The sequence below is a fragment of the Rhineura floridana genome, chromosome 8 (assembly GCF_030035675.1).
Source record: "Rhineura floridana isolate rRhiFlo1 chromosome 8, rRhiFlo1.hap2, whole genome shotgun sequence".
Classification (NCBI taxonomy): Eukaryota; Metazoa; Chordata; class Lepidosauria; order Squamata; family Rhineuridae; genus Rhineura; species Rhineura floridana.
In genome coordinates, this window is record NC_084487.1 from 115,357,372 (window position 1) to 116,438,082 (window position 1,080,711).

A 1,080,711-nucleotide genomic window follows, 5' to 3' on the forward strand; every position below is an offset into this window, starting at 1 on the left:
GCCTTCAAGATGAGTTGGCAATGAGAACCTCAACTAAGTTAAAGCAGGTATTGGGGTTTGAGCCCAGGATCAGAGATAAAGGCATGTGTGTCCCCTTCATGCTCTATGCGAATTCCAAGCCTGCAATTATTTGACAGAATGCCAGACAGACTTCGGAAATCTTAGATTTCGAGTTACAAGGTTCATGAGCAATGTTTGATTAAATGACATCAATATAAGATGTGCTTCTGAAATACAGCTTGCGTGTGCAAGCTAGATATGTTGTGGAGCCTTTTGGTGGGGGAAGACAGATGACACTTTCAATTCATTGAACATGATGATGCAGGCAAAGACCTTTTTTTTTTGTATCTCCAGATGAGCTTTGCTTCCACAGCCACTAATATAAGAACATAAGAACATAAGAAGAGCCTGCTGGATCAGGCCAGTGGCCCATCTAGTCCAGCATCCTGTTCTCACAGTGGCCAACCAGGTGCCTGGGGGAAGCCCGCAAGCAGGACCCAAGTGCAAGAACACTCTCCCCTCCTGAGGCTTCCGGCAACTGGTTTTCAGAAGCATGCTGCCTCTGACTAGGGTGGCAGAGCACAGCCATCACGGCTAGTAGCCATTGATAGCTCTGTCCTCCATGAATTTGTCTAATCTTCCTTTAAAGCCATTCAAGCTGGTGGCCATTACTGCATCTTGTGGGAGCAAATTCCATAGTTGAACTATGCGCTGAGTAAAGAAGTACTTCCTTTTGTCTGTCCTGAATCTTCCAACATCCAGCTTCTTTGAATGTCCACGAGTTCTAGTGTTATGAGAGAGGGAGAAGAACTTTTCTCTATCCACTTTCTCAATGCCATGCATAATTTTATACACTTCTATCATGTCTCCTCTGACCCACCTTTTCTCTAAACTTAAAAGCCCCAAATGCTGCAACCTTTCCTCGTAAGGGAGTCGCTCCATCCCCTTGATCATTCTGGTTGCCCTCTTCTGAACCTTTTCCAACTCTATAATATCCTTTTTGAGATGAGGCGACCAGAACTGTACACAGTATTCCAAATGCAGCCGCACCATAGATTTATACAACGACATTATGATATCAGCTGTTTTATTTTCAATACCTTTCCTAATTATCCCTAGCATGGAATTTGCCTTTTTCACAGCTGCCGCACACTGGGTCGACATTTTCATCGTGCTGTCCGCTACAACCCCGAGGTCTCTCTCCTGGTCAGTCACCGCCAGTTCAGACCCCATGAGCGTATATGTGAAATTCAGATTGTTTGCTCCAATATGCATAATTTTACACTTGTTTATATTGAATTGCATTTGCCATTTTTCCGCCCATTCACTCAGTTTGGAGAGGTCTTTTTGGAGCTCTTCGCAATCCCTTTTTGTTTTAACAACCCTGAACAATTTAGTGTCGTCAGCAAACTTAGCCACTTCACTGCTCACTCCTAATTCTAGGTCATTAATGAACAAGTTGAAAAGTACAGGTCCCAATACCGATCCTTGAGGGACTCCACTTTCTACAGCCCTCCATTGGGAGAACTGTCCATTTATTCCTACTCTCTGCTTTCTGCTTCTTAACCAATTCCTTATCCACAAGAGGACCTCTCCTCTTATTCCATGACTGCTAAGCTTCCTCAGAAGTCTTTGGTGAGGTACCTTGTCAAAAGCTTTTTGAAAGTCTAAGTACACTATGTCCACTGGATCACCTCTATCTATATGCTTGTTGACATTCTCAAAGAATTCTAATAGGTTACTGAGACAGGACTTTCCTTTGCAGAAGCCATGCTGGCTCTGCTTCAGCAAGGCTTGTTCTTCTATGTGCTTAGTTAATCTAGCTTTAATAATACTTTCTACTAGTTTTCCAGGGACAGAAGTTAAGCTAACTGGTCTGTAATTTCCGGGATCCCCTCTGGATCCCTTTTTGAAGATTGGCGTTACATTTGCCACTTTCCAGTCCTCAGGCACGGAGGAGGACCCGAGGGACAAGTTACATATTTTGGTTAGCAGATCAGCAATTTCACATTTCAGTTCTTTGAGAACTCTCGGGTATGCCATCCGGGCCTGGTGATTTGTCAGTTTTTATATTGTCCATTAAGACTAGAACTTCCTCTCTCGTTACCACTATTTGTCTCAGTTCCTCAGAATCCCTTCCTGCAAATGTTAGTTCAGGTTCAAGGATCTGCCCTATATCTTCCACTGTGAAGACAGATGCAAAGAATTCATTTAGCTTCTCTGCAATCTCCTTATCGTTCTTTAGTACACCTTTGACTCCCTTATCATCCAAGGGTCCAATCGCCTCCCTAGATGGTCTCCTGCTTTGAATGTATTTATAGAATTTTTTGTTGTTGGTTTTTATGTTCTTAGCAATGTGCTCCTCAAATTCTTTTTTAGCATCCCTTATTGTCTTCTTGCATTTCTTTTGCCAGAGTTTGTGTTCCTTTTTATTTTCTTCATTCGGACAAGACTTCCATTTTCTGAAGAAAGACTTTTTGCCTCTAAGTGCTTCCTTGACTTTGCTCGTTAACCATGCTGGCATCTTCTTGGCCCTGGCGGTACCTTTTCTGATCTGCGGTATGCACTCCAGTTGAGCTTCTAATATAGTGTTTTTAAACAACTTCCAAGCATTTTCGAGTGATGTGACCATCTGGACTTTGTTTTTCAGCTTTCTTTTTACCAATCCCCTCATTTTTGTGAAGTTTCCTCTTTTGAAGTCAAATGTGACCGTGTTGGATTTTCTTGGCAATTAACTATTTACATGTATGTTTAATTTAATAGCACTGTGGTCACTGCTCCCAATCGGTTCAACAACACTTACATCTCGCACCAGGTCCCGGTCCCCACTGAGGATTAAGTCCAGGGTTGCCGTCCCTCTGTTCGGTTCCATGACCAACTGGTCTAGGGAATAGTCATTTAGAATATCTAGAAACTTTGCTTCTTTGTCATGACTGGAACACATATGCGGCCAGTCTATGTCCGGGTAGTTGAAGTCACCCATTACTACCACATTTCCTAGTTTGGATGCTTCCTCAATTTCATATCTCATCTCCAGGTCTCCCTGAGCATTTTGATCAGGGGGATGATAGATCGTTCCCAGTATTAAGTCCCTCCTGGGGCATGGTATCACCACCCACAACGATTCTGTGGAGGAGTCCGCCTCTTTTGGGGTTTCGAGCTTGCTGGATTCAATGCCTTCTTTCAATGCCTTATTATATTATAGTAATAGGTTATCCGCAACATACATTTTCAAACAAATTAAAAGTAGAAAATTTAAAACAAAATTTTACAATCAAATAAACACTTTTTTTGTAATGTACTAGGAACCAGCCGTATTTAGGGAAGCCCTATAGCAAAGACAGTCATAATAGTGCCTACTTTGAATGGAGAGCTGCTCAATGTAAGGCTTCTGTTTACACGGGGATGGATGAGATTGCCCAGCTTCCCCCAGGATTCATCTGGAAATGAACTCATTCTGTGGTCTGCCAAGAGAGCTCAGATCTAAGGAATGGTGTACATGGTGTCTGCCATACATTGTGAGCTGCTTCACCGTTGTTGCTCTCAATGGGCCACTGTATCACGTAGCACTGGTTCTCACATGGAAACTCTTGATGACATGGGGCATTTTTGCGAAGACATTTGGCAGCGGCTCAAGAATGTTCTACATGAAAAGTGGTGTGATGCCTCAAAAGTATAAAATCCAGCTATCGCCCCCCCACAGTATTAGTTACATATATGAATAAGCTAAAATATTTGCTACCCTTCAGTGGATATCAGTATATACTCAGTTGTCCTCAGGTAGGACAACAGGACCCTGACTTATGGAGCATGGAGAGGTAGCTACTGTTCTACTCTGGTGATGTTTTGCCTTTATTGATTTCACAAAGCTGATTTTCCAACTTTCAGAAAAGCAATACTGAAGGCATGTAATTGTACCTGCATTTCTCCTGCTGTCCTGCTAAGAACATAGAATATAAGTCTTGCAAGAAGAATGTATGCACAAAGTCCATAGTCTTTAAAAGTCATTGCAGGGCAGCTAAGCCCCCCCCCAAAAAAAATTAGGAGAGCAGAGAATTTCCAGATGTCTAGTGACAGCTGGAAAACAGACCTATTAGTGATTTTCAGGCATCACATTTCAAATGGCTGTTTTATCAGCAGGCATGTCTGATTAGTGCAGGTCACTAGCACGCTACCAGCAAAATTGAACAGCATTGTTCAGACAGGGGTCAATTTCTGGGATCTGGTAGGTTCACACACTAGCTGGGAGAAACTCCATTGGAAAACATCGGGCTTTTGTTAAGCAATTGCCATTATTGGAACTTACAGGATTTATGTCTGGCATGGTAGTTCGTTTGGTGGGTGGCAAATCTTCCTTCATCAGATGAATTCCACTGATGTTTTATTTGAAATTCATGTTGCGGAGGTGGGAGAGGGATTTCCCCCCCCTTAAATCTTGAGTTTCATGTATGTTTTGAAATACTCTATCACTTGCCTTGTTCCAGTGGGAAATGACAATTGAAGTGATTTAGATTGATAGCCCACCCTAATTCTCAAGATGTTAAATGGTGGGCCTCAAATGTGGTGCCTCTCATAATGCATAAGCCTTAGCTTAAGGCAAATAGCCTTTAGTGGCCCCTTTCCTTGCTCCTCTCCCTCTCCAAACATCAGGTCAAGGTTGTAATTTCAGGGGTCAATAGTGGCCAACACTCAGGGTAGAACTAGATATGATACTTGATCCGGAACCATGGCTAAAATGGCAGCTTTGTGCTGAATTCCCACAAGTCTTGTAATGGTTAGAAAGATTTACCCATGTTCCCCTAACCTTCTCAGGGGCAGCTAATCATGTCGCATGGGAGTGAAGAAGCACACCTTATAGTGACATCATAACACAGGTATGTTATGCAGCAAGGAGGAAGAATTGGATACAGAAATGCCATTTGCGGCAGCCCGGTATTGAGAAACTAGGTCTATCCTCAATCACTCAGTACATCTTGTGGCTACATTCTTGGAATTGGGGCCGGAGGAGTAAACTTTGCTTATCTCTATTCAAAACTGCCATCCAAAACTCAATAGCCAGCTCAGTTATAATCATCTATTTGCATTTCTTTACACAATTTGTGTAAAGCAGCCTTATAAATTATGCTGAAAATACCATTATGGAGATGTCTAGTTAAATCTATAGTCAATTGTGCATTCATGCTAAAGGGGTGTTGCTTTGATCCCGGACCAGAACTCTGCAATATATCATGTGGGCTACTTATTTTCATGTCATTCAGTGCTATTGCAAGTTCCTGATGCATGAGAATGTGTTAGACAGAAGCTATAAATTAATATGTTAACTTTATTTCTTATTGGTTTAGTGTATTTCTCTACGGTGCTGAGAAATATCTTTAGAATGGGAAAGTAAAATAATGGGGGGGGAAACCAATGAAATGTTTACGAGATATCCTTTTATTTTTCTTAGACATCTTTTTGTTGGTTTCTTTGGCTTCAGCACACACAAAAATAAGCTCACCTGACAGGTTTCAGAGTTATCAAGGAGTTCAGGAGAAGAGGCATTTGTACACACAGTCAATATTTGTTGATGATATTGGCTAGAGGCTGGCTTATTTTAGAATCACACAGGTGCAGCACTTAGGAAAAGAAATGGTGTCCCAATAGCAATCAGAGTTGAGATGCCTAAGGAATTTGATATTTGTGAATTGCAATAAGAATTGATCTAACCCACAACTGCTAGACTAATGTGTGGGTTGGACCTTTGTTATCCACCTGCTTTCACACTTACTGAATATTTTCAGTGCAGTTCTTCACTCAAAAAGTGTATCAAAATGCATTTTATAATTCGGAGTGAATTTTTCACGTGGATTTTATTTTTAAATAAAGGCGATTAATGCTGAAATTGGCAGAATGGTTTTGGGAATGAACAATGAAATAGACTGATTCATCCACCCCAATTCAGGGTAGCTCTCTACCAGTCTTGTTCTAAACTATTTACCTCGTTGTCATAGGCCACCAGGAATTTCATGCAGGCAAATGAGCAGACTGGCAGAAGAGGGATGGATTGATCTGTACCCCATCTGCCAGGCCATTTGGTTTTCATAAAGCTCCTTTTCACAATATTATAATTATTAATTAGATATTTTTCCCACACTTTCCTTCAAAGGAGCCCAGCATGGCTCAATCAGTCCATTAATCTCGGTAGAGTGCCAGAAGACACTTCCTTTGTGTACTCATGTTGCTTCAATTCTCCATTTTATTTTATCTTCTCAAGGTTCTTTCCCCATTATCAAAACAATTATTACTTTTGTGATGATAGCTAATGGCCAAGATGGGCACGTTACATTTAGGGCATGACTGCCATCCAAACTCCTGATTGTATGTCTTGAAGACGATAACCTAATGGTCCATGCATTGGTAACCTCGAGACTGAATTACAGCCATGTGATCTATGTGGGGCTGCCCTTGGGCGTAGTTCAGAAGCTCCAGCTGGTGCAGAATGTCATGGCCAGACTGTTGATGGGGGCACATGGCTGACAACATGTGACACCATTGTTAAAAAACCTGCACTGGCTGCCCATCTACTACCAGGCCAGCTTCATGGTCCTTGTATTAATTTACAAAGCCCTGAACAACTTAGGTCCAGGGTACCTTGGGGACTTCCTGTATCCTTATATACCAGCTCGATCACTAAGATAAACTTCAGGAGCATCTTTGGCCATCCCTTGTGTTGGCAAGGGTCATTTGACAACCAGAAGAAATCAACCCTTTAGTGTCATCAGTCCAGCCCTGTGGAATGCTCTACCAATAGAGATTCAACAGACTCCTGTTTTGATTTTTAAATGCCTTCTGAAAATGTTTCTATGTCACCATGCTTATGCAGACAATTGAGAAAATATTTTTCTGCAAAAATTAGTTAATAATTTTAAATTATATTGTGTATTTATATATATGGTAAACCGCTTTGTTTTTTTATTAATAGCGGTATATAAATATTTTATAAACAAATAAATGGGTTATTGAGGACAGGGAAGGGGGAGAACTTGAGTTCATTTTGCATTTTAATAGAAACCTCCCTAATATGTGCATTCTGAAACAATTCATGAACTCAAACACAGCTATCCTTTGAAACTCACACTTCTCTGAATTTTGCAATGCATTTCTCCAGCCAAATAATGTGTTTAAAAATGTGCTTATAATGGAGAAGTGAACATAAAAACTAGTATATTGGTGAAAATAACACAAAGATGTATCACATCATGGTAAAGTGCTTGCAAAAATGTGTATTAGGCAAGATTGCACATAACGTATGTATATTAAGAGAAATATTTGTTAAACTGCTGGTGAATTTTCATGAGGACTTTCCCCCCCACACACACAAACTGAAGTGGAAATGTGAAGAACTGCATTTAAGATTGGAAAAATGAGAAACTGAGATTGACAGATTCATCCATCCTTCTTGAGGCTTAGTCATATGCTCGAATCACTACAGTGGGGGATAAATACCTATTTCCATGAGAGCAATGTCAGCATTGCATGCGTTTGCAGAAACACACAGTAAAGTCATTTGAATGCTGATCTCTAATGTATAGTTTGCCAGAAAAGAAAGGGTTTTTTTGGGGGGGCGGGTAGCAGCATCATTGGGCAGCAAGTAATCCACAAACTACTATGCCTTGTCTAATAGGTCCCAATGAAAGGGTACCACTCAACTTTCTTTGGAGCCACTGCATAAGGTGGGATAGGAAACTTATTGCCCTCCAAATATTGTTGGACTCCAACTCTCATCAATCCCAGCCAGAATGGCCAATAGTCAGAGATTATGGGAACTGTAGTCCAATGAGATATGAAAGACCACAGGTTCTACATCCCTGGTGCCTGACTCGCCTGTAGTTAGCAATTTGGTTTATGTCCTCCTTGTTCCCTTTATCTCTTTCCTTTATGGTTTCAGACACTGCAGATGCCAGTGCTCAATCTTATCAGTGTGTGTATACATAATTTTTGTACATTTATTGTTTGAGAGATGAGTCATGCACATGGATTAATACTCGTATTCAGGAGTCTACAAATTTTGGCTAGGATTATTAGCCAAAGATTATTTTGAGTCACCTCCAACCCAGACCTACTCCATCCATTTCTTCTGGCATGCACAACGGTTCTCAGGAAGGGCAAGATCTCATATTTTACAGTGCTGAAACTTAGAGAAAGTCAGAAGTAGTATAAGTCTCTTATTGCTTCCAACTTTTCCAGCAACTTGTAACTGCCAAGTAACAGAAAGCTAAGTCATGAGAGGTATTGGGGAAGGTCCAAGTAGCAAGAAAGACTCATCCATCCTGCTTCTAACTTTCTGCAACACCAGGCAGAAAGTGAGGCTAACATCACCTCTTTCCTAAGTTTTCTTTGAGCATTGCTGGTTACATGGAAGATTATGTTGGATGGTTGCTCATGCTGGATACAAATTATGACACACACTACCACTCAGTAGTGGTCGCTGGGGAGAGGCAGCAGTGCTCCTGTGCATTGGTAAAACACCACACAAAAAGAATCTCAGTAGACTGATGTACAACATAGTTGCATCAAGTGTGCTTTTTATCAGTGCAAACATGCACATTGATAATGTAGAGCAGGAGACAGACAAAATGGCTGAAAGAACAGAAAGCAAATTGCACATGCACCGTGCTCTATACACATTCAGAAATTAGAACAAAGAAAAAAACAATTGAGAATTTTATTCTATTTTATTTTTATTATTTTAGAATTTATTTACATTAGTACCACTTTGGAAACAATTCCAGAGTATTCAGAAGCCCAAAATCAGAGAATGATTGTTACCAAATTCTTCCAAGCTACACAGGAAGTGGATTGGACTGTGAAAGACCAACCCAAATGGTGTTTGCATTTTGACCAATTTGTAGGGCAGTCCAATATCTCAGAGAGAAGTTCAGGTCTCCTGCTCCTCTAGTGCATTCATTATAGCTGCCCAATTTCCCTGCTTTTTAAAGTTTGATAGAAATAGCTGTGGGCTATAGGTATGTTCTTAAACCACAAGGGTTTTTTTTGCCTATTAGTGAATATAAACTATAAGTGGGTGCCACACATAATGAAATGTGTCTGTTTTTGCTATGCCACAAACTTTTCTATCATGATGCAGTAACTTTTCAGAGAGCAGTATTTCCCACACTCTACCCATCCATCGTTTGACAGAAAGGTTATCTGCTATTTTCCATTGAGATGAGATTTCCATGTGGGCTGCCACTAGTGATAAGATAACCAGTTCATTGTGTGCAATGGACACATTTAAATGTCCTGTATAGGATAACATGGCCAAGGCTGCATTTGGAATCAGCAATTGCCCTGTAATATCTGAATTTTTTCCAAAACCAATATTCCAGAATTTTGTTACTGGTTTACAGTTCCACCACATATGGCAGAATGAGCCCATAACTTCACAACCTCTCCAGCTCAGTGGAGATAGAGATTTATTAATGTGGTATAATTCTAAAGGCATCCAATGCCATTGGAAAAGTATTTTAAGAACTGCTTCTTGGATTTTGACTGAGGCAGTTCTTACAGGAGGTTTAGACCATAGTTGATTCCACTGCTGTACGTCCATGCCAGCACCCAGCTCTTACTTCCATTTCATTTTGAGACCTGTGGTGTTGCTCATTGTGGGCGTAAAGGTAAAGGTAAAGGTGTCCCCGCACTTACAGTGCGAGTCGTTTCCGACTCTTAGGGTGACATCTTGCAACATTTACTAGGCAGACCATATATGGTGGGATTGCAAGTTCCTTCCCCGGCCTTTCTTTACCCCCCAGCATATGTCGGGTACTCATTTTACCGACCACGGACGGATGGAAGGCTGAGTGGACCTCGACCCCTTTTACCAGAGATTCGACTTCCTCCTTCTGTTGGAATCGAACTCCGGCCGTGAGCAGAGCTTCGGCTGCATTACCACCGCTTACCACTCTGCACCACGGCATATCTTGATAGAAAATAACGTGAATTTTGAGAGAGAGAATGTTTAGAAATGCATATTTGAAGAGGCAATATGGTCAAAGTATGTGTTTGAATAAATATTTAAATTTGAATTTTTGTGCAAATAATGCAGAATCAGGATGGAATGGACTTAAAATGAACATGTTTATAAGTGATCTGGATGGGATATAGACTGACACTACTTGTGCAATGGAGCAACAATTCTTCCATGCAATTCTGTTTACTTTTTGTTTTGTACTGGAAACTACAATACTAGGTCATTTTATTTAGTATTATTGAGCTAAATAAAATCTCCAGACTGGAAAGCCTTAAAAAAAAATCTACTTCATTCTTTCATTTCAAGTCTGTTCCTCAAGCCAGATTGATTCAAAACGTTCTCTCTGTTGGGCTCTATTTCAAGAAAAATCTGGCTGGATTTAAGTGGAAATGAGCTCAGGCACCAGTCACAAATTCTCCATCAGACTGGATCCAATTTATGACTTTGGACAGAATCTTGTGTTTGTACACAACATTTTCAACTGGGAACCCTTTGTTGAATATTTGCATTTGTATTTGCCACCATGGAGAACTTGAAAAATCTGTAAACAGCATTTTCTTCTCAATGTAGTTATATAGTGTCATGTACTTTCCTTACTATGCTAATAATAATAATAATAATAATAATAATAATAATAAATTTAATTTATGTGTCGCCTATCTGGCCAATGGCCACTCTAGGCGACGTACATACAATAAATATGACAGAATACAATATAAAAATACAGTGAAATATATAAATTATAAGAGCAAACAATACATAATAGGAGACATTTAAAACAGAAGAATATTAAGCCTCCCCAGAAGTCCCGAAAGCCTGCTGAAAAAGCCAGGTCTTTAAGGCCTTGCGGAACATATTCAGGGAAGAGATGTGCCGAAGATCTTGTGGGAGGGAGTTCCAGAGGGTGGGGGCCGCCACTGAAAAGGCCTTCTCTCTAGTGCCCGCCAACCTAGCTGCTTTGGTTGGCGGGACTGAGAGAAGGCCTTGTGTGGCCGATCTTGTCAGGTGGCATGATTGGTGGCGTTGTAGGCGCTCCTTTAGATAAACTGGGCCGAGACCGTGTAGGGATTTAAAGGTTAAAACCAACACCTTGAATTGGGCCCGGAAAACAACTGGAAGCCAGTGTAGATCGAACAACACTGGCGTGATGTGGTCCCGGCGACGACTGTTTGTGAGTAATCGAGCCGCCGCATTTTGAATAAGTTGTAGTTTCCGGACCGTTTTCAAGGGTAACCCCACGTAGAGCACATTACAGTAATCTAATCGAGAGGTGACCAGGGCATGTACTACCAGTGGGAGCTGATGAACAGGAAGGTAGGGTTGCAGCCTACGTATAAGGTGTAGTTGGTACCAAGCTGCCCGGCTCACAGCCGAAATCTGAGCCTCCATGGACAGCTTGGAATCAAGTACAACCCCGAGGCTGCGGACCTGGTCCTTTAGGGGTAAACTCACCCCATTGAACTTCAGGTCAACGGTTCCCAACCTTCTCTTGTCCCCCACGAGCAGTACCTCGGTCTTGTTGGGGTTCAGTTTCAGCCTATTCCTTCCCATCCATCCACTCACGGACTCCAGGCACTTGGACACGGTCTCCACAGCCAACTCTGGTGAAGATTTAAATGAGAGATAGAGCTGAGTGTCATCCGCATATTGGTGACACTGCAGCCCAAATCTCCTGATGATTGCCCCCAGCGGCTTCATATAGATGTTAAATAGCATGGGAGAGAGGATAGAACCCTGTGGCACACCACAATTGAGAGGCCAAGGGTCTGAAACCTCCTCCCCCAATGCCACCTGTTGGTACCTATCAGAGAGAAAGGAGCGGAACCACCGTAATACAGTGCCTCCTATTCCCAATCCCTCTAGGCGATATAAAAGGATACTGTGGTCGACAGTATCAAAAGCTGCTGAGAGATCAAGGAGGACAAGGAAGGTAAATTCTCCCCTATCTAATGCCCTCCTCATATCATCTACCAGAGCGACCAAGGCTGTTTCAGTTCCGTGACCAGTCCTGAAGCCCGATTGGTATGGATCTAAGTAATCCGTTTCATCCAAGTGTGTCGATAACTGATTGGCCACCACTCACTCAATGACCTTGCCCAAGAATGGTAAATTCGAAATTGGGCGAAAGTTATTAAAAACTTGGGGATCCAAGGAGGGCTTCTTTAAGATGGGCTTTACAATTGCCTCCTTGAGGGCTGATGGCATCACACCCTCTTTCAAGGATGCGTTTACCACCGCCTTGATCCCCTCACCCAACTTCTCTCTGCATCTCATGATGAGCCACGATGGGCAAGGGTCAGTTAGACAGGTGGTAGGCCTTACAGTCGAGAGCACCTTGTCCACATCCTCAGAAGAGAGAGGCTGAAAATGATCCCAGCATACCAGCATGCAACTGATCAACTCTGATTCATTCACTGTATCCACGGCGCACGGGATCGAGCTCCGTATGTGTTCGATTTTATCAGCAAAGTGCTTAGCCAAAGTGTCACAGGAGGCTTTTGACTGTTCCAAGGGTTCCTGAGCAACTGGACCGACCAGGCTTCAGACCACTTGGAACAACCTCCTGGGACAGCACTCTGCAGACGCAATAGAGGCAGTAAAGAAAGCCTTCTTTTCTGTCCTTATTGCCACTTGGTAGGCAGTTACTGCTGCTCTAACTTGTGTCCGGACACCTTCGGAGCGGGATTTCCGCCACTGGCGTTCTAGTCGTCTCACCTCCTGTCTCAGAATACACAGCCGTGGTGTATACCACGGTGCTAACTGAGTTCTATTCAGGGGGAGAGGACGTTTTGGAGCCACCCGGTCTAACGCCCCGGTGATCTTTCCATTCCACTCCATCACCAGGGTTTCAACCGGGCAACCTTCAGCAGGTTCCAGTTCCCCTAGCGCAGTCAGGAATCGATCAGGATCCATCAGGCTCCTGGGGCGGACCATTCTAATAGGTCCATCACCCCTGCGGAGAGGGTGTGGCAGCGTGAAGTCCATGTTTACCAGATGGTGATCTGACCATGACACAGGAGTGGAAAGAACCACTCTCAACTTCAGAGCACTTTTCTCCTCTCCCAGGACAAATACAAGGTCGAGAGCATGACCGGCTACATGGGTGGGCCCAGTATTACTGAGGTGCAGTTCCCAGGAAGCCATGGTTTCCAGGAAATCCCGAGGGGCTCCAGTGAGAGTGGTCCCGGCATGCACGTTGAAGTCACCCAGCACTAACAATTCTGGGGACAACGCCCGTACAGCCAAGACCACCTCCAGCACCTCGGCCAGGGAGTCTGCTGTGCAGCGGGGTGGGCGGTACACCAGCAGGATCCCTAAACTGCCCTTCGGGCCCAACCTCCAGTACATGCAGTCAACAAACTTGGTCCTATGGAGAGGAGATCTGGCAAAAACCAAGGACTCCCGGTAAATGACTGCCACACCCCCTCCCCGCCTGCCCACCCTCGGCTGCTGTGCGCAGCGGAAACCTGGCGGACACATGGCCTCGAGAATGGGTGCAGAGGCCTCATCCAGCCAAGTCTCCGTAATACATGCCAGGTCTGCACACTCATCCAAGATCATGTCGTGGATGAGTGAAGTTTTTTGTACCACAGACCTGGCATTGCTACATATGCTACATATCACATCATCATCATCATTATCCCATTTGCTTTAATGGATACCATTTGCTGAGATATAAAAAAAGATATGATATGCTCAGATATGAAAAAATGAATGCTTTTAAAAACTGGCAGATACAAGGGTTCTGAAAATGCATCATTGATTCAGTCTGTTTTTCTGCCATTTACTCTGTGTCATGGCATCAGCCAATTGCAAGCTGTGCAGCACTGACCAAACAAATGAAGGTTGTTCTGTCACATCGCCATTCATTTTAGGCAGTTCCAGTTACTCTTGCAGAGTGTTATGGGTAATTAGCCACATACATTTCACCAATGAAATTACCATGTCTTTATCCATTCATCACTTTATACAACTGATCACATCACTAATATACAACATCAGCAAAAGGTAAAGGTGTCCCCGCACTTATAGTGCGAGTCGTTTCTGACTCTTAGGGTGACATCTTGCAACGTTTACTAGGCAGACCGTACATATGGGGTGGGATTGCAAGTTCCTTCCCCGGCCTTTCTTTACCCCCCCCCCAGCGTATGCCGGGTACTCATTTTACTGACCATGTATGGATGGAAGGCTGAGTGGACCTTGACCCCTTTTACCGGAGATTCGACTTCCTCCTTCCGTTGGAATTGAACTCTGGCCGTGAGCTGAGCAGTAAAAAGATAAAGTTAATCAAACAGCTGGGAGAAATGAAAAATATTTGCCTATTACCAAAAAGATGGGTTTATGCTGTTTTAAATGTTAACTGTCATAAGTTTTAAGGAGTGTCAATTTTGTCTCTCTATATTTGTATTCACCCTCCGTGGTGCAGAGTGGTAAGCGGTGGTAACGCAGCCGAAGGAAACAACTCGCACTATAAGTGCGGGGACACCTTTACCTTTTTAAAATATTTATATTGATCTGTTGTCATGCTCCCTGATGTTCTGAAAGGGGTTGGGGATTGAAGGATGGCAGCTGGAAATTATGTTGTGTGCACAACGTAAACAGTATGGCAAGATCCTGGTAGACTGTTTAGTTCTGTGGCCAAGTGAGATAGGGGTGGTGGCTACAGTAGCAACAGTCAGAGTCATTTGCCTGCCCACCTATGTCTTGTATGGAGTTGAACCAAACCAACTTACCTCATTTTCCGTAATGAGATGGTGGTTTTCACTGAAATTTTTGACTGTTGGCACTCTGTGTGAACACATTTATATTTCATTGCTGCTGTACCCCCTTTAATGTCATCCCCCCCTATGTCATTCTTCTTGAACATCTTGGTCCTTGCAGTGCTGCCATACTATTGCAGTGACTCCCACACCTTTGTTGATGATGCCACTGCACTACATTTGATACAATAACATCACAGATCACCCTAGGCAACTGAATATAGAGCTGTGAGTTAACCTTTGAAAATTCTGTCTGAACTTTGGTGGTTTTGGGGTCTGAAAGCGGGGGTCCCTCTTTTACATTTTAAATGGAGCAGCCTAGGAACCTGTGGATGGTGGTGACCAAGCTTATCAGAGCACCCTCACAACTTCATTGGGCTGCAATGCCCCTACCAAATACCCTATTCAGGGGGTTGCCATAATGGACTGGGGGGGGATGTCAGCCAGTAGCCCAACAAAGCTATGAGGGAAGTCTTGCAATTTTTGTCAACCCCCCCTCCAAATAAAGTATTGCCAGTGTCCACCCCAAAAGTCCAAACTTCCCTCTGTCTTTGCGTCCTGTCAATGGGGCCACAAGAGGTGGGCATTTTCATCCCCTGATTGAATAGTAGTATGGGAAATGGGAAAAATGATGCTGAGAAAAAAGAGCAGCCAAAGGAGCAAAAGACTGCCAAACTGATTTTAAACAATGTGGATACTGGGTGACATGAGTATTGTTGTTGGCAACTTTTTCAGCACCTTGGGAAATGCAAGCAAATATAGGATGATATCCAGTGTTAATCAGACTCAGAACACACCTACTGAAATCAATGTATTTAAGTCCGCTGATTTGAGTGGGTCTTCTCTGATTATAACTATCATTAGATGTCACCCAGAGAAGTGTACCGTTCAGAGTTTAAATTCTCCATTTAAGGCCAGACTTCAGCACCTGTAAACAGGAAGCCTTTCCTCTCAAAGGTTTAGGAGCTGGGTGTGGTTTCTTTTTGGCTACAAAAAATCGGGATGCAACATATATTCATGATTTTCATATTGGGGGGCGGCGGCGGTTAAAATAGCATATCAGCAACTATGGATATATGTCTGGAATAGAGCAACAGATTTCCAAACAGCTTTGAGTATGTTTTAGCTTTAGTCTTTTTGTTTCATCTGCTTTTTAATATACTTTATTTCTGTTGCTTTCCTTTATCATGTGGCATGTTTGCTGATGTTTTGTTTCATTTTTATGGTAATCCACATTCAAAGGATGCTTCTGCCTCAAACGTAATATATAAATGTTTGCAATAATAATAATAGCTATTTTTTTTAAAAAAAACTAATGTAAGAGAGAAGATGGTATTCAATGCTAGTCCTCTTCAGAGTAGACCCATGAAGTCAAGAAACATGACTGAGGTTTATTAATTTCAGTGAGTCTACTCTGAGCAGGACTTAGTTGAATGCAACCCAGAGCATTTATACATATTCAGACGTCCCATACAGTAGCCTGATGTAATGAATGGTGTTTTTCTACATACATCAAGTGAACGTACATTTTCATAATCTCATGATATTTTGCCAAGAACAACAGAAGAAGGATTAGACAAGGTAACATTCTTCCAAAAGCACAGATGTAGCCATCATATGGAAATAATAGATTTGCAGAGACCACAATAAGATTTTGATAATGATGAGCATAATAGAGTTGATGGTTTATCAACTATGGTGTTGTGAACATAGCAAGGGCCTTAAGCATAGTCTTAAATGTACCACTGTGGGAGTCAAACGGCTTTGTCAAGTCACTTTTTCCTTATATAACTTCTTAGTGCACATAACTGGCTTTTAGAACTGTCTTGGGCCTCATTAAATTGTATTCCAGACACCACAGAGCATCTTACCCAAATTTATATTGTGGCGTCCACTTGCTACCAACAGCTGCTTTTGATTTAAGATTTTCATGTGGAGAAGGGGGAGGAGGAGAGAAAAAAGTTCTAATAGTACAAAGACAATTTGCTCTCAAGGTTTATCCCAACATACTAAAGGCTAGATTAAGAGATGCCAGTTTGTCTGCTTCAAAAGAGAGAAGATTATATGTAACAAACTCTCCTATCTAACTTTAAAAGGCCTAGTTTTATGAGGCCAATGAAGTGCATCTACTGAAGCAAGGCTTGAACTAGTGAAGACTTGGCTTGCAAAACTTGCTGTTATTAGAAATGCATGGCCAACCTTAATGGGATAAAGGACACAAGAGCATGTGCTTAATCAGAAGATAATTTAAAACCAATGAATGAGATTAACAAATAATGGTCTAACTCTACACGAAATGAGCACATGTCAATGTCCCAGGTGGTCCAGAAGCAAATAGGACATCTGTTTGGACACGTTGCAAACTGGTGCAGATTGTGCTCTTAAATCTTAAACCTTGGTCATAAGATTGGGAACAAACTGACTAATCCAGTTGGACTGAAACCCTAGTTAGCCTTAGCTGAGATCAACACCACTGCCAATAAAAGGGGACTGCATTGTCATCTTTTAGGCCCTGACTTAAGATGCTTTTATTTTCTCAGGCATTTTATTCTGCAGATTTGTTTTAAAACTGTTGCTTTTATCTATAGTTTGATCAATGTTAATTATACCTAAAAACAAGAGGACATAATAAAAACATCAAAATATAGATAAAATCAGCAGCTTTATTGCTTTTATTGGTATTTTCTTAGGAATATTTTTGTATTGTTTTATGTAAACCACTCAGAGGTTTTTCTAATTGTGCACTATATAAATCTTGCTAAGTAAATAAATTAAATTAACTGAAAAATACTAAGGTAGGAAGCACCCTGCCGATCTGGCTATGGTATGATAGACTTGTGAGTGGAATAATGGATGTATATTTTAGTTTTTGTACAGTAGGCTAGTTTCTACACACACTCACACACCCCTCCTTATCTGCCATTCAGAGAAGCAAGAGGCATTATTGGAGTTCAAGGACACGTTCCAGCCAGTCAAAAAGACTCAGGGAGGGTGTGAAGCAAGCCAGTGAAGGGTGTGGCTTAGAGTTACCAGATCTCCGGTTTTCAGCCAGAGTCTCCGGCTTCGGGGGTGTTTTCTGGCTCCCTGGCCAGACCACACCCCCTGTCTCTGGATCTCCGGTTTTTGGCATGGTGTGACATGGCCACCCAGCAGGGCTGGCCACAGGGCAGGAGATCCCAAGCCCCCCAGCATTCCCCCGCTCTACTTACCTTTCTCTTTGCTGTTTTTTGCAGCACGCACAGGTTTGCCATCAATCAAGATGGTGGCTGAGGTTTCCCTAAGGGGCTGAAGCCTCTGCTGCCATCTTGGTTGATGGCATGCATGTGTGCTACACGCTGTTATTGCTGCCATCAACCAAGATGGCAGCAGAGGCTTCAGCCCCTTAGGGAAACCTCGGCCGCCATCTTAATTGATGGCAAACCTGCATGCACTGCAAAAAACAGCAGAGAGAAAGGTAGGTGAAGCAGGAGAATGGTGGGCGGCTCTGAAGCTTCTGCCCTGCTATCCTGCTGCGGATTGTGGAAGGGGAGCACAGGGGCCCCACAGCTGGTCAGCCACTGTGAGAAGAGGATGTGCTGGACTGGATGAGCCCACGTTGGCCTGATCCAGCACTGCAGGGCTCTTCTTAGGTTCTTAACCCACCATCCTCCTTGAGGACTAGAGAGCCACCCTTGATCCCTGGTGCTGGTCCCTCCCCAGGACTGATAGGCACCTGCCTGGATTAACCACCCTTTAATAGTCTCCCACCCCCCGTCCCAAAAAACAAAACTGAACCAAACCCTCGTCGCACACTTGGGTCAATGCAGGTGGGCACCCCCTCATGCCACACCTTCTTGCAGGTTGACTCCAGTTTGGGCTCCTGCCAAAAGAGCCCCCTTCCCACAGTTTCCCTTCTCCCTCAGACATGCCTTGAGCCACCCCTGGCATCTTCTCCCCCCTCCGGAACTCCCCACACTCCCTGGGGAAGGACTGTGTCTGAGTGGGCAGAGCACCTGCTTCACATGTAGAAGGTCCCAGGTTCATCTCCAGGTGGGGCTTGGGAAGACTCCCTGCCTGAAACGCAGGAGAGCTGCTGCCAGTCAGTGTAGGCAGTACAGAGACAGATGTACCCAATGGTTTGACTTGGTGGCAGGCAGCTCCCTATGCCCCTCCTTCATTGACTGCACCTCATACACTGAGGCTCAGGTACATGGCCCCTCCTTTTGCCTTAAGATGCCGCTGATGATGTGCACACACCATGCACTAATTAATGCATGGCATATCTATAATTATAATAGGTTTGTAGACTCTGTAGAACAACTGCCCTGGTGTGCTTTCCGGTGCTAGACTAGAAGAGATGTGTTCTATACTTGGGTTTAGGCCTCTAGTGCTTGGAGCACTCCAGGACAACACATTTTAAAATAGGAAGCATGTGTGGGAGAGTGAATAAACCTAGTAAATGTAAAAAGTGGAGGGGTTTTTAAATGAGACTAACTAGTGCTTCCAGCATAAGGAAAATATATTTCAGAAATTCTGTAATTAATCTATAATATATCATTTATAAAATGTAAAATTTTATAGGAGAGCTTTAGATTTTAACATCACAGGATTTAGAAAAATGTTATTGGCTTAAGCATAGGGTAATGGGAATGTACAACGTGGTGTGTATAGTGGAAGAACTATTTCTCCTAAGGATTATCACAGTTACCTAAAATAATTCCTTCAGTACTTTGATCTTCATCAAATCTGAACTTCTAGGTATTTGTGCAAGAGATTGGATTTAATATCTGGATAGACCATATTTCGTGCTCCTGTATTCCTCTAAGATGCAATGAGTGATTTAAATACTTCATTAATTTATATTATTTGATGGAGCTAGTGTTAATGTTCATTTATTATTATTATTATTATTATTATTATTATTATTATTATTATTATTATTATTATTATTATTATTATTATTATTATTATATCCCACCCTTCCTCCCAGCACGAGCCCAGGGCGGCAAGTAAACAGGACAGATCTGTCCTTGAGAGAACCTCTCTCTCTCTCTCTCTCTCTCTCTCTCCACACACCCCTCCCAATATCCCTAGGTGTCCATCTCTTGAAGTTTGCAAATACTTTACTGGGTTCTTGTACAGAAGTCGAGAGAAGGTGTTTTGGACAGGAAAGGCATTTTTTTTTTGTTTGAATGGTATGCTCCAAGCAACTGTGGCTGATACTTAATGTATCATGCTTTATGATGTCACTAGGGCCCACCCCGTGATGTCACTAGGGCCCACCCTGTGACATCACTAGGGCCCGCCCTGTGACATCACTAGGGCCTGCCCCGTGACATCACTAGGGCCCACCCCATTACATCTCAGGTTTTGGGATGCTTCCAACCTGGCAACCCTAGTGTGGCTGTAGAGGGGGTATGGCCTGGAGAGAGCCCCAAGGGTCAAAGAGAGGCCTGGTGGGCTGTATTTGAGTTCTGGGCCTGAGACTTTCCACCCCTGAGCTGTAGTGAAATGTGTCTTTAAGATGCACAGCAAAGAGTTAACTTTCTCTAGAGGGTATTACATACCTTAGGGGGAGCTAGACCGATTTAGTTACTGGAGTGAGTTAGTCAGTGTTGTGTGTGCTGGTGAGGCCTAGCACAGAACAAGCTCAGATATTTTACTGTTAAAAAATTATTAAATAAAGAAGCTCTATTATATCCTTGATCTCATCCTGATCAATATAAAATGGTGTCAGAAGTTAAGAAATTCTCATAGTGTCTCCAGAGTAGCAGAGCTCCTGGGACAACTGAAAAAACAAAACAAAGGAAAGCAATGGCAAAGTTTTCCCCACCAGAGGCCTTTGATTTCACCAGGCCTGCAGCATGGCCAGATAGGAAGCAGAGGTTTTCCAGATACCACATTGCTACAAAACTGAATGAAAAGAAGGAAGAAATTCAGGTATGCTCCTTGATTTATGACATGGACCAGCAAGCAGAACAGATATTTAAATCATCTGAGTTTGCTGCTGCAGAAGACCAGGATGACTATCTCCTAGTCCTGGGGAAATTTGATGAATATTTTGTGCCAAAGAAAAATCTCATTCATGAGAGGGCATGCTTTCACCAGAGATATCAGAAACCAGGGGAATCTGCAGAGGCCTAGATAAGATGGCTGCATGAGAAAGTTGATGAATGTGCTTTTGGGGACACCAAAAGTGAAATGCTCAGAGACTGATTGGTAGTGGGACTTTTGGATAAAGACCTGTCCCAGAAGCTGCAGATTGAATCCAATCTCACTTTGGAGAGGGCTGTGGAGATGATAGGAAACTCAGAGCTTATAAAAGGCTGTGCCCCCCATTTTTGTATCATCTGCAAATTTGATAAGCATGCTCTGTACCTCCTCATCTAAGTCGTTAATAAAAATGTTGAAAAGCACTGGGCCCAGGACCAAGCCCTGTGGTACCCCACTTGTTACTTCTGCCCAGTTTGAGAAGGTACTATTGATAAGCACTCTTTGAGTATGATTCTGGAGTCAACTGTGGATCCGCCTGATAGTTGTTCTATTCAGCCCACATTTAGCTAGCTTGCTAATCAGAAAATCATGGGACACTTTGTCAAAAGCTTGGCTGAAGTCGAGAAATATTATGTCCACAGCATTCCCACAGTCTACAAGGGAGGTTACCTGATCAAAAAACAAGATAAGATTAGTTTGGCAGGATTTGTTCTTCATAAATCCATGTTGGCTCCTAATAATCACTACATTGTTTTCAAGGTGCTTACAGATTGACTGCTTTATAATCTGCTATAATCTGCCAATTTGAACTTGTTCAAAGTGATTAGGTATTCCTTGACCATTTGTCTATCAATCTCAAGCTCCAATCCTGACTGTTCTACTTCATGTTTCCCAGGAGGGTCATAGACCCTTTTTTGGGAGAAAACTGAGCTAAAGCAGGAATTGAGCACTTCTGCCTTTGCCATCTGTTGTCATTTTGCCATCCTCATTGAGTAGTTGTGCCACCATTTCCTTTCTCTGTCTTTTACTATGGACATACCTGAAAAAAGCTTTTTTGTTGCTTTTAGCATCTCTCACTAACCTCAGCTCATTCTTAGCTTTAGCCTTCCTGATACCATCCCAGCAATTCTGTGATACCTGCCTGTACTCTTCCATTGTGTCCTGGCCTTCTTTCCACTTCCTGTATCTGTCCTTTTTTGTTTTCAGGTCAGCTCTAAGCATTTTGTGAAGCCACATTGGCTTCTTCTGCTGTTTCTCCCCTTTTTCCTTGTTGGAATTGCTTGCCACTGCACTTTTAGAATTTCCTTTTTTAGAAACTCCCACCCTTCTTGGACTCCTTTTCTCATTAGGGTTGCTTGCCATGGAACCGTACTTGCAGTATGGTTCAGGGTGCGTGTATGGCTACTCTCAGCTTTCGCTTCTGTTAAAATCAAGAATACAAGTATGGTGTGGTCACTTTCCCCCAGAGTTCCCGTAACTGCCACTTCATCCACCAAATTATCTCTATTGGTTAGAATCAAGTCCAGGATAGCTGATCCTCTGGTTGCTTCCTCCACTTTCTGTAGGAGAAAGTTATCTCCAACACAAGTCAGAAATTTCTTGGAGGGGCAGTGTTTGGCAGAATTTGTCTCCCAACAGATATCTGGATAATTGATGTCCCCCATTACTACTACATCATGCCTCCTTGAATCATTGGCAATTTGCTTTTCAAAAGTTACATTCTCATCTTCTCCTTGATTGCATGGTCGGCAGTAGACTCCAAGCACCACATTCCTTTTATTCCTTGCCCCATTAATTTTAATCCAGATACTCTCGGTGGAGCTACCAGGTTCATCTTCCTGTATTTCTGTGCAAGGATATATATTTTTAACCTATAGTGCGACTTCACCTTCCTTTTTATTCCTTCTGTTCTTTTTGAACAAGTTACATCCTTCAACTGCTGTATTCCAGACATGGGAGTCATCCCACCAAGTTTCAGTTATACCTATCAAGTCGTAATTATTCTCCTGTATTAAGAGTTCGAGTTTGTCCTGCTTGTTTCCCATGCTCTGTGCATAAGTATACAGACATTGAAGACCCAGTGATTTATGGCTTGGCTTCCTTGCTACATTTTTCTGAGGACTGTTACTGGGCCCTATTAGAGCCGATCTCCCTGGTCCCATTATTGTGCACAAGTCTTCATCAGTCATTATCACCAAGTTTACATCTCCCTCCCCCTTAGGATTCAGTTTAAAATCCTCCTGATGAACTTCTCTATGCTGTGGCCAAACACATTCTTCCCAGTCCTTGTGGGATGCAACCCATCACTTGCCAGCAGTCCATCTTCCAGGAAGCATAGCCTGTGGTCCCAGAATCCAAATCTCTCATGTCAGCACCACCTTCATAGCCATACATTCACATGGAGCATTTTTCTTTCCCATTTTACTCCTAAGTACTGGAAGGATGGATGAAAAAACTATCTGGGCCTCAAAGTCCTTGAGTTTCCTTCCTACAGCTTTGAAGTCTGATGTGATTTCTGCATAGCTCCGTTTGGCAGTATCATTTGTTCCCACATGGATCAGGAGAAAGGGATACCTCTCGGTGGGCTTGATGAGTGATGGCAACCCTTCCGTCACATCTCTAATCCATCATCCTGGTAGACAGCATACCTGGCAAGTCCATGGATCTTCTCAGCATACTTCGCTTTCAATCCCAGACAGTAAGGAGTCTCCCACAACTAGTCTCTTATTGTTGTGGGGCATGGTTTCATTGCTCCTGCTTGACTGAGCTTCAGCCTCTTGCTCATTGTCACAAGGGGGTTGAGGAAATAAAAGTCTATGTAAATCTTCTACAAGCTTCTAAACCAATACCTACCACACTCCTTCAATGCATTCAAGCAGCTACTAGGACCGACCCAGCACTGACTGTGCTGAAATTTGTCAGAACTGGTTGGCCATTGTACATGTCTGAAGTGACAACTAACCTTAAACCTTTCTTTGCAGAAAAGGGAAGCCTTCCAGAGTTGGGAGGAACATTCCTATTTGGTGATAGAATTATTATTCCTGCTACAATGCTACAGGAAATGTTGGGGAAACTCCATGAAGGTCATCAAGAAATCACTAAGTGCAGAGAAAGTGCAAGAATGGCTGTTTGGTGGCCACGAATAGGGCAAGACCTCAAGGCGATAATAGCAAACTGTGAATTTTGCCAGATAAATAAATCTTCACAATGGAAGGAACCACTCATTAGTACTCCATTGCCAGATAGACCATGGAAGAGAGTGGAGCAGACATCTGTGAGTTACAAGGACAAAAGTACTTCATCACAATAGACTATTTCTCCATATATAGAGACATTGCATACATGCCTGATTCAACAAGCTCTACTGTTGTCAGTTGTCTGAAGAATATCTTTGCCAGATGGGGATGCCCAAATGAACTCGTAACAGATAATGGACCACAATTTGCAGGGAAAGAGTTTACTTTTGTCACATTACAGCCAGTCCCCATTACCCACAATCCAATGGAGAAGCAGAGAGAGCAGTACAAACAATAAAGCAAATCTTATGTCAGGAAGATCCCTTCCTAGCACTGCTAAGCTATAGAGCAACACCTATCAATGCAACGAAGTGCAGTCCTGCAAAACTGATAATGGGAAGACAATTAAGAACACCAATTTTAACCTTAGAAGCAAATTTGCATCCAAAGTAGCCTGATTTAGGAAAAGTCTGTGTCACAGACAACATGGCTAAAAGAAATTACAAATATTACTACGGCAGATGTTATGGAGTGAAGACACTGCCAAAATTATAACCTGGTTCACAAGTAAGACTGAAACTGGACGACCAGAAAGGATGGTCTGAACCAGCAACAGTCCAGAGCCAAAGTCAAACTCCAAGATCTTATGTTGACACTACCAACAATGGAACATTCCGAAGGAACAGGAGACATCTACAGTTGGTTCCCAAACCACAACTAATTTCACAACAAAGTGAGAATTCAGTGGCAGAAATACCAGAAGAGCAGAATTTATTGCCAGAACAATCTCAAAAGACTGAGAACAAAGAACTGACAAATTCTTGTGAGCAAGCATCACCTGCCAAAGACAGCCTATCTCTTGAGAGTAACATCCAGAGGAAGAGTAATTTGAAAATCAGAACATTATAGAGACTAAATATTATTCTACACAATGTTTGCTGATAGGAAAAAAACCACACAAAATAAGTTAGAACTCAAAGAAAGGGAAATGTAGTGAAATGTGTCTTTATGTTAGATGCACAGCAAAGAAAGAGTTAACACACCCTAGGGCGAGCTAGACTGATTTAGTTACTGGAGGTAGTCAGTGTTGTGTGTGCTGGTGAGGCCTAGCACAGAACAAGTGCAGATGTTTGAGTGTTTAAGAATTATTAAATCAAGAAGCTCTATTATATCCTCAGTCTCATCCTGATCAATATAACATGAGCTAGACCTGGGAGACCACAGTTCGAATCCCCACACACAGCCATGAAGCTCATTGGGTGACCTTGGGCCAGTCACTGCCTCTCAGCCTCATGAAAAGGCAGTACATTTATATTTTTTAGAGGCAACAAACACAGCCGCACACAATGTGGGGGTAGGGGAAGGGGACAGCATATGTAGTGTGGCACACAGCCAAGTAGTAAGAATTCCTACTTTAGATTTGACTTGAGGCATTCTTGCTGGCCGCAGAAAAGTCATCTATTATCCAGACTAATGCTTTGTGATTACATCTCAATAGTAAAGCCTTCCTTAACTAGGGATTCTGCATATTCCACAATCACTTTGAGCCAGCACAGACATTTGTATTTAGCACTAAATTAGCATCAGGAGACTTTCGGAGCATTTTGACAAAAGATGCATTTGAGCCCTTGGTGTCTTTGAACTGAAACTGCAGATCAAGTTCTTTTTAGGACCTGGAATTCTCATCACTACCCTATACAAGCATATGCTTACATTCCCCCCTCCTCCCACTGCCACATATATAGTTTCCCTAATGTCTGACAGGCACCTCAGTCTCCAAGCTTTACTTCTTTGCATAAATGCCAATAAAATGCACCAGTTAAGGTCTTTAGAGACAAAGTAAGAAGTCGTACATGTTGCTCTGTGGGCTGGCTTGATGGATTCTATCCAAATTAAGACAGGGATTAGTATAATCCTCCAAAGACAATCATAACTGCCCTATAGTGGATCTGTTTCTTCCAGAAACACTCATTTTCTTATCTGAAAAATCCTGTGTTCTTTTGCTTTTGTAGTGTTTGTTCCCACTGGGTATTCCATTAGCATATCACTTACCTGAAACCAGTCATTACAATATTTAGATGACCTAATATTAAATTTCATATAGTAAGCAAAATTATTGTGCTGTTCTACCTTTATTCTCCTCATGCCTGCAAAAAAGACATTGGGATCAAATGGAGCCCAATTTAAGTCAAGTACATTAAAAGATGCACTTGACAATAACTCCAAACTAAGGCTGCAATTCCATGCACACGTATTTGAACTGAATGGGACTCCCAAGTAAACATGCATAGGATTTGCAATATTAAATTATTAAATATTAAAATTAGAAAATATGAAATTTTATTAAGAGTTAATATTTATAGTGCATGAATATAATTATACAGATATGGTATCTGGGGCCTGTGATAACCTCCTTTAAGTCCTGTGAGTTATTATGGACTCCAGGCACCTTACCTTCCTCATGCACTTTTTTCTGCAACTCAAAATCTCCCGAAGGTATGGATTTTAAAAAGAACTCTGAATTAATAACTTAATTGCTGCATCAATATAAAGCAGTGAATATGTTGCTGAATTTAAAAAAATCATATGTTTAAGTCATTTGCTTAGGTCTCCAATAGTTTGGATTTATAGTGTTTATATTCACTGTTTATTTTTAATTGAGATCTAACCAATTAGTGAAATCCTCAGTAGAGGGATGATGGCTTAGTTGTTCTGGGTTGTTTTTCAACTTCCACTTACTGTAAGAGAATAGATGCTGTATGACATAGCAAAGAGTAGGGGATAATGTTCGACGGTTATTACTCTTTTATGGTTTTATATTTATATACTTTTGAGCTCAATTATGGTCTGATTAACAATATTTGCTATGTTTAACAAAGGTATATGTGTTTGCAAGGCTGAAACCCTACCAATTTTTATCAGAGCTTGGAAAAGTTACTTTTTAAAACTACAACTCCCATCAACCCCAGCCAGCATGGCCACTGGATTGGGCTGATGGGAGTTGTAGTTCAAAAAAGTAACTTTCCAAGCTCTGATTTCTATATGGGCCAAGAATTGTGTGCTACAAGAACTGTGAAAAAGAGTGAATCAAGTTATTCCAATTCACAAACTGGTGATGGGACTTCATATCTGTTAATTTCTCTCATAAGAATGTAACAGCCCTGATGGATTAGACCAAACACCTATCTAATCCAGCACTGTGTTCTCTGAGTGGTTTCAGAGGAAGGGGCCATAGGTCAGTGACAGAACACTTGCTTTGTATGCAGAAGGTTCTGGGTTCAATCCCCAGTATTTCCAGGAAGGGCTGTGAGAGAACCATGTCTGAAATCCCTGAGAGCTGCTGCTAGTCAGTGAAGACAATACAAAGCTAGATAGAACAATGGTCTGACTCAGTACAAAGCAGCTTCATATGTTCCTAAATAGATGCCTATACAAAGCCCACAAGGGCCAAATTGCTAGAACATCTAAAGTTATATGGTTCAACCGTCTTGCAATAAGCTAAGGGAAATTATTTTTCCTCTATAAATTTGTGATTGACTGAGAAGGCCCTCTCCCTTGTTGCCAGCCTCCCAGCTTCCCTCCGAGTAGGCACCCGGAGGAGGGCCTTGGATGTTGAGTGTAGTGTATGGGTGGGTTCGTGTTGAGAGAGGCGTTCCATCAGGTATTGTGGTCCTAAGCCGTGGAAGGCTTTATAGGTTAAAACCAGCACCTTGAATCAAGCTTGGAAACATACAGGCAGCCAATGCAAGCGGGCCAGAATAGGTTTTATATGTTCGAACCGTCGGGTCCCTGTTACCAATCTAGCCGCTGCATTTTGCACAAGCTGCAGTTTCTGAACCATCTTCAAAGGCAGCCTCACGTACAGTGCATTGCAGTAATCTAACTTGGAGGTTACCAGAGCATGGACAACTGAAGTCAGGTTATCCCTGTCCAGATAGGGGTATAGCTGGGCCACCAACTGAAGTTGGTAGAAGGCACTCTGTGCCACTGAGGCTACCTGAGCCTCAAGTGGCAAAAATGGTTCTACGAGAACCCCCAAGCTATGAACCTGCTCCTTCAGGGGAGTGCAACCCCATCCAGGACAGGTTGGACATCCACCATTTGGTCAGAAGAACCACCCACTAGCAGCATCTCAGTCTTGTCTGGATTGAGCCTCAGTTTATTCGCCCTGATCCAGTCCATTGTCGCAGCCAGGCACCAGTTCAGCACATTGACAGCCTCACTTGAAGAAGATGAAAAGAGAAATGGAGCTGCGGGGGTATAAATAAAATAATAAATAAATAAATAAATAAAATAATTTTTCAAGGAGGCGTGAGGTAGTAGTAATGGGGGACTTCAATTATCCAGATATCTGTTGAGAAACAAATTTTGCCAAACATGGCCCCTCCAAGAAATTCCTAACTTGTGTTGGAGATAACTTTCTTCTACAGAAAGTAGGGGAAGGAACTAGAGGATCAGCTATCCTTGACTTAATTCTAACCAACAGAGATGACTTGGTGGATGAAGTGGCAATTACAGGAACTCTGGGAGAAAGTGACCATGCTATACTAGAGTTCTTGTTTTTAAAGGAAGCAAAAGCTGAGAGTTGCCATACACATACCCTGGACTTCAGGAAAGCCGGTTTTAATAAACTCAGAACAATAGTAAGGTTCCATGGCAAGCAACCCAAATGAGAAAAGGAGTCCAAGACAGGCGGGAGTTTCCAAAACAGGAAATTCTAAAGGCACAATGGCAAATAATTCCATCAAGGAAAAAAGGTGGGAAGACAAAAAGCTTAGAGATGACCTGAAAACAAAAAAGGGTACATACAGGAAATGGAAGGAAGGCCAGGGCACAAAGGAAGAATACAGACAGGTAGCATAGAACTGCAGGGATGATGTCAGGAAGGCTCAAGTGAGAATAAGCTGAGGTTAGTGAGGGATGCTAAATGCAAAAACAAAATTCTGCAGGTGCATCCATAGTAAAAGACTGGTACAGGTGAAATGATAACAGATGACAAAGCAAAGGCAGAAGTGGTCAGTTCCTACTTTAGCTCAGTCTGCTCCCAATGGATCTATGACCCTCCTGAGAAATGTGAAGTTGAAGGGGCAGGATTGCAGCTTGAGATTCAGACACAAATGGTCAGGGAATACCAAATAACTTTGAAAGAGTTCAGATCTCCAGGGCCCTAGGAACTGCATGGAACTGCTTAGAAGCCAACATGGATTTATCAAGAACAAATCCTGCCAGACTAATCTTATCTCATTTTTTGATCGAGTGACCTCCCTGATAGACTGTGGGACTACTGTGGACATAATATATCTCGACTTTAGCAAAGCTTCTGACAGAGTCTGACAGAGTGCCCCATGATATTCTGATTAGCAAGATAGTTAAATGTGGGCTGGATGGAACAACTATCAGGTGGATCCACAGTTGGCTACAGAATCATATTCAAAGAGTGCTTATCAATGGTTCCTTTTCAAACTGGGGGGAGGTAATGAGTGGGGTACTGCTGCAGGGCTGAGTCTTGGGTCCAGTGCTCTTCAACATTTTTATTAATCACTTGGATGAGGAGGTGCAAGGAATGCTTATCAGATTTGCAGACGATACAAAATTGGGAGGGATAGCTAATACCTTGGAAGACAGAAATAAAATTCAATAAAATTCAGTAAAATTCAAAGGGATCTTGATTAGGCTGAAAACAGCAGAATGAAATTTAACAGGGATAAGTGCAAATTTCTACACCTGGGAAAAAGAAACCAAATGCATAGTTATAAGATGGGAGATACTTGGCTCAGCAATACTACATGTGAGAAGGATTTTGGGATTGTTGTTGCTCACAAGCTGAATATCAGCCAACAGTATGATGTGGCTACAAAAAAGGCAAATGCTATTTTAGGCTGCATTAACAGAAGTATAGTTTCCAAATCGTGTGAAGTATTGGTTCCCCTCTCTTCGGTGCAGGTTAGGCCTCATCTTGAGTACTGCATCCAGTTCTGGACACCACACTTTAAGAAGGATGTAGACAAACTGGAACAAATTCAGAGGAGGGCAAAGAGGATGATCAGGAGACTAGAAACAAAGCCCCATGAGGAGAGACTGAAAGAACTGGGCATGTTTAGCCTTGAGAAGAGAAGACTGAGGGGAGGTATGATAGCACTATTCAAGAACTTGAAAGGTTGTCACACAGAGGAGGGCCAGCATCTCTTCTTGAACATCCCAGAGTGCAGGACATGGAACAATGGGCTCAAGTTACAGGAAGCTATATCTGTGAGGGGGAAACTACATCCCAGGATTCTTTGGGGGAAGTCATCCGCTTTAAGTGCAAGTTGGGTGTGCTTTCAATGTATTGTGTGGATCTACTTCATAAACCTTGCCTGCATATAAATCATTTTAATTAATTTTTAAAAATGGAAATCAGCTACAAAGTTTATTGGGTGACCATGGGCTACTCATCATCTCTCAGCCTAATCTGCCCCTCAGGATGAAAAGAACAGAGGGGAACCATGATCATCCCAAGCAAGAAGGGCACACTTAAAATATAGAGGAAATAATAATGTACAACCATAGTGTGAAATCAGATACTTATTGAGACATAGTATGAAGAAATATTTTTATAAGCATGAATATTAAAAAATGGAAATGGACTGCCTTCAAGTCGATCCCGAGTTATGGTGACCCTATGAATAAGGTTTTCATGGTAAGTGGTAGTCAGAGGGGGTTTATCGTTGCCTCCCTCTGAAGCTAGTCCTTTCCAGCTGGCTAGGGCCCGCTCAGCTTGCCACAACTGCACAAGCCAGCCCCTTCCTTGTCTGCAACTGCCAGTTGGGGGGCAACTGGGCTCCTTGGGACTATGCAGCTTGCCCACAGCTGCACAGGTGGCAGGGCACATAACCCCTGAGCCACTCACTGTGGGGGTGATCTTTAGCTGGCCCTTGACACCCAGAAGACATGAGCGGGGATTTGAACTCACAGACTGTGGACTCCCAGCCAGGTTCTCCTCCCCATTGTGCTATACCTATACTTTTACGAATGTAAAAGATGTTTATTATTTACACAACCTGTAAAAATAGTTATACTGCAATCCTATGCATGTTTATTCAGAATCAAGTCACAGTGTATTCAGTGGGGCTTACTCAAACAGGGAAGCATGCTCAGAACTGTAACCTCAAATGATAAGGAACTTCAATCACTCAACCCAAAATTCAGAATCATGCCACTTTCAGCTGTTTTACAACTGCTTTATACTTGTTTTATGGTTATTGGATTTTAAAGGGATTTATTTCTTGCTGTGAGCTGCCTTGGTTTCCAATCGGCAACTCCACTTAACAGGGTTGTTGGAAAGACTCCATATACACACACCAGAGATTTAAAATACATGTACCCCATATAATAGTTTATTGTGAAAACCAGTTGGTCATTGCAGTATTTTTTTTTTAAAAAAACAGTATTAGCTTCCTACGTAATAAATAATAAAATACCTAAGTAAGCCCTCCCTAATTACTTTTAAAATAGGATTGGAGAGGGAGAGAAAGATTTACAACACGATCCTTTGCTATGTTCTCTCAAAAGTCCCATTAATTTACAGCAGAATCCTAACCATGCTTACTCAAAAGTAAGTCCTATTGAATTCAATAGGGTTTACTCTGGGTATGTGGGATTAGCATTGCAGCTTTACTCCCAGAACAGCGGCGTTTCAAAACAGGCTACGAATTAGGCAAATTAACTGTCATCTTCAATAGCCCAGGAGAATTTAAACTTATTTGAATCCTCATAATTAGAAAAGCATAACACATTGTAATGGCATTTAGAGACTTTTGCTCTTGCTGAAAGCTATACACTTACTCAGTTTATGAGATTTTCAGACAAGCAGGAAAAAAACAAGTTTTCTGGCCTTGCAGTCAGTTCTAGCTATTGCCTGGAGGTCAACAAATCCCTTGTCAATCACAACCCTAACTTCCCTTATTGGCTACAAACCTGAAAGGGTGGGGTTACAGCAGCCAGCTACAAGCTCATTTAACATAAGTTGCCGGGGGCGGTGGCTGACATTTTGGTGTATATCTCTTGAACCAGACCACCTTATTTTTTTAAAAAATGAAAGCTAAGTGTCCAGTGATTGGGGCGACTCACCTGGAGACCCAAAGAGGACCCAAAAATCCAGAGTCTCCAGGCAAAAACCAGTGACCTGGCAACCCTATACCATCTAGCCATCTATCTATATTTGGTGGCAGAGCATATACAAATTGCTGACATTAGCAGATTAACATGCTGGTGGTGCCATGTTGGCCATATCCAGAGCAACCACACCAGGAAATGGAGGCTGGCACAGTTCTGTTCAAACAATCGGAACCAGAGGAGCATTTGGAACAGCCTGTATTAGGCCCAAAGCTGCAGAGTCCAAGGGGCCAAGCTCACAACCCACCACCACTGACCATTGTTCATTGTATGGTGATAACTTGATTGATTATAAAAGGTTAATAATGTGTTCTTTTGTTATTTACACCTCCATCAGTTAAGGTCACTTACTGTAAGTAATGGACAAAAAGTATACCTTATGAATGCCATTCCTACTTTTAATCCACAGCTGTGATTTTTTTTTTAAATCAAGTTGCTTACTAATGTCTAACAGATTGGCCTACTTGTAGATGTACAACTTGGATTATAATTTGTTCTTGGAGAAAAATCAGAGAACTTTTCTCTTAAACAAACTTGGAAGAAATCTTTCATTTTACCTTAGACTTTGTTCCAAGGCTAAAACAGAATCTGGTTTCTGAAGGAAAATTTAAATAGTCAATATTCTGCACTTTTTAGCTCCATTGTTGTTTCTTTTTTAAACAGAATCAGGAAATGAATCAGGAAGTGTTTAGCCTTTTTGCACATATCAAATGCTAAGAATGCTGAGTTCAGGTACTATATATCTGTATATCCAGGGCTATTTGTGAAAACTGATTTTGTATGACATCAATATTTGTCTTTAAAATTGCAATAATTTGATTTATTGAATGCTAGAAGAATCAGAAAAGGCATTTAGAATAGCAAAATAATTTATAAAATGCAATGCTCTACAACAGAAGTGCAAATTTGATAGAAATCTCTCTGTGCCCTGTAGTGCGCGCTCTCTCTCTCCACACACACCCCACCACCACCACCAGCCTCTCTGAGTGCCAAAGTAGGTGTTACATTAATTGGATGTAAAGATTTTTTAAAATAGTTTTTAAAATTTAAATGGCTATTAAGGAGGGAGACAAGTCAGTAAGATCAGGACAAGTTGACTGCAAGCTCTGAGAGGAAACACCAAATGGGAGGTTCCCTTCCCAGGCTAAGAGCAGCTTTTTGGGGAGTGGAGGGTATTGTCTGAACTGTGGCAGAGAAACATGTCCACTCCCCTTTCTGACCATGCTGCTGATTGGAGGGCTGGTCACAGCAGATATTTAAATTTCTGAAAATGTGTACATTGATTGCTTATTCCCAATGTTGTCACATCTAGTTTAGCCCCAAACAACTCTAAATCCTTCTCCTTATAGGAACATAGGAAGCTGCCTTATCCTGAGTCAGACCATTGGGTCCATCTTGCTCAGCATCATCTACACTGACTGTCAGCAGCTGTCCAGATTTTCAGAGAGGGTTCTGTCCCAGCCCTACCTGGAGATGCCAGGGATTGAACCTGGGACCTTCTGCATTCAAGGCAGAGACTCTACCACTGAGGAAAGTCCCTTCAACCTGATCTCTCTCTTCAGTCCATAGTGGCATCTCTCTTCTCCTCCCTGCCTTCTATAGCACATGGACTGTTTTCTCTCCCTCTGTATCTGTGCAACACCACCCCCACATCTCTACAACCCCATCATTCAGTTATCCCCATCTGTTCATATTTTATCCCTGCAGTCCTATCTCTTGGCAATCACCCACTTTTTCTCTATGCATCCCATAGAACTGCCCAGTCCTTGCCCCACCTCGTTCCACTATCTCACATCCTTCACCCCCAGCTCTTCTGCACCATTTCCTCATCCTTCTCTCTCTGCCTCTCTGTCTCTGTTAGCCCTTTTGTTTCTCTTTCTAAACTCAACAGATATCTCTACAGCCGCGTCTGACAGTTCGCTCCTTTCCCTTCCTTGTTATATTATGATTGCTTTGGTTCTATTCCATCACGTCAACTCCTCTTCCAAGATTGGTGCCAACAGCATACGAGGCATTCACTACTGACAATTTACATTCTGTATGAGGCTGTGTAATATGGCTGACAGACTGTGTCAATCTGAAAAAGTTGGCACCTGCTATTTCTCTCCTTCAGATCTCTCTCTCCCCAGCAGCCCTTTCTGCTTTAAAAAAACACAGAGAGAAAATCTGCTAGAGGGGTGTGTGATTTGGCAGATGCAAAAAGTTAAATGTCCCCTCCTTCCCATCACTCCTAATCATCTCCTCCCAATAGTAGCTTGGCAAGGAAAAGAATTACAGGGTTCCATTAGGCCACCATCTGCATGTAACTTGTAGTTTGACTCTGAACTATCCAGTGCACCGTGTTAGTTCATGGAAAATAAAAGGTGAAAAATAGTGACTAAGCTGCTTACAGCCTAATGTGATACATGGTTACTCTAATACATGTTTTCTCAGAAGCTTATCCCAAGTAACTGCACTGGTTTCAGCTGTGCAGCATGATCCCACATTAGAGATGTACAAAGTTAGGAATTTATTTGCCATACTCTTAGCAGAAACCAGTAATGATTTGAAATAAATGCTGATGAAAGTTAAAGAGGAAAGCACAAAAGCGGGACTACAGCTGAATTTCAAGAAGACTAAAGTAATGACAACAGAAGATTGATGTAACTTTAAAGTTGACAATGAGGTCATTGAACTTGTCAAGGATTATCAATACCTTGGCACAGTCATTAATCAAAATGGAGACAATAGTCAAGAAATCTAAACTAAATCTAACTAAAATATGTAACTTGTCCCTTGGGTCCTCCTCCGTGCCTGAGGACTGGAAAGTGGCAAATGTAACGCCAATATTCAAAAAGGGATCCAGAGGGGATTCCAGAAATTACAGACCAGTTAGCTTAACTTCTGTCCCTGGAAAACTGGTAGAAAGTATTATTAAAGCTAGATTAACTAAGCACATAGAAGAACAAGCCTTGCTGAAGCAGAGCCAGCATGGCTTCTGCAAGGGAAAGTCCTGTGTCAGTAACCTATTAGAATTCTTTGAGAGTGTCAACAAGCATATAGATAGAGGTGATCCAGTGGACATAGTGTACTTAGACTTTCAAAAAGCGTTTGACAAGGTACATCACCAAAGGCTTCTGAGGAAGCTTAGCAGTCATGGAATAAGAGGAGAGGTCCTCTTGTGGATAAGAAATTGGTTAAGAAGCAGAAAGCAGAGAGTAGGAATCAACGGACAGTTCTCCCAATGGAGGGCTGTAGAAAGTGGAGTCCCTCAAGGATCGGTATTGGGACCTGTACTTTTCAACTTGTTCATTAATGACCTAGAATTAGGAGTGAGCAGTGAAGTGGCCAAGTTTGCTGACGACACTAAATTGTTCAGGGTTGTTAAAACAAAAAGGGATTGCGAAGAGCTCCAAAAAGACCTCTCCAAACTGAGTGAATGGGCAGAAAAATGGCAAATGCAATTCAATATAAACAAGTGTAAAATTATGCATATTGGAGCAAAAAATCTTAATTTCACATATACGCTCATGGGGTCTGAACTGGCGGTGACCGACCGGGAGAGAGACCTCGGGGTTGTAGTGGACAGCACAATGAAAATGTCGACCCAGTGTGCGGCAGCTGTGAAAAAGGCAAATTCCATGCTAGCGATCATTAGGAAAGGTATTGAAAATAAAACAGCCGATATCATAATGCCGTTGTATAAATCTATGGTGCGGCCGCATTTGGAATACTGTGTACAGTTCTGGTCGCCTCATCTCAAAAAGGATATTATAGAGTTGGAAAAGGTTCAGAAGAGGGCAACCAGAATGATCAAGGGGATGGAGCGACTCCCTTATGAGGAAAGGTTGCAGCATTTGGGGCTTTTTAGTTTAGAGAAAAGGCGGGTCAGAGGAGACATGATAGAAGTGTATAAAATTATGCATGGCATTGAGAAAGTGGATAGAGAAAAGTTCTTCTCCCTCTCTCATAATACTAGAACTCGTGGACATTCAAAGAAGCTGAATGTTGGAAGATTCAGGACAGACAAAAGGAAGTACTTCTTTACTCAGCGCATAGTTAAACTATGGAATTTGCTCCCACAAGATGCAGTAATGGCCACCAGCTTGGACGGCTTTAAAAGAAGATTAGACAAATTCATGGAGGACAGGGCTATGAATGGCTACTAGCCATGATGGCTGTGCTCTGCCACCCTAGTCAGAGGCAGCGTGCTTCTGAGGACCAGTTGCCGGGGGCCTCAGGAGGGGAGAGTGTTCTTGCACTCGGGTCCTGCTTGTGGGCTTCCCCCAGGCACCTGGTTGGCCACTGTGAGAACAGGATGCTGGACTAGATGGGCCGCTGGCCTGATCCAGCAGGCTCTTCTTATGTTCTTAAATCAGAAGAAGGCTAGGACTCACTGCCTCCAACCCCCCCTCCTTGTCTCAGTAATTAATCCCATTTAGACTATTGCAATGCATTACAGGTTGTGCTGCCTTTTGAAAGGGTTTGTTTATGGAAGTTGATTTATCAAGGTGTGTGTCTGTGTGTGTTTAGTTTCAATTTGGGCCCTCCCACCCTCCATGTATCCACTCTGTTGATTTTTCTAACCATATTCATTTGGCAATAGTGATATTTTAATTACAGAGAGTGTTGTGTGCTGTACTCATGCAGGATGCATCAACTGCTGAAGCAGCAACTCACTACTACATAACGCCACTCTCTTCAGTACTTACTCCCCAATAAGCATGCAGCTATAGGCAATAAGCCCCAATAGATCAAACATGCCATCTGACAAAAGCCCTGGAAATGTTACAGCAGTCAATGGCTATTGGTGAATTTCCAGATTAAGTCTCCATTACAACTTTTCATGGTTACTAATTTCAGGAACAAGAAGACCATAAAGGCTCTTCGTAACAGTAGCAGAGCCATGGGGCACAATTCCAGAACCCTACATCCATAAATGAATAAGCTAGACATATATTCAGTGCAAAAGCTTATCTTTTCAAGCCAGTACTGCCCCCAGCCCAATTCAAGAACATCTGCTTTCAGCTAGCCACTTAGCACTCCCATCCTTCCCAGCAGTTGTGTTCTTCTGACACATAGCCTAGGCCTTTTTGTAACATTCAGAGTGATACATTTTTGTCAACTGAGGCTGTGTACACACACATAGCCTTTGAAACACACGGGTTGTTTTTTTCACAGTGTGCTTTTGCATATAGCGGATTGCAACTGTACGCATCTTTGCACAATAACATAATCTAAAAGGGCAGCTACTATCTGTGTTGTCTGTACACACAGGTGGGTGTGTTTTCAAACTCCACTTCCCTTAATTAGTGTTTCTGCTGACCTTTTAATTTATTTTTCACAGTCTTTCGAAAGAGAGGGTGTGTTGATATACTGATACACAGGGATATATATCTGTATACAGAGGCGGCTAAGTCACTATACAGGTTCCTATTTTGCTCCCCAGGGGGAAGGATAGAAAGGCTGCTGTGTTAAAAGCCTCACAGAGCAGGGCTACACCACAGAGGGGGAACAGGAAGTGGAGGCGCCACTCTAGCAGGCTATTGTGGGCAAAAATCTGCTTAATTCCAACCATGGGGGAGGGTCAGAATTAAACAGATATTCACCTACTGCAGCCTGCAGCCTATTCTTCCTCCTCTATGCTGGGTGTACTGGAGAGGTTTTTGCCATGGCTGCTGCTCTATCCTTCCACCTGGGGAAGGCCACTTCTCTCCTGCCTCCTCCTTCTCCATTGTCATGGGCCCCAAGGAGAACCTTTGGCAAGAGTGGGACAATGATGAGTGGGGTACAACTCTTGGGGAGGGGGTTGCCAGTACTGTGGAAAGGAATAAAGGACGCTCAGGGAAAAGGTCTTGAGAAGCACCTGGGCTTGTTAATAGAATTACTGAGAAAACTCCAGAACTGCTCCTCTTTTCTCCTGAACTGTCTAGTGATGAATCTGCCCAAGAACCCAGCCCAGATTTAGCTGTGGAACAGTAAAATCTGATAAACAGCTGAGAGAGCAAAGTGAACGTAGTCAGTCTGAGCCGGAGTTTATGCTTTTGCCAAGGTCAAGGAGATTAGAAAGAGGCCACTTCAGAAGATGCTGTCATCTCCTAGAAAGAGCCTTTGCCCAAGAGCAAGGAAGACCTAGAATTAACCTGTAGAAGTCAGTCACCGCTCTTCTCTGGTATATTTTATTTATTTATTTATTTATTTATTTATTTATTTATTTATTTATTGCACTTGTATACCGCCCCATAGCCGAAGCTCTCTGGGCAGTTTACAGCAATCAAAAACATTAAAACAAATACACAATTTAAAAACATATTTTAAAAACAATTTAAAACACAATTTTAAAATTCAAAACAATATAAAAACAATTTAAAAACACATGCTAAAATGCCTGGGAGAAGAGCAAAGTCTTGACCTGGCACCGACAAGATAACAATGTTGGCGCCAGGCGCATCTCGTCAGGCAGGTCATTCCGTAATTTGGGGGCCACCACTGAGAAGGCCCTCTCCCTTCTTGCCACCCTCCAAGCTTCCCTTGGAGTAGGCACCCGGAGGAGGGCCTTTGATCTTGAACGTAGTGTACGGGTGGGTTTGTATCAGGAGAGGCGTTCCATCAGGTATTGTAGTCCCAAGTCGTGTAAGGCTTTATAGGTCAAAACCAGCACCTTGAATCGAGCTCGGAAACATACAGGCACCCAATGCAAGTGGGCCAGAATCGGTTTTATATGTTCGGACCATCTGGTCCCTGTTACCAATCTGGGCGCTGCATTTTGCACAAGCTGCAGTTTCCGAACCATCTTCAAAGGTTTGGTAATGCCTGTTTAGTGCTGTTGTGGCAACTACTTGTTGTTGTCTCCATGCCTCATTCCTGGGATAAGCCTAGACTGGTATCCTAAAAGATGCTTCAGTATTCCGATTCATGCCTAGAGTGTGATGCTGTGTTCCTATATCAACTTCATGCAGAAAAATCCAGTCTTCTAGTCTTGAGTCTGCTGCTTTGGTTTAGAGACAGGACATCCATGATGCTGGGGATGAGCGGGTACACATGCATGCAGCAAGCGCTTGAGAAGTGCATTCTTGGCACAAAATGGATTACAACCCTTCCGGCAGAATGCACTTTAGAGTGACAGGGACAACATGGGAATGATGTAATGTGTACAGCACCCCGAAAAGGCGCTCGCATCAAGCACTGTATGCACATTATCAGGCAGTGTGTCAATGCCCTGAATAGTACTGAGTAATTTTAAAATGCTCCTCCTCTGCCAAATCAAACTGTCCCAGCCAGCATGGCCAATGGTTAGGATTGATGGAAGATGTAGTCCAACATCTGCAGAGCCACAGGTTCCCCATCTCCACCATACATAACATCACATTCTATTCATTGAGGATGACAGTGTGGCACAGATGTCATATGAAGGTGAAGTCACAACATGTCTATACTAACTGCTTTAAAGATAGGGAGAAAAGGATATAAGTTTCATCTCTTATAGTGAGTTCTGTAGAAGCTGCCTGTGGAACATTTCTAACTTTCCTTAAAAGGTGGGGGGAGGCTTAAAGTTTAAACAAAAGAAATCAAACCACTAACAAAGCACTGAGACAGAGCAGCTGACATACAAGATGCCAAAGAATACTTAACAAGCAAGTGCTGGCAGGGAAGAGAGAACAGAAATGCCTCGCCAATGAAACCTGGATGGTAAGCAGTTTCTCTTTAGAGAATGGTCATCATCTAGGCCTCAAAGAGGCCGAACAAGTCTTTGGTCAAAGGCTGCACATGGAACTTATAATGCCTACCACCTGGCTCTCATATTACTATGTGCTTATGGAATAAACATGAAAAATTGGGCTATGAGCCAGTAAGGAAGGTTTCCAATGCATAAAAAGGGGGCAGCACTCCTAAAAGAAATAATACAAGTGGTTTACTGGAGACAGATAAATTTGTGCAATGTGCTTCTGTGGCATAATATCATAGAAGCAAGTTGGACTGTTAACCTTAAGTGGCCAACATTCCCAAGTGACAATGAAAATACACTTTCAGTATTAAGTGGAAAGTACTATATATACAACGTTCCTGGATATATGTAGATACACTATTAGTTCTCAGAAACAGCATTGTAAAAACTCAAATGCTATGGGGCTATTATTCTGCAGACTATCACATTACAAAAGCATAAAATGAGATCAACAAACTGGATCAGTTTGCATGTAACACTGAGCCAAACCATGGCTTAGTGTGAACACAAGAGGATGCAGGCTCCTGAAGAGGAGATTGTGGCTATTTTGCTTCTTCACCAGTCCTGCTGCTGCACTGCTGTGACCTACGTCATGCTTTAGTTCAGCATGTTATCCAAACCTGGGCCTGTGTTGTGTTTCCTTCAGAGAAAACATGGGCTGTAAACCAAGAACAAAGTTTGGTTACTTACAGCTCATGTCCGTGTCCTGATTCCCATCCCAAAACACCACAACAAGGCTTTTCTTTCAAGAAACAGAGAGAGATTTATTCAGGAAAGCTTGATACAGGTTCTGCAGTCCTGATTTCTGGGGTCACAAATCAAACGTTAAAAGCAGGGTCTGGAATACTAGACTGGATGGTAGCAATGAAGATATCCTGACAAATCTCCACACCCTTCCTGCCTAACTCTAAAAGAGTTGTATGTGATGAGCTCACTTGCGGGACTCTCACCCTGCCTGGGGAGACTGCGGCTGGAGGCAGGCGCTTCTGTGAGAAGGCTGCAACTGTTGGCACAAGCAGCGGTGGCTTCAAGCCCTAGGCAACAGAACAGGGACCAGTTCCTCAGGCTCCTCCTCCTGCCACCACTCCCAATTAGTCAGTGGCTTCCCTGGTATCCAGTAGTATGTCCTGCTGTGGGAGTAAGATGGGCCAAAATGCCAGAGACTCATTGCCCCTTTCCTAACATCTTGAGTCAAGGGGGCTGGGTCCTTATCCTCCCTCCTGGTTTGCTGCGGCTTACTTATCTCCTCTGATTCCTCCTCATCTGTCAAACACTGCCACTGTTGGAACTGCAGGGCTCACAATAGTCTGGAATGAAAAAAACCAAAAGCCCAGGCTCAGATGACACACTAAGCCAAGCCATGGTTTAGCTGACAGCAGCATGTCAGAGGCAGTATGCTGCTGAATACCAGTTGCTGAAAACCACAGGAAGTGAGAGTTCTGTTGTGCTCAGGTCCTGTTTGTGGCCTTTCTATAGGCCACTCTGAGAACAGGATGCTGGAATGGATGAGCCACTGGCCTGATCTACCCAGCTCTTCTTACGTTCTTACAGCAAAGGACCAGAGGAGGAGCAAAGCAGTTGCAATCTCCTCGCTGGGAATCTGCATGCTCCTGTATTCGCACTAAACCATAGATAGCCTTAGCATTATGTGCAAACTGGATCACACAGTCATTTCATTTCCAGGCTACTTACTATCATAGTCACCTGACTATAATTCACCACCTATTTTCTCTCAAGGAATTAAATTGCTTTCTAATTTAATGTGATGTTTTTCATCATAATATGGCTCTTTTTGCTCTAGACTGAAGGTTCACAAAAGGCAAAGACCATCTCTGAATAAGTCAAGATTTGGACGCAGTAAATGTGAAGGTTCTAGAGTCTTCAGGTTAGTTACGGTGAGCAGGGGCATAGCTAGGTATTGTTGTTGTTGTTGTTGTTTAAAAGGACTCAGGGCACAGGCCCATGACACAAATGCACGTAACATTTGCACATGCTCTTCTGTATGAATAAACGCCTCCAGGAAAATAAGATGGTGGGTGGCTAGGGATTTCCCCAGCACTGAGCATTATAGTGTGCTGAGCTATCCTATAAGCAAAGTCAGTAAATAAATAAATAAATGTAAGTGTATAAAAAGGGAGAAGGGGTAGGAGCAGGGTTGATAAAATCCAATTTAAATTGGATTTTTAAAATTTAAATCAGATTTCATTATTTTCTTAATTAGTAAAAGAAGAGCCTAGGTCAAACATACCATTATGAATACTAATTATACAACTTCTAATTATATCCTATATATATATTAACAGCAGTTTATAGATATGGAAGATAACTTGATCAGTCCTGTTCTGCAGGTGGTGTACATGAAGTGCACACTCTTTCTCTTGGCCTTGCCTCTCTCTAAGTACAAAGATACTGAAGGTAAATGAATAGAGAATTTGTGGAGATAGAGTAGATCTGAACAAGGAGGAGACAACTGAAGTGGTAATCCAGCTCTTAACAACAGTGGCCTCTCCTGCAGATGTAGAGAGATTTTTTCTCTCCTTTGGACTAATTCATTCTAAATTCAGAAATAAGTTGGGAACTGAAAAAGCAGGAAAGCTTCTTTTCTATACAATGAACAAGAAAGACAAAGGTGAAGAAGACTGAGTTCATTGTTCATCTTTTAAGTTTCTCATGTTGATTTGGTTGAAATTGCCTAAATTTTATTTTGTATAGAACTTTATATTTATTTAAAAATGGAGTTAACCATTCAAAAATCCATGTGCATGTTTTGCTAATGTTGCAGTTTTTTGAAGAAGAAAACTAGCCAGAATAAGGTTGCCAGATCAGACACATCCCAAACCCTGAGATTTCAGAAGCAAGCCCCATTGATGTCATGGGGCGGGCCCTAGTGATATCATAGGATAGATGCTAGTGATGTCATTAAGTATGATACATTAAGCATCAACCACAGTTGCTTGGAGCATACTATTCAAACAAAAACATTTCTCTTGTTGGAAATTAAGATAGAAATCTTAGCTAAATAAGGATGTTCCCAGGTCCAGCTGACCTGATGGAATCATTCCTTCTCACCTGTTTAGGGACCCTGGGCAGGGAACATTTAATCTAGCCCACTTGCTTCTGGCAAGAAGGGTTTAAGTGCCCTCAGGCCAGGTCAGTCACCAGAAGGCCATTGCAGGAAAAATGGAGCCTAGTGTTATGGAGATGGGAGCACTTAGGATTAAAGATGGATGCCCCTGAATGCTGCAATTGTAAGCACGCTTACTAATGGAATAAGCCCCACAGAACTCAATAGGACTTACTTCAGAGTAGATATGGTTAGGATTGTGTTGTTGGTAAGGGTTGACTAGGGATCCTCTGCAAATATCCTCGTCATCTGTCGTCGTTGTCTGTCGCTGCTGCATTATTCTTGTGCCTGCTGTGTTCCCATGTTGCTGCTGCTGCTGGTTTGTCAGTCTTTGCTGCGACCAGGCAACGTCTGCCGCTTGCCGGGTCTGTGACTGGCCGTTGCTGGGTGGTCCGCTTCTGTTTCTGTCGCCGCGGCAGATCAGGCCCTTGTTGCTGCCCCTGCTAGGAGCTTCACCCTGCATTGCAGCCTGTGCCCCGTGGCGGTGGCGGCTTTGTTTCCTTGCTGCTGCTGGCGTTTTGGCAGCTGTGTGTATGTTTTTCCATCATTGCCGCTGCGGTTGCTGCTTCCTGTTGGTGGCCTATGTCTTTTGTCACCATTGCCATCTGACTGTTTAAGAGAGATCTTGGAGCCTGCTCCTACGTGCACAGAGTGTGGGACTGCGTTGGTGTGTTGATCTGGTTGTGATGAATGGGTGGCTGGCTATTGAATGTATGTATGAGTGAGTGTGTATGTTTGGGGACTGTTGCCGCCACTGCTGACTGTCATTGCTGCTGCTTTTGTGATCGTTCCAGTCGTCGTTGTTGCCTGGTGGGGGGCATTGCCGCTTCATCGCTTCTGAGCTCCTGACGTTACAGCAGCCACTGTTGCTATTTGTGGCTATTGGGACCCTGCTGTTATTGCTGTGCTATTTGGGTGTATGAATGGTTGTATGAATGAGTGTGTGATTGTGTATGGAGTATGAGTTTTTTTATTTATTTTATTTTTATTATGTGCCTGGGGGAGAGGATAGGGTGTTGGGAGGGAGGACCAGAGGGGGCCCCAATCAGTGCAGTGACGGGTAATGGGTGGTATGGCGCTGTGAGGAGGACACGCCAGTTAAGGGGAACTCAGCCCAGACAACTGGTGGCTGTGCCGTGTTCCAGTCCTCCCCACATCCACAGGATTGCTGGTAGTTCTACCAGCCAACTCTCGGATCTCCAGTTGCTGCTTTTTAATGCCAGATCGGTAAATAATAAAACCTCCCTCATCTATGATTTAATCGTGGATGAGGCGGCCGATCTGGCATGCATTACCGAAACCTGGGTGAGCGATCTGGGAGGTATTAATCTCTCCCAGCTGTGCCCACCTGGGTATTCGGTTCAGCATCTGGGTAGATCCGAGAGTCGGGGAGGGGGAATCGCTGTGGTCTATAGAAGTTCCATCTCTCTTGTCAGGCACCCCATCCAAGTGGCTAATGGCCTGGAGTGTCTGCACATTACATTGGGCCAGCGAGGCAGACTGGGAATACTGTTGGTGTACCGTCCACCCTGCTGCCCAACAGCTTCCCTAACTGAGCTGATAGAGGTGGTCTCGGACTTGGTGTTGCGATCTCCCCAACTTTTGGTATTGGGGGATCTCAACATCCATGCCGAGACCGCCTTGTCTGGAACAGCTCATGACTTCATGACCTCCATGACAGCTATGGGGCTGTCTCAATTTGTTACTGGCCCAACGCATGTGTCAGGACATACTCTAGACTTGATTTTTGCCACTGGAATGGGGGAAGGTGATCTGGGAGTGAGGAATCTTACATCTATTCCTTTGTCATGGACAGATCATCGCCTCTTGAGATTTAGACTCACATCGTCTTCTCCCCTCTGCAAGGGTGGAGGACCAATTAAGATGGTCCGTCCCCGGAGACTAATGAAAGGATTTCAGAGGGCTCTGGGGGATTTTCCGGCTGATAAAACTGACGATCCTGTCGAAACCCTGGTCACTCTTTGGAATACGGAAATGACCCGGGCAGTTGACACAATCACCCCGGTGCGCCCTCTCCATTGCAGAGCTCAGTTGGCTCCTTGGTTTACCAAGGAGCTAAGAGTGATGAAGCAAGAAAGGAGACGGCTGGAGGGTAAATGGAGACGAACTCCCGACGGCTGTAATTATGCACTTGTGAAGGCCTCCACGAAACGCTATGTGAAGGCGGTGAGGATGGCAAAGAAGCAATACTTCGCTACCTCCATTCAGTCATCTTGTAACCGCCCAGCGGAACTTTATAAGGTTGTCCGGAGACTTTTACACTCTGGTTCTCCGGACGCAATATTACCATCAATGGCCCGCTGTAATGAGTTTGCGAGGCATTTTCAAGACAAGATCATAAACATCCGTCGGGACCTTGACTCCAATATTGTAACAGTTGAATCTAATGAGGTGTCCAGAACACAGTCTTGTCCTATTTTATTGGATGAGTTTCAGTTGGTACAGCTCGAGGATGTGGACAAGGTGCTTGGACAGATACGGGCGACCACTTTCGCTCTGGACCCTTGCCTCTCGTGGCTAATAAAAGCTAGCAGAAATGGAACGGCCGGCTGGGCCAAGGAGGTGATTAATGCCTCATTACGAGAGGGAGTGGTCCCACCTTGCCTGAAACAGGCGATAGTGAGACCGCTCCTAAAAAAGCCCTCCTTGGACCCTGATAACTTTAACAACTATAGGGCGGTAGCAAATGTTCCATTTCTGGGCAAGGTTCTAGAGCGCGTGGTCGCTCGCCAACTCCAGGCTCTCTTGGATGAAACTGATTATCTGGATCCATTTCAATCCGGCTTTCGGCCGGGGTTTGGTACAGAAACAGCCTTGGTCGCCCTGTATGATGACCTCTGTCGGGAGAAAGACAGAGGGAGTGTAACTCTGTTGGTTCTCCTTGATCTCTCGGCGGCTTTTGATACCATCGACCATGGTATCCTTCTGGGGCTACTCGCGGATTTAGGAGTTGGAGGCACTGCTTGGCGGTGGCTGTGCTCCTATCTTGGGAATCGTCTCCAGAAGGTGATGCTTGGGGAACATTACTCGAGTCCCTGGGTGCTCCAGTATGGGGTCCCGCAGGGCTCAGTTCTGTCCCCCATGCTTTTTAATATCTATATGAAGCCGCTGGGTGAGGTCATCAGGAGTTATGGAGTGCGTTTCCAGCAATATGCTGATGATACGCAGCTCTATTTCTTCTTTTCATCTTCTTCAGGTGAGGCTGTTGCTGTACTGAACCGCTGCCTGGCCGCGATAATGGACTGGATGAGAGTGAACAAACTAAAACTCAATCCTGACAAGACTGAGATGCTGTTAGTTGGAGGGCCCTCTGCTCAGATGGTTGATGTCAGACCTGCCCTAGATGGGGTTACACTCCCTCTAAAGGAACAGGTCCGTAGTTTGGGGATCTTATTAGATCCGCTTCTGTCACTTGAGGCTCAGGTAGCCTCGGTGGCACGAAATGCGTTTTACCAGCTTCGGCTGGTAGCCCAACTACGACCCTATCTGGACAGGGAGAACCTAGCCTCAGTTATTCATGCTCTGGTAACCTCTAGATTGGATTACTGTAATGCTCTCTACGTAGGGTTACCTTTGAAAACGATTCGGAAACTTCAGCTAGTGCAGAATGCTGCAGCCAGAGTTCTTACATAACACCTATTCTGGCCCAACTGCACTGGCTTCCAATATGTTTCCGGGCCAGATTCAAAGTGTTGGTCCTTACCTATAAAGCCCTTAACGGCACTGGACTGCAATATCTGATGGAACGCCTCTCTCACTATGTTCCTACCCGTTCACTCCGCTCGACGTCTAAGGCCCTTCTCTGGGTTCCAACCCATACAGAGGCCCAGAGAACAGTAACAAGATCTAGGGCCTTTTCGGTGGTGGCCCCCGAATTATGGAATGCCCTCCCAGATGAGATACGCCTGGCGCCTTCCCTGTCATCTTTCCGGCGCCAGGTAAAAACCCACCTCTTCACCCAGGCATTTTAATGTATTTTATGCTTTTAATCTTGCTTATTTTATTTCTAGTTTTCTTTTACTTTGTTTATATAATGTTTTATATTGTTTGCGCAATACACACTTGCTGTATTTTAAATATTGTGGTTTTATCATGTTGTACACCGCCCTGGGAGCTGCTAGCTATAGGGTGGTTTAGAAATGCAACTAAATAAAAATAAATAAATAAATATATCCATATCAAAGCAGGGTAAGCAACCCCTTGCCTGGAATGCCCTGCCCCAGGCTTTTAAAGTGGCAGCTCCAAATTTCTTTGCAGACTTGACCCTTCACTTCAGAAAGAGGTTTGAGAAATGAGCAGAGCTTGGAAAAGTTACTTTTTTGAACTACAACTCCCATCAGCCCTAGGCAACATGGCCACTGGATTAGGCTGATGGGAGCTGTAGTTCAAAAAAATAACTTTCCCAAGTTCTGGAAATGAGTAAGAGTAAGAAGATTTTCTAGCCTTTTCTGCCTACTCTGTGGGGCTGCTATAAACTCACTTTGACAGCCAACCCAATTCCAGGGAGTAATAATTGGCAGAGAGAAAAAACACATGGTTTGGTCTACCTTCACAGGCAATAGCTTGGGAACAATAGCAATTGCAGCCACACTTCCCAGTATGTGAATTCTCTTTTACCACTATTGGGCAAGAAACAAACCAACATGCAACCAACATGATGGATTATCAGTGGGTTCAAGGGGATTCAGCTAAGCTCATGAAACTACTGTTGTTCCTTCTATGGATATAAAGGAGTGAGGTCAGAGATAGACATGCAAATAGAAAAAGAACAACAAAATACAGTGACAATTTCCTTAATGCAATACCATACCAATCACAACAAGATTCCTATGAGTATGGCAGAAAACTCAGCATCACACAACAAGACAAGATTCCTAACCAAAAACCAAAATTAAAAAAAAAACCTGGCAGCCAGTCAGCCAAGGTCACAGAAATCCCCATGCAGCACAACCTGACCCAGGGGCTGCAGTTAGTGCAGAATGCTGTGGCACGATTGCTGACATGAGAGAGACCCTATCAGCACATATCTCTGCTCTGAAATGTGCACTGATTGCTGATTTTCTACCAGGCTCTAGTAAGAAATCAGTTTTTTAGTGTGGCAGCACCTATACTTTGGAGCTCCCTGCCTATTTACAATAGGCAGGTGCCTTTATTGTACACTTTTTGGCACCTCCTAAAAACATTTTTGTTTAAGCAAGCCTACCCAGGCATGTAGAAGATAAGTTTTTTTCTCATTGTTGACTTTATTATTTTGGATGTTTTAAAATACCTGTCTTTTAACTGTTTTTGCCAATAATTTTATTGTTTTAATTTCTTCTGTAAACGACTTTGAGGTTTTTTACAATAAAGCAGTATATCAATGTCATAAATAAAATACATAAATAAATTTCAGAGTCACTGTGGCCCTTTGGTCTCTTTCCACTTTTAAGAATAAAGGAATCTGCTTTATACTGACTCAGGCCATTTAGCTCAGTAGTTTAGCAGTTTAGTGAGGCATTGAAATTAAGCAGGTCTGGTCTGGTCAATGCCTGGATGGAAGACCACCTGGGAACCACATTTATGCCTCCTTGGGTTCCATAGTGGAAGAAAGGTGGGGTATAAATGTAATAAATACTGGGATTACTGTGTTCTTTTTGCTTTTTGTATGGTCAGGACAGGGTACTGAAGACCTTTTTTTGAAAAATGTAAAAAAAAAGTATATGGGGTAATTGAAAGTGAATCTTTTGTGAAGTTACTAAGAATTAAATGTATGTTTCTGCTTCCATGGGAAATAACTGTATTTCACCCACTACTGAAATGAAACCCTGGATAGCTTTTCACTGGGCTAATGTGCAAAAAAAAAGTTCCCCACCCCTGCTGTTTTATTATGATTGATAGCTGAGTTATGTATGCATTTATATATTGTTGTATGTTTTATGTGTGTGTGTTTCTGAAAGGTTGGATATCTGTTTGTTTAATAAAATTAAATAAGCTCTGAAGACAGTGGTGATTTAATAGTGGCCATGATGGAGCTGTACCATACAATGCATTGCATGTCCACAATAGGAGAGATGGTATATCCTAGTTTGTGAGTTAAACTGTCATTTAAATCATTAAAACTGAGTCCTTCAGAGAAGAAGGGATTTAAATCAAATCAACCCAGGGTAGGAGACCTGGGGACTGCTGCAAAAGATACAGGCTACTCTCTAACAAAGCCCTAGGGGTGAGCAACTTTATTAATTGCCAGTCAGAAAATTATGTCCTTCTTCTGATGTTATTTCTAATGGCAGTTTGGCCTTTCATGTGCTTCTAGTGTAACAACTGAAATCTGAAGTGATGTGGGAGGAGTTCATTGTGCAGCTCTGTCCAATGGCAGAATTTGTTCTCCCCAGACCTAGAGCAACTAGGAAGGAAAGATGTAGGAAGGAAAGATGGCATCTTTTTTCCCCTTTGCAACGTTCAGACTTCCAGTATCACAGACTTACAGAAGAAGACATGCTACAGTGGCTCTCATGCTTCCTCAGGTGACATCAAAAGAGGTCCTAACAGATGTGTCTCACTGTAATTTATTTATATTGATTTTCAGTGTTTGGAGGCTCTTGTTGTTTGTATGGGCCTTAATGTAGTCTTATAAACAATAAAAAGGAAATATTTCAAATAGGATAAAATCCATTTCCAAACTTCATTGAGTTTTATTCTGGAATTCAGGCCACCATCCTCAAACTTTGCTGTGCTGCAATGAGGTGCTGCAATGAGGTGCTGCAAGGTCTTAATGAGAACAGGTAATACTGTTGCTGCCATCTTGGATTTTTATGCACACATGCATCAACTGTATGAGGTCTCTTTAGTAGACTCTAGTACTATTCTCATACTTTCCCCCTCTAACTTTCCCCCCCATAGACCAGTTGAAAATGCTGAGGATCTTGGTGGATCACTTAATGATTTTTCTGCTTGTTGTAGCAATTGTAATATACCATGCTAGACACTGTATGATATTTAATTGTAATTTTATTGCTTCTTTTACTTCCTATATTGTATTTTAATGTATTGGAATTGGAATTCTATGGAAAATACAATTAAAAATCAATATGAATATTTAATGTGGTCATGCCACTAACTTCTGAATGAAACTCACAGACCACTGGGGGTCCATGGACCACAAGTTTGGGAACCCCTGATCTACTATAATTGTGCCACTTAACTCTGGGCACTAAATTAGATTCTTCTGAGTGCATTCAATAGAGCTGCTGCACAATGATCAGTACAATTTTCCATCTCATCTTAGCATATCTTTTTTTAAAAAAATATTCAGATAACGGACATGTACAGCTTTTTGATAAAATATTTTATTAATAATAATACAGATACAAAAATACCAACTTTAATGGCTAGTGATGATGCCCTTAGTTACATAATTATTGTAAAGTCAGAGCCATAGTGTTAAACAGATTTCCAAGTGGTAGTAGCATCAACATCAACTGGCCGCATCTATTTATACAGGAAAATATTGAAGAAAAAATTAAACTGTGTTCCATTTACAGCACTGTAAAACTGAAGTGATACTCTCAATAATGAGTTTAAGAAAATTACATGGTTCTTTTCATCAGCAGGCCAATACTAACAAATTAATAATATACCAGTAAACATGGAAAAGAAAGAGCACTTTTAATATGGCATAATGTATCATCATAAATCAAATAAACTGAAACCTACTGATTTCTCAGGGGATGACTTGACCCATAATCTTTTTATATATATTTTAGAAAGGACAATACAATCCCACTAAGGTAAAAACAAATTAAAAAAAAACCTCTGCTTCCTAAGCATCACCTGAAGGCATGTGTATGGTAAAACCAATACAACAATAAATTAAAACATCCATTTATTTATTTTTTTTAAAAAACTCATATTAAACTATTCATCTTCTGCATCTTTCAAACCAAATTCCACACACAAAACACATCTATTCATTTCAAGCAATGAATCAAGATTTTGACCTCGAACAAAAATTTATCTGCCCTATTTTTCCACTGTCTGTTCATGTCAATATTCCCATTGCATTTTTAACGGGGTGCTAACAGGCACAGATTAAAGGACTAAAGATGTAAGTAGATGTTCCAAAAAGCATAGGGCTGCCCACTGAAACTGTGCTGAGTTCCACTTTCTTCATTAGTAACATCTTGTTCTACTCACCCATGCCCTGACATCATTTAACACACAGTGCAGTGACATCAGGACATGGAGTAAGTTGTATTCTATGTTGCTGAGGGGCAGGAGGGAATAGACATAGGCTGCCATTTTTGGGTAGATACTTCATGTTTCTTGTAATGTTGAGATCTGTCTTAAGTTGCTCTGCACATTTTGAACTCAATGAAGGTTTTAGCACAATAATCAAATAGCACAGATACAATGCAAATATAAAAATTATGCACATGTAAGGAAACAACATAGATAATCAAAACCTACTTTGGAGTTTGCTCCATGAGGAAAACTGCTTGTTCAGGTGATGAACTTCCCAACAGTTGTCCAGGTATAATAGAAGAGAAATGTTACTAAAGTCATTACATAATTCCTTGACAGTGTCCTTCGTAGCATGAGTGCTGTAACTGTAACACTTGCATGGTAAAGTACCACGGGTACCAACAAGCAATATCCATAGGAATATATGAAGCACAAATTCTTTGCCAAATATCGTTCTGTTCCCCTTTCTTTGTTTTTCAGATTCCATCACTAGCAAAAGGAGAAAGACCAAGGGCCAATTAACACACTTGTTTTTCTGTCCCTTCTAGCAGTCTTGAACATCCATCTCCAGGTATTTGCTCAACCATGTGGAAAAACATAGGACCAAACTAATTGTAACCATGGAACCCTCTTATGTGTGCGTGTTTTACTAATGAACATGGGATTGCTTTGAAGATCAGGGAAGTGTCGTTCTAGGAGAAGATGTTTAAACACTTTCCTCCCATGTCTTTTCACTCATCAAAATTGTACTGGCCCCTGAAGCTGTATCTAGCTTCTTCCACCTCCATAACCCCCTCATCATGGCAATCGATGATTATAAAAAAGATAACAGCCTTGGGATATTCTGTTCCTGCTATTTTAGCCATGGGCTTTGTAAAAACCAAAGAACAAATTCTCCAGACAGTCAAAGATGTGGATCTCCAACAGCATTTTGCTTTCATTAGAAAACAGATATTTAACACCAATCCCCAACAACCAATGTCGTATCTTTCTAATTTATCTATACCTAAATATCGGAAGGCATTTGTGTGGGCAAGGTTAAATTGTCTACCAAATGCGGTATTGATAGGCAGATATAATAAAACACCCTATAGTGAACGAACATGCCCTTGCAATGCTGGAGAGGTTGAATCACTAATCCATGTCTTCTTGTACTGTCCTTTATAGCATGACTCTAGACACCGTCTGATTAAGCCTCTAATTACTTCCTTCCCAGGAAGAAGTGAGGACTCTTATGTCAAATATCTCCTTGCTGACCATTCTGTTCATATTACGCAATCAGTAGCAAAATTCTGTACTACAAGTATTTCCATTAGGAGAAATTTAACCATGTCCATTTAAGTGGAATGAAATCTGAATGTCCTCTCTCTGTACCTAACGTTATTAAAATTAAATACCTCTGACCCTCATCTAAATGGCTAATGCATAAGGTAACTAAATTTGTGATATATTATTTTTATATTAAGTCTTTCTCTTCCATTTTATTGACACAAATGTTTTAACTTTTCTATGTATGTATGTTTTATAACTGTTTTATTGGTCTATGACCGTAATAAATATATCTGATAGCTTGAAGGGCGGGAAGATTTGGATTAGGAAAAAGGGCTAAACACCATGTACCAGGGCACTACTTTTCTGATCCTCAAAGCAATCTCACGCTAATTAGTAAAACAAAAACTGCAGGAGTGCCTAATCACAGGGATCCTAGCTATGTCTAGTGTGACCCACAGGCCAGGATCCTAAGAACTGTGAAGTAGCCTCTGTTTGAGCACAAAGGCTCTTTGGACTTGTTTTTAACTGAACAGCAGCCCTCCAATGCCTCACTAAGGGTTGTTTCAAAAGAACTATTGTTATACGGTCTGTGATTTGGGCAGGGGTCAGGCAGAAATCAGCTGGGTTTTTTTAATCCAGTTGGGTTAAAATCCAGTTTTAACCCAGTTGCAAGCCATGTGCAAGTAGCTTTTTGGATCCCAGTCTACATTTTGCAGATTTAAAGCATGATTCACCTTTCTGTCATGCAGTGTTTCTTTGTTCTCCCTCATCTCCAGCTAATTACTGACACACCTGAGAGCCAAAGACTGCATATTTTAATAGCCAATTATGCTGTTTGCAAGTGACTGCAACAACTTGCATCTGAGAGCCACAAGAGTGGGTGCAGTTTAATGTGCTCTGGTCAGTCATTAACAGCGTCAGAAGTTATTGTAACATGCAAAGCTTACGGACCATGCAGGCTCCAGACCCAGGTATATCTTGAGTTTGCTAGACCTCAGCTGCCTGAATCAGAGGGGATTACAACAATGTATGGGCTGTACTCCATGGCTGCCTAATCCACATATTACATTTATCCGCATGAATGCATACCAAGAGATGATCAGGACAGAAAAAGCACTGTGTGAATGAGCCCCCAAAGAATGCCTGATAGGCAAGCGCTTACAGAAATATTACGTTCTAAATTATAGACTTTGTACAATTAATTCTACTGAGGCTTGGCTCAGAACAAATATTTTAAAAGTCTTACATGTTGTCTACCCCCCATATATATTTTATATATATATATATAAAGTCATATTGTCTTCTGCACAGCAGAAGTGTATAATATTTTAGAATCATTTTTATTACACCAAACAAAATGTCTGCATACATAATACAAAATACCTGCACTTATATATAATACAGAGGGTCCATAAATCTTGATAAAAATGCAAAGTGAAAGACATTTTAATTACAGCCCACTATTATCTTCTTGCATCTGAGAAATATTTTGGGTTATATCCCATGAAGTCTTGCATGAGCAGAATGACTTCTATTTGTGCAAAAGAACATTCCCTTCCTTTCTTCCCTTCCATGCACTCCCCCCCCCATATCTGATCTGGAGCTTCCCTCAACCCTCCAGAGCAGATGGGGAGGTACATGTGGAGAAGAGAGGGAGGGGAAGTTCTGTTGTGTGATCAGAAGTCATTCTACTCACACAGTGACTTCGCTGGATATAACTCAAAAAGGTTTTTAGGGAAAGAGAATAACAGTTTCACAATAACTTACAACTGGAGCCATAACCCTGTTAAACTGAAGGAATTGGATTTATATAGGTCCAGCTGCATTAATTTTAGCCAGGTTAAACTGGCTTAAATCCAAGAACTTTAGTTAATGAGCTATGGGTTGGGTTAGATCCCAATTCAGGAGTACAAGCCTCAAAAATTCATGTCAACACTATAGTCTCTTTGTGTGTGCATGTGCGCCAAAGTTGGAAATGCCAGTTTCATGACTCATACATCATTTTTGGCTTGAACATGTGTGGGTCTTTTTTAAGTCATTATTTCTATTAAAAGTTCTGAAATTCTTGCCTAAAAATTAATTACTAAGCTTTTGAATAGAAAGATAGCATAAGCATACAGAAGCCTTACACAAAAGCCTTTTCTCGTTGGTCAGATATTAGGGACTGGCAAATAAGGTTTGCTTCACACATTATGTTTTAAAGGTATTTACCGAATTATTGAAATGGACGTGTGATTGCAACAAAGAGGAGTTTGAAAAGCCATGCATCAGATCCACTTGTCAGAGAAAATAGGATCAGCTCTTGTTCTCTGTCAGTGTACGCAAGTTTGCTGCAACATAACATGTGAAACAGTCCTCTGTCATTTTGACACAAGGCTGTGCATCTAATGTTTGGCAGCATAATGGGATTGTAAATGACAGGAAACATAACAGTATGGACTTACCAAGAATGTTGCTATGACTTCATCCATGCAAGCCGCATATTACAGCTAGGGATGGACTAATCTGTCAGTTTTGGTTTCTCTCCATTTCAAATTTTTCTAATCTTAAATTCAGTTCTCCACTATTCCATGACAGTTTAACATTTTATTTTTTAAAAAGTCCTCATGAAAATTCATCAGCATTTTAGTGCGCATTTCTCCCAATACACCCCTTTTTCTATACAATTTTGCCTAATAAACACATTTTTGCAAAGCAATTTTCTCTAATATAATGCATTGTACAATATTTTCATACAGATATATGCAATTTATATTCACACTTTACCCTAGTATGTGCATTTTTTTTTTACATTACTTGGCTGGAGAATTGTATTGCTATACTTGGAGAAGTATGCCTTTTCAAAGGATGGTTTAGTTTCAGTTAGCAGCTTGCTTTGGAAGTGCCTGATTAGTTAAGTTTGCCTTTAAATACAAACTTAAATTTCTCCCTAATCCTTAATCATAGCAATGCCTTACTCATGGAACAAGGATGTTTTATCAGTTTTGAAAATACAAGCAAACATCCTGGAACCCTTTGGTAAGAATCCACATGTTTAAAACCCTGATCTAGCAAAGCTGTAGATAGCTGTAAATGAAGATTTATGCACTCTGTAATTCCATTCTTTAGAGGAGATTTGCTGCTTACCAGTAAAGGCATACACCCATTTTTATAAATTTGGAGTCCAGCATTTTAAATGGATGACAGCTATTATTACGAAATACAAGAGCAATATTATAGTAAATATTGTCATCCTCCTCTGAAGGTAAAAACAAACACAGGACCAGTGGTAACTGCAACATCCATCTGGAGAATACCAGGACTTATAATAATAACATGAGCTCATTTGAAAAGACTCCAGGTATGCTAAATCCATACATTTAAAAACGCGTTACTGAATGGGGATTATTTGCTGCATTCTTCATTGAATGACTACACACCACAACTGTGAGTACACGCTATCTTCTAGTAACGAAAAGGATTTAACCTGATATATCTGAATTTGCAAACTGCTTCAATTTTACACCTCCATTAAATATAGTTTTAATGTTTCATGCAATTTCTACTACAGAAGGGAAGTTTCTGTACCTGTTGCTTAACAAAACAGTTATCAGTTTGTAAAATGCCTGCTCCCATCTGCTCTTATCCCACCCCAGGTTCTAAACCAGCATTCCATCACACATCTTAGGACCTTGGCTGGAGATTGGGAAGCAGGGGGAAATCAGCTGGTATAAGTGGAGTAGAAGGATATGGAATAGCAGGCACTCCACCTGTTGAAAACTTCCTCAGTCTCAAAGTGATTTTCCACATGGTACACTGGAACAAGGAACACATCAGAAGCCCAATTGGGCACTAATAATTAGTTGCACACATCTTTGGGTCCTGCTGATACACTTGGGAAAACAATAGTCTGCCTTAGGCTTGCTGAAACCCATTCATAGTTTCCTCTAATACTCTCTGTATTGTAATTATGTATAGAAAACCTAACTATCAAACATCTTCTAGATATCTCCATTAATTTAGAATATTTTTTCATAGTTTAAAATGGGGAACATACAACCAAATCCCATAAACAGTTTATGCCAATGATTCCCCCTACCATCAGGAATTGTAGCTTGTAGTATATTTGCTAAACTGGGCTATAAATCCAAGGGACCGTTTATAAAGGGGATTAAAATATAATTTGATTTTGCTTTTAGTAGGGGGTAGCATCATTTCTGGCTAATGCATGCATTATCACTGACCTGAAGAAGAATTAAGAGGCTTACATAGGCAAGGGAAAATATTGTACATTTCAAAATGTGTTTATGTCTCGTCAACCAGCTGATGTAAACAGCAACACATAAGAAACTGGACATTCTAATTCCATAGAACACATCTTTATCCAGCGCTCATATTTTGAAATTTTGCTTTCCCATTCAAGTATCATCAGGAAAAAGTTCACCATACTTGCTTATACTACAGTTCACGTAACACACCAAGAGACAAAACATGACAGAAATATCTATAAATATCAGCAAAACTTGATTACCAAGCAGTACTTGATTTTTGCTGTTTGTTTAAAGAATTAATGATCTTTCCATTACACTTTGATTTCATACTTTCCAAAATGTTCCCACAACTGGAATTTGTTTTCTGTACTGGAGCGTTCAGCTATGATCTGTATGTCATTAAGATTTTATGTATCCATTTGGAATAGAAGGCCACCCTGACAAAAATCCCAGGTCGTCTGCGAATTGCACATCCACGCCCAGGAATGATCACTCCCACTACTAGTTTAATTTTGTTTTGCTCACAGACCAATGGACCACCATAATCCCGCTAGAAAGTAAAAAGAGAACAAAGAACAAGATAAATAGAAGGATACATACATGTTTATAGAACAAAAATTGCAAACTACCCCATATATACCCTATAAAATCCTGATGTATGCAGTTATGCCAGGGACCACTTTAGCCCATCCACAGGGATAAGAACAATGTGTCACTGCAATTTAATCTTGATTCACTGAAATCAAAGGCAAAACTTACACTAATTTCAATGATGCTAGTACATTATCTATCTATATAAGTAATTCTAACAAAATATAGGCTAAGGGAATCTTATTAGGTTTCATCCTAAAAACAGACTCTGCTTAGCATGACAATGTCTTGGAAGCTCATATCCCCTGTTTTGGAATAAGAACTTTAGCAGTTCATAATGGTTGTCTCCAATCTAAGCTTAATGTTATAACTACAGAGAAGAAGATGGAAGAAGTTGTTCTACAGATTTCCAATATATTTCTTTATGTGCAAGGTGCCCATGTGTAAAGGCTCAAGTGTCAGACTAGGAAGACCCTCGTTCAAATCTATTCTCAGCCATGGACAGTAGTGTAGTGACAAATTCAGAAGTGCTGGGTCCCTTCAACAGAGTCACACCATGTCCGCTCACAGCCATGCCCCCTTGCTTTCTCTCCATTGTCATCCCCACACTCCTTAGTTCTTTCCATGTGCAACTTCTCCCACAACAACAGATGTCCCTAGGAGCCAATCAGCATGAAAGGAGTGTGTTAGCTACTGAGAAGAGTCTTCTCAGTGGCTGACTCACCACCTTTCACTCTGATTGGCCCCAATCAGCAGGAAAGGACAAGGACTATTCTCAGTGGTGAACACACTCCCCTTTCATGCTGATTGGCTCATAGGACACTGGAGACATAGGGACCCTGCTCCCAGAAAAGTAAAGGGTTTAAGACCCCCCCTGAGACCCTGGACCACTACACCTCTGGCCATGGAGTTCACTGGGTGACCTCCAACCAGTTATCATGTCTCAGCCTGATCTACAACACAGGATCATTTTGGGGATAAAAATGAGTGGAGAGAAGTTGTGAGATCCTTGAAGAAAGGAGGAGATATAAATATAAATAAGTTAAATAAGCAGATAAAATAGTACCTCACAAGTTCCACTGCCAATGCTCTCAGCCCTGGCACACATTTCTGATTCTTTCATGGCTACATTTGCTCCAAAATCCTGATTGCAGCGCTCATGTCCCATGATGATCATGTTTGCTTCTCGAAGTCGCCCATCAAAGGCTGCATCTGAAATTAAAAAACATAAATGAAAAAATGAGCTGTTCTTTATTCTAGCCTCAACAATGAAGGACACATTTTTTCTCACAAAAAGTCCCCAAATATGGATTCTATATTGGTTCAAATGGAAATATGTATCTATAAAACAGACTTTGCCTCGGTTAAATATCATGACAAAACAAAATTAATTGCACATTTTGAGATATATATTAATCTGATTTACACACCATTCTAAGCATATATAAAGCTGTCATTCTAAAAGCCATCTTCTCAAAAGCAATTCTACTGAAACATTTGACCAGATATCAGGTCCATTTGCTTTGTTAAAAGGTAAACAGAAAGTCAAATCAAGTTCACTGTTCTGTTTCTGAAGAATAGTGACCATACCTGATAAATACCAGGAGGAGAACAGCAAAAGAGATCTTTCCATACCATACACACAACAAAACTACATACTCTTTTCCTGATTAGTTAGTTAAAATTGTAAGATATGATTTTACGATACACATGGTGCTGTGTGCAACACATTCTCCATTAGTGAGACCCACAGCAAACATGAATGCATATTGTTGGTCAAGCAACAGAACGTTATGCTGCAAGTCCAGTGCTGGTGAAGGAACTCTCTATGCAGTAGGGAAGGTATTCAGAGTACATGAGTTATTTCTACAGGTCACCAAAATTAAACTTCTCAGGTTATTTGGAGGTTCCTTCTCAGAATGACAAATGCATGGAATTTCAAAGAAAGAAAAAAGAGAGTTTCAATAAGATTAGGAAAAGTTCTCCATGGGAAGTCCACATATTACCTACTTTATGTAGGCCAATTACAACCTTAGTTCCCAAAGCAGCTTAGTTTGTTTGAAATCTAACAGTGCCAATTGGCTTCGGAAACCCAACAATCAACAAATGTGGATGCACATGAAGCATTTATTTATGTATTTATTTATTTGCATTTGTATGCCGCCCCATAGCTGAAGCTCTCTGGGTGGTTTACAACAATTAAAAACATTAAAAACAAATATACAAAATTAAAAACACATTTTTAAAAAGCAATTTAAAAACACATGCTAAAATGTCTGGGAAAGTCTTGACCTGACGCCAAAAAGTTAACAGTGTTGGCGTCAGACGCACCTCATCAGGGAGATCATTCCATCATTTGGGGGGCACCACTGAGAAGGCCCTCTCCCTTGTTGCCAGACACCCAGCTTCCTTCAGAGTAGGCACCAGGAGGAGGGCCTTGGATGTTGAGCGTAGTGTATGGGTGGGTTCATGTTGGGAGAGGCGTTCCATCAGGTATTGTGGTCCTAAGCCGTGTAAGGCTTTATAGGTTAAAACCAGCACCTTGAATTGAACTCGGAAACATACAGGCAGCCAATGCAAGCGGTTTTATGTGTTCGAACCGTCTGGTCCCTATTACCAATCTAGCCGCTGCATTTTGCACAAGCTGCAGTTTCCAAACCATCTTCAAAGGCAGCCCTACGTAGAGCGCATTGCAGTAATCTAACTTGGGGGTTACCAGAGCATGGACAACTGAAGCCAGATTATCCCAGTCCAGATAGGGGCGTACCTGGGCCACCAACCAAAGTTGGTAGAAGGCACTCTGTGCCACTGAAGCTACCTGAGCCTCAAGTGACAGAGATGGTTCTAGGAGAACCCCCAAGCTACAAATCTACTCCTTCAGGGAGAGTGCAACCCCACCCAGGACAGGTTGGACATCCACCATCCGGTCAGACGAACTGCCCACTAGCAGCATCTCAGTCTTGTCTGGATTGAGCCTCAGTTTATTAGCCATCATCCAGTCCATTGTCGCAGCCAGGCACCAGTTCAGCACATTGACAGCCTCACCTGAAGAAGATTAAAAGGAGAAATAGAGCTGCGTGTCATCAGCATACTGATGGCAATGCACTCCAAAGCTCCGGATGAGCGCACCCAATAGTTTCATGTAGATGTTGAACAGCATGGGGGACAGAACTGACCAGGGTCCAGGTCCAGGGTGCTAAGCAATGTTCCCCAAGCACCACTGTCTGGAGCCCACCAGCCAAGTAGGAGTGGAACCATTGCCATGCAGTCCCTCCCACTCCCAACTCAGCTAGTCTTCCAAGAACGATACCATGGTCGATGGTATCAAAAGCCGCTGAGAGATCAAGGAGAATCAACAAAATCACACTCCCCCTGTCTCTCTCCCGACAGAGGTCATCATACAGGACAACCAAGGCTGTTTCCATGCCAAAACCACACCTGAGACCCAACTGAAATGGATCCAGATAATAGGTCTCATCCAAGAATGTCTGGAGCTGGCCTGCCACCACTCGTTCAAGGACCTTGCCCAGGAATGGAACATTTGCTACCGGCCTATAATTATTAAGATTTTCTGGGTCCAGGGAGGGTCTCTTCAGGAGTGGTCTCACTACCGCCTCTTTCAGGCAGCCAGGGACCACCCCCTCTTGCAAAGAGGCATTAATTACTTCCCTGGGCCAGCTGGCTGTTCCATCCCTGCTAGCTTTCATTAGCCAATAAGGGCAAGGATCTGGCACAGAAGTGGTTGCACAAACCTGTCCAAGCACCTTGTCAACATCCTCAAGCTGTACCCACTGAAACTCATCCAAGAAATTGGGACAAGGCTATGCTCTGGATACCCCGCTTGATTCACCTGCTATAACACTGGAGTCTAAGTCCTGGCAGATGCTAAATATTTTATCCTGGAAGTGCCTAGCAAATTCATTACAGTGAGCCTCAGATGGTTCTACAATGTCCTTGGGGCCAGTGTGTAATAGCCCCTTGGCAATTCTGAAGAGCTCCGCTGGGCGGTAGATTGATCATTTGATAGTGGCAGCAAAATATTGGTTTTTTGCTGCCCTCACTGCCTCTAAATACAGCTTACCATAAGCACTTACCAGTGTGTAATTGCATCCACCAGGAATTCGTCTCCATCTGCACTCAAACCATCTCCTATATTGTGTCATCGTTCTCAGCTCTGGGGTATACCATGGAGCTGTACGGGCTCTACACAGGAGAGGGCACTCAGGAGCAATCATGTCAACCGCCTGGGTCATTTCTGTATTCCACAGCTCAACCAGGGTTTCGACAGGAGCGCCAGCCCTATCAGCTGGAAAACACCCCAGAGCCCTTTGGAAACCATCCGGATCCATTAGTCTCTGGGGGCAGACCAACTTAATAGGTCCCCCACCCTTGCAGAGGGGAAAAGTCGCTGTAAGTCTAAACTTCAGCAAGCAGTGATCTGTTCATGACAGAGGGACTAATGTAAGGCCCACCACATTCAGATCACCATCTCCATGTCCAGTTGAAAAAACCAAGTCTAGAGTATGCCCTGCTACATGTGTTGGGCCAATGGCATATTGGGAAAGTCCCATGGTTATCATGGAGACCATGAAATCCTGAGCCACCCTGGATAAGGTGGCCTCGGCATGGATGTTGACATCCCCCAGAACCAACAGTCTGGGGGATCTCAACAGTACACCCAAGACCACCTCTTTCAGCTCAGCTAGGGAGTCTGTTGGGCAGCAGGGTGGGCGGTACACCAACAGAATCCCCAGTCTGTCCTGCTGACCCAACACAAGGTGCTTTGCAACAAATGCCTTCTGGATAGCCCTAGTATGAATGCCATATTGCAAACATGGCCCCAGTATGTTGTTCAAAGGGCAATAGGAATGCAAGTGTGCTGTTTATTCACACAGAAAACCCAGCATGTCTCATCTAACATATTACCACTATGGTTTTTTCGAGGGGGGTGGATCAAAATCCTGACATTGCCTCAGTCTACCCATACATAACTTATAGTCACACAAACTGAGTGGTAGCCCCCACAAGAGCATCCAAAACATTTATAATAGTTTATTAAGCTAAGTACAGCTTCTTGAAAGCAGGTGGCCTTGAATTCAACAGGAAATACAGGGAGGACATAAAAGTTATTAAGACATAAAAGGATTCAAGACACCAGTTTGGGGGAGAATTTAAAACAACTTTCAAAAGTAAAATGAAGCAGACCATGCATTCATCTATATGTTGCTGCTTTGTATTATATTAGGGATGTGTGGAATCCCCACATAAATTTTGGTAGTGTTATGAAAACTCTCTTTGTTTCCTTCGATATTCCTTGGATTGTTTTTTCCAGGTGGGAACTTCCAAATTGGCCTCTTAGCAGTGGTGACTCTATCCAAACCAATATTCAGAAAAAAGCAAGACCTTTCAACATTTTCCCACATACATTAACATACAGAGACTGGAATCTTAGGTGCCTATTGGCATGTTCTGTTTTAAAACAAGGTCTCTTACTTCCTGTATGTCCCCATCCATAAACAGTGCAAGTAGTGCCTTCTGGAATGGTACATCCAGAAATGGGCAACCTGATGATAGCCACAGCATCACTGCTTACTGCTGGCCTGAAAAGAGATGACAACAGGGACAGATACATACTTATTTTTACCAGCCCTTTTACCAGTCAATTAACTTTGTTTTCACAGAGATAACAGGTTGTATCAGAATTCCTAATTGACAATTTTTGGTATGCTCAGATGTGTACCAAACATGCTCCCATGTACAAACAGTTTAATGTATGTTAATCTGAAGGTGAAATTTATTGAATTTCTTGCATATTTTCAGATATCTGAGGAATGTACCATCCTGCTATAATTTAGAATGGTTTTGTTATTTCTCTGATATTTTATTTTATTTATATCCTGCCTTTCCTCCCAGAAGAAGCCCAGGGCAGCAAACAAAAACACAAAAATGCACTTTAAAACATCTTAAAAACAAAAGACTGTAAAACATGTTAAAACAAAACTTCTTAAAAACATCTTTAAAAAATAACTTTAAAAACATCTTAAAAAGCAATTCCAGACACAGAGGGGTATAAAGTCTCTACTTAAAAGGCTTGTTGAAAGAGTTGTGATATCCAGATCACGGTCTTGTCCTCATTTATTGGATTTCAGTCTGTGCAGCTTGAGGATGTTGACAGGATCCTTGGACTGGTGCGGGCGACCACGTCTGTACTGGATCCTTGCCCCTCTTGGCTGGTGAAAGCTGGCAGGACCGGAACCACCGGCTGGGCCAAGGAGGTAATAAATGCCTCTTTAAGAGAGGGAGTGGTCGCTGACTGCCTAAAAGAGGCGGTGGTGAGACCACTCCTGAAGAAACCCTCCTTGGTCCCAGACAACTTGAACAACTATAGACCTGTGGCGAATGTTCCGTTCCTGGGCAAGATCCTGGAGCGGGTGGATGCCGGCCAGCTCCAGGGGCTCTTGGATGACACTGATTATCTTGATCCATTTCAATCCGGTTTTAGGCCCGGTTTTGGCACTGAAACAGCCTTGGTCGCCCTGTATGATGACCTCTGTCGGGAGAGGGACAGGGGGAGTGTGACTCTGTTGATTCTCCTTGATCTCTCAGCTGCTTTTGATACCATCGACCATGGTATCCTTCTGGGAAGACTCACGGAGTTGGGAGTTGGGGGTACTGCTTGGCAGTGGCTCCACTCCTACTTGGTGGGTCGTCACCAGAAGGTAGTGCTTGGGGAACATTGCTCGACACCCTGGACTCTCCATTGTGGAGTCCCGCAGGGATCGGTACTGTCCCCCATGCTTTTTAACATCTACATGAAGCCGCTGGGTGCGGTCATCAGGAGTTTTGGGGTGCGTTGTCCTCAGTATGCTGATGACACGCAGCTCTATTTCTCCTTTTCATCCTCTTCAGGTGAGGCTGTTAACGTGCTAAACCATTGCCTGGCCGCGATAGTGGACTGGATGGGGGCTAACAAAATGAAGCTCAATCCTGACAAGACCGAGACGCTGTTGGTGAGTGCCTTCACTGCCCAGATGGAGGATGTTCATCCTGTTCTTGATGGGGTTACACTCCCCTTGAAGGAACAGGTTCGTAGCTTGGGAGTTCTTTTCGATCCTTCCTTGTCTCTCGAGACCCAGGTGGCCTCGGTGGCACGGAATGCTTTCTACCATCTTCGACTGGTAGCCCAGCTACATCCCTATCTGGACAGTGACGACCTCGCCTCAGTTGTTCACGCTCTGGTAACTTCTAGGTTGGACTACTGCAATGCGCTCTACATTGGGCTGCCCTTGAAGATAGTTCGGAAACTACAGCTAGTCCAGAATGCAGCGGCCAGATTACTGACGCGGACCAGAAGGTCTGCTCATATAACACCTGTTCTGGCTCATCTGCACTGGCTTCCTATTTGTTTCCGGGCTAAATTCAAAGTGCTGGTTTTGACCTATAAAGCCCTACACGGCATGGGATCGCAATACCTGGTGGAACGCCTCTCCCAATATGAATCTACCCGTACACTGCGCTCAACATCTAAGGCCTTCCTCCAGGTGCCATCCCATCGTGAAGCCCGGAGGGTTGTGACTAGAACTAGGGCCTTTTCGGTAGTGGCCCCCAAACTGTGGAATAGTCTCCCCGATGAGGTACGCCTGGCACCGACGCTGCTATCCTTTCGGCACCAGGTGAAAACCTTCTTATACTCCCAGGCATTTTAAAGTGTATTTTAAATTGTATTTTATAGTGTATTTTATCAGTATTTTCATTATTGTTGTATTTTGACATTGTTGGTTCTTCGTTATTGTTTGTTTTGATCTTTGATTTTGTTATACTTATTGTATTTATATATTGTGCTTGTTTTATCTCTTATGTACACCGCCCAGAGAGCCTTTTTGGCTTAGGGCGGTATATAAATTAAATTAAATAAATAAATAATTGTGATAGCTAGCGATTAAACTAAGGAATGTATCATAAATGTATATTCTACAAAGGAATATACATTCTTAATTCAGAATTAATCAACACAAGGAGTGGGCTAGTTGTGATCCCTTCTGTCGACTCCTTTACCATGTCTTCATATTCCTTCCTTCAGCACCTAATCTCTTCTGAGGAGTGCACATCTTGCCTACTACCCAGAGAACCTTGTTTTTCAGGTAATTATGGATTAAGATGAGTACCTGAATGTATCAATGCTTTAGATCTGAAATGCCTTAGCTTGTATTTTACTTTGCTTCTATGTTGTTGTCTAACCTCATTTATTTTCTCTTCTGTAATGTTTAATTAAACTTGTCTGAAACTCATTCCCAGATCCTAAATTTTCTGTGTGCTAAAACGGAAGAAGGAGGGCTAGCTTCCTGCCTTGGCATGGCATCTGGGGCAGAGAGAATTAAGGTGTCCCTTAACTGTCAAAACTAGAGTTTGCTATATACAAGGCACACTTAGACTTCTACTCTGAAAAGAGCAAATTTGCTATAAAAATATCAGCAAATAGTAATTAAACAAAATCACAGTGATCCCTTATTACACTTGCTCCTACCCATTATTCCGCCACTGTTTGTTTGTTATTCCTGCTTTGCCTGTACCCTGCTCGCTTTCCATCATTGTCAATTCCAGTCACATTTTGTACTGGATTATGGATCTGTCTTTTTTTCTTATATTACTCTATAAAGGACCACGTAGACTGTAATTACTGATGCCTTTGACTTTGAAACTATGCGAATGATGTGAACTATGATTTAAAAAGCAAGATGAAATTTTCTCTACCTGCTTAATGTCCAGAGATTTCTTTTTGGGAGAGGTCTAGTGGAATTGCCTCCTGGATTATTGTTTGAGGACATTTTCACAAATGCTTGGAGTACACAGTGTGTTATGCAATGTGGAATAATTGTACGACTCCAACCCTTGGCTCCACCAAGTTCTCTCACCACTTTACTTGGGTATTATATGATATGATATAAGTAGTAGCAAAGTATCTTGCCATGTCAAAAAGGCACAGCTGTTAACACAACTCTGCAAAGAAGGAAGTCTGATTGCAACTAACCTGGAAAGCTTCAGCAATACTAGATCTGATCCTTTAGGGCCATATACCAGCTGGGAGATATTCAGAACTTGCTTATGCTTCTCTTCATGTGCTCTTTCAACATTATGGATTCCAAGCCATGCTTGACAGTCTTTGAGATTGTTCCTACAAAAGGAAATTTCACTAGCACTTTGTATGTGGTTCGTAATCCAGAATTAATCAACACCGGAAGTGAGCTAGTCATGATCCCTTCTCTTGGCTCCTTTACCATGTCCCCATTTCCTATACAAGGATACACTGGCAGCATTTGACCATCACATACAGTGTGCTGATGCACAGAGTGAAAATCTTGGTTGCTTCACTCTTTCTGTGCTTCTGCTGCTGATGCGATGCCTGGAGCTAAGTCACGGCTTGGCTTGGCATTATGTCTGAACCCTACTCATGGTTTGTTTCTCCAAAACAAACTATGCGCAGTAAGCCAAGAACAAACTCAGCAATACTCCTGGGAAGATATAAGGGGATCCCTCATGTCAACGATTGTGTCCTTGTGGGAAAGACACTGTTGAATCACTTGCTCATGTTATTTTAAACTGCCCCATGTATGATTTCATACGTTCTAAATTTTTACTGTACACACTTCAAAGTATTCCTTTGTTGACCCCTGATAACCAAATACGTTTCCTTCTTTCAGGAAACAACAGAGGAATCACATTGAGAGTTGCTAATTTTATATACGCAGCTCAACGTATACGTTCTAAGATTCCTTAGGATAACTACTTTTACTCTTTTATACTTCATAAATGTCTGAAAGATAACTATGATGTTTTACCTTATTTTTCTGTATTACATGTTCTTACAAGACGGGTCTATGACCGCAAAATAAAGTATATATAAAGTATATATATATAACCTTGGTTACAGCTTGTGGATTGTTTAGAGAGAGACAAATCATGAGCCTGCGTTCAGACGTAATACTAAGCAAAACCATGGTTTGGCTTCCAGCAGCATGGCAGCAGCAGGAATGGTTGAGGAGTGAAACAAAAGAAAACACCAGGGAGGCACCAGAAGACAAACAAAACCTGGAGAGGAAATACTTCAAAGGTGCCAAGGTCAAACAAGAAGTAGCAAACAGTGTGGATATCAATTGTTTAGATATTTATTCAAGCCCAATGTGTTTCAGATCAGCAGGACCCTTTCTCAAAGACAATCTATAATAACATGAAATACAAAAGCACATTAATAACCCATAAAAAGATAAGGCTTTTAAAGTTTAGATATCTACACACACATTGTTGAAAACATCTTATACACCAACACACTAAAAACTACTAACCACAAAATTCAAAAAACAACGAAGGGACAGCCCATAAAAGTTCAGAAAATCAGAACGTATTCCCAGCATGGTTTACCATGAAAACCATGACAGAACTAACTTCTTACAAGACAAACCATGGGAATGCTTTTTGTTTTTCTGAACTTTTATGAGTTGTCCCTTCTTTGTTTTTATATAAGGTGTACTCAGCAGTGTATGTCGTTGGTCATGCTGTGTCAGGCTTGAATAAATGTCTAAACAGTTGATATCCAGACTGTTTGCGGCTTCTTGTTTGACCCTGGTACCTTGAGGAGTGAAGCAGCCACCATTTTTGCCCCATGTGCCAGCACACTTTAAACTTTAGTAAAGCTTAATACAAGAAGTGAAGACTTCAGGCTACTGACTTAAGATAGCCAAAGCAAAATTTAAATAAAGTCGGTAAGGGCCATGAGCATGCTGTCGAGCTTCTCCGCTAATGGTCTAATACTCCCCACATTGCTACTTACATTTGCCTTCTTGTCCTTGGTTTTTAGTCCCTTCTGCTTGCTTCTCTTTTTTTGATACCATTGGTTGATCTCCTCAGATATCACAGTGGATTTGTGCAAGTGCATCAGCTGCCATGTCAGCTGCCTAACCCTAGGTTTGCCAGATCCTCTGTAACAAGAGAGGGCAAACAGAGGCTCTAGGTACCACTCTCTTTGTGGCTGCCATTGATTTAGTTGCTCTCATGTTACACAGAACCTTGCATACCTTGGACCAGACTGATAAATGCTTAGGAGCAACAGTGAAACATTTCTCAAAGTCCGTCAGTATCTCGGGGCTAAGTTAAATAAGACCTGCATAAATGTATACTGCAGGATCTTCAATTACTCCTTACTAGTATAGGTCCACTCAGTATTTTCAGACCTTGCAGGGTTGGGTTTTGGTTTGTACAGCCTTGGCAAGGGGGATTGGTTGGTCAGGGTCAGTTACCCAGGGTGAGGAATTGGGTCCTAAACTTGTACCTGGCACCTGCGGGGTGGCTTAGGGCATGACAGTCTCAGACAGTTATTCTGAATGCTAACCTGCAGCAGAAACATGTGTTTAAAAAATCTTGAAAGGATTTATTACGTATTGCTATCATGCCATCTTATTTCCACAATTAAAAGGATTGGAAACCTTTCACACAGGGAAGGCCTGTGGTTAGCACTGAGTCCCATTATGTGCCCACACATCTTTTACATAAGAACATTAACGCAAATAGCTTCAGTGCTGCCAGTGGTAGCTAGTACCCACTAGGACTGGCAGGGCAGAAATCAGGAAGACCACCAGTGTTTAGAATCTCTTAACAATGCAACCAAAATGTCTAAAAAAATATTCTGAATGTATAACTTCCTAATGCATATTCCAATGAATCAGAACACTGAAATTGTGATAAATGCAATCTGGGAGGGAACTAATTTGGGATAATAAGAACCAGCAGAAAACTTTAAACTGAGTCTTGTTGCGGAGGATGAGGCTTGTTTATTTCTTATTTTCACATAATCTACATCTTCTGGTTTCAATTACAGCTTAACATAAGTACAGCACATTTCAAAGAGCAAATGCCAAAGTAGTGTATGGCTAGACAGTCAAACTGTTGGAAAGCTCCAAGTTGCATGTGGATTCCTGACTGAACAGAAGTTTTGGATATTCTGATTTCCCACCACCACAACCAGCAGCACCACCGAGGTAAATCAATTGGGTAATAAGACCAATGACATAAGAGGGCCATTGCTTTAGTATACAACTTTGTAAAGGCTACAGTTCTACAAAGAGTGTCAAGTCGCAAAAGGAAGATTCCTACCAAAGACTCTTAAAGAACAAAATATGTATTTTCACATTGCAACTCTATTAACAAAAAAGTTACTTTACCAGGAAGGAAAGCACTGCTTTGCTGTCAGGACCCAGTCTTCTTTTATTAATGAACCTCCGCAGAAGTGCCTGCCTCTGCTGGAGGAAAAATCTGGAATAGTTACTTCTGGTCATAACTGCTGGCATACACATCAATGTTGTTCTTATTAGAAATGCACTATGCTCTACCAAAAGAGAAGATCAAGACATCAAAAAGGCAAGTTTTTTCTGGGCAACACTGGAAAACTTGAGTCTCCTGGTTGCCCAGGTGGTTAACTGATGCTGCTTTCTAAGAACTGTGAACTTCAAAAGAAATCCCTACACGGCTGCCTAACAGTGTGATGCTGCCTTCTAAAAATTTGATTCCCCACCTCACCCAGTTCAATGCATGGATAGCAGTCACACTTTTTTTACCATTGTACTGTAGCATGAAAAAAAATATTTTATGTTCCCTCCAAAATAGTGGAGAGTAGCATATATAGTCTTACCTGTCCTTCAAACTAACCATCCATCCTTTGTCAGGTTGAGTTGGGATTCCATTAACAACTCTCAGGTGTTTTGTTGAGGCACATGAAATGACAGGAGCTGAAAGAATTGTTTGTAATTTCTTAGATTACATTATATTCCACTCTAGCCTGAAGGCTTTAAACAACTTATATAAATACATACTCACATTTGTTTTAAAGGAAATGGTAAAAAAGGGGAAAATGGATAGTTGTTCAAAACCCTCCTTCCATGTAACTAGGAGGAGGACTTCTGTCAAGATTATGCTCAGTTTCAAAGAATCTCAGCTCTGTGTCATGTACAGACCAACACACAATGCAAACAATGTTTAGTTGCTAAATGAGCCGATTTCAAGGGTTATGAAGTTGGTTTGCTTAACTAACAATTGTTTGTTTTAAACCAGGATTCCTGGTCCTCACGTAAATACTATGCCAATATTCTTTGAAAAAGGTAATGTTAGTAAAAATTATCTCTGAGAGGAGAGGGAGTACATGATCCTGCGGTTTGTCCATATAGAGTTTAGTGTAAACCATTGTTTAAGAGTGTGACCAATGTATGAACTGGGCCTAAGATACATCCAGGAAGTATGAGAAAAGATAGCTATTATAGCATAACAGAATTCATGTACTGGATTTATGTAAACATTACTTACAGTCTAAACTGCTCATCATAGGAACTGTGTCATCTTCACCTAGACAAACAACACAATAGAATCACACAGTGATTATTCTGGTTAAAGACACTTTACTTACACCTACAAAATATGTATGAAAACATGGAAAGTATGTTGACAAATATGCATTTTTCTGCTTATGTCTTTGACAATGCTGTCCACCATATTTTCACATTTCCTAAAAAGAATAAAAACCCTAAACCTGCATTTGATTTGTTCTCTAAAATAACACCCCTCTTTTAATGGATGCAATGTCTTTTCAAACAGATCTTTACTAGGAGTAGGTCAAAATGCCCTTCTCCACTTTTCCATGATATTTATAAGCAGCAAAATATCAAGATCATTTGGGTGGCTTCTCAGGGTGGAGTTGGAAAAAGCTCCTCAATCTGACTACCATGTTCCCCCTAGAATGCCCAGAGTGATGCTACATTCATGTTAGCCTACTTTCCACAACCCATTCCCACCAACATCAGAGTCTGAATCCTTTTAAAAATGGTCACGTTTATTAGGCAGAGCTCAGAATGATATATGCTCTCTTGTGATATTATGCAGCTTCCAGTAATTCTGCACTGACATCAACTATCATTTATCGAACACTTACATCTAAATACAGGGCAATAGTCCCAGGGAATGCGAGGATCACTTGTGTAGCACCAAGGACCATGAACATCATCATCTGGATTACGACAATAATTTTTCTTCAACTTGCTGATATCTGGTTCTCTGTATATTGGTAGATGCCTATAAACAAAATGTGTGCCAATAATGTCGCTGTACCTTAATAAGCATATATGAACACAAGCCATTTTTTCTGACTATTAATGGACATTTTTACAAGCATTTGGGCTGTGATGGCAATCAGATTTCAGGCTTATGATCCAGAAGGTATTAAGATTTTTTTTGGGGGGGGGAGGGTGTTATGGAAATAACATACAAACCACATGTAGAAATAAAGACACAAAAGGTTGAGTGAACTAAGCCACATTTATTCATTAAACTACTACTTGGACTGCCTTCAAGTCAATTCCGACTTATGGTGACCCTAAGAATAGGGTTTTCTAGACAAGTGGTATTCAGAAGGGGTTTACCATTGCCTTCCTCTGAGGCTGAGAGGCGTGACTGCCCCAAGGTCACCCAGTGAGCTTAATGGCTGTGTGGGGATGTGAATCCTGGTCTCCCAGATCGTACTCCAACACCTTAACCACTACACCACACTGGCTCTAAACTACTCTTTAGCAAACCCAAAACAAATCTGCATAGGGGAAAAAAGATGTAAGATCTAATAGCCAAACTGTGGGTGAGCCAACCCTGCAAAGGGCTAGGGGTAGCCCTTCCTTTACACCTTCCCTTCAGCCCCATGCTTCCAGGTAAGTAGGGAGGTCTTCCTGTTCTACCTTCTCCTGGGACCACACAACTCCAGGCAGGTGGTACATGTTGGCCCCAAAGGTGCTCCCTAACCATGCCAGCAAGTCCCACAGGCCTTGAAGGCAGATCTCAAGTCTATACCCTTCCCCTTTAAAGGTGCTTAAGGGTGCTCACGAAACCTTAACAACCTCATAACTTTCTGTACCTACCTGCCAATATGGCCAATTAACCTATTTAATGACTACCCCTGCTAAATAAAACCACCACATCAGTACAGACTAGGTGAAAAACCCAACCACCAACCCTTCAGATGACAAGAAATGAATCTTGTTCAGCCTCCCAAAAGGCAGCCAGCCACAGCCTGAACTGCTGGTAAGTCAGGAGAGTGGCTAGCCCACCAAATGAAGAGGCCAGGAGAGGAGCAGGGCAGGCTTAAATAGCCCACACATCAGCCCCAGCCTCTCCCTGGCATTAGCATGTCAGCACACTGAAGCTGCTTGCCCGGCCCCTCCACTCCCTGAGCAGCCACAAAAACCACTCACCGCTACAGCAATTGAGATTGAAAGGCTTTTTCTTTTTTTAATTATTTTTGCACCTACCTCCGTAAGTCTTGAATGTTTTTATTCCACAAAGAACATGTTAAGCCAAAGCGTGTCTGGGCCAAATTCCCCATATAATTCGTCCCATTCCCTCGATAGCAAACTATATAAAGAATGATCATTTAAAATTTGTTAAAGAAATGACAGAAATGTCATCGTTAATATTCTTTCTAAATATCCTGTTAATTAAAAATAATCAAGTTTAAAAATTTAGGGTTGTGCTTATAAGACAATACTCACAAAAGCAGGGTCAATAAACACATTAATGAGAGAAAGTTAATGTACATGAATACAAGGCCTGTTTGAAGCTTTCAAATAAATACATTTAAAGACAAATAACTAACTCAAAAGTAAATACGTAACTTGCATTTGCTATCTATTGTAGGTATAATGAGAACTTTTCAGTTTAAATGGTAATTTGTTGACTGTACTGATAACTGACTGGTAATTTGACAAGGTCACTCATTGCATTAACATATCTAAAAGCTGCCAATATATCTTTAGTTCCGCAATTTCAATCCAGATGTTTTCCGAAGTGAAACTTTAAGCTAGCTAAGGAAAAGGTTCTGGATTTTGGCAAGGACAGATCAAAGCTGGAATTACTCATCCCCATGACAAGACAAAGGATGAGCACACAGCCAGTCTCAAGTCAAAATATTCCCATCTTTAAAACCCTGGGCTCCTACTGGGAGGAAGAATGGTATATAAATCTAATAAAACAAATAAACAAATAAAATAAACTGTGGTTTATTTTATTATGGATAACTATCCAACATAAGATGATGTTTCACAACTTTGCATATACTGTGAATGAGTTACACATTTGCAACTTTTTTGACACTGTCACTCTAAATAGCCTAGCACAGCCTTTCCCAACTAGTGGGCCACCAGGTGTTGTTGGACCACAACTCCCATCAGCCTCAGCCAGCATTGCCAATGGTCAGGAAAGATGGGAATTGTGGTCCAACAACATCTGGTGGCCCACTAGTTGGGAAAGGCTGGCCTAGCACTATCCTGCTGCTACGCTATATAGATAAAGCGGAATCACAGGATATGTACATTAAAAGAAAGTATAATGTGGTGTGCTGATTTTGTAGACTGGGTCTTTCAAATTGACCCTGTGACCTGTGTGCAGGCAGGGTGATAACCTGGGCACATGGAAACTCTGGCGGCTGGATTACATTTGTTCTACAAAACCTGTCTTCCAACTTCTCTACAGTTTTCTTCGCCCACAAAAGAGTCATCTGTTTTTCTGCCTCATTTACAAGGTGCTTTAGAATTCTGTATAATTTTGGTGAGTGCAGGGCTGGGCTTATCTTATCAAGGTGTCATGGCCAAGAGTGGTGTGTGCATTTTTTTCTTTCCATTAAACATTTCTCCAGTGCTCTGCAACCTCATGGAAGGGGTTACTTCATGCTGTCTCCCTACTGGGCTTTAACTGAAGTGCAGGAAGCAAGGGAGGCTGGCCACTGCGATTGCTACACTCACTGATTTTGTTGTTACTGAAATTCTGTCACCATTTTAAACAATCCTTCCACACTGATTTCTTTAAAAGTAAAGAGAATTCACTTTGGAAAAAAACAACTAACTGTTGTCAAAAGCATGGTAGACAGCCTCTCTGGCTTCCTACACCTATAAGAAAGCCCAGCTGAGGAATCCAGGAAGCGCAGACATTCGAGAAAGCTGCAGAATACAGATCACTGGAGAGACAATTCACTAATAGGCAAAAAACCTTGCGGTTTAAGAATGTACCTATAGCCCACAGCTATTTCTATCAAACTTTAAAAAGCAGCAAAATTGGGCAGCTATAGTGAATGCACCAGGGGATCAGGAGACCTGAACTCCTCTCTGAGATATTGTACTGCCCTACAAATTGGTCAAAATGCAAACACCATTTGGGTTGGTCTTTCACAGTCCTATCCACTTCCTGTGTAGCTTGGAAGAATTTGGTAACATGTGCAGTATAATATCTCAGAGAGTTCAGGTCTTCTGATCCCCTGGTGCATTCACTATAGCTGCCCAATTTCCCTGCTTTTTAAAGTTTGATAGAAGTACCTGTGGGCTATAGGTACGTTCTTAAACCACCAGGTTTTTTGCCTATTAGTGAATTTCCCTGCTTTTTAATCCGCGAGGTAAGAAATGGGATCCTGTGCAAGTTTGCTGAGAATGTATTGATCATTTGCATGCTTATTGAGTTCAATGGGATTTTCTCCCCTGCAATCATGCTTAGGATAGGTGAAACTGACCACAGAGGATGGGGAGGGGAGGAGGAGGAGGAGGGAGGGGAGTAAACAAAGAGGGGAGGACTGGGAGGGGACCAGGCAGTAAGGGGAGGGGTGGAGGACAGGTTTGATCATTTGCATGTCTATTGAATTCAGTGCGATTTACTCCCATGAAATCATGCTTAGGACAGGTAAAATTGACCAGGGGGGGAGAGGGAGGGCTGGAGTGGGCAGGGGAGGAAGAAGAGGGGAGGGGAGGGAGAGGAGAGGGGAAGGAGGGGAAAAGCAGGTCTGATCATTTGCATGTTTATTGAGTTCACTGGGATTTACTCCTATGCAATCTTGGTTAGGATAGGAAAAACTGACCATGGGGGAGGAGGAGGGGGAGCAGAAAAGGGAAAGAGCGTATTGGAGGGGGGCAAAGGAAGGGGGAGGGGAGGGCAGGTTTGATTATTTGCATGCTTATAGAGTTCAGTGGTATTTACTTCCGTGCAATCATGCTTAAGATAGGTAAAACTGACCATGGGGAGGAGGAAGAGGAGAGGGAAGGGGAAGGGGAAGAGGGAGGGTATAGGAGGGAGAAGAAGGGAGGGAGGGTTTGATCATTTGCATCCTTTTTTAGTTCAATGGGATTTATTTCTATGCAATCATGTTTGAAAATGGAAATGGACTGCCTTCAAGTCGATCCCCACCTATGGCGACCCTTTGAATAGGGTTTTCATGATAAACAGTATTCAGAGGTGGTTTCACCATTACCTTCCTCTGAGGCTGAGAGGCAGTGACTGGCCCAAGGTCACCTAGTCAGCTTCATGGCTGTGTGGAGATTCGAACCCTGGTCTCCCAGGCCATAGTCCAACACTGACCCAGGGAAAGGGCAGGGAGCGAACGGAAGGGGAAAGACACTGGGTGGGTGAGCACTGGGCAGAAGGGAAGCCCCTTTCCTTTCCAAAAGGAAAACATTGTGAACAGTATCATTCTTTTTCAGGCTTTCTCTCACCTTTTTATTCTACAGCAGGCACATGTAGCCTCCCACCCAAATTTAAACCAAAGCTGTCCCTGGCCACATCCACACCAGGCCTTTATTTCACTTTGGACAGTCATGGCTTCTCTCAAAGAATCCTGGGAAGTGTAGTAAGTGAAGGGTGCTGAGAGTTGCTAGGAGATGCCCTGTTCCCCTCACAGACCTTCAGTCAGAGCAGCTGACTGTTAAAGCACTCTGGCCACTGGAGGTCTCTCAGTAGAACAGGAGTCTCCTCTCAGCACCCTTCACAAACTACACTTCCCAGGAATTCTCTGAGGGAAGCCATGACTGTCTCAAGTGAAATCGAAGTCTGGTGTGGGTGTGGCACCCTGACTAGGCAAGCCCAGCAGCTGTGAGTCTGGTGTTTAGAATTCTGACAGTTGGTTCTTACTGAGCATGCCCCACATTATCATAGGCTGCCAGCCAAAATTTCTTAAATTAATTAAAAATCAGCCAGGCATTTTTTAAACTTTTTAACTGCAGAAGATGAGGGTCAGAGTATGGGGCAAGGTCAGTATTAGGATTACAGGTACTCTGTGAATATGGCTGATTTTTAATGAATTTCAACAGATTATGAGAACTCTCAGAGAAAAAAGTCCAAAAGGACTCTGGGTTTTTTTTCTCTCTTTTTAGACTTGGAATTCTCTATTCTCTCTGACTGTTTTGTGTATCGCCATGAAAATTGACAGGATTGTTAAGCAAGCATTTCTGAGTTCAGAACTATAAGTTTTGTAAGATTTTGTTTTGAAATGAGCTTATGGGAAGCATCAGAATGGCACGGGGGTATTTTCAATTTAACATTGCGGAATGTGAAAAACCCATGCTGGCTATAGTATACAGCCACTCTTGTGGCTGTATAATTTGTAGAATGAACGGACACTCACACACACACACCCCAATCATTTCAAAAGTAAAGTGAGCACAACACAAACCGCAGACCCACACCCATGAGAATTTCACCAACCTTTCCCCTCCCCTTTGATAATTTTCAAATGCAATTTATTTTCTCATTAACTGATGTAGAATGGTAAACACACACACACACACACACACACACACACAGAAGAGATTTTCAGCACAGCAGTAGATTATATTAGAGACACATCAAGTTCCACTCAGGAAAACATCTGTGCAGACACTCTAAAAGCATCTGTAAAAAATAAATCAAATGTCATGGCACATAAACAAAAGCCATTGCTCTTATCTTGTAGCCTCTTTTTTTTAAAAAAAATACAGTATGCACACAGAATGTCCAGTCTTCTGCTATGACTACCGTGCTGCACATTGCCATCACACTCCCACCAGCATGGCAGCAGGGATTCCTACTGAGGATACTAATACAGCCTCTTCCACAGTACTTTAGAATATTTGTATCTTCCTACTACAAGTTACCTTGCTCGCTTGGCGCATCGCATTTTGGTATTTGAAAGCAATACCCAATACGAATGTTTGGGTTGGTAGTAAAACACCAGGGCGCCTCAGCTCCATCTGGATTACGGCAGTAGTTCTCTCTTAAGTCCCTATAAAAAAACACACACATGTTTACATATGTCAGGCACATTGCTGCTGTTTTGCATTGCTTTTTCTAATGCAACATAGCAATAATAAAAGCTGCTTGACATCTGTGTGTCTCCAAGTTTCTAGCGCACCAAGATCTGCACTAAAAAGAAGTGTGCACACACTCAAGTAAAATTTGCAGTTGCAAGCAGAAGACAACAGGTACATTTATTTTCAATTAATAATGGCTATAGTGTTTCACATGAAGTGCAGGGATCTCTGCACAATCCATTTTTGTGTAGGAAACCTTCAGCCATTATTGCTCCAAATGTATTTTGCCTGTTACAAACTGTTTCATGTGAACTGGGATCAGATACATCTGAAACCTATTACGAGTTCTGCTTTCAGGCTTATGCCAACAATACTCCTCCCCCACCTCAATTGCTCTGAATGGATCTATCTGGTTAGGGTCCCCATAGTTTTATCACTGATTTAATTAGGGAACTGAAACCTAAGAGTATGAGAAATGCGATTAGAAATCCTATACAGGTGTTACCTTTTGAACTGGGGTCTAACCATTAGGGAGTCTCTTTAAAACAAAGTCTCAGTTTGTATTAAAACTGTCAACCCCTTGAAACCTAAGTGTTACTCTCCATTCTCCTGAAAACTCCACTCAAGTTGAATGGAGTCTTCAATTTCAAAGGGCTTTTTTGGCCATCTGGAACAACGATTGATAACTGTCTGTAGAATAAGTGTGTACCCAGTCTTATTTTAACATGAGATGTCTCCATCAGACTGTCTAACTGACTTCATAAGAAAGAATGAAGACTGTTTCTGGCATTGTATTTCCCTATTTGTAGTTTTAAAAATGTGTAAGGAAGTGTCCAAAGATGCAGATTTTTGTGTTAGCAGACAGGTCAGTAATAAGAACCACAACTTTCAAATAATCTGGAATGTATGCTTTGTGTATTCAAGTCTGACTTTACCGTTGCTTACACCTTGGGTGGAAAACCTGTTGCCCTCTAGATGTTACTGGATTCCAATAAGCCCCAGCTAACTTGGCCAATGGTCAGGTATGATGGAAGGTATAGCTTAACAACAGTTAGTGGCCCACAAGTTAAGTTTCCCATTCCTAGTTTATAAAGACATGCATCTTCAATAACTCTGTCTGTTTTTTAAAAAACTGTGATTTGGAAAATGTAACATCAAAAGGGGAACAAGCTGAAATTAACAAAGTTAGCATTGTAGAGCTGTCCCAGTATTCCAGTCAAATGACAGTTTTAGAAACAGGGTGTTTTCCTAGGGAAATGGACTGAATGACAAATGTTGCCTAATATTTATGAAGTGCTTAATCAAAACTCCCAAGGGATTCAACTGAATTTTTGTCTGAGAAATGATACAGGGCTATATCCCCAATTTCCTTCCTAGATGGGTTAAAGAGGTTCTCAAGAAAAGGATCTATAGAGGATATTCCATATTAGTGCAGTTTTAAGTAAAATTTATGAAATTTGGCTGACAATTCAGCTTCATGCATGCTTTTCTTTAAAGCATGTTACACATATTTGGCCAAATTCTTTGAATCACGTACTCTAATTCTGGCCGATGGATTGAGGCAGAATGATTTTCAGAGCAAGAATCCTGAGCACTGCCATAAGATTTTATATCCCTACTCCATAGTTTTAAGGATCTAATTCTGTGATGTGAATATATATTCTTAATTGCCAACTACGACATTTAAACACCACCAACCTGAAGTCTAGTTTTTCAGAAGTCCTGTTGGTTTTACTTAGACTTACTTCCAATTAAGCATTTGTAATGACGCAGCTAAAGGCATATATCCAACTCTTCTAAAACTTAAATGTGATTTAACTCCAGAGATTTACAGAGCCAACCAGACTCCATGACGCTATAGAAACAATGTCCACAATAACTGTGATGGCTGCTCTATTAATGACCTTGTTGATCTATGCTGGTTTTGATCTGTAAAGTCTTCAATGAACTGCCCAGGAAACAGCACCAAGGCAACAATAATTAGTGGTGAAATACTTTCTTTGTATGCAAAAGGCTCCAGGTTTAATCCCCAAGTTCTCCAGGTGGGGCTGGGAGGGACCCCTGTCTGAAACCCTGGAGAGACACTGCCACCCAGTGTAGACAATCCTGACATAGATGGACCAATTGATCTAATTTTAAAAATGTTTATTGTATTGTTGATTGTATTTTAATATTATTTTGTTATTCATTGTATTTTTATACTATTTTATGTTCACCGCCCAGAGAGCTATCGCTAGTCGGGCGGTATATAAATTTAATAAATAAATAAAATAAATAAATTGTCTGATTTAGTATAAGCAACTTCCTATGCATGTTCCTATGTGTGTGTCTTTCAGAAGCATGATCATATTCCTCTTTTTCACCAGTGGAGAAATGAAATTCCTGCCCATGGTTTATTGAGACTACGATTGCAAACAGCAAAACAATGGTGTGAGGCAAAGCTGTGTCCTTGAAGTTGGCTTATGACTGCCGCTACGGCATAGCCAAGCAAGTGTGGGATTTTTTTCTTCCAGCTTTGTTCTAGTAGTACGTTAAGTAGGTAAAACAAAGGAGATCAGATGAGGGGTGAAAGCTGGTCCTCCCTTTCCCTTGGGAAAAATGTTTTCCATGTGGATGGTTTATGCTTTACTGCCAACCATGATAAAAGCAACATGTCCCACCTACAGCAGTTTTCTTGAGGGAGTCCTTTCACATTCTGCTCTACACCACACTTATTCTGGTGCAAAATCTATCCCCATTATCCTCTTCAAACCAACTGTGCATAATATACTGTTTTTATAACAAAATCCTTGACATGTCTACTCAGAAGTAAGTCCCACTGAGTGCAATAGGACTTACTCCCAGGAAAGTGTATAGAGGATTGCAGCTTTAGGTGAATTTTACAACTCTGAAAGGGCACCTGGAAGTGGGACTTTTAAACAGTGTATATAGCACCTTCATTACAGCATCACTGGAGCAAACACTTAATTTTCAAATATATTTGTGTAAAAAAATATGGAAAGGAAAAGTGAAAAATAATACATTTATTAAAATTGCTCTACAATCATTATAGAATCCATTCTTGTACCATTGCTAAGACTCTTCTGCACATATTACAATAATTTATGTAATACAAAATAAATAAAATTGAGTTCATATACAGTACATAATGCACGTTTTCTTACCAGACAGTTATGTAGCAACATAAATAAATGTATTTAACAAAGGTGAAATATGACACAAATTAAAGAGGCAGCAAGAAATTGATACCATTTCCAAAAATTGGCAGTGTTTCTTGCTATGCTTCCTTCCTGGCCCAGTTTCTATGCATTATAGTGATATCATGAGGACAATCATGTGTACCTGGGCAGTGCAAGAAAATGGCAGTATCATTCTGAGCCAGACCTGCTGTTGCAGTGGTATTGTGGGAAACCTTCCAAGAGCTCCTTGAGTAAGATTACTCAACAGTCAGAATTCTCTGAGCTATCTTATCCAGGATCTAGGGAAAGTGAGCCTATTTGCACAATCACCATGATTTCATCAGAACAAACTTTTCACACAAAAAATTATACATCCAACTTCAGAGTGTTGGTAACATGCATGTACCACTGCACTGTACTTGGTTGGCACCATATCAGCCACCACCACACTGTATTAAGCACCATGGTGGAGCCTATGCACCTTTCTAGCAAAAGCTGTAATAAAATTATGCTAAGAACATAAGAAGAGCCTGCTGGATCAGGCCAGTGGCCCATCTAGTCCATCATCCTGTTCTCACAGTAGCCAACCAGATGCCCATGGGAAGCCCACAAGCAGGACAAGAGCACAAGAGCATTCACTCCCCCCCGTGGTTTCCAGCAACTGGTATTCTGAAACATACTGCCTCTGGCTATGGAGGGAGAGCATAGCCATCATGGCTAGTAGCCACTGATAGCCTTATCCTCCATAAATTTGTCTAATTTTCTTTTAAAGCTGTCCAGGTTGGTGGCCATCACTGCCTCCTCTGGGAGTGAGTTCCATAGCTTAACTATCCTATATGTGGGTGCACTTTCACCACCATGCCACAGAAAATTCATTGTTGTTTGCAGTGCCTGCTAGATGCACATCATTCTCAAAGAAGAAGAAGTTGTGGTAACTAAGACATCCCAGCCTAGTACCATTACATGGAAATGACAGAGTCAGTGCTACACTACAGGCTGCAATGACTTGCATCCAGTCAAACAGCACCAGCAGTATCTCAGCTGATAATATAATTTGCATGCATTATCCTTGCATTATCCTTGATTAATATCCATTGCTTTTTCTTTATAAAAGTGCTCCCAAATAGATGAAGTTTCAAGTAAAAAAAGTAAAGAAAAGGTAAAAGACAATTGGTCACAGTGTGAGGACTGGCTGGGAGAAATCAGCTTCCACTGATTCCTCTCTTTGTCACCCAATTTACACCCCAAAGCTACGTTGAACAGTTTTTCTATCCCGCTCTATAGCTAGATGGTGTCACTTTCAAATTCTGATGAATATTTTAATTCAAAAGATGAAGAAACATCTCCCTTACATTAGCTCCCATTGATGGAACATTAACCAGCACTCTTAGATTATTAGAATGCCATCAGCCTAATAAGGATGGTTCACCATGTATATTTCATTGCATTAGTGTCATTAATCCAGATTAGTTCTTCCTCGGATGGAAACTGGTAGCTGAGCCTGCAAATGTAGGTTTCTGAATGGTGCATGAACATGGTGTTCTCAGGGAGAAACCATGTGGTTGTTGCAAAGCACCTGGGTCATGTCATTCACATCATAGGGTCAGCAATTGTCTCAGAAGTGTGTGAGTGACACAAAGGAGGGGTGTCTCTTTCTGTTACATCACGCATCCTGGAAAAGAAATAGCAGCAAGGATAAGCAGAATTACTTGTTGCTGAGAGCTCTTGGCTACAGTTTTCCACACATTCAGAGTCACTATTATACTGTGCAAAAAAGCCACAACAAATATTAATTTTTAAAATGAGAGCACCAAAAGTCATCTTTTCACTCTAGCAAGAACTTTTCATCAGATTCCCTTACAATGTGAAACCACAAGTATGCCAGCCTTCCCGTCCTAACAGAAAGTGGCTCTTGTGAGCAAAACCATGTACCTTTATTTGCACTTGTGTGCATTCATTCCCCAATATCCCCCCTTTGGTTGCTAATGCAAAACCAGGTCCTTCAGAACCAAAACTGAGACTAGTGAGGAAAAAACACCAGAGTGGAAACAAAGGCTAAGGGGTGTGTGTGAATGTATGTGTTAACCCACATATTTCCAGATATTAATATCTATCCTAGAATGAATATAAAACAGAACATCCCCAGATGGACAGGTCTGAATTTAGGATAGGAGTAAAGCACCGGTAACAACAAACAACAAACAGATGGGGCACTCATTCACTGTCTGCCCTGCATTGCCAAACCAAGCACACCGTCACAAAACCATAGCATGTTATCAAGTCAGGATCACTTACCCTCAAATAAGATTGTTGTCATCAAGATTCTATTGCGATGAAGGCTTCCAACATGAGCAGGTGACTGAAGCCTTTCAGCCAGCTAATTTAAGAGCTGAAGAATGAGCAGCTGCAAGGGATCTTGGTTCCACACAACCAGAGCTTCTATAGCAGCAGGAACCCTAATTAGGAGGGGAAGAATTGATGCTGGGGCTTGCACCATTTTAACTAGTTCATCTGTAGATGTATTAGATTCCACAGAATGGAGGGAGAGCCTTCAGACAAGCCTTCAGACAACTAAGGATCAGTGGAATTTTTGGGGTGTGGGGGGGAGGAAAAGTAGAAGCGTCTTCAAAAATATGAGGTTGGAGAATGTAGGAAGCTTTCATATTAAAAGTATTTATTTATTTATTTTATTACATTTATACCCACCTCTCTTTTCTTTTCATGATAGAAACCCAAGGCGGCTTACATATGGTTCCAAGGTGGTCTCCCATCCAGGCACTGACCAGACCTAACCCTGCTTAGCTTCAGGAAGGTGCTGGCCTCAAGCCATGTTGCAGAGAGGAGCCTGAGCGACAGTTTAGCAACTCTCCCAACTAGTTCCCCCAAAGGGTGACCAATTCCACTTCTACTATCTTTCTCGCTGGAAGTGTTGCCCCATACCTAATTAGCATGCACGAACAAGAGCCACCATGTTACAGCTTGCAAGGTGCACAGTAAGAAGCTGCATACTCAAGGAACCATCCACTATCAGGCACCACAAACACACCACAACTTTATGTGCCAATGTTCCAGGCCAGAAAAAGGACTCAGAAGATATACAAATTAGATCATTCATGGATCCATAAAATTAGTCCAACAAATTTGGATCAATTATGTAAATCAGATTTAGGTGAGTCTGCCCAAACACAACGCATGTCAAATACAGCTATGATTCCTAGAAAGACAGAGCTTCAAATGACAGAAAAAAATATATTGATATCATAGTCTACAAGTCATCTGATTATTTACTGTAATGAACTAATATGAAGCTTAGTAATGATTCTGCAAGTCTAATTTTGATCTATTGCTTGCTAATCTTTAACAAGATTACTTTCGAGATTGTAATAAATCACTTCCATTTAAATAGTGTCACCCCTAAGGCCCTACTCACTTGCATTTAAAGTTCGGTGGTGTGAAGTTGTGTTGATGGGGAGTCTGGGAGTCCCAACGCTGACACTCAATCCCATTCCATATGTTGCTCACAGTACCACGGTAGCCCTCTCCTTGTCCTCTGACACACTCTGTCGTTTCAGTGGCTGCTGAAGAATTGTTCATCGCATTCTGAGCTAGAAAGAGAGACATGACTGTTGCTTTCATTCCTGCCAGCCAATCTGATGTAATAATGCACTACAGATCATTCTCTTACTCCTGCAGACAACTTAAAACAGATGCTGGGTCTTAGGGAAGAAGGCAGAAAGAATATGCCCAACTGAATATAGAAAAACTATTTTCCTTATATAATGCATTTCTGTATGATATTATCACTAATATATGCATTTATATGCACTTTAGCCTAGTATGTGCATTTTTGTACACATTACTTGGCTGAAGACCTGCACTGCAAAATTTGGAGAAGTGCACATTTCAAAGGATGGTTGCGTCTTGGTTCATCTTTCATTTCACAAAGTTCAAATTAGGTAAGTGCATCTTTAAATGTGAACTGAATCAATTTTGTCCTCTATTCCTACTTCTGAGTGAATATTCATAGAATTGTGCTTTGAAAAACTTAAGAGCTACCTTGTTGGATCAGACCATGGCGAAACCAATCCAGCACATTTTCCTCCCAAAAGCAGGTATATCTGGAAGCTTGTAGGACATAAGGTGATGTCAATCCATTTGTCTTTAGGCCAGTATTGAGAAGAATTCTACTTCCAGACAGGGAAATTTCATTTAGCTATCATTTTTAATAGCAACTGATGGACAAACTCTTGATAAATTTGTCTAATCCTTTTTTAAAAGAGCTATCTTAGTTAGAAAATGGATGGATCAATCTGTTTCTGGAGCCTATTAAATTTGTATGCATTCGTTCAAAGTCTGCCCTGTCCTGTTTCCACATTTATCAATGAACAAAAAAAAAATCCATACAAAAATCATATGTAATTAACTACATATCTCAATATTTTATCACAAATTATGTTAAATACATTTTTTATCTCCATGTATACATTTCTAAACATGTTTCAGCTTAAAATATGCATTTTTAATGTATTTTAGTACTCTTTTTGAACTGAGAACTATTTCACAATATCTGGAGAACTGCAAAATCCAAAGGATAATTACATTCCAATCAACACTGTTGTCTAGAAGCTGTGGATCTGGTCAGTTCATATAAGAATTCATAAAAATTAACTTCCTCAGGAATCTGTAGTCTTAGCTAATGAATACTGCCACAAGCCCAGCACTGAATTCCAAAACACGAAATACCATCAGCTCAAATACTGAATTGATTTGCATGAGAAAGAAGAACATAGGAAACGGCCTTATACTGACTCAGACCATTGGTCCATCTAATTCAGTAGCGTCTACACTGACTGGCAGTGGCTCTCTAAGGTTTCAGGCAGGGGTCTCTCCCAGCCCCACCTGGAGATGCTGGGGACTGAACCTGGGACCGTCTTCCGGGACCACAGAGCTATGGCTCTTCCTCTTCCATCTGCTGTGATTCTGTGACTGTTTAGATTTTGTTCTGCAGCATTATGTGAAAAATGTTTAGCCACTTTGTTTTGGTTCTAATGTTGTTGTTTTCTTATTAATTCTTCTATTTGTAAACTACCTTGAGCCTAAGCGGGGATTAGGTTTCTGCCTGCTGGATTGCCATTTCCCAGACTGCAACTCACCGTGCCTTTCTTTCCCCATCCCCCATGTCTGCTCAACTGCACGCTCCGCTTTCCCAAGAGTAGAATATCATGAATCCTCTCCTGCTCTTGTAAAGGCACCTCTGTGAGTTGTATTCAACTAAGCCCTGCTCAGAGTAAACCCACTGACATTAGTGAACGTAAGTTAGTCGTGTCCGTTAATTGCAATGGTTCTTCTATGAGCAGACTAGTGTTGACTACCACCCTGTGTTTATGTACCTCAGCCTGAATTGCCCACGGCGCAACATTTATAAAGTCAATAGGATTGTATGGGCTTATTTATTATTTATTTATTGTGTTTATAAACCGCCCCATAGCCGAAGCTCTCGGGTTCACATCTGTTTGCACAATTAGGACCTACTGTCTAACCTGGAACATAGATTAGCTTTTGAATGTAATGTCTGCTGGCAAACCCAAAGGTTTCAATAGGTATCATTTGTTGTTGTAACAAATAAATCATTTGTTGTTGTAATAAAAACATGTACAAGGCAAACTCTATTATAAGACCATGTACTGCTTAAATCCCTTATCCCACTTCAGTCAAGCGTATTTGTGCATGGAAAATTAAACACACAAATCAGACAAACATCCTGGATTTGTTACATATAGATCACACAAAACTATTAATGCAAAAGCACCTAATTTAAAGATGAATGAATTCCCTTATTTCATATTCTAATAGCTTTATTAAGCTAATATTTGTGCATTTTAAAGAGTGGCTGTGCTTCTGTAAATTTGATGTCAAATTCTCTGTAGAGTAATATAGTTGGAAAGCCAACAAGTTTCTCTGTCTCAAGACCTTTTGCAGATGTCTCTGCAAGCTGCACACAGTCTGGCATCGACTGTTTTGAACAAAATTCTGGAAAATGGTAGCTTCTCAAATGAGTCATTCAGGCAGGCAGACACAAGGCTTATTTTGACTATTTATAAATTTCTGATAATGGAAATGTTTATGGGACTGATGCCACATCAGGAACACAACTTAAGATATAAGGGATTGAACTTGGTACCTTACTCATGCAAAGTAAAACACAAGAAGAGACTACAAAGCATGTGCTGTACCACTGAGCTAATGAATTCTCCCTATATTTAATATTATTTATTCCTGACTTCTCTAAACGTCTAACAGTCATCAATGAGATCACACCATTTGCAAATGCAAATCTGCCTTCAACAAAAGCGTACAATGTTCTGCAGTGTTTTACCAGCAAAGTGATTAGGTACATCACGTTTTATGCACCTCTGCAGGAAGTTTAGGAATGAGCCATAATACAGAAAACAAACAGATCAGAAAAACCAAATGTTCCTGCAGAGAAGCAATGATCACACTACTACTACGTTAGGAAACTGCAATAATGTTATTTCAAGGATATCAAGACACCTAGTAGTGCATCAGTGTTTTCTTGTGCTGCGGCTGTAGGTTTCCACTGCATTCATAGAAATGTTTTTATCATAGTGGTTCAGAGTTATTTCCTGTCAAATTTGTCCAGAGTAATTTCCTGAAGTGAGCCACTGGCAAAGAATGCTCTGTTACCTACTGCTTGTGAATTGCAAACTCATTCAGGAGCACAAAGGACAGAATCATTCCCCTTAAATTCTTAGGATTCCACAGACAAATCAATGCACTTTACAATGGCAAAGGATTTCCACTGTTTATACATGATTCATATCTTGCATATCATAGGTTATTGATAATGTTGCCATACTGAGGGTTGACACATAAAATCTCAGCAGAGCTTGGAAAAGTTACTTTTTTGAACTACAACTCCCATCAGCTGAATCCAGTGGCCATGCTGGCTGGGGCTGATGGGAGTTGTAGTTCAAAAAAGTAACTTTTCCAAGCTCTGAATCTCAGCCTTGTGCATCTTCCCTTACTGTGCAAACAACTGCTAACTCTATGTTGTGGAACTGCCTTTGAACAATGTTTGGAACTTGGTTCAGAATAAACTATAGTGTACACCAGAGCAAACTGTGTAGAACGCATATTGTCAATTTTATAATTTCGCTGGCTTCAGTTATGTTCCCAACTGAAATTTGATTTATAAAATGATGTGAACAATTTGGGTCCAGGATATCCTAACAATTCCTGGCTCCCATGTGTCTACATAGATCTTTTTTGGAGGGCTGCTTTGTGTGCCCCCACTGTCTGAGGTATGGCAGAATAGGGCCTTCTCCATAGTGCCACTGAAACTAGGATACTCCTTCTCTACAGTTAGTGGTAGAAGGAGGCTCCATGTCAGTGGGGCAGTGGAATCTGCTCTGGGCTTTAGTCTGAACTTTCAAGCTGTCCAAGGTGCTGAAGCCACCAGCCACCACTATCTAGAGATGTTTACCTTATTTATTCCTTGATGACTTTTAGGTAAGATACCTCGTGCATATCTTGGCTACTCTTTTATGAAACTGCCTGTAGCTTTTTACTGATGTTGGATTTTTATTGTGTTTACAGTACTGTTGTAAGTATATGTCTGTAAGTCACCCTTGATGGCATTATTGAAAGGCTCCTATAAAAGGTTTTTAATAATAAATGACTTATTATCATTAGAGCCAAGGCTTATTTGCATGTTGTACTTGAGCTGGCGCATGTCACATGACATTCACTGCAAAACAGTGATAGACATCACAAACACATGCCCCAATCACATATGAGTGATTGTTTTGACCTGGCTTTGGCATAGTGGTTAAGGTCTGGACTACGACTTGAGAGACCAGGGTTCAAATCCCCATACAGCCATGAAGCGCACTGGGTGACCTTGGGCCAGTCACTACCTCTCAGCCTCAGAGGAAGGCAATGGTAAACCCCTTCTGAATATCGCTTACCATGAAACCTCTATTCGTAGGGTTGCCATAACTTGGGATCGACTTGAAGGCAGTCCATTTCCATTTGACCTTTAAAGTCTTTTACAACTTGGGCTCCTATACCTAAAGGTCCACCTTTCCCTATATGAACATACCTGGACCTTGAGATTGTTATCTGGGGCCCAAGGGAGATCCGGAGAGTGGTGACAAGAGAAGGCACCTTACTGTAGTAGCTCTCCATCTATGGAATGCTCTCTTCTCCCCAGGGAATCCTAATAGGCATGAACTTTGTCGTTGTTTCAGCACCAGGAAGTCATTTTTGTTTTCCCAGACATTTGGACAGCACCACTGAGTGGATGTTTCTGTTCTGATTCTGTTGTATTTTTACTCTTGTTGCAAATCACCTTTGTTGTGGGCAGTAATGTATACAACAACCTTTGTTGTGGGACTCCTTTATTGTGGGAAGTAATGTACACAGTTAACAAACCTAAATCTGGCATTCAAATCTAACTATTTATTTATCATATTAGAACATTTGTTGTTTCATAATATTAGAACATTTGTTGTTTTAGAATGTTAGAAGATCTTGTATGAGATTCATGAGCGAATACCATTCCACGAAAAGGTTGAAGGTTCTTCAGCATTTTCATTTCAGGATCACAGCAGAGAGAGGCAGGTTCAAAACGTTTCAAGCATACCAATTACAAGCAAAATTAGGTCTTTGGTTTGATCAGTTTAGTTTGGAAGTCAAACATTCAGGTAGCATGAAGTCCAGACAGCAATAAATGCACCAGATGTTTGCATTCTCAGGAGAGATTTTTCAGCACTGTTTGGTATGCTAACTGCTAGCATAAAAGTAAAAACTGCTAGAGAAAGTACGTAACAGTCATTTCTGAGATTTTTGTTACCTTATATAGCAAGGTCTCATTGCACTGTTTTAATGGATTGCATGGAAAAATATAGAATTTGCTAGGTGTATGCAGAAACAGATCCCTTATCTTTTCCCATGCCAATAAGATAATTGACCTCAACAGAATTGCAATAGCATTGATCTAATATAGCAATTTTCAAACTGTGTTCCTACGAACTCTGGGATACCACAGGAGTTTTGAGGGTTCTTCTTCAAAACTGGTACTGATAGAAAACTGGTACTGTCTGCCACTACAGCCTTCTCCTGAAATATATTGATTCAGAGGAGGCTCAGGTACATTCTAGGCCTGTCAGGTACACCCTCTGAACATGTGCCCATGCATGTGTTCAAGCAAATTTGGTCTCATGAAATTTGAGAGGCAGCTGTTATGCTTAAATAATGGGCAGATGCAAAATCCACCTTCAAGCATAATTATGCTACTAGACCTCCAGCTCACAGGGATGCTTGCACATATGGAGAGGAGCTGGTGGAATCTGTGTGACCTGAAGGCAGGGCCAGCACATTGATGCCCATACTCCAGTAACCACGTGAGAACCCCTTCAACATAAAAAAGGAGGCTACAGGAAAACTGCATATCAGGTAAGAGAACAGGGACAGACAATGCAAGAAATCCAGGCTATAAAGAAGATGAACAAAGACTACAGTAAAAAACGGAATTGCCACGCAGTGAAGAGGCAATCTTAGATCATTGGCCTAGATTTGGGAAAAGAAAAGACCACAATAAGTGTTTGCATTAAACTCACCACACATTTTAATTGTGCAAAACTCCCAGGGGGTGTTTGGGTCAAGAGTGTAGCACCACGGCCTCGGCTTACCATCCGGATTGCGGCAGTAATTATCATCAAAGCCTTTGTCAGGATATCTGCAAAGCACACCCACAAGCATGTCAATCAAGTCAGCCTGGTAATCCTACACAGACAAACACGAGATACAATCCAAATGGCCTCCAGTCCTGACAAGATTCCTATTTGCCCTAACTGTGAGGTGCCAAATACCTACAGATGTGAGAGGAGGAAGACTGGCCATCAAAAAGCAGTCAGCAGGAGTTATGTCTAGAGAACTATTTTGATATGATGTGGGACATAAAAGAGGGTCATTCTGCTAATTGGGCAATCTCCCATTATGTCTGGTTTGACGCAATACCTTTACTTCACTATCTTCAAATGACCCAATTAAAAGTGGACAGTATAAACACTTCCTGGCATGCCAGACTCATTAAGGAAATGGGCTCTTCTATAGTTCAACAGCCCTGGGTTCAAACTGGAAGCTATTTTCAATAAACTCCATGCTAATGATAGTTCTATTTCAAGAAGCCAGCTTATTTTGAGGCCACGACCTCATTTCCAGCACTGCAAGGAAAAAAGGCCAGAACAAATGCAATTTTCCTCTGCCCTCCTTTATCTTGTCAGGATTTCCCCCCCCCTTTTAATTACTTCCATACCTTCTTCGTGGTATTACTGAAAGGAGAAGAAAAAAACTGAGATAACAGTCAGCTTCTTGAACAAGTAGCATTTTCATTTAGAAATAATTATTTATGTTGCATTTATTATATGTGGTATTGCAGGTGATTGATTATTTTCAGGGAATTTGTATAACTTCCTTTGAACCCAAAGCCTTCCAAAACTGCTAGCAGATGTAGCCCTTATGAGCATAAGAAACATGATTTACAATTGCCTGCCTCTTTTCCACAAATTTATATAGAGCTAAGACTAACCATATTTCTTTCTCTATAGCAGGGGTAAGGATCTGGCTGGTGGGTTGGATACTGAGCTCTCCCACACTACATGGGCCACCCAGTGGAGGCTCTGCCCATCAATCACCTAACCTCACCACGGAATCAGTAAAGAATCAGGACCACAATTAGAGTGAACTCTTCATTCTTCTTCCTTTTAGCCGTAGCCCAAAGTTTCAAGCCACAGCTTGAACTTTCCTGTGCCTGATATCATACATGACATCAGCCCAGGAAAGGTGGGTGTGGTTACCTCAAAATGGTCTGGCGGGCCTAATTAGGCCCACAGACTGGAGGTTCCCCACCATTGCCTTACCTTGCCCTAGAAGGCAAGGTTAAGGCTTCTCACAACAAAACCAAATGGTTTTGCCGCATAATGTTTTATCAACAGAAGGAGCTGATCTCCATGAACACTACTGTAGTTTAGTGTAGCTGATCCACTGAAAAATGGGCCATTTTCAAAGATCCATATCCTTCCAAGGTCTGTCCTTTCGCAACCATAGCAAATTATGCTGTTAGAAGTCTCACTCCAAAGGGAACTACTACCATATAAGTGTAAAGGATTGCAGTCTAAGTCTCAAGAGGGACCCAGATGTTATGAAATACCAATGGGTAGGAGCTCCTCTAGAACAAGAATAGCCAATATGATACCCTTCAGATGTTGTTGGACTACAACTTCCATTATCCCTGACCATTAGTCATGCTGGCTGGGGCTGATAGGAGTTGGAGTTCGACAACATGTGGGCTTTTCCTGTTGTATGATCTTGTGAAAAGCAGGTAATGCCCAGAACTAAACATCAATACAACTCATATACTCAGGAACGCTCGTGCATGAATACTTAAAGGGCCAGGACACAGCAGTACATATTGCTCTTATCAGGACAGAATTTGACTACCACCCTATGTTTCCATATAGCACCCTCTCTCATTCTTTTGGTCAAAAGGGGGCCATTACTCTGCACTTAATCATATAGATGCCATGTATTCTAGTCTTCACTCATAATATAAACAAATATTTGTTAATGTTCACTTTTAGGACTTAAGCACATGCTTCAGATCTTTAATAAATTAGCACCAGCATGCCCAGAAATCATTTAGCAACAAACATGTTATCTGGCTAGCAAAATAAATATATCACTCAGCTATCCCTTCTATTTCCACCAGATATTTCTCTCCTACTATGGGAGACAATCTAAAGTAGATTTCTCAGATTTCAATCCTGTGCACACTTATTTGACAATAAGCGCCGCTGGACTCAGTCTGACTACATGAAGACAGCATCCAGCTGTAACGGACTAGAAGCTTTTTAAAAGGTAGTAACATTTCTTTTTTGTGGATCCCCCCTCTTTTTTGCAATTACATTTAATGTTCTCCATCAGTACTCATTATCCCTGGATTCCAGGCATTTGTGATTAACAGTGGATAGAAAGTCTCTTCCAGGGTATTGCTCAGCGTTAATGGGTTATTAATTTCAGGTCCCCACTCTTATTTTACTACTTAAACTGCTATTTAGTGGCCACTATAATAAGTTAATAACCCAAGTATAACTGACATTTCCATTTAGTGACTGAAATCTAAAACGTATGCTGTTAATCGAGGCCAGGCTGCATATCCCAAGCTCTGCCCTCCCCCCCATGAAAACATTTAAAGACACTTGCTCTGTAATCTACATGAATTATTTTATTAGACTACACATCATGTGCTTTTGTTTACATACCCTGGAGATACATTTTCAGAGATGAATTGCTGAGAGAAGTAAAAACGTTGGCTTTGATGAATCATACAACATATGCAACTTTCTGGTGAAGCCTCTAGCACTATGATGCTAAATATCTGTGCAAATGAATCTAGATGTTTCTGACTAAATGGTGTAGAAAACAGGGTTGTATCTAACTAAGACATACTCAGAGCAGACCCACTGAATTCAAGGGAGTTCAGTTAGTCAACTTAGATCCATTGAATTAAATTGGTCTACCTTAGACACTAAGCCTCTGTTTTCAATACCACTCTGTCATCACATTTCAGGTATTAAACTGAAATCAGCATGTCCTACTTAAAGCACTAACAATGCCCCTGCAATATTTAAGATTGGGCAGGTTCGTGGTGGTCTGGGGATCAAGTCAGAAAAAATAACCTGAGATTTTCTGATTAGCAAATACAGCTCTCTCAGTATCAAGCTGCCTTTGACTTGTTTTGTTTTGTTAATGAGAGCAATGAAAATATCTTACAGAAGGAGAACAGAATCTTATGCAACACATTAACAAGTTTTGATTTTTTAAAATGGAGTACTTAGTTTTATCATATTGGCCTTTGCTCTTTATAGCACATGCACAGGATGATGTGCTATCCATATGTGAATAGTTAAACAGCCATGGGAGTGGCTGTATACTATAGTCAGCATGGATTTTTCGCATTCTGCAATGTTAAACTGAAAATACCCCCGTGCCATTCTGATGCTTCCCATATGCTCATTTCAATGCAAAACCTTACAAAACTATAGTCCTGAACTCAGTAACGCTTGCTTAACAACCCTCCAAATTTTCATGGTGATACACAAAACAGTAAGAGAGAATCAAGAGTTCAAAGTGTAAAAAGAGAAAAAATGAGACCCCTTTGGACCTTTTTCTGACAGAGTTCTCATAATCTGCTGAAATTAATTAAAAATCAGCCATGTTCACAGAGTACCTGTAATCATATTACTGACCTTGCCCCATACTCTGACCTTCATCTTCTGCCGTTTGCAGGGCTTGTCAAATCAGGGGGCCACAGCCACACTAGACCTTTATTTAACTTTAGTCAGTCATGGCTTCCCCCAAAGAATCCTGGGAAGTATAGTTTGTGAAGAGGAGACTCCTAGTCCCCTGACAGAGCTCCAGTGGCCAGAGTGGTTTAACAGTCAGCTGCTCTGATTAACGCTCTTTGAGAGGAACAGGGCCTCTCCTAGCAACTATCAGCACCCTCACTAACTACACTTCCCAGGATTCTTTGGGAGAAGCCATGACTGTCTAAAGTGAAATAAATGTCTGGTGTGGATGTGAACAGGGACAGCTTTGGTTTACATTTGGCTGGGAGGCTACATGTACCTGCTGTAGAAAAAGAATAATACTGTTCAGAATGTTTTCCTTTTAGAAAAGAAAGGGGCTTCACCTCTGCCCAGTGCCCACCCATCCAATTCTGAGCATGTGGTGAGTGGTGGCAACACCTGCAATCAGCCCAAATAACAAACACAAGACATGCGCTGTGCTGATCTTGTTTTAGCAGGGAAGAATCGTCACTAATTCAGATAGTCACTTTGAACATGTTTGATTTACTTTGCAATTTTAGTGAAGTTTCCTATAGTAAATAATTTTCTTTTGCCTTTGTTTCTGTGAATATGTGAAGTACAGCAACACTTCGCAACACTAAAAAAACCCTCCAAAAACAATTGTGGAATAATGGCACTGACTGTTCTGCAGAATAGTTTCCAATGGACATGAGGAGTGTCTCAGTTTGCACAAGATAAAACAGTAGGAGGTGAAATATATTCTAGCAAAATTCTAGGTGTGTTCTGTTTTTAAGTTACCATGCCCACTTTTCCTTAAATGGAGCTGTTTAAGCATAGCAGGCTGAAAACATGCATCTTGGGCACGTCAAGTTTGTTTTTTCCAACAGAAAGAGTCATTGCTGAAGTAGCAACATATTGTAAACAATCTGATTTTACATCAAACTGCAGGTTCAAATTCAACTGTTAATGCACCCAAAATAGAAATAGAGCATAACCTCCAGTTTGAAACACAAAAGGCTGTCTTCATTATCGCATGACACTGACTAATAAAAAGGCTTTGAAATTAATAAAAATAAATTTGACACAGATTTCTAGGATAAATAATGAGCGAAATAAAATTTTCTAGGTTAGATGCTCTGTAGAAAAATTAATAACACAGGAAAGAAGCAAAGCAAGAAGAACACCAGCAAACATACAAAAATGTAATTCTCCATCTTTGGAGATGGCAGGTGTTGCCACCACTCACCATATGCTCAGAGGCACATGTTACCAAATTCTTCCAAGCTACACAGGAAGTGGATTGGACTGTGAAAGACCAACCCATATGGTGTTTACATTTTTACAAATGTGTAGGGCAGTACAATATCTCAGAGAGGAGGTTAGGTCTCCTGCTCCCCTGGTGCATTCACTATAGCTGCCCAATTTCCCTGCTTTTTAAATTTTGATAGAAATATCTGTTGGCTATAGGTACATTCTTAAACTGCAAGATTTTTTGCCTATTAGTGAATTTAAGTTGTAATGACCTAGAACTACAAAACAAAAACTGGTTGATACATTGCTATACCATGTCTTCCTGAAACATATGCTCAGAGGTTTGGTTGGGGGTACACCAGAACTGTTAAAAAGCAACGGCACAATTGCTTCTAAGCCTGATTTCTCGAGATTTGTTGGCAGATTGCACAGCCTTCCTAGTCAACAGGGGGCAAGGAGAACTACATTACATTCTCCAGCTGAATTTTATCACTTGCAGGATGAAGGCAGAAAATACAGGAAGCATACAGTTAATTGCTTTAGAATACTCTTACACTATCATTGCCATCACCACAGCCCTCTGTGCAGTAACTGGCTTTTTCTTTGCTCCTCTGTTATTAATTGCCCACCCAGCTTCAGCTTCCTTTTGCTAGGACAGAAATTTGTATTCATACAAGCAGCAGTGTGCTGCCTAAATGCATTCCTACTGTGCTGACACAGTGCTCCCAGAATCCTCAGATCTCACTGGGTATTACATACACTCATGTAGGTCTCCAGTCCCAGTGACTCCATCAGTGCACTTGGAGTGCGCATCTGCAATGTACAATCCAAAAGCGCTGACACATTTTTCAAAGACCACAACGCTCTCAAATACACGGTTTCAAAGTCTTTTCCTATCAAGAAAATATCTCAATATGATCTAATGACATGTCACCATGATATTCTACATTTCTTGTATGTAGTTTAGCAATGAAACTCCCATATTAGTCTTCTTATCATTCAGCAGAATTAAACTATGTGAGGCCACCGTGGCTGTATACAGACAGGTAATTAGCAGACACGGAATGTAGTATGACAAACAGCTATTATTGCTTGTGGTCCATTCTTTGTGACATGCTCTACGTGGTTTTCATATTTTCATGGCATTTCAACCAGAGCTTGGAAAAGTTACTTTTTTAAACTACACCTCCCATGAGCCCCAGCCAGCATGGCCACTAGATTGGGCTGATGGGAGTTGTAGTTCAAAAAAGTAACTTTTCCAAGCTCTGATTTCAACCCATACCCTCAAAAAGTCAAAACTAGTCTGCTGAAGCACTATTAGACATGTGCCATTTTCAGTTCAACTATTGCAGGTATTTATTAGCTTATCACTAACTGTGCCATAGGTACTATTGAAAGTGTGTTCACTATATCAAGGCAGACGGCATTCACTACTAAAACTGATCTTGTGGCTGAGGGTTTAGAAGGAATACTTTCCCCTGCAACAAAATGTTGCAATTGGAGTACTGGGAAAATGTGATATCCTAGTCCTGACTATACAAATTGCTACTTTCAGGAAAGATACTTGGATCTCAACAACAAAACTTCTGCATATAGCTCATGTTATTAACTGGTAATAATACAATGGGGTGAAAATGGACATAATCTGGAACAGAGGCCTGTCACCAAAAACTATAACAAAACACAGCCCCATGTTAAGCTACCTTCCTGTCTCCTGTAATGTGTAATATTATCAATGGACACACAGGATGTGATATTATCATGGCACACATTTCCCTCTTTCATTTCCCCACCAATGGCAGCCTGTTTCTTTGTTTAATGAATTTGTTTGCTGCTTTTCAAGAAAAACTGATCCCAAGCCACTTATCAAACGTACAGTAAGATACAATTGAAAACCATAATCTATCACAAAAACCTCAAAACAATATTTCAACACCTTAATAAAATCAAGAGGACCAACACTAATCGGCTGAAAATGTGGGAGATCTGCAATGTGGTTCAAATTAGTTGCTAACAGCAGTGGTAAAGAGGTAGGCCTTTCCACAATGATGCAGAGCAGGGGTGGGGAAACTCATCATGTAAAGACGTCACATCAAGCAGTTCCATTAATACATGTTATGGGGAAAGGATGGTTTTGTCATCACCTACTTTTCTGCCTGAGTCAGGAATCAGACAAGATATAAAAAAGTAGAACTGTTGGCAGGCCACGGTAGTCAGTGAACAAGTATACCAATTCCAATGGCAACTGGTTTCCATGTAAATTACAATGCAGAAAATATCACTTGTTATGCAAGTGAAGCGCAAAATGAGAATGATAAGTTCAAAGTCACAAAGGATGTATGTGGAAGGACACAAAACAGAATACCAATTTCTTTATTTCCAGTCCTCTGAGCACAAAACTGTCCTACCAACCGAAACAATAGAAGCAATAACAATTTTATGTATGTGCAAGTTTATTAAGAGTTATTGTTATGAGTAAAAGTTCATTCCAATGTGAGCTACGGCAACAGTTTATGAAATCCTATCTAAAGGAGTCCTATTGAAAGTCAACAGGACTATTCAGGAGTAAGTAGATTGCGCTCAATGTTCAAAGTTAAAGATTTAAGGGAACTTATGCAACACATGCAACTGGAAAGATTTATTCTATGCCACACAACAGAAATATCTATACTGCAAATAGAAGTTTGTTTTATTCCAGTTTAATTGTCAGGCTTCATCAGAAAATTGTTCACCAATTTTTTTTCCTGTCAGGGATTCTTAGTCCCCCTAACAAAACTACAATTCCATGAAAAGAAGGAATAACCATTAAATCAATGCACATCTGTGGCACGGATACCTTCAGACCATTCTGCATGACCTAAATCTACTCGACTGGCCCCTTTTAAAAAGATTCTTATACACTATGTACTTGATAGATATGATTGTATCAACAAAACAAAATTGTTTAGTCTACAGTATCCTTTGCATTGGCTCTGATTCACCAATTCACTTAAATAAATACAGAAACAACTTAAGTAACAGTCCAAAACCCAAACTCAAAGCAATAAACATTGTCATCTGCCATTTGTTAATACAGACACTGGCTTGGGGGTGGGGGAGAGATAAATATCAGATCATTTAGCTTAAAACACATTACAGCTTTCTTAGGCAGAGGATCAAAAATCTGAGATTAAAGGTTAAGTATTCTAGTAGACATAAGTTTGAAAAAGTAAATTTTATTTATTTATTTATTGCATTTATATACCGCTTCATAGCCGAAGCTCTCTGGGCGGTTTACAACAATTAAAAACATTAAAAACAAGTATACAAATTTAAACCATACCAAATTAAAACCCATAAAAACAGATAGGCAAGTTTAAAATGTGCTATTCAAATGCTGTTAAAAAAATATTAAATTCATGTTGGCAATTATTTTAGTGCCTTTGATAACAAGCTACTTTAAAGTTGTTTTTAAGATATCCCTGTACCTGTGTGTGCATGGTCTCTCTTCTTTCACTCACTCATTAAAAGCCAGTTATACTATTTAGATTACCTTCTGTTTTTAATTAGATGTTTTTATGAACAAACATAAAAGTGAATTACTTCCAGTAATCAGTTAAGATGATGTTTGAGAACTTACAACAGTAAGTATAGCTGTAGCCCAAAATTCATTAACATTAATGAGGATTGTACAAGATTCAGTACAGTACATGGTAAATTGCATAGGCTTTATATTAAGCAACATTCAAATGTATGAATCACCACTGGCTTTGGTTTGGGTTTGACACATGGATGTTCATGGGTTGAGTGAGAGCTCCACCATCTACTCAGATTACAGGTGACAATATTCCTACACCCAGCTCACTTTTCAAAAGTACCCAACAAAAAAATATGTCTGAGATAAAGGACTCCTAATAAAATGCCCAGCCATTTTTGGACCCAAATTAAAATGCTTGTTTTGACCTTTAAAGACTTCAGAGCTTGGGGTCAACATACCTGAAGGACTGCCTGTGTTTGAATGTTCCCGCCCATACAATAAAATTTCAACAACGACCCTTAGGTTACCCCATCATCTGTGGTGCCATTACTGGAGAAAGGGCCTTTTCATTGGAAGCAAAATAATGACCCCCAAGAAGCTCGCTTTGTGAATAACTTTGCTGTCATTTCAGTGCCAGGCAAAGACCTTATTTTCTCATGTTCTTTAATCTCAAATAGTTTCATCTCTGCTGATTTTTATGCCATTTCTGCTTTTTGTATAATTTATATACTGTAACTCGTTTGAAAGACAAGGTAAAATCATTATAGTAAATGAATGCATGAATGAATGAAATCCCATTATTGCAGGAAAAAAGTGGACAGATGCCCACTAAGCATTCTAATGATTCCAAGACCCCCTATAATGCACAGGCACCATCAATGTAACTGTTCTGTGATATAAAGACAGACCTATAGTAAATATAACTCAATTCACAAGCTGCACTTCCTTGAAATAAATGAAGAGCATGTTTACCTCTCTGGACGAAATGGGTGCCCGTGTGGTCTCTGAAGGTCCCAGCGTTGACATTCCTTGCCAGTTTCTGTGTGGTCCATAGGGCCTCTATAGCCTTCCCCATTGCACGTCAAGCATTCAACTGAAAACACAGAACAGTGACTATTTTTCTGGCATGATGACTTACAGCGCAGCATTTCATTCCAATATTGCAGATAAAGATATATACAATCAAATTGCAACCCAGTGATAGGTTCAATGGATCAAGACTAGAGTTTTCATCAAATTTTTCCTTATGTGAAATATAAAAATGGAGACTCCTCCAAAGCCAAAACATTCAAAAAGTTTTCAAGAGAAAGCAAGAGTTTCAAAAAGACAGCCTAGGTTGTCACAAAGTTTGACTTTGACTTTGAGTGAAGCTTTAAGCAAATATGCAACATTTGCTTATGATTATTAGAATCAGAGCTGCACACTTGCCCAAAAGACAGAAATTTGTGATATGTAATATTTGTAAAGTTTAAGTTAACTCAGAACAATTTTCTTCACATAAAACTGAAATCAGCTAATAGGTGATATCCAGGCTGTTACCTTCTGAACACAGGGGAATGTCACAGACTTCATGACGGATCGTTGGATTGCTTGTAAAACACCAGGGCCCACCTTCTTCTCCTCGGGGATTTCGGCAGTAGTTTTCCCGAAGATCTTTACCTCGATAGCTCGAAGGCAAAAAGCTAGTTTTAAAATGACAATCATTACAGTATAAGAGCATGCAAGCTTTATTATGAACCGTAGTATCTTCATAAATTGTTTATCTGACTCCTCCTCCTTTGAATATAATTATTCACTTATGTAATGTTACCTGCCTGTCTACTTTCATGCAAAAGTTAAAAGCAACATTCTAAAATTATGCAGTAAAAAGTAGTTATCACAAATGTAGACAAACAGCAGCAAAGAATATCTTAAGCCATACTGCATCAATTACTGTTGATTAAAACCTTAAACTTATTTATTTATTTATTATTTGATTTCTATCCCGCCCTTTCTTCCAGCAGGAGCCCAGGGTGGCAAACAAAAGTACTAAAAACACTTTAGGACATCATAAAAACAGACTTAAAATACATTAAAACAAACTTTAAAAACATTTTTTTAAAAGGTTTGAACAGATCTTAAAAAAAAGGTTAAAAACATATTGTTTAAAAAGAAGGCTTAAAAACATATTAAAAAGCAATTCCAACACAGAAGTAGACTGGGATAAGATCTCAACTTAAAAGGCTTGTTGAAAGAGGAAGGTCTTCAATAGGCACCGAAAAGATAACAGAGATGGCACCTGTCTAATATTTAAGGGGAGGGAGTTCCACCTTTCTATACAAATGCAAATCTTTATTTACAAATGCAAATTAGACTCACTAATTTTAGCCCTAGCTGAGGTATGGTATGAAAGGCCTTAATACATATTATACAATCACAAACATTTAACAGCAATACAGTAGTGGATAGCTTGCTGAGGTAGCAGCAGTCACCTGACCTCCTGACAGCTGAGTCATTGCTGTTTACCAGGAGCGAGAGTGGGGAGGAGATGGGATCAGTGTGGAGCAAATGCACCAGGAGGAGCACCTGATTGGTTTCACCAGTGTGTTTGCACCATGCCAACCTCCCCACAGCCACATCCCTTTGCTTCCCAGTAAGCAGCAGTGCCTCTGCTGGCAGGAGGACCGGTGAGTGCTGCTGCCCCACCGTGTCATCTGCTACTGACAATCTAATCCCTTAACTAACCCAAGAAGACTACTACATTCTGTTTATGCAATAAATTAATTGCAAGTCAGATGGTTTCACTATTAAGTAATGTGCAACCTCAATCAATGCTTTCTTCCTTGGTCATAGTTATGATATCCAAATATTCTTTTAAAATTTGTTTCTCCACTTAAGAGACAAATATATAAACAAACAAAAATAGAGCATTCATCCTTTGGAGCCAACATCCCGTTGCCAAATATGCAACTTTATTTTTTATCTAGGATGTCATTTGCAATAAGCTGAAGCTGTGCCTCTTTATTCTGTCTTTTGACACCATACACATAATACATATATGGGCCAACTCTATTCGTCTGATGGTTTTAACTTATTTTAATATTGTGTTTTTACATTGTTGTAAACTGCCCTGTGACCTTATGGTAAAAGGCAAATGGGTAATCTAAATAATACTAATGCTAATACTGAGGGCTCATAATGTGCAAATTAGGTGCTGTTTTTACATGCTGATTATGTGCAATACACTAACATTGACTCCTTTTTTCTGCTTGCTGGAATGAACAGAAAGGGTATTTTTCTTCCCTTCATTTGTAGTCTGTAGTTTTGCTTATTTACCCTTCCATTCTATCAATTGTGTAATTCTTTCATAACCTCTTCGCTAAGGACAAATTCAGGAAAGCTTTTCTGATGGAGAATTATATTGCATATATGTGTTTAACAATAGTATGCCCTTGTGTATTAGAGTATTATGGAAATTTCCTCCCCCACCAATTTCATCAGAAAGTCCTAAGCTTCAGAAAGAAAAGCATTAAATACAAGCCAGCAGCATCAATCCAGATTACTCTAAATATGTTATCATTCAGCTTTTCATATAGCACAGAAATATTCTTGTGACAGTTCTGGAAGATGAAATCCAATCAGGTCCACTAGCTTTCCAAAGTTTTGCTGGGATCCAAGAGCCAGTTCTTGCTTGTCAGTGGTACATGGGCAGCTGCCTTGGAAGCATGTGAAAATGTCACAAACCTCACAAGCAGGCAGTGCTCATACTGAAACATGACTGAGCTAGACTACTAATGCAGCTTCTTGGTTGATTCAAAAATGTGCTTCCAAACTTACATGTGGTGTGGAAAATTGTGCTGATAGTGTTTGCATATTGAACACTGCTCACCTGCAACCATGCACACTCCAAAGGCATTCTTGTAGAGGTCACAGGTAAGTGTGTATTGATCCTAGGGTCTCACATTTATCTAACCACCACAAAAAAAATGTTGGGAGGAAGCAATTCTAGGGGAAGGGCATTTTTAAAAAGTAGTTTTAAATTAATTGCTACAGTGCTTATCAACTGTATTGTACTAGCCATTGGCCTTCACAATATCCAGAGAAAATTTCTTTTAAAGAAAGTTACAATAAAAGCTACTATACAGACTCTTTCTGCTGCAGAAATTTATAATAAAATCTACTATATAAAATCATTTTGTCTTACAAATCCTATATAAAATTATTTTACCCCATATTTCAAATTCCAAATTAGGAATAAGGAACGTGGACCTCCAGACACTCTTGGAATACTTGATTTTTTATGTACTTTCTATGCTTTAAGTTGGATTCCTGCATTGAGCAGAGGTTGGACTCAACGACCTTATAGGCCCCTTCCAACTCTACTATTCTATGATTTTATGCTTCTAAGTTATATTTTCTTCACAGATAATGCCCAAGAACCTAAATCTAACCTGATGTATTATATGTTATCTATTTGCTATTTATATTTCAGTGAATGGTCTCCAAATACCATTATTTTAGATTTAGAGTAATTTGTCTTCAGTTATTCCTTCTTACAATATACTGGGATATCATAAATTCAACTAATTTGAACAAAAATTATGAATTATCCTCAATATTTGAAAAGAAAATTCAAGATTCATGCAAATAGTTTTATTTATCATTAATGAAAATTAAGCACTTCCTCTGCTTTAGGGTCCTCCATCCTGCCCTTCTTTAACATATAGCACTGCCCTCTTTATGTATTGCACTTTCCAAGGGCCACTCTAATTTTATATATAAAATTATATATATATATATATATAATTATATATAAGTATAGACCTTAAAAATAAAATGTGAATACAACAAACTAGATAGATAGGTAGATAAATAGATAACAAAACAGATAGATAAATAATAGATCATATACATCATACAGGGACCTGAATTTGTAAAATGTCCATTCATTCATATGCTCAGTGAAAGGAAAAATATTGGCAGGAGAGTTATATAAGACAGAGTTCTTGTGATTTGTGATCCCATCAATCTTACCTGTGTTCATGAGGTATTGTGGAATTCCATGCCTGACACTGGATGCCACTTTTTGTGACTGATATGGCTCCCTTATAACTTGCTCCTTTACCAATGATACAATTTCTAACATAGTCTGTTGGAGATCAATAAAAAAACCCAGATAAATGGAGAACCTTACATTTTATTAGTGAATAGAAATGCATAAATTTTAGCAACTGTACTATTACACTTTTGCAGTAGTCATGCATAATAAAGGTCAAAGCATCTTGCTTTATGCCCACTGCCCATGGCTAATACAATAAAAACAATCTAAAATGTTGTACAATTGTTAAACGTTTTGTCCAAGATCCAAAGAATTGTGCAACTAATTCTGTGCATCAAAGGGGGCTTTCAGCTTCTGTTACTCAAATAGCAGCCCCTCATCGCCAAACAGCACAGAGGCAAGAGTCAAAATCAGTTCAAAGGATGGGCCTGCTGACCAAAGGAAACAACAACAAATCACTGGCCATGTGCAAGTCCTTGGCCTTATCTATATGCACTCTTTGAAACTTTTACTGGACCAAAAGAAAATATTCTGTTTAGTTTCATTAATTTCTCCCTTGCTTTCAGCTTTCACTTCTCCTGCAGAAGTTATTTTACTACAGGAAACAAAGAGCTTTTAGATGACTTTTTTCTTTGGGGATTGCTCTTTCTAAGAGGGCAGGTCAGTCCCCCATCTGGCCATCAGACTGAAAAAGATTCCCTACCCCTGTTCTAAAGCCTTAGAACTAAAACTGAGGTGGGGAAATCACAATTACTAATGAGACATTATACTAGCTTGTTCACTCAGAAAAGCTTTCTTGTCTGTTGTGTTATGGTTGGAGACTAAACAACTCACCTTTCTTTTCATACAGGTCAAATGCGTTGTCTTGCCTGCTCTTCACTCCATTTTCTAGGGTAGTAAAGGATAACCAATGGCAGCGTTTGGTAGTTTTATCAAATGCAAAAGCCCTGTGCAGAAAATGGGATGAATAAGTAGTAAAACTCTACTAAAATAGAGGGCAACAGCTACCACCACAATGGCATTGACCAGACATCCAACCCTGTACAGGAGGAAGAAGTCTCAGTCTGACAGACTCTCAGGCCCTTGACAAGTAGAATGTATCATCTGGCCCAAGCAAATCCAAAGGTTTATCCTCAGTTTTCTGAACCTCCCTGAATCCACTATCCATCCCCCTCTTTAAATATGGGAATGACTAGCAGGTTCAGGGAAATCTTGCTTGGGTACAGCGAATGCAAATCAGGTATTATTTTCTAATCATTGTTAGAGGGCTGTAAAAGTAGGACAGAGCAGAAATCACACACATGATGGTGATGTAACATGTTCCCAGGTTTATTCGCGGAAGGGAGGGGTGCTATGGCTGTCCTCACTGACATCACATGAGGGCATCTTACCCTCCAAGAATGCCTCTGGGAACAATGCTAAGTTATTATGTAGCATCATTTCCAAGGGCATTCTGTTCCTATGAACACTGCTGGGTGCCTGAGTTCAGCCAAGCCATTGCTTGAAGCAGCAAGGCTTTTCATAAAGTGAACGAAAGAAAGAATCAATGAAAATAAACCTAAGATACCTCATTAAAAAAAGAAAAGATCAAATAAATCTCGAAGGGGGAGGTACTTTTACTTTCCCTTCACAAAATGCCAAAAAAACTGGGCCAGATACTTTTGCCTAATTTTAGTAGAAAACCACTGCCTTATCTTGTTCCTGGTTGTGTGTGTTTTGAAAGAGGGGACAGCAGACTTTCCAAGTGATATACGACCAGTGCTGGGGATGACAATTTTCAAGGGCGTGACAATATGTAGCACAATCAGTATAGAAATGCCACTGACAGGGCTGGCACCAGGCGTGACTGGACCCTTGGGAGCAAGCCTATCCCCTGCTCCCAGCCCCCACACACAGACCACTCCACCTACCTCTTCTCTCTGTCTGTGAATGCCTGCGCGCTGGGTGCTCAGGTCGCTGCCATCAACCAAGATGGTGGCAGAGGCTTCTCTAAGGGGCTGATACCCCCACCATCTTTGTTGAAGGCACACATGTGTGCTACGCTGCGTGCCCGCACATGCCTGTCAACAATCAAGATGGCAGTTGGGGCATCAGCCCCTTAGAGAAGCCTCTGCTGCCATCTTGGTTGATGGCAGCTGCGTGCAGTGCGCAGGACATTCACAGAAAGGGAGGAGAGGTAGGTGGAGCAGGCCCACATGGTCTGTAGGGGGTACTGGGAACTCTGTCTCTGCAATCAGTGACAGGGTCGCAGAAGGGGAGTGCTACCCCTACACCCCAAGGAGGGGCCCTTCAGTCAGGGCCCAATTAGGCTGCCCTTTGGCGCTGGCCCTGGTCACAGACAGAAAGTGGAAAAAACAAAAACAGAGGGGCTTCCCTCCTCCAACCCTGAGTAACTGCTGAGAAAGTTCAGTGATGATGGGCTTATTTTGAATTGAGCTGAAGGGAATCTCCTTTGCATATCAAGCAGAAAAAGTAACGTTGAAAAGCAAATCACTGAGTCAACTGATTAAGAGGTAGTATTAAGAAACAGACTTACTTCTCAAAAAATCTCCTCAACAGGCTGACTGACAGTTGTCCTTTGCCTCTGCATGATTATATGCCATGAAAGTGGCTGTATACTATAGTCAGCATGGATTTTTCACGTTCTGCAATGTTAAATTGAAAGTACCCCCACAAGCCTTATAGTCCTGAACTCAGAAACGCTTGCTTAACAACCCTGTAAATTTTCATGGTGATACACAAAACAGTCAGAGAGAATCGAGACTTCAAAGTGTAAAAAGAGAGAGAGAAAACAGACCCCTGTTGGACATTTTTCTGACAGAGTTCTCATAATTTGTTGAAATTAATTAATTAATTAATTAATTAAAAAATCAGCCATGTTCACAGAGTACCTGTAATCCTATTACTGACCTTGCCCCATACTCTTACTTTCATCTTCTGCAGTTAAAAAGTAAAAAAAAAATGCCTGGCTGATTTTTAATTAATTTAATAAATTTAGCATTGAACTGAATGACATCAGGCATGCTCAGTAAGAATCAACTGTTAAGGACTTTAGAGTTCCCCTTGTTCCAGAAGAAAAGGACCTTTTAACCTCCTTCCTAGTTCTACCACACCAGTCACAGGAAGAAATCATTGTTATATTATCATCTTTGCGAGATACTCTTATTCATTTTAGGACTCTAGGTAAAGATTCAACGTCCCCAGCAGAGTTCTCCAGGACATCAAATGGAAACGTGAGCACTGATCAGTTGAAAATTGAAGAGAATGATTGTTACATCATAATAAATTAAGGAAGAATTGCTCCTTCAGCAAAGAATATAATTTTACATCGGGGCCAGCAATGTCAAGCACAGAATGGTTGCAAGCAAGATAACTTTACGAAGAGGAACTGGGTTACTAAGAATCTTCAAGACAGGAAAACGTTACAGCTAATAAGGTGCTTTCCAAGATACACAGGAAGTGGATTGGACTGTGAAAGACCAATCCAAATTGTGTTTGCATTTTTACAAACATGTAGGGCAGTACAATATCTCAGAGAGGAGGTCAGGTCTCCTGCATTCACTATAGCTGCCCAATTTCCCTGCTTTTAAAAAATGTGATAGAAATATTTGTTCACCATAGGTACATTCTTAAACAGCAAGGTTTTTTGCCTATTAGTGAATATAACAATAGAACAAAAAACCTACAAAATGCATAGCCTCTCATCATTCCTCCAGGTAGCTACCAGCAAAGGGCATCCAAACTCAAAAAGAGGTCCAATTTTAAAGTTTGAAACCTCTATTTTCCCCAAAAAAACAAATTTCTTTTCCCCATGAGCGAACCAGTGGGCAAAATGTTTACCACAACTTCATCAAAGTTTGGTAGGAGCCAGATTTAAAAAAAAAAAGATTCACAGGCTACCTCTAGCTGACAGGCCAACTGGCCATCGTTGTTCTAAGATTACTATTAAAAATAAAGTTTATTTTTTGGGATACTGAAGCAAATAGTTACAGTGAAAGGCTTAAAGTAATTTTAGGCAGAGGTCTGATTTAGCCTTGCTCAAACTCTGGTAGCATTCAATGCGTTTCATATATTTTGCTCTGGTTGGAGGATTTTTGAAATGAATACATGAGAAAAATGTAATTGAGAAAAATATAAACAAGCATTATGCTATGGGCATCAATCCAGCTGGACACAGTGGGAAGGCTACTGGCTGCTAAGAAACTAATTTATGACAGGTGATAGTTCCCACTGATATATTTTGAGGGGAGTTCTGACTGGTTTCAGTAACAATTACATGGAATGCCAATAGGTTTTAAGCTGTGCAATGAGGGTAAAATTTGTTAGAGTAGAAATATTGCCATAAACTGGCAAAATCCTACTATTTTGTGTCTTTTTTCTCCTATGAAGTGACCTAACCTCAGTGTGACCAATAATTCTTTCTGGAGCCAGCCGTGTGCATATGTAGGGGGGCTAAAACTAAATTAGCTGCAATTGCACCACAAATAGCAAAGTCAAATTTCTAGCCCAAAATCTGTCACATCCTAGAAACTCTGAGGACCTCGTCCATCCTTTCACTGTAAAAGAAGAGTTTCTAACCTCATTCTCACGGCAGTTTTTTATTTATATGTAAAGGTCATGTCTGAAAGAGGTTCAGTAACCATCTTCTCAACTGTCTAGATCAGCCTTTCCCAACCAGTGTGCCTCCAGATGTTGTTGGACCACAACTCCCATCGGCCTCAGCCAGCATTGCCAATGGTCAGGAAAGATGGGAATTGTGGTCCAACAACATCTGGAGGCACACTGGTTGGGAAAGGATGGTCTAGATAGATCTCAGATCATGTTTCTTTTAGACAACTTCATCAGTTCCCATAGATGATTAAGTATTTGAACAATCTACGGATAGAACTACTGTAAATGTCTCCAGAGATGCCATCCTGCTGCAAATGCCAGCTCCGTATCTAGTTATTTCCTCCTCCTCAAAGCATCTAGTGAAATTCAGCCTTACCCAACCAGGTGTTCTCCAGATGTTTGGGATTATAATTCCCATCAGCTCCAGACAGCATGGTCAATTATCATGGATCATGGGAGTTGTAGTCCAAAACATCTGGCAGGACTAGGTTGGGAAAGACTGAGATACAGAATCATCATGCTGTGACCACCCAGCACCACCACCAAGTCTTGCTTCAAATCACTGATTACTGCTGGCAGGGTCGGGAAAGTAAACAATGGGATGATGCCACACACTGGAGTAAGTTTTACTAGACATTAAGGGGAAGTGGGAATGGAAAGATCTGTCCATTTCAGTTCTCTCAGTTTCTCATTTTTCCTGTATTAAATCCAGTTCTTTACATTTCAGCAGCAATTTGCAATTTAAAAAAAAATCCTCATGAAAATTCTTCAGCATTTCAGAGCGCATTTCTCCTAATAAGCACATTTTTGTAAGCAGTTTTTACTAATATGCATATTTTTGCAAGCAATTACTCATAATATAATGCATTTTTGGATGTTATTTTCACTAATATATTCATTTTTTTTTACTCTTTCCCCAATACATGCATTTTTTTGTAAACATTGGTTAGAGAACTGCATTACAAAATTTGGATAAGTGCAAATTGCAACGGCTGGCTGTGTTTGAATTCCCATATTGTTTCAGAAAGTGCGGATTTGGTAGATTTCATTTTAAATGCAAACTGACTTGACTTTCTCCTCCATCCCTAAGGGGAAGAAAAAGAGAGTAATAAATAGAGCACCTATTTTCTGTGGCAGCCCTCTATCTGCAACAACACTGAGTTCTGATCTCAGAACCTCTCCCAAGATGGTGTTTCAAACTATCAGGTGCTCTTTCTTCACCACTATCATGCACTCTTCACCGTGAACCCTAGGCAAGGCACATCACAGAAGCTTTTACCACTGTATGGAAGCTTTATGGAACTCTTACCCTGCAGCTTTCCTACAGTGCAGAACTACCTGGAACCTTTGTGATGAAGCAACGGTCTGACAGTTGCTCAAGATTTTTTTCTTTTCTTTCTTATTTTTAACGTTGAAGAGAATCTGGGAAAAGTCAACAGCATCTAACATTAGTCATATAGGATTTCTTCCCACTCTTTCATATATTAGTGAATGGTTAAGTTTGTAAAAAAATAACCTGGACATGGTAGTATAAATTCAGCACTAAATAATGACTATAAATAATGCAATCATACCATAAGCAATGGGAAGGTCCAAAACAGCTCAGTCAACTTTTATTCACAACATGAATGAAAGTACAATACCTACACAGCTAAATGTAACAAATATTGCTCATGGATCTTGAAATTCCAGCTCTCAGGTCTCTCAAATCTCCCTTAGCATATAGCTTCATGTCCCAATGCTACCCAGACTCTCTGTGACATCCAGACAGTTAAACCAATGGCAGCTGAAAACGCTACTACAGACCACTCTTCCTAAACAGGCCTACTGTAAGATCACAACCTCACTGCTGGATTACATACACAGAACCTGCAGCCATTTTAATCTTACTCTCAGTATTTGTTAGCTTTACTTTTCCAAGAGCAAGCAGCATGTTCTTTTTAACCAGAGGATTAAACAGCAGAACAGAAGAGAGAATATTAAACATGATCTTATTTCTTACTAGGAATTTCTATCCCTATCAATTAATACATGATTCTAGCATGTTGGCTGCCACTGCCAAAATATTTTTAAGTTCTTCTACCTAATCCGGAGTACCAATTTGGGACTCTCTAGCTTGGAAGCGATTCATTACATTAAACCACGAGTGCTGAATAATCAACAAGGGAACACACTGACTGAAATAAAAGGAAGATGGAAGCAATACACAGAAGAACTATACAAAAGAGATGCAAGGATGACAGATTCATTCAAGGAGGAACCATATGATGAAGAACCAGAAATGTTAGAATGTGAGGTAAAAGCTGCTCTTAAAATACTTGGAAGAAACAAATCACCAGGAACAGATGCCATACCAATAGAATTACTACAAGCTACTGAGACTGAATCTGTCCAAATTTTGACAAACATTTGTCAACAAATAGGGAAAACTAAACAATGGCCCACAGACTGGAAGCATTCAATATATATCCCAATGCCAAAGAAAGGGGATCCCAGAGAATGCAGTAATTATTGAACTATCCCATGCAAGTAAAGTAATGCTCCAGATTCTACAACAAAGGCTCTTACCATATAGGGAGTGAGAAATGACAGACGTCCAAGCTGGATTTAGAAAGGGAAGAGGTGCCAGAGATCATATCGCAAACATACGTTGGATAATGGAACAGACCAAGGAATTTCAGAAGATAATCACCCTGTGCTTTATAGACTACAGCAAAGCCTTTGACTGTGTAGATCATGAAAAACTATGGAATGCTTTAAAAGAAATGGGGGTGCCACAGCATCTGATTGTCCTGATGCACAATTTATACTCTGGACAAGAGACTACTGTAAGGACAGAATATGGACAAATTGATTGGTTCTCCATTGGAAAGGGTGTGAGACAGGGGTGTATTTGATCACCCTATTTGTTTAATATGTACGCAGAACATATCATACGGAAAGCGGGATTGGACCAAGATGAAGGAGGTGTGAAAATTGGAGGGAGAAATATCAATAATTTAAGATATGCAAATGATACCATACTACTAGCAGAAACCAGTAATGATTTGAAATGAATGCTGATGAAAGTTAAAGAGGAAAGCACAAAAGCAGGACCACAGCTGAATGTCAAAAAGTCTAAAGTAGATTTATGCAACTTTACAGTCGACAATGAGGACATTGAACTTGTCAAGGATTATCAATACCTCGGCACAGTCATTAACCAAAACGGAGACAATAGTCAAGAAATCAGAAGAAGACTAGGACTGGGGAGGGCAGCTATGACTGAACTAGAAAAGGTCCTCAAATGCAAAGATGTATCACTGAACACCAAAGTCAGGATCATTCAGACCATGGTATTCCCGATCTCTATGTATGGATGTGAAAGTTGGACAGTGACAAAAGCCGGTAAGAGAAAAATCAACTTATTTGAAATATGGTGTTGGAGGAGAGCTTTGCGCATAACATGGACTGTGTTAGAACAAATTAAACCACAGCTGTCACTAGGAGCTAAAATGATGGAACTGAAGTTATCATACTCTGGACACATCATGAGAAGACATGATTCACTAGAAAAGTCAATAAGGCTGGGAAAAACAGAAGGGAGTAGAAAAAAACGAAGGCCAAACAAGAGATGGATTGATTCCATAAAGGAAGCCACAGACCTGAACTTACAAGATCTGAACAGGGTGGTTCACAACAGATACTTTTGGAGATCACTGATTCGTAGGGTCGCCGTAAGTCGTAAGGCACATAAGAACAACAACAATCTGCCAAATTATGAAAATGTGGTCTCATTTTATATTTTATAGCCTTTTTCCAAGCACCTTCAAAGCTATAAAGTTATCAAAATATCATAAAAACAGATAAAACAACAAGATGAGTAAAACAAATCAACAAACCTGTTTAAACCCCTATCTCCCACGCTAGGATTGCCCTCAGAAAAGATTAGTACAGTAGGGCCCCGCTTCTTGGCGCCCCGCTTTTCAGCGTTCTGCTAATACGGTGCCAGTGGGGCGATCAGCTGGAGGGGGGCTGGAGCTCCCCGCTCTCCAGCTGATCTCACCAGAGGAGGGGGAAATCAGCTGTAGAGCGCTACAGCTGATCTCTTCCTCTTCTGGCATGATCAGACTCCCGCGCTCGATCTGATCGCGCCGGAGGAGGGGAAGATTAGCTGTAGTGCGCTACAGGTGATCTTCTCCAGCGCGATCAGCGGGTTAGGTTCCGGACCCTCACGCGCTATAGCTGATCTGCTTTTCAGTGGTTTTCGCTTTTCGGCAGGGGTCTGGAACCTAACCTGCCGTATGAGTGAGGCCCTACTGTAGCAGGAATTGGATCTGTGCAATTCTTCCACCACCCAAGGGGGGGCAACTTCATTCAAATGGTGCTGACATCATACAAAGAATACCTCCAATAAAACTCACATCAACTCAGTCAGCCAACTTCAAAGTTGTTTGGCTCTTCTAAAAAGCACAGTTTCCACTTGTCTGTCAAAGCTTGTCAGTTAAATCTCATGATGCTTAGACTAGACAAGTACTTTGGTAATACTAAGAAGGAGATTAAAAATTTGCTTACTTGCAAGAGAATGAAAGTCCTTTACTTCTGTTGCATCTCTTAGCACACTGTTCCGTGGAGTTTAGCAGCTTGGTCTTCACTTTCAGTGTCTTGTCTGTTCTCGCTATTATAGTATCAGCTGTCTTTCTGTAGTCATGAAGGGGGTTTCTTTTCCCTTTGGCTTCTGCAGAAGGGACCAACAGATGAACACAGGCATTAATCACCCAAGCAAGAGGAAACTGATTATGATATCATCAGAACATGGTGTAAGAGTTGCAATGAGGGATGCATAAGTGGCATTTTCTCTTGTAGCGTTTCAGTAACAGCATGCCAAGTATGTTGTACACAGCACTAAAGCTGCAGCTCTTAGCACACTTTCTTGAAAGTAAAATCTGAAAGAGCTCACAAGAGTTGTCTTTCAATAAATGTATTTAGAATGCTAACAAAGCCTGCTCTCAGCAAACCAGCTGCTTCCTGAGACATAATACCTTTAGGAATGAGTTGGTCTCAATCCTAGGGACATTTTGGGGGAACAGAGATGGCTGCTGACCACAATGGGGTAGTCATCTTTCTTTGTTCAAGAATGTCCTCAACATAGCATCTTTCCCAGGGCATTCTATCCCCAGGAACATAGCTGGACTACAAGGAGAGCCCAAATCACACCTGGAGTGGTAATAAGGCTTTTTTGGGCCACTCCAATACAACTACTTGGGATTTGCCTACACACACAAGCACCCCAAGGGAAACATGGCCAATTCCACGGCCAACAGGGATAAGGCAACACACAACACGATATCACATCATATATTGTGTGTTGATCTACAAGGAAAGAAGATCAAAGAGAAACAGAGTGGAAAGAATTCCACATCTCTCAAAAGATCTACTTAAGCACCGATTTTATTAGGACAATGAAGCCATTTAGTTTATAAGCCATCTGCCTGGTGAGGAGGAAAAAGACAATGAATGACGCAAACAAGCAAAGGCAACATCAGGGCCTGTTGCAGTCTGGCTGTTGCCTCTCGCCACAGGTCTAATGGACACCATATTCCCAGTGGGTGCAAGAGAAGGAGGTGGGCAAAGACAAAATCAGAGTCTGCTCCAGTCATACCATCCTCTCCCACACAGGGTCAATGGACACCATCTGGTGGAAAAAACATCTGGTGCCAGCTCCTGCTTCTATGAGTCTGGAAAATGAAACATCATTTTGTGAGCATGTGGTTCTGGGCATATCTGTTGTGTTTTATAAATGTTGTTAGCCACTCTCGAGGATGTCAATCCACTAAACAAACAAACCTATCTGCAAATCAGTAATACTGGCTATAGAGCTGAAATTAAATTATCCTAATTTGAATATTTCAACAAACCATGGGAAACGTTAATTAAAAATATTTAATTTAGCAAGCTGATGCCTAACTTTATTGTCCCAAAGTACACAGTGAAAAAATTCAGATGCAGGTTTTTTTTAAAAAAAATAAAATAAATAAAAAAGCCAAATTCTAGTTCTCAAATTGTTCCAATTTGTCCAAATTTTATCAGGTTCTAAAGAATCTCACATGCCTAAGCAGGACATGAGTTTGGTGTCTCCGACAAAGGTCTGTATGGTCCACTGAAAACTGTTTTTGAAATGAAGGGTAATTTCAAAAGCAGCTGATGATATAACATGGTCTGCTAAACACAAATTCCAACTGGACGTGCACAAATCCTTAGCACACCTAGGTCAGGGGTTTCTAGTCTTTTGGGATGCAGGGACATTTAAAAAATTGAAAAATTAGTATGGGCACCATCCCAAAATGGCTGCTATGGGGTTGTGGTTAGTCACAAAATATCTGCCATGGGGGCTTGCTAGTCACAAAGGACAAATCACAGTCCGAGCTCCGGTAAGAGCCCTTGGACGCAAAGCTACATCTTTAATCCCTATGGGGTTTTTGTTTGCTTGTTTTGATTTGTTTTTGTTGCAATCCATTTCAAAGAAGCCAAACTGGGGAGGCAAAACTTGCCCAGAAAACTGTATACAAGACATAGTCTGAGCCCCAGAATACAAAATCACTCTTTTGAACCCATCCACAGAACACCCAGAAACTAAGTCACATACATACACCCTCCTCCTCCCTTGCATGGCCCCATCTGCTCTCTTTTTGCTCCCCCAAAGCCCCATCAACTGCATCTTGTGCCCTCCCCCATGGCTTTGGCGGATGCCTTCTCACCCGTGTGCTCTCTTTTCACCCATCCCCAAGGACTTCTCCACTTCATTTTCTGCTCTTTCCCATCTCCATATTTCCTACCTTCGATCCACTCACACACAGGAACACTTCAGTCACCGCAGGTCCTTTTCCAGCCACTCAAAAGCCTGCTGCCTTCTGTTCAGAATGGAAGTGGATGAGTACAGCAAAGGCACAGCAAGGAACGACAAGCAGCCAGAAGAAAAGCACAGGGATACCATTCTAATCCCCACTTGTTGTAATCATAATTTTAATGGGATTTTTGTTGTTGTTGTTGTAAACCATAACTTTGGTGTGAAGTGGAGCAGATAGCTTTCTGGGCACCTTGGCAGCCCTCAGGAGAGGCACTGGTAGCTATAGGCACCATTTGGGCAATGCCAGCCCTAGGATTTCAGCTTCAAATGGAAGTTAACTACACCCCATACTGCCAAATTAGAGGCAAAGTATCTGAGACCCTAAATGCATCAGTTGCTGCAGGGTTTTTTTGTTTTTGTTTTTAAAAAAGGTTGTGAGGAAGGGCAATTTTCTTCAGAGCTATGGAGAGTGGGGAGATAACTCTTTCTTCCTCTGCCACAGTCTCTGAAAATCAACCCACCCCCTCATCACATATATTAGTAGTTCCACAAAATAAAAACTTTCATTAATGATGATGGGAGCTTCTCTACCAGGGTTCACAGCAGCAGCGGGGTGGTAGGGAGGAGACAATATTAATCAGAACTGCATTGAGAGAACTAAAATCTTACATCCTCCTTCCTATGCGCTGCAGTCACAATTAGGGTTCCAGGTCAGAAGCATCCCATACCCTGAGATTTCAGGAGTGGGTCCTAGTGATGTCATGGCAGTGGGTCCCAGTGATATCATGGGGCAGGCCCCAGTGATGTCATTAAGCATCAACCACAGATGCTTGGAGCACACCACTCAAACAAAAAAAATTCTCCAATTGGAAATTAAGATAGAAATCTTAGCTAAATAAGGGTGTTCCCAGGTCTAGCTGAAGTGATGGGATCATTCCTTCTCACTTGCTTAGGGACCCTGGGTAGGGAACATTAAATCTAGCCTACTTGCTTCTGGAAGAAGGGTTTAAGTGCCTGCAGGCCAGGCCAGTCACCAGAAGGAAGTAGGAAGAAGGTTGCCTAAGGTTGTGGAGATGTTAGATGGGAGCACTCAGGAGTAAAGATGGATGCCTCTGAAGGCTGCAATTCTAAACATACTTACTAAGGGACTAAGCCCCATAGAACTCAACAGGACAGAGTAGATATGGTTAAGATTGTGCTGTTGGTAAGGCTTGACTAGGCATCCTATGCAAAGATATTGATATCAAAGCAGGGTTGGCAACCCCTTGCCTGTAATGCCCCACCTGCCTTTTAATGTTGCTGCTCTAAACTTCTTTACTGTTTTGACTCTTCACTGCACAGAGATATATGAAAAATGAGTAAGAGTTAAGAAGATTCTCTACCCTTTTCTGCCTATTCTGTGGGCTGCTATAAACTCACTTTGACAGCCAAGCCAATCCCAGTAAGTAATAATTGACAGAGAAAAAACACACATGATTTGGTCTACCTTCACAGGCAGTAGCTTGGGAACAACAGCAATTGCAGCCACACTTCCCAGTATGTGAATTCTCTTTTACTACTATTGGGCAAGAAACAAACTGTCATGTAACCAACAATATGTATCATCAGTGGGTTTAAGAGAGTTGATCTGACCACATGGAACCACTGTTGTTCCTTCTATGGATATAAGGGGTAAGGTCTGAGGTAAATGAAATGCAAATAGAAAAACAAAAACAAAAGACAGTGATGATTTCCTAAATGCAATACCATACCAACCACAACAAGATTCCTGTGAGTAAGGCAGAAAACTCAGTATCCCACAACCAGTCAGGGTTCCTAGCCTTAGAAAACTTAAAAAATCCTGGCATCCAGTCTGCCAAGATCACACAGAAATCCCCATGCAGCACAACCTGACCCAGGGACTGCAGTTAGTGCAGAATGCTGTGGCATGGTTGTTGACAAGAGCGAGACCCTATCAGCACATAATACCTCTGCTCTGAAATCTGTACGGGTTGCCCATTTGCTACCAGGCCATGAGTACCACACAATACTTGTTCTACTCTTGTAACAAACCAATCCTTTAGTGTGGCAGCACCTACACTTTGGAGCTCCGTCCCTACTGACAATAATGTTCCTGCCCACTTGGCTGGGGCAGATTTGCCTACACCCTATTATTGGGAAGGCTCGGGAAGGTTCCAGAAAATTGTGTAATAGGTCAGGTGGTGCACCTTGACCAATTTGCCAAGGGTTTTGAGCAGCTATATATAGCCTGCTCCTCCTTAAGTGCGCACCTTTGTTGCCTTGCGGCACCCACCCACCCCTCCCTTGTCAGTATGGGCTTTGCTAGTCGCCTGAGGGGGCTGAGTAGGAATTTTTTTTTAGAGATTCTGATTTCAGAATGTCTTTGGTTTTGCCTACTCCATACTGCTTGGGTTTGATTCATTTGGCTTGTTCTGGGTGGGTTGTGGTGATTCCAGTTTGGCTGGCGTTGGATTCGGGCAGGTGAGGTAATTGGGGTTAAAATTGAGGTGGATGAGGCATTTGGGAAAAGGGCACCCCCTGGTGAAACATCAAGATGTAATGTCTGGTGTGGATCCGGGGGGTGTCCACGTGGGACCGGCTTGCGCATCATGGTGAACGCCTGTACGGTGGGGCCAGGATGCGGAGGTTGGAACCACAAACCTGACTCCGATTGCAAGGAGGGAGAAGTTTTCCCACATCCTTGTCTGGGGAGTTGCAGTACGATGTGACTGACTTGCCTCCTGGTTGGGAGGGTCTAGACCCTCATAGATAGGTTGAGCCTCACCTGCCCAAAGGATTTGAGATTCTTTAATTGGCGGATTGGAATTTGATTGATTATGTGTTATATTTTAATAAATATAACATTTCAACCATACATGTGTCACGAGTCTTCCTTGGTGTGTTGGCAATAGGCAGGCGCCTTCATTGTACTCTTTTTAGCACCTGCTAAAAACATTTTTGTTTAGGCAAGCCTACCCAGGCATGTAGAAGCTACTATGTTTTTAATCTCTTTTACCTCATTGTTCATTTTATTATTCTGAATGTTTTTAAATACCTGTTTTTAACTCTTTTCACCAATAATGTCATTGTTTTAATTCCTTCTGTAAAGAGCTTTGAGAGTTTTTACAATAAAGCAGTATATAAATGTTGTAACAAAATACATAAATAAATTTCTGAGTCACTGTGGCCCTTGGGTCTCTTTCCTCTTTTATGAACAAAGGAATTTGCCTTATATGGGCACAGGTCATTTGGCACCATCTAGCTCAGTACTGATTACATGGACTAGCATTGGCTTCCCAGGATTCCAGAGATTGAATTTTGGATCATTGCATGCAAAGCATGTGCCCTACCACTGAGCCACAACCTCTCCCTGTTCAAAAAAGTATCTTTCAAAATTGTTCCTTTCAATTCACTAATGAATCCACACCATTCATTTAAAGCACATTCAACACACATTTGAAGCACAGGAATCCCACCACAGAATCACAGGGGCTGTAGTTTGTTAAGGGTGGTGGGGCTATAAGTGTGAGGGGAAACTACACTTCCCAGGATTCTTTGGGTGAAGTCATGCACTTTAACTGTGGGTTGGATGTGCTTTAAACATATTATGTGCATCTTCATTACTTAATAAACGTTGCCTGCATATAAATCATTTTAATTATTTTTTTAAAATGAAATCAGCTACAAAGTTTACTGGGTGACCATGGGCTACTCAACATCTCTTAACCTAATCTGCCCCTTCAGAGTGAAAACAGCAGAAGGGGACCATGACCACCCCAAGAAAGAAGGGCACACTTAAAATGTAGAGGAAATAATGATGTACAACAATAGTGTGAAATCAGATCCTTATCGGGACCAGAGCCTGGAAGTAACTCATTAGAAATAATGAGTTACTTGTAATTCATTACTTTTTAAAGTAACGAGTGGGTAACTTCATTACATTTTTCTAGTAATAGAATGACTAGTAATTTCCCTACCTTTTAGCAGCAACGGTAACGTTTCCGATGTTATGTTTGGACATTACTGAGGGGGAGCAGGGGGAGTCTTTTGCTCCTCTGATTGGTAGACGAAATACATGTGCCTCAAATTGGGCTTCTGCATGTCGCTCTTCCTTCCCTCGTGCTCTGTGTTAGGAGGCACAAGGGAGGAAGTTGAGAGCTGGACCACGCCGGAGGACAAGGATAAGGGAGTAGAAGGCAGCAGTAGCAGAATGGAGGTGAGTGACAGTGTGTGTGTGTTACCCTTTCCAGCCCACTTGTCCTGCCACCCTCCGCTACTCCCGTTGCCTCCCCCACTCATCCCACTGCCCCTCACTCATCCCATTGTCTCCTCCGCTTGTCCCACTGCCCCCACTCATTCTGTTGCCTCCCCTGCTAGTCCCATTGCCTCCCCCACTCGTCCCATTGTCTCCTCTGCTTGTCCCACTTCCCCCACTCTTCCCGTTGCCTCCCCTGCTAGTCCCATTGCCTCCCCTGCTAGTCCCTAAACGGTGGCACCCATCAGCAGAGTATGGATCTCAATTGCAGGGGGCTTCATCATATCAGTTAATCTAGGTCCTGCTTAGCCCATCTGCAAATGGAACAGGGTGGCCTCGGTTTAATACAGAGCTTTGAGTTTTGTGAAAACAGATTGGCAGTGGTGTTTGAGGGATGTGAGAAAGAAGAAAATCTTGCCACCTGCTATAAAATGCCAGTGAACAAATCCTGAATAAATACTTCATCATTTCTAAGAAAGGTTTTTAAAAAACTGTTTCCCCTCAGTGAGCATCTGGAACCCCTAACGGAGTTCTGGCTGATTCCCATATGAATTCATTCCAGTAATAATAACATAGCATAATGGTAGTTTCCCATCAGCTCTTTGGAGCATAGCGATACCTTCCAGTCCAAGTGGAAACAATAATTAAATACGAAATTATCAACTTTAGGCTTTTCCACTTCTTTTATTCTTACACTAGGTCACTCCAAAGCTAAAGCATGTATTATCCAACAAATCTTAGATGTAGATTTTCAAAATCATTTAGCTGTGGCTGCACTTTATCCTGACCTTAGCTTTAACTCTAGGCCATTTGCCCCTGCCCATTACCTGGCTACTCTGACTATTCCTAAGCTTAGGAAAGCGTTTACCCGTGCTAAGTTTAATATCCTACCCTTGGCACTTTTGGAGGGTAGGTTTGAAAAAATCCCATACGCTGAGCGGCTCTGTCCCTGTGATCAAGGGGCAGTTGAGACTGTGGGTCACGTTTTGTTGCACCGTATGTTTTATCGTGACCTTCGCTGTGCTTTAATTATCCCTATTTTACAAAACATTCCGGGTAGGGATGAGGTGTTTTATGTGAAATTTCTTTTATCTGATCATACTCCCCAAACATCAGCCAAGGTAGCCAGCTTTTGTGCCGCTGCCATATGCTGTAGAAGGTACCTGACAAATGAATAATTAATCTGAGACCTAGTCCTGGTTTTAAAATTGATCCTTTTAAGTATCGCATCCTGGTTTGTAATGGAAAAGGCTTAGCTGAACCTCTGAATCCCTGTATTTACTTGTGTTTATGCTGTATCTTTTATATACTGTGTTGTTGTTTTGTTTTTTTATGCTGGTCTATGACCATAACAATAAACTATTCTGTTCTTTGGAGCATAGCATTAACTTCAGGACAGAAAGACAGAAAGAAAAAGGGCTCCATGGAGCCTTATGGGATAACCTACCATATAGGAGAGGCTGGAACATGCCAGACATTTGTTTCATTGTACATTTTAATAATCACCATTTTTAATGTTTTGATGACATGGTGTATTTTAACTATGTGTGGATATATTTTTTATAATTAGTTTTACACTTGTAAAAATTTAATTGATTTTGTTTGATGGATGTGAGCATGTTGATCATGTAAGGGTATCTTTGAGTGAACAGAATGATATGTATGTCCAGCTCTAGTTAGATAAAGTTGTTATATAGGAGGCTGGGAATTTAATTGTATTGGTTTGTTTAATGGCTTGATTGATTGATGTATGGCGGTTAGGAAGTGAGTTGATTTTCTCTTGCCTAATTGTCTATTATGCTATTTAAAAAGGTTGAATTTATACTATTTATCTGATTGTAATAAGTTGTAACACTACTTTATATGGAACTGAGGCAGTAGAGTCACTAAGGGCCTTGTGACCACAAACAAGAACATATGAATTGGCCCTTTTAACTTTAACTTACTTACCAGAAAGGGTGTGTCTTGGGGAAATGGGTAATGAGAACTGATGCTCCATCCCTGGGCAAAGGCAGACTCTGTAGGTAATGCCTGCAGGAGAAGGAAGAGCTAGCTTCCTGTATGGTAATGTTTCACAGGATCATAGAAAGCTGCTTTATACTATTGGACCATCTAGCCCAATATTTTTGACACTGACTGGCAGTGACTCTCCAGGGTTTCAGGCAGCAGTCCTCCCTAGGCTGCATACACACCATTAATTTAAAGCACGTTATTTCCCTCAAAGAATCCTGGGAACTGTAATTTGTTAAGGATGCTAGCAATTGTAGCTCTGGGAGGGGTAAACTACAGTTCCCAGGATTCTTTGGGGGAAATAAGGTGTTTTAAATGTATGGTGTGTATGCCACACTAGCATTGCCTGGAGATGCCAGGGATTGAACCTGGGACCGTCAGTATGCAAAGCAGCCGAGTCACAACCCTTCCCCTATGTTTCCTCTGCTGATGTGCTTGGAAATAAATGTGGTCCTAATTCAACCCATTTACCTGTGACTCACCTCCTTATTTCTGGTTCTGGACACAATGTCATTTCACCCTTAAAAAGATAAGTAAATTATACTTCATTTATTTTAGAGCGGGACATAAGAGAAGCAATGGTCTCCAAGATGTACAGTGACCATGCCATTTATTGTTGTTGCTATGTGCCCTCAAGTCGATTTCGACGTATGGCAACCTTATGTATCAGCGACCTCCAATAGCATCTGTTATAAACCACCCTGTTCAGATGTTGTAAGTTCAGGTCTGTGGCTTCCTTTATGGAATCAATCTATCTCTTGTTTGGTCTTCCTCTTTTTCTACTCCCTTCTGTTTTTCTCAGCATTATTGTCTTTTCTAGGAAATCATGTCTTCTCATGATGTGTCCAAAGTACGCTAACCTCAGTTTCATCATTTTAGCTTCTAATGATAGTTCTGGTTTAATTTGTTCTAACACCCAATTATTTGTCTTTTTCATAGTCCATGGTATGTGCAAAGCTCTCCTCCAACACCACATTTCAAATGAGTTGATTTTTCTCTTATCTGCTTTTTTCACTGTCCAACTTTCACATCCATACATACAGATCGGGAATACCATGGTCTGAATGATCCTGACTTTAGTGTTCAGTAATACATCTTTACATTTGAGGACCTTTTCTAGTTCTCCCATAGCTACCCTCCCCACTCCTAGCCTTCCTCTGATTTCTTTTGTCTCCATTTTGGTTAATGACTGTGCCGAGATATTGATAATCCTTGACAAGTTCAATGTCCTCATTGTCAACTTTAAAGTTACATAAATCTTCTGTTATTACTTTAGTCTTCTTGACATTCAGCTGTAGTCCTGCTTTTGTGCTTTCCTCTTTAACTTTCATTATCATCATGGTTTGTGGGTAGGTAGGAGGTGACAAGGGAGGAGGTGGAGAGTGAGACGGTGGAGTGGAGAAAACAATTGTTTAAAATAATGGAGTGGAGGGAAAAGGAGCTGGAGGGCAAGAACATGGATAAAGGAGGAGAAGGGGGCAGCAGCAGAATGGAGATAAAGAACTGTGGAGGTGAAAGATGACAACATGTGTGTGCTTGCACTTGGCACACCAAGCGGCCTCCACCACCCTCTCTGGATACTGTGCTGCATTTGCAGTATTTTAACTTTTTTGCATCTCAGGGGAAAATGTTTGCTTGGGTGAGTGTCACTTAGCTGGTGGCAGGGCAGAGTCCAGGAGGTGGTCAAATGGGAGAGATTACGTTTGCTGGCTGGCTGGAGGGGTTGCACTTGGTTTGATTTGCAAAGATCTGTCTCTGCCTCCCTCCACACCTCCCTTACCAGCGGAGAGACCACCATTGCTATTATGGATAAAAAGAATTTTTCTACTACCTCTGTATGTGTATGTTTATTTTTAATGTTGTTTTAGGCTACTTAGATGTGCAGCAGCCAAGGCCAGCACCTTGTAGGCATGTTTTTTTAAAGTAACTGAAATGTAACTGTAGTGATTACTTTTGAGGAAAAGTAATCAGTTACTTTCAGAGCAATTGTAATTGTAACGGTAATTACTACTTTTTGGGCCATGTAACTGTAACTGTAATTTATTACTTTTTAAAAGTAATCTTCCAAGCTCTGATTGGGACATAGTATGAAGAAATATTTATATAAGCATGACTATCAAATATGTTTATTATTTACACAACCTGTAAAACTATTTATAGTGCAATTCTATGCATGTTTACTCAGAAGGAAGTCCCAATGTATTCAATGGGGTTACTCAAACAGGGAAGTGTATGCAGGACTGCAACCTCAAATGATAAGGCACTTCACTCATCCAACCCAAAATTCAGAATCATGCCACTTTAAGCTATTTTGCAACTGTTTTATATTTGCTTTATGGTTATTGGATTTTAAATAGATTTATTTCTTATTGTGAGCTGCCTTGGTTTTCAACCCTACCTCACAAGGTTGTTGGAAACACTCCATATACACATACTGGAGATGTAAAAATACATACACCCCATGTAATAGTTTATTGTCAAAACCAGTTGCTCATTGCAGAATATCTTGTTAAAAAAATAAAATCAGTATTAGTTTCCTACATAAAAAAAGCAGTGACACCTAGGTAAGCCCTGCCTAACTGCTTTAAAAATAGGATTGGAGGGGAAGAGAAAAGATTTACAACACAAATATAATCCTTTACTATGTTCACTCAAAAGTCCCATTGATTTACAGCACAAGCCTAACCATGTCTACTGAAAAGTAAGTCTGACTGAATTCAATGGGTTTTCCCCCCCGGTACATGGGATTAACATTGCAGCTTGACTCCCAGAAATGCGTAGAGCTTGGAAAAGTTACTTTTTTGAACTACAACTCCCATCAGCCCAATCCAGTGGCCATCAGCCCAATCCAGTAACTTTTCCAAGCTCTGGAAAAGTGAGTATAGGATTAAATCTTCATATTGGGAAGGTTTTCAAAACAGGCTGTTAATTACACAAATAAACTGCCCTCTTCAGCAGCCCAGAAAAACAAAAACTTGTTTGACTCTTCATAATTAGAAAAGTATAACACATTGTAATCATGAGCTTATTTTATGTTTCTGTTCAAAAAAAATTTGAAAGAAAAAATGTATAATATGCTATTTTTGCAAGTAAGTTAAAAAAAGCCCTGCATGTACACTTTTATTATAATCATAAATGAAATTGTTCACATTAAACAATTGCCCACCAAGATCCTGCTGTAATTTTTTGTTCTACATCTACTGACCTTTACACCATTTATGAGATTTTCAGACAGCAGGAAAAGAAACAATTTTCTAGCCTTGCAATGAGTTCTAGCTATTGCCCAGAGGCCAACAAATCCCTTGTCAATCACAACCCTGACTTCACTTATTGGCTAAAAACATGAAAGGGCAGCATTAGACCTGCCAGCTATGAGCTCATTTAACAGAAGTTGTGGGTGGGGTGGGTAATATTTTGGTGTATATCTCTTAAACCAGACTACCTAGAAACTTCTTTTTTTTTACACTATGAAAGCTGAGAGTCTGGAGATTTGGGTGACTCATCTGGAGACCTGGTGAGGAACCCAGAAATCCAAAGTCTCCAGCAAAAACCAGAGACCTAACAACCCTAATCCCAGTGCATCTGCTGTTAAATGTATTGGCTTTTTAAAAATAAATAAATAAATAAATAAATAAAGACACAACAGTACGTGACACATTTAGCATCACACTGAATTTGGTCCTTATATGGACAGCCATTTCTGGGATGAACATTGTAAGAGCAGGAAATTAGCAGGCTTGCGTCTAGCTCACAGTGAAGCCAATATGAGTGCTGAAGAGGATGCAGGGAGAGTTCTCATGGATACTTTGTACTAATGTGGCCCTAGCAGTAGCGCTAATTTCCCCTTAGAGCAAATTCAAACGACATGTCTTGCCTATTCTTCCTAAACATATAAATGGGATTGGATTTCGAGACCTTCCTTGCGTCTCTCAAAAAACACTGACCTTGGGAATGGGCTCCCAAAGCAGTTATACTCCACAGGAAAGTAGCAACACTCCACACACACACACACAATTGAAACAGTCAGGGTGGTAGATTGGATAAATGGACAGAGCCTGCATGTGGAAAAACCAAATTCACATTCCCACTCAGTTGTGATGTGAAGCTGACTGGGTGGCCACCAACAACAACACTTTGCAGGGTTGTTGCAAAAATAAAACCCCACTCAAAAGTCCTTAAGGGTGAGGTACAAGTGTGACAAATCAACACAACAAATAACTATTCAGCAATTACAAGGGGAAAAAAATGAAACACAATCCGAAAGGTTTATTTCTTTTATTCACTGGTTCGCATTATGATCTTCTGAGAATAAAAAGCTGATTTCATTTAGAGCAAAGAAGCTACATAAAATGTTAATCTAGAAGCAATTTAAATATAGTTGAGTGCCAGAAAAATGTCACGTTACCACATATGAAATGTGTTTCTCCTTTTGCAATATTTCCTTCCTTCCTCTCTAAGACGCTGCACCAGTTATAAGGTCTGGAGGTGTCACAAGCAATCAGATTACAACAGAGGTTTCCTAGAAGGATTTTTTAAAAAGGAAATGTAGACTTGCTCCAACACATTTTTCAATCTCAGTGCTAATTTGGATGGCTTAAAAAAGGTTTAGACAAATTCATGGAAGATAAAACTATCAGTGTCTAATAACCCTGATGGCTATGTTCTACTTCCATTGTTGGAGACAGTATACTTCTGAATACCAGTTGCTGGAAACCACAGGGCAGGAGAGGACTATTGCGCTCAGGTCCTGCCTATGGGCTTTCCTCCCACAAGAGGAAAGGCACTAGTCACTAGGTTGTTACTATAGATAACAAAATATATTTTGGAAACGCTCCCCCAGTTCCACTCTTTTCCTTTCTTCCCACCTTCATGATCTGACGTCTGTTCTTCAGACCTAGCTGGACTAAAATTAGGACCCGGCCCAATCTTCAAACCATTTTGTTATTGCCTGTGCCAGGACAGGCTCCAACGCTGGTGGGCCCTGGTAGGCTTGCCTGGTGGCGACAGTGGTGGGCAGCAGGAGCAGCCGCACTACAATCAGCACTGGGTGACTTGGAGCTGCTATTTTAATATCCCTAAATGGTACTGAATTAGCATCACTCCAGGGTATTCTGAGAAATTTAAGCGGTGACTCCAAGCCACCAGACAGCCTAGGGCAGTTATCAGAGCAGCAGTGACCTGTCAAGGTCATGGGGCCCTAGCAGTTGCCCATGGACATTGCATGCAACCATTTGACTGTAATACCATCTATAGACTTTTAGCCAAGCTTTAAAAACTCTACATAGTTTCATCCTTTGGCCCATACAGAATCCAATTTCTGAAGCACTCCTCACACATGAGGGTGTTGCTTCCACATAGTGCAATCCCCCAGAACTTGGAGATGTGTATAAATGACATGATCTTATGAGCAGTGCCAGTCATCTGGGTCTTTCCTACCTACTCAGCATTCTTCCTTCCAATTGGATGCCAATCAAATGGCCACAAGTGAACCTACCTCTGTGGTTGAATCATTCACGCACAGTTCCCGGATGTGTTGGATTGCACTGCTCTGTGGGAAAGTAGCTCTCATTGAGCTGAACATAATGGGTGCTTGAATCATGGCAGAAATGTGACACAACAGTATAGTAAAGAGACTGTGCATTGGGCACCAGCTATTATCACTCCCTCTAATAGTGAACTCAGCTGGTGCTGAGTGCCAACAGGACTGTAGCCAAAATGGGGCCACTGAGAATCAAGAGGGCGGTATCAGCATGCTCCATGGAACCATAAGCTTTCCAGAAGTACAAAAAAATTTACCAAAATGAAAAAAACTGAATGGACAAGATCCCCCCCCCCCAAAAAAAAAACCTCGCTGGGGATATAGCAAGCTCAGTAACTATGGAATATTGAGTGTCAATTGGAAAAGAAAAAAATGAGGTGGGAAAGTGGAATGCCCTGTTTATAGTATCCTGAAGAAAGGCATGGCTGGCTGGCAAGAACCCTGACCAGGAGCACTGCTGCAAGGAGGTGCAGAGACAATGAAACTAGCATTCTCTTACAAGTACTGCTGCATGTTATGCAGGAAAAAGACCTGAACTAGGAAAGTGAAGAAAAATGAAATGTCCAAACTCTCCAGTGTGAAAGGAACTCTAACAGAAGAGGTAATTGTACACTGCTTCCAAGTTTTTCCTGGAATTATGTAAAATTGGTGACACGCCAAAGAAAAGATTACATCTTTCACATTAGTGGATGGAATGCCAATAGATATTTATCTACAGAGAGAGCTACTGACTAGCCCATAGCCATCAGTTAAAGAAACGTAATCCAAACTACATTTTTTAAAAAAGTAATTAAGAAAAGAATTTCACTTGGTATTGGGCATCTTTGTCAAATGAGACAACCTGATCACATTTGTGTGAAACAACCTGTTAACCATTAATATATGGATAATTCTAAATCAAATAAAAATAAAAAACCAATGTTTTGCAGTAAAAAAAAGTAACAAGGCCACAGCAAAGTTACAAAATAGATTTACAAAGTACAGTCAAATACAACTTCAGGGCTAGCCAAATTGAACTCCAGCTCAACTGATTTTTAATGGAAACAGTAATTAATAACGCAGCAACAAAAATGAGGGGTTAGGGGAAGAGAGATAATTATTAGAAGATTTTTGTATTCTAAAATACTTCATGCTTTTTTTAACCAAGGAAATGAATGTTGCTCTATTATGACATACTTTGCAGAAAGAAGGAAAATGTTTTTCGTCTGTTTATCTGCTTTACAATCCTTTTTTAAGTATATAATCAAGAGGCTTCTGTTTCTGCAACTGTATTGCTGCTTGTTAGTAATGTTTCTCTTACCAGATCCTTTCTTTCACATATATCCTAGGAACAGACCCAAGATCTGCCTTTCATCTGTAGTCTAGCTTCTAGTAAATGTTGCTTTCACAACCTTCATCAAGGAGGATTCCCAATGCACCAGGCAGTAACAAATAGGAACAGATGCTGTTATGTACTGCATTTGGAAAGTACATGAGTAAAACAAGGATAGACCCTTTCTTCCTTCTTCCAGGAAAGGGTTATCTGCACAGCAGGATGGTAGGATAGCCTAGCAGAATGATTTGTTCTGCTGCTGTCACTCTGATATGCATCTACAGTCTAGATACACATCAGAATAACAACAGCATAAAGCATCCACATAATGAATAAGCAGGCTTTTGTTTTGATGTTCTGCTTCCCTTCCCCATTGATAAATTCCCAACATTTCCACCGTTTTCCATAGCAAGAACAATTTTTATTTTTATTTTTATTTTACCAGTGAATTTGACTACTCAGTCCAAGTCAAATTCTCTGTGCAAACACTAGACTGGGTCTTGCATTTTTCTTATATTAGGGAACATCCATATTGCTTGGGAAGGAGAATCCAGAAGGATAAGAGTGTGGCAGGGTGTCACAACCAGAAAATCCTAGGCATGACAACTGGGAGAATGCATCCAAATCCCTGGACATCCCACTTTGAAGGTGGATGGGGACAAGCCAAAACATATATCTAGGGAATATTAAATAGCTCCAAGTCTATGGTTCTCCACTTGTGCTAGTTCAAATTACTACAGTAGCAGTTGTACTCTTGTAGAAACGCAAGGAACACATTTAGTACTTGAGAAACATACAGTCTCATTCTTCTCTGTTGCCCTTACACTATTTTATTAAGGCTGGACTTCCCTAATTTCTGGCATGGTAGTTTGTTTTGGGAAGGCTGGCATCAGAAGACCAGGAGGGTAGTATGTACAGAAGGTCCTACACATTGGGGGAAAAATGAATGATGATGACAAACTGAAAAAGCAACAATAGTTGCAAGCAAAAGTGAATACACAGAGACAGTGGTTAAGGTGCTGGACTACGACCTGGGAGACCAGGGTTCAAATCCCCACACAGCCATGAAGCTCACTGGGTGACCTTGGGCCAGTCACTGCCTCTCAGCCTCATGAAAACCCAATTCATAGGGTCACCATAAGTTGGAATTGACCTGAAGGCAGTATACAATACAATAAATATTATAACTACTATGAATAACCCACAAAAGGTCTTTGTAATGTTCCTCCCACTGGCACCACCTGTCAGGCTCCCACCTGTGGCTCCCACCAGGGAGAAATGTAGTTTTTATTTTTCTTTAGCTAACCCTAGCACAGATCTCACAAGATCCCACTGCTAGGCAGCACCACCAGTCACTCCCTGTAAACAGAGACTTTTTGCTAGAGACTTCGCCTTAGTCTCCCTTCTGGCTTATTGTTACTTTGTGTCTGGGTGCTAGAGACTTCGCCTTAGTCTCCCTTCTGGCTTATTGTTACTTTGTGTCTGGGTGCACTTGCAGGCCACAACCCCCCTGTATCTTTGTGCCAATAAAGCATACAGCCCTGGGTTGCCCTGGATACTTGATGATACACTATGTCTTCACCGCTGCCACCACTTGATACTGCCCACCCTTCTGGTCTGTGAAAGACCCAGCCAAGAATCAGACTTTCGGTAAACCAATAGAATATTTATTTATAAACACCAGGAAATAACAAGCAGAGCTTGGAAAAGTTACTTTTTTGAACTACAACTCCCGTCAGCCCTAGGCAACATGGCCACTGGATTAGGCTGATGGGAGCTGTAGTTCAAAAAAGTAACTTTTCCAAGCTCTGAATTAACAAGATTATGTAAGGTATGTTTAACAAGCGTATGGTTTCATATAGTGTCACTCTTTATGGTTCTGGTCATATATATATTGCCTAAATATCAGCCAAATACAATCCAAGCCTCCCTCAGAACTCTGCCAACCAACTCCTCCAAAATCCCTCTCATCAACCAACCAACCTCCTCAACAACAACTCCCCCCCTCAACTGTCATCCTCTCATTTATACCTTCAGCCATTCAAACACTCAGCCAATCATCATACAGCATTCTCCAGCATTCTAGCCCATGTACTCCCCCCTCTCACTCAGTCACTTACCATATATCACTTAATAAACCCGCACTTACCGTATTTACAGATATTAAAATACAGGAACATCACATATCACAGTCTTCATAAAAATGTTAGCTCATAATATTTTCCTGAGCTGAGTTATTCAAACAGCCCACAGAAATGCATAGCAAATTAAGTAATGGGGGCAAGAAGGGAAGAGGGTGAGTCAACACATTCCCTCCTGTATTTAGGACCACAAATGACCACACATATTCCCCAGCTTTACGTACATGCATAGTTACATATAATATACTGCCTGACCAAGCAAACACACTCTGTGGCAAGACATAATCAAACCAATTGCTCACCAAACACAACAGTCACTGACATGTCAAGCATATATGCCAGGTGCAGGGAATCTTTGGCCCTCCAGATGTTGCTGAACTACAACCTCCATCAGCCCCTGCAAGCATAGCCAATGGCCATGGATGATGGCAATTGTAGTTCAGCAACATTTGGAGGACCAAAGGTTCCCCAAACCCTATCTATGAGAATGAGCTGAGAATCAGGGAGATCCTGATTCAAGTCTCACATCGAGCATGCATGAACTCATTGGGTAGCTTATGCAAGCCTCACTGTCAGAGTCAGACCTCCATTTATGAAATAGGATAATACTGATCTCCTTATCCCACCATGCAGTGGGATATGATAGAAGACAGATACTCAATGTGGTGCCCTCCAGAGGTTGTGAACTACAATTCCCATCAGATCCATTGGATTCCTTTCCAACACTATGGATTCCTCACCATGGGTGCAATATGTCAACAGATCATATTAACTAAGGGTGGAGTGAGCATTCCAAGCAGGGATGCTCAAATATACCTGCTTGAACAACTGCAAGCAGAATAGAGGTGGGCCAAAGCAGTTTCCTCACCTGAATTCTGCTCGCTCTCAATCCAAGCCAGTTCCACTTCCCAAGTCTAGGCTGGGCTAGATTCCTATTGCAGTCTGTGATTATCAGCACCAACATTGCCCTCAGTTATCATAACCGCAGGTTGCAAAGCTTGCTGCTCCAAAAATGAGTAGTGCAGTGCAAACAACTTCCAAGGGCCTTTGAAAATAGTTTTTTGCCCTCCACCAGCTATTTTTGGAGCTGTAGGTTCTTTTAACTCTCCATATTAAAATCAAAATGGACACAAAGTTTCAACTAATTAATTTCAATAGGCAGAGTTAAGGAAGTCCAGAAATGGCTGCTGGGATTGGCTGCTGGGATACAAACAATGACCCACCACTAAAGACCTTTGGAGGAAGGGGGTCTTCAGGGAGAGTCACTATTTCCTTGTACCTGCATTTTGCATATTTTAAATATGCCTATTGGAAACAATGGAGATGCTATGTCCAAAATTAACAAGAGGTGGGTGAGGCTTTAAGCATTTTTCTTCTCTTTTGTTTTTAAGCATTCAAGAAAGCTCTTGATATTTTGTTAAAGGAAATGCTAAAAAAAATGGATCATTTTTGAGCTTGAACCCTGGTGGTATTTTGTAAAAACCTAAAATGCTGTATTGTTAATACAGGGGTGGGGGCTAATACAAAGCACTCGCATTGTATAAAGGTATCCTGCTCCCATCCTCCTCTTGTCAAAGACAATGCAGGACATTTTTGGTCTCCAAGGCAGAAAATCCAAGTGGCACGTGCACACGCACACACACATGCACAGAGACTGGCCACATAAGATGCTAGTTAATAGCAGATGTCTTCTACCAAACAGGATAGTGGAGGAGGGACAGAGCTGAGGGATTCCCTTCCTCCAGACATCATGGAAACCAAGCAGACAGGTTGAGGACTAATGTGAAGATATGTTTCTATTTGCCAGGCCCATGAATACCAGTATGGAATTCCTGATCACCTAAGGCAACCAGGCGAACTATTAAGTGCAAGACCACTATAAAGTTTTGGGTTGCTTGTCTTATACTACAATAAAACTGTAATTTCCTGCCTTTTAAAAATATGTCACCTTTCAAGTGTGACACAATGTGTGTATGTTTTGGACTCTAGTATTTGTACCCAAGTAAAAAAATATTTCATTCATCCATCTGCCCTCAGAATCAAAGATGCCTTACACTACAATAGAGAATGCACATTTCTATTCCAGCTTTGGACTGTCTAATGGAGTGAAATAAGCTTTCCCCAATAAGAAGCTTTCCTTTCTTTGATTTCAGTGGATCATTTTCCAGTTTTTATGCAACATCCTAATCTTGAGCCCTTCAGCTCCACTTTCCTCATCCTGCGCTGCTAAAAAAACCCCCATTAAATAGGAAAAGTGAAGGGAAAACTCTGTTAAGTGGATTAAATTATCTGTGCTATATGGCGGTGCGTGTTTCTGTGACCAATAAGTAGCTATTGGCACTGTGCACCAAATGGATTCCATTAGCCAGAGGGAATACAGTCTTCAGACGGGCAGAATATCATTTTCACTGCTGACAGCATACAGTATAATAATACTCTACAGCTGAAAGAATAAATCACAGCCAGCTAATGAAATATATGTAGTTATGCAAACACAGAGACAATAAGCGTTTTGAGAGAGAGAGACCTACAATGGTTTTGAATGATCCTCATCCTGAACAATGTTCAGATTTTCTTCATACATGATGTGCGACATCGTAAGTCACATGGAAAAGGAAATACCACGAAACATGACTAGATTAAGGCATGTTTGCAGGAAACTCAGGGCTCATCCAGACAACTGTAAAATGTGTGACATGATCGCTTTGTGTTTTCATTATTTTTCAGTTGTCCATATGACGCTGCACGCTTTTGCATATTTTTGCGTGGTTAAATCCACTCCTGCAATACCGCAAATCATGCGATTTGCTTTTTTAAACAGGGAATCATCCGCTGTACCTTCAGGCGTTCGGATGCAATACCGCGGACTTTACAGCTGTGGGCATTTGATGGGCGGTTCTTGGGCAGTTCCCCATATCCCTTCCCTCATTCTCAGCCAATCACGTATTTCCACTGTTGCACATGTGCGTGAATGTCCAGGGAAAGCCCGGGAAAAAGGAACCTATCAGAGCAATGGTGTGGTGTTAGGGGGGGCTCCTGCAACTTCTACTGCGCAGATGCAAAAAAGCGCATTTGCACAGAAGCAGCAACAGCGGTTAATTTTTAGCCAGCCTGCAAACTGGGCAGCCACTCAGGGTGAGATCTGCAATTGTGGTTGTTTGTAAACTTTTTCAAGGGAGAAAATATTTATCTTTGCCTAACCTCTACCTCCCACCCCTCACCCCCCACATCAAATGCCCTTCTTGAATGTATTGGTCTTTGCTTCCAGGCATCCAGAGTCGGGGAGAGGGGAGAAGAGAAATAGAGGCTTTCCTCTTGGATTACAGACACTCACACACCCTTAGTCAATTTCGCTTTCCTGCCTGCAAGGCTACTCTCTTCCAGTCTTGTCAATTTCAACCACAGCCTGCAGGTTCTCGCAGCCCAGCTGAGCTGAAAAGCATACAGTGGAAATATGCAAATACAAGCAAAAAACCCACAGGAATTATTGGCATATAAGTGGTTTGCTAGAGCGTCTCAGCCACCCGCAACCATAGAGACTGGTGGTCTACCTTCCTAGACATGACACATCATTACTTGCTGTTCTGGAGAAATAAGTGGAATTGCAATCATGTGTATCTCCAGAAACGTTACTATGCGTAAAGGTAGAAAAACATACAGTTGGTTTTGCGAAATATCGCAAATACAAACAAACAAAATTACAGGAATTACAGGCATATAAGTGGTTTGCATGTTTCTTTTATCAGAGGGAACACCGCAAAGCCTGTGCTGGTCGCTTCAGTGCAGATTGACACGGCAGCACGTGGGGCTGTTTTCCCGCATTCCCTGCCCAAGCCAAGAGCGGCCACCCATGGGGGGGGCTGTTTGCTTCCCTCAGGGGCAGCATTCCTGCTGCTGATCCGTGTAACAGTCCAGGGCTGAACTCTGCAGTAAATAAGCCCAAGAGTTAGGGGGGATTTGCCCAGCGATTGCTGATCCCTTGCACTGCCCACAATCCCCCTGGATGGTCAGGGGCACCTGGAGACACCCCCCCGGCTGGCACTGCTCCAGAGTGGTGAGTGACAAGGAACTCCATTACAGCCACTACTACCAAACCATCAGGAAATTCAAACTTTCGTGCTCGTACGTTCAAGTGCATGCGCCTTGTTGTGCTTTGTTGCAAAGGCGGAGAGGAGCATATGTCATATTTTTGCAGACCAATTGGCTGATGGGAGGAGCGTTATGGGCGGAGCTGGGAAAAAGCGAGAAGAAGTACGGGTTCTCTTGCTGCGTGTGTGGGCGCAAAAAAAGTGGGGTTTTTTATTGGGAAAGAGTGAACAAACAGGCAAAGTGAGGCCTGTCAGATGACGAACTGGATATGGAAAACGTGGATTATTGCGCTCTGTTTGGATGAGCCCTCTGTCTCTTTGTTAGGTGGCTTATTTACAGACTAGAAGTTTAAGTACACTCCAGAGCTTGTGACAAGACCACATCTGAACTATGGACAGCTCTGACTGGAGGAAAGAAGAAAGCTTTGTCCCCAATCTAGATCACTAAAGACATGTTCATGTTGGCTGCACTCACTATGATCTAAGCAGCTCAAATCTGAAATTCCCTGATTAGGTATGAACTATTTACTATAAGTAGTAAGGCAGAGGACAAGAAGTGGTTTGACATATTTGCACTACACAGAGAGGATTTCAGAGCAATTTCCTTTTCTCAGGTAACCTGAAAATTATAATTATAATTCCTTGAGAAAAATCTAGCAGGTATTTTCACCACATTCAATAAACTACACTTCATAGGATTCTTGTGGGTAGCCTTGAAAATTAAACTGGTGTAAATTGTAGTGTAGATCTAACCTTTGGCTCCTGTGCAGAGTCTAGAACTGCTGACACCTAAACAATAACAAAAAATAACAACCTAGGAACAAAAGCCTTATCTTCTTCAGAGATGCTGAAAGCTCACCTGGTACACATTAAATACAGTGCTTTTACAGAGACAATGGGATGCAGTAGATTCATATTCAAACTCAAGGGTGGTGTGGACAGGCACGGCAATTCAACTTGCCAGAGGGCAGTGGGAACCAAGCCAGTGGAGGTGGAGCTGGCAGAAGGGGCTGCCACATCCAGCTGCCATTCAGCGGCATCATGGAGGGGAGAACGCTAGTTGCACTGGCAGGCCATGGGAAAGGAAACAAAATGTTTCCTTCTGCCAACCCTTTTCCCAGCTTACCGACTACTGTGACAGAAGGCTGTGGGAGGGAGCCCTACGAGACCTGGATATTGGGCAAGTCCCCCCATCTGCCCCTCCTTTGACACGCCCCCATGAACGCCCCTTTTGCAGGCCTTCTGCTGCCTTCCACCAGCTCCCCTTCCACTGGGCTGGGCTTCTGCAGCAGATCTCCAGCTGAGCCAGCCAGGTCCAGGCTCAGCCACGGCTGAGCTCAGATGAGGGCAGGTCCAGGCTCAGCAACGGCTGAGCTCAGATGCGGGACTTATGCCAGCATAGCCCAGCTGAGCCGGTATCCAGCCAGCTTAGCCAGAAGTCCGCCATATCAAACTCCCTCGGTCTAGTGTAAATGCAAATTGGATTGCGCCCTAAATTATTCTCTCTCAGACTAATCTGATGCACAGGGTTGAGATAAGGATGTAGTGTTAATCTGCCATGACCTATTTAAAGAAAAGGGATTTGACAAAATGATATTTACCAATAAATTGTTGCTATTGTTGAAGAAATCAGAGATACATGATTAAAAGTAGAGAAGTGTTTTTATTTAGGCTATCATAAAAGAAAATTTCACATACTTGTTTCAGTGATTGTCCATAACTTCTGGTTTATATATATTGAAAGAGATTGAGATAGTCTAGCCCAATCCACAACTGAAAAAGTCAGCATGCATTTCCCTCCCCCCCCATGCCCTCAAACATAGTGATAGAACAATAAAAACCAGGTGTGGTTGCACATACATAATAGAGGTCTTGCTCTTGATTGCAACAAATAGAAATCTACTTTGCAAGTATAAACATTTCTGTCACTTAAACCTCAACCAGTCTAAACCAACAGAGTGATCTATTAGCAGAGTAACTATGATGTAATAAGGCTCATTTATTCCTAGAGTCTGACAACAATACACTAGATTAGCTTCTGGAGTTTGTTATTTTTTCCCCCAGCATGAGAAACATACACATTCTGGGAAAATATGTCTGAAATAAAATGAAGTTGTCCACCCACTGAAATGGAATAAAGACTCTCTTGATCCTAAATCACATTAATAATGGGATGGATCAAATATTAAAACTGTTTGCAGAAGAGAAAAGGGTAGGATCAGGAGGATGCTGGAAAACAGGAGAAAAGCCAATTTACCACATTCATCACAGAGATCATTTTATTGACATAGAAACTAAAGTTCACCAGGATAGCCATTTAAAAAAATAAAAACAGAAAAGGCACTTGGTATGAGAAGAACTACTGTACTATACACAGCTGCATAAATAATATCTTGGAGAAAGTTAACAAAGCCCCTCCATCGTACTGCCAAATTATCTACCAAATGTACATATGCATCTGTTCTTTACATTGGTTCCAAAATGCTAAATGGGCATAGCTGTCTCTGCACAATATATGTCAACTTGTTCATGATTTTTCTGTGCAACCTGCGACCAATAGCAGATCTTTCCTTTTGTCTGATGGCAAACAAACTTATCTAACTTCAAAGAAGAGAAAGAGGGCTAGAGAACCAAATGTGTTTCTTTTATAATAAAAAGTACCCCAAAAAGAACAAAAAGGAATAAAAACTAAAGCCCTCCAGAGTTCCAATTCCATAGAAGACACTCAGAAAACAAAAATCAACTCAGCAGTTTCCAGTTGTTGATTGCTTATTGTTTGTCCTTTCTACTTCCTACTTTCTACAGCCTCAGCCAATCAATTTGGCTCAGAGATGAAATGTTAATGAACTGGGTCCAGAAGTAGACTGTGTACAGCATTGGGGACACACAAGGGCAAGCCTGTCATTCAGGTGCTTGTTCCAAACCTTAGAGGGTGTCCCGAGGTTAGGATGTTCACTGTCACCCTCGCACTGCTTAACATGTAATCAATTATATTACAATAAGGGACAGATGTTTTCTCTTGTCCTGATCACAGCTGAGAGAGTCCAGAAACAAACACTGAAATACCTCCCCGCTCCTTTAAAAAATGCTAATCTGTGCCATCCCAAAAGATTCTCAAGAGTAACTGTACATAAAAAACACGTGTTTACACAAAACCCAACAAATTCAGCAGCAACATTCACATAATTATCTTCCTGCACATGAAATGTCTTTCAGATCCATGAACTCTTTTTAGATCTTTTATATGAATACTTTGTTGGGACTAAACACATTCCTGCTATGTTCTTTGATTTCGAACCCATTCGAGGTGCGGTTTTTATGTTACTGCCACATTCTTGTGTGAATAAGAAGTAACCATATTTGGTTTGTGCACCTGCATGATGATTTGATGTCCTCCAATTGTCCTGGGACAAGTTTACCTCTTCCCGATTCAGCGACAATGAGGGAAGTGTAGCTTTAAACCTGCCCCAGGAGGAGACTTCTTAAAACAAAACTAACCCTTTAGTCGCTGGACGTTTTCACACGTGAATTCGCTCTCCTGCCCCTGCCACCCACCTCCACCATTCCTCTCAGGAAAAACAGAAATAAATCTCGTGAGGCATTTGGATACATCACATACACACGACAGATTTTTACCGTAAATACGCGCGCGCACAGTACACACAAATACACATGTTTGTGCGTGTGTTTACATTACAAGCCTGCAGAACATGCCTATGTAATCAAATACTGTACACACAGCATGCACATTTATAAAAGGCAAGAAGACCCAAGTGAGGAACATCGGTGGGGTGAGGTGACCGGAGCCAAACTAACCTGCCAAAGGGATGGTGATGATGGACTGAAGAATGAGTCCGAGTAGCAAAATCTGGTTGGTCCACATGGGTGGTTTGTGGCTTTTTTTGCACTACCCCAAAGGTTGCCAAAGGAGATGAAGAGGAGATGCCTAGCCGGTCAATAGCGGAGACAGGGTGAGCCGAGCTGCTTTTTATTGCGATCAGCCAAGTTTTGTTGTGTGATTAACTGGAAAAACTCCGGGTCCCAACTCCCTCTTACGGTAAGAAAGTGTTGAAACAACTCCCCCCCTGCCTCTGCTCTCGCTCGCTCTCGGTCTTGCATGCAAGCCAGTCCAGAGAGCGTGGTAAACTCGAAGGGCGCAGGGACCACCGCAGACACCTACTAAAGGGCAGCAAAAAGCCGCCCATATCCCGTGTTTCTGGGGGAGGACTCAGCTGGCACGCGCCCAGGGCGCGAAGGCAGCCGGCGCCTGAGCAGGGGAAGCCCCGAGCCTCTTGGACGCAGGCGGGGCGAGGAGCATGGCAAGGGGGCGTGCGCGCCCCAGGCTTGGTGCTTCCTGCGGTAGATTTAAAGTGCGCGGTAGAGGAAAGGCAGGCGCGAGGTCCCGTTTGTGTTCTATGTATTTATTAAAATTATATCCCACCCTTCCTCCCAAAGGAGGCTAGGGAGGTTTTGCGGAACCAAGCGTTCAAGGGTGAGGAACTGCACATGGTGATGATGTTCTTCATAAACGGAACTCCCTGCATGTAGAAAACTAGCATGTGAGGAAGAAGATGTTGGCTTAGCTTTTCTGCCAATGTACAGTTATTTCTGTATTCAAAGGGACGGGTTTTTTTGTTTTGTTTTAGGGGGTGGGGAAATTCCAATTTCTACCGGACAGAATTACCTTTATTCGTACCAAGCTTTCCAGTTCTCCAGAACACTTCATCAGGATAAATGTAAGAAAAATAGAAGGGAAGTAGAAAATTGGCATAATGTTGAGAAATTTGTGGTTTCAGCAGCAAGCCCCCCCTTTAAAAAAAAAAAAAAAAGCTTAGTATCCAGCCTGATACTAAGTTCTGGAGAACTCAAAATCTTGAACACTCTTTTGTCACATTTTTATTGGCCTTAATAAAGACACTGCCCAACCATGGATTTTGGAGTTTTTCTAATGGACCAACCCTGCTCCCTCTATTTTTTATTGTCCCTTGTAGAAGCATTCAGAAATGGTCTTGGGGGCATAGGGAGAAACACTGCTCGATTCCCTGAATGTATCAATTGGGCCTGAGTCAGTATGTTTTGGGCAGCTAGGCTCCTGTGCCTTTTAAAATTGCTGTGTGGTAGGCAGAAACTCTACAGCTCCAGGGATTCTTGGATGAAACAGATTATCTGGATCCATTTCTGGAGACAGCTTTGGTCGCCTTGGTGGACGACCTACGCAGAGAACTGGACAAGGGGAGTGTATCCCTGTTGGTTTTGCTGGACCTCTCAGCGGCTTTTGATACCATTGACCATGGTATTTTTCTGGGCCGCCTTGCTGGGATGGGACTTAGGGGCACTGTTTTGCAGTGGCTCCATTCCTTCCTGGAGGGACGAACCCAGAAAGTGGTGCTGGGGGATTCCTGTTCGAACCCTTGGCCCCTGTGGGGTCCCTCAGGGCTCAGTTTTATCCCCTATGCTATTTAACATCTACATGAAACCGCTGGGAGAGGTTGTCCGGGGGTTTGGGGTTCGGTGCCATCAGTATGCTGATGACACCCAACTCTATGTCTCCTTTCCACCTAATTCCAAGGAAACTGTCTCGGTTTTAAACCAGTGTCTGGCGTCAGTGGTGGACTGGATGAGGGTGAACAAATTGAAGCTTAATCCAGACAAGACAGAGGTGCTCCTGGTCAGTCGTAAGGCAAATCAGGGAATAGGGATACAGCCTGTGCTGGATGGGGTTACACTCCCCCTGAAGACACAGGTTCGCAGTTTGGGTGTGCTCCTGGACTCCACTTTGAACATGGAGGCCCAGGTCTCTGCAGTGGCCAGGAGTGCTTTTGCACAATTAAGATTAGTGCGCCAACTGCGCCCGTTCCTTGAGCTGTCTGATCTGGCCACGGTGACACATGCCTTAGTTACATCCCATTTAGATTACTGTAACGCGCTCTACGTGGGGCTCCCTCTGAAGACTGTTCGGAAACTTCAGTTGGTACAACGCGCTGCAGCCAGAATGCTAATTGGGGCTGGTTACAGGGACCGTATGACTCCCCTGTTAAAAAAGCTCCACTGGTTGCCAGTCTGTTTCCGGACACAATTCAAAGTGCTGGTGATGACCTATAAAGCCCTATACGGCTTAGGTCCAGGCTGTTTATCAGACCGTATCTCCCTGTATGAGCCTGCCCGGGCCCTGAGATCCTCAGGAGAGGCCCTTCTCTCAATACCCACATCTTCTCAAGTACGACTACTGGGGACGCATGAGAGGGCCTTCTCGGTGGCTGCCCCTAGGCTTTGGAATTCCCTTCCTAGGGAGGTAAGAATGACCCCCTCTTTGCAGTCCTTCGGCCGACAAGCAAAGACCTTCCTATTCCAACAAGCCTTTGGAATTGAAGGCTGTTAAGAATAGGGCGTGAAGGGTGCTGCATTGCTAATGTCTATTATATCATTTTTAAACTAGTTTGAACTCTTTTAGCTATATGTGTGTATGGTTTTAATATTGGAAATAGTTTAATCTTATTTTAATGTAGACTTTGTATGTTTTTAATTATATGTATTTTTTATCTGGTAGCCGCCATGAGTTCCAGTTTTGGAAAAATGGCGGTGTATAAATAAAGATAATAATAATAATAATAATAATAATAATAATAATAATAATACAGGCACATGCTCTGCAAAGGAATGGGATGATGGAGAAAGCATCACTTGTTGCATTTGTAGTTCCAAAGCAGTTGTTGATGACATAGGACCCCCTGATTCTTTTTTGCCACTCCCAAATAGTGAGTTTAACCTTTCCCCATCCACATCTCCTTAAAACACTTCTAAATACTACTTTTCAGCATTTTTGCAGAGAAGGCAAAAAACATAGAAATGACAACCCCATATCTCTCTCGCTGCCTCTCTGACATACGCACACACAAACACACACTGGATTCATTCTATCCTTTATGTAACCCAATCTTGTGCATGTTTACTTAGAAGTAAATGTCACAGAGTTCAATGGCAGTTTCTTGTATGCATACAGTGCCTTGCAAAAATAATCAGACCCCTGACCAATGCTCTCTTATTACTGAATTACAAATGGTACATTGTAATTTCGTTCTGTATGATATTTTATTTTGAAACACTGAAATGCAAAAGCAATTACTGTAAGGTGACATTGGTTTTATGCTGGGAAATGATTGTAAAAAACATAAAAAACTGAAACATGTTGCTTGTGTAAGTATCCAACCCCTGTGCTGTGGAAGCTCCCAGTTTACACACATGAAAGAACTTGCCCTATCTAGGACACAATTACCTTACCATTGGCTTCCACGTTGCTGTCCCTCATACACATAGCTTGACACAAACGCAGTGTAAAGTACACGCCCTCACACTAACCAAAGTTAAAAGAAAGTTAAATGGGAATGAAGCTTATACTGTAGCACTAGAGTTGGCTAAACCTAATCAAAATATTTTTGTTTTTGTGGATAGCAGTTTCAGATTTCTCTGTAGTTCCTCCCGCATAGTCTAGCTAACATACAACTTTAAAGCAAGATAAAGGCACACTTTGAATCCTTTATTTTAGATTATTTATTTAGATTCAATTTTAATTTTATCAGGTTGGGGTACTCTACAGAACCAAGTTCCCTCTAACATTAAGGAAAAATCTACAACAGTATCTAATATCTTTGAACTCAAGAAACCCAGCAAAAGTACAAGTAGATTTGAAATTCACTCACAGAAGCCTTGACTGTACCCCAAAACTGCATCTCTTCTCATCCAGAGACTATCTATCGAAACCTGCAGCAGACTTGCGAGGGCACAATAAATAGCTAAACTCCTTGACCGTCATCCAGAAAAGGACCCAACCTCACCAGAATCAACGTTTCTCCTCATAAACTCCGCTTCCTCTTACTAAGCAGACCCACTTTACTCTTTAGCAATCTCTTCACCAGCAACAATTTGAACTACTAGTTTGTTGGACTGCCACCCAGAAGAAATAGGGAAAATACACTGTCACATAGAAATTACATGTAACAATGGAAATGGACTGCCTTCAGGTCGATTCTGACTTATGGTGGCCCTATGAATAGGGTTTTCATGATAAGCGGTATTCAGAGGTGGTTTACCATTGCCTTTCTCTGAGGCTGAGAGGCAGTGACTGGCCCAAGGTCACCCAGTGAGCTTCATGGCTATGTGCGGATTCGAACCCTGGTCTCCCAGATCCTAGTCCAACACCTTAGCCACTACACCACAGGGCACCATTTATTGTGCATAATATATGCAGCGTGATATGAATGCAATCACTATTACATAGAGCAGGGTGAGCAACTTTTCATCAAGGGCCATATTCCCTCAGGGCTAATCTATTAGGAGCTGGAAGTTGGTGGTGTGCATGGCTGAAGCCAATGGTGGGCAGGGACAGAGCTCATAGTGGACTCTCTTTTTGCCACCACTTCTCTGTCTCCCTTCTCCTCTGCCTATGTTGGAGGAGAAGGCAAGGGATAGATTGCTTTTGCCAGAGGTCTGAACTGTTAGCTTGCAGAAACTGAGGATTGGAAGGCAAGTGCATGATGCATCCCCCTACCACAAATGGGGAATAAAACAGCCAACAATGATTTATAGGTGAAAACAGATCACAGCTTTATTGGATTACAGCAGGTAAACAGGGCTGGCATGGCAGTAGGGCAAGGATCTGCTTTCATTCTGTCAGTCCCTGCTGAGGGAATGTTTGTCCCCCCAACTAACAGGTGCGGGAGCCACCCTTGGGTGTTGGCCTTTGTTAAACCCAAAGTGTGGCACAAGCTAATATGCTTGGGCTCCGGCTGATCGACCGGTGAGGAGGCTGCATGAGGCTGGGACCCTCTCAAGCTGGGGCATGGCACACATGTACCCGCATTAGACCTCTTATGGGTGGTCCCCCTTATGCTAGATCCTGTACAGTGCCATTACTGCCTTAAGTTGTGACAGAAGCACATGCAAGCCAAACACCTGAAAAGCAATCACTGAGGGTAGGCAAAAAAGCTACTCAACTGCGAGGCAATTTGATTTAGAAGAAAATTCCTATCCAGCCCTGTCAACCAGTGACCCTTTTAAGGAAAGTACAGTGAACAGAGCTTGGAAGATTACTTTTAACAAGTAATAAATTAGAGTTACAGTTACATGGCCCCAAAAAGTAGTAATTACCGTTACAATTACAATAGCTCTGGAAGTAACTGATTACTTTTCCTCCAAAGTAATCACTACAGTTACATTTCAGTTACTTTTTAAAAAAGCCTACAAGGAGCTGGCCTTGGCTGCCGCACATCTAAGTAGCCTAAAACAACATTAAAAATAAACAAACACATACAGAGGTAGTAGAATAATTATTCTTATTCATAAGACAGCAATGGTGGTCTCTCCACTGGTAAGGGAGGTGGGGAGGGAGGCAGAGGCCACTACTTAGATCTTTGCACATCAAATCAAGTGCAACCCCACTCCCACTCAGCCAGCCAGCATAATCTCTCTCACTTAACCACCTCCCAGACCCTGCCCTGCCACCAGCTAATGGACACTCACCCAAGCAAACATTTTCCCCTGAGATGCAAAAAAGTTAAAATACTGCAAATTGAGCAAGTAGCCAGAGAGGGTGGTGGGGGCCACTTGGTGTGCTAAGTGCAAACACAGCATTCACACACACACGTTGTCATCTTTCACCTCCACAGTTCTTTATCTCCATTCTGCTGCTGCCTCCTTCTCCTCCTTTATCCATGTTCTTGATCTCCAGATCCTTTTTCCCTCCACTCCATTCTTCACCACCACTATCCATTTTTTTAAATAATTGTTTTCTCCACTCCACCCCGCTCACTCTCCGCCTTCTCCCTCGTCGCCTCCTGCCCATCCACAGAGCATGAGGAAAGAGAGACACTGTACAGAAGTCCAGTTTGAGGCACATGATTTTCATCCACAAATCAGAGGAGCAGAAGAGTTCCCCTGCTCCCCCCCCAAGTAATGCCAAAAAGTAATTCTGGAAATATTACAATTACTCCACAAAAGTAGTAAAATTATTCCTAGTTCTATTACAATCAAAATGTAAAGGAATTACCCACTCGTTACTCAAAAAAGTTATGAATTACAAGTAATTTGTTACTTGTGACTAGTTACTTCCAAGCTCTGACAGTGAAGCACTAAAATGGGGTGGGGGGAAGCCTGAGAAGGAAGATGCTGGCTGCACCAAGGCTGAGGCCTTTTAAAGACCTTGGCCTGGCCTGCTCCTCCTAGCACTCTCTCGGGCAGTTCCTACAGACAGTCCTGCAAGAGCTAGCATGAGGTCAGGAAGTAAATTCCCCCACCTTTTGCTTCCTGGAGCCACACGCTGCCCCAAAACAGCACCCCACACTTAGGAGAGCGCAGCTAGGATTTGCATAAAGCTCTAGGCCGCAGGTTGCCCACCCCTGATGCAGAGATATACTTCTTAGTAACAAATTAGCAGAGGTAGCTGGACCTCATTTTAAAGGGGAGTACAGTTGATGAGAACAGGCATGTAGTTGCCTCCCATGCACCATATTTGAATTCCGCCTCACATAGTTGACTGACTGATTGCCATTCCAACTCTGGGAAAAGCTGCAAGTATTGAATTTTTGCTTCTTATGAAAGGTGCAAAGTCCTGCCAGAAAGAAAAAACCTACAGAAGGTATTTATATTACACCATCTATGTATTATAAGGCCCGTCTTCCAAGCATGCACATAAGGAGAATTTGTAACAGCTAGCTAGTTAGCTAAGACCCTCCGTGGCGCAGAGATGTAAGCGGCAGTAACGCAGCCGAAGCTCTGCTCACGGCCGGAGTTCGATTCCAACAGAAGGAGGAAGTCGAATCTCCGGTAAAAGGGATTGAGGTCCATTCAGCCTTCCATCCATCCGTGGTCGGTAAAATGAGTACCCGGCATATGCTGGGGGATAAAGAAAGGCCGGGGAAGGAACTGGCAATCCCACCCCATATATACGGTCTGCCTAGTAAACGTCGCAAGACGTCACCCTAAGAGTCGGAAACGACTCGCACTACAAGAGCAGGGACACCTTTACCTTTTAGCTAGTTAGCTGTCCCCTAAGGATAAGTTCATACATATGATAACTGCTCTCATCATCTGATTTCTGAATAGTCAAAGGTTTGTTAATCAAAAGTAAGTCCTCTACTCAGCAAGTGAGATTTTGACAATGAATAAAACTATTGTGATGTTAGTAAACAATCTAAGTGAAATACTTCAATAAAATAAAAATCACTAGACTTTCATGTCCCTGAGAATGAAGACTTCAAGGATCAATCTGAATATACCAAGAAGAGTGTCTAGGCTTCAGTGTCGAAGAGAAAATCTTTGCACATACAGTACAGTTACAAGATTGAGCAGACACAGCATAGGGATACAGCACGTAATGCAAGCCTTTCAGATACGAGACAGAGAGAAAAATATTCACAGAATCTGACAGATAGCCATTAGGTATTAAAACATCCTGATTCATGGCTCTGTTATATTGCAAGCTCATAATGCAGTCCAAAGACAGATTATCAGTGATGGAATTCTTCTGTTTCTCATTCAAATGCCCTGTTGAATTTCAGATATTTATTGTTGTGTATCCTCTGTTACTTTTACATATCTTCAGTTTGTTTATTCAGTTTATATCCTGCCACATGCTTCAATTGCAGTCACAAGTCATTGCAGAGAGTTTTTAAAATGGCAAAACATTACAAATAAGAGAGAACAAAAATTGGAGATTTGGATGGAAGATAATTTTAACCAGAAGTGAAATAGCATGAGACCTGACCACATGGAAGTGACAAGGATGACCATGCTATAAAAGGTAATGAAATGAGAATTATCCCATAGGTTAGATATGTTGTTTGTGTTTGACTGGTCCCTGCAAGTTCCACTTGGCCTAAACCAAGGTTATTTTAGATCAGCCTTTCCCAATCTTGGGTCCCTGATGTTACTGGGCTATGTTCCCATAATTTCTGGCCATTGGCTACACTGGCTGGGGGTGATGGGAATTGTAGTCCAGCAACATCTGGAGACCCAAAGTTGATAAAGGCTGTTCTAGATGAAAGCCCTGGGTCTGGAAGCCTAGTACAATGTGTTCGTGCAACATGCTAAGGGCTGGTTCATAAGTGCATGTACATAATTTTATTTCTCTATACTTGATAGCAATACACTTGGGGGGCTGCAGTCCTAAAGTAATTTATTATGGAGACGGTCTCTTTGAACACGTTGGAACTTAATTCTGATTAATATGCATAGTATTGCACTGCCAGCTTTGGCAACAGAGAAATGCTCATCAATTGTCAAAAGTCTGCAAAATTAAAAAGTGTAGTTCAGACTTTTTGATAGGCTTGCATATCACCAATCAAACACTCTGGACAGGATTTTAATATTTCAAATGTCATGCTATCCAGTAAAGTCAGTTCACTCATTCAGGACAAGGTCACAGAAGTTCATGACATGGCAACTGACATTATAATGACTGACATATGTAAATGGGTCATCACACATATATGTCCTTATATCATCTGAAGTCAGTTAGGTCAGTTCACACATTCAGCTGTGAATCACATAGTCATAATAATCAAGAAAATGAAATGATGTGCTGGTGAAAGAACCCTTGGTCACTGGCAGCTGAAAGTATCATTGCATGCATCCCAATCTTGCAGCGGTGCAAGACTTCCAGGGATTCATGTGCTTACCCAGGGTTTGGTTTCCTTGGAATGAAGATCAACTGAGACTGTGGTGTTTTTATGATATATGGTTTTATTTACACATATATACAACCTAAGCATAAGATGGAGGGGTTCACAGCATTAACAGTCCAATAAATCTTGTTTCCCATTAGGCTTGTAGGGGAGTCTTTCCAGCCATAGCTTGGGGTTCAAACACAGAGAACTGTTTTCAGTTTCAGCCTTTCCTCAGAATAATTCTTACAACACAGAAACAACTTTCTTGAGGGGGGGCAGATAATCACTCTCTTCCCAGATTTCCTATGTCAACAGATCTTCTCTATACCACATTCTTACATATTCAGATTGATCCATCCAGAGAACAAAGAGTCTGGTCAGGCCAGAGTGATTAACTTATAAAATGAACTTGTTTGACCAGTGGAGCAGGTTTCTTCTACTAAAATTACATGTTTCAGGAATATAAACTGGAAGAGGGCTCACAGATATAACCCATACCGCCCCACAATCCTATAACAGTATGGAGAGAGTCAATTGAAAAGCCTTGGGTCTGAGATGACTTTCTGTCTATGGTTGTAGATCTGTAGTGGCATATTCACACATGCAAATCATCTCATCACTTGATGTTACAAGTATATGAAGCTGTACAGATGGTTAATGCATCTTAACTTTAGTATACTAGATTTTATTTTATTATTTTTTAAAAGTGTGTTTATATATAAGCTATATAATTCAATCTGTTTATATGTAATTTTTCTTCCTTTCTGCATTTAAACACTTGTATTTGTATGACTGGTCATTGACCGAAAACAGTAAGTAAAGTAAGTATATGAAGCAACTTTTTCTTCATTGTGGAGCAAACAAGTACAAATTACAACAGGTGTCAAAGAAGCATAATCAAAGGCAGCAAATCCCAATACATTTTGGCCATCAATGTGTTCTTTATTAGGGAATAACCTTTTTAAAAGGATTATATAACACTAATTAAAACAATATTCTGGTAAGTTTGAACTACTTTAAGGAATATGTTCTTTTACAGAAAAAGTTTAGAGAAAGATGCAGCTAAAAATTACTACAGTCACTTTTTTAAAAAAAAATCTTTTTGAGGTATTACAATCAAGCAGTATATAAATGTTACGAAATTTTCAAATATATATTTTATCATCCAACCAAGATAATTTAAATGTGTGTATAATATATATTACTTATAGAACTAAAATGTATGTATACAATATCATCAATAACAGATATTTTCATTCACATAATCATTAATTGTTGGGAAAACTTTATTTGTTTTTCTGGTGCATGGCTAAACAATTAAAATGTGTGGTGAACATTTTATAAGATGATGCCAAAGAGGTTGACAAAATGAATGTTAAGAAAAAACAGAGTGGGATCTTGCATCTTGTAGGAAACTGGAGAAATAGATCAAGGAAAACAGGTTAAGGACCCAGAGAATGCAGCTGAAGACCCAACAGATTAGGCAATTAGGGGAACATTAAAGAAATAGAGATGCGAAGCAGAGCATTCCGATTTCCCCAAATGTAACTGTGAGAAAGTTTACAGCTTTGGAAGATGCAGTAAATTAGACCACACACACAAAAAGAATTTGGGACATTGTGCATATGCTGCCAGGTTCATGTGCCTTGAGATCAAACATGAAAATAGCAGATTAAATTATGAAAAGAGACTAAAACACATAGACTGAATAAATGTTTTGGAGAGTTTTACCTTACCATAGTTTTGAATCAGCATGTGTATCTTCCATTGCTTACTTGAGTTATGCAGGTTTTAGGTACTGATCAGGTATGGATGCCACAAAAGTTGAAATGACCCCAGTTGTTAACGAAAAGGTGTGATTTTATAAATTTTAAGATTTCATGACAACTAGGATTGACAGATCCCAGTAAAGGGTGTGCCTGTGTCTATACTGATGGCATTGCACAGAATTTCCATAGTGACTGACTTTTTACCTCCTATGCAATATGGGTCACAGCTTGTCAATTCTTAGGTTGGGTTTTCAACCTTTTAGGACACATTTGGAAATCTAAGAAACTGTCGTGGGCACCGTAAAGTACCAATTTCACAGAATAAAAACTGGTGATGCTCATACACCCCCCAACAAAAGCAGGCAAAATTCCCCCCCAAAAAAACACAAGACAAAAAAAGTAGACAACACCCCTCCAAAAACAACATCCCCAACCAAACACCCCTTCAAAACTCTCACTTTTTAAAAAATTGGGAGGAGCGGTGAACCTTGAGTGTCTTAGGTTGGGGCCTGTGGGCACCATGGCACCCACAAAGGCCTTAACTGGTGCTCCCACAAAGGGAGTCAGACACTGAGCTTTCATTAAAAAGAATAAGTCTCTAGCCCTCCTAGAAAGCTATGAAGCAAAATGTGCACGTTTTCTTCTAAGTGATTTCTGTGAAATGAGTAAAAGTCTGACTGCTCCCACCTCTCAGTGTTTTTAGCCAATGAGTGAAGTCAGAGCTGTGCTTGACAAAGGAGCAGTTTGGACATCAGACAGCAGGAATCCCTGGAATCCTAAAGAGCTTCTGTTTTTCCCTCCCCATTAGTGCACTTTTTCTTATTATTTTCTAGTACTCCTTGGACACTCCATAGTTTGCCATTTCTTTTGTTCTAGCAGCTAGGGTTCTAACCTGTGGTGAGTTCATCTGAGATCAGGTGCTCCCTAGAAGTTGTTTTCTGCAAATACTGAAGTAACAATACCATCACAATGCAAGCTACAAATAAGTGTGGATGGATGTTAAAGAATCTCCTCCCCAAATAACAAATGCAAACTTTGCAAAGAGGCTTAAGCATGTCTCTTGCTGGGCAGGAACTGATGTCCAGGCACTATTCATTGTATAGTGCCAACAATGAATAGTATCAACTGTTCATTTTCATTTTGTTGAAATTCATTAAAAAATCATCCATGTTCACAGAGTACCTGGAATCCTATTACTGACCTTGCCCCATACTCTGACCTTCATCTTCTGCTGTTTAAAAGTTTAAAAAATGCCTGGCTGATTTTTAATTAATTTAATAAATTTTGCATTGAACTGAATGATAGTGTCAGGCATGCTGAGTAAGAACCAACTGTCAGTGTTCTAAAACCAGACCCAGAGCTGCTGGGTTTGGCTAATCAGGGCCACACCCACACCAGACTTTGATTTCATGTGAGACAATCATGGCTTTGCCTAAATAATCCTGGGAAGTGTAGTTTGTGAAGAGTGCTGAGAGGAGTCTATTTCACTGACAGAGCTCCAGTGGCCAGACTGGTTTAACAGTCAGCCACTCTGAAGATCTGTGAGGGGAACAGGGCATCTCTTAGCAACTCTCAGCACCCTTCACTAACTACACATCCCAGGATTATTTGAGAGAAGCCACGACTGTCCAAAGTGAAATAAAGGCCTGGTGTGGATGTGGCCAGGGACAGCTTTGGTTTACATTTGGGTGGGAGGCTACATGTGCCTGCTGTAGAATAAAAAGGTGGGGAAAACATTGAAAAGCAATTATACTGTTCACAATGTTTTCTTTTTGGAAAGGAAAGGGGCTTCGCCTCTGCCAGCGCCCACCCATCCACCCCTCCCCCTCGTCCTACCCTCCCTGACCCTCCCATGGATCAATGTTGGAATACGACCTGGGAGACCAGGATTCGAATCCCCACACAGCCATGAAGCTCACTGGGTGGCCTTGGGCTAGTCACTGCCTCTCAGCCATCTCTGAATACCTTTACCATGAAAACCCTATTTGTAGGGTCGCCATAAGTCAGGATCAACTTGAAGGCAGTCCATTTCCATTTTCAAACATGATTGCACAGAAATAAATCACACTGAACTCAAAAAAGTATACAAATCCACCCTCTCTTCTCCCTCCTATCCCCTCCCTGTTGCCCCTTCCCTCCCCCTTCCTTTGCCCCTCCCTCCCCTTCCCCTCCTCCCCTTCCTCATCCCCATGGTCAGTTTTACCTATCTTAAGCATGATTGCACAGGAGTAAATACCATTGAACTCTATAAGCATGCAAATGATCAAACCTGCCCTCCCCTCCCCCTTCCTTTGCCCCCCTCCAATCCACTCCTTCCCCCTCCCTCTCCTCCTCCTCCATGGTCAGTTTTACCTATCCTAACCATGATTGCATAGGAATAATCCCATTGAACTCAATAAGCATGCAAATGATGAGCTGCCTTTCCCCTCCTCCCCCTCTCCTCTCCCTTCCTCCTCCCCTCCCTGCTTACTTCTTCCTACTTCCTTGCCCACTCCAGCCCTCCACCCCTGGTCAGTTTTACCTATCCTAAGCATGATTGCATGGGAGTCAATCCCACTGAACTCAATAAACATGCAAATGATCAAACCTGTCCTTCTCCTCCCCTCCCCCTCCTGCCTGCTCCCATCCCCCTTCTCCCCTCTGCCCTCCCTCCCCTCCCTCCTCCCCATCCCCTGTGGTCAGTTTCACCTATTCTAAGCATGTTTGCAGGGGAGTAAATCCCACTGAACTCAATAAGCATGCAAATGACCAATTCATTCTCAGCAAATTTGCAGGATCTGATTTCTTACCTCCCAGATTAAAAAACAGAGAAATTAACTAATAGGTAAAAAAACCTTGTGGTTTGAGAACGTTCCTATAACCAACAGATAATTCTATCAAACTTTAAAAAGTGGGGAAATTGGGCAGCTATAGTGAATGCACCAGGGGAGCAGGAGACCTGACCTCCTGTCTGAGATATTGTACTGCCCTACAAATTTGTCAAAATGCAAACACCATTTGGGTTGGTCTTTCACAGGTTTTGCCAGGCCCGGCCTCCAAGAGATCTTTTGTATCTTTAAAAGTTATGCAGGGGGGAGGGAGAATTCCACCTTGTGTTTTTTCCCATTATAGGGTTGCAAGAACACCTGCACTTGGCTGACTTTCTTTTCTCCTGAAGATACAGGATCAGTCTCAGGGATTGAACCTGGCAACCCTAAAATAAACACATTTCTGACATGAGAAGTGTTGCTATTCAAGCCTTCCCGGAATTCATACCTTTTGTTATAAAGGTCCTCTGGCAGTGGTTACTCTTAGTGAAGGAAATCTAATGTAAGAATAGCCCAGCTGAAACAGACCAAGGTTCCATCTACTCTAGCATATGGTTTCCAGCACTGGCTAGCCGGATGCCTCTGGCAAAACTGTAAACAGCACATGAAGGCAACAGCCCTCTCTTTATGTGTGTGGTGTTTTGTTTTACTTTGTCCTCTAGCATCTGGCATGCAGAGCTATGCTGATACTAGTCTTGAAGATTTCACTTATCTTCCAGGGCTAATAGCCAAAACTGACAGACGCATATCTTCCACAAATTTGTATAACCTTTTAAAAAAGCTATCTCAGCTGATAACCATCACCACATTTTACAATAACTCCTGTGCATCACTTTTCTTCATTATTTTTTCATTTGTTCCAAAGCATCAAACATAAATTCTTCTCTCTGGGACTGAGTAAAAGCTCAAATTAGGTCCTATTCATGTATGTCACCGTTAGGTACAATACATCTGGTATTTCATCCCCAGGCTTAAAATAAATTGTAGATGACCTGCAATTAAGCTGTTTCTTAAAGAGGTCTGATATGTAGTCCCACAGGAAGTAGTGGTGTAGAAAACTGGCTCCAGATCTGGAAATATGCTAAGCTTATAATAACTAACAGAAGCAGACAAATGACTAATGTTGTGAATGTTATGTATTGCCTTTCAGACAATGAACACTGATGGCTCCAGAATCGTACTCAAAGAGTGCTTATCAATGGTTCCTCCTCAAACTGGGTGGAAGTAACGAGTGGGGTACCACAGGGCTTGGTCCTGGGCCCAGTGCTCTTCAACATTTTTATTAACGACTTGGATGAGGAGGTACAGAGCATGCTTATCAAATCTGCAGATGATACAAAATTGGGGGGCATAGCTAATACAGTGGAAGACAGAAACAACATTCAAGGGGACCTTGATAGGCTGGAGCATTGGGCTGAAAACAACAGAATGAAATTCAACAGGGATAAATGCAAAGTTCTATATGTAGGAAAAAGAAACCAAATGCACAGTTATAAGATGGGGGATACTTGGCTCAGCAATATGACATGTGAGAAGTATCTTGGAATTGTCGTTGATCACAAGCTGAATATGAGCCAACAGTGTGATGTGGCTGCAAAAAAGGCAAATGCTATATTAGGCTGCATTAACAGAAGTATAGTTTCCAAATCACATGAAGTACTAGTTCCCATCTATTCAGCACTGGATAGGCCTCATCTTGAATACTGCATCCAGTTCTGGTCTCCGCACTTCAAGAAGGATGCAGACAAACTGGAACAGGTTCAGAGGAGGGCAACAAGGATGATCAGGGGACTGGAAACAAAGCCCGATGAGGAGAGACTGAAAGAACTGGACATGTTTAGCCTTGAGAAGAGAAGACTGAGGGGAGATATGATAGCACTCTTCAAGTACATGAAAGGTTGTCACACAGAGGAGGGCCGGGATCTCTTCTTGATCATCCCAGAGTGCAGGACATGGAATAATGTGCTCAAGTTGCAGGAAGTCAGATTTCGACAGGACATCAGGAAAAACTTCATAACTGTTAGAGCCATATGACAATGAAACCAATTACCTAGAGAGGTAGTGGGCTCTCCGACACTGGAAGCATCCAAGAGACAGCTGGACAGCCATCTGTCGGGAATGCTTTGATTTGGATTCCTGCATTGAGCAGGGGATTGGACTTGATGGCCTTGTAGGCCCCTTCCAACTATACTATTCTATGATGCTATGATTATTTATTTATTTTTTATTTTATTTATACACCTTCCCAGAGCTTGGAAGTAACTCGTTAGAAATAACGAGTTACTTGTAATTCACTACTTTTTTCCGTAACGAGAGGGTAACTTCGTTACATTTTGCTTGTAACAGAATGAGTGGTAATTTAATTACTTTTCAGCTGTAACTGTAACATTTCCAACGTTCCATTTACCGTTTCTTGGGGGGGGAGGGGAAGTCTGCTCCTGTGATTGGTGGACAAAAGAATGTGCCTCACACTGTGCTTCTGTGCAGTGTTGCTCTTCCCTCATGCTCTGTGTTAGGAAGCACGAGGGAGGAAGTGGAGAGCCAGTCCACAGAGGCAGAATGGAGGTGAAGAACTGAGGTGAGTGGTGATGGTGTGTGTGTGTGTGTGTGTGTGTCTGCGTGCGTGCACCTCCACCGCTTGTCCTGCCGCCCCCTTCCTGCCTGCCACCTCCGCTCCTCTCATGCCTATTGCTGGCTGCCTTTCCCCTTCCTGCTTGTCTCTGCCTCTCCCCTGCACCTGCCGTTGCCTCTTCCTTCCCTGCGTGTCATTGCCTCTTCCCTCCCTGCATGTCATTGCCTCTTCCCTCCATGGGTGTTGTTGCCTCTTCCCCCGTGCCTGTCGTTGCCTCTCCCCTTCCTGGGTGTTGTTGCCTCTCCCTTCCCTGCATGTTGTTGCCTCTCCCCTTCCTGGGTGTTGTTGCGTCTCCCCTCCCTGCGTGTCATTGCCTCTCCCCCCGTGCATGCCGTTGCCTCTCCCCTCCCTGTGTGTCGTTGCATCTTCCCTCCCTGCATGTGGTTGCATCTTCCCTCCCTGCGTGTCATTGCCTCTCCCCTCAGCACAGAGGAAAGGGTCCCCAAATTATGCAAGAACAGACAAAGTCAATAGTACAAGAGTGAGTCATTGTATTGGTAGAAATTATGATAGTACATAAGAAACAAAAAGTACACAAATACATATATGAAATAGAGCAATATTAATAAAAGATATGCAAAAAAAGACTCAGGGAACTTCGAAAAGATTTGTTTATTGAGCATTCAACCTGATTTGTTTGCAGGGAGATTTGATGACATTTCATCAAAACAAGCCTTGTCCCTTTCCAGTGCATTTTCCTGTTACTTTTCTCTTTGCAAAAAATCTGATCTTCAGTGGAAGGTTTGTGGTGCAAGACCCCCTCATCAACTACAATTGTATAACCTGAGTTTGCTGGTATGTGACTGAGTCCCGCCCAAAACTAGTGGCGGTCTGAAAGTGCCTTCATGTAGCAGCCAAAAAATAGATTGGAAATGCAAATATTCTTTTCAAGCTGAAGCTAAGAAGAATGTATTACAGAGTTGTTGGATGGGATCTCCAGATTACATTCTGTTCCTTTGCTTCATCAAAACCAATTCAGAAACGAGTGTGTAAAAGTAACTCACATATCATAAATGAGTTCTACATATCTTAGAGCACTATCACTTCTGCAAATATATCTCGATGCCTACTATGCAGGAAGTGAGGGGAAGGCAGAAGTGAAGAAGCCTAGACCAGGGAGCTTATGCCACCCACTCCTGGGGTTGGCCTGGAAAATATTCTGTATTTGTTGCTTATTCAAAATAGTTTAAATGCCTCTCCCCCCCGTCTGTATATTGATTTTTAAATAGTAGCAAAAGACAATTGGGTTGCATGATGAGGATCAAAAGTTCACAACACTCGTCACCCCTCCATAACCCCAAGAAATTGGTCCTAAATTTAAACTATAAAAAAGAACAAATATGACACATTGGCTGTACATATGCATGCATGCATGTCCTCACACACAGAGTTAATTTTCATTTAGGCTGCCTATCTAATGCAGAAACATCATACATTTTGACTGTTATGTCCTTGAATATAAGAATCAAAACTGATTACAAAAATAGCTAGCAGCCCTTGTTTGTGATCAGGGTGGTGGTGGAGAAAAGTCAGTGCAGTTATGAAGCCAAAATTTCACAGTGAAGTCCATAAAGGTGGAAACAACAGTGGGTCTAGACATCAAGCAACCTTCTTCTGATGACTACAGATAGGCAGAAACAAGAGCCGTCCAAGAATTATGATCTGCACTGGCTGAGCTACATTCCAGTATTACCATGTACAACTGAATGTTTACTCCTGTTGCAAACCATTGTTGTTATGTGCCTTCAAGTTGATTAGGACTTATGGCAACCCTATGAATCAGAGGCCTCCAATAGCATCTTTCATGAACCACCCAGTTCAGATCTTGTAAGTTCAGCTCTGTGGCTTCCTTTGGAATCAATCCATCTCTTGTTTGGCCTTCCTCTTTTTCTACTCCCTTCTGTTTTTCCAAGGATTATTGTCTTTTCAAGTGAATCATGTCTCCTCTGTTGCGCTGTGTGTTTGTGTGCTTAATTTAGTTTAAAACAACACAGCAGCAGCAGCAGCAGAGTAATAGCAGATGTTGAAATGTGAGTGTGCCAGCGTGTGTGTGCATTTAAGAAAGCAGGCTTTTACCCTGCATCAGCATCACTGAGACTTGAGACTTAGTAAAATAAGAAAAGCTAGTTTATTTGTAGAAATACATAGTAGATAGAAAGGCATACCTAGTTCTAACTAGCTAAGTTGGAGGCGTAACGCCCAGGTGCGGGAGTTAGCCCCATGCTAGGAGAGAGAGCAAAGACAAAGAAGGAAGGAAGTGGAAAGGGCAGAAGGAGGAGGGGCAGGTAAGCTTCCCTAAAGAATTAACAGTCTAGCGACCGAAGGAAGTCATTCAGAGCATCACAGGTAAAGGTAAACAAGCCTATCCATTTGGAGGACCCTAGCTCTATCTCCCTTCTGGAACACAAACAAAAGAACAAAACAGGAGTTGCTCTTGACCCACTTCCAACATTCTCACGATGTGTCCAAAGTATGATAACCTCAGTTTCATCATTTTAGCTTCTAGTGATAGTTCTGGTTTAATTTGTTCTAACACCCAATTATTTGTCTTTTTCGCAGTCCATGGTATGTGCAAAGTTCTCCTCCAACACCACATTTCAAATGAGTGGATTTTTCTCTTATCCACTTTTTTCACTGTCCAACTTTTACATCCATACATAGAGATCGGGAATACAATGGTCTGAATGATCCTGACTTTGGTGTCCGGTGATACATCTTCGCATTTGAGGACCTTTTCTAGTTTTCTCATAGCTGCACTCTCAGTCCTAGCCTTCTTCTAATTTCTTGACTATTGTCTCCCTTTTGGTTAATGGCTGTGCCGAGGTATTGATAATCCTTGACAAGTTCAAAGTCCTCATTGTCAACTTTAAAGTTACATAAATCTTTTGTTGTTATTATTTTAGTCTTCTTGATGTTCAGCTGTCATCCTGCTTTTGTGCTTTCCTCTTTAACTTTCATTATCGTCATGATCTGTGGGTGGGTAGGAGGTGACAAGAGAGGAGGTGGAGAGTGAGACGGGGTGGAGTGGAGAAAACAATTTTAAAAAATGGAGTGGAGGGGAAAAGGAGCCAGAGGGCAAGAACATGGATAAAGGAGGAGGAGGAGGCAGAAGCAGAATGGAGATAAAGAACTGTGGAGGTGAAAGGTGACAATGTGTCTCTGTGTGTGTTTGCACTTGGCACATAAAGTGGCCTCCACCACCCTCTCTGGCTATGTGTTGCATTTGCAGTATTTTAACTTTTTTGCATCTCAGGGAAAAATGTTTGCTTGGGTGACTGTCCCTTAGTTGGTGGCAGGGCAGGGTCCGGGAGGTGGTTAAGTGAGAGAGATTATGCTGGCTGGCTGAGGGGGGGGGTGTTGCACTTGGTTTGAAGTGCAAAGATCTGAGTAGTGGCCTCTGCCTCCCTCCCCACCTCCCTTACCAGCAGAGCGACCACCATTGCTATCTTATCGATAAAAAGAATTATTCTACTACCTCTGTATGTGTGTGTTTATTTTTAATGTTGTTTTAGGCTACTTAGATGTGCAGCAGCCAAGGCCAGCACCTTGTAGATGTTTTTTAAAAAAGTAACTGAAATGTAACTCTAGTGATTACTTTTGGTTAATGACTGTGCCGAGATATTGATAATCCTTGACAAGTTCAATGTCCTCATTGTCAACTTTAAAGTTACATAAATCTTCTGTTATTACTTTAGTCTTCTTGACATTCAGCTGTAGTCCTGCTTTTGTGCTTTCCTCTTTAACTTTCATTATCATCATGGTTTGTGGGTAGGTAGGAGGTGACAAGGGAGGAGGTGGAGAGTGAGACGGTGGAGTGGAGAAAACAATTGTTTAAAATAATGGAGTGGAGGGAAAAGGAGCTGGAGGGCAAGAACATGGATAAAGGAGGAGAAGGGGGCAGCAGCAGAATGGAGATAAAGAACTGTGGAGGTGAAAGATGACAACATGTGTGTGCTTGCACTTGGCACACCAAGCGGCCTCCACCACCCTCTCTGGATACTGTGCTGCATTTGCAGTATTTTAACTTTTTTGCATCTCAGGGGAAAATGTTTGCTTGGGTGAGTGTCACTTAGCTGGTGGCAGGGCAGAGTCCAGGAGGTGGTCAAATGGGAGAGATTACGTTTGCTGGCTGGCTGGAGGGGTTGCACTTGGTTTGATTTGCAAAGATCTGTCTCTGCCTCCCTCCACACCTCCCTTACCAGCGGAGAGACCACCATTGCTATTATGGATAAAAAGAATTTTTCTACTACCTCTGTATGTGTATGTTTATTTTTAATGTTGTTTTAGGCTACTTAGATGTGCAGCAGCCAAGGCCAGCACCTTGTAGGCATGTTTTTTTAAAGTAACTGAAATGTAACTGTAGTGATTACTTTTGAGGAAAAGTAATCAGTTACTTTCAGAGCCATTGTAATTGTAACTGTAATTACTACTTTTTGGGCCATGTAACTGTAACTCTAATTTATTACTTTTTAAAAGTAATCTTCCAAGCTCTGCCCCTTCCTTCCTTCTAGCAGGAGCCCAGGGTGGCAAACAGAAACAATAAAAACACTCTAAAACATCATAAAAAGACTTTAAAATACATTAAAACAAAACAACGTTAAAAACATTTAAAAAACCTTTAAAAACATCTTTTTAAAAAAGGGGTTAAAGATATTAAAAGACATATTAAAAGCAATTCTAACACAGACTATGACATTGCTAAACCACTTCTGTACATGGGTGCACAGAACTAAATGGCAAAGGAAAACAGGGTGCCTTCAAACGGTCACTATTTTGTGGGAGGGATTCAAGTTTATTTTGCAGGAGGATTCAACTGGAGAGCCGGTGTAGTGGTTAGAGTGTCAGACTGGGACCTGAGAGGCCATGATTCAAATTCCCTTGGGCCAGTCACTGTCTTTCAGCCTAGCCTACCTCACAGGCTTGTTGTGAAGATAAAATTGGGAGGGGAAAGCCATGTTTGTATGCCACTGTGAGCTTCTTGGAAGAAAGGTGGGATATAAATGTAATAATAATAATAATTGCATACCGAAACTTTAAGTTTGTGCAGTTGAGGTGGATTAAAGGGCTCTCTTGCCTTAGCACAACACAACCACCTAAAATAACCCACAAACTTTCTATGGTTTGCAAAGTGATGGGAAAATGCATTGAAAAGTGTGCAATGAATGAATGACTAACGTGGAGGCACGTAAGCAACCATCAAAAAATCAGGAAGAATGCACAATTTATGTTCATTGTTGTATAACTGCCCAGCAAATGAAACAGAACAAATGCTCTATAAAGATTGGATATAATCTAACCCCAGCATAAGCTTTGTGTAAGCAAATCAGGACAAATGCTCAATAAACAGAACATGTGGAGAATCCCTAATTTAATATTCCATATTTTAATGGATATCTTTTTAAAAGTTCAAACAAACTACATTCATAGTGAAATTACATTTCAGATTTTCTAGGTGAAATAAAAGAATACCAACTGACAGAGAGACAGACCCAAATGCAGTTGAGGCAGACATACACACACACGCCCAGCCAATAAATGATGATGATTTTATAAAGCACCTAACATTACTATTATTATTCCATTTCTATTCCGCCCTTCCTCCCAGCAGCAGCCCAGGGCAGCAATCTAGGTGGTATAAAAGGAAATCTAGCACATTCAGCTACCAAAATTTTCCAGTTGTAAAATGGCTGCTGGAGAAAGAGTTCCAGGAGAGGCCGAGACAAACAGTAGTTGGTGCCAGATAGCGATGGGTGAATCTCTCGATCTAGGTTTTCCTTAGCCTCTAATTTTTCCAATCTTAAATTCATTTCTCCACATTATCACATCCGTTTGTGATTTTGTTTATGTCCACATGAAAATTCACCAGCACTTTAGCACAAAATTCTCCTAATATGTACATGTTTGCAAAGCAATATTCACTTATATAATGCATTTTTGTATATTATTTTCACTAATAGAGGCACTTATATACACAATTCACCCTAGTATATCCATTTTTGTACACATTACTTGGCTGGAGAATTACACTGCATTGGAGTGAATTTCAAAGGAAGACAGTGTTTCAATTCACATAAGAAGAGCTCATCTAGTCCAGCATCCTGTTCTCACTGTCTCCAATCAGATGCCTATGGGAAGTTCACAAACATTGTTTCAGAAAGTGTGAATTATGTAGTTTTGGCTTTAAATGCAAATTAAATCAAGTTTATTCCCCATAAAGTCCCAGATGAGCTGATGGCGACAGCTGTGCTGTGTGTCACCCTTGCTTCTGCTGCTAGAAGAAGATGAGAATGCAGGGAGAGGAGGGACCAAATTGTAGTTGGCCCCAGTGAGCAGGCTGAATCTTGTCATGCTTCTCCCTCTGATTCAGCCAGGAGGAATTGCTGCTAATAAGAGACAGTTTGGGGAGCAGAGGGAGGGAAGTTGCAGTTGGTCCCACATGAGAGTGCTATCTTTTTTGCTGTTGCTACAGCCAGGTAACATAGCTATGGATGGAGGCAGTTCTGGAGACAAAGAGAGAATTATTTTTACCCCTTATTGATGGATCTAAAATTTACTAAATGCTATACATATGTTTAAAAAATAAGGTAGTCTTTGCACATAGACTTAGAGTGTAATAGAAAGGATACAAAAGAGAAAAAGGAAAGCAAAGCAATTAAATTCAGGTACCAGTTCTTCATGCCTCCAATTAGTAGGTTCCCAGAGAGTCTTGTCAGATTCTAGATGGCTGTAAGTGCAGGAATTGATCCTACCAAGTCCTGAACTGCTTTAGCCTATACTGATCTCTGCCAGTAGATGAGGACCAGGGCACGACTAACACAGACTATGTAGTATACACAGATGGCTTCCTGCACTTAGGGATTTCCTGGGGAGGGGGTGTGATTTTACCATACTATATTGCTATTACAAGAATACTTTAGCATACAGTAACAATGGATAAAAATGATCCTATGGCTACTTCACCACATCAGAAGTGATTGTCAGAAGTAGTTATATGAAACCTCTGTAGCTAATGGCTGTACAGGATCAGGCTTCAGCATACCAAAATTAGGGCTGTACTCCAGCTCCAGCCAAATCCCAAATCCAAACTGATTCGGGTTGACCTGGGATCTGGCTAGAGTGGGTTGAGGCAGCCCTGGCCTGGAGCGGATCCACCTGGAACAATCTGTGGCTGTCAAAAGGGGGACAGTCAGGCAGTGACAAGAGGAAGGAGACTGGTGCAGGCAGCCTGTCTGTGTCTCCTACTCCCACCCCCCCAACTGCATTTAAATCTGCCCACCCAATTGCATCATAGAATAATAAGAGCTGGAAGGGGCCTATAAGGCCATCAAGTCCAACCCCCTGTGCAATGCAAGAATCCGAATTAAAGCATACCTGAGTTAAAGCATGTTTAATCGGAGTTTTAAGTACTAATTGAAGACTGTGCAAGGGCCTCCCTTTGGTTTGGAGACCAGATCCAGGCTGGCCCCAGGTTGGATCAGGGCCATTTTGAAGCTCTGGGTTGAGACCTGAATCAGATGGAGGGGGCATGAGGCCTAATCAAATTGAGCCCTTTTTACTTCTTGACAGTCATTTATGATCATTCCAGATTGTCAGAAGTTTTTTTTAATGATTTTTTAAAAATCTGTATATGTTATGTGCGTGATGTCTTTGGTGCCAAGATATCCATATCAACATAGAGTCAATGATCCCTTAATATAACTTTACTCAACTCTTGTTTATTTTGGATCAGCTATGTTCATTAATTACCTCCATAACTCCACTTACACTGCACAGAGAGAGAGAGAGAAATGGACCCACCAAAGATATTATAGATGACCACAATAAACATGCATCCATAACTTACGCAAATCTCCATTTATAATGTATTATTTCAGAAAGCATCATCCTAATTAACTTCTAAAATAGATTCCAGTGTTCCACAACATCCCTTGTTTTTTAATGTTTTAACCTGGTATATCTAAGAACAGTTTTAAAATTCAAATGTCAGGGCAGCATTGTAGGGTTCAGGAGGGTGGCCAAAGAGGCAAGCAGAATTCATAGCAAGTTTCAAAGGCTTCACTTAGGAGATATCTGTTGAAATATGAAACAATATATAAATGAAAGAAAGAAAAATATTCAAGATTAAGCTGAAAATAATCATTATAGTTTAAACATATTGATTGATGATGGATCGGTTGACTGATTATATACATTTATTGTGGGTAAAAAAAACCGCTCTCATTAACCAGAAATCTACATGCTCCTTAGAATATTCACATGGGATCTGAAACCAGGGGGAAGGGTCGGGTATATGGGGCCGCCATACATTGCATCTTGGCAAAGATTTTCCATCAGGTTGAATTTCTGAAACTGGACAGCAGTTCACATTTGCAGGTTTGCTTTGATGAAAGGAACTGTAGAGAACACTTGGATTCTGCCAAAATCTACTACAGAGTTTTATTGTCATATTAACATACTAATAAAAACACTGTGTAACCATTACAACTTATTATAAAAGTTGGTCTCACTTTATAGTTGGTCTGAAGAGCAAATGTTGATGTACCATCTCTGAGGATGTAACTTTGGTGCCTGCTTGTCCAATTAAAATGGATTCTTTTCAACTTGTCCTGCCTGAGGATGTGGACAAGATCCTTGGAGCGGCGCATGCCACCACTTGTATACTGGACCCTTGCCCTTCCTGGCTCATTAGAAGTACCAGAGGGGGACTGGTCGATTGGGTCAGAGTAGTTAATGCCTCTCTACAACAAGGCAGAATTCCATCATGCTTAAAGGAGGCAGTTATAAGACCACTGCTGAAAAAGCCCTCCCTGGATCCCTCTTTACTAGGCAACTACCGGCCAGTCTTCAATATTCCATTTTTAAGCAAGATAATAGATTATCTCCTTGCATCAATTTTGCAGCCAAGTTTCCTATAAATATATAGCCAGGTCTTTTGCTAATGGCCATTGGTCTGGAAGACTTTCATATTCATATCTTCTGCCAGAAGGAAGACCTTTGATTTATGTCTCAAAACAACTGCCCTTTGCCATGGACATCCTGCATAATATGCTGGTTTGTAGCACCAGTTAGAATTCACCAAAGAATTTTTAATTAGCACTGTGCTCCCAAAGGTGCTACCAAATGGGCTGCACCATTTACATCAATGAGTGGGATAGCTCATGTGTGATCTTAAGTGTCAGAGCTCCCTAAAAAAATCAGAAAGACTATCAAGAATATAAACAAAGAGTTCTAAGGTTAAACAACACTCAGGAGTCTTGCAAACTCCTTGTTCTTAACACTCAGAAATATGACTGAAGTATCAGCCAGCACAGTTCTGTACATTTAAATTGGATGGAAGTGGAGAAGCCAACTCTATGTCTAATCCATATGGTAGACAGCTGTTCTTCACATGAACAAATTCTTAAGAAACTGTTTTCTGGAAATCACAAGAAATAACAACAAAAGTTCCAGGAAGTTTATCAGGGTGAAAAGCTTCACGACAAGAAGAGATGTTGGCATGGCTAGCGTGGAATAAGTTCTGAACAGTAACAGCAGGCGACATACAATCAAGAACTGCCATTTTCCAATAGAACAATAAAGGAGAATAAAGATTTGCAAAGGCAGGGACCAATTTAAAACAATGTCTGGAAATCTAGTGTGTATTTTGGAAGGGGCATTCATACTGTTTTATGGTGATGTTTTCAAAAGCATTTTCTCTTAGCCAACTCTGCTCCACAGCAAATTTCTTGTCGACTGTAACAGAAGAATATTTTATTGTTGTGTCTTCCTCAGCTTGTGTTAAAGGCTGTTTTTCTATTGACATTTAAAGTAATTTAAGCATGTATTGTCTTTTACTGAGGGAGCCCTACTCTGTCCTCATGCACTTTTCTACTTTAGTTAGTAGCATTAATGTTAACTGGTGAATGCTTATCATTCCAATTCTAGTTTCTGCTTTGATCCCACTCATAACTTTCAAGGATGGCTATGCATATTCTATACATGACATACATCTTTCCCTTTCCTCACCTTTTAGGCAAAGTTTTCAAGAGTGCATGCAGTATCTGATGAATGAAAGGCAGAGGGGCATTGGCAGCAATCCTAGGAATCAATGGGATAGGTGGGCTCCTGTACATTTCACAATACCCTCTCTCCATGTTCCTTTCTTGGTTGCCCTCCTCATTCATTCCTCCCATGTGTCTTTGCTATAACCAGGGCCAGGGCCAGGCCAGCGCCAGGCATGACTGGGCCCTTGGGCACCAGCTTGCTCCAGGCGCGCGTCTCCTGCCTGTTTCACCTACCTCTCTCGTCTCCTGTTGCTGCACATGCTGCACACACAGGGCTGCCATCAACCAAGATAGCAGCAGAGGCTTCTCTAAGGGGCTGACGTCCCCACCGCCATCTTGGTTGGTGGCACACGCACATGGTACACTATGCGCATGTGCACATGCACTCACACACACATGTCTGCTATCAACCAAGATGGCAGTAGGGGCATCAGCCCCTTTAAAAAGCCTCCGCTGCCATCTTGGTTGATGGCAACCCTGCGTGCACAGCGCACACAGCCTCAGAGGACAAGAGAGAGTGGTAGATGGACCGAGCAAACTGGTGGGCAGCCTGAAAGCTCCCTCCCTGAGATTCATGGCAGGGAGCCTGCAGTGAATCATGGAAGAGGAGCGCTACTCCCCCACCCTAATGAGGGGCCCTTCAGGGGCCCCTGTGGGCTGCTGGACCCTCAGCCAGGGCCTGAGCTGGCACCATTTGGTGCTGGCCCTGGCTATAACTCTTGTTCAAATATTCTAAATTCTTTGGAAACCTAGTTACCATAAGACAAAAAAAGTCTTGAAAAGAAATTATATGTATTTAAACGTTCATAATTTTATATGTGTTGCAGATTGGGGAGCAAGAGAGATTCAAAATGTGGATCTTTGCAAAGATTAACCAAGAATTTATGGGGAAATCTACTTAACCAATCCATTGCCTGCAAAGGAATCATTGAGTTCTTGTGGTTAAGCCAATAATGTCAAGGAAATGACTTAGCTGAACAACAACCCCATTTTGGGGATGGTCAGTGTTCACATCTGATAGTATTTAGCATCCATTTAATGAAGCATAGGAAATATCAAGAGACAGCCTTTTACAAGGTCATTTTGCTTCTTTGAATACTGGAAAATTGTGTTGGGTCTGTAATACACGTTTATTGATAAATAAACAATCTGAGAATGGAACATCAGGAAAATGCTCAGATGCAGAGAGTGTAAGTCTTAGTATTACTTCTCAGATGTTCACAATTCTTCCCAGATGTTGCCAAGGTTGCCAATGACAGCCATCCTTCTCTCTGCCTGCCATCCCTGGCCTACATACTGACCACAAAAATTTCCTCCACTCCTCCCAAGTTTTCTTGAAAAGCATATCATCATCATCATCATCATCATCATCATCATCATCATCATCTGTACCTCAAACTCATGTAAAAATTTATCTATGTGGTGTACATAAAAAAGTACATAATGGGTCATCTGACAAGAAATTGATAATCATTTTCATTAGAAGACTTACTGAAATAAGCAAGTCTTAAGATGCCCTGTCCCTCTCCTAATAAAAATCATCCATCAGGGTGACCAAAGCCATTTCAGTTTCAAAACCGGGCCTGAACCCAGACTGAAATGTGTCTAGACAGTCTGTCTCCTCCAAGAATCCCTGCAGTTGTACCACCCTCCCTTTCCAACACCTTTGCCAAAAAGGGTGTGTTTGTGATTGGCAGTAATAGTTATAAAGCTATGGGACCAGCTATGACTTTTTCAGGAGAGGCATCACTATCAGCTCCTTCAAGGTAGTAGGCACCTCCTCCTCACATAATTACACATTAACCACACTCTGGACCCACCCAGTCATGGTACCTCTACTAGCTTTTATGATCTAAGGTGGGCAAGGATCCTGTCCCAATGTTTTATTTTGGTACTTGTAACTTGAAGAATTCCAGAATCCCGAGCTCCCAGATTCCCATTCATGTTGTTAATTGAAAACACACCCAGTGCTCCACTGCTTTGTTTTAAAGATTTCTCCCCATTACTTTTAAAAATAAAAAGAAACCTGTTACAAGTTAGACATATTTGTTATGCACATTTAAATCAAAATAATAGCATGGGTCTCCATTTAAATTGCATGTTTGGGTATTTTTAGCCACTTTTGTCTACAAAATTAACAGAAGCACAAATGGGAAAGGAATGCGTGTTTTAAGAAAGAAACAGCAAAAAAATTAATGCGTATGAAGTTCAGTTTAGTTGTTTTTGCAATCTCCAGTTATTCAGAAGTGAGCTTTCCTTTGTTTTTGCATTGATATGGCATAGCAACTATGGATTTCTTAAACTAATAATCTTAATATCAAAATCTGTTGTGAGGCAAGTGCCTCCTGTGTTTCTTCTAAATCTTTTCGTAATTTCCTCACATTTGCCTGGGACAAAATTTATTAGTCCAAGCTCATTGGAAACCATAAGGTGTGCATATTAATTTTCTCTAGTCTCATCCATGAGAAGAAAAATGAGTTGCAGTGAGACTTGGGGATTTTTATTTTTGCTTTTGAGTAATATTACATTGCCACAGAGTTTCAGCTAAAGTAAAACTATGAATGGAACTTGGAAGTTCCAGGGAAAACATCAATTAAAAGAGTAGTAAAAAGAATTTTGGTGTTTGGACAAGAAACCAAGTTCATCTCAAAATTTTGCTTTAACAGAAAAGTTGCTACAATTTAGGAGCATGCTAATATGTTCGCAAGTGTCATCAAAACTCTTCTCTACTTCCCATGAATAGGAGTAGTGAACATGTTCAGGTGGATTTTGCATACCCCTTGGTTAAGCTACTACAACATCTCAGGACTAGGTGGGGAAGAGTTCCACAATTGGGCTGGTTCAGTTTTGTTATCAGACCAGCATCCAATAACTTTGGGTTCACAATCTCCATAGTAAAGAACCTTGTGCTTTGCACTCTCCACCCTCACACCCAAACTAAAAGTGGGAACGTCTACACTGTAAGTGATCTATTTCCTAGAGCAGCCTTTCCCAACCAGTGTGCCTCCAGATGTTGTTGGACCACAACTCCCATCTTTCCTGACCATTGGCAATGCTGGCTGAGGCTGATGGGAGTTGTGGTTCAACAACATCTGGAGGCACACTGGTTGAAAAAGGCTGTGCTAGAGTCTTGGTTGCTACATTTGGCAAGGTGTCGACATGCCAGAAATCTTGTCATCTGCTTCCTAGGTAGCATTCAAATGGCATGCAATAACCACATGCAGTTGGATCACTCTGGGCCCAAATGGGCTCCTTCTGCAGATGTCTGCCATTGTGTTTGTTTCCAGTTATACTCTCCCTGAAAGTCCCCTCTCCCTTTATTTAAGCTTTCCAAATGGTTTCATGCAATAGCATTTCCTCTTGCTTTTCTGTATGCATTTCTCATCTGTACATCATTTGCAAAACTGCTCAGATAAACAACAATCACATGATAATAAATAATAATAATAATAAATTTAATTTCTGTGTCGCCTATCTGGCCAATGGCCACTCTAGGCGATGTACAACAGTTAAAACATAATATGATAAAATACGATACAATGATACAATATAAAAACAATATAAGAACAATACAGCAGCAGACAATAATATTAAAACAGGGTAGGAGGCATTCCAATCTTAGTAATTAACCCTCCCCGGAAATCCCGAAGGCCTGTTGAAAGAGCCAGGTCTTTAAGGCTGTACGAAATGTATTTAGGGAAGAGGCATGCCGGAGATCTTGTGGGAGGGAGTTCCAGAGTGTGGGGGCCGCCACTGAGAATGCCCTCTCTCTAGTACCCACCAATCTAGCTGTTTTTGTCGGCGAGATTGAGAGGAGGCCCTGTGTGGCTGATCTTGTCGGGCGGCATAATTGGTGGCGTTGAAGGCGCTCCATAAGATAAACTGGGCCGAGACCGTATAGGGATTTAAAGGTTAATACCAACACCTTGAATTGGGCCCGGAAAACAACTGGAAGCCAGTGTAGATCGAACAACACTGGTGTGATGTGATCCCGGCGGCGACTGCTCATAAGTAGTCAAGCCGCCGCATTTTGTATAAGTTGTAGTTTCCAGACCGTTTTCAAGGGTAACCCCACGTAGAGCGCATTACAGTAATCCAAACGAGAGGTGACCAGGGCGTGTACTACCAGTGGGAGCTGATGAACAGGAAGGTAGGGTTGCAGCCTTCGTATGAGGCGTAGTTGATACCAGGCTGCCCAGCTCACAGCCGAAATTTGAGCCTCCATGGACAGCCTGGAATCTAGTACAACCCCAAGGCTGCGGACCTGGTCCTTCAGGGGTAAACTCACCCCATTGAACTTCAAGTCAACATCTCCCAACCTTCCTTTGTCTCCCACAAGCAGCACCTCGGTCTTATCGGGGTTCAGCTTCAGCCTTCTGTTTGTATTGTTCTTTCCTCATGACGCTTACATTAACTATTTGATTTGTCATTTACTGTATTTGTTTTCTTAATGTCCCAAACTCTTATTTTAAATCTGCTGGTCCCTTTGAGCTTAATTTGGGTTTATTGCAAATTCAGTAAAATCTACAGTAGAACTATCAGCACAGCCAGTGACATACCAAATACATTTTGCACAATTCCATAAACAATCACATCAACCGAAGGTCCAATATATGGACACATGAAGCAAAACTACCTCTCAAAATTATCTCAGGAATTGGAGTGGATCATATGAGAACAGATATACACTGATGCCCAAGCTTTTCAAAGATGTCACAACCAGAATCTTGAACTGAGCCTGGAAACTAATTGGCAATTAGTTACAATATAAATAATAATTTATAGTTTGGAAAATGTGCTCAGCTGATTCGAGGACTCAGCCCCATCAAGCCTTCTGAGATGGGACACAGAATTATTCACATGACTTATGATTTTACTGATTAGAATTTTAAGTAGAGTGAAATGAATAATTAAGGACATTTTTATTTTGGGTTTCATAACCAACAACCTTTAGCTGTCTTGTCATACTAAATGAGATGTCTGCACAAAGAGTAGGCTGAAGATATGACTAATATGGGGGAACTCAAGCATTATGTAAACTCTTTGACCTTTCGTGTGGCTTTTTGGTACTTGAGTTTATAATATGACATCTGGAATGTATCTGGTTTATGAACAAAGAGATTGCTCTGAAAAACCATAGTGTATAAATTCGGGAACTGAGCAGAGGCTGATCCAGAAACTTTGCAGATTTTTTTAGCAGCCTGGGAAGTTGGACCCAATTTTCACAGATGCTTGTGGAGGATGACTGCAAAGTTCACCTGTTGTGTGAATGATGCTTCCCTCTCTTCTAGCAGTGCTATAACATCAGGAAAGTCACCTAGTTGCCTAGGCAATGCAAAGATAGTTCTCCTCTTCCAGGTTTCTGCGGTACAGCAGTGGAATATTGACAAAGTTTTGTTTTATAATACAGCCACGAGAGTGGCCGTATATATAGCCAGCATGGATTTTTCACATTCCTCAACATTAAATTGAAAATATCCCCCATGACATTCTGCTGCTTCCCATAAGGTGATTTCAAAGCAAACGCTTACAAAACCTATAGCCCTGAACTCAGAAACACTTGCTTAACAACCCTCTAAGTTTTCCTGGCAATACACAAAACACCCAGAGAGAATCCAGAGTTCAAAGTCTAGCCACGAGTAAAATAATTCAGACCCCTGTTGGACATTTTTTGTCAGCGATTTCATAATTTGTTGAAATTAATTAAAAGTCAGCCATATTCACAGAGTACCTGTAATCCTATTACGAACCTTTCCCCATACTCTGAACCTCATCTTCTGAGTTTAAAAGTTTTTTTTAAATGCCTGGCTGATTTTTAATTAATTTAAGAAAAATAACATTGGACTCTGTGATAAGCACAGGCATGCTCAGTAAGAACCAACTGTCAGTGTTCTAAAAGCCAGACTAACAGCTGTTTGGCTTGGTTAATCTTGGGGCCACACCCACACCAGACATTTATTTCACTTTAAACAGTCATGGCTTCCTCCAAAGAATCCTGGGAAATGTCATTTGTGAAGGGTGCTGAGAGTTGCTAGGAAACTCCTGTTCCCCTGACAGAGCTCCAGTGGCCAGAGTGGTTTAGCAGTCAGCCACTCTTCCCAGAGAATTCTGTGGTGTTGTAGCTCTGTGAGGGGAATAGGGCATCCGTCTCCTAACAACTCTCAACACCCTTCACAAACTACACTTCCCAGGATTCTTTGAGAGAAGCCATTACTGTTTAAAATGGAATAAATGTCTGGTGTCAATGTGGCCAAGGACAACTTTGGTTTAAATTTGAGTGGGAAACTACATATATCTGCTGTAGAATAAAAAGGTGAGGTTAACTCCAAACAACAATACTGTTAACAATGTTTTCCTTTTGTAAAAAGGGGGCATTTCTCTCTGCCCACTGCCCTCCCACCCAATCTCCTCCTTCCCCCTCCCCTTCCTTCCCTCTCCCTCCTCCTCCCCTTCCCCTCTTTTACTTACTCCTCCCTCTGGTCAGTTTCAGTTATTCTAAGCATGATTGCACAGGAATAAATCCCATTATGAAAATTATCATGCAAACCTGCCCTCCCCCTCCCTCCCCTTCCCTACCTGTTTCCCTCCCCTCTCCTCTCTTCCTCCTCCCCTCCCCCTTTTCTCTTCTCCTCCTTCCCTCCCTCCACCCTCTCCCACTCTCTAGTACTCCCCCTTCTCCTCCAGGTCAGTTTCACCTATCCTAAGCATGATTGCAGGGGAGTAAATCCCATTGAGCTCAATATGCATACGCAAAAAAACCCAAAAACCCTTGCAATTCCAAAACGCACCTATAGCCCACAGATATTTCTATCAAACTTTAAAAAGCAGGGAAAGTGCATAAGAACATAAGAGCCTGCTGGATCAGGCCAGTGGCCCATCTAGTCCAGCATCCTGTTCTCACAGTGGCCAACCAGGTGCCAAGTGGGCAGCTATAGTGAATGCACCAGGGGAGCAGGAGACCTGACCTCCTCTCTGAGACATTGTACTGCCCTACAAATCTGTAAAAATACAAACACAATTTGGGTTGGTCTTTAACAGTGCAATCCACTTCCTGTGTAGCTTGGAAGAATTTGGTAACATGTGCCCCTGAGTTCTGGCACTTCATTTTTTAAAACAAAAATGAAGATCGCATGTCTTGATTAAGTAGTATATAAAATCTTGCTAAATAAAAAAATAAGCATTGCTGAATAGAGAAGTGCAGAAACACCAAAAGACATATTTTCTTGTCTTACTGAAACCCATTTTATTTATTTATTTATTTACTTACTTACTTACTTACTTTCTTATTTGATTTATATCCCGCCCTTCCTCCCAGCTGGCGCTCAGGGCAGCAAACAGAAGTGCTGAAAACACTTTAAAACATCTTAAAACAGACCTTAAAATACATTAAAACAAAACAATGTTAAAAACATTTTTTAAAAAAAGCTTTTTTCCCCTACCTTTGAATTCCCTTTGATGTTCTGCCTTAAAATTTCACTATAGACAACACATAGCAGCAATATAGAGAGCCATCATCACCACCGCCACCACATGAAAAGTTCCTAGCCTTACACAAATTCATTTTGCTTCCCTCAAAATTCCTCAAATGTTCCACCCAAGCAGGCCTCACTTAAACACCACTTTCACCTCATTTAAAATATTAGCAACGCTAATTTAGAAATAAATAAGTAACAATGAGATCACGAAAGTATTTTAAAAATAATTCTTCGTGGGATAAGGAAGAGGAGATAATATACAGACCAACAATGATGAATATGTTTTTTTAAAAAGCAGCACTCTTCTGTTCTTCCTGAATGTATTCTAATCTCTGTACGGATTTAGAGATTATAGGGATTAGAGATGACAACTGCTATATGTTAGTTTTCATCAAAAGATATCTTTTTGAAGTAGCTCTTCTTATAAAGAAAACCTTTAGTCTCCTTTCATTTTTTTTCTTGTGTTGTGTTTTATATGCATAACCATATACACATGTAATTTAATTCTATATATATTATCCAGTACCCAGGCAGTTTATGGCAGTCCTTAGCAACAAAACAATGCTATTCAGAAAGCTGTCTTAATTATTTTTTTGCAGCCTACTTTTTAAAAAAAACACTCACAATCTCCAGAATTTAGGGATATACAGAGACTGCAAGCTACCATCCCACTCTCCACTGGCAGTAGGTAAAAATGTCTTAGAGCAACAGCAGAGGGGCTGGTTGATGGTTCCCGTGGAAGTATTTTCTGGTGTATTTTCTGCAATGGAACACCATTTACCTGGAGTTCCTGCAAGCAAACAAGATTATTATCTCCATATCTTGGGTGAAATCCAATTCACAGAATGGCTTTTGATCCTCCAGATGCATTCTCTAATAGATTAGAAAGCTATTTTGCCGACTCTCCCTCCTATCCATAGCCGCTGCCCCCATGCCACCTTCCACCCTGTTCAAGTGAAGTTCATCGGTTGGAAGTGCTCTTGGGCCCATCTTTGTCACTAAGGTCCAGGTGACCTCAGTGGCTAGGAGTATCTTTTATCAGCTGCAGCTTTCTGGACTGGGATAGTCTGATTACTGTTGTCCATGTGCTGATAACTTCCAGATTGGACTGCTGTAATACTTTCTATATGGGGCTGCCCCTGAGGCTGCCCTAGAAGCTGCAGCTATTCTAAAATACAGCACCTCAACTGCTCACTGGATCATTGCAACCATATTACACCACTGCTGAAATAATTGCACTGGCTACCAATTAGCTACTGAGCTATGTTTAAGGTGTTGGTACTGGTATACACTGTTCTATACGGCTTGGTCGTATATATGAAATTGAGTAAATGTTTTTATTGTTGATGTCTTTATAAATCGCTTAGAGATATTTTACAGGATGCAATTCATAAGTGAAATAAAATGGATAAATAAAGCTGCTGAATTAAAAGCCCTTGCATAAACATGACACCAACTGGATTCCCCTGGCTTGTAAGATTCCTGAGACCTCTGGCACTGAATTATGCACTGTAAGTGAGGTCAACCAAATTCATAACTGCTGTTTGCCCAGCTCATAATGCTTGGCTTTATTGCACATAGGGGCCTATTTCTTCACCACCTCAGCACGTTAAACGAAATGATAAGCAAGCACAGTCCATGTTCAGCAGACTGAGGGCTGTATCAAGCAAAATTGTCCCGTTAGCACAAGGACGTCTGCAGGCACAACAGGGATTACTCTTCCTCTACTTTCTGTTTCCCAAATTACCATCTGCACCAAAGCAGCTTACATAAATAAGGAAATAAAGCTTCTGTTTAGGCCAGGTTCTGAGACATTTATGTGAATGGCTTTTATATGTCCTAGTGTTGGGGATGACCAAAGCTCAGTGGCAAAGCATATGTGTTGTATGCAGAAGGTGCCATGTTCAATCCCTGGCATCTCCTGTTAAAAGGACCAGACATGAAACGTTTCTACCTGAGATCCTGGAGCACCATTGGCTGTCTCAGTATATATTTTGCTGGTGAGAGAGCTACACTGGCTGCCAGTGCACTACTTGGGGCAGTTTAAGGTTTTGCTTGCCCTAAACAACTTGGGACCAGGGTATCTATAATCCCACATATATCTCTGGGCACTGCTGAGAGTACTGTGTGCCCCAGAAGTGCACTTAGCTTGTACTAGAAACTAGACTTTTAAGGTTGCGGCTCTAGCCGTCAGGAATCAATTACCAGCTGAAATTAGACAGGAGCCTAGCATCAATATTTTTAGATGCCTAGTGAAGACATTTTTGTTTAAGAAGGCTTGCCCTGAGGTGTGACCCAGTCATTTATGTATTTATGAAGCATTTCTCAATTGTATATTTGCAGAAATCGTATTGTTTTTAGAGAATGTTGAAATGATTTTATCATTTTTAGAACTTGTGTTTTATTCTTTTTCTTTTTAATTCTGACACCGTTTCAATGGCTTTATGCTGTGAAATGGTCTTTATATGTGCTAAATAAACAACTATTGGACTAGATGGAGAAACAGTCTAATGTGGCAGGCTTCCTATGTCCTTATGTATGGTACATTGCACAATATCCTGTTTCTGTGGTGATATTTATATCTGGATGTGGACGCACACACAATTTACAGAGGTTAATGTTTTATTTCCCCACACCCCAACCAAAGCAGCAGATACTCCTAAGCAAGTGACAGAAAACATGATTTGATGCAATTAAAACTGAATGCTTAAGAGGACAGACAATCTGCGATTGAAAGGAGGAAGAGGACCAGAAATATCCATGGGCTGTAATGAAGACCATTTAGGTGAGTCCACTTGGGGGGAGGGGGTTACATTTCCCAGGTGAACTCAGGAAAATACAGCTCATTTTCCATCTCAAACAACTGATGTGGAATGAGTCCAGAAGTGCAATGCTCACCACCGTTTTCACAATGTTGTTACAAACCGAATTATACCAGTCACCTTCAACATGCAAGCCCATCTGTTGACTTCAAGCTGCAGAAATGACTCACAGCAGTTAAAGGTCACTCTGGCCTGATGTTCAGTTATTAGTCACCATCACCAAAACAGCTCTCTACAATAAATATATATTAAATAGGAAAGCAAGACTAGGACACAGGAACAGCAAAATCACCAATTTCTTCTTTCTAGTCTTCTTGGTTTAACTCTTGCACAACAACAGATCTTGGACTGCAATCTTCTAAAGAACTGGTCGCACTCAAATCAGTGACTTATTGCTGAGTAAATGTGTGTAAAATTGCTGCCTGTGTCCATTGTAGCATAATATTTGGCACCCATTATGTAATTATTATTTTTATCTTATTATTTTTATTATTATTATTATATATCCTGTTCTTCCTCCCAGAGGAAACCCAGGGTAGCAAATCCATCAGTGATAAAACAATATAATTAAGTATAAAATAAAAATATATTTAAAACATTTAAAAAACAATTTAAAAACATCCCACAGAAACATATGAATGGAAAAGTTCTATTACGGTGAGATGTCCATATGTCTCTTCCATATGACTGCAAAACATTGGAATTAGTCTTCACTAAAGAATAATCCATTACATACCTAAAATAAAATAACCATGTCTCACAAATTACATAGGGGAAGCGCGACTGAAACTCTTACAGCATTTGAGTAGATTTTGAGTTGGAGTTACAAATTGCTCTACTTTTCTGAGCTTGGGAAGACGGATTCACAAGGGGCTGGTCATATTTAGTTGCTTCTGAAATATATTTTCAATGTTTGAATTCAAATATCAGAATAGAATTTTGGAGTTCACACTTTTCAGATTTTTGAATTGAAATAGGGGGGAAACTAAACAATATAAAAAAGTTCTTTATGTTTCCATTTTCAAACATGATTGCACAGAAATAAATCCCATTGAACTCAAAAAGTATGCAATCAATCAAACCCACCCTCCCTTCTTCCTCCTATTCCCTCTCTCTTGCCTATTCCCTTCCCCTTCCTTTGCCCCTCCCTCCCCATCCCCAACCCCTACCCCTTCCAATCCCCTCCTTCCCCTTCCCCTTCCCCTTCCCCTTGGTCAGTTTTACCTATCTTAAGCATGATTGCACATGAGTAAATACCATTGAATTCTATAAGCATGCAAATGATAACACCTGCCCTCCCCTTCCCCTTCCCCTTCCTCTTCCTTTGCCCCCTCCAATCCGCTCCTTCCCCTTTCTTGGTGTGCTCTTTGTTTTTAATTGACCATGCCCACCTTGTCTTAAATGAAGTAGTTTAAACATAGCAGGCTGAAAACATGCATCCTCTTTTTTCCAACAGCTGGAGTCATTGCTGAAGTAGCAACATATTGGAATCAGTCTGATTATACATCGAACTGCAGTTTCAGATCCAACTGTTAATGCACCCAACATAGAAATAGAACATAACCTTCAATTTGAAACATAAAAGGCTGTCCTCACCATCATATGACACTGACCAATAAAAAGGCTTTGAAATTAATAAAAATAAATTTGACACAGATTTCTAGGATGAATAATGAGGAAAATAAAAAAATTTCTAGATTAGATTCTCTGTAGAAAGATTAGTAACACAGGAAGGAAGGAAGAAAGAACACCAACAAACATACAACAATATAATTCTCCATCTTTGGAGATGGCAGTTTTACTTTACATTAGCTTTTACCGTGAAGAAGAATAGTCTGGCACACTCACACTTAATATAGATTTGTGAGTTCATCATAATTTGCTCTTGGTAATATTTTACAGCTATGGTCCCATGACTGGAAAATGATTTCTGGAACCATGATTTGCAACCCAGTCTTACATACGTCAAGAGCTAGTGTGGTGTAGTGGTTAAGGTGTTGGACTGCAACCTGGGAGACCAGGGTTTGAATCCCCACACAGTCATGAAGCTCACTGGGTGACCTTGGGCCAGTCACTGCCTCTCAGTCTCAGAGGAAGGCAATAGTAAACCTCCTCTGAATACCACTTACCATGAAAACCCTATTCATAGGGTCACCTTAAGTCGGGATCGACTTAAGGCAGTACATCATCATCATCATCTTATATACGTATGCAGCTTGGGACCAGGATACCTGAAATATCGTCTTACCCCTTATATATCCAATTGATCCCTGCTCTCTGCAGGTGATGGCCTACTGCAGATACCATCTTATCAGGAGGTCCGTTCCGCACAACAGAAATGGACCTTTAGTGCTGTGGAATTCCCTCCCCTTAAGTATTAGACAGTCACCATCTCTGTTATCTTTTTGGTGCCTACTAAAGACCTTCCCCTTGCAACAAGCTTTTATGTAGAGACCTTATCCCAATCTGTGTTTGTATTGGAATTACTTTTTTAGATGTTTTTAAAGCTTTTTCTTTAAAAAAAGATGTTTTTAAAGACGCATTGTTTTAATGTTTTAAAGTCCTTTTTAAAAGATGTTTTAAAGTGTTTAGTGTTTTTCTTTGCCACTATATGCATATAAATTAAATAAATAAATACTCCAAAGTAAGTCCCACTGTGTTCAATGGGCCTTTCATTTAGATAGGTACAGATGAGGTAGGCCCAATCTATGCAAGCTAGGACCAAACTAGACATGGGTTTGAATCCTTTGATAAGTGAATGGAAGGATGTTCATGGAATGCAAGTTTCTGGTCCCCTCTCTGAAGCATTGGGGAGGTCTCCTTAACAATGTGGGATAAGGCACAGGAGGCTGCTAGAGGAGGTTCTTACAATTTGGTCATTTCTCTTCTCTCCCCACAGTACACTTACTAGAGATTAGAGATATGAAGGCCTGGGTGGGGGGAACATAAAAATGGGAGTGGGAGTTCCAGGGTTTCACATCTCTACTACAGAGTAAGGGCTTCTTGGTGGTGGTGCCCTAGTTATGGAATGCCTTTCCCAGGGAAGCTCACCTAGCACCTAAGCTGTGGCATTTTAGGCACCCAGTGAAGACCTTCTGGTTCTCCCAGGCCTCCTAATCACAACCCATCCAGTGCTTCAGTTTCTGCAGCTACACATTCACACCATATATTTATTCCACAAAGTTCCCTGGGAAGAGGGATTGATTGTTAAACTGTTCTGGAACCTGTACCTCTATCAGGGGAATAGGAGTCTCCCAATAACTCTCAGGACCCTTCACAAACTACACTTCCCAGGATTCTTTGGGGGAAAGCCATGACTACTTAAAGTGGAATAATAGTGGAATAAATGTATGGTGTGGAAGTGGTCCAAGTTTCCCTTGCTGGGTTTTATGCTGATTTTAGTTGAGGGAGGGGGATTTTACTGGACTTGTTGTTTTTGTGGTTTATTGTATTTTGTAGAGGCCAGCTTAGCCTAGTGGTTCCTTCACATACCAATCAGTACACAAATGTTGTATTTTGTATGTTTTGTTTATGCCCAGAGAACCTGGTGAATGACTAGTATATAAATGCAAATAAACACATAAATAAATAATTATTCCAATTTAGCCCAGTGGGACTCGCTAGATAAATATGCTTAGCATCACATATTAAGTATCATTAGTTTCAATATGATTTAAACAAGTATTGTACCTGGATTGTATCCAATCATTCACATATGTAACTGAATCCCAATTTTAGCTATGAAAGAAAGTCAAAGGATCACAAGAGCAAGCCATTTGATAGCCAACCAATGCAAAATTCCAGAAATCATTACATTACTCAGGGTGCTTCCATAGTATCACTATTTTGGGTGGGATTCAATCATATACCACAAATTCAGGTTGCATATGTAAAGTTAATTTGGAGCTCTTGTGGAACACACACACACACACACAGAGGATTTGGGAAGAGAAGTGACTGGGAAGTGCACTGGAGAGTTTGGGATAACATTTGCTTGAAGGAACGTCATCTAACCTTCCCACAAACAAATAAAAATGAATGTGCAATTAATAGCCAACATTGTTTAACCTCCCCACAAACAAATCAGTACCAAAGCTCAAGAAACAGGTAATCTGGAACTGACCTCAGTTCCTAGATTATAACATTTAGACTGTTTAGGATAAAAGTATTTGGTATTTATCACTAGTGATGGAAGGTGGCAGCAGTTTCTGTTCCAACCAGAAAAATGTAGTAAGGAAACCAAGCCACAAATCACATGGCCTTCGATGTCTGCATACCAATGTTCAGAGCATAGGAAACAAGCAGGATGAACTTGTACTCTTAATACAGGAGGGTAATTACAACTTGATAGGTATAACAAACTTGGTGGGATGACTCCCATGACTGGAATACAGCAACTGAAGGATACAACTTGTTCAAAAAGAACAGAAGGAATAAAAGGGAGGTGGAGTCGTGCTATATGTTAAAAATATATATCCCTGCACAGAAATACAGGAATATGAGCTTGGTAGCTCCACCGAGAGTATCTGGATTAAAATTAATGGGGCAAGGAATAAAAGGGATGTGGTGTTTGGAGACTACTACCGACCACCCAATCAAGGAGAAGACAAGAATGTAATTTTTAAAAAGCAGATTGCCAATGTTTCAAGGAGGCATGATGTAGTAGTAATGGGGGACTTCAATTATCCCAATATCTGTTGGGAGACAAACTCTGCCAAACACGGCCCCTCCAAGAAATTTCTGACTTGTGTTGGAGATAACTTTTTCCTGCAGAAAGTGGAGGAAGCAACCAGAGGATCAGCCATCCTGGACTTGATTCTAACCAATAGAGATGATTTGGTGGATGAAGTGGCAGTTACGGGAACTCTGGGGGAAAGTGACCACACCATACTTGAATTCTTGATTTTAACAGAAGCAAAAGCAGAGAGTATCCATACGTGCACCCTGGACTTCAGGAAAGCTGATTTTAATAAACTCAGAACAATTGTAAGTATGGTTCCATGGCAAGCAACCCTACTGAGAAAAGGAGTCCAAGAAGGGTGGGAGTTTCTAAAAAAGGAAAATCTAAAAGCGCAATGGCAAGCAATTCCAACAATGGAAAAAGGGGGGAAACAGCAGAAGAAGCCAGCCAATGTGGCTTCACAAAAAGCTTAGACCTGACCTGAAAACAAAAAGACACATACAGGAAGTGGAAAGAAGGCCAGGCCACAAAGAAAGAATACGGGCAGGTATCACGGAATTGCAGGGATGGTATCGGGAAGGCTAAAGCTGAGAATGAGCTGACGTTAGCAAGGGATGCTAAAAGCAACAAAAAAGCTTTCTTCAGGTACATCCATAGTAAAAGACAGAGTAGGAAATGGTGGCACAGCTACTCATTGAAGATGGCAAAATTATAACAGATGACAAAGAAAAGCAGAAGTGCTCAATTCCTACTTTGGCTCAGTCTTCTCCCAAAACAGGGTCTATGACCCTCCCGGGAAACATGAAGTAGAAAGGACAGGATGGGAACTTGAGATTGATACACAAACAGTCAAGGAATACCTAATCACTTTGTACGAGTTCAAATCGGCAGGGCCCGATAAACTGCATCCTAGAGTATTGAAGGAACTGGCTGAAGAACTCTCAGAACTGCTGTCTATTATCTTTACGAAATCATGGGGGACTGGTGAAGTGCTGGATGACTGGAAGAGAGCTAATGTTGTCCCTATCTTCAAAAAGAGCAAAAAGGAGGTACCGGGGAACTACAGACTAGTCTGCCTAACATCAATCCCTGGGAAAACTCTGGAGCAGATTATAAAGCAGTCAATCCGTAAGCACCTTGAAAACAATGCAGTGATTATTAGGAGCCGACATGGATTTATGAAAAACAAATCCTGCCAAACTAATCTTATTTCATTTTTTGATCGGGTAACCTCCCTTGTAGACTGTGGGAATGCTGTGGACATAATATATCTCGACTTTAGCAAAGCTTTTGACAAAGTGCCCCATGATATTCTGATTAGCAAGCTAGCTAGCTAAATGTGGGATGGATGGAACAACTATCAGGTGGATCCACAGTTGGCTATCCACTGTACTATTCTATGATTCTACGATTCTATGTTCCACTGGGGTTCAGTTTCCACCAAATACTATGTTATTCATCTTCCTGTCCTCTATTTAACATAACTTATTTAACTATTTCCTCCTCTAGGATGCACACCTCAACTTGGTGAGGGGATTTGAGAGTGTTGAAGAAGCTGAAAGCAATGCGTCAGGAGTCTAGACCAAGAGGCTAGACTCCTAGCAGGGTCACCCAAGGTGGAATGGTCAAAGCTGAGACACCAAAGTAAGATACATCCAAACTCAGAGGAAGGCAATGGTAAACAACCTCTGAATACCTCTTACCACGAAAACCCTTTGAACAGAATATCCAAACTGCAACACCAGATAGTGCTGGAAGATGAGACCCCCAGGTCAGGTCACCTACTGGGGAAGAACAAAGGACAAGGGCAAGTAGCGCTGAGACTAATGATGCTATTGGGTCAAAGTCAAATGGAAGCCAGAGGCTGATGTGCACAGATGCAAAACGAGAGTCCCAAGTTGTACAACATACACAATAGGAACATGGAATGTGAGAAGCATGAACCAGGGAAAATTAGAAATTTTCAAGCAAGGAATGGAACACATCAACGTTATAGTTATTGGAGTGAGTGAATTAAAATGGATGGGAATGGGACATTTTCAAGTAGGCAACTACAAAATATTTTATGCAGGAAATAAAATGAAGAAGAAATAGAGTTGCTTTAAGAGCGAGAAGTGATGTAGCAAGGTCTGATTTAAAGATATCAATGAAATTTAACGGGAAACCTCTTAACAAAAGCTATCATCCAAGTCTATGCTCCAATGCAAACACAGAAGAAGAAGAATTGGAAAGATTTTATGCAGAAGTACAGGAAGAAATTGATCACACACCAAAACAAGATGTTCTGATAATAATGGGGGACTGGAATGTAAAAGCAGAGAACAGAGAAGAACTAGGAATTGTGGGAAAATGGGGCTTAGGAGATAGAAATGAAGCAGGAGAAAGACTTATTGAATTCTGTGAAGCCAATAATTTGTTTCTTGCAAACACAATTTTTGAGCAACCAAAAAGACGACTGTACATGTGGACATCGCCAAATGGTCAATATAGGAATCAAATTGATTATATAATTGGTAGCAGAAGATGGAGAAGTTCTATACTTTCTGTGAAAACAAGACCAGGAGCAGACTGTGGTACAGATCATGAACTGGTAATATCGAAAGTAAGAGTAAAGCTAAAGAAGAAGAACAAAGCAATCATAATGCCAAAATACAATTTAAATAATATCCCAGAAGAATATAAAGATCAAATAAGGAACAGAACTGAGGATTTAAACTTAGTTGATAGAGAACCAGAAGAACTATGGAGTGAAGTCAGAGACATTATCAGGGAAGAATGCAAAAAGACAATAGCTCTAGTTAAAAAGAGAGAAAGACCTCAATGGATGACTGAAGAAACTCTTCAAATGGTTAAAGAGAGAAGGAAAGCAAAAGCAGCAGGAGGTAGAAACACGGTTAGAACCCTAAATGCAATAATACAACAACTAGTACTTAGGGACAAAGATAACTATTACAACAGTTATTGTAAAGAAATAGAAGAGGACAACAAAAAGGGTAGAACAAGAGCCCTATTCTAAAAGATTAGAGAAATGAAAGGGAAATTTAAACCAAGAGTAGGGAAGTTCAATAATCAACAGGGGAACACACTGTCTAACTGAGATAAAATAAAAGTAAGATGGAAGCAATACACAGAAGGACTATACAAAAGAGATGCAAGGATGACAGATTCATTCAAGGAGGAGCCAGATGATGAAGAACCAGAAATTTTAGAATGTGAGGTGAAAACTGCTCTTAAAATACTTGGAAGAAACAAATCACCAGGAACAGATGGCATACCAGTAGAGTTGCTGCACGTTACTGAGACTGAATCTGTCCAACAAAAATGTCAATATGGAAAACAGTCTTCTGTATCTTTAAAAGTTGTGGAGGGGGAGGGAGAATTCCACCTTGTGGTTTTTCCCATTACAGAGTTGCAAGAACACCTGCACTTGGCTGACCTTCTCTTCTCCTAAAGATACAGGATCAGTCTCAGGCCATGGACCTGGCAACCCTAGCCCATAGACTAGCAGCATTCAATATGCATCCCAATTCCAAAGAAAGGAGATCCCAGAGAATGCAATAATTATTGAGCTATTGCCTTAATATCCCATGCAAGTAAAGTTATACTCAAGATTCTACAACAAAGGCTCTTACCATATATGGAGTGAGAAATGTCAGATGTCCAAGTTGGATTTAGAAAGGGAAGAGGTACCAGAGATCATATCACAAACATAGGTTAGATAATGGAATGGACCAAGGAATTTCAGAAGAAAATCACCCTGTGCTTTAGAGATTACAGCAAAGCCTTTGATTGTGTAGATCATGAAAAACTATGGAATGCTTTAAAAGAAGTTGGGGTGCCACCGCATCTGATTGTCCTGATGCACAATCTAGACTCTGGACAAGAGGCTACTGTAAGGACAGAATATGGACAAACTGATTGGTTCCCCATAGCTAAGGGTGGGAGACAGGGGTGTACTTTATCACCCTATTTGTTTAATCTATAATGCAGAACATATCATACATAAAGCGGGATTTGACAAAGATGAAAGGGGTGTGAAAACTGGAGGGAGAAATATCAATAATTTAAGATATGCAGATGATACCAGTAATGATTTGAAACAAATGCTGTTGAAAGTTAGAGGAAAGCACAAAATCCGGACTACAGCTGAATGTCAAGAAGACTAAAGTAATAACAGAAGATTTATATAACTTTAAAGTTGACAATGAGGACATTGAATTTGTCAAGGATTATCAATATCTCGGCACAGTCATTAACCAAAATGGAGACAATAGTCAAGAAATTAGAAAAAGGCTAGGAGTGGAGAGGGCAGCTATGAGAGAACTAGAAAAGGTCCTCAAATGGAAAGATATATCACGGAACACCAAAGTCAGGATCATTCAGACCATGGTATTCCCCATCTCTATGTATGGATGTGAAAGTTGGACAGTGAAAAAGCGGATAAGAGAAAAAACAATTCATTTGAAATGTGGTGTTGGAGGAGAGCTTTGCGGATACCATGGACTGCAAAGAAGACAAATAATTGGGGTTAGAACAAATTAAACCAGAACTATCACTTGAAGCTAAAATGATGAAACTGAGGTTATCATACTTTGCACACATCATAAGACATGATTCACTAGAAAAGGCAATAATGCTGGGAAAAACAGAAGGGAGTAGAAAAAGAGGAAGGCCAAACAAGAGATGGATTGATTCCATAAAGGAAGCCACAGACCTGAATTTACAAGATCTGAACAGAGTGATTTATAACAGATGCTATTGGAGGTCACTGATTAATAGGGTCACCATAAGTCGTAATCGATTTGAAGGCACATAACAGCAACAATTTAACTATTTACACAATTTGAGTAACTCACATTTATTCAATGTAAAAAAAAAGCCAAAACAATGTAAAAATGTCATTAATTACATATCATTTTCAGATTAAAAACAACAATGTGAACAAATACAAATTGTATTTCATTGCTTGACCACAGAAAAACATGCAAACTGCAGCAATTTCCCCCTTCCCTTTCAGTTTTCAGCTGAATTCTCTAACATCCCTATTCGTAACACACCTGCAGTTCAGTCTGCTTTGTTGATCCACTGACCTATGGAAGTCAGAGACTGCATGCTTTAAACACAGTAGGTTCTCTAGGTTTCTCTATTGCTCTGTAATATATTAATCAGGAGAGGCTGTGCAAGCCCTGCACTGGTGCCTGGATTCGGTGGTGGGCTGGATTACAGCCAATAAACAGTATGAATCCTGCCAATATGGAGGCGCTGTGGGTTGGTGGTTATCGAGTTCAGATAATTGGTCAGTTGCTTGTTTTGGATGGGGTTATACTCCCCCTGAAAGAGCAGGTTGGCAGTCTGGGGGTGCTCCCAGATCCATCTTTGTCACTACAGGCCCAAGTGACCTCAGTGGCTAGGAGTTCCTTTTACCAGCTTTGGCTGGTAAGACAGCTGCAGCCATTTCTGAACTAGGATAACCTGACCACTGTTGTCTATGCACTGGTAACTTCCAGGCTGGATTACAGTAATGCACTCTACGGGGTGCTTCCCTTGAGGTTGGTCTAGAAACTGCATATGGTGCAAAATGCTGTGGCACAACTGCTCACTGGGGCAGGGTATCGCCAACATGTCACCCTGCTGCTGAAAGAATTGCACTGGCTGCCATTAGCTACTGGGCTAAATTCAAGGTTGTGGTTTTGGTGTACAAAGTCCTATACAGTTTGGGACCAGGTTACCTGAAAGATCGTCTTACCCCTTATATACCCAGTCGATCACTACGCTCTGCAGGTGAGGGCCTCATGCAAATACCATCTTATCAGGAGGTCCATTCCACACAACATAGGAAGTGGACCTTCAGTGTAGTGGCACGTCTTCAAATTCCCTTCCCTTAATTATTAGACAGGTACCATTTCTGTTATCTTTTCAGCACCTAACGAAGACCTTCCTCTTTCAGCAAGTCTTTTAATAGAGACCTTATCCCAGTCTGCTTTTTAAGATGTTTTAAAGCTTTTTTTAAAAAGATGTCTAAATATGTTTTGTTTAAATATGTTTTTTGTTTAATATATTTTGAAGTCTGTTTTTATGATGTTTTAGAGTGTTTTTAGTGTTTTTGTTTGCCACCCTGAGCTCCAATTGGAAGGATGGGTGCGCTATTAATTGATTAAACAAACAAACAAACAAGGTTCACAGGTTGCATTATTCAGGGCATACCTTGAGAACTAGGCTGATAGATATTCAAGAAGTCTCTGAACCTTTATGCCTTGATGCATATGCCATATGCCAATGCAACACTTCCCCAAAATCCTTTTTTTACTTTTAGATATAGTTGGTTGATCCAAGTGAATGCTTTCAAGCCAAAACACAATTAACACAAACTCCTCATTGCAAATGCTGTTTGCATATAATTAACATTACCACAATACTGGTAATATCCATTGTAACATTCTTTGGGCAGAAGGTGAACTGGAAAAAAAATGATAGCAGCTACCCATATAAAATGACAGAAATGTTAAGGGAAATCTGTTAATTTTAATTGGATATTTACAAAGGAGCAGAGCTCCATTATCATAAGAAAGGGATGGATCTCCAATACAGTTTGATTGTATATTTTTAGCACATTTGGATTGACAATGCAAACAAATGTCCATGCCCCATAGTGTATAATGCCTGGTTTTCCAAATGAGAAAAATGGCATTCTTTAAAAGATATATTGCCATATTTTAGAGTAGAATTCATATGCTAGAGTGATAAATGCAGACTTAAGCTCTCCGGTGCCTGAATACTGTCCCATTTAATCTGGGAGCATTGTCACAATTTATGCAATATGCTCTCTAAAGGTTAACAAGAACGCGTCCAATCTCTTCTCCAAATGTCAGCCAAACACTTTAAAGATTTCTTCACATCCCCTTCTGCTGCCCCTTCCATTAAATTAGTGAAGCTGCCTCTGCCATCAAATTTAAGACCTTGGTTGTAGAGCACATGTACAACAAGATTTGCCAGTCACTGATAAGGTGAGTGAAATATTTGTATAAATAAGGCGTGACAGCAGGAGTAAGGAGGAAGCAGGAGAGATACAGGCTCTTATAAAGCCCACTAGAAACGAAGCAAAAACTTCTAAAAACAGAAGGTTGAGACAAAGCATACAATCATGCAAATCACAGTACTGTTGCTTGTGGTTTTTATAAACTTCCTTGGAAATATTTTACATTGATGGGCAGGGTATAAGTTCATAAAATAAATTTTTAAAAAATCAGTAGGACTAACAGTACAATCCCATACATGTTCACTCAGACACAAGCCCTATGGTGTCCAATGGGGCTTACTCCCAGCAATGTGTGTACAGGACTGCCGCTGGAGTCCAACTGAAGCAACTGAAGTGACTCGAGTAGTGCTGTGCTGAACTTTTCTCCTATGCTTTTTTAAATTATTATGAGAAATGAAGTTGCACTAAAAATGATCAAATGGAAGAGAAAGTTAATGTGAAATTGAGTGCAGTGGTTTTGTTGTGCATATATTACTTTGGAGGTGGTCAAGGGGTGTTTGTTAGTGCCCAGGTGCCTACCCTTCAAATAAAGCCCAGGGTAAGGTGTCATGCGATAACTTCTTCCAAGGGGCTTGTTCAGATTAGAAAGTGCAGGCAGCTAGGGAGGCTGCAGAGTGCTGGATAAATGTATACTGGAAATAAAAACACATACACCACCCTTAACCACCTTGCAATGATACGTTTATAAGTTGTAGCAGCTCAACTGCAGGCATTCTTAGAGAAGACTGATTATCTAGACCCATTCTAGTCTTGGTTCAGGCCCAATTTCAGAACTGAATCAGCTTTGGTCACCTTGATGGATTACCTTTGTTGAGATTTAATTAAGGCTAGTCTGATCCTCCAGCTTTGGATACCATCAATCATGGTGCCCTTATAGGCTGACTCCATTGGATGGGACTGGAGGCACTGTTTTACAGTGGTTCCAGTCCTACCTATGGAGTCATGCCCCCCTGGTATTTGCATGGGGCCTATTTAACATCTGTATGAAGCTGCTGGGAGTGATCATTAGGTGTTTCAGGAGAAAGTGTCATCAGTATGCTAATGAAACTCAGTTCTGTTCCTCCATAAAAATCTGAGTCAGGTTTGCCTGTGGTGGTTCTAAATTGGTGCCTGGATGCAATGGTGGGCTGGACGAGGACCAATAAACTGAGTATGAATCCTGGAAAGACAGAAGAGCTGTGAGTGAGTGGTTCCTGTATCCGGGAGATAGATCAGTTGCCTGTTTTGGATGGGGTTTCACTCCTACTGAAGGAACAGATTCATAGTTTAGGGGTGCTCCTGGATCCAGCTTTGTCACTTGAAGCTCAGATTGGCTAACTGAGTGCCTTTTTCCAGTTTGACTATTATGCCTACTATAACTGGATTGGATAGCTTGGCTACAGTGGTTCAAGCATTAGTAATCTCTAGGCTGTACTGTACAAGGGGTTGCCCTTGATCCGAAAGCTGAATCTGCTACAGAATGCTATTCAACACTTAATACCCATGCTAACGGATCTGCATTGGCTGTCAGTTTGCTACTGATCAAAGTTCAACATGTTACTACTAGTGTATAAAGCTGTAAACTACTCAGAACCATTGTACTTAAAGAATCACCTCATATACCCATGTCTGACTTTACTATCTGCAACTGAGGTATGATTTATGGTTCCTTGTAATGCCATGTTATCATCAACTAGAAATGGTGGGTTCAGTGTAGTGGTGCAGAGATTATGGAACCCTTTGACCACTGAGATCAGGATAAAATTAAGTAGGGATGTACAAACATACCTCAATCCATTCTAACATTCATTTGCACTTTCATATGGTATTTCCTGTTCTGCTGCAGTTGGTTTATTTGTACAAGTCTGTCTTCTGCTTTGTCACACACTGATGAGGAAATATATGTAATTTTTTGTATTATTTTATTTATGTAGCACACAATAAATACACATATCTCAGCCATTAACATATAATTATAAGTCAGTTATATTCCCTGCATGTTTCATTTCAAAGTGAATAAATTTCCAGAGGGGTAGCTGTTAGTCTTTTGCAACACAGTCTTATAGCACCTTAAAGACAAACTTAATGAAGTGGCTATTGGCCCATCACAAAGCTATATACAGATGCAAATTTAACTATGTCTACTCAGAAACCACTCCCATTAAATTCATTGGGCTTACTCTCAGGTAAGTGGGGTTAAGACTGCAACTAGAGCTCACTACCATGATTTCACAGTTCAGTATAAACTTGTCATGTTAGCCCCACTCAGAAATCAGGGAGGGACAGTTTAGCAGGTCAGTTATGAGTCAACAAAACATTGGGGGAGGGGGTGGAAAGGAATTATACTATTAAATTTACTTTTAAAGTAAAGGTTTATGGGATGGCTTGGGTGGTAAAAATGAGCAGTCAAATTGGGATGGTTCTTCCCACTTTGATAAAGATGCTCAGACTTTAATCGAGGAGCATAGATAAAATCCACAAGTAACAAAGTGAACATTTCTTTCCATATGAAAAGAACAATAATGAACATTGTATTCCATTGGTTTTTATGATTATCAGTAGAAAGCAGATTAAGACTGAAATCCTGTCCCCACTTACCTGGGAGCAAGCCTCACTGAATTTATTGGGATTACTTATAAGTAAACATGTTTAGGAGTGCAGTCTCTGAAAAAAGGAAAGAAAAGCAAAAGAGGCACCTGCAGGGACAACAGCAATTATACATCAATGGATATGTAACTAACATATATTGCAAAGTAATTTACATATCTATGTTTAACCATTGAAATTCTAAAGTGCCCTGAAAATGAGGGAGAAAAATGGAAGCCTCTTTCTAGGAATAGAGGAAGATTTTGGGTTTGCTCCACAGTTTAGAGCAAGCCTCCCTCATCTGCATCTGACAGATCATGACTGGATCAGAATGTGGATTAGAGTACATGTCTATAAACCTTTCCAAGCATGTTTGGCTCCAAGTGATTGTTTTTATGAATGGTTTGACCAATTCCCTGGCTTTTTAAAAAAAAATCATTTCTAGCTACTTAGAGGAATAGAAAGCATGGTGCTTGTCACATTCATTGAAAACTTTTGACTAAGAAGTGCCTGGAAGTGGCAGTATGTTATGACATGCAGCCCCCACCCCACTGAGTAACTGTATGGAGAAAAAGATAGCTGTCCCCATGTATCTATAGGGGCAGCCATAATGTATGTTTTTGTACAATGGCCTTAGCCTTATATAGACATTGTACAGGAAAAAGATGGCTGCTCCCATAAGTATATGGAGATAGACATCTTTCCTCAGTGCAGTTACTCAGGAGCGAGTGGCATGTCATAACATACAGACACTTCTTAGGCTTTTTAGTTGAAAGTTTTAAATGAATGCAACAAGCAGCATGCTTTCTAAGCTGCTTGGAGCCTCTCCTTTGAGGCAAGTATTACTGAGACTCTGAAGCTCATTTCTGAGCCCAGCAAACTTCTTTGGCACCTCTAACAATATCTAAAATACATGTACCATTTCCTGATTACTGGCTGCAAGTTCCCTCGCCATCGCTATCTACTGGCCAAATATTCTCAGATGATGAAATTAGGTGTACTTGTTTTAGTATATGCAATAAATAAAATAAAATAAAAGAGAAACTAGACATTTTGGTGATAACCAACCCAGGGTGCAAAATGGGAACAGATGATAGCAGGGAACTGCAGAGGAGAACCAGTGGACTTTATCAGCCACTGCTTTTCATCGGCACTCTTATATTTCCCCACTTGCCCGGGAAAGACATCCCAGAATCTCAGCTAGAAGGAAAGTGCTGGTGGTGAGAGGTTAAGAACATGAGCCCTGCTGGATCAGGCCAGAGGTCCATCCAATCCAGCATCCAGTGGCTAACCAGATGGCTTTGGGAAGCCCATAAGCAGCACCTGAGTGCTACAGCACTCTCCCTTTTTCATTCAAAAGAAAAGCAATAGGTGGGAGAAAAGTTAAGCATCCCATTTGCTACTTGTCCCCTGTGAATGTTCCCAGCCCTGTTTTGCATGTCAGCAGCAAACACAGAATTGAAAATCCACATGTTCTGCCGTAAGTTCCTCACTGTGAATGCTAAGCCTCTAGTAACAAAAATTTCTTCCATATTGTTTACTGCTTAGCAAGCCCCACTGTTTTCTTTGGGGAATTTTACTTCACTATGTACACAATCCATATCTATAATCCATGAACATTCTATAAGCTTGACTTTTTACTGGTGTGTTATATCAACCAAATTCTATACTTTCAAAATGTCAGTATAAGCCAACCTGTTAGATCTGGTATCAAAACAAGAAAGCAGGCATTAGCCTTGTCCCAGAACCACATCTGAAGTGTATCTTCCATTTTGCATTGGAGGTCACAATAAATATATTTCTTTTTAAGATGCCACAGTAATCTTCCTCATTGTTCCTGCTAGAGATAGAAAATAGCTAATCATCTGGGATATAAAGTGAGAATGTAGGTGCTGCACCATTTTCAATCCAACAATGTAGTCTGTTTTTAGCAACCAATCGTATGTGTCATTGACAACATTCCTACATGCATATACATCATCTGATTCAACTATTGACTCAACTATTAGTGGACTTCAGGAACAGCCTGCATTGAAAAGGGTGCTATGACACATCAGAAGGTTTCTAGGTTCTGTGATGGCTCTTTCACACATTCACTTGAGTGTGTAATTGAATATGCATATCTTTCCCCCCCCCCAAAAAAAACCATACAACATTTTTCCTTCCACATCATCAAAATAAGCTGTTTGCTTTAAGATAACAGCATTTGGATTTTCTTTCTTTATCATTTAAAGAACTTCTAATTGATTCAAACTTCGTATTGGCTGTCAGTATCTCATTTCCTTTTCGCATGAAGTCAGCAACTATGGATTGCATTCTATGAGCTTTGTGAAAAAAATTAGGACATTTAACTACACATGTTTTGAGTCTGGTGAAATCATGTATTATAATTAACCCAGTATGTAGACTTTAAAAAAAGGTATTTAAATTAAAACCATGGGCTTTTTTCTTATTTTAAAGAGAGCAGTGTACTGTGAAATCAGTACTATTACTTCTTGCTTATTCTTTCCAACAAGAACAAAATGGTAAATCAGCCTCCTCTTTTGGGTTAAGAGATCTTTCAAACTTCCCCATGCCCACATCTAGAGCTGAAAATTAGGACCCACAGCTCAAAGGCTTATCATAACTTCTTTGCTCTAATTTCTTTAAAATGGAATTTACATCAGACTTAGTGGTGTTGTTATTAAAGTAGGCTGTTAAAATAAATCTAGAGCAGAAGTGAAAATTGGCAAGTGAGCATGGAAATTAGTGTCTTCACAATCAACACAATAGCGTAACAAAGCTGTATATAGGGATGGGGAGAAAATTGATTTAGTTCACTTATAAAGGCAAACCTAGCTAATTCTCACTTTCTGAAACAATACACAAACCAAAACACAGCTACTTTTCAAGGAATTTGGCAATGCATTTCTCCAGTCAAGTGATGTGTATAAAAATACACAAGGGTAAAGTGTTCATAAAAATGCATATATTAGTGAAAACAGCACACAAATGCATTATATTAGGAAAAACTGCTTTGCAAAAATTACATTAAGCAAAATTGCATGCAAAACTGTGTATATTGGGAGAAACTCACACTAACATGCTGATGAATTTTCATGAGGACTTTTTAAAAAAGATTTACAAGTTGATTTGGAAATGCAGGAAACTGAATTTAAGAGCGAAAAAATAAGGAACTGAGAGAAACTGAAATTGACAGATTTGCCATTGCTAACTGTCCTGCTACAGAGAAATGTGTGTTTGAAAGCTCCTCCATGTGGGCAAAACGTGCTGCACATAGAAAAGTAACATGTCAAGAGAAATTAAGGGTTAATCATTCTAGTGTTGGAGCAGGACCTGGGAGACCAAGATTCAAAGGAGCGGGACCTGGGAGACCAAGATTCAAACCTCCACTCAAATAGAAAAAGGTTACTATCCTTACCAAAGCCAAAGGTTCAGAAAAAGAAAGTTAAGGACAAATAATACATAAATACAACAATTTAATATGTCAAACAAAAACAAATTGAAATACTTTTGCCAAAAGGCACCTCTCTCTCCAGTTTAAAAGAAACAAATATTAGGAAGGTGCTCCTTTGGCATTATGGTCGAACGCATTTGAACAACCTGTCTTCCTCAGTGGCCAGATGAATAAAATCTAATATAAAAATACTTACTTACTAGGGCCAGATTTAATTCTCTCAATTCCGCACTTTTGACAGGGAGATATAAGGGGATTCCCCTTGACCGCCGCTTATGCCCCTGCAAATCTGGCAGTATCGAAACCCTTGAACATGTTATATTACTGTGTCCTATGTATAACTATATACGTCATAAACTTTTTAAAAAACCAATGGAATTTGTCTCCTGGATGTCGCCCGATAATAAAATACGTTATCTCATCTCAGGCATCAATAGGGGAATAACAAACGGAGTTGCTAAATTCCTGCACGCTGCACAAAGTTTACGCTCTTAAGTTCTTCCTGAGTAATATATGTATCTTTTCAGTTGCTAAAGATATATCTTTTTTACTGTTCTTCGTTAACTTTCTTTACTCTTTTGTAATGTTTTATTATATGACGGGTCACTGACCGTAAAAATAAAGAATTTGAATATAAAAATACAAATAATATTGTTAGTTCCTCAGAAGGACAAGCAAGGAATGTTTTGGAACAACAATCTATTATACTATATATACTAGCACTCACCCAGGTTTTAAATAAAAACACTTTCAGACTGGAAACAGATCCTATACAAGAAAAGGAAAATATCTAAGTTATATAGGTAACATAATTAATCTATTAATATAAAGCCAATCTACTTTTCAGGTACTTACATCTTTATCATCCAGTTCCAGTGAGTAAAAACAGGAAACAAATATTACAGAGAAACCATGGGACAGGGCAGCTATGCAGATCTAAAGTTTTTTTAACTGAATTTACAGTCAAAGGTTAACACAGCTGTGTGGTCAATTTGATGTAGAGTCCTCCCACAGCTGTTAGTCACATGAATAACAATTAACCCCTTCTAGGGCACTCACACAAAGATCAAACAAATGAAAAATTAATTAAAATAACCGCAATGGTAAACTATTAAATGTACACAAAACTCATTGCCATACAAATATCCGCCAAATTTTATATTGATTACAACATAGAATACCAATTGCAGTCCTCATTCAAACCTTGTTGCATTAACATTTGCAGAGTAAAAAATCCAAAAAAGTCCTTTCTTCTTGACTTGTTTTCCAGATTCAGTGATTTGTTCCAGGGTCCAGAAAACTTTAGATTTTTATCAGTATATCCATGTTCAGTGAAATGTTTCATCATAGGAGCATCCATTCTATAGTTTTTAATACAGCTCTTCTGTTCACACACCCTCATAGTCATACCTACATACATAGGTTTACAGGGACACTGGGCCATATATATATAACCCCTTTAGTGTTAGAATTATAGAAATCTTGCAAAATGTACTTTCTCCCATCTTTCCAACTGACAAATCCTTTAAGCTGTGCACAATTACCACAAATACTGCAATGGTTACATGGGAAATTGCCTTTTAACCTTCTGATATAATCTAAGGCCTCTGGTGTCATCATTTTTTCAAAGATTACTATGCACTAATAGGTCTTTAAAATTTTCTTGCACATTTATATGCAAACTATGGTTTTGCTTCATGTGCTGGTATATATTAGCCAATAGTATTTGAGTATGACTTATTATATAGGACCATTATGGCCATTATAACTCAATGGTACAGTAGGGCCCCGCTAACTGGCGCTTCGCGTTCCGGCGTTCCGCTAATGCGGCAGCGGGAAATTCCCCTTTTTAAAGCCGATTTAGCAATTTTACGACATTTTATGACATTTTTGCATCATTTTCACGCAACGGCCCCATTATAGTCTATGGGTCCCGCTTTACGGTGATTTCCGCTTTACGGCGGGGGCCTGGTCCCTAACCCACCGTATAAGCGGGGCCTTACTGTATCACCATTCTGGATATCTGCTGTTTTTTTCTCTTTTGATGCAAATAATTTCTTTCTTTCTATCTTCCTGATAACATGGCTTGTTTCAAAAAAAAAAATTTGAATACCCACTGGTCTGAAGTTGTTCATTTAAGATTTTAGCCTGTTTATCAAAATGAGATACAGTGCTACAATTCCTTCTGAGTCTGATCATTTGAGAATATGGTCATTTTTTTTCTTAATATGACCTGGATGGAAGCTATCATAATTCAAGAAGAAATTGGCATCTGTGAGTTTCCTAAAGTATCAGTATGCAAAGATATTCCTTCTTTGATTACTATCACATCAAGGAAGTTAATTCTAGAGATGTCATAATTTACATCAGATTTGAATTTGATAGTATCATGCTTCCCATTAAAATAACCCTTAAATTCATAAGGGTTTCAGCTGTTCCTTCCCGAATTATAAAAATATCATCCAGATATTTTATATATTTTTGAAACACATTATCATCATTTAAAATGTAGGCTTGTTCAAACCTATCCATGCATAGATTTGCAAGCTCAGGAGCAAATTTGCATCCCATGGCTGTACCAGATAGTTGCCAATAATATTGGAAAGAAAATGAAGTTTTCAGTGCCACTTCCCCTAATGAGCAAATAAAGCTGGTTGGAGGGTTCCTTCAATCTACCCTCTTACTGAGAGTGAGTTCTATAAGTGCCATAACCTCCTCATGTGGTATGTTTGTACATAATGATGTTACATCCATAGCAGCCAAGAGACAGTTCACATTTTCTAATTTGATGGTCTCTAAATATTGCAGGAAGTTCCCTGTGTCTTTTAAAAAAGTAGGAATCAGATGAACAAAGGGGTTTAAGAAAATAATCCCGACTTGGGCCAGTCACAGTCTCTCAGCCTAACCTAACTCATAGGGTTGTTGTGAGGGTAAGATGTGGAGGATGAGAACCATGTATGCCACCATGGTTCCATGGAGGAAAGGTGGGATATAAATGTAATAATAAAATAAATATAAACATAAATATACAGAAAGTGTTCTGTTTGTTGTTTTCTAGGAGACTATTCAAGTAAAGGAAGGTTGTTTTTATATACAAATATATTTCTTTAGAGAACTAGAATTTTTCTAATATTTTCTGTTATAAAAATTCCCTCATTCTCTCAGCTAAAAGTCCTCTCCTTGAGGTTGTCTCCTCGGCCTGGTATCCATGGTGACTGGTATGCCTAGAATGCTTAGTACAGCTTGACCCTCGGTAGATAAGATAAATGGAACAGAACTTGTACTGAACATCCCAGCTCTCCAAGGCCTGGGACAAAATAACATTGTAATATAGATAGCTCATAGCTGAAATGTGCTGGTATTAGAATTACTGAGAAATTACCTGATTGGCTAGAAGTTAATGTAGACAGCGTAACCACTATGTAATCACTATGTAACAGCTATGTAATGCTCATGTATAACCCCTTGATTGGATATGCTAATATCTTTGTTCTAAAATGTATAAGAACCCTATGCAAGCAACGCCATGTTGCAGAGCTCCACCAAACATCATGGGAGACTGACCATGCGCACGTAACCAATAAAGGCCTACCTTTGCTGCAATGTGTTTTCAATTTCCTTAAGGATCCCCGGTCCAACAAATCCCAAAATTCACCATCACAAGCAGGCAATTCTTCATCTACAGATAGGAAAGTTGGGATAAACTAATACACAATTGCCCATTGCCACTTTTTTGTACTGTATTTCTCTAATTACCCTTTACTTTCTCTGTATATTTGGTTTTATAAAAGGGATCCTGTGCCAGTGATAGACGGCAAATTAAAAACTCTCAACATTGTATGAACCATTATTTATTTGTTATTTGATTTATATCCCACCCTTCCTCTTGGCAGGAGCCCAGGGCGGCAATGGCGATTCATTTCAATGTCTACTCTGAATATGACTGACATTTGATACAACCTTTGTTGCCTCACACAGATAAGTTGCATTAGAGAATTACTGAGAATTATGATTACAGCTATAAAGATCATATATGGCAAATACTGGAGACTGGGGAAAACAACTACAAGAGAAGAATGGGAAAACAAAGGGCTGGTTATGTTGTTATGGCTAACCAAATGCACTATGGAAGAAGTTTTAAGGAATCTGACGATAGTTCATTGCTAAATGGACTAGTAAGATGCATCATATTAAAATAACCAATATTTACTTCGCTTTAATCAACAGTCAAACGTGCTTAAAAATCCGTGATCAATACTAGAATATCTTAATACACGAATATGACACTACATCAGAACTGGTGTAGAATGTTCACTCACATGAAACATAAACAGTTCTTTAATGCTTTAGTCATATTGTAAAGATGTTCTATAACCAGATAAATGGGTTTACGCAGTGGGTGGGCAATATATAAAAAGGGAAGAAAATTCATAGCACACTTGCTGAAGTGACTGCAAACAATTCCAGATCTATTTTTTAAATTATTTCTATGGTAAATGAAATATGATCCTAACAAAAGGGTGTCTGCCTGTAAAATTATGTAAAACAATCCTTTTAAATTTATAGTGCATAGTTTCCTGTTTTATCTATAAAATACCATCCTTTGGGAGACAACCATTTCCAGCACAAACCATAAAAGCATTGTAGCTCATGATAACATTAAAATTAATTTAGGGGTACAACAAGGAACATATGTGATATGATGCTACATATGTGTATTGATGAATTTGGGGGGAAGGAGGGAATCATGATACCATAATATGTGAGATACTGTAACTGAACTTTACAACATTTAAATGACAAGAGACCTTAAAGAAGATTATTATTAATGGGATTTTTTGGAAGTTTAAACCATATGGGTGATAGCATAAATATATATGATATTATACTATGTACATTTATAAGAACAAATGCCTTATTAAGGCTGCAATCCCATGAACCCTTATCTGGGAGTAAGTCTCACTGAACTCCATAAGACTTACCTCTGAGTAGGAACAGACAATCTGATAATTCTGGTTTCTGTCACTTCATCATTTTTCCTGCCTTAAGTTCAGTTTGGCTTGTTTCCACACCAGTTTGCTTTGCTTTGCTTTTTAAGGGAAAAAATCTGCACAGAAATTTGTAAACATTTTTGTGTGTTTGTCTCCTAATATACTCATATTTCTATGCAGTTTTGCCTAATCGTTCATAACACATGGAGGATAAGGCTATCATCAGCTATTAATCTTGATGGCTATGTTCTACCTCCACTGTTATAGGCAGTATGCTTCTGAATACCAATTGTAGGGAACATTGTTGTTGCTCTCAGGTCCTGCTTTCAGGCTTCTTATAGGCATCTGGTTGGTCACTGTGAGAGCAGGATGCTGGACTAGATGGGCCACTGACCTGATCCAGCAGACTCTTCTTATGTTCTTGTGTTATTTTCACTACTGTATGCATTTTTCCATTTTTCTTAACATTGCAAAATGCATAGAAGTGCAAATTCCAATTGATAGTTGTTTCATTTCATGTATTGCTTCAGAAAATGCACATCAGGTGGGATCGAAACAAATTTTTCTCTCATGCCTACTTCTGAGTAAACATACATAGGATTGCAGTATTATTAACCATAGATGACCTGAGCTTCTGTTAGAAGCAATTCCCCTTGAAGATAGGGTTGTATCCAGCTTTGTGTGAATGGAAGGCAAGCACATTCAAAGGATCTTTCCCTTCACCTCCAACCTCCTGTATCTCTCTGTGCCCCACAGTAAAGTCTCTCCAGATGATTGGGGAGACGTACTGAACATTATGGGGCGTGCCTTATGGGGCTACAGTGGGAGAAGATAATACCAAAAATCAGATGAAGGAAATCTGCAACTTCTTGGGAACAGTTTCAGTTGATGCAGCCTGATGACATAAACAAGGTGCTTGTGATGATGCGGCCAGCAACGTGTCCTCTCAACCCTTCTCCTCTTGGCTTATTAAAGCTTGCTGAAGGGGGTTGACCAAGTGAATCCAGGGTGTGGTCAACATATCATTGCGGGAGGGAGGAGTTTCAGCCACCCTGAAAGAGGGGGTGATCCAACCGCTCCTGAAAAAGCCCACCCTGGACCCATTGGTCTCTGACAATTACCGACCAGTCGCAAATACCCCCTTCTTAGGGAAGGTGATTGAGAGAGTTGTGGCGCAGCAGTTGCAAATACTCTTGGATGAAACAGATTATCTTGATCCATTCCAGTCTGGGTTCAGACCTGGTTATGGGACTGAATCGGCCTTGGTCACCCTGATGGATGACCTTTATTGGGAGAAGGACATGGGGAGTGCGACCCTGTTACTGTTACTTGATCTCTCAGCAGCTTTTGTTACCATTGACCATGGTATCCTTCTGGGTAACTTGGTGAGATGGGTATTGGAGGCACTGTTTTACAGTGGTTCCGATCCTATCTCCGAGGTCATTTTCAGATAATAGCATTGGGTGATTATCTTTCGGCCCCCTGGCAGTTGTGCTGTGGAGTGCCGCAGGTACCACCTTGTCCCCCATGCTGTTTAACATCTATATGAAGCCCTTGGGAGCGATCATCAGGGGATTTGGGGTGGGGTGTCAGCAGTACACTGAAAATACGCAGCTCTGTTTCTCTGTAACATCTGAATTGGGAGAGGCCATGCAAGCACTGCACCAATGCCTGGACTCGGTGGTGGGCTGGATGAGGGCCAATAAACTGAGTCTGAATCCTAGCAAGATGGAGGTGCTGTGGGTTGGTGGTTCCTGAGTTCAGATACTTGTTCTGTTGCCTGCTTTGGATGGGGTTGTACTCCCTCTGAAAGAGCAGGTCTGTAGTCTGGGGGTGCTCCTGGATCCATCTTTGTCCCTAGAGGCCCAGGTAACCTCAGTGGCTAGGAATGCCTTTTACCAGCTTCAGCTGGTAAGACAGCTGTGACCGTTTCTGGACCAGGAAAGTCTGACCACTGTTGTCCACACACTGGTAACCTCCAGGTTGGATTACTGTAATGCACTCTATGTGAGGCTGCCCTTGACGTTGGTCTGGAAGCTGCAGCTGGTGCAAAATGTGGCAGCAAGACTGCTCACTGGAGCAGGGTATCGCCAACATGTTATCCTGCTTATTTGCTACTGGGCCAAGTTCAGGGTTCTAGTCTTGGTGTACCAAGCCCTATACAGCTTAAAGTCTGTTTTTATGATGGTTTTAGAGTATTTTTAGTGCTTTTGTTTGCCGCTCTGGGCTCCTGCAGGGAGGAAGGACAGGATATAAATAAATAAATAAATCTGTAGTCCTTCAGCTCTCCATAACATGAAGGGAGACTGGGGGCTTCAGAGGAAAGGGGGAATTGGCAGAAGTGATTTCCCATTCCATTCCACTGATGGATTATCATCAACATTATAGCTACTACTCAATATGTTTCTGGAAATCATTCTTTGACTTAGTTAACCAACCTGTTTCCCCTCTCCTCCCCAAGAACAAAAGTGTCACTGAAAAAAATATCAGTTGGTTTCTATAGCAGAAACAAGAAACTGAGACTCAAAGAAACTGACTGGTTTTGAGGTATTCAGTCAGACCTTTCCTTGTGCAATATGTTTTTGCAGAGTACAATGACTTCTTTAGCAAATAAAGACCCAACATGGTCCCTTAGTCTTCAGCAAAGCCCTGTTTTCATTTCCTTTATGATTCACTTTCAGAGTTGAGGAAAAGTGAAGAAAAATCTATTAATGTCATCAATGCCACTGGTTAAAATCAGCTTCCCCCTACATAATGCCCTCCAGATGTTCAACTGCAACTCCCATATGCCCCAGCCAGCATGGTCAAGGATGATGTGTGTTGTCCAGTGACACCATGCTGGGGAGGACTGGGAAGAGAAGACCAATGGAATAGGACAATGGTATCTGATGAAGATTTGTAGCTGCCTTCTCCTAAGACGATACAATGTCCATGCCATCATGAACGTCCTGCAGTATTTTTAAAGCAGCCATTGGCATTCTAAAAAGTGCAGTCCTATCTATACCTACTCGGGACTCAGTGGTGCTTAGTTCTGAGCAAAATTCATAAATTCAACTCCTCAAACACATTGAACATTTGTTTGAGAAAAGACTCTTCTTCAGCCAGCTGAAATGCAAATCTCTAGCATTTAATTCAAAATGCACACAATCTTAGAAAGACATTTTACCATTTAAACTGCTAGTCTGGGTAGGAAGCCCATCAAAGCGAAGGCAAGCAGACACTTGATTTTCTCTCTCTCTCTTGTTGCTATTTATTTTTGGTATTCAGCCTCTCAAAGCTCCAAGTTAGTGATTTGAAATGTTAAAACGAAATGATTGGGGAAAGGTGGCAGGCCAAAAGAGGGTATCGCGCCCCACTTCCATTCCCGTAGCCTTCTTTTTCAGCTGGAAGCCCAGCTTGCTCCATTTGATTAGCATAGATAACCGAACAAGCATTGCCCTACAGAATAAATGGCTCACAGGTGGGTCGCTGTTGCTTACCGGGAGGGGGTGTTGCAAGGTGGTGGGGAAGTTGGTGAGGAGCAAATGCAAACACACCAGCAGAAGTGCCATTGGTGAGATTGCACTGTGCTGGCCTCCCTACTGCCTCATCCTTCGCAGGTCAGAAAGCAACTGTGACCTGCCAGGAAACCAGTGTATTGGTTCTGCCCTATCCGGCAAGCCGCATCTGCGGGCTCAGCTTCCTCAATCTCTGAACCTTTTTAAATTGAGGTAAATGTCACAAACACTGGTAAAAGGCCTCATGATAACCTCATTCACTTGCAGAACATGACAGGTCTAATGCCATAATTACCCTGGCGAGTAGATTTCCAAGAGCCTGTCTATAATATATCCTATAATATACATAAGAGCATAAGAAGAGCCATCTAGTCCAGCATCCTGTTGTCACAGTGGCCAACGAGATGCCCCTATGGGAAGCCCACAAGCAGGACCTAATCTAAACCATCCCTCTATTCACTTTCTCCACATCGTGCATAATTTTATAAACCTTGATCATATACTCTCTTACTTGCTTTTTTCCTTGATAAAAAAGTCCCAAATATTGTAACCTTTTTTTTCATAGGGAAGTTGCTCCAGCTCCCTGATAATTTTGGCTGGCCTTTCTGTGCCTTTTCTAGCTCTGCAATAACTGTTTTTAAGATGCAGCACCAGAATGGTGCACAATATTCCAAGTGTGATCACATAACAGATGCATATAAAGGCATTATCATATAAATATGGCAGTTTTATTTATAACACCTTTCCTAATGATCCCTAGCATGGAATTTGTCTTTTTCATAGTTGCTGCACACTGGTCTGATATTAATTGAACTATCCACCATCACCCCAAAATCTCTTGCATCTACTGTATATGTGAGTTAAGAGTTTTTTGCCCCTATGTGCATCACTTTACACTTGCTTACACTGAACCACAATTACCATTTGCTTGCCCAATCACGCTGTTTAGAGAGATCCTTTTGTAATCCATTTTTGTTTTTACCATCCTGAATGATTTGGTGTCATCTGCAGACATGACCACCTCACCCCTGAGCTCAAATCATTTGTGAACAAGTTAAAAAGCACTGGTCCCAATACAGATCCTGAAGCGAATTCACTTCTTACATCCCTCCATTGTAATTACTGTCCAATTTTTTCTACTCTGCTTCCTTTTTATTATTATTATTATTATTATTATTATTATTTTATTCAGTTTCTATACCGCCCACAGCCAACGGCTCTCTAGGCGGTGAACAACATAAATATAAAAATACAATAAGATAAAATCACATAATAATTACCACACACATAATAGCAATTCTCAAAGCTAAAAACATATTACACAATTAATTTAGTATACCAGAGTGTTATAAATATACTAAAATATATTAAAATGCCTGGGAAAAGAGGTACGTTTTAACCTGGCGCCGAAAAGAAAGCAATGTTGGCGCCAGGCACACCTCGTCAGGAAGACTATTCCATAGTTTGGGGGCCACCACTGAGAAGGCCCTAGATCTTGTCATCATCCTCCGAGCCTCTCTATGAGTCGGGACCCGGAGGAGGGCCTTCGATGTTGCACGCTGTGTACGGGTAGGTTCATATCGGGAGAGGCGTTCCATCAGGTATTGCGGACCCACACCATGTAAGGCTTTATAGGTCAAAACCAACACTTTGAATCTGGCCCAGAAACATATAGGCAGCTAGTGCAAACGGGCCAGAACAGGTGTTATATGTTCGGATCTTTTGGTCCTAGTCAACAATCGGGCCGCAGCGTTTTGCACGAGCTGCAATTTCCGAACCGTCTTCAAAGGTAGCCCCACGTAAAGCGCATTGCAGTAGTCCAGTCTTGAGGTTACCAGAGCGTGGATAACTGAAGCGAGGTCATCGCTGCCCAGATAGGGACGTAGCTGAGCTACCAACCAAAGTTGGTAGAACGCACTTCGTGCCACCGAGGCTACCTGGGCCTCAAGTGACAATGAAGGATCTAAAAGAACTCCCAGACTACGAACTTGCTCCTTCAGGGGGAGTGTAACCCCATCCAGAACAGGTTAGGTATCCAGTTTTTAGCCAGTTACTGATGCATAAGTCTCATGACTTCTAAGATTACCTCAAGAGCCTGGGGTGGAACTTTGTCAAAAGCCATCTGAAAGTCCAAGATAAGTTTACAATATCTACTGAATCATTCCTATCCACCTGCTTGTTGAAATTCTCCAAGAACTCCAAAAGGTTAGTGCAACCTTTTTATTTATTTATTTAACAAAATTTATATCCCACTTGATTGTAAATAGAAACTCTACGCAGTTTACAAACAAAAAAATCCCAAACATTAAAATTGTCAATAAAAGTCAAAGTTACAAAACAGGTATTTAAAAAACTCAAAATATAATTCCTGGAGGGGTGAACCCAGAAGGTGGTGCTGGGGGATTCCTATTCGACCCCCTGGCCGTTGGCCTGTGGGGTCCCTCAGGGTTCAGTTTCCCCCCCCATGCTATTTAATATCTACATGAAACCGCTGGGAGAGGTTGTCCGGAGGTTTGGGGTTCAGTGCCATCAGTATGCAGATGACACCCAACTCTATTTCTCCTTTCCACCTAATTCCAAGGAAATTGTCACCGTTCTAAACCAGTGTCCGACAGCAGTGGTGGACTGGATGAGGGTGAACAAGCTGAAGCTTAATCCAGACAAGACAGAGGTGCTCCTAGTCAGTCAAAAGGCTGATCAGGGAATAGGGATTCAGCCTGTGCTGGATGGGGTTATACTCCCCCTGAAGATGCAGGTTTGCAGTTTGGGTGTGCTCCTGGACTCAGCCCTAAACCTGGAGGTCCAGGTTTCTGCGGTCGCCAGGAGTGCTTTTGTACAGTTAAGACTAGTGTGCCAACTGCACCTGTTCCTGGAGTCATCTGATCTGGCCACGGTGACACATGCCTTAGTTACATCCCGCTTAGACTACTGTAACGCGCTCTACGTGGGGCTGCCTCTGAAGACTGTTCAGAAACTTCAATTGGTGCAACGAGCTGCAGCCAGAATGTTAACTGGGGCTGGTTACAGGGATCATACAACTCCCCTGCTGCAACAGCTCCACTGGCTGCCAATCTGTTTCCGGACACAATTCAAAGTGCTGGTTATGACCTATAAAGCCCTATACGGATTAGGTCCAGGCTATCTGTCAGACCGTATCTCCCTATATGAACCTGCCCGGACCCTGAGATCTTCAGGAGAGACCCTTCTCGTAATCCCAACACCTTCACAAGTGCGACTGGTGGGGACATGAGACAGGGCCTTTTCGGTGGCTGACCCTAGGCTCTGGAACTCCCTCCTTAGGGAGGCAAGAATGGCCTCCTCTGTGCAGTCCTTCCGCCGACAGCTAAAGACTTTTTTCTTCCGGCAGGCTTTCGGAACTGAAGGCTTTAAGGATAGTGACTGAAGAGGGTGCTGTATGTTATTGTTTTACTTGTATGCTCTTAAACTGGGTTGCAGTACTTTAAGTGTATGGCTAATTGGTTTTAACATCTTAATAGTTTAATTCTGTTTTAATGCTGATTTTTATATGTTTATATGTTTTATATGTTTATATGTTCTTAATGATATGTACTTACTTTTATCTGGAAGCCGCCTTGAGTTCCAGTTTGGAAAAAGGGCGGGGTATAAATAAAGATGATGATGATAACAACAACAACAACAATTATTATTATTATTATTATTATTAAAGTTGGCATTTTAGATTTTGACTTGTTGAATCTTCTTTAGCAAGACTTGATATGCTTGATAACTTTGTAATGCTTTCCACCGATTTACCTACATCAGATGATAAGCTGATTGGACAGTAAATTTCATGGATCCGTTTTTTAAAAATTGGTTTCCATTGGCTGCTTTCCAGTCTCTGTTACAGAGGCTGATCTTAGGGACATATTACATATTAGACAAACAGTTCCTTCCATGCCTGTTCCTTAAGACTGGTTTGGATACCACCTGGATCCAATTAGTTGTTAACTTTCAGTTTGTCAACAAGGCCTAGAACAGGGTTGGATAACCTTTTTCAGTCCAAGGGCCACACTGGAGGCTGCAAGTCAGTGGTGGGTGGGGCCAGAGGCAAAAAAATGGATGAGCCAACAGATGGGACCCTTACCTTGGCATAGTAGACTACATTCCACCCATGCAAATTTAGAGGTTTCTACACACTCGTTCACAGGGCCAGCGCCACACATGTCAGGGCCCTTGGGCAAAAGCCTGCCCCAGGCCCCAGTGCTCCCCTTCCGCAATTCGCACACGATGAGAGCTTCGAGACTCCGCCATTCCCTTGCTTAACTTACCTTGTTCTGCGGTTGCACATGCAGCGGTGCCCTTAAGAATTATGGCAGCTGAGGTTTCCCTAAGGAGCTGAAGCCTCTCTCGCCATCTTGGTTCATGGCAGGGATGCCCTTGTGAATCGCAGAAGGGGAGCTGAGGGCCCCTCAGGGGCTCCTGTAGCCTCAGGGGCCCTCGGGCCAGTGCCCCACCTGGCCGCCCCTTGGAACTGGCCCTGCTTGTTCATTAATCCAGACATGCAAGAGGCATTATCACAGTCTAAGCTGGACAAAAGTACTTGATGAGGGTGCTGAATTGAGTCAGTGAGGAGTGTGGCCTGAAGAGGGGGTGTGGCCTGAAGAGGGGGTGTGGCTTGGGGAGAGTTCCAAGGGCCAGACAGAGAAGCCTGGAGGACTGCATTCAGCACCTGGGTCCTTGGTTCTCCATCCTGGTCCTACACATTCATCTGTTTTTACCATTATTTGCCTCAGTTCTTCAGATTCCCTTCCTGAAAAAGTCAGTTTAAGCACAGGTGTCTTCCTTACATATTTGTCAGTGAAGATACATGCAAAGAATTCATTCAGCTTTTCTGCACTCTTTGGAACACCTCCTTCTTTAGAACACCTTTAACACCCTTATTATCTAACCATCCATCTGCCTTCCTAGATGTAGAACATCTGGATTATTATACCAACCTACCATATGATGTGTTAGCAAGAAAGACCACATTAACCCATCTTTAGTTCACACAGTGAGATGGTCTGGAACTCCATATGCTGGTTTTTAAATTAAGATTTTTATTGGGCTCTTTTTCTGTATCACCCTGTTTCATTGCAAAGCCAAAGCTACTACAAGATCATATTCAAAAAGTGTGTTGGCAATGCTGAGAGAAACATATTTCAGCTTGGCATGTGGAATCTTACTTTGAAATGAGATGGAATCTCACAAGGAAAATTTACGCTTTGCCCTGTTCTTCCTTACATGTAATGTTGGCATTAACTCTGCAAAAAAATATTGAGGCCCACAGCTTGGCTTTAATGACAGTGGACTCTTCTCCACCTCATCCGGAAGGATCAAGCTTATCATTGCTTTTGAAATTTACGGCAGATCTTTCCTTCATCAACTGGCTAATAAGCAGTCATGGAAGCCCCAAGAGTCTGACAAAGGAAATACGAGCAGTAGGTAATTGCTACAGCTGGAATCACATTGCACTTCAGAAGCATCTTAACATCATTGTTAGATGTGTGAATAATCCATTAGTGACCCAAGGGATCATTCACTGGCATAGACTGCTTCCTTTCTAAGAGGATGCTATCCTCCATTTTAATCATATGTACTGTGATGGGAATCTGTGGTGAAAAGCCATCTTGTAACCCACACAACCACCCTATAATTCACACACCCCATCTTTTGATCTATAGAGGCATTTGGAAACCAGTTCTCTAACCTGCTGCTTTTGACCAGGCAAAGGCCACATGACATTAAAACACATGTGTCTTCATGTACGGTAGCGCACGCCCTTTTGTAATACCTAGACGTGGATTAGTTAATACATTCATGCACTTTAAACAAGCTTTTGTCTACAAAACATAAGTGTCATGATGGGGACAAAGTTTACACAGTATCTATTGGTTGGTTTTTCCCTGTAGCTTCCACATCATATCAACAATGTGTAAAGGTTAACAGAAAGTTTCTGTTAGTTAATCATCCTAGATTACTTGGTAAGACACTTTGAAGAGCTATGGTTAAACAGGAAAAGAAGGGGAATTATAGATTGTGTGATTTTTACAAAAATGATTCCCCGGTAACACATAGTCAACTTCAAGTTGATAGTGGAAATTTAAATGTGGGATGGCTCCTGTTATGTCGATTGCAACATTTTCCTGTGGACTCAGGCATTCAGATACAGGTCACCAGATCCCTTACCATTTGAGGCTCTTTAAGGTGAAATTAACATTATGGAGTGCAAATAAAAGTCTAAAGCACGGAAGAGAAAAGTGAGAAAAATATGTACAAACAAAAAACGGTCAGGCATTTTTATTCAGCCTGAGCTTGTTTCAAAATAATCATGTGGTGATAAAAGAGATCGTGAAAGACAGTCATTGAATGTTCAATCATTATTATTAGAAGAACATGCTAATGAGGATTCTGCTGAAGGAGAAGAACAAAGACGCACTAGCACTACTCAGGATAAGGATAGATTAGTCTCATATCTCATTATTGAACTTCATTGTGAATTAGTTTGCCTGTACATTAAAACCAAATATAAAACACTTGTTCTTCAAAAATAAAGTTAGTATTAGTGTACAGTACAGTAATACCTCAGTTAACAAAACCTCCAGGAAAGAAGCTCCTTTTCACAGTCTTTTTTGGGTGTTGTGGGCATGGGGGTGGTGCACATTCCGACATAGAACGTGGCTCTTTGGTTACTAGATTGCAGCTACTGCAGGGAGCTCTCTCATGTGTGGCTGGAATGGCGCTCCTTGCCAGGTGGCACAGGCGCCTCCCCAGTAAACAATGCTTTGGGTGCCCTGGAACCACTGTTTACTGCAGACAAGTATGCTTGAGTGTAGGGGAGGTTGGCAGAGAGAGAGACCAAGCACAGGGTGGTGGTGGTGGTAGCTGTGCCTTGCCTGCCCGCTCAAGTGGACAGAGAAGAGAACTGTGCTCGGAGCTTTAGATTGCTATAGCAAGATGCTACATGTTAAAAGAAAAAAGGCAAGGCAGGCATCCCTGGATGCATTTTGGAAGACGCCTTCAGTTTTATTTCAGACATCCGTATTGTTTGTTCTGAATAAAAAGTTTGCTGAAATATGTCAAACTGCTCTTCTTTTTTGTGGTGTAGGAACCTATCCCTATTCTTTCCAATATGTTTCCTACCTTTGATACCAACGTTTCTGTTAAAGAAGTGATGTCCGGGAACACATCTGCTTCATTAACTGAGGTATTACTGTACCAGTGTACAGTACTTGCAAAATATTTAGGACCACCATGAATTTTCTGGACCTTGTAGGTCTTGTATTTTTTTTTAAAAAAGGAACACATACACCATTGGAAACAGCATAAAAATTAGCCTGAACTGATATAAAGTACATGTCTCAAAATAATGTTGAATAAATTGTTAGGTTTTTTTTTAGCATAACAGCTTAATGGTTCAGGCCAGGATCCAATAATAAAGTACAGCAGCCACTCGTTAAGAGCTCTGTCTCCAACAGCCAGTCAGTTGCTGCAATGCCATCTGAACAGAAAGGTCTTTGTGTGCTGGGGAAGGACAGTAGGGAGGGGCCAGCCTAGCTTTCCTTGATAGGCAGTTCCACAGCCTGGAAGCAGTCCCTGAGAAGGCCCTCTCTTGCATCCTCACCAATGTGTCTGAGGGTGGTGGGACCGAGAGAAGAGCCTGCCATGCAGATTTCAAAGCTTGGGAAGGTTTGTATGGGAGAACATAGTTTTTCAGATTGCCTAGACCCTAGCCATTATTTCAGTTGTTAGATGAGATTTTAAATAAAAATGGATATACAGTATATTATTATTATTTTCTCTGCTTTGCAGGTACACCTTCAGCCTAAGTTACTTAAAAACCTGTATAAAGAAAGTAGTAACATTTGGTTTGTAGGAAGATTTTGGGAGGGGGGCCTGATCATGCATCTTGCCCTGGGCCTAGTGCCAGCTCTCAGCGGCCCTGGCTAGAGGCACATAAGTACCACCTTTGGTGGGAGTGTCTTCAAGTAAAGCCGTTCTGGGATGAAATGTTCAAAGAACCATATAGCATTATTCAGGAACTGTTACAATGCACTCCACAACTTTTTATTGTCTATATTTGAACAGGAAAACATAATAATTAAATCCAAGGGCCTTTTTACTCATTTTACTAGTAATAATTTTACTAGTTGCTGTGAGACAGACTATTATGGAAAAACTGCACAGTTTGAACACTGAAACTTGGTATAGTAATGTGTAGAATATTGCCATCTTTGAAAAAAATCACTCATAACTTGTGATCTCTGCAGGGAATTGAAACCCTGGGCATTTTTCATGTTACATGGTGAGCCTTTATTGTATATGTTAATGGTGTGAACTTTCCCCAACAGCAGTCTGTCTGCAATATCCTTAGAAATTTGGGATGCATGAATAAAATGTATTATATATTACTTCTGTACCCATGGGACAAAATTGTATGCATATAATTGGTTTTGTCCTCTCCTTCTTGTTTTGTTTTGGATTGTGTTTGGGTGTTTGCTTGGTATTTGTTATTTTTGTTCTCTTTGTATATGCATAAAACCTAATAATGTATTTTTTTTAAAAAAATGGGTAAATGTTGTGTATCACATGAGCAAGACAGATCTCACTGATATGAATCACATCAGTGGCACATATCACCTGTCATAGCAATGGAGATTTTGCTGTTCTGATATGCAGATAAGCAGTTGAGTAGCTATGTGCTGTTTCCTGATATAATCATTCCACCGTGTGCTTACCCATCCTGAGATTATACATGAAGATAGTTTTGTGATTGGAATTTCAATATGTATATGTATGAGTGGTTAGTCTGAAGTAAGGCAGGATATAAATATTACTAATAGATAATCTACAGCAGAGGTTGCTAATTTTTTGAGCTGGTGTGCACACTTCAATTTTTTTCGAATGTTACATGGTCACCAGGCAAAAAATGGCTGCTGTGGATGTGTGGCATAGCACCAAATGGCTGTCATGGGGATCTGATCAAGGCAAGAGCATATTATTCCAAATCTTGGCCAATATGACACTCAGTGGGTCCCTCAAAGTTCAAATTTGCTCAGCAGTGACCAGGTGGGATAGGGATTAAAGCTTAGCCAGTAAAACCGCAGACTCAAAATTGTAAATGGAACATATCACTTGGTTTATAAATGTATAAAGTTTAATGATATTGTAATGAAATTAGGCCTAGTTTGGGAATTCTAGTGCATGTGGTGTTAATTTGATACAGTATAGAATGTGTTAACCTGATATAACATAGAATAGAACTAGAAAAACAAAATTCCTAAGGTGCCTGTGGATGCCAAATGCTCAGTTCGTGTTTGATACTTAAAATGCTAGCTTACCCATCCTATGTAACAAGATACTATTCAAGTAGATAGTGTCTGGAATGTATCGTGTCAGGAGGGGGAGGGGGAGGCAGCACGGATGAGCGCTCAAGGCCAGGATGCTGGCTTAATGCAAGACAATGGAGAAAGCTTGGAAAGTTACTGACGAGACGGGAGGGGCTGTGTTAGGAGGGCTTGAGAGCATATATCACTTGTACCTTTGTAACCAGGCTTTAGACTGGTTTTCAGGCATGAGCTGAAAAGTCTAGTCTCTCTTTTGCAAAAGATATTGGTAATCAATAAAGGTGTTGACTTATTCTTTGGTTTCCCATCTGGTGTGTATTTGGAGCTTCCTCCAGATGTAAAGAACCATTTTTTGGTGTAACAATATTATGAAAGCTTTAATACTTAAGAAAATAAAACAACTTACATAAATTGGAATGTTGAAAATGAAGCAAGGTATTTAAGCACCTGCTTAAAACTTCCGTTTAGGCAAGCCTTTCCAGACACATAGATGTTGATCTGTTTTATTAATCTTTTATTTAGTAGCTGCTTTAATGGTTTTAAATAGGTTTTTAATTACTTGTTTAAACTGTTTTATTGATAATGTTAATGTTTTTTGTAAACCGCTTAGAGGTCTTTACTTTCAAGCGGTATATACATTTTGGTAAATAAACAAACTTAAAGCATCTTATATATGACACAAATGCAAAGCATTCTAATATAATTTGCATACACTGATTAATGGTTTTATAATTGAATGAACTAGTAAATAGCATTGACAAAGCAATCAATCTGAGTAAATTATATAATCTCCTACTTCCCTCAAGCCCGTCTAGTTCCAAAACAATTCCAAGTTCCTATCATATTAGATCAATAAAGTTCATTACCAATCCAAGGCAGCAGACTAGGCCTTGTGGCTTTCAGCTGGACAAAACATGCAAAGCAGGGCAGGTAGCAGACAGCAAGAAAGACGAAGAAAGAGAAACCATACACACACCATACACACTAAGTACCCCTCCGAATGCACCTTTTATACCAATCAGTAATGGACCAGGGGGCTGAACTGACCAATTAATTTTGCATTAATTTCACTAATCTTGGGCTGACCCATATAAGATATAGGCTATAAATTACTCTAATCCATCTGGGAATGGGAAGAGGGTAACTGGGACCCCTGCTTCATCAGCAGTTCTCCACGTAGGGTATTTTGACACACTCTAGAACTGACTTGCCAAAACATGTTATCTTTCACTTTCGTTTTCCTTTCATGGCCACCATTATGGTCCAAGCAGCTTTTGCAAAAATAGCACAGACATGACACAGTGTCATCCACCTTCATCCATTATGGCAGCTCTACTGCCTGCATGAAACTTACCATAATTACTGAGAATGCAGGCCTAGCACTGCCTAAACAAGTGGAATAACACACAATCACTCCCACATATAAAAAGCAGAAAAAAGAGGACCTGCCCCCCCCGAGCCCCATGCAACATTAGAAGTAAAGGGACCTACATCAGCAATTGCCACACTTGCTCACAAAGAGAAGCTCTTTGCACCTTTTTTCTGTTCAGAATGGGAGGATGAGTCCTGACATCCAATGAAATGTGGGAATATTTAAAGGAGCATGTTCAGTGTAGGAGTGGCCAAGCCAGGAACCAAGCAGGAAGAATAAACAGTTTATCTTCCCTTGTAGATTTCTGAGGGAATATTTACTGAGACATTTCATGGGTACCATAGAAAGTACTGGTGGGTACAGTGCTGCTCACGGGCACCATGTTGACAGTTCCTGGCCTACAATTTGCTCACCAGCAATTGAGATGTTTTCTTGCTTATTCAGATTAAAATGATCTTCATTATTCACATTAATAACATTGCATTGGATCTGCTATTTTATTTGTACTGTGACAACAGAATGTATTGCATTTCCTACTGCCAACTCCTAGATTTATGGGCATCTCTAACATATGACAGCATGTATTAATTGTTCAAGCAGAATGTCTCCTTAGAATGCTTTGATCCAAACCCTAGTTCACTAACTGTACAATTAAGAGGAGAGCACATCGTGTACAAGCTGGCACAAATGCTTCAAAACATGCTCAGCTGGATTAAGTCTGGAGTTTAAAAGGTGACAAAACCATACACAAGCACGTATTCATTTTAATATTTGCTGTTTGTCACTAAGACATGGAGCAGGTGTAGGACACTTCTTTTAGCCTGAGGGCCACATTCCCTTCTGGGCAACCTTCTAGACCCACATGGCAATGGCAGACAGGGTCAGAGGCCCAAGTTCCATACATTCTACAAAAACAAGACCAGGAGCAGACTGCAGTACAGATCATGAACTGGTCGTATCAAAAGTCAGAGTAAAGCTAAAGAAGAACACAGCAAAAATAATGCCAAAATTCAATTTAAATAACATCCCAGAAGAATATAAAGATCAAATAAGGAACAGGTTTGAGGCTTTAAACTTAATTGACAGAGAACCAGAAGAACTATGGAGTGAAGTCAGAGACATTATCAGGGAAGGATGCAAAAAGACAATACCTCTAGTTAAAAAGAAAGAAAGACCTCAATGGATGACTGAAGAAACTCTTAAAATGGTTAAAGAGAGAAGGAAAGCAAAAGCAAAAGGAGATACAAATACGGTCAGAACCCTAAATGCAACAATACAGCAACTAGTATGTAGGGACAAAGAGAACTATTACAATAGTTATTGTGTAGATATAGAAGAGGACAACAAAAAAGGTAGAACAAGAGCCCTATTCCAAAAGATTAGAGAAATGAAAGGGACATTTAAACCAAGAGTAGGGATGTTGAATAATCAACAAAGGAACACACTGACTGAGAGAGATGAATTAAAAGGAAGATGGAAGCAATACACTGAAGAACTCTATAAAAGAAATGCCAGGATGACAGATTCATTCACAGAGGAATTGTATGATGAAGAACCGGACATTTTAGAATGTGAGGTGAAAGCTTCTCTTAAAATACTTGGAAAAAACAAATCACCAGGAACAGATGACATACCAATAGAGTTGCTACATGTTACTGAGTCTGAATATGTCCAAAGTTTGACAAAAAATTGTCAACAAATATGGAAAACTAAACAATGGCCCATAGAATGGAAGTGTTCAATATACATCCCAATTCCAAAGAAATGGAATCCCAGGGAATGCAGTAATTATCAAACTATTGCCTTAATATCCCATGCAAATAAAGTAATGGTCAAGATTCTACAACAAAGGCTCTTAACGTATATGGAGTGAGAAATGTCCAAGCTGGATTTAGAAAGGGAAGAGGCACCAGAGATCATATTGCAACTATATGTTGGATAATGGAATGTATGCTTTATAGATTACAGCAAAGCCTTTGACTGTGTAGATCATGAGAAACTATGGAATGCTTTAAAAGAAATGGGGGTGCCACAGCATCTGATTGTCCTGATGTGCAACCTATACTCTGGACAAGAGGCTACTGTAAGGACAGAATCAGAGCTTGGAAAAGTTACTTTTTTGAACTACAACTCCCATCAGCCCCAGCCAGCATGGCCACTGGATTGGGCTGATGGGAGCTGTAGTTCAAAAAAGTAACTTTTCCAAGCTCTGGACAGAATATGGAGAAACCGATTGGTTCCCCATAGGAAAGGGTGTGAGACAGGGGTGTATTTTATCACCCTATTTGTTTAATCTATACGCAGAACATATCATATGGAAAGCAGGATTGGACCAAGATGAAGGAGGTGTGAAAATTGGAGGGAGAAACATCAATAATGTAAGATATGCAGATGATACCATACTACTAGCAGTAACCAGTAATGATTTGAAACAAATGCTGTTGAAAGTTAAAGAGGAAAGCACAAAAGCAGGACAACAGCTGAATGTCAAAAAGACTAAAGTAATGACAACAGAAGATTTATGTAACTTTACAGTTGACAATGAGGACATTGAACTTGTCAAAGATTATCAATACCTTGGCACAATCATTAACCAAAATGGAGACAAAAGTCAAGTAATCAGGAGAAGGCTAGGACTGGGGAGGACAGCTATGAGAGAACTAGAAAAGGTCCTCAAATACAAAGAGACATCACTGTTCATTATTTACTAGCTGTCCCTTATATAAATCTCCAAGGCGGAAACTTTTCTCGGCTATTCCACACCTCCTGTCAAATAGACCCACCTTGGAACAAATATGCAATTTACTTGTGGGCAATGACGTATTTGTAACCACACAAGTGGCAAAATTCGCCCTAGCGGCAGGGAAAATAAGAACTAGATATCAAAAACATTTATTAGAAGCCCCAATTTTATCCTGATTTTAGCATTCTTTGCTTGGTCCGATAATTTTAATTGAAATGCTTATACATATATTCTCTGTATCAACTGCCATCTCTTGAAATTCTTGTATTACTATTTCATTGTGACGGCCAATGGCTATGAACAATAAAAGGAAACATACATACAGATATATCACTGAACACCAAAGTCAGGATCATTCAGACCATGGTATTCCCAATTTCTATGTATGGATGTGAAAGTTGGACAGTGAAAAAAGTGGGTAAGAGGAAAATCAATTCATTTGAAAGGTGGTGTTGGAGGAGAGCTTTGAGCATACCATAGACTGCGAAAAAGACAAATAATTGGGTGTTAGAACAAATTAAACCAGAACTGTCACTAGAAGCTAAAATGATGAAACTGAGGTTATCATACTTTGGACACATCATGACAAGACATGATTCACTAGATAATAATGCTGGGAAAAACAGAAGGGAGTAGAAAAAGAGGAAGGCCAAACAAGAGATGGATTGATTCCATAAAGGAAGCCACAGACCTGAACTTACAAGATCTGAACAGGGTGGTTCATGACAGATGCTCTTGGAGGTTACTGACTCATAGGGTCACCATAAGTCGTAATCGACTTGAAGGCACATAACAACAACAATAGTTTCTACGCACACATCTCCTTTTCTGTCTTCCATTCATGCAAGCGAGAAACGGGATCAGAGTTCAAGAATTATTCCAGACAGGCAAAAACATTCAAGGAGGGTGCAAAGCAGGGGTGGTGACGGGCAAGGCCTGGGGGAGAGGATGTCCCAAGGGGCAGACAAAGAGGCTTGGAGGGCCACATTTGGTCCCTGTGCTGGAGGTGCCCCACCCCTGACAACGAGAGTAGGAACTGTAAAGGACAAGGCAATGGGAGACATTCCTTTCCCTCGGTGTAATTACACACACACATATGCACATGTTGCAGTACTTTAAAGATGAACAGGTTTATTATAGCATTTTGTGGTGTAATAAATCATCTGTAAGGTACCAAAACACTCCCTGTTTGTCTTCTGACTAACACAGCTGCTGCTCTGGAATCTGTCACACACATAGATAACCAGTTAGTTTCACACAACCTTTCCATCCACATATTGAAAATACCACAGTTATTGAGGAAATTATTAGATCCCTGCAGAATCCAAGCCACTAACTACCATAGCCACTAAAATGAAGAGCTATCTAATAAATAGTAAGGTTTCTGCCTTGGCAAGCCAAGCTGTGGTGAAGCAGTCTCATGTCACTGATGTCATTTCATCCAATTGGCTACCCAGATGGTCACCATGACCTAGAGTTCACTTTCACTTCCTATTCGTCTTCATAATTGGGACAGAGTATATGAGGCTGAGTTCCCAACGGCATCTTCAGAAACTAAAACTGTCTCTCGATGGTTCCTCTTCTGCAGACACATTGTGTGCCACCTTCCTCTCTGAGGCTCACATGGAATATTTTGCAACATCAGTAATAACATCAAAACAAGAAATGTAGGTCAGTGTTCAGTTGGCAGCTGAGCACAATATGCAGACTCGTAAGTGACTATTTGAGCTTTTGCTAAAGAATCAAGGATGGCATACCTTGCATCAGGGATAACCAACATGGGTGCCTCCAGATGTTGTTGGACTTGAATACCAGCAGCTCCAGTCAGCATAGGCAATGCTCAGGGATGATGGCAGTCATAGCCCAATAACTGGAGAGTACCACATTGGCTACCCCTGCCCTACAGCTTAGTAGAAGATGGCAGTGATGGCTGGATGTGACACTAGAGATAAATGAAATAACCATGCCCCTTTATTATTGTTGTTTAACATGTACTAGATATATAGGCACATGTCAGTCCTACAACCTACATCTGTCTTGATGGTAATCAACTAATGGTTTAATATAGATCTGAGCAATTCTTTTCCTCTACCCTTGAGGTTTTGTGGGGTCCCCAGCATTTAAAGAATCTCAACCTCCATTAAAAAAAAAATAGTTCCCTTAGTTGCATGGTCAAAATACTAAGAAACGAGGAAAGCCCAAATTAATTGGTTTTCATCTGTCATGATTACCAGGGCCACATTGTCAAGATCCCCCCCATGCATCTTGCATTTTCAGAATCACAACAGCAGTGGAGCACATCCTCCAGTGGTTCTTCAGTGGTCATTGAAAGGATACTCAAATTTTCACTGTAATGAAGGATATTTAGATTATGAAAAAGTGGCAAGGAGATCCTTTAGCTCATGCTATTGTAGTTGGCTATTGTATGGAGCTTTGGGCAGGTCTAACAGTTATGCCTGGCACAAAGAATATGGGGAGAGGATACGGAAAGGAACTTTGTTCTTCCATGTTTTGTTACATTCTGCCTAGCTAGATCTCTGGACTTAGTGAGGGATTCCTGCAACATGGAAGAGACAAAGACAGAGTACCTGAACAATGCCAGCTGGCTAGGAAGGCCCATTGGCTTCAACTACAGAAAGGAAGCTGCTAGCTGTGGCTGAAGGAGATACTAAGCAGCAACCATCTGCAAGGAGAAGAGATGACATGAGAGCATAGTTGTGATAAATAATGCCAAATGACCTGCCCCATCTGAAAGGTAAGCCAAAAAATAATCTGAGGCCCGTTGAGAAAATTCTAATGACAAGGATCTTAAGTTCAATTCGTCTGGATTTATTTCTTTGGTGGTTTCCTGAAAACATAAAATATACTGTGACTTTAACAAGCTCTCACACAGTCCCAGAAGTATAACTTCCTAAATTCTTGATCTCCCAAATATTAAGCTAAACAAAGGAAAGAGCATGTCTCCTGCCACTTTCAATTTACTGATGGAGAATCATATGTGCTAGCATTCTGTGTAGCCTACAAAAACCTTCATGGACACTGTGGTTTTAAGTGCAGAAACTAAGTCCAATGTTTAGACACTGAATTTGTTTTTGGTGTCAGGACTCAGCTTGTACACAGAGTGCCCTTCCTCAGCAATAAGTGACTGCAGCCAGTTTTTCTAGATAATAGAGGACAGGGCTTCTAAGCAGATTTAAGCCCTAGCACCGTCTTTATAGAAATTAACAAATTAGCAAGTACCACTAATTAGGAAAGAGTTTGAGTACGCATCCAACACAAAACCAAAACAGGTTTTAATTTCCATACTGTTTTTGGGACTGCTTAAAACTAATGACCACCATCCTTTAAGGGCTGGTTGGGAAATTTTAGTTAGTTAGGATCTAATGTGAATCCATCCAATTTGCACCTTCTGAATATGTGAACTGAAACACAGCTCTCCTTCAAAATTCGCACTTCTCTGAATTTTGTGAACTAGTTCAGTAAAATAATGTGTGCAAATATTTGTATATTAGGGATAAAAGTGTGGATAAAAATGCATACATTAATGAAAATAACCATATACAATGCATTATACTAGGGAAAATTGCTCTGCAAAAATGTGTATTTTAGGAGGAATTTGCACTAAAATGTTGGTGGATTTCATGACAAACTGATGCAAAAATGTGGATAACTGAAGACTGGAAAAATGAGTAATTGAGAGAAACTGTAATTGACAGGTTTGTCCATCCCTACCATCTTTACAAAGTGTTTACAGATCTAAGTCCACGTGGTAAATGCATGATAACTAGCCTACACATACGGCTGCAGTGGTATAGTATATGAGAGACAGTTCAATACTTAGGCTGCATTCAGACAGTACTTTATTCCATTTTGTTAATGTTTCCTTTCCTGTTTTATGTGATCTTTCACACAACGCAAAAGCCACTTCTGGACAGCTAGCAGAATCAAGTAGAAGTTTAGTGCTCATTTCTCTGTTTAAAAAAACTATTTGCAATCTCATTAACCCAGAAAATTATAGGAATTTAGTGTTTTAATTTTTTTCTCATGGTTTTCTTGGGATCAAGCTACTGCCACTCACGTGACAAAATTTGAGGTGGTATTCCAGCATACAGAAGTGTGCAAGCGCATAAACAGTTTGTGGGGGGTGACATGTCTGATGACATCCCCTGTTGGTGTCAACTATGGCCACTGGTTCGAATGAAATTTAACATGACATGGTGGTATATTGATCATGATTTGTATTTTCAGAATCCAGCAGAAATACAAATATTTGTTTGAACAATGTTATCCTTTTTTGTACAAGTTAGGGGGGAAAGGGAAAAAAAGCACAGTTTGCAGCAGGCTTGCAGAACAGGAGCCAGCAGGAAATGACATAACAAAGGGAGGAGAAGGGAGTGGGCATGGACTCACAAAAGCATTGGAGCTAAGCGTCTGCAAGCCCCTAGAGATACAAAGCACAGATGGTTTTTCCTTCCCTTTTCGGATTAAACTTGGATATATTTGCAGCAGATTATAAACTGAAAGCATCGGAACGCCTTCCCTTTGCCTCTCTACAAATTGATCTCTACAAATTTGTGATCTCTACAAATTAAACAGGCATGCAAGTAGAACCCATCTCATGTTAAATCACCATGTGAGCCACCCCAGAGCTACAGTTCCCAGAGTGGTATAACAATCAACCCCTCTTTCCAGGGAACTCCATTTTGTATGTGATTTTGCGTAATATACACATTTTTGCAAAGCAATTTTCTGTAATGTCATGCATTTTTGCATGCTATTTTCAATATGCATTTTATGCACATTTTACCCTAGTAATGCATAAACACCCATCAGCATTTCATTGCAAATTTCTAATATATGCTTTTTTGCGAAGCATTTCTCCCTCATATAATGCACTTTTGTATCTTATTTTCAGGAATATATGCATTTTTATGAACATTTTGCGCTAGTATTTTTGTATACATTCCTTGAAGAAAGAATGGCATTTCAAAATTTGGAAGAGTGCAAATGTCAAGGGATGGCTGTGTTTTGGTTCTCATGCTGTTTTGGAAAGTGCAAACCGAATACAATTTCCCCCTCATCTCTGTGCAACAGCAATGACCATTTCTGGATTGGGATAGTTTATTTTATTTATTTATTTATTTAATTACATTTCTAGACCGCCCTATAGCAGAAAGCTCTCAGGGCGGTGTACAACAAATAAAATCACAATTAAAATATGAGCAAGTGTGGAAAAAAATATATATATAGTACAATTATAAAACATTAATAAAATTGCCATTGAGATTTAAATTAAGATCATATTAAGTTTAAAATGTTAAATTAAAATATTTAAAAATTTACAAAATTTAAAAAGCCTGGGCGAAAAGGTAAGTTTTTACCTGGCGCCGAAAAGATAACAGAGAAGGCGCCAGGCGTATCTCGTCTGGGAGGGCATTCCATAGTTCGGGGGCCACCACCGAGAAGGCCCTAGATCTAGTTGTTGATCTCCGGGCCTCTTTATGGGTTGGAACCCGGAGAAGGGCCTTCGACGTCGAGCATAGTGAACGGGTAGGTACATAGCGAGAGAGGCGCTCCATCAGGTATTGCGGTCCGATGCCGTTTAGGGCTTTATAGGTAAGAACCAACACTTTGAATCTGGCCCGGAAACATATCGGTAGCCAGTGCAGCTGCGCCAGGACAGGTGTTATATGGTCAAATTTCTTTGTCCCAGTGAGAACTCTGGCCGCAGCATTTTGCACTAGCTGAAGTTTCCGAACCGTCTTCATAGGTAGCCCCACGTAGAGTGCATTACAGTAGTCCAATCTAGAGGTTACCATAGCATGGATAACTGAGGCAAGATGCTCCTTGCTCAAATAGGGTCGTAGTTGGGCTACCAGCCGGAGCTGGTAGAATGCATTCCGTGCCACCGAGGCTACCTGAGCCTCAAGTGACAGGAGCGGATCTAATAAGACCCCCAAACTACGTACCTGTTCCTTTAGGGGGAGTGTAACCCCATCTAGGACAGGTCGAACATCAACCATCTGGGCAGAGGGTCCTCCCACCAACAGCATCTCAGTCTTGTTAGGATTGAGTTTCAGTTTATTAGCTCTCATCCAGCCCATTATCGCGGCCAGGCAGCGGTCTAGTACATCAACAGCCTCACCTGAGGAAGATGAAAAGGAGTAGTAGAGCTGCGTATCATCAGCATATTGCTGGAAACGCACTCCAAAACTCCTGATGACCTCACCCAGCGGCTTCATATAGATATTAAAAAGCATGGGGGACAGAACTGAACCCTGCGGGACCCCATATTGGAGTACCCAGGGACTCGAGTAATGTTCCCCCAGCATCACCTTCTGGAGACGATTCCCGAGATAGGAGCAGAGCCACCGCCAAGCAGTGCCTCCCACTCCTAAATCCGTAAGTCGCTCCAGAAGGATACCATGGTCGATGGTATCAAACGCCGCTGAGAGATCAAGGAGAACCAACAGAGTTACACTCCCTCTGTCTTTCTCCCGACAGAGGTCATCATACAGGGCGACCAAGGCCGTTTCTGTACCAAACCCCGGCCGAAAGCCCGATTGAAATGGGTCTAGATAATCAGTTTCATCCAAGAGAGCCTGGAGTTGGCGAGCGACCACACGCTCTAGAACCTTGCCCAGGAATGGGACATTTGCTACTGGCCTATAGTTGTCCAAATTATCAGGGTCCAAGGAGGATTTTTTTAGGAGCAGTCTCACCACCGCCTGTTTCAGGCAGGGTGGGACCACTCCCTCTCGTAAAGAGGCATTAATCACCTCCTTGGCCCAGCCGGCTGTTCCATTCCTGCTAGCTTTTATTAGCCATGAGGGGCAAGGATCCAGAGCAGAAGTGGTCGCCCGCACCTGTCCAAGCACCTTGTCCACATCCTCGAGCTGTACCAACTGAAACTCATCCAGTAAAACAGGACAAGACTGTGCTCTGGACACCTCATTAGGATCAACTGCTACAATAATGGAGTCAAGGTCCCGGCGGATGTTCATGATCTTATCACGAAAGTGTCGCGCAAACTCATTACACCTGGCAATTGATGGTGTTATTGCGTCCTGGGGACCAGAGTGTAAAAGTCCCCGGACAACTTTATAAAGTTCCGCTGGGCGGTTAAGGGATGACTGAATAGAGACAGCAAAGTATTGCTTCTTTGCTGCTCTCACTGCCTTCACATAGAGTTTGGTAGAGAGCTTCACAAGTGCATGATTACAGCCGTCGGGAGTTCGCCTCCATTTGCACTCAAGCCGTCTCCTTTCTTGCTTCATCACTCTTAGCTCCGGAGTAAACCAGGGAGCCAATTGAGCTCTGCAACGGAGAGGGCGCACCGGGGCGATCGTGTCAACTGCCCGGGCCATTTCCGTATTCCACAGCATGGCCAGGGTTTCGACAGGACCGTCAATTCTATCAGCCGGAAAATTCCCTAGAGCCATCAGAAAACCCTCAGGATTCATTAGTCTCCGGGGACGGACCATCTTAATTGGTCCTCCACCCTTGCAGAGGGGAGAAAACAGTGTAAGTCTAAACCTTAATAGGCGGTGATCTGACCATGACAAAGGAATAGATGAAAAATCCCCCACTCTCAGATCACCATCCCCTAATCCAGTGGCAAAAATCAAGTCCAGAGTGTGCCCCAACACATGCGTAGGGCCAGTAACAAATTGAGACAGCCCCATGGCTGTCATGGAGGTCATGAAGTCCTGAGCTGCTCCAGATAAAGCGGCCTCAGCATGAATGTTGAGATCCCCCAATACCAAAAGTTTGGGGGAACGCAACAATAGGTCCGAGACCACCTCTGTCAGCTCAGTTAGGGAGGCTGTTGGGTAGCAGGGTGGACGGTACACCAACAGAATTCCCAGTCTGTCTCGCTGACCCAACGTTATGTGCAGACACTCTAGACCATTAGCCATCTGGATAGGGTGCCTAACAAGAGGGATGGAACTTCTATAGACCACAGCGATTCCCCCTCCCCGACCCTCGGATCTACCCAGATGCTGAACCGAATACCCAGGTGGGCACAACTGGGAGAGATTAATACCTCCCAGATCGCTCACCCAGGTCTCGGTAATACATGCCAGATCGGCCGCCTCATCCACAATTAGGTCATGGATGAGGGAGGTTTTATTATTTACCGATCTGGCATTAAAAAGCAGCAACTGGAGATCCGAGGGTTGGCTGATAGAACTACCAGCAATCCTGTGGGTGTGAGGAGGACCGGAACACGTCACAGCCACCAGTTGTCTGGGGCGAGTTCCCATTAACTGGCATGTCCTACTCACAGCGCCATACCTCCCATTACCCGTCACTACACTAATAGGGGCCCCCTTTGGTCCTCCCTCCCACAACACTGTCCTCTCGCCCAGGCACATAACAAAAATAAAATAAATAATAAAACTCATGGCATATACACACAATCACACACTCACTCATACAACCCACTCATACATTCAGTTTAGCCATGGTAGGCTAGGCATAATAACCTCCCAAATGGATTCCTGCAATGCACTCTATGTGGGGCTTTCATTAAGGTTGGTCCAGAAGCTGCACATAGTGCAGAATGTTGCAACCGCTGAAGGAAGTGACCTACTGACAGTGTATAACACCTGTGCTGAAAGAGCTGCCCTGGCTGCCAATATGTTACCAGGCCAAGTTTCAGATCTTTCTGTTGGCATATAAAGCCAGGGGCTTTAGTTTAGCAGCATCTATTCCTTTGAATATGCTTCAAATGAACATTAGCCAGGCACTTACAGTACTGGCATTTAGGCATCTGCTTAAAACTCACCTGTTCACCAAGGTTTTCCCTGAGGGATGATCCAGCTATGTTGATGTAATAATTGGATCTACCAATCTGTGATGCATTTTGTGTTTGTGATATATTTGTAATTTTATTGCTGATTTCATGCTGTTCACTGCCATTATATTTTTTCTTAATACTGACAGTATAGAATGTTTTGCAAATAAAAAAATAAATGAAATCTATTGCTCTCTCCACTTTTGTCTCTGGCTACGCTTACTACTGGTGTTTGGCCTCTGGAAGGTTTCCATGAGACAATGTGGCCCTTGAACAGGAAAAAATTCTCCATCATTGCTCTGTAAGGATCTGGCACCTGCTAAAGGAGTACCTTGTTGCCTTCTGCTTGTATATTTCTAAAAAAAACCACAACTAGTACAAAGACAATAGTGAAAGGCAATGATTACAGTAACTCACAGCTATTCAAAATGAAACCTCACAGCATTGCCCTGGAAGTTCTTACCACTCAGCAGTGAACAGCATATACTGATAAGAAAAATATTTTTGTAGGAGGGTGTGGCTTACAAGCCAACAAGATGTATATCTAGAACCAATTCTCCCCGAATAATGGGAGGGGGCTAATAGCACCAGGAACCATCTAAACATAGTGGAGATCACCTCTATTTAAAAAAACCTTAAAGGTAATGTGCTGGACCATCAATTGGGGATGAGCAAAAATCCCTATGGTCATTTTAATCAGTCAGGATTAATGTACAGTGATGTACAGTCTGAGCTGTTAGACAACAGCAGTATAGCTAATATGGCACTTTACTTCAAGAGGCACACAAACGTAAAAATCCTCACTTCAGACTTCTAAAAGGAGGCTGGCTGGGGGAGCAAATTTATGCTCCCGGCTTGTCCAAATCTAGAGGAGTAGCGATCATTGCAAAGAAATGCCTGTTTGTCCCTCAAGATTCAAGTTCTGTCTCCAATGGCAGATTTGTCTTCGTGAAAGGCTTGCTTCGTGGGGAGAAATATACTTTAGGCTCCATTTACTCCTCCAACTCAAGCCAACAATCATACTTGGAACACAATTTGGAGGTTCTACAATCATTCACTGAGTGCCATATGATCATCAGAGGAGACCTCAACAACTGTATTGATCGTCTGCTAGACAAGAGTTACAGCACCCTTCAGAACTCATCCTCACAATCAAAGCTGGCAAACGTATTAGACCTTCATGACCTGACTGACATTTGGCGAACCCACAACCCCACCGGGAGTATACATTCCATTTCCATTGATTTAAAACTCTTCCACCTGGACCACATCCTCATTTCCAGGGACCTTGGACTCAAGATGCTAAGTGCAGATGTGGGGGTTATAACAGTGTCTGACCGTTTACCTGTATCAGTATCAATTGCCCTTGGCAAATCCTCTACCAGAACTGGTCAGTGGAGTTTTAACTCTAGCCTTTTGGCCGATGAAGTGTCCTCTGACAATCTGAAGTGGGTCTTGGGAAATGCGACTCCAGAAATGGAGCTCCAAATGCTCTGGGTGCAATGAAAGATGTTGCGGGGGGCCACTGTATCACTGAAACCAGCAGAATAAAAAAAGAGTATTGAGGAGCCATTAACACTATTTTGGCAGATATACACAAGCTTGATGTAGCCTATAAAAGCTCAGCGAACCGTAATATCTTCCAACTCTTACGAGTAAAGCGAAGCAAGCTGTAGTCACTGGAAACAGATAGGATTCATATTGTGCTGGCTTGTTTAAGAAGAAAATATTATAAATTTGGAGATAAAGGATCTAAACATCTGGCTCATGCCCTAAAGAGGCAGCACAATAGGAATCTGGGATTAGAATGGAAGATGGCACGTAAGTTGCAAACCAGAATGTATTAATATGACCTTTGCACATTTTTATTCCAAGTTATATAAATTGGGCAATCGTCACAACTTTAAAAACTATACTCAGATGGCATTGGACATCAGTCAAACATCACCGTATTAATCCTACCTCCTCCCCACTATGCCGGAGAGGCTGCAGTGAAAGAGGGTCACTTATACACTTATGTTGGGAATGCATGCATATTAAAAGTTTCTGGGCTCAGGTTTTCTCTACCATCTCCAATATTACTGGCCAATCACTTCAGCCAGATCCAAGCCTCACTCTGTTATCACTGGAAAGTGATCTCAACTCAGCAGTCCACTCCAGAGAGCTGGTAGCACTCCACATGGAAGTGGTGCTACATTGACAAGACAACAATGATCTTTCTCTAACAAACTGGCTGACAAGAGTCTGGTCAATTGCACTATGAGAAAGCCTTACTCAACTTGCAAGAGTGGTTAGAGGTACCTCCAAGAAATACCATTTTGACACAGTCTGGACAGTCTGGCTCCCTTTTCAAACTATGTAAATAATGGACAGAATGTCTCTCCTACAATATCTGTGCAGGGCATTTATTTTATTTATTTATTATTTGATTTATATCCCACCCTTCCTCCCAGCAGGAGCCCAGGGTGGCTAACAAAAGCACTAAAAACACTTCAACATATCATAAAAACAGACTTTAAAATACATTAAAACAAAATATATTTAAAAACATTTTTAAAAGCTTTCAAGACATCTTTTTAAAAAAACAGTTTAAAACATATTGTTGTTGTTTTTTAAAAAAAATGTTTAAAAACATATTACAAAGCAATTCCAACACAGACGCAGACTGGGATAAGGTCTCAACTTAAAAAGCTTGTTGAAAGTGGAAGGTCTTCAATAAGCACTGAAGAGATAATAGAGATAGCACCTGTCTAATATATAAGGAGAGGGAATTCCACAGGGTAGGTGCCGCCACACTAAAGGTCCGTTACCTATGTTGTGCAGAATGGACCTCCTGATAAGATGGTATCTGCAGGAGACCCTCACCTGCAGAGTGCAGTGATCAACTGGGTATATACGAGGTAAAACCATCTTTGAGGTATCCTGGTCCCAAGCTGTATAGGACTTTTTACATCAAAACTAGAACCTTGAATTGTCCAGGTAGCAAATGGGCAGCCAGTGCAATTCTTTCAGCAGCAGGGGGACATGTTGGTGATACCCTGTCCCAGTGAGCAGTCTCACCACTGCATTTTGCACCAGCTGCAGCTTCTGGACCAACCTCAAGGGAAGCACCACATAGAGTGCATTACAGTAATCTGGCCTGGAGGTTACCAGTGGTCAGGCTATCCTGGTCCAGAAAAGGCCACAGCTATCTTACCAGCCGAAGCTGGTAAAAGGCAGTCCTAGCCACAGAGGTCACCTGGGCCTCTAGGGACAAAGATGGATCCAGGAGCACTCACAGACTATGGACCTGCTTTTTCAGAGGGAGTACGACCCCATCCAATCTGAATTCGGGAACCACCAACCCTCAGCATCTCCGGATTCAGACTCAGTTTATTGGCCCTCATCCAGCCCACCACTGAGTCCAGACAGTGGTCCAGGGCCCCTCTCGATTCAGATGTTACAGAGAAATAGAGCTGGGTATCATCAGCATACTGCTGACACCTTGCCCCAAATCTCCTGATGACTGTTCCCAAGGGCTTCATATAGATGTTAAACAGCATGGGGAACAAGTTGCAAAGCTTGGAAGTAACTCATTACAAATAATGAGTTACCTGTAATTTATTACTTTTTTGAGTAACAAGTGGGTAACTTTGTTACATTTTGCTTGTAACAGAAGGAATGGTAATTACTTTTCAGCTGCAACTGTAATGTTTCTGGCATTACTTTTGGACGTTATTTGGGGGGAAGCAGGGGAAGTCTTCTGCTCCTGTGATTGGTGGACAAAAGACATGTGCCTCACACTGGGCTTCTGCACAGCTTTGCCTTTCCTTCGTGCTCTGTGTTAGGAGGCCACGAGGGGGAGGGGGACAGCCAGATGTCATGGAGCGGAGAGAGAGAAAAAGAAATTTCTGCAAAAATGGATGGTGGTGGAGAAGAAAGGAGTGGAGGGAGAAAGCCTGATGAAGAAGGAAAAGGAGGCAGTAGCAGAATGGAGATGAAGAACTGTGGAGGTGAGTGATGACGATGTGTGTGTGTGAATTAGGGTGACCAGACTTTTCCGGCTTTCAGGGGTGATCTCCGGACTCACTCTGGATGGTGGATCTCCACTCTCTAGCCCTCTCCCCACCACCCACCCACCTGCCCGCTCGCGCACTGGCCCTACTGCTCCCACCCCACTCCCTTGCCACCACACTCGCTCATTCTCTCCCTCGTCCTAAAGCCCCTGCTTGCTCCCTCCCTCCTTCCCTCGTCCTACTGCCCCCACCCCCTGCTCTCTCACCCCAGCTCTCTCATCCCCTGCTCACTCACTCCCTCACTCGTCCTAACACCCCCACCCCCTGCTCTCTCACCCCAGCTCTCTCATCCCCTGCTCACTCACTCCCTCACTCGTCCTAACACCCCCACCCCCTGCTCTCTCACCCCAGCTCTCTCATCCCCTGCTCACTCACTCCCTCACTCGTCCTAACACCCCCACCCCCTGCTCTCTCACCCCAGCTCTCTCATCCCCTGCTCACTCACTCCCTCACTCGTCCTAACATCCCCACCCCCTGCTCTCTCACCCCAGCTCTCTCATCCCCTGCTCACTCACTCCCTCACTTGTCCTAACACCCCCACCCCCACTCTCTTCCTCCACTTGCTCACACCCTCAGTTGTCCTAAAGCCCCCACCTCCCGCTCTCTCGCCCTCGTGCTTGCTTACTCCCTCACTCGTCCTAACACCCTCTCACCCACCCCCCTCGTTCACCCCCCACTCGCTCACTGCCTCACTCATCCTATCACCCCTCCACCCCTTCTCTTCACTCACTTCCTCATTCATCCTAATGCCCCCACTCCTTCTCTCACCCTCACTCGCTCACTCGCTCACTCGTCCTAATGCCCCCCCATTCCCACTCACTCCCTCACTCATCCTAAATTGCTGCTATTGAAACAGCTGTGCAATTTCTGATTTGGTCATGGATAGTTTTAATGTCTGCATAAAGAAAAGAAGAGTGGGATTATTACACTGCCAAGCTTCACACAGAATAACCAGCAAAGCTTGGCATCTGTAGTACACCAGATAGAGAGTCCACTTCGACTGACACCTGCCAGTTAGTTATGAGTCTGGGCAGTATCTGCATGCCTTAATTCAGTAACAGGAAGCAACAAAGAGATAGCATAAAAGGAGAGAGCAGGAATCAAAAAGTATCTGCGATAGGACTTCATGGGAGAGAAATGCAGATGTGGGGGGGCTCAAAACAGAAAGGGATTCAGACCGGAATGGTCAGGCCAAATAATGTAGTAGTGGGTGAAGATTACTCTACTCTCCACCCTGGTCTCCCTCACAACTCATTGGATTCCATAACAAATTGGTGCTATCCGTGGAGAAAAAAAGCTTCACAGTTATGCTCAGGCATAGGCAGGTCGCTAAATATAAAATCCAAGAGAGTGATGTAAGATGAAGTGTAAAACAACTCCAGACATTGTTTTGCTTTCCCTTAAGAATGAAACTCTGGGCAAACCTGTTATCATGCCTTGATGGATGAAAATGAGGTAGGGTCACCATGAGCTGAATAACTTGCCTTAAGGGCCAACTCTGGTTTACAGACCACAAGTCCATAATTCCTGGGTAAGAGGTTGAAGATGAGAGGTAATGGGAATAACAGTACTGCCAAACTGTACACCCTCAGAATACCAGTAGACATTACCTGCTGAACTTTGACTATTTGAGGTAGCTGGGCAAAGTGTTTCCTACTCCTTTTGTTTATCTTTTAAACTTCCTGTTGCATTTGCATGGGAAGAGAGGAGGAGGCTTGAGTGCAGATGGAGGCGGACTCCCGATGAATGCAATTATGCCTTGGTAAGTGCCTGCTCTAAGCGATATATAGCAGCGGTGAGGGCAGCAAAAAAGAGATATTTTGCTGCCAGTATTAAGGCATCACTCTCCCGCCCAGCGGAGCTTTTTAAAACTGTACGAGGGTTTTTACATCTTGGCCCTTGGGATACTATAGATTCATCTGTAGCCTGCTGTGAAGAGTTCGCTGGACACTTCCAAGATAAGATCGCTTGCATTCGTCGGAACTTAGACTCCAATATTATAGCAGTTGGGTTCAATGAAGCATCCAGATTACGGTCTTGTCCTCATTTATTGGATGAGTTACACTTGGTGCAGCTTGAGGATGTTGACAAGATCCTTGGACTGGTGCGGGTGACCACGTCTGTGCTGGATCCTTGCTCCTCCTGGCTGGTGAAAGCTGGCAGGACCGGAACCGCCGGCTGGGCCAAGGAGGTAATCAATGCCTCTTTGCGAGAGGGAGCGGTCCCTGACTGCCTAAAAGCGGCAGTAGTGAGACCGCTCCTGAAGAAACCCTCCTTGGACCCAGATAACTTGAACAACTATAGACCTGTGGCGAATGTTCCGTTCCTGGGCAAGGTTCTGGAACGGGTGGTGGCCGGCCAGCTCCAGGGGCTCTTGGATGACACTGATTATCTCGATCCGTTTCAATCCGGTTTTAGGCCTGGGTTTGGTACCGAAACAGCTTTGGTCGCCCTGTATGATGACCTTTGCAGGGAGAGGGACAGGGGGAGTGTGACCCTGTTGATTCTCCTTGATCTCTCAGCTGCTTTCGATACCATCGACCATGGTATCCTTCTGGGAAGGCTCACGGAGTTGGGAGTTGGGGGTACTGCTTGGCACCTGCTCCGCTCCTACTTGGTGGGTCGTCAACAGAAGATAGTGCTTGGGGAACACTGCTTGACACCCTGGACTCTCCATTGTGGAGTCCCACAGGGATCGGTACTGTCCCCCATGCTTTTTAACATCTATATGAAGCCGCTGGGTGCGGTCATCAGGAGTTTTGGAGTGCGTTGTCATCAGTACGCTGATGACACGAAACTTTATTTCTCCTTTTCATCTTCCTCAGGTGAGGCTGTTAACGTGCTAAACCGTTGCCTGGCCGCGATAATGGATTGGATGGGAGCTAACAGACTGAAGCTTAATCCAGACAAGACCGAGACGCTGTTAGTGAGTGCCTTCTCTGCCCAGATGGTGGATGTTCACCCTGTTCTGGATGGGGTTACACTCCCCTTGAAAGAACAGGTTCATAGCTTGGGAGTTCTTTTTGACTCTTCCCTGTCTCTTGAGGCTCAGGTAGCCTCAGTGGCACGGAATGCTTTTTACCATCTTCGATTGGTAGCCCAGCTACGTCCCTATCTGGACAGGGATGACCTCGCCTCAGTCATTCATGCTCTGGTAACTTCTAGATTGGACTACTGCAATGCGCTCTACGTTGGGCTGCCCTTGAAGGCAGTTCAGAAACTACAGTTAGTCCAGAATGCAGCGGCCAGACTGTTGACGCGGACCAGAAGGTCCGCTCATATAACACCTGTTCTGGCCCGTCTGCACTGGCTTCCTATTTGTTTCTGGGCTAAATTCAAAGTGCTGGTTTTGACCTATAAAGCCTTACACGGCATGGGACCGCAATACCTGGTGGAGCGCCTCTCCCAATATGAAACTACCCGTACACTGCGCTCAACATCTAAGGCCCTCCTCTGAGTACCATCCCATCGAGAAGCTCGGAGGGTGGTGACTAGAAATAGGGCCTTTTCGGTTGTGGCCCCCGAACTGTGGAATGGTCTCCCCGATGAGGTGCGCCTGGTGCCGACGCTGCAATCTTTTCGGCGCCAGGTGAAAACCTTTTATATTCCCAGGCATTTTAATGTGTACTATTAATATTTATTGATGTATTTTGCTGCTATTTTGATTATTTTTGTTTGATTTCATTGTATTATTGTATTTATATATTCTCTGATTGTTTTATTATTATGTACACCGCCCAGAGAGCCCTTGGGCTTAGGGCGGTATATAAATTAAATTAAATAAATAAATAAAAATAAATAAACCAAGGTCATAGTCCTTCTATACTCTCTTTGGCACCCATGAAAGGTCTCAGTAAATACCCCCTCAAGAGACTGTTTGCTGCTACTACTCAATTCCTGTTGGCACTGGTTTATCCTCTCCCCTTAAATAGCAGGGCATCTCCTAGCAACTCTCAGCACCCTTCACTAACTACAATTCCCAGGATTCTTTCAGAGAAGCTATGACAAGTTACAAATATGTAACTTGTCCCGAAGGTCCTCCTCCATGCCTGAGGACTGGAAAGTGGCAAATGTAACACCAATATTCAAAAAGGGATCCAGGGGGGATCCTGGAAATTACAGGCCGGTTAGCTTAACTTCTGTCCCTGGAAAACTGGTAGAAAGTATTATTAAAGCTAGATTAACTAAGCACATAGAAGAACAAGCCTTGCTGAAGCAGAGCCAGCATGGCTTCTGCAAGGGAAAGTCCTGTGTCAGTAACCTATTAGAATTATTTGAGAGTGTCAACAAGAATATAGATAAAGGTGATCCAGTGGACATAGTGTACTTAGACTTTCAAAAAGCGTTTGACAAGGTACCTCACCAAAGACTTCTGAGGAAGCTTAGCAGTCATGGAATAAGAGGAGAGGTCCTCTTGTGGATAAGGAATTGGTTAAGAAGCAGAAAGCAGAGAGTAGGAATAAACGGACAGTTCTCCCAATGGAGGGCTGTAGAAAGTGGAGTCCCTCAAGGATTGGTATTGGGACCTGTACTTTTCAACTTGTTCATTAATGACCTAGAATTAGGAGTGAGCAGTGAAGTGGCCAAGTTTGCTGAGGACACTAAATTGTTCAGGGTTGTTAAAACAAAAAGGGATTGCGAAGAGCTCCAAAAAGACCTCTCCAAACTGAGTGAATGGGCGGAAAAATGGCAAATGCAATTCAATATAAACAAGTGTAAAATTATGCATATTGGAGCAAAAAATCTGAATTTCACATATACGCTCATGGGGTCTGAACTGGCGGTGACCGACCAGGAGAGAGACCTCGGGGTTGTAGTGGACAGCACGATGAAAATGTCGACCCAGTGTGCGGCAGCTGTGAAAAAGGCAAATTCCATGCTAGCGATCATTAGGAAAGGTATTGAAAATAAAACAGCCGATATCATAATGCCGTTGTATAAATCTATGGTGCGGCCGCATTTGGAATACTGTGTACAGTTCTGGTCGCCTCATCTCAAAAAGGATATTATAGAGTTGGAAAAGGTTCAGAAGAGGGCAACCAGAATGATCAAGGGGATGGAGCGACTCCCTTATGAGGAAAGGTTGCAGCATTTGGGGCTTTTTAGTTAAGAGAAAAGCACCCTCCGTGGCGCAGTGGTAAGTGGTGGTAACGCAGCTGAAGCTCTGCTCACAGCCGGAGTTCAATTCCAACAGAAGGAGGAAGTCGAATCTTCGGTAAAAGGTGTCCAGGTCCACTCAGCCTTCCATCCATCCATGGTTGGTAAAATGAGTACCTGGCATATGCTGGGGGGTAAAGAAAGGCCGGGGAAGGAACTGGCAATCCCACCCCATATATACGGTCTGCCTAGTAAATGTCGCAAGACGTCACCCTAAGAGTTGGAAATGACTCGCACTATAAGTGCGGGGACACCTTTACCTTTACCTTAGTTTAGAGAAAAGGCGGGTCAGAGGAGACATGATAGAAGTGTATAAAATCATGCATGGCATTGAGAAAGTGGATAGAGAAAAAAATTTCTCCCTCTCTCATAACACTAGAACTCGTGGACATTCAAAGAAGCTGGATGTTGGAAGATTCAGGACAGACAAAAGGAAGTACTTCTTTACTCAGCGCATAGTTCAACTATGGAATTTGCTCCCACAAGATGCAGTAATGGCCACCAGCTTGAATGGCTTTAAAGGAAGATTAGACAAATTCATGGAGGACAGAGCTATCAAGGGCTACTAGACTTGATGGATGTGCTCTGCCACCCTAGTCAGAGGCAGTATGCTTCTGAAAACCAGTGCCGGAAGCCTCAGGAGGGGAGAGTGTTCTTGCACTCAGGTCCTGCTTGTGGGCTTCCCCCAGGCACCTGGTTGGCCACTGTGAGAACAGGATGCTGGACTAGATGGGCCACAGGCCTGATCCAGCAGGCTCTTCTTATGTTCTTATGACTGTCTAAAGAAAAATAAAGACGTGGTATGGATGTGGCCAGAGACAGCTTTGGTTTATATTTGGGTGGGAGGCTACAAGAATAAAACCATGGGGGGAACGCTGAAAAGCAATGATACTGTTCACAATGTTTTCCTTTTGGAAAGGAAAGGGGTTTCCTGTCTGCCCAGTGCCACCCATCCAATCTCCTCCCCTCCCTGCCCCTCCCCCAGGGAAGTGCTGGACTACAACCTGGGAGACCAGGGTTCATATCCCCACATAGCCATGAAGCTCACTGGGTGACCTTGGGCCAGTCACTGCCTCTTAGCCTCAGAGGAAGGCAATGGTAAACCTCCTCTGAATACCGTTTACCATGAAAACCCTATTCATAGGGTCGCCATAAGTCGGGATCGACTTGAAGGCAGTCCATTGAACTCAAAAAGTATGCAGATGATCAAACCCACCCTCCTTTCTTCCTCTTGCCCCTTCCCTCCCCCTTCCTTTGCCCCTCCCTCCCCATCCCCTTCTTCCCCTTTCCCCTCCTCCTCCTTCCCGTCCTCCTCCCCATGGTCAGTTTTACCCATCTTAAGCATGATTGCACAGGAGTAAATACCATTGAACTCTATAAGCATGCAAATGATCAAACCTCCCCTCCCCTCCCCCTTCCTTTGCCCCCTCCAATACGTTCCTTGTCCTTCCCCCTCCCCCTTGGTCAGTTTTACCTATCCTAACCATGATTGCATAGGAGTAAATCCCATTGAACTCAATAAGCATGCAAATGATCAGACCTGCCTTTCCCTTCCTTCCCTTCTCCTCTCCCTTCCTCCTCCCCTCCCCTCTTCCTTCTTCCTCCTCCCCTGTCCACTCTATCCCTCCCTCCTTCCCCACCTTGTCAGTTTTACCTATCCTAAGCATGATTGCAATAGAGTAAATCCCACTGAACTCAATGAACATGCAAATGATCAACCCTGTCCTTCTTCCCTCCCCCTCCTGCCTGCTCCCATCCTCCTTCTCTCCTCTGCCCTCCCTCCCCTCCCTCCTCCTCTGTTCCCCATCTCCTGTGGTCAGTTTCACCTATCCTAAGCATGATTGCAGAGGAGTCCTGAACTCAATAAGCTTGCAAATGATCGATCCATTCTCAGTAAACTTGCACAGGATCCCATTTCTTACCTGTCAGATTAAAAAGCTGAGAAATTCACTAATAGGCAAAAAAACTTGCAGTTTAAGAACGTACCTATAGGCAACAGATATTTCTATCAAACTTTAAAAAGCAGGGAAATTGCGCAGCTATAGTGAATACACCAGAGGAGTAGGAGACCTGACCTCCTCTCTGAGTTATTGTACTGCCCTACAAATCTGTCAAAATGCAAACACCATTTGGGTTGGTGTTTCACAGTCCAATCCACTTCCTGTGTAGCTTGCAAGAATTTGGTAACATGTGCCTTGAGGCATGTAACTATAACATGTGCCTCTGCCTTGGGGCATGTAACTATAACTGTAACTTATTACTTTTTAAAAGTAATCTTCCAACCTCTGACAAGATGGTATCCTGCGGCACCCCACAGCACAACTGCCAGGGGGCGGAAAGACAATTACCCAATGCTATTCTCCGGAAATGACCTTGGAAATAGGATCAGAACCACTGTAAAACAGTGCCTCCAATACCCATCTCACTAAGTCGCCCAGAAGGATACCATGGTCAATGGTATCAAAAGCTGCTGAGAGATCAAATAAGAGTAACAGGGTCACACTCCCCTTGTCCTTCTCCTGATAAAGATCATCCATCAGGGCGACCAAGGCCGATTCAGTCCCATAACCAGGTCTGAACCCAGACTGGAATGGGTCAAGATAATCTGTTTCATCCAAGAGTACTTGCAATTGCTGCACCACAACCCTCTTAATCACCTTCCCTAAGAAGGGGGTATTTGCAACCGGTTGGCAATTGTGGGAGACGAATGGGTCCAGGGTGGGGTTTTTTCAGGAGCAGTCAGATCACCACCTCTTTCAGGGTGGCTGGAACCACTCCCTCCTGCAATAATGCATTGAGCACATCCTGGATCCACTCAGTCAAACCCCTTTGGCTTTAATAAGCCAAGAAGGGCAAGAGTCGAGAGGACACGTTGCTGGCTGCATCCTTGCAAGCACCTTGCCTACATCATCAAGCCACATCAACGGAAACCCTTCCCAAGAAGTTGCAGCAGACCTTGCACTGGACACCTCATTGGGGACTACAGTAGATGTGGATGGGCATCAAGAATGCTACGGAGGCGAGCAACTTTACCCTCAAAATGCCTTGCAAAGAATTCACAGTGGGCCTCCGAAGGGTCTAAAACTCCATTTCCTGGAGTTATTACACACTACAAAGAGATCCTCATAAGTGAGAGTATAGTTATGTGGTCAATACATATCATTCATTTTGTTTTGACTTTTTGTAAATTGTTATTGTTGTATCCCGTTTATTATTTTCACACAATCTTTCCCTTTGGTCATGATGCCAATTTTATAAAAGCAATAAAAATTATTTGGGAAAAAATATTTGTAATGGCCATCCATCTCCCAATTTCTACCAAACGACAGAAACCATTAAATTTTATTAAATACCTTCAAGATGAAACTAACTATAAATCTCCAAAGAAATAGAACAATCTAAAAAACACATTCAGTAAAATTTCAGAGGCACTTGATAGCTAGACAAGTGGGAGAGGATATTTTTAAAAACAAAGCAACTCATCCGCTCCTTTGTGTGGGTAGTAGACACAACTGAAAGTGTCATCCTTAGCATAGTTTTTTTTTTAAATGCATATTAAAATAAAGAAGAGAACTCACAGGAAATATTTCTGTGTGCGTGGCTAAATTAATGACATCAGCAGTAGACGTGTGAATGGCCCAAGAGCCGATGTCAGATTATACCTGTTTTCTATTATAAACTGGCTTCTAACTTGGAAAACAATGATAACATCTGGACTGCACATTCATGACCAAAACCCCAGTGACTGTCCAGTCATGTTTACAACTAAAGCTGAAGATTGTTCCTTACATAGAGTGAACCCTTTGTCTCTCATAAGTGATACACAAGGGGACAGAAAATGTTATTACAGCCAAACTGTCACTAGTATCATTGAGCTTTGATGTGAGAAGTGGGTCCCGGAGTACTTAATGACTCATAATTTAAAGCATTACAGGGAAGAATTTAAAGCAGGGATGGGGAACCTGTGACCTTCCAGATATTGTTGGACTCCATTTCCCATCAGTCCCAGCCAGCAGTGTGAATGAATGGTCAGGAATTATGGGAACTGAGGTCCAGCAACATCTGGAGGGCCATAGGTTCCCCATCCCTGATCTAAAGTAAACTTTATTGGACTGAATGACTTGTAGGGACGGGCAAATCTGTCAGTCTCTCCATTCCTCATTTTTCCACTCTTAAGTGCAGTTCTCCACACTGCCATTTTGAAACAGGAAGGCTTCATGAAAATTCAACAGCATTTGAGTGTGAATTTCTTCTCATATACACATTTTTGTAGGCAAATTGTTGAACCTTTTGCAGTTATTGGTGGGGGGGACATTTGCAATTTTTCTTCTCACAGAAGTAGCTTCCATGTGTTTCTCTTCCAGCATTATGCTGCTCACCACTCACATGACTGGTTATTTATGATGCTCAGCCACCTTCAGTAACATGGCTGCTGTGCCAGCAGTGAAACAGTGAGAAAAACGATTTGGAGGGTAATTGCATTATTGTAGTCTTTATACTCATCCTTTTTCTAGCAGGCTTTTTATCAGATGTCCTTTTCTCTTGCCATCACAACTATTTTCAAACATCTATAGCTGGCAACCTCCCCCTGTGTCTCATACATCATTTTGAGCTGGCATTTTATGGAACCCTAAAGATTAGGCATCATAACCTGAGATACTATGAGTTATTCCTGTAAAATGGAGACCATACACATTTGGCATTTCTGTGGTATTTGTTGGCAAATTCTCTAATGGTAAGCTAAGACCAGTGGATTGTTAACTTGTAAAATAGTGATATTTAGAAGTCTGAAGAATTTGTAGTTGGGTTGGGTGAATGCCAGAAGAAACCGCATATTCTAGGCTGTATATTTTCTTCTGATGTCTGCTAAGAAGAAATAAAAAGATAAATAAAAATGAATGCTTGACAAGTACAAATGGAGATGCAATTTCGGCCTTGAAGTTCAAATAGAAACATTACCAACCTTAAGTAGAAGCATATCATGTCATTAAAAGCTTGTAGTACTGTTAAAATATGGTCTGATAAGTGGCATAATTTACCAGTTATGTTATACAGAAGACAAGATCTTGGCAATATACTATGTCCTGTTCCTTATTATCTTGGTGCTATCCCTTGGAAACATGCGTCATAAGTCCCATTGGCAATTTGTCGAGGTTGTACTTTAACAAACAGAAAATCTCCTGGCTTTGACTTCATGACTGAGATTTATAAGAAATAGCCTTATATAGGTTAAGGTTCCACAGGAAGTGCATTGATACAAACTGCTCTTCCTGTCTGGACTGTTTTCAAGGCACAAAGTGATTTATATTGTGCAAGTGTTTCCACGGGTCTAGTGCCGAAAGATGAGGACCAAGAGGACATCTGACACTGCAAAAAGGTATAAAGGAGGCAATCTTGGACTTCTCACTCATGGCTTTTTAACATTTTAATTGATTGAATTGTAATTGTTACGAGGGTCATTATGACCCAGGTACTATAAAGCTCAAAACTGCAAAATATGCCAATATGCAAGGCAATATACTAGGTTTTATTTTGGTCTTGTCAGTATAGCACAATGGGGAGGAGAGCCTGGCTGGGAGTCCCGAGTCTGTGAGTTCAAATACCCGCTTGTGTCTCCTGGATGTCAAGGGCCAGCTAAAGATCACCCCCACAGTGAGTGGCTCAGGGGTTACGTGCCCTGCCACCTGTGCAGCTGTGGGCAAGCTGCATAGTCCCAAGGAGCCCAGTTGCCCCCCAGCTGGCAGTTGTGGGCAAGGAAGGGGCTGGCATGTGCAGCTGTGGCAAGCTGAGCAGGCCCTAGCCAGCTGGGGAGGACTAGCCTCAGAGGGAGGCAATGGTAAACCCCTCTGAATACCACTTACCATGAAAACCCTATTCATAGGGTCGCCATAAGTCAGGATCGACTTGAAGACAGTCCATTTCCATTTCCATTTTGTCTGCACTCTTGCATCCAGTGGACTCTGTAGAGCAGCCTTTCCCAACCAGTGTGCCTCCAGATTTTGTTGGACTACAACTCCCATCTTCCTGACCATTGGCAATGCTAGCTGAGGCTGATGGGAGTTGTGGTCCAACAACAACTGGAGGCACACTGGTTGGGAAAGGCTGTTGTAGAGTGTCCAAGGAAAGAACTTTCTTTTAATCTTAAAAAAAAAACACTCTAATGCTCAGTTTCCCTCCCGTGTTTCGGTCAGAGCTTGAAGAGTCTCTCTCCCCTGCCGCAACTCCCCTCCCTTTCCCCTGAATGCTGAAGCAATCCATTGTGCAGCCTTCTTGACTGCATCCCTTCTCATCTTCCCCTGCCTCCTGTCTCTGAGGCAACCTTCAATAGTTAATAATAAAATTGCCATTTTGTTAATTTCTCAATAACACTCCATTCTGGGGAAAGCTCTTGCCTCTGTTGCTCTTCACCAAGGACTTTAAGAGGGCACTCTGCTGTCTAGACTTTGACCCAAAAACTCATGCTGTGCTCATGTGCATTTCAATAATACACCAGAGTGATTTTTTTGTGACATGAGAGGTAGCAGTCGAAAATGAGGAGCAAGGGTGCCATATTGTGTGTAGTGGTCCATACCAAACTTGTACTCATGGGATTGTTCTTCTGCAGACCGATATATGTGACTTAACTTACTGGTTCTAAATAGCATGCATTTTCTATTAACCAATTAATGGAGCTTGTCCACTGGGCACATATGCCAAAAGTATATATCTCTTTGCCTCAAGAAAAAGGAGTTAAGCTGGGAATCTTTTATGTTTTATGTTCACTTTTTCCCAAAATAAATAAACAAACTGGACCACAGAACATCTGGAAATGTGTTGATAGCATTGTTATCACTATTATGACATTAAAAAAGAAAACAACCAAATTGCTCTTAAATTACATTGCTTTTTGGTACTGTAATGTTGACTCGGGGCCTTTCTGCACTTACCATTAATAGTGGTATAGTTGCTGTTTGATCCAGGTTTTTAAGAGTGAACTTGTAGCTGCTTGTCTGCACCTTGGGTCACATGTCACTGTTATTAGAGATCTGGTGTGGGCTTCTCCTTCTCACACAAATGGCAGGTTGTGCCCAAATTGAGAAACGTTCTGTTGCTGTAGTCGCATCCCTTACATACCCTTGTGTTACTCTAGCCAGTAAATGCTTGAGTTATGAGCATACGCATAGGGATAGCCATTTCATTTTTTTTGAAAATGCCAAGTGTACACTATTTATTTATTTATTTATTTATTTTATTCAGCTTATATCCCGCCCGACTAGCAAACAGCTCTCTGGGCGGCAAACATAGAAACATATACAATAATAAAATTACAAGATCAATATAACAAATATAAAAGTATACCATCTAAAATAAAAATTACAACATTTACATAAATAACTTAGATTAAAATGCCTCAGAGAAGAGAAAGGTTTTAACCTGGCGCCGAAAAGATAATAGTGTCGGCGCCAGGCGTACCTCCTCGGGGAGACTATTCCACAATTCGGGGGCCACCACTGAGAAGGCCCTAGATCTTGTTACTACCCTCCAGGCCTCCCTATGGGTCGGGACCCGGAGGAGGGCCTTCATAGTAGACTGTAGTGTACGAGCCGGTTCATAACGGGAGAGGCGTTCCTGCAGGTATTGTGATCCCGCGCCGTATAACGCTTTATAGGTTAGTACCAACACTTTGAATCTGGCCCGGTAGCATATTGGAAGCCAGTGCAAGCAAGCCAGAACAGGTGTTATATGCTCAGACCGCTTAGTTCTTGTCAGCAGTCTGGCCGCCGCATTTTGCACTAGCTGTAGCTTCCGAACCGTCTTCAGAGGTAGCCCTACGTAGAGCGCATTGCAATAGTCCAAACGTGAGGTTACCAGAGCATGAACCACTGATGTAAGGTCCTCCTTACTCAGGTAGGGACATAGCTGGGCTACCAACCGAAGTTGGTAGAACGCATTCCGTGCCACCAAGGCTACATGGGCCTCAAGTGATAGGGAAGAGTCTAAAACGACTCCCAAACTATGAACCTGATCCTTTAGGGGGAGTGTAACCCCGTCCAGGACAGGGTATGTATCCACCATCTGACCAGAGAAACCATCCACCAGCAGCATCTCAGTCTTATCAGGATTGAGTCTCAGTTTGTTAGTTCTCATCCAGTCCATTGTCGCGTCCAGACAACGGTTCAGCACATCGACCGCCTCACCTGAAGAAGATGAAAAGGAGAAGTAGAGCTGCGTGTCATCAGCATACTGATGACAACGCACTCCAAAACTCCGGATGACCGCACCCAATGGCTTCATATAGATGTTAAAAAGCATGGGAGACAAGACCGAACCCTGCGGGACCCCATATTGGAGAACCCACGGGGTCGAGCAATGTTCCCCAAGTATTATCTTCTGGAGACGGCCCGCCAAGTAGGAGCGGAACCACTGCCAAGCAGTGCCTCCAACACCCAACTCCGCAAGTCTCTCCAGAAGGATACCATGGTCGATGGTATCAAAAGCTGCTGAGAGATCAAGGAGAATCAACAGAGTTACACTCCCTCTGTCTCTCTCCTGACATAGGTCATCACACAGGGCGACCAAGGCCGTCTCAGTGCCAAAACCGGGTCTGAAACCTGACTGAAATGGATCTAGATAATCGGTTTCATCCAATAGCGCCTGGAGCTGGTCAGCAACCACTCGTTCCAAGACCTTGCCCAAGAATGGAACATTTGCCACTGGTCTATAGTTGTTAAAGTCCTCTGGGTCCAAGGAAGGTTTTTTCAGGAGTGGTCTCACCGCCGCTTCTTTCAGACAGCCAGGGACCACTCCCTCTCGTAAAGAGGCATTTATCACTTCCTTGGCCCAGCCAGCTGTTTCATCCTTGCTAGTTTTTATAAGCCAAGAGGGGCAAGGATCAAGTACCAAAGTGGTTCCACGTACCTGTCCAAGCACCTTGTCCACGTCCTCGAACTGAACCGACTGAAACTCATCCAACAAAACATGACTAGACTGTGCTCCAGACACCTCATTAGGACTAACTGTCATAAAATGGGAATCTAGGTCCCGATGAATGCATAAGATCTTATGCTGGAAGTGCTCAGCAAACTCATTACAGCAGGCTACCGATGTATCTGCCATGTCCTGTGGGCCAGGATGGAGTAGCCCTCGGACAACTCTAAAAAGCTCCACTGGGTGGGAGAGAGATGACTTAATAGTGGCGGTGAAATGTTGTTTCTTCACCGCCCTCACCGCTCCTACATACCGCTTGGTAGAAGCACAAACCAGCGCATAATTGCATTTGTCGGGAGTTCGCCTCCAACTCCGCTCAAGCTGTCTCCTATCTTGCTTCATCGCTCTTAGCTCCGGAGTATACAAAGGAGCTGTATGAGCTCTACAAAGGAGAGGGCGCGCAGGAGCAATCGTGTCCACTGCCCGGGTCATCTCTGCATTCCACAGATTAGCCAGGGCTTCGACAGGAGCGCCAGTCCTATCAACCGGAAAATCCCCCAGAGCCCTTTGAAAACCATCAGGATTCATTAGTCTCCGGGGGCAGACCATTTTAATAGGTCCCCCACCCTTGCCGAGGGAAAAGGCCACTGAAAGTCTAAACTTCAGCAAGCAGTGATCTGACCATGACAAAGGGAGAGATGTAAGACTCCCCACATCCAGATTACTATCCCTATGTCCAGTAGTAAAAACAAGGTCGAGAGTATGCCCCGATGTATGTGTTGGACAACTAACAAGTTGAGACAGCCCCATGGTTGTCATGGCGTCCATGAAGTCCTGAGCTGCCCCAGACAAAGAAGCCTCAGCATGGATGTTGACATCCCCCAGTACTAATAGTCTGGGGGATCTCAACAATACCTCCGAGACCACTTCCATCAGCTCAGTTAGGGAAGCCATTGGGCAGCAAGGTGGACGGTACACCAAAAGGATTCCCAGTCTGTCCCTCTGGCCCAACACAAGGTGCAAACACTCCAGACCCGTAACTGCATGGACATGGTGCTTGGTGAGTGAGATGGAACTCTTATAGACCACAGCAACCCCACCTCCCCGACCCTCAGATCTACCATGATGCTGAACCAAATACCCCGGTGGGCAGAGCTGGGAGAGACTAACTCCTCCCTGCTTGCCCACCCAGGTCTCGGTTATGCATGCCAGATCGGCTGCCTCATCCATAATCAAATCATGGACGAGGGAGGTTTTATTTTGTACCGATCTGGCATTAAGAAGCAGCAGCTGGAGATCTGAGGGTTGGCTGATAGGACAACCAACAACCCTGCGGATATGAGAGGGACCGGAACAAGGCACAGCCACTACATGTCTGGGCCGCGTTCCCCTTACCTGGCATGCCCCTGTCATAACACCATACCTCCCTCTGCCCGTCACTACGGCAATTGGGGCCCCCTCTAGTCTCCCCACTTGATAGAAAGATCTCTTCCCCAGGCACATTGTAAACTATAAAAACAAAACTCATATAAATAAAAAATACACACTCACTCATACCATCCACTCATACAGACACCCATACATTCAATTTACACTCTCACAGCAAACATAGTCCCGCACTCTGTGTGCACAAACGTCAGCTCTAAACCTCTCTTCTTTCCACGGTGAACGCCAATCTCAACAGTCCAAAAGGTAACGATGACAAAGAGGCATAGATGGAACACTAGAACAGCAGAAAGAAGCACAGCAACAGCAGTAGCAGCAAGGGTATAGCCACGCCCACGATGGAGGGCATACCAGCCGCAGCAGCGACAGTGGGAAGACCCGCCGCCAGCAACGACTGGCCAGAGCCCCAGCAAGTGACAAGCGACCCAAGCCATGATGCTAGAAGCGACGTCACAGCGGCCACGACAGTTAGCTGGCTGTCCACTTAGGCTGTAACTTAAGCCTAATTCTGATTTTCCCAATATGTGCAGCTCAGCACAAGGCCTTTTCAGGGTTTCTGGATACAAAAATGAACCCAGCAACTAGTAAAAAAAATAATCCAATTGCTTTCCATAATTACTTTCCAATTTCTTAGTTCACCCTTTATATAGCAGCCAGTTAAAAGGTTTTCCCTTGAATGTCCAACAGGAAGGCCAGGAACAAGACTAGAAGGAGGGACTCTCAAGGAGCAGTTAAGAAACACTTCCAATAGTATTTATTTTCTCTCTGCCCTTCCCTAAACCTGTAGTATGGACAAGTTCATTTTTCAGTGGGAATCTAAAACTGAGATACCTAATGCATCATCAAAGCCAAATTCAGGAGCTTGCTGTCTATACCAAAGCAGTTCATAAAGAATCAGAACACAGGGACAGCCCACAGGTGAAAGGGGACAGTAGCTATAGGTAAAGTCAAGCTTTTGAGTCTGGTATTCCTTGGTATCTCTCAAAAAAGGGTGAGACAATTCAACAGATTAAAGTTTATTCATTAGAGTGTTAACATATTGTCTGGATGGAAGAAGAGTGATGGGGAGGTCACTGCCTTTCCTTTCTCCTGGCTTGGCCCTCACATCCTCTCCACCAGTGAGGGGGAGATCACAGTTTTGCAATAGCTGCAGCCACTCACATGACAGGCCGCAATGCAGTATCCCAACATGCAATGGGTTCCCACCCTTTAGGCTCACGCTAATTCACCTGATGAAAATTGTGCTAGTATTTCATCATACAGGGAACTGCACTGTGTATGTGCATAATGGGTAGGTGATGGCAACAAGTTCTTTCATTGCTGTGGTGTGACTTAAATTTATTTATTTATTCATTATACTTGTATACCATCCCATAGCCAAAGCTCTCTGGGCGGTTTACAGTAACTAAAAACGAATACAATTTAAAATACATCTTTTAAAAAACAATTTAAAAAACAATTTAAAATTTTTAAAACAATTTAGCAATTTAGCATGACATGGTGCTATATCAGTCAAAAAGCCATGGTTCCTTAACGTAACGGGCACTGCAGTGCAGAAGGAATGATAGAAATTGGGATAAATTTTAATCATTTAAGCTAACACAATAAACCCCATGTCCAAATGCAGCCGGGGTGACCTTGGGCCAGTCACTGTCCCTCAGCCTAGCCTGCCTCACAGGGTTGTTGCAAGGATAAAATGGAGAGGAACCCTGTACGCCACCTTGAGCTCCTTGAAGGAAAGGTGGTCTATAAATGCAATAATAAAGAACAAATAATAATTATATATATTTCATTTTTTCAGTCTTTCAAAGGAAGTTTTTTTTGTGTGAGAAGCATACCTTCCACAGTGGCAAACATTTTCCCTAACACAGGATAAATGTCCATCCTCTGTAATATCAATGACTTCAGCATGGCTACCTTCTTTCACCATATTACACTGTAAACTAGCACATTGTACTATGCACTGCCATGCCTTGTAAAGGTTATTTAAGAGGAAATCTATAGTAATCTGGCCAAAGACATACACACTGCAGCAATAAAGCTAAACATCTGTGGGATTACGTGGGATTACATTATGCTTGCATTGAAGCTGCTGTGAAGCTTCCTGAATCACAAAGGAAGTGTGAAATGTCCCATGTCACATATTTACAAGTCCACTCCGTGTTTCCCTAGCAACTTCTAGGACACTATTATCTGAAGCAGTTCCAGCTCAGGTTTTCTGTAAGACTTTGGGCAATCTCTAACAAACTAGACCTGTTCAGGCAGGCATGACAGATACTGGAAGGCAGAGGCATTGTTAGTGGATGGTGGGGGGGAGGCAGGTAAGCCCTGGATTTTTGTGCTGGGCCCCAGATTCCTGACTCTTCCCCACTTTCCAAAAATAGGCATGCTGCAAAGCATAGTGCTGGTGAAATCCCAGCCCCCACCCTTTATTTTCTGGGAGGCTAACTCAGGAGTGGTCTCCAGATGTTGCTGACCTATAACTCCCATCATCCTTGGCCATTAGCTGTGCTTGCTGGGACTGGTAGGAGTTGTAGTTCAGGAGTATTTGGAGGGCCAAAGGTTCCCCCCATCTGGTATAAATGTATATTTACATATAAAATTAGCATATTAAAATTGTATGGAGAATTGTAAGATGGCCCCTTGCCCTAGTCTTTTAAGTCTGAGTCTTTGAAGTACCTAGCAACACCCCTGCTAGTAAACCTCACTCTAACAGCTTGCTTGATACTGAAATTGTTTTAATAAAATGACTTAGGTCACATCTGCACCATACATCTAAAGCACATATACCATTTTAAACAGCCATGGCTTCCCCCAAAGAATCCCGACAACTGTAGTTGTTAAGGGTGTAAAGGGGTTAATAGGAGTTAGAATTCTCAAAAGTAGTATAACAATCAATCCCGCTTCCCAGGAAACTGTTTAATTGTAGTTCTGTGAGGGGAATATGGGTTCTCCTAAAGCTCTCAGCATCCTTTACAAACCACAGTTCCCAGGAGTATCTTTGGGAAGCCATGATTGTTTAAGTGGTATAGTATTGCTTTAAATACTAAAGTCCGGATGTGACCTTAGACTGAGGGCTTATCCAAACGGAGCGGGATAATCCACTGTTTCCTAGTTTCCCATTGGAAAAAACGCTTTTTTTGTGGCACAGCGAGATCCCCGATTTCAAACAGCAAATCGCATTTTTGCTGGTATTGGAAGGAGCGGATTTAACCCACAAAAATGCGTAACACCGCGCGACATCATTTGGATGACTGAAAAATAATAAACACACATAGCGCGCGTGTCACACATTTTGCGGTCATCTGGATGAGCCCTGAGACCACCTCATTGCCTTTCCTGGGGTCCTGAACACCAGAGTTGTCCTTCCACAAAACTATAGGGATACTTTCGTGGGAAGGATTTCCTTCATAGACTCTGCTGCAGTGGATCTCACACTGCAAACGTCCCTTCCCAGTTATCTCAGGATTATGTTTAGAGTAAAAAATAATCCAAAATATGTTTATTGGTTTATTACCCACAGGTCAACATGCTGCAAACTCATTGATAATGCTGCTGGAGTATCTCTAAGAAGCCTGCTTTATTTCTCTGACTGAGTGCATCTGAACAGAATGAATTTACATCTGAATGAATTGTACAACTGCCAGAGGTTTGCATACCATATCCCTGTGTACTATTTTTTATTTCATGTTTTAATCTTTTTTTGTTTTTTAGTTTTCCTTGCTGATCCCAAGCCAACATCTCCAATTCCCTACAGCTTGAGATGTATTACTTGCCTGATCCTTGCTCATTATGAATTGGTGACTTGGCTTGGGCAGGAATGGGAATTGAGTCAACTGTTTTTCTTTTCTATCATATTAATGGGAAGTGAAATAAGTAAATGGGCTCCTTTATGAAATGGTTTCAGCTTTCATCCTATATTTCAATATCTATTTAATTCACATATTTTCCTCCAGGACTGATTTAACTAGAATGTACCATATCAGTCTTGCAATGTCTTAATATTTCAAGTGACAGTTTAATTTCTGGTTTTGCCATATGTTGGATAATACAAACACGAATTCATCCTAACTCCTCTTTTGTTTTTGTTTTTTAATGTGAGAAAAAACTTGCACTTGTTTTTATTACATACTAAAATATTGCTCCTTAAAATTATGTCTTCCTGCCTGCCTCTATCTTTTCCCACCCTCCACCCCGTCCAATGTTGGCAATGAAAAACATACCAAATGAACAATATGCCTGCAAAATGAGTACTAGCTTGAATGAAGTGGTAAGCATATTCTTATGGGCATGTTCTCTAAGATGGACTCTTACTGGAATCCTTTCACTGTAAACAAAGGACTAGCAAAAGGAAGCCTGCACAAAACATTTCTATACTTTGTTCTATGTTGTTTAGATGTGGAGATTACTCTGCTCATGAAAAACTACAGTCTGTCTTCAGTTACATCTTTGCCTGGGGAAAACAGATGTACATACAGACCACTTAATATCCTTTATTATTATTATTATTATTAGTAGTAGTAGTAGTAGTAGTAGTAGTAACAACAACAATCATCATCATCATCATCATCCCACCCTTCCTCCTAAAAGAAATTTGGGGTGGTAAACAGATGATAAAGCACTAAAAATCTTAGAAACAAAAGCATCTTTAAAATAAAACAACAAATCTTGAAAAAAATTCCAATACAGATGCAGATTGGGATAAGGCATTTACTTTAAAGGCTTGTTGTTACTACATTTATATCCCACTTTTCCTCCAAGGAGTTCAAGGTGGTATACATAGTTCTTCTTTCTCATTTTTATCTTCACAATGGTCCAGTGAGGCAGATTAGGCTGTGGCTTCACTCAGACTGCACTTTATTCCATCTACCAAGTGTTTTCCTTACCTGTTGATTTTCGTGTTTTATGTGATCTTTCATATGATGTTAAATCCACTTCTGGAAATCTAGCAGAATCTAGCAGAGGTTTAGCGCACATTTCCACATTAATTGTTTCCAGATAAAAACCTTTTTGCCACCCTGGAAGTCTGGAATATCACGCAAATCTTGCATTGTAAATTTCCAGCGGTTCTCATGGATCACACACTCACTGCTCACATAACAAACTTCTGAGCGGTATTTTGGCATACTGGCCAGTGAATGACGGGGAACAGAAGCACAATGCATATAACGGGTGGGGGAGTTGCGACATGTCCAATATATGTGTTTTTGTGTCACACCACACCCACTGGTGTGCATGAGATTTAGCTCAACATAGCGGTATATTGATCAAAAAGCTGCAGTTCCTAACACAATAGGTACTTCAGTGTAAAAGGAATATTAGGAATTGGGACACAAGTGCTAGCATTATAACCACTAAAATTAATGCAATAACCTACACATCTGAATGCAGCCTGTGACTGGCTCAAGATCACCTGGTGAACTTGGTGGCTGAGGGGGATTTGAACCCTGGTCTTCAGGTCCTAGTCAGACACACTAATCACTACACCACACTGGCTCTCTGAATGTATCACTTAGGGGGGGAAATGTAGCCACGATCACAGAAATGGCTTCCAGCTGTCTTTTTGCACAGTCTGGATACACAGTCAGGTTTCTCCTGTATCTGATTGCAACACCACCGCCACTCCTTCTGCACAGGGGACTCTGATTACATGAATGAATCCTGAGATTACAATCCTAAACATTTTCTGGAAACTAAGCCCCCATTAAATAAAGTGGGGATTTTGAGCAAATATGTACATGATTACATTATAATGGCTTAGTACCTTTACTTTCATCAAACGTACACAAAAGTGTTGAATAATAGAAATGAAAAACATGACATCCATTGTTATTTCACTGGAATCAAAATGCAGCTTTACATAGACGTTCTGCTACGTCTACGCTAGGCCAACAGGAGTGAGGCTGAGGCCCTGTGAGTATGGAACTTTGTGTTGTGTGTCATTTGCGTTATGTCCTGTATATGTGGTGCAAAAGGGGAGTTGCACTGATTGGGCATACGTCCCAATTACAGATTGTGTAAATGTTATTTATGTGTACATTTCTATCCTATCTTTTGGTCATCAAACATTCCCCCTCCCCCCAAGTAGCTGCATGGTTTGTGATAGGGCACACAAAGCCAGAAGTCATTCCTGTGGAATCTATGCACTAAGGCGCTTTATATGAACCACCCTTAAGTCTTACAACCATACACTTGAAATATGAAAATAAATTACAATATATAAATATATATTTGATTCAAAGAGCAAAGCGAAGACTTGGTTTCTGCTCATCCATTTGGGATTCATTTGTATGATTATCCCATCCGCTGCAGGCCTCTGTTTGGAGGCTGGGCTTTGCTCAATTGAATGCACCGCTTGGCTACTGGCCTTTAGATTCTGGCTTAAAGTGGCCTATGCCAATCCTGACATGGGCTACTTACATCTGCTATGGAAAGACTCATATATTAGCTCATGGTCAAAGAGTTTCCAGGACAAACTAAAGCTGCTTGGCCTTTCAATAGCCTTAGTGTCCTCACTAGACACCAGTTCAGCAAACCGCATTATTGAGCAACGTATTAATGATATTGATGCTCAATATTCCAGATCTAGGGCTCGCAATACTTGCTCCCCTATGTTTTTTGATCTCCAATTCTCATTTCCTGCCCGTGCATCCTATTTGATAAATCTATCTATTCCGAAATATTGTATACTCTTTTCAAGAGCGAGATTCAACTGTTTCCCCCCCGCGATTTTAGACGGCCGTTTTAAAGGCATTCCCTATGAGTTTGGGGAGCTGATCCACAGTAGCGGCATCATTTCTGGGCTCCTTGTGGGGCCTTAGGTTTGGCGGTGGCTTCCCAGTGTCTGAAGGCTACATAGCCAGTCTTGGGTTGGCAGTCTGGCAGACTTGGAGCAGCTCTTGAAGGTTCTTCAAAGAAGGTGGTGCCAGCGGTCCTGGTGGTTGAGATGGAGGAGGTGGTGTAGGCACACACTGAGGGGCCTACTGCTATGGCTGACTGGGGTCCAGGTTTTATGGTGTTTATCTGTGGGAACCCTGATCTTCCTATCTTGGACTTTTTTTGCAAGCAACTCCTGCACTGGTGCATTCTTGGATGCATGGGACTTGGGGAATTGTGTATACATCTTATATTCTATTGGGATATGTTGTATCTGTTGCCGTTTTTGAAACTTGCAAATTTTTACAAAATTGTAATTGTACTTGTATTATTCATTTATAAAGTAACCTTGTAGTTAGTTGCTGTAAACCGCCCAGAGAGCTTTGGCTATGGGGCGGTATACAAATACAATAAATAAATAAATAAATTGCATCTGCCCATGCTCAAACTCTGAAGTTGAATAATTGGTTCACACTTTTCTTTTTTGCAACCTTTATCATGCTGAATGGCTTAGATTTATTTCTCCCATAATTAATTGCTTTCCTGGAAGATCAAATAACTGGTATGTCCAACTCCACTTATCCGATGCTGATAAGCTATGGACAGAAATGGTTGCCAAATTCTTAAACTTAATCCAATTAAGACGAAAGAATTCTTCCTTTTAAACTGTGTTTTTATAGGATTATACTGTTATATTAATATACTATGTTTTTATTTTTTATGTATTCTGTTGAATTTTTTGTACGACGGGTCTGTGACCGTATAATAAAATTCATTCATTCATTCATGATTATCTGTAATGTGATAGCTCCATTGAACACTGAGACATCAGAATTAAATTTGGTACGCAGTTTCAGCAAACTATTCTAATTTGAAATGTCAATACCCAATTGATTCTGCCCCACCCCAGAGATTTTTAAAGAAGGAAAGAAAATGTAACATATATTGTAATATGATTTCTTTTAGAAGTCCAGGTTATTAGAATGAAAGTTGGTATGCATGTTCAGGACACCATTCTCCATTTCAAATCTGAAACCTACCTTGACCTACTACACTAGGGTTGCCAGGTTGGGCCTGCCAACCAAGAGGTCTTTTGTATCTTTAAAAGTTGTGCAGGGGGAAGGGAGGATTCCACCTTGTGGTTTTTCCCATTACAGGGTTGCAAGAACAACTGCACTTGGCTGACTTTCTTTTCTCCTAAAGATCAGTCTCAGGGATTGAACCTGGCAACCCTATACCACACCCATTTTCAAGTGGGACAGGAAAGATATAAATATCACCAATGAAGACTGAGAGATTATAGTGAAACATGTTATGTGCATTTACTACATAATACACTATTTGATATTCAGCCACTAGGTTGACCCTATTTAATGGGGGAAGAATTACAAAATACATTGAAATGTAACATCTGATCAGTATGCTATTTGAACACTGTGCTTCACTTGTTTAAAATGATCGGCCATCAAAAGTATGAACAAAAATAGGGACCCTTCCTCAAATGCTTCACAAATATTTGACAGCATCAGTTCTTGGAATACTCTTCCTCTCCATGTTCCAAGTGCCTTCCACCATTTTAAAAAATACTAATCTAATAATTCTATAATAAATAATATTATAATAAATATTATTCTAAAGAGCCACTCTAGTTGTGATTGTAATTTGTTTTAAACTATTTTTCGTGTTTTATCTTACATAGTTGTGACCTGCTCTGGGACCTTGTGGTGAAGGGCAGCTAATAAATATAAATAATATAAATATAAATATACATTATTAATAATAGAAACTTTTTCTGCTATTTGTTAGGCAGTGGAGAAAGCATGATCAGCATGGAATTGCTTATTTATATATCTGTGATATCCATAGTATGATTTACTTTATAGGCAATTTCATATCATATAGTCCTTTAGTATCTGCCTATTGTCAAGAATTGTCTTCTGTGGCCTAAATATATTAATAGTAAAAACAGAAAAAGAAAGGGTGGGGGAGATCATTCATCTGTGAAATCCATTTGATTGGGAGATATAGCAGGCTTCTCTACCTTAGATTTCATTGTATGTTTAAAACCTGCTTAATTTTGTTGCTTTAATTACGAGCCTTTTGTGTATATAGAGAGGCCATTCGGATGTATTATATTTCCATTTTTATATTAAAGCTATTGGAAACAGCACCCAAAACACTTTTTTCATTGTGTTACAGAGCTAGTGGTTCTAGTCGACTAGCCTTGTCTTGGATCCAAAGGTTCCATGAACAGATCTCAGGATGAAGGACACTCTCAATGGCAAAAGGGAAAGGAGGCAATTCTCACCAATTCCCCCTTCCCCATGCAGACCCCCCCTTCCAGGCTATGACATCATGCAAGGCCAAGGATGAGAAAATGTGTGGAGAAAAATGTATCTTATGTTCTATATCACAGATGCTTTTTAGGAACATAAAGTGGCACTTCAGGTTCTCCTCCGTTTTAAAGCAATATATTTTCTTTTGGTTGGTGCCAACAATAGGACAGTCCAAGATGAATGACCTCAAAAGTATTAATCTTGTATCTTAAGACCACAAGACAAAACACTACTGAAGTCACCTGAAAAACATTCAGATGACTAAGGGCTCTGTTTCCCTCCGGCAGATGTTTTTGCCTCAATTCCATACAGGCCTACACTTAGTATATATAACCTTGGGAATCTGTAAGAGTTTGGTTCACAAAGTTTAGCTGTCTTGGAAATAATCTTTTGAAGCTTAAAAAGAAGTTAGCCCACCCTGTGTTTTCAGTAGACATCTGCCTACATTGCTAAAGATTACATTACATCCCAAAGCAACAACCAGATGCTCTAAAGTCACTGATTTCCAGAATCATTGGTTGTGGCTTTGATCATGTGTTCACTTCTTGGGCTTTCCTTTGGCAAAACGCGAATAATACTGTCAACTAAAATTGGGTGGAACGTGCCTGGGCCTTGAATGGGGAGGGGATGTGCTGTGGGAAGCCAGGAAGCATTCCCACAGACAGCGGTAGAGGCTTGCAAGCCATCAAGAACTCCCTGCTAGCAACTGGCATTGGAGATAGTGTGTGCATTTGCTGTAAAGAATCTATTTCGCACTGTAAAATGAAATCATTTCAGCGCCACAGTGGAGTTATCGCAAGCGGGTGGGTTTTTATTTCCAGTTGAAAGTACAAAAATTTTGAAAGCCGCTGTAAAAGCCAGTTACTCCAGGGAAGCATAGTTTTACAGTATGGTAATGCATTAAAATGGCTTTTAAAAAAAGTTTTAACAAAAGCTATAGGAACAAGATATCAATTTGCATGAGTCAGTGTCTTCTGGAAATAATAAAGATACCTATCTTGGGCTACTCAGTGTTCCACTTTTCCCAATTCCATTGAGGGGAAAAGCCAGAAACATTTGAAACCCTTTGTGAAAGTAAAGATGAGAAAAGTGACACAACCTTATACACACACACACACACAATACTATGAAATCTTTCAAGCAGGATACTTCTGGAGACAGACAGACATTGCTAAGGAGGCCTAAAATGAACCATAAAAATATACAGGAGCTACTGAACCCTGGCGAGGGCAGTGAGACTGAATGTATGGAGCAGATCTGCACAACCTGGGACTCACTTAACCAATGGCAGCACACCAGCCAGCCAGTGTGGTCTGTTAGGTGGCTAGACACAGTCTCTCCTATTTTGGCAGTTTCAGACAGACAACATCAACAGGCTTATTGGTAGGCAGCATTCATCTTAGAGGCAACAGTTAAAGGGGTTGTGCAGGCCTGGTTGGAAAAACAGGCCCTAATAAGTTCATGGCCATAGTTCTCATTCATTCTCTCTCTCTGTTTAGGCATTAGGCCTCACATGATTACAATTATATTAGAAGGAAAGGGGTTGAGGTGGTACCATCCCTCTTATCTTCCCCACTGATGCATTGGGGGAGCAATGTCTGAAGAAAGAAGAATGTTCTGCACAAGTTGGCTCTTTGTGAAATTTAGAATCCTGATCATGTGGAGTTCTAGATTACATGAGGAGCCTAAAAAGTGTGTAGAGAAGTCTCTTCTCTTCAGACCTTCTCTTTCAACATGTGAAATAGGTGGGGATGGCAGGAGATACAAGGACAGAGCCCTGATCTCAGTAGTGGATCATGTGGTTAGGTAGCACTCCTCTCCTGGGTTCTTGACAGCTGAGTTGCTGCTGCTTACAAGAAGGGAGGGGCAGGAAGATTGGCGAGGGGCAAACAGACCAGTAAGAGCACCAGATTGGGTCCACTGGTTCATTAGCAGAGACTCAGCTGTCGGGTGGTCAGGTGAGCATTGCCCCCACAACACCATCCGATACTGCCTGCTGTCACCATCACATGATTTGCCACACTTTCCTATTTTCTCCTACCTGCAGTGTGAAAAGCAACTAAAGGCACTGCATTGGATTAGGGTCTAAGAAAGCCTTCAAAGGCTGCAGTCACTTTCAGAAATGTATAAGCAAATATTTGATTGACCAAACAAGAAAAAATCACCATAACATACAATATAATTTTAGTGGAACATTACAGCTTTTGCCCTCAGTTGACGCCGAAAAGCTTAGATTTGTAATACAGATGGTAAGTCAACATCATAGCATCTGTCTTGAAAGCAGCATTTAGATATATAAGAAAGGTTTTAAAAAATAAAGCACAAAAAACAATTGGTTAACCATGAATTTGAGGCCAGGGATGTTTTTAGCAGGCACAAAGCTCTTTCTTGCATTAAAAATGCATCTCTAAAAGTGAGACCAACTTCAGCTTTGAGCCTCTTTCACACTGTTTATATTAATATCTTATCATTGTTCACGCAGAAAAGACAGTAGAGAAGTATACAGGATAGGGTTGCCATATTGCTCTGTCAGCCATGTTTTAGCCAGAGCCTAGGCATGCTACCTGGTGCCCTCTTAGCATATTAGGTAGCCTGGATTCCCAGCTTTAATTTTTTTAAAAAGCAAGATATAAAAGCAAACCTCTCTGTAAAAAAAGCTTTGTGTGGTATTAGCATTTGCATTTTTGGCCTTACCCCCACCCTGTTAAATGGTGCTGACTCCCAAGTTGCACTGGAATGCAGCCTCACTCACTCTGTTGCCCGGCAGAGCCTCCGTTCAGCAATTCAAGAAAGGCGAAAAAGTATTTTTAATACATATCCTTCTTCAAAATGACTGGCAGTCCTCTTCCCACCAAAGATCACCCTACTTCATTTCCTCCCCAGGGATGGATGTGTATGTGTGTTTGTGTGTGTACATATATACACACATGTACATATATACATAAACATACCTTTTCCCCCCTTAAGACCAATAGGAATGGAATAGCTGCTGTCTAATACTAGCACAGCTTGCCAGGTTTCAAGAATTCACTGCATTTTTTATTTTTTTAAAAAGAGGTGCCAGCACTCAAGTCTCCATCAAGTTCTAGCCTTTATCATAGAAGGCTGCATTTCCCTCTCCTTGATCTGGTATGTGAGAAACAGTGTACTAAAGATACTTCTCACATGATCAGGCTGTCAGACTCTACTTTCAATTGACTGAAATGATAATACTGAAATCATTATTTATATTTGTTACACTTTGTAGTGATGTGTTCATTTCACATTTCCTAATTGTTGGTACTGACAACCTCTTGGTCACAATATCAGTTTTAATTGATGCTTTGCTGGCTTTTTGTTTTATGCTGGATTTTATGCTGCTGAGTTCTCTTGTTTTTTTGTTTCTATTTTGTGTTTTATTACGTTTTTATATTATTGTGTATGTTTATTGTTTTGATTATGTTTGTAAGCTGCTCTGAGCTCTGTTTATAACAGTGGAAGGGCAGGATATAAATCATCTTAATAACTAAATATTCCATAGTGTTGGAAAACCAGAGTCTTTAAGGCTGAAATTGCAATATTTTTTTAAAAAACAGACTCTTCACATCCTCTGCCAGTTTTTGGTGGTAATTACTAGGAACAAAAAATCCACAGCTGGACAATGCAACCATTAATATGCTTAATTTGCATAATTAGCTAATGATTTTTATAACATGCAAATTAGCCTGGGACTGGAAATTGGCAAACCCTAGTATAGGACTCAGTGAGGCCTGACTTTATCCAGAGGCCTTTTCTTGGCCCCCAAAGGAATCAGCTCAATTCCAGTATTTTTTTCCCTAGCAAAATGGCCAACTAATTTTAAGTTTTCCAGAATTCGGAATCTGCTTTAGTCTCCTGTGTTGTTTCTTCTGCTTTGCTGCCGAAGTCTCAGCATAAATTGCTCTGTAGGGTTCTTGTGAATGCACCGTAGATTAAGATCAATAATAATTTTCATTTTCTGTGTGCATACTGGGTCACGGAAGGCATTTCAAATTTTTGTTATCAGGTGCTATACAACTAAAAGTGAATAGGTTGCTAAAGATTAGCACCATTAATAGTGGGTTCAGAAGCAGCAGCAGGAAAGACTCTAGACATTTTGGAGATTTTTAGAAATCCCTATTTACTTAAAAAGTGGTAAAAACTACCAGTTCATTAGAGATGTCCAATAAAGGCAATTAACCGTGAAAAAGGTGGGAGGGGAGGGAGAAATCGCCCCTTCCTCCCCTCCCCCAATTTTTTTAAAGTCACAGAATTATTGGGGGGTCCCCATGAGCTCCCTCGAACACCCCTGATTTACACAGCATTTGATCACGTACACCTGGATTTCAAAGTTCAGGAGAAGTTTTACACAGGATTGTGCTGAGCATTTAGCCATTTCAGCACCAAGCAGAAAGAAGCAGGGGGGTGCACTTTTCAGTGCAACTAAAAATGGTTACAAACATCTCCGATTTAGCTCCTCTTTTGGTTCACTGTGTGGCTTCAGCTGTTTGTGTTGATGAGACCTTAATCTAGGGTTGTCATATTGCCCAGTTAGCCAGGTTTTACCCGGATTCTTTGCATGCCACCCGGTGCCCGTTTAGCCCCTTAGGTGGCCCAGATTCTCAGCTTTAATTTAAAAAAAAATTTTCTAGGTGGTCCAGTTCTCGAGATATACATAAAAACGTCAGCCTCTCCGACTCTTAAATCTTTCTTTAAACAGTACTGTATAGCACTTCGTAGCTTTAACCCCGCCCGTTCAGGACTGCAGCCAATCAGTGAAGCCAGGGTTGCATTTGGTTGACCTGAGGGAGTGTCTAGAAAACCTCATTGCAATGCCAGAAAATGGTGGTTTCCCCCCATTTATCTGAAAATCTCATAAATTGGGTAAGTATATACATTTCAGGTTTTTTTCCTCTTGTGTGCAGGAGTCAGATCCTGGGCAGTGTTTTGAAAACCTTCCCAATGCTTTTGTAAAAGCAATGCTAATCCCATATGCCCAGAGTAAATCCCATTGAATTCAATAGGACTTACTTTTGAGTAGACATGGTTATGAATGTGCTGAAAATCAATGGGAGTTTGGAGTGAATGTAAAAAAGAATTGTGTTTGTGTTCTAACTCATTCTGTCCCCCTCCTCCAGTCCTGTTTTAAAGCAAGTAGGCAGGGCTTACTTAGGTATTACAGTTTTTATTCTGTAGGAAACTAATACTGATTTTTTAAAAACGAATACTGATTTTTCTACAATGACCAACTGGTTTGACAATAAACTATTATATGGGCTGTATGTATTTATACATCTGCAGTGTGTGTGTGTGTGTATGGAGTGTTTCCAACAACCCTGTGAGGTAGGGTTGGAAACCAAGGCAGCTCACAGCAAGAAATAAAGCCATTTAAAATCCAATAACCATAAAACAAGTATAAACAGTTGCAAAACAGTGTAAAGTGGCATGATTTGGAATTTTGGGTTGTGTGAATGAAGTTGCTTATCACCTGAGGTTGCATTTCTGTCCCTGTTTGAGTAAGCCCCACTGAATACACTGGGACTTGCTTCTGAATAAATAAACCTAGGATTGCACTATAAATATCTTTACAGTTTGTGTAAATAATAAATATATTTGATAGTCATGCTTATATAAATATTTCTTCATTTATCATATTTTTGGTTTTTGGTTAGGAATCCTGACTGGTTGTGAGATGCTTAGTTTTCTGCCTTACTCATAAGAATCTTGTTGTGGTTGGTATTTAAGAAATCATGGTACGAAATGGCCTGAATCAGTATAAGGCAGATTCCTTGGTTCCTAAAAGTGGGAAGAGACTCAAGGGCCACAGTGACTCCAACATTTATTTATGTATTTTTATTTACAACATTTATATACCGCTTTATTGTAAAAAATCTCAAAGCGGTTTACAGAAAGAATTAAAACAATAAAATTATTGGCAAAAGCATTAAGGACAGATACTTAAAAACATTCAAAATAATAAAACAAACAATGAGTTAAAAACAGATTTAAAAACACAATAGCTTCCACATGCCTGGAGAGGCTTGCCTCAAGAAAACTGATTTTAGCAGGTGCTGAAAAGAGGCGTCTGCCTAATGTCAATAGGAAAGGAGTTCCAAAGCGTAGGTGCTGCCACTTTACAGGACTGATTTCTTACAAGAGCAGAACAAGTACTGTGCTATGTGGCACCATAACATGGAAAGCACAACTTGAACTTGGCCTAGTAGCAAATCAGCAACCAATGCAGATTTCAGAGCAGAGGTATTATGTGCTGATAGGATCTCACTCATGTCAGCAATTGTGCTGCAGCATTCTGCATTAACTGCAGTCCCCAGGTCAGGTTGTGCTGCATGGGGATTTCTGTGATCTTGGCTGACTGGCTGCTAGGAATTTTTTAGTTTGGGTTTTTGGTTAGGAATCCTGACTGGTTGTGGGATGCTGAGTTCTCTGCCTTGCTCATAGGAATCTTGTTGTGGCTGGTATGGTATTACATTTAGGAAAGTGTTATTGCCTTTTGTGTTTTTTTCCTGTTTGCATTTCACTTATCTTTAACCTCACTCTGTTACAGCCATAGAAGCAACAGCAGCATATCCAAGGTAATTAACTCCCATTAGTGATAAGAGCAAGAATTTATAATTATTATTTTAATTAAAACAAGAGGCTTATCAGTACTTTGAAGAGAACCAGATATTTATTTTCTTTCTGAGCCCAGGACTGGGTCTTTCATGATGTCCGGTGGGGGGGGGGGAGCAGGAGAGTAGTCGATAAGACAGACATCCTGGCATTGGTAATCTAATTAGCAAGGTATGTGTGGGGTTGTTGCACACTTCCAGGCCGTTTCATTTTGAGTATGGAGGTGGAACCTGTGTAGATGTGGTTGATTAAAGGGAGAAGAAATGTTGAGTTAAGCAAAGCTCTGCTTTTATAAAACCTAAGAAACATACAGATACTTTGAATGTCTGAGTGCCTGCACCAGTGGAATACTGGAGGAACTTGTAAAACTTGCTGCAACAGTATTTAGAACTGAGCATGTGGTGTGCAAGACTCCTTTTCCTAACATTTTGGCTTCTTGTTTTTCTCCACCCACCACATCTCTGAAATATATATGTAATGGTTAACCATACTAAAAAATGTAAATAAGTTTATTTTGGTCAGTGACCAGCAAAGGTTAACCATACTGCTGCCCTGACTTACTTTATGTTTGTTGCTATTTTGTGTTTTTATTATGTTTTTATATTGATTGTGTATTTTTATTGTTTTTATTATATTTGTAAGCTGTGCTGAGCTCTGTTTTTAACAGCAGAAGGGCAGGATATAAATCCTCTTAATCAATCAATAAATATTCCATAGTGTTGGAAACTAGAGTCTAGGCATTTAAGGCTGAAAATGTTGCTTTTTTAAAAAAGATTTCTCACATCTTTCCCCAGTTTTTGGTGGTAATTCCTAGGCACAAAAACAAAACTACTGGACAATCCAAATATTAATATGCAAATAATATGCAAATAATTTGCATAATATGCAAATTGGCCTGCCCGGATTTGTGCAACTGGAATATGGCAACCCTACCTTAATCTGAATGTAAAGACATTCTGGGTGGAATAGAAATTATAAATCACAAGGACAATAGCCATTCCTTCTCCCTGCTGATTGAATTCATTATTTTTTGAAGAAGCAGCACAAAAAAGGAATTGATTTCAAATGATAAACTTTTATTCTGAATATACTGTTTATTCCACAATAATTAAACACAACAATTTTCAGGATTATAAATGTTTTTATAACAGTATTATACAAAATGTTTTGCATTTGTTCCTTATTTCAGGCCTCTCAAATTCACAAAAGTGTCAAGAAAAGGGAGAAAAGTCCTGTCTGTCTAATGAACAGCATTTTTATTCTTTTCTTTTTTTGCTGGACTGTATACTGAACATTCCCCCCTTCCCAGCATGACTTGAGACATCCCATAAAACTTAAGACAATTGGATAGCTTTGTTAGATCTGAACTGCAAATTCAGTTAGGATTTGAACTTTATCCTCAGCAAAAAAAAATTTCCAAGATGTGATCTTTAATGCTAAGGAACAGATGTAGTGACGGATAACAAGTGATAGGTAGCAGCAAACGTCTGAAACTCTGGACACTTTTTGAACCTCTTTGTACAATAGTCTACAGCTAATATTAACAATATTAACATTGTGGTATGAAAAAAACAAAAACAAACTAGCAACCCAGAAACTTGGCCAGTGTTACAGATCTGGAAGTCACAGTAAACTTTGCATTAAGAATGTGATTAAACGGCCTCTTTTATGTATGTGTGGAGATACTCCCAAGTACAATAGAGGACTCTGGGCAATAGTTTAATCACAATTTGGATGTACTAGTTTAGTTGGATGCAGGATGAGTAGCACTAATCCACTGTTCCAAAAGAATACTTATTCAAGTCAAGAAGGCTGTTCCAACATTACCTTTCCTACAAGTTTGCCCCTCCCCCAATGCCACCATCCATGTTGCATCATTAATAATATCTGAAATTCCAGATCAGATGAGTCGCCTGGATTATTTTGGTACTTCCAAACACCAGTATTGCAACCCCAGTGGAAGAAGGCTGCTGATGTGAGAAGTACCGACACGATATGGAGGTTGACCATAGGGAAGCAACCATCACAACACAACAGATCTGAACACATTGAAGGGGTCTGGGACTGTGATGCCGATTAGCCCTACCCCAACGTCCATGTGTTGGAGTGTGGACATCTGCAGTGGGAAAGCTGATGTGTGTAGATTTTTGCACAACCAGAGTTGGAAAACACATGGAAGCCGAAATCTACACATGGCGGCTTACCTGCTGCAGATTCGTAGACACCAGGGATGGAGCTGGTCTATGCTATGAGGTGGGGCCAATGATGCAGCCCCACACCCCTTCAAAGTAAGTCATATGTAAAGGAGGCTTCGGGAAACATTTAAGCTGAGCCTAAGCTTTGTAATCTTCCATGTAGAATGGAATACACATATAAAAAAGATCTCCATGTTCTTTCAAAGGTACTGAAAACTTTAAAACAGCAAGTAACACTTGGGTTGCAAAGGTCACTTTAGAAAGGGATACTGCCTATTTGAATGCAGTAAAGCCAGTGCTTAAAGTCAGTAAAAGGAACCGTGTACGAAAACATACAAATGGCAGCAACACTGTTTTCCTTGTCAAGTCTAAGCAGTAAAGCCTGAAGCATTAGAAACATGTAAAGAGATCATACTAAAGTCCTTAAAGGTACAAGACCTAAAAAAATCTCCTCAGTCAAATTTGCAAAGTATATGTCATGTTAAAAACCCGGTACAAATACGGACCACGCTCAGTGTTTTGGCAGTAATGCTGGTTGTTTTGGGGTGGGGAGCTAAACCATTCTACAGTATCTGCTGGTTTTTTTCTTTCTTTTCTTTAAAAAAGGACAACTAGAATGCCTTGAATCATCGGTTGTTGGATAATGTATGGTTATGTTATCGTAGAAATTAAAGAAATTAAAGTTCAAAGAGCTTCTTTATCTCCCTTGGTACAGCTAGATGTTTTAAAACAAATAGAAACATTGTTCATTATATATGCTAAATGTAAGACTTTTATATATATAACTTCTGCCTCTGAAGCCAATTACTATGAAAAAGGATTAGTAAGAACAAAAGAAGAGCCTGCTGGGTCAAGTGAATGGCCCATCTAGTCCAGCATCCTGTTCTCACAGTGGCCAACCAGATGCCTATGGGAAGTCCAAAGCAGGACCTGAACACAACAGCCAAGTCTTGTAAGAGTGTGTGTGTACAATTTGCAAGATACTTCCCTTTAGCACATAAATTATTTGTAAGAGCTGTGCCTCCACTATTCATATACGATATCATGGTACATTCCCCCTAGCGTATACATACACATACGCATATACATATACACATGGTGCATTGTTTAAACATTAAACAACTAGATACTATTTGCTTACAATCAGAGAAAAAGCTTTCCGCAAACCACCTGCCAAAATTTGGGATTTAAACATTTTCACTGATGTCAAATTCCTTGTATTCTAAAAAGTGTTATAGCAGATGACAGGCCTTAGCCAGACAACTAAGTTCCCATCCCATTTACTGCTGGACTGACTGGTCCCTGGGTGTGTTGTCACGTGATAGCCACACAAGACTTCCAGGAAGAAATTTTTGATAGGCAGACGCAGCCCAGGGGCTTAATTAATAGAAGTTCATTAATGTCAGAGGGACATAATTGACATTCTTTTAAACATCATCTTGAACATCAAAAGTTAGACCTTTCCGGGACTATATACACATATGAATGTGTTTGATAGTAAGAAATGGGTTGTTCCTGCTTGTATAGCTATCAGCTATTACATTCTAATGTCCAAATTGTGTTTTTCAGGATTCTCCCATCCTCCTTCACAGAGTATGTAACAAATGACATTTATACACATTGCAAGCAAGCCATTTGCCTGTATCAGCTTACTAAGTACTACAGAGAATTTTCAATGGGTTTCTGATCAGTTAAAAATTGTTGGTTGCTTCCACACAGAGACATTTTAGTGCTGCAAGGTACTGCTTTTTGGGAATCAGCTGGAAAAGGAATTAAAATGGCTACTCCAAATAGCATTATCACTGTATGAGTTTATGTTTGCCGCCCTGGGTTCCTTTGGGAGGAAGGGTGGGATAATAATAATAATAATAATAATAATAATAATAATAATAATAATAATAAATATCCTGAAATACCTATTTCTGTAACTTTAATTTGAAGCTTTTGTCTTTAATTGCTTCCTGTTCAGTGCCATCATGGCATTACTGATGAACTGCTCTTCATTTAGCTTCTTTATAGAAAGCAGGGAGTTAATAACTAGTTTCTTTTAATTTTTTCCTGTTTTCTTTGTAATTAAAAATGAAAAGAATGAGAGGAAACTAGTAATTAAATCTGTCCCCCTTACAGGGAGCAGGAACTGATTCATTAAGCAGCAATTAATGACCAGGTTTTACTGATTAGGAAGTAGTTAAAGGCAGTGCTGGTCAGGTACCATGGCTTCTAATTAAAGTCACAGCAGCCCTGAGGAACCTCAGTAGTGTTTTGTTGGTCCACACCAGACAGCCGATGTTGCATGCATGTTTTATGTAATAAAAAAAATGTTTGCCACAACGTAAGTCAAAAAAGGTGGGAGAATAATATAGAAAATATCAGAATACAAAGGAGCTCACATCTGGATTTACCAAAAAAAAGGGGAGTGAAAACAAAATTGCAATGCCAGAGTAAACAGCTAATGCAGACACAAACTCTGTTAAAATTCTTCTCAATACTTAGCAGACTTATATATATAATTGGCTTACCTAGTGGTTATGATAATACCATAACTTAGCTCTTGATAAATGACCATCTATATTCACTAGGGCTGCATCTAATGTTCCTATGTAAACATTTTGTGTGTGAAAGTAGAGCTTATGAGGTGGTATGAAATGCCCTCAACCACTGTATTTGAGGGCTGTACTTTCTTTTGCCCTTTTTGACAAATGTTTGCTGCCCAGTTAGTGGCTAATTCTACACCATTTTAAAGGGCTTCTTCATGGTGATGTTATTCCAGCCAATAAGGCACCTCAAAGTCAGCATATCAACACAAAAATGACATAAACAATCAGACAACATCATTAAGAGCAAGTGTAAAGTTTACTGCCCTTACTTTGAGTGGACAAACAGTCTGGTTCCTGTTTGCAACCTCTCATCCAAAACATCAACAAAGTCTTCACACAGAAAGTATCCTCTCCCACTTGGCTCAGCCCCAATAGTCACCCAAAGAGATTGTATCTAAACAGCACAAAGTTTGCTGTGTGACCCCTTTGAGGGGACTTTCTGATGTTAGACAGAGTAAGGGAGATTGTTTTCACTGTTAAGATCTTGGGGATTACAAAGTGGGATTGTTGTATCCATCACGCCCGGGACAAATTCCCTTAAATACCCGTGGCCAGCCATTGTTAGGCAGAATGCTGAACCAGGTGGACTAATGGCCAGATCTAATTCTTGAGATACTGCCCTCCCCACTACTCTTGGTTTTAGCTAGAACCTTCCAAGGCACAATCAGTTCCTGACAAGATAAAGCACAGTTCACTGTAACCGTGCTGCAAACTTACTCCTGACACGTTAGATAAAAGTGAACGTCTGCTCTATTTACCGTGAGAGAAGACTGCCACCAGTATTTTTAGTGATTGGAATGAAGACACAAATGAATACTTGCCAAGCATACTTTGCTGCCTTGTTGCTGCTGTCATAAGAATACTAATTGAGAAAGGGGAAATACTGGTCCTTGGCTCTAATTGGGGTAAAGGCAACAAAGCTGCTGCTGCTGCAGCAGAATGAGATGCTTGTGAGTTATTTTCCTTCCACCATGTTTGTCTTTCCTTGGGATTAAGCAACTGTTTCCTACAAATCACTTACAGCTGTTCTCTAATTTACAACCACATGACTTTACACACAAATAGTGAAGGAACCATGCTCAAGGAGTTGCTCTTCTACCATCTCTGATTTTAACAGTAAAGCTAGAAGCAAGGGTACTTAAGAAAACAAGTTACTGCTGGATGTGACTAAAACCAGAAATGTAAACTTTAAATCCATGTACAAATATGAATCGATTCATAAAGGTTTGAACAAAGACGTTTGAACGTTAGATGTGGCAGTCATTTACCAGCACATTGATATTAGCATCTTGTGGGTTTTTTTTTTTAAAAAAAGGGGGGTTTCTTATACAAAATAAGTTAATCACATATTGCAGCTGTTAGCCGGATTGTACAATATTAGCAAAGTTGCACATTCATTGGTTTAGCTGTCTTGCAATACTGGTTAGTTCTGAAAAATATAGGATGGGAGGAAAGATTCTATCCTATTTCTACAATATTCTATACTGTAACATAATTTTACTTCACTAATCTGATTCATCACCAGATTTGTATAAAGCCTTTTTTTATTGACAATCAAGTATTGTACATACATATAGATTCAAGGCTCCCCATTTGTTCAGGTTTTGCTATTGTTTTAGCAAAATTCAGCACATCCAGTTTGGTATTTTGACTATTAAATAATAAAAAGGGTGAATGCTTTATAGGTACCAATAGTAATGGAAACAAACAAATAAAAATGCCACCAGATAAAAATCTAATCATACATGTTCTTAAAAAATAAATGCCTGTGATTTGATTTCATTTACTTAAAATACCTGGAGATAGTATTTTAGGGGCAGAGTGGTAAGTGGCGGTAACGCAGCTGAAGCTCTGCTCACGGCCGGAGTTCGATTCCAACAGAAGGAGGAAGTCGAATCTCCGGTAAAAGGGGTCAAGGTCCACTCAGCCTTCCATCCATCTGTTGTCGGTAAAATGAGTACCCGGCATATGCTGGGGGGTAAAGAAAGGCCGGGGAAGGAACTGACAAAACCACCCCATATATACGGTCTGCCTAGTAAACGTCACAAGACGTCACCCTAAGAGTCGGAAATGACTCGCACTATAAGCGCAGGGACACCTTTACCTTTTCATCTATATAGAATCCATTTTCTCCCATTTGCACAGATAGGTAAATGTTCCATACCCCCTTTCAGCTAGTACATTGCACAGTATATTCAGATATCTGTTTAATAATATATAACTTAAGATTAAATTGTATCACATTGCAATATTTGGTTTCTCACACAACTAAAGAATCACTCGGTTATCTTTTCAATAAACCATCAAGAGAAAGAGAAAAACAAACTAAAAGAAACAGCAAAAGCAGAAGCTTCATCATCATGCAAACCCTTGGAAATTAATCTTCAGTAGTCACAAAGACATTTTTATTCACAAACTTTGTGTCTGAACTTTTTGGAGGACTTGGCTAGCAATAAACAATTGTTCTGAGAACAGAAATCATGACATTAACAACTGTGCAATAGGGAATGGATACAGACTTTGGGATGAAAGCCACTTTTTCTGCTGAAGGATGAAATTCTAAAGAACCCTTCAATTTAGACATCATGTTTCATTTTTGCCTTTAAAAACTGTATTCATTTCATGAACCTTGTCAAGCTTAGATGACCATCCATTTAGACTAATATTGGCTGGAACAAAGATCATAAGGCAAATATTTTAAGTCATGGTGAATCTCTATAAGGTCTAGCCAGTATGAAACAATTCTGGATCAAACTGAAGTCTATTTTGCATTCTGGACAGAAGTGATATTGAAAGGTGACATAAAATCATCAGTACACTAAATAAGAGTGCTACGAAATCATAGGGTTTCCCTCTCCCCCTTAGAAAGCATTAGTTTTAAGAATAAAGAATGCAACAAATTGAAAACTAAGGTAAAATAACAGAAATATGTAATAACTGTTTAAAGGGGAGCCCTTTTTACAGAAAAGTCTTCAAAAGCACAAAAACTGCAATTCTCCAATTTAAGCACATATAGAATTCAGTTCCAATGGCCTAGATGATGCAGCATCCACACGTTTACAGATCTGACACTCCAACATGCAGCCACGGAGGGTGCCTTCAGAGTCTTTCCCAAAGAAAATACCAAGTAATGGGCATTGCCATCATCTGCAGTCTGCGCAGACTCACTGACCCTCCTTTTCCAAATGAAATGGTGAGCTAACATTTTGGCAGGATCATGATTTTGTTATGCAGGTTTTGGTTTTAACAGGGTCATAACTGGCAATGTCTGCTGCCAGTTAACAGCCAGAGCAGGATAAGCTGGATTCCTGCCATAGACCATAGTGATGGGCTCAATCCAGAGACCCCACCACAGTCTGATGCATCCTCCTGTAGAAAAGAAAGAACAAACGAAAAAGACAAAGAGAGACAGAGAGAGAGATGTTGGTATTAGTTGAAATCATTTGCTGATTTAAATAGTTATCTCATCATACATCTTGTGTGATTTATCCTCATAGAGGTGATCCACTTGAGAATCAACCTTCTGAACAGTATCCAAACTGAACAGAGTAAAACCACATCAGTAACATGTCTGCCAAAGTGCTCTGACACATGGGCCCAGCACATGATACTGGTGGTGACTGCCCAAACTCAGCGTTTTGTGAGAGGTGCCACAACTCAATTGTGTCACCATTCACTTTGCAGTGATGTGAACAAGGCCTTTAACTTACTTTGAAAAGTGATGTTGGTCTTTTCCCTTCATCCCCAACTTGCAATTACTACAAGTTAACACTTGCAATTTTTTATTTACATGGAAGTGTTAACAGAATATATTCATATCAAACCTTACAACGGAAATACACAGTTTCACAGGGTCAGTCTTGCAGCTCCCCAACAAGCAGGCATTTAGGTATGCACGTTCATAGAAGTAAAGAACTTATGACATAATCACTACGTTTGGTTCTTAAAAACAACTCCAGTTTGTTTGGTTCTTAAAAACAACTCCAGTTTAGTTGTTACTATCCCTACTTGGTAGCACATGTTTGGTCCTATAGCAACATGTTTGGAAGCAATTACATTATATGAATCTGGCTTATACCCTCAGACCATTGGTCCATTTATTCCAGTATACTCTACTCTGAGTGGTGATGATTCTCTGAGATTCAGGTAGCAGTTCTTCCCACCCTGTCCAACAGGAGATGCCAGGGATTAAACCTGAGACCTAATATATGCAAAGTATGTGTTCTGCCACTGATCTAAGGGCCTCTTTAACCTCACATCATACCAGTATCATACCATATTATGTTCCTGTGTAAGGTGGCATGGAATGAGAAGGACTCCATAACTGGATGTACAAGCCTCTCTTTTCAGATCTTTCTGGTTTTATTCCATGTAGTTGACAACTTGTGCAAACCCCCAAGGATTTGATTTGTGATACCTTAATGACTTAGGCATCTGGAGTAGCCATTAGGTTTACCCTGGTTTGGCCCAGTTCAAACCAGCTGGTAATAATTCCAAAGAATAACATTTCTATAAGCAGAATGAGCAAGCTAAACATAATTTACATATTGTCTCCCAGTCTTCCACCTGGACTCAAATATTTTAAGAATTTGTGTTTGTCTAAATCTGTCTAAAAGGTATAAACTGTAGAGAGTGTTATTTTATAGGTTAGCTAAATTATTAACAAGCATTTGGTTGCAGAAAGAGACTCTTCAGAATTGTGGTTGGTTATTTACAGACCAGGAGATGCTTAGGGTAATAGAACCAACTTTTTTTTTTTTACAGAATGCAGGTGAAAATACAAGATCATTGGGCACAATTGTCCAAAACTGTAACATATTATAATCAATCAATCAACCAACCAACCAATTTATTGTAAGGTCACAGACCCAATAAAACAAATATCAGATAAAAGAAAACAGTCTATAAAACATTTAAAATATACAATAAAATATAAATATAAGTATGACTTTAAAATAGAACATTACAGTTTGAAAGAGAGGACCATCTTGCATTTTCTTTGAACTGAAAAAAGGAACCTAGCTACTAGTTCTGTGTTCATCTTGTTGGTATCAGCCAAAAGATGTTTCAAATACCAGTCCAAGGACCTACCAGGAAAATTTTCCATAATAGGACCAAGGAATCTAGTACATTCTTCCCTATAAAAGTTACAAGCAAAAAAGACGTGAGCCAGGGATTCAACATCTGCATCACTACGGGAGCATAACCAATTTTCATAAGGCACACCTTGATAACATCCTTCTAATATTGCTGAAGGGAGACAATTAAATCTGGCTCTGGAAAAGGCATGTCGGTATTTGGGGATGGTCAAATTATCCAGATATGTATTGTTTAAGGAATTCAAAGCTCAGCTCTAAATACAAAGGTGAACAGGTTTTATGAGGATTTGACATAAATGTCCTTAATCCGTTTTTCTATAACCAATTTTGCCATCCCAAACTCTTGTGTGTAAAGAAACTCTATAGAGAAACCTAACAAATGCAATTTAGCAAGAAAGGTTTTAGACCATGAGCTAACAAAAACATCCTTCCAAAGAAGGTATAAGTAACCTAGAGAAGGGCCAGCATAAACCACTATAAGCCAATATCTAAAGACTAGGGACCAAGCAGTACAGTTGATGTGAGACCGGCATCAAGTCGGAGGCCTGCAGCAGAAACAGATCTTGCCATTCCAAAAATAGATCTTAAAAAGTTTGAAAGGACATTTTCCACATTTGAATGAAATCCTTGAATCCAAATTGGAACTCCATACAACAATTGAGATAGGATCTTGGACTTAAATACCTGGATAGCACCTGTCAGCTGGAGCGTGGGGAGTTCGTGCGCTACAGCTGATTGCTGTCAGCTGGAGCGTGGCAGCTGGAGTTCCCCACCCTACAGCTAATCACCCCGCTGGCGCCGCTGTATTAGCAGAACGCCAAAAAGCAGGGCCCTACTGTACTGACAATAAGCTAATAGGTCTATAGTTTGAGGGGTCATGTCTGTCCCCTTTCTTAAAGACTGGTATCACAATGGCCTCAAGCCAAGCCAAAGGAAAAATTTGCCAGAATTATTAATCTGTGTAAATAGAATTGTCAATAAGGGGGCCCACCAATCTATATGAGCCTTCAACGTTTCAGGGCGTACCACATCAATTCCTGGCACCAAACTTAAGATGACTAATCAGAGATTTTATCTCAGATTGTGTGACAGGAGGCCAAGGTGGAAGAACATTTAGATCTATAGTGGGAAAGCTGTTCAATGGATACTCTTTTATGTCCGTGAACAGTGATGTCCCCAGATATCAGCAGGGATATTACAACAAGCTGAGCTTGAGGAACCTAAAGCATGAGTGACTAGTGACCAAAAAAGTTTTAAATTGCTATTTATAGAAGAATCTATCAGAGGCTTGGTTACATCCCACTTAGACTACTGTAACGAGCTCTACGTGGGGCTGCCTTTGAAGACTGTTCGGAAACTTAAATTGGTACAAAGAGCTGCAGCCAGAGTGCTAACCGGGGCTGGTTACAGGGACCATACAACTCCCCTGTTACAACAGCTCCACTGGCTGCCAATTTGTGTCCGGTCACAATTCAAAGTGCTGGTTTTGACCTACAAAGTCCTATACAGCTCAGGTCCAGGCTATTTGACAGATCGTTTCTCCCTACATGAACCTGTCCGGGATTTGAGATCTTCAGGTGAGGCCCTTCTTGTGCTCCCCACACCTTCGCAAGCACATATGACGCAGACACGAGATAGGGCCTTTTCGGTGGCTGCCCCTAGGCTGTGGAACTCCCTTCCGAGTGAGGTATGATCCGCTCCCTCCTTGCCGTCTTTCCGGCGACAAGTAAAGACTGATTTATTTCAACGGGCATTTGGGATAGAGAACGACCAGGATTAAGTGTCATAGGTTTGGTGACTACATTATATGATTTTATTATTTTAAATTGTCCGCTGTTTTTAACCTATTTTTTATGGTTTTAATTTTTCTCATAGTTTAATTCTTTTTTAATAGTATACTTTGTATGTTTTAATTGGTGTTGTTTTTACTTGTAAGCCGCTCTGAGTCCTAAAGGGCAGGGTAGAAATAAAGTTTATTATTATTATTATTATTCCACCCAGTTTGAACTGCTTGTCTCTTTTTATTAGCAAAAAGTTGTTTATACTTTTTTTTTAATTGTATAATATTCTTGGGGTAAAACATTGGAATTTTCCTTTCTGTATTGATTATATACCATTCTCAGATGCTTCTTAACTGCAGAGCATTCCTTATCAAACCATCTAGGAGCACTTTGTTTCATTAAAGGCCTTAAACTAGGTGTTTTTGACTTTAAGACCGTGTTCAGGGCTGAAATCAATGATGAACAATCATTTAGAGCAGAGGTAACTTCAATAGCTCCTGAAATGCGAATTTTTAAATCTTTCCCCCAAGAAGAACCAAGAAAACCGACAACCTTGTTCAAAACCTCTTCTGACCAGTAAATCCTCTTATGTCTAAGGCTAAGGGATTTATCTTGATACTGAAATTTAGCATCCAAATGGGCTACAACAGATAACAGTAAAATTAAGAGGTAGATGGTCACTGACAAGCCTATCACCTACTGTAAAATTAGTAATCCAGTTAGACAAGGATTATGAAATCAGTACATAATCAACCACACTGCTTCCATGCCCAGAAACATAAGTGAATTCTGCAGTTGTCAAAAATTTTATGTCCATTCAAAATCAAAAGATCAAGATGGCCCACCATTTGTGTCAGGCATATTCCACCATAATTTACCTTAAGATCCTTTGAACTTCTATCGTATTTAAAATATAGTTCTCGGTGTCTGCTGCCCCCCATAGATCAGATGAAAAAAGTATATTGTTGTTAGGGCCAATTCTTGCATTAAAGTCTCCCATTATAATTATATAAGCTCTGGGATATATAAATTCTATTTCTATTATATATTTCTCCAAATCATCCCAGGCCTGTTTTATACAATTCCTTGAAGGGGGGGGATATAAACATTAATGAACAAAAAGGACATAGTTCTAACTCCAATAGCCAGCCACTGCGATTTTTCCATCTGGCTCAAGCCACTTAATATTTGATTGGAGAGATGTAGATATCAATATTGCCAAACCTGCCTCAGGTCTGCCTTTTCCTTTGCTGGGCTCAGCCAATGCGTTGTTTACCAAGAACCCATTCAGATATTTTTTCTTAGTAGACCAGGTTTCCTGGATAAAAATCACATCATAATCTCTTTAAAAGTCCAGAACCTCAGGACTACTTTGCTTAAAGGCCCATCCAGCTATGTTCCATGTGAGTATTTTAAGCTGGTCATTTGCTGTATCCGTAGCTTTCTGATTAGCCCATGGGCAGACATCTGATTGAAAATTAAGGGTTCTGGTTAAGGGACCATCTTGGTAAGGTGCTTTTCAGTTTAACTCAATGATCTGGTTCAGCTCTCTAGTCTTGTCCACAAAGACAGAGCCAATTCCTTCTGGGGGCTTAACAAGCACCTTTTCGGCTGTTGCACTTGATGGTATCATTGTAGATACGTATACCAGTTCATCTGGGTGAAGATACCTTCTTTGTAACCGTTCTGCACTAGTCATTGAAGCCCCCACAGGGGCATTGAGATTATATTCCTTGGGGGGAGGAATGTTCTCTCCAGATCTATTGTTCAATTTTTGTTGATAGTCCTCCTCCTTTTTTCCTATAGTCTGATCTTACTTGACTGCAGGTTGTCTCAATGCCCCATATGTGGGACTTCACATCTTTATCCGGAATCATGGAATGAGTGAGAGTATCTTTTAAAAATGAAAGTCTGGCAATTATTTCCTCCTGTGACTGAGATGGCAGAGATAAAAATGAGTTTAGAAGTTCCTTTTCTTCTGGAACAAGTCTGATTTTAAATTCATATGCTGTTTGGTGAGGTATCCATTTTACACTGTGTCTGGGACTCTTACAATGATCATTATGCTGAGAATCTTCCAAATTAATGAGTACACCGGTTCCATTATATTTTTTGGTAAGACCTGGCTCTTTGTGAAATAAGTCAACGGGATTTTTATTGTCAAATAACCAAGTTATTATCATATTATAACCAATGTAGAGGTCATGATAGATAGTTAATTGTGATTGGCAAGGCTGTTGATTCAAAAGAATGTTTACTTTCCTGAGGTTGTCTCTCTCTTTACTTTTCTGCACTTGTACTTAATCAAGTCCCAGGTTTGATACGCTTTGTCCCAGTTCACCCATGCAGCGGATGCATCAGCAACTGTGTGGTGGGTTGCAACACCAGCTGCAATTAGTTTCCAGTGTAAATCAAACCTTCTGCATGAGTACCTGATTGCACAGAGATACAGTGTGAACCAGGCTTCTGCATTATTGGGTACAAAATAAAGGACTTATACTGTAATTCATTTCTTGATGAAGCACTAAAACAGGAGTCATCAAAGTGTACCTGCTAGTACCTCCTATGGCACCAATGAAAGGTCTCAGTAAATATTCCATAAAATTTTTCAACAATAGCAATAATATTATTTCAATTTGCATGCTGCTTTTCCACATAAATGTTTAAATGTGCCCAAAGCACCTCACAACACAATAGCAGAAACGCATACAATCGTATTGTTAGAATAAGTCTAATGCTAATTCATTTCACAACATAGTATGACAATCCTGAGAAATAATTTTGACAATATATTATAACATTTAGAATTCATTATAAAACCCTAATCTATCATTAATACACATAAATTGATACCAGTTGGTCAAAATCTATGCACTGGTCCAACCTCTCCTACATTGAACATGTCCTCTTAAATTACCCACATTTCATTGGATGCCAGGACTGGACACTTACCCACCTTCACTTCTGTTCTGAAATGAGGTAAGGTGTAAAGAGCTTCTGTCTGTGAGTAACCTTGGTGGTGGCTGGTATAAGTTCCTTTCTCCCATTGATGCGGGACGACGACACATGCCTGCACTATTTTTCTGTCTCTTTCATGTCTTCCCATAGCAGCCATTTTATGACAGGCACCCATTGTACTTTCTCAGAATTCCAAATTACAATATCTACACTAAAACTAGACCATCTCAGACCAGGATATCTGGAGATTCTGTCCTGTTGTCCCTCTATTCTGTTAGCATCGCCTGAAAACATAATGCTATGATAGGAACTTTACAGCCGGGTGGAGAACCTTTTTGGCTCCACAGGCCAGTTCCTTATCAGGATCAGCCCTGCGAGCCAAATTTAGATGGGGCTGCCCATCTATCAATCACATTATTTCATTATGACAACCTATGATTTACAGGTGGGTTTCTTTATTCCAATTTAGTCCAAATACTTGGACACTGATGCTGTTGCGTTCATTCTATAATGCAGGCACTGGTTAATGAAACCATCAGGAAAATTGTTGTATTCTATTTGAAGTATGACCCTATATGAAGTAAGATCAGCTGATATACTTAACTTCCACAGTTGTTTAGTTTGGCTCCATCTACTACTCTTTGAGTCTGTGTTGTGTCGTGTTGTAGCAAAGTTTCATTCATGAAACTACACAAAGAGCCCAAATGGTTCTTCCTCAGATGATAAAAATTGTAACAACATTCTCCTTCAACTCAGAAATTTATTGACTAACATCAAATTACCAAGCTGTTAACTGAATTTGAACACTTTGAAATGAATATGAAATTTTAAAGGTAAAGGTGTCCCCGCAATTATTGTGAGTCGTTTCCGACTCTTAGGGTGACGTCTTGTGACGTTTACTAGGCAGACCATATATATGGGGTGGGATTGCCAGTTCCTTCCCTGGTCTTTCTTTACCCCCCAGCATATGCCGGGTACTCATATGAAATTTTAGAGGAGCCAATTATCTAAATGTATGGATTCTGCTGATAATAGAAGTCGGTGATATATATTCAGTTAATGGGAAAGGGATCTGGACATGTTCTAGTCAGAAGAACATTGGAATTATATTTGCAAGTTTCATCATAATTACACTTTCCATATATTATTGACAGAAAATGTCTATAAAATTATGCATAAATGTTACTATAAATCTTCCAAATTAACAAAACTTTATGCTACTTATCTGAGAATTGTGGAAGGTATCATTCAATGGAGGCCATTTATTTTCACACATATTGGAGATACAGGAGGTTGAAAACATATTGGCAAAACATCTTAAGAGTGATTAAGAATAAACATTTGTTGTTCTGTTAGTTGGCAACTTATTGTTGACAGCCAGAATTCTACTGGCAAAATTTTGGAAAAAACAGCTTATCTGAATGGCTGAGAAAAGTGTTGCAGACTACTTTAATGAATGCGTTAACATGTTCCAGATGGTTGTGGGATGGGAAGCTATGTTCAACCAGTTGTTTTTCTGAAACTCGGTCTCCTTTTATAATCTTTTGGGATGGAGTTAAACCTGAAAATAACATACGGCAAGGCACTTCAGTCATGATTTAATATTATTTTGGATACAATGTAATCTTTTTGTTCTTAGTTTAACTCTGTGTTGTTATTATGGCTTGCATCCAAATGTGTTTTTGTGGGAGCAGAACATGCTTTCTCTCATGCAAGACAGGTCCACTGCTTTTTGACAAAGCTGCCCACCCACCTAACCCCCTGTCCCCCTCCCTGTTGTTCTCCTGAGGACTGTGGAACTTTTAACGGTATAGGATGTAGTGCAGGAGGGGAGAGTGGCAGTGGGTTCCTGCCTTGCACAAACAGAAGTGCTTTCAGCTTATCTAAAAGCACCTTTGGATATATGTCTATATGAGTAATGTTATTTTTTTTTCTGTCCCACTTTTTATTTTATATGCCTTCTTTTTTAAAAAAAATTACTAAATGTTATCCTTCACAGTTCTTAGAATGTTTTGCCATTTTTTTTAAAAAAAATGTTCTAAATAGCAAATGAATTTATTAAAGAAATTTGCAAATCTCCCTTTCACTAAAAGTGGTATGTGCTTTCGATGATGGAGATAAACATTCACATGTAAAAAAAGAAAGCATTTGAAGATTTATATGACAAGTAGGAATGGCCTGGCCCAAATAAGAATGAAATAAAGAATTTGAGACATGTACAAGGAAATATCTGTCAAGATAAGAAACAAAGTATGTCAGAAGAACTAATTTCTACTGTGCCTTTTCTCCCCACTGGAGTACTTTTGGAATAATCTACAAAAATATTGCTTCAGGCTTTTGTTGTTTACATGGTTGTTGTTGTTTTGAAGAAAATACACAGGGATGACAAAATCTAAAAGACGTTTTCTCAGGTATACGAATTCATAGAAATCAGTTCAAAATATTTATCTGGAAGGAAATGTTTTTGCCAAGAGAACCTGATTCTCAGCTCCTTGAAATGTTGAGAATTTGTCTGCTAGTGTTTTCAATTCAATATTAAAGGATAAAACTTTCTAAAATTCATATATTTCACTATTTTGAGTTTTCTACCAAGTTAGGTGGTCTCGGAAAGCAGAATACCAAAAGGTTTTACAAACTGAAACATGCGGAATGCCTCCAGAGGCACAGGAAGCACAAGTCTTTATCCACTCAACTGGGTTTGCAGTTCTTTCCAATATTCCTAATATTCATAGACTGGGCGTAGGATGGGGTTTTGGAAGGGAACATCAATAGACTGGGCTACCCTCAGGGAGAACTGGGTCTCTTAAGCTATCCTAGGGGAATGTAGACTCACTCTGAAGCAGGGCTGCTTCTAGATTTCAGGGTGCATTGTGCAAAATGTTATTAGCTGGCTGCCTTCAGTGGGCCTCCTCATAGCCTTACCAGGCCAGGCTGGTAATGATGGGATGGACACCCAGACAACTGGTTCCATATGGCTATACCAGTTCTGGCCACCATTTTGGCTATACCAGTTCCTGCCACCATCTCTACCAACTAGAGATGGGGGAGAAATTTGATTCAGTTTGCATTTAAAATGCATTCAGAAATTTGCACTTTCTGAAACAGTATGAGAACCGAAACACAGCCATCCTTCAAAATTTTCACATCTGAATTTTGCAATGCAGTTCTCCAGCCATTACAAAAATGCATATACTAAGGACAATTGTGCAGAAAATGAATATATTAGTGAAAATAATATACAAAATGCATTATATTAGGAGGAACTGCTTGCAAAAATATTAATCAAAACTGCATATAAAATGTGTTTATTATGAGAAATTCACACTAAAATGAAGTATTTTCATGAGGATTTAATCACAAATTGCTGCAGAAATGCGGAGAACTGAATTTGTGATTGGAATAATGTAATGCAGTCTGCTTGTGTCAGGCAAGCAATCTGGACGGCAGCCTGGCAGCAGCAATTCTAAGAAGAGAAGTTTGGAAGAATTCAGAAATAACACTTGAATAACAACCACCACCACTTGCGCTTCCTCCCAAAGGACCCAAGGGTGGCAATACAAATATTTTCTTTTACACAAATAATTATACAAACATTCTGAGAACTTTTTAGTTTTTAACCAAACATGGATTTTCTCTAAGTGAATGTGTCCCCTGGAACGGTTTTTATGAATCATATAGAAGTCAAAGACTTTTACTGTCATTACTGATTTTTTTTTGTTTTTGTTTAGGAGGGTTTAATTTGCCCCACAACATAGTGACTTATCTCTTTTCACCAACTTCTTTAAAATCATCCGTATGTGCTGCAGTGACCCTTATAATTATTCATCACACTGAGTGAAGTCCATGGAAATTGCTGTTGTGATGTCTCTGTTGCTTTCATTACACGTGCCACCTGAAAACATTACCTGGCCATTTTTAAGTACTCCACAACAAATCTGCCTTGTTTCCCCTACGCTATCTGACCTTTCACCATAAACGTAGATGTTGCTAGTGAATGACCTGGAATCATCTGATACTGTAGCACGCTGAAGTTAATTGTGCATGGACTGAATCAGGATCTGCACAAGGGAGGTAACTGGAATGCTATGTAAGCTGCTCTGAGCTTTTCAGAGGAAGAGCAGGATTCAAATAAAATAAGCAATAACTCCCATCTGAGTTCTTAGGCTTGTTCTTAGGCCCACAGATGGAGGGATTACCAAAGTGTAAAAGAAAGCCTTATGTTCTCCCTTCACCATCTTGGAGTGGAGTATGCACTCACAGACACCATGCCAGGCCATTGTAGGTAATTTGGAGGTGGGCTTGTTAATTTGTCCTTGATTGAGCATAACAGGGAAAGTTGCCAGAGGATATCGAAGTGTTGCACATTAATGGCCTGCCATAAGATTTGAACATTTTCTGATGAGCATACACAAATGGAGATGGGGAAGGGGGGAGGATAGGACTTTGTTATGGCCTAATATTGTGAGAGTCCTGCGTACAGGTTGCTGTGCTAGTTCAGGGGAAAATGAGCACAGTATTTTTTTTTAGTTTTCATGCCCTGAGACTAAAGGATGTCTATAGATCTATTTAGAATATAATGTAAAGGTATGAAATGCTAGCTAACAAGCTGCGAACAAAACTTAGCTACGTGCATCAAGGGAAACAAATGCCAGAAATAAATTTATTTCGAGGTTTTTTCCATATGTTGAAGAAACACTGCATCTCTACAGATGGACATCAGATAGCCAAAAATATATCTGTAAATAACTGAGTTCATTTTCCGGTAACCTTTCTTAGGAAGTGTGTGTGCACATGTGTAGATGTGCGTGTATGCACATATACAAAGCACATACAGAAATACCATTTCCACTTTTATGATTTTTCTATTTTCAGTACAGTTAAGAAATGGCCATGATGATGTCTCCCTCTAGTGGTACTCTGGGAAGATAAGGTGAGATTAAGGACAGATGTGACATGTTTAGAGCAGTAAGGCTGCTCTGGAAATATCTTCATTACTTTCAGTCCAAATGTACCTTTTTTCTCCAGGATTGATCTCTGAAAACTGGAGTTCCGCAACTCTAGATTAGTTGGCAACCCTCCATTGCTTTCTTGGAGCAGTTTTGAACCTTCAAAAAGTTTCATTTTTAAACTAATAAATGTGACAAACTAAATGTCCATACAGGGTTTTAAAAATGAAAAACTCCTCCCTTAAGTATGTAGGGAGGAACCCACTATGACTAGACAAGCATTTCGTTTGCTGGTATCAGTTTGCACAGAAGCTAAAGAATTTACTATGAGATGTGTTTATCCATCTTCACCCCAGTTCAACAGTCATACTGATGATCAAATCTTCTCCATTATAGGGTCTATATAGCAGGCTATATAGATACATATGTCAACATGTAGTAGCCCTGGTTGCTCAAGGCATCATCTGACACCGAATGATGCAGCAACTATGTTGAAGCTAAACTGGACTGAGTCTGATGAATGGCTGGGATGGGAGATTGTTGAGGAACCATGCATTCCTAGACTATCCTTTCTTTAACTAACAAAAATATATACTGCTTAATAAAAAAAACATCTCTAAGCAGGTCATAAGAAAATACCAATACAATCAAAAGACAAAACAAAATCATCAAAATATAGATAAAATCAACAGTCAATCAAAAAATACATAATAAAATTACATATCTGTTTTTCTTTAAGCACACCAGGAAGAATATGCAACATTAATTTAATTAATAAAGAAATAGGTTATTAATCTGTAACAACTTGTAGCTGCGACTAGCATGTATTGAGATGGCCATAAGTGTGCTGGAACCAGAAGCAAAACTAGGCAGATATTTTGGAGCAGTTGTGGTGGTACATAAAAAGGCCAGGATATGCTGAGCTCTGGAGAATATGACCTTAGCACATGGCAACTATGGCTGGAAGTTCATGTGCTTACCAGCTGATGATCCAAATCCCATGATGGAGGATGCAATTATTTCACCATACCATATTGTATAATGTTGTACGCAGCAGCATGTACACACATAGGCCTGATTCAACCAGTGTTTGCCTCCACTTTTTGAGGAGGAAGAAATGTATGCTTCTGCACAAAGAAGACTATGTGAAGCACACAGTTCACATGATGCATTAGATTTGGGGTGGAAGGAGAGAGACACCTGTTCCTCCACTAGAGAAATGGAATCTCTACCTGATCAGTGTATGAGTTATTAATTCATTTGGGCTGTAGGCTTGAGGTGGGGTGGAAAGAACCGAAGGCAGCCACCCCCACAAAGACCATAGGATTTCAGGGTTAGCCCTAACTGAAGAATGGTTTTTGCTTAGCTTGAGACTGAGGTAGTTGAAAGTGTCTGACCTTATTTATTTATTTTTATTTAGTTGCATTTCTAAACCGCCCTATAGCTAGCAGCTCCCAGTACCTTGTCTATTAAACATACCATTGTCTATTAAACATACCATTCTCAAGGACTACTACTCTGTGCTATCCACAAATACAGGATTTTCAAGGTGGAATGGCATGTTATCCTGGCAAACATATGTCTTAGCACAATCTGTCAGTAGACATGAATGTAAGGGGGTATTTTCTAGGGAGAATCAGCAGGAGGGGTTCTTAACTCTTCCACCCTGCTGATTAACACCACAGATTCTCCCTTGGAAGGTGCACCCTTCAGCCAGGCTTTTTCTGGCCTCACAGCCCAGCTGCGGGTGGGGGGGAAGAATATAGGAAAAAACAGCTCTCACGGGAAGAGTGAAGCACTCACCACTCCTGCATTAGCCTTACAAAACAAGTACCAGGCTGAAAATCTTGCATTTGCTTTGTAATGTGTGGTCCTGCCCTGCGATTGTGAAAATGCAACAAGTTTTTTTAGTGAAAGAAAAGAAAGTGTACACACTTTTATGGAGTAACAGCTTTTCATTTTAGTTCAATGCTTTTAAATAGTATTTTTATATACTATTTTTGTTTGCTTGTTTTCTTTGTTAGGCTAACCTGTGCCCTCAGGTTGAGATTCTAAACATGATTTCAAAACAATGGGATTCATTCCTAAAGTTAACACACTGCAGAGAGTGGGGGTACCTGATATTTACTCTGGGATTCATGGTAGCTTATTTAGCTCACATCTTCAAGCTTCTGGGCATGTAGGCCAATTTAGACCTTATCTGTCCTCCCTAATTATCCTTGGGAGTGCAGTCTCTCTGCTCACTATGAAGAGAATAGAATGGCTACATTTACTAAATTAGCAACTAGAAAATTAAACTCTTTTCAAATAACTACAGTACGTCCCGTTCAGGAAAGGAAGATGTGATCTTGATGCTTGCTTCTAATCTCTTCCCAGGGGAAAACAGCATCTGAACAGGCCCAGTGTGTCATTCACCCCTTTTATGAAATAATAAGGCAATTTGCTCCAAATCCTTTCCCCCCACCACCCCAAGGTACTTGCTTAATACTTGCTTCTATGATATGCTAACAAAAATACTAAACTTTGAAAAACAAAACACAAAATTAGAGAAAGTAACTGACCATCCACACCACATGAAAACTTGCAGAAAAATGGAGATAGGAGCGGACATCATGGCACAGGCACGACTCGTTGTGCATATAGGCTGATCCTATTAATAATGGGCAAATAGCAAGTAGAGGAAAGGAAAGGAAACACAGAAAGAAACACATACAAGATGAGATTTCATGCAATTTGCTGGCAGTTAGCAGAGTTAATGTGAGAGCTTCAATCCAAGAGCAAGGAATTTTACAGTGAGAACTAACGTAAAGTTAACCAAAATATTACACTAGTACAACTACAGAAAACACAATTAACACAGATAATAGCACACCAAGCTAGTGAGCAAGACTCCTTGTACTTTCACACATGACAGATCCAGTGTTAAAGCATGGAGATGGCTAAGAGTCCTTTCTCCTGATATTTCTGCCAATTGTCTCCACCTCTCTTACTCAGATTTTCTTACAAGCACATTTTCTTACTGTTAAAATATGATGCTCCCATGTTCTCGATAAGGCAAAGATTTTTTTTAAAAAAAACTTATTCATTCATACCTAACAGAGCAATAAAAAAACCCCTTATGTTGGGCTCAGGGCCGGCACCAGACTACAGTGGGTCTTGAAGGCAGCAATCGGTAACAAAGCAGCACTGCTGCTGCTGCTGGGAGGGGGGTATATAGGCCTGGATGCATTAGTGTCTTATACTGCGTGCGCATGCATGCCATCTTCCAAGATTTACAAAGCAGTTGAGAGACTCAGTTGAGAGAAGGGGGCTGTTGAAAAAACGGGAGGCCGAGGAGCTATCTTTTTGCTAGTAATATTAAAATGAAAGGAAAGCCATGAAACCACGAGAGGAACACTGAGTTCTTCTGAGATACAGCTGTGGAGAGAGAGAACATGAACTACAGATTTTAGTGGTCTGTATATGCACACATGTTTGTGTATGGACATGCATGCTAAGCATTTGCTCATAAGTGCTTTTGTTTGAACACAGCATATGTGTTGTGGCAAAGCTCAATAGTCTGGGCCAGTTTAGGACACTGGAGCAACGAAATGATGTCCATTTGTGTCAACACACTAGTATAGCAGCTGTTACAACAAATTTACTTATGAATGTTTTTGTAAGATCAGGGATGCGGAAACTGTGGCCCTCCAGAGATGTTGTCAGAACTCCAGCTTCTATCATCCTTGACCTGGCTGGGACTGATGAGACTTGAAGCCCTACAACATCTGGAGGGCTACAGGTTCCCCACAGCCTACTTTAGGTCTTCTAGATGTGCTACAAGCTGTGAAAATTGGATCCAGGCAACTACGCTGCACCTTCAGGACAAACAAACAAAAAGCCACAGAGCTTTAAAGGCAATTTTTCAAAGATTCTGAAGTCAAGTTTGCCAAGGTTATTTTGCCACCATGATACACAGATTAGAGTGCCCTGCTTTTTTTAAAAAAAAGATAGGAATCATGTGTGAAAGAACAGTAATTATAGCAAAGGCAACTCAGAAAAAAGCAGCTGTTAATTTTATGTTAATTTGGGAACACTTAAAATAGAGTGACTATGGTTCAGACTCAAAAGTAAGGTTAACATCCATGGGCATTTCAGGATGCAAACTATTCTTTAAAAAACGTTCTAGTGCAAGGAAGGCACTACCTCTATTTCTCAGAAAATCAAACTTACATCAACATCGTCATCAAAGCAGACATCAGGTCCTTTTCTGTATCTGGGTTGTTGAACCATTTCGCAGGGGTTAGGTCCTTCATCTAAACTTTAGTTAAGGAACACGGATAATAGAATTCTCACTTTTACTTAGTTAAAAACATCACAGGCAATCTAAACTGGAAGAAACAAAGAGAGTGTGTGAAATTCCAGAGTATGAACTGGGAATGATGTGTGGGTGGTCCAGTATAAATCCACCAGAAATGCCAATGACATGCTACAGAATACGCCTGCCAAAAAAACCCATTGTATTGCCTTGTCAACAGTGCAGTACTTGCTGCCCTTCAGGTCCAGCTTCCAGCTCAGTTGAGATAGGGATCTAAGGATAACACAACCTACAGTATAAGCCTAGATTTGAGAATGGCTGTCCTCTGCAGTTGTAGGCAGGGCTGGTGCCAGGTATGGCTGGGCCTTTGGGCACCAGCCTGCCCCAGGCCCACAGTATCATAGCCCAACCCCCCCTTACAGGTGGTGCAGGGCTAATAATCCTGCCTGCGTGTCCCACCTACCTCTCCTGTCCCTATGAATTGCATGCACACTGCACGTGCATACCTGTCATCTTGGTTGATGGCAAGAATGTGCATGCAGTGCATGTCATTCACAGGGACAGGAGAAGTAGATGCAGCATTCATGCGGGCTTATTGAAACCCATACTAACGGTAATGGGGTGTGTGCTCCCTCTCCGCGATCCACCAATGCTGCCATGGATTGCAGACTGGGAGTGCTACCCTCTCACACTAAGGAGGGACCCTTGCTAAGGGCCTGGCCGCCTCTGGTGCTGGCCGTGGTGCTAGGCCATGGCAGAGAATTTGAGACTATTTTTTTTAAAAATGGCTGTTACCAGACCATGCAATTTTAGCTTTCCAGATTTTGTTTTTGGCTCAACTGATTTTTTAAAAAATGATATTCTATTGTTTCTGAAATATTATGGAAATGTTGAAATTATGTATTGAAATGCATTATATTATTGGTATTGCTATTCAAATGCTTATTGTTCATTTTTTTAAAATAAAAATTTATGTCAAATGCAGGTGGGAGGAAAAGACAGCTTGGAGAGGGATTTGAGTTGTCCCAACTTGAAGAGGGAGATTATTGGGGCTGAAATATCAAGGGAAAGGGTGGGTGTATGGAAGCTAACTTAAAAGTGAGGACAGTAAGTGAGACTTCCATGTTTTTACTGCTTACATGGCATGGGAAACGATGTCTGAAGATCGTCACTACTTGATAGTGATGAATCAATGGTATGCTACTTTGCCACACATTAATTCTTGCATGAATTATAAAACATGGACATTTTAAGTGTGTTAATCATTCTCCTAGGTATTTTTGATCTTAGCAATATTATGATTGTGTTATATATTAAGAGTATACAAGCAGGGAGTTTTGTGTGGGGCACCAGTCTCACAAGTGATATTATCTGAGTAATGGAAGAAATACATACCTCTGTTGTTCCACCACTCACAGAAAGACTGTTTTGAGCCGCAAAATATATGTACAAACTGGTGCAGATTTTAGGAGCAGCTGAGAATCAGATAAAGGGAGTTCTACAAAACCTTATTTTGTAAGCAAACACAAATTCAGTGTAAAGTTAAACTTCAAAGGATACCAGGCTTCTCTGCTTGCATCAGTGGCCTTGTATCACAGTGTCGGCACATATGTTTGGTGTCACTCATTATGAATACTAAATTTGTATTGGAAATCTTCTCTGCATGAAAAAGTCTGCAAACAAAAATGCAACACAGCACAAGATGTAATGCAGAGATTAAACAAACAAGCAATTTTCTCTAGCTATTTTGGAGCACCAGGTAATGAACTTGCTATTTACAACTCCAAAGACTCGCAGGCTATGGTCTGAAGACACATAAAGCCAGCTCCCTGGTTAGGTCTGGTCAGTGCCTGGATGGGAGACTGCCTAGGAACCATATGTACGCCGCCTTGGTTTCATAAAAAAAGAAAGGCGTGGTATAAATGTAATAAATAAATAAATGCAACTTTTGTTCCAAAACCTACAAATAATATGATTTTGTGCAGAGATCATCCTTTCTCAATGGACAGTGAAAAGAATCTGCCTTCTGCTTAACAGAATCCAACCCTCTGTTCCTGAGCACTATGCAATATAGATTATAAAACATATGATAAACATTACTACTGAATTATAGCACTGTAAACTCATCTCTGAGTGCCTTTACCAGCTGACACACATTATGTGGCAACAAGGGAAATAATCTTTTCTGTGGTGACACCACAACTGTGGAATATCCATCCCATAGACTTATGACTTGCACCAAATACTATAATATTTTCAGTGCAAGGTTTAAACCTTTTTATTTGCCCAAGCATTTTAAGTGTTGGTCCGTTAACTGCTTTATTGTTTCTGTTGTTTTAAAATGTGTTTTATTAGATTGCGTGTGTATGTGGGGTATTTGTATTACTGTATTTTATAGTGGCATGATTTGTTGGTTATGCCTTTTGTATCCTGTCCTGGTATCCTTAAGGATGAAGGGTGGATTAAAATATTTTAAATAAATAAATACAATGCACCCATATCTATATCTAAGTACTTAATTAAAGATTGTTAACCATGAATCATTCAGCTGTTTCTTTAATATCTGAAATACTATTAAGAAAGCTCTGAAGACACTTTATACAATTTTGAAATTCTAAGGAAATACCTACCTAGAACAGTTTATACAATCTAAAATGCCATAAAATGATTTTTCATCATTCCCAAAGAAATACTGTGTTTGTACTGTAATGCAGCTCTGTTTTGATGGGATTGCACTGAAGTCTTCATCTTCCATTTCCACTATGAGAAAGAGAACATTTTCAGCTCTATGAGAAGCTGCAAATGCAAAAGCAAGTAGAATTCTCTTACATCCGATTCTTCACTTACCTGCACCAAGAAAATGTGGAAATGTCAGGCCCAACAAGAGCTGCTGCAAGATAGACCTGGATACACAAACAATTGCACAGAAAAATAATAATTGCAGAAATGTTAGTTATGGCAACCACAGCAATGAAAAATTATTGTCTTCCATGTGGTTCTAATTCTGTGTATTGTTCTGCAATGCTGCTACCTAACCAACAATGGAACAAGAGAATCAGGAGTTGTGCCAAAGAATAGTACCTAGGTCAAATAGTCCTTAGATCTAGGAGTGGGGCATGCATCACACTTTTGGCAAGAGTTTTTCTTCCCATCACTTCTTCACCTAAGAAATATTTTACAGAGATACTATCTGAGTGTACAAAACTCGCCCAACCACCCCCCGGTACCAGTATGTGTAAAATTGGCTTGAAAAATAAGCAGTTATTTCTCCCCACAGTGGTTTGTCCTATGCTGGGAGGTGCGCAGGTTGCATGCAAGCCAGTTTCAAATTTTCCATAATAGGGGAGCAGTATCCTTCTGAACAAGGAAGTATGGTAGATTAAGAAAACAAAACAAATGTGTGATTATATTTATGAGCAACACAAGTAAAGGGGCTATAGGTAAATGTTATGATATAGTTTTGGACAGAAAACAAGCAGTAGCGTTTATGAGGAAATGAGAGATATAGGAAGAGAGATAAATATGGAACTCAGTTATGGGCTTACACTCCCTCAAAACTGATATAGGCTGACAAAGGAAAATTACAAAATATTGTATGAATGGTATTTAACACTGTATAAATTGAATATAATATACAAAATTGGCAAATGTAGTTGCTGGAGATGTGGGAGAAGAAAAGTTGGTTTTAAGCATATTTTGGGGAATTGCCACTCAAGAATCTTAGGCTTTCATATATCTCAAGACCCCAAAATAATTTTGCTTAGATATTAAAAAAAAATACAGTTCCATAAAGAGATTTAGAAGTAGCAATAATTTATTTATAGCAGCAAAAAATAATCATAGCTAAAAATTGGAGGGAATATCCACTGCACCTTTCTTTAGAGGAATTGAGGAAAATATGGTCAATTGTGGTAATGATTAAATTAACATATTATAAGAAACTTCAAGTTAACCAACCAAACAGATTTATTGAAAATGGGCTTTATTTTTGATGTTTTGGAACAATAAGCATCAGGTAGTATAGCTTGAGCACATGGGGCCACATGTCTGCTGTAACAGTCCCAGAAGGCAGAGATTTGCAACTTAAACAAATGGTAGGGTTCTCAAGTTTTCACTCCAGTTAAAACTCTAGAAGTGCATTCCTGTCTTGTTTGAAATATAGTATTGAAATATGCTTCTGATGGCATCTTGCCTGTTAATTGTGACGTACTTTTTGTATTTTTATTCTTTTGTAAACCACCCTAGAATCATATTCTGATATAGGGTGGGATAAAAAGGGGTTTGTTTTCTTCTGTGCTTCATTGTTTATGTATACACACACACACAAAGAATTCTCTCCTCTTCACTTTCCATTTATACAATTGGCAACAGTGGTGATATATAAATAAACCCCATTTCCCTCTTCCCACTGCCCCCCGTCACTGACATTTGTTAAGCTCTGTGTCCAAGCATATTTGAATAAGGTTTCATCTTCCCCAATCCCCAATGTTTTGCAGATACATATTAAACAGTTTACAGTAGTAGTTCACACATATGCTAATTTGCCTGTTCTGGAAGTATATAAAAAAATGAAGAAATATTAAGAAAAAGAAAAAATGAGGAGGGAGAGACAGAAAAGGGGTGAAAGAAAAAATATGTTAATAATGTAGTGAGGTGGACAGTTTATGTTACATTGCATCTTTCTAAAACTTATCAGCAATAAGCAACTCCAAGAATAAAAGAATGGGTAGAAAAATTGTGAGAATTTGCCATAATGGCTAAACTAACACATTAAAGTTACAGATCATAAACAGAGATGCAACAGTTTTGCACTAAGGTGGCATAATGTAACTGAATACTGCAAAAGCTCGAAGTTGATACTGGAAAGAAACCATTGGTTGATAATGTTTTGAAGCATAAGGCTTAGAACGTAAGTAAATAGCCTGGTATTTAATTTCAGTACATACTAGTGGTATTTATTATGGTGTCTCAAATTGGACATGTGAAGTTTTTCCTTGTATAAGAGCATATTTATATTTATCTTCCTATATTATGTGTTACTGATGAAAAAATAAAGAAACATAGGAGAAAAAAATAAAACTTATCAGCAACCTTTGGAAGAAGATTTTTTGTAGCTTTGTTTTGCTATGATGTGGGGCTGCTTTTTATCCAGCTAGTAATTCTGCATGATAATCCTGAACAAGAAGAATGAGGAGGGAAATCTCAGAGGGCAAATTCATTCTGCATAGAAGGCTTGGTCAAGACCTCCATGCAGTTCAAAAGTATAACAAAACCTACCTGAAAAGTTCAACTTACCAAGCAGCTGCAGAGGCCCACCACCCCAGATGTAAAATATCTGCTATTGTAGGCTAGAAAGAAAAGATTATGAATGTAAGGTTAGAAGAATCTCTGAACAATGGATAGCCAATGTGATCTCCTTGTACAACTCCTGCCATTCCTGAGCACTGGCCTTGCTGGTGGGAGCTGACGGGAGATGGAGTTCAACAATATTGGGTGGGTACCATGTTGGCTACCCTGGTCTAAACACATGTAGGGGTAACATGGACTGGGAAAGGGCAAGAGGATACTGACCACATAAACAGAGCAGAGTCCGGCTCCTTGCTTTGGTTCTTCTTCTGGATCACACACAGACTGATAGTCGTATGACTTGTTAAAGGCATATAAGGACATATTGATGAGATTTCTCATGAGGCCTGGGTCAATCTCACCAAAGAATTTTCCAATCTAATGCAGAAAGAGAGATTGTTTAAAAAAGAAAAAGAAAAGAAACGTTGCTTTTTCAACCATACTGGGAGTTGCTGTTTTTTGTGCTTCTCTATTAACAAATAATGCAACAGGCAACACTTTGGGTGAAATATGGCTGAGAATGCAGAGCTTTCTGCTGATATTCAATCATATTCCATCAGAACTGACTGTAGCATGGCAATGAATTATTACATATGGCAGGCATTTTGTCCAGGTAAAAAAAGACGTGAAAAAGAGATTCTGTGACTGATTGGTCAAGGACATTTTTCTTCGAAACCTGAATACAAAAGATGGTAAAATGCTGCTTTCTGACTACAGACTAAGTTAACCTCTTCTCTAGAGGCGTACAAGTCCTAGGGATGGAGCATTCTAAAAATCTCAGTGTTGGCTAATCCACACAGATGTTTTCTAATTCCTATCTCACTTCTTGAACTCACTTTGACTCAAGCCCCCCCCTTCTGTTAAAATACACAGGGTTTTTTTTACAGACAGTGTGCTGACATATCATATGCATTTAATGTGCACATAATGCAATGTACCACAGAAAAAGGCTATTGCTAGAACCAGTATCTTTGTGAAGTAAATGACACTAGCCAAATCTGTTAAGTATCTCTTTGTACAACTAATGAGTTGGCCAAATACAGGTGACTGATTGCCACAGAAGTTAATGGCTGGAAGGGGAGCCTCCTCAATGCCTTCTGGCTTTTGTTTTCCTGACCACAAGAACTGTTCAAGTCCATCCCCGTCTCTTGCCCTCCGTCCCAGGCAGTGACTTCTACTCCCCTCCCTCCAAAAACCATTCACAGCACTTAGGGCACCAAGGACTGGTTTTAGGGTTGCTAGGCCTACTCAGAGTAGACCCACTGAAATTGATTGTCATGACTAACTTAGGTCCATTAATTTCAACGGGTCTATTCTGAATAGATATTAGTTGGATACAACCCTTAGGCTCAGTCAGAAAACAGAGCAGGTGAGTTTTAATTTCAAAATTATATACTTTGATGGTGTGTGAAGCAAAAGCCCCTAACCTAGCATCAAACTTTATTTTCCCTGCCTTTGAAATTGTACATATTTTACACACATTGCCAGACAGATCATGTTGCCTGGGGCAAACAAGGTGGGGCAGTGGTGGGCTAAACACAGTGGAGGAGGACCAAGCTCAGGTGGTCCGATAATGGTTACAATATTTTGCATTATTCCCATGGAAAAAACATGTCTGTGTTACTTTTTTTTTTTTGCGCATCTTATTCTTGGACTCTAAAGAAAACCCCTGATACAAAATGAACAAAAGCAGGTGCTCAGTGCCGCAGACGATCTGACACGAGACTAACCTTAAGCACATCAAGGGCTAAAAAAAGCAGTGCATAAATGTTTTAAATAAACAAATAGATAAATAATGAGAGAGTAAATCCAGGTCAGAGGTGAGATTTGATGCTCCTTTCCAATCTTAAGTTCACTTCTCCACATTTCCACATCAGTTTGTAAAAAGAAAAACAGTCCTCATAAAAGTTCATCAGCACTTTACTGTGATTTCCTCCTAATCACATGTGAACTGAACTGAATCTCTCCCCTATCCCCAGCTACAACCCTGAACAAGATATAAGCCACATTCAGGCATTTGGAATCTCTTTCCATGGAAAAGATATAGAGCATGTGAGCTGGCTCTACCCCCTTTGCCTAAGACCTGTCCTCCTTGATCAGGAAGGTCTGGAGGAGGTTTCTGATGTGGGCAAGTCTTTAAATGTGCTTCACCCGGGGATGGGCAAATCTGTCAGTTTCTGTTTATTTTTCTAGTCCTAAATTCAGTTCTAACCTTTCCACATCAGTTTGTGATTTTTTAAAAAAAAGTCCTCATAAAAATTCATCAGCATTTTAGTGCTAATTCTTCCTAATAAACAAATTTTTGTATACAATTTTGCATAATATATATTTTCACATGGCAGTTTTCCCTAATATAATGCATTTTTATAATTTTTTAATTAATATATGCATTCTTATGCACATTTGACCTTAGTACATGCATTTTTACATTACTTGCCTAGAAAAACTGCATTACAAAATTTAGAGAAATACAAATTTTGAAGAACGTCTGTGTTTCAATTTGCATATATATATGAATTATGCAAATTAGGTAGGTTCACCTTTAAATGCAAAATGAATTGAATTTATCCTCCAACCCTAATTTCACCTAACACATGTACCTTCCCCCTTCAGATCTTTATGCTCACGAGTGGAGGGGGCAGGATTGTCTTGCATAGTCCTGCACCCTTGCCATGGACACAGATTCTGAATGACCTGTACTGAAGTGGGTAATACTGTCCATGCCAATTTGGTAATTATGAAATCTGAAGCCAATTTGGAATCTAAACTAAGCTTGTAATTGATTTGATTTGTTATGATCAACGTATAGTATGTTTTAAGAAGTTAGGCAACCTGATTTGTATCACACCTACCTCTTGCATATCCCATTCCTGATTTGTCATTAAAAGAAATCCTCCATCGTCAAGAATAACACAGTCAACATGCTACCAGAAGGAAAAGAAGGTGGTAAATAGAAAAAAAAACACCAGTTGGGATTTACTTTACAATCAGATACAAAATGGAAAATGGCAACACTTAATTCTTAATGTCAAAGTTTTAGAAAACATTAAAACATCTGATGACATATATGTTGTAGGATTATTAATTCCTAATCAGCAGGCACTATCATATTTTTTAAAAAATTGTTCCCTGTTCTCTTCTTGTGGTGCAGCCACCTCCAAGACATGGACTAAATTTTATTTTTATTTATTTTATTTATTGTACTTTTAGACCGCCCTTTAGCAACAAGCTCTCAGGGCGGTGTACAACAGAATAAAACCACATTAAAATACAGGTGAGTGAGGGTACAATACAGCAATAAAAACATTTTAAAAGCAAGGTGAAGACAAAGATTAAAATAAGATTACAATTAAAATTAAGATTAAGATTAAAATGCCTGGGCAAAGAGGTAGGTCTTTACCTGGCGCCGAACAGATAACAAAGAAGGCGCCAGGCGTATCTCGTCAGGGAGGGCATTCCATAATTCGGGGGCCACCACTGAGAAGGCCCTAGATCTAGTTATTGCTCTCCGGGCCTCCCTATGAGTTGGAACCCAGAGAAGGGCCTTTGACGTCGAGCGTAGCGAATGGGTAGGTACATAGCGGGAGAGGCGTTCCACCAGGTATTGCAGTCTGATGCCGTTAAGGGCTTTATAGGTAAGAACCAACACTTTGAATCTGGCCCAGAAACATATTGGTAGCCAGTGCAGTTGGGCCAGGACAGGTGTTATATGGTCAGATTTTTTAGTCCAAGTAAGAACTCTGGCTGCAGCATTCTGCACCAGCTGAAGTTTCCGAACCTTCTTCAAAGGTAACCCAACATAGAGTGCATTACAGTAGTCCAATCTAGAGGTTACCAGAGCATGGATAACTGTGGCAAGGTTCTCCCTGTCCAGATAGGGTCGTAGTTGGGCTACCAGCCGAAGCTGGTAGAACGCATTCCATGCCACCGAGGCTACCTGAGCCTCCAGTGACAGGAGCGGATCTAATAAGACCCCCAAACTACGGACCTGCTCCTTTAGGGGGAGTGTAACCCCATCTAGGGTAGGTCGGACATCAACCATCTGGGCAGAGAGCCCCCCACCAACAGCATCTCAGTCTTGTCGGGATTGAGTCTCAGTTTATTAGCTCTCATCCAGTCCATTATCGCGGCCAGGCAGCGGTTTAGTACATTAACAGCCTCACCTGAAGAAGATGAAAAGGAGAAGTAGAGTTGCGTATCATCAGCATATTGCTGGAAACGCACTCCAAATCTCCTAATGACCTCACCCAGCGGCTTCATATAGATATTAAAGAGCATGGGGGACAGAACTGAACCCTGCGGGACCCCATATTGGAGTACCCAGGGACTCAAGTAATGCTCCCCAAGCACCACCTTCTGGAGACGATTCTCGAGGTAGGAGCACAGCCACTGCCAAGCAGTGCCTCCAATTCCTAAATCCGCAAGTCGCCCCAGAAGGATACCATGGTCGATGGTATCAAAAGCCGCCGAGAGATCAAGGAGAACCAACAGAGTTACACTCCCTCTGTCTTTCTCCCGACAGAGGTCATCATACAGGGTGACCAAGGCCGTTTCTGTACCAAACCCCGGCCGAAAGCCCAATTGAAATGGATCCAGATAATCAGTTTCATCCAAGAGAGCCTGGAGCTGGCGAGCGACCACACGCTCTAGGACCTTGCCCAGGAATGGAACATTTGCTACCGGTCTGTAGTTGTCAAGATTATCAGGGTCCAAGGAGGGTTTTTTTAGGAGCGGTCTCACCACCGCCTGCTTCAGGCAGGGTGGTACCACTCCCTCTCGTAAAGAGGCATTAATCACCTCCTTGGCCCAGCCGGCTGTTCCATTCCTGCTAGCTTTTATTAGCCATGAGGGGCAAGGATCCAGAGCAGAAGTGGTCGCCCGCACCTGTCCAAGCACCTTGTCCACATCCTCGAGCTGTACCAAATTGACACCACTAGTTACTACAATAAGATATAAACTAAGCATGACTTAATAGAAGGAGACAACCTGCAGCTGTGACTAGTTCCGACATAGAAAGCATCAAAGAGAAGGGACTGCATTGAATTTGTGGCTCCAAAGGTCATCAGTAGCTAGATTGTTCATGAAGGGATTTTTGAAAGTCTGAGTTTAGATACGATTGCACATAAAAGTGCTGTGGGTGGTGCAAAGAAAGCAGGTTTTAATGACAGTAAGATAATAATAATAATAAAATGCTTTTCATTTACATAGTGCATCTGAGTGTTCAAAGCAAATATATTATCCTGTTGTAATCCTTACAACAACCCAGTAAGATAGGCCCAGTAAGATAAGCTGGCAAGGAGATCACCCTGTAGAGGAGTCACCCACAAACATGGATTTCTTATCTGCAAATGATTTATTACTAAACACATTCTTACCCGACTGTTCCTTTCACATCCGCACAGTTCGCTTTTGCACTGAAAAAAAATATATATAATGAAACTTGTGAAATCTGTTCTTAAGGAAAAAGTAACAACATTTAAAACTAGAGTTGTGCTCATGTTGCTTTTGTAACCAAGTCAAATGTCAAGTGTTTTTTCAAAATCCAACGTTCATCAAAGTTCCCCACTATTCCTCAACCCTCTGGGTAAACTACCACTATAACATTTACTATACCCATTTTCAAGATTACAAAATCCTTAACTGAAATCTAACAAGCCGTGCGTGTAGTAGCAGATGAAATGCTTGCAGCAGTTGTCCATTATTTATTTAATTCATTCATAATTTTGTTGCCTGCTTTTCAAGAAAAAACCCACCTGCCAAACACCACAAAAATCTCAAAACAATTATTTCAAGACACTTCTAAGAGCTAGGAAAATGAACACTAACACAACGTAATACAAAATTATCAAAAACAGGCAAAAATATTATTGCAACTCTGGTTAAGCTAAATGACATGATAAAGAGGATACAATCGTCTTTAACGTCTGTTTAAAACCTGAAAGGAATTATTACTTTCTTCACAGTAAGCACAACAAAACTGACTCAAGAGATTAAATGAAAGGCTTATGGGCCATAGCCAGAAATTTCCCTCAGCATAACCAAACTTTGGATGACAGTCACATATGCTGGGAAAAGAATTGGCAAGATGGATTTCTGGCTAGTCTGTCCCTCACTTTTACCACTCTTGCACAAGCATCCCTTTCTTCACCTTGAAAGGGATGGTCAGTGAGTTAGATATCCCCCCACCTCCGCCAGCTGCTGCTTTCCCCCCCTTCACAGTGCTTGAAAAGCAGAGCAAGGAGAAAGAGATGATGGAGCAGTGGGGGCTCAAGGTTTGGATCAAGCAAAACCCTGTTCAGTCAGAGGCATTTGATGTCACTCTGTTGGATGCCAGTAACAATGTCTATCGGACAACTTTCTGCCCATTTATTTATGTATGAATGCTTGAATCAGTATTTCTAGCTGGCTACTGAGCTGCAGAGCAAGGGCATGCAATAAAATAATCCAGGTTGTTATTTCAAACAGCAATGCTCAAAAGAAAACCTGTAAATTCCTTACCTGATTCTTTGTAGTGATTTTGATGAAATTATCCATCCAGGTGGTCACATTGATTTTTACTCCAACAACTAACAGGAAAAGAAAGAAAGAAAGAAAGAAAGAAAGAAAGAAAGAAAGAAAGAAAGAAAGAAAGAAAGAAAGAAAGAAAGAAAGAAAGAAAGAAAGAAAGAAAGAAAGAAAGAAAGAAAGGGTAACAATAAAATGCAAACTTACAACATTTCCTAATAGTCAACTGCAGAATGTATAACCTGGGCTCAATTGTTGGTCTCCAGAATGTTTTTTCTGAATTATTTTTTAAATTTTCTTTAATTTATGAATCACTTTTTATGAAGTCTCTCAAAGTGACTTAACAAAAAAAATCAAATATATTCAGATACAATTTCAGATATATAAATAATATCAAATCCCAGAGAATGGGATAAAAATCTCCACTTAAAATGTGTGTTGAAAATGGAAGGTTTCCAACAGGCCTTGAAAAGACAATAGAGAAGCACCTATCTGATATGCAATGGGAGGGACTTCCAAAGGGTAGGTGCTGCCACACTAAAGGTCCAATTCTGGCATTGTATAGATTGGACCTTTTGATGCGATGTTATGGTGGCCCTCTCCTACAGACAGCAGTGATTGGTTGGGTGAGATGATCTTTTAGTTATCTTGGCCCTAAGCTGTATAGGGCTTTGAACACCAGTACCAACATCTTGAAGTTAGCCTGGTAGATAAGTGACACCAGTACAATTCTTGCAGTAGCACAAAGCATGATGGCAATAGTACGCCCCAGTGAATAGCCAAGACGTGACATTTTGTATTAGCTGAAGTTTCTAGGCCAATCTTAGGGGCAACTTCACACACACATTGCAGTACTCCCACCTGGGAATTACCATTACATGGACAACAGTAGTTAGGTGATCTTGGTCTACAAATGGCCATAGCTGTCTTACCAGGCAAAGCTGATATAAGGCGCTCCTAGGTACTGAGGTCACCTGGGCCTCTAGTAACAATAATGGATCTAGAAGCACCCTAGACTACGAATTTGCTCCTTTAGGGGGGAATGATCCCATCCAAAGCAAGCATTTGATCAAATATCCTGACTCTAGAACTGCTCAGCCACGGCGCCTCCATCTTGCCAGGATTTAGACTCAGTTTTTTCACCCTCATCCAAACATGTACCATGCACTGGTCCAGGGCTTGCAGAGCCTCTCCGGATTCAGATGTTACAGATAAACAGAGTTGGGTATCATCAGCATACTGATGAAGCCACACCCCAAATCTCCTAATGACCACTCCCAATGGCTTAATATAGAGTAGATACTATTAAACACCTATATAGCGCTTGCGACAATTGGGACAATTTAACATCTAAATAGCATTGGGGACAAGAAAGTACTCTGTGACACCCCACAGCACAACTGCCAGGGGCGCAAGAAATAATCACTCAATACTATTCTCTGAAACAAATCCTAGATATAGGATCAGTATGACTGCAAAGCATTGTCCTCAATGCCCATCTTTCATGGAGTCAGTTCAGGAGAACACCAAGGTCAATGGTATCTAAAGCCACTGAGAGATCAAGTAAGAACAACAAGATTGCATTTTCCCTTTCCTTCTTCCAATAAAGGTCATCCATCAGTATGACCCAGGCCAATTTACTCCCATAACCACATCTGAACCCAGAATGAAATGGGTGAAGATAATCAGCTTCATCCAAGAGTGCTTGCAACTATCCCACCACAACCTTCTTAATCACCTTCCCTAAAAAAATAAAAACTAATAAATAATGTTATTAAGAAATCTGTGAGAACTTTAGAGTGGCCAAAGACAGAACCTGTTTTACAAGAAAGCTAGGTCACATAGGTTTGTATTGTACATTACAATTTCTAATTGCATTATACTATGTCCAATAACAACTGACCAGAAATATCAGTATTATTTCTTCCTACCTGCAGGTTTCAGAAGTTTTCCACCAACTGTTATTTTCACAGCCTTACTGACCATAATGCCATCTTCAGATATACTTTCTGAGATATAGAAAAAAAGATAACCCAAATTTAATAGATGACTATGAAACAATCTTGCTGTGTACCAATTTTCAAAGAAACCAAATTAATTGGGTTATAACTAGTTGCACCAGTGAAAGGCATTTGTGCAACCAATCTTTCTCTTCCCCTCTGCCCTTGCAGCCCCTGTGCCTTGCCCCAAAGAGCTTCTGAGAGTTAGGGGTCCTCTGGAACGCTGTGGAGGTATTGTGTGGGGTTGCGGTGGGAGGGGGAAATGGACTAAATTTAGTAGCAGAGGTACCAGGTGCAAGCATGAAGAACCACTAGAGTATAGTTGCTTTGCTTGATTTTAGGTGGTTCCATCCTATCTTCTATCTGCCTTCTGTTTATTTTACTATTAGGAACACAGAAAGCTACCATACTACATCAGACCATTGGTCCATCTAGTTCAGAACTGTCTACACTCACTGGCAGTGGCTCACCAGGGTTTCAGACAGGGGTCTCTCCCAGTCCTTCTTGGTGGCTCTCGGGATTGAACCTGGGACCTTCTGCATGCAAAGCAGATGCCATCCACTGAATTATGGCCTACCATACAACCCACCATAAATCAAAGACTCAATCAATAGGATTGGCATCTGATGGTTCTTCATCAAATCAGGTGCTTGTTAACTTCAGTATGATCTTTTCTTTCTTTGAAAGGATTCACTACCTAGTAAATGTAAAGCATTTGGTACTAAACAATTATTCAATTGTAATAGAGATAGGGAAGGTTTGATATATCTCTCCACACGAGCAACTAATGTTAATTTTTCCTATGCAAGTCACCTTCCTGATAAAAGATAACAAGAGCCTTTGGTGATGTGGTTATATTAAAAACTTACAGGTTCCACAGCCAAACTCTTTTAACAAAGTTGAAGGATTACTAATTTTCAGCTACAAGGTGAGCATAGTTACTTATTGACAAAGACATTTTTGTAACTTTAGGTAAACCTAGTGATTGGATCAATTATACTCCATGACATAAACATTAAGGAGACATAGGTATTCTGGACTCTGGCCTACAACTTTTGAAACTTTGAGTTGCATCCAATGAAGTAAGTAAACAAATAAATATTAAGGAGATGACTTTTTGCAATAGTTGATACTTGTTTTTATTGTATTTTTAATGTTTTCATTGTATGGTTGTTGTTTTGTTAACTTGTTGTAAACCGCTTTGATGTTTTTAACATAATAATGGTATACAAATATTTATTTATAAATAAATAAAAACATAAATAAAGTCATCCCATTAGTACAGGGACTTCCATTTGCGCAATAGAATTTCCTTTTACTCTCTTCTCCCCATGCTGTTCTGGGCTTTCCCCCAAACCACCAGAGCAGATTTGGGGAGGGCACTGTGGGCACATGGGGAGATGAGAAGGAGAGGAAGTTCTACTGCACAAACAGAAGTCCTTGCACTAATGGGACAACTTTGTTTGGTAGAGCTCCTGATAGGTATCTTCTAGAAGCAGCGGTGTAAAACTGTAAATGCTTACAAAATTCTTCCCATCCAACTTTCTCCCCAGATTTTCGGATTCCAAATTACCTGATCTTTTTGTAGAGTGGCACCATTTGCAATCCATCATTCATCCATGCTGATTTCAGAACTTTATTCAAAGCCTACTGTACTCATGCAGTTTGCCAGTTTTCAATTTGTGTTTTTTCTCCAATGTCCAGGTTACCAGTAGAGCATGAGTGCATGTGTGCATTGAAACACCATGGAAAGGGAAATCTTGATGTGATTGCACAACTTCATCAAGATTCATTTGTGCACTATGATGTAATCAATGAAAATTTGCACATTGATGAAATTATCAGCATGGAAAGGATTCGTATATAGGTCTGTTTGCAATTCAGGCAGGTGTATAAATCCTTCTTAGGACTATACTTTTCACTGAAAATCATAACACCGGAGGAAGCCCTAACCCAAGTATGAAAGTCAGGGTTATGCTCCAGTGACCCAAATGCAGCCTCTCACAAATCCTTTAGCAATGTTTCCCAAGTTCCAGCTATTTACAGTATTTACAGACTTTCAGGAAACAGACATGTAGAATTACTTTATAGGAGTCTTCCCCATAGCCATTATCTATCCTCTTCCAGATTCCTTCAAAATTCCATAGTTGCATAAGATGGACTGTACCGTAACTACTTTCTGCGAACTAATTTATTAGTCATTATGCCTAACAATTTAGAGTATTTAGGTAGTGTAGGCAAATGATAACTACAAATGATCAGAGTCTTGAAGTTTACCCTGAAATTTCTATTTATAGTCTCAAATGTTTGCCTGTTCATTCTGTACTAGAACTAGATCTGGACCATTTTTTAAAAAATCTTTCAAATTATCCAGCTTTTCACTGAAGAACCACATTATAAGTAAAGCACTTATTAATGAGCAGGATCATGGAGTTTAATAAGATAATTTTGAATGACTTACTGTTGTATGAGGGAGCTGTGAAGATATAGTTTTCATTATCTAAACTCCTTTTGTAGAAACTCTCTTCATATGTTTCAGGATTTTCTGTCCAATATTCTCCTGCACTGAACATGAGACACAAATGTCAGCTTTTTATTTTATATTACTTATTCACAGGGCTTTTTTTTAATCATATGCACACCTACTCTGTAGTAAGCCCCAATGAGTTCAGTGGGACTTATCAACAGGAAAGCATTTATAGGAACAGTGGGGAACCTGTAGCCCTCCAGATTTTGTTGAAAAACAACTCTCATCATCCCTGACTATTGGCCATGCTGGCTGGGACTGGTGGGAGTTAGAGCCCAACAACATCTGGAGGGCCACAGGCTTCTCACTATTGGGGTATAGGACTGCAATCTAAGGTGCAATCCAAATCCACTTACCTGGGAGTAAGCCCTATTTAAATCAATGAGATTTACTTGTGAGTAAATGTCTTTTATTGCAATCATATTCCCTGCACAAAAGGACTTGCTCATACAGTACTAGGCAACTGGGATTCTACCTCTATTAGATCAAGAGTCCATGCACTATATCTCACCTCCCATGCACTACATCTTCTATTTAATCTTCAATCAATATCCAACCACGTACAGGAGACAATGAGCAAACTTGGGATCTCCCTGACCCTGTTAAAAATGTACCTTATTCCTTAGATTCTGATTGTTAACTGAAATGTTGTGAAAACCTGATACCTGTTCCAGACATAAGCTGAATGCCAAAAAAACCTGCTCAACTAGTTCCACATGCCCAAAGGGACTTTGATCTTATATTTCTTGAACAGCAGCTCTTTAGGCTATTAGTATCCCACTTTTGAAATGAAGAGTATTTTTTTAAAAAACCCAGCTCATGATAAAGGATTGGAGTCTGTTTTCATTTTGGTTTATTAAGTGAACCATTCCACATGATGTGTTCTGAATTAGTCCCCTGGATCTTGGCTATGCTATACAAGGAAGATCCAGCCTTCCTCCCTGCATTTTGTATTGTACATTAACTGAATTCAAAATGTGAAAAAGACAGTTTTCCCCCCAAAATATATCTACTTGAATTTGCCAAAATTAAGAGCCAGCGTGGTGTAGCGGTTAAGGTGTTGGACTACGTCCTGGGAGACCAGGGTTTGAATCCCCACATAACCATGAAGTTCACTGGGTGACCTTGGGCCAGTCGCTTCCTCTCAGCCTCACGAAAACCCTATTCATAGGGTCGCCATAAGTCGGAATCGACTTGAAGGCAGTACATTTACATTTTTAATATGCAGATCAAGTTCCTGGTATTTATTTTCAAAATGTGGGTATGGCCCTGTGGAGTATCACATTCTTTTTCCTCCATGTTGGTCAGAATAGTATTTTTGTGGGATTCAAGATGTTCTGTATAAAGATTCTCACTTTAATATTTCATTACCAAGTGACAATGTCAGTGGAGGCTAGCAAGAACTTTGACCACAATGTAACACCAAGTTAGGTATGCTTAAGCAATTTATTTCATTATCAGTGTCTCTGTTGTATTACCTAGAAAGAAATGGACCCTTACCTTTTTGGATACACTCTTGTGATCCCTCCATCAGTAGCTACAAATCGTGCTGTAATTCCCTCACTGAAGGAGGGAGGGAGGAGGAAGAGAGAGAGAAAGGTTTGAAATAACAGTGAATTTGGAATTATTGCCAGCTCCTTATATGTAATATTCACAACAGGTTTTTCTAAGATATACTGAAACAAAATATATTTATATTTTCACATACTTAATGGTGTATTTCTTTTGTGCTCTGATTATTAGAAATGATACAATATTATTTTAACACATCATAACATTTTTAAAAACAGGAATTTCTATATTACTTGGTGATGGTAAGGAACGAAAAGAACACTCACGGGTCCTGCTTACTCCAGTAATTCTGAACAAGTTGACTTGTAAATCCGGCATCCAGCAAAGCTCTCATAACCATATCATTACCTATCAAAGGAAACAACCAAAATGTTAATTTAGACCCATAGGAAGCTGGCTTATACAAAGCCAAAACATTGGCCCATCTAGTTTACTGCCTGCGACAACTGGCATGGCTCTCTAGGACTTCAACAAAGGGCCTTTTTCAGCTCTATCTGGAGATGCCCGGGATTTGAATATGGGACCTTTTGAATGCAAAGCATGTACTCTAGTACTTGGGCTAAGATCCTTCCCAATAATGCAGTTTCTCCCCATAATTAAAACCAACTCAGATTTCAACAATTAGTTTAAATTAAATTCAACATCTGGGGACTGGAAACTATGGAACCGTTTTCAACCACTTGAGGATGAGACTGGAGGACAGCCTGTAGGGGAAAAATTACAGGACAACGAACAAGAGGCTGAAGCTCAGTCAAGCAGGGGCAATGAAACCATGCCCCACAACAAGAAGAGTACTAGTAGTGGGAGACTCCCTACTGCATGGGATCAAACCCAAGTATGCTGAGAAGATCCGTGGACTCGCCAGGTATGCTGTCTACCAGGACGGATTAGAGATGTGACGGAAGGGTTGCCATCACTCATCAAGCCCACAGACAGGTATCCCTTTCTCCTCATCCATGTGGGAACAAATGATATTGCCAAACGGAGCTATGAAGAAATCACATCAGACTTTGAAGATCTGGAAAGGGCATTCAAGGACTTTGGGGCCCAGATAGTTTTTTCATCCATCCTTCCAGTACTTAGAAGAGGTAGTAGAAAGGGAAAGAAAAATACTCTGTGTGAATGAATGGCTACGAAGGTGGTGCTGACGTGAGAGATTTGGATTCTGGGACCATGGGCTATGCTTCCTGGAAGATGGACTGCTGGCAAGTAATGGGTTGCATCTCACAAGGACTGGGAAGAACATGTTTGGCCACAGCATGGAGAAGTTCACCAGAAGGGCTTTAAATTGAATCCTAAGGGGGAGGGAGATGTAAACTTGGTGTAACAACTGATGAAGGCTTGTGCACAGTAATGGGACCAGGGAGATCGGCTCTAATAGGGCCCAGTAACAGACCTCAAAAAAATGTAGCAAGGAAGCCAAGCCATAAATCACATGGTCTTTGATGTCTGTATACCAATGCGCAGAGCATGGGAGACAAGCAGGAAAACTTGAACTCTTAATACAGGAGGATAATTATGACTTGATAGGTATAACTGAAACTTGGTGGGATGACTCCTATGACTGGAATACAGCAACTGAAGGATATGACTTGTTCAAAAAGAACAGAAGGAATAAAAAGGGAGGGGGAGTCGCGCTATATGTTAAATATATATATCCCTGCACAGAAATACAGGAATATGAGCTTGGTAGCTCCACCGAGAGTATCTGAATTAAAATTAATGGGGCAAGTACTAAAAGGAATGTGGTGTTTGGAGTCTACTACCGACCACCCAATCAAGGAGAAGACAAGAATGTAACTTTTGAAAAGCAAATAGCCAATGTTTCGAGGAGGCATGATATAGTAGTAATAGGGGACGTCAATTATCTGTTGGAAGACAAATTTTGCCCAACACCCCCCCTCTAAGAAATTTCTGACTTGTGTTGGAGATAACTTCCTCCTGCAGAAAGTGGAGGAAGCAACCAGAGGATCAGCTATCCTGGACTTGATTCTAACCAATAGAGATGATTTAGTGGATGGAGTGGCAGTTACAGGAACCCTGGGGGAAAGTGACCACACCATACTTGAATTCTTGATTTCAACAGAAAGAAAAGTTGAGAGTAGCCATATGCGCACCCTGGACTTCAGGAAAGCTGGTTTTAATAAACTCAGAACACTTGTAAGTACGATTCTAGGGCAAGTGTCCCTAACGAGAAAAGGAGTCCAAGATGGGTGGGAGTTTCTACAAAAGGAAAATCTAAAAGCGCAATGGCAAGCAATTCCAACAAGGAAAAAAGGGGGAAAACAGCAGAAGAAGCCAATGTGGCTTCACAAAACGCTTAGAGCTGACCTGAAAACAAAAAAGGACACATACAGGAAGTGGAAAGAAGGCCAGGCCACAAAGGAAGAGTACAGGCAGGGATGGTGTCAGGAACACTAAAGCTGAGAATGAGCTGTGGTTAGCAAGAGATGCTAAAAGCAACAAAAAAGCTTTCTTCAGGTACGTTCATAGTAAAAGACAGAGAAAGGAAATGGTGGCACAACTACTCAATGAGGATGGCAAAATGATAACAGATGACAAAGAAAAGGCAGAAGGTCTCAATTCCTACTTTGGCTCAGTCTTCTCCCAAAAAAGGGTCTGTGACCCTCCCAGGAAACATGAAATAGAAGGGGCAGGATTGGGGCTTGAGATTGATAGACAAACGGTCATGGAATACCTAATCACTTTGAGCGAGTTCAAATTGGCAGGGCCCGATAAACTGCATCCTAGAGTATTGAAGGAACTGGCTGAAGAACTCTCAGAACCACTGTTTATTATCTGCGAAATCGTGGAGGACTGGTGAAGTGCCAGATGACTGGAGGGGAGCTAATGTTGTCCCTATCTTCAAAAAGGGCAAGAAGGAGGAACCGGGGAACTACAGACCAGTCAGCCTAACAGCAATCCCTGGGAAAATTATGGAGCAGATTATAAAGCAGTCAATCTGTAGGCACCTTGAAAACAATGCAGTGATTACTAGGAGCCAAAATGGATTTTTGAAGAACATATCCTGCCCAATTAATCTTATCTCATTTTTTGATCAGGTAACCTCCCTTGTAGACTGTGAGAATGCTATGGACATATCTCGACTTCAGCAAAGCTTTTGATAAAGTGCCCCACAATATTCTGATTAGCAAGCTAGCTAAATGTGGGCTGGATGGAACAACTATCAGGTGGATCCACAGCTGGCTCCAGAATTGTACTCAAAGAGTGCTTATCAATGGTTCCTTCTCAAACTGGGTGGAGGTAATGAGTGGGGTACCACAGGGCTTGGTCCTGGGTCCAGTGCTCTTCAACATTTTTTATTAACGACTTGGATGAGGAGGTACAGAGCATGCTTATCAAATTTGCAGATGATACAAAATTGGGGGGCCTGGCTAATACCGTGGAAGATAGAATTACTTTGGAGAGAAAAATGCAAGATGCTGTTGTTTTCCTGATTAAACCCTCACCCACCAGCTGTATTTGTGTCACTGGGTAAAAAAAATGGCATACATGGTTTCTCATGTGGGGATTTCTGGTCCAATATAAATCCTTGGGGTATCCCACTGCACACTTCCCTCTATCATGTTTGCCTTCTCCTATCCTCCGCTTCCTGTCCTTTATTTTAACCCACAGGTAAGGACAATATGGTCCTCCAGATGTTGCTGCAGTACAACTCACATAATCCCTGACCATTGGCCATGTGGATTGGAGCTGATGGGAGTTGGAGGAGTCCAACAATATCTGAAGGGCCACCGGTTCCCCACCCCTGCGTTAACCAGTTAAGAATCTATTAAAGGATCTATCCTTTTATAGTCTGCAAAGCTTACAGGAATTTCTGACAAGGGCCTTTCTCCAAAGCTTTTTGAAAGTCAAAGTATATAACAGTTAACAGATCATTCCCAACTACATGCTTATTGACCACCTCAAAAGAACTCCAAAAGATTGGTGAGGACATTGCAGGAGCCATGCTGATTCTTCCTTAGCAAAGCTTGTTCTTTTATACATAACTTTGTCTGTAATAATTATTTCCACTTTAGACGGAAGTGAGAAGTGAGTTCGAAATCAACAGGTTACCATGTGGTGACTGTAACCATCACACAAAAGCCAAAATAGCACAAATTCACGCCACGTCTGCTAACAGCAAATATGCTCACTGAAGTGGTTTGATTGGAAGAAACTCAGCTATCTTGCATACACAAATCCAGTAAACAGATCTGGTACTATAATTTCAGAAAACAGTATCATTGCATTAACATTTACTCTTTAGAACTATTTGCAGCACGTAACACTGTCATTTTCAAGCAATTTCATTTAATGAAAAGTAATGCTTACATGAAGGATTTTGGGGGGTGTATCGATCAATATATTCACTGAAACTCAGAAGAAATGCAGTGTTGTTGTCTGTTGTTTTCACAGGACTACAGTACTCTCTAGAAAAAAAACAGTTTTTTAAAATGGCCTTTAACACATGTAGTAAAGCAAAAACAAAAACACCTGCCTATATTTCTGCAACAAGAAGGACTGGATTCTACTGCTCAGGTCTTTTCAGTGATTTGTACTAGTAAATCAGCAATGATTCTGACTCTCAGTTGTTCAACAGCAACAAGTCACAGCTCCCCACCATTAAATGTGCATGCCCCCCCCAACATCATCCTGTGTTCATTGGCATGCTTAGCCCTCATTGAGATGTTTTAAGTTTTTTCTTCCCTGGAGAAGTCTTTTTCTGAAGCTTTTTGGAGACCCAGTGCCTGCAGGAAGAAGAAACCATCGCCCAAGGGAAGGAGAGGCTGCTGCTCTTGCTGCTGCTCTTGCTGCTGCTCTTGCTGCTGCTGCTCTTGCTGCTGCTGCTCTTGCTGCTGCTCTTGCTCTTGCTGCTGCTGCTGCTGCTACTGCTGCTGCTGCTGCTGCTGCTGCTGCTGCCGTGGGACCGCCACCTCCACCACCCTTCCCAGAGGGACTTCTGCCTGGCAGGACCAGGCCCCAGGTACCCAGCCAGCCAGGACTGATTCTTACCACCTGTCCCTCTTTGGAGGGATACATAAGCTGGCTGGCTGAGGTGGCCTGGGAGACCCAGTGCCTGCAGGAAGAAGAAACCATCGCCCAAGGGAAGGAGAGGCTGCTGTTCTTGCTGCTGCTTTCTTTTCTTTTTCTTTTTTGTTGGTGTGTTGATGCAATTTGAGATGAATGGGTGCCTGATTATATGAATGTATGTCTGAGTGAGTGTGTATGTTTATATGCTGTATATATGGCTGTATATGGCTGTTTTTATACGTTTAATTGTTGTATATTTTAGTTGTATTATGTGCTTCGTAGAGAGTTTTATCCATCAGGCGGGGAGACTTGAGGGGGCCCCAATTACCGTAGTGACGGGCAAAGGAAGGTATGGCGCTGTGAGAAGGACGTGCCAGGTAAGGGGAACGCGGTCCAGACATGTTGTGGCTGTGCCTTGTTCCGGTCCTTCCCACACCCGCAAGGTCGTTGGTAGTCCTATCAGCCAACTCTCAGATCTCCAGTTGCTGTTATTAAATGCCAGATCGGTATATAATAAAACCTCCCTCGTCCACGATTTGATTGTGGAAGAAGCAGCCGATCTGGCATGTATAACCGAGACCTGGGTGGGTGAGCAGGGAGGAGTTGGTCTCTCTCAGCTCTGCCCACCGGGGTACTTGGTTCAGCATCATGGTAGATCTGAGGGTCGGGGAGGTGGGGTTGCTGTCGTCTATAAGAGTTCCATCTCACTCACCAAGCACCATGTTCATTCAGTTACTGGCCTGGAGTGTTTGCACCTTGTGTTGGGCCAAAGGGACAGGCTGGGAATCCTTTTGGTGTACCGCCCACCTTGCTGCCCAATGGCTTCCCTAACTGAGCTGGCGGAAGTGGTCTCGGATATATTGTTGAGGTCCCCCAGACTAATAGTACTGGGGGATTTCAACATTCATGCCGAGACCACTTTGTCTGGCGCGGCTCAGGACTTCATGGCTTCCATGACAGCCATGGGGCTATCTCAATATGTTAGTGGTCCAACACATGTATCGGGGCACACTCTAGACCTTGTTTTTGCTACTGAGCATGGGGAAAGTGATCTGGATGTGGGGAGTTTTACAACACTCCCGTTGTCATGGACAGACCACTGCTTGGTGAAGTTTAGACTTTCAGTAACCTCTTCCCTCTGCAAGGGTGGGGGACCTATTAAAATGGTCCACCCCCAGAGACTAATGGATCCTGAAGGTTTTCAAAGGGCTCTGGGGGTTTTTCTGGCTGATAGGACTGGCGCTCCTGCTGAAGCCCTGGTCGCTCTGTGGAATACGGAGATGACCCGGGCTGTAAACACGATCGCTCCTGCACGCCCTCTCCTGTGTAGAGCTCATACAGCTCCATGGTATACTCCGGAGCTGAGAGCGATGAAGCAAGATAGGAGGCGGCTTGAGCGGAAATGGAGACGAACTCCCGACGGATACAATTATGCGCTGGTTAGTGCTTCGACTAAGCTCTATGTAGGAGCAGTGAAGGCAGCTAAAAAACATCATTTTGCTGCCACTATTAAATCATCTCTTTGCCGCCCAGCGGAGCTCTTTCGAGTTGTCCGGGGGATTCTCCATTCAAACCCTCCGGACACGGTGGAATCACCGGAGGCCCGCTGTAATCAGTTTGCCGATCACTTCCAGAATAAGATCTCATGTATCCGCCAGGACCTAGACTCTCAAGTTATAGCAGTAGATCCTAGTGAGATGTCCGGAGCACAGTCTTGTCCTGTTTTGTTGGATGAGCTTCAGTTGGTTCAACTCGAGGACGTGGACAAGGTGCTTGGACAGGTACGTGCAACCACTTCGGTACTGGATCCTTGCCCCTCCTGGCTGATAAAAACTAGCAGGAATGGAACAGGTAGCTGGGCCAAGGAAGTGATAAATGCCTCTTTACGAGAGGGAGTGGTCCCGGGCTGTATGAAAGAGGCAGTGGTGAGACCACTCCTGAAAAAGCCTTCCTTGGACCCAGACAATTTTAACAGCTACAGGCCAGTGGCGAATGTTCCATTCCTGGGCAAGGTCTTGGAACGGGTGGTTGCTGGCCAGCTCCAGGCGCTATTGGATGAAACTGATTATCTAGATCCATTTCAATCGGGTTTTAGGCCCGGTTTTGGCACTGAGACAGCCTTGGTCGCCCTGTACGATGACCTATGTCGGGAAAGAGACAGAGGGAGTGTAACTCTGTTGATTCTCCTTGATCTCTCAGCGGCTTTTGATACCATCGACCATGGTATCCTTCTGGAGAGGCTCAGGGAGTTGGGAGTTGGAGGTACTGCTTGGCAGTGGTTCCACTCCTACTTGGCGGGTCGTCTCCAGAAGGTAGTGCTTGGGGAACATTGCTCGACACCGCGGGCTCTCCAATATGGGGTCCCGCAGGGGTCAGTTTTGTCCCCCATGCTTTTTAATATCTACATGAAGCCGTTGGGAGAGGTCATCAGGAGTTTTGGAGTGCGTTGTCATCAGTATGCTGATGACACGCAGCTCTACTTCTCCTTTTCATCTTCTTCAGGTGAGGCTGTCGATTTGCTGAACCGTTGCCTGGCCGCGACAATGGACTGGATGAGAGTTAACAAACTGAAGCTCAATCCAGACAAGACTGAGATGCTGTTGGTGGACGGGTTCTCTGATCGGATGGTGGATATATACCCTGTCCTGGACGGGGTTACACTCCCCCTAAAGGACCGGGTTCATAGTCTGGGAGTCTTTTTAGACTCTTCCCTCTCACTTGAGGCTCAAGTAGCCTCGGTGGTTAGGAATGCGTTTTACCAACTTTGGTTGGTAGCCCAGCTACGTCCCTATTTGGGTAAAGAGGACCTTACATCAGTGGTACATGCTCTGGTAACCTCACGTTTGGATTACTGTAATGCGCTGTACGTAGGGCTACCTTTGAAGACAGTTCGGAAGCTACAACTAGTGCAAAATGCGGCGGCCAGATTGCTGACAAGGACCAAGCGGTCCGAGCATATAACACCTGTTCTGGCCAGCTTGCACTGGTTGCCAATATGTTTCCAGGCTAGATTCAAAGTGTTGGTATTAACCTATAAAGCCTTATACGGTGCGGGACCACGATACCTTGCGGAACGCCTCTTCCGATATGAACCGGCCCGTGCACTATGTTCTGCTACGAAGGCCCTCCTCCGGGTTCCAACTCACAGGGAGGCCTGGAGGGTGATGACAAGATCTAGGGCCTTCTCAGTGGTGGCCCCCGAACTATGGAACAGTCTCCCCGAGGAAGTACGCCTGGCGCCGACTCTGCTCTCCTTCCGGCGCCAGGTCAAAACCTTCCTATTCTCTGAAGCATTTTAAGTTACACTGATTTACTTTTTAAAATGTTTATTGTATTGGATTGATGATTGTATTTTAGTATTATTTTGTTATTCATTGTATTTTTATGCTATTTTATGTTCACCGCCCAGAGAGCTATTGCTAGTCGGGCGGTATATAAATTTAATAAATAAATAAATAAATAAAATTCTGCTTCAAACCCTTGGGTGCTCCCAAGCATCCTGATGCATCCTCTTATGGATAGGTGGTGATGTTTTGGCTACATAAGGACCAGCAGTAGTCAAGAGAATTGAGATGCAGGGTAGAGTGCTCCAATCTGTTCTCCCTTTGCAATCCAGTTTTCTGTTTTTTTCCCCAAAGGTCAGCACACCATGTCTGTTGAATATTAGGTATCCAGGTGGGAAAAAAGGATAGGACTCCTGCACCTTTAACAGTTGTGTAGAAGATGGAATTTCAGCAGGTGGAACTTGTAATGTAGTGGGAGATTTGAATTCAAATCCTAAGCCATGAAGCTCACTGAGTGACCTTGGGCCACTCACTATAATCTTAGCCTAAGCTAACACCACAGGATTGTTGTTATGATAAAATGGGGGGGAGAGAACCAAGTACACAGTCTTGAGTTCCTTGGAGGAAAGGTAGCATATAAGTCAATATAATAATCTGGAGAAATGATATGGTTCTTTCTACCCATTTCACATCTATATGTTTTTTTTCTCCATCCTCCTTTTCCGGCTTCTTCATTCCATTACCCCTCCCACTCCCAGTCCCACTTTTCAGGTTTTTTCCTCTTCACAGTATCTGGGAATTCCGTGGGCACTGCGTACAACTTAGTCCTCACTGGGCTGTTTTTCAGAGCCCGCCCCCCCGAGTTCTTTTCTAATTTTTTTTTTTTGTATTCTTGCAAACCTTGGGGGTTACCATGAGACTGCTGATACCTCCTCTCTTGTGGGAGGATGGTATGGTTTTGGCTACATACATGTAAGCACTCAAAGATTTGAGATAGATTATTTGTATATAGGTGATACAATCTTAAACAAAGTGGGTTAGATCTCCACTAAATTAGTTGAGCATAATTGACACTTGGTATTTACCATTTGGATATATAGAGTTTATACCAGGAAAAATGACCAACCTTGGTGCTAAAAAGGTATAGCCGAATTCATCAAAGCGATCTAGCTTCAGAGTTTCAGTAACTACAAAAATGAAAGTGCAATGTCAGATAGATTTCATTAGCCATTTATGCCACTGAGCTGCTTGCTGAATCTTTTATAGGCTACCTAGGCAAACTGCACATTCAACTCGGTGGATTTCAACATTTTTTTTTAAAAAAAAAATTCATTTCTTAGGACTTGTTGAACTAAGAGCCAGTTCAGACTGAATGGTTCCAGCAAACAATTTTAAACAAATCACAGTTTATTAAGCTGGGAAGGAGCGTTGTGACCACATACTTGCCCTTTGCCTCACCCTGTGTTTCTCCTCACATGTCTGGAATGGGAAACCGTGGTTTAATCTTGTACTTGGACATAATGGAAATCTGGCTTAAGGTAAGCATGATGCAAGAACCGAAGCCAATCAATATTACCCCACCATCCACATTTTCACATAAAAAGAGAAATGGATGTACTTATCATACAATGGCAGCAACAAGACGTGAAACATTATAACAACTGGTGCAAATTAAAGCTGGCACATTATTGACTAGCTAAGCATGATCACATGGTAACTGAAGCTCAAGCTGTTAGAATGCCAAGCTGAACACAAAAAGTGCCCGTAAAATGTGCCATGGTTAAAATATCTTACTTAGCATAAATTAATTTCAGAGTTGCCGAAAGCAAGGGTTTTTATTTTTTTGGGGGGGGGGAGGTTGTTAATCCAAGTTTTTTCATGAATTGGGAGGTGACAAGGTCAAATGGATAAGGAGAAAAGAGCAGCAATATATTGAAAACCATATGAAAAAAGACATCCTTTTTCTTTCTCTATCTTTATCATAACCAGTTTGCATGGGAGAAGCCCCATGATGGAAGATATAAAGGAGAGCATCCAGGAGGAAAGGATATATAAGCTGATAATATGAGAAGCAGTAAACAGAGGAAAACTGAGCAACAATAATATACTTGCAATTTGGACTGTGATAATCCATCAGAAAGAGGGCAGGGAAATAGAAAAAAACAGGGTATAGCAAAAGTGTCACAAACCAATATTTTATTCAGTATACCCTTGAATAAAAATATTGTGCCATAGAGACCAAAGGTTAGTTCATTGGAAACCTGCAAGCTTAGGTGAGCTAATGTCTAACATATAAAGACTGTGAATAGATACGGGTAATAGGGAGAAAGTAAGAATTGTGTATCCTGTGTACTCACTAGAAAGGGATTGTGTTGCCAGTTTCACATCACTTCTTTACAAAACAGCTTGAAATCTAAGTTTTAAGTTGCCAGCAACATAGGGTCAATTTACACATTATATGGAGCAGCTATTTGGGACATTTAACTGCTCCCTGAAGAAGTTTACCTATGTGAATAGCGTAAGATGCTAAGAATGTACATAATACTGCAAGAGACTAGAAATGTGAATGACCAGAAAAAAACTGGAAAAATTAAGGGGAGAATTATTATTATTATTATTATTATTATTATTATTATTATTTACTACTACTACTACTACTACTACTACTAAGCCTTTTTGTTTTCTGAAAAATTGGGGGGTGGGAGGAAACCAGGAAAAAAGCTTTTCCCCAGTTTTTCTGGGGGTTTTCCCCAGGCCTTCATATTTCTTCAAGGGGCATACAAAATATGGCAACATAGGAAGTCAGCATTAAGACAGAGGACTGCTAAGTAAAAGTTAGACCCTATGGGTAGTATTCAGCACTACACCTACTCAGAGTAAACCCACTGAAGTTAATAGACACAACTAACTTAGGTTCATTAATTTTAATGGGCTTACTCTGAGTAGGACGTAGTTGAATAAACCCTAAATGCAAGTAGGCCTGTACAATGTGTGACCTGCCAAACCAAACAAAGTTATGAGTCATGTGTTACAACTGGCCAGGAGCTCAATAAACCCGCTTTTCCTGCCTGTGTCACAAGGTCACAAATTGTGCAGGCTTGTCCCTAATATGGACACAAATTAGACAAATGGAACTCTTCAAGGGAAATCAGGCAGTTCCCTCTTTACCTGCATTCAGGAAATATGTTGAGACTTTCTTATTTTTATTCAGGCTTCTGGCCGATAGTTTTATGAGGTTTTTTACTGGCTGGTTTTAACTGCTATCTGCAATATGTTGTAAGGTAAAGGTAAAGGTGCCCACGCACTTATACTGCAAGTCATTTCCGACTCTTAGGGTGACGTCTTGTGACGTTTACTAGGCAGACCGTATATATGGGGTGGGATTGCCAGTTCCTTCCCCGGCCTTTCTTTACCCCCCAGTGTATGCTGGGTACTCATTTTACCGACCACGGATGGATGGAAGGCTGAGTGGACCTCGACCCCTTTTACCGGAGATTCACCTGTCTCCTTCCGTTGGAATCGAACTCCGGCTGTGAGCAGAGCTTCGGCTGCGTTACCACCACTTACCACTCTGTTGCTTTAAATTGCTACTAGTTGATTTTATTATTGTGAGCTGCTCTGGACTCCCTTCGGGGAGGAAGGGCAGGTTAAAAATTTGAAGAAACCTTGGAAGCCAAAATGGGATTTCCAAACAACTGGAAAGATCTGCAGAAGAAAGTGGCAGAGATAGCCTAAACCTAAGAAGCAGTCGAGCCCTTCCCCTGGATAAGTGACAAAAGGGTATGTGCAGGGCTACCTTTGAAGACTGCCAGGGAAATGGCAGTGAGTTCAAAATGCATCTGATAGGCCACAGACAGGACATTAGGAATGTAGCATCAACCAGAGGTCAAAGAGCTTCACCGGCACCTTGAAAATAGTGGTGGATGCTGACCATTGTGACCGGCATGACCAAAGGCATGGAGGCCAATGGTAGGTGAAGTCTGAGCTAGTGACAGGCACAGCCAACCCATTCTTGTTTTGATGTCCTCTGCCTCCCTTCTGAGTTCTGTAATGCAACATTAAGACTGAGGAGGAGGCCTGCCACTAATAGGCAGTGCTACTCCCTGAACTGGGGGGGACGACTAGCTGAGGACAATCTGAGGTGAGTGGGGCACCACCCCGTGCTTCAACATCACATGCAGCTTGGGGACCTGAAGGAATGCCTGTTCCTACATTAATCATTCTATACACTTAAGTAAGTTTTGGAGGCTCTCCTTTGGCTGCACCCTCTGGGTGACATCTGGGGAAAGAGTTTTTTTGATGGCGCCCCCTTCCCCCGCTTATAGAACTTACTTCCAGGGAGACTTGCCTACTTTCTGGCCTGGGAGAAGCCCTGAGATGGAAGATACAAAGGAAAGCACCCAGGAGGAAGGGAAATGGAAGGGTAAAATATGAGCAGCAGTAAACAGAAGGAAACTGAGCAACAAGAATATACTTGCCCTTTGGGAGTAATATATCAGAAGGAGAAGGCAGGGAAACAGAAAAAACAGGGCAAAACAAAAGGAGTCACAAACCAATATTTTATTGAACTAGCCCCTTGAATAAAAATATTGTGGCATAGAGAGACCAAAGTTCTTTTTTTTTTTGTACAGCTGTATTCTGGAGAAAAGACAAACATCTCTAAAGACTTCAGTGCCTGTCTTTTCAATTATTACTACGTTCTACATGCTGCAGCTATTTCAATAGTCTGTGCAACAGAGATACTGACTCAGGGGGCTCAGTCCAGAAGCACTGTGCCTGTGCTCACATTTTACAAATTACTCCCAGTTTGGAATGTTAAGAAATAAATCATGTAGTATGCTGTGTCATTAAAAACATGTATCTATCACATATCTACAAAACAGCTTGGCATCTAATTTTGAGCTGGCAGCAACAGAGGGTCAATTTATACATTATATGTAGAATCTATTTGGGACATTTAGCTGCTCCCTGGAGCAGTTTACCTGTGTGAATAGATATTGAGAATGCAAACAATACTACAAGAGACTAGGGATGGGATCCACTGGCCAGTGCTGCTCCAAAAGCTTTCCAATGACCTAACAGGTTGGTATCAATTTGAGTTTGTTCTTTGTCACCAATCCCTTTTCTCCCTTTGGAAAAAATACTGACATTAATATAAAAGGAAATATTGATATTTGAAAGGAAATGTTGATAAATTAAAGGAAATTAAAGAAATTAAAGGAAATATCAATAAACATATTGATATTAGTATCACTATATATTAGACATGTGTTTTTTTTGGGGGGGGGAAGCTGTGGAAAATCACTACATAAAAATCTGATCTGCAACAATAGTGAATAAACAAATTAATGTAAAATTTAGTACCAAACCTAAATTGGGCAGGATTCTAGCACATCCCTACAAGGGACACACAAGAGATGGCAATGTAAGAAGTCATCATTATGACATAGGCCTGCTAAATAAAAACTAGACTATACGTCCTAAAGAAGACCTGTACAACTTGTGACTTGCCAAGCTAAACACAGTCATCAATCATGTATTACAACTAGGGATGGGGGAGAAATCTGATTCAGCATTTAACGCTGAATTTATCAAATGCACATTTTCTGAAACAATATGGGAACCAAAGCATGACTATCTTTCAAAATTCATACATCCGAATTTTGCAATGCAGTTCTCCAACAAAACATTGTTTACAGAAATACATATATGAGGGAAGTGGGCATAAAAATGGATACATCAGTGAAAATAGCATACAAATACATTATATTGGGAGAAATTGATTGCAATAATGTAGATAGTCAAAACTGCATACAAAAGTGTGTTTATTAGGAGAAATTCACATTAAAATGTGGAAGAATTTTCATGAGGATTTTTTTAAAAAATGAACAAACAAACCCAAGTTGCTGTAAAAATATGGAAAAATGATTTTAAGACTGGAAAAATGAGAAACTGAGAGAACTGAAATTGACGGATCCTTCCATTGCTAATTACAACCCTCTGGGAGTTCAACAAACTTGTTTTTCCTGGACCACAAGGTCACAAACTCTGTAGGCTTGCCCTTAATATGGGAAGAAATTAGACTTTTCTCCAGGCCAAGTTCCCTCTTAACCTGCTTTCAGGAAATATGTAAGACTTTCTTATTTTTAGTCAGGCTTTTGGCCAGTACTTTTATGAAGGTTTTACACCGTTTGTTTTAACTGCTCTCTGCAATATGTTATTGTTGTTGTTATTGCCTGCCCTTCAACATTAGGTTTCTGGGCAGGTTACAGAAGTTCAAAATACAGTATTAAAAAGCATTAAAACACATTACATTCACAGGAGTAGGGTGGGTTCTGAAAACAGACACATTAGCACCGAAGGCCACAGTAAAGAGGTGTGTCTTTAGCATTTGCCTAAAACTGTATGGCAAAGGTGCCAGACGCACCTCTGTAGGGATGGAATTGCATTAATTTAGGGGCTGCCACAGAAAAATCCCTCTCCTGGGCCACCATCCCCCAAACTTCTGAAGGTGGTGGAGCTACCAAGAAAGCTCCCTCTGCTGATCTTAACACCTGAGATAGTCTGTAGGGAAATGGTCTCTGAGATTTTTGTCATTTGGAGCTTTACACACTAATATGAGCACCTTAAATTAAGCCCGGAAATGACTAGCAACCAAAGCATCTGTTTTAGAACAGGGATTATATGTGTTTTAAAAGCAACCCCAGCCAGTAATCTGGCTGCTACATTTTTGGACCAGTTGAAGTTTCTGAATTATCTTCAAGGGCAGTCCAACATAGAGCACATTGCAATAATCCATTCTAGAAGTTACCAGAGCATTGAGTACTATGGCCAAGTCTGTCCAAAAGGGGCTGTAGCTGGCAAACTAGCTGGAGCTGAAATCGGCACTTCTAGTAAGCAAGGCCACCTGAGCCTCCAGTGACAATGTTGGATTGAGGAGGACCCCAACCTACGAACCTGCTCCTTCTAGGGGAATGTAACCCCATCCAGAACTTTTCCATCTCCTGGACTCAAGAACTTGGAACACATAGCACCTCTGTCTTTTCAGGATCCAGTTTCAGTTTCTTGGCCCATATCCAACCCATCACTGCCTCCAGACATCTGTCTAGCAAACCAACCACCTCTCCCAATTCAGATGGAACAGACAGGTAGAACTAAGTGTCATCTGCATATTGGTGACACTTCAGTCCAAAACTCCTGATGACCACTCCCAGAGGCTTCATATAGACGTTAAATAGCATGGGGGACAACACTGAACCTTGTGGGACACCACAGGAAAGCTCCCATGGTGTTGAACAGAAGCCTCCCATAACTACTTTCTGGAAACATCCCTGGAGTTAGGAGCAGAACCACTGAAGTATAGTGCCCCCAACCTCTGCCTCCCTGAGCTGCTCCAGAAAGATACCATAGTCAATGGTATCAAAAGCTGCCGAGAGTTCAAGGAGAATGAGGAGAGATGCACTCCCCCCATCTCTCCCTCGACAAATGCCATCAACCAGGGTGACTAAGGCAGTTTCATTGCCATGACTGGGACTAAAGCCAGACTGAAATGGATCCAGATATTCAGTCTCCTCCAAGCATGCCTAAAGTTGGACTGCCACAACCTTCTCAAACACCTTGCCCCAAAAAGGGATATTTGCCACTGTGAAATAGTTATTTAACTCTTCTGGTTCCAAGGAGAACTTCAGGGGATGCATCACCGCCTCCTTCTACCCTTGAAGCATTGATCATTCCCTAGACCCACCTAGTAAGCTCCCCATGGCTAGATCTAGGAAGCCAAGATAGGAAAGCGCCAAGGGGGGAGGTAGTCCTACTTTATATTGTTACTTGTGTTTTTATTTATGTGAGCCATCCTTGGGTCCCTTTGGAGATGAAGGGCAGGTTATAAATTTGAAACACACAAACAAACTTGGAAGCAAAAAACAGGATTCCCAACCTATTGGATATTTGCGGGAAAGAAGCATCAGAGGGTCGGGGAGGGAGGGTGGCTGTGGTCTATAGGAGTTCCATCTCCCTCTCCAAGCACCCTGTCCATGTGGCTACTGGTCTGGAGTGTTTGCATCTTATGTTGGGCCATCGAGACAGATTGGGGATTCTGTTGGTGTACCGCCCACCCAGCTGCCCAATGGACTTCCTGACTGAGCTGACGGAGGTGGTCTCGGATGTACTGCTGAGATCCCCCAGACTGTTGGTGCTGGGGGATGTCAACATTCATGCCGAGGCCGCCTTATCTGGGGCGGCTCAGGACATCATGGCTTCCATGACAATCATGGGGCCGTCACAATATGCTGTTGGCCCAACACATATAGCAGGACATACTCTAGATTTAAGTTTTGCCACTTAACAGGGAGATGGTGATCTGAATATAGGGGGTTTTACGTCAGTCCCTTTGTCATGGACAGATCACCGCTTGCTGAGGTTTAGACTTACAGCGACTTTTCCCCTCTGCAAGGGTGGGGGATCCATTAAGATGGTCCGCCCCCGGAGACTAATGACTTCTGATGATTTTCAAAGGGCTCTGGGGAGTTTTCTGGCTGATAGGGCTGGCGCTCCTGTCGAAGCCCTGGTGGAACTGTGGAATGCAGAAATGACCCGGGCAGTTGACACGATCGCCCCTGTGCGCCCTCTTCGGTGTAGAGCTCATGCAGCTCCATGGTATACTTTGGAGCTGAGAGCGATGAAACAGTATAAGAGACGGCTTGAGTGCAGATGGAGGCGAACTCCTGATGGATGCAATTATACACTGGTAAGTGCCTATACTAAGTTGTATTTAGGGGCAGTGAGAGCAGCAAAAAAGCAACATTTTGCTGCCACCATTAAATCATCTATCTGCCGCCCAACGGAGCTTTTTAAAATTGTCCGAGGGCTATTGCATTCTGGCCCTACGGACATGGTGGAGTCATCTGAGGCGCGCTGTAATGAATTTGCTAGGCACTTCCAGGATAAAATCTCTTGCATCCGCCAGGACTTGGACTCCAATGTTATAGCAGCTGAATCGAATGAGGTGTCCAGAGCACGGTCTTGTCCCGATTTCCTGGATGAGTTTCAGTTGGTACAGCTTGAGGACATTGACAAGGTGCTTGGACTGGTGCGTGCAACCACTTCTAGGTTGGATACTTGCCCTTCTTGGCTAATAAAAGCTAGCAGGACTGGAACGGCCAGCTGGGCCAGGGAAGTGATTAATGCCTCATTGCGAGAGGGAGTGGTCCCTGGCCACCTGAAAGAGGCAGCAGTAAGACCACTTCTGAACAAACCGTCCCTGGACCCAGAAAATTTTAACAATTATAGGCCGGTAGCTAATGTCCCATTCCTGGGCAAGGTCCTGGAACGAGTGGTTGCCAGCCAGCTCCAGACACTCTTGGATGAAACTGATTATCTGGATCCATTTCAGTCGGGCTTTAGACCCGGTTTTGGCACAGAGACAGCCTTGGTCGCCCTGTATGATGACCTTTGTCGGCAGACTGACAGGGGGAGTGTGACCCTGCTGATCCTCCTTGACCTCTCAGCGGCTTTTGATACCATCGACCATGGTATCCTTCTGGGACGACTCACTGATCTAGGAGTAGGCAGTACTGCTTGGCAGTGGTTCCGCTCCTACTTGGCGGGCCGTCTCCAGAGGGTAGTGCTTGGGGAGCATTGCTCGGCACCCTGGGACCTCCAGTATGGAGTTCCGCAGGGGTCAGTTCTGTCCCCCATGCTTTTTAATATCTATATGAAGCCGCTGGGTGCGGTCATCAGGAGCTTTGGAGTGCGTTGCCATCAGTATGCTGATGACACGCAGCTCTATTTCTCCTTTTCATCTTTTTCAGGTGAGTCTGTCGACGTGCTAAACCGATGCCTGGCTGCAACACTGGACTGGATGAGAGCTAACAAACTGAGACTTAATCCAGACAAGACTGAGATGCTGCTGGTGGGTGGTTCTCCTGACCGGATGGCGGATGTTCGATCTGTTCTGGATGGGGTTGCACTCCCCCTTAAAGAGCAGGTTCGTAGCTTGGGAGTCCTTTTAGAACCATCCCTATCACTTGAGGCTCAGGTAGCCTTGGTGGCACGGAATGCTTTTTACCAACTTCGACTGGTGGCCCAGCTACGCCCCTATCTGGACAGAGAGAACCTTGCTTCAGTAGTTCATGCCTTGGTAACCTCTAAACTAGATTACTGCAATGCGCTCTACGTGGGGCTGCCTTTGAAGACGGTTCGGAAACTGCAGCTTGTGCAGAATGCAGCGCCCAGACTGTTAACGGGGACCAGACGGTCCGAACATATAACACCGATTCTGGTCCGCTTGCATTGGCTGCCTATATGTTTCCAGGCCCAGTTCAAAGTGCTGGTTCTAACCTACAAAGCCTTACACGGCACAGGACCACAATACCTGATGGAACGCCTCCCCCAATATGAACCTACCCGTACACTATGCTCAACATCGAAGACCCTCCTCCGAGTGCCTACTCATAGGGAAGCTCGGAGGGTGGCAACAAGAAAAAGGGCTTTTTCAGTGGTGGCCCCTGACTTATGGAACAACCTCCCTGAGGAGATACGCCTGGCGCCAACACTTTTATCCTTCCGGCGCCAGGTTAAAACTTTCCTCTTCGCCCAGGCATTTTAATATGTTTTAGTATGTGTTGGAATTGTTTCATTTTTTAAAATTTTAAATCTTTTTAATGTGTTTAAATTGTTAATATGTGCTTATTGTATTTTGATGTTAGTCTTGTGCACCGCCCAGAGAGTTTCGGCTATGGGGCGGTATATAAGTTTAATAAATAAATAAAATAAATAAATAGAGGAGGCCTTTAGCCCTTTCCCTAGATAATGACAAAAGGGTTATGTGCAGAGCAACCTTTGATAATGAAGTCATGTACACATTAGTGGCTTAAAACACAGGTCATTTTTCCCTGCTGTATTTCAAGTCACCTTTGCACATTGCCGTAAACATCAGAAAGGAGGCGGTGATATCTTCATCCAGCATACTTTATCTGTTTGGTTTTCCCACCTCTGCAACCCTCTGAAACTCCTATTCATGAAGTTGTCATCTGTGCATGTGCACTCATCTGTGCATGCACAACAGTTGTCTCAAATGTACACACCTGGCTTAACTGCAAAGTTAACTGCATACATTTTCCAGTCAGACTGAAGCTGATTTGAGAAAAAAACGCCTCAAGCAGCAGTATTTCTCAAGAAACTACAGGATTGCTATGGACTGTGGCTAATGTTGTGCATATGCGGCTTCAAAAACTAGCAATGGGACGGCACTGGATGCAAAGTAAATGGTAATATGCACTCAGTCTGGGATAGGGCATTGGGAATGTAGCACACACACTAGAGTTCAATCAGCTTCAACAGCACCTTGAAAGCAGTGCTGGCTGGTGACCATTGGGACTGGTAGGACAAAAGGCATGGAGACCAACAGTAGATGAAGCTTGAGCCAGTGACAGGCTGAGGGCAGAGTGAAGTTGGTGGGACAGCACCTCATTTGCCCCACTGGACCAGACCCCACTGCTTGAACGTACAGACCTGAAGGAACAACTTGAGACAACTTGAGAGGAATCCAGAATACATACACAGTTATGCAACATTCCAAACAATTCAACTTCAATTCAAAACCTAATTTAACCTGACTGACGGGAGTGATCTACCAAATAGTGAAGAATGCACTGAATCTCTGCTTGACTTCAGACAACACATCTCATACCTTCGATATTGACTTTTCAAAATATTAGCACTAAGACCCTTAAAAACACAGCAACAGAGGATAGGCAAAGCAATGATTTTGTAGCTACATAAGCAAGGAGATGGAGGGGAGAGAGAAAAAGGTTGACTATTGCAACGCAAATAACAGAACACACTCATGTAGAATACTTTTTGTACCTTGCATGTTCAATGACTTGGGCTGTAAGTAAGATCCATTGGGTTCCCAGGTAATGGAAACCTGGTTTAGAGTAGGCATGATGCAAGCACAGAAGCCAGCTTGTGCTGAGACTTCGAGGAGGGGAGAGGCTAATCAAGGATACTGGTACAACACTTGTTCCCAACTTAATCAATCTCACCTGAGATAGTTACATCCCAAATTGGTTTTGAGTGCTTAAGAAGGGATTGCAACAAGAGCTTCATTGGCAAAATGTCTCAAAACATAGTATTGGGTTAATCCATGCAGATATCCTGGGCACAAATATTAAACAATTAGGATCCAGGTGTCAATAATGCTTTCCCTGGTTAATCAATATTATCCCACCACCCACATTTTCACATAAAAAGAGAAATTTATGTACGTATCATAAAATAGCAGCAACATGACATGAAACATTATAACAATTGGTGCAAGTTAAAGCTGCCACATTATTGACTAGCTAAGCACAACCATATGGTAACTGAAGCTCAAGCTATTAGAGTGCCAAGCTGAAAACAAAAAATGCCTGTAAAATGTGCCATGGTGAAAATATCTTATTCAGCATAAATTCATTTCAGGGCTGCTGACAACACAGGGCTATTTGTGGGGTGATGGTGGTAACAGGGTCAAACGAACAAGGAGAAACAATAAGCTGAAAAGCCTATGGGGGTGGGAGAGACACTACAATATATATGTCTGCATTTTTGCTTCTCTGTCTTTATCATATCCAACTGCCACGGGAGATGCCTGAGATGGAAGATACAAAGGGAAGCATCCAGGAGGAAGGGAAATAGAAGGGGATAATATGAACAGCAGTAAACAGAGGGAAACTGAGCAACAAGAATATACTTGCCCTTTGGGACTGTGATAATCCATCAGAAGGAGAAGGCAGGGAAACAGAAAAAACAGGGTAAAGCAAAAGGGGTCACAAACCAATATTTTATTCAACCAGCCCCTTGAATAAAAATATTGTGGAATAAACAGAGATAAAAGGTTCATTTTTGTACAGCTATACTCTGGAGAAAAGACAAACATCTTTGAAGACTTCAACTCATATCTTTTGTCAATTATTTCTTCTACTGTAGCTATTTCAAGGGTCTGTATAACAGAGATACTGTCTCAGGGAGCTCCTAAGAAATTCAGCCCAGAAGTGTTGATCTTGTACTCAGATTTTACAGATTGCTCTCAAGTTCAAAATGTTAAGAAATCAATCAATCAATCAGTATGTTGTGACGCTTAAAACATCCATCCATCACATATCTACAAAATAGCTTGAAATCCAGTTTTGAGCTGGCAGTAACACAGGATGAATTTATACATTATATGGAGCAGCTATTTGGGACATTTAAGTACTCCTTGTAGCAGTTTACCTATGTGAATAGATTATGAGAATGCACATGAGAATGCACATAATACTACAAGGGACAGACAAAAGAGGGCATTGTAGGAAGTCAGCATTAAGACAGTGGACTGCTAAGTAAAAGTTTGACCCTAAGTGTAGGCCTGAACAATATGTGACCTGCCAAGCCAAACAAAGTCATCAGTCTTGTATTAAAATTCTCCACAAGGTCAAAAATTGTGCAGGCTTGCTTCACCTACATTCAGGAAATATGTAAAGATTTTCCTATTTTATCAAGGCTTTTGGCCAATAGTTTTATGAAGTTTTTACATGACTGGACTTAACTCCTTTCTGCAGTATGTTAAGGTGCTGTTTAAATTATTTCTATGTTATTTTATTATTGGGGTCCACTCTCGTCTCCCTTTGCATTATAAATGTGAAAGAAACAAACTTGGAAGCAAAAACAGGTTTCCCAACCTAGTGGAAATTTGCAGGGAAGCAGCAGCAGAGAAGGCCTAAGCAGGAGTGACTGCTTAGCCCTCCTCCTTGATAAAATTGTTTATTTGTCAGCCAATCTTTCAAAATTGCTGTGGAAACTGACAGCCTACAGACTGAGACAAGACATTGGGAATGTAGCATGCAGACTAGAGTTCAATGAGTTTCACTGGCCGCTTGAAAGCAGTGGAGACTGTTGGACACAAGGCAAGGGGACCAAGAGTAGTAGGTGAAGCCGGAGCCAGTGATAGGCAGAGCCAACTCATTCTATTTTGTCCCCATTCTCCTCCCTCGGGAGTTCTACAATGGCAACGCTGAGGCGAAAGGGGAGGCAGCTGACAGGCAGATGCCACTCCCTGAACTGGTTGCAAGCAGGAAGGCAGGCAGGTGGGGGCTGGCTGAAGGCAGAGTGAGGTTGGTGGGACAGCGCCTCATTTGCCCCACGGGACCTGACCCCACTGCTTGAAAGTCATACAGAGTTTGGGATCTGAAGGAACAACTTGAGAGGAATCCAAATTAGACATAATCCAGATTACATCCACTCATATCGCACACAGTTATGAAACATTGTGAACAATTCAACTCCAAACCAAAACCTCGATTAACCTGGCTTGGCGGATTGATCTACTGCACAGTGTGTTGCAACTACAGCACACTATGCACAGAATCTCTGCTAGACTTCAGGCTACACAGCTCATACCTTGGAGATTGGCTCTTTAAAACATTAGATCTCAGACCCTTAAAAAGACAGTAACAGGGGATACGCAAAGCAATGATTCTGTAGGTACATAAGCAAGGATATGGGGGAGAGAGAAAGGTTGACTAGTGCAACTAAAGTAACAGAATTTATTCTACTTACGTAGAATACTTTTTGTACCTTGCACATTCACACAGTGACTTGGAGTCATTGCTACAGAGTTGGGGGTACATCATGGTAACACTAGTGAATTTCACAAGCTTTATGACTTTAAAAAAATACTGCTTAAAAAAAGAAGACAAGAGAACAATTCTACAGACTGCACAATAACACTCAGAGTCTGGAGAAAGGTCATGGTTACTTACATTTTGCCTGGGTTAGTGCTTCCTTAATGTTGGCTTTTATATAGTAAAAGCTGTAGGATGGTAATACCAAGGCCAAGCTGGGGAAGAAACAAGCCAGGATTAAACAGTGAAATTAAAGCCACATTTCAATACTGTGGAGGCTTTAGCAGCCTAACATTTCCCCCAGCTTTGATGTGTACAAACAAATATCAAAATAATGGACATGTGATTTCATGGAATACATTTATTCAGCCAACTACTTCCTTAAATCCACTTTGTGCTTTCTCCTCTGCCTCATCTAAACTCCGGCAAATTAAACACGGGATGCAGAGAAAAGAGGCCCTTGCCTACCCTATATTGACATTTATGAACAGTCACCATTTTTCATGGCTATGCCTAATCAAAAAATAATATTGCAGTAGAGATGAAAGAATGCACACAGCATGAAGAACTTGGGGTGGGGCAGACAAGGTCTGTTTATTCAAACAGTTCCCGCCATTGTCAGACCCAAGGGCTCTGGTGATGGTGGGCCTTTGCAGCCATGCCAGGGAAGACCTGGCATGGCTTCAAAAGCCCCTTCCATTGGGTGCGATGTGGCCACGTGCGCCTGTCGCGTAGGGGGCGGAGCAGGGTGGCCTCGGCCTCTTTCTGGCCTTATGTGACAGCTGGGCAGGTTGTTACTCACCTAGGTTCTTCAAGGCCTGGGGGTTTGGCCTGATCAGCTGGAGCGCAGGGATTGAGGGAGGCGGGAGCGGCAATCAGCTGGAGCGTGGGCAAGGCGAGGCTGAGTGGTGGCAGCAAACCAGTGTGAGCTCCATGAGAGGAGCTTCGTTCGTGCCTCAGCGAGGCGGAGCAGCGGTGTCGCAACAGCACAGCAGCGGCGAGTCTGAAGTGGCTGCGGTGTGCTCCCACAGTAGGAACGGCAGTGGAGTGTGTAGAGCCAGTTTGGACATTTGGCCGTTTCCCGCCACTTTAGGGAAGCCAGCTCTCATGACGACCATTTTAGGCATTTGTGGCTACATTAAATTTTCTGGTGTGCAGTGGCCATATTGAAGTAGCCATCTTGGAGCATGTTTTGCTCCTTCGTGTGAGCAGCCATTTTGAACACATTTACCACTGTGTGTTTGGTGGCTATTTTGTTCAGCCATTTTGGTCGCAGTTTGGAGCACATTTTGCTCCTTCGTGAGCAGCCATTTTGAACACATTTTGTGTGGCAGCCAATTTGGAGTGGCCATATTGGAGCACACCCTTCGTGTGGGCACCATTTTGAATAATTCTTCCTGCCTGGTGTGTGGTGGCCATTTTGGGATGCCATTTTTGGTTTAGCTGTTATGCGTCCCCAAATGGGCGGCAGGGCCTCGAAAGGGAAGGGTAAAGCCATGAAGTGGCCGGTGCAGAGGCCGCCTCTCCCACCTCAGGAACTCTCATCCTCGGAGGATAAGGGGCCTGATATGGCTTCCATGCTGACTCACATTGAATTGCTGGAAAAGTGGAATAGGTGGCCTCAGGAGGCTGGGGGGGGCAACGGTTAAAGTAGCTAAGGTGTCGCAGGATAAGAGAAGTCAGTATGGCACTGATTGGGATTCTGTTTTAGACCAATTGACAGCACTGGAGGGCTCTTCAGGTCGGTTCGCACCTCCTTGTTCGGCGTCTGAGGGGAAGGTGGTGGCTCCTGTCAGTCCTGTGGTAGAGAAGGCTGCAGCTCATCTGGGTTATAGTGAGTCCACAGCAACAGGTAATATGTGGGGAATGCCTGGTGGCCTGGGATGAGGCCTGGGGGCATACCTTGGGGAATGGCTCAGGGGTGGCCTTATTCTCCTTATGCAGGTGTGGTGTCTTCTGGGTATGCAAAGAGGATGTCTCCTCTGGTCCAACAGCAGCCTGAGAATGAGGCTTGCAGGCAGGTTTGGAATTCTGTGGGCAGTCCTACCATGGGGCAGGCTCAGATGCCTGCTGATCCTTTTGCTTATGTTCGGGCTGGCACTTTGCCATTTGGGGAGACATCCGCTCCCCTGGGGGCTCATTTGTTGTTAGCAACCAAGGAACGTATATGTAAAGGGGAGTACATCAATGTATTTTCCTTATTATACCGAAAGCCCGAACAGAAGGAGAAGGGTAAGCAGGAGGAAAGGGACAATGAGAAATTTAAAAAGAAAACGGTGGATAGGACCTGGGACAATTGGATGGCAGGGTTTTTTATTTATATGAGGGTAGTGATCCAGCACCAGCCTACGAGGGTGGCAGCCTTGACAAAGTACCATGATATAATTTTTAGAGTGCACACTGAATTCATGAGGTCAGCATGGCTGGCCTATGATGAATTTTTTAGGATGAGGGCAGCAGCGGATGTTCACCTGCAGTGGGACAGGAAAGACCCAGAGTTGTGGTTGCAGTTTATGACTGCAGCTCAACCCATGCAAGGTGACAGGGCAGATAGTGGGCATTTGCTTGGTAAGTCTGCCAGTGTGGTTTCTACCCGTGGGTCCACGGGGCAGGGGGTTCAACCCTGCCTGCTTTGTTGGAGTTCAGCGCTAAGGGGTTTTGTAACAAGAACCTGTGCAAATTTAGGCACGAGTGTTCCATTTGCACTGGCTCCCATCCCTTTACCAGTTGCTCTAGGGCTTGGGGATTTAAGGGTTTTCAGAGGGGGGGGGAACCCAGGGCTGCAGGGCAGCCCTCACACCGATTAAAATTCCTCAGCTTATGCATTTGCTTGGGTATTATCCTAGATGGGCAGATGCAGCTTATTTGGGGGAAGGTTTTGGTTTTGGTTTCAGGATTCCGGTTGTTGTTGAGTGTAGGCCTTACATGTCAGGGAATCTGAAGTCTGTAGCGGGAATGGAGTTAGTGGTGCAAGAGAAAATTAATAAGGAGGTGGCTGAGGGATGGGTCTGGGCCCGTTTGATTACCCTCCCCCTTTTGGGTATCATTCCTAAGAAAGATCCTGGACAGTTTAGGCTCATTCACCACCTGTCTTACCCTAAGGGGCAGTCGGTGAATGATGCTATTCCCAAACATTTGTGTTTGGTGTGTTACGCTTCCTTTGATAGCACAGTTGTGATGGTCTGGCATTTTGGCCAGGGCGCTGTCATGAGTAAATATGATATTAAGGCAGCATTTCGCCTCTTTCCAGTCTACCCTTTGGACTTTGATCCGTTGGGATTTTCATACTGGGGTTTGTTTTATGTGGATCGAGCTTTGCCCATGGGGTGTTCAATTTCGCGGGGTTTTTTTGCTTTTCGCATGGGAGAATTGTTTGCTTCTTTGAGGACTGACGGGTCCGGTCCGGTCAGGCGATGGAGGTAGGTGATGTGATGGTAGAGGATAGCGGCATGTGGATTTGTCTGCGCAGGTCAAAGACTGACCAGAAGGGGCAAGGAGCTATCATTATGTTGGCCTCTTCCTCAGTGGGTGGGCTGTGTCCAGTGAGGCTGGGGGCTTCCTGTTTTGTCATCAGGATGGTCAGCCTTTGACTAAGTTTCAGTTCTGGTCCATCACTTTGTCATGTTTGGGTCTGGACCCTGGGCTGTTTGGTACACACTCCTTTAGGATAGGTGCGGCTTCCACAGCAGCTACTTTGGGATTTGGAAGCACAGCGATTCAGACAGTGGGGCACTGGCGATCAGGTGCTTTCCATGCTTATGTTAGGCCAATCAAGGGCCCATGTTAACTGTTGCACCAATGAGCGTATTGTTAATTGTTGTTTCTGTTTTAACAGGTTGGGGGTGCTGGAGAGAGTCAAGATACTCATTTGTGGCCACAGCATGGTGTTTTGGGCCAAGAGGAGGGCATCACAGACCAGGCACAGAACCCAACTGGGGCACAGCCACTGCACTTTGCTCCAGTGGCTGGGTAGACGTGGGATGCTGTGGGAATGCCTCCTGCCAACGCTGTTTGATGCTTCATTGGTGCAGCACCCTCCGCAGGTTTTGATTATAAATTTGGGTGGCAATGACCTGGGAATGTTGAAGGGGAAAGCCCTTATCACTCAGGCTTGCCTGGACTTTGCAGCCATATGCAGGAGGTGGCCTGGGACCGTGATTGTTTGGTCCGATATCCTCCCGCAGCAGGGTGAGGTAATACATCATCCAGAGGTGAAGTGTGGCAGGGCTGATCTTTACTGGCCAGACGTGTTCATATGTCTGACCTGGGTAATGATTGGCCGCAGGTGGGGGAAAGAGGGACTAAGCTGAGGCTTGTTCTCTTCTGTGGAGGATATGTGCGTAATTTCACAAGGTAGGGTTTGGTGACCACCCTTAGGCATGATTTAAGGAGTTCGGTGGGTTCTGAGGCCTGCTTTTCAGGTTGTGAGTCCTGTTGGCAGGATAAGGCTCACCTTTGGGGCTAACCTGTACCACCCACCCAGAGCTGTGCAGCTCAGAGGGAGGGTGAAGCAGGAAGGCCTCCCTAACCACCCTGCAGGAATGGGTCCCAGAGAAGGGGATTGGGCTTGGACCACCCCCTTTCCCATGGCAGGGTGTCCTTGACTGATTGGGTATGAGTTAGGTTCCGCACTTGCCTCTGCAGATCATTTTATTATGCAATCAAGCATGTAATTGGCTTTATTCCAATAAACGTGGCCCTTGATTTATCCACACTTCATCTTGCCTTGCCTCTTTATTTTCCGGCTATGCACTGCAATGTTTATTCAAACAGTGGTTTTTGTTTACTGTTGAGTTTTCATTTTCTGCAGTAACTGAGCATGAAGTTGTTTTGACAGGACAGACTTGATCCATGGGGCTTCCTACAACCCCACTGATTCAAAAGTAAACCAGGAAAGTTTCATTTGTATCTTACACGTTGAAGGAAATGTTGTTCCTTAAGTGAATGTGTTTGCCTTAGCAATGTTAGCTGCAGGTTGATTGTTTGCACCAGTCCGTGAAATGTTTCAAGAGCCAAAGACAAATTAGATATATCTGTTTGCATATCTATAGCATATTTTTTTTATACAGCTGGCAGTTATCACACTTCAGTGAGTTAACATATTAGAGTTGCTCTACAACAGTATTCAGCAAACTGGTTTCCTCCAGATGTACAATTCCCATCAGTCTTGGTCAGTATGACCAATGGTCAGGGATGATGGGAATTGTGGTCTAAACCATCTGGAGGGCAACAGATTGTGGAGGACTGCTCTGCAATATCCCAATAGCTCAAGAGTTTGCATGGCCTATAGGATTTTTGACTTTGCTCTGCAGGGTTGCAAGGTCTAATTCAGACACACCACTATTCTGCATTCTGTTTAAATACACATTTTGATGTATGACTTTTATTATTATTATTATTATTATTATTATTATTAAACTGTTACTGAAGAGACCATTTCTTAGTGGAAACATCAATCTTCAGATACCCTATTGTGGACAACAAATTTTGAAATCCCCTAAGAGAGAGAGAAACTTTTTATTTCTACCACTGTGCTCTTATCTGTCATTAATATGGAACAGGAGTGCTTCTTACATATGATTTCCGGCACATGCCTGTAGAGGAACATTAAAAGGAAGCTGCAAGATACTGAGCCACACACGTGACAGTCTTTGCCAGTCCAACTGCCATCTAAGCTGCACATAGTAGAATTACTCATTATTTGGTGACAGCTTTCTTCCAGTTCCCCTCAAGGGAAATCAGAAGAGGCTTCTCTGCTATTAGCAGTTACTGCTGAATAGAAACTACTAATTAAAATCTGGAATTTTATATGTAAATGCTTCTAAAGCAATGTGGTCCCCCATGAGATTTTAATGCTGTTTTTTCAGGGGACAAAAAAATCCAGCTGGTAAATAAATCAAACAAGGCTTTGAGGATTATGTCTGTTAAACAGATAACTAGTATTCAGTGAGATACAGCAATAAGACAGGAAATTCCCCACTTGCAATTCTGGGTAAGTAAACAGGAAACTATGGTTGCTAATGATGGATTATATCAAATTTTGGCATTAATCTTTGAAAGATACAAAACCTAATAAATTTCACTACTTCAATTTGAGCTGTTGTCAGAGACTATAAATTACCAGAGGGCTGACGGGATAGAAATTATTTCAAGTACAGAAACTGCTTTGGATGGCAACAAGGATTGCCAGGCTCCCATAGGGCATATCTTGTGACTCAAGGGCCAGAGTATGAGAGTGGAAGAGCAGAACCCTGTTGGGAGGGTTGCATTCACACCAAGGGGGGGGAGGGGAGAGACAGAGAGAGAGAGAGAGAGAGAGAGAGAGAGAGAGCCTATCTGGGTTTTTGGTTTTGGGCTAATTCCCAGATTTGTGTGTGTGCAAAGGCCACAATTATGGGATGATTGCAAGCATTTTATGAATAAAGATCAGCACCATTTTCTTCACTTAATGCATATGCTTGAATTAGAGTCTATAAATATACACTAAAGAGCTAGGCATTTAAAATCAGCCCAGCTCCCCATGCTACTGCATGAGAGACAGCAGAGGGCATATGGGTGTATCCTCCACAGAAGCCTTCCTTGGCTTTGTTTATCTGAAGCATGCAAGATGGGTTATGGTAGTACAGCAGCTTGGTAACACATTCAGTTCCCCGTATAGCAAGTTAACACTTCTAGAAAACAAGTATAGGCTCAGTCCACCATTTCTTCCAGCAACAGACACAGAAAACAAAAAGCTACTACTCTTAGCTCTGCTCCCACTAGAGTCCACCAAATTCCACCCAATGGCCAGCTATTAGAATTTTTCAAATCAAAAGTCAGCAACCCTATCTGTTAGAGTGGGCAGTGGAGTGTGGTGGCTGTTTTTTGTTTTTTAAATCGAAAATGTTTTCTCTTTACTGATCTACAGTATAGAATTATTGGCCTCTTTTCCATGTATTCATAATTTAAAGCATATGATTTATTGGTGTCAGTCACTCTCTATCATGTTGCTCAATATCAAGATACTGAGAGTGGTAGAAGTCAATAGAAAAAGAGGAAAGTTTAACTTTTGGAAAGGGGGAATGGGCCCTGTAGAATTAGCTTATCCCTTGTTTCTAAGATTTAACTCAGTGGTTCCAAAGCAGAACCAATGCATTAGAAATCTAATTGTTCTGTGTGTTTTTTAAATCAGCCCCTCAGTTCATTCATACATTTTTCCACCTTCTACATTACCAATGTTTGCATGTGAACTGAAAAAACAAAGCACTGGAATAATGGAATCTTGAAGTGATAGTACACAGGACTCCAACAAGGTTCTTTTTGTGGGGTGTTTTACCAGTGAGCAGGAGCTCTTGTGCTCATCAACAAAACACCACAGCAAAAGCTTGGGAGCGGTCATCAGGAGATTTGAGGCAAGGTGTCAACAGTATGCTGATGATACCCAGCTCTCTTTCTCTGTAACATCTGAATCGGGAGAGGCCATTCAAGTCCTAGACCAGTGTCTGGACTTGGTGGTGGGCTGGATGATGGCCAATAAACCAAGTTTGAATTCTAGCAAGATGGGAGGCGCTGTGGGTTGGTGGTTCCTGCATTCGGATAATTGGTCAATTGCCTGCTTTGGATGGAGTCATACTCCCTCTGAAACAGCAGGTTCATAGTCTGGGAGTGCTCCTGGATCCATCTTTGTCACTAGGAGTGTATTTTACCAGCTTTGGCGGGTAAGACACCTATGGCTGTTTCTGGACGAGGATAGCCTGACCATTGTTGTCCATGCACTGTTGTCCAGGTTGGATTACTGTAATGCACTCTATGTAAGGCTGCCCTTGAGGTTGGTATAGAAGCTGCAGCTGGTGCAAAATGTGGCCGCACAACTACTCACTGGGGTAGTGTATCACCAAGATGCTACCTGCTGCTGAAATAATTGCACTGGCTGCCCATTCACTATCAGGCCAAGTTCAAGGCGCTGGTTTTTGTGTACAAAGTCTATGGAGCTTGGGACCAGAATACCTCAAAGATCGTCTTACCCCTTATATACCCAGTTGATCACTGCGCTTTGCAGGTGAGGGCCTCCTGCAGATACCAGCTTATCAGGAGGTTTATTCCACAGAACACAGGAAGCAGACCTTTAGTGTTGTGGCACCTGTCCTTTGGAATTCCCTCCCCTTAAATGTGGTGTAGTGGTTAAAGTGTTGAACTATGACCTGGGAGACGAGGGTTTCAATCCCCACACAGCCATAAAGCTCACTGGGTGACCTTGGGCCAGTCACTGCCTCTTAGCCTCAGAGGAAGGCAATGGTAAACCCCCTCTGAATACCGCTTACCATGAAAACCCTATTCATAGGGTCTCCATAAGTGGGAATCGACTTGAAGGCAGTCCATTTCCATTTTTCAAATATTAAGACAGGCACCATCTCTGTTATCTTTTCGGCACCTGCTGAAGACCTTCCTCTTTCAACAAGTCTTTTACGTAGAGACCTTATCCCAGTCTGTGTCTGTGTTGAAATTACCTTTTTATATGTTTTTAAAGCTTTTTTTAAAAAGCATGACTTTTAAGATGTTTTGTTTTAATATGTTTTAAAGATGCTTTGCTTTAATATGTTTTAAATATTTTTGTTTTTTAAGATGTTCTACAGTGTGTTTAGTGTTTTTGGTTGCCGTACTGGGCTCCTTCTGGGAGGAAGGGTGGGGTATAAATTTAATAAATTTAATAAATAAATAAATAATAAAAGATGCATATGAAGCTAATTGAGCATGCTCCATCTCCAGAATTAATTTTAGTAATTTTCTTAGTTAAATTAAAATTCTGAACAAGCAGAACATAGACCAGAGCAAAGCCATGGAAAAATAAAGGAATTCTGCAAATGCCAAATTGGCATCAAAAAAAGAGTAGGTATCAAGTGAATATCTCTCAGGTGGGCATTCTGCAACCTGGGCTCCTCAAGTCTCTATATGACTCTGGTGATCTTCTGCCTAGCCTCTGATGATAGGGCCTCTGATGACAAACAGGCAGGAGAAGGTGGTCCTTCAGATACCATGTCGAAGGCTATTTAGTAGAAGCTCACAATTAGCAGACACTAAAGTAAGTAAATATAATGAAATTTACCAAGCTAATGATATAAGAACATTTTTGCTATTCAAGACAAACATAAAAGCCATTACCTGTAATCTGTACCATTCACAGCTGTCCATGTATACGTTCTGTTTCCTTTATCAATGTAGCGCTGCAAAATAGAGGAATATAGTAATTTTCTCCAGGATCTCAAGAAAGCTGCAAAAATAGATTTGTTAAAAACCCACAAGATTCAAGAACAAATCTTCATTGCATTATATTACAATTTAACAAATTTTATTAAATGTTTTAATTAAAATAAGACCTACAGTTCTTTTTGAAAGATAATTGGCAAATTTATAACACATATAAAAGTCATTTATACTCTTTGGCACCCAGATTATAAACCATTAGATAGAGATAGAGACAGAGTTAAACTGGGTGCAGTGTACATTTAGCCTAATCTTTTCCAGACTCTCTCAGTTCTTTTCTAAATTCCTTTTTGGCAAATTAATATCCTCTAGCAGTAAAAAAAATGCAACAGTAACACAACTGATATCATATTGAACCTTAGGACTACTGTGCAGGTGATATACATATACTTAGGCATATGCGAAACTCTCCCATTTATTTCTGGATCGGATCTCACATTCCCATGAGTGGAACTCTGTACATGAGATCCTCCCTCTGGAGGAAAGGTGTGAGATTTTTGCTAGTCCCTCCTTCCTCTTGCAGCATCATGCAGAAGATTGTGTGGGAAGTGGTGATGGGCTGAAGGGGAATCAGCAAAGAAATCTTCTCTCCCCCTTCTACCAGCTGGAGTTTTCACTGGACCTCAGACACTCTTGATCTATATTCATACACTGCATTTCATATCCTCAAAAATAAATGTGCAATCTTTCTGAGTAAAGGATGTTCGGATTTGGGATTTTGCATTGTGCCACAATCGTGCATTGCTCACAATGTTTGAGTCAAAAGAGAGTAGGAAGTGTTCTTGTATTCTTTTGTTATTTCATAATTGAGGTGCATTTATGTATATGCATGCATCCTTTCCCATCTTAAATGGGGGAAGGAGAAAAAAGTTAATTGCACATCCTTGCCAATTCAAAATGACAAACATGGCTTAACTGCACATTCATTTTGAGCAGATATCAACTGGAAATCATTGCAAGTATAATAGCATACCTGATACAGCAACTGAGTTCCCTCCAAATGATAAGAAAGCCTGTGCTACCTTATCTACTATATAATGGTGTGGGACCAGGTTACTTAGAGGACTGCCATCTCACTTATACACCAACCAGATCACTGCAATCAATTCAAGAAGCCCTCCTGAATGTCACAGTTATCTCATATTCATTTCATTTTTACACAGCAATCCAAGGCCTTTAGCTTAGTAGCACCAGTAATTTGGAATATTGTTCCTACTGAAATCAGACAGGCACCTACAATCCTGATATGTCATTGCCTGCCGAAAACTGCTGAAAACACATTTGTTTCACCAGTCGAGCAAGAAAAAACCCTAATTTAATTTCTACCATCCAGACTCCTAAACAAAACTATTGCTTCATCCATCCATTTTTCCAACACTGTTTCCCGTTTATAGAACACCACTACCACCATGCCAGTGTCTTTATTTGTATGGCAACCGTACACAATATAAGAAAATCTATCAACTGATCCCCACCCATCCACAACAGTAGATTCAAAGTTGTGACTCCATGTGCACAAGGAAGTTCTACCTGGCTTTGGGTAATTCTGCCTCTCCCAGCAGAGCCCTGTGCCCTATCTCACAAGTCTCTGGAAAGGCTTTTGAGGCCCACAGGGCTGAAGGGAGGAGAGAATGGCAAAATCCTCTTCTGTGAACTTCTTTCCATTCCCAGGACTCAGAGTCTGGGAACCAGTCACATTTCCTACAACCTAGCTTGAATGGAGAAAGAGATGGATGCCAGGAACATGTGACCAAGAGGAAGAGTCTTTGTTTTCTCAAATCTAGTCTTTCCCTTCCATGGAAAAAATGGAGGTTGGGAAAAAGATCCAGTCTCCTTCTGTGGTTAAATTGCAGCAGGGCTCTCCCTCCAGCTCTAGCCCTTTTCTGACTAAACAGGGCATGTGAAGCAATGATCAAGCAAAGAATAAATTGAGCACATGTGAGTGAATGCTTTTTTCTCCCATCACTCAGTACCACAACTGACCCTCATACATTAAGAAAGGGAAGGATATTTTCCCAGTCAGAAGATGTGATTTGTAGTCAGGCTCCAGGTTTAGCACCTCTTTCTAATTTTAGAAGTTAAGACTTTCCTGCCTACAGAGGCCTGGTCAGAAAACTCACTTATGCTCTTATATGGAAGCATCTGTCTGGCCATTGGGGACAAGAGAATGCAAGACAAAATGGACCCTTGGTCTAATTCATTAGGCTGTGTTTTATGTTCTTATGAGACTGAAAATAGATGATGCTAGGCTGGTGAAACCTGTCCCCTGTGACGTAAAGAATGGGATAATCTGACAATGTTGGTTTATCTTAGTTGCTCATTTTCCCAAATTTAAATGCAGTTCTCTCCATTTCCCAATCTGCAATTTTTTTTAAAAAAAAGTCCTTATGGTAATTCATTGGCATTTCAGTGTGAACTTCAACAGACACGTTTTCTATGCATTTTTACCTAATATACACACTTTTGTAAAGCAATTTCCCTCATTATAATGCATTTGTGCATGTTACGTTCGCTAATATATGTGCTTGCATCATTTTACACTAGTATATGCATTTTTGTACTCATTATTGCATTTTAAAATTCAGAGAAGTATGAATTTTGAAGGATGGCTGTGTTTTGTTTCACATCTTGTTTCAAAATTAGGTAAGTTTGCCTTTAAATGAAAACTGAATGAAATTTCTCCCCTATTCCCACCCGTCAGGGTAGCTTGAGGAATTCAACCTTTGCAAATTCCTATAGGACAGGGATGGGGAACAGGGTGGTTACAATTTTGTCCACCAGGCCATTCTGGCAAACCACACCCACCTGCCCCATGCCTGACATCATATGTGACAGGTACCAATATGGTTTGAAAGGAACAATCAGTGAGCTCCTGGTTATTCTTTTACTGGAGCAAGGTGCGCCGCCTCCACCCATGATCTCATTGGCAGGCGGCGACTCCCTTAGCTCTCAAATTTGGCCCACAAGGGGTAGGGTAGATAAATATCTGGTCTGCCTGGGGAAAAAGGTTTGCCACCCATTGTTGAAAATGACCTGATCTGCCAGTCTCAGTCTGAACCACATCTTAGTCTGATTGGAATTTGACTTTCCAACAAATTTTACACTTTCTCCGAATATTGTGATTTAGACTGCAATACAATGCACATTTACCTGGGAATATGTCCCACTGAACCCAATGGAGTTAACTTCTGAGTAGACATGTATTGGATTGCAGCCTTAGTTCTCACTGTTTGAGATGTATCAAAATAAACATTGTTTTGAGAGAAAATACAACTTTAAATACACATTTTGATAGCATAAAAATACTGCAGAATAATGTAGAAATGGAAAGGAATGAAATAATGGGTAAAAGAAAATCTGTCATGGGTGGAAATAGACCACTTTGCCCATTCCTAGGCTCAGTTCTCAATCTGGATGGTTTTAGTTTTGGCCATTCAAGTGCTAGGCACCAGGACCAATTTTAAAGTTGATAGTGGCAACCAGACACTTGCATTTTTTTCATTCTTGACTATGGCAATATAATCTCACTGAACAGGACAGCTAGCATGCATCGACTGCACAAGTATAAGTGTGTTACTGGAGAGCAAGATTAATCTGAAATTTTTAATTCACTTGATTATGGAATGGATGAATGAGAGGCCACCTGATAGAAAATTTTAGTAGGTCCCCGGACACACTGTAGAGATTTAATCAGAGTTTATACATCCCAAAGGAGCACATTTATTCAGTTTTCATCATTTAAAGTGTAACTCCTTGTCAGCTGTAGCATATTACAATGTTATACTGAGAGACAAAGATTTATAGGAACATCTGTGATAAAAAACCGTACAACTGCTGCATTGCAGAGCTACTAATAATGTTCAAGCTTGCTGTAACAGGTGTCTTAGTTCTATGTGCAATTTAAACATAAACATTAACAAAATTTTGATTTTTAGATTTTCTGTAAATTTTCTTATGCTGTCTCCAGAACACTTGTCTGCATAGCAAGAGTGCTTGTAAACATTCTGAGGAATGTTTTGTGACAATGTGGCACTTAAAAATGGCTTGGTTTGATGTGATCTATCTAGGTTAGATATATGCAATCTGTCTCTAAATATATAGGCACCATTTGGGGTACTCACAAAGTTCTGACAACATGGTGTCAGTATTACTTAAAACAGGGATGGGGAATCTTTTTCAGTCTGATGGCCACATTCACTTGTGGGCAATCTTCTGCATGCCTGTGGGAGGTGGAGTAAGGGGCAACGGTCAGCAGAGTAATTGATGGGACTCTTCCCTTGGTACAGTAGGCTACATTTCAGCCACACAGAAGTCAGACATTTTTACACACACATCTGGACATCCTCCATCCAGACAAGCAAGGGGCATGACCACAGTTCAAGGACACATTCCAGTCAGACAAAAGGTGCCATGGATGAGACCCAGCATGACCAGTGAGGTGTGTGACCTGGGTAGCAGAGCGTGCCTGAGGAGAGTCCCCAATGCAGACAGAGAGGCCTAGAGGTCTGCATTTGACCCCCCAGGCCTGAGGTTGCCCATCCCAGGTCCAAACCTAGAATCCACACTCAAAAAACATCTCCCTTCCAGACACTATAGAGCAGCCTTTCCCAACCAGTGTGCCTCCAGATGTGGTTGGACCACAACTCCCATCAGCCTCAGCCAGCATTGCCAATGGTCAGGAAAGATGGGAATTGTGGTCCAACCACATCTGGAGGCACACTGGTTGGGAAAGGCTGCTATAGAGATTGTGGAATCTGTGAACACCGGCTGCTTTCACACATGGGGCTGATTGCGTTAGTTTAATGGATTAAAAAGGTAGCACTTCTGTCCTGTTTTCTAAAACCCCTTTCACACTGCGGTACCTTTTGCATTAAGGAACAGCAGCTTTTTCAGCCGATATACCGGCATTTCGCACAACTGTCTTTCACAAGGCTCGTTTTCGTCCCTCACCCATTATACACATGCACATTGTTCCCCACTGTGTAAGAGGTCTAAGTTCACATCCCATTGCGATGCAAGCCCTCTCTCTTTAGGATCTGACTTTTTAAATTATTTTAGTTGTATCGACACAGGAGCGTGTGTGGGAAATGCTGTTGCTGTCTGTGCTGACGCTGGAATACTGGTACAATTTTCATCAGGCAAAAAAGCCTGACTAAAGGGTGGGAACACACTGTATGCTGAGATGCCTGTCACATGAGCAGCTGCAGCTAGTGAAAAACTCCCACTATTTTCCAGGTTCCCAGCCTTGCTAACGGATTGTTTCTGGTATCATTTATCACAAAATTTGCCCTAAACTTGCACTAAATTCCACTAGAATTCCAGAGCTAGCTTATATGTCATGTGAAAGATCAAATATAATGCACAAATTACCAGGTAAGAAATCGTCAGAATAACAGAACAAAGTGCAAGATGAAAGCAGCCACAATCAAAGTAAGAGCTCTTCCTTAACCTGAGATGTTGTTCTATGCGCAAATGCCAAAATCCAGCTTCCACAACTCCATCATCTCAAGATCCCCAGACTCCAGCTTCTCTCTCATTACATCACCATCACAAATCAAATACAGCCATGCCCCATAATAGGAAATTGCTTTCTTTTTCTTACCTCATCTTGAGACTTGACCAGCGTTCTAAATGTCCTATCCCCACTTTCTCCATCTATCATTTTTTTCCGAATCTACAGTCAAGAGAAGTAGAAAAATAAAGAAGTAAATTCAACATATTCTATACATTTCACTAATTTTGAACAAGGTCCATTGTCATTTTGTGCACTGTGTAAGAATCAAAAGCTTTAAAAAAATTACTTAAATGCCAAGGCTCAGGGTAAAGTTGAACAGTATTGCTTACTCATCTCAGTGGAATCACTGACAGACTTCTTATTTGGCACCCACGCTGTAGCTCAATGCATGGATCAAATCCCTGTCATCTCTTGTAACAAGATAGTTGGTAACAGAGTTTAGGAAAATTTCTTCCCATAACCCACTGTAGCTTAGAGCTGTCGAAGCTAGCTCAGCTGATTACCCTCACATGTAAACAAATCAATTATTTGCTTGATAGGCTTCCAGTATCTCATTTCTGACTCTGCACTCTAGCTAGGGCATAGGAATCTTTGAGAAGGGGCTTTGCAGTTGTGGTGACTAGGTCATGGAATGCCCTCCTCAAGAAGGCCTGCCTATCACTGATGGTACTTTAAAAAAAAAAAAGACATAAGATAAAAACCTCCTTATCTGCCCAAGCTTTTAAAGGTTTGCTGAATGTTCTTTCAGTTGCTGGTTTGCTTTTATGACAGCTGCTTTCCCTTATGTAATTTATTGATTTTTGTTGTTGTTTTAAAACTTTTTGTATATCACTTTGAATTGATTTATGGGGTAAAAGCAGGACACATTTAAAAGAAATGAATAAATAGTACCAGAAGAACGGACATTTGCTCCTGTGACTATTTTAGGACCTACTCTTTATATGACAAGTGTTAGGGAATGGCCACCTCTTTCAACAATGGTGTGGAAGTGTAGTCATTCTGCTAATGCTGCTCCTTCTAAACAGGAGCACAGTTTAGTCATTTGCCTGATTCCTAACATGTTGTAGGGATTCCTACTGCATGTAGCTTGCCATATTGTTCCACTCACTGGCCAATCTGAGGCTAGAGAGCATTTACGGTAGGGATGGGATCAGTTGGCCAGCACTGCTTCAAAAGCATTCCATCGACCAAACAGGCAATATTGATTTGAGTTTGTTCTTTGATTGCCATCCACTGCTTTTACTGGTCTGATTATTTGCCTCCCAAAAATTATCCTGTGCATGTGAAGATGACCTCAAGTGGGTAGCCAGCTTCACCTAGTGGTTGAAGGCAGAAAGAGCACTGTTCAATTTTGCAGGGACTTCCTGCTTCCTGTGGCTCCTTATCTCAGTTCTTTCTGCCTTCACCAAAGACGGTTGACTTTGCTCTCTGCTGCCTTGGTCAGGCCTGTATGTTTTCATGTTTGTCTTTAGTTGTTATTCCTCTTGGGTCAGTTTGCTCCTTTCTCTCATTCCCATGGGTGTTCAAGAATACAAAGAGAGAGAGAGAATATGGGATTAGAGTGTTGGACTACGACCTAGGAGACCAGGGTTCGAATCCCCACATAGCCATGAAACTCACTGGGTGACCTTGGGCCAGTCACTGCCTCTCAGCCTGAATACCGCTTACCATGAAACAGAAGAGGCTTGCATTGGCTTTCCTTTTCTACCCCCCCCCACTTCAACTGAGGCCACAGCAAGCACAGGGGAGCCTCCCACAACTGCCAGGAGTTATCTGGCTGCCTACCCCACGTTGCCTCCTCGCCACTTGAGCTATTTGCTGTAGCCAAACTGCTACATTGCCGCATCTACCTTCCTCCCCCCCCCGTTGTCCATCCTCACAGTAGACCGCAGTAGGCCCACAGGTAGGCTGCAATAGGCTCAACGAAGGCCGCTACAGGCCCAACGGAGCAGTTTGCAGCTGCCTACCGCTGCCTCTGCCCTAGGGTTGCCAGTTCTCAAGGATCCCACTGGAGACTCAGGGATCACTGTTGCTGTTCTGACCTCCAGTCAGACTCACCTGCATGTCCCTGAATCTCCAGCTTTTGTGGATACCCACCCAGCTGCGCATGCGTGTCCTATCTTCCAGACATGCATATGCTAATTCCCCCCTTGGTTCTACCTGCTTCAACGCCTCCTTCCTTTGCCTCTCTCTCTCTCTCCTTTGCATGCACGTGAATTGCGCCACCCACCCTGGCAGCACAACAACCCACCAAGCTGGGGACGGGGAAGGACTTTCGCCTTCCCAACAAGCAACACCTCGCATTCTCATTGGCTGCCCCTGAGGCCCAATGAGAGCCCAGGCTTCCTCAGCAGCAGCACAATCAGAGAGAGAAAGTGAGGGAGGAACTTGGAGCAGGTATGGTGTGAGTTGGCTGGCTGGCATGCTGGCTGGCTAGGTTGCTGGGAAGGGCCCCAGCTCTGGGGTTTTTACTTGGATTAGACCTGCTACCCAGCGCCTGCTTAGTTACTGGGTGACCTTGGGTCAGTCACTGCCTCTCAGCCTCAGAGGGAGGCAATGGTAAACCCCCTCTGAATACCGCTTACCATGAAAACCCTATTCATAGGGTTGTCATAAGTCCAGATCGACTTGAAGGCAGTCCATTTCCATTTTGCATCCATGCTCCCTAAGCCGGTGAGAAGGAATGACCTTGTCACTTCAGCTGGACCTGGGAACACCCTCTTTTAGGTAAGATTTCTATCTGAATTTCCGATCAGATAATTTTTTTTTAATGGTATGCTCCAAGCAACTGTGGTTGATTCTTAATGTATCATGCATAATGACATCACTAGGGCCCGCCCCTGTGATGTCACTAGGACCCTCCCTGTGACATCACTAGGGCCCACCCCATGACATCACTAGGGCCCACCTCCATTTTCTCAGGTTTTCGGATGGTTCCAACCTGGCAACCCTACTCTGACCCCCCATTGCCCATCCTCAGCATAGGCCGCAGCAGGCCCGATAGAGCCTTTCGTGGCCACAAACAGCCCACTCGTCATCAATGCAGGCCGCGGCAGGCCTAACTCAGCCCGCCATTTGGCCTCCTGCCTCCATACAGGCCTGCAGCTTCAGCCACAGGTCTCCATTGTAAGACTGCCCCCATAAGCCCCAAACCATACATTGCTCCCATAGGGAAGGCAACAACAGAATCAGTGGTTCCCACCAAAAATGCCAAACCGCTCCTACCAGTCACAGACAGACAGATGCCAGAAACAGCTGCTGAGTCAGCAGTACCCAACCCCTCCACCAGCAGGCAGGAGGTTGTTGAGGCATGTATTCAGCTGGGTACGGTGGCTTCAGAGGAATCTTCTTTGGAAAATAATAGGCAAGATGGTGATGTATGTCAGGGTGATGGCAACAGATGTACAGCAGCCATGCAGGATATCCACAGCTCTGCTTGCAGACTGCAAGAGACCAGGAACATCTCGCTGAGGAGGAAGGGGGGCAACCTACGTTTTAAACTGCATTTTCTCCACCACATCTTCTCCTGAAGACTTCTCAGGATTTCAGGAGGCTCCCAGTCGACTCACATCCCTGCAGGAGTCTGAACAGGGGAGTGAGCATCCATCATGTGGCCATGCTCACCAACTGCAACTGCAGTTTTCATTCCTGATGCTACAACAATTGAAAGAACAACTGAGTGAATCCTGGCTAGTAGATTTGGCCAGGGACCAGTCAGCTTCAGCAGTCTCTTCAATATGTCCTGGAAAAGACAGGGGGGCTGCTAGATTGGGGAGGGCTCAGCGCATTTAGGCATCCAACCCACTGCACGCATCTGCATCAAGACCACCACCAACCAACTGCACATCACCAGATCCACATGCATGCTCAAGGCAGACACCATGGCTATGAGGAAGACCAGAGCACAGACCTGGACAATAACTCAATTGTTCCAGATGAGGAAGAGTGGAGTGGGGATTTGGAACCCAAAGAGGTTTCTACCAACAGGATCTTCCAAGAAGCCCACTTTCTTCTCCTCCTGTGCAAGGCAACGGGAGCATCGAGTTTGGATTCCCCAGAAGATTCTCCACCTACTGTCCTTCAAGGTGTTATTTCTTCTGGCCATTTCCTCACCTCAGACAGCATCATAGCTGAATGCACTGTCTGTTGACAAGTGTTACTGGGTGTTTTCATAAAGATAGGGCTGTTCCCTGCACTGTCCCTGCCTTTTGTCCTACAGGGTTGTTTAACTTCCTCTGTCACAAACAGCTTGTCTTTGTCTTTCACCCAGCTTCATTAGAGACTAAGAAGGTTTCCACCTCAACACTACCCAGGTGGATTAAGCATGCATTACGTTGGCATATGCTTCTCTGAGGTGAATTCACCCCACCATGGTAGTGGCCCACTCCACTAGGCTGGCAGCCACATCCACAGCATTTTCCCACAGTGCTTCCCTCCTGGAGATCTGCAGAGTGGCTACATGGGCTGATCCTAACATATTTATCAAACTCTACAAAATAAATGATTATGCCTCTGCTGAAGCTACAGCACGTTCTCCCAGACCAATAATGTGGTTACAGCCCAGCTATATTCCCACCCTACATGGGTCAGCTTTGGTATGTCCCACCTGAGGTCATCTTTACATGCACAGGATAAAAGATATTTGGTCTTACTGTGAACCGGTTTTCTCTGTGCATGTCCAAGATGACCTCAGGGCCACTCCCTATGAGGGCTGGGCTGCTATACTTGTTTAAATGAGCTTGTGTTTATCAGAGAGTGTGTGAGTGCTGTTTGTTTTTCTTCAGTTGTGTTTTCTACAGGTTAAGTCTGTACTCGTGTAATTTGCTTGTTATGAAGAACTGAGATAAGGAGCCACAGGAAGCAGGAAGTCCCTGCAAAATTGAACAGTGTTCTTTCTGACTTCAACCACTAGGTCATCTACCTGAGGTCATCTTTGACATGCACAGAGAAACCGTTTCATGGTAAGACCAAATGTCTTTTTTCAATATTAGTATCGATATTTTGAAAGGAGTTGTCAATATTTTGAAAGAAAATATCAATATTTTGAAAGGAAAGCAGCTTTGCCTCCTCCTCCACTATTATAGGCTTGGCTTGCTTTCTCCTGCTTGGAGCTTGTATTATTAGAGTAGAGGGGGGTAGCAGAGACAGCGAGAGTACGAGAGAGCTGTTTTCCTGTGCTGTAAATAAAACCAACAAAAGAGCAATATATTCAAGGGAATATTTGAAGGGGGAAAATCCGGTCTCAGGGGAAAGCTGCTAAAGTTTGGAGCAGATATGATCCACAAAGATGGAAAATATGTGGACTATTGAAAAATAAGGTGCTAAATCCAAATGCAGAGGAATTCTCACCCATCCCTAATGCACAGTATTGCTAATGCACTTTGATTTAGTAAGTATTTCAACTCAAAGACATTGGGTTAATGCAGGGTCACCAATGTGGCACCTGCAGCACCAGTATCTCCTGTGGTACCTGTAAAAGGTTTCAGTAAACATCCCCTCAAAAATCCACAATAGGTGAAATACTGTTTGCTGTCCCTGTTCAGTTCATTTTTGCACTGGCTTGGCCTCTCCTGCATTGAACATGTGCATTTAAACATGCCCACATTTCACTGGATGCCAGGAGTGGATAATCCATTCTGAACTGAGGAGAAGTGCTAACAGCTTTTCTTAGTAAGCAAGTGTAACTGTGGCTGATGTAGGTATGCTTCCCCCCATTGATATGGTGAATGATGGGGGAAGGGGGCATGCCAGTACTATTTTATGGTCCAGTTTCTTTTTCTGCTCTTTTAGATGCAGCAGCCATCATGCCATGCCCGCACAGCATCCATTTTGAGACTGGCATCCAGAGCACTTTCTCAAAATTCCAAATGTGCCCACTGGCCTTTAAAGGATAACAACCCCTGGGTTAGAGTTTTATGGGCTCCAGGAAACAAATACATACCTAACAATGAAGACGAGTATTTATCAGTATCACTTACCTCAACTTTAATATCATTTTCCAGTTCTGCATCCAGAAAATCCAGTGTCACTGGCTCCTGAGATTTAGGATTCTGCAGAAGAAGAAGCGTCAAGCCAGCAAATAATAAACATATTACTCGCTATGTTTCATTCAGGATTAAATTGCTGAAAATGGCTCAAATGCTATCTTGAAACACATGGGGCTCATAAAGTAGGAATTACTTACCGCTCCAGTTTTTAATCAGTTCAGCTATAATGAAATGTAATCTTTCCATTTAAAGTGAAATATATGTGTGTGTATCTAGAGAGTGTGAGAGAATGTAGGGGGGAGAAGGGGAGGAAGAAAGGGAAGGATAATTGGGCAAGAGGTTATTAATTTGCACTAGAATGTAGACCTTGCCTACATTCTGTGGGGATGAACTGAGGCTCTTCCCCCACTCTAAATTATTTCACAAATTCTACTGCAGGTGAAAAACCAGACACAGTATCATGAAGACTCTAAGAAGGGAGGCAGGAAGAACAGTCAATGACTTCTTATAGCTAGGGAAGAGAGTCAGAAATGTCAGACTTGTTTTTCAAAGGAGTAAGATCACTCATTTTTGAAATAAATAGAAAAGGGTGGTGGGCAAAGGAAGGCCTCCAAGGAGAAAATGCCAAATTCAGATAAAGGAAAAACAAGGAAATCATGTTCTCATAGCTGACAAGGGTATTCAACTTTAGGCTAGACAAATAATTTTGCAAATACCTGTAGAACAGACCGTCTTTCTTGCAGATTCAATCAGGCCCTCATTATCACAAGACTAGACTACCATAATGTAGTCTTCTTTTTAATGACGGGGTAGCAACCTTTGGCCCTCCAAATGTTGTTGGTCTCTAATTCCCATCAGTTCTAGCCAGCATGGCAAATTGCCATGAGATGATGGGAGTTCAAAACCACTAGTAGGGCCACAGGTTCTTCACCTCTAGCTTACAAAATTCAGTCAAGATAGATAATGGAGGCCTACCTCCTGTGGGGATGGATTGGCATGAAAAAATAATTGCAGAAGGAGACATATTCCTTTTTATCTCTGGCCTATATATGGCTCGGGCCCTCCATGCCCAGGCAATTTTCTCCTTACCACTGTTTTAACCAGAGCCTGTCAACTCACTCTTTCAGCAATGACACTCAGGGGGACATGTGTGTAGAAAAAAATGGTATAAAAATAGAGCCATGTGATGGTCACATGCAAAGAGGTAAAGAAACAGACGTCCAGAAAAAAACATTTTTTAGGAAGTACAATTAATCTCCTAACTTAGGAGACTCTCCCAAGTATAGGCATCAGTCTAAAGGGATGCAAGATCTTTCAATCTGGACCAGTTTTTAGTGACAAGAATTAAGTAGATAAGAAGTTTCCAACAAGTGATGTTGTAAGTGTATCGGTATTAAGGTTTTATAGTTTTAGATTTTGTTGCCTAAAATAAAATAAAATAAAATAAAATAAATTGATGTAGATGTGTTTTGCTGATTTGTTTTATTAGATTGATTCACTGTTCTGGCTTTAGATTTTTTAAATATAATATGTATTTTAAATTAAAATAATAATAAAAGATACACTTTAAAAGGATTCATGCAAAATCTTTTGCCGAACAGGCTGTGACGCAAATGTAGCTTCCATGTGGAGATTGTTTTAAATTGTTCCACGTGACAGCATGCAGTAAATATCTATTTGTTTATCAGATTTTGCCTTTGCCAGCATGGCTCTTATAGGGCCCTCAAGGTGGCTGACCACAGATCTGGCAAGTTCATTCATGACACTTCAAAGGACATAACAAGTCTGTGGTAGAAGGGAAAATGGCATAAAAACCATTCACTTTGTGATAATGGCTACCACATGGGACAGAACATGGCTACAACTTAACAGAAATAATGTACGCACTGGCCCTTGCTGAGTAATACACGTTTTCCTAAATAAAGGAAGACAGATTTTCTGTACTGACACTTGTAAGTTTGAAACCTCACTGATTTCAGGAAAAATTCAAAGGTATGAAAGGGCATAATTTGACCTCATAAGCATAGTATGGGAGTACTCATGTCCATGACATCTGAAGAGGGAAAGTCTATGCACATAGAGCTCTACACACATAGGCTTTCACATGCATGATTCCAGATCATGTGAAAGCCTTTGTGTATACATTTACTGTCTTCAGATGTCTACACTCAACACACAGATTTCAGGGGGCAAGATGTGTGACACTGTTTTAAAGGGGTTGAATCTCACATAGATCCAGTGATTTTAGCAGAACCATGTGCAAGGAAGGGATGAAACAGCCCAGAATCTGTCAACAGTTCCACTAATCACTGACCAAGAAACTGCCAGAGGTTGAGATAAGTTATGTTAACAAGGTTTGCTCATTATGTTCTTCTGGATCATATTCACAGATAGATAGTGTCTTTGTTGTTTTTGGTTCTTTGTAGAAACTTGCTTTAAAAAAGAGGCAGCAAAGGAAATATTGCTTTCGATATGAAAATATGCAAGCGCTGATGAAATAAATACAAGTAATTCCTTATATCATTTTATACATTTAAAATGGCTAAGCTCATTAATCTAGGCAAATAAATCAACTTCAATGAAATAAATCAAGTTGAGATAAAAAAATTATAAAATTGAAATTAATGACATAGTTAAGAAATTTAATCTGTACAAAGTCTGGCTGTCAAATATAAAGCAAATCAAATTTAAATAACAAATGTCTTACATGCAATGGAATGGTATTAGAAGGATCAAACCCAGGCAGCATGCATGATGGCATTGCCGTAGCAAAAGGAGCATTGCAGTCCATGTCCCGTTCCAGTAAACAAAGCAAGGACACAAAAGAACAGAAAATGATAAAGAAGCCATAATATGAAAACCAACCATTTTAAAAAATGGTAAAAAAAGATAGTATGGTTTAGTCACAAGTTAAGGAGTCTCAAAGTTTAGGCAATATGTGAATAATATATAAATGAAATTAATGTAGCAGAAATCTCCTTAGAATGGATTTCCAGAAAAAAGCAAATGAATCACTAATAAAATGGTTAAGGCACACTCCACTGAGAGGTTCTCTTGTGGAAGCCCCTTGCACTTCACTTCTTAGAGGTATGGTTTGGCCTTATGGTTGAAGACCAAAACAACTAAGTAAATCCAGCCCAGGGACTCTTATGACCTTAAGTCTTAGAGCAGAGTTTTATTGTTTGGTATATTTATCAAGTACTACTTGTTAGATTTAAGCACTATAGAAATAACAAAATACAGCAACTAATCAGAGGGGATATAGATGAAATAACAATGAACTACCTTCGGACACCACCATGTTGAGGCTCCATTTGTTTCAATGTGGCTTGCAAAGAAGAACTTTCTAATGGATTGTGTCCTTATACAGTAAAGAATGTCTCCTTTCCTATGGCCTCTCATTTATATCCTTCACTTGTCAATAGTTATGAAGAATGATTAGTCCCCATGCCCTACATTTTCACTTACACCTTCATTTATTTGATGTAGGTTGTACAGATTTTGTGAATTTTAATGATTATCAGGAATAAGGGTATAGGGCAAATCAGAAATCTGACAAACAAGTAAAGTGCTTATGCTCTATATCACATATAGGAAGGAATTTAAATAGCACAATCTTATGAATGTCTACTCAGAAGTAAACCTGAATGAGTTTAATGGCACTTACTTACAAGTAACTGTGTATGGAATTGCTGCCTATTAACTCCTAACCATCCCTTTTAATCCAAAGAAGTGTTGGGCTTTTTTAAGCCAAATTTTAGACTCTATTAACTGTTCCCTTCACAGTTTGCTGGGATGCCTTAGATAGCAACCCTATACAGTTTGCACATCTACGCATCCTACAGCTATAGTCATAAACATAACTGAGGGATTAAGGTGACAAAGCCATGCAAGGACACAATTGATAATGGAAGTATCCCACAAAAAAGAGAAAAGCATCCAAGCAAGTTAATGCATATTGACTTTTAACACGGCTATGACAAAGAAGGGCATATTATTTTACTTGATAAGGTAAATACGAAGGACAGAAGGAGAGACAAAACTGGTGCAACAACAACATAAAAATGTAACCATTAAACTGTTGATTTTTTGGGTGGTGACGGTAGTGATGATCTGAACGCTCTGTAGACTAAAAATACGGCTGATTCTGTGCAAATAAGAGTTTTGCTGTGCACAGTAAAGCATTCACAGGCACACAGCTCCAAACTAAACAATATGCACCACTTTTTGACTTGCACATTAGAAACGGTAAGGTCCTAACATTACACAAAAGCTGTCCATTTGTGGTGTGAACTCTACAAGAAGTTATTCAAGTATTATGTAGGCACTTTTAAGTTTACATTAAATAAATCCAGAATGAGCAATCTCCCTCTCCAGATTCAAAATATCTTTGGAAAAGAAGTTGAGAATTGTGGAAAAAGCACACATGTAATTCTGTTAATAGCAACACATAATCACTTAAAGCAACACTTAATCTTCCACAAGCATCCACACTAAGTTTGCAAGCTTCATGCTTTAAAAGCTGTTTGATAAAGTAAACAGCCTAGTTAGATTTTTCCCAGGAAGCTAAATAGAAGCTCTCTAATCTCAGCTTTAGCTCTATGCATCTTTAAACACGCTAACAGTCACCTCTATCCATAGTTACCTGGATATGGGGTCTCCTTTTTCTAATTTTGGGTATGCCCACACCAATGTGCTAAAGTAACAAAACAGCATTGATTCATATTTTCACACCATTATGACAGTCATTTGTGATCTGTGATTATAATCTAAGAGTGTATTATACTCCTATCAGCTTTCTAACACACATTCTGATCCTAAAGAAATTTACTCAGTCAGGTAGATCCAAGTGCTTTGTATACAACTGCAGCATAGATTGTTTCATAATTGCATGTTCTTTGTCACTGTGGACAAATCTAAAAAGACAAATAAATTTAAAGGAAAACTCTGCCTGCAAATCTGAACAAGCAGCATACTGTAGCCCTATCCATGCCTTAGGTGTGGCATTACTGTGTTTACTTAGTGCAAGGCCATGGTGTTAGTTCCATGCTCTGGAACTGCATCTCCTTTGTCAAACAACCATTCATTGTCAGCAATTGTCTGAAGAGAACCCCCCAGTGTATGAGCTCCTGCTTGCGAGTAGGAGCTGTACGCGATCAGGACATCTGGTTGTGCTGACATCCCAATTGCATGGAGTCCCTACCCATAAGCAGGAACTGAAACCCTGGGGTTTCTCTTCAGACAACTGTGGGCAATGCACAGTTGCTTGAGGAAGGACAGACATCGTTGGGACAGCGTTTAAAGTGCAGCCCTGATGCAAGTAAACACAGCAATGCCTTCCATATGAGTAATGCATGGATAGGGCTATCTATTTGAAGTGATATTAACTGAAAGCTTCTTGTTTTCTACTAAATCCTGCATTCCTTTCTTTTCTTCAAACAATGAATTATAGAGCACAAATCACATAGGTCTAGGCCAATATTTACTGGGTAGCTATTGGCATTGATTTATGGACAAACAGCGAAGAATTGCTTGAATCAGGCAATTAACACCTGAATTACCCACATCATACACTACTTTAGGTGTGTGATCAAGCAAAATGAAATAATGTAATTAGATCATGTAGGATAAGCATTTTTTAAAGCACAACCCAATACACCACTCTGGGTACATGGTATAGGGGAAATAAAATAATTTAACTAGAATATATAGCACAAACATTTTTAAAAACACTGTTGACCCATTCCAGATAGGAGCACTACATGCATGGAAGGAGGCTTCTATCCACATACTGCTAGCTGGATGGGGATAGCAATCAACAAAAGCTTCACTGAAAACAAGAGGTTAACTTTATAAAACAATTTTGTAAGTGTACTGAGATGTCCCTGTATATATAATATTGTAAATATGATAAGTGCGGGTTTATTAGAGTATATGTGGTAAGTAGACTGAGTGAGAGGGGGGAGTACATGGGTTGGAATGTTGATGAGTGTTGTATGATGAATGGCTGAGCATTTGAGTGTCTGAAGGTATAAATGAGAGGATGACAGTTGAGAGGGATTCGATCGGTTGGTTCAGAGGGTTCTGGAGGGTTGGTTGGTTTTTGGTTGGTTTTGGAGAGGGTTATTGGGTGGATTGGATTAGGATATTGATGACTAAGAAACATAAAGAGTAACGCATCTTATGAAACTACACGCTTGTTGACTAAACCTTTAAGTAATCTTGTTATTCCCTGTGTATATAAATAAATATTTCTTGGTTTACCAAAATGTCTGATCCTTGGCTGGGTTTACACAGACCAGAAGGGTGGGCAGGGCATATACCAAGGTTGGGAAACAGTATCAATGGTGGCAGCGGTGAAGAGATAGTGTAACATCATCATGTATCCAGAGCAACCCAGGGCTGTAATCTTTATAGGCACAAAGATACAGGGGGGTTGAGGCCTGTAAGTGCACCCAGACACCACATAGCAATAAGCCAGGAGGGGATGAAGGCAAAGTCTCAAGGCAATATTGTTTACAGGGAGTGTCTGGTGGTGCTGCCTAGTAGGGGGATCTTGAGAGATCTTTGCTAGAGCTGGTGAGAGAACTGTTTTGAGAGCAGGACCCTGAGGTGGGACCATGACAAGGCAGTGACTACACAGGAGGGGTCCTGACATGTCCCTACAAAAGAGCTGGCTTTGGACACCTCCCATATATGCACAGAATGTCATTTAACATTCCAAACTGAAGAATAACTTCAGGGGGAAATGGTGCATAGTTTACAATGCAGCCACATAATAACAGTTGTCTAAATGTGTACACCAAACCAGGTCATTGTGAATATTGGAGCCATCCCTACATTTTAATAGTCTAATCCACAAACCAATATCTGCATTTATGGACTGCTGCTACTTCATGTACATCAGTTGCACTGATTTCAATAGGGCACACCAACGCTTTTAGAGTTGGGCTTTTATTTTCATGAGACTGGCAGATGTTGTGAGTTAGTATGTTAGGTGACACTGAGTTACTGACTACAGTTAAAATGGTAGGTTAAGGAAGAACTGGAGTACGATGGACATCTTTATTTATAGTGTGCTTTTGCTTTCTTATATCACTCTCCACCCTATAACACTAAGAACCATATTTAATACTGAGTTTAAATGTTCTGCAAGAAATAAAAATAGAGATAATATAACTTAGGTACGAAGACAAACATTCTGAAAGAAAATTCCAAAACAGCCACCACTTGGTTTCAGAACACCCTTGCTTTTAGAAAATTCATAACAAATGCTCAGGAATCACTGAGGGAAACCATAACCCAACTGGAGTATATTGGAATTTTCTAAGGAAATGAGTAACTTCTGTTCTTGAAATAGACAACACAACACCTAAGCTAGTATGTAGCTCCCTCCACCACAGGATGTTCAAGAGTTCTTTTAATATTTAGATTTTTCAAGACATGTTATTTGCTACATTCCCCCTAGCCTGAAATAGACACTAGAGGAGCTGGCTCGCTATGTGGAAACACATTCAAATAGCCTCAAAAACACTGTCTTGTGTTAGCACAGCTCCGTGGTGATCTCTTTCCATATGAAAGACCTTGATCAGGGATAGCTCAGAGCTTGGAAAAGTTACTTTTTTGAACTACAACTCCCATCAGCCCCAGCCAGCATGGCCACTGGATTGGACTGATGGGAGTTGTGGTTCAAAAAAGTAACTTTTCCAAGCTCTGGGATAGCTAATGTGGTGCCCTCCTGATGCTGTTGGACTACAATTCCCATCATTCTTGACCACTGACCATCCTGGCTGGGCCTGACAGGAGTTTGTGTCCAACAACATCTGGAGGGCCACAGATTTGCTGCTCCTGCTCTTGACACAAATCAAAGCTGAAAGAGCCATACATGCAGCTTAAGTTCCTTTTCCTTCTTCTAGAAGCATGTGTGATAGCAGAGATGGCAGCAGCACAGGTATGACTGGCTCCTTAAATAATAATGACTTGCAAAGCTAGTTTGCGCTGCCGAACAGGGCCAATATACTGCCAGTTTTTAATTAATGTTATCGTACTGATTGAAACCCACTGGGTCCCACAAGCAGCAGATTAGCAGCCTGATGCATAATCTGCTAAAGCCAAACTACTTTGGTTTACATCAGGGGTAGGGAACCTCTGGGAGTCCAGATGTTACTCGACTATTATTCTTGACAATTGGCCAGGCTGACTGGAGCTGATGGGAGTTGGGAGGGGGGACTACAATGACACATTTTCTGCCACTACAAAAACAATTCAATGACAGTACAAGAACAGAATCCTCTTGCTATAAGACAGAGTAATAAACTGCAATTCAGGTGCAATTGGGAAAGATAATCAGACTGCATTACTAATTCAATAACTGTTATGAATAACCATCATTAGCACAACTTGTTTTCTTTTCTAAAAAGAATTCATAAGCATTCATCAAACAAAACTCACTAGAGAATTGCCTTACATTTAATCACAAATTTAATTATCCTGTCCATTAAGCCGAAATGTTCAACTGCATTCCCTCTAATACTGAACATGGGAGGTTTCATACCAACCAGAGTGGAAGCAAAATGGAACTACCTGAAACTAAGTGGTTTTGTTACAGACAATAAAAGAAATAAAAGAAAATTGACCTGACAAGGACCTATGCTCATTGACTTCCAGGACCTATGCAATGCTGAGGGTCTCCAATGGGAAAAATATAAAATGGAGGGATGGGTGAGATCTACTTGAGCTCTTGATAAATTTCAGATGGGGGGAAAGGAAAAAAGCTTATTTCTCTTTTCCCATTCTCTACTCCTTTCCTTTCCCAACCACCATATAACAATCAAGTGCTCAGGTTTCTGGTCTGGATGCCAGATTTGTGCTGGAGCCCTTTAGTAGAGGAAGGTTTCAGGAGAGTGGTAAAGAAGGGAAAAAGTGTCCTTTTTTCTTTTTTCCACCTGAAAACTACCCCTGTTGTGAGCCTTGAAAATCATTACTAGACTGCTGTTCTAGGCTGGATGGAGCCTTGAACAGGAGCATTCTGGGGGATACATTGCAATGTTTTATTACAGGCCCCCATTTGTTCCCTCCAATAGCATACTTGGTAGCCTTGTGCCAATCAGCACAGAAGGAAAATTAGTCCACATGACACAGACAAGATTCCTCAGAGCAGGTTACAATTTTTTTTTAAAAAGCTTATTTAAAAAATACAAAGCCCTGCCTGGACAGTATGGGGAAAGATGTTCCCTCGGGCAACCTAGTCTTAAGCTGGTCAGGGGTTAATAAAGTAGTACCAAACACCTGAATTGGGCCTGATGACAAACAAGCAGCCACTGCAAACCTTTAAGGACCAAAGTCATATGGTCCTCCCATGTAAATAGGCTCATTAAATTTTGGCCATTGCATTTTGCCCCCTCTGCAGTCTCCATACCATGGTCAAGGAAAGACTCAAGTAGAGTGCATGTGCAACAGTCCAAATGGGAGGTTAGCAGTGCATGGATCCAGGAACACCCATAGGTGGCACACCAGACATAGCTGGAAAAAGGCACTCCTTGCAACTGTGGCCACCTGAACTCAAGCGACAGTGTAGCACCCAGGAGTAGCCTCAGGTTACACACTCGATCCTTCAGTTAAGTGCAACCCCACCTAGAAAAGGCAGCCTTCTTAATTCCTGGATGCAGGAATCAGCAGTCCACGGTGCCTCTGTCATGTTAAGATTCAGCTTTAATTACTTTGTAATTAAAAGAAGAGACAACAACCTTATGCCAGTACTCCTTTGCAAGAGCAAAATGCACATGCAGGAACATAGGGTTAGAAACAGTCAAAAAAAACCTGACAGTGACAGAATTTGTAATTGGAATATAATGATATTGACAGCTGGTCTGAAAAACTGCAGATAATTATTCAGAATTATTTAAGACATTGGTTAAGGCTATAACCCTCCATTCTCTCACAAATACATTTTTGAGACGGGGCAAGGTGGGGAATATTTCAGGAAAGCGCTATAAGACAGGCAAGAAGAAAAATAATTGAAAAAGTGAGGGTAAACAAACTTATAAAAGGAATGAAGTAGCTTAAGTCTACTATGAGCATGACTATGAGCATGGAAATCATCCTATACATTTATGGAAAAAAGAAATGGAAGAAAGTAACAAGACGACAGAAAATCAGAGGTGAAGTGCCCAAGTTCAGAGAACAGCAATTATGTTAAAGTTAGAAAAAAATTATAGAAACTTATGTAAGAAGAATTAAAGATATGAATGTGAACGCAAAAATAGACATTTTGTGAAAAGGGAAAAACTATTGATAGCAGCCTATATCTAGCAATTTACAGGTCAATTCCTCAGCATGGCTTGATGGAGTGCCATAGCCATGACTGCTTCCATAATCCTGCTGCTTGTGCTGGCCAGGGTGGAAGGTGGAGAGGCAAGGAAGAATACCCACTTGCTGTGCCAGTTTTCAGGCTGGTACTGAGAAGAGGCTGATTGGGCCTGCTGCTGTTACATGATGGCAACATGGTTGGTAGAGGATCCAGCTGATCCTCTCTTGGCCCAGTCCCTCCTCACCCTTCCACTGGCTACTGCCATCTGTTATTTGGATGGCTGCATAGGGGTGCTCCTTGCTGGTGAGGGTTCACCTGCCGGTGGCAGAGCTCTCCCAATTGGGGGGATGGCAGATTTGGACACATCCAAACAGTCCTCCAGATTGCCAGACTGGGGGCTTGTATAGGTCTGTTAGAAAATTTATAGGATAAACTCAGTGAATGGAGAGAGAGAAAAACACAACTGCATGAAAAAGCTAAGTGTGGTTTACATACTGTCTCCCATCCCAGAAGGCTGCAATATATAAAGCAAATCAAGTGAGAAGGTGGAAACAGTGTTCAATTTAAGTTCAGTTACCAAACACTAATAAAAGTCCAATAATGACTGGACAAAAACATTCTTGTAAAAAATAAAGTAAAATAAAGGCACCGTGGGAATAAAATTCATGATTTCTTTTCTAAAATAAAGACACATGACAAACTGGAAAATAACCAAATAACATATATAACAATGTAGAAGTATCATCATGTACTGAAGAGAAATAGTAGAGAATAAGAGGTGAGCCAAATGTTTCAACAACTTTTCAAATGAAAATGGGCATGTGGAGATCAGGGAAAGGATGGGGCAGCTCACTTTTAAATTTCATGGGGAGAACACAGAAGAAAATTAGCCTGATGGATTCTCCTCCCCCCATTTTTAAAGAAAGTAGTCTGCTGCCATCTCTGTTATGATCATGGCATCCATCCACAATGGCTCCTGGGAATGAGGCTATGCAGGATGTAGCATCACTCTAGGGGCACTGTCTGGGGTGGGTGTTAATGATATAGCATTATTCTATGGAGCACATTGTGAGGGGAAAATGTGTTCAGCAGGCAGTAATAGTAACTCTCTTGCTACTTGTGGTGATAGCAAACTATATATTTTTAAAACAGGAAGGAAATCAAAGGCAGTTTAATTGTAGTCCTCCTTGCTACCAAGAATGGTTAGATTTCCTCCTTCCCTCCTCCTCTCTCATTCCTCTAGAGGAAAAAATCACAAAAATGGCCCCAGAAATCCACAACCATCAAATGGGACTATGAATTAGGGAGGTATTTTGTCTTAGCTGCAAAACAAACCATTGCTCCCACACCACCAAGAAAGACTCGAGACACAGGAATGGGAAGATGTTATTATACAGCCATGAGAGTGGCTGTATACTATAGCCAGCATGGATTTTTCACATTCCGCAATGTTAAATTGAAAATACCCCCCATGCCATTCTGATGCTTCCCATAAGCTCATTTCAAAACAAAACCTTACAGAACTTACAGTCCTGAACTCAGAAACGCTTGCTTAACAACTCTCTCAATTTTCATGGTGATACGCAAAACAGTCAGAGAGAATCGAGAGTTCAAAGTGTAAAAAGAGAAGAAGAAAAACCCAAAGCCCTTTTGGACTTTTTTCTGTCAGAGTTCTCATCTGCTGAAATTCATTAAAAATCAGCCATGTTCACAGTGTACCTGTAATCCTATTACTGACATTGCCCCATACTCTGACCTTCATCTTCTGCAGTTTAAAAGTTAAAAAAAACCTGACTGATGTTTAATTAATTTAATAAATTTTGCATTGAACTGAATGATAATGTCGGGCATGCTCAGTAAGAATCAACTGCCAGTGTTCTAAAAGCCAGACTCAGAGCTGCTGGGTTTGGCTAACCAGGGGGCCACACCAGACTTTGATTTCACTTGAGACAGTCATGGCTTCCCCCAAAAAATCCTGCGAAGTGTAGTTTGTGAAGGGTGCTGAGAGAAGACTCCTATTCCACTGACAGAGCTCCAGTGGACAGACTGGTTTAACAGTCAGCTACTCTGATTGAACGTCTGTGAGGGAAACAGGGCGTCTCCTAGCAACTCTCAGAACCCTTCACTAACTACACTTCCCAGGATTCTTTGAGAGACGCCATGACTGTCCAAAGTGAAATAAAGGTCCGGTGTGAATATGGCCAGGGACAGCTTTGGTTTAAATTTGGGTGGGAGACTACATGTGCCTGCTGAGGAATAAAAAGGTGGGGGAAATGCTGCAAAGCAATGATACTGTTCACATTGTTTTCCTTTTGGAAAGGAAAGGGGCTTCCCCTCTACCCAGTGCCCACTCACCCAATGTCCTCCCCTCCCCTGGGACAGTGTTGGACTATGACCTGGGAGACCAGGGTCCCAGTCCCCACACAGCCATGAAGCTCACTTGGGCCAGTCACTGCCTCTCAGCCTCAAAGGAAGGCAGTGGTAAAACTACCTCTGAATACCATTTAGCATGAAAACCCTATTCACAGGGTCGCCATAAGTCAGGATCAACTTGAAGGCAGTCAATTTACATTTTCAAACATAATTGCACAGAAATAAATCCCATTGAACTCAAAAAGTATGCAAATGATCAAACCCGCCCTTTCTTCTCCTCCCTCCTATCCCCTCCCTCTTGCCCTTTCCCTCCCCCTTCCTTTGCCCCTCCCTCCCCATCCCTATCCCCTTCCAATCCCCTCCTTCCTCCTCCTCCCCATGGTCAGTTTTACCTATCTTAAGCATGATTGCATGGGAATAAATACCATTGAACTGTATAAGCATGCAAATGATAAAACCTACCCTCTCTCCCCCTTCCTTCACTCCCCTCCAATCCGCTCCTTCCCCTTCCCCTTCCCCTCCCCCTCCCCCATGGTCAGTTTTACCTATCCTAACCATGATTGCATAGGAGTAAATTCCATTGAAGTCAATAAGCATACAAATGATCAGACCTGCCTTTCCCCTCCTTCTCCTCTGCTTTCCTCTCCCTTCCTCCTCCCCTCCCCTCTTCCTGCTTCCTCCCCCCTGCCCACTCCAGCCCTCCCTCCCCCCCAGTCAGTTTTATTTATCCTAAGCATGATTGCACGGGAGTAAATCCCACTGAACTCAATAAACATGCAAATGATCAAACCTGTCCTTACCTCCCCTCCCTCTCCTCCCCTCTGCTCTTCCTTCCGTCCCTCCTCCTCCTCCTCCTCCCCTCCCCATCCCCTGTGGCCAGTTTCACCTACCCTAAGCATAACTGCAGGGAGGTAAATCCCACTAAACTCAATAAGCATGCAAATGATCAATCCATTCTAAGCAAATTTACACAGGATCCCATTTCTTACCTCCCGGATAAAAAGCAGAGAAATTCACTAATAGGCAAAAATCCTTGCGGGTTTAAGAAGGTATCTATAGCCAACAGATATTTCTATCCAACTTTAAAAAGCAGGGGAATTGGGCAGCTATACTGAATGCACCAGGCGAGCAGGAGACCTGAACTCCTCTCTGAAATATTGTACTGCGCTACAAATTGGTCAAAATGCAAACACCATTTAGGTTGGTCTTTCACAGTCCAATCCACTTCCTGTGTAGCTTGGAAGAATTTGGTAACATGTGCCTTTTAGCATATGGTGAGCGGTGGGAAAGATGGAGAATTATATTTTTGTATGTTTGTTGGTGTTTTTCTTACTTTGCTTCTTTCCTGTGATACTAATGTTTCTACAGAGAATCTAACCTAGAAAATTTTATTTCCCTCATTATTCATCCTAGAAATCTGTGTCGATTTTATTTTTATTAACTTCAAAGCCTTTTTATTGGTCAATGTCATATGATGATGAAGACAGCCTTTTGTGTTTCAAATTGGAGGTTATGTTCTATTTCTATTTTGGGTGCATTAGCAGATGAATCTGAAACTGCAGTTTGATGTAAAATCAGACTGATTACAATATGTTGCTACTTCAGCAACAACTAGCTGTTGGGGAAAAAATGCATGTTTTCAGCCTGCTATGTTTAAACCACTTCATTTAAGGCAAGGTGAGCATGGTCAATTAAAAACATAGAGCACACCTAGAATTTTCCTAGAAATGAGCCCTGGGTGGTCAGCCACCCTGTGCATCCGGGCCCTGACATACCGGCGTTCACCAGAATGAGCAAGATAGGCCCCCAGGTGCACCCCAGGCCTAAACACTGGGAGTTTCCCAAAGGACACCCCTAATCCCATAACTGCCTCAGTATACCTCATACTAATGCTCCAACCTCCTCACCTGCCCAAACCCCATGCCAACAGGCAGCAGCTCCGCCACTCAGCAAGCCAATTGAAGTAACCTTGCAGTATGGAGTAGGCAAACAAAAGGGGAGGCTACGCATGCCTCCCCCCAAATAATTCCTACTCAGCCCCTAAATGGCAACTAGCTAAACTCATACTGAAAGGGAGGGGGAGTGGGAGCAGCAAATGAGCAAAGAGGGAGACTAGAGGGCGGTGCAAGCTTAAATGACTTGCTCATCACTCCTCCCCTAATGAATCAGAGGTCATGCGACCTCCCACAACCGTTGGAACAAACTACCTACCTCTTTCTTAACAATATGGAGGGGGATGGAGGAAAAGACGCCCCCACAGAAAGTGGGAACGGCATTAATAAGAGCTCAACAAAATCTTTAAGTAGTGCCAAAGCATAACCAAAGTTATTTTCATCACCAAAGAGAGAAGGGAGGGTGATGGCAGTACTTGCAAACAGAAATATAAAAAGTTGTGCGAAAACGTTTACTGAGGATGTAGCTGGAGAGCACACTATTCCTTTTTATACTAAAAAAAACCTGAAGAGTACTTCAAAGTGTCAATCACATAATCAGTTTGATACAGGCAATTGGACAACTATATGTCAAAATTGCTCAACAAACCATACGAGGTATGAGGAATATGTTGTCATAATGCAACAGTCACTGTTCCTTTAGTCATGCATCCAAGATTTTACAGTAACTGAAGACTTTGGTTCAGAGACTACAACCCTCCATTATCTCAACAATATTTGAGGGAGTGGAAGGGAGAATATTGCAGGAAAGTGATATAAAGCACACAGTAGTCTATCAGCAAGGAAGAAAAATCATAGACATAGTGAGGGAAAACAAATTTACAAAAGGAAGGAAGCTTGTCTCGGAAGGTCTCTTATGTATATGAACTAGGCCCAAGGTTACTAGGAATCTCCTAACTAGTGATCATACAGTGTTCCCTAAAGAATAATCAGTAGTATGAGCATGTACTTTCTTTTGTGTCTGTGTGGACCCAATTCATACAGGTACCTCATACCTCAGCTCATAGGACCTGTTTGTGTGGTGGTCTGGTGGAGAAACTACTTTCTCTCCACAAAGGATAGGAAAGACTGAGTGAATCAGCCAGAACATGCAAAGCCCCCCACATCTGTAGCTTTTATACGAGATCTTACTTCGTGTTTATGCTTGCTGGAGGCTGTACCTGACTCCTCCACATTTCTGAAGGTTTGCAGCCCAGGAAAGTGTATCAGGTTGAGATGAGTTGCCTCACTAGGGAAAACTTCACCAAAACATGCTAGATATTTTACTATTATAGTAATTTCATTCCCCCCTCCCCCAGTTCCAGTTTGAGGCCTTCCCTCTTTTTGGCTTTTTAGCCTGCATTAATGGGCCTGACAGAAGAAACACATCTCTTGAATCATCTTCAACTCATACAGTCTGAGAGGATGAAAAAACGCTACTCCTTTGGCATTAAGCTGAGGAAATATATGATGGTCCTCCCCTTAATCTTTAACTTAATACTCAAATGGATCGCAGTGATTATTTATTCAGTTTATACCCCATTCTGCCTCCTGAAGGAGCTGAGGATAGCAGGATGATTTGCCTGATCACCCTCTTATATATAATTATTTAGTGCTGCAGTTTCCTGTCCAATTTTTCTACCCTTGCAGGGAAATTGCAGAAGATTGTGGAGTGTATTGCAGGGTGCAAAAACCAGACCATAGAAAACACCTACTATACCTGTGGGGCTTCACAGTTTCCCTGTGGCTGTAAATTACAGAGGAAAACAACTGGTGGACAAACTATATTTCAAGGAAGAATTTCTGGCATTACTTATCTTCTCTGCAAAGAAATTCATATGTACTAAAATTTCTACGCCGGGGAGGAGGTACATGCCCACATCCAAGTGGAGAAAGTATTGGCTTGGCTAATGGATCATGTTGCTTTGTGATGGTTTGTTTGTTGTTATGTGCCTTCAAGTCAATTACAACTTATGGTGATGATATGAATCAGCGATCTTCAATAGCATCTGTTATAAACCACCCTCTTCAGATCTTGTAAGTTCAGGTCTGTAGTTTCCTTTATGGAATCAATCCATTTCTTGTTTGGGCTTCCTCTTTTTCTACTCCCTTCTGTTTTCCCCAGCATTATTGTCTTTTCTAGTGAATCATGTGTTCTCATGATGTGTCCAAAGTATAACACCAGTTTCATCATTTTAGCTTCTAATCATAGTTCTGGTTTAATTTCTAACACCCAATTATTTGTCTTTTTCGCGGTCCATGGTATGTGCAAAGCTCTCCTCCAACACCACATTTCAAATCAGTTGATTTTCTCTTATCCGCTTTTTTCACTGTCCAACTTTCACATCCATACATAGAGATCAGGAATACCATGGTCTGAATGATCCTGACTTTGGTGTTCAGTGATACATCTTTGCATTTGAGGACCTTTTCTAGTTCTCTCACTGCTGCCCTCGCTAGACCTAGCCTTCTTCTGATTTCTGACTATTGTCTCCATTTTGGTTAATGAATGTGTCAAAGCAGCTTTATTATTTGTATATAAAAAAGCTTCCTGTCTATTTTTTTTCCCTTCTGACAAATTGAATTTAAGATAGTTTACATACCTTTGGTTGAAGATTTGGATGAAGTAACACATAACCATTGGGGTCAATTGCGAAATAATATCCATTTGGACATAGCTGGGAAGAAAGAAATGTGACTATATTGTATTACCCACTGTCATGGAATCAAAATAAAAATGATTGTATGGAAATTGTGTTAACCCAAACACAAATGGAAGTACCTGTTAAAGAACAATGCTAACATTGAACTAATATAAAGAGGGGGAAATGTCTTAAAACTGTGTTATTTTGCTATGGATTTCAATATTCCACTATATATCGTATAAACATAAAGTCATAATGTAAGGTGAGGATTTCACTCGAGTCTTAATACAAAGCTGGTTATATATCTACTGTGCAATGAAATAACGCTTGCAATGCAGTTTGTAATTGTGGGGGCCGGAGCAGGGTGGAAAGATAGTAAGTATCCTTAGGTCTTTTAGTTTCAAGGCTGTGGAACATAGCCATTTCCTCCAAGTCAGCTACATCAGACTGGACACTTCTTGGAAAGCCCTGGATATTAGCTATGTGGGAAAGCAACAATCACTCTGAAGCATCACCAGTGCAGGCAAGAAAAAAGGGGAAATGACAGGGTGAAAGTAAGGCGACCAATCTTTTGACTTCCAGCCAGAAGGATATTAGATAGACTGGAAGAGAGGCTTGAACAGAACCCAAGTTTGAGCAAAAGTTAAAAACAGACAATATGGGAAAAGATACTTACTGTAAACCGTGGAGTCAGTTTTTTAATTTCTTCTAGTGACACATCAACTCCCATTACTCCAAGTATCAACTGGTTCTGGCAAAATATTTTTTAAAATGTTAGTTCTCAGATGTCTAGAGAGTCAGTCCAATGGCAACTGAGCATTCAAACTTGATCTGCTCTTTTATGAATAAAGTTAAACATTTAGGAACAATTATGCATAAGGCCACACAGGTTCTGGGTATCTCCACCTGGGAAACCCTGCCTTTTGCTATTGCATCAGGGGGAAGGAGCAAAGGGGGAGACACTCTCCCATGAGAGTGGCATACATGGTGCAGACCCATCCCAGTATCCAGTAAGGGGAGCCAGATGCCTTTTGGGGGCTGAGACTTTCTTCCTCTAGCCCTTTCCTGGTGCTTTGGGGAGGAACAGGTGAACTATTAGTAAACACCGTAAGTACAGATTATCAAGGCACAAAGCACAAGGCATAAATTCACAGCCCCCGTGTGGCTTTGGCCAGTGCCATCACTGATTTTCCCACCCACCTTCCCTAGTACTTGAGCGTGTACCTTGCTATGGATGAAGTTTAGCTACCTGTTGATGGGGATTAGAAGGCATTTTCCACACAATGATGATGGAGCTGTGTAACACAGCTGGGTTTTTTGTTTGCTTCTTTGCCTTCATAGCAATACCATGCTGTTGGTATTGTCATATAGATTTATTTTTAAGAAATTTAAGATTTCTTGCAAGCTTTAAAAAAAAATGTTTTCAAAGATGTTTTGTTTTAATGTATTTTAAAGTCTGTTTTTATAATATTTTAAAGTGTTTTTAGTGCTTTTGTTTTTCTGTCCTGGGCTCCTGCTGGGAGGAAGGGCGGGATATAAATCAAATAGTAAATAAAATAAATAATTTAGTTAAATGTATTGTTGAAACTTTATTCCTGGTGGAGAAAGCATTGGGTGGGATCGATATCAGGCTACGTGGGGTAGGCACTCCTTCTACAAAGAGAAAATGGAAATGGACTGCCTTCACGTCCATTCCGACTTATGGCGACCCTATGAATAGGGTTTTCATGGTAAGCAGTATTCAGAGGGCATTTACCATTGCCTTCCTCTGAGGCTGAGAGGCAGTGACTGGCCCAGGGTCACCCAGTGAGCTTCATGGCTGTGTGGGGATTTGAACCCTGGTCTCCCAGGTCATAGTCCAACACTCTAACCACTATGCCACACTGGCTAGGGGTCCCCCTTAAAGGAGCTTTGAGAGTTGCATATGGGCCCAAACTCAGCTTGGAGGCTGGCATGGTTGCAAGTTGGCCCACAATATTAGTCTGCATCATGAATAATCTAATATGCCTGGCATTCCCATTAGCACTCTCCTGGCAAGTGGGTTGGTTTGGTTTTACTAGTCTGCAGATGGGCTGCCCACTATGGCTGGATCCTTGGATCTTGCCCAGCTTGGTGAGCTGTAGCCAATAAAGCTGTGGCCTTTTGTGTCTACCTTAGCCTATCCATAGTTGCTGCACCCTACTCCACACTATTGGCACAACTACTACACCCCTAGTATGAGCAAATTGTTAAGGAGATATAAAATGCTTTATTATAGGGATCATGTATGTACATTTTATATGAATATTTAATATAATTTTGAAATATTAAATCCTTACACACACATGCACACAGTTGCCCTAAATACCATGTAATACCCACACATTAACAAAACATGCAAGTAAGGAAACGAGAACGCCTTATATTCTCTTATTCTACATTCTTCTAAGTTTTGTTCTTTTTTTACATGAACATCTCATGTTATTAACAAAGAATCTAACAGCAATGTAGCAGCTGTACAATTAGCCTAAACACACACACAACCATTCACTCACTTGGGTATCAAAATTTGTACAGTAATTACAAATGAACTCTAGTGCTTAAATTTAGTACAGATGTAGTCAAAGAAATCCTAATTTACATGACAATAGGAAAATGAGACATTTGTACACTTCCTCCTCAAAACTACAGACTCCAATGTACCCCCAAACTCAGGAAGATATAGAGAAATAACAGGAACCTTCCTTATAGCAAGTGAGGCCACTGGTCCTCTGGCTCAGACTTGTCTACTCTAACTGCCTGCCGCTCTCCAGGGTTTCAGACAGGGGATATTACCAATCCTATCTAGAGACACAGGGATTAGACTTGGGATCTTTTGCATGTAATGCATGTATTTTACCAGTGAACTACAGCCATTCTTTAATTTTCCACACTAGCAAGGAGGATAAATTTGAGGTACACAGGCCAAGACATTCAGACAATTAGACACACCCAAAAGAGAGATTCATGTTTTTCCTAAAAGGTGGGGCGGGGGGGATAGTGTGTGTAATTGGCTTATCAGGAGCAGAGAGATTGCAACCTCTCCACTCAGCCCAGTGGCATGATGAAAATAACAACCACTCTGTCCTGTTGATGCTCTGCACATTTTCCCCCCTCAATAGTGGCATTGTTGCCACAGGAAAATTAGGTCAGAAGACCACTGGTTCATGTGGAATAGCTTAATGGGCCAGATGAGGCCCACGGGCCACTGGTTAACTCCTGTCCTATAGACTTCATTTATATTTCTCCAGTACTTTATTTTATTGGCGTCCAGCTTCCAAATTTTGGTACATCATATATTTAATAAGCCTAATCACCTGGAAACACATGCATTGTTGGAAACACACTTATTTTTACTCCACAAGACTAGCTGTTTGCTCAGATTCATGAATATTTATACTTAATTGTACATTAGGATATAATTTCATTATTTAAGAGATTTTCTAAATGTTTCTGGTCTTTTTCTTTTTCTCTGCAAAGAAGCATGATCAACCAGCATTGTTTACTATGTAATTTGTCAATTATGTTTTCTTTAAGACAGCATCAGATGCAATTGCTAATGTCACTATGGAATAAAAAAGTAACTTGATCTGCATTTCCTTTTTCCAGTTGGACATTCAATAATAAAATGTGACGGTGTTGTCTTCTGTCTGGACACAACTAAAACATTACAAATGAATTTAAACAGGCAGCTTCTGAGTCAGATTTTATTAACATAACTTGCAAGCTGTTCCAAGTCAGTCAAAGTGATTTTGTTTTAAGAGAAATGAGTTGCACTGAAGTGGTTTAAAGTCAAGTTGTCCAATTTGTTTAACTTGTTTTGTTTTCAAATTTTATTGAAGGATTTTTTTGTATAGTAAGGAATAGGGATATAAGTCATATCGTTACATTCTTATATCTTCTTGTACAATACATATTTTCACATTCTTAAAATATTTATTGCAATGTATGTTAGGGTATAGGGGAAAGAACAGGGATGGGGGAATAGTTCCTTGCAAGGAGTTTAGATTGAGGTAGAGTTATGAATGTATGGTTTCTATTGGGTGTGTCTAAGTTTGCCTACTAGGTTTTGCATGCTTGCTATGGCATGTATTATGGGTTGATGAGCATTTCTGTCCGTTTAATCAGTTTCTGGTTGAGTGTTGGGATGTTGTAATTGGTTGAATGTCCAGCATAGTATGTCTCTCCATAATGAAGTGTGTGTTGATGGAGGTTTCCAATCATGCTCTTTGGTTGCGATGAATCTGATGAAATTGAACCATTTTTTGTGAAATGTGTCTTTCTTGGGGGGTCTTCCTGCTGTCTTGATTGTTCCGTGAACTTTTCCATTAGGACTTTTCCATTCCAAATTTGTGCATACCACTCCTCCATCAGGTTGCAGGGTTTTGTTTTGTTTTTCAGTTGAGAGCTATTAGTATGCAGGCTGCCAAAAAGAAGGAGATCAATAGGAAAGTTTTATTTGTTTCTAGGGTTCCATGTCAGCTTACCTGTTTTTTATTTTGATCTTTTGTCAAGTTGAAGACAGGCAGTGTTCCAGAAATGACCAAGCCAAGTTCCTAGAAAATGATCATAAGGAGATCTGTCTATATTTTATGTCGAACAGAACTATATAGACATGTATTTACACGTCAAAACACATTTGGATAAAATGTGCAATGATTTTTAAGAAATTTCATAAAGAAAATATAAGCATTTGATGATTAAAGTATATATGCAGAGGCTTTAAAAATATTCAGTCCCATGCTTTTGAGTCTTAACCCCCTGGACAACACACATTCTCTTTGATAAATATGGATCTGAAACAGAAACCATTAGTATAAACATCCACTAAAACAATAGCTGTGATTCAGTGGCTTTCGAGCATGGATGTATACAGGGCCACCATCAGGCATGACTGGGCCATTGGGCACCAACCTGCCCCATGCTCACAGTGCCATGCGACCCAACACCTCTCCTGATACTGGTGGCACAGGTCTTGAATAGGCCTACTCGCCCCACCTATCTCCAGCATATGTGTGCACATCCTGCATGATGCGCATGCACATCTGCCATCATCCAAGATGGCGGTAGAGGCCTCAACCCTTTAGGGATGCCCCCACCATCGTCTGGGGTGATGGCAGGTGTGCACACACAGCATGCAGGGCATAACACACTAATGCAAGAGGTAGATGAGGCAGGCTGGCTTATTGAAGCCTGTGTCGCCTGTATTGGGGGTGCCTGAGAGCTCCTACTCTGCAATCCACAGCAGCGTCAAGTCAGATTGCAGACTGGGTGCTCTACCCTCCCAACCTAAGGAGGGTCCTCTCCCGGCTGCAGGGGCCCTCAGTCAGGGCCCAACCTGGTCGCCCACTGGCTCCGGGCCTGGATGACCATGTGTATGTGTAGAACACTTACATTCACATGGAACATCCTCCTGCATAGAAAAAGGATGGATGCCCTTGCAGCATAGATCTTCAGGTGTGTGTTTTTGCATCCCTGTCCAACACACCTGACGTCAAACTTATCTTTCCTGATGAAAGGAAATTACACTAGCGCTATTGACCAAAAAAGTACATAACAGTTTGTAATCCATCATCTCTAAAATCAGGTAAGTCCCTTTTATACTTTCTCATTTAATTAATGTATTTATTAAAAATATTTTTTATCACCTACTACCTCAGTCTCAAGGCAGTGCGCCACATTTTAAGCAACAACATGACATTCACCGTACAGAATAAAATATGACTGATAATGTTTCTGCCTCTATAAACATAAAATGGCCAATGATGCTACACCTAAGAGACTTCAAACTTCTTTTTCCTTGGAAGTGACTTAAATAAATCTGGGAAGAGACTGTTTTCACACTAGAATGTCCTAAGAGCTTGTTCCAACAGGATAGGACATTTGTGGCCCTTCAGGTGTTAATGGACAAGAACTCCCATCATCCTTGACCACTGGCCATGCTGGCTGGGTCTTATGTAATTTGGAGTCCACCAACATCTGGAGGACCACAGGTTCCCCACGTCTGCTACAGGCCATTGTGGCTTCCAGGATTGTGTGGGTTGGATTCTTGTTTGGGTACTGATGCATAACCATATTTTCTTGCACTGACTCATTTGACTTGCACCCTTGCAAGAGATATATGGTGGGTTCTGGACAGAGTTACATATTGGATGTGGGACTGGAATAGGAGAGTTGAGAACATACTATGATTCTAAGGCCAGTCACAGTAGCCTGAGATTTTCTGAAACTACAGAATGCAGAAGGAAGAAAACTATATTTTAATGGCAAGTAGAACATAGTAATGTGCTACTATAATCTGTAGCTACATAAATCTCTATCAGCATGGGTGCAACTGCAGTAGATGCTTATGATTAGACCATGAAAAAAGGGATCTCATTTCTGAAGAACTGTTCTATTCCATAGCATATTCATATAATTTGTTGTTAATTGCTGAGGGGAAAAATAAAAACATATTCTTTTAGGAATTCATTTAAATATGAAATAGTGCAATGGTTTCATAATGGTTTTGTTTTGGTCTGATTGGCCTAGTCCACAACCTTCCTCTTCTTCTTGCACATTTTTGCTTTAATGCTGACATTTAAGAACAGGATGTGTAGGAAGATATGAACTTTCTCCATGACATTTCCAGTAAGTACCTCATCAGCAACTAAGAAAGAGAGTCAATGAACTCCTGAGCACTGGAACTATAATGATACAAAAAAACTGACCCACTTTGACACATAGAACTCATCATAGGGTGATTATATTTAAAAAAAACAAAAACAAAGATATATTGTATTTCCTCACAGGAAAGGGTGATACTTCAACTGGTCAACGAGCATGCGTAAGTGTATGGTTTGCAGAACACATCACAGTAACTAGTGAAGCCTTTGAAATGTGTACATCAGCTTTATCTCCATTAATTGGCAAAGCTTTCGATAGCAATGGTTAGCTATTTGTGGTTTCCTGCACAGATATCTGTTTTACACATTTCCAGTGATAAACAAGGCAGCCGGGAACAAGTTGGGGTTATGATCTCTTGAGCAAGATTAAACAAAACAAATAAAATAGAACTGGTCCCAGTCCTATTCAGGCATGAAAATGGGACTGCTCCTCACATGTAGAGACCATTCTATAGTAACTAAGTGCTGAAGGCTATACACTCTGCACCTGCTCAAGGGCACATTATTCTTTTCCTGCTTCATGTGATCTATGCTTAAATACTTAGTAAAAAGAAAAATGGGGCTAAATACATGATGCACATACTGTGTGTGTGTGTGTGCATACGTGCACATGCATGCACATGTGTGTCTGTATTAGTCTTCAAAACAACCTGACAATATACACACACGTCACCTCTATTCAGGCATTCTTTGCTCATATGTTGAACACAGTAGGAAGGAAAGGGGCCATGACAAATATCTCTGGATCTGATGTTTTGCACAGCTCCTGACACTTGTGCATCAAGTACAAACATTTGTAGTTGGGGGGGGTGTTCATGTATGTAGTTGTTAACCTGTTCAGTGCTGCAGATTCTAGGAAAGCCTTCAAATGTATAACTACACATGTAAAGGCCCTTGCTACAGACATTTGTGCATGATGCACAGATTTCAAAGGACAAGTTTCTATGGGTTATTATATAGCCATGACTGTATTATTATATAGCCAAGGCTGTATATTATAGCTAGCATGGATTTTTTGCATTCTGCAATGTTAAATTGAAAATGCCCCCATGCCATTTTGATGCTTCCCATAAGCTCATTTCAAAACAAATGCTTACAAAACTTATAGTCCTGCACTCAGAAACGCTTGCTTAACAACCCTGTAAATTTTCATGGCGATACACAAAACAGTAAGAGAGAATCGAAAGTTTGAAGTGTAAAAAGAGAGGAAAAAACCCAGACAAATTTAACATTAAACACAATGATAAGCCTGGGCATGCTCGGTAAGAACCAACTGTCAGTGTTCTAAAAGCCAGACTCACAGCTGCTTGGCTTGGCTTGGCTTGGCTTGGCTTGGCTTGGCTTGGCTTGGCTAATCAGGGGGTCACACCTACGCCATACCTTTATTTCACTTTAGACAGTCATGGCCTCCCCCCAAAAATCTTAGGAAGTGTAGTTTGTGAAGGATGCTGAGAGGAGACTTCTATTCCCTTGACAGAGCTCCAGTGGCCAGACTGGTTTAACAGTCAGCCACTCTGACTGAAGCTCTATGAGGGGAACAGGGCCTCTCCTAGCACCTCTCAGCACCCTTCGCTAACTACACTTCCCAGGATTCTTTGAGAGAAGTCATGACTGTCTAAAGTGAAATAAAGGTCTGATGTGGATGTGGCAAGAGACAGCTTAAATTTGAGTGGAGACTACATGTGCCTGCTATAGAATAAAAAGGTGGGAGAAATGCTGAAAAACAATCATATGTTCACAATGTTTTTCCTTTTGGAAAGGAAAGGGGCTTCCCTCTGCCCAGTGTCCACCCACCCAATCTCCTCCCCCTTCCCCTCCCCTCCTCCTCCTCTCGCCCTTCCTTCCTCCCCCTCCCTGCACCTCCCCCAGGTCAGTTTCACCTATCCTAAGTATGATTGCACAGGAGTGAATCCCACTGAACTCAAAAAACATGCAAATGATCAAACCTGCCCTCCCCTCCTCCTCTCTCCCATCACCTCCCTTTTGCCTCTTCCCTCCCCCTTCCTTCACCCCTACCCTTTCAATCCCCTTTTTCTCCATCCTCCTTTATATATATATATATATATATATATAATGTTTTATTGATTTTCCAAATAAAATTTACAATATGATGTAACAGAATTTTTTGTCGTTTCTTCTAAGAGGGTAAAACACACAATGTAGTTAATTAAGAACATACATCTTTTACACAAATGTCAACTTCAATACAACTAATTACAAGCTCCTCAAACAACCCCCTCCCCCCCAACAAGGTGGCATTACTTAAGGAATAAGGGGATATGGGGGAGGGAGAGGGGGGAAAAGGGGGGGACAGAAAGGGGGGGAAAGGGAGAAGCAATGGTGGATGAAGCAGGTGAGCAAAAAAAAATTTTTTTTTCTAAATTTGTTTAACGTTAGTCACCCCACATTTTAGCATAATAAGATGGTGGATTTTGATTGTGCTCTATTGTTAACATATTGGATAAAAGAAAACCATATTGAGGTAAATTTGTCAGTTTTAGAAATACCACAGGCAGCCCTTAGTTTGTATGTTAGTTTTTCTATAAAGGCAATGAACCAGATCTTGTGATACCAACATTGTATTGTTGCACCTTTTCGGTCTTTCCAATGTTTTGCTATTGTTAGACGGGCCACCATAAGTAGATTTCCATTAATGGTTTGTCTCTCTCATTCACATCTACATCGGTGAGGAGATTAAGGAGTGCCACCTGCGGAGTCCTGGCCACAGGCCCAGGCACAATCAATTGGATTTCTTCAAATACCAGATTCCAAAATGACTGGGCCCAAGGGCAAGACCACCACATGTGAAAATATGTGCCCCGCTCCCCACAGCCCCTCCAACAAAGTCCAGACATTGCTGGGTTTATTCGGGACAGCCACACTGGAGTGACATACCATCTATGCACCAATTTTAGCATATGTTCGTGTAGTTGGTTGGAGGCTGATTTTATTATAGGGTTTTGCCAGTAAGTACGCCACACCCCTTCATCGATGAAAATATTACAGTCATTCTCCCATTGCATCTTGAGACTGGATAAGTCAGGGCCTTCAAGTGATAGCAGCATTGAGTATATTTGAGAAACAATGCCTCTCTCACCATTATTTGCAGCTACAATAAGTTGTTCAAAAGATTTTAATTGGCAACAAGCCTGTTCTTTGATTCGTGTCCTTGATAAAAAAAATTCATATGTCTGACGCCATTGGGTTAAAGTAAAATTCATGACACCCAGCGTATCTTTAAAAGATTGCTCTGTTATTAGTTGGTTGTTAGTGAAAAAGTCTTGAATAAGGAAGAGTCCCCTCAACTTCCATTCCTGCCAGGCTATATATCTATTTTTATTATAAAAATCGGGATGGAAGAAGAGAGGAGTCAAAGGGGAATATAAACCAACCAGAGTTTTTTCACGCTGCTTCCAGCATTTAATCAAAGTAGCCGTGAACGAATTTTCCATCATGCATTGCAATGTTTTTTTAGTAATTTTTCTTAAAAAATAGTGTGTCCAAAGATAAGCCATCCACCAATACATTCTCAATATGGACCCGTCGCTTTCTAGTGCTGTCCAGGGTCAGGAAAATAAGATGGTAGAGTTGATTGGCTTTGTAATATAATTTTAGGTTGGGCATCCCCCGCCCTCCTACCTTTACCTGTCGGTATATTAATTTTTTCCTGATTCTGAGCCTCTTGGATTTAAATATGAAGAATTCCCACTCTTTTTGCCATATTTTAAACTGTTTGTCTGAAATCCATATAGGGAGTGCATGAAAGAGGAAGGTGAGTCGGGGAAGTGCATTCATTTTAAGCGCTACTATTCTTTCTGTTAAAGAGAGATTTAGTTTGCTCCATCATTTCACGTTTGCCTTAATTGACATCCATATAGGTCTGAAATTTGCTTGAAATAGTTTGTTAAAGTTCTTATGTATCTGTACTCCCAGATAAGGTACTTGTTTTGGACAGAGTTTTATACCTAAAATTTCTCCAAATATATTTTGATCTCTAGGGGGTAAACGAAAACACAATGCCTCTGATAATCCCGATACCTGAGCAAATTGATCAAGTTCTTTTTTAATGTGAGTGGCAGCTTTTACCGGATTGGTAATCAGCAATGCCATGTCATCAGCGTAAAGACTTAATAAATGAGTGTCACCTCTTATGGAGATCCCAGAGATGGCATTGTTGCTCCTGAGATGTTGTGCCAGGGGTTCTATGGCTATTAAAAACAGGAGAGGAGAGAGGGGACACCCTTGTTTTGTACCCCTACAAATAGAAATTAAATTTGAATGAATTACATTTACTCTGACAGACACAAAGGATTATATATTTTGTCTATGATTGATAACATTGTGGGGTCAAAATTTATTCTACATGCAGTTTCCTTTTAAAAAGTCCAGTTTACGCAATCAAAAGCTTTAAAAATGTCAAGAGATAAAAAAGCAAGCAGTAATTTATTATCTTTACAATGTTTAATCAAATTTAAAAAGTGTCTAATAGGATCAGCAATTTGTTTCATTGGAATGAAGCCTGATTGGTTGGGATGGATTAATTTTGTGATAATTAAATTCATTTGTTTGGTTAAAATAGCTGTAAAAATTTTATAATCAGAGTTCAATAATGAAATCGGTCTGTACGACTCCATGTATAGAGGATTTTAAAAAGGTTTTGGTAAAATCACTATCTTGGAATATCTCCAGGTTTCCAGAAAGGCATCACCAGCTAATATTCCAACCTTGGAGTGAAAAGCTCCTTATAATGTTTATAAAACTCATTAGGGTACGCATCCGGGCCTGGAGATTTATTGGTCTTTAAGTTGCTTATAATTTCATCAATTTCTTCAGACTGAATAGGGGCTATCAGTGCTGCTCTCTCCTCCCCTGTTAGAGCTGCCAATTGCACATTCAATAAATAGTCCTGGATTGCGCTCATTGAGCTACCGCTATCCTTATATAGTTCGCTATAAAAATTAGTAAATTCTCTATTAATTGCGTTAGTTCCCCATATTAGCCCCCCATGTTTTTTGTAGTTTGTGTACCACCCTTTTGTTTTGTTTTTTCTTGACCCAATTCTCCAATAATCTAGAGCCTTTATTTCCATATTTATAAAAATGTTGCTTTGCATATAGCAGACTGACCATTGTTTTGTTTACCAATCCAATTCCTGTCTTTTTATTTCCATGGAGTGTAGTATTTTTCTAGATCCCGTTCTCCCATATTCCACTGTCAGTATTTCCAACTCTCTTGTTATAGCATCTGTCTGTAACCTGCTTATTTTTTTTTAATATTCACTAATTCTTTTATACAGATGCCACGCACCACCACCTTCATGGCCTCCCACTGGGTAGTTATAGAGGTCTCCCATTGGGTAGTGATAGAGGTCTCTGGGGTTTCATTTTCTGTGAAATAATTTTTTTAAGTGTCTTTTATAGTATTTGCGCTGCCTGGGGTGGTAAGAAGGATTGGGTTAACCCTCCAAACTGGGGAGTTTTGTTGACTGCTCAGGTTTGAAAAGGATGCTATGACAGGGGCATGATCAGTGATTCTAATAGTCCCTACGGTGGCACTTTCCACCCATGTCAGTAATGTCTCTGATACTAGAATGCTATCCAGGCATGTCTGAGTTTGATGGGTCTTCGAAGAAAAAGTGAAACTATGGTCCCCTGGGTGCAGTTCCGCCCAAACTTCTTTTAGCCCAAATTTATGCAGCATTTGTAGAATTTGTAGTTTTTTCTTTAATATTTTATGTTTGCCTTTAATAATTGATTTTTGCAGTTTGGATTTAACAAGCAATTCCGGATCTAGCCCTTTTAAATTTAGATTTAGGTCTCCCCCAAGAATAAAGTCCCTTTCCCAATTTTCTTTAGTCTCCAAAATGCTGTAGTTAAGAAGTTTAATTGCCCTGAGTTTGGAGCATATAATGTGCCTATTGTTATTGGATGGGAACCCTCTAATAGGTCCACTAAAAAAATTAAGCGCCCTTCTGAGTCTAACTATTTTTTGCACTTCAAAAGGGAAATTTCTCTTGAATACAATTGCTGTACCACGGGCCTTTGCAGAGCCAACTGCTAAATACTGCTTGTCAAAATAGCTATGCTTCAAGAGTGTTTCAGAGGTACAGGGTGAGTGTATTTCTTGTAAGAAGGTAATATCAAGGGCCATACCTTTCATACAACGGGTTCTTCTGTGCCTCTTTGTCACCTAGCCCCTTCACATTGAGGGTTAGAACTTTTACATTACTCATGACATCTTTTGGGGGGTTTTCACCCTCTTCCCCCCTTCTTTCTCCCCTCCCCCCCTCTGCTCCCTTAACATCCACCATGTACAACCACCAATTTAACTTGGAATACATCAATTGAAGGTTTAATAATAGCAACCAAAATAAGCCACCTTTCCTTCCCCACGAGCCCCTTTCCACCCCAAACCTTATCCAACGGGGTCTAACTGATGAAACAAATGCTAAACTTGAACAACATAACAAGACCTTCCTTATAGGGAAAAACTTAAAGTCCCTGAGTGGTGCCATTAGAGACCTGACCTTGCAGACTCGGTAGAAAACACCGAGTCCATGTCTATGCAAAAGTACATAGATCCAGGGCTTAGGCCCTTGTGATAAACACAACTTTTTTGGGGGGAAGGCAAAAAGGTAAAAAAGAATATGGAAAGGAGAAGACCACTGCAAAGAGCTGCCATCTCCTTTGTTTTGCCACACACACACCCTCGGATGGAACATGAGATAAAAAGAAGAAGAAAAGTCTTGGGGACACATGGGAAGGAATGAGGAAAGAGGGGAGAAGAAAGAACTATCATTCCCCCCTCCTTCCCCCCATGCACCCCCTCCCTTTAATATTAGAGGCAACCAAGATTAATATACGGGTGACTTGCGTGCTGTTTCTCAAACAACATCATTTTGGAGGTTTAAACGCTGGAGAATTTGTTAGAAGTATGTGAGTATTGATGCACAGTCTCTTCATTTTGCATTAGAAGGACTTGGTGTGAGAGATCGAGCTTCTGCATGGATATTAGCTGTTGATTCTGTAGGGGTGAGTTCGCAAGGGTGAAGATTTTTCTTGCTGCTTTCTCAATGCCCGTTATATCTCTGTTGCTAGTTGTTTTCGTCAGCTTCTATGTCTTCCTTTTGGATCCCTTCAGGGTGTTCTATGTTGCATGCTGTCAGGAGGGATACAGCCTCCTTCATGGTGCTCGCTGTCAGCAGCCCTCCATTCTTAAGGACAATCAATCGAAATGGGAATCCCCAGCGGTACCTGATTCCCACTTTCTGAAAGAGGGTGGTGACCAGTTTAAAATTTCTTTGCTTTTGCAGCATATCAGGGCATAAATTTTGTAATACTATAACAGGCTTGCCAACAAACTGCAAATCTTTAATCTTTCTGAGGGCTCGCATTAAATCTTCTTTCTTTGTGAACCTTGTACAGCAAGCAATAATATCCCGTGGGGGTGCTTTATCATTGGGTTTTGCAGCTAGTGGCCGGTGAGCTCGTTCAAAATCATTTACCGATATTTCTAGGCCTGGGAGTACAGAATTTAACCATGCTGCCAAAAAGGAGAGCATTGATGCAGAGTGTTCTTCAGCCCCTTCTTTAATCCCATGAAAACGAATATGCGATCTACGTACCCGATTCTCGATGTCCTCCAGCTTATTTTTTATAATCTTATTCTCATGTCGGAGTAGCAGAAGTTCCTCTGAATTGGTTAGGCTCAGATCCAGTGCTTCTGATGATGATTGCACATCATCCAAACGTGCAGCGAGGTCCGTCAGTTTAACCTCCAAGAGCTGAAAAGAGGCATCCCAGGTACTTGCTATGTCCAGTTTAAAAGACTGAAATTGCTTAGCTAGCTCTTCCTTCTATGAAGCACCCGCAAAATTCACATCTGCAGGTGTTGTTTTAGAGCTTTTCTGAGATCCGGAAGCCATCTTGTCTAGTAGTTGTCTTTTAGCTGTGCTTGGGCCTTCTGTGTCTTGCGATTTAAAATAGTCCTCCAAAAGGCCTTCTTTTCCTTTAAATATGCTGGAGAGCATTCCCCCCTCGAAATAGCTTTTATTTATGAATAAGGCGATGTTCCGATTTAATATTAGGGAGGCTTTTCCATCCAGAAGGAACAGAGCAGTGAAGTTATGCAGCCATTTCACAGCTCTGTTGGCCACGCCCTCCTCCCTCCTCATTTTCCCACTCCCCTCTCCCCTACCTTCCTCCTTCTCTCTCCTCTCCCCTCCCCCTCCCCCATGGTCAATTTACCTATCCTAACCATGACTGCACAGGAGTAAACCCCACTGAACCCAATAAGCATGGAAATGATCAGACCTACCTTTCCCCTCCTTCCCCTCTCCTCTCCCTTCTTCCTCCTTTTTTCCTCCCGTCCCCTCTTCCTTCTTTCTCCTCCGCTGCCCACTCCAGCCCTCTTCTCCTCCTCCCCCCATGGTCACTTTTACATATGCTAAGTATGATTGCACTGAATTCAATAAGCATGCAAATGATCAAATCTGCCCTCCCCCTCCCACCTGCTTCCATCCTCCTCCTCCCCTCTACCCTTCCTCCCCTCCCTACTCCTCCCCTACCCCTGCCTTTCCTCCTCCTCCCTTCCCTATCCCCCGTGGTCAGTTTCACCCATCCTAAGCATGATTGTAGGGGATTAAATCCCATTGAACTCAATAAATTTGCAAATGATCAATCCATACTCAGCAAACTTGCACAGGATCCCATTTCTTACCTCCTGGATTAAAAAGCAGAGAAATTCACTAATAAGCCAAAAAAAAAATTGCAGTTTAAGAACATACCTATAGCCAACAGATATTTCTATCAAACTTTAAAAAGCAGGGAAATTGGGAAACTAGTGAATGCACCAGGCAAGCAGGAAACCTGACCTTCTCTCTGAGATATTATACTGCCCTACAAATTTGCAGAAATGCAAACACAATTTGGGTTGATCTTTCACAGTCCAATCCACTTCCTGTGTAGCTTGGAAAAATTTGGTAATATGTGCCTCTGAGCATATGGTGAGTGGTGGCAACACCTGCAATCAGCTCAAATAACAGAAACAAGACGTGCTGTGCTGATCTTGTTTGAGCAGGGCGGAAGCAACAATATTAAGACAGTTGATATAGTTCAGATAGTCACTTTAAATATGTTTGATTTACTTTGCAATTTTAGTGGTTTCTTATAGTAAATCATTTTCTTTTGCTTCTGTTTCTGTGAATATGTGAAATATAGCAACACTTGCAACACTAAAAAAAACTCCAAAAACAGTTGTGGAATAATGGCACTGACTATTCTGCAGAATAGGTTCCAATGGACATGGGGAGTGTCTCAGTTTGCACAAGATAAAACAGTGGGAGATGAAATATATTCTAGCAAATGTCTATGTGTGCTCTATGTGTTTAACTGACCATGCCCACCTTTCCTTAAGTGGAGTGGTTTAAGCATATCAGGCTGAAAACATGCCACTTGGCAGGCCAAGTTCATTTTTTCCAACAGCTAGAGTTATTGCTTAAGTAGCAACATATTGTAATCAGTCTGATTTTACATCAAACTGCAGTTTCAGATTCAACTGTTAATGCACCCAAAATAGAAACAGAACATAACCTCCAGTTTGAAACACAAAAGGCTGTCTTCACCTTCATATGACACTGACCAATACAAAGGCTTTGAAATTAATAAAAAATAAATTTGACACAGATTTCTAGGATGAATAATGAGAGAAATATAATTTTCTAGGTTAGATTCCCTGTAGAAACAGTTGGTAACACAGGAAAGATGCAAAGTATGAAGAACACCAACAAACATACAAAAATGTGATTCTTCATCTTTGGAGATGGCAGGTGTTGCCACCACTCACCATATACTGAGAGGCACATGTTACCAAATTCTTCCAAGCTACACAGGAAGTGGATTGGACTGTGAAAGACCAACTCAAATTGTATTTGCATTTTTACAAATTGGTAGGGCAGTCCAATATCTCAGAGAAGAGGTCAGGTCTCCTGCTCCCCTGGTGCATTCACTATAGCTGCCCAATTTCCCTGCTTTTTAAAGTTGGATAGAAATATCTGTTGGCTATAGGCATGTTCTTAAACTGCAAGGGTTTTTTTGGCTATTAGTGAATAATCACCTAAGTCTTACTCAGAGTATACCCACTAAAATTAATGAGCTGAAGTTAGCCATAGGACTAGCCCTATCTATGAGTAACTTTCATGCATGGAATGGGGGAGAGGATAACCTAGTGCAGGAGTGGAGAATCTGTGGCCCTGGGGCCATATATAACCCTTGGGCTAATTTGATGCAGCCTCTGGCCTCATTTCATGCAGCAGGCGAAGAGGGGGGAGTGGCAGAAAGAGAAGGAAGGGAAAAGGCAGAAAGAGAGGGGGGAAATGTGGTGCACCACCTACCACTGGCTCTGGCCTCACCCAGCACCCATACGGAACCTCTGATAGATTATTCCTGAGGGAAGGTGGCCCTTGATCCCCACCCTTGGTCTAGTATACCCCCAATCCCAAGACAGGATATGCCACAACTAAAAGGTGTGTCCTACTTTCAATGCAAGAGTGACACAAACTCCCCAGCTAGATTGTCTTTATAATTAAGACGTCCCTAAATCTAAATTTACCTTGTAATATTTTAACACCTTTAATTATTCTCCTAGGCATTTCTTATTTGGGCATTTTTTTGGTATTAGAAAATAATCAAGGATAAATCCCCACAGATTCTTATTTTCCCAAGGCTAAACCCCCTACTTCCTTCAAGTCCTATTTCATAGGATTTGTATTCTAGATCTTTTAGCCATATTTTTGCTCTCCTCTGAAGCGCTTCCAAGTTGTCAACCTCCTTCCCACAACTGAATACAGTACTGCTTTTACCAGAAATTAATAGAGAAGCACGAAGTGGAAACAATGCTCCTGCGGATAACAGCTTTGGCCTTTTGTGGCACAGAATCATACACACAATTCCTCAATCATTCTTGGAAATGCTGGTACAATCTAGATAATATCCCTCCTTTCCTCCCTCCCTATACTAACGCATTTGACTCTTTTCTCCTGCTTTAACATTTGTTCTTGGTGAATTTAATTATTTTAAAATCTAGCTTGGTCTTCACTGAGATTGTTTTGAATTTTGAGCCCACCTAGAATGCTTGCAGTCCTTCCCAGTTGCGTCACCCACATTAATAGGACCATTTTTTGCAGTACTACATTGACGTGCAATGAATGTTTTTAATGCAATGCTTTTATGTTCAAATTATATGTTTTTACTACATCATGCAAGTGTACATCATACCAGTGCATCCAGGTAAACATTAGTCCACTGGACTTGTTTGGCTTGTTTTCCAGCCAGAACCATTGGTCTCCCCAAAACATCCAAGTACTCCTGTTAAAGAAAACAATTAAATAAGCTAGTCAGCATTTTTTTTAAAAAAAGAATAAACTCAGGTGTGAAGCCTTCAAGCAAATGTCAACTGTGCCATAATTCTGAAGTTTGGTGAGTATAGTTCCTGATGAGATATGGGGAACAGTGCTAGTATATACCCAGAGTTGCTGTGGTCTTAGGATGTGGATAAGGTGCTTGAGGGAATTTGATCAATCAAATGTTTAATCAACCTTTGCCCATTTGGCTTTTAAGAACTAACTGGAGGGGATTGGGTGGATCCAGGAAGATTAAATGCCTCTTTGCAGGATGAGAGTGGTCCCAGCTGCTTTAAGAGGCAGTGGTGTGACCCCTCCTAAAGAGGTCCTTTCTGGACGCTATGCGACAGCTTTGCTTAATCACTAATATTTCCTTTTGGGGCAAGGTGTCTGAAAGGGTGGTGACCTTGCAACTGCAGGTGTGCATGGAGGAAGAACAAAATCTTGACCCATTTCAATCTGGCTTCTGGTCCAGTTTGGGCACTGACACAGCTTTGGTTGCACTGCTTGATAACCTGAATTGAGAGGGAGACAGGGGGAGTGTAACCCTGTTTTGTTCTGTCCCTTATGCATCCATACCAGGGTTGGGGAACCTGTGGCTCTCCAGATGTTGCTGGACTATGGGTCATACCTTCCCTAACCATTGATCATGCTGGCTAGGGCTGATGGGAGTTGGAATCCACCAACATCTAGATGGCTACAGGTTCCCTATGCCTTATCTATATGATGCCACTGGGACCAGCTCAATGGATATTCTTGAGCAGAAATTCTCACAAACTTATTTGGAATGCTTTGGCAAAAGGTCTCATCCATGCAAACTTGTCCAAAAACTGTCCTATGAGGTACATTTCTATAACTGATTAAGATGACTGATTTTCATGCAAGGTATTTGATTTATTATAAAACTTGTACTGCTTTATAAATTGTTGCAAACATACCTGTGTGTTTATTCTGATGGCACCAATGGATGGAATTTCATAATAGTAACCTGAAATATGAAACATAAAATAGGTGGGTTTTTTTAGCATAGGGGCATCAGTACTATGGAGCTCTGTTTCCATTGAAATCAGACAGGCACCTACAATTTTGATATTCATAACCTGCTGAAAATGCTCTCTCTGTTTCAGCAAGTATTCTTTTGAATTTTAATTTCATTCAATGTTGGTCATTTGTTCTGTATTTCATTATTTCATAATTTTATGATATTTTAATGATTTTATTGTACACCACCATGGTATTTTTTTAAACAAGTTGGAAGTTTAGAAATACTCTAAATAAATAAATAAATTTGGAGCTTCATTGCAGTATCATTCTCCAGTCTCACCCAAGAGCACATGATGTGGGGTAATATCAGAATTACATGAGTTGCGTCACTAGCATGGGTCTTTCCAATACTATTACCATCTAGCTAATAAGGTCATCAAAGATTCGGTAGCAGACTTCCTCCTGATTAGTTAGCTAGCATCATACTGGTATTCATAAACAATACATCCTAGTGGTCTGAGATTTTGCCAGAGGGAAGCAACCCACATGCCCCTGATGGTATGTGTGAAGGAAGACCTGACTGCCTCAGATTCTGAAGTCTGAAGATTCTCACCAACCAATGAATAAGATGTAGGGATTAAGTTCTTCTCATCCAAATTCCGCTCCAGATTTTAGAGTCCCAAATCACCTGGTGTGATTTCTGAACTGGAATTGATACTTTAAAAAGTTGTTGTTGTTATTGCCAATTTTTCTATCATATTATTATTATTTCTATTTTTTGCACTTGCAGTGTGCTTTTAATTCCTTTAGTTCATTTATATTCCATCCCCCTTCCACCATAAAAAATTATTAATGAATACATTTGCACTGATAAAACCCTTCAAAAAGCAGCCTTGATGAGAACACATATTTGACTGCATTAAGATTCTTCTTGCACGGTGCTTCAGCGTTGTGCAGGAGTACATGTATATCAGTAAAATGCCATACACAAAAAGAATCTTAAGGCATTCATATCACTTCTTTTCACAGTGTCTTATAAGTGCACTTGTACGAGCTGCCAGTTCTCCAACATCCTGACACCTCAAGAGATGGGGCTTAGTGATGTCATAGGCTTGCCAATTCTTGAAAGGCAAGAATCTGGTATGTGGGCTGGCCCAGCAGTAAAAGGGTGGAGCAAAAGAAAATGAGAGAAATTGGAAAAAACACTGCTGCTGCTTCTTCCTTATTAACAACCTCTTATGGATGATGAGTAAGAAACTTTTTAAACCACATTTCCCAGGTCTGTTCAGCAACTATGTCGCCAGGACAATCCACTACTACTTTCCATTGCTTATCTTTCATAAATGTTGGTGCAAGCAATAGGTGCAATATTTACCATAGGCGGGCACAGGTCAGAAGGCCTAGCACATCAGTACACTTAGAAGAAGTCATCAAGCGTGCAGGAATGCCAGACTAACTGATGATGGTCCTGAGATTTATTTTGCAGCCCTCAGAATGAACCCCAAAATGTGAGCTTTGGGGCCAGAGCCTGAGACCTGGCAGCCTTACAGTGTTATAGAAGAGGAAATATGCAAATGAATGGATGGAACAGAAATTTGTTACAAATTGCATTCATAATTTACCTCAGAATTCAAAAGAAGAGGAATACAGGACAGAGTGATTCACAGAAGCAATATAAAAATGGAACAGCTGAAATATTCTCACCTCTAATTAAATTATATTCTCATGCCCAACATGTCTCCTGATTTGTTTCTGAGCTCATCTAAAAAGCAAAGAATTTTAGATGACACAGAGCTGTGGTTATGTGATAAAGAGACACAAGGGCACAGTACCTTTATTTTTGCAGGCCATCCATTGTATGGGTCCCTTGTCATAATTATGTTGACCGACAGAAAATGTGAATACACGGACCTAGAAAAAATAAAAAGGAACTGAATAAATTCATCATAGAAGAAACATCCTTCTAAAAAAAGGGCATACTGAATGTCAAATGATCAACCTGCCTTTCACCAGGGGATTAACACTATCACAATCTCTTTCAAATTATATTGCTTATACTTTATAACGTTGCAGTGTGGGCACAGGCCACAGACTTCCATAACTGCTTTTTCCATCATTTTCTAAGGAATCAACTGGTGACAAACTCCATAAAGTATGTTCTTTCATAAATAATGTACAGAGGTATACATTATTGATACAGAGAAACAACCAAGTACAGACATCCAATGGCCCTGTATTAATTGGGGGTATAGAATGTTCTCCCTTTGAAAAAGCTCCCTCCAACCCCCCCCCAAAAAGACCACTTCCATATTATAGAGATAAAATAGCAGAAGGAAGGATGCTGGATCTGTGGGGACATGTTGCTAGTCCCATTGTTGCACTGTCCTCATTCTAGCAGCCTGACAATATACTCAACAAGTTTGCCAGAAGATGGGAGAATGAATGTGTTCACAGACTCTTCTGTAATGAAGTTCCACAAAATGTCTGTGGATGTATACATGTGCGAATCTGTCAACCATACTCTTCCTAAACCACTTTACTGGGGGCAGGCAGGAGAGACATGGCCAGAAAATCAGAGAAGAAGGGGAGCACAACATCAACTGTGTCTGGAGAACCTTTTACTTGGCAAACAGGCCATCAATAGCCCCATTACCTAGGAATAGTAGTAACAACAGTACTCTCAGTGGAAAGGCCATTGTGACATCACCAGCCAGTAAATGAATCCCCTTCCTCTGCATGTCCAAAAAGTAGAAGCACTAACAGATTTCAAAATGGCTACAGAACCTAAATTTCAGTCTATCAGGAATATGTAGCTAGAGGTCTGAGAAAGGTGAAAATGTAAAGTAAGTAGTGGACCCATGCAAAAGAGATTTGGGACTTAATACCATCTGAGAAAGCTGTTTGGGCCTGCAATGGTCTACCCAAAGCCCATTTGTATAGCCAGATTTAAACCTACATTCCCATATTCTGCTGGCCTCCATGATAATCCGGATGTACTGATGGGCTACAGTTGAATTAAGACTAAAGAGGCTAAGGACACAAGAGTGCAAGATAAGTAGGATGGACAGTCCATGTGTGCTTGGCATGCGTACATTTGCAGGTCTTTACTGTCCTGTTTCTGCATCAATTTGTTTTCTAGTGCTGCAGCTAGAGCCTTCTTATCACCTATGATCACTCCAAAGATAACATTTTTAATGCTGTCATTCATACATTCAGTTGTCATGTATCATGTGTGTAAATCAAATTATGTATACACATGTATGAAGCAGCTTGAAATATTAGTTCATACAAGAGTATGCATTTTTTAAAAATCATACTGGTGACTGAATGGTAAGTTTTACTACAAAACCAATTTACATACTATGCTATTTGTAATCATTCAGATATCATGGCTTTACCCTTCTAGGTATAAAAAAAGTTTGCATCTTTCAATCTTATTAACAGCTATTAACAAGATTGTAGATGGGTAGAAAAAATGTCACTATTTTTGACATGTGGAATAACATCTTGTTCCATGAATATCTACTTGCTGCCACCTAGTGGAAGAGCTGGTGATGAATCATAAAGCTTCTGTTCTCCCTAAGGAAAAAAATGCAAGGCCTCATTAGCTTTCATTGTCTAATCTGATTTTGAATTTTAACATAATTCATATTAGGAGACCATTCAGGAGATTACTTTTCATGCAAAAACAACTTAAGTCTATTTCAAGTTAAAATTTGCTCTTTGGCAATATCATGTTACTCATATAATTTTCTTCTGGTTATCAGTCTAATCAGCTTTAGGTATTGACATCTCCCAGCCAAACGTAGACTCCTGCTTCCATCCTCAGCTCCCAGCATTTACTCATTTTATCCCCCTCCTAAGGCCAGGCTACATGTTACATCCCTGTGGCTCATTCCCTCTCTATACCTGCCAAGTACTCCCCAGGTGATACATCATTGTCATGGTGCAAATATCCCCATCCTTACCAATGACAGCCAATGCATGAAGAGGAAAAGGGAAACTCATGATGTTATGACACTCTTAGATGATTGGATAGAACAAAAAATTGGCATGAGTATGTAATTTTTTTACAGGTCCATTCAGAACCTATTGGAAAAAATATAGCAAAGCAGAGGTTTCCCCCAAATGAAGGTTTTGAAGCCTATCTCATATTTCAAGAAAAGCTGTTCTATAGTGCATATTTTTTGCATTTTAAAAGGTACCTTAGGATACTCTGGTCTGCTGACAGTGTTAAGACTTGGAGAAGTGCTTGGAAAACAATAAGTGACATTATTTTGCTCCAGATAGAGGAAGGGGTGTTCTGGAGATGGGGGTGGTGGAAGTCACCTCATTGTCATGGTCAGACCACTTCCTGGTGAAGTTTAGACTTGCAGCTCTGACCCCCCTCTGCAGGGATGGTGAACAGATTAAGATGGTCCACCCCCACAGACTAATATAATCCACTGGATTCCTAAATGCCCTGGGGGAGTTCCCAGCAGATAGAGCAGGTGACCCTGTTGAAGCCCTTATCATGCTGTGGAACAATGAGGCACATTGGGCTATTAACACGGTTTCCCCTGAGCGCCTCTCTGGCATTATGGAGCTCAGTTTGCACCTTGGTACATCAGTGAACTCAGGGCAATGAAACAGGCTGGACAACAGCTAGAGTGCAAGTGGTGAAAGACATGCTGTGAGGCTGATCAGGCACAAGTAAAACATCACAGCCATGAGGGTGGCGAAGGCGGCCCACTTCTCTGCCACCACTGCATCCTCATGTAGCTGTCCAGTGGAGCTGTCCGTATTGTCAGGAGTCTGTTTATTTATTTTATTATTTTATTTATTTAAAATACTTATACCCCACCCTTCTTCCAAGGAACTCAGGGCGGCTCACAATTAAAACAATAAATAATCAGAACAACCAATATGCATGTTAAAAACAATTAAAAATAAATTAAATCAAATAGATTAAAACTGTAACATTTTCAGTTAAAAGCCCGCCTAAATAAAACAGTCTTCACCTGGGCGCGAAAGGACGATAGCGAGGAAGCCAACCGAACCTCGCTAGGGAGGGAATTCCACAATCTAGGGGCAGCCATCGAAAAGGCCCTATTCTGTGTCTCGGCAAGAAAAACTTGCGAGAAAGATGGAATAGTAAGGAGGGCCTCACCAGATGATCTTAAAATCCGGGCAGGTTCATAGAGGGAGACACGGTCTAACAGATAGCCTGGACCTAAGCCGTATAAGGCTTTATAGGTCAAAACCAGCACTTTGAATTGTGCCCGGAAACAGATTGGCAGCCAGTGGAGCTGGTAAAGCAAAGGAGTAGTATGTTCTTTGAACCCAGCTCCAGTTAACATTCTGGCTGCCGCTCTTTGTACCAATTTAAGTTTCCGAGCAGTCTTCAAAGGCAGCCCTACGTAGAGCGCGTTACAGTAGTCTAATCGGGATGTAACTAAGGCATGTGTTACCGTAGTCAAGTCTGACAGGTCAAGGAACGGGCGCAGCTGGCGCACAAATCTTAATTGAGCGAAGGCACTCCCGGCCACACCAGAGACCTGCGCCTCCAGGCTCAAAGTCGAGTCCAGGAGTACTCCCAAGGTGCAAACTTGAGATTTCAAGGGGAGTGTAACCCCGTCCAGCACAAGTTGAATCCCTATTCCCTGATCCGCCCTCCGACTGACAAGGAGCACCTCTGTCTTGTCAGGATTTAGTTTCAGCTTGTTCGTCCCCATCCAGTCCATCACTGATACCAGGCAGTGGTTTAGGACCTGGACGGCTTCCTTGGTTTCATTAGGTGGAAAGGAGGAATAGAGTTGGGTGTCATCCGCATATTACATCCCGCTGTAATCAGTTTGCCGATCACTTCCAGAATAAGATCTCATGTATCCGCCGGGACCTAGACTCTCAAGTTATAGCAGTAGATCCTAGTGAGGTGTCCGGAGCACAGTCTTGTCCTGTTTTGTTGGATGAGCTTCAGTTGGTTCAACTCGAGGACGTGGACAAGGTGCTTGGACAGGTACGTGCAACCACTTCGGTACTGCATCCTTGCCCCTCCTGGCTGATAAAAACTAGCAGGAATGGAACAGGTAGCTGGGCCAAGGAAGTGATAAATGCCTCTTTACGAGAGGGAGTGGTCCCGGGCTGTCTGAAAGAGGCAGTGGTGAGACCACTCCTGAAAAAGCCTTCCTTGGACCCAGACAATTTTAACAGCTACAGGCCAGTGGCGAATGTTCCATTCCTGGGCAAGGTCTTGGAACGGGTGGTTGCTGGCCAGCTCCAGGCGCTATTGGATGAAACTGATTATCTAGATCCATTTCAATCGGGTTTTAGGCCCGGTTTTGGCACTGAGACAGCCTTGGTCGCCCTGTACGATGACCTATGTCGGGAAAGAGACAGAGGGAGTGTAACTCTGTTGATTCTCCTTGATCTCTCAGCGGCTTTTGATACCATCGACCATGGTATCCTTCTGGAGAGGCTCGCGGAGTTGGGAGTTGGAGGTACTGCTTGGCAGTGGTTCCGCTCCTACTTGGCGGGTCGTCTCCAGAAGGTAGTGCTTGGGGAACATTGCTCAACACCGCGGGCTCTCCAATATGGGGTCCCGCAGGGGTCAGTTTTGTCCCCCCTGCTTTTTAATATCTACATGAAGCCGTTGGGAGAGGTCATCAGGAGTTTTGGAGTGCGTTGTCATCAGTATGCTGATGACACGCAGCTCTACTTCTCCTTTTCATCTTCTTCAGGTGAGGCTGTCGATTTGCTGAACCGTTGCCTGGCCTCGACAATGGACTGGATGAGAGTTAACAAACTGAAGCTCAATCCAGACAAGACTGAGATGCTGTTGGTGGACGGGTTCTCTGATCGGATGGTGGATATATACCCTGTCCTGGACGGGGTTACACTCCCCCTAAAGGACCGGGTTCGTAGTCTGGGAGTCTTTTTAGACTCTTCCCTCTCACTTGAGGCTCAAGTAGCCTCGGTGGTTAGGAATGCGTTTTACCAACTTCGGTTGGTAGCCCAGCTATGTCCCTATTTGAGTAAAGAGGACCTTACATCAGTGGTACATGCTCTGGTAACCTCACGTTTGGATTACTGTAATGCGCTTTACGTAGGGCTACCTTTGAAGACAGTTCGGAAGCTACAACTAGTGCAAAATGCGGCGGCCAGATTGCTGACAAGGACCAAGCGGTCCGAGCATATAACACCTGTTCTGGCCAGCTTGCACTGGTTGCCAATATGTTTCCGGGCTAGATTCAAAGTGTTGGTATTAACCTATAAAGCCTTATACGGTGCGGGACCACGATACCTTGCGGAACGCCTCTTCCGATATGAACCGGCCCGTGCACTACGTTCTGCTACGAAGGCCCTCCTCCGGGTTCCAACTCACAGGGAGGCCCGGAGGGTGATGACAAGATCTAGGGCCTTCTCAGTGGTGGCCCCCGAACTATGGAACAGTCTCCCTGAGGAAGTACGCCTGGCGCCGACTCTGCTTTCCTTCCGGCGCCAGGTCAAAACCTTCCTATTCTCTGAAGCATTTTAAGTTACATTGATCTAATTTTAATAATGTTTATTGTATTGTTGATTGTATTTTAATATTATTTTGTTATTCATTGTATTTTTATACTATTTTATGTTCACCGCCCAGAGAGCTATTGCTAGTCGGGCGGTATATAAATTTAATAAATAATAATAAATAATAATAAATATTGGTGACACTGAACCCCAAAACTCCGGATAACCTCTCCCAGCGGTTTCATGTAGATATTAAATAGTATGGGGGACATCAACTCCAGGAAATGGAGTTTTAGACCCTTTGGAGGCCCACTGTGAATTGTTTGCAAGGCACTTTGAGGATAAAGTTGCTCGCCTCCGTAGCAATACTGATGCACCGTCCACATCTACTGTAGTTCCCAGTGAGATGTCCAGTACAATGTCTGCTGCAACATCTTAGGATCAGTTTCAGCTGACACGGCCTGATGTGGACAAGGTGCTTGTGACGATGCGGCCACCAACGTGTCCTCTCAACTCTTGCCCTTCTTGGCTTATTAAAGCTTGCCGAGGGGGTGTGACTGAGAGGATCCAGGGTGTGGTAAATGCATCATTGTGGGAGGGAGTGCTTCCAGCTGCTCTGAAAGAGGTGGTGATCCGGTCGCTCCTGATCACCAAGGGAGGAGGACCATCACCACCCAGGGAGAGAGAGCCATCTGCCTGCTTTGCTGCTGCTGCTTGGCCAACATTTCTGCTCTCTCCTTCTTGGGCTCCTGCTCTGCACGTGGGCACCTTGCAGGACCAGGCCCCAGGTACTCAGCCAGCTGTGCCTGATACTGTTCCACCTGTCCCTTCTTTGGAGGGAATATATAAGCCGGCTGGCTGAGGGGGCTTGGGAGATCCAGTGCCTGCAAGGGAAGAGGACCATCACCGCCCAGGGAGAGAGAGCGCCATCTGCCTGCTTTGCTGCTGCTGCTTGGTCAACATCTCTGCTCTCTCCTTCTTGGGCTCCTGCTCTGCACGTGGGCACCTTGCAGGACCAGGCCCCAGGTACTCAGCCAGCTGTGCCTGATACTGTTCCACCTGTCCCTTCTTTGGAGGGGATATATAAGCCGGCTGGCTGAGGGGGCTTGGGAGATCCAGTGCCTGCAAGGGAGGAGGACCATCACCGCCCAGGGAGAGAGAGCCATCTGCCTGCTTTGCTGCTGCTGCTTGGCCAACATTTCTGCTCTCTCCTTCTTGGGCTCCTGCTCTGCATGTGGGCACCTTGCAGGACCAGGCCCCAGGTACTCAGCCAGCTGTGCCTGATACTGTTCCACCTGTCCCTTCTTTGGAGGGGATATATAAGCCGGCTGGCTGAGGGGGCTTGGGAGATCCAGTGCCTGCAAGGGAGGAGGACCATCACCGCCCAGGGAGAGAGAGCCATCTGCCTGCTTTGCTGCTGCTGCTTGGCCAACATTTCTGCTCTCTCCTTCTTGGGCTCCTGCTCTGCACGTGGGCACCTTGCAGGACCAGGCTCCAGGTGGCGCTTTTCCCGGGAAGAACGGTTTGAGAGCTGCGTTGGTGCGCATGGAGCACGGGACTGTGGTTGTTGTGTAGACCTGAATGGAATGAGTGGATGTTTGTATGACTGTATGTTGTGAGTGTGTGTGTATTTTTATTTTATTTTATTTTTATTTTATTATGTGCCTGGGCGGGAGGATAGGGTATTGGGAGGGGGGACCAGAGGGAGCCCCTGTTAGCGTAGTGACGGGTAATGGGAGGTATGGCGTTGTGAGGAGGACATGCCGACTGAGGGGAACTCGGCCCAGACAATTGGTGGCTGTACCGTGTTCCAGTCCTCCCCACATCCACAGGATTGCTGGTAGTTCTATCAGCCATCTCTCGGATCTCCAGTTGCTGCTTCTTAATGCCAGATCGGTAAATAATAAAGCTTCCCTCATCCATGATTTAATTGTGGATGAGGCGGCCGATCTGGCGTTTATTACTGAGACATGGGTGAGCGATCTGGGAGGCATTAATCTCTCCCAGCTGTGCCCACCTGGGTACTCGGTTCAGCATCTGGGTAGATCCAAGGGTCGGGGAGGGGGAATCGCTGTGGTCTATAGAAGTTCCATCCCTCTCATTAGGCACCCTATCCAGGTAGCTAATGGTCTGCAGTGTCTCCATATTACGTTGGGTCAGCGAGACAGACTGGGAATACTGTTGGTGTACCGTCCACCCTGCTGCCCAACAGCCTCCCTAACTGAGCTGATGGAGGTGGTCTCGGGTTTGGTGTTGCGATCCCCCAAATTATGGTATTGGGGGATCTCAACATTCATGCCGAGACCGCTTTGTCTGGGGCAGCTCAGGACTTCATGGCCTCCATGACAGCCATGGGGCTGTCTCAATTTGTTACTGGCCCTACGCATATTTCAGGGCACACTCTAGACTTAATTTTTGCTACTGGAGCAGGGGATGGTGATCTGGGAGTGAGGGATTTTACATCTATTCCTCTGTCATGGACAGATCATCGCCTATTGAGGTGTAGGCTCACAATGTTTTCTCCCCTCTGCAAGGGTGGAGGACCAATTAAGATGGTCCGCCCCCGGAGACTAATGAATCCTGAAGGTTTTCAGAAGGCTCTGGGGAGTTTTCCGGCTGATAAAACTGACGCTCCTGTCGAAACCCTGGTCAATCTGTGGAATACGGAAATGACCCGGGCAGTTGACACGATCGCCCCGGTGCGCCCTCTCCTCTGCAGAGCTCAATTGGCTCCGTGGTTTACCCCGGAGCTAAGAGTGATGAAGCAAGAAAGGAGACGGCTTGAGTGCAAATGGAGACGAACTCCCGACGGCTGTGGTCTTGCACTTGTGAAGATCTCTACCAAGCTCTATGTGAAGGCGGTGAGGGCAGCGAAGAAGCAGTACTTTGCTGCCTCCATTCAGTCATCTTCTAACCGCCCAGTGGAACTTTATAAGGTTGTTCGGGGACTTTTACACTCTGGTCCTCAGAACGCAATAATACCATCAATAGCCCGCTGCAATGAGTTTGCGAGACACTTCCAAGATAAGATCACAAACATCCGCCGGGACCTTGACTCCAATATTGTAGCAGTTGAGCCTAATGAGGTGTCCGGAGCACAGTCCTGTCCTGTTTTATTGGATGAATTTCAGTTGGTTCAGCTCGAGGACGTGGACAAGGTGCTTGGACACGTGCGGGCGACCACTTCTGCTCTGGATCCTTGCCCCTCATGGCTAATAAAAGCTAGCAGGAACGGAACAGCCGGATGGGCCAAGGAGGTGATCAATGCCTCTTTACGAGAGGGAGTGGTACCACCCTGCCTGAAATAGGCGGTGGTGAGACCGCTCCTAAAGAAACCCTCCTTGGACCCTGAAAATCTTGACAACTATAGACCGGTAGCAAATGTTCCGTTCCTGGGCAAGGTTTTAGAGCGTGTGGTCGCTCACCAGCTCCAGGCTCTCTTGGATGAAACTGATTATCTGGATCCATGTCAATCGGGCTTTCGGCCGGGGTTTGGTACAGAAACAGCCTTGGTCGCCCTGTATGATGACCTCTGTCGGGAGAAAGACAGAGGGAGTGTAACTCTGTTGGTTCTCCTTGATCTCTCAGCGGCTTTTGATACCATCGACCATGGTATCCTTCTGGGACGTCTTGCGGACTTAGGAGTTGGAGGTACTGCTTGGCGGTGGCTGTGCTCCTACCTCAAGAATCGTCTCCAGAAGTTGGTGTTTGGGGAGCATTACTCGAGTCCCTGGATACTCCAATATGGGGTCCCACAGGGTTCAGTTCTGTCCCCCATGCTCTTTAATATCTATATGAAGCCGCTGGGCGAGGTCATTAGGAGATTTGGAGTGCGTTTCCAGCAATATGCTGATGATACGCAACTCTACTTCTCCTTTTCATCTTCTTCAGGTGAGGCTGTTAATGTACTAAACCACTGCCTGGCCGCGATAATGGACTGGATGAGAGCTAATAAACTGAGACTCAATCCTGACAAGACTGAGATGCTGTTGGTGGGGGGGCTCTCTGCCCAGATGGTTGATGTCCGACCTGCCCTAGATGGGGTTACACTCCCCCTAAAGGAGCAGTTCCGTAGTTTGGGGGTCTTATTAGATCCGCTCCTGTCACTGGAGGCTCAGGTAGCCTCGGTGGCACGGAATGCGTTCTACCAGCTTCGGCTGGTAGCCCAACTACGACCCTATCTGGATAGGGAGAACCTTGCCACAGTTATCCATGCTCTGGTAACCTCTAGATTGGACTACTGTAATGCACTCTACGTAGGGTTACCTCTGAAGACGGTTCGGAAACTTCAGCTGGTGCAGAATGCTGCGGCCAGAGTTCTTACTGGGACAAAAAAAATTGATCATATAACACCTGTCCTGGCCCAGCTGCACTGGCTACCAATATGTTTCCAGGCCAGATTCAAAGTGTTGGTTCTTACCTATAAAGCCCTTAATGGCATCGGACCGCAATACCTGGCGGAACACCTCTCCCGCTATGTACCTACCCGGTCGCTGCGCTCGACGTCGAAGGCCCTTCTCTGTGTCCCAACGCATAGGGAGGCACGGAGAACGATAACTAGAGCTAGGGCCTTCTCAGTGGTGGCCCACGAACTATGGAACGCCCTCCCTGATGAGATACGCCTGGCGCCTTCTTTGTTATCTTTTCGGAGCCAGGTAAAGACCTACCTCTTCGCCCAGGCATTTTAAAAATTTTAAAAATTTTAAAATTTGAATTTAAAATTGAAAATTTTTAATTATGTTTTATTGTGTATCTACATCCACTTGTATTTTAACCTGTTTTATTATGCTGTACACCGCCCTGGGAGCTTATTGCTATAGGGCGGTCTAAAAATGTAATAAAATAAATAAATAAATAAATAAAAGCCCACCCTGGACCCTTTGGTTTGTGACAACTACCACCTGGTTGCAAACCCCCCTTTTTAAGGAAAGTGATTGAGAGGGTTGTGGCACAGCAATTGCAGGTACTCTTGGATGAAACAAATTATCTTGACCCATTCCAATCTGGGTTCAGGCCTGGTTATGGGGCTGAATCAGCCTTGGTCACCCTGATGCCCTCTATCAGGAGGATGGATGTCCTCTATCAGGAGAGGTTACTCTTACTTGATCTTGGTGGCTTTTGATACCATTGACCATGGTATCCTTCTGGGCCGATTTGGTGAGATGGGTACTGGAGGCACTGTTTTACAGTGGTTCCGGTCCTATCTCCAGGGGTCATTTTCAAAGAACAGCATAGGGCAATTGTCATTCAGCCCCCTGGCAGTTCTGCTATGTGGTACGGCAGGGTACCATCTTGTCCCCCATGCTGTTTAATATTTATATGAAGCCCTTGGGAGCAGTCATCAGGAGATTTGGGGTGGTACGCTGATGATACCCAGCTCTGCAACATCTGAATTGGGAGAGGCCGTGCAAGCCCTGGGCCGGTGCCTGGACTTGGTGATGGGCTGGATGAGCGCCAATAAACTGAGCCTGAATCCTAGCAAGACAGAGGCACTGTGGTTCCCAAGTTCAGATAATTGGTCAGTTGCCTGCTTTGGATGGGGTTGTATTCCCTCTGAAAGAGCAGGTTCATAGTCTGAAGTTGCTCCTGGATCCATTTTTGTAATTAGAGGCCCAGGTGACCTCCGTGGCTAGGAGTGCCTTTTATCTGCTTCGGCTGATAAGACAGCTGCGGCCATTTCTGAACCAGGATAGCCGGACCACTGTTGCCCATGCAGTGATAACCTCCAGGCTGGATTACTGTAAAGCTCTCTATGCGGGGCTGCCCTTGAGATTGGTCTGGAAGCTGCAGCTGGTGCAAAATGCAGCAGCGAGCCTGCTCACTGGGTCAGGGTATCGCCAACAAGTCACCCTGCTGCTGAATAATTGCACTGGCTGCTCATTAGCTACCGAGCTAATTTTAAGGCTCTGGCTTTTGGTATACAAAGCTCTATACAGCTTGGGACCAGGATACCTGAAAGATTGTCTTACCCCTTATATATCCAGTAGATCAATGTGCTCTGCAGGTGAGGGCCTCCTACAGATACAATCTTATCAGGAGGCACATTCTACACAACATAGGAAGCAGACCTATAGTGTTGCGGCACCTACCCTTTGGAATTCTCTCCCCTTAAATATTAGACTGCTGCCATCTCTGTTATCTTTTCAGCACCTACTGAACACCTTCCTCTTTCAACAAGCCTTTTAAATAGTGACCTTATCCCAGTCTGCATCTGTGTTGGAATTGCTTTTTAAGTTTTTTTTTAATGCTTTTTAAAAAAGATGTTTTTAAACTGCAGGGAAGTGGCAAAAGCAGATGCAACCAGTTAGTAAAAGCACTCTTTGCTTGCTTGTCATTTATGTCTGAAGGTGTTTTGATGCATATATTTGGCTGACCATTTTCAGGAAAATTTTCACGTGCATGCATGGTATTAAGCTCTGAGGTTTTACTCAGTCTTTAGGTGGTAATGAAGGTCTCATTGACTAATTGAGTTGGAGTTGTACAAAAGATCTCAAGTCTTCATAAGAAGAAAATGGAGGGCCTGCCTTTTGGAAATAGATCCAGTACTATAGAGCTGTTCGCACTGATGTCTTTAGACATCACCAATTTACTTCAGACAACATGAACTGATCAGCCTTCTCCAACCTTGTGCTCTCCATGCTGTCAGACTCCAACTCACATCAGTCCTACCCAGCATAACCAATGGTCAGGAATACAGGGAATTGCATGAGAGTTGGAGTCCAACAAAGTTCCAGAGAACACCAGATTGGAAAAGGCTGGAAATGGCAAACATGGCAAAAAGAATAGCGGCAAAAAAAGGCCCAACTATTACACCAAGCTGGTGGTGCCTTCTGGACATTCTCTTCTCCTTCCCAGTATCATCAGATGCAGTTCTGAAACAAAGGAGGCAGCAAGGTCTTACGAGAGGCTATTTGGTCAGCTATATTTATATCCTTTGTTCGGTTGCCAGCTATACACTCCCCCCCCTCATTCTGTGTCTTCATTAACTTGAGAGAAGAAACTTTGAACTAGGAGCAAATGTAATGATGGCTCCTAAAAGGAATGTAAATTATCCATGACTTGCTGGGCCATGTACTTGCTAGGCTTAGTACTTTAACCTTGGTCATTAAGTGCTACTATGCTAGATAGAATATTTTATGAGGAAAAATAGGGATGTAAATTAGGAAATATTTAGTGTAATTGCCAGTACTGGGGGAAAAAAAGTACGCTTTTAAAGGTAACTTGTAAAGGGGTGATTGCAACCATCCTCTCCCCGTCAGCCTTTGTCCCACTAATAGCACTTTTATCAATGCCTGGCTTCTCCTTTCAGCTTCCTACTCTCATTCCTTTCAGTCCCCAAAGCCACAAACTTCTGATGGCAATTAAATATTTTCTAGAGTCAAAAAGATGGAGAAAAAGACCATAAAAAACCTTAATTTACTAGCAGGGACCATTTACCAGATCTCTTCATTCTGAAAGTTCTCACCTATGCCAGAGGTTCCCAAACTGTGGTATGTAGACCAGCAGTGGTCCACAAACTTCATTCAGGTGGTCTGTGGCACATCTGTGGATTTGTGGTTGAAGATGCTAGACCATCGCATTAAATGTTCATATTTATTTTAATTTCATTTTTATTGCCTCTTTTATTTCTTACACTGTATTTTATTGTATTACAATTTCAATTCTACGGAATTTGAATCAAATTGCAAAAAAATAAAATGCAGTATTAAATAAATAAAAGAAGCAATGAAAATACAGTTTAAATCATGCAGCATCTAGCACAGCATATTACAATTGCCCCAACAGGTGGTGGTGGGAAAATCATCAAGTGGTCCACCAAGACCCTCAGCAGTTCTTAAGTGCTCATGGGGGGGGGAATTGGGGAACCACTGATCTATACAATGATTCACTAATAGGCAAAAAACCTTGCGGTTTAAGAACATACATATAGCCAACAGATATTTCTATACAACTTTAAAAAGCAGGGAAATTGGGCAGCTATAGTGAATGCACCAGAGGTGCAGGAGAACTGACCTCCTCTCTGAGATATTGCACTGCCCAACAAATTTGTCAAAATGCAAACACAATTTGGGTTGGTCTTTCACAGTCCAATCCACTTCCTGTGTAGCTTGGAAGAATTTGGTAGCATGTGGTGAGTGGTGGCAACACCTGCCATCTCCAAAGATGGAGAATTATATTTTTGTATGTTTGTTGGTGTTCTTCATACTTTGCATCTTTCCTGTGTTACCAACTGTTTCTACAGGGAATCTAACCTAGAAAATTATATTTCTCTCATTATTCATCCTAGAAATCTGTGTCAAATTTATTTTTTATTAATTTCAAAGCCTTTGTATTGGTCAGTGTCATATGAAGGTGAAGACAGCCTTTTGTGTTTCAGACTGGAGGTTATGTTTTGAGTCTGGTTTTTAGAACACTGACAGTTGGTTCTTACTGAGCATGCCCCACATTATCATTCAGTTCAATGCAAAATTCTTAAATTAATTAAAAATCAGCCAGGCATTTTTTTTACTTTTAAACTGCAGAAGATGAAGGTCAGAGTATGAGGCAAGGTCAGTATTAGGATTACAGGTACTCTGTGAACATGGCTGATTTTTAATTAATTTCAACAGATTATGAGAACTCTGACAGAAAAAAGTCCCAAAGGGCTCTGGGTTTTTTTTCTTTCTTTTTAGACTTTGAACTCTCTTTTCTCTCTGACTGTTTTGTGTATCGCCATGAAAATTGAGATGGTTGTTAAGCAAGCGTTTCTGAGTTCTGGACTATATGTTTTGTAAGGTTTTATTTTGAAATGAGCTTATGGGAACCATCAGAATGGCATGGGGGTATTTTCAATTTAACACTGTGGAATGTGGAAAATCCACACTGGCTATAGTATACAGCCATTCTCGTATAATACAGGCTGATTTCATAATGTACAAGTCCCCAAAACAATCAATAGTTATGCAAATGCAAACATAATGAAAAGACAGACAAGGTTTGAAATACATTAAGACAAAAAGGGAGTACATATCTACAATATAATTTAGTGAGATGTACGCCTTTATTTTTCTCCCCTACAACTTCCAGTTTTAACTTTAGCATGATTTATATTTGTGTTTTTAGCAGAGATAAACCAAGAAAAAGTAGCCAGGCATGTTATATTCCCAAGCTGTATTACAATGTTTAGGTCACACATTCCTTGTAGTGCATGAGATCAGCATCACTAAACTTTAAAAAAAAATTAATTTAGATAATAGCTTCCTATCAAGAGATGTCCTTCTTATGTTCCTTTCTCTGCTGCATTTCTTATGCTGCTCAGTGGATGGAATTAATCTGTAGTGTTCCCAAGATGTTCCAATTAATGGTTCTTTTTTACAGCCACCTCCTTAAAATAGAATATGACACAGTGGGTTTATTCACCTGAAACCCATTTAATATGCAAAATGTGCGCTAAGAGCATGAATCTTACAATTTTATAGTCTGAACATGAAGGACATGTCTTTTATACAAAAAGGGAAGAAAATGTTGTTTATCAGGAAATACTAGAACTACATTTTTATGGATTGGCACTGCCTACATTTATAATTAAATTTTCCTCTGCAGTAGTTGAGCCACATCAAGCGCTGACAGCAGGTGTCAATAGCAGGTAATTCGTTTAATATGGATACAGCTGAGGAAGAAATCCAGAATGTATGCACAAAGCAAGCATTCCCTCCCTTATATCCACATGCAAATTTACTAACCCCTTCTAGATGATGGACTGCTGTATAACCTATTTAGAATCAAAGTGAAGGGGAAGAGGCCCACAAGTTTGGGATTGACTTCTAGCCATTGACCCCTTTCCAACCCCAGTTCTTCTGTATACATGGGTCGGTGGGTGGGGCTGGAGGAAGAGAAAGGCTCTGTGTCCCCTTGTGCTGGCCTTGTCGAAGTCAGAATGTGCATGCGAGACTTATACTGCTTCTGCCTTTCTGCAAAGGCCCTTAAGGTACATCCACTTTCCCCAGACCTCTGCACAGGGCTGTGGAGTGGGGGGAAAGGCTTCACTTGTTTCACATTTTGTAGAAGACAGCAGTGCAAGTGTTTTATGCTACTTCTACCTTTACAAAGCCAGCACAAAAGGATACACAGATTCCTACCCTGCCCCCCTGCCCTGTTCTCTGCAATTCAGGGAGGACTTAAAGGGTCTTCATAAGAAATTGTGGAGCTTCACCATTGGTGACCTTTGTGGAGCTCATTATGATGTAATGAGCTATCTTACACCACTACAAGCTACATCATCCAGTTTAGTGGTCTTTATTATGACTAGCAGCAGCTTTTCAAGATCAAAGGCAGTGGCCCTTCCCAGACCTCCTAGATCACAGGGATTGGAGATGGGATCTTAAGCAGAGCACAAATTTCCTGTTTCTAGGTAACATATGAATTACCTACTAAGGATATCTGAAGCAATGAGAATCTGAGATATGCATTTACAAAGTTCTCTGGAACTGGTCTTCTAAACACTTATCTCATCATTCATGTGTTATGACAATATGCACACCTCACACAATTAGAAAGAAAAATTAACATGGGAAGTACACTTAAATATACGGTACTTTAAGGGTCCCCAACCTTTGGACATTTAAGAAACTGTTGTGAGCACCACAAAATACCCATTTCACAGAAGAATCACCAGTGATGCTCAGAAGCCTGCCTCCAACAATATGCAAAGCACCCACAACACTCAAAAGAGAAAATAAAATACAGACAAAAAAGTAGGAAACATCCCACAAATAACAGGCAACTCTCTCAACCAAACAACTAAACATTTTTAAAAAAGAAATTAGGAGGGGAAGGGGGCCTTGGTGGGTGCTAAAGTGGGTGTCTGAGAGTGTTATGGTGCCCAGTCCCCACAGGTACCATGTTGGGGACCCCAATGGTAGTACAAGGAAATATATATTTAGGGAGCAAGTTCCCCAGATAGCACACTTGCATCTTTTCCTGGATATTCAAATATGAAAATATTTCATAACTTGCTGCACTTACCCAGCATCTAGAAAATATAATACATGAACCAACCCCTTAAGACTGTCATCTATTCAAAGTGCAACTCCCACACTTAATTTCCTTACCTAAGCTAACAAAATATAGGGCACCTTTCAGCTGATTTGATATGGAATAGCTGAGATAGAATTTTCCAGTAAAAATAACAATCCATGGCCTACTCTGCCTAACTGTCAATGTGCTATATAATTAATAGCTTTTCATTTAAGTCCAGCTTTTGAAGTTAAGGGAGAAATTTTCTGTTTTTTTTCTGAAAGAAAAATTACAGTGTTAAATACAGCAATAATAAATAACACCCTTATTGAAAGAACTCCTCCTTTTCCCTATTTGTTTATATTCAAAATAGAGATACACCATAAAACGCTTCATTTGGTACCTAAGGAACACACAAGAAAAAAACAAGATCCTAACAGAAACTATTAAAAGCAGTTCAGAAGCTAAGAATCCTAGACTGAGTGAGATCTGAGGTGTTGTGTGTGCAAGTGTATGCGAGCATATGCATTTGCATAATTTTTTTGAAGTACTAGATCTCTCTCTGTTTTTTAAAAAATGTTTTACTCAAGCCTATTCCAAATTGAGCTATGGGAAGAGTGTGTCCATTGCTACCTAAAACACAAATTAAGTAAAACCCAAAGGAAAAAACAGATTTATACACAGGAATTGAATGCAAAAGTTTAGTTTCATACAAAGTTCTCACATTGAATGCAGTTGTAATATCAGAGCAAACTTCAATGAGTATCAAACAAAAATAAAATAGACTGTTCATATAGCTGCTCCTTCATGCTACACTTAGGCTGTAGTCCTGGGGGAGAAATTCTATTCAGTTCACATTTAAAGGCAAATATCTAATTTGCACTTTCTGAAACTATTATTATTATTATTATTATTATTATTGTTATTGTTATTGTTATTGTTGTTATTTATTCGCTTGATACCCAAATAAATAACTCCATGTCAAAAAAAACTATAAAAACATAACAATAAAACAATAGCAATACCACCCCCACACATACAGCCACAGGAAGGTTTGGCAGCATATTAAAAACAAGACATCATCGCAATCTATCAGATGCCTGCGAGAAAAGGTAAGTTTTTACCTGGCACTGAAAAGATATCAATGATGGTGCCAGGCGGACCTCACTGGGGAGCATATTCCACAGATGGGAAGCCACAACTGAAAAGGCCTTCTTCCCTTGTCACCACCCTCTGAGCTTCCCTCAAAGAGGAGGACCCAGAGAAGGACCTCAGAGAAAGATCTAAGGGTCCGGGTAGGTTCATATCGGTAGATGGATATGGATATGGACTGCCTTCAAGTTGATTCCGACTTATGGCAACCCTGTGAATAGGGTTTTCATGGTAAGCAGTATTCAGAGGGGGTTTACTATTGCCTTCCTCTGAGGCTGAGAGGCAGTGACTGGCCCAGTGAGCTTCATGGCTGTGTGGGGATTCAAACCCTGGTCTCCCAGGTCATAGTCCAGCACCTTAATCACTACACCACACTGACGGAATGAGGTGTTCCAAAAGCTATTGGGATCCTGAGCCATAAAGAGCTTTACAGGTCAAAACCAGCACTTTGAATTGGGCTCAGATATGTATAGGCAGCCAATGCAATTGGAACAGGATAGGTGTTATATGCTCTGTTCGCCCTGAACCCATCAACAATTGGGCAGCTGCATTCCACACTAATTAAAGCCATTTTCAAAGGCAGCCCCACGTAAAGCGCATTGCAATAATCCAAACTTGAGGTTACCAGAGTATAGATTACTGTAGCCAGGTTATCTCTGTCCAGATAGGGTCGCTGTTGGGCCACCAGTCTAAGATGATGGAAGGCACTCCATGCCACTGAGGCCACCTGTGCCTCAAGCATAAGAACATAAGAACATAAGAAGAGCCTGCTGGATCAGGCCAGTGGCCCATCTAGTCCAGCATCCTGTTCTCACAGTGGCCAACCAGGTGCCTGGGGGAAGTCCGCAAGCAGGACCCGAGTGCAAGAACACTCTCCCAACAGTGCAACAGCAGTGGATCCAGGACAACCTCCAAACTATGAACCCACTCCTTCAGAGGGAGTGTGACCGCACCCAGAGCAGATTGAACACCACTCAGCCAGTCACAGGAACCACCCATGAACAGTATCTCAGTCTTGTCTGGACTGAGCTTCAGTTTATTGGCCCTCATCCTTTCCATTATCGCAACCAAGCACTGATTCAGCACATCCACTGCCTCACCTGTAGAAAATAAAAGAAGAAATAGAGCTGTGTGTCATCAGCATACTGATGACAATGCACAACAAAACTCCATATGACCCCATTCAGCAGTTTCATGTAAATGTTAAACAAATGTGGGACAGAACCAACCCCTGAGGGACCCCATACTGGAGAGCCCATGAAGCCGAGCAATGCTCCCCATGAACCAACTTCTGGAGCCAGCCATCCAAGTAAGAATGGAACCACCGCAGTGCGGTGCCCCCAGTGCCCAACCTGGACAGTAAACCCAGAAGGATACCATGATTGATGGTATCGAAAGCCGCTGAAAAATCAAGGTGTATCAATAGAGTCACACTCCCCCTGTCTCTCTCCTAACACAGGTTATCGTACAGGGTGACCAAGGCAGTTTTCTGTACCAAACCCAGGCCTGAATCCTGATTGAAATGGATCTAGAAAATATGTCTCCTCCAAGAGGACCTGGATCTGATTGGCAACCACCCTCTCAAGAACCTTGACCAGAAAGAGGCCATTTGCTACTGGTCTAAAGTTATTAGGATCTTCTGGGTGCAAGGAAAGCTTCTTCATATCCTCAAAATGCTTAGCAAACTTGTCACAGCGGGCTTTAGATGGCTCTACCATCTCCCGAGGGACAATATGTAATAAGCCCTCAGCCACTCTAAACAGTTTAGCTGGATGGCAAGCTGAGGATGCAATGGTGGCAGAGAAGTAACTTTTCTTTTCTGCCTTCACTGCCACTGAGTAAGCTCAAATATGAGCACATACCAGTGTTAGGTTACATTCATTAGGAATTTTTCTCACCTGAGCTCAAGCTGTCTCCCTTCTCACTTCACTGCTCTTAGTTCCGGGGTATACCATGGAGCTTTCTGAGCTCTGCCATCTGGGAGAGGACCTCAGGTGCAATCGTGTCAATCACCTGGGTCATCCCTGTATTCCACAGATCAACCAAGGCTTCAACAGAAGAGCTGACAATGCCAACTGGAAAACTCCCCAAAGCCCTCTGAAAACCAGTAGGATCCATCAGTCTCTGGGGGCAGACCATCTTAACAGGTCCCTCACCCCTTCAGAGGAAAATAAATAAATAATAATTAAATAATTTAATTTTTGTGTCGCCTATCTGGCCAAGGCCACTCTAGGCGACGTACACAATTAAATTCCAGTAAAATACAATTTAAAATACGATTTAAAATACATAGCAATACAATACAGTCGACAATAAAGGATTAAATTACAGCATAAAACAGTATGTAAACAACGGGCATTCAGTAATAGTGATAAAAGCTTAGCCCACCCCGGAGGTCCCGAAGGCCTGTCCAAAGAGCCAGGTTTTTAATGCTCGGCGGAATGCGTCCAGGGAAGGGGCATGTCAAAGATCGAACGGGAGGGAGTTCCAGAGAGTGGGGGCTGCCACTGAAAATGCCCTCTCCCTAGTTCCCACCAACCTAGCTGTTTTCGTTGGTGGTACTGAGAGAAGGCCCTGCGTGGCTGATCTAGTCAGGCGGCTAAGTTGGTGGTACTGGAGGTGCTCCTTCAGGTAAACTGGGCCGAGACCGTATAGGGCTTTAAAGGTTAATACCAACACCTTGAATTGGGCCCGGAAAGCAACTGGAAGCCAGTGTAGATGAACTAACACCGGTGTAATGTGATCACGGCGGCGGCTATTTGTAAGTAAACGGGCCGCCGCATTTTGTACCAGCTGTAGTTTCCGGGTCGTTTTCAAGGGTAGCCCCACGTACAGCGCATTGCAGTAGTCCAGTCAAGAGGTGACCAGTGCATGCACTACCAGTGGGAGCTGATGAGCAGGGAGGTAGGGTTGCAACCTCCGTATCAGGTGTAACTGATACCAAGCTGCCCGGCTCACTGCCGAAATCTGAGCCTCCATGGACAGCTTGGAGTCAAGAATAACCCCGAGGCTGCGGACCTGATCCTTCAGGGGCAATCTTACCCCATTGAGTTCCAGGTCAACAATACCCAACTTTCCCCTGTCACCCACAAGCAGTACCTCGGTTTTATCAGGATTGAGCTTCAGCCTGTTTCTTCCCATCCATCCACTCACAGATTCCAGGCACTTGGACAAGGTCTCTACAGCCAACTCCGGTGAAGATTTAAACAAGAGATAGAGCTGCGTGTCATCAGCATATTGGTGACACCGCAGCCCAAATCTCCTGATGATACCACCCAGCGGTTTTAAATAGATGTTAAATAGCATGGGAGAGAGAATAGAACCCTGTGGCACTCCACAAGTGAGAGGCCAAGGGTCTGAAATCTCATCCCCCAATGCTACCTGTTGATGCCTGTCAGAGAGAAAGGAACGGAACCACTGTAAAACAGTGCCTCCTATTCCCAACCCTCCCAGGCGATCTAACAGGATACCGTGGTCAACGGTATCAAAAGCCGCTGAGAGATCCAGGAGGACAAGGAAGGTGAATTCTCCCCTATCCATAGCCCTCCTCATATCATCAACCAAAGCGACCAAGGCTGTTTCAGTACCATGTCCAGTCCTGAAACCCGATTGGTATGGATCCAAATAATCCGTTTCCTCCAAGTGTGCTGACAGCTGATTTGCCACCACTCGCTCAATGATCTTGCCCAAGAATGGTAAATTCGAAATAGGGCGAAAGTTGTTCAAAACTTGGGGATCCAAGGAGGACTTTTTCAAGATAGGTCTTACAATTGCCTCCTTGAGGGCCGGTGGCATTACACCCTCCTTCAAGGATGCATTTACCACCGCCCTAATCCCTTCGCCCAGTCTTTCTTTACAGTTCACAAGGAACCATGATGGGCCAGGATCAGTCAGACAGGTGGTAGGCTTTACAGTTGAAAGTACCTTGTCCACATCCTCAGAAGGAAGAGGCCGAAACAGATCCCATGAAACCGGATTGCAGCTGGCCAACTCAGGATCATCTACCACATCCACGGCGTACGGAATCGAGTTCTTTAGGTGTTCGACTTTATCCGCAAAGTGCTTTGCCAATTTGTCACAGGAAGCCTTAGAATGTTCCAGGGGTTCCTGAGCGACTGGACCGACCAGGCTTCGGACCACCTGGAACAGCTTCCTGGGACAGCACTCTGCGGATGCAATAGAGGCAGCAAAGAAATCCTTCTTTGTTGCCTTTATTGCCACCTGGTAGGCAGCTATTGCTGCTCTAACCTGTGTTCGGACATCTTCAGAACGGGATTTCCGCCACCGGCGTTCTAGTCGTCTCACCTCCTATCTCAGACTACGCAACCGGGGTGTGTACCACGGTGCTGTCTGAGTTCTATTCAGGGAGAGAGGACGTTTTGGAGCCACCTGGTCTAATGCACTGGTGATTCCCTCATTCCATTCCGTCACCAGTGTTTCGACCAGGTGACCTTCAGCAGGTTCCCATTCCCCAAGGGCAGTCAGGAATCCATCAGGATCCATCAGGCGCCTGGGGCGGACCATTTTAATAGTTCCTTTGCCCTTGTGGAGGGTGTGTGGCATTGAGAGAACAAAGTTCACCAGATAGTGGTCTGACCATGACATGGGGGTCGAAGAAATAGCCCCCAACTTCAGACCACTCCCCTCCACTCCCAGGACAAATACAAGGTCGAGAGCATGACCGGCTACATGTGTGGGCTCAGTATTACTAAGGCACAGTTCCCAAGAAGCCATGGTTTCTAGGAAATCCCGAGGGGCTCCAATGAGAGTGGTCTTGGCATGCACGTTGAAGTCTCCCAATACTAACAATTCTGGGGACAGCGTTCGTACATCCGAGACCACCTCAAGCACCTCGGTCAGGGAGTCTGCCGTGCAGCGGGGCGGGCGGTACACAAGCAGGATCCCTAAACTGCCCTTCGGGCCCAACCTCCAGTACATGCAGTCAACAAACTTGGTCCTTGGGAGCGGAGGCCTGGTGAAGACCAGAGACTCCCGGTAGATGACTGCCACACCCCCTCCCCACCTTCCGACCCTCGGTTGCTGCGCATAATGGAAACCTGGTGGACACATGGCCCCAAGAATGGGTGCTGAGGCCTCGTCCAACCAGGTTTCTGTAATACACACCAGGTCTGCACACTCATCCAGAATCATATCATGGATGATAGATGTTTTTTGCGTTACAGACCTGGCATTACACAGCAGCAGTCGAAGGTCGGTAGGAATCCTGCGTCTCCCAGTTGACTTCTGGGTTTGGGCAGACCCGGAACAGGGGATGGATATTACGCATCTATCCCTTGTTCCTCTAACCTGACGTGGTCTGCCCCTAGCATCAATCCAGTGCCTGCCGCCCAACCTTGGTATGACTTGGTCCCCATCCTTCTCTGACACCTCCCCCCTTGGTTTACACATGCCCCTATCCCTGTTGCCTGGAGGACAGGCCTACCCTACTAATAACAGAAAACAAAATCCACCCCAAACCCCCGGAGACTGCTCGCTGCTCTATTAAGAATGCAGCACTAAAAATTCAAATCCCAAAATTCTCCACATCCATACATTCCAGTATTTAAATGTGAATCAAAATTATTCACTCATACAATCAACCTAATGTATTACTACACAATCATACCTCAATCACCCAGCACACTATTTAATTTTATGGCTCTACTAATAATAGATGGTATCAGTGCCATGTAGATAGCCGTCGTGATGGTAAAACCCCAATAATGCCAGTGCGAGATGGTATATGCATCCAAAGCCAGCCAGCAAAACAGACAGCAACGGCCAGCAGGGGGCAATAACAGCAACAACGGCTGTGTCGGTGACGCAAGGTCGCGATGAAGATGATCCGGACGACGACACGACCCACAGGATGGGGCAGTGGCGACGACAGTGACGGGATGGCGACAAGGCCCCGGCGTCTCGAACAGCGGCAGAGCCAGCCCACAGACAGTACAAAGTCACAGTGATGGCACCCAGCAGCGACACAGTCCGCAACAACAGCTGCAGCGTCTGCAGCTCTCACATAAACAAGTGGGCGGCAACGACGACAGCACACCCGGCGAGGGGGCGAAGGGGCGGAGTCCTAGGTAGCGACGAAGCACACCAGCAGCCAGATGGCACAGCGGCAGCCCAAGGCCGCACAACAGTCCCCCGCAAGCAGCCTCAAGCACAGCAACACCCGCGGCGGCGACAACGACACAGCCTACAATGGCGACAGCGGCAACGAGCAGCACCCGCACGCAAGCAGCGATGCCCACAGGCAACACTCACACGCAAGCGGCAGGCGGCGGCTGCAGTGGCAGCACGAGGCCGCAGTGATGATGATCCTCCGGGTAGCGGCACAGCCCACAACGGCGGCTGCGGAGCCAGGCAACGCCCGCACGCAAGCGGCAGGCGGCAAGAAGCAGCGCCAGCAACGTAGGGCCGCAACAACACCCCAGCAGTAACGTGGCAGCAGGGTCACGACGGCACCAGGTAACAGCAATAACCGCAATTAGATGATAATAAATAATTAAATAGATGATAATAAAAGGTGGTGGCATAAAGTTGTTTAGGTCTTTTCTGCTTTCTTTCTTAGAATTGCGGAGCTCCCAACTGAGCGTCCGTCTCAGCCGCCATCACAGCAGGTCCACTGTAAGTCTAAAGCTCACCAGCATGTGATCTGACCATGTTTTATGTTCCCCATCTTCAAATCACCCTCTCTCTGTCCAATTGAGAAAATCAAATCCAGAGTGTGCCCTGCTACATGTGTTGGCCTGATGACATGTTGGAATAGCCCCATGGTTGTCATGGAGACCATGAAGTCCTGAGCTGCCCCAAACAGAGTGGACTCGACATGAATGTTGGTATCTCCTGAGACTAACAGTCTTGGGGTCCTCAGCACCACATCTGTCAGCTCAGGAAGGGAGACTGTTGGGCAGTGGAGTGGACGATACACCCAAATCCCCAATCTGTCCCGCTGGCCTAACACAGGGTACAAACACTCATCATTCAGACTGGCACTCAGATGAATAGGGAGCCTGGAGATCAAGATGGTCTTCCTGTAGACCACATCAACCCCCCCTCCCCAGTCCTCAAGCCTACCTTGGTGCTGAACCAAGTACTTGGGTGGGCACAACTGGGACAGGCTAACCTCACCTTGGTCTCAGTTATACCTGCTAGGTCAAAACACAGCTATCCTTCAAAATTTGCATTTATCTGAATTTTGCAATGCAGTTCTCCAACCAATGTTTACAAAAATGCATTTATTTAGTGAAAATGTGCATAAAAATAAATATATTAGTGAAAATAACATACGATATGTTAGGAGAAACTGCTTGCAAAAACATTTACATTTGTCAAAACTGCATACAAAAATGTGTTTATCAGGATAAGTTTGCACTAAAATTCTCAAAAATTTTCATGAGGATTTTTTAAAAAAAAATAAATTGCAAATTGCTGCAGAATTGTGGTGAACTGAATTTAAAATTGGAAAAACAAGAACCTAAGAGAACCAAAACTCACAGATCCTTCCATCTCTAGCTGGCAGTACATCACACTGAACTCAGTAGGATATGCTTCTGTTGTTAATTATGCTCATAAATTAAGCCCTGCAGAGGTTACCTCCAAGTGCTACAAGTGAGAAGAGGATGGGTCCTTAATAATGAATGAATGCAGTGGACCCATGTCTGATGACCCTGACCCAGCCAGCTCCAGCCCCAGATTGTAAAGCGTTTGGTAGAAAGTCTTGGTGAACCTACGCACATCCAGGGGGATTCCTGATAGCATGCAGGAGCTGAAGGCACGTAAGTTGCCTCTTCAGAATTTCTGCCCAATGTGCAGAGATCTGGGGGTGAAGCCAATGAGAATAGGAAGGCTGGAAGCAGGGCCAGCACAGACAGTCCTGCTTCCCTGTCGACACATTTTTGGAACACAGGGAGGGTACAGCTGGAGAGGGGCTAAAATGTTTTGAAAATCTGGAGTTCCAAAATGTTTGTTAATCAAAAGGAAGATAATATAATCCCAGGTGTAAATTCATAACAGTCTTTTAGTCAGTTCTTCTGAGGTAGCTGTATGTTTTTAAGGGGGGAAATAGCAGTATTTATACTAGCTAAATTAAAGTTCTCTCTCCATTTTTTTCATTAATCCATTTGCACCAGCTGTAGTCTTAGCCTGTCTGCAATACCTTTAAATCAATCACTGTTAATAATGCATCCATGAACAATGTCACATGAACAAAAATAAAAGTATCAAATAGCCCTTGTTAGTGCCAAATGGAAGAGAATGGAATGGCATTTTCTAGAACAAATATGCCAGGCAAAATTACTTTTCAACAAAAGTATATCCAAACTTTTATTAGTTGTTTTGCTTTCAGATTATATCTGGCATACCAACTAATGCAAATGGGATTGCCAAATATCTCTCCAGATAATATTCAGTACTAGCAGAGCTTGGAAAAGTTACTTTTTTGAACTACAACTCCCATCAGCCCCAGCCAGCATGGCCACTGGATTGGGTTGATGGGAGTTGTAGTTCAAAAAAGTAACTTTTCCAAGCTCTGTAAGTAGCTTTACAAGTTCTGTTGCAGACGAAGTACCCATTATCAGAAGGCAGTCCAAAGTTTTTGAAAGCACATTTAAAGTTCTTCAGACATCAATGTGGACCATGGGTCCTGGCTCTATCAAAATAATAGTAGATAAAGAATGCACATTAAAAAAAATCCATGGGTGATCCCTGCAAATCTATGTGTATTTTCCTTCCACGGATAATGATCTAGTTTGGATATAATGCAAGGCTATAAGTTAAAAATACATGCACTAGCCACCTCCCCTGTTCCCTCTCTGGGACCTGCAGCTGGATTTAACTATGGTTCACCCAAACAAGCCAGAATTAGAAAAATGGTGGTTTGATATTGGCTTGTTTGGAGAAAACGTAACCACTGTTTCCTGGTTCAAATGAAACAATAAAATGCAGTTCATTTAAAACAGAAATGGATACTTCTAACATCCTCATGGCCATGCTGGAGGAGGAGAGGGGAGTCATACAAGCCCAAGGCTCAGTTCATGTGGCACTGAACTATGGTTACATCCAAATATAACTCTTGTTGCCCATGGTTGTTCCTTCATACTTCTATGGATAGAAAAGTACCAGTTGTCAGAATCATTAAGGAATACAACAAGGTGAATTTAATAAATTGAAACACTTTAACTTGTTATAGTGAGTATACAAGAGAATTTAAGTATTGTTAATGTATAATGATGGAGATGCAAAATGAAGCACCAAAAAGGATGTGTCTTGTACAGAAGCCTTTCAAAACAAGCACTGGGAATTACAAAATCAATTGGGGGGAAATAGTAAATATTCATTCAAGAACATCCAAATGTACATTATTACACCTTTTAATTGTGTTTGGATTGGTTGAATGAACTGAGTAAGGGCTGTTTCTCACAATGGTTTTGGTACTTAAATGGCAAACATAGATCCTAGTTCTCCTCAACAGCCATTATCTTCATACAAAAGCCTGAGACCTCTTCTGTGAAAAAACAAAACCTGTGTCTATCACACAATCAAATACAGGTTTCTTCTTTTACCTTTTTTTTTCTTTTACAATATTAGCAATAACAATAAAGATCTACGGTATAACACATACAAATTTGGGATACATTACAAAGCATGTATCAGGTAAAGTTTATAAGGTTCAAGATATTTTTGTGTGTGTCTCAACCCAGCATGTCTCCCCATAAAAGATGGACAAAACACTGATGTGCCCTAAAAAGAAATGTTATATTTCATCTTGGCTGCTGCTATGCAGATAATAGCAAGAAATTGGAAATCAGAAGAAGGAGGTACAACTCAAGAATGGTTCCACTTAATATGGCAATATGCTTTATTGGGGGAAAATGACTGTCAAAACAAATAAAAGCTTCGAGATGGGAAAATGTGGAGGATGACTTTATGAACAATAGTATGGGTTCATGCAATGGACCAGAACTGAACCAAACAGTTCTTCAGCCCCACTCACAGCTTTCTTCTTTGATGACAACTATCTTCTTGTGGTCAAATTATCTCAGCTACACAATTAAGAACTGGAAATTTGGCTGAGAGCATTTAAACTGTTTGTAAAAATGCTGTATCATCGGTTGGATTCAGTAGTCTTTGAGACTGCCAAGTATTCCCAATCCATACTAGTGGGCCAATTTCAGTTAATGGGGCTTTATGAAGAGGAAAGCTTAATCAATCTGTGTCATTCACCAGATGCTATGACATTACATGCACAACAAGCCATTAATTAAATAAATTTATGCATGAGAAGCAGACAGGATAGGCAATTATTCTTACGAGTAAATGTGTTTCTGCAAAGTGATGGACATATTAGGTAAATTTTAAATTCAATTACAACGCACACTTTTTGAGCGGCTTGTCTGACATTCTTCAAGCTAGTTGGCCTTCTTAACAATCAGTGACCCAGGATTTTATCATAATTACTGTCTCCGACTAACCAGTTTTGACAGGCCTAGCCCCTCTTCCTATTTCCCATTCAGCTCAACCCCATTCTTAAATGAGAGGGAGGAGGAAAGTGGAAACTCAATACCCAACCAGGACTTGGAAGAAGGGCTTTGGGGAAGGAAAATGGAAAAGACTTTTCTCACAATTTCCTCACTCTGTAGCTCTTAACAGACTCCATGGCCACAACAATGCAAAGAGGACCAAATCAGACCTACTGACCCCAAACCCTCAACCTCATTCAGTGATAGCAGGTGTGAGGGGTGGTGAAGGACTCTGCCCAAGGTAACTGAAAACAGCTTTGTTCAGTCCTGATGCTGTGGTACAGTGGTTTAGAGTTCTGTACCAGGTTTGCATAAGCAAGTTCTAATCTTGCCTTAAATAAACTCCACCCCCGTCCCACTAACTCTAAAATCAAATTAACACACTGCACTTATTTTTCTTTTCTAGGACAAGCTTGTCCTTGCAGCTTTCCAGATATATAAGAACAAGTTAATAATTCAACTTTCTACAGAGTGGCTGTATTACTGGTTTGCATCCCTCCACAAAATGATTATGAGCATCTTTTTTGAGATTAATGTTGTACTCTCCAAAGTATGTCATTGAACATCCCTGCCCTGGAAATTTGCTCTAAGCTACTGACTTTGTCTTTGTTCTAATGGATTAGTAGATTCATTTATTTCTTCTCAGAAGAAGGCTGTTTTTTATCTAAGATCTATAATTTGGGGTTTCACCCAGCACAGTTACTTATGTTTGATGGCAGGCATACAGAGCATGAAGTTAAGCAAAGGTTCAGGGATACGAATATTGACATTGTATCTCTTTCTTGTTCTGCCAGCCCTCTTTTGGTTCAAGAATAACTACCCCCAATTTGAGATCATTATCTTTGCCCAATTACTGAAGAGCCTTTTTTACTCGGCTAGGTGTAATACTATGTCATCTATGGTTCAGTGAATCTCACTCATGCAAGCCTTGCAATTTGGGTGAAAATGAATCTCTTACACATATGGTTTTTATTGTAATTTTTATAAGGGTACAAGGGAATATTGGCTGTTTCCCTAAACGACGACAATTCCTGGTAGATCAGATGAATTGTATTTTTTTTTCTTGATGGTGTTATTGTCAGTAGCTAAATTCTTTAACGTTTTTATTAATACTAGACCTTTAATGCTTGATACATAGAAAAATGGAAATTCTTACCTGGGGGTTCCTGGAGGACAGTCATTGGCCTTGGGAATGGCGCCTCCCTCTGGGTCAGCAGGCAGGGTCCACTTCAGATGACTTCACCCTGGGAGAGGGGACATCTCGCTCTCTCCAGACCGGCTGAACAAGCAAGATCACCCCTTCGCCCGCCCCCCCCGAATGACTTGACTCGAGTGCTAGAGTCCATCCTTCTGACGTTTCCTGACTTGAACAGAAACTGAAGAGAGGAGTAGAAATTGCCAGGAAATCCCCGGGTGGCCCTAACTACCACCTCACATGTAGGGCGCTGGCGGAAGCCACTAATCCCCAACCTGCATAGACCGAAAACCCCGGAATGAAGCAGTGGGGACTGTCCTCCAGGAACCCCCGGGAATAGAAATTCACGGTAAGAATTTTTGTTTTTCCCTGGAGGTTCCCGGAGGCCAGTCATTGGCCTTGGGGCATACCAGAGCCCTTAAACAGGGTGGGATTCGAGTAATGCAGGTCACAAATTAACCACACTCTGCAAGACTCTCCGCCCGAAGGCTGCATCGGCAGAGGCCCACAAATCGGCTTTATAGTGTCTAGAGAAGGTGTGAACAGAAGCCCATGTTGCTGCCCTACAAATGTCTAGTATGGGAAAGCTACCCTTGTACATTGCTGATGTAGAAGCCCCCCTCAAAGAATGTGCTGTTAAGCCCCCCGGGGAAAATTTTCCCAAGGTATGGCAGGCTTGAACTATTGCCTCCTTAAGCTAGCGGGAAATTGAGGAGGGGGAAGCCTTACCTCCTTGGGAGGTCCCTCCAAAAGATACAAACAGTGCTTCTGATTTTCTAAACTCTGACGTTCTGTCCAGGTGGAAACACAGAGCCCTATGCATGTCCAGAGTGTGCCATGCCTTCTCCTTAGGGGAAGAAGGATTTAGGAAAAATGATGGCAAAACCACCTCCTGAGCCCTGTGAAAGAGCGAGTTGATTTTAGGAATGAAGGAGGGGGTATGTCCTCAAGACCACCCTATCTGTGTGAAAGATACACAAATGAGCATCAGAAGAGAGAGCCCCGAGCTCTGACACCCACCAAGCAGAGGTAATTGCCACCAGGAACACCGTCTTCAGGGTTAGTAATTTTAAACTGCATGTGGCTAGTAGTTCAAAAGCAGGACCTATGAGCACTGTAAGGGCCCAGTTGAGGTTCCATGAGGGGAAACAATGGACCACCGGGGGATTCCTCAGGCCCACCCCCCAATAAACCGTTTAAAGAGTGGATGCAAAGAAACTGAAAAATCTCCCCTGCATCCTAAAACACTGCTAATGGCTGCTGCTTGTCATTTAATTGTGTTGGTGCTAAGACCCTTGTCTAAATTTGACTGCAGAAACCCCAGAATATCTGCAACGTTCCTGGAAGATGGGTCCTCCTCCTCGACTGACACCAGATAAGGAAGGCCCGCCATGTAGAACAGTATGCCTGGTTAGTTGAAGCCTTTCTGGAGACTAGTAAAGTATCCAACACAGCCCCTGAAAAATCCAGCTCCTTCAACCAGAGCCGCTCAACCACCATGCTGTCAGTCAAAAGGGTTCTGGCCTGGGATGAACCACTGGGCCCTGTCTCAACAGGTCCTCCCTGTGAGGCAGCGTCCATGGTCTCCTTGAGGCCAGGTGCATTATTTCCGGGAACCATGGCCTTCTTGGTCAAAAGGGTGCTATCAGAATCACCTCTGCCCTCAGAATTCTGATTCTCCTGATAGTTTGTAGTAAGAGATTGAAGGGGGGAAAGGCATACAGTAGACCCTCAGGCCAATCCACCACTAAGGCATCCACTCCCTGTGTCCTTGGGTCTGATACCGAGAGAAGAACTGGACTACCTGGGCATTGTGAGTGTCTGCAATGAGGTTGATGATCGAGCAACCAAAATGCTCGGTCACCTGGTGAAAAACCTCGAGATGCAACTGTCATTCCAAGTTGGAAATTGTGGTCCGACTGAGCCAGTCCGCCTTCACATTCTGAAGTCCCACCACGTGTTCCGCCCGCAGGGACAGCAGGTGTAGCTCTGTCCAGCTGAAGACGTGCTGTGCCTCTTCCATCAGGGTCCTCGGCCTGGTCCCTCCCTGATGATTGAGATATGCTTTCAAAGAAACGTTGTCGATCCAAACAAGAACATGGCAGCCCCGGATGTGCAGAGCAAAAGTCAGCAAAGCTAGGCTCATGGCCCGAAGCTCTAGCCAGTTGATGCTTCATTTGGTCTCACTGGTCAACCACGTACTCCAAGTGTGCTTCCCAGCTCAACATGCTGGTGTCCATCGTCACCACTTTGTGACACCCCCTGTGTCAGTCTGTGGGAGTCGAGCCACCACCTCAATTGTTGGCGTAGGGTTGGAGAACCTTATATCAACATGGGTTTCAACTGGGAGATCTGGAGTTGAAATGGAATTAACCTTTGGAGTAAAGGCAGGAGTGGAACCGGGACCAGCTTACTAAGTCCTGACAGGATACCAGCATGCCTTGTAGCTTGGCCAAGGTCATCAAGTCTGCTGACTCCAATGCGACCACCTTCTGCGTAAGAGTGAATCTTGGAGACCCTCTCTTCGTTGAGCTGGATCCAGAAGTTCCTTGAGTCTATCACCACCCCCAGATGCGAAATCACCTGTGATGGTACCAACATGCTCTTGTCCAAGTTTACCACAAACCCATGCCTCTGAAGGCACTCCAGAGTGGTTTCCACATCCTTCTGGCACTGAACTCTTGATGGTGCCCTGACCAGTAGGTCATCTAGATAAGGGTGCACCCTCACCCCCAGAGTTCTCAGATGCACCACCAGAGCCACCAGCACCTTTGTAAAAACCCTGAGGGAGGAGGTGAGCCCAAAGGGAAGAGCCCTGTACTGAAAATGGCTCTGACCGTAGCAGAAGCGCAGGAATCTTCTGTGCTCCCTGTGGATAGGGATATGAAGATAGGCCTCTGACAGGTCTATGGACTCTATCCAGTCGTTCTGAGTGATGGCCTCCAAGATGGACTTCAGTGTTTCCATCCGGAAGTTTTTGTAGGCCACCTTCTTGTTGAGTCACTTGAGGTCGAGTATCGCTGTGGTACTCCCATTTTTTTTCAAAACTAGAAAGAAAATGGAATACACCCCCTTCCCCTGTTCCTGACTCAGGATAGGTTCTGTTGCTTGTATCGCCAATAGGTGACTGATGGCTGCTATTCTGATGTTTGTGTGGATTCCTGGACCTTGGTGTGGCTATGAATCTCTCCCCTGGTTGTTTGGAGAACTCCAAGGAGTATCCGTAAGAAGCAGTTTTGAGAACCCATCTGTCTGTTGTTGTTCCTGCCCACATGTGTGCAAACTGCAGAAGCCTGCCCCCAATGGCTCCCTGTGGGACTGGAGACATGGCGTCATGCTGACTGGTCCTTTGCTTCTTTCTGGAATTTGTTTCCAGAAGAGTAGGTGGAGGTGTGTCGGGGGGGGTGAGATGGATGCTCCTGAAGGTTTGTCCAACTTCCCCCACCGTGACTTGTAGCCTCCAGAGGAAAGCTGTTTGCTATAAGGTCTGAAGTTCCAAAAGGATTGTTGCTGCCTGTACTTGCAGTCGTCCTTCTTGGCTTTCTGTTTGTCTCTTGTTTCCACCAGCATCTTATCCAGAGGGTCGCCAAATAACCTGGACCAGCTAAAGGGGTAACTTGCCGAACGACTCTGGGAGCCCGGATCCACCTCCCAGCTTCGTAGCCAGATGTTGCAAAGTTCTACTGTGCTGGTGGCCATTGCTCTAGCATTGAACTGCAAGGCATCCCTGGAAGCGTCTGCTTGAAAGGCTGATGCTATAGAGATTTTCTTCAGCCCGTCTTTAATGTCTTTGGGAACATCCTCTCTGGACGCGAGCTCCTCTGCCCAGAGCACGCAAGCCCTTGCCATCACCAATGTAGCTGCAGAAGCCCGGAATGCAGCTGCGTCCGCTTCAAAGTCCCTTCTCAGTGCCACTTCCACATGCTTGTCACAAGAGTCTCTGGGGTCCCCTTCTCCCTCCGATGGGATGACCGATGATGACGATAAGGCAGCCACAGGTGGGTCCACAGCTGGAGTTCTCAACTGTTCCATCACTTTGACTGGGAAGGAGTAGTGCTTGTCGACAAGTCTGTGTGTCGGTTTAGGTTTTGTGGGATTCGCCCATTCCTGCTTGCACAAAACATGAAAGGAATCTGGAAAGGGAAGGCTGGCCATTCGTGGTCGACCCTCCGGAAAAGCAGAACTGGAACCTTTTGAAGTACAGGGTTGCCGTTTCCAGGTTCTTCTCATTTTCTTCAGGGAGTTCCAGGATCCGCCTAGCCTTAGCTACTAAGGGTGGAAAAAATTCAGCCAGGAAAAGCCTGCCCTTGGAGCAGCTCATCCTCTGAAAGCTCCCCCTCCACCCTGTCCTCCGGAGAATACTGCCCCTCTGAATCTGAAAGCAGCCCCAAAGCAGTCACCACTGCCTTACTATGTCTCCTTTTTCTAACCCTTTTCCCCTTGGTTTTGTGTTGAGACTTAGAAGAGCATTTGTGGCCCTTGCCATGGCTCTTCTTCGGCTGTGGGGATGACTGGGAAGACGAGGAGGGGAATGGTGGGAGGAGGGGGAGGAAGAGGAGGAGGAAGCTGGAGAAGGGCACCTAGCTTGCCTCCTCTTTGCCTGAGCCCTCTTCTGGGAAAGCTTCCTCTTTTTCTTTCCATGGGGGGGGGCATTGGGCCGTAAGGAACCTATTCCCTGCACTTCCTTGGCCACTATGTCCTTCACCCAATGCAGGGATTTAGGGAACTTCTGTTCCCCTGGGAAAGGCAAAAAATCAGCACTCACCGCCTCCATTTGCTGGTTGCATGTGTTTGGCGCCAAAACCTGGCCATGCCCCTCCTCGATAAGGCTGTGACTGGAGGCCTCAGGCTTCTCAGAGAGGCAGCCTAGATCCACCTCCTCCATGGCACCTCTGTGTGTTGCGACTCCACCCAATCATATGGTGAGGGTTGGGGGGGCTGATAAAGTCGCTCTTCCTTCCACAACTTTGAAATCGAGCTTTTCTGCTCAATGCCCGGTGGGGGAGAAGTCTCATCAGTGCTGCCTTCACAGCCACAGAGACGCATCCCACTGCAAAAAGCTTTCCTCCTCACGCCGATGCGCCTCAGTGAATCCCTGCCCCTGCGCAAAGCTAAGGACGGCTGGCGGGGGGGAAGGGAGGGCAGAAGAAGAAAGAAAGAAAAGGAAAGAAAAAAATGATAAAAGGGTGAAGTTTTAAAACTGAAACTGCTGAGCTCTTATGGAGCTCAGCAGGACCCAACTGAACACTGCAGCAGGCAGGGCCGGTCTGGAGAGAGCGGGATGGCCCCTCCCGCGAGGTGAAGTCATCTGAAGTAGAACCTGCCTGCTGACCCAGAGGCGCCATTCCGAAGGCCAATGACTGGCCTCCAGGAACCTCTGGGGAATTGGTTTAAAAATAAAATAAAATTATAGTATATATTTTTATTTTACCTAGCCTTCATTTGGTATGTGTTATGGTGGGTTGACTAATAAATTCTAATTTATTAGTCTAATAAATCATGATTGATGATGCCACTACACTGTAGGTTTTGCATTTCAAGAAGGATGCCAGTGAGATACAATATAGATATACAAAGTAGCTCAGATCTAGGGGTAGTTTGCATTTCTGACCCAGTTTCCTTTCTGGCCTGGTTGCTGTCATAAATTGCTTCCCTGTTTAAATTTCCCATGTTACATCAGTACCACTGATTGCATGGAGTGTCTGGATCAGATTGGTACTTCTGACAACAGAGATTAACCTCTACTAAAGCCACTGATGTTGGTTTGGGAAGTATACAGCCTATCTTGGCAACTAACACAACTGCTGCTTTGGCATGCTCTGGATGTAACATGGAAACTGATCAAGGGAAGCTACACATATATTCAATAAGGTTACTGTATTATAAAGATAAAATGTAAACTGGACTCAAAAGAGGCACAGATGCTATTTTCAGAGAATGACCACTTGGGTTTTCTTGCCTAGTATAACAGAACTGAAATACCTGTTTTTCACAAAAGCACAATTAGACTTGGGGTCCAATTGCACTGTGGCCATTGACTGATTAAACTAAGAGGGCAATCCAAACCCTGGCATTAAGGAACACTTGTTCTTACTGTAAATGATATTTCTTGGTGAATGTCCAGAGGGCTCCAAGCAGGTTGTATAGCTTGCCCTGCAGCTCAGAGACAGAAACACCTTCTAAGCTTCAACAGAATACTTTGCTCATCCCTTCCTGTTGAGGCTCATTTTGTGGAACAGAATAGAGAAATATCTCAACAGGACAAAAATGTAAACAGATAGGAAAGAAAACAGTGGAACAGCAATACAACATAGAAAGAAATTCAGCATAACAGCTGAACACTGCAGTTAGCATCATGTTAGAATAGACCTTATGAAGAGACAGACACCAACATGTGAGAAACCAGAAAAAGGACAGTGCCACCCATGGGTGAAATGTAATCCACTTGAAGCAGAGAAAAGATTACACAGGTAGCCAATCAGGGTGAGTCTTGGAACTTTATGGACCTCCACAAAGAAATACTTCTTAAGGTAAGAACAACTGTTCCTTCTCTTGTGGATGTCTGAGGTCTCCAAGCAGAACATACTAAAGCTGTGGCCTTAGGGCGGGATTACTTCAGACACAGATGGGATCAAAGTTTGTTGCAAAACTCTGTGTTCAAAGGCAGCCTCTGCTGAGATGTATAGGTCTATTTTATAATGTTTCATGAAAGTTGACCATGATTGACCATATTGCTGCCCTACAGATCTCTGATATTGGGGCATTAACGGAGAATGCTGCAGACGTTGATGTTGATCTTGTAAGAGGGTGCTGTGAGATTTAGGGTGGAAGCTAAGTGAAGAGCTTCATATGCCAAACATTTACAGGCCTTAATCCACTTTGATAGGGTGGAACAGGTGAGTCTTTTTCCTAGAGTGGTAGGGTGAAAAAACATGAACAGAGTGTCAAACTTGCAGAAGAATTTTGTATGATTAATGTATACTTGAGGGCATGTCTAACATCAAGGGAATGTCCCTATGAAGAGAAGAGTTAGGACTAGGGTTGCCAGGTTCAGGGCCTGAGACTGATCCTGTTCAGGGCCTGAGACTGATCCAGGCCTGGCAACCAAGAAGTTTTCTGTTTCTTTAAAAGTTGTGCAGGGGGAAGAGAGAATTCCACCTTGTGGTTTTTCTCATTACAGTGTTGCAAGAACACCTGCACTTGGCTGACTTTCTCTTCTCCTAAAGATACAGGATCGGTCTCAGGCCCAGAACCTGGCAACCCTAGTTAGGACAGAAAGAAGGTAGGATTATTTCTTGCTGCCTATGAAAGGCAGAATTAACTTTAGGTACAAATGGAGGACAACCAGTCCACACAAACATGCTTCTGCACAGACAGGGCTGTGATGATGGCTACCAAGAAGATAACTTTCACCAAGAGAATCAACAGAGAAACAGAATTAAACAGTTCAAAGGGAAGCTTTTGGAGCACTGTGGGAAAGTTCCAAGTTGAGAAGCAGGGCTGTATTGGCGTACTGAGGGTGGTGAGCCCTTTAGAGAAGTGTTTCAACATAGGATGCAAATCTAGGGGACTTGAAGAAGTGGACAAGAGGATAGATGAAAGGGCTGAAACTTGCATCCTTAGAATACTGGGGTGCAGACCCATTTCCAGACCTTCTTGCAGAAAGGATGTCATCAGCAATTTATGTGGATCCGGGGTCAATCTTGTGATTCTTGCACCAACAAAGAAAGGTGGACCAGGTTGCTTGGTAATTTTAGATGAGGAAGGGCCTTCTAAAAATTAAGATGGTGTCAATCACCTTGGGTGGTATTCACAACTTCAGCAACTAATGCCGCTCAATCTCTAGGTGGCTAACTGTAGCCATTCTGGGTCTGGGCGTACCAAGGGGCCTTGACAAAGAAGGTCCTGCTGGGATGGTAGATGGAATGAAGGAGAGATGGTGCATCGTAACAGCTCCAAAAACTCAACGGTGCCTCAGCCAATATGGGGACACTTCTTTCTAGCCTGATCTTACTCACCACATGGGATATCAGCAGAGGTGGGGGAAAGGCTTGAGGTAGACGGTTGGGCCACTGTGCTGAGATAGCATCCCCCTGCTCTGTTCCGATTCAGGTACCTTGCAAAGAAACACCTGATCTGGTGGTTGGGGCATGAGGTAAAAAGATTCACGAAGAAGCAGCCAAACCACTGCTACAGAATCAGAAATACTTGTCAATTCAGACAACTCTCCTGGGAAGCGATTTTGGTGACTCATCCAATCTGCCATCATGTTCAGGTTCCTCTGGATGTATTTCACCATGATGGAGCTTATGTAATGCTCTGCTCAACTCAGCAGGGAGGATGCTTCAGCCTGAAGAGCTTGAGAAATGTACCTGCCTGATGGTTTATATGGACTTTGGTATAGGTATTATCTGTGTGGACCAGTACATCCAAAAGGGCCAGGATGTTGTAGAAGTGGCAAAGTGTCAGGTGGCCACCATGAGCTCTAACCAGCTGATGCTTCTTTGGCCTCCAGAGGAGACCATTTGCCTTGAATGTACCTGCCCTGGCAGTGAGACCCCCAGTTCATATGGCTAACAACCATTGTGATGACTGACTGTGGAGAGTTTTCGAGAGGAATCCCCTGTTTTAGCTGATGCTCTGCCCTCCACCACATGAGGGAATCCTTCACTGCCTTGGGACTTCAACAGAAGCAATTGTGGAGGTCGGGCATGAGACCTATTTCCAAATTCAATATTCCCAGCAGTTGGGCTAGAATCATTATATATGATATAATATAAAGTATTGCCAATCACCAGAAGGAATCTAGATGTACAATCAAGGAGGCTTAGAAATGGCATGTGAATGTCCTCTGTCCCCTGTTTATTGCCCCAAACCCTTGAGTCATTGGGTTGCCGATTGCTTCTGCACACTGTAATTGCAATGGATTGAAGTTTAGAGAGCTCAAAGCACAGGCTTTGTGATATTATTTAGAAGAAGCTGAAAAAGAAGTTTCAACACTGTGTATTCAGAAACAGTATTTGGGAAAGTTGTTCAAGTAACCAAAACAATGCAGCTTGTCCCACGCTTCTGCTCTGTCAGGTGGGATTGTTTATGGCTTTCTCAAGCTTTGAAGGGATGGTGAGCTAATTGGCTTACACATGTTCTCACTTGGCTAATGTAAACAAGCAGCCTGATAGACAAAACAAGCCGTTGATTTGGGGGTGCAACTGTGTTCTCAGGCCAAAGCTGTACCACATGCAGAATCATGAGAGATCACCTGATGATTAAACCAGCTACCTAGATCAGCCTTTCCCAACCTTTGGGTCCCCAGATATTGCTGGACTACAACTCCCAACAGCCCCAGCCAGCATGACCAATGGTCAGGAATTATGGGAACTGTAGTCCAGCAACATCTGGGGACCCAAAGGTTGGGAAAGGCTAACCTAGATAATGGGAAGATAATGATCTACAAGGTGTAAGGTGCCCCCCCAGGAGTTTTTTTGAGTATAAGTATGGGACCCCTAGATCAGGGAGATTAAGCCTCCAGGGGCTGAAGGAGCCCCAAGATAACATCAGGAAAGACCAAGCCTCCAGGAAGATGACATAGCCTCAAAGTATCATCAAGAAGACTGAACTCCTCCCAGGCAAGAATCCCCAGAGGGCTATTGGAAAGTTTCCAGCCAGTGAAAAGTGTAAGACAGGGGAGGGAGGCAGAGACTGCTAGCTATTTAGTTTCATTTTAGCTGTTTGCAAATGCTGCTTTAATAAACCTTTAATTTCTTTACCACCAGCAGTGTTCATTGCATTTTGAAATTCCGAACTTATTTGTCTTGCGCTTGGCAAGGGCTAGGCATGTGATGTTACAGCTGAACATGCCTGCAACAGAGAAGACACCACAGCCAAGATTGTGTGTATCCTGTCTGATGAAAATAACATGGTCCCTGACTCGGTCAAGCCAAGCCAAGCCCCCAGATGCTGCAGCTGGTGAGATGGAGATGACTTTCTGGTTATTTATAAGGAAGCTATGATCTTGCAGATGCGTTAATGTCATCTGGATGACCTCCTGAGCCTGCAGAAGATTTGAAGAATGGATCAGTAAGTCATGCAGGTAAGGATATACATGTACTCCTTGAAGCCAAAGGGCTACCACAAGTTTCACTATCATGTTTGTGAATACTCAAGATGTTGAGGACAGGCCAAATGGTAATGCTTGATATTGATAGTGGCTGTTGTCACAGGCAAAACAGAGGAGGATCTGGCAGGATCGAAATATGTCTATGTAGGCCACAGAGTCCATTGGTTGGAGTGCTTCCAGAATAGATGAAAGTGTTTGCATCCAGAATTTATTATAAGTCACAAACTAACTCAAATTTTAGATTGAGTAGCGTGCGCCAGGATCCATCCCTCTTCACAACCAAGAAGAAAACTGAACAAAGCCCTGAGTAGAACTTGTCTGGAGGCACGATTTCTACATCTTTCATGTCCAGTAATAAAGTAACTTTTATGATAAGTCTGGGTTAGTCTTCACCATAATTGGGTAAACAAGGGTCCTAACACTCCATTTTCAGGTCCAGATGGAGCAGAAACAGATGGGGGGGAAGAGGGAAGAATGGAGGTTAAGAAAAATGTTTTTATATATATGTATAAAGTGCAAAATCAAGAAGAAGTTTAAGCAAACAAAACTCAGGAGAGAAGATAGGCAGATAGGTATAAGGGAAGTATAAGAAACTCCACTAGGAGAGACAGAGAGATCCTAAGAAGGATGTGCTCTGAGCTGAGACAGGAAACGGACTGAGCCTCAACTTGAAGTGAGGAGCAAAGTATTCCAGTGGAGCTTAGGCATTTCCTGTTTATGAGCTGCAGGTCAGGCTACACAACCTGCTTAGAGATCTATGACATCTATGGGAGAATAGAGAGCTACCACTGCATCTTCAGCCCTGCCATGCACGGTGGCTGGGGGGGATGAGGGGCAGGACAATCACTGTGCCAGCCTGGAGCTGATGCAGCAATAGGGATCCAATTTATCCCAGGCTAGTTGAGCTCCTCCCTGGCATCAGAACATCCTATTTTGGGGGCTTCCACTGTCTGCTGCAGCAGAGATCTCACCAATGGTACTTCTGCCCACACACCACCCATTCTGCATGTATAAGGAAAGGTTCTGCACCAGTGGAATGACACTTGTGTTACACTGCCAGCAGCAGCTGGCTTAGCTGCCTTCCCCCAGCCCACCCACCCCCATGTGTGGGAGAGTGGTTTGTTCTGATAATAAGCAAGATCATACAGTTTTACTTCATATTAACATCTGGAAAAATGAAATACAGTGTGTGAAAGTTATCAGGCAGAAGGCGTCCAAGGCCATACATACAAACCTGGTGCAATCTGGCCAATCACAGGCTGGCGTGGCTGCACTTATATAAAAGCAGCTTTGCCACTCCAATGAACCAGCTGACTATAGTTGTGGCATCCCCCCCCCCTCAACTTTGAAAGTGTAGGCTGCCTGGGGCTAAGTAGGAATGTCTGAGCTGACAGCTCCTTTCTTGGCCTACTCTACATGGTTGAGTTCACTTGATCTCATGCACGTGGCTCAAAGTTTGCAGTCATATAAATTGGTGGCAACCAGTATGTTTAACACAGGTTTGAGGAATTCCTGGGCAAGATGTTCTCTGGGGGATCCCTCACCACTATCCCCTCCCCTTGCTGGTAAGTAGTGGTGCAGTTAGGTAATTTTGGATTCTGGACTTAAAGATCTTATAGGCCCACCCTCTTTTCAATCAACATGTGTATCACTTCACTGCAAATGGCAAGCAGTCCCTCCTCCCAGTTCCATGACTTTTTGCAGGTATATTCCTGATAAGTTAGAGGAAAACAACAATAGGTGCAACCATTTTAATTCTTTTCTTAAGGAATAGCTCAACACAAGTGAATCACTCAACTCACCATGGCACACTAGCATGACTTTAGGAATAAAATAGGGTTTCCTTCTGCTGGTCTAATGAACGAATCTCAAGAGAGCAGGATTGGAGTAAACACAGTCCTACATGGCTCTGCTTGGCCTAATTCTGGGGGTCACCTCTGCTGCCTCCCCTTTTCCCAACCACTCTAAAAAAACCTACCTTAAGGCAGAATAAAGGCACATCTCTAGTGGAAAAATGATGTTGTGCAAGTCATTTCTGCCTTCATATTCTGGAATCACATGCACAATGTCATTTTTCTGCCATAGCTACAATTCTCAGTAGTCACCAGTAGGAAAAAACTCTTTTGTTGAGGCCCACTGACATCTGAATTCCCTTCTGCTGCTGTCTTCCCCCCACCTCAAGGTAAATTTCATGGAGAACTTAGGAAAGGGGGGGAGGTGGGTGCTCTGTGAATGTTCACTTGGAATGACTGCAATGCCCTCAGAAGGACCCAAGCCCTTTTAAGGTGACATGAAATATGCTTGTGTATCTCTAGTGCACAGTTCTTTGTGCATGCTCATCTGCTCTGCTCCACTGAAAAGGGTAGGCAAGTAACCTGTGCCAGACCTCTCTGCATCACAACAAAATGTTCTAGATCCAGGTGAAGATATGGCAAGCAGCTCAAACTCATGCTATTGCTAGGTTCTACTCATGTCTAAGAAAAACAAAACAAAAAATAATATTATCAGTATGACAACAGGCAATGCAAAATTGAATGAACAGGTCATCTATAGCCAATGTGATACACTCCAGATGTTGTGGGACTACAATTTTTATCAGTCCCAGCCAGGATGGTCAAAGATCAGAGATGATGGGAGTTGTAGTCTAATAATATCTGGAGGGTACTACATTGGGTACCCCTGAAACAGATGACAGATAGACAGACAGATCATCTTTATAAAGTCATGATATGATGTGCACTGGAGTCATTATCATGTTCTTTAGAATACTCAAAGTTACATAAAAATCAAGGTACTTATAGTGTTATCTGTAGAGACAGAAAACTACTTTAAATATAACCGTAGGCCAGCTCAAAAGGATGAAAACCAGTAATTTGTAAGGACACTCTTCAGAGGCTAGATGTTCAGGGGAAGCACAAAATGTTTATTATTTTGTTTTAATTTGTCAACTTGAAGGTTAAACAGAAGTCAGAGTGAACAAAACTATGTAAGCAAAACTGAATAGGCAACATCACATGATATGCAAATATTGCTAGGAGATAAAGTTTCATCAATTCCAAACAACAAAAACACAAGATATTCTGATACTGACCCAAGGTATCCAAAATATTCAGAGAAAACACCATTGCTGTTCTATAGCAACAAAAGCATTCAAGGATCATTTGTAAGCCTAGAATTTATTTCAAATCTTAAAGGCACACAAAATGTTCATGGAATAATTGCCAATCATGTGTGAAGGGCATGCACATATAAAATGCCCCCACCCCTAAAATAATCAGAAGTGGTAACTATGAAAGGATCAGGCTTATCTTTCAATAACTTTTAAAGGGACACATGCGCACGCACGCACGCACACACACTTATGGACATTCCAGCAGTGAGGATCCAAGACTGAGCAGGCCTGGTTCCTTGCCAGTAAACTGCAAACTCAGCAAGAAAGACCAAGGAGATATTTCCACAGCTGATCTCCAGATTAACATCATCCATCAAACCAGGGTAAAAGCCAGGCTGGTGCTTTGGAAAGTTATGAACAGTCTGCAATCGTTTCTCATACATGACTTGGCAAAATTAATGAATAGCAAAAAGCTATCTTGTAGAAACATGGGACTTAATTAAACACTTCTTCTGATATGATAGGGTGCAGGTCCCAGATCTGATTAGTTTATGAATTCACTGATTCCATGTGCTCTGCTTCATCTTAAAAATGCACATGATACCTAGAAGTCATAATGCAAGAAGACCTGCTCAAAGATTACCTTGAAAATTCAATAAATGCAAATAAAATCTTCTTTTGCTTTCCTACACTAGATTTAAATTTGTGTCTATTAATTTCCAATAAAACCTCTAGATTCATTTTTTTAAACTATTAATTTGTGCAATATACTGAATAAATTCATTACGAACCTGAGAAACATAGTTCTCTATGTCACCTGCTAGGTAAGTGGTAAGGGGGTGGCTATTATATTGCCCTTGGGGAGAGGGATTTTATCATTATAAGCCCCTCCTTTTTGAAATCTGGCAGCACCAGTCTTTGTAAACACACATTTTAATTAAAACATATAAAATATGTTTTTAATATAAAAACGCTAAGGCTGCAATCCTAACTCCTAATCCATGCTGCTGAAGTGGGGTTAGGATTTAGTGGGCTCCACCACCATGGAAAAGTTCGTCTCCAATGGCTTTCAGAAGAATATGGGAATGAATCTGAGAACTGTGATATGAAGCACTGCTGCTAATTTTTTATTTTTATTTGTTCAGCTTCTTAATTCTTTGTTTTCTTAACTGATTGTCATAAGCTACTTCTGGCATATGAGAGCAGAGTATAAACAACAGTGGTCGCACCACTGCACTGCTGACAGTGGTGTCACTGTCGCTTACCAGAAAAGTGCAGACATGGGGTGCAGTGCCAGTGAGCTCACAGCTGCACAGGTACACTACTGGAAGTGCCAGATGAAATCTGTTAGTGTACCTGCACAGCCCTGACCTCACTGCATCATCCACGTAAGTGGAAGCAATGCTGCTACCAGAAGAGCGGCACTGCTCCACTATACCAGCTGTTCCTGAGTATAAATATTTTAAATAAAATACAGTAAAAACAATTAGAATTAGTACAAAACCAGTAAAAGGAAAAGAATTGTTTTGCTATTGTTGCAATTATCACTTTTTCACTCTTTTTGTAACCATAACAATGACTGAAATTTTTAGAAAAAAATGTGGCCTCCCTGAAACCTTCCCCCAATTATTTACAGTAGTTCTGCATTAATTTATGTTTCTGTGCATAGTTTTGAAGCAGGATCATAATGTGCAAGTCATTCCAATATGCTTTAATATTTCTAATATAATAACAAATATGGATGCAGTACACAACAGAGATTGGAATCCACTTTGTGAAACCCACATATTCAGATTGGCAGATTGGGCAGAACATGCCATGCCAAGATACAGGGGAGGAAATAAAAATAAATATCGACAAATGTAAAGGGTCAAATTTCACACATCCTTACTGTGAGTTGTATCAAAGTAAGTTCTACTCAGGGAGGAACCATTGCAAGTAATGCAACTAAGTTAGTTATGTCTATTAATGTCAATGGGCCTACTCTAAGTAGAACTAGCACTGGATATTGTCTTTTTCTCTCTCTATTCAAAAGTAAGCCAAGAAATGTATAACTTTGCCACTATAGGTTAATTATATATTTCTAAACCAATATGTGCATATCACTTTGGTCCTTGCTCCCTACATTTTTAATTAATGATCTATGCTAACAGATAAAAAGTACAACCAAAGCATACCTAATTTTGTTAGTGAAAAATTATTATCCTGAGAAGACATAAGTTATAAAGTATAGCCTAATTTCCTAAAACATCTGAAACAGATTTGTCTTTTGCAACAAAAGTGAAAGATCATATTCAATGAACAGATGTTACACCATTAACCTAATTTGGATAGAAACAAAGTGTATTCATTTGGACATTCACAGAATAAGACGACACTCAGAGAAAACATCCAAATAGATTTCCAGGAAAAGGAAAAGAAACTACCATGTTTTGTGAAATGTATTTCAAAGGAATTTCTCTGAAAACGGCCAAATTTTACTGGATAAATGAAAATACAAAAACTGAATGAGCGCTGATGGATTTAATTCTACATAGTTGATAAGGCTTGGCAAATATTTCCCCCTAACACCGAGATTCATGCACACACACTTTACTATAGACATACATAAAATACACACATATGTATGTGTACTCACCAGAGCTTGGAAAAGTTACTTTTTTGAACTACAACTCCCATCAGCCCAATCCAGTGGCCATGCTGGCTGGGGCTGATGGGAGTTGTAGTTTTAAAAAAGTAACTTTTCCAAGCTCTGGTACTCACACACATATGAATGTGTTTGTGTGTATATGCACACACACTGTTTGTTCATGTACATGTATATACAGAGCTGCATCCTAATATTGGTAATCAAGTTCAAAGGATAGAACATATAGAATGCTACCACAGTGCTACATCACATATCACAATGTAATGTTGTATAATGTAACATTAAGCTGACATTGTAGACAGACATACTGGCACAAATTTTTAAGATTAAAATTAAATTTTAAAACATTAAAACTACTATTCAATTTGACTAGCAGCAACAGCTCTCCAAAATCTCAGGCAGACATCTTTCCCAATTTTAGTTCCTGAGATGCTATAACAGGAAATGCTAGGTTTTTAGCAAGGACCATGTGTATGCAAAGTATGTGCCCTCTCACTGAACTGTGAGCCCTTCCAGTAATTATGTAGCTTCCACATAATCACAAAGCATACAGGATCCCTAAGGAAGTATGCACCCTTTCTTCCTAATTACTACTGATGGCATTAATTGGTTAGAATTTGCATGGGTCATTCAGGAAGCGGCATGCCTTAGCCACTCAGCTACCAGGTCTATGGGAGGGCTTTAACAAGCGAATCTTACTTTTTGATCCTTGTTGTATTTGTCGAAAATCTCCTGTGCTTTTTCCTCACCGCCATCAGTAAACAACATTATAATCTTGTTGCAGTTAGCTCTGAAGACACTGTGGCTGTGCTGGAAGAGATATAGAGGAGCATATTCCAGTTATGATTCATCAGGCAAAATAATCAAATATGCAATAGTGTAACGCAGCTCTTTTCCATATATTGCACCTTGCATACTGTTAGGTACCAAAGGGTATCTCTCTATGTAAAGGAATTAAAGTACACTTCATTATTTTAAATAATGCAAATATTATTCAAAATTATTATATTTTATACTATATTATATTATATGTTATCTGTAATTGTATATTATATTATATATTATCTGCAAGTATTACACAAAAGTTCTGCTAACAATAGGAAGGAAATTGTTGTGGATCTCTCCTATTTATAGTGTTGACTTTCTTATGGTGTACATTTGGCTTCCACATGCAAGTAGCAGTTGCACACCATAGGGGGGAAATGTCTTGTTTCATTGGATGAATAGCCTGCACCAGAGGTTGACCTAGAACAACAGGTAAAAGTCCCCCCTTGCCCCAAATCCACACAAAGGAGCAATCAGGGGGGAAAATAGCTGTCACAGCTTCCATTCTAATCATGAAGATATTAGGTTGCATCCAGACTTAGACTGCAATCCAATACATGTCTACTCAGAAGTAAGCTCCATTGGGTTCAATGGGACTTACTCTCAGGTAAGTATCTATTGGATTGCAGCTTTAGTCAGAATGAACCCATTGAAATCAATGACTAACCTAAGTCCCATTGTAGTCATGAAAAAAAATGAAATGGACTGCCTTCAAGTTGATTCCGACTTATGGGTGACCCTATGAATAGAGTTTTCATGGTAAGCAGTATTCAGAGGGGGTTTACTATTGCCTTCCTCTGAGGCTGAGAGGCAGTGACTGGCCCAAGGTCACCCAGTGAGCTTCATGGCTGTGTGGGGATTTGAACCCTGGTCTCCCAGGTCGTAGTCCAACACTCTAACCACTACACCACACTGGCTATCACGGTAGTCATAAGCGACTAAATTAAGTTCTGTTGATTTAAGTGAATAAAGTATGAGTAAGTCTGGATCCAGTCCAGTTTCTATCTACATAATTTAATGGATATTAGATACAGCTAAACCAGGGAGTAGCAGCAGCTCATTTCATAGTGCAGAGGTCACTGCTGGTAACCAAGGGGGAGAGGGCTGAGGTCGGTGCAGCGCGGGCACAGCAGCAGAGCCGATCTAACACTAAGCTGACATCATGCCAACCTGCCCCCACCTGGGATATCAGCAGCAACCTCCACATTGTGAGCAACATTGGCCTAGCCTGCTGGCCACTACTGCCAGGGAGACCCAGTTGAAACCTTTGCTCAGCCATGAAGCTGACTGGGCAATTTTGGGCATTCAGCCTAACATTTCTCACAGAGTTGCAGTAAGGATAAGGCGGAGGGGGGAGGAGATTCTATGTTTGCCAGCCAACTATCATAGAGCAAGGTACAAAGATGCACATAGATAAAATTATAAACCAGCTACTGATTGATGAGCCAATGAACACTGAAGCAGCTATTGTTTTATCACTATCTACAAAAATATTGAATTCTATTTATCATTACTTTTAAATTACAATTTTGATTGGCTCATTCTAGGCTAATTGAACTAATGCTTAATACCAAGATGACTGCTTTGATTTCCAAATATTTACAATTTTCCATTTAAGACAGGTGCTGGACTACGACCTGGGAGACCAGGGTCTGAATCCCCACATAGCCATGAAGCTCACTGGGTGACCTTGGGCCAGTCACTGCCTCTCAGTCTCATGAAAACCCTATTCATAGGGTTGCCATAAGTTGGAATCGACTTGAAGGCAGTACATTTTTTTCAACAGTGGGCTGGACTGACGGGAGGGGGATTTATGCCATATCCTACATCTGTTCAGCTTGCTCATGTGGCCTCCAGTCCTGACATAAGTTAAATTGGGGGAAAGCTCTGCTGGTTCCGTCGGTGTTCTTCCCTCCCAAGGGCTCCTGAACGGGGTTAGGATCTGGCGTATTTTAAACTGGCTTAAGTTAACATAAGAGAGTCAGTGTAGTGTAGTGGTTAAGGTGTTGGACTAAGACCCGGGAGACCAGGGTTCGAATCCCCACATAGCCACGAAGCTCACTGGGTGACCTTGGGCCAGTCACTGTCTCTCAGCCTCATGAAAACCCTATTCATAGGGTTGCCATAAGTCAGAATCAACTTGAAGGCAGTATATTTACATTTTAGCTAACCTGTGGCCCTCCAGATTATTATTATTTATTGAATTTATATCCCGCCCTTCCTCCCAGTAGGAGCCCAGGGCAGCAGCATCCTTGACCATTGGACATGCTGGCTGGGGATGATAAGAGTTCAACTCCCATGACATCTAGAGGGCTACAGGTTCCCCACCCCTGATTTAAGTATCACTTTACCAAATAAATGTGAATAAAGAAACCGAAAACATTTATATCAGTAACACTAGCACTATGATTTTGAAATAAAAGATTAATGGAGGTCCCAACATGTAATATAACACTTTGGAGATTTGGTATTATAAAATAAATAAAAGGAAGGAAAAATACCACATAAATGTGGTAAAGCAGCTACCACAATGTTGCATTGATAGAAATTCTGCAGTGATATCACCCATGCTCCAGAAACACATAAACAGGAAAATTACCCTGTGCAGTGAGCATCTGTGAACAGTTACAGTGATTGAGTAAAAGGACCCCATTTTAGGCTGTGTTTAATGGGAGCAACACCTGCCTGAGACAAACCAGCATGTCCAGATTTCATTTACAACTAATTTATATAGTATCCTGAGTGTGATTTACTGGTCAAGTAACCAGCACATATAAAATGTAGACGGGGAAGTCAAGATTTACTAAGTGTGCATTGACCCTGGTGCTTTACTGCTGAATATGCTTCTACTGCTGTGTAGCTCATGCTTGACCCATAATAGTTCAATAATATTAAATTACAGTTGGAACATTCAGCAGCAGATTACAGTTTTTCCCATAAGCTGCTTCAGGAACAATGAGTGGTTACTTAACTCTTCCTCCTGGGTAGAAATTATTGAGTAGGGAAATTCATTCAAAAGTAGCATCAGTGACATACAACTTCACTCAATGCGAGAGAAAACAGAATAGCCATGACTTTTCTTTTCAGCTTGGAGACAACAAAGTTTATTCCCCATAAAGGTAGATTTATGGACAGTACAGAAGTGCGGAGTACTTTACAGCTCAAACAAATGTGGGATTGAACTAATGCAGTTTTGAAAGGGAGGTGCTTGGGCACATCCTAAGCAAATAATTTGTGTATGTATATAGGAATATAAATTTTATATTAGCTCAGTGTGGGTTGAGAGATCTAGGAAGATATATCTCATATAGGGCTTGTGCAAAGGTCTCCCCTCCGCCTTTGGCTTGACCTCCCCAACACCACCACAAAGATGGGGCAAATTTGGCAACAACCATGTTGTAGGGCAGGGAGAAAGCTCCGTGGAGGCTGTCATCTTTTTTTCCTTTGTAATCCTCTTGAAAATGATGCTGTGTCATCATATAGCATCATTCCCACAAACATTTCCAGTTCCATGTAAAAGTGCTTGGTAGAAGTCACCCTTCCTAGCTGTTTGGAACGGCTTTTACCTTTTGAAATGTTTGGTTAAAAAATAAAAAGAAAAAAGGGTTCACGCTACCTTGTAATGGTAAGCTAAGTATTCCCCCCACTCTGAAAGTCTGCCTCCTTCACTGGCTCCTGGAAACATGTCTGTCAAGGCTCTCCAATAAACTTTCAGGTCTGTGTATGCATGAAGTGCCTGGATTTCTGAAGCTCAGACTCTAAGACAAGGCAGAATGCAAGAGCTAAATGTGGTGCCTGTCAGGTCAGGGGTTGGAGCCTGCTGGCAGCAGAGTTTACCACAGGGGAAAAATCTGGTTATATCTAGAGGCTCAGGAATGGAGCCTGATGGAGATGCGCTGGGAAAAATAGCAAAAGCTCTCAAACCATTAAGAAAATAGCCTGCCCATGTGCTTCCAGCCCCTCATCTGAACATTTATTCTTTCCTCAGAGCTAGAGAAGGAGGTGAACACCCTGGAACGTCAAGTTAAATCCTGGGAAGCATTGCTTGGAACATATATCAAAATGCTTGCAGAATTTGCTACCTATCCCAAACAATAAAACTCCATTGAAGCACTTGATAACTTATGAAGAAAAAGGTAGCAAATCCACATGGCAAAATTATCCTATTTGAGATATCAAAGGTGACTCTGAGGGAACTTCCTCTTCCAGCTATCAGTGCAAAAATTAAATTGAACTGCCAAAGTAAAAGGTCATTATTCCAAATGAGGTGGTGTTTTTTTTTTGTCAATATATGGAGGAACAGTGGGTAGCTAAATGACTCACGAACAACCTTATCCCTTTTAAACTCACCAATCTCTTTTAAATTGCTTTATTACAAATACTTATTTTAACTCTACTATATATTTTGAAAGCAATTTTCTTCTAGATGTGAAGAAAATAACTCTTAACACATTAGGATGACTAAAAATAACTGCCAACTGCAGTGCTTTGCATTTATGTTTATTACAGGCATTGACAATTATTTAAAACAATTTTGTATCAGAGGGAATTAAAAGGGTTCTATTGCTCTCCTTAAATCATAAATGTACTCATGTAAACCACCATTTATATTGCTCTTGTTAAGGTTGATAACACTCATTATATCAGCTGAATGGAGTTTGTTTTCATTTTTCAGACTATACAGCACTCCCCATTAGTGAGCCTTGAAATTGACCACAATTGATTTTCTATATCTTTCTTGTTGTTGAGTGGACAGCTGTAAATTCTGATCAGTCTCATAATATCTTAATTTACCCTAATATTCCTGATTACACTGCAAAACCATTTATATTCATACATACAGAACACTTTTGTGGGACAAAACACACGCATGCACATATCTATTGATAAAAGCTCTTCTGCCTCCCATCATTCTTACTTACATAAGCTGCTATCCTTCTGCTGTTTTATTGCTTTGATGGTTGTACTTAGTCTTAACAACAAATACATCTTGGGGCTACATCCATCATCACTTTTGAAGGTAACGCTCCTGCTAACCCTCCTGCCTCTTCATCTCCATTATTTCTTAACTCTCCAAATGGCACTCAGGAAAGTTGCAAAGTGCTAAGAACAGAAAATGACTCCCCCGAGGTTCTTGACATTCGTGGACCTCTCACAATGGAGAGATCCTATCTAATGGAACTGTGGCAGCTTAACAGGCCTGCGAATGACTCCATAAATAGACCAGGATGTTTGTTCTTAGCCCAATTATTGCAGTTGCAGAAATCCCATTACAGCAAGCAACATCATGTGAGCCTACACTCTAGTAGGAAAATGGGAGAGAGCGTGGAGGATGAGAATGTAGGCAAATTGCCTTAATTTAAATGTACTAAGACTTTATACTACTAAGACTTTTTTCCTGTTAAGCCTATTTATATTGTCTCATACAGAAAGAAAAAGAAGCCCACACATAGGAGAAAGAAGCTATGTGCAGCAGAGAAAACTAAGACAGTGAGGCCCACTTCACATTTTACACAGTAAAGTTTGCTGTGGGTACACATGAGTTACCCTGGTATATCCCAAAGCAAATATGTGAAGTATGAAAGACAGTTGCGTGTTCCTAAATATCCAGATATGCACAGCACGGAACAGTGGCCCAATCAGACCTCACAAGCACATGTATATGTGGGCTTAAGGATGTGTATGTTGTTATTCATGCTTCACATTTGCTTCAGAAAAACAAACACCAGATTACCTGAGGAGTCTATAGATGCCATGTAAAAGATGACAAGTGCTGGATATATATGTGGGAGAACCAAGTTCAAATCTCGGCTGGGTCAATTAAGCTCACCAGTTGGCCTTCCATCTATTACAATAGCTCCCCTTCAGTTGTCCTCCCATCACACAATTACAACTGTGTGTGTGAGAGAGTGGGGTCACACTTGCTCTGTGTCCCCTGTTCGCCCCATCATCCGTGTGCTGGATATGAAGATCTGGAGTACTCTCTATGCAGTTGTGATCACGTGGGGCTTATCTCTCGGCCTCCTGGGGGTTGTAATAATAAATGCATGTTCCAAGATACAGAAATGCAGATGTGACTGCAGCTCTGACACAAGTCAGAGAACATCTAAAGGGGAAACCTTAAAATCATTGCAACATGGCGCAAAGATATTTCCTCAAACCACATCTGGTACAGCTTTAAACTGAGGAATTACATCCGCTTGCAAAATGACACAGAAAAGTTGGGCTGATGTTTAGTAATAGCAATGCATTCAAAGTGACCATCTGCATTTCCAAAAGGTTCCATCACCACAGAAAAACCATATGAACTTCTTAACAGGAGAAGCTTTCCCACACTTACATTTAGCAGCTGTTCAAAGGCGTAGCTAAAGCCTTTTTTGTAATCTGTGATTCCTTTTGCTGAGATTTTATAGACAGCTTCTTTCAACTTCTTTTTATTTCTCACATTAGCTTGTACAAGATGGTTGAAGCAACTGACATTCTGAGCATTTTCATTGAACTAAGAAAGGGAGAGGGAGAGAAGGAAAAGCCACTCAATAAAGCACCTTAAAAGGTCTACTGTAGGGCTGCAATTTTCAGGATGCATTCAGAGTGTGGGTGACGATGAGAAAAATTACACAAAAGGACCACACACAAAAAGCAATCTATGTCCATAAACCGTGTCATTTGAAATCTGCTTAAGTTTAAGTTCATTAGCCCAATGGGATTTTGGACTCCCCCCCCCTTGAACTGATCCCAATATACCACATCACAAACAGCTTCTGAATTCTTGAATCAAGGACAGCTACTTTCCAAACTATTTCTTGAGATAATCGTAGTGTTGTAGCACATAGCAGAACTGAACCAAACACATCACATCAGAAATTGTTTCTGAAATAGCCCAGTTTCAAAATCAGTTTGCCATGCAGCATTTTTTTAAAATGAAAGCCCCCTTTGGGTCTGGTGAACTAGATGCACAGTTCTTTGGATCAGCTACATGGGTTCAACGTCAGTAAATCAACCAGATACCTCTCTTCAGTGTGGAACAAGTTGTGCTGGGTTATGAAATGCAAGCATCACTCAGTGGTCTGGAATAGGTTATTTGACATTCCTGTGGAAAACAAGCCTAGTTTTCTAATAGTTAAAACAATCAAGTTAGCATCATCCCCCACGGACATGTTGTGTAGTAGATATATCCAAGGTTCTGAAAGTCAGCGAATGACTGTCCACCATGGCTTAAGGGAGGAAACATCATTCAGGGTTACATTTCATTAATTTGAACTGCAAGACACTAAAAAGAACTGAGCTCATTGAAGTAATTCAAGTGTATAAGTCTCTGGCCTAGCCCCCAAACTGTCCAGTCCTTCTGGGAGTAATAATATCAGAACTAAAATAATTTACTACCCAAAACTGATAGCACTGACAATATGCCATTTGCAACAACCATTTCAGAGCGTTTGGAGTTGGCTCCACTTGTTTTTTCCCTCCAAGAACAGTGTTAAGTAACTTGAATGCCTTTAAGCAAAGCAAGACTTGATCACGATGTTTAATAAATACTTACATGGCATACTGCCATTTGTTCCTCTTATGACATTTTTTAAGAGTACTTCTTCGGTTGTGTTACAGGGACGAGAGAGACAGGGGAGGAGAGAGGGGGAGGGGGAGAGGGGGAGGGGGGAGGGGGAGAGAGAGAGGGAGGGAGGGGTGGTGGTTATAAGTAGTGGAGGCTGGTTCATTAAGACGGATGGGGCATTGCTCCCCCAACCTATTTGCACTCAGCCAACCCCACATGCTTGGTTTCAAACTTGCAACCAATCCAGAGGGTGACACTGGCTGTCAGTTTCCTCTTCCTTAGTCTGAGTATTACCCTTGTAAAAGTCAGCAGAGAGGAGGATGGGTACAAAACTAGAGTGAGTTTGTTCTCGCTCAGCCTGTCATTGGCCTCTCTGTTTTCCACCCTGCCAGTCCAAACGGACACAAACAACCACTGGTCATAACAGGACCGATTCAGCCAGGTTTGGTTTCTGTAATGTTACGATCCTGAATGAAGGCACTTGATGCTTGGTAAAGGGGTGAGCCTTGGCCTGAACCTGGTGGTACATGCTGAGTAGCTGGAAGCTCCCTTGGGTGTTCTCCTCCATGGGATCACAATCATGGTGAAAGAGGGTGGAGGCTGTACTCACTGGCCTGCCTCCTCAGTCAGCACTTTTCCAGTCTTTCATACCATGTTGAAGGAAAAGGTGCTTGCCCAGTTTAGAACCCTGAGTATGTAGAGTAGACTCTCCTCTTCAGATGTCCCCCCTCTAATGTGGGGTGGTGGGGTCATGATAGTGGAGAATACCTGAAGAGGTTGGAGTCTTTGTGGGTCCAGGCAAAACATCTGAAACCTTCAACGGGACAAGAAATAATCTAACCAGACAAAGTTTCATAAACTAGCGCAGAGCACTATTCTGTCCACTGCATTCCTTATCCATTCAGGATTACATGCAAAGAGACTGGTTAAAATTTATTTACCACAACTTTCCTCCATGGAGCTTAAGATGGCATACATGGATTGATTCTATTTTATCCTGGCAGCCATCCTGTGATATAGACAAGTGGAGAGGATCTGACTTGCTCAAGGCCACTCAATAATCTCCATGCCCAAGTGAGAACACAAACACATGCCTCCTCGATTCATGTCCAGGCACTCTACTCAATATGCCCTTTGCAAATTACTGAATCACTCAGTGTCATTTAAAACAACAACAAAATCTTTATTTTTTGCCTTCAAATAATGCAGCTTGCAATTAAGGGATTTACCACACAAACAAAAAAAGGATAACACCACACAGCCTTAGAATAGCTGTGTTAAAACAACATAGTCTTCTAATAAAATGTATAATGCACTCAGATTAGAAACGGTCTACTTTTACAGATGTGATCCGCCTATTAATCTCTGCATGCTAGGTACTATCAAAATACAAATTAGATGCTGAAATTAATTTTTCCTCCTCAAATGATCAGAATTGTCCCTCTTTTAGCTAAGTGATTCACATATACTGTACAGTATCAAGGGAGAGAGAAAGCCTTAATGGTCCGTGCTACATAACTTGTATAAGGGAAAAAACAAATTTCAATTAATAAATTCAGTCCATTCGCCCTTTGATACACAAAGAAGCATTGCTTTTCAAGCTTTGGACACTAGGCGGCAATATAGTAAAATAAGTATGCTTTATCCCACAGCAGCACTGGAAGGGAAAGTTTTTATTTCCTTTTTACTTAGGACATAGTTTAATTTGGAGATCATCAGGACTCAGGCCCAGATCCTATTTTAATTTACAAGCTCATCCCAGGAATAGGTGAAGTAATAATAAAAGCAATGCTCTTGATCAAGTGTAGACTACTGAAAAAAACAGGGACATCAGTATCTGATAAGTAAAAAGTAAAAAGTTTTTACTAAGTAAAAAGTTTCCAGTGTATGAATTTGCCTCATTTATGTTATCTGGACCAGTGTTGTTGCCACTGTACATACCACTCCTGGTAGCACCTACATCTTTTGCCTAGCTTGTATTGACATGTACTAAGTACCCCTCCCTCAATTAAGGTGTCAGTTGCTAGCATAATGTATAACCAAACAGGTGATTAAATAAAAAATGTCTTTTATCTATGATATAGTAGGAATTCACACAACACAATCCTTTATTTCTGTAGATATTTCTGCCACCCTGAATGCTGGCATTGCATATTCAGATATACAGCTTTGGCACTTCAAATCCAAATCACTCTTGCACATCACATGTGTTTTATCTGTAACTTGATTAATGTAATATCTTGTTTTCCATTAAAAGTTGTGTGTTAATTTAAGAGGTAGCAGCATACATATTGCTAGGGGTGTGCATCAGATTCTGAAGAATCCCAAATCAGGAGATAAATCAGGATAAGTTGGAGGTATTTTGGACTTGGCAGAGGTGAAATGGCATCATTTGATGCAGGGATCCTTGAAGTACTTTGTAGTATCTCGGTGATGCAGGCCTCAAAATAATGCTCCAGATAAACATCTGTGCCAGCAGGGTTCCTCTGGTGCAATGGGATTTCTGTTTCCTCTCTGCCCCCATATGCTCCAACAATTTGCTCCATAGGGTTCCCCGAGTTTTCAGAGCTGATTTTGGGATGGAGGGGACAGAAGAGAAAAAGGAAGTTCCATTGCATGCAGGGAAGTCCCTTGCACCAGCAGAGCTGCAGTGTTGGCTATGGTCCAATGTCTCTAAGCCAAGGGTTGGTAACTTTTTTGGCTCCAGGGATCAGTTCATTTTCTGGCCTGACTCTGTGGACCAACTTTGACAGGTGGGCTCAGCAACCCACTTGTCAATCACATGACGTTACATAGTGCAATGGTTGTTGCCAGCCTTGTGCTTTACAGGCCTCCCTGAGCTTCTCCTTTCTGTCCTCATTGTCAGAGGTGGAAAAGAGAGGGCACTTTCAAAGAGCAGCACTGGGAGGGAGAAGTCGTTTCCACTGAATGAAACAACTGATAGGCAGTTGGGAGTGCACTTTGCTCAAGCAAAGAAAAAATTGGGAGTTTCCTTTAAGTTCCCTATTGTTCCTTGAAAGCTTTGTCTTTATTGGCACCATACCTCATATAATGTTTGAAGTCAGGTGTAAGGTGGGTGGGTGTGGCTTCCCCCAAATGGCCTCACAGGCCAAATGGGGAGACCTGGCAGGCAGGAGGTCCCTCCCTTCTCTAAGTTTTCCATAATGCCCTAACACCAGCATGAGATAATGGGTAAAGGGAGAGCAAAGACCAGAGTGGAGGGAGGTCATGGAGGAAAAAGTGCATTGTGACTGACAGGTCTAGCATGTAATCAGGGAGAATGATTTCACCACCAGCCTCCAGTCCCAGTGCTTTGGGGGAGGGAGCCACTCTTCAAGGATGAAACTCATTCTGTAAGCTTAGAAACATGATGGAGATGGGTGGTGGGGAGAGAGACACACAGAGACAGGCAGAGGCAAAGAGCTTCTTCACAATTTAAAAGACTAGCTTGAAATCAGACGGAATTGGGGGGTTTTAACCAGGAAAATGAATCTGCAGTTTTGGCAGGTTTCTTCCCTGGGGCACTTCTCTTATGTCAGCTGTTTAAAGAACAATTGCCCACAAAATACTAGAGGAGATTAAGCAATTCCTTCTTCACCCATCTTGAAACTAAACTAGATGCCAAGCTACTGCAACTATCCTTTAACAGGACTCATGTCCTCAGAAGGGGCAGACTTGCCTGCAAATTTCATCCAATTCTAGCCAAAAGTAAAACAAGTTACATACTGTTCCTTTGTGAATTACATTTTAAAGGTGGGCAGTGCAAAAGCTCCTGACTTTATTTGCCTGTAATTTGACAGGTTTTATCCACTCTAGAAGGCCTACAAATTTCAACCACTTCTATAAAAAGGAGGCGGGAACACCTTATAGCTTTTTTCTAAAACAATTATCAATAATAAATGGGGATGTCCTGCCCAAACCTGTCGAAGTTAGACATGGACACAAAGGTGTGCTTTTCTTTAATAAGCTTAATAAAAATAATTCAGTTCAGAGCACTTCATGAATCAGCTTACAGGTTACACAGGACCCAGCATCTCTATTAGGCATAGCTAGGCATTGCTAAGACATCACAGCAATTAGACATGCCCCTTTACAACACTTAAGTAAGTGGGGAGGCTCCTTCTACTTGCATGAGAAAAGTGCTACTGCTGGGAGCGCACACACACCTGAATGCTCCACCTCATGGGAACTGTGGGAACCCACTGAGCCTGCCAATGCAGTAGCCTACATGTCTGAGGCAAGAGCAGCAAAGACAGTTTGGCAAGGTCCTCCTCAGGAGGAGGGGTGCATGGCGGCGGTGGCGGCAGTGTAGTGAGCAAGGAAGAGAGGGTGTAGGGAAGATGAAGAGGCAACCTTCTGGTCATGCACCACCTCATTGGTTGTAATGGAAGCTATGGGGGTGGAGCTTCACTGTCAGCGGCATCCTCTGAATGCCAGTCACTGGGGCCCTCCCCCAAGGGGAAGGGGTGGGATGAAGCAGATTTGGATCTTTGGGCCAGTTGAGGCTGCTTTGCAAAGCACTGAATTGTGTCTGAACCAAATGTTGTGGTTGGTGCATATCCCCACTTATTGCATCAGTAGAACTTATAAAACATTTTTTCCCAGACTATTATGTGTGCTTTTCATCCTTTAGACCCAACATGGCAATAACTGTTTATATTAAAGCCTGCTGTATTCTTTTTTCAAATCTGTATTTAAATGTCAATTCATTCTTTGCATCACTTGTGAGCTATTATTTTTCATCCTATTAACTGTTACATTCTTACAATATTAGAAGACCTTGCTAGCTCTTTCTAGGGATGACCAAGGACTCTCATGATATTCCATTTTATAGATTTTAATTCACTGTTCCATTCTGCATCAAACATCATTTTGCATCAAGGCAATTTACAAATAGATCATAAAACAGCTAAAATAGTTTTTTAAATCATGCAAAAAATAACTGAAGGTTTGAAATCAATACAAATGAACATCTAAGGCAGAGACCTTTTCATCCAGCTGGAAAAAACCTGTCATTTTTAAAAAGACAAAAAAAGTACTAATATAACTTTATCACACATATTTTTCCTGCATTTTATATATTTGTTCTTACTTTAAATATATTTTTAAATGTATGTGCTTTAAATATGCACATTTTAAGGTATCTTTACACATTTTTGTGCATTTGTTGATAGATTGTTATGCTGTGGTCCGCACATTACTTTGGGATGCGTGGATCAGTTTGCTTCACTTTGAATTATGCACCAAAACAAAATCCTCGAGCATCACCTATATATGCAATATATTTGCTCATAATGTTTTCACAGCATCAGGCAGATGTCATGGTCTATGACAGGACACTGGTATAGCAGGCAGAACAACTCCATTCTACAGACTCACTGTACAGAAAACCTCAGGTATAAGAGGCCGTCTACAACTGAATAAAGAAAATTACCTGTGCTTGGGTGTGTAACGCCTTTCAACAGGTGACACTGATGGGGGGAGGGAATCCTGTCTCTTTAAGCTAATTCAAAAGGAGCATATTGCTACAACTCTAGGAAGACACAAATTTGAAAATATATAGCGAGAGTGTGGCCAGCCTAATCAGATTTTGCTGCAACTGAGTTTTTAATCTACCAAGGGTTGTTGCTGTCTTGCTCTCACTGCCCCGGCTAAAGCAGCTTGGTGACCCAGATGTATCTATACATAACAAATGAGCAATGGTGAAATAGATCTTAATTCCAAGGGGCTTTTCCTTGTAACTAAATCCAGCTTTGCAATTTTCCTTTGTCTATGAGTGCACATCTGTGCATTCAGTAATAGGATCTTAGTGTTAATTCTTATAAGTAGCTAAACCAGAATATTGCCAATATTTCTAAAACCCTGTATATATTGAAGCAGCTAGATAGCGCTACTTTTTTTTCAAAGTGCCTTTAGAGAATAGTAGGGAAAAGTACGTTCATTGCCATTCAAATTCTAACAGGCTGTTTCAAGGCAATCAAAATCTATGAACCTTTAAGAAAAAAGCATTGAGTCGGATCCACCAAAACAGAAAAATTGTGGAAAATATTTGGAGAAAATTCTGCAAAGTGATCTCAGAAAATGCCTTTGGAGAAATTTTGTCTCATTTCCAATATCTAGAAGATTGAAGGGGAAGTCCTGCCCTGGTTGTTGGGCGAGAGTGAGGCTAGAAGGCATGGAACTGACCAAAAGGCTGAACATCTCACTTTCCCCACATGAAGGGAGTGGCACAGTCCCAGGGAAAGCAGTCTAAATCCACTACATCTATTTCAGCATTAGTAGCTAAAAATGGTTTCTAAAATCCCATCAATGATATATTATAAACCCACAAAGAAGAGACTGCATAGAACACATACACATACACATTATTTCTTTTCCTTTGGCTGACGGTGCATAAAAACAGCTGAGAGTAACTTTGGGCATTACTTTGTGGTAGTGGTAGAATAGTAAGAATGGGCAAGTTGCACTTTCTACATGCTTGATGTAATGCCTGAGGAGAGGTTTGCAGAATGTGATATACAAACTGATTCTTCATCCAGAGTCTGCACATCTGCCCCATGCAAGCCCCATTTTAAAGGTTACACAAAAGTGATGCAAAATCAAGAGCTGTGCCTTTTTTGCCCCACCACCAAGTTAACATCCTAAGCCACTCATGGAAATGGACTGCCTTCAAGTCGATCCTGACTTATGGCTACCCTATAAATAGGGTTTTCATGGTAAGCGGTATTCAGAGGGGGTTTACCATTGCCTCCCTCTGAGGCTAGTCCTCCCCAGCTGGCTAGGGCCTGCTCAGCTTGCCACAGCTGCACAAGCCCTTTCCTTGTCCACAACTGCCAGCTGGGGGGGCAACTGGGCTCCTTGGGACTCTGCAGCTTGCCCACAGCTGCACAGGTGGCACGGCACGTAACCCCTGAGCCACTCACTGTGGGGGTGATCTTTAGCTGGCCCTTGACACCCAGGAGACACGAGTGGGGATTTGAACTCACAGACTCTGGACTCCCAGCCAAACTCTCCTCCCCACTGTGCTATACCAGCCACCCATAGCAATGCATTTTAAGTTTCCTTAAATCATGCAAGTCTCCACTTCTCCAAAGCGCTGCATTTTTATTTCTGGTTCCCAAATAGTAAACATAGTTAAACATAGTTAAGCATAGTTAAACTATGGAATTTGATCCCACAATATGCAGTAATGGCCACCAGCTTGGATGGCTTTAAAAGAAGATTAGACAAATTCATGGAGGACAGGGCTATCAATGGCTACTAGCCGTGATGGCTGTGCTCTGCCACCCTAGTCAGAGGCAGCATGCTTCTGAAAACCAGTTGCCGGAAGCCTCAGGAGGGGAGAGTGTTCTTGCACTCGGGTCCTGCTTGCAGGCTTCCCCCAGGCACCTGGTTGGCCACTGTGAGAACAGGATGCTGGACTAGATGGGCCACTGGCCTGATCCAGCAGGCTCTTCTTATGTCCTTATGTTCTTAACATGGAGTTGCAGTTTATGAAGTCTAAGTGATCTTAAACAGACCACGAGCTTAAGACCTTTAATTTGTCACCAGTGGGTTTTTTTAATAGTGCAGACCCTGCCTCCCCCCCCCCGGTCTGCCCTTTCAGGCTTAAGCTTGAAGTACATTTCTCTGGAAACCACAGCTTGCCCACAATCATAAACAAATTATACTCTCTCTGTCAACAGGAGAAACCAAGTCTCTAAATCATAGCACACTGGGATTGAATTGCAGCCCCTATCATCTACCACTTATAGCTATCAAAGCATATAACCGGATTAGTCGGAAAACAGCTGTATTGCACATGCATTTAAGCTCTTTTAAACAGCAGGCTTCCTTTCTGTAACAAAGCACACCACTTCAGACAGAGGAAATGCAAATTCCAAGGGAAATTAGAAGGTATTAATCCCTGACAGTATTTACATGGCTTAAATACCTCCTGCAGCCCTCTCCTCCCTTGAATAAATGTCAAGGACTCCTACGTCTCCCCACCACCACCTCAACCTCATTCCCTGGGAATTGTCATGAAACCTGGCATGGCTGACTAAATCACCATTGCTTAAGAAATGATTGATATGTGAAAATCCCAGTCAGTTGGGTTTGGCACAAATGTATGAAGTGATGCAATATATGTTATGTAAATTAAATTGTCATCACACAGAGTTTTCAAAGCTGTTTACAAAGAGACAACATTCTATTTAGAGATGTATGTATTTATGTGTGTGTGTCTCTGTGTGTGTGTGTGTGTGTTAGTGAAACCACTATAAAAGCTGCCATGTGCTGTTGGGCACCTCTCAGATTTTTCTCCCTTTGAGGAATCATTCATTGAGACAAACGCATCCCTGACTTCCACAGCAAAGCATTCTTGGAAAGTAACTGTTTCAAAAGCAATGGGGGAAAAATACTGATGTACAGCTGGTGACATTTTCACTCCAAAGAGTCATGTAAAATTTATTTATTTATTTATTTACTGTTTGATTTATATCCTGCCCTTCCGCCCAGCATGAACTGAACTGTTTTGCCCACCGTTTATCAAAGGATCCCAGGAAGGATCATAATGTAGTAAAAAACAATAACAATTCCAATAATTCCCAGTAATTTAAAGAAAATAAAAACACAGCGGAAAAACTTCAGTCATAAAACTCTCGTGGAGCCTCTCTTGTCTCCAGTTGTAGCAGCAGTTAACATCCCATAAATGCATAGGTAAACAAATAGGTCTTTGCTTGGTGCCCAAATGCCAAGACATATTTCCAGATGGACTGCATTCTACAAACAGCACCCCCCCCAAAGTATTTCCCTCAGTGGTGGGACAGCAAGAAAGGCCTCACTTCCAGATCTAAGGACTAGGCAGGCTAATGCAGAGAGATGTGTTCCTTCAGATACCTGGGCACAAGCCATTTAGACTTTATAGGTCAAAACCAGCACCTTAATAGGCAGCCAATGTATATCTTTCAGATCAGTGTCACATAGTCCCTACTAGCTGCCCCAGTCAACATTCTGGCTACTGCATTCTGCATTAATTGTAACTTCCAGACCATTTCCAAAGGCAGCCCCACATAACACTTATTACAATAATTTAAACAGTGGTCTGGACACCACCACCAGATCTGTAACAACAGTATTATATTTTATCACTATAACAACTCTGTTTTTAATATACAGATTAAACTCTCAAGAATGTTGGTGTATGAACAGCTTTGAAAATAATAATTCCATTGGGGTACTGTTTTGGCTGAAGAGAGGGAAAGAGATACTCACTGAAACAACATTCACAAAATCGTCGTCAGACAAGGTTTCCAACATCTCAGTGACGGATGTTCGGATCAACTTCAGTGTCAATCCACTGACACTGCCGCTCCTACAAAATAGTTTATTTAAAAAAGAAAAATGAAGTATAGATTCAAGTAGATTCTAATTCAACTTTAGTGAATTCCGTTTACCATTACTTGCAGCTCATATAATTCCCATTTAGAGAAGACTCCGTGTGCCAGATTTGTGTTTATTCCTCATATGTGGAAATTTATTATCAGTATATTCACACAACACATAATTAACTTACAGAATTTGCTGCCACATGATATAGTGATGGCCACTGGATTGGATGGATTCAAGATGGGATCGAACGCTTCAGAAGCGGATTAGACAAATTCATGGCGGAGAGGTATGTTAATGGATATTAGCCATACTGGAGACCTTTTTCAGTCCAAGGACCACTCTTACCCAATGTCTCAGGAGCCACATGCCAGCATGGACATGACCAAAACAACAGTTGGTGTGGCCAAAGTAGACATGGCCAAAGCTGGTAGGGGGTGGAGTAAGCCTACATTGTCTCACAACACATGCCTCAAACATACATACATGTCAGGTCCAGGATGAGACTGAGGAACCAGACCAGTGGGTGAAAGCAATTCAGTTTTTATTAGAGTGACATCCACACAAACGCTGCGCCTTCTCATAAAGCGCCACTGACTTACAGATCCTGCGACATGGAAAGATAGTTGACAGAGCGAAGTGCACTTTCCCGACCAACTCTTAAGTACGACCCAAATGGGCGCAAAGCCTTTCACTCCGCCTCAATCCACCCTCAGGGGCCACCTGTCTCCCCCTCCCCCTTTCTTGTCTCTTCACTCGTCGTCGAGTACGCGGTGAGGGGGGAAGCACCGGCCCCTCCCCTTCTGAAGATTCCGACTCTGGTATGGGCGTAAGGGGAGGTCCGGGCGGAGGGGGAGGCGTGCGAACTTTCAAGGTTGGCTCCGAGACTCTGGCGCTCCCAGGATCTCCGTTGCTGGGCAACCCTATCTCTGGACATTCCTCTCCTTCTCCTTCGCTCAAGTCTGACAGGGGGCTCCCCTCCCCCTCGTCTTCTGACTCTAAATCCACGGGACCCCAATTCCGCGTCCCGACCACACACGCGCATACACATTAAGTATATATACTCACACACTCATTCATTCTCTCTCTCTGTGTCCTTCACACAACACCCCTTCCAGTATTTCACTCTAATTAAACACACACACATGCACACACACACACACACACATGCACACACTTAGGAAATTATAGGAGGCTTTTTCAAGTTAATTGTGGCATGGGAATGTTGATATTTGGTGGGAGGTCCACAGTGCATTCCCCCTAAACTTCAATCTAATTGCTGCACTGGGGAATAGGGGTAAGGAGGGGGGGCTGCAAGCGAGGTGGGAATGCCACATGGGATGCATCTGGATGTAATGAAATCTGAGGATTCAGAGGTAGTGTATCTCTGAATAACAGTGGATGGGCAACAAACAGTGGAGGAGGTCTGTTGTGCACTTCCAAGGAAGCATCTTGATAATTACTGTCAGATACAACTTGCTTTTCCATCTGATGTTGCAGAGCTCTTAATGTTTTTATGTTGTTTCTACACACTGTTATGAACAATTAAATTGGCCTGCATGCTAGGTATGCTTGACAAAGGTACAAATCCCTTTCCACTTAAAAAAAGAAAAAAGGAAAAGGAAAAACCTTGCTATAGTAAGTTATTATGGGATATTAAAAATTAATAATAGTCTTAAATATACTACTTTTTTGCAGGGCTCCAAAGACTCCTCTTTCAAACCTTGGAGAACTGCTATCAGTCATTGAAAGCAGTACTGAGCTAGATGGACCAATGTTCTGACTCAGAATAAAGCAGCTTTCTATGTTACTGGAAGGGTATTGGATTAGAGAAGGGGTATGGAATAAGGGTAGCCTGCATGGTGCCCTCCATCATCTCCAACGCTTGCCAATGCTGGTATGGGGGGGAGCTGCAGTCCAACATCATCTGTAGGGGCAGAAGTTACCTATCCCGGAATTAGAACACTAAATATTTTATCATACCCAGAGTACATCTACTGAAATCAACAGATGTAAGTTAGACATGACTAACGTAATCCTTTGATTTCAACAGGTCTGCTCTGACTACGGCCCACTGATTTCAGAAGGTTTACTCTGAGTATGTCTTAGTCAGATACAACCCTAAGACTATTTCTTAAAGGACTACTAGGAAAAAGCAATGGTGCCGACCCAAAGCCACCAAAAATAAATAAAACAAATGAGCTTAATTTTTATCTTTAACATATGCTTCCTCCACATGAACCTGTGTAGAACCTGCTTCTCTGTTGTACAATCTCTGTGTAGGTCACTACATGTGGGAACATAGCAATGGATCTTGATTGTCACTGGATGACCACCTATCAAGGAAAGCAATGACTGGAAAGGAAAAACCCATGCGGTTTGCTTATTCACCACCACCCCTAGCAGTATGGAACTGTATCATGGGGAAGTGGCTCATCACATGCCGCTGGGGCGTCAATGCATTCTCTTCAGTTAGTAATTACAAGATTCAATTCCATTTTGTTCTTTGCTGTTTGTTTTTGGGTATTTTTTTTAAATCACATGCTACTGGGGCAGCATGCAAATAGAGCCATAGCCTACTGCTAAGAAAAAAAACCTGTTATTCTGACAGTCCTTTTAAATGGGGGAAACTTGGCTATATTTTTATGAGTATCTGGTTCCTGTTTTATATAAATACTATTTTTCTCATTTTTCCCCCAAAAGGTTTTCATACCGTGGGTATTATTTATTTATTTTAGTGGAAAGGCAGTTTACCGGGCCCAATTCAAGGTGTTGGTGTTAACCTTTAAAGCCCTATACGGTTTTGGCCCAGTTTATCTGAAGGAGCACCTCCAGCAACACCAAATATGCCGCCTGACGAGATCAGCCTCACAAGACCTTCTCTCGGTCCCACCAGTTAGAACAGCTAGGCTGGTGCGGACCAGAGAGAGGGCATTTTTGATTGTGGCTCCCACCCTCTGGAATTCCTTGTCCTATGACCTTCGCCATGCCACCTCCCTGACAAGTTTTCGTCAAGCCTTGAAGACCTGGCTATTCAGGCAGGCCTACAAGATTTCAGGGACGGATTAGTTTTACTTGTTATAAAAGTGGGTGGTTTTAGATTAATTATAGATTGGGCTTTTGAATTATATGTTGTATTTTACTCTTTTATGTACGTCGCCTAGAGTGGCCATTAACTCGGCCAGATAGGCGACTCAAAAATAAAATTTTATTTTTTTTATTATTATTATTATTATTAATAATAATAATAATAATAATAATAATAATAATAATAATAATAATAATAAAAATCAATGGCAAATTCTGATTAAGAAATACTTCCCTCCTTTTAACATGGACATATTTATCTACCTTCAAAAGCACTAACTGCAATATGTACCATAAAGACAAACTACAACTGAATAGAACTTTTCATGACCACTACAAAGCAATATGTGAGAAATAGCAAACCATTCTTTGTGCTAGCCCCTTTGCACCAGCCTTAACAAAGAAAGTCCCACAGATGGCAGAAAGTGCCTTCCATCAAACCCAACCTCCAGATTTTAGAGATATAACCTCGGATTCAAACAAAACCCCTTAGAAGCATATTTAGCTTATTCAAAGAAAGATGGCAGCTCTAAATTCATCTTGGCATCACATATTGTTTTCATTAGCAGCGCAGAATGAAAACATCTGGTGGAAAAAATGAAAAGTCAAACAACTATTTCAAATAATAATAATAATAAATATAAATAAATAAATAAAGATGATGCCATTTCACCTGAAATGTTCAGTTACCTGGCTTTTGTTTTCCTTCACATTCAAAATGTGCTTAAAACACATAAACAGAGAAATACTGTATGCATTAAATGATGCCTATGGGTGCAAAATAAATAATGTATGAGCAATACTTAAGAGGATTGGAAAGGAGATGACAATCCAGTGATGCTGAACTGGATCAAGAGATCTGGAATACAATTCCAAGCCCACAAAGAGCTTTCCTCCCTAAGGACTCCAAACTGCACTTATTAATTCTTCTTTGGCCCCTTTCATTTCTTATGCATTTCATCACATATGAAAAAGTGTGCCTGAAACACAGGGCCACAATACATGCTACACAAGCTGGTTGTATCTTGTTGAAAGAAAGAAAGAAAGAAAGAAAGAAAGATTCCAAGGCTGCAAGTATCAGCAGAGGAACTGGGGGTGGTGCATAAGCGTTTACCATCCCATTTTTCTACTCACAATGTTCCTCGCTGCTTTTTGCTCCGCTGGAGAATAGGTATGGGTACTCCTATCCTTTTGCAGGTAAAAGGCAGTTTGTGGGACAGTTTTGAGTGGAGAAGGCCCTTTCCTCTCTCCATGCCTCCATTTAGAGCGCTATTACTTTTTTAAGAGATGCCGGGGAAAATATATATATGGCTGCGTTTAAGATGTAGGCCACATTAAATTCAATTGGTTTCTTACGGAACTCAAAAAGATTCATACCAACTTGTTTTGTTTTGTGTTGGTAAAAGTAAACTGGACTCTTTGTAGTCGTCCAAATTTAAAACATTTTCTGGACTACTAGTTTTGACCCCTTTTTGTGATAAAAAGCCAAGCACTTTTCTACTCTACATCAGCACCTAAATTTTTGGTACTTACGCATCAACTAGAATGAGCATGTCTTTGGGAGATGCAGCTCCTTGGATATACCTGAAACAAAAAGATATGCATATGTGAGAAAGATTGGAAGTTTTTTAAATGCCATGCTGATGTTTGATCTACAGTAAGTTCTGATGTTGAAAACCAGATATTACTGAATCAAAGAACCTTTGTAGTGTATCCCAGCAGAAAGCACATGCAAACAGTTCTTTTCTTCTTTAGCATTCTTCCTTCTGGGTAAACCACAGGTCAGAAAGCAACAAAAAGATCTGAAGGGATGTTTTTATATCAATTTTGACAACAAAAAAGGCAGAAAGCACTTGATAAAGAGATGTTTATGTCAAGTTTGCTAGGTGGCTTATTCCAACAGCTCAACTTAAATAAGATAAACTGCCACCACAGACCCACACTTACACATATATTAAAGTACAAACTGATGCATAAGATGTGTGATTAGGCTTTTTTTATTTGTTTACTAATTAGCGGCCCCACAGGGCTTTAAATAGTGGGCAAGTGGCACTCAGGAAAAGGTTGCTTAACTCTTTCTTTCAGTTTCTCCAATCTAAATTGCTTCCCCACCATCAACCCCCTACAGAGCAGCTAACAGAAGGTTTGGGAAGAGGGATTTAAAAACACCTTCTCCCAGAGCACTATTTTCCCAGTCTTCAAAGCAGCCTCATGAGCTGATTAATAAAACCAAAAAAACAGGAGATCTGTAAGGATCTCCTACTTTGCATTTAGTTTGGCTCTAATTTTGCCAAAACGTCTATGAATTCGAAATAAAACAAAGAGATATTTATAAAGCAGGAAACCTAAAAAAATAACCCTTCGGTTTTTTATGTATGACTAACTAATTTTCTATATTAGCATCCCACCTCTCTGTAAAGCTGCCTATTCAACTCCTCCAGCCAAATCATTATGTCTGTGTGGGATGAAGAGATGCCATCTGAAACAGAGAGTGGGGAACTGAGAGGGAGGGGGAGGTAACATACTGTGTTTGAGAAAGCTGAAACATTTTGCCTGGGAGAGAGCTGTGTCCCACAGCAACAGCATATAGGGACAGCATCAATTTCTTTACTCTGGGGGGGGGGAAGTGGCACCTACATGACATCACACCAAACTATACTTGCGGTCCAGGTCTAAAAAAATAAGGCAAAGTGGTCTGAACAGAGTGTGGGATTGGGACTGACTATTCTTTGTACTTTCCAAGTCACACAAAAAGTAAAGGTAGCCATGTTGATCCATGAAAAATAGCCCTAACATGGATTCTCTTGGTACATAACTTTTTGCTGTCCTATTTGCAATAGCAACCATGGTGGGTATATTACTGCCAGGGCCACAGAACTGGGCTACAGTTTACTGGTAACTGAACATAAGATACAAGGGGAAGAAAGGAGGGAGAAAATCCTGGGAATGGATATGGCCTTCTATTATCAATTTGTTTCATACACATTCCCACCATTTGACAGTTAGTTCACCAGGATATGATAAAAGTACAAAAAATCTAGAAATAGCTAGGTGGCTCATAGAGGTACATCTTAAATCATATGTTTAACCTAAACAGAAGGAAAAGCACACAGCTCACAACTTTGTTTCACTGTAACTTGCCTGGGGCTGTCCTGAAACTCTTGGAATTATTTTCAAGGCATAAAAATTGATTTTTTTAAAATGTGGCTTTTTAAACAGAAAGATAGTTTGGAAATATTTGAACTAAATATAGCAGGGATAGGTGAGGAATTCAATTCAGTTCACATTTAAAACTGAATTTATCAAATTTGCACTTTCCAAAACATTATGAGAACTGAAACATGGCCATCCTCCTAAATTCACACTTATCCGAATTTTGCAATGCATTCTCCGATCAAACAATGCATACAAAAATGCATATATTAGGAGAAATGTGCACAAAATGAAGAATATATTAGTGAAAATTACAAAAACACATTATATTAGCGGAAATTGCTTGCAAAAATGTATACGTTAGTCAAAACTTCATACAAATATGTGTCCAGTAGAATGAATTTACACTAAAATGCTGAAGAATTTTCATGAGGATTCTTTTTTAAAAAAAAATAAAGAGCAAATTGATGAATTTAAGACTAGGAGAATGAGAAACTCAGGGAACCGAAACTGACAGATCTTTCCATCCCTAAGTGTAGGTTATGATGCCTGCTTGCACATGGGCCCTAGGGTTCAAGACAGGATGAAAGGAGTGGCATGTGTCCAGCTGCTGCCAACTGCAGCTGCGAATAGCTATGGTGGTGGTATGAAGTGGCTTGGGGGACATCTGTGCTTGGAGGGAGATACTTTCCTCTTTGGACTGTCCATGGTATTGCAGGTCTTGCACTCTTGTTCACCCACTTGGCACCTAAAGCTATGTTGCAGGTTTCTACTGGTCAAGAATTATCCTCCAGTTGATGGTGATGGGAAGACATTTCATCCTGAATCAGTACTGTGCACTGCAGCTATTTTGGCCTATGTTGAAAGGGAATGGCCATCACACACTGAAGATGGGGGGGAAAGGATTCATGTATTCAATCTGCTTTAAGAGCACATTTGGAGATTCAGATCACAGACCATATATTGGCATGCATACTTTACTAAGTTTGATATAAACCTGGCTAAAAGCTATTTGTAGTTTATACTATCTATCTGTTAAGTACTGTATAAGCTAGCCATCAACATTTTTTTAAATGAAAGTAAACTGTATCTGAAGCGATCTGGAATAATTTTTGAGAAAAGGGAAAAAAGGGAAAGGATTAGCTACATAAACATATGGGTAATATCACCAGGCTTATAACTGACCCTTACCATGGTCTTCTACGGACATCGTACAGATCTATCTTGTTCTGAGTTCGACTTTTGTCTACCCATGGGGATGCTGAAAATAAAAAAAGGAACAAAATATTTATGTTTATATTTTATACTTTAAGTGCCATGTCTACACTATTCTATGGCAAAAATAATTATCACAGCAGCTTGAGCATCACAACCATATAAATACTACAGAACAGCTTGCACTGGTGGATCTTCGCCTTTGGTAACTGACAACGGGACACAGTCATCTAAGGGTGACATTTTCTTGGAAGCAAGGAAGCCCTGGTGAACATAGCGGGACTTACTTTTGATTAGACAAATTTATGGTATGAATTTGGATCTATCAATGGGTGACTATCGTTTTCATTTATTTTGTCCACTGTAAAATTCTACTACAGCACCATAAATTATGGGCTCAGGGAGCAGTATCCAGATTGAACAAGTTGACACAAAATACAAAAGCTTCCATAAAGTATAGCCTAGATCCCAAAGAACCACACAATTAGCTTTGTATGTCAAATGAGGTTATACTTCGGGTCTATATATTTTTTTTAATTCAGCCCTCTGCTTCATGACAAATTTCTTTTGAAGCTGCTTTGAAGAACAGGTTATAAGAATGGCACAGCTGTTTCTTATTAATATTTTCTTTAAAAAAAACTCACTGGGCTTGCATAGTTCTTGGGATCCCAATGATAATTTTAATTCCATGAGCTCATAATGTGCAAAGAGAGCTACATGTTATGAAAGACATGGGGCTGCTGCTGAAAATGGTAGCTATGTACCAAGTACACCCTCAGTAACTTCTAGTATAACATACCACATGTCCTGATCTCCTTAAGATGCAAGTTTTCCTTCACCCACCAATTGCAGTCAGGGATGTGGAATTGATATTGGGAATATATTTATATCAGGATATAGAGTAAACTGAAGTAGACCAGGAGTAGTCAATGTGGTACTCTCCAGATGTTGTTGGATCACAACTCCCTATCACCCTGACCATTGGTCATGCTGGCTGAGGCTGATGGATTGCACCATAGTGACTCCTCCTGAACTAGACATTTTAGATGGAGAGAGGGGAAACATGACATGGGGCTTCCATTTTCAATAGAAGTTCCATCTTTGTAATGCATAGTTCTAATGTATAGTCCATATAACATATTACCAAAAAGCTCAGTTCAGCTGGAACTCTGCACATGCTCTGGAACTCTGCACATGCTCTGGAACTCTGTGTCTAGTTTGCCCTGAGCAATGAGCACAGTGTCATAGCAAAGTAATAGAGAAAACAACATTGGTGTAAGCAGGATATTCTACCATTGCAGCAGCTATGCTTGGGATGGACTCAGGTGCCAACAGGATTTCCTTGGCCTGGCACACTGTATGTGGATTGGGCCCCCTGTATTCCCACCCACACCATCCAGCAATCTATTGGCAAGAATTGCTACTTATGACATATATTACCAATATGGTCAGTTACTTTGAATCCACAATTGAGATGTATGTATTGTACAGATTTTTAATCTGCCTTTCAGAGATCCTGCCCTCACAAGCGTTTTACAACAGTTACAAATAGTTCAAATACCATAATCATTCAAAAATCCTGATACTGTACAGCAAAAATTTTTTAAAGTTTGCCAATGCTCATACATGACAGCAACAAGAAGCAAAAAATACTATGATACTCTATAGTGGGGAAGACAGATTTCAGGCTTGTGGGATTTATTTATTTATTTATTACATTTATACTCCACCTTTCTTTTTCATGATACCCAAGGCAGCTTACATATGGTTCCCAGGCGGTCTCCCATCCAGGCACTGACCAGACCTGATCCTGCTTAGCTTCAAGCTGGCCTTAAGTGCCTTCAGACCATAGCCTGGGATCTACTGCTTACGCAAGATCCACCAACTGGACTCAGGTACAGAAGAGTGGCAGAAGGAGAATACATTCTTAGCATTATGGAGCAAGGTGGCTCTGAGCACATGCTTAGGCCAGGAATTAGCTTTCAGTACCAGAATTCAGCTTACAGTCCTGTCCCATAAAAATCCATTCCTGGTTTTCCCCTATCCCAGCTTTCTTCATCTCAGCAGCCTGCTTTTGAAGGGAAGGGAGTTGCCACTCTGGGCATCTTCTGGGAGGAAGGTCAGGATATAAATTTAATAAATAAATAATAATTAATAATAAGGGAGTCTTGCTGATCTATTGTAAATCACCAAGGGATCTACCAGTAGATCTATCTACTTTCTGCTCTTTCCTGTTCTGTAATATAAAGTCTACTCTGTAATTATCTAACACCAAAGAAACGGTTCATCGTATCTCAGTGGAACAGCATGTGCTTTCTATGCAGGAGGTTCAAGGATCAATCTGCAGCATCACTGCTTAAAAAAATGAAAAATAATGATGGGACAGATTGCTGCCTGAGATCTTGAAGAACCACTGTCCATTAGAGTAGACTAGCTTCTCCAGCTGGATGCTCTCAAGATATTTTGGACTACAACTACCATCATCCCTACCCATAGACTATGCCGTCTGGGGCTGATGGGACTTGTAATACAAAACATCTGGAGCCCACCAGTTTAGAGAAGGCTGGACTAGGCAACACTAGGCTAGATAGACAAATAGTCTGACCCTGATATAAAGCAGCTTCCTATGTACTACTGCCTCCCAATATGTTCACACATTCAGGTTCCAGTTTCATTCCTCTTCACGAAATTCAATTAAGCCAAGAATACACTTCCAGGATTTGTGGGGGGAAAGACACTCAGATCCATCTATAGCAAAATTTTGGTTTGGAATTTAGCAATAGTTTACAAGTCATCACAGGCAATGTTTTTCAGCAAAGTCTTTTCATACAATCAGCCACCAGGCACCAAAATGGTTCACAAATGTTCCTCCTTTGAGCACTCTGCCCTTGATAACTCATGACTGAATGTGTGAATAGACTCCATTGAGCAGTATATGGCTGTATCCAATGCTAGTCCTTCTCAGAGTAGACTCACTGAAAATAACAGACATGACTAACTTAGGATCATTCATTTCAATTGGTCTACTTTGTGTTAGAGCTAATACTAATCAGGAATTCTTTCCTATAACTGGACATATCACAGATCCTTAAACTGTTCAGGTTTTTGAATATCCAGGCTCCATATTTTTCCTGCTGTACTCAATGGATAGCTGCAGGAGCAGACCTGTGAGTTATCTAGCCACAATTAATCTTCTTCGGGCTAGTCAGGACCTTTGCAGGAAGCACAAGTCAATATTATCCCAAAATGAAAGCTTTTCCTGTTCTAGAACTTTATTAGAAGGGCTCTAAGGAAACCAAGGCAGGTATCAGAATTTGGTTTGAGGGCCATCTGTTCAGCCACCCAGTCTTCACCTAAGCTTGTCAGGTACACCTTCAGAAAGCTGAGGCAGCTAGCTGTCTCTGCAAACTGTAGAGGGCCTACCACCCAATAATGACTCAATTATTGCCAGGAAAGCTAGACTTGGCTGCAACCGTTCCATTGCAGTACCATGAGGAAACTCAGGAAACCACTTCTCTTCAGCTTCCCTTCCTCTGAACATGTAATTATTAGTGTCTCTCTTCTTGCTTCTATCTCTACCTTTCTCGTTTTCCTAATCTTGCTGTCTTCTAACCCTTGCATTGTAAATGTACTGCCTTCAAGTCGATTCCAACTTATGGCGACCCTATGAATAGGGTTTTCATGAGGCTGAGAAGCAGTGACTGGCCCAAGGTCACCCAGTGCGCTACATAGCTGTGTGGGGATTCGAACCCTGGTCTCCCAGGTCATAGTCCAACACCTTAACTAAGTCGAGATCGACTTGCAGGCATACCCTTGCATTATCCAAACCTCTCATTTGCATTTGAACCTTGACCCGTGGAGCATCTAGGCTTCCACTGTTAATTTTGTTGGCTCCCTAGTGCTTGCCTGTGCTCCATATAAGACAAACTATCTGTCCTCTCTCTATATCTGTACTAGAAACTGTTTATATATAAGCCTATGGTCCAGACATTATGGGCTTGGGTAGACTGTGTGTTGACTTTGCATCTTGCTATTTTGTATTTCTGTATTGGCATTTCAGGCCATGAATTCATTTTATTTATTGTCTACGCAAATAAACATTTTAGCTTCATATATATTGGCATTTGTTAGTTCATGCTTATTCCCCAAGCAAGCAAGTCTGTACTGACATTTTGAAAAGCGTAACATAGGGCAATAACCACTGTGGCGTGCAATTGTCTCCAGATAGAGATCCCCAAAGTTGTTCTTCCGTGAACAAGCGAGTAAGATACGGGCTCACATGTATATGTGAATAAAAGACACACAAACAGATATGTTAACAGACAGAACAACATTCCTCTGGCACATTCCGTCATTATAATAAGATGTCACATCCTCCCTGGATTTTTTGTGCAGCATGATTAAGTGGCAGGCCACCTTCCAATAAACATATTGTATAGGACTTCCTGGAAATATTTGAAAAGACCAGATGTTCTTCACTAATCCCAGGGTTCTCGATACGCAACTATATGCCTTCGCTATTTTCAGATGTAAGCATGATGGAGAATTCCAGTGGAAATAGAAATTGCAGGTGTTCACTTGTTCCATCCCGTATCCGGAATGGAAATCAATCCAGCGAATACAACCAGCATTCCCTGTTGTTGTTTTCAGTTCGCAAGTAATATGTAATTGATGACTCCTCCCAATTAGCATTGTGTTTCCTTTGCACAATGAAGTAATTGGTTTGGAATAACATAATTAGTTATTCAATTAAGGTGAGAAGAGTAACACAGCTTTTGTTGAAGGGCAAACTGCAGCAGAATGGAAACAACACTGCATGTGACCCACATGGGTTGGCAAGGAAATAAATGCCTTCATACATCCTATTCAGATGAGAGTGCTTAATATGGACAAACATTTCTGGTTTTTCAGAATTTGTGGAGTTCTGTCACACATTAATAAGCCTCCAATATATTAAAAATGATGACTGATTTACAAAATACCTTATTTCTGAATATGTTCATTCAGCAGAAAGACCGAGTCATAACAATGCTAAACTCTTCTTATCAGATTGCTAACTGTGTTACACCAAAAGTTAAAGCAGAGGATCTAATTTTTAAGGATTGTTGAGGGTTAATTCCTCTGACACACTAAAGCACCTCCTTGAGGGTCATCCTTGAGAGTTATCTACTGTTTTGATTAACCACCGCCATCTTACAACGGATGTCTATATCCGCCATCTTAGTAATATAAGCTGTTCATGTACTATGGTCGGAAGCATGACTCAGGGAATACATTGGTGGAACTAGTTCAATGTAACACACTGTAATATTACCATATATGGAGTTCCTACTGTAAGCTTCCTGTAAGTTGTTTATTGAGGGGTATAAATATCAGGGGAACAAGACAGTCTGGGTCGACCGCATTCACTCTGAATTGCTGGTGTGAGTGCTGCTTATTTTTTAATAAATTATTTTTTAAGTTTTATCCTGAACTGCTGTTAGCGTCTTGTTTTGAGCCAGAGTGAGAAACGAACATTATTTCCTCATAACAGGATTAAAATACTTTTTAGAAGTACATGTAGCAGCCCTTGACTCAGATCCATGCAAAACAGATGACAGCAAGTCATTAATTATTAAATGCTTTGCAGAACGCAGTTCTATGTTTACAAAGGATTGGCTACAGCTAACTTCTACATGGACTCATGAACTCCTTGGCTTTTATAGCGCTGATTAAAAGTAACATGAGATAGGGATGTTAAGTCAAATTATTATATATATATGCAATTTGTTTAAGATATGCTAAACCCCACTTTCTCCTAGAGGATGTATACTCTACCATTCGTTATTCAGATCTTGCAAATGTTGCTAAGATAATATTCTAAAATCTGTATTCTTAAATACATATTGCAATATTTATTTGCTACCCGATAACATACATTTTCTGGGTGCCTTCCAATAGAAGCTAAAACAAACAAATAAAAAACAAGATCATAAAGACATAAAAACTAATACAGCAGAAAAACCTAGTATGGCAGAAAATCAGTGGCAGAAAATAAAATCACTACAACAAAGTTCTCAGCAGCACCAAAACGTCATAGACTCCTAGAATACCCCAAACAATTTAACATAGCTAAAAGATTTTGAGATTGAAAAGCCTGGAAAAATAAAAAGATCTTCTTCGCCTGCTACCAAAAGGATCACAATGTACACGTTAGACAAGCATCTCTGGGAAGAGCATTCCACAACCAAGGTGCCACCACTGAAAAGGCCCTTTTTTTCACAGCCACTCTGCACCTCATTTGGCAAGGGCACCCAGAGAAGAGCCTCACAAGATGATCTCAAGGTCCAGGTATATCCTACAGGAAATTCTTTACAACTGAGCTTCTACAATTCTCTAGGTCTATGTATTTTTTCTTTCCAAAAGACCTTATCTCCACGTGGAAACTTTAGACCCATTTCATCAATGCAAGAAGCCATTCAAAGCCATTCATTTAGAATTCTTCATGTGGCAAGCAATAAGAAATAAAGCAGTTCTTCATGTGGTTTGGGCAATTCTCTACCTGGGCCAATTCTCACTTTTTACATAGCTGTCAATAGGGGGAGGGGGTGCTTCACACAAATGTTTTCTTATGAAGAGCTGCTTCTATGCAGTTGCTTCCATGAATGGCACCGCCACAAAGTAAGGACAACACTACTGCTACAATAATAGCCAGTTTCTGGGATTTGCAATGAAACCTGCAGTGGAACAACTTAAAAGCTTGTTTATTACATTCTCTTATCTTTGAACAATATCAGCTCAAAAGGAGAATCCATGTTAAACACACCATTAGGATTGTTAAGCCTTTGGGTGTATGATTTTGTTTTAGATCTTGAAACATATTCAAATTTATTGGATATCATCCTCTGGAAGCTCACCTCTCAGCAACATAGTTTTCAATGAATTCCAAGCAATATGCAGTCATGGTATTTTGTCAATTGCAATGCAAATGATGTAGTTGATGCAGAAATTCTTTTCCTTTCAATAGAATCCCCTGATCATCCTCACTGTCTTCCTTTGAACCTGTTCTAGTTTGTCTGACTCCTTAAAGTGTTGTGTCTAGAACTGGGCACAGTACTCAAGATGAGGCCTAACCAGTGCCGAATAGAGGGGAACTAGCACTTCATGCAATTTGGAAACTATATTTCTAAAATAGCCTAAAATAACATCTGCCTTTTTTGCAGCCCCATTGTCCTATTGACTCATATTCAGCTTGTGATGAACAACAATTTCAAGATCCTTGTCACATGTAGTATTGCTGAGCCAGGTATCCCACATCTTATAACAGTGCACTCAGTTTATTTTTCCTAGGTGTAGAACTTGGCAATTATCCCTGTTAAATTTCATATGATTGTTTTCAGGCCAATGCTCCAGCCTATCAAGATCCCTTTGAATTTCTGTCTTCCAGAGTATTAGCTATCCCTTCCAATTTTGTATTATCTCCAGATTTGATAAGCATTCCCAGTACCTCAACTGTTTCAACTATTAAAATTTTAGAATATAAAATACTCCAACTATTAAAATTTTAGAATATAAAATTCTATTCTAGATTATATATTCTATTCTAGATTACATATGCACCTATATTCAAACCAAGGCATAATGTCACACAGGTTAAGCAGTGGCAGCATGATCCTACATATACACACAGAAGTAAATCTCACAGAGTAGGGCTTGCATGAAAGAGTGCAAAGGATTGCAGCCCTAAAGACCTATTTGTTTCTACAGGAGAGATTTAAAGCAGGCATAATAAAAATAAAATATATAGGATGCTAATATGTTTTGCTTTGTTTGGATCATGATCCTGTTTCTAGCTTTGCTCACAACTGACTGCGTTCAATTAGACTTTTAACTGTATGCTATTTAGAGCATGGTGGCCTGTAAATTACTGGTTTACTTCAGATTAGCTTGTGCTGTATAGCTGTAAATTTATGGAATAATTATGGCTCCTGGTAAATTTCAATATCATTAAAGAACATTAATTTAGAAATAGAGAAATAAATCCATTAAACTATAACTCCATAGCTTATTTTATGTCCTCACTCTGTTTTATTTATAAGATAATTATGCTAAAGCTATTTTGCCATTACCCACTTACTAATTATTTTCCCAAATGAAAAACTGAATCATAGGACACAATACACCTATGGATGAAAATCTATCATTGATTGCTCAGCTGTGGTGCAAGGACCACTAACAATATTACTGACCCAGGTTGAAGGTAAAACGTATGTCAGGAGGAGGAAAAATCCAGCGGATGGAGACTTCGGAACACAGATTAAGGTTGTTATGACAGGCTCAATGACAACTCTAAGATGGAAGGGCTGTTCTTACATTACAAAAGATTGTGGTCAGGTCACTATTTCCACATCTTCATCTCATACTGCACTGGTAGCATTAGAATGAGAGAGATCATCTGGTGAGCCCTGGCAATGTCCTTACATCAGTATGCCCCACCACTGAGGGAATAAGCATATGATCTTCCTTGCACTTATGTTACCAGAGCCGTGTGGCATTAAACCACAGGGAAGCACCTAGTACATGCCGTGTGGATAGAGAAGAAAGAAAACAAACGCAGCATAAAAGAACATCCTGGAAGGAATCCTAGCTCCATTATAAGGAATGTCAACTAAATATGGAGACTTGCATATTACGAACATCAGCTTTGTTTTGCTTTACTTTGAATGTGAATCTGGTTATGTACTTTCCTAAGTTGAATACCTTACAGTTTTGAATGCAGAACTGCAATTTATGATTTTGCTTGTCCTATTATAAAGCTGTCACTCTGTTTATATTCTCTATGTGAGATGCAGAGCCAGCTGACTGATGTCCTGGGTCTATAAGGGATTAGATCAACAAATATACAACCACATTTCCAGAAAACTGGATGTGAAGAATGTTTCCAGTAGTAGCAATGTCTCATCTCAGCAATACTTTCTAGGCTTAAACATTTTAAAGATTTTGTGTGGCACCTATAGTAGTCATGGGGCATCACCATACCAGTGAACCATCGTTGAACAAGATTTCTAAGCAAGTGAACAATTTTTCGTGTTCCGTATGAATGGAAAACCAAGCCACTTGGAAAAAACAATCCACTGATGGAAATGAAACAGAAGCTGACTTGTCTTCTAAATACCATCTTGCCAAACTATTAAACAGCCATAGAATTCATTATTTGCTAACAAGAGATTAAAAATAAAGATTTAGTATTTATACTTTTCTGGGGGGAAAGTGCTGCAGCATGCAAAAAGGAGTATTTTCCCCAAATAATAATAAAAAAGAATTATTTCTCACTGTGCACAGAGTATTTTCACACTGGAGGTGTTGTTAAAGCTCAATCCATCGGAAAGTTTAACAAGACGTTTGAATGGCATGAAAGCAGATAAAGAGGAAAAGGGGGCAGCAGGGGAAATGTGAAGGAATAATTGCAAACAGTACACTAAACAGATGATACAGTGGTTGACAGATAAATAAAATAGTGAATAAAATAACAATACCTATAATTATCTTAAAGATTTATATATTGCTTTTCCTAGTTACTCAAATAATTTCATATACATTACTTTATGAACCCTTCCAACAATCTGCTAAAGTATTGCTATTCCTATATTACAGGTCAGGAAGGATTAAGAAGGGTGTGAAACAACACACATATATATACATACACTCTACTAGAAACGAATAGGAGGAATCATAAAAGTTGTGTAGCACAAATTTGACTAAGGGTGCATTCCAGCTTACCTTTCCGCCAGGCTGGGCAGAGTTGGATGCCACAGCTCCCCAGCTGCACTGGTAGGCTCCTGGTTCTGCCAGGCTCTGCCGGCAGCAGCCCTCTGCTGTGGCACCACCAGGAGTCTGCCCAGAACAGCCAGCCCAGCAGAAGGTGGGCAAGCAAAAGCCTGCGGAAGCCCCCAAAATGGGGCATTCTGGAGGCATGGTGAGGGTGGAGTCTCAGGGAGGACTTACACAAGATCCTCCTCACATTCAGAGCCCTCCTTCAGGTTCCAATCCACTGGGAAACTCCACCAGCCAAAAGACTGGTGCAGTAAAAAATTATAATGGGCCTCTATGGGGGAGGTTACTCAGCAAGAGGCCAATTTGTGGGAGCCGGTGCTTCCCGTCTGATTCATGTGTGTGGCTCCTGACGGAGCCAGCATAGAGCCGGGCTGGTAGCTCTTGAGAGTGAGGTGGATCCCGCGGGGCTTTCCACCAGCTCCTCTGCTGCCAGCCCCCTAGCATTTGGATTGCTCTGGCCTGCTACAACCCTAACCTCACTTATCTGGGAGTAGGGCCCATATAATTGAATAGAAATTACTTCTGAGTAGACAAGGTTAAGATTGCTCTTCACTTGTGAGCTAAATTTTAACTATGTGATTTGTACCTCGTAGCTCCTGTCCGTATGCTACAAGTGCAATGTTATGTATTCCAGTAGATTATCTGTGTTCTTTTAGAGCCTTCTGAATGTCCTCCCCTCAAAAAGGCATCTTTGAATATTAGTTGTAAAATTGAAAACCTCAGCTACTCAGAAATATATAAGCAGCCAGCAAAGGCCTTCCATTTAACTTAGTTTTTGTAACAGCTCAGATTCATTTTGTCCAGAGTTTTATAACAGCCAGCCTCCTATTACTTACTACACTGTAATTACTCTCTTTGGTAAGTCCAATATCGAGGCAAAACTATTACCTGCCAGTAATAGTTAACACAAGAGCAGCTGTGCACAGCAAGGGTTTCATTTAGAGAGATCACATTTTATTTTATTATAAATTGATTTTCAACACTGATCCATTATTTATTTGCCTAAACAGGCAGGAAAACTTCAGCAAAGACCTAAGCCAGTCAGATTTAATAGAAAAAGCTCACTATCATTTAAAAGAAAGAAAATGTATGCATTTTTTTAAAAAAATACATTCTATTAATCAAAGGAGCCCCAACCATTTTACACAACATTCAACTTACAATCAGCCTCTCTCTAACTATCTACACATTCTTATAAATCTGTGGTATTCCTTAAGGAACAAGTGAAGTTATATATGTAAGATTACAGAGCCAGCAGTCTGTGAAGGCTAGTGTAGAATTTTATTCTATTGAAATTATCATTAACTATTATGCTGATGAGTGAAGATCCTCCGTGGCGCAGAGTGGTAAGCGGTGGTAACGCAGCCGAAGCTCTGCTCATGGCCGGAGTTCGATTCCAACGGAAGGAGGAAGTCGAATCTCTGGTAAAAGGAGTCAAGGTCCACTCAGCCTTCCATCCATTCGTGGTCAGTAAAATGAGTACCCGGCATATGCTGGGGGGTAAAGAAAGGCCGGGGAAGGAACTGGCAATCCCACCCCATATATACGGTCTGCCTAGTAAACGTTGCAAGACATCACCCTAAGAGTCGGAAATGACTCACACTATAAGTGCGGGGACACCTTTACCTTTTATTATGCTGATGAGTGAAATTAGATAAGCATATTTGTTTAAGAAGAACCATGGAAAAACAAAATAAGATGAACAGGTGACTCAAGGGCTCTCAAGTATATAAATATATACTAGCTCATTAGCAGTTAAACAAATCTTAGAGAACAAAGAATAAATATGCTGCCTACTGCAGTAGTATAATGAACAATTGATTTGCAATTATAATCTAAATTACGCCTGTAATTAAGAAGAAATGGATGAGAAACTGGTGAACAATGTGGAATGGTCCATCCTCTGGCATTTACCAAAATTTAATTCAAGTTAGTGTCCTTTCTGTGTAGTTATAATTTGTGCTTTGTATTTTCTGGTCTGTTGTATGTTTTCATTCAAGTTTATTTTGTTTGGTTTGCCCGTATTATTTCTTGGGGGAAAATACAATAAAAATATCATTAAAAACATTTTGATAGAGCAGCAAAGGCAAGATAAAATTGCTCTGGGCTAGATGCGGCCCAACAGTTGGACTTCTCTGATAAAGACCATGTCCATTAATTTAAAGGTGGAGAAAAGAGACGAGCCTTCCACTGTACCAGAGATCAAGCTTTAAGAAGGGGCTCCCTGATTAAAAAAAATTTGGCTTCAACATGTCTCTTTGTCTTTCTGCTTTTCATGAGAATAACCTATATTTCATATTTCTCTGTCTGGGAAGTGGCCATTACTATGCTATAATGAAACACGCCAACAGCCATCATGGTCTGAGATGGAACTGAAACCTCCTCAGATAATTTCACTGCAGCAATCCAATTTGACTAGGCTCATCTGTCAGTTGCAAACTTATTCCCAGCAGCAATATATTCTCTGGTAATGCTGGGATAAAAGCTGGCTACTCAGCTTAGCCAGGCATCATACAACGGCAGACTCTGCATCAAAGAAAACAGTTGAGTTGCATTCAGGGGTGAAGTGTGACTTCTACATTTTCAGAGAAACAAGGGGGAAGAGGTGCAGAGAACAGGGCAATCCTTCAGCACCACTTTGCTTTCTACATCTTGGAGCAAACTGCCAACCAGCAAACTGCAAAATGAGACCTACTCTTTCTGGTGATATAGACAGTGAAATTGAGCGACCTTATGCTATTCCAGCCATTCACTGTAATTGACTTTCAAGATAAAACTGCTAAACTCTGTGCTGTTGTCATCTGATCAGTGGGATGTAAAGAGACGGATAAGCATAATGTGATACATAATGTAAGAGCCACGGAGGGAAAGACCCTTTGACAATCAATTCTCTATGAGAACCAAAGTTCACTTTAAACAATTCCAAGCAATTCAAGCACATTACAACAAAATGTAGCTATTTAATTTCTCTTGTCCATTTTGAGGTTTCCTCAGCTGCTTAATAATGTTAATGCTAGCAAAGACAGTACAAGTACAGCAGATACCTGAAATGAATGTGGTGTGGTTTCTGTTTTAAATCGAATGCCAATAATAAACAGTGGCTGATAGATAAGCTCCTAAGCTTTGGTACAATATAGAAAACACTGAGAGTGAACAATACTACAGCAAAACCTTGACTTAGGACCGTAAAAAGTGCCCAAAAGTTACTTTCTTCCATTCTATTCAAACATGAAGATCATGCCGCTTTGCGTTTTAAACTGAAAGACAAAAAATGCAAAGTATAATATATACATGACTATTTTCGAAGGAGGACACAGGATACTCAACAGAAGCATTGACCTGTGACACCTCCTAAGGCAAGTCTGTGATCCACCTTGAATGCTCCCTAAATATTCCATACATTCCTTACATTGGCTGCCGGTGCTATGGAACACTAGGGGAAATTGTTAATTATTTCCAAACCCTTTATTTCTTTTCCTTTCTTTCCCATCTTCTTAGCCCTGGGGACTGGGGTAGATTCTGGGGCACAAGAGCCAATTTCAGACTTAAACATACCCAAAGCATGCATATGCACCCACCCATATACTATATGTACAATGCTATTTGTAATTGACCCCATACACAAGTACATACCTTTCCCATGATTGGTACAGTCTGTCCATACCTTGTTAGTGGCAGACAGAATGTACATATAAACCCATGCAATGTCCTACACATGCAGGGAAGGAATGATGCATTTGAATCTAAGACATGGTCACCACATGTGGCTTCTGTACCCTTAGCACTCTTCCTCAGTTTTACATCTGGCAAGGTCTGGACTGCAATTTTCTTGACTGAAGTAAGCCTGCTATAACAAAGTTTGTTCTTAGTGCAAGCTCTTCTACAACTGGAACCACCAAATTACTATGGAACAAACCGATTAAACCAGTATGCAATTTCTGTATGTGGAACAGGCTATGTTCCTTCTGCTCGCAGTTCTTTGGAGCAAACCCTCCAAACTCCTGTGCCTAGAGTTCTTAAATGTTAACTAATAACATAACATTATTAGCATGGAGATGAACAATCTGTGCCACAGTTGCCACAAGGGGATAAGGAAAGCCACATAAACCTATCACTGGTGGCATCCAGTGACACAGATTGGTTTACCTCCAGAACAGGAGACAAGAGGGCCTTGGGGCTACCTGTGGCAAAGCTAGTGCTGCCATCTACCAACCTGCCTCTTCTGAGCAGCTCTTGCCTGCCCACCTTCAGTGACAACAGGTAAGCACATGTTACAGTAGTAAAGTCTACAACAATACACCAGAGTGGCAAAAGAATGGTAATATCTCAAACTCTGGACCTGACATTTATTTTATATATTAAAAACAGAACTGGCCAACAATAAAATTAAAACATCCTACCAAAGTTCTTACATAAATAATTGAAACCATTAAATAATAAACCTTGTGGCATGCTTGCCAAAAAGGCTGGCTACTGCTACTGTACAAGAAAGTGGGGGCTATCTTTCAATCTCTTTGTCCTTCCATCCCTCCCTTTTATTGGAACAGCAGCGGTATGTAGACTGTTCAAGGTGTATTTATTACTTCCTTTTTTTTCAGCCCACCTGCGGAGTTAAGATTGCAACTTGGCAGTTTCCTTAAGTTCCTAGTAAAATTTATCTGGGTTGTTTACAGCTAGCTCAACTGACTTTCAGGCAGAAATGTCAAATGTCAAGAATATGTACATAAAGAAAACAATAGAAATACCAGAATCCATAATTGGTGTCATAACAGCAATTAAAAAGGAAGGCTTGGGTGTGGTTTAAAAATATATATACCACTATGAGTCTCCATAAAACATTTATACCGGTATTAAAAAAGGGAAATTGGCTGAGTATGAGGGATTTTCTCCCTAGCTATTGTTGGCAGGTTGGCTACTAGCTTGTGAACCGGGAGCCACTTCACCCCAATATTGCCCAATAATGGCTTCAGTTTGGTTCACTTTGCTCGAGACCCGATGGAAAAAGTAGCCTAAGGAGTTAAATTGGTCGTCTTAACTGAAATAATGTTGCATATGCACAAGATATGACCTTTTGCCAGAGCTTGGAAAAGTTACTTTTTTAAACTACAACTCCCATCAGCCCCAACCAGCATGGCTACTGGATTGGGCTGATGGGAGTTGTAGTTCAAAAAAATAACTTTTCCAAGCTCTGCCTTTTGCAATTCAATCAATGTAATCCAAAAATAATTCCAAAAATATGGCCCTCAGGAGAGAAGCCCATTACTGAAAACCAGATCTATTCAAACTAGCTGAAGAGTGAATACCATCACCTGCCTCCACAAAAGAAAACCTCATCACCCTGACCATATGATAGGTGATATGATACCATATGGGGAATGACACCTTCTTGATCCAATCAATGCTGGGATTTCCTCTGAGGCTTTTGCCACAAAGGTATAAAAACTGGACTTGAAGAGCCATTATTTGGTTCTGGGTCTTGGTTACTTAGGTCCACTCTGCTGAATATCACTCTGCCTGAAACCACTTGCTAAATATCACTTAGCCAGGCAAGACCTAGGGGTCTGAGTCCCCTGCTTTTCCTCCACTATATCTGGACCCCTGCCTGATGCAGCTGTTTCAGAAGCCCTTTTCAGGGCTCCACTACTTTTCCTGCTTCCCCCCTGGATCTTTGCTAGAAATCCAACAAGCCATTTTCAGGGCTTTCTCCTGTCTGATACCTTTGCTATCTTCCTGCCTTACCCAGGAGTTTCAATGCACCCCAGTTTTACTTCTTCAGAACTGCCCACCAGGGCTGGGAAAGTTGTATCTTCGTCTCTACCCTGTCTTCCAGAGGCCGTTTCCTTGCACATTGTAGCCTTCACATCTACTCCTTCTGCTATCTTCAACTGTGGGTGTGGAAGTGTTTCAGAGGCCATCCCCTCCTGTTCTCTCTGCATAGCTGTGTATGACTGAGGCCTGGTCTGCAAAGTAAGCCCAGGGTGAGAGAAAGGACAGGCTAGTGTGCCTTCTTCAGTTGTGCTGAACTAGGGATAGGATCTGTTGGCCTGTGCGGCTTCAAAAGCATTCCATCGACCTAACAGGCAGTATCAATTCGAGCTCATTCTTTGTCCTCTATCCCCTGTTTTTACCGGTCGGGGATTTTCCTCTCCCCAAATATATTGATGATAATAACAATGTTCTCTTTCAAAATATGATAATTTGAAAGGAAATATCAATAAATTAAAGAAAATATTAGTATTTTGGAGGAAAACAGTATTCTGAAAGAAAATATCAATATTTTGAAAGAAATAATTGATAAAGGAAAGGAAAGCTTTGCTTCTGCCAACTCCTCCTTTGCTGTGACTGAGGTTGGTCAGTTTTCACATTAGCAAGCAGAAACTGGCTGTTTTCCGTTTGGAAAGAAAAGGAAGAAAGCAGCTTTCAATGCTACCCCCACCCCCTCCTCGGCAAGCCCTAAGTTCTTAACTTGGGCAAGACTTGGCTTGCTTCCTTCTGCTTGGAGGTTGGATTATTCAAGTGGAGGTGGAGGATGGCAGAGAAAGTACTGTTGTGCTGTGAGTAAATAAAAAAAGAACAATATATTGGAGGAAATATTTGAGGGAGAAAAATCCAGTGTCAGGAGAAAGCCGCTGAAGTTTGGAGCAAACAGAATCACTCCACAAAGATAGAGAATATGTGGGCCATTGAAAAATCCAGTGCTAAATCTGAATTCAGAGGAATTCTCGCCCATCCCTATGCTGAACTCAACTCCCCATCTCCTCTTATGCCTTGTGTGGTCGCTCCTTTGTGTGTGTGTGTATGTTGTGTGTGTTAGTTTAGTTATGGTTAGGATTATTTAGCTAATTCCCTCACATTAAAGAAATGCATATTGTTACTGAGCTATTCCCCAATGAAGTGTTAAAGGTGTATATGTTGATTCTCTGTATGTGCTCAATAAATATCCTGATTTATAAGATCTGTGTGAGTGTAGGTAAATCTGCCAAGACGCACTATTGCCAATGTCTAAAGATCCTAATTCACAAGACTCCTAGAACGTGTGGATGTGAAGCACATGTCTGTACAGGAGTCTTGATAACCCTGTATTTTCTTAGGTTTCTCTTTCTTTAATACAGAAGAAAACAAACAAACGTTTTCAAGTTCCCTGAACTCAGATCATAGTTTGCCCTTTCCCCAGTCAACATTCCTCTCTTCAGAGGCTGTTAGAAACTAGTGCTCAGCTGCTTTTCTGTGGATGGACTTTCCCTTTCTTCTACAGCCTTCTTTATGTATTCAGAAGAACACGGGTGATCATAAAATGTCCAGGGGGAGTAGATGAATGGGCCTTGGCCCCAACACCAATGACTCTATGTATGACAGATGTGCCTGTTCCACTCTCGACGTTCCTGCATTCCTCCTGAACGCGCTTAGAAGCTGCCTTGGGACCAGGAACCCTGATAATTCAGGGTTTCTGATTGCAGGGAAGCTTCCAGCTGAACATGCTAAATAGCTCCCTTCAGACCTTCCCCATCAGTGAGGAAGGTTGGTGTGGAGCACATGGGAATGTGGACGGTGGGAGTGGGGCTGGCGTGTGCATGCCCATTCCCCCTAACTTTATGGCCATACACTTTCCTTTGAGTGCATGGATAGGGCTTAGTTTTTTCCAAGATAGAAGCACAATGCCACAGTGAACATTTTAAAAAAATGGTGTGTAGACATGAAAAATGGTTGGCATAGAAGGAAATACACAGTTGTAACACAAGTGAAGAGGTTCAACTCTAGGATATGGGGTTTGTGCTTAGGGTATTGTTTTGTATTGGACAAGGCTTTTCCACAAATAGAAAGTCACCATCTGTTTGCATATTTACAAATTCACCACCTTGTGATCAGGTGGAATTACCCAATGGCCATCGTACAAATTGTCTACTACTCTTGCCTATGGAGCTAGTTGGTTCACATAATTTGTATACACTTTTTATCTTCAGATTTAGATTCTGTCAAAAGGTGACCAAGAACAGATGTGGCATTCATACTATAATTCCCAGCCCACTGAAAAACCACTATATCCACACAGTTACTGCAGTATCCCTGGTGACTAAGAATTGGTGCTAAAAAATAAGTGCCCTTGTTAAAGGATTTTTTTTCTGAAACACCTTGGGGTCATAATAAATAATATTTTGTAGCACTCAGATTTTCTTCCCCTCCCCACGTTTGGGGCTTGTTAGTGGTGTTACCCCAGCTCTGTGGTTGGTTTTAAAGTTTTCCCAAACCACCCAAGTTGTATGGAGTATAATAAATTTTACTGTCATCAAGTTGTGTTTATTGATGCTATTTGTCTTTTGATAGGGGTTTTAATTTATATCATGGTGGTTTTAATATTTGTAAGTCACATGAAGTACATTTTCCTTCATTTAGAAAAGCAGATAAAAATGAATGAATAAGACAAAATAAATAAAAAGTTCTGAGATCCATGCAAGCATTTTACATTGCTTAGTTATTAGGCAAAGCAAGAATCCCATAGCCCTGTTTTTATTGTATACTGTTGCCAAGGGATACTGCATATAGCAAATTTGTGGGGTCATACCATAAAGAAAAACCCATGACTTCAAAAAGGCAAGAACATGAGCATTGCTGGGGATAAAATTTCATTAAAATGTTCTTAACCATTTGACTTCTTTGACCTAAAACATGTCTTCTTGTTAACTTCACATAGCCAGGAGTAGCTAGGAAATTGTTAGCATTTTCCCCTATGCTGATTAGTTTTAGTATATGATCACCGTGGTAATTCAATGTCCTGTTTCAGATGTAAGGGGAAACAATAGTTTCCTACTATATAAACAAGCCACAGCATGGCTCAGCCTCACATGTCCGTCTCTCCCCTTTCCTCCTCTTCCATTCACCAGAAGGGGAGATCAGAAGCATCCACTTCTGGGTTTCATCGAACCACAGTATTTTACCATGGTTCTGAACTCAGAAAAACATGGTTTGTTTTATATGCTAGTAAGTAAACAAACCTAGAACAGAAAATATGATCTCACTATCTAAACTTTCCCTGAGTTTGGATGACGGGAACAAGTGTCTAAAACAAGAAGAAAAAATGTCAAATCTCTGACTACGAAGAACAAAAGAGAGGAGGGAACAGATGATCTCAAGGCTTACCATGGGTCATTCACACAGTGAGAAGCCATGTCATCTTGCTATGCCTGAACTGGCCCATAGTGTCTGTGTTGAAAAAAGCCCAACCTTTATCAACATGGTTAAGAAAAATAACACAGAACACTCAAAAGAGACTTCCTTTTATGCAAATAGTATTATGTGGGGTTAGGGTGGCAGAGCAAATATTGGGAACTGAGCATTGTCACAGGCTGGTTCTTCTGTTACAGGAGCAGCAGATTCATGTGTGAAGAATCATACCAAGATCCAAAGCTATATATGCATGTGCACGAACACACACACCATTTGCATGGTGCCTCCCACATGAACTCAGCCCTCTCAAAAGGGTCTTTCATTCTTACTATGCTTGGGATACATTCTATACAGGACTCTCCTTAAGCCATGCTCCTACTGAGGCCATACCACTCTCTCTGAGCCCTGTTGGAGTGCTTTTGTCTGGCTGGAATGTGTCCTTGAACTTTGATAAACCCTCTTGCTCATTTATTTTATTTATTTATTTATTTATTTGTTTGTTTCATTTTTAAACCGCCCATAGCGAGTAGCTCTCTGGGCGGTGTACAAAAGATTAAAAATACAAAAATACAAAATATCACAATAAATAAACAGTAAACAAAGAGATTTAAAATTGTAACATTAAACGCATTAAAATGCCTGGGAGCATAGCCAGGTCTTAACCTGGCACCGAAAAGATAGAAGCGTCGGCGCCAGGCGTACTTCTTCGGGGCGGCTATTCCACAGTTTGGGGGCCACTACAGAAAAGGCCCTAGATCGAGTAACTGTCATCCGGGCTTCCTGATGGGTTGGTACCCGGAGGAGGGCCTTAGAGACTGAGCGAAGTGACTGGGTCGGTTCATAGCGGGAGAGGCGTTCCACAAGATACTGCGGTCCCACGCCGTGTAAGGCTTTATAGGTCAAAACCAGCACCTTGAATCTGGCTCGGAAGCAAATGGGTAGCCAGTGCAAACGGGCCAGAACAGGTGTTATATGCGCTGACCGGCTGGTCCTCGTCAGCAGTCTGGCTGCTGCGTTTTGCACTAGCTGAAGCTTCCGAACTGTCTTCAAGGGCAGCCCTACGTAGAGCGCATTACAGTAATCCAACCTAGAAGTTACCAGAGCATGAACAACTGAGGCGAGGTCATCCCTGTCCAGATAGGGGCGTAGCTGGGCTACCAACCGAAGGTGGTAGAACGCATTCCTTGCCACCGTGGCCACTTGCGCCTCAAGAGACAAGGAAGGATCGAAAAGAACCCCCAGACTACGAACCTGTTCCTTCAAGGGGAGTGTAACCCCATCTAGAACAGGGTAAACACCCACCATCTGGGCAGGGAAGGCATTCACCAACAGTGTCTCAGTCTTGTCTGGATTGAGACTCAGTTTATTAGCTCTCATCCAGTCCATTATCGCAGTCAGGCAGTGATTCAGCACATCCACAGACTCACCTGTAGAAGATGAAAAGGAGAAATAGAGCTGCGTGTCATCAGCGTACTGGTGGCAACGCACTCCAAAACTCCTGATGACGGCACCCAGAGGCTGCATGTAGATGTTAAAAAGCATGGGGGACAAAACCGACCCCTGAGGGACTCCACAATGGAGAGTCCAAGGTGTCGAGCAATGTTCCCCAAGTACTACCTTCTGGCGACGATCCGCCAAGTAGGAGCGGAACCACTGCCAAGCAGTGCCTCCAACTCCCAACTCTGCGAGTCTCCCCAGAAGGATGCCATGGTCGATGGTATCAAACACCGCTGAGAGATCAAGGAGAATCAACAGAGTCACACTCCCTCTGTCCCTCTCCCGACAAAGGTCATCATACAGGGCGACCAAGGCTGTTTCAGTGCCAAAACCAGGCCTAAAACCGGATTGAAATGGATCCAGATAATCAGTCTCATCCAAGAGCACCTGGAGTTGACCGGCGACCACCCGCTCCAGAACCTTGCCCAAAAAGGGGACATTCGCCACCGGTCTATAATTGTTCAAGTTATCTGGGTCTAAGGAAGGTTTCTTTAAAAGAGGTATCACTACTGCCTCCTTGAGACTACTAGGGACTACTCCCTCACTCAAGGAGGCATTTATCACTTCCTTGGCCCAGCCGGTGGTAGTAGTCCTGCTAGCCTTCACTAGCCAAGATGGACAAGGATCTAGAGCAGACGTGGTCGCCCGCACCAATCCAAGCACCTTGTCCACTTCCTCAAGCTGCACCAACTGAAACTCATCCAATAATGAAAGACAAGGCCGTGTTCTGGACACTTCAATGGATTCGTCTGTCATAACATCGGAGTCTAGGTCCCTACGGATGCATGCGATTTTGGAAGTGCCCTGCGATGTCGTTACAGCGAGCTTCAGATGTTTCAATAGTATCTCGAGGACCAGAATGTAAGAGTCCTCGTACAACCCTAAAAAGCTCTGCAGGGCGGCAGAGAGATGTCCTGATAGAGGCAGCGAAGTGGAACTTCTTCGCCGCCCTTACCGCTTTTATATACGACTTAGTAGAGGCACTTACCAAAGCATAACTGCATCCGTCTGGAGTTCGTCTCCATCTGCACTCCAGCCTCCTTCTCTCTTGCTTCATCACTCTCAGCTCCGGGGTATACCACGGAGCTGTATGAGCTCTGCATCGAAGAGGGTGTGCGGGAGCAATCGTGTCGATAGCCCGGGCCATCTCCATATTCCACAGTTCGACCAAGGCCTCGACAGAAGCGCCAGTACTATCAGCTGGAAAAACTCCCAGAGCCGTCTGAAAACCAATAGGATCCATAAGCCTCCGAGAGCGGACCAACTTAATAGGTCCCCAACCTTGCAGAGGGAAAGAGTCGTCGTAAGTCTAAAACTCAGCAGGCGGTGATCTGTCCATGACAATGGAGTAGATGAAAAACACCCCACCTCCAGATCACCATTTCCATGACCAGTGGCGAAGATCAAATCAAGAGTGTGACCCGACACATGCGTTGGGCCAGTAACAAATTGAGACAGCCCCATGGTTGTCATGGAGGCCATGAAGTCCTGAGCCGCCCCAGATAAAACAGTCTCGGCATGAATGTTGATGTCCCCCAACACCACAAGTTTGGGGGACCTCAGCAATACCTCCGAGACTACCTCTGTCAGCTCAGCTAGGGAAGCTGTTGGGCAGCAAGGTGGGCGGTACACCAACAGGATTCCCAGTCTGTCTCATTGACCCAGCACAAGGTGGAGGCACTCTAGACCAGTCGCCATCTGGACAGGATGCCTGGTGAGAGAGAAAGTACTCCTATAGACCACAGCGACCCCGCCTCCCCGACCCTCAGGTCTACCATAGTGCTGCACCATATACCCAGGTGGACAAAGCTGAGAGAGAGCAACTCCTCCCTGCTCACCCCCCAGGTCTCGGTTATACATGCCAGGTCGGCACCCTCATCCACAATTAAATCGTGGACATCTGGATGGAGGAGTGCTTGTGTGCCCTCTGACTTTTGCATGACTGGAATGCAGCCTACTGCACAAAGGTAAGAGTCACATTCATTACTCCACCTGTTTTTATCTCTGGCCCCGCCTACTCCTAGCATGTGCCCCCCAGAAGTTTCCCCACAAGGGAATGTGGCCCTTGGGCTGAAAAAGTTCCTTATCCCTGCATTAGGCAAACCCACAAATGGAACACTAATGTGGTTCTTTCCACAAGGCTTCTCCATTCCTCTAAGTAGTAAGCACACCACTCCATAAGAAACAGCCCTTGGAAACCATTTCACGGGAAATTTATTTATCTATTTATTGTATTTGTATACCGCCCCATAGCCAAAGCTCTCTGGGCGGTTTACAGTAACTAAAAACATTAAAAACAAATATACAAATTTAAAACACATCTTTTAAAAACAATTTAAAACACAATTTAAAAAATGTGATGTATTTGTAGTACCAGTGGATTGGATATCCACCCAAGGCTGGTCCAAGACATTTTACTGCTTGGGGCGAAGGAAAAGATGCTACCCTTCCACTCCATGCACAGAAGCTGGCTGTACTGGCACTTAAATCTTACTTCAAAACTGGTGATGGGACAGCATTTTCCACTGCATTTTTAGGCAGGTTGTGGCAAAGCTCTCTCCTCCAACAGAAGTGAAGAGTCAGGGGCTCAGGGGCAATGGCAGGTGGGATGCCACTTTCAGCAACTGCTGCCTGAGACATCTGCCTCACTCTGCCTCATGGTATTCCCCAAATTTAATCTCAAATGTAGTACGGGCACCCATGTAGTGGGGCAGAGCCACACTCCTAATAGCGGACTCACTATCACTTACCTAGACATAGCTAGGACTTATCATAGTGGTAACAAGGTTGGGGCTGTACAGACGCACCGGTGGAGCCAACACTATATTTTGTTCAAATTGGTATTTTATTCTTTTGATAGTTTGTATACATCTTAATTACAATATTCACTAATAGGCCAAAAAAAAAAAACCTTTGCAGGTAAGAATGTATCTATAGCCCACAGCTATTTCTATCAAACTTTAAAAAGCAGGGAAATTGGGCAGCTATAGTGAATGCACCAGAGGAGAAGGAGACCAGACCTCCTCTCTCAGATATTGGACTGTCCTATAAATTTGTAAAAATGCAAACACAATTTGGGTTGGTCTTTCACAGCCCAATCCAATTCCTGTGTAGCTTGGAAGAATTTGGTAACATGTGCCTCTGGAGTTTGGAGGGGGCAGGAGGGGTGAAGGAAGGGGCAAGAGGAAGGGGATAGGAGGGAGGAAGAGGGCAGGTTTGATCATTTGCATGCTTTTTGAGTTCAATGGGATTTACTCATGTGCAGTCATGCTTAGGATAGATGAAACTGACCACAAGGAGGACTGGAGTGGGGAGGAAGAAGAGGGGAAGAGGGAGGAGTAGGGGGAGGGAGGTGAGGAGATTGGGTGGGTGGGCACAGGAAGAGGGAAAGCCTTTTTCCTTTCCTTTCCTTTCCTTTCCTTTCCAGAAGTAAACGTTGTTAACAGTATCATTATCTTTTGGGGGTCCACCTTTTTATTCTACAGCAGACACCTGTTGTCTCCCACCCAAATGTGGATCTTGTGGCTGTATGATAAGCAGTGTACAAGTGACCCATTGCAAATTCAATACAAACTCAGTATTAAGGCTATGGTAAAATAAATTAAACTGTGTATTAGACCTCCATATAAGAATAGATTTATATCAGTAAATTATTTATTTGATTTATTAGTCACTTGATACCCGAAGGTCTCCAAGCGACTTACAACAATGTTAAAAACAAAACTATATCATACTATAAAAACAAAACAATAAAGTAACAACACCCTCATACAGCCGCAGGAAGCTTTGGTAGCACACTAATAATAGACAACATCATCTCAGTCTATCAAATGCCTGAGAAAAGAGATAAGTCTTTACCTGGCACTGAAAACATGTCAATGAAGGCACCAGTTGGACCTCACTGGGGAGCATATTCCATATATGGGGAGTCACAAGTGAAAAGGCCCTCTCCCTTGTCACCATCCTCCAAGCCTTTCTCAGAGGGGGGACTCGGAGAAGGCCTCAGAAGAAGAACTAAGGGTCCTGGTAGATTCATATTGGGAAAGGCATTCCAGAAGGTATTGGGGTCCAGAGCTGTAAAGAACTTTCTAGATTAAAACCAGCATTTTGAATTGGGCTCAGAAGCGTACAGGCAGCCAGTAAATCAATCAACAAAACTTTAATCTCAGATTAAAATATGCCCAAGAATTGGCTGGAGGATCTGAGATAGTGGGGGAAATGTTTTGGAGACTCTGAGTTTCATTTCTTTACCCAAAAAAAGAGTGGAGCATTATTTGGGACATGAAAAGAAGTGCACGCTGTACAAACTATTCACACATCACACAAAAACAGACTTTGGAGACATACCCATAGAGCAGAGATAGAGACGGAAACAATTTATTAGAGTCAAGCTGTTCAAGGACTTGATGGATGTAGATGGATGTAGAATTATTTTATTATACCAAAGGGACATTTGATTGAACAATAAGCTGGATTAATTATGTCCCAAGTCCCCCCAAATTTCCTCCACTGGAGTAACTCAAATTAGATATCAAGAAAGCTGAAACATTGCTTGGGAATTATGTAAATTCTGTGCATAAGCATAGATTTAACTTCCATAATTCTATAATGAAAGGTAGAGAAATGAAGTATGCAGAAGCTAGTGCAGAAACCCCACTATCTCATCTCAACCCAAGACTTTATTTTGTTTCTGAGCCTTCAAGCAACTTTTCTGCAATGAGAACTAGAAACTTAAATAAAGTATCGATAGCCTTTACAAGGCAAATTCACATCAGAAACTAAAGTACTGAGTATACGAGATATGAGGAACATCAACACTTGGACATAAAGTAAAATGTGATTTTTCAAAAAAAATTATTTACAGAATCAATAAACCAACTGCATTAGATGAGCCTCCTAGAATACATTAATTGAACTGAGTCTACAAGTGGCCTAAAGACATAAAAATATATATCCACTTAAATTAATTACTATGTTACAGTAATGATATTCTCTAAAGAGCTGAACAGATGCATGCATAAAACAAAACCTTCTCTCTGTATTAATCAGCTTGAATTCCAGTAGCAGAGTCTTAGTCTTTAGAGGTACTGAAGACAGTTCATAAGTGCAAACATTCCCAATGAATCAGTTGTGCTTCCTCCTGATTTAACTCAGCAAAATTATACACCTACCAGTTGATTCAAGCACTCCCAGGGCTAGAGGAAGCAATTGCCACACAAACTCCTATGAATGTCATACAGAGAATTGCTTCCTATATACAAAAGCCAAAGTGCCTGTTGAAAATTTCAAACAAGATTCCACCAGAGATTTCTGCTCTTTTGGTGAAGAGTCTGGACTTAATTAAATATTTGGGATCAGAGTTCTCTTCGCACAACACTTTTGAAATAATCCCAACTCCAACTTCACAAACTTTATACTAGAGAAAGGACAATCTATATTTATTTCTGCTCAATATGACTGATAATATTTATGTGAACTGACTAGCATAAGAAAATTAAGTAAGACAATTAAGAAGGAATTTATGTTGTCATGGCTGCAAATTACCTGGGTAATACCTGGCAAGGCCAGTTGCACTGCCAAAAACTTGCCAAAGCAAGGTTGGATCTTCTTCTCTATTTCTTTTGAAGACTTCATCTAAGGCTCCTGTCCAGTTCAGTTCATTCAATACTATTGTAGCTGCAAAAGAAAAAAGAAAAAAATGAGTTTGATACGATTAAGCCACGGTTGCATTTGTTACACACTATATATTGACACAATGCTATAGTAATCAAAATACAATTTCTTACCATTTCTTACTACTGAAAAAAAATGTACTATTTGCTATCTTTAGTACTACTACATAATATACTTTTATTACAAGCAGGACTGTGAATGTTCTTTTTAAAAAGTATGCTAGTCCTAAGAGATAAGGACCCTAACCTATCACTGTCAATCAAATTTGCATAGTTTTGTTTTATTTTTAAAAAAGAAGTAAGTACAGGAGCACTGCTCTCTCCTCTGGTATTTTCTTTTCATTTCCTATGGGATAAGAAATTATGCCTTGGCCTTCAACAAGTTCTCTGGGTGTCTTAAAAGAAGTTATAATTATAATCAAACAGAACAATGACATTAACACCCTACAACATAAAAGAGCAGGATAAGAGCAGTAAGAAGATAAATCAAAGCATCATGAAAGTATGATGGATTTTAAAGCTTAGTCTTCACCTGACACCCAAGTCACATCAAGATAGGCATCAGGCGAGCCACCCAGAAGAGAGCATTCTGCAGCTGGAGGCCCATCATCACCTAATAGGTTGCTTCACCTAAAGCCAATATACTTCAGATGGCAGGGGTACCCAAAGAAGGGCATTCAGTAAAGATCTTAATATATGGGCAGACACAATTAGAGACAAGTAATACTTCAGGTATCCTAGTCCCAAGCCATGAAGGCTTTAAAGGACAATTAAGATAAATTTGCACTAAAATGCTGATGAATTCTCATGTGGACTTTTTTTTTAAAAAAAATTGCAAACTCATCTGGAAATGTGGAAAACTAAATTTAAGATTAGAATAATAAGAAACTTAGAAAAACCAAAATTGACAAATTCACCCAACCCTACCAGGCTGGCAGTCAACAAACATTTACTCAGAGTAGACCCAATGGAATTAATACACCTAAATTAGTAATGGTTATTAATTTCAATGGATGCACTCTAAGTTAGTTGAATACAACCCTATCTACCCTTACACACACACACACGTATTCGTTCTCTGCTTGTCTGAGGATGAAAGTCACTACAATGCCATAAAGGCCATTGAGAGAAATGATTTGTTACCTCGTTGACAATGTTGAGCAAGGGGATTATGAGGAAAAGAGGATGGGAAGACTGTTCACCCTATTTATTATTTATTTATTTAAACTATTTCTATCCTGCCCTTCTACCCTATAATAGGGCACTCAGGGCGGCTTACAAAAATAAAATCAAGCACGTACATAATAAAATTGTAAACAATAAAATCACAAAAACATTAAAATAAATTAAAATACATAAAATACTATATATATATTAAAATAAATTAAAATACATAAAATACTATATATATATATATATATATATATATATATATATATATATATATATATATATAGGGAGTGGTACTAAAGGGAACTATTCCCTATCTCAGAACCATATGCAGAAGCTGCTTCCCCCATGGTCTTGCCAAGACAAATGAATCCATCTTTGGCTTTGGTGGAGTGGAAAGTTGGGTACAGAGGCGTCCCTTCCTATGGTCCTGGCTCCACCCATCAAGCTGGCTTCACATTCCAGCATGACCAAGATGTACTGTGTTTTTAGATATGCAATATTTCACATTTCCAAACAGAAAGTGCCAAAAGTAACAAATTCAAAATAATTGTACACTATGTGGCAAAAATATAAGAATATTGCAGTAATGCATATTGAGCGTACAAACTCAGTACATAAATTTAAGTTTTTCATTTTCCTAAACGGTTGTTCTAAGAAAACAAAGAGGATGCAAGGGTCTGCTGGAGGTTGGGAGACTGTGGGTCACAGAATAAAAGAGGCAGCAAGGCCATAAATGCAACAATGAAGCATCTGACATTCTCAAATGTAGCTGAACCATCTAACTTTTAGATCTCTAATCTTATTCATATCTCATTGTCTCTTGGGTGGAGTTCTCCAGAGTTTATATCATATTCATAGGCAGCAAAATCAGATAACATAACTACGGGTCTCTATGATCACAGGATATTCATGTTCGAAAGCACAGGAAAAAAATACCATAGACATTGTTTTGAGTCAACTGCAACAGCTAACATAGTCCCCGCCCCGCGCCCTTTTCCTGGGAGATGATAATAAAACAGCTTCCACAGGAGCCAAGGAAAGACAGAGAGGGACAATAGAGTATTAAATTGTAACATTAGAATTGTAAAGCTGAGCTGGGACCAAAATCCAAGAGAGTGCTCATTATTGCAAGTTAACAGTGTTTTCATGTTTATGGATGTGATCATTTGCAGAGAGATCAGCTGTGTGTGTATTAATATTCATGAAGTGGGCCAGCTTCAGAATTAACTTGAAATACAAGAAAATTTATATTCAAAAGCGTGATCAGATAAACACTAAGTGGCCAAAGATACAGAAACCCAAATTCATAAAGCTGACCCTGGACAATTCTTGGGCTACTCACACAAAAATTGGTATCAGGATGCAACCATATTTTTAGAGCAAAATAGATTATAGGGCTAAGCTGACTTCTGGACATTTCTATATTAATAATTGACAGAACAAACAATGAAGTTTAATTATGAAACTAATAAATAGCTATTCCTTTCATTTTGCTTTAATCAGTCATAAATGCATCCTTAATATCCAAAAATAACTCACTCATGCTAGGCAACAGCTGGCACTCAGTTAATTGGAAAAGAACAAGGTTTTATTTGTCAGATGGGGCATTATCACTTTTTCTTTGTCTTTTCTGATGGCGTTTCAAAGCTGGAGGTAAACAGGGTGCAAAGCTGGCAAAATATACATTCATTAACAAAGGATTAAAAGAAAGGGAGCCTAGAAAAGGTAAACATGCATCAGAAAAAAAAGATTTTTTTTAAATTATGATCTCACCAAACAGCCTCTTTCAAAACACAGCATCATTTATTCATAAGAGCTGTTGGTTCCTGTTTTTATGGGAGCCAAGAGAAATTCAAATTGGAGCAAATAAGCTCAACATAGCTTTCAGACAAAGGTGTAGCATCAGGACACAAAGCTTTATACCCCAAGCCGCATCCCAAGGTCTTGCTAATGTGGAAGTCAGTACAAGCAGAAAAAGAAACATTAATATCTAATGATCTCAAGCAAACTAAAAATTAATGTCTTACCCATCTCAAGTAATTCCAATATTCTATTTGTTGCTAATACATGGGTGGGGGGAGAGAAATTTCACAGTATAGTTTTTAAAGATAAAGGAGACTTGTAACATTTTGTGCTTGTAGTCTTCAGGGAAGTATTATTAGGAGCTGTCTTTTTGAAACCAATAAAATAGATTCCATCTCTCTAGCCTGTGGGCTACAAATATGTACATATTATAAACCATAGAATGGGGAGAAGTAGAAAACTATTTACAGAAGAAACAGCAACAAATTTACAGATATATTAGGCACTTAAATTACAAGTTAAAAAAAACCCCACAGTATGTTGTTCAGATACATATTTGTACACATAAGGTAAGCCCTGCTGGATCAGACCAGAGACCAGCTAGTCCAGCATTCTGTCCTCACAGTGACCAACCAGATGCCTACAGGAAGCCCACAAACAGGATGTGAGTACCATAATCCTTTCCCACTCATGATCCCCAGCAACTGTATTCAGAGGCACACTTGTACAATTATTTCAAAGATCTGGATTCTACTGAGAAGCCATTCAGATTTTTTTTTAAAGGCTTTGATTTCTAAAAAGTCACTGGTAAGTGTTGGCTGTTGTTAATTCCCTGTATCCCACAAACAGTCCAACTGTCAGGAACAAAAAAAGGATCAATACTCAAGTACATCCCCAGACCCCCAGACCAGCATGTTACAGAGCTCAAATATATTTGGGTCAGCTCTCTTAACAATCTCAGTGTCAGTATCTCTGTCAGATCCTTAACAAAAATGATTTTAAACCTTCACAATAGAGAACCAACAGAAATATGACATCAAAAGGTATTACAGACCATATAAAGTTCCTCTGTGGTTTCACACTGTCAATCAAATTACATTTTTGATTCACACTATCAATCAAGTTACATACTATAAGTGCAAGTCTCAAACAAAACAGAATTAAGGATACAGGCTACAGCAGGCATACCCAACATGGCTCTCTCCATCAGTCTCAACCAATAAGGCCAATAGACATGATGTAGTCCACAACATCTGGAAGTCATCTACACGTGCACTACAGTAACAGTGCAATCCTATACATCTCTACTCAGAAGTAAGCCCCATTAAGTTCAATGGAATTTACTCCTAGGTAGTGTATATATTTATTTTATTTATTCATTCAATTTATATCCCACCCTTCCTCCCAAAGGAGCCCAGAGTGGCAGGTATAGGATTGCCACTTACTAAGTTTTGGGCAGTTCTTGTTAATCCAAAGGACTAAAATGTTTATTATATTACACTTATTCCATGATAAGAATATATTCAAATTGTTCTGTGTGAAAAAAGCACATTTTGTTTATTCTAGATACTTAGTACTCTATTGTATTATCTAATGGTTTTGTAAAACTGCTCATTATTATTAATCATAGTCTTTGCCATTTCTTTTTCATACATCCTGCAGGAAGCTGGGAAGATGGCATCGGCTATGGATGTGTCTTCAAACACCCTCTGGTTAATACCGAGCTTTGCCTCCAGCTGGTAAGCTTTGCCTTTGTTTGAAGCAGCGAATTTAAACTATAACAATCTACAGAGGCTGGAAATCCCTCTGAAGGACAGCGGAGGAAATTTGCTGCCAGTTTATGTACAGAAAATAGTTAGACCTCGGAGAGACGCTAGAGCCCCTTCCCTTCCCCCACTGTGATAAGGAGCCAAGTACAAAGACAAGAAGAGTGCAAAGCGGATATACCTCCCCCACTTGAACAACCAGGTTTTTGCTAATCTAAACAGTAAACCGGCTGGTGCTGTAAGCCTTGAAGATTTACAAGGGAAGACAATTCCATCCCGGTCGAAGCACTAAGGCTCGAATGCAGAGAACTTTAACTCTAAATATAACACTGAGCTGCTAAACGTCTAGCAGTTTGGCTGCCTTCATTTTTGTACATTTTAAGAGTTATAACTCTCCTGTTTGCCCTCTATTCTATCGACATTGAGTTCTCACTCTTTCACTACCTGACTGGCCCGTCGAACTGATGGTGCTTACCAGGAATAGATATAGGGATATGGGGATTGCTCCCTGTACTGATGAGGCTCCTTTAAATGCGGGGGATAATCAAACTAAAATTACTCAGTTTTTTTCACTCCCCGAGGGAGTCCTTGACACGGAGACAAAAGAGGGGTTGCCAACTATACTAACTCTCCCAATAGTCAACTTAGACTGGTCCTTAGACGCTAATTACAATCTTATTGGCCTAAAGGAAGACCCTGCTCTGACGGATTTAGCCACGGAGTTGGCAGCAGTAGGTTTTTCTACTTCCCGGAAACTCGGAAATGAGCTCAATTTGAAGGATCACTTGGACAGCCGACCCAATGAACTGCCAACTTGCAGTGGCCTCCAGCAACCACTTATAGACCCTTCTGACCTCCCACCTGAACCCCCAAGCACCAAAATACCTCTTGAGGGATGGCTCCTCTCGTTATCGGAAGACCTTGACCGTGTAAAATCTTCTGACTACCTTGGTGGGATTTTTCCAAAAGCCCACTGGGGATGTGGCTGCCAGCTACAGACAGCGTAATGCAGGATCTCAAACCATGCCTAACCCACTCCCCAGAATGACGCCCACCAACATTCAATCCAGTAGTCTACCAACTAGCAAGAGAGCGAGTAGCCAATGTGGAAATATCGCTATAAATAAAAACGTTAAAACTCTAAACCTCCTTGCTACAAGAAGATGAGGTTCAACCGGTTATTTCAGCTACTGGAAGGGTCACAGGCGCAGAGTCCCATCCTAAATTCTACCAAGGGACCCAGGCAGAGGGAAATCGCCAGCGCCCCCTCGCCATCTCTTCAGTACACAAGTACTTCCCCTACACCCCTTTCTTCACCGCAATTAGCCCAAGAGCCGCTTCAAGTTGCGACAGTGCAAGCCTCAGGAGCTCCACCCCCCGGTAAGAAGTCTCTTTTCCAGGGCCATAGCACAGCCGCCAGGGGGTGGAAAGACAATACTGTTGCCCACTGGAACCTAGTCCTGAATCGGCGCAAGCTGGTATTGACGAACTATCCCAAACCTGCAGGGTTTGCATCACAATCTAAGCGCAAACTCCATCTCCTAGATATTGTGAATCCAGTCCTCCTGAGTCAGCTACGTACGTCGGATATTGTCTGTGTCAAATATCTGTACTATGATAATAGAAACGCGCGGGCAGTGGTCACTTTTGGGGACCCGAGCCTTTCTAGCATGATCTATTCCCGCAGAGACTATTTCATAACGAGCGGGATTATGGTTCATAGACTATTTGAGAACATGATGCCTCCTTGGCCTTTAAGGTTTCCATACCCTCAGGAACGTGAGCAGGGCATCGTGCCCTCTGTATTGTCTGCTTGGGCAGATGAGGCCACTGCTCCTGGGCTAGGGCCCTCTCTTCAAGCTGGAGTCGGCTTGCCGATAGTGCTAACACCTTCAAAGGCAAGGTGCCCAACGCCCGTGAAGACTCCATCCTTTGACAATGAAGAAAAGTAGTTGGTGGAATCCTTTCTAGCTTTACCTACTAAAGAACAAACTGAAATTGTTAGGAAACTGGACCTCTTGAAAAGGCATCTGGAAAAGCTACAGCTCACGCAACTTAGCTATACTCTGCCAAGAAAATCGCAAGAGGGCCAGCTGGCGGCGGCAGCCGTCCACTGGGATATCGAGAGGAGTCCGCAAGGTCTGGGACTGCCTCCATCTGTCCAACCACCTAAAGAGGAAACTAACCTAAATACTGAGAATGTTAAACCATCTGCCTGTCCCTCGTGGACAGACATGCGCTATTTAGAGAGTGGGGAATTGGGCTCCCCGGGGAAGGAACAGGCCCCCCTGGGCATATCCCACATACATCCAGGGATTATCATCTCCAATGTTAGCGGGCTTAGCCCATCATTGGAGACTATTACCCCCATAGAGGGCTTCTCAAAATGACCAGGGAAAAACCCTCCACCTAGGAACTCCACCAAGCCCTCCTGGCGGAAATCGAGCATTTATACTTTTCCTGGGGCTGACCCAAGACACAGTCCGGAGACTGCCCTTTCTCCCCCTGATGATACTCACCCCTGCTTGGCTAATCCAGTGGCTACTATTACAGGGCAGATGCGACAACTGACTAACTTTAAACCTTCTGCCGTTCTGGGTTTGCCATCCATCAAGACACCCTATGTTATGCCTTCAGCAATGTCCTCACCCCCCCCCCCAGGGAGGATTCCTTGGATGATAATCCCCGTCAGTCAAATTTTTTAAATCTATTATCGTGGAATACCACAGGATGGTACAACAAGCTGGGGGACCAAGAATATATATCTTATCTCCAGACCTTTGACATTGTATGTCTCCAGGAAACCTGGCTCCTGGAATCTGATTCCCTCTTGCTGGAGGGCTTTAGGGTCTGGGAGCAGCCAGCCGTGAAAACTACCAGTCGTGGCCATGGCAGTGGTGGTCTTGCCACCCTGATTTCCATGACCCTGGAAGTGCAGGTCTCCGAGGTTTGTGGTCCCATGCCAAGTACTTGTCAGGCACTGATTGTTCAGGGTCCCATGGTGCCCCCTCTGATCTGTGTCAATATATATATACCGCCCAATTCTCCCAAAAAGGATTTAGAATATTGGTCTGAGATAGAGGCCTTCGTGGAAAATCTTCTAGTTAGTTACACTTCCCACTTGCTCTTCTTCTGCGGCGATTTTAACTCCAGAATGGGATCCAGTTTTCCCCTGGAAAAAGATCTTTGGCTCGATCATGGTGAATTCATTAGTCTCCCCCGACTATCCTGTGACCAAGTAATTAACAAATACGGATATGCCCTTTTTTCGTTGATTTTTAAATCCCATCTGAGGGATGGGAGTCTAAGGGATCCCAGAAAGCTCATAACTCCTGGGTGTGAGAAGGGGTTGTTTATGCCCCAGGTGAAAGATGAGGTAGAACGCCTGTATTATTTTGTTTTGCTTTGCTTTCTCAGCTGGAGGGTGGGCATATTGATGGCAGTCTGATTTAAATTTGTACATGATTCTATTGTATTTGTAAGATCCTCCGTGGCGCAGAGTGGTAAGCGGCGGTAACACAGCTGAAGCTCTGCTCACAGCCGGAGTTCGATTCCAACGAAAGGAGGAAGTCGAATCTCCAGTAAAAGGGGTCGAGGTCCACTCAGCCTTCCATCCATCCGTGGTCGGTAAAATGAGTACCCGGCATACGCTGGGGGGTAAAGAAAGGCCGGGGACGGAACTGGCAATCCCACCCCATATATACAGTCTGCCTAGTAAACGTCGCAAGACGTCACCCTAAGAGTCAGAAAAGACTCGCGCTACAAGTGCGGGGACACCTTTACTTTTTTCTATTGTATTTTATATATGTGTATGACTGTTGTAAGCGGCTCTGATTTTTAAAAAGTGGATAGCAGTATATATGTATATATATATATAAAATAAATAAATACATTTCCTCTGAGAGTAACAGAATTTCATCAAGTCCTGTTGCTCCCAGGGGGACTTGCACCTCTGCTCTGTCATTGAAAGTGTGCTGCAGGAAGAAGCCCCATGTGCAAAGTACTCCGGCTGCGGTGGCTAGAAGACTTCTCTGGAGCTTTAAAAAAAGGATTTTAAAAAGAGGGGTGCAGCACCACAGTTCTTTAATCACCTCATAAAGGAATCCAAAACTGGATTCATGATACGATTTGGGTCATAATATCCCTGGATCCGATCAGGTGAGTCTGCTTTGGAATCTGAATTGAAGTGAATTCTGTGGATTTCTTCCCTGTCCCTACAACTGAAGGATGGGGTTGTAAACAAGTAAACAATTAAATGTAAACAATTACATTTAAACTGTAATTGAATTGTTAAAGACTGTGTACTTTTGAATTCCATTGCTATTTAATTCCAAGCTTTACATACATCCCTCCACATCCATGGTCATATATACTCGACAACTGAGGATCACACTCCATGCATCTGATCAAATAGTCTCTAGTCCACAAAAGCTTATGCCATCATAAAGTTTGTTAGTCTTTAAGGTGCCATAAGACTCTTCATTGTTTTTAATTCCAGATCAGACCCTTTCCTAATCTTTGTCTGGATTAATCTTTAAATGAATTAAGAAAGTTAATAAAAGAGAATGAAATGACTTAGTTCTGTGTGACAGCCAAACAGTTATGGGCCTGCTCATAAATAAACTGGTTGTTCTCTGCAATAAAGTATCACTCAGTGATCTCCACATGTAAAATATTTGATATGATACAACTGTATTAATCTGTTATAAATGGCAGCAGATGCCAGAAGGATGTAGTTTTTTTAATTGATTTTTTAAAAAATCTATATCTGACATTTATCATATCAAGTTGTTAAAGAAAAAGATTAGCAACTGCCTCAGCATTAATGTTTGCAATTTAGCATCCTCAGCCAGAGAGCAGAATACGCAATGAAATTAAATGTGTTGAATTTCTAATCCACCCCAGTTCATGGATTTGGGTGTGTAACAGCACTAGCACAACACTAAGCAGTGTAAAATCAGCTTATGATTATGCTTTCCTCCCCAACAGACCTGACGGTGGTGTGGAACCCAATAGGGTTTGGGCACTAACCCCTCCGAGTGGTGCCTTTCCTTTTTTGGCACCAAATTTACAACATGGAGAGGGGAATGGTCGCCTTGCTCTCCTCAGGCAAGGCCTCTTTTGGAAGCTGAAGTCTCCTCCCAGCTAGTCATGGCTGTAGATGTGCCAGCCCCTACCAACCCTATGGAAGGGGGGCTGCAGAAGATCAGAGCTTGCTGTTCTTAGTGGCTGAAGAGCACTGCCACTAATTGTCCCCACCACTTAAGTGGCTAGGAGGAAGGACACTATTTCCGCTGGCCTCTGTGAATCCTTGGAGGGACTGAGGCTGCCAAGAGTGAGATCTGCTTAACCAGCAGTCCTGAAGTGCTGCCACTGCTTCTCCCTCTGCTGGATGGGTGGAAGAAGTCACTGTTTTCTTAGCCGGCACTGAGGCAAAAGGGTCTCGCTAATCACAAGTAGACAAGGCCCATGGATTGGGCTTAAAGCCCATATGCCTGATTGTTCCCCACTATATGTGTTTCCTTCCAGCCCTGCTAAAGCTCCAAGGAAAGGGAGGGCAGGGAAAGGAACAGGAGAAGAATATGAATCTAAAGAAGTAAGGAGGAAAATGAAGGAGGAAAACCCCCAAACTTTACTAAGTCCTTGTGTAATGAAATGAGCGATCAAGGCCGAGGCTCCGGCTTAATGCAAAACAATGAAGAAGTTAGGAAAGTTACTGACGAGATGGGAGGGGCTATTTTAGGAGGGCTTGAAAGCATATATCACTTGTACCTGTGTAATAATGCTTTAGACTGGTTTTCAGGCACGAGCCAAAAAGTCTAGTCTCTCTTTTGCAAAAGATATTGGTAATTAATAAAGGTGTTGTCTTATATCTTGGTCTCCCATCTGGTGTGTATTTGGAGTTTCCTCCAAATGTAAAGAGCTTTTTTTGGTGTAACACTTGAAGAGCTCTAGCAGGACTTAATCATTCCCAGCATGAGGGAGGGGTGGTCTGGAGGGCAGGAGGGCCTGGTGAAACAGGAAAAATGAGGGCCCTGCCTACCTGGACAGGTGAGAGGCCCCATCCCAAAGGGAGAGTGTGACGCCCTTCCCTGGCTCTCCCTGTCAGGTTCCTACCTGCGCGTGGCTACTGCCTGTCACTAGGCACCACCAGGGACTCCACCAGTCCGGACTGTCCTTTTTTTATTGGTTTCTCTCCCCGCTCTAGCACAGATCTCAACAGATCCCCCTGCTAGGCAATCACCAGTAACATCCCAATACTAGTATTCCCAGAGACTCTGAATACTGGTATTGTTATTCTCTTCACCGCTGCCACCATTTGTTACAGTTTCCCTTCAGCCTTGGTCATTACCTTACCCTCCCTTCTGGTCTGTGAAACCCCAGCCAAGGATCAGGCCTTTGGTAAACCAAATTAAGTATTTATTAAAGATAACAAAGCTAACAAGATTAACAAGATTAACAAGATTAACAAGATTTCTTCTTAAGGCACATAAGCATATGGTTTTACTCAATACTAATCCGAACTCCACCTCCCTCCTGGCAAACAACTCTCTAAACCCCACCAAGCAACCCACTCAGTTCTCTTCTCCCCCCCAGATTCCACTCTCCCTCTTCCTTTTATACGTTCAGCCATCTTAAACACTCAGCCAATCATCTAGCATTCTACTGCCCATTCACTCCCCCTCCTCTTTCACTCCACTTACCATGTATCTTCTAAACAACAACTTACCATATATACATTAATATAGGAACATCACAGAGAGCTCTCATCCATGAGTCACTAGGAAAACATAACTTTATTTCTTTATTTGAATATTGATATTCCAACTTTCCATAATAAAATCCAATTGAAGGTGGCTTATAAATAAGAATATAAATCACATTAACATAATTATAGTATTTTAATAGAACACTACTTAGTATTTATAAAGAGTTTGTCAAGTGTTCAAATAACTGCACATACCTTATGTCAGTAACCCTTACAACAACCCTGTAAGGGAGGTCAGTATTATCATCTCCATATTACATACTATTACTATAGAGTCACTTGCCAAAACCACCTAGTTCAGTGTTTCCCAACCTGTGGGTTGCAAATCCTGGACAAGTCAGTCGTGGGCTTTATCAGTAAACCCAAAATAATTATTGCTTTTAATCCTAAACTGGTATGATCAATACCTCTTACAACTTTTTGTTTTGTTGGCATACTATAATTCTGTGTTAGAAGATGTAAATGAACATCAGAAAGGCTCAAGTCTTCCATTTTAACACATGGGAACTGTTCTCTGGCAGCAGATCTGGTGATAGTTCGCCACAAGGTGCTCGTAAAGGGAGTTGTTTTAAGTGACTATCACAGATCATTTCTGATGTGCAAGCACCAAAATTCCACATTTATAGGGGCATTAAATAATTTTTGCTGGGATGACTCAAATCATGGTTATAAAATAGGCAAACTTGCAGTTAAAATGCACTAATCCCAACAGCTGCCAAAGATCTAAGGTCCAAAATTCATGTGACAATAGACGGGTCATCATACCAAATAAAATTGAACGTTATTTATTTATTTATTAAATTTTTATACCACCCCATAGCCGAAGCTCTCTGGGCGGTTCACAACATCAAAATATCAACACACGATTTAAAACCACACATTAAGCAATTTAAAACATGACTCATTAAATTTCCAAAAAACCTATACTAAACTAAAATACTGAAATACTAAAAATACTAAAATGCTAAATGCTACAATACTGAATGCTAAAATGCTAAAATGCTAGAATGCCTGGGAGAAGAGGTAGGTCTTAACCTGGCGCCGAAAAGACAACAATGTTGGCGCCAGGCATACCTCATCAGGGAGATTGTTCCGCAATTCGGGGGCCACCACTGAGAAGGCCCTTTTTCTTGTTACCATCCTCTGGGCTTCCCTCTGAGTAGGCACCCGGAGAAGGGCCTTCGATGTTGAGCGCAGTGTACGGGTAGGTTCATATTGGGAGAGGCGTTCCATCAAGTATTGTGGTCCCAAGCCATGTAAGGCTTTATAGGTTAAAACCAGCACCTTGAATCGAGCCCGGAAACATATAGGCAGCCAATGCAAGCAGGCCACAACCGGTGTTATATGTTCGGACCGCCTGGTCCGTGTTAACAATCTGGTCGCTGCATTTTGCACAAGCTGCAGTTTCCAAACTGTCTTCAAAGGCAGCCCCATGTAGAGCGCATTGCAGTAATCTAGTCTAGAGGTTACCAGAGCATGAACAACTGAAGCAAGGTCGTCCCTGTCCAGATAGGGGCGTAGCTGGGCCAGCAACCGAAGTTGGTAGAAAGCACTCCGTGCCACCGAGGCTACTTGAGCCTCAAGTGACAGGGATGGTTCTAAAAGTACTCCCAAGCTACGAACCTGTTTCTTCAGGGGGAGTGCAACCCCATCCAGGACAGGTTGAGCATCCACCATCTGGTCAGAAGAACCACCCACTAACAGCATCTCAGTCTTGTCTGGATTGAGCCTCAGTTTGTTAGCTCTCATCCAGTCCATTATCGCAGCCAGGCATCGGTTCAGCACATTGACAGCCTCACCTGAAAAAGATGAAAAGGAGAAGTAGAGCTGCGTGTCATCAGCGTACTGATGACAACGCACTCCAAAACTCCGGATGACCGTACCCAACGGCTTCATGTAGATGTTAAAGAGCATGGGGGACAGAACTGACCCCTGCGGAACTCCATACTGGAGGGTCCAGGGTGTCGAGCAATGCTCCCCAAGCACTACCTTCTGGAGACGACCCACCAAGTAGGAGGAAAACCACTGCCACGCAGTACCTCCAACTCCCAGCTCAGCGAGCCTCCCCAGAAGGATATCATGGTCGATGGTATCAAAAGCCGCTGAGAGATCAAGGAGAATCAACAGAGTTACACTCCCCGTGTCTCTCTCCCGACAAAGGTCATCGTACAGGGCGACCAAGGCTGTCTCCGTGCCAAAACCAGGCCTGAAACCCGATTGAAATGGATCCAGATAATCAGTTTCATCCAAGAGTATCTGGAGCTGGTTCGCAACCACTCGTTCTAGGACCCAAAAACACTGGGAACCACCTAGGATAGAAATGAATTTTGATCCTGGGGTTCAGGATCTTGGGATTTGTCACTGAGTGACAAACAGCTATGTGCATATATCAGCCCTTTTGCTCCATTATTCTAACAGGAAAGTTTCTTCATGTTCTGTTCCTTGTTACAAAGGATGAATGTCATAATTTTGGTTTGAAAAACCTTGTGGGTAAAGGCAAGACTGGAGATGTTCTTAAGTATACTGTCAGGGAAACCCCATCCTAAAAAGCGTACTCACACTGAATCATCTTCAGGCAATGTAACAGAGAACACAGCACATACTCTCAGCACAGAATTAAAAAGATCATTTCTGCAAACATGGGTTTATTTTTAATTATTTTTTTAAAAATAGGATGTGAATGTTGTCATTAGTGTTTCTTTTTTTAAAAAAAGCCATTAACAACATTCACATCCTAAATTCTCAAGGCAGAGTGAAGAGAAACAAAGAACAGCAGCTATTCTCTTTTCCCCTGGGTAAGATATAATTGTGGCTCTACTCCAGGCTTGTATTAGATATGGCTATTTTTAGTTAGCTGGTGATCTTGGCTCATACCTCATACTGTCAGTGGAGGCAGGCTATTAGGTACGAAGCCATGAATTCAAATGCAAAAGCTTATAGGTTCTTTCTAAAAATGAATAGCAGAATGTACTCATCTAGCAAAGTGTGTGTGTGTGTGTGTGTGTGTGTGTGTGTGTGTGTGTGTGTGTGTGTGTGTGTGTGTGTGTGTGTGTGTGTGTGTAGAAGGTGGTATTTTTTATTTTGTTTTAGAGTTTATTATATCACACAGTACCACAAAATCAGCCACATAATATACCACTATTATACCTTGCATAGCTGCTGTACTTATTAGTTGAAAATAAAATGTGGTAAGTGAGCAGGAAATTGAAAATAAACCTGAACAAATAAACACACAGAGAGAGAGAGAGAGTCTTCATCCTAAGGCAAAAACAGGCAGCTTTGTCTTTCTCATAGAGATATAGACTTTCTATTTACAATAGCTTACTTTAAACTCATAGATAACAAGCTACTCCCTGAGATAAAACGTTCATATTAGCAACAATTTGTCAAACAATTATTTCCCCATCTAACATGTTCAAGAAACATGATTTACCTTGAACTACATCTGTAGGCTGCCAACATTCATTCGAAAAAATCCTGGCATCGTAAACTGAGTGTCTGAGAGCAGTTCCACACATTTAGCAATGATGTTTGGCATGGGTATACCAGTGCTACTGTGATATTTACCATAGCAAACATATAAAGTATGAATGATATGCACACATTATTTTACATCTCTCTGTGTGTGACTTGTAGCTAAACTCCAATTTGGGCTCTCAATATGTATTGGGGGTGGCTGGGCTAAAGATGCACATCTGTCACATACTTTTTTTCCCAAACATTGAACCCACAGCAAACATGATTGCTGTATAAAATGTGCGGCTGCTTTCAGCATGTGCAAAATGTTGTTATTATCAATGGACCTAAATATAAAGTGTCTCTCCCACCTGAAAATAAACATTTCAAAAACAGAGCCACTCCAACTTGGCTACATCATGCAAGTTAAAAAGCAAGGCAATTCTAAGAGAAAATTCTCTTGGGTAAATATTGTACAATCGTGGTGGAGAATCTCTGGCCCACAAGCCTAATTAGGCCAGCTAGGCCACATATGATGTAAGGTGTGGGACAGGTAAAAATGTGGCTTCCTGACTAATGTGGAGTTTGCAGCTCTATGCCTGTGCAATGCTAGAAGCCTAAACCAAGATAGGCAAATGCAGTACTTGGTCTTGGAGAAGAACATAGATATCATTGGGCAGAACTGAAACCTGGTGGAATAGAACGAAACTAGTAGGACAAAGTTATATCTGGATACAAACTCTAGAGGAAAATTAGGAAAGGACATACTAGTGTTGCTCTGTATGTCAATGAGTACATAAAGGCCAACAGGCTAGAAATCCCAAAAGGAAGAAACTCCTTCACAGAAGCACAGCTGCTGAAGGCAAACAGTGACAACAAGTGACAAAAGGTCTAGGCCTCACTGACAAAATAAAAATGGTCAGATCACTGGGTCAAAGCAGCACCCACTCAGGAATTCTTAAAGAACTCGAATGTAAAATTGCTAAACTTCTAAGAAAAATATGTAACTTGTCCCTAAGATCAACCTGAGGAGTGGAAACTGGTCAATGTAACACCAATTTTTTTAAAAAAGAGATCCAGGGGAGATCCAGAAAAGTACAGGCCAGTTAGCTTAATGTCTGTTTCATAAAAGAAGGTGGAAAGCATATTAAAGATAGAATTAACAAGCATACAGATGAACAAGTGCTGCTGACGTAGAACCAGCATGGCTTTTACAAGGTAACTTCTGTTTCACTAACCTTTCGAAGTTCTTTGACAGATAATCCAGTCAGCTGCCTTTCAAAAAGCTTTTGACAAAGTACCTCACCAAAGACTCCTGAGTATGCTTAGCAGTCATGAGATAAGAGGAGAGGTCCTCTTTATGAATCAGTAATAGGTTAAGAAGCAGAGGGTAGGAACAAATGGACAGATCTCCCAATGGAGGGGTGTAGAAAATGGAGAGCCCCCAAGGAACAGTATTGGGACCTCTGCTTTTTAATTTGTTCATAAATGATTAAGAGTTAGGGGCGAACAGCAAGGTAGCCAAGTTTGCTGATGATGAAATTGTTTAAGGAGACTAAAACATAAAGTTATTGTGAGGAGCTCCAAAAAGATCTCTTCAAACCCGGTAAAAGGCCAGTAAAATGGCAAATGCAATTCAATGTAAGCAAGTGTAAAGTGATGCACATCAGGCAAAAACTCTTAGCTTCATATATACATTAATGGGGTCTAAACTAGAAGTGACTGGTCAGGAATAACCTCTTGGGGTCATAGTGGATAGCTTGACAAAGATGTTGAAGGAATGTGCTGCAGCTATGGAAGGCGTGAATTCCATGTTAGGGCTCAATCGGGAAAGGGACTGAGAATAAAACTACCGGTATAATAATGCCTTTATACAAATCTACGGTGTGACCACACTGTGTACTGTTTTGGTCACCCCACCTCAAAAGAGGTAATGTAGAGTTGAAAAAGGTTCAGAAACGGGCAACCAAAATGATCAAGGGAATGGAGCAACTCCCCCATGATGAAAGGTTTAAACATGGGGGCTTTTTAGTTCATAAAAAAGGTGAGCAAGGAGTAAGATGAACAAGATTGTGCATGGAATGAACAAAGTTGAAAGAGAGGAGTTTCTCTCTCATAACAACAGAACTCGTGGACATCCAATGAAGCTGAATTTTCAAAATTCAGGACAGACAAAAGTAAGGACTTCTTCACACAACAGTACTGTTAGAGGCAGTATGCTTCTGAATCAAAGTTGCTGGGAATCCAAGTGGGGAGAGTGCTGTGGCAGGCTTCTTGCAGGCATCAAGAAGAACAGGATGATAGACTAGATGGGTGTTTGGTATGATCTAGCAGGGCTATTCTTATGTTCTTAAATTGCTACTAATTCTTTTACTGCATTTGGATATGCCAGCCATTGTTGGGATGTTCAGTTCCCCATTTCCAATTTACAGCATGATGCTAAGCATATTTACTCAGAGGTAAATCCTGCTGAATTTAATGGACCACATTTTTGTCAGTCTCTGACTTAAGTGGGAGTTTATTAGCCACATTGACTGAAATTGTTAAAAGCTTTTAAGATTGATTGATTGATTGATCAATCGATTGATTGATTAAATTTATATACTGCCCTTTCTCCCAGAAGGAGCCCGGCGTGGCAATAACTTTTACTATAAGTTCAGTTTAACAAATGGGACAGATAGCCCCATGGAGAAATAAGGATGGGGCAATCGCTTGTATCAACCTTTAGAGGAATGATGGTAATGTCTCTAGAGTTCAAACATGGAAAATACTATACAGCTATTGTCACAATCAGACATACACACAAAAAGTTGACTACACCCAGCAAGAAGAAAAGACTCTCCATGCTAAACACCAGAATATGTGCATAAAATAAGGATGAACAGAAAACATCTCCATTAGAGCATATAAAGATAGTCAAGCGGAATGACTCTCTTTACTCATTTTTTGAACCTTGATTTTAAACAAAACATCCGTAGTTAGGAAAATTTGATAAATCACAAAAACACAGAAAATATTCATCTTCAAAATTTGGCAAATTAAATAGAGTCTGAAAAGATTGAAGATTTCTAGTTTACATTAACAAGAGGTCCAGTGAGAGAGATCTGTGTGGGCAGTACAGTCACATCTCTATGCTAACTAGCTGTTGCCATTAATATTGATAGAAGCATCTACAAGAATGGATATGCACATGATATTCTGGGGCTACTAATCACATACAAACTTTACCTGGGCCCAAGGTAGGATTCTGGCAGCTCTGGGTTAACGCCTCAACGTGGTAAACCACCTCTGAATACCTCTTACCATGAAAACCCTATGGATATATCCAAAAAAGATTCATAGGGTCACCATAAGTCGTAATCGACTTGAATGCATTTAACAACAAAAAGCTAGGAGAGCTGCTCGAACAGTATCTGTTCACCAGCTCTACGCCTTGTCCTTGGACACCCAGCCTGAGCCACTGTCTCTGTGTGACCAGACCATTGACTATCTCTTAACCTTGCCTTTGCCCTTGCCTGAAGTATTGCTTCTGTGTGACTAGAATGTGGACTGTGTATTGGCCTTGCATTTGCTTAAGCCTTTGCCTGAACTGCTAGCTGTGTGCCCAGTCCCTGGACTGCTTGTTGACCTTGCCTTGGATCTTCACCTGAAGTGGGGCATATAAAAATGAGTGGTGGTAAAACAAATCAAATAAAAAATGGAGCAATATTTTTGAAATATATGAAAAATGGAAACAGACTGCCTTCAAGTCGATTCCGACTTATGGCAACCCAATGAATAGGCTTTTCATGGTAAATGGTATTCAGAGGGGGTTTACCATTGCCTTCCTCTGAGGCTGAGAGGCAGTGACTGGCCCAAGGTCACCCAGTGAGCTTCATGGCTGTGTGGGGATTCGAACCCTGGTCTCCCAGGTCCTAGTCCAACACCTTAACCACTACACCACACATAAACATTGAGGATGGGGAGCAGGCAAACATACAGATAGCCTAGCTTTTGATAGCATGTTTTCCCCAAAGGCTCTTTAATTCCTATGCCATAGTGCCAATGTTACCAGAATTGGAGGGTCTGGGGCCAACAGCAGGACCCCACCAGCCAGCCTACATAAGGCTTCAAAAGACTTCCATGCCTTGCTAAGACAAGAGCTCTCTTTGTGAAAGGTAAGAATGCTCCAAGCAGCATAGTCCACAGTGCTCTGTCCAACATCTTGATGTGACCCTTCCTTGGCTGATAGACATAACCCTGCACTTCCAGTCAGAACCTCTGCTGCAATCAGCTTCCCCTGAGAATTTCGAGCCATGGCGGGGTAAAATGTGATCAATGCCATTCTCTGAACACAATGGAAGAAAAATGGGGAGGGGAGCAAACCAGCTTAAGGGGCAAATAGAAGTAGGAAGGGGCTCCTACTGGGAGGAAGAGCGGAATATAAATTTAATTAATTAATTAATTTCCTCCCACCCACACTGCACTTTGTCCTCATCCAGCCACTATATAAATTCTTCAACATGGGTCTGCTGCGTAATGGACTTTACTGGATCAGCTGAGACCAAAAGTCAATACAGAGGAACCAGTTTTGCCTTTTACAAATTAGCTAACCTTGTATAATTTTTTTAAAAATCAGCTTATTCAAAGCAAACACTGGATTGAATCTTGTTTGCAGTTGCACTTCACAGACTTGACATGTTAGTTAGCGCCCTGAATGCTTCATCTGATCCATATGCAGTGGTGGCTGAAAGCATTAATTTTCATATAAAAACCAACACCAGGAGGCTATTTGGCTGATGATCCACCAAGCACCACCAAAAGAAAAGTGCACACAAATTTCATTTGCTTTTATTACTACTTGGCTGCTATTACCACTGCATGCTCAACGAGGGAATTGATAACTACTGCTGTGAGTAGTAGTTTGTTCCAAGCAACATTTGTTTCATGTTGCTTTTCTAAAGGGAGCTTTATTCAGGACTGAATTGTGATCTCTATCATACACACACACACCACACACATACAAGAATTTGAAAAGCCTCACAAGCACCACTACTTGTCTGGAGATAGTTAAGGAAAAAAATACACCATGCATTCAAACCAAATATATACATATACAATATTTTTGTCCTGATTTTGCATCTGGCTGTGGGTTTATTCACTGAACATTACAGAAGAATAAGCCAAGTATGAAATTCTGCTCTGCAACTCTGCTTGTTAATCTTCAGAGACAGGATGCATGTTGAAAGCACATTTAGAAATTCAAATTTTACTCACTTCTGGTAACACTTCAATTTATTCTGCTTTATTAATGCCTTACTTAAAAGAAAAATTCCAGATGTTTTCTCACAGATGTTTTATCCATGGAGCTGGTTAACACATACTTACTAATTACTTGGTGTTCCATGGACCATCACAGATATAACACCACAGAGGCAATTTTCACACTTGTCTCAAACGTAATGCTCTTCAGTGGAGTCAGTTCACACATTCATCTGGCACGTATCAAGTGTAATGAATGTTTGAACCAGGTCACACTCCATTATGGAGAGCCATTTTCGTGCTCATGACACTGAACCCTATTTCTTACAAATGAATCTTTCACTTGCAAGAATTACAATGGTTTGGTATTAAACATTATAATATTGCCAGATGGTTTGGTGCTGCAACACTGAATGATGGCATGGAAGGAGACATCACAAGAATACAGAAATGCATGTTCATGTGAGAGCAGCTTGTAAGTGAATGCTACAAAAGCATATCAGATTTACCACATATTTATTAAACACACATTAAAGAAAATTGCCATCTACTGAAATAAGTGCAGTTACAGCCCAAATTTTGGGTTATGTCCCCTGTATGCTAAGGGAACCCACATCTTCAAGATCAAAGTAATTCTATAAAGTCCATATCCCTGACCATGGAAATTGGACAACCACCTCATTGCCATGTAGTGGAAATTAGGGATGGGGTTCACCCCCTCTCCCAATCCGATCTCGGACCCTCATCCCTGGCATCATGGAGAAGGAGGAGGCAGAAGAGCTCCCTGGGTGGAAGGACAGAGTGGCTGCTGCAGCAAAAACCATCTGGAGCAGGGCCCAACAGCAGAAGAGGAAGATGAGGCACTACACATCATGGCAAGCAACAGGCTGCAGATTAGGATGAGCGATAAATCTGCTTCATTCCAACCATGGGGGGTCAGCAGATATTTGCCCATTGCAACCTGTCGCTTTCACTGTGGTGTGGCTCCTCCTCTTCCTGTCTCTCCACTGGCCCTGTTGGGGAGGCTATTGCCACGGCTGCCGCTCTGTCCTTCCACCAGGTGAGAGCCACTTCTCTCCTGCCTCCTCCTCCTCCGTGATGCCGGGGGTGAATGGGGTGGGGCAGATCGGTGGTCGTAGTGGGGAATCTGATCCCTAGTTCCCAGCACATCATTGGTGGAGATATTACTTTACTAGTCAGAGCTTATCTATCTTCAGGTGAAATCACAGTCAATCAAGGACAGTTTACTTTTTAAAAATCCAAAATAGCACTGGATGCTTCAGCAGAGCAGTGTGTAATCAATAATTATTGATTTAAGCACAATAGGAAGATTAGATGGATTGTTAAAGGGAAACAACTAGAATGAACGTATTTGTCAAGCTAAACAAAAAGAAACACTAGATTCCAATGAGACTCTTTAGCTATCTTTAGTGATCTATTTTACAAAGAATCCCAGTAACAGTTGCTCTAAATGGAAAGAGAATTATGCTTTTCTTCTCAAGGAAAAGTCCAATATATTTTTTCTATCTTTATTGAAGGAAGGAAAAAACAAATGCTTTACAACTCCAGTTTTCCCAAGTGAATCGTAACAAACCTCAAAGCAAATTTACACTCCTGCCCTCCCCCCAACTTTACGATATATAACTTTCATTTATTTTAATGTATGAGACCCTGAAGCCAAAGCTAGAACTTGATGTTTACAAAAGTGAACATCACCTGCATAATAATGAAAACTCCTGAAAGAGTTGGGAGGAAGGAACAACAACTCTAACCTGAGCAGAATCAACAAGTACAAAAAGTTGGACGCTTCAGAAGTGTGAATTTTTCAGTTGAGAGCACACTCTCAACTCCAGCTCCTAGTACGTCCTGCTAAAAACACCCCTCCCCCACAAAAAACCATCCAGCTACCCTGCTTGAGACCTAGAAGAGCAACTACCAATCAGAGCGGACAATACTAAACTGAATGGACAAATTTTATGATTCAGTATAAAGATAGCTTTGAATGCTCATAAGAATTCCAGGTAAGCTCGTCTAGACAGAGAGGTGAACAAGTGAGGTCTCCAGGAGGGAAGGGTGAATATTCAAAGCAGGCATGCTCAAATATGTAAACCCTCCTGCTCAAATGAATGTGAGCAGAATCCAGCACATCCTGAGCCACACCTCCTCAATTCCCAAATCATTTCTACTTGTATCCCACTCCTGGCCTCCCTACCAATCTCCCCTCCATCTTCACCAACATAAAACAAACAAAACCTTTCCTTGCGGATGGGAGAGAGGCTAGGAGACATCTGCTGGCACTCCCAATGATGCAAGGAATATCTTTTCTTTTGAGCGCCCACTGCCTTCAACTACCTGTCCCTTCCCCAAGATCAGTTGTTTTGCCATGGGAAAGCAGAAGGGAGAGAAGGATGTAACACCTTGCCTTAGTAGAATCCCCTGTCCTCCATGCTCCAATACAAAGCTATGTTCCAGTGCTACAAATGACTGTGAAGTGCTAGCCTGAAAACCAATCAACATGACTGCATTTGATTTAAGAACTTCAAAACTTAACAACACAAACACCAACACTAAGACTGAGTACCCTGAGTCATTTTTCAGTCAGCCCCTCTTCCCAGAGAACTCTGGGGATTGTAGCTCTGTGAGGAGAATACGATCCTTCTAACAATTCTCAACACCCTTCACAAACTACCACTTCCCAGGATTCTTTGGGGAAAGCCATGACTATTTAATGTGGAACAATAGTGAAATAAATATATGGTCAAAGACAGTTTCCATTCTCATTCAGGTCAAAGAACCTAAGTACGGTGTAGGTTTTGGCAGAAAATGAATTTACACCCAAAAAAACTTTGTATGGGTTTGAGAGATGATGGGGAAGAAAAGATGAGAAAAATGGATAAAGGCAATAGATAGGTTTAGTATGCAACATTTCCTAATACTTCCTAAGTTATTTCAAAAAGAATATGCAGAAAGTACAATATTTTGTGCATCACATAAAAGGAATATTGGTAATTGTATTAACAGTTAATTGGGACTTTAAAGAGAATTTTATACATTCATTTACTATTACTTTCCCCTCATATCTCAAAGTAATTCTTAACAACAGGCCTGTCAACTGGCCACTATTATTATTCTATGTTTTGTAAAGGAGCTGACAGACAAAACAGTAAAAATATAGGGGGAAAGGACCAGTCCTGCTAACAGGGAAGTACGTCCCTGAGTCATCACACCATAGCCCAAGTATTAAAGCAAGGACATATATTTGCTCCTTTTTTGAGGGGGGAGGGAAGGGACAGATTCTTTGATGCTTTTTTTATGGTGAATTTAACATAAAATAACATTTAAAAACAAACAAGGAAACTTGTTTGCATAAATCTTAAATCTCTGGAATTGATTCATCAAGAAACTAACTGTAAATACACAGATATGTTATCAGGAATGTATAATGGACTCTCCTGTTTTGCAGTAATAGACTGATGATAGAAAATCAGTGGTTGCATGGTAGAATCATTTCACCCTCAACATTTAAGCTGCCAAGAAAGGCTGTTGCTGTGTGACTTTTGTTTACAACAGTATTTATTTATCACTGCTGAAGGCAAAGTCCCTTCATAAGGCCAAACATTACCCACCAAACCCTTTTCCTGACATGGTTGCATTAAAAGAAATTGTTCTGCAGGTTATTGAAGAACACATACAAAGTGGTCTGAAAGAAAGTTTTCTATATTCTTCAAAATATGAATTTTATGTGAATATAAATGAAAGGAATGCTATATATCAATAACATGGTTAGGATTTCACCTTCTGAACTATGTTAATGCTGCAAGTGTTACACGTTTAGTACTACTAAGGTCTACTGGAGTGAGAAGATTAAATCTCAAAGCATGATCAGAGGAGCAATCCAATTCAGAGGAAGCCAGCAGGAGTGGAGCCAGCAGAAACAAAACTGGCAAAAGGGGCCACCACATACAACTGCCCTTCAGGAGCCACTGGGAGGAGAGGATGCTGGCTGCACCAGCAGGGCACAGCAGAAGGAAACAAAATACATGTTTTCTGCTGGAGGGTTGCAGGAATGAGCCAAAAAGGCTCAGGGTGCAGCTTGTCCCTCTCCCCTCAGTTCCCTCTGACACACCCCCAGAATGCCCCTTTTTCAGGCCTTCTGCCAGCTCCACTTACACCAATCTTGGCTGAGCTGGCTGTGCCCAGGTGGTGACAGAGTTCCCCCGAGAAGGACTTCGCCACAGCTATGCCACATCCAGCAGCCCTTCAGCCCAGCGTATCTGGAAAGTGGATTGTGCCCTAAGAATCCAATGAAAGCATGTGCCAATGTGGCCACTGAGCAATTTATATGAAAACATGGGTCCAAAATGTCCTGACCACTTTTGTGGGGACATTCATCTCCCAACAAATTGGGGGGGGGCATTTTCAGAGATTTGGGCATGAAAGAGCTGCAATAAGCAGCAACAGCAGCAGCCTCGCACCATTCTTCATTGAGAATGGTCCAACTGGAATGATGCTACGTCATGACTTGTGGGCACTTTTGCATTGCAGTTTAGTGTGGACTTGGGGCTGCTCAGGTCCTCATCAAATGCCATACCATATCCCTCCCCCCTTTAATCTAGATTTCCACAGCAGGGAGGAGTTACTTGTCAGGTTTTCCACAGGTGGCATGGCTACTGCAAGGCCCTGGCAACACTGTTGTTTTTCTGGAGCTGTGGCAGATCCCAAGGGAAATAATTCTGCCTCCTCACCTATATGCTGGCTGGCTGAAGACAGATCAACATTTATACATCAGAACTGTAGAAAGTTGTTCACCACATACAGAAAAACTGTTCGGACATCTATAAATCATTTTAAGAATGGAATAAGTGCATTCTCAGAGGAAAATCCAGGCATAAATTTAGAATGGAAGCATAATAAAGTTAGTTTTCAGAATTATATATCATTACACCATGTGAAGATTGTATTAATTCTGTATGATGTGTCCAATACTATTGAGAATTAAATATGAACTGTCAAATCATAATGATATCATTGCTGGTCCTTGCTAAAACATTTCTATGAACTGCTTTTTGATCTATTATGTACATATGTAAAGGCATTCCTAATGCTCTTCTCCTAAACTTCAAAGTCTTCTGCTCGCAACTTTGTGTGAGGGATCAGAAATTATTCACAGGGCCATTGATGTTCCTAGGACTGATTGTTGCTGTCTTTTGCTGCTAGGGAGACCTTATTAATAATGGATGATATTTGATCACTAATATTATAGTCAGTCTGCTTATACAGGACCAAGATTTATAATTATGACTTCCTAGAAGATAAAAAAGTGGTTTTCAAACTATGTGGGGGAGAATGCTGGGGTTCTTTGGAAACCTTCCTCAGATGATCAATAATGGTAGCAAACCAGGCTCTTTAAGAGAGACCTTGCCTGCACTGCAGATTTTCCCCAGCAGTGTTCTCAGAGCTTGGAAAAGTTACTTTTTTGAACTACAACTCCCATCAGCCCAATCCAGTGGCCATGCTGGCTGGGGCTGATGGGAACTGTAGTTTAAAAAGGTAACTTTTCCAAGCTCTGGTTCAGATGCAGAAGACTGTTGGTTCTGTTTTGGAGTTTATCCAAGCACTGGTCAGACTTGTTCGGCCTCTCCATTTACCTGTATGGAACTGAGTATGCCCACACAAGTGTGGCCAATAACAGTCTGCAATGCACTGCGATTTCAGATATATATTCAGAGGATTTTAAGCAAATTTTATGTGAAATGGACTCCTTTTTTGAAGATAGAACATTTATTGACCTCGGTAAACAAAAGCAGGGGCTTTGTGAAGATTTATCCACATGATCCTGTGAAGTTTACCCAAACATCATTTTGTGTGCACAATTCTCCTCTTCTACCCAAGAAGTCCCTTGTAAGCTCACAAATTGATTATTTCATTGCACTTTACACAAGGCTATATTTGAAGAGAGTTTGAATACTTCATGGTGGCACATCCCTTACCATCCTTCATATCATGCACATTATTTAGTCTCCTCAGAGCAATCTGCCTAGCCAAGTAGGCTAAAGCAGGTCCCCGTGCAAACTATCTCCATAGAATCCACTTGATCAGAGGCTTGTGGCTGATACTGCCATAAGATCATGAGAGTCTGGGCTAAATAGCCTTGAATGACAGACTGTTGATTGTTTGGTGGTACATGATGTTTCTCCTCCGCAGCCAACTCCCCTCGCACATCTGTCCTTCAGCTGGTGTGTACTGTACATCCTGCCCTCAACTTGCTGGGGAAGTTCCAATGGGTTGAGATTAGCAAGCATATAAACTAGGATAAGACTGTTACGAAGGAATATAATAATTTTGGCAAGGCTGCAATGTTTTGTCTGTGTTGCATTTCATTCCACCTCTCATGCCCCCAGTTATCTCATTTTTGCTATTAAGGAACAAGCTTTTCAGGGAAACAGTTTAGATTAATATCCTATTGTAAAACATAAATCCAAGCAACTCCATCTAAAATCACATTACCTTGAAATGACTTAATATTAGAGTACATAGCCAAGGTAGATTTGCTCTTTAATTAAAGATCCTCACATTTGTGTATGTTATGAGATTTAAAAAAAAAATGCTTGGACTAGGTTAAGCACAGCACCCACTTTAGCACTTTCACAGCAAGAGAGGCATTTATAGTGTACAATTTCTCAGGGATTTATGGGAACAACTTTAAAGTTAAATGAAATGAAGCTTGGACATAATAAACCAAGAGCTGATGATTCCAAGAGTACCTTGCTTTAAAATATTGAGCTAGTGTTCAGCAATGAAATTTCTCATTTACTTGCTGTCCAGCCTATTTTGTTCAGGCTGGAACTACTAAACTTTTCAAGACACAATTTTATCTCAGACATAAGTTGTCAACAGGAACTTATTTAATCTTCCTATTACTCTGGCACTCCTGGAAGTCTAACAAAAGTATGTTGTTTTATGTTAGCACTGTAGGATTTCTATTCTTTACCCATTAATATAATCTGCCATAGTAACCAATTATGACAATTATGTTTAGGTGAAATCAAAAAGAAACTAAAGCACTGCATCAAAACCACCTGGGCATTAAGCAGTATATACATTACTATTAATAAATAACAACAACAACATTATACTGTTTTCTGGTACCTGTCCCTGATAAATCACGACTGTATTCCTATTTTTGACTTTAGAAATGTCCTGTTAAAATTTTATAAGTGTGAGTAGCTACTGTTGTAATTCTAGTTCAATCACCATGGCTAACAGGACCACTTAGCTGGATACTGCTCTTGGTGTTTAAATCAACATAGGGTAGGCTATTGCAGATTAAACTAATATAGCATAGGCAGGGATGAGCAGAGCTTTCTGCAGTATGTAATTCTGAGGAAGGGAAGAAGATCTGCTTGGTCAGTGGCAGTAGCTATTAGTTATTACAAGCATATCTCTAGCTTCGTCAGTGGAAAGCTGAAAGTTGTGTGACATGACTATTATGCTTTATTTACAAATAAAAGGTTTTACAAAATTATGTTTTATTTTAAAAAAATGGGAGAGAAAGAGCAAAATTTTTGATCCCAAACCCATTTGCCTCTTTTCTAATATGAATGCTAACATTCTATAAAATACAGCCAAAGAAAGATTAAGTTTTAAGATGAAACATTTGCAGAGAAAAGGTTTTCTAAAAACAAAACAAAAAATGGAATAGTTTTTCTTTAAAAATGTTGTTTTAAATTGCCGTGGATAAAGAGAGCAGCAGATACTAGCTGAGATTACCTCTATCCAGGTATTGGAAGTGCAACAATCCAGAGGCCAGCAGTCACTGGCACCTCAAATATTAAGCTTGGTGACTGGTACCTGGCTCACTGCAGAGGAAAGGATGACACACCCACTTCCTTGAAAATCTTGCTGGTTCCTAAATTTGGCATATAATTTTTTGAACTGGCATTCTTGAAGAACCCTTTTAAAATGCTGTTTCGAAGCAAAAGGCATACAAGACAATAGCTACAAAATAAACTACCTTTGTACATTATCATCTTCCTGCCATCTCACCTAGGTCCCGCTAAGGTCTCTGCAACCTTTTGTCCATTTGTTTCTGTCAGCCCTGTTTTAGAGGCTATTCTAATTTGATATTTCATTATCTTCTTTCTTTCAACCTCAGGATGGTCTGTCACTTTTTATACCCGTCACAGGGAACTACCCAAGCATATCTACCACCAACTGAGAGAAACAACATCTCAATATCATACAGGCATACCCCGCTTAACGTCGCCTCACTATAACGTACATGCTCCATTCATCCCCATACCCCGCTTAACGTTCGTGCGCTTCTCAGTAACGTATACTTTATTGGCATGAAGCCTCTGCCATCTAGTGGTGATTGCATGCAGTACAAGTGAAGACAATTGCTTCACTTAAAGGTTATTTTCGCTTAAAGTATACTCTCCGGTCCCGTTGCATACGTTAAAGCGGGGTATGCCTGTACTTTCCTTTTCTTACACTTGCTTCTTTTTTGGGTCTCTCTCTCTTTCTGTGTCGGAGGGTTGCATACTGATTTGATTCCTTTATTCACTATTAATTAACAGAACATTACACCAATGTTCTATCAGGCACACAGCCACAATGTTCAGTATGCACAACCATAAGTTCTAGTAATAGTGAATTGTATACATACAGGGAAATCACATAATGCAATCCACTGGGAAGACTAATGAGTCGCTTAGATGAGAGACTTCCTGTGAGCCATACTTGTAAACTCCTCAAAGCTCCTTGGAAGACGAGTAGGGTTTACATGTAATAATAAATGAATATGTCCTGTTTTCAGCAGGTGGTTTTGGAAAGCAAATTAAGTTCTAGATAAATTAGGTTAATTACTCCAGCAGCAAAGTTACCTTTTTTTGGTCATGTATACACAAATACAACACTGAAGTAATAGAGAAACTCTAATAATTGTCCTTGGACACTTAATTCAAGGTTTCGCAGTGTGAAGGTCAGTAATGGCAGACAAGTTTTCTGTAAAGACAGCTGGTCCTTCGTTACTGGTCTTCCCCTGCAAAGTGCAACTAGAGAGGAGTTTTTCTAGGGTACTCACTCCGTTCACAGAGCTCAATAGCAAGGACCAACAGGCCTTGCCAAAGCTCTGTGAAAATCAAATGCTTACCCTACAGCATGATCCAGATCCATACTGGGCTTTTATAGCACACATTCCTCGGAAGACACATTGATGGCAGTTTGTGCCTCTACTAATTAATATAGTTTATTAAGTAGTGGGGAATTTAAAAGACTGTTTTAAAAGTTTTGCAGTTGCTCAGCATTACTGTAACTAATATTTAAGGTCCAATGTCAGTTTCTAAAACACTTATAATTTATGCTTTGCTTAACAATTATTATTATTAGTAGTAGTAGTAGTAATAGCAGCAGCAGCAGCAGCAGCAACAACAACAAAGTGTTGTGCATGGTACTACAGAGAGTAAAAGTAGACAGGTTGCAGCCCCAAGGGATTTACAATCTAAAACAGAGACAGAGTTGGAGAAAGATAAACGGGGGAAATGTACAATGATTGAAGTTACATGTACTTAGACTTGGTTGCTGTATGACATGGAGATTAGGGGCAGTGCCAAAGGCTTAAATGGAAAAGGTGGGCTTTTAGGAAGGATTTCAAGGAGTAAGAGAGGTGGCATCACTCAAGTGTTCTGGGAGGTAGTTCCACACATAAAGGGAAGCAAGGAGAAAAGGGTGGGGTCATTTACGGGAGCAGGGGATCATCAGATGGCTGATGATGGTGGAGCTTTCATTTCAGGGAGGTTTGTTTTGACGGGTCACATTCACTAATTCTTGCTAATTAAATCTAATTAAATTCTTTATTCAGCACAATTATAACTTTCACCTACTATTACCAGTTACCAGATATGTTTTAGATTTTAAGAAAATATACACATAGATTTACTTTCTCCTGAATATACACATACATGTATGTTCGCATAGACACAATAGAGAGAGAGACACAAATGCACTGGTAATTTTGGCCTAAACATTCCATGCAGGGCCAGTTCTAAAGAGTAGACAGGTGGGGCACTGGCCCGAGGGCCCCTGGAGCTACAGGAGGCCCCTCAGCGGCCCCTCCACTCCCCTTCCGCGATCCGCAGCTGGGCAGGAGCTTCTGCCTGCCCGCAATTTCCTCGCCCCACCTACCTGTCTCCTGCCTTTTAGCATTGCCCTTAATGAAGATTGCAGCTGCGGTTTCCCTAAGGTACTGAAGCCCCTGCTGCCATCTTAGTTGGTGGCAGAGATGAGCGTGCGTCAACAAAGATGGCGGCAGAAGCTTCATCCCCTTAGGGAAACCGAGGCTACCATCTTCATTAAGGGCAATGGTAAAAGACAGGAGACAGGTAGGTGGGGCGCATGGGGGGGCACGCACGCACATGCCGGGGCCCAGGGCAAGCTGATGCCCAAGGGCCCTGGCATGCCTGGAGCCAGCCCTGATTCCATGTAATACAAAGGAATTCTCTAGAACTTGAGATCACACCTCTCTAGACCTTCAGAGCATTCCAATATCTTTTTGCAGCTACAACAACCAACGTAATCCCAAGAATTACCATCCTATAAACTTGATTGCTGTTATATATTTTTTAACTTAAATCATGTGTTTAAAGTAGACTGAATGCTCTCAAGCAGAAGTGGGAAATCATCTGCCCTGGGCTAGATGTAGCCTATGGGGCCTCCTCTTTTCTCTCTCTGAGTGCTGTATTTAGACTTCAAAATATCTTCCTGTCAGAGCAAGTATGAGGGTTTTTGAAGGCTAGATGTAGTGCAGGGGATGTGTGGGGGAGAGCAGGTAACTAGATGTTTAACAGAAACCTAATTCTGGTACACTAGTTATCTGCTGAACATCTACTGAAATGGGCAGTGGAGAAACAGTCATTTTCAAAGGTGGCATTGATAGATGTGGGAACATTTTTTAACTCCCTCCCCGTCACTTATTCTCAGCTGTTGCATGTTTGCCAAGCAAAAGCAGGTAGAAGTGAATTCAGGGCATAAGCAGCACAAAAGATATCCATCCCCTCCTGGTGCTAGATGTTAAGCAAGAAGCTGGGTCTAGAATGTATAATTTTGCTCTTTATTCTACAAAATTAATTTTAAGTTAGAATGGCAATGCTGACTCTATAAAACACAACTGCACACTGCACTGTATGGAGTTGCTTACATCTAGTAACAGTGGAGGGATTTATTCTAGTTCATTTCATCCCACTCTGATAATGCAAGATTTTAATTTTCATTTACACTTGGGAAAAAGCACACCAGAGTTGCGTTTGTCAAAGGTAGTAGTAGTAGCATAGCTTATTTATATACCACGTTTTGGCCAAAAGGCCCCCAAAGTGGTGAACAAAATATTATAAAACATATTACAAAAAGAAATTACATAAGAAATAACCAGTAAAAAATATACAGTAAAAATACAATGCAACAAGAACAATGCAACAAAAACAAAGGAAAAAATTTGCAGCAGAAACAATGTTTTCAAATGATGCACACAAATACCACAGCAGATGTGGTCTTAAAAGAGACATTCCTTCTTTTCTTAGAGGCACATAATGTTGTTGGCCACGTTGTCCCTATCCACCTCCACGCACCCTTGTCATTGGTGAGCTGGTCCACCTGCTCGGGCTGCAGGGAGAATTTCAACTCCCTAGGTGGCGCGCTGATTCCTCACACCTGGAAAGGACCCATAAAGGATGGCATGAAGCTCCTGGGCAGTGAAGTGATAGCTGGGAGGGCACTGCTCTCAGTCCTGAGCTCTGTCAGGGCTTCTCTTCTTGGGTGAGGCTCCCTCGGGGATGTGCTGGCGCGGCAAGTCTCACTTCCTGGGGAAGGGTGCGATGAGGACAGGCAAGGGCTGAGGCAGTGGTAAGAGCCAGGGCAGAGAAAGACTGGGTAGAGGGGGCATGAAGACATTGGGCAGGCCTAAGTCGGAACTGCTCCCTCCAGACCTTCCCACAGACCTTTCCATGGGGCTGGCAGGCCTCCCTGAGGCAGGGGCAGGGGCAAGCAAGGCAGCCCACATTGGTGACGCCCAGCAAGCTGCAGCACATGATAAACTCCAGCAACTCCTCGGGCAGCAATGTCAGGGTCAGAGGACTGGAGACCGGCACGAGCAACAGCACCGGCTCCTCCTATGGGCTGGGCTGCCTCCTTCTCCCGCTCCCTCTCCGGTGGCGCCATCTTGCCTCTCCTCAAGTTGAGACCAGATGGTTATGGTATCCCATCTTTATTTAATGTGGAAAAGGGTACAATGAACTACAGTGTACCAGAGGAATATAAGATTTATTTAGTGATTTATTTAGTTATTTAAGATGTGTTTTAAATTTGTATATTTGTTTTAATGCTTTTAGTTACTACTGTAAACTGCCCAGAGAGCTTAGGCTATGGGGCGGTATATAAGTACAATAAATAAATAAATAAATAAATAAATACACATCTTTTAAAAACACATTTTAAAAAGCAATTTAAAAACACATGCTAAAATGCCTGGGAGAAGAGGAAATTCTTGACCTGGCACCAAAAAGATAACAGTGTTGGCGCCAGGCACACCTCATCAGGGAGATTATTCCATAATTTGGGGGGCACCACTGAGAAGGCCCTCTCCCTTCTTGCCAGACTCCCAGCTTCCCTCCGAGCAGGCACCCGGAGGAGGGCCTTGGATGTTGAGTGTAGTGGACGGGTGGGTTGGTATCGGGAGAGATGTTCCATCAGGTATTGTGGTCCTAAGCCGTGTAAGGCTTTATAGGTTAAAACCAGCACCTTGAATTGAGCTCGGAAACATAAAGGCAGCCAATCTAATTTGGAGGTTACCAGAGCATGGACAACTGAAGCCAGGTTATCCCAGTCCAGATAGGGGAGTAGCTGGGCCACCAACCAAAGTTGGTAGAAAGCACTCCGTGCCACCGAGGCTACCTGAGCCTGAAGTGACAGAGATGGTTCTAGGAGAACCCCCAAGCTACGAACCTGCTCCTTCAGGGGGAGTGCAACCCCATCCAGGACACGCTGGACATCCACCATCCAGTCAGAAGAACCACCCACTATCAACATCTCAGTCTTGTCTGGATTGAGCCTCAGTTTATTAGCCCTCATCCAGTCTATTGTTGCAGCCAGGCACCGGTTCAGCACATTGACAGCCTCACCTGAAGAAGATGAAAAGGAGAAATAGAGCTGCGTGTCATCAGCATACTGATGGCAACGCACTCCAAAGCTCCGGATGACTGCACCCAACAGTTTCATGTAGATGTTGAACAACATGTGAGACAGAAGATGGTGCAATGGCATGCATCAGTAACTGGTCTTCAACAGAGGTGGCCTGTCGTGAAATAAAATGGACTGTGTAGCATCCTCCAATTCCCTGACTTGGTGGGATTAGCCAAGGGAAAAATGATGCCAGCACAGTAGTTGCCAGAGGGAACAATCACAACAAACAGAACCAGAAAACAAGTAAATAGATTGCAGCCAATTGTGGCCCTTCAAGAGGAGACATTTACTCAAACTGAAAATCTCATAACCACCCTTTTCCGAAGTTGCAACATTGTCCATGCTCAAGATGTTTCATTTTCAATATCTCATGTGACACATGTTCAGTCATTTCCAGCATTATGCCCATTTAAATTTAATTTTTGACTTCTGAATATCCATAATTTGCCAAGTTTGAATCACTTCACTCTGAGTGATCCAAATGACTAAAATTCCCATAGAGGGCAAGATAATAAAAACACTAAATGTTTTAAGCTCATTAAAGTAAGAATGCAATTTCTTTTTGGCTGACACGAAAAATAAAGTGGCAAATGGTCAGGCCAGCATTATTGCACTAATTTTGCAATCCTATGCAGAGTAAGCCCAACTGAATTTAATGGGACCTGCTTCTAAGGACAGTACATGCACAGAACTATGCTGTAAAACATTTATAATTGATTATACCAAATCTCAGGATCTTGAATAGAAGAATCTAGAATGAAAAGGGAAAATGATAATAGACCAAGCTATGTGTTGGGTAGTATGATACAACCAGAACTGAAGACAAAGTGTGCCTTGAAACATTAACACACCACATTGGATGTATCCACCAATTTCTGTACTTTGGAGTAAAGCAGCCTTCCTCAATCTGGTGTCCTCCAGATGTTGAGGAAGGCTAGAGTAGAGTGTATATTGATTATGAAGGTGACAACAAGGAAACAGGCTTTCTCTGTGGTGGCCCCCGAATTATGGAACTCTCTCCCTGATGAGGTACGCCTGGCGCCAACATTGTTATCCTTTCGGCGCCAGGTAAAAACCTTCTTGTTCTCCCAGGCATTTTAACATTTTAATATCTACTTTTACATCTATCACTCACAATCTTAATATTTTAGAAATTTTAACATTAATATCTTAAACAGCTTAATATTTTAACTGATTTAATACGTTTTTATACTTAACACTTTAGGATTGTGTCTGTAGTTGTCTATGTGTTTAACTATGTTTAGTTATTTTGATATATTGTTTAAGTGTTTGATATATGTTTTTAATTGTATACTGGATGTTTTTATGCTGTGAACCGCCCAGAGAGCTTCGGCTATTGGGCGGTATAGAAATATAATAAATAAATAAATATACAGGTAGAGGACAAAAATCTATCCATTTTCAGGTCAGAAGACTAGGGGTGTCTATACTTTTTCAGAGGTTGGGTAGGGGGAGGGAAATGGCAGCTGAATAATATAATTTTGTGGGGGGAGGGCATTTCCTGCCTGTGCTGTCACTTGACATGGCAATGGAGCTTCAGTCAGCAGCTCAGTAGCATGGCAGCGTCCTCCTAAGAAGGGTCCAATAGGAACAATGCTATACAGGTGTGTCACAGAATATTTAGCAAATTACTAATTTCCATCTCCAACAAATGCAAGCCATCAGTATCGTGCTGAATATGTATGTGTGTACCTCAGCAGGCCCTACAATGCTGCCCTAAAACTCCATAGGAGCAAGCTACTGAATACAGTTAACATTTGCACATGGGGCTGTCCTTTTAAGTCTGTGATCATTTATTGTATATTGTCCAATTGTCAACAGGATGCCTTAAGTGATTAACTATTAGACCATATCCTTCAAATCTGAGGGAGGGCTATGTGTTATATCATAGATACAGACAGATTAATTCTGGCTTTAAAACAAGGGTGACAAATGCAGATTGCTGACAAGTTGACAGTTCCCCATAGGGCTCCCTGCTAGATTGCACAGCAGCTACTCATGGGAAATTAGGCACTAATTACTCTTAGTGCAGGCTGCCATGTTGTAATAAAAAGAGGCATTCATAATGTGTTCAATGATTTTTATCGATCCCCAGCTCAATCTAATAAAAAAACCTCTAGCACTTCTTTAATTTACCCAAATTACTGTTCAGATCAGTTAAAATCTACTGCAGATGAGATAGAAAAATACAAAGATTAAAACATTTCAAGCTTATTTCCCAATGATATTAATTAATGCTATTTAATTGAATTATAAGATTTCATTTGCCCAAGCCAGTTTCACTAATATGAGACCAGTTTAAACAATGGTTTGGCCATAATGCCAAACCAAAGTTTAGCATAGGCCACAGCAACCCTTATTATTTGCTTCTCCACGTTCCTTCTCCAGCTTGGCTGTCAGGAGTAGATTGGAACATTTCACTTCTGGCTTAGATTAACCAAAGCAAACTGTGGTTAACCTTATCTATAGTTAACTGAAGCAACTTAACCATGGTTTACTAAAACAAGGCAACTAAGATTAATTTTTGAAAGCAATGCTAACCTGTGGTTAATGAAAAAAAATGGAAGCATGCTGAATCTGGAATGACGCAAAGGGCTCATGCATTTTTTAAAAATGTCAATAAAAGTAACATACAATTCACTAAATTTCCACGTACATTAGCACATTTGGCATATACAAATTGATTATAAATGCCATAGAGTAGACCTGAAACTAAACATATGACTCAAGAGATAAGGAAGAACAATTAATGGAACCTGCCATCTCTAGAACATAATCCTCAGAAGTTGCCACCATGGCCATGCTCAAGTACACTTTACTATGGCTCAGGATTATTTATTTATTCAATTTCTATCCCATCCTTCCTCCTAAAGGAGGCCAGGGCAGCAAATACCAAAATGCTAAAGCAGTACAATTAAAATTAAAATAAAAACATATTTAAAACATTTAAAAATATTTTAAATCATTAAGAAAATAAACACTCCTAACTGTACAAGCCACTCAAGATTCCAGTGACAGGTTGAAATACAGGAGAACTCCCAGACTACAAACTTGTTCCTTCAGGGAAATGCAGGAGAGTTCTCTCCCAGAACATGTCATTCAACTAATTCCCAGATATGGGAACCCACCCACACATAGGACCTCCATCTTATCTCAATTTAGCCTCAGTTTAACCCATCACTGCTTTCAGACGCCAGCCCAACACCTGTACAGCCTCTTCTGATTCAGACAGAATGGAAAGATAAGAGAGTGCATGTCATCAGCATACTCATGCTACCACACTCCAAATCTCTGGATGACAACTCTCAATGGTTTCATCTATGTGTTGAACAGCATAGGAGACAAAATGGACCCTTGCATGACCCCACAAAAACAATGGAAAAAGTTTGAACTTTATCTTTTTTTAAAAAAGAGAGAAGCTGATCTGCTTCTGGTCACTCTACTCCAGAAGTGGTGAACTTCAGGCCCAGGACACAATAGGCCTTTCTGTCTGGCATTTGGAATTCTCCCAAGGCCACACACTCTCTTCCCAGGCCACACACCCTCACTAGCCAGTCTTCATACCCTCTTGCTTGAGTGTTTTTGCATGGCTAGAATGTGTCATTGAACTTTGATAAAGGCTCTTGCTTGCCTGGAGGGAAGATAGGTGTGTGTGAATGTGTGCCTACTGTACAAAGGTAAAATGGACTTCTTTTTTTGCCCTCTGGCTCCTTCCACACTGGTATGTGCCCCCCCCAAGAAGTTGCCAAGAAGGAATTATGGCCCTCAGGCTGAAAAAGGTTCTCTACTCCTGTTCTACACTACCCTCTTAAACACCTTGTCAGCCATGACCCCAACTTGACCCGGTTTTAACACACAATTTTTAAAATCCAGATTTTAGATCCAGTTCTACATGACAACAAACATTGCTATCTCCTTTTCACAGGCATACGAGAATGTAGAGTACTAGAGTCTCAAGTTAACCCATCCCCTCTTCCTGATACTATTATGCATAATGTCATCAACTACAAGCTTTCTTTTCCCTGTGCTGTTTCACTGATACTGTAAGTGTAGCAGAATTCATTGCAAGCATTTTAAAATCACTAAATGTTGCTAGAGAATAGGAATGGGTGAATATGTCATTTTGAAGAATGGCTATGTTTTGCATATTGTTTCGGACGGAGGAGTGGTCTTGCACACCATTCTCCGTATGGAGCAGCCCCAAACAGCCACAGCTAGCTGTTATTTTTTATCATCATGACAATCAGATATGTAATAAAAAATTGGCATAACAAATGTTTGGCGTACGACAATTAAATACAAAAGCAGCAAACGGAAACCACAACACACACACTCAGTAACTTGAACTTGCTTATACTTGACTACTGTGATCCTAAGGAATGTTGCTGTCTCCTGTTATCACGTATGTTTTTGTCATATAGGTAAGTTCTAATATCTGTCTCAGAGTTTGGGAAATGCAGCTGACATGTCCATAGCGGATCAAAATTCCTTTATGTATGTCACAAATAAATTCCAAGTTGCAGAGTAGTCCATAGTTTACACATGAAACACATGCACACATGTAGATGTATCCTCTAGTTTAGTCTTTATAGGGCTTCTCCTAAGCCATTCAGAAGAGAGTTTGGTTTTGTATCCCATTGTCAATATCATCAATCCATGATTATAATTCCAGGAACTGGAATTGCCTATTGGTATTATTGATTATATTTATTCATTCCATTTCAGAAGCAGATGTCTCAAACTGACTTACAAATCCACAAAATACAAAATGACAATTATTTAAAAACCAAATATATACAAAAATACCACAGAACAAACTTGCAACCGATCAAACAAGAACTATGAAAAGGATGAATCCTACCCCACCTCACTAAAAGATGGACACAACAAAACAGGCCAGAAGTTGCACCACAGTATAGTCCAAGTTAACAACCAAAAACTTGGGCCAACAGGAATGTCTTAGCCTGACAGCTGAAAGATTACAACAATGTTGCCAGGTGTGCATCCCACACATATATTAGAAGATAGCAAAAACAAAAAGTATTCCCATTAAACCTATCACCCATTTTGATAAGTTATCTCCCATGTCTAATACTTGATATTAATTATTATTAGTCATGATGATTGGTTATGTAAACAATGTCTCAATTTTTATAGGCGCTGTACAAAACTTAAGAAAACAACATAGACCCTGCCCACAGGATTAAAATGTAATGATACAGAAGAAAAACGAGATGGGGATGAAATTGAAAAAAGACAGAGGCTATAACCAAACATACTAGATTTGCATTGTGGCTTTGAAAACACATTTGGTATTTAAGCATGCTGAAATAGCTAGTTCATTTAGAAGGCCACTTTTTGAATCACTTGGTTATTAAATCAAAGTAATTATATGGAAACACCTCAAGATATTCCTATTTGATGTTTTATTTTATGATAATTATAGGATCCAGGTTTTATAGGCATTATAATATGCCTCTAAATCAAAACACTCTAACATGATAGATATTTCAAGGTGAAAAGACAGAGATCCTCTTTTTGGTTTTAGATGCAATAAACAAACTCTGTGCCGTGAACTTTCATACTTTATTTGGTGCATGGAGTGGACTGAGAAGGTAGTGACTGCATTCACATATGAAGGGGTTAAAAGGAAGATGACTCCTCCATCTGAGGCTAAAAGCCTTCCGAGTGGGAGTGCATTTCCAGCAGGGCTGGGATACTAACAACAGACCACTTCAGGTGCCTGCATACAAATATGCCAGCACCTGGGAGGGGCAGATGGAAGATATACAAGGCCTTCCACACAGCCCTATTTCCCCTTTCTCCATTACAGCATGGCATTCAGCCCGCCCACGCTGGTTTGCAATATGAGATTAGCTGGTGATCACCTTAACCAGACTGAGTAGGTGTTTTTTGTTCTTATCTGCAATTGTCTTGGCAGATGGCAATTGTTTCAACTACTCCATACTGTATTTCTTGGGGATGGTGCAGTTAGTGGTGGGTGCTGGTTAATTATTTTAATTGGCTTTGGTCACTTGACAAGTGTGTGTGGTGGGGTATGGATCACTACTGGGGTTAACTTGTGTCACTCACTAGGAGTTTTGAAGATTAGAAGGCATGGGAATCAGAAAGACCTCCCTCCTCACCCCAAGGGATGTGGCAGGGATAAGATGCTGGACTTAAGCCCAGCTTGACTCCCCTGCGGGGTAGCCTTGTCCAGTTAAGGACAGACTTAGGAGCCTGATTGAGAACAGTAGTTTTCCCGCACATTGTCTCTGTTCCCTGTGCAGCTTTAGTCTTTATGTGACAACATCTGAGTTGTGATCAATACCCCTAGTTAAATACCATATCTGTTTCTTATTTTGTTTCCTGTTGCAAAAAAAAATAAATAAGGTGAGATGCAAAGATAAAACAAATGATGTGCAACATGAAGAATAAAGATTTGTGCTGAACTATATGACTGGTAGTGCTTGCTTAATACAGAACTTCCATATGGGACTAAACATCAGTTTGGGGGCATAATGTTTATGGACTTAGGGAATCTTTGCAGCCACATAGTTTTGCGCTGTGCTTATCGCTATCTGGAGAAAGAATATTGTGCATGCAGTCTCAGTGGCTGCAAACCTCCATGCTCCTTACATGCATTTAGGAGCAGCCACTTGCTTCCATACTCAGAAACTGACCTCATGAACCCAGTTATGCTTGCTTAGGATGGCTGCATGAAACGTAATAAGTATGCCATGTAATACACATACACCCAACAGAGATTACACCTACATATAAAAGTCTAATGAACGACACAGAACAAAAAAAGAAGCCATTGGCATTTCTTGGGAGGACATAAAAGGAGACAAAATGGCATGGATTGCAGAATCTCAATTTTCAATTACAGGAAAGAAAAAGAAAGCAAGTTTCTAGTCCTTATGACTGTGAAAAGGTGGCTGAACAAGATTTTCAGTGGTTGGGAAATGGGATATATACTGTGCATTAATTCATTGCCCCTCACCATTACCAGAACCATCATAATTATGCAGAACAGTAACAACTGAAGGAAAAAATATGATTTAAAAAGTGAAGAAATTCAGGTTCTCTTGAAGCAGAATTCTCTTGAAGCAGAATGGGAAAGGTCCTGCTTGCGGGCTTCCCCCAGGCACCTGGTTGGCCACTGTGAGAACAGGATGCTGGACTAGATGGGCCACTGGCCTGATCCAGCAGGCTCTTCTTATGTTCTTATGTTCTTAAAGGAATTCAATTTAAGTTTTCTTTTAAAAGGTGTTGCAGGAGCCCAACTGGGCATACCCCTGCTTAGTTCAATACTGGGAGGCCCTATACACCAATACTCTCAAGACACAGAATTGATGCTTTGATTAGATAGCTTTATTTCAAGCAGCTGCTTGGGAGGTTGTCCAGAGATACAATTCTCAAAAACAAGCCCCTCCGACATGAGTTTTAGACCAACTTTTATACTTTTTCAAAGTTACATGATTACACAATTATCACATGATAATACATAACAATATGTCACTCATTGGCATGAGTTCTCAACACTTGGCATAAACAAGTAACTAAATTCTAGGAAAATATGCAATGTCAAGTTGACTTTTCACTTTCTTGCAAACAAGATCTCTCTTTACCCCTCCTCATTTCCTTTATGACTCCCTTGACAAAATATGCCAAACAAGCAAGCAAGCATTTTAATACTTTATATTATTCAGCTGTTGCTTTAGTTCCTTGCACAGCAATTTCAGCAAGTATCTAAACAAATTGAGGCCTAGCCATTTTGTTTTTTTTTTTTAATAATTTTTATTCAAATTTTTCCAAAAACAAACAAAACAAAGTCAAAAAGACATAACAATACATCAACAAAAAAATGAAAATAAAATAGTTGACTTCCGATTTGTCGCAGATCAGCTATAAGTATATAATATACATCAAACCTGTCCCTTAATGTATACATACAGAGTCCCTTTTCTCCATAGGCTGTCTTAATTAATCGTCAAATCCCAGTATCATCATTTTATTTTGATCTTTCAACAAAAAGTCTAAGAGAGGTTTCCATTCCTTAAGAAATGTATCTGTCGATTTTTCTCTAAGTAAACATGTCAATTTATCCATTTCTACTAAGTCCATTAATTTCAATAACCATTCTTCCATTGTTGGTGTTGATTCCATTTTCCACTTTTGTGCATATAATAATCTTGCTGCCGTAATCATATATAATATTATTCTTCCATATTTCTTTTCTATTTGTTTATCCATAAAACCCAATAAAAAAAATTCTGGTTTTGACCGAATATTTATCTTTAGAATTTTTTGCATCTTCCTACCTATCTGTGCCCAAAATAATTTCGCCTTTTGGAAGGCTCACTAAAGCCTGAACCAATGTAAAATTCCGTCAACAAAGGCAAACCTACCAAATTTGCACTTTCCAAACAATATGTGAACCGAAACACAGCCATTCTTTGAAATTCCCATTTCTCAAATTTTGTAATGCAAAACCAAAATGTAATGTGATCCTACCAAGTAATATTTATTTTTATCTGTTTATTTATTACATTTATATACCTCCCCATAGCCGAAGCTCTCTGGGCAGTTTACAGCAATTTAAACAATAAAAACAAATATACAAATTTTAAAACAGAAAAAAACAATTGAAAAACACAATTTTAAAAAAAATTAAAAACAATTGAAAAACACATGCATATATTATGGTAAAGTGTGCATACTACTAGCAGAAAGCAGTAATGATTTGAAACAAATGCTGATGAAAGTTAAAGAGGAAAGCACAAAAGCAGGACTGCAGCTGAACGTCAAGAAGACTAAAGTAACGACAACAGAAGATTTATGTAACTTTAAAGTTGACAATAACAACATTGAACTTGTCAAGGATTATCAATACCCTGGCACAGTCATTAACCAATAATCAAGAAATCAGAAGAAGGCTAGGACTGGGGAGGGCAGCTATGAGAGAACTAGAAACAGTCCTCAAATGCAAAGATGTATCACTGAACACTAAAGTCACGATCATTCAGACCATGGTATTCCCAATCTCTATGTATGGATATGAAAGTTGGACAGTGAAAAAAGCAGGTAAGAGAAAAATCAACTCATTTGAAATATGGTGTTGGAGGAGAGCTTTGCGGATACCATGGACTGCAAAAAAGACAAATAATTGGGTGATAGAATAAATTAAATCAGAACTATCACTAGAAGCTAAAATGATGAAATTGAGGTTATCATACTTTCGAAATATAACGAGAAGACATGGTTCCCTAGAAAAGACAATAATGCTGGGAAAAACAGAAGGGAGTAGAAAAAGTACAAGATCTGAACAGCGCGGTTTATAACAAATACTGTTAAGAGGTCATTTATTCATAGGGTCACCATAAGTTGTAATTGACTTGAAGGCACGTAACACAGACACACACGCGCGCACACACAAGAGAGTCAAAAGAATGCAAATCATTTGCTGAAAGACAAGTGTAAGGCGTATGAGGAGAACTGACCTTTCGGAGCTGCATGGGGCAAAAATTATGAACATACAAGATCTGAAGAGGGTGGTTTATAACAGATGCTATTGAAGATTGCTGATTCATACGGTTGCCATAAGTCATGATTGACTTGAAGATATAACAAAAGGAAAACTGCAAATAAAAATTGCTGCAGAAAATATAATTAATTAAATTTATATCCCATCCTTCCTCCCAAAGGAAATGTGGATTTAATGAATTTAAGGTTGTAAAAATGAGAAACTGTGAAAACAGAAATGGACAGATCCTACTGAATACAGAATATTGAGCTTCTGTAGCTTGGAGTTTCCAAACACAAGTTTGAGCATGGGACCAGTTTTAATAACTAGTACATTAGCTATTGAAGATTAAGAGAGAAAGAAGCAGCAGTAGAATTTATCAATTTTTTATACAGAAAAAAGTTGTGGAATGTAGTGGGGCACCTGTGCTACACAAATAATAATAAGCCCTTTGTATGAACAAGAAACCCAGGTCCATATGTTTTTTTATCATGAACAGAACTAAATATTTCCATAAAGAAAAAAAATGTTGTATGCTGTTTTATTACTCCTTTGAAATATTTATAAAATGTCAGGAAACTTTTATTATTCTCTTGATCCTTGATATAGCTCTAGGTTGATGTAGCATTCAACTGATTCATGAAAACCTCTCTTTAATAAAGATTTTCTTGAAGTAAATCTCTCTTATTACACTCACAGGAATAGTTCTTGAAAATATTCCAAATGTGTTTTCCCCCCAGGCTTTTGATATACTATTGTGAACAGATTTTCTTTGACTTAATTACTAGGTTCAAACCTAAAGCTCTAACTGGCTTTTTTGTTAATTTCCTTGTAGAAAATAATTTCCAATAAGCTTGAGAAAATTCCAAGACTGAAATCCTGTGCATATTTACTCAGAAGTAAATTTCAGTGTTCAGTCGGGACTTACTTGAAGATAAGTGTCTGAAGGATTATAGCCTTAAACTACAATCCTATATACAGTTATCTGGGAGTAAGTCTCACTGAAGTCAATGGGGCTTTACTTCTGAGAATATATGTATAGAATTGTGCTATTAATATGCTTGCTTCTTGTCTGCTAAATGTTTTATAATAAAGAAATTAGTATTCCCTTGTATTAAAAAAAATGAAAATACAGTTCGCAATAAATCTTTTTACTCTGTTTATTGATTATGCAAACATTGCTAAATTTTTGGTATTCAGATTTAAGCTTTTGCTATATTTTTGTCATTACTTGGTTAAAAAGTAAAAAATATCAAAACCATTACTTCATTTGGTTTTCATTATTCTTCTGTGTATGTACGTTTTTGTTTTATTTTAAAAAAAATCAAGCACAATCTTTTGTGGAGGATATATATCTGTGCTCTGGAGTGGATACACACAGCCACCAACAAATCCAATAAGCGATGACTGAACCTGGAATCTCACACATGCAAAACATGTTCTATTCCTTAGCTTTAATTCTGTCCCTGTGAAAACTGTATCTGTGAGAGTGTGAGTTAATCAGTTGTTCATTTGGTAAAATATTGATTTTCATATTATGCTTCCCTCCTAATATATTATTTCTAAAATATATGCCTATTGAAATGAAATATATACATTAACCATAAAAGGCAATACTACATAAATTCAAAATACCAAATTTTAAGATAAGATTTTGCCAATGAATCATGTTTCAAAAGGACACCAGCAAAAAATACATAAATTAGCCTTCCAGAAATGATAAAATTTCTCATAACAGTTTAGCTGAAATGGGAACCATCTAAAATAACAGAGCCATTTCTACTCTAATCCTTCAATTACAGTGCACTTTTACATTATTAAAGTCAGAATCCCAGAATAATCCTCCAAATCCATGTCATTTTGACATGCTGCATGAGAAACCGCAAGTTGCACACAACTTTTTCTCTGCTTGATCCTGTTGACATTTCCATTTCCACTTGTGCGTCACACAGCAATGCATGTGAATTTTAAATAAATTCAGGTCAGACTAGGGTCTCCAACTTGTGGAGCCGGAAGATTGCAGAATTAAAATGAGCAGTGCTAAATTCCAAAGGGGCGGAGTGGAGTGAGATTCCTCATTTTTCTATTCCTGAAGCCATTTTTGTGTCTAGCACAGTATCATGTTTATTCCTTTATTTATTTATCCGCATAATCTTTATCCTGCACTTTCAACAGCCATTTTGGGTTAGGCAGGACAGTTGGTAACTCTCTAACACTTGCCCTATTTACACAAACCTAAAAGAGTGTAGAGTAATTATATGGTGGACTAGTAGACTTTTTAAAATAAAAAACACATTAAAAACAGCTAATAAAAGCAAATATAAATACAGAAGAACAATAGAACAAAAAGAGTTTTCTATCTCTATTAACAATGGGAATAGATTTCCTACAACAGTATCTTGTTGTGCATTCCAATCCTATATATTGGAATAAACCCACTCTTCTTCACTCTGTACATCCACTTCTTCCATAGGGCCCATGTTATTCTGAACCTGGACAGCTGTATCTCATAACTTTATGTGTCATTCTCTTAATGTCACCATCTGAGAGTATTTCCAGTATTTGATATATATAATTCTGGCTGTTACTATTATGTAGAACACTTCACACCCATAAAACAATGTTTATTGATCCATGGACCATTACAGATAATCAAGCAAGCATTACAAAGCCAGTGATTTCATAAACGTCAATCATTTTAGCCCTAGTATCAACAACATTTAAAAATTTGGCAACATTTAAAATAACAAAAGAATGATTACCATTTAAACATTCTTTCAGATGAATTGCACTGGACCTACCAGGAAACTGTTTCCACATATGAAAACCAGTAATAAGACAAGCTTTTAAGAACGGGAAATATAATCATTCTTTAACTTAGAACAGTTTGATTTTGCCATCTATTTAAATTGGAGGTGACTGTTTTTGTTTGTATGTTTTAATTTGCTCTATTAGTTTGTATGTTTTATTTTTATTATTATTTTAAATTTTACTTTTTGTTTCTTACTAATTTTGTTACCTTGAGAACATAAATCTTTGTTGAAGGTGTGGGGTATAAATTATGTAAATAAATATACTGGGCTGTTTTTATTTATCTGCATCAGTAAGTAATGTATCTGGGACAATGCTTTCTTTGGGTTATTAATTAAGATATGTTCAAATTGTGTTAGTTCTCTTAATCTTCTTGGATCATTCCTAATTAAAAATGTCTAGTTTGTAAGTAGTGGTGGATTTATTTCTCCCATGTGCCGCTCAACCTGATGAACGGCTATTGTTTGTTGTTATTTTATCCCCAATCTTTATATAGCCAGTGGGGGCTGCAGCTAGTGAACAATGCGGCTGCAAGGTTGGTAAGTGGGCAGCCCAATGGGATCACTTGTCACCGGGTCTGAAACCTGTGTGCTGACTGCCAGTGAGTTATCGTGCCCAGATCAAGGTGTTAGCACTAGTGTAAAAAGCCCTTAATGGCTTGAGACCCAGTCTCAGGCCCTACAATCGGCAGGAGAGACCCTGTTGGTGGTGCCTCCTTTAGTGCTGCTCGGCTGGGACAAACTCGTAACAGGGCCTTCTTACTGGTGGTTCCCTGTTTGTAGAATTGCCTGTCGTAGTGAGATGTGCCTGTCAACCTCATTTCTGAGTTTCAGGAGAAATGTAAAAATATTGCTGCTTAGCCAGGCATTGGCATGGCAACCATGAAATTAATTACTATGGGGGTATATGATTGCTTTTTAAATGTTTTTGGATGTTGTAAATGTTCTTAGATAATTTTAATGTTTTAAATATGTTTTATTTGATTTCAAATTGTACTGTTTTAACATTTTGCTGCTTCCTGCCCTGGGCTCCTTTGGAAGAAGGATGGGATACAAGTTGAAGAAATAAATCAACATAGTGTTAGACAATGGAACACCCATTGATTAAAATATCCTAACTGCCCTTCTTTATTGAACTCCTACGGACTTACACAGCTGGTTAAAACGTCTCTTGAGTAGCCAGTCATTTTCGTAATTGTTTTGTACTGCTTTTAAATCTTTTCATGTTGCTGTATACCACCCTGATGTTTTGCGAGAGGGCAGTATATAAATACTTTTATAAATATATAAATAAACAAGCAAACTCAAACCAAAGAGAACTAAAGCTGCAAGAGATTGTCCTGGGCATAACGTTGTTTTATATTTATCCCAAGGCTTCCCTGTTCCATCAAGTATAATTAGGGATGGACATATTTGTCCCAGTCCTTTTCCACATGGGGTTGGATTAAAGCCTGTCCCACTCCCATGAGAATTTTTTACGATAATGCCAGAAAGCAGAACAAAACCCCCCAAAAACAGAAATCAAACAGCTGTTTAAAAATTATGGAAGTACAGTACAGCTGATATAGCATGGTGGGGAGGAGAGCCTGGTGGGGAGTCCCAAGTCTGTGAGTTGAAATCCATGCTTGTGTCTCCTGGGCGTAAAGGGCCAGCTAAAGATCACCCCCACAGTGAGTGGCTCAGGGGTTACATGCTCTGCCACCTGTGCAGCCGTGGGCAAGCTGCACAGTCCCAAGGAGCCCAGTTGCCCCCCAGCTGGCTGTTGTGGACAAGGAAGGGGCTGGCTTGTGCAGCTATGGGAGCCAGCCGGGGAGGACTAGCCTCAGAGGGAGGCAATGGTAAACCCCCTCTGAATACCGCTTACCATGAACATCCTATTCATAGGGTAGCCATAAGTCAGGATCGACCTAAAGGCAGTCCATTTCTATTTCAGCAATGCTACTTAAAAGGACGCCCAGGGAATGCTTTTCTTTCATTAACAGTGCAAGGCTGCTTTTAAAAATGCTGCAGGCAGAGACTGCATATTACTGCCTACAGTGGTACCTGCTTTACTGGGAAAGAGAGGAAAATGAAAGCAGCCCTTGGTCCACCTAGTTAACTGAATAACCAAACCGCTGCTCAGAAAAGTTCTTAGGTCTATGGATGAAACCACAGATCTAGGTTCCATTACGAGTACTGGCTCATGAGGTATCAACTAGGGGAGTTCTCTCCAAATTGCAGAGTGAAAAAACTCCTACTCATCCCTATGTATAAAGCCATATTTATATCTTTCACTAGCTCGTAGCTACCGCAGAGCATCTAAAGGACTCCTGTTTGAAATTAATATTTTTTTACTCCATCAGTGGCTTCTTCAAGCTATTCATCAGCTAATAGTGTTTGTGTGAGAATATAAAACTAAGTATAAAATTGCCACTCCTCCTCCTTATTTTGTCTGCTTCACTACATCAGAGCTTTCTTCCATTCCCACAATGGGGGAGGTGTAGGCTTGTGCCTTTTGCCCAGCCTCCTGGAACACCTGCCCAGAAGTTGATGCAACATCTGAACGGAGCCTATCTGCACTGAGTCGAAGCCACACAATCCTAACTCCTAAAACAAAGGACCTGTGGATCACGCCCATGTGTTTCAGAGTCACTGAAACAACAGGCTTAATGGGTAAATGTAAAGTGGGGCCAGAAGGTAGCAAAGGTAGGTGTTTAAATACAAGGTGGCACAATTCCACTCTTCAGGCAGATGCACACTCCACGTACTTTCAGGCACCCAGGCTGCAGCTGTCCCTCTCACAGATGGTCAATACATCAAGATCCCAAGAAGCCTTTTAGCACAGTACTGGGTCGTGGTGATAATTCTGTGCCTCAGCACCAATATTTTCATTCTTTTGGAGATACTCATTCAAACTCTTCAGGAATAAGCAATACATGTCAGCTCTACCCACAAGATGACACATATGCTACCTACATACTAAGCACTATTACTGCTCTTGCACAATATAGATGTTAAATGCCTGAAGAAGGCTATTGCTCATCTAATTATATGTCACATCACGCAGTCTTCCTAACGTGAGATGTGTTTAGTAGGGGCCGGGGGATGAAGGCAAGGGAAATACCCATACAACATTAACAAATAAGGTCTACAAACTTCATGAATAGATCAGATTCCGTGAGTTTAATCGCTACTTACAGCCTTCATATATATCAGTTGGTATGTGGACTGCGGCATGCTGGTAGGATGTTTGCCGACCAAAAACAGGATCCTCTTCAAATACTGGTTTGATTCGCTGACTGCCAGTTTCGTTCTCGTTACTTCCAGACTTTTCAAGGGGGGAAAAAGGGAGGAAATATTAAAGCATACAGTACACATCATTTACACATACTTGTAGAGAAGTCCAAGGCTTGATCTACACAGGTATCTGAATGGCAGTAAGAATCTTCCAGAGACAGAGAGGACTGTATTGCTTCAGACTGGAGGTGAGGGAAATGTTTTTTGATGCTTCTTCAAGTAAAAAAAAAGTTCTTGCAAGTAAACTAGCCACCTGTGGTAGACTTCTATTGGGCATGCAATTCTTAAATGTTTTTATTTACGTTTTCTCACTAAATTAAATGAATTAAATACATATGCAAAACAATTACCCAACCCCCTTCCTTCACCCCAGTTCCTGCCTCTCCCATTTAGGGCATGTAATATTTAGACACAAGACAGCATTCAAAAGGTGATTGCCCCCAACTGAAGCCCTGAAGAGGTATAATCCATTCTACTATCCCACTACAGCTCTACCACATCATTTCATTCTGCTGTATGTGTAAATCCATGTGAAAGTGTTTAGCAATTGTATAGTATACACACATACTATAGAAAAGAACCAACAAGGCTGAGGAGCAACCTACTGCTGTTTACTGCTCACAGTGGTACAACAAAGGAGAAGTGATGGGCATAGGCTGTGGGCACTTTAGTTGCATGAAAAGCAGCGAGAATGGTTTTTCTGGCTGCGTTTTTTGAAGCGACTCTTCCCACAGCTGGACACACCTCCCTTCTTCACTGCTGACTTCAGATCCTTCAGGATCACCCACAGCAAAGTGTTGGGCCAATAATCTTTGTCTGAGCCTACAGTAAAGCATTTTCATTGGCCACACCTGGAGGGTAATGGGTTAATCTACCAATCAGTTGCAAAATCTGTCTGAACTGAATACAGGCATACCCCGCTTTACATCGCTTCACTTAACATCACCTCGCTATAACGTACATGCTCCATACTCCACCATACCCCACTTTAACCTACGCGCTACGCAATAACGGACACTGAGGGAACGTTGCGAAACGTCATCAGAGCGATCTGAGCGGAGCGATTCTGAGCGGAGCAATCTAGCGATCTGAGCGGCTGCTGCCTTGGAGACTTTTACAGTACTGTACATAATCATTTAAAGACACTGTATTATTTTATTTTACATTTAAGTACTTTACTTTACAGTACTGTAAACAGCGATTGAGCTCTGCCTGCCCCGGCCTAGGTAGGTGGCGGCAGTGTGTGTGTGGGGGGGGGGCACTTCGTGCTCTTTAGATCCCCCTGACTTCATTTTAGATCCCCCTGATTTCATTTTACTGTCCCATTTTATACCTCTCCATTGTCCCATTTTCCTTTCCTGCTTTTTCTCTCTGTCTCTGCCCATCATTAGTTCTGGCTTTTGCCACTGCTGGCTTGTGACTCCCAACAGCGTGTGTGTGGCGTGTGTGTGTTTATTGGCATTGTTTTCCCTTGCCTTCAGTACTGTACAGTACAGTACTGTACAGTATTACAGTACAGTACATAATGGCAGATACAAAGAAAAGTCGTAAATCTATCAGATATGAAGCTTAAAATGATTAAACTGTCTGATGAAGGTGTTTCTCAAGCTGAGATAGGCCGAAGGCTAGGCTTCACTCGAACGACAGTTAGCACAGTCATGAGGAGCAAAGAAAAAATTCTTGCGGAAGTTAAGAGTGCTACGCCAGTGAACACAACAAAAATTAGAAAAAGGGATAGCCTTGTTGCAGACATGGAGAGACTCTTAATACTTTGGATAGAAAATCAGACTGCACGCCAGGTTCCTGTAAGCCAGGCAATGATTCAAAGTAAGGCCTTAAGCCTATTCAATGACCTGAAGGCTAAGAAAGGTGAGGCAGCGAAGGATGCCAAATTTGTTGCAAGCCGTGGATGGTTTGACAGGTTCAAGAAGAGGTCTAACCTACATAACATCAGAGTGCAAGGAGAGGCAGCTGCTGCAAATACTGAGGCTGCAGATAGCTATCCACACGACCTTGCCAAAATTATTGAAGAGGGAGGCTACTCCAAAGAACAATTTTTTAATGTGGATGAGACTGGGCTGTTCTGGAAAAAGATGCCTGCAAGAACCTTCATCGCCAGAGAGGAGAAAACAATGCCAGGCTACAAGCCAGCTAAAGAAAGAATAACCCTTCTGTTAGGTGGCAATGCCTCTGGTACCTTGAAACTAAAGCCTATGCTTCCGGTGCATTGGAGGTCTAATAGAAAAGCATGGGTGACTGCAGCCATTTTCGAAGATTGGTTTGACACCTGCTTTGTACCAGAGGTGAAAGCCTATTGCAGGGACAACAATACCCTTTTTAAAATTTTGCTCCTTGTAGACAATGCTCCTGGCAACCCTCGAACATTAGATGAACTGAACCCTAACATTCGAGTGGAATTCCTACCACCGAATACCACCTCACTCCTGCAGCCCATGGATCAATGTGTCATAGCCACCTTCAAGTTGAACTACTTGAAAAGAACCTTCAGCAAGTGAAAATGAAGAGGGGACAGGGCAAGAAGTCCTAAAGAAATTCTGGAAAAGCAACAACATCTTGGATTGCATCAAAACTATAAGAGATGCTTGGAATGATATCAAGGAAACAACAATGAAAGGGGCCTGGAAAAAATTATGCCCACAGTTATTTGATGATGTCGAAGCCTTTGAAGATCCTGTAGCTGATGTTACTGAAAATATTGTAGAGATGGCAAGGCAGTTAGAGGTGGAAGTGGAGGCAGAAGATGTTGCTGAACGTATCGCGTCCCATACTGAACCCCTCAGCAATGAAGATCTTCTTGAAGTTGAAGAGGAGAGAAAGGAAGAAAATGTGCCGGATGAGGATGAGACCATGGAACAGCCTGAAGGCCTAACTTCAAAAGTTCTTTTGGAAGCTTTCCGTCATCTTGATAGTACCATGGCTCTTTTTGAAAAGCATGATAGGGACTTTGAAAGAAGTTCCAAAGTCAATGCAAACATTTCGGGGGCTTATGCCTGTTACAAAGAAATCTATAGGGAAAAGGAAAGAGCTACAGTTCAAACCTCCATAGACACCTACTTTCTCAAAAGGCCAGTAGCAGCACCCAATCAATCTCCCAGACCATCAACATCCACTGATCCATCTCTAGCATCGACATCAGCCCCAAGCCCTACTCCTACTTCAGGTAGTCCATCCAAGTCACCAGCAAGAAAGCGTCTAGCCCTTGATGACTTAACTTATGAAGTAGAAGATGTGCCCTCTCCTTTATCCTTCCTGCAACACATGTACATTTTCATTCATCCATTTCGCATCTGCGAGCTGACATTAAAGGTAAGCTTACTTTATTTTATTTTATGTTTATTTTAGTTATAAATGTGTTATTTACATTAGTTATGCCCATATATGATGATTGCAGTGCAGCACATGCATCGATAAGTGAAAAAAAGTAGTGCTTCACTTTAAGTACATTTTCACTTTACATACACGCTCCAGTCCCATTGCGTATGTTAAAGCGGGGTATGCCTGTAGTTTTTTAAAAACACATGAGCTAATCCAACCACGTTCTAGAGTAAAAAGGGTCAGAGTTTGACTAGCATTGTGTGCCTCTGTTTTCAGAAAACCAAGGTGGAGATGCACTGGAACCAGCAAAACAGTGTGTCTCTGCCCATAGAGGGTGCCTGTGCATTGTCACAGAGGCCAAGTAGGCTGGATTTATACATGAAGCAGTCCTGAGGTGGTAAAACAGACTATGACACTGCAGGATAAAAGTGTGAATGCAACTCTCTAAAAACAAGCCAAACGTCCCTGCAATTAACGTTGTGACGGGTAATGGGAGGTATGGCGTTGGGAGGAGAACGTGCCAGGTAAGGGGAACTCGTCCCAGACAAGTTGTGTCTGTGCCTTGTTCCGGTTCTCCTCGTATCCACAGGACTGTTGGTTGTACTGTCAGCCAGCTCTCGGATCTCCAGGTGCTGCTCTTAAATGCTAGGTCGGTCGTTAATAAAAAAACCCTTATCCACGATTTGATTGTGGAGAAGGGTGCCGACCTGGCGTGTATAACCGAGACCTGGGTGGGTGAGCAGGGAGGAGTTGCTCTTTCCCAGCTTTGCCCACCTGGGTATTCGGTGCAGCACTGTGGTAGATCTGAGGGCCGGGGAGGCGGAGTTGCTGTGGTCTATCGGAGTTCTTTCTCTCTCACCAAGCACCCTGTCCAGGTGGCGACTGGTTTGGAGTGTCTTCATCTTGTGCTGGGCCAAGGAGACAGATTGGGAATACTATTGGTGTACCACCCACCTTGCTGCCCAATGGCTTCCCTAGCTGAGCTGACGGAGATAGTCTCGGAGGTATTGTTGAGATCCCCCAGACTTGTGGTACTGGGGGATGTCAACATTCATGCCGAGGCTGTCTTGTTCGGGGCAGCTCAGGACTTCATGGCCTCCATGACAACCATGGGGCTGTCTCAAGTTGCTACTGGCCCAACGCATGTATCAGGACATACTCTTGATTTGATCTTCGCCGCTGGTCATGGAGATGGTGATCTGAGGGTGGGGTATTTTTCATCTACTCCATTGTCATGGACAGATCACCGTTTGCTGAGCTTTAGACTCACGGCAGCCCTTTCCCTCTGCAGAGGTGGGGGACCTATTAAGTTGGTCCGCTCCCGGAGGCTTATGGATCCTGTTGCTTTCCAGAGCGCTCTGGGAGTTTTTCCGGCTGATAGCACTGGCGCTCCTGTCGAGGCCATGGTCGATCTGTGGAATGCGGAGATGACCCGGGCCATTGACATGATCGCTCCCGCGCGCCCCCTTCGGTGCAGAACTCAAACAGCACCGTGGTATACCCCGGAGCTGAGAGTGATGAAGCAAGAGAGAAGGAGGCTAGAGTGCAGGTGGAGGCGAACTCCTGATGGATGTAGTCATTCTTTGGTGAGTGCTTCCACTAAGTTGTATGTAAAAGCGGTTAGGGCGGCAAAAAAGTCATATTTTGCTGCCACCATTAGATCATCTCTTTGCCGCCCAGCGGAGCTTTTTAGGGTGGTACGAGGGCTTTTACATTCTGGCCCTCCTGATACTAAGGAAACATCGGAAGCCCGCTGCAACGAATTTGCGGAGCACTTCCAGGACAAGATTGCTTGCATCCGTCGGGACTTAGACTCTGATGTTATGACAGATGACTCCATTGAAGTGTCCAGAGCGCGGTCTTGTCCTTCATTGTTGGATGAGTTTCAGTTGGTGCAGCTTGAGGAAGTGGACAAGGTGCTTGGAATGGTGCGGGCGACCACGTCTGCCCTTGATCCTTGCCCATCTTGGCTGGTGAAGGCCAGCAGGGCTGTAACCACCGGCTGGGCCAAAGAGGTGATAAACGCCTCCTTGAGAGAGGGAGTAGTCCCTGGTAGTCTCAAGGAGGCAGTACTGAGACCTCTTCTAAAGAAACCTTCTTTGGACCCAGATATTTTGAACAACTATAGACCGGTGGCGAATGTCCCTTTTTGGGGCAAGGTCCTGGAGCGGGTGGTCGCCGGCCAGCTCCAGGCGCTCTTGGATGAAACCGATTATCTGGATCTGTTTCAATCCGGTTTTAGGCCCGGTTTTGGCACTGAAACAGCCTTGGTCGCCCTGTACGATGACCTTTGTCGGGAGAGGGACAGGGGGAGTGTGACTCTGTTGATTCTCCTTGATCTCTCAGCGGCATTTGATACCATCGACCATGGTATCCTTCTGGGGAGGCTCGTGGAGTTGGGAGTTGGGGGCACTGCTTGGCAGTGGCTCTGCTCCTACTTAACGGATCGTCGCCAGAAGGTAGTGCTTGGGGAACATTGCTCAACACCCTGGACTCTCCATTGTGGAGTCCCTCAGGGGTCGGTCTTGTCCCCCATGCTCTTTAACATCTACATGCAGCCTCTGGGTGCGGTCATCAGGAGTTTTGGAGTGCGTTGCCATCAGTACGCTGATGACACGCAACTCTACTTCTCGTTTTCACCTTCTTCAGGTGAGGCTGTTGATGTGCTGAACCGTTGCCTGACCGCGATAATGGACTGGATGAGAGCTAATAAACTGAAACTTAATCCAGACAAGACTGAGACACTGTTGGTGAGCTCTTTACCTGCCCAGATGGTGGATGTTCATCCTGTTCTAGATGGGGTTACACTCCCCTTGAAGGAACAGGTTCGTAGTTTGGGAGTCCTTTTTGACCCTTCCTTGTCGCTTGAGGCTCAAGTGGCCTCGGTGGCACGGAATGCGTTTTACCATCTTCGCTTAGTAGCCCAACTACGCCCCTATCTGGACAGTGACGATCTCACCTCAGTTGTTCACGCTCTGGTAACCTCTAGACTGGACTACTGTAATGCGCTCTACGTAGGGCTGCCCTTGAAGACCGTTCGGAAACTTCAGCTAGTGCAAAATACGGCAGCCAGGTTGTTGACGAGGACTCACTGGTCTGCGCATATAACACCTGTCCTGGCCCGCCTGCACTGGCTGCCTATTCGTTTCCGAGCCAGATTCAAGGTGCTGGTTTTGACCTATAAAGCCTTACACGGTGTGGGACCACAATACCTTGTGGAACGCCTCTCCCACTATGAACCTACCCGTTCACTTCGTTCAGTATCCAAGGCCTTCCTCCGGGTACCAACTCATCAGGATGCCCAGATGATTGTTATTAGATCTAGGGCCTTTTCTGTGGTGGCCCCCGAACTGTGGAACAGCCTACCTGAGGAGATACACCTGGTGCCTTCGGTACTTTCTTTTAGGCGCCAGGTTAAGACCTGGCTATACTCCCAGGCATTTTAATGTTCATTGTGTTTAATTTAATGTTTTTCGTTTAACTTGTTGCTGATTTTATTGTAATTTTATTGTAATATTGTATTTTAATCTTGTTTTGTTCACCGCCCAGAGAGCTATTCGCTATGGGCGGTTTAAAAATGAAATAAATAAATAATAAAATAAATAAATAAGTTGAAAAATTAGAACAGTATGGAAATGGATAGGGTAGAACCATTCTCCCTGATGTGCAATTTTCTAAGTGGAAGAGCACTAAAAATTGTATCCCTTCTTCCCACCTGCCTGGTGTCTGAAGTGGTACAGACTATTCTACCACTGCGGGACTCTACCACCTCAATAACTGAATTGTGTGGAAAGGGGTGCTGATCAGGATGGATAGTGCCTTAAAAGAACCTACCTGTGTGCTTCAACAAACAAATGACACATGTGATGGGGAGAGGGTTGTAATATTGAACAGGACCTGCACATTTGCTGTAAGGTCTGAAAAGAAGAGCACGAGTAGAGCCAAAAGCTCACATGAAAAAAATCTGCAGCTCTTTATGTGGGTTAGGAAATGAAGTGATGACATTTTAAAATACTCAAAGATGTTGTAATTTGACCCAATTACTGCTTCACTGTAACTCTTATTTGTGTATGTACGTTCCACATGAAATTCACTGTGTTGCCACCAGCTGTCTAAAATAATAAGCAAGATTGATCCTGTAAACGAGGCACCAACAATGGGCTGCTGAAGTGAGATGTGTCACATATACATCCCTTTGATAAGCATCCTAGCACATCCATTTGTTTCCCCAAATAAATACCAACAGCAAGACTACCTATGTTTCCACTGAACTATGAAAGAACAATACTAAAAACTATCAACTGATATTTCCCTTTCTGTATTGTCGAAAAGGAAGCAAGCCACTCACCAGCTGTAAAATGCTTTTCCTTGTCCTTTAAAAACTAGCAAGTGTTTCTTAGAATATCCCCTGCCATCTTTGGTTACCTGTTCTTAACCATGTTTTAGGGCAGGGTTGGGGAACCTGTGGCCCTTCAGATATTGTTGGACTCCAGTCCCCATCAGTCCCAACTAGCAGAGCAAGGGAGCAGGATGATGGGAGTTTTAGTCCTATAACAGCTAGAGGGCCGCAGGTTTCCCACCCCTACTTTTGGGCTATTTCACCCATTGCATGTATACCCTTATTATTATGTGAAACTGCCTACAATCAGACTATATCCAAAAGTCTATTGTATCCACCGCTGTTCCTTCTTAGGCACAAGAACCAATTCATATGACATGCCTGCCTGTGCCTGGGCTTTTTCCTCCTGCCTTTATTTGTGGTGAATGCAGCCTGAATTGTGCAGCGATGGCAGGCTGGCTACTTGCTTTTGAGCCTGGGGGATGCTTCACTCCAACAATATTATGGATTTAAAAAATGGCTTCAGTTTGGTTCACTTTGCAAAGAGGCTGCTTGAAGCCAGATGGAAAGAGTAGCCAAAGGAGCTAAGCTGGTCATATCAGCTAAGATGCTGCTACAAGCCATATGCGCAGGACATGTCCTTTTGCAAGCCAACCGACATGATCCAAGAAATAATTGTGATAAGGTGCCTCTCAGGAGAGGCACCTATTGTTCACATACAAAATTAATCAGCGTGCTATGCTAACTAAAGAAACAAAAGAATTCTATCAGGGTGGGGATCTGCCTCATCTTGCCAGGAAGTACCGAACACTATATGCAGAGAAAAGGAGGAATGACACTTCCCTGATGTAATTAGTGCTGGATTTTGCTTTGTTTATGCGGGTATATAAACTCAAGACTTCCTAGCAAAAACCGTTCTGATTGCCCATTTCCACTCTGAAATCATGTGCTGAATCACTCATGCTGTCAGTCAGAGCCCAGAGGTCTGACTCTCTTGCTTTTCCTTCACTTCGCTGGTTCCTGCTTCTCTAGACTCCTGCCTACTGAAGCAGAGGACCCCACTTGCTGCAGCTGTTTCAGAAGCCCATTTAAGGACTCCACTAATTAGAATTATTCATTATTTATTTATTTATTTATTACATTTATACCCCGCCTTTCTTTTATGAATGAATTAATGAATGAGCTAATTCCCTCACACCAAAGAAATGCATACTGTTAATGAGCTGTCCCCACTGGTGTTAATAGATAAGCACTATATACTGATGCAGCTTCATAGCAATTGCAGCAGCAGCCTCACATGTGCACACAGAGCTTTGGGACATAGGTCATGAAAAGACTCCCAAGTATTTCTCCAGTTCCTACAGTTTTCCTCCTTCCTTCACCTATAAAATTAAATACAGCTAGAACAATCAATGGTATTTATTCGTGAGACGTAATGGAGACTGTTTCACCCACTTCTCAAAAAACAAATAATGGTGCACTGGTATAAAATAAAATAAAAATAGTAATAGAAAACAATAAGCATAACTCAAATGTGTGAAGTTTACACTGGTCTGATGTTGTTTGATAAAGTTGTTCCTCGTCCATTCAATAAAATTAGCTTTTATATCTTACCAGGTAATTAATAAAAAGAACTAAGATCGCACAGTAAAAATATTACCCAAGCAGAGTAATACGTCTTTTGTCAGTTGAGGCAACTTCCCGAGGATGCTTCCAGGAATGTTCTGATCACACAATAATCGCTCTGAAATTATTTTTTATCAATAACCTAAACTGTATTTGTTACATTTTTCATAGCCCCTCAATTTTTTCATTAAAAAAACAACACAGCAAAAACAATGAAGCTCATATATTGTGAATGAAAGTAATCCAATGTAGCTCTGAATACGATTAAAACCTGTCTCCAACCAATTTCTCTCCTGAGGCAGAAGCTGAAATGCAATCAGTAACGGCACAGGAAAATCCCATGGGAGATAGGACTCGAAGATTAATTTTCCATCTATTCAAACTCGGCCTTCACTTATTGAATTACATTGTTACCTACCACTGACAGTCAGCAAAATATCTCTCGCTCTTCTCTGAAATAAATCTCTTGACCAATTTGTCCCTGCCTGGGCAGCAGATAGCATCTGTACCTTCAGTTCACATTTTCAGGCATTATTTTAAAGAATGATACCCCTCAATTCCGTTAACTAGAAGAATGACTGTGTACAGCTTAAAGGTTAACCTATGGAAGGAGCTATGTTTTGAAGGCAAATGGACACCAAACTCCTTATCATGGGTAAAACTGTGTGTGTGCAGGGGTGGTGGTGCTGAAATTGAACAAATGGGCCTGAACACAAAGAGATCTACAAATAATAATAATAATAATAATAATAAAATTTTATTTATAAGTCGCCTATCTGGCCGAACCAACGGTCACTCTAGGCGACGTACACTGATACAATAAAATACAATATAAAACCAGAAAACCACATTCAATAATTAAACTAAACAGCATTAAAAGCTAACCCATCCCAGAAATCCCATAGGCCTGCCTGAACAGCCAGGTCTGCAGGGCCCGGCGGAAACCTATCAGGGAGGGGGCATGACGAAGATCGAAAGGAAGGGAATTGCAGAGGGCGGGGGCCACAATTGAAAATGCTCTCTCTCTGGTCCACACCAGCCTAGCTGTTTTAACTGGTGGGACCAAGAGAAGGTCTTGCGTGGCTGATCTTGTCGGGCGGCATAATTGGTGATGCTGGAGGCGCTCCTTTAGATAAACTGGGCCGAAACCGTATAGGGCTTTAAAGGTCAACACCAACACCTTGAATTGGGCCCGGTAGACAACGGGTAGCCAGTGTAGATTTACTAACACCGGAGTGATATGATCACGGCGACGGCTGTTCTTAATCAAAAGTGCTGCCGCATTCTGTATCAGCTGTAATTTCCGGACCGTTTTCAAGGGTAACCCCACGTAGAGCGCATTACAGTAGTCTAAGCGGGAGGAGACCAGAGCATGTATCACCCGTGGGAGCAGATGGGCAGGAAGGTAGGGTTGCAGCCTCCGTATCAGATGTTGATACCAAGCCGCCTGGCTGACTGCCGAAACCTGAGCCTCCATGGACAGCTGGGAGTCAAGAATGACCCCAAGGCTGCGGACCTGGTCTTTCAGGGGCAATTTTACCCCATTAAACACCAGGTCTATATCTCCCAACCTTCTCTTGTCCCCCACGAGCAACACCTCAGTCTTGTCGGGGTTCAGTTTCAGCCTATTCCTTCCCATCCATTCACTTACAGAGTCCAGGCACTTGGACATGGTATCCACAGCCAACTCTGGTAAGGACTTAAACGAGAGATAGAGCTGAGTGTCATCCGCATATTGGTGACACTGCAGCCCAAACCTCCTGATGATGGCCCCCAGCGGCTTTACATAGATGTTGAATAGCATGGGGGAGAGGATAGAACCCTGTGGCACTCCACAATTGAGAGGCCAAGGGTCTGAAACCTCATCCCCCAATGCCACCCGTTGGTGCCTGTCTGAGAGATAGAAACGGAGCCACCGTAAAACAGTGCCCCCTATTCCTAATCCCTCCAGGCGATCCAGAAGGATACCGTGGTCGAAAGCCGCTGAGAGATCCAGGAGGACTAGGAAGGTATATTCTCCTCTATCCAACGCCCTCCTCATATCATCCACCAGGGCGACCAAGGCTGTTTCGGTTCCATGTCCAGTCCTGAAGCCCGATTGGAATGGATCTAGATAATCTGCTTCATCCAAGTGTGTCTGTAGCTGTTTGGCCACCACTCGCTCAATCACCTTGCCCAAGAATGGTAAATTAGAGACTGGGCGAAAGTTATTTAACTCTTGGGGATCCAAGGAGGGCTTTTTCAAGATGGGCTTTATTACTGCCTCCTTGAGGGCTGATGGCATTGCACCCTCTTCCAAGGATGCATTTACCACTGCCTTGATCCCTTCGCTCAGCCTCTCTTTGCAACTCATAATGAGCCATGAGGGGTAAGGATCCAGCAGACAGGTGGTTGGCTTCACAGTAGAGAGCACCTTGTCCACTTCCTCAGAAAGAAGAGGCTGAAAACGATCCCACCGGACCGGGATGCAACTGGCCGACTCTAGCTCGCTTTCTGTATCCACGGCGTACGGAATCATGCTCTTCAGGCGCTCAATTTTATCGGCAAAGTGTTTAGCAAATATGTCACAAAAGGGTTTAGAATGCTCCATGGGTTCCTGAGCAACTGGACCGACCAGGCTTCGGACCACTTGGAACAACCTCCTGGGACAACACTCTGCAGACGCAATAGAGGCAGCAAAGAATCCCTTCTTTGTTGCCTTTGTTGCCACCTGGTAGGCCACTATTGCTGCTCTAACCAGTGTCCGATCGTCTTCAGAGCGAGATTTCCGCCACCGGCGCTCTAGTCGTCTCACCTCCTGTCTCAAACTCCGCAACCATGGTGTATACCAGGGTGCTATCTGAGCTCTATTCAGGGGGAGAGGACGTTTCGGAGCCACCCGGTCTATTGCCCTAGTGATCTCCCTATTCCACTCCATCATGAAGCCCTGAGTTTCCGTCTTTCTTTGAAACTATCTGCAGTGAAACTACAGGACGACATTTATTTAGTCATAAAGAAATCTTTTAAAACTTTTTTTAAAAAAATGTTTGAGTATACGAACAGTAGGGAACAAGGGAAAAGAACACTCTCTTCTTTTCTTATTCTTATTCATAGAATCATAGAACAGTAGAGTTGGAAGGGGCCTATAAGGCCATCAAGTCCAACCCTCAGATCAATGCAGGAATCCAAATCAAAGCATTCCCGACAGATGGCTGTCCAGCTGCCTCTTGAATGTCTCCAGTGTCGGAGAGCCTACTACCTCTCTAGGTAATTGATTCCATTGTCATATGGCTCTAACAGTTAGGAAGTTTGAAATTGAGACAGAGGGAGGGAGGGAGGGGAGAGAGAGAGAGAGAGAGAGAGAGAGAGAGAGAGAGAGAGAGAGAGAGAGAGAGAGAGAGAGAGAACCCAACATCACAAATATTCCTTCACAATGTAAACAACATTATTTATACGTACATAAATCAATATATGGGTTTAAGCAACATTAAGCAATTACATATGATGCTAGTTCATCAGTATAGCTTAAGAATTAGCACTCGCAGCAAAATGTTGATGTGCGTTCCTATTCAGGGTTCCAGCCACCTTGCTGTGCCTTTTTTTGGGTACTCCATTACATTCCCCCTCCACCAGGTTTATTAGACATACACACACACACACACAATTGTTAGTTGGCATTCCACAGCTACTGACCATAAGCCATGGGGCTATTTGGGGGATCCCAAACTAGCTGATACTTCCTGTAGTAAGAAGATGGTGGAGTTTTAGCTACACAAGGAGTCACACTCACCCCTAAACCTTAGAAATAGAGGAAATGATAGGATGGTAAGGAGATGAAATTTTAACTGTTCTCATTATAAAAGGCACTTTGAGGGTAAAGTTGCTTGCCTCCGTAGCAATCTTGATACCTCATCCACATCTACTGCAGTCCTCAGTGAGGTGTCCAGTGCAATGTCTGCTGCGACTTCTTGGGAATAGTTTCAGTTGATGTGGCCTGATGATGTGGACAAGGTGCTTACGATGATGCGGCAAACAATGTGTCCTCTCGACCCTTGCCCTCTTTGGCTTATTAAAGCTTGCCAAGGTGGTTTGACCAAGTGGATCCAGGGTGTGGTCAATGCATCATTGTGGGAGAGAGTGGATTCAGCTGCCCTGAAAGAAGCAGTGATTTGACCACTCCTGAAGAAGCCCACCCTGGACCCATTGGTTTGCGACATCCACCACCAGGTTGTGGCACAGCAATTGCAAGTACTCTTGGATGAAACAGATTATCTTGACCATTCCAGTCTGGGTTCAGGCCTGGTTATGGGACTGAATCAGCCTTGGTCGCCCTGATGGATGACCTTTTTCAGAAGAAGGATGGGGAAGTGCGACCCTGTTATTCTTAATTGATCTCTCAGCGGCTTTTGATACCATTGACCACTGATCCTTCTGGGCCAACCTGGTGAGATGGGTATTGGAGGTACTGTTTTACAGTGGTTCCAATCCCATCTCCAAGGTTGTTTTCAGATAACAGCATTGGGCTATTGTCTTTTGGCCCCCTTGGCAGCTGTGCTGTGGGGTGCCACAGGGTACCATCTTGTCCCCCATGCTGTTTAACATCTATCTGACGCCCTTGGGAGTGGTCATCATGAGATTTGGGGCAAAGTGTCAGCAGTACGCTGATGACACCCAGCTCTAGTTCTTTGTAACATCTGAATCAGGAGAGGTCGTGCAAGCCCAGGACCGGTGCCTGGACTCTGTAGTAGGCTGGTTGAGAGTCAATAAACTGACTCTCAATCCTAGCAAGACAGAGACACTGTGGGATGGTGGTTCCTGAGTTCAGATAATTGGTCAGTTACCTGCTTTAGATGGGGTTGTACTCCCTCTGAAAGAGCACATCCGTAGTCTGGGGGTGCTCCTGGATCCATCTTTGTTGCTAGAGGCCCAGGTAACCTCCATGGCTAGGATTGCTTTTCCCCAGCTTCAGATGGTAAGACAGCTGTGGCCATTTCTGGACCAGGATACCCTGACTACTGTTGCCCATGGACTGGTAACTGGATTACTGTAATATGCTCTATGTGGGGCTGCCCTTGAGGTTGATCTGGAAGCTGTAGCTGGTGCAAAATGCAGCAGCAAGACTGCTCACTGGAGCAGGTTATTGCCGACATGTCACTCTGCTACTGAGATATTTATTTATTTATTTATTTATTTATAGACCACTTACTATCTGAATGATCTCAAAGTGGTTTACAATAGAATAATAATTGCACTGGCTACCTATTACCTACTGGGCTAATTTCAAGGTTCTAGTTTTGGTGTACAAAGCCCTACACAGCTTGGGACCAGGATACCTGAACAACCGTCTTACCCCTTATATATCCAGCAGATCATTACGTTCTGCAGGTGAGGGCCTCCTGCAGATACCATCTTATCAGGAGGTCCATTCCACACAACATAGGAAATGGACCTTTAGTGTAGTGGCACCTACCCTGTGGAATTCCTTCCCCTTAAATATTAGACAGGCATCATCTCTGTTATCTTTTCTGCGCCTACTGAAGACCTTCCTATTTCAACAAGCCTTTTAAGTAGAGACCTTATCCCAGTCTGCATCTGTGTGGGAGTTGCTTTTTAATATATTTTTAAACCTTCTTTTTAAAATGTTTTTAAAGCTTTTAAAAAATGTTTTTAAAGATGTTTGTTTTAATATGTTTTAATGGTTGTGTTTTAATATATTTTGAAGTCTGTTTTTATGATGTACTGAAGTGTTTTTAGTGGTTTTGTTTGCACCCTGAGCTCCTACTAGGAGAAAGGACGGGATCTAAATCAAATAAATAAATTAATAATAAACTAATGTTTTTGATTATTTTACAGATTTGACTCCAAACTATTTAGGTAACAGTGCATTTATGCCACATCTGAAAATGTTATAGCTGTTGCACTACAATTTATTAGAACTGTTTTCATTCTGGAATAAGGTATGAAGAGATACAATTTAAAATAGCTTTTTCCCCTTTAAATTTACACTAGAGGTAGACTTTCACAAACTGAAATATAATGAAATATTGAGGGGAAAGCCAGGCCAGTTGTACAGAATGAAGAAACTTTCAGGGGTATCTGATTTTTTATGACCTACATTGCTCTGTAGAAGGCTCCTTGTAGGAGGACTCCTTCTGGGAGGAAGGGGGGGATATAAATTTAATAATAAATAAAGTGCCTAGAGAATATTGACAAGCATCTCTGAAACTTTAAGTCAGCATTACAAGCCAATACATTTAAAAATATTCAGTGCTTTGGGCTCTGTTTGCATGGTATCATTGTTAAGCCAGTACATCATCTCATTCAAAATAAAGCTTCACTGGTTAAATTCAACAAACCTTGTAGCTTAATATTCCAATTAGTTGCACATGTTCAAAATACAGTGCAATATCCCATATTCCCATAAAATTGTCTATTGCCTCCATGCTATTCATACAGTTATCCTCTGGGGGCAATGCAGGAAGATGAAAGCTGTATCAGATGAGATTTAGGTCCTAATTAACTTCTGAATGACTTGTCAGTTTCAACCTTAATAATATTACAGACTGCAAAAACACAAAATATTGCTTCTATTCAAAACTCTGCTATAATGCGGACTTCCGGGAAGGGTGACTTAGCCTGTGCCTGCTTTTGAGACGGGCTCCTGCCTCAAAAGAAGCTTATTCAGATATATCAGTCAGTTTTTTCTTTTTTTTTTGACTGATTAAACTTCTCCCGGGTAGGGAGAAACGAAGAGATTAACCTCAAAGCCTATTTTTGTTGGGACGACCAGATCTCATTAATTTATGGGACGAGGTCCAGCCGACGGAGGTGGGACGGATTTTTAACAGCAAGCTCTATCTGATAAAGCGAACGTTCACCTTATCTTCTAAGAGAGAACGCATTAACAGGCAAGCACCCTTCTTTCTATATTTTTCTTTTACTTGACTTAAATTGTTGCTGTTTAAAAGAGATTTGCCAGATTGATCAGTTTTTGACATCTCACTGGGGAGCCATAACTTCTCTCTGCTACGCACTAATTAATAGCTTATCTCTGTTTTTGTTGCAAAAAGCTGTCCTGGATTTGCATTCTAAAGATATACACAGAAGAGGGATTTCTATTCCAGATTTTTATTTTGAAAAATATTATACTGTTTTGAGACTACTCTCTTTTTGGTCTATTTTATTTTGACGAATCTGTTTCTTGACGATTGCCATTAATTGTTTCGATCCTGGGAACTGCATTTTGTTTACTTAACTATTGGAGAGATAAGGCTGTCTGCTCTGTTTATACTGTGATGTCACCAAGTTTGGAGTATTAACCCAATTGTTGCTGAAATAAGAAGTGGTTTTCCTATATTTTTCTTTTAAAATGGCAATTAAGAAAGTGGCTGAAAATCTGGAAATAACTATGTTTCAGAAAATAATGGATGAGATTGAGATAATGAAAATTGAATTGAGTAAAATGAAGCAGGAGATTAAAGATATAAGGGTCCCTGTGAGAGAGGTGACCCTGGAAGGGGTCCCTGTGAGAGAGGAGACCCCGGAGATTGGAACAGGGGTCCCTGTGAGAGAGGCGACCCTGGAGACTGGAATAGGGGTCCCTGTGAGAGAGGAGATCCCGGAGATTGGAACCAACGTGGAACAGGAACAAGATTTGGAGTCTATGGACTTTAGAAATAAAATCTATTGTTTGGAACTCAATGTTATCTCTGAAGAAATGAATGAAGATTCTAGAGATAAAGTTATCAATGGCATGGATAATCTTCTGGACTGGAATGATGTGATGGAGCCCAATATAGAGAAAATCTATGGAATTATCTGCAGCCATGTGACAATGGAAAAACTTTTAAGAGATGACCCAGTGTATTTTGAAAAAAAGAACAGAGATATGATTTTACAGCAGTATTTCAGCAACCTATTCAGAATGGATGGCAAGAAAATATTTGGGATAGAGGTAATCCCCATCAGACTCTTACTATATGACTATGGCTTTGACAGCAAGATTATTATGGAATACTGATAATGGAAGATTGGATATTGAAATTACTGGACTTAACAAGACTACTGAAGATGGAAGATGGAAAATGGAACTAATAGAGATAATAGAACAATGGCTACTGAAATTATTGAACCTAACAGATTCTGATGTGATGGATTAATTGAAATGTTTATTTTGACTATGGTTATGACAATAAGATTATCATAATTAGTAATGAGATGGATTAATCGATATGCTTATCTGGAAAAAAAAAATTGATAGATATATTTCTTAAAGAATTGAAACCTCTCTTTGACTTTTTGTGGAAAGAATAAAGTAATGTTTATGAGATTTGATGATTAAGTAAGATAACTACTGGAGGAAAGTGATTTTATAATATGACTTAAGAGACAGGATTGTTATATATTATAGACTTATAACTGATTTGATCTTTGACAAATGGGAAGTCAATATTTTACTCTTTATTTTTTATTTTTGTTTTTTTTTTTCTTTTTTTTTTGTTTAACTATTTTTGATTTTGTTTTTTGTCTTTGAATGTTTTATGATTTTGTCTTGTATGTTTTATGAAAATCTGAATAAAAATTATTGAAAAAAAAAAAAAAACTCTGCTATAATGCAAGGTGATGTGATGGAAGTATGTCAAAAGGGAAGTTGAAGACAATCCTAGCAAGATGTTAGGGCACACATTTGGAGTGAAAGCTTGAAAAGAACGCTACATGTCTTGGGCTGAAAAAGACAGAGCCACGGAATATCTTGTAAGAGTTCTTGAAAAGTTTGAAAAGTCAAAAATAGAGACTGCTGAAAGAGGCAAACTTGAGTTTGAAACACATTTTAAAATGAAAAGCAAGAAGTAACATTAAAAAAATCCCCATAAAATGCAATGCTATTTTACATGGAAAAAGAGTATAGCAACAGAAGAAAACATAAGACTAGCAGAAATTGTAGGAGTAAACTATAAGTAAGAGAGCCAAGCCCCCTCTAGGATGCACACCTTAACGTGGTGAGGGGATTTGAGAGTATCAAAGAAGCTGAGAGCAATGCTGTCAGGAGTCTAGACTAAGAGGCTGGACTCCTAGCAGGGTCACCCATGGCAGAATGGTCAAAACTGAGACACAAGACTAAGATGCATCCAGACTCAGAGGAAGGCAATGCCTCTTACCACGAAAACCCAATGAACAGAGTATCCAAAATGCAACACGAGATAGTGCTGAAAGATGAGACCCCCCCCCAGGTCTGATGCACTCATCGAGCTACTGGGGAAGAACAATGGACAAGTACGAGCACTGTGACTAGTGGCGCCACTGGGTCAAAGCCGAATAGATGCCCAGAGACTAATGCGCACAGATGCAAAAGGAGAGTCCGGAGCTGTACAATGTACACAATAGGAACTTGGGATGTGAGAAGCATGAACCAGGGAAAGTTAGAAGTTGTTAAGCAAGAAATGGAATGCATCAACATTACAATACTTGGTGTGAGTGAATTAAAGTGGACAGGAATGGGACATTTCCAATCAGGCAACTACAAAATATTTTATGCAGAAAATGAGAAATTAAGAAGAAACAGGGTTGTTTTATTAGTGAGAAGTGATGTAGCAAAAACAATTAGGAGCTATAACACAAGGTCTGAAGAAGTTATATCAATGAGATTAAACGGGAAACCTATTAACATAACCATCATTCAAGTCTATGCTCCAACAGCAAACACAAAAGTAGACGAATTCGAAAGATTTTAAGCAGAAGTAGAGGAAGAAATTGATCACACACCAAAACAAGATGTTCTGATAATTATGGGGGACTGGAATGCAAAAGTAGGGAACAGAGAAGAAATACAAATTGTGGGGAAATGGGGCTTAGGAGATAGAAATGAAGCAGGAGAAAGACTTACTGAATTCTGTGAAGCCAATAATTTGTTTCTTACAAACACATTTTTGAGCAACCAAAAAGACAACTGTACATGTGGGTATCACCAAATGGTCACTATAGGAATCAAATTTATTATATAATTGGTAGCAGAAGATGGAGAAGTTCCATATTTCCTGCAAAAATAAGACCAGGAGCAGACTGTGGTACAGATCATGAACTGGTCATATCAAAAAATCAGAGTAAACCTAAAACAGAAAAAATCTATCATAATGCCAAAATACAATTTAAATAACATCCCAGAAGAATATAAAGATCAAATAAGGAACAGATTGGAAGCTTTAACTTAGTTGACAGAAAACCAGAAGACCTATGAATTGAAGTCAGAGACATTATCAGGAAAGAATGCAAAAAGACAATACTTCTAGTTAAAAAGAGAGAAAGACCTCAATGGATGACTGATGAAACTCTTAATTATTTATCGATTACAGCAAAGCCTTTGATTGTGTAGATCACAAAAAACTATGGAATGCTTTAAATGAAATGGGGGTGCCACACCATCTGATTGTTCTCATGCGCAACCTATACTCTGGACAAGAGGCTACTGTAAGGATTGAATATGGAGAAACGGATCAGTTCCCCATCGGAAAGGGTGTGAGACAGGGGTGTATTTTATCACCCTATTTGTTTAATCTATATGCAGAACATATAATACGGAAAGCGGGATTGGACCAAGATGAAGGTGTGAAAATTGGAGGGAGAAATATCAATAATTGATATTGGGCGCCCTAGGCTCCTACTGGGCTGAAGGGTGGGATATAAATCAAATAACAAATCAATAAATAATTTAAGATAAACAGGTGATACCATACTACTAGCAGAAACAAATGCTGATGAAAGTTAAAGAAGAAAGTACAAAAGCAGGACTACAACTGAACGTCAAAAAGACTAAAGTAATGACAACAGAAGATTTATGTAACTTTACAGTCGACAATGAGGACATTGAACTTGTCAAGGATTATCAATACCTTGGCACAGTCATTAACCAAAATGGAGTCAATAGTTCAAAAATTAGAAGAAGGCTAGGACTGGGGAGGGCAGCTTTGAGAGAACTAGAAACAGTCCTCAAATGCAAAGATGTATCAGTGAACACCAAAGTCAGGATCATTCAGACTATGGTATTCCCGATCTCTATGTATGGATGTGAAAGTTGCAGTGAAAAACGTGGATAAGAGAAAAATAAACTCATTTGAAATGTGGTGTTGGAGGAGTGGTTTACACATAGCATGGACTGAGAAAAAGGCAAATAATTGGGTGTTAGAACAAATTAAACCAGAACTATCACTAGAAGCTAGAATGATGAAACCGAGGTTAGCACACTTTGGACACATAATGAGCAGTCAGGATTCACTAGAACAGAATAATGCTGGGAAAAACAGAAGGGAGTAGAAAAAGAGGAAGGCCAAACAAGAGACAGATTGATTCCATAAAGGAAGCCACAGACCTGAACTTACAAGATCTGAACAGTGTGGTTTATAACATATACCGTTAGAGGTCATTTATTCATAGGGTTGCCATAAGTTGTAATAGACTTGAAGGCACGTAACACACATACACACACATGCACACAAGAGAGCCAAAACAATGCAAATCATTTGCTGAAAGACAAGTAGAAGGCGTATGAGGAGAACTGACCTTTCGGAGCTGCATGGGGCAAATATTATTTCTGCATTTAAACTGCAGGTTACTTAGTATTCACTATCAAGCTGGGAAGACTTGATGTGGATACAGAATTACTGCCTGAGTGGCCCTGAATAACATCAATAAAAGAAATGCGTAATCAAGGCTAGTGTATCGGCTGGAGATATAACTAATATCTTGTCTGCAGATTTATTTATGACAGTGAAGGATATAATGAGATATAGCAGTAGTGTGGGAAAAGTTTAGAGCCAAATAACTAACTCTGAGGAGGATAGAATGAATATGGTACAGATCTCAAAAGTAAATTAATGCTACAATCCCACACAAAATCACCTGGGAAAAAGCACCAGAGAATTCACTGGTACTTGTAAACTGAGATGGTTAGGACTGGATTGTAATTACAGGAGCCGAGCGGCTTTTGTGCCTCGCCCAGATTCATCCCACCCACCTATACCACTCTATCCATGACTACCAGAAGCCAGTTTGGATCCATGGGTCTTACAACAGTTTCCAGAAAACATCTAGATGAGCAAATCTCCACGGAACTGGAGTTCTGGATTTGGCAGGTAGCTAGAACACCTCTGAGTTTGCTTGCAGTTATTGCTTGCTATATGGCAGATAAATGTTACAATCAATTTGTAACGCAGATGTAAAACCTATTTTAGTTACAGTACTACAAAAGCCTTTCTTCCACCTTTTCCTCACATAAAGAGCATGAGAAAGAGTCAACACTTATGCAAGCCTCATGTGTGAAAATGCTCAAAGATGCTCACCGTGACACAGAACTTAAGATTTATATAGAGATTCCATTAATGGCAACGACATCTGTTCTTGTATGTCCTGGTGATTTTAACACCTTGCTCAGGCTTATGGAGGAAGATTCTTGCTATTCTGTGTTAACTGGATTATGCGCCACTTAACCTTGACAAAGTTGACAAAGTAAGGACTTGCCTAGAACTTAGGAGCCACTCTGCTGCAGTGGCCTGTGGCCCTTGTCAGAAATGCATTAAGGAGGAGGTAACTGTCACGTCACCACCCTGCCAACATTCCACCTTTACCAGAGGGAGACATGTTTTCCTTTTTCTTCCACCACCCTTTATAACAAAGCTGCTATTAGGGACTCTGCCTACTCCCTTCAGCCCTTGTTATAAGCAACCAGGTTTTCAGTCAAGCCTCAACCCTGTGTGTATCTTTATGACTCTCAAAGATAACAGCCCTGGGTTGGTCCTCTGTAACCTGCTAAAGTTATTTTCTCAGGTACTTCGCTGGCACCATTGATACTGTTTCCCATTTTTGTTTATGTTTTCCCACCCTTGTATTCTTGTAATAGCTGGCCAAGAACCAGGAGTGTTTAAAAAGAACAAATAAGTTTATTTGTTTAACAGATGTTTCTTAAGCAAGATTGTTCATGTTTCAAGCACTCAGGCATGTGGTTTCTATATATATTCTTTACTTATACAGTTCCAACAGTCTTTACTGTAGAGTCAATTAATATTAACCTGCTTATGGAACCCTCTACAACCCCCTCACACACCCTCCAGCCCTTTCCTTCCAAACGTCAAACACTATCCCTCTCCAGTTCCTATCCAACTTCAACTTCAGACCTTTCAAATATATGTCAGTCATTTCACATTCACTCAGCCAATCACACACAGCATTCACCAACATTCCATATGCTCATTCCATCTCTCACTACTTACCATACTCAACCTATTAAAACCTCACTTACCATAAACAATGAATTAAATCCACAACAATTATTTACACAGAAAAATGGAACATCACAGTAACAGCAACAATCTTGCGGCAGAGCTTAAAATACTGGCAGTCTACAGAGCCGGTAGACTAGAATGACCATACATTCTACACCATGGAATCAGCAGGACAAACCTGTGTGACTGCTTGGAAGCAAGTTGACTGGTTTGGGCTAGGATTTAGCAGAGAGCCCATAGGTCTTTCATTCTAGTGTGGGAAACAAAGAGAATGAAAGAGCCCATTTCTTCTGAAACCACTTTCACTGAAAGCACCACAACGAAACACAATCTCGGTTAAATTAATTTTACCCAAGAAACAATTACAGTGAACTGCTTCTTGCCACTTTAACTCAAGTTTTTTATATAAATGAGAGTGCTCTCAAAGGGAAGATGTATTCTATTAAAATGATGAATCACTAGCTTCAGGGTTGGATGTTGATTTTTAACATGACATAAACTCAGCCTTCATAGGCAATGCTTCTGGGACTAAACTAATATAGGCTTGCCTTCAAGGAAGGATTATTTGTATTATAATTTATAAACTCCTCAAATCTTTGTGGGATACAAGTGTGTTGCCCTTAAGATTAAAAGTTAAGGTTTTTATTTAGTGTTTTGCTCAGATGAAGAGGAAGCTCCTGGGCAAAGACGCATATTCATGACAGAGTGGAGAGAACAAGAAAACCTGCATATATTTGAATAATAGGACTAAAACATGATGGCCAGTTTTGTCAATGTACATTCCAATTCAAATACAGTTTAAGATGTAATCACCTGCTCCTATTAAACCTTGATACATGTATAATTTCACTGGTAACAGTCCATTTACCAACCACTGATTAAAAATCAAGCTTCTCTGTAAGTGGGATGATCGTATATGTTTGATAGGCACAGACGATGTTCATTTCTCAATGAAAGATATTATAAAGATTTGCTTTCCAAGTAACCAATGTCAATTCAGTGCAGTTCATCTGCTTCTCTTCAAGGGGGATGGCATTTAGTCATATTGGCATCCAAAATGCATTCTGGGAAAATGCAATCTGAAGTTTCAGATATGTTTCTCGGGAAGTAATGTGAAACCTCTGGCCCTCCAGATGTTGATGAACTACAGCTACCATCAATTCCAACAAGCATGGCCAATGGCCAGGGATTATGCAAGCTATAGCTCAGCAGCATAAGGAGGGCCAAAGGTTCCTGTTCTAGCAGAAGGTTCACCCACATAAGAATTTACACTCCGACTGTCCCAACTCAGGCGAGGGCAGCCATGAGATTTGGAGCACTGCCCAGGCAAAAGATCAATTGTACTCCAGGTTCCTCTGCCTAATGAGGTGAGGTGGGAGGTGACTAAAGAGAAGGTCTTTTCAGTGATGGTGCCCTGCTTATGAAATGCTCTCCATAAAAAGGCTAACCTGGAACTTACTTTATGGTCATTTTGGTGCAAGGTGAAGATCTTCCTATTTTCTGAGGCCTTTTAATTACAATCTATGAGTGCTTCCATTTTTGCACCAAAGGATATCTTTGTGTTTTAGGCTGTTTTTAGTTGTTGTTTTGCTAGACTTTCTGCTTTGTAATTTTTTGCAAAGGTACTGGTGGAGCCAATGTGGTGCTCCCACCAGTGTGTTTGCACTGGGCCATCTGCATGCGATCACTCAGTGGACCACATTACATAAGTAACTTAGCCTTCATGAGTCAATGTGGACTTCTGGAAGCATCTGAGTGGTGATTTATGTTTGTACCCTGTTCTTCAGCAGAAATGGCTCTCAGAGCAGCTTACAGACGTTCAATAAAAACAAAACAATTCCCACCGAAAAGCTCTACAATCTAAAATAAATGACACAAAATGAAAAAGGCATGAGGAGGGAAGAAGAGAAGAAGCAAGCTCAGGTACCAATTCTTAAAGTTACATATTAGTTCTTACGATGGTCAGCTGGCATGGTATCTTGTGGTGATGGTGGTTGTTAGTGTGTGGGGACTTCATTTTAGGGTTCAATGAAAGGAGAATAGCGTTCAATAGGGTGGGAAAAGATTTACTACAAATTTCAAAAGCTTACAACTTATTTAAGTTAAACTGCCAAAAAGGTGCGATTTTAAATTCCTGTTTTTCTATATTTCGTAATAATCGGGGATGTTAGTTACTGAGAATAATCACATGTGGTCTCATGTGCTCTCCCTAATAGGGAACACGAGTGGACAATTTTTTGAGCTATGTTGGTGGGATCACGTCTTGATAGTGACACTTTGGAAATGATGGCTGACAACTGATGTTTGACTATGTAGATCAGTTTGCCAGAGTTATAACAGTGCCAGAGTGCTTTCCCATACAGACAGACCGGGAAAAATATTAGAAGATATTAGAACAGATAATAAAAGAGTCCATTGGCAACTATCTAGATGACAATGCTGTGATTAGTAGGAGTCAGCATGGGTTTGTCAAGAAAAAATCCTGTCAAACTAATCTCATCTCTTTTTTTGATCGGGTCACTAGCTTAGTAGATGGTGGAAATGCTGTAGATGTCATCTATCTAGATTTCAGCAAAGCGTTTGACAAAGTTCCCCACGACTTTTTGATTAGCAAACCGGTCAAATGCAGACTAGATGGAAATACTGTCAGGTGGATTCACAACTGGTTGGAAAACCGTACTCAAAGAGTGGTCGTCGGTGGCTCTGCTTCGGACTGGAAGGAGGTTTCGAGTGGAGTGCCACAGGGTTCTGTCCTGGGGCCGATACTCTTCAACATTTTTATCAATGACTTAGATGATGGGGTGGAGGGAAGCCTTATGAAGTTTGCGGATGATATGAAACTGGGAGGGATAGCTAACACAATGGAAGACAGGAATAAGATCCAAAGGGACCTGGATAGACTAGAAAATTGGGCTGAAATTAATAAAATGAAATTCAATAAAGACAAATGCAGGATACCGCATTTAGGCCACAAAAACAAAATGCACGGGTACAGGATGGGAAATACCCGGCTTAGCAGTAGTGCATGTGAGAAGGACCTTGGAATTGTAGTGGATTGCAAGTTGAACATGACCCAGCAGTGTGATGCTGCGGCAAAAAAGGCAAATGCGGTTTTGGGATGCATAAACAGAGCTATAGTTTCCAGGTCGAGGGAAGTAATAGTCCCACTATATTCTGCATTAGTCAGGCCTCATCTGGAATACTGCGTTCAGTTCTGGGTGCCTCATTTTAAGAAAGATATAGACAAGTTAGAGCGGGTTCAGAAGAGGGTGACAAGGATGATAGCCGGTATGGAGAACAAGTCTTATGAGGAAAGGTTGAAGGAACTTGGCATGTTCAGTCTAGTGAAGAGAAGGCTGAGGGGTGACATGATTGCACTCTTTAAGAACCTGAAGGGCTGTCACATAGAGGAGGGTACAGATTTGTTCTCTGCTGCCCCAGAGGGTAGGACTAGGTCTAATGGTTTTAAGTTGCAGGAGCGTAGATTCAGATTGGACATTAGAAGGAACTTCTTGACAGTAAGGGCGGTTCGGCAATGGAACCGACTGCCTAGGGAGGTGGTGGGATCCCCTTCGCTGGATGTCTTCAAGCAGAGGCTGGACAGCTATCTGCGGGAGATGCTCTAGCTGTGGATTTCCTGCAGTGAGCAGGGGGTTGGACTCAATGGCCTACAAGGCCCCTTCCAACTCTATGATTCTATGATTCTATGATTGTGATGCAGTAAAAACAAAAATACGGCCATCACTCTTACTATTAGCAAGTTATTAACATCTTCGCAAACAGCACTGCTCTATCAGTCATGACTGCTTTTCAGCACAGGGACTTTCTGAAGTTTCTGATTTTCTGATTTTTCTGATTTTCTAATAAATCACTTGTGTCAATTAAGGGATGTAGCCCTTGCCAGAAGATGCAGTTGGCTGTTTCCAATTAAACCTTAATGAATAAGAGCAAATGGGATGTTGGAAGCACTCAGCCAACAATAGCTGTTCGGGTGGGTGGGGGTGAGGTTAAGCTGAATGTTAAACAAAAAGAAGCAACAAGGTAAAAACAAGTCTCAAACCCCTGCAAGTTAATCAGGCAAGCCACACGTATTTTTAAAATATGCCCCAACTCTTTCAGGATATTGCTCCTTTTCATGGAAAGGAATAATAAAGTAACAAACAGAAATAAGGGCACTGCATGGGATTTCCACACACAAATATAACGCAGGCACAAAAATGGCGACAAAGCCATATGAAGGATTCAGCAGTATGTTACAGAAAGCTCAGGCTATCACTGCCCTAAGCTATCATATAACAAGTGGTACAGTGGCTACAGCAATCGAAAATACCATCACATGAAGGAAGAGTCTGCATAATGCAGTCCTTATTAGACAGTTTCTCTCACACACAAAATCCTAACACAATATCCACCTCAAAATCTAGAATTCAATAAAATGATATATCCTGTGGCAGATTTTTAGGACAACAACAAAAACAGGGAGTATGAATGTGTCTCCTGTTAAAACTGATGAATGTGTGAATGAGTAATCACAGTGACAACTTTTATGTCACTTCAGATGCAATGCTGAGTCGGTTTACATATTAAGTGGAGTGCAGCAAATGCAGAAAAACCAAGTGATGTATATTTTCATTTTATTTATTATATTCGTATGTGAAATCTCTCCCAAGTTAATGTAGCTAACAACTGGGCAAATCAACCCTTAATTTCTTATTCAAATATGGCTACCCTCCATGGAATGAGACTCGGGAACACTGGCTTGTTTATTGCCAAAGGTTTAATCGAGAATTTGGTGCATGAATGGTACACAGATCAGACTACAGGTTTCACAGGTCTCTGGATTAATACAAGGCACTGCTAGGCATGGCTACTCAAGCAAAAACATTGCCATAGTAAACATCCCTCCACGGACCCCCTTATGAAGAGTCGGGGTGTGACTGCTACTGGTGCAGGAACTGTCTCTCAGATAGCAACTGAGCAAGCAAGCAGGCACTCCTACAGGTAGGCTGGTGAGTGGGCTCAGGCTGCTTGTGCCTGCGCAGATAGTGGCATATCTTTGGCGACGGAGACAGACACAACTTGGCAAATTTCACTCCTAAGCTTCACCTCTGACTTATCCTCCCACAAGAGGCACAGCAGGGGCAGGATCGGGAGGCCGAGGATCCTCTACAGGTTGAGTCAGGGACGGGCCATTGCTGATTCTGCCTCGTATGTGGTTGTTGGCACCTTGGGGGAGGGGCTATCAGTTGGCAGATCCCTGAACTCCACCTCAAATCTGCCAGCCTCCTTGCTCAAACCACTGGGCCCCTTCCCAAGATCCCAACCCTCTCCCTCATTGGAACAGGTCTGCCAAGAGTTCTCCACAGGGCTCATGGCAGAGGATCCAATGGATGTTTTTAATGAGCAAGCGATTAGCCCAATTCTTATTGCAAAGCATACCTAGTTGTATATATTCTAATCCTTAGTTTTCTTCTTGTTTTTTAATCTGATTATTGTATAACTAATTTCAGTTTACATATTTTATTTTTTTCAATACAACTATTCACCTACAAATTGTCTAGATCTACTTTCACCTCCATGCAAGGTCACATTACATTAAACATGTAGCATGTAGCTACATCTGACATTTTTTAAAAAAAATACAAAGTGCAGGAGGACGATGGCTGTGGCTTTAACGGAGAACACAGCATCCAGGAATGGAGGTTAAACCTTTCCCTCTACCTATGACGGATGAAATCCCCTGTGGGTGTGCATGCATACTGTTGGCCTTCTTTCCTTCCACCCTGCCAGTCCCAGTAGCCACCGGTTACCACAGGTCATAACTTTATTGTAGTCAATGTAATAAAAAGTAATGCTATTATCTCCACCTCCTTCCTGTTTCACACATCTCCTCCCCTCTCCTTTCCCCACAACCGAGGTAATTCAGTAATACCAATGGCTGCTGCACCAGTTCCCAATCTGGCACAATATATATAGTTCAGATGGTCACAATATATGTTAGTAAGGCTTTGAAATTAATAAAAAATAAATTTGACACAGATTTCTAGGATGAATAATGAGGGAATTACTTTTTTCTAGTTTAGATTCTCTGTAGAAACATTAGTAACACAGGAAAGAAGCAAAGTAAGAAGAACACCAACAAACATACAAAAATATAATTATCTTTGGAAATGGCTCAGAGGCACATTTTACCAAATTCTTCCAAGCTACACAGGGAGTGAATTGGACTGTGAAAGACCAACCCAAATGGTGTTTGCATTTTTACCAATTTGTAGGGCAGTACAATATCTCAGAGAGGAGTTCAAGTCTCCTGCTCCCCTGGTGCATTCACTATAGCTGCCCAATTTCCCTGCTCTTTAAAGTTTGATACAAATAGCTGTGGGCTATAGGTACATTCTTAAACCACAAGGTTTTTTGCCTATTAGTGAATAATAACAAAAATATATTACTATTATTATTATTACAAGTTTATTATTTATTTATTTATTATTTTATTTATCTCCCACCCTTTCTCCCAGTAGGAGGACAACAACGATAAAGCCAAGATGTCAGAACTCAAAATCTAACTATATTCCTGATTATGAAAGTGCAGAATCCAGTGGGTAGATAGAACCCTCTGGTTAATCCTGGAAAACTGACAGGATTGGGTAATGGGCCCATTACTAAAGAGAAATATCACAAGGTAGTTTCTTCAATATCATAAAGTTAGAAACTGCTGAACTAGAGATAAAAAGTTACATTGCGGTTCATTAAGTGGTTGTCTCTGGACACTTTTTTAAATTCACTGTGAACAAATCCTGCACCTTCATCTTACCTACATTTCCATATTCCGTTTGTGCAACTCAGATAGATTTGCCTGACAAGATCAATGTATTCTCTTTAATTATCTTATAGCAACAGTGTCAAGTGCAACAGTGATGCCATCAATCTTAAATCATATTTTATTACTAGGTGCAAATGAAGCATGTTGATTTATCTGATTAATGCATTTATAGAATCTCTGTATTAGTTTATAGATTACACCTACAATATTTATTTATTTTATTATAGCAAGCTGTGTTATTTGAAGTAGAAAACTTCCCTTTTCATCCAAATACTGTCAAGATTTCAAAATCAAATTCTAAACAGACTATAGGTTCAAATACAGAGACCACTCTGTGGACTGTAGACATGGTAATTTACAGTCACATGGTTTTGGAATATAAACTCATGCGATTACTTCCTAAATGTGATAGGGTCATGTGCATCATGCATTTCCTCCCTAACCATCTAACATGCCTATCCTCAAGTCTAATGCATGTCCACATACGGGCATAACATTTTAAGAGGATATACACAGCTCTGAAAAGTACACTACAACCAACATACCAGACAAAGAAAATCCAGGAATCTACTATCTTGACCTACACGAGTTGGGTTTTACATATGGTTACCATCTTCATGTGACTAACTTGTGGCCCTTTAGATGTTGTTGGACTCTAACTCCCATCAGCCCCAGCCAGGATAGTCAATGGACAATGATGATGGGAGATGTGGGACAGCAGCATCTGGAGGGCCAAAGGTTTAAGAACAGGATCTCTTCTGATAAGGGGAGATAATAGGTAAAGCTTTCCCCTCCATCAAATGCATGTTAACATCTGACAGAAAAGCACCATGCATAAGGAAGAACATACATGCAGCCTATTATGTGTAATTTCTTCCCCCTTCCTTGTTTCAAGAGGGAAATCACCTGAATCAGGAGTTATGTACAGATGACCATATACATTAAGCCTTCATTTCAGATGTTAACTTGTGTAGGTGGATGGGTCACTCACTCTCACATGCAGACGCACACTCTTCCATGGGCTCCTTTTGGAGGAAGGGTGATATATTAAATAAATAAATAAATAAAACAACGAATAGCCACAGCCCAAGTTAAGTGTATGAACTAAGACAATGGTAAGAATTGCAGCTCAGTGGTACAGCACATGTGTTGGATGGAAAAGGTTCCCAGGTCTAATCCTTGACATCTTCACGTAGAGATGGGGAAGACTCCTGTTTGGAACCATGAAGAGCCACTTCTAAGTCAGTATAGACCAGGAGAAGCCAACATGGTGCCCTCCAGATGTTTTTGGGCTACAATTCCCATCAGTCCCAGCCAGCATGGCTACTGGTAAAAGATGTAATCCATCAACATCAAAAGGGCACCAGGTTAGTTACTCCTGGTGTAGGTATTGAGTTAGATGAAAGAATAGGCTGACTTTATATAAAGCATGTTTTCATGTACCAAACAAAGTTATGAAAGTTGTGAAACTGGCCCAAACTTCTAATGAGTTGCCTTGTGTGCACATTAGTAATCTAAATTAATATCACACTCTGTCTCAGCCCCAGTTTTGGTTAAAATATTTAACATGTACATCTGCCTCCCCCAACCTGGTGCCCTTGAGATGTTCTGGACTCTGACTCCCATCATATCTGACCATTGTCCAAGCTTGCTGGGACTGACAGGAGCTGGAGTCCAACATATCTGAAAGGCCATAGGCTGAGAAACACTGATATACACAGATTGTTCTGTTGGGCTATTTCTGGTTTAGGGTTTCCATCCCAGGAAAACTTGGTCTGCTCCCTTGCTTACAAAATAGTGGAAGAAAAATAGCGGAACATGACACACAAACTCTGTTTCACTAATAAGTACTACTAGTACTACTGCTATATATTTATAAAAGTCTGGTTTGCAAGATTCCTCTATCCCTTTTCCTTATGCCAATGATCTAATTCAAATTGGAAATGGTAGAAGAGACTCATACCACTCCCCCTTCTTGCAGTTTCAGCATCACTCCCAGATGAATATATGAACTGGCACTATAAAATAAGCTAGATTCAAAATGTGGCGTAACTGCAACAAATATTTTATTCCTCAAAAATTCCTCTGAAAGCTCAGTTTTCCTGAAGGCCTCCTGAAATTAACAAATCACAGAATACAACACTGCACTCAAGAAATCTCCTGGGAACCACTTGTATCAGCTTGTGCTTGTGTCCTGAGAATCGTATCTTTAAAAAAATACTCTTTTCAAATAGTAGTTCAACAGGTGTACACTTTGAGCCAAATTTTTTCAAAGAGATTCTAAACACAGGTGTGTGAGAGAGTTTATAGTGAAAATCTTACTGCCTTAGGGAGCTTGGGAAACCATGCATTCATATTTTCATAGATGTTACTTACTTCATTCAGGGCATCCTTTGCATTGTAGTACACTATATCATTAGCCTGTGCAGGGAAAAAGAAAAAATGGCATTATATATATATATATATATATATTAAAAAATCTAAAATACAAAAAGGCACTATAAAACCATTACTTTTAAAGTTGGTTCTGTATTTCTTGTGAACGTACAACTGTTAATTTCCCAACAAGATTCGATCTTAAATGTCAGCCATACCATCCTGGTGTTAAGACCCACAATGCAGGGACATTGCAGTGCACAATGGAGGGCTCTGATGAGGAGAAAGTTCAGGCTACTTTCTCCGTGAGAGAACTGCAAGTACCCTATTCAGGGCCCTCACAGACACAGACCTGAATTCATTATCTGAAGTGTCTCTGTCTCCCCAGCCTTACAGAAGTCAAAGGATACAAAATAAGGAGAAGGCCCTTTAACTAGCCAGTCAGCTCCTCCAGGGTGGCAGAGCCTAACACACTCCAGGTCTGGTCAGACAATACAAGACTTCAGTTAGCTCTCTGCAGTGATAACATCTAGGTCCTGTCTGCTGTCCACTTGATTGGACTCTCCCCGCTTCCCCTACAAGGCTTCAGCTCCCACAGAACTGGAGAGCTAACACACTGGAGTAGCAGCCTTGAGGTGATTTTTACCATTGCCACAGGCTCCTTTTGAGTGAGGTGAAAAGGACTGCCTAGGGTTTCCTCCAAAGCAGTCATCAAAAAATCCCCCTCAAGCCTGCTGTTAAGGAGTAATCCCCCACCACCCCCAATAGTCCTGAAATATACACCCACCACACACAAAGAGATTACACTGGATTTTAAAGACATTCACTGACAGTTACCAGAAAGAGTTAGTTGTAATGTAAGGCTCTGTTCATTTTGGATACTCCGTTCATACTCTGTTCATAGGGTTTTCATGGTAAGAGATATTCAGAGGTGGTTTACCATTGCCTTCCTCTAGTTAAAAAGAGAAAAGACCTCAATGGATGACTCAAGAAACTCTTAAAATGGTTAAACAGAGAAGGAAAACAAAAGCAAAAGGAGATAGAAACATGGTGAGAACCCTAAATGCAACAATACAGCGACTCGACTCTTATGTAGGAACAAAGAGAACGATTACAATAGTTATTGTATAGAAATAGAAGAGGACAACAAAAAGGGTAGAACAAGAGCCCTATTCCAAAAGGTTAGAGAAATGAAAGGGGAATTTAAACCATGAGTAGGGATGTTGAATAATCAACAGGGGAACACACTCACTGACCGAGATGAAATAAAAGGAAGATGGAAGCAATACACTGAAGAACTCTATAAAAGAGATGCCAGGATGACAGATTCATTCACGGAGGAACCGTATGATGAAGAACCAGAGATTTTAGAACGCGAGGTGAAAGCTGCTCTTAAAATACTTGGAAGAAACGAATCACCAGGAACAGGTGACATACCAATAGAGTTGCTACAAGCTGCTGAGACTGAATCTGTCCAAATTTTTTACAAGAAATATGGAAAACTAAACAATGGCCCACAGACTGGAAGCGTTCCATATACATCCCAATTCCCAATTCCAAAGAAAGGGGATCCCAGGGAATGCAGTAATTATCAAACTATTGCCTTAATATCCCATGCAAATAAAGTAATGCTCCAGATTCTACAACAAAGGTTCTTACCATATATGGAGCGAGAAATGCCAGACATCCAAGCTGGATTTAGAAAGGCAAGAGGCACGCAGAGATCACATCGCAAACATACATTGGATAATGGAATGGACCAAGGAATTTCTGAAGGAAATCACCCTGTGCTTTACAGATTACAGCTGTGAGAGAACTAGAAAAGGTCCTCAAATGCAAAGATGTATCACTGAACACTAAAGTCAGGATCATTCAGACCATGATATTCCCGATCTCTATGTATGGATGTGAAAGTTGGACAGTGAAAAAAGTGGATAACTCATTTGAAATGTGGTGTTGGAGGAGAGCTTTGCGCATACCATGGACCGCGAAAAAGACAAATAATTGGGTGTTAGAACAAATTAAACCAGAACTACCATTAGAAGCTAAAATGATGAAACTGAGGTTATCATACTTTGGACACATCATAAGAAGACATGATTCACTAGAAAAGACAATAATGCTGGGAAAAACAGAAAGGAGTAGAAAAAGAGGAAGACCAAACAAGAGATGGATTGATTCCATAAAGGAAGCCACAGACCTGAACTTACAAGATCTGAACAGGGTGGTTCATGACAGATGCGGTTGAAGATCGCTGACTGTTAGGGTGACCATAAGTCGTAGTCGATTTGAAGGCACATAACAACAACAAATGTAAGGCTATCAAGAGCTATGCGCTGCCACCATAATTGGAGGCAGCATGCTTCTGAATATCAGTTGCTTGAAACTGCAGGAGGGGAGAGTGCTCTTGCACTCAGGCCACTGTGAGAACAGGATGCAGGACTAGATGGGCCACTGGCCTTATTCAGCAGGCTCTTCTAATGTTTTTGACTAGCCTAACTAATCACCATCCCACTCATAAGTGATGTAGTGGTTGAGAGCATGAGGCCTCTGCCGCCATCTTGGTTGATGGCACCAATGCGTGCGTGTGCATGCCATCAACCAAGATGGCGGCAGAGGCTTCAGCCCCTTACAGAAACCTCGCCCACCAACTTGATTGATGGCAACCCTGTGTCAGGCCCAGGATGTGACTCAGGAACCAGACCAACGGCTGTAGTTAATTCGTGTTTTATTAGGGTAATGTCCAAACAAAGACTGCGTTTTCTCATGAAGCAATACAGGGATACAGGTCCTGCGGCATTGGGAGAAAGTTGACAGAGCAAGGGACTTCTTCCCACCTGTTCTTTAAGAAGGGGCCAAACGGGCACGCAATCTTTCGCTCCTCCTTAACTGCCCCTCAGGTACTGCCCGCCTTCCCCCCTTCTCTCCTGTCTTTTCAGCTGTCTGCGTGTGCACGGTGAGGGGGGAAGCATCACCCCCTCCTCTTCTGAAGTTTCCGATTCCAGGATGGGGGATAGGGGAGGGGCTGATGGTAAACTGCCTCCCCGCTTTTCGGCTGTGAGCAGCCCTCCCTCTTTCCCCTCTTGCTCTGAGCCTGAAAGAGGGGGAGGTGTGAGAATGTCCAGGGAGGGCTCAGGCTCCCCGTCGCTAAGCGACCTTATCACTGGCAGTTCCTCTGTTTCGTCTTCGCTCCAAAGGGAGGAAGTTCCTCCACCTTCCCTCTGCCATCCATCCGAATTCTCCCAACTCTCCGGGATCCAGCTCCCCGGGATTGGGACCCCAGCTCTGCCTTCCGACACCCTGCGCACACAGTGCACACAGCCGCAAAGAACAGCAGAGAAAGGTAGGTGAAGTGGAGGAATAGCGAGGGGATGGCGGGTGACTCAGAAGCTCCTGTCCTGCCACAGATCACAGAAGGGAGTGGAGGGGCCCGGGGTAGGCTGGTGCCCAAGGGCCCCGGCATGCCTGGAGCCGGCCCTGGGCAGCATACTCCGATGGTGTGCTAAGTGGCAAGAGTATAAATAAGCAAACCAAAGAATGTGTGTGGGGATGAGAAGAGCCCTAACCTCGAAATTATTACAAGGTTTTTTTGTATGGTTTAAAGAAATATAGTGTACTTTATTGGTAGCAAATCCATATAGACCTAACTCAACACACATTTATATTGGAACTCATTTGTTCCTTTTCTCATTACTTCTAGCTTTTTTAACCAAGAATGTTAAACGCGAACTCACTGTTTGCCAATACACGTGAAGAAATTTCTATTTTCATTAGAGACCCAGGCTAATTGGCATTGCATCGATTTCCCTCTGTAACCTGGTGTCTCATACCCAAAGAAGCAATTTGCAGCTTAGCATGTGGCTTGCAGAAAAGGATGACAGCAATATTTACTTTTATTCCTGCTATGTCGTGCACTTGTACTGCACTGATACAATCCCAAAAGGTGGTTCAACTTTAAAGTATTAAGTTGAAGACTCCTCCCCTATTCTAAGACACGTGACTTTCTTCGGTCCCTAGTATAACTGTCAAATAGTACGGGAAATATTTCTCTGATCCCTTTCACTTTTCTTATTTGAAAAGTGTATCTATTATGACCCAAAACCAGTTCATGAGTATCTGTCAAGTCTCTTATAAGACTTTAAAGACTTAGGTTGACTTCTGTTATTGTTTAAAGACAAAAGGGAGAGATCAGACTTCCTTTAGTTTTTGTCTAACATGTACTCGCATAGTAAAGCTGTATTTCTTGTTATATGCCTTCAAGCCAATTAAGACTTATGGCAACCCTATGAATCCTTTTGGATATATTCATAGGGTTTTCATGGTAAGAGGTATTCAGAGGTGGCTTACCATTGCCTTCCTCTATGCCTTTGACACCCGGTATTCCCAGGCAGTCTCCCATCCAAGTACTAACCAGGCCTGACCCTGCTTAGCTTCCGAGATCAGACAAGATCAGGTGTTTTCATGTCCTAATTTTTTTTTTAAAGCCAGCATTTTCTAGGATATGGTGGCATGTGAAGGTCATCATTTCAGGTTCATTCAGAATAAGAACATAAAAAGCCTTGTTGGATCCGATCAAAGGCCCATCTAGTCCAGCACCTTGTTTCTCACAGCAGTCAACCAGATGGCTCTGGGAAACCCACAAACAAAATATGCGGGCATTTACCTTTACAGGAAGCTGCCTTATAGCTGAGGTCAGACTGGTGCTTTTTTTGGTTAAAAAAATGAAATGTCAGTACTCATATCTTGATAAAAGTGTTGTGGGTGCAAGCATAAAATGGTTATTATGGGCAGCAAAAAAAAAAAAAGTTTCAAGCACTTCATGCCAGTGGATACTGCCACACACCAAAACATACTGGGTCAGACTATTTGTCTATCTAGCCCAGTATTGCCAACCCAGATTGGCAGCAGTTCTCCAGGGCCTCAGGCAGAGATCTTCCACACCAGGGATACGAGGGGCAGAATATGAGACTTTCCACATGTCATCTACCACTCAATCAAGATTCTTCCTCATAAACTACAATCATCTTGGAATGTGAAACTTTAGCTATCTTAATTTTGTGTTTTCCCCTGTTCCTGTACTGAATGTACATTTCTTCCTACAATGTCTACAATGGCATTTTCTACTTTCTTAATGGGCAGAGGTTCTATATCTTCACCTCCATGCTGAAGGTTACACCAAGGGATCTGGATACATGAATGAGACACAGCAGTGTTCACACAGTCTTGTGGGAGGTGAGGGAGAAAAAGAATGAGAGAGAGATTTTCAGTCAACTTTGAGACAATTCACATGAAGACTGGGATGTTTTGTACAGTCAGATTTCTCATCTGTTCCTATGGCCTTATCAAATAAGCTGGCGCAGAACAACAAACAAATGTAAAATTGGTTCCTATATGCCAAGTAAACACTGCTTTTATTAAGTCTCCTAAGATACTTCTCTTTAATACCCTTGCCTCTCCTTGAGAAATTTCATGTGTAAACAAGGACTCTTTGTTCCTCTGTTCTTAAGATTGCTATAGCTCATTGTTAACCTAGGAGACTATAAGCAGGAAGAAAGACAAGCCTATCTTGCTAACTTTAGTTTTCCTGATAAAGTTGTTAGAGGCATCTGTCCCAACACCATGCTCTTTTAGGCAGGGGTTAAAACATAGGTGTTCAAAAAGTATTTGGGTGAATGTTTGTCTGGCAAGTATTTTAATACTGTTCCTCTTTGAAATGCTAATTGAAACAATGCTATTTTTAATTGTATGTTATTTATTTGTTATTGTGAGCGTCTGTTTTGTAAATCATGTTGAGTTCTCTTGAACAAAAAAAAGGCAGCATATACTTTTCAAAGAAATAAAAATATAATATAGCCTCTTCTGTCCACTAATCTGTACCAGGATCTACCTCCTAGAATTTTTGAAACCAAAACTTGGCAATGTATTGGAATCACAATTCGGCTACAAAGCTCAGTGGCCATGACATTCTCTAAACTAACCTACTTCACAGGGTCATTGTGAGAATAAAATAGGATATAATTCAGTACTTGGTGCACCAAGTTCTTTGGTGGACAGTTAAGACATAAATGTGAGAAATAAGTCTTGCATTGCTGTAAAGGTAAAGGTAAAGGTGTCCCTGCACTTGTAGTGCGAGTCATTTCCAACTCTTAGGGTGACGTCTTGCGACGTTTACTAGGCAGACCGTATATATGGGGTGGGATTGCCAGTTCCTTCCCCGGCCTTTCTTTACCCCCCAGCATAGGCCGGGTACTCATTTTACCGACCACGGATGGATGGAAGGCTGAGTGGACCTCGACCCCTTTAACCGGAGATTCAATTTCCTCCTTCCATTGGAATCGAACTCCGGCCGTGAGCAGAAGTTCGGCTGCGTTACCGCCGCTTACCACTCTGCGCCACGGAGGATCTTCTGCATTGCTGTAATTCACTTCTAAATATTTAAACCTTATTTGAAATTGTGATATTACACAGCCACGAGAGTGGATTTACAAATTTATAGGGTAGTACAATAACTCAGAGAGGAGGTCAGGTCTCATGCTCCCCAGGTGCATTCACTATAACTGCCCAATTTCCCTGCTTTTAAAAGTTTGATAGAAATATATGTTGGCTATAGGTACGTTCTTAAACCGCAAGGTTTTTTGCCTATTAGTGAACGTATTTCCTATTACCAATTGCTTCAGCTTCATATTTATTTCTGAAACACTTCACACAGCAGCTCTGTATATGCTATTAAACTCAGTAAGTGTAATTAACTTGATCTACCCAGATTTCTGGTCTGGAAATAATGGTGGAAGAGGAAACACATTAGAGCAAATCAGGAAAAACCCTCTAGTATCATGAGATGATATTGCTCAATTTTCAGACTTTGGTCATTACAGCAGCTAGAGAAATGCAGTCTTTTGACAGCTTTAACTAACAGAAATTATTGTTCATTTCATCTTCCTTCAGGTCTACCTTGAACATAGCAACTTGTAATAGTAACTACAGATAGAATGTTGTCTAAGAAAAGAGCCAGTAGAGATGGCAAGGTAAATATGTTTGCTATTGTCCAAAAATTCCCATGAATAACTAAGTTTGTAAAGATAGACTTGATTTGTGGGAAAATCACACCCACTGATCTTAGTAGTTAGGTCTACTGACACTGCATTTAGTCTGTCAGTGTGCTTTCAACTTGTATTGCATTTTTCTTTAGAGTATCATGCTTTATATTCTTCGCTTGAAAGCATCCCTCTTCCAATGATAAAGGAATATTACTCTTGCAGCAATACAATATTCTTAAGATGTCTTCTGGTATGCAATAATTTTTGAATTTTAATACTATTTGTTACTTTGTTATTTTCTATGCAACTGGAAAAACACATCATCAGTGCATTACTATAGACCAGGAGTAGTCCACATGGTGTCCTCCAGATGTTTTCATTTACATCAGCCCCAGCCAGCATGTCCAATGGTCTGGGATGGTGGTGTAATCCAACAACATCTGGAGGGCACCATTTTCACCACCCCTCCCATAGACAGGCACCCTAGTGCAGTTTTAATGTTAGTCGCTGGCTAATAATGGTGTCAAGCCTGAGCCAGGGACAGCAGTCTGAGGTACCCATAGCCACAATTCAGAATTAAAGCACAAGTCAGGACTGAAGACAAACCAGGAGGCAGGATGCAAGAATAACCAAAGATACAGCAACACAGCAGAGCTGGGAAGATTTTGTTGCCTGAGTAACGCTCAGATAAAACAAGAAGATTTTTATCCATCTTTCTGCCCAGGGAAAGCCAATGGCCAGCTTGGCCAGGCGAGTCAGTTTAGTGCCAGAGGGTACTTCACTAGGAAGGTTGCCACCTGCAGTTCACCTCACAGGAGCTGCATACAGGTCTGGCAGTTCCTGACACCTAGTTCAAATCTTAACTCAGTTATGCAGTCACTGGATAGCTCCAGGCAAGCTATAGGCTTTTTCAGCAATATTTCAAAAACTACAGAATGATCTCCCCACTGAGATGTCTCCCCTCAATATTATATTCTTTTAGGAGGAAAGTGAAGAAGTAAGCCTTTCCCCAGTTTTGTACTGTATCTATATTATTTTAGTTTATGATGTACTTACTTATTAACTGGTTTTAGAAATATACATTACCGTATATTCCGGCGTATAAGACGACTGGGTGTATAAGACGACCCCCAACTTTTCCAGTTAAAATATAGAGTTTGGGATATACTCGCCGTATAAGACTACCCCTGCTTATGACATGCAGGTACTTAGCAGGAAAACTGTCACTTATAAACATAAGGCTGTTTGTCATCAAACATGTAAACATAAAACAGTGCAAGTGGATTAAACTTTTCCTAATTCACTCTAAAGCTGAAAGGAAGGAAATTCCCTAACGGCTCTCAGGGAGACCGCGGCTGCGGCTCCTTTCGTTTTTCCCCCCAGTAAATTGCCTACGGCTTTCAGGGAGGCTGCGGCTGCGGCTCCTTTTGTTCTCTGGCGGCTGACGCAGCTCTAATCAGGAGCTTGCGATCGCGGCTTCCTGGCCCGCTCCGCGGCATTTTTTCCTGACTTCTTCGGCTTACTTACATAAGGAGCCTGTACATACGGCTTCCTTTTGCCTCCTGAAGCTCAGTGACGTTACGGGAGACCGCGGCTGCGGCTCTCCCCCCCCTACATAAGAAGCCTGTGCATACGGCTTCCTTTGCCTCCTGAAGCTCAGTGACGTTACGGGAGACCGCGGCTGCGGTTCTCCCCCCCTTCAGCAAGCCACCTAGAATTAACTGAGAGCTTGCGGCTGCTGCTCTCAGTATTGCTGCCACTTTACCTTTTTCACGGCAGCTCCAGAGCCTGCAGCTGCGGCTCTGTGTCAGAGCCCCTATCTGGGGGGGTTGCTCCGCCTCCCCCGGCTCGTCTGCGGCATCTTAAGCCTACCGCAACTGCCTTTAGAGCCCGCAGCTGCGGCTCATTCTTTCCCTCGTTTGCTGAGCCCAATCGTGCTCTCGCAGCCCAGTGGCCCCAGAGTTTTGGTTTGAGACTGTTTTGTGCTTGCTGGTGCGTTCCTATGACCGCCATTGCTTCTTTATCACCCCAAGCTTCTCTGATTGGCCAATTTTCCTGCCGTTTTTTGCGGCCGCCATTTTATTTGTCTCTTTCTGTCTAGTCAGTTACAGTGCCAAAAAGGGGGGTCTCAATTACACGGGCTGTAGTTTGCAGAGCCAAGGCTTTCTGGCAGCCCCACAGCGTGATTTACATAGCTTTCTCTCTGCTACTGCTGCTGCCTCTTGCGACTATTTGAATACTGCAACTGCTTGAAGCTGTTGATACTATACCAAAACTGTTTGACAAAGACTGTCCATACTATACAAAAGGCTCTGAAGTTTCAGCACCCGCCCTATAAGACGACACCCGGCATATAAGACGACCCCCGACTTTTGAGAAGATTTTCCTGGGTTAAAAAGTCATCTTATACACCGGAATATACGGTAGTATGTATTTGTAGGCTGTAAACCACCCTGTGACCATATGGGTAAAGGAAGTATAGAAACATCTGAATGAAAAATAAAACCAAAATTCAGTTGCAAATAATATAAGAAGTGGTCTTTCTGGATCTGACCAAGGTCCTTGTAATTCAACATTCTTTGCAAGAATCCCAGCAAGAAGCAGGCACTAGGTGGTCCTAGCATTTGCTAGTGGTTTCCTCTTCACCTATATTTAATATTCTAAGATTTTTCAGTTAATTACATATTGCCAACAAAATTAAATTAAATTTTAAAAAGAAGTGCAAACATTTGTCAATCATTCTTTTGTGTTTGCACTTATTGGCAAACCATTGGAAAGCAGAAGACTACTGTGAAAGGAGAGTCCGGAGTTGTACAACGCACACAATAGGAACATGGAATGTGAGAAGCATGAACCAGGGAAAGTTAGAAATTGTCAAGCAAGAAATGGAGCGTATCAACATTACAATACTTGGCGTGAGTGAATTAAAATGGACTGGAATGGGACATTTTCTTTTTTTATATAATAATTTTTTTATTATTCAATTTTTTATAAAACAAATACAAATACAACAAAAACAATACAACAACAAAAAAAGAAAAGAAAAACTTGACTTCCGATTTGTTACAGATCAGCTATAAGTATATAATATATATCAAACCTGTCTCCTAAAACATACGAAATTCACTTTTTTCCAAAGTCTATCTTAATTAATCGTCAAATCCCATTATCATCATTTCATTTTTTTCTTTCAACAAAAAGTCCAAAAGAGGCTTCCATTCCTTAAGAAATGTATCTGTCGTTTTTTCTCTAATAAGACATGTCAATTTGTCCATCTCAACTAAGTCCATTAATTTCAATAGCCATTCTTCCATTGTTGGTATCGATTCCATTTTCCACTTTTGTGCATATAGTAATCTTGCTGCCGTGATCATATATAATATTATTCTTCCATATTTCTTTTCCTTTTGTTTATCCATAAAACCCAATAAAAAAAATTCTGGTTTTGACTGAATATTTATCTTTAAAAAATTTTGCATCATCCTACCTATCTGTGCCCAAAATAATTTTGCCTGTTTACACAACCACCACATATGATAAAAAGATCCTTCTTGTTGTTTACATTTCCAACATACATTAGAAACATTACTATACATTTTTGACAACTTTTCTGGAGTCATATACCAACGATACATCATTTTATAAAAAATTTCTTTAAGATTATAACATAATGTAAATTTCAAACCTTTTTTTCCACATATTTTCTCATTGATCCATTTGTATATTATAACCAAAAAAATTTGCCCACTTAACCATACACTCTTTTACTTGTTCTTCTTCCATGTCCATTTTTAATAAAAAATTATACATTTTTGCAATTATACATTCATTATTTGTACACAAACCTATTTCAAAATCAGATTTATTTATTTCAAACCCATACATTTTCTTGTCCATTTTAAATCTTTCTAACAATTGTAAATAGGCAAACCATTGTGAACTATATCCTTCCTTTATTAGTTGTTCTCTCTCTTTCATTATATATTCACCATGCACATTTTCTAATAGTTCTTGGTAAGTTAACCATTTCTCTTTTCCAGCCATTTCTCTTCTATAAAATGTTTCTTGACTTGAAACACAGAGTGGTATTTTCGAAAAAAAAACTTGTTTTGTATTTATTCCATATATTCAACAAAGGACGTCTTATAAAATGATTATTAAAATCCACATTAACTTTTACTTTATCATACCATAGATATCCATGCTATCCCCACTTCAGGTTGTGACCCTCCAAATCCAATAATCTTTTATTCCTCAATAGAATCCATTCCTTTATCCAGACTAAGCAACAAGCAGCAAAATAAAGTCTCAAATTTGGTAATCCCAGCCCTCCTCTTTCTTTGGCATCTTGTAATAATTTAGATTTAACTCTTGGTTTTTTCCCCTGCCAAACAAATTTAGAAATATCTTTTTGCCATTGTTTGAAAGGTAGATCGGAGGATATGACAGGTATTGTTTGAAATAGAAACATCATTCTCGGCAATACATTCATTTTTATTACAGATATTCTACCCATTAATGACAACTGTAATTTATCCCATTTTAACAAATCTTTCTTAATCTCTGTCCATAGTTTTTCATAATTATTATGAAACAACTATGAATTTTTATTTGTCATAATGATACCTAAATATTTCACCTTTTCTTCTATTTTAAAATCTATCTTCTCCATTAACTCTTTTTGATCTCTTAAAGATATATTTTTCACCAACATCTTCGTTTTTTGATTATTGATCTTAAATCCTGCTAATGGTCCAAATTCTTCTAGTTTATCCATCAATACTTTGATTCCTTCCAAGGGATTTTCTAATACAATTATCAAGTCATCAGCAAATGCTCTCAATTTATATTCCTCTTTTTTTATCTTTATTCCCAAAATCCTTTTGTCTTGCTTTATGTCTCTAAGCAGCACTTCTAAAACCAGAATAAATAGAAGGGGGGACAATGGACATCCCTGTCTTGTACCCTTTTGTATTTCACATGAGTCCGTTAAATCCCCATTGACAATTATCTGTGCCTTCTGTGATGTATAAATCGATCTGATCCATTTTATAAAATTAACTCCAAAGTCCATTTGCTCTAGAACCTTAAACATAAATTTCCAATTCAAATTATCAAATGCTTTCTCAGCATCCAAGAAAATCAAAGCAGCTTGTATGTCATTTCGTTGTTCTAGATATTCCAACACATTCAAAACATTCCTGACGTTATCACGTAATTGTCTTTTAGGTAAAAACCCCGCTTGATCTTCCTGAATAAATTGTTGCAATATTATTTTCATTCTTTCAGCCAAAATCATTGTAAAAATTTTATAGTCATTATTCAATAAAGATATTGGCCGTTAATTTTTTGTTTTGGTTAAATCCTGCTCCTCTTTAGGTATTAATGTTATATTGGCATTTTTCCAACTATCCGGTATCTTCCCCTCTTGTAAAATAGAATTCATTGTATACTGTAAAGGTAGTAAAAGTTGTAACACTTGTACAAAGTTGAATAATATTGATGGAAAACCCTTTGGATTTTTAAATTGTCTGTCAACATCTCATCTCCTTCTAGTATCTTTAAAATAAGATTTTTTTGTCGTTCTTTTCTTAATTTATATGCTAGCAATTTCCCCGGTTTATTTGCAAATTCAAAAGTCCTTTGTTTAGCAAAATTTAATTTCATTTCAATTTCTCTAACTGTCAACATTGACACTTGTTTCTGTAACATTTTAATTTGATTTACAGTAGAAGCTTTAGTTGGATTCTCTTTCAATTCTTCCTCTTTTTGTTTTATTTCTTCCAAGATCAATTGCTTTCTGTTGTTTCTTCTTTTTTAATTCAGAATTACATTTAATAAAATATCCCCTCATAAATGCTTTACTTGTATCCCAAACAATATTTTCATCTGTTCCTTTATGTAAATTGTGTTCAAAAAACTCTTTTAATTTCTTCTTACATTCCTGCACTATTTTATCATTCTGTAATAAAGATTCATTTAGTCTCCATCTAAATCCAAGTGTTTTTTTTTTTAAGTCAATATCACTGGATTATGATCCGAAAAGGTTTTTGGTAACACATCCATCTTGGAAATATCTTTCACTAAATTTTTAGACATCCAAATCATCTCAGTCCTCGAAAATGTTTTATGTCTTTCTGAAAAGTAAGTAAATTCCTTTGCATTGTCATTTATATATCTCCAAGCATCCACCAATTCTAAATTTTCCATCAATTCGAAACAGATCTTCGGCAATTTGCCCTGTGTCTCTTTAATATTTTTCTCAGAAAGTCTATCCATTTTTGGTGAAATTACCCCATGGAATGGGACATTTTCAATCAGGCAACTACAAAATATTTTATGCAGGAAATGAGAAATCAAGAAGAAACAGGGTTGCTTTAATAGTGAGAAATGATGTAGCAAAAGCAATTAGGAGCTACAACGCAAGGTCTGAGCGAGTGATATCAATGAGATTAAACAGGAAACCTATTAACATAACCATCATCCAAGTCTACGCTCCAACGTCAAACACAGAAGAAGAAGAATTGGAGAGATTTTACGCAGAAGTACAGGAAGAAATTGATCACACACCAAAACAAGATATGATGATAATCATGGGGGACTGGAATGCAAAAGTAGGGAACACAGAAGAACTAGGAATTGTGGGGAAATGGGGCTTAGGTGACAGAAATGAAGCAGGAGAAAGACTTATTGAATTCTGTGAAACCAATGATTTGTTTCTTGCCAACACATTTTTTGAGCAATCAAAAAGACGACTGTACACGTGGACATCACCAGATGGTCAATATAGGAATCAAATTGATTATACAATTGGAAACAGAACATGGAGAAGTTCCATACTTTCTGCAAATACAAGACCAGGAGCAGACTGCAGTACAGATCATGAACTGATCGTATCGAAAAGCTAAAGAACAAAGCACTCATAATGCCAAAATACAATTTAAATAACATCCCAGAAGAAAGGGGATCCCAGAGAATGCAGTAATTACCGAAGTATTGCCTTAATATCCCATGCAAGTAAATTAATGCTCCAGATTCTACAACAAAGGCTCTTACCATATATGGAGAGAGAAATGCCAGACGTCCAAGCTGGATTTAGAAAGGGAAGAGGCACCAGAGATCATATCGCAAACATATGTCGGATAATGGAACGGACCAAGGAATTTCAGAAGAAAATCACCCTGTGCATTATAGACTACAGCAAAGCCTTTGACTGTGTAGATCATGAAAAACTATGGAATGTTTTAAAAGAAATGGGGTGGCCACACCATCTGATTGTCCTGATGCGCAACATATACTCTGGACAAGAGGCTACTGTAAGGACATAATATGGAGAAACCGATTGGTTCCCCATCGGAAAGGGTGTGAGAGGGGTGTATTTTATCACCCTATTTGTTTAATCTGTACGCAGAACATATCATACGGAAAGTGGGATTGGATCAAGAAGGAGGAGGTGTGAAAATTGGAGGGAGAAACATCAATAATTTAAGATATGCAGACGATACCATACTCTTAGCAGAAACCAGTAATGATTTGAAGTGAATGCTGATGAAAGTTAAAGAGGAAAGCACAAAAGCAGGACCACAGCTGAATGTCAAGAAGACTAAAGTAATGACAACAGAAGATTTATGTAACTTTAAAGTTGACAATGAGGACATTGAACTTGTCAAGGATTATCAATACCTCGGCACAGTCATTAACCAAAATGGAGACAATAGTCAAGAAATCAGAAGAAGGCTAGGACTGGGGAGGGCAGCTGTGAGAGAACTAGGAAAGGTCCTCAAATGCAAAGATGCATCACTGAACACCAAAGTCAGGATCATTCAGACCATGGTATTCCCGATCTCTATGTATGGATGTGAAAGTTGGACAGTGTAAAACGGCGGATAAGAGAAAAATCAACTCATTTGAAATGTGGTGCTGGAGGAGAGCTTTGCGCATACCATGGACCGCGAAAAAGACAAATAATTGGGTGTTAGAACAAATTAAACCAGAACTGTCACTAGAACCTAAAATGATGAAACTGAGGTTATCATACTTTGGACACATCATGAGAAGACCCGATTCACTAGAAAAGACAATAATGCTGGGAAAAACAGCAGGGAGTAGAAAAAGAAGAAGGCCAAACAAGAGATGGATTGATTCCATAAAGGAAGCGACAGACCTGAACTTACAAGATCTGAGCAGGGTGGTTCATGACAGATGGTCTTGGAGGTCTCTGATTCATAGGGTTGCCATAAGTCGTGATCGACTTGAAGGCACATAACAACAACAACAAACTGCTACACTGCCTTTACCTGTTAACTTTATGCCCGCAGCTTTAGCGTTGAATACCTCATTTTTTAAAAAAAAAAACATTAGAACATGTATCATAATAATAAAAAAATATTACAAACCCATTTGAAGTCAGTATCCTTGGCCATAGGAGAAATCTAAGTGGAACAGCCAGCAATCTGGGTAAATTTCCCCCGTTTCTTTTAAAGCATTCCATAGTTTCCTATGATCTACATAGTCAAAGGCTTTACTGTAATCTATAAAGCACACGGTGATTTCCTTCTGAAATTCCTTGGTCCATTCCTTATCCAACATATGTTTGCAATATGATCTCTGCATGCCTCTTCCCTTTCTAAATCCAGCTTGGACGTCTGGCATTTCTCGCTCTATATATGGTAAGAGCCTTTATTGTAGAATCTGGAGCATTACTCAGTGTGTTCCCCTGTAGATTATTCAACATCGCTACTCTTGGTTTAAATTTCCCTTTCATTTCTCTAATCTTTTGGAATAGGGCTCTTGTTCTACCCTTTTTGTTTTCCTCTTCTATTTCTAGACAATAACTATTGTAATAGTTCTCTTTGTCCCTACGTACTAGTTGCTGTATTATTGCATTTAGGGCTCTGACCATGTTTCTATCTCCTTTTGCTTTTCTTCTCTCTTTAACCATTTTAAGAGTTTCTTCAGTCATCCATTGAGGTCTTTCTCTCTTTTTAACTACAGGTATTGTCTTTTTGCATTCTTCCCTGATAATGTCTCTGACTTCACTCCATAGTTCTTCTGGTTCTCTGTCAACTAAGTTTAAAGCCTTAAACCTGTTCCTTATTTGATCTTTATATTCTTCTGGGATGTTATTTAAATTGTATTTTGGCATTATGACTGCTTTGTTGTTCTTTGTTGTCCCATTCCCGTCCATTTTAATTCACTCATGCCAAGCATTGTAATGTTGATACGTTCCATTTCTTGCTTGAATAATTAGAATAGACATCCACAAACAGGGAGGTATGAGGTAGTGGGGGGGAGGGAGCACAAAATCTACAGTATGGATCTGATCACTTAACTATGGCTGGTGAGTCACAATGATACATCTACACCGGTTTTTGCATGAAGTGTATACAGTTATGTATGGTGTGGAGAAAGTGGATAGAATTTTTTCTCTCTCTCTCTCCTAATACCAGAATTTGCAGGCATCCAATGAAGCTGAACATTATAAGATTCAGGACAGACAAAAGGAGTTCTTCATACAGCACATAATTAAACTATGGAATTTCCTACCACAGGAGACAGTGATGGCCAGCAACCTGGATGGCTTTAAAAGTGGATTAGACAAACTCAGGGAGGACAAGATTACCAGTGGTTACTAGCCATGATGGCTGTGTTTTACCTGCACTGTTGGAGGCAGCATACCTCTGAATATCAGTTTCTGGGAATTGCAAGTGTGGACAGTGCTGTTGCACTGACATTCTGCATTTGGGCTTCCCAGGGGAATATAAGATATTTATAAAAAATCAACAATTGCTGACTATTAAAAGAAAAAGTGGGTTTGCAGATGGCCATGCAAATTACACACATTGGTCAGCAGGCAAGGTGGGTCATGGATGGTTGGTCTCTAGTAGGGCAGTGATGACCTAGTGAGGGTTACAATGACTGCAGAAATATGAACTGCCATCACCCACACTCCTAGTTACCAAGGCCCTTACCTATTAACCCTTCACTATGCCATCCTGTGCTATATCTTTCATTTCCTCTCTACAGATAAAACAGCTGCTCCTTCAAGCCGTTATTGGTCTTTGCAATATAGTGATTTAATTTTAATTGGACAGTCAACTGATTAATTGGTTAAATTGCAGAAAACCAATCAGCATGTTTTAAAAAACTTTAATCTTTTAACTTTAATCTTTTACAGCCCTACTTTCCAGACTACAGCTCCTCTCCAGGAATCAGCTCTCACCAACTTGAAATAGCTATTAAATCTGCAGCTCCATCTGGAATCGAAAATGGCAGATAAAATAATTAGAATCTTACAGCAGTGTTAAGAGGTCTTTGGGGGTGCTTAGCAAGTAGGGAAAGAAAGAAGACATCAGCTTCCAGTAAGCTTCTGTTAACAATGCAGTCTGTTCGTTACACAAGGCTAAAGTACCTGCAAGGTGCTAATTAATTCAATACCATCATGCATTTTGTTTTCAATATGATGTTGTTTGTTCAGGAAAAAAAGGATCATTAGATTGAAAAGGATAATGCATCTGTGATTTCTTTCCAGTGGAGTTCAAATGCAACAAAAATTGAAGTGGCACAGAACTCAGTTTCTACCTTTCAGAAGCTGCACCACTTCTAATTAGTTTCATGATCAATATGAGGTGATCCATGAACCCAGTTCATACATCACATTTTCTAGCTAAGATTGAAAGGCTAAAAAATATGATAAGCAATAAGTATATTTATCTCCTTGCCCAAAAGCTTTACTGCCATTTTGCCCTACCATCAGTAGTGGACAGAAGGGTGGGGCAGCAGTACTCACCTGACTTCCAGTCACCTGTGTCCCTGCTGCATACTGGTATGGAGAGGGTGAGTGGGGAACAAAGTCAGTGCAATACAAATGCACCAGTGGGAGTGCCAGCTCAGTTCCACTGGTGCATTTGCACCATGTCGCCCTCACAACTGCCTCACAACTCTCCCTCCTGGAATCAGCAGCAACATAGGCACCCAGAGGTCAGGTGAGTGTCATCACCCCACCCCACCATCTGCTACTGCCTACCACTGAATTTTCCTTTTGAATGGATTGAATTTTTCCTTGTGAGATCATTTGCTTTAAGAAAGTCATATTTCTGGATAAAATTTAAGAAATTTAAATTACACTCTATGATGTCTTTGTGGCTGTGGAAACTTCCTCCCATTGCAACTGCACCAAATCTCTATGCCTCAGACTTTTTAGAAGGCCTTGAATACAGCCATGTGTCTAGGAACCTTCAGAAACTTCAGAATCAACCTTCCAATTGTGCCACAGTGATTTTTGATACCTATGAGTCATCCTCACTAGGGATCTCAACCGACTTAGGAGTCATTAACTATCAGAAGGTGTCTAAATAAATTCTATCATTATTAGACGAATGGAGATGGTTAAATCTGTTGTGGTTGGGGAAAATTGCTGCTATAAAAATGGCCATCCTCCCTAAGTTGCTCTTCCTATTTCAGGTATTACCTATCATAATCCCTAGGCAATGGTTTAAAAATGGCAGTTCACTTTGGACAAATTTATATCCAAAGGGAAACACTATGGAGTTGGAAAAATGGTGTTATACCGTCTCAAAGACAGTACGGGGTTCCAAATGAAACTGTTCATCCATATTATTCGCATTACTAAAGATCAACATGGGTGGTGATGGAATCTAGCCCTTCCATTCACTCAGTGAAGGCATTACCCTTTCTTTCTATTTCTTGGCCTAAATTGAAAAGATTGGATAATCCTTTTCTTTGAACCACCTTGCTGGTGTGGAAGGGGTGGGAGAGTAAACTGGCACCCTCCTTTTTCTCTCTCACACCATTTGTGGATTTCCAGGACTTTTTAGATGCTGGCAAATATTTTCAACTCCAGGGTTGGGAGGGTTCTGGTTTCTACAGAATCAAAGATTTATTGATTGGCGACCAACCCATATCTGTAGATGCACTTGTGAAAAAGGTAAGGGGCATTTGATATAATTGGCTGCACATAATGCAGGTACAATCTCTTACTCTCAAGCTCTGGAGGAAAAAGATGGGCATGTGTCTACTGACTCCCTTCAAATCTATATGAGCACACTCCAGTGCATCTATGAAAGGGTTGGTAGCTATGTTATATAAGATTTTGATTGCTGCTAAAATGGGTGATGCAGGACTGAAAAAGATATGGGAAGAACTGGGGGTTCAGTTTGAAGATCAAACTTGGATGTAAATGTGGTCCAAGCCTCTCCTAAAGCCAACTTCTGCTAAAATACAAGAGGCCTCCCTAAAGGTTCTTCTGCATTGGCATTGGACCCCATTGAAGCTGTATCATATAAGCAATCTAATTTTGTTGCTGTGATGGAGAAGGTGCAGATTGGTAGGGTCTTCTCTGCACATGTGGTGGGAATGCCCATTAGTTCAGGTATTTAACCAAAATACCTTTGAGGAAATATCAAACATTACTGAACAATTCTTATTCACTAATCTAGCTCTAGCTTTATTATCTACCACACAGCATTTAGAGATTTCAGTTGCTTACAAGGATCTAGTGTTTATATTATTAGCAGTTGCTAGATTAGAAATAGCAGTTCAATGGAAAACAGCAGAAGACCTCACAACCAAAAGGTGACAAGACAGAGTATGCGACATTGCCCTGTCTAAAAGACTGATGCAGCACAGCAGGGTGATACGCAGTTTGTCTCAAAAGGACAGATTTGACCATGTTTGGTCCACATTTTTGTCTTATGTAAATAGATCTGTTTCAATTAGGTCCTCACCAATTTCCCAAATTTTGCTTTGGAGGAGCTATTTATCCCCATCTTCTGAAATGGTTTAATCTGTTTCTGTGCTTAGCTATAGTCATCCAAATAAGGGTATACAGAAAAAAATTGAACATACATAGTAATGTATCTTATTTTTTCTTTATGTACATATTACTGGATGTTTTCCAAGTTAGTTTTGTTTAATGTTTGTGTTTTATTAGCAATTAAATTGAAACTTCAATATATATATATATATACAGTGCTATTAATCAGTATTTATAGGCAAACTTTAATATATCTCAAACAAACATAACACAGTGATATATATTAAAACAGATTATTTCTTTTAGGACAGATACCGGTTGTATCTCATAACCAGTTCTTAGAAGACTCTGTTGCAATTGTATGCATACAGATAAAGAGAAGGCAGGAAGCAGGAAGAACCAGCTTGTTAAAATTCAAATCAGATACTGTGATTCAGTTCGCATCTAAAGCCGAATCTATCAAATTCACACGTTCCAAACCACAGCCATCCTTCAACACTTGCACTTACCCAAATTTTGCAATGCAGTTCTCCAACCAAATATGTATGTATTAAGGGGAAATGTGCATTAAAAAAATATTAGTGAAAATAACATACAAAATGTATTTTATTAGGAGAAATTGCTTGCAAAAATGTGTACATTAGTTAAAACTGCATACAAAAATGTGTTTATTAGGAGAAACTTACACTAAAATGCTGAAGAATTTTCATGGAGATTAAAAAAAAATCCCAAAAATTTGCAGGAAAGTGGAGAATTGAATTTAAGTTTGGGAAATTGACAAACAGAGAAGTGCAATTGGCAGATCCTTCCATCTTTACTCTGCAGGAGGCTGCTGATGTCTTGGGAACTTGAAGCTCTCCTGCAGACTGTAGTGACCTATTGGGGATACGGTCTTATGAAGCTAGGCAGGCATAGATCTAGACAGTAACCCTGGATGGAGACTACTGAGAACCTCACGGAAGAACAGGATATAACAGAATGAAAATAAACTAAAAATGAAAAGAGACATGTAGTTTTCAGACAGGTGACCTGATAGTAAAGATAATTCAAACAAGAAAAAAAATTGCAATTAAATAAGGTTTTTCCACTTCCTAAAGTACCAACAACAATTCAGTATTGTGTATTTTTCCTTTAAAATAATTTATGAAGATTCTCCAGGGTCTGTGGCACTTCTGTAATATGCACCTAATATATGCATATAAAGTCCATTTTAATTAGCATTGTGTTCAAATTTTGTAAGGAGAATTATGAGCCAATACTTAATAAAAACCGCTGCCTTTTAATTTGAGTGTACATTTAACAAGGTCTCTGCCATTCCTTTGTAATCTTAAGTCACCCTTTTTAGCAATTATCCCATTCACTTCAGCCTTAAATTATAGATGCAAGCATTAAAAAGCTATTAAAACTTTATTTTAGTAGGTGCCATTAAAAATGAATGTAAAATTGAGTTTGAAAGATGCATTCTGTAAAATAGATTTTTTTTCTTTTTTTTGCCACTTTTCCAAGGTAAGACTTCAAATGTATTGCCAGCATCCAAAGAGGGATGTTTGGAAAAAGCATGGGAGGTTGAGGCACCATGTTGTGTATTTCAATATGAAACATGTTCAGGTTTGTAAAATTCGGAATAATCATGTGTTCAGGAGTTCTTTGCCTGAAAGAATTCTCATGTGCAGCTCTAAGTTATGCTCATTAAAGGCAGCCTATAAATATTTTTGAAATAAATAAAATAAGTGGTATGGTACAACCATCTTCATAACCTGCACCACATTTTAGCTTATTTCCTATTCGCTGCTTCTAGGGAGTTCCTTCTGATCCCATCTCTGTGCTGTTTCAGTTGCTGCTTCCTGTGCTGTCCCCCTCTCTAGTTATCACATAGAACAGCGGTTCCCAACCTTTATGAGCACGGGACCCCCTTTATAAGCTGAAAAAAATTGTGACCCCCTCCCCCCAGGGAGGCAGGCTGGCTGCCAGGAAGGAAGGGGGAAAGCAGCCTTCCGTGCAGGCTTGCTTCTTTTTGCTTCACAAAAGCCCTCTCCTCTCATTCTAAGTAAGGGTGTTGCCAGTAGCGGCAGTGCAAGGAGATGGGAATCAGTGATAGTAATCCCCTCTTCTTCCTGGTAGCTCCACCCTCAGCCTCCTTTGGCATCTGCCATGTATTTTATAGGCAGATGCCTGCCCTTAGTGCACCTGAAAGACGCTCTGGCGCTTCAACAAAAGGCCTCCCCTCTTGTTTGGAGCAAGGGGGAGGTGTCATCTGCAGCGGCAGTGGAAAGCAGACAGTGTCGAGGGAGTGAAGACTTTTTTAAAAAAATTATTAAATAATTCATTTCTTTACTGTTCACAGCCCCCTCTGGATTACTTTGCGGCCCCTCTGGGGGTCCTGGCCACCAGGATGGGAACCACTGACATAGAAGACAGAATCAGCTATAATGCTGACCAATAAGTTGCTACCAAAATAATATCCTTTCATCTGGCTTCCTCTTCTTTACCTGTAAGCCTCCTAGACATGGAGTACAGAGGAGTGGAATCATGCTGCTAGCCCACCCCTGATATCCCATGTGGCACTAGCTACACACCCTAGATGTCTGTACATGGGCGTGGACACATCCATTGAGAAAGACTTCGTTAATGCACAATATACATCAATGTTTACACTATGCTTCAAGCTAAAAATGTATGAAAACTTCCATACAAAACTTCCCTGCCCTAATATGATTCACAAGGCCATATGTTCAGGGTGTTCCTCTTTAATCCTTAATTTTCCTTTAATATATTGAATCACCGGATTCAAAATTCTCAGAGTTACTTAGTATTTGGGGATGTTCCTCAAAAATGTTGTCAATCAACCTCCTTCAATAATTTCCTTCCATTTGTTACTACAATTTTCCCCTAAAACTGGTTTTCTCCTGACAAATCATTATTCTGTCATTGTCAAAAAAGATTTTATCTGTATATATGGAAGTCTTACCTGCATTTTCTCAACTACCTGCTCATATAAGAATACAGGATTACTCTTCACCCACACCTGGTATTGTCTACTCCTTACTTTTTACACAGTTTAAAATAAACTAAATGACAATTTAAATCAATTATCATCAATTATACATTATATAGGAGAAATATTAGGCATTTAATTTCTGCCAGTTTTTATCCCATTCTGCCAGGTACACAATTATTACATAGTTCCTTTTATTATAAGCTTATATCCACACCAGACTTGCTAAACCCATATTTACTGAAATAGCTTCTGCATGCTAAAAGTATTTACTTTGCTCTTTTTAATTATTTAATAGATAGCAAACAAAAAGAAGAACAGAAAGAAAGGATCTACTTTATTCTTCTTTAAATCACTGCAACATCTATAGCAGGATGCTTCCTTCAGAATAACTTCTGATATTTAGAATTTCTAACCCACCTTTAACCAATGAAATGTAACCCACCTTTTTATTTACTCTTCTTGTTTTTCCTTCCCAGGTGAAATCATTTATTATCTATTGCCATTCTTGTGCTATTTCACTGAATAGCAAAACAGGAATATTTAAGAACTAAAATAATGGTTTTGGCAAAACATTCATTTTCACTGCATTTTCCCCATTAATGATAGTATAAAGCCAATGTAAAGATAATGCTCCCAAATTAGAGTCTTCTAAACCCTTGTTAGTGGCACATAATTATTCAGATATAAATTCCTAAAGTCTCTCTCCATCAATGTTTACTCCTAAGGACTAAATCATCAATTGTGGCCAAGCTACATTAGATACCAAACCATCAACATCAGAAAAAACGAAAATAAATTTCATCTTATTGTTTTCTTAAATCCTGTGTTCTCCTATGATTTTACAAGTACTTTTACAGAAGAAACAATGATAGTCATATAAGCTACTATATTCACTAATAGGCAAAAACACCTTGCAGTTTAAGAACGTACCTACAGCCCACAGATATTTCTATCAAACTTTAAAAAGCAGGGAAATTGGGCAGCTATAGTGAATGCACCAGGGCAGCAGGAGACCTGACCTCCTCTCTGAGATATTGGACTGCCCTACAAATTTGTCAAAATGCAAACACCATTTGGGTTGGTCTTTCACAGTCCAATCCACTTCCTGTGTAGCTTGGAAGAATTTGGTAACATGTGCCTCTGAGCATATGATAAGTGGTGACAACACCTGCCATCTCCAAAGATGGAGAATTATATTTTTTGTATGTTTGTTGGTGTTCTTCTTACTTTGCTTCTTTTCTGTGTTACTTATGTTTCTACAGAGAATCTAAACTAGAAAATTTTATTTCCCTCATTATTCATCCTAGAAATCTGTGTCAAATTTATTTTTATTAATTTCAAAGCCTTTTTACTGGTCAATATCATATGATGGCAAAGACAGCCTTTTGTGTTTCAAATTGGAGGTTATGTCCTATTTCTATTTTAAGTGCATTAACAGTTGAATCTGAAACTGCAGTTTGATGTAAAATCAGACTGATTCCAATATGTTGCTACGTCAGCAATGACTCTAGCTGTTGGAAAAAAGAGGATGCATGTTTTCATCCTGCTATGTTTAAACCACTTTATTTAAGGCAAGGTGGGCATGGTCAATTAAAAACATAGAGCACACCTAGCATTTTGCTAGAATATATTTCACTTCCTACTGTTTTATCTTGTGCAAACTGAGACACTCCTGAGGTCCACTGAGACTATTCTGCAGAGGTCAGTGCCATTATCCCACAATTATGTTTGGAGTTTTTTTAGTGTAAATTTTGCTAAGTGTTGCTGTACTTCACATATTCACAGAAATAGAAACAAAGGAAAAGGATTTCCTATAGGAAATTTCACTAAAATTGCAAAGGAAATCAGACATATTTAAAGTGACTATCTGAACTATGTCCTCTGTTTTAATAATGTTCCTTCCTCCCTGCTAAAACAAGATCAGCACAGCACATGTCTTCTTTCTATTATTTGGGCTAACTGCAGGTGTTGCCACCACTCACCATATGCTCAGAGGCACATGTTACCAAATTTTTCCAAGCTACACAGCAAGTGGGTTGGACTGTGAAAGACCAACCCAAATGGTGTTTGCATTTTGACAAATTTGTAGGGCAGTACAATATCTCAGAGAGGAGGTCAGGTCTGATGCATTCACTATAGCTGCCCAATTTCCCTGGTTTTTGAAAGTTTGATAGAAATAGCTGTGGGCTATAGGTACATTCTTAAACTGCAAGGTGTTTTGCCTATTAGTGAATTTCCCTGCTTTTTAATCCGGGAGGTAAGTAATGGGATCCTGTCCAAGAATGGATTGATCATCTGCATTCTTATTGAGTTCAGTGGGATTTACTCCCCTGCAAACATGCTTAGGATAGGTGAAACTGACCACAGGGGATGGAGAGGGGAGGAGGGAGGGAAGAAAAGGCAGAGGGGAGGAGGGGGATGGGAGCAGGCAGGAGGGGTAGGGGAGGAGAAGGACAGGTTTATCATTTGCATGTTTATTGAGTTCAGTGCGATTTATTCCCGTGCAATCATGCTTAGGATTGGTAAAACTGCCCGGGGGGGAAGGAGGAGGGCTGGAGTGGGCAGGGGAGGAGGAAGAAGGAAGTGGGGAGGAGATGAGGAAGGGAGAGGAGAGGGGAAGGAGGGGAAAAGCAAGTTTGATCATTTGCATGCTTATTGAGTTCAATGGGATTTACTCTTATGCAATCATGGTTAGGATAGGAAAAACTGGCCATGGGGGAGAAGGAGGGGGAAGAGGAAGGAGCGGGTTGGAGGGGGGCAAAGGAAAGGGGAGGGCAGGGCAAGTTTGATCATTTGCATGCTTATAGAGTTCAATGGTATTTACTTCCATGCAATCATGCTTAAGATAGGTAAAACTGACCATGGGGAGGAGGAAGGGGAGGAGGAAGGGGAGGGGGAGGAGGGGAAGGAGGGGATTGAAAGGGGATGGGGAGGGAGGGGCAAAGGGAGGGGATTGGAAGGGGCAAGAGGGAGGGGATTGGAGGGAGCAGGAGGGAGCAGAAGGGAGGGTGGGTCTGATCATTTGCATACTTTTTTAGTTCAATGGGATTTGCTTCTGTGCAATCATGTTTGAAAATAAAAATGGACTGCCTTCAAGTCGACCGGACTTATGGCAACCCTTTGAATAGGGTTTATGTGATAAACAGTATTCAGAGGTGATTTTACCATTGCCTTCCTCTGAGGCTGAGAGGCAGTAACTGGCCCAAGGTCACCCAGTCAGCTTCATGGGTGTGTGGGGATTCGAACCAGGTCATAGTCCAACACTGACCCGGGGGAGGGACAGGGAGGGGAGGGGAGGGGTAGGGGGAGGGGAGGAGATTGTGTGGGTTGGCACTGGGCAGAAGGGAAGCCCCTTCCCTTTCCAAAAGGAAAACATTGTGAATGGTATCATTGCTTTTCAGCGTTTCTCCCACCTTTTTATTCTACACCAGGCACATATAACCTCCCACCCAAATTTAAACCAATGCTGTCCCTGGCCACATCCACAACAGGCCTTTATTTCACTTTGGACTGTCATGGCTTCTCTCAAAGAATCCTGGGAAGTGTAGGGAGTGAAGGGTGCTGAGAGTTGCTAGGAGACGCCTTGTTCCCCTCACAGACCTTCAATTAGAATGGCTGACTGTTAAACCAGTCTGGCCACTGGAGCTCTGTCAGTGGAATAGGAGTCTCCTCTCAGCACCCTTCACAAACCATACTTCACAGGATTCTCTGAGGGAAGCCATGACTGTCTCAAGTGAAATCAAAGTCTGGTGTGGGTGTGACCCCTTGATTAGCCAAGCCCAGCAGCTGTGTGTCTGGCTTTTAGAACATTGACAGTTGGTTCTTACTGAGCATGCCCAACGTTATCATTGGGTTCCAGCCAAAATTTATTAAATTAATTAAAAAATCAGCCAGGCATTTTTTTTTTAACTTTTAAACTGCAGAAGATGAAGGTCAGAGTACGGGGCAAGGTCAGTATTAGGATTGCAGGTACTTTGTGAACATGGCTGATTTGTAATTAATTTCAACAGATTATGAGAACTCTGACAGAAAAAAGTCCAAAAGGGCTCTCAGGGTTTTTTCTCTCTTTTTAAACTTTGAACTTTCTATTCTCTCTGACTGTTTTGTGTATCGTTATGAAAATTTACAAGGTTTTTAAGCAGGCATTTCTGAGTTCAGGACTATAAGTTTTGTACGGTGTTGTTTTGAAATGAGCTTATGGGAAGCAGCAGAATGGCATGGGGGGTATTTTCAATTTAACATTGTTGAATGCAAATAATCCTTGCTGGCTATAATATACAGCCACTCTCATGGCTGTATAATCATCTGCATACAGTCTTAGTTTATGCTCTTTTCCCTTTAACTCTGTTCCTTACATCTGTTTTTGTTGCTGAACAGCTATTGCCAATGGCTGAAAGTGAGATTACGAACAACAGAGTCATATAAGGTATACCTTTCACTACCTAACTTAAATATTTCTCAAGGTGATATCCAGGACCTCTCCAGAGTAGTGTTTTTTGTAGGTATATTCTAGAACATGTCATTGCATCAGTAGTGGATTCATACTGGACTGTCCATATATCATTCCACTTTATTAGTTGCTCTGTGATACTTCCCCAATGTTACTGTATGATTGCCATCTGCAGGGACACTTTTGTGCTACAGTGTAACAAAAGCAGGACACCCCTCCACCAGAACATTTCTGGTATGAAAATTTACAGGATTTCAGCAGGAAAGTACAGGAGATGCATCAATTGGAAATGATGCTGTATGCCCACCCTGAAACTTTTTCAGGTGTAAACAGTATTGAAAGCAAGATTGCACATATCCCTCCAATAACCTCATAAGCACAAATCATAGTGAATGCACAATTAAAAAAAAGAAATCTGGTGGGGATGCCAATGTTAGTCATTAATCCCTGCCAAGGCCCACCATTCCCATGGCTGCACGGGTGCCAAGACCCCACAGCCTCCTCCCTCTCCCCTACTGACAGAGACAGAAAAGTGCAAGGGGAGCCTCACTCAGCCCACCCTGGCCATGGAGCTTCCTAAGATGGTCTTCCCTCTGCTGCCACAGTCCAAGCAATGCTCAGAGGTATGGAGAGGCAAGGGAGGTTTTGGCAAATCATCATCCAGAAACCATTTGAGCTTTGACTGGCTACAAGAGGAAGGGGAAATGAATGAGGCAAAAGAGACATGGATGGCCCTGAAAGGAGGACAACAGGGTGAGATCCAGAGTGATGAAATGGAGGTAGAGAAGGCCACATATGGATAGCTGAAGGCAGACAAGGGTTATCTCAGTCTATCATATGCCCTATTCAGCATCTAAAATACATGCTGGGTTGTATTAGAGGTTGTGCTAAAGTAAAACAGCTCATGCAATCACATTTTTTCTTCTCCACCTCCACCTTACAGCTCCCTGTGACCCCTCCAGATGGCTGGCCTGAAGTGCAAGGAGAGACATCCAAAAAGAAATGAAGGGATCTTGCGAGCAGAAGCTACAATATGCCAACCAAGATCATTGCTGATTTGGGGCTAATGAAAGGCCAAACTAATCCCCATTGCACCTCCAACAGAGATCTGTTTTCTCTATAACTCATGATGTAGTGCAAGGATTCCATCACTCAAAAGCAATCTGGAGAAAAGAAAGCAATAATTTCATCCAGTACAAGAGGAGGAACCTTCACAATGAGCTCAATTTCATTTAAAGGACAAGTGTTCCTTCCTCAGGTACAATGGCAAAAAAGACATTCTACAAGCTGATTCCATTGTGGAAAACAGCCACTAAAAAAAAAAATGAAAAACTGCACTGAAAGGTAAGTTCAGCAGACAGATCCGTGTGCAAACTAATTTGAACAGATATTTTCTAAAAAGTAGGCCACAAGAAATGAACTTTTGGCTAAAATGGAACAAATTAAATTATGGGAAGCTTAATACATTTATTCAAAATTTAATTGCATAACCTAATGTCAAGGTTATTATATTGTACACAGTTTCCTTATCCCAATTCAAAAGAGAAAGGCACAGGCTTTGTTTCAAGCTGCTTTTATGACAGCTCAATTTCTCCTGCCAAAGAAGATATGCATATTGATACTGTGTTAACTCTAAAATTTCTTTCACTGAATGAATTAATAAAAGATTATATTTTTCAGTACAATTTCACAAAACCTTCCTGGCAGTGAAACTTGATGAATCGCAGGCACCCTGTGCAGAATGTACAAGCCAGCTATCTTTAATTCTTATTGAACATAAAGCAAAAGAAAATGAAACCACAGGAGAGTGCCAACCAAGTGGGACAACCCCCACCCCGGCCCTGTGCAGTTGGAAAATTCCAACCACAGTAGTTTTGTCATTGAAATTTTGCCTCAAGCAAATTTCAAAGCAATTTGAGACTTTCTCCTCAGGTGAACCCTCAGGAATGTTGAGAAAAAGTCAAAGGAGTTTCTATAAGATGAATGGCATTTCTTAGGGTCCAATTAAAAATAACTGTTGAAGTTCCTCCTCAGATGAAAATACTGAGGATTTTTTTATGGAAGATTAACTGCTTTGATTAAGACTAGACATAATTCTCAGGAGGCTTCACATATCTCTAGAAGCACATGAAGTCATCCAAATGTCACTTGCTTAGATCCACATGAGAGTTCGTAGAGTAATAGAATCCACAGAGTTGGAAGGGGCCTATAAGGCCATTGAGTCCAACCTCCTTAGCAGGATACTGGAAAGATTGTCTCACTCGTTATATAATCAGTCAATCACTGCACTCTGCAGGCGACGACCTCCTGCAAATACCATCTAATCAGGAGGTCTACTGCACACAATATAGGAACCTGGTCTTTAGCGTTGTGGCACCTACCCTTTGGAATTCCCTCCCCTTAAATATTAGACAAGTATTGTTTCTGTTGTCTTTTTAGTGCCTATTGAAGACCTCCCTCGTCCAACAAATCTTTCAAGTAGATACCTTTATTGCAGTCTACCTCTGTATTGGAATTATTTTCCAGTATGTTTTCCTGAGGATACGCTCCAGGACACAGCCCTGTCACTTTTATTGCAGCCGGCATTCTGCCAGTCCCCTCCTGGAGTCCCTTTGTCAGTCTCTATAGCCAATCAAGCCACTGCAATTCCCGAACGCAGAGTGTATGCTTGCATTTAAAAGCTATGCCCTTTTCTCTTCCCTTAAGAGAGCCAGAGAATCCAGCTAGGTCAGGAGTCACTACAGCTAATCGGCAGTCAGTATGAATCTCCTTGCATGCTAATTGGCTCCCATCGTGTATTGTTGTGGGGAGGAGAGAAGGGAGAGAGTCAACAGGAGATAAGAGAGGGAAGTTTACGGAGAAGAGGAGGGACAGCCAAGCCTGATTTGAAGATGGGGTTTACATCAGAATCTTACTAAAACAAAGGGCTTTCCAACAGTCCCACACAGACCCATAGCAGCCAACGCAGAGGGTAGGTGAAGGAGGGAGGATGGGGCCAAGAGTGAGGCAAAGCAGCATTTTCTCACAGAGAAGGAGGATGAAAGAAGGAATGCTGAAAGAAGGAAGGCTGCTTGTAAAATACCAGGTGCATTGCTTGTAAAGCATTTTTTCTCCCTCAATGGTGCTTTTTGCAGATTGTCTGGGAGAAAGTGGAGAGGGGAGAGAGACAAATGGCTAAGAAGAGTGGGAGTATTTTATAGACATCACTGCGCAACACAGAACTCCTTCTCACTGCTGATCTACAAAAAGCAGGTTTCTTCCCCTTTTAAATGCAGGCAGCCTCATTCTTCTTAGCCCTTTGCTCTTTCTGTCTTCCCCCACCCTCTGTGAGGTGTTCTCTTCCTCCCCACTTTCTCAGAGACAATATGCAAAAAAGCACAATCGAGGGGAAAAGAACTGCATTACAAGCAATTCCCCTTGTATTTTACAGGTGGCCTTCTTTCTTCCTTTCTTCAGCCTTCCCTTGCCCCCTTCTTTCTGAGGAAATGTCACCTCACCTCACTCACCACCAACTCTTCTTAGCCCTCTTTCTCTCTCTCCCCGTGCACCCTCTGTGTTGGCTGCTGTGAGTCTGTGCAAGGAGAAAGAAACACTTGTCAAGCAATGCCCCTTGTATTTTACAGGCATCATGTGCAAGAGAGAAGTCCTTCTCTCAGCCGATATGACGGGGAATTTAGGGGATTGCTGGACCGGGTCCTGAAGAAATTGAGGACACAGGCTTGTAGCAAAAAGGTAAGTCTTTATTTAGTAAGAAACATCCAGGAAGTCAGTTTCTCATGATGTTCGATGGAGCTCTGCCACATGGCATTGATGCCTACATTTTTATATCCTCCAGGACAAAAAAAATTAGCATCTTCCAATCCAAAAGTTACACATAATTATTACATGGACTCCAAGTGTGACTCTGTTGATTCTCCTTGATCTCTCAGAGGCTTTCGATACCATCGACCATGATATCCTTCTGGGAAGACTGGCTGACTTGGGAGTGGGAGGGACTCCATGGTGGTGGTTCTGCTCCTACTTGGCGGGTTGGCTCCAGAAGGTGGTGCTTGGGGAAAATTGCTCAGCACCCTCGAATCTCCAGTATGGGGTTCCGCAGGGGTCAGTTCTGTCCCCCATGCTGTTCAACATCTACATGAAACTGTTGGGTGCGGTCATCCGGACCTTTGAAGTGCATTGCCATCAGTATGCTGATGACATACAGCTCTATTTCTCCTTTTCATCTTCTTCAGGTGAGGCTGTCAATGTGCTGAACCGATGCCTGGCTGCAACAGTGGATTGGATGAGGGCTAATAAACTGAGGCTCAATCCAGACAAGACTGTGATGCTGCTAGTGGGTAGTGCTTCTGACTGGATGGTGGATGTCCAACCTGTCCTGGATGGGGTTACACTCCCCCTGAAGGAGCAGGTTCGTAGCTTGGGGGTTCTCCTAGAACCATCTCTGTCACTTCAGGCTCAGGTAGCCTCAGTGGCACGGAGTGCCTTCTACCAACTTCGGTTGGTGGCCCAGCTATACCCCTATCTGGACAGGGATAACCTGACTTCAGTTGTCCATGGTCTGGTAACCTCCAAGTTAGATTACTGCAATGCGCTCTACGTGAGGCTGCCTTTGAAGATGGTTCGGAAACTGCAGCTTGTGCAAAATGCAGCGGCCAGATTGGTAACAGGGACCAGACAGTTCAAACATATAAAACCGATTCTGGCCCGCTTGCATTGGCTGCCTGTATGTTTCCGAGCTCGATTCAAGGTGCTGGTTTTAACCTATAAAGCCTTACATGGCTTGGGACCACAATACCTGATGGAATGCCTCTCCCGACACGAACCCACCTGTACACTACACTCAACATCAAAGGCCCTCTTCCGGGTGCCTACTCGGAGGGAAGCTGGGAGTCTGGCAAGAAGGGAGAGGGCCTTCTCAGTGGTGGCACCCAAATTATGGAATGATTTTTCTGACGAGGTGTGCCTGGTGCCAACACTGTTATATTTTCGGTGCCAGGTCAAGACTTTCCTCTTCTCCCAGGCATTTTAGTATGTGTTTTTAAATTGCTTTTTAAAATGTGTTTTTAAATTTGTATATTTGTTTTTAATGTTTTGGCTGTGGGGCGGTATACAAATGCAATAAATAAATAAATAAATTATGCTGCCTACATTAAAATCTAGCCAACCAGATAATAGTCAGAAATTCTAATACCAACCCATCACTTCTATGACCTAATACATTCCAAAGCTGATCCTTCCTGACCCTTTGGAGACACAGAGACTGCTATACCAGGGTCTTACTCCCTTTATCTTATCTCCTGGACCTAGCTGTATCAGCATACTGAACATTCCAAGAAGGGACCTCAAAAAAACAGCATAAAGCAGAAAAAGAGAGAATTCTAACTTTGGTTTACCTATTAAAATAACCTTATTATTCCTAAATATATATATAGTTTATTTGTTTATTGTAAGAATTCCATATCAGATATACACAACACAGGAGGAAGAAACCTGCTTTTTTGCAGATCAGCAATGCCTGTAAAATACCAGCTTCTTTGTCCCCACCCCACATGGGGAGGGGAAAAACAACCACTTTGCTAGCTCTGTTTGGTGCTTTGGAAAGCGCCAAGCACAAGGCTAGCAATGCCCCAAATGATTTCCAATCACCTGACTGCGAGCAGGATGTTGTGGCTTGGGAACCCCCTGCAAAGGGTTTTGATAAGAGGGCTGGATAATGATGTCATGTGATTAACAGGTGGGTGCTCCCAGTCACCTGTCCAATTTGGCCTGTGAGGCTGATCCTGATGACTCATGAAAGGACTTTGGACTTTCCACTACACTACTATTTGTTTTTAAGATGTTTTAATTTTTTTATCACTTGTTGTTTACCGGCCTGGGGTCTTTTGTGGACGAAGCGTGGGATGCAGCAACACCAGCAACAACAGGCCACTTTGAGCTCAAACAGGCCATGATCTCTTAGGCCAAAGTCATGCATAAAACATCAAGAGAGCTCAGATGACATTTTTCCACGCCCACCCTCAAACCAAAATTACCAAGGTATACCAGAGACTTGAATGCTGGCTGGAGCTCTGAAGGATTGCCCCTGCTTGCCAGCAAAATTGCTCACTAACACTGCCTCCTCCTGTCCACTACTGCCTCCTCCGTTTCTTCCAACTGATGAAAGCCAACAAAGACCTTGCAGCCAGGAACCTCCAGTATCTCCCAACTGAAAAGGTATGCTGCTAAATGTATAGCACAGAGAATGAAGCAAAGCAAGCTTGGTGGCTCACCTAAATCAATCCTTAAATTGGGGGGTGGCTCATCCGTGGCCCTCCAGATGTTGTTAACTATAGCTCCCAGCATCACTGACCTTTGGCCATTCTGCCTAGGAAAGATAGGAGTTGGAGTCCAGCAATACCTGGAAGTCCACAGCTTAGTCACCCTGTCCGAGATACATGACTGGAGTTTATGAACTCTTTCTATATGAAAAAGAAATCCCTCTTACTACACAGATTTATTTTCAGAATGAAATCAACTAACTAACAATCTTATTTTAACACTAATTTCATTCTCTCTAGCTCTGACATTCATATATGAATGTTGATGCTTAAGTAGCTAACATGGCACCACCCACAAGCGGGAGATATCAGCAGACTCAGTTGAGCCCCGAGGTTTACAGAAGTACAAAAAACCTTTAGGGAAGTGGGGGAAAGCAGCCCAATGAGAACTGGGCATGCTCAGCAGCCATGAACTGCTGACAGTTGGTGGGAGAACAGAACCAGATGGGAGAAAGAATGAACTGGAATATCATAGAGAAGGATATGGTCAACTGACTGTAACAGTGAACAAGAGCATTCTGCACTGTGATATTTTGTTGCAGGTCCCCCTAGTGTTTTTCTGACAAAACTACCAGCCTCTGGATACCTGTAATTGGAAATTAAGAGTGGGAGGGGGTACTGTAGTCAGGTTGTGCTTGTGGGCTTCCCATAGGCCTGTGGTTGGTCATTGTGAGAACAGAATGCTACACTAAATGGACCTTTAGTCTCATATCGCAGACTGTTCTTATGTTTTTAACTGCGAAGCTATGGACACTCTCAGTGCTGGCTGTAGTGTGAGTGATTTTCCACTGATTCTTCCCCATTCCAGTTTACAAACTCTCTCTCTCTCTCTCTCTCTCTCTCTCTCTCAGATGGGAGTCCCAATAAATCCTAAAAAATTGTTTTACTCCTAACAGAAGCCATGAAAGAATGTTGATCACATTAATAAAAGAATTAGGAGTAGTGCCTCTGAGCCATTAGTTACAATTGTATTTTGGACTGGCTGCTAATTAAATGTCAGACATTTATCATGTTCTTAGAGATTCATAGTATACATCTCTTGATTAGTACAATCGTATTCACATGTGCATAATGCTGGATGTATGCTCCTCTGGCAGCCAAAATGGAACAGCATTTCAGTAGGCAAATGACTTTGATGTGAAGATATCTCAATAACATATGATGGTGAATTGGAGAAAATCAGGAATAACAATAATGAATATTATTTACTTTTTTAGGCTGATCACCAGATCAAATTACAGTGCAATCCTAACCATGTCTACTCAGAAGCAAATCCTACTGAATTCAAAGGGGCTTACTCCCAGGTGAGTGGGGTTAGGATTGCAGCTCAAATCTCACTTCCAACTCAAAAAACAGGTTCAACATTGATTTTGATATATTATTACATGGGTTCTAGAGTCGATCCCCACTGTCTGTTAACTACAAAACACACTAGAAAACTTTTCTTCAATAGCACCCTATTACATACCTGTTGCATACTTTGAGAAAGCCATATCGAAACATGCTGGGAGGAAGGGCGGGATATAAATCAATAATAAATAAATAAATGGTGAAAGGTACACTTGTTTAACTGATGGAGCAAAAAGTAAGAAAATTGGAACTAACAATATTTGAAAAAAGAAAAGAAAAACAGCAATGGATGCTTACCGCAAACTCATCCTGCCATTGATGTTCTTTCTGAAATCTCTCTGCTGCTTCAGCAAGGCGCTATAGAAAAGAAAACAATAAGATTTATCTTTCAGAATAATTTTAAAGCAAAGTTCTTACAAATTAAAGGACCGTACTACCTTCATAATGTATACCACCTAATAAACACTGAGAGCATATGCACACTACCAACTTATATTGGTATACTAGTGTAATCCCCTCAGTGAAATTCCCCCCAGATAACTACAATCCTTAGAAATGTAAATTACTGTTAAATCAGTTTAAACTTGTAATGCAGACACAACATTAATGGCTCACAGTGTTAACTGTCTTATGACAGATATTATGGCACCTATCCTGAGAATCTGAGATGAACACAAGTTTAAAATCAAAACAAATATTATCCTGTCTAAACACATCTTAAGAATAAGGACCAAACCAACTACACTTCTGAAAGATCACATGAGCGTCACATTCGGTGTCATATGATATGCATGGATACAGTCTCACCCCCTTTCCTTTTGCTAGCTCTACTATCCTGCATTACGTTTGTATATATCAACTTTCCTATATTTAATTGTATCCTTTTTAAAATGTGGTCATTAGCTATCTTGTGTCACAACATAAAGGAAAATCAGTTTTGCTTGCAACACATACATATTAATCTCATCAGTGTCTTTCTCCCATTCAGTGATTCACAGCAATTCATAATAGCAAAGTTGTTAAGACCATAAAAATGCATAAACTCTGTGCTGCAATCAATGTTAAAATCAATTATAATACTGTCCGCAGTACTGAGGGATAAATCCAGCCATTGGTGCAATACCATGATAGTATTACCATGATGGGACCCAATACTCACTGATATTTGAATAAATAGGGAAGTTACTGTAATATGAATGTGTCAATAAGAGCTGGTAGGAAAGGCAGAGAAAATGGGGAAGAATAAGCAAATGAGTAATACATTGAGAGAGGACAGACTCACAGAAACAGAATATATGGGTGAGCTGCTTCTAGGGATGGGGAGAAACTGGATTTTGTTTGCATTTTAATGAGAAACGACCTCATTCACACTACTCAAAGCAATATGCAAACTGAAACACAACTGTCTTTCAAAATTTGCACTTCTGCAAATTGTGGTACAGGTTTCTAACCAAGCAATATGTACAAAATTGCAGCTATAGGGCAAGTATGCAAAAAAGGAATGTATTAGGAAAAATAACATACAAAATGCATTATATCAGGGGTAACTGCTTGCAAAAATGTGTATATTAGTGAAAAAGTATAAAGTGTGTATGACAAATTTGTATTAAAATGCTGATGAATTTTATGAGGACTTTTAAAAAACAAAAACACAAGTAACTATAGAACTGTAGAGAACACAATTTAAGTATGGAGAATCTGAAATTTATAGATTTGTCCATCAATAGCTGTTTCACAAGTTCATGCAAATCACTTGATAACTAACACTGAAAATGTGGTTCTCACAAGTATGGAATATTGCTTTGTTAGAAAAACTCACCCATAAACCAACTTAAGAACATGAAGAGAAAGACATTTTTTCATGAATTTTGCTGTGACTTTATTGCTCATGTAAACACTTAAGATGACAGAAGACCTCCTCCTGCCCATGGACTGATGTGGAGATATATTTTTAGATATTGAGACATTGTCAACAACATACATACATACATGCATACATACATTATTAAATTTATATCTCACCCTTCCTCCCAGTAGGAACCCAGGGCAGCAAACAAAAACACTAAAAACACTCTAAAGGTAAAGGTAAAGGTGTCCCAGCACTTATAGTGCGAGTCGTTTCCGACTCTTAGGGTGACGTCTTGCGACGTTTACTAGGCAGACCGTATATATGGGGTGGGATTGCCAGTTCCATCCCCGGCCTTTCTTTACCCCCCAGCATATGCCGGGTACTCATTTTACCGACCACGGATGGATGGAAGGCTGAGTGGACCTCGACCCCTTTTACTGGAGATTCGACTTCCTCCTTCCGTTGGAATCAAACTCTGGCTGTGAGCAGAGCTTCGGCTGCGTTACCGCCGCTTACCACTCTGCGCCACGGAGGATCTTAAAAAAACAAAACACTCTAAAACATCTTAAAAACACTTAATTATATTAAACAAAATATATATTTTAAAAAATATATTAAGCAAACACATTTTTAAAAACATCATTTTAAAAAAAAGCTTTAAAGACATCTTTAAAAGTAAGGTGATCACTCTTACACGATACCGCATGTCTCTTCCTTTATTTGTTGTTCATTTATTATAGTTTGGTCACCATTGTTGAAAATATATATTTAAAAAACAGATTATGTGAGTAAGGCAATATCAATGTTCCCTTTGTTGTGTTAGATCTCTGGTGGCCCATTTATATGTACAAGGCATCCCTTTATGCTCTAAACCAGCAGTTTCCAAACTTTTTTCCCCATGGACCAATTGAAAATTGTTGTTGGTGCTGGTGGACCACTTAACTGTAATATAATGCAACTGTAATGTGCTGTGCTAGGTGCTGTGTGATTTAAATTGCATTTTTATTGCTTCTTTTATTTCTTATACTGTATTTCAATTTGAATTCCATAGAATTCCAATTATAACACCATAAAGTACATTGTAAGAAATAAAAGAAGCAATAAAATTACAATTAAAATAAATATGGATATTTAATGTTGTGGATATGCTGCAGACCACCTGACTGAAGCTCGAAGACCACCAAATGATCATCATGCATGGGTAAGGCTAGACTGAAGGAGTCTGTTTTACAAGGCTTTAAGCACTAGACAGGAATTCCACATAATTTAAATCCTAAACTATGCTGTGATTGCTATGATTTGCGTGGATGCCTTTTTAAGGTCCTTACTAAGTTCAGACACTTAGTTCCTACTTTCGGAAGCTTCATGCAGCACACAAACACACCACTGCAGCAATTCACATGCTATTGGGGATTTGGGTCTGGATCTACAAAACCGATTTGTTGTGTAAATGTAATGCTTTTCTTCCTAACATAACTACTGCAATCTTCCACATGTCCTTAACAAATAACCTAAAGCCTGTGGCACCACAAAGACTGAAATATCCAAGGGATTATGCCTTTTACCACAGTAGTAAAATAGGAATATGGGTCAGGCCACTCCAGTCTACATTCTGTGAGTTAATGGTGATTCAGAGATTTACAAAATTGGCTCTTTTTGGAACTCATTGTTTCTTGTCATTCAATCAGATCAGATTAATTTATGCAGTCACAGAGCCATTATAGCCTTTGCTTTTAAAACATTATTATTATATATCTCTACATATAGAAGGAAGAATTTGAGCACGTGCTGCTTTTCCTATTTCAGCACTGCAACAGTGGGAGAAGCTGCACCTTCCATGATCCCACCCCCTTCTCATGGCCAGCTGCAGGGGTGGAACAGATGGGGCAGTGGCTGAGGGCCCAGCATCTCACAAGGGCCCAGAGTGCCCTGGAACTGACACCACTGCCCTGGGTCATCCTCAACCACCAGCCCTGGTTGCCTAGTTCCACTGCTGAGTCGGTTCTCAGCTGCCTTACTTGTACGTAAATCGGAAGCCCTTCAGCAGCACTTTGGCTGCTGAAAAGGCCAGGAAAGGAATGAGGAAACAGCCAAGGTGTAGGGAGGCAGGGCAGCAGAGGAGCACCAATAGCTTGCCAGAGGGAAGCATGTGCTTGATCTGTGGCTTCACATCTAGCTGCTGCATCCTCCATCGACTAAGCCATGCACCCCTACCCAGGAAGGAGTAGGCCACTGCTACTATGTGAGGCACACAAGAACAGTGGCTTTTCCTCGCCATCTCCTTGCTTTTTAAGTTGCCTTTAAATTATTTGCTGCCATCCAGGGGCAAGGTGGGAAACAGAAGCAGCAGCGCTGATTCAGGCCGCAATCTTTACCATGTCTACTCAGAAGAAAGCCCATTAAAATTACTCTCAGGTAAGTGGGGTTAGGTTTGCAGCCCTAATCAGGGCAAAATAACGTTGAGAAAGTTTTGGAGAGGGAGAGGGAGGGTACTTTGAAACATTTTCCTCTGATGCTCTCTTTGCTGCTTTCTAAGCTGTGAAACTGCTTATGCTCAGAGCATTTGTTTCTTTTTTTCTTTATAAGGGTTGGCAAACTTTTTTATAATTTTGCTGTCAAATATTAGGAGTGTTGCAGTTAAAGCATGAAAAGTTGAGCTGCTTTCCTGGCTTTTTATTTCTGTTGACATGGTCTGTAAATGTCAAACATATCTGCATCCTGCTTTTACTCCCAGAAGCTCTGTTCCCCCCTCCTCTTTTTATTTTTGCAGCATCCTGTGAGATAGGTTAGGATAATTTTTTTCCTATTTGTTGTTTTTACACTTTTGTGGTGTTTTTCTTTGACAATATATCGGTTGCCTTATTGGCCAACATTTGTTTTAATTTAAATAGGTGAGACCAAGAAGCAGGGGTGTGGTTTGGAAGAAAGGAAGGGGCCAAGGGGTGCACTGATACTCAAGGGCCCCCACAAACCTGGAGCCAGCCCTGCCTCTCTCCTATACAAAGCCTGGTTTTGTATGAAACCCAGCAACCTGTTTCTTCAGTAAGAGTTTCCCCATATTCCTTCCCTCCCGCACAGAAAGATTCCAATTAATAAATCCAGCTTGCAGTCACTCTACAAACACTTCAACACATCCAGGTGCTATAGATAGTACTGTAGTCAGTAGCCAGATCACCTAATGGGAATTGATTATATCTATGGGCACTGATATCTCCAAACTGGAGGACAATGTCAGTACACAGAAATGGGGCCATGGTTGTGATAAAGAGTATATAAAACACTCCAGGTTCAAACCCTGCCACTGCAATGAAATTATCTTAGGTAGTTAAGTAAGGGAAAATAAGTAAACATTAGCCCCAAGTCAAGTTCCTCTTTCCTCTCCATCACATATGGATGAGGGAGAAATTTTATTCAGCTTAAATTTAAAGGTGATTCCATCTAATTCACACTTCACGAAACAACATGGAAACTGAAATACAACCATCCTTTCTCACTTCTCAAATTCTCATGCATATACCATGGTAAACTGTGCATAAGTATGCACACAGCAGTGCATAAGTGTGTATATAGCAGTGAAAATAGCAACAAAGCACATTGTATTAGGGAAAACCGCTTTGTGAAAATGAATATATTAGGCAAAAATGTATGCAAAATATGTATATTGGAGAAATTCACAGTAAAACACTGATGAATTTTCATGAGGGCTTTTTTTTTTAAAAAAAGTCATAAACTGATGTAGATATGTAGAGAACTGAAGAGTGGGAAAATGACAAACTTGAGAGAAAATGAAACGAACAGATTTGCCTATCCCTATATCTGATACATAAAAGACCCTCCATGGCGCAGACTGGTAAGCAGCAGTAACGCAGCTGAAGCTCTGCTCACGGCCGGAGTTCGATTCCAACGGAAGGAGGAAGTCGAATCTCCGGTAAAAGGGGTCGAGGTCCACTCAGTCTTCCATCCATCCGTGGTTGGTAAAATGAGTACCCGGCATATGCTGGGGGGTAAAGAAAGACCAGGGAAGGAACTGGCAATCCCACCCCATATATACGGTCTGCCTAGTAAACGTCACAAGACGTCACCCTAAGAGTCAGAAACGACTCGCACTACAAGTGCAGGGACATCTTTACCTTTTACATCTGATACAACTCATACCACAGCCTGACATCATTGATCCATGCATTTCTCCACACACACCCAACTCTACATCACTGGCTGTTGCTGCATACCCTAATGACATCAGGGTGATGGAGTAAATTTCATTACATGGTATGAAGGGGAATTCAACATAGAGCTGCCATTTTCTGCAGTTCTCTCTTCTGCAGCAAACTCTCTCTCTCAACCCCATTTAGGGGACCACAATATGTGGTGGAGGAGGAGAGGTTGGATCCCATCCAGTGTCCCTACTCTCACATATTCATATGATCTTCTATACAGAAAATATGGGGAGGTTAGGGGAGGAGATGGCAGGCACAATCCCAAACCTCCCCTCTGTGCTTTCAGTGGCTGTATGAATAGGGCGTTAGCCTCTACCATTGGGGGTAGAAACCTTCATGACATTGTCATGGTTTGTCTAGAACAAGCCTACATTCAGATGTAACGCTAAGCCAAACCATGACTTATTTAGTTTCTATATTTAACAAAATGTATAGACTACTTAAAGAAAGCCTATAAGCAGTTTACATAAAGTAGTATAAAATATTTCTAAGAAAATACCAGTAAAATCAAGCAGATATAATAAAATTATCAAAATATAAATAAAATCTACTTAGCCCTGAATAATGCAGCAGAAGGATCAGGGGAAGAGTGCAGCAGCCACAATCTTCCTTCTGGGAACCCCGCACACTTGTTCATTCGCACTAAACCATGATTTGGCTTAGTGTTACAGTCAATGTATAGGACACACTCTGAACATTAAAAAGGAACCTTAAGTGCTGTTATTACTATTAATTAATACTACTACTGGCTACATTTCAGCAGGTTGTCATTTATCAACAATAATCTTAAAAGCCATTGCAGGCATCAATGCCCTTGCATGTCATAATTTTTGCATGCACATACATATCTAATAACTATTATCTGTGTTCCTCCAGCAACCTACAATTCAATGAGCCAGCACTTATTAATGCAGAAACAATTATCCTTTTAAAATGCTATCTCTGCCTTTAAGCCAGCTCTGGTCTTCACACTCAGAAATATTGCTGGGTTTCTATTAATCCTTCTGGTGGTGTTGCTATTCCCTTTTTCTGCAGGAAAAAATCTAAACATAAAATGTAAAGGGACAAAATGTAAGTTATAATATTTACTTTGTGCACCCTCTGAACTTTTCTCCACTTTACAGAGATATGAAAGATCCCCCCCCACACACAAAAAAGGGCTGTATCATCCATCATTCTGAAAGCTGGCTGTGCATTGAAAGGTCTGGCCCATGCATCCCAAGTGTGCATTACTAATCTGTGAAAAGGTTTTGATGTGCTGCCATCAGAAGGAAAGAAACATGGGGAAAATTTATCTGATCTAGAAAGAGCAGCTCCCAAGGAAGCGTATTCATCTTCACATTTTATTTTATTTCTTGATCTATTTATCTGTTCTTGACCAGCACACAATTCTGACAGGTAATATGATGGCCCTTTTTAAAAGGTATCACAATAATATACGGTACAATAAGATCTGCCCTTTTATGCCTCCCACAACCCCCTTCAAGTAGATGAAGCATGTATATTTGAGAGCTTCTTAATACTTCAGCCTATTATTATATGAGATGTTCATTACACCTCTGGCTGAAAGACTAAAACCAACAGATAAAAAGCTGGTTTCTAAGGAACCTGCTATACAAGTAATGCCCAAGGATGTTAAAGGAACATCAAAGCATGCCTGAAACAATATAGCAACATAAAATTAAATCAGTCCAAACCAGTTACTATTGTTATATCCGTCTAGTTTTCTTTCTCTCTCTTTGGTATGCTCTGTTCCAGCAATCTCACATCACAGTCTTGTACGAGGGGTTGCCCCTACTTTTCTGTGGTTCACACTTGACCAACAGTACCTCAGTGTTAAAATTACTACTTCTCCACAATGCTAAAAAGAACAATTCAGGAGTCTTCCTAAGCCAATTCAGAATTTTCCTAAGCCAAAATTGACACCCAGTTTCATTAAAGATGGGCAGTCAGACAGCCTGTCTCTTGATCTAGAGTAGGCCTATAGAATCAGCTTGCATTCAGTGTGGTGAAACAAATGCACCATCTGCGAGCTAGCTGTTGGATCACATTCCCCCAGTCCCTATCCTCCATTTTCATAATCCCAGGTAAACAGGAAAGACAGGAGGCTTACTGAGCCCCTGTAAACCCAATACACATGGTGGTGGGCATGTTTGACTTTGTGGCTCTCAAGTTGTGCCACAACGTAAAAGCCTCATTAAGAAAGCAAGTCAGGCAAAGGAATCAGGGTTAAAAGTCAAGGGTCTGCAATGCCCATCACCATTTTGGCCATGGTCATTGTGGATGTGACACACTGGCCACCTGAACCTTAAAAGGAAGAAGCTGAGAAGGGCCAATAGTTCCGTGGCAGAGCACCTGCTTTGCATGCAGAAGGTCCCAGGTTCAATCCCAGCATCTCCAGCTAGGGCTAGGAACGTTCCTTCCCTGAAACCCTGGAGATCCATGCCAGACAGTAGACCGTACTGACCTAGATGGACCAAAGGTCTGGCTCAATATAAGGCAACTTCCTGTGATCCTAGGAGCTTCCCCCCTTTTGCACAAGCTGTACAGAGCCTATTATATTATACTATATATTATATATTGTCTTATATTATCATGCAGAGAAAGTACAGCTCAGTTATCTACCTGGTTATTCTACTGGTTTGATCCAGTACAGTGCATAACATTGCAGAGCTCACACATCCTCAGGGCTAGACTCTTTCTCATGATGTCTGAGTATCAAGCAACACAGGACTCCGGCTAATGCACTAGCACTACATAATGTCCAATTCCTACAGACAAGCAGTAATGCAAGGCAAAATTAAGAGGAAGTAGAGTTCTAAGTACAAGACCATTAAAATAACTTGGAAAGCAATTAAATTTGTTCCATCAGTTTGGAGACATTACATACTGATTATATACACGAAGAAAACACTGTACAGTGCAATAAGAGCAATGAGAGTGGTGCCACATTTCCTAGAATCTCATTTCATGGTGGATGAAGTCATACTCAGACGAATGCTTTGAGTCTACACAGCATGTAACCAGCCACATTAGGACTGAAAGCCATCCTACTAAGAACATTTTTGCTTAAATAATCATGCTGCATTTGTTAGAAACTAAGGTAACACGACTCACACTGGGTGCACATTACTAATTCATTTTTTTTACTTCTCTGGAAAGCCTTAAACACATATTTGCAACATGGTCAGCATGTGACTTCCTCCCCCTCCCCTTTTCAATTTGATGTCATACTCTACAGAGCAGAACATTTTGCACATGCTGTTATCAAACACATTCCACTGCAAGCTCAAATATGTCCCCACACTTACACTGAAACAAGAGATGGTAGCCAATCATACATCTCCAATGCACTTTTCTGTATGATACACACATGTATCACAAGCACATTTTACATTTGTAGGTATGCTCTTAACATAGGTGTATACCTAAGATATATTGGGTATGAAGTGATACTCGAGTCTAGACACTTAATGTGAATTAGTTGCCCCTTATATCTGCTATAAACCTGCTACTAACCATGGTGGTGGTTAAAGAGTTGCAAAAGGTAAGATTGAACCCAGCTTATCCCTGATCTTGCTCTCTACCTGTGGCATACAACAGATGAACTGGGTTAATCTGTAGGGTCAGGAATGGGCAACAGCACTATCGTTTGCATAGCACACAGATGATTGTACAGAATCTTTGGTTCCTTCGCAACCTGAGAATACTAAGGCAACTAATCATCCCCATTGTATTTAATATATTTGACAAATGCTTTCCAGCATTTCCTGCTCTGACTTCATGACATCCTGATGACATTGTGCCAACATCATGATGAGATTCTAGAAATATTTTAAAATATAATCAGCTGATCAGTTGTTCTCCCTAACCAGTGGGCTTCATGTACTTTGTGAGACAGTTATGCCACAAAATAACCCTTACTAGAGATGGGAAATTTGATTCAGTTCACATTTAAAGCCAAATCTATCAAATTCACATCTTCCAAAGCAGTATGACAACCAAAACACAGCCAACCTTCAAAATTCACACTTCTCCAAATGTTGCTATGCAGTTCTCAAACCAAACAGTGTTTACAAAAATGCATATATTAGGGGGAAATGTGCATTAAAATGAACATATTAGTGAAAGTAACATACAGATATGCATTATATTAAGAGAAACTGCTTGCAAAAATATGTACATTTGCCGACAAAATGTGTTTATTAGCAATAAAATGCTGAAGATTTTCATGCTATTTTATTTTTTTTAATGCAAATAATGAGTATATTTCTCTACATTCTGTGTAAAATCCACCCAGAATATCTTTGATGCAAACCTCACTGACAGAAATGGGTGATTTGCAAGTGCGTGAATAATGCTCTTTCGCAACTCTGTTGTATCAGTGGGATTTTGACTGCAGAAATTCCAGGGGGGCTTATCAACAATCACAAGTGTTGTTGTTTTTTAACTAACATGACAGGGTGGTCACGGAGGCTTTACCCTAGTCTTTTAATGTTTGTTCTTAGATTAAGATTATAAACCCAACGGCTATGGATACAGAAACAGAGTGATTTAGTGCTATACTATGGTCTTGAAAAGTCTCCTCCAACTTCATATCCTCCAGATGTTTTAGACTACAACTCTCATTATCACTGAACATGGACCATGATGGATGAGGCTGATGGGAATTGTAGTCCAGAATATTTGGAGGGCACCAGATTGGAGAAGGCTGTTCCTCCATATGTAACATCTTTCCTAAATGAGCATCTAATGACAAACACACGAGATGTTCTATAGTATGCATATTTCAACTGTCTTTGATGATCAGTCTCAAAAGAGATTGTGCCAACCTACTGACACATAATATTATACTACTGGCAATAGCTCTCTCTTTTCCTTAATGTATTTGGTTGTAAATATTCAGATGCAAGTTATCAGCAAAAAGTCTCTCATGCACAAACAGAAGCCTAGGATACCTTGTGAATAGTGCTGACACAGACTTATTTCTTTGTAATATTTTACACAATTCAGTACATTTATTCTTCCTGACATTTTTATCACATTACCATATATGATTTTCTCCTAGAGTATTTGAAGAAGAAACATATCCAAATACACATAATGAAACAGAAATGTATATACCAATTCTATTTCCAGTGAATAAAATATTGCATATCACATCGAGCTATGTAAATATCTAAGAGATTTTCTTTTTTTAAAAAAATGAAGTGCTGTGGCACCTCTGTGTGGTGTATGATACAAATATTTCAGTCTGACTGAACATCGCAGAGTAGCTAAGTGAATACCTCCTCTCCAGCACAGGGGCAATAAGGCAGAACACATTTGGGAAGGAAGGTTGTCATGACAGGAAGGGGAAAGAAAGAGAAAAAGTATGAAAAAGGAAGCATTAGACTATAGCAAATATCTAGCTCCCATGGGCACCAGGCACTGCTGGTAGAGCAGCAGATAAAGTGTATGAGAACTAGCTACATAGAACGTCTACAGAATATAGACTGGAGGACTGGCGGGATATAAATCAAATAATAGATAAATAAAAAATAAAATATACAATGGATAACTTTACCCAATAATTATGAAGGCCACCTTCAAGCTATTGACCAGTGTACTTAGGTTAGCCACCTTTACATTTTCGCCTATGAGGCCACATGCATAACATGACCATCTCAAGGTAGTAAGAGAGGAAGACATGGCTACAGTCCCAGCCATTTCTGTGACTGCAGTTGCATGTCTTTGAGCTGCTGTGATCATGGATCTCCAGCTCCGTAAGAACCACACCCTGGCCGAACTGTTGCAGCTCCGGCAACCGGCCCCGAGGAGCCCAGGGCTGGCCATGTCCCCCGAGGAGCCGCCGGAGCCGTGCGTCCCTGGAAACTCCTGCGGGCCCAAGGACGCTGATGGCCAGCACGAAGAGGTGCTTTGCGACTTCTGCACCGACGGGGAGCGGGCCCAGGCGGCGCAGTCGTGCCTGGTGTGCCTGGCGTCCTTCTGCTCTCCCCACCTGCAGCCTCATCTCAAAAGTCCCGCTTTCCAAGGCCACCGACCGGTGCCGCCCTTACGGCACATCGAGGAGAGCCTCTGCAAGCTGCATCTCAAGCCATTGGAGAGCTTTTGCCGGACGGACCGGAGTTGCATCTGCCAGCTGTGCAGGGCCCAAGAGCACCGGAGCCATGAGGTGGTGGCGGTGGAAATGGAGCGGGAGCACGTGGAGGCCCAGAGACCAAAAATCCTAAACAGCGTTGAGAATCAGTTGGATGAACTCGGAGTCATTATAGCACAGACGAGGAGGACAGTGGACCTCATCAAAAATTAACTGCCGTATCTCCTGATGCCAGGAGGGTGAAGGGTTTGGGCTTTCTCTAGACCTTGCTGTCAAGATATGCATCATCCACCAATTCTGATCCTGTTTTGTTACAGTGTTCTGAGGTTTCATTAAAGATAACTGTACTTTTTAACTTAATATAACTTAATTGGATTTTTGCACTGTATTGTTTTTCTTATTGTATTTATTGTATTTTTCTGCTGTTCACCGCCCAGAGAGCTATCGCTAGTCGGGCGGGATATAAGCCTAATAAATAAATAAATAAAAATAAATGGAAGTGGCTACATGCTACTTCTGGGTTATCCCCACCTCTGTTGCACGTTGTATTTCCCTTGGTGGAAATAAACACTTGCTAAAGGTAGGAGCTGTTTCAACAGCAGAAGAGACTACCTTGGGAGGTGGTAAGCTCTAGTTCACTTGGAGGTATTTAAGCACCTGCCAGGAATGCTGTTGTTGCCTCCTGAACCACAAATCCTGCTTTGAGGAGATGGTTGGACTAGAGGACCTCAAATCATTTCTATGATTTGATGTGTTAACCAACAAACATATAATTATTCTATTATGAATACCTCCAACCAATAGATTTAATTTCTTACTCTCTTCCTGCTCAGTAGATTTCCCGGCCTAAGACCCTGAAGCAGAGCTAAGCTTTCCATTCAGAAATGAGCAATGGACCCCAGAAACAAGTTAAACATTCTCTTGCTAGCACCTGGCAAATTAAAGCCCCCACATTAATTTAAACCAAGCTATCTACTTCACAGATAGGAACTCAGGGCTTACAAACTGATCATCCATTTTTGTTAGTGTCAGATGGTCTGTTAGTTCCTGTCCTCCCTCGCCTGTCAGGAACTTCAGAAATTGAGAGCTTTATAGAACAGTCCAATACTATAACAACCTGATAGTACCGGAAAACGTTTCAGATGTGAATTTAAGATAAAAGAGTGTTGTAGCTAAAGCATGAAGAAAAATGAGCAGGAAGAGAGTAAGAAATAGCCTCGCAAATATGTCCTGACAACCAGCGGTAAAATCTTGCAAGAATTGCTTATCTAGTTGGGGAAAACTGTTACTTCTTTTAACATACAATTCATCCTCCTCATTTCCAAGACTCTTTTTAAAAATTCATCACATTTATGCTACAATAATTCATGTCCTTTAAACATAAAGCCATATTTGTTTTCTCAGGCAGATTCAATCCTAGGAACAACTGGTGGCACAATTAATAATAAATAATAACTCACATTTATGCACCACATTTTAAAGTGTGAAAAGCACTTCACAGATATTCACTCCTAACCCTTACAAAAGTCCTGTAAGGCATGGCAGCAGCATCACCCCCATATTACAGATCTGAGTGCAGGCTAACAAAGAATTGCAGCTTGCTGAAGGCAGCCAAGAGATAATTAATGACTCTCTCTACATTTGAACTGGAGACCTGGTTCATGATCCCAGTCGTTACATATCAGCTGTCACTCTCTCTAGATTTGAACTAGGGCAGTGGTTCCCACGCTTTTTTTTCCACGGACCAGCTGAAAATTGCTGAGGTCTTGGCGGACCTCTTAATGATTTTTTTCTGCCTGCTGTAGCAATTGTAATGTGTGTGCTAGATGATTGTGTGTGCTCTATAATTTTTAATTGTGTTTTTACTGCTTCTTTTATATCCTATATATTATATTTTAGTTAGTTAGTTTTCTTCACAGACATGACACAGAGCACCTGAATGAAGCTTGTGGACCACTGGTGGTCCATGGACCACAGTTTGGGAACCACTAAATTAGAGATTTCCTGGTTCATGTTCCTAGGCATTGCACATCAGCTCTCACTCTCACCAGCTAAAAGGATTTACATAAACCACTGACACCCAGGGCTCTGAGTCCGAGGTCCGAGTTTGAGTTTACTGAGTTCACCCTGCCCAGCTAGACACGGATGCCGCCCGAAGCAGGGGGCTATGTGGGCGGCGGCGGCAGCAGAGGAGGAGGAGGAGGAGGAAGTTCCACGCAAGGCACCCCTGGAGTCCCCGGAGGGGCAGTGGGGTTGCCCTCTGTCGCCTCACCAACTGGACGCCCAAGAAAATCAGGACATTCTCCTCCCAACAACATATGAAACTATAGACCCGGTTGCAAATGCAATTCAGCTGGCTTTGTGGAGACTGGAATTTAATACAGAAAATGCAGTTATTTGTACCATGGATAAAGCCACCATTAAGAGCTATTATGTGTATTGTTATTTAATTTTTGCAGATTGTATTTTGTATTGTTTTATTGATGCATTTTTATATTGTATTTTATATTTGTGTTTTCTGTATGCCACCTTGAGGGCCTTTGGCCAAAAGGCGGGGTATAAATAAACTAACATACAACATACAAATTGCCTTTCATTGTCTAGCTCAGCCTTGCTATTTAGTATTAAGGTTCTCACTGAGGCCGTTCACACGTAATGCTAAGCCAAACCATGGCTTTGCGTGAACACACCTGTGTGGTCTTCCAGAGAGCAGCTCATGAGCACTTTGCTCTTCCTCCCATCCTGCTGTTACTGTGCTACTGCAAGCTAAGCCATGGTTGACTTAATGTGTCATTCAAACTTGGGCTCATGGCTTTTTTTCCAGACAAGCCACAAGCTGTAAACCAAGAACAAATGTTGGTTAAGGCGCATGGTTTGTCTGGACACACTAAGCCAAACCGTGGCTTAGCTAACAGCAGCAGGAGGACCAGATGAACAGCAAAGCAGCTGCAATCTCCTCTCTTTGAACCTGTGTGGTCATGCTAAGCCACAGTTTGCTCAGTGTTAAGTGAAGACAGGGTCTAAATGTCACCTGAAGACTAAAGGTGGGGATTCTATTCAGGCAGAAAGAAGGAGGGAGATTGCAAAGGTGGAGATTGCAGCCTTCCATGTCCACTCTCATAATATTCTGACTCGTTTCCTTTGTACCACCATGCTTCTTATTTTTAGTGTTCCAAAATAGTATCCAGATATGCTTCTTTCCTCTCGGTTGCACTGCAGCATTGACCTGTACTGCATATGGGACGGTAGAACGTTTAAGGCTTGTATTGCTATTCATCACCTTGGGCAGGCATGATCCTGAAAGGCAGCTTAAAAATGTTTAAAATAAAGAATACAGGTAAATAAATAAATGTAAATGAACAAACAAAAAACATGGCAAGGTAAAATATGCCAGCAGCAGCACGGATGAGCCAGGATCAGGAGATGTTCCTACCCAAAGGCTTATATCACTAACCACTGCACTATTTTTCTCTTTCACCTTTCAAAACTCTTGACATGTCACAGTTGTACTTCTCTGAATTAGCTGGCTCCTCCTGTCCTATGAACATATTTAACAACATTCAATCAATAGGGCAAACTGCTCCATCAGATCTTGGTAAGAAGGACTAGGAGACAGGTGCAGGAATCCTCCCTCTTGTGTTGAAATGTTTTAACTCTGAATATTCAATAGGATTCAACAGAGAGACATGGGGACAGGTTCTGAGGCCTTTTGTTTCAAGACATGGAAGCATCTTATTAACAGTGTTAGGAACAAAGGAAGCTGCCTTCTACAGAGTCAGACCATTGATCTAGCTCAGTATTGTCTACTCTGACTGGCAGCAGCTCTCCAGGGTTTTAGGCAGATAGGAAGATGCTGGGGATCAAACCTGGAACCTTCTACATGCAAAGTAGATACTCTACCACTAAGCTACAGTCCTTTCCTATGTCACTCAGGTACAAAACTTTATTTTGATTTGTGCTTATATGATGCAACTTAGTTTAACACCACAACTTTGAATCCAGTGTCTAGTTCGTACAGACCAATGCGATACATATTCTCCACCTAAATCGTTTGTCTGGTTTGCACAGATGCAATCCCCATGGAGGAAGCTGTAGTACTCGTTTTCCTCATTTAAACCATGAAGAAACCATTTCTTTCTGTACGGATATCAGAGAAATACCTTGTTGGAGCATTTCTGAACTTTCTTTTAAAATGATCTGCTCTTTGGCTGTCCCCATTTTTCTCCACAGTAAACAATTCTGCAAAAATCTTAACCAAGCAAGAAACTATTCTCATGTCATAAGCAGACTAGATACCAATCAAGTTACATTGCCTCTTAATATATCAAAGGTATGTTCAGCTGATTCTTTAAGACTCCAAACAAATTTAAACGCAGCCTGCAAAAACAAAAACAAAAAATGACTTGCACAGCATTTGATTCCAGAGAGTGTAAATTGAAAGTTCCACAGCTGGTAAATTACAGTCCATTTTGCGGCCCAGCTTGATTTATTAGATAAAAGTAAACAATACCTTGTGCCTCATTTCTGTATCAAGATTTGAACGCTCTCTTCCCATACTAATAAAAAATCAGGTTTACCAATTAGCTCTCCTTTCTGAGCGTCTGCAGATGTGTAATTGTGTACACTAGGAATAAATTGTTTCAGTACAAAAGGATTCTTCTATGGCACAAAGGAGATTAATGACTAAACAGAGCAATAGCATATTTTGGTTTTCCATCACAGATGCAGAAAGCGTGGCAATCTAATAAGGATTAAACTTCATTAACTTTCTCCAAATTTAATTGCCAATATTGTGCTTAGAATAGCAGCTTGAGGTTTGCACTCATAGATTTCTAGCCTAGCTTCCTAACTTCACCCTAAGTTCCAATGAATTCGTTGGATATCTAAATAAACAAACGTAAGGACTGGAACTCCAGCATCAAATTTAATCATATTGAATAAATGTTTGATGTTGCTATGATTTACCTAACAGTAACCCATGTGCTACGGAAGTCTAGCTAATGTAGCTTTTCTCCTCCATAGTATTATAAAAGGATGCAGAGGGACATTTATCTAAACAGCAAGAAAGGTTCGTGAGAAGATGCTGTTCACAGAATCACCTTACAGAATCCAGACTGATCATGCTTTCCATCCATGCAGTACCTGAGTAGAAGAACTCCAAATCAGTCCTATGGTTGAAACTCACAGTATAGAGTTTATTTATCCTATGTGCCTTAATGTTTCATGACTTTTTGACCTTATGCCTACAACCAATATTCTACACAATTTTTCCTCTTCCCTCTCATACACTCTTTTCAGTGGTAAAACAGTGATTTCCCTGAAACCTGAAAAGAGATTTCTGAAGAGCTATTTGTTATATCAGTTCTAAATGGGTTTTGTAATGTTAGGCTCTGGGAGTTTAACGCTTTGATAACTACACTGAACAGTCTGGAGTTTTCAGTAGTGATTTCCAGCAAAAGGTGTTTAATTAGGATGTCTCATGCTTCTCTACAAATAAAAAAAGTTAAAATTGCCACCTTCTAACTTAAAGAAAACCACAAAGCATCACAATCTCACTTGCACACACAAAACACAACTTTGTGCCACTTCTGATGCTGCTTTGTTTTGCCAGTCTCTCATGCCTCTCATTTATAAAGAGAAACATCAGCATAATATGTACCAACATAGCACCACACCAGGATGCACAGCAACTCCCACAATGCAATATTATAAACCTTCCATCCCCCAACATCTATGTCTGAGCACACTCTGATTCAACAGGGTCATTCAGTTGTAGCCAAGGTTCTTGCTTCTCTTGTTACCAACAGATAGCTCATCCTTCCCAGGCCTTGGTGCAATTAGGGGCGTAACTTATACAACCCCAAATATCTATAGTGCATAAACATACCATACATTAATTTATATATACAGGTGCAAATTCAGAAATAATGGCTGGCATCTCATTCATTCATAGTCAGATTAGACCCACTGAAGTCAAAGGATTTACATTAATCATAACTAACTTAAGCCCACTAATGTTAATGGGTCTATGCTACTTTGAGTATGACTTAGTTGGATACCATCCCATTACTATAAATTAAGGTCTCCTGTAGGAGAAAGGGTGGGATAGATAGACAGCTCCTGCTGTCGATAGATAGACAGTTCCTGCTGTCCATGGTCCTTTATCTTTAAATGTGATTTGGACCACAAATAGAGGGCTTTCAAACAGAGGATTACCCTCTGTACACATGGACATCCTACACAAAAGATATTAGCAGCGGTAAAGCCACGTGCAAGAGTCTAAGGAAGACTGAGCAACAGAATGCTCACAGTAAAATACAGTAAACCAAATAGCCTCACCAAGTCACAGCACTCTCAGAAGAGCAACAATGTGTTGTATGCAGAGAAAGCAACTGAGGGGTTGACAGAGTGCAGTGTGAGACAGCTCACACAGTGTTAATTGAATGCATGCCTCCCCTCCTTTTCTTGCAAGTAAAGCTTAATGCAGCTGCCTTCCCATAAAACAGAGAACAAAAGAATTGTGCACAATGAACATAATGCAAAAGTAAGACTGTGTAAATGATGTGATTTATATATTAGTGAATTTCATATTAATCGGCAAGCTCCTCTCACCTCCGTTCAGAAATTGGTCACCAGTGACAAGCATCTTGTGAAAATACTTGGGCAGGGAAACACATAAAACTCAATAATTCTAAACTGATACATATTGATGGCTGAACAATATCAGACTGACACAAATTTACATCTGCTTTTTGTCCAAGTCCTGGTCATTAATATCAGCTCAGACATAGCTATGCAACAGAGGATGTTTAAGGCTCCAGGTAACCATGGCAAAGTCTGGAAAGCTCCAAAGCCTTGGGGGGGGGAGAAATGGTACAATCCCTGAACGTCTATGGTCAAGAATGCAGCAAACAGACTGCTCACTGGAGCAAATTACTGGCAAAAACGTATTCTGCTGCTAAAAGAGCTGCACTGGTTGCCAGGTTCAGGGTACTTGTGTTAATCCACAAGGCCTTAAACAGCTTGGGGTCAAAGTACCTTAAGGACTGTCTGATCCCTTATGCTCCACCTCAATCACTCACATCCTCTGATGGGGCATTTCTGTTGTTTCATCACGCCGTTGATGTTCAACTGGCCTTCACTAGGGGCTGGGCTCTATGTAGCTTCCTACCAGTAAAGATTCAGCAGGAACCATCTCTGTCTTCTTTTAGGTGTCTTCTGAGAACTATTGTTTAGGCAGGCATTTGCAATATGAATGTCTCTGTTTAACTGATCAGTATTACTGATATTTTATTGATGTTTAATGATGTTTTTAGGGATGCTTTTACTGATTTTATTATAATTTTGTATGTTGTATACTGCCTTGATATACTTTTATGGAAGTGCGAATTATAAATACTTCAATCAATAAATAAAATAAATGTTAGGAAACTCCCTCATCCAACACTTTTACAAGAACTTTTCATGTGTTGTCTGTTAAGCTATTTCAACCTATAGGATTTCCCCCCCCCAATGCATTCAATGCAAATTAGGCCATATTTACACTGGCCCATTACAGCAGAGCAATGGCAAGCTGGGTCAGGTATATTTCTATACTACTTAACATATGAAACATTTCTAAGTAGTAAACAGCTAACACAAATATTACAAATATATATGTAATAAAACCATCACACAAACTACCAAAGAACAGATACTATTATTAATACTGTGGGTAATGATAGCAACTCCTCCTTCTGACACATCTTCCCACTCAACACCTTTCAGTCTCCTGGCTCTCACCCAGGACTCTACCCTGGTTCTCACCCTGGGTCAAAACAAAAAGGTCACCCCCAAATCTGTCAGACAAAGAAGAGTTCCCTGAACCTGCTGACCTCTCTCACTCTAGTCTCTCACTCTAGGGTCAATCTCACTATTGTAGTCATGAATCAAGGGGGGTGGTACCCCTGCTGCCATGACTCTTCCAAGAAATGACCCAAAGGTCTCTTTGGTGTCACCCCTTCAGTGGCTATGCCAGCAGTGGACCAATGCACATGGAAAGTTCATTCGCATGTGAACAGGGCACAAATACTGGTAAACATTTTACTTGTGGCCCCATCACATATAAATCAGATCTAATATTCAACATGCCATGGTCATATCTACAAAGATTTTTCTTCTTGGTTGGTGGAAAGATAAACACTTTTCCAGCCACTATTACTGAGGATAATTTTCATCTGCTCTCCTCTAAAAATCCTATATGGCAGACAGCTACTCAGTCTATCTAAATTATAATGGCATTATAGTGCTGAATGACATCCTGACTTTACACTGTCAATCTGAGCCTCAGATATAAAGTGTGACATGAGACACCTATCACTTTTTGTTTCAAAAAGAATTGGTTTGCTGCTTAATTAAGGCAGAGGATGGCAGTTCAGAAAAGAAGTTGCTTTTCTGGCAAGGTTTGACACAGTGGCCATGACTTAAATGTGTTAGTCTATGCAAGAAATACTCAAGTACAGCATTACACCTTAAGGCTTACCTTTGGGAAGTGAAGTCTTATGTGACAATCTACTAGCTAAAAATAAGCCTTTATGTAAATGTGACTTTTTTTAGGCAATTCACAATATTCATTGATTTTTTCCCCTTGAATTTTCTAAACTTCACTTTGTGTTTCATCACGGTTTGCTTCAGTGCAAATGTAAGGGAGCTTATGACATTTTCCTCATCTGAATTTGTCCCCAAATTTCCAGGTTCAGGGGGCCACAGTAGGCTTTTAAAGTAAATTCCAGCTGTACCCCCCTCTGATAAGCCCCTGACACAGAGGGAGGGGGGCTTTAATCCTGCAATCTGGATCAGCCCACAACCCAGGCATACGATTTGCATGGGGGGACCTCCCATTTGTCCCAATAAGAGCTTCTCCCCTTCACTCAATGCAAATAGCAGGCATGGGAGGGGCTGATCAGGACTATGGTGGGAAACTTTCTTATCCCCATGCCAGGGTCCCAATCCAGATCAGACCCTCCACACCTGCAGTTTATTTCTACATAATTGCTAACTGCGTCAATAGCATCTCATCTGGTTTGTCCCCCTAGACCTGGAAATCTGGGGAAAATACAGACGGGGATCCTTACATGTAAACTTTATTTTGTTGAGCCCCATTGTCACCAATGGGAGCCATTTTTCTATTATTGATTCCTGAACGGGGGAAATTTCTGTCAGGTTTGTGGCTAGAGAGGAAAGTGTTAAACCATTCCTCTCACCCTGAATGCTGCAGTCCAGATGAAAATTGAGGGGGGGCACTCTGGCTGGTATTTAATTTTTAAAAACTGCTTGTGTAATTAATGTCTGGTTTGGCCTAGTGTCCCCCAGCTGCCCTTGCCCTCTCTCTCCATAAACCTTTGCTCTCCACAGGTACAGCAGACAGGACTATGACACTGCTCTGTCCTGTGCAGGCCATTCCACCTCCATCAGCACAGAGCCAGCTGTTCCCTGTGGGATTGCCAGCCTACTCACAGCAGGCAGATCCCTTGCCCTTGCAAATTGCATGACAGATAGGCAACAAGTGATGCTGTATCTGCTTTGACCACCAACTACTGTGCTACACACACACACACACACACAAACACAAACTCACACTCCTCTCCTGGCCTGAGCATGCATAGGATACAATTGCCGTGCTGCCATACAGGATTGCTTTGTTAGCAACTGTTCTCTGCAAATAATAAATAGTGCTTGCCAGTTTAATAACCAGGGAAATAAAAAGTCACCATGACTCTTCCATCCTTTCACTTCCAATAGCATCTCGGAGGAAAAGTATCCTGTGCAAATTAAAATGAAGCATGGAAGCTGTTCCATGGATTGGCTGCTTTTCATTTAATGTCAAAAAACCACATTTGCTCATCCGCTCACATTTATCAGAGGCGCTTGTCACTTATTTATTTATTGCATAGGGCTCTTTTCCAACTGGGATTAAGACGTCCTAAAACTCCCAAGAGGACAATTCATCATAACACAATATAGAGTGTGAATAATGGACGCTCACAATAGGCTCAGCTGACACAGGAGAGCAAACGGCAGGTGAATTGAGGTCACACACTTGATGTGAAGACATCGGACAATGTCTACTAAAGCTGTCAATCAACCATCAGAGGGGAAAGCATCATGAATATGAAACAGGGAAGAAGGAGATTGGCTTTGCTTACCACATTCCTAACTGCTAAGAGAGATCTAGCTAATGAGCGCTGCTTGCTGTGCACACCAATTCAATTCTAGATGTAGCTATTGCTTATACAGCCAAAGCAAAGTTATTCACAGCAGAAAAAGATGCCAGTCTTCGCTAATGACAGACAGTACATTTTCCTCTATTGCCAAAGCAGTCTATTTCTGTGTTTGTTCCTCCTACACATTCAATGAAACAAGGCATGTTTTTGCACCAAAAGAAGAATATATGGATGCAGCAGCGAATTCTACACTTTAAGCTTTTTTAAAAAAAAAAACACCCTGTATTGAACTTTCAGCCTAAAATAGCTACCTAATTTATGGAATGTTCTTATTTGGAAACAAAAAATATCCCACCCATGCTGTGCAGTAGGAAATAAAATAGTGTCATGAGTGTAACATTTTCTGTGTAAGTAAATAAAGTGACCTTAACTCCTGCTCAAGTTGTACTGAGCAGCGTGCAGGCCTTGAACTAAACATAATTTTTAGACACTGGACAGAGGGAATCACCCAGAGTGATCTGAGCATGTAAAATATATTTCTAGCCCTCCAAATGGCAGAGAGGTTTGTACAGAGTGGTGATAATTTGCCACATGAGCCCCCATAGTTGGCAATCTGAACATTCATGCCCATGTAAATAGGAAAACACAGTGTATACCATCCTTACTAAAATGCATCTAAGTCAAGCAGAAAGCAGGAGCAAGCAAGCAACACCATGAAAGGATACTCCACCTCCAGTTCCATGAAAACCATGCCATGTGCTACACAAGTTCCCAAAGTTGTCCGCTGACCAGCTTGCAGAGAAACTCCTTCCCAACCTCACCAATGGTAAATCACTGGGAGCAAATTACATTTGAACACTTGGGACTCTTAATTTGCAAGGGAAATCCCTTCATTTGCATCACATCCTGCACTGAAAATGCCCATTAAAGCAGGGATGGGAAGTCTGTGGTCCTCCAGATGCTACTGGACTGCAACTCCCTTCATCCCTGGCCATTGGCCATGCAGGCTGAAGCTGATGGGAGCTGGAGGCTGCCCTAAAGTCTTCAGCACTGAAGCATGTTCTCATTTCACTCAGAGAGATCCTGGGCCCTCAGTCCACCTCCTACCACCTGTTGAGGCATTGTTGGCTTGGCGCAAATCCCTCTTTTTAATTCATAGTTGGTAATTCATAGGGCCTTTTCGGTGGTGGCCCCCGAATTATGGAATGCCCTCCCAGATGAGATACGCCTGGCACCTTCTCTGTCATCTTTTCGGTGCCAGGTAAAAACCCACCTCTTCACCCAGGCATTTTAAAGTATTTAAGCTTTTAATCTTATTTTTTTTAGTTTTCTTTCACTTTGTTTATATAATGTTTATATTGTCTGCGCAATACACACTTGCTGTATTTTAAATATTGTGGTTTTATCATGTTGTACACCGCCCTGGGAGCTGCTAGCTATAGGGCGGTTTAGAAATGCAACTAAATAAATAAATAATAAATAATAATAATTTCTGTTTTCAATAAAATCATCCATGCTAAAGATTTGTGATAACTTCTGGGAAGTTACACTGTCAAAAGGAAAGGAGGGCATTTCAGCAAAGATTTCTTTAGAGAGTTGGGGAGATGGCCCAAAACAGAGAGATGAATGATTCTCACTGAAGATATAAGGTCAAGACACCTAACGTACACCATCAGCTGCTGAATCTAAATGGAAACTAAGCATTCAATCCCTCAGGCTTTAAACAAAAAGAAAGTAAGGTTTTAGCACTTTATGCAGTATTCTACTTATTCATCTGTTCCATACACATTACTCTGAGATTCAAGTGTGCGTCTCACTTTGAAAAAAGTTATACTTTGAGGCAACAGAATCAAACTGACATGAAGATAACCTCCCCCCATCCCTGCCTGCATCCCCTACACATGTATAATGTCCCCCTCCAATGTCTCATGCGGTGTTCCAGGATACCACCAGGTTTATACTCCAACAAGCAGGATCGGCTCCAACAGAGCACCTACACTGCTCCAACCTGGCTACTACCCTGTCCTGATCCTGCACAATCCTGAAAGCAGCAGCAACTCTGGTGTTGGGAGAATCACCTAATCGCAGAGTCACCCAACCGTGATAGCCACTCCTGCCCACTGACAATTGCCAAGATTTGATGGCAACCGCCATCTTCCACTTCAAATGTTCTGGAATGATGCCATGCCTGGGGCATTTTGGAGAGAAAGTGGCGGATGCCTGTAACAGCCTTGGGTGTAAGGAGTACCTCATGCCTCCTAGTGACAAGCAGATAGGGATAGAGGCATGTGCAAGCCGGAGAGGGAGGTGGGGGGCCAAGTTATAGGAAACTTGGGCGGCAGGCGCTGGAAGGGTGCTGCTGGCAGACCATGCCGGAATAGGGGAACACAGGACAGATGCATTATATCTATCCCATGTTCCGGGTCTGCTCAGAACCAGATGAAAACTGGGGGATGCAAGGTTCCTACCGACCTTCGACTGCTGTTATGTAATGCCAGGTCTGTGGCTCAGAAAACCTCGCTCATCCATGATATGATCTTGGATGGGCGCGCAGACCTGGCATGTATTACGGAGACTTGGCTGGACGAAGCCTCTGCTCCAATTCTTGAGGCCATGTGTCCGCCAGGTTTCCGTTATGCACAGCAGCCGAGGGTGGGAAGGCGGGGAGGGGGTGTGGCAGTCATCTATCGAGAGTCCTTGGTTTTCGCCAGACCTCCTCTCCATAGGACTCAATTTGTTGATTGTATGTACTGGAGGCTGGGCCTGAAGGGCAGTTTAGGGATCTTGCTGGTGTACCGCCCACCCCGCTGCACAGCAGATTCCCTGGCCGAGGTGCTGGAGGTGGTCTCGGCTGTACGGGCATTGTCCCCAGAGCTGTTAGTGCTGGGTGACTTTAACATGCATGCTGAGGCTGCTCTCATAGGAGCCCCTCGGGATTTCCTGGAAACCATGGCTTCCTGGGAACTGCACCTAAGTAATACTGGGCCCACCCATGTAGCCGGTCATGCTCTCGACCTTGTGTTTGTCCTGGGAGAGGAGAGAAGTGGTCTGAAGTTGGGAGTGATTCACGCCACTCCTGTGTCATGGTCAGACCACTACCTGGTAAACATGGACTTCTCGTTGCCATGCCCCCTCCGCAGGGGCGAAGCACCTATTAAAATGGTCTGCCCCAGGCGCCTGATGGATCCGGATGGATTCCTGACTGCGCTTGGGGAATTGGAACCTGCCGAAGGTCGCCCGGTCGAAACCCTGGTGAAGGAGTGGAACGTGGGGATCACCAGGGCATTAGACTGGGTGGCTCTGAAATGTCCTCTCCCCCTGAATAGAACTCAGCTAGCACCATGGTATACACCACGGTTGCGTAGTCTGAGACAGGAGGTGAGACGACTAGAGCGCCGATGGCGGAAATCTCGCTCCGAAGATGTCCGGACACAGGTTAGAGCAGCAGCAGCTGCCTACCAAGTGGAAATAAAGGCAGGAAAGAAGGCTTTCTTTGCTGCCTCTATTGCGTCTGCGGAATGCTGTCCCAGGAGGCTGTTCCAGGTGGTCCGAAGCCTGGTCGGTCCAGTTGCTCAGGAACCCATGGAACAGTCAAAGGCCTCCTGTGACTTATTAGCAAAGCACTTCGCTGATAAAATCGAACACTTATGGAGCTCGATCCTGTGCGCCGTGGACACAGTGGATGAACCAGAGTTGGCCAGTTGCATGCCGATAAATTGGGGTCGGTTTCGGCTTCTCCCTTCTGAGGAAGTGGACAAGGTGCTTTCATCTGTGAAGCCAACCACTTGTCTTACTGATCCTTGCCCTTCGTGGCTCCTTGTGAGCTGCAGAGAGAAATTGGGCGAGGGGATCAAAGCAGTGGTAAACGCATCCTTGAAAGAGGGTGTGATGCCATCAGTATTCAAGGAGGCAATTGTAAAGCCCATCTTAAAGAAGCCCTCCTTGGATCCCCAAATGTTCAATAACTTCCGCCCAATTTCGAACCTGCCATTTTTGGGCAAGGTCATTGAGCGAGTGGTGGCCAACCAGTTGTCAGCACACTTGGATGAAACGGATTACTTGGATCCATACCAATCGGGTTTCAGGACTGGTCACGGAACTGAAACAGCCTTGGTCGCTCTGGTAGATGATTTGAGGAGGGCATTAGACAGGGGAGAATTCACCTTTCTTGTCCTCCTCGATCTCTCAGCGGCTTTTGATACTGTCGACCACAGTATCCTTTTACTTCGCCTGGAGGGATTGGGAATTGGAGGCACTCTATTACAGTGGTTCCATTCCTTTCTCTCCGGCAGGTACCAACAGGTAGCATTGGGGGAAGAGGTTTCAGACCCTTGGCCTCTCAATTGTGGTGTGCCACAGGGCTCTATCCTCTCTCCCATGCTATTTAACATATATATGAAACCGCTGGGGACAATCATCAGGAGATTTGGGCTGCAGTGTCATCAATATGCGGATGACACTCAGCTCTATCTCTCGTTTAAATCTTCACCAGAGTCGGCTGTGGAGACCTTGTCCAAGTGCCTGGAATCCGTGAGTGGATGGATGGGAAGGAACAAGCTGAAGCTGAATCCTGATAAGACCGAGGTACTACTTGTGGGGGACAAAGGAAGGTTGGGCGATATTGACCTGAAGTTCAATGGGGTGAGTCTACCCCTGAAGGACCAGGTCCGCAGCCTTGGGGTTGTGCTTGATTCCAGGCTGTCCGTGGAGGCTCAGATTTCGGCAGTGAGCCGGGCAGCCTGGTATCAACTACACCTCATACGAAGGCTGCAACCCTACCTTCCTGATCACCAGCTCCCACAAGTGGTACACGCCCTGGTCACCTCTCGTTTGGACTATTGTAATGCGCTCTACGTGGGGTTACCCTTGAAAACGGTTGGGAAATTACAACTTATACAAAATGCGGCAGCTCGATTACTTACGAATAGTCGCCGCCGGGATCACATCACACCAGTGTTGTTCGATCTACACTGGCTTCCAGTTGTTTTCCGGGCCCAATTCAAGGTGTTGGTATTGACCTTTAAATCCCTACACGGTTTCGGCCCAGTTTATCTCACGGAGCGCCTTCAACGCCACCAATTATGCCGCCCGACAAGATCGGCCACACAGGGCCTTCTCTCAATCCCACCAACAAAAACAGCCAGATTGGCGGGTACTAGAGAGAGGGCATTCTCAGTGGCGGCCCCCACTCTTTGGAACTCCCTCCCACAAGATCTCCGGCACGCCTCTTCCCTAAATGTATTTCGGAAAGCCTTAAAGACCTGGCTCTTTCAACAGGCCTTCGGGGTTTCTGGGGAGGGTTAACTGCTATAACTGTAATGCCTCCTGCCCTCTTTTAATACTGTTGTTGCAGATTTATTGATTTTACACTGTTTTATATTGTATCACTGTATTTTATTAATTATATTTTAATGATTTTGTACGTTGCCTAGAGTGGCCATTGGCCAGATAGGCGACACAGAAATTAAATTTATTATTATTATTATTATTATTATTAGTCTCCATAGGTTCCACAGCAAAAGAACAGATCTTGACCCAAATAGTGGGATGTCAGCTCTTGTTTATTTAGTACTCTACAAGGTACAGAAAGTATCCTCTGCTATTTCTGCAGATTCCCTAGATTTAGCTGTTTCTTCATTTAACTCTATCTTCAACTCTGGACAATTTTGCTCCATCGTCAATATGTAAAGTTCGTTCCACTCAACCCCAGCCCTGGCTCCTTTTATTTGCTATCTTCATTCTTGTGCCCAGGCTGCTGAATGCCTTTGGAGGAGGACCAGGGAGTGGGCAGACTATGTTCATTACAAATTTATTATTTCTTCTTTTTCCTCTGCTATTTCTCTAGCCAAACAGCGGTACTACACATCGTTAATTCATGCTAACACTAGGCATCCTCAGCGTCTTTCTTCAACTTTTAATTCTCTTCTAAAACCTGCCCCGCCACCTCCTCCTCCTTTACTCTCCACTAATGATCTTGCCACTTTTTTAAATACTAAAACAAACTATTCATTCTGCTCTTGCTGCAACTGACCCTCTTCTGTTACCAGCTTTCAAACGTCTGCTTCCTCTTCTACCATCTCTACTTTTGCTATGGTTTCACCTGATGAACTGTCCAGGTTGCTATCGTCTTCAAATCCCTCTACCCGTTCTCTTGATCTGGGTCCTTCTCATCTTTTAATTACTGTTGATCCCACTGTTCTTCCTTCTCTTCTTTACATTATTAATCTGTCTCTTTCTTCTGACATGTTTCCTTCTGCATTTAAGCATGCTGTTGTTTCTCCCATTCTCTAAAAGCCTTCACTTGATTCTTGTTCTCTCTTGAATTACCGTGCTGTTTCTTTGTTGTCTTTTGTTCTTTATTCTGGAACATTCTGTTTATTCACATTGCCTTGACTTTCTTTCTTGTAGCTCTGCTCTACATCCCTTTCAATCTGCACTTCATCCCTTGCACTCCACTGAGACGCCTCTTATAAAGATCACAGATGACCCCCTTACCGCCAAGTCTAAAGGTCTCTATTCAGTTCTTATTTTACTCAACAATTCTATGGCCTTTGACACAGTTGATCATAATCTCTTGTTGGACTCTCTTTGTGTTCTAGGGTTTTGTGATTATGTTCTTGGTTGGTTTGTTTCTTATTTGTCAGGCAATTCATTTAATGTGCTGGGTGGAGGTTGTGCATTATCCTCATTTCCCCTCTTGGCTGGAGCACCATAGGGCTTGTTGTTTTCCCTTTATGTGCTACCCCTGGGCAACCTTATTTGATCTCATGGCCTTCAGTATCATTTGTATGCTGATGGCACACACTTGTATTTTCAACCCCAGAACCCTCTTCTGCTGTCCAACATCGTATTATGCCATGCCTTTCAGACTTTTCAGCCTGGATGTTTCATTGGCGCCTGAAATTAATATGGCGAAGACAGAATTGTTCGCCTTTCCTCCTAAGCCCTCTTTGCAATATACATTTTCCATCACTGTTAACAATGTCCCTCTCTATCCTGTGGAGGAAGCACTTAGTCTTTGACTCTTCTCTTTCTTTTGTTCCCACATTAAGGCTGTAGCAAGTCCTGTCATTTTTCCCCACCATAATATTGCTAGAATCAGACCTTTTTTGTCTGTCTCCTCTGCAAAGACGTTAGTTCGTGCTTTAGTTATTTCTCACCTTGACTATTGCAATCTTCTGTTGACTGGTCTTCCACAAGCTCGTATTAGTCCTCTGGTTTCTATTCAACACTCCACTGCCAAGGTCATTTATTTAGCCCATTGTTTTGACCATGTTACTCCACTTTTGAAGTCCCTTCACTGGCTCCCTATTTATTTCAGGATTCAGTACTATCTTCTTGTTTTAACTGTTAAAGCTTTATTTTTTTTTTTCAATAATTTTTATTCAAATTTTCATAAAACATACAAGACGAAATCATAAAACATCCAAAGACAAAAAACAAAATCAAAAATAGTCAAACAAAAAAAAAAAAAGAAAAAAAAATAAAAATAAAAATAAAAATAAAAATAAAAAATAAAGAGTAAAATATTGACTTCCCATTTGTCAAAGATCAGATCAGTTATAAGTCTATAATATATAACAATCCTGTCTCTTAAGTCATATTATAAAATCACTTTCCTCCAATAGTTATCTTACTTAATCATCAAATCTCATAAACATTACTTTATTCTTTCCACAAAAAGTCAAAGAGAGGTTTCAATTCTTTAAGAAATATATCTATCAATTTTTTTTTTCCAGATAAGCATATCAATTAATCCATCTCATTACTAATTATGATAATCTTATTGTCATAACCATAGTCAAAATAAACATTTCAATTAATCCATCACATCAGAATCTGTTAGGTTCAGTAATTTCAGTAGCCATTGTTCTATTATCCCTATTAATTCCATTTTCCATCTTCCATCTTCAGTAGTCTTGTTAAGTCCAGTAATTTCAGTATCCAATCTTCCATTATCAGTATTCCATAATAATCTTGCTGTCAAAGCCATAGTCATATAGTAAGAGTCTGATGGGAATTACCTCTATCCCAAATATTTTCTTGCCATCCATTCTGAATAGGTTGCTGAAATACTGCTGTAAAATCATATCTCTGTTCTTTTTTTCAAAATACACTGGGTCATCTCTTGAAAGTTTTTCCATTGTTACATGGCTGCAGTTAATTCCATAAATTTTCTCTATATTGGGCTCCATCACATCATTCCAGTCCAGAAGATTATCCATGCCATTGATAACTTTATCTCTAGAATCTTCATTAATTTCTTCAGAGATAACATTGAGTTCCAAACAATAGATTTTATTTCTAAAGTCCATAGACTCCAAATCTTTTTCCTGTTCCACGTTTGTTCCAATCTCCGGGGTCTCCTCTCTCACAGGGACCCCTGTTCCAGTCTCCAGGGTCTCCTCTCTCACAGGGACCCCTGTTCCAGTCTCCAGGGTCTCCTCTCTCACAAGGACCCCTATGTCTTTAATCTCCTGTGTCTCCAAACAATAGATTTTATTTCTAAAGTCCATAGACTCCAAATCTTTTTCATGTTCCACGTTTGTTCCAATCTCCGGGGTCTCCTCTCTCACAGGGACCCCTTCCAGGGTCACCTCTCTCACAGGGACCCCTATATCTTTAATCTCCTGCGTCATTTTACTCAATTCAATTTTCAGCTCCTTACAACCCTGTCGCAGGTTTTGTTTCGTTATCTCAATCTCATCCATTATTTTCTGAAACATAGTTATTTCCAGATTCTCAGCCACTTTCTTAATTGCCATTTTAAAAGAAAAATATAGGAAAACCACTTCTTATTTCAGCAACAACTGGGCCAATACTCCAAACTTGGTGACATCACAGTATAAACAGAGCAGACAGCCTTATCTCTCCATAGTTAAGTAAACAAAAAGCAGTTCCCAGGATCGAAACAACTAATGGCAGTCGTCAAAAAACAGATTCGTCAAAATAAAATAGACCAAAAAGAAAGTAGTCTCAGACAGTATAATATTCTTCAAAATAAAAATCTGGAATAGAAATCCCTCTTCTGTGTATATCTTTAGAATGCAAATCCAGGACAGCTTTTTGCAACAAAAACAGAGATAAGCTATTAATTAGTGCGTAGCAGAGAGAAGTTATGGCTCCCCAGTGAGATGTCAAAAACCGATCAATCTGGCAAATCTCTTTTAAACAGCAACAATTCAAGTCAAGTAAAAGAAAAATATAGAAAGAAGGGTGCTTGCCTGTTAGTGCGTTCTCTCTTAGAAGATAAGATGAACGTTCGCTTTAACAGATAGAGCTTGCTGTTGAAAATCCGTCCCACCTTCGTCGGCTGGACCTCGTCCCATAAATTAATGAGATCTGGTCGTCCCAACAAAAATAGGCTTTGAGGTTAATCTCTTCGTTTCTCCCTACCCGGGAGAAGTTTAATCAGTCAAAAAAAAAGAAAAAACTGACTGATATATCTGAATAAGCTTCTTTTGAGGCAGGAGCCCGTCTCAAAAGCAGGCACAGGCTAAGTCACCCTTCCCGGAAGTCTTTAACTGTTAAAGCTTTATACCACCTGGCTCCTCATCTCTCAGTTCCGATTTCTCATTCTAGCCCCGCTCGGGATCTCTGCTCTGCAAACTCTGTGCTTCTTACCTGTCCCAGGGTTGTTTGCTCTTTAGCTCGACTTTGCCCATTTTCTCTTGTTGCTCCATATTCCTGGAATTGACTCCCAGACCAGTTGCAGACTGCTCCTTCAATTTCAGTTTTTAAGTCTTATTTAAAAACCTTCCTTTTTTCCAAAGCTTTTAAGAGTTTCAATATAGGGTTTTTTGAAAAAACAAACAAACCACCACTGTATTTGTATACCTAGAGTATTTGAAGTCCTTGCTTTGGCTTCTGTTTGTTTCCCTTCTTTTCCTTTGTTGTCCTCATTTAATTTTATTTTGATTGTATGCCTTATTGGGCAGGGACTTGTTTTGATTGTTTTATTTTATGTACAGCACCTTGTGCATCTGATGGTACTATATAAAAGCAACAACAACAATAATGCTATGTCCAATGTCCTACATGGGTACGTTGTATCATTCCCCTTACCATATGCAGAAGACAAACCTCAAGGCGTTACTTTTACTTTCACTGTGAAGTTCCAAATGCATCTGACTACAAAAGAGTTGTAAATGGAATCCTGGATTTGATAGAACTTGGTCTGATAAATCAAGCAGGTTTTATTTTCTTACAGTGAATGTATACTACTGGTTCAGGATTTCGTAACAGCCTCTAATGTCATTGAAGACACAAATATTTAGACCGAGATGTAAAGATAGTTTTGCTATGGGTGACTTTGGAAATAGACGAGTAGACTGAATTAACTTTTGGTCCTATCACAGCAGGATTCCTTTTATGTTCCCTATTTCCTTAAATTTATATTTAGCTTTAAACATCTAATTTAAATTATTTCAAACCCCAATATTCCTATCCAGTGAAGCTGTCAATTAATAAAAATTTTATTTACTCATTCAAATGCTAATTTACTTATTATTTACCACTATAATACACCACAAAAATTTAGTGAGCATGCTGTTCCCTAACATTAATGACAGTCACTTTCCAAACAATATTTCAGAGCCAAATTACAATATATTGTCAATCTACAAACTTGCTCATGGTAGGGGCCCACAAATCTACTCATCCTCATTTGGGACACCTGCCCCAGTCCAAAGAGAAAGACAAGCAGGTGTCAGGGACCTGAAGCTGGATTCCCCTTCTTCAGAGGATCAGGTTGAGAACTTTAAAACAGAAGGGGAAGAATATGCAGGGCCATCCTCACAAGGATTTCTGCCGGATGATCCTGTGGGGTCAATGTCCCTCTGACCTGAGGATACATCACTTCCATCCTCTGACTCAGAGGACTCCATTGCAGCAGACCCAGTGAGACCAGAGGCTCCATTGGTGTTTTAGAAGTATGTTTTAGAAATGCATATTTGCGAGGGTTTTTAATCCATTTATGTGCAGATTTTAAAAAATAACAAATTAAGGACATAAACATATGTGACACTGACACATAATGGAAATCTCTATCCACCTTCCTGCATGAAAACTGATAGATTGATTCCCCCATACAAACATATTTTAGGGTCTGGATTGTGGCTTGCTACTTCTGTGAAAAGTGTTTTAACTGGCTGGCTATGTTTATTGACTTTTATGGGTGAGGGGGACTGATCGTCTTAGGCTTTTTATATTGTTGATATTTCATACTTTTTATAGTTGTACGCTGTCTTGGATGGGCACTACTAGAAAGATAGCTGAGATATAATTTAAATAAAATAAAAATAAATAAAAGCATATTTATTTATTTGTCTTTCACACATTCACAACAATAGCGTGGGCCAAACTGGATATAACACTAAGGCTGCAATCCAATACACCTTTACCTGGGAGTAAGTCCCATTGAACCCAATGGAGATTATTTCTGAGTAGACATGAATTGGATTACAGCCTAAATGTAGCAAGCATGAGATTACCGCAGGCAATGGGGGATTTCCTCCTAAGGTAAATACCAGCTTCCTAGGAGGGGTTTTCCTCTGAAGCAGGGGAGGAAAGGGTTAATTTTTCCTCCATGCCTATTTGCAGTACTAATAATGATTAGCCCCCTCCCCAGCTGATGCTATCTGCTTTCTAAAAACCTGAATGCAGAAGTGGCTCACCTGGTAGGATGGAGTTCCAATGTTACCTTCCCAGAAGCTGTGTTGCTGCCACTTTGTAGGAGACAGAGAAGCAGGGTAAGTGTGAGGGCAGGGCTGCGTGGGTGCACTGGTTGGAGCCAGTCTGATGCTCCTGGCAGTGTGCTTGCATAGTCCTGACCTCCCTGCTGCCTCTCCCGGTCAGTGGTAATGGGTAGTGTGTATGAGGCCATAAAAATATTGTACATTGTAGAAATGCCACAGCCAACTCCTGCTGGAGCCAGCATCTCGGGTAAAGAAATGGGGCAGTGTCTTGTCTCACACTAGATGGGGTACAGTCACATTTAAAGTGGGAGAACCATAACTTGGGAATGGTGGGTGACACCAATGTACATCTCATGTGAAGTGGTGCCTGTATATCTGTGATGTGCATTGGGGGGGGGATTGGTACTGACTCCAGAATCCCTACAATAGTCCCAAGGTAGCAATACATAAGACCGCAAAACTTAGAAGAATGGAAAGAAATGCTAATCTGCAAATAATAAAACAATTCTTATTACCAGCACACACCCCTTTTCAAAATTATGGAGGCCATAACACAAATCTAATTCCTCCTATTACCTATTCATAGTCAAGGCAGGAAAAATTGTATAAAAAGGCACTTAGCAACACAGTGCAGAGACCTTTCAGTTGCAATCAAGTGTGAAAGCTTAGTGTCATTCTACTTCAAAAGGATAATGAACAACACCCATGTATTTTCTAATTAGCACTTCAGCTCCACAGCCTACACAATTCGCATTGAGGCAGCTTAGGCTTTTCTTCTTCTACTTCTAAGAACATGTTACATCTTTTAACAAAGCCCACTCCAAGAGTGTTTAAAAAACCAGGATGTTTTAATGAAACTTCAGAAAAAAATGACAGAAAATACATTTTGGTTGTTGATGTGTTTTAACCAACTTTGGCTCAATGCCATTGTTGTGAGTCTTTTCCTTTCACAATTACAAATAATTACAAAGGCATTAAGTTCTATGGAATAATAATGCACACAGTGCATAGAATACAAGAGAATACTTTGTAGAAAAAACCACTCAGAGACACTGTGAGATTTTCATGTGCAATGCACATGGAGTCTCCTTCATTGACAGCTTGCAGGTTATAAGCACACTAATGCTCCAGCTTGAGGTGTGAAAACAAAGACTGGATCCTGCACATGTCAGTAGCCCCACTGCACCACTGTGACCCCTCAGAAATGTATAAGACCTGGATCAACTGGTCAGCAAGCACCTTCTGTTTTAAGCTTCAAAGGTCTGCTAATTTTTTCTCCTATGCCACCAAGCTTAAGCACGCAATTAAGAAAATATTTTTCTGTTAACAGTCGATCTCTGATGTTAATTTTTACATGGCTTTTATTGTATATACCTATGGTTGTAAACCACTTTGATGTTTTTATGAATAGCAGTATGCAAATAAATAAAACTGGGCTCAGAAGGAAATAGCATCAAAAATCGCACACAGTGCCAGTGCTACAAAGCTCTTCATCATACCATCTAGTTTGAATTGCCCAACAGCAAAATTTCAGTTAATTGCAGAGTTAATACCTAAGGTTGTGACATTTTGCACAGCAAAAGCAAGGAAAGTGCAAAATCAAGCTGTCCCTGCCCTTACTTGTCCACATGATAGCTTCAAGTCTGCTCAGTAGCATGAAAAATCCACAGAAAAGAGGTCTCTAATCTAGTCCTACGAATAAGCTATTAACAGGTCAACACATTTTTAAACAAATATTGAACAAAATATTTTTTCTTTAATTCTTACCCTTTAAAACATTCTTGTAAATGTATGTCCCCGTTCAGAAACAACAATGGGAAACTACCATTACACTTTGTAAGCTCCATCTGTGATCTTGACCAACACTTTGCCTTGGAACATCCATCAAGCCAAAGACAATCTAGTGGGGATTCAGTACACATTTTGCTGCCAGCCTGGGACGGGTGTGTGTGTGGGTGTGTGGGTGTGTGGGTGTGTGGGTGTGTGGGTGTGTGGGTGTGGGTGTGGGTGTGGGTGTGGGTGTGGGTGTGGGTGTGTGGGTGTGTGGGTGTGTGGGTGTGTGGGTGTGTGTGTGTGTGGGTGTGTGTGTGTGTGTGTGTGTGTGTGTGTAGTACCTGGTAGGGTTGCCAGGTCTCCAGTTTTCACCTGGAGACTGCAGGTTTTGGGGATCTCCTCCAGGTCTCTGGGTGAGTCACCTTAATCTCTGGACTGTCAGCTTTAATTTTTTTTAAAAAAAGTTTCTAGGTGGTTTGGTTCACAAGATATACACCAAAACATCAGCCGCCACCACCCTGCAACTTCTGTTAAATCAGCTTGTAGCAGGCTCCTCTAACCCCACCCTTTCAGGTTTGTAGCCAATAAGTGAAGTCAGGATTGTGATTTGTTAACCTCCAGGCAGTGCCTAGACCCCATTGCAATACCAGAAAATGGTTGTTTCTTCCTGCTTATCTGGAAATCTCATAAATTGAGTAAATATATAGCTTTCAGTTTTTCTCTCTTTTGTGTGCAGGAGTCAAACAAGTTTAGATTTCCCTGGACTGTTGAAGAGGGTAGTGTTTTGAAACCCTACCCAATTAAGGTTACCAAGTGTCCAGTTTTCAGCTGGATTCTCTGGTTTTGGGGGGTCCCCTCCGGGTCTCCAGGTAACCCACCTTAATCTCCGGACACTCAGCTTCAATAAAAAAAAGATTAAGCTTTTAGGTGGTCTGGTTCCCGAGATATACACCAAAACGTCAGCCGCCCCCCGCAACTGTTAAATCTCATTAACAGATCTGTTATAGCAGCTCCTAGCTCTAACCCCGCCCTTTCAAGATTGTAGCCAAGAGTGAAGCCAGGGTTGTGATTTGTTGACCCAGGCAGTAATGGGGAATTTTATATATCCACACATATATAATCATAGATATTAAGAAGGCACATTTCTTTTATAATCATAAGGAGTTAAGTATTAACTTCACACCTATTGGGGGCCTGAGATTCATGCATATAGGGAACCCTCAATCTTAGCATTTAATTCAGATCTGAAAGAAAGAAAACCTGTTCCAAAACAGCAGCTGTCAAAGAGACCTTCTGTTTCTTTGCCAAGACCCGATGCAGAAAATTAATTACTTTATTGTTCAGAATCAAGAAGAGTATAAATTGTGAGAAAAAAGCTGAGATTGCCAATGTTTGATTCTTGAATGCCATCTAAAGGAGAAAGGTTTTATAGCATAATCAAATGTTTTAAATGAAGAGAAATAGGAAGATTTTAATAATGATTTTAAACAATCCAGTGTATTAAATTTACAACTTTATAAGTGAGTTTTCAAAAAGAAAAGGGGACATCTGGGGTGGCCTGCTTCCCTGCCTCTATATATCAGAGGCTAAAAAAATGCTAGTTAGCCAGAGTTAACCAGTCTTTTCCTTTAGTCTGTGTGGCTTCAAAATGAGTTCAAGTGTTTTAAATATAATCCCCTCTCTTGAGCTATGTATTTTATAAGTAAGGAAATGGGATTTCTGAGAAAGTATAAGGACATAAGAACCCCTATGGCAAAGGAATAGAACAGGGGGTGCTCATACATTCACAAAACACCCTGAGTTAAGTTCTCAAACTCAACTCAAGGAACTTGTCCAAATTTCTCCGGTGTACCTGAGTCAGCCTGACCCATCAGGAAACAATGGCATGCGGAATGTACCAAGTATGTTTGAAAGCATATTCACAATAGTAACTGTTCCAACTAGAACCAAAATTCATTAGTCTTGAGGAGACAGTAGGACAATGGTAACATTTATGATATGGACAGAATCTTGGAATCACCACTGGAGTTAGCTAATGCTTTCTGGTTGGTTTGGAACGATGTTATGTGGGCAAGGACTCATGAGATTGGTGAAATCATTGTCACATGTTGTAATTGTACTCTATAAAAGAGCTTGCACACAGTACCTCAGTGCAGTCTCTCCTGGATGTTTCTGAGGGGCTGACCCTGCATATGCATGTAAAGAATAAAGGCCTACCTTTTTGCTTCAAGCCTGTGCCTTCAAATATTTTTCTTTAAGGACCCCAGCAAAAGATCCCAGTGGAGAAAGAATTCTCCTACAGCAGTGCCTAGACTTAATGGCAACATCAGAAAATGGTGGTTTTGAGATTTTCAGTTCGTTTGACTAAGTAAGAATATGGCTTAAAGGGTTTTTTTTCCTCTTGTGTGCAAGAATCAGACCCTGGGCTGTTAAAGAGGGCAGTGCTTTGAAAACCTTCGCAATATGAAAGTATTTAATCCAATACTTGCTTTTCTGGGAGTAAAGCAATGCTAATCCCATGTACCTGGAGTAAACCCCATTGAATTCATTAGGACTTACTTTTGAGTAGACATGGTTAGGATTGTGCTGTAAATTAATGGGACTTTTGAGTAAACATAGCAAAGAATTGTGTTTGTGTTGTAAATATTTCTCTCTGCCTCCAATTCTATTTTTAAAGCAATTAAGCAGGGTTTACCAAGGTATCGCAGTTTTTATTATGTAGGAAACTAATACTGATTTTTTTAAAGAAACGTTCTGCAATGACCAACTGGTTTGACAATAAACTATTACATGGGGTGTCTTTTTACACCTCTGTGTGTGTGTGTGTGGTGTGTGGTCTTTCCAAGACCCTTTGAGGGAGGGCTGGTGATTGGAAACCAAGGCAGCTCACAATAAGAAATAACTCCCTTTAAAAAACAATAACCATAAAACAAGTATAAACAGTTGCAAAACAGCTTAAAGTGGCATGATTCTGAATTTTGGGTTGGTTGAATGAAGTTTATTTACTTTATTTATTTATTTATTATTTGATTTATATTTCACCCTTCCTCCCAGTAGGAGCCCAGGGCAGCAAACAAAAGCACTAAAAACGCTTTAAAGATCATAAAAATATGACTTTAAAATATATTAAAACAAAGCATCTTTAAAAACATTTTAAAGCTTTAAAAACATTTTTAAAAAAAGGTTTAAAAACATATTAAAAAGCAATTCCAACACAGACACAGACTAGGATAAGGTCTCAACTTAAAGAACAAGTTCCTTATCACTTGAGGCTGCAGTTTTCCCTGGTTGAGTAAGCCCCAATGAATACATTGGGACTTGCTTCTGAGTAAACAAACGTAGGATTGCACTATAAATATCTTTACAGGTTGTGTAAATAATAAACATATTTGATAGTCATGCTTATATAAATATTTCTTCATACTGTGTCCCAATAAGTATCCAATTCCACCCTATGGTTCCTCTACATTTTAAGTATGCCCTTCTTCCTTGGGGTGGTCATGGTTCTCCATTGTTTTCATATTGAGGAGCAGATAGGCTGAGAGATAGTGAGTAGCCCATGGTCACTCACTACACTTTATAGCTCATTTCCATTTTGAAAAATTAATTAAAACAATTTACATGCAGGCAAAATTTATTAAGTGGATCCACACAATACATTTAAAGCACATCCAATTTGCAATTAAAGCGCGTGACTTCCCCTAAAGAATCCTGGGAAGTGTCATTTCCCCCTCACAGTTATAGTTCTCACCACTCTTAACAAACTGCAGTTCCCATGATTCTGTGGTGGGATTCATGTGCTTCAAATGGGTGTTGAATGTGATTTAAATGAATGGTGTGGATCTGCCCTAGGTATGATGTGCATTCAAGAGTGAATTGAAAAGAACAATTTTAAAAGATTAAAAAAGTATCTTTTAAAATTGTTCTTTTCAATTCACTCTTGAATTTAAAAAACAGGGGAAAGGTGGTAGCTCATTGGTAGGGCATATGCTTTGCATTGGAAGGTCCAGAATTCAATTTCTGGAAAAGACTATTGCCTGGAATCCTGGAGAGCCAATGCTAGTCCATGTCATCAGTACTGAGCTATGTGGTACCAAATGGTCTGAGTCAGTATAAGGCAGATTCCTTTGTTCCTAAAAGTGGGAAGAGACTCAAGGGCCACAGTGACTCCAAAATTTATTTATGTATTTTATTTACAACAGTTATATACTGCTTTATTGTAAAAAATCTCAAAGCGGTTTACAGAAAGAATTAAAACAATAAAATTATTGGCAAAAACAGTTAAAGACATGTTTTTAAAAACATTCAAAATAATAAAACCAACAATGAGTTAAAAACAGATTTAAAAACACAATAGCTTCTACATGCCTGGATAGGCTTGCCTAAACAAAAATGCTTTTAGCAGGTGCTGAAAAGGGCGTCTGCCTAATGTCAATAGGCAAGGAGTTCCAAAGCGTAGGTGCTGCCACTTTGTTGTTGTTGTTATGTGCCTTCAAGTTGATTTTGACTTAAGGCGACCCTATGAATCAGTGACCTCCAATAGCATCTGTCATGAATCACCCTGTTCAGTTCTTGTACGTTCAGGCCTGTGGCTTCCTTCATGGAATCAATCCATCTCTTGTTTGGTTTTCCTCTTTTTCTACTCCCTTGTTTTTCCCAGCATTATTGTCTTTTCTATTGAATCATGTGTTCTCATTATGTGTCCAAAGTATGATATGTGTCCAAAGTCAGAGGAAGGCAATGGTAAACCACTTCTGAATACCTCTTACCACAAAAACACTATGAACAGAGTATCCAAAATGCTGCCACATTACAGGACTGATTTCTTACAAGACCAGGAGAAGTACTATGTGGCACCCATAACATGGAAAGCACAGCTTGAACTTGGCCTGGTAGCAAATCAGCAACCAATGCAGATTTCAGAGCAGAGGTATTATGTGCTGATAGGATCTCACTCATGTCAGATATCATGCTGCAGCATTCTGCATTAACTGACTGGCTGCCAGGATATTTTTAGTTTTGGTTTTCGGTTATGAATCCTTAGTGGTTGTGGGATGTTAAGTTGTCTGCCTTACTCATAGGAATCTTGTTGTGGTTGGTATGGTATTGCATTTAGGAAAACATCACTGTCTTTTGTTTTTCATTTTCTGTTTGCATTTCATTTACCTTTAACCTCACTCCCTTACATCCATAGAAGCAACAGCAGTGGTTGCATGTGCTCATCTCAACCCCCTAAAACCCATTGATGATGCACCTTGTTGGATGCATGGCAGTTTGTTTCTTGCCCAATAGTGGTAAAAGAGAATTCACATATTTGAAAGTGTGGCTGTAATTGTTGTTGTTCCCAAGCTGCTGCCTGTGAAGGTAGACGAAACCATGTGTGTTTTCTCTCTGTCAGTTATTACTCACTGGAATCGGGTTGGCTGTCAAAGTGAGTTTATAGCAGCCCACAGGGTAGACAAAAAGGGTAGAGAATCTTCTTTCTCTTACTCATTTCTCAGACCTCTTTCTGAAGTAAAGGGTCAAAACTGTAAATAAATTTGGAGCAGCCATGTTAAAAGATAAGGCCAGGGCATTCCAGGCAGGGGGTTGCCAACCCTGCTTGGATATGGATGTCTTTGCAGAGGATCCCTAGTCAAGCTTTACCAACAGCACAATCCAAACTATATCTACTCAGAAGTAAGTCCTGTTGAGTTCTATGGGGCTTAGTCCCTTAGTAAATGTGTTTAGAATTGCAGCCTTCAGGGACATCCATCTTTACTTCTGAGTGCTTCCATCTAACATCTCCACAACACTAGGCTCCTTTATTCCTACAGTGGCCTTCTGGTGATTGGCCTGGCCTGAGGGCATTTAAACCCTTTTTGCCAGAAGCGAGTTGCCTAGATTAAATGTTCCCTATCCAGGCTCCATCTTTTAGCTAAGATTTCTATCTTAATTTCCAATCAGAGAAATATTTTTGTTTAAATTGTATGCTCCAAGCAACTGTGCATGATGTTTAATGTATCATGCTTAATGACATCACTCGGTCCCACCCCATAACATCACTTGGACCCGCCCCTGTGACATCACTAGGAGTGCCCCTGAAATCTCAGGGTTTGGGATGCTTCTCACCTGGCAACCCTACTGGCAAGTCATTCATTATATATGGCTGGTGGGTCCTCTCCATCTCCCATACTCATATCTCTTCTATTTGAATATACATCCCAACTTTGAAAGAGATTTCATTCTCATGCAGGTAGGTATTGCCTAGAAGTAATACGCTTTCAAGCAGACCCCCTTTGAAAAGTTATCAACACACTTAATGACAGTAAACTGTTCATCAGTGTTACCTAATAATTGACCTCCTGGGTACATTAAGCACTTTCATCTTTGCCTTGGGACTCCTAACTGCCCAGTGTATTCAATTAACTCATCAAAACGGTGCTTAACTATTAATAATGTTAAAGGTTCTGGAAATAAGAGAAAAGAGTAAGATACAAATTACTTCCCTTTCTGCTGCAATTTTTACACTAACACAGGCACCCACAAGCACTATATAACCTCTGATCTGAATCCCATAACTTGGAAATCAGATAAGATGAGGAAATAGTTCCATTCTGATGAGACTATCCTCCCATAAAATAATATAGCCTGCTTTTCAAATGTGCTGGTCTTCGCAATTTATTTATTTATTACATTTCTACCCCACCTATCTTTTCACGATAGAAACCCAAGGCGGCTTACATATGGTTCCCAGGCGGTCTCCCATACCAGGCACTGACCAGACCTGACCTTGCTTAGTTTCAGCAGGAGATGGCCTTATGTGCCTTCAGACCATAGCCTGGGACCAGTTGCTAAATAGCTGCTTAAATAAGTCAGTGGGAGTCTTTTCAAACAGGCCCACCAGCCTCTTGTCAGAGACCCTGTCCCTCTTCTCAGCCCATTCTTCCTCAGTGGCCAGTAGGGAAGTTGATCAGGCTGGCAAAAGCAGTGTCAGTGCACTCTGCTTTGCCTGCCTGGCAGCCAGGCAGGTATGTACGTGTGAGGTTGGCACAATGTGAGTATGGAGACAATCCGACTCGCCCTTCATTACTCTCACACCATGCCAACCTCCCCACTAGCTCTCCCTCCCCCTCTCTGTCTCAGTGACTGGCAGCAACCTCCACATTGGGAAGCCAGATAAGCAACCCCATCCCACCCCACCAGCCACTACTGCATACCTATTTGGGTATATGGTCTCTCTGTGTATGTGTGTGTTTAAATCAGGATTGGTGGGTTATTTTTACTGCTGCTGTGAAATGACAGTATTTCTTCTCTTTTTGTTATATTTCAAAAATAAAAAATGTATATTAAAGAAACTGATGTTTTAGACTTATTTATTTATTTTTTATTTTATTTAGTTGCATTTCTAAACCGCCCCATAGCTAGCAGCTCCCAGGGCGGTGTACAACATAATAAAACCACAATATTTAAAATACAGCAAGTGTGTATTGCGCAAACAATATAAAACATTATATAAACAAAGTAAAAGAAAACTAGAAATAAAATAAGTAAGATTAAAAGCACTTAGTTATAGTAACAACATTTAGATATAGTATACATCCATTAAGAGGCAGGCCGTTGGGCTCAGTGACCATAGTGTACATGGTCTTTTAGCATGTAAGTCTTGCACATACCTATCTTTTATTCTCCATTTGGCCCTAGATTTAGTTTACACTATGTTCAAGACAGCAGACAAGACAGAGACAATCCGTAAACCCCAATAGTTCACTTTTCCATATAGACACAAGACAGTCAAGCAACTCCTGATGGACCACAGACATTAGAAAGGCAGAGGAGCAGATTTGGAGTCAATAATGAGTCAATAATGAATAGAATATATGTATGCCAAGCTACTTAGTAAATTACTTAGTCCAACTTCCTGGTTAAGAGCAATGCTAACAACACAACCTAAATCTCTGAGTGGGAAGAGTGGATGCCATTGTGAGAACTATTCTAAAATTATTGATATGTTTTGTAACAAATTGTGGGATTTTCCCCCAAATGGTTTATATTTTGATAATAAATTGACGTTTGTTTTCAGCTACTTTGGGCACAGTCTGCTGTGGAAAAGCAGCATATGAATAGAGTAAACCATACTTAAACATTCTATTAAACACTGATCCATACTTCTCCCCCGAAAGGAACTTGTTATGGTTAGTTTGGATTAATGCCACTGACTTTAGAAACTAATGTAAGGGATACTTCACAGTAAATGAATATCCCTGGAAAAGAGTCATCTGCAATATGTTAGAGTGCTGGACAGTGTTCAGACACTAATTCTTGGGGTGACAGAAGAAGCCCATTAAAAGGGCACAAGAGGATCTTCCTTTTCATCTGTGAAATGCTGGAGAGTATGTTAGGCTCCATCACAATTTTTACACAACACCATCTAGAATCTTTTTCAGGCCAAGGGCCATATTCCCTTTGGGGCTATTTTCCAAAGCCCACATCCCAGAGGTGGGCAGGGCCAGAAGCACAAGTGGGCAAAACATTGGATGTCAAGTTTATCTTTGTACCACATGCAAGTTTCTACACACGCTCATACACCTTGCTTTGTCATTAATCCAAGCAAGCAAGAAGCATAATCAGAGTTCAAGGACACATTTCAGGCAGGGAAAAACATTCGGGGTGAGAAGCAGGGCCCATGAGAGGTGGGGCCTGGGAAGAGTCCTGTGAGCCAGACAGAGAAGCCTGGAGGCCCTGGGCCTGCGGTCTGCCACTACTGCTCTAGACATTTTCATCATGTACCAATCAAACAGAGCTGTCCCACAGCCTACCCCCAAACTGCTTGACAAGTTTCTTCCACTGTGAAAGTTTCTATTTTTTTGTCTCTTTCTTTGTGCAATTTAGAATTTCATCAAAAAAAACTTTCATTTTTTTGCAAAGTGCAAAAGTGCACAGTAGCAAAGTGCACAGTAGGCATGCTTCCCACTTTGCTTGCTTACAAAAGACTCAGCTAAGGGTGCTAAGGGTTTTTTCACAAGTGTAGACACACAAGAAGTGCAGTCCATCTGAGAGAGGATTTGTAGAATGAAAGAAAGGACATTCACACACACACACACCGGCCACCTCAAAAGCAAGATAAGCACCTCAAAAACCCTGCACCCCAACCAATTCAGTGACAATTTTGCTGAAACTTTTTCTCCCGTTTGATAATATTCAATCTAATTTCTTTGCTCATTAATTGCTGGTGAAATCTTTGGACTACAATCAAGTCTGGACAGCAGAGATCATTGAGAGGCACAATTAGTGGCTGTCTCATAACTTTAGAGATCTTTTACATGTTTTTAATTAGGCTGACTTTAATGGCTAAGCTTTGTTGTGTGTATGTGCTAACGATGGGCTCTGTTTCTGCAATAATGGGATTTGCCATCAGATTAATTATTATTTCTAATATTCTCTATCTGTGCAGAGTGAATTTTGAAGTAGCAACTCTCCATGCCTGGTTTCTGATTCATTCTTTTTTCTGATTAGTTTTTTTTATTGCTTTGAAATCATCCATAGTGTGAGTGAACTTTTATCGATCTGCTTTCTGTGTGAGCTCTTCAAATGTGCATTCCCTTTCACTGATGTCAGTGAAGTATTGATTGTAACTGACTGACAAAAAGCAGTAGGGGCGATGAGGAGTTGATTGTAAGCAGCAGGGAGGAATGAGGTGTTGATTGTAACTGACAGACAGAAAGCAACAGGAGGGAATGAGATGTTGATTGTAAGCAGCAGGGGGGAAGACACTGACTTGATTATCTGCCTTAATCTGCTCTGCAATGCACTTGAAAAGGAATGTAAACAGGCAATAATTACAAAGATCAGAATAAAGATCTATACCAGTGGAAACTCATGAATAAATAGTGATTATAATATTGATAATTCTCCGCAAAGCAAAACATATATATATTGGAGGAGATCAGAAAAATGAAAAGATATCAGAAGAAAAAGGAATTAGATCATTAACAACCACCAGGGGGGTCACACTTAAAAATGGAAGATAAAAAAGGAGAGGATTCCATCCCTAGTATGTGCCTTATCAAGCCAGAGTTAGGTTTCATTGATTTGAAAGGGATAAAGCAAAATAAAGACTATTCATATTGTGAGGATAAAATTGGAAGAAGAACCATGTTTGTATGCTACCTTGAGGTCTTGGAGGAAAGGTAGGATACAATGTAATAATAAATTCATAAAGTGGGACCCCAAAAGTCCTTAACAGCTATATCACACCTAACTTCCCTGTGTGCTAAAATGTAAATATAGCAAGTGGGGGTGGGCAGACCTGCAAAATCCATTTTATTAAGAAATTAAGAGGATAGCACCTACCATTTAAAAAAGAACCTTTTCTATTTTCTATTCCACCTGTCGAGTATGCTTTAATTTGGATTCCTGCATTTAGCAGGGGGTTGGACTCCATGGCCTTACAGGCCCCTTCCAACTCTATGATTCTATATTCTATTTTTTAATTCAGCAGGCCAATATAGGTGGGTTGCATGCATTATTTCCCTTCTTGCTTTAATAAATATTCTCTCTCCTATAATATCTGTTTTAGCAAATAAACATTTAGTTTATAATCATTGACACTATCATCAATGCACTCAGATTGCAAAGAGTGGCTTTTTAAAAGGTATGAAAAGTAATACATGTACCAATATTTTGGAACAAATGTTAGCCATGTATGTTGTCCCTGTTTGACAAGTCAGCAGGGACTAATTTTTAGAAATCTGTGTGCTCCTCATCCAATCTGAATCATATCCAAAATTATCTACAGTTAATCACACTTCAATCAAGTTTCCCTAGCACAGCACACCATTTTCAGGGTCCATCTGGTATGCTTTGGCTATATGTGACAATGTTCGTGATCTATAAAACACCATTATCTTCATATTTCGGACTCTTGAAAGTAGATTATATTACTACTATTAATAATCGAGCTTCACATTAGCGGATATAAAACAAAAATCTGCACTGACAGGCTCAGTGCAAGACGCTTCACTGCCTGAGTAGAAGAGACCAACCACCACCTCCCTGTCTATAGTGATTGTTGCAGCCTTCTTTTTATACACTGCCCTCTGGTGACTCTTTCTTCTTCTGTCTCTGGACTGTCTCGCTCTGAAGAACATCAGAGTCTTACATTGTAGCAAGGCCCTGTAGACAATATGGCCTTGGAGAGCACCTGCATCACCACTTTTACAGTGGCACATACCGACTCAAGTTTTATAGTAATAAATTGTGAAACTTTAAATAGGCATTTTTCTAGACCCTCTCACCCAACAATGCCTCATTTTAAGGGAAGACCCGTCCTCAGATTGAGTCATAGACAACCCACTGCCACTTTGCTCCAGCAGTGGCACTCCTAGAGTCCTTGGCAGTGGCTGCTGGACCGGGGTGGTGGTGGCAGCTTGCCAGCAGCAAACACTACAGTGGTCAGCCGACCAACCGGCAAAAAGCCAGCAGATGGTGGATGGATCTGCAGAGCTGGAAGCAGCAGACAGGCTGGGGCACTGATTCACCACCACCACCACATGTGGTGAGGGCTCAACCTTGCCTAATGGGTGGGTCAGCCCTATGCACTGGCTTAAAATTCAAGCAGTACAATTTAACTAGTTTGTTGCATTGACTCTGTGACCATTACATTGTGTTTCTCTCTGGGCTTATATCTTCCTTGATAGAAGTATCAGGCATCAAACACCAAAGTACCATCATAAATCAGAAATGTCTTCTTCACATCTCAGAAGTCCTCTTTAGCTTACAATACTCTATCTCAAGGTTTTCAATACTGCCAGAATCACCCCTTCCAATTTCAAAGAGCATGGGGGTGGGGGAGGACTGCTTATTCTTATATTGAATCACTCATCTTAAACAAATGCTGAAATCCTTTTGAAATGTATGCACTTTTAAGAGTGTAACAACAATTGTGTTCTTTAAAAGGCTTGCTAGAAAGTGGCAATTTTACACTCTGGAAATCAGAGCTTAGGTCACTAAGACACAAAACAGGGATTTTGTCTCATTGCCCATTCAACATGATTGCCGCATTCAATTTCCAGCGGACCTACCAATGATCTAATTTAGTCTGTTACAACATCACTTCTTATTTGGTCCCATCACAATCCCACTGGCATTATTGCTATTTTCTAGCCCTGGGTTGGGGGGAGGGGGAGGAAGGTTTCCAAGTTTAGCTGCAAATTAATGTCAGCATAATGTATTGCTTGCATTACACTTGCTGAATAATGTAAACTTGGTGAGAGATTACTAGATCTTGGCATGTCTCAGGAAAAGAGTCTAAAAGCCACCTTTGTGCTGCTGGTTGGGGCATGGGAAAAGTCGCTTGAAAATATCATACTGTGAGAACAGGACAGAAGATTTAGGAAAAGCAGATTTTTTGTGAATAAAGTATGTTACATAAATCCTTGGTAATTTTCTGTTCACACCAGGCACCAAGCATAAAACATCCAATTTGACGCATCTGTCAGTACCCCAGGCTGTAAGAAAGCTGTTCCTAATCAGTGGCTGGCTCTATCTGCAATAATTCCTTGGGGGAAACCCTTTAATATTACAGACTGGTGTTTTGATGGGGGACAAAGGCTTACTGGGGTGGGACGGATATTGAAAAGCAATGTTAATACTTAAAAAAACCCACTGCCAACCAGGAACAAGAACAAAAAAAACCCTCTTGGCTAACCACAGTGAGTGATGTGACAGAAAAGCAATTGCAAGCCTAATTTTTGTGGAAAAATCAGCCTGTGAACCTGTACACGAGCTCCTGAACTTTCCTCCTGAATTTTAAACACACATGTGAACTGAACATGAGCCCAAGCTGCAATTTTCATTGTACAATGATATCCTGGCCATTCTGATGTCAAACACTAAAAGAGAGAAATAAAATGGCTGCTTTGCCAGTTTTAGTAAGGATGAATTTATACAACCCATTTTTGACTGTCAAACTTGACCACATGCAATTTATTCCTGAGGTTTTCCTGTACTTAAGTGGCAAAGGTGCTCCAATGTACTTTTACATTTTATTGTACATTGAACAACCTTTGCATACTCTGTTTTTTAATGCACAATACAAATCAGATTGTGATACCTTCACAAGAAAGTCATAGGAGAATTACAGGGAAACCACCATCTGTCAAATATGATTGTGTAGATTCACCCAACATTCCATGTGCAGAGCAAGAGAACTGCAGTCATTAAGGAAAACGGAGTTGCTGCTGATCTGAACAGAGCACATTGTGTTAAAGAATGAAAGTTATATAACCATAATAAAACTTAAGAACACAAGAAGAGCCCTACTAAATCAGGCCAGATCTAGTCCAGCATTCTCTTCTCACACTGGCTACCCATATATCTATGTGAAGCTTGCAAGAGGACATGACCACAACAACACTCACCCACTCTTGTTCCCAGCAACTGGTATTCAGTGGCATGCCATCTCTGATTCTGGAAGTAGTACACACTACCCAGCCATCATGACTTTTAAACTTATTCTCCATGGATTTGTCTATTCTCCTTTTTATGCCATCAGAAAGCCTTGCTATGGGCGGTATAAAAATTGAATTAAATAAATAAAAAATAAATAATCACTACATCTGACTTCCATGGTTTTGCTATGCACCATGTGAAGAAGTACTTCCTTTTGAGTCTTCCAACATTCAACTTCATTAGGTAGCCCTGCAGGGTCCTGCTCCTACTGGGAGGAAGGGAGGGACATAAATCTAACCAATCAATGAATAATAGTATTGTGAGACTGAGAAAAATGCCTCCCTTTCCACTTTCTCCATACCATGCATTTGTCTTATAGTCTTATTTATTTACTTATCTGAAATATTTATAGCCTATATTTCATTTTAAAAAATCCCCAAACAGATCCCAATCACAATACATAAGAACCAATGAAAGACAACATTAATAAAACAATAAAACCTCATGATAAGAGAATCAGTGGCCAACAGTATGCCCAAAGGCCTGGGAAAATAGATGGGCCTTTAACTGGCACCTGACCTTCCTAAGAGTACCAGACTTGTTTGGAAAGGGAGGAATTCCACAAATTTTCTGAATCCACTCCTGTTCTATAGGCAGGACCAGAAGCAAAACAGAGCAAGGAAATGTGTAGAGATGTTTCTACACACGCAAGCACACACATGCCCCTGCCTATCTCCATCCAGACAAGCATGAGACGTAGTTGTCATAGTTCAAGGACACATTCCAGTCCAAAAGAAAAGCACTCCAGCAGGACACAGAGCAGGGCCAGTGAGGGGGCGGCTGTGGAAGGGCCCTGAGGGCTGGATGGAGAGGCCTGGAGGTCACATTAATCCCTTTGGCTGAGGTTCCCCACCCTGTCCTACCAGATCACCCCTATCCAAATGTTTAATGACACTCTCAGCAAGAGATACTGACACAAAGGGGACACTTACTAGAGAGGTGCCATCACTGGCTATCCAAGGCTTATAATGAAAAAGGCCCCAAAGTAGTTACAAATAAAAAATAAGGCTGAAATCTATAGTCCTCTACCTTCTCTGGCTACATTAAGCAAGGATCCTCAACAGGATGAGATAAATGGCTAAAGGAAACATATTTTGCCACACACAGATAACTATAAACTGGGCTGGGCAAAACTCCTGGTAGAATTCCACCATGAAATTTGTACTTTGTCCTGAAACAGAAACTCTGAATGGCCTGCCAGATTGCAGCTGGTCCCCCTTGCACAGCTTTGCTTGCTATATTTAATCTTACACTGACTCTCAATGTTTTTGTATGTGATCACTTCCCTCATGGTTGCACTATGTCATGGATATTGGAATCAACAATTATTACACCATTAGTAGCTTCTTATGCAAGGGATTAAATACAGTCAACACAACTGTGCAAACAGTACCACTGGGAATTTGACAAAAGCATTATGAATACAGGTGAGTTCTGATAATTGCTTATGTATCTAAGATGATATTTTTGGAGCAAAGAACCATATATTTGCTCCTAAAAGGGCATCTTGGATAGAAATTAGAGGCAGCCATATCTCTGTCTTCAGCTGAATGTGTAAAAATTGGATTGCTTCTTGCAGGTTGTTCTGAAGGAGTCCCATTTAGCAGGAGTCCTCCTACATTTTATACTGACAGATTCTGTACCATGAATCTTCAACACTGTCGACAGTTTTCAAAACCAGGAAGAGATCCAGGCATTTGTTGCTTGATCAATAAGGCTGGAGAGATTTAATGCAAATAAAAGAGAACTTCATTATTCTGCTTTTGGTCTCAATCAATACGATGACTGCACTAATAAAGAGAAACCTTTCATGTTGCAGCGGTATCACTCCAAACAACAATTAGCTGCACTTGTCCAAAGAATGCACTGTTCATATAAAGATCACTCTGTGTGTATTAAATCTACCAGCCTCTCTCAACAAAGTACTTAGGGCAAGGTTTATACAGAAAGCTTCCCAAGCAAATTTATATCATTGCTGGCTATAGGTCTAAGACTGAACTCAAAAATAGGGTCATACACACTGGCTTAGTTTGGAATGCTTTACAAATCAATGCCGTTGTTGTAGGTCAATCAAAGTATTTAGCTTTTTAAAAATGGAGCAGACAAGCACCCAAATCAATGCAGGGCGAACAAAAGTCTACTGGGGGAGAAGTTAAAATACTTTTAGGGTTTTTAAAAATATATATAAATTGTATCTGTATTTTATTTTATGTTATATTGAAAAAAATAAAAACATGAAGTTTCTCTTAAGTAACTTCTAGGTTACATTCTTTAATATGGATGTCAGCTCTGCAGTTAATCTTTAAACAAACCAGATACATTGATCTGTATCTGTTAGTCATTCTCAGAGTAGACCCAGTGAAATTAATGAACATAACTAACGTAGGTCGATTAATTTCAATGTTTTTATGGTGAGCAAAAAGTTGGATGCCATCAATTGAGCTAAAGGGGGCTTTTCTATGTAAATAAAGAACCAATTTGGTTATTTCTCATAGATGAGTATGTACACTCTGCCTACCAAACATCGGCATTTCATTTTCACCTCATGAAAATAAACTGCTCTAGTCTGCCAGGTAACAATGCAACCACCCTATCAGTAATGGGCATTTAATTCTCTTTTCATAAGATGTGGTTTAAAAGACATTATCTTGCCATACCAACCAAGAATTATTTCAAGCAGTTTCTAACCTCCAGGAGTCTCTGTGCAAAGCTGGAAAGGTGGCACTGCTGGAAGGGCGAGTCCTGTGCCGATCTTGGGGCTCCAACAACCTCACTAACCTCTAGAAGAGGCTTAGATAACTTGGTGCCGTCCAGTTCTTGTTGAGCTACAGTTTCAGATGTTGTTGGACTGCAGTAGACTGGGGCTGATGGGAATCATAGTCCAACAAGAAGGGGAGCACCACATTGGGAAAGGTGGCACTAGAACCAGTGGATGTCAGTGGGCCAGTGAATCCACTCCGAGTTTTAGTCTGAAGTGTCAAGGATCCATTTAAGCTGCTGAAATCTATTACCAAAATAGGTTCAGTACCTTGGATAGCCCCTTGAAAGTTTGGAGTAAAACCCAGAGTGGATTCACTGCTCCACTAACATTGAAGCCACCAGTCTCCACTGTCTAGAGCCATTCCTGACAACACCCAATGCTGCAAACAGAAAAAACTGATGTTAAGAATGTATTGTGAATTATCCACAATATAAACAATTTCAATATGCATGGATGCCTGCCTGTGTGGAGGCTAGGAAGGATTAACTGATAAATTATAGAAGATAATAGAATAAACTCTCTTACTGCATTAGCTTCAAAGTGTGTAGCTTCTCAGCATATCCTTCAAACTAAATTTCCTCAATGCATTATTGAAACAAACAAAGCCCTCAAGTAAGCATAGGAGCTATGAACACATTGACTGCAAAATATTTTGGATTAATTGTTGCTTATTACAACACACAATTACCTGTAACTTTCATCATTATGCCACAATCAAGAACACAACTTATAGGAAAATAGGTCACCCCCTGCTGTTTTGTTAGCATTGTAGTTATTGTTATTTCTCTAAGTTACTACTAAGTTTAAGACTCTTTAACAGTCCTTCAATGCAATTCCCTACAGACAATGCAAGTTGGATTTTTTTTAAAAAAAACCTGAAAACACTAAACTCCTCAAAGCTGATTTCAGGGATGTAATTACGATAATTGGATTTATTGTTGTATTTTACATGAGCCTTTCTTCCTGAAATAAAGATAGCTGGTGTAATGTAGTAGCTAAGAGTGTGAGCTTGAATGTTCGCCATAAACTCACTAGGTGGCCTTTGAAAAGCCAATTCCAGCACAATCCAACACAGAAGTAAATCCCATTGAGTTCAATGGTACGCGCTCCCAGGGAAATGTGCATAGGATTGAAAAGTAACTATCTCAGCTCAGCTTCCAATTTGCAGTATGGGGTTAATAAAACTGACCTACCTTACAGAACTACTGTAAAGTTTATAGAGATACTGGTGTCAAGTGAATTGAGCACTCAGAAAGCACAATGTATCAGACTATACAATTACTTTGACACTAAATTGATGTTCAAAGATGTAAAGAGTTCATGGATATTGAAGTGACCATATATCGCAGGTTTATGAAACCTTTGGCCCTCCAAAAGCTCCTGAATTACAACTCCTGTCATCACTAGCCATTGGCTATACTTGCTGGGGCTGATGGGACCTGATGGTCAGCAATGGATAAATAAAGTCAAGGACTAAATAAATGTAGTATATTTCTATTGCATAGGTATTCCAAACATTTAAAACTAAAAAAAACAAACAGGTTGTGCAGTTCAGCAACATCTGAAGGAGCAAAGATGCCCCACATCTGATACATTAGGATATCTCTCATACATGTACTGCAGTTAGGGGGGAAATTCTCTCTATGGGGGGTAGAGGAACAGAGGGAACCTGGCCAGTTCAACTCTATTTTTCAAGACCAATAATTTGAGACAGACTTTACTTGGTGGGATCAAGAGCTTGAGAAAATGCAAAGGAGATCATGATGAAAGGACCTCTTCTTCACAAAACCAATCTGACCATTTGTTTCTCCTCACTAAGCAACCTCTCCAACTCAGATTAAAATCTTCATATTTAAGGTGAGCACTACGAGTGTGTATTCTAAACCAAACAATTATGAACACTGACTTACCTACCATAGAAAGATTTATTTATTTGTTAGATTTCAGGGCCGGTTCGAAAGGGTGGCCAGGTTGGGCCCTGGCTGAGGGCCCCTGCCATCCAGAGGGGCCCCTGAAGGGCCCTTCATTAGGGTCGGAAAGTAGCGCTCCCCTTCTGTGATCCACGGCAGGGTCCCTGCCACGGATCAGAGATGGAGCTTCCAGGCAGCCCTCCCATTCGCTTGCTCCACCTACATCTCTCCTGTGTTCTGCTGCTGCATGTGCAGGGCTGCCATCAACCAAGGTGGCGGCAGAGGCTTCTTTAAGGGATTGATGCCCCTACTGCCATCTTGATTGATGGCAGGCATGTGCACACACGTTCAGATATAATGAGATTTAATTAACTGTATTGATAAATTTTGTGGATTGTACACTGCTTTTTTGTAAGAAGCAGTATAGACATTTTTTACATACACAAAATAAAAAAACAAAAGAAATAAAATGTTTGCGAGCTGGGGAGATAATTTAAATGGGGAGAAAGACATGCAGGGGTGACATTCTAGGAGGGCTTGATCGCATCGAGGAGGAAGGTGCGCAGGAAAGGACATCCCTCATTGTTTTTCTACCAATGGCTTTGTGAGTGTATGCGTGAATGTGTGTATGAGTGCTGGGCTGAGTACACACACAGGAGGGATGCCTCTGGCCACACCATTGGCATGCAGCCCCTACCACCTCTGCATGTGACCCAAAGTATGCCTACTCCAACTGACATGATCCACAGTGTTAACTCATTCCCCACCTCTCAAATGATTTTTACACAGCTACTGGTGGGACTATACACCTTGGTGATCATGGCTTTTCAGTGGAACACAACTTTGTGCTCAAAAAATAAGCCAGTTCACTGTGCTATGACATCATTTCTCTATATTTATTAACTACTATGCTCTCCAAGGTTTCCACCATTAAATATCTAATAACTATTATGCATATAGTACAGTATGTCACCAAAACACTTACTTTTTAAATTTTCAGCTATCTTTTTTACATAAATCAAAATGTAGAAGGAATATTGAGGGAAGGCAATATACTTCTCATCCACTATGAATGAATATGATTTACTCTGAGATTACAAAACATTTAATTAGTCAGCTGGTTGAGTACAGATCTTGGCACTTAATGAGAGTATACTTATGAAAGGAAAATTAAACTAGACAGTATGCAAGCCTCAATTTGAATGTATGGTGTGGTTTGTGATGCACGAACAACCAAATTGAGAGACTAGGAGGGGAAATTAGCCAAACCACATTGAGATACAAGGAAGGAAATTAGCCAATATAATTAATGACATTGTTCCAGATTCTGTGAAGCATGGAGGAGAAAATCTCTTCCAATGTAAGACATTATTTTAAAACTATCATTTGTAAGTCTTTCTAGGCTCTTTTTATTTAATGGGACAGTTATATTTAAATAGAGTTAGTGGCAATACTATACTGCAAATCAATAGCTGGAGCCAATAATTGGCTCTTGGGTGCCAATAATTAACTGTTAAACTTGGTTATAATGAGATTCTTTTTTCCTGCCACTGTTAACTGTTCTGGAAATACATGAGTTGGGATGGGTGCAACATCTGCCACCCTGATAAGAGCTTAATGTTATTTAAAGTATCTGGTTGTTGTGGATTCATGTACATCTATTAAAAGCATAAAAGCAGAGCATTGGCAATGCTTCAGTGCCCCTATCCTTCTTGTCTTCATAGCAATCAAAAATTCCTACCACCACCCATCAACTCCAGACCCTGCTACTTCCATCCCTTTTTTGTTTCTGCCAGTCCTTGTCAATGATATAAATTCTTTGAATATTTGAAACCAGAAATAATATATGCAGAGCAATATATAAAAAGCAAATATATAGCAATATATGTACATTTATTTACACAATTTTCTCTAGAAAACTGGAAAAATGGAAATAGAAAAGAAAGTGGTGTGGGGTGAAGTGTGTGGAAAACAGCTAGCATGCATATAGACATGTAACTCTACAGTATAACAAGAGGAGGATTCTGTGTCTTCTTTTATTTCATTTCAGTTTCTATCTGTGTCACATATATCTTGCTCCGTACCCCCACAAATTCTGTCTTGCCAGAATTATGGGTTCATGATTTTTTAATTTTAAAAAAGTCTTACGTTTTTGTCAAGAAAGGACTGCACTGCTCTTTGCCACTTTAAAAGGGGGGAGGTATGTGTGGGTGTGTTTGTGTCTGAGAGAGAGGTAGAAAGTTTTCACAAAAAGAAGCCCCCTCTCCTGCTTCACCTCAGACCTAGTTCAAAAAATGTCATCATTCTACAACATACTTAAGATTTCCTAAGTAGTTTAAAAATTAATGTAAAATATGTTTTATAAATCTATTAATTGAAATTAATCCTCATACTTTTTAACACTTAATAAAATAACATGTATAGAGCACCCATGAATAACAATCTTTTATAAGGCAATTTTGCATACGTTATTCCTAACTTTATGTGGAATCCAGACAGACTTTTGAATTCAGATGAAAGACTTCGTATTGAATTTTTACGGTTGCTATTTTAATCGCTGTCCTGTAGAATATACAGAATATTTTTCTCTTTTGTTTCCTGTCAAGAAGAGTAGCCAGCAGATTTGAAACCTGTCAGCATCCAATTATTTGGCTCTCCTCATGTCCCTGAGCACTAAAAAATTCCAGACAGATTTACACAGTCAGTTTCCTTGCAAGGAGACAGCAATGGGGAAACTTGCTGTGTTTTTCTGTTTCCTAGTATCAAAGTTTTTGTTTGGGGCTGACATCCAAGTCAGTCACAGATTTCAGTGGGTCTATTCTGATTATGACTAACTTGAGCATCACATTTATTTTTATTTTGCATTTCTCTTATTTTGCCTTAGCAGAAAGCCTCAAATTTAACTGTCATTTTGCTTTGGTAAAATCTGATGGCAACTTAAAATGAAATACTATATATCACTTACTGAAATATACAGTTCAAAATTTGCTTGCTGAACTTTTAAAAAATGGTTAAACCAAGTAAGGGTATGGCCTTCTTTGTTCTACATTTCTCATTCTGTTGGACTATGTACCTAAATAACTGGCAATATCCTTATTCTATTCTAACACCTTCACCACAGGGGTGTAGTCGTCCAGGGATGTGGGAGGTCTTCGACTCCTTATTTTTTTGGAAGCAGGGTTCCAGTAGGGTCCCTATGTTGGAGCCAATCTGCATGCTGATTGGAACCAATCAGAGTGAAAGGATGTGAGTCAGTCACTGAGAAGACTTTTCTCAGTAGCTAAAGCACACCTCTCCTTTCATGCTGATTGGCTGCTATGGTAAGTGAGAAGTGAGCTTCATGACAAAGTACCTTGATGTCCCAAATCCTAGTCCCACACTTGCCTTCATTTCAGAATTCTTAAAATCAAAATGTTTCCGGCAATGTTCAGCCAAGAGAGAGACAGAGAGATTGAGAGGGTGGGGAAGCCTATGCACACAGCAGTTTTATTCTGGTTCTATAACTCTGTAATTGCAGGAGACAATGAATCCTGGGGGTGTGGTGTGACTATCGTGAACGGAACAACAGAAAGTGGCTAGCATCCAAACGTCTCCTTTATACTGTCTATATTGTTGTAAGCGGTCTGCTCATTTGAACTTCTCGATAGCCTGCAATCCCCTGATGAAGGCCTAAAAACCTATAGGCTGAAACGCGTCAGGTTTGAACACACAATAAATTCCTATTTTTCTAGCATCTTGGCTTTTTCCATCTATTTTTTCCCACGATCGTGAATGGACCTTGCACTTCGGAATTTGCCACTACATTACTGCCTCACCAATGTTTATTTTGAAACATACTAACAAAAAGCTTGAATGACCTCCGTGGCGCAGAGTGGTAAGGGGCGGTAATGCAGCCGAAGCTCTGCTCACGGCTGGAGTTCAATTCCAATGAAAGGAGGAAGTTGAATCTCTGGTAAAAGGGGTCGAGGTCCACTCAGCCTTCCATCCATCCATGGTCGGTAAAATGAGTACCTGGCATATGCTGAAAGACCGGGGAAGGAACTGGCCATCCCACCCCATATATACGGTCTGCCTAGTAAACGTCGCAAGACAGCACCGTAAGAGTCGGAAACGACTCGCACTACAAGTGCGGGGACACCTTTACCTTTTTTAACAAAAAGCTTTTGTGTTAGGGAAAAGATCATGTCATAGCCATGCTCCCTTATAGGACTAAACATATCTGAGCTCTGTAAAGAGAAGTTTCAGAATAAACTAGGATTCTTTATGACAGACTCATGGACACTTCTCTTTCATGATAGGTCTTACCCTTTCTGCCTATGACAGGCTTCTCTTTATGAGCCTTACAAATTAATTATTGTAGATATCAAGATATATATTTCCTTCACCACCCCACCTCATCTAGGGCAAAAGGGTCCCACTTAGAAAGCCAGGGGGTCAAACACAATGCTCCCTGTGTATACAGACAGAAATGTTCTTGAAGATGTGCTTAGCAACTTAAAACAAAGCTCTCTGGATTAGTCCCAGACCAGAAATACAGCATCATCTGGTACCTTGACAAACCCCGAACTAATTATGTATTATAAATAAAGTTCTTAACACTGCAGGACCCATATCCAGCCGTAACGACAGGGCTATACAGTTTGCCTTTGGCAACTCAGCAAATAATTAGGAAGATTCACAGTGCTCACTGTCCAAAACGGCAACCTTCCCTGGTCTGCACTGCAGTTTGTCTTGAGGCTATTTTGTGATTTTTTATTATAATTCTAAAAAATTAATAAACCCTTGTCCTTTCCAATCTGCTAATCAACTTCCCCAGGCTTTGGATGCTCTTCTGTAGCCTGTCATCTTACAATTTAGATGCACTGGTCATCAGAGTCCCTCCCTACATTTTAAGGTATTTTTATATATTTGATGCCCTGAACTGCAAGAGGAAAAAAATTCTCTGTATTCCAAACTGCATTACCTATTAATTAAATTTGCTAAACTGACAGAGCTTTGGAATTTTAAAGGTAACCCAGCCCAAATCAGGTTTCCTTGTTCTTTTGGCTGCTTTTCACAATACTGTATTCAGCATATTTCACATACAGAAGGATGGCAGGGAAAGCAACATAGGAAATATAACAGCATAACCAAGCCTGCACAAACTTCCCCTTGCCATGGCATAAAGTTTGCAGAGTGGAATATGGAAGATCAACTGTAGTTCTTCATCCATTTTTATGCTCATATAAAGTCAATCACAAATTAAACATGCCTATTACAAGCATTGGCAATTTTTCACATTCAAACCACAGCTACCTGGCCTAATTCAAGCAGCGCTGCTTTACAATTCTGTGAATGGAGAGTGCCTTGCACTGATGCCAAACACTTCACAAAAACAGTTCTTTAATTGGGAGCTTTATTTGGAACTCATGTGATATGATGATAACCGTGTGAAGGAGAGTGGGGCTACACAGGCTTGCCTAGGGCCTACACCAACCCCTCCCCAATGCTGTCTGTGCATTTGGGAGCATGTCTGCAGAGGGGCAGCCTACCAAATGTAAGTAGGCTGTCCATGTGAGGTAGTGGACTCACAGAGCAGTTGCAAAGTCTCATGATACGTATAGCCTCATGAAACTTTGCTGACAAAAGCCCTAAAGAGGCAGCCCATGCACTACTTTGTGATAGTGTCGCCCTCAACTAAGCACTATCAGAGCTTGGAAAAGTTACTTTTTTGAACTACAACTCCCATCAGCCCAATCCAGTGGCCATGCTGGCTGGGGCTGATGGGAGTCGTAGTTCAAAAAAGTAAATTTTCCAAGCTCTGGCACTACTACTAACTCCTCCAAATCCCCCTAAGCGCTGTTCTCTTGCCATATATTTAGTTCCTCACAGAGTTGGTAAACAGATGTCTGACTCAGGATCATAGAAAGATGCCAAGTCAGGCCATTAATCCATTTAGCTCAGTACTGTTTACACTGACTGGTGACTGCTCTCCAAGATTTCAGATAGGAATATTTTCCATCTCTATGTAGAGATGCCTGGGATTGAACCTGGGACCTTTTGCGTAAAAATCAGATCCTCTATACCACTAAACTACAGTCCTTTCCCCAATAAGGTCCTTCCTAGTTAGGCAGTAATTCACAAATAAATTTTCCTCCATACCAAAAAGCTAACTAGCTTCAGGGAGAAGAATTCTAGTCTAACTGTCTCTCTGATTTCTAATTTTCTCTGTGTAGGATTATTATTATTATTATTATTATTATTATTATTATTATTATTATTAGAAGAAGAAAAAGAAGAGGAGGAGGAGGAGCATTTAGCCATACAAATCCCCTGCAATCTAAAGAGGTACAACCCAGACATACATCCAGCTGTACCTATGGTGAAACAATTGTCAACTCAAATACACTTCATTTTATCACCATGTCACTCCGATTGTGTAAACCGGCTAGAGCAAGGTGCAAAAATACAATAAGCAAAACAGACAGCTTTCACTCCTAGGCCTTCCCCTTTTGCTTGAGTTCTTTTTCTCTCACAGAAAGGGAAAACAAGTCCACTTTTCAAGCTCTAAAAGGTAATCTCATTTTCCCAACAATCTGACAGAACTGTAGTTCATTGAGAGAAATTAAACAGATATGTTTCATGATTGACCACTAGAGGGCCAAAGAGTTCATCACTGAGCCTTCTATTACATAGCTCTTTAGTTAGAAAGCAACTTTGAAGTAGCAACAGTGCATTCCATACACCAGTCTGAATTGTTTTGCACACTATTCAATGTGAAAACAATTCTGTGCATATAAATTTTATCCTTATGAAAGTATATTATAATATTGGAGATCAAAAATAAGTTAGAGTTGCTAGGAGAGCCAGTGTGGTGTAGTGGTTAGAGCAGCCTTTCCCAACCGGCTCGTACACTACGGTCTACTACGAAGGCCCTCCTCCAGGTCCCGACGCATAGGGAGGCCCGGAGGGTGGTGATGAGATCTAGGGCCTTCTCAGTGGCGGCCCCCGAATTGTGGAACAGTCTCCCCGAGGAGGTACGCTTGGCGCCGACACTATCATCTTTTCGGCGCCAAGTTAAAACCTTTCTCTTCTCTGAGGCATTTTAATCTTAGTTAAATGTTTGTAACTTGGTTTTAGATTGTGTAGTTTTTATATGCTTGTTGTATCAGATTCTGTAATTTTATTGTATTTTATGTTAACCGCCCAGAGAGCTATTGCTAGTCGGGCGGTATATAAGTTTAAGAAATAAAATAAATAAATAAATAAAACCAGTGTGCCTCCAGATGTTGTTGGACCACAACTCCCATCTTTCCTGAGGCTGATGGGAGTTGTGGTCCAAAAATATCTGGAGGCACACTGGTTGAAAAAGGCTGGGTTAGAGTGTTGGACTAGCAACCTGGGAGGCCAGAGTTCAAATCCCCACTCAGCCAGGAAGCTCGCCAGGTGACCTTGGGCCAGTCACTATCTCTCAGCCTAACCTACCTCACAGGGTTGTTGTGAGGATAAAATTGAGAGGGAGAAGAAACACGTACACCACCTTGAGCTCCCTGGAGGAAAAGTGGGATATAAATATAATAAATAAATAATAAATAGGTGATTTATACAGTTGCTATGTACAAGAGCTACAATTTAGCAACCCAAGATATTCTGCAAGTTATATTATTTGGAAACTAGATTATGTGGGAGCTAGATTCTGGGGAAGAGTACACAGTATAATTGTATCTAAACATATAGAACTAGAGGCACAAGTTGGTCAAAAGTTAAGGGTTGATTAATCAGTCAGTATACATATATTTATGTATTTGGCTATTTTGGTTCTGATGTGTATTCAGGTATAATAAAGAAAATATTAACAGTGCAATTTTATAGATTTCTATTAAGAAGTAAGTCTCATTGGACTAATTACTCCAGGTAACTGTGTAGAGAATTGCATCCTAAATATGGCGTCTTTGGTTAAAAATATGTGGGAGTTTTGGCTGCAATCCTAAACACTAATAGTAAACCCACTGAACACATAAGATTGCAAAGGTTATCTCGGAATTCTTTTTTAAAAAAAAATGTAAAAGGGAATTAGAGGAATTCAGGGCGGACAGGCTTATCAGTGGTAGGCATAGGTGAGCTCTCCCGAGTTTGCCTTGGATTAAATTGAAAATTATTTAAATTCCTACCCCATGAAGAATTCAGACATTTGTTTCAAGATAATCCATTAACAGCAACTCCTGTTTAAATGAAAGTAACTTTAAAATTATCTTTATCCCAGTCCATATCTGTATTGCATTTGCAATTGTTTTTATATATGAAATAGGTTTTTAATTGTTGTTATATGTGGAATTGTTTTCATTGTGAAATTGCTTTGAGGTATTTTTATGGGAAGCAATTCATAAATGGAATCAAACAAAATGTTTTCAGCTACGAAGTGGAAGAGGGATATGTATCCAAATGTTATTTCTTTTCCCTCTTCATTTCCTGATAATATGGGCTTTTCTTCAAGCAGTGTCGTTATTCCCAGAATCTCATTATACATAAACTCTAACTCTTATGTTACCTTGTTACTTCAAAATTCATGCACATAGCCACTTTACTGGGATGGGGAAAACAAATTTTCTCTAAAGCATGATTACAAAGACTGCAAAGATCTCAGTCTAACTGCTTTTCAACAATACTATACCAGAGATAGCTCAACAGGCTAAACCTTAACCAGTTATCCTTTTCATTACCCTACAGTAATTGGTGTATTTATTTATAGCACTTACTTAAAACTCAAAACATCTACTAAACATACTAAAAGCCAAGAAATCCCAGTGGGAGTTCACAGCATGCTGGGGGGGAAAATGCTCAGCATCATTAATACATTATAATTCAAGTCACAAACTTCCAGTGCCTAAATATAGCGAGTGATTTTTAATCACCATGGTATTAAGGAGAACTGTTGTAAGAGCTGGTGTCACAGGATACTTCTCAAAGACTTACCATTTATTTAGTGGAGCAGATGGTATCTACAGGTGTGCATAGCCCTAAAGTGTGAGCTGGCATATTCCGCTTATATATCAGGACCCTCAGATTGTCATACATTTGCACTTGCTGTTGTCGTTTTTGTTATATGCCTTCAAATCGATTACGACTTATGGCGACCCTATGAATCAGTGACCTCCAGTAGCATCTGTTATAAACCACCTTGTTCAGATCTTGTAAATTCAGGTCTGTGGCTTCCTTTATGGAATCAATCCATCTCTTGTTTAGCCTTCCTCTTTTTCTACTCCCTTCTGTTTTCCCCAGCATTGTTGTCTTTTCTAGTGAATCATGTCTTCTCATGTGTCCAAAGTATAACCTCAGTTTCATCATTTTAGCTTCTAATGATAGTTCTGGTTTAATTTGTTCTATGACCCAATTATTTCTCTTTTTCACAGTCCATGGTACGCGCAAAGCTCTCCTCCAACACCACATTTCAAATGAGTTGATTTTTCTCTTATCTGCTTTTTTCACTGTCCAACTTTCACATCCATACAAGATCGGGAATACCATGGTGTGTATGATCCTGACTTTAGTGTTCAGTGATACATGTTTGCATTTGAGGACCTTTTCTAGTTCTCTCATAGCTGCCCTCCCCAGTCCTAGCCTTCTTAAAGTTGCTAAATCAGGAAAAGGGTTGGCCAGGCTGTCAAGCCAAGAGAGATAGCAAGATTGCAGCAGGCTGTCCCTCCTGACCCAGGGCCAAATAGATAAAAAAAAGAGGTAGGTATCAAAGCCAGCTGAGCTCATGATACAGTATTTCTTTAATGTTTGTTTAAAGATAGTTTGGCTTGAAAAGGTCAAAATGTGAGCATACAGATTTGCCAAGCGGAGACCCCTCCATCCATGAAAAATCATGACCAACAGCATTGCCATTCAATAAAGGGGTGGACACATAGCTAACATTGGGCAGAGATGGGCTGCGGCCACATTCCCACACTGAATCAATCCACACACATCAACTGGGATGGGAAAATATCCCAGCAATTGCCCTCTCACACTCAATAACCCAATAACCCAATGACTCAATGACTAAGAGTTTGAACCATGAACCAAGGAAGTTCCTGGTTTGATGTTCACCTCTGACCTGAACTCAGTTGATGACCTGTAGTATAGGTATAAACATACTTATGGCACTCTTATAAGACTTGAAATAAAACAGTGGAAGTGAAGGGATTTCAACTACAGAAATGTGAGATTTCTGTAGTTAACCTGCTAAATGTCCTTAATTTCGCAGCATGAGGCTTTTAATCTATGATTTCACCTATCCATATGCAGGTATAAGATTCCTTTCTCACAGCTCTACAAGCAATTATTAGTGACAAAGTTTAATCTGTCTTTGTGAGTGTGCGGGTGGAGATCTTTAGGTGATCTATGGCAGGCTTAATAGTGTGTGTGCATGCTGGAGAGATGATGGCATTTGTTCAAAGAAACAATTAAAAAAGAATGCCTTAAGTTGCTTTATTTACTTATCCTCTTCCCCCACACTCCTCCATGCTTTCCCTACAAGCTATTTTTAAGGACTTAATTGGGAACATGATAGTCAGTATCTGCTTTGCTAATATTGAGTTGAACTGTGGGGGGAAAGTCTTGGAAATGGGCGCAGGGTTACTATAGACAGTTCTCATACAACAGCCTATGAAAATTAAAACAATATATACATTTATTGGACTTAGATCCTAAGATGAGGTAACTTAAGTTTACAGAATGGATGTTTCCTGTCCCCTCTTTCCTCCTGCAGCACCCTGTTCATCCTGAAACACCCCTCAGAGGACTCTTCTGAATAATGTGGAATGACACAGGGAGCTGCTGGGGGATATGGAAATCAAGTAGAGGTCTGCCCAATTTGGGGCAAGTCTCCCTTTTGCCAGGATCACCTGTGCCCAATTCCATGTTGTTCAGGAGGGGTTTTTCAGGTGGTGCAAGAGGAAAGGGGCAGGAATCTACCCTTGAGCACACTTCCTTAAGTTACCTAATCTTTGGACCGAAATCTTTGTGAGTTACGTCAAACATCTTCCCACAATCTCAGTAAGTAATTCATCTTACATACAAAAGCTAAATACTATTATTTGACAACTAAAGGAAGACTTTATAGCAGGGCTGGCTCTTGCCAAAATATATGTATTTATTTCTTATTTCAGATTATATCTCACTCTTACCAAGAATGATTGGATGGATAGCATACAAAAATAGAGCAAACAAAAGAATACTGTGAATTAAAGCAACCCTCTCTTTTAAACCTTTGCTACCAGATTCCAGCCAGTTAAAGAAAGCTTCTTCTGAATTGTCCTCAGGTAGGGCTCTAGCACATCTTCAGCAGACGTGAGTGCATAAAGGTGGGAGAAGATACTTAGAATTCCTCTGCACATGCTCTTGATGTTTGAACATCGTTCACTGATGGTATTATTAACAACGCACTTTCAGACAATTTTAGGAATCATGATGGGAAGGAAATCAAAATATGTTAAGATCAAGCCATATTGGGCTCTACAGTTATAACCAGTGTTCCTAGTCACCATAGCTACTTAGATGTCCACGCATAATGGAGAGCTCCATTATTATATAGTCACAAGAGTGACGGTATACTATAGCCAGCGTGGATTTTTCACATTCCACAATGTTAAATTGAAAATACCTCCATGCCATTCTGATGCTTCCCATAAGCTCATTTCAGAACAAAACCTTTCAAAACTTATAGTCCTGAACTCCGAAATTGTTGCTTAGCAACCCTCTAAATTTTCATGGTGATACACAAAACAGTCAGAGAGAATCGAAAGTTCAGTGTAAAAAGAGAGAAATAAAACAGACCCCTGTTGGACTTCTTTTTCTGTCAGAGTTCTCATAATCTGTTGAAATTGATTAAAAATCAGCCATGTTCACAGAGTACTTGTAATCCTATTACTGACCTTGCCCCATACTCTGACCTTCATCTTCTGCACTTTAAAAGTTAAAGAAATGCCTATCTGATTTTTAATTAATTTAAGACATTTTGCATTGAAGTCACTGATAAGCCCAGGCATGCTCAGTAAGAACCAACTGCCAGTATCCTAAAAGCCAGACTCACAGCTGCTTGGGTTGGCTAATCAGGGGGCACACCCACACCAGAGGCACACAACCCTGGGAAGTGTAGTTTGTGAAGGGTGCTCAGAGGAGATTTCTATTCCCGACAGAGCTCCAGTGGCCAGACTGATTTAACAGTCAGCCTCTCTGATTGAAGCTCTGTGAGGGGAACAGGGCATCTCCTAACAATTCTTAGCACCCTGAACTAACTACACTTCCCAGGATTCTTTGGGAGAAGCCATGACTGTCTAAAGTGGAATAAAGGTCTGGTATGGATGTGGCCAGTGACAGCTTTTGTTTAAAATTGGGGGGGGGTAGGCTACATGTGCCTGCTATAAAATAAAAAGTTGAACAAAACACTGAAAAGAATAATGCTGTTCACAATGTTTTCCTTTTGGAAGAAAGGGGCTTCCACTATGCCCAGTGACCACCCACCCAATCTCCTCCACTCTCACTCCCCTACCCCTTCTTTCCTCCCCTCCCTGCCCCTTCCCCACGTCAGTTTCACCTATCCTAAGCATGATTGCGCAGGAGTAAATCTCACTGAACTCGAAAGCATGCAAATGATAAAACCTGCCCTCCCCTCCTCCTCCCTCCTATCCCCTTCCTCTTACCCCTCCTTCCATCTCCCCCATCCCCTTCCAATCCCCTTCCAATCCCCTCCTTTCCCCTCCCTCTCCTCCTCCCCCATGGTCAGCTTTACCTATCTTAAGCATGATTACATGGGAGTAAATCCCATTGACCTTAATAAGCATCCAAATGATCAAACCTGCCCTCCCCTTCTCCTCCGATCACCTCCCTTTTGTCCCTTCCCTCCCCCTTCCTTTGCCCCTTCTTTCCCATCCCCTTCCCTTTCCCCTTCCAATCCCATCCTTCTTCCTCCTCCTCTCTCCCCTCCACTTCTCCCCCCCATGGTCAGTTTTACCTGTCTTAAGAATGATTGCACAGGAGTAAATCCCACTGAACTCAATAAGCATGCAAATGATCAGACCTGCCTTTTCCCTCCTTCCCCTCTCCTCTCCCTTCCTCCTCCCTTCTTCCTCTCCTCCCCTCTTCCTTCTTCCTCCTCCCCTGCCCACTCCAGCCCTCCCTCCCCTCCCCCCCATGGTCAGTTTTACCTATCCTAAGCATGATGCAGGGGAGTAAATTCCACTGAACTCAATAAGCATGCAAATGATCAATCCATTCTCAGCAAACTTGCACAGGATCCCATTTCTTACCTCCCGGATTAAAAAGTAGAGAAATTCACTAATAGGGAAAAAACCGTGCGGTTTCAGAATGTACCTATAGCCCACAGATCAAACTTTAAAAAGGGAAATTGGGCAGTCATAGTGAATGCACCAGGGGAGCTGGAAACCTGACCTCCTCTCTGCGATATTAGACTGCCCTACAAATTTGTCAAAATGCAAACACAATTTAGGTTGGTCTTTCACAGTCCAATCCACTTCCTGTGTAGCTTGGAAGAGTTTGTTAACATGTGCCTCTGAGCATATGGTGAGTGGTAGCAACACCTGCAATCACCCCAAATAACAGAAACAAGACATGTGCTGTGCTCATCTTGTTTTAGTAGGGAGGAAGCAACAATATTAAGACAGTTGATAAAGTTCAGATAGTCACTTTAAATATGTTTGATTTACTTTGCAATTTTGGTGAAGTTTCCTATAGTAAATCATTCTCTTTTGCTTCTGTTTCTGTGAATATGTGAAGTACAGCAACACTTTGCAATGCTAAAAAAACTCCAAAAACAATTGTGGAATAATGGCACTGACTATTCTGCAGAATAGTTTCCAATGGACATCAGGAGTGTCTCAGTTTGCACCAGATAAAACACTGGGAGGTGAAATATATTCTAGCAAAATTCTAGATGTACTCTATGCTTTTAATTGACCATGTCCACCTTTCCTTAAGTGGAGTGGTTTAAGCATAGCAGGCTGAAAACATGCATCTTGAGCAGGCCAAGTTTGTTTTTTCCAACAGCTAGAGTCATTGCTTAAGTAGCAACATATTATAACTAGTCTGATTTTACATCAAACTGCAGTTTCAGATTCAACTGTTAATGCACCCAAAATAGAAATAGAACATAACCTCCAGTTTGAAACACAAAAAGCTGTCTTCACCATCATATGATTGATTGATTGATTTTTTATTTCCAGTCATAGACCAAACTGAACATATACAAATACACAAGTGCACAACAATACTTAAAAGAAGCATTAAACATAATCACTCTTGCGAGATACCCTCTTACTGCATATTAAAACAATAAAATTAAAATATTAAAATTAGAAAGAGAATTGTTTAATCATTGCTTTTCGACACTCAATAGCTGCTGCAAAAAAGCTGGCTACTTTTATTGTGACCTGGGGGTTCCGGTCAGATAACAAATACCCCAAATAAAATAAATCCAATCTACCTGGGATTTTTATTAAAATTGGAGTAATAAAAATAACTCTAAAATCACGTAAAAAGAACAATAAAACGTCACATGATAAATTATTTCCACCATCATGTGACACTGACCAATAAAAAGGCTTTGAAATTAATAAAAATAAATTTGACACAGATTTCTAGGATAACTAATGAGAGAAATATAATTTTCTAGGTTAGCTCTCTGTAGAAACATTAGTAACACAGGAAAGAAGCAAAGTAAGAAGAACACCAGCAAACAGACAAAAATGTAATTCTCCATCTTTGGAGATGGCAGGTGTTGCCACCACTCACCATATGCTCAGAGGCACATGTCACCAAATTCTTCCAAGCTACACAGGAAGTGGATTGGACTTTTTAAAGTTTGATAGAAATATCTGTTGGCTATAGGTACATTCTTCAATTGTAATGTTTTTTTGGCTATTAGTGAATCCAGACCAGGGTTGCACCAACCTTTTGCAAACTGGAAAAACTGTTGTGGTCACCACATACACAAAGCAACAAATTTTGTTGGCTATAATCGAATGTTTCTTTCATACCTAATTTCAGTTAGGAAAAGGGCAGGGGAGGGGACTTCATGGGTGCCAGGGAAGGCCTCTGCAGGTGCATGTATGCCCATGGGCACTATTTTGGAAACCCCAATCTACAGAAAACCCTATCAAGTACTTTTATTTCCTGCAAAATTTGCATCCCACAGATGGAGATTTAGTCCATTCCACCTCTTACTGCCCCATCACAGTGGCCCATTGAAAATCAATATTGCATTATTTGGCTTCTCAAACAAGGAAAGATAAACATATGTGATATGAATGTACATGGTGACACCTCTCCAGATCTTAACACGATCTCCTCATATTCACCAGACTTTTGTGGCAGAAAGATCCAGATGAGCAAAAGCCCACTACACCAGATTCATGGATGCCTGCCAATGTAATACTCTGTTCACTGTTCTTACACATTATAAACAGTGCTTTTTTGGTTTTAAAAAAAATGAGGTGCTGGTACTCATATCTTGATAAAAGTGCTGTGAGTACCAGCACCAAATGGTTGCCATGGGCAGCAAAAAAAAGAGGAGCCGGTACTCTGCAGCACAAAAGCAGCACTGATTATAAGTGTTGCTGAGAAATCTAATTGGGGCAAAAACAGGGCACCATTCCTTCAATCAGTCTTTGGGGGTTGGTTTGTCAACAAAGGCCATATCCAAATTCACAGTAGCATATCAAGGCTCTTGAAAGCCTCCAGGCCATGAGTAATTGCTCTCCCACTGAAGTGTTTTAATGTGCTAGAAGTTAAATTGTTTTTGATAGCTGTTTTAATGTTTTACTACTGTTCTTAATGTAGCATTACTGTAATATTAAATCTGTTTTAATTTATTGTCAGCTGCCTTGAGCGCTATTTGATAAATGTTTTAATAAACAAACCAAGCAGAAGAGTGGAACGCTTACCAGTGTTTGTACTTAATCCAATAGTTATGGCCAATCCAGGAAATTTAAACACCACCATTAGAATAAGAGGGTTGTGTCCAGCAGTGCTGATCAGCTGATGGTAAGATTTCCATCAGCAAGGGACAGAAGCAATTTTGATTCCCCAACCGACACCTCCACATGTGCCCCTACATCAGATCCAGAGGGTTGTGGAAATTGCTGGAAAGGGTTTCTGTCCCCATTCTGCTGATGGAAGCCTTACCATCAACTGAGCATTCCGCTGCATTCAATCATAATCTAGTCTCAGCATTTTAAAACCAATCTGCTCTACTCATCACTGACAACCTTAAACCCATTCAAACTAGTTTCTTGGCTCCAAGTGTTAATTCACTGTATCTACAGTAGAGAAATATTTTTCTGACATTTTAATTAGCTTCTATTTATTTCTTGAATGTTGTGGAAAAATTATACTGTAGTGCAGAAAACATATAAATATTTCAATCTTTCTCCATATTATCTTCAGTAAAACAAATGTCAATAGAATATCCACTGTGGACCCAAGTTATCTGAAGAATCACCTCCCATACTGACAGGGCTGGCCTCAGGCATGCCGGGGCCCTTGGGCATTAGCTTCCCCCAGGCCCTGGTGTGTGTGTGCATGTGTGCGTGCATGCATGGGTGCATACACACGCGACCCTCACATACCCCCACCTACCTGTCGCCTGTCTTTTAGCATTGCCATTAACAAAGATGGCAGCCAGGGTTTCCCTAAGGGGATGAAGCCAACCAAGATGGCCGCAGGGGCTTCAGCACCTTAGGGAAACCTCGGTCACCATCTTCATTAAGGGCAATGCTAAAAAACCGGAGACAGGTAGGTGGGGCAAGGGAATGGTGGGCAGGCGGAAGCTCCTGCCCTGCAATCCGCAGCTGCTGCTGCGGATTGTGGAAGGTGAACGGAGGGGGCTCTCAGGGGCCCCTGTAGCTGCAGGGGCCCCACCTGGCCGCCCTTTAGAACCGGCCCTGCATACTAACCTGGACCATGAGATTACCTTCAGAGCTCCCCAACAAATGAGGTGTGCTAGGCTGCTATAAGAGAATGGGCCTTTTTGTGGAACACCTTCTTTTGTCAGAGAGGCTTGCCAGGCACCTATTTTGCCTGGTGCCAAAACAACACCAAAGAGCTTTTATTTTCCCAGACCTTCTTTTAAGATCTCTTAAATCTTCTAAATACTTTTTAAATCTTCTGTTTTATTTATGGTTGTCTGTCACATTTTAATATTTTATAGCTACTGTAAGCCTCCCAAAGGATGTTGTTATTGAAGAGGTGGTAAATAAATAAATATAGCTAAGGATTTCTCGCTCACAAAAAAGCCAATTTGCACCTTCAAGATGGCAGCTCAGCAATGGAAAGATACACCTGAAAAGATAGTGGCAGCCACAAATTAATTGAACTAGCTTGTCCTTTAAACCAGCTTTCAAAGCTGTCTGATAAAGGGTGACTGAATACATTTGTTTGTTTAAGCTCTAACAGTCTTGGAGGTTTAGCCTATTAGTTGCTCTGGTCCCTGCATTTTTATATGCACAATAAAAGCTGCAAATGCCAAGACTTTAAATTTCATTTACCTTTTTAAACAGCCAAATACTAATTGATATATTTTACTGGAGAATGTGGGGAGGGGTAATTAATCCAGACAGCCTTCTCTTTCAGTTCAAGGGTGCTGTAAGCTGAATGCACAAAGATGTTGGCTGCAATATTTGAGCATCTCATTTCTTGATCGGGAAACCTCCTTGGTAGACTGTGGGAATGCTTAGACATAATATATCTCGACTTCAGCAAAGCTTTTGACAAAGTGTCCCATAACATTCTGATTAGCAAGCTAGCTAAATGTGTGCTGGATGGAAGAACTATCAGGTGGATTCACAGATGGCTACAGAATCATACTTAAAAGAGTGCTTTTCTATTATTCCTTCTCAAACTAAGGGAAAGGTAATGACAGGGTACTGCACAGCTCAGTCCTGTGCCCAGTGCTCTTCAACACTTTTGTTAATGACTTGGATGAGGAGGTGAAGGGAATGCTTATCAAATTTGCAAATGATACAAAATTGGGATAGCTAATACCTTGGAAAACAGAAACAAAATTCAAAGGGATCTTGATAGGCTGGAGCATTGCGCTGAAAACAACAGAATGAAATTTAACAGAGATAAGTGCAAAGTTCTACACCCAGGAAAAAGAAACCAAATACACAGTTATAAGATAGGGGATACTTGACTCAGTAATACTAAATGCAAGAAGGATCTTGGGATTGTTGTTGATCACAAGCTGAATATGAGCAACAGTGTGATGTGACTGCAAAAAAGGTGAATGTTATTTTAGGCTGCATTAACAGAAATACAGTTTCCAAATTGCATGAAGTATTGTTTCCCCTCTATTCGGCACTGATTAGGCCTCATCTTGAGTACTGTGTCCGGTTCTGGACACCACACTTTAAGAAGTATGCAGACAAACTGGAATGGATTCAGAGGAGGGCAACAGGGATGATCAGGGGACTAGAAACAAAGCCCTATGAAGAGAAACTGAAAGAACTGGGCATGTTTAGCCTTGAGAAGAAAAGACTGAGGGGAGATATGATAGCACTCTTCACGTACTTGAAAGGTTGTCACACAGAGGAGGGCCAGCATCTCTTCTCAATCATCCCAGACTGCAGGACACAGAATAATGGGCTCAAGTTACAGGAAGCCAGATTTCAACTGAACATCATGGAAAACTTCCTAACTGTGAGAGCTGTATGACAATGGAACCCATTACCTAGGGAGGTGGTGGGCTCTCCAACACTGGAGGCCTTTAAGAGACAGTTGGACAGCCACGTGTAGGGTATGGTTTAATTTGGATTCCTGCATTGAGTAGGGGGTTGGCTTCAAAGGCCTTATAGGCCCCTTCCAATTCTATGATTCTATGCAGAAAAGCGCTAAGCCTTTTCATATGGTCAAACTGCCCGAAGTATGAGCACATAGATCCTTTGTTAATTCATTCATTCTACATAGAATTTGATTGTGTCAAAAGGGCTCTCTAGTTGTTTGCCTGTTAGAAAGTTCATATAATCTTGAAATCTTCTGTTGCCTCAAAGTGTTCCTGTACCATCATGGTCTGGCTATATGAGGCTAGAAAGCCACTGCCTATTCTGACTGACCCCTCTCAGAGAGGCACGCACATGATCTGTTCCAACCACAAAGCCTTCCATGTGGCCCCAGAGATGTCCAGAATTTTGTAGGCCTTGTATGTATGTGCAAGCCCACACCCTGTGTGAAGCAGCAGCATCACATAGGAAGTTGCCTTATACTGAATCATACCATTGATCCATCTAGCTCAGTATTATCTATAGTAACTGGCAACAACTCTCTAAGGTTTCAGACAACAGCCTACCTGGAGATGCTGAGGATTGACCCTGGGGCCTTCTGTATACAGAACAGATGCTCTACCACTGAGCTGCAGCCCTTCCCCAGGATCAATCACACTGAGAGTTTCCCTGTCCCCAACTCCTGGCAGAGATGGAAAAGCTCACTTTGTGATGCCTGCCAATCATCATCATGGCTTCAGCTGTATGCCACTTTTCCAGGGTGAACCACACTCAAAGCAGCTGACAACATCCAAAAAAATTACATTACAGAACATTTCAAGATAATGCACTAATTACAAGACATAACAAAATTCCCACCATGGTCAGACCCAAGGGCTCTGGCGATGGTGGGCCTTTGCAGCCATGTTGGGAAAGACCTGGCACGGCTTCAAAGCCCCTTCCCTGTTGGTTGCGGTGTGGCCATGCACGCCCTGTTGCGCAGGGGGCAGAGCAGGGTGGCTATTTAAGCCACCGTCTCCCTCGGCACTTTCTAGCCTTGTGTTTAAATAGTCATATAAATGTCAGTGGGCTAATAAAAACACCTCATACTAATTGTTACAGACTAAGCTGGGGGAAAAACCCCACTAAAAATTCATGTCTACCGTAGAAATACAAAAATAATATCAGGAAAAATAATTAATATTTTCCCAAACTAAATTTTGTCCCTAGCAACAACCTCTACACAACAGCCCAAACAGATAGTCATCACTAGGCACTTTGAACAGCAGGGGCTGGCCTTGTAGCTAGAGGTAGTCTGGGCTCTGCCAGGTGCAAGTGAGGCAGGCACAGAGCAGGGACCCACACCACATGGTTCCCAGGCACCCTGAGCAGCAGGAGAAGTCTTTGCAGCTGGAGTCAGTCAGAGCCCTACCTTCCCAAGCCAGGTAGAAATGAGCCAGAGAGAGAGAAGGGACCAGGTCTTGCAAGACTCACAGCTAGATATATTATGCTAGGGATACAGAACCTCAATGCAAGGAAGAAACTGAAGTGATGAATACTGCAGCAATCAGCACAAAGGGCTTATATTCAATTTCCAATGACTGCAGAGAAATGAGCCTGAAGTACAACTTTGGGGAAGGGACTTCCAATGAAATTAAATTCCTGGTGTTTGATATATTATGTATATATTGTCAAATGCATATCCTACCTTTGATTATTCAAACTCTATATGGGAATTTAACTATGGTCACAGAGGATCATTTTATACGCCAGTAAACTTGATGTGAAAAAAAATATGGCATTACCATAAGCTGAGGAAAACATTACCATAAGCGGAGGGAAAAAAGAGTAATACCAAAGATTATGTGATGTCCTTGGTTGGCTAATGATGTTGACACAATGCTATCAGTCAAATCTTATTCCAGGTTGATGTAGAGGCTCATGGTTTAAGGGTCTTGTAGGGATGATGCTCTGGAGATCAGATTTTCCCACTTCTAAATGCAGATTATTTATATGGATTTGCAATACAGACCTCTTAGAATACAAATTCAGCTTCTGTTTTGACATAATTAGCCAGAAAGAGATGCAGCATCTGTAATATATTTGGAATTTAATGAAGCATCCAACACTGTCTCATAAAAACCTAACATGGAAAACTAATTAAAATTAGCTTGGCTTCATGGCACTGTGTAAGCTGGCTGATTGACCATAAACAAAGGCTTTTGATTAAAGGGAATGGCAGAGTAGCTGTGCGTCTGCTGAGTTTTATATAACTTGCATTAGATGTGGAGTCTGTCCTGGTTATATATTGTAGAGATGTATAATAAGGTACCTAGGGGGATAGGTATCAGCTTCTCTCCAGTTTGAGAACTTTAATGATCTAGGAGAAGTGGGTATATGGCATGTTTACGAAATTTGCATGTACTACTGATCTGGGATCCAATCATCAATGAAGTTGGAGGAATAACAAAACTGAAGGAAAGCAGCAACTGCCTGCTTTCCAAGAATTCAGCACTGTCCAAAAAAAGAAAGAGAAAAGAATGCTGTTTTGTTTTAAAGCGATTCAAGCACCACCTACCCCTGAACTGTTTCTATGACAGTTGGTCAATATAAGAATTACAGATTAAGAACTGGTGCCTCAGTTTGCTTTTTTCCTCTTCCCTCCTTGTCCCTTTTTCCTTGTGTGTTGTTTTTTTTTCACAGCTTGGAAAAGTTACTTTTTTGAACTGCAACTCCTATCAGCCCCAGCCAGCATGGCCACTGGATTGGGCTGATGGGAGTTGTAGTTCAAAAAAGTAACTTTTCCAAGCTCTGGTTTTTTTAGATTGGAAGCCTGCAGGTGGGACTGTCTTGTTTTAATTGATTGCATGTCAACCACTCTGGGAGTCTTTCTAGCTGAAGAGCAGGATACAAATACTCTAAATAAATAAATAAATTTGGTATTAGTGTAGCAGAAAGGACAATGAAAATAAACTTTAATATTTGCATATATAAGGTACATACATAAGGGACTTCTGGGACCAGAGGCAGGGATACAGCCTGCACATTATGAAGTTTATTTTAAAAAAACTTTAAATGCACTGTTTTTTCACAATTCAACCATGAGCAGGCCTTTGGACCTTGCAAAATATTGCTTCTTCCAGCACCACCTCTTTTGAAATAGCACTCAACTGCAGCACATGTAGCAAATTTGGGTAACAATTTCCCAGATGAAGAAACCAGTCTAAAAAGTAATGCTGTGGGAAAGCTATGGACACCCAGAGCAAATACTTCTCACTTTCTTACCTAGAATAAGCATGATCAAGTTCATGGCATGGTAGAGGACAGGTAGCTTGAGTCTGTTCCTTCACTCATTGTTACCTTCTCAGCTGATGCATCACCCTGACACATAATTCAATTGTAGTCTGCACAAAAAGCTTCACTCATCTTGAAATGAGATACAGATACTTGAAATAAAACCAATTGGTGTCTCTACATAGCTGTAGTCTTGGAAAAGTTGTGATCTTTAAGAGAAATTGATTTTTTTATTAGCAGTTTGTGTCAGATGCTTTCATAAGAGTCGTTCTCATCAACCAGTGCTGTTGAATTCACAGCGTTCTAATTCGGCTGCAGATTTCAGTTTAATTTCCTTTCAAGTTTGCTGCGGTAAGTGTATTTTAGAAAGTGTGATGTCAGCGTAAGATAAAATTGAGATAGCATGGGCAATTTAGTTGTGATCAAAGCAGGGGATTTTGTTTCTTATCCTCTTGGTCACATATTACATTTTACTCTTTTGATCTAGAATATAGATCAATTCTCAAGAATTGAAGTTTTGAATCTTTCATGATTATGCGTGTTTTCGAACTCTATAAAATTGCATTTGCTACTGAAAGAGAATGGTATAAAGAAGAACTCCCACAGAGTTGGAAGATAAGGGCTGGCACATGTACCCACTGTATATATTGGAATAAAAGCATAAAAGCCAAACAACATGATAAATATTGAAGATCCTTCCTCAAGAAGCTAACTCTTGAAGCCAGCTCTCTAACTAGCTATCACTCCATCTCCATCAGTCTCCATCAGTAGACTGACATGCTGCTTTATAGCTTCAGATGGATTTGCATCAGATCCTGTGCCATTCAAATCGTTTCAGTGACTTACTGATTAGAAGTCTTCTTGCGACTTTTAATGGCCTACTTCAGTTTCCTATAAGGCAGCAACTGCATTCAGAGATCATGTTCCTAACTCCAAACCATTGTTAGATCTTGGGTGCTCAAACCACAATTTGTGAAAAGAAAATTGCAAAGATATGACCCAGTAGACTTCAGAGGCAATTCAGTGACTCTTACCCAAGGGTGCAATTGTCTGGGGTTGCGGGGGGTCATAAACCCTTTACCTTTTTTAGAGCAGGCCCAGCAGGATCCCTATGTATGAGCCAATCATCAAGAAAGGGGAATGTGTTAGCCACTGAGAAGAGTGTTCTCAGTTGGTTAACATGCTTCCTTGTCCTTTTGGCTGATCCGAGTGAAAGGAAATGAGTCAGTCACTAAGACTCTTCTCAGTAGTTAATACACACCTCCCCTTTCATGTGAGAAGTAAGCTTCATGGCAAAGTGACTTCACTTCTCAAATCCTAGTCCCACACTTGGCTTCATTTCAGAATTCTTAAAATCAAAATGTTTGTGGCAACGTTAGACCCTAGAGAGAAAGATAAAGGGGGGAGCCTATGCACACAGTAGTTTTATTTTGGTTCTATAATTCTGTAATTTCAAAAGAGATAGTGAATCCTGGGGGCATAGTGTGACTACCATGAAGAGACCCTGCACTTCTGGATTTGCCACTACACTGCTGCTCTTACTACTTGCATAGTTCCTTTGTAATATATATACAGTGATTCAGAGACACCAGAGAGAGGAAGTGTATGTTATCAAAAGTGTGCCTATAGAAAAATCTTCCTATTTACAAAATTGAACCTCCCAAGGGGGGGGGGGTCCAATAAGATGGTTCATAGGAAATGCAAAAGCTTATAAACATGACAAAAATGACATCAATGTGCTGGATAAAGGCTTCATTCTTTTGCAATATAGAGGTGAATATTCCTGCTTGGAAAATTAGAAAAGAGTACAATGAGGAGCACAGAAAAAGCTGGAGCTAGCTAATGGACCTGGAGTGGGTTGGGTTGCACCAAAGGGAGACATGCTACCAACATGGATGCACATGCTGGAATAAATCATTATTAACCATTCTGTCTTCAAAAACAACAACATGGTAAAAAGACAAGAGATGGAGCTTCACAGATAGAAGAGAAAGTGCTATTGAAGAACATGAAACAAAATGAACTAATGAGCCTGGAGCGGGTTGGATTGCATCACATGAGGACACGCTACCACCAAATGCTCTGTAAATAGTTTGGATCCAACTCACAAATTGATTCCTATTCCAAACTCCGCCAAAGTTTTCTATAAATAAACCATTCAGTCCTAGTGAATGCCTTCTTGGCATCTTAAGAACAACAATGACCCTTGTTGTTTAGAATTATTCAAATATTCTATAACATTTATCAGATATCTTATATCATATGTATTTTATGCCCTGGAATAAATCCCATCTGATCTTTGTTGATATAGTCTGTTCGCCAGGATAGCAGATCAAAATCTGAAGTCTTGAATCATATCTCCCATCTGGATCATAAATTTCACTTTGAATTGTAAACAATTCTTACAAACACAAGTAGTTACCCCCCCTCATCTGTTTTGAGGGGCTGGGAGAAGCAAAAATTCTTCCTGAAATTTAGTTTATCTAACATATTATCTTGACCTTTTAAAAATATTTTTTATTTGAAGAAACATTAACTTTTTTAAGGAATTTTTGAAAACTTTCTTCCTCATTATTGCAGAACTTAGACTCTTAATATATACAGAGGGAAAAAATCAAGTGACATTGAGCCATTGCTAATAAAAAGAGAAACAGGAATGGAAAGGAAATACTAGCTACTGTCTGCATTAATATATTTAAGAGTGAGAATTAAACCTTGGTGAGAATCTCCTTGCCTGCCCTTTCACTGAAAACTGACATGGTATTTCTGCATTTGCTCAGAGTATCTTGTGATATTATAACTGTGTTGTCCTCGAGCTGAAGAGAACAGAACCTAAGCTTTTGCATCCAAAAGACTCCCATTAATCTCACATGAATAAATTTTTATGAATGTCTTGTGTCGACTGCAAAACAAGATGCTCACATTTCTTCATTGTACTCACACTCGATATGTATATTTTAGGTAAACTCCACATCTTGCTGCATTTTTTTAACCCTCAAAATGGAACATCCATATTTGCTAAATGTTAGTTTCCATCTACCATGGTAGGCATCAAAGATTTATGTTCATCTAGATTGCAGAGAACTGGTACTGAATGTGCATTTTCAGTGTCAAGGCTATGGTAATATATCTCATTACTCACAGCACAGCCTGTTATTGGCCCAGTGCTAGCATGCTGGCTTCTGCAGAGTACCAAACCCTTTGGTAATCAACATTGCCTTCCAAATTTTTGCAGTTTAAATTGTATAGACAAGATGTAATGAGTGGTGAAACCTATTGAGTTTGGTTTTTAGTGCACTTGAATACTGGGAATGTGCCCATTGTAAAATCAATAGAGGTGTTGTCATGGACTCCCACAAGAATATAGAATGCATCCTTGATCCAGAATGCTTATCCTTTAAATAAGTATATAACAGCAACTCTCTTAGGAAAACAGCTTTGAGTTCCTTCTCAACACCATGACCAGCCATGCTTTGTTTATGACTTTGGTTGGTAACTAATTTCTGAATGGTGTCTCTGAAGACAAGCAGTGGTCAAGGGTATAAAAAGAAAGATAACTATTTTATAATAAATAGCAGTATTTCTATAGTGCTTTTAATAAGTATTTCACATACCTCGTCTGCTGCACATACATACTGTAGACCAGTATTATTATTATTGTATTACAGATGGCTGAGAGCAACCATCAGTGGCTCACCTCAGTTTATGGTTGAGCTGAGAAGTGAACAGAGAACTTAAGTTTCTATTTGTTTGCTCAGTGTTTAACAATTTGTTGAGAAAGTAGTTGGTTAATCACATACTTGGTGTTAACTACTATGAGCAAGTTTCTCTGAAATCATCAGATTGTCAGGAGTGATGCACCAATTTGGTGGTGCTAGATGGCTAACAGAATTATCTTCCAAGTAGTACTTACTCAAAAAACATCAATAATACTTTCAAAGTATGTCACTAGGCTGGGGGGAGGAGAAAGAAAGAAAGAAAGAAAGAAAGAAAGAAAGAAAGAAAGAAAGAAAGAAAGAAAGAAAGAAAGAAAGAAAGAAAGAAAGAAGAAGAAAGAAAGAAAGAAAGAAAGAAAGAAAGAAAGAAAGAAAGAAAGAAAGAAAGAAAGAAAGAAAGAAAGAAAGAAAGAAAGAAAGAAAGATCATTCTTTTACCACTCAGCTGCATAGGACTAATGTGTGAGGTTGAAACTGGGATATTCTTATTATTATGTATGAATAACATTACAGAAATGTTCTAACTGACTCGTTTGGACAAACTTGTCTTGTATGCATTCTTAGAGAAGTTTCTTGGAGCTTAGAGTAGCATCTTATTATTCATGTAGGTGAAATGTGTACATCCCAGGAGAAATGAAATGAACGGGAGTAATCTCACTTTGTAATATTAGTAAATTTCAATTGAACACAAGTCTGGTAAATTGTCAGGGACATTGTTTCATGACAAAAATAAATTATGCTTCTGTGCAAAACTGATCACATCTGCCCAAGGGACATGCAAAAAAGGTTGTTGTACCTGTAGTGGAACATAGGGAATATATTACAAATGGTCCCAGGTGACAATGATGACCTAAAAAGATAACAGTAACATCAGTGCCAGCTTTTTTTCCCTAGGCATAGATGCAAAGCATTAGATGTGGAACATGAAAACTGGTGTTAAGGTGATTAGAGGTATTGATTTATAACAGCACTATCTATTATATTTGTTTCTGACTCTGAGAAAGCTACATTCAGAATCGTCTGCTACATTTGTGGACCATGCTCAGAAGAGGGACAAAACAGATGTGAAGCAGGCATGGACAAAGTGCTTTCTTCTGTTCCCCATTTTGCCCCATCACATTTAAATGCACTTCACATTGGTCGGCCCATTCAAGTGCAGCGGGCACTTTTCTATTTTGGAAAGCCTATCCAGACACATTATTCAGTTGTATTTGTTTGATTTATCTTTGTTTTCTTAATAATGCTTTTATGCAGATTTGTTTTTAATTGTTTTGTAGATTTAAGTCATGTTTTATATAAAATTTTATTTGCACACTGCTTGGAGAATGTTTTTGATCAAGTGATTTATAAATGTTCTAAATGAATAAATCAGTTATCAGTGTGTGCCACTGATGTGCTAAACTTACACTCGTTCAACTCACATATTAAGCACAGTTAAATGTGATGGAGCACATGTAGTTAACTCATGGCCCACATCATGTATGTTTCAGCCTTATCCATCCTATAGAGCAGGGATCGCCAACCTTTTTGCAAACTGGAGAAACTGTTGTGGACACTACAGCCAAGCATGCACGACAACATACTGGCTACCACAGATTTTTTTCTATGAAGTCTAATTTCAGCAGGAGGAGGGGACCCTGTGAGTGCTAAGGAAACCTTCTTTGGGAGCTACACTAATGATTCCCGGGGCAGGGAACCCTTTTTAGCCCAAGGGCTGCATTTCCTTCATGGGCAATTTTCCAGGGAACACATGGCAGTGGTGAATGGAGCTAGAGGCAAAAGTGGGCAAAGCGATGAATGTGATTCTTATCTTTATATAGCAGGTGACATTCTCACCATGCAAGAGTCAGTTTTCTATGCAAACACAATGCACAGCACAGACACACATTCCTCCAAGCAAGAAAGAGATTATCCCAATTCAAGGGACTGTCATTTGGCCAGTCAAAAGCACTCAAGGAGGGTGCCAAGCAGAAGCAAAGAGGGACGTGGCCTGGGAAGAGCCTGAAGACCATATAGAAAGGCCTGGAGGACTATATTTTATTTTTTAAAAATGGTATGATCTTTATAAATATAAATATGCTCAAAGTGGCTCAATCTCTGGGCCTGAGTTTTCCCAACCATACTCTAGAGAACTGATTTTCAAAGGCATTTCTTTGAGCAGGGGCCAGCTAGTATTTTGCCCATGGATTACTTTTACAAAATGCAGACAGAGGCATTCAGACATGGGGTTTATTGCATTAGTTTTACTGGTTATAATGCCAGCACTTCTATTCCAATCCCTAACATTCCTTTTACACTGTAATACCTGTTGTGTTATGGAACTCTGGCTTTTTGATTGATATACCACTATGTCAAGCTAAATTTCATTCAGACCAGTGGGCGTGGTATGACACAACAACACAAATCACTGGACATGTTGCCACTCCCCCACCCTTTCCACGCATGTGTGCTTTTGTTCCCCCATGTTTCACTGCACAATATGCCAAAATGCCACCCTGAATTTTGTTACATGAGTGATGGGAATGTAATCCATGAAAAGTACAGTAAACTTTGAATGCTAACTCCCACAATATTCTGGGTTTCTGGAGATGTGAACAGATTTTTTTCTGTTAAAAATTAACACAAAAATGAGTGCTAAACTTCTGCTAGAGTTCCAGAAGTGGATTGAACATCATATGAAAGACCACATAAAGCATGACAATTAACAGGTAAGGAAACATTAGGCAATACCATTTGAATGCAGCCTGATATTTCTAAAACAGCGTGTGATGTATACCACTGAAATCACTCCAAAGCATTTTGTTTAGAAAAACGTTACATCAAAAATTACCATCTCAAATAAGTATATTAGAAATGGAAGTAAACAGTAATCTTAAGATTCTTGAATTGAAGGTTTTGTTCACTTTGAAAAATACTTACATTCAAACGTATAGCTAGCATTTCCATGAACTACAGTGAACTAGTAACTTTTACAGTGTTTGTTTAACTTGCAGATGTGCAAAGACTATCCATGAGAAATTTCACTTTATAGTTTATAGAAATATTTAGTTTCCTTCAAAGTTCCCACAGACATTTTACATAAATAGTATCTTTTCCTAAATTTCATTATAAAATCTGTCATAAGTCTAGATCTTGCTAATGATGAGAACTTCCCCAAATAAGGTATCAACTGGTCTACATATGCTCCATAAATATAGCTAGTTTCAGTTTTTCTTCCACGCATACTCTATATGTGTAGAGGATATGCCACTGTGCCTTTGATATCCCCAAAACATGCTGGCCCAGCCTCCTGATGTCCCCATTCTGAAAAGACATGCCTATGTACATACTGGGCAATCAGGATTCCAAATACATGGAGCAAATATTTATGTATAAAATGTGCAAGCAAATATGGCCCTTTTCAGGGGGTAGGGCCAATGGGTTGGAGTTCTACCCCCTCTACATATTTAGCACATAACTCAACAAGACTGAGGAGTCATTATGAATTGAAAGCTTGCCCTTTAACTTTCTGAACAATGTGTGCAATTTCCTTGAATCATTACAGTAAATACCTTCACTCAGAACACACACATATGCATATTACTCATCCCATACTCTTTTTTTACTGCTCATTATTCTTTAGTTTTTATACTTTATTACATTTTGTTGTAAATTGAAGAAGATATAGCGGCATTCAGATGTCATCTTCCTGGTCATCATACACTTTGACAATTCCCAGAGTTAACTTATTATTGTTTAACTTCTTTCAAGATACCTAAATGGAAGGAAGTTTCATACTGGGACATTTTGGCAAAATCCTATAGGCCCAAAATTCAAAAGTATTTGTGCCACAAAATAATGCACATCATACAGAAATCTGCAGTGAGCCTGCTTCTGTTCATTTTTGCCTCTCATTTTGTTGCAATTTTTAGTACTCGTGAATACATTTGCCTAGGTTGATGCTATCCTTCTCAGTGCCCCTTCCCTTTTTTTCCTTTGCCGTCACTTGCCCAAAATGGGGCTTAATCATGCTGTCAGTCTTTGCCGGCTGCACAGTGGTGATTGATGGTGCAGTAAAACACTTAGCAGGCAGCTGGCCAGGCCATGGCTGGGTTGTAAATCTGTCAAGGATTGAGGGTAATGAGGGAAAGGGAAGGAGGAGCTGAGGTCTTTATCTGAGCAACAATACTAGTTGGGTTTTAGCAACTGAAGTCCAGCAAGGCAGTCTAAGGTCCAAAACTGTCCAGCAAAGCAGTCCAGGATCCAAAATACTCTAAAGGTTTCGGGTCACAAGCAAGGCTGGCGAAGGTCCAGCACTGGTGTCCTACGTTGCTTCCAGAGGATGGCAAAAGGCCTCTCACAGCCTTTTGAACTCCACCCCCTGGTGCAGCTCATTGCAATCAGCCTTCCTCCTCCTGGGACCTTGCAACCTTAAATAGGCAGAACACCTGAGTTCCTCTGCTAGTCTCTGGTGTCTTCGCTCTGCATGAGACAGAGGGCTTCCTGTTCACTCTCTGAATCTGACTGAGGGGCTCCAACTGTGTCCTGAACATTTTCTAGCGGCAGGGGCCTGGAGCTTCATCTTCGGTGAGTCTGCTTTTTCTCTCCCTTGGGCACTCCACTCCTCCTTGTCCTCCTCCAAGGACTCAACCATTGGAGACATGACACATGCTAGCTGTCGCAACCTGTATGACATTATGGACTGTTTTAAGCCAAATCACATGTGGCACTACATCAATCAAAATAAATGGCAGTGTGGATAAGTGAGGGCAAAGAAGCCAAAACGTGGCACTAAGAAGATTGCGGGGGCGAGGGGAAAGAGACACAATGAATGGCAAAACAGTATCAGAACAATGCAAGCACTGGCAAAGAGGGTATTTTTAAACTTTTCATTCGGTTTTCTCAAACATAACTGCGTTTGATACAAAATCCTGAAGCTAGAGAATATTTGGTACAGCCCTAATTCTGGAATCATGTAAGTAAGATGACTATTAACTACTGAAAATATTTATGCTTTTAATGACACATTATAAGCTTTCACTCAAGCAAACTGCATGAGGGCTTCTTCCTAAGGCAAGTTAGATGTCCCTTCGTCTAATGAGCAATTTCAACTATATCAGTACAAACTCCAATGCAGAGTCATGCTGGTACAGTTTAATTAGTCTGAACAGAGTCCAAAGCAGAGTGCAACTAGTTCTGCCTACCTTGAGGGCATTTGGGGCTTTTTGATTCTTGAACTGCAGCTCTTCGTGACAATTTCTGAAACACATTTGCTATCTAAAATGGCCAGCAGGAAACCTTAGAATTATAACACTCTTGAATGTGGATTTAGCCAGATTTGAATCTGGATATATCAATATATGAGAACATTTGAGAGAAAATATTGCCTTATTTATTCAGATGTCTTGAGCAACATCTAATATTTCCACATAACCACTGAAGGGCTTAGACAAACTTTTCTTTGGTTCATATACTGAATCTAAAGAGCAGGCAATGCTAGCACTGCATGATGGGAACAGCGCCGTCTGTTTGTGACATGAAATTTAAGACTAGACTTCCTGACTGCAAGATTGCAATAAGGCTAGTATTGATAACAATTGGCAATGCAGAATTTGACTGGGGTGAAAAATCCCAACTGTCAACTTACTTCCTTAGATCAGAGATATTGTCATTTGAAGTGTAACTGATGACACGGTAGAGTCTGTAGAACAATATTGTTTCCTCAAACTTCAGGAATTAACTTGAAAGAGCTCACACAGCCAAAAGGATAATCTTGAAGCCCATCTTGAAGGAAAATTCCAAACTTTCATGTTGGAAGACTCTTCCTCATTCTCCTTTTCATGTCATCATACCCTCCTTTTTACATGCATGCCTATAAAATCCTACTCAAGATCAGGTTTTGGCATTGATTAGCTAGCTACCACAACTCCAACACTTCTTCACATCTACACATCATTCTTAAAGAACCCCTTTAGCACATTGATGGGTACGGGACCTCTGAGTAAGAAGTCTACGCTAGCTAGCCTAGAAACTATCACTGATTTCCTAAAACAGCTGAAATCATTGCAGGCAAAGAATTTCTGATCTCAATCCTGGGTCCCAGTTTCTCCACATCTTTGAATCTACACAGAGCTACAGGAAAGTTCTAGCCAGAGCTAGGATAGGTAAAACTTTATTAAATGCACCTGTGATACTATGTTTTCCTGCATTGCATTAGGTACTTCGAATTAGAATTATCTGTTTTTCCTTGTGTAATAAAATAAATTTTCTTTGGTCTAATCTGGTGTGAGTATATTTCTGGGTACAGAATAAGTTAGGCACACATGAAGGGCAGTGTGAGCTAGTTCCCATGCAAAAGATCTCACCTCTCAGGAAACATGTTTAGGGCTCATATGGGGGGTGGACACACACAGGGATTTCTATGTACATGCATAACACCATGCTAGGGATGTCTGAGGAATTCACTGAAAACAGACTGTTCTCCCATTTGACCCTCACTGCAGCACAGACTCTTGCTGTGAAAGCTATTCACCTTTGTTCTCTACAACAAAGGTTGTTTTAACATGCACACCTTATGTAAATAAATGCATAAATTGCTTTGCAATATATGTTATTTTTATATTCATTGAGGTATACATTGATGTGCCTCTTTGCTTCTCTTGTTTCCAAAATGTTGCTCATTGCCAGAGGCAGCTTACATGCAGTAAGACTACAATCTTAACTGTCTGCTGAAAAGTAAATCCCATTTAATTCAGAGAGGCTTATTCCGAGGAAGATCCACCATAGCGCAGAATGGTAAGCGGCGGTAATGCAGCCGAAAGCTCTGCTCACGGCCGGAGTTCGATTCCAACGGAAGGAGGAAGTTGAATCTCCGGTAAAAGGGGTCGAGGTCCACTCAGCCTTCCATCCATCCGTGGTTGGTAAAATGAGTACCGTAAAGAAAGGCCGGGGAAGGAACTGGCAATTCCACCCCATATATACGGTCTGCCTAGTAAACGTCACAAGACGTCAGTCGGAAACGACTCGCACTACAAGTGCAGGGACACCTTTACCTTTTATTCTGAGGCAAATGGGATTCGGATTTCAGCCTTAATCTGCTTCCTATTGTGATTTAAAAAAAACAATAGAATGCATCACTCTTTACTGTTCTTTTCACATGGAAAGGTGCAATCTGTTTTGTTACCTGTGGATTTTATCCATGCCCCTCAGTTAAAGATTGTGCCTCTTTGTCAAAGTGGAGGGAACCATTGGGATTTGACCACGCATTTTTGACCAACCTAAACCTTCATTTTAAAATTAAATTTAAATTTAAAATACCTTTTCTTTCCCCTCCCCTGAAGTTTTCTTGACTTATAACCAGAGCTTGGAAAAGTTACTTTTTTGTACTACATCTCCCATCAGCCCAATCCAGTAGCCATGCTGGCTGGGACTGATGGGAAGCTGTAGTTTTAAAAAGTAACTAAACTGTCCCTTCCTGATGCCTGAGTGAAGAAAACAAGAACTGTAAAATCAAAGTAATGAGAGTGGCTGCAATCCTAACCCACTTACCTGACAGTCCACTTACAGGAGAGTAAGCCCCCTGAATTCAATGGGACTTACTTCTGATTAGATAAGGTTAGGTTTTCATCCAAAGATGGCTTTGTGATGGGTCATTAGTTATTTCAGTAACTGACTTTAATGTGTCACAAAAATCTTTCTTGTTTTTGCTGCAAAAGACTAACATGGCTACCCCTTAATTAAATTTGAAAGGAAACGTGGTGAAGTAATTGACTTATAAATGTAAGTTGATGACTGAAATATGTGTATCTATTGTGTCCTACACAAAAATATGTATATTAACACATCCACAGATGATGAAACAGAACACAGACTTGTGCAAAATAAATCAGTTGCAGCAGAACTAAAAATACCAGATGAAAGTGCGAATGAACATCAGAATTAATTGAGGCATGTCCATATATCCCTAAACCACATATTCAAACACAAACAAGAATACCTTAGGGAAATGGTTCCCTTGGTCCCATTTTTTATAAACACAAATTTAGATATTTGTGCTTCTTTTTTTATATTTAAGGATCTATGGAACTCCCTGTTGCAATACCTCAGAGTTCCTCAAGATGAAGCTTTTCCATGGCAACCAATTACTTTAGAATACTTTTAAAGCCTGGTATAATGAGCTTAGGCATGGAACTGACACCAGTGCTGTAGATGGAATCAACTATTAACTAAAATTGTTTTCTAAAAAGATATTTTGTACATTATTTGTACAATAAATGTATGAAACTTGTACATTTTGTACATTATGGGATTGCTGATATTTACTATGGGATCTTACATGTGCTTTATGACAGCTTCAGTAGAGTCATGAGACACTGTTGCTGACACCAGCCTCTTACCTCAGGCCAAATTCCTTCAATCTCCACCCCAGCCAAAGCCACTCACAGCTCAGTTCAGCTACTAGGTACAATCTGACTCTGACACCAAAGCTCCTCCAACTATGCTTCTGTCTGCTTGGACAGTTAAGCAGATTTTAACCTTTTTCTGATAAGACCTTTACATAGTACAGTCTCTTAGCATAACAGAGTCATTGGCTCCCTTCTTCTGATCTTCACCAGCAAAGTATAGTTAACACATCAGGGAGAAACAGCTAAATACTCCGGCCTCAGCTACCCACTTTCCCCTCAGCTTTCTCTGGGTTTTGCCTCCATCATCAAACCACTTTCCAAGCTGATGTTATTTCTCCCCACTGACACTTTCCTGCCCTTTCTTCCCTCTAGAACTTCCAGCCAAATAGTCTATTGTTTCCCAGACCAATTAAAATGAATATACCTGATCTAGGTCCTGTCTATAAATACTACAAGCAATTCTCTCTCTCCTCTGTTTCAGAATCCATCCCCAAGTGGCTACTGATAACAGCGTAAGGCCTCAAACTTTGGCAGTTATACTCTACCACCAACAGAGGTCACATTAATCTTTTTCAAAGCACATAACATAAATAGACAGTTACTGTATATACACAGCATTTCACCACAAATACTATTTAGCTGAGACTCTTATTAGCATGAATGAGGGTACCATTCAGTGAATGTTGATAATCAAGAGACGGATAGGTGTGGAGGGAGGTGTTTCTACACAAAAACTGTTTCACTGTCTTTGAATTCAAGCAAGGTGGTGCTAAGGCTGCCTTTCCAATGTACAACATAATTTCAAAAACAAAAGAGTTAACCAATTATGTTGCTATAAAAACACTTAAAAAGGGTTTTCCAAGTTCACCATGGCAATTACTCATCAACTATGAATAGAACTATAATTACCATGTGAAGCAGCCAACAAAACATGTAGGTGTAGAAGTGTGGCAGCCTTGAGCAGTCTCAAATATGCACACTAAGCTTCTGTTCAATCTGATTCACAATGCATTTACCAATCTACCTTTTTTTGAATATTCTTTTAGTGAAAGGTAACACTAATTCTTAATAGGACTTAGTGGTCCATTTTTCTTGGGCAACTGAATACACATTCAGATCAGCAAAGAATTAGCTATGAGAATCAAAGAAAAGAGTTTCTGCTCAATCATATCTGTCACATACAAAGGAGAATAATCCAAAAACTGAAGCGAATAAAAGCAGAGGAGAGATAAATCATTATGTGGTGTGTGTGTGTGTGCATGCTGTTTGTGGGTAAAAGAGAGTGTGTATATGTGTGTGAATGGCTACAAACACTTTGTTCTTGGCTACGCCCAACACTGACATGTAGTCCCCAGAGGATTCACCGAGAAGGAATACAGCCACCAGGTTGAAAGAGATTCCCCACCTTTGGTGTAAATACTACTGACCTCGATGCACCAATGGTCTGACTCTGTATATGCAGCTATGTTCCTAAAATGAAGATGGCATTTTGCCTTTGTCCTCCCCTAATGTATAAGCTGTAGACTGCTTCAGATGAGTGCCTTTCACTCTGAAATGCATTTATGGTCTTTTGAAGATCACCTTATGTGTTCAAGATCGGCGTTTGGGGATTATTATCAGTGGGTTTTTTGGTAAAGAAATAATAATGTGCCAATACCGTTATCTTGATAAAAGTGCTGTGGGTGCCAGGAGAAAATGGTTGCCATGAGCAATTAAAAAAATAAGTGTTGGCACTCCATACCAGTGAGCGGTGTCAGGAAAAAAAAAACCCTATCATTACTATGACAAAAAAAGAAACAGAACTGTAAATGAACTTTGGCTACCTATATGAAAAGCAACAGTTAGCAGAATCTTGAGATTATCCTTTGGTACTGAAGAACAAACATCCAGAAAAGGCGAGGAACACACAGAGTGAGAGGAACTGATGCAAAGCAGTCAGTATGTGCTGAGCAAATCGAAGAACAAAATGGGTCTGTCAGGTAACAAATGAAGACCCACCTCTTCCAGCAGCCTTTTGGATGAGAAAAGCGGTAATTGTAGAAGTTTATGAATAGCTTGACACTGCTGCTTTTGTTATGAGCTGTATTGAAATAATGACTTTTTAAGTATTTTTTTTGTATTGTTACTACGTTGTAATCCACCCTGTGGGCTTTTGGCAAAGGGCAGTATATAAATTTCTTAATGAATAAAATTAAATAAATTCTATATTACAGGTTTTTATGACAGAGATTTGAACCTCCATTCCTCATACAAACATAAAACAATAAAGTCTTCAAGACTTTTTGCCCACCACAAGGAATTTAGCCCACCAACTATGTATTGCAGCCATTCCCTGCCTAGAGATGTAAAGGCCTGGACGAAAGAAACAGGAAAATCCTGGGGGGGGATGGGGGGTTGGTTTTCATGTGTGTTTTAAAGCCTTTTTTCTTTTGGGATTTCTTTCTGAAAAATTGGAAAAACTGGAAAAAATTGGATTAAGAAACATTTTATTTGAGAATGATGAATACAGGCATACCTCACTTAACGTCGCTTCACTTAATGTCGCCTCGCTATAACATACATGCTCCATACGCCACCATACCCCGCTTAACGTATGTGCATTTCGCAATTACGGACACTTAATGGCATGACGCCACTGCCATCTAGTGGCGATTTCAGTGCAGTACATGCATAGATAATTGCTTCACTTTAAGTACATTTTCACTTTACATACATGCTCCGGTCCCATTGCGTACGTTAAAGCGGGGTATGCCTGTACAATTTTTAAAACAAGGTGTTCATATGTTTACTCCCCCAAAATGATTTCAAAAATCAAGTAACAGAAAGACCTTTAAGTAAGACTGTGTATAGTATTAGATCATTACAATCTTACACACTGAGGACAAGGAAGTCCTGCGCTGAACACTGAGAAAGCAATTGTCAATTGCAAAAGCAAGCTGCATTTTTGTCTCCAGGAGGCACTGCCACTGCAACAAGAGAAGGCAGAATCATTCAGTACCTTCTTTGCCTGTGGTCTTTTGCACATCACTGGTGGCTCTGATTCTGTATTCTAGGCCTCAAAGAACTGGGAGAGGAAGAGAGTACAGTGCAACACACAAAAAACAGAAAATGATAGTAACAGAGAAAATGAGACTGATTAAATTTCATGTAATATTCATTGAATCTTGGTGCCCCCGCCCCCTCTTTTTCTCAGCTCTTTCTATGGAAATGAGTGTTTTATGTCTGCTTGATACTGGAGGACTAGAGGCCACATAATAATTTTCAGAATATATAACCATTTTCTTTGTTTTACTTTTTAAAATATGTTTTTAGATGTTTTATTGCTTGTGTTTTTGCCACCGTGGGCTCCTTTGGGAGGAAGGGCCCGATATAAATGCAATAAATAAATAAGTAAATAAATATAATGTAGAGTGTTTCTCCTGTATTTATTGTTTTTTGCCTGCTTCTCATAAACTAGCATTACCAAAGAGATGCTGTGATCCTTAGAGCTTAGCTGCTTGTAGCTCAATTTGGAACAAAAAGAAATTAAAAGTAAATTAAATTTGTAATTATTGTCTGAATAAACTTTACTTTTTATATGCCTAACATGATATATCATAAATGCATAATACATTCTATGTTCCCAAAGTAACACAGCAACTTTCAATCAGTAAAGGGTGCTAAAAAAAATCAGTATTGCATATTTTTCCACTTTCCCTAAAATTTTGGTTTCTTTTAAAATGGTTTTCCACAGCTACAAAATTTCCAGAAATTTTACATCTCCTTTCCTGCCCCCAGTTTTTATAGTCATAAACAGGCAGCAAACTCTCTCACACACACACACACAATGCGCTTGATTGAGTCCCAGTGGAATACCATCCATGAATAATTATTATGAAATTCACTCCCACAAGGCCACAAACATGGGTGGTTTTAAAAGAGGATTAGACAAATTTATGGAAGATATGACTATCAATGGATACTACCCATGACGGCTATGTTCTACCTCCACTCTCTGAGGTGGTATGCCTTCAAATAGCAGTTGCTGAATTCACAGGTAGGGAGAATACTGTTGCGCTCAGCTTCTGCTTGTGGACTTGTGGCAGTTGGTTGGTCACTGTGAAAATGGAATGCTGGACTAGATAGGTCACTGGCAGGGCTGTAGCCTGGCATGCCGGGGCCCTTGGGTACCAGCCTGCCCTGGGCCCTCGCACCAGCATGAATGCACACCTCATCTACCTACTGACCAAGTGGGTGGGGGGCTGGGGGGGTGAGATGGTGGGTGAGCGAGTAAGTGGGCTAGGGGGCAGGATGGCAGGCGAGTGGTCAGGGGAGAGTGGGAGGGCAAGTGTGAGAGCAAGCGGATGAGCGCATGGGGGAGGGAGGGCAAGCAGGGAGGGGGCAAGTGGGAAGGGGGAGGGCAGGGGAGGGCAAGCCAGCAGGCAGCTCCCTCTCCATGATTCGCAGAAGGGGAGCACTACTCCCCCACCCTAATGAGGGGCCCTTCAGGGGCCCCTATGGGCCACCAGGCCCTCAGCCAGGGCCCCAACTGGCCACCTTTTGGCGCCAGCCCTGGTCACTGGCCTGATCCAGCAGGGTTCTTCTTATGCTAGTAACCTCTGTCAGAAGTCATATAGGCTCAACTTAGTATAGCCCACTGACTCCTTTTCACAGTATGAAAGAATATTACATTTCTCAGTGCCATTTCATAAGATAATTACCGCTTGGGTAAATTCTTCTCAAATTTCCCCTAAGCAAGGAGGGAAACCTGAAACCAATGAGAACAAAATCCTATTTCTACCAGCATTACTTCAGTATAGTTCTACAGTTAATTCTATTACATCTGCCTATTATATAGCCAAAATTTCAATATGTGTGTGTTATTATGAATGGAATAGGGTTGCCAGGTAATCCAGTTTTCACCCAGAGACTTCTGATTTTTAGGGTCTTCTCCAGGTGAGTCAGCTTCATCTCCGGACTCTCGGCTTTCATTTTAAAAAAAATTAAGTTTCTAGGTGGTTTGGTTCACGAGATATGCACCAAAACGTCAGCCGTCCCCGCAACTTCAGTGAAATTATCGCTTAGCTGACTACTCTATCTCACCCTTTTAGGTTTGTAGCCAGTAAGTGAAGTCAGGGTTGTGATTGACAAGGGATTTCTGGGCCTCCAGGCAGTACCTAGACTCCATTGCAAACTTAGGAAACTTGTTTTTTCCTGTTTATCTGAAAATCTCATAAATTGAGTAAGTATATAGCTTTCAGCAGTACCAAAAGTCTTGTTTTCTCTTGTGTTCAGGAGTCAAACAAGTTTAAATTTTCCTGGGCAGTGTTTTGAAAACCTTCCCAATACGAAGCTTTAATCCAATACTCACTTTTCTGGCAGTAAAGGGGCATCCATCTTTTCTTCTGAGTGCTTCCATCTAACACCTCCACAATGCTTGGCTCCTTTCTTCCTACAATGGCCTTCTGGTGACTGGGGTGGCCTGAGGGCCCTTAAATCCTTCTTGCCAGAATCAAGTAGACGAGATTAAATGTTTCCTATCCAGGCTCTATCTTTTAGCTAAGATTTCTATCTTAATTTCCAATAACAGAAATGTTTTTGTTTGAATTGTATGTCCAAGCAACTGTGGTTGATGTTTAATGTATTATGCTTAATGATATCACTAGGGCACACCCCTGTGACATCACTAGGGCACACCCCTGTGACATCACTTGGGCCCACCCCTGTAACATCGCTAAGGCCCATCCCCATGACATAATTACGACCTGCCCCTGTGATATCACTACAACCTTCCCCCATGACACCACTAGGACCCGCCCCTGAAATCTCAGGCTTTGGGATGCTTCTGACCTGGCAACCCTAGTTCAATGGAAGTAAGTAAGAGAAATTACAACTTAATCTACAAAAGCTGCAGTGCAAGTAAGTGTTAGAAAAATGTAAATGTACCGCCCTCAAGTCGATTCCGACTTATGGAGACCCTATGAATGGGGTTTTCATGAGGCCGAGAGGCAGTGACTGGCCCAAGGTCACACAGTGAGCTTCATGCCTGTGTGGGGATTCGAACCCTGGTTTCCCAGGTTGTAGTCCAACACCTTAACCACTATACCACACTGGCTCTTGAAATCCCAATTTCTGTATTTTCATTCCTAGTATAGGTAAACACTATGAATCAAGCTGGTCTCAAAAATGTGGCTGTGTCCTAAATTGCCAGACACACTTAACATTTGTCTTCTCCTGTTTAAATTGGCCTTCACCAATCATCCAAATAAAATTCTGGATGAGCAAGGCTGCAATCCTAAATAGATAAAACTAGGAAGCAAGCTCTACTGGATAGAGTGGGGCTTTCTTTTGCATAAATAAGCACAGGACTGAGCACAGGACACAAGAAAATGAAAATACACACATATAGTATACTACATCAAGCTGAAACTATGTATGTATCTATGTAGCATAAGATCTAGAAACTCAGCTCTAACACTACATGTGCTTTAACAGCATCGCAGAACGTTCCCTCCTCCCAATTCAAAATACATCAGGCTGACATCCAGGCAGTTGAGACATCATTTACACCAAGCAAGGGAAGGCAAGGACTTGGCTTTGTAAGACATTACTGCCATCTTTGACTAATCTGCTAGCCACCCACATTAATGGCTTTTCATAAATAATTCAATTTTTAATTATGCTTGTAGGCCCTGACCTGAAGAGAAGGGGAAAAGGAGAATGAAGCTGAATCCAATTGAGCTTCCCGCAGCTGAGCTCTTTTCACTAACCTCTTTTCTCCTCAACACCAAATGCACCTGCTTCCAAAGCTTTGAAGTGCTTTTCTAATAAATTGGACAGGATTGCAAATGGGGTTGGAGGTGCAGAACATTAATTCAGATAGAGCTTCTTTTCCACCTTCTCCACCTGGAGATTGCATCTTGATGACATGCATATGTACAGATCACCATCGCTCAGCTAAACACAATGCTCATTAACAGGTGTGAACCCATATTCATCCTGCCTGACAAACTGTCAAAACTGCCATTAAAAAGATGCTTCATATCACAATTTTCCATCCTCTCTCTTCCCTGCCATTTGTCCTCCATGCAACCATCAGGAAAGATTAAAAGGAAAAATGTTGTTCAATATTCTTCGACTCCCATCATGTACTACTATACTGTAAAAGCATAGAAACAACCCCACATACATTATAGATGTCCGAACTCTGGGTAGTCACAGAAAGTCTCAGACGGGGAAATGTTCTTTTGTCACATTTCTGCATTCAACCCCTACCCCACACAAAACAACCAACCTAGTTTCATTTTTTCTAAATAAAAACATGTGATGAAAGCACCCTTCACAGAGAACTTCTTTGCATTCAGCCATTCATTCATATTTTATGCAATCATACCTGAAATAAATAACCAGTATTATAGAGCAGTGGTTTTCAGACCTTAATCTAAGGGAACACTTTCCACATTGTCTATCTCCCAACAAAGCCTGGTGCATTACAAATTATTCTAGACTTCACGCAGGGTGCAAGCCAGGCCTTTTGGAACTTACTCATCACAGTCCCACATGAGATCAGTGCGCATGAACTAAGCAAAGCCACCATCTCAGAAATCACAGCAGCCACAAGGCAGGGCCAGCAAGGCAAATGCCAGGAGGCAGCAGCATTCCCCCCACTATTCCCTATAAGTCCCCTAAGCAAGTCTGCTCTTTGCCTCCTGAACTAGACTGATGCCTTCAAGTATGGAAAATGATGTTCCATCACCAGTGTGCCAGCCTGGTCAAATTCTGCATGTAGAATTGGAGCGGGGGTAGGGGTTCATCTAGTCTTTTCCCTCGGGCAGCAAAATGTCTTGGGCTGGCCGTGTTTCCAGGTTGCATATGGAGGCACTCTCGTCTTCACACAAAAAGTGCATCCACATAAATGTGGGCCTGTGCACGTCTTTCATGCGGACCAATGTGATGTGTGAATCAGCCCTACATTTCCTTATATTAGAATAGGTGTGTCACGCAACAAAACACGATACCATTTTTATATTTATTTTTAGAATGCTACACATTGTAAAACTTTCTAAGGCTTTGGAGCTAGGCTGGACCTGTGCAATTTACATTCCATTCTAAAAGCTAACTTGGGCAAACAATCACAACTAATTATGGCTGTGGTTCAAAAAAACTTAAAGAAGTCTAAACCGCTGCTATTGAGTTTCATTTTCATTTCAGGATGAATAGTTGCAGCAAAAAAAAAAATTGTTCAAAACTTACTTATTTCAGAAGCTATTTGGCATGTTTCTCAACTTTTGAAGAAATATATTTCACTGTGGATTTGTTGTGACAATGTGCTAACCCCGGACTTCCGGGAAGGGTGACTTAGCCTGTGCCTGCTTTTGAGACGGGCTCCTGCCTCAAAAGAAGCTTATTCAGATATATCAGTCAGTTTTTTCTTTTTTTTTTGACTGATTAAACTTCTCCCGGGTAGGGAGAAACGAAGAGATTAACCTCAAAGCCTATTTTTGTTGGGACGACCAGATCTCATTAATTTATGGGACGAGGTCCAGCCGACGGAGGTGGGACGGATTTTTAACAGCAAGCTCTATCTGATAAAGCGAACGTTCACCTTATCTTCTAAGAGAGAACGCACTAACAGGCAAGCACCCTTCTTTCTATATTTTTCTTTTACTTGACTTAAATTGTTGCTGTTTAAAAGAGATTTGCCAGATTGATCAGTTTTTGACATCTCACTGGGGAGCCATAACTTCTCTCTGCTACGCACTAATTAATAGCTTATCTCTGTTTTTGTTGCAAAAAGCTGTCCTGGATTTGCATTCTAAAGATATACACAGAAGAGGGATTTCTATTCCAGATTTTTATTTTGAAAAATATTATACTGTTTTGAGACTACTCTCTTTTTGGTCTATTTTATTTTGACGAATCTGTTTCTTGACGATTGCCATTAATTGTTTCGATCCTGGGAACTGCATTTTGTTTACTTAACTATTGGAGAGATAAGGCTGTCTGCTCTGTTTATACTGTGATGTCACCAAGTTTGGAGTATTAACCCAATTGTTGCTGAAATAAGAAGTGGTTTTCCTATATTTTTCTTTTAAAATGGCAATTAAGAAAGTGGCTGAAAATCTGGAAATAACTATGTTTCAGAAAATAATGGATGAGATTGAGATAATGAAAATTGAATTGAGTAAAATGAAGCAGGAGATTAAAGATATAAGGGTCCCTGTGAGAGAGGTGACCCTGGAAGGGGTCCCTGTGAGAGAGGAGACCCCGGAGATTGGAACAGGGGTCCCTGTGAGAGAGGTGACCCTGGAGACTGGAATAGGGGTCCCTGTGAGAGAGGAGATCCCGGAGATTGGAACCAACGTGGAACAGGAACAAGATTTGGAGTCTATGGACTTTAGAAATAAAATCTATTGTTTGGAACTCAATGTTATCTCTGAAGAAATGAATGAAGATTCTAGAGATAAAGTTATCAATGGCATGGATAATCTTCTGGACTGGAATGATGTGATGGAGCCCAATATAGAGAAAATCTATGGAATTAACTGCAGCCATGTGACAATGGAAAAACTTTTAAGAGATGACCCAGTGTATTTTGAAAAAAAGAACAGAGATATGATTTTACAGCAGTATTTCAGCAACCTATTCAGAATGGATGGCAAGAAAATATTTGGGATAGAGGTAATCCCCATCAGACTCTTACTATATGACTATGGCTTTGACAGCAAGATTATTATGGAATACTGATAATGGAAGATTGGATATTGAAATTACTGGACTTAACAAGACTACTGAAGATGGAAGATGGAAAATGGAACTAATAGAGATAATAGAACAATGGCTACTGAAATTATTGAACCTAACAGATTCTGATGTGATGGATTAATTGAAATGTTTATTTTGACTATGGTTATGACAATAAGATTATCATAATTAGTAATGAGATGGATTAATCGATATGCTTATCTGGAAAAAAAAATTGATAGATATATTTCTTAAAGAATTGAAACCTCTCTTTGACTTTTTGTGGAAAGAATAAAGTAATGTTTATGAGATTTGATGATTAAGTAAGATAACTACTGGAGGAAAGTGATTTTATAATATGACTTAAGGGACAGGATTGTTATGTATTATAGACTTATGACTGATTTGATCTTTGACAAATGGGAAGTCAATATTTTACTCTTTATTTTTTATTTTTTTTTTTGTTTTTTTTTTTTCTTTTTTTCTTTTTGTTTAACTATTTTTGATTTTGTTTTTTGTCTTTGAATGTTTTATGATTTTGTCTTGTATGTTTTATGAAAATCTGAATAAAAATTATTGAAAAAAAAAAAAGACAATGTGCTAACCCCACCACTTGTAAGCAACCAAGATGGAAGCAGCCCAGAATCCACGTATTACGGCTAACCAGGACATTGATAACACATACACACAACCAGCCCAGGCAGACAAGAACATAAGGGACTTATTGAACCCCTGGCAGCCTGTGTTCAGCTTGATGAATCACAAATTGTGGAAGCCAATATTAAAGATATCACCATTGCTTTCAGGAATTAAATTTAAGACATTTTAGGATCCATGTTTTCAAAAGATATATGTAAACTGTTTCAATGCCACTCACTCCCAAAGTTTAAAAAAAAACATTATGGGGATTGGGTGTGAAAGTGGGTCACTCACATGTTCCCAATCTCTTGCCCTTTGATTCTGGTTTTGAAACTATATTGTACCCAATCTCAAACTGAAGTTTGGGGAATGGTGACAGCATTTTCTGAAAAGGAACTTCTGATGGGAAAATAAAAGGTGTGTTCCTCTGTGCCCTCTGCATCCTTACATATAAAGTGAAAGTTGTAAACTGGAGTTGAAAATTCAATTACGCTTTTCATTGCATCTGTAACATCATTACAACCGAGTGCTGCTCTTCAGCATAGTTATTGCTGACTACATGTCTTGCTCTCCAAGAGAGTATGGAAACTTACAGAACTCAAACAACAGAAAATGCTCTTGAGTAAGAACAGAACAGCCATTAGTACTACAGAGTGACTCATTAATAAACGCAGCCATTAAATGCACCCTTTTCCTCACATTTTTATTATTCAGGCCACAGGTATCATCTTCACGCTGGCAGCTAGAGAATAGTATGAGGCACTGGCTTATCCCTTGATTCAAAACTGCCTTTGCATTCTCACATTGAACAAAACACTTTATCAATAATTCAAAGGACAGCACTTGCTGAGCATTAACTCACAACCTGATCTGTAAACAAGTGTCTGCCTTTGGCACAACTGACACTTCACTATCACTTTGCTTTAATCACAAGAGAAGTTTACAGCCTGTGAGGAGGCCTTCAAATCCACAAGTGGAGAGGGATGGGTGAGAAGTCCACTGAATTTGGATTTAGCACTGGATTTTTTAGTGGTCCGCATATCCTCCCTCCATCTTTGCAGAGCGATCCTGTTTGCTCTCAACTTCAGTGTCTTTCTCTCAACATCTGATTTTCCCCTTCAAATATATTTATTTATTTATTTATTTATTTGCAGATTTATATCCCGCTGTAGTTCAGAGAATCCAAATTCAGAGCGGTGAACAAAGTAAATAATTCACTAGTACAGAATCATACAAAGTATAACAATAATTGCTAAAAAGTCGGAGATGTTTCCCTTTAAAAATTAAAAGCTTGATAAAATAAAAAAGTTTTGGTCCGACGACGAAAGTCCATAAGAGAGAGAGAGAGACGTACCTCAAGTGGTAGATTGTTCCAAAAGGTAGGTGCTGCGACAGAAAAAGCTTGTTTTCTAATGGCCATTTGGCGGATGGTAAAAGTTGATGGAACCCTAAGGGTGTATTCAGCACTTGATCTCATGGGCCGATGGGTTTTAAATTTAAAGAGACGGTTCGCTAAATATGTCGGTGCTAATCCATGTAGGGCTTTAAACGTTAGAACCAGTAACTTAAACTGGTGTCGAAATTCTATGGGGAGCCAATGTAGATGATATAGAAGAGGCGTGGTATGGGCCCGAGGGCCAGTTCTTGTGATCATCCTTGCCGCTGCTCTTTGTACCAACTTGAGCAGTCGAAGCGATCTAATCGGGAGTCCAACATACAAGGAATTACAATAATCTAGCCGCGAAGTTACCAAGGCTTGGGTTACTTTTCTTAGATCAGCCATTCCTAAAAATGGTTGCAGTTGGCGGACCAGCTTTAATTTGGCAAATGCAGCTCTTGAGACAGCCGCAACTTGAGGTTCTAAGGTCAAATTTGAATCCAGAATTATGCCCAAGCTATGGACTTGAGTCTTCAGAGGGAGTAGTATTCCATCCAGTGATGGTAAAAATTCGGTTTCTTGAGGAGAAACCTCTGTTGATTTTACTCAACAGCACAGCTCTCTCTCTCTCCATGCCACCTCCCTCCACTCGAATAAGCCAAGCTCCAAGCACAGAGGAAGTAAGCCAAGCTTATAACAGCCTATAACAGCAGAGGAAGAGGAGGTGAAGCTGCTTTCCTTTCAAAATATCAATAATTCATTTCAAAATATGGTTAATCCTTTTCAAAATATTGATATTAATATTCAAATTTTGGGGGAGGTAAACAAATCTGACAAATAAAAGAATGAATATCAGACAAAGAATGAACTCAAATCAATACTGCCTGTTAGGTCGACGGAATGCTTTCAATCCCATCCCTAGAGTGGAGCTGTAACCACCATGATTTACTCCAATTTACAACCTTAACTTATGCTGCATAAAAGGATGAAGGAAGTTGCCAAAAGTTTGTGACTTTTCCAGTTGAGGATCTGTATATAGCAAAAGTGATCCTGAAATGTGTTGGTGTTAGTAACAGCAGCAACATTTGTACATATAGTTTCACATTAATTACTTCAATGGTAAATCACACTGGAAGGATGGACAATATTGTCTCATGTTGCAGGACTAACATCATGAGAAAGATGGCTTGACTAAGGCTATCTAGGAACTTGTTTTTTAAAAAGGATGAGATTTGAACCAGGTACTTCCCAGTTAAAAAAAAGATTTAGATTTGAACCAGGTACTTCCCGATTATCCCTTACTGCTACTCTCAAATACAGCTCAAAAATCATTCAGTGTACAGCGGTCCACACACTGGTAACCTCTAGACTTGATTACTGTAATGTGCTTTATATAGGGATGCCCTGGAATTTGGTCCAGAAGCTGCAACTAGTGCAAACACTGCTGCATGGTTGCTCTGTGGGGCAACCTATTGACAGCACCTCTGTTGAAAGCATTGCACTGGCTACCAATTTGCTACAGAGCCAGATGTAAGATTTTATTACTGGTGTGTAAAGACCTATACGGTTCTGGACCAGAGTATCTGAGAAGCCGACTTTTGCCCTACAGCCCACCCCAGACCTGTGGATAAAGATCTGTTGATGGTGCCACATACCCGTCGTAAAGTTGTGTCTCAAGCATGTGCTTTTAGCATTGTGGTCCCAAATCTCTGGAATTCTCTGCCTTTAGAAGTGAAGCAAGCTCCAACATTGTTATGTTTTCAACGTTTGCTGAAAACTTTCTTTTTCCCCAAGCCTTCCCAAATCAGCCTATTTTTTCAGCAGTGTTAATTTTTGTTGGTTTTTATGTCAATACTATTTTCATGATTTGTATTATATTTTATAGCCAATATCTGTACTGTTCTTTTTATGCTGATTTATTGTTTAGTTGTACTGTGGTTTGTATTTTTATATTTTATTGTGGAATTATTTTTTATTGGAGATTGTAAGCTGCTCTGTAGATGACTTTCCTCAAAAAGCAGGGTATAATTTTTTAAAATTATACAATTCCACGAGCTAGAGGGAGCCCCAGCTGACAAAGCGTCAAGGCGAGTTAAGCAGCAGAGCAAGTTCGGCAGCAGGGCGAGGAGGCCAGGGCCCCCCACTCTGCCCGTCTGTTCCCTGACCTCAACTAAACCGCAGTCTCCAACCCATTGACGTAATAAACCTTAAACAAAACTATGCAGGTAAGAAGCCAGCAGGGGTGTGGGGGCTTTCCAGTGTTTTGCACTGCCTGCAGCATGTACGACTATCTGCCTGTTGGACAGAAGTCGTGGGTGTGCTCTCGGTGCAATGAGCTCCTGGCTCTCCGGGAACGACTTCATTTCCTTGAGGCCAAGGTGGCGGACCTGGAAAAGCTGAGAGAGGCAGAGAGGTGTGTGGAGGAGGCCTTCAGGGACGTTATAGCTGTGTCCCACTCCAACGATGATAGCTCTCCTGCTATCATGGAGAACGATGGTCTCGGGGAAGGAGAGCATCCAGCTGAGGAAGAGGGAAACGATCCCTTAGAAGGGACCCATTCCTTGGGGGATGAGCAGCTATCCTCTCGTGCCGAGGATATATCTCCAGGGCGTGGAGGGATCCTTGTAGTGGGTGATTCGATCATTAGGAACATAGACAGTGGGGTGTGTGATGGGCGTGTAGACTGCAAGGTGTTTTGCCTGCCTGGTGCGAAGGTTGTGGATATCGCCCGTCGTTTAGATAGTTTGGTAGACAGTGCTGGGAAGGAGTCAGTGGTCGTGGTGCACGTTGGCACCAACGACATGGGAAAATGCAGCCGTGAGGTCCTGGAAGCAAAATTTAGGTTGCTAGGTAGGATGCTGAAAGCCAGGACCTCCAAGGTGGCTTTTTCTGAAATGCTACCGGTTCCACGTGCAGGACCAGCCAGACAGGCCCAGCTTCGCAGTCTCAATGCGTGGATGAGACGATGGTGTCGGGTGGAAGGGTTCGGATTTGTTAGGCACTGGGGAACATTTTGGGACAAGCCGGGCCTGTACAAAAGGGACGGGCTCCACTTGAACCAGAATGGAACCAGACTGCTGGCACTTAAAATTAAAAAGGTAGCAGAGCAGCTTTTAAACTGACTGAGGGGGGAAACCCGACAGGAGCTGAGAAAGGTCCGGTTCGGAATAAACCTCCCCCCTGGGATAAAAAGCAAAGAAATGATGAAATTTTAAAAGGGGTAGGCCTAGAAGTAGGCATTGTGAGAGCAGGGGCACAGGATATAAATTCAGAAGAGCAAAATTACCACAGGCCTAACCACAAGTGCCAAAGACACTTGAAGAGAGACACTGCTTACAAGTGCCTGTACGCTAATGCTAGGAGCCTCCGAACCAAGATGGGAGAACTGGAGTGCTTGGTCTTAGAGAAGAGCATTGATATAGTGAGCATAACCGAGACCTGGTGGAATGGAGAAAACCAGTGGGATACGGTTATCCCTGGATATAAACTATATCGGAAGGACAGGGAAGGACGTATTGGTGGCGGAGTCGCTCTATACGTGAAAGAAGGCATTGAATCCAGCAAGCTCGAAACCCCAAAAGAGGCAGACTCCTCCACAGAATCGTTGTGGGTGGTGATACCGTGCCCCAGGAGGGACTTAATACTGGGAACGATCTATCGTCCCCCTGATCAAAATGCTCAGGGAGACCTTGAGATGAGATATGAAATTGAGGAAGCATCCAAACTAGGAAATGTGGTAGTAATGGGTGACTTCAACTACCCGGACATAGACTGGCTGCATATGTGTTCCAGTCATGACAAAGAAGCAAAGTTTCTAGATATTCTAAATGACTATTCCCTAGATCAGTTGGTCATGGAACCGACCAGAGGGACGGCAACCCTGGACTTAATCCTCAGTGGGGACTGGGACCTGGTGCGAGATGTAAGTGTTGTTGAACCGATTGGGAGCAGTGACCACAGTGCTATTAAATTAAACATACGTGTAACTGGCCAATTGCCAAGAAAATCCAACACGGTCACATTTGACTTCAAAAGAGGAAACTTCACAAAAATGAGGGGATTGGTAAAAAGAAAGCTGAAAAACCAAGTCCAGAGGGTCACATCACTCGAAAATGCTTGGAAGTTGTTTAAAAACACTATATTAGAAGCTCAACTGGAGTGCATACCGCAGATCAGAAAAGGTACCGCCAGGGCCAAGAAGATGCCAGCATGGTTAACGAGCAAAGTCAAGGAAGCTCTTAGAGGCAAAAAGTCTTCCTTCAGAAAATGGAAGTCTTGTCCGAATGAAGAAAATAAAAAAGAACACAAACTCTGGCAAAAGAAATGCAAGAAGACAATAAGGGATGCTTAAAAAAGAATTTGAGGAGCACATTGCTAAGAACATAAAAACCAACAACAAAAAATTCTATAAATACATTCAAAGCAGGAGACCATCTAGGGAGACAATTGGACCCTTGGATGATAAGGGAGTCAAAGGCGTACTAAAGAACGATAAGGAGATTGCAGAGAAGCTAAATGAATTCTTTGCATCTGTCTTCACAGTGGAAGATATAGGGCAGATCCCTGAACCTGAACTAACATTTGCAGGAAGGGATTCTGAGGAACTAAGACAAATAGTGGTAACGAGAGAGGAAGTTCTAAGCTTAATGGACAATATAAAAACTGACAAATCACCGGGCCCGGATGGCATCCACCCGAGAGTTCTCAAAGAACTCAAAGGTGAAATTGCTGATCTGCTAACTAAAATATGTAACTTGTCCCTCGGGTCCTCCTCCATGCCTGAGGACTGGAAAGTGGCAAATGTAACACCAATCTTCAAAAAGGGATCCAGAGGGGATCCCGGAAATTACAGGCCAGTTAGCTTAACTTCTGTCCCTGGAAAACTGGTAGAAAGTATTATTAAAGCTAGATTAACCAAGCACATAGAAGAACAAGCCTTGCTGAAGCAGAGCCAGCATGGCTTCTGCAAGGGAAAGTCCTGTCTCAGTAACCTATTAGAATTCTTTGAGAGTGTCAACAAGCATATAGATAGAGGTGATCCAGTGGACATAGTGTACTTAGACTTTCAAAAAGCGTTTGACAAGGTACCTCACCAAAGGCTTCTGAGGAAGCTTAGCAGTCATGGAATAAGAGGAGAGGTCCTCTTGTGGATAAGGAATTGGTTAAGAAGCAGAAAGCAGAGAGTAGGAATAAATGGACAGTTCTCCCAATGGAGGGCTGTAGAAAGTGGAGTCCCTCAAGGATCGGTATTGGGACCTGTACTTTTCAACTTGTTCATTAATGACCTAGAATTAGGAGTGAGCAGTGAAGTGGCCAAGTTTGCTGACGACACTAAATTGTTCAGGGTTGTTAAAACAAAAAGGGATTGCGAAGAGCTCCAAAAAGACCTCTCCAAACTGAGTGAATGGGCAGAAAAATGGCAAATGCAATTCAATATAAACAAGTGTAAAATTATGCATATTGGAGCAAAAAATCTTAATTTCACATATACGCTCATGGGGTCTGAACTGGCGGTGACCGACCAGGAGAGAGACCTCGGGTTTGTAGTGTACAGCACGATGAAAATGTCGACCCAGTGTGCGGCAGCTGTGAAAAAGGCAAATTCCATGCTAGCAATAATTAGGAAAGGTATTGAAAATAAAACAGCCGATATCATAATGCCGTTGTATAAATCTATGGTGCGGCCGCATTTGGAATACTGTGTACAGTTCTGGTCGCCTCATCTCAAAAAGGATATTATAGAGTTGGAAAAGGTTCAGAAGAGGGCAACCAGAATGATCAAGGGGATGGAGCGACTCCCTTACGAGGAAAGGTTGCAGCATTTGGGGCTTTTTAGTTTAGAGAAAAGGCGGGTCAGAGGAGACATGATAGAAGTGTATAAAATTATGCATGGCATTGAGAAAGTGGATAGAGAAAAGTTCTTCTCCCTCTCTCATAATACTAGAACTCGTGGACATTCAAAGAAGCTGAATGTTGGAAGATTCAGGACAGACAAAAGGAAGTACTTCTTTACTCAGCGCATAGTTAAACTATGGAATTTGCTCCCACAAGATGCAGTAATGGCCACCAGCTTGGATGGCTTTAAAAGAAGATTAGACAAATTCATGGAGGACAGGGCTATCAATGGCTACTAGCCATGATGGCTGTGCTCTGCCACCCTAGTCAGAGGCAGCATGCTTCTGAAAACCAGTTGCCGGAAGCCTCAGGAGGGGAGAGTGTTCTTGCACTCGGGTCCTGCTTGCGGGCTTCTCCCAGGCACCTGGTTGGCCACTGTGAGAACAGGATGCTGGACTAGATGGGCCACTGGCCTGATCCAGCAGGCTCTTCTTATGTTCTTATGTTCTTAAAAATAAACAGTTCTTTTCATTCACCCACTGTAAACATGTGTCAGTTGGTTGCCATCTGTGAGGAATCTGTATGCTCACAAATGCTTGCACAATTGCTGTCATGTCAAAACTTTGCTAGGTCTTATACCAAATACACCCGCTTTTCTCAACTGTAATAATATCTGCTCGGCCTGCTCACCATACCATGGTCCCATGCTGCACTACTAAAGACAATGCACATATAGTGCAGTTGCTTCCCACACTGGTATCTCATTTCCACAGGGCCAAAATAGCCGTGTTATACCTGCCTAGTCCTATATTGCTTCCCTATTTCAATTTTTACCTGTAAAGTGGGAATATATAAGCCTAGATTGTAAAGTGATGCCACAGCTGGCCCTAAATAATGTCAAAATTTTAGAGGATGTGTCAGGAACAAATGAAACATTTCAGAAGAGTTACATAACCCAAGACTATAGAGATGTGAGTTAGGAATGCAATTATAGTAAGTGTTCCCACGATCCTTAGAGAGTAGTGTAGGAAGGGGAGATATAAGGAATTGCCCTAAATTACTCTTCAATGTGAAGCAATGTAAAGAATTTATCTTCTCCAGCCTATTAATAGAGATTTATAAAGCAGCACAATATTCCACAAAGACAAAAAAAAGAGTTAAGATTTGCATAAAGTATGAATATGGAAACAAAATCCAGCATTTGGGTAAATGACTAAGAAATTCTAGAAAACATTTTTTAAAAACATTAAAACGGAGATAAGCGTTTGTAAATGCCTGTAGTACAAGAATTATATAAAAACAGTTATGGGTATAATTTATTGGCTATTTTGCTTAAAATATGTGATGACTCCTGTGTTGATAACACTATTATGATTTTAAAGAAGAAAACAGTCACACTGAAAGTGTGCTTTTAATATAAGTTGATTTTTTGCATTTAGCACTGAACATCCAATCTTGCTAAAATCTCTTGGTTGCTATGACAGCCTCATCACCTGAAAGCTGAAAAATCATCCCTACATTTGGGCAGTTTTAAAACACAGTTTTCCCTCATTTATACCCAAACTTGTAAAATAAGAACTGATGCAGATGTTTGTGTCTATGACTACCACCCACTGTTTGATATGGTGATTTCAAAAAGCAACTCTTGGGAGATGATGCAGACAGAAAAAATACTGCACTGATTCCTGGAATTTCTCAGCATTTCTTCAGTTGCAGAAATGTGTCTGAAAACAACTGTGCTTAAAATATGGGATACTGATTACAAGCTGTTTGGGTGTTTTAAGATATTTTGAGAAAATCCTACATTATAAACTGCACATTTAGAAAGGCAAGCATTTTGAAAAATGAACAGGCAAAACGGCATGCTCATATTCTTTACCAAAACCTTACTGCTTCTGGGCCTCCCATAGATATCCACTTAGCCATTGCAGGAAACAGGATGTTGGACTAGGTAGCCTACTCCAGCAATGCACTTGTTAACTTATGGTTTATTTCTATGCCGCCTTTTGGGCAAAAAGGCCCTGAAGGTGGCTCACAAAAAATAAACACAAATACAAAATGCACATCAGAAAAGAACAATACAGTTTACAAAAATGTAAATAACAAATATTAACATTGCTAAAAAAGCAACAGCAACATCTTTCAATAACACTTCTTATGTTCTTCTCTTCTCCGAGTTCTGTATCAATAAATTTTAAATTCTGCTCTCAGAACTATGTACATCTATACACATAGACCCTATCTGAACTATACATTTGAAGCAGTATTATTCCACTTTAAAAAGGCATGGCTTCCCTCAAAGAATCCTAGGATGTATTTGTTAAGGGTGTGGAGAATTGTTAGAAGACACCTTTTCCCCTCACAGAGCTACAGTTTCCAGAGTGTTTTAACCATTAATCCCTCTTCCTAGGGAACTCTTGGAATTGTAGCTCTGTGAAGGGAACCGAGGTCCCTAAACTACAGTTCCAAAGATTCTTTGGGGGAAACCATTCCTGTTATATATAGTACTGCTTTAAATGTATAGTGCAGATAGGGTAATAGTTGATTTTTGTTTATTTCTCATGCTTTTTCCTGAACTTGATCCTTGAGTTTTAATTTATTTTATCAAAATGCAATGTAATAGCAGAAGAAACATAAAGAAACACTTTTTATCATAGCTAACATAACTTTGAGGTAGAAGGGAATGGTTTTACTTGAAAGGCATATGTACCTCCCTGTCTACACTTTTGCAAAAGTATGGCTACAACACTAAGAGCTTCAAATGTGTTAGCACTCAAGTTTCATCATCACGGTCCCTTTGACAATCCACAGTTCAGAGTGAATTAAATTCAGTAGCAGGGATACAAAGAAAACATGCAGCTGGTTCCAAGAGGAACTTGTCATTCTTGAACTATCCCCTATCCCCCATGCCATATCACAAACAGCTTTTAAAATGAAGGAGACTTCCAAAAGCACTTTGTCATCTTGCAATGGGGAGGTGAGCTGCTGTTTAAAGGGATGGAAGAAAAAAAAGTGGTCATGTGTCAACTTCTGGATACACATAAAGTTCCTTTTTTGATCCTTGCCATGGCATTTAAAACAATATTTGTGTCGTAAATATGCAAAATAAAAACAGGGGTGAATGGCAGCATAAAGTGATATGATAAACAATCCAAAAGCAAATTCTGAATCCCAGATTTCTCTAGTTTCATGTGGTTTGCTAGGACTTTATTTTGTACACCTCTGAAAATCAAATGCAATAAATAAATAAAATAAATGCAGCACCTGTCTTATGCCATAGCATATTTGATTTCCATCTGTTTGATTTCTACATTAGCAGATCTTCATATAACATTAAACACATTCAGACAATACTTACTATGAAAAGTCTCAAGCCACTAAGAGCTTTGGGTCTGTGTGTGCTTCTCTCCTGACTCTTACAACAGGGAGATAGCAACACAGTATCTCTCTATTGCCACAATATTTATTTATTGCATGCAAGGAACTCTTTTGATCCTCACAACAATTCTGCAAAGTAGGCTGGACTGCAAGAGGATCAACCAGTGAACATTCTGGCAAAAACAGACTTGAACTTGCATTTTCCCCTGTCCAACACTCTAACCATGACATACTGGCTTTCAGTGAATCATCCTCCCTGTTTAAGTCAGAGCAGACCCAATGGGAGGAGGAGATGTCTGGGAAATATTGTCCCAGTCTAGATGCACAATGCCCAAGATACTTTGTAGGTTGAAACCTCTACCCAGTTAGTGGTGTCTGATAGACAGAACAGGGAAATCCTGTGCCAGGTAACAGATCAAATAAGAAATTGTATGTACACAGTTTTTATTTTTATTATTTATTTATTTAAAATATTTCTATCCTGCCTTTCTACCCTACAATAGGGCACTCAGGGTAGCTCACAATGAAATCATACACAATAAAAACACAATAAAATACATAAAATACAGTTTATGCCGCCCGACCAGATCAGCCACGCAAGGCCTTCTCTCAATCCCACCAACCAAAACAGCTAGGTTGGTGGGTACTAGGGAGAGGGGTTTTTCTGTGGTGGCCCCCACTCTCTGGAACTCCCTCCCGTTTGATCTTTGACATGCCCCTTCCCTGGATGTATTCCGCAAGGCCCTGAAGACGTGGCTATTTCAACAGGCCTTTGAGATCCTTGGGATGGGTTAATCTCCATGATTTTGTCATCTATTATATGCTGCAAATGTAAATATTTTATAAATGTATTGATGACTGTCCAGTATTTTATTTATTGAGACTAATGTGACTGCATTTGATATTATTGTATTTTATCTCATTTTAATGTACGTCGCCTAGAGTGGCTATCTGCCAGATAGGCGACACACAAATTAAATATTATTATTATTATTATTATTAGAAGGGACTAAAAAAGTAAAACTAAAAAATGGGGAGAGAAATAAAATCAGTTTCACACTATACCTTCAGTCCCTCCCAAAGGCTCTCCGGAACAAGATGGTTTTCAGAAGTCTCCAGAAAACAACCAGAGAAAGAGCAGAGCAGGCTTCTTGGGGTAAGGTATTCCAAAGCTTGGGGGCCTGTCAGTCTAACATATTTCATTTGAGGCACACAGAGGAGACCGGAGGCAGCTGATCTTAATTCCCGGGCAGGTACATATGGGCATAAGTGGTCCCTCGGGTATACTGGCCCAAGGCCATTTAGAGCCTTAAAGATCAGAACCACCACTTTGAATTGGGCCCAGAAACAAATTGGGAGCCAGTGGAGTCGATACTGCACAGGGATGATACGATCTCTGCACCACGATCCAGTTAACATTCTGGCTGTGAGATTTTGAACCAACTGCAATTTCTGAACCATTTTCAAAGGCAGTCCCATGTAGAGTGTGTTACAGTAATCAAACCTCAATGTCATCAATGCATGTGTTACTGTGGCCAATTCAACCATTTTCAGGAACGGGAGCAGACAGTAGACCAGTTTGAGTTGGCTAAAATTCCTGGCTACCGCAGTAACCTCATATTAAAGCAGCAGGGCAGGATCCAGGAGGACTCCCAAACTGCAAACTTGCTCCTTCAAAGGGAGTGCAACTCCATCCAGAGCAGGTTGTAGCCCTATTTCTGGCACAGTTTTCCCCTTGACCAGCAACACTTCTGTCTTGTCTGGATTAAGTTTCAGTTTGTTAGCCTACATCCAGCCCTTCACAGTCTCCAGGCACCGGTTTAGGATAAGCACTCCCTCCATGCAATCAGGCGGTAGGGAGAGAGAGAGTTGTGTGTCATCAGCATATTGATGACATTGTACTCCAAATCTCTGGGTGACCTGTCCCAGTAGTTTAATATAGATGTTAAAGAGCATAGGAGACAGAATGGAACCCTGCGGCACCCTGTAGGCCGGAAACCAGGAGGTTGAGCAGTAGTCTCCCAGCCCCACTTTCTGGGACTTGACCTCCAGGTACGACTGGAGCCACTGTAAAACGGTGCCTTACAATCCCATCTCAGCTAGACAACCCAGTAGAATACCATGGTCGATGGTATCAAAAGCGGCCAAGAGGTCCAGCAGCATGAACAATAATGCACTCCCTCTGCCAGGCATAGGTCACCAAGCAGGACAACCAAGGCAGTCTCTGTTCCATGACCAGGCCTGACACCTAACTGGAAAGAGTCTAGATAATCCGATTCATCCAGGAAAATATGGGTGCTATATAAATGAAATTATTCACATATACAAAGAACAATAGCATTGTTCCCCTCCATAAGTTTAAACTAAATCATTGCCATTAACAAATTAGCAAACATAACAAAATTGACCTAAGTATTTATTGTTCTGACAAACCCTAGGAAACTGTTCGCTCAGTCTGCAGTGAAACTGACACTATGAAAGAAGCAGCTCTCTTAAATTAGCCTAATATTTTTGGTTTACTTCTAACTTTGCACTTGCTTTGTAGATCTTCTTTGGAATAACTTTCAGCAGATTTTTATTTAAAAAACACACCCATGTATTTGGGCAGAAATGTAGAAATATTTAAAGACAAACTCTCCACTCCCCCCCCCCATTTTCTTTTAGATCCAATATGTAGCACAATACCCTTTATGGCCAATAGATATTTTTAGATCACTCCAAGAACCCTTATTACAAATGAAGTGAAAGAACTGGCAGTAGCAGCACATTATATTGCCTTTTATTTTTGTTCCAGTGCAGGCTGGCATATTGCACAGAATGTACTTTTCTATCTACAGCCTGTGAAGCAAACACCTCTGTTCCATGCACAGATAACCACTGATGCTTTCTGCACAAAATGAAACTTGTGAGAATATACAAAAGTGACATAACACGTTCAACTAGCAATCATGCCTGCAAATCTGCTGCCAGACTATTCGTAGATACAAGATATTTCATATGTTTCTAAACAAGAGGTGGGCTCCCCCCCCCCATCAGTCTTCCTGGTCAAATGCCACAGAATGCTATCACAGCCAGAATATGGCATTCTGTCAAAATAGTTGGCTACACAGTTTTGGATTCCTCCTAGCCACCTGCCTTTATTTTGCAGAAAGCAGTCACTTCCTCCAAGGACTTAGCTATGTATTACACAGAGATGTCTAACAAAAGGACTGGCTTTTCTACAAAAAAAAAAAAAAGCTTTGTGGATTTGGAGCAGGGAAAGTGGGAGAGAACTGTCACTTCTCCATTTCAAATCTCCCCCCTCCTAACCACTTTCCTTCTTGAAGTTTCCAAATGTGTGCTTGGAAAGCAAAGGTGACTTTGAAACTCCACAAAATGAAACAGCTTAGGGGGTCAGATTTGTTGTGGCTTCTCCACCAACTGCATCACTTGACAACATCCTGCTCAACCTCTGATAAGGCACACTTTTCCTCATCCTTCTGAGTGCCAACGTCTCTCCCTGGCTATCACTTTGTTTCAGCAAAAGTTACACACAGCTTGTATAGAGCTGGACATTTCCATTGCTGTCATCCATCAGATGCCCTGGTGTTTGCCAAATTCAGTGGCTCCTTAGCTCTTGATAGAGCTGCTTTAGCACTGTTGACACCACAAATTCCCCTCCTGAAGATGACTTTCCCAAGGAAATGTATACACAACTGTATGAGGATGTTGACAGTGGACAGCTTTCCAGAGAGATGCAGGAAATATCGCAGAAATGCATTGCTCATAATATGCATAATATGTTTGTTTGCAACCCCCCATGGTCCTGGGCTAACATGGTTTTGCAGATTTGTACAGCACTTTCAATGCTGCTCTGGAAAAATCCAAAACAAGTTCCCCAAAACACACACAAAATTCTATTTATATTTATTATTTTTAGTATGTACATGAAAGAATGGCCATACATTCAGATATGTAGCCCTTTCAAAAGAAAATATAAGGAGCATATGAGCTGGCAATGCAGTCCTGTGCATGCTTATTCAAAAGTTAAGTGACACTGTTTTCAATAGGGCTTACTCCCAGGCCCTAAGATTGTACTAATAGTCAATTTCACATTTCCTTTGAGTTCTATGAGCATGCTTCCCTCCCCTACCATTATGTTTCTGAAGTGATCTAGCTATCAACAATGGAATCATGGTTCAGTTATCTTGACACACCAAAGAAATAAGTGTTTGTACACACAGCTTGAGCCTCAGATCCCAAAAGACTAAATTTATTTTTACATGTAGATGTTGTGAGAAGAAACTCAGTTGAAGCAACACACACAAGTAAACAGGACATCCTTTAAAGGCAGCCTTCAGATGTGTCAGCTCTAATTTCAAAGCTTGTTTTGTGTGTTCGTCCTTTTAACAGTATCAAGTTCTTCAGACGGCTCCAAGAAAAAATGAGGTAGGTTAGGACTGAACTTGTAGATGAATCCCTAGTTATTACATTATTTATTGCATCATTTATTATGAATAATAATAATAATAATAATAATATATACTGCTTATATGCCAAAAGGGCTGCTAAGCAGTTTACATGATGGAAGCCAACTGGAGCAGAGATCAGTGTACAAGTATACCTATCAGCAGCCTATTCAACCCCAGTGTGCACTATTGTACACACAGATGGAAATTGATGCAGGCTGGGTATTTTCCAGTCAGTAGCATGCTAGTGGCTTAGTACAAAACATGCTAGCTTCATGCTCTGAGTAGTCACAATGTAATGTACAACATGGACCCACCAAAAGTTTTGGAATAATTTCCCAAATTTTGAATCCTCACTACTACATGAAATCCTGAATCAACTGAGTGGTTCCCAGCAATGATTGTATCATGTCAGGATCTGCTCATTTTAGGAATGTTCTGTGTATCTCTGTGTAAAACTGCTTACTTTTTCATGCACAATTAGAATGCCAAGAGCAGTGGGGTTGGAAGCATTCAAGCAAGGGTACTCACACAGGTGAGCATTCCTGGTGTAATACGTGTGAGTAGAACTGAGGAGCAGCCTTGCTCAAAGCTTTCTGTGAGCAGGGCAAGCAGGATTGTGCTCATCTCAATCTTGTGATTTGAGAGTGTCTTCTTCACGGCCTAGAAACTTACCTTGGAGAAGGGGAAAGTGTTGAAGGTGGCAGATGCTCCCAGACCTTGGTGGAGTATCTTTTCTATACATTCCAGGATCCTCAGCAGAAAGCAGACACTATGTGTGTCATTTCCGCAGAGGACAAGGTCCCAGAGGGCCTTTTCCTTGGTGGAAATGATGCACAGAGCATCAGTTTCTTACTGGTGATTCTGAGATTTACAGAAAAGATACTCCGGGGGCGGGGGTCCAGGCACACCTGCTGCCACTTTCCCCTATATCAGTATAGGTTTGGGGGTCTTGGACCAAAGAAGGGAGAGTCAGTGGTGGTTGTAGCAGCAGCAGGCATTTTACAAGTGCCCTTGAGCCTTTGTGAGCACTAACACTGAACACTCACAACCTCCTTGAGCCTTTGTGGACATTCAGTTGGAACACTCACACTCAACTCCTTTCAGGGCAACCAGTGGGATGCTTACGCATCCCTAATCAAGGGCATTGTTCTACATGTATTTTTTCAGATCACAAGAATACCTATACCAGCAACTCATGTTACAGGAACACATCATTTCGACAAGGAAATTCTGTTCACAGTTGGGAAGATACGCATCATAAACAGCATTATGTGTTACAGCGATGGAGAGTCATCATTCAGATAAGGTTAACAAGTAGATGAGTTCTGAGTCAACAGCATTCCTGCAGGTGTTACATGTACATACTGCTTAAGCCACCATCTCCCACAGGCTACCTCCAATTAATCTACAGTGTAAACCCTGTTTGCTTTTGAACAAACATCAAAGTTTACAAAGAACCTACTTGCTCCATAATAGAAGCTTTTTGAAAACTACTCAATCACACATTTGGCTCTTCCCCAAAAGATCTATGTAAATCAATTAATCCTTTAAAAAAAATCCCAGCGCCAAAGGAGCGTTCAGCACTATTTATCCAGTCTTTAGCACTTTACTCTTCATTTTGCTGCTGTTCTTGGATAGATAGCCCAGCTGTTCACACAAGGTACCAGCTCCTCCCAAATCAGGTTGCTTCGCAATGCCTTCCTCTCCTAGGAAGAACTGTATCATTATCTCACGATGAGGCCTTTCTGCAGACATCTCATGACCTGCATATGCTTCCAGTATTCTCTCTAGTGTGACAAGTACTATCCAGCAGGCTTTAAGGCTGCTATTTTCATTGAGAACCTGTAATTACCTACACAAGCGGCACTTCAATCTCTTTAACTGATTATAGGCCAAATGCTTTGTAAAGCACATACAGCTGCAGTTTACCAGATCTATCAAGGGCAACTCCCCCACAACATCAAATCCCATTAGGTGATACCATATGTCATAAAAAGGCATCTGTGTTATTTTTGAAATGAGTCCGCAAAATGTTGTTTCCTGTATAACCAAACCCAGATCTTTCTATTTCTACAGGTACATGGGGCAAAAAACTCTGAACAGTGATATACGCAAACGTCACTTTTCCTATTGTAGCTTGAACTGCAGGCTGTACGAATTCGTACAACAAGCTTTGATACTGGCCTGTACGTTGCTGTTGAGAACTGAAGGGAATAATAACTAAATAAAAGCCTGTCGGTTCAGTACAGGATAGGGAGAGCTCTAGATGGGAAGAGGGTTTTCTCCATTCCCCTTGCTCCAGCCCTTCTTATCCCACTCACTTTCTAGCTTCCTAGAGGTCATGGCCTGAAAGGAACAGTTTAAGCCATTGCTATTTGAAGAAGAGGGAAACGGATCTCTCTTCTTGGCAACCACACAGCTTAATCTCACAAACAGGAGGCCTGATATCGATGGGGAAAGCCCTTTCCAGGGCCTCTTCAAGGGCTCCATTGCTCCACCCTTCAGCTAAACTCTGCTCTTTGACATGCTATTCCATGTTAAGCAGGGGACAGAGACGTCTGTAAAAGTCAGCACACTCTCACTACCAGAAAGTGATTCAGCCAAACCAAGACCTCTCATTCTTTGCAATTCTCTGAAAGTATGCAAAGACACAATTTCACCTGTCACTAACCTCCAAAAATTTAAATTTTGAATGCAGTGTGTCTATCCTCTTTTCTGTTGGCACCGGATTCAACTTTACTGCACCAGGAGTTGCAGGGGGATCACACCACACAGCAGCAAGAGCAAAAACAATGGGTGAAAAAGATTACAGGAGCATGCTGGTTTCCAAATTCCCCAAAATAAATAGCTGTCCAGTTGTAAGAAAGGAAGTCCTTCCATTCAGGTACACACATCTGACACTTAAGACAAAGAGTGGCTGAACAGCGAAGGGGAAACTGCCTTTCCTGCCCTGCTTAATCTTCCCATCACCACCCATTTCAATATTTTTAATTTGGTTTCTGTATATATGTGTCATGTATGCATACAAACAGTTCAACGAATGGAAGATTGTATCCAGAATATCCTGTTTATCCAATTCCTAAACACTCAGACCCACTGAAGAGATGTAAATTACAACAAAAAAGACATTTTGCTGATTTTGAGAGGCCTTGAAGGTCTAAGACAATCCAGAGGACTCCAATCCACTAAGGGGGTTGTTTTTTATAATCTTCTATCCAGGTATGATATTTTGCTGCCTGAAGGGAAGTTCAAAAGCTGCCCTCTAGGCCAAACCCTTGCTACAACATTCAATCACCAACTCTTGCTTTTATCTTTCCTTGGCTCATGGTGCCATTTGAAGCAAGTTGCATAGCAAAGCCAACCCAATCTCTCACTCAGTTTGACTGAACCAATTGATTAATGAAATGCACTTTATGTGGGGCTTCCCTTGAAGATAGTCCAGCAACAGCAGCTCATGCAGAATGCTGTCACTAGAGTAATGAAGGTGCTTCTGCTTGGAGTCATGTCACACCCATTCTGAGGAGCTTGCTTTGCCTGCCTATATGGTACCCAGCTCAAAGCAAAGTGTTACTAACTTATTATACACCCACAAGAGTGTAGCTAGCATGGATTTTTCGCATTCCTCAATGTTAAATTGAAAATACCCCCATGCCATTCTGATGCTTCCCATAAGCTCATTTCAAAACAAAATCTTTCAAAACTTATAGTCCTGAACTCAGAAACGCTTGCTTAACAACCCCCTATGTTTTCATAGTAATACACAAAACAGTCAGAGATAATCAAGAGTTCAAAGTGTAAAACAAGAGAAAGAAAATCCAGACCCCTGATGGATTTTTCTGTCAGTGGTCTCCTAACAGGTTGAAATTAATTAAAAATCAGCCATGTTCACAGAGTACCTGTAATCCTATTACTGACCTTGCCCCATACTCTGACCTTCATCTTCTGCAGTTTAAAAGTTTAAAAAATGCCTGGCTGATTTTTAATTAATTTAAGAAATTTAGCATTGAACTCAGTGATAAGCCCGGGCACTCTCAGTAAGAGCCAACTGTCAGTGTTCTAAAAGCCAGACTCACAGCTGCTGGGCTTGCCTAATCAGAGAGCCACACCCACACCAGACCGTTATTTCACTTTGGACAGTCATTGATTCCCCAAAGAATCCTCGGAAGTGTAGTTTGTGAAGGGTGCTGAGAGTTGTTGGATGACTTCTATTCCCCTGACAGAGCTCCAGCGGCTAGAGTGGTTTAACAGCCAGCCCCTCTTCTGGGGACTGTAACTCTGTGAGGGGAATAGGACCTCTCCTAGCAACTCTCAGCACCCTCTCCTGTCCCCTCCCTCTCCTCATCCCCCATGGTCAGTTTTACCTATTATAAGCATGATTGCACAGGAGTAAATCCTGCTGAACTCCATAAGCATGCAAATGATCAGACCTGCCTTTTCCCTTCTTCTTCTCTAATCTGCCTTCCTCCTCCCTTCTTCCTTCCCTCCCCTCTTCCTTCTTCCTCCTGCCCTGCCCACTTCAGCCTTCTCTCCCTCCCACTTCTCCTCCTCCCCTATGTCCGTTTCACCTATCCTAAGCATGATTGCAGGGGAGTAAATCTCATTGAACTCAATAAGCATGCAAATGACAGATCCATTCTCAGCAAACTTGCACAGGATCCCATTTCTTGTCCCACGGATTAAAAAGCAAAGAAAAAACCTTGCAGTTTAAGAACATACCTATAGCCAACAGATATTCTATCGAACTTAATTCATTAAATAAATAAATTTATTTCCCACCCTTCCTCCTGGAAGGAGTGCTATAGAACCCATTCCTGCTTTTATGACCCACTCAAGAATTTGGGTGGTGCAGAAAAAAACATCTTTCTGTCAAACATTCAGCGAATCATATTTGGCATCTTTACTTTTACTCGGCATTTGATACATATGGGCAAAAAGCAGCTAAAAAATTAAAACTTTCAGGTCCAAACAGTCACTTAAAAAGACAATCCAAAATCTAGGTATCTAGTCCTGGTGAAAAAGTTAATATCAACCAGAAGCAAAGGAAGCCCCCAGTTTACTCCCACCCCTGTGCCCCCCAATTTGGAGAAGTGTTAAAATTGCAATAGCTGTTCACTTACAACGAATTACTTCAACCAAGCCGTTACCACTGTGTTTGTGGGTGTACTCCAATTTGGCATGGCATTCAAAGTCATATTTCCTGAGCTGTACTCTGAAACCTGAGAGCAAATTCATTATTTAAACACTAAGAATGAGTAGGCATGAGTTCCAATAAGAGATTTGATTTTTGCATTAGCAAGTTTTGTGTCTCCAGATTGTTTTTGGGAAACCATACGTTCAGCAGGAGCATTTTAAATTAAGTTTTGAACCATAGTAGACCTTTTTATCTCTAGCAAAGAGCAGGGGGTGAGGTGGAGAGAGAAATGACTGGCAGAGAGAAAGAAGGGAGGTGGTGAGAGGTTGCAGGAACCACGAGCCAGTAATTATGTTTTGTCCACATTATCCCTTGAGGGTTACTATACTCAGTATTATGAGACGTCAAGCTATAATATTTCATTTCCAGAAAACAAAGGATGACAGTATCAATCATTCTCCATCTGAGCCCAGCAACCAGCATAGTGTGTGATGCCATAATATTTTATTTCCTTTTTTCAGATTCTGTTTATTTTTCTAGGCTTCTTTTCCCCACTGTAGTGCTGTGTTGGTAATGACTAAAACAGAAGGGGGTGTTCGAGACACAGACACTCGATAATTTTAACCATAGGCGGTGTTTCTCAATATGCAGTGGGAACTTGGGAAGTACAATTTGATTAAGTCAGATCAAATATGCAACATTCTAACTGAGATCACATAAAATCTTTTTAGGGGCAGGGAAGAGAAATGTGTTCAGGTAGGCTGTAATGAAAGAGCAAAGAATGGCCATGATTGTGGGGGCTGCCTATCCATGGTTGAAGCTCAGAAGAGAGGCAAAGGAGGAGCACTGTGAGAAGTGGGGTCATGCTTTTGTAAAACTATCAAAACGCTTGTGAACCAAATGCCCTACACTTAAGACACAAGAGTTCTGTTTTTAACGAGATGCTTAAAAAGAGAATCACATCCTAAGAAAACATAGAAAATACAACTGGAGTTAGAGCATAAGCATAACAATGTGCACATAGTTCTCAAAAGCTGCAAGAGAAGCATTCTGAATCATCAGTCGGTATTTTTCTCATACATTTTTAAGCCCATGAGTGGACACTATCTTCTTTAAGGGTATTTCTAGAAACCTTTGCCAATGAAGTAGCTTGCTGAGGTACTCTTCTATGGTGTACGTATTTACACCGTGGAAGAGTCGATCAAGAGTATCATAAAGGAGTACATTTTCTAATATTTATATCCCATTCTTTTCCCAGGGAAATCCAAGTTAGCTAACAATAAAATATGCATTCTAGTTGTTAAAGTACTGTAAAATACTGGTTAAAGTACTTTTAAAACCAGCAACTATTGCATCTAAGATACACTGCTTTTTTGCAATTGTATCTCTAATGTATCCATGAATGGGGTTTTGGCCCCCTTTTTCCTGAATTTTTATATTTTTATCCCACTTTTCAATTTTAATATTTCCTTACTCCAATAAATACATCCCTGTTAAAATCTCTATTGCCGCTTCCAAAATGATGCCCCTATCCAAGCTGGATTTAGAAAGGAAGAGGTACCAGAGACCATATTGCAAGCATACATTAGATAATGGAACGGACCAGGGAATTTCAGAAGAAAATCACCCTGTGCTTTACAAATTACAGCAAAGCCTTTGATTGTGCAGATCACGAAAAAATATGGGATGCTTTAAAAGAAATGGGGATGCCACAGCATCTGATTGTCCTCATGTGCAACCTATACTCTGGACAAGAGGCTACTGTAAGGACAGAATATGGAGAATCCGATTGGTTCCCCATCGGAAAGGGTGTGAGACAGGGGTGTATTTTATCACCCTATTTGTTTAATCCATATGCAGAACATATCATACAAGAAGCGGGATTGGATCAAGATGAAGGAGGTGTGAAAATTGAAGGGAGAAATATTAATAATTTAAGATATGCAGATGATACCATACTACCAGCAGAAACCAGTAATGATTTGAAACAAATGCAGTTGAAAGTTAAAGAGGAAAGCACAAAAGCAGGACTACAGCTAAACTTCAAGAAAAGTGAAGTAATAACAGAAGATTTATGTAGCGTTAAAGTTGACAGTGAGGACATTGTACTTGTCAAGGATTATCAATACTTTGGCACAGTCATTAACCAAAATGGAGACAATAGTCAAGAAATCAGAAGAAGGCTAGGACTGGGGAGGACAGCTGTGAGAGAACTAGAAAAGGTCCTCAAATGCAAAGATGTATCACTGAACACTAAAGTCAGGATCATTCAGACCATATTCCCGATCTTGTATGGATGTGAAAGTTGCACAGTGAAAAAAGCAGATAAGAGAAAAATCAACTTGTTTGAAATGTGGTGTTGGAGGAGAGCTTTGTAGATACCATGGACTGCGAAAAAGACAAATAATTGGGTGTTAGAAATTAAACCAGAACTATCATTAGAAGCTAAAATGATGAAGTTATGCCTTGGACACATAATGAGAAGACATGATTCACTAGAAAAGACAATAATGCTGGGGAAAACAGAAGGGAGTAGAAAAAGAGGAAGGCCAGACAAGAGATTGATTGATTCTACAAAGGAAGCCACAGACCTGAACGTACAAGATCTGAACAGGGTGGTTTATGACAGATGCTCTTGGAGGTCACTGATTCATAGGGTCGCCATGTCGTAATCAACTTGAAGGAACATAACAAAATGCGGCATATATAAACTGCGTGTTTTGATAGCTAAATATATTTAATTAAGATTAATTTCTAAATGCTCATATTCAAGCATTTAGAAGTTAGTTGCTAGGAAATACAGGGGAACAAGGAACTAACATTGGGACTTTCTAAGGATATTGGAAAATAACATCTGCTGCAAATGCAACACCACACTCCTTCCCATCTGCACCATTCCCATGCGCTGATCTCACATGGTTGTGAGAAGGCATGCATAGGCTCACTCTTTTTACCAAAGGCAAAAAGAAGACGTCATGAATTCAGAAGAGAGGACAAAAAATTTGCTGGCCTCACCTAACTGACAGGACTACTGCAAACTTAGCATGAATGACACATAGCAATTCGCCCCAAAGACTGAGACAACCATCACATCAAAAGGAGAAAAATCTCCAGACATATACAGAAAGGGCTAAAAGTGTAATATAATTAAAAATATATCAGCAGGGACAGGGAGAAGGGAGGTGGATCCATCATTGAGATGTAATTTAAAAGATTTCATGAGTTTATTATCTCCCTGAAAAGTTAAAAATGACATCTCTACCACTTTTCCAGGCAGTCCTCCACTTTTAATCTATTTGCTTGAAAACTCAACGTAAAATTGCATTTCAGCGATGCCAACAAGTGATAGAATGTAAAATAGTAAGCACGACATCCCTTCAGACACTTTTTTAAAAAACCCTAAAATGTTTTAACTAATTTTACTGTTTAAAGGACATAATGGGCACAAATTCTGTGCAAAGATTTATGCAAAACACTGCAGGAAACTTTGTGATTTTAACTTACCAACAGAACTGGCTGCTAATGAAACACATATTGTACTGGAAATATAATTAATTCAATATCAGGTGTGCTCCCTGTAATTTTGTCATTGATAAAATGATAATCAGCAGAGCAGCAGTCTATGATGTTATGCTTCCACGAGCATGCTGCGCATTAAACTGCAAATAAACCTAGTGGAAACTAGTTTTCTGTGAGCACTGATACAATTACGAAAATAAACTCTGAGGAAGGTGCACAGAAGCAGCAAGGAGTCTGGAAAGATGTCCATGTCACCATGACACAGTAACTTGACACATACAGGTCTCAACAGAACTGCAGGGAGAAAAGGCTTCCCTGCTGAACTGAACACAGCATACAGTTAAATAATAAATCAGAAACTTGTAACCCAAGTTTCTTACAAAAGCAAAGCCTCATCTTGTGCTGCAGGAGCCACAAAGCCACATCTTATATTAACTGCATGGCAAAATGTTACAATTCAACACCAGTATTTCTCAAGTAACTCTTAGTAGTTAAATCTTTCCATTTTTAAATAAAATCAAATCATTCTAATGACTCACACTTTCTGAATAATTATAAATTTCTGTGAACCTTACATTGCATCCTATGCTTGCTTACTCACAAATAAGATTTACTCCTAGTATGTGTGCTCATGATGGCAACCTTAATGTATCAGATACTTTGCCATTTTTCTTACAAATCATAGAATCATAGAATAGTAGAGTTGGAAGGGGCCTGGCCTATAAGGCCATCAAGTCCAACCCCCTGCTCAGTGCAGGAATCCAAATCAAAGCATTCCCAACAGATGGCTGTCCAGCTGCCTCTTGAATGCCTCCAGTGTCAGAAAGCCCACTACCTCGCTAGGTAATTGGTTCCATTGTTGTATGGCTCTAACAGTTGGGAAGTTTTTTCTGATGTCCTGTAGAAATCTGGCTTCCTGCAACTTGAGCCCATTATTCCATGTCCTGCACTCTGGGACGACTGAGAAGAGATCCCGGCCCTCCTCTGTGTGGCAACCTTTCATGTACTTAAAGGGTGCTATCATATCTCCCCTCAATCTTCTCCTCTCCAGGCTAAACATGCCCAGTTCTTTCAGTCTCTCCTCATAGCGCTTGGTTTCCAATCCCCTGCTCATCCTTGTTGCCCTCCTCTGAACCTGTTCCAGTTTGTCTGCATCCTTCTTGAAGTGCGGAGACCAGAACTGGGCACAGTATTCAAGATGAGGCCTAACCAGCACTAAATAGAGGGAAATACTGTTTTCCAACAGCAAACGCTGTGGTCTGGATTATGTTTTGAGATATGTTTCTGATAATCCTTGGTTAATTCTACCCCCTAATAAAATTCTAAAATCCATGTCATCCTCTCAAATTTCAAACTGCCTCACTCTGTTTTCCATTTCTTTCTGTTTTTAAAAGAATGTGATGTGTACAAAAATGGAGAGATCTACTATACATTTTGAAAAATCTAGAACATCACAAGCATCACAGTTGTGTGGAGATGCTCCCCATGGCTGTGTGGTATATGTGTGTGAATACCACAATTAAATGGATGAAAACAATTGCACTGGTCTTTCCCAACCACCCTCAATCACCCTGCCAGAAGGAGAATGGCGATCAGGCGCAAAAGGCCACATGATTAACCCTACCCACACAGTTCTGTTATTCACTAACTGTTGCTGCGTGGGACAGTATCAGTGCAAACACCCCCAAGTTGTAGGGATAGGTTGAGAGTTCATCCAACAAAAGAGCCTTGGGGTCATCAAGTCAGCACTATGTTCCTATAGAGAAATGCCAGGCAAAATGGTGCCTACAAATGTTGTTGGACTCCAACTCCCATCAGCCCCAGCCAGCATGGCCAATGGGCAAGGATAATGGTTGTTCTAGTCCAACAACATCTAGAGGGCACCACATTGGCTACCTCTACCATAGAGTAAACAAAAAGTATTGTTCTCATAGGAACATATGAAGCTGCTTTACACTGAGTCAGACCATCGGTCCATCAAGCTCAATATTGTCTACACAGACTAGCAGCCATTCCCCAGGGTTTTAGATAGGGAGTATTTCTCAGCCCTACCTGGAGTTGCTGAGGTCTGAATCTGGGACCTTCGGCATGCAAAACAGATGCTGTCCCACTGCGGTTATCTACAAGCTCTGACTCAGTGTACTCAGAGAATTGCTGCAAGCTTCAGTGACACAGCCTGTTTAGTAATTTAGAGTGGGCTGAGCATTATTGAGTCACTAACAAAGTCACCACTCTATGACAGAATAGTAATAGGGAACATGCCCATAAGCACTAGTGTAAGAAAATTGTAACTGAAGGGCAAAGTAGACTCATAACACTATTGACTATTTTTTGGTTTAAGACAGTAGATTCTTGGCTTATTCTGTAAGACAATTATTTTGGAAGATATCCAAAACAAGATTCTCACAAAGACTGCAATCCTAAACACACTTACTAGGTAGTAAATCATAGTAGGACTTAATTCCAAGTAAGTATGCATGAGATTGCACTGCAAGTTCTCACAAGGACACCTACTTCAGTTGCTTCTGCATGGTGAGCAGTATCTCTGACTGTACCACTACTGTGATGATATCTGAGAATTGGGCCTTCTAGGGTCTTCAGTAGTCAGATCTCTTAACAAGAAGAAACAACTGAACATGTTCACCATGCCACAAAAAAAGCCACAAAATGTAAAAAATGAAGATAGAAACTGACTTAACAAGAAGCTTTGTAAGCATCAGCACACAAAATATTATAGTTAAGGCTCAAAATGTTGATGTGTTCACGTCATGAAGTTAATTCTGAAATGCTAGTACACCTTAGTAGCACAGCTACAGTTAAAAGTTATGGCACAAACAATCAACACACTCACTTTATCTGCAGAATTGCAAATCGCTAGTAGCACTACCTTACCCTTTCCAATTTCTCTGTTCTAATGAATGAACAGAAGAGTTTGATACAATCACAAAAGAATAAAAAAGAATTATTGTGTGTGTACAAACAAAAGGAGTCCTCACATTAATCGTTCATCTTCACAGTTCATCTGTCTTATCACCAAATTAAAACTGAGCAATACATGAACCATGGGTTTTTAATAATTATAACTGTCTCATGAGTAGAGAACAAAATTTATTGCCTAGGGCATTTTTAATTACAATCATGTGCAAGGTGACTGAAGTTTTCAAATAAGAATTTCTGAATTTAATTTACAATGCCTTTTCAAGGAAACATTCTTAATGAGCATTGGCTACTCTTTGATTGGTTGAAATGACCATTGTCACAAACCTAGCTTTATTATGATCACAACTGAAATACTGAAAAGCATTTTTGTTTACATTAGCATTGGCAAAATGACTAAGATTGTCTTCAAACATTCTCATTAATACAGGTACTGAGAAGCAACAGACTAATAATATAGATTCACTAATAAGCAAAAAACCTTGCAGTTTAAGAACACACCTGTAGCCAACAGATATTTCTATCAAACTTTAAAAAGCAAGGAAATTGGGCAGCTATAGCGAATGTACCAGGGGAACAGGAGGCCTGACCTCCTCTCTGAAATATTGTACTGCCCTACAAATTTGTCAAAATGCAAACACCATTTGGATTGGTCTTTCTCAGTCCAATCCACTTCCTGTGTAGCTTGGAAAAATTTGGTAACATGTGCCTCTGAGCATATGGTGAGTGATGGCAACACCTGCCATCTCCAAAGATGGAGAATTATATTTTTGTATGTTTGTTGGTGTTCTTACTTTGCTTCTTTTCTGTACTAATGTTTCTACAGAGAATCTAACCTAGAAAATTATATTTCTCTCATTATTCATCCTAGAAATCTGTGTCAAGTTTATTTTTATTAATTTCAAAGCCTTTTTATTGGTCAATGTCATATGATGGTGAAGACAGCTTTTTGTGTTTGAAACTGGAGGTTATGTTCTGTTTCTATTTTGGGTGCATTAACAGTTGCATTTGAAAGTGCAGTTTTATGTAGAATCAGACTAGTTATAATATGTTGCTACTCAAGCAATGACTCTAGCTGTTGAAAAAAACAAACTTGGCCTGCCCAAGATGCATGTTTTCAGCCTACTATGCTCAAACTACTCCACTTAAGGAAAGGTGGGCATGGTCAATTAAAAACACAGAGCACACCTCCCAGTTTTTTATCTTATTTTTATTTATTTTTATTTATTATTTGATTTATATCCCACTCTTCATCCTAGCAGGAGCCCAGGGCGGCAAACTGAGACACTCCTGATGTCTATTGGAAACTATTCTGCAGAACAGTCAATGCCATTATTCCACAATCATTTTTGGAGGGGGTTTTTAGTGTCAAAGTGTTGCTGTACTTCACATGTTCACAGAAACAGAAGCAAAAGAGAATGATTTACTACAGGAAACTTCACTAAAATTGCAAAGTAAATCAGACATATTTAAAGTGACTATCTGAACTATATCAGCTGTTTTAATATTGTTGCTTCCTCCCTGCTAAAACAAGATCAACACAGCACATGCCTTCTTTCTGTTATTTGGGGTGATTGCAGGTGTTGCCACCACTCACCATATGCGCAGAGGCACATGTTACCAAATTCTTCCAAGCTACACAGGAAGTGGATTGGACTGTGAAAGACCAACCCAAACTGTGTTTGCATTTTTACAAATTTGTAGGGCAGTACAATATCTCAGAGAGGAGGTCAGGTATCCTGTTCCCCTGGTGCATTCACTATAGCTGCTCAATTTCCCTGCTTTTTACTGTTTCATAGAAATATCTGTTGGCTATAGGTACATTCTCAGACTGCAAAGTTTTTTGCCTATTAGTGAATTTCTCTACTTTTTAATCCGGGAGGTAAGAAATGGGATCCTGTGCAAGTTTGCTGGGAATGGATTGATCATTTGCATGCTTATTGAGTTCAGTGGGATTTACCCCCCTGCAATCATGCTTAGGATATGTGAAACTGACCACAGGGGATGGGGAGGGGAGGGGAGGAGGGGGAGGGGGCAGGCAGGAGGGGGAGGAGGAGGGCAGGAATCGGAGGGAGAGGAAGTGGAGGGGAGGAGATTAAATGGATGGGTACTGGGCAGTGGGGAAGACCCTTTCCTTTCCAAAAGGAAAACATTGTGAACAGTATCATTCTTTTTCCCCCACCTTTTTCTTCTACAGCAGGCACATGTAATCTCCCACCCAAATTTAAACCAAAGCTGTCACTGGCACCAGACCTTTATTTCACTTTCTGAGTTCAGGACTATACGTTTTGTAAGGTTTTGTTTTGAAATGAGCTTATGGGAAGCATGAGAATGGCATGGGGGGTATTTTCAATTTAACATTGCCGAATGCAAAAAATCCATGCTGACTATAGTATACAGCCACTCTTGTCTGTGTGGTATTAAAAGCAAATACTTCTGAGTCACTCATAGAGGTAACTGTTAAACTGCCCATTGAATGATGATTCAGTCACCTGACCTACAGAAGGATAACATGGGTAGACTTTGTATGTGGTCATGTCTGGGTGTAAAAGGGGAAGATCTTGCTGTTAGAGCTGTCTTGGTAGGCTTAAGCTTTCAGTCAACCTAAGAAAGAGATGCCACTAAGGTAAGTGTGTAATCTCCCTGAGGCTCTTTGCAGCACAGCTGCCAAGAAAGGAACTGAAGCTTTTAAGCAAGAGACTCTCCTAGGCAAACATCAAATGCTTTTGTTCCAAAATCCAAAAGCAGTAACAAACAATTGGAATCTATATCAAGGCTGAACCTTAGAAAGGTTTGGATGTTAATGATAAATGCAAGGATGGGAAGCACGGATTGAGCTGAGATTCCTTTATTTGTGCATATCATGAATGTCCAAGGCTGTTTCAAGTAGCTTCGAGAAAGAACACCAGAAAGAATGAATCCCGGAAAGAAATGTAGTCATGAAATGAAAGAACAGTACCCAAGGAAACTATCAAAACCTCTAAAACGCCAGGAATTGAAATATCGCAAGTGAAGAAAGTTGCAATGCCAACTAACCCCAGGGACTAAAAGTCAAGCCCAAAAGAGGAAGTAGCAGGAAATAATCTTTGGACCAGCGGTTCATTTCCCAGTCTGCAAACACTGCTTAGTAATTTTTCTGAAAGTTAAGTAGCTAATACTTTCCAATGTCCTCATCCTTACTCTATCAAAAAGGTTGGCATTAAAAAAACAGCTGACAATGTGCTGATCTAAACCAGCAGCAATTGTAAAGCTTCAAAAGCACAGCTTCTATTAATTATGTGCAAGGTATACACATGTGAACATGGATGATGAGAATAAAATATCTGTAATTTCAGGAAATGGATCAAGGACCTTTACTGTGCTGGGCCCCCACCAACATATCATGTCTTCTGAACCTTTTCATACTTGCTTGCTTGGGATGCAGAGACAGACAGCTGGGTTTCTGGGGAATGTCACCTTCTGTGCTAATAACAACCTCAAAGGTCAATGCTGCAAAGGAAACTGACAGAGGCTGCCCTGAAGGAATATTTTTAACATGGAAATTCAACTAGAAAACCTGAATGCATGATAATGGTAGCAGGTGGGCATTTGAAAGCTTACAGGGGAGGGGAAGAACTATCTAAAAAAAAAAAAAATAGTGCCATATGAATGCTCTACTTGGAGCTGCTTTATGCTATCCTGAAGAGAGGTGGCCAGAGAGATTTCTTCATGAGAAGATTCACTTTAAAAAAGGCTGAAAAACCAGGATATGCCCCTTATGTTTCAGCCATCTTACTCTACGTTTACAGTAAAACAGGCTGTTAGCAATAGCATCATAATCTGTTTATTTATATATCACTTTTCCAGAAGATTGTGCCCAAAGTGGCCCACTACATATCAAATGAACAATTCAAAACATATTAGAAACATGATATCAATAAGTACAAAAAAGCCCACAAAAATATCGACCCGTACAACATTGTGTAATACAATACCAATAAACTAACCTCATTTAACAGCTTAAACGAAACAACACTGTATGAAACAATATAAACAAACTTAATTACCTGGAACTAAACAGGAGAGAAAATAATACCAATACAAAAATGGGGAAAAAAATATACAAAAGGCCAGCCTATTCCAAACAAGGCATCTATATATATTCCAATGGTTTGGTTATGAACACAGATTATTCCTCAATATTTCTATATTCTTGGAAAGAACTGTACTCAAAGCCGTGATTCTTTTGCCAGAATGCAGCTGTTTCTATATCACTGGTCCACAGTATTGAAAATACACTAAAAATTCACCAGGTCCCTTTCTGGTATCAAGGGTGAGTGAACATCTACCCCTGAAGGAAAGTGAGCTGGGTCTCTCTGATGTTCCTTGCTCTCTCTGATGTTACTTTGTGAACCCGGTTTGAAAGAGAGAGAGTGAAAACGTTGGGATCATACACACCTTTATCCCTACCATTGATAAGTAGAGAGTAATATTTGATACAGTTAAATATTTGTCTTATTGGTAACCAAGATCTCCTTTCACTCTCAATCCATTATCAAATTCTTTCAATTTAGGGATGGATCATTCTGGTCAAGAATGAGTTTATGTGTATTACTTTGGCAGATGAACTAGAGCTACTTTTTCCCCCTAACATTTTCAACAGTTCCCAAAAACCCTCCTCTTTCAGCAATTTCTTGACACCTTTTATTAATTTTCTTTGCTCTCAGTGAAATCACCCCATTACCAATGACTGGTGACATGGCATTGTGATGTCACCCCTCCACTGCATAATTACTGACCCATATGACTAGTTGAGGCAGGAGACAGCAGCCAGGAATGAAACAGCAAAAAGCAGCAGCAATGTGAAACAATAACTGAACAGAAAACAAAAAAGGTAAATCTTCATGCAGTCTAGTACAGGGATCCCCAAACTGTGATCTGCAAGCTTCATTCAGGTGGTCCACAGCATGTCTGCGAAGAACACTTAAATTTGGATTCTATGGCATTCAAATTGTAATACAATAAAATACAGTATAAGAAATAAAATAAGTAATAATAATAAAATTAAAATTAATACCGCCTCTAGAACAGTGCATTACAATTGCTACAAGAGGCAACACCAAGACTCTCAGCAACTTTCAAGTGGTCAACAGGGGAAAAAAGCAAATGTATTCCAAGAAAGGAAATTGGCATGGAATTTTCTGAAAATATTGGTGTTGATATTGTCCAATTCCCATCTTGCTTCTTGACCTCAATGAGAAACTAGAGCTTTTTTACCACTTCTGATAAAAAAAAGTTACTAACAATTCTTGCATACTGCATGCATGATTATACAAATTGTTACACATATAATACTATACATATATATACTCCAGGTATCCTAAAGGAACCAGCACTAAAAAAAGGTACATACAACAATGAGGAAGATCTTCAAACTATCCTAAATGTCTTTGCAGAAGCATATGAAAAGCTTGGGCTCTCACTTAATGTCAAAAAAACCAAAGTGCTTCATCAGCAAGTGCGAACCAATCCCTCTGTAGCACCATCAATCCAGCTTAATGGTGCGACACTGGAGAATGTCGATCACTTTTCCTATCTTGGCAGCCATCTCTCTGTAAAAGCTGACATCGACGCTGAAATTCAGCATCATCTGAGCTCTGCGGGTGACGCATTCTCCCGAATGAAACGTAGAGTGTTCGAGGATCGGGATATTCGCAGGGAGGCCAAAATGCTTATTTACAAAGCCATTGTACTGCCGACCTTACTGTACATCTGTGGAACATGAACCATCTATAAATGCCACTCCCAACTTCTTGAAAGATTCCACCAACGCTGCCTCCGGAAAATTCTGCAAATTACTTGGGAAGATAGGCGGACTAATGTTAGCGTATTGGAAGAAGCAAAGACCACCAGTATTGAAACAATGATCCTCCAACATCAACTTCGCTGGACAGGCCATGTTGTTCGAATGCCTGATCACCGTCTTCCAAAGCAGCTACTTTACTCCCAACTTAAGGATGGAAAGCGGAATATCGGTGGTCAGCAAAAGAGGTTTAAAGATGTTCTCAAAACTAACCTAAAAAAATGTAGCATAAGCATTGAGAACTGGGAAGCCTTGGCCCATGAGTGTCCCAATTACAGGTCGGCTATTATCAAAGGTGCTATGGACTTTGAAGAAGCACGAGTACAGGGTGAAAGGGACAAACGAGCTAAGCGGAAGGTACATCAAGCAAATCCTCATCGTGACCATCTTCCATCTGGAAACCTATGTCCTCACTGTGGGAGGCTGTGTGGATCCAGAATTGGCCACCACAGTCACTTACGGACCCACTGTTAAAGACCTTACCCTGGAAGACAATCTTACTGGGCCACGAGTGATCGCCAATAAACAGAATACTTATAAAATTATGCTGCAGAAATGTAGTCCCACATTGGGCTTGGCTTTTATACATATTATATAAATAATATACAATCTGTGTGTATAATTTTGCATATAATTAATTGGGCTGTAAAAAAAAGAAATAAAAAGACAATGCAATGCATAAGTAGCTTAAACATTACCAGGCACTCACAGGAGGAGGTCCAATGAAGGCAAAGCTTTACCTGTGCATAGGTTCCTTCTCCATCCCTATAAAGGATTCTACCCCACCAAAATGCTATCAGACAAAACCCCTAAAGAATATTCAGTGCACATCTCTTATTATTTTATCTACATACATCAGGTCTTCACCACTCTGTCACCACTTACTGCCAGGGTTTACCCGTCAAGCCTCTCCAGCAAAACAGGATGCTCTTAGAAATATTAAGTTACTTATTTGGAGGATACTGTTACATGCACCCCAATCTTTCAGCAGATGCCTCAGGTTTTGTTTCCTTGGAATGAAAGTCACTAGAGACAATGGTATCTTTGTGATATATAGTCTTATTTATACATACATACAGGCTGAGCATAAGATGGAAGGGCTCACAACATTAACACACCAACAGATCTTGTTACCCCATTAGGTTTCTGGGGGCTTCCAAAGGCATCATTTTGGTTTGAGCACAGAGTCAGTCAAGCATCTCTGTCTCTCTCCAGCTCAGCATGAGACGAGACTCCCCCTGTCTTATTGTTCTCCTACCAATCTCCCACCACTCATCTCCTTCAGCAAATGGAGGGGGGCTGCCTCCTTTTGGAAGCATCACTAGCTAATCATTTCTATGGCAACACACCTGTACTTGGCCAACTCTTTGCTCTGGCAAAGTGATACTTAACAGACTTGGCTAGGTCAATTAACAAACAGACTGGTTCCTTCTACTACAGAATCCCATCTTACAGAGATAAAACCACAGGCCTGGAGGAGATCTAAAACTATAGTCCAGAGCAATACCCCAGGCATACGGCAATTCTAACATGACCTCTCTCCAAGTGATTATCCACACAACAAAGTGTTTTGTGACATGTTAAACACTAACATTTATTATGGAATAAGCAGAAGGAAAATGGTACAGTAGGATCAAGTAATAGATTTTTATCACATGATGTTCTCTCATATTGCCAACAGAGGCATTTGTGTGAGCAAAAAGATCTAAGGCACAATTGATTCTTTTAACAGAACCCATTTCCAACCTATTAAGACCAGCACAAGTTTTGTCATTGACATTAGCGCAACAGAGATTGTCTCAAACCCTTCTTGGCACACATTCTCTCCATAAATAATTGTAAGCAGTCCCTGCAGAGCTCTTACTGCAATAACCAAGCCAATAAGTTTTTTTTATTATTTCAAAAGGGTACTAAATATCATTTCTATATTGCTATGGACCTCATCTTCCAGAAGTCAAGATCATGACTCGCTCCTGTTTGACTAAAAAAGATATTGAAAAGAATCTACCCTTAATGTAGAATGAAGATCAACGGTCTGAACAGAAATCCAAAACAAGACATGTACACTTTCTTCTGTCTTTTACAAGAATTTACATTCATGATTTACTTCCCAGAATGTATGGGGCACAAGGAGGTATACATCTGAACCAATATTTTAAAGGCCAGTTATCTACTATTTATACAGCTTAATAAGCTTTGTGATTATCCATTTTAATAAGCTCAAAGCAAGGCAAATGGAAGCAAACCACATACGAACAAGCTGAGAAAAACTTGACTAGATAAATGTCACATTTCACAAGCCATCTTCCCCCAACACATCTGTATTTCAGCCATTATTAAGAGACTTTCAAAAATAAGCTGCAATTGTTTCTGGAGGTTTAACAAAATACGTCTCTACACTAGCAGAAGAATTTTTAATGATCAACTGCTCTGGAACCCAACAAGTTAAGCAAACCCAACAATATTACAATTTAGGCCATGACGGTGCATCTTTGTGGATTAGCTTTACCATTAATACACAGAGATGCATATCTGACCCTGTATATCCTAAATCTGTTTCTCCATTATTTTGAACTTGGTTTCCTGCAAAAAGAACTTCTTAAAAAATTGTATCTAGTGGCAGTTGCATATAGCACATAATTGGAAGTCTCCAAAGCCACCATCTAAACAGTAGAGGATAAAATTTGGGAGTCTATGATTATGTACAAACTTATTCAGCAAGTGCATCCAAGCAAGGAATCATAATATTCAGGGCTGGTTCCAAGGGGTGGCCAGGTGGGGCACTGGCCCGAGGGCCCCTGAGGCTACAGGAGCCCCTGAGGGGCCCTTCTGCTCCCCTTCCACGATTCATGGCAGGATCGCTGCTGCGGATCGCACAGTGAGAGCTTTGGGGCTCTGCCATTCCCTTGCTTAACTTACCTTTTTCTGCTGTTGCGCATGCAGCGGTGCCCTTAAGAAAGATGGCAGCTGATGTTTTCCTAAGGGTCTGAAGTCTCTGCCGCCATCTTGGCTGATGGCACGCATGTGTGCTGCACGCTCACATCCCTGCCATGAACCAAGATGACGGCAGGGGCTTCAGCTCCTTAGGGAAACCTCAGCCACCATCTTTCTTAAGGGCACCGCTGCGTGCGCAACCGCAGAACAAGGTAAGTTAAGCAAGGGAATGGCGGAGTCCCAAAGCTCTCATTGTGCGCGAATCGCGGAAGGGGAGTGCTGGGACCTGGGGCAGGCTTTTGCCCAAGGGCTCCAGCGTGTCTGGAGCTGGGCCTGGGCGCGCGCACGCATGTATGTATGTGTGCATGCGCACATGCGTGACAGGGCCCAGGGCAAGCTGGTGCCCAAGGGCCCCGGTATGTCTGGCGCTGGCCTTGATAATATTACATTAAGGTGTCATGATATCTGTTTATTTCCTACACGGAAGCCCTTGAAGCTTCTGATCAAATTCCAGTAAAATATAGATGCCTATATATTTTTTCTGACTATGATATAAACGTGTGTTTGTGTGTGCAAATAGACTATTGTACTCTAGTAGTTCCACAAGCATATCTGTGATATACTAAGGTTTGTAAACAGTGAGTTTTTTAATCTGTTTAATTACCTTGTTGCATTACTCTTAGATGTGTTTTCCTTTGTTACCTTTTTCAATTAAAAAAACATTATTTCAAAGTAAAATTCCATGTGAAGTGTCATGGCCCCGTCAGAGGACTCATCAGACGAGGATGACTCGGGAGTAACAGCAGCAGACCCAGAAGGAGAAATGGAGGAAACACCTGAGAACCCAGCTCCTTCTCCCCCTCAGCTGCAGAGCACCCCAGACACAGCTGAAGCCCTTCAGCCAGACGCAGCCAGTGAACAGGATACTCCCCCCTCACCTGCAGAACGTAGACAGCAGAAGGTCAGGCAGAAGAGGAGCAGGCCTGTCCACTTAAGGCCAAAACACTGAGGGCTCTCACCTGCTGACAAACCTGCTCCTTAAAAGTCAAACCTTGGCTTCAGCTTGTTGCTGACTACAACATCAGGCGTGACCACTGTGTGTCGTCCTATTCCCTGAACCTTGACTTGGACTGATCTCTTGGCAAACTAGACCTGGACCTCTACTGACCTCGCTTCTGGACTTCTGGCTTGGCATGTAAGCTTGGAAAGGGCCTTGTCCTTATCACACTTCATCCTCGTTAGCCTGGCAGATTTACGACCAAGCTGCCAGCTAAGGACTTTCCCGCCCTGGTAAATATCCAGGAATGTCCAGCCCCACCTGCACTGCTGTCTCAGTGCAGAGCTGACATGAATGAACATCTGACCTAAAGAATCTGTACCCCATTACAAATAACAATGGGCAAATTCATTCTCAGGTCAACTTGGAAATTATTCATTATTTATTTATTTATTAGATTTATATCCCACCCTTCCTCCCATGGTCTTGGGGGGAAAAGGTATTTTTAAAACCAAAGACATAAAACAAGCTCATTCTTTTTTCTTAATCAAAAACCAAATTTGGAAACCCTGCCATACTCCTTGATGTCAAATTCTCCCAGCTTCCCCATTTTCCCAAACCCTTGTGATAAATGCCTAAACTGGGCCAATTTATCCGGAGACCTCTCTGTAAGGCTTCCCACCTCTTAATTTACTTCTTTAGAATGGTGCAACAGGAGTATCCCAAGTGCCAGGAAGTCTAGGAAAGAGAGCTCGCCACAATATTGACATAGGCCCTCTTGGAAAATTACCATTCTCTGGGCTCCTTGCAACTGGGACACTGATTTTGCAGCATTCTGGGCAGCAAGGAAGGAAGCAGGCCTCCCACAGAGATCTCCAGAAAGAACTTGTCAGTGCCTTTTTGCTGTTAATGCCCTACCACGGAAAGGAAGGTTTAGGGGAAGGAAAGAGGAACAAGGCAGAAGAAAAGATGGTAAACCTGAATACTCGCCAGGCCTGAATTTGGAAATGTTTAGGATTCACTTGTATTAGGCTGAGGCTTTTCAAATTGGGGAGCTTCAGTTCATATTACAAACTCCCTGAATTTCAAATTCACTTACATCACTAATGGCAAAAGTTGGTTTTGCATAAAATGAGGCACAAATATGCAACCAACTCATGATCATCATATTGCCAATGGGTATGATTCCAGACGGACAAAATGCACATTACACACTGAAGTGCATAACAGTATGCCAATTGGGGGGGGGTTGGGAGATCTATGTCAGTGGTGAATTTAGAGAGAGGTAGCAGCAAGAGAAGGAGTGCTTAACCCTTACCCCTATTATTTTCCTATTGCAAAGCACTCCAACTGCATTTTCCATGCTCCAAATTCCATTTCAAGTACATTTTGACTCCCAAACACCACTATCAATTTTCCTACAATTCCACAGTTCCAAGGCAGTGGTTGGGTGAGTTACAAGGAATTATTGCTGTTGATGCAAGGAAGACTGTGAAGCCCGACATGAATTGAGTACATATGCTCTCAAATATTATTTCCCCAGAATCCAGGGTAACATGCAGGTCTTCCTCAGCAGACACTTGTACAAGGGGTTTCTCCAGAAGACCTGTTTATTCATCATTCATGCTGATTTTCTCACATAAAGCTTATGCAGTAGTTAGATTATGTCTCATCTTTACTGAGCATTCATCCTGATTTGGTTACAGAGAGGTTATATGACAATGAACATTTATCCTGCATTCATCCTTATTTAATTGTGGGATGTTTACATGTACTCCCGTTATTCATTTCACACTTTTCAAGGCATTTCCATGTCACTTTCCAAGTCACAAAAAGTCTGTTTTTCTTTTAAGCTGATTTCTTGCTCTAGGTTGATAGAGTGTGCTTTAATCCACTTTAAATGTGGAAACCTAACGTTCCAGTATGCACTTGAATCCCTCCTGTAAAAAACTGAGTCTGGAGGCACCCATGGAAAGTTCAAAAACCATCAAAACCAGAACCGAAACCCAAGAAAGTGAGCTAAATCAAAACATCTAGTCAGAAACAGAAAACCAAAGCCAAATCAGTGATGCTGTCCAGAGACAACAACTATGACAGGCAAGAGCAACTGTTGACCAGCACGCCAGACCTCTTTCTTCCCTGTTACTTTATGTAGCTGTTGGAATACTGGGATCAAGCTAGACAGAGAACAGAAGGGCATGGTTGTTGTGACAACCATCCTAGCACAGATACAGCCAAGCAGGACAGGAGCAAGTCCTGACAACAGATCCCTCTCCTAGCAATTGTGTGTATTTCCATAGGAAAACTTTTCATGTCGTTGGGTTCCCCCCCCTCCCCGAAAGGAATTGCAAGAAAGCTTTCTCCTCTGGATGTGGTGGAATCGGAGGCAGAATAATCCCATATTTATAATCATCTCTTTTTAAACAAGATTACAGTACTTCAACAAGTATCCCAGTCATGAATTATGTGCTTCTCCACTCACTACCAACAATTCAATTGGATATTCTAAAAATACAAACACCACTTTTAGACAGAGAAGAATAGTGTGTTCAACACACTTCTATATTGCTTCTCTTCCACAAGACTTTGAGATAGCTAACAAGCAATAAAAAGCAGCATTAAAATAAAGATAAGAATGTTTTTGTAAAAAAAAAAAATTAAAAGCAGCAGAAGTTAATACAGTAGTCAAAGGCACCCAACAAAACAATTAAAACAGCTTCCACCAAAGTTAAAATGCTTAACCAAAAAGCCTTCCTAAAAATGAAGGTCATTATAATACGGTGAAATGCAGATAGCAAGATTGGCTTCCCTTGAGAGGGAATTCTAAAGCCTGGGCTCAGCTACTGAAAAGGTCCTCTCCTTGTTCCCAACCAGATGTTGGGACAAGGAGGATGGCCTTTGTTGACCACCTTAATAAACCAGCAGAGTCACACAGGAGAAAGCAGTCCTTCAGATATCATGGCCCCAAATCATTAATGGTTCTTCTCTGTTAGACCTGGATTGTATCACAATGTCCAAAAGGATATAACTTACTTCTCACTTATTATTAGATTTATTTGTTATCTTCTACAAAAAAAGTCTCGAAGTGGCATAAAAAAATAAAGATACAAAAGCAACTTACCAAAAATACTATAAAATAAACAGAAACAATAAAATCATAGAAATGCTAAAAAGTATTCATTCACCACCAAGAACAAGTAAAAATACCCTTCCCCATTCCACTAAAAGATGAGCAACAAGAGGTTATAGATGTCCTACATTAAAATCCAAAAGCCTGAAAGAACAGGAATGTCTTTGTCTAGCACCTAAATGATGACAATCAAGCCATTCACCCACAGCAATTCATTTCACAACAGCCCTGTAAGGTTAGGCAGACTTATGAGCCCTATTCACACATTTTCAGTGCCAGCATGGGGCACTGAAGGGGAGCATGGGGAGGGAAAAGTAGAACTTCATTGGCAGTCAATGCCTTATTTTTGAGGCATTCCACTGAAAACATACATAGAGGCCCTATACATGTAGGCACTTTCTGCACATTCAGAAACACCAGAAGCTTTGTTGTTGTTATGTGCCCTCAAGTCGATTACAACTTATGGCAACACTATGAATCAGCGACCTCCAGTAGCACCAGAACCACCCTGTTCAGATCTTGTAAATTCAAGTCTGTGGCTTCCTTGATGGAATCAATCCATCTCTTGTTTGGCCTTCCTCTTTTTCTACTCACTTCTGGTTTTCCCAACATTGTCTCTTCTAGTGAATCATGTCTTCTCATTGTGTGTCCAAAGTATAATAACCTCAGTTTCATCATTTTAGCTTCTAGTGATAGTTGTGGTTTAATTTGTTCTAACACCCAATTATTTGTCTTTCTCGCGGTCCATGGTATGCACAAAACTCTCCTCCAGCACCACATTTCAAATGAGTTGATTTTTCTCTTATCCGCTTTTTTCACTGTCCAATGCACTCATGATTTTTACATTAGCTCAGTCCTATGGCCTTCTGGTTATCTTTTCCTCACTCTCCAGTGACAGTGGTGCAGCACATCAGAGTGCCCTCAAATGACCACCCCATAGAATAATGATGAGGGTAGCAGCAAGCAGGCTGGTCCCAGGCTATGGTCTGAAGGCACATGAGGCCTAGTCAGTGTCTGGATGGGAGACCGCCTGGGAAGCCACCTTGGGTTTCTATCATGGAAAGAAAGGCGGGATATAAATGTAATAAATAAATGTCAATGTTTGGCCTGGCAAAGACATGCTGGGGCCTACCAGGGCTGGTATTGGTCACCACAGCATCCTTCTTTTCTTGTAAAGAAAAAAAAATAGTCAGGTGGAGCCAGCAGGCCATGTGTATGCTTACAGATGGTTGTTGTTATCACTTTCACTTTAAAAATATTGTTTCCTTTTTCCCAACAGCTAAGTAATATTTATTCTCAAGTAAATGTGTTTAGTTTCAGGGCTGCAGAAGCAAGCTCCATTTTACTCCTGTAGTCCTGGTGGTGCAATGATTTGAGTGCAATGATTTCACCCAAACGAGGCAAGCAAATGCTTTTTGTTCTAGCACATCAGGAATACAGAAGCAGTTGTAAAACATAAATGGCGGTGGAGGCAGAAATGCAACGTCGATTGTGTGCTTCACAACTGAAGTAATACATGGACTGCCTTCAAGTCGATCCCGAGTTATGGCAACCCTGTGAATAGGGTTTTAACAGTAAGCGGTATTCAGAGGGGGTTTACCATTGCCTCCCTCTGAGGCTGAGAGGCAGTGACTGGCCCAAGGTCACCCAGCGAGCTTCATGGCTGTGTGGGGATTCGAACCTTGGTGTCCCAGGTTGTAGTCCAGCACCTTAACCACTACACCACACTGGCTCTCAACAAAGTAATACATAAAGCCCTCTAAATGGAGGGGCCCATATGAAGACTAAATCCAGAGCCTTACATTACCTAGCTGCATGGCTGTCCAGCGACAATTGTACCAGGAGTCATTAGAATCCAGTAGTACCCCTTGGCCCACAATTCTCTGCCATCTGACCTTTCTCTTACACATGGATTCCTTTAAGATAATTTATATAATGGATGAGGGTGCTCCAAGCAAACACAGTTCATGTCATGGCCCCGTCAGAGGACTCCTCAGATGAGGACGACTCGGGAGTAACAGCAGCAGACCCAGGAGCAGCAGGCGACACGGAGGAGCCTCCTGAGAATCCAGCTCCTTCTCCCCCTCAGCTGCAGAGCACCCCAGGGACAGCAGAGGCCCTGCAGCCAGACACAGACAGTGAACAGGATACTCTCCCCTCACCTGCAGAACGTAGACAGCAGAAGGTCAGGCAGAAGAGAGGCAGGCCTGTCTCCTTAAGGCCCAAACGCTGAGGGCTCACACCTGCTGTCCATCCTGCTCTTTATAAGGCACACCTTGGCTGCAGCTTGTTGCTGACTGCAACGTCAGGCGTGGCTTTGTGTAGACCTAGTTTCCCTGCAGCATCTCTTTGACTGACCTCCTTGGCAATTGATCCCGGACCTCCACTGACCTTGCTTCTGGACTTCTGACTCGGCAAGTACGCTTCGGATAGGCCTGGCAGATTTACAACCCGACTGCTGGCTAAGGACTTTCCTTCCCTGCCAAAGACCCAGGAATTTCCAGCTCCCCCTGACACTGCTGATGCAGTGTAGAGCTGACAGTTCATTCCATTCTGGTTCAGGTTCAGGGCCCCTTCACACATTACATTTTATAGATGTTCTCCCAAGATATTCCATGTGTACATCCAAAAAATGTAACATGGCAAACACATTTGCAAATAATCCATATAGCAGAAGTACACGCGCTGAGGAGCTGTGAATGGCCACCGCTTCCTGTTTAATACACAATCAGTGGCAAATGCGAGTTTGCCTCTGCCTGCCAGTTCTTCTCATGTAAACAGGATTCTTCCTGAGATTTATGCCCTCCACATATGCTCAGACTGCACTCAACCAAGGAAGCAACCCCCCTTTTTTCAATTGCTGCTGATAAAATGCCTCCTGGGATGAAAAGCAAGGGCTCTCTGCCACAAGGCTCCTTGGCTGTAGTTTATGGGCCAATCGAGACAATGTGGGAGTAGCAATTCTTCACATGGCAGGCAGCCTCCACTCCACAGGAAAGAGAAGTGAGTATCTGCTGAAAGAGTCCCCAGGCTAAATTGGTTAATTGGTTTCTAGGCAGACTAGCTATGCCAGTTGCAGCCTCATCACATGGATAATGGCAAAGTAGTCATGGAGCTACTATTAAAAAAAAATGCAGCAGCATGCCACCTGGTTCTCTTTTCTAACTAACTAGGCCTTGCTGATGTAAGCTACCTAACACTACAAGGGCTACAGACAAAGGGCACTATCTAACAGCACAGCTTTGCCGCATGCTGCCAGTCGCTATGAGCGTCACTAGCAGACAAAACAGACGTCCTGGCAGCTGTGAGCTGTAACTGAACCATAAAGGCCGGAAACAATTTCTGCTCGTCTCTGGCATGCAGCTGTCAGTTAGAAACCACCCAGTCTCTCACTATAGCACTAGTCTGAGGTGCTGTTTTGAATGCTGATCCTAGACACAGTTCTTAAATACAGATGCTTTAGGGAGCCTGATTTATTTATTACATATTAGGTTGGTTGACAGCACTAATGAATTTGCTGGAATGATGAACAGGTTCACTAATTCTTTGGCAATTTGGGGCAGGGATTTTGCTTGTGTTGCTTGCTTTGTTTCTTCCTCCCCTTTCTTTATTTATATGTACACATTTGACTGTAAGCCTGTGGGTAGTGCTTGTCTTTTTAAAAACTTTTATACAGTGCTTAGTTTGGTAATAAGCATTAACCATACTTAACGTTTCTAGAGTACTTAAGAGAGTGTTCAAAGCAGTGATGGGTGAGGTGCTCCCCCACCTTCCCAACCACTCACAATTTTAACTGAGAATAGGCTAATCCAAAATGAATTGGTCCAAAGAAAATTGGGGGGAAAAACTCTATTATTTCTGAGCCTGTTCCAAAGCTCAGGCCCCATCACATTAATTATGACATCATTGGGCATATGGGGGCCCAATTACTTCCTCCAGCCTCTTCCCACCACCCCCTTCCTCTTTCTCCAAAGTGCTTTTATTCAGTTGTTAGCAAACTGAGATGCAGGATCACCAATCAAAACCATAATTATAATTCTTTTATAGAGTGCCTACACTGTGCACGAGCTGTGCATAAAACACGCACATGCTTTGCTCTCAGACAACAGGCGAAAGAACAGGATACTTTTTAACAAGGTAAGAAGTGGCTCCAGACCACTACACAGGACACTGGAAACTCCCTCTGACCTTGACTAAATCTTCCGATTTGATAGCTTTGAGAGTGCAATCCTGCTTTCCCACTTCTGGGAACTCCAATATGCCCTGTGCAAGGCCCCCAGCAGGTCACGTCACTGAAGAACCAATTTGCCATTAACTTAATTAAAATGAAAGCCATGGCTTACCTGTTTTAATCTGCTGTGACTGGGGCCATGGCTTCACTTCTGTCTTGGACAATTACTGTAAATTCCTTGCTCTGCTCACAATTTGAACAACAAAAAAATGAATTTGTTAATGTTCAAAGCGTGTATTCCATTTCTCTGACTTTTGGTTTGGTTTAGAGTGCAAGTGATTATAGACAGATACAGGCGGCCCCCGCTTATACGGCAGGTTCTGTTCTGGACCCCCGCCGTAAAGTGGAAATCGCCATAAAGTGGAACCCCATTGAGTATAATGGGGCGCATCGTGTGAAAATGCAGTAAAATGCTGCAAAAGCACAAAAATTGGCTTTGAAACGGGAAATGAAAGCCGCCGCATTAGCGGAACGCCGGGAAGCGAAGCGCCAGGAAGCGGGGCCCTACTGTACAATGTTTTATTTTGAAGACCAAAAAACATATTGCTGCCATGGGCTACTTCTGGGAGAAAGGGCGGGATATATATTAAATAAATAAATAAAATTCTTCTGTTTTATTTTTTTACCTAACGGTCACAAAGAGTTTTCCCATGAACTGCCTTCCAGGTGAGAGCTTCTCTGGGCCTCTGTGGAAGAGAAGTTGCAAAACCAGTCTGCAGACACTGAGGATGCCCTAGCTTAGAGAAGCAGACCTGTGCTTAGGGATGTAGTTCTCTTGCTGGTGCTGATGCTGGTGGTGGTGCAATTCTCTTTTCACTGAATTGGCAACCAGTTATGATTCGTGTTAGTACGTTTTCCATTATCTCCTGCTTTTACCGTTTCAATTTTTTTATTATCAAAAAATAATGATATTGTTTTCGTTCTTTCTACCAGTGTCTTCATTCTTTCTACCAATGGTCTGTGATTTTTTTATATTCAAATGTAAATGAGGTAGGCAATTGCCGATCAAGTAGGTGTCTTGCCTCAGGCTTTCTGTCTGTTCTAGGACAATCAACTAAATCACACACACACACACCACACGCTGCAGTTAAATGAAGCTTGTCTTCTTCAATTTTTTTCCAGTTATGCTGGGGGGTAAAGAAAGGCCAGGGAAGGAACTGGCAATCCCACCCCATATATATGGTCTGCCTAGTAAACATTTCAAGATGTCACCCTAAGAGTCGGAAACGACTCACACTACAAGTGCGGGGACACCTTTACCTTTTGATGTAATTCTGAAGGCTGCAAACTGAACCACTGCTGAGTTCTTCTCCTTACGTTTAGCCTGTTTGAAGTTAACCAACCAAAACTTGATATTGCTGGATCTGCAAACAGCAATGATGGCTGTTTTTAAACAAGGTTGTCCATTTTTTTCAAGCTACAAAAAAACCCATATTCTCACATTTTTAACAAAAGTAATACACACACAATTTTTTTAAATACTGTGATCATTATGGTCTCTGAGGTATATTCAAATGTCCCCCTGACCAATGCTATGGATATATTACTTAAAGCGACAGAGACAAGAAAACTTGTGTTAATACTTGAAGCATCTTTTAAACAGACATATCTGACAGACACTGACTATATAAATAACTGCTGTGCCTGTGAGTTAAAAAAAAATACAAGAGGAGACAACTTAAGAATAAAACAATGAAAGAAAACCATATAAAATGGAAGACACTCTTTATATATATATCCATAAACCCAGTGGTCCATTTTTTGAAACTAGCTAGTACACAAAAGGCACAGTAAGAAAAGGAATCTTATTTAACATCATCATCAATTTATTGTTCAGTCACAGACCCAATAAAACAAATCAGATAAAAGAAAACAGTCTATAAAACATATTTATATTTTATTGTGTATTTTAAATAAGTATGACTTTAAAATGGAACATTACAGTTTGAAAGAGTGGACTATCTTGCATATTCTTTGAACTGAAAAAAGGAACTTAGCTACTAGCTCTGTGTTCATCTTGTTGGTATCAGCCAAAAGATGTTTCACATACCAGTCCAAGGACCTACCAGGAATTTTTTTCATAATAGGACCAAGGAATCTAGTACAATCTTCCCTATAAAAGTTACAAGCAAAAAAGACGTGAGCCAGGGATTCAACATCTGCATCACTATGGGAGCATAACCAAGTTTCATAAGGCACACCTTGAGAACGTCCTTCTAATATTGCTGAAGGGAGACAATAAGGCATGGAAGGCTGGAAAAGTCATGTCGGTATTTTGGAATGGTCAAATTATCCAGATATGTAGCATGTTTGGGGAATTCAAAGCTCAAATCTAAATACAAAGGTGAACAGGTTTTACAAGCATTTGACATAGAGTATTGGAAATCAATGTCCTTAATCCGTTTTTCTATAACCAATTTTACCGTCCTAAACTCTTGTGTGTAAAGAAAATCTATAGAGAAACCTAACAAATGCAGTTTAGCAAGAAAGGTTTTTGACCATGAGCTAATAAAAACTTCCTTCCGAAGAAGGTTTAAGTAACCTAGAGAAGGGCCAGCATAAACCACTTAATATCTAAAGGCTACGGACCAAGCAGTACATTCAGTCAATGTGAGATTGGCCTCAAGTCGGAGACCTGCAGCAGAAACACATCTTGCCATTCTGAAAATAGATCTTAAAAAGTTCGAAAGGACATTTTCCACATTTGAATGAAATCCTTGAATCCAAATTGGAACTCCATACAACAATTGAGACAGCATCTTGGACTTAAATACCTGGATAGCAACTGGTTTATATTGGCCTCTCTTAACATTTAAAAAAATGAAGAATGGCCTTAGTGGTGTTCTGTGCTGTCTGGACAGCAGACCGTATATGGGTAGCCCAAGAAAGTGTGGAATAAAACATAATACCCAAATATCTGAACTGCTTGACTTGGTCTATACACTGCCCATTGATTACTTTTTCAATGATGTACGCTGAGAGAAGACCGTAATTGTTGTTTTATTAAAATTAATGGTAAGTAGGTTGTCTTTGCAACAGATAAAAAAAGCACAAAGTAAGCATTTAAGGCCTATTTTTGACAAAGACATGAGAACGGCATCATCAGCGTATAACAGTAATGGGCATTCAGTCTCAGCCACTTTAGGTGGATGAAAATCTGCAGCTAAACAACCTCTGCTCAGATCGTATAAATAAAGATTGAATAACGTGGGGGCTAGTATGCAGCCCTGCTGAACCCCTTTGGTGGCAGGAATAGATTTTGTCAAATTTCCATCTAATCCACATCTTACACAGAGCATAGTACACTGATAGAGACATCTAATAAGATAAAACAATCTCTTATCCATAGAAGAGTGGAATAGCTTAACCCATAATTTGTCTCTCGGGATAGAGTCAAAGGCAGATTTCAGATCTATAAAGGCAACGAACAGGCCATTTCCAAAAGAAGTTGTATATTTCTCTGCTAGATGGTTTAGCACTATACAATGGTCAATCGTAGATCTGCGCTTTCTGAAGCCTGCGTGTTCCTTGCCCAAAATGTTTTCATCCTCTAACCAGGAGACCAAACTTGTATTTAAATAGCTAGCATACAGCTTTCCCACTACTGACAATAAGCTAATAGGTCTATAGTTTGAGGGGTCGTCTCTGTCCCCTTTCTTAAAGACTGGTATCACAATGGCCTCAAACCAAGCCAAAGGAAAAATTTGCCAGAATTATTAATCTGTGTAAATAAAGTTGCCAATAAGGGGGGCCACCAATCTATATGAGCCTTCAGCATTTCAGGGGGTACAGAATCAATTCCCAGCGCCTTACCAAACTTAAGACGACTAATCAGAGACTTTATCTCAGATTGTGTGACAGGAGGCCAAGGTGGAAGAACATTTAGATATATAGTGGGAAGGCTGTTCGAAGGATATTCTTTTGTGTCCACAAACAGTTCAGAAAAGTGATGTTCCCAAATATCAGCAGGGATATTACAACAAACTCAGCTTGAGGAACCTAAAGCGTCAGTGACTAGTGACCAAAAAAGTTGTAAATTGCTATTTATAGAGGACTCTATCAGAGCCTTCCACCTGGTTTGAACTGCTTGTTTCTTTTTATTAGCTAGAAGTTTATACTTTTTTTAATTGTATAATATTCTTGGGGTAAAACATTGGAATTTTCCTTTCTATATTGATTATATACATTCTCAGTTGCTTCTTAACTGCAGAGCATTCCTTATCAAACCATCTAGGAGCACTTTGTTTCATTGAAGGCCTTAAAATAGGTGTTTTTGACTTTAAGACCATGTTCAGGGCTGAAATCAATGATGAATAATCGTTTAGAGCAGAGGTAACTTCAATAGCTCCTGAAATGCGAATTTTTAAATCTTTCCCCCAAGAAGAACCAAGAAAACCGACAACCTTGTTCAAAACCTTTTCTGACCAGTAAAATCCTCTTATGTCTAAGGCTAAGGGATTTATCTTGATACTGAAATTTATCGTCCAAATGGGCTACAACAGATAACAGTAAAATTAAGAGGTAGATGGTCACTGTCAAGCCTATCACCCACTGTAAAATTAGTAAACCAGTTAGACAAGGATTGAGAAATCAGTACATAATCAACCACACTGCTTCCATGCCCAGAAACATAAGTGAATTCTGCACAGTTGTCAAATATACTGTTGTTAGGGCCAATTCTTGTATTAAAGTCTCCCATTATAATTAAATAAGCTCTGGGATATGTAGATTCTAGTTCTATTATAAATTTCTCCAAATCATCCCAAGCCTGTTTTATACCATTCATTGAAGGGAGTGGGGGGATATAAACATTAATCAACAAAAAGGATATAGTTCTAAACTCCAATAAGCCAGCCACTGCAATTTTTCCACATGGGCCAAGCCACTTAATATTTGATTGGAGAGATGTAGATATCAATATTGCCAAGCCTGCCTTAGGTCTGCCTTTTCCTTTGCTGGGCTCAGCCAATGTGTCGTTTACCAAGAACCCATTCAGATAATTTTTTTAGTAGACCAGGTTTCCTGGATAAAAATCACATCATAATCTCTTTAAAAGTCCAGAACCTCAGGACTACTTTGCTTAAAGGCCCATCCAGCTATGTTCCATGTGAGTATTTTAAACTGGTTGTTTACTGTATCCGTAGCTTTCTCATTAGCCCATGGGCAGACATCTGATTGAGAATTCCTTATCTAACATTATTAAGCAGACACAAGCATGGTAATGCACAGCCACCCAACTGGATGATGTTAAAAGCGGATTAGACAAATATATGGAGGATAAGCCTACCAAGGACTACTAATCATGATGGCTCTGCTCTGAACCCATGGTCAGAAGCAGCATGTTTCTGAATAACAACTGCTGGAAACTGCAGGAGGGGAGAGTGCTCTTACATTCAGGTCTGGCTTGCATGCTTTCGATGTCCTGTCAGAGTGCAGGACACAGAATAATGGGCTCAAGTTGAAGGAAGTCAGATTTCAACTGAACATCAGGAAAAACGTCCTAACTGTTAGAGCCATACGACAATGGAACCAATTACCTAGAGAGGTAGTGGGCTCTCCAACACTGGAGGCATTCAAGAGGCAGCTGGACAGCCATCTGTCGGGAATGCTTTGATTTGGATTCCTGCATTGAGCAGGGGGTTGGACTTGATGGCCTTATAGGCCTCTTCCAACTCTACTATTCTATGATTCTATGAATGAGTACAGGATGCTGAACTAGATGGAACATTGGCCTGATCCAGCAGGCTCTTCTTATGTTCTTAACTGAGGAATATTCTGAGCTTTGCATATATACAGGTACTATGATGATGGACGGCCAAGCAATCCAAATGTCGGAGAGCCATCAGAAGGGGGGCCGGAGAAGGAGAAGCCAGCGGAAAGCCCAAGAGGATCCTCCTCCCACTTGGGAGCCATTGGCCCAGCTAGATGCCAGCTCTGTTGGGAGCCACACGCATGAGCCGGTGGGGAAGCACCAGCCCCAATCAACAAGCCTCCTGGAGAGTAAGTGCCCCCCATAGGCCACATTGGGAAATAATTAAAGTATTTTACTGCAACAGCCTTTTGGCTGGCAAAGTTTGTGGGAGGATCAGGGCCCAGGGGAGAGGTCTGAATGCGAGGAGGATCTCACATAAGTCCCCCCCCCGGCTTCTCTTCCACCATGCCCCCTGAACACACCATTTTGGGGACTTCTGATGGCCCACTGTCTGCCAGACTGGCCATCCCCAGCAGACCCCCAACGGTGCCAGCAGGCTCCTGGTGGCACCATGGCTCAGCTGCAGCAGGGGGCTGCTGCTGGCGAAGCCCAGCACAGCTGGGAGCCTGCCGGCATAGCAGGGGATCTACAGCATCCAACTTACCCCAGCCTGTCAGAAAAGTGTTGGATTGCACCCTAAATTTATCACATGCGTTACAGATGCTAATAACAGGGAAATATGCACATCTGACTGCAGAAGCACTGGTTTTCATGTTGTTGTGACCCAGGTTGGGAGGTGAGGCATGGATGAGGGTGATACCAACTTTGAGGACTGGGGTGACAAGCTGAGGGAGGGGTTGAGCAGAGAGGAGAGTTCACAGCGCGTCCAGTCCCCTGGCCTCCCTGCTGGAGCGCAACCTGAACTGTCACAGACTGCCCTGTCAGAGACTGCTCCATTAGACATGCCTCCCTTGCCCGAGCCTGAGGCACCGCCTTGTCAACTTGACGTTCCCCAGCTGAGAGCCCCACAGTTTCCCATGCTCAATCAGACAGTTAGCTCCCACCAGTTGGAGGTGGAGGCTGAGATCCAGCCCCCATCGCCTCACACTCAAAGGCTTCAGAGGCGTGAAGTTCAACAAATGGATTTAAGGAAGAGCCATCGTGTATATGTGAAAGCCAAGCCTACTTAAGTGGACTCAGGGGAGGAGTTCGTTGCTGAATCAATGTCTGAGAGCTGCGAAGATATGCTTAGTCAATGTTAGCCAGGGCAAAAGTTCCTGGAAAGAGTAGTTAGGCTGATGAGTCGTAAAGTGTTTGATATATCTATTACTTTAATAAAAAGAGAAAAACTCACAGAACCACGTGAGACTGTGCTTCTCAGCTTTGGGCAGGACACATGTAAAAATATGACTTGTAACTTGATAAAATGATCCACGGCTTTATATTTCGGGAATATCATTGCCATTCATATTTGTTTATTTTAATCTAGCTCAGGGTTTGCCTCTGTGCAATGCGCAGGGAGCATAATTGTTCTGCCAATTCCCTTGGCCATGCTAGTGCATGAACTGCTGATGTCACTCACTGACATGCTCCTCAGGGCAATGCTACAGGCCATGTTCGTCTCTTGCATCATATCCCCTCCAGAACTCTGCTCTTAATTAACACTTTGAGACATTTCAGCTTTCAGCAATAAAACTTAATATAGTGATTAGTGATGGTTACAATATCGTGCCATGTCACCCCAGTCTTTGAGAGAGAAAGGTGAAGCTATACATACATGCCTGGATTTGAGATAAGAACACTTGTGGATCACTGAGTGGCAATCAGCAAGGCAAACAGGGAGCTATTCCAAGACACAAATACAGGTAGGAAGCTTGAAATGCTGTTAGTATTAAGAAGCGGTTCAGGTTCAGAAGATAACAAGGGAGCATCACAAGCATAACAAATACCCTGGGAGAGGGCAGCACACCAGGAAATGATGGAGCCTACTAATGATAAAGAAATCAGCTGGCAAATCAGATGCAGGAAACACAACACGCCTTAATAGTCTGGGGCATAGCAGAATGAGAAATAATAAATAAATAAATAAGAAATAAGAAACAAACGCTCTTTTAATATAGTGACCAAAGAGACCCGAAATCAGAAATTAAGAAATATTAGTTTAAAGAATATGTAACAAGGTGTGAAATCAGAGTTTTGAAGACTTTGGGAGACTACAAGTATGCTGCAACATATGAATATCTCCTGACAAGATTTTCTATAGCACAGGGGACAGCATGTGGAAAATGAAATGGACTGCCTTCAAGTTGATCCCGAATTATGGCTTCCCTATGAATAGGGATTTCATGGTAAGCGGTATTCAGAGGCGGTTTACCATTGCTCCCCCTAAGGCTAGTCCTCCCCAGCTGGCTAGGGCCTGCTCAGCTTGTCACAGCTGCACAAGCCAGCCCCTTCCTGATCAGCAACTGCCAGCTGGGGGGCAACTGGGCTCCTTGGGACTCTGCAGCTTGCCCACAGCTGCACAGGTGGCAGAGCACGTAACCCCTGAGCCACTCACTGTGGGGGTGATCTTTAGCTGGCCCTTGACACCCAGGAGAAACGAATGGGGATTTGAACTCACAGACTCTGGACTCCCAACCAGGCTCTCCTCCTCACTGTGCTATACCAGCTGTCTGGACAGCATGTATACAAGACTAATGATGTGTCAGAATTTTCTGACTCAGAAGTACAAGTTTCAGTGACTTGTAATGCTTGCCAGAACACAAGGCAAGCATGGTCCCAGAAATTCTTCTCTTACTGGAATTTTAAGCTAAGCTACAGATGAAGTCATGTCCTCCTTCTCGCCTGTCTCCGAAGTTCTCTACCCCATGCACCCATTTAACCTCATTGCTGCTCCAGCTGTAGCAGAGAAAAAGAAGTTCCCTCCCCCACCCTAGCACCAGGCATTCTGCATGCCAGGCACTGGAGTGGTGAGACTACAAACAGAAAGACTTCCTTTCCTTGTTCCATTCCACCTCTACCACTGCAGCAGCAAGCCAAATAAGCAAGCAGGTGGGAGAAAGCTGGACTTTGGACACTCTCTACAGAGGCCACATCCCATCATTCTCTCGATGACAACACTGGGGGCATGATGGGCATTGATTTGGCTCAAAATTCAGCTGAGAATAACAACAAGCTACTTTTTGTGTTTGGGAAGGAAAATCTGGATTTCTAATTCTGAGCCTGACTGGGGGAGTTCACTTCATCACTACACAAAATCCAATCTGAATGCTTAGCGCTAGGAATGCATTCTGACTAAAGGGAAAACATTTCACTGATGCATTTTGTCTTTTACAGAGACTGCCACTTTTCTAACAGTTTTGAGACCTACTGGTGAGATTCAAACAACTGCTTATGACTTTTAGTCCATGAAATGTTTGTCTAGGAGTTTGAATATCTCATATGGGCATTTTCTGTTACAATAAAAGATCATAAGGCACCATTTTGGATGGTGCCATCCCACGGAGTATATTGTATTGAGGGTGTTTCAGATCATCCCAAAATTCCCAGCCAGAGATCATTAAAACAATCCACATCTGAAAGGGAATGGGTGACCAAACCTATTGCAAGTTGTTACATAGGTGTCACTGTGGCTGTTGCAGGCACCTGTAATTAAGGTGAAACTAAATGTGCTGTGAGAGATCTCCTGTGGCTGGTTTTTATTTTATTTTTTTAAATAGCAGCCATTAGGTCCCAAATCAGATGTGGACTATGGTAACCCTTTCCCCCACATGCCATCTTTTGATTAAAATCATCCCCTATTGTTAGCATGGGGTTTTGTTGTTTTGTTTGAAGACATTTCACACTGTCTCAGATGTTCATCCACTATCTGCTAGTGCAGACACATATTTTCCCAATACAAATCATTTTGTAGTATTCTGTTCCTTAACGGGGTTTTGAATTTTTGAATTTTTTGATTTTTTAAATTAGCATAAGGTGTCACAGGCATAGTATTCCACAACCTCTTTATGTTCATATTTGCCCCAGTCTATCAATCAATAACCTAAGCATCTGCCCTCTGCTAGCCAACTAACAGAGCCGATTTTCCATCACAACGTTCCAAATTATCATTCTGTATATATCTCATCCTGTCCATCAGGGTGACACTGTCCAAGATTTCACTGACGGAAAACAAACAGCAGGCATGTTTCATCCTTGACCCAAGAACAAAAAAATAAAACACAACAATTTAAATATATAAATATGCACAAATCCAGCCTTCACTTACCACCAGGGCTGTTGATCTGTTACTCAGGAGTTTTTCAATGTCTCGGGCTGCACTTTCTACCAACTGTCGTGCATTGTTGGCCTCCACGGTATACAAGTTTGTGTTTTGCTGATATATCTGAACAGGGCAATAAAAAAAACAGACACTGTTATGAGGTTAAGCATGAGGGACAGAAATTTTGTGGTCCATTGACTAGACTTCACCCTGCCCCTCCTCCTCCCCGCTAACACTGCTAGCATCAAGCAATTTTCACCTGACCCTGGTGGCCCTGTTTGAATCAAGGTGTTGTAAAACATTTGGTGCATAGGTGGGGGAAAGGAAGACAGAGATGTGACCACACTTCGATATTATGTCACACTGGCTTTGCTTTTAACATCCCAGTGATGCATGACCTCATATGTACTTAACTGTGAAGCTTTTGCTGCCAGGTAACAACTCCTCCATCATGAGCACTCAATGAGGGGCCAGTGTGCAGGGGAACTCCATGTCTATCCTAAATGTCTCTGGAGACACAGATGTTTGTCATTAATAGTTTGGTACCCTAGTGTTAATACAGAGGACTTAACCACCTTTATCTCAATTTTCTAATACTCTCCCTGTGGGTTATGTTATTCTCACTTTTCTGATGGGCGGCCAAGGTAAAGCAAATGTATATATGCAGCTTGATTACTCAGCACTTAATTTCTCACAGCTAAAACCCTGTTCAGACAAACTGCTCTTGCATTCTATCAAGGTATGAGCAGGGCCATACCAACTAGTCCCGCTCTTGACCTCACGAACTCTGACTAACGCCTCCCCTGGGATGCATATACAGGGATGGCGCTTTGGTTCTCTCTCTCTGCAGAGCAGGAGCTGGAAACCTGTGGCTCTCCAGGAAGTGATGTAGCTCAGCTGCAGAGCACCTACCTTGCATGCAGAAGGTCCCAGGTTCAATCCCCAGCAACTCCAGGTAGGGCAGGGAGAGACCCCTATCTGACATCCTGGAGAGCTGCTGTCAGTCAGCATAGACAATAATGAGCTAGATGGACCAATGGTCTGAGTCAGTATAAAGCAGCTTCCTCTCTCCCAGATATTGCTGGACTATAATTCTCATAAGCCCCGTCCGTGGGCCATGCTGGCTAAGGCTGATGGGAGTCCAACAATATCTGGAAGGGTACAGGTTTCCTACCATTTAAATTACTAGCATTGTTAGCATGTGGAAAATGTCTCTGCTGTACATGCAAACACCAGGTGTGGAGCTAGTTGGCATGGTCCCACTCCTGTTTTGACAAAACACATGAGCAGTTCACATGAATAGGGCTTAAGTGTGTAATGAAGCAGACTCTGCTAAAAAGCATTTGAGATGGAGTGATATTATATGAAACCTCTATCTGTGATGTTCAATCTATAGCAGCATTATACCATGGTAAATGATCTCTTTGGTAAGAAGCTATTTCTCTGTTCCTTTGGTAGACCTATGCTATTAAGAGAGGCATGAGGGATACTGCCACTGAAGATGGGTAGAAAAAGCAAATTAATTAGGAATAAAATGAGCAGATGCCCCAAAAGCCTATGTACAAGATCAAAAAAATAAAATAAGGAAAATAAACCTCCAAATTAATTAAAATCAACAGGAGTTTTACAATTGACCTCAGGAGGATATGTATTGCAATCTATGAAAATAGATATCTCGAGGCCAAGTAAGTAAATAAGGAAAATGCATTTATCAATTCAACAGATGGCCTGAGTTTACACAGACATTATGCCTCTGCTTAGTGGGTGTCACATTGTCTTAAGGGAAGTAAACTCTGGCAGCACAAACACATGCCTGGGCCCAACACTAATTCACTGGCCAACTTCCAGAAGCTTCTGGCATACAATATTTCCAAAAAGAAAAAAGGAAAAAAAACTATTGGGTTTTAGAAACTGTTAATGAACCCAAAAGGCAGCTCCAAGCTACTCTATTTACAGTTCCGCAGAAGTCCTTCAAACACCAAAAATGCAGAGTGTGAAATGGATCTGTGTAATCATTTATTGGCAATTTTGCAATCCTGATGAACAGGATCAAACGAAGCTGTTTTCATATTATTTCACTAGGTCATATTATTTGTTTGTCTAGCCCTGTATCAGCTACTCTGACTGCCAGTGGCTTTCCAGCATCTCAGGCAGGTGTATCTCATCCAAATCAACTGCTACCTGATCCTTTTAACTGGGGATGTCAAAGACTGAACCTGGAATCTTCTGTGGTGCAAAGCAAGTGCTTTACCACTGAACTTCTCAAAACAAGTCTTCCACAAAGCTTCACAGGAGCTTTGCTTTATATTCTAGGACAGTGGCTCCCAAACGTTTTCCCCTACGGACCAATTGAAAATTGAGTATCAATTGTAATGTGCTGTGCTAGATGCTGTATATTTTTAAATTTCATTTTTATTGCTTAAATTATTTCTTATATATTGTACTGTATTGTATTCCATGGAATTCAAATGGTAATATAATAAAATAAAATGTAAGAATTAAAAGTAATTAAAATACAATTAAAATCAATATGAATATTTAATGTGATGTTATGCCACCTCCTCTCTTCAGTCACAAAGCCACAAACATGCCACGGACCACCTGAATGAAGCTCATGGAGCACTGGTTTGGGAACCCCTGTTCTAGAACATGTTCTAAAACATCAAAAGTACATCTAATTTTGGCCACCACAACCCACTTGTTCATCAGTAATGAACACTGAAAATTAAGGTTGTCAAATGTCCACTATGTTACTAGAGCATTAAAAGCCAGTCAACTTCAAAGAAGGCTTAAACAATTTATTTTTTATTTATTTTTGGCTAATAACTTCCCCAGATCCCCCTGCCTTTGACTGACTAGATTCTGCTATGCTTCACCAATAATCTGCTGTGATTTTCTCTTTGCCATCTCAATGCACACAAGAATTAGATATTCTGCCTTCTCCACATTTCCATGCCAAACATTAACCCCATACTGCTGATTTCCCTTCTTGACTCTTCCAAGGTTGGTAACATTAAAAAAAAGAAGTTGGCACCTCTAGACCAACACCTTTCTCCCCCTTGATTCTGCCCATCGTCCCAAGGATCGTCAGGGTGAAGAAGGTCTTCTGTGTCCCTCCACCAAAATCAGACTTTGGTACCCCTTGCCCTGGCAACCCAAATGATCCCATCTTCACTAGTGTACCATCAGGTGATAAAAACAATTGTAATGTGCCAAGACTTCACCTTTGGATAACTGAATATTTAAATCCCTGCTATAATGTTGTTTGCTTTGCTGCACAGCTCAATGATGCTTCTTAAGTTTGGATTTTTCACTGTATCGTTTGTAGAGACTGAACTGCTTGTATTGATGCTGCTGTTGGTCACCTTGAAAGTTCTTTTGAATGGAAAGTGGAAGATAAAAATATTTTAAATAAATAGATGTGATTCATTCTTATGTTTCATTTACAGTAGTCAAAATGTATCAAAGGTCTATTACTCTTCAGCTGCCTGCAGGGTCCCAACTAAAGAACTCATCTGAATAGGTGTTGTTGCTATGACCAAAAGCATACAAATTAAACAAAGCTTTTGCCTTTATGTGCATTTTTCAATCAGTTTGCTGTTTTGCTAAAAGCTCTTCACATTGATGGCAAAATCCTACCACTTTTATAAACCACAAATCCATTCTCTAAGGTCATTTTAAGACTCATTTCATGTCAATATACAAGGATGCTTCCAACTCAGGAGAGAAAGTGCCATTGTTATTGTTCCCTCATTGTTCTTCAAATGCTGTATATTTATTCAAAGTTAATGGTCTGTAATATTTTCTGCATGTTGATACAAAGCCAAACACCAATACAATAACTTCTGCCTAATGTGTAAAGAGTTAGAAGGATAGCCTAAAAGCACATCCATCCACTCCACTGTGTCTTCAAGGACATATTTTATACACCTCTCACAAAGAGCCAGTTACCTTGCTTGCTCTTAAGGTTACCATAGGGAATTGGGGCATGGACCATGTAACAAGAACACATATTATATGATGTCACACATAAAGCCACTGTTGCTAGGGACTGATGCATCACTGATTTCCCTACTTGTGATACTTAATGAAGAAAAAAGAAAGTTTTCAAGTGCCCTGTGATAGAGATGTGCAGCCTTTGTTTTGTTTCTGCACTGTAACCAATCACAAAAATGGAACACCCTCCCATTTAATGGAAGAATTGCATAACTATTGTCTTGGGTTTGGGGATTGAGATAGATGATTTCTATGATTCCCCTTCAAGCTTCTGATTTGGAATCCTGCACCTGGAGGTGGGCTCTGCAGCTGAGAAACCTGCTCCAATGGTCAGATGAGTCTCCTTTATTAATCTGGCCATGTGAGCTCATGAGTCTGTCAAGTGCCCATTAACTGGAGAATGGACAAGGGAGATCCTATTGTTATTGAAACTTTGTAGGAGAGCCCCCCCTCCCTCCTGGGGCCAAAGAGAGGCTCATGTTTTGGGCTTAGGGCTGGTTCACATGGGACCTGAAATCCATATTAAAGACCCATGTTTTTCCATCGCGATGGACTTCCACGGTTCACACACGTTTGTCCTCCCTACCTCCAATCCACTGTTTTGCATTCACACACATTCGCGTTCATCTGGTATCGCTGTTTCTTTGTGGCCCCACCCCAAAATTTACATGTTAACTCCCTCCGCAATATCACTAATGGAGATGGGGAGGGTTTTTTTCTTCAATTTCATGCTAAGCCAGGAGACAGGGGGGGGGGTGCAACTGACAGGAAAAAACTTTTTTTCTGTCAGTTTCATTTGCTCCACACATATTTAGAGTAAAACCCCTTTTTGGTTAGGAAGTAATGAAATGCAATTATTATAGTGGCCACTCGTGTGTGTGGGAGGGGTGTAACCTATGCAAGGTTCAAGTAGGTAGAAGAATCGAACTTTGCTTTTCTTCTTTTCTGGAAAACCTTCTAGTAAGTCATGCAGAATTATTGTTGTTAAAGCCACACTGTCTGAAACCGGAATGGCCTCTGCCTGGCAGACACCCATGGTTGGCCCGGTTGCGCACACCGTTTGCCCTGTTTGCCTGGCCGTTTGTCGCCCGCACTGGCTTCGGCCCTTGAAGGGACTTCTCTCATGGTCAGGGTGGGGTGCCGGGGTGCCGCAAAGTATGGTATCGGTGGATGGATGGGAAGGAACAGGCTGAAGTTGAATCCTGATAAGACTGAGGTGCTACTCGTGGGAGACAAGGGAAGGCTGGGAGATGTTGACCTGGTGTTCGACGGGGTGAAATTGCCCCTGAATGACCAGGTCCGCAGCCTTGGGTTTGTTCTTGATTCCAAGCTGTCCATGGAGGCTCAGATTTCGGCAGTGAGCCGGGCAGCTTGGTATCAATTACACCTCATTCGTAGACTGCAGCCCTACCTTCCTGCTCATCAGCTCCCACTGGTGGTACATGCCCTGGTCTCCTCTCGGTTGGATTACTGTAATGCGCTGTACGTGGGGTTACCCTTGAAAATGGTCCGGAAATTACAACTTATACAAAATGCTGCGGCTCGACTACTTACAAACTGTCGCCGCCGGGAACACATCACCCCAGTGTTGTTCGACCTACACTGGCTCCCAGTTATTTTCCGGGCCCAATTCAAGGTGTTGGTATTAACCTTTAAATCCCTATACGGTCTCGGCCCAGTTTATCTGATGGAGCACCTCCAGCACCACCAACCATGCCGCCCAACAAGATCAGCCACACAGGACCTTCTCTCAATCCCGCCAACTAAAACAGCTAGGTTGGCGGGGACAAGAGAGAGGGCATTTTCAGTGGCGGCCCCCACTCTCTGGAACTCCCTCCCGTATGACCTTCGACATGCCCCTTCCCTGAATGTATTCCGCCAAGCTTTGAAGACCTGGCTCTTCAGACAGGCCTTTGGGACTTACGGGGAAAGTTAAATTTTTACGACCAATAGCCTACTACTCTGTACTGGAACTGTTTTATTGTTTTATTGTTATATTGTATTTTATGATGTATTTTATTATGATGTAATGTATTGTTGTTAAATTGTACGTCGCCTAGAGTGGCCATTGGCCAGATAGGCGACCCACAAATTAAATTATTATTATTATTATTATTAGTGCAACGCACTCACTTGGTCAGAGACAGATGGAAAGATGGATGCCTTGACTGTATGGGTGTGCCTGCATGTGTGCGAGAGAGAGGTCAGTCGGTATGTGTGATCTGTGCAGGAGAGACGAAGAGGCAATTATGTGCGCTCTGAGTGTGTTGGAAAGGGGGAGAGAGGTAGGTAGGTTTGTCTCTGTGTGAGAGAGAGAGGGAGAGGAAGGGAGAGGTGTGTCTGTGAGAGAGAAAGAATAGACATGGAAGGGCGGGGAGAGGTAGGAAGATATCTGGTCTGTGTATGTGTGAGAGGGGGCTAGAGGGAGGTATGTTTGTATCTGTGAAAGGGAGACGGGGGGAGCAGTCATTTTTTTCCTTGAACTGGGGAAATGCTCCTTGTTGTTAGACAGCAACAGCATCAGTCTGTGCCCGTGGGGGGGGCGGAGAAAGGGGAGGATCTGAAAGTGGCGAACCACCCACGCAGCAACAAACAGTGGAGAAAAGTGACTACATGGCAGGAGGGCACTGAAGCGGAGACAGATTTTCAATCACTTTTCGGATTATCGGATAGATTTAATCCGGATGTAAAGGTAAAAGCAGCTGAATGCATTCACATTGCCTAAAACGTGTGATCCGTGAGAATTAAACGGGGCTGCAAATAGAGCCAGATTCACAGTAAACCTCTGTGTGAACGAGCCCTCTGTCTGAGGAAAGGCTGGGAACTGGAGACAAGCAGAGGGGCCTACTTCCTGCATGATGGCTTCAGGATGGCTCCTATAAACCTAATGGAAAAGCAAGATCTACTGGACTGTTAATGCTTTGAACCTCTCCATCTTAAACTCAGGCTGGAATGTGTGTAAATAGAAAGCATATTTCCTAAAAGACACCACAGTCCCCACTGAACTTCTTTCCAAGGAAACCAAAACCTGGGCAAGCGCAGGGACCCCTGGAAGACTCGCAGCGCTCAGAGATTGGGGTGGAGTGCAACACTATGTTTGGCATAATGCACTAGCCAAGAAGGTAACCAAACAAGTTCAAATACTTATTAGAGATGATTTTGTGGGCCAGTAGTGTGGCTTTAGTCAATGGGAAGAGACCACACGAGACTGTAACCCATCCCTCAACACAGGGCACACTATGGCATGACCTGTTTGCAGTGAAGAAAAAGGGTTAATAACATTATTTTTAACCATCACTGTCAAATCTGAGAGTATAATGTACTGCGTGATGTACTATTGTCTTTTTTTTTAAGTTGTTTTCTTGTGTTAGTTAAAATAATTTAAAAACAAAAAGAACAAGTTCAAATGTTAGCTACTACAGGGCTGGCCCAGGATATTTTGCTGCTTGAGACAAAGGATAGATACTATGGAGAGAAAGAGAAAGGCTTACTTCTCTCTCATTCTATGGAAGCATGGAAGAGATCATGTAGTATTCTGGAGGAGCAGGTTCATATAAAATAGATGCATGGGCAATGTTTGCACCTTTCATGCTTCCCACCTAATGTTTCAGCAAGGGAGCTCATGCATCCCCTCTACTATGGGATGGCTGAGCTCCAGGTGTCAGGAAAACTCACATATCCCATCACAGAAGAAATGCACGAATTCTACTCTTGAAACGTTAAACAGGAAACACATTTTTTTAAAAAAAATCTGAAGGCATGACAAGAGAACGGTCAAGTCAGTCACACAACTGCTTTCACCACACTGACAGAAATGTCTGAAGTTGCTTTCAGATAGACCCCAGTAAGCTCAAATTAAATGCAAGGCCCTGCCCTCACTTGTCTGGGATACAAATTCTACTATGGTCTATATCTTATGAAACATGAGCCACAGCCCCACAGCAGTTTTAAGTTTGGTATGATTAGACAAGAAAATATTACATCCCACACGATTTCCTTTTCAGTCAAATGAAGTCTATATAAAATGTCGGTTGTTTTCAGAGTACTCCATCTTCTTTATTATTTAAATTAAAACAGACTCAGGAGGAGAAATGAAAATGCCATCAAATATAAGCTACAACTTCACACACACATACCGCTAGCCCCATTTCTGAATGATTATTATCAATAATAAAGTACACAGATGTCTCCTCATTCTGTTCAGCTTGACCCTGTGAAAGGCAGGCTTCTTTTACCAGATAGAGAAGCAAGGCTGAAAGATAACTGCTTGTCAATGGCCACAATGAGACTATGGCTAAAGTGGGACTTGAACTGGGTCTCAAAGTTCTTAATCCCATTATTTGTGTATTGGTATAGGTGGTTCTCACACTGGGAACTTGCACATAAATCACATGGTCTTTGATGTCTGTATACTAATGCCCAGAGTGTGGGAAACAAACAGGACAGACTTGAACTCTTAGTACAGGAGTACAGGAATACATATATGATTTGATAGTTATAACTGAAACTTGGTGGGATGACTCCCATGCCTGGAATACAGAGATTGACAGATATAACTTACTCAAAAAGAACAGAAGGAATAGAAAGGGAGGCAGAGTCACACTATATGTTAAAAATATATATCCCTGCACAGAAACAGAATAGGATGAGCTTCGTAGCTCCAGCAATGAGTATCTGGATTAAAATTAATGGGGCAAGGAATAAAAGGAACATGGTTGTCGGAATCTACTACCGACAACCCAATGAAGAAGACGAGGATGAAACTTTTGGGGGGGGGAACTGCCAATGTTTCGAGGAGGCGTGATGTAGTAGTAATGGGGGACTTCAATTATCCCAATATCTGTTAGGGGACAAATTCTGCCAAATACGGCCCCTCCAAGAAATTCCTGACTTGTGTTGGAAATACCTTTCTTCTACAGAAAGTGGAGGGAGCAACTAGAGGATCAGCTATCCTTGACTTGATTCCAACCGATAGAGATATTTTGGTGGATGAAGTGGCAGTTACGGGAACTCTGGAGAAAAGTGACCATGCTATACTTGACTTCTTGGTTTTAAAGGAAGCAAAAGCTGAGAGTAGCCATATGTGTACCCTGGCTCAGGAAAGCCAATTTTAATAAACTCAGAACAACGGTACGCAAGTTTCCATGGCAAGCAATCCTAATGGGAAAAGGAGTCCAAGACAGATAGGAGTTTCTAAAAAAGGAAATCATAAAACGATTCCATCAAGGAAAAAAGGGGGGAAACAGCAGAAGAAGCCAACATGTCTTCATAAAAAGCTTAGAGATGACCTGAAAACAAAGAAGGACACATACAGGAAGTGGAAGGAAAGCCAAGCTACAAAGGAAGAGTTCAGACAGGTAGTATGGAATTGCAGGGATGGCGTCAGAAAGGCTAAAGCTGGAAATGAGCTGAGTTTGAGAGATGCCAAAAGCAACCAAAAACCTTTCTTCAGGTACATCCATAGTAAAAGAGAAGAGAAAAAAATGATGGTACAGCTACTCAGTGAGGATGGCAAAATGATAACCGACGACAAAGAAAAGGCAGAAGTGCTCAATTCCTACTGTGTCTCAGTTTTCTCACAGTCTTCTATGATCCTCCTGGCAAACGTGAAGTTGAAGGGGGAGGATCCCAGCTTGAAATTGATAGACAAATGGTCAAGGAATACCTAATCACTTTGAATGAGTTTTTAGCATGTGTTTTTAAATTGCTTTTTTAAAAAAATGTGTTTTTAAATGTGTTTTTTAAATGTTTTTAATTGTAAACAGCCCAGAGAGCTTTGGCTATGGGACGGTATACAAATGCAATAAATAAATAAATGAATAAATCTACAGGGCCTGATGAACTGCATCCTAGAGTATTGAAAGAACTTACTGAAGGACTATCGGAACCACTATCGATTATCTTTGCAAAATCGTGGAGGATAGGTGAAGTGCCAGATGACTGGAGGAGGGCTAATGTTGTCCCTATCTTCAAAAAGGGTCAAAATTAGGAACCTGGGATTTACAGACCAGTCAGCCTGACATCAATCCCTGGGAAAATCTGGAGCAGATTATAAAGAGGTTAATGAGTAAGCACCTTGAAAACAATGCAATGATTACTAGAAGCCAACATGGATTTGTCAAGAACAAATCCTGTCAGACTAATTTTATCTCGTTTTTTGAACAGGTAATCTCCCTGGCAGACTGTGGGAATGCCTGGACATAATATATCTCGACTTCAACAAAGCTTTTGACAAAGTGCCCCATCATAGTCTGATTAGCAAGCCAGCTAAATGTGGGCTGGATGGAACAACTATCAGGTGGATCCACAACTGCCTACAGAATCACACTCAAAGAGTGCTTTTCAATGGTTCCTTCTCAAACTGAGGGAAAGGTAATGAGCGGGGTACCGCAGGGCTCACTTCTGGGCCCAGTGCTCTTCAACATTTTTATTAATGACTTGGATGAGGAGGCGCTTATCAAATTTGCAGATGATATAAAATTGGGAGGGATAGCTAATACCCTGGAAGACAGAAACAAAATTCAAAAGGATCTTTATAGGCTGGATCATTGGGTTGAAAACAGAATGAAATTTAACAGGGATAAGTGTAAAGTTCTACACCTAGGAAAAAGAAACCAAATGTACATGTATAAGATGGGGAATACTTGACTCAGCAATACTAAATGTAAGAAGGAACTTGCGATTGTTGTTGATCACAAGCTGAATATGAGCCAACAGTGCGATGTGGCTGCAAAAAAGCCAAATGCTATTTTAGGCTGCGTTAACAGAAGTATAGTTTCCAAATCGCATGAAGTATTAGTTCCCCTCTATTTGGCACTGGTTAGGCCTTATCTTGAGTACTGCGTCCAGTTCTGGACACAGCACTTTAAGAAGAATACACACAAACTGGGACAGGTTCAGAGAAGGGCAGCAGGGATGATCAGGGGACTGGAAACAAAGCCCTATGAGGAGAGACTGAAAGAACTGGGCATTTTTAGCCTTGAGAAGAGAGTACTTGAAAGGTTGTCTCACAGAGCAGGGCCAGGATTTCTTCTCAATCATCCCAGAGTGCAAGTCATGGGAAAATGGGCTCAAGTTACAGGAAGCCAGATTTCAGCTGAATAGCAGGGAAAACTTCCTAACTGTTAGAGTGGTACGACAATGGAACCAATTACCTATGGAGGTGGTGGGTTCTCCAACACTGGAGGCATTAAAGAGGCAGCTAGACAGCCACCTGTCGGGTATGCTTTAATTTGGATTCCTGCATTGAGCAGGGGGGTAGACTCATTGGCCTTATAGTCTGTCTCCTCTTCCTCCTCCTCATTGCTCCATTGCTAACCCACAGGAATCATAACAGAGGTAGCCTGAGGAGAGCCCCAAGGGCCAAACAAGAGAGTCGGGGGGGCCGCATCTGGCCCCTGTGCAACTTTCCAAAACATGTAGATGTCAAAATGACGTACAAAAAAAGGAAATGCAACAATAAAGCAAGAATAAAAACAATATAAAGAACAGCAATAAAATTCAAGAAATTTCACAACAGACATGGCTGTGATTACTCCTCTGGGAAGGCTTGCCTAAACAGAAAGGTCTTCAACAGCTGTCAAAATCTGAACATAGCTGGGGCCTGTCTGATATAGGGAATTCCACAAATGAGTGTCGCAGTGCTGAAGGCTCTGTTCCAGGTCACCATGGAACAGATTTCAGAGACCCTAGGCACCACCAGGTGAATCTCTCCTGATAATCACAGCAATCAAACAGGTGTACAGCAGGGAAGGCAGTTTTTCAAGTAACCCGGTCCCAAGTTGTTTGGGAATTTGTACAACAGTACCAAAGTCTTAAACTTAGTAGGACATTGGCAGCCAGTGAAGCCAGAGTAGATGTTAAGAACTCATGGACAACCCTGAAGAACTCCATTAGATGACTTACTTAAGGATGCAATGGAGACACAGAAGTCTTCTTCGCCGCCCTCACCACCATGCAATAGGCACAGTTATGTGCCCCACCCATGTTTGCTTGGCTTCACAGCAAGATGTTTGTCGCTTACACTCTAGCCATCATCCCACCTGTTTCATTGTTAGCTCCTTGGAATCCTCGGAGCCAGAGAGGGCACTCAGGAGCAATCACATTGATAGCCCACCACATCTTGTGATTCCCGAAAGAGACAAGGGCTGCAACAGGATCACCAGATCTATTCACTGGAAAATCCTGTAGAGCAATCAGAAATCCATCAGATTCCAGAAGTCTCTTGGGTAGACCATCCAAAAGTGTCCCCTACCCCTGCAGGGAGAAACTGGTACTGTAAGTCCAAACTTCACCAAGAAGTGGCCTGATTATGACAACTGGGTTACTCCAACCTCCACCCCCATTCCCAGACTACTCATCTCACCACTTGGGGCAAAGACTAAATCGAGGGTATGCCATGACCTACATGGTGGGCCAATGATAACTTGATACAGTCCCATGGTTACCATGGAAGCCAGGAAGTCCAGAGCTGACACACCAGGCAATCTTGGCATGGATAATTCACCCAGAACCACCCTTCTAGGTTCCTCCAGCTCAAGATCACCTCAGCCAGCTCAGTTAGGAAGGCTGCTGGGCAACAGTGTAGGCAGTTCACCAGCAGCATCCTTACTCCACTTCTATGGCCCAATACTAGGCACAGGCCCTCCAAGCCTGCTTCATAATAATGATTTTCATAATGAACTATTTTCATTATATATTTTAATGCATTGTGCATTTCCAGGCTCAAACAAGTAGCTACAGTCAAAAATGGAAACTGTACAGTTCCCACTATAACATATTCTTTCACAAGTGTAATGTCTGTTGTTTAAAACCCAGTATTAATACTACTTAGCACATATAATATGCATTTCAAGTGCATTTCAAGTACTTCACATACATTATATCACTAACCCTCCTAGTCACCACCAGTCCTATTATCTCCATATTGCAGACAGAGGGAAACAGTAGACCTGTGCATTGTATTTGTACAAATCACAAACCTATAGGGCCATTTCAAGCCTATTTACATCCTGTCCAAATCAGGTTGAAGCAGCTACAAATCTCTACAAAGCTAGTCCCAAATCAATTTGTAGAGATTTGTACAAATCTGTAGCATAAAACAGTTTTTAATGAACCCAGACAGGTTGTCTCTGAAATGGAGCAATTACAACCTCATAAAGGAGAACGGTGGGGTGGGGAGAGAGGGAGGAATGCTAGAATGCTATCACCCCATCCAACACTCGCCAATCAGTGCCTGGGAGAGGTGAAGTCTTAAAATACAGAATTTTTTTGTAAAGTCTGTTAGAAATGTTTGGCAGGGGCTGGGTGGCATTTGTTCAGCTTGTGTAAGTGTTCTGTTCTTTCCAAATCAATCCCAGTCCCATCCTTATTTACATTTTTTTAAAAAAAGAAGTTTGTTGTCTGGTTTTTTATTATTATTCGATTATGATTGCTAATAATTATTAAGCCTTGTGGGCATATTTAGCCACAGCTTTCAAAATTCAATATTATTATTTTTCATAATGCTATCCCTTGCCACCAGCACAAGAAACTCCTATCTGAGAGCAGGTAGGGAGTTCACCATGTCTCCAAATTTGATGTCTCTAGGTGAAAAAACAAGAAAGCTATAGCCATTTCAGTTTTGCAATGTAAGTCAATGGGCTTTTTGGAGATTTGTAATATTCAGATTGTGATCTGGATCCGAATTGGGTCCGATCGGGTCTGAATCTGTCCAGACTGCATTGGGCTGATCTGTATTTACAAATCAGAGCCACACATCAGATTGGGGGTACGTGCACATCCCCAGAAAATAGTGACTTGGCTAAGGCTGCTGAATATATTTGTGGCCTATGGGAGCATTTTAAAGTATTCGTTAATGGAATTATTATAACAAAAACATGTTTTCTAAGATGTTAGAAAATTCAAAGCTGCAGAAGAGGCATTAACAGCACATCTACTTAAAAGTAAGTCATATTGAGTTCAGTTAGACTTACTCCCATGTAAGTGTCTGTATGACTGCAGCCTAGTAGAGTGATCCTCTAAGTATCTGCTCAGAGGTAAATCATCATATATATACACAGCAGAGCTTGGAAGTAACTAGTTACAAATAATGAATTACTTGTAATTTATTACTTTTTTGAATAACAAGTGGGTAACTTCATTACATTTTGCTGGTAATAGAACAAGTAGTAACTTCATTACTTTTGAGCTGTAACTAACGTTTCCAGAGTTACTTTTGGGCGTTACTTGGGGGGGGAGGGGAAGTCTTCTGCTCCTCTGATTTGTGGATAAAAATCATGTGCTTCAAATTGGGCTTCTGTGCAGTGTCGCTGTTCCCTCGTGCTCTATGGGTGTTTAGGAGGCGAGGAGGTGGAGAGTGAGACAGGGTGGAAAAAACAATTGTTTAAAAATGGACAGGAATGGAGGGAGAAAAGGGCTAGAGGGCAAGAAGGCAGCAGAAAAATAGGCATGAAAAACTGGCTGCGGAGGTGAGAGACGATGGGGGGGTGCGTGCGTGTATGCGTGCGTGCGCCCGTGCGCACAAAGCTCGAGGTGGCTTCTGCCTCCCTCCCCACCTCTCATCTCTTACCAGTGGAGCGACAGGAGCCAAAAGCCAGTTGTAGCAGCAAGCAGCCAGGGTCCTAAAGAGCTGCTGCTTCCAGTTTTCTTTCCTGCCCTTCCTTTCTTCGTAACAGGCAGGATGCATCTTCGTCTTGTGAGGAAGATATTCCCTGGAAGCTCTTTTGTGCAAATCCTTCTCCCCATGGCAAATGCAAAGAGTTTCAAACAGGCACTTGTTAAAAATGATTGTATGGCTGACTTACAGTACAATATATACAAGTCTACTGAGAAGAAAGTCTCTTTATGTTTAATGGAGCTTACTCCCAGGTAAATCAAATTGGGTATAGGATTGCACTAATTAGGCAAGATAAGGACTGGTTGAAGCTGTACCAATTTGCGGGGGGGGGGGAGAGAGAGAAAATATGACCCTTTATAGTACAAAGATGCATCAATCTGGTTAAGGCAAGTAAAATTTGATGCATGTAATACAAGGACTAACCTGCAATCCAGTACTTGCCTATTCAGAAGGAAGTCCTATTGGGTTTAATGGGACTTACTCCCAGGCAAGTGTGTATTGTGTACACACTTACAAGTCCCATTAAACCCAATGAAGCTTACTTCTGAGTAGACATGTATTGCATTGCAGCCTTAGTTTCCTTTTTCCCCATTTTAATTCTGCCTTCTGTATCTTCACAACAGCCCTGTGAGGTAGGTTAGGCTGAGAGTTAGGGACTGGCCCAAGGCAATAAATAAGCAAAAACAATGATGAGTAAAAATTGAAAATGTGAAAATGTCACTCTTTGTCAAGGTTTTACGTGTGGGTTTTTATGTCTTCTATCTCAAAACTTCCGTTTGCCTGAGAATGTCGTATTTCATACTGTTACAGATGTTCTTTTAAAAAGAAAATTGTCCAAATTCTGTGGTGGTTGTATTTTTTTACTTGAGTTCTTTGCATAGTTTAGGGATGGCATTGCAGGAGATCAGGCTCTTATGGACAGCTGTGGGGCAGGTAGAAATTAAATGGAGTAAGCCTTTTTTGTATGAAAATACAATTATGGGGAAAGCTTCACCTGTTAACATTCTCTCTGTCAGACATCTTATTACTTGTGTGTGCCTTCCTCCCCAGATTTACTTTTGATTTGTGAATGCCATGACCATTGCCATTCTGTCCCCCAGTTTATCTTTGCAACAACCCTGTGAGGTAGCTTAGGCTGAGACAATATATGTACATAACTGGCAGTTGGTAGTTGTAGTTGGTACAGCATTAATAAAGTATAGCCCCTGAAATGCTGAAATGTATTCTGGTGGAGTCCAGTCCTATGTATGTCTACCCCAAATTAAGCCTCATTGAGCTAAATGGATAAGTACTTAGGACTGCAGATTAATTTTTACCTCTGAAAGGAATGCAATGTCAGACATAGAATTTAGGGGAGACATACTTTTCTGGGTCTGTTTGAAACAGATGGGTAGGTGGGAAGGGAGTTGTGTTAATCTAATTGGGTCTTCAAAATAGTGCCCTCCAGATGTTGTTGGACTACAACTCCCATCAGTCTCAGATAACATAAAGACACTGAAGTTGGTTCCTAGTTCCCAGTTCCTTATTTGCTTGAAAGTTAAAAACACTAAAAAAAGGAAAGTTCACAGCTACAGTATACCAAAGTTAACATGACTCCGAACTTCAAAATATATGTTGGGGTACCCCGTATCATATATCACTGTGATCTGGGGACTCTCCCCGTCAAGAATAACAACAAATTTATTCAATCAAAATTATCAGACTTCTGAAATGCTCATAAATGCATAATGATGTCATAAAATCATAAAAATAAGTAACTGGGTGTGCCCACCCCACAGTCTGTTCTGGGCCAGGACACCTCATACACCCCAGCGAAGTGGAGGGTGTCCTCTATGAGATGCCAGTTTTGTAACCCACTTAGAGGTCTTTACATTTAAGCGGTATATAAATTTTTATTAAATTAAATTAACAAACAACTCTCCCTCCCTGTCTGTGCATCTCTCTCTCTCATACATACACACACACCCCACACATACATTGCTTTCCTCCTTCACAGACAAAACATGCATCCCTCCCCCTTCTATGTCTCGCTCTCTCACACACACATCCCTCTCTCCCTCTTGGACCACACATAAATACCTCTCACACAGATGCTCACACAAGCATACACACAGCCAAGGAATAGATCTTTCTCAGCAGAAATCTACCTTGCAGTAGTGCACCTGCAAGTGCAAACACATGGCACAGTGAATGGAACACACACCTTGAAAATCAAGAAAGTACCTGCAAACAGTGAACAGAGCAATTCTGTTGCTCCTTCCTTTCCTGCACCACAAACAACCAAAACGGCTTTCTTGATGGGGAGGAAGGAGCAACAGGCTTGCTCCAAAAAGGGACCAATACTATGGCTCCTTTCCCACACCTCAGACAACCAGGAGGGTTTCTTGATTTGGGGGTGGGAGGGGAAAAAAGAGCCATACTATAGCATTAGCAACTTGAACTCAAATACTCAGCCTTATAACTGCCTGCTAAAATACCAAAAAAAAATGTCCCAATGTAATTATGATGGGGAGGAATAAAAAAGGGACGACAAAAGAATTCTTCTCAGAGATTATAAACTGCCTGAAAGAAACAGAAATGTTCTTAAATGAAATGGAAATGGACCGCCTTCAAGTCAATTCCGACTTATGGTGGCCCTATGAACAGTATTTTCATGATAAGCGGTATTCAGAGGGGGTTTACCATTACCTCCCTCTGAGAGGCAGTGACTGGCCCAAGGTCACCCAGTGAGCTTCATGGCTATGTGGGGATTCGAATCCTGGTCTGCCAGGTCATAGTCCAACACTCTAACCACTACGCCACACTGGCTCTCATTCTTAAATAAAGAGACAGGGAAACAGTCAAAGAAGCAGCAAAAGAAAATGACTCGGGGTTGGGAGCTGGGAGAGGGAAGTAGCTATCAGACTGAAAGCCACCAAATTACAAACCCAACCTTCAACGATGAGGGTGGAGGCTATAAGTAGCTTACGCCACGCCAGTCAACAAGCAGAAAAATGAGACACAAAACTGACAAAAGTCAGGCAGCACAATGTTTATTGTGCAAAGGTCAAGGTAGGAGACTCTTTTCATGGGAGACTGCTCCCCACCTCACTAGGTCACTAAAAGCGCGATGAGCTCCAAAGCTCCCCTCCTAGCCACAGGAAGTCATGGAAGCCTTCCTCTCTTTTGAAAGCAAGATGGGGAGCAAAAACACTCCCCTCTCAAAGTGTGGGAGTGTGGCAGCAGAAAAAGAAGTGCCTTGACTGAGTACTACTCAGTTGTCAGAAAAAAAGCACCGTGTGTGTATGTGCATGTGTGGTGTTGTAGCATAATAGCCTTATTTCTTATCACCCTGTCTACCCAGGGCCTCTATCAGAGCATGAACATTTAATTACTATGCGTTTTAGACTGCACACGTTGTTAATTAGATTGAGAGAGCACTGCAGCTGGCAGGGAACGCTAATGGTCAGCTGATCTACTAAAGTCAAAAGAAGCATATGCATAAATTTCAACAGGAACATGCTAGCCTTCAAAATTCACTTCCCTGAATTTTGTTATGGAACAGGTTTAAAAAATCCAGTATTTGGGGGTGGTATTCCATCATTTTGATCACTGGGCTACGTATAGATTTTGCTTCTGAAAAAGCTGCATCTAGCCAGCCTCTTCTGCACCAGCTATGTTAATGGAAAAAGGGCAGTGTCCCTTTGAGGTAAGAGCCTGGATGACAGCCTGAAGCTTTGGCTTAAGTTTTATACCTTAAGATGCCAGCAGGGTTATTAGCGTATCTTCCTGGTGATAGCTGTTGCAATATTTGGATAAAATTGGTTGCTGAAAATGCTTGTTGCATTGGGTTGTCACCCTCCTTTCTTCAGCTGGGATTTGACTATGCATTAGCTTTGGTGTATTTGTATATTTGAGATATTTTTTTTCAGGACTTTTTGGCTCGCTTATGCACAACCTGCTCACCTTGTTCCTTATTATCCTTTTCAGTTAGTTGCTTACTTTAGGAATTTGCATGTAGTTAAATATTGCGCTGTTTCTACTCTAGCTAGATTTAATGTGCTACCTTCTCAAGTACCTTGCTTTCAAGTACATATGCTGATGTTGCTCCCTCCTTGAGAGTTTGTCCTTAAAATAACCAGAAGGAGGAATGCGTGGAACATGTTCTTTCATTTTGAAATTTTTATGCTGGAGCTCATCAGCAAATGATTGGCCCTTAATGGCCAAACTACCGGGAAGGTCAGCTCAATTTTATGCTAAATACTTGGCTGGAAGATAAAAACCCATGAGGGTCATTAGCAGTAACCACACTTTATCAGTGGCAATGAGAACAAGGCAGCAATTAACCATCTGAAGTTGAAAGATCATTTTAGGAGGCTATGTATACCTGAGATGATAGCATTAATGTTATATGTTGCCTTGTGTTTCGCTCTTAGTTAAGATTACGGAGCATTGTATGTTGTTACTTTTGGTCTTATTTCTAGCCTGTTAACCATAATAAACTGAGGAGGCGGGATAAACTGATGATGAAGAATTTTGTGATGTAGTCCTTCAACCAAAAATGTGTACAAAAAAACATGGATTAGGTGGAAGTGAGCAAAAAAATGTCTATATTAGTGCAAACAGCACACAAAAAAAGCATTACATTAGGGAAAATAGTATACAGAATGTGTATATTAGAAGAAATGTGCACTAAAATGCTGATTAATTTTCATGAGCACTTTTTTTAAAATGCAAAATGATGTGGAAATGTGGTAAACTGAAGGAAATCCAAATTGAAAGATTCACTCATCCCTATCTATAGCCCTTCCCCACTACAATTAAAGCACATACCTGAAAAGGAAGTCACAGATGTTAGTTTACAAACCGTGAGACTTTCACAAGATTAAAAAAAAACACAGATTGTATGTTTCATCCAGAGATTACATTACATGCACAAGCTACTTGGGATGGATTGCAGACCAGCCCCTCTCAGTAAAGGCTGCAGGATTTCCCTTCACCCAAATCAGCATGGGAACCCAGGATGCAGATACATATTGGCATATCCTAGTCCACCCACATACTGACTGGATCACAGCCTAACATTTTTGACAGTAGGACCATGCCACATCCTCTGCAAAGCAGGAAGGTCTTCCGTTCCACAAAGTGTTCTAACAGTCCCTGTATGAAAGCAGTAACAGAGTTGAATTATATGATTCCTTTAAGAATGAATGTATTTATGGAAGACTTGCTCCCCTTTCAGAGGAATGTGTTGGAAATCTTTGACAATCTGGACCTTTCTAGCTCTCTAGACACCCCCATCTTTTTTTTCAGTAGCTATTTACAGCATTTCACATTTACTAGATAGTACAATGCAAAGAGTTTTTGCTGCTGTGAGAGGCAGTAATAAGCCTATGCCTTTTGCACCTGATTAAATATTAGCTTTTTCCAACAATAAGCAAGTCTGACTAAACAAAGTCAGACAAAGGTAAGTCAATTAATGAATATGCAGCAACCTGCCTTATCAAGTTAGCTTCGGAGAAAAGAAACAGAATAAGAAGCACCATTAAGTGCTCCAGGCCATCCTTTGCATACAGCACACAACGCATTGAATTATTTGTGCTCCTGAAATTTTAGGCTTTCCATTTCTTTTTTAAAAAAGAAGGATTCCACTTTTTTTTTCACCTTCATGATTTGTGCTGGAGGAAAAAAAACACCCTTTGGTTTTGGACTGCGTGTGCCTGGCAGTAGGGCTTGGCTAATGCATGCAAAGGGCTCAAAAATGAAAAATAATTGGAGGGTACAGATGGTGTCTTCCAGTAGTTAGGCAGAGGACATCTGTGCCATCTGCACCTTGCTGTTTCTGCTCACGCCTTTTGTCACTTTGTCACCTTATTTTATTAGCAGCACACAGAATCTGACACTAGGCTCCAGAATACAGGGCCAGCCCAAGACGTTTGTTGCTTGAGAATGGCAGTGAAAGCCATAGGGTGCACACAGTTCCACCAAGGCTTCTGCAGTGCAACTACTGCTCTAAGGAAGCAGCTGCCACATTCGCACCAGTGCTTTTCCCAGAATGTGACACACAGCCCTTCCAGTGTTGGTTTTTTGCTCCCCAAAGAGCTCCTCAGTAGAATGAGATTATCTGCCATTCACTAGGTGTTCGTTTGTGAACCTCCCCCATTTGCTATATCAAAGACCACATAATTGTCACTTACTTGAGCAAGTTCATCCACCCCGCTTGCTGTTTTCACCAGCCTTACTAGGTCTTCTTGCATCTTATCCACCCACCGCTTTATCCTACAGAAATAAAGAAAAGAGATATCCCATCAGATCAATGGCAAATAACTATGAAGATCACAAGCACAAATAGAATCTGACAGACTGTCTTCTGTGCAACAGACTGATGCTGAAGTCTCTTTAATATTGCAGTAAATCTGCTGTATTCATACTTTTCCACACCATTTTCCTGCTCACTCACTCTCATAGAAAATTGTTGTTGCTGCTGCTGCTGTTATGTTTATTACTCACCCTGTACCAGAACTTTCCAGGGTAGGCTACATCTGTATTTTAGATGTAGATCTCTGTGTATTTTGGATTTAAATTGGTTAGGAGGAGCTTCTTGTAAACTGTCTACCATCGAGAAAGGAGTAAACAATAAAAAATAAAATCACCAAACCAGTCTGATACCTGAAAATACCACACTGCCTCCAAATGTTTGAAAAGAGTTATGAAAAACAATACACATTTGGCCTTTAGGAAGTGTTACCAAAAACCCCCTCTATAATACTATTTTCCCCTGCTCATTACAAGATCATTTACACACACACACACACAAACCTGAAATGAAAGGTATTAGCAGAAGAAAAATATGTGCCCAGTAGAAGAATATTCCTCCTTAATGTAGTCTGTTATTCTAGACCAAGGGTTTCCAACCCAGTCCCATGGGTGCCATGGTGCCCATTAATGCCTCCATTGGCACCAGCAAGCAAAGGCCCATCTCTTAGCTCTCTCTCTCAAAAAAAGAGTAGGTCTCTAGCCCTCCTAGAAAAAAAGTTATGAAGCAAAATGTGCAGGAACCCTTCTACACAATTTCTGTGAAATTAGCCAGCCTGACCGCTCTAGCCTGTTTTTAGACAAACAGCCCGGGCAGATGGACCAGCTCACCAACAACAAGGGTCGCATGGAGGTGGAGAGGGACAACTTGGCCAACAACATTATGTGCTTCCGAGAAAAGAGGAATGTCTCTCCTAAGACCATGTCTGCTGTGGTAACTGTGTGCATCATTTGAAAACAAATAAAACATTGTTGCAAAACAATGGGACCTGGGAACACCCCCCATTTATTAGCTAAAATTTCTATCTTAATTTCCAATTAGAGAATTTTTTTTGTTTGAGTAATATGCTCCAAGCAACTGTGGTTGATGCTTAATGTATCATGCTTAATGACATCACTAGGGCCTGCCCCTGAAATCTCAAGGTTTGGGATGTTTCTGACCTGGCAGTTCTCTCTCTCTCTCTCTCTCTCTCTCTCTCTCTCTCTCTCTCTCTCTCTCTCTCTCTCTCTCTCACACACACACACACACACACACACACACAGAGAGAGAGAGAGAGAGAGAGAGAATTAAATAGACTATACATCACTTGAACTTGGGATGATGAAATACATTCTCCTAATCAGAAAAACAACATGTAATCAAGGATACTATGCTTTACTGAATTTTAGTTTCTTTACATGTGTCAGGAGGGTGGGGGAAATAGGAGAGGAAGAAAACAAGAGCCCTCTGGACACCAAAATGCTTGTCTGATGTTTCATTGAGCACTAGCCTGTGGTGTATATCTGCCTGACAGCTGCTCATGGTCAGAGTTTATTTAACAACAAGAAACATGTCACACCAAACGTTAAGTCTGAGGCCTTAAGCAGACAGCTTGGGTTTCTTGATACTGTTTAGGACATCAACTAAACAAAGGTTCAGGCAAAGGGGTTTTTTCCTGACTGTTCAAGCAGAACATTAAACTGCAATGAAAACCACGTCAAAAGCAAGAAAACCCGTAGGATGCACATTTATGCCCAAGAGAGGGAGATAGCACATTAAATGACAACAGCTCCCCATACACACACACAAATATCTCTGCCAATGCCCCACACAAGTTGCGATGAATTTTTAGAATTTAGATGAATGAGTGCTGCTCTTCTTTGCTTCTTTGCCTTCTAAGGTCACATCCACACCATGCCATTTAAAGCAGTATTATACCACTTTAACAGTTATGGAGAATCCTGGGAACTGAAGGGAGTTGGGAATTGTAGCCCTGTCAGCTAAGCAAACTACATTTCCCATGATTTTCCATGACCATTAAAGTGGTATGATCCTGCTGTAAATGTATGGTGTGGATGTGACCTGTGCTTCAACGCTCAAGAAAAGAGACTGGGCTTTTTTTTCTGGCATGGATTTTTTTCTATTTGCTTTTCTTAATTTGCCAAGCAAAATAACCTTTGTCACAATCCAGACAATTTATCTTTCTCCTGTCAACAGCAGCTACCACCAGCAGCACCATTTCAGATCAGAGCTTGGAAGTAATTCATTACTTTTTTGAGGAACGAGTGGGTAATTCCTTTACATTTTGATTGTAATAGAACTAGGAGTAATTTTATTACTTTTGTGGAGAAATTGTAATGTTTCCAGCATTACTTTTGGGCATTACTGGGGGGGGGGGAGGAAGAAGCAGGGGAAATCTTCTGCTCCTCTGATTTGTGGATAAAATCATGTGCCTCAAACTGGGCTTCTGTGCAGCATCGCTCTTCCCTCATATTCTGTGTGTGGGCAGGAAGTGACGAGGGAGGAGGTGGAGAGTGAGATGGGGTGGAGTGGAGAAAATAATTGTTTAAAAAAATGGATGGTGAAGAATGGAGTGGAGGGAGAGCCGGAGGACAAGAACATGGATAAAGGAGGAGAAGGAGGCAGCAGGAGAATGGAGATAAAGAACTGTGGAGGTGCAAGATAACAACATGTGTGTCTCTCTGTGTGTGTGTACAGTAGGGCCCCACTCATACAGCAGGTTACGTTCCAGGCCCCTGCTGAAAACCAAAAACCGCCGGAAAGTGGGGCCCTACTGTATTCCAGCCACTGGGCTCCACCTGACAGCGATCAGCTGTAGCGCACGAGCTTGGAGCCGCCGTATTAGAGAAACGCCAAAAAGCAGAATGCCAAAAAGCAGGGCCCTACTGTGCTGTGTTTGCACTTGGCACACAAAGTGGCCTCCACCACCCTCTCTGCTGCATTTGCAGTATTTTAACTCTTTTGCATCTCAGGGAAAAATGTTTGCTTGGATGAGTGTCCCTTAGTTGGTGGCAGGGCAGGGTCCGGGAGGTGGTTAAGTGAGAGAGATTATGCTGGCTGGCTGAGGGGGGGGTGCACTTGGTTTGACGTGCAAAGATCTGAGCAGTGGCCTCTGCCTCCCTCCCCACCTCCCTTACCAGCAGAGAGACCACCATTGCTGTCTTATGGATAAAAAGAATTATTCCACTACCTCTGTATGTGTGTGTTTATTTTTAATGTTGTTTTAGGCTACTTAGATGTGCAGCAGCCAAGGCCAGCACCTTGTAGGCATGTTTTTTTAAAGTAACTGAAATGTAATTGTAGTGATTACTTTTGAGAAAAAGTAATCAGTTACTTTCAGAACAATTGCAATTGTAACAGTAATCACTACTTTTTGACCATGTAATTGTAACTGTGATTTATTACTTTTTAAAAGTGATCTTCCAAGCTCTGTTTCAGATATTCAAGGGTGAATGAGGGAACAGATTACACGAGAAGATGCAAGTCTGTAAGCAAGGTTGAATGAACCATTTATAATTTGTATTTTTTTCTTCATCTTCCTCAATGAAGATTAATGAAACACCCATTAATCTCAAGGCTGATTTTCACATTACAGTGGTTACCAGTTCATCATTAAGGCTCCTTACAAGGCTGACCCTTCCATTACATAGAGTGAGGTGACCACCTCAGGCATCTGATGTGCAGTGTCATGACACAGCAGCAAATAAATTTATTTATTGTATTTTACAATATATGAAATGTATTTTAGGCCCAGGGAAAGGCCCTAGTGGGATTTTCTGCCTCAGGTGCCAAGGTAACTCACTCTGCCTTGGGTACTCTGCGCCGTAACCAAAAGGGGAACATGTCCTGTTCTACCTCAGGCAGCCAAGTATATTTTGGCTTAAAACTTCGTGGCCTGGAGCAATGTACCTTAAGAACTCTCTCCACCTATATGAGCCTACATGCCAACTGAGGCCTCACAGCAGTTACTGCATGTTCCTTCACTCTTCAGTGGAAATAGCCAGAAGCAGGACCTTTACAGCAGTGGGTCCTAAAGATTTAGAACAATCTGCCTGAGGAAAATTTAAAATCCCCACCTTTGGAAGAGGTTGCAATACTTTTCTTTTTGTCAGGCGTTCACATGACTCTGCTCTGTGGCTAATTTCTGTATTTATGACTTGTTTTACTTTTTTATTGTTTCCTGGGCTCCTCTTGGGAGGAACGGCAGGACATAATTTTAATAAATAATAATCATTGTTTCGTTATAGCTGGTTTTGTCACCTTGTTAGAAAAAATGTCCACTACTTTGTACACATAAAACACAACTTAAATATATATGTGTAACATATCCTCACATATACAGTCTCATCCTCACCTGTGCAAATAGTTTGCATTTTGTAATATAAGAGTGTATATCATAATGTTTCATTTCTTCTTGATTTTGTATCTCAGAGACTTTGTTATCTGTACATCTACCTGTTATAATTTATTTTATACCCTGTGTCAAACCTGGGAGTCTAGGAATATTGTGTTTAATGTAAAAGGCATGAGAACTTCGGACATTCAACAACTTTTTTTCTCTTCTTCTCTTTCTCTCCCCCCTCCCACACACACTTATCCCCTTTAAGACTCTGAGTGCCCCATTCATTTAGGGCCTTGGTCCTTCTTATTGCACCCTGTGTCAATGTCACTTTTTTCTCAGGTGGAAAATCTGAGATGTAAATATATATTTCAAAAAGCACCTATATTTGTCAGTAAGAATTTAATATGGCAGTGTATGAAGATTTCATGCCTCAAATTGAAAGTAAAAAATTGGATTCTTTTTCAAAGTACAGTATGCCTTCTGTATATGGGTTTCTCTTATATCTGGATCTTCTCTTAACAAAATACAGTTGGTTTGACAACAGGGACGAATGCCAGTGTTATCAACCCAACTGTTTTTTGTGAATGGCCATTGTTAAATACATAATTATCTGTACTGTTCTGTTTTTCATTTCCTTCTGACCTCACTGTTTACAATCCCCACCCCCACCCCACCCCACACACACACCATGTACCTGGAACTTAAGATAACACTTCAGGCATCTGATGAAGTGGACCCTAGTCCATAAAAATGTATGCCGTAATAAAAAGTATTTAAAGGTACCACAAGGCTCTCTAGGGTTTTTGGAATGATAAGGACCTGATGATTTCTAATACTAAAACATAGTCAATGTTGACGTGCTCCCTCCATATGTGAGAAATTGTGTTTCAGCAGGACCCTTTTTATGGGGTGGGCAACAGGGGCAAACACAGGCATGTGCATTATAAGAGGAGGGTAGGTAGAAATTCCTTCTTTATCTTGAAAACCATTGTTATTACATACATTGACATAACACCGCTACCAATGCTGACTGGGTTACATAATTCCTTCCCTGGTGCAGGGTGCAAGGTCATTATTGGCTTCCTGATTCATCCCAGAGAAAACGCAACTTTCCTTCTTTTGCCCTCCCCCCAACATACACTGCTGCAAATGCTCCCATTTTATTATATGCACCCATCTTTATTGTGGGCATACCACTAGAAAGATCTAGTCTTTAATTTGACCTTAATGGGATTGGGATGGCATTACGGTTGCCATTTTTAAATTCCTCAAGTTGCAATGATCTCTGAATTAAGTGTGCCTACCAGAAGCAGCTCGTTGTGTGGGACAGAGCCATTACCCTAGCTTCGCAGCAGGTGGGTAGCTGTTACTTACCAGGAGGGGGAGGAGGGAGGCAGCAGGGAGATTGGTCCAGAGCAAATGCTAAGCAAATGTACAGTGGAGCCAATCTGGCACTCCTACTGGTGCAATTGCACCAAGGTGACCTGCCCGCCTCCTCTCCCTTTCAGAGTCCCATCTGCCAGGAAGCTAGGAGACTAGTCTCACCCCACCCAATGAGTTGTTTCTGGTGCCCACATCAGTTTTGAATGCTGAAGTACTGTCATCATTTTTTAAATAAGAAAACTAATGCCACTGAAAATCATGTATAAACACAGGCTGGTTCAATTCTACCTGACAAACAAACAAGCCCTGAATGAAGGACAGTCTATCCCATGCCAATTCAAAAGAAAAGAGATGGTATCTACAAAATTAAGATAAATGAGCTCCAAGTCAGTCGTAAGGAAACAGCAAACACCACCATATTATCAATGTAACATCATTTTCCCCTTCTGCCCAGAATAGCCTTCACGTTGAGAACCAAACATTTCCAAACAAGACTTAAATGTATTTATTTATTTATTTATTTTGTTTTATTTTATTTATATCCCACCCTTCCTCCCAGTAGGAGCCCAGGGCAGCAAACAAAAACACTAAAGACACTCTAAAACATCATGAAAACAGACTTATTTTAAAAACTTTTTTAAAGCTTTAAAAACATCTTAAAAAGCAATTCCAACACAGACTCAGACTACAATAAGGTCTCTATTTAAAAGGCTTGTTGAAAGAGGAAGGTCTTTAGTGGGCTCCAAAAAGATAACAGAGATGGCACCTATCTAATATTTAAGGGAGAGAATCCCCAAGGGTAGGAGCCACTACACTAAAGGTCTGCTTCCTGTGTTGTGCGGAATGGACCTCCTGATAAGATGGTATCTGCAGGAGACGCTCACCTACAGAACGCAGTGATCAACTGGGTATATAAGGGGTAAGACAATCTTTCAGGTATCCTGGTCCCAAGCTGTATAGGGCTTTGTACATCAAAACCAGAACCTTGAACTTAGCTAGAGCTTAGAACTGGTAGCTAATGGGCAGCCAGTGCACTTATTTCAGCAGCGAAGTGACATGTTGGTGATACCCAGTCTCACAGCCGCATTTTGCACCAGCTGCAGCTTCCGGACTAACCTCAAGGGCAGCCCCACATACAGCACATTACAGTAATCCAGCCTGGAAGTTACCACTGCATGGACAACAGTGGTCAAATATCCCAGCCCAGAAACAACCACAGCTGCCTTACCAGCCTAAGCTAGTAAAAGGCACTCCTATACACAGAGGTCACCTGGGCCTCTAGCAACAAAGATGGACCCAGGAGCACCCCAGATTACAAACCTCCTCTTTCAGATGGCATATGACCCTCTCATCCAAAGCAGGCAATTGATTAATTATCCAAACTCAGGAACCACCAACCCACAGCACCTCCATCTTGCCAGGAATCACACTCCCACCGCTGAATCCAGGCACCGGTCCAGGGCTTGCACCGCCTCTCCCGATTCAGAAGTTAGAGAGAAATAGAGCTAGGTATCATTAGCATACTGCTGACACCTCACCCCAAATCTCCTAATGACCACTCCCAAGGACTTCATATTGATATTAAACAGCATCGGGGACAAGATGGTACCCTGCCCCAGGGGGCCGAAAGACAATCGCCCAGTGCTATTCTTTGAAAACAAACCTTGAGGTAGGATTGGAACCACTGTAAAACAGTGCCTCCAATACCCATCTCACCAAGTCAGCTCAAAAGGCTACCATGGTCAATGGTATCAAAAGCCACAGAGAGATCAAGAAATAATAACAGGGTTGCACTCCCCCTGTCCTTCTTCCAATAAAAGTCATCCATCAGGGCAACCAAGGTCGATTCAGTCCCATAACCAGGCCTGAACCCAGATAGGAATGGGTCACAATAATCTGTTTCATCCAGGAGTACTTGCAACCCTCTCAATCACCTTCCCTTGAAGGGGGTATTTGTGACCGGGTAGTAGTTGTCACAAACCAATGCGTACAAGTTGGGCCTTTCAAGGTGGCTGGGATTACTTCCTCCCACAACAATGCATTGACCACACCCTGGATGCACTTGGTCATACCCCCTCAGCAAGCTTCAAAAAGCCAAGAAGGGCAAGGGTCGAGACGACACATTGCTTGCTGCATTGCCGCAAGCAACTTGTCCACATCAACTGAAACCAATCCCAAGAAGTTGCAGCAGACATTGCACTGGACACCTCATTGGGCACTATAGTATGTGTGTATGGGGCATCAAGATCGCTACAGAGGTGAGCAACTTTACCCTCAAAGTGCCTTGCAAACAATTCACTGTGGGCCTCCAAAGAGTTTAAAATTCCATTTCCTGGAGTTGATGTCAGCAGACCCCTGACAATACGGAAAAGCTTCACTGGATGGCTACTTGAGGTTGTGATGGTGTCATGGCTGTGATGTTTTACTTGTGCCCGATCAGCCTCACAGCATGTCTTTCACCACTTGCACTCTAGCCATTGTCCAGCCTGTTTCATTGCCCTGAGTTCACTGATGTACCAAGGTGCAAACTGAGCTCCATAATGCCAGAGAGGCGCTCAGGGGAAACCGTGTTAATAGCCCAATGCGCCTCATTGTTCCACAGCATGATAAGGGCTTCAACAGGGTCACCTGCTCTATCTGCTGGGAACTCCCCCAGGGCATTTAGGAATCCAGTGGATTCCATTAGTCTGTGGGGGCGGACCATCTTAATCTGTCCACACCCCTGCAGAGGAGGGTTGGAGCTGTAAGTCTAAACTTCACCAGAAAGTGGTCTGATCATGACAACGCAGTGACATCCACCATTACCCCTATCTCCAGAACACCCCTTCTTCCATCTGGAGCAAAAACCAAGTCGAGGATGTGCCCTGCCCCATGTGTCGGACCTGTGACAAAATTAATAAAATACACAACAGTGAAGTTGGGAATAGAGAGTGTGCCCAGCTGCACAACTACCACAGAATAAGAAGATAGACACTTCAGAAGTAAAACAAGTCTGAGAGGAAGGCCAGAGATTGTGATAAGCAAGGATGAGTAGAGGTAAGATGAAAATAGGTGCAGGGACTGCTTTCTCCTTCTGATTATACTTGAGATAGATCAGGAGCAGATGCCAAGCTCATATACTGCATCATGGACTTTTCTCATGGTAGAGAGAAGAAAAAGCCTGAAACAATAGAGATGCCCCTCTCAAAAAAAAAAAAACTACTGAGAAATTTTGCTTTAAGCTTTCCTCAATATTTCTCAGGTGTTTTTCTCTACCAATGCATATTTTCCTTTACAGTACAATCCTAACCATGCCTTGTCAAAGTCCTATTGAATTCAATGGGGCCTACTCCAAGTTAAGTGGGGGTTATGATTTCAGCCAAAGATATTATTCCAGTGGTGGTGAAGCACAGGTCCAAATGCAACCCTCCAAGGCTCTTTCTCTGGCCCTTGAGGCTGTCCCCACACCATGCCATCCCCCATGGCCACACCCCTCACCAGCCATGTGCTCTCCTTGAGTGCTTTTCAATGTGTTCTTGAACTGTGATCATGCTTCCTGTTTTTCTGGATGAAAGATCCAGGAGAGGTGGAGAGTGTGTGTAGAAGCCTCTGTCTTCCGCATGGCAGGAATGTATCCTGCTGTACAAAGGAAAAAGTCACATCTGGTCCTCCATCAACTTTTGCCTCTGGCCCCACCCACCACTGGCATACAGCCCCAGAAGACTGCCCACAAGGGAATACAGCCCTTGGCCTGAAAAAAGATCCGCAGCCCTACATTATTTAGTGACAACCTAACAACATGAAAATCAAAGCTTTGATAAGGCTAGCCTAGAGAGATCTGACTTCTCTTCAAACTTCTCTGATGTTTTGTCAAAGCAGGAACCTCCAAAATAAGCCACAGTTTTGTTTTAGATATAATTGGGACTGGCTTACATTGGCTTCCTCCATCCATTTGCACCATGTCAAGCTCTCCGTCACCTCACCCCTCCCTCCCAGTAAGCAACAGTGATGTACCTGCCAAGAAGCTAATGTAGCAGCTCCACCCCACCCAGTGAATCATTTCTGGACAGCTATAATTTAAAAATGAGAATTCACACAGCATCCTCTAGCCATGGAGTGAGCTGGCTTCTTCACATCTTCACACTTTAAATGACAAACATACATACCAGCCAACCGGCTGCTGGTTCTGCTGTTCTTCTGGCCCTTCCCCCAATCAAGTTGGTCACTTTTTAGACATATAAATACACACATTCAGTGCCACAATACTATCCATTCATTTGTTGAATAATTAAAGCATACTTTAAGTATGAATCTGGTCTAGAGACGATCAAATTAAACCTCCTACTCTAAAAATGCTACATCTGCCATTGCTCAAAGTTTGGTGGCAAAACAAATCAAGGGATTCCATATTTATTTGTACCCAGGATCTCTCCTAACTCTGAGCTTAAACTCTGTTAACTATTAGTTCACATATTCACTACTACACTTTCCACCATTATGCATCAAAGAGAATTTCCATTACAGCCGTACAATAGTAAAATGAAAACATCTCCTTGTAGAAATTAATATCAGGCTATTATTTTAATACTTACTCTCAATTTTTCCCTCATTAAATGAACAGACACATACACCTAATACAAAATAATCTGGATCACACAGTGACATAAATATAGTGAGCTATACACATAAGAAGAATTAATAATTTAAGTGATTCAAAAAGATGACTCTGATAAAGTAGTTAAATGAGAAGTATCTCATATAAAAGATACAGGACTTAATTAAGTTAGGGTTCATTGATTGCCATTGTTTCCGGGAGGTATTTCATTAAAGGCTCTTAAAAGAGGTTATCTATCTATTGCTTATACCAAGTAAATTAATCAAATACTCAAATCAAGCTATTACTGCTACACTGTAAAATTCAGTTATTACTGCTCATGGTTAGACTACAAGGAAATTTATCATGCATAATGAGTTTATGAAAACTTTTACAATACTTTTTTTTAAAAAAGGAAAAAAAACAGATTAAGCTCTTCTTAAACTTGTTTATATTTAAAACAGTTACTGGCACATGAAACACAGCAAAAGGCCCAAATTCTTATCCTAGTCCTTTAGTTGCAGATTTATTTTTAGCATTGCTGCAACGTGGAACAGTTCCTAATAGCAACATAATCTAGCTTTGGTCGAGTCTTTATGAAACAAATCAGTATTTACATATTTCAAAATCATGAATTGAGTTAACTGGAAGAAACTTCTGCTGTTTGAACAGAAGCGTAACACTTCTGTATTAGCTTTTCTTCCTCTTTTTATCTATCTCAATCCTTTTCAGGAATCTTTTTCATGTGCAGACGCAAGATTCAAGCAGAGATGAGCGTGCTAAGCTCTGTTACTACCCAGTCGCCCTCCAGAAGTTGGAGGGTGAAGTTCTGAAGCAGGGAACAACTAAGTTCTACTCATCGTAAACCCACTGAAATCAATAGACCTAAATTAGTCATGTTAATTCATTTCAATAGGTCTACTCTGTGTAGAAATAGCATTAACCCCTCAGGGCTCTAAAATCATATGGAATCCTCCATAAGAATAGGAGGCTCCCTGCTTCAGAAGTTTACCCTTCAGTTCTTGAAGGGCAATGTGGGGTAGTAGAGCTACGACCAAAGAACAGAATCCAGAATGCAGATTAAGGGGCACAGTAAGCCAATAGGAACAGACTTGATTCTCAATGACTTACATTGAATTCTAGTGAGACAAGGCATACAGATTGCAATTTGGGGCACAGCCTGAAGAGTGAAACCTTCCCCTTGCTCCACACACTGGAGTCATGAGGGCATGGAACATGTAGTTTAACAGTGTCCCTGAGATCAGAATTTTAACATGTGCCAGAGTCATAACAGTGTTATTTTAGATTTGTATGCAGCATAATTGAATACTAAATATGGTAGTAGTGGGAGAAAGGAGGGAGACTGCAAATGAACTGGTGTCAGAGGGTGATGGCAGTGCCCTAAACATTAAAATAGGATAACAGTATCACATCCTGCATCTGTCAGTTTCACTATTTCCCTCCCTGCAATGCACGGTGTGGGACCACAATACCTTGTGGAACGCCTCTCCCGCTATGAATCTACCCATTCACTTCGTTCAGTATCCAAGGCCCTCCTCCGGGTACCAACTCATCAGGATGCCCAGAGGATTGTTATTAGATCTTGGGCCTTTTCTGTGGTGGCCCCCAAACTGTGGAACAGCCTACCTGAGGAGATACGCCTGGCGCCTTCGGTACTTTCTTTTAGGCGCCAGGTTAAGACCTGGCTATACTCCCAGGCATTTTAATGTTCAATGTGTTTCATTTAATTTTTTTTTGTTTGTTTAACTTGTTGCTGATTTTATTGTAATTTTATTGTAATATTGTATTTTAATCTTGTTTTGTTCACCGCCCAGAGAGCTATTCGCTATGGGCGGTTTAAAAATGAAATAAATAAATAAATAAATAAAATTTAGAAGCACATACAGTATAGCGAGACTCATATTAGCTGCTCTGCCTTTTTGAAGTGATGTACCTTCATAGTGGTAACTGTAAAAAGAAAAACAACAGGATAGCAGACCAGGAACGTGGTGAGATTACCATTGCTCCTGCTTCTGGCAACAAGTAGGCAAAACAAGGCTTTGGAATGAGGTTCTTCCTTCCGCATCATCACACTGAATACTACCCAACACCCAGTACTACTTGAATGGGTATATACCAAATAGACACATCTTCCTATGATGGATAGGCAAAGCATTATGAATGCTAAATAAACAAAAGTGCAGAATTGAGTTACATGCCCATTTTATGAATTGGCAATGACTCCATGCACTATCCTGCCACTAGCAAGTATGGTCGAGGCAGCCATCACTATACTACTTGTCAGAAAATCCTAATTCCTCCTTATGTAAAAAAAAAAAAGCTTTGTGCTTACTTGCACCACCTTCTTTATCTTCTGTGGGCTATAAATCCCATGGAGTTGCACGCAAGGGGTGGGAAAAGATCTTTTTTATACTAGGGCCCATGCCTAGTATACAGCTCTGCCATGGAGATACCAGCACTGAAGATGCTGTCAGGTGCCAACACACACAATAGGGAAGAAGCTTTCACTTGGATCAGTGTGTTCTTTAGGTAGAGTGGCCGGCTATTATGGACAGTACCATAATAGTGAAACTATGATAGATACAGGCTCCTACTGGGAGGAAGGGTGTGATATAAATCTATAAAGTTATGCACTGGCTGTTTTAGTTAACTCTTTAAAATGTGCAACATGTTTGCTTGCAATTTGGAGAGCAATAGCTCACTGTTTGACTGCTAGATCCATAGTGCAGGTTTGTACACAAACAAAATCACAAAACAGAATCATAATTACATGCAGGAAGAAAATTGGGCTTGCCCACAGGCCCATCTCCATATCCCCACCAGCCACCATTCATACAAGGGAGGGAACATATCCTAGGAACAGATACAGGAACAGGAACATATTCTAGGAAGAGACAGTGTGCACGCAGCCTAGAAGAGAGCAAGAAAAGCCGCTCCTGTTGTCCATGTGTTGGGTTTTGTGTGACTGCAGTGCAATCCTAACCACATGTACCTAAAATATTGAATTTAGGGTCTGCCTGAGCCTACACCAAATCGTTCTCATTGAACACACCTGGAATGGCAACTGGGTTGATGCCCAATCACTTCTGAAGTCTGTGTAAAGCTGACTTCAAAGTAAAACATGCTCAAGCTGCAACTTCCAAGGTTTTGGAGTAAAAGGGAACAGAGTTTGACTAGCATTGTGTGTCCCTGCATTCAGAAAAAGGAGGTGAAGCACACTGAAGCCAACAAAACCGCATGTGTGTCTCTACCCTTACACGGTTGCAGTCACATGGAGGATCATGCCTAAAGGGGGGGCTAGAGATACAAATAGATCCTTCATACAGTTTTATTTTTCTCATAGTGGAGCAGATCAAAACAAAATCCTGATTGTATACAGCAGTAAGTTACCACTGCAATGTGTGGAAGATTTGTCACACAACACTAATCTCTCAAAGTACTCTTATCAAAATGCAATGGCAGAATAAATTTCATTTAATAGGACTTTGTGAAATAAATGCACAGTTTTGTTAAAGCATTTTATGCGTGAAAAGGTATTATCAGCTGTGTTTAACCTCTGAAGTTCACATCCAGCCTAATTTATATCAAAATGAATTTTCCCCAAAACCAGTAAGCATTACATTTTAGCCTCAGAAAAAAAATCATAATGACATTAAAATATGGCAGATCAGATACTGGTAAAGAAGAGATTAAAGGTTTAAAGAAAAGAGGATTTATACAAATGAGGCTAAAAATTAGAGGTGCATAGAATATTTAAATATCTATTCCCAAGGCTATTTTGATTGGCCTTGGCAAAAATTCTGCTTAGGCTACACAATTTGCCTTGTGCTGTTAGTTATCTTTAACATATACAGTGTTTTGAATGTAGTTATTATATCATATGCTAGGATGTGGGTGGGGTGGGGGAAGGAGAGGAATATCACTGATCTTATAAAAAGTCAAAACAAAAGAGTCAGTGTTCATATCTATGAACCTCAGCAGGGGTGGGGAACCTGTGACCTTCCAAATGTTGTTGGATTCCAACTTCCATCAGCCCAGCAAGCATGTCCAATTATCAAGGTCGATGACAGTTAAGTCTGGACTGGTACACAGGTTCCCTATCCCCAAACTGCAGCTCCACAGAGGCACTTAGATTAGTTTAACACAGATTAGCTCCTCCTGCACACACAATGTGTTTTCTGAACTTACATGGATGGCCTATTGCACACATAACACCAGTGTTCTCCTGACCACAGTGCAATGTACTCATGCATTCATTCTTCTTGCCCTCGCCAGTTCCCCATGGTTAGCATTAACTATGGCAAAGCCTTTCTGCAACAGCATCAACCATGGTTTACACTACATCTAGCTTTAACCACAGTTTTCAAACAGAGTTCTAAACCCAGTTCCAATCCCTTGTTTAAAGTGAATTTCCAATCCCTTGTTTAAAATGAATGGATCTTTCACATTCCGCAATGTTAAAATGAAAATACCCCCCATGCCATTCTGTTGCTTCCCATAAGCTCATTTCAAAACAAAACCTTATAAAATATAATGCTTGGTTAACAACCCTCTAATTTAATGGTGATACACAAAACAGTCACAGAGAATCGAGAGTGCAAAGTGTAAAAAGAGGGGGGGGGAACCAGACCCCTTTTGGACTTTTTTCTGTCAGAGTTCTCATAATCTGTTGAAATTAATTAAAAATCAGCCATGTTCACAGAGTACCTGTAATCCTATTACTGACCTTGCCCCATACTCTGACCATCTTGTGCAGTTTAAAAAATGCCTGGCTGACGATTTATTAATTCAAGAAATTTTGCATTAAAGTCAATGATAAGCTCGGGCATGCTCAGTAAGAACCAAATGTCAGTGTTCTAAAAGCCAGACTCACAGCGGCTCGGCTTGCCTGATCAGGGGGCCATACCCATACAAGACCTTGATTTCACTTTAGACAATCATGGCCTCCCCCAAAGAATCCTGGCAAGTGTAGTTTGTGAAGGGTACTGAGAGGAGACTCCTATTTCCAACAGAGCTCCAGTGGCCAGAGTGGTTTAACAGTCAGCCGCTCTGATTGAAGCTCTGTGAGGGGAACAGGGCATCTCCTACTAACTCTCAGCACCCTTCATTAACTGCACTTCCCAGGATTCTTTGGGAGAAGCCATGACTGACTAAAGTGAAATAAAGGTCTGGTGTGGATGTGGCCAGTGACAGTTTTAGTTTAAATTTGGGTGGGAGACTGCATGGTGGGAGAAACACTGAAAAACGATACTGTTCACAATGTTTTCCTACTCACCCAATCTCTTCCCCTCCCCTTTGCACCCTCCCCTCCCTGCCCTTTACCTCCCCTCCCTGCCCATCCCCCAAGTCAGTTTCACCTATCCTAAGCATGATTGCACAGGAGTAAATCCCACTGAACTCAATAACCATGCAAATGATCAAACCTGCCCTCCCCTCCTCCTCCCTCCTACCCCTTCCCTCCCCCTTCCTTTGGCCCTCACCTTCCCCTTCCAATCCCCTCCTTCCCCCTCCTCCTTCCACTCCCTCTCCCTTCCCCCGCCTGCTCCTCCCCCATTGTCAGTTTTACCTATCCTAAGTATGATTGCATGGGAGTAAGTCCCATTGAACTCAATAAGCATGCAGTTGATTAGACCTGCCTTTTCCCTTCTTCTCCTCTAATCTGCCTTCATCTTCCCTTCTTCCTTCTCTCCCCTCTTCCTTCTTCCTTCTCCCCTGCCCACTCCAGACCTCCCTCCCTCCCTCTTCTATTCCTCCCCCCATGGTCACTTTTACCTATCCTAAGCATGATTGCACAGGAGTAAATCCCACTAAACTCAAAAAACATGCAAATTATCAAGCCAAACTTGCACAGGATCCCATTTCTTACTTCCTGGATTAAAAAGCAGAGAAATTCACTAATAGGCAAAAATAACCTTGCAATTTAAGAATGTACCTATAGCCGACAGATATTTCTATCAAACTTTTAAAAAGCAGGGGAATTGGGCAGCTATACTGAATGCACCAGGGGAGCAGGAGACCTGACCCCCTCTCTGAGATATTGGACTGCCCTACAAATTTGTCAAAATGCAAACACCATTTGGGTTGGTCTTTCACAGTCCAATCCACTTCCTGTGTAGCTTGGAAGAATTTGGTAGCGTGTGCCTCTGAGCACAACTACTTACAAATTCCCTTTTTCTACATGAGCATTCATGACTTTGAAATGAACCTAAACACCAATTTTGTGGCAGTGGTAGGTTGCCCAACTGATTAGGATTACACCAAGACTATCTTTTACAGGTGGCTTCATTTCTCAGTGTAAACACTAGAACCCTTGTGTCCAACATGGTCGTCACTTGCCACATGAGGTGAAACAGCTATTGATCTGTGGCAAATTAATGCTTTACTTGTTCCATTTATTTTTTTAAAAAAAGTTTAATAAAATTATTTTATACATGTACTAGTTCAAAAAAGTCTTTATCCTCTGCCCTTAACAATCACAGATTCCTCCTTTGGTCCTATACACTGCAAAATGCACTTTGACGTCTACAGGTCTCAACTATCTCAAGAGCTTGTGAGGCTTCTTTCTTTGGAGAAGCACCTTTTCCAGATGATGTGATTTTACTTCAAAGCACTCAGCATTTGAGTGGAGAGAGCATTTGAGGAGAGAGTGTTCTTGCACTCGGGTCCTGCTTGCGGGCTTCCCCCAGGCACCTGGTTGGCCACTGTGAGAACAGGATGCTGGACTAGATGGGCCACTGGCCTGATCCAGCAGGCTCTTCTTATGTTCTTATGTTCTTAAGATGATCCAATTGTTATGATGTGGACTTTAAATCAAAATTAGTCCTAACAATACAATTCATTACAGTTATTCCAAAACTGTTTTCAGTTTTTGGTTCAACATGGCTCTAAAAATCAACTTTTTCTACGGTAAAAATTGTGAAATCAAAATATAGGTTGCAGAGACTGGATGAAAATTTGGAGGCGGAGTTGAGATGTAGTATAACTGATTTTGTGTCTGATTTCCCTGCACTTCTTAATGACAAGATATGTCACATTTCTCAATAAATAAATCAAAACATTATTGTGCATTTTTATACTCTCAAAAACACAGTGAACTTTTTTTGTCATGTGGTGAAAATGTTAACACATTCGCCAAAATTTTCTCAAGTATAAAAAAGTGATGGACACCGCTGCAATAGAATGATAAAAAGAGAGGGTTTGAAAAATGGATTAATATTTAACTTGCCACAGTATGACACAAAAACTGATACCATGAAGTCCAAGCAGCTTGAAAAATACCCAAAACATTGTGGACCTCTTTGTCTTGGCTTTCAGATAAAACTGAACATTGAACAGGATGCCTTAGGAATAGTCCCTGCAGAGATTTTTGTAATTCTGCTTGTTAAACTAAAAAGCAAATTTATTCACATTTGGAGGAGGAGGAGATGATATTATTATTATTGCTACTATTACGGTACTACCACCACCACCTAATGATAATGGGGATAAAATATGGGACAATGACAGAGAAAACTACAGCAGACTGAACAGGAGATTACGAAGGTTAAATTGGTGGACCACACTGCAGTAGGAGTGTGTTCTATCCTGACCTTACGCAGAATCCCATGGGTACAATGGAATACACAGCAAAGCAGTTAAGATTTCTAGTCTCTCAGAGAGTTTCTGAGTGAGTAACTTGCCCAAACGAAAGCTTGAGATGGACTGAAACTTTAAATGTTTCCAAGCAAACAACCCCTTTCCTCCCATCCACACGTAACAGCTTCACCATGGAAGGAGAGAGGATTCTTCTGGCTGACAAAGCATGGAATTCTGAGGCATATAGCTGTGTCCAGCCAAGACCTTGGCAGGGCATGAGCACTTGCCCCAATACAAACCAGCATTTTTTAGGGGGGCACTTTCATTCTCCTCCTATACAATTTGCCAGAATAATCTGGGGACTGACAATGCTCGCCCTCCTTTTATGTGAACATTGTGAACTCCTGCAGCTCATATCCAACCCAAAGTGGGAAGCCTGTGGCCCTCCAGATGTTGTTGGACTCCAGCCAGTATGGCCAATGATCAATGAAGGTGGGAGCTGTAGTCCAGTAACATCTGGAAGGCCACAGGTTCCCCACTTCTAGTGGACAGGGGAAGAAAACAGCAGCATGGAACAGACATTTCCAACCTAGTGTCATCGAGATATTTTAGGCTATACCTCCCATCAGTCCCATCCCAGATGGTTATTTGTCAGGGATTATCAAACTTGCAGAACGAAATATCTAGAGGGCCCCAGATTAGTGAAGTCTGGAACCAGTGTGTATATAACTGTACACAATAGGATTGCATCCATGCTATCAGGTACCCTAAAAAATCAGGACATGCATGTATGCCTTTCAACACATACAGTTGAACATATGTAGTGCAAGGTACACCATAACATGAAAATATATATGTCAGGAAGAATTATGCATTCACTGAACATCTGAAATGGGCTACAGATGTAGTTTTGGCCCTAATAAAAGATTGCTTGGATATTGGCAGTTGAAAAGTTAAAACACTATTTTAAGAATAGACTTTTGGGTGTGCGTGCTTTTTTTTAATGTGCAGCATTTTGTTGTCAAGGTAACTCCAAAATACATAATACTTTTATATACCAATAAAAACAAGTGCGTAGGAAAAGTACAGTAGCTATTACCATTATGTGCTCCGCATCACAGGACCTTGATCATAGGAGCTTGCTGTAAAGAGATGGCATTCAATGGCCTTTCATTCTTTCTTTATAATTGTCTCAAGGTTTAATAAATAAAACATCTGTGATCAAAAGGTGGTATACTGCTGCTACATAACCACGTGGTCATGGTTACATAAAAATATTTTGACTTCTAGCTTGTCATTGCTTTAGAGTTGCTGGTTGATATGACCAATTACTCTGTTATACAGAATAGGAACATGAGAGAGAGAGAGAGAGAGAGAGAGAGAGAGAGAGAGAGAGAGAGAGAGAGAGAGAGAGAGAGTATTATCCTTACAACAACATTATAAGGTAGGCATATAATATATTATCCCTATCTGTATGAAGGGAGGGAGAATGATTGATACTGGAAGATGGTGGCTTTCCTAAGACTATCTAGTAAGTCCAAGACAAAGACAAGATGAAAGAGGGGATTCTCCTAGTTCTTAATTCAGAAACAGACACACGATTATGCTGTGCTAGCTTTCAGTGCATTTCATAGGCAAACACTGAGCCTTCCTATATATTGGTATATTTTATAAAACCTGTGATGTCTGGTAGCAACAACAGAGCAGAAGTTACTTTGGTCCCAAATGAATACGTATAAATGTGCCTCAATCCATTCTGACATTCATTTACACTTTCACCTGGACACTGCACTTTAAGAAGGATGCAGACAAATTGGAACAGGTTCAGAGGAGAGCAACACGGATGATCAGGCATAGAAATAAAGCCCTATGAGGAGAGACTGAAAGAACTGGGCATATTTAGCTTTGAGAAGAGAAGACTGTGCGAAGTCATGAGAGCACTCTTCAAGTACTTATCACATAGAGGAGAGCCAGGATTTCTTCTCGATCATCCCAGAGTGCAGGACACAAAACAATGGGCTCAAGTTACAGAAAATGAGATTTCAACTGAACATCAAGAAAAACTTCCTAACTGTCACAGTGGTATGTCAATGGAACCAATTACCTAGGGGAGTGGTGGGTTCTCCACCACTGGAGCAATTGAAGAGGCAGCTGGACAGCTACCTGTCAGGTATGATTTAATTTGAATTCCTGCACTGAGCAAGACAATTATCATGAGGGAATGTAATTATCATGAGGGAAGGGGTGTACTAAACTTAAAGATAAGGATGAACAGTGCCAGCAAACATTATTGGCAGCAGCAATGTCACAGTAACCCCTCAGTATCTACTGGGCACAATTGTGGTTTTCCCTGCATCACCTTAGAGCAGGTATAGGGAATTTGCGCCCCTCCACATGTCATTGAATTCCAACTCCCATTAGCCCAAGCAGCATGGCCAATGGTCAAGGATGATGGGAGTTGCAGTCTAACAATGTCTGGAAGGCCTCAGGTTTCCCTTAACTGCCTTAGAGCTTCTGTAATCTCTCCCTTAAACAGGACATGTATCTAATGGATGAAAGTTGGTGTTCTATTTATTAAAAAAGCACTGTGAGTCAATGGATTAGGCAGCTGCCTAAGTGCTATATAAGTTTGCAGTGGCACTATTGCATGTCATAGAATTAATGTAGTTCTCAAATTGTTTCTAGAACTAGTCTGGAACTTCTGGAACAACTGGTAGCCATTCACAGCACCTTGTAAAAGCCATCAGCAAACCACTTTTCTGCCAGCTTCTCAAATGACTTGTGAGAGCTGAAATAAAACCAGCTATCATCAATCCTGGATCGCATCATTGTAAACCCAATTGTTGTATCACCTCTTATCGTAGGGAATCTATCACTTTCAAAAGCAGAATGACTGGCACGATGTATTACTTGAAACTGAACATCACCTGCAAGTCCACCAGTGTAAAATGTGCTATAGAATGAAAACTCACTGGATGCTACGTGTAGTATGTTATGGGGGGCGGGGGACCTACAGGTCTACGTTTTCTCCCCAGAAGTCACAAGTTCGTAATTGTAACAATCAACAAAAGCTTGAGCATCTAATTGTCAGTTAAGCAATTAAAATGACCATAAACAGCCAGACTTGGAAACATTTTCAGCAGCAGAAGAAAAGCATCCAGTCCTGAGACACTGAAAGCACAAGAAACTTCTTGATATGCAGACTAAATATTCTAAACACTACATCGTGTCTTAAATAATGTATGATCTTGCCTTGGAGAACTTTCTCCATGTGCAATTCCTAGCTACTGGTATTCAGATGCATACTGCCTCTGACACTGATGGTAGGACAAAGTCATTGTGGCTAGTAATATTTATAGTCTTATCCTCCATGAATTAGTCTAATCCTATCTGAAAGCCACTCAAGTTGCTTTAACCCAGAGTGCTCCTCATCCAAGAGACCCAATGCATTCCTCAGTGTACTACCATAGCAGACCGACTCCTCCAGATATCAGCCCTACAGATATCTCAAGGAGCAATTTTAACAAGAGTTACAGTCAAACTGCACAGGGTTATGTGTAGGAACAGTCACCGAAAGCTTAGCCATCTAACTGCTTCCTCAACAAGGTCACTGAGGGTCATTTCATGCTGAAGCTAAACAAAGAGGGTATTAGATGTAAATCAGCTTTTGAAGTGTTTCCTCCCCTCTCCTCACACACAAAACCCAAGCATCCCCTTTCCTTTCTGGGACTCTGAGGTCAGAAGGCCACAATGCCTGCCAGCCTAGTCAATGTGCATTACAAACAAACAGGCTATTAAGGGAGACTTGTCTGACAATTATGTGGGGGCCACCCCCTTCCCCCAATCCAGACTTGTCCTCTAATTAAGCATCAATACAAAGAAATATAATTGAACAGATGTAGCAGTCATTACAAGGAATTACCCATTCTCTCTTGTGGAAGCACTTAGAGAGGAGTCATGTCTGCACTGGGTGAACTTAATTGCCCGACGGTTCCCCAGAGAGATGTTACAAGCAGAGCAAGACATCATGCCGGGTTAAGCAATCATGGCTCTGGTACATTCCTTTTGTCACTCGCCCATTCAGCTTTGCTTATCAGGGGTAATGTTGGTTGGAACCAAAGTTTGATGGTTTAAATAAAAAACAAGACTGTTTTCCAATGAAGCATAACAGAGCTGAGGCTTTAGTGACATTTTGATTAAAGGGAGGTAGACAGACTGATAGACAGACAGACAAGGCTTCTTTGGAGGCCATTCCATAGAAGGACAATCTATTTGAGGACAACACAGAGCAGATGAGATTTTATCCTTTGGTAATTTATTGGGAAGCATTTGTTTGGTCTACAACAATCTGATTCAGATTCACAATCACTCGACTTGAAAGATGTGTGTTGATTTTATCGGTCCCTATCTAGCAGGTCATTAAAATGAGTAATGTGGTAGGGAGAGCCCAAGTGCTAAAGAGTGCTACTCTTCCCCCACCCCCATCAGTTATGCAGCAGCAGGGCTGGTGTCAGAGGGCAGCCAGGTCAGGCCCTGGGGCCCCTCCTTAGGGTGGGTGGGTAGTGCTCCTGTTCCACGATCCGCAGTAGTGTCAGCTCCCAACCTGCTGTGGATCACAGAGTCTACAACCATGCAGGCCCATGACATCCACCTGCATGCCCCACCTACCTCTCCCGTTGGGGTGAACGCTGGCTACCCTGTGCACATGCCTGCCATCAACCAAGATGGTGGCCGAGGCTTCTCTAAGAGGCTGATGCCTCTGCTGCCATCTTGATTGATGGCAGGGGTAAATAAGCACATGCGTGCCATCAACCAAGATGGCGGCAGAGGCATCAGCCCCTTAAGGAAGCCTCAGCCACCATCTTAGTTGATGGAAGGCATGCACATGCAGTGTGGCTAGCATTTACCACGGCAGGAGTAGTAGATGCAGGCGGGTGCCATGGGCCGAGGGCAGGCTGGTGCCTAAGGGTCTAGTCATGCCTGGCATCGGCCCTGTGCAGAAGAAATAAATCAGGAGACTAAGCAGATAAACCTTCCAGAGGGGTAACCATCTTACTATCTACTATCTCGCAGCAAAGATAACAAGGAGTCTTGTGGCATCTTAAAGTCATACATATTTATCATGGCATATGTTTTGGAGGACTAGAGTCATTTCATCTGATGCATGAAGTGTTGTCCCAAGTTTTACACACACACACACACACACACACACCCCTAAAGGCATGGGCAAATCTATCCGGTTCGGTTTCTCTCCATTTCTCATTCTTCCAATCTTCAGTTATCCACATTTCCACATCAAGTTTGGAATTTAAAAAAAAGTCCTCATGAAAATTTATCAGTAATTTAGTGTGAATTTCTCCCAGTACACAGATTTTTGCATGCAATTTTCCTAATATATACATTTTTGTTTTTATTAATATGTACATTTTATGCACTTTATATGCATTTTTGTACACATTCTTTGGCTGGAGAACTGCATTGCGAATTTCAGATTTTCAGTTCATATATTATTTTGAAGAGAGTGAATTAGGTATGTTTGCCTTTGAATGCAAATTGCTTCAAATTTCTCCCCCATCTACCTATATCTGTATCACAGAGACACACGACCTTGGACTTGGCACAGAGCTCTCAGAGGACAAACCAGACATCCAACAGTTAAAGAATCTTGAAGAGCAGGTAGGGCTGCCTGAATCTAATGTTGAGGATCCCTTTGAAGGGCTTTCCAAGTTGATACCTGATAAAGAACCCCTGGAACTGTCAGACGAGGAGTGGGAACCACCCCGCAGTCCTCCACAGCGCTGGCACCAAACGCTTCAGGTCTAGGCTGAACAGCAACAACACAGTATGTGCCTGTGGACCTAGAGTCATTTGTCTACACGAGTAAGCAATCCCTGATACTCCTTCACTACCAGCAACTGTGGTTAGGGTGTGGTTTAATGGTTTAAAAAAAAGGTAAAGGTGTCCCCGAACTTATAGTGCGAGTCGTTTCCGACTCTTAGGGTGATGTCTTGCGACGTTTACTAGCCAGACCATATATATGGGGTGGGATTGCCAGTTCCTTCCCCGGCCTTTCTTTACCCCCCAGCATATGCCGGGTACTCATTTTACCAACCACGGATGGATGGAAGGCTGAGTGGACCTCGACCCCTTTTACCGGAGATTCGACTTCCTCCTTCCATTGGAATCGAACTCCGGCCGTGAGCAGAGCTTCGGCTGCATTACCGCCGCTTACCACTCTGCGCCACGGAGGGTCCTAAGGGTGTGGTTTAGGAGGCTATAAGTCCTCTCTCTTGAGGCTGTCATGGCCCTCCCTGAGGACTCTGAGGAAGATGACAAGCAGGAAGAAGAGGCCATGGACCAGAGCCCTCCCACTCAAGCCCTCAACTTGGAGCCAGGCCCTTATGCTGAGACTCGAGGTATCACAGATCCCCCCTCTTCCTTGGCTCAGGGGGAAGAGATGAGACCACCCAATGCCAGGGAGCCCCCTATTCTGCCAGGGGAGGAGGAGAGCTCCTGGCACAGACTGAGCTGTCAGGGGAGGTGAAAAGCCAGGCATTGTCTCTGAGGCAACAGAAGTGCCTCCTCCCAAGGAGGAGTGCCTGGCTTCAGGCCAGGTGTTCTCAGTGGGGGAGATATTTTCCCAAGTAGCTGGATTTTCCCCGCCTCTGTTTAAAAGCATGATAGAAAAAACTTCACACTTCTGTGTAGTCTCAGATTGCAGCTCCTGATCCTGGAATCCTGACCCCTGGCCTTGTCTCTGAAGAGTTGGTTTGATCCTTCCCTCCATCACTAAGGTGACTGGACTAATTTCTGCTCTTCTCCTGTTGCTGAGTTCACACTGTCAGTCTGCTAAAATAAAACTTGGCTTCTTTATTTCCAAGAAAGTACACCCATCATTGTTATTTGGCATGAGCCAGGACAGAGTCTTCCCGTTGCTGGAAACAATACAGATCTCTAACGCCTAGTTCTAGTTTTCCTGCCTTGTTTGGACTCCCTGTAACATTGAGCTTGGATTGTTGCCTGACTTTGCCTCTGGATCATGTTTGAACCTAGACTGATTCTCCATGCTTGACCTTGGTTTGTTTGGTCTGTGCTGCATCTGTTACCTTTCCCTCACTGGCAAGTACTTTGGTGAAAAGCTTACATCTCCTAGGACCCTAGCCCCATGGGCATCCCATGGAATGTGACACCACCCGATTTAGAACTAGGGATGGAAAGATCTGTCAATCTCTATTTCTCATTTTTCTAGTCTAAAATTGAGTTCTTCACATTTCTTCATTTTAGTACAAATTTCTCCTAAAAACATTTATGTATGCACTTTTGACTAATGTACATATTTTTGCAAGCAGTGTCTCCTAATATAATGCATATATTTTCTCCAATATATTCATTTTTGTGCACACTTTCCCCTCATACATGCATTTTTGTAAGCATTGTTTGGTTGGAGAATTGCATCACAAAGTTCAGATAAGGATGGCTGTTTTTTGGTTCTCATGTTTCAGAAAGTGTGAATTTGATAAATTCAGCTTTAAATGTGAACTGAATCAAATTTCTCTCCAATCTCTACTTAGAACACACTTCACATTGTCCACTGCACATGGTAGGAGAAAGATTGGTTGTGGTGAACAGTGAAACTTGTGCCCCATTACCAGTCCTTTCACTGAGGAACACTCTAGTAAGTTTCTCTTCTTAGGAATCCTGGGGCATGCTTTCCCAGGAAATACCATTTCAAAACAGTTGTCCTTGAAAAAGGTCTCTACAGTATGCAAGTGCCATGCGAATGCTCTCTAAAAGCAGCTCCCTTACAACTATAACTTTCCAGGCTACAGAAAAGTGAACAGTGCTTTCAATGAGATTCTGTCAGAAAGCAAACAGTTTAATAATTCAAAACCTGCTTTAACTTTTTCTCCTCCTTAGAAGCAGACTGCGATCGCTATGCACATGCACGTGCATACACATTGCTACTGACAGTATAAACTGCTTGCTCCAAATGGTTCTCCAACACTCGGCAACACTATTTAAGTGTTATTGATAGAGCACCTTACATAGTGTTTGTAAAGTCACACAAAATTACAGTAATCCATTATACAATTTTTTGTCAAAGGGATATAGTTCGAAACAAGTGTCCCCTAATAAAAATTGATCCTGCTGGTTGGAATCATTCAGCCTAGATTTTAAGCCTATGCCTGTCCCACTGCCAAGGTCTTACATTCCAGTTATTGATTAATGTTTCAGAGGTGTTTTGGAAGGCACTGTATTTTCTTCTATCTTCAGATTAGGGAAGTTCTGTTAGATCAATGTGGCAAATATGACGCTTGTTGAGACAGGTTCTCAGCTGTGATATACTCTCCACTACAGTATCCAAAAGTAACACAGCCAAAAGGTACCACATTTGCAAATTTTTACAATCTGCCATGCAGGTAGTTATGATGGCCACCTGTTCTTGACCTCCACTAATGTACTAACTCCCCCTGCCCCAGATGTGTTCTATGGTTTTATAACAATTTTACAGTATTGTTTATTTTATGTACACAGTTTAAAAATGCACATGGTTAACCAGTGTATAAATGTTTTACATAAATAAAAAAAGCTTTTATGAACTTGTGAATTTAAACAAATGTACAGATTTTAAAAGTGAATGTGGTCTGCCTGGGGAAACAATTGGAGGTATCATGTACTTTGCATATCTACAACCTTAAACCTTTCACTGCTCTTTGCACACATTGTCATTGTCACTATCTATATTACTTGGATTTAATTTCCCTCTGACCCCACTGTTTACAACTCCTCTCTTATAGCTATATGTATATACCTGCAACTGTGGATTACCCTTCACGCATCTGATGAAGTGGACAACATTCACAAAAGCATATGCCATAATAAAACTGATTAATTTTTATAAGGTGACTCAAGACTGTTTGTTGTTTTAAGTTATTGTGTAGAAATAGTGTTGATCAAACTATGATCTTGGAAATCCTGATGTTCCTAGGAAGCTTATCAGGAGTTTACACCACTATCAATCTGTAATATGCAATTTCAAGCATTGAATATGTTCTAGTCATACACTTAGCTCATTTAGGACTGGAGTAGACAACATGGTGCCTTCCAGATGTTGCTGGGCTCTAATTCCTATCATCCCTGGCCTTTGGGCATAGTAGCTGGCGCTGATGTGAGTTAGAACCCAACAACATCTGGAGGGCATCCCCACTGTGGGATAATGGTGAGGCCAGTGTGTGCCCCAGAATCTTCTACAGTGCAAAGATGTTCTGCAACAGACAAGGGCTCCTATGCAGACAAGTCTAAGTCACAACAGTTTTACAAATGCAGAAAGTTCTGACAATCACCAGCACAGAAAAATAACCTTTGGACAAAGACCAGGGATTCACAAATGTGTTTCCCAAAACAAATATTTTAATTTGGTTAGCACCTGCTTCAGCACAAACTGAGATGGAGCTCACCCTTGACTTCATGCTGAGTTCCAGAGTTACTTGGAAGCATCACAAATTCTGACTGCCCTCCAGCCTTCTCCTGAACCTATGTCATGATCCTGACAGTGAGCAATAACCAGGACTATGACATAGAGAAGTCAGCTGGATCAGAAAGACCAGCAGAGCTCAGGCTCTGACACCAAGCCTGAGCCACAAGCAGAACTGAGAGACCAAGATGGTGTTTCCCCTGAGGGACCAGTCCCTTTACAGTAGAAGTTCATGCTGTATACTCTTCAGTCACCAGCGCAGGCAATGCACAAGGCCAGAGCTGACTGAGATGTGAGGAGTACTAGGCCAGAGAACTACTAGGAGTGGGCAGATCGGCCTATTTCTGTTCCATATCAGTACGGCATGCATAAAGCCACACGTCTTTTCCATCTTGTTTCTGCATTTAAAAAAAAGGAATGACAATGCTGGATTTTTATTATTATTATTATTTAATTAGATTTATTAGTTGCCCATCTGGCTCGTTGTCCAGCCACTCTGGGAGACGTACAGAATAAAAACATACAAATACATTAAAACATTAAAAATTGTATTCAATTTTGTATGAATTTCCATCTAAAATACACATTTTATATGCATTTTCCCCATAATGTACACATTTTTAAACTGAAAACATATTGCAAAATTTGGAGAAGGGTGCAATTCAACAGTTAATGGGGAATTGTAAATTAAGTCAGTTCACATTAAAATACAGACTAAACAAAATTCTCCTCCATCTACCCTTTCACAACTGCCCACTGTCCAGGAAGAGGTCATATTCTGGGAGGGTAGCCTGGCTCAACAGGGATAAAAGACATAAATTAAGCTATAGACCCTGTGGGGACAACTTGTCTGCTTGGAGGTATCCAACGTTGTGTAACTCCAGCCCTATCTCACTAACAGTGCAATCCTATACAAGCCTACTCAGAAGTAAGCTCCACTGACTTAAGTGGGATTTACTCCAAGGTAAGTGTGTATCGTATTGCAGCCTAAGGCACTCCTAAAGATCCATCATATCCCAGTGGCTCCTGCTTATGGTCCATGCTGGACAGCTTGGATCAAAGAAGGAGAGAGGATCATCCCTGACTCAGTAGCATTGAGATGTCTTTCTCAGTTTGCTTCTGAAGTCCAGTGCAAATGACACAAGATCACACCCCTCATCCAAAGCTGGAGTGTAGTGGAGATAGTGACAACTGCACATCTTGGCTTGCTATTGATCCCAGCCAACATGTGTAGAATTGTGAACAAAGTTCCTTATTGCAAAAGCTACCTCAGGGATTGGGATATAATTCCACATAGCTAATTAAAGCACTGAAACAAACAACATTCAAGAGTCTAGCTCAGTTGTTCCCAAACTTTTTTTCCCCACTGACCACTTGAAAATTGCTAAGGGTCTTGGTGGACCACTTAGTCGTTTTTCCGCCTCTTGTAGCAATTGCAATGCACTGTGCTAGATGCTGTATTTTTAAAGACACACTGCAGACTACCTGAATGAAGCTTGTGGACCATTGTTTGGGAACCCCTGATCTAGCTGTTAAGAAGTCTGTTAACTTATGAAAATGGGAGCTCAAAGACAGGTTCCTCAGACACTTTTACAGCACCTGATTTGTGTCAAAATCCAGTTCTCAATAAGTAGAAGGCCTAAATATCTGCTGTACTCTCTTCCTAACAGTTTTTGAAAATCATAAATCTCACTGGAGCAATCAGCCTCAGTTAAATATTTGCACAGCTTTTCAAAATTAACAGAGACATTGTATGTACACAGTCTTTGCATTAAATACTTTGTTTAATTTTATTAAAATCTGATTTTATCTTTACATTTTTTATAAGATGGATCAGCTCTACCTCCACGCAGTATATACACCCGTTGTCTCTGAAGTGTTGAATTCCTACATCATAATGTCTTAGGTAGAACAGATTACAATGTAACTAAGTCTTTTTTAAAAAAAACCACATATTGTGTTGATTACAGGCAATTTCTGCTTAATGAGCAAATAGAATGTGTCTTGTATTTTAATAGCAACAATCTTTTGGCTTAGATAGTCTATAGCAAAACAGGGAGAAATGCAATGCAATATTCATGGTTCGTCCTGAGGGTGTCTTTGTAAGCATTGTGCACACAGTGATCACATCCACACAACACAGCTTGCGCTGGTCTGTATGGTCTCTACATGCCTAAAGTAGCACATATGTAGACACTTTTCACATTGTCATGGACCTAGCTTGAAGATTCTATGTGTGAACACACGGTGCCTACACACATATGCTTTGTACACATTACAACCCTATAGATGGCTGAGTAAACATATGTAAGTCCAGAGGTGGGGCTTGCCACTGCAATCCTCCATCATGTACGTTCCATGTAGGTGCTATGTGTTGGAAGTGGGGCAACAGCAACTCCTGTTTTGTTCTTTTGTTTATGTTCCAGAAGGGAGATAGAGTTAGGGTCCTCCAGATGGCTAGGCTTGACTACCTTTACCTGTGATGCTCTAACTGACTGACCTCCATCGTTAGACTGATATGCTTAGGGAAGCTTATCTGCCCCTCCTCCTTCTGCCCTTTCCTTCCTCTCTTCTTCGACTGTCCAAGAGAGAGGAGACACCTTTGTCTCTGCTCTCTCCCTCCTGAGCCATGAGGGCAACTCCCAAACCTCTGCGTTGCGCCTCCAACTTAGTTAGTTAGTTAGAGCTAGGTATGCCTTTCCTATCTACTATAAATTTCTTATTTTACTAAGTCTTAAGTCTCCGTGATGTCAATGCAGGGTAAAAGCCTGCCACTTAGGTAAAAGCATACACGCATCTCAGACAGTTGACAATCTCTGCTAATATATATACAAATTTACATAACACTATGAACACATGAAAAGTATCATGCAAGTCCATTATACTTGATGCCCACATGTGTATAGTGATATACAAAAGGATAATGATGTATCGCAGGACTGGAGAGCCTCAGGCCTGGGACCAAATGTGGCCTTCCAGACCTCTTTATCTGGCTCTCAGGACTCTTCCCAGGCCATTTATGGGCTGGATGGAACGTATCCTTAACTCTGATAATGCCTCTTGCTTGAATAGAAAGGGGTATGCATAGAAACTAAGCCTAATATACAAAGGTAAAATTCACATTAATTGTCTTGTCCATTTTTGCTTCTGGCCCTACCCTTTGGCATATTGCCCCCAAAAGATTATCCAGAAAGTAATGCAGCCCTCAGGCTAAAAAAGGCTCCCCCCTTAGTGTATGCAGATTAGCATGAGTAGCATTATAAATAATAATAACAAAGGGGGGGAAACAATCAGGAATTGTGTAACTGTGGCCCAAACCCCAAGGAAGCCTGTTTTATATAAGCCGTTGCTTTCACTTCATACGTCAAGAGAGCTTTTGTGGTTTATTTTAGTTTGAATACTATAATTTTTGTATCAAACTACTGGGAATTCACAAATTGTCATGGCCCCGTCAGAGGACTCATCAGACGAGGATGACTCGGGAGTAACAGCAGCAGACCCAGAAGCAGCAGACCCAGAAGGAGAAATGGAGGAAACTCCTGAGAACCCAGCCCCTTCTCCCCCTCAGCTGCAGAGCACCCCAGACACAGCTGAAGCCCTTCAGCCAGATGCAGCCAGTGAACAGGATACTCCCCCCTCACCTGCAGAACGTAGACAACAGAAGGTCAGGCAGAAGAGGGGCAGGCCTGTCCACTTAAGGCCAAAACGCTGATGGCTCACACCTGCTGACAAACCTGCTCCTTAAAAGTCAAACCTTGGGTTCAGCTTGTTGCTGACTACAACATCAGGCATGACCACTGTGTGTCTTCCTATCCCCTGAACCTTGACTTGGACTGATCTCTCGGCAAACTAGACCTGGACCTTCACTGACGTCTCTTCTGGATTTCTGGCTTGGCACGTAAGCTTTGAACGGCCTCTGCCCTTATCTTGCTTCCTCCTTGCTAGCCTGGCAGATTTATAGCCAAGCTGCCGGCTGAGGACTTACGGCCTGGCAATTACCAAGGAATCTCCAGCCCTGCCTGCACCCCCACCGACACTGCTGTCTCAGTGAAGAGCTGACACAAATGGATAAAAGCTGTAAGTGCATATTGGAAACTCTGCCACTAACTACATTTATTTAGGAATCCATGTACCACTTTAAATCAAGTTCAAAGCTCTTAAAATTCAAAACCCATCCAATTTACAAATAGAAATACATAAAATACTAGCAATATCAACAACACCCATACAATGGGTAAACTGATATATTTATTTTTAAACATTTATCTACCACTGCCCATACCAATCCCAGGATGGTTTACAGTCCAATAAACAAAATTTATGCTTTAAAATGAATGCATTAAAAGAAATGAGGTTGCCACAGAATCTGATTGTCCTGATGTGCAACCCATACTCTGGACAAGAGGCTACTGTAAGGACAGAATATAGAGAAAACAATTGGTTCCCAATAGGAAAGGATGTGAGACAGGGGTGTACTTTATCCCCTTATTTGTTAAATCTATATGCAGAACATATCATAAGGAAAGCAGGATTGGACCACAATGAAGGAGGTGTGAAAATTGGAGGGAGAAATATCAATAATTTAAGATATGCAAACACCATACTACTAGCAGAAACCAGTTATGATTTCAAATGAATGCTGATGAAAGTTAAAGAGGAAAGCACAAAAGCAGGACTACAGCTGAACGTCAAAAAGACTAAAGTAATGACAACAGAAGATTTATGTAACTTTAAACTTGAGGACATTGATCTTGTCAAGGATTATCAACACCTTGGCACAGTCCTTAACCAAAATGGAGACAATAGTCAAGAAATCAGAAGAAGGCTAGGACTGGGGAGGGCAGCTATGAGAGAACTAGAAAAGGTCCTCAAATGCAAAGATGTATCACTGAACACTAAAGTCAGGATCATTCAGACCATGGTATTCCCGATCTCTATGTATGGATGTGAAAGTTGGACATTGAAAAAAGTGGATAAGAGAAAAATCAACTCATTTGACGAGTACTGGAGGAGAGCTTTGCACATACCATGAACTGCAAAAAAGACAGATATTGGGTGTTAGAACAAATTAAACCAGAACTATCATTAGAAGCTAAAATGATGAAACTGAGGTTATCATACTTTGGACACATCATGAGAAGACATGATTCACTAGAAAAGACAATAATGCTGTGAAAAAGAGAATGGAGCAGAAAAAGAGGAAGGCCAAAGAAGAGATGGATTGATTCCATAAGGAATCCACAGACCTGAACTTACAAAATCTTAACAGGGTGGTTCATGACAGATGCTATTGGAGGTCACTGATTCATAGGGTTGCCATAAGTCATAATCAACTTGAAAGCACACAACAGCAACAACAAACAAAATTTAAAACCAATAAGCCATTATAATTTTCAAATACTTGCTGAAAATATATATATATTCACCCAGGATTTGGGAGTTACTGATACCTTGCCTTGAGACTTGTTCTGATTGCTGACAAGTCTCAAGGCCAGGTATCAGTAACTCCCAAATCCTGGGTGAATATATATATATATATATATTCAGCAGATATTTGCAGATTAACAATCTGTGAAAGACTGCCTAAAAAGAAAACTCTTTGCCACTTTTTGAAAAGTGAACAGGAGGGCTCAGGTGAGTTTCACTGAACATGTTATTCCACAGAGTAGGGTACAGATCTATGGAGAATGATTTACTTCCATTCTAGCAGATCTCATCTCTTGAAAAGAAGGGCCTCTTTGCAGAGCCTCTCCAGGTCATCACAATGGGCGAAAGGGGCTCATAAAGGCAAGAAACTATCTCAGTTATCGAACTGCAATAAATCTCAGATACTATGTATCATAAAAGCAAAATAAGCTGATGAGAAGTGACTTCTAGGACTAGAGGGTAAAACCAGCAGGAAAAGGAAGCAAGGAAACAGTAGATCACAGAGCGGATTACATTCTGAAAACCACATTGTTGGAGAAAAGGATGAATTATAGATTCCAACGTTAAATACTCCATTTATGAAACAAGGTTTCTATATCAGCTGAAGTCTCCGAAACTGTGTTTCCATAGAAATCTCCAATACATGTCATTTGACTATTTCTTTTCTGGTGCAAACATCCACTATATTTTTTTCCAAAAAGTCTTGCTCAATAGGCATCCTGCTAGTTCATTCACAAAGCCCATTCAAAGAGTTTTTCAGAAGGAACAGCAAGTGGGTGAGTAAAACATCATTGGTTTCTAGTAGTAAGAAGCAAGTGACCTACTAAATCTGAAACTGACCTTTTTATTTACAGGCTATATAAACAAGCATAAAAGGGCCCACCCCCTTTACAATGCTCTTTTTGTGCTACTAGTGCCATTATATCATCCAGAATGATAGTGCCTCAAAGGGTGAATGAATTACCAGACTTGTCAAAAGAAAAAACACAAAAGGATGACAGCAGAAGAGTCAGAAAAGGGAAGTAGCTCCAAATCCCAATTTCTGGACTTAACAAGGGCCTTCCCATGCAAAAGAACAACCAAAAACTCGGTCAATCTTTTGCTATAATTTCTATAAATATTCCTCAATAAACATATAGAATAATTGACTAAACAATGATCACCCTTCAAATCACAATTGAAGACATTGTGTAAAGAGTACTACTAGCTCAATGGTAGAACACTGCACAAGATCTCATTCAATCCTTGATGTCTCCAGGTAGGGCTGGGAAAAAGAATCCTGCCTGAAGCCCAAGGCATCAAAGAAGAAATAGTACATAACTTAGGATCTGCAGCAACACTTAAAAGGGGAAATAATGACAGCTTGAAGGTGGCCTGTTGCTGGGGAACCTACTTATGGATGCAAGAAAAGGAATCACAGTGGGCAAATACATTTTAAATAAAGAACATAAGATGAGCCCTGCTGGATCAGGCCAAAAGCCCATTCTAATCCATCATCCTGTTCTCACAGTGGCCGACCAAATGCCCAAGGAAAGCACACCAGCAACAGCACTCTCCCAGCCGCAGTTCCCAGCAATTGGTATTCAGAGGCACGCTGCCTCCGACAGAGAAGGCAGAACATAGCCACCATGGCGAGTTGATAGCCTTCTCCTCCATGAATTGGTCTAATCCTGTTTTAAAGCTACCCAAGCTGGCTGCTATCGCCACCTCCTGTGGGAGCAAATTCCATTGTTTAACTATGCGCTGTGTGAAGAAGTATTTTTCTCTGTCCTGAATCTTCCAACTTTCAGCTTCATTGGATGGCCCTGAGTCCTAGTCTTATGAGTGAGCAGAACTTTTCTCTATCCACTTTCTGATAGAGTTGTTTAGTAGCACTCTGAGGAAGCTTACATTTGTTTGTATCCCTGGGTTTTGATGGATTTGGACATACGGGTTAATTAAATTTCCAAACACCGTTTCAAAAGTATTCAGGGCCATTTCATCCATTATACCCTACAAATTGGCTGTAGCCAGTCACACGTTCCTGAAGAGCATACCTGGATTACACAAATGCCTGCAAAAAAAACCCAACTGATTGTCAGAATCAGACCTTAATTGTAGCCACAGGCAATACAAAATCAATGCCTGTGTATTGTATTGATGCTTTATATTTTCTAGTGCATATATTAAAGTTTTAAAGAGTTACAATGTTTTAAAATGTCGTGGGTGAAGTGGCTGTCAGACGTCAGGCCATAATAGCAAAACTCAACACATAAAAACAAATATAGAATAGAAATATTACAAAATAAAATATTGATCATTCATCAGGACTAATCATAATAATTTTACACATCTCCTAAATTTGGGGAAGGGCCATAGCTCAGTGGCAGAGCATCTGCCTTGCATGCAGAAGGCTCCAGGTTCAATCTCCAGCGTCTCCAGGGACAGCTGGAAGAGACTCCTGCCTGAAATCCTGGAGAGCCACTGCCAATAAGACAATCCTGAGCTGGATGGACCAGTGGTCTGATTCAGTATAAGCAGCTTCCCATGTTCCTCAAGAATCAAATTGTCTAAACAGTTACAATCAATTTGACACTGTTTTGCCAATGTCAATGCTTTGGTATTACATCTTCCTTATTGCTTGTGAATGTGGAGTCATTCTTGGGCACTTTGATCAATGTTCACATCCCATAAGTAATCATAAGAGAAATTTATATGGCACATTTTGGGGAAAGGGACAATTAACTAAACAAAACTCCATCCTGAATTATTCCACGCCAACAAAGCTTGTAATTGTCATCTTCCGCACACAACAATAGAGTTAACTTCTACTGCAGGACCCTAAATATGAAGTTTTACAGCTGAGGAGATTAACTGGCTGGCATCCTCTATTCTTGCTGGTAGTAACTAGTTACTGACTGCAGCAGCCTGAACAAACTTGAGAATCAGCTGCTTGTTTTCTGTTCACTTTTATTCCCAAAGAGAAAGGAGGTTCAAAGCAAAGTAGGGAGAAATACATGCATGCTAATGCATCCAAAAGATAAAACACTTCCTTTGTCATCTTGCCTTGCTTTATTAGCCAAACTACAGTTCTTGTAATAGCTGCAGCACTAACAAGAGGCATATAAAAAGGTTTGCAGCATTAAGCATCAACTCTTGCCTCAGTTTTATTGGTTTGACACCAGTTCTCTCAATGGCAGTTTCCAGTACAATTTCAGTAAGTTTTCCTAAAGGAACATGGACTGTACATCCAAAACAGTTAAGCGCTGCAGTAATGTTCTGCTAGACCTACAAAGCAGCAACCCCTTAAAATGGGTACAGTATTATCAAATTTGTCTTCTCACAGTCCTTGCTTTATGAAAAGATGTGATCTCCACGCTGAAAATTTCCCACTTCTGTTATCTGTCCAAGGAATAAGGAGACAACATTGGATGAAAGAGGGAAATTGCATTCTGACATTTTCATTAAGCCCAGCGTAGCAAAAGATAGGTTTGTTAATTTCATTTTAGCAAATAATGATCTTTATTGTTTCATGTACTTTATTACTCTTAACTTCTTGGATCCAGTTCTGAAGGCTGTAAAGCCTGAGTCTGCCAGCAGGATATATCTCAAACCTACAGAGAAGTCTCAGAGGCATGATGCAGTCAGATTCAAAGTGTGATCCTAATTGCATCTGTGTGTGAGGAAAAACATTCCCACCTTCGGTTGGGGCGGATTTGCTTCCACCTCCCCACTCTGGGTTAGGAAAATGAGAGGTGGTTTGGTCCGGTGGAAGGGAGTGTGGCATGTGGCCATCGTTGGTCAATCAGGGTTGGGCAGGAGCTGAGCTTAAAAGCAGGCTTTGCACCCAATTCCCCCCTTTTTCGTGCCTTGTGGCTGGTGAGAGAGGGAATTGTGGCTGTGCGATCCTGCTCCTGGGCCGATGCTGAAGTCTTCACATCGACGAGCGGGGTTCTGACGGGGCCAGTGCCTGAGCTGTGCCAGCAACTTTCTATTTGGGACCGGCTGCTGTGGCTCGCCTTTTCAGCCTTACAGGCCAGCGGCCGGGCCTGAACAGAGGCAGTGTGATTGTTGGGAGGGATTCTCCCCCTCTCCTAAACACAAACACATTTCCTTTTACATTGCCAGGTCGAGCCGGGTGCTCTACCCTGGCATAGGGACTGTTACCTTGGTGGTGTGGTCAGCCTGGCTCCCTGGTGTGAGGGCCTTGCTGCTGCTCCTCCCCCCTTCTTAGGCCTTGCGGTGGGGAGCCGAATGGTAGCTCTGTGGTAGAGCTGCTGCTACACACACACACACACATATATAAATATATATATTTCACCTAGGGTGGTTGGTTATTGGGGGCAGGTGGTAGGCCTGTTAGGCAATTCATGTTAAGCCCCCCCCCCCCCGGTTCATATTCAGGTTATAACCGTTTCAACTGGGTTAGATCGTACTTGTTATCAGTGGTGGGGGTTTGATCTTTTCTTTACTGATTGTGAACGTTTTATTCTGATTGTCTGCGGCGTAGTCCTGAGGCTCTGAGCACAGTCATGGCCCCTAGGAAGGCCAACCAAAAGAAAGGTGTGTCGGTGGTCAAACAACGTGCTAAACACACCACTACATTGGCTTTGTCGTCTGAGGAGGAGGAGGATATGGGTGTGCTTCAGACCCTGGTACCCAGAATCAAAGCTTTGGAGCGGGAGCACCAGGCACCGGGGGTTTCAGTTGCAGGCCCCAATGCTAGACTTCCTGCTACGAAATCCGCCAGGATTGCTCTAAAGCTAATTTGATGCGTGATCTTGTTTGTAGAGTCAGCCTTAGAGGGAGGATGGGCATTTCTACAGCTTGTCAACTATATGTCCAAGTGCAGGGTGGGGAACTTTATTCAGGCTGAGGGCCATATTTCCTCATGGACAATCATCTAGGGGCCACATGCCAAGAGTGAGTGGACCTAGAAGCAATAGCGGGCTGACCAATAGAGTCTCACCTTTCTATAGTTGGCTACATACCAGTGACACAGAAGTCAGACACACATACACACACCCTTCTGTTCTCCATCCATGCAAACTGGAGGCATTATTACCGTTCAAAGACACATCCCAGCCAAGTAATAGCACTCAAGGAGGGCACAGAGCAGGGCTGGTGAGGGGTGTAGCCTGAGGAGAGTCTCAAGGATCAGGTAGAGAGGACTGAAGGACTACAGTCAGGGCCTCAGTGCTGGCCAAGAGCCTCAGCTAGTCAGGAATCTTGAAATAGACTGATTTATCCACTCCTGCACCCAAGTCTTCCCACTTCTATGAGTTCATCCATAAATTCATTCCACCCCATTTCCACATGAATCTGAGGCTTTTAAAAATTCAAAATGTTGCATGAGAAATATGTACTTAAATTTGGTCTTTAACCATATTTTCTCAAAGAAATATACATTTCTAAATTTAGTATCCCTCAAAATACACGCTTCTAAAACATGTCTATTTATGATTTTGAGCCAAGAACTAGGACAGAACATTCAGGAAGTACAAAGTACAGTCATTTACAAAAGACTGATCGGACTGAAGTGCCTTCAGCTGCCCAGCAATGGTCATCACTGCTTTCAGCACATATTAATTTTTCCATTTATTTCTTCTATTATTAAAAAAATAAAGTTACAGTATAAACCTACACTGAAAGCTAAACATTTAGTTTTCAACAAGTATTAATTTGTGTGTGTGTGTGTTCACATTTGAGGAGGCAAGGAAGTTAGCTAGTGGCTTCTATTATATAAAAGCAACTCCCATTTCTTCAAACAAAGTGCCATTAAAGAAGAATGACTTCATGCTCATACTCCCTTTATATGACGTGTGGTGGTGGTAGCTGGGAGGGCTAATCCTGTTGTTATCTATTTTGGCAAGGAGGCTCCCTACATGTTTTGCGGTTTGAGAGACAGCAGCAGGCCTCAGCTTTGGGGGCTTGAGTAAGATCCCTTGAAACCTATCTAGATTCCCCTTCATGTAAAAGCATTTCCCACTTTGGTTTGTCCTCCCATCTGCAGCTACTTTGTCAGCTTAACGTGAGAATGGGTCCTTACAGCAGGGGTCTCCAACGTTTTAGACCTGGGGCCACATTTGAAAATATTAGAAACTGTTGTGGGCACCACAAAACATCCATTTCACAGAACACTTGTGATGCCCAGAACCCTCCTGAAACACTTACACCCCTCCCATAAAGCCAAAGAACTTCATTAAAAAAATAAAATTGGGAGGGTTAGTGGGCCTTGGCAGAGGTACCACATTGCGGTTCCCAGCCTTACAGATACAATATACCTAGTTTTGTTGTGACACTAAGTATATAACCCATGATGATGCAGTACATGGCAACTTGCCTTGGTGGTCGTTCCCTACCTTCTTGATACATTCTGCACTAGAATGGCATGGGAAAAGACAGTGAATACCATCAGTTTATGAGTGGCTGCCATAACTATCTAAGTTATCAGTGCTGTGTTGGGGGTGGCGGTGGCCTGCAGAAAATAGGAGAGAGCTTACAAATTATGATCAGATTTGGTCCCCTTTTATTTATGTTATGGAAGCGTTTTCTTCTTTTCCACCACTCCGCTCAATTTATTTAAGAAATTATTCAAGTATTTTTCTTTTCATCTCTTTTCTTCTGTCCTTTGGCTTTGCTAAATCCGCAGAGCTTACAATAGCAGACAAGAGGGTTGGTAATATGCCCAATTTGTGGCTTGTTCATTTAATCTGTTTATTCGACACTGACAGATGAGTGGGATCATTTGTTTTGAGATATATGATGGGTTTATTATTGATAAAACCAATTAATGGTTAATTTTTTTAAAAAAACCTCCTTGATACATTGTCCACCATAGATGGATCAGTCTCAGTCCACTCCATCCCTTTTCTGCATGGGCCCCAAACCAAGTCTGTTCTGTCTGGTTTCCAAGGGAGCCTACCAGGGATATTGTACAGAAAAAAGCAGCCATGTTTTTCCCCTGTACAATCTCCCAAAGAGCAACAGCATGTCACCAGGTCCTGTCGCTCCCAGGAACAGAATTGAAGTCGTATATTTCAGGCACGTCTGCTAATCACTCCCAACAACTGCTATCTGTAAAAATTAAAAAATAAGCAGCCCCTGCACCGCCTCATAATGGAAATTAGTAGGAGTGAAGATTTCTGAAATGGAGCACAGAGGTACAACTTAGCTAGGGACAGGGATCAGAGGGACCAAGCAAACCTTCCCCCTCCCCATCCCTAGTACAATCTTTCCCATCTTCTATCTGGATTCAGAATTATATGTGGCTGTTCCCAAACTAGGTATACCCCTGAACTCACTTCAGCACAGGCTCTCAATCAAGAAACTCAAATGGAGTTTAGATTCCATATCCAATCTGGCAACAGTCGAACAGAGACAGTGCCTGAGCTTGCTCATCTTTCTTTTCCCTCCTCATCCTTTCTCCCCCCCCCCTTTCCATCATGTCTTTTAGGTTGTAAGCCTGCTGGCAGGGACTATCTTGTTTTATTCATTTTCAGCTAAAGAGCAGGATAAAAATCTTTAAATAAATAAATATAGACACACACACACATATACATATACCAGCCCTCTTCAGACCCTCCTCCACGCATATACTAGAACAGCCTTTCCCAACCAGTGTGCCTCCAGATGTTGTTGGACCACAACTCCCATCAGCCTCAGCCAGCATTGCCAATGGTCAGGAAAGATGGGAATTGTGGTCCAACAACATCTGGAGGCACACTGGTTGAGAAAGGCTGTACTAGAAGCACAGAAAAAAGGGGACAAGGATGGCAGTCTGGCCTCATCCCTGATGTTACATTTCTCAATGCCCTTGTCCCTTCGACGTCTGCATTGTTCAGGGCAACATCTGCATTTATACAGTTGTACACACTTAGGCACCCCTTTGCAGACATTGCATTAAAACATATGTACATCAAGTGGCAGTGGTGAGGCCTACAGCATGCTCATGCTCCTCTCTTCTCCATGAGTTTTATCATGTCTGAAGAAAACCTTTCTTCTCAATTTTCATCTTTGAAGTGGGAAGAGAACACCACCTTCATCATAAGCACAGCAAGTTCCAGTTGCTAGGCATGACTTCCATGCCTCAGAGGTCTTCCGTGGGAGCTCCTGCCTAGTACACTACCTGAGAAGACCAAGAACAACGGCAGGAAATACTACCAGAATAATCCTGCTCCAAGTAGTCACTGTTCATTGTCTGCTCTTCTATGACAGCACTGGGGCACCTCTATCCTATGACCTCAAATAGGCCCACCAGGCCTTCCCATTTGGCCTCCAATGATATTTCAGGGAAGCCAGACCACCTGCCCTACACTTTATGTCATATATGGATCAGGTGTGGGACAGGTAATGATATGGCTGAGCTGAAAGGTGCCTTGAAAGCCCCAATTATCACCTGACCAGAATGCAAGGCTGTACCTTTGCCCACACGTTTGGGCAAAATGGGTCACCTGACATCAGGTGATTGAGATGTGAGTGGCCCGAGCCACCAGTCACATTTGGCCCATGGGGCATGGGGGAGATAAAGTTCTGGCCTGCTGGGCAGATCCAGTTCCCCATCTGCATAGTCTAGGATTTGAGTGTGATTTTATTTTGACAATATTTTGCAAGATGCTATGAGAACCTCTTGGGTTTATGAACCAAGCTGTACATATTATAAATAGAGGGCTTTGCTTTCTACTTAGTGTAGGAGACGGTTCATACAACAGCGGGGGGACAGCAGCAATCCCATACTCTATACCTAAATGGAAATGGACTGCCTTCAAGTTGATCCTGACTTATGGCGACCCTATGAATAGGGTTTTTATGGCAAACGGTATTCAGAGGTGGTTTCACCATTGCCATCCTCTGATGCTGAGAGGCAGTGACTGGCCCAAGGTCACCCAGTGAGCTTCATGGCTGTGTGGGGATTCGAACCCTGGTCTCCCAGGTCATAGTCCAACACTCTAACCACTACACCACACTGGCTCTAAACCATTCATTAAGTTGTGCATCTGCACTGGTCACGCTGACACACCTAAAAAGAAAAGTTGGTGGGAGACAAAGAGTCTGCACATGGACTGGCATGCCACTTATGAAAAGCACTACAGAATTGGGTTTGTATATCTGTGTCTAAAAAATATCAATACCAAAGTTAATAAACTAAAAAAAAGTCCAACTTTAATCTCAAACAAGGAAACATACTGTTTGCTGGTTGACCTGTGAGGGAATTACTATTTCGAAAAAACCCTGTAAGTAGGAATGGTGAGAACCTACTGGTAAGAGTATCACCTCACATTAAATTTGGACAATTCTGAACTAGTTAATACATATTTTTTCAGATTGGGTAAACCACATGGTAGTTCAAGATCCATGAAAAGACATAAATACATTCTCAGGAGGAGATAGGTGAGTAGTATATAAACAACTTTACAACAGATTTAGTTTTTTTGGTTCTGGTGTGCTTATTGATTTGTTATTATATTTTTCTCTCTGTAAGTCATTACATAATGTTGTAATAGAACAGCAAACTTTATGTAGTAACAAAATTGATTCATAGTTTGTATCTATATTGATCACTGAAGAACACGTGCTCAGGTTAGAAACGTGTTTGGGCTATTACCTTATTATTTGTTATGTAATATGTGGTTTGTCACAACATCGTTGGCTACATCAGTTGATATTTTGATATATTCTATATACATGTCAATAACATAGTTTTTAGACATTTTATTTATTGGTATTTTTCCCTGTATTGTAGGGTGGGGTTAACTTCCTTGTTCTTTTATGCCACAAAGCTTCCCATAGGAAATACCCATTTGGTCTTGACAACATGCTGCAAAAAGCAAAAGCAACTAATCAGAATCTCTGTCTTCCCTTTTCCCAATCTTCTAACCTACAAAACACAGTATACCACTTCCAGGAAAGAGAAATATGCAGAACGGGGAGGGAATAAGGTGGTAGACTCTTGAAACACTAGAAGGGATTATACTACTTTTTGGTTGCAGGTGGAAGATTACATTTAAGTGCTCCCCTGTACAAGAAAACCCCTGCAAATTGCAAAATTAGCACAGCAAAGAATAAACCAGGATAGAACATTGATTCCTCCTGCTATATTGTTGATTTTATTTGTAGCTACACAGGGTTGTTTTATTTCGACACAAGGGAGGATTCAAACATGGGACTCATTCACATGCCACCTGCAGCCTATTATACCACTGAATTCTGTTGCTACCACATAATAATACAACTGAAGTCATGCTTAAGACCAGGCCAAAACCAGTCATTTGAAATTCACCTGGATAAAAATGAAAGCAAGGCAGTTATCAAGAGACAGAACATAATGAAGAGAAGGTCGAATCAAAAAGGGGAAGGTAGAAACCACCAACATTTTGAGAGTCTTGGTCTTAGATGAAACTTTAAGACATGTGCCGACTTGTTCCAAGACTTGAAGCTCTGTGGGTGGGTAAGGGAACAAACCCCTGGGGAGTCCAGGGCTCACAAGTGTCAGGATGGATGCTACATGGGTGGGTGTAATAACTGACAGAGTAGGTGATCTATTCTGAAAAGTTTCTGACAAATGCATCTGGGTGCCTTGTGTGAGTGCATTATTCACAGAGTTTCATAACCCAGTTCAAGGATGATTACATTCTACTTTTCATCTCTAGTGATGTTCCCATTATGCAGAGAACATGTACGAAGTGTCATGGCTCATCTAAAATTGTACCAGGTAGCGCATAATCATTGGCGGGGAAAGTCTCATCCTTTCACTCGCCTGGCCTTTATAACTAGAGACATTGCCTTTGAAACACAGCTCTCTTCCTGTACCGCTTTACAAAAAGCTTGAAGAATTATTCTAACCGAGTCAGATTAAAATGCCAACTTGGGATGCAGAGAGGGAGGAGGGGGGGGGAGGGAGAGAGGGAGAAAGAGAGAGAGACCTTGTTACACTAAAGCATTGTTATTATACTCTGAAAATGTAACATAGTACCAACAATGGTGGCAGGCAAAGTGGAAATGTAGGCAAAGATCTTCTGAGTCAGGCTCAGAGTACAACTTCAAAGACCTCATAAAGCCCAAACCTCAAAAGGGAGGAGTTTTTAAAACACCAAAATGTTTCTTTGACCACACTCCCCATCCCACAAGTCCCCACCCCCAACTCACCCTCAAATACAAGTCCTTTGAAGAACTACAGCTCCCATAGTTCCTCACATACAGCCTGCTTGGCAGGGAAAGGAGAATGGGTGGAGTCTTTTAATTGCTTCAGGAATTTTCAATTTTGTTTCCCATCATTTTTAACTCCTGGAAAAGAAAGAAAACAGACAAGCTTCCCAAGCTTTTGCCCTTCTCCGTTCAGCACCTAGCATCCAGTTGGAGCTAAAGCAAGACGACAACAACAAAACTGGACTCAGGCCTGGTTCACACGGGAGCTGAACTTCAGATTAAGATGCAGCATTTTCCATCGCGATAGATTTGCAGAGTTTACACTACCTACTTTCCAATCCCTTCAATCCCGTTGTTTTCCATTCACATAGTTGGCGTTCCTCTGTAAAGGTTTAGTATCGCTGTTTCCTTGTAGCCCACCCCAAATTTACATGTTTACTCCCTCCGCAGTATTGCTAATAGAGAAGGGGAGGGGGTTGTTTATTGTCAATTGCACGCTGAAGCTGGGAGAGTGTGGGGGGTGCAATTGACACGAAAAGCTTTCTTCTGTCATTTTCATTTCCTCCTGACATTTATAGCAACCCCCGCTTTTTTATTAAGTACCTATGAAATGCAATTTTTAGTGGGAGAGCAAGAGTGTGTGTGTGTGTGTGCGTGCCTTCTGTTACATCGCCTCCGTGTCCAGTAGGTTTACTTCCCTGCGTTTGTGTGCAGGCTGCAGCCTCAAACAACTACCCATTCCCTCTCTCCATCCCATAATTCACCTCTTTCCCCCAACTGCCCCCTTTACCCTCAGCGATTTCGGAAGAGGGATCTTGCTGCATGCACACTCACACATACACACTGGCTGTGTTTTCAAAAATGTCCTTTTTCTCCATTTTTTTTCCTTTTTATATCTAAGGCTGCAATCCAAAACATGTCTACTCAGAAGTAAGCTCCATTAGGTTCAATGGATCTTACTCCCAGGTATGTCTGTATTTGATTGCAGCTTCATCTTCCGTTTGCTTACCCAGCTCCTTGAAGCTTCAACTTTAACTTGAAGCCCTCTGCTATGTCTTGCCTTGATTAGAGTCTATTTGAAGCCATTTGTTTATATTTCAGCTTGATTTAAAGTCATTTTCCTTCAGTTTGCAGTCTACCCTCCCCAAGCTATAGGGAGAATGCCTGGAGTGGGATTGCAAAAATTGAACAGTAACATACAATTGCTGCTGCTTCCCTCTGCATCTTTCACCACCTCCGTGCTGCTGCCTTGTAAATGCAGTAACAGCAAGATAGGAAAGCAGGCAAGTAATTTCTTTCCCAGTTGCAGTTCTCCCCCCCCCCCCGTTCTTTCCCAGGTCTCTTGAGAAAGGATAACCTTGCCGCAAACCCCTCCAGTCATTACCACCCTTCTCTCTCCCCCACCTTCCTACGTCCCTCAACCAAGAGGCGTTTCTGTTTCATTAACTGTCTGTTTAACTAGAGGAGCTCTCTCCGGCCAGCTGTAGAGTGAGATCTCTGTGTTCGTGTGTGTAAGTAAGTGAGAAGGAGGGAGCAACTTTTGCGGGGGGGGGGGAGAAGAGAGACAGAGCGGACGATGGGGCGTAACAGAGCCCGCCCACTAAAAATGTTTTGAAGTAAAGCGCCTACATGGAGGAGAGCAGCGAAGTTAAGGCGGTTTTTCCTTTCCTTTTCACATTCAGATAGGATTTGTTTGATTCGGATTTAAAGGAGAAAGCAGTGACTTGCCTTCCCCTTGGCTAAAACGTCATGTGAACCCTGCAAATTTAACAGGCATGTAAGTAGCACTGATCTCACACTAAGTCCCTGTGTGAATGAGCCCTCAGACTGGCTCCAGTAGAGCTGATTCACATACTCAGGTTCACCAATGAGTGCCACATCAAATGATGACTTACATGTGCAAATGAACCATGTAATGCCTCAGATAAGTCTTTGATATTGCACTCATCACTTCAGACACAAGGCTTTTTTTAACAGAGCCAGTACATAGAAATCAGGGAGGACAAGCCTGTAGCCCTCCAGCTGTTGCTGGACTACAACTCCCATCATCCCTGTCCATTGACCACGATGACTGGAACTGATGGAAGTCGAAGGCTAGCAGCATCGAGAGGGCCACTGGTTCCCTATCCCTGACTTAACATCAACAAAGCTGTGCAGGAATGAGAAAGTAAGTGACACAGATGTGTGTAGGAAACAAGCCTATAAGTCCTTACACATCATTTTTACTTGGGTACAACAAACACAAATGACTTATTATTAAACCCCTGCTCAAGTGCATTTTGGAAGGAAAGGCCATTTTCAATGCATGTTAATAAAGGCACTGCTGATGGGATATATAGACTGAATACTAATATGATATGTGCTGTGTAACATGCATAATGGAAGCTATACAAATTGTGCAAAATATGATCTCTCCACTTGAGAACAAACCAACTTGTAAAAAATCAAATTCCATAGAGGATGGTTATACAATGAATTCAAACATGGTGCCCCCCCCTCCCCACCAACAGAAGCAGGGAATCAACATCTATTAATATTAATTAATGATCTAGCAGCTGTCTCGTTACCAACTTTAACAAAGGATCACAACAAAATGATCACTTCCTCAGTCCCATCCATACTCCCTAGCAACATATGAGGCCCTGGATCCTGCCCACAGCCAGAGAAAATTATTTTTCTCCTACATAGAAGTATACCACTTGGAAACAACAAGTTCTTTCCTCTTTGAATTCCAAACACTCCGCAAGCCTCTTTGCTATTTCTGGCTTGCTTACAAGGAAAATGGGTTTCAGTGGAGATGAAAAAAATAATACACAGCCACCTTTTAGTAAGTTAACAACACAGCTAGAAAAAACCAAAAGAAAAAAAAATTCAAAGTGGTATTTTAGCACTTGGGCTGCAGACGTACTAAAAAACAAACAAGGCAAAATACTTGCTGATTTTCCCTACAGACCTAGCAAGGCCTTGCAAGAAATGCATGGATTTAGCTAAAAGACAAGCAGAGCTGAAAGGCCTAAACTAGATGATTGCTTGCCTCATCTTCTACCTTTCCCGAGTCAGCTGCAGAATCCTGCACATCTCAGCAATTTAGAAAACAAAATGATTGTTTTTTTTAAAAAACAGACAATCAATGCAAAACTCCATTTCGTCCATAGCTCATTACTATTAGTAGCAGCCTAATATCCAGTCCACACGGGAGGCAGGGGAGATTGCCTTGCTGCACATGTTCATGTACACCAACATTTATGTTGCCTTTTTGCTGACCTTTCTATTTCTTAAGAAGGCTGTAGGGTAGGGAAGTGAAAGAAGGTACCCGGCTTAGGAAGTCTGTGGTCCTGAAGAGCGACAGCGGTGCCCTCCAGAAATTGTGGGCTAGAACTCCCATCATCCCTACCATTGGCCATGCTGGCCATGTATGTGTGTGCACTGCTGATAGGAGCCAAAATACCTGGAAGGCACTATGTTGGCTACCCTTGATATACAGTGTACAGCTTATATAGGATTGTTCCTAGGTATTATATATAGCTAAACAAGCATTCTGGTGCAAAAGCTACAAAGTATGAGAGTAATGGATAAGGGAACAAATGCCCTAAAACGAGTGGGGTAAAATGGTGTGTGCTGATAAGTGAAGTCCCTTTATTATCTTTTATACTATAGGCACAACTTAATTGGGCTCTATACCATTTAGACAATCCCACCGAAGCTTTTAAAATTATGCTGATTATTTATAATATTCTATTTTTAAAAAAAAGAAAAACCAAAGCTTTATTCCGTTAGGCATTTGGAATGTAGCCTGCTGTTAGTTTCATCTTCCTTTGTTTTGTATCACTGCTTATACTAATTACACCATTAATGTTTTAATTGTTTTTATGGCATTTAACTGTTTGTAAGCTGTCTTGAGGGCCTCATAGCTGAAAGGAAGGGCAAAAATAGAGTCTTTAAAATGGTTACGCATTTGTAATAGTTTGGCACTATCTGGGAAAGGAACACATTTCTCGAAAAACAAATTATGGTTGTTTGGGTATTGGGAAAATGCAATGTTGGAGCAGAAACACAAACACAACACCTCTCATACCCAATACCCAGACTAGTACCCACAGTAAACATGTTCCCTTCCAACTAAGTTTCCATTATTCAAACAGTTTAAATGATTTGTTCCAAGATGTCATAGTGAGCAACACAATACCATATTCCCACAAACTATAGCTGCTGAAAGGGGGAGATTGATAAGATCAAATTGCACAATATTCTTCTCTCGGGTTTATTATGCAACCCAAAAGGAAAAAATTATCCATCAGGTTTCCCACTCGTTAAGATGGCAGTTGGCCAATATCAATGCGTTAAATTTCTAGTGGAAAACAAGGGAGATCAACTCTTTATCTAGAACAGCCTTTCCCAACCAGTGTGCCTCCAGATGTTGTTGGACCACAACTCCCATCGGCCTCAGCCAGCATTGCCAATGGTCAGGAAAGATGGGAGTTGTGGTGCAACAACATCTGGAGGTACACTGGTTGGGAAAAGCTGATCTAGAAACAGGCTTCTCAAATTTTAGGTCTACAGCAGTGAACATCGTCGCACTGTTTTAGAGCAGGTGAAAAACAGTATTGCTTGCTTCTAGTGAAACCTGGCTTGATGCAGAATATATGATAACCCAAGCAGCCCATTTAAAAGTTTGTTTGATCACCATCACACATCCTCCCAAATGCCCCCACCACTTTTCCTAAAGCTGGGGTGCTGCCGGACTCTAAGGGTTGTACTCAACCAACTCCTACTCCGAGGAGACCCACTGAAATGTGCATGTCTCCAAATTTTGCAATCCAGTTCTCCAGTCAAGTAACGTGTACAAAAATTCCTATACTAGGGTAACGTATGAAAATGCATATATTTGTAAAAGTCACATACAACAAAATAATTATATTAGGGGAAATTGTTTTGCAAAAATGAGTGGTTTGAGAAAAATTCATACAAAATCTGTATATGAGGGGAAATTGTACTAAAATACTGATGAATTTTCATGAGGACTTTTTTAAAAAAATCACCAAGTGATGTGGAAATGTGGAGAACTGAATTTAAGACTGGAAGAACAAGAAACTGAGAGAAACCAAAAGGGACATACTTGCCCATCCCTAGTATGGCATCTCTATGGCTAATGCTGCAAAGAGACACTATTACTTGAGGGGGAAACCCCCAAGCACCCTGGCCTCAAGCAATTTGGGCCCCTGAAAATTGATTAAGGAAAAATGGATTTCTTTCCCCTTATTCACACACAGCAGGCATTAAAAGCAAAGCCTGTGTGTAGGGAAAAGCAGAGAGGTCAAGCCCACCTCTCTGCAAAAATTCCTGAACATCTCTCGGTGCCAAGAATGGTTAAAAGCGTGACCGTAGATCATTAATTTAGTTTTCTGATCTCTCCTATTTAAAAGCAAAAGGCTTCAGCTAAAATAAATCTTTATAAAGGAAAATCTAAGTAGACAGAAATGTTAGCTTGATATTGATTTTACAATGGCATGATGTGTATAATTTTATTTCATAAAAGTAATTAAGTGTGTTCTGAAGGTGGGGGATATTCTGGGATGAGCTGCTTTTCTACGTTCCTCTGTGTTTGATGGAGAGTGGTTTAGCTCAGATTTACTCTTTTCCTTTATTGTGATCCCAAATGTTTTTTATATTATGTGGCCTTCAGCTATAGTATGGTGATATAAAATTAATCTTTTTCTATAGCAGTGTAGTAATGAGCAGAATGTTCACATAGACTTTTCCAGTCACTTTCAGAGGAACCAAAATTGGCCTTGCATCATAGTATTGTCTAAAGGAACATGCCATTATGTCCTAGAGATGCCGTTGTGTCCTATGGATGTTCCTTCCCAGCTCGGCTGATCAGAAAACCATGATGGGAATGGAATGCATAGCACAAAATCATCAGTAATTATGACAGTAGAATGGTGAGATCTGGAAAAGGGAACAGATTGACATTAATCTGAGAAAGATAACCACACAATGAGATGGGATGTGTCTACTTGGTTATGAATATACATGTATTCATTTTAATAAAGTTATCTGGTTGGTTGGAAATATTTCAAGAGGGAAGAAACTGTTATGTTACATAGAAAAGAACTTGGGGGATTGGTTAATTATTATCACATGCTGTAATTTTAAGGACCCCCGCCGTAAAGCGGAAATTGCCGTAAAGCGGAACCCCATTGGATATAATGGGGCGCATCGCACAAAAATGCCGCAAAAGGGCAAAATCAGCTTTAAAAAAGTAAAATCAAAGCTGCCGCATTAGCGGATCGCCGGGAAGTGAAGCACCGGGAAGCGGGGCTCTACTGTATAAAGGATCTGTGCACACCATATCTCATTGCAGTCCCTCCTGGATACTTCCTGGATGTGTTCTGGGGAACTGACCTTTCATATGCTTGTAGAAATAAAGGCCTACCTTTTTGCTTTAAGCCTGTGTCATAGATTATTTAAAGGACCCCCAGCAAAGATCCCACAGGAGAAATACAAGAATTCTCCAACATACTTGTGCTGAGCTTGATGGATGCAACTCCCCATCTAAGTGTCAGTGGCACATAAGCTGGGGGATGGGGTGGGGAGAGAGAGAGTCATAGAATCATAGAATAGTAGAGTTGGAAGGGACCTATAAGGCCATCAAGTCCAACCCCCTGTTCAATGCAGGAATCCAACTTAAAGCATACCCGACAGGTGGCTGTTCCACTTCCTCTTGAATGCCTTCAGTATTGGAGAACCCATCACCTCCCTAGGTAATTGATTCCATTGTACTGCTCTAACAGGAAGTTTCTTCAGTCAAAATCTGGCTTCCTGCAACTTGAGCCCATTATTCCATGACCTGTACTCTGGGATGATTTAGAAGAGATCCCGGTCCTCATCAGTGTGACAACCTTTCAAGTACTTGAAGAGTGCTATCATACCTCCCCTCTGTCTTCTCTTCTCAAGGCTAAACATGCCCAGTTCTTTCAGTCTCTCCTCACAGTGCTTTGTTTCCAGTATCCGGATCATACTTGTTGCCCTCCTCTGAACCTGTTCCAGTTTGTCTACATCCTTCTTATAGTAGTGTCCAGAACTGGATGCAGTACTCAAGATGAGATCTAGTCAGTGTCGAATAAAGGGGAACTAGTACTTAGCACGATTTGGAAACTATACTTCTGTTAATGCAGCCTAAAATAATATTTGGTTGTTTTGCAGCACATCACACTGTTGGCTCATATTCTGCTTGTAATCAACAACAATTCCAAGATCCTTCTTGCATGTAATATTGCTGGGCCAAGTATCCCCCATCTTATAATTGTGCACTGTACAATTATAGAACTTTGCACGTATTGCTGTTAATTTTTTTAGCAACACATTTTACTATTTGAAATTGTTTTCTTCAGATGAACTTTGGTGAATTTTAAACCTTGCAAGCTCTCATTAATAAAAATTGTTCTACAAGAACATGCCACACACAAGTAGCAAATGCTGCCATTAAGAGCTGCCATTAAGCCTATGTCCTTTCATCAATTTTGATTTTTACCAGCTTTGATTAGTAAAATGTTTATCTCCAGTTTGCAGATATTCCATTCATGAAGGTCAAGGGGATCCACTTTCTATCATCTGTATCACAGTATATTCTAAATAAATATCTAAGAAGGGGTTGTGTAAGGCAACATATAAAAATATCCCAACCATTTCCAAGATGCAATGCTATGTTCAGCCTATCCTAAGTTTAGCTCTTGAATCTCTGCAATTTCATTTGGTGGGTTGTGCTATGTGTGCAGCACATGGAAGGGTAAAGTGAGTGAGCAGCACTTTTGGAAATGCAATTTGAAGTATCTGTTTGACAATTATTTTAATCAGACTCTGAAGTTCATTTTGTTCATGCTTCACTATAAATATTTTTTAAAACTATGCCAGGTCATAGTTTGTCATTCTGAAAACTTTGTTCAAATGAACTGCTGTCCAGCATTATGCAGCTATTTCTAGATACTATAAAAGCAATCCTAGGCTTGGTACAAATGTAAATCTCCTCTCTCCACCCTACTGCCATACGAGGGCGTGCCTTTGCCACCCTCCGAGTGCCCATTCCTGCCCACCCACCCAAAGAATGTCCAAGCTCACAAAACCCCACTGACACATATCTTAGGAAAACAAAGATGAACACTCTTGTTTTAAACAACTTCCAACAATAGGGAACCTGTAGCATAATCCACACCGATTGCATGTAGTGTAACTACCTACTTTTGGCCTCATCAGGCCTTATTCAAATATGCAGAAAAACCACATTGTACAGCCCTTCTGGGAGGAAGGGCAGGATATAAATTTAATAAATAAAATAATTATACACAAATAAATGTTGGGGCTCACATGTTTGGATGCTTCGGGGGGGGAAGGCTCATATGTAGAAAGGTTCCTACATTTAAACCCAACTCTACTCACTACACACTGGGGATGGTCAGTAGGTAGACTGGAATCTACTCATAGATCGTTGGATGCTTTACAATAGATGACAATTATTTAACAAAAAGGTCAGGGGTGTCCTAAACTAGGTTGTGAGAATCACTGATCTGTAGTAACTCAGATATAGATTTGTGCTTGTGTGTACAAGTCATCCCAATGTAGCCCTGAAAGTGTGGCAGGTAAATGGCCCCACCTCCTGAGCCACAATTTTAGCTCCAACAGTTTTATATTTGGCTCTAATTGGTGCCCTCAGGATTCTAGTGAAACAGATTCCCACAAGCCAGAAGTCTATCCATACCTGCACTCAACCATACCCTCTCAACACATAGTTTGGCTCTTAGGCACTATCAGAAGAGGAGCACATAACAGGTCACGTATTCATGGGACCTCTATTCACTAACGCATTGTTATGTTTCAGTACAGACTTGCAGCTAGGGTTGGGCCTCAAAGGCCTCAAAGGATCACCCAATGTGGCAGACGATGAGAGTAACGGTAAGCAAGCCTGGCATCAACACTTGTGCTGGCACAAGCATGATGGAGCATTACCACCACATCCTGTCTTTCTTCAACAACACAATGGCATTTATTCCCAAGTAAATGTGCTTAGCATCAGGGTAGCAGAAGCAAGCTCCATTTTGTCAGCCCCCTCCCAGGGGAGTCCTGATCAGGGGAAGACCAGGAGGTTGCAGTCTTGGGCCCAGCCCTGGCTCAGGTGCCATCTGATGGTGAGGGGCCATGCTCCTATGATGAGGTCCAAGACAGGCCATATGCACCCAGGGCAAGTTCGGCCTCTGACAGAGACTGGACAGCCTCCAAGCCCAAGGGAGAGATGCCACCCCCCAATGCCAGATGGAGATCCAGCCCATCCGGAGGAGTGCCCAGCTACAGGCCTGGACTCCTCAGGTATAAAGGTCTCACTGCAGGTGATCAATGTGAGCTGAGGTTTGGGGTGTGGTTCAGCAGCTCCAGCATAAAAACCCCACTGCTAGGCTGGAAGGGCTGCTGGAACAATGTCTATACTCCAGCTCTGTACCTGACCTGTCTAAAGATTGCCTGTGGACCCTCAACCTGTCTCTTGCCTTGCTCCTTACCTGTGTTGCTTACACACTGCTTGGCCTCCGACCCTGGACTGCTCTGACCCCAATTCTTGCTTTTACAGAACTTTGACCTCTGGAGGGTCAAAGATTGTTCTGATCTACCTTCTTTAATTTTGGTTTGTGTTTATTTCTCTCTCCTGTGCTTGGAAAAAAAATCAGGATGGGCAACCTGTCTGTTTGTTGCTCTAATGTATTACATATATAGAAGCAGTTGTAAAACATGGAATGGTGAAGGCAAAGAGTGTTAATTGTGTGCTTCATAATTGAAGTAATACCCATGGCCATTTAAAGTGGAGGTCTCATTAAGACCAAATTATAAAAAAATTATCTAGCTGAACCACTAGATTCAGTGGGACAGGAATGTATCAGAAGCAGCTCACCTGGTGGGGTGGAGCAACAGTATTAGCTTCGCAGAAGGTGGGTCATTATTGTTTCCTGAGAGGGAGAGGGGTGAGGACATTGGCGTGGCACAAAGGGAGCCATCCAATGCTTCTGCCAGTCAATTTTCACTATGCTGACCTCCTCGGCACCTCACCCTCTTCCCTCGCCTCTGGTCTGCCCCATCAGCAAACCACTTCTAGAACATACCTAGCTTAGCTTTGACCATCAATTGTACATCTTGCACTTGATTTTTCTGTGTCCCATATTACATACAAGTTTACCATCTATCCACTCCAGTTCACATACTTGAGAAAATTGGCTCTACCCTACCAAAAACCCTGGAGTAGTGCCCTTTGTCCTTTTTTAAGCCATTAACCTGATAGTCTACTTGGTAAAAATGTTTATGTAAAATGGAAACATTCCATTGATTTCTCTAGTTTCTAATGATGGATGAGAAATTTGGTTCGGTTCACATTTTAAATTGCACATGCTGAAGCAATGCACAAACCAAAATGCAGTTATCCTTCAAATTTCACCTTTCCCTGAATTTTCTAATGCAATTTTCCAACCAAAACACATATTAGGGGGTAGTGTGCATTAAAAAAATGTGTGTATGTATGAAAACAACACAACAATGCAATATATTAAGGAACGTTATTACAAAAATGTGTAAAGAAAAATGTAGACAAAGTTCCATAAGCATTTTTTTAAACAAAAGAACAAACTGGTGCATAAATGTGGTGAGTCAAACTTAAGAGTGGAAATTTAAAAATTGAGAGAAACCAAAATTGACAGATTTGTCCATCATTAAGATGGCCACATATTACACAGCAAAGCTGGGGAGGGTATCAGGAACCACTCAGTAAATATCCAATTAAGTGACTGGCATTACTTTGGCCTCCGTATTTGCATCTTCGTAAGATCATGGTGTTTGAGGATGCATTGCTTTCTCTTGCATTGCCACAGCCATTGGGAGATTAATTCTTGAACCGTAAACTGGTTGGCCGCCATCAGAATGAGGTTTACAGGGATGACAGGCACGCACACACACAAAAGGGGGAGTGTGGATTGTTCAAAATGCACAGCTGCCTGCTGCCCAGACATCCAGCTCTTCTTTTGCTTCATAAGGGTCTCATTTTCTCCTGTGTAAGCAGGCCTCATAAAACAAGCAGCAGACATTACACTCCAATTTGTTCTGCCCTTTAGCCATCCCTGGCCAGCTAATAATGTTACTTAACAACTGCTGTGTTCAGCATCCTGCTTGGGTTTGCGTTTTAAATTACACTTGCTTGTGTCAAAACAAACAAGATGCTAGACACAGGTGCACACGCCTACAGGCAACGTCGGATGGCCTTCAGCATTCCAAAGCCAGAAGGCAAGATGTCAGCTCGTCCTCCTCAGCCACAATGGTCCTTCCGCCAAACTACATTTGCTCTTCCTCGCCCCCTTGTTCTTTCAAGCAGCACAGAAGCAAATTCTCCTTCATTGGCAATGCCTCCCAACAGCTGCACACCCATGCTGGTCTGACATCCAGAAGCCAGGGAGTGGCTCAGATGGAATCCAGACCCTTTTCAAGAAACATGTGGGCAGAAGCTCAGGAATCTCAGAATTTCTTCAGCCTAAAAGGTACACGATGAATAGTTTCAAAGCAAACAACCAGGCAGCTGGGAGGAAATGGATACAAGGGGGAGGCTTAGCCCCTAAAAGAGGCAGTAGCAGCTGACCCCTCTCTCAACGCCTTTCCTGAATACTGGTATGTAACTACCTAGATATCTCCACAGGCAGTTCAGCCTCCATGTACAAGCAAAGATCCACATATATGGTCACCAAATACTTTTATTGTATTTCATTTTAATGAAACTGTATGAGCCATTTTTCTACCCAAGAGTTAGGCTTGTTTATTTGTTTGGTTCAATTCAAAAACACGCCCTTCATCATACAGATTCCATGGTGGCTTATAACAAATACCAAACATCTACAACAAACCTAACAACCACCATTTAAAAATTATTTATAGTACATCTACATCGATAATGATACAGCAGGCAAAGCACACAACAGCACTGATGACATCACTTAGTCTCCATCAAAACCCTGGACAAAAATTTTTGCTTTTTTAACTGACACTGAAATTGCAATAAGGTTGGCACCAGATGCATCTCTAAGGGGAGGTTATTCCAAAGGTGGGAGGCACCACAGTGAAGGCTCCTCCCCTGGCAGTGGAACCACAAGAAGGGTCTCCTCTGTTAATCTTAATACTCCAGCAGATTGATAGACAGAGATCCCTTCAAGTATTCGGGACCCAAGTCATTATGGGCTTCATATCTCAGAATCAAAGAATCAACACTTTAAATTAAGTTTGGAAGCATAAAGGCAACCAGCACAGCTTCTTCAAAGTCGATGTTATGTGGTCCCACCTAATCCTGCCCAAGGTTCAACCCAGAATGGTGAAAGGAGCCAATTGTTTTAAACTGTGTTTTAAATTGCTTTTAAAAGATGTTTTTAAATTTGTATATTTGTTTTTAATGTTTTTAGTTATTGTAAACCGCCCAGAGAGCTTCAGCTATGGGGTGGTATATAAATACAATAAATAAATAAATTGTGACCAAACTTTTAATCCTAGCAAGCAGCAGAGAAAGCCTTCAATATATTCTTCCACTGTCAATGGCTACATCCTGGAATGCAGCATCAGCGTTATGGGTTGGTTAAGGTGGGACTGGACTGCAATAAAGCATACATAGCCCACAATTTTCCCCATTTCCCAGGTGACAGGCATAAAAGGGATACATTTATTCTGCACATGCAGAGCAGGAAGAAAGAAGATGGCCTTAGTAGTTACTAGAAGCTATATTTTGCCAGCAAGCCCAACCAAAATTTGTGGACTCCTGAACACAAGTCTGGAACATTTTTACCTTAGAAATACAAGAAAGTACTTCCATTACTGTCTATCTACGTTCCATCTAAAGTAAGGAAAACTCGCCCATACAGTTGCCTTTTCCATAGGCAACTTGGGTGATCAAGTGCCTATCAGTTTGGAAAAATGGGGCCACACATAAATAAAGTTGTGGTTTATTAAATGCTTGTAAATGAAGAGTATGTACGCTTGTAAACTAAAAAGGGTAGTCTCCCCAAAATGCCCCTGTGAGCTTCCAAAACGTAGAGGGCATGGAGATAAGGACTTTATGAAATAACTTTTTGTCTGGAAAAGACATTCTGGGTTCACATTAAACACCGAGACACGAATCTTCAGATTTACTGCTACTCTTTATTTGGATGGGACACACGCTCATGCCTTATCACTGCTATGCTAAAATTCTGAATGTCTTCATTAAGGATGGGATCCATTGGCTTGGGCAGGTTCAAAAGCATTCCATAGATCTAAAAGGCCAGTATCAATTAGAGTTCATTCTTTGTCTGCTAGACGCTGCTTTTACTGATCCAGTTTATTCCCCCTCACATAAAATATGGATATTAATGTCCATATTTTGAAAGGAAATATCAACATTTTGAAAGGAAATGTTGATAAACTTATAATTCCTAATATTGATATTTTAGAGGCAGATTTTTTTAAAAAAAAAAATTGAAAAAATAGCCGTGGAAAATTGCTACATAAAAATCCAATCCACAACAATAGAGAAAAAATGAATTAATGGAAAATTCGGTACCAAATCTGAATTGGGTGAAATTCTAACACATCCCTAGTCTCCACTGCTTTTGCACAGGTAGCTCACACTTCAAGGTTAAACAGAAAAAGGCTCTCAAGGAACTGAAATACTGTGCAAGTTTAGAAATAAAAGTTTATGATTGAGGGAAGTTGCACCATGAAATGTGGAATGTGTCAGCTGAAAAAAGTAAAATGAAGGTGGCAGGCAGACAGAATTTACCTCCTTGAACCCTTAAAAGATTCAAGTATCCTAAGTCACATGCACACCATACATTTAAAGCACTCTTATACCACTCCAATAATCATGGCTTCCCCCAATGAATCCTGGGAATTGTAGATTGTTAAGAATGCTGAAAGTTATTAGGAGACCCCCTCACAGACCTACAATTCCAAACACCCTTAACAAACTGCAGTTCCCAGGATTCTTTGGGGAAGCTATGACTGTTGAAGTTGTATAAATTTATGCTGTGGATGTGACCCTAGAGTTAAGCATCAGGGTCAGGGGGAATACACACCATGAGGGTAAAAAAATACACATCTATTCTCCTCAACTATTGAGGAGACGGAACAACAAACAAGATAATAAAATAATTATAAAAACACAATGACCCTAGAGACAGAAAAAATAACGTAACTCTCCTCATGAATGGCACTCCTGCAAGACCGCCAACTCCCATCTTATAATTGTAGGTAACAAGTTCTAAAATGGCTGCCTCTTCCATTAAGAATCACTTTGGAATTCTTCCTGTGAAGGAATGCACTTGGAAAGTGTCTGTGTTGGAAGAACTGACAATTTACTCCTATTTTAAAAGGAAGGACTGGCAACTTACTGCAAGTTCAAAAGAAAGATCTGTGAGCAGGAATCTAGTACACAGTTCATAATCGTCCATATAAATGATCAATTCCAAACATTTCTCCTGCGCACCTTTGATAATAAATTCATGATACTCATGTCATCAATCCAGACTGGCCTTATCATACTTAGCACTTATATGGTATATCATTATATCATCCTTGCAACATCTCTGTACAATAGGCCAAAAACATCATCCCCCCCAGTAGCATTATCAGTTGAGGCAAAGAGAACAATGGTTTGTGTCTAAGACTGTAGATATCACGACACAGTGAGACACGGTGAGACCAGAGTTCAATTTCGGAGCCCCCCTCGTAATTCTGGTCTCCGCTTTTATTATTACCTCCGCCTGGAGGCGTGGATTATTTTTTCTCCATAAACAGCCTATGACCTTTAACTATTGTATAACATCACGTACATACAAAGTACAACAGCATATCTACGTGGCAATATGCAGGCAGTTATTTAACCACTACAGATGTCAGTATCGTTTACAGCCATAAAGTTAACCACATCCTGTTTTTCCACTGGTCAGATCGCAATGTCTTGAGAGATAGTGTACTGAGAACAGCAGCGTGGTTTGCCAACGTATGCTGTTCATTCAGTCCACCCCACATCTCCCCCTTTTTTATTTTTTAGCAAAAAGTAATTACTACGTAATGGTCGCGGAGCAACAGGTGTACACGTCTGGAAAAGGTATTGTAAAAAACAGCATAAGCCTATACTTAAAATGAGTAAAAGAATAGCATATCTAAGAATCTGACTTAGCCATCCAGTGGGCAGCCAACTCCAAAGCCACTGCCACCAAGTTGTAGGGGCGTCCTGCAAAATGTTATTAGCTAGATCCTTCAAGTTTTTTACCTGTGCTCTGATTTCAAAACTGTTGTCAGTTAAATTAAAACAGCACATATTCTTTATAGTTTCGCACCCCAACTGATGTTGTAATAGCAGGTAATCTATAGCTGCACGATTATCCAAGATAGCTTGTCTTAATATACCCTGCTCTTCATTTAACAAAGCAATGGCTCGAGAGGTGGCATTTATCATCTTAACATAATTACAGGCTAATTTATGTAATTGATTGCTGTTACTTACTGCCAATGCAGGAAGTCCAACAAGGGAGATGGCTAGTGATACACTTTCTGCTTTATTAAGCAATTCCTACGTTGGGCTAGCAACTCCCTTTTATGAAGGAAAATGGGAACCAGTCGACTCAGGCAACAGATGGTATCAGAAATATCCCTTCTGCACCTTATGTCGACTACAATTAACCATCCGAGCACACGTATTATTAATGGAATTTGCAACATGTGATGTAAATAATTGAAAAGCATTAACAGGCAGCTGGAAGGTTGGAGTTCCCCAATTCGAAACAGTATGATATTTAATCTCTGAAGTATTCATGAATCGCCCAAGTCCTGTAATGTTCCCAATATCCCCAGGTGCTTTGCATACGGGTATTAAACATGTTCCCAACATACCCATTTCCTGTACATGTTCAGTCATGCAAAAGTCACTCACATTTGTCATTCTTGCTAACTGAACCCAGATATTGTGTTGAAACCGCATCCCCAACTCCTGCCCCAACCTGTCAGCCCCGGCGCTTCCTAAAATCCAACAAATGCAAAGTACAAAAATAGAATTTGTATTTAAAGACGCAATTAAAGCAAGAATGGTATTCTCAGTTGTCTTGTCCACCCCGGCTTGTTCCATTGCTTTTTCTGCTTGTGTTGCTAAGTTCTTTATTTGGCCCCAAGTCACGGGAGGTTGCGGAACATTCCGACCACGCTTCCTGGAAGACATCCCAGTATCCTGAAGTTGCAGAGAAAAATTAGGGATGGGATTCTTAAGATTATCGTGCCAGGACATCGTCTTTCCAGGGCCGGATACACCTAGCAGGTACCCACACAGGACCGTCAGGCGTAGACACAGCCGCGTAACCTCGACCCCACGTTATAAGCGGAACTGGGCCTTTCCACTCTGGATTTGGTAGTTGCCGAAACTGCACCCGCGGGGCAGGTAGAGACTCCGACTGCTGAAAATGCCGCTGCGCTCGAGTAGAAAAGGAAAAATGAGTATTGGGAGATTGAGACAAATTTAAATGATTAATGGTAAACAACACTTGTGCCAGCCACTCCTCTTTGGTGGCCAATCCCAGTGGTACTCCTCCTTTTTGTTTTTGTTTAAGCAAATGCTCTTTAAGGGTACGATTGGTACGTTCGACGACAGCTTGACCTGTAGAATTATAAGGAATACCAAACAAATGTGTAATGGACCACTTAGTGCAAAACTGTGCAAATTGCTGTGAAACATATGCAGGGCCATTATCAGTTTTTATTGTCTGAGGTTGGCCCATGATGGCAATAGAACGAATGACATGATTAATAACATTCTTAGTTTTTTCCCCTTTCTGAGGAGTTACCCATATGTATCCGGAATATGTATCTACTGTAACATGCAAATACTTCCATGGGGAGAAAGTAGGAAAATGTGTAACATCCATTTGCCACAACTGGTTAACTATGAGACCTCGTGGGTTCACTCCTGGTTCTGGGGATAGAGTTAACTGTGTGCATTGGGGACATTGTTGAATAATGGCAGAGGCTTCCTGGGCAGTAAGATGGAATTGCTTCTGGAGTGCTTTAGCATTTTGATGATGAAGGGCATGACTTTCTATGGGTGTGCAAAGGAGGGCACGAAGAGCCTGATCAGCATATTGATTACCTTCTGTTAACAATCCTGGGAAAGGTTGATGACTGCGAATATGAAATATAGCAAATCGACAAGACCGAGTATGTATGAGTTTTTGAAGTGTAAGCATAAGAGCAAGTAGATTAGTGTCCAGCATGGGAGAGACATAACTACCGGGTAATGCAAGTACAACATTCTTAACATAAAGACTATCGGTAATAATGTTAACCTCCTGATTTGCAAAAGTCAACAGCGCCATACTAACAGCGGCCAACTCAGATCTCTGAGCGGAAGTTTGGGGTAAGGTGAAAATTGTCTTCCAAACCCCCTGCTCGTGCCATGCAACAACCCCTCTAGTTGGACTGCCATCAGTATAGACCGTGACCGCAGGTAAGGGTTGTAAACTGATTACAGATTGAAACTGGATAGGAATTTTTTGTGTAATTTGAAGCCGTGGATCTGATGAGGAACGACATGAAATTGTGCCCAAATAAGAGACTAAAGCCCATTGAAGGTCATCAGAAAGTGCAACAGCATTTTCCCATGTGTAAAGTTTAAGAGGCAACGAAATTTCAACCGGATCGATACCTAATAATTGCCTTGATCGTAATCGTGCTTTTTGGATTATTTCTGCTGCTTGCATTGGCAAAGTTGTGATAGATGACTTTGGTGTATGGGCTAAGTAAAGCCACTCTATTATATGTGTAGCATTGGAGCCTGACTCCTGAGTGAGTGCAGCAAAAAGTTGGCTTCCATCAAATAAAACAAATAAAATCAGTGGTTTATTCAATATTTGTCGATCCACCCAAATAGCTTTTAACGTTGTAGAAACTAATTCTAGGGATTGCCTTGCCTGTTCCGTTAAAGTAATAATATCTGCAGGTTGACGTCCTTGTTTTAAACATTCAAATAAAGGCCCCATGTCTTGAGTGGTAAGTTTACAATATGGTCGAATCCAATTAATAGAACCCAAGAATTGTTGTAGTTCTACATAAGTTGGCTTCATTGACAAAGTAAGACAGGGCAATACAGGAGTGGAGTAGGATTGCATTAATTTATGTCCTAAATACAGAAATGGTTCTTTGAGTTGTACCTTTTCAGGGGCAATCTGCAACCCTGACTGTGACAAATGATCAGTAAGGTGTTGTTGCCACATAGATGGGAGGGTTCTCCCAGCCACCAAGATGTCATCCATATAATGGTAGACCAATAATGTAGGGTATTGAGCCCGAAAGGGTCGCAGGGCCATGTCTACAAACTGTTGACATAGGGTTGGACTATTTAACATGCCCTGAGGTAGCACTTTCCATTGATATCGTTGCGCAGGGCCAGAGTTATTATATACGGGAACAGTAAACGCAAATTTCGGTGCGTCTTGCGCTTGTAACGGTATTGTGAAAAAGCAATCTTTCAGGTCTATAATAGCTAAGGAATAGTCATATGGAATTAAATTTGGATTAGGCGTCCCACATTGTAGCGGACCCATGGGCACAATTAATTTATTTATTTCTCGTAAATCATGTAAGAGCCTCCACTTTCCAGATTTCTTTTTAATCACAAACACTGGGGTGTTATAAGGGCTATTACTTTCTGCTATATGATCAGCTTCCAGTTGCTCCTTTACCAGTTGGTGCAGAGCTTCTAATTTTTCTTTGGGTAAGGGCCATTGTTCTACCCAAATGGGTATGTCTGTCTTCCATTGTAAAGGAAGAGCTGCCTTTTGTTGGCTAATCATTAATAACAATGGTGGTCTGGAATTGCTCCAGTAAATCCCTTCCCCACAGATTTACTGAAATGTCCAAAATACAAGGGCGAATGTGGGCTATACGATCACCATCAAGAGCAACAACTTGTATCCAATCCTTACTCCGTTTTGAATCCTGAGCTCCGCCCACTCCCCACACAGAAGGGGCCACTTCTACTGGCCAAGAGGATGGCCAGTTATGTTCAGCAATTACTGTGACATCTGCCCCAGAATCTATAATACCTTCAAAAATAACATTGTTTAAACAATACTTACGAACCGGTTTCTCCCTGGTCACTTCTGCCAGTACTGCAGCTACCTGTGGATGGAAAGGATTACCTGAAATACTCACACTCGGCGATTTCGTCCTTGTAGATCCGAATCCACCAGTACGTTTTTGGGAGGAAGTGTTCGATGTGAAAAGACGATATGGCAATAACAATAGTTGCGCAAAAGAATCTCCCTTCTTCAACTGAAGGGGAAGGTGACTCCAATACTGAATATAAATAATTCCCTGATAATCAGAATCAATAACACCAGGTACCACCATTATATTATTCTTGGAAGCAGAGGATCGCGGTAGTACAAGGCCTACGGTGCCTTCTGGTAAAGGGCCAGTGAGTGTGGTAGGCATTAAAAGAACTGCTCCAGGCAAAGGAACATCTTTTGACTCTGCATGTATTAAATCAATTCCAGCGCTTCCTTGAGTAGCAGGGGTGGGTACACTTCCTTGAGATTCGGGGCTGGAAGCCTGCCCCAAGTTCAGTTTCCCTCAATAGGACGGGAAGACACATTGGTATTGGTAGTGGGAGCTGAACGACACTGATTAGCCCAATGATAACCCTTTTTACATTTCGGACAGATCTTCTTTGGCCGGTTTGTAACAGTGCCCCCACCTTTAAATGCTCCTCCGCCAGGAGCCCGACATTCCCTTCTGAAATGACCAGGCTTTTGACAATTAAAACAATTGCCTGTAGGTTTGTTACCCTGTCTTAATGCCCCAGCTAACAATGTCATGGCATGAACATGTGTACCTACCTCTGCACAAGCTTGAATCATGTCTCCCAATTCATATTGAGGTCTATGAATAATGTTTTTCAAAATCTTTTTACAGTCTGTGTTAGAATTCTCGTAAGCTAATTTTAACAATAATTCCCCTTGTGCCTGAGGGTTATCAACCTGCCGTGTCAGAGCCTCTTTCAAACGGTCAACAAACTGAAAATAGGGCTCTGTTGCTTGCTGCCGTACATTCGTAAAAGAACGTAAGGGTTCTTTCCCAGCAGGCACCTTTTTAAATGCTTTCTGTATACACTCAGCAGTTCGATGAAATGCGGCTTCAGGCAATACCCCTTGTTGTGCTATGGTAGCAAAATTACCTGACCCATAAATTTGCTCGGGAATGATATTAGCATCCCCAGCTGCTATAGCAGCATGTCTAAATTCTTGGTCCCAAACTACATATTGCGAAGGAGTCAAAATCATCCTAAAGAGATCCTTCCAATCTTGAGGGATCATGTTATATCCAGTAGCTACTCCTTCCAACATCCCTTGTACATAATTAGCCGTAATCCCATATTCTCTTACTGCCTTATTTATTTCTCTAATAACAGAAAACGGAAGAGCTGTCCAAGTTGCTATGCGATTATTAGCATTATTAGGATCTGGCTGATATGTAACGGGAAAAGCTGAAATTGTACCCTCCCAGTCTCCCATTTCTTCCATAGATAATAATCCTGAGGCTGCAGCCTGAGCTATGGCTGCTTTAACCTTCCCAGTAACCTGTTCTTGTTGGACTGGAGGGCTATATGGAGGAGCATTTACAAATTTCTCAATATCCTTTTCAGGTGTAGGTAAAGAAAGTTGGGGATAAAGAGGAGTTTTCTGGTCAGAATTGGCAAACAGCGATGTCTCTTTTATCCCTAAATGACTAATGGCCTCAGCACACTTTTGCCATAATAAGAGATGGTGAATAGGTGCTCTTGGTTCTTCATGTAATTTTCTCCCTATCTTTATCCAATCTGACTGACGTAGTGATCCTTGCTCTGGATACCATGGACATTGACATTGAATTGTTTTTAACAATGATTCAATGTGAGAACGACTTACAAAAGCTGAGGTATCCTGTTTTAAAATTTTTTGTAGCTCTTGTGCATGAACCTTCTGCTGAGCTGACAATTCCCCCCCCATACTCACGAATGGGAGCTGTACGCTGAGGTGCACCGTTGGCTGATCCTGCCAGTGGGTACGAGGGTGTTTGTTCTGAATCACGTCGGGGTCACCAGATGTAGATATCACGACACAGTGAGACACGGTGAGACCAGAGTTCAATTTCGGAGCCCCCCTCGTAATTCTGGTCTCCGCTTTTATTATTACCTCCGCCTGGAGGCGTGGATTATTTTTTCTCCATAAACAGCCTATGACCTTTAACTATTGTATAACATCACGTACATACAAAGTACAACAGCATATCTACGTGGCAATATGCAGGCAGTTATTTAACCACTACAGATGTCAGTATCGTTTACAGCCATAAAGTTAACCACATCCTGTTTTTCCACTGGTCAGATCGCAATGTCTTGAGAGATAGTGTACTGAGAACAGCAGCGTGGTTTGCCAACGTATGCTGTTCATTCAGTCCACCCCACATAAGACCACACCTAAATAATTTGTGGCTGAGTCAAAATAAGAAACTTCTTGCTCTCAGCATACACACTCAGCTACTATCCTCTGCCAACTCTCAAAGAGGCAGCACTATTTTGTCTATGCATTCGAAATGTTTTTATTAAAACATTTTAGCACTTATTCAGAATGTTGCCCTACCATGATCTTAGTCTGGTCTAAGTTTACTTCCCAGCTGTGAAGAAGATGAGTAGGAACAATTTACCCACACACTCCATTCAAGTACCAAATGCCTGTGTGAAAACTATTAAATCCATGCTGGTTTCCTACCCAAATATTTGCAGTTGTACAGCATGCAAACTATATCAGTTACAAGGGGATGGATTATGACCGCAGTATGACCCCTTCCTCTGATCACAGAAGTTTTCCCATTTGTTCAAGCACTTCTGCCTTAGTCTCAAAGTAGGAATGGAAAAATCAATCTATTTCCAGTCCATGTCACTTTCACATGTGCTCTCCACATTGTTCTGCAAAACAAATAAATCTACATGCAAATTTGTATTTAAATATGTATTTTATCTCAGTCTCAGTGTATGCCTTTATAAACATTTTGGGAACATTTTGGGCAGAGAACTGTACCACAACTTTCATAGAAATATGAAATCTGAAAGATAACTTTTAAAATGCATTTATTTGTTCATCATGTATGAGTATCTATAAATTAGCATAAAGGAGAATTCACTAAATATACATACAAATCCAAACAATATAATTCCCTCCCTTTAAATATTAGACAGGCGCCATCTCTCTTATCTTTTCAGCGCCTGCTGAAGATCTTCCCCTTTCAACATGCCTTTATCCCAGTGTATGTCTGTGTTGGAATTGCTTTTTAAGATGCTTTTAACATTTTTTTAAAAAAAGATGTTTTTAGAGTTTTGTCCCTTGTTTGCCACTCTGGGCTCCTTCTGTATTAATAGTATTATTATCATCACCATCGTCAGACGAAAAATGTAACTATTATTTTATTAATGTGTGTTGGTATTTCATAAAAAACCTATAAAAGCTTATATACTATACAACTCTGAAATACACATTACTGTATCTTATAATCTTCCAAAAAATATTAAAGATAATAAAATCATCTATAATAGCATACAGCCTACCCCTAAGCCGGATATACCCAATGCTTTAATATTGTTAACTGTTGGATCCCATTTACTAATTTCTTTTTACAGTCTTAGATGGGCAGAATATAATTGTTAGCTTTGGACGGTATTCCGTGCTAGTTCTACTCAGAGTAGACCCATTGAAGTTAATAGAAATGGCTAACTTAGGTTCATTCATTTCAATGGGTTTACTTCAAGTAGAACTTAGTGAAATACAACCCTTTATGACTTTTAACTGTCCCCAAATTTTCCTGATTAGTTCTTTTTTTGGTATCCAGATCTGCTTTCATGTCTTAGCAAAGAGAACTGCTGCAAGTGTCACAAGATACAGTATTTGTGTTTGATTTGTTTTAGTACTTATATTGTCTCTTGAATAATTTAAAAAGGCATAATATTAGATCCACACTTATTGGTGCCTGAAACATTTCTATAATAATTGTTATGATCGTTTGCTAATATAGTTTAACCTTCTTAAACCTCCATCACATATGAAAAAATACCTTTTTCTTCATGGTAGATTTAACACTTTCTATCCCTCACACTATTAATCATTTTGTTCTTCCAAGGGAACCAATATCATTGTACTGCTGTTTTAATAGAGTTTTGCCTGTGATCAGATTTATGGAAAAGTTAGATCCTTTCCTAAATAGAAAATCCCATACTTCCATCAGTGTTTCCATATCTTTATTCCAATTTAAAATGTAATTAAACACTTCTTTACTTTTTAAATCACAACTTGATACATCTGAGAAAAACGAACCAATTTTGTTATTTTCTAGTAGTATCTCAAACTCTGTCTTTTCTTGATTTTATAACATCTTATTTTGCTGTTCTTATGTGCAAGTCAATTACAACTTATGGTGACCCTATGAACCAGCGACCTCCAATAGCATCTGTTATAAACCACCCTGTTCAGATCTTGTAAGTTCAGGTCTGTGGCTTCCTTTATGGAATTGATCCATATCTTGTCTGGTCTTCCTCTTTTTCTACTCCCTTCTGTTTTCCCCAGCATTATTGTCTCTTTCTAGTGAATCATGTCTTCTCATTATGTGTCCAAAGTATGATAACCTCAGTTTCATCATTTTAGCTTCTAATGATAGTTCTGGTTTAATGTGCTCTAACTCCCAATTATTTGTCTTTTTTGCAGTCCATGGTATCTGCAAAGCTCTCCTTCAACACCACATTTCAAATGAGTTGATTAACATCTTATTTAGAAATTTCGGTCCTAGTTTGTAGATATAAGAAAATAGATAGCACACTCTTTATTTTATCACTTACTCATAGTTTGTTATCTGCTCCCAATTCTGATACAACTTATTTCCTTTCCATATTTGGAAGTTTCGTAAATGTCCGTCCAAATTAAATCTTTCATCTTCATTCATTGAAGATAAAGGGGGAGTTTTTGGTGCTAAGATTTGTCTGCATTGATCCCAGATTTCAAGATAAATGTTTTTATAATGCTGATTGCTATATAATGAACTTTTCCCGCTGCCTTTACTCATCCATAATAAAAATATTTAATAAGGTACTGTTCAATTGGTATATAAATCCCCCAGTATTGTTCCATTGTACTAACCCTGTTAGTAACATTTTAAAAATCCCTTTAATGCCTGGGATACCCAGTCCTGGATAATTGCATTGTGATCTGTACATTAGTTCAGGAGGCTCAGGTAAGGTCAGCTGGGAACAGAATTCACATAAATCAAATTCCTCAAGCATCTCTAGTGGAAAGACACTAGATAGTTGTCTCAACTCTGACTAAACCAAAATACTCAAATATTAGTCCCCACTAGCAATAAAACAAGATATTCAACTAGATTTTCTAAATGCAAGGACTGCTGACACAAAGAGGCCTCTAATGTCTTGTCATATAAATAACTTTAGTATGAACCAGCACAGGATCAGCTAATGTTTCTCCAGAAGCTTGTGTAACTATCTGCTGAGGCCCATACTGCAGGAGCGAGCCCTCTGCCAGCGCCCAGAACTCCCTTCCTTGTCTTGTTCCTTTCTGCTGCCTCACCCCTCTTCCCTTCCAATAAGCAATAGCAGCCTACCTGCAAGAGAGCTCCTATAGCCGCTCTGCCTCACCAACAAGCTGCTTCTGGACAGAAGCAGCAAGAAAGAGCAGCAGCTTCTACTTCCCTCTCCCTCTCCCTGTTGGCAGTAACGTGGATGGGACCCAGAGGGACTGGGCAAATTATTGGGCAACAGCACTAATGGAACAAGCCCCCTCAAGTGTATCTTTTACAATAGCCACCAAAAATCTAGAGCCATCCCTGACTGTGCAATAGGGTAATCAGATGTCCGGTTTTCGGCCGGGGACTCCGGTTTTGGGGGATCCTCTCCAGGAGACTTATCTTAATCTCCAGACTTTCAGCTTTTATTTAAAAAAAAAAAAAGTTTCTACACAGTCTGGTTCCCAAGATATACACCAAAATGTCAGCTGCTCCCCCTGCACCTACGTTAGTGGCTCTAAGTTCTGCTCTAATCCCTGCTCTTTGAGGTTTTCAGCCAATAGGAAGTCAGGGTTGTGATTGACAAGAGCAAGAGTTAACCCTCATTTCAGGTTCTGAGAACAGTTTCCTTTTCCTGTCTCCGATCAGGAATTCAGTAAATATATACCTTTTGGCAGCTAAAGAGTACTTTCTCTGTACAGGATTGGGACTTGCTTCTGAGTAAACATGCATAGGATTGTAGTACAACAAAAGCAAAGTTTCTAGATATTCTAAATGACTATTCCCTAGACCAGTTGGTCATGGAACCGACCAGAGGGACGGCAACCCTGGACTTAATCCTCAGTGGGGACCGGGACCTGGTGCAAGATGTAAGTGTTGTTGAACCGATTGGGAGCAGTGACCACAGTGCTATTAAATTAAACATACATGTAACTGGCCAATTGCCAAGAAAATCCAACACGGTCACATTTGACTTCAAAAGAGGAAACTTCACAAAAATGAGGGGATTGGTAAAAAGAAAGCTGAAAAACAAAGTCCAGAGGGTCACATCACTCGAAAATGCTTGGAAGTTGTTTAAAAACACTATATTAGAAGCTCAACTGGAGTGCATACTGCAGACCAGAAAAGGTACCGCCAGGGCCAAGAAGATGCCAGCATGGTTAACGAGCAAAGTCAAGGAAGCTCTTAGAGGCAAAAAGTCTTCCTTCAAAAAATGGAAGTCTTGTCCAAATGAAGAAAATAAAAAAGAACATAAACTCTGGCAAAAGAAATGCAAGAAGACAATAAGGGATGCTAAAAAAGAATTTGAGGAGCACATTGCTAAGAACATAAAAACCAACAACAAAAAATTCTATAAATACATTCAAAGCAGGAGACCATCTAGGGAGACAATTGGACCCTTGGATGATAAGGGAGTCAAAGGTGTACTAAAGAACGATAAGGAGATTGCAGAGAAGCTAAATGAATTCTTTGCATCTGTCTTCACAGTGGAAGATATAGGGCAGATCCCTGAATCTGAACTAACATTTGCAGGAAGGGATTCTGAGGAACTGAGACAAATAGTGGTAACGAGAGAGGAAGTTCTAAGCTTAATGGACAATATAAAAACTGACAAATCACCGGGCCCGGATGGCATCCACCCGAAAGTTCTCAAAGAACTCAAATGTGAAATTGCTGATCTGCTAACTAAAATATGTAACTTGTCCCTTGGGTCCTCCTCCGTGCCTGAGGACTGGAAAGTGGCAAATGTAACGCCAATCTTCAAAAAGGGATCCAGAGGGGATCCCGGAAATTACAGGCCAGTTAGCTTAACTTCTGTCCCTGGAAAACTGGTAGAAAGTATTATTAAAGCTAGATTAACTAAGCACATAGAAGAACAAGCCTTGCTGAAGCAGAGCCAGCATGGCTTCTGCAAGGGAAAGTCCTGTCTCAGTAACCTATTAGAATTCTTTGAGAGTGTCAACAAGCATATAGATAGAGGTGATCCAGTGGACATAGTGTACTTAGACTTTCAAAAAGCGTTTGACAAGGTACCTCACCAAAGGCTTCTGAGGAAGCTTAGCAGTCATGGAATAAGAGGAGAGGTCCTCTTGTGGATAAGGAATTGGTTAAGAAGCAGAAAGCAGAGAGTAGGAATAAATGGACAGTTCTCCCAATGGAGGGCTGTAGAAAGTGGAGTCCCTCAAGGATCGGTATTGGGACCTGTACTTTTCAACTTGTTCATTAATGACCTAGAATTAGGAGTGAGCAGTGAAGTGGCCAAGTTTGCTGATGACACTAAATTGTTCAGGGTTGTTAAAACAAAAAGGGATTGCGAAGAGCTCCAAAAAGACCTCTCCAAACTGAGTGAATGGGCGGAAAAATGGCAAATGCAATTCAATATAAACAAGTGTAAAATTATGCATATTGGAGCAAAAAATCTTAATTTCACATATACGCTCATGGGGTCTGAACTGGCGGTGACCGACCGGGAGAGAGACCTCGGGGTTGTAGTGGACAGCACAATGAAAATGTCGACCCAGTGTGCGGCAGCTGTGAAAAAGGCAAATTCCATGCTAGCGATAATTAGGAAAGGTATTGAAAATAAAACAGCCGATATCATAATGCCATTGTATAAATCTATGGTGCGGCCGCATTTGGAATACTGTGTACAGTTCTGGTCGCCTCATCTCAAAAAGGATATTCTAGAGGGCAACCAGAATGATCAAGGGGATGGAGCGACTCCCTTATGAGGAAAGGTTGCAGCATTTGGGGCTTTTTAGTTTAGAGAAAAGGCGGGTCAGAGGAGACATGATAGAAGTGTATAAAATTATGCATGGCATTGAGAAAGTGGATAGAGAAAAGTTCTTCTCCCTCTCTCATAATACTAGAACTCGTGGACATTCAAAGAAGCTGAATGTTGGAAGATTCAGGACAGACAAAAGGAAGTACTTCTTTACTCAGCGCATAGTTAAACTATGGAATTTGCTCCCACAAGATGCAGTAATGGCCACCAGCTTGGATGGCTTTAAAAGAAGATTAGACAAATTCATGGAGGACAGGGCTATCAATGGCTACTAGCCATGATGGCTGTGCTGTGCCACCCTAGTCAGAGGCAGCATGCTTCTGAAAACCAGTTGCCGGAAGCCTCAGGAGGGGAGAGTGTTCTTGCACTCGGGTCCTGCTTGCGGGCTTCCCCCAGGCACCTGGTTGGCCACTGTGAGAACAGGATGCTGGACTAGATGGGCCACTGGCCTGATCCAGCAGGCTCTTCTTATGTTCTTATGATCACAGCAGGATCTTGGTAGGCATAAAGGTGCACATGTAAGGTTTTTTTTAATTACTTGCTAAAATGGTATATTATACTTTTTATTTTTCAAATAATTTTGAACAGAAGTTTTTAAAAGTGTACATGATTCAGTGTTATACTTTTCTAATTAAGGAGTCAAACAAAGTTTAAATTTTACAAGACTGTGGAAGAGGGCAGCTTATTTGTCTTATTCATAACCTGTTTTGAAAATACAGGTTTTTTTCTGGGAGTAAAACTTCAATGCTAATTCCACATACCTGGGAGCTAACCCCATTGAAATCAGTAGGACTTACTTTTGAGTAGATATGGTTAGGATTGTGCTGAAACTAAAAGGGACTTTGAGTGAACATAGAAAAGGATTATGTTGTAAATATTTCTCTCCCCCTCTGATCCTTTAAAAAAAAGCAGTAAGGTAGGGCTTACTTAGGTGTCACTACTTTTATTTGGCAGGAAACTAAGAGGGTTTTTTTTTAAAAAAAGTTCTGCAATGGCCAACTGGTTTTGACAATAAACTATGGGGTGTATGTATTTTTACATCTCCAGTGTGTACGTATATGGAATATTTCCAACAACCCTGTGAGGTAGAGCTGGAAACCAATGCAGCTCACAACAAGAAATAAAACCATTTAAAATCCAATAACTGTAAAACAAATATAAAACAGTTGTAAAACAGCTTAAAGTGGCATGTTTCTGAATTTTTTATTGGGTGAGCAAAGTTCCTTATGACTGAATTGCATGCTTCCCTGTTTGAGTAAGCCCCATTGAATGCATTGGGACTTGCTTCTGAGTAAGCACACATAGGATTGCACTATAAATATCTTTACAGGTTCTGTAAATAATAAATATCTTTGACATTCATATATATATTAATATTTCTCCATAATATGCCTTGATATGTGTCTAATTTCACACTATGTTTGTAAACGATTATTTACAAATAATTATTTGCTCTACATTTTAAGTGTGCCTTTCTTCCTTGGGGTGGGCATGGTCCCCATCTGTTCTTTTCACCTTGAGGGGTAGGTTAGGCTGAGAGATGCTGTGGAGCCCATGGTCACCAAGTAAACTTTATAGCTCATTTCCATTTTAAAATTTAATTAAAATGATTTATACATATACAAACTTTATGGAGATCCACATAATACATTTAAAGCACATCCAACTCGCATTTAAAACACATGACTTCCCCTAAAGAATTCTGGAAAGTGCAGTTTCCACCTCAACAGTTATAGTTCCCACCACCCTTAAGAAACTACAGTTCCCAGGATTCTGTAGTGGGATTCATGTGCTTAAAATGTATGTTGAATGTGCTTTAAATGAATAGTGTGGATCTGCTCTAGTATGCTGTTCATTCATTAGTGAATTGAAAAGAACAATTTTAAAAGATACATTTTTTAGAAAGGATGTAGCTCAGTGGTAGGGCACATGCTTTGATGCAAAGATCCAAAATTCAACCTCTGAGAGAAACTATTGCCTAGAATCCTGGAGAGCCAATGCTAGTCCATGTCATCAGTACTGAGCTAGATGGTACCAAATGGCCTGACTTGGTACAAAAGAGGAAAGAGAACCAAGGGCCACAATGACTCCAAATTTATTTATTTATTTTATTTACAACATTTATATACTGCTTTATTGTAAAAAACCTCAAAGTGGTTTATAGCAGGAATTAAAACAATAAAATTATTGGCAAAAACAGACAGGTATTTAAAAACATTCAAAATAATAAAATGAACAATGAGTTAAAAACAGATAAAAAATAAAAGCTTCTACATGCCTGGTTAGGCTTGCATAAACAAAAGTATTTTTAGAAGGTGCCAAAAACAGTACAATGAAGGCACCTGCAAATGTCAATAGGCAGGGAGTTCCAAAGTGTAGGTGCTGCCACACTAAAGTTTCTTACAAGGTAAACTGTTTCTTACAAGGTAAACGAAATGCAAATAGAAAAAGAAAAACAAAAGACAGTGATGATTTCTTAACTGCAATACCGTACCAACCACAACAAGATTCCTGTGAGTAAGGCAGAAAACTAAGCATCCCTCAACCAGTCAGGATTCCTAACCAAAAACCAAAACTAAAAAAATCCTGGCAGCCAATCAGCCAAGGTCACAGAAATCCCCATGCAACACAACCTGACCCAGAGGTTGCAGTTAGTGCAGAATGCTGTAGCACAATTGTTGACATGAAAGAGACCCTATCAGCACGTAATACCTCTGCTCCAAATTATTACTGGTTGCAACAACAGTGGTTCCATGCGCTCCCTTCAACCTTCTTAAACCCATTGATGATGCACCTTGTTGTTTGTTTCTCACCCAAAAGTGGTAAAAGAAAATTCACATACTGGGCAGCATGGCTACAATTGTTGTTCTCCAGCTGCTGCCTATGAAGGTACAGTAGGGCCCCACTCATACGGCAGGTTACGTTCCGGACCCCCGCTGTAAAACAGAACTCATTGAATAGAATGTTGTGCGATGCCCCAAAACCGTCATAAAAGCGGAACAAACGCCTTATGAGTGGGGCTTTAGCCTAATTGCGTCTAATTGAGACCTCTGTATTAGCGAATCGCTGTAAAGCGAAGCACCATAAAGCGGGGCCCTACTGTAGTCCAAATCATGTGTGCTTTCTCTCTGTCAATTATATTCAGTGGAATTGGGTTGGCTGACAAAGAGAGTTTATAGCAGCCCACAGGGGAGACAGAAAAGGGTGCAGAATCTTCTTATTCTTTTCTCAGACCTCTTTCTGAAATGAAGGGTCAAATCTATAAAGAAATTTGGATGTTAAAAGGTAGGGGCAGGGCATTCCAGGCAGGGGGTTGCCAACCCTACTTGGATATGGGTATCTCTGGAGAGGTTCTCTAGCCAAGCTTTACCAACAACACAATTCAAACCATATCTACTGAGAAGTAAGTCCTATTGAGTTCTATGGGGCTTAGTCCCTTACTAAGTGTGTTTAGAATTGCAGCCTTTGGGAGCATCCATCTTTACTCATGAGTGCTCCCATCTAACATCTCTACAACGCTAGGCTCCTTTCTTCCTACAATGGCTTCTGGTGACTGGACTGGCCTAAGGGCACTTAAACCCTTTTTGCCAGAAGCGAGTTGGCTAGATTAAATGTTCCCTACCCAGGCTCCATCTTTTTGCTAAGATTTCTATCTTATTTCTCTGATTGGAAATTGTTTTTGTATGGACTGTATGCTCCAAGCAACTGTGGCTGATGCTTAATGTATCATGCTTAATGACGGCACTTGGTCCCTCCCCATGACAGCACTTGGACCCTCCCCATGATGGCACTTGGACCCGCCCCCAAAATCTCAGGTTATGGGATGCTTCCGACCTGACAACCCTACTGTGCAAGCATGATCACATGGAGACAAAAAGCATCACATATTTGTGTAAACTGAGCCAAAGTTCTGATCTTGGGATTCGGCAAGTGAATATCAAGATTGGTAACCAATTAAACAAGTTGGCCGAGTGCTTAGATGATGTACCACACAAAAGCCATTACATTTAAATTGTTTGCTAAACAAATACCTCCAATCAACTGGAAAGTTTCCACAACAGTCCTGCGTGTTCCTTGTGGCTACCTCTCTGCATGTTTGGCATTAAGTCTATATGAGGATGGTTTGTTATTTATGGATAATTTTCATTATTGAATGTGTAGCCACCTTTAATTGGTATATTAATCAACTAGCTGATTTATCAGTAGGGCCAATTTTAGTTAACAAGGGCAAATTTTAAAATCAATAGGGCTGTGAATTAAAGCCACATCCAATCATTTTTGTGAGGCTATTTTGTTTCATTTGTTACTTTAATAAAGTATGAAACAGGAAACATTGAAGACAGAGGGGGAACCTTTTTTTTTTTTTACTAAAGACAAAAAGTATTGTGGCACTTTAAAAGGCTAACCATATTTGTGGACTAGAGCCCATTTCACCAAGTACACAAAGCGTTATAATAATGCATCTGATGAAGTAGACTCTAGTCCACAAAAGCTTATCCAATAACAAATTTGTTCATCTTTAAGGTATCACAAGAGTATCTTCTTGTTTTTCCTGCAACAAGTTAACACAGCTACCCTTCTAAAATGTGTCTATTAAATTGTAACTTTTATTTATTTAAAATATTTTTAATTTGCTGTTCATCAGGAAAAAAATTAGGGTGGCGTACAACATATGTAAAAACATAATACAAAACAATGAGCCAACTATCATGGGACAATAAATCAAGCTAAACAAGAATTAGCATAATACATTTTTAAATGCCATTAAAAAGCCAGTTGCAGCACATTAAATTAAAAGTCAGGGGAAACAGGTACATTTTTAAAACTTTCTTGAAAACCTGAAGTGATGGAGCCAGTCATATTTATTCATTTATTTATTTATTTTATTTTATTTATATACTGCCCTAAGCCAAAAAGGCTCTCTGGGCGGTGTACATAGAGGATAAACAAGAAAATATATGAATAGAACAAATATAAGAAAATCAAAAAGCAAAGCAAACAAAGAACAAAAACCAAACAACATCAGAATATACCAGTTATGAAATACTGTTTTAAAATACACTATAAAACAATTTTTTAAAAAATAGAATATTTAATTTTTTTTTAAAAAAAAATGCCTGGGAGTATAAAAAGGGTTTCACCTGGCGCCAAAAAGATAGCAGCGTCGGCACCAGGTGTACCTCATCGGGGAGACTATTCCACAATTCGGGGGCCACCACCAAAAAGGCCCTGGATCTAGTCACCGCCCTCCGAGCTTCTCAATGTGATGGCACTCGGAGGAGGGCCTTAGATGTCGAGCGCAGTGTACGGGTAGTTTCATATTGGGAGAGGCGTTCCACCAGGTATTGCAGTCCCATGCCGTGTAGGGCTTTATAGGTCAAAACCAGCACTTTGAATTTAGCCCAGAAACAAATAGGAAGCCAGTGCAGACGGGCCAGAACAGGTGTTATGTGAGCGGACCATCTGGTCCGCATCAATAGTCTGGCCGCTGCATTCTGGACTAACTGTAGTTTCCGAACTATCTTCAAGGGCAGCCCAACGTAGAGCGCATTGCAGTAGTCCAACCTAGAAGTTACCAGAGCGTGAACAACTGAGGCAAGGTCATCACTGTCCAGATAGGGACGTAGCTGGGCTACCAATCGGAGATGGTAGAAAGCGTTCCGTGCCACCGAGGCCACCTGGGCCTCGAGAGACAAGGAAGGATCGAAAAGAACTCCCAAGCTACGAACCTGTTCCTTCAAGGGGAGTGTAACCCCATCAAGAACAGGACGAACATCCTCCATCTGGGCAGTGAAGGCACTCACCAACAGCGTCTCGGTCTTGTCTGGATTGAGCTTCAGTTTATTAGCCCCCATCCAGTCCATTATCGCGGTCAGGCAACGGTTTAGTACGTTAACAGCCTCACCTGAAGAGGATGAAAAGGAGAAATAGAGCTGCGTGTCATCAGCATACTGATGACAACACACCCCAAAACTCCTGATGACCGTACCCAGCGGCTGCATGTAGATGTTGAAAAGCATGGGGGACAGTACCGATCCCTGCGGGACTCCACAACGGAGAGTCCAGGGTGTCGAGCAGTGTTCCCCAAGCACTACCTTCTGGTGACGACCCATCAAGTAGGAGTGGAGCCACTGCCAGGCAGTACCCCCGACTCCCAACTCCGTGTGTCTCCCCAGAAGGATACCATGGTCGATGGTATCAAAAGCAGCTGAGAGATCAAGGAGAATCAACAGAGTCACACTCCCCCTGTCCCTCTCCTGAAAGAGGTCATCATACAGGGCGACCAAGGCTGTTTCGGTGCCAAAACCGGGCCTAAAACCGGATTGAAATGGATCAAGATAATCAGTGTCATCCAAGAGCCCCTGGAGCTGGCCGGCAACCACCCGTTCCAGGACCTTGCCCAGGAATGGAACATTCGCCACAGGTCTATAGTTGTTCAGGTTATCTGGGTCCAAGGAGGGTTTCTTCAGGAGTGGTCTCACCACCGGCTTCCCGGAAGTGAGTGCTCAGCTGGTGACTGTCTCTGAGAGATCTCTGCCTCAGAGGAAGCTTTTTTCAGGTTAAAAGCCAGCCAGAGGAAACTTTGACTGGCTTAAATGTTCTCCAAGGTATAGGAGAACCGATCAGATTTTCCACAAGACTTCGTTGAGCTGTCGGCGGCTGGAATTGACCAGGAAATCCCTGAGATAAGAAGGCATGCCGATCAGCTGAAGACGGAATCAGGATTTCCATGCAAGCTGTACTGAAAAAAAGCGAAGCGTTTTTTTTTCTTCTTAAAAAAACGTCCTTAACCAGCGAGCCTACTTCTGTCTAAATCTTATCATTTGGCTTAAATTACTACAATAAAAGGGATTTGTTTACGAATCAGCAACTGAGAAACCTGGGTGAGTCATACTTTTTCTCTTTTAAATATAATTAAGGAAGAAAGAAAATGTAAACAACTTATATACTTTTTTTACGACAAAAAGCTGGCCTGAATTTGGAGTTTTAAAGCTTAAAAACGGATGAGAGGTAATTATTATTTGATGGAAATATATTTTGGACTATTTTTCTCCTTGGACTATTTCTTTTTGGACGAATCTGCTGCTCGTACATGTTACTAATCGTTTGGTGTTGGGAACCAGAATTGTTTTGCATTCTTGGACGTAGATAAGAACTGTGTTGTGCTGACTGGATTACAATAACAGGCCTGGAATATTAACTTTTTTGTTGGTGGAGGAAAAAAAAAAGAAATAGACTGCCTCTAGGTTTTGGAACAGTGATTAATATCAGAAATTAAAGGCTTCTCTTGAAAATGACAACTAAAAAAGCAACTAAGGCCCAGGAGCGAAGAGGTTCTACTGATCCACAGGAAGGGGCTATACCCCCAGATATGTTTCAAAAAATAATGGAAGGGATTAATGATATAAAACAGGAAATGAAAACTGAACTGACAGATATAAAAGACTATATTAAAACACAAGTGGATGAGATTAAAGGGACAATTGGGCAAATAAAGGAGGATGCAAAAAATACTAAAGAAAAGGTACAAATCTTGGAGAATAGAACAGATATATTAAATCTGGAATTAGAAAAAAACTTGGACTATATGGCTGTGACTGAAATGAAAAACAAAGAACATTGTTTGAGATTCCGTGCAATCCCTGAGGAAACAGGTGAAGACATCAGAGATAAAATTGTTAATGCTTTAGTAAAATTTCTGGATTTGAATGAAGATCGGATGGAATTTGAAATAGACAAAGTGTATAGAATTAATTCCAGATATGCAACAATGAATAAAATTCCAAGAGATGTGCTTGTTCATTTTATAAAGAAGACGACCAGAGATATGGTATTACAGCAACACTTTAAAAATACCTTTAAAATTGATGGTAAGGAAATACTGGTGATGAAAGAAATTCCTATTAGACTTTTACGTAAGAGAAAAGAATATGCTTTCCTTACAGAGAAACTCAAGCAACGCAAAATTCAATTTAGATGGGATGTTCCAGAAGGAGTGATTTTTACATTCAGACAACAGAAATATAGATTGAATACTGTTCAAAAAGCAAGGGACTTCTTGAGAAAAGCTTCAAAAGACATGGATGAAGATAAACTCAAAGGGAAGGAAGATGATGGATTAAAAGGAGCATCAGGCACATTTTAAAATACACGCTTAAAGATGGATTACAAATATCTAACTTGGAATATAAATGGAGCCAACACGGCGCAGAAGAGAAAGAAAGTGTTTCATTATTTGAAAAAACTAAAATTGGATATAATTTGTTTACAAGAAACTCATATTAAGAAGAAAGATTCCAAATATTTGATTTGTAAAAATTTGGGTGAAGAATTTATTTCGGCTGGACCAAAAAAAAAAAATGGAGTTGTTCTCTACATTAACCCACAATTGCTTCCTAAATTGGTATTACTGGATGATAGTGGTAGATTTGTGGGGGTTGAAATTACTCTACAGGGTACAAACATTTTGATAGTGGGTATTTATGCCCCCAATGAAGATAAAACAAGGTTTTACACAGGACTTATGGAAAAATTGTCAGAGTTTTCATATGATCATTGGTGTGTCATGGGTGATTGGAATGGGGTAATCTCACCAAAAATTGATAGGCTTTCTGAAAAAAATATCAAAGAGACACAGGGTAAATTACCGAAGATTTGCTTTGAACTGATGGAACATTTAGAATTGGTGGATACCTGGAGATATATAAATGATAATGCAAAGGAATTTACTTATTTTTCAGAAAGACACAAAACATTCTCGAGGATTGATATGATTTGGATGTCTAAAATTTTAGCGAAGGATACTTTTAAAATGGATATATTACCAAAAACTTTTTCGGATCATAATCCTGTGATATTAATTTTAAAAAAAAAAATCTTGGATTTAGATGGAGACTAAATGAATCTTTATTACAGAATGACAAAGTAGTACAAAAATGTAAGAAGAAATTAAAAGAGTTTTTTGAACATAATTTACATAAAGGAACAAGTGAAAATATCGTTTGGGATACAAGTAAGGCATTTATGAGGGGATATTTTATTAAATGTAACTCTGAATTAAAAAAAAAGAAACAACAGAAAATGCAATTAATTTTGGAAGAAATAAAACAAAAAGAGGAAGAATTGAAAAAGAATCCAACTAAAGTTTCTATTGTAAATCAAATTAAAATGTTACAGAAGCAAGTATCAATGCTGACAGAGAAATTGAAAGAAAACTAAATTTTGCTAAACAAAGGACTTTTGAATTTGCAAATAAACCTGGGAAATGGTTAGCATATAAATTAAGAAAAGAACGTCAAAAAAATATTATTTTAAAGATACAAGAAGGAGAAGAGACGTTGACAGATAATGTAAAAATCAAAAAGATTTTTCATCAATATTACTCAACATTGTACAAATGTCAGGAAATTCCATCTGAAAAAATAGAAGAGTATATATCTAAACAGAATTTGCCTAAAATTACAGATTTTCAGAGACAAGCTATTAATGGCCCTATTACGTCAAGAGAGATATCTGAAGCTATAAACAAAATTAAATTAGGAAAGGCACCAGGACCAGATGGGTTATCTGCAATGTATTATAAATGTCTGGAGGAAGAACTCTTACTACGTTTACAGTCTACAATGAATCTTATTCTGCAAGAGGGAAAGATACCGGATAGTTGGAAAAATGCTAATATAACATTAATACCTAAAGAGGAGCAAGATTTAACTAAAACAAAAAATTATCGACCAATATCTCTATTGAATAATGTCTATAAAATTTTTACAACGATCTTGGCAGAAAGATTGAAAATAATATTGCAACAATTTATTCAGGAAGATCAATCAGGGTTTTTACCTAAAAGACAATTACGTGACAACGTCAGGAATGTCTTGAATGTCTTGGAATATTTAGAACAACGAAATGATAAACAAGCAGCTTTGATTTTTTTAGATGCTGAAAAAGCATTTGATAATTTGAATTGGAAATTTATGTTTCAGGTTTTGGAGCAAATGGATTTTGGAGATAATTTTATAAAATGGATTAGATCGATTTATACATCTCAGAAGGCTCAGATAATTGTTAATGGAGATTTAACGGATTCATGTGAAATACAAAAGGGTACAAGACAGGGATGTCCTTTATCTCCCCTTTTATTTATTCTGGTTTTAGAAGTGCTGCTTAGAGATATAAGGCAAGATAAAAGAATTTCGGGATTAAAGATAAAAAAAGAAGAATATAAATTGAGAGCATTTGCTGATGATTTGATAATTGTACTAGAAAACCCTTTGGAAGGAATTAATGTATTGATGGACAAATTAAAAGAATTTGGATCGTTAGCAGGATTTAAGATCAACAATCAAAAAACAAAGATGTTGGTGAAAAATTTAACTTTAAGGGAACAGAAAGAGTTAATGGACAAGACAGATTTTACAATAGAGAAAAAGTTGAAATATTTAGGTATCATTATGACAAACAAAAATTCAAAGTTGTTTCATAATAATTATGAAAAATTATGGACAGAGATTAAGAAAGACTTGCTAAAATGGGATAAACTACAACTGTCATTAATGGGTAGAATATCTGTGATAAAAATGAATGTATTACCGAGAATGATGTTTCTGTTTCAAACAATACCTATAATATCCTCTGATTTACCTTTTAAACAATGGCAAAAAGATATCTCTAAATTTGTATGGCAAGGAAAAAAACCAAGAGTTAAATTTAAACTACTACAAGATGCCAAAGAAAGAGGAGGACTGGGATTACCAAATCTGAGACTTTATTTTGCTGCCTGCTGTTTAGTCTGGATAAAGGAATGGATCTTATTGAGGAATAAAAGACTATTGGATTTGGAGGGCCATAATTTGAAGTGGGGATGGCATGGATATCTATGGTATGACAAAGCAAAAGTAAATGTAGACTTTAACAATCATTTTATAAGACGTCCTCTGTTGAAAATATGGAATAGATATAAACCAAGGTTTTATTCGAAAATACCATTATGTGTCTCAAGTCAAGAAGCGTTTTATAGAAGAGAAATGGCTGGAAAAGAGAAATGGTTAACTTATCAAGAACTATTAGAAAATGTACATGGAGAATATATAATGAAAGAGAGAGAACAACTGACAAAGGAAGGATATAGTTTTCAATGATTTGCCTATTTACAATTGTTAGAAAGATATAAAATAGATAAGAAAATGTATGGGTTTGAAATAAGTAAATCTGATTTTGAAATAGGATTGTGTACAAATGATGAAAATATAATTGCGAAAATGTATAAACTCTTATTGAAAATAGATATGGAGGAAGAACAAGTAAAAGAGTGTATGGTAAAGTGGGCAAAAAATTTTGGTTATAACATACAAATGGATCAATGGGAAAATATGTGGAAAAAAGGCTTGAAATTTACACTATGCTATAAACTTAAAGAAAATTTTTATAAAATGATGTACCATTGGTATATGACTCCAGAAAAGTTGTCAAAAATGTATAGTAATGTTTCTAATGTTTGTTGGAAATGTAAACAACAAGAAGGATCATTTTATCATATGTGGTGGCTGTGTAAAAAGGCAAAATCATTTTGGGCACAGATAGGTAGGAAGATGCAAAAAATTCTAAAGATAAATATTCAATCAAAACCAGCATTTTTTTTATTGGGTTTTATGGATAAACAAATAGAAAAGAAATATGGAAGAATAATATTATATATGATTACGGCTGCAAGATTATTATATGCACAAAAGTGGAAAATGGAATCAACACCAACAATGGAAGAATGGCAATTGAAATTAATGGACTTAGTAGAAATGGATAAATTGACATGTTTACTTAGAGAAAAATCGACAGATACATTTCTTAAGGAATGGAAGCCTCTCTTAGACTTTTTGTTGAAAGATCAAAATAAAATGATGATATTGGGATTTGACGATTAATTAAGACAGCCTATGGAGAAAAGGGATTCTGTATGTATATATTAAGGGACAGGTTTGATGTATATTGTATACTTATAGCTGATCTGCGACAAATCAGAAGTCAACTTTTTTATTTTTTATTTTTTGTTGTGGTATTGTTATGTTTTTTTTACTTTGTTTTGTTTGTTTTTTGAAAAATTTGAATAAAAATTATTAATAAAAAAAAAAGGAGTGGTCTCACCACCGCCTCTTTTAGGCAGTCAGGGACCACTCCCTCTCTTAAAGAGGCATTTACCTCCTTGGCCCAGTCGGCGGTTCCGGATCTGCTAGCTTTCACCAGCCAAGAGGGTCAAGGATCCAGAGCAGATGTGGTCGCCCGCACCAGTCCAAGGATCTTGTCAACATCCTCGAGCTGCACCGACTGGAACTCATCCAATAAATGGGGACAAGACCGTGCTCTGGATGCTTCATTAGGACCAACTGCTATAATATTGGAGTCTAAGTCCCGACGAATGCAAGCGATCTTATCTTGAAAATGCCTGGCAAATTCATCACAGCGGGCTACAGATGAATCTATAATGTCCCGAGGGCCAGAATGTAAAAGCCCTCGTACAATTTTAAAAAGCTCCGCTTTTAGAAGGGACTTCTACAAAATCTCTGTATGGTATAGTCACCCTGAATATTTTTCCTGGTACTAGGGAATGTTCCCTGTTGCTATTAGACAGCAACAGCATGGGGGGTCAATATTGTGTTATCTCCACAATCATAATTAGCAGGACATATGTGACTTCCCATGGCAAGCATAATGTTATGGGGGGAAGTGCAGAGAGCAATAATGACTGTACTCTATCTAATTTTGTCTTATGTCATGCCCCTGTGGCAGCCATTTTGTGTTATGCCACACCCCCATAGCAGCCATTTTGTGACTGGCATCCACAGCACTTTATCAAAATTCAAACTGTGCTTACTGGACCAAAAAGGCTGGCAACCCTGGAACAGACTAACGTGGGAGAGGGGTAAGCCTCCGTGTATTGTGTATGTGTGTGACAGGTGGTGACAAAAATCCAATGCCCCCAATCATCTACGCAATCAATTTCTAATGAGATGGGGGAAAGGATTTCTTTGGCAATGCAATGAAGACTCAACAATTCTGCTCTGGAGGAAGTTTGTTGGGTCTTACTAGTCCAAAGGCTCTTTGATGTAAAGTTTTTACAATGCTGCATCACTGTACACATTGTTTTATTAAGCCGTGCTGATGAAGCGCTCTTGACAACCCATCTCTGATTTGAGGTAGGCTGCTTTATGGCATAACTTGTACTAGCCTTCCCCAACTTTCCCATCAGGAGTTGTAGTCCAAAACATCTGAAGGGTATCAGGTTGGAGAAGGTAGGGTTGTACAACATAGTATGATTTCTGGGTAGTCCAAGACAATTGCTCATAATGTTTGTAGCTACTGAGTGGAAAGGGACTAAGCACTTAGTAGGTTAAATGAAATGCTAAATCTCTCTGTTGATTCCACAAGCCAACTGATGGTAGGCTTCTATATTTAGTATCCTCCTTCCACCTGTCAACAACCAGAGACAGACAGCAAGAGAAAGAGAGAGAGGGTGTGTGCAACTTCGCAAGTAGTCTTGTTCTTAGTTCCTGTAGCAGGCAGCCAACTATACCAAGTTGGGAATAGGAGGTGGGGAAATCAATGCCACGCTGTCAGGCAGCTTTGGATCTGATTAGCTACAAAGCTTTGAAAACTATACAAATGTCCAAGAATTGATTCCATAAGCATTAAGCATGCAAAGTACATGTCCCCTCACAGCACTGGAAAGAATTTGATTTGAAGGGGTTCGTCTTACCATTCAGTACTTTGTAACTGTTTATGAATGCTGAAGCTGAATACAGTCCACAACAGCCTTACCCAAGCTGATGATGTCCAGATATTTCAGACTCCAACTCCCACCAACCATGATCATTGGACATGGTGGCTGGAGCTCATGTCAGTTGAAGGCCAAAACATCAGGTGGACCTATAGAACTGGGGCTGGGCTACCTATTACTGTCTCATGAGGTATCAGTACCTACAAAAATCTTGTATCATGTGATACGGCTCCATTGTGAGTGTCCTTCCTAGCCCACACTCTATATTAATTACAACCATGGGTATGGCTTGTTGACAGATACAGTTTTTATCCTACCCTTTCTACAAAGAAGGATTAATTATTAAATTAATAAAGAGGTTCAGAGCAGCATATAGGGGACAACTGAACTCCTTGGAAGAAAAAGGAAAATAGAAATGCTTTTTGTTTGCTCATTTTTAAGAATCCTAGTGAAAGTATATCAGGGACCTAGCAGATCAATCCTTTCTTGAAAACCTTCAGGAAAGAATATACCACAACTTGCCAAGGCTACATGCTTCAGTGCCATATTTAAAGCTCAGAGGTTATTAGGTATTTACTAGATGAGGGCGAGGAGAGGCTACTGGCTTAGGTAAGAAATAATAACTAATGACAGCCATTGCTATTAAGGAACCATTTGCAGCAAGGGTCAAGCTCATCTGTATTTTTCAGAATGAGCTGGGGAGCCATTCACACATTGACTCCCAGTATTTCACTCTGCTACAGGGGAACATCCAGCCCATGAGCCCATATGGCCAGCCAGACCATTTCCCCCAAAACACAGCCACCTGCCCCACACATATGGGGCAAGTGGAGACATGGGTGGTGATCCATGAAAAAAGCAGGATTTCACTGTCTGCACTCTCTGCAGGGAATTCAATCCTGGTTGGGGTTTCAATGGAAACTCCTTCCTCGTCAGGAATGTGGTTGCATTGAAACCTCTGCGAAAAGTAATGGGTTTTCCCTCTCCATTTCAGCAGGGATTCCAGTTGCCCCTCCAGGAGCAACAGCCACTCTCACCACCCATCTCATGGCAGAAAAAAACAATTGGGTCCACTCTTGGTTAACCAGAAGAAGGGAGCACCTGTTGGGCTCTATTCAGGGGTCAACAAACTTTGGCTGGCCTGATCACACAAAATGTGTAGTTGCCAAGACCTTGCCCTTCCCTCCTAGCACAATGGAAGTTAAGTTCATTGTGCTGAATGGGGCTTACTCCCAGGTAAGTGTGCAGATGGTTGCACTCCCAGACCTTGTAATATGCCTCCGCAGTATTTCAGGACAATCCCCCCTGCTCCCCTCTTGAATTCCAAAGCATGGGAGCTGGGGACCAGTCCCAACCTTCCCCCCCCTTCAGTTGGTTGGAAAGGCTAGGGCTCGCTTTAGTGCCGGCTGACCAAGGAGCTCACAGCACCGCAGCCATCTTTCCCCCAAATGGGTTGGCAGCTCAAGGCAACTTTAGGGAGGATCCCCTCTCCCAAGCGAGAGACACCCTTATCACTCTCGGCAATAAGCAATGACACACTTTCCATAGGAAACATGGGAAAATATGCTAGGGATGGACAAATCTGTCAGTTTTGGTTTCTCTCAGTCTCTCATTTTTCCAATCTTAAATTTAATCCACCCCATTTCTTAAAAAAAAAAAGAAAAAGAAAATCCATACACATTTTTGGTGTGCATTTCTCTGAATACACATATTTTACAAACAATTTTCCCTAACAGAATGCATTTTGTATTTTGGTTTGAGAACTGTGCCACAAAATTCAAGACCATGTGAATACTGAATGAGAGTGGCACTAGTTTAGGAAGTGAGAATTCGGGGGGGGGGTCACATTAGAATGTGAACTAAATGAATTTCTCTTCCATCCCTAATGTGGAAGTCTGGCTCTACTTTGTCTATGAAGACAGCTCAATGACATGACATGAGGAGACCCCAAAGGAGACTACAGTTATTTTATACTGAGTGAATATTGAAAGAGTGAAGGCGTGCTCATAGGGCATGGCATTTTCCAGACGTTATTCAGTTGGACCTCACATACACATCACACAGAATGTCTGTCTGTTGCTCTTATTGATTGGAAATATATTGATATAACTAATGAACAAGCAGGGCTCATCAGTCGAGAGAAAGTGAACACTTCTGAGGAGAACACGCACGTGTTGGCACAATGTGCATATAGGGAAAATTACATCCAAATGGGGATTATTTTGATATTCTGTTCAGATAACTGATTTCTTTTTGTTGCTGTTAAGTGTCCTAGGAGTTCTTAGACATTACTGTGTACACAATCAAAAAAGCATGCAGGCCTTTGCTCTGTGTCAGGCTTAGCTTACCATGAATTATGTTGACAAACATTCATATCAAAACATGTTTCTTATGGAATGAAAACTAAAGTTACGCTTGCATTCAAAAATAATTTGTACAAATGCAAAGATACAAACTATTTCTGTATTAATCATGTGGCAAACATTGGCAGTAAAAATATTCTTTTAAGAAAATATGCTTCAAATTATTAGGCTAAGTTTCCACCATGCCCCCCCCAATAAGCAGCACTTCTCTACAAATTTGTATTTCTCTGCATATGCTGTAAACTTCACAGAAACCTTACTACTACTACAAATCACTTACATAACTAAAAAATGCAAACTCTGTACCATTTTTGCATTAGCCCACACAATGACCCTGTAAGGTAGGCAACTATTCCTATTCTACGAATTAGGAACTTGGATTGAAAGACAATGCCTTGCATGAGAACACAACTGCCCAAGTATCATTCTTATGGCCAGAATCATATTCATTGATGTGGCAAAGGCATCACAAGGCGATTCTTGTTCATCATTTCTGCATAGTGAAATTCTCAAGAACTCACAGGTGTAAACGTGTACACACATGTGGATCCCCACAAGCAGGTAGGCTAGTGTTCACATTAAACATATCCTCGCTATCATGCATATACAGAAAGCATTTATTTTTTATCACAAATACAAGTTCTTCCTTCCTGATAGTTTGCTGCAGAGCCTGTCATAACCCCAACTTACAGCCATGACCCAAGCACACTTCACATCCACACCATTCATTTAAAGCACTCTTATACCACTTTAAATAGTCATGGTTTCCCTGAAAGAATCCTGGGAACTATAGTTTGTGATGGGTGATGGGAATTGTAGCTCTGTGAGGGGCAGTACCCTTAACAAACTACATAGAGAAGGAGATCGAGGCACAAGAAGCACCCCACACAGGGAAGAACATAAGGGGGTCTCATAAAAACTGATACGATGTACTGAACAAGTCCAGAGACACGAACAGAGCAACGCCCTCCCCACCTCCAACCCCACTATCTTGTATTCCACTATCAGCAAGCAGTTGCATTTTATATACTACACTACAAATATACTCCAGTCTATATTTAGAAATGTCAAGTCTCAAAGAATCTATAAAATCCCTTAAGGAATTTTTCTGCAGTCTGTCCACAAATCTAGCAAGTCTGACAGCTAGAATGCTTTTTTCCCATGTCACTGAGCCTAAATGTTCTCATCTCAACTGGCAGACTAAAATCCATAAATAGAAAAAGAAAACTAAACATTCTAGCAGTTGTTAAATCCTTGTCATTCTAATAGAATTCAGGTTAAAACCTTTTCTTCCCTTATCATACATGATAGCAACACTCAGATGCTAATACAACAGTGGATATGGTAAAAGCGTTTCACTTAAACATGGCCCTATTAAGCCTCACAATATTCCTGAAACACAGGTTAGGTATTACTATGGATAATTCTGGTTACAAATTTCTGGGCGGTATTCAACAGGAGAGCCTGTGCAGTGAACTGAATGACAGGAGAAAGTTGTCTGATGCCTTCAGAGTGAGAGTCTGTAACGCAGAAGGCTGGCCCTCCCTGGGTGTGAGATGGGGGGTTAGATGCGTCCTGTGTGAAAGATATTGGATGTGTCTGACCGTGTTCCCAATTCTCTCACAGACCTACTGGGATAATTGGGTCAGGTAAGTAGTGGACTCTTGTTGGGTTCATATCAGGTGTTTAGGAGGAGTCTTAGTAAGGAAGGACATGGGTGATGCCACCCTAATTTCAGTGATCATGGGTAGCGGGAGGTATAGCCATGGGGAGGTGGTGAGCTACCATAGAAGTCGAAGTTTTTGCTCCAGATGGAGGAAGGGCTGGTCTAGAGATACGGGGTGGATGTCACCCCATTGTCATGGTCAGATCATTTCCTGGTGAAGTTTAGACTTACAGCTCCAATTGTCCCCTACAAGAATGGTGGACAGATTAAGATGGTCTGCCCCCAGAGTCTAATGGAATCCACTGGATTCCTGAATGCCCTGGGGGAGTTCCCAGTAGAGCAGGTGACCATGTTGAAGCCCTTGTCACACTGTGGAACAACGAAGCACATTGCGATCTTGACACGGTTCCTTCTGAGCACATTGTGGAGCCCAGTTTGCACCTTGATACACCAGTGAACTAAGGGCAATGGACAATGGCTAGACGACGGCTAGAACACAAGTGGCAAAAGACGTGCTGTGAGCTGATCAGGCATGAGTAAAACAACATAACCGTGCCTACAGTGTGGCAGAGAGGGCAGCAAAAAAAGGCCCACTTCTCTTCCACCATCGCATACTCAAGTAGCCATCCAGCTTTTCTGTATTTTCAGGGGTCTTTTGACATCAGCTCCAGGAAATGGAGTTTTAGACCCTTCAGAAGCCCACTATGAATTGTTTGCAAGGCACTTTGATGGTAAAGTTGCTCACTTCTGTAGCAATCTTGATGCCCCATACACATCTACGGTAGTCCCCAGTGAGATGTCCAGTGCAACATCTGCTGCAACCTCTTGGGATCAGTTTCAGTTGATGTGACCTGATGACATGGACAAGGTGTTTGTGACGATACAGCCAGCAACGTGTCCTGTCAACCCTTGCCCTTCTTGCTTATTGAAGCTTGCTGAGGGGGGTTGACTGAGTGGATCCAGGGTGTGGTCAACATGTTGGGTGAGGAACTGATTCTAGCCACCCTGAAAGAGGCAGTGATCTGACCACTCTTGAAAAAGCCCACCCTGGACCCATTGGTTTGTGACAACTACCACCTGATTGCAAATATCCTCTTTATAGGTAAGGTGACTGAGAGGAATGTGGCGCAGCAATTGCAAATACTCTTGGATGAAACAGATTATCTTGTCCCATTCCAATCTGGGTTCAGGTCTGGTTATGGGACTGAATCAGCCTTGGTCACCCGATGGATGACATTTATCAGGAGAAGGACAGAGGGAGTGCAACCCTGTTATTCTTACTTGATCTCTCTGTGAGTTTTGATACCATTGACCATGGTATCCTTCTGAGCCAGCGATGCCCATGAGTACAGGGGGCATACTAAATTGTTTCCCACCCACAGGTTCTCTTTTCTTATGATTTCACCTTTCCTCAGCTGAGCTTCAATACTGTAAGTAAGTCTGGTTGAGTAAAATGCTCCAGGGGCAACACAGCAGGAGGATAAGCAATGGACATGAGGAGGGCTTGGCTTCCCTCATGCCCACAATTCTGCTCCATAAAGAAAGAAAGTTTTGTGTGACGGGGAAGACTCGCTTCCATCATGTATAGTTTTGAGGCTAAACACAAGCCAAACGCTCCATTGGCATGCATACAAGTCATTCCAATTCTCTGGACTGAGGACAAGGAATTGGAGCAAGAGACACTGACTTATTAAAGGTCAAGTAGTGAACATGTAGCCAAGATAGGATGTGAACTCAGACATTTTAACTCTGTGAGTCATTTGCCAGAATGCACCAGCTCTTACAAGGTGGTTCATATAATTAACTGTATTTCAAAAGTCTCCATGCATATTAAAAAGAAGAAAAACTATTCCATTGGGAAACCTTGTTTATGTGTCAGATTTTGTATTACAGTCGTGAAACAATCTACCAAGTGTAAAAAGCTGGCTATCCTCCAACAAGCAATTATGACTCGCTCTGCACAGTGGTCTAAGAATATAGGAGCCTTAAACTAACATACACTGAGGAGCGCCTGTATGTTCTACTTCCTCATTTTAAAAACTTGTATGTTCCAAGTCATGGAAAACAGCCAACACAGTGTGCCCCTGTCTTCCACCGTACCTTTTGCAGTACCATCATCACTCAGATACTATTCCTGATGGCTTCCAGAGCCCTGTATAAACTTATCTTGATTGATTCACATGCTTCAGCTCCCTAGCCCTTCTTTGCAACAATGTATACACGCACACAAGGCAAAGTGAAGACCACGCTCCTGGATTCCTGATTAGATCTGGCCAAGGATTGGTTTGTTTTTTGCTTTTAGCTTTTGTAATTGCTCCCTTCTGAACATGTACTGCACTTTCAGCCAAGAAAACAATCATTAGTTTATTAACCAGCTTGTCCCAAGTGATGCAAATATCGCAAGCAGGACTGTGTGTCCATGTTAATTATCATGTGTTAACAGGCCAAGCTGGCACCTATCCAAGTTGCAGGACAAATAGTAATCTCCACTAGAAGGGAAATCTCTCTCTCTACTTTTGAGAGATAGGTATGACCAACAAAAATCCAATTTGATGAATGTCTAAGGGCAGTATTTGCAAAGAGTAGCCAGCCAATGGGTGAGACGATAAAAGGAACTCTGGATTAAGCTATTGTAGCCTGTATCTCAGACAGCCAGTTCATGAGGCTTATCTTAAAGGCGGAAAGTGTCCCGGTCTCTGGTGAGGGAGGGCTCCAGATAGATGCAAGTCTGTGCTATAGAAACACAGAGCTCTTGATGTTGCTTCAGGAGCAGAGACTGAGCTCTATGTAGCATCAGCAGCTGCATCTCAACTGTTAGTCCCCCCTGAACTGCAACAGAGCACAGAGGTCTCTGGTCTCACTGGAGTGAAACCCTCCAAGTCAGAAGATGGCAGTGCTACATCTTGGGCTGGAGGGGCACTGGGCCCAGAAGCTCATCTGGTTGAAGCACTTCTGGGATGAGCCCCCATGCCCTTCCCCTTCTGATTCAGAGTCCTCAACCTTATTCCCTGATGGGAAATCTGGCTTCAGGTCCCTGACATCAAGTCACCATTATTTGTGAAAGGACTTCACCACTGTAAATGTCCACAGTTAAACACATCTTGAAAAAAGTGAGAAAAAACATGTCCAGAAACAAAAACATTATGTCGCATGAAAATTGAAGGAAAGTTGTAGAGACTTTTCCACCCCAAAAATAAATAAAAATAGCTCTGAGAATGTATCAGAGGAGATGAGAAACCCTAATAGGGAATGACAGACTGATCAAGTGTGTGTAGTTAGTCCCAACTACACAAGACAGATGATTAAGGAAGGGGCAGGATTCTCACATACAGGGTGACAGGAATGGGCATGTTCATGTCCTCACCCACAGCTTCAAATTGCTCAAGGCCTGTTTTAATCATAAACAGTAAACAGAATTTTATTTTGTAAGAGAATAACCCATTTCTTCATAATTAACTGGGAATCACAATTATTAATGGAGAAGGTTGTTACACTGGAAAACAAAACAGAATATTAAATTATTCAAGGACATGACTTTAAATACACAAATCCAACCTTCGACAGTAGCTGACATGCATGCTTAATTCCAGCCTTAAGTGACCCTCTAACACAGATGTTAATAAAGAAAATAGCTCATCTGCAAGAACATCTGGTATATAATAAAAACTCAATGCTAGATTCCTACATGAATTCAGTTTCTGACAATTGGGTAAATGCGCATAACGTTGCTGAGACAAAGAGATCCTCAGTGATTTGGGACATATCTACAGTCCAAGAAGAAATTATAGGCAATATACATTTTTCTTTATAACCTTCATTATTCCAACAGGCTTGAAACAGAATCTGCTAATACCAGATTAAATATATATTTAGTCAGTTCCAGAACGAGGTTGAAGCATCATCCACTACTGCCATTGGATATATGCAGGGATAATACTTTAATCCTAATTAAGCACTCCAGGATCACATCAGTGATTGTGCCACAAAAAACTAGCTAGATTATGAATAGCACCCTTAATAGCACAAAGGGGATACTGGAATCTCATACATAGTGATGAAACAATTCAAGCATTATATTCAGGTAGCCAAATTCCCATTTTTAAAATTATTATTATGTTCATTAGTCCCCCTTTTTCGGTCAGAAAAGTACATAAAATAATATTTTATGCATTAAAGGATAAGGAGAAAATTAAAGTCCAAAGGCCTGGGTGAATAAGAATGTTCTTGCCTGGTGCCTAAAGACAGATGTCTCCCAACTATCACTGTGCCATATCCATACATTTTGATACAAGCAAGCACAAAACCCAGACTTAAGCACCGATATATATATTTCACACACCATTCTCTCCCAGAAAGCGAGCCCTTCATCCTTTTTTGCACCATCTCTACACAGTTACCAAGTTCTATTGACTCTATGAATTTGCCACAAACCACTTGGTTGTGGTCTCCAAATCAGAGAGGACTTTCCTAACATGCTGTTTTAGACAGAGGAGTTCAGTATAAATGCAGACAGACAAGCATGATTTCATTCTTGTTTAAGTTTAATCTCTCTTTAAGATGATCCAGACTTCCAAGTAGAATACCTTTTTCTTAAATGCAGAAGCAGCTCACCAGGTGGGGCGGAGCCACTATTCTAGTTTCGTGGCAGGTGAGTCATGGGATGTAGACGGGGAGAGGCAAGGTGGAGGAGAAGTCAGTGCAATGCAAAGAGACCAGCAGGAGTGCTGAATTAGCTCCACTGGTGCACGTGAACCATGCCAACCTCCCTGCCACCTTGCCGTCTCTCTTCTGGTAAGCAACAGCAAGCCACATGCCAGGAAACTAGCAGAGCACCTTGTGATGTTCATGTATTAGTGTATATATGGTAAGTGCTGTTTGTATAGGAGATACATGGTAAGTGGAATGAAAGAGGAGGGGGGAGTGAATGGGCAGTAGAATGCTGGATGATTGGCTGAGTGTTTAGAATGGCTGAGGGTATAAATGGAAGGATGACAGTTAAATCTGTGTGGACGGTGAACGTGAGTGGGTTGTTTTGGTGGGTTTTTGAGAGGAGATTGGGTGGAGAGTTGGTGGATGTGAGGAGAGTGTGGAGTTCGGATTAATACTAAGACCAGTACCTCAGGAATAGATGAAACCATATGCTTAAGTGCCTTTATAAAGTAATCTTGTTATCTCTGTTATTTAATAAATATATTTGGTTTACCAAAGGCCTGATCCTTGGCTGGGGTTCCACAGACCAGAAGGGAGGGTAAGGTAAATACCAAGGCTGAAGGGTAACAAATGGTGGCAGCGGTGAAGAGAATAACACCACAAGTATTCAGAGCAAACCAGGATTATCTGCATTGATACAAAGGGATTGGGACAGCTTAAGCACGCAGTCACAGAGGTAACCTGATAGAGAGACTCAGGCAGAGTCTCTGGGAATACGGGTTATAGGACGTGACTGGTGGTGCTGCCTAGCAGGGGGATCTGGTGAGGTCTATGCTAGAGCGGGGAGAGAAACCATAAAAAAGGACAGTTCGGACTGGTGGAGTCCCTGGTGGTGCCTAGTGACAGGCAGTAACCACGAGCAGGTAGGAACCTGACAGGGAGAGCCAGGGAAGGGCGTCACACACCTCTGCCCCATTCAGTGAGCTGATTCCACTTATAAATATCTGCAGAATGTCATTTTTCCCCAGTACGTTTTTCCCCAGTGCATTTTTATTGCTGTGAGCTGTTTTGAGGGACCAGCAATGGGCTGAACAGTAGCTTACATTTTTAAACATATAGATACCTACATTCTCTCATGCTCTGTATTCTTTTCCTGTGAAGTATTATTAATATTGACTTTTAGTGGGATTAATGCTTTAACACCCCACCATATTAAAATACGTCTTACATTGCTTATCGGAACATAATTTACCGTGTCTTTTTTGCAGCCACCTTCTTTTGCATGGACACTTACTCAGCAGCACATAGGTAACAAAATGATCTCAGAGAGAGCTCATCATTTAAAGAGAAGACAAATGACCACATCTGATATTACGCATCATTTCTTCTGTGATACATTACTATTCCCTTGTGTGTCATCTAACAAAATAAATGTAATATATTTTATTTTATTAAGTATTTCTACCCTCCAGAGGGATGTCTCCACTGCTATGGGATTAAGATTTCAACATGTCTAACAAAACAAAAATGAAAAAGAATTGTTTAGGCTTTCATCTTTATGGCATAGGAAAACCAAGACCTTCAGTCATACACATTTGCCTGTGTTAACTCTTCACGACAGCAAGTTTCTTCTGTTTCATACATATATAGTGTGCAGCACAAGGAACCTTTCACAAACTTCTCATCTAAACATGCTGTTCTTCATGTAAACATGCTGGCCACCGGGGGTGGCGGGGTTGACCTTGACTTTCAGCTTTGTTGTCTATGGGTCAAAAAATATTATATAAACATTTCTGTAGCACACTTCCAATTTGCTGTGCACACTGGCATCTATAATCTTAGCCCTTTTCAGTATTCAAAATGTGGGCAATGAGCACGTGGGGAGAAAGACTCCTATGCATTCATTAGACAGCATCTGCAGGGAGCCCCTGTGCATATAGCTGTATGAGCAGAGGCTCCTTACAGATGTGATGAACAGCCATGATGGGGATAGAGTCTGCCACCGCAATGCCACCCCCACCCCCCTTTGAGTGCCAGAAAAGGATTTTTTCACAGACTAAATTACTCCTTCAACTCTAAAAAAAATGCTTTTAATTTAATGGAGGTAGTTTAAACTAAATGGACATTGACCTCAATTGTTGAATTGACTCAGACTGAAATAGAACCTTTTGTTCAAATACTCCGAGTATTTCACATATATTATTTTACCAACCCACTAAGGTAGGTCACACACAGCGACTTAAAAAAATTAATTGCACAGGAATGTGGAGGCAAGAGGGAGAAAGACACCCATACAATCAATGAGTAGGTTTCCAACTACATAATTGTGGTAATAAAAAAATAAGGGAGCATCAGTGGGGAGGTATGACTGAGGAAGGTAATATCAGCATCAAGGTAACATGATGGCTTATCCTATTGTATGCATTTTCCTTTGCAGTGTTCCCCCTCCCCACCCCCACTTCTCCTGGAATAATGGGAAACTGGAATTGTCCTGGAGACAAACCAGGGTGGCTTAATTTTCTAACTTTTAAAACATTACACTTAATAGTGACCAATTAAAGGCACTATTGGCATTATACATTTAAAGCAATATCATACCACTTTAAACAGGCATGGCCTTCCCCAAAGAATACTGGGAACTGTAGTTTGTTAAAGCTTCTGAGAGTTGTTAGGAGACCTGCCTCCCCATTCGCCTCACAGAGCTATAATTCCCAGATCCATTTAAGAGTCAATCCCTCTTCCAAGGGAACTCTGAAAATTGTAGATCTGTGAGGGAAATAGGGGTCTCCTAACAACACTCAGCACCCTTCACAAACGACAGGTCCTAGGATTATTTGAGGAAAGCCATACCTCTTAAAAGTGATATGATACCACTCTAAATGTATAGTGCAGATGGGGCCACTCTAAATGTATACAGTAGGGCCCCGCTTATACAGCGGGTTCCGTTCCGGACCCCCACCGTAAAGCGGAAAATGCCATAAAGCGGACCCCCATTGACTTTAATGGGCCGCATCATGCAAAAATGACGCAAAAATGGCACAAAATGTCGCAAAAGATAAAAAAATAGCTTTTAAATTAAAAACGAAACCCACTGCATCAGCGGAACACCTTAAAGTGGAACGCCGTAAAGCGGGACCCTACTGTAGTACAGTGATGAAAAAATAGTTTTAAATATGTATTTCAGACAAACCCTCCTCAGTTCACAGGTGGCACAAAAATACTGCAGATGACAATTGAAAAATGAAATGAAAATAGACTGCCTTCAAGTCGATTCCAACTTATAGCAACCCTATGAATAGGGTTTTCATAGTAAGCAGTATTCAGAGGTGGCTTGCCATTGCCTTCCTCTGAGGCTGAGAGGCAGTGACTGGTCGTAAAGGCAATTGTAAAACCATCTTCACTGCATGCACATCAATCAGTTTAAAAACCTGATCCACGCACATTTAAAAGTGCAATTCTGTCTTTTACATATGCACACCAACAACAGCTGAGAGGCTGAGAAAGTGTTTTAAGAAGCACTATGATATCAGTCCAAGATGCAATTAAGTTGGCTTCCCAGGTATATATCAAGGTTCCCTGTGCAATAGATTTAGGGATCGTACAACGAGGTGCAAGGATTAGCAGTAATACAAATCCTCTTACATCTAATGCTTGAACCTCCTGGCTATGTGTCTGACACTACAAGGCCTGGATGCCATGGTACCACATCATCCCATAAGCCAGAGGAGTATTAGTTTACTGCATTACAGCCATAGGCCATTGCAATGGCATGCAGATAAAAGGTAAGACTTAAAACTAAACATAAAAGAGTACATAGCACACAAGATTTAGGGAGATACATGATGCACAAAATTTGGTATATTACACAAGAGGCCGCAAGGCAAGCAGAAAGACTCTTTCCTGCTTTATCTCGGAACAGTTTTTGCGTATGCGGCTCTCAGTTTCTTAGCCGCAAAGGCAAAGTTAGCTACGGCCAGTGTAATGTAGCTAGTTGTGTCACCCAGAAGGATGTTAACTAATTCCCCGGGGTGCCCGCCCCCGTGAGAGTTTATAATTGAAGCTAAAAGTTTTCTTCTGGGGTCATCATATAAAGGGCAGTGCAGCATATAATGAATGATGTCCTCAACTGCCCCACAGCCTAAAATACAAAGCCGCTGAGAGTGGGGTATCTTCTGGTATCGCCCTTCCAGGAAAGCTGAGGACATTGTTTGGAACCGAAGTTCCGTAAAAGCTTTCCGGAGGGGGGAGCATGATTGTCTCAAAATATTGACAGAGAACATGGTTTGGCTTAAAGTCTGGGTACCATGGAGAGAAGGGGGAGGTAGCGATCGTGGCCCTGTCTTGGTTTGCATCCAGATCAAAAACTCGATTCCGGAGCGCAATAGGAGGGAGAGTTAGTAAATCCTCCCAGTTGAGTTCATATGCGGCCAAAAGGACTTGGTAGCGTTGGCTCTCCAGTTTAAGCTGCTCCTGCCAGCAGAGCCTGGCTATGGTGGCATCATCCCTTAAAAGGGTTTTGCGCCAGAATCTCAATGTGGCCAAGTCGGCTCTGGCCAACAAGGAGGGGAGGCCTAGCTCGGCTCTCACGTGGGCTGAGGGCACTCCAGGCGGAAGCCCGGTGATCTGCTTCACTACAGAGTTTTGGAGAACCTCGAGTTTCGACTTGACTGCCGAGCCCCAAAGTTCTACACCATAGAGTATCTTTGGCAGTACTTTGGTTTGGTAGACTTTTAACATAGGTTTAACCAGTTGGCCCCCACGAGAGTAAAAATATCTGCGAATTTGAGCACAGGTTCTGACACTTAGGAGTTTGGTTTCGTCATAATGCTTCTTCCAATTGGCGTTGTGGCTAAAATGTAGGCCCAGATATTTAAAGGACCTAACTTGCTCTAGCCGTTGTCCATTTATTTGCCATCTAGGGGTGGACTTCCTATTCTTCCCACACACCAAAATTTTGGTTTTAGAGTGGTTTATCACAAGGGAATGTTCCTTGCAATTGTCAGCTCTACACTGCGTCAGCAGTGCCGGTGGGGGGCTGGAAATTCCTGGGTGGTTGGCACGGAAGCAAAGTCCTTAGCCAGCAGTCTGGTCATAAATCTGCCAGGTCTAGGAAGAGGGGAGCTGATAAGGGCCAGGCTTGTCCGAAGCGTACTTGCTGAGTCAGGAGTCCAGAAGTGAGGTCAGTAGAGGTCCGGGATCAAGTGCCAAGGGGTCAGTCCGAAAGAGGGTGCCAGGAAACTAGGAACACACAAGCCACGCCTGACGTTGCAGTCAGCAACAAGCTGCAGCCAAGGTGTGCCTTATCAAGAGCAGGGTTGACAGCAGGTGTGAGCCCTCAGCATTTGGGCCTTAAGGAGACAGGCCTGCCTCTCTTCTGCCTGACCTTCTGCTGTCTACGTTCTGCAGGTGAGAGGGGAGTATCCTGTTCACTGTCTGTGTCTGGCTGCAGGGACTCTGCTGTATCTGGGGTGCTCTGCAGCTGAGGGGGAGAAGGAGCTGGATTCTCAGGAAGCTCCTCCATGTCTCCTTCTGAGTCTGCTGCTCCTGGGTCTGCTGCTGTTACTCCCGAGTCATCCTCATCTGAGGAGTCCTCTGACGGTGCCATGACAGCAACAGTCAGCCAGCTGCAATAATGCTCTTTTCATGCCGATTTTGGTTATGGACAGTAGCACTAGGTCATCTGCATATAACAGCATGGAAATTTTCCTGGTGCCAACTGCAGGGGGAAAGTGGGCTGGGGAAGATAGGGTGGGAACTATCCTGTTCATATAAAAAGTAAATAGAATGGGGGCTAATACACATCCCTGTTTTACTCCCCTTCCCACGGGGATTGGATGGGAGAGAGCTCCACTAAGTCCCAGGCGTACTTGCAGATAGTTATCCTGGTGCAATGCCTTTATTAACCAAAGGAGCCTCTTATCCACATTTGTTTGGCCCAGCTTGGACCAAAGAAGGTCTCTATCTATTAAGTTGAAGGCCATTGAGAGATCCACAAAAGCCACGTAAAGGGAATTTGATGGCGCCGATGCTGACTTCCTAATTAGGTGGTATAAGATGTGCGCTTGATCTATTGTGCTTCTTCCTTCCCTGAAGCCAGCTTGTTCTTCGTGGATTACGTTATTGTGGGTGTCCCATGAGAGTAGTTTATTTAATAGATAGCGGGCGTATAATTTAGATGTTACGTTGAGTAGGCTTATTGGCCTGTAGTTCCGGGGGTCAGTTGGATCACCCTTTTTGTATATCGGGACTACGATACTAGTGCGCCACCCTTTTGGGATGTTAGCAGTAAAATTAATTGCAGAAAAAAGGGTGGCTAGAATGCGGGTCCACCAGGAGGGATCTAATGTGAAGATCTCTGGGGGTAGCATATCCTCTCCCGGGGCCTTGCCTGTCCGGAGGGTTGCAATTAACTCTTCAATCATAGAGCAGGTAACCGGGGGCCAAGTTGGAAGGGGGATGGGAGACGTATCTTCGGAAGGGCTGTAGGGAAGAGGAGTGAGGGTCTCGAAGATGGCGCAGAAGTGCACCACCCAGGCTTCCGGGAGAATGGGGGGGATGTTTACATACGAATTTTGACAGAGCCCCTTGTGGATTATCTTCCAGAAGTTTATGTCATTATTTTGAAGAAGGGCTAAGCCAAGGGCACGCCAGTTATTGGCGATGAAGGCTTGTTTCTTGTCCCTGAGCAGCTCTTTATATTGTTTTTTAATTAATATCAGGGACTCTACCGTCTCGAGTATTGGGTTGCGTTTTACCTGTCTAATTTGGGCCTGGATTTCTTTTTTCTTTGTTCTGCACTCGACATCAAACCATGTCCTAGGATTGGCTGACTTTTTTTTTTTGCCTTGGGTGGTTACGAGGGTCTTTAAATCTACTGTGATCTGGTCATATATTCCAAAAATGGTCTGTGCGCTTGCCGTGGCTGCCAGGTGCATATCTACCATATGCTGCGACTGCAGGTATTGGGCTACGTTAGACCCAATTGTAATTGACCACTTAAGACGGGTTTGGCCAATAAGAGAGCCCACTTGGGAATTTGGGGACATAGGGGGCGGATAGGTGTTGTTGTTAAGGGCTAGCCTGAGCGGGAAGTGATCGCTGTCTGCTCTAGGGTCAACTGAAAATTCCTTGACCAATGGGGCCAAGGATGGAGATCCCAGGACATAGTCCACGACACTCGCCCCTTTGTTGGTGACGTAGGTATAGAAGCCCCTTGAGATATCAAGCGCTGAGCCATTCAGGCACAGCAATTGGAAATTTACTAACCAGTGCGCTAGCGCTTGCCCCTTCCTATTTGCAGTTTTGTCCCAGAATTTCCTCACTGGGTGAGTACTAGGGGGCCACTAGGGGGTACCAGGATCCAGGGCAGAAATGCCCATTCTAGCATTGAAGTCTCCACAGATGAGTAGCTGGTATTGGGGATATTGGTTTAGCAGGCCTTCAATGTAATTTTCCATTTCCAGCCACATGGGGGCTGCACAACAATGGGGTTGAGGAGGAAAATAAACATTGAGGCAAATAATGGTGGGTAACCCAGGGAAAGAAAGAATTAGTGGCAAACAGATATCTGGCCTATTTAAGTATTTAGGAGAACAGGGCTTCTCACACATATACAGACTCAGTAGCATTCATGGCCTTCCCCCTTTTGCATACAAATAATAGGAACCAATACACAATAAATCAGAATTTAATTTAAACTCAAAGAATATGCCACAAGAATTAAATTTGTGTAAAGGTGTTCTAAGGTCTGTAGAAATCTTTCCTGTACCATTAGATCTATCAAAGGATTGCTACCCCAAGGACATTATTCTAAAACTTATGAGATTTTTTGTCTCCATATGACTGCTGAGGGAGGTTTCCCATATTATAATATTCCATTATGGACGTTCTCCTGCAACTGAAGTCCTAATATGAGAAAAGATCCATTTACTTATTTCCAAGCAAGTGTGCCTAAGATTGCTTCCGGATCTCTACTGTGGCTAGTCTTGCTCTATAAAAGCCTAAAAAACTTGGAGCTGGGGCCCTGAAGGACTGCACTCCCCCATACAAATCTGTTCAGTCTTTTAAGATCTGCTCTGCCTGCCCCACCAGTTAGGGGGTAGCAAATGAGAAGTGGTCCTCTGTGGTAGTGCACATTTATAGGCATATTCAAAAGGTGACAGTAACTGTTTAGGCCAGGCTTGTATTTTACAATTCACCTGGTATTCACAGTTGACCAACAATTCCACACAGGTGAGCAAGCAGATTCAGGGAGAATTCTTCCTCAGCCTGCCTTGTTTCCATGCTAGCCATGAGGGAAGGAAAATCTCTTCCTCCACAACTAGCATGGAAATTCAGAAAACTGGTGGGGGAGTGGCTTGGTAGAAGAGTTTTATACATTTTTGTGTGTTTTTTCACTAGCCTAAGAGGCTATCAGCTTGTATTTCTATGGCAGCTAAGAAGGAGGGGGGTTGTCTCCTCTACATCCACTATGAAAACACTACTAGTCCCTTAGCAGACTAATCCGACTAATAAAAAAACCCTGCAGGCTAGTAACTTTTGTTGGCTTATTTACAAGATTGGTTTTGTGTTTTATGTACAAATCTGGTTTAGGCACCAAGTTATTAATAAATAAAATATCATAATGGAATAAGTGGCCTTCAATCAACCCTAACAATCACGACCGCTTATATTTCATATCTATCAGGTATGGAAACTTTCTATATCTGTTGCTGTTGACAGTTGCAAGGCTGAGACACCAGGCTTCAAGAAGAAGACTAACAGTGCTATCCTAACCATGACTACTCAGAATTAAAAAGGTAAAGGTAAAGGTGTCCCCGCACTTGTAGTGCGAGTCGTTTCCGACTCTTAGGGTGACGTCTTGCGATGTCTACTAGGCAGACTGTATATATGGGGTGGGATTGCTAGTTCCGTCCCCGGCCTTTCTTTACCCCCCAGCATATGCCGGGTACTCATTTTACCGACCACGGATGGCTGGAAGGATGAGTGGACCTCAACCCCTTTTACCGGAGATTCGGCTTCCTCCTTTCGTTGGAATCGAACTCCGGCCGTGAGCAGAGCTTCGGCTGCGTTACCGCCGCTTATCACTCTGCACCACGGAGGATCTTATACTCAGAATTAAGCTTTACTGAATTCAGTAGGTCTTACTCTCAGGTAAAGCAGAGAGAGGATTACAGCTTAAGCTGTGAAAATGGGGAGATACAAGTTTAGATCCAGAAAGCTGCAGGAATAGAAAACAGCCCACAGCTAGCTTCAAGAACTATACAGCCAGAAGGGAAGTTTAGGGTGAAACTACATTCCCTCAGAAGAGCTATACATCAATCCTTGTGGGAAGTTGCATGCCCTCTGTCCAGGCTCAGGATAAAATGCCACCTTCCCTTGTGAGAATGGTCTGGTTCACATGACACTCTAAGCCAAACCTTGGCTTAGCAGAATTGTGCAAATGGGAGGGCTCCTGCAGCCACTTTGTTCCTCCCTGGTCCTTTTTGCTGTCATGCCAAGCTAAGCCAACATTTGGCTTAGCATGCCATCCGAACCAGTACTCATGGTTAAGCTTTCATCTCACAATCCATGAGCAGTAGCCAAAGTTTGCTCTCACATTTCCTGGTTCAACATTTGTTAGGACATCCAAAGCCACATGTGCACACACATGCAGACACATCTGGTTATCTAAGCTGCATGACAACTAACCTGAATTTATGGAACTGTTAGCATAATTTCCTACACACATGAATAAGGGCCAAGGACAATAAAAGGACAATTTTGGGGGGCAACTAATGCATGTAGTTTTACCATGGTCCAGCCACATCCCATTATTTGTGTTCAGTATTTTCTGTCAGATCCTCCATAACTACTCCATATAAGGGTTTTCATATTGTTTGAAAGTGCTATGGCAGAATACCAGTCATGTATGGCAGACTACTGAAAGCCGGATAACCCTCCTCTTTTTTGCTGCCTGCCTGAGCTGGGCTGCACTCAGATTCATGGCTGAACTCATGTATACAACACCTCTACAAGCCAGATACGTTCACGTTCTTCAAGTTATACACTATCAATTTCTGCTGACTGCTGTGTAAGTGCAATTAGGCTTCCTTTTGCAATCTGCCTAGAACCACCAAATAGATTGCTAGGATTAACATGCCTAGTTACCCAGGCCTCCAATCAACCTTAGGAGAGAAGCAGGTATGACAGCACCATTTCAATTGTTCTGTAAAAAGCTTCTACTGTGGATGAGGCAGATGAATCAGACTCCCTCTCCCTTCCTTTTGACTCCACACTCGAAAGATCATGGCTAGGCCCTGTTCTAAGGCAAAACAACAAAAGGCAACTCTGAGGAAGTATTTGGTGAAATAACATCAGAAACAAACAAAGCTTTTAGTTTCTCTAGAGATGAAAACGTAGGATAGTCTTGCTCTTTCCTCAAGAGAAAGTTTAATCAAATAAGAAAGAGAACAGAATAACACTATCTGAAACACCACCAAGTGGGTTCCTCCCTCTAATCTAGAAGGCCCAGCTTCATAAGCACTGTCTCCTAGCAACGGGGGTCTTTTGTTTAAAGCTCTAGTACCACCCTCCATCCTAACCTCTCTTCAACAACAACCACATATTATCTACTCAAGTGACACTAAGTATACTTTTGGAACTATTAGTAATATTTGCTTCTATTTCCGGTACTAAAAGACAAATAGCCATGTGGCTAGGGCAAGCAATATTCAGTAGAATTATCCTCAAGACCAGAAATTGTTAACTTCTTCGGCTGGGGCTGATTCTTCCAAGCCAAGCCGGTGAAGGTGAATATCATCATCAGACAAAATGGAATAAGGGCATGTGTGAAGCCCACTGACTTCTCTAGGTCCAAGTACACACACACAAAAATCATTGCTTAAAATCTAATTCCTCAAAACAGTGACGCTGCCTACATTAAATCTATGTTAGGAAGGAGACTCAAATCAGTATTTGGAAAAGCTATAACTTACCACAGCCAATATTTGTTAGACAGATGTTAATTGTACAAAGTATGTGTGCGTGTGTGCGTGCGTGCGTGCGTGCGTGGGTGTGTAGAGTGAGGAAGGGTATCAGCAAAAGGTATTCCACCTTCTAACTATTTATAAGCACTCATTCCAAGCATATTTCGTGTGCAGCTTCAAAAATAGGCAACTGGATTACTGTAATTAACTGCAAAAGCTTGCTGATTTGTTGATGCCATATAATGTCAATCTCTTTCATAAACTCATTAGAATCTTTGTAAATAAATAGTGAAATTTATGCAAGAAGCAAGCAAATCCAGTTCTGCTCCTTCTTCCTATTTCAGGGAGTAATCCAATCCAAGCATTATTATTGCCAAACAATAGTCTGGAGTATGGCTAACAAAATAAAACATGCCAGAGCAGAACCACGCTCTCATGCCATTCAGTTGAGCAGTGGCTTGTTCAACAATCAATTAACCAGGCATAACCATTCCTCCAATTGTTAGTTTACATGATCAAGAAACAAGGCAGCTGCTGGATCTGAAATGGAATCAACAATTCCTAGCAAGATAAAGGTGTCTGGATTTGGAGAAGCAAAGTCAAGGAAGCTCTTAGAGACAAAAAGTCTTCCTTCAGAAAATGGAAGTCTTGTCCGAATGAAGAAAATAAAAAGGAACACAAACTCTGGCAAAAGAAATGCAAGAAGACAATAAGGGATGCTAAAAAAGAATTTGAGGAACACATTGCTAAGAACATAAAAACCAACAACAAAAAATTCTATAAATACATTCAAAGCAGGAGACCATCTAGGGAGGTGATTGGACCCTTGGATGATAAGGGACTCAGAGGTGTACTAAAGAACGATAAGGAGATTGCAGAGAAGCTAAATGAATTCTTTGCATCTGTCTTCACAGTGGAAGATATAGGGCAGATCCCTGAACCTGAACTAACATTTGCAAGAAGGGATTCTGAGGAACTGAGACAAATAGTGGTAACGAGAGAGGAAGTTCTAGGCTTAATAGACAATATAAAAACTGACAAATCACCGGGCCCGGATGGCATCCACCTGAGAATTCTCAAAGAACTGAAATGTGAAATTGCTGATCTGCTAACTAAAATATGTAACTTGTCCTTCAGGTCGTCCTCCGTGCCTGAGGACTGGAAAGTGGCAAATGTAACGCCAATCTTCAAAAAGGGATCCAGGGGGGATCCCGAATTACAGGCCAGTTAGCTTAACTTCTGTCCCTGGAAAACTGGTAGAAAGTATTATTCAAGCTAGATTAACTAAGCACATAGAAGAACAAGCCTTGCTGAAGCAGAGCCAGCATGGCTTCTGCAAGGGAAAGTCCTGTCTCAGCAACCTATTAGAATTCTTTGAGAGTGTCAACAAACATATAGATAAAGGTGATCCAGCGGACATAGTGTACTTTGACTTTCAAAAAGCGTTTGACAAGGTACCTCACCAAAGACTTCTGAGGAAGTTTAGCAGTCATGGAATAAGAGGAGAGGTCCTCTTGTGGATAAGGAATTGGTTAAGAAGCAGAAAGCAGAGAGTAGGAATAAACGGACAGTTCTCCCAATGGAGGGCTGTAGAAAGTGGAGTCCCTCAAGGATCGGTATTGGGACCTGTACTTCAACTTGTTAATTAATGACCTAGAATTAGGAGCGAGCAGTGAAGTGGCCAAGTTTGCTGACGATACTAAATTGTTCAGGGTTGTTAAAACAAAAAGGGATTGCGAAGAGCTCCAAAAAGACCTCTCCAAACAGAGTGAATGGGCGGGAAAATGGCAAATGCAATTCAATATAAACAAGTGTAAAATTATGCACATTGGAGCAAAAAATCGTAATTTCACATATACGCTCATGGGGTCTGAACTGGCGGTGACCGACCAGGAGAGAGACCTCGGGGTTGTAGTGGACAGCACGATGAAAATGTCGACCCAGTGTGCGGCAGCTGTGAAAAAGGCAAATTCCATGCTAGCGATAATTAGGAAAGGTATTGAAAATAAAACAGCCGATATCATAATGCCGTTGTATAAATCTATGGTGCGGCCGCATTTGGAATACTGTGTACAGTTCTGGTCACCTCATCTCAAAAAGGATATTATAGAGTTGGAAAAGGTTCAGAAGAGGGCAACCAGAATGATCAAGGGGATGGAGCGACTCCCTTATGAGGAAAGGTTGCAGCATTTGGGGCTTTTCAGTTTAGAGAAAAGGCGAGTCAGAGGAGACATGATAGAAGTGTATAAAATTATGCATGGCACTGAGAAAGTGGATAGAGAAAAGCTTTTCTCCCTCTCTCATAATACTAGAACTCATGGACATTCAAAGAAGCTGAATGTTGGAAGATTCAGGACAGACAAAGGGAAGTACTTCTTTACTAAGCGCATAGTTAAACTATGGAAATTGCTCCCACAAGATGCAGTAATGGCCACCAGCTTGGATGGCTTTAAAAGAAGATTAGACAAATTCATGGAGGACAGGGCTATCAATGGCTACTAGCCATGATGGCTGTGCTGTGCCACCCTAGTCAGAGACAGCATGCTTCTGAAAACCAGTTGCCGGAAGCCTCAGAAGGGGAGAGTGTTCTTGCACTCGGGTCCTGCTTGCGGGCTTCCCCCAGGCACCTGGTTGGCCACTGTGAGAACAGGATGCTGGACTAGATGGGCCACTGGCCTGATCCAGCAGGCTCTTCTTATGTTCTGGCAAAAACTGAATTATCTGCTTATGAGAAGGAAACCATACTGTGCTCATCCACCCACAGATCTACAGAAAATATGCTTCAATCACACTATCACTACAGCAACTTTTTTTGGCTATGACTGGAGACTAAACAAAAACAAAATCACTGACCACATCAAGCAGGTAGTTCTTGTGCTTCCATGTGGAAATATTATCACATAGAAAAAGTTGTCATGATATATTTATAATAGTAGAAACTAGGCTTTCATATCTGAAATGTATACATTATTCTGTCTATAACCCCACACTAATCACTTTCATACAAAGAAATAATTTATTGGAAGAGGAAAAATTATCAAAGCTCTAGACAAGTGAAACTTGTGCCAAAAATTTCAGGTCTATTCCAGCTCCCCTTACAAATAATGGATTGATACTGTAATATCCTCTTGCCTAGTTACATGGTCCTAAGTTTCCTGTAGCAGAATTATCTCATTGCGTGTAACTTTTTTATTCATACCTATTACTGTATTACTAGCCTATCTAGAGAGTTCACTGACTTTAAAAAGGCCACTTTATCCTTTAGTCAATAAATATATTTACATGAATACTGTTATAGGGTGCATTAGAGGATGCTTCAGGTTACCTTGAGAATAATTCCAAATAACTGCTTATTTTTTGCTAAAGATTGATCTGATAAATTTTTAACAATCCACTGAAGCAACATATTGTCTTAATGACCAAAAGTAAGTATTCTGACAGGCAATCAAAGAAAGAAGGAAAAGGTAGTATGTCTCTAAGCTTTAGTACTTTCAAAGTGCTAAATTCTTAGATGGAAGAGTCCGATAGGATATAAGTGGAACAAATTTAGACATAGCAACAATATAAACATCAAAATGTTGCAAGGTAGACTGGCAGCCTAATTTCTGGTGCTGGCAAATTGCCAGACACCTGGTTGTCTGGGTACCCTAATATTTGCTGCAGGAATAAAACACTTTTTTCCTCTAGAAGATATCTCATCATTAGTATTGATGCATTTCGATTAAAAAATGCCTTGGTGAGAAAACGTTGGGATGTTTAATATTTTGCAATGTTAAAGATGCCAGTTATAGAACTAGGATCTTAAAAAGTCACAGATCCAAGAGCAGAAAAGAAGGTGCAAAAATCTCAGTAATCATCTTCCCTTTGTCATTTTCCTGAAAATGAACATAGTGCTCAGACAACTCATCTGAACATTTTTTTCCATCTCACACATTCAAAGCAACAGGGATGCAGCCAGAAAGCAGCAAACAAAAGGGCAAGTTATTGATCAACATATTATACACCCAACTGCACATTCATGAGTGGTCACATTTTAACCACCAGTGGTTTTATGCTTCCTATGCTGCATGCTACAAGTGTCACTTAAAACAGGTTGATAGGAGAAATCTATACGATGACACTATATACCCAGCTCCGAACGCATTACATCTTTTGGCTCCTCTGCCTCCCATTTACATGAAGTCTGTCTTCCCTGAATAACTGCTATAGTAAATGATAATATCCACTAGGCAAAGCAAGCAAGAATGTTATTAAATGCAGATGTGTTCAACAATTAGTCCATTAAAGGCTATTTTAAAGAATTTGAAATATAACTGTGATACCTATGACATGTTGCAATCCAATTATTTCATTGCAAGGTTAGGTACATTGACAATTGTACTGAAAGTTCAATTAAAGGCCCCTAGAGAGATTCCTTAAAGACTTCATGCTCTATACTGATACACCTGAGCAATCATAATACAGCAAATGAAGTGTAAAATGCTACCTATTTTCAAAAGGGGGTGTTTTTAATTTCATTTATTTAGTTTGGATGGATCCTGATAATTCAAAACAACAAGATATGTCTCATGCCCATTTTCAAATCAATTCTATAAATGAAATATATAAGCCACGAAAAACAGCATTAAATATGTATGATAGGAGATTTAAAAAAAAGCAAGCACACACAGACACTAGGTCTCAAAATAATTCAGCCCTCATTTCATGAAACTTACCACACAATCATCATTGCTTCGACAAAACATTATAACTAATGCTCTAGAATAAAAAGGACTCTTTGTGTTTTAAAACCTAGAAACAATAAAAAAATATTTTTGAGCTGAATATCCATCTTGAATTGGTAAGACTGTGCATTCTATCTGATTTCAAAACCTCTTTTTAACATTGTACAATGCCACAGTTGTCTTCTTTTCTGCACACATTTAAGGGCATCTAATAGAACAATCTATCTATAGTTACACATGTAGCATCTTCAAGTTTAGTTTGCATGTCATGCTAGTAATCTGACAAGTTCATACTGTAGAGCACTGCCGGCATATTATATAAATACTAACAGAAACACAGAAGTGCTATTGTGTGAGTATGGTAAAAATGCCAGTAATGGATTTTTTTATTTTAAAAAATCATATCTAGATGAAGAATTACAATTGAAACAGACAAGTTCCAGCAATTTTAATCAATTGGGGTTGATAAAATATTTTCTTCTTTAAAATATGTTTGAATACATGCATGCAACCATGAAACAAGCATCTTAAAAAAAGAACATTTACTGGTGGAAAATTTGTAAGGTGACAGGAATAAGAACAAAAAAAGTGGCAATTCTAAACAGCTGATTATTATTAAATATCTGTTACTGGATATTCAGAAAGGTTTTCCCCCTAAATACACTGCATTTGTAAATTGAAGAGCATTTTGGAAGACTGAATAAATGAAAGGCCTTTTCTAAATATGACAATTAAAAGAGCCTTGGGTTGTTTTGATTTGATTTGATTTTAGTTAGTTGGAACCAGTTATATCATAATCATTCACTGTAAGATTTTGGTTTGTTGCCCTCTCATTTCTCAATTATCCATATCTACATTTAATTCTTTATTTGTTAATATCCTGAATTTGATCATCTTTGTTTCTAGAAGAGATAATTAATTGCTAGTTATTCTTACAGAGCATTCTAACACATCTTTGAGCAACACTTGTTACTTTCTTGTTCCTTTTTTAAAGAGACATCTTTCACCTACTCTGGTGGCTAATATTCCCCAGCAGAAATCTCATTTCTCTGTGATGAAACAAAGGAATATCCTTGCAGGATACTCTGATAAAGAATAGCACATGTTAGGGATAGACTCTGCAGAGTCTACAGCACTTCATTCTGTTCAAAGAAGCAACTAAGATACTGTATCGCCAACCCAAATTGTTCCTGAACATTCAGCACACATGTTTACCTCCCTGTTTTGTAGCATCTTATCCAGATTGCACCTCTGATCCTTACTCCCATTATCAGTACCTCAATCATAAATACAGTTGCCAAGTAATAACAGTTGGCAGCCTGGTTTAGACACATATTTCTTTACAGTAGATGTCTTATGAAAGTTTTAGGCATTCAACAGTGAATGACAAGATGCATCAGTGGCAAACCAAACACTAGTTCTCTCACTAAATCAAATAAAAGTAGGGATTTTAAAATTATGAGTCTTGGGGGAGGGGGGCAGATTTGCTTTTGCTTCAAAATGGCAATGAGTAAACTACTGTCCCACTTCAAGAAAATGTGATGATCATGACAGTGCAATCCACCAGTTCAATCAAGGCTTCATTTAGCCATTTTAAAAGGCAAGACATTCCTGGCACAGCTTTCTTGGTTAAGTTTCTCCTTCTAGCCACGAGCACAACCCTTTTGAGCTCAAACCCAGAGGGAAAAGCACAGAGTTCTGAATCTCATTAGAATAACTAACTAACTACAGTAATTGGTGAAATGTACTTATAATAATCACTGTGAAGTCTTCCACACCAACTGAACTAACACAGTATATTTTCTATTCTTCCAATAATACAGGCTTCAAGCACTGCTCTGTATGTGTGTGTATTGTATTCCTGCATAAAATGTGTTATAGTGAGTCATCCACATTAAGATGCTTAATGACAGTGGCTGCCTAGATTTAAGAACTAGAGTGTTTTTAAAGCAACAAAGATCATTTACCCAAATTGTTACTTTAAGTCTCCCTCATAGTCCCTGACAAAAATTCAGATACTGGTCTATTTATTTTGTTATTCTTTCTGCGTTCATTCACTTCTTGATGGGCAAGTTTTATGCTTATAACTGTCTGTTGCTTTCAAGATGCTATCCTGCACTCATGCAGAACAATAACAGAAAGCAAACACAGACATAATTAGCAACACTCACCAATGCATCACCTAGAAAGATCATTGTTAGTTTGAGAACATCCGGCTATCTTGCATAGCTTTTTTAGCACAATAAATAAGAAAATCCCATGACAACTCTGGTTTTGCACATGCGTGGATGAATGAAACACACACAAAAAACAAACCCTGGAACTGTCAAAACATTCATGTTGTACACTGGAAAGCATGTATACATGAGCCCACCACATTGCTGAGCAGGACTGGGTCTGGTCAATGTCTGGATAGGATACCTCCTGGGAACCACATGCATGCAGGCTTGGGTTTCTTGATGAAAGAAAGGCGGGATATAAATGTAAATAAATAAATAAATGAGCAGAGATATGCGTAAGAAACTTAATTTAGACCTGGGACTTGGCTTCAGGGTCTTTTAGAAATATATATATATACCTATGCAACTGAGATATACTTTTATTTAATGCATTTTTTTAAAAAAAATTAATGGGCTAAAATAGCCATTCAAGTCACAGAATGTAACTAGAAACTTTTCTCTACGCACATCTGAAACTGCCAGGGAGGGTCTATTTAGAGATGCTGTTGATCGCTAACAGGAATATCCATGGATTCAGAAGTACTGGGCTGCGTTGGGTTCCAACAGCTTTTGAAAAATCAGGCCCTTTAAACACAGCCTAAGATCGGCAAAACGCTGTGATAGTCTATCAACTACTACTTTTCTAAAACAGGGTTTAAAAGCAAAACACCTTGTTTTATTTCTGGCAAGAACAACAATTCGATCGTATTCCCAATCTCTGGCACTCCTCCTCCACCGCCCTGGTTCCCTTTCTCAGACGAAATCTCCTCCACCCTTCCCGGGCTCCCCTCCAACCATGAAAGGAGGAAGGGGGTCAACCTTGCCGGACTCAGGTGGGACTTACGTTGTGGCAGAAGGGAAGGGCCCTTCTGCGGAGAGGTTTATCACCAAGGACTGGAAAAGTGTCAGGCTAAAGAAGAGCCACCAGCCAGCAGCCATCTTCCTGATCGAAGACCGATGCCCCCTTGCCCACAAGTGCCGGAGAAAATGACAATAATGATGGCAATGGTGGTGGCGGCGGCGATGATGATGATGACAAAGTTTTTTTTTAAAAAAAAGAGCCGGTGAGGCAAAAACAGGAAAAAAATGAGAATAAGAAATATCTCGGTCTCTTCTGTCCAAAGCCACAGGCAGCTTTACAGAAGCAGGCAGCGGCTCAGCGAGGGTGGCTGGGAGGAGATGAGGAGGAAAGCGATAGAGATCTGTGGGTGGAGAGGGGGAAGAGGGGAGGCATCAAGAGGAGAGCCAGAACGACTCTGCTACTCTGGTGGCGGCGGCGGCGGCGGCGGCGGCAGCTTCTGCTTCATCTGATCTGCCGCCATCAGGGCTACTTTTGTAACAGATCTCAGCTCTGACTATCTCTGCGTGTGTGTGTCTGTTGCGTGCGTGCGTGCGTTTCCTTTCCTAATTTATTCCCCTGATTGCAGGGAGAAAGGGAGGGGGAAGAGAAGAGGAAGGGGTGGGAGTAGTTGGAGCGAGCGAGCGAGCGAGCGAGCGGAGTTGTAAAGCGAGAGATTTCTGTCTTGATTTCTCCCCCGGGATTGGAAGAGAGAACAGAGAATCTTGGGGAGAAAGTCGTATTATCCCAGGAGGGCTGGCAGCCGCCAAGGGAGGGAAGGAATTAGGTTTGCCATACAAGGGAATCAAAGGAAACTCCCAAAGTTAAGCGTCTGATCTGCCCCCGCCCCCTCCCCCACGACTCTCTGGGGGGAAAGGGTGGGGCGAGAGAAGGGCAGGATGATGCCTGATCAAGGGTCCACATTGTCAAGGCGCGGGGACCGACAGGCGCGCGCAAAAGGCAGGCGAACAGTTTTCCTGGGGAAATCAAGGGAAGAGGGGTTTGTGTGCGTGCTTGTTTTAAAACAGATTCCGGTTCCTGGGGTTGTAATCGGTTGCAAAGGTCTTATTATTTGCCGTTCTTCTAAAGCCCGCGTTCCTTCGTCCGCTTGGGCACCGCCCGCGCTCTGCAGACGTCCGTTCTCATGTCAAAGAAGCGAGGAGAGGGCCGTCTCTTCTCTCTCTTCTCATCAAGCTTTGTGCGATGTAGGTTAGCGCGGAGTCCTGTGTACTTGATGTAAATGGGGCACTGACAGCCCAGCTCGTGTGATGAGCGAGAATCTCGTGTCCAAGTTATGCTGTGCGAGGAACGAACTCCGAAACATGGAATTTTTTTTCAGTAGCAATTGACCCCCCCCCATCTGCTAAGCAGGGGCCAAAGTGAACAGATTCTTATAACTTCTGGGTTGGACAAAAAGATGCAACCAGAAATACTTTGATTTGATCACTAAGGAGAGAGTAGGAAGTTGGAGATCCCCTTGGGTGATGACTCCTTTTTCAAACACTTAGCAAACTGCTATCTGTTAGTCATTATCAACCCCACTGCCACCACCCCCTATTTCTCTTCCAACCAGGTAGCCCTTCAACATGGGCGAGACAAGGATCCAAGCACTCCAGCACCAGGAGTAAGGCCTATAGCAGCCGCCAGAGAAAAGCTAATACTGCATTTTTGGTGTTGTTCTAGCAGAGCTTGTGCGACATTCAGAAGTGCATGGCAGATGTGATGTGACAGGTACAGCATTACCTGGCATGGACAGGCACTGAAGAGGAAAGCTGTACCTGTTGTCCTTTGCAAAGTCAAAAGGTTTGGCAACAGGAGGGCTCTTTGATGCTGCCAGGACTTATTCCTCAAAAGATGCTGTTCAGTAAAAACCATGACTGTCCCTGTTCTACTGATGGTTAGCAGATGGCCTTGTCCACACGTGTTACTCATTTTAGCTGCCTTAAAGAGGTGAACCCATAATGAGAGAGTAATCACTCCACACAGTAGCAGACAGCATGTTGGGGCAGCTGTGCTCACCTGACCTCCCAACAACTGAGTTACTGCTGCTTACCCGGAGGGAGAGGGAGACAGGCGAGGCGACAAGGAGGTCAGCATGATGCAAACGCACTAACAGATCCAATTCAGCAGTATGTTTACACCATGCTGACCTCCCCACTGCCTTGCCCCTCTTTTTCCTGATAAACCGCTGTGACTCAGCTGTCGAGAGGTTGGGTGATTTCTCTCTCCCCCCCCTATGCTGTCCACTACTGCCACCACACCAAGGTCTGAATGTTATCCACAGCCTTGTCACTGGAGCACCAGCAAGGGTGTATGGGAGTACCAATAGTTTAATGGCCTAACTAAGTCCTAGAGAGCCAGTGTGGTGTAATGGTTAAGGTGTTGGACTATGACCTGGGAGACCAGGGTTCGAATCCCCACGTAGCCATGAAGCTCACTGGGTGACCTTGGGCCAGTCACTGCTTCTCAGCCTCATGAAAACCCTATTCATGGGGTCGCCATAAGTCAGAATTGACTTGAAGGCACTACATTTACATTTTTTAACTAACTCCTAACTCCCCCACCCCAGTTTCATCTGGCATTATTGCAGTCATGAAATGGAGTGGGATGGAGATTGATAACAAGGTGTGCTGGATGCATTGCTAGCAGATAGTGGCAGTCAGCTGAACGAAGATGGGGGATGTGCAGCTGGATGAGATGAAGGGGGCCAGCCAGAATGCAAGATGTCCCATGAATGAACCTGGCAATTACCTGAGAAGGAACACCCAAGACAAACACATTGCTTGTAGTGATTAGCTGTCACACTGCACTGTTTCATCTGTGTGGGTGCCCATTTCTTTCTCCAGCGAATTTATAGCAAGTATGAATTATCTTAGGTACAGGGTCCCTCAGGACTAAAAAAGATAATCTGGCATGGTTGCTATGTTTGTTTTTCACTGAGCTACAGCTCGACATAAGGCCCCTTCAGTACACAGCTAGAATCCACTAGGTACTTTGCATGGATGAAGCAAAGGCAAGTTATGGGGTGGGCTTCTGGACATCTACAGAGGCCCCATCATGAGTTTGTCTGCTTAGGAGTGAGGTAGCCAGCATGGTGTCCCTCAGATGTTGTTGCACTCCAGCTGTCATCAGCCCCAGCTAGCATGGTCAATTGCCAGGGATGATGGGAGTTGTAGTTCAAGAACATCCGGACAGCACCAAGTTGATTACCCCTGGCTTAGGATCTATTGGGTGGTTTCCTTCTGTGTGGAGTACAAGGCCTGGGTTGTAATCCTATTGCCTTGCCAATTTAATATTGACAGCTGCATCCCTAAAATGCCTTGTGGAAGGCATGTGTGGACTTCCCGGAAGTGGGTCCTACAACTCTTGTGGCCTATTTCCTATTGAGCTCCCCATTATAGTTATGTCTCGTGAATTTGTAGTGTGCAACTTTCCTTGTCCAAGGGACTCCCTTGCACAATCTATTTTTTCAACACATTGATACAGATATAAACAGACTGTATGGAGTCATGTTATTAGCATTGTCTTTCTGGAAGCACATCAGGACTCAAATCCTTCTCCGAGCAGTCCTTCGGCCTATAGGTGGTGGTTGTCATTGTTGTTTGTTCAATTTATTACTCAATTATTTATTTGTCAATTCAATTATTGCTACATAAGCAACTTACACAATTTTAGTACTGTGAAGCACAACATAAAATCAGATAAAAGAACAACGCATTTACAATAAAAGACAAACAATAACCCATAGATGAGACCCAATAAAACAGAAGCAAAAATGGCAGCAGAAAAAATAGATGTGCCAATCTACTATACACTGAGTAATGGTAGTGCCTGGCTGTTGTGACTGGACTGGCATTTCTTTGTCTGACCAGCCCTGATTATTTTCCTGGTAAATGGTTTGTTTGACAGCTGGTTGGATTTGGGCTGCTAGGGGGCTTTAAATCCTTTTCTGAGAGAAGCCCTAGAGCTGTGGCTGCAGACACACATCTGCCTTCCTAACCATTGGGCTATTAGCAGGGATAACAAACATGGTGCCCTCCAGATGTTGCTGGATTACAGCTCCCATCCCTAGCCATTGGCCATGCTGGTTGGGGCTAATTTTATTATTTTATTTAACAAAATGTATATACTGACTGTGATAGAACCTCTAAGCAGTTTACAAAAGACATTAAAATTATTAATAAAACAGTTAAAAAACAGTTTTACATTTTAAAAAAATTAAAAGCAACAGACTAAAATACATTATTATTATTATTATTTAATTTGATTTATATCCTGCCCTTCCTCCCAGTAAGAGCCCAGGGTGGTGTTGCAATATATGGGGTTCAACTCCAACTTGTGGGTTGAGGCTGCATGGGGCTAAAGGCGTAGCTAGAGAGGAGACCTCTTGGTTGCTAGGCTATACCTGTCCTTTGATCTCCTGCTGTCTCTTCCTTCCTGCTAGACTGATATGCAAAGAATGTTGATCCCTGTTCCTTCCCGCCTTCCACCAGTTTTCTTTCTCTCTAGAGGGGAGCAGATATCTTTCCTTTGTCTCTCCCTCTCAACCAGCATGAGGGCTAGCACTGGGACCAGTGCCGGCTGCTCCAGCATAGCTAGTTAGCTAGATATAGAACTCTTTCCTATCAAGCATGTACTTCCAGAATAAAGTAGTTATTTCTTATTTTAAAGCTTAAAGTCTCTTGTCTGACTAATTTGCAGGGAAGGTAGAATCTTAACAAAGATTCAAACACACACACATAAGCTCGCTCAATACTCTCCGTTCCACTACGCAACTCTGCAGGGTCCTACAGGACATTGGGCCCAATGTCCTATAGGTGGCACACATATTAAAACACCTCAGCATCTATATGTCTGGATAAGCTTGCCTGAACAGGAATGTTTTATGCAGGTGCCGAAAAGAATACAGTGAGGGTAACTGCCTGGTGTCAATAGGCAGGGAGTTCCAAAGCATTGGTGCTGCTACACTAAAATAATGATTTCTTACAAGTGTGGAACAAGGTACAATCAAATTCATTACTAAATGGACTGCCTTCAAGTCGATCCCAACTTATAGCGACACTATGAATAGAGTTTTCATGGTAAGCAGTATTCAGAGGGGGTTTACGATTGTCTCCCTCTGAGGTTAGTTCTCCCCAGCTGGCTAGGGCCTGCTGAGCTTGCCACAGCTGCACAAACCAGCCCCTTCGTTGTCTGCAACTGCCAGCTGGGGTGCAACTGGGCTCCTTGGGACTCTGCAGCTTGCCCATAGCTGCACAGATGGCAGGGCACATAACCCCTGAGCCACTCACTGTGGGGGTGATCTTTAGCTGCCCCTTGACACCCAGGAGACATGAGCAGGGATTTGAACTCACAGACTCTGGACTCCCACCCAGGCTCTCCTCCCTACTGTGCTGTACCAGCTATAAATGCATTACTAATGCTGCCCTTAATTTGGAAGCTGGACTTAACTCATTAAGGCCGCAGACCAATACATGTCTACTCAGAAGTAAACTCTATTAGATTCAATGGGACTTCCTCCCAGGTAAGTGAGTATGGGACTGCAGCCTAAGTAGCATGGACATACACTATTCATTACTGGCTCAGAATCTGCTCTTCAGCTTTCCCAGTGTCTCTGGTCAGTCTGCCAGGTGCTACTTGATTCTACCTGGAAAAGAGAGCTAATAAAAAAAAGGAATACTATTGGTTTGTCCCCTTATCAACTCTCATCCTTGGACCCAGTGCAAGCTAAATCCATTGTTGAATATAGAATAAAAGATATGAATGTCCAAGAGTTCATTCTTTAGCCAATGGGCCATGTTTACCACACTCACTGGGCCTGACTTTGTCTGCCTCTAACCAATGTATGCCATACTTGCATTTTTTTAAACAATAATTATAGAAGAACTGTTCTGCTGGCACTTTTTAACATTTTACCTTCAAAGATGTTAGATGGCAGATTTGCTAAAGTTCCTTTCAAGGATAGCTGGAACTTGACAGTCTCCCATGCGTTTTTTAATTGTAGATTTTATCAAGGGGCTAGAGAACATATAATCTACCCCCCTTATGAGGCAGTTTTCTGGTCAATCCTTAAAGATTTTTCTGAGTATTTTCCTTGGGGAGTCCAACAGATCCATTGGTGAACAGGTAGCAATATTTCTGGATGTAGTAATATCTCTCAGACATTTAGTGATTATTAGTCCTTAAATCCTCACCTCTGCTTTTTTGATTTGGTGACTACGTATTTATATAATTTGTATTTTCTTTAATGGTTGTTTGATTTACTGCAATAAAATGTTGTTGTTACAAGTGTGGAATGAGTAGTATGTAGCACCTGTAATAGTGCCAGTTCTGCAGATCAAAGCACTTAAGTGAGCACAGTAAGGCAGTCCCACAAGTAAACTGTTAGTCCCACAACTAACAATGCACTGACAGCGCTGCTCAAAATCTGTTCCAAGAGGCCCTCATACATACTGTAATTTGCCCGACTATGGGGCTGGCCCTGGACTCTGGCTAAAGAAATGAAAACAAGGATTGAAGAGTGAGTTTCAAGCTCTAAGTATCAAGCCAGGCAAGAATAAAAGTGCCTCCACAATGCCAGCTCCCTGTGTAATCATACTTCATCTCTGTCTCAAATCCATAAAATTTCTATTCTTAAGTGCTTAAAAGCACCACTTATTACAGAGAAGCTGCAGCTTTGGGGCCAAGTGTATGTTTTATTATATACAGTAGACCCCAGGATCAGTTCCCCACATCTCCAGTTAAGGCTTTCATGGAAGCAAGGCAGTGAAATTATTCAGACCCTAAAGAGTCACTAAATAGACCATGTTTACAGTACTGTGCTAGATGGGCCATTACACTGTCATAATAGACATTACCTTATAGCCACAGTTACATGCCTTCTAATAAATAGCATTGGATATAATGTGAACAGGCTTGGAAGACAGCTTTCTTGACAGGATCTCACTTCTTATAAAAGTTGTAAAGAAGGACATGCACCTAATCAAAACATGAAGTTTATTCATTTTATTTATTTATTTATTTTTATCAAAATGTGTATACCACTTACTCAATAATTAATCAGTTGCCACCCTGGGCTCCTACTGGGAGAAAGGGCGAGATATAAATCTAATAAATAAATAAATAAAAACCTCTAAGTGGTTTACAAAGGACAATCTAGAATATTTGTTTAAAATACCAATAAAAACAAACATTAAGAACAAGTTAACATAAAATGCATAAATCATTAACATATATTGACATGTAAAGAAAACATACAACCTTATGTGTTATTTCCATGTATATAATTTCACTGCTATTTATGTTCTATTAAAAAAAAAAGTAGTATTGGATATTTGCACTAGTTTAGAGGGTGAGGGTGTATAAGGACTAGGGTTGCCAGGTCCGTGGCCTGAGACTGATCCTGTATCTTTAGGAGAAGAGAAAGTCAGTCACGTGCAGGTGTTCTTGCAACACTGTAGTAGGAAAAACCACAAGGTGGAATTCTCCCTTCCCCCTGCACAACTTTTAAAGATACAAAAGACCTCTTGGTTGGCAGGGACTTGATACTTTAAAAACAACATTGACGAAGCATTGGTTAGTTTCAAATTGGCTTATCCTTCCCAGTTGACATATGCAAATTGACATTGTGCATTTTCACCTGTGCTTGATTAGTACATGCAAAGTATCAGTCCTACTGGCTACTGATCCAAATGATAAGGTAATTCTTAAGAATATACAAAGGCTATTCTGTATCCTCTGCAATAGCCCAAATATGTGTAGGGGTGAGGAATCTGTGACCCTCCAGATGTTGTTAGACTACAGTTTGCATCATCCCTGACCATTGACCAACAAATTCTGGAGAACCACAGGTGCCCATTGCTGACCTAGAGCCTCTTGAAACATCTGCCTCTGCACTTGGAGTCTTCCCTCAACAAGCCTCTGGTCTGCCCACCATGAAACAGAAATATTAGACTTTAATTTATATGCTGCCCACTCACAAAGGACATTCTGTTCAAGGTGGGTGACAGTATACAAGGTGAAAATCAGTGACAGCAATACAGAAATATAAACCTGTAAGAGTCTGAATAACAATGTATTTCAAACATAACAACATTTTCAATAATGTCTCAATTCATTAAAATGTTTTTTAAGAGAGACAAGGTTAAATTGTGGAGAGTTTTGTAGCTAAGGAAGGGACTACAGCTGCCCACTTGTTTCTCATCCTAAATCATTTCATTAAAAATGTGATGTTTGATGGCTGAAGGAGACTGTTCCTTGCAACCCAAAGATCATTGGATAAAAGAATATTTTAACTGTTTTTAGAATGTTTTTAACTGTTGTTAAGATGCTTTTAATTGTATTTGCCACCTTGGGCTTCTTTAGGAGGAACGGTGAGATATAAATCCAGCAGCAGCAGCAACAACAACAAGAATAATTGGGAGTAAGTACCATTGTTTTTAATGTGACTGACTTCAAACAGGAAACTTAAAGTAAATATCACAGGTTGTTGAAGGAGATTAGAATGCTAATTACTTTGAAAAGCTGGGTAGGAAATTAGCAATGATGGAGGAGTAAGCAATTACATAGGAAACTTACATAAAAGCATCATGAGAAGATGTTGAAACACTTGAAGATACTTTTTTTAAAAATGTAAAACATTAAAACATTGCCATACTGCCCTTCAGTTCAACATTTCCTGGTGGTTTATACCATAATAAAACTTCATATTTTATTTGAACATAGAAGCAAAAATAAATGATTGAAGGGAGAACATCTTAGCTTAGCTGGTACAGTTACAGCTTGGCTTGCACTATTTGATGTTATATCTTAGCTTGCAATATCTAAAGTTATATCTGAGCTTAGCTTGTCCTGTGTTAGCTTAGCTTGCACTATAAATTACAGCTATTATTTTAGTGGGTCATAATTTAAAAGCTGTCATTTTAAAACAATCCTTATCATTCTGAGAGTGGATTCTCAATTTACCAATTTCCAAAATGTATAAATACATATATACTGGCTATGTCAAGTTAATTGGCCTATTGTCAGGTTACAGGTAAAAGTGGGTAAGTGGGTGAGAGATTTGATGCATGTCCTCTACAGTAGTTAAAATCCTTTCCTAGTCATTGTTCTTAAGTATTTTTCCCATTATTTGTATTGGGGTTTTATACGTAAGCAAAGAGGGGAAAAAATGAGAGAGAGAGGACATCATCCAAATATATGCATACAATCATACAATGTAGTAATAGTCTACACTGTATTTTATTCATGCATTCCTTTATGCAATAATTTCCCATCAGCTACTGAACTCAATAATCAATTTCTCCGTGGGTAAGAGGCAAGACAGTGACCATCTCCCCTTAACCCTCTCAGTCCATCTAAAAGAGAAGAGTCGACTAGTAAAAGAGTACAATCCGGTAGCCAATTCAGCATATTTCATTCACAGGAGAACTATCTGGTCTCCTCATGTAGCCTCTAGAGTAGCAACTTTTATTTCCTCTTCTCCATCCAAGAACAACTAAGGAAGGCCACCACCCCCCCAATCGGCCTTAACCACCTATGACACCCTGGTCATGTCTTTAAACGCCATTCTAGCTCCCAGCTCTCCTACTACTAGAGTTACTCTAAGAACAGGCCTCCCCAGATGGTTTGACAGGGAATGTCAATCTACTAAGAGGCATTTAAGACAGACCTATTTGCAATACCGTCAGCCAAATGCTAGTACCCTGCCATCCGAATATTACAACATCAAAAGGAAATACAAAAATCTAATAGCCACCAAAAAGAGGCAAGCAATGCATGAGGACTGGAAGTCCCTAATATATGCATCTAAGCATAAAAATTCAAAAAGGTTCTGGTCCCTTGTCTCTGGAGCTATGAGGCCCACCTGCCAAGCTCCATGCAATATTCTTCCATTCATATGGGAACAATTTTTCACAGATCTGCATGCGAATACCTGTTACGTCCCCCCAAAGTATCCTTTCATCTCCGATATCGTAAATCTTCCCGTTTGGCCATCTGTCTCCCAAAATGAAATAATAGACTTGATTGGTGACCTAAAAGCTGCTAAGGCTCCGGGATGTGACAATCTACCCCTGGAGCTCCTGAAGGGTCACCAAGATGGGTGAGCCCCCATATTAGCCAATTTATTCACACTCATAAACAACACAGGCCATTTTCCTGAGGCCTGGCATGAAGCTATAGTTATCCCTATACATAAAAAAGGCCCAAGAGATGATCCTATAAACTATAGGCCAATTAGCCTACTTTCGGTAATAGGTAAACTTTATGTCAGTTACCTGAAGCGGAAAATGGCCACTTGGATGGAGGAGGATAACATACTGGGCTGCGAACAGTCAGGTTTTAGGAGAGGTAGATCTGTTCTGGATCACTGCCTACTCCTAAATCATCTGGCAGAAAAATACGGGAATAGAACGGGAAATGGCCTGTATGTCGCGTTTGTTGATTTAAAATCAGCCTTCAACTCCATCCCTAGGGACAAATTATAGGCTAAATTGGCAAAAACTACAATTGACAAAAGACTCCTTTTTTTAATCTACAACTTGCATCTGAACACTTCTCTACGTGTTCGCTGCGGCCGTAATGGGGGTCTGACCAATTCGATTCCCACAACAAAAGGGGTTAGGCAGGGCTGTGTCCTGGCTCCCCTACTTTTTAATCTTTTTCTTAATGATCTGCAAATAAGATGTCTCTCTACAAATTTCCATTCCCCCAAAATCAGTGATCATAGATGCCCCATTCTGCTATATGCAGATGATGCGTCTCTTTTATCATTTTCCAAAGTTGGCCTCAAACGCTTGTTACGTGTCTTTATGTCTTACTGTATTGACAACCAATTAACCATAAACTTCTCCAAAACCAAAATCCTAGCTTTCACAAAGCGTACTACAGTCTCCGACTGGACAATTAATGGCCAACAAATCGCTCAGGTCACGAGTTACAAATATCTTGGCATAACGTTTCATTCCTCTCTCTCTTGGGCTCCACATATCCATGCGGCTGTCTCAACAGCCCGGACAACAGCGGAAAGTATTTTACATTCGTGCCTATAATTCCTCCCTGGAAGCAGTACTCTCCAACTTTATACGTCAAATCTTTGCTGTTCCAAGGTGTGTCCCGAATGCTGCTCTTAGGTTAGAAGCTGGCCAAACTTCGATGGAATACCAAGCATGGGCGCTTGCATTTAACTATTGGATTAAACTCTCCTATGAGTGTCCATCTGGTTATCTAGCACTTCTCTGGAAAGATCCCTATCCTTCACTGTGGATGAAAACCTTTTATGACAAACTTTCCAGATTAGGTTTGTCTCTAGAACACCTATCTTCCTTAGATATAGCAATGGCCAAACGTACTCTGCGAACCCGACTTAGCGATTTATTTCAACAATTATTTCACCATCCATTTTATTGCATTTTATTGCACTATTATTCTACCACCTCTGTAAATTGTGGACGTCGTATGAGTGTCGTCTGGAGTTTTAACTAGAGTTTTAACTTAACTTTAAATAATAAAGCTAGCCTCCTTATCTGGAAGTTGTGGGCGACAGGCAGTGGGTCTTCGTCGGAGAGCGTTGTGTGGGTGTCCGACGGCTTGGCGGAGGAGAGTGACCCGCTTCGGCGACGGTGAGAGCGTCGCGGGAGGTGGCCGGACTGGGAGGCGGTGAGCGGCGGTGAGAGCACCGCAGGAGCCGACCCTGTCTGGCAGCGGGAGGCTGGCCCGGCGGCGACGAGGAAGCAGCAAGGTAGCGTGAAGATCTGCCGAGGAGGAGTGGCTTGATAGCGGCGCGGAAGTCACGGAGGTGTGACGGCATTGGGCCTGGGAGGCCGGGGAGAGCTTTGCTGCGCCGGGGAGTGGCGGTGAGAGCGCTGCAGGAGCCGGCGGACGGCGACGGTGCACCGGGGAGGCGGCAGTGAGAGCGCCGCAGATGCCAGCGGACGGCAACGGTGCGCTGGGGCGCAATGGTGAGAGCGCTGCGGGAGCCGACAAATGACAACGGTGGTGGTAGCAAGAGCAATCCCCGCGGAAGAACATGGCCGTGACGGTACTGGATAACTACTGAGGTGCCGTTGTTACCTTACAGTTGTTGCTGCTGTGAGCCGTATCACCTCCGGGGGTCTTCTCTGCGGCCTGTTTTTCATCATTATTGCCGCCCCCCTGCTGTCTGTATGTTGGTAGGGGATTAATTTTAATGTTGGTTGTGTGCTGTGCTTTGTATGTGTGAATTAATATGGTATGAATGTTGTGTGATTGATTATTTTGTGGTATGAATGAGTTGAATGATTTATGCATATGCAGTCTCATGATTAGGACTGACTGGACCTGATTTACCCCTCTCTTAATATCTTTTATAACATCTTTGACCTTATCTCTGGGTTTGTTGATTGGCAGAGGAGATAGGGGCATGTGTAAATCAGGGAGGGAAGAGGAGGGAAGGGCTGGGGGCCAAAATATAATAAGATTGGGCAGCAGGCGCTGGAAGGGTGCTGGGGGCAGACCATGTCAACGTAGAGAAACAAGGGATAGATACATAATATCCATCCCTTGTTCCAGGTCTGTCCAGAACCAGAAGGAAGCTGGGGGATGCAGGATTTCTACTGACCTTCGACTGCTGATGTGTAATGCCAGGTCGGTAGTACAAAAGGCATCTACCATCCATGATCTGATCCTGGATGAATGTGCAGACCTGGCATGTATTACGGAGACCTGGTTGGATGAAGCCTCAGCTCCTATTCTTGAGGCTATGTGCCCACCAGGTTTCCGTTATGCACAGCAGCCAAGGGTCGGAAGGCGGGGAGTGGCAGTGGCAGTTATTTACCGAGAGTTGTTGCTCTTTGCCAGACCTCCCCTTCGTGGGACTAGCTTTGTTGATTGTATGTACTGGAGGTTGGGCTCGAAGGACAGTTTAGGGATCCTGCTCGTGTACCGCCCGCCCCGCTGCACGGCAGACTCCCTGGCCGAGGTGCTTGAGGTGATCTCGGACGTGCGAATGTTGTCCCCGGAGCTGTTAGTTCTGGGTGATTTTAACATACACGCCAAGACCACTCTCACTGGAGCTCCTCGGGATTTCCTGGAAACCATGGCTTCCTGGGAACTGCGCCTTAGTAATACTGAGCCCACCCATGTAGCCGGTCATACTCTTGACCTTGTATTCGTCCCAGGGGGGAGGGTAGTGTGCTGAAGTTAGGGGCCAATTCTTTTACCCCTGTGTCATGGTCAGACCACTATCTGGTAAAGATGGATCTCTTGATGCCGCACGCCCTCCGCAGGGGTAAAGGTCCTATTAGAATGGTCCGCCCCAGGCGCCTGATGGATCCAGATGGTTTCCTGATGGTGCTTGGGGAATTAGAACCTGCCGAAGGTCGCCCGGTCGAAGCCCTGGTGACGGAGTGGAACGAGAGGATCACCGGGGCATTAGACCGAGTGGCTCCGAAACGTCCTCTCCCCCTGAACAGAACTCAAGTAGCACCATGGTACACACCACGGTTGCGTACTTTGAGACAGGAGGTGAGACGACTAGAGCGCCGGTGGCAGAAGTCTCACTCCGAAGATGCTCGGACACAGGTTAGAGCAGCAATAGCTGCCTACCAACTGGCGGTAAGGGCGACAAAGAGAGAATTCTTTGCTGCCTCTATTGCATCAGCAGAGTGCTGTCCCAGGAGGTTGTTCCAAGTGGTCCGAAGCCTGGTCGGTCCAGCTGCTCAGGAACCCTTGGAACAGTCTAAGGCCTCCTGTGACAAATTGGCAAAGCACTTTGCTGATAAAATCGAGCACCTGAGGAGCTCGATTCCGTGCACCGTGGATACAGTGAGTGAGCTAGAGGTGACCAGTTGCAAACCGGTCAAATGGGATCGATTTCGGCCTCTTCCTTCTGAGGATGTGGACAAGGTGCTCTCATCTGTAAGGCCTACCACTTGTCTAAATGACCCTTGCCCATCGTGGCTCCTTATGAGCTGCAAAGAGAGATTGGGTGAGGGGATCAAGGCAATGGTTAATGCATCCCTGCAAGGGGGTGTTATGCCACTAGCCCTCAAGGAGGCTATTATTAAACCCATCTTAAAGAAGTCCTCCTTGGATCCACAGATCCTAAACAACTTCCGCCCATTTTCGAACTTACCATTCTTGGGCAAGGTCATTGAGACAGTGGTGGCAAATCAGTTGCAGACACACTTGGATGAAACGGATTATTTAGATCCATACCAATCGGGTTTCAGGACTGGACACGGAACTGAAACAGCCTTGGTCGCTCTGGTCGATGATATGAGGAGGGCAATGGATAGGGGAGAACTCACCTTCCTTGTCCTCCTGGATCTCTCAGCGGCTTTTGATACCGTAGACCACGGTATCCTTCTAGATCGCCTGGAGAGTTTGGGATTGGGAGGCACAGTTCTACGGTGGTTCCACTCCTTTCTCTCTGATAGGCACCATAGGCCATCATAGGTGATGAGGTTTCAGACCCTTGGCGTCTCAATTGTGGTGTGCCACAGGGCTCTATCCTCTCTCCCATGCTATTTAACATCTATGTAAAGCCGCTGGGAGAGATCATCAGGAGATTTGGGCTGCAGTGCCACCAATATGCGGATGACACTCAGCTCTATCTCTCATTCAAGTCTTCACCGGAGAGGGCTGTGGAGACCATGTCCAAGTGCCTGGAATCTGTGAGTGGATGGATGGGCAGGAACAGGTTGAAGTTGAACCCTGATAAGACCGAGGTACTACTTGTGGGAGACAAGGGAGGGTCAGGAGATGTTGACCTGGTGTTTGATGGGGTGAGGTTGCCCCTACAGGACCAGGTCCGCAGCCTCGGGGTTGTTCTTGATTCCAAGCTGTCCATGGAGGCTCAAATTTCGGCTGTGAGCCGGGAAGCTTGGTATCAATTACACCTTATACGTAGGCTGCAACCCTACCTCCCTGTTCAACAGCTTCCACTCGTGGTGCATGCCCTGGTCACCTCTCGTCTAGACTACTGTAATGCGCTCTACGTGGGGTTACCCTTGAAAACGACCCGGAAATTACAACTTGTACAGAATGCAGCGGCGCGCTTACTTACCAACAGCCGCTGCCGGGACCACATTACGCCAGTATTATTTGATCTACACTGGCTACCGGTTGTTTTCCGGGCCCGATTCAAGGTGTTGGTTTTAACCTTTAAAACCCTGTATGGTTTCAGCCCAGCTTACCTGAAAGAGCGCCTCCACTGCCACCAACTATGCCGCCCAACTAGATCAGCCACACAAGGCCTTCTCTCAATCCCGCCAACCAAAATAGTTAGGTTGGTGGGTACTAGGGAGAGAGCCTTTTCTGTGGTGGCCCCCACTCTCTGGAACTCCCTCCCATGTGACCTTCGACATGCCCCTTCCCTAGAGGTATTCCGCAAGGCCCTGAAGACGTGGCTATTCCAACAGGCCTTTGAGGTCCTTGGGAGGGGTAAATCTCCTTGATCTCGTCATCTATCGTATGCTGTTAATATAATTGTTTTTATATGTATTGATGACTGTCCAGTATTTTTATTTACTGTTGTTAATATGACTGCATTGTTATTGTTGTATTTTATCTCATTTTAATGTACGTCGCCTAGAGTGGCCATTTGCCAGATAGGCGACAAACAAATTAAATATTATTATTATTATTATTTAGAACTACAAAGCTCATTTGCTGCAGCATCCAAAGTTTGCTGTCCCCTGTATCACAACTTGAGCTTTGACTCCCAGAAATATGCCCCCTACCTGGACTTCTTAACTGTTCCAAAATACCGATTTGCATTCACTAAGGCTAGATTCAACTGCTTAACCTCAGCATTATTGGAAGGGAGATACCGGGGTACAGCTTATAACCAACGCATTTGCCCCTGTAAGACGGGTGGCATAGAAACACTTTCACACGTTTTCTTTGACTGCCCATTATACTCCCTTGAACGTAACAAATATCTATTTCCAAGCACCAAAAATCTTTCCAACCAATCTCCTGAGCATTTACTATTGTGTCTCCTGAGGGGCTCGAATAGGGTCTCTACGCTGTCTGTTGCCAAATTTGTTCACGCAGCCCAAGCTAAATGATCACAAATTTTATTATGAATGTCCCAGAATGTTTTTAGCCTGCTGTCTTATTTCACTTAGATATTTACTATCTCCACTTTATAGTATATTATACTATTCTATTCATGTGCTACAATACTTTTTATTTGTGTATGTATTTTTTCTGTATGGGTCTATGACCGCAATAAATTTTATGATATGATGATTCATGCATTCCAAATTTCCAAAGCTGCAGCAGGCAGTTGCTGAAGAGGATTTGCACTGGTGGTATATATAATAAGATTCCACATGTAGCATGAAAAATGTCCAGAGTTTTAATACCCTGTAGAGACTGCAAATTATGAGTGGTTGTTTTTTCTAAAATGGCAATATTCCACACATTTCTATACCATTAAAAGGGACATATGCCAAGTTTTACACATACTTGCCATTCACCCTTGTTGAAACACACATCATGTTTCATACTGGGCATCTGGGTAGTGAGTACACAATGTAACCTTCAGTTGTTCACAAGTACTCAGGGTTGCTTCCACATTATGATTTCCTACTTGAACATGCAAGTAGACAGTACTTATGGAGAGTGGGAGGAATGACCCAAGATGCAGAACTTTGTCATGTTGGTACAGGAACACATATCAAATGCATGCCTTGCCAAACTCCTTCACCCAGCTGCTTCCAGATCACCACCACCACCACCACCACCATAATCATTAATGAATTGCTTTCTATGAAGTGTCTCAAAGCAATATCACAATACAATAAAAACCTATATAAAGCAATTACATTTCATGCATTTCAGGATGCTTTTATCTAATGCTACATTGTCCAAGTCAGACAGCTTCAGTAACACCTGTATTATACTAGCTGCACTGGCTTCCAGTGTGTTTCTGGGCCCAAGTTACAGTGTTGGCTTTAACCTTTGAAGTTCTAAACAGTTTGGGCCCGAGCTATCCGATGGACTGCCTGCACCCTTACAATTTTGTCCACATGCTGATATCTCAATCAGAGGTCCTCTTGGTGGATCCATCACCTAGGTCTGTGTGTTGGATGACCAAGAGAAAGAGATCCTTTTCTGCTGTGGAAGTTCCTCCCCTCCCAGTACAGCTTGGCAGACAGCTACACTTCAGGCTTTCTGAAGGCCTTAAAGAATCATTTGTTTCAATTGGCCTTCCCCAAGTAATGTTTTGTCCCACTCTTTGGATGGGTGCTGGAATATTTTTATGTTATTTCAGTTCTGTTTTTGTCTTTAACTTTGTGAATCTGATTAGTGAATATTGGTTTTAGTAATTTTTACACTTCTAGTTATTATTTGTAAGCTACTTTAGAAGGCTTTGCTCAGAAAAGCAGCATATAAATATTTTAAAATAAAACAACAGGATTTCTTTTGTATAGGAACATCAGCTTCCCTGTGCTCTACACACCAGTTTTCAGCTCAGCTGAATACAAACTTGCATTATGCACATAAAATGTTGGCATCCTATTCTAAACTCTGGGGTGAATTCAACTAAGTCCTATGCTAAGTAGATCCACTGAAATTAATGAACCTAAATTAGACATGTCTATTAACTTCTATGGGTCTACTCTGAATAGAACTAGTGCTGAATATCACTCTCTGTTTTTTATTTCCCATCAGCCTCACTCTGGGGTAAACAGTTTCCGAGATAGTCTCTTCTTTTTAATGCCATTGATAGTCCTGTTTATTTTCTCAAGCTTTCCAGATAGATTTATTGGGGAGAGACCAACTGTCTCGTCGTTATTATCTCTGCTCAATTACCTTCTTGCTACTTAGCCTTTTGGGTAGCATAACTAAACTAACTGTGTCCAAGTTCATGGCTAACCATTATCTTCCAGAAGTGATGCCCACAATTCTCAGCTGCTTGTTTTTCTCCTTTCTCCTCATTCACTTCTCCTTTGACCTTTCTTGGCCTTTTCACCTTTCCTTTGATCCCATCCAAAAAGTTCAGGAGACACTCGTTAACATATGTCAAAGGGGACAAAAGGTAAGGGAGAAAACAGGCATCCCAGAATGAACAGATGAACTGTCTAATAGACAGGAAACAACAAAAATGAAGATTGAGAAAGAAAACAGAGAACAAAGAGAGAAAAGAGAGGGAAGCGGACAAAGCCAACAACTAGAATTAACAAAAGTGAAGCAAAGGAAGGAAAGAAAGAAGGTTAAGAATGAGACCTAGTTGTGGATGGCCATCTATATAACAGAGATGTATTCATGCAATAATGTACTTAGGTGTAGCATTATTAGACAGTTGAATGATGAGAGCAAAAATGATGAGGTGAATGAGAATAACAGGAGAAAAATGAAGAATAATTTGAGAAAATAAAAGATGAGAATAAAGATATAAAAAGGAAGAGGAAGAATAAGTTTAAAGTATATGATGGGGCTACAACTTGTATTTGCTTGAATGTGACTTATGTTGCCTGACTAAGGGTGCAATCCAACTCACCTTTCCACCGGACTGGGATGAGGCGGATGCCGTGGATCCCTGCCAGCGTCAGCAGGCTCCCAGCTCTACCAGCTTCCACCGGCAGCAGCACTGTGCTGCATCTAAGCCATGGCGTCACCAGGAGCCTGCCAGCACCGCCAGGGGTCCACCAGGGATGGTCAGCCTGGTGGATGGAAGGCAAGCAGAAGCCCTGAAAATGGGGTATTCCGGGGGCATGGTGGGGGAGGAGCCACAGGGGGGTGACTTACTTAAGGACCTCCTCACATGCAGAGCCCTATCCCAGGTCCCACTCCAACTGGAAACTCCACCGGCCAAAAGGCTGGCACAGTAAAAAATTGCAGTGGGACTCTATGGGGAGTGCTTACTTCCTTAGAGGCTGATTTGTGGGAGCCGGTGCTCCCCAGCCGGCTCATGCCCATGGCTCCCATTGGAGCCACAGTTCAGCCAGGCTGGTGGCTCCCAAGCAGGATGAGAATCCTGTGCAGCCTTTCGCTAGCTCCTCCTCCAGCAGTCCCCCTTCCACTGGCTCCCCAGCATTTAGATTGGTCTGCCCAGCTACAATCCAATACAAGTATACTCAGAAGTAAGCTCCATTGGGTTTAATGCGTGGGAGTAAGCACCACTGAATAGCCATGGTTAGGACTGCACTGTAAACTAATTTGAATGTTAATAGCTATAGCAGATGTGTCACTACCCTGTTTATTTACATAAAATGGATTTGCTACTTTCTCAGTTCAAAGTACTATACAAAACATTTTTTTAAATTAAAACAGAATAATATTAAAATTACATTTATAAAGATAAAACACAGGCATACACAACAAACAGCATCATTTAGAAATATCTTGGGACTTGAATGTTAGGGCTGAAATCATAAGAACACTTACTAGTCAGTAAGCTCCACTGAAGCTGTGGGACTTACTTCTAAAGAAATACATGTTGGATTGTGCTGAAAGCACCAAGTTGCCTCATGATAAACTAGTCAAATTTTGTGCCTTCACTGAGAAAAACCTGTCCAGAACATTCCTAGATCTTGTTTTTTGAGTGAATGAAACTCAGGCAGAGCTTCCCCAAGCTGATCTTAAAGGATACATATCTGGAGGAAGGTACAGTGGGCAATGATCAGCATCCTTATCAGACTTAGAAGTAATTTTGTAGGCAGGGCAATTGAACTAATACAGACTGAATGTCTCCCAAAAGTCCTCATGAAGAGACAGACATCATAAATTTTCACTAACTGTAACCTCCAAATAGTCTTCAAAGAGAGTCCATTACAGAAGCTGCGTCTAGGAGTACCCAATGCATGTAAGATGGTGCCCAACCCTTTGTCGTAGACAGGACTGGATTAAGCTGAGGAGGGCCCCTAGGCTGATTCTGAGCCACCCGCCAACCTGTCCCATCCCATCCCCCCCGCTTCTCCTACCTTTCTGCTTTTTTTGCGGCTGCGCGCACTGTGCACGCAGGTTTTCCATCAATCAAGATGGCGGCCAAGGTTTCCCTAAGGGGCTGAAGCCTCTGCCGCCATCTTGGTTGATGGAAGCAATGCGCACGTGTAACACGCATGCGTGCCATCAGCCAAGATGGCGGCAGAGGCTTCAGCCCCTTAGGGAAACCTCGGCCGCCATCTTGATTGATGGCAAACTGCAAAAAACAGCGGAGGAAAAGGTAAGTGGAGTGGGGGAATGGTGGGCGGTTCAGAAGCTCTTGTCCCGTGATCAGAGGCTCCTGTCCTGCTTCCGCAGATCGTGGGCCCCCAAGAGCTCCGGGCCCCTAGGCTTCAGCCTACTAAGCCTAATGGATAATCCAGCCCTGGTCGTAGAGCACCTTTCATCATTCTGGTGCCCTCCTAATATTTTGGACTACAACTCCATGGCTGGGCTGGCTAGAGCAGATGGAAGTTGTAGTCTAAAACAGTAGTAAGACCCAACTTAGAGAAGAAACTTGTATCTTTGAAGCTAACTCTTTAACTTTGTTTAACTACCTTAGTGCAGGCTCAAGTAACACAGTGACACACACTAGGGATACACTGTAACATTTTGTAGCAAGATCCTCTTTGTTCCCTCTGTTTCCAGCAGAGGTGAGTGCCAGTGCTTATGGAGTCTAAACAGTACCATCTACTCAAAAGAGGGTGTTATCAGCAGACTTGGGGAATTACTGAGGTTTACAGAAGTACAAAACATCTTGGGCGGTGGAACCCTAAGAGGACTGAGCATGTTCAGATGACACAGAATGCTGTCAGGCTGTTGGTAAGCAAAACAGAAATATGGGTGGGAAGGGGAATGGAATGGAGCACAATGGAGGAGAGCATAGCTGGTTGACTGGAACACCGAGCAGGAGCACTGCAGTGTTTTGTTGCAGGACCCATTTGTTAGATCTAATTGTAGATATACAAAATATTACCAATTATCATGGATGTTTCTGACTTTCCCAAAAGTGACATTCCATGTCTGAGACATTTCATCTGCCAGTGGAAATGCTAGCTACTGTACATGGTTGTAAACTTTTAAAATCTGCACTGGGTAGGTCTCAAAGGCTTAGCAAGGACTTCTCATGAGAAGAATGATGAACAAGCTTCTTAGACAGTTTGTTATTTGCTACTGATCTTCCTCTACAATTTTCAGCCACAGCCAAGTGTGGTAGGAACTCAATCCGATGTGGGACAATAAAGCTCAACAGACCTGATCAGAACGGCAAACTTTCAGAGGTCCTTGTCGGACAAATAAAGAACAATTTACCTGAAAGTCAAAAGTTTAAAGACCACTGACCTAGTAGAAGTGTGCATTGTTTCCCAAAGTGCTGATCAGCTGGCTATTGCTTTTAACTGCTCCTGTCTTAAGCACTGGTAGTTTTATTATTGTGAATGTGCAAAGCTGTTGCTCAAAAGGACTGTTCACCATTCTTTACAGTTGGCTCAATCTTATAAAATCTCATCCAATAGATCAACATTTGCCCCTTCTTTCCATTACATGAATCTGTTATAACTATAACAGATTATAACTTTGGATGTATTTATATCATAAGGGATGTTATAACTATTTGGAAGCTTTGTTCAGGACATTTGTCCATAGCTATGGATTTGTTTTATTCTGACATAAAAACTACAGATGTTTACAGCATCACCTTGGTCTATTAGGGTGAGAGTAGTTTTATCCAGAGCAAGTAAATCTACTTCCTCCACAACATGTTGGCTGCCAGGTAGGATCACCATGTCTATCTTGTTCAAATTAACTTCCATTTCTTTGTCTGCAACCAGTCCATAGGCATGCCTGTTTATTTTAGCAGACAATATATTTTGTCTGTAGACAAAGACCAGTGCAAGCATATTATCAGGAAAATCCATTGTTGCTAAGTCAAGTTTCTTAAATTAAGTCAGGAATATAACATAGTCAATATAGCCCTGGCTATACTGGAACATATTTCATATAGAGTGGATACTTATTTAGACATCTGGAGGGTTTATGTTAACTTATATATTTAATTCAAGATGCATGCACTGATGGTTATTGTATCTGTAATGTAAACTGATGGTTGTCTATTGTTATTAGTAGTATTACTATATTATTACTTTTTCTTTATTTTTGAACCTTTAATATTTTTATTTCATTTCATTATTGTTTCTTTGTTTTTTATTTCCTTTCATTGTTAAATTTGTAAATTATTTTTTTTAAAAAAATAAGGATAGGAACGTAACTGTCCACATCTCCTGAAATTTCACACAAACAGAGTGTTCAATTTACCTATTTTACTCTTGCCTTTAGCTAAAGTGGAAGCAGCCCAAAAGAACTAGGAGGTAAGCACTGTTGTGAGCTGACAATCTCAGGTTGCCAATTGGCCAGAATGTCAAAGGCCCTGCCAGAATTCTACACTCTTGGTTTGTTGCCAAAATTAGAAGATGTAAAGGCAGAAACATTTCCATCTTTTCCATGGCCAACCTGAAGCAGGGACACCAGAAGTGGTACAGGCAGAAGAATCATGCGACACACCTGGACAACAGCTGGAGTCCCACTGGCCTGGCTATCATGCAAAGTCAGGCTGTACTCCTGATTGCATCTCTAGCTCTGAGCTCTTGCTATTCCCTAGCTTGTAGACAAGACATAAATACATCCCAAGGCATGGGGAGGGGGCATGTACATGTGCCACTGTCTTAACTTGTAGTAGACCTGTAAAAACCTTGGCCTTCCCTGCTAACCCTGCTTTAAAATACCTGGAACAGTGGCCCCAACTCTTTTCAATTTACATACAAGCTCAAAACCTCACATAAGAAGCTGTGATTAGCCAAGTGGAAGTAGTTCTGTTATTCAAATGTGTGTTCTCAGAGGGAAGGCATTTTGCACATGCTCAGAGTTACTTTATTCTTGGACCATTTTACAAACATTTGCAAAATGTTGTGTTGTGCTTGGTATAAAGGCATTCTGCCTGTGCTCTGGGGCACTAGAAAACACCATTAAAAAGTATAAATACAGTCATATTTTTAAAATGAGCTTTTGCTTAAGGAAAGGTAATCCAATGCTTTTCAATTCCTTTTACAATGACTACAACTAAAGCTTTAGTTTTTCTTCAGGCTATATAAAATCAGCTTGCCATCACTGTGACTTAACTGCATTGTTTGTGACCTTCTCTTCAGCCATCTGCATCTCCATCTCCTGTTCACAAAACGTCTTGTGGCTTCTCTTACAACTGCAAAAAGGGAGGAAAATTGTATTTGAAATTCTATTTCACCATAGTGAAAATGAATAAAAGAATGCTGGTTTTGCCTTCTGAACACTCAGAAGTAAGGGGAAGGGCCATAGCTCAGTGGTAGAGCATCTGCTTGGATGCAGAAAGTCCCAGGTCCAGTCCCTGACATTTCCAGGTAGGGCTGGGAATGTTCCCTGCCTGAAAACCTGGAGAGCTATGCTGGTCAGTACAGACTGAGCTAAATGGATGAAGGGTCTAACTTGGTATAAGGCACTTTCCTATGTTCCTGTATTAAGACCATAAGAGACTAGCTGCTGGGTCACAGTGGTCAACCAGATGCCCATGGAAAGCCCACAAGCAGGACATGAGGACAACAGCACTGTCCCACTTGCAATCCACAGCTAGTGGTATTCTGAGGCAACCTGTCTCTGATTCGGGAGGAAATGTAGCCATTCTCCCTAGCAGCCATTGATAGCCTTAGCCTCCATCAATTTGTCCAATTCCTTTTTAAAACCAAGGTGGTGTAGCAGTCATACATGAAAGAGTTTATCAAGTGGCATGTTGCAAGATTACGTATTCCATACAACAGAAATTAGATGGTGAGAGGTTTTTATTTTGTGTGGGTGAGAGAATCCAGAGGAGGATGTGGAAAGTAGTTGACTTAGGAGGACATAACCATTAACGGGAACATGAGAACAAGAGAGAAATAGAAATGAATTATGTCTTAATGTGTGTGTGTGTGCACTGTGTAATAAGCTTTGGTGCTGAAGAAGGCCTGTTAGTGTTTTTTTCTCCATTTTGATATAAAAACCTTTATTGAAAATCAATGAGATATGCAGGTCTTCAGAAGGAATTTGCATATTAAGGTGCAAGAACCTTCTTCAATAAGCATAGGAAGGAACTAGTTGAATGCCACATCTTTAACCCTTGATTTAAAACCAAACAGTAGGACAGCCTCCAACTGAAGGTTCCCCTTGACTAATTGAAACAGAATGCTAATTGATGCGTTTGAATGTTTTTTTTAACACAGGCTTTACAAGCTCTGTAACTCAATATGTAATTGTACCCAGGCTGCCAAGTGGATTTGCCAAGCATTAGGTGAATGGGGGGAAATATTATATTGTATATATATCAGTCACAAGATCCTGAATGTGTGGGTGAGATTTGAAAGCAACAATAGACAACAGCGTGGTTTCGGTGAGTGGGGTTGGGAATATTATGCTTCAAATGTAGCTAGTACATCTGTTTGCTAGTTATTTTTGCCAACAGCTGTAAATATCTGAAATTTCAGAGATTTTTCCATATCTAAGACCATTTAAAAAAAGAAATAGAAACTAAGTAGCCTCTATAAATAACTCCCACTTTGTTTTCCCCTCACAGATATAAAAAAGAAGAAATAGTAGCAATTTGCTTTATTTCTTCCTACACCAGTGTCATACAAATGGCTTTTGAAACTCTCAAATCACCTGATGGGTTGTTAAATTATGGTTTCATTTTTATACAAGTGATTGTGCCTCATTTCTGACCTCTGAAAACAGGGGTTATAATGGGAACAGTCAGAGACTTTAAAACTATTGCCCTTGCTGGTCTCTCTGCTTATGGCTATCAAAGATTTGAATGCTCCATCTACTTTTTGCCGTGTAATTTCATTGTGGGAAGCAGGGGAAGTTACTGTTCCAATATTTCATAAACAATTTGAGGCAACATCCCACATTGGTTATGCATACTAGAGAGAAAATCTAAAGCAGGGTTGGGAAGCATTTTTCAATCTCAGGGCCGCATTCCCTTCTGTGGGTGTGAAGGACCACCAGGCCTTGCTGGTCCTGTGCTGGCCCTGGCCCTTAAGTAGGCCCCAATCCACACCAGCAGGCAACACCCAGGCAATGCTTCCAGAGGAGACTCCACCTGTGGGAGAGGAAGGGTGGGGTACATTCCCTCAACTGCCTGATGATGAAGAAGGAGCCCAGCCGTTGTGGCTTAGGCATAAGGAAGTGGGGGGAGTCAGGGAAGACAGAAAAGGCTTCAGAGAGAGGGAAGGAGAGGAAGGACTTCTGTGGAGACACAGGGAAGAAGGTGGCCTTTTTTTCCCTGGTAGAGGCCTTTATCAAGCTGTCCCCCTAAGATACTAGCAGCCCAGGCTTATCTAGCCTTTTGAACCCTGGGGGGGCATAGGAGTCCTTGATTTAAGTTTGCCAAGGGCATTGAAGCTGAAGACCCCTGTTGATGTTGGGAAAGAGCCTCCACTGGAACATTGAAGCAGGCCTGAGAAGAAGTTGGCTAAGAGATGTGGGACTGAGAGGAACTGAAGCCTTCAACAGAAAATGTGAAGCAACATTTCTGTAATAAAGTTGAATCTACAACTGAGTAGCTGTGATTTGGTGCCTTTATTTTGATCTCCTTATCAGGTGGGCCCCATGGAAGGCATGGAGCAGGGCCCCTATGATGAGCCCCTTCCCCAGGGGTTTGAGACAGAGGACTGCGTGTCGTGGTAGACAGGGACAAATAGTGGGTGGGGTAATGGGTTTAAATTTTACCTTTGAACAATAGTCTACCTTTTACCCAAACTCACACACCCCTCTAACCAGACAAGCAAGAGGTATTATCAGAGTTCAATGAAACATTTCAGCCAGGCAAAAACATTTGGGGTGCAAAGCGGGTAGTGTGTGGTGTGGCCTCGAAAGTGGTCTGAAGACCAGACAGGGACCTGGAGGGCCACAACTGGTCCCCAAGCCTGAGGTATCCATCCCAAGGTACCTCAGTATCGATGAGGTTCTCAAGACAAGTGTCATTACAAGAAGTTAGCGTATTAAACTCATAGCATTGGTTTGTCACGTGTTGGGCTATATTGGGATGGTTTCACGGGATCTCAGAAATTACTGTGGGTTGTATCCAATGGTGTCTTTGCCACAGTGAAAAGCTCACACAAGTCAAGATGGCTAGTTTTGCCCAACACTGCTACCCACTTAAGTTCCCCGCCCCTGAAAAACTATACCTGGGGGTTGGGGTAACCCCTGGAACAAAATTGGATATGGTGCACCAAGGGCTGCAGTAGGTATGAAAACTGGGTGCCCTGAGTTGTGTGAACCAAAACTCTTTCCCCATAAAGCACTTTTCACTTTCTCTCTATCTTCTTAAAAAATTATTTGGAAAATATGAATAAAGTAGCAAACAAAGCTGAACATTATGAGTCAAAACAAAACAAGGTCATGCACAACTTTGACAACCTCCACTTCACATTGTGAGGTAGTGGCTCTCCTTCGTGAAGCTGACTAAGAGGGCACTGACAAACTGCCATTATCATAGACGCACAAGAGTTCACTGTACCAAGGTATTTTTCCAAAATGACTCCTGCCTTGTAGGAGGCCAAATATCCTGCACACCCATCATTAGAAAATATATGAATTAAAACCAAATAGTCAAATACATCAGTATCAGCCAATCCTCTTAAAAGTCTATTAGTAATGCGTTAATTTTTCAGCCAGTGCAAAGTGCCATACTCAAGAATACCAGCGTTGCACCAATAGCTCAGAGGTTTTTTTCCCAGCAACTTGAAATCTCTATTCTGGCTGCTATCAGGAAAATTATAAGGTCTTTCTACAATATCTTGGATGCATCTGAAGACCAGCAGCTGGAGGCAGTAATGAGCTGGCTGAGGGCCAATAAACTGGGGGTGAATCCTGACGAGAGAGAAGTGAGGTTGTAGGTGATTCTTGGGTTCAGGAATTAGGTAGATTAGCCTGTCCTAGATGAGATCACATTCCTCTATTGAAGAGCAGGTATATAGTCTGGATGTACTTTTATATCCAGTTCTGTCAGGTGAGCTCAGTGTTGCAGAGGGCCTTTTTCCAGCTATGGCCATTCCTGGACACAGATAGATTCAACTACAAGTCCCTTTGGCTTCTGTATTGGATCAGCCACAATAAGAAAGGCTGCAGTCACTCTCCCTCTTTCCAGATTCATTCCTTTGTCCCTTCACCTGCCCTCTTCCCTGTTTGTTGTAGTGAGAAGGGACTGCATATTTACTCCGCAGGAAGTAGGAAAGGAAGTTGGTCAAAGAGGTCAATGGGTGAAATGGGTAGGAGGTTCAACAGTTTCACACACGCCCATTCCTACTATCTCAAAAATTTTTAAAGGCAGCATCTCTGGGCTGCAATGTAACTTTCATCATACAGAAAGCTGTCACGCTTTCCCTGGTTCTTCATTTCTGATTGCTCTGCTTGGTATTCCTGTTTCAATTTTTCATTAACATTTGATTGGATTTTATTGCATATTGATATTATGTATTTACTTTTTGATTGTGATTTTATTATAATTTGCATGAACTGATTAGAGATTTGTAATTTGTATATACTGGTGAGTGGTATCTAAGTTATCTTAACAACATTGGGGTCATCTCATCACAATGATCTGTTAGATATTTAAGAGATGTGGCTGAATACCACAGAGTCCATTGTACATATAAATGGACTATTCTTTCAGGATAACAACCCATGTTTTGAACCTCTTGTTTTAAATACTCTGACCATTTCATTCATCTTGGATATATAAAAGTAATCCAAATGATTTTGACACTAGGTGGTGGTGTGTTTTTTTAAAAAATCAGCTCCATACATAACCTAGTGGATAAAACTAGAGGACTGAATGCTGAGCTGGCACAAAAGAACTGTTGTCACATACAGGCTGTGTTCGGTCAGTTGTAGAATCAGGGCTAAGTGACGTCTTCATATTTGGGCAATCCTAGATTTAAGAGAACTAGAGTTCAGCACCAGAGATGAAAGAGAATGAAAGTATACCATCCGTTAGGAAATCATGATGCTATTTGTTTTCAGGGATAATAAATGCTGTATGGTTCTATATAATGGCAACAGTTTACTTTTTTGCCAAATTCAAGGTGCTGGTACTATTTACCAAAGGAGCTGCCCTGGGGTCCTTTAGCAGGAAGAGTGGGATATCAATGAATCAATTAAACAAATAAAAACCTTTAAAGTCCTTTACTGCTGGGTCTGGGATATTTGAGAGAATACCTTCTCTGATAGGCACCCTCTTTCATATTGAGACAGTGGCGACTACTGTAAAAAATATTGAATATAGCTGGGATAGCTTTTTCTGAACTTGTGGACATCCAATAAAGCTGAACGTTGGAAGATTCAGGACAGACAAAAGAAAGTATTTCTTCACACAAATATGTAAATGTACTGCCTTCAAGTCGATTCCAACTTATCGCGACCCTATGAATAGGGTTTTCATGAGGCTGAGAGGCAGTGACTGGCCCAAGGTCACCCAGTGAGCTTCATGGCTATGTGGGGATTCGAACCCTGTTAACCCAGAAATTCGCTCCCGCACAAAGCATAGATGTCCACCCACTTGGATGCCTTTAAAAGAGGAGTATACGATTTCATGGAGCATAAGCCTATCCCTGGCTGCAAGCCCTGATAGATATTGTCTACCTCCACTGTCAGAGGTAGTATGCCTCTGAATAGTAGTTGCTGGATAGTAGTTGGACTCAGGTCCTGCTTGTGGTCTTCCAATAGGCATCTGGTTGGCCACTGTGAGAACAGGATGCTGGGCTACTGGCTTAATCCACATGGTCTTCTTATATTCAGCTATAGCCCTGATATTGTGAAACCACCTCACACAAGAAATCTACCAAGTCCACTAGCCTGGTTAACTTCAATAAACCATAAAAATGTTTTCCCCCCCAGTTCAGATTAACCTTTAGTCTTTGTATATGCTAGTTAGAGCTGTAATTACTGTTTGCCACTGGTGTTCAAACTGAGTATGTTTAAGTATGTTTATTGGTTTCTAATTGTTATTTTAGTGACCTATCTTATTGGCCACCTATGAATATTTTACTGAAGGAAGGTGTAAAAAAACCTCAACCTCATTCTTAATCTAAACTGATTAGAAGCAAAAGTATAGTTCTCTGCTTTTTTAAAAAAATGTTGCTCCTTCTTTGTTGTTCTGCAAAGGATACTGCTGCCCTGCTTGTAGAAAAATCTGCAGATCTAGTTCTTGGCTCACCTTTGTCTGTTTCTGTTCCTCACATGGTCCACTCTCTCCTAACATGAGGCAAATCTCAGCACCTTTCTAACTCTAGACTGACCAACTATAAGAAGGCTTTACTTGCTCCTGCTAACATTACTATAACCCGCTGCAAAAGTCTTAATCCTGCTTCTTTGTTCCCTACTGAGGGAGAACCTAATGAGCATGACTGTGTCTCTCTTGTGGATTCTCTGTTAAGCCCACACCCTGATCTATCTGCCGCTCCCTGAATGACACTCCCTGCCGCCTGAATGACATTTGGGAAAAGGCCCATGTGGCCAAAACAGATAGGGTATGGTATGTACTGCCAAAATTGGATGAATTTTGTTTCTTGGAAAACAAAACAAAAGCAGCCAGTGGTACAGTGGTTGGACTCAGTAAATGTAAACACTATTTTACCAACCAGGGAGATTGGAGAAACAATCACACCAGTAATCCAATTGTTTGCCAAAGTTACAATAATTTCTTTTCTCCTATGAATTTCTCCTATGAGCAGGTGACATACAGACAATTGCCGACTCTATAGTGCAGCATGCGAACAAAATATCTGAAGTGGCATATGTTGAAAGAAGCGCAGATTCTGATTGGTGGGGATGGCTGCCCAACTTTGGCAGATGACTGGGAGGTCTAGTAAAAAATCTGTTGAAATATATTATAATGGGACTATGTTCGCTTGTGCTTATATATGTAGTAATTCAGCTATTGCTGTGCTGTATTAGACATGTATGAAAAAAACCACTGAAGGTATGAGTAAGGAAGGGGTGCAAATGATATATATAGAAACGGAAGAAAGGAAGAAAGAGATGGATCAGGTACTGCATGAGATATCATTGATAGAATGTAATTGACAGCCAAATAGGCTGCCAAAGGGGGGAATGATGGGGTAAAACATCAGAATGCATCTTGAGTCCATTGCCCTGAGGCTGTTTGAATCCATCTTGTTTTGAGCCAGTTAGCTAACCTCCATTCCTCCAAAGCTGACAGGTCATGAACCACTGTGTGACTGAAAAACTGCTGACAGTTTACAGTTAAGCCAGTTAGCTGACACAGCCCAAGGGGAGGCAGCTTCTTTTTCTTTGGAGTCTGCCTGGGAGTGTTTGCAACACTGATGTACATTCCTCTTATCTTATTTTGCTCTGTTGTTGTTGTTATGTGCCTTCAAGTTGATTACGACTTATGGCGACCCTATGAATCAGTGGCCTCCAACAGAATCTGTCATGAACCACCCTGTTCAGATCTTGTAAGTTCAGGTCTGTGGCTTCCTTGATGGAATCAATCCATCTCTTGTTTGGCCTTCCTCTTTTTCTACTCCCTTCTGTTTTTCCCAGCATTATTCTCTTTTCTAGTGAATCATGTCTTCTCATGATGTGTCCAAAGTATGATAACCTCAGTTTCATCATTTTAGCTTCTAGTGACAGTTCTGGTTTAATTTGTTCTAACACCCAATTATTTGTCTTTTTCGCAGTCCATGGTATGTGCAAAGCTCTCCTGCAACACCACATTTCAAATGAGCTGATTTTTCTCTTATCCGCCTTTTTCACTGTCCAACTTTCACAGCCATACATAGAGATTGGGAATACCATGGTCTGATGATCCTGACTTTACTGTTCAGTGATACATCTTTGCATTTGAGGACCTTTTCTAGTTCTCTCATAGCTGCCCTCCCCAGTCCTAGCCTTATTCTGGTTTCTTGACTATTGTCTCCATTTTGGTTAATGACTGTGCCGAGGTATTGATAATCCTTGACAAGTTCAATGTCCTCATTGTCAACTTTAAATCTTCTGTTGTCATTACTTTAGTCTTTTTGACGTTCAGCTGTAGTCCTGCTTTTGTGCTTTCCTCATTAACTTTCATCAGCATTCGTTTCAAATCATTACTGGTTTCTGCTAAGAGTATGGTATCGTCTGCATGTCAGTGGCGTCACTAGGGTTGGTGTCACCCGGTGCGGCCCTCAGCACCTTGTCTCCCAAGAGTGTGAGCAATAGCACGTGGCCAAACAACAGGGCCCGGGAGTGCGCCGCTGCCTCGCTGCCGCTGCCACTGCCACTACCACCTTCTAACAGCTGAGGAAGGCAGCCAGTGTGGCACACAAAGGCTCTCGTTGGAGCCTAGGTGGTGCCTGGGGGGGGGCGGCTCTGGATGTCACCCCTGTCTGGTGGTGTCACCCGGTGCCCCAGTGACGCCCCTGCTGCATGTCTTAAATTATTGATGTTTCTTCCTCCAATTTTCACACCTCCTTCATCTTGGTCCAATCCCGCTTTCCGTATGATATGTTCTGTGTACACATTAAACAAATAGGGTGATAAAATACACCCCTGTCTCACACCCTTTCCGATGGGGAACCAATTGGTTTGTCCATATTCTGTCCTTACAATAGCCTCTTGTCCAGAGTATATGTTGTGCATCAGGACAATCAGATGCAGTGGCACCCCCATTTCTTTTAAAGCATTCCATAGTTTTTCATGATCTACACAGTCAAAGGCTTTGCTGTAGTCTATAACGCACAGGGTGATTTTCTTCTGAAATTCCTTGGTCAGTTCCATTATCCAACATATGTTTGCGATATGATCTCTGGTGCCTCTTCCCTTTCTAAATTCAGCTTGGACGTCTGGCATTTCTTGCTCCATATATGGTAAGAACCTTTGTTGTAGAATCTTGAGCATTACTTTACTTGCATGGGATATTAAGGCAATAGTTCGATAATTACTGCATTCTCTGGGATCCTCTTTCTTTGGAAGTGGGATATATATTGAACACTTCCAGTCTGTGGGCCATTGTTTAGTTTTCCATATTTCTTGACAAATTTTTGTCAAAATTTGGACAGATTCAGTCTCAGTAGCTTGTAGCAACTCTATTGGTATGACATCTGTTCCTGGTGATTTGTTTCTTCCAAGAATTTTAAGAGCAGCTTTCACCTTACATTCTAAAATGTCTGGTTCTTCATCATATGGTTCCTCTGTGAATAAATCTGTCATCCTTGCATCTATTTTATAGAGTTCTTCAGTGTATTGCTTTCATCTTCCTTTTATTTCATCTAGGTCAGTCAGTGTGTTCTCCTGTTGATTATTCAACATCCCTACTCATGGTTTAAATTTCCCTTTCATTTCTCTAATCTTTTGGAATAGGGCTCTTGTTCTTCCCATTTTGTTGTCCTTTTCTATTTCTATACAGTAACTACTGTTTTCTTTGTCCCTACGTACTAGTCATTGTATAGTTGCATTTATGGTTCTGACCGTGTTTCTATCTCCTTTTGCTTTCCTTCTCTCTTTAACCATTTTAAGAGTTTCTTCAGTCATCCATTGAGGTCTTTCTCTCTTTTTAACTAGAGGTATTGTCTTTTTGCATTCTTCCCTGACAGTGTCCCTGACTTCAGTCTATAGTTCTTCTGGTTCTCTGTCAACTAAGTTTAAAGCCTCAAATCTGTTCCTTGTTTGATCTTTATATTCTTCTGGGATGTTATTTAAATTGTATTTTGGCATTATGAGTGCTTTGTTCTTATTTAGCTTTACTCTGATTTTCGATACGATCAGTTCATGATCTGTACTGCAGTCTGCTCCTGGTCTTGTTTTTGCAGAAAGTATGGAACTTCTCCATCTTCTGTTTCCAATTATATAATCAATTTGATTCCTATATTGACCATCTGGTGATGTCCACGAGTACAGTCGTCTTTTTGGTTGCTCAAAAAATGTGTTGGCAAGAAACCAATCATTGGCTTCACAGAATTCAATAAGTCTTTGTCCTGCTTCATTTCTGTCTCCTAAGCCCCATTTCCCCACAATTCCTAGTTCTTCTCTGTTCCCTACTTTTGCATTCCAGTCCCCCATGATTATCATCATATCTTGTTTTGGTGTGTGATCAATTTCCTCCTGTACTTCTGCGGAAAATCTCTCCAATTCTTCTTCTGCATTTGATGTTGGAGCGTAGACTTGGATGATGGTTATGTTAATAGGTTTCCTGTTTAATCTCATTGATATCACTCGCTCAGACCTTGCGTTGTAGCTCCTAATTGCTTTTGCTACATCACTTCTCACTATTAAAGCAACACTTCACATTGTGTTTAGATCAGATCTGTTAGAGGCACCTTTATTTTATGAGCAAGTTCAAACACCTGTTTGAAGAGAAATCAGATCAACATGGAAACACCATGAAGCCTGAAGTTCTCCCCCCTTAATCCCCAAAAGCACATGTAAGCAAATTACAGTATGTCATCAATTTAGTATGTCAACTTGACATGCATTTACTGTCCTTCACATAGAATAGAGGAAATTAAACATTAATTAGGGTAAACTTTTATCAGCAGTTTAAAGACTATGAGTTACATACACGCAGCTTGCAATGCTTTCCTAACACGTTTGTTCTCTTGTTTGCTCTACTTGCGTTACAGTGTTAGCATTTTTCTTGGAACATCTTTTTGGCTCCCCTGTTAGTACATTAAACAGAAACCTTCTACCCATCATTTTTGCATTCACAATTCTGAACCAAAGCTAGGAAATCTGAACCAAAGTTAAGGCCTAATTTTTGTTACTTCCACATTCCCCTTTGGATCTAATAGCTCAGCTTTTCAAATTTGCATATGTGTTACTTCATAAATTTTTTGTGTCTCCCATTCCTCTCCTTTATTTCTACATACGTTATATACTTCTCTCTTCTGCTAATGCCTTTTTGCATAGTTGTAATTGATTTATTGATACAGCATCTGCCACAAGCAATTAATTACTGAACAACATATAGAAAAATTAAAACACAAAAAACGAGAAGTACATAGTATAAGAAATTCATACCCCATTTACCCAATCTTTCCTTTAGCCATTCCATTCGTCTTTTTTGTGAAGTTTAGCTATTTGATTCCAGATTAGGTTAGTCTGTGTAAAGATTGTATTTGTATTATCAAGTATGAAACACAACATTCTTTTCCAATAAGGGTACATACACCTCCTTTTTCAGCTAGCAAATAATCTCATGTTATTCTGTTTTGTAAAACCATTTGGCAAATAGTACCTGTTTCTACAGTAAGGGCTTCCAACCCTGCTGTGGTTGCATTTGCAACCTCCTGCATGACTCCAGCTATCCTTTTAATTTGTCTCATAGCAAAAGCTACTCCTAATCCTGGAAACAACACCAAAAAATCCTTGGGTGTCAGTTATCTCCCTTTTTCCTCTGACTTATATCCAGTCTCTCATGGTATTCAAGAGTGGGTACATAACAGGTTCCTCTCCATCCTGGTGGCAAATATTTAAATGCTCTCAATTCACATATGAAGTAGTGATCAGGTAAAGCCACAATTTCAGTCCTGCAATAGGGGGACGGCATCCAATAGGCATAATATCCAGTTAGCCCTGCTTTTGCTGGAGTATGCCCATGCAACCAAGAACCAGGCACCAATGCCCCCTTTCACTTAAAATTGACACAGCAGTTATTTGTACCCATGTAGAAAGTTCCATTACATGTCCAACAATGGGTTCCATTTATATGTTTCGAGAGGAGTACATAGTCTACTCCTCCTGCTCTGGATGCATTAGGTGGATGCATTAGGGATTTCAGTCCTTAAAGGATAATAAGAGGCCAGATGGTTTAGATCAAATAAAGGCCAAGGAACTGTAGGAACCAAAGAAGCATTATTCAGAAGTCTAAATTCTGCTGCCTCTATCATATATTGATCTTTTCCTTGAGGCAGATACTGAAGAGTTTTAATAGCAGGCACTACGGTAGCTATGTAACAAAACCCTTTCCACCTGGCAGGTAATCTCTTATAGGCAATATTCCCATAAACAAAATAATGTCCCTTTAGAGCAACAGTTATTTGACATTTGCCTACTGAATTTATGACTAATTTAGCATTATAATATGATAAATTCAAAAGATAGGGTGGGCAACCCCTTATAAATGTTCCATCTGATGAAAAGTATCCTGCCTGTAGCATTGTATAATTAAAACAAAACATCTTAAAAACATCTTTTTAAAACAACATTTAAAAATTATTTAAAAGCAATTCCAGTACAGATGCAGACTGCGATGAGGTTTCTACTTAAAAGGCTTGTTGAAAGAGGAAGTCTTCAATAGGTGCCAATAAGATAACAAAGATTGCGCCTGTAATATTTAAGGAGAGGAAACTCCAAAGTGTTGGTGCCACAACACTAAAGGTCCATCTTCTATGTTATGTGGAATGGACATTCTGATAAGATGGTATCTGCAGGAGGCCCTCATTTGCAGAGCACAATGATTGACTGGATATATAAGGGGTAAGATGGTCTTTCAGGTATCCTGGTCCCAAGCTGTGTAGGGCGCTATACACCAAAACTAGAACCTTGAACTTTGCAGTAGCTAATGGGCAGCCAGTGCAATTCTTTCAGCAGCAGGCTAACATGTTGGCAATACCCTGCCCCAGTTAACAGTTACACCACTGCATTTTGCACCAGCTGCAGCTTCTGGACCAACCTGAAGGGCAGCCCCATATAGAACACATTACAGTAATCCAACCTGGAGGTTACCACTGCATGGACAACAGTGATCAAGCAATCCCAGTCCAGAAATGGTTGCAGCTGTCTTACCAGCAAAAGTTGTTAAAATGCACTCCTAGCCACTGATATCACCTGGACCTCTAATGACAAAGATGTATCCACAAACCTGCTCTTTCAGAGGGAGTATAACCCCATCCAAAGCAGGCAATTGACCAATTATCTGAACTCAGGAACCACCAACCCACAGCGCCTCTGTCTTGCTAGGATTCAGACTCAGTTTATTGGCTCTCATCCAGCCCACCACCAAGTCCAGGCACTGATCCAGGGCTTGTACCACCTCTCCCGATTCAGATGTTACAGAGAAATAGACCTGGGTATTGCTGATACCTTAACCCCACATCTCCTGATGACTACTCCCAAGGGCTTCACATACATGTTAAACAGCATTGGGGACAAAATGGTACCCTGTGGCAACCCACAGCACAACTTCCAAGGGGCCGAAAGACAATCACCCAATGCTATTCTCTGAAAATGACCCTGGTGATAGGATCAGAACCACTGTAAACAGTGCCACCAATAACCATATCACCAAGTTGGTTCAGAAGGATAACATGGTCAATGGTATCAAAAGCATTTGAGAGATCAAGTAAGAATATTATGGTCACACTCCCCCTGTCCTTCTCCTGATAAAGGTCATCTATCAGGGCAGCCAAGGCTGATGCAGTCCCATAACCAGGCCTGAACCCAGACTGGAATGGGACAAAATAATCTGTTTCATCCAAGAGTACTTGCAATTGCTGCCCCACAACCCTCTCAACACCAATGGACCCAGGGTGGGCTTTTTCAGGAGTGGTCGAATCATTGCCTCTTTCAAGGGAGCTAGAACCACTCCCTCCCGCAATGATGCATTGACCACACCCTATGTTAAAACAAAACATATTTAAAAACATCTTTTTTAAAAAAGCTTTAAAAACATCTTAAAAGTAATCCCAATACAGACGCAGACTGGAATAAGGTCTCTACTTAAAAGGCTTGTTGAAAGAGAAAGGTCTTCAGTAGTCACCAAAAAGATAACAGAGATGAACCTGTCTAATATTTAAGGGAAGGGAATTCCAAAGGGTAGATGCCACTACACTAAAGGTCCACTTTGTATGTTGTGTGGAATGGACCCTGATAAGATGGTATCTGCAGGAGGCCCTCACCTGCAGAGAGCAGTGACTGAGTGGGTATATAAGGGATAAGACAGGTATCCTGGTTCCAAGCTGTATAGGGCTTTGTACACCAAAACTAGAACCTTGAACTTAGTCCGGTAGCTAATATGTAGCCAGTGCAATTCTTTCAGCAGCAGGGTGACATGTTGGTGATACTCTGCCCCAGTGAGCAGTCTTGCTACTGCATTTTGCACCAGTTGCAGCTTCTGGACCAACCTCAAGGGTAGCCCCACATAGAGCGCAATACAGTAATTCAGCCTGGAGGTTACCAGTACATGGACAACAGTGATCAGAGTATCCCAGTACAGAAACGGCAGCAGCTGTCTTACCAGCTGAAGCTGGTAAAAGGCACTCCTAGCCACTGAGATCAGCTGGGCCTCTAGCAACAAAGATGAATCGAGGAGCACCCCCAAACTACGGACCTGCTCTTTCAGAGGGAGTACGACCCCATCTAAAGCAGGCAACTGACCAATTATCTGAACTTGGGAACCACCAACCCACAGTCCCTCTGTCTTGCTAGGATTCACAGTCAATTTATTGGCCCTCATCCACCCCACCACCGAGTCCAGGAACCAGTCCAGGGCTTGCACGGCCTCTCCCGATTCAGATGTTACAGAGAAATAGACCTGGGTATCATCAGTATACTGCTGACACCTCACCCCAAATCTCCCGATGACCACTCCCAAGGGCTTCATATAGATGTTAAACAGCATCGGGGACAAGATGGTACCCTGCGGCAACCCAGAGCACAACTGCCAGGGAACCAAAAGACAATCACTCCATGCTATTCTCTGAAAATGACCCTGGAGACAGGATCAGAACCACAGTAAACAGTGCCTCCAATACTCATCTCACCAAGTCAGCTCAGAAGGATACCGCGGTCAACAGTATTAAAAGCCGAGGAGAAATCAAGTAAGAATAACAGGGTTGCACTCTCCCGTCCTTCTTCCAATAAAGATCATCCATCAGGGGGATCAAGGCTGATTCAGTCCCATAACCAGGCCTGAGCGCAGATTGGAATGGGTCAAGATATGCAGAGGCCTGTTCCCTCCAAGATGGCTTCAGAATACTTCCTATAAGCCTGATGGAAAAGCAAGATCTATTGGACTGCTAATGCTTTGAACTCCTCCATCTTAAGCTCAGGTTGGAATATGTGTTCATAAAAACCGTATTTCCTAAAGACACCACAGTCTCCGCTGACCTTCTTCCCAGAGAAACCAAACTCTGGGTAAGCACAAGAACCCCTGGAAGTGTCGCACCATTTGGAGGTTGGGGTGGCGCGCAACACTGGTGTTAAAAGTGGGGTTGGGTTTCTTAGAAAAAGCATTGGGAGCAAGGTGTGCCTGAGTCAAAATGGAACTAGCAGCACTCCTGGAGCAGATGAAATTGTAGTGGCAGAAGGACCAGCAGCAAAGGCAACAAGAGCAGCAGGAGGACCAGCAATGATTTGCAGAGAATGGAAAGCCTCTTTGGAGAGGAAAGGGAGGCCCCATGTGAGGAAATGAGAGCCCTGCCTGATCATCCCAAGGGGTTGAGAACGAAGGGATTCAGAGTGACTCAGGAGCCCAGCTGCAGACCACCCAGATGGAGGTAGCTACAGAGATCCAGGAAGTGGATGGGCAGCTGAAGGGCTTGGACTCTGTTGAGTTGCAGTTAGCGGAGGAGGAAGAGGCCTTAATTGTCCAGGTGCCTGCTGGGGGAAAGACACCAGAAAGCTGGAAATAAAGCCCCAAGAATTGAAGGAGGACAGGCTGGAAAATGAAGAGGAAGATGCCTCGGAAAAAAGTGCAGTACAGGCTGGAGAGGAGATGCTGCTCATAGATTTTTCCATGTGTGCCTGCTGTTGAAGAAGTAGTGCAAGAGGAAGAAAAGGCCTTGAGGAAAGGTGAACTATAGGCTGGAGAAGAGCCGCTGTTGATAGGTTTCTTCGCCCCGTGTGTGCCAGCTGGGGAAGAGGAAGTGCAGGAGGAAAGGTTCGAACTATGTGTGCAAGAGGAGTTGCCAGCTCCTGGAGAAATGGCTGTGCAAGAAAAAGTGCAGGAGGAGAAGCCTGAGGTGGGAGTGCAAGTCCAAGAGGAGCTCCCAGCACCTGGAGAGATGGGTGAGATAAAATTCCTAAGTGACTTTGCCCTTTGGGTGCCCCATAATGGCTTTACAGGGTAGGATCCAGCCCCTATGGTGGGTGCAGCTCCTGAGCAAGCTCCAGCAGCGAGAGGCATCCAGGGTCCTGTGAGTTTGGAGGGCAAGAGACACTACCTGCCTCTGTTTAGGTTAATGGGATTGCAAGCAGATATTTTTTCTGGAAGCAATTAACATGAAAATGAGCATTAAACTTCTGCTATATTCCACTGGATTTCCAGTAGTAGCTTTTACATCAAGTAAAAGATCCAATAAAATGCAGAAATTATCAGGGAAGGAAACATCGGGGAAACGCACTAAACTGCTGTCTGAAATGCAGCCTGATTCCTTCTGCTTCACCCTGGTTTGTTTTAGACACTGCTGAACCATCATTGGTTAGTGTTTTGGGTAAGAAGCTTGATTTCCCTAAACTGGGACCCTAGCCTCTGAGAGCATTGGCTGGAGTGTGGCAATGACTCCCCTCAATGCATTCTTTTAAAATGTGAAGGAGTTTGAGTGAACCACCCCAACTCATTGTCTCCCTGCAGTAGGGTTCTGTACATGGTTGGGCCCAAAAGCCAGTCGTGGGTTTCTACTTCCCCGTATTGTATCATAGCTCACATAACATCATGCATATACATGTACATGTGTGTATCTGCATGGAAGATGCAATGACCAAAAAGGGGTATGACAGATTGAATGACTGGGGTGTTTGCACTAATGATGGTACTGCTTATGTCACAGTTCTCATGTGACATCTAGGAGGGAACATGTAAGCCTGAGGTGGAGCCCTATGACCCACTATCTATAGTGCCTGCACCCCATTATAGCACGTCCAAGCTGTCTCTATTTTTGGGCAGCATTCTGTAACGTACTAGCCGATTCAGGTTGTGGAATTATAGTTGATTGGGAGGCCTTGCACAACAAACCTGCTTCCTGAAAAGATCAAACTTTTTGCAAAAAGGAAAGTGATCGGAAAATGTGGTGGAAAGTGTGGGATAACTCTTGCTTTGACACAATTTCATCTAACCTCCCTGCAAACAAATCAGAATGCATGCCCAATAAACAGACTGTCCTGAAGTGACCAGGTTTCAATAGTCCTTTCTTATCATCAGTTATATTGCAGTCATTCAGATGCTGGTGTTTCAGAAATATTGGGTTTATATGTGGCAAATCACAGGTGAGGTAGGGGGAGAAACAGCATTAATCATAAGCACATTAACAAAACAAAGGAGAGAGAACTGGGGGCAGTGCTATTGCTCTGTCAAACAACTTACTCTTGTGAGGAATCCAAGATTCCTTTTGTGGCTTTAAATGCCAGTTGTTACAACGTTTCAGGGGAGGGAAACAGAATTAAAGAGAATAGTAAGGCTAGAGAGCAAAAGGGAAAGTTTGTTTAGCAAATCAGCACATATTTCTCTCTTTGAGTAGATGCTGTGTTGGTCAGTACAGTTTGTCTTAGCCATTTTCTTTTCTTTTTTGAAGATGGCTACTATCCTCGTAATCTTTTGCTGCTTCAATTGTTTTTGAAGGAATTAAAAATAATAAAGACTTCCAAATTTGGTGGTCCATCTAGCTCTTTTATAAACAAAGCCTTCAAATTCTTCATTGACAAATCTCTGGATTATATCTTAGTAAGAGACACCACAAGCCACCATTTGTGGTTTGGCATGTTACGTAGCATTTCATGCCAGTTATATGATGTCTGCAGTTGCTTTTATTTTATTTTTATTTTGAAACTGGCTTTTGGAGCAACTGTCATAATGCATCAAGCTGCATTTGTCTTTCAGCTTTGACTATGTTCCATGTAAGGAAGCGACATAATAGCAACAGATGTGTTGGGTGGGTGCCTTCTCTAATAAAAGAACTGAGGCAAAGTCTTGTCTTGAGAACAGTTGCCTGGTATATCACGGCTTTAATCAGGGATGGGGAACCTGTGACCCTCCCAATGTTGCTGGGCTCCAACTCCCATCAGTCCCAGCCAGCACAGCCAATCGTCAGGGATGATGAGAGTTGTCATTCAGTGACATCTGGAGGGCCACAAGTTCCCTGTCCCTGGCTTAAATGAAGCTAAGGAGAAGTCAGACATGTCTTTACCCACCTTTCACTAGACCGTTGTAGAACATTTGCAGGCACACAGCAGGAAAAGGCCACAGACTGTGCTGAGATGCACGATGATCTGTCAGACAGAGAGGTAGGCCTGGGAGTTCTGGGTTCCAATTCAATGAGAAAATTGCAGTCAGCTCAGTACCCTATCTGAACAATGAGGTAGGGTGGAAGAGCAGTACAACACAAAGCACGTTGTGTAAGGTAAAGTGCTATAAATATGTATTCGCATTAAGTGGGTTTGCATCATGATCTCAGATGCAGAAAGATTTATTTGTTTCAAAAGAATTTGTTCACTGACCCTAATCGCTTTAAAGTTGGATGTGGCATACAAATCATAAAAACAAAGAATTTAATCATACACACGTCAAAGGCAAAAGCATCAGAACAAGCTAATGAGACAAAGATGCCTGGGCAAATAAGGCTAGAATCCTCAACCCCATTGCTGGGGAATTTTTGGGCTTGCAGAAGTTGTTGGGCTCCAACTTTCATCATGCCTGATTAGTGGCTATGCTGGCTGGGACGGATGAGACCTGGAGTTCAACAGCATCCCTGCCTTCCATTTTCTTTCTTCTTGATCCCAAGAAGAATTTCCCACTTGTTTTTCTAGCAGCCAGTAGCTTTTCCTGTCCCATGGAACCCTCTAGGGATGCCCCTCTGTATTAATAGCAGAAAAGTTGGAATAAGAAAATAGCATTGAGAAAAATCCTGGCAAACTCCTGCTGCAGGAACAGATTTACACTTCTCCCTACTGGGAGATATCCAAACGGTCTGTATTGGAAAAGCACAGTTATAGGAAGTGAAAGGCAGAGCTGTTGCCAAGCAGAATCTCAAAACTACACTAAAACAAAAAGAAACGTTGAAGTCAGTGGGATGAACTTTAGTGCACAGCAAAGTGAAAGTTAGTAGTACACCAGGTATAGAAGTACAAGTGAAGTGAATACAGTCAAGCAGTTAAGAAACATGATTCAGAAGACATCCTTAAGTAAGGACTCAGTGAGCAGAATAATAAGCCTTTCTAAATTTATGTTTTGTTTTTATTTGTTATTCTGCCACCTAGTGCTTTCCTTTTGTAAGTCGCCTTAATATTGTAATTGTATACATATTAATATTCGCCAGGCCAGGCAAATGTTTTTACTTCATGCTATAGCAGATAAGGTTCCAAATATAAGTTGCTGGTTTGTTTTAATTATCATTGATTTGACAAAGGCAATCACTGGGAGGGTAGAGAAAGTTTTATTGTAAGAGCAATTACCACTGTTTCCATTGTTTTGACTACACAAAGAAAACTACACAATGAAGATGCCAGAAGCAGATATTAAAAAACAGCTTAGGGGCTGCCGTGGGAAATGCTCTAGCCTGGGCCATTCCACACCTCACTTCTGAAGGTGGTGCAACTACCAAGAGATCTTAAGAGCCATGAGAATTTGTAGGAAATGAGGTTATCTTTCAGATATTTGGGCCCAAGTCCCAATGTGAGCACTTTAAGCAATCTCTCAAACCTGGACACAGGGGAGATTGGTAACCTAGCGAGAGAGCTGCAACTGGGCCACTGCAAAATACTGGCATCTTTCACCCAGCAGTGATGATTCAACTGCTAGTCCAGTGGGCTATGTAGAATGGGGCCCATCTTGCCCTTCCTCATGCAGTTAAATGTCTTAGGCCAGCCCTAAGAGAAGCAAGGAGTTGACCAGAAATATGAGTATTTCCTATGAACACACTTTTGGTCTGAAAAACAGATTGTGGTGGAGCTTATGCCCCACCTTCTCTAAATAGCATTCTGGAAGATTGGGAAGGTAATCCAGGCAAACAAAATACCAAATAGTCACTCTATTTGAGGTATTATAACACAAGTTAATTGGCTGAGTCAAAATCTCCATGAAAATGGGAGAATGTCAACAGAGCTGTAAATGTCAGGTGACATTTAAATGATTGGTTCATAAGTGAACAGGATAATTTAGACAATAACTATCATCCCTTCCTTCATGCTGTATTGATTATGCATCTGTAATGCATGAGTGAATTGAATATCACCCATTTCTTCGATCTGTGTGTGTGCTCATTAAAAGTACACGGTGATACCTTGCAGGCTCTCTGTGTACTTCAGAGATGCTGTGCCACTAATAGCCACTTACAGTCCCTGAAGTTCAAGCTTGTTATCTAGTGAGGTGTGGAGCACCACCTATTACTTGATCATAATATTAGTTCCTGAAAGAAATGCAACAGAATTATAGCTGAAATATAATTCAGTGTGATAGCACTCAACCCTTCCTTGCTTTTAGTACTCCACAATCACACTTTTGCCTGAATCAGATCAGGGAAATTCTTGAAAGTGGTGCTTTAACACTTTATGTCTAATTTGTTATTGTTATGTGGAAGAAAAGCAAGTCTTTTTGTGTTTAGATCAGATCTGTTAGAGTCTCCTTTATTTTGTACAAATTCAAACAGCTGTTTGGAGAGAGCATGGAATTCCGAACTTCTGTGCCCCTTAATTTTTACAGCACATATTTATACCATTCCCCAAAGCACATGTAACCAAATTATAGTATGTCATCATTTTAATGTCATTTTAGCATGTGAGCTTGACATGCATCTACATGCATCTAAAGCAGAGAGCACAGAGCAGATAAAATTAAACAGTAACCAGTAAGCACTTAGCAGTGTTACATACACACTGTAGTGTTACATACACACAGCTTGCAAATGCTTTCCTAACCCGTTTTCTCTTGTTTACACTACTTGAAAACACACCTCTTTACCCTGACCTTTGATGCCTAAGATATATATTTTAGGACCTACCTTAATCTCTTGATTGTAATCTGTTTTAACTGATTTTAATATTGTATTTTTAAATGATTATAACCTGTCCTGGGACCTCATGGTGAAGGGTGGGTAATAAACCATAGCAGTAGCGGTAATTAATAATAATAGAAATCAACACTGGCAATGGGACAGCATCCTCCACCACACCTGAGGACACCAGGCCAGTTTAAGGGGTGCAAGGAGCCCATGGGGATACTCAGGTCAATCATCCCACAGAGACAGGGATATCCTGGGGGCACCATTCATTCATTCTCTCTCTCCTTCTCTCTCTCTCTCTCTCTCTCTCTCTCACACACACACACACACACACACACACACACACACACACACACACCATGAAATGGTGACTCCACTCTGACTAATGGTAAGCACTGCCCTCAGCAACTGCTTCCCCAGCAGGGCCAGACCACAGAGAACGAAGAGGAACAGGAAGAGGAGGTACCACACCATGGGGAAAGCGACAGGCTGTAGACTGGAATGTGCAAATAATATGCTTAATTCCAAGATCCTGCAGTCGGAATGAGGTGGGTTTTTTACCCCTCCCAGCCTGCAGCCTGTTGTTTGCCCCGCAGCATGGCACCTTCTCCTCCTGTTCCTGTATAGATTGTTGCTGTATTTGTCTTCCCTGTTTCTGTTTGGTATTTTAATTTTTTTTGATGAATTTTTATTTTCCTGAACTCCTTAGTTGTGTGAGCTAGCACCACTGGACACACTGTCAGTACAATAAATGTACTTTGTACAATAAATATCTTTCTACTAATACCATTTTTGTTTATTGGATGGGAAGTGGGGCTTAAAATTATTATTTTAAACAATTATGTTCCTAGAATCATAGAATAGTAGAGTAGGAAGGGACTGTGACATCCTTCCCTGGTTCTCCCTGTCAGGTTCCCACCTGCTTGTGGCTACTGCCTTTCACTAGGCACCACCAGGGATACCACCAGTCTGGACCGTCCTTTATATGGTTTCTCACTCCGCTCTAGCACAGATCTCACTAGATCCCCCTGCTAGGCAGCACCACCAGTCACGTCCTGTAACCAATACTCCCAGAGACTTTGCCTGAGTCTCTCTCTAGATGGTTACTTTTGTGACTGCGTGCTTATGCTGTTCCCAATCCCCTTGTATCTTTATAGATAACACATACAACTCTGGGTTGCTCTGGATACTTGAATTGTTATTATTCCTCCCTTCACCGCTGCCACCATTAGATACTGTTTCTGTTCAGCCTTGGTAATTACCTTGCCCTCCCTTCTGGTATGTATATCCCCCAGCCAAGGATCAGGCCTTTGGTAAACCAAATAAGTATTTATTAAATATCAGAAATAACAAGATTAGTTTTAGAATGTTTCACAAGCGTATGGTTTCATCTGTTCCTGTTTTGTACTTGACTTATTATTAATCAGAACTCCAACTCCCTCTTTCTCCACACTCCTGACCTCCACCCTCAAACACCTCTTTCTCCACACTCCCAACATTCACCCAGATTCAACTGTCATTCTTCCATTTATACTCCCAGCCATTCAAACGCTCAGCCAATCATCCAGCATTCTACTGCTCATGTACTCCCCCCTCCTCTTTCACTCCACTTACCATATGTCTTCTATATAAACAGCACTTACCATATTTACACTACAAGCAGGAGCATCACAGGGACCTTTAAGACCATTGAGTCCAACCCCCCGCTCAGTGCAGGAATCCATGTTAAAGCATTCCTGACAAGAGGCTGTCCAATTGCCTCTTGAATGCCACCAGTGTTTTCTATTCCTGCAGCAGTTCACCTTCATTAAAAGCTGATGGAATAAATAGGATAATTAATTATGCTGAGAGAGAAGGGGGAATGGTTTTTATTCAAAGGCATGATGGGATATCTATTTCTTCTTGAATCCTGTGAGTCTGGCAACTTGTTGATACAGTTGATATTTGCAACTTGATTTAATTTTGGATTATTTATGGTGTGTGTACTGATTGCTGTTGTCAGTTTGGTGTGGGGAGATTGAGTACAGCAGAAAAATAATACTGTGGTGATTGTAAGACGTATCCTTTATGCAAAGGATGGTGACCAGACCAAACCATTTTGTTTAGAACAAAATGGAACACACATTAGGCATGAGAAAAGCTCACCAGAAATCTAATTCTTCAGTTGCCTCAGGGCCAAACTGTGAATAATCTGACCCTACCTTTTACCTAAGTAGAACTCTGGGGAAAGAGAGGGAAGTGTGGACTTCTGGGACACCCTGCTGAATCTTGCTTTAAACTTCTGTAAAACTTCAGGAATAAAAACTGAAAGGAAAAAACCCTAATTTTTTCACATCTTCCTTGCCTGTAACATCACCTCCTGAGTTTCTGGAAAAAGCAAGGCCAGGAGCTGTTGTAGGCTCAGGCATTTTGGTAAAAGAATAGCTGTGATTCCATGTATTATGTGGCTGACTAGCAATGGAGAGTTTATATTTCAGGCTGAAGCTATAGTTGTGGAATCATCTTATTAAATACAAACAGAGATTCTGCATTGGGGAGGCAGGTGCCAACTAGCCATAGTTCACAGCAGAAACAAAACAATAGTACACTTTAAAAAGGTAAAGGTGTCCCCACACTTGTAGTGAGAGTCGTTTCCGACTCTTAGGGTGACGTCTTGCGACGTTTACTAGGCAGCCCGTATATATATGGGGTGGGATTGCCAGTTCCTTCCCCGGCCTTTTTTTATCCCCCAGCATATGCCAGGTACTCACTTTACCGACCACGGATGGATGGAAGGCTGAGTGGACCTCAACCCCTTTTACAGCAGATTCGACTTCCTCCTTCCGTTGGAATCGAACTCCGGCCGTGAGCAGAGCTTCGGCTGCGTTACCGCCGCTTACCACTCTGCGCCACGGAGGATCTTTAGTACACTTTAAAGGCTATCAAATGCATAAGATTATTGCATAAGATTTCATGGATTACGAAGAATGATGCATGTGGTGAAGCAGACTCTAACCCAAGACAGTTTATGCCATAATAAATGTGTTAGTCTTGAAGGTGCTGATACTGTTGTTTTTGTTGTTTTGCTATAATTGCACGACTATGATCTACTTCACAGGATGGTTGTGAGGATTAAAAGACCATAAAAATACTTTGCAAAATCTAAAATACTATTACAAAAAATAGGATGTGGCAGAGGATGGTTCAGATGACAACTCAGGGTGCCTGGGTGTAGCACGGGAGCATGGATTGCATCCTGCCTATACACCCAACTCAGGCAAGACTGTCCCAGCAGGCGGCCGCACACTGGATTTGCCAAGGACCAACATGCAAACTCCAGTGGTTGTAGACCTGAACATCCTGGTTGTGTCCCAGATTCTTTTTACTTTGGCTTTTAGGTTGGGCTTTTTTCATTATTCCAAACCTGCCCCTGTGATGTTCCTGCTTATATTGTAAATATGGTAAGTGCTGGTTATATAGAAGATATATGGTAAGTGGAGTGAAAGAGGAGGGGGAGTACATGAGCAGTAGAATGCTGAATGATTGGCTGAGCGTTTGAATGGCTGGGAGTATAAAAGAATGACAGTTGAATCTGGGGGGAGGTTTGGTGGTGAATTGAGGTGGTGGCTGTGAGGTGGTGTTGGGAGGCTGGTGTTGTTGAGAGTGAGTCGGAGTTCTGAGGCAATTAGTAAGAAATCAAGTACATAACAGAATATAGATGAAACCGTAAGCTTGTGAAACATTCCTTAAGTAATCTTGTTATTTCTAATTCTTAATAAATATTTCTTGGTTAAATAAAAGCCTGATTCCTTCAGCTGGGATACACATACCAGGGGGAATAGCAAAGTAACCAAGGCTGAAAAGTAATTGTATCGAATGGTGGCAGCAGCGGATCGGAGGAAAGTGTATCCAGTCCCACAGAGAAACCCAGGGCTGTAAGCTTCAGTGCAAGAGGCTGCAGGGGGATTTGGGAATTACCTATACCCATAGACACAAGGTATCGAGATAGCCTGGCAGAGACTAAGGCACAGTCTAAAGGTTATAAGAGATACAGAGTGTTGGGGAGTAAGGCCTAGCAGGGGGATCTTCTGAGATCTGTGCTAGTGCGGTGAAAGGTAAAAATAAACCTGACGATCCTGTCTGCTGGTAGCCACAAGTGAGAGCATCACAGGTGGTGCCAGGGAAGGACGTCACAGCCCCCTCCCTCAATTCAAAACTGGGACCAGGTAGGCTGGAGAGAAACTTTTATTTTGATTATTCCTTGTTTATCAGTACTGCATCTATATCCATTCCAAAAAGCTGCTTTGTTTGGTGGGCTGGTCAAATACTTCACAGAAGAGTTTCACTGGGAATAAGGGGCTAACATTAAATAATTCCTGTGCATGTATCTACAAAGCAGCTGTTTTCAGGCATCTAATCTACTGAGTACTAATATGACGTGTAGAATCATGCTTAGTATTCAATCTGAATTGGATACATTTCTGATGGGAATAGTACTCGATTCACAATATAGCAGAGCCTTGCAAGCAGGACATGTGTGAACTCAACCAGGTAATTATGACCTTTGGTGACAATGTTGAAAACATCTGTTTCTAATATATTGAGTCATTTACAGATCAAACAACAGATGGTAGAAGGCTAGAAACCAGTGGTCAACGTAACAAATTTTTATCTGGTGTATAGCAACCATTTTTAGAAGAGATGTTAGCATATTGCTCTTCAGCCAGGCTCAAAACTTCAGAGACTTCTAAAAGCCTTTCTGAAACGAGATTACTTTTACAAACCTATACATTCTTCTCTGGCTTGGATTACAGCCTAAATCAGAAGAATTCCCAGATTCTCTCCTCCCACCCTATCTCTGGCAGCTTACATCTCCTCCTAACTTGGCCCTTCCTTTAACTTTCCTAACTAGCAATGGGAACAACCACAGTGTGCGAGCAGAGGGAAGCAGGGAAGGCTGTCTGTTCTGTGTGCTAGGGTGACAAAGCGGGCTGGGGCAGAGTAAGACCTTCCTCCTCACCATTCCACATGCTCTGCCACGGCTCCCTCTGCCACGGCTGTTCAGCTAAGTTAAAGAGGCAAGAGCTAGACAGGAGAATCTTAAGGGGACAGGGAAGGAAGACCTGGTGGAATGGAGAAAACCAGTGGGATACGGTTATCCCTGGATATAAACTATATCGGAAGGACAGGAAAGGACGTATTGGTGGCAGAGTCGCTCTATACGTGAAAGAAGGCATTGAATCCAGCAAGCTCGAAACCCCAAAAGAGGCAGACTCCTCCACAGAATCGTTGTGGGTGGTGATACCATGCCCCAGGAGGGACTTAATACTGGGAACGATCTATCGTCCCCCTGATCAAAATGCTCAGGGAGACCTTGAGATGAGATATGAAATTGAGGAAGCATCCAAACTAGGAAATGTGGTAGTAATGGGTGACTTCAACTACCCGGACATAGACTGGCTGCATATGTGTTCCAGTCATGACAAAGAAGCAAAGTTTCTAGATATTCTAAATGACTATTCCCTAGACCAGTTGGTCATGGAACCGACCAGAGGGACGGCAACCCTGGACTTAATCCTCAGTGGGGACCGGGACCTGGTGCAAGATGTAAGTGTTGTTGAACCGATTGGGAACAGTGACCACAGTGCTATTAAATTAAACATACATGTAACTGGCCAATTGCCAAGAAAATCCAACACGGTCACATTTGACTTCAAAAGAGGAAACTTCACAAAAATGAGGGGATTGGTAAAAAGAAAGCTGAAAAACAAAGTCCAGAGGGTCACATCACTCGAAAATGCTTGGAAGTTGTTTAAAAACACTATATTAGAAGCTCAACTGGAGTGCATACCGCAGATCAGAAAAGGTACCGCCAGGGCCAAGAAGATGCCAGCATGGTTAACAACCAAAGTCAAGGAAGCTCTTAGAGGCAAAAAGTCTTCCTTCAAAAAATGGAAGTCTTGTCCAAATGAAGAAAATAAAAAAGAACACAAACTCTGGCAAAAGAAATGCAAGAAGACAATAAGGGATGCTAAAAAAGAATTTGAGGAGCACATTGCTAAGAACATAAAAACTAACAACAAAAAATTCTATAAATACATTCAAAGCAGAAGACCATCTAGGGAGACAATTGGACCCTTGGACGATAAGGGAGTCAAAGGTGTACTAAAGAACGATAAGGAGATTGCAGAGAAGCTAAATGAATTCTTTGCATCTGTCTTCACAGTGGAAGATATAGGGCAGATCCCTGAACCTGAACTAACATTTGCAGGAAGGGATTCTGAGGAACTGAGACAAATAGTGGTAACGAGAGAGGAAGTTCTAAGCTTAATGGACAATATAAAAACTGACAAATCACCGGGCCCGGATGGCATCCACCCGAGAGTTCTCAAAGAACTCAAAGGTGAAATTGCTGATCTGCTAACTAAAATATGTAACTTGTCCCTCGGGTCCTCCTCCGTGCCTGAGGACTGGAAAGTGGCAAATGTAACGCCAATCTTCAAAAAGGGATCCAGAGGGGATCCCGGAAATTACAGGCCAGTTAGCTTAACTTCTGTCCCTGGAAAACTGGTAGAAAGTATTATTAAAGCTAGATTAACTAAGCACATAGAAGAACAAGCCTTGCTGAAGCAGAGCCAGCATGGCTTCTGCAAGGGAAAGTCCTGTCTCAGTAACCTATTAGAATTCTTTGAGAGTGTCAACAAGCATATAGATAGAGGTGATCCAGTGGACATAGTGTACTTAGACTTTCAAAAAGCGTTTGACAAGGTACCTCACCAAAGGCTTCTGAGGAAGCTTAGCAGTCATGGAAAAAGAGGAGAGGTCCTCTTGTGGATAAGGAATTGGTTAAGAAGCAGAAAGCAGAGAGTAGGAATAAACGGACAGTTCTCCCAATGGAGGGCTGTAGAAAGTGGAGACCCTCAAGGATCGGTATTGGGACCTGTACTTTTCAACTTGTTCATTAATGACCTAGAATTAGGAGTGAGCAGTGAAGTGGCCAAGTTTGCTGATGACACTAAATTGTTCAGGGTTGTTAAAACAAAAAGGGATTGCGAAGAGCTCCAAAAAGACCTCTCCAAACTGAGTGAATGGGCAGGAAAATGGCAAATGCAATTCAATATAAACAAGTGTAAAAGTATGCATATTGGAGCAAAAAATCTTAATTTCACATATACGCTCATGGGGTCTGAACTGGCGGTGACCGACCAGGAGAGAGACCTCGGGGTTGTAGTGGACAGCACGATGAAAATGTCGACCCAGTGTGCGGCAGCTGTGAAAAAGGCAAATTCCATGCTAGCGATCATTAGGAAAGGTATTGAAAATAAAACAGCCGATATCATCATGCCGTTGTATAAATCTATGGTGCGGCCGCATTTGGAATACTGTGTACAGTTCTGGTCGCCTCATCTCAAAAAGGATATTATAGAGTTGGAAAAGGTTCAGAAGAGGGCAACCAGAATGATCAAGGGGATGGAGCGACTCCCTTACGAGGAAAGGTTGCAGCATTTGGGGCTTTTTAGTTTAGAGAAAAGGCGGGTCAGAGGAGACATGATAGAAGTGTATAAAATTATGCATGGCATTGAGAAAGTGGATAGAGAAAAGTTCTTCTCCCTCTCTCATAATACTAGAACTCGTGGACATTCAAAGAAGCTGAATGTTGGAAGATTCAGGACAGACAAAAGGAAGTACTTCTTTACTCAGCGCATAGTTAAACTATGGAATTTGCTCCCACAAGATGCAGTAATGGCCACCAGCTTGGATGGCTTTAAAAGAAGATTAGACAAATTCATGGAGGACAGGGCTATCAATGGCTACTAGCCATGATGGCTGTGGTCTGCCACCCTAGTCAGAGGCAGCACGCTTCTGAAAACCAGTTGCCGGAAGCCTCAGGAGGGGAGAGTGTTCTTGCACTCGGGTCCTGCTTGCGGGCTTCCCCCAGGCACCTGGTTGGCCACTGTGAGAACAGGATGCTGGACTAGATGGGCCACTGGGCTGATCCAGCAGGCTCTTCTTATGTTCTTATGTTCTTATTGCCTAAAGTCACCCAGTTTGTGTGCTGAGCTATTTTATCTGGGGTCTTCCTGTTTTATTGCTCATGCTCTTAACCACAATGTTGTAATGACTTTAAAAAGTTTGATTAACAACTGAGGCTGGTATTTTGAAAGAACTGTTTCCATGCTCCAACTCTCCAGGGTCCAGGTTTGCTCTCTTACCCTTTTGTACTATTCATTAATAGGCAAAAAACCTTGTGGTTTAAGGACATACCAATAGCCCACAGATATTTCTACCAAACTTTAAAAAGCAGGGAAATTGGGCAGCTAGAGTGAATGCACCAGGGGAGCAGGAGACCTGACCTCCTCTCTGAGATACTGTACTGCCCTACAAATTTGTCAAAATGCAAACACAATTTGGGTTGGTCTTTCACAGTCGAATCCACTTCCTGTGTAGTTTGGAAGAATTTGGTAACAAACATCCTTGAAGTCCTTCTTATTGCACCTTTGGGTCTTACTGAGTCCTTTCTTCACCAATAACAAAACATTCTAGTATGATTGTCTTCCTTTGAACTTACTTTGGCTGCAATCCTATATACACTTTCCTGGGAGTAAATCCTATTGAACTCAATGGGAATGTTTGAGTCATGTATTTAATCTCTTTCATAGAAGACCTAAAAACAAATCCTTTCTGTTTCTCTACAACAGTAAGAACCAACCCTCAGGTTTCCTTTATAACTCCTAAGTCATTCCCCTTAAAGACAGAGGACTGCAGTGATACACCACTCTAAACTAACTGCTTTAGAAACATCCTATATATTTTTGAAAGAAAGAAAGAAACTTTAAACGTGGCTGTTCTGAAGCAAATAAAAAAGATTCTCTATAAACTATCCATAGTTCTGATGCTCTAAATTCACTGTAGCTACCACCAATTCTTACAAGGCTAAGAAATCTTGTTTCCCTTCAGGTGCTAAGCACCCTATGCCAATATATGCTTGTCCTCCTTATTAGTGTTTTGTGAAACAGCTGCTACCTTTTTCCCAATTGAATGCAAATCACCACACAGCCAATAACAGCTAGCCATCTGATCTCCATATTTCATTCTCAGTAGGCCCACAGCCCATGCCTTGCTGGCAGTATTGAGGGAAATACAGTCAGAGGTCAGAACCACCTGCTTTTGTGTGAATTGATTGATGATGTTTAATTTTGTCCCACAGATGGACAAGCAGCACAAATTGGGTTTCCTTTTAAACAAAACCAAATCACAAAAGAAAACAATGCAGCGGTATCTAATTGATATTTATGTATTTAACTCCTTTATTTAACTTGTTTTACTCATTTCTGTACCACCTTTACCGAAAAGAAAACAAGCTGTTTTGCAATGCAAGAAAAATGTGATAAAATAAACAAAATATAGCATCCAAGAATTGATAAATACTGATTTATTTGACTTACTTATTTGCTGCCTTTTAATCATGTTAATGTGGTTCAGAATACAATAAAACAAATTAAAATTAAAATTTACACCTATAACAGCCAAGGATTGATAAAAAATATTTATTTTATGCAATAGCAACTTAAACTCTTTTAATGACTTAATGTGAAGTAAATTTTACTGGGAGAGCAGTGTCTCCTAGTAGGACTTCAATATTTATTTATTAAACTTGTTTCCAGCCCTTCCTCCCAGAAGGAGCCCAGGACTGCAATAATGTATCATGTGATGTGTTCTAGATGATAGCTGGAGGTGTGAAGATAACATGATGCTTTGACACAAAGATGTACTGTGGTGTCTGAAAAGTGAAATTTTGTTGAATGGATAAAGCTTAGGATGACAGTGGGATGGAAGTAATTGAAGTCCTGGTGGAATTTCTCTGCCTCATCCTCCCCAACCTCCAGATGTTTTGGACTTCAACTTCCATCAGCCCCCACTTATGTGGTCAGTAATGATGGGGGTTGTAGTTCAAACAAGAGGGCAACAGATTGGAGGAGGCTGCTCCACGGCCTCTTTAATATTTGGTCGAGATGATGATGCTCTCTTTCATATGTCTGAGATATAGATGCATATTTGTTTAGAAAACTTCATTCCAAGTTTGCTTGGAACACACCCATATGTACCTGCCTGTGATTTAAGATCGGCTGCCTCTGGTCTCCTCTGTGTGCCTGGAATGAAAGATGTCAGACTGGCATGCACACAGGAGAGAGCCTTTTCAGCCGTGGCTCCCAAGCTCTGGAATACCCTACCCCAAGAAGTGCACTCTGCTCTCTCCCTGATGGTTTTCTGGATACTTCTGATAACCATCTTGTTCTAAAGAGCCTTTGGGAGGGACTGAAGGTAGAGCCTCTAATTGATTTCCCCCCCTTTTTTTAGTTTTTACCTCTTTAGTCCCTCCCCTATATATCTTAATTGTATTTTATGTATTTTTATCTGTTTAAATGCTTTTGTGATTTTATTAGGAGCCGCCCTGAGTGCCCTATTGTAAGGTAGAAGGGTGGGATGGAAATATTTTAAATAAATAAAAATATTCAGCATTCTGAATATTGCCAGTGATTTAGGACACTGGAGTGGATAAACCAAGAGCTTCAAATTGGACATTTCTTTATGAATAGCATTCAGTTATCCAATGGGTGTATAGGAAGGCATCACGAGAGAATAAAATAATATATATATAAAAAAAGATTCCTTAAACCCCTGGATTATCATTTTAAGCTATTTTACTTTAGGACAAATATAAGCTTTTTGGGAAACCACCAAAAAAGAGTCAGTTTACAACACAGCTGTGAATGCTATAAGCTTTCATTAAAAACTATGAAAGTTTAAGCCCTTCAACAACAACAAAATTCTGTTCCCAAGTGACACCACAGAACAAAGATGTGATCTCTTCCTTTTTGTGTTGCTTTAATTAAGAAGTATTCTCCTTCAGCCTACTTTATTCTTCCTGATCCAATGATTTAATTATTGTTTGTATTTCTAAGTCTCTCTAGGCTCCACCCCTTTTAATCAATTATTTGAGCAGTCTTTAATTAAAAAAAACCCGTTTCTCTTACCGTACAAGTTTCCCTATAAACTCACTTTCTTTTTATATGCGAGGTGCTTCCACAAGGTAGTTTTTTGTTGCAGGGGCTTCTCAGTGGTGGTTCCCTTTTTGTAGAATGGCCTTCCTGGTGAGGTGCATCTGTCTTCCTCATTATTAACTTTCAGGAGGAACTTAAAACATTTCTCTTTATCTAGGCCTTTGAATGATATTGGCCTTAGCAACCTTGAAATTATTAGCTATGAGAGTGTGATTGTTTTTTAAGTGTGCATAATTGTTTTCAAACGTTTTTAAATGTTTTTATTTTTAATTGTGTTTTAACATTTTGGTATCCCTTTGGGAATGAAAGCATTGCCTGAGGGAGGACAACATTAAGGAGAAAAATGGCCAGTGAAGTTATGTAGTCCTTTCCCACCAATTCTCTGTTCAAGATTGCAGTTGCTGCCGCTGCTGTGTCTATAGTTAGACTTCAGATCTAATCATATGAAGGCACACTCTGAAGAAGTATTCACCATGCAAAGGCGTGAGATAAACTCCTATATCAATGATTTCTCAGTGTTCAAATGAAGATGAGAATTCTGCATAACAGACCATTATGGACACAATTCTATACATTTCAGCAAAGAATGAGTCCCATTGAACTCAATGGGACTTGCTCCCAGATAACTGTGTAAGGGATTGCAGCCTATAAAGTCTTTCTCCAGCCTCCTACCAGCTCAAGCTTTACTTTACCATCCCCATATCTGGACCATCTGCAGTTTTAGCGATTAACACAGTCAAGCCTTGGTAACATTGTTTTTCAAATTCAGTACTGTTCTCGATTTGTAGGCCCATCTGATCACCAAACAGAATAGCGATGCCAGGTCTCCGGCAAACAGCCGGAGACTCCGGCCCCGCCCCTGCTTTTCTCACCTCCGGCCAGAATTGCCCCCATGTTGTTTAATCTCCGGCTATTGTGGACTCCCAAGAGCGAGGAGCCAGTCATGCAGACGCCAATTTTCCCCTTGCTTCTTCTATCTGCTTTGCCTCCTCTCTCTCTCTCTCTCTCTCTCCTTTGCATGCAGACGTGCACACCTCAGGGGAAGGACTCCATTTGCCTTCCCAAGCACCACCTCTCATTCTCATTCTTCCGTGGCGTGGAGCAAGTAGGAGGTGAGTTGGCTGGCTGGCAAATGCCCCGGCTTTGAGGGTTTTAGGGAGTTCTAGCTGCTCTAGAGCTGATGAGCAGCTGTGGCCGGGGAGCAGTGGCATTCCAAGTGCAGGCAATAAGAGGATGACACATCGGGCGCTGCCTCTTTTCCAGCTCCAGCTCACCCAGGATAGTGTCCCACCTTCCCCCCCTGCATTTAGAGGCATCCTCTCTCCCTGTCCTTGACTTCCCTCCCCTTTCTCCCCTCCCCCTTTGATTTCTTTGTCTGTTTATTTATTTTTATTTTGCGTGAGAAACATTGGTATTTCTCTCCCTCCCCCTTCTCTATCCCCCCTTCCGCTTCTTTCCCTCACTGATCCCAGGGCTCCCTCACCTCTTCTCTTGCATGCTTGGGAGCCTTTTTCTCCCAAGCACCAGCAGCCTGTAGCAGACTCACTCTCTGCTCGGGGTGGAGATACATGGGCTGGTGAAACCAGAAATTGCTCTCCACCCTTTCTTTCTTTCTTTCTTCTTTCTTTCTTTCTTTCTTTCTTTCTTTCTTTCTTTCTTTCTCTGTAAGTGTTCATTTACTCAGAAAAACTTGCTGCAGCCTTGTGCCCCTTTTGGGAACCTCCTATGATAGTTACTTCCAAGAAAGCATGTTCTTCCTCCAGGACGAAGACTGCAATCCTAAACACGCTTGGGTGGGAGAAAGCCCACTGAATTTCGTGAGGATTGCTTTGGAGTAACTAGGCTTGGGATGGGCTTTAGAGTCTTTTCCTCTAAAATGAATTGGGTCAACCAGAAGAAAGACTTCATCTTATTTTTCTGTTCTAAACATCTCAGGGCAGAGACCCGTCTTTTTTGCTTGCTATAAACTGCATTAATTATTATTTATAATAATCTGCAATCGCTAGGGGCATTATCAGGGGAGGTTGAGCCCTGGGTCTTTTCTGCTAGACCCAGATCTGCTACTCCCCAGTTTTTAAAAACACATGTTTATTTTTATTTTGCTCATAGGGCAGCAAACTACAGTGCCAGTGAGATCCCAGGCTGCATACACACCGTACATTTAAAGTGTGCGGCTTCCCACAAAGAATTGTGGAAATGTAGTTTACCCCTCACAGCTAAAATTTCAAGCACCCTTAACAAACAACAGTTCCCAGGATTCTTTGGGGAAGGAGAAATATGCTTTAAATATATTGTGTGTACACACACTATTTTAATTTGCCCAGAAGCACTGTATACATTTATGCAGATTGTTGCCCAGAGTTTTTCAAGAACTTAGCAACAAGGGTGTAGTCGTCCAGGGTCTCGGGGAGTCTTAGATGCCTTACTTTTTTGGGAGCAGGGTCTCAGCAGAATCCCTGTGTTTCCAGCATTCTATGAGCCAATCAACATGACAGGGGAGTGTGTTAGCCACTTAGAAGAGTCTTCTAACATGCATCCTTGTCCTTTCCTGCTGATTGGAGCCAATCAGAGTAAAAGGAGGTAAGTCACTGAGCAGACTCTTCTCAGTAGCTAATACACTCCCCTTTCATGCCTATAGGCTCCTAGGGACCTCTGTTGTGGAAGAATGCATTAGCAAGGATCTCATTCTCAACCCAGCAGCAGAAGAGGGAAAGGTGGGAGGGGTGTGGCTGTGACTTTCATGAAGGGACCCTGCACTCCTGAATTTGCCACTGCATTGCTGCTAGCAACACCCTTGGCCATTATACAGCAGACGCAAGTAACAGTCTCCCAGCCCTTTTGGCTAAAGGGTGGGGTATAAATGCCTTAAATAAATAAACACAAAAAGCAGCTACTCAGAGGAAAATTCAGCAGAGGATTAAGGGTTGTTTTCACCACTGCCATCCAATATAATCATCCCCCACTTCTTACTACAAACCAATACATGTCTACTCAGAAGTAAGCTCCATTGGGTTCAATGGTACTTACTCCCAGGTAAGTGTGTATTGGATTGTAGCTTAGTTACAAGCTTTGAACTAACTTCAGCTATTTAATTGTTTACACATGATCAGGTGTGTAGGTGTATAAATTCCTTTAAAATGTTGTGGGTTTGGCTCTGGTAAGTTTACCACTGGCAACCTTATGTTCTTTTATTTCAATTTTTTTTTTTTAAAGCTTTGCTTGTTTTTTTTTTTAGGCCTTCTGGATGGCTCTGAATTGCAACTCCCCAGGACCAGAGGCATAACTGGAAGTCCTATGGTTCCCTATGCCTGGTGTATTCCTTCCATGTGTTAATTTTTATTTTTTTGTTTTGGTATTGGGGCCCTACTTGTTAGCTTCTAGAGGAAACTAAAGCAGCTCACAGCAAGAAATAATGCACATCCAACTCACATTTAAAGTGCATGACTTCCCCCAAAGAATCCTTGGAAGTGTAGTTTCCCCCTCGCAGTTAGAGTTCCCGCCACCCATGACAAACTACAGCATCCATCTGTGCTCCCATCTAACATCTCTGCAACACTAAGCTCCTTTCTTCCTATAATGGCCTGGCCTGAGGGCACGTAAACCCTTCTTGCCAGAAGCAAGTAAGCTAGATTAAATGTTCCCTAAAAGTGTTGAACTATGACTTGGCAGACCAGGGTTTGAATCCTCAGACAGCCATGAAGCTGACTGGGTGACCTTGGACCAGTCACTGCCTCTCAGCCTCAGAGGAAGGCAATAGTAAACCACCTCTGAATACCGCTTACCATGAAAACCCTATTCGGGACCGACGAAGACAGTCCATTTCCATTTTGCATCCATGCTCCCTAAGCTTGTGAGAAGGAATGACCTTGTCACTTCAGCTGGACTTGGGAACACCCTCTTTTAGGTAAGATTTCTATTTTAATTTCCAATCAGAGAATTTTTTTTTAATTGTATGCTCCAAGCAACTGTGGTTGATACTTAATGTATCATGCTTAATGACATAATTAGGGCCCACCCATGACATCACTAGGGCCCACCCCATGATGTCACTAGAGCCCGCCCCATGACATCACCAGGGCCCGCCCTGTGATGTCACTAGGGCCCACCCCGTGACATTACTAGGGCCCGCCCCCGTTTTCTCAGGTTTTTGGATGGTTCCGACCTGGCAACCCTAAAACAGAATCACTTTTGTTATATTCCTTCCAATAAATGATGAGACATTTCCAAAAGTGCCATCAAGTACATTAGCTGCTTGCATAAAAAGCTTTGCTAAGTAACAAACCAAAAGGAAAAAATTGAGGTTTATGTTGTTAAATGTTTGAATTCTCCCATCTCTCCTGTCCTTAAAAGCCACCCACTCATACTGTGAGTCAAAATCAAGACTGTGTTATCTTCAAATTGTATGTGTATGTATGTCTTGACTCTTGCACTTCTCCACAGTGCAGGCCCAGTTGCATGTTCCCACTCTGGATTGTTTTTTTCTGAACTTTGTTTCCCAAATTTTATAGATGTAAAAAAGCTCCCTTTGCCAACTCTACCCAGGTGCAGCTGCTTATATTCAATTCCCCACTCCTATTCTGAGTCATAAGCAATTCATATGTTCACAATGTTTGGTATCTTATCACCCACCCATGTTGCAACTACCCACCTCCCTCATTAGAAACAGGGTTATAGGCAATATGGATACTGTATTTTGGCAAGCTATACAATTGTCAGTGCTGAAAAGAAAAAGGCCCACATTGCTCCATTTTTCTCTTCTATTAATCTGTTTCAAATTAAACTCATAGACATTTCACATACAATTTTTCATGTATTACACCAGCAATTTAAATTTAGCAGAATTTTCAGGACAAGTTGACCTCTTCCCATTGACCTTTACTTTAGGCACTGTGGCATGATCAGTAACTAGTAGGGTTGCCAGGTGTCTGGTTTTGCCTGGAGACTCTGGTGAGTTATATACATGTGCCACATAATGTTGTTTCACATGTGTAAGGAATCAATCAGTATGGTAGCAGAGCTACCCTCTGGAACTCTCTGCCTATTATTTTATTATTTATTTGTTTATTTAAAATATTTATGTCCCGCCCTTCTACCCTATAATAGATCACTCAGGGCAGCTTACAATAAAATCAAACACATACATAATAAAATTGTACACAATAAGGATCACAAAAACATTAAAATAAATTAAAATACATAAAATACAATTAAAATACATAAAATACTATATATATATATACATATACATATACACATACACACACATATATAGGGGAGTGGTATTTAAGGGACTAAAGGTAAAATTGAAATAGAAGGCTAAAATCAATTCAGGCTCTACCTTCAGTCCTTATTAACATTAGGCAGGCACCTTCTCTGAGGTGTTTTAGATGCCTGCTAAAAACTTTTTTTCTTTGACAAATCTACTCACATATGTAAAGTTGACATGTATTTTAATATGTAATTTTCTTTCACAATGTATATTTTTAACTGCTGACTTTATTTACATCTTGATTTTTTGTTGTTAACTTGTCTTTACTTCTGACTTTTATTGATAACTTTAGTGTACATCATTTTATTTTAGGTAAACTGCTTAGAGGTTTTTACTATGAAGTAGTATACAAATTCTGTTAAATAAACATAAATAATACATCATTCCACTCCAAGATTTGTTTTTATGACTTTGGGGTATTTTCACAACTGAACTGTTTATCAGAATTCTCAATTTGATTTTAAAATAAAACAAATTTAAGCAGATACAGCTTTTCCCAACACTTATGTCTCCGCCAGAAAACCTTTCTTTGTGCTTTTAAAGCAGGGCCAACTTCAGGGGAGGGGGGCAAGATGACATGCCAGTGGACCAACTTAACTGATCTGTAATCCAGTTGACTTTTCTTGTCCAACCATTTCTTATTCCAAGAGCAAGATAAAATACCATCTGGATATGTAACAACCCATGCTCCATTATTCTGCTTTGCTTTGATGGAGAGCTACTGTGAAGTTGAAAAGCTTGGTACATATTTTAATTAACTTGAAGTAGGCCAATGAAAGAAATAGCCTTAATTTTGATGTTTCTGTTAGTCAGCAGGTCAGAACGGCAAGCCAGCCTGATCAAAAAAGAACTGCTGGAAGCCATCTTTTAAGTTTAAAAGGGAGGGGGGGAAGTCACACTTTGCCATGATAATAATTAGAAAGGTGTGAAACTTCCAATTTTCACATAAGGTATGGCTGGGTTGAGTGGCAGTTGTCACCTGCATCAGGCTCCCAATGAAGTTGATATGAAAGGCAGAACTAGGAGTCCAGAATGTATTACTAGAACATCTCAAGAAAGAAATTGGTGTGAACTCCCAGGGTGCACAGAGAAACTTCCAAGAGAATATTTAAACAAAGAGGAGCCTCCGGCCATAGTTGGTTAGTTTGTTTAAATCAGTATGGTGTGAAAGAGAGCTTCACCATCTCCCACTTCTTGGCTTCCTTCAGGTTGCCCAATCACGATGCTACAGTCAGAGTAGAAGTCACAAGTGGAATAACTGCCCAGTCATGCAACTCTTAAAGCAGGGCAGAGAACCATTTTTTTAAACCCCAGGATGAAATTCCCTTGGGCAAAAGGGGTTGTGGGCCACATACCAATGATAGGTGGATTCCAAGCAAAAAGTGAGTGAGGCCAATGCCAGTGGTAGGTGGGGCCAATGCAGGCCTGGTCAAAGCATACAATACATTTCCTATTCTCTCACATACACACCACCATGCACATAAAGCTCTCCTTGATTCGGTACTGGTCTAGCAGGTCTAGACCAGCTGTGGCCTTCCTGTATTTTTTGGACTACGACTCCCATCATCCCGAACTATTGGTCATGCTGGCTGGGGCTGATGGGAGGTGTAATCCAGCAACATCTGGAGGGCCACAGATTCCCCATCACTGGCCTAGGTTCTAGTCTGAGCAGCTGTATGATTGTTCTTGGTTACCTAGCCTCAGGCGCCAATACTCTACTGTCCGTCTACTACACTTCCCACTTGCCAAGAGCTCATAGCTAGAGCAGAGTCATTTGGACCTTGGCTCTTCTGTTAATCAAATCCATGCTTCCATAATCTCTTTTTTGGCTCCTTGATTTTCAGCATACTGCCCATTTAATTCTGTCCCTTTTGCCATCTCATCTTTTTGCCCACCTCCCTACTATTCTTGGCTGCTGGCCATTACCACACAGTCTAAAGCACTGTGAGGATTTTTCTGAGCCCCCTCTCCTGTTAGTAGTTTGTCGCTTCATTATGCTCATTGAGAGTTATGATCATTTCCTAACAAATGAAAAACTGAACCAAATTGGTCCCATTGGCTTCAATTTTAATGTAACGAGTAATATAACGAGTAATGGAAAGGATACCTTTTTGGGCATCCCATTTATGCCTATTCATCATTCATTCATTTGGATGGGGGATTACCTTTTCCAGATGCAAGAGCAGCAGACTAGGCTGGCTGTTCTTGGTGGCTGCCGCTGCATTTTCCAAGAGTGCCCCAGGCATTTATTGTGGGGACTGCCAGTATCTGTTTTGCTGCTGCCACCAGAGGCAGTGTCAGCAGAAGAAAAAGTGAAATCGAGGAAAAACAAACAGAATGAAAACTAACTTAAGAAATGAATTGAGGATGACTGTAACAAATGAATAATGAAATGAATGCAATTTTAACAATGAATAAATAGCAAACTTAAGTGTTCAATAACAAAAACAAATGTAGTAATGAAATTAAAATTATTACACAACCCTGCTCAGTACACTACCTCTTTTGTTTTTCTTAAGACTTCTTCATGTACCATTCCCACAGATGCTTGTAACTTAATCCATCAACTGCTTTTCTTTCAGCCATCTTGCCTCTGGCGTCATTGTTCCCGTCTCCTGGGAACCCTTCCCAATCTTTAGACTTCATCATAAAGCCAGGCCTGACCCTGGGGCCTGTGATAAGTTTCAATTCCAGCCAAACTGACCATACTCCCTCCCCTTGCTCAAAGTGGACTACAAAATGTCTGTTTCCTATTCCATATGTGTTCTTGCGGCCCTTGGCTACTGTCTGCATGGCCCACCATACACCAGGGAGCTCTGCCCAGTTTTCTGTGCTGCCCAGATAATCAGCCACAAGGTGACCAGTGGGAAAAAGATTGCTGGTAAGCCGTGCGTGAACTTGCTATGCAGTATGTGGATAACAATTTTGGCTGCTATTGGAATCACTGGCAGGGGACAGGTTAACACCTCAATTTCCCAGGATTCCCAACACAGCTAGTATTGCCATCCCCACACTGCTATGGATCTTGGCCTTGTTGAGAGAGCACTGGGCTTTAGCAGCCCCCCCCCCCAATGATTCTGCTAATAGCAGTACAGGGTCAATGAATTTGGATGCATTGGGAACACTGGGGAGTGAAGGCTTTAACCTGACCCCTATTAGCAGTATAGGGTCAGTGATCTTGGCTGCATCAGGACTGCTGGGGGAGGAGGCTAAAGTCTGTGTGAAAGAGAGATGGGGGAGGTTTTGTGTTGGTGTGAGAGAGTGCAGGTGATGTGAGAGGGAATAGGGAGTGGCTGTGTATGAGGGGGAGCAACTGTGTGTGTGTGCATGGCACTGCGTGGGTGTGCACTTAAGTGTGAGGAGGCAAGGGAGCATGCCCTACACATTGACATGAGGCCCCCACCCACCACTTATGTAGCCCTTGGGGGCAAAAAGGTTGCCCACTCCTGTTCTGTTCCATCACTCTGTACTGGAAGCTTCACAACCTGTACTGGTGGCTTCACCTGCAAACTGAATCCAATAAAGATGCATGTAGCTAGAGCATTTAGTACAGATTTAAGAATTCCACATGATGTAGTTTAAGTCCCATCCCCCCTTTTACCTTTTTATTCATTCAGTATTGTTAGTGACAGTCTGGAATAGAGAGCTTGGTACTCTGGTATTATCGCTTACAAATATTGAAACCTATCGATTCAAGCTTTAAGAACACCAGAAAGAAATGAGTAATAAACAGCCTAGGACGGCAATATTAACATATTGGCACCACCTAGTGACAGAAAACATATAGCATTTGTTCCATGAAGGTATGTAATGAAACCAGAATTATTTATATTTTTAAAACTGTCTGAAATTGTGTTCAGGTAAGAAAGTATTAATAGAATGTTAGTAGGTGCAGCTGAGGTATGACCGACTGGTGGCAGAAGGTGTGTGAGTGAGAATTTTGAGGGGAGTTTTGAAGAGAAAAAGCACTGAGGTTTGATAGTTAAGAGTTAGATAGGATTAGGGACCAAGAAGAGAACATCTAGTTAGAAGGGCTGTGGTTTTGGAGGAGGATTTCATTGGGATTAGTGGGGCAGGATAGGTAGGTAGCATAGGAACAATAACAAATTACTCATTTTCTATCACAAGCTTACACCTATGAACAAAGAGGACAAAGCTATGACCTCATTTTTGTATATTTTCCCCACTGCTCAGGAGCACCCCTAATTCAGAGCAACAAAGGAATGTCACATAGGCAGGAAAAAACCCAGAACTACTCTCCTCCCCATGGACTCACTCAGAAGACGTGTATCTTTGACACATTTTGAAGCCCTCCCGTGTAGTATAATGGAATTGCAACTTCCACACATACCTTTTATATACTGAACCAACTATGATATATACATTGGACAAAACTATATAGAACAGCACGCAAGGGAGAGATACGTGAAAGAGAATCACAAACCTTAACCTTTTTGGGCTGATTCACATTGCAGTTACCTTTTAAGTCCCCAAATTAGTACAAGAACAGTTTATAATGTGAGAACAGGATACAGGACTAGATGACACCTTGGTTCACCCAGCTTGACTTGTCTTTATTTTGGTGAGTTATTCCTTTTATGAGTAGACTTGCGTAAATGAAGTTAGATAATGTTCTGATGCCTATATTAAAGATTCAAAGTTAGTAATCCTACATAACGTATTTAACATCATGTAAGAGTGCCACACACTGAAGATTGATCACCAGACATTGCCTACAGGTTTTGTAGCCTATATCCACAGTCTTATGGACAAGAAATGTATGAAAGGAAGAAAAAGAAATAAATGGGTTTTTTTTCCAGAATGCTGAGTTTGGCACCCAAATTTCTGTTCATGTATAGTGTAATTATGCAAACGTAGAATATTACATAGAATATTATGATTTAAACCTGTTACATTAAATTATTGTCTAATGGAGAAGATAGCTCTCATGAAATTTGCCATCCAAATCTTTTTAAAGTAAACTTAATAAATTACATGCATCCATTGCAAGACTATGAAAATTTATTCAGTCCTGCTGAGATCAATGTGGATTATTCCAAGGTAAGTGTGCACAGGACTGCAGTCTTGGTTACTCCCCCTCCCCCTTTGATTCTTTTTGATCCCAATCTGAACATCCTGCAGGCTTCCTTAACTCTGTGGAGCATAAAACTTGCAGTAGTTTCCTGGAAGTTTTAATCATTTTTCAGTTGAATTGGAAGTGGAAATGTTATTCACTAGAAGTCACCATAGCCCAAAGGGATATATTATTCTTTTCCAAATCATAATCTGAAACTGTTTGTTTTTATTGCCCTCACATAAAAGGATACATCACCACCACATTATTATGGTTCACAGAAATAAAGCATTATCCTGGATGTTTGGGATGCCTTCAGATACAACCCCCCCAAATCATAGAAAGGTTGCTAAATCTCTGGCCATGATAAAATACTTCCTTGATGTACACAAAACTTTTTCATGGGCCTGATATACTTCATCTGGTGAGATTAGACAGACACCTCTGAACTTCAGGTACGTGACAAATACTTTCTTATTCTAGCAGGCATTTTAAGGTGGTGTTTGATTTTATGATGACTTTTTATTGTTTTATTTTCTGTGTGATTTATTTTTATGTACACCACGTAGAAATGCTAATGATTAGCAATATGTAAATATTTTAAATAAATAAATATCTCAAGCCTTGGTCAACTATTCAGTAGTCCTGCTGTGCTTTAGGTCTGCATTTTCTGTCTAACATGAACTTGGCTAATGTAAGAACAGTCTGTACTAGCATAAGCATATGGTGTTCTGCACCTGATTTCAGATAAGCCTACTAATAACCTCTGCTAGTAGAAATGAAAGCCTGTATTCAATAATAATTTCAGCAGTATCTATTACTTTTTGTCAGTAAGAATAATCACAGTACAACATAATGCAAAAATAATGCAAAATGTTGGCATTAAGTACATATTAGATTGCATTGGTTATTCTGCAATAATTAATATTTGAGTGGTTTTGAATGTTCCTAGCATATCCATATTGTTGCCTAGCAGTCATCTCCTTTTCACAATATTACAACTCAGAGGAGATAGTCAAAACAGGTCTATAACCTGGTTGTCCTAGGCTCCTTTTTGACGATGCACTATATTTTATATTGCTTGATATTTCCTCTCCCACAGTTCCTGTGCTATCATTGTCTTGCACCTTAGAAAGGAATTTGTCAGGAGAACCTCCCCCTCCCCCGATACTGTTTAGCTGAGAATTCAGGAGCAACTGGCAAAGGTTCCAATTCACAATCCACAATTCACTCTTGCATAGTGTCACGGAAGTCTTGTTCACTAAGAGCTTACCTCGTGGTGCAGAAGCCTCTTCAGAGTGACTTCTAGTGCATTTCCAAGAACACAGGAACCCTGGGATCATGTATGAGGAGCCAAAGACAGATTGCATCCATGCTACTGTCACCCTGTTCTTGTGAGCAGCACCACTGGTGTGGTGAGTCGCCATGTTGTCTGTTCTTCCCACATAACCTTGGCATTCCTACATTACAAAAGTAGGAAGAAGCCATGTTAAGTATGACTATGACTTAACTATGTAGTCTTGTACCAAGTCAGATCAGTGGACCATCTAGCTCAGTACATTCTACACTCCCTGGAAGCAGCTTCCAGGGTTACAAAGAGGGAGAAAACCTGCATACTGTCATTTGGCTTGATAGTAATTGTGCTATAGTGTGCTGCTCTATCCTCTCTCAAGCTATAGCTAACTGAAGTAATAGGATTACTGTATTGATTCTCATTCATTTTCTTGTACACACAACTGACTCAAAGCCTTCATTGCTATTTTCTAAAACTTCTTAGAAGCTCATCATTAAATAATATATTATAAGAAACTGTTTTTTATCGCAGAATCGTGTATAAAGGGTATTGAGCAAAGTCTGGGTAATAAGACTTTGAAAGGTCTGAGCTATTAACAACCTTATAGCAAGATCTTGACCCAAAGAACTTTTTGTAGGCCTTTTAAATAAATTTTTAGCATTCTAGTAATTCCAGTGAAATACCCCAACTATGGCAGTTCTGTGGAAGCAACAATGTATTCAGGCACTAATTTATATTATATTGTATACTGGGTACACCCACAGGCCATGTTGTACAACATATAACTGGAGCTTAGCGTAATTATAATATTTCAGTCATTTGTGAGTTTAATATTCATGCAATTTAGGTACACTTCCCTATGCTGCATCATAGGCAGAAGTTAGTGTATGACATATTGTTTAAAAAGGAAAAAGGGGTGGGTGGTTGAGTGTGTTTACAGCACAGTAGGCCCCATCTGCACTATACATTTAAAGCAGTATCATACCGCTTTAAACTCTTTAAAGAGCCATGGCTTCCCCAAAGAATCCTGGGAAGTGTAGTTTGTGAAGGGTGCTAACTGTTGTTGGGAGACCGTTATTGCCCCCCACAGAGCTCCAATTCCCTGAATTCTCTGGGAAGAAGGGCTGACTGTTAAACCACTCTGGCCACTGGAGCTCTGTCAGGGGAACAGGAGTTTCCTAGCAACTCTCAGTACCCTTCACAAACTATACTTCCCAGGATTCTTTGGGGGAAGCTATGACTGTTTAAAGTGGAATAAAGGTCTGGTGTGGATGTAGCCACATATTTGTTTTGTTTTGTGAGTTGCCCAACAAATGATCTGAAAGTGTACAGAAATGTGTCCATAAAGATGTGCTGTAGCAGAGTGGCTGGCTAGCTGGTGAGTGCTGGTTGTTACCCTGTTCCCGTCATCATATTCTCCCATCTCCCTTAAGCATGTCTTTGCCCCTTGGGTGCTAGATACACAAATAGGTCAGTGATAAGAGTGCGAATAATTGATACTGATGTCATAGTGAAGCAGATAATATCAAAACAGCAGTATGCTCCTATGTAATTTCAAGAGGGAAAGCCTCTCTTCCAGGTGAAAGGCCATAGGTCTCCAAACGTAGCCTATTACTAGGGATCATCTGTTGATGAAGGGTGGACTGAAAAAAATCTTAATAAAAATTCCTTTCCCATCAGTCTCAGCTTGCTGATTAAACCTCTCTTGTTAATGCTGGCAAAATGTTTCAGAGGAAAAGACAGACCTGCAGAGGTGTATGGATTTGTTACTGGAGAAACTTCCAGTTCCACCAAATCAGGGACTGTTAAAATGATCCTGGGATGCTGCCTTATATTGTGTCAGACCATTGGTCCATTTAGACCAATGCTGTCCATTCGGACAGGTAGTCAGTCTTCAAGGTCTTTGGCAAATATTCTTTCCAGCCCTTCCAGCTAGGATCCTTTGGCTGAAGATGCTGTTGATTTTGAGATTTTCCACAAGCAAGTAAATGCTCTACCATTGAGCTGTGGACCCACCTTGGATGACTTGGGTCCATTTCTTTTGTTCACGTTGAACAGTCTTCTGGCCTTTGGGTTAAGGGACAGGAGGGTAAAAGTAAAAGCAAACAAAAATATGTTATAATTGAGAAGCAAATACATTGCAACTGGGTCCCTGCACTATAGACCCCTCCTGCAATTTTGCCATTCATAGTTGTGGGCTTTTCACTAGTCATGAATAAAAACCAATCTCCATAGTTTGTCTGTTCTGCTATTTGGTATGATTCTGCTATTTTGAAATTTGCTTCCATGCTTTTGCGTTAATGTTTGCAAAGCATCTACAGATGTGAAAAAGACAGGAGTAGGCAAGAGTTGTTTTTATTAGTCACTTCAGCTTTCGGTGTATTTATTCCAGAGTACTTTAATAGAACAAATGTTCCATTGCAGCCAAGTCTTCCCTTCCCCTGCACATTACGAATTCACAAGGGAAGGCCATAGTTTAAGGGTGGGCAACCTCAAGCCCAGGGGCCAAACGCATCTCTCCAGACCTTTCTATCTGGCCCTCAGAACTCTCCCTGAGGGCACACTTCTCTCTGGCTCTGTTCCATGCCTTCCTTGAGTGCTTTTACCTGGCTGTAATGAATTCATGAACTGTGACCATGCCTCTTACTTGCCTGGATGGAGGATGGAGGGTTGTGTGAGTGGATGTCAGCTCTGATGCCAGCCTTGTTTTCATCCTTTGCCAAGTACTCAAGAAAAAAAAAGAAAAATAGCCACTACGACTGTGAGTAGAGTGAGTGCTTTAAAAGAGTAAAGGGTAATTTAGGGTAGCTGTTTTTTTCTGATCACTTTATGTTATCTCTTTATCTCACCCTTTAGCAATCCTGCTCTACTCATTATAATAACTGCAGAATAAACAAACTCTTACTTCTTACTGCAGGCAAACAAACATATTACTTTATCACAGGCTGGTAGAGACACTGACACTGAAAAGCAGAGCAAAGGAAAGTCCAAGGGGTGGAGTCTAACTCTAGCCCTTAATACCAAGTTCTAATATTTAACCCTTCAAAGGTCATGTTACTATATAGGCTATTTTTTTCTCCATTTAACTAATTACAGGGTGACTGTGATCGGGGCCGGCTCCAAAGGGTGGCCAGGTTGGGCCCTGGCCAAGGGTCCTGCAACCCACATGGGCCCCTGAAGGGCCCCTCGTTATGGTGAGGGAGTAGCATTCCCTTTCCATGGCAGGCTCCCTGCTGTGGATCGCAGGGAGGGAGCTGCCCGCCCACTTGCCAGCCCGCCCCTGCCGGCCTGCTCACTCTCCCCCACCGTCTTGCTCCCTCGCTTGCCCTCCACCCCTGCTGGCTCCCTCGCTTGCCCTTCCCATCTGCTCACTCACTCGCCTGCTTGCTTGCCATTCAGCCCCCTCGCTCACTTGCCCACTGTCCTGCCCACTCACTGTCCTGCCCGCCTGCTGTCCCACCTTCCGCTCGCTCACTCGCCCCCGCCTGCTCCCTCACTCCCTCGCTCTCCTCCACCCGCCTGGTTGGTAGGTAGGTAGGTAGGTATGAAGGTGGGGCATGCGTGCGGGTGTGCAGGTGCCAGGGCCCAGGGCAGGCTGGTGCCCAAGGGCCCTGGCATGCCTGGGGCCAGCCCTGACTGTGATCATGAAAAATCCACCCTCAGTCAGGGAAAGACTTGAGTGAACAGACTTTTGGGGGCTCTTCCAGATGAGGCTTTTGTTGTGCAACCGCCTTGCCTTATTCACTGAATTTTTCAGAGGTTCCTATTCTTAAATTGCTCCTGTAAAAGAGATTGCCGTCCTTTAAATGGAGGTTGCATTCCCTTTCATGTCACAAATTAAAAAGAAGACAATTTTCCAAAAAAAATTTGTGGGGGAAAGCACAGCTCTGGGAAGGGGCAGCGACCTGATTTGCCCCCCTCCACCGGTACAGGACTGGTGAGTGTAGAACCTCTGACTTTTGTGTGGCTAAAATGCATCCTACAGCGCAAAAGTAAGGGTCACTTCCATTGTTCCACCCTCTTTTGCCTCTGGCTCTGCCCTCCACTGGCATGCCCGCCATCCAGAAAGTTGCCCACAAAGGGATTGAATAAGGTTCCCCATCCGTGTCTCAGCTGGATAAGTAAGTGACCAAGATGAAGAGTCATAACCAAATACTTTTGCGCACAAATCAGCTGGAATCAATTGCTCTTACATGCTTGTTAGCCACATGAAAGCCGTTCATCCACAAATTGCTCTCACATGGTTGGGCAAAGTTTAAATAATCCAATCACATTGAAGGGGGATGCTCATGTGGATCTTTCCCACAGGTTTTGACTCCTCCTTTGCTGCCTCACCAAGGAGATTGGGTAAATCTTACCCCAGTTAGAAGCTGCTCACAAATAAACACCCTCTATGCGCCTTGGGTAGCCTGTAAAGACCGGATGGGAAATCTGTGAGCCTCCAGATGTTGTTGGACTCCAACTCCCATCGGCCTCAGCCAGCATAGCCAATGGTCAGGGATGATGGGGAGCTGTAGTCAAGCAACATCTGATGGGCCACAGGCTAACCACCATATAAAGGAGGCTTCATGATTGCTCATGTTGAGACAGAGCAAAAACATTTACTAGTCAATGGTCAGGAAATAGCAAGGAAAGACAAAATTAATCTTATACTGACACACCTTAATGTGTTCGTAACTAAGTAAGATCACAGTTATAAGATTTTCCATATTTGACATTGGCATATGAAGTTGTACCAAACATTACCTTTGGCCCCTACTGTCTGCCTACTCTGACCGGCAGCTGCTCTCCATGGTCAAAGATTATTCTTTCTGAGCCCTGGTGTCTGAAATGATCCTTTTACCCTGAGAAGCTAGACCAGCCTTCTGCAAAATAGTGCCCTCCAGATGTTTTGGACTACAACTCCTCTCATCCCTGACTATTGGCCATGCAAGCTAGAGATGGTGGCAGTTAGAATCTAGAACATCTGGAAAGCACCAGTTTGAGAGGCACTGAACATGGGACTTTCTGCACTGGGATACACCCTTCCTCCATGAGCCCATTTGCTTCTTTTGTGCTTTTTGCACATTTTGTGTGAATGGTGTTAATGTGGGAGAGAATTTCGAATGGCAATATTAAAACGTGGTGGTTTTCTTTGAAAGGCCTACGAACAGACCTTCAGTTCAGGCTGTCGCTATACAGTTGTTAATGGCTCAAACATGTCACCAAGTGCAGTTTTTATACTTTACACTTCTAAAAGCCTGTTTTATTTTTAAAAGCAATTTAAGTTATGTGTATGAAAATAGCCAAGAAGCTGCAAAGCGTAGACATCCGAATGAAATATTGGAGAGATCTGGGAAAATGAGGGTCAAGCCAATGGTGTTATCTAGCTTTGATATCATTTGGAGTAATTTCTGAGAAGTACCAACCACCCCTGGCTAACTCATTTATTTTATACTGACTCACATTGGGAGACTGCTGAAAACATTCAGGTGTTCGAAGTGCCTCCTGTGTATTATCTCTGTAACCTGCACAGCAGCCCTGCATAGTAGTCCAGTAGTATTAGCCCCTTGTTACAGCCATGGGTCAGAGGCTGAGAGAACAGTAGCTGCCCTAAGGCTGCCTAAAGAGTTGGCTGAGGTCAGATTTGAGCTCGACCCTGACACTAGTTCTCTCTATAGGCAATCTATTTTTTTAAATTTCCCTGCTGGTACTAATGATTGCATTTGTATTAAATGCTGCCAGAGGTCCAGCTGTTTCAGGCTTTTCATCTGCCTAAAAGAAAATCTAGTCGTTATGACACTTTTGCCAGACAATACAGAAGATTTCTGTGCTGACAAAAGCTCAGCAGGGAAACGGATGACCATCATAGTAATAGCCACTTGTAAGAGCCAGAGGCTTTGGGTATACAAGACTACTTTGCACCCAAAGTAGAAAGCAAGAGTAATGAAAATGCATACAACAAAGAAAACAACTGTTTTTATCATGCTGGAAGGGTTTATATACTCTGCATTTCCTATACTAAACTGTGTCAAGGGTTGGTAACTGTTAGAGCCGGTGTGGTGCAGTGGTTAGAGTGTCAGACGAGAACCTGGGAGACCAGGGCTCAAATTCCCACTGAGCCACCTTGGGCCAGAACTGTGGTGAGGATAAAAGAGTGAGAAGAACAATAGAACTATATACACCACCTTGAGCTCCTGGGAGGAAAAGTAGAATCATAGAACCACAGAATAGTAGAGTTGGAAGAGGCCTATAAGGCCATCAAGTTCAACCCCTGCTCAATGTAGGAATCCAAATTAAAGCATACCTGGCAAGTGCCTGTCCATCTGCCTCCTGAATGCCTCCAGTGTTGGACAGCCCACCACCTCCCTTGGTAATTGGTTCTGTTGTCGTACCATTCTAACAGTTAGAATGTTTTTCCTGATATTCAGCCAAATCTGGCTTCCTGCAACCTGAGCTCATTATTCCTTGTCGTGCACTCTGGAATGATTGAGAAGAGATCCTGGCCCTTTTCTGTGTGACAACCTTTCAAGTACTTGAAGAGTGCTATCATACCTTCCCTCTGTCTTCTCTTCTCAAGAATAAATATGCCCAGTTCTTTCAGTTTCACCTCATAGGGCTTTGTTTCCAGTCCCCTGATCATCTTTGTCCTCCTTTGACAAGCTGTTCCAGTTTGTCTCCATCCTTTTTAAAGTGCTGTGTCCCGAACTGGACACAGTACTCAAGTTGAGACCTAACCAGTGCCAAATAGAGGGGAACTAGTACTTCACACAATTTGGAAACTATACTTCTGTTAATGCAACCTAAAATAGCATTTGCCTTTTTTGCAGCCACATTGCACCATTGGCTCGTATTCAGCAAACAACAATTCCAAGAGCCTTCTTACATGTAGCATTGCTGAGTCAAATATCCCCCATCTTATAACTGCTGCCCTGGGCTCCTATTGGCAGGAAGGGCAGGATATAAATTTTAGTAGTAGTAGTAGTAGTAGTAGTAACAACAACTGTGCATTTGGTTTCTTTTTCCTAGGTGTAAGTAGGATATAAATGTAATAATAAACAGAAAAAAATCAATGTTTGTCCAGCCTAAATTTGTACCGGTGTCAAGGAATAACTGCCGTCCAGTCAGTCTTCTAACCTTTGGTTGCACCCATGTTAGGTATTTGTTTCATGAAGCATTCTTGAGAGAGGGATTTGGGAGACAGTGAAGCAGGGCAGCGAGGGGGGAGTTGGACTACGTCTCTGAGAATGTGAAATATGAATGGGATCCTGGCCCTGAATATTGAGACCATCTACCACTGCTGGGTTATTCTCTAGACGAGCCTATATATGCCAACCATATACCATGTATGTACGCAAACTAGAACTGAGATGCAAGAGGTATATTTGAAAAACACAAGAAGGAACTAAATTGATTAGGGTTGCCATAAGAAACTGGCATATGGCACTGGAAAATGCTTCTTCTACACTTTAACACTCCCTCATTTTGTCTCTCTGAATTAGATATTGTATTTTTAAAAAATATATATTTATTTTTGACAATAATTATAAATACAGAAACTGAACAAAACATTGTTGAATTAAAAATCTGAAGTGGCTATCTTCTATCCAGATTGACCTGTAACTTCCCATTGCTTTGACCTGTATTGGCTGGCTCACTACCTTGACCCATTTGGGTTGTTTTACTGTACCATTTTAGAATCAAATTGGTATCCATGGTTGCCATCACCTTTACCAGCTGCATTATATGCAGAAATTCTACAGGTGAGTCATTCTAGCAGTACATCCCCATGCTGGGATATGCTTCTCTTGTTGGATTTCTGCTATGTAGCTTTTCAAGACAAACCTTCCCACTTGCACAAGGCCACCTTTCACAAGACATGTCAAGGTTGCTTATTCTTCTTCTCCATACAGAAAAATATAGTTGTACTTCTAATACCTTGAGACTGCATGTACATTTTTATTGTTTAGAAAAAGAAACTTGCATGAGAATGTACATTAACTGTGCAATCCAAAGTCCCTGCCACTGGGGCTCTATAGAGCGGCACAGCCAGCACTGCATCTGCAGCCCTGCCATTCATGATAGTCGAAGTTGGAGTGGGAGGAGGAGGATCTGCTCCAAGTCCCAACCCCTGACTGGCTAGCACAGGCCCAGTGCCCCTTTTGATTGGCAGCATGACACCCAGTTTCAGTAGGCATAAGGGGGACTTCAAAGCAAAAGGAATAATGCTTGGGTCACTCTGTTGGTGGTGGGAGGCTGCTCAGTCTAAACCCTCAAGATCCCAACTAGGGAGGGGGTGGATAGCTGTGTCAGGCTATAACCTGAATTTACATGACATCATTTATTGAAATCATTGTTACATGTTTCTAAATACATATATTTAGGATCAGAGTGCAAAATATAGAAATATAGATCAGAGTGTAAAATATTGTGTTTGGAATTGTGTAATATATGAAACACTGATCTACTTTGCCCCCTGTTCTCCACCCTCAGTATTTATTTTTCTGATGCTCCTACTGCTCTTCCTACATTCTTCCACTATCAGGCTATAAAATAATTGCGTTTGGAAGCTTTTAGAGTTCAGTGAACATATGTGTAATTGATTTGAACACTTGTCTCAACAGAAATAAGCAAAATTGATTTCTGCATTAAACATGAAGTGCTTACATTAGCTTTTCTTGAAAAGACTACCAAAATATTTGGCATATCTTTGGTAACTATCATCATCATCATCATTTATTACTGTCTGGCCATAGGCCTCAAACAGGTCATACACTTAGTGAGGTGAATCAATTACTATAAAATAAATGGTACATTTTCTATCAGGTAAACATTTTTAAAATACAATTAAAATCATTGTTATTATAACTATCAGTATAGCAACATATATTATCTAGACAGTAAGTCCTAGTTCCTCTATACGTTTCTTCCGTAATTTCTGCGCTGCTAGGGCAAATAAAGCTACCCTGTATGTAATGCCTGGGTCCCTGTCTGAGAGAAGGAAGGAAATACGCGAGAGTAGGTCTACGGGCGCATGTGTCAGCGCCTCGTCCAGGAATTTTGACCGGGGGTGTTTGTATAGGGAGCATTCTAGCAAGTAGTGTGGAAGATCTTCCACCTCGGGAGTGTCACAGATGCACAGTCGTTGGGCACGGGGGGTCCCGTTATATCTGCCAGTCAAGTATGCCGAAGGCATTGATTGGAATCTCAAAGCTGTGAAGGCGTGACGAAGATTTACTGCTGTAAGAAAATCTAAATAGTTCGCTTTGGTTTGATCTGATTTGAAAAGACTATACCATCGTGTGAAATTAGAATTTATTATAGTTAGCCTATCCATCCAAGCAGTATGCTGGAGAAGAACCTCCGTGAAGCTGGTTTTGTTAGAAGGGTCTTGTAGGGCTTTAGGGTCTATGTGGTAAAGTTGGCAAATTTTTGTTAGTTGGGCAGACCAAAATTTGTCCGACCATACACTTATTGAGCTGATTTTCAAAATTTGCCTTGGGGAAGATTGCTTATTCGCCTTCCAGTAATTTACCAGGGTTGAATGAATTTTTGCCCTAATTGATGAAATCCCTGTCTCGGCCCGAATTAGCGCTGCTGGGGTCGCTGATGGTAGAAGCAAAAGTTTTTTTAGAAATTTGTTTTGAACTATCTCTAATTGGTCAAGTAGAGGGTTTTCCCATCCCCAAATAGGTGCTCCATATTGCATCATAGGAACAACTTTGGCTTGAAATATTTTTAGAGCTGGGGAGACTAGGTTGCCACCTACTGAGCGATAGAAATTCAGGATAGTTCCACTAGCTCTAAGTGCGGCCAGTTTAGTGCACTCTATATGCTTTCTCCAAGAAAGGGAATCGGAGAAATGGACACCAAGATATTTAAAAGTTCGACATTGCTCGATTGGGTGGCCGTTGATTGACCATTTGTGCATTGGTGACCTTTTGCCAAATACCATGATTTTTGTTTTGGAGCTATTAATCTGTAGTTTTTCGGTAACACAATATCATGATAGCTTTACTAGAGCCCTTCTGAGTCCGTTGCGGGTTATTGACAGTAAAACCATATCGTCTGCGTATAACATGAGGGAAACTTTCCTTTGACCCAAAGAAGGGGGGAAAAGGTCCATTCCCGAGACTGCCGATACAATATTGTTTAAATAGAAGTTAAATAAGAATGGGGCCAAGGGACATCCCTGTTTAACTCCTTTAGTTATTAAAAAAGGGTCTGTCAGGGAGCCTGTTGGGCCCACTCTGACTCTGGAGCTGGTGTTAGAGTATAATGATTTTATTAAGAACAGAAGACGACTATCTATTTTGGAATTTTTAAGTTTCTCCCATAGTCTTGGTCTATCTATTGAATCAAACGCAGCCGCTAGATCTACAAAGGCTACGTATAAACGTTTTGTCGGGCCTTGTATTGATTTTTTTGCTAGGAAGGAAAGAGTAGCACAGTGATCTATAGTGCTACAGCCTTTCCTAAATCCTGCTTGTTCGGGGCAGATTATCTGATTTTCCTCCTCCCACTCCTCTAGTTTCATCATAAGAAATTTTGCGTACAGTTTAGCTCCAATATCTATCAGGCTTATGGGTCAATAGTTATTCGGGTCTGAGCGATCACCTTTTTTGTATATTGGGATGATTATGCTTGTATTCCAACCAACTGGAAGAACGCCTGAGATGTTTATTTGTGTGAAAAGCTTGGCCAAGACAGGAGCCCACCAGTCTGGGAAGTTTTTATAAGTTTCTGGGGGTATCATGTCCTCACCAGGGGCCTTCCCTTGTTTGAGAGAAGAGATTAAGTCCTTAATTAAAAGTGGTGAGACTGTTGGCCAGTGAGGCATTAATGTCTCCTGCAGTGGGAGGGGCAGGGGGTGTGGTGTAATTTGTTGATTATTTTGACCGACATAGTAATCGAGCCATTGTATTGCTGTAATCTGACAAGGCTCTCGGGGTCGGTTTGTCCCTCTAGATATCAAATCCCAGAACTTACTCTCGTTTCTGTCCTTGACCGCTTGTGCAAGAGAGAGCCAGCCGGTTCTGGCAAATGAGTTCTTTTTCTGTGTTAACAACTGCTTATAACTTGATCTGAGTGACACTAAAGTTATTCGAGTAAAGTTTGTCGGATCTCGTAAAAAACCCCTTGCATATTTCATTAACTGTTTCCTGGCCTTTTTGCAATCTCTGTCAAACCATGACTTGGCCCAATATCTATGTGGCTCCTGTAAGTGTATCTTTATTAATTTTGGTCTTAGGGCTTGAGTTATGTTTTGATAGTGGGCCAAGGCTTCACCAAAATCATTTATAAGATTTTGTTTGAGGACTTGAAGTTGGGAACTTGTCAGGAGATGGTCAATAGAGGTATGTACCTCTTGAGACCAGGGCTTTCTCCGTTCTGTTAGTAAGCACCCATCCCTCACGAGCTTTTTAGGAGGAAGGCTGGGAGGGGGCATTTTTAAAGACAGCAATAGGGGAAAGTGATCACTCTCTGGCCTGTTGTCTACTTTGAACCCAGTGACCTCTGAGTAAAGGGGCATCAAAATAAACATGTAATCAATTACGCTTGCCCCTCTACTGGTCATATGTGTGTGTGTTCCATTAGAAGAGTCCTTTTCAGAGCCATGTGGACTATGGAGGGATGACAGTTTCAAGAACTCTGCTAGCCAACGTCCTTGCTTGTTGGTGAATATGTCTTGCAATGACCTGTTTTCTATGACTGGGGATGGGAAAAGATCAAAGTTCGAAGTGACTTCCGTCCATGTACTTATTTGGCCTAGTCTGGCGTTAAAGTCCCCACAAAGAATGAAATGGGATTGTGGATGTTGTTTCCTTATTTCGCTCATTATGTCTGAAAGGTGTTCCCACGCTGATTCCATTCGAGCTATTTTAGGTGGGAAGTAGATGTTTATGCATATAAGTGAACCAAACTTCTCATCAAATAGTCTTACAGGGAAGGCATATTGTGAATCACCGCAGGGTAGTATCTCAGACTCCAGCAGTAAATCCACCGAGATTAATGTAGTAAGGCCCCCGCTTGCTCTCCCTTTGTTTTTTATTTTTGTTGCCAGTATATTAAAAACTCGGTAGCCTCGGAGAAATGGTGCATCTTCTGCAGGAAGCCATGTTTCTTGTAAACATATGATCTTAAATTTTTGTAGGTATAATGACCATTCAGCGTCATGGGATTTGTTGTTCCATCCCATGATATTCCATGAAAGAATCTGAAAGGGTCAATTGCTATTTGTTCCAGAGGTACTATCAAAACTAATATTTGAACACTCTTTCTGTTTCGGCAAATTTGTTATCTCTTTATGCACATAGTTGGATGTTGGTGGAGATATCCTCTCTGATTGGACTAAGTTCCACTCATTTCTGGCTCCAGTGGTACTGGATAACGGAGAGAGAACATTTGGCATTGGGAGCTGGATATGTGCATTCACCAGGCAAAATTTCATGAGGTCCAGTCTGGCGAGAATTGCAATTCTTTCATTGAACGGAAGTGCAGCAAAAGCTTCCAGGAGTGATATTTCATCCTCATCGAGAGGTTCCTGTGACCAGTATAGAGTTTGGTTCAACTCTTGTGTGGGTGAAGTCCTCGAGGTATCCGAATCTGATGTAATTGTTTTTGGAACCGTGGATTGCTCTGCGTGGTCCAAGAAAGTTGAATTCTCTGGTGTTTTGGATCTCATGTTGTATGTCGGGGATGGTAAAGAATTAAAAGTCTTTTTGACAAACAGAGGTTGAGGAGTTGCCTTATTTTCAAAGTAACGTTGAGCATAACCCCCCTGTCGAGCAAGTGAGAATCTTTCTTGCCAGAAATTTTTTGCCTTCCACAGTGTAGCAAATGAAATCACTGACCTGGCATTAATTCCATTGTAATATAGGTATTCGACCCTTTTTATATCTTTCATGTGGAAATCAAATTGGGAACATTGTTGTAAAAACATTAGGAGGTGTTGTTTCCTTGCCGTTTGAAATTGCAAACCAGTTGGTTTGGGATAGTTGACAAGGACTATTTTATGTTGAATCCATCTCAGGTTCCATGATTCTTGTTGGTATGCATGGTCATGGTCATCAATTGGGTGGTCATTTGAGGTCTGCGGGCTTGCTCTTAGATTATTCGTCTCCTGAATGTCCATGTTGCCCTTTGTTAGAGTGGCTTTCTTTCTCTTGCCTGTTTTTCCTTTCGTATGTGATGTATTCTGATCCAGTCTCTTGAATAACTTGTGAAAATTTATTTTGTTCCCTTTCACTGATTTTATGTTTTTTATGTTCTTTGTTTTTTTTCTTTTTGGTGGGATTTTTGTTTTCATCTTTTTTCCTTTCAGTTGTTTTTTGGGAACTAGTACTTTGTCTTTGGAAAGATGAACGTTCTTTGAGCTAATTACTGGTTTTTGCTGATGAGGAGCCAGAAGTTTTAAATGAAATTCCACTAGATCTGTTAATAGGCGATTACACTCAGTAAGGAATACTCTTATCTGTCCTAACTCGACATTTAACTTAGACAGGCTTGAGGGGTGTAAGTACTGTTGATCGTGTCTTTGTGCTGTGTGTACTATGAAGGTCATGTTGCCATAGTCTTCGACTGAGGGTAATGCATTAGCAGTCTTTTCAGTGGGAGTGTCCCCCTCGAGGAATTTATTACCTTGAGCAGATAATTTGGCATACTCCCGATCCTTTTGTTCAGCCATCTCCAGCTCTAACGCCAGGTTACGGGTTGTTGGAGAGGCATCTTCCCATTCAATTAGATTTTTAGTATCTATTGACCATTCATTTGGGCATAGGCAGCTCCACCTCTCTGAGTGTTCCTTTTGGATGTTTAGAGTTGGCTGGAAGGATTGGATTATTTTTTGCTGACTCCCATCCTCTTTATTATCCTTAACAACAAGAGTTATTGTAGAGGGCTGTGGCTGTTCTGTTCCCTGACCATTTTGAGATGTTTGTGCTGCTTTAAATGGTGAGCTTGCTTCAAGCACTTTTCGTGCCCTCCTTGTCAATACCATTTCAGGTTTATTAGGTAGATAAATAAGTAACTCTTCAGGAGTACGAGGTGTTCCCTTTCCTCTGATAAAGGAATTTCCTGGGCTCTACTTCGTTTGTTTCTACTGCTTTCAAACGAAATATCGGCAGCCAGGGGCTTAATCAGTTTTCCTGCTTGCTGTTATCTGCCGTTTAGCTGTTTAGCTGTTAACCTCCCTTTACTGATAGCATTCCTTCTGTACAGCTAGCTTTGAGGGAGTTTGGTCTTTGAAGTTTATATTATTATAGCTTAGTTTTGTTAGTTTTGCTGGTAGACGAGGGAACACAGATGAGAAAAGGCAACTCACCCTTCGCCGGAACCGGAACACCCAGCCATCTTTGGTAACTAGAGGATTATCAATCAACTTGCTGCCCTTGGCTCCTACTGGGAGGCAGAGCAGGATACAAATCAAATAAATAAATTAAATAAATAAATAAAACTTGAGCTATTCAGTAAGAATGCCAAACTTTGTGTCTCAGGTCCATGCTAAATATTAACATTAAATGCTAGAGCATTATTATTTTTTTTAAAGAATGACAAATGACAGCTATTATATGTGCAGGTCTCTTTGCAGAAGGCTATTAGTTTTAATTTAACATTGTTCCTTTTCTTCAAAGAAGTTTCCTGCAGTTCAAATGTCAGACAACCTCCCAAATGTTGAAATCGCATGAACTTCTGAAGGTCAGTTCTCCCAATCCTGCTTGCTTGACCTTAAACTCTATGAAGTGGATAAACGACTATATTCCCACCCATCAAATTCTGTTCTACTTTCCTCTGCCGTCAGCAAACTGGAAATCCAATGAGGATGAAAGTTGCCCAGTTTCTGGAAGACAACTTGCTGTAATGAGTGTTTAGCTTCCTGCTGGCTGATGTATTTGCCATGTCTGTTTGTTCACAAATGTTAGAGGTGCACGTTTGTTTCAGGGCAAATGAATAATTACTGTAAGTCAAAGACATACATCCACATCATATATTTAAAGCACTCTTATATGACTTTGAGCGATGGCTTCCCCCAAAGAATTCTGGAAACTGTAATTCCTAAGAATTCTCAATACCGTTACCAAACTATAGTTCCCAGGATTCTGGGGGGAAGCCATGACTCTTAAAGTTGTATAAGCAAGCATTGGTATAAGCAGGCATTGGTATAATCAGGCACTGGTGATTATTGCAATGGACTCTGGGTGGGACTTCCCTTGCACTTGACTCGGAAACTGCAATTAGTACAGAATGCAGCAGCCAGATTGCTGAGAGGAGTGAGAAAACATGTAACACTTCTGCTCAGAGATCTGCACTGTTTGCCAATTTGTTACTGGGCCAAGCTCAAGATGTTTTTATTGGTATTTATTTATTTATTTATTATTATTATTTGATTTATATCCCACCCTTCCTCCCGGCAGGAGCCCAGGGCGGCAAACAAAACTACTAAAAAAATTAAAACATCATAAAAACAAACTTTAAAATACATTAAAACAAAACATATTTAAAAATATTTCTTAAAAAAGGCTTTCAAAACATTGTCTAAGATTAAAAACTTTTTTTAAAAGGTTTAAGAACATATTAAAAAGCAATTCCAACACAGATGCAGAGTGAAGTAGGTCTCAACTTAAAAGGCTTGTTGAAAAAGGAAGGTCTTCAATAGGTGCCGAAAAGATAATGACGGTGCCTATCTAATATTTAAGAGGAGGGAATTCCACAGGATAGATGCTGCCACACTAAAGGTCTGTTTCCTATGTTGTGCAGAACGGACCTCCTCATAAGATGATATCTGCAGGAGGCCCTCAACTGCAGAGCACAATGATCGACTGGGTATATAAGGGATAGGACGGTCTTTCAGGTATCCTGGTCCCAAGCTGTATAGGGGTTTGTACACCAAAACTAGAACCTTGAACTTGGCCCGGTAGCAAATGGGCAGCCAGTGCAATTCTTTCAGCAGCGGGGTGACATGTTCACAATACGTTGCCCCAGTGAGCAGTCTCGCCACCGCATTTTGTACCAGCTGCAGCTTCTGGACCAATCTCAAGGGAAGCCCCACATAGAGCACATTACAGTAATCCAACCTGGAGCTTACCAGTGCGTGGACAACAGTGGTCAGGCTATCCCGGTCCAGAAATGGCCACAGCTGTCTTACCAGCCGAAGCTGGTAAAAGACACTCCTAGCCACTGAGGTCACCTGGGCCTCTAGCAACATAGATAGATCCAGGAGCACCACAGACTACGAACCTGCTCTTTCAGAGGGAGTACAATCCCATCCAAAGCAGGCAACTGACCAATTATCCGAACTCGGGAACCACCAACCCACAGTGACTCCATCTTGCTAGGATTCAGACTCAGTTTATTGGCCCTCATCCAGCCCACCTCTTAGTCCAGGCAGCGGTCCAGCACTTGCATGGCCTCTCCCGATTCAGATGTTAAGGAGAAATAGAGCTGGGTATCGTCAGCATACTGCTGACATTTCACCCCAAAATCTCCTGATGACTGCTCCCAAGGGCTTCATATAGATGTTAAACAGCATGGGGGACAAGATGGTACCCTGCAGCACCCCACAGCACAACTGCCAGGGGGCCAAAAGATAGTCACCCAATGCTATTCTCTGAGAACAACCTTACAGATAGGATCGGAACCACTGTAAAACAGTGCCTCCAATACCCATCTCACAAAATCGGCCCAGAAGGATACCATGGTCAATGGTATCAAAAGCCACTGAGATATCAAGTAAGAATAACAGGGTTGCACTCCCCCTGTCCTTCTCCCGATAAAGGTCATCCATCAGGGCGATCAAGGCCGAATCAGTCTCATAACCAGGCCTGAACCCTGACTGGAATGGTCAAGATAATCTGTTTAATCCAAGAGTACTTGCAATTGCTGTGCCACAACCCTCTCAATCGCCTTCCCTAAGAAGGGGGTATATCTGACTGGTTGGTAATTGTCATAAACAAATAGGTCCAGCGTGGTCTTTTTCAGGAGTGGTTGGATCATTGCCTCTTTCAAGGGAGCTGGAAGCACTCCCTTCCACAATGATGCATTGACCACACCCTGGATCCACTTGGTCAACCCCCCTCAGCAAGCTTTAATAAGCCAAGAAGGGCAAGGGTCGAGAGGACACATTGCTGGCCGCATCTTCGCAAGCACCTGGTCTACGTCATCAGGCTGCATCAACTGAAACCGTTCCCAAGAAGTTGCAGCACACATTGCACTGGACACCTCATTGGGGACTACAGCAGATGCGGATGGGGCATCAAGACTGCTACGGAGGCAAGCAACTTTACCCTCAAAGTGCCTTGCAAACAATTCACAGTGGGCTTCCGAAGGGTCTAACACTCCATTTCCTGGAGTTGATGTCAACAGACCCCTGACAATACAAAAAAGCTCCACCAGATGGCTACTTGAGGATGCGATGGAGGCAGAGAAGTGGGCCTTTTTTGCCGCCGTCAATGCCACACATTAGGCATGGTTATGATGTTTTACTCATGCCTGATCAGCCTGATCAGCCTCACAGCACGTCTTTCGCCACTTGCGCTCTAGCTGTCGTCCAGCCTGTTTCATAGCCCTTAGCTCACTGGTGTACCAAAGTGCAAACCGGGCTCCACAATGCTGGAAAGGGCGCTCGGGGGCAACCATGTCAAGAGCCCGACACGCCTCACTTTTCCACATGAATATGTGTGTGAATAGGTTTGCCTAAACATAAATGTTTTAAACATGCCCTGAAAGGAATACATGCTTGTGTGTATTCCTTTCAGGGCATGTTTAAAACATTTCTGTTTAGGCAAGCCTATTCACACACATATTCATTGATGTGTTTTAATCTTCTTAATCTGTTATTGTTTTAAAATGTTTTCAGTTACTTGTTCTTAGCTGTTTTATTTATAATTTTAATGTTTCTGTAAACCTCTCAGAAGTGACAATCGTACGGCATATACATTTTATTAAATAAATAAATAAAAATAAATAAGAGTAATTTAAATGGGTGGTATGGATACAACCCAAAGTTCAAAATAGTTTGCTTTGAATATATGGTGTGGATGAGTACATTCCATGCTAAAGGACTCCAGTGTGTGTTGCTCAGACCAGGCAAACAAGCAAGCCAACATGTTTCCTAATAAAGCTCAGCAGTTACTTCAGAATGGCATATGTCTTTGGAATCCATAAGGAAGTCTACACGCAGACATTAATATAAAGGGGCCCTAACATTCCCACCAGGACCCAGAGCAGTTCAGTCAACAGCAAGACTGTCCAATTAGTTTACCAGGAGCTTGTTTGTGACTGTTTACGCACACAGTCTTGGCGCAAAAGGTGATACTGTGGGATTTGATGAGACTGGTATAACGGGAAATGGCTTGTAAATGTCAAGAACACATTATATTGTAGAAGCACTGAAAGCTTTCTGGATGAAAGTGCAGCACATTTATTGAAATTGCAGACTTTGGCATGGCTATAAGAAACTTTGAAGGATGAAATGGAAACGACATGCGACACACAGTCACGTGCATCTTTCCCCCAACCAAAAGCAGCCTTGAGAGGCTGGACATGTCCTCCAGGCCACTCTGTCTGGCCCACAGACCTCTCCCCAGGCCACACACCCTCCTGAGCCAACAGCCCTGCTTTGGACCATCATCAAGTGTATTTGCCTGGGTGGAAAGTGGCCTTGAACTCTGATAATGATTCTTGCTTGTCTGGATGGAGGATAGAGAGGGATGTCGGAGTGTGAAGAAACTAGCCTACTGCACAAAGGATAAGATCCCCATTTGTTGCTCTGCCCATTTCTGCGTCTGGCCACGGCCATCCCTGGCATGTCGCCTCTGGAAGCAGAAGCAGCCCTAGACTAGCTGCCAGTAACTGGTGTCCTAGGCGACCCGTGTAATCAGTGCCCCAAACCCCAAGGGCAGATCTAGGCTGAGGTTTCTGGTAAATTGGGAAATATTTTGCCCCTATATTCCATTTAATGTTTTTAAGCGTATTTCTTTAAAAAGAAGCATCATCATCTGGTTTGCTGTCTATCTGTCCAACCAATGTTTCTGGGATCAGATAAAATGGAGACATGAAATTTTCAGAATAGATTTGTACACAACAGCTAGATGATATTTCAGTCCAATTTCAAATAAAAATGCATTAAAATGTTAATTATAATTTTTATTATTACAAATCCAAAATCATCCATTAGACTCTCTTGCTTTAACTGCTAGTAACACCAAATCAATACAGAAAGAACTAAGAAAAGTCTTCAATGAACTTTAATTACAAAATACTCCGAATCAAAAATATATGTATGGTTTCAATATCTCCTGTGCAGCAGAGAAAGCAACAGACAGTGGTTAAGAATAAAGGAAGAAGCCAATTGCTCTGCAGCACCTGGGGTGCAGTGAAGTTGCTGTTCACCTGGGCCTGGCGGGGACAAAGTTGGGACCACCCCAGTCCAATCCAGTTCATTTACATTCCTAACAACTATGTCCAAAGCTATGTGAAGATGAGCACAGAAAAGAAGCTGGTACAGGGGCAGAAGAATTCAGCTTTTCAAGATCTGTAGGGTTTTTTTGTTTTTTGAAAAAGAGCATGTTTCTAGCCCTTAATGTACAAAGATATGTTTCAGTGTATGTAGGCTAACAGTGGCTTGATCTGCAGTATTTTGGCACTATTTTATTGTGCTATTTTATCTGTGTGCCATGAAGACTTTCACCTGCTAACGTTTGCATATTAAGCTGTGGTAAAAAGCACAAGAGTAGGCCAGGCAGTGTTTTTTCATTGTAATTTCTTATCGTTGTTTTAGCTTTTTTATACCCCACCTTTCAAAGTAACTTTCCCAGAACACTAAGTAGCAGTATTTATAATAGTGACAGTTTTAGAGCTTTAACATCTTTTCTTAGCAGGTGGTTAATAGGCTTAATTGGGGTTGTTGTTTCCTGAGTGGGGACTTTGTGTAATCTAGACTGCTTAAAGGAGGGGCTTTTTGGGGGGGTTGTTGTTTTATGATGCTTCCATATGTAAAAAAAAACACAGTTTATGTTACTGGATGTTTTGTTTTTAACTGTAACTAGCCTAGAGGTATTTTGCATTAGGTGATAAATAAAGTGAGGCCTCTTTTTTGCCTTTCTGTCCTGTCTACTCTTGTTGGGTATACAGTCTTCTGTGGAAAAAGCCTTACCATGAACCTTACCTTACCTGGGTATTCACAGAGGGAGAGCAACCGGCTGAGATACAAAAGCCAGTGGCAATGCAGTAGATATTAATAAGAAATAATGTGTTGAAGAGATACAAGAGAACAATATACTATTTTGTATGGTGTTGTGCAGGAGGACAGTGTGGCAAGTGCTGGATTTGGGCGACAGATACCCAGATTGAAAGCAAGCGTCTACATTTCTGCTTCACCTGCCCAACAGGGTTATTATGCTAGCATCAATACCCATGTATACTCCCTAAGTTCCTTGGAGGAAGGGCAGGATCCAGATATAATAAAAAAGATACTATGGTTAGGAAAAAGATACATGGTTACAAGCCCGTGGAGAGAGGGAGGAAAAGGCAGACTTCCCCAACACAGCTGTCTGAAGAAAAGAGATCCCAACTGAAAGCCGCATTGCAACGATAAGTTTCTGTGTGCACTCATTGCAGGTAAGAGACCACTAATGTTGCAACACAGATCACTATCATCGGTCTGTTCCAAAGTTGCCAATTTTTGCAGCTAGGTCCATATAACACTCAGATCATAAGCAGCTGAGTTTTTTAAAAAAATATCTGTAAGGTTATATTATTTGAGAACTAGACACTCTCTCTACTGCAAATATTTCTGCCGACATGCCTCTTTATTCATGCCCTCACTGTAAATAATCTGCAGGGGAAAATTAATGATTCACAACCTAAAAAACCATGAATTCTGGAAGAGTGGGGATTTTCCCTCACTGCTGAAAGAAAAATTGTGCTACTAATAAATATGTTTTAACTGCAAAGCAACCAACTATTCCACTGTAATGAAGTGCTGCAAGAAATCATTTTGGAATGTTTTGCCACATGGATGAATCTATATTCATGCAGAGCTATGCTACAGCTATACAAAAAGTTAGAATGATGCTACAATGCTCACTGCTTTTTAAAGTTTGATAGAAATATCTGTTGGCTATAGGTACATTCTTAAACTGCAAGGTTTTTTTGCCTATTAGTGAATTTAACAATGTGCAAAATGTAGAACCTTGAATTCCTTAAACATACATGTCTCCCATCATATGAGTGGGAACTTGCCATTACCAAAATGGCAACATGGGAATCTGTTTGACAGACTTTCCGATTTAAAAACCAAGAGACAGAAAGTAAACTACCGTATATTCCGGCGTATAAGACGACTGGGCGTATAAGACGACCCCCAACTTTTGAGAAGATTTTCCTGGGTTAAAAAGTCGTCTTATGCGCCAGAATATACGGTACGTGCCTGGCAGGTGCCTGTATAGGGAGACAATGGATTGAATGTTCCTTCGTTCTAGGAAGGGGAGTGAAATGAGTAAAATAATGCCCTTTATTTGCAATCCATTGAGATGCCAGTTTGCATTTTAGTGAATGCATTTTAAATTGCATTTTGAAGACTGGGGTGGCTCACCACTAACAACACACACACACCAAAGAAACCCACACTTTTTTGAAGACAGCCACTGCTCTATTTCTTTTTAAATAAAATAAAAAGAGAAAAAACTCAACAATGAATTTGCCTGGTTGGGAGAACAGCATTTGTTAAAAGCGTGTGCCTGTGTTATAAAAAGAGCAACTAACAGCACCACCCTAACCATATTTACTCAGAAGCAAGCCCTGTTGAATTGGGCTTACTCTCAGGTAAGGAGTTAGAATCCCAGTTTAAAAATAGCCAGAGAATAGAGAATGGTCATTCAGATGGCTGCCTAAGGTGATAAAACAATGGACGACCAAGTTGTGAGAAGAGAGTTGTGAGGAAAGAACAGCTCAGTGGGCCAGAGACAAAGTACAGGAGGTACTCAGAGGCAGAGAACCAGGAACTGATGAAAGTGGAATTCAAGCTGGAGGATTCAGCCAAGTCAAAATGAGTCCCAGCCGCTATAGGAGGTAACGGGGGATATAGATAGGAGGCAGCTCCGAGTGTCTAAGAAGTGATAAATTGTGGGGTGTAGGCATACAGTTGGCTGTAAGAGTGACATAGCAGAATTTAGTGGAATTAAAGAGTAGCGATTTATTGGTCAGCGAGATGAATTGACCACTAACGGGATGTCTGTGAGGCGAAAGTTGATGCAGGCAGCTCTCAAAAGGGGAGGGTGAAGGCAGCGTGCAGGGGCTCGGAGTGGGGAGGGGAAGACAGAAGAACTAGGCATGTAGAAAGGAGGCAGCCCTGAAGGACTGAAGGAGAACTTCCTAAAGAGTCGCCAGGGCACGGTGGATGCACCTTGGGCTGGTCGTCTTGAAGAGAGACAACTTTCGAATCTTTTGGGAAGCCACGGCAGGTGCACGGCGCGGGAGGCAATGAGCACGTGACAGGAGTCAGGGGAGGGGAGAAACGTCACTGGACGCAGAGACTCACCTCTATCTTCCAGCTCTTCACTGAACTGCACCTCCTCCCCCAAGCGCAGCGGCTCCCCTTGCTGAGGGCCCCGGGAAGGGTAGGCTGGCGGAGGAGAAGTGGACCCGGAAGGCTGCACGATGGTAGGTTCGGTGGTGCTGCTCAGCTCATCTCCAGACGTCTCCATAGTTCGGCAAGGTGGCAGAAAGCGAAGCAGCAAAGGGGAAGGAGGAGGACGAGACAGCAACAGAGAACGCTGTATATTCCGGCATATAAGACGACTGGGCGTATAAGACGACCCCCAACTTTTGAGAAGATTTTCCTGGGTTAAAAAGTCATCTTATACGCCGGAATATATGGTAATTAATAAATTAATATTATTATTATTTGTAGTAGTAGTAGTATTATATAATAATAATAATAATAATAATAATAATAATAAATATCTTAATTCACTGTTAACAATTCAGTTATACAAAGCAAATGTTCAACTTGTGCAACAGATTTAAATTTTTAAGAAGGGCTTTTCTTCATCTGTACTTTGTACTGTACAAAACATCAGTTGCAAACAATACATGAAATACATCTGGCTGGAATCAAGAGAGATAAAAACAGCCAGTGCTTTGCAATTACCAGTGTGTGTGCTCCTGTTTGCTGCTACATTAGGGTTGCCAAGTCAGAAGCATCCAAACCCTGAGATTTCAGGGGCAGGCCCTAGTGATGTCATGGGGGCTGATCCTACTGCTGTCACAGGGGTCGGCCCTAGTGATGTCATTAGGCATGATACATTAAGCATCAACCACAGTCGCTTGGAGCATACCACTCAAACAAAAAAAAATATCTGATTGGAAATTAAGATAGAAATCTTAGCTAAATGAGGGTGTTTCCAGGTTGAGCTGAAGTGACAGGATCATTCCTTTCTCACCTGCTTGGAGAGCCTGGGTAAGGAACATTAAATCTAGCCTACTTGCTTCTGGCAACAATGATTTAAGTGCCCTCAGGCCAGGCCAGTCACCAGAAGGCCATTGCAGGAAGAAAGCCTAGTGTTGTGGAGATGGGAGCATTCAGCAGTAAAGATGGATGCCCCTGAAGGCTGCAATTCTAAACACACTTACTAAGGGACTAAGCCCCATAGAACTCAACAGGACTTACTTCTGAGTAGATATGGATAGGATTGTGCTGTTGGAAAGACTTTACTAGGGATCCTCTGCAACAATATGCATATCAAAGCTGGGTTGGCAACCCCCTACGTGAAATACCCTCCCTCCCTTTTAATATGGCTGCTCCAAACCTCTTTACAGACTTGACTCTCCAATGCAGAGAGAGGTTTGAGAAATGACTAAGAGATAAGAAGATTCTCTACTCTTCCTGCCTGCCTTGTGGGCTGCTATAAACTCACTTTGACAGCCAACCCAATTCCAGTGAGTAATAATTGACAGAGAGAAAACACACATGGTTTGGTCTACCTTCACAGGCAGTAGATTGGGAACAACAGCCATTGAAGCCACACTTCCCAGTATATGAATTCTCTTTTACCACTATTGGGCAAGAAACAAACTGCCATGCATCCAACAAGGTGCATCATCAGTGGGTTTAAGGGGGTTGAGCTGAGCACATAGAACCACTGTTGTTGCTTCTATGGATGTAAGGGAGTGACATCAGAGGTAAATGAAACAGAAACAGAAAAAGAAAAGACACTGGCAATGCCATACCAACCACAACAATATTCCTATAAGTAAGACAGAAAACTCAGCATTTCACACCCAGACATGTTTCCTAACCAAAACTAAAAAAATCCTGGCAGCCGGTCAGCCAATGACACAGAAATCCCCATGTAGCACAACCTGACCCAGGGGCTGCAGTTAGTGCAGAATGCACAATTGCTCACATGGGTGTCATGAGCCATGCAGGGAGGGGGCAGATAGACGAAGGCGGAACATAGGATGAGGACTTGGACTGGGACTCCGAGGAGAGAACAGACAGCAGGGTGGACTCACAGGGCACCCCAATCCCTGTCTTGGATGACTCAGCCCCCTCAGCTCCTGACCCCCCTGTGGAAGTGCTACTTGACGCATCTGACACTCTCCAACTGGACACACCACCACCACTGCCGCCGCCGCCGCCGCCACCAGAGATTCAACCTTGCACATCAGATGTTACCCAGCCGAGCACTGCCCAGCTTCCCATGCCCAAACTGATAGCTAGCAGCCCCCCCTGTCGGAGGGGGAGGCTGAGATCAAACCACCTTTGCCCCACACTCGGATGCCCTTGAAGCAGAAAGTTAGACTGAGCTAAGACAGAGTCTTTGTCTGCATGCACAATCCAAGCCTACTTAAGAGGACTCAGGGGGGGAACCCAGTTGCTGAGTCAACATCTTAGAGTCGCAAGGTTAGAGCAGTGCAAATTTCCTAGAAAGCGTAGTTAGGTTAATCAGGCAAACTGCTTTGGACGTATCTATTACTTTAATAAAAAGAGAAAAAGCCACAGCCAAGTCTGAGCCTGATTTCCTCTACTTTGGGCAGGACAGAGTGAGACTCTGTCAGCACATAATACCTCTGCTCTGAAATCTGCACTGGTAGGGATGGGGGAGAATATCCACTAAATTGGACTTAGTACTGGATTTTGACTGAATCCGACAGTCTGCTTTGTTTTCGGACCGGCACTGATTTCTTGTAGCGGGCCACAGCTGTAATCGGCATGACTTTTTTTAAAAATCCACCTCCCATTTTATGTAATTATCTTCGTAATTACAATCGCTATTATCCATAAACTTCCATGGATTTACATAAGCATTTATGTTAAAAAATTACGTACTTTCTTTTGCTGCCAAAAAAACCATATCAGTGGATCAAATCGGCAAATGCAAGTGGGAACAAAAAACAGCGGATCAGGATCAAACAATCGGCATACAAGCGGACCAGAACTAGGCAGCAAACCCCATCCCTACTACCAGGCCAAGTTCAAGGTGTGCCTTCCATGTTATGGGTTCCACATAGTACTTGTTCTGCTCTGTAAGAAATCAATCCTTTAGTGTGGCTGTACCTACGCTTTGGAACTTATTCTATGCTCAGTGTTGTCCTACATCCAGTGTCCTTTTGTACTACATGTAGGTGTGACTACTGAATATATTACTCTTGTAATGGGACTTCAGATACGGGTTTAATATTCAGCATTTATTTTCGTGCTAGGTCTAAATATTAGAAGTTCATAAACATTTATGTACTAAACCAGCACTTATAAAAATAGACTTCTGATACTGAGCCAAAGCAAATTCCAAGTGGCCTAGATAGATTATAGGGAGGAAGTAAATAAGGGTGATTCTTAGCATTTGTAAAAACGTTCACTCAGTCTGCTATTGTGCAATTAAAGTGCTTGATGTACTTTAATTCCTTATTCCTGTTCAGAACTGGCACCACTCCTAATAAATAAATGGTAGTGTTGTCAACCACTCAGAGTCCTACTCAGAGTAGATCCATCAAAATTAATGGACCTAAGTTAACCATTTCTATTACCTTCAACGGGTCTACTCCGATTAGGTCTAGCACTGAATACCACCCATGCTTTTTCCCTCATAATGACAATCGTTGTTGAATGTTGATACAGGGAATAAACCATTCTCTCATGTTACTGGCTTGTTTGACCATTCACCATAACAAACAGAGAAGGGAGGAAGATGAAATCACAATGTCAAGGCAACCAAATAAATAAGACAATCCCTGATGTTAAAAAAAAACAAGCCACATATTTCTTTATATCTCACACACACACTCTCACGCACACAGGCACACACACACACAGTATATAATATATATATTAAAGTTAAATACATGCAGTGCTTTATTGTATTCATTAAGTCACATTAAAACATATGGAGTATTTGAGAAGATGCAGTTCTCTGAGGTCTGTGAAGATGTGGCTGAGGATCCACTTTAGGAAGAAGAGGTAGCTACAGCTTTCAACTAATGATTCTAACTTCCATTAATGAATCAGAGACCCCAAGAGGTTCAAGAATATGCTGTAAAATGGAATACCAGATTTTCAACAGGAGTTCAGTTTAGTAATCTGTTTCAGATGCCCCATTCCTGAGCGGCGGCATCTTTTTTATGCTCTAACATGTACACAGGCTCTAGAAGGATGAGTAAGTACCCTAGAACATAGAAAAGAAGGGGAACTTTGTAAAAGTCAACCTTGCTCCAGATTGGTACAATTTTCTAGGATTAGATAATTCAGGGTGGATAATTCCCCAGTGGATTTGTTGAAGAAAAGAGGTTCAGCATTAAGATAATGCTTGGAATGGTGCGGGCGACCACGTCTGTGCTAGATCCTTGTCCATCTTGGCTAGTGAAGGCTAGCAGGACTGGTACCACCGGCTGGGCTAAGGAAGTGATAAATGCCTCCTTGAGTGAGGGAGTAGTCCCTAGTAGCCTCAAGGAGGTAGTAGTAAGACCTCTTTTAAAGAAACCTTCCTTAGACCCAGATAACCTGAACAATTATAGACCGGTGGCGAATGTCCCCTTTTTGGGCAAGGTTCTGGAGCGGGTGGTTGCCGGTCAGCTCCAGGCGCTCTTGGATGAGACCGATTATCTGGATCCGTTTCAATCCGGTTTTAGGCCTGGTTTTGGCACCGAAATAGCCTTGGTCGCCCTGTACGATGACCTTTGTCGGGAGAGGGACAGAGGGAGTGTGACTCTGTTGATTCTCCTTGATCTCTCAGCGGCGTTTGATACCATCGACCATGGTATCCTTCTGGGGAGACTCGCGGAGTTGGGAGTTGGAGGCACTGCTTGGCAGTGGTTCCGCTCCTACTTGGCGGATCGTCGCCAGAAGGTAGTACTTGGGGAACATTGCTCGACACCTTGGACTCTCCATTGTGGAGTCCCTCAGGGGTCAGTTTTGTCCCCCATGCTTTTTAACATCTACATGCAGCCGCTGGGTGCCGTCATCAGGAGTTTTGGAGTGCGTTGCCACCAGTACGCTGATGACACGCAGCTCTATTTCTCCTTTTCATCCTCTACAGGTGAGTCTGTGGATGTGCTGAACCACTGCCTGACCGTGATAATGGACTGGATGAGAGCTAATAAACTGAGACTCAATCCAGACAAGACTGAGACGCTGTTGGTGAGTGCCTTCCCTGTTCAGATGGTGGATGTTTACCCTGTTCTAGATGGGGTTACACTCTCCTTGAAGGAACAGGTTCATAGTCTCGGGGTGCTCTTCGATCCTTCCCTGTCTCTTGAGGTGCAAGTGGCCTCGGTGGCAAGGAATGCGTTCTACCATCTCCGGTTGGTAGCCCAACTACGCCCCTATCTTGACAGGGATGACCTCGCCTCAGTTGTTCATGCTCTGGTAACTTCTAGGCTGGATTACTGTAATGCGCTCTACGTAGGGCTGCCCTTGAAGACAGTTCGGAAACTTCAGCTAGTGCAAAATGCAGCAGCCAGACTGCTGACGAGGACCAGCCGGTCAGCACATATAACACCTGTTCTGGCCCATTTGCACTGGCTACCTATCTGTTTCCGAGCCAGATTCAAGGTGTTGGTTATGACCTATAAAGCCTTACACAGCGTGGGACCGCAATATCTTGTGGAACGCCTCTCCCACTATGAACCTACCCGGTCACTTCGCTCAGCAGCTAAGGCCCTCCTCCGGGTACCAACACATCAGGAAGCCCGGAGGACAGTTACTCGATCTAGGGCCTTTTCTGTAGTGGCCCCCGAATTGTGGAATAGCCTCCCTGAAGAAATACACCTGGCGCCTACGCTTCTATCTTTTTGGCGCCAGGTTAAGACCTGGCTATGCTCCCAGGCATTTTAATGTGTTTAATTTTTATATTTCTGTTGTTCCTTGTTGTGTTTCTTATTGTTTGGTTGATTTTATCACGATATTTTTTATTTTAATCTTTTTGTACACCACCCAGAGAGCTATTCGCTATGGGCGGTTTAAAAATGAAACAAACAAATAAATAAATAAATAATAAACATTATAATCTTTCAAGTATTTTACATACACTTTATTTGCATTTGTTTACAATTTGCGGTTGTTATAGATGTTGAGAGATAATCTCCTACAAGCAGAAAGGATCTTGTGTGCCCACCGCTGTATGCAGGTGAGCTGGAGAGACATATATATGTACAAAATGAAGTGAAAGATAAGTTAGGCTGCAATCCTATGCACTTACGAGGATGTAGATCATACACTGAGTTCAGTGGGTTCACCTTCTGAGTAGACATGGATAGGATTGTGCTGTAAAGACAAAATTCATGAAAGTCTGTCTGTCACATTATTTTCTACATTTAGTGGGAGACATGTAAGATAACAAAACCATGGCTTGTGCATCATTGTGTGGAAGACAATACTCCATCCATTAATATCTGAATATGCCCTTTGTCTCCACATTTTTTATCCATCTATGCAGACTAAGGTGGCTTGACACTGCTTGGGATTTCATTAGACTTGCAACACAATCCAATCCTCATTCATCTATTCCATGTCCAAGACCTGCCATCCTCCTAAGCATGTTCTAGAGCAGAAGCAGATAATGCAATGAACATGCGTGTAGAGTAAATTACTCTCTACAGCAGAACAGAACAGTTGGAGCCAGAGCCTGCAACAAAATGCTGCAGTGTCCTGAGCAACAGCATTCCATGCCCCTCCATTCCATTCCCTCTTTCACCTGGATTTCAGTTTGTCCCCCTCCCCTTAAAAAAAGTCGTCAGCATATCACAGACACTAAGCACAGTCCTCATTGGGTTGTTTCGGGGAGATACATCCTCCCCTTATGTTTTTCCTACAAAAGTTTGTACTTCTGCATACCTTGGTGTTCCCACAAGCCTGCTTATAAATGGGTGGTACTGTTTTGGCTTCATGAGTGACGGCACTCACAGCCTGAATATTTCCAGTGTCTATTTCCAGAGGGAATGATGCCTCTGTATTCTGTTCCATGATCCTCTAAAGGAACCTTAACACTACATATACACCCACAGTACTCTAAAGCTGGCAGCTCTACCTGCTGCAGTGAAATCATCTTGTAGTGACCTGAATCTATAAAAAGTATAACATAAGCAGTAGGCTTAAAAGGCAATCCATACTTGATGGAACAAAACAGTGACATAAGCTTCTTGTCCCAGTGCAGTCTTTTCTGGGAAGAACTTCTTTCAATTTCAACTCCTCTGCTAAACCAGTAAACAAGCACATTTAAAACTCCAAGTAGATCTCATCAGTCTATTTAAATATCAGGCTGCAGAACTTCTTAAACAGACACCAGAGTCACAGATGTCAACTGCCTCATTCATTCCCTCCCCAAGGAGTATGTTGGCTTGCAATAGCACAAGCACCACTGAGCCAACTGGTCATGGAGGGGCATCAGTTGCCCTGGCAGACAGATGAATGAATGTTGTCATGTGTAGGTCACCCACCAAAGCAGAGTGAGTAGGAGGGGGAAAGTGATTCAGCAATCTGACAGCAGGCCATATCATCGTTCCATCTGCTTGTTGCACTTGTTTGATGTAATATCAGTACAATATCTGAGGATTTATACAGAGAAAAGCTTACACAGTAGAACAGAAAAAAAGCAAACATGCTTCTTTTCTTTAGGATCACTGACTTGGATGTCTTCCCAGAATGCGTAGGAACAGTGCACACAGTGAATGTCTATAAATTCTTCTACCCCAAATCCTTCGACAAATAATGGGGAACCTGTGGCCCTCCAGATGTTGCTGGACTCCAACTCCCATTGTCCCTGACTATTGACCGTGCTGGCTGGGGCTGATGGGAGATGGAGCCCAACAAAACCTAGTGGGCCACAGCTTTCTTATCCCTGGATTAAAATAATGTCCACTTGTTTAGTCTGTCAGAAATAATGGTTTCAGTTTGTTTAGTCAACCAACATACTGTTTAGAGAACTTGGTGTGTGAGGCTTAGTTATCTTAATTTCTATTTTGGTTGGGAAAGGTCTGTGTTAAAGTCACACACTGCTCTGATAATATGCCTTCTACCAGCTTCAGCTAGATCATCACCTTTTTCTGGAGAAGACCAACATTCTCTATGCCCTAGTTACTCCAAGGCTGGATAACTGGTGCTGCCTTTAATAATAGTTCAGAGACTCCCATTGGTCCAAAATGTAGCAGCCAGATTATTATATGGGGCATTAAAATAAAAAAACCTGGATCAAATCAACCCAATCTTACAAGGTCTGGTTTGCTTGCCTATTCATTTCTAGGATCAATTTAAAGTTTTGTTTAACTTGACCTAAATTGTTTTGATCTTTAATCTCAGGAACTATCTACTCCCACATGAACATACCAACCAGTTAAGGTCAGCATGAGTGGATCTGCTCTCAGTCCCATGCTTTCATAAGGTATTTGAAATAGAGCCTTATCAGTGGTGGCATCATAGTTAAGGAATACCCTCTCCATGGAGATCTACTGAATGCCTTATCTTAATCTTTGGTTGTTGTTTCTTGAATACTTTTTGAAAAATTTCAGAGTGCATTTATTATTTGATCTTAGTTCTCCAGGTTCTGCTCCCTGCTTTTAATTTGGCTGCTGGTTTGTGTTTTGTTTTTCAGTCTGTCAACTTTTATTGTCATTTCATGAAGCTTAATGTTATTTTATTGCTTTATTGTATATTGTTAAAAATTCCAGTGAGCTGTTTCGTGTAACTTCAGATAAAATATTTTATTTCAACAATTTATATACTGCTTAACACCATAGACTCTGAGGAATATATAAGGTTACAAAAGATACAATCAGTTAAAATTAAAAATCAGAAAAAACTTACTTAAAATGCTTGCTGAAATAAAAAGGGCTTCACCAAGCACCCGTAGTAGGATATAAGCAATATTTAAGGGATTACCTTACCCGATATGTGTTGACTCAAACCTTTCAATCTGTACAACTTGCACTTTTACAAGTGCCATGCAATATCTGCTCTGTATTTGTGAGAAGTTGTGTCTTTAGTGTGACAGCACCTATACTCCCTGCCTATTGACATTAGGTAGGTGCCATCATTGCATTCTTTTAGATGCCTGCTGAAAATGTCTCTGTTTCAGTAGGCCTATTGAGACTCATGATTGGTTACATGTGTTACTGTGTTTCATTGATTTTATATGTTTTAACAGTTTTTAAACATTTTACATATTTTTATTTTGTTTTTAATTGCATTTTTATTACAAATGTGTTTGCCAACCTGGGCTCCTTTGGAAAGAAGGGTGGGATATACATTTAATATAATAAAATAAATAGGAGAGTAAAACAAACAAACAAAAGGAATATTAATAATGATGATGATGAATTTCACAAATACCTTACAAATTGATATAACTTTTATAGCCCAAAAATTAAATGCAAGCAGCTTGATGCATCTCTAGAGGAAGTAAATATGCAATTCTCAGGATCCCGTCCAACCTAGACCTTGGAGAGACCTTTTGAGAGGAAGACGCTCGTGGCTCTGCAGAGAAGTCAGCTCCAGCTGAAAACCTGGAAGAACCAACTGTAGTCCAATGGCAGGCTGAAGAACCCCATCTCAGGGGTGCTTCACCCTGAAGGGCATAAAGAAAGGGCTGTAGCTCAGTGATAGAGTATCTGCCTTGCATGCAGAAGGTCCCAAGTTCAATCTCCAGCATCTCTAGGTAGAGCTGGGAGAGTTTCCTGCCTGAAACCCTGGACAGCCACTGCCAGTCAGTAGAGACAACATTAAGCTAGATGGACCAATGGTCTGACTTTGTAGAAGGCAGCTTTCTGTGTTCCTGTAGGGTCCAAGAGGCCCTCATTCTCAGCCATGCTTTGATCCCCAGATCTCCCTAGGTTCAAAGGTGAAGGTGGTGCCAGAGGAGTGCCCATTTGCCTGCCAGATGGCTCTCTTGCAGGGGTCTACTTGGGAGGATCTACCTGGGAGAAGTCCCAGCTGCAAGCAATGACCCAGCAGAGGACCAGGTAGAGGAGGAGCTGGCAGTGACTATTTAAGTCTCTTAGTTGTTCCCGGACCTTGTCTGTTCATGTTACACCCTTTTCTTCTCTTCCTCTCTGCAACCTCCTATACCCCCCAAAGAATTAGAGGACTCTCTCCAGAGTTTTTGTAGCACACAGGAGTAGGAGAGGAAGGGGAAGCCCCACTGCATGAGCAGAAGTCCATCATGGGATGTATTTCGTGCATATATTCTTTCTCCACCAACTAACAGTGCATTTCTATACATGTCTCTACATGTCCCTTTGAGTTCAATGGGGCTTAAGTTATTCCTAGGTAAGTGGGACTGCAGCAGAAAGGATTAAATTGGCAAACTTCATTATCTGAGCCATATTAACAAGAATGTATTGCCAAGACACTCTGCCACTGAAACATATAGAAAGTCCACCTGCTTTCTCCCATACATTAATCCTAATCAATCCATCCCAGCACTACTGTGATCTCTTGCAGCCTGCCATTTGGTATTAAAGGAGAACAGTTTGGCTTTTTAAGACTCTCAAGTGACAATGGAATGCCAGTGCCTGAGATGTGTTCTTTATTAATGACAGTGAAAATGCCACCCGATAATAAGATGGTAATAGAAATGGCAAGGGAGTAAAACTAGGGGAACCCAATTTAGTTAAATGCCAACTACAATTCCTTTTAAAAGAAATTCAGTAAGCAGCTTCTTCCCCTTTACAATGCTTGAGCCATCTAAAAGACTAGACGTCCAAAGTGAATGGTGAATTATAAAAAAGAAAAAAAACACCCTTATATTCAGCATCATAAAGGACCAACTGTCATTTAGTTCCCTACCTAATGACAGGATGACCAAGAATCATCACCGGCTTTGACAGGCAACTCTATACAGTCTAGCCTATTGGTCAGAAAGATGCATGCAGAACCAATGGCTTCAGGTTAGTTGCCCCTGAAAGTGGAATTTTGAAGCAAATGGGAATGTTTTTACTACAGAGCAACAGCAGGATATTTTTTTTCTGCCTTAAAATGTGTGTGGGGAAATGATTAATAAGACTATTACATTACAGATAAATGTATCAATTAAGGCCACAATATATACCAAGGAGTGAGCCCTATTGAACTCAATTTAACTTACTTCTGAGTAGACATGGACAGGATTATGCTGTTAGTTTATAGGTAGCTGGTGATGTTGCTCAGCTGATGATAAGGCTTCTGTCATTGGAATGGGGAAGATGTTTTATATACATATGATTATGTATATGCATACATACATACTGCAGCCCTCCTGTTCTGGAGGGTCCCTGTTGTTAACACAGTTGGATACAAACCTATATCAAGATGTAGAAAACACAGGGCACAGCACAGCAGTTTGTTACAACAGGACCTTGAACTTCCTCATGAGCAGAGCTCACTAGAAATCCAAGTCCCCCAAAAAAGAGCAGTAGAATCTTTTGCTGGAGTTAGCCGCACGTCACCCCCAGAGCATGTATAATTTTACCCTTAACCCAATAACACATACACTGAAAGTAAAATTAAGAGTGGTTTTATTAAGAGAAGGAACAAGGAAAAAATATTGCAGTATACAGTTGCAGTTAACAATGAGCAGCTTTCTAACTATTATTCATTCATTCAACAACACTGGATAGACTAAAGCAAAGAGACTAGCCCTATAAACACTTTCACATTAAGCTCACCCACACAGAAAGAAAGAAAAAAGGAAGGAAAAAGGCCCAGATAGTTCCATATACCTTTCCTGGAGAGTTGCTTCAAGCCTAAAACTGAGAGAGACCTTTTGTATCTAGCCCAACGAGCAAAAGCTCCACCCTTTGTAACCAGCACCAGATTTGAAAGTTCTCACCCAAATCCATAGCTCTGAAATTGTCCCAAAGATGCTAGCGTGCGTTGATAAGAAAAGCAGTTGTTGCAGACCCCAGAAGATGAACTGAACTCCCCTTCTCACCCCTCATGTTTTATACCTTTTCCTAACTAAACTGACCCCAAAGTAAACCCAAAGTAAATGTCTCCAGGAGGATGTGGACCCACTCATTTCCTGATAAGTTCCCGGATGATAGGTGTGATCTCCTGCTGTATATTCCCGATGATTCCTCAAGGTTAAGATTATCATAATCCTTATGTAAAACAGTTTCTTTGTTTGACAGGAGTTTATCCTGTCTTCTCCAAAGGCTTAGAAATGCACAACACCTCCTAGTTTGAAAGGAGCTATTCTGTTTCCTCCTGATGGCCTAGATTATCATAAACATTTCCTTTGTTTGAAAGGAGCGCCTATTCTTACTGGGTGACAAATCCCAAATTTCCATGAGTCAGGAAGTCTATACCTTCAGGCATTGCAAGATATGTACTCAGAGGTCACAGAGGGGCTGTTTCCCAGGAATCTTTGCTGTTGCAGGCCTTTCCAAACTTTGGTTCACTGAGATGAATCAAAGATTAAAAATTCCAAATATTTGATACCTCATAACAGTTTGCAAACCAACTTAACAAATAATAAAAAGACCACATAAAAAAAGCATTAAACGGTTGAATTACTTTTCTGATTTTGAAACAGCTGAGCTGAGCAAAATGTCTTGGAGATGGGAATATGCCAGAGGTGGGAGAACCTTTCTCAGCTCTGGGCAACCTTCCAAGGGCCACATACCAGAGGTATACAGGGCCAGTGGCAAAAGTGAGCAAAGCATTACATGAGAATTTTACCCTTCTACAGTAAAACTGAAGTTAGAAGTAAATATCTAGTTTCTACACACGCTTCTCTCTATTGTCCATCTAGACAAGGAAGTGGCATTATCAGAGTTCAAGGACATTCCTACCAGGACAAAAACATTCAAGAAGGGTGCAAATTGGAGGGAGCATGGGTGTGTACGTGCAAAGTTCCAAGAGCCATAGAGACACTTGGAGGGCCACATTCGGCCCCCAAGCCTGATGTCCCCCATCTCTGAGGTATGCTTACTCAATTATTCATTGAACACTGAGACATATGTTGAAAAAGAACATTGAAAAGGGAAGTCTCTCATTTGGACTTGGATGGAAATTCCTTCACATCAATTGATACCTTGATCAAACTTTGTTCATAAGCAAAGGCCACACAAAAGAACATTGTAGGGGTACAAATCCATACCACCCAGCAACAGGACATGGACACATACATATTAATAATGCTGGGATCTCACAATCAAAAACAAACTGCAGTAGCTACTGAATACGTTCACTCCAACATCTAGAGGGCATCTAGGAAATATCTTTCATTTTCTGTTGAAGCAGGAAACAGTCAAATCAGAGTTGCCCATTTAATTTCCTAAAATTGTATTATGATAAACAGGGCCGGCACCAGACTGCAAGGGCCCTCGGCGGCAGCAGCTGTAGTAGTGCTGCCACAGCCAAGGCTGCCACTGCCAGCGACTTGAACAGGCCCGGGGCATCAGCAGATTAGTGTGCTGCGCAGACATGCTTGCCATCACCCAAGATGGGAGGGGCATGTTGATGTGGTGCTGTGGCATTGCAGGAAGTTGCAGAGCTTGGAAAAGTTACTTTTTTGAACTACACCTCCCATCAGCCCAATCCAGTGGCCATGCTGGCTGGGGCTGATGGGAGTTGTAGTTCAAAAAAGTAACTTTTCCAAGCTCTGGGAAGTTGCATGGTCAGCCCACACCAATGGTAGGAGGCGTTGCCTAGGAGGGTGGCTGCCGCTCTGCGATCGGCACCAGCACTGGATTGTGAGGTGCACCCTCCATGACCTGATTCTAGCTTGGGTCGCAGAGCAAGAGCTGCACCCATCCAGCCCCAGCAGCAGGGCCCCCTTTCGGGGCCAGGGGCCCTCAGCCAGGGCCCAGTTTGGCCACCTGCTGGCACCAGGCCTGATTTTTAAAGCGTGTCTTGCGTCATGAGTAACTGCTGGTTCCAAACAAGTGTCTGTTTATTTCATAGCACCTTAATTTAACAATCTAGATGGCATCTGATATAACATTTCTATGCCTGTAGAAATTTCCCTTAAATAGTTGCATACATTTTCTTAATTACTTTTTGGGAGGCATGAATACTGAGCTCACATGCAGTGGCATATCACGTGATGGACAGGCCCACTTCACTACATGTAGGCTCTTAATGACAGCATAAATATTTGATCTGCCCACCACAAAGGAAAACTATTTGTACTGAAGCAGAACCAAAACTAACTCCAGGGTATACTCACATTTCTTCAATGGCCATGATCCTCCTCCTAGAGGGACAATCAGCATTATGTATGCCTCTTTGCACAGATGTCTGCAAATTTCACCAAATTAAAATATCAGCTAAAGCCTCCTGTACCGAACCATTGTTAAAGAAAACCAATTAATATGGCTACATCTCTAACAGAATTACCATTGTATAAGTGGGAAGTGCAGCAAAATGTGGAATGTCCTCCCTCCTAGCAGAAGTGTTCTGGTTCAGGGTTAGCCATTCTTATTAAGCAGAGTACCCACCTGCCCAAGTTTCTATTCTGCTGCACAACTGACACTCAACATTCAGTGGTTACTAAGTGTGCTCAGTCTTGTTTGTCCATGGTTTGGGGGTTTTCATTTGTTTAAAAAGATTGTTTGTACTTCTGCAAACCTTGAGGTTCTTCCAATCATGCTGAAATCTCCCTCTTGTTTCTCAATGGCCCCATTTTAGCTATACAGCTGTAGATATTCACTGTTTGAGTTCTGTGTTAGAGGGAGTAATATGACAGTTGATGTGAACCATGATGGATATCAAGTATAGTGGATAGCAGTAGTAGACAAGTTTGCCACTTCTTACTAGTTCTATAGAGTGGTGAGGACTAGCAGCTTTCCCACTCATATCAGGGTCCTGTTAAATGTAAGCAGACTTTTTTTAAAAACAAGGTTTGATGTAAATTGCTTAAAGACCTAATTCCACTCTTCTAGGACATACTACATAGTAGAGTCATAAAAAGTTCACTACATGCAATTCGCGCCTCAGCTTTCTCGCTCGTCTTCACCCTCTTATGTATCAAACGTCTGCAGCTCTGTATCTTTTCTTCCAATGTGCAGACTGTGAGCTGTAGCTGCATGGAACTAGTGTCTGTATTCAGTTGCTAAGCAACTCCCCAAGACAGCAGATTCCCCAAGCCAATTGTGAGAATATCTACCCACATCCTTAGCTCATTTGCCCAATTGACAATTTGCTTGACCTGGACAGAAAGTTGACAGGGTTGTGTTAAGCAGCCACCTATACTAATTTTCATCTAATAGGTTAATGAAGCAGAATGGGCAAGGCTTCACTGACTTTCACAGGCAGCATCTCCCAGCAAGTGTGTGTGTGTGTGTGTGTATGGATCAATTGTTCTTGAATGAAAGTGAGCTGCCATGCCTATCTCTTTTCATTGCAAAGCAAATGCACCAAGGCTCAGTGTGTTGTATATGGCACACAACAGTGCTGTCTTTTTAAAAGGGTATATATGTTGTGTGTTGCATAGCTACATAAGTAAAGGCATCTCCCCCCGCACTGTTGTTCCTCTCTCATAAAATGCTCATTCATTCTAGGAACGCATCAATACTAGCAATGTCTTATACTTTATTATTTTTTAAATTCAAGTATTAAAAACGTGTTTGCAACTGCAAATAAGTTTCTAAATCAAGCAACAGGTGTCCAAATACTTGTTGCAAATACATTAAGAAAGAGGAGGTAGACCTGCCTTGGCAAGTCATTAAGGCTTGCACACTCAGTGAGACTTACTTCTGAGGAAAGATGTGTAAGATTGCACAGTAAGGGAAGTGAGCATTGCAAGCTGCTCAGCCCTGGGCACAGAGAAAGATGACCAATAGGTTCCTGTCAGCACTGCGCGTGGAGAACTGTGATGAGCAATAAACTGGTGCTGTGTAAAAAATCACGCTAGTAAAATGAAAAATAATCAAAGGCTACCATCTCACTTCCAATTTGGAAACAATGACAGATTACTACCAACCACCCAATCAAGGAGAAGACGAGAATGTAACTTTTGAAAAGCAAATTGCCAATGTTTCGAGGAGGCATGATGTAGTAGTAATGGGGGACTTCAATTATCACGATACCTGCCGGGAGACAAATTCTGCCAAACATGGCCCCTCCAAGAAATTTCTGACTTGTGTTGGAGATAACTTTCTCCTACAGAAAGTGGAGGAAGCAACCAGAGGATCAGCTACCTTGACTTGATTCTAACCAATAGAGATGATGTGGTGGATGAAGTGGCAGTTACGGGAACTCTGTCAAATTGCAGATGATACAAAATTGGGGGGCACAGCTAATACCGTGGAAGACAAAATTCAAAGGAATCTTGATAGGCTTGAGCATCGGGCTGAAAACAACAGAATGAAATTCAACAGGGATAAATGCAAAGTTCTACACCTAGGAAAAAGAAACCAAATGCACAGTTATAAGATGGGGGATACTTGGCTCAGCAAAATGACACGTGAGAAAGATCTTGGAATTGTCATTGATCACAAGCTAAATATGAGCCAACAGTGTGATGTGGCTGCAAAAAAGGCAAATGCTATATTAGGCTGCATTAACAGAAGTACAGTTTCCAAATCACGTGAAGTATTAGTTGTCCTCTATTTGGCACTGGTTAGGCCTCATCTTGAGTACTGTGTCCAGTTCTGGTCTCCGCACTTCAAGAAGGATACAGACAAACTGGAACAGGTTCAGAGGAGGGCAACAAGGATGATCAGGGGACTGGAAACAAAGCCCTGTGAGGAGAGACTGAAAGAACTGGACATGTTCAGCCTGGAGAAGAGAAGACTGAGGGGAGATATGATAGCACTCTTCAAGCACATGAAAGGTTGCCACACAGATGAGGGCCGGGATCTCAATCATCCCAGAGTGCAGGACACAGAATAATGGGCTCAAGTTGCAGGAAGCCAGATTTCGACTGAACATCAGGAAAAAGTCCTAACTGTTAGAGCCATATGAGAATGGAACCAATTACCTAGCGAGGTAGTGGGCTCTCCGACACTGGAGGCATTGAAGAGGCAGCTGGACAGCCATCTGTCGGGAATGCTTTGATTTGGATTCCTGCATTGAGCAGGGAGTTGGACTGGATGGCCTTATAAGCCCCTTCCAACTCTACTATTCTATGATGCTATGATCTCCCTGCCTTTCATCTGGGAATCATGTGACCTTTTATTGTGCTTAAATGAGGCACAATATCTGCCCACTTCCTTAGTTCATTTGCCCAGTTCACAATTTGCTTGACCTGGACAGAAAGTTGTCAGGGATGTGTTAAGTAGCCACCCATACTAAGTTTCATCTAATAGGTTAGTGAAGCAGAATGGGCAAGGCTTCATTGACTTTCACAGGCAGCATCTCACAGCAAATGTGTGTGGGGGGCAAATGTATGTTTCAAACATGCAACATCAGTTTTTGTCAAGGCAGAAATATCTATGGGAAATTATCAGGAGGGTCGAGCTTTCATATGTAACAGAGCAGCTCTCTTGCTGCAATCTACTGTACCCATGAATTTGTTAAAACAAATTCCTGCCTTTAATAACCATGATGATTTGGGCTCTTGTGAATTATTAGTATCCTTTCACCTCATTTTAAATAATGAGTTATTAAACTTTTTCCTTATAGCTATGTGTTATTTCGTCAGATATGCTCATGATGCAAGTTCAGAGGACTCTGTTGATTGGATGATCCCACATGTTCAAAATAAAGTCCAGTTATAATGATAGTCTGAATCTGTATCTTGCTACTACATTTCAGTTGTTATATTTTTGTATGTTGTCATTTTTCTTTTCTGCAAAAATTGTATGAAAATATTTTCCTTTTAAATAAAAACATAGTTTTAAAAAATAGTAATGTCATCTCTGGAATGTGGAGCCCATTAAAACTGACTACAGCCTTTTTGGCCCTGATCTCATGCTTGCAAGAGCTCTGTGGGGTGAGCTGGTGACTTGTCCAAGTAAGTGGGTAGAGACTTGGGGCCTTTCCACACTTACCATTTATAGTGGTATAGTTTCTGTAGCTTTTTTCTTCTTCAAATGTTTTAGCATGCTGCTGCATGGCATCATTATTCAACTAGTATTTCAGAATAATGTACTAAAAAAAACCGTTTTCTTCTACCACACAAAAAAACCCCACAACTTTTGTGAAAGATCTGGAATGGATCCTCAACATCTTCATTTATGTGGCATGTGTACAAGCATCCTCTCGGTTTCTGCGTGGAGGGGTGGGGGCTGGTTTACATGGTTTTGGAGATGCCTGTTTATTGCCACTTCCCTCTGACAGATGTGAGTTGTCCCTTTGCGAGCTCATTCAAAGGAGAGGTATGGCAGATAGCAAAGGGACCTTAGGGACAAGCCGAAGTGGCTGTGGTGCTTCATAGTTCTTCTTACCTAACTTATTCTAATCTCCTACACTCCCACAAGATGAGAATTCTGGAATTCTAGCATTATATGCAACAGCAGCAAAACCACGAAAGGCCTGTCCTTGTGAGTATGCTCATAACTCCAGCATTTACTGGTTGGAGGAACACAAGGGTATATGAGGGACGTGACTACAGCCACAGAATTTTCTCAGTTCAGACACAATCTGTCATTAGTGTGTAAAGGAAACTTCTGCACTCACAGTATAATAACAGAGACATGTCACCAAAGGTGCAGACAATCCGCTACAAACTCCCTCTTAAAAACATTGGATCAAACAGCAGCTATATCACTATAAATTGTAAGTGTGGAAAGGTCCTTGAACATGGATCTCCCAAGCCAATACCAGCATATTGGCCATTGCAACATGGTGGCCTCCAGGAAGAACCAACACCATGCACTCATTCAGAATTAATTTGAGACTTCCCAGCTTTGGAGAGCAAGCTATGCATTAAAATGCATTGTCGAAAGCTCCCCTCCTTCTGGAATAGATTTTTTTAAAAAACACATTTGCCACACAAGGTGGCTAAAGTGAAGTCTTATGTCCCTGCAATAAGCACTAGATAGCATGCTAGCAAATGGCTGCATTGAATCATCCCAAGTAAAGTGTTACACTGCAAGGAATCTCTTGCTGCTAGCTTAATGTTATCTTGCAGAGAAGAAAAAAATGTGCCCCAGTTTATCACACAAAAATGAAACATTATAAGAAACAGGGTTCCCTTGAAACAAAGCAAGCTCAACCCAGTTTGTAAGTGTGCCTTGGAATCATAATGGCCCAGATTTTACCCTATGTCTAAACATTCAAATAAGCAGCTGGCTATATAGACTAGACATTGACCCAGAAACTCAAGAGTCAAAAGCAGATGCTCTCTGTCCCTTAACCTACACATTTAAGGACAAGGTAAAAAATGATGGTTAAACAGAAAATAATTACCAAGCTAACTGGCACTAATTGGTATCCCTATTAGCAGTTTCAGAATAAAAACCCAAAGTGGGATGGACAGAATCAACTGTCCTTTTTTTACTCTTTGAGATACTCCCTCCAGGTCAAAGTTGAGGCATTTTGGTCTTTTCAGCTTGATTGCAAAATCTGTTATTTCAATGGGATTGCCTTTGAAGACAGTTCAGAAATTATAATACCCTAGACTAGGAATTATACGATACCCTAAATTTGTTTTTTCATCTTTTAATAGCGTGGGGTAGGATTCATCTTTTTTTAAAATCATGAGCACTTGTAGTATATAATTTTTTGGTGTTCATCTGTTAGTGTGGTAGGATCTGTCCTTTTTATAATATAGCAGATGAGCATTTTTTAAAAATTATTTATTATTTGATAGAATTTGTATACTACTTACTTACATGTAATATAAAACATACATTAAAATTATTGATAAAAGACATTTTTAAAAATTCAAAATACAAATAAAACCAGTAAAAATATGTATTATAAAGCAAAATTACATATTAAAATATATGTCAGCTTTACATATCTGGGTAGGTTTGCCTAAACAAAAAAGTTTTTAGCAGGCACTGAAAATAGTAGAATGAAAGTGCCTGCCTAATGTCAACGGACAGGGAGTTCCAGAGTGTAGGTGCTGCCATGCTGTAAGAGCTATTCCTTACAAGTGCGAAACAGACATGGTGTGGCACTTGTAAAAGTGCTAGTTCTGTAGAACGAAGTAGATGAATGGGCATATATAGGGTTTTAATAAATGATGTTACTTTATTATTTTGATGTTGTCTTAAACCTTTGTATTTGTATGGTTTTTAGCACTGTAAGTTGCTTCAAGACATTTTATGTAATAAGCAACAAATAAATGTAACTAATAATAATAATACATACAATATATACCAGCTAGGTTACTCATTGCCCCTCTAGGATGCACACCTTAACGTGGTGAGGGGGTTTGAGAGTGTTGAAGAAACTGGGACCAATGCCATCAGGAGTCTAGACCAAGAGGCTAGACTCCTAGTAGGGACACCCAAGGTGGAATGGTCAAAGCTGAGACACCAGACTAAGATGCATCCAAACTCAGAGGAAGGCAATGGTAAACCACCTCTGAATACCTCTTACCATGAAAACCCTATAAACAGAGTATTCAAAATGCAACACGAGATAGTGCTAGAAGATGAGACTCCCAGGTCAGAAGGCACTCGATGAGCTACTGGGGAAGAACAAAGGATAAGTACGAGTAGCGCTGTGACTAATGACACAGCTGAGTCAAAGCCGAAAGGAATCCCAGAGGCTGATCCGCACAGATACGAAAGGAGAGTCCGGAGTTGTATGAAACATGAAATGTGAGAAGCATGAACCAGGGAAAGTTAGAAATTGTCAAGCAAGAAATGGAACGTATCAACACTACAATACTTGGTGTGAGTGAATTAAAATGGATGGGATTGGGACATTTTCAATCAGGCAACTACAAAATATTTTATGCAGGAAATCAGAAATTAAGAAGAAATGGGGTTGCTTTAATAGTGAGAAGTGATGCAGCAAAAGCAATTAGGAGCTATAATGCAAAGTCTGAGCGGATTATATCAATGAGATAAACCTATTAACATAACCATCATCCAAGTCTACGCTCCAACGGCAAACACAGAAGAATAACTGGAGAGATTTTACACAGAAGTACAGGAAGAAATTGATCACACACGAAAACAAGATGTGCAGATAATCATGAAGGACTGGAATGCAAAAGTAGGGAACAGAGAACTAGGAATTGTGGGGAAATGGGGCTTAGGAGACAGAAATGAAGCAGGAGAAAATCTTACGGAATTCTGTGAAGCCAATAATTTGTTTCTTGCAAACACATTTTTTGAGCAACTGAAAAGATGACTGTACACGAGGACATCACCAAATGGTCAACATAGGAATCAAATTGATTGTATAATTGGTAGCAGAAGATGGAGAAGTTCTATACTTTCTACGAAAACAAGACCAGGAGCAGACTGTGGTACAGATCATGAACTGGTAATATCAAAAATCAAAGTAAAGCTAAAGAAGAACAACAAAGCAATCATAATGCCAAAGTACAATTTAAATAACACCCCAGAAGAATATAAAAATCAAATAAGGAACAGATTTGAGGCTTTAAACTTAGTTGACAGAGAATCAGAAGAACTAAGGAGTGAAGTCAGAGACATTATCAGGGAAGAATGCAAAAAGGCCTCTAGTTAAAAAGAGAGAAAGACCTCAATGGATGACTGAAGAAACTCTTAAAATGGTTAAAGAGAGAAGGAAGGCAAAAGCAAAAGGAAACAGAAACACGGTTAGAACCCTAAATGCAACAATACAGCGACTAGTATGAAAGAGATTTCAGGGATGAGCCCTAGTGATGCCATGGGGACAGGCTCTGGTGATGTCACAGGGATGGAGGACCCTAGTGATGTCATTAAGCAAAATATATTAAGCATCAACCAGAGTTGCTTGGAGCATGCCATTCCAACAAAAACATTTCTCTGATTGGAAGTTAAGGTAGAAATCTTACCTAAAAGATGGTGTTCCCAGGTCTAGCTGAAGTGACGGAATCATTCCTTCTAATCTGCTAGGGAGCCTGGATAGGGAACATTTAATCTAGCATACTTGCTTCTGGCAAGAAGGGTTTAAGTGCCCTCAGGCTAGACCAGTCACCAGAAGGCCATTGTAGGAAGAAGGGAGCCTAGTTTTGCAGAGATGTTAGATAGGACCACTCAAGAGTAAAGATGGATGCCCCTGAAGGCTGCGATTCTAAACACACTAAGGGACTGAGCCTCATAGAACTCAATAGGATTTACGTCTGGGTAGATATGGTTAGGATTATGCTGTTGGTAAGGCTTGACTAGGGATCCTCTGCAACAATATTCATATCCAAGCAGGGTTGGCAACCCCCTGGCTGGAATGCCCTGCCCCTGCTTTTAACATGACTGTGACAAACATCTTTACAGAGTTGACCCTTAACTTCAGAAAGAGGTTTGCAGGGGTGTAGTCATCCAGGGTCATGGGGGGTCATAGAACCATTACTACGTATGAGCCAATCAGTATGATAAGGGAGTGTATTAGCCACTGAGAAGAGTCCATGTCCTTTTGTGCTAATTGGAGCCAATCAGAGTGAAAGGTGATTCAGTCACTGAAAACACTCTTCTCAGTAGCTAACACACAGCCTCCACTTCCATGCTGATTGTCTCATAAGGATATCTGTTGTAGTGGAGTGTGGACCCACAAGATGACAGGGAAAGCAACGGAGACGAGGGAAAGTGGGGAAAGGGGCATGGTGGTGAAGGGGTGTGGTGTGACTGTCATGAAGGGACCCTGCACTTCTGAATTTGCCACTATGCTAGTGGAGGTTTGAGAAATGAATAAGAGTAAGAAGATTCTCTACCCTTTTTTGCCTAAACGGTGGGCTGCTATAAACTCACTTTGACACCCAACTCAATTCCAGTGAATAATAATTGACAGAGAGAAAACACACATGGTTTGATCTACCTTCACAGGCAGTAACTTGGGAAAAACAGCAGTTGCAGCCACACTTCCCAGTATGTGAATTCTCTTTTACCACTATTGGGCAAGAAACAAACTGTCATTCAGCCAACAAGGTGCATCATCAGTGGGTTTAAGGGGGTTGAGCTGAGCACATACAACCATTGTTGTTGCTTCTATGGATTTAAGGCAGTGAGGTTAAAGGTAAACGAAATGCAAATAGAAAAAGAAAATACAGTGATGATTTCCTAAATGCAGTACCATACCAAACACAAGATTCCTCAGAGTAAGGCAGAAAACTCAGCATCCCACAACAAGTAGGGATCCATAACCAAAAAACCAAAACTAAAAAAATCCTGGTAGCCAGTCAGCCAAGGTCACAGAAATCCCCATGCAGCACAACCTGACCAGGGGGCTGCAGTTAGTGCAGAATGCTGTGGCACGACTGCTGAGTGTGACCCTATCAGCAATACCTCTGCTCTGAAATCTGCTACAAGGCCAAGTTCAAGATTAACTGTTTTTGTCAATAATGTTATTGTTTTATTCCTTCTCTAAACCACTTTGCATTTTTTTTTACAATAAAGTGGTATATAAATGTTGTAAATAACATATATCAATAAATTCTGGAGTCACTGTGGCCCTTGGGTCTCTGTCCTCTTTTAGGAACAAAGGAATCTGCCTTATACCATCTAGCTCAGTACTGATGACAGGGACTAGCATTGGCTCTCCAGTATTCCAGGCAATAGTCTTTTCCAGAGATTGAAGTTCGGACCTTTGCATGCAAAGCATATGCCCTACCACTGAGCTACAGCCCTTCCCCTGTTTAAAAAATATCTTTTAAAATTGTTCTTTTCAATTCACTATTACTAATGAATGCACAGCATATCTAGGGCTGATCCACACCATTCATTTAAAGCACATTCAAAACACATTTGAAGCACATTAATCACACCACAGAATCATGGGAACTGTAGTTTGTTAAGGGTGGTGAGAACTATAACTGTGAGGGGCAAACTACACTTCCCAGAATTCTTTCAGGGAAGCCATGTGCTTCAAATGTGAGTTGAATGTGCTATTAATATATTGTGTAGATATACTTCATAAACATTGCCTGCAAGTAAATCGTTGTAATCAATTTTTTAAAATGGAATTCAGCTACAAAGTTTACTGGGTGACCAGTATGTTTTTTCCTCTTCTTTGTTATTTCTTCTTTGTTAAATTATCAAAAATGCAATAAAGAGATATAGATATTGTTGCGCGCCTCCCCCAATCTCCGAGCGGTGAAATTTCGGGGGTCCCTGCGCCCATCCAGGGTTTGGTTTCCTTTGGGAAGAAGGTCAGCGGAGACTGCTGTGTCTTTATGAAATATGGTTTATTTATTTACACTCATTCCAACCTGAGCTTCAGAATGGAGGGGTTCAATGCATCAGCAGTCTAATAACCAGCTTTTCCATCTGGGTTGCAGGAGGCACCCCAAAGGCCATGGGGCAGAGAGCCAGTCTCTCTCTCTGCCTGCCTTCCAGTTCCCAGCAATTATCTCGACACAACTCAAACTACGAGCCTCTGCTGGGCTTCAGGAGGGCGGGATGCTCTCCTGAAGAGTTTCAATGACAAAAGGGTCTCCCTGGCCCATTCACCGTTATCTTACCTGGCCAATCTATTTGGTTAACAAAAGACTAATTTGACCAGCAGAGAGCTCCTCATTCCAAGGCACAGGATTCCAAACCTGAGGCTGGAAAGGTGACTCACAGGAATCATCCATCCCAACCCCCATGCTCATAACTATATAGATATAGATATAGATATAGGGTGACAATTCCCCCTTCAGGCACTGGAAATAGAATCTAAAATCTTGAGTAAGGACACGCTTGTCCTTAGAATAGATAGAAGAATAGATAGTCCTTAGAAGAATAATTGAAGGCAGTAACAAAGCAAGTGTATTTTGGAGGGCTTGAAGGATCCCAGAGAGCTGCAGAGAAGGCAATTGATCAAAGTCAAAGAAAAACATTGTATTTTCAAATAAAACTTCTCTCAAATAGTATTTTAACCATTTTCCTTCAGCCTTTTTATATGTACTTTCCGCAGGGGAATAATAGACTATGTTCAGTCAAATTGACAAATGCATTTTTAAAGATGGATACACTGAAAATATATAATTCAAAATATCATACTATAGCTATCATCAACCAGGGGACCATTTCATTCCTAGAGACTTGGAAACTGGATATTTTTATGTCTGAGAGTCAAAATGCACATCAGAAAATTTACCACATAATAGCAGCCAACACTTCAGCAAAGAACAAATCAAGCTAAACATGTGATAGAATACAAAAGGTATGGTTCCTCCTTCACACAGTGGAATTAGCTTTGATTTTGGATGGGGAATTTGCACAAGTGGAATGGAACATCTCTCTGAAACCAGGACAAGCCACACAGAATGACAGAATGGAGCTCCCCCTTTTCAAATATTAATAACCTTTAGACCAGAAAGATAAATTTGTATATACTTGCAGAATGGAAGCTGTCTTTACTAATACATGTTAAAATGAGTGAGCAAACTGTTGTGAAAGCTGACCATCACATGCGAATGCTGACAATCCCAGAAAACTTTATAAATCCAAATATATTGGAATCCATCCCTGCTCAAATATATTGGAATCCATCCATTGCTCGCCAACCCTGCCCCCCAGACTCTACCACCCTGCCATGCCTCCACCCCTAGACCTTCCCAGACCCCTCAGACTAACCCATGGAGGTGGGGAACATTTTTTACTCCCACCCTGTGGGCCAACTGTGGCAGATGGACAGGACAAACCACATGTCATTCACATGATATAATTGTGACATCACATGATTGACAGGTGGTTTGCCCCACGCACCTGTCAAAATCCCAACATCAGAGGTCGAAAGGGGGAGCGTGGGAAGGATTGGAAAGCCTGCCCTGCACTGATCCTTTCAGTCCAGTCCTCAACCTCCTTTTCTGTTCTTCCCTGCCAATGTTGGAGGTGCAAAAGAACACCAGCCTCACCCTACCCTCTTCACAAAAAAAACCCCTGCTCTCAAGTCTTGCTAAACTCCCCACATAGACCCGGCCAAGCTTCCCTTCCCCCGCTCCCCTTATGGAGCACCAAGCCTCTCTTCCTCACACGGTTCGCCAAGCCTCTCTTTCCCCCTTTCATTGTGGATCAACCAAGCCTCCCTTCCCCCCCTTTCAGATTGCCAGGCCTCCCTTCCCCTGCTGCATTTTGACCTTCTGCAAGGAGGAGGGAAACAGAGGAGGGAGGTGGAGGCAACCGGCTGAGGCAAGCAGCACAGGAACACTCAGGACAGGCCGTGGGAATTTCTCAGAAACCATCCTGCTCTCCCACGGGCCACTGCTTCCCTCTTCCTTGCCCTCTTTTGGTGAGGTAGGCAGCGGCAGCAGCAGAGGAGGACGGTTGCTGAGGAACTTTGTATGTACCAGAGTTCAACTTTCTAGCTCCTGTGGGAAGTACTCTAACCTATTGATAACCTCATGAGTAAATCAGTTATAGGTGTTAGTGGTATAGATACTATATTTAATATTTTATGCTTATAATTATTGTTTTATGCTGATTTTATTTTTTTTAAGGTTATGGTTAGTCACCCTGAGGTCTTGAGGGATGAAGGGTGGGACACAAGAATTTTATAGAGAGAAATAAAATCTGGCTGGTACTATATATCGAGCATACATAAACATCTGTTGTGGTTAATGGGAGTTGAATGAAGAATATGCATAAACACCAGCCATTATGCACATTGACTGGGTATTTTAAAGAATGCTCAAAAATGAACAGCATAAATGGGATTTGTCTTCAGATGATGTTGGGGATGTTGGGGAATGAGTACAACTTGATAGTAACAGGCTATTTCATATATGGCCCAGTTACTATGCATCTAATACTGCTTTCCTCCAATATCACTCGAAGTTATGCACATTAATTTGACAAAGCATGCAATCTGCTGTCCATGCTGCTGGTATGTATATTATCCATGATGTCTACCTGATCCAGTTTGTTGAATTTTGTCCATCATGTGCAGTATAGGCATGCTAAACACAATGACAAAGAGGAATACCCCTGTGAACCTTCACTGTGAACCTTCAAGTACCCTAGCATTTACAAATGGAAGCTATAATCAGCTTAATGACCCTGATTGGTTTAAAAACCTCTTGTTGTCATGTAAAATGCAGGCTGGAAGACATATCATTCTTTCTTTGTTTATGTAATTTTTGAAGATGTCATAAAAGTATTGTGGAACAGGCAATTAACCTTGTTCTGTGTCCCAGGGAAAAAAATAAGGTGTGCTAACTAATCCTTGTTCCACATTGCTTTACATCAGATGTTAGCCACTTTAAGCAGTTATATCTTTTGCTAGTATGTTTAGCAAATGGACAGGACACTATAAATCTTCTTGTTGTACTACAGCAAATTGTACTGTACTAACAAACATGGATGTGCAGCATTTTGAAGCTATGATCCTCCATAGATCAGTCAGTGGAGTTTCTTAAGCAGGCATTGGGTGTGTGTGTGTGTGTGTGTGTGTGTGTGTGTGTGTAGATTACATGGTGGAGGAACCACTACTTTCTACGCCCTGCTGGTTTTCTCTGCTGACACTGAGAGGGAGAATAAATATTTCACTTCCTGAGCTGGAGCAATTTTTTCCCCAGGGGGGAGGATTGTCAGAGGAATAGGTGGTGCTCAGAGCTTGGAAATAATTAGTTACAAAAAATGAATTACTTGTAATTCATTACTTTTTTGAGGGACAAGTTGGTAATTCCTTTACATTTTGATTGTAATAGAATGAGGAGTAATTTTACTACTTTTGAGGAGTAATTGTAATGTTTCCAGCATGACATTTGGGCATTACTGGGGGGGGGAAGCAGGGGGAAGTCTTCTGCTCCTCTGATTTGTGGATGGAAATCATGTGCCTCAAACTGGGCTTCTGTGCAGCATCACTCTTCCCTCGTGCTCTGTGGGTGGGTAGGAGGCGACGAGGGAGGAGGTGGAGAGTGAGATGGGGTGGAGTGGAGATGGATGGTGGTGGTGAAGAATGGAGTGGAGGGAAAAAGGAGCCGGAGGCAAGAATGTGCATAAAGGAGGAGAAGGAGGCAGCAGCAGAACAGAGATAAAGAACTGTGCAGGTGAAAGATGATTCGTGTGTGTGTACTGCGTTTGAACTTGACATGCAAAGTGACCTCCACCATCCTCCCTGGCTACTTTGCTGCATTTGCAGTGTTTTAACTTTTTTGCATCTCAGGGAGAAATGTTTGCTTAGGTGGAGGTCCTTTAGCTTGTGGCAGGGCAGGATCTGGAAGGTGGTTGAGTGAGAGAGATTATGCTTGCTGGCTGAGAGTGAGGGGGCAGGGCCGGCCCCAAGCATGCTGGGGCCCTTGGGGACCAACCTGCGCCAGGCCCCGGCACTCCTCTTCTGCAATTCGCAGCAGGATTGGTACTGCAGATCGCAGGGTGGGAGATTCCAAGCAGTCCGCCATTCCCCCATTCTACTTACCTTCCTCTGTGCTGTTTTTTCGGCAGCGCGCACTGCACGCACAGGGTTGCCATCAATCAAGATGGTGGCCAAGGTTTCCAAGGGACTGAAGCCTCTGCCGCCATTTTGTTTGACGGCACGCATGCGTGCTACACACTCGCATTGCTGCCATCAACCAAGATGGTGGCAGAGGCTTCAGCCCCTTAGGGAAACCTCGGCTGCCATCTTGATTGATGGCAAACCTGTGCGTGCAGCCGCAAAAAACAGCAGAGACAAAGGTAGGTGAAGCGGGGGAATTGCAGGCAGCTCTGATGCTCCTGTCCTGCTATCAGTGGCAGGATTGCTGCCATGGATTGTGGAAGGGGAGGTCCTCGGCCAGTGCCCCACCTGGCCGCCCTTTAGAACTGGCCCTGTGTGGGGGGGGTTGCACTTGGTTTGACGTGCAAACATCTGAGTAGTGGCCTCTGCCTCCCTCCTTGCCTCCCTTACTAGTGGAGAGGCCACCACTGCTATCTTATGGATAAAAAGAATTATTCTACTACCTCTGTATATGTGTGTTTATTTTTAATGTTGTTTTAGACAACTTAGTGTGCAGTAGCCAAGGCCAGCACTTTGTAGGCCCTCTAGTTTTTTTTAAAAGTAACTTACATGTAATTGTAGTTATTCATTTTAAGTAACAGTACAGTAATGCATTCCTTTCAGAACAATTGTAATTGTAATGGTAATTTATTCCTTTTTGGGGGCATGTTACAGTAATTGTAATTTATTCCTTTTTAAATGTAATATTCCAACTTCTGGTGGTGCTTTGGATCTGGCAGTTTCAAGGCCTCCCCCAATCCACAGAACACAGCATTTCTAGCTATACCATCCTCAGGGCTTCACCAGAAGTAGAGCAATAGCAGCTGATGTTTCCATCCCGCACCCAGGAGGCCTCTGCCCCTTGACCTTCCTAAAGGTAAAGGTGTCCCCGCACTTGTAGTGCGAGTCGTTTCCGACTGTTAGGGTGACGTCTTGCGACATTTACTAGGCAGACCGTATAGATGGAGTGGGATTGCCAGTTCCTTCCCTGGCCTTTCTTTACCCCCCAGCATATGCCGGGTACTCATTTTACCGACCACGGATGGATGGAAGGCTGAGTGGACCTCGACCCCTTTTACCGGAGATTCGACTTCTTCCATCAATATTATTATTATTACTTTAATTTCCATGCCACATATATATACCCCAAATGACTCATTACACAATACCTTAACACCAATTCATGTACCAAACTATTTTCCCTACTTTGAATTTTGCACCTTACAATTTACAGCCACAATTATCATTATTATTATTTGCATCTTCAAAGATATCACTGGTGAAGCGTTCCCACCACTCTGTTACTTGCAACCTATGCACCTTTCACCCCAAAGGTTTAGATTTCCCAAAGCAAGATAAGACAAGATAGAAAGATGAAAATGGAAGATTTGGACAACATGGGGGAGAATTCAATCTGTGAGGTGTTGTAATGCAAGGGATCTGAAGAAAAAGAGCAATTCAGCTCCAGCGAATGAACATAAGGCTCTGGCCTATAATACTTAACTGAAAACTGACAAGTTTACCTTGAGCTGTGGAATCCTAATCATTTATGGGCCTGTGCAATAGAAGCTACAGGATCCAGCCTTATAGCAGGGCAATGGGGATTCCTTGTGATTTTTTCTTAAACTGCAAGAAATGATTATTGTATGGTAGTTCTCCTCCTCCCAGCTCCACCCCTATTATTCTACCCTTGAACTCGGTGGTTGTTCCCTGGGTGTTGGACTTCAGCTTTTTGTGAGACAGAGCCTTGTCCTCTAAGTGTGAGTTATTTAACTCTCATCCTTGTCACTTAAGCTGAGATTGTGATAAATGGAACTAATTGAATTTATTTTAGATTGGAATCGCATTGATTCAGGGGAATCTAAATAGGCTAGATTCAGTTTGGCGAGCCTAATTGGTATCTTGTCAATTGGGAGACGTTATTTGAAAGCTTCTAGAGTTTTACTGACTGGAAAGAATGAAACCAGGCCGGCTTGGAAAAGAATTGAGTTTTTCCAGCACAGCGCCCAGGTACCCCCTTGTGGAAGTTCACATAATGACATTCAACAGCCCATAGCAAACATAAGCTCTAATTATTGGTATCTGTCTCCTATTTAAACACTCAGGAGGGAAATATGTAATTATCAGTGTATATGTTCAGTGCTTAAATTCTTTTGCTGCTTTACAGCTGGTACAAACTGTCAGCCTGGTATCTAAGACTCATAGTATAACACTGGGCAAATTTCATATTATGACTCACCCACCTCTCAGATAAGACAGAGTTATAACAATGGGTTTAAAAAAAAGAAAGAAAAAGAAAAACTGTGTTTAAAACTGGAAACCCTAGGAAAGGTGAGGCATATTAAGAATAAATGTGCTAAATGGAAAGAGAGTCCACTTACATTGTTGAACAGAGAATCAGGCAATAGTCAGAACACAAAACCTGTGCACTCTAGGGAAGAATTGAGAACAGAAGGTTCATTTAGACTTCCTTGAAGAATTTCAGTTTATTGAACAGCATATAGAAGAGTGGAAAGGATTTCCTTACTGGACTAGGTAAAAATACTTTTCTTTGTATTATAACTAATGTAATCTTGGGGTTTTATGCTATTGTTTTATATATCCTCTAAATGCTGAATTAACTGGTGTAGTTTGTTGATAATCATCGCTCGCTCGGTGTCCGGTAGTTGAGAGTAAAGTTCCGCGAGTTGAAGCTCCTCTGGCTCCAATTCGTACATTAGAGTTGCCAAAGTTGGGGTCCGACTAGGGAGAACAGCGAAATGACTTGATACTGGAGAACTAAGCTGTAAATAAGACTTTGAAGGGTCATAAGTTGATGACGTTCCTGTCTCTGAGAGGGACAGTCTAGGGGATTGTGGAATGTAGGTCACTAGTGGAGAAGGAGAGGCGGAATTAATGTAGTAACGCTGTATTATTAGACCCCTAGTCTTAAGGTTCTCCCTGATGCCATGAATCTGGCTGGCAATAGCAGGAGAGTGGAAGGTGATAATCAAGCGCCAGTGGTCAGGTTTAGTGGCTACATTAACCATGGACTTAATATAGTTCGTACGATACAATGGATGTAGCAGTTGAGCGAAACAATTATCCAGAAATGGGATACTCGGAAAGGAGGGCCAGCGACCCGGGGCCCTTGAATTGTACGACACTGCCAGTTTTCCAGGTTGAAGTACAAGGTTCCAGGGGCAACGTTGAATATTAACAGAGGGTAACCTTGTATCCAGTTGTGGCATCGGTAGAGGAGGACTTGCTTCACAGACCTTATTTAGAGATTGATAACTGGAAGATTTGCCCCCTTGTATTGTAGAGGAGCCATTCTTTTGTGAGCAGTTGTTGTCTGATTTGTTCTGGCATTGCTCTCTCAGGGTGTAAGCCGGCGTCTGGGTATCCAGGAGCTTAAACAGTGGCTTGAAATTCATTTTCCTATCAGAGATAGGTTTGATATTTTTGATGTTCTTTGGTTTCTTGGCTTTCCTTGTTTGCTTTTGCCTCCCAGTGACTAAGGAGTTTCCTTCAAGAGCCTATTCTTGTTTTTACCAGCTCCTCCTACAGTCGCCTTTTGCTGGGCACTGATAGGTGGCAAGGTTGCCAAATTCCCATGTCCCGAAGTGCTCTGAGGAAGGTGAGACCCCAGTGTTTCCACCAGAGTAGTGAGTAAGTTGTTAGTTTCTGCAATATACGTTTTAACTAAGCTCAGTTCTTGGAATAAAAGGGGTTGCCAGCCCAAATCAGGAGTCTTAGGAGCAGAAAATGAGGCAGACGTTGAATGGTGTGCCTCTGAACTCGTCTCGGGTGAGGAAGGTAGTTGTCTCTGGGGTTCGTGATATGAATCAATAGTGATAATCTCAGAGGGAGGTCCATCGTTGACTGAGGTTGTAGTACAGTTAAAGCAGGCGTCTAACGGCTCCTCAGCCAAGCTCTTAGCAGCTATAGTATTGACATATGTTTTAACTGAGAAGGGTTGGTCTAAAGTCCATTCATGTAACACTGGTGGTAAAGGAGTTGTTTCCTGCTCGTTTTGTGAGAGTAATAAGGAATGCGATGAGTCATGTATGAGTGGAAAATAGCTCGTAATTTTAGCTTGAAGTTTATTTATCGAAGTATCATCCTTCGTATCTGTTCTCAGCTCCTGATGGCATCTCCTTGTTAAAGCCATTAACATACGGAGGTTAAAATAAATTAAAAGATAGGTTTCGCTCTCACTTCCGGAGAGTCCCAGGAACTTTACAATTGAGTTAACTCCCAGAGAATATAATTAGTAGATTTATTGGAGTACTATCACGGGTCGTTTGCGTCTTGAGTTAAAATTCGTCAGCAGGGGTGATTAATGGCTGTATCTACAGCCTAAGGTCAATGGCGTTCCAAATCCTTCATTTTACAGCCCTCATAGTAAAAGTGTTCCGAACGTAGGGTGTTCTTATACTATAGAGGCTTGCAGTCAGATACTCAGGAATGTTAATTTCGAATGAGCAAAGGTAAATTACGAGTATTGAAGAGCGAAAAACTGAGAGCACATAAATACGTGTCTTACCGGAAGAGAAGTCTTACCGGAAATCATATTATTTTATATATTGGCATATGTAGTTAATGTTAGGGATTTAAAATGCAAGCTGTTTCTTTTGTTCGGTATGTGCAATGGATCCAGAGTTGCTCTTAGAATAGTGGATCCCAAGAAGCATTACTTCTTTTTTTGCTGTTTCCATATCAAAATGTGAAAGAGACAATGTTGTTTCAGAACAACAATAGAATGAAAATGCACATTTCTTTCTTTATATAATAGAATTGCCAATGAAAAAATAAGTTCACAGTAACCATAATAACTGGACAGCAAGGCTCTTGCTCTGATGAAATGTTGACAGATGTTAACGTAGAAAAGTTAAGCAAGATTAGCAGGATTTCTCAGGGGAAAGGGGGTGCCCATCTACATTTCAGGGAATAAGAATAGTATTCTCTGCCAAGTACTGCAATGTTTCATCAGGGAAAACATCAGTCCTCCTTTCACGCTCATTAAAAATGTACAGGGTTTTGCAAGTCACAAATGAGTTACGTTTCATTATCCCATTTGTCAGTCATTTTGGGGCAGGTCTTACTTTTGTCCAGTGGCAGCAGCTGATCCAGTATCTGCTTTTTGGTAGCCACTATTTTATTATCTTTAAATTGCCGCTTTTCAGGCAATTTACGGAGGGAGGGGAGGCCAAGTTCGGGTTTGGGAAAGAACATGAATGGGGAATGTTGGTTGTCCTGAGAAGGGGATAATGGTGAAGGGAATAAGGATGAGGAATTTTGGGGAGGGGGTCTTTGACCTGGAAAGGGGTTAGGAGGGAGGAAGATGCCTTGAGGGGAATTAATATGGTGGGGGTGGGGAAGCTATGACTGGAAACTGAATGGAGACCAGGGATGGGATTCCTAAGAGGAATATTTGGGGTGGGGGTGTTTTTTGATCAGGAAAGGGGGGGGAGATGTCCTGAGAGGAATAATTACGGGGAATTAATACAGGGGTGGTTAGTGGGTTTATGACTGGAAGCTGGAAGAGGAATCTTTTTTGGGGGGGAGATGTTCTGAGGAGAATAATGAAAGCTGTCATGAGAAAAGTATTAGGGGATGTCATTGTTTTTATTTATGTATTTTTATATTTGTGTTTATTTTTTGTAAGCCGCCTTGAGGGCCTTTTGTCCAAAAGGCAGGGTAGAAATAAACAACAACAACAACAATAAAATCTCAGAATGCCCCAGATGTTGTGCCACTCCAGAACACAGGGGCTGGTGGCAGTGGGGATTGTATTATTTGTAACGACCACAGAATGTTTGAGATTGAAACAATATCTAGGCCATTCTGGGAAAATAAAATGACTGAGCCTATCACCAGGAGCCAGCCATTAAAAACAACTACTCTCACAGGTGACAAAGAAAAAGAGGGGGGAAAGAATATCAATGAAATAAATTTTAACGAAATGGATAAATAACAAAACAAATTAGTTTTTAAATAATGAGTGGACTAGCAACCCAGAAAATATTTTCTTGCAAGCCCCTAGTCTTCCCATGAAGGGCCGGAAGATGAGCAGGCTGTTGAATATATGTGAGGTGTTACAAGACTAAATTACTTTAGTGCATTTGAACATGCTCTTCATGGTGGCAACAAAAAAATCATCTTGACTCCATGACAAACTGTTCTGCTCCACAGCCTGCACTGAGAGAGGAGCATTGTGACAACAATCCGTACTGATGCAACATCTTCATCATTATTCCACATACTATGAGCTAATAACATAAATGTCACAAAAGAACTTCAAAACCTTAGGGTAGCATCATTGGCCCATTAGAAGAAAACCTGAAAGCCTTGGGACTCCCCCCCAAATGTCACAAACATGACTTTTTAGAATAGATGTTGTTGGGTTCCAAATCCGATGACCCCAGCCACGAAGGCCAATAGTCAGAAAGGCTGGGAGTTATAATCCAGCAACATTTCAAAAACCTCAGGCTCTTCATCCTTGTTTTAGAAAGAACCTTGTCTGACTGACTATAAAATGAAGGGGCTGGCTTTTCCCACACCCTCTGTCATTCCTGAAACATCCCCATAATTCCCACAGGGTTCTTCGACTGTTCATGGATGCACATCCTCTTCATGTTTATGTTAGGGGAGGCTGATATGACATTTGAGTTTCTGCTTTGAAAGAGTACTGATTTCTCTCCCTCTCCCTCCCCCCCGCCCCATTTTCCAGAAGAAAATGACATATAAAACCTGGCATCTACACAGACATGTACCATCATAATAAAACCCACAGAAATAAGTAGAAGCTTTTCTGAAGGAAATTGGTAATGGTTAAGAAAAAGAATCCTGAGCTTATCTTTTTTTTTAATTATTTTTATTTCTAAAGAGTTCATTTAGTATTCATGTTAAATGCTGTTCAGACAGTTGTAAAAAGTCACTTTCATTGTCTTGTTTGTGTAATGGTACCTGTTATACATAAAAAAGGAATACTGTCATGGGTGCTATGAATAACTTGTAATGTAGAAACTCTGGTAACCATTGCTTTTCCCTCTGATTAAATAAATCTTCATGATTTTAAAATCTCTCTATTTTTTTTTTTGCGTATAACAAGCTTGCAGTTGTCATTTTGGTAGGGAACCATGCAAGTCTGAGGGAGGACTAGTCAGGAAAACATTTGCCAGTTAATTTGGTTCCTTGTGTCAATAGGCGCATAGCACACAGAGGCTTAGGCTGCAATTCAGTACACACTTACAAGGGAGTAAGTCCCATTGAACCCAAGGAACTTACTTCTGAGTAGACATGTATTGGATTGCAGCCTTAGGATGCAATTGTATACACACTAACCTATGGAACTTGGTGAAACTTACTTCTCAGTAGATATACACTTTAAGGCTGTAATCCTATAGACTCTTACTTGAGAAGACACTCAACTGAACACAGTAAGACTTACTTCCAGGAACAGCATTGTAAGGCTTCAGTCCCATGCACATTTACCTAGAAGCAGGGAATGCATTCAGTTTGCAGTGTAATTAATGAAAACCTAATTTGTACTTCCCAAAACCAATATGTGACTCTAAATGCAGCTAACCGTTGAAATTTGCAATTTTCCAAATTTTGCAATGCCATTCTCTGACCAGGGCAAATTAACTATATTATGAAAAATTGCATGCAAGAATGCACATATTAGACAAAAATATGTATAAAACACATATATTTGTAGAAATTCACATGAAAACGTGTGTGAATTTTTGAGCTGAATTTAAAAATAAATCACAAAATGATGTGGAAATGTGGCAAACTCAGTGTAAGGCTAGAAAAATTAAAAAACAGAGAGAAACCAAAACTGACAGATTTGTCTATCTGGAAGCAAGCTTCATTGAACACAGTGGGATTTTATTTAAATGATTTCATTCAAATTATTGTTCTATAAGTGATAGTGCATTGATAATTTAATAAAGACCAGGCTGATATTCTCCACTTCAATGGTGGAGTTTGTTGTCTTTTTTGCAGTGATGTCCATAAAGTGCAGAATCAAGGCAGTGCAGAGAAAAGATTTTCTAAAACAACAGTGTTGCAAATTTTCCAGGGTTGTATCCAATATGAGTCCTTCTCAGAGTTAGACCCACTGAAATGGTGAAGATAACTAATTTAATACCCATTAATTTCAATGGGTCTGTTCCGAGTAGAATTTATACAATCTCCAAAGCTTAAAGCTTCTTCACCATCAGTAGGCTAGAAAAGAATGAAAGGTTATTGCAGAGGATCTGCCTAGATAAGATTCATTTCCTTAGCCTTTATGTGACACAAAAACAGATGTACTTCTGTCATTGCTCTGACCTCTCTGGCAAGATGAACAGCCTGTCTGATACATTTATTGATCAGAGAAAGGAACACTCTCTGCGAAATAAGCAATAGATGCCGTGCTGTGAAACCAAGGATTTTAACATCTGTCCCATGCAGATGGTAATTAATCTGGAATCTCTGATGCCTTGCAGTCAGTCGGTTGGTTGGCAACGTTACTTTCTTAATCCAAGCACACAGATAAACAAATTTATTGGGTTGCTCGGTGGAAAACATTTTATGAATGCATTATCATTGCATTGTCAACTCATAAATCAGCAAGATCTCTTGTCTACACTCTTAATTGTGTTTATTACTGAAAACATTTCTCATTTTGCTCTCAGCTTAATAGCTTGTTTCTCATCTCCCTCATCTAACTTACTTGAATTATAATGTAATGTTCGCTGGATCCTAGAACAGCAGACGTATTTCTTAATAAAAGTATCATAACCCAACAAGGAAATTCCTCTAGATTTTAACTATCCATCATTTAGGTTAGCCATGAATGTATCAGTAAGCATGCAAAAGCCTGTGGGAGAGAATTGACAAGACCTAGCAAATTAATAATCAAGGGATGGAACACTGTCGTGCTTTCAGGTGTCTTGGCTTTTGAAATGTGCCTTGTCACAATTAAATTTTTGTTTCCTATCCAAGTTCTCCAGGTTGGCTGAGGCTCCTGGATTTTGCCATGTGCTTTTATACCTGCGAAATGTTACAGAAAAGACATTTTCAACCATAGGTTAACATGCACAAACACCCACACACCATGTTGCTATAACATGGTCAGTAGTTCCTAGTCTCCACAGTTGAACACTAAGAGTACAGTTCAGTACCCCAAATGAGCTACAGGAGTGTATCTTGAGAGTAGGGATGGAAAGATCTGTCACTTTTGGTTCTCTCTGTATCTCATTTTTCCAGTCTTAAATTCAGTTCTCCACATTTCCACAGCAATTTATGATTTTTTAAAATCCTCATGAAATTTCTCCAGCATTTTAGTGAGAATTTCTCCTAATAAATACATTTTTTGTAGGCAGATTTGACTAATTTACACATTTTTGCAAACAGTTTCTCATCACCAGGCAGGGTATTACCAACATGTCACCCCGCTGCTGAAAGAATTGCACTGGCTAACAATTTGCTACCGGGACAAATTCAAGGTTCTAGTTATTGTGTACAAAGCCCTATACAGCTTGGGACCAGAATACCTGAAAGACTATCTTATCCCTTATGTACCCAGTCAATCACTGCGCTCTGAAGATGAGGGTCTCCTGCAGATACCATCTTATCAGGAGGTCCGTTCTGCATAACATAGGAAATTAATTTAAGATAATTTGTTGGGCTATTGTGAACCCCCCTGAAATCAAACATTTGCAGAACTGGTGAGGGGGAGGCATTTCATACACACCAAACTTGGAACATAATCCCCAAACTTGAGTTTGCTGGTTTTGAGGGAAGGGATAGCAGTGGTGGCACTTTTCTCATCTTTCTACCCACTCACCCCACTCTTTTAAAATGATTGGAGTTTCATATATATAGCAGCAGAGTGCAGAAATTAATAGTCTGGTAAAACTGGTGGCTGAAACATAAAGAAATTTAAGGTTTAGTACTACTGGCAAATGATGCCGTTCGAGTATATGGCCATTATGGAATCATTAGGCTTGCACTCACATATACTAACACTACCTAGCACTAACACTAAAAAGAAGGATGTTAAGCCTGAGAAAAACAAACAAGTGGATGAGTGGGGATTTGAACTCTGTTCCCCTAGAAGGCATAGTCCAACCCTCTAACCATTATACCACACTGGCTCTTAGTATCTCACTGGCATTTATACCTACATGGCTCAGTAATATATAGAGCAGATCAGTTGGAGGTGTGGAGCAACAAATGTTGACATGCTTCTTGGTCTAAAATAAAATATTTTGGAAGGTGATAATAAATGAGATTTACTGATAGATCCACTGGTTAGAATATGTGACGGATTCGGTCTTACCAGTAGATATGGAATTGGTAGCGGTAATGCACTTGTTAACAGCTGCTTGCATAGCAATATGTTATAACTAAGGGAAACATTCACTCCCACGTTAGAAGATTGGATAGTAAAAGACTGGGAAATGGCTCACATGGTAAAATGAACTAATATTGTACAAGTGAGGGAGGGCGGACAACCTGACAATCTATTTATTGAAAAGTGGAACACTTTGTTATGTATAGGTGGTATAAGACTCAAGAAAAGGAGACTCTTTGTAATGAATGGACAAGCCTATCAAGTCCATTAATTTCAATGAGTCTACACTGAGTAGAACTTAATTGAAGAAAACCAGCTTTGGTTTTTATGTTTTCAGACTAGCCTCAGTGTTGCTTGTTTGTTGATTCTGTCTACGGCTTTTCATATGATGAAATCAAAATTTTAAAAATGAAATGAAATCACAGTCTTTTAGAGTTTTGAATGCATCCTTCCAGGAGGGATGCATTCAGGGGACACAGTAACAAGTGACGAGGGGCAACGCGGCACACCTGACGTCCCAGCAGAGAACTTTCTGCCACTTACTTGGAGGGGGAGGATAGCACTGAATTGGCTTCACCACTGTCGTCCACAATGCCTCACCCCTGCCCCTCCACCTCCTCCTTCCAGTAAGCAATAGCACCTCCATTGCTGGGAAATGGTATGGTGAATTCGGAAGGGCTGTGTTTTAATGACAGGCTTTGTTTGTAGTCCCCTTCCAATGAGTTTGCATGAACCACAGCTGGGAAATTGACTTTTTTTGTGGTGGTGGTACAGAAAAAGTGCGCGTAAGTCCTGTTCTGGCAAAAGCTACATGGATATAAAATATTTGGGTTTCAAAATATTTCATCTTTCCTTTTAATATAGTAGAAAAATAAGCTTGGATAGGAACATGACAGCAATGCAACGAGCTCATTGTTTTCACTTGTTCCAGCAGCATCCCAGTTGCTCATGAGTCACCTTCACCCTGCCATAAACCCATTATTTTGCATGGGTAATGGAAACGCAGGATTACCAGGGCCAAGGATCTTTCTCTTGCGCGTTTGACTGTAAGTTCTCATTGTGCATGTTTATGCCTCTATTAGGAACTAGATGAAGGTGAAAACACTCTATAATGCAACCACAAATGAGATACAAACCTTGACATTTACTGTTCTACTGCAGCACATACCAAAAATAAAGAAAAAGATTAAGCAATGTAGTAGATTTACTTCCCTCTACCTTTGTGACACTCTCATTTTAAAACTGAAAGATACTGCTCATCATGCAAAAGTATTCCAACAACAAAGTCATTGTGTGTTCAAGTCCTATCTGCTCCAAAGAACAGCACAATAATACTATAAAGAACTCTCCAAATGGCTAACCTTGTGTCTAGATTTTTCACTTGGAATTCATTTCAGTTTTCCATCTAGACCATCCATTTATGAGCATGTGCAAAACATTTTCTGGTATGGACATTGCTAAGTGGTGACCTATAGTGGAGCACTTGGAAGATTTCATTTCTCTCCGTGTGTAACCTACTTATGTCAGCCTGAAAATGCCCAAAATTTGTGTCATTGCAACAAAGAGGGCTGTTCTAAACATTTCGCAATCATATGCTATATATGCCACCCTCCCCTCAGTCCAAATGCACCTCAGTCCACCTTGGGAATATACACATAGGTATATTTGTAGCTGGATGGGAAAGTACCTGCGCAAACAAGCTCTGCATGCATGATTCTCCAGCAAAATCCAACAGCTATAGCTGCATATGCATAACCCTTTTAAAAATGCTGGGGTGCTGCTGATCAGTTATCAGGAACAGAGTCAAGGAATGGATTCATTCCCCTTTAACACCAAACTGATGATCAGTTGGACTTCAGTCGTCTCCCCACCCGTTTTTAAAGGACTGCGTCCATTGCCCGTGTCCTTTCCTTGTACATTTGATACATGCAGTCCAAAATAAATTTGTCATATGCACATATTCATTTTATAAGTACTTGTGAAATGTTTCTAGTGTATCTGTGAAGTATGTAATGCATACCTGATTAATTGTATGAATTTTAGTTGATAAACTGTTTAATCTATCAATTATATTTGCATATGGGTAAAGACAATTCTGCTAAAGCAAGAAGCATACTTGCTTCAGGAATATAAGAAGCTGCTTAACTCAGTATAGAGTAATACCATTGGTCTATCTACCCTAATATTGTCTACACTGACCAGCAATGACTCTCTAGGGTATCAGACAAGAGAGATTTCCAGTCTGACCTAGAGATGGTAGGGATCGAACCTGGGACCCTCTACATGCAAGGCAGATGCTCTAATACTGAGCTAGAGTCCTGCTTCAGCCCTTCCATAGATGATGATGGTGATTTGTGGGCACGTCATTGCATGCATCATCTTAGAAAGACTGCTTGCTCTCAAAAGATTTTGTAGGGAAATATGACCATGAAAGCAGACCAAACTCTAAAACCCAAACTTTGGTTCTAAAAAAGGTTATAGCTTTCCTTAACAGAGAGCACTAAGTAAACTGCCTAACTACTGTATGTTGAAGAAGTGGTAAGATTTTTTTACTAGCGCTGTGCCAAATCTTCACATCTCCCATTTCACCAAACTATTCACCCCCTCTCGTTTAACATTTTAAAAAAAGTATCCACAGCTCAAGAAAACCTTCAGCACTCTTCAGTGCTTTGCAGACAACCTCCTGGTCAGTGACACTTCTTAGAAAGACCCCTAGGATCCTCCTCTGATGCAGCATCTTGGGCTCCTACTGGGAGAAAGGGCAGGATATAAATCAAATAAATAAATAAAATCTTGCCAGCAGGCTTTCCAAGAAACTGGAAGAAAAAGAAGCCAACAAAAAGTCACTGCTGTTGTTTTTAAAAGGGTTAAAAGCAAGCATACTACTCAGCCATTTGAGGTTAGAGCATGCACACAAACACAAAAATATAGTTAAATTTCTTCATACCTACTTCCACAGGTGATTTCTCCTATCTTCCACACAAATGGTTGGGGAGGAAACCAGGTGAAAATGTCAGCACAGCTCTAATTTTTACTGAAAGTTATTTGGAGACACTTGGGGTTTGGTCTCTGAGGTTAAAGGCAACAATGACAGACCAACATGTAGGTTTTGATAAAGAAACCCTGAAGATTCCCCTTCAGCTATAACACTCCTCCCACCCTGGACAAATAAGGCAGGGTAAGGCCACCTTGCTCACCTCTGTCTATCAACAGCAGTATTGCAGCTAACTGATCCTTCTACATGAGTAGGAAGCCATTCCTTCCGTGAATGCCTTGTCAGCTGCTTCCATCATAGAACGGGCCAAGCCATTCCAGGCAAGAGGTCCATCTGTATAGATCAGGTGTCCAACACAACTTCAGTGTGACAGAAACTTCACCAGTCACTAACAACTAACAGGATGTCCATCATTATGAGTAAGAAAACACCTCAAAGTGATTTAAACATTAAAAAACATCAACAATAAAAACAATATAGAAAAACAATGTCAGATATGGGCCTTTCTGTTGAAATCTTGCTAGAAGAGGCTGAACCATCTGGAGTCTGAGGACCAAACTAGATGATCCATTAGCTCTGTTTCCATGCCCTAGAGTGCAGGTTTGTTGTCTGTTGAACCCAAACTGCCAGCATAGGGCCCCCAGTTGAAATCAGGACCCTAACATTTGACTCTTTGTCACTGTTATGGTCCTGATCCAGGTTGGATGGGTCCCCACTGGCAAATTGCTTTGGGGGAAAAAACTGCAGGTTCACTTCAATAGCTAATGTAGGTGGTATTCGTTGCTAGTCTTACTTAGGGTAGATCCACTGAAGGTAATAAACATGACTAACTTAGGTTCATTAATTTCAGTGGATCTATTCTGAATAGGTCATCACTGAATACGACTTAGTGTCCCCTTACTCACCCACCCTGCATGCTAGGGTCCCAATCTAGACTGGGAAAAGAGGGCTGTGTTAGCAATTTGTGTTTAAATAAACAAACCTGCATTCCTGGGCACGGATAGAGAATAAATATTTCATCTAGTGTGGTCCTGAGGCAGGGCCGGATTATCCATTAGGCTTAGTAGGCTGAAGCCTAGGGGCCCAGAGGCTCTTGGGGGCCTGTGGGGCACTGGCCCGAGGGCCCCTGGAGCTACAGATGGCCCTCCGCTCTCCTTCCACAATCAGCGGAAGCAGGACAGGAGCCGCAGATTGTGGGACAAGAGCTTCCGAACCGCCCACCATCCCCCCACTTTCGAAGGGGGGTCCAAACACCAAGCAGCCTAGGGGCCCTCCTCAGCTTAATCCAGCCCTGCCCTGAGGCAGTTTTGTTTTCCCCAGAACAGTTTTGCTGATTGGAGCCCACTTATTTTGTTCCGTATGAGCAAAAAGTTGGGCTGCAATCAGCCCATAACTGCTGCCTTCACCCTTCAACTGTATCTCAGACTGCCTTCTCCCATTTACTTTGTCCCTTACAGCTCAAAAGGGAGCTATGCCTGCCTTTCCCGGATTCCATTTTTGACCCGAGTATAGTATATGTTAAAAAGATGGACCTCAGGAATTTGCTTTTATGCATATGATACATGTACTTATAACACGTTTAATGGGTGGAGTGCTTTATGTCCTGAAATTTCACGGTATATACACAATATCGCTGAAGCTAAGTTACCAGGGTTATTTTTATTACTGTTCCTGACCAAGCATTTCCAATGAACCACATATTGATATTTTATTCAGTGGAAGGCCAGGGTCTTTCATTCTGCTTTTGTTATATTTAAACAGGAATCTGTGGAGGTTTGATTAAATAAACCTTAGAGAGCTCATATATCTCTCGGCCTGTCATCTACCTCCCCTCTCTGCTCTTCTTTTTCGGTTCTGTCAAAAAAGAAATCCATTTGACTGCAGTGCCTGTTGCAACATCATTTTATTAAAATAGTTACTGGATTATAGGTGAATAATGGGACTTTTGTTAGAGGAATGACATGCCGTTTGTGACACAACTGCCATACAAGAGATTGCAAGTTGACACAATAATTTTAGATGAGCCCTTAAAGAAAGAACTCCAAACTCACAATCCAACCAAACAGCATGAATAAACTGTATAGGTCACATTCCTAGTGTGCAAGAGAACAGAACATTTTCTTACCAAGAAGCATGAATCAACTGGAATGAAATTGCTGCTTTGTGTTGGAAGGACAGCAGCTGAATTCTAATTATGGCTCTGGCAGAATTTTTGTTCATGAACATTTTGAGGACGAAACGTCTCTCTCACACACATACACACACCCTATACCTTGCTTATCTTTCCATACATTGCTGCTTCTTTCATTGATCTGTAGCTTCAATACAAATGTGAGAGAAGCTTTTTCCTGAGGTGATTCTCAAACTGACAGCGATCCCACAGGAAGCAAAATTATGTCCCATTGTTGTGGAATTTTCTCCTTAATGGAGTCCTTGTCCAGGAAACGACACTGGGGCAGGTTGAAGCTTACAGCTGTTTATTATACTTACAATTGTAAGGAGTCCTTGCTAGCATGTGCTATGGCGGAAGACTGCCTTCTTCCTCAGATAGAGGATCTTTTATAGGTTTTTACAATGTAGTCATGTGTCCCAAGGTACCCAATAAGGGGCTTTATCTGTTTCCCGCTCCCACCTGGCTCCATGATTCATCAGGTAATTCTCCATTAAGAGGAAGTATGAACGCACATACTCATCTTTTGTCCGCCCCATCCTGTCGCAACATCCGTCCCCTTCAACCTTACTTACATACTAATACCAATGACCCCTGAGAGTGGAAAATTCCACTTCACCATCATAATGTGAATACAATGAGATTTGGCTAATGAGGGCAGAAAGCACTGCCCTCTCTCTGAATAAGCTTGCTGATAACACCAAATATAATCGGATTTGGCTACATTGCAAAACCAGATTAGAGCAAGGGCAATGTTTTCTGGCCTCACTCTTAATGAGTGAACATCTTTGTTCTGTTTGCTTCCTTTCAACCATCAAAACCAAGGCCAGGTTTTTGTAAAATGTGTTGCCTGTTTTGGCTTAGCCCTAATTTTAATCATACTATATGAGTCATCAGTAATGCACTCACCATTGATTTGCTGCAGAGTCCAAAACAAGGCTATGTAAAGGATTTCTGTTTTGACCAAATTCAGCTCGACATAATTACTGACTGAAAGGTTGCAAAATAATGCTTGGATTATGGTGTGCTATTTCTGCAGCTAGCAAACAATTTAATAACTTGCATTTTTTCCACCTCAGCCACTCAAGAAGTTACTAAATATGACTTGATGCTAGCTGGTCTGCAAGTTTAAAGACAGCAGAAAGCATACGATACGTTGATGGCAGAGCACTGAATAGAATTTGGCTAGAAGTAATAGAGACTACCTCTTTCTCAGCTTCTTTGTGTTTAGGTAGTTCCATAATAAGCAAATAAGGTTCCTGTCCAGCCGCTGTTCAAGGCCTATGGGGAAAGAGAGAGACCTCTCAGACCTCCCCTGAACAGCTAGCTATATGTTCCCACAATAGTTGTTACCACAGACACTTATAGACTATAGTTTAGTTGCATTACACATGTATGGAGAGGAACCAGGACAGGAAAGGTCTGTCTAGCAGGAATAATCAAACTCTGGGACAATATGCACAGTAATGAACTGTTCTAAACCTGAAACAGCTTCCTCTGCCTTTGACCTTAATGTTTCTTCATTGTTAATTTATTAGTTTAGCAGAACTACCCATTATGTTGTTCATACTTTTTTAAAGCATACTTAAATTGGCCACTTTTGTTTTTAAGGAAAAGCTGCTGGGGACTCCTAATCCAGAATGTGCTCCTGATCTGAAACCACCCCCACCCCGATGGTGATGGCAAGAAAGAGCAGCACCTTCAGGATAGGGATGGATGAATCTGTCAGTTTCAATTTCTCATTTTTCCATTCTTAAATTCAAGTTCTCCCTATTTTCATATCAGTTTGCAATATTTTTAAGTACTCATAAAAATTCATCAGTATTTTAGTGTGAATTAATCCTGATGTACAAATTTTTGTAGGCAATTTTGTCTAATATACACATTTTGCAAAGCAATTTCCCCTCATATAATGCATTTTGTATGTTGTTTTTACTAATATATGCATTTTTAGGCACACTTTACCTTCATATATGCAGTTTTGTACACATTACTTGGCTGGAGAACTGCACTGCAAAATTTGGATAACTGCGCATTTTGAAGGATGGCTATGTTTTGGTTTGCATATTGTTTCAGAAAGTGCAAATTAGGTAGGTTCACCTTGAAATGCAAACTGTATAGAATATATCTGCTATCTCTAGTTAAGGAGCAAATAACAGCCAGGTGGATTGTCATCAGGAAACATGCGTGGGTTTCAGTCTAGATCAGGATTCCTGACGCTGCTTGTTCTTCAAACTATAAGTCAGTTTAAGCATTTTTTTAAAAAGTAGGGGCAAAATAACACATAGTCTGGCCCTTTTCAGAATATTACAGGGCACGGACCTGAAAGCACATAATACAGCAATGTAGCTGAAGCTAAGCAGGCCTGTATAGGACACTGCCTGGAAACCTCACATGCACTTGCACAATGGAAGAAAGGTAGGAAGAATTGTACTCAATAGATAAATAATCACAAGTATGGAAATAAATATAAACTTTAACTGGTGGGTTTATTTTTACCCTTGTAGCCCAGATCTTAATCATCTGCAGCTAGACATACAGTATGAACTAGTTCCATCCATCAGAAAGTGTTGTATGAGGAAATTCCAAACTGGGTTGCTTGATGTGTTGGCATATCATTTGTACATGAGTAACCATTTGCAACTATAGTCCTCAAGGGATAAGCATGCATACAGGAACCAATCCATGTCAGAGACATGGTTTACTGTGATTTTTAACGTATTTGTTACATATACAAAGGGTAGCATACAAAGAAATTAAAAATGACAAATCCCATCAAAACCAGCAACACAAGAAGGTGAAGAGGAAGAAAACCATTCAATCAGCTAAAAATATCACAATCTGAAATGGCTGAGCAAATAAAAAGGATCTAACATGAGACCAAAAAGAATACAGAGCTGTATTCAACCAAGTCCTACTCAAAGTAGATCCACTGAAATTAATAAACTTAAACTTAGTCATCTCCACTAACTTCAGTGGGTCTAGTCTGAGTAGGAGTAACCAGGGCCTCGGAGATGAATTTTATCAGGGGGTACAAAGTTTCCTTTTGGCCCCTCCCCTTCTCCATTAGTCATTCTGTTTTTATCCACTACGGTTTTATGCCATGAGCTGTAGCTGTAAGGTCAAAATGGGTATGGAAGATGAGAGAGGGGTGGAGTGGAGCACTCTGTTAATTTTCTGCATTTAAGGCCTTATGCTCTTATACTTCCTCCACGATAAATATAAATAAATATAAATAAAATAAAAGAGGATCAGAGATAAGAAAGCACATTTGATTTGAACATCTTTGTTTATGCTACAATACAGATAAGGAGAAAGAATTCACATTGAAACATGGCAGATAAACTTACTATTTACTTTAAAAAAAGTGCTTTCCCGGCCTTTTTTTGTGAAAAATTTCGAATCACAGCATGAAGATTAATTGTTCTGGCAATGTTTGATTCAATACTTAGCCTGGCCAAATCCACAAGACGTTCCTGAGACACTGTAGACCTTAAATAATTCTTAATTAGCTTAAGTTTGCTAAATGACCTCTCTCCAGAAGCTACTGTTGCTGGAATTGTTAACAGTATTCTTAAGCTAGCACAAACATTTGGAAACAGGTCACCAAGTCTGTACTCTGTTAACAAGTGCAACAGATCTAATGGCTTTAACTGTGCATTTACAAAATTTGCTTTATGTACTGAGGGTAAATGTTGCATTTCTTTTCCAAAATCATCACCATTAAGGTCAGCAGAATATTGGTCTGATAAAGATAAAGCTTTTCTATCCACATCACTTTCGGACATGGTGAGATATTTCCACAAGAAATCAATTTTTTCTGCCAACTGCTTAACAGCATTGAAGCGGACAGTTAATCCTGCTATAACATTGTCTACCAAAATGTAAAACACACACTTTCTGAAGTAGGCCTCTTCTGGAGTATCATCTGTGTCATTCATTTCTTCCAAGTTAGCATCAGGTGTACTGTCGTCATGCGGCCTTGCCCTCTTGCGCCTAACTCCATCACATCTACGGGAGAGTTTTATTTCTATATTTAGGTTTGACGCGATCAATTTGGCTTCATTCCACATGCATTTCCAGTTCTTTCGAAGTTTTGTCAGCTCTGTGAGGAGAGTTTCTATGTTTGCTACTTCAACATCCAGTGTGGCATCTCTAGCTTGGATGACCAGCTAATATTTTGTACCACACGGCTGACATTAACACACAGGCAAAAGATGTCACATATAATAAAACTCCATGGACTTCATTTCTTGTTTTGGCCGTCAAATTTAGTTCTAGGAGGTCTTCCAGTGCTAATTTAATGCCAGGCAAGTGAGCTGCAACAAGCTTTACACATTTAACACGATCTGAGCATCTTGTTTCAAACATACCATGAAGAGAACAACCAATACGGTTTTGTAGTAATTCCCACCACTTAGCACTGGAACTGAACAGGTGGTACACAGTTTGAATTGTTCCGAAAAAGGTTATTGCTTCAGGTATGCAGTCAGCAGCATCATTTCCACCTAAGTTGAGTGTGTGACAACCGCAAGGTGAAAAAATTGCTGTTGAGCATTGTTCTTGTATTTTTGCTTGTGCGCCGTTGTATTTTCCGGCCATATTTGCCCCATTATCGTAGCCTTGAGCTCTACAATCACTGAGAGGAATAGCATGTTCTTTCAATGTATCAGTTATCAACTGAGCAATTTCTTCCCCTCTTTTGCTGCTACAATGTGCAAACTTGAGAAATCTTTCTTGAATCTCATACTGCGTTTCTTTTAAAAGTACGTATCTCAAAAGAAATGTTGTTTGTTCAATATGGGAAGAATCTGGTGTGGAATCTACTATTATTGCAAAGTACTTTGCAGATTGCCTCTCAAGCAAAATGTGTTGTTTCACAAGATTCGAGCATTCTGCAATAAATTCATTTTGTGAGTCAGGGGACACATAATGGACTTGAAGCCGTTCACTCCTTTTCTGTGACTCCTCTACACTTAGCACATGTTCCTGAAGGATGGGGTCCCACCTGGAGAGCAGTTCAATGAGTCCTAAAAAGTTTCCATTGTTTGAATCACCAATTTGATGGGATGAACCAGTAAATGCTAGACCACGTTCTCCCAAGAAGAGTACAACATCAATGATGTGCTTTAAAAGGTTGTACCATTTCACAGCTTCAGTTTTGATTGACACTTCTAAGATGATGTCAACTCCTGTCTCAGACAGCAGGCGCCTTTCTAGTTCTCGCCAAGCTAGGTAACATTCTCTGTGACTATTGCCTTTTTCATGTTTTGGGATCCTGTAGGAAAGTTTCCGCCACTTCCCATTAGAATCCCAGCCTTCGGCAGATACCAGTACAGACTTAGATGCAGAAGTGCTAGTCTTGACTGTCTTGTGCCAAAATAATTGACATGGAAAGCAATATAAAGCTTGTTTCTGTTGACTCCAGACAAGCCAGTCTCTTACATGTAGTTCTCCATTAGTGCTTTGAAATTTCAGTATGCTTTCTGGGAACACTTGATCGCAGGTGTCTTTTGGGAATGTTTTAGGCAGAGGGATGTGACCATTTGTAACATACTTGTCTATTTCCTTTTGAGATAGAAACTCGGTTGTGGTACATCCAATGTCAAGGCCTACATTATGATTACTCTTCTCATCTTCCAAATTCACTTCCACATGTGTTTGTATGTCTGTTTCTTTCTGTTTTCCATTTTCATTTTCTGCATCTGCCTCTTCATCAAAATACTGTGCATGATTACCCAAATCAACTGCTCCTTGTTTGGGGATGAGGTTTCCAACAGTTTCTTCTTGCTCCAATTCTGTAGGTGAGTTCAATGAAAAAATATTTGAAGCCGCACTTAATCCAAATTGAAAGAGCGTTTGTTGACCCCTTTTTTCATTTTCCTCTCGTTCTTTCTTGTCTTTTATTTTCTGGGCTCCTGATTTGTGAGAATACATTTTGGAGATATGATTTTGTCATCGTGATAGGGTTTAAAGGTTCACACTGCTTACTTTATATAAGCCCTCAAACCGCATTTTTCCTTTCATACTAAAGGGGAAGGGTTAATCTAGCTTCCTAATGACCACACCCTCTTAAGGTCAAAGTATCTCTTCCTCTTGTTACCTTGGCCACTGAGCATGCTCAGCTTCTTCCAGAGTAAGTTTCATAAAAAATGGGAAAAAATCCTCAAGTTTGATTATTTGTGTTTTCAGAATCCAACAGAAATACAAATATTTGTTTGAACAATGTTATGCTTTTTTGCACAAGTTAGGGGGGAAAGAAAAAAAAGCACCATTTGTAGCAGGCTTGCAGAATGGGAGCCAGCAGGAAATGACATAACAAAGGGAGGAAAAGGGAGCTCCCCTCCTTTGGCTCCCGGGCCCCCTTTTTGACCCCGGACCAGGTAAGATGTACCCCCTGCACCCCCTCTCATGGGCCCTGGAAGTAACATTGAATCCCACCCACAGTGTCAGCCCTGGGCATAGCACCCTCAACAGGCCATTCCCCAGCTGGGGCGTGACCATAGAGAAGGCTCTCTCTTCTGAAGGGCTTCCCTGAGATCTGTAGGTTTCTGAAAGTGGGAACTAATACATGGAAAGTCTCATTTAATAAATGGTATGGTGGAGCACTGACAATAACATTCAAACAGGTTTTCTCTATGATCACAACTTACTAGACTTGAAGGACCTGGCAGTGTGAGACTTACTTATTTATTATTTATTATTCATTTAATTTGTATCCCACCCTTCCTCCCAGCAGGAGCCCAGGGCAGCAAACAAAGCACTAAAACACTTTAAAACATCATAAAAACAGATCTTAATATACATTAACAAAACAGCATTAAAAACATTTTAAAAGGGTTAAAAACATTATTAAAACATACTAAACAATTCTGACACAGATGCAGACTGGGACAGGTCTCAACTTAAAAGGCTTGTTGAAAGAGGAAAGTCTTCAAAAGGCGCCGAAAAGATAGCAGAGAATCAAATAACTGTCTGCATATTCTGAGAAGGCCACTGCTCACAAATGAGGCCCAGGACATTATATAATCCATGGGAAAACCAGTCTTTGCACCAGAAATATATTGGACATGCCAGGGATAATTAAATTTCACATTTCACACAGTCTATACATTTCTAATGGCATTAATTTAAAGCAGATCAATAGGTGGAGAAGAAACCTGCTTATGGTACTTTTGGAGCTGCTCTTTAAAGTATGACAAATGTCCTTTCTCTCCTGACACTCCCTCTTAGGTCAGACACAGAAAAACGTAGCTCAGCATTCCCCACCACCTAGAAAATGGCACTTTAAACAATGCTGCAAGTCTAAGGAAAGGTGTTCTTTTCTAACTGTGTGACCCAAGTCCACATTTATTTTTTCTCATACTGAACCTTTTATAAAAGCATGATGTAGGACCACTCACTGGCTGGTTTGCATGTAAAACTAAGCCATGGTTTATTATGCTGTGGCATACTAAGCAAACATTTATTTGATCATGCAAACCCAGCCCAGTGGCTAAACCATGATTTCTTAATCACAAACAAATCATACTTGTAAGCCATGGTTTGTTGTTTGTTTATAAGCCTTGGCTTATGTTTACCATAGCTTAGTGTTGTGTGCAAATGCAGCTACTGTCTTCCTGAAGGATGCAAAATAAGTGAAGAATAGGATGGGAGATAGAATTGCCCCCTTGAAGAATAATATAGCACAGGTTAGATTGACACTGAGCTGAATAAATCACAGGTACATGCCATTCAGGCTCCTGTGAATTTTTTCAACTCTGTACTGACCTACATTTCAAATATTTTATGCTGGTTCTTGCTCAGTTGAAATATATTTCCAGCTCTGGCAAGGCTCTCTAGTTTTGGGGAAGCTCATTTTGCTACCTTCTAAGTTCCTCCAAAGTTGCCTTAACATTTTTGCATAGGCAACATTTGTTAGCAACATGCATCCTAGTTCTTGTCAGTTTGGCCTATTCAGTAGATAGTTTCTTCATCAGTGCAGGAATTACTCCTATCAGGGCATCTAAAGCTGGTCAGAAACAAATTACATCACACAGCACAGCTTGACTAACAATTTATTACAATCTGCCATAAGCTTCCTGTACTTTCTCTACTCAAGCAAAAGGCTGCCTGCGGAACATCTGACTTCCCAGGAGAGAGGGGAGTATAAAACAACAGATCAGGTAAAGTCAGGAGCAGCAAGTCACTCAAAATAATGTTTAGCCACCTGTAATTTCTCAATGATGGAAAACAACTGACAGTGTTGTTAAGCAGAATATTTCATGCTTAAATTGTTTTGGGAAAACAAAAAACAATCCAGCCCCTTTAATTACAAAAAATCCTCATAAACTCTGCACCAATCAAGGATGTGGTTTAAAACAAAGTGAGGGACGCTGCAGTTACACTATTATTGCACTGAATCATTTTTATGAAGATATGCTCAAACCATAAAACAAAGAACAATCAAGAAGGCTGTTAACAAAGCAAACCAGCTCTTTATGTACTTAGCATGACAGTTTTATGAGTACAGTATTCCAAAATTGCCATTGCAATAAGAAATCTAATAAATGTAAGTTATACTAAGGCAAAAATGCACCACAGTCTATAGCTCTCTGTGCCATTCCATGCCAGGAACATTTTATGAACCTCTCCATATGTCTCCTGGAAGAATATCAGGCATATAGAAAGGCTGCAAAATGTAAGCATTTTACTTCAGAGCATAAAAAGCTAGGGGGTGCTTATAAGAGAAGCCAGGTAAAGGTTTTGCACATAGAATCACATTCTGAAAGATAAATACGTTATTTGGAAAGTCATTGCACAAAAAGACTGCCTTCCTGGCACAGTAAGCACTAATTCACAATCTAAGTGCCAGGGCCCACTCATGTGCCCCAAGAGGCCTGTTGTTTTTGTCCTACCAGTGAACCACCAAGCACAAATCTCGCAGATTCCATATTAAATTTCATCTGTGGACTGCATATGCAACTGTCTTCCAAAGGCTTCAGCTATAATTCATCTATCCTAACTGACTTTCATTGCTCAAAACACCCTCATCTATTCTTTTGCTATCTCTCTTGGGTTGATGCTATCAAAACCTTCTCAGTGCATGGTGCAAAGTTAGGCACCTTCTTGTGCATTGTTGATCAATCCCTTTGATCTGTAAAATCTGTAGACTTGGCGAAATCAATCAGCACGTGACAAACATGATCAAATATATTTCTAAGCGTGCTCTAGTGTTATTAATTGACAATGCCCATTCTTCCTGCAGAATAGTCTCCAGTGGATACTAGGAATGTCTCAGTTTGCACATGATAAAACAGTGGGAGGTGAAATATGTTCTAGCATATCAGTCTAGTTTTACATCAAAGCTGCAGTTTCAGATTCAATTCCTAATGCACCCAAAATAGAAATAGAATATAACCTCCAGTTTGAAACACAAAAGGCTATCTTCGCCATCATATGACATCATGAAAATAATAAAAATACATTTGACACATTTCTGTGATGAATAATGAGTGAAATATAATTTTCTAGGCTAGATTCTCTGTAGAAACATTAGTAACACAGGAAAGAAGCAAAGTAAGAAGAACACCAACAAACATACAAAAAATGTAATTCTCCATCTTTGGAGATGGCAGGTGTTGTCACCACTTATCATATGCTCAGAGGTACATGTTACCAAATTCTTCCAAGCTACACAGGATGTGGATTGGACTGTGAAAGACTAACCCAAATTGTCTTTGCATTTTTACAAATTTGTTGGGAAGTACAATATCTCAGAGAGGAGGTCAGGTCTCCTGCTCCCCTGGTGCATTCACTATAGCTGCCTAATTTCCCTGTTTTTAAAAGTTTGATAGAAATATAGGCTATAGGTGCATTCTTAAATTGCAAGGGTTTTGTGGATATTAGTGAATTTCTCTGCTTTTTAATCCGGGAGGTAAGAAATGGGATCCTATGCAAGTTTGCTGAGAATGGATTGATCATTGCATGCTTATTAAGTTCAATGAGATTTACTCCCATGCAATCATCCTTAGGCTATGTGAAACTGACCATGCAGAAAGAGGAGTGGGGGAGGGGGAGGGGGAGGGGGAGAGGGGTCAGGGAAGAGGAGAGAAGGGGAGTGCAATGGGGAGGGGCAGGAGGGAGGTGACAGAAGTGGGCGGAGGAGGGAAGAGCAGGTTTTCCCCACCTTTTTATTCTACAGCAGGCAAAAGTCTCCCACACAAATTTATAGTGAAGCTGTCCCTGGCCACACCCACACCAGACATTTATTCCACTTTAAACAGTCATGGCTTCCCCCAAAGAATCCAGGTAAGTGTAGTTTGTGAAGGGTGCTGAGAGTTGCTAGGAGATGCTCTATTACCCTCCCTGAGCTCCAGTTCTCTGGGAAGAGGGGTTGACTGTTAAACATCTGTGGCTGCTGGAGCTCTGCCAGGGGAATAAATGTTTAGAACACTGACAGCTGGCTCTCACTGAGCATGTCTGCACTTATCATTGGCTCCAATGTTAATTTTCTTAATTAAAAATCAGCCATGCAGTTTTTAAACTTTTAAACTGCAGAAGATGAAGGTCAGAGTATGGGGCAAGGTCAGTAATAGGATTACAGGTACTCTGCAAACATGGCTGATTTTTAATTAATTTCAACAAATTATGAGCCCACTGACAGAAAGAAGTCCAACAGGGATCTGAAGTTTTTTTACTCTGGTTTTGGGTTTTAAATTGACGATTCTCTCTGAGTGTTTTGTGTATCGCCATGAAACTTAGAGGGTTGTTAAGCATGCATTTCTGAATTTAAGACTCTAAGTTTTGTAAGATTTTGTTTTCAAATGAGCTTATGTGAAGCAGCAGAATAGCATATGGTAGTATTGGCTCCAGCACCAAGGCCATATTTGAAAGGAGCACTAAAACACTATGGTTTAATGTTATAAGAAAGAGTGCTGGGCTCTTGTGCTTCCCTCTCCTCATCTCTGGCATGCCCATGACAAGAAGAACAGAAGTTTTCACGTATCTTTTAAACTAATAACTGTTTAACATTTTATCTGAATCTGGACAAATTGTGCTTAGTCTTAACTATGGATTGCTGAAATTACTTCAACAATAATAGGCAATTTATGAAGCTGGCTTGTTTCTGTAAATTATTGTTAAGATTAATCATTTAAGGGTCAGATGTAATGCTAAACTGCAGCTAATTAAAAATGGAAGTGAAAGTTTCCAGTCTCCTCCTCATGGTCATGAATGATTATTTGGAAGTTTTTATTACACTGCACCTCACAGCATTTTTATTTAAACCTGCAATACACTGCCCCATTTCAGAGATCTGTGAGAACAGTTACCTTTAAGTGCTCAAAAGACTAGTCTTTAGTCAGTGAGATTGGTGTTTTTTGCTGAGAATGTTGGCAGCTCTTTCTGAGCAATACTTCATGAGGGCCAAATGCATCTAGGGTTTAACCTAGTTTGATTCTGGTAAAATTTACACAGGCAATAAATTTGGCCGAATGTGATTACAGACTGAACAAAATGCAAAGGAATCAAGGGAAATCAAGAATATTAAATGAATTCCTGATGCAGATGCATCACGTTAGTTCCTCAAGGGCTTATTCCTGATGCACAGTTGTTGTTTTTCAAAACTGAAAGATATTCAGGATTCAGCAATATAAAACAAGGAGGGAACCATACCATTAAGAATTATAACAAAATTATCATATATATTAATCCTATGCAGTTCTGGAGACTTTTGCCAAGTTCATAAGCTGGTAGGGTAACAGTTCTCTCTTTTCCCAACAAATGAGAAATATTTTAGGCTTCACTGATTGTGAGGATCTCAAGTTGCAAGATGTTCTGCAGTATTCACATTATTCTCACATTTCATATTGCAGTCTGGTATTCTTGAGGGATGGAACTGGGATAACAGCAACCCACTGACAAAAGTGCTGCCGGTGGCAGCCAAAAATCTGTTTGTGACAGTTGCTGTGACCAACTAATCAATCTCATGTGGAAATCAACCATACATTTCCCCCAATTTCCCCCAGAAAAGAGAAAAACAAAATCCCCATTCGCCAGACAGCCAACAAGACAATCACAAAAGAGCTGGCAGTTCTTAACAAGAAGGCAGAGACTTTATTGTTACAAATGATACTGACATGTTAGTCCTAAACACATTTACTGGGGGGCTGGGGGGGGGAGATCCCTACTGATTTCAGTGTAATTTAGAGCTAATCCATATTTTCAGAACAGGAATAAAACACAGTTTTCCCTGGAATGTATCACCTAAGAATGGAAATAGGGCAGTCACAGCTGATGCTCTTTGGGTCTGGTAGGGCAGAAGGCAGGAAGCCCAACAGTAGGTGGCACCAAAGTCAATGACAGGCAGAGCCAACTAATTTTAGATTTCCCCCCATCCCACTCCAAGCTAGCTTCGATAAAGGCAACGCTAAGACTAAGGAAGAGGAAGCTGAGTGGTTGTAACTAAGAAGGCAGGCTGGTGAGGGCAGGGTAAAGTTTATGGCGTATTGCCCTATTCACACTAATGGACAAGCCTCAACAGAAATAGGAGCTGAATATTTGAAGGTCCCCAGTGGTGTTGTCAGGTAGGACTTTGAGGGAAACTTCCAGGGCCCCGTTCAGCAAAATGAGCAGGAGCGGCCCCAAACACAGCAAAACTGGCTTACCACATTTTGCTGTCTCAAGAGAACCCCTTCCTCCAAGACCTTGAAGTCCAGAGTCTAAAACAACCCAAGTGTACCACTGAATGCTCCTCTCCTCCCCGACCTCACCTGCCTGTGGAAAGCTAGTAAGTGAATGCTAGACTCAATTTTTCACTTGCAGGTAAGACCGAAGTGATGGGTACACTGGCTGTTTATGAGAAAATTAAATGGAAAAATGAAGACAGATTTTTACCTTGATTGATTGATTGATTGCATTTGTATACCGCCCCATATCTGAACCTCTGGGCGGTTTACAACAATGAAAAACATTAAAAACAAATATACAAATTTAAAAACACATCTTTTAAAAACAATTTAAAAACACATGCTAAAATGCCTGGGAGAAGAAGAAAGTCTTGACCTGGCACCGAAAAGATAACAGTGTTGGCACCAGGCGCACCTTGTCAGGGGGATCATTCCATAATTTGGGGGCCACCACTGAAAAGGCCCTCTCCCTTCTTGCCAGACTCCCAGCTTCCCTTGGAGTAGGCACCCGGAGGAGGGCCTTGGATGTTGAGCGTAGTGTACGGGTGGGTTTGTGTCGGGAGAGGCGTTCCATCAGGTATTGTGTTCCCAAGCTGTGTAAGGCTTTACAGGTTAAAACCAGCACCTTGAATCGAGCTCAGAAACATACAGGCAGCCAATGCAAGCGGGCCAGAGTTTAAACCATTTGGTCCCTGTTACCAATCTGGCTGCTGCATTTTGTACAAGCTGCAGCTTCCGAACTGTCTTCAAAGGCAGCCCCACGTAGAGTGCATTGCAGTAATCTAACTTGGAGGTTTCCAGAGCATGGACAACTGAAGCCAGGTTATCCCTATCCAGATAGGGGCATAGCTGGGCCACCAACCAAAGTTGGTAGGAGGCACTCCGTGCCACCGAGGCTACCTGAGCCTCATGTGTCAGAGATGGTTTTAGGAGAACCCCCAAGCTACGAACCTGCTCCTTCAGGGGGAGTGCAACCCCATCCAGGACAGGTTGGACATCCACCATCTGGTCAGAAGAACCACCCACTAGCAGCATCTCAGTCTTGTCTGGATTGAGCCTCAGTTTATTAGCCATCATCCAGTCCATTGTCACAGCCAGGCACTGGTTCAGTACATTGACAGCCTCACCTGAAGAAGATGAAAAGGAGGAATAGAGCTTTCTAGTATCTGAACTAAGTATGAAGAATCAATGCCACCGTTTTCAAAGATGTTTGTAATTGTTCACAACCTATAATAAAGAATATTGAACTATACGCACAAAAAGGCTAGAAGAAAAGAAACATGCAACCGAACCCACATTCTCAAGGATCACAGTTATTTAAACAACCTTTCTTCTGAAAGTTTGACTTGGCTTACTTTGAAGCAGATGTGATTAGGATCAGAGTAATGCAGTGTAATTCTATGCATTTTTACTCAGAAGAAAATTAAACTAAGTCCAGTGGTACTGATACCCAAACACATGTGGTTAAAAAAGGAACCTTAGGGTGCATCATGCACCCTAGGGAAAGATCTACAGAAGGACTAAGCATGGAGGGGCTGGCTGATACCATCCTGGCCCCTGCCTGGTCTGCCTTCTCAACCAACAAGGTATGTGTTTGTGTGTTTTTAAAAGTTGTTGTTGTTGTTGTTGAGAATTGCTGTTTAATTGTTGGCTGAGTGAGTACAGCTAAAGTGTGGGCATGGTCCAGAGTCTGGCCTTGATGAGAAAGACAGGCAATGCCACATGCAGGAGGGACGACCATGGTTGGGTTATCCCCAAAGGGAGTCACAGGGGCAGGGGCATCCACTATCTGGTAAGAATGAGAACTGCAGGCCAGGTACCGTGGGAGAAAAAGGCCTGTGGACCTGACCCAGGGTGAGAGCCCTGATCTTTGTGTTGTATAAAATGTTGCTGAATGATGATGTTAAGTTGGGTCTAGGTGGGTACATGGCAGGGAGTTACAATGATTTTGCCTCAATTTGGCTGCTTGTGGACAGGTAGAGCTTTAGTCTGAGTGGAGGAGATGACTCTACTCTCTAGGGTGGAGGCCTAGATGTTTGGCCTTTGACTTTCTGCTCCTACAGAAGTTCCTTTGCCCCTTCTCAGCCCTCTGGTCTCGGGGTAGTGCTATATAATGCCAGGTCAGTCCATAACAAGACCATGCTCATCCATGATTTGATTGTGGATGAAGGAGATGACCTGGCATGTATTACTGAGATGTGTGAGTGAGCAGGGTGGGCATAACATAACTCACCTGCACCCATCTAGGTACTCGGTACAGCACTGGAGAGTCAAAGGTGTGTGTCCATAGAAATACCATCTCCTTTCCAAGAAAACCTCCTGATCTTGGGGTGGACTTAAATGGTTTGCCTCTGGTATTGGGCCAGAGAGAAACACTGGTGATGCTGCTGGTGTACCAACCAAACTGCTGCCCAGCAGTCGCTAGCTGGTCTCAGCAGGTCTCTAGCCTGCTGCTGGAGGACCCCAGGACAGTCCTGGGTGTCTTAAATATCCATGCAGAGACTGCTATTGGGCCATCTTGGGACTTCATGACTTTCCTGACAGCCATAAGGCTGTCTCATATGGTCGTAGATTCCATTCACCAGTCAGTATACACTGTTGATACAATCATTTCCCAGAATGATGTGGTGAGGAATGGAAGGAAAGTAGGGGTGTGAACCACACTCCCTTGTCATGTCAAACCATTGTCTGGTAAAGTTTGGATTGGTGGTGGCAATTCCCACCCTGCAAGGGTGGTGGGTCTGTTTAAATGGAGTCTTATAGAACCTGATGGATTCTTAAATGTTCTGGGGGATTTTCCAGCAAACAAACCTGAAAATCCTGTTGAAGTCCTGCTCTTGCTATGGAACTGTGAGAGGAGACAGGGAGGGTGACTTGATCACTCCTGTGTAGGGATGGAATGAGCTGTCAGTTTTGGTTCTCTCATTTCTCCCCTCATTTTTCCAATCTTAAATTCATTCCTCCACATTTCTGCAGCAATTTGCTATTTTTTCTTTTTAAAACCTCATGAAAATGCTCAGCATTTTAGTGTGAATTTCTCCTAATAAGCACATTTTTGTAGGCAGTTTTGACTAATGTACACATTTTTGTTGTGTATACAAACACATTTTGTTGTGCATACAACACATATAATGCATTTTTGTTGTTATTTTTATTACGTTATTTTCACTTATATAGTATATTCATTTTTATGCACACTTTCCCCTATGCATTTTTGTAAACATTATTTTGCTTGCAAACTGCATTGCAAAATTCAAATAAGTGTGCATTTCAAAGGATGGCTGTGTTTCAGTTCTCATACTGCTTCAGAAAATGCGAATTGGATAGACTCGGCATGAAATGCAAACTGAATCAGATTTCTCATCCATCTCTTGTACTGAGCATCCTCTCTGGTCTTGCAGAGCTTGAATGGCTCCTTGGTATTCTGGGGAGCTACAGGCTATGAAGCAAGCCAGACCAAGAATACTGTTCAAAGGGCACAAGTCTTGCTCTGAATCTTGACAGGGAGCCCATAAATCAGATAGTAAGACATGTGTGAGGGCTATATCTCTAGCCTCATATTATGCAGATTTAGAGCACACATACTGTTGGTCCTCATCTGCACTGTGCCTTTAAAGCAGCATCATACCATTTTAAACAGTCATGGCTTCACCCCATATATCCTGGGTGTTATTCAACACTATTTGTACACAGAGTAGACCCATTGAAGTTAATAGACATGATTAACTTAGGTTCATTAATTTCAATGGGTCTACTTTGAGTAGGGGTTTAGTTAAAGGTGCTGAGAGTTGTTAGGAGATTCCTATTCCCCTCACAGAGCTGCAATTTCCAGTTTCCTGGGAAGAGGGATTGATGGTTAGACCACTCAGAGTTGTAGCTCTGTGATGGGAATAGGGGCCTCTCAACAACTCTCAGCACCCTTAACAAACAACAGTTCCCAGGATTTTTTGGGGGCAGGCATGAGTGTTTAAAGTCATATAATATTGCCTTAAATGTATAGTGCAGATGGGGCCATCTTTGGTGACAGAAACGATGGAAAACAGCTTTGCAAAAAGTGCCTGTCCTCAGGGCGCATATTGGAAGAACAGATTGCTACCAGATGTCTTCTCAAAACTAAGTTTCACTGATATTACTAATGTAGTTGGGATTTTGGAATAATAGGATTGCTCTGCCTGGCACATTTGAGCATATAATGAAAATGATTAATTAAAGAAGATATTGCAAACAAGTTAAATAGCAGCTGATCATCTGCCAGAATTTATACAAATCCATTCTCCTCAACTAATAAGGTTTGGGGATTTGGGGTTTTTTTTTATCTCTTCCTATATAGTCAGCCATGTTGAACTCTGGGCTGATATTTGAAGATTTGATATATGAACGTGCATTATTCAAGAGAGAAGCAATGACCCAAGACTGTGTAAATGTGACTGCAATTCTAAATCAAGTAACTTAGCCAAATGGAAATAAGTGGAAGGTAGCAGTTCCCTACTATAAATTATACTAAAGTTTAGAGGAAGCGTCATAGCAAAAGGTCAAAACTCATTACAATGTGCAAACCAATTCATATTCTCAACACTAATGGATATTGAGGATATTGTTCATTTTAGATGCAGGCATGGCTGATTCTCATATTAGAGGCCACTTTTCCCATCAAATGATAAAACTGTTCTCTTGAAAGCATCCAGACCCATGTTCTGATAGGGGAGAAGATTCTTTCTCATTCATAGTGTATTTGATTGTGCATAGGTAATCATAGCTTATGGTGGTGCTTGGTTATTTGAACATTGCTTGCCATCACTGTTTAAGATGGTACTTGGTTATTTGAACAATGAGCCCCAGCTTGAGCTGAGATTGAGAACATCATTAGTGTACAAACACCATAATGACAAATGTCAAAAATGAACATGATACAGAGCCAAGAAGTGACTTTGTTCAAAAAGTATCTCCTGAATAAAACTGGGCATTGCCACAATCGTGTTATGCTGAGACAGCACTTCATGTTATTTCACTGCTATTTTCTCCTGAAATTTAATAAAGAGCCATAAGATCAAGAGAACTTTAATAGAGGCCCTGAAGAGCAAAAGAGCTATACATAGGGGTATAGGAAGCTGCCTTATACTGAGTTGGTCCATCTAGCTCAGTATTGTCCACACTGACCGGCAGCAGCTCCCCAGGTTTTCAGATAGGCAGTCTCTCGCAGCCCTACCTGGAGATGCCAGGGATTGAACCTGCATGCAAAGCACTTGCTCTACCACTGAGCTATGTCTCTTCCGCAATGCTGTAGAACCTTGTCTCAACTGAATTGGTTAAATTCAGAACTTGACAGTAATCTATTATGATAAATTGTTTTGTAACATCTGAAGGGCCAAAGGTGTGACTGACAGAGATGGGATCCACCCTTTTCAGTCTTCAGTCAATCCTATAATTGAAATGTCAAGGAGGAGGAGAGTGGGAAAAGACGTTTGAGTCAGTTACGGAATTCAGTTGGGGAGTAGATAGATTTCAGTGGGTGGGTAGTTGGGGAGAAGGAGCCATATAGAGGGTTGGAGGTTGGAAAGGGAATAGGGTAGGAATTGGAATAGGGATGTTATGAGTTGTTAGGATAACATTAAGCAAGAGACACAGAGAGAGAAAGTTCAGGGAAAGGTTAGAGGTGTGAAGAATGTATCAGTCATGTCTACGAGCCACCTATAAATGTGTGTCTGTGAAATAGTTTTAGTTTAAAATAATTTTTCCTTCTTGCCTGGTTCTCCTTAATGCTGGGGAAATATAAGTCGAGAGAGGAATGGAAGCCATCTGGTACTGGTCACACACCTAAAGACATATGGCGACATACTTTGAATATTTATTTTATTGTTCCTTTGGGGGCAGTCACCTCATGGTCTGTCAGTAACCTGGCTGAGGTTACAAAAGGCAGGGAGGTGGGACAGCCAGCTCCAGAGAGGGGGAAAACACAGGGAAATGTAAAAAGGGCTGTCATGAAAGATTCCCATGCCTGCTTTGGGCCTTTTACGTTTAAACATCACCCTTGTTCGGTAAAATAAACAATTTGTGTGTGTGTGTGTGTGTGTATTTTAATGGTTTCTTAGTCTTCTCAAGGAGCTTTTGATACTTCAGCACAGCAGCTTGTAATATTCCTAATGGTGGGGGGAAATGGCCAAGAATCATTTGAATGAACTTGAATTGAACTGTGAACTGAACCAGTTCATTGTCTAAAGGGATGAATGTGAACTGGGATTAGTTCCTTTTGGGGCATGTTGAACTAGAACTACTTCCCTTTTAAAATGAACTGTCCAAGCTCTAAAGCAACAACATTAAAATAACATTCCAAATAACAATAATAAAAATAGCAGTAACAGTTAACATTGTAACTGTAAAATATATAAAGTCATCATAAATATTATTTTATTTAAAATATTTATATCAAAGATAACCGACTTCTGATTTCTCAGGGATTTCTATGTAACCACTGTATGCTTACAGACTGTATTCTGTAACACTCTGTGATAAGTATATTTTCTCACAGAAACTGACCCTTATAGAGGTGCTAAGGTTTGATTTTTAAAATTGGTACCAATTACTAGTAATGGTTCAGAAATATTTTGGCATCATTGTCATGGCATCATAATCATAGGAGAAATATGTTGGCATGTCCAGGACACTGTATGCAAAACCCAAACAGAATTTTAACATGGAAAGGTGAGATTTCTGTCACACACAAAACTCTGGGAATTAATTTCCTTTTCCTTATGCATGTATCTGTAGGCAACATGTTTAATGGGCCAGGTCCCAGCTTGCAGATCATCTGTTGGCCATCCCCTATTGAGCACATTCTTGAACAAATCCATTCAAAATGTCTCCTCAGTATATAAAGCAGCTGCTCATTTTGTTGGACTCTGAAGACTTACTGATGCTGTATGGATGCACTTTTAATTCCTCTTTACATTTATAGGGCTCCACTATTTGCGTATCTTTCTTAGACCCCAGGGGTATGTTGAAAAAGGGGGTTGAGTGTCACTGACTTATATCATGCAGTTAACACTTAGAGACAGAGGGATGAGAATACTCTAATTTGCCTCCAGCAGTGTTTAAATTGGATTCCAGATGGAAAGCTCCAATTTCCACTTTAAAAACCTGCTAGCAATAATCTAGGTCAGATGGGACAAATCCAACACATCAATATTTAAAACATGTTATGCTTTAAATTGTATAGGTGTTATTCAAGATGAGAAAAAGCACAAAAGTCTTGAATGCAGGCAGAAGTCTTTACTTGGGATGAACAACATTGTACTCCCCATATATAGTTTCACTATGATTACTGTAGAAAGAGGGCAAAATAGGAAAGGTGGAAACATTTGTTCATCCAAACTTCTGAATTACACATAATGCTTCCTTAAGGTGCTTCCAGACTGCAAGTCGATCATATAGATCTGATTTTTCTGTGTGCATGTTTGGCATATTAGCTTCCACATAGTTCTGTTTTTTCATTCATCATATTCAGTGCTATTCTGGGTCAATCAGTGGAAATAAATTTATTTCCTATGGTGTAGCGGCCCGCCTGAAACAGCATGATGAGGTTGTGCTCAGGGAAGGAGCAACCAAGGTCAGGGTGTGGCGATAGAGACCACCCACTGAAACATCACCATGTATGTAATAAACCACCCACAAAAAGGAGGCCCTTGTTGACCATTGAGCAGTACTCTCTGTAGTTTTTCCATCAAGACTATGGCAGAACAAAGCAGAGCACGGGTTAATCTGCTTACAGAGGCTTGCCAGGCTGCCAAGGCCAACACCTGGCGTTGGCAAGGGCAACCATTTTGATAAAGGCTGGAAAGCGAAACCAGCCAGTGTGGGGGGAAAGTCTATGGAGAGGAATGTGAAGCTGGATTGTCTGTGTCTGAGGCTTGTGTCTATACCAAGTAAAGGACTCTTAAAACTTTCAGAAGTCTGCACTTATCTCTGTTCTCTGGTTAACTCACTGCTGGGTAACACCGGAACTGGGCACTCGCTTTTTCACACGACCATAGCCCTAACAATCTATCAAACCGGCAATGATTGCAATGTATAATGGCTTATTTTTTTCTTATGAGCTTTTCCACAGCATGGTTAAAAAAAAAGTATGGGCTGGCATTTTGATGACTACAATGTCATGTAGATGCTGCAAAAAACTTGTGGGCATGACTCTGGTATCCTGAGACCACATGAATTAATTCCCCTGAAGATTTCCTTTCTTTATGCCTTGGGCACTTACTGTTCCTTTATCTCAAGAACAAAACTGGAGATGTGTACATTTGATATACGTTTCATATACTGTAATATCAGGTTGATTCTGAGAAGTATGAAACCGAAGGGAAACTACTCCTGTCAGCCTGTGAACTTATTTATAATGGAAGGTGATAATTATCTAAGAAGCTTTTTTTAGAAGATGTATGGTGAGCGGGCTGAAAGCCTCAAGCAGTATCTCTCTGAATGGGTGCCCATTCTTTGAAAGTTTAGCTCAAGGACCTAAAGAATCTCTTTTATCCTTGCTGTGTTCACTGGGCTCTCTCAGAAGCAATTTGCATGAGAAAATGACACCACTGATCTTTTTAATTAAAGTGTGTAATGCATTAATAGCTGGCTAAAAACAAACACCTCAGTCATCAGCTGCACAACCACACATAGCATGTGGAATGAAACACCAGACCCTCTGCTCTAAATGCATAGAGCAAAGCATCAGCCGCTTAGAGAGCTGGATTTAGAACTCCAACAGTGTGAGGAATATTTTTGACCTCCACCTCCTCAGTCTCCTCAAATGTCAGTGACTTCTGCCTGTGCTGAATCCTCCAATATGCTCAGTGGGCTTGGTCCAAAGTATCACTGAATGCAAAGAAAAATTAGAAGAGCAAACAAAAATCTTTCTTCTTGAACCAGTTTTCCTGCTGGAAGGCTGGACCCTCTATCTCTCATCTCAGCTGCCCTGTATGCTTACAAGGACCTATTAGGATGGTCCGCCCCAGACGCCTGATGGAACCGAAAGGATTCCTGAATGCACTGGGTGATTTGGAGCTGACTGAAGGACGCCCGGTCGAAACCCTGGTGATGGAGTGGAATAGGGAGATCACTAGGGTAATAGATGTCGGTGTGTGCGTATAGAGATCATACAAAGAAGAAATTCTAGGGACGCATAGATCAGTAAATAAGCCAGGCCAGGCAAGTTTCCAAAAGGAACATCTGCTGCTTCCTGCTTGCTTGCACCATCAAGTATTACTGTTTGACTGTCTCTCCAAGGTTTATCTATCACCTTTATGCTTCTACTTAATACTAATTGTTGTTTCTCAGGCAACCAAATTCTATAATATGAATTCTGAAATCCCAAAATACGACCTGCCTGAGCTCTTGAAACTAATTTACCATGCCTTTTCTGCTTTGACACATGCACCCAGCATTTTGCTCCAAAACGCTCTATGTGTTTCACCCTGGGTTTTCTTCCAGTCAGTTTCTCATATGGAGACATGCCTATTACTCTGTGCACAAGGCGGTTCTGAATGTAAGCAGTGTACAGTTTATTGCAGGTTTCCTTCTCTCACTAAAAATCCCTGTCTGTGAGTCTCATAGCTTGCTTTACTGAACAACAATAGACCGGGTGGCTCCGAAACGTCCTCTCCCCCTGAATAGAGCTCAGATAGCACCCTGGTATACACCACGGTTGCGGGGTCTGAGACAGGAGGTGAGACGACTAGAGCGCCGGTGGCGGAAATCTTGCGCCGACGACGATCGGACACTGGTTAGAGCAGCAATAGCTGCCTACCAGGTGGCAACAAAGGCAGCAAAGAGGCAATACTTTGCTGCCTCTATTGCGTCTGCAGAGTGTTGTCCCAGGAGGTTGTTCCAAGTGGTCCAAAGCCTGGTCGGTCCAGTTGCTCAGGAACCCATGGAGCATTCTAAAGCCTCCTGTGATGTATTTGCTAAGCACTTTGCCAATAAAATCGAGCGCCTGAAGAGCATGATTCCGTACGCCGTGGATACAGGAAGTGGGCCAGAGTCGGCCAGTTGCGTTCCGGTCCGGTGGGATCGGTTTCAGCCTCTTCCCTCTGAGGCAGTGGACAAGGTGCTTGCTACTGTGAAGCCTACCACCTGTCTCTTTGACCCTTGCCCTTCGTGGCTCATTATGAGCTGCAAAGAGAGTCTGAGCGGAGGGATCAAGGCAGTGGTACATGCATCCTTGAAAGAGGGTGCAATGCCATCAGCCTTCAAGGAGGCAGTGATAAAGCCCATCTTGAAAAAGTCCTCCTTGGATCCCCAAGAGTTGAATAACTTTCACCCAGTCTCAAATCTACCATTCTTGGGCAAGGTGATTGAGCGAGTGGTGGCCAAACAGTTACAGACACACTTGGATGAAACAGATTATCTAGATCCATTCCAATCGGGCTTCAGGACTGGACATGGAACCGAAACAGCCTTGGTCGCCCTGGTGGATGATATGAGGAGGGCGTTGGATAGGGGAGAATATACCTTCCTCATCCTCCTGGATCTCTCAGCAGCTTTCGATACCGTTGACCACGGTATCCTTTTAAATCGCCTGGAGGAGTTGGGAATAGGGGGCACTGTTTTACGGTAGTTCCGCTCCTATCTCTCTGACAGGCACCAACGGGTGGCATTGGGAGATGAGGTTTCAGACCCTTGGCCTCTCAATTGTGGAGTGCCACAGGGTTCTATCCTCTCCCCCATGCTATTCAACATCTATGTAAAGCCACTGGGGGCCATCACCAGGAGTTTTGGGCTGCAGTGTCACCAATATGTGGATGACACTCAGCTCTATCTCTCGTTTAAGTCCTCACCTGAGTTGGCTGTGGACACCGTGTCCAAGTGCCTGGAGTCCATTAGTGGATGGATGGGAGAGAATAGGCTGAAACTAAACCCAGACAAGACCAAGGTGCTGCTCGTGGGAGATAAGGGCAGGTTGGGAAATATAGACCTGGTGCTTAATGGGGTGAGTTTACCTCTGAAGGACCAGGTCCACAGCCTCGGGGTCATCCTTGACTCCCAGCTGTCTATGGAGGCTCAGGTTTCGGCAGTGAGCCAGGCAGCTTGGTATCAATTACATCTGATACAGAGGCTGCGACCCTACCTTCCGGTCCATCTACTCCCATGGGTAGTACATGCCCTGGTCTCCTCTCGCTTAGACTACTGTAATGCGCTCTACGTGGGGTTACCCTTGAAAACGGTCCAGAAATTACAGCTGGTTCAGAATGCGGCGGCACGTTTGATTAAGAACAGCCGTCGCCGTGATCACATCACTCCGGTGTTAATAGATCTACACTGGTTACCAGTTGTTTACCGGGCCCAATTCAAGGTGTTGGTGTTAACCTTTAAAGCCCTATACGGTTTCGGCCCAGCTTATCTGAAGGAGCGCCTCCAGCATCACCAAGTATGCCGCCTAACGAGACCAGCCACACAGGATCTCCTCTTGGTCCCTCCGGTCAAAACAGCTAGACTGGTGCGGACCAGAGAGAGGGCGTTTTTGATTGTGGTCCCCACCCTCTGGAATTCCCTTCCGTTAGACCTTCGACATGCCCCCTCCCTGATGGGTTTCCGCCGGGCCTTGAAGACCTGGCTATTCAGGCAGGCCTACAGGATTTCTGGGGTGGTTTAGTTTTGATGATGTTATTAATTGGCAGGCTGGTTTTAGACTAATTATTAATTGTGGTTTTTGTTGATTATGTATTGTATTTCTGTGTTGTTGTACGTCGCCTAGAGTGGCCGTTCATTCGGCCAGATAGGCGACTCGCAAATAAAATTTTATTATTTATTATTATTATCATCTCTGGCTGTCAAGGCTAATGGCTACGAGGAGCAAGAGCTTGTTGGTAGTGGTGGCAGTGCTCTGGAATTCCCTGAAAGAAACTCATCTGGCTTGCTCACTCTTTTGCTTTCGGCAGCTTGAGGGTTTTTTATGGGGGAGGGGGGAGTTATCATCCTTCATGGCCTTTATTTAGTGTATATATTGATATAGTGCTATTTGGCACTTTACAAAGAACAGGCTTGACAGCACCCTACTCCAAGAAGCATAAAATCTTTAAAAGATAAAGGGAAAAAGCAGAGGGGGGGGAAGGAAATGGAGGCAAGGTCAGCAGGAGCTGAATATTATTTCGATTCCACATACTTCGGCTTAGTTACAATAGGCCTGCATAGTATGACAGCCTTCTCCAACCTGGTGCCCTGCAGATGTTTTGGACTACAATTCTCATCAGTGCCAGAGAGTGCTCCACTCTGTTTCCTTCCCTTGAATGGAGGCCACCAGGTTTGGGAAGGCTGAAGTAGAGCATTGCAATGAAGGTTCCAAAAGCTTCCTAACAAAATGTGAGTTGTGAGGTGGAATTCGAAGGAAGTAAGGGAGATGATTGCGTGGTGGCAACCTGCAAGATATAAAGAGCAGAAGCAGAGAAGGGAGGGGGTTTGTTTCAGGGAGAGAAAGCCTTCAGACTAGTGAGGATGGTAGAGCTGGGCAGGTGTAGATCAGAGGAAAGGATGTGCTGGGATATATGAGCAGAGAGAGAAGAGACAAGGCGATGGGGACGGGGTTGATGGTAAAGATGTGAAATGTATGATTATATTGCTGGCAATGGTTCTGATGTTTACCATATTTAGTGACTGTTTTGCTTAGATTTGATATTTTAGAGTGTCTAGCGCAGGGAACCTTTTTCAGCTCAAGGGCCACATCCCCTTCTGGGCAACCTTCCGAGGGCCACGTGCCAATGGTGGGCAGGGCCAGAGGCAACAGTGGGTGGGGCAATTAATGTAAATTTCACCGTTGCACAGTAAGCTAGTTTTTTCAGACACTCACACACCCCACTCTAGTCTCCATCCAGGCAAACGCAATGCACTAACAGAGTGCACTATCATTCCAGACAGGCAAAAATACTCAGGAGGTTGTTGCAGGAGCCCAACTGGGCATACCCGTGCTTAGTTCAATACTGGGAGGCCCTATACACCAACACTCTCAAGAAACAGAATTGATGCTTTGATTAGATAGCTTTATTTCAAGCAGCTGCTTGGGAGGTTGTCCAGAGATACAATTCTCAAAAACAAGCTCTCCGACATGAGTTTTAGACCAACTTTTATTCTTTTTCAAAGTTACATGATTACAGTTATCACATGATAATACATAACAATATGTCACTCATTGGCATGAGGTCTCAACACTTGGCATAAACAAGTAACTAAATTCTAGGAAAATATGCAATGTCAAGTTGACTTTTCGTTTCCTTGCAAAACAAAAATCTCTTATATCTCTCAGCTGTTGCCTTAGTTCCTTGCACAGCAATTTCAGCATGTATTGAGGCCTAGCCATTTTGGAAGGCTCACTAAAGCCTGAACCAATGTAAAATTCCGTCAACATTGTGAAGAAGAGCCAGAGAGGGGTGTTGCTTGGGGAGAGTTCCAAGGCCCAAGTAGAGAGTCTGGAATAGCCCTCTTGTAGGGTGTTTGAAAATTGTTTTATTAGTTTGTTATAACATTATTTAAGGCATTTCAGGTGCTGGTTTCAGGCAATGGCATATATAACTTAGTCATCTAGTCCTAAATCAGGATATCCTAAAAATGAAAGCATTCCTGATAGATTTATGTCCATCCTTTTCATGGAAACCTCCTGCAATACATCTCTAGACTTTCTGTAAACGGGGAGAAGTATCTTTTGGAGAAAGGTTACCTCTGAGCAAAATTGGATGAGTTTTTTGACCCTTACAATTCTAGGATTCTCCCACAGGTCTCCATATTTCGGGATTCATACTTTGAGATTTTGTTAATGCATTGCAGTCAGGTCCCCACCATTTCAAGGGCAGCCTGCAATTAAAATGGTTTCAAATACATTTCCATCAGTGCAATTTATGATGAAGCAGTTCCCATAGCATCATGCAACAATATTCAGCCATTGTTTTACAGTTAGGAGTGTGTGCAGGTCTGAAGGATCCTATGCTTAAACAAATATAGAAAGGTTTCTTTAAAATTTAGCCTAAATTGAATAGAAGCAGATCTTCTGTCTCAGGCAAACAAGTCCAAATGACGGGAAGCTGGCAGAAGGGGGGCCAACGGAGGAGGAAATGTCAGAAAATGCAATCCAAATGATGGAAAGTGCCACGAGATCCTCCTCTCTCTTGGGAGCCACTGGCCCTGCTGAACACCAGCTCCATTGGGAGTCTCATGCATGAGCCAGCTGGGAAGTGCCAGCTCCCACAAATAGGCCTCCTGGGGAGTAAGCACTCCCTGTAGGCCACCATGGAAATGTTTTTACTGCACCAGCCTTTTAACTGGCAGAGATTCCAAGTGGATCAGGACCAGGGGGAGTTCTGAATGTAAGAAGGATGTACATCTGATACAGAGACTGCGTCCCTATCTTCCTGTTCACCTGCTCCCTCAGGTGATACATGCCCTGGTCTCCTCTCGCTTAGACTACTGCAATGCGCTCTACGTGGGGTTACCCTTGAAAACGGTCCGGAAATTACAGCTGGTACAGAATGCGGCGGCACGCTTGATTACGCATAGCCGTCGCTGGGATCATATCACCCCAGTTTTATTAGATCTTCACTGGCTACCAGTTGTCTACTGGGCCCAATTCAAGGTGTTGGTGTTGACCTTTAAAACCCTATACGGTTTCGGCCCAGTATATCTGAAGGAATCACCGATTGTGCCGCCTGACGAGATCAGCCTCGCAAGACCTTTTCTCGGTCCCACTGGTGAGAACAGCTAGGCTGGTACGGACCAGAGAGAGGGCATTCTCTGTTGTGGCCCCCACCCTCTGGAACTCTCTCCCTTTCGATCTCAGACATGCTTCCTCCCTGTCCAGCTATCGCCGAGCCTTGAAGACCTGGCTGTTCAGGCAGGCCTACAAGATTGGGACAGATTAACTTATGTTACAATTGAATTAATGAATGGTTTTTTAGCTTAAAATTTGATTATGTTGATCTATATGTATTGTTTTTATTTTTGTTGTTCATCGCCTAGAGTGTCCCTAACCCGGACAGATAGGCGGCTGAAAAATAAAATTTATTATTATTATTATTGTTGTGTAAGCCCCCACCCCCGCAGCTCCGCCCATGCCATGCCCCCAGAATGCCCCATTTTGGGGGCTTCCACGGGCTTCTGCTGGCTTCCGCCCACCAGGCTGGCCATCCCTGGTGGACCCCCCAGCAGCGCTACCAGGCTGCTAGCAGCACTGCAGCTCAGCTGCAGCAAAGTGCTGCTACCAGAAAAGCCTGGTGGTGCCAGGAGCCTGCCAGCACAGCCAGGGGTCTGTGGTATCCAACTTCCCCCAGCCTAATGGAAAGGTGAGTTGGATTGCACCCTTAGATAACTATGTGGTGCTGCAAATTCAGGCAAGGAGAGGGGTTTATCTTTGGTCTGACCAACACGGCAAAGCAACCACTGATCCTATCAATTAATTGTATAACAAAAGTTGACATCATAGCATCACAGCAAATTAGTTATAGTGGTAGAGCCCATGCACTGCATGCAGATGGTCTCAGGTTCAATCTCCATCCAAAATGATCTTGGGTACCAAGGTAAGGAAAGACCTCTATCCAAGATCCTGGAGAGCCACCATCAGTTGGTGTGATCAGGTAGACTAGTGGTCTGATTCAGTATACTGTAGCCATCCCACCCAAGAACTGCATATAAGGAATGGTCCATAGATATGCTCATCTTCATTATTTTTTAACCTGTTGGGTTGAAATCCAAGATCTACATTATCATAATGTTCAGTCTAGTCTTATATTTTTAAATGGACTGTGCTCTATTTTTTTCTTTCCTCACCTAAAGGGAAAAAAAATTAAATTCTAGCATCCCTAGATCCAACCTTTGATGTGGATAATGTTTAACAAAACAGCCTTAGCAGTGGCGTCACTAGGGTTGGTGTCACCCAGTGCGGTAACTCATCACCCCCATGGACCTCCTCCCGTACCAGACCATACAGAATCCTTAGTAATGTTTTTTGTACTAATGTTACTTGTAAATCGTAATTCCCGTATATCACTGAATGTAATGGCAATAGTGACATAAACAACTAGCAAAATTAAAATTACACCTTTAAATTACAATATCATATGCACAGCCTAAATGTATTTACATTTACATAGTTTCATGTGGTTAAAGTGAAAATTTGGTAAGAAAACAATAGAATTCGAAGTAAAAACGTTTAAGAACTACATCAAAATTGATAATATTGCAAGATTGGAAAGCCTTGACTGTCCCATGGTAGATCGCAAATAGTTCTTTATAAGTTCTTTATAAGTTTCAGCTTTGAAAAGCTCCTCTCACATGAAGTTGGAAAGACTCACAGGGTTGTTGGAAAGACTCCACACACACACACACGCACACACACACACACGTAAAAATACACCCCCCATAATAGTTTATTGTCAAACCAGTTGGTCATTGCAGAACTGCCTAATTGTTTTAAAAATAGGATTGGAGAAGAAGAGAAAGATTTACAACACAAACACAATTCTTTGTTATGTTTACTCAGAAGTCCCATTAATTTACAACACAATCCTAACCATGTCTACTCAAAAGTAAGTCCTAATGAATTCAATGGGGGTTTACTCCAGGTACATGGGATCAGCATTCCTTTACTCCCAGAGAAGCAAGTATTGGATTAAAGCTTTCATATTGGAAAGGTTTTCAAAGCACTGCCCTCTCCAACAGCCCAGGGTCTGACTGCTACACGCACGAGAAAAAAAACTTTAATCCGTATTCTTACTTACTCAAACTGAAGACCCTCAAAACCACAATTTTGACGTTGTAATGAAGCCTAAGCACTGCCTGGGTCAACAGATCACAAGCCTGGCTCCCCTTATTGGCTACAATCCTGAAAGGGCGGGATTAGAGGCCAGAGCTTGGAAAAGTTATTTTTTGGAACTATAACTCCCATCAGCCCAATCCAGTGGCCATGCTGGCTGGGGCTGATGGGAGCTGTAGTTAAAAAAGTAACTTTTCCAAGCTCTGGCTAAAAGCTGCTATACCGATCGGTTAAAAAACAGATTAAATAGTCGCGGGGGAACCTGACATTTTGGTGTATATCTCGGGAACCAGACGACCTAGAAACTTAGGGGTGTTTTTTTAATTGAAGCTGAGAGTCCAGAGATTAAGGTAAGTTAGCTGGGGACCCGGAGGGGACCCCCCAAAACCGGAAACTCCAGCCAAAAATCAGACACCTGGTAACCATACTCCTGGGAAGCCACTCAGGCAGGCAGCCGAAGAGCAGGCAGGGGATTCAAACCTCCTGCCTAAAATTCACAGCTGATGAGCGGGCAGTCCAGGCAGGATGGGGGGAAAAACCGCTCTGCAGCCGAACAGCAGGAGATTCCCCAAGAGGGAAGTGGCTGGCGAGATGGCCGCTGCAGGGCCGGTGCCTAGGGGCGGCTCTGGGTGTCACCCCCTCTAATGGTGTCACCCGGTGTGGTCCGCACCCCCCCACACCCCTAGTGACACCACTGAGCCTTAGATGTACTTGATTTAAAAAATACTTTGTCAACAATAAAGAGATTATCTCTCAGCACAGTTTATAGCACCATATGGTTACTAAGCAAGTGGGAAGAACTGATGCTTAATATACAACTCTACTGATTTATGCTTATCAACCTGCTGTGGAAAATTACAGGTCCTTTCATAAAAAACTCATTACTTTCAGAAGGATGTGTTTGCAGACAAAAGTTATATGTAAAACATTGACAGTGCACTTTCACAATATATTAATGGTCTGTAAACAACTGTAGTAGAGGCATACATCGATCAGATCCATCTTGTTCCGTCCCATTAAATCCTGTTCCAAACAACTGCAAAAGGTTTTTTAAAAAAATGTTGACTTAATGAATGCCACATAATCAAAAGCTAAATTTCAGCCAGGGGTCACCCTCAAAATCCATTTTTTATACCTGGACTCAAAACTTGGACATGACAAGGCTTCTTAACCTATGAACTCCAACATCTAATGAGATCAGCAAATGTGGCCTTACTTCATGATTCACACACACACACATAATTACAATAGCAGATAAATAAATACTGGTAGGGTGGTGGTAGTTTTATAAATTTAACCCAGGTCCCTGGTTCTAAATTTAGCCAGTGTAGAAAAACAAAGGAAAGAGAAAGCAATGGAAACAACAGAGAAATGGGAGGGATACACGACAATGTGTGCAAATGTTGTAATCCTCATTGTGATGGAGGTGAAGCTAAAGGTTTCATGGAACAGGTTTCATGGGAGGGATTTAAAGTAAGAGTGGGGAGGTCTTCCCATGCAGAAGTTCTGGGCATGAGGGACAGCAAGGGAGAAAGACAGAGTCATTCATTTGACTGGAAGCAGTGCTACCAAAGCATTTTTAGCTGTTCCTCCTGTAGTGGTTAGAGTGTTGGACTATGACCTGGGAGACCAGGGTTCGAATCTCCACACAGCCATGAAGCTCACTGGGTGACCTTGGGCCAGTCACTGCTTCTCAGCCTCAGAGGAAGGCAATGGTAAACCCCCTTTGAATACCGCTTACCATGAAAACCCTATTCATAGGGTCGCCATATGTTGGAATCGACTTGAAGGCAGTCCATTTCCATTTTCCTAAGGGAGATCAACCTGTCACTATATTGCTTCTTGTGAGTAGAAAGCGTACCTCTTTTTCCAGTTCTTTAGTACTACCCATGAGTGAGAAATTGCAGGCCTGGACAACCTTGATGGTGGCTCTATCATAATGCTTGTGTTACTTTGTGTTTGATTGGGCTTTTTCCATGATGGTTTAAATGGATTCTGAGGTTTTATATGACTGTTTTTTTTTAACTTTTATTCAAGACTAAATGTCTTGAATAAAATATAATCTTTTCTCGACAGCTTACAAAAATGAAAAAAGACCCTGTAAATCTACATTTAAACCCCAAATAATAAAAATAAAATGCTACAATAAAAAATAGCAATCAAGAAAAAATAATTCAGGACAATTCCTCATCAAATCAGTCTAAAAAGCCTTCAGCCCTTTCAGGAAACCAGGAAGGAAAAGATAGCCCTGGTTTCAGTTGGGAGATCACTTAAGAGCCTTGGGGCAATTGCGGCAACTTCATCTTTCACAATGAGGATGTTATGACAACACTGTGAGCCTATGAGGTGCTAACAAGGCATGAACATTAAGAGACTGACCTGTAGCACAAGTCCATTTGCAGGTATTGAGCTAGCCAAGCAAGACAGGACCTAGGACACCTCCCGGTACATAAATTGTTTTTACCAATGTCTGAGCTTCAAAGTGAGCACCAAAATAGTGAAGCAGCACTAGCAAATGCTCACTCCTAGCTGCAACTTTAGCACAAACTTAAAACTGGCTTGGAGCCTGGTACTCCAGCATTACTAAATGCCCTCCGTCTGCACCTCCATTCTCTGCTGGGAGGTTACAGGGTAGCGAGAGGCTTTGGGTGACTAGAAATGCCCCCTCTATGATGAGCTTCTGCAGGGCCTTGAAGACCTGGCTCTTTAGGCAGGCTTTTGGGGTGGGTTAGGTTTTATTATTATTGTTGAGATTTTTAATGTTTTAATGTATTTGTATGTTTTTATTTTGTACATCACCCAGAGTGGCTGGACAGTCAGCCAGATGGGTGATTAATAAATTTAATAAATAAATAAATAAATAAACAAATAAATAAATAAATAAAATAGAAATGTGATGGAGCTAGGGATTCTAGTTCTTCATTTAAGGAGACTTTTGCCTGCCCTGAAGCGAAGTCCTGCCGGTACAATCCTCTGTATCCAGCTGATTGTTGAAGGCATTTGGAACCTAGGACAGGATTGTAGGGCCTGATTAGATATTTACATTGGGGATGGGGGATGTACAGAGAGGGGCAGTTTCCAATGTATAACCTAGGCCTTGCAGGATTTTAAATGTAACCACCAGGATCTTGAACTGGGCCGAGAAGAGCACAAGCAGCCATTGCAGTTGCCACAGAAGTGGTTGATTTCTCACCTTTCCGCATTTATCAGGAGAGACTGTGGCATTCTGTACTAGCTGCAGATTTAGAGTTGCTTTCAAGGCACATTAGAGCATTCAACAGCTGAGGTTACAAAACTAAGGATTCCTTATTAACAGGCAATACTTAGGTTTGTGTGAGTCTAAAGGGCAAAGTTATTTTAAACAACCCTCCCTCCCCCCATAAATAAGGCATACATAGTAACTTTCCCCCATCGATGGTCATCCAAGGCATTTGGAATCCAAGCAGGTAGAGTAGAACCTGTTTTTGTTTTTGTTTTAAAAAAGAAATAACCCTAACTTCTGCCTTTAATTTCAGCAAATTGGGGTATACCCTAAAGTAAGACTATCCATTCATTATATTTTGTTTTCCTCTTATATTTTAAACCTTATTTTTGCCTGCATTCATTTGCTTTTACGCCAAGAGAAACCTGACAGAAATGCAGGCTAGACGGAAAGGATGCATAACCAACTGAAGTCACTTAAAATTTAATTGCATTCAGATGGCAAAAGCCTAATATAGGAGGGTGCAAAATCAGTGAGAGCTAATAAATCTTGGCAGGTTACAACTTGTTAAAATTATATTGTGGCTCAGATGAGAACTGCAGACCTGCACGTTTTTCAGAAACTGTGGAGCCAGACCTGAAGGCAGAGGTTTTTGCTTAATTACAGTCTGGTTCTTGCCTAACCTTCTGCTGCTAGGCAGTACTGCTAGACAGAGCCTTTTCTTGGGGTCTGTGCTTAATATAACTAAGAACATTTTACAGAGCCTTCCACGCAACGGTCTTCCTTGCTGCCCTATCTCAAAAATATTACATGACCTCAAACAGAGTAACACTTATTTTATTCCATGATCTTCAGTGCAACAGATTTGAGTACATTTGGAACTCTCATTGACACTGATGAGCCTCAGAAGTCCTTAACTAGCTCGAACATGTCCACTGAGTCTAGAGACCTACAGCCAGCTGTTTGTCTGGTTAGGTTAAATTAATATGTGAAATTCCCATTTCCCCTTTGGGTGTTCTTGTGAGGCGTCCTTCCCTGGCTCTCCCTGTCAGGTTCCTACCTGCTCGTGGTTACTGCCTGTCTCTAGGCACCACCAGGGACTCCACCAGTCCGGACCGCTCTCTCTTATGATTTCTCTCCCCGCTCTAGCACAGATCTCAACAGATCCCCCTGCTAGGCAACCACCAGTAACGTCCCAATACTAGTATTCCCAGAGACTCTGAATACTGGTATTGTTATTCTCTTCACCGCTGCCACCATTTGTTACAGTTCCCCTTCAGCCTTGGTCATTACCTTACCCTCCCTTCTGGTCTGTGAAACCCCAGCCAAGGATCAGGCCTTTGGTAAACCAAATTAAGTATTTATTACAGATAACAAAGCTAACAAGATTAACAAGATTTCTTCTTAAGGCACATAAGCATATGGTTTTACTCAATACTAATCCGAACTCCACCTCCCTCCTGGTAAACAACTCTCTAAACCCCACCAAGCAATCCACTCTTTCTCTTCTCCCCCCTGATTCCACAATTCACCACCTCACATTCACCCAGATTTACCTGTCATCCTTTCATTTATACTGTCAGCCATTTTAAACATTCAGCCAATCATCAAGCATTCTATTGCCCATTCACTCCCCCTCCTCTTTCACTACTTACCATGTATACTCTAAACAACCAGCACTTACCATATATACACTAATATATAGGAACATCACAGTTCTCCCTTGGCTCATCAGCTAATCTCAAAAATTCCTTTGCCTGCCCACTTCATTGCAAGAGGATGTCCAATGCATGGGAGAAAGGTGGGTCTACACCTCCCAGTCCTATCCCATCCTGGATGTCCACACATCGACCAATGCATAAACACAGGAGGTGCATGAGATGCAAAGATGTTAGCAGGAAGGGGAGCAGTGCAGATATGAGCTCACTTACACCTCCACATGTTGACTATAAGGATGGAGGGAAATCTTCTTTTGGTCTCTCTTCTTTCTGACTTGGGCACTTTCTATTCACTCAGTTTCCCAACTGTCCTTCCAATCCACCCCCCAAGATGCCCAGCCGTAGCTGCCCCTTTTCTACCAATACATAACACTTTCTTGACCCCGTGGAAGATTTCCTCTCAAAGCCTTAGATTTTTTTAAAAAAAATTCCAAACTGGCCTTGCTGTTATGACCTCATGAGCAGCATGCTCTGTATGCAGGTAGAAATTAAGCAGGGAAATCTTTTCCTGGCATGGAGAAAAAGTGATTAAAAAACTATACTCTGCTAAATTTCTGAGAGTCAGGGGTTTGTATTCAATGTAGTGCTCAGTCAAAGATTCCATCAATGCAAGGATTTTTCTTTGCACAACAGAACATTCTTCCCCTCTCCTTCCTCACAATGCACCCTCTAAATCTGTTCTGGGGGTTTCTCCAGAGCAAATTTGTAGACATCATGGGGGGGGGGAGAGAAAGAGAAATATCCTTGCGCTAATTGAAGTCATTCCATTAGTGCAAGAATTCAGTTGAACATTGCCTAGGCTTCCTCTTGGGGGACCCAGGCAACTACCACCTGGTCAGCTTGTTGGTGATGATACTTGAAAAGGTTCTGGAACATATCATTTAAAAGTCAGTCTGTGCATATTTAGAAAAAAAAATGCTGTGTTCACAAAAAGCAAGTATCGATTTCTCAAGAGGAAGTCATGCCAAACAAAACTTATCTAGTTTTTTTGATAGAGTTACTAGCCTGGTAGGTCAAGGGAATACTGGGGATGTCATGTATCTTGATTTCAGAAAGACTTTTACAAAGTTGCCCATGATAGTCTTGTTGGCAAGCTGATAAAATGTGGCATAGATGGATTTGTACCTGGTTTGTGGACTGTAGCTGGAGAATGCTAACCACTGGCTCCTTACCATCCTAGAGAGAAATGACAAGTAGGGTACCACAGAGTTTTGTCCTGGGCCCAATGTTGTTTAACATCTTTGATATTATCCAAGATGACTTCAATAAAGGAGGGGAAGGGATGCTCATCAGATGTGCAGATCACACCAAACTTAGTGGGGGTAGCTCATACTTCAGAAGCAGAGCTTGGAAGATTACTTTTAAAAAGTAATAAATTACAGTTACAATTACTTGGCCCAAAAAAGTAGTAATTACCGTTACAATTACAATTGCTCTGAAAGTAACTGATTACTTTACTTTTTCTCAAAAGTAATCACTACAATTACATTTCAGTTACTTTAAAAAAAAACTCCTACAAGGTGCTGGCCTTGGCTGCTGCACATCTAAGAAGCCTAAAACAATATTAAAAATAAACACACACACACAGGGGGTAGTAGAATAAAAAAAATTATCCATAAGATTAACATAATGGCATAACAGAATCTCACATCCCCCCAAGCAATGAAGATACCCCAACTCTTGAAATCAAATTTTACACTTGAAATGCTTTTATAATATGTTTCTGTTATGTCTCAAAAGAACAAGATGCTCAAAGAGCATGTCAGACAAGGAATGTCTTTTTACAGTCATTACGTTGCCACCAGTACTGAACAGGTGTTCTACTGCGGCGCTTGAAGGCATGCCTGTGTTGTGCTGCAAAAAACACCGCAGCACACGTGGAAAGCCATGGAGTGATGACACTTCCCTGCTGGGAGACCTCAGGTACCTCACCAGTTCCTCCTCAGCAGTGTCCACTGCTGACTTCTTGCCCTGGGGCAGAAAGTTAAAGAAGTCATCTTCTAAGTCATCTCCTTCCTGGTCTTTATCTGAAGACTGATCACTGTCCTCATTAAGTACACCCATCTTTATTTCAGCTTTCAGCAAGGCTTCCATTGTGTATCTAAGAAAGAGAGAGGATATGTTAACACATATATGTTAGGAAACCATCATCTGCTCTTCATTTCCTGATGCTTGTCATGTCCCCTGGTTCAGGGTCCAGCCTGAGCCTGTGGATGATGACATGGAAGGTAGGAAGGTGACCAAGTCACCACACTCATGGGGCAGCACAGCAGACCCTTAAGGATTATTACCTGCAGCAACCCAAGGTTGTGATGAGGAGCCCCAGGAAGAGAAGGCCCAGCCCCTGCCTACCACCTTAAGCCCTCTGATGCCTCCTTTGAGACAACATTTCCCTTGGAGTAATCCACCCAAAGGGCTTCCCTAATGTTCTTACTTGTTGGTATGGGTGGTGGCCTGACACGATTCCAGCCAATCTAGTTTGAAGCGAGGGTGTAGGCAGGCTGCCAGAAGAAGCCTCTTGTCCTCCCAGATAGCTGCAAACCGCTTTCTTAGGGCTTCGCGCACACCTCTCAGCAGCTGAAAACAGTATGTGTACCTCTCAGGTTTGTTTTCCAGTCCTTCTAACTTGCAGTCCAGATTGCAGAGCGTTGGTAGCAAATACCCCATGAACATGCCGTTCTCCCGTTGCAGGATATCTAGGGACTGGGCTAGTGGCTCCATAATCTCTGTGTATTCCTGTACCACTTCAATCTCAGCAGCTGTGATCCTGGACAAGGAGCAGCGGTCCATTATGGCATGCATTTTTAATGGCACAGTTGACAGGAGCTCATGTAGTTGCTTCAACGCATCAAAGGTGGAATTCCACCTGGTCTTATTCGGTACCTTCAGATACACACCACATTGCGCATGGATATACTCAGAAATCTGTGCTGATTGGTTCTGCTTGGACCACAACTTGCTGCACTTTCCCATCAAGGAACAAAACTGTTTCTTGAAAGGACCAAGAAGACTACTTTTGGAGGAGTCAGAAAGCATGGCCTCTATGTCTTGTGTTGCCACAAGGTTGAGGGTGTGGCTAGCACATCTCTGGTGTGGTGGTAAAACAAAATCCTCTCCTGAGTCTGCAGCTTCTTCCTCTGCCTCAGGTCCTGTGTCCAGGATCTCACAGATAGGCACAAACTCCACCTCAGCCTCCTCCTCCTCCTGGTTATCACCATCATCGTCACTGGTGCCTGCAGCTTCCACTGGTTCTTTGGCCATGAAAACTCTGAACGCTTTCACAAAGTTGGAGCCATTGTCTGTAGTAGTGCACATAACTTTGTTGTGGATCCTGTACTGCACATGTACATCATGCAGTGCTTTTGAAAGGACATCGTATGTATGGCGCCCCTTCAGACGCTTACAAGCCAAGGCCCCGACCTCACATTTCAGGGTAGTTGGGTTGATCCAGTGGACTGTTACCCCAAAGTAACTCTTCTTGCCATTGGTCCAACAATCTGCAGTGGTTGCTATATATGCCACAGCACCCATTCGGTTTGCAAGAGTTTCTCACATGTGGCATGCTCTCTTCTCAATTCTGTCTCTCAGAGTCTTGGCACATATGATGGTGAGATCTTTGGGGAGTCCAATGCGAACCAGATTAATGAATGATGGTTTGTCCACAGTCTGAAGTGGTAATGTCTCCTCTACAATGAAATCAATGATTCTCCTGTCGAGATTGCTCTGGGTGACAGGCTCCCTGCCAGATCCCCACCTCTCAAGGGTTGTCTGCTGCTGCTTCAGCATTTTGGGAGGAGGGGTGTCATGCATTGGTTCAGGAAGGCCACGTCTCCTTGCCTTTATTGCTTCTTCAATTGCTCTCAGCTTCTCAGGGTGTGCCCTCTGAGGAAGAAGAACAAAGCATGAATCCAAGAAAAAATGGAAGAGGAACTTCACAATTTAAACATAAATAGACAATGGACACTCTTTGAGGACCAGCATGACAAAGGCTTACCTCAAAATGTTTCTTCACATTGGATGAGGAGGAAACAGCTGATCTCAGATTTTTGATCCTTGGAAGGCAGTAATTGCATCGTACAACAACATTTTCCCCACTCTGGCTCACAAATGTACAAGCTTTCTCAAAGCCAAACCATGGTACTTGCTGTTCTGCAGATGTGGCTGTGGGCAACTGGCACTGCTTCATGCCCTCCTCCTCCTCGTGCACAGGGCCTCCTTTCTGAACCTCACTTTCTAGTTTTGCCTCCTCAGGATCAACAAGCTGTGACTCAAGTGGCCGCACTAACTGACTGCTGCTCTCAGCAGCAAAACCTGCAACAGGCGTCTCTGTAATAAACAAGAGATAATGCTCCTATATGGGTGAACTTCAGCTGTGATGTGCCCCCATCTCTTCCCCATGCTGCAAGATCCCCCAGTCAGAGTGGAAGTAAGCAGGTCGATAGCACAATTAAAAGAGATCCTATTTGCATCATTTTTGCTCACTAAATAACCCTGCCTGGGCCAGTCTAACCTACTATCTCACAGGGTTGTTGTGAGAACAAAATGAGACTAGGGTTCAAATCTCCACATAGCCATGAAGCTCACTGAGTGACCTTGGGCAAGTCACTGCCTCTCAGCCTCATGAAAACCCTATTCATAGGGTCACCATAAGTTGGAATCAACTTGAAGGCGGTACATATATTTTTTATTTTGAATATGATGATTATGATAATAAATATGCAGCATTTCAAATTAATTCTGTATGAGAAGCATTCCATGCCAAGCTTGGAAAACCAAGGATGAGGTACAAAATGTAGACAAAAATACTTTTGACAAAATGCCGTTTATATTTTATCTTTTATATTTTATATATATGAGCCTGGGTAGGGAACATTTAATCTAGCCGACTTGCTTTCAGCAAGAAGGGTTAAGTGCCTTCAGGCCAGGGCAGTCACCAGAAGGCCGCAGCAGAGACAAAGGAGCCTAGTGTTGTGGAGATGTTAGATGGGAGCTTTGGGGAGTAAAGATGGAGGCTCCTGAAGGCTGCAATTCTAAACGCACTTACTAAGGGATTAAGCCCCATAGAACTCAACAGGACTGACTTCTAAGTAGATATAGTTTGGACTGTGCTGTTGGTAAACCTTGACTAGGGTTCTTCTGCAAAGACATCCATATCCAAGCAGGGTTGGCAACCCCCTGCCTGGAATACCCTGCCCTTATCTTTTAATGTGGCTGCTCCAGATGTTTTTACAGATTTGACCCTTTACTTCAGAAAGAGGTCTGAAAAATGAGTAAGAGTAAGAAGTATCTTTTAAAATTGTTCTTTTCAATTCACTCTTGAATGAACATCATACCTAAGGCAGATCCACACCATTCCTTTAAAGCACATTCAACACCCATATGAAGCACATGAATCCCACCACAGAATCATGGGAACTGCAGTTTGTTAAGAGTGGTGAGAACTATAACTGTGAGGGGGAAATGACACTTCCCAGAATTCTTTAGGGGAAGTCATGTGCTTTAAATGCGAGTTGGATGTGCTTTACACATATTGTGTGAATCCGCTTAATAAATTTTGCCTGCATGTAAATTGTTTTAATTAATTTTTCAAAATGGAAATAAGCTATAAAGTGTAGTGGGTGACCATGGGCTACTCACCATTTCTCAGCCTATCTGCCCCTCAGGATGAAAACAATGGAGAACCATGACTACCCCAAGGCATACTTAAAATGTAAAGGAAGTATTGTACAACCATAGTATGCAATTGGATACTTATAGGGACACAGCATGACAAAACTGGGCAGAAGTAATGAGTGGGGTACCACAGGGCTCGATCCTGGGCCCAGTGCTCTTCAACATTTTTATTAACTACTTGGATGAGGAGGTACAGAGCATGCTTATCAAATTTGCAGATGATACAAAATTGGGGGGCATAGCTAATACCATGGAAGACAGAAAGAAAATTCAAAGGGACCTTGATAAGCTGGAGCATTGGGCTGAAAACAACAGAATGAAATTCAACAGGGATAAATGCAAAGTTCTACACTTAGGAAAAAGAAACCAAATGCACAGTTATAAGATGGGGGATACTTGGCTCAGCAGTACAACATGCAAGAAGGATCTTGGAATTGTCGTTGATCACAAGCTGAATATGAGCCAACAGTGTGATGTGGCTGCAAAAAAGGCAAATGCTATATCAGGCTGCATTAACAGAAGTATAGTTTCCAAATCATGTGAAGTATTAGTTCCCCTCTATTCAGCACTGGTTAGGCCTCATCTTGAGTGCTGTGTCCAGTTCTGGTCTCTGCACTTCAAGAAGGATGCAGACAAACTGGAACAGGTTCAAAAGAGGGCGACAAGGATGATCAGGGGACTGGAAACAACGCCCTATGAGGAGAGACTGAAGGAACTGGGCATATTTAACCTGGAGAAGAGAAGACTGAGGGGAGATATGATAGCACTCTTCAAGTACTTGAAAGGTTGCCACACAGAGGAGGGCCGGGATCTCTTCTTGATGATCCCAGAGTGCAGGACACAGAATAATGGGCTCAAGTTGCAAGAAGCCAGATTTCGACTGGACATCAGGAAAAGCTTCCTAACTGTTAGAGCCATACAACAATGGTGGGATCTCCGACACTGGAGGCATTCAAGAGGCAGCTGGACAGCCATCTGTCGGGAATGCTTTGATTTGGATTCCTGCATTGAGCAGGGGGTTGGACTTGATGGCCTTATAGGCCCCTTCCAACTCTACTATTCTATGATTCTATGAAAATATTTATATAAGCATGACTATCAAATATGTTTATTTATATAACCTGTAAAGATATTTATAGTGCAACCCTATGTTTGTTTACTCAGAAGCAAGTCCCAATGTATTCAATGGGGCTTACTCAACCAGGGAAAGCTGCAGCCTCAAGTGATAAGGAACTTGTTCTTTTAACAAGTCTTTTTAAGTTGAGACCTTATCCCAGTCTGCGTCTGTGTTGAAATTGCTTTTTAATATGTTTTTAAACTTTTTCTTAAAAAAAATGTTTTTAAAGCTTTTAAAAATGTTTTTAAAGATGTTTTGTTTTAATATATTTTAAAGTCTGTTTTTATGATTTTTAAAGTGTTTTTAGTGCTTTTGTTTGCTGCCCTGGGCTCCTACTGGGAGGAAGGGTGGGATATAAATCAAATAATAAAAATAAATAAATAAATAAACTTCATTCATTTTTTTAAAAAATGAGTATTAGTTTCCTACATAATAAAAACTGTGATAAACCCTGCCTAATTTCTTTAAAAATAGGGTTGGAGGGAGAGAGATTTACAACACAAACACAAGTCTGCACTATGTTTACTCACAAGTCCCATTAATTTACAGCACAATCCTAACCATGTCTACTCAAAAGCAAGTCCTAATGGAGTTCAATGGGGTTTACTCCAGGTACATGCTTTACTCCCAGAAATGGCTTTACTCCCAGAAAAGCAGATATTGGATTAAATACTTTCATATTTCATAGCCCAGGGTCTGACTCTTGGACAGAAGAGGAAAAAAAACGTTAAGCCATATTACTTACGCAAACTGCAAAAAACTCAAAGCCACCATATTCTGACGTTCAGCCTAGGCATGCCTGGATCAACAAGTCACAACTCTGGCGTCATTGGCTACAATCATGAAAGGGCGGGGTTACAGCCAGAGCTTTGAAAAGTTACTTTTTAAAACTACAACTCCCATCAGCCCCAGCCAGCATGGCCACTGGATTGGGCTGATGGGAGTTGTAGCTAGAGCATGGATGTTTAAAAATAAGTTTTGCAGGGGGGCGGTTGACGTTTTGGTGTATATCTCGGGAATTAGACCACTTAGAAACTTACTTTTTTAAAAAAAAATTGAAGCTGAGAGTCCGGAGAGTAAGGGGTGGTAGCCAGAGAGCCGGAGCCCCCCCCAAAACCAGAGACTCCAGCCAAACACACACACACACACACACAAATCATCATCACTCACCTCCACAGCTCTTCGCCATTCTGCTGCTGCCTTCCTTACCCTGGCTTTTTCCTCCGGTGTCTATTTTTTCCTCTCAGCAGGCCCTGCCTATTCACCTGTTCCCTCGTGCCTCCTAACACAGATCACGAGGGAAGAGAGAGTCTGCGCAGAGGTCCAATCAGTGTGAGGCACATGTCTTGTGTTAACCAATCACAGCCAGGAGCTGACTTCCCCTTGTTCCCGCCCCCAAGTAACGTCCAACCTAACGTGGAAACGTTAAAGTTGCAGCTGAAAAGTAGGGAAATTACTAGTCGTTCCTTTACTTGCCAAATGTAATGGAATTACCCACTCGTTATTTAAAATTGTAACTAATTACAAGTAACTCGTTAAAAATAACGAGTTACTTCCAAGCTCTGTTCAGAAGACAAGAACAAGATCCAAGATTATCTTGACAGGATGGAGCACTGGGCCAAAACTAACAACATTAATTTCAATGTAAGTTCTGCATTTAGGTAGGAAGAATCTTTTGTACAAATACAGGATGGGTGATACCTGGCTTGATAACAGTACTTGTGAAAAAGATCTAAGGGGCTTAATAGACCACAAGCTCAAACAGGAGACAGCAATGTGATATGGTGGCACACACACAAAAAATCTAATGCAATATCAGGATTTATCAACAGACGTATATAGTCCAGATTGTGGGACGCAATTATACTACTCTATTCTGTTTTGGTCAGACTTCACCTGGAATACAGTATCCAGCTCAGGGCATCTCGGTTTAAGAAGGATATTGAGAAACTGGAACATTCCCAGAGAAGACAGAAAAGGTTGAAGGTGTGTTGGGTAGGTTTTGCCTGGAGAAAAGACTATTAAGCGATATGATAGCCATATTCAAATATCTGAAGAGCTGTCACTTAGATGATGGACCAAATTTATTTTCTGTTCCTCCAGGGGTTAGGATCTAAATCACCAAGTTCTTTACAAGAAAGAAGACTTAGACTAAACATTAGGGAGAACCTCCTGATGCTAAGAGCAAAAGTGGAGCAGATTGCCTTAGAATGTGGTTCTTAAGCAGAGACCCTATGGCCAATTGTCAGGGATTCTGTTGTAGTGGATTTCTTGCATTGGCAGGGAGTTTATTTATTTATTTATTACATTTATATACCGCCCCATAGCCGAAGCTCTCTGGATGGTTTACAGTTGGACTAGATTACCTTTGAGGTAGCTTCTAGTTCTATGATTCCATGATCAACCTCCTGGATGCTTTCCAGGCCTTTTATTTGAGGTACTTTGAGTTTGAATTTTCCTGCAATGTTTTCCTATTTCCCAATCTTCCTTTCCTGCACAGTTTTATAGTGCTCTTTTTTCCTTTCTGTCTGTTATTCTGGAGTGGCCTTTTTTAGAACCTTATTTACCATTCTGTTCTCTCACTGAAGGTAAACTGGTGAGATTCTATTGCTGATGGACATCACAACTGCTCAGCCAATTGGTCAAAGGGACTGGCAGATTGGCAGGCAGGCAATTTGTTTTGGTTTTTATAGCCCTGAGATAATCAGTTGTTATTCCAACTGTGCCAGTGCTGAACTGAAGCTGTGAGGTTGTGTCTTATCCACATATAGAGGAAATATTTGGCAAAAATGTGACTTGACGCAGGTTAATCAGATCCAAGTTCAGCTTTTCAGCTTTTGCACCAAAATGTTTTACTTAACCATATTCCTTGCCTGACAGTAACTTTTGGCATGATGTAACAAACTTTTAAGACACACTGCTGCTCTGATCTAATGGAGTATGTGTGTGGAGTAGGGATGGGTGAGACTTTTGCTAAAACTGAACTTGGCATGAGAATTTCCAATAGTTTGCAGGTTCTCTATCTTTGTGGACTGATCCAGAATGCTGCGAGTTTCCTTGGCTTTTCCCAACACTGGATAATTTTTTTAAACCATCAAACTTTGCTTTGCTAATATGAAACTGACCAGTATGCCTCTTTGCTAACTTGAAACTGACAAGCATGTATCTTTGCTTCACTAATGTGAAACTGACTAACATATTTGCTTTGCTAATTTTAAACTAACCAGCCTGTGTGTTTGCTTGTGAAATTTACTAGCCTCTGTGTTCACTTTGCCACCCTTAAATTGACAAGCCTGTATCCTTTGCAGCCCATGTCTTTGCTTTAATCAGCCTGCTCTTTGTTTTTCAGCCCTGTCTTTGCCTTGCTCAGCCTGTGTCTTTGCTTTGCTATCATTACACTGACAAGACCGTGTCTTTACTTTGCTAATGTGAAACTGACCAGTATGTGTCTTTGCTTTGCAATAAAACTATCTCTCACTTTCTTCCAGGAGTGGAGGTGGGAAGATCCAATAGGATGGGAAAAGGAGGAGGAGGGGAATGGGTGAGTGGGCACTGGCAAGAGCAAAAGCCACTTTCCTTTCTAAAATCAAAACATTGATAACAGTATCAACGTTTTTCAAGAGAGGGAAAAAAAGAACAGTAAAAGCAAAGGGTTGCAGAAAAATAACTAACCCAAAATGGAACCACCTGCCAGTTTGATAGAACACAACTGAACAGGCACCAAAAAGTGGATCCCATCTTTGGTGTGGAGTAGCAGAAGCTGTAAACAGGGAGCCCTTTCAAAAAGGCAAAACCGTTCCTAGTGATCAGCTATTTAATGGGGAAGTGGAAGATTCCTGCTTTTCACCCCAAACAGCTGGTTACTAGGATTTTCACTATTTTAGAAAGGGTTCCTACATGTGCAAGCTTATCAGGCTGTACATTTTTAAAGAGTATCTGCCAAGGCCCTTTTCCACATACCTTTTTCATCAGAGGTGAAAAGATCATCTACAAGGGGGAAGGCTTTCTCATAGTGGCACCTTGGTTAAGGATTGTCCTCCTGCTCAAAGAGGTCTGCTTGACACAAACACTGCTATAATTTAGGTGCCAGATCTTTTTTTTTTAATCTACTGGACATTTTAATAGATTGTACTAATTTGATTGAGAAACTTTTAGTCTATGCTAAAGTTTTATCTGCTGTTTTCTTGGGGTTTTTTTAGGGGTGGAGTGTTTGTTTTATGCTGTACACCACCCTGATATCTATTTTGATGAATGGCTGTATAAAAATGTTTTAAATAAATGCTGCATCAGAGAGGGGAATTATGCAGACAGCAGCGAGTTGTAACTGCAGATCCCTATTGGACTAGGAATAAACACTTGAATGGGCTTCTCTGCACTTAGCTCCCTGAACTGAATCAGGGCATAAATCTAGATAGCACAAGCCAATTAATTTGGGTAGAGTTGAGGGTGAAGGATGTTGCTGTGCTCTCGGGGGCTGTTGTGTGGCGTAGAGCATTGTATTATGGCCGGTCAGGTGTTTAACAGCCCTCTCTTTCTGGCAAAACAGGCAAAACAGGAGATTTATTGAGTTCCTAGCAGGCAGCTATGTGTGGCTGGTGGTATTAACTTGACTTTTGGTGAATTACAAGCTGTGCAGGCCTGATCTAGCACTTCCATTCTAAAACTCTATAATGACAGGATTAAAATAAAATCCAATGTCTTTTAAAAATTATCAACAAATGCTAATAAAATATCAAGTAAACCCATTCAATCCCGCTGGAAAACACAAAGATAATTAAGCCTGCTGTTGTCAGTTTTCTAGGGAAGAAAGTTACTGATCTCAAGAGATGGCTTTGGCAGTTGTTTTCCATCATCCAAGAAAAATTGCACAGGAATAAATACATTTCTGAATATATTTATGTTTTAGGCATTAATTATCATCAATACAGAAAGGCAACAGTTTCCAATTACAATGCAAATACACACCAAAAGTGTTCTCTGCTTATTCTGATCTGCAGCTCAGGTTTTACTTTGCATAAAATGACATCCCCCTAAGTTTCTTAAATCAGAACAACCCAGAACCTTCTGGCAGTTAGTGTTGCAAATACTGCCCCAGTGCAAATGATTTGGATTGGATAAAAACATCTTTTCAAAGTTTGTTTTTCTAGCTAATGTGATAACAGCAAAATTATACATGTGGCTTGCTACTTGCATTATGAGAACTAGTAACAACAAAAAGGTTGACACAGATGAAAGCACTGGCCTGTATTTGACAATGGCTATTGGAAACAGATTAGCAGAACACAGTTGTTGTTTTTAATAGATATTCCAGCAAGCAACAGGGAGGCAGTATATCTCTGATGCTTGGGACAAACCACAATGACCATGATTGCCACTACCTATTTGTGATTTAACTAGATGTACTTTGGTCTAATGCAACAAGGCAGTGCTTGCATTCTTACGAATATAAGAGTTGCTTCTTTAAAGTGGACAAATTGGCTCTTGAGATATATCCTTTAAGCAAAGGAAAATAGAAAGCTGCCTTATGTTAAGCTGCCATTGGTCTATCTAGCTCAGTATTGTCTACACTGACTGGCAGTGGCTGTTCAAGGTATCAGACAGGGACATTCCAGCCCTAACTGGAGATGACAGGGATTGAACCTGGGACCTTCCGCATGCAAAAACTGTGCTCTGCCCACATGCAGAGTGCTCTATCCACTGAGCTGTGGCTCCTTCCTTAATCATCATATTTTTCACATGGCTAAAACAGGAACTAGGCTGGCTGATTTCATGCAATATATATTTAGTACATGTGAGGAAAAATATAGAGTTATTCATCTGTCCACCATCATATTGCCAGTTATAGATCATCTGTATGGTGGCAGAGAAATAGACACTGATATGACTATTCCCAGATTGTAAATTATATACCTTCCCCGACACAGGGATAAATATTCTTGTCAGGAAAAAAAAGGAATGTGGGAACTGAGATGCCATAAAGAAGTATGACTATGGGTTATTCACATGGGAGCATTACTTCGTACTAAAGATGCTGTTTTTGCCTCCATTTTCTATTTACACTGTCCACAGTAAAGGCTCAATGCCAGCTGCCAACACAGTGTTTTCTATTCACACTGAGGGGAAGGATCACCCCTAATGACCACATCCTCTAATTAAACATTTCCATTCCCTCTGTTACTTGGCAACCAAGCAAGTTCAGTTTGTTCTACCAGTTAGTTTCATTTTTTTTAAAAAATGGAAGTGTGATTATTTGTATTCTCACTGGTAGAATACAGCTAAAATACAAACATTTGTTTGAGCAGTGTTATGCTTTTGTGCACAAGTTAGGAGGAAAAGAAAAACAAGGCACCATCTGCAACAACATAAAAAAGGCTGGCAGAACGGGGGAGAGCTGCTGGAAGTTGTTTGTCAGCCCGCAGGAAATGAAATTAATAAAGGGAGGAGGAGGGAGTGGGCGTCGAGAGGGGAATGATTTACACACCCACCTAAAAGCATTGGAGCAAAGCGTCTGCAAGCACTAGAGATATGGAATGAAGATGTTTTTTCCTTTCCTTTTCATATTATCAGAGGATTGGGTTAGTATAGATTTACAGGGGGGAAACTGCATGATAGCTTGTTTGCCAGTAATGTCATGTGAACCATGTGAATTAAAAGGGGATATGCGTAGCACCAAACACATACTAAACCATCGTGTAGATGAGCCCTATGATACTATATTGCCAATAGTCATTTGACAATGGTTAGTTAATGACAATCATGGTCATTAAGTTTCACATGCCACCTTCGTAGATTCATTGGACCATGAGAAATCTCTCACAACACCTCTCCTCTTGGAACTGCTCTGTGGCTAAAATTTCAGGCCAATTTTCCCTGCAAAATATTGACGTCACTGGCCTCCAGATTAAGTAGTTAGTTGGCTGTTGGCTGCGAGAGATGGTAGCAGCTGTGTTGCTCTTTTAAATGTACACAAATATCAATCCATTGAAGCACTGAAAATGAGAAAACTACTCTATAGCCAAACCTACTAGCCCAAGCAAGCAATGCAATTGGGGTAAAATGATGTTACATGGAATATTGGTTGGTTCAGTTATCTCTGGTGTCAATGTGACTTGTCTGTACTAAAGTATTGGGGTGTGTCTACAAAAAGAGGCATAAATACCACTCTTTCCTCTGAAACAAAAACGTATTTGACTTGTAAATGTGGTTTGACTGTGTGTTCTCATATCAAAACAGCATGCTAGGCTTTTAAAAAAAGAGAGATTTTGCAATGTGAAAATTAAAAGCTTTCACTGCAATTAATGGCACAGTAGATTAAATGAAATCTGTTTTCCTAGAAAAAGCTGAGAACATTACAATAGTCCCAAAGGCTGATTTAGACTTTCTCCAGACTTAAACATATTTAAATAATTTCTTCTATTTCAGAAGGAGGTGCTGATCTATGTCCATCATTCTGCTAACATCGCTTCCTTAAAATTCCTCAAAACAACATGGTGGCCCTTTTGTAATTCATATGAGCCAAAACAACCAGCATGGACAGCTGGCTTGCACCTCTGATGGCTTCAGTTGGAGACTTGCTGGGTAGACATGCTCTAGTATACCCTTCAACATTTTAGAGATGAAAGCAGAAATGCACATGCATGCTTGTAAAAACTGTATTCTCACACCAAGGGGCACTGCTCTCCCCACTTTACACATAATTAAGCTCTTCTCTGCTTGCTGTCCACTGTATTACTTAACTCTGGAAAACCCTATCAGGCATTGACTACTGAAGGTCTATTAGTAAGTTGACCATAACAGTATTTACTTTTCAAAAAACCTCATAAGAATATTTCATCTAAGGGTATGCATGCATTTTGTAACAGACGAAAATGGAATTAAATAGGGCCCATTTAGCTCCTTTTTCACTTTTTACAAAATCAATATCAAGAGTAATGAATGACTATGAATGAGGTTAGATTTTGTTACTTCATTCATGACCATCTGTCATTTATCTGGGGGTGGGGGCTGCCTTCATCCAGTGGCAACAGAACTGGTTTGAGCAGCCATGATTTCCCTTCCCAGGTGCCTTGAATCTTCTATTGATCTAGGGGAAACTAGGAGAGGGGAAAGAAAAAATGAAAACCTCTAATTTTTTATACCTCCAAAATGTCCTAGAATGTTATATGATAGCGATGGGGAACCTGAGTCCCTCCAGATGTTAGTGGACTACAGCTCTCATGATCCGTCCCAATTGGCCATGCTGGCTTGGGCTGATGGAAGTTGGAGTTCCATAGCATCTGAGGAGGCCACAGGTTCCCCATCTCTGATTTATGATATGGAAAGTGGTGACTGCCAAGAGACAACTGCTGCTATATCTGCTGCTATATCTGTCACAGGTGGCAGCAGAAATAAATAAATAAATGTAAACTGATGTAACAAAACTAATGTGAGGCAATGAATGAATAAATAATGAAACAAATGTGATTTGTATCAATGAATATACAAATTAATGAGGTCTTTTAATAACAAAAATCTTGTACACCCCTTAGCAATGAACCTTGCAATGGAACAGCTTTTTAAAAAGTGCTGCACCTCAAAGATATCCAGAAACATTTACTGCTTGGATGGGTACATATAGGCAGAGGGAAAGACAGCACTAGTAAACTTGTGTTTTGCATCCATGCGTGTACATTTATATCAAGGACTGGGAACCTGTGGCCCTCTAGATGTTGTTGCCAACTCCCATCAGGTCCAGCAAGTATAGCCAATGGAGAGTGATGATCGGAGTTGTAGTCCAACAATAACTGGAGAACCACAGGCTCTCCATCTCTGATTTACATGCATGTGCGCTAGAGTCAAGATGTGTTCTGCTTCAGAAATCTAACAACTAGAAAATTTGGACAGGGGCTGGATCTTAAAGAACTGTTATATATGTGTGTTGACACTAACAAGTTGAAAAGCCATTCGTAAGCTCTCTCCCAAATATAACATAGAGACAAAAGAATTATTGTTTATGTGGATAGGTACTAAAAATAGGTTCAGTCTGTACGAAATCAGACAGAACATATAGCTCCATCCTTCCACCTGCAACCAAATAACAACTGACTCCACTGGCAGTATCTGTTTGAGATGTTTTCTGCTGATGATATCGATTGGTTAGGAGTCCACTTTATTCCTTGTTTTACGGATCAGGTCAGTAGTGCTCAGTGGTACCAATCCCATTCCAATCAGCACCAAAACTTACCAACCAGTGTTCAACTTTGTGGGTGCTATGCATACTTCAGACTTAACTGATTTAAACAGTCCTCACTTTCTTTCCCAGGAGAGTCTCCTTCAGGAACCCTAGAGTTGTAGTTCTGGGATCACTCAATGAAAATACACAGCAGTCTCACTAAATTACAATTCATGTGATTCTTTGAGTGGGAAGGGAAACTCATGGCAACCAGACTGTAATAAAACTGATATATTTGTGTCTGCATATGTGGCCACAATGCATATGTTGTGTGTGTGAGACCACACAACCATACTGATCACAACATTTGACAGATGGATTAATTACTGATGTTTTTCAATTGTTTTGTTTGTGTTTGATTTGTTGTATTATAAATGGTTAATAAATAGTTATGAGAGGTAGAGTATAAATTTACAAGACAAATGCATCTGTATTGTTCATGGGCACCGCTAACATATGCAACGTGTATGACATATCTGTTCACACATTAGGAGCTCCACTAACCAAAGGGGTCATTGGCTCAGTTCATAAGATAAATAACCCTGTTCCAATCAAACCATATAGATCTGACTTTGTTCTTAAATATCCAAATGTGAGTCGCTCCACTTCTTCACTGTATATTTAACAATGACATAAAAAGCTAGACAATAGCTTGCACTGATTTAATACCTTTCTTGTGCCAGCCATTTCTATAAAAATTTAATGGGTGAATACAAAGTGGAAGAGTTTAATGTATTCTAGAGAATGCAGACAACTCTGTAAACTATCTTTTTTGGGGGGGATACACAGGGACTGCCAGCAGTATATACAAAGATTATTAAAACAATATATTATTTTAGGATTATGAAAATAGAAGACCCAAGAGTCATATCACTGTTTTATTGGCCACAGTTTTGAAATGTGCATTGTAAAGTGAAGCAGCAGAAGGTCAGTGGATTAAATTCTATAAATTCTCTTTGTATTCAACCTTTACCAACAAGTTTTAAAGTCTACTTGAAAAAGCTGGTTTGAGAGAAAGAACGTATTTCCCTGTACTCTGCATGGCACAATTGGGAATGAATGCATAACAGTTTATGGTCCTTAGCTAGAAAGAAGCAGATCCCAGGCCAAAAAAATGAATAGGGATGGCTGATCCTTAACGTCAAAATAAGGCAGAGATCAGCACTAGAAAAACCAGGCAGAGGTGTCTCAGTAAATCATGTCCCTAATGTAAGTAGGACCATGGAGAACTCCCATAACCAGGGGTGTAGTCGTCAAGGGTCTCAGAGGGTCTTAGACCCATTACTTTTTTGGGAGCCAGGTCCCAGCAGGGTCCCTATCTCTCCAGCATCCCATGAGCCAATCAGCATAAAGGTGGTGTGTGATAGCCACTGAAAAGAGTCTTCTAACTTGCTTCCTGCTGATTGGAGCCAATCAGAATGAAAGGAGTTCCTATGAGTTCCTACTTCAAAAAGCCAAGTTGTGAAGAGTGAGAACTCTGTAATTGCAGCAGTGAATTGCAGCAGAAACAGTGAATCCTGTTGATAACATTCTATCTACATCATCAAGCAGTTTGCTAGCGACAGGAGATAAATGTGTAGACGCTGAACTCAGTAATTCAAACAATATCTCTAACAATGAGACAGAAGAGTCAAATAGTGACAGTGATAGAGAAAACAGTATTCAAGCCTGGCCAGATTATTCTGTAACCTTTATTGGAGGTGTGTCTGTGACTATTATGAAGGGACCCTGCACTTCTGAATTTGCCACTACGCTACAGCTGATAATATCCAAAAAACTCTGTGTTCTCATCAGCCTTGAAAATACAGTCAAGACAGGAAGTAGAAAGAAGTGACACTTTTCTACTTCATATCTTGATGATATGTATTTTCCAGACTAAGGGGAGGGGAGCACAGAAGCTTTGTGGGCACCATGGGAGCTTTCCATATGCTCTTTGCTCCCAAATTTTGCCTAAAGTAAAATTTCAAGGCAAGCTTGGACACTCCTTCAGCAAACATCTAAAGAATTTCAAGTTTAAATTAAGTTTCAGAAGTGGAGTGAGGTTCAAAAACACTAAGCTTATTATGAGTCAAGGCAAAATATTTTGATTTTTTTTTATACTGCCGTGGCTCAAGCTGTTTTGTTCACTTTCCCCCAAATAACCTTCCAGAACCAAAGATGGAGGAGTGGAGCACAAATCCTGACCCCTTATTTATGCCCTAAACTAAAGCCTTACCAAAGGAAATTCCAAATACAAAACTCCCTATTGTAATTTTGCCAGGCCTTCGGGCCCTAAAATGTTATTAGACTAGTGAAATATTTCAAGGGGTTGTTAGTTGTATAAGATTTAGGTACCGGTAAATGTCCACTTGTCCCTTTAAGGCACAAGTGAGCTCTCTTCCGTGCTGCCTGAATGGGTGTTGTTAATCTGGTGATGTAATCTAGCTTCAAATTTTCAGTAAAGCATAATCTGTGACAAAGACAATTGTAACACTTGAGTGTACAGCAATGCAACTGAAACAAATCCCTTGGTTTATTGATACATAAGAATATAAGAATTGCCTGCTGGATCAGGGCAATGGCCCATCTAGTCCAGCATCCTGTTCTCACAGTGGTCAACCAGTTACCTATCGGAAGCCACCAACCAGGACCTGAGTACAAAAGCATTCTCCCCTCCTGTGGTTTCCATCAATACAGCAATGCAGTACAGTACTTAGAAAATAATATGGATTTAAAATAGCATAAGAACAGCATTATAATTGCACCAAGAAAGCAATCAGTTAGAGTTGGCTATTTACTTCCCTAATGGAAGATTTAGCCTCCTCCTGTCTTCATTTAGCTAATTTCTTATTTCTCTAGCATATCCTAACATCTAACAACACAGCCCTAACAGCACAGACCTAGTGAATTCAATGGGGCTTACTCCCAGCTAAGTAGGGTTAGGACTGCAGCCTTGTTCCCTGGCATTTTGGAGTAAAGTTCATAGTTATCAAGCCAGTGCCATAGGCCTGTGCAAGTGTACAAAGGGCAGCTGGATCATAAAATGGAAATGGACTGCAAGTCGATCCTATGGTGACCCTATGAATAGGGTTTTCATGGTAAGTGGTATTCAGAGGTGGTTCACCATTGCCTTCCTCTGCGGCTGAGAGGCAATGACTAGCCCAAGGTCACCCAGTGAGATAGTAAGGAGGAAAAAATATGGCCCTCCAGATGATGCTGGATTCCAGCTCCCATCAGCCCCTGCCAGCATGGCCAGTAATCAAGTGTGAAAGCAGTTACAGTCCAGCAACATCTGAAGGGGCACAGGTTGCCCACCCCTGCTTTAAGCATTTACTCACTTACTTAATTATTCATGTACCTTACTTGTTGACTCACTTTACTGGTTTACAGTGCAACCCTATACATCAGAAGTGAGCCCTAGGAAAATGTGTCTAGGATTGTAGCATCAGTTGTTAGAGCTACCCTAAAATGATAGCCATGAATACAACTTTTTTCAATGGGCCTTTGAGATGTACCCATTGGCAGTTTTTTCTTGCCTCTTCTAATGTGTTGTGCAGTACCTATTTTGAATAAAATGAAGATTCTATGGATTGAGAGAAAAACAGCTTATTTTCACTTCCTGGTTGAAGGGACATTTCCCTGAGATCCAGTAAAAGTTTCCAGTCAGCAGCGTTTTGGAAATTTATTTCAATCTTTAAAAAGAAACAAACAAATATCACTGTTTGTCATCCCTTTATTCATTTACTCTCAGTTCACTTCATTTATTCACTTGCTCTGTTTGCTTAAATACTTTCTCAGTTTATTAATTTACTTCCTTACTTCTTGGTTTGTGCTGTAATCCAAGCAAAGGTCTTCCATTTTTGTGTATTCAAAATGGCTGAGCAGCTCAAACTGGTTTTGTGCAGTTTTTTCTTGTGTTCAGTCCCTTATCTTTGTCCATATGCAGAGCAATCCGTAGGTTTTCTAAGTCGCACTCCCCCACAGTCCAGTGGGGCTTACTCCCATCTAAGCATGCATAGAATTGCAGCCTTCCTCTTGTACAATTACCTCGACTCCAGAAACTCCAGCATATTCCTGGCTAGCTCTTTCTCAGTAGAATACACTTTTAATACAACACTACACTTTACACAGGTAACTAAAGTCCAACAGCTACTTTTCCTAGAGAAAAGGCAGTTTTGGGAAGGAAACATTTGGTGTGAGCAGCTGCGGGGTTTCTTCTTGTTTGAAAGTCTTTATTCCCCACCTCCCCGATAGGGTTGAAAATGCTGGTTAAACAGTATCCCATCTCCCCACAGCAATTGCATTCCAGATCACTCCCTCCCAAGATTGCTCTAGAAAAAATACATAAGCATACTTGCAACATCACATTCCCTGATGGAAAAAAAATGTTATGGTTCTTACTCTGACTTGTTAATTAATTGGATAAACTTTGAGGAAGTTTAAACAATTTGAGATAGATGAGAAGTGAAGTGACATCCTTCCATTGTCACTATAGTGACACATCGTTTGTCCAATCAAATATTGTTTAATGAATAATCAATGGATGGCTGCTCAGTATTCCCACTGAAATCTCTATAATTAGGGACATGTGGAAGTCCTTTGTTCTGAAATACACAAAACATATGATTCCAGGGCTAATTTGCACATTGGATTATGTACTAGTACAGAAGATCTACAATGGTTATACTTCCTGTGATTAAGTATGTTCTTGATATAAGCTTATTGGTTAATTCGTAGAGAGAAATGTTCTTTGTTGGAGTTTAATGGATTATTTGACTTTCTGCCACATGAAAATTTCTGATCTATAGACTGATTAAGATTAATTAATATAATCTTGATGTAAGATATTATTTATATATGTAAGGTTAAGACAATTTTGGTTTAGAGCAATGGTTCCCAAACTTTTCCCTCCATGGACCACTTGAAAATGGGTGATTGTCTTGGAGGACCTCTTAATCATTTTTCTGCCTGTCGTAGTAATTGTAATGTGCTGTGCTCGGTGCTGTGATTTTTAATTGTATTTTATTTCTTCTTTTATTTCTTATATTTTATTGTACAGTATTAACAGTTTGAATTAATAAAAATTCAAATTGTAATACAATAAAATACAACTAAAAAATCAAGAGGAATTTTTCATGCAGACATATTGCAGACCGTCAGCATGAAGCTCACAGACCACTGATGGTGCATAGACCAGTTTGGGAACCCCTGGTTTAAAGCTGCATTTCATTTTTAATATTACAGTTAAGTAATATTGTAATCGCAAGTTTATTGGTAAGGTGTCATTATTTCGCATCTTTTTATATTGAAAAAGCTCATCAGCATCATTTGCAAATTTTAAGCTAGATTCTTTCAGATCTTTTATGTGGTTCTGTTGAAAATAATTGTCTGTATTGTTAGGAAATGAGTGGCATCTAGTGGTGGTCCATATGATTGCAAATGTTTTAATTTCTAATTTAGATTTGTCCACATTTAAACATTACATAGCTGTTAATCCACTTCCCCCCCCCTTTGAATTAGACTGGAGCAGTCCATACCTGTACCTATTTGAATTTGTATAGGAGAAGCAATTTTGGTCTTTCCCATTTATACCAATAGGTGTTCCCTTTTGTGTTTGCCCTCACCAGGGGTGTAGTCGTCCATGGTCTTGGGGAGGGGTGGTGGTCTTAGACCCCTTGCTTTTTTGGGGAGCCAGGTCCAGCAGGGGCCCTATGTTTCCAGTGCCCTATGAGCCAACCAACATGCTTGAATTCCTTGTCTTTTCCTGCTGATTGGAACAAATCAGAGTGAAAGGAGATGAGTCAGCCACTGAGAAGACCCTTCTCAGCAGCTAACTCACTCCCCTTTCATGCTGATTGGCTCCTAGAGATGTCTGTTGTTGTGGGAGAAGACATGCATGGGAAGTACTGAAGAATTTGGAGATGACAATGGACAGCAAACAAGTGATGGAGTGTGCAGAGGAAGATGGTGGACACAACCAGGATAACGGGAGATGAAGCAAAGTGGAAAAGCAAGTAGGAGAGGGACCTTGGGCTGAAGAGGGGTCTCTCTCTCCAATGTCCTCCAATGTCCTCCAATTTGTTTGTTTGTTAGTTAATAAGGATCTTATTCTCAATCCAGCAGCAAAAAAGGGGGAGTTGGGGAAGATGTGTGGTTTTGTTCCAGCCCGGAGCCAGGAACAGGGGAGGAGGAGGTAAAGAGAAAAATATGTTCAAGGGTGGGGAAGAAAGTGTATGTTTGTGTTTCAGCTTTTAATTATGTTGTATATATCTGTGACATGCATGATAAGGTGATGCAAATGAATATGGTTGTGTGGCAGCCAAGAAGGGAAACTCAGTAAAGGAAGTTCCTTATCTTACAGTTCCTGATGATGATGATGAAGAAGAACTGCCTGAATAGCCCAAAAACTCTGTCTATTTCTAACATTCTTGGTATGTGTGGAAGGAGGAGAGAGTGCACAGGGAGATAAGAGAATGGGGTGGGAAAATCTTTACCTACCTTACAGAAGGTGGCAAAAGTAAAAAGGTTACAAATTCCTATGCAAAATGAGTGGCCTGCTTAGAGAGTGTGAATTCCTTAGTGTAGGAAAAACAGGCTTTGTCTTAACCCAGCAGCAAAAAAGGTTCCAGAAACAGAGTGGGAACTGGGGATCCTTTATTGCTATAGGCTTTCTGAGGCAGTTGTGCAGGCCCCAATGAGTGTCAGTTGCCAGCAAGCCTTTATTAATTCCTATTTCAAAAAGCCAAGTTGTGGATAGTGAGAATTCTGTAATCGCAGAAGAAGAGACAGTGATGACAGCATCCCATCTATGCCATCAAGCAGTTTGGTAGCAGCAGACGATAAATGTGCAGACACTAAATTCAGTAATTCAAGCAATGTATCCGACAGTGAGAAAGGACAGACAAATGGTGACAGTGATAAAAAAGTAGAAATTGGTATTCAGGCCTGGCCCAATTATTTTATAATCATAGAAGGCTGTATAAGCTTAGAAGCGGGAGTTGCTGTGACTATTATGACAGGACCCTGCACTTCTGAATTTGCCATTACACTACTGGAGAGATGTTGGGCTGTACATGCCTTAGAATGTTTTTGGTTCTTTACATGAGACAAGAGCTATATATTCTGGTGAGAAAAAAAATTGCTTTTGTGTAGATTAAAGTCCATTTTAACTGTTAGGATTAACGTCTCAGTTAATTAAAGAAATTGGGGGTTTTCTTGTGGTAAAAATGGATTAAACTCATGAGAAAGGTACAAAATGCAAATAGGGAGCATAGTTTTCAGTTGAAGAGATTTACAGTACAATCATATAATATGTACTCTGAAGTCCCAATGTGTTCAGTGGGACTTACTCTCATTGTGCACAGGATTGCAGCCCTAAACATGTTCTTAACATTTCCCTTGTAATCACTGGGACTTAAAAGGGTTTAACTTTGATCATTTCCAGCCTTTAATAACTGCAGATGTAGTTGAGCAGGTGATGTGATTCCATGGTTGAGCTACCAACACTTCCTAAGCCCTGTCATTGGGTGGGAAATGCAGGGAGTCTTTTCCTTACCATTGCTCAGCAGTTCTCTCCCCTTTGCAATCAATGGGAAGGAATAATTAATTCCTTAGTTGAGGGCTCCTTTTGAAGGTGTGTTGGGAGAACAAGGGAGCATAAGATCCTGCACCCCTTTCAAATACCCACTCTATACTTGAAACATGCATACACTGACTGTCCCACTGTTTAACATATCCTGCCAGCTACTGATGTAAACAACAAACAAGTATGGGTCAACTTTTCAGAGGATTCTAGCATTACAGTAAGGCTCAGGTGCTTCATAGGGCAATACAGGACCAGGACAGCATGAGGAAACTTTTGTTAGTCCAAGGCAGTCCATTTTCCCGATCTGGATTTGAGCCTGAAAGACTAAGGAAAAGCGTGGGTCCATGGGGGGTACGTTTTAAGTAAGCTTAACATGTGATGTAGCACAGCAACATTGTTTATCATGGGCCACATCATCACACTTAGCTTCCAATTTCCTGGCTTTGTGGAATTTGAACCAACTTTGGTCTTAAGCCAAAGACCATTGGATATCTTGGATATTTGGAGACAGTCAAATGGAACAGCAAAGGAGAAATGACACAATCCACCAGGGAGATCATCAAGCAGAAGCCATTCAGAGGCACAGCTGGATTTGTATCCTCATCTGCTTTGCAGTGATCATCAGGGCACCCACTGGATTTGCTGGATGCACATTTTGTTGTGAATGGGGTGTACAACAAAATATTGTGAACACCATTCATGGGGGCTAACTTTTTCAGGCCAAGGGTGAATTACCCCATGGTCAACCCTCCAGAGCAGAAGTCGCCAACTTGTTGACTGCTGGCGCCATGGGGCCTGCAAAGCCCTTCAGTGAAACCCCCAGCAGATAGCCCAGAACCTGAGCTTTAATTTTTTATAGGTAAGTTTCTACCCCTCCTAGAAAGAAAGTTACGGAACAAAATGTGCAGGAAGCTTTCTAGATTTATGTGAAATGACCCAGCCTGGCTGTTCTTGCCTATCAGTGTTTTTAGCCAAATGGGTGAAGTCAGAGCTGTGATTGATAAGTGAGTTGTTTGGACGTCTGGCAATAGGAATCCCTGGGGTCCTAAAGTGCTGCTGTTTTGCCCTCTCTTTTTATGTACTTTTCCTGCTTGTCTTTTCCCCCCTTGTCCTAGGAATTTCCATAGTTTGTCTTTTTCCCCTACGATGCATCTTTCCTGTGCTGGGTTCAACTCAGATCAAGCATGATGATGATAATAATGATTATGGTGGTGTATATCCCATCCTTCCTCCCAAAGAAACCCAGCATGGCAAGCACGTTATAACAAAACATTTTAACAGTGCCACTTTGTTTCTTTCCACAGTCTTGGAAATACAAGTGATTGGAATATCTATTCACTAATAAGCAAAAAACCCCTTGCGGTTTAAGAATGTACCTATAGCCGCAGATATTTTTATCAAACTTTAAAAAGCAGGGAAATTGGGCAGCTATAGTGAATGTAGCAGGGGAGCGGGAGACCTGACCTCTTCTCTGAGATCTTCTCAGCTGATATAGTTTGAATATGTTTGATTTACTTTGCAAATTTAGTGAAGTTTCCTATAGTAAATCATTTTCTTTTGCTTCCATTTCTGTGAATATGTGAAGTACAGCAACACTTTGCATAATTTACACTAAAAAACCCTCCAAAAACAATTGTGGAATAATGGCACTGACTGTTCTGCAGAATAGTCTCCAGTGGACATGAGGAGTGTCTCACGTTACACATGATAAACTACTGGGAGGTAAAATATGTTCTAGCAAAATTCTAGGTGTGCTCTATGTTTTTAATTGACCGTGCACACCGCTGCTTAAGTGGAATAGTTTAAGCATAGCAGGCTGAACACATGCATCTTGAACAGGCCAAGTTTGTTTTTTCCAACAGCTGGATTCATTGCTTAAGTAGCAACTTATTATAATTAGTGTGATTTTACATCAAACTGCAGTTTCAGGTTCAACTGTTAATGCACCTAAAACAGAAATAGAACATAACCTCCAGTTTGAAACACAAAAGGCTGTCTTCGCCATCATATGACATCGACCAATAAAAAGGCTTTGAAATTAATAAAAAAAATTTTTGACAGATTTCTAGGATGAATAATGAGAGAAATATAATTTTCTAGGTTAGATTCTCTGTAGAAACAGTAGTAACACAGGAAAGAAACAAAGTAAAAACACGAACAAACATACAAAAATGTAATTCTCCATCTTTGGAGATGGCAGCTGTTGCCACCACTCAGCATATGCTCAGAGGCACATGTTACCAAGTTCTTCCAAACTACACAGGAAGTGGATTGGACTGTGAAAGACCAAGCCAAATTGTGTTTGAGTTTTGACAAATTTGTAGGGCAGTACAATATCTCAGAGAGGAGGTCAGGTCTCCTGCTCCCCTGGTGCATTCACTATACCTGTCCAAATTCCCTGCTTTTAAAAGTTTGATATAAATATCTGTGGGCTATAGGTACATTCTTAAACCACAAGGTTTTTCTGCCTGTTAGTAAATTTCTCTGCATTTTAATCTGGGAGGTAAGAAACGGAATACTGTGCAAGTTTGCTGAGAATGGATTGATCATTTGCATGCTTATTGAGTACAATGGCATTTTGACTGAACATCACTGTTAGAGCAGTGTGATAATGGAACCAATTACCTAGGGAGGTGGTGGGCTCTCCAACACTGGAGACATTAAAGAGGCAGCTGGACATTCACCTGTCGGGTATGCTTTAATTTGCATTCCTGCATTGATCAGAGAGTTGGACTCTAGGGCCTTACAGGCCCCTTCCAACTTTGTGATCCATGGTGGCAATGAAAAGTACCTCTGAGGGTCACTAACCAGGGAAGGAAGCTTACCCATAGCTGTGGCCTCAGGGACAGCACAAAAGGTAGCATAGGGGGATGAGGCTTGCCTGGAAGCCTAGTGGGTATAGAAGGTGTAGTGGGGAGGCATGACAGTCTACTCAGAAGTAAGCTCCACTGGGTTCAATGGAACTTATTTCCAGGTAAGTGTGTATTGGATTACAGCCTAAAAGTAGCCAGAGGTGCTCTTCTAAATCTCCTACGTTAAAAAGGTGATTGATAACCAGGAGATGATCTGGAACGGATAAAACTGTTTAATTTCAGCCCATGTGAAATGGTGATTTTGTTAATTGTAAAAATGTCCTTTCTTTTAAAAATATTGTTATTTCTTCTATTGTTTTACTAGTCATGATAATTACTTCCTAACTTTGAAATAAGATTGAAAGTCTGTACTTGTTTATATGTTCTTTTGTATTGTCAGTTTTTACCTGTTTGAGAAATATAAAAATTTGCCATATATATATATTTAAAAATATTCAAAATCAAATAGACAACAATTCTTCACAAAGTATGAGTGTATGATCTCTGATGACTAGGCAGAAAGACACTTGACAGGGTCAACAGACCATGATTATCCAAGAAGCTTTAAGATATAATTTCATGCATTACACTCACCAATATGCGTGGATAACATCCCATAGAAGCCACTCTCCCAGATGCTTAGAAGTATGATTTGTGGTGCCCTAAAGCATATTTTGGGATGGACACCCCAGTTCCTTATTTTCTTTCCTACATATTTTGGTTATTTTTCTTGTACATAAATGCCCTCATCTGTGCCATGCATGCACACAAAGCACCTACCTGCATGGAATCCAATGCCATCCTGTAGAGGACTCTCTCCTTTATGCGTGGGTGTATGATTTGTAGTACTCCACAGCATGTTTTGGAGTGGGCACCACCTGTTCCTTATTTTTTTCCATGTTCTTTCGCTGTTGTTCATAGACACCCATATCTGTGCTGTGTCCACAGAAGATACGTGGCAGGTGGGATGCATGGGCATCTCACGGAGGACACTCTCCCCTTTGCTCAGGTGAATGATTTGTCCTGGCCCAGAACAGAATTTGGGGAGAGCACTCCCAGTTACTTATTTTTGTTCTACATGTTTTGTCTGTTGTGGTTGTGCATAGATGTCCCAAGCTATGCCCTGTGCCCAGCAGAAGCTCTGGGTCAGTTGGGAAGCACTGGCATCTCATAGAGGTCACCCTCCCCTTTCCTGGGGTGTATGATTTCTCCTGTCCCAGAACAGATTTGGGGGTGTGCACCCTCAGTTACTTATTTTTGTGATTTCATGACATTCATTATGGATTTATGAGCATTTCAGGAACCTGAAAATTTTGATTCAATGATTTTGTGTGTGTGTTTAATGGGAAGAGTCCCCTGACCACGGAGGAGAAAATATGATACGGGGTATCCCTACACGTATTTTGGTGATCAGGGAACTGTAAGATTTGATTTGGAGGTTCTGGAGCTGTGAACTTTCTTAGAATCATAGAATCATAGAGTTGGAAGGGGCCTTATAGGCCATCGAGTCCAACCCCCTGCTCACAGCAGGAAATCCACAGCTAGAGCATCTCCCGCAGATAGCTGTTCAGCCTCTGCTTGAAGACATCCAGCGAAGGGGATCCCACCACCTCCCTAGGCAGTCGGTTCCATTGCCGAACTGCCCTTACTGTCAAGAAGTTCCTTCTAATGTCCAATCTGAATCTACACTCCTGCAACTTAAAACCATTAGACCTAGTCCTACCCTCTGGGGCAGCAGTGAACAAATCTGTACCCTCCTCTGTGTGACAGCCCTTCAGGTACTTAAAGAGTGTAATCATGTCGCCCCTCAGCCTTCTCTTCACCAGACTGAACATGCCAAGTTCCTTCAACCTTTCCTCATAAGACTTGTTCTCCATACCAGCTATCATCCTTGTCGCCCTCTTCTGAACCCGCTCTAACTTGTCTATATCTTTCTTAAAATGAGGCGCCCAGAACTGAATGCAGTATTCCAGATGAGGCCTGACTAATGCAGAATATATTGGGACTATTACTTCCCTCAACCTGGAAACTATAGCTCTGTTTATGCATCCCAAAACCGTGTTTGCCTTTTTTGCCGCAGCATCACACTGCTGGGTCATGTTCAACTTGCGATCCACTACAATTCCAAGGTCCTTCTCACACGCACTACTGCTAAGCCGGGTATTTCCCATCCTGTACCCGTGCATTTTGTTTTTGTGGCCTAAATGCAGAATCTTGCATTTGTCTTTATTGAATGTCATTTTATTAATTTCAGCCCAATTTTCTAGTCTATCCAGGATTTTATTCCTGTCTTCCATTGTGTTAGCTATCCCTCCCAGTTTCGTATCATCCACAAACTTCATAAGGCTTCCCTCCACCCCATCATCTAAGTCATTGATAAAAATGTTGATAAAAATGTTGAAGAGTATCAGCCCCAGGACAGAACCCTGTGGCACTCCACTCGAAACCTCCCTCCAGTCCGAAGCAGAGCCACCGACGACCACTCTTTGAGTACGGTTTTCCAACCAGATGTGAATCCACTTGACAGTATTTCCATGTAATCCACATTTGACGAGTTTGCTAATCAAAAGGTCGTGGGGGACTTTGTCAAATGCTTTGCTGAAATCTAGATAGATGACATCTACAGCATTTCCACCATCTACTAGGCTAGTGACCCGATAAAAAAAAGAGATGAGATTAGTTTGACAGGGTTTTTTCTTGACAAACCCATGCTGGCTCCTACTAATCACAGCATTGTCATCTCGATAGTTGCCAATGGACTCTTTTATTATCCGTTCTAATATCTTTCCCGGTATTGAAGTCAGACTGACCGGCCTGTAATTCCCCGGATCTTCTTGTTTACCCTTTTTAAAGAGCGGGACGACGTTTGCCTGTCTCCAATCCTCCGGCACCTCTCTCGTTCTCCAGGATTTCTCAAAGATGATGGCAAGAGGTTCCTACATCTGCAAGTTCCTTCAATACTCTTAGATGCAGTTCATCAGGCCCTGGAGATTTGAACTCATTTAGGTTAACTAGGTATTTCCTGACTATCTCCTTATCAATCTCGAACTGCAATCCCGACCCCTTCCTGAGATTGCTACCGATGCAAGGTTGCACACTGTTCCCTTTTTGATCCAGGCATGCCTAGGCTGAACATCAGAAAATGGTGGCTTCTTCTTTTTCTGTTTTAACCCGACTTGTAGGTCAGGCCAGGAACAGGGGAAGTATGAAGTGTGAGGCATTTCATTTTTTAAAAATAACCAGAGCTTGGAAAAGTTACTTTTTTGAACTACAACTCCCATCAGCCCCAGCCAGCATGGCCACTGGATTGGGCTGATCGGAGTTGTAGTTCAAAAAAGTAACTTTTCCAAGCTCTGAAAATAACTAATTTATTTAACAGTATACCTAACCTGATAAAGAACCCAGTGACGTCACTAGGGTTGGTGTCACCCAGTGTGGCCCGCAGCGCCATCTCTCTCACTCAGAGTGATCACGTGCGGCCTCTAGGAGCACTCAGCCGAACGACAGGGCCCAGGAGCGCGCCACCTCCTCGTTGTCTGCTGCCGCTTCCACCTTCTAACAGCCGAGGAAGGCAGCTGGCGCGCCACGCAAAGACTCTCGTTGGTGCCTAGGCGGTGCCTGGGGCGGCGGCTCTGGGTGTCACCCCCATCTGGTGGTGTCACCCGGTGCGGCCCGCACCTGCCGCACCGCCCTAGTGACGCCCCTGAAAGAACCCAAGAGAAAAATACCAGATCGGCGAATATTATGGCTGATAACCTGACCAGGCGACACATAAGTTATGCAGTTTAATTCCATTGCTCGCTTATTAGTAAGAGAGCCACTGCAGAACAGTAGTTAGTATGCTAGATTACTGGGGAGAATCTGGTTCAATTCAGTCTTGAAGTTTACTGGGTGATGGTGAGCCAGTCAACTTTGCTCACTCTAACCTAGGGTTGCCAGATCTCCAGCAAACGGCCGGACTCTCCTGCCCCGCCCTTGCCTTTCTCATCTCCGGCCAGAATTGCCTCCATGTTGTGTAATCTCCGGTTTTCAGCTGAAGTCTCTGGTTTTTGGGGGGCCCTCCAGCTCTCCAGCTAGCACCCCTTAATCTGCGGACTCTCAGCTTCACTTAAAAAAAAAAGTAAGTTTCTAGGTGGTCTAGTTCCCGAAATATACACCAAAACGTCAACCGCCCCCTCGCACAACTTTTTTTTTACAGATCGTTGCTCTAGCTACAACTCACATCAGCCCAATCCAGTGGCCATGCTGGCTGGGGCTGATGGGAGTTGTAGTTTAAAAAAGTAACTTTTCAAAGCTCTGGCTGTAACCCTGCCCTTTCAGGATTGTAGGCAGTGAAGCCAGAGTTGTGATTTGATCCAGGCATGCCTAGGCTGAACATCAGAAAATGGTGGCTTTAAGATTTTTGCAGTTTGCGTAAGTAATATGGCTTAACATTTTTTCCCTCTTCTGTCCAAGAGTCAGGCCCAGTGCCTCCAGTGTCGGAGAGCCCACTACCTCTCTAGTAATTGGTTCCATTGTCATATGGCTATAACAGTTAGGAAGTTTTTCCTGATGTCCAGTTGAAATCTGGCTTCTTGCAACTTGAGCCCATTATTCTGTGTCCTGCACTCTGGGACCATCGAAAAGAAATCCCAGCCCTCCTCTGTGTGGCAACCTTTCAAGTACTTGAAGAGTGCTATCATATCTCCCCTCAGTCTTCTCTTCTCCAGGCTAAACATGCCCAGTTCTTTCAGTCTCTCCTCATCGGGCTTTGTTTCCAGTCCCCTGATCATCCTTGTTGCCCTCCTCTGAACCTGTTCCAGTTTGTCTGCATCCTTCTTGAAGTGCAGAGACCAGAACTGGACACAGCACTCAAGATGAGGCCTAACCAGTGCTGAATAGAGGGGAACTAATACTTCACATGATTTGGAAACTATACTTCTGTTAATGCAGCCTGATATAGCATTTGCCTTTTTTGCAGCCACATCATACTGTTGGCTCATATTCAGCTTGTGATCAACGACAATTCCAAGATCCTTCTCACATGTTGTACTGCTGAGCCAAGTATCCCCCATCTTATAACTGTGCATTTGGTTTCTTTTTCCTAAGTGTAGAACTTTACATTTATCCCTGTTAAATGTCATTCTGTTGTTTTCAGCCCAATGCTCCAGCCTATCAAGGTCCCTTTGAATTTTCTTTCTGTCTTCCATGGTATTAGCTATGCCCCCCAATTTTGTATCATCTGCAAATTTGATAAGCATGCTCTGTACCTCCTCATCCAAGTAGTTAATAAAAATGTTGAAGAGCACTGGGCCCAGGATTGAGCCCTGTGGTACCCCACTCGTTACTTCCACCCAGTTTTGTCATGCTGTGTCCCTATAAGTATCTGATTTCATACTATGGTTGTACAATACTTCCTTTACATTTTAAGTATGCCTTGGGGTAGTCATGGTTCTCCATTGTTTTCATCCTGAGGGGCAGATAGGCTGAGAAATGGTGAGTAGCCCATGGTCACCTACTACAGTTTATAGCTCATTTCCATTTTGAAAAATTAATTAAAACAATTTACATGCAGGCAAAATTTATTAAGTGGATTCACACAATATGTGTAAAGCACATCCAACTTGCATTTAAAGAGCATGACTTCCCCTAAAGAATTCTGGGAAGTGTCATTTCCCCCTCACAGTTATAGTTCTCACCACTCTTAACAAACTGCAGTTCCCATGATTCTGTGGTGGGATTCATGTGCTTCATATGGGTGTTGAATGTGCTTTAAATGAATAGTGTGGATCTGCCCTAGGTATGATGTTCATTCAAGAGTGAATTGAAAAGAACAATTTTAAAAGATACTTCTTACTCTTACTCATTTTTCAGACCTCTTTCTGAAGTAAAGGGTCAAATCTGTAAAAACGTTTGGAACAGCCACATTAAAAGATAAGGGCGGGGTATTCCAGGCAGGGGGTTGCCAACCCTGCTTGGATATGGATGTCTTTGCAGAAGAACCCTAGTCGAGGTTTACCAACAGCACAGTCCAAACTATATCTACTTAGAAATCAGTTCTGTTGAGTTCTATGGGGCTTAATCCCTTAGTAAGTGTGTTTAGAATTGCAGCCTTCAGGAGCCTCCATCTTTACTCCCCTAAGCTCCCATCTAACATCTCCACAACACTAGGCTCCTTTGTCTCTGCAGTGGCCTTCTGGTGACTGCCCTGGCTGAAAGCAAGTCGGCTAGATTAAATGTTCCCTACCCAGGCTCCATCTTTTAGCTAAGATTTCTCTCTTAATTTCCAATCAGATTTTTTTAAAATTGTATGCTCCAAGCAACTGTGAATGATGCTTAATGTATCATGCTTAATGACAATCACTGGGGCTCACCCCGTGACATCACTGGGGCCCACCCTGTGACATCACTCGGGCCCGCCCCTCAAATCTCAGGTTTTGGGATGCTTCTGACCTGGCAACCCTACAACCTACCTCACAGAGTTGTTGTGAGGGTAAAATG

General features: G+C 41.5%; 2 protein-coding genes and 2 long non-coding RNA genes across 15 annotated transcripts; all 4 read right to left on the reverse strand.

Annotated features, from left to right (window-relative positions):
* Window positions 1-50,327: 50,327 nt before the first annotated feature.
* On the reverse strand, window positions 50,328-138,848 carry HGF (hepatocyte growth factor). 6 transcript variants are annotated; one of them, XM_061582164.1, is made up of 19 exons: window positions 138,413-138,848; window positions 112,980-113,142; window positions 104,649-104,761; window positions 103,790-103,904; window positions 100,316-100,443; window positions 99,749-99,869; window positions 90,259-90,377; window positions 84,048-84,222; window positions 77,283-77,410; window positions 72,648-72,750; window positions 71,285-71,424; window positions 70,663-70,701; window positions 69,995-70,091; window positions 69,528-69,602; window positions 66,344-66,487; window positions 62,809-62,915; window positions 58,382-58,527; window positions 56,985-57,274; window positions 50,328-51,691 (listed from the first exon to the last, which is right to left on the reverse strand). In XM_061582164.1, the coding sequence occupies exons 1-18, from the start codon at window positions 138,477-138,479 to the stop codon at window positions 57,107-57,109; spliced, it is 2,148 nt and encodes a 715-aa protein (XP_061438148.1). In that variant the 5' UTR covers window positions 138,480-138,848; the 3' UTR covers window positions 50,328-51,691; window positions 56,985-57,106. The 6 variants fall into 6 exon arrangements, with proteins under 6 accessions (XP_061438148.1, XP_061438147.1, XP_061438145.1 ...); XM_061582163.1 differs by having other exon boundaries at window positions 69,528-69,605; XM_061582161.1 differs by having other exon boundaries at window positions 100,316-100,458.
* A 20,983-nt stretch (window positions 138,849-159,831) lies between these two features.
* Window positions 159,832-193,492, reverse strand: LOC133390025 (uncharacterized). Of its 3 annotated transcripts, XR_009764274.1 has the most exons (7): window positions 193,398-193,492; window positions 193,270-193,310; window positions 190,781-190,925; window positions 189,098-189,195; window positions 188,288-188,386; window positions 162,307-162,533; window positions 159,832-160,963 (listed from the first exon to the last, which is right to left on the reverse strand). It is a non-coding gene; the product is annotated as an uncharacterized LOC133390025 (long non-coding RNA). The 3 variants fall into 3 exon arrangements; XR_009764271.1 differs by having other exon boundaries at window positions 189,098-190,925; XR_009764273.1 differs by lacking the exons at window positions 159,832-160,963; window positions 162,307-162,533 and adding an exon at window positions 163,959-164,195 and having other exon boundaries at window positions 189,098-190,925.
* A 66,259-nt stretch (window positions 193,493-259,751) lies between these two features.
* CACNA2D1 (calcium voltage-gated channel auxiliary subunit alpha2delta 1) lies at window positions 259,752-881,267 on the reverse strand. Of its 5 annotated transcripts, none has more exons than XM_061582167.1 (40): window positions 880,527-881,267; window positions 767,875-767,956; window positions 747,091-747,207; window positions 595,175-595,234; window positions 559,951-559,995; window positions 528,102-528,231; window positions 478,996-479,127; window positions 452,956-453,025; window positions 450,145-450,195; window positions 445,411-445,510; window positions 434,944-435,102; window positions 428,478-428,588; window positions 382,376-382,454; window positions 380,498-380,547; window positions 379,435-379,524; window positions 365,984-366,052; window positions 362,155-362,229; window positions 361,437-361,511; window positions 348,866-348,916; window positions 344,212-344,283; window positions 338,321-338,392; window positions 332,617-332,678; window positions 323,617-323,693; window positions 309,963-310,023; window positions 304,854-304,951; window positions 300,785-300,866; window positions 300,447-300,509; window positions 298,881-298,984; window positions 296,351-296,428; window positions 294,414-294,481; window positions 293,291-293,329; window positions 290,768-290,839; window positions 288,141-288,293; window positions 287,865-287,917; window positions 285,417-285,472; window positions 285,200-285,329; window positions 284,130-284,242; window positions 282,485-282,567; window positions 280,834-280,922; window positions 266,738-266,857 (listed from the first exon to the last, which is right to left on the reverse strand). In XM_061582167.1, exons 1-40 carry the CDS (start codon window positions 880,619-880,621, stop codon window positions 266,821-266,823), a joined length of 3,303 nt encoding a protein of 1,100 aa, XP_061438151.1. In that variant the 5' UTR covers window positions 880,622-881,267; the 3' UTR covers window positions 266,738-266,820. The 5 variants fall into 5 exon arrangements, with proteins under 5 accessions (XP_061438152.1, XP_061438155.1, XP_061438151.1 ...); XM_061582169.1 differs by lacking the exon at window positions 266,738-266,857 and adding an exon at window positions 276,774-276,789; XM_061582168.1 differs by lacking the exon at window positions 280,834-280,922 and having other exon boundaries at window positions 259,752-266,857; window positions 880,527-881,266.
* LOC133363098 (uncharacterized) lies at window positions 828,422-833,442 on the reverse strand. The gene is made up of 3 exons (XR_009757586.1): window positions 832,994-833,442; window positions 831,077-831,119; window positions 828,422-828,600 (listed from the first exon to the last, which is right to left on the reverse strand). It is a non-coding gene; the product is annotated as an uncharacterized LOC133363098 (long non-coding RNA).
* Window positions 881,268-1,080,711: the final 199,444 nt, after the last annotated feature.

What these genes read in the sequence shown, in the direction of transcription:
- HGF (XM_061582160.1), bottom strand. Translation starts at nt 138,479, where the DNA reads ATGTGGACCAACCAGATTTTGCTACTCGGACTCATTCTTCAGTCCATC. An exon ending in CATCACCATCCCTTTGGCAG is followed by an intron (nt 113,143 to 138,412) that starts GTTAGTTTGGCT and finishes TCCCTTCTGCAG; the next exon opens with AAGCCAAAGGGAAAAGAAAC. An exon ending in GGACTTTCATTCTCTTGCAA is followed by an intron (nt 104,762 to 112,979) that starts GTAAGCAAATTT and finishes TTTTCTGCACAG; the next exon opens with GGCTTTTGCATTTGATAAAA.
- CACNA2D1 (XM_061582167.1), bottom strand. Translation starts at nt 880,621, where the DNA reads ATGGCTGCTGGCTGGTGGCTCTTCTTTAGCCTGACACTTTTCCAGTCC. An exon ending in AACTGATATATATGAAGGCT is followed by an intron (nt 479,128 to 528,101) that starts GTAAGTAGCGAT and finishes TTTCTTTTGCAG; the next exon opens with CTACAATAGTATTGAATGAA. An exon ending in GATGTCCGTAGAAGACCATG is followed by an intron (nt 450,196 to 452,955) that starts GTAAGGGTCAGT and finishes TTTTTGTTTCAG; the next exon opens with GTATATCCAAGGAGCTGCAT.